General features: G+C 35.0%; 1 protein-coding gene and 1 pseudogene across 10 annotated transcripts; both read left to right on the plus strand.

Annotated features, from left to right (window-relative positions):
- Window positions 1-123927: 123927 nt before the first annotated feature.
- PCDH15 (protocadherin related 15) lies at window positions 123928-924622 on the plus strand. Of its 10 annotated transcripts, XM_058543433.1 has the most exons (35): window positions 123928-124042; window positions 265349-265414; window positions 402574-402734; window positions 418795-418950; window positions 449490-449609; window positions 461638-461748; window positions 474600-474770; window positions 535215-535323; window positions 550987-551099; window positions 568406-568612; window positions 577372-577506; window positions 579022-579171; window positions 602901-603094; window positions 615777-615909; window positions 651599-651678; window positions 663062-663155; window positions 679394-679522; window positions 727447-727752; window positions 730468-730692; window positions 742340-742456; window positions 763548-763688; window positions 765439-765551; window positions 793741-793850; window positions 796430-796570; window positions 827714-827841; window positions 859720-859935; window positions 868678-868766; window positions 889912-890088; window positions 898290-898508; window positions 902155-902307; window positions 911669-911687; window positions 913342-913380; window positions 919035-919105; window positions 919974-920082; window positions 923777-924622. In XM_058543433.1, the coding sequence occupies exons 1-35, from the start codon at window positions 123952-123954 to the stop codon at window positions 924326-924328; spliced, it is 5145 nt and encodes a 1714-aa protein (XP_058399416.1). In that variant the 5' UTR covers window positions 123928-123951; the 3' UTR covers window positions 924329-924622. The 10 variants fall into 10 exon arrangements, with proteins under 10 accessions (XP_058399416.1, XP_058399409.1, XP_058399408.1 ...); XM_058543426.1 differs by lacking the exons at window positions 911669-911687; window positions 913342-913380; window positions 919035-919105; window positions 919974-920082; window positions 923777-924622 and adding exons at window positions 264816-264830; window positions 900726-900734; window positions 904485-904490; window positions 906208-907819; XM_058543425.1 differs by lacking the exons at window positions 911669-911687; window positions 913342-913380; window positions 919035-919105; window positions 919974-920082; window positions 923777-924622 and adding exons at window positions 900726-900734; window positions 904485-904490; window positions 906208-907819.
- Window positions 916775-916900, plus strand: LOC131407740 (U4 spliceosomal RNA; annotated as a pseudogene).
- Window positions 924623-1153433: the final 228811 nt, after the last annotated feature.

Here is a 1153433-nt window from a genome sequence, read left to right on the forward strand (position 1 = left end):
TTCTGCTCTCTGATTAATTTTATTTCTGAATATCTCAGTGTGAGTCCCTTCATCTAAGAGGTGTTGATAGTCTGTGAAACAACCTTACTTTCTATCTGATGCTATGAGCATGGCATAGAATGCTCTGTTTTGGAACATTAGCTGTTGTTACATTGGGGAGCTAATATTTTACAGAAAATGACAGAAAAAATGTTAGGCATCTTTATAAGGTTTATTGAGAAATTTTCACTCAGGGTATACTGAGTTCTCAATAGCATACATTATATTAATTCTTGTTTTGTATTCACAAATCAGGGTTAAGAATAGAATAAAATTCAACAGAGCTTCAGATAATAAGGCTTCACTTTATCATAGTTGCAAATAATTTTTTCAAATGATAGTAGCTTCAATGGAAGATATTGTGTGAGTGAGAAAATGCTAAAGCAGAGAGTATTTCTAGTATTTATGGGGGATAATAGGTATTTAGTAAACAGTGGCCATTTGGATGTAGATTACTTTTTCACCTCACTTTTTCATACACACATACATACATACATACATACATATATGTGTATATATATTTATATACACATACATAAATCAAAGCAATTTCTTAGAGCTCATGTTTATTTTAATCAAAGTAGTAGGTGTGAATGGTTAAAAAATCAAATCATGCATGTAATTAAATATATACTAGTTCCTGCTTCTCTAGTTAAGTGTCCATGCACAGCTCTGTTTGACTCCTTTTTGGGGTATTTCTTTATTTATATCTATATTTCTGAATAATATGCTTTCTCTTGATTTGTTGACTCATAGTATTATTTATTTCCTATTACAGTATTTAAACATTTGGCTGCTTTATGCCATCACCACCTTTTTTTATCCTATCCCAAGTTCCAAATACAGTAATATATCATACATTCTGGTTACTTTAATATGCTAATGCTATGCCAACAATAGGCTGTGATTTTATTTTCCAATTTTTGTTTTTCCATCATTATATAATGTATGGCTTTTTGTGCTTAGTTTTCTGAATATCTATCTTTAATTTTTTTGCAAGACATTCTACAGATCATGCCAGTCAATTAATTTTCCCAAGTCTTCAGAAACATTGGTTTCTCAGTTCCATTATTTTCCCAGAATGGCAGCCCTCTTTTCAGTAATATTGAAACACAGAGTTATACTGCCTCACGGCCTCTGAGTGGGATGTAAGATCAGCTTCCCACTGGGACTCCACAGCCATGGGGGTAGAGGGGGGAGTAGAGGGCTGAGTCACACTGCTTTGTTACTGTAGGGTTGGGGTGGAAACTCAGCTCCACTGAGCCCCACTGACAATGGGTCAGTGTCGAGAGTGAAGTCTACAGGTAACAAGCTCAGGCTTGCACTGCCCCGAATTAAGTCTGCCTGGCTCTGGGTTGGAGAGGTGAGTGGAGGCTCACCTGGCTCACTGGGTGAAGGAGCCCTCTTACAGCATGCTGGGGGTGGGAGTGAGGGAATCAAGGCACCTCCTGCTTCAGTCTGGTTGAATGGAAGATGAGCTCCCCACTCCACTAGGACTCAGCCCAGCTAACAATACTGTATTAATCAAGGTTCTCCAGAGAAGTAGAATGAATAGAAGATACATGTATCTCCTATTGAGAGAGAGAGACAGAGAGATTTATATACATATAAAGAGATTTATTATAAAGAATTAGCTCATGTGATTATGGAGACTGAGAAGTTCCAAGATCTGTAGTCGACAAAGTAGAGACCTAGGAGACCCGGTAGTATATGTTCCAGTCTGAGTCCGAAGGCAGGAAAAAACCAATGCCCCAGCTTGAAGGTAGTCAGGCAGAGAGAGCAAATTCCCCCTTATTCATCCTTTTTGTTCTATTCAGGCCTTCAATGAATTGAATGAGGCTGACCCATATTTGGGAGGGCAATCTACTTTACTCAGTCTACAAATTCAAATGTTAATCTCTTCCAGAATCACCTTCACAGACATCCTCACAATAATGTTTGACCAAATATCTGGGTACCCCATGGCCCGGTTAACACATAAAATTAACCATCACAACTACCTTGGTAGGGAAATTGAATTGTGGCTACCTGCTTCTCTGGGGAGGTTCAGGGCTGTCAGTAGTGGAAACTCAACTTCCTACGTGACCCCATTGAAATCCCTGGTGGGAAGGAAGGGGTACAATTTTTTCCCTTGGTGTTAGGTTGAAGTAGGGCAAGTATCGCCAAAAAATTTGCCTGTTTTATCAGGCCACCATTTTCCCAGTCCTTTAGCTGGGAGGAAGAGTCTTTTCTTGGAGCTTTTTGGGTCTTTGTGGAAGGTTCTTTGTTGGAGCCTTGTCCCAGACAAATGGGACCAAATAATGAAACCCAGAGGGCTCACTATCATGTTGAAGTGATTTAATATATCTGCCTGAGGATGCTCTGTGCACAGCCTACAGGGAAGTGAAAGCAGAAGCAAGGAATTAAGGGGCCAAAGTAATAATCCAGGCAAGAGAAAATGGTGGCTCAGACTAAGATATTAACAATGCAGGTGGTAAGTGATTTTATTCAGGGTATATTGTAAAGATAGAACCAACGTAATGTATTGATGGTTTGAATGTGGGATATGAAAGAAAGAGAGGAGTCTTTTTGGACGGCTCCAAGATTTTTGGAGTTACTGAGATGAGGAAGCCTGACGTATGTTTAGAAAAGCAAATCATGATTTTTGAACATGTTATGTTTGAGATGAATATAGTGTATACAAATTAGATGACTCTGTAAGTTTAGAGCTAAGAGGAGAGATTGGGGCTGGATATAAATGTGTAAGAAAAGAGGTCGGAGGATTGAGCTCCAGGGCTCCACAAAGCTTAGAAGGATCCATGTATTAAAGGCCATTGGTGGTTCCAGGAAGACAAGAACTGAGAAATAAACATTGGTTTTAACAATTGGAGGTCATTAGTGACCATGACAAGCAGTTCAGATGCTATGTTATTGATTGAAAGATAATTGGCCTGGAAGTATTTTGAAAATTTTTATTGTTTTTATTTTTGTGTGTTTGTTTTAATAGTTTACACTTTCAACAGCTCCTTCTTGTTCTCAGTTACTTCATTTGCTTTTTTATGAACATATTCTCTCATCATTGTGAGGATATTAATTCTAGTTAGGTTTATTTGTCAATGGAGTTTTATTTGGCTCCCTCTGTAATATTTCCTCTTTCATCTACACCTTTCATTGTGTGTGTTGCTTTGTTCTCCCTTTCTCAGGTTCCAGTTTTTCCTCAAAGAGACTGATTGATTATTCGTGCCTCTCTACTCACATTCAAGAATGTATTAGTTAGGGTATGTAAGCCGTGGAAACAAACGTACCCTTACATGTAATTGCTCAACATTTATATTCTGTTCATGTAACTATCTGCAGGTGGTTTATACATCAACAGGATGTTGGAGGTCTTCAACACACAACTTCCAAATTTTCTCTGAGATTTTGTCATCCAGACAACCTTCTGTGGAAAACAAGAAGAAGCATGTAAGGGAGGGGTTTTCGGTCAAGACTGGAGTGAATGCTGCACATGTGACTTCCTCTCACATTCCTTTCCCTAGAACTCAGTTACATGGCCACTTTTAACTCCAGGAATGTCGAGACATACTCTTGATGTGCATCGAGACAGAAGAGGGAAATGAATTGTTATGAATAGATGGGTGTCTGTGTCACTAATGGCAAGGCACTGAAACACTCTTTGGCAGTCCCCCGTGTACGTGCAGGGCTTTTCAACAGGTGGACTTTACTGTGGTGTATTGAAGCAAAGAGGTGGCCTTGTGTTTAATGACTCAAAATCTGGGGCTCTATGACAATGTCTTAAGAAAACACTAATTTCTAAGCTGTGAGGCAGGAGAAGGTTTAGGGAAAGATTGCTCAGCACTTGGGGAGGGATCCTGGTAACTTAACCAATAGCCTTGTTTAAGGTATCTCAGCTGACACCACTACCATCCCCTGTCTCTGTTGGTACTTTCATATTTACTAAGTTTCTCATATGTTTTGCAGAGTCAGTTGGCCATTTCTTTTTATCACTATCTCCCCACTTTTGCCTTTTGCAATGTAATTTTCTGTACTCAGCTAAATAAGTTACTGGTATTCCAACCACTTTCAAAGTTCAACAAATTTGTTAAAATCACACACTTGTTTTTGCCCCTTCTTTGTCCTTGTGGTTTAACATTTCTTTTAATTCCTATACTGAGTAGAGTTCATGGAGGATAACAGATAAGTACTTTTGGTCAATTTACATCTTAATGTCTCAAATTTGCACTTTAAAATTAAGTTAAGAAAAGGTGTTTTGTGGAATGATTGGCTTGTAAAGAGTTCCATTTAAACATGGAATCTAAAAATTAAAATGGTCATTGAATGTTTTCTTGATGACAAGGTATCAGAAATGTATCAATTGCTCTCTGTAAAATGGTGATTATAACCATTGCTTCTTCGGAAAGATTTGATTTTGAACCTATTAAGTATATAAGTCCTCATCAGTGAATTATACTTGCAGCTATTAAGTCACTTAAAGCCTCTAACTTTTGCTTAAAGCACACACACACACTCACACAAGGCCAGGCTTACTATCACACTTATTTCTGCTGCCGTGCAATTTAATGTTGAACAAAGATGTTGAAGACATAGCAGGAGGAAGGAATGAGCTGTGTAACAGCTCATCAGGAAATGCTCTCTCCTGCAGTTTTTCAGCAAGTCACAGGGTAGGAATTTAACAAGGAACAAAATAAAAACAAGATTTTTGGATAAAGCACAGCATTCACACAGAATATGTCTCAGGTGGTTTTGTTTTGTGTTTTTTTGGTCATATCAGAGAGATTCTTGTAAACGTTATAAAATATCTTGGTTGTCAAATCAATTTGAAGTTATGAATGTTTTTGAAACCACCCACTATGTTAGAGGTGCTTATTTTGTCATGTAGGAAAAATCACCAACGATTTCTGAGACATTTAATGTGGCCTCCTATCTTGTGTAGTTATGATTCTTCTTATCGGAAAAGTGATATTCTTTCTTGGGAGTCTCGTATAGGAAATGACCAGGCGTCCAAGGATCCTTGAGTCTGTAAAGAAGTAGATTCATAAGTTTGAATTTAACTTCAAATTCAGTGACCCATTAAGTTAAGTATTAAAGTAGTTTCACTGTTTCCATTGCAGTCTGGCTCCCAACCCCACTACTTGGCTGAAATGCCTAATACCAATATTACTACTGGCCTCCTACTTGCTAAATTCAATGGAAGATTTCAGGCCTTATCTTATTTTCACCCATCTGTATTATTCAATATTGCTGACTACTTGATCTTGGAACTTCCCTCCTCTCTTGTTTTTCGTGGCACAAATTTCTTTTTTGTTTTATTATTATTGTTGTTTTTTCAATCTTATTTCTCAAGGTCCATTTCAGATTCCTTTTGGGGCAATTAATGTGCGTGTCTTACATCTTAATGTGCTCAGAGATACTTTCTTACTTTTCTTCTCTTCTCTTCCTTCGTATTACTTCTGATTTATTTCACCCACTATTAAATTCTTAACTAATTTCTGTATGCAGATGGCAGCTAAAATTATATCTCTGACATCTCCAAGTTTCATTCGGCTCAGACCTGCAAAACCAACTGCCTCCTGGAGCTTCCATTTAGATATCCTATGGGTATTTCAAATTCAGGCTCAGACCTGCAAAACCAACTGCCTCCTGGAGCTTCCATTTAGATATCCTATGGGTATTTCAAATTCATGAAATGCAAAACTCAGTTCATGATCTCTTCCCCAGCCCTGCTTCCCAATCTCTCCTTCCTCTTTCCTATATTCTTATTTCAGTGATTAATGACAACCAGCATCAAATTGCACATATTCAAAACCTGTATATCAGCCTTTGCTTTCTCCCTCTCCCTTTCTGCTCATATTTCATCAAATGCCACACTTTTCCTGTAAATTCTACCTCCTTAATAGGTTTAGAATCAAACCCACCTCCCTTCCTTTCCTTCAGACATTCATCATTTCTCACCTGACACCCAACTTACCTGATTTCCCTTTCTCCATTTCCTGCGCCACTCTTCTCCCTTCTCCCACATCCATTTTATCTCTACAATGCTGCCAATCTCATCATATCTCTGCTTGCTAAGATATTTCAATGTTTTCTTCTTCTATGTATCCAGGCTCTCCCTTGGATCCTGTCTCTGCCTACTCAAGTTTATTCAAAGTAAAAAAAGGAAATTTATTGTTCTATGTAATTGAAAACCCAGAAATGCAGATCTGACTTCCTACAAGGATTTAAGGCTCAAATATCACTTTGAGATGCATCTCTTCATTTGCCTTCGTTGCTGACTGAATCTGTTCTCAAAATCCATATGTTGGCCATTGGGAGCTTTGAGCTCACACCATTACAACACCTAGTACAAGAGAACATAAAAAAGTTCATGTTCTCATAATTCAACCAAAAATCTCTACATTGGGTCTGTTTGGCTCTTATTTACCTGAATTAGCTCATTGGCTGTATGAGAGGAGGATGAAAAATATAGATTGTCTTATTCTAAGTCATATGCTACACTCTTGGTTCCTGGAGAAGGATCAGTTCTAGATAGGATAGACATAGTGTGACTTGGCTTGCTAAAGAAAATACTTGAAAGTAGGGGCCAGCCCCGTGGCATAGCGGTTAAGTGCGCACACTCTCCTGCTGGCGGACCTGGTTCAGATCCCGGGCGCACACTGATGCATTGCGTGTCAGGCCATGCTGTGGCGCCGTGCCACATAAAGTAGAGGAAGATCGGCCAGATGTTAGCCCAGAGCCAGTCTACCTCAGCAAAAGAGGAGGATTGGCAGATGTTAGCTCAGGGCTGATCTTCCTCACACACACAAAAAATACTTGAAAGTAAGTGAACTGATAAACATTTTAATAGCCTCTTACATTGAACCAAATTGTTTAGTCTTTTGACACTGATGTTGCCTAACACATAATGATGTGTGACTCCTTGGACAGGTTCTCTAAACAGTCAAATGTAAAGATTCAAAATATGCACTTTTTAAACAAAGGACTGTACCATGAATTATATATCTTTATCTATAAAACAGTCACAAATACCATATATTAATAAGTATGTTATACATTGTCATGTGTGATCATTCAGATTCTTGTGGAATGGATGTTTTCTCTTTCCATTTTTATGTAGAATATTTTTGATACCTTTTAAACTTTGATGTATAATTTATAATCTGTTTTTAGCATGTATTTGTCATCAATTCTTTAGAGAGACTTTCATCATTTTTTAAAATACAGCTTAATTAAACAATTAATATGATGTGATTCACTTGTAAATGGGAGATCAAGTATTACTTTTTACCCCAAAATTGACAGTCTATCTGAAGGTAAGATCTTCAAAGGCAGATAGTTTAAGGGAACCAGGCTTTGACGTTATACTTCTGGGCTAGACAAGAAAAATCTAGACCAAACAACTCCAGTGATGTTGCAAAGCAATATAAGTATCTTTACACAGTTAAGCTTGGAAGGAGTTAGCAAAGATAATTGCAATGGGTACAAACTTGAAGAGCACAATTGTAGTGGTAAGATAATATCAGGGCCTGCTATTCCATGTTTGATTTTATTCTCATTGTTTAATAATAATAAGAATTGTTAATTGTAATGTATCTGTATTTGTATGATCGATAAATGCTGAGGGGAAAAAAATCCAAGTTTAGTAAAGAATAAACGATAAGAAACTATGGTTTGTTATTTCATTGTATTAACATAGATTTGGAAATTTATAACTCATCATATTCCAGACAGCATCCTACTCACTAGAAATTCTGCTACTATACTTATATTTTTCATATTTATATTCCCAACAGCAGTGACCTGTATGGTGCCAATAAATGTTTATTAAATGAATAAATCAGATTTGTTTTTCAATACAGCTATTTCTTGTGACTAATCTATACTTCATATCTTTGATTTCTATAAACAGAGCATTATTATAGACATCTGAAAGCTGCCTTGCCTGAATTCTTTGAAAATATTGTTGAGAATATTTTGTCTGTTTTTATCGGGTCTTTTGAGGGAGTCTTGTATTATAGAACATACTTTTCTAGAAGCTCTTACTTTAATTGGTGGCATGTAATGAAGCAATGTCATAATCAAGTGCCTATTCTTGGTGATGATACATGTCATATATGATTCATTCAAAAGCTACATGAGAGGTTTTAACCGTGGACTTCCCAAATGATGTGATCCTCTTAAATGTCTCCTAACTGATATACTGATGAGAGCATGGAAGTCAGGTTCTCATCCTGTTGCCAGTTTTGCTTCATACATTTTAAAATCTCAGAATGATGACTGATGGTGATAATGAGACTTTCACTTCCTGTAATCTCAGAAATCAGTCATTGTTTTTTATGTTAATGTACCTTGAGAAGTGAGAGAGCATATTATGTCGTAAGTGTGGCCACTCAATGCGTATGTTGAATGACTATATGAATAAATGTAGAATCTACAATAAGCACTTCATTCTACATCTCTAGGAACTCAAGAACAAAAAAAAGGAAGAAAATCTTTAACAACAATGTATTATCTTCTTACATAGATTTCAATATCACTTATTTTTGCACTTCAATTAAAGTTTGATGTAATACAGTTTTGGTATTTATAGCCAATATTTATTAATATTAGAAATGTATACTTTTTTGTTTTACTTAATCAAAATGTATATAAATAGATATTAAGAAGTTCTATATAAATCATTGGAAAAGTTTGGGATATTTACTGTTTTGATGTCTTTTGAGGTATTGAATAGATGTAAACATCTAAGGTAAGCTGCTCCATTGTGCAGTGGTACTTAAAAAAGGGTCCTCATTAAAAATACTCATAGGGATGTTTAAAAATATATATACTTTTTTTCTGAGCCTCCCAGGGGTTCGAATTGAATAAGTCTAATCATTTTTAACCCACTAAAATATGAACAATACATTTGAATGAGAAGAATATTATTTATTTCTCTCTATTCTACTCCTTTACCCACAGGAAATTCACCGAAGTCCAGATCAGACTTAGCTGGTGAGAAAAGGAAAAATTGGATTTTCTATGCATACTCTACTAATGATTCTTTTGTGGATATGAGAAAAATGAGTATGAATAATACACATCTCTGTGCAAATGGAGATATTGACATTTATTGCAGTCAATTATCATTTTACAATATCTATTAGCATTTTGATTAATATATTAGCATTATCATATGAATATGTTGAAGAAAAAGTAAACAAACCTTGCCATAAATATGCTCCTAATTTGATTCATTTACCCTGAATAGTGTGTAGAGTAACACCTACAAACTTTACAAGTAATGATCTCAGTTACAACTATTTTTGTCTTTATACTTTTTATCATTATGCTATTGTCTTCCTATTTATGCATATTTCTGTAATTAGATGGATAATTGCACCCAAACATTGGTTCTTTATATTTTCAACAAATTTTTGGAGACTCTGACTTAACATGGTAAACAGTTGTTATTTTAAGGAATGTGGACCCTGAATTGGGATGGGTGATCAGATATTAAAAATCGGTGTATGACTCATGTATCAGTTATCTATTGCTAAAGTAATACTGTGTAACAAATGACCTCAAAATCTCAATGGCTTGAAACAATAGCAATTATTGCTCACGCATCTGAGATAGTCAACATGACAGCTCTGTTGACTTGACTGAGCTCACACTCATCTGAGTGTTGGCTGTCTGTTGGCTGACCTAGACTGGCTTTAGCTGAGAATACTGGGGCTACTTGGCTGTGCTTCACATGTCTCTTATCATCTAGGCTATCATGGCATATTACCATGTTGATGAAAAAGGCACAAAAGATAGGGCAAGCTCAAACTCTCCAGTGCTTTTTAAGCTTTTCATCTGTTAAAGCAACTCACATGGCTGAACTCAGAGTCAGAGTGGGAGGATACTGCAAGGTTACATGGAAAAGAAAAGGACACAAGGAAAGGTGAAGAATACAGGCCATTTCGGCACCATATTTTTTAAAAATATAGCTCTAATTACCTCAAAATATTCCTATTAATAGAGTATTGGAAAATTGTTTCAGGGGCTTATATAGCATTTTCAGTAGTGGAACAAAGAAACAGGAAGTTCAAATGGTGATTCATACTTGGGAGTCCGGTGCAGAGCATGTCTGAGAAAGCTTTCTGTGAATGGGAGGACCCCAGTAACTGCCTAGGTATAGAGTTTAGGATCTTGTTCTGAAGGAGAGCTGTCACAACCTGTATGACCACTAGATAGATTAGGAATTAGGGGCAAAGCAGCATTCCAGTACTCCAGACTAGGCCACCAGCACATGGAAAACATGGAAAAAGTAGATGTGGATTGCTGGTGACCACTCAGACTGCTGGTACCGTGAGCTCCAATTTCAGCAAGGAAAATTGGGGAAAAATTAAGCACCTCATCAGTTGTGACTCTGCCTTCAGGTTCTAGAATGGAATTAGAAATTGATTTCTAAACCCTAGGAGATAAGGAAGCCAAAGCTATTGCTTTTCTTTGGTAGTGATTTAAGTGTAGAATAGTGATGAATCACATAGTACCCTTTTCCTAACTCAAAAAAGTAACTGAGATGGGGGTGTGGTAGATGTTAAGTTTACTGATAGGGCATGTGGGATTCCTTCAGGGTTTTATCACCATTCTGTTATCAGTTCAGCTGTTCCTGGGTCCCTACTCATAGGAAAATATCCGATGTCTCCACTTAAGATGGAAACAGAGAAAAGTAAATGAGGGTAGAGATTTGAGCATAGGATATCTTTTCTAAGAGTTCTGTTCCTGAAGAGACAGATAGAGAACAATGTACTTTTATATTTTCTTGCCTCAGCCTGAGTTTACAAAGGATTGGAACAGACGGGTTTGAAAGATGAGCAGCCATTTAGATTTATGTTGATGCTCAAGCTGATTACAGAAGAATTCTGAGACTCTGTCTTGAGGGTTAAAGAATGTTGGGGAACCAGCCCTCCCTTAGGAACATTTGTCCAGACCAACAGGGAACCCAGTTACACTTATCACAGGTGTGCAGGGAGTAACCCTGTCAGTTGTTTCTTAAAGAGTCTCTCAGGAAGGGTATAGGGTGCTTATTAGGCATTACTGTACCTGGGAGTTTATTAAGGGGCTGGAAAATGAAGATAGGAAAGGACAAAGGGTTTGGGGGAGAAAAATAAAACACTTTCTACACAAGTATAATTCTGAGGTATGGGGCCAGGTAGAACAACAAGGAGGGAGAGGTTGAGTCAGACTCTTGTGTATCGGAAAAGATTAAACAGTTATTTTTCTAAGCACTGTAGTTTCCGAATAAGCAGTTATTTTCCAAGGGGAATAAATAAGATAGACATTTTTTATACGATAGAACTAGCTTTATACTATATTTGCTTCTTTTTTTTTTTTTTTTTCTCCTTCTTCATGTCTTCCTCTGACCTGATTTTTGGGTCACATTTGTGTAGCTAAATGTTTGTTCTGTTCTGAAGTGAAGGCATACTTCTTTTTTTGGTCAGGGTTGTCTCAAGGCTTAGAGAAGGATTGAGGGCTGATGTGACAGTGGAAAGCCATTAATGAGTTCAGCATGGGGTGAGGGGAATCTGAGTGAAGTCAGCGGCAGAAAAATTAAAATAGTAGCTCATATAGAAAATTAATTCATTCACCTATATTCAGCTTCTAATTATTCAAGGCCAAAACCAGTACGGTATAAGGATATAAAGAAAGTGAAAAGCAATAATATATTCTAGTTTTTGTTTATAAGTGTTTATGCACATAAATATCTACTGCTTTTTTGTCCTGTATCCATTTTCTTCTTCTAGTAATAGCACACCAATTTTCCTCAGGAGATACCCCTCTCCCACCATTAATTCTAATTTATGTAGCTTGATTGGTGATATCCCACCCAACTGTTCTATGTGTGGGCACAGGAACAGGCATGATGAATCAGAACCACAGTGAGTGGTCAACACAGGAAGTATGCTCTAATCCAGGCTAAACAGATCCCAGGTGTATCACATCTAGGAATTTTGCTGTAACTCTCAGGAGAATGTCACTATTTCTGCTGGAAGATATGCATACATATACCTGCATATACCGTGTTCTAATACCATATATTCTACTGGAATATATGCACACATATACCTGCATATACTATTTACATAGTTATTTATTTAAAAATGTGCCAGAGCAGGGTTAAATTTGTTGGTTAGATCTGGTGCAACAAAGGTCAGTGTTGTAAATTCAGTATGTGTCCCTTATATGTGTACATTAATTTTACTTTTTTTTTTGCCTAATCCCAAGGAGAACATGAGTCTAAGTTCATAAAGTTGGAACTAGTTTTATTCAGTCCCTTGAAGAAGCACGTGTACTTGGGGACAGCTGAGTGTGAGTCTGAAAGAGAAGCACCAAGAATTATAATTGTGGAGTCCGACATGGGACAATCTTGGAGGAAATTAGAATTGAGAGAATGGGCTCTTTGTCCCTCAGAGAAAACTGGAGATCTTTCCAGGGAACTGGGCAACTGAAGCATCTTCCTAGAGCAGGCCAGGATCATCTTATCAAACCAGAGTGCTCTCTCTGCTTGGATGTGGGAGTTAGACTAATTCTCTTTTGGACTACCTGCACCTCCAGATTGTGAAAAGTTCAACAGGAAGGGGGAGACCAAGTGAGAGATACAAGACCTCTTTGCTACTAATGTTGGTGAATTGTTCTGCAACTGAGTGGATATAGAAGAGATTTGATGGTTTAGTACTTTTTCATTTTACTTTGATATGTATTAATTGTACAATGCTCTTTGCTAGATGATGGGAAAACAACTGGTGTCCATTTAGAGCTTATATTTCTGAGCATTTCATAAATTGCTTACATAGACATTATTAGCCTAATTTTAAAGCTATAAAAACTGAGGGTCGTAGAGTTTAACAAAGTGAAATACACTAATGGTAAATTGTGGAGTCAGGATTAGAACTCACGTATGTCTGGCTGCAAAGTCCATGCTTGTTCAAAGTATCGTACTGCTAGACCATGTAATCCTATGGCATCCTCCAGATTGACGCTTCCACTGATTGTATAATCACTACCATTGAGTGAATATCAATAGTTCTTTTCACAGCAGGTGACTAAATCATCTGTCCTATACATAATACTTCCAAAAGCGGGTCAATTCTGTTTTATAGATCTGTTACATAACGTAACTGATTAGAGATTGCATTTTGTTTTTTAAAAGCCCCTTATCTCTGAGACTTACAAGCTTATTTGAATTATTTGCCAGCGTGTTTTCCCTGCAGTGTGACAAATCTAAAGTACTTGAGGTTGCACATACTCGAAGTATATCTTTGTAAGGTTTCTTCTGTCTAAATGTAAACACACAACACCAGCTGTTGAGGTACTTGAAAGAAGGAAGCTTGTGTTTGAAACATTTCTTCATATGGGTAATATTCTTTCAAAGAACTATCTTACTTCCAGAAGAAAGGATGTTTAGAGGAAGCAGATGGTAAAGATATTTAGTTAGCTACCATATTTAAATCCAGTGGGAAACATAAAGATTTAGAGAGCTAATATCCAACAGTTCAAATATAGAAAAATAATAAAGTTTATTTGAAAAAAGCTGGTAAATTTTTAAAAAAAAATATTTTTTCTCATGGGCTCGATAATTCATAGTACATTTATTGGAAAAATTGTTAGTGTGATTGCTCCATAAAGATTACCTCATTTCAATGAATAACTTTTCATTAGTTGTAAAATACGGCATCATTTTAATAACAACATTACAGAGAAAAATAAACTTCCACTAAGTGTAAGTGTACTTTGATGATAATCAAAGTACACATCATTATCACATCATTGTGATGTGATATATTAGGCAAATGATATGGGATGTGATGTGATATATTAGGCAAAATGATAATGATAACAGGCCACATCATTATCACAAAGGCATTAAAATATGAAAAGGACGCATTATATTTAAAAAAAATACTGTGTTTCTTCCTACAGTTGACATCTATCTACATAGTTATGTTAATTTTTGTGAGTGAAGTACGTCACGTAAAATATGTTTGACATTTCCCATACGACCTGAATCTCAAATTTATTATGTTGCAAACTACTAATGGCATTTATTTAAGAAGAGGCTCAGTTAGAAGTGAGAGGAAGTAGGATCTGAGGTGACTTTTCTGTATCGTAGCTGTCATTATCCTTTACCATGTGTGACGCATGCCAAGTTCTCTCCTATATTTCTATATTTGGGACATTATGGCAATGCTATTTTTCTAAGGAACTTTCCATTTTGCTATAGCATTTTCAGCTTCTGCTCTGACCCTGACCTTTGTTGCCAATCAAGCGTCTATATCTTTAAGTGCTACTGTGATGAATGAGCTACCAAATATCTTCAAAAGAGATAATTTACATTCTAGAATTATCTTTTGCAGTTGCCTTATCAACTAATGAATACAAAAGAATCCACGTTTTTTTCGTCTTTATTGAGATGTAATTGACATATAACATTGTGTAAGTTTAAGGTGTACAATGTGTTGATTTGATACATTTATATATTGCAAAATGATTATCACCATAGCGTTGGCTAATACCTCTGTCCCATCTCATAATTACCATTTCTTTTTTGTGGTGAGAACATGTAAGATCTACTCTCTAAGCAGCTTTCTAGTACATAATACAGTATTATTAGCTATAATCACTGTGCAGTACATTAGATCCCCAGAACTTGTTAATCTTATAACTGGAAGTTTGTACCCTTTGACCAATATCTCCCCATTCCCCTCCCTCACAAGACCCTGGTAACCACCACTTTACTGTCTGTTTGTCTGAGTTTGGCTTTTTTAGATTACACATATAAGTGATATCATACAGTATTTGTCTTTCTCTGTCTGACTTGCTTTGCTTAGCATAATGCCCTCAAGATTCATCCAAGTTGTTGCAAACAGAAGGACTTCCTTTCTCATGGCTGAATAATATTCCATAGTGTCTGTGTGTGTGTAATATATATATATCTCACATCTTCTTTGTCTATTTGTTCATTGATGGACATGAAGAGATATCTGCACTCCTATGTTCATTGCAGCATTATTCACAATAGCCAAGATATGGAAAAGAGGCCACATTTTTATTTACATCTGGTAATCCTGGTGCCTTAAGACCCTCTCCTTGGCTAGAAGCTTGATAGTTTTTCAGAGGTTTTCTTTCTAAAAATGTTTCCAAGAATATCTGATATTATGAAAATAGCTCACCTTTGTCAGATTATATTGATTATGCAATAAAATCTCACATAGTTTATTAGCAAAGAGTATAAAGAATAATGCATAAAAAAAAATCCCCAACCTCAACGGAGACATTTCTGGTTTCATATCTCCTTTTGAGAGCAAACAATTCTCCTGGTTCTCAAGGTTTACAGATTTTGCAGTAGACGATTAATCCACAGTCAGCTAATGGTGAGATCTCACCATGTCTCAAAGATTTCTCTATTTACATTAGAGATCCGATTGATAACTTTCCACTACATTCAAGCTATAACAACTGACTTACTCACATTTCTATCTTAAATATGTTCTCTTTTTGGTAAGAGCTTTATTGCTAATCTTGCTCAAAAGTGATCAAGTATTTTCCTAGAACTAGTTTGTGGCACCCTAACCTAAGGACCTTCTTTCTTTTCTTACTAAGGACCTTCTTTCTTTTCTTACATGGATGACAGTAAGCATATTTGAGAACTACTTTGGGGAACATGTTGTACATTTATTATTGAAATCAAGCAAAACGCATTAAAGGGCTAAACAGTGTAGTGTTTTTCTGCTGCTGTATATAAGAATAAGTGCAAATCTTTCTCATATGCTTGTATGCTCTGTTAATTATGATTTTTTGGTTGCGCTAACATAAACCAGCACTAGCTACTTTAATCATAAAAGTAACTTATCTGGAGGATGTTAGCCCACAGATTTGATGAGAATGCTTAAGAATGAGGCTAGTATATGAAGATGCTACAGTAAAGTCTCAAGGGTCTAAGTAGCAAAAGAAATTGACAATGTTGGCAGAGCACCACCAGTTGAATGAATGAAGTCCATTCATGTTTCTCATTCTTGTGTCATTGCACCTACAATTCAGGTTACTGGCAATGAGAGTAGGATTCACTTATGCTCTGCTAATTCTCTGTCGTGTCTGCCTTTTGGCTAGTTGAGGGCAGGCCTCTTGATTTATGTTCCAGCAAGAGTGTCAGATAGCAAAGAGGAGTCAGGGCCCTGTTATCAAGAGAAAGTGGAAGAAATGCTGGAGTAGCAAAAAGAAAAAAAGAAATATAGTCAACTATAGCTAAATGTGCTCATGTTTATGACTGAATGCTGCTCCTGGTTGCTACCAACCCTGGCAGAGCTGAGATTGTAAAGTATGTGGCTTTATCCTATAGAGTTCTGCTCATCAGGCTAGGCTTCTTATTTCATCAGGTTTTAATATATTTTGGCTCTATAACGTAGTACTCCTTTTCTAAATCTGGTCTTAAGAAGCTGCAACAAGATCTATTTGGTTTTTATAATTCTGCTAGTCAAAAGAGTATTAGACTCTTCTGTCTCTCCTGAACTAGAAGTTGTAAATATGTAAGTAAGAGGAAAAATCTCTCCACACACCAGCAACGTCTTAAACCCATAGGCGTACTGGGGTCAAGGGAAGGACGAAACCCACATCTACCTCTGGGTAGCACCAACAGCACAGCCAATGGGCCCTTTCCATGTGGTTTTTCACTCTGGTGTCTCAATTTAACGCGAATCAAATGCTAAAGTCTTTGACCTCTTTTAAATAGTGCCAATTTTGACTATATATTTGGTCTGCAATTATCAAGGGCTTTTAAACTTATTTCATTCATTAATATAAGATTCAATCTGAGCAATCAAGAGTAGAGAAATATTAAGGGGAATTTCTTTTAGAATCATATTTAATGAAACCTGATTAATTAATACCCCTAGCTATATCCTAATTTTAAGGAGAATTATACATTATTCCAAAATTAGGGTAAAAACACCAATCAGAAGCAAAAGCATAAATGAAATGAAACTTGACCTTACAACCTTTAAAAAGTAAGCAAGAACACAAGCTGCTACCTACTTCGAGGTTTCTTTATTCCGCAATGCTTCCATATAGCAGAAAATATTTAATGCTACTTATCCAGAGAAGTAACAGCTGCTAAACCTCCGTGGAACTATAACGGGCATTGTGACTAACATTTAATGGAGCCAAAATATCCTCAAAATAATTGGCTAATGTAGTATAAATAGAGAATGTGCAGAAAACATCTGTCTCTCTACACTAGAAATTTATACTGGTAAAAGCAGGGGAATTCATCAACAAATCACCCTGAGAGCAAATCCCCATGTTGAATTTACCCATGCAAATACATGGCATTTGTGTTAACAACATTTTCATATGCTTTGCCTAGTGTCAGTAGATCACTGCAAAATCTGGTGAAGGGAACTTACCTCTTATAAGTGGCAATGGAGGTGTTGCTAATGACTCCTTCCTTTTTTCACAATATCTTGGCCGGTATTTTCTCATCCTGTGTGCACACAGTAGGCACATAATTACTAACTCTTTTCAGGGTTTTGGTTCTTTTGCTAGCTCAACTCTACTGACTGACTCCTTACTTCCAGCAGGATTGATTGCAGCAAAGAAAAGATCTAAAACCCCATGCCAGTGGCTGACATACTTTTGAAAACTCTTAAGGGACCCTTATTTCCAGCTTTGCTATAAATTACCTGTATTTTCTGTTAACAAAAATAAATGTTTTAATTTTCTCATTTTTTCCTTTTCAATTATTCTTCAAATAACTACAAAAAAGTTACTGAAATTATTTAAAATTAGAAACTCTGAGTGAAGGTTTATGTGAAAATGAGCAATAATAGAGGAGAAAGAGCACGTTAAAACTGTAAAAGGATAATCATACTTAAATTGAGTGGATGCTTAAACTGAAGCAACTCAAGATTGAGTGAGTCCACATTACCTCGCTTTATTGTGAGGAGAGGTCCCCATATGCTTGAAATTCTCCTCTAACCCCGATGAGATGACCCTCCTGCAGGCAGTCTGGGCTCTCTCTTCAACCTCTCCTTGAGGTTCTGCTTCACCTTTTGTGATGGATACCTCCAAGATTGCTCTTTTTTTTCAAATGAAATATATTTGACATATAACATTGTGTAAGTTTAAAGTGCACAACATGTTGATTTGATACATCTATATATTGCAATATGATTGCCATTGTAGCATTAGCTAGCATCTCTATCACCTCACATAATTATCATTTCTTTTTTGTGATGGGAATGATTAAGATCTAGTCTCTTAGCAAGTTTGATGTTTATAATACGGTATTATTATCTATAATTACTATACTGTGCATTAGATCTCCAGGACTTATTTATATACTGAGTTTGTACCCTTAAACAGCATCTCTCCTATTCCCTGATGCTTCAGCACTGGGTAATCTCCATTCTACTCTGTTTTTACAAGTTTGAGTTTTTTAGATTCCACATATAAATGATATCATTCAATATTTGTCTTTGTCTGACTTATCTCACTTGGCATAACGTCCTCAAGCTTCCTCCATGTTGTCACAAATGACAGGATTTCCTTTGTCCTCACGGACACTTAGGACGCTTAGGTTGTTTAATAGCCATATAGACTAATGGAACAGAATAGAGCCCAGAATTAAACCCCTGTATATATGGTCAACTAGCGTTTGACAAAGGAGCCAAGAACACCCAATGGGGAAAGGATAGTCTCTTCAATAGTTTGGAAAAACTGGATAACCTCATGCAGAAAAATGGAATTGGACCCCTATCTTACACCACTCAAAAAAATTAAGTCAAAATGGAGTAAAGACTTAAACATAAGACCTGATACCATAAAACTCCTAGAAAAAAACATAAGGAAGAACCTCCTCAACGTTGGTCTTGGCAATGATTTTTTGGATGTGATGAAAAGCTCAAACAACATAAGCAAAAGTCAACCTGTAGGACTAAATCAGACTTAAAATCTTCTGCAGAGCAAAAGGAACAATAACATTGCTCTTTTCATTTCCCTAAACCGTCAAAACTGTTGACAGCTCTGAACTCATTTCCAGTTAGAAACTGTCTTCAGCTGAGAGAGCCACTGTGACCAAGATCACACCCATACCCTGCCGACCAGCCAGCATCCAATGATTGGTCTGGTGGTGGTGTTGGGGTGAGATAGAAGGTGTTATATAAAGATCTGCAACAATTGCATAAAGGTGAGACAGGTCATAGGTGTTAATTCAGAAATGATTGCATGCAAACAGCTATCTGAAAGTCTGTTCCCAGGGCAACCGACCTAAGTCATCCTTCATGGTATCTCCCAAAACAAATCTAACACATCAACCAGAAATTGATATTTTAATAAAGTTTGAGCAAAAAGATTGAGAAGAAGATTTATATCATACTCTACACAGCATAAACTTAAAAAAAAGTTTTTTTCTCTTGAAATATGTTTCTTCTCCCCACTCACTTGTTTTTTCTCCCTACAGACCTCCTATTGACAATTGTACTTCTCACACTGCTTCCAATTTCCTTCTGTTGTTACATTTGGAATGTCTTCTGCTCCTCACCATGCCCAGTAGTAAGAGACCTGTAAGAGATATATGAAACAAACAGCAAAACCTAATAAGCCACGCCTAACACCTAACAAAATCAAGCCTTCTTTTAGAGGAAAATTCTGCTTGTAGGAATGTTTTGGATGCCCCCCTTGGTTTTTTTGTTGTTGTTGTTCTTGTTGTTGTTTTGCATTCCCTTCATCTGAACAGGAAACAGAAGCTTTTCATGAGGTATCTGCCCATGAATTGTCTTTACCAGAGGCTAGTCTTCTTCCCAAAGTGCACTCTACCATCAGTATTTACCTCCACGCAGATGTTTTATAAAATATTGGTCGAAACCCATTATCCTCATATTTAATTATAGGATAGGCTGAAGACAGAGGCCTGCAAGTATGAGCTGCTATCAAATCTTTTTTTTTCTGATAGCATGGTTTCAGTCTTGTCCAAGAGTAGGTAAATAAACTGGGATTCTAGATCCCACATAACTTAAGCTGGGACTGGTCAATTTTATCAGCCAGTTTGATGAATCATCCCCTTGAGTTAAAATGTCAGTTGACGAAATAATTTCATTGTGTTGAGATCCTATAGACTGAAATTGCAATAAATCTTTAGTATATAAAGTCCTTAATCTTGTTAGGATAAAAATATAATAACGATAGTAAATCAAATTATTTCTAGGATTACCCTTCTGTCCAAGACTTTCTGTAAGCTATTTATTATCAAGTTTTTGAGGCATTTCTCTCCCTTGGGTTCTTAGTAAGTTAGAAGATGTATTTTTTAGCAGACAGTAACAACATCTGTATATTTACCACATAATTAGATTATACTTTTGTCCTGCTAAATTGCATTCAGGTTTTAATACAACATTGATATGATTCAGTCCAATTGCCTTAGAGGGCATATTACAAAGGTGAAGCTTATATTTAAGTAAACCTCAAAGAAAAAATAACTTTTTTCTTCTTTATTAAATAGATTATCTTCAAAGCAGTAGGATATTTAATAAGAAATAAGACTAATATGAAAAAAAGGAGTAAATGTCAGATACTGAAAGTAGTAAGCCCCTAATAATGACTTATCTAAGATTTCGAGAGCTGTGGTTTCTAATATTTATCCACTCATTAAACACTGTGCTAAGTTTTGACATTTAGATTTTGCCTACTAGTGGAATTTAAATGAAAATAATGATCTCTGAGGCTTAGTGGGTAATACTGTCTGGAATAACTAACCATTGGTGAATTTAAGTATATCGGGTTTGCTAAACACAGAATTTAACATTAATTTATATGTGTGTGTATATAAATATGCCTGCATTGGGGGGAGGGGTTATTCTTGAGAAATGTGTGTTTAAAATTTGTGATGCTTCTTTCTTCTTTGCTTTTAGTTTCATGGTATAATAGATTCATATAAGCTCATTCATTCTAGATTTCAATCTGTCAGTTTATAGTAAACTCTGATTGTTTTTACTGCCCTTAGTGATTATGACAGTAATGTATTTGTAAGATTATGAAGAATTCCAGTTCATCTAGACTTGACTTTTATGAAGCATTAAGCAGCGTGTGTTAAGCAACAGATTGCCAGAGATAAGAATTGGCTGTTAGTTACAAAGCTGACTATCTAAGAAATCCACTTACTCTTATTGTATGATGCTGCTAGATTTTTTTTCCATAGATTATTTTGGCAGAATTACATGATATTTTCTTGGTATTTTTGAAAGTGATAAAAATAAAAACAGCTAGAAACAATCAATAAGGAACTTGAAAATAGTGTTTCTAGTCAGAGGTGAGAAGGGCAAGTTATGGACCTATTAGTAGCGATCTAACATATTTATAGAAGAACTGAGAAGTACTGAAAGCAACATGTCTCTATGTGACAATGTGATAGTTATCTGTGCCACCTCCAAAGCACTCATAGTTAAAAGATTTAACTAGATCTCTTCTTTCCTAATATGACACTGGAAAAGATTGGAGGTTGAGACTGCATCTGTAGATCTGGGTGATTAATGACAAAATCTACTGAGGTCCTAGCAGCCAAGTGTCAGGGACATGGATGCTAGCTGTACCTACTTTGTGAAGATGGAAAATTAAGATCTTTCATGTATATTTTTGGATGGCCCACATGTGCTGATAAGTACAGTTCTAATTTATTAGGAAAAAAACTACAGATTAGGAGAATTGAGCAGTTGTGTATAGTTATATTTCATTTGTAATCTATGGCTCATTTAGATCTAGTTTATCCCTCTAAGACAATATTTATAAACTATAATTGTATTATACATTCTGAATGTAGTTATTATAAAAGGGATATTTTAAACTATTTATTTCAGGAAATAAATCTTTAATTATTGAAAAATATGCTTGAACATGAACATTACAAAGAGTAAAATGTGCTTGAGAGTGTACATTTAATGTCTCTTCCTAAATAAACTCGCCTAAGCTTTGGAATGTAGCTGAAAGGTTGATAAATTAAATGTAATTATTTACATTTATATAATACTTAACTATAAAAACTTGGATATTCCATTGATTTCATGTTCTTAAACTTCTATTTCTTTCTAATATTTGTCAAATATCTCATAAAATAGGGGAGAGGAAAACATGCTATCTGAATAGACTAATGGGAAGCTTTTCCCGTTAGTTGTTTTACATTTAACAGCTGGCTTTTATGGCATGTTTTGTACTGTGACACTTAATTCTGCCAAATACTTAATATGCAGAATCCAAATCCTCTCTCTTTTGCAATTTGGTGCAATAAGGAAGATTTTTAGACGTGACTTTGCCTGATTTTACATATATAGATACTTTTCATTCATTAATTTATATTCAGATGATGACACAGACCAGTCTACACGTGTAAGTAAATAGAAGGTGCATTTTGTAAACGTTTTAGGGTGGATGTGTGAATTTAAATCAAACCTCAATCTGTCTTCTGTGTCCTGAGTTTAAATATCAATATAACAAATAATTCTAATTAGGCCTAACTTGTATTTATCAAAATAAATACCTATTTGCTTGGTGTTATTTCACAATGGCAACTTTGTTAAGCTCTAAGTCCTTTTGCATTTGTGGAATTATTGTTAGCATATCAAATTTTTCATAATGTTTGAAGCAGTGCAAGACTGTTGGTAAAATTTACTTACAAACTAAGTCCTATAATTTCATTACTCGATCCTGATTTGTTTAAACCATTAGGTTTTAGAGTGATTTAGTTGTCTTATGACCTGGAAAAGATAGTTTGGGAAAATATATTATTAAATGTCCGACTTAAAGATATTGGATCACCTGCTGACACAGAAAATAAGAGTTCAGTATATGTTTTCTCCAAATTGATCACTTTGAAACATGGTTTCTTTAAAGTCTCCAACAGATTTGACAAGGTTCAGTCTATCTAAAACAGTAGTTCCTTTTCCTCCCTTCTCTTTGCCAACATCTCTCATAGCACAAACAGCTAGACATTTAACTTCAGATAGAATTAACAATTGTGGGGGAGATTAAAGCAATATTCTGGCAGAAGTAGGCAGGACCATGGTGGTTAAATCATTCCTAGGCAGCTGAATTCAAAGTACCTTTCTGGGTCACGATGGGTGTACCACTAGTGCATGAAGCTACCATAGCAGAGGGCAAGAAGGCAGGAATGGCATTTCAGAATGTCAAGTAGACATCCTAAGTAGATTCCAATATGGGCACATCAGTATTTAGGGTTCCCTCTAGTTCTGGATACTTTCCCATAAACCAACCAGCTCTCTTAAAAGCAAAATATTTTTAAAAATCATTAGAAGCTTGCAGAAAGAGATGTATTCAAAAGAAAGGTTAAACAGGGGCTGACCCAGTGGTGTAATGGTTAAGTTCACTTGTTCTGCTTCAGCATCCCAGGGTTCACAGGTTCGGATCCTGGGCGCAAACCTACAGACCACTCATTAAGCCATGTTGTGGTGGCATCCCACATATAAAATAGAGGAAGATTGGCACCGATGTTAGCTCAGGGCCATTCTTCTTCACCAAAAAAAAAGAAAGGTTAAACAATCAAATTTTAGGAAGGACAAAGTGAGGACAGCTCTCTGGGGTCTAGAGAAGATGAATTAATGAGAATTTGTGCCAGGTAACTGCTGTTGTGATGAATTAATTTCAGTTAATTTTACTCCTTATGGTAAATTCCTGCAATATAATCTAATTAGTCAACTTGTTTCCAAAGTCAAGCACTAGGCCGGGGGGTCGGGGGGGTAGGTAGATCACCTTGATTGACAGAAGTACCAAGGTTGTATATAGGGAGATTTTAAAAAATACAGTACCCTTAGCAAAAGGAGGAGAATCATATGCTAGGCAGCTACAAACAGTAAATGCCCACCTCACTCACTGCATTTCAGGCATCAGTGAACAAAAATGAACATTCAAGCATAAGCCAAATGTATTTTCCTAAAAGAATGAGTCTGTTAGTGTCAGTCTTTCGATTTCACTAATAGAGTTTAATATCCTTCATGAGGCAGTAGCTGTGAGGAAGCCTTCAATGTTTGATAATGAGTGCTAATGAGATTTGATTTTTGTTGCTCTAAAATGAAGTGAGCCCTGTATCTAATTTGATCACTGTAACCTTACTAAATCAAATAATAAATTAAATCAAATAGAATAATGGAGTGAAGGATGAATATAATATTACGTGGTATCAAGGTCATGACTTAAAGCTGTTAACAGAATCAATCAACCCATTAAGAAAGGCTTCTCTCATCTGAATGCAGTCACATATGTCCAAGTCAAGTTGTCTATGCCTCAGATCAGGGCTGTCCAAAAGAACTTTCTTCAATGATGGAAATGTTCTACATTTGTATTGTCAAATACAATAGCTACTAGCCGCATGTGGTTATTATGCTCTTAAAATGTGTCTTGAGACTGAGAAATTAATTTTTAATTTGATTTAATTTTAACTAATTTAAGTAGCTACATATGTATGTTGATTACAATATTGGACAGCAGAGACTTTGAGTGTTTACTTTCATCCAACAAGCAAACCACAAGTAGAGACCCACACAGAAAAAGTTGTATTTGCTAAGGAATTCAAGAAATACAGTCATGTGTCACTTAACAACGGGGTTATGTCAAGAGAAATGTGTCATTAGGCAATTTTGTCATCGTCCGAACATCATGGAGTGTACTTACACAAACCTAGATGGTATAGCCTACTACACAGCTAGACTATATGGTACCGCCATTGTATATGTTGTCTGTCATTCGCCAAAACGTCATTATGCAGGGCATGACTGTATATTGCCAGAATAAGAGAAGGATTATATCTATCAGTTGTATGAGTTGTAAACAATAGATTTCACACTAAGAAGATTACATAAGAAAACATATTATTGAGGAATACAGACGCTATATAACTTGCCTGCTGACTCTTGGATACTGGATTCTAGAAACTTTGTCATAACTGCTTCCCAAATGAGGATGCTTCTGCTCTCACCTTCACCAGAATGGATTCAGTACAGGACCTGCTTTCTCATTCCGTTTTGTATTGATGTCTCCTGTAAATTATGTCACACTTGTGGATCCCAGGTTGTATGCTAGCATCCTAGTCATAAGGAAATCTAGGTAACTGAGTTTCTGTGTTCCATCTTGGGATGCACAGATTCATGAGGTGAGTTAACAAAGGATGTTGAGTTTTCTAAAATCACTAATGTTCACAAACATAAGAATGAGTAAAACTTTATTATAGCATCAGTCACCATATCCCGAGAAACATCCCTGCAGATGTTGCAAGTATCTTTTAACTTACAAAAATTCAATTATATATGCTTGGTAAAAAAGAAAAAGTAGTGGGAAATTTAAAAAAATACATTTATATTCTGTTGGCAAATGTGCCTGCCATTCTATTCAATAAGTGTATACCCTGGAGGGACTGGCAATATGAATCCACTGTTATCTTTATCTATGGCTGTTTCCTATAGCTGTCAACGTGAAGTATCTTGCAACTTTGATTATGACTAGTGTTTAAAATAGGTATTTTTTTGTTGCACTTGGCTTCTATACAGGAGCTAACTACTCACAGAAATCTGATTTCTTATACACAGATATTTCATTTGTCTTCAAATCATTTGGTTGATTGAGAGAAATGATGAATTTTTCATTTCTGCAGGCTCAGATGATCCAGATAATCTGGGGAATTAAAATTAATGAATGTTTCTATACCAAGTCTCAAAGTTTCATTTTTTCCCAACTGGAGTCGTGTCCTTGGTATAACAGACTATCTAAGTTTCAAATTTAATCTTTTCTGGAGTTCTGGAGTTTTAAGATTAAATCCTAGTCCTGCTCTTTAACTTTCTCTGCATTCTGGCCGCAGGCGATGAACTCTTCTTTATACACTACTAGGAGACTATCACACATAGTCTTTAGTCTTTCATGGATAATTAATCATCCTCAGCCTGTCACTGTGTTTCTCAAAGCACTGGCTGGCCACAGCAAGAACCATTCCATTTCATTGTTCTAATAATTACTGGTCTCACATAATTTCCAAACACTTGATGCATACCACCTCCTAGGGCATTTCCTTCCACTAGTACCCTATCTCAGCTCACTACCATGAGTGAAAATTTTACCATCATAGGCTACCTTGTTCTGTGGGTTCTCTGAAATCTACCCCACCCCAGTGATGGGGGTTCTCATTGCCTGCCAGGCAACAGGTAACCCAGCTCCAGAACCTCATCTTCATGTCAATTTTCTCAGGCCATTTGTGGCACCAAAAATTGTTACTTGGATTCGCCATAAAGCAGACTCTGAAATGAAGATTATCTTGGAAGATGTACATTAGGAAGTGCTCCAGGACCAATATTTGTTGGTTTATCTATGTCTGACAATCTCTGTTTGTTTTCATTATGTTGTTTTTTCTCCTCATGTGCCTAATTGTGTGTGTGTGTGTCTCTGTGTGTGTGTGTGTGTGATGTAATAATTATGAAACTGTTGTAGAGAGAATTTGAAGCTTGGGAAGATGATATTTGCCTCCGGAGAGTATTTACATTTGCTTCTGCCAAGAAAATGAGGACACTAGCAATCCAATTTCTGGAATTGGCAGAATTAACAGCTGAATTGCAAGCTGTGTGCAGGGCTTTATACTTCTAGTTCACTCTACTTTGTGGGTAGGAACTTTCAGGTTCCCAGATGAAAGTAAAGAGTTCATCAGTTCTGTTTGTCAGGCTATGGGCTGCAAATTTTTTCCCCTTAGAACCATAAGAATGCTAAACATCTCACTTCACCTTCTCAGCCTCTCAGGTCCCCTATGGAATCAGGAAATGTCCTCAAGAGTGAAACATTCCCAAATGCTCAGCTCACCTTCCTGGATTTCTATCCTACCTCCTGGTCCCCAAATCCTGGTCTGGCAATTCCTCACCAATTGGTTAACTCTATGATGTCTTCAAGTAGATTTTTAAAATGTTTCATCCAGCTTTTCTAATAATTTTCAGAATATAGGTTTATGCAAATTACTTAATAGCCATTAACAGAAGTCCAAGTTGGTATCTTTCAAAGTATATTTACATTGTAACCGATTTTGCAGGCACTAATCTTAAGAATTTTTAGCTGAAAATGTGTTGTATTTGTTACCATTAACATTGTAATGCCACAGTATGGATACAAAGAAATGCAAATTCCAAAGATAACATTCTACACTGTATATACTACAGTTTGTCCTGGAACATTGTATGCACATATGTTTAATAATCATCTAACCAGAAAAAAAATATTTTATGTGAAACACACATCTTACATGTATGTAAGGTAACTATGATATAGCTATAGTTTGTTTTAGAAAAATAAACTGTATTTTAGTAGTTGAAGGAAATTTCGAAGAAATCCAAAGCAAATAATTAAAAAAGATGGTGGGGAATATCATTGTGATGTAATACTTTTCTTTGTAAGAATGTAATATGGTTCTCTCCCTGTATTAGGCTGAGGAGTATTGTCCCTTTGAAGTCAATATAGAAAATATTACCAGTGGTATTTCTATCTTTCTTTGGTGCATAAAGAAAAAACATTTTGCTGACTTAAGGACAAGTTTTTGCTTTCAACTAATCTCTCTTACCTTACTCCTCAAATACCACCATTAAAAAGGAATTTAAGATATAAACCAAAGAAAGTTGCATTTCGCTTGTAGGTCATAGGAAAGAAAAGGTCAGTGAAAGTATAACCTTTGAGGGAGAACAAGGCAAGGAAGAAAACAGAAAAGGTATTCATTTAACTTCCGTGGTATTTGCTGATCCCTGTTTGGTGTGTTTCCAGAGATGCTGAATAGTGTGGATACTTGAAAGACACAAAGATTTTAAAAATATTATGAATGTATCACAGCATGATGGAGAGGAGGCATCTCCATGTTTATCTAGGGTATTTATCCATTATTCTACTGAAAAGGCATATCCTATTCATCGTGACTTTTTCTTTGTTCCTCCTAAACTCCCATTACTTTTTTTTTTATTTCAGTAAGATTTTGTATAATGAACTCCTTCAATTCAACTATAACGCATATTTATTGGGCCCATATATGTGTTCAACAGACAAGTAAAATAAAGTAAACTTAGGGTCAGACAACTTGGTTTTAATTCAAAACTCAAATGCAGTGCATGACACAAAACAGGCACCCAATCACAGAAGTCATTATCAATCTTTACTACCACCATTACCATCATCATATCGTTATCATTTGCTGGGTATTGATTTAGATGCAAAGATTAATATGACATGGCCCCTTTCATTGAATGGGTCAGGGAAGTTAGCCAGTATTTGCAATATTGAGGACAGTGATAGATGCATTGCCTGACCACTTTGAGAGGCTAAATGAGGGTATTCAGTGCTCTTGGTGGAAGGAAATTCTAGAGGAAGGGAAGAGATTTTCAAAATTACAAGAGCATCTAACAGTATAGTTTGTGAAGGAAACTTAAAGCAGCTCAGAATTTCTCTAGTGTAAATCAGTTCCTGAGTGGCATGACATGGGTTTGGATTGTTGACAAGGGCAAGGTCGGGGAAGGTTGGGTATGCCATGCACGGCACTTGGGTTTGGTGCTATAGATGATGGTGAGGCATTGAGGGATTTGAATGAATAGTTGATCTCTCTCAAAACCTGAAACTGAAGTAAAATCAGAAACTAATGTAAGAGTCAGATTCGAATTATTTGGGATATAGGGTGCCCTTCACTTCATCCATGTCCGTTAGGTTTCTGAAGTGGTCCTTAGTCTTAACCCACTCCTCAGTTCTTTCATAAACCTGGTCGTTTCTCTGGGGTCCTCAAAATGTAAACCCACAGAATATGAACTTAGCCTTTAGCTATTCCTAAATTTGTTTTGTTTTAACATTGGCAAGTATAATTTTCTCACATAGATTGTAATCTCTCTGTAAGTTACATCTTTTTATAGGTAGATTAGTACCACAGCAGAGCGAAGTGGGCCCTTAGAACTCTTATAGCTCTGTTTATTCATTTCACAGCAAACTGGGGAACAGAGGGGTTAAATAACTTATCTAAAAGTACACAAGCAGCTGTGGCAGAACAAGAAGAGAATGGCTTCACGTCAGTTCTCTAGACTGTGTACTTTGTACTCTTTCTATGTCCCCATATTGTTATGGACCTAATATTTGCTCATAACCGCATTCATATTTAGAGTCAAATAATATCAAGGCCACATACTATCAACATGATTTATGATGGTTGATATTGACCTTGAACACCTGGCTGAACTAGTGTGTTTGTCAGATTTCTCCACGGTAAAGTCATGCTTTCTTCCTCTTTTCCATACTATACTCTTTGGAAGGAAGTCATTACACACAATGCACACTTAAGAACTGAGGAGTTATGCTTTCCCTCCTTTAGCATGGAGTAGCTACATAATTATTTGGAATTCTTTATGGGAAATTATTTTTTCTTTTTTCCTCCATTTATTAGTTTATTTAATCATTTATTTATATCTGTATGGACTGATATAAATAAATATATAGATAATTGTTTTGTGCTTTGGATTATCATCCAATATTAAAAGGTTCTTTTCTGCTTCATTATAATTAAAGGAGTTTTCCCTAGTCCTTTTTAATATTTATAATAATTCTTCTGAGTTTACTAAATTTTCATTCAATATTTTAATATATTTTAGCATTTTAATGAATTTTGAGCCAGATTCATATTTTTCAAAAGCCTAAAACAATACCTGCAGGTTAGAGAACATGAAGACATTATAATGTGTCTTGTTTAAGTAACAATGCTATTAAATCTACCATGTTGAAATATAGCATTTATCATTGCAAAAGTTAGTAAGTACGATTACATGTTGAATAGGAAGTTTGTATTAAGAACAAAAAAATTGTGTAATGGATAGATTTTTAAAAATATGTTCATAGCCTTAAAATTAACTGATTTGTGTTAATTTAATAGATAATATTGATCCAGCAAATATTCATTAAATACTCAGTATGGTCCCTGCCCTTGAAGAGCTTATAAGTGTAGTGAGACCTAAAATAAATAACTTTTTTTATAGTCTGATAAATGGTATAATAAAAAGATATTCAAAATCCCTGCTAAAAATGTTTAAACTTTAAGCTGGGTATAAAGTATATATTAAGAGGATGCAATGTTATAGATGTTTGATAACGATTTTAATCAAAGCAAAAGAGATTTGTTGTTGCTATTATTTTCTGTTCTTCTAACTAGAATGTAGCTTGTTTTGGATACCTGACAATTGTTCAGTAAATGAATGAATAGATGGATGAGTCTTCATGAAATTACATGCCATATTTGAGCTACAGTTAAAAAATCACAGGTCAGATATAAAAAGGCAATTGGCTGAAGAGCACACTAAGTGCTTATGTAATAACTTTCTGAATTTTTTTTCACCTAGCTTACTTAGTTCAGTTGTTTTGCTATTTTAAAACATTTTCCCCAAGACCACTTAATTAAAGCACTCTTCATTAATCCTTCAAACTCACACATATGCAAGAGGATCTAATCTTTGTAGTTCTCATTAAAGTAAAAAATTACAAGGGGATATCATACTGTGTCATAATTTTTAACTTTAATTATAACCATGTATATAAATGATAACATACAGGACAAGTTGAGAGAACAAGGGGATGTAAAGGAATTTATAATTTTGCCTTTTATCACAGATCTGATAACAGCTGAGTGGGGCTCCTATCTCACAAAGTTGACTGTTTCGATAATAAAAATGATAATTTATTACAGATAATAAAGCATGATAATTTATTACATACATTTGGTTTTAAACCTTAAAAAAACACTTTTTATATTTTTAACCAAAATGATACAAAGAACAAATATTATATAAAGTTTGGTTTGCATACATATTTAACGAAAGTGCATACATAATATTTTAAACAATGTATAAAGTAATACATTTCACTATGCCCAATTCAAACAAGATTCCATCTTTTTAGAGAGAAAATGGAACCTCTCTTGTAAATTCATCCCTTCTGATGCACCACTGCAGATCACACACAGGCTTATATACTTTGTGAAATCTCCTTTAAAAATGGCAAGGTGATGTCATCCTAATTACTTTGAGACATGACATTATGGATTATTTCCCTGTGTGATTATGGGATTAACTTCAGTTTGAAATTTAAGTAAGATGTTTGAAATCCTATTAATATGTGTGGGTTCCTAATTTCTGTTCACTTTTTTTTTTAACCTATGATGTAGTGTTGAGATTATCCTCATGAAGGCGACAAGAATTTCCAATTTTCCTATTAAATGAAAAGTTTCCCTTCTTAATACAAATATCAATCCAATCTCCCTTTCTCACATGATTAGTGCCAAACTACAGTAGGCTCTGGGATACATGTTCTGAACTGAGGGTGGGAAGGCCGGGGATGAAACTCGACTGGAACAGCCAGACGTGCCAGATTCACAGTATAAGTTCCGATAATGGAGATACAATAATGTTGCTATTGTTTTATTAATAGTAATCATTGTGCTAACTTAATGACAGGAGTTAGTATGTACTGTAGGGGAGGGAGATAAATCCTCTACTCTCTCTAGGTCCTCTGGCAGGCCTAAGAATTAAATTGACATGAGATATAATAACAGGAGAAAATCAAACAAAGCTTTATAACATGTATGCATAGGAGAAACTCAGGAAAGCTGAGTAACTTGTCAACATGGCCGAGGCTGTTACCTTAAATACTATCTTCAGCTAAAGACAGAGGAGGATGTTGGGGTGGGGGAGTCAGTTATGAGAGCTTACTAGAAAAGCACAGTAAACAAGAGTAAGGTTATTATGCAGATTTAAGTCCCTGCCTTCCACATTGATAAGAGTTTCTAGAGATATGGTTATCGCCCCTTCTTCGTGGTGCAGAAAGGGAGACATCTTTACAGATGGAGATTTCCCATACAAATGTAAATGTCTCTTACAAAGGGTAACTTCTACTTTTCAGAGCTTCTCCTATGCCTGCAGTTTCTTAACAGTAACCAGCCCAAAATAATCCTCATACCAAAGAGACACATTTTGGGGTGGCCAGTTCTGATCCCCTACAGTACTAAGAATCTATTATGTACCAGGTACTTGTTTTTATTGAGAGTTTTTAAGGCAAGGCGATAGGTGCTTCATGCTCATTACCTCAACTCCAAACAACCCTGATAAATAGGATGTGTCACCCTCAAACAACGATGGATTTGAATATTTGAATTTTGTTTGGCCCTTCGTAACTGGCTTTGAATCCTCTCAACCTTCTGAACTCTAAAATGAGAAAGATTTATGGATAAAAATAAATTGACGCTTATTAACTCAGTACACACTAACAGCTATTATTATTGTTGAAGTTATCATTATTACTTTACAGATGAGAAAACTGGGGCTCAGAGAGGACAAGCAACCTGTCTAAGATTGTATAGCTATTAAGTGTCAAGGTTGAGATTTGAACATACATCTTGTCTAGATCCAAAGTCAAATCCAAAAGGCCCAAATACAAAGACCAAGTTTAAAATGAGAATGTCATAAACAGGAGTTGGAGTCAAGGGTAAGAATTGTTTCAGGAACTTAGTTGCGTGGGACCATATAAAAAAGAAACAAGGATTGTCCTCTATGTTTATTACATTTTGTTTTGAGGTTCTTGAAGCTTATCCATGTGGTGTTATCAGATTGATTTAAAGGTCAAGAATGAGAATAGGTGGAAAAATATAATTTCTTTATATTTGTTAACTTGCATACTGTTTGATAGCTAAGAACACTCTGTCTCTTCTCTGTAAAGGTTTTGAGATGATAAATAGTTCAGTAGTTTGACTCCAGTGGTGCAAAAACCAATCTTGGAACACAGGAATTGTAATAGTGTAGTGCTGGCTTTTCATAACCATTATTAAATTGATACATCTTTAGTCAAATTTTCAGACTTAGACTGCCATGTCTACTCTTAGTGACCTTATTTTCCAGTAATTCCCCAATACTAACATCTTTGCATCCTGGAGGAAAGAGTCATCCTATTTCCACTGTTAAGGAAGTATATTTTATGTGTCACATTAATAAATCCAATCCACTCGTATTTGATTCAAAAAACAGATTTGCCAGTGCTGGCCCCATGGCATAGTGGTTAATTGCACTCCACTGCTGGCAGCCCAGGTTCGGATCCTGGGTGTGCACCAACGCACCCCTTGTCAGGCCATGCTGTGGTGGCGTCTCACATAAAGTGGAGGAAGATGGGTATGGATGTTAGCTCAGGGCCAGTCTTCCTCAGCAAAAAGAGGAGGATTGGCATGGATGTTAGCTCAGGGCTGATCTTCCTCACAAAAAAAAAAACAAAAACAGATTTGTCAAATATTTAAACATATTATCAAAAATCTATAAACATACGCATATCCTTCTCATGAAACAAATGAATAAAATCCTCCTTTTATTTTTATCATGATGGGACTCAGGCTCTTGGATACAATAATTTCTGAGATTTAAGTTCCACTAGATAGCCCCCAAGGTTCTATTAAAGTAGAATTCTTTGAATTCAAAATTCCATACATCGATATTATGTAATATATGCAAGTTGGTGTTTTCCATTTTCTTTAAAATTGTGTAAATTTTTTCTTCTTGGACCTGAAATTTTATTTTTTGAGGTTAATGGGGTCTAGTAGTAGGTTGTATGTAATGTTCAATTTCTTAAATAAAAGTAGCAAAAGAAATGCTAGAATATTTCCGATTGGACCCACCACAAAATATTTACAAGTTCTACCAGAGGAAAGGTGATGTTTAAGGTTTGGAAACTCCCATATGCATGCATCGTTTTTTTCTTCTCATGAATTCTAATCTAACTTGAATAATAATATATTATCTCTGCATTCAACTTCAACAAAACAAAACAAAAGTACTAAAAAGTAAGTGTGGCGCTTATAAAGTTATTTTAACCAAATTAATGAGTCCTCATTTTATTAGGTAAGGTTTTATATATTTTTTCGAGGACATGAGCAAATAGAGCCCAAGTTTAATCCTGAAATAAAGCCTTAAAATAATCCTCAAATAAAAGCGAAACGTAGTCTCTGTGTTATTGATGTGTCATGGTTGGTCTGGAAAGATCTAAGTAGAGTTAAGACCTGAACCAATGCATTCTCAATAGGATTCTGTCCTAGTTTATACTTGATGCTTGGCAAGAAAATTTGAGAAGTTTAATATAAAGAAATAAAAATAATAAAATCTTACAAAGTAAAATCTTAAAATTAAGATTTTTAAAAGAAAATATTTTATTTTGTTTTCTATAGATAGGGTGATATTTCACATTGGAAGATGAATGAATTATTTTTTAGGCTGTTTTAGAAAGTACATGCTCTCCAAAAGGCTTGATAAGCTATCACTCCATGGGAATGTTTTTCCAATCATTGCTTGCTTACATAAATCACATCAAGTTGCAATGTGTGTTTAGTAAAAACTGAAAAGTAAAACTGCCATAGTAGACTAATATATAGACAGATTGTATGATCTTTATCTTCCAAGAAAATTAATTCAAGTGTCGTACTGCTAATATATATTTTAATTTAAGTTCATTAAATAATGATTTGCAGTAACTGAGATTATTTTTAATGTATCATATAATTTCCCCATATATTTAATTCATTTCACTTCTCTTAAACTTATATTTTCATGATTTACTTCACATGATCCTTTGGGTGCAAGGCAGAATTATGTTTAATTATGGAGAAACCAATAGTTTTTACTGGCAAAAATTTTCAAGTTGTTTCGTTCAATGTGATTTGTAGTCTATGTGTCGACAATACAAAAATGAATATGTTGAAAATGAATCTTTAGTGCTCTGATATACTCTTGATTTCATAGAATTATCAGCACAGATGTGTATGTCCCTAAAGTCAGCAGCCAGAAATCATTTGAAGAAACTTATTTGTAATATGTTTTGATTGATAAGCAAAGAACACAAAGGCGAAGATGAATAGGTTAATGATAGAAATGGTCAGTCAGTGTTTATTCTCAATTTTTTAAAAATATTTTTGAAGTTGTTATGAAACCAATTATTATTAGGAAGTGTTAGAAACTCCCAAGATTGGATGTAGCTCTGTGATGGGTAGTAGCAAGGCCCCCCAAAGATATCCACACCTTAAACTCCAGAACCTGTGAACGTTACCTTACGTGATGAAAGGAATTTTGCAGATGTAATTCAGGTTACAGATCTCAAGATAGGGAGATTATTTTGTGTTATCTGAGTTTACTCAATCTACTCACATGGGTCCTTAAAAGCAGAGAAATTTCTCCGACTGGAAACAAGAGAGCTGTGGCAGAAGGAGAAGTCTGAGAGAGTCTAAGTGGCAGAAGGATTCAACAGGCTTGCTCTGAGATGTAGGAGGACAAGTGCAAGGACCAGAAAGGAGCCTCTAGAAGGTAAGTGTAGCCCCCCAGGGACAGACAGCAAGAAGAAAGAGACCACAGTTCCACAACAAGAAGCTGAATTCTTCCAACAACCTGAATGACCTTGAAAGCAGATTCTTCCCAGGGCTTCCTGTTAAGAGCCTTGCTGGGACCAATACCTTAGTTCCAGCCTTGTGAACCATCTGACTTCCAGAACTATGGTATAATAAATAATATGTTGTTTTAAGCCTCTAAGTTTTTGATAATTTGTTACGGCAGTGATACAAATCTAATACAAGCAGTATCTACCTATTTCCATTAAATCAGTAATATCGTTACTCCTTTTAAATGTTTCATTCAAACAATTTCAAATAAATAAATTTCATTTTTCAAATACAAATTTCAAACATCAAGCCATGCCGTGGCGGTGTCCCACATACAAAATAGAGGAAGATTGGCGCAGATGTTAGCTCAGGGACAATCTTCCTCAAGCAAAAAGAGGAAGATTGGCAATGAATGTTAACTTAGGGCCAATCTTCCCCACCAAAAAAATAAATTATGTACTCAACAATCTTTTGTCAGCTCATTTGCTCTAATACTAAGAAATATTGGATTATAAGTATCACAGAAATTTGATGAGTTTTTAGTTATATTTAATCTTTTAAAAAAATTATCTAAATGGAAATTATTTAGAGAACTGGTGAATTGCTTTATTAATTAAGTTAGGTATTGCCTTCTTTACATCAATAGAAGCGCAATCCTTATACAAGCAGCATTCCATTTTAATGGAACTTTCAAAAACGACTCTTGATTTCTTAGCAGCTCTTCACTAATTTCTTGACTTTCCTGGAGAAAAATAGGAGTTAAGCCTCAGAGCTAAGAACTAAGGTTCTCTGTCCCACTTCCTCCCTGTTCATTTGATGGCCTTTCCATATAAAAGTTTATCATCAATAATGGTAATGAGTAGCTGATTTATTATTTAAATCAATTCCTACATTAAGCAACGTGTTGAGTGCTTTACATTTAAGAATCTTAGTAAGACTATGAAGAAAATACCATTAGTTTCTCTATGTTACCAATGAGAACTCAGAAGCCCAGTGAAGTTAGCCCATCTAAGTAGAAGAGCTGACGCTCTGAATCACAAGAATTTAAGACAAAGTTCATACTTTTTAGCACTATGCTATCCTGTTTTCCAATTAGCCAATGAGAGTTTGGGCTTTCGTGATTTTTCTATCTACTAAATAATAGAAAAGTGAATGTGAATATTTTACTTCAACACTAACTACAAAGCAATCCGTGCTAAATAGTTCTGATTTAGATTCATTATCCCATTTTTAAAAAATAGCGTAATACCAAATATTTTTGGTTTTGTATATATTCTGAGAAGTATTCATTTTTTTATACAAAAACGTCTTTATTCAGCATTTACTATGTAATAGATATTATTTTAAGTTGAGCAAATAACAGTGAAAAAATATGCAAAAAATAGCCCACACAAAGTTTATATTCAATACTGGGTCTGGTGTGGAGTGATAGACAAACAAATTAACAAGTGAAATATATAGTAGATCATATGGTAACAAGTAGTACAAATAAAAGCAGATCAGATAAATGAAATAAGAGTGTGGTGAATAGGGGTGCTATTTAAAATGCTGAAGTCAAGTAAGATTTTACTAGTGAGATGACATTTGAACAGAGACTTGAAGAAGGTAAGGGATTAAGCCAGGTGGGTGTCTGGAGTCAGAGCTTTCCAGGAAAAGAGAAGAGAAAATGAGACCTAAGTGTACATGGCATGTTTGGAAGAACACCAAAAAAAGTGTGGTTGGATCAGAGTGAGTGAGGAGAGGGAGAGAAGTATATTATTATGACATAGAGTTTGTGGGAACCAAATCATGTTCTAGTTTCCTGATCTGAGTGAGATGGAGTGATATGATCTGACTTGTTTTGACAAAATTATTATAGGTACTGTGTTATGAATAAACTCTATGGATGGCAAAAGTGGAAGGATGCTTATATAAAGGCTAATTCCAAGAGGAAGTCATATGTCTTGGACCAGGGTGGTGGTGGTAGAACTGATGACATGTGGTAGATTCACTGAAGTTAAAGGGAGAATCAAGAGTACATCATTTTGGATAAGACACAGCATAAGAGAATACGAGGTCAAGGATAACTCTAAGGATTTTAGCCTTAGCAACTTGAAGCATGGTGTTGCCTTTGAGTAAAGTGGAGAAGATGAGAGAAGGATCTGGTTTGAAGGAGATAATGAGGAATTTGGTTCTGAACATATTGTTTGAGATGTCTATTGGACATCCAAATGGAAGTGAGGAGTAGAGTATGAGTATGAATATGGAGTTCAGAGGAGAGGTTCACATTCGAAATATAACCGTGGTAATCTTTGATTATAAGTGGGATTTCAAGTCATAGGACTAGATGGTATTATAAAAAGGAGTAAATGTAGATAGAAGAAAGAATACATCTAAGCACTGAACCCCTTATAGCCCAATGTTTAGAGATCAGAGACAGGAGGAAGTACCAGCAAAGGAGACTGAGAAGTTAGGTAGAAAGAAATTCTGGAGAGTGTTGAGACCTGGAAGTACAATGAAGATATTTTTTTTTTAATAAAGAGAGAGTAACTAACTATGTCAAATGCTGCTAACAGTTCAAGTAAGATGATTATGGAGAACTGACCTTTGGATTTAGTAATCTGATAATTGATAATGCAATTTCAGAATTGTGATAGAGATAAGAGACTGATTAGAATGGGTTCAAGTGTGAATGAGAGTAGAGAAATATAAAAGAAAATATAGAGAGCTTTTGAAGTAAAATATTATACATAAATTGTAAAGGCTGCTGTAAATCAATCCTGTGAAGTTTTCATAGGAATAATGATACGAGACTGTATGCCACTGAGTATGATATAATAGAGAGGAGACATGTTATAATGCTGAGATAAAGAAACAATTGCTGGAGTAATATCCGTGAGTTGATGAAAGCAAAGTTAATTATAAAATTATCTAGAATAACTTCATATAAAAATGATAAAACTCCAGAAAGTCTCCTATCACTTCTTGCCAGTTTTTTCTCCACTGTAATCTTAAGAGAGCAAATGTTTTGATTCATCTCAGTCTTCTCAATTTGAGTAAATCCAGCTTTTTGTTTTTCTTAATAAAAGATTAATTTGGATTTTTTTCCAAAAAAAAAGCAAAGTACTTTCTTTAATTTCTGACTCAGTCTATTTATAATATATGAAAAGTTTTTATCACTGTGTAATTTATTTGTATAAAAGGATATTTTTTTTTGATTAGTAATGTCATAGTTTGCATTAATCACATTGACCTGGGTAATATAAATTTATACTTAACTTTTATGCTCGACAAGATGCTAACACTCTTGTATAAAATGAGGATAATACCACCTTTCCCAGAGATTTTCATAGTGATTCTGTACACACGTTAATTTGTATAAAATACTTGGCACAGAGAATGGGACATAGTCGAAGGTCATTAGGTAATTTATTCACTCTAATACAAGTTATTTTCAATCTTTTAAAATTTATTCAGTCAGTTGATGAATCTATTGAGTACTTACTTACTGTGTACAGACACAATTCTGAGTAGTGGGGACACAGCATTAAAAAAAATAGAAAAAATTCCTGCTGTCATGAAACTTATATTCCAGTTTTTTTCTTCACATCATTTTGAATTTGCCCTTCTGTTCTATTTATGATTATTATCTCCAATCCTTTTACTTTTTATCTCTTACATTCTTTTTTGCTAAACCGGTTTGACAGTGGTTCAGAGAAGTCATTATCCCTTGGGAGTGTATAATAAATTCTGAAAGGAAATAGATGAAAAAAGCTTGCCAGTAAATTTACCATACCACAGTCCTGTGTCTCCTTTTACTGCTCATTGTTGTCTTCTCTTTTGCATTAGCAATCTCAAAAGTTTTGTATCTGGCATGGCAAGCTCACTCAGTGAAACATTTTTTGATTTGTCTATGCCTGGAACAAAGCTAGATACCATGAGCAACAAAGTTCCTAAAATGCTTAGAGACCGTTGAAAGAACATATATTTATTTTCCTTTGTCTTATTTTCCACTTCAATTTACTTTAATCTTTATGTGTTGAGCTCAGAACAAGGAAATCTTGGTAAAAGTTCTCTCTCTCCTTTAGGTTGATTGAAAAATACCTTGTTTCACTTTTAAAAGTTGGGCCAAATAGATCACATTTGCGTGTTAGGCCACCATTCAGTGCCCTAACGAAATCTACAGGTTTCTCTTGAAACTTAGAAAAAGGTTAAATATTCTATATTAACAGTTTAACTTAAATGCTGCTAATTCCCATAATTACTCTCAAGAGGTCTTTTCTGCAGTTAGCAATGTAAGTGCAGGCACTTTGAGAAAGGGAAGATTTCATGGTAGTATTATATTCTGCCCTTATTGGACTTCAAAACTTCTTAACATCTGTGTTTTCAGTGTCTCATGGAATCTGAGCTACGAAATGTGAGTCATATTCTGGCTTAGTGCACATATATGACAGGGATCTCAGTGGTTGCCACCTGTCGTAGTGCACAGAGATATTGCAAAGGTTTGCTGGCAAAGCCCTGGGTTTTTTTCCTCCAGTATAATTCTTTGTGTTTATCTCTACCAACCACCTGGCACTCTCTGGCCTTCACAAAAAGCCAGAGTGGGCCCTTCCTCAAATGAGTCTCCCTATTCCCTGAGAGACAGATGAAATAATGTCCTCTCACAGATGGTCTTCGGTGTCTACCTCAGTTGAATATCTAATCATGACAAGTAGTCAAGGATTAAACCCAAGTTGCTAGAATCAACTTAAACTGTGACACAAACCTATGCTCTAAAAGCACAGAGCAAAAAGATTGTTTCAAGATGACATCATTGGCAACTATCCTCTGTTTAAAATGTGTGTTTGGCAATTGCATTTCATTCCATTGTAACATGTCTAAACAGCTCAAATGTGTGAATGCTATTGAAAATTATTCCTTTTCTATTCCAAAAACATTAGTTTGCAAGACTGTCCTTTTTGAAAATGTTAGTTACAATTCTTAAGACTTTCATAAATGCTTACTCTAAGACGAACGTTTTAACTGTTAGGATGGTTTAATAAAAAATGTATATTAGATATTTCAAAGGATTTTTTTTTAAACCAGACAAGCATAAACTTATAGCTAAGATCTCAACAATATGGTGATTTGAGAGATTCAAGAAAGTTTTTGTTTGTTCATTTTTTTTTTTACTGAATGATCTATCAACTATGCCATAATAATTAACAATATCAACTCTTGGGTTTGTGATATAGGGGAGGAAAAAGTTTTTCTCACCCCTCTTAGGGTCCCTGGCTGGGTCTAAAAACTAAACTGACAAAGACAGATTAACAGAAAAGTATACAAATGTATTTAATGTGAGTTTTACATGACATGGGAGTCTTCATAAAGAAATGAACCAGAAACAGACCTGAGTATTTTTATGCTAGGTTTGATGAAGAGTGGACAGTCATGGAGAAATATGATACAAGTCAAGGAGTATTGAGGTAAGGGTAGTAAACTGGGAGAAACTTAGCAAGGCGTGTTTGTTACGATTCTTCTCCATGGCCCTTTTTCTTCGTTGAGAAGGATGCTCCAGGTATGGAGAGGGCACCTCTCACAGCAGAGTTTTATGACCTGTTTCAGGAGAGAAGGGTGGGGGAAGAATAGAGTGACCTTCCTGCTTCTGCTGTCTTCTCAAACTCCTTCAGCTTAAAATATGCAACATACCAAGCTGCCATATTTTGGAGTAGTGTGTCCTGAACCCCATCAGTGAGAACATTTTAATGTCTTCCTTGTCATCAGATATTACTCAAGAGATTTTAACCTAACTTTTCTCTCAAATGAGTACCCTACTCGTAACAATATTCAACCAAGCCTAGACCAAGTTCTTGCATCATTGTTGTTTTTGGGGGGGAGGCGGGGAAGTACAACATATTTTGCTAGTATTTCCAGTGAAATTTTTTCTTGAAGTTAATTTACATGTAAATACTTTTTCAACATGAATTTTCACTCTAATTAGCATTTCAGCAAGCTAAAATCAATGAGCTATGAAATTTCACTCTGTAATATTCTTTCTATGTGAGTATAATTATATATGCCTCTGACATTTTGCTGTAACTCAGAAGTAGGTAAAACCTGATTCAATGTTAAATTAGTTGGATAGTTTACCTGAGTCCTCATTTTACTAGTAAGAAGATTGGTCTCCTAACCACAGCCAAAGCCTGATGTCAGTGGTGTGAACATTGTGTTTAGACTAATGTTAAGGGGCCGGCCCCGTGGCTTAGAGGTTGAGCGCACGTGCTCCGCTACTGGCGGCCAGGGTTTGGATCTGTGGCGTGAACCGTCGGACCACTTCTCCGGCCATGCTGAGGCCATGTCCCACATACAGCAACTAGAAAGATGTGCAACTATGACATACAACTATCTACTGGGGCTTTGGGGAAAAAAAAGGAGGAGGATTGGCAATAGATGTTAGCTCAAAGCAGGCCTTCCTCAGCAAAAAGAGAAGGATTAACATGGATGTTAGCTCAGGGCTGATCTTCCTCACAAACAAAAAAAATAAAAAAATAAAATAAAAATAAAAAATAGACTAAAGATAGGATATACATATTTCGTTATCACTGCTTGGCCTTCTATTTCCTTAACTTTTACTGCTATCTAATACCTGGAATGCTCCAATAGCTTATAAAGAGTGTTTCAGTTCTGTATTAAAGATTTTTCTGTAATGCTTGCATTTTGATTATAGAAATCAGTTGGTTTTGACTGACTAGAATCCTTCCTTCATTATTTTGGTAAAAGAATACTAGTTTTCCTTTGGAGAATTACCTCTCACTTATTCTTAGTCCATTGGTTTCAAAACCTTACTCCCTACTTCCAGAGTTGGGTATATTTCCTAGGTCATTCTGTTCCCTGATAACTGTGACTAGTTTATGTGTCAGAAACATGACCAAACCGAGGCAAAATTCGAGTCAATCATAAGATTTTTACTGGAAATATGTGGAAAGAAGTTCTCTTTTGGGAAGGCCACATGTGAGTTTGTGATGATCATCTTTGCCACCGTTATTGGGAAAGCCAACCCCAAAATTAAGCCATCATAGAGGAAGCCAGAGAAATAGAGAAAGTCCCTAATGACATTGTTTGAAGCTCTGAATCCAACTTCTCTTCCTTTGAACTACCAGTTACTAAAACTGCCAGTTATTTGAGACAATAGCTTCACTATATTTTATGAAATATTTTGGCATTGGATTTCTTCAGAAAAAAGGCATGCTTTTATTCTACTTTAGGATTCAAAAATTTGAATTCAGATAGTTCCCCACCTTCCCCCACCACTTCCATTTTGTCTTGGAAAGAGAACTTCTGTTAATAAAGAGTTAATAGATACACGAGAATTATGCTTATCAATTTTACCTAACTTTGCATTTTTTTTGCCATCTAAACTCAACATTTAATTCTAAACATCTTAAATTGCTTATGATGTTCACAGTCCTGATAAATAAACATAAAGGATGGATCATTGAATTCAGTAACTTCAAAGACAGAAAATGATCAAGAATGCCAACATAATCAAACACTGCTATTAAAACACAAGTTCAGGCAGCAGTTTTTGAATTGCATGGATACATCCACATTTACACTTGCATCTGAGTTAATTTGAATAAGATATTTAGTAGCCACTTCTGCTTTTCTCATTATCCAAAGTGTTAACACATTAGATAAGGCAGGGGGTGGTGTGTGTGGGAGGAGATATTTCTCATTTCACCAAGGTTATTATTGAAAAAAAAAAAAAAAAATATATATATATATAGTGTTATCCAGATGTTCATCTTACCTTTTTTTTTCAAAGAGGCAATGGCAAATAGAACTTCAAAGAACTAGCAAGGTAAACCCACAGGGAAATGTGGTCAGTTATGTACTATGGTAATTTGTAAAGGATATTCTTGGAAAAGAGAGGAAGGTATTGTTCCTTGGATAAATTGTATAATTTTAGCATTTACGACTTCACAAATTATGATCAAGGTTTTCAAAACTTGACAAGTATGTACTCATGAAACCTCCTGAAAGTAAATACCATCAAACTTCACAGAATTTTTTTGGAGCGTTTTTTAGTAAATGTTAAGTCATGCCCTAAAAGCCAAGTATCTATTAAGTATCTGTTGTCTTGCTAACTCCTGAGCTCAGTGTGAACTGACTATCCTTCCTTGCCCCACACTTGTGGAGGTCACAAAATTAAGACTATCTTCTAAAGCAGGAGCAGAGGAGAAGGCATTTATCCACTCCTGTAACCCAAGGCTGTCTTTGCTTAGGGACTAGTAGTGAAAGGACCATTCTGGGGTGCAGCTACACAGAGGCACCCATAACCTCAATAAATTCAACCCCAAAATGAGATAAGTGTAGGATGGATGAGAGAACCTAAGCATAAATCTATTCCTTGGAGAAAACTTTAGGATTTCTCAAAAAGTTGGGGAAGATTTTGTCTTGGTGATTTATATTATCACTTGAAGGTGAGTGCACATCTTAGATAGGATGTTGTCTATTTCTTCATTCATGGAAATTTAAAAAATACACTGCCAAGAGACAAATAATGTCCTGATTCTGCTCCCAGGCATGGCCTTGATATTTTCTAAGTTAAGACAGGGGGAGAATGGGAGCATATATGGGTAAGGAATTTAACTGCAAACACGCAAATTGTTTCTGTACTAAGAGAGAGAAAACAGAAACATTAAAAGAAAGTATGAAAATGGAAATTTCTTTAGGATTTATATATTTTATGAAAGGCGAGGATCTTTATTATTTAATATATCATTTTAATGAAAATAATTCATATTAATTCCTATTAAATAGTTCATTCACATTTTGAAAATTGTGTTCTGCTTTATTGCTAAATTGACAACAAATTTCGAAAACTCATATTTTGCAACTTGAACAAAGGAAAATTCAGGTATTTGCTTGGTAGTGGTTGAGTAGAATTGAACATTTGTAGAAATGATTTGCTTTGAATATCATATATCATGTTCTTCATTGCAAAGAAAATGATGGTAATATCTTTCAAATGCCTTCTTAAAATCTAATTTATTATATAAAGTGATTTTCTTTTTCTGTTTGTACATGAAGGTGCTGATAAGAAGTAAGATAGAGGGAGGGAGAGGGAAGGAAAGGTCAGTAAAAGGAAAATAATAGGTGGTGAATGAGATGCCTAAGGGCACATGCCAGAGAGGGAAGAGTAGAGTCAGTGGGAGATCAGAAAATCAGAGGGCAGAAACCAGGCCTAGAGGAGGCAAGGATCAAAAAGAATTCATGCAAGAGTCAGGAAACTTGGAAGGATAATGTCATGCAGAGAAATCATGTAACTAGGAAAGCTTCTTTTAAAGAGAAGACTTAAAGAATATAATTTAATATTTACCAGACTTAAAAACATTATATAAAAATGTTATTTTATTGAAAAGAGACAGTTGAAAACTCAAGCCAAAAGTTCAATGGTTAGGTTTTTATTTGGATTTCCTTTGTAATGATATCATCCAAGCTTCTCTATAATCTGAATCAATTGAGTATTCTCATTGATCTGGTTCTACTTCCTTTATATAAAGGAGAAAATCACCCACGATTTAAGTATAAAAGAAAAGTTTATATTAATATATGAGGATACTCAAGATTGAGTGATTCAATTTATTTACACACTAAGAAATTTTAATTTGAGTAACTATTAATTACATTTAATAGGCTATATAGTATATAATTTGTAGCTTAAAAATTTCAATTAAGTTCACTTGTATCAAAAGCATATTCATGTTTATGTTTTTTATATATGTCCTCATCAACATTCTACTCCACTAGTATTAATTTAGGGCTTCTTTGGTTATAAGAGAAAGAAAACCAGCTCAACTAAGCTTAAGCAATAAAGAATATTATAGGGAGTTCTCCAGGCATGGCTACATCCTGGGACTCAGACTCCTCTTTTGATGTTTTCTCCTTTGTGTCCCATGGTGTTGGGCTTTTATTCTCAGTCAAGTTTTGTCCACCCAGATATATGTTGAAGCTGCTGATAGCCAGGACTTAAACTCATGACTGCAATTTTAAACTCATGACTGCAATTACTAAGGAAAGGAGGACTTCTCTCTCCTGACATGCATAGATAAAACTTCAGGGAATAGTCCAATCGGTCCTATTTAGGTCCCTTAGTTGTCATTGGTGGTAGGTATAGCACTTTGACTACCACAAAGAGGGCAAAGAAAGTCGTTACCCCCCCAAAAATCAATTAAAGTAATAAAAGAAGGGATGCTAGACAGGGGAAAAACAACAGGTAATATACACATCTCACTTCTTGATAGCCTAACATACACATATTCATTTCTATTAGAGATAATTTCAAATTGCCCCCCACCTAATATAACACAACTCTCCCGATTACAACTGAAATTACCCCTGCCCAGAAGGAGAACATTCAAAACTGTGTTTTAGACTTCTCGTTTATCTCTCATGTTGTCTAAAAGACATTTGCCATCATGTTTATTGAGACTTATGGTTATTCTATTGAATGAGAGTTGCTTACTAAAGCCAGTACTAACCAAAGCATTCTCTATCATTAAATAAAGGAATTCTAAATACTAAACACATTAAAACACTCCTCCCTACTATTTATGAATTATTTTTTATTAACATAATTTCACAATGCAAATATGAAAGAATAACTCAGAGACGATGAGTTAGAATGCTGGATATTTACTGACATATACATTAGAAAACTGACTATGAAGTCTTTTTCCCTGCTCAAAAACAATGCAAGGACTTAATAAGGACAAAATCCAAAAAGTTTTACACAGAAAAAAATGATTGTTTTATTTAACAAATCATTGATTTGTCAAATGGGTTGCACTGGATGTCGGTATAAGACCTTTGCTGTTTCACCAAGTCCATTAAATTGTGTTTTTTCTAAGATCTGTGTGAATCCACCTGGCCCATTAGGGTTTTTTTCTTTCTTTCTTTTTTTTTTTACAGAAATCATGTCCATGTGTGGCTTGTTCTCAACTTAAGGTAGAAAAGTCAAACTGAAGCAGAGAGCCAAACAAACATGGAGTCTAGCACTGCTGTCAGGACCTTTCTCTGTATTTACATGTTCAAAAAATGACTGTTGCTGGTCTCCTATTATGTACCCGACACTATGTAAGGGATGGATGCTAATAAGTAATAAGGTAGCTTTTGTTCTTGCACTCGTGGAGTTTACATCATAGGGAGAGTTCAAGTAACATTTATTTAGCTTCCACTATGTTCTATGCACTGTACTAAGTAAACACTTTACATGCCTTTATTATTATGAATGTTATCTATAATAACCCAATGAGGAAAGCACTGAATTATGAGCCAACAAATATCTTTAGTTCATTCTTATTACTCTTCTGCAGTAGGTTATGTAGCTAACTTAACTGGTTTAAAATGAAAAATACACAGCTGGATCTTTATATATGGGGTTATGTTTAGATTAATTCATAATTCGTGCATGTGTTTAATATGGTGTCAATAAAACCTGTGGTATTTACCTTACTTATATCTTAAAAGTGTATATCTTCCTCTTCCCTGGTTTTTCTATTCGTATTTTTCTAAAACATGCCTGGGATTTTAAGTAATTTCATTCTCCAATTATTATACTTTGCACTAAGGTATAACTAACTAATAGATATGACTAGAGCTGAAGACAAGCATTTTAAGAATGGAGCATATTAACTCAAGTAAATATATGTAGTATTTTAATTTGTATAAACTTGATTTATTTCACTCTCTAAACAAATCCATATAATATTAAGCTGTATTTTTAAGAAAAAATTGTATTAATCAAATATCCCTATAGAATGCTCTTTTTGAATTGGAATCTAAATTAATCAAATCTGCTAAATATAGCTTTTTAGAATTTGATAAACTGATAATACTTAAATGATATACTATATATCAGTGTTAAGATTTCTCACTTAGAATTTCTTTCTGGTAAAAATCTATTTCTGTATTATAAAGCAAAAATTAAGATAAAGTTCTCCTTAATTGAAATGATTTTATGTGTATCATATAAATAGCGTATATTGTTTTTAGTCTACCCAGACTTAATAAGGATTTAATTTTGAGCATCCGTGGCTCAAATTATATTTATATAACTTGATGTGATATTGTACATTTTTAATATAAATTGCAAGCCATGGAAAGAAAGAGTACATCCATTATTTGCAAAACAATGTGTACCAAGAATAGCAATAATGCATCCTTGGCTCAATGTTTGTTGATTGCACTGTGTCAATCCACTAGAATATCACTCTTAAACTAGAGTTTTATAAAGAGATAGCAATTTCCTGGTGATTTTAATCTAAAGAATCTAATCTAAATATTCTATTTTAAAGAAGTTTGATGACCAGTCTTGTCCAAAACCACTAGTAAATTACTCAATTTTCCTCTTTGCTTGGCAGTAAAGATCCGGGTAATAAACTCCAAGTACAACGCAGATTTAGGGCAGTGAGCCAGCACTGTGTGGGGCCGAGGTCACCTTTCTCTGCTCAGGGACATGCTACCAAGGGAGACCGTTTTAGTCTCTTCTTGGTCTGAAGTGTATTAGTCTATTGCTTCTTGCTTTTCAGAGAGCTTTTACATATATTACAGCATTTCATCCTTAAAATAGCACAGTGAGAAAGAAAGATAAATGTTGTTCTTAAATTGTGGTTAAAAAAAATTTGAAGATACAGAGATTAAGTGACTTGGTAAGATCAATAAATAGTTGGATGAGAATGTAATTCAAGGAGTTTTTTAATCCACACCTCCTTTTTATTAATCCATACCAACCGACATCCTCTGGTGCTATACGTGTCTGTAAAATACGGATCCTATATATTTAACATACATCAGTGGACTATTTATATGTGGGTAACTCCTTACTTATTTGTATCTCTGCTATGTGATGAATATTAGGCAGTCAGTATGTGGCTGCTGAATTCAAAACTAATCTTTGGCAGAGAATTATATTGTCAGTATATTTTGTGATTAATTTTAAATGATTTTTTATTCTTTTTTATTTATTCATGTGTCTCCATTGCTAATTTATTTGAACCCACAGGGTGGGTTTACTTCTATACGAATCATTGACTTTCACCCTTTTCCACATGTTCAGACTATGCACCATCCTTCATGTATTTCAACCACGTGTGCCACTGATTACAAGGGAAGATAGGTGGGAGAGTTTGAATAATTGCAAATTCCTCATGACTGCTGATAAACCAGCAGGATACTTTCCTGTCAGTTGACTACATGACATTTTCATTGCTTAAAAATCCTCAAGATACATCGGCATCATTTTTTTTTAGAAATGTGGAAGAAATCAAAGAATGTAATAGAATCAGCCAGTTTAATGTATTCATTCAAGGATTTATATACCCCATAAAGACTGTAAAGCAAAAAAGATTTGTATGACACATAGGAAAGATCATTTTATTCTTCGAGATGTTTAAAATGGCATTAGCTTTACACAACTCTTGCAACAATTGTTAGTTCTTATGCATATTCCTGGTAATACAGATGCAGCTTGCAAAGCAGATTAAAAGTAGTAGAAATGTTCTTAATTTCCACTTCTCTGGTTAAATATTTCAAATAATAGTTTCATAATAAAACAAGCCTTTTCTAGGCATTTTATTACTTATAGATTTTGAAGGAGGACCATGAGGTTTATTGGTACTAGGTATTGTTTTCTTAATAGTATCAACTAGAAACATATCATGATATTCTTAAAATATTGGGAAAGACTTTTAGGCAAAAAGTTTTATAACTAAATGTTATCACTTTTTAAAAGTTTTTGCTAATATGATGGAATATGATAGAGATATTGAATAGTTCTGAATATTTTCTTCTCGTTTATTATGGAGAATTAGCATCTTTCACCTTTTAGATTGGGAAAAGAAACGTTGTAAATATTATAACTAAATCTGCGTTCTTGATATAATATGGAAAGCTCTAGAAAGGGATTCGTGAGACTGGTATTGAATCTGGACTTTGCAATTTTCTAGATAGCAAATTGGCTAAATCATTTAGCTCTCTTTGTCCAAGTTTTTTCTAACATAGAGTGTTGGACTAGACTGGATTTTCTTACTAAGTACAGTATATTATGTTGCAAATTTCCAAACTCTTTCTTTGTTTGTGCTGGATACTGCTGAGTACTTGAAAATATCAGGATATTATTGTTAGTTATATGTTTAGCAGATGCCATCTGTTTGCACCTATTTGATAAACCATTTTAAAAGCACACCTCTTTAAGCAACAACGAGATATACTGGAACAATCATGGACTTAGAATTACACAAACCTAATTACGAATCCTAGCCCTCCAACCAAGCAATTAAATACAACAGGCAAATTTCTAACCACCTGAGCCTCAGTTTTAATTTTTCAACATAGTAGGGATAATAATTCTTATCTGGCACAGTTGTAAAGAATAAATGAGCTCCTGTGTATAGTGCTTATCCATGGAATACTGCCTACTAATTCTGAATGCTACTTTCTAAAACATTTCTGAAAGAAATTGAAGAAGACACAAAGAAATGGAAAGATATTCCGTGCTCTTGGATTGGAAGAATTAAAATAGTTAAGATGTCCATACTTCCTAAAGCCATCTATAGATTCAATGTAATCCCTATCAAAGTTCCAACAACATTTTTCACAGAAATAGAACAAAGAATCCTAAAATTTATATGGAACAACAAAAGACCCCGAATAGCTAAAGGAATCCTGAGAAAAAAGAACAAAGCTGGAGGTATCACACTCCCTGATTTCAAAATATACTACAAAGCTATAGTAACCAAAACAGCATGGTACTGGCACAAAAACAGACACACAGATCAGTGGAATAGAATCGAAAGCCCAGAAATAAACCCACACATCTATGGACAGCTAATCTTTGACAAAGGAACCAAGAACATACAATGGGGAAAAGAAAGTCTCTTCAACAAATGGTGTTGGGAAAACTGGATAGCCACATGCAAAAAAATGAAAGTAGACCCTTACCTTACACCATGCACAAAAATTAACTCCAAATGGATTAAAGACTTGAATGTAAGACCTGAAACTATGAAACTTCTAGAAGAAAACATAGGCAGTACGCTCTTCCACATGGGTCTTAGCAACATCTTTTCAAACACCACATCTGACCGGGTAAGAGAAACAATAGAAAAAATAAACAAATGGGACTACATCAAACTAAAAAGCTTCTGCACAGCAAAGGAAACCATCAACAAAACGAAAAGACAACCTAACAATTGGGAGAAGATATTTGCAAACCATACATCTGATAAGGGCTTAATCTCCAAAATATATAAAGAACTCATGCATCTCAACAACAAAAAAACTACCAACCCAATTAAAAAATGGGCAAAAGACCTGAATAGACATTTCTCCAAAGAAGATATACAGATGGCCAACAGACACATGAAAAGATGTTCAAAATCACTAACTATCAGGGAAATGCAAATCAAAACTACAATGAGATATCACCTCACGCCCGTCAGAATGGCTATAATTAACAAGACAGGAAACAATATGTGTTGGAGAGGATGTGGAGAGAAGGGAACTCTCATACACTGCTGGTGGGAGTGCAAACTGGTGCAGCCACTATGGAAAACAGTATGGAGATTCCTCAAAAAATCAAGGATAGAACTACCATATGATCCAGCTATTCCACTGTTGGGTATTTATCCAAAGAACTTGAAAACACCAATTTGCAAAGGTACATGCACCCCTGTGTTCATTGTAGCGTTATTCACAATAGCCAAGACTTGGAAGCAACCTAAGTGCCCATCAAGGGACGAATGGATAAAGAAGATGTGGTATATATACACAATGGAATACTACTCAGCCATCAGAAACGATGAAATCCAGGCATTTGTGACAACATGGATGGACATTGAGGGTATAATGCAAAGTGAAATAAGTCAGAGGGAGAAGGTCAAATACCATATGATTTCCTTCATTAAGTAGTAGATAATAACAACAATAAACAAACACATAGGGACAGAGATTGGATTGGTGGTTACCAGAGGGGAAGAGGGAAGGGAGGAGGGTGAAAGGGATAATTCGGTACATGTGTGGTGATGGGTTGTAATTAGTATTTTGGTGGTGAACATGATGTAGTCCATGCAGAAATTGAAGTACAATGATGTACACCTGAAATTTTTACAATGTTATAAACCAATGTTACTGCAATAAACAAAAAATTTATTTAAAAAAAAAAAAAGAATAAATGAGCTCCTGTGTATAGTGCTTATCCATGGAATACTGCCTACTAATTCTGAATGCTACTTTGAAAACCATCTATCTAATGTAAATACATTTCAATATTATTAATATTCATGGTTTTCAAAAGAACTTAGTGCAGTATTTAATAGAAATGTATGCCCAATAAATGTTATTAACTCCCTTGCTATGCCTTTTCTATGTGCTTTTAACTCATATTTGCTTAATATAAAGACACATTTTTTACCACTGTTGCCATTGCATGTAGAGTTGATATTTCTAGGTAAATATAAACTAGATATAACCACCATCAATAAAATTGAGAAATTACTAAACTTTTATTGCAATGATGATGTTTGAGTTAAGAAGAACATTTTGAATTTTAGGTATGGTTGAATTTGCTGCTGGCAATTTTCAAACAATCTTCTGTTATGTAAACTGACAAAAATTAGGATATTAGTGGCTGTGAAATAAATATAAGCCTTTAATATTATTTTTACTAAACAATTTTCCTTATGTATTTGCACTTTATTCTGAATACAATAGTATGCAATTTGCATTAAGTACAGAAAAATGTTTGTGGATTTAAAATAACATTAGCAAGACGGTAATTCATAACAAAGAATGTTTAAATTGTCTCCAAAATTATTGTTTTCAAAGAAAATGAAGTTAAAATCAATAAAAAAAAATTTTGAGGATGAATTGTATGTAAATTCTTTATGATTTGATTCATCACAGTGGAAATTGATTCTTTACACACTCACTACCAAAGCTTTGCCCTAATTTACTTGTATTCATGGAGGACACTGTTTCCTTTAATTGGTTGACTAGGATGTTTAAAGAGGAAAAGCTATAGCTATGGTGATTAGTTATTTACCCTATTTTTAACTTTTTTTGATCCTGTGGATAAGCTAAGAATTTCACAATATGGGCTATCTCAAATTTACCAATAGAATAAAAGAGTTTTAAAGAAGTGAAAATGAGTAATTATAAAAAGAGATATAATAAAATTAGACTTGGGAGAACAATGAAATTAATTTGTCCAACTGTATTTTAAATTATCCTTAAATAAAGGAAGACTGAAAAAATGGGAAGGAGGAAAGAAAGAAAAAGAGGGAGGACATTGCATCTATCTGGGTAGTAGGAACCTTGATAATGAGGTAATAATATTAATATTTATTACTAACGAAAGCACTCACATCCCCCCACCCAACACACACACACACACACAAAACTCTCTTTAATCTGTGAGGAAACAGACCAGAGAAGTTTTAAAAGATGTTCAAAGTCACTAAGCTAGGCAGTGGCAAAATCAGAATTCAAACCCAGAGCTGTGTTACTCTAGAGCTCATGCTCTTAGCTGTACAGTGCAGGCTGGGGAGTAATCATTTATTCAAGAAAAACAAAACCAAAACAAACATCTAGGTTTTTAAACTTCAAACTCTACTATCACACATTTGTCAGTTGCATTGACCTTTGTGACATTTGCTTAAAGATACAATAACATCAAATAATAAGCGAAAGTACTTGGAAGGAAATAACTGGCTGATTTCTGTTTATATCTAAGAAAAATGTGTGGAGCCAATTTGAAGAGCTTCCAAAAAAATGTAGCCATTAAAATAAGTAAGTGGAGCTCTGGATTTTACAAAAGGAACTGGAGATGCTATAATATTATAATGTTTCAAATATAAATTGTCTTCTTGTAATTAGGCCAAGGAATAGTTAGAGTTTTGTATTCTTCTAATACGCTCCTTAGTGTTAATGGGGTGAACTTTTGTCATCATTTAGGATCCAGGAAACAGTTTATTTAAAACCAACTACTCCATAATGTATTTCTTCTTAGTTCTGAAAGTAACGGTTTCTGCAGATTGCCATCATTATTAAATATATGTTTATATTGCTGCAAACGTATTACATTTAGTTTAAACATCTTAAATAGAAAGTTATCTGAGTAGTCACTGGAGCACCTTTGCATATAGTGGAAAAACTTTGGTGTGAGAATTAGAAGGTTGGTTTTAATTGACACATGTAACCAGTCCTTACTTCCTGGAGCACTATCAGTTTTCTTACGTTAACTTTGTGATCTCAGTCAAGGTACCCCTCCAGACATCAGCATTTGCTGAGCCCTTTTCACCTTTTGGAAAATAATGGGTCCCAATTAGTTCCCTTAAGGTATAATTTTTCACAAAGAAACCAAGATAGTTAGCTCAACAGAGAGAGAGAGTTAGAAGGAATAAGACACAAACAAACTCATGGCCACGAGCATGGGGCCAATGCATTTCATCTGTCTAACCAGGAATAATGGTACATTAAAAAGAATGAGAACAGTATTTAAAAGCAAATTACTCCATCTAATGAATGCTTTCCAACACTGTTCTCAAAAATTGCAAACACAGAAGATGATAATATTTGTTGTGCACACTGTGGAAAATGTTTGTGCCTGTGTACATTAGAGGTGTCTGGGACAGTGTTTCGGCAACCTAAGGCTTTACCAAGCCCTGTTCAGAATCTTCTGAAAGATATCAATATTGACGTGAAACCCATTCTTAGCACACCTTAGAATCAAGGAAACAAATCCTACAAGGCATTCTGTTTTGTCTTTATTACACCTTGTTTTTAAAAAAAAATAATTCTGTTTGCCTTTAAACCAAGGACCTAAAAGACCCTGGGAACACATGGGCTCTGATCCTTATAAACTTTTATTTTAAAACTTTCTTTCAACAAATATTTGTAAAATAGTATTTGCCACATACTGTGCAAGGTGCTGGGGAGACCAAGGTGAGAAAAAAAGAGCAGGGTCCCGAGTCTTATTAACGATTGCATTCACGGTGGAGGAGGAGTGATGACCAGACAATAATCCAATAATAAAACCTAAACTAACCCTGAGGACAAGAGTCATAAAGGAGGGTCATGTGGTGGTGCGGATGTTTTGCCATTCATCATCACGAAAAGAGCAGTGCATTTGATTTTTTTAAAAATCAGATGAAGTTAGTTTTTTCAAACCATCTTACTAATCCAGAGCAGTTTGTCTGGACTGAAGGACAGTACACAACTCAGTTATTTTAAAAAAAGAATGTAACCATCGAGTGATTTTTATCTTTAAAAATGACATAGACTTCTTGGCAGAAAAGAACTGTTCATGTAGTCTTAGATTCAGTGTAAATTCCTCATTCTCTTAGTGGTTGGGTTTGGAAATTATATGACCAGAACATCACCATATGCCTCTTTCTTTTCACTGAAAATGGACTCCTCTGTGGCATATTGAATTGTCTGAAGATTTTCTAGAAATGCATCTCAAATCTGGCACAATTAAATTAACCAAAATCTATTTATTCTAAAATCTGTGATTATACTTCATTGCCTGGAAGAGTTTAAAGAGGAGGATTTAGTGAATTTAGAGGTTTTTATCTCACTGTTCAGAGGATGTTCTGACTACTATTCCAATCAGGTTATATTCCTTTTACCTAATAATTCCTTGCTAGACTACCACAACTCCAAGAAAATATTTCATAGAAATATCTTCTTTTCTATAATTCCTGGCTCACTCAACGATACCGTTAACTAGTGATTAAGCTTCCCAGACATTTAGAAACTGCTAAAGAAATGTACTGGCCAATATTTGAAACCACTCGGGCCTTCACTTGATTTTAATTCTATTTTTATATATTAGCCAGTTTCTAAATCAGTGAGTTCTGCTCACTGCCCGTCCGCTTTTTTTTTAACGCAGTCCTGTATTGATTAATAAAAAAATAAATTTCTAAACCTGCCTGGAGCGCGGAAATCCCATGAAATAATAGCACTATGTGGAATCCAGCCAGAAACTCCCTGCTAATCTTCTAACTGATTGCAAGTTCAATGCCAGATTTGGTGTGTTGTGAGTGCAATGCGTTCATCCAGCATACATCAATAGACTCATGCCTACTTACAGAGAGACCTCATTTACCCTTATGAGAGAGATTATACACTTGTTGATTCTTCTTGTCTATTTTGTGCAATTCTTCTGATTAGATCACTTTCTTTCCCTTTTATGTTTTTTCACTCCATATATAAAAGGATTTTGTTTTCATCTCACCCTTCTTTCAAGAGTGTTTCCTGTGGTTAAAGACAATCAGCAATCTAAGATTCAACTGAGCTCTAATCAAATGCAATTTATAAAATCTTAGAACACGGGTAGGTACTAAGTAGTAATCAACTTAGCTTTGGAAGGACAATTTAATTTTTTTTTTATTTGCCACAGTTATAAGCCTAGTGAGTTGATTTAAATCATTGAGGTATGATCACTTTTGAAAGACTTTTGGTTTTTCACCTTTTCATGAAGTACGTATTAACAAAACGAAAAAAAAGTCTACAATCAAAAATTAACATAATTTTATGTCATGAAGGAAATTTTACTTATAAATTTCAGTTAGTGATCAAATTAAAAAAAAAAACAAATATTGTTAAGAATAGGGGCCTTTGCAATTTGTTGGAAACATTCATAGAAGAAACATTTGTAAGCAAAGAAAAAATGTTTTTACTGAAGAATGGGGTTGTGATTTCTGTTCCCTCATTGACAGACAGGTGTCTGCTCACCTGGATTGTGGCTTAGACTTGCCACAAATTTGTTATTCAGAACTTGACTTATTGTCATATAGTATTAGAGTAATAATTACTGCCGGGGAAGGAGACACATTTTTTTTGAAATCTTCTACATTTTCTTTAAAATATAAATTCTGACTTTGAATCTTTTAATAATTTTTTATCACTACTTCCTATAACCTCTCTGTTTTCTTTGTCTTTCTTAACTTCACAGTCTACAGATTTCTGCAACATTCTAGTTTTCTATTTGAGTGTTTAACAAATTATAAGGAACAGATACTTTATAATTTCCATATGCTGTAATCAAATAATATGTTGAACTTTGATAGTTTATGGCAACCACATCTAGTTTTGTTCCTCAAAAATTGTGTTGTCTCTTGTGTGTTTATATATTTTTGTGCATTAGTTACGTATTTCTGTTTAACAAATTATCCCAAATCTCAGTTACTAAAGCGACAAACATTTATTATCTCACAGTTTTCTGTAGGTCAGAAATACAGGCAATGCTTAGCTGTGTCTTGTGGGTCTGAGTATCTCACAAAGCTGCAATCAAGGTCTCAGTGGGGCGATAGTCATCCCAAGGCTCAACCAGGGAGTGAGTGGATCCTCTTCCATCATCACTCGATTTGGCAGGATTCAGTTCTTCCCAGGCTATTGGACTGAGGGCCTCAGTTCCTTACTGGCTGTTGGCCAGAGGCTTCCCTCACTATCTTATCACGTGGGTCTTCTCCATAAAGCAGCTCACTACCTGGAAGTTGGCTTCAACAGAGTGAGCAAGGAAGAGGGCAAGAAAGAGCAGCAAGAAAAAAGTCTCAGTCTTTTGTTATCTAATCTTGGAAGTGATTAATCTCAAATCCACTATTAAGGGGAGGGGACTGAACATGCATATCGGGAGGAGGGGGTCACTGAGAGCCATTTCAGAAACTGCCTACCACAGTGAGTGTGTGTGTTTTATAAAAATAAAATTCCTTCTTTTAAAGAAATTGGATTTTACTTTCTTTCATTTTCTTTGTATGCCAAATATTTTAGAGCCTAACACATGAGGATAAAGACAAATTTTAGCATGTACCATGTCACCCTTAATCTTTAGGAGCACAGCATAACATAGGTTATGTTAAGGATGCTACTTTTGCCCATATATTATGTTGGAAAGGGTATATTCACCTCTTGCTCTCTTTTTTCTCCTAAATAGTGATGATTTATAATGACTAGATTAAAGTACACTTAGAAACCAAATTAAGAACTGTACTTTAGTGTATTAGTATAAGCTTATTAAAGTATGACTAAGTGGCCCTGTGTGCATTTTCATAATCTCCAAACCTTTTTTTCCTATTGTGTCATCTTTTTGTATTTGTTTGAATGTGGCTTTTGAAATAGGAACTTATGGATAAAATGCAAGTCAATAGTAACATGCTGCTATGAAGGAGTTATATAGCAACATGTAAGGGAAAGGGCTGGCTTGCAAGATAAGCCCTAAATAAACTTTTAAGTTTTTCCAAAGTATTACACCTTCTCCTCGTGTATCTAGCATGTATGTCTCAGATTTCACTAGTCTGAAATCACATTTTCCTCAAATGCCTGAAATAAAAAGCCTGACCCCAATCTTACTTGATTATATGTAAGAATTTAGTTATTTATCAGGTGTCCAGAGATTTCCAAGGACATGTATCTGTTCCAAAATCTTTCCTGGTCTTCACTTGCCACCTCCATTTACCATCTGGTTCCAGGTCAGAACCTCTAACCTGGCTTTCTTCATGCTCATGTCACTCTCTTCTAAACACTTCAATTGAGTTGTGGGCATCTATCCATCCATTCTTTCAGTTAGAGTAAAGGCAAGTTTGTAACTTTTAACAAAATTTTGCTGGAGATTGTAAAATACTGATGAAAATTGCCACACAAAGACATTTAAAATTCAGTATGCAATATAGCTGTTCTCAAAGAACATAAATCCATAAATCTCTATAGTTGTCCACTACTGAGTAATGCATTACCTGTGAAAGAAATAGACTTCTTACCTAACCCCAGACTGCCACCCTAACACAGAACTTAGTATACCACCCCAATATGGAAGTGCCCTAGAGCATGTCTCTCCTATCTAGAAAGGAGGTCTTGAATATAAGTCTTTGAGGAAAGAATATGTCTAGACTTCATCCTGGGTGTAAGGCCTGCCTCCATAGCCCTAATATTCTTACCCAGGATATGTCCCTCTAAATATAGAAATCTACAATGGAAATCTATAATCTCTTCAGGAGAAAACCAGTATTCTAGGACCATGGGTGGATAGCCTTTCTCTATGTCTTTCAATACAACAAGGTCTGCAACATTCAATAATCAGTATATTAGAATATTTTCCAAGTCTAGCTTCTTCAGTCTTGAGTAACATCATCATTCCTTTTAAGTAGTGTCTTTTACCAGTTTATCATCCAATGAGTGGTAACAGTGAGGCTTGCACACATCCTAACTGTCTTTATGTCTCTATTCCCAATTTTTCCAGTCACCTTCTGAAAAATAACCCACACACACACACTCCAAGGATAAGCAATATTAAACATGTATTGGATATTCTAAGTTCATAATGGGAAGTCTCCTACATAGTCAACTTCTCTCATGATCACATAGAAAAATGCAGTAATAAGGGCAGAGTGGTAAAAATGTTAGTTGTTTTCTATAAAGAAAAAATAATTACATGGAATAGTCTTGAAATAAGTGCTAACAGATATCCTACACATATATTCAGATTGATTCTGAAAAAAGTTATGGTTAAAGAGGAGGATTTATCTAGCAGTCATCACCTTAAGCCTATTTCACCATTTGTAGTAGGAAGAATAATGGGCCCCCAAAGATGTTAATGTCCTAATCCCCAGACCCTGTGAATATGTTATGGTACCCGGCAAGTGGGAATTAAGTTTGCTAATCTGATGACATTGCGATGGAGAAATTATCCTGGATCAGCGAGGTGGATTCATTATAATCACGTGAGTCCTTTAAAGTGTAGGAAAGAGGCAGAAGAGGTCAGTGTCAGAGTGGCATAGATTGAAAAAGACTCAAACGGCCATCGCTGGTTTTCAAGATAGAAGGGGTCCACGAGCCAAGAAAGCTGGCCAGCCTCTAGAAGTTAGAAAAGCAAGGCAGTAGATTCTCCCTTCGTGCCTGCAGCAGGAACACAGCCCCGCCAACATTTTGATTTTAGCCCAGCAAGATATATTTTTCGCTTCTTACCTCCAGAACTATAAGATAATAAATGTGTGCTGTTTTAAGCCGCTAGTATTGTAGTAATTTTTTTACAGCAGCAATAGGAAACTGATATACCGTTCTTCATATTTCTCTTCCACCAATACCTCCTGTAATATGTAAGTCTCTCCTTTCACTTTCTATGTGAACTTGACCACGTGACCTTTTCTGTTAATGATCTCACGACATTGCGAAGAACCCATGACGTAATACTTGGAAAGAATAACTTTTTAATAACTAATACAAAAAATGTATAGTCCTATTTATCTTTTTTTTTCTTTTTATCACACTACTTAGAGCCATATGTCACCTGTTTTTGATAGTGGCATTTTAATTCTGGATCCCTGGAGAAAGTGATGCGGGCATCCAGTCTACTTTAGGATAAGTAGAACTATTTAGCCACAATGGTAACAATATAAAAAACCTAAATTAAAACATGTGGAATCATGGCCATCATTTTAGCCAGGTTATTAATTTTACAGACATTATTGTCAGATGTATCTTTTAGAAACTATTTTCTTGTATATCCTGTTTACCTCCTTGCTCCATTATGATTTATACTAACGCAGCTTCCAAAGTCATCCCTTTAAAAGCCTATGTCAAATCACATCATTTCTATGCTCAAAATCCTCAATGACTCTCTATCTGATTCTGAATAAAAGCCAAATTCCTTAAATGTGTCATGGGTGCTACATGGTTGGACCTCCTCTTAGCTCTCTGGCATCATCCCATAATAGTCTCCACTTCTGCCACTCAGCTCAAGTCACAAAGTTCTTTTTCATTTTCTTGGAACATATGACGTTCGCTCCCTTCTCAGAACACTTGTACTGTTATCTCTGCCTAGAATGCTCCTTCCTCGTTATCCATTTTGCTGGATCCCTCACCTCAGCTTTTCAGTGAGGCCAACCCTGGACGCCCTATTTAATATTGTACCCTACCCCTCTGGCCTTCTTATACACCTTTCCTTCCTTTTCCCTGTGACTGATCACCCTCTAACACACTACACACTTGTTTATTTTGCTTTGTGACTTTCCATACTAGGATTTAAACTCCAATAGGGCAGGATATAAGTCTCTTTTGTTCATTACTGTGTCTTGTTAGCAACAAGAAAGGTACCTAACACATGATTTGTGCTCAATAATAGTTATTAAATTAATGTTTAATTACTTCTTTGCCATAGATCATGATCTTAAACATATCAGTTTCAAAGGTTGAAAAAAATTTTAGATGTCATCAAATTTATTTCTCTGGCTTCACGGATGGAATAAATGAGGCCCAGAGAGATCACACAGCTGTTTTCACCAGAAGCAGAATTAGAAAGCTGTCCCGACTTTCTTAACTGTTGAACAAAGCTGAGTACAAGTCACTGACATAACTTCATACTGATAGGAGTAGCAGCCTAAAACTCCTTCCAATCGTAAACATTTAGAACTGACTAACCTATTACGTTCATTGTATTTTATTTTACTGATGGAATTATTCACTTCTAATGTGACTTTCGCTTATCTTTCCATTACACTTTCTTAACACTGTTATTTATTCAATAAGTATTTTAATAACTGTGATGATGGGGCCGGCCCCGTGTCTTAGCGGTTGAGTGCGCATGCTCCGCTATTCCTGGCCCGGGTTCGGATCCCAGGTGAGCACCGACGCACCACTTGTCCAGCCATGCTGAGGTGGCGTCCCACATACAGCAACTAGAGGGATGTGCAACTATGACGTACAGCTATCTACTGGGGCTTTGGGGAGAAAAAGGGAAAAAAAAGGAGGAGGATTGGCAATAGATGTTAGCTCAGGGCCGGTCTTCCTCAGCAAAAAGAAGAGGATTGGCATGGATGTTAGCTCAGGGCTGATCTTCCTCACACACACACACACACATACACACACACACACACACAAACTGTGATGTATAAAATACTCTTGTAGTACAGTGAGTATTTCAAATATGGATTTTAGCTTTATGGTTATAGCTTTATGATACATATATACTAAATCAGAGAACTCTTATGACCACCTCAGATCCTCTCAGTCTCAACTGTTTCTTGAGCAGATGACCACTGGATAACAACTCTGAGCAGTCTTCAACCAATTTCATGGGGGCTGCACCTGGCAGGGGCTCGCCTCAGACCCTTGCTGTGCTCTCATCTCCCCCTGTAGGGCTTCAATGTTGCCACTGAGGCATGTGATGCTTGGGACCCTCTTAGCACCAATATGTGTGCAGCTCAGTTGCACAGGGAGTTAGTGCTCCATTGGATAAACATTTGACCAGCGGGAAACAGGAGCTGGCCTAGGATTTGTCCCCCTGGAAAGAGCTTATTTGACCTCTTTGAAATAGTCCTCCAAAACTGAGTGATCTATCACCCTTGACACTAGCAGTGTCCAGCTCGGTAACGCACTGTATATTTGTCACACTGTAACCAATTTTACACTGTAAAATGGTTGCCTCCTTCCCTGCCTCACTCCTATTTTCCCTAACTCCTGCTTCTCCGGGTTTGTACTCCTAACAAAATGTGGGACACAAACTTTTGCCTCAGGCTCTGCTTTCTGGGAAAGACTGAGACACTGACTTTAAGGATTTTGAAACCTAGTAAGAGAAGGAATATTCAGACGCACATACTGCTACAACGTACCACGTAAACACGTGTAAAGGACTACACAAGTTCAGAGGAAAGAGAGCTCTTTTTTTGATTGAGGTGTAGAAGGGTTTTTCTTAAAGAAGGTGAACTTCATTAGATATTAAATGATGAGCTGGTTTTTGCTAGAAAGAGAGAGAGGAGGACAACAAAGTATACAGCGCTGGTGATGGTCATAGCACGTGAAGGACTTGAGCATGGGGTATAGGTAGTTAGGACTGATTACATTTCTAAATATAGAGAGGGGTGTGTGTGTGTTGGAGAAATATGTTGAAATCATCTTTCAAAAGCTATTTTCTAAAGAATAATGAATATTGATCATTTGAAACTTTAGGTTGATAAGACAAAGTTAAAACTTGACTCTGAAATGTGAAAAGTATCCTTTACTAAATTAGGGGTTATAGCATTTATCAAGAACACAAGTGGCCATACTTCAGAGAAATAATGCAGTCATACTATTGCACATGTTTATTTGCTAAGGAGCAAGATGCAATCCCCAGTGTACCAATGTCCAGGATTGTTGTGACTTCTATAGGCTCAAGGGAGATAATCATAAAATGGAGTTTGACTTGAGGAAATTCAAGATCCCGACATTCGGAAAGCATGGTTCTGAATTTCCTGTTCATTTTTGTTACAATGCTCAATTGTATATTTAGTGCCTTAAACAGATTTAAAAAAAAAAAGGAAAGCAAAAATAAACAAACTTAACAGCTACTAAGTCAGATAGGCCCTGTCATGAACTCCAATCAAATCGGACTGATTGTCATTCTCATATCTTTTAGTGGCTGACAAACCCAAATAGGGAATTGATTTTATTTTATTTTTTTATTTTATTTATTTTTTATTTTTTATGAATTTGTTATTTTTTTTTAATTTTTTGTTTATTGCAGTAACATTGGTTTATAACATTGTAAAAATTTCAGGTGCACATCATTGTACTTCTATTTCTACATAGATTACATCATGTTCACCACCAAAATACTAATTACAACCCATCACCACACATGTACCGAATTATCCCTTTCACCCTCCTCCCTTCCCCCTTCCCCTCTGGTAACCACCAATCCAATCTCTGTCCCTATGTGTTTGTTTATTGTTGTTATTATCTACTACTTAATGAAGGAAATCATATGGTATTTGACCTTCTCCCTCTGACTTATTTCACTTTGCATTATACCCTCAATGTCCATCCATGTTGTCACAAATGCCTGGATTTCATCGTTTCTTATGGCTGAGTAGTATTCCATTGTGTATATATACCACATCTTCTTTATCCATTCGTCCCTTGATGGGCACTTAGGTTGCTTCCAAGTCTTGGCTATTGTGAATAGCGCTGCAATGAACACAGGGGTGCATGTACCTTTACAAATTGGTGTTTTCAAGTTCTTTGGATAAATACCCAACAGTGGAAGAGCTGGATCATATGGTAGTTCTATCCTTGATTTTTTGAGGAATCTCCATACTGTTTTCCATAGTGGCTGCACCAGTTTGCACTCCCACCAGCAGTGTATGAGAGTTCCCTTCTCTCCACATCCTCTCCAACACATGTTGTTTCCTGTCTTGTTAATTATAGCCATTCTGACGGGCGTGAGGTGATATCTCATTGTAGTTTTGATTTGCATTTCCCTGATAGTTAATGATGTTGAACATCTTTTCATGTGTCTGTAGGCCATCTGTACATTTTCTATGGAGAAATGTCTGTTCAGGTCTTTTGCCCATTTTTTAATTGGGTTGGTAGCTTTTTTTGTTGGTGAGATGTCTGAGTTCTTTATATATTTTGGAGATTAAGCCCTTATCAGATGTATGGTTTGCAAATATCTTCTCCCAATTGTTAGGTTGTCTTTTCGTTTTGTTGATGGTTTCCTTTGCTGTGCAGAAGCTTTTTAGTTTGATGTAGTCCCATTTGTTTATTTTTTCTATTGTTTCTCTTGCCTGGTCAGACGTGGTGTTTGAAAAGATGTTGCTAAGACCGATGTCGAAGAGCCTATGTTTTCTTCTAGAAGTTTCACAGTTTCAGGTCTTACATTCAAGTCTTTAATCCATTTGGAGTTAATTTTTTTGTATGGTGTAAGGTAAGGGTCTACTTTCATTTTTTTGCATGTGGCTATCCAGTTTTCCCAACACCATTTGTTGAAGAGACTTTCTTTTCCCCATTGTATGTTCTTGGCTCCTTTGTCAAAGATTAGCTGTCCATAGATGTGTGGGTTTATTTCTGGGCTTTCAATTCCACTGATCTGTGTGTCTGTTTTTGTGCCAGTACCATGCTGTTTTGGTTACTATAGCTTTGTAGTATATTTTGAAATCAGGGAGTGTGATACCTCCAGCTTTGTTCTTTTTTCTCAGGATTCCTTTAGCTATTCGGGGTCTTTTGTTGTTCCATATAAATTTTAGGATTCTTTGTTCTATTTCTGTGAAAAATGTTGTTGGAACTTTGATAGGGATTGCATTGAATTTATAGATGGCTTTAGGAAGTATCGACATTTTAACTATGTTAATTCTTCCAATCCAAGAGCACGGAATATCTTTCCATTTCTTTGTGTCTTCTTCAATTTCTTTCAGAAATGTTTTATAGTTTTCAGTGTACAGATCTTTCACCTCTTTGGTTAAAGTTTATTCCTAGGTATTTTATTCTTTTTGTTGCAATTGTAAATGCGATAGTATTCTTAATTTCTCTTTCTGCTACTTCGTTGTTAGTGTACAGAAATGCAACTGATTTTTGTATGTTGATTTTGTATCCTGCAACTTTACCATATTCATTTATTACTTCTAAAAGTTTTCTGGTGGATTCTTTAGGGTTTTCTATATATGAAATCATGTCATCTGCAAATAGTGACAGTTTCACTTCTTCCTTTCCAATTTGGATCCCTTTTATTTCTTTCTCTTGCCTGATTGCTCTGGCTAGGACTTCCAGTACTATGTTAAATAGGAGTGGTGACAGTGGGCATCCTTGTCTGGTTCCTGTTCTTAGAGGGATAGCTTTCAGTTTTTCACCATTGAGGATGATATTAGCTGTGGGTTTCTCATATATGGTCTTTATTATGTTGAGGTACTTTCCTTCTATATCCATTTTATTCAGAGTTTTTATCATAAATGGATGCTGTATCTTGTCAAATGCTTTCTCTGCATCTATTGAAATGATCATGTGATTTTTATTCTTCATTTTATTAATGTGGTGTGTCACGTTGATTGATTTGCGAATGTTAAACCATCCCTGCATACCTGGAATAAATCCCACTTGATCATGGTGTATAATCTTTTTACCGTATTGTTGTATGCGATTTGCTAGTATTTTGTTGAGGATTTTTGCATCGATGTTCATCAGTGATATTGGCCTGTAATTTTCTTTTTTTCTGTTGTCCTTGTCTGGTTTTGGTATCGGGGTAATGTATGCTTCGTAGAATGAGTTAGGGAGCTTCTCCCCCTCCTCAATTTTTTGGAAGAATTTGAGAAGGATAGGTGTTAAGTCTTCTTTGAATGTTTGGTAGAATTCACCAGGGAAGCCGTCTGGTCCTGGACTTTTATTTTTGGGGAGGTTTGTGATTACTGTTTCGATCTCCTTACTGGTGATTGGTCTATTCAAATTCTCTACTTCTTCTTGATCCAGTTTTGGAAGGTTGTATGATTCTAAGAATTTATCCATTTCTTCCAGATTGTCGAATTGGTTGGCATATAGCTTTTTATAGTATTCTCTTATAATCTTTTGTATTTCTGAGGTGTCTGTTGTAATTTCTCCTCTTTCATTTCTGATTTTACTTATTTGTGCCTTCTCTCTTTTTTTCTTGGTGAGTCTAGCTAAAGGTTTGTCAATTTTGTTGATCTTTTCAAAGAATCAGCTCTTGGTTTTATTAATTTTTTCTATTGTTTTTTTCGTCTCTATTTCATTTATTTCTGCTCTGATTTTTATTATTTCCCTTCTTCTACTGATTTTGGGCTTTGTTTGTTCTTCTTTTTCCAGTTCCTTTAGGTGCATTGTTCGATTGTTTATTTGAGATTTTTCTGGTTTGTTGCGATAGGCCTGTATCGCTATAAACTCCCTCTTAGAACTGCTTTTGCTGTAGCCCATAAATTGTGGCATGTCGTATTTTCGTTTTCGTTTGTCTCCAGGTATTTTTTGATTTCTTCTTTGATTTCTTCGTTAACCCAGTCGTTGTTCAGTAGCATTTTGTTTAATCTCCACGTATTTGTGGCTTTTCTGATTTTCTTCCTATAGTTGATTTCTAGTTTCATACTGTTGTGGTCAGAAAAGATGGTTGGTATTATTTCAATCTTCTTAAATTTATGGAGACTTGTTTTGTGGCCTAATATGTGATCAATCCTGGAGAATGTTCCATGTGCATTTGAAAAGAATGTGTATTCTTCGATTTTTGAATGGAATGCTCTGTATATATCTACTAGGTCCATCTGTTCTAGTGTGTCGTTTAAGGCCAATGTTTCCTTATTGATCTTCTGTTTGGATGACCTATCCGTTGGTGTAAGTGGAGTGTTCAAGTCCCCTACTATTATTGTGTTACTGTCTATTTTTGTTTTTATGTCTGTTAATAATTGCTTTATATATTTGGGTGCACCTACATTGGGTGCGTAGATATTTACAAGTGTTATATCTTCTTGTTGGATTGTTCCCTTGATCATTATGTAATGCCCCTCTTTGTCTTTTTTTACAGTTTTTGTTTTAAAGTCTATTTTGTCTGATATGAGTACTGCTACCCCAGATTTCTTTTCATTGTCATTTGCATGGAGTATCTTTTTCCATCCCTTCACTTTCAGTTTGTGAGTGTCTTTAGGTCTGAAGTGTGTCTCTTGTATGCAGCATATACATGGGTCTTGTTTTTTATCCAATCAGCCACCCTATGCCTTTTAATTGGAGCATTTAGTCCATTGACGTTTAAAGTAGCTATTGATAAGTGTGTACTTACTGCCATTTTTTAACTTTTTTTTTTTCAGTGTTTTAGTAGTCCTTCTCTGTTCCTTTCTTCTTCTATACAGAATTGATGATCACTTTAGTTTGACCTCTGTCTGAAAGCTGTGCTCTTTAACTCCCCTCCTCCCTCCTTTTATGTTTTTGATATCATATCTAACCTCTTTTTTGTGCATTTGTATCCATTACGTTCTAATCATGGAAATAGATAATTTTTCCTATTTGTGGTCTTCTCTTTTCCCCTTAAATCAGTCCCTTTAACGTTTCTTGTAACACTGGTTTCTTGGTGACAAACTCCTTTAATTTTTGCCTATCTGGGAAAATTTTGATCTCTCCTTCCATTTTGAATGATAACCTTGCTGAGTAGAGTATTCTTGGCTGTAAGTTTTTTCCTTTTAGCACTTTAAATATATCGTGCCATTCTCTTCTAGCCTGTAAGGTTTCTGCTGAGAAGTCAGCTGATAGCCTTATGGGGTTTCCTTTGTATGTAACTTGACATTCTCTTGCGGCTTTTAGGATTCTCTCTTTATCTTTAATTCTGGACATTTTGATTATGATGTGTCTTGATGTGGGCCTCTTTGGGTTTATCTTGTTTGGGGCACTCTGTGCTTCCTGTACCTGGATGCCTATTTCCTTCCTTAGGTTAGGGAAGTTTTCATCTATTATTTCTTGAAATAGATTCTCTGACCCCTTGTCTCGCTCTTCTCCTTCCGGGACACCTATAACACGGATGTTAGTGCTCTTGATGTTGTCCCAGAGGTCCCTTAGACTGTCCTCACTCTTTTTAATTCGTTTTTCTTTTACCTGTTCAGCTTGGGTAATTTCTTCTAGTCTTTTGTCCAGCTCACAGATCCGTTCTTTTGTATCCTCTACTCTGCTTTTGAGTCCCTCTAATGAATTTTTCATTTCCAGTATTGTATTCTTCATTTCTGATTGGTTCTTTTTTATATCTTCCATTTCTTTGTTGACATTCTCACTTAGTTCATCTATTCTTCTCCCTAGATCAGTGAGCATCCTTAACACTTTTAGTTTGAACTCTCTGTTGGGTAGGTTGCTCATTTCTGTTTCACTTAGTTCCTTTTCTGGGGTTTTGTTCTGTTCCCTTACTTGGAATGTATTCTTTTGCCTCCTCATTTTGCTTCTTTCCCTGTGCTTGTGTCTCCGTATTAGGTAGGTCAGCTACGTCTCCTGCTCTTGGATAGGTGACCTTATGTAAGTGATGCCTTAGGAGGCTTCCAGTGTGCTTCCCTCAGTTCTCAATGTTCCAGGGGTGACCCCTATGTGGGCTACGTGTGTTCTTCTGTTGTGGCCTGTTTGCTCTCTCTGTAGGCGCCCAGGAAGGCTGAGTTATGCTCCTGGCCAGCTGTTGTAATGCTCAGCTGCTTGTAGTTTTTGTGGGCCCTTCAGTCTCTTTATTAGGTATGGGGAACCCCAGCACAGTTGGCTGCAAGTTCTAATACCACATTTGTGTTGCAGTATTTCTTTTAAGTGAGTAGGCCCCCAGCGTGGCAGGTTGTTAGGCTCAGGGCCTTACAATTGCTGTAAGCCTCTAGCCTATTAGGTCTGTTGTCAGCTCTCTGAGGATTGCAGCTGGGTGGGGCTGGCCTCAGGCACAGGAGCACCCAATTGTTTCAGGCTTTGGAAGGTGGGGCAAACCTCCTATGTGGGTCTTTGAGAAGCAGAAGTCTTCTGCAGCTGACAAGCCCTGCCACCCACAGGTCCACACACACAGTCAGGACAGTCCTGCCCCGTGTGCATGCCTTGACCTCCTGAAGTGGACCCAGTCTCTCCACCGCAGGTGCCCCACACACTCCACCACCGCCCCACACTCTTCACCCCCTCCTTGTGCAAGCCCTGCCCCACTGAAGTGGGCTCAGTCGCCAGGCTGCAGAGAATCCAGTCACCAATCTATACAGGCCCACAAGTTGCCTGAGTGCTTGTTGTTGGGTGGGGCCGGTCTCTAGGGTGGGCTTCCTGCCCTGGCTGAGCTGGATTAAATCGGTGCTCTAGCGGGTGGGGCAGACCTGGGCTAGCAAGCCTCAGGGAGAACTCCAATGGCGTCTGTGTCAGCACGCCCACACCAGACCACAACAATGGCCACCGCCAATGTCCCAGTCCCTGGAGAGGTCTCACCCCTCACCGAGATGCACTCAGGGCCTATTAGGTGAGTCTCTTGTCACCAAAGCACTGCGCACCTTTCTTTCTGGTGATTTTAGGATGCTTTCTGAAACAGGTGAGTTTGCGCACGCGGGCCGTTTAAGAGCCAGTTTTAGTTTCTTTGTGAACCGGGTTTTCTGGGGGTACTCCCCAATGCTTTAGTAGCAGGCAAAGTCAGATATTATGCCGCTGGTCTCGATTGTTCTGGGTCCACAAAATGCCCACAGCAGGGGCATTTTGCCACAGCAGGCAAAATGCCCGGCTCAGGGCCCTGCGCCTCCAAGGAGGCTGCGTACCTGTGGGCTGCTCCCGGCGGCCGTGAAGCTGGCGGCTGGTGAAGGCGGCGTTTTTCCTCTCCAGAGGGGAGTCTCTGCCTCTTCCACCTCAGTTAGGATTGTCCGTTGTTGCAGGAGTTCCTCTCATCCAGTTTTCAGTTCTGTCTCAGAGGTAATTTTTCCACGAGTAGTTGTAAATTGGCTGTGTCCACGGGAGGAGGTGAGTTCCGAGTCTGCTTACGCCGCCATCTTGACTCTGCCTCTGGGAATTGATTTTAATAGATCTGAGGTTTGATGAATGAATCACTCTACTTGGAGGTGTGAGTAGATTTTCTTAATTAAATATGTTTGGAAAGACTATAGGTATTTTCTTAAGAGAGATAAATTGCTATCTTGATCTTCATTTATGGTTTACATGGCTTTTGTGGATCAATGCAACTTCAGATTATTTTTTAATTTTATGTTTTGTCTCATTAATCTATTTTTACATTATTTAACATTAAAGTGAATATATTACATTCTAATTTAAATGAAGATTACCTCACAGACTTTCTAAAATTTTGTCTGAAGTTTTAAAGTTTGAATCCAGGTTGGAAGAACGAATAATTTGTGAGTCGAAATCTCAGGAGAACTTTCAATCCATGTCATTTAAACTGAACCATTTGAATATTTAATGAAAAGAGATAAGAATCAGAATGGTTTCCCAAAATAATGTTTAAAAATGCTACAAATAGGTTCATACATCTGTTAACTATGTTTAATAGTCTCTTAAAGTTCATGTATTCTCTCAAAATCAGGTCAGAGATTTTTGAATTACATTTCCTACAATGCACGTCTCTTATCCCTTTCCTTGTCGAAGTGTCTCTCCATTAATTGAAAGTGTTGTGATGAAGAAAACCAGCGGTGCATGAGAAAGTGATAATTTTACAGGCTGCTTGTTACGTTGTCACAGGAGAGTTACATTTCATGTTATAGCTTTGGGAACAAGATAAGAATTGTAGTACATTGTTAGTTTATTTTACTTATCCAAAATCTTTACCATCTCTCTATTGCTCTCACCCCAGCCAACATATACACTTCATTCTCCTGGGATTTAAATCAATCAAAAAATCTAAATAATTTCTTTCTCAGCCTATCAGTGATTGCATCTATAGTGGCTATGGATGGGAAAGTATAGATGACAGGTTTTATTAAACAGATACTTCTACTTCTGTTAAATAAAACCAGATAAATAATTTCATAGCATGAATATTAGAAGACACTATGTGAAAAAAAATGTTTTATTTTGTTTTTTTCCCCCAAATCAATGGATAGTAACATGCACACCTAATAAGGGTGCAATCTATGGGTGGCTTTCCTGAGTCTGGGTCAACGTTAGCGCCATCCCAGTTATCCCATATACTCTCCACCTCAGTTCTATACAGTACGTGATATTATCACTATTTTTCAGATTATATTATTAAATGTCAGAAAGGTAAGTTCACTGACTTGCTCAAGGCTAACTTAAGGCTAAATAGTTAATAAGTGACAGAACTAGTTTAAGACCTAAGTCTATCTGAAGACCATATCTGCTCTCTTCATAATGCTGTGAAAATCAGAGTATGGGAAGAAAATATAACTTTGCTCATATACTTGTTTTAAAAGTAATATTTGTCAATACACATGTGGCTGTAAATAGTTTTATTTTTCTTACCTTTTAATGTTTTTTTAAATGTGATTTAGTTTTCTTAGACATTCTCTTGGAGTTTCCCCTCAAAACAATATAGGGGACCTGAAGGCTACAAAGAATCATTTATCCATATGACGTAGATAATGCACAAAATATTTTTCAAAGTAGTCAAATAATAAAATATTAGGATGAACATAATTGGTCAAAAATAAAAACTTCATACATAATAATGGTTTTGAAGCTATTTTTTCTTGTACATTTTCCTATGCACAAAACTTATATAGATTTTAGCACAAAGATCCACATAAAGGGACAGTATAATAAAGTAGCTAACAGTATACTACTTTCTAAAAGTCTGTGGTATTGAGGTATAATTTATATGTAATAAAAATTATTCTTTTTTAGATGTACAGTTTGATGAGTTCTTTTAAATTGTATTTTTAATTTCATACACTAAAATTCACCTTTTGGATGTGGAATGTTATGAAATTTGATGAACACGTAGAGTTTTATACCCACCACCACAATAAAGATACAGAAATAGTTCTGTTACTCCAAAGAAACACTTCTATGCAGCTGCTTTGTAGCAAAACTCTCTTTCTTTATAGTTTTGCCTTTTCCTTAATATCATATAAATGGAATCATACAGTATACAGCCATTTCAGTCTGATTCCTTTTACTTAGGAGAGTGCATTTGATATTCATCCATGTGGGTAGTGTCTATCAATAGTTCATTCCTTTTTATTGCCCTATAATACTCCATTGTATGGATTACCATAGTTCATCTGTCTGCTCACAGGTTGAAGGACATTTTGATCTTTTCTAGTTTTTCACTGTTATGAATAAGGGCATTATATACATTTGCATACAGAATTCTGAGTGAATGCAAGTTTTCATTTATTTTGGGATAAATACCTATAAGTAGGGATGTGAGGTCATTTGGTAATTAAATAATTACCTTATAAGAAACTGCTAAACTCTTTTCCAAAGATTCTGTATCATTTTGTGTTTCCACCAGAAATGCATAATTGTCAGTTGCTCTATATCCTCACTGGCGCTTAGTGGTATCAGGTTTTTGTTTTTATTTATTTATTTTAATTTTAGCCTTTTTAATGTGTAATGCCATCACATTGTTGTTTTAATTTGTATTTCCTTAATGGCTATTGTTGTTGAGCACCTTCTCATTTGCTTAACTGTCATCTATCTTTATTTTGGGGAAAATGTCTGTTTAAGGCTTTGTCCACATTTTTTTTTTCTTATTATTGAGTTGTAGTTCTTATATAGTTCTTTTCTATTCTGGATGCACGTACTTTGCCAGATCAGTGATTGGCAAATATTTTCTCCCAGTCTATGACTTCTCTTTTCACTTTTAAAACAACTTCTTTTGCAGAGCAACTTAAAAAATTTTTCGTAAAGTCCATTTTATCATTTTTTTTCTGTTGGTGTCATATCTATGAAAGCATTGCCCATTCCTAAGTCATGGGTTTTCTCTGATGTTTTCTTCTAAATGTTTTATAATTTTACAATTTACATTTAGATCTAGGATTCATTTAAAATTAAATTTTGTATAAATGAGAAGTACAGGTCAATGTTCATTTTTCTGCATTTGGACGTCCAGTTTTTCTGGCACCATTTATTGAAAATAATTCTTTCCCCTATTAATTGCCTTTAAAGTATCTTCCTCAAAACATAAATTTGTTTGTGTGAGTCTATTTCTGTGCTACCTTTGCTGTTCCTTTCAATCGTGTGTCAGTCCTTTTGCCAACAAAACACTGTCCTGATTACTATAAGTTTATAATTTCTTAAAATCGGATATTGCAAGGCTTTGAAATATATTCTTTTTCAAAATATTTTGACTATTCTAATTATTTTTCCTTTCTAGTGCTTCAACTGGGAATGTGTAGAATGTATAGATCAATTTGGGAAGAATTGATGTCTTAATAACTAGGAGTCTTCCAGTCCATGAACACAGTGTATACAGTCGTCCCTTGATATCATTGGGGGAATTGGTTGCAGGACCCCCGAGGATACCAAAATCTGGGGATATTTAAGTCCCTCATATAAAATAGCGTAGTATTTGCATATAACCTACACACATCCTCGCATATACTTTAAGTCATTTCTAGATCACTTATAATACCTAATACAATGCAAGAGCTATGTAAATGGTTGTTATACTGTCTTATTTAGGGAATAATAACAAGAAAAACAGTCCACACATGTTCAGTACAGACGCAATCATCTTAGGCCTTTTGATCTGTGGTTGGTTGAATCCTCGGATGTGGAACCCTCAGATTCAGAGGGCCGATGATATACCATTATTTAGGCCTTCTTTTGTTTCTTTTCTTTGTGTTTTGTATCTTTTAAGCATACAGATCATGCACGTATTTTGTTAGGTTTAAATCTAAATAATTCATTTTTGTTGACTGTGCACAATATGGTTTTAAATTTTTTCATTTATAGACTTCGTTGCTAGTATATAGAGATAAAATTGAGTTTTATATATTGTCCTTGTATCCTGTGGCTTATAAAACTCCCTTATTATTCTAGGAGATTTTTAAAAATTATCATTTTTGTAGATTCTTTGTGATTTTCTACATAGAAAATTATGTCCTCTTTGAATATAGAGTTTCTTTCTTTCTTTCGAATCTGGCAGTCTTTTATTGATTTGTCTTGGCTTATTTTACTGTTTAGGACTTCTAATACAGTGTTACATAGTAGTGATGAGAAAAGACATCCTTGCTTTTTCTTTTTTTTTTTTTTAATTTTTTTTTTTAATTTATTTTTTTCCCCCAAAGGCCCAGTAGATAGTTGTATGTCACTGCTACACATCCTTCTAGTTGCTGTATGTGGGACGCGGCCTCAGCATGGCCGGAGAAGCGGTGCGTCGGTGCGCGCCCGGGATCTGAACCCCGGCCGCCAGCAGCGGAGCGTGTGCACCCAACCGCTAAGCCACGGGGCCGGCCCTGCTTTTTCAATCTTTCACCATTCAATTGTTAGCTATAGTTTTTTATAGATGACCTTTATCAGGTTAGGGACGTAGTTTGCTGAAAGTTTTCATTGTAAATAAATGTTGAAATTTGTCAAATGCTTTTGTCTAGATCTATTGATTTTTCTTGATATTCTGATAATATCAAGAATTATGTAGACTTAATTTCTCATGTTAAAACAAGTGCACATTACTGGAATGAACTCCACCTGTCTGTGATGTATTACGCTTTCTATATATTGCTGGACCCAATGCTTAATATTTTGTTAAGAAATTTTGCATCTATTCATGAGGGATATTAATTTGATGTTTTCTTTTCTCATAAAGTCTTTGTCTGACTTTGGTATTGGGACAACAGTGGCCTTTATAAAATTAGGTGGGAGGTGTTCCTTCCCCTTCTATTTTCTGGAACAGGTTGTATAGAAGTGTTATTATTTCTTCTTTGTTTAGTAGAATTCCCCCAGTGAATCCATCCAGACTAAAATTTTATTTGTTGGAAAGTATTTTAACCCTAAATTTAATTTCTTGACTAAATGTAGGACATATCTTAAGTTATCTATATTTTTCTTGAGTGAGTTTGGCAGTTTTGTGTCTTTCAAGGAATTGGCCTAATTTATATTTTTGTTAAATTTATGAATGTAGAACTGTTTTAGTATTTCTTTGTTACACTTTAAATATTTGTTTGTTCTATAGTGATATCTGCTTTTTCATCATGATGTTGATAGTTTAGGTCTTTCTCTTTCTCTCTCTCTATTGTCAGTCTGGCTGTGGGTTAATCACTTTTATTGATTTCATATCCTCCAGATCATTTAGCTTGATATCAGCTGATACGATTTTGAACTTGAGTTGGTCTGCTTCTCAGTCAATGCTCTCTATAGTATACTGTGCTGCTTCAATTACTTTAAATATAAATTTTTCTACCTATGCTCTCTCATCACTATCTTTCCAGCGTTCTCTCTTGTCTACTTTTCCATCACTTTCGCTCTATAGCTATTCACTCTCTATTCAAACACACACACACACACACACACACAAACACACACACCCCTACATGGGTAATTATATTATAACAATAATGAGATTTATTTTGAGGCATGGCCTGTAGAATTAAGTTCATTATTTTATAAACATATCATATGCTTATCTCTTTTTTCATAAATGCTTACCTATAATAATATTTATTTTCTTGAGAGATTAAACTAAGTTGTTCTGTGGAATTTGCTTACTTATTAACTATTTCTGAGCTCGTAATCCATATTTTCTTATAAAAGGATGTAGAAGGCTTTTAATATTGTCATTCACCCTCAGCTTTACAAAAGAAAAAGACAAAAAGAGTTAAAATGTAGATAAACTAGAAAACGCTTACTCTGTAGCCTGATCTTGGGCAAGTCTTTGTTAAAAAGGAAGAGTTATGCCCTGAGGTTTGCGTGGTTACACTTGTTACTGTCGGCCATGTGAATTCAGGCCGATTTCTGTTTCAATCTCCCTTAGTTCACACGCTGACCTGTGGCAACCAAGTCAATGTGCATCAGGAGTATTTGTCACCAGAAGTGAAATCTGACATGCAACTCCCCAGAATTCTAGGCCCAACCTTTTGTGCTTGTCTTTACTGCCAACTATTATTAAGCTCAGCCACTCACATGGAAGCTATTGTTCTTCCTTTCTCAGTTTTAGCTTGAGAGTGCTCTTTGCGCTAAAAAAAAGAAAAAGAGAGAGAGAGAGAGAGAGAGAGAAAAGAAAGAAAGAAAGAAAGAAAGAGCTATAAAAAATAGAATTTTCAAGTTCCTAAATAAATTCTCAACAGACTTAGTGAAATACAAGCTGTAGACTATTTTTTGATGAACACTGCAGTTGCAGTGTCTTCTTAATTATGTTTCTCCTTACATCAGAGAAATGAGCTACTAAATTGTAATTTTGACTCAATCAAATTTAAATCCATTGCTTTCTCATAGTCCATCTAGCTCATCACTTTATCATTTAAATCTTTATTCATTGTCTAAGAACATGGACATTCTTTTCAATGTTTTTCAGCTTGGTAATGTCTTCTTGCACTCCTGTAATTTAAACACACATTTGCAAATAAGTAATCTTCATTCACAGGGGTTTTTATTAGAAGGGGTCAAAGTAATAATATCCATTATTTTCATCTATTTTTCAAAATGACTCATAAACCCCAAGAGTGGGAATGTTCCATGACTCAATGTGATGTGTCTAATTTTGATATTCAAAGTACATAAAATTGTTTTTTCTATTTGCATCTACTAGGAAGATAGCTAGCTAGCTAGCTAGCTAGCTAGCTAGCTAGATGATAGATAGATAGTTTTGGGTTTTTTTTTTTTTCCACACCCTCTTTTCTCTCCTGTTGAGTAATTTATTTCAGAAACCATTTTTGGAAGGAAAAATATATATATATATAAAGTTACTATTTTTATACTTGTTTGCTTATTCATTTATTTATTTACTTATTTACTTATTTATTTATTTATTTATTTATTTATTTATTTTTGTGAGGAAGATCAGCCCTCAGCTAACATCTGATGTCAGTTCTCCTCTTTTTGCTGAGGAAGATTGGCCCCGGGCTAACATCCGTGCCCATATTCCTCTACTTTATATGGGATGCTGCCACAGCACGGCTTGACAAGAGGTGCGTCCTTGCGTGCTCGGGGTCCAAACCTGTGTACCCCGGGCTGCCGAAATGGAGCGTGCGCACTTAACCACTATGCCACCAAGCCAGCCCCTATATTTTTTTATATATTCTGTTGAACCATACAAATTTTACCCATAATCTTTCAGTGAGGGTATACTAATCTCTACAACTAATAGTAATCTATTAATGGATAGGAAAGTCAAATCTATTCAGATAGTTTATATAGTTAACTTTTGAAAAAATAATTATTTTAATTCAAATTCAAATCAAACATTGTACCAAGGATAAAGCAGTGAACTAAACAGGTATATTTCCTTCCCTTGTGAGATTCACTATAGTTTCCTGATATATTTTTAGTTCAGGAACAGACCTAGAAAAAAAACAATAGGATTACCAATCTCAATATTTTTCTTAACAAACATGTGCTTAGTAATTTCTATTAGTTTAATCATGAAAACATTGGGGTTTTCACTTTTTAAGAAAATGTCTTCTCCCCAAAAACTGAATATAAAAGAATGTAGTACACAAGATCAAGTTAACAATTTTTGGACTTGAATGTATTTGTTTACATCACAAGCATGGAAGTTACAAAAATGTAACATTAAGTGAACAGAAAATATGAAGACATAAAAAGTTATGTGTGTGACCTAGAAAGGTTATGGTTTGGGAATGATAGAAGAACCCTATGAAATTTGAAGTGTCAAATGGTGATCTTGAAAATTAACCCTCTTAGACACGGACTTGAAGAATTTTAACTTCCCAAATCCCATGGCCAGTTAATGGAGCCAAGTCATTATGAAATGAAGTGCTGTCTTTAAAGAATTTCTTAAGTTATTTAAGAAGCCTACAAGATTGTTTTGTTATGTTTGGAAAAAGTTACTCAGTCAAATGCATCTTTTCAAAAGTTATGATTCCTGTATGGGAATTATGTCATAATGCTGTTAATGTAAATTCAGTGAGTAAGGCTTAGAAACAACTATATTGAGTCTTACTGAGGATGAACATTGAGTATTTTATAGGACATATGTGTATGGTGTGTATACATCTGAACATGTGCATAGCACATTGGACACAACCACAGTCTGTGTGTGTGCTACAAGTTCTATTATTTCATGTACCTACCTGTTTCTCTGCTCGCCTCTACACCGCTGAAAAAGGCTGCCCTTTGGTTGTGACTGGAGAAGCTATTTACAGAAACTTGTGATGTTTGCGATAGACAGTTCACCTCACAGGATACCTGACACCTTTCTCAGAAAGAGATCTTCTCTGATTACAGTGCTGTCCCACTTTAGTCTAGGTGACATTGTTCTTTCTATGTAGTGTATAGCTGTGAAGTTGTGAAAGAAAACAGAAACAGGGGCCGGCCCGGTGGCGTATCAGTTAAGTGCATGCGCTCCGCTGCTGGCGGCCCGGGTTCGGACCCCAGGCGCGCACAGACGCACCACTTGTCAGGCCGTGCTGTGGCGGCGTCCCATATAAAGTGGAGGAGGGTGGGCTCAGATGTTAGCCCAGGGCCAGTCTTCCTCAGCAAAAAGAGGAAGATTGGCATAGATGTTAGCTCAGGGCTGATCTTCCTCACCAAAAAAAAAAGAAAATACAAATGAAGAGTAAAAAGGCTGATGAGAAGTGTTTCAATGTTTCTGATGTGAAAATTGAAGCTCAGAGAGGTTAAGTCACTTCACTTGGAGACATTGTCAACTACACAGCCTCTGTTCTGTTCACAATATTGTATTGCTTCATTCACAAATGTCAGATGTGGAATTAAGAAGAGCTGCTTGGTTCTTCTGGGAAACCAAAATACAAAATATTATTCCAAAGTTCATCAAGTCAAAAGTCAGATCAGAGTTGCCAGGAAAAGGGTTTAATCTTTTCAATAAACTTAATATGTTTTGTTTCTTTGATCTAGGAAAAAAAATTTGCTAGTTAGTTTTGCAATCTAAATGACTAAGACACCTATAGAATACAACCTAATGGATATATAGCCAAATAAATTCAAATATTCTTAGAGCTTTATCAAGGAATATTTAGTATTTCATAATAAAGTTTTTAGGCATATCAATACTTTGCACAGACACTGATTATATTCATGGGCTAATATATACACTGGGTTCTAAAATCTTCCATGATCTGTAGAATTCTGAATAATCAATCCAGATTGTATTTAAACTATCATTTCTTCAATTTTAAGATGGCCACAACAAAGCAGGTAGAGAGAATTAGCATACATTAGCAATTTGAGCAATACTTACTATGCTGGTGTATGAAATGGAATATAGTTTCCATTCTGCACCAGTCTTATTTACCAAAATATGCTAGTCTTCTGCTTCTGTCCAGTGTTAAGCTGCAGAATGACGTGTGACTAGTTTTGAAATTTGATTGTGTTGAAATTTTCTTTTGATGTCACCTATTAAATGCAAACACCTTTAAATTATTCCCTTCATTATTTTGAAACTTTATTCAGTTACAAACGACTATGTCTAAGCACTCATGTCAAATTGAATGAATTCTATAAAACAAAATTTAAACAGACAACTGTTCTAAATTTACTCCAGTGCATTGAGGGAATGTTCAGATGTATCTGCTTTGCTGCTAGTGATTTATGTTACCCTCTACCTAAGGGCGTGAAGAGATAATCTCTTTAAATTTTGAACTAGGCACTGAAATCTATCTTTATAAGTCTCATCCATGCCACCTTCTTCTATCATACATCTATTATATGTCTACTTTAAGCATAGAACGCTAAAATCTGTTTTACTACATAATGAAGTTCAAAGTTCATCTAAACTATCCATCTATTTTATGATTATCATGATAGGTAAAATTAAGAATGTGAATCTTGATACAATATAACTTATAAGATGATTAATTCTGAATAGTTTTTCAGTTTAGACCTATGTTAATCCCCAACCCGATTGGTTAACTCTTTATCTCTATTCTGACCATCTTACTGGGTTTCAATGTTATTGGGTTCAAACGTTATTGTCCACAGCTATATGAATGCTAAATTGCTGCTCCCTTGGTTTTGTAACCCCAGAGCCCCAATGAAATCTCGCCCAGCCATAGAACAGGCTCCACCCATCAACCTTGTTCTCCCTTATTTGTACTGACATACAGAGTTCTTTCTCTCTTCTACTATAAGTTTGAGATATTTTCTGAGATATTGTCTATAGTACTTGAACTTTTCCAACACATCCCTTCTTATCACAAGCCTTCTTCAAGTACATGCTTTACCCATTATTGTCTCTTCCATCAGTGTCTCTCCATATGTATCTTCTACTGCTTGAACTTGGAGTATAGATCTTTCCTCTTAGCCTAAATGCCTAACAAAGATTTTAGCTCTTTTTTCCATTTTCCTACTAGCAGTTTCTGGCTTATGCAGACACAATGTATTTTCTTTATTTTCTCTAAGACCTATGTATCAAATTAAAGACTGGTGGAAAACATATCAGATGATTTCCATAATACTTTGTAAAGAAAAGATAATTGTTTCTATGCTCTCAATATTCAAATTTAGGAGTGCCTTGGAAGACACAATTACCCTGATAGTACATAAAAAGGAAATATCCGTAGGTATTTCAAAATTCAACAGTGTTTAATATATACTTTAATAATCAAGGGCAGAAAAGCCAGAACCAATTAAACATCATACAAATCATTAATGATGAAAGATCTGAAAATTAAACTATGAGAAATGATTATAGAAACAGAAGGTATTATACAGTATTGCAAATTCAGTTGTTCCCAATTCTTGAAGGTTAAAATTTTAAAAATTGAGTAAACTCTTAGTGCATAACTATAGACATTAGAACTAAGGTTGAAGAGATAATAATAATATATATTTGGGTTCCAAATTAAGCTTAAACTACATAATTAATAAACATATTTTAACTAGGCTTTCTCTTGAGACCTGATGTGACATTTCTCCACATTTATATGCAGAGAAAAGCTTACTAGAAATCCTGGATATTGTAGATGTGATTTTTTTTTTTTTAGTGTAATCTTGGACTATATAATAGACTCTAAGGTCTATACCTACTCAAAATTGTTTGGTTCTTTAGTTTTCATCCATGTGATAGCTGAGAGACTTTGTGTTTTCCTTATTGTATTGTCCTGGGAATGGATGTCTATGGCTTGTGGAAATCCATAAGAGTTCAAGAAACTCATGGTGACAATTTATTCCATTTCAATAATGAAGTTCACTTGTTTCCAAGTGTTAAAAGTGCAAGTTTGTCAGATTAACTGTCTGAAAGGGGATGTCACGAGACCTGGTCACACTATCATTATTGAAACAAAGTGGTATCAGGGCCTCCCTGATGCAGCTTCAATAATATGTTGCAGTGACTTGAAGTATCAGAAGAAAGGCATTTTCTTTCTTTAGAGTGATAAATAGATTAATCAATAGAAGTCAACTCTTCTGACTATTTGTTCAGGTCCAGTGTGTGAATAGCCTGAGTTGTGACAACAGGCAGCCTCTTATCTGTTCAGCAGATCCAATAATCAAATGAGTCAAGAAAGTGAACTGTAAAGGAATCCTAAGGCACTTCTAAATGTAGTATTTGCACACTATCAAACCCTGGAATATAGTTCCTCAGCGACAGGTGATCCAATATCCTGGTTTACCCAAAGCAGTCTCAGTTTATGCCTGCTCTGCAATTATTAACAGCACCCCCTTTCACTCTCAAAAGGATTCTAGTTTGGAACATAAATTAAACAGTCATCTTACTGCTAATCATAAAATTTGAAATGAAAATAATTAGGTGGTATATTAAGAAAACGCCTGAAAATCCAGGTAATTAATTAAAAAAGTAAGAGAGATACGATTTAAACTTTTTGCTTTGTGTTTTTCATTGTTTATTTTTTTCCTGCTCACATAAATGAAAGTGTCATTTTGTTCCAGACTAAGTATTTCTTGCAATGCCAATTAGAGAAACACTTCTGTTCAGCCTCTTCAACTTTGTGGTTAACAAGTTGTGGCAGGGTGGGAGCAGGAGCTAGAAGGGAAGTATAATTCAGAATCCTTTTGACATAGGCAGGCTGATCTCTAGTCTGTGGCCATTAGAGAGGCTGTTATTTTCTACAGCAGCCAGTAGATAAAGAACAGGCTAATACGACATAATATATTACTATTCCAAAGCTCTGAGTGGTGGGTAATATAGTCTTGAGAGAGGAATATTTCACTCAGAAATTTAACCAACTGTAAGAATCAAATCATCATTGTTATTAAATAGCATTAAACTAAACATGATTAATTTTGAAACCAGCAGTATCCATCACAATACTTTTTCAGTGCTATTTATTGATTTCTCAGTGTTTGTAACCCTTAGAGGCAAGCTCTTGTCTCTAGATAACTGATGTTTCGCTCACCGGTTTTATAAAGAATCATCTCCTGATCCTTCTCTGGAGTGGGGACTGACAGCATCGATTAGAATTAGTGCAACAGAGGAAGAAGGATTACTCAGACGTTTGCTTGGTGGGATCATGTCAATATCTTTGTAAATTGCTATTTTATGCGAGATATAATATACAATTAGGAATTGTTAGTAATTGCTAAGACTTCTTGAGTGTTTCCTTGTGCCAGGCGTATCACTCAGGGCTCTTTCTCATTTAATCATCACAACAACAATAAAGGTAGATACTATTGTTTTTATCATAATAATTATTAATATTACTGTCTTCGGATCTATTTTACAGAAAATAAAACTGAGGCTTGAAGAGATCAAGCAACGTATCTTTTGAAGGAAATGTATATTTATTTACTAAAATATAATAATGTATGGAGTAGGTTTATTTCCCACTCTCCTCAATACATCCAAGAATAAGTGTAGAATATTGGAACCGGCATAACATTCTTAATTTACTAAAAGTAGATAGATAAATAAATAAACTGTTTCTATAGCATGTTATTAAATTTCAGACATTAGGAGGGATATATTTGCAAAGATCTTGTCTCAATGGTTAAGCAACTAATTTCTAATTGGAGAGAAGGGTAACTTCCATACAATGCATTGTTTGCCTTTCTTTTTCTTTGCAATGAAAGAAGATAATCACTGATTGTCAAAATTTAAAGCAAAAATCCCCAGCCATGCCTCCACAGTCAATCTAGAATTATTCTTCCCCCAAACCAGGGCACTTCACAGCACGATGCTTAGCTCAAGAGGTGAAAATTTAAAACTCCTCTGAGGAAATGGTAAAAACAAGTGTTTGCTTCAGAGATTTTGTTCCTAATTTTTTTTTTAGTGATAATTAGAATTATTGCATCTCATTATCTGAGATAACAGTTATGAAATTCCATTCAAGCATTCCAAGAATGAAGGTGACTTCGCGTGCATGCACACACACACACACACACACATATACACTTTATTCTGTTCTCTCTGGGGGTGATGCTGACTATCTTACTGGTGTGCAATTAGGAGGAAAATATTTGAAGCAGTTTTGTCTAGAGTCTATAAGGAAGCCAATACTGTGAGAATAAGTAAAATAAGAGCTGAGAGACAATCTGGATACTCAGGTAAAATCCTGATTACGGAAAAAGAAAATGAAGAGGAAAATTAAAATGAATAGCAGCAAAATTCACAGGGCTAGCAGAATATCAGAAAGCAGAGGCAATAAGAATGAGTAGCAAATGAATTAATAGCGGGAAGGAAAATTAGTCCTACATCTGAAACCTCCTCCAAAATATTTAAGATCTGTATTTTTAAAATATGGATGCCCCTGACTCTAGTTAAATATAAAAAATGAAAACGATATACTGTCACCATTATTTTATTATACTAATACAATTAATTAGAGAGTCATTTCTCAGAAATATTACCAAACTACTTTATTCCAAAGCTACTGACATTTCCACATTCATATCATAATTATTACCTTGATTTTGCATGTTTTAATTTATTTGCAGAAAAAGTTAATTTTTACAGTTTTGATTAATTCTCTCTGAAGTTCTTAGGTTTTGGCACACAGTAAACAGGGCTTTTTTTTTTTTTGCTGCATATAAGACTTCTTTCCCAAGAAGCTTCCTTGTCCAAGGAAATTCTACTCTAAGAACGAAGTTGACACATCATAGACACAACACACACTCATATACTTTATTCTAGTCAATTACGTAAGTGGGCGAAAAAAACCAACGAGAAATTTGGCTGGAACACAACCATGAGGTCAGCAATCGTTTTTTCTGTAGTATTTATGAGTTCATTATAAGGTCTTTTTTACCCTCAAAACTGAAACTCTTCTGTACTTTGTGTATATTTACATAGATGCTATTTATGCCATTTAGTAAATTATATATTACATCATATCAATGAAAACTACTCAACTCTGTAAGGTTCAGCATACTGTATTTGCCATGTTCTAACTTGGGCTTGTCTGCTTTACTGGATGCAAATTGAATAGCAAATATAAGCCGTATTTTGTTGCTTTATATGTTGTACCCATGAAAACCACTCTCTGCGTTGTTGCCATAGTGATTTATCTACAATATGAAACCGGCGTTATCACTCTTCTATTTAGCATGTCTGTGGCTCCATTGTGATCATCTATCTGACATACATGTCCTTTGTGTGGTGATCCTCCTACTTCCCTCCGCTTATTCTCTGGCACTCTCCAACTCCATGTTTATACAAAATCTATACAATGTTATAGAACTGTTTGTAGTTCCTCAAACACATCTATCTATGTCTTTTATGATTGCCTACATTTGCTCATGCTTTTCCCTTTGCCTAAAACATGACATCCCCTAACATTTACTTATCAAAGTCATTACCTACATTTAAGGTTTATGTTAGATATTGTGTCCTCGAAAAAACCTTCTTGATCTAGTGAACGGGGTTAAGTACCTCTGATCTGAGTTTATGTAGTGTCACCTCTTTCCTTTCTAAAAATTGTCTATGTGTTTCTTTATTCCTTTAGATTGCAAATTCTTTGATGGTAGAGCAAACGTGTTTTTCGTCTCTGTATGCTTATCACTGGGCATTGTGTCTGCCAGACATAGATGGAACGCACATTGTTGAAATGAAATAGCTAAAGCTTTTCATGAAATCAGAATCAGAATTTGAAATCAGAAAATGAAATCAGAAATCAGAACCAGTCTGATCATTAACCAAATAACCTTGCATTGTTTTGAAATAAAGGCATGCATAAAAGAATAAGATAAGCTAGATTTTTCCAGTGATCATAAATCCACACCATGCTCTTCTTTTACTGCTTTCAGACAGTTCCTTTATTTATTCATTCATTTATTTGGTCCTCATCTGTTATTTGTGTAACTTCTGAGGATGGGGTCCTGGTCTCTGTAGTTGTTTCAGACTGTAACCGGTTTCTATACCAGCAGCTCACTCCCAATAGGAATTATACCAGAATATGATATATTTAGACCTCTTTTTTCCTTAAGCCCTTATGGGCTTGAGTGAGAACAGTGAGAGCTATAGGAGTAAGGTATTGCTGGCTGATGCACTATTTATTTCTCCTAGGGCAGGCTACTCTCACTGGAGTTGACTTACAACAAATTTCATCAACTGTCTTGCTTAACAAGTTCTATGGTCCTGATTTTTTTTTTTTTTGTAAGGAAGATTAGCCCTGAGCTAACATCTGTTGCCAATCCTCATCTTTTTGCTGAGGAAGATTGGCCCTGGGCTAACGTCCATGTCCATCCTTCTCTACTTTATATGTGGGACGCCTGCTGCAGCACGGCTTGATAAGTGGTGTGTAGGTCCACGCCCGAGATTCGAAACTGTGAACCCCAGGCCGTCAAAGCAGAGCACACAAGTTTAACCACTATGCCACTGAGTTGGCCCTTCTGGTCTTGCTTTGGGGCTGACAGGGCTTGCCTGCCACTTCATGTAGCTCTTAGGTCAATAGCGTAGGTAGATGGCTCAAGGTCCAATTCCATTCATCCGCTCTAGAGAGCTGCAATTAGGAGTGCGCCACAGTGCTCCATATCTCTTATTATAAACACGTTGAAACCTTTTTAGAATTGCAGTAGAGAAGTAGATCTGTATACCATCATGTAGTTCGGTTCTATGTACTTATCAGGTTTGTCTGCTTCCTTTGTTCTAAGGTCTAATATATAGTCTCTGACTTTCCATTTCCTGAGAGTCAGGCCTCAAATACCTGCATGCTCCCCAGGGGTGGTGGGTGAAAACTTAAGAATTAGAAAACATGGCCATAATTCCAAAATTTTATATTATCCTCCCTTACCCATCTAAGGCATTTGCTCTATCAAGATCAGCTCTGCATATCCTATATTTCTTCAAGATATCAATGCAATCTAAATTCTAATAATGACTCTGGGTAATGTTTAATCAGTAAACTAATATTTAACATTTTTATCTAGAGACCTTACCTTTTTCAATTAGACCTCTAGATTCTCGAGGGCAGGGTTGATGTTGTTATATGTCCTACAAAGCAACTAATGGAGATTTTGACTAAATACATATTTGCTAACTTGGTTCTTTTAAAAAGATAAACTCACATTGATCAGTATGGCTGAAATCTCAGAGACTTGTTCATTGGATTCCTCTATGTGTTTCTAATACATAGTATTATATCCCAATATTCTCCAGTTTATTTGGAGACTAATTTTAGGAAGTGATGTGACTAGAAATAGTTTTGCATCTTTGAATACTTTGAACACATTTTTATCCTTACTCTCCTTTTACATTGTCAGCAAGTGGGGATGACCTCAACATTTTCATAGCTGCCTATGCACAAGGCACATTAAAATTCAGTAGCACTATATTTTAAAGTCATTTTTTTATACTTAATCTCAGTTTGTGTAGAAAAATTAGTTATTATTTGTTTAAAGCTCCAAAGCCAAAAAATAATTGGTGAATAAAATATATTTTGTTTCTTAAAATTTTTTTTTATTTTTAAAATTTCTCTAGAGGTGAAATTCTTTAATAGGCTCCCACCCCAAATTTGTGTAGTCATCTACATATCACTTTAATAACAGATTAAGAAATAACTTGTTCATATTAGATGACATTTTAAAAAATTAAAATTTTAAATCCTCAAGTATCAAACCTTGGTGTCTAGTCAATTCACTATTACAGTTATTGATAAAGCATTGATATTTAGATTGAATTTGTTTAAAAAATTTATGTAATTTTATTTAAATGTGGTTTTTGGCATTTTAAACCAGAATTCAGTGTAAATCTCTCATACTCATTACTTTTTCACTTATTACTATCTCTGAGAGCAATCAAGCTTCAATTATCCTCAAAAGTAGCACCACTAAGTAGTATAATTTATTATAATATTACAGATTTATTATTATTATAAGTCTTAATCTAGTCATCATTTTCTCTTCAGTTTAATCTCTCTACACTCCTGCTCCAAATTATGTTTCAGCCATAACTCATTTTTTCAGTTTCTCTAATAAACTGTTTTTTTCCTATCCCCCTGGGCTTTAACATCAGCTATTTCATATATGTGTGGAAACTCACTTATGCTAAAGAGTATTTCTTGGGGCCTGACCCGTGGCATAGCGGTTAAGTGCACATGCTCCGCTGCTGGCGGCCCGGGGTTCAGATCCCGGTTGCGCACTGACGCACCGCTTGTCAAGCCATGCTGTGGCAGCATCCCATATAAAGTGGAGGAAGATGGGCACAGATGTTAGCTCAGGGCCAGTCTTCCTCAGCAAAAAGAGGAGGATTGGCATAGGATGTTAGCTCAGGGCTGATTTTCCTCACACACACACAAAAAAGAGTATTTCTTGCCTTAAGCAGCTCCCTTCCTCTCACTTTACACAAAAATTAAGTCCAAGTGGTTTGTACACTTAATAAAGATTCTGGAAGCTACCACAGGACAGTATCCTCATAAACTTGGGTAAAGTATTATTTCTTATATGGCAAACAAAAGCACTAACCACGATGAAAAGATAGATAAATTGTTCTATATTAAAATGAAAAATGCTCATCAAAATACATAATTAGGATAGAAGGCAATTTATGGAGTGGAAGGATATATTTGTAACATATGCAACCAAAAATAGAGCTAATATAAAGAATATGTAGGAAACTCCAACAAACCAATAAGAAAATTATACATAACCCCTGGAGAAAAATGGGGAAGAGACTTCAACTAGAATCTCTCAAGAAGGCTTTCCCAATAGGCAGTAAACTTATGAAAAGGAGTCCAACTTTATGAGGAAAATGCAAACTAAAACTGTGACTAGGCATCACTACACACCCATGAGAAGGGCTAAAATTGAAAGACAATAACAAATTAGGGTGTGAAGCATTCAGGATTTTCAAAAACTGCTTCTAGTATAAATGTGTGAAATCACTTTAAAAAATGGTTTGACATTACCTTCTAAATTTAAATTAATGCCTATACTATGATCTCAAAATTTTCTTCCTAGGAAGATAGTCATCATAATTGAACCAAAATATCAGCATGTTCTTAGCAGCATTGTTTAAAAAGCCCCAAACTGGAAACAACTCAAATGAACATCAACTATAGAATAAATGAATAAATGGTGGGAAGTGAATAATATATACTCACAGATTAAAATACAACTAAATTAATGTTCTACATCATCCTGAAAGAATATGGATTGATCTGACTAACAAATATTGAGCAATGTTATCCAGACACACACAAAAATACTGTTCTATTTCATTTTTATAACATTAAAAAACAGACAAAACTATTTTATGCTATTAGTAGCCAAAGGGGAGGAGGTATGGCAAGGGTTTCTGGGGGCAAAATAATATTATTTTTCTTTACCTGCGTGGTGTTTTCCTGGGTATGTTCATACTGTGTCAATTGACTCATCTGTACTATTAAATTTGTACATTTTTGTAAAGTATGCTGTATTAGTTATAATTCTCCAGAGAAGCAGAACCAATCGGATATGTGTGTGTGTATATATATATATAGAGAGAGAGAGAGAGAGAGAGAGAGAAAGAGAGAGATGTATAAGAGAAGATTTATTGTAGAAATTGGCTCACACGGTTATGGAGGCCAAGAAATCCTACGATCTCCTGTCTGCAAGCTGGAGAACCAGGAATGCCAATGTCTGAGGGCAGGAGAAGAGGATTGTCCCAGAGCAAGCAGAGAGAGTGAATTGGTACTTCCTCCGCCTTTGTCTTCTATTCAGGCCCTCAGAGGATTGGATGATGGCCCCTGCATTGGCCTCCACGGTCTTTACCCATCTACTGATTCAAATAATTTCTTCCAGAGACATCTTCACAGACACACCTAGAAAAAGTGTTTTACCAATTATCTGGGCATCCCTTAGGCCAGTCAAGTTGACATAAAATTAGCCAGCATATATGCTATACTTAAAATATGTAATATTTAAAAGATTTAAAATATTTTTAGGTTCAAGTGAAACCAATATTATCACATGCAGTTAGTATGAATTTAAGTTGGTAAGAATGTGTATGAAAGGAAACTATGTAGTGTGTATAATGTGTATAGAAATAGTATTAATAAATTCAATTTCTAAGAGTTTGTCTAAAGAAAATGACCATTGCCTCATTGATATTTATGACTAAGAGTGTACATCCCAGTATTACTTGATAGAAGTAATCATTCCTATCTTAAAACATGACGCCATTATCCTCCTGAGATTTCAGGCCCTAAATCTATTGTTCTTATATCCTCCTTTTTCCATTAATCCCACATCCAATTCAATCCCAGAGCTATTCATTTTTTACACCTATTACTGACTTGTTCACTACTCTAGTCTCTCATCGTCTCCAGTGCTCTCTGCTTCCACTCAATACTTCTTAATATCCATTTTTCAAAAGAATGGTTTTTAAAAAGATACATTAGGTTATATCACTTCCCCGAATACACTCCTTTGAGCAAAAGGAGGGGGCTACAATATAAAGTGACTCTCTAGACACTCTCAATCGTAATTTTCTTATTTCTCTTACAGGAATTATTACTATCTTGATTTTTATTTATTTTCTGGTTTGATTTCTATCTTTGTCATAGAATATAGACTCTATGCGAAGAGAGTAATCTCAGTACCATAAAAGAATGAAAAGATGCTAGTGAGTTTAGAACAAATCTGAATGTCCAACCATAGTGTATTTAAAGTATTAGATGAAGTATCATATAGCCATTAAAAACAACATAGAAGATGAAAATTTCTTCGTGTAGAAAATGATTCAATGCTTATTTTCTTCTCTAAACCAAGATGGAAACTTTTACTAACTATTTAGGCTTTTTCTGAGCATCATTTGAAAGAATATATTTAGAAGTAAACTATAAAAGTAAAAACATATACAAAATAATTATTAAGGCATAGCTGACTTTTATATATTCATGTTGTCCATTAGTTTTCAACTATATAAGGTCTAGTTTACTAGTAAGATACCTTTACCAAATGTTAAATGGACAAAGAAATTAAGCCCTAGTGGCTTAGTGGTTGAGTTCAGCGTGCTTCACTTTGGCGGCCCAGATTCAGTTCCTGGGTGCAGACCTATACCACTCGTCGGAGGCCATACTGTGGCAGCGACTAACGTACAAAATAGAGGAAGACTGGTGAAGGATGTTAGCTCAGGGTGATTCTTCCTTGGCAAAAAAGAGGAGAATTAGCAACAGATGCTAGCTCAGGGTGAATCTTCCCCAGCAAAAAAAAAGAAGAAATTAAGAAGTATTTATCTCCATTAAGATGCTAAATTGTTTAACACTCCAAGTATATTATTAGAATACATTAAGAATATACATATTAGAATTCTAATTCTAATTTTTCCCTAATAAAGGTGAGATGGGAATGCAAAGTCATCATTATCATCATAATACAGTAAAAGTCTTATACTAACCACATGGAAAACATACAGAAATCCTTTTCTTCAGAACTCTTGCTACTACTGGTTATAGTCACTTAAGATAGGGCCTTAATAATGTAATTGACATGGCATGGAGTTCATGGCACCTTGATGATTTTTATTCCAAAATACAGCAAACTTTTTCTTCTGTGATGTATGAGTTAATAATTTGATGAAGCTATATAGTACTAATTTTTCTTTTACACATAACATATTTCAGAATTGTCAAATTGTATTAAAAACCCTCACATTTTAAAGGTGGCAACATCATTGATAAAGATTTTGAAATATCATATGAATTTATTATATTATCTAAAACTTATTTTTTAATCCTTTGTCAAAATGCTATTACTACTTCAGACATTAGATCTTTGTCCTAAGAAGAAAAACAAATTTTGGCACGCTTAGGCTCTTTTTTTTTTTTTTTTCCTCTTCTGAGGAGGAGAATACTACTTTTATGAACTCACTTATATGATTAATATTGACTTTCCCTTTTAAATAGGAGAGAGGAAGAGGAATTTCTTGTTCAGTTCTTTAGTCAAAGCATCCTTTCTTGAGGGCAGGGGGAAATCACCATGATTATCAAATGTAGCTTCAATAAGAAACTTGTACACAAATGACACTAGCAACAGTTAATGAATGACTGCTCTCTATATGCAAAAGAAAAGGTGGCTCAATTGTCATGTTAGAAATAATAATAGAGGTACTCATAAATCTTGGCTGTTATGTGCCAGGCTCCATGTTAAAATATTTATCTGTGATCTCTAAATTCACTGTAGCTAATCAGAGTAGCTATTACTATCTTCATTTTACAAGTGAGAAAATTAAGAATAAAGAATTAGAGAGGTTGGGTAATTGATCAAAATTATACAGCTTTTAAATGCCTTAGAGGAGATTTAAACCAGGTTCTGCTGAGGATCCTTGCACTACTCCGTGGATGACAAATACCCCATCTTACTCCCTTTCCTCTGGCAGATATAACAAATAATTCATAGCTTTTGTTTCTGCTCAGCAACACACTCCCTTAAAATCCTTCTAAATGCAGAATCTATGTAACACTTTTCTATTGATTAGATTTGACACAAAAGATAAAACCTAAGGAAACATTACGTCAAAATGTGTCAGTCTTCTCTAGCTTTCCTTGGATGGCCCCATGTCACTGTATCTGTGACTGATCTTTTAACTGTTTTAAGGACCTTATTTACATATTACTTTATCCCAACCGTTCAAATATTCTCTTCCTCCCTAGTTTCCAGACTTGTTAAATTTTCTTCTAGCCCATGAAATCAATCTCCCTGGGTGTGATTTCTAGCCAAGTGAATGCCAATCCATGTTTCCTTACAATTCTCTATTTGGGTGACTTTCCCTTTCTCTAGGTAGCTGGGACTACGTTGAATGAAAGGATGATTGTTCTAGATAAACATGGACCTGTTTTTCCTCTTGTTTGCTTCATCACTTATAAGCATCACCCATCCCATGTTAAGGCTTTCTCCCAGATAAGTATTGAATTAGGAGTCTCTCTGCCAATGATAAAAAGGAGAGGTGCAAAATGCCCCTCAATAGAGAGCTTAACAAGTGGCCTAATTTGTATTTAAGTGTCTTACAGAACAAGAAATGGCCAGTACATGGAAGAGGATTTTTATGTAAGAAATTTTTCTTTTTTTCTCTTTCTTCCTTTTTTGAAATATTTTGAAAGGTTATGAATGCAATCAGCATAAATAAGCATAAACATTTCTACAGGAGTTGAAAATTGCCAGTGTACAAATACGTATACGCGTACATTTCCATATTCGTAGCATTGTACCTAGTGGAAAGTCTATTAGAAGCAACATAAATGTCTAATATAATGTAATCTTTTAAATAAATTGAACTGCATTCTCAAGAGAATAATGTACTTTCATTATTAATGAAGATTTAAATTTATATATGGATATGTCAGTAGATATATAAACTTACATTTTAAAGTCACATTATGTGAACAAAAAAGAGTTTCAAAGCAGAAATGCATATCTGGTATGATGCTATTTTGAGGGCAAAACTATATATTTTTAAAACTCTCAAGAATACATAAATAATAACAGAGATTATCTCTGAAATTTCAGCAATTTACCATTGTCATCCTGTTTGATAATCTGTGGTTATTAATTCTTATCTATCAAAAAGTCACTCCCTATGTAATAAATACAAATAAATAAAAAATAAAGTTATCTCTGCAAAGACTTAACAACATCAGAAAATTCCCTCTGCATCCTATAAGACCACAGCTGGATAGATAAGAACGATGTTGGGGGGAAAAAAAGGATACGTACATTGATAAAAACATCACCTAGAAGACTTATAACTACATTTTTTATTTAAGTAGGTAAAAGCTTTTGGAATAGTTATAGAAATAAAAATCAAAACAAAATTAAAACATAAGAAATGTCCAGGCTGGAGTAGAATTTAAAGCAGAAATTAAAATACTGAGATAATTATTTATCAGAAATAATCTGTTAGGCCAGAAGTGAGTAATGGGAAGGTTTTAGCTTTCAGTAGCCAATGCTATTTTTTCTTCTTGCTTTTTTTCTGACACTTATAGCAGATTTAAAATAATCTTTTAAAAAAATGCAATGTTTTGTTGCTAATGAATAAAGAGGATATGTTTCTATAACTTAATTTATCTTAAAAATAATATTAATTATCTTAATTTATCTTAAAAATAATATATTGCCAATAAGCAATTATACATGTTGTTCTTAATGATATTTGTTTTATTTGGCAATTATACATGTTGTTCTTAATGATACTTGTTTTATTATTTTGAACTATTCAATTCATTTTTTTAAGCTAGTTAGATTTGAAGACAATTCTCCTCAGCCCATTTCCCTCACTTTAGGAGAGAAACCATGTCTTCTTATAATGCTTAGCTCATACAACATAGTAGGTTTTCAATTTATTTTGAGGATTCATTTAAAGTATTGGCTCATTTATTGCACAGATTTTCTAAACATTAAGAAATTTCCTTAGAAATTGAGTAAAAAAGTTGAATAGTATTTTGTCCCATTCACTCTGACATTGGCAGTGTTGAATTTTACACTTTGCCGTTATTATTTGACATCCTTGTAGTGCATCTGGACATTTATTTGGCTGTATCCATAACTTCTTCTAAACAGAATAAACCCTTCTGAAATTGACCATACTGTTTTCATTTCTATGCAGATCATTTTTTAGTTGTAGTCTCAAAGCATAACATAACATTAAAACAAAAGTTAATTCTTATTGAGAATTTATCGTGCTAAAATCTTTGTGTATCATTTCCTTTTAATCCTTGAACTGTTACAATTTTCACCAATTTTATAGGTGAGACAGCTGGGAAAAGGAAAAGTTACATTATTCACAAGGAAAATCTTGGACTGAAGCTCAGGCCCGGCTGAATCTAAACTGATGCTCTTAAATATGTTTATTAGAGAAAAAGCACTCTACTGTTTTTTTTTCTTGCCTCTCTTGTCCAATCTCTGATAACCATACAATTTTCACTCCATAAATGATACAGGCTGACTGCCAATCATTGAAGGGTGAGAATTACCCCCAGTAATTATCTTAGTATTAACTCTTGTTTTGGTGGACACAGCCCCTTTCCCATCCAAGACTCCCTAATCTAGTCAATTCTAGATCTCAGATTTATACAGTCTTTCTCAATCCATCTGAAAATACTTCTTTGGGGGAAAGGTAAGTGATATAAAAATGTAGATTGCACTGAAAGTTAAGTTACTGGAAAAGCAATACACTTTTAGAGCCTATTTTTCCTTTGAAAACCAAGTTAGAGGATCAATAATCCAATATAGCTCTGAAATTTCCGCTACTCTTTTAATTCATTAGTGTCAGAAAAAGTGTTTGTTTCTGCTCAAAAGGTTAAAAAACTCAGATCTCAGAAAATACTGCCAATTTAGGATGTGATCCTTTGCTTTTTAAAATAGAATTAACTAACACACAGTGCTGTTAAATAGTGGTAATCTTTTAAAATTTGAATTGCACACTTCATATCAAGAGCTCATTTACCTGTATAAAATAAGGTATAACTAAGTATGGGGAAAGAAACATAAAAAGAAGCTCAATTGTCAAGATTATAATTCTTTCTGGTACAAAAAGAAAGAGATAAGGAGAAATGTCATGATAAGAATCACTCTCATTTACTTGAGTAATTACTTTGTGCCTGTGTTTGTGTTAAGCGTGTGACATCACCACATTTAATCTTTACTATACTACTTTATTTTGTTGGTGCTGCGCCTGAGATTGGAGTTACTACCTGGTTGATGAGCTTATTATTTTGAGTTCTTTATCAGAGATGTTTGGAATTATTACCTTTTAGGTCTAAGAGGAATTTAGAAATATGAGGGCCCGCCCAATGGCGCAGCGGTTAGGTGCTCGCGTTCCACTGAGGCGGCCCAGGGTTCACAGGTTCGGATCCCAGGGGCATACCGACACACTGCTTGTCACGCCATGCTGTGGCGGCATCCCATATAAAGTGGAGGAAGATGGGTATGGATGTTAACTCAGGGACAGTCTTCCTCAGCAAAAAGAGGAGGATTGGCATGGATGTTATCTCAGGGCTAGTCTTCCTCACACACACAAAAAAGTAATTTAGGCATATAACTTAGTTTAGAAATTATGGAACTTATATTTCTAGATCTTAAATCATAAGCTTTAACCATTTCTTACTTGAGGGCTATTTTCTATGCATGAGCTAGTTCAGGAAAGGCTAAGTCAGAGAACAAGAAGATTATTTAATCCAATTAGAGGGGCTGGCCTAGTGGCGTAGCGGTGAAGTGCCCGAGCTCCACTTCGGCGGCCAAGGGTTCACAGGTTTGGATTCCGGGCGTGCATCTACGCACCGCTTGGCAAGCCATGCTGTGGCGGCGTCCCATACAAAGTAGAGGAAGATGGGCACGGATGTTAGCCCAGGGCCAATCTTACTCAGCAATAAAAAGAGGGGGATTGGCGTCAGATGTTAGCTCAGGGCTGATCTTCCTCACAGACACACAAAATAATCCAATTAGATTTCATCTACAAAGCATCTGACTTGAGAGGAAATCAAAACTTAAATGCCTGAGAAATTATTTTGATTTTTAGAGTTTAAGCAGTAAGACACAATTTGAATCTCTGAATTTTAGTAGAATTAAAATCCTGCTGGAAACAAATGTATACTAGTTTAAGAGTTAAAAAGCAGTGATAGCTTCTATGGATAAATTGAATCTATCATTACTTTTTATCTCATATATATAAGACTATGTTAGGCACAGAGCAGATGACAGTGTAGATATGATTTTGCCTTCGAGATGTTCTTCACCTGTGTGTGTGTGTGTGTGTGTGTATTGTGAATATCTTTAGCTCTATAAGAGGGTGCACAAATAAGAATTATAAATATATCTCTTCACAAGTGGCATATTCTATGAGCTTGATCTAAATGAAGAAAGTAGCCTAGAATTTCAGTTCAATGTATGCAGATTAATGCAATAAATAAAGCTAAATGACACTATGAACCATGCTTCAGAATTATATATTGTTATTTCTCTCACAACAGCAAGTAATTTGGGAACAGATAAAAATTATTGGAGACATTTTAAATTATCAGCTCTAAAATATAGTTATAATTAAATATTACCTTGAATTTCCTATGAGTTTTTAAATGCATTCCTTTTTTCATGTAAAGTGGCTTAAGAATTACCTTTATACACTCAATATGTGAAAGAACACTCAATTTCTAGTTCTTAAATTTGGTGGTTTCTCCATTTCCCCCCCAAAAATGATTATAAAGTCAATAAAGCTAAATTTCTGAGTGACTTAAACTTCATAAGTAGAAAACCTATAGAAGGTAGAGGATATTCTCTCCAAAGCTGTCAAACTATTTCTCTAAGTCTCATGTAAGACTCGCAGGCAGAGTGTAAAGAAATTTTTTCTTCAGAAATCCAATTTCCTTGAAGAATGATGTTGATATCTACAATGTCTGTAAAATACCAAAATTTACATAATAGTATGGTTGAAAAGTTTAGTGTTGTCTTTACTTGCCATTTCAGTGCTCTCACTTCCATACCCAGAAGAGCACTTTCCCACCTCCTGCAGCAGAAAACTTTCACAATTAATAAATTCATGCAAAAGATTATTCTTAACTCAAAATTGGGCAATCATGAGGTTCATAATAGTTTAATCTGAAGCTGTGATATTGAAGCGGAATTATAGGAACCCAATGGGTTCCCAGCTAAGGGATTTTATGGTTGAAGAGTTAACATCAGGAGAATTTCAGAGTCTGAAAGCCCCTAGTGGCTGTGAACTATACCGATCCCATCTAAAAAATCACACAGCAAGGAAATATACAGTAGTTTACCACTCATTAACTATTTTTAGTGAACAGCATTATTTGTAGGCTGATCCTCGATACAAATAAAATAGCACATAAAAACAGGGAATGTAGTGTTTTCAGAGACGTATCTACAAATCTAGACATTGAAGTGACTGCTTTTCCAATGACGATGCCATTTATTTGTGGATTCTTATATCTGAAGTTTCTATTAAGAATATTTTGTTAATAAAAATTGGTTAGAAAAACGATTTCCCCTCTTCTGCTATGCGCTCTTATGGATGTGCTGTACACGGTCATGAATTATTTTGTTCTTTCTTTTCCAACATACCATACACCATCTCTTTTGGGACCATTTGCAAACCATAAGCATAGATCCCACTCCAGTTTAATAGAACTCCTCTCTCTCATGGGCAGAAACTTGAGGGAAAAATCTGGCATTTTTCTCACCGGCTTTCATCTCCCTTAACCTATTATCAGATTCTATGAGGGGTAATAACTTATGAACCTATTGCAATACTTGCTTTTCTAGGGAAACTGAGGAAATAAGCAAAGCTTCAAACATAACAGGAGATTTTAAAAGTCAGTGAACGACGTTAACAGACCTGAAGACCGTTAGTTATGTTATTATTATTATTATTATTAGTGGTTTAGAGACTTTTCATATCTTAAAATGCATGATTTGAATACTCTGGCTTAGTACCTGAGACCTTTGATATTAGACCCCACCACCATCTCCCCATGCTCTTCCCCTACAACTCCAGCTATGCACACACACACACATACACACATGCACATGACTTTCAGTACCATGAATGAACAAAGCTGTTTCATGACTGCTTTTTTTGTGCTGAGGAAGACTGGCCCTGAGCTAACATCTGTAGCCAATCTTCCTCTATTTTTTTTTTTTTTTTTTTTTGCTTAAGGAAGATTAGCCCTAAGCTAACGTCCGTGACAGTCTTCCTCTATTTTGTATGTCAGCATGGCTGACAAGTGGTGTAGGTCTGTGCCTGGGATCCAAACCCATGAACCCAGGCCGGCGAAGGGGAGCAAGCAGAACCTTAACCACTATGCCATGGGGCCGGCCTTTTCACACCTGCTTTTGACCATGCTTTTCACTTTAACTGTATTTTAATTATCTATTGCAAAGTACCTCAAACATAGCAGCCTAAAAAAACAAACACGTATTCTCTCTAATATCCCGTGGATAAGAATTCTAGGAGTGGCCTAACTGGCTGGGTCTGGCTTAAGGTTTCTAACAATGGTACAGTCAAGCTGTTACTTGTGTCACTGGGGTAAGATCTCCTTCTAAGTTCACTCAAGTGACTGTTGGTAGGTCCCAGAAAATCTGCCTCCAGCCTTCCTCACTAGTTTGTGACAGGCCTCAGTTCCTTGCCATGTGGGCCTTTCCACAAGGCTGCCTCATGACATGGTAGCTGGCTTGGAACATAGTTTAGAAAGTAAATTTAGTGTTTTGAGAAATTCCCCAATAACGGTACTCTCTGTTTCATATATTATGATCCAGCCTCAACCTGCTCACACCCAAACCTCCTAAAGTCCATTGAAACGTACACTACCTCCTGATCATACTGTGTTCTTTATACCCCTGTGTTTTTGCATGGCCTACAACCTGTGCCAGAAATATTCTTGTCTATCTGATGACTTGTCACTCACCCTTCAAGAATATGCTCCAATACAATCTATTCTGTGAAATCTCTACCTACTGCCCTACTTTCATCCAGAAGAATTGTTTACGTTTTCCCCAGTACCCATAAGACTTGGTACCTGTTTATCTTATAACACATACTCCATTATATTATTATTTACGTCTTCACTTATAGAGGTGAAGAACAGCTCGAAGGCAAGATTATATCTTCACTGCTGTCTGCTCTGTGCCTAGCATGGTCATGCAACTAGTATTTGATATTTGCTTTTTTGGGATAGACATCATTATTTAACGTCATTATTAAATAATTAAATGAATGATGATAAAAATGTCAAGATATCCAAATATGATTCATTTATCTCTGTAATACTTTCTTCACTCCCTAATTGCTAACTTATGTAAAGTGCTTTCCATGTCTGAAAAGTTAATAAAGAAAGGGATTAGAATAAAAATGTAAGTTTTGATCTTGAATTTTTCTCCTAGTGTATATGTACACTCATGAGTTGATGATGAACTATTGGTTTAGAGACCAACATTTTCTACGAACACTTTACATAATACTTAAGCCTTTGTTTCTGAGAATTTTGTAGTTACCATATCCAAAAAAGAGAGTTTTGTATTTGAATCTTTTAAATGAAAAATACAACATTTCTCATATGTATTTGTAGATTTGCTTATATTACCATCATTTAGCTCAAATACTTAAAAATTACCTATTTTATACCCATTTGAATTTATCTATCTATCATTTATATAGATAAAGAAATATAAATACTAATATTAGCAGGAACTCTTCTTTTAAGGTTTTGGCAACTTTGATTACACAATTGTCATTAAAAAAAACTAAATATCATTGGAAGAGAAGAAAGATATTTTGTAAACATTGAGAAAGCAGGAACTCAGTCTAGTAGATATAAGAATATTGAATTACTCTTTGAGCAGCGGAATTTTTAAGTAGCCTAAGATGCCTTTATCAAGTCATCTAATTTTAAAAACAATTCCTTAACTTTATTGTGACTTTACAAATGGTCTTAATATAAGTATTGACTGAACTGGTCCAGATTTTCTCATTCACAATGGCCAAGTATAATTGCAAGCCTTGGTTCTTTTTTCTGTAGAGAGACAACTTGCTACTGCTATGTCAAATTTTCCTCATGAATTTTTCTTAATGAAAAAGTAACTGCCTTTCGTAGTTGATTTAGAGATGCTGCTTTCGGAGTTTAACTTCTGTGCGGTTCTTGAGTTGTAATAAAAATTTTAATAGGGGTTAGCTTATCTATGCATCATCACTAACCAGCACTTTAATTTCACATGCCTAGATTTTCAAAACTAAGACAGAAGGAGAAAAACAATGTAAGCATGCTTATCTAAGTGCATTCCAACATATTCAATAATATCTCTATGTATTTTTAACAAGTGTATATACTCTTCAGACAATAAAGTATTTGTCTTTAACATCTGGATTATTAAACTTTGGATTCTGAAATGTAAGGGTTATGCTGTAATTCTACTTGTGTGAGAATGATGAAAATTTATTAAATAGTTTATTCAATATGTATTTAGCCAGAGTCAGATTGAACTGCTATTTGTCGGTGACTATGTGTTAGCATCATTGCAATCGTCTCGATTTAATATCATTATCCCAAGACCAAAGGAGTGAAATTGAGGCTTAGAGGAGTAAGTAATTTGCCCAAGCCTACCTAAATAGCAAATGCAGTTGCGAGGCTCAAACATAAGTTTTATAACTTCAAATTATATCATCTCCATTATTCTACTCTTCACACAATTATCCCCGTTTTTAAAATTATGTCTTCATCGAGCTGACACTTTTATTTTTTCAATTAAATTGAAACTTCCAAAATACTTTAAAATTAATTATTTTAAATACTATGAAGGCTTCTTTTTGCTAAAAAAAAAAAATTAGTTGAAAATAACTCAGTAAAACTTTCCTTATTAGTACTTCTTTAAAAAATAACAATCTAAAGCAAAACTGATTACATTAAAATCTTCAATAATACCCCCAGAAAACCTGCCAAAGTATTAAAGAGGCTTTGAACTTTTTCTTTCTAGGAAAAATTTCATAAATTTATAATAATAGTTCAAGTAACAGTAGACAATTTTATTTTTCTAAAATATAGAAAATATAGACCTGGGTCATCATTAAAACTGGATGCCCCATTTTCTTGGTTTTGGATTTCCGTACAAGAATTAGAAAAGGAGGGACATTAATTTTATATATATATAAAAAATTATATGTTATTTATATTATATTATATACTATATATAATATAGCTTATGTATATGAAACATATGTATGTATATATATTTATATATGTACAAATATTTTTATATGTACACATATACACACACATACACATACACAGATGGTGGCATATTTGGAAGGTGAGTGAAGTGGATGAAGCCAAGATGTACTTTGAAGGTAGAAACCACAGAACTTCATGAATAGATTGAATAGGGGAAAGATGGTAGAATGACAGGAGCAAAAGATGGATGCAGGGAGATGAGGCTAGAGGACCAAATAGTGAGACATGGGTGCATATCCCAGCACGATGAGCAATGCAGTCAAGTTGTGTATAACAGGAATTTTAACTAGCTTTTCCTATCTACTCTGTTGTTTCATGTTGAAGAATTTAATATTAACATATTTTTCAATTTAAAAAAGTTATATAAATTTAAGTATAAAAACATAAGGGAATTGCTGAATTATTTATTCTGCTACTTCTTACAGAGATGAGATGTATTTTTTCTATTTCTCTGTTTAAATATGTATTGACATACTATTCTCATATATACTTCAATTCATTTTCTGAGGGAGTGCACTGTGAAAATTATTTGATTTGGGGATAAGTCGTAAATTATTGTTTCTGTTAGATTTTCTATAAAGAAAATGCAAACTTTGAAGATTTAATTTAAATACCCAGCTGGTATTGTCCTAAATGATTTCCCTACCTCCTGAGTATTTCTTAAGTATAAAAATGAACCTTGGAGCATCTTTGATACAAATTCCTTTTAATTAGTTTGACACATTCAAAGGTGCTTTTTCTTATTATATATCCTAATGTGTATAAGTTGAAAGAAAAAATAAAATAAGCTTCTTTTATTATCACAGTGAGATATTAAATGCCTTCTGTTCAGAGACTATACACTTGCCATTGGAGTGTGAGAGAATTTTTGCTTTGATGATCAATGCCTAGCTTTTGTAATAATTTCAACTTGTGTCATTAAGAGAGAAATACAAAGAAATTATTTTTGTGATTTCAAGTAAAACATCTCATATATATGTTTATATAAAAAATCCATGAAAATACATACTTATGTATATTTTACCAAATGGGACACATAACTACTGTTAGACTTTCTTTCAAGAAAATGTAAAACTTTGAAGATTCAATATAAATAATCAGGTTCTGTTAAACTAAATGATTTCCTTACCTCATCTTATCTAGATAGATACATAGATATAGTGTGTGCGTATATATATATATATGTTTTATGTATATATAGTGTATAACGTGTGTTAATAATAATTATTATTAATAAATAATCCCCACATACAACAACATAAAAGAACAAAACTTTATTTCTAATATATGCAAAATCTTCTCTGTATGCTATATTTATGGTAGCCATACTGCATCTGTGAGTCAGGAAACCAGGCTGGATTTGACCCCAAGGCTTAATACAAGGCTTCTTCTACGATTACCATCCATGTGAAGGGAGAGACTAGATAGTTGAACTGAGACTTTTTACTTTGTATGTCCAGATATGACATATATCACTTCCTGTCATGGTTCCAAAATCTTACATGGTCCTGACAAATGTGGGAAGCAAAGTATCCCATTTTCCCAAGAAGAAAGGGAAAAATATATATTGGCGAACATTGATATTTTCTACCATCTTGAATTTCTTTCACTCAGAAAATGCAATCTAATTTATTTTTATAACAGGCCCATGGAATTCCTATTATAGAATTCCTTCGAGTCCTTATAACATGAATTTGTCAAATAACATATCCAAAGTCAAACTGAATTTTGTTGTTGTGGCATTTGTATAGTTGGCACTAAAATTACATGATGCAACTTCCAGGGGAATTTTCCATCTCCTAATTGCAGCTACCATAACAAAATTGAATATAAATCTTACAATGCCTTTAGATTTTTTAAAAAACAGAAATTCAGTCAATGTACATGTTTCTCTATTCAAATTTACATTTGGAGATGGTGTAGTGAATTTTGTGTTTCGTTTATACTTATTCTAATATGAGAAAATAATAACATAGTTGCTAGATTTTCTTCTGGAATACTTCTGAAAAAGATTAACTTTGTCAGTTGTGGATACCAAAATTCCTTACCCCGAGCTTGTATCCCTGATTACCACCATGGACATTGTTGACAAATGGCTCTACTTTCACTATCTTAAACTTATAAAATATATAATTATTTATTTAGTTTTTTTTACACCTATTTACTTAGTTTTTTACACATATTATACATTAACATGTTAAAAACTCAAACTATACCAAAAGTATAAAATAAAATAGCTATCTACCTACAAGGTTGGGTGCCACTAAATATATTAAATATTATAGTTTATTTATTTCATTTTAAAATACTAAAAATAGTTTATTCAAAATTCTGAAAAAGTATTTTCATTTTGTCATGAACACTTAAAATTTTTTTGTAGACCAGAGATCTATAAACTTTATGAGTAATGAGCACTTTTTGGGAATTTAGGAGACTCTCCTCCATAATTCACATAAGTCCATTTGCAAGAAATGTTAAAAACAAGATATTTTATTGTATTTTGAAATTGAGGATTTATTTTACCAAGCAGAATGTAAAGTTGTATTCCAACATATTAGGTTTCAAACTTGTTTTATTAAAAACACTCATATATGCTTACTGAAAATAAATAAATCCAAGCTCCACATATTTTTACAATTGTAAAGTTTGACTGAAAATAATTTGCAATAAGACTACTTTTTTTAAAATAAGAAATTGAAATACAGTAGTTTTTTGGCATGACAATGGTTCATGCTCTTGCATTTGTTATATCCAAATTTTTATAATTTCTCTTTTAAATGGCAACATGTGACCAATATCATGAATTAACAAAAGTTTGTACAGCACAAGAAATCCAAACTCTTGTAATTTTCTTTGCCAGAAGAGACTCATTTTTTGGTCAAAAAACATTAGAATTCTCCAGTTTCATTTTTATCATATTATTTTCTTTGTTTGAGAAAGACTACATAATACCGTGCTCCCCAACATTATTGTTATTTTCATCTTAAAATCTATTATCTGAAAAAAAGTGAAGTCAAGTAGATTATGTCAAGGATATCGATAAAATGTTGTCACTGAGCCCTAGGCTGTAGAAGCAGTTTCTCCAGCACTGGAACATGTAATAGCCTCTCTTAAGAGTAGCTGCTTGGTCATAGATGTTTGTTTTTTAATTTTTTAAACAGAATCCATATTAGAAACTGCCATATGTCAAGTCATTAATGAAATCCTTCCTAATCAAATCTTCCAAGAAAAGGCTTTTCTGTTACATCATCAAAACATCCTCCAGAAAATCAACTAACTCCTGGGTGATAGAGCGGAATATCGTCAGCTCTCTTTTCCTGTTTAAGCCTCTTGACAATGTGATGGTTCAGAATCCTGGTGCTACTCTTAATATCAGTAAGAAAAAGTTTAACATTCCTTCTAAAATAGTTGGTAAAGCCCATGAGGTCAGGAGAAAACAACATTTCAAAGTAACATGGAGTTTATTTCTTCGCCAAAGAAGCAAAACCAGATGAGCTGTCACACACAGTGCCTCTTCCACTATACACAGCCTTCTACCAAAAATACTCAACAAAATACTTTCTGTCTCCTATTTGAAAATGTTGACTAGTTTTGAGGATTCCAAAATGGGCTCCATGATAGAATGCCTTCTTTGATAACCTGATTGAAAAACATAATAATTTTCTTTTTATCAATGTTGAAGGGAAATAGCATTAACTATTTACCCTTCCAAGCCATGCTTCAAAATATCTGATAAGATATCAGCAGTCTTTTAGCAGACATCATCTTTTATTTGCCTCTTGAAAGCCGCTAACTAGCTGGGACATTTCCTGGTGTGTCATGTTATCAATGTCTTTCCACCTGTACAGATTCTTTATGATGCTTCAAAATTAAGTTTTAAAGATAGGACAAATCCTAGTTTTTGTGTGATTACAACTGTCAACTTAAAAAGCAAATTTGCCTGTTATTTTATCTCAAAATGAGTTTATTCGGAAATAGCCAAAAGAATTGCAACTCAGGATGTGCGTGCTACAGCAAACCACAGGCAAATCTAGCAAAGAGGAGCTGCTTTTATAGAGAAAAAGGAGGAGTAGGGAGGGACTGTTCTAAATGAAAGTCCGTTGGAGGAAAATGACAGTTCAGAGTGGCAACAGCTTCTCATTGGCTGAGGTGTGTGCATTTCTCGTTGGCTGGGCTGTTGCCTGTGGGAAGAGAAATATTACTTCAGTAGTAAAGCAGTTTTACTTCCCGTCTAAGGTGCAAGCTTAGCTCTCTTCCTGTTTGGTGTAATTGATGATGTATGATAAGATGTGAGAGCTCCCCCTACAGGCCTTCCTGACTCCAATTTAGTTAATGTTTCTTTTATTAAGTGCCACACAACTTTTTAAAAATAATATATTTTAATTTGAAAAAATCTGCACTGCCTAATTTATTTTCAGGATGAACATATGTAATGTGTTCATTCTCCTTCATTTGTCTCAGTCCTGCATTGCTAAGGAACTTGTCATGCATGAACTGGATATTTAAACCATTATATTTGACATATGAGAGCCAAAATTTTGTCATATTTTTTCATTTCACATTTTCTAACTTAAATGAGTTCTGTTTTAAATGAAGACAGATGTCCAAATTCCTAATAATAGGGTAGTTTTCTTTAATTCCCATCAAAAGGAAAATAATATATTCGTTATAACACAAAACAATAAAAGTACCTTCTCTTACGGCACAAAATAATATCCTAAATTCTATTAGATATGAATTCTTACCTTAACACCAAAATATATTTCTTTTTTATAAAAACAATTTTGAGAATATCAAATGAAATACATTGCTAATATATCCATTTCAAGCACTGTGTTAGTTTCCTAGGGCTGCCATAACAATCACCACAGTCTTAGAGGCTTAAAACAACAAATATTCTTTCACAGTTCTGGAGACCAGAAGTCTGAAAAGGTGTCAGCAGGGCTACACTCTGAAAGCTCCAGGCAAGAATCCCTCTTTGCCTCTTTTAGCTTCTGGTACTCCAGGCATTCTTTGGCTTATGACAGCATCACTCCAACCTCTGCCTCCATCCTCACATGACATTCTCCTGGGTCTCTGTCTGTGTGTCCTCTTCTTCCATCTCTTATAAGGACACATGTCTGTGGATTTAGGGACCATCCAGTTAATCCACGGTAATTTCAACTCAAGATCTTTACCTTAATTACATCTGCAAAGACTCTTTTTCTAAATAAGCTCACATTCACATGTTCTAAGGCTTAGAACAAGGGCATATCTTTTGGGGACCACTATTCAACTCAATACAAACATGCAAAAAAGAAACACCTCTGAATCCCATTTTAAGAACCCCTGGTATAGTGGAAAAAGTATTGCCCAAAATATGATAGTAATTAAAATTTAAAACATGATGTTGTGCTTATATTACTCACAATGTCAGCTTTTGAAAATATCTACCCTTATATTTTCACTCATCCAAATATTATCCTCCCTTTTAAGATGCATTTCCAATATTATTTTCCTAAGAAATCTGAATTCCCTTCCAGATATGAATGATCATCTTATTAACTTGAAAAATCCTATATTTTTCATTTTTCTTATAACACTGAAAACCTTTTGTCTTGTGCCATAGTATAATCAATACTTCTTCCTAGACTATTTTCTAGTTACCATTTTTACATTTTACAAAGGAGAAACTAAGGCTTTGAAGGGCTCAAACATTTGCCCAAGGTGATGCAGCATATAATGGGCAGAATCAGGATTACAATTCAAGTTAGTCAGACACTGATTCCAAGCCTTTAATCATTACATATGCCAGTACTTGAGACATCTTGGGCTTCAAGGTATTGTGAAAAGACAATGGGACATAGACTTGAAGAGCTCACTTCTAGTCTTGCCTCTAATGTGTGATCTAGGTGAGGCCTCCTAACTTCTCAGTCTCAGCTCCTGCCTTGTTCATAAAAAAATGAAAACACTTACTTTTTATAATTTTGCTATGTAAATTAAAAAACAGTATTTATTTAAAGTACCTAGTAGAGTATCTAAAAGTAAAATGGAGATGCTGAATAATGGTAGTACCATCTGAAACTTGATGATGGAATCCATTCTGAATCCCCTCCAATATCTTGTCTGTGGGATGTATGCAATAAATCTCTGTCATATAAATGAACAGTTTTTAACTTGTTAGTAGCATGTGATGATGGATGGGAGCCATAGTTATAAACAAATAGTTCATGTCAGTTTTCCAAGCACTAGTTCAGTTGTTTAGGCCCAAATGGCAGTTAATACAACAGAAGATAAAGAGCAGTTTCATTATGTGCTGCTATCCAAATGTTTTGAATGATTACCACCTTTCAAAATGTTTATTTAGGATTCAATATGAGATTTAAAATATTTCATTTAATAGGAAAATTTTAACGGAATTATTTTAAAGTAAATTAAATGTAAAATAAACAAGAGAAATTAGTAGCATTTTCCTTACTCTAATCCTGCATCCTTCTGTGGGAAGGCTTCTGTTCCCACTGCTCCACTGAAACCACTTCTGTTCAGGACACCAGTGACCTCTGTTTTGCCAAATACGCAATGGTCAATACTCAGTCCTAATCTGCCTCAACCTATCACCTTCACATCCTCTCCTTTTTGAAACCCTTTCTTCACTTGGCTTCAGGGACTCTCACTCCTCAGTCGCTTTAGCTAGATCCCCTTTATTTTTCTGACCTCCGAATATTTGCAAGTCCTATTTCTTCTTCCTTTATACTCACTCCATAGATAGTCTGTACCAGTCCCATGACTGCCACCTTTGTATCTCTCTTGACTTACAAATTCATTGATATCCATCTGTGGGGCATCTTTACTTGGTGGTCTAATAGATATTTCAAACTTTAATTTTCCAAACCAAACTCTGGATTTCTACTCCACATCTACTCCTCCTCCAGCAAAGCACATCCAGTAAATGGCACCTTTACTTTCCTAGTCTCCTTCAGTCAGCTACTTCTCTCATTTCATCTGCTACTAACTCTCTCTTATTAATTGTGCTATAGTTAAACTGGACTGTTCGCTGTTTCTCAACCATGCCTGGCATGTTCCCAACTCAGAGCCTTTGAAATTGGTGTTTCTGCTTCCCAATGATAGGATTCTTTAAAATGTTCCTTGCTTTATTTGGATCTCAGTTCTAATGTCATTTTATCAAAGAGGTCTCCCTGAATTTCCTAAATAACTAGCAACCCTCTCTCTACTCCAACCCTCTCTCTCCCCTTACATCTACCTTCATTCTAACATTACTTAAATTATATTTGCATATTTTGTCTTTTCTCACAAAAATACAAGCTCCATAAAGGCCTTGTTACCTAATACTTTTCAAACAAGGTTAAAAGAGGCTAAAAAAAGACAAATATGTCTGGCCGTTGTATTTTTAATACTTAATATAAGGAGAAAGGCATCTCAGCATGAGATGGCAAGTATACGCTTCAGGTTTGTTTTCATAAGTTGTAGAATTTCATTGTAGAAGGGAGGAAAAATAACCTCAAACACTGACCCTGAAGAGTACCGTGAAGAGTATCTCCACAGACACACTGCTGCATTGTTGATCTTTTGTTTCTGTTTGGTTAGGAGCTTCTCTTTATTTTCATTCATCTCCTACAACTACGTTTGCCACACGATACAGGAGAAATAGATAACTCATCACTATTATCCTGGGGCAGAAAACCTAACTTGCTTTCATAAACGAGCAAAATCTGTAAAGAAATGAATATGTTTAATCAAAGTTCAATAACATATGTTTTGATTAGATATACTTTATCTTGGCAGTTTAGCACACATATATTAATATATCATGTACACAAATAAACACATACAGAGAGATCTTAGAAAAATGTTCTCAACCCATCAAGTATGTGATACCCTCAAAAATTAAAATTATACCGAAATTCAGAAGTTTACAGGTTACTAGAAAATGATTGTCTAATTTGTTTTTAAGAAACTGAAATAACAATAATTGATCCATTTCAATTTGCAGTAGTATTTTACTTCTATACAAAACTTTAAATAAAACTTTCCTTATCAGACTAAGTATTTTCATTCTCTTATTAGTTTTTTGTTTATTCTATAAACAAACCATTATTGCCAGACTCTTACCTCCTCTGTAATTACTGTTGCTTAAGAAAGCTTCATTCAGAATGAGATTACAAGAAAATTATAGACATCAGCCACACTTAAAGTTGTTTAATATGACAGTTAGAATAGCTTTCTCTCTGCATGTATTACTTGACTGGTGGAAGATAGTGCATGATACAATTTTAGTTCTAACTCAAAGTATTAAAATTAGTCTATTTCTCATGTGTTTTCAAGAAAAGTGATTTTTTAGAGGCTAATGTCTGTACACAGTATTTCCCATTTTAATTAACAGTGCTTCATGAAACAGTATATTTTGCTAGTGCTTTTGTTTGTCTAAATCCTCTTTTGGTAAGCCTCATGAGATACAAATGATTTTTTTCTCTTGAATACAGTAATCTCCAAGAAAAATTCCTTAGATTATACTAACAAATTCCGCTATATCTTATATTTGTTATCTATTATATATTTTAAAATTCACATTTATAACAAAAGTGGTATGTAAATATTTCTAGAATTCCATCTATATCATCAGGACTTCATTGTTCTATTCCATCTTATATTGATACTATTTCCTTCATATTTAGACATTATCTTACTTTTAAAAAGTAGTATTTTCTCCAAATATAATACTACATAAGCCTTCTCCTTTCATCTTTATGATCACCTATAAGACAACCTTCAAGGTGGTTTTGATAACAGTCTGAAACTCATTTAGAAAGACTTCCTTTTAATCCAATTTATTGAAAAATAGAAAAAACCTGCAGAAAACAAGTCTTATGATTGCAATCATTTACTTATTTTTCATTCTTTTTTTTTTGTTTAGTGAGGGAAGGAGCGATATGCATAACCTTAGGATCAGATACAGGCTCTCGTTGGAAGTTGAAATGCCAATCTTAGTGATGCTCACTAAAAGATAAGCAGCAAACACCAAAAGCTGGTTTAAAAGATTGTCTAGAACCGTCCATGAACCTTAAAAAGAATAGAAAAAGCATAAGTAAATGTTATCAATATGAATTTAACCTGGAATTTTGTATGATTTTTAAAATTGCTCACATGATTACAAAATTATAGTGTAAATCAATACTTGAGACAAAAATAAAATCTGTGCTGATGATGACTGTGCCCTAAAGGCATACTTACTTTGGTAAGGTAGATGTGCATCCAAGAAAACTTTGTGAATATATATATGTATTATACATGTGTATTACTTTTTAAGGTAACTACATGGCATTTCTTAAAATTCCTTTTGAGAAGATTCTGACAATAGCAGTACTAAAGTTTCCACCTGGGAGACTCTGGGCAACCTGGCACAGCATCTTTATAGCTGTTGCATATATTACCGAGATAGATACTTCTCCAGGCAGGAAGACACTAAACTGTTATAATTCTCAAAGAATGTGACTATGAAAAGAGGTTTGGTGGGACATAATAATAGTACTGTGGTCCGAAATATACAGAGAGAGCTGTGATTGTGTAACTGGCAGTCCATGACAGACTCTAAAACCTGAGGTTTCAGACTAGACTGCACAAGCAGTTATAGCTTCTTTGGCCAACACCCTATGTTAAAAATAGCTTAAACAATTTATTATTGCATAATTCACATTAAAGTCTAGATGTTCTGCTTTATCTAAAAAATTGGAAGATAAGACAAAAACATGGATTTGTACTTCCACAAAGAAGCTAGTACCAGTTTAAATTCAGCAAAGTCTCTAGCTCCCCATTTTCTCTCTGCCAGCCTCACTTATTTGCAATATCTTCCTGAAACTTATCATTTTATTCATTTGTGATCCTTTCTTTAAACAACTATGGTTACTTTCACTTAATAATACATGCAACCTAATACACACATACACATACATACACACACATCTTCTCTCCCCAGTTTCTCTCTTCTACAACTTAATGCTCATTTTCATCCCACCACAATTATATCTAATTATTTTTTAATCTTCATATACCCACTATTTACAAGCTACCAGTAAAATATGCTTTTGAAATGCATGATAGATTGGTGGACATGGACAGAGGTATGGAATTTGTTTCTTCTTCTATGCTTCCTTTCACTCTACCGTTATCATTATTAAAATTGCAACTCCAAAATCATCCATAATATCTTATTTCATCTTTGCCCATGGGCATTGCATTAATAAGTTTCTAGTCTTAAGACTTCTACTTCCTTTCATCCACAAAAATTCTTGATTCTGATTTATTCACCCATCTCTGAAACTGGAAAGTGGGAGGAAAAAAAGTTTCTAGCTATTAATTTGCATGAAAGTTAGTACTCTTTAATGATATTTTTTCTAAGAGGAATAGCTTGCTGAATCATGTAAAATAGGAGACTTTTCATAGTTTTGAAAGTTATATTGCATGCTTTATAAGTAGTAATTAAAAACTTGAAACTTTGAACTTCTGCAATAATTCTGAGGGGAAAAGCACTACTTTATAAAGTGATTATTGATTAATTGGACAAGAATGATAAGTAGAAAAGAAAGCTATAATTTACATTTCCGTGCACACTTTGTTCAAGCCTTTGTTTTTGTTTTCTGAAAATTCTTCTTAAAGAAGGTTCTTTTCACTTTCCATCACCTTTGCCATTTCAATAAAAATATTAAAAGAGTATTATGTGACTTTTGTTCATTTTTTTTAGTGATTTTTCTATGAGGACTCATTAAAAATAGGCATTAATACAAGTTACACAAGGCTCTGCTAATATCAGTGTACTCAGACATGAGGAGGAGGAATTTATTTTATTCCTCAAAGCATAACCTATATGAGTAAAAGAAAATTTGCCCCTTAAACATAAAGAATCTAATATTTGTACTAAGTTACCATGGTTAGATAGGGCAGAATTTTACAAGTATAATCCTAACTATCTCTTATAAGGAATGCTCTAAGATCAACTAATGTTCTTTTTTGTTTATCTCTCCCGCAAATATTAAGCAACTCTGCTAAATGTATTTAAACAGAGCATAGAACTGAAATGATTACAACATTCCATAGCACTTTGCCTGTAATTCATCTTTTACCCCTCTAATCTATTCTACATATTTCTACAAAGTGAATCTACATATCATCCTCTTCATGTCTCTTCTTTTTTAAACATGTCAATAGGTCACTAGTACTAAAAAAACAAAACAAAACAAAAACAAAAACAAAAAAAAAACACCGCACTTGCCTAGATTTTCTGGTGCCATATGATTTGTTTAATAAGTGTTCTTTCAAACTTGTCACCTGCTAGTCCACTATGTAGGTAGACTCTATCTCTAGGTAATCTGTTTTTTTTTTTTGGTGAGGAGATAAGCCCTGTGCTAACATCTGCCAATCCTCCTCTTTTTTTTTTTTTTTTTTTGCTGAGGAAGACTGGCCCTAGGCTAACATCCGTGCCTGTCTTCCTCCACTTTATATAGGACCCCACCACAGCATGGCTTGCCAAGCAGTGTGTCGGTGCGTGCCTGGCATCTGAACGGGCGAACTCCAGGCCACTGCAGCGGAGTGTGAGCACCCAACCGCTTGCACCACCAGGCCTGCCCAGTAATCTGTTTTTAAAATCCTTTTTACTCTATTTTTTTAACCTTATTTCTCCTACTTGAGTGATTTTTCCCCCTTCCTTTTTCCCATGTATATCTTTTTCAGACTTCGATGTCCTGTGGAAGTTCCATGACATTCATGAAATAATTTTTGACTCTTCAGTTGTCAGTGACGCTCGCATCCACACTACTGTTGGAGAACCATCTTTACTCTTTTCCTGTACTACATACTATTGTTTATTATGTTTTGACTTGTATATATTTTATTCTCCAACCTAGTAATTCTTAGACAGTTGTCAATTTTTTAAAAATCTGCCACAGTGCCTTGATGACCGTTAAAGAATTTACAATGTATTGATTGATTGAAAATACAGTATTATTTCCTCTTTACAGTCTTTTCATAGCCATAATTTAATTTGTATCCATTTTATCATCAACACAATAATTAAATATTCAAAACTTTACATTCTTAATTCAATGCTGTTAATTGCAAACATTCAAATAGCTAAGATATTTTAAATCTTACGTCTTTTTTCAGCTCTTTCAGCCACACATAAATTAGATATATTTTGATATAAAATTGTACTATAATTATTTTTCTAGTTTCTAGAGAAATTGCTGCTTACCAGAACTTCTATATGACAAAATAAAACTCAGAATTACATTAAAATATAGTCTCTTTAGGAAAGATCATAATGACCTGATGGATTTGCAGTGTAAATGAAGGGCTTACATGGCTCTCACATAATCAGTTCTTTTCCTAAATCAAATTACTCGTTTTCACACTTCTGCCAGTTGAGAAGATTGAGCACTTCCTTAATCATATAGATTTATAAGATAAAAGGAAAAAGCTTAAAATAATTGCATCAAAACAAAGCTAAGAAATGTTTCTAAACTGCACTTCCTTATCTGTATGTTTTTCCCTATTAAACTATTATTTGAGTTACTATTTTTGAGATAATATTTCTGCAAATACCTCAGACTATAAATTTCACTTATAATTCCTTAGTATAAATAAGAAAAGCACAAAGTGAAATTAAACAGAACAATCTACTATTTTTTTATTAATATTAGTAAAATATGTCTAATGATTTTAATAATAGTAATATCTATTATACTCAAAATATTCATCTTTAATAGCATCAAACATACAAATTTAGTCCTTAACAGAATTTTTCAATTTTAAAATTATGATAAATGAAGGAATTCCAATTCAGTTTGCTGAGGACCGTATCTAAAAAATCATGCAAAAACAATACAAAGTCATCCGTGGAGCATGTAGTTTCTGTACCTACATTGACATAGTATGCAACTTTATGATCCCTGGTTAGCATTCATATGACGTGAACTATAAACAAAGCCTAGGAAAGGTGCAACCTCTAAGTCCACTATGATAAGAAGAGGGGCAATGGAAAATGAACTTAGTTTCATTATTCTACTTACACCTCACTTTGCAAATTATTTAAAATACACATTTTCTAATCCATTCACATTAAATAAAAATTATAAATAAATTTTATAAAGTATATATTGAAGCTACATAGTAAACAAATATTTTATTAATTAAAATCCTATTTTTCAGTGTTTACTCTAGCATCTGTTATATACATTTTAATATTCAAATAAATATTATAAGTGATGTTTCCTATTATCACCAACTATATGTAATAAAAATGGCATGCTTTATTAATTGACTTTCCATGGTTTTAATGCATACAGGTTTAGAAGAACAAATAAAAATTTAAAAACTATCATTTGACATGGCATTAAACACTTATAATTATTTCTTAAAATTAGAACTGTTATGAATCTTTCATCTTAAATCTGTCACTTAATTAAAAGACTGTTATTTAAAACCATATTTCCTACCAAGCCTTAGTAATGGCAAAAACAAGTAAAATAATAAGACTGAATTCTAGGACAAATTTTTTCAATTAAGGAAACAGAAAGGAAAAATAAAGAGATTTATCAGGAAAAATGAATTTTGTGTATAATTAATCATAAATAAAATAATTAAAATCTCATCATTTTAGTGTTTAAATTACATTTATTTTAAAACTACAATTTATAATATAGAATGCAATTTCTAAATATTAAGAATTATTTTAATTTTGTAATTTCCAATTTTATTTTAGTACATAGTTACTTAGTAAACAAATTTTCAATTTTACTTATCTAAATAAAATGTTAGTTCTTTGTGTTTTTTTTTTTGGTGAGGAAAATCAGCCCTGAGCTAGCATCCATGCCAATCCTTCTCTTTTTGCTGAGGAAGACTGGCTCTGGGCTAACATCTGTGCCCATCTTCCTCCACTTTATGTGGGATGCTGCCATGGCATGGCCTGACAAGCGGTGCATCGGTGCATGCCCGGGATCCGAACCCAGGCTGCCAGCAGCGAAGCACGTGCAGTTAACCACTACGCCCCGGGGCTGGCCCCTAGTTCTTTGTTTTTCAAAAGCAAATTGGATGCTCATTCAAGTTTCCATAGTCTAAAACATAACAGTAATTTGCATGTATTATTTGTCTAACTTTTTATTTATGGTGGATAGCAGTCCTTGTAACTCTAGCACTAGGGAACATCTTCGTGCTTCCTACTTTTATTTATACCTATAAATTGATTCATGCTATCATTACTATAATTGTTATTGTGCTAGTAATATAAATACAATTAAAATATATTTTACTCTAAAATATTGGCAGTTAAGGGAAAAATATTAAAAAATATGGTTATATCATTGTGGTTAGTTTGTTTTGTAAACAAACTTCTTAAAAGAACTGAATTCAAGACCCAAGAAAATAGAATAAGGAAGTTAGAATCAATTATTTTTGACCTTTTATTCTTTAGTATCTTTATCTTACAACTCCAGGAAAACATCATTTGTACATGAGACTTGCCTGAATACCTGACCAAAGGCAACACTTATAGAAATGCTTAGTTGTTGTACCACAGTGCCGAAGGTTGTGTTCCTCATACACTTTATTACATTAAAACTACAACCACTGGTCTGTGCAAGACCACTCTCTTCTTTGTTGAATGTATATTTCCCACTTTGTGTTCAATACTTACATTCCCATCCTCAATCCCATAAGTAACCATCATCTAAAGATTTAGAACAAATACTAAACTGATTGACATTTTACATACATACATTTTTCATCAGATCATGCCATGTATTAATTTTCTATTGCTAGATACGAATTAGCACAAACTTGGTGGCTTAAAACAACCCTCATTGATTATCTTACAGTTTCCATGGGTTGGGAGTCTGGCCACAACTTAGCTGGGTTTTCTGCTCAGTGACTTACGAGACTGCAAATTAGTGCCTGCCTATCTGCATTCTCATCTATAGGATCGATTAGAGAAGAATCCCCTATAAAGCTCATTTAGATAGTTGGCAAAATTCATTTCCTTTTGGTTGTATGACTGAAGGCTGTTGTGTGGAGGCCGCCCTCAGGTACAAGAGGTTACCTGTAGTTCACTGGCGTATGTCCCTCTCTATAGGCAGTTTACAACATAAATATTTGCATCTTCAAGCTCAGATGGAAAATCTCTCTCTCTCCAATGTGCTAAGACTGAGTCTTATATAACTTAACTGAAGCATGGGGATGGCATCTCATTACCTTTACCAGATTCTATTAGATAGAAGCAAGATCCCACCTGCACTCTATGGGAAGGGATTATACAAAGGCATGATTCATCCTGGGCCACTTTAGAGTGTGATTCTCACACCCCGTTAGACTGAAAACTCCACATGGACTATTATTAATTCATTCATTAATTCATTCATTATTCATCTCTTCATTTTTTTTCTCACACCACTGTAGTCTCTGCATCTTATAAAGTGCACTGCCCGCAATCAGCATGCAATAAACACGCAGTGTATTTTATAATTGAATATTCTTTAGTGCTCCTATTATTTTTTTATCATTCAAGTTTTCATCTGTCAACTACAGCAGAACAAAATGGATTTTATGATCCTCATTTTAAAGCTAGTCTCACAAGTTTTCACTGGTTTACCATTTATATGGCGAAGAAGCGGCAGAGCTGGGAATGCACCATAAGTCTGTCTCATCCCCAAGTCAGGACTTTTTATTATAATACGTCAAAAAAGTGACGGGCATTTTCACACTTTCAACTTCAGTCTCCCTTGTGTGACTTAACACTTTGATTTTTGTTAATAGATTTACTCTAAGGGAAAAATAATTTATTTACTTATTTGTTTGTGTTTCTTGGGATGTTTAACTTTCATCAAACAATATTAGTCATCAACTGTTTCCTATGCCAAAGAACGATATTGCACAAAACTCTCCTTCAAGATTGCTTTTAAAATCATGCATGCACTTGCCTGAGCTTTAAAATACAATTTTAAATTTACTTGGTTATGTTTTTAAGTTAAACACCCCACAGATAAAAGCTCCAGCTTTTTCCATGTCAGAGTGCTCGCTCCTTTCAAACCAAGCTTTTTCCTGTTACTTTTATAAGGAATTGTGGGCTATATCTTTATGTCTAAGACTAGCATTTAGATAATAGCTCAGAAAACATAGATTGAATGGAAATCTCTTAAAATTGGAAAATAAAATTCAATGCTTCCCTAATTTGGAATCATTTTACAAAGTACTTTAAAATGATATATTAAGCAAAAAATATGAAATATGGTGCTTGCTCAATAGCAAAGTCATTGTAAGGAAACTAAATTGATTTATTTCTGCAGTACAAGCAGAGTGTCTGACATGCACTAAATATTATACAATAAATTCTTATTGAGTACATGCATGTATAAACACTAAAAAGAGTATCCAATATGAAAGCAATAGTGGACATAGGTATCGAAATCCACTCTCTTTTTTAAATTTTGACTTATGCACATTTTATTAAACCAACTAATATGACTAGGTTACTATAACATATGGTTTATACTTGTTATTGATTAAACTGAATATTGACTTTTTATAGTAGGATATAATCTATAAATGTAAATTGAATAGGTTAATTATATTTGTCAGTAGTTTGTTTTCTTCGTGAGGAGTATTTCCCAAAAAGAAAACCAATGTCCTTTTATCCTTCATTGACAGTTTTGTGATTAAAACTACCACTTCAGAAAATGGTAGACCCCTACAGTCATGGTAAGTTACTGATTGAATTTTCCAAACGTCCACCAAAGTTTGTAGAAGAATGTCTAAACTTGGACTTTCCTTATGTGTATCATGTGATTTCAGGAAATGTATTATGAGTTAAACTAGTCTCATTTAATGTTTACAACTGTTGAGTATATATTTAAAATATTTAAAACTGAAGTGCAACACATTGTGTATAAATAATTGCAGTGATGGCAAGATTAGTTCTCATGGATTTCTTCTCTTCCTCATTTTGAAATTATTTTATCAACTTTCTTTGATTCTAACACATTGAGAATGTATGGGTATATATATAGAGAAAAATGTGTGTGTGTTTATATATATGTATATATACTTAGAGAGAGAGAGTGCACAAATAAATATACATTTTAAAGTAGACAGCCAATAAGTGGACATGTCAATAAGCTGTAAGCTCCAGGAAAGACTAGGTAAGCCTGATTCGTCTGGGCCAGGCTGGAGAGGTGCCTTAGATCTCACAGTGCCTGGTGAAAACATAGGTTACTTTACTGCCCTTACCGAGAATTAGCTACAGTCTGGCCATTTCTGTCCTTGAAGCAGAATTCAGCTCATGACTAAAAGAAAATATAAATGAGAGATAATATCTCTCATTTATAGTATATGTATTGTGTAAATTTAAATAAAATATAAATGTATTTCTTTACATAGATTTTATGTGTAAAAATGTAATATAAAGTTATATAAATATATTTTTTATATTACACATAAAATATAATATACTTTATATTATGTATAAGTATATTTCATTATATTTTCTATATTATATGAGTGTAATACATTTTATAAATACAATATATCTTATATTATATATAAATATGTAAGATAAAATTATCTATAAACATAAATATATTTTTATAGATAGATATTTAATATAAAATTATATATAAATTATAATAAGAGAAAAAATATAAAGTGATCTAGAAAGAGAGAATACATCTAAAAGAATCTCTGAAATTTATTTCCTTGAAATTCATATTACAAAGAAAAAAAGAAAGAAAAGACGATTCATCAAGTTATGCATACGAGTGAAAACTGTTCTGTGTAACGATGAAAACCTTCTTGATATCTCCCACCGTGGTGAGGTAGAGGAAAGTTTCCACCCAGTCAGTTAAGGACGTTCATATTTGGTGTAGGGAGATGTGGTGACTTTGGAAAGCCTCGTGTTTTCAACTTGATGGCTAAGGCTGCTTTGAAAGCAAGTCTGCTTTATTCTAGCAAGTGGATAGCATATATTTCTCGAAAAGAATACAGAGCAGTGACAAGTTTTATAGCTCTCTCTGGATGTTGTCAGAGATAGGAAGTACCAAAGTTTGACTGAACAGACTGTTGAAGGGCAGATGCACGTGTCCAGGGCCCGCTTCACGGAGAGATTGCAGCTTGCTTCCTGGAGCAGTATTGATGTGGGATTTCTCATCACAGCATTGGCAGTGGGCTCCAGACTTTGATGTACCAAGGAAATTCGTGGTTTTTCACATAGCAATCCAGGACAGAGGCTAAAAACGTAGTTGACATTGTCAAAAACATCCTAGCAGCAAAACTGCTGTGATGTCAACTGTGGCTGCTTTTGCCCTGTGCCACCACAACCAGCCCGGACGCAGGGATCAGGGATAAACAAGTAGAGGGCAGAGCTTTGTATATTGCCAGACTTTGAGTGTATAATACTTGAAAGTAAAAGGAAGTGAAAAGCCTTTATTCTCCTTCCAAGAGATGAGCAGCAACCTGGACACAGGGCAGTAGATACCATTGAGGGTACTTTCAGCCAGGGTTGTTGGAATGGTTAGGCTTTCCTTGTAAAGTTCTCCTTTAAGTACGTTCTCAGAAAGCACACTGTGGTTTCTTCATATAATCTTACTTCATTTTTTGAATGACAATTAAGTGTAAAGTGACAGTATAAAACTTTAAAAATGCAAACTTGTATTTTCACTTTACGTATTACCTTTTAACATGTTATGTAACTTGTTTATGTTTATTGTTTGAATGTAATGTAACATTCATGAGAGCAGAGATATGAGTGGGCTTTTTGCACTGATATTTTCCAACTGCCTAGAAGAGTGAGTGGTACTTCAAAGACTCTCCAGGAATACTTGTTGAATAAATGAATTTCTGAGAACATGGAATGCCAGAGAAGTGAATATGAGCTTTATCTGGTAGGGGATAGAAATGATGCAGTATATTGCATCTTGAGTAATTGGGGTAAAATAGTCTTAAGCCTACAGAAAATCATTGTAAATTTCATGAAACTCAAACCACTTACATGCAAGATTATAACATAATTGGGAAAGCTGTTTTCTTTCCCAATATTTTTGACAATAGAATACTATTTCCAAATCACTATTGTAAAACCATATCTTTTATCAGCTATACCAGAGTGTTGAATATGCCAATTATCTCCTGAAAAGCAAGTACAATGAACTTATTTGTGGGTCAGCTACATTCCTTTTTAGATCTGGGCATGCTCTAGATTGCTAGAGCATAACATTATCGGCCAAGGAGATCTGGGGAGAAAATTGGTACTCAAAGAACATGGCAGAGTTTATTATAAAGGTACAACATCATGTTGGAGATGTTGTTTGAAATGCCTTTCATTTACCTACAATCATTTAACAAGATTTTGGGTTTCATCTCCTAGAAGAACTTCGCCTACAATTCTAGAGATTGTAAAACTAGTAATGAAAATGGTTTCTTGTCTAACATGTTTGATCTGTTCCAACTTATTTGAGGACAGAAGTGCCACTGTAAAGTAGATTGGCAGCTGAGCGGACAATAAGTGTATTAAACATGCTGGTCCTTAGTCTTCTGACTGGAGAAGCATAGCCTCTTTCCAGGAAGTATCTTCTCATTATACCTTTATTTAGAAACCAGAATTTTCTTATTAAGTCAGTATGTGCTCTATGTTTGGGGGTACAGGTTGACATGGTGAGTCATAACTTTCTTTCAGGTTACTATAAATATTGAGCCCATTAAAATGCTTAAAATTGCTTTGGAAATAATGCAGACAAAAATTGAAGAGTAAAAAAAAAAGTAGAAAAGTTACTATCTTGCTCATTATTTCAAAACAAGCAAGTGTAACACATTCTCCCAAATATTTTTATTACTCCAGGTGGTAAGTACTGTACCTATTCTAAATGAATTTTTATGCAAGTTTTTGTTGTAATGTTTTCAAAAGTATAAATATGATCCTCTAGTAAGATTGTACAGGATCACAGATCAAGAGGTTCTATTTCTGGAGATATAATAACAGCAGTGGCTTTAATGATTTTAAAATTATGGCCCATCAGGTTGTTTTCGTCTTGAAAAATGTTAAATGAAACCAAATGGTTTGAATCGGAAGCAAAAAATATTAGCGTATTTGTGAGAGCATAGTACTAAAAATTAAGCTAGTAAGAGGGAAGTTGATAAATTAAGGACCCACAAACGAACACAACTTTGTCCTTTTGGCATTTGGTAAGATATTGCTTTTCCTCTAAGTTTTTTAAAATAAATATCCCTTAAGTGTTTTCTCTTTATTTTTTCATTTTAGTACTATTTTCTGTTTCTTAAGGTTATCACTTTTCAAAAAAAAGAAATTGGAGTCATTATTTGCCTAAATCTTAGTAGGACTCTACCTCAGATTTGGGAGGAGGGACGCACTATCGCTCCCTTAGGGTATAGGGAAGCAATACAATGACCGTCTAGGCCTCTATATCCCTTGAAACTTTCTGAGCCACGAGTGTTCTCTTGGAAATTTCCCAGTCTTTTTCTGTAATAGAATGAGCAGAGGTTTCAGACTTACAAACTGCACCACCTCTTCAGCCACTCACCGGTTTGTAACCTTTAGCCTGTGAGCCCGACCCTTCCTCCACAGAATAGGGATAATAAAACCTACCTTAGAGGCTATGCTAAAAACAGATTGAGAAAATATATGTTCAAGCACTTTGAAGACTGAACGGATTCTGAGTCAAAAATACTCATATTAAGCTTTATGGAGTGCTCACCCAGTTTGGGGTACTATTCTAAGCATGTATTTATGGACATTTACTTATTTAATCCTCAAAACAAACTTATGAGGTAGATACTGTTTTATCTCCATGTTAATGATGAGGAAAGTGAGACAGAGATGCTATTTAATTTGTTCAAGGTCATGTAACAGGTAAGTTGAAGAACTTGAATTTAAAAAGAAGCCACACTCTCATCTATTGCTCTGACAACTACTGGCATTGGCCGATTTTATTTTTCTTTTTCCTGAAAGTAAGCATGGATTGTTATGTTCTCTTGATATCTAATGATGGGGTCTTCTTTGGGCTATCTGTGCCTGGAAGTTACAAAAGAAGATGCTGAGTCCAGTTATGGAAAAAAAATGTGTGAGACCCAGGTAAAAAGAGGGCTTTTTTTTTAGATAAAGAAACGCAGGAAGAATAGATTCCATTTTAAAATATGTGTGATATAGTGCAGTGACCTTTGAGATTTAGAGACTATGTATTCTGTGGGAGATCAAGATTTTGCTATCCTGAAATCTATCTCTTTACCTTAATTGTTTTCTCTGAGGGACATTTGACCTCCCCCACTAACTGCCTAAAGAATTTGACGTGGTGGCTCCTTCCTGGAACAGATCTTCTATCATGATGGCTGTAATGATAAAGTAAAATAGATGTTACAATGGGAGGGTCACGAAGCCCCTTTTATCAAAAATCTCTATCTCTCTCTGACCACATTATCTATAGATGACCCTGAAAAGAATTGTCTTCTTGTCCTCTGAAGTCCCAGACCACTACCTACCCCCAACACCTTCTTCGCCTTTAGCTACAATACTTAAGCAAGCAGCTTAGACAGAGGGACGAGTTGCTCATTTCTGAGTTTCTCCCATGTATACATGTGATTAAACTTGGTATTATTTTCTCCTGCTAACCTGTCTTGTTAATTATTTGGCCAGCCATAAGAACCTTAAGGGAAGGGGCAGAGGAGGATTCTCCCTCTTCCCCCAACAATTCCTTGAGTAAAGAAAAATTGAGCTTGCATTTTTAACGTAATTTAAAAATAAATTACATATATTTGTATATGTTATTGTAAAATAAACTTTATAAAACACAGAAGAAATAAAGCAGAAAGATGGATGAAATAAAATGCATGTAAAAGCAGAATTAAAATATTTCCTTTGTATGTTCTGATGAACCTTATCCACAAATAGTCTAGGAGAGAGAATCCTGGGCAAGAGTCGTAAACTGAAGTACCTCAGAGAATAATATGGCCTGCCAGAAGCATTTAGTCTATAAAGAGAATTGGACAATCATCTAAACACTGGGCAATCTCACATGGAAATTTAGATTTCTGCTATCTTCTGGAAAATCAGAGGACTTGTCTACACTGGTTTGCATTCCCATATGACAACCATTGACAGAAGTTGAGCATCAGCTCATCTCTTCGGCTAAACCCTACACTACACGGTTTATCACAGCCTTTACCATCCCTATTGTCTCTTTAGGCTAATTCACTCTTTTGTCTTCTTGTCCCCTGTAGGCATTTGAGTTTGAAAACCTCTGAGTTAGAGAAACAGAGTTCCTGTCCCTGTTCTACCATGAGCTATAATCAGGGTCATTTTGAGCAATTCCGTGTGAATAATTTCTTCAATTTACAAAGAAACTGAGCACATCATTCTTCAATAAGACTTTCTGGTGTGCTCACTGGCCACTAATATCTCATTCGGTTTCTTCACTTACTGTGAGTTTGCAAAGAAAAACAAAGGAATTAAAATGAAATTAATTCAAATGCTTCAAAAGACAGATGTGGTAAAAATTGATGCTTTATCCTTACTCTTACTTAGCATAGTTAAGTCAATCTCTTTTCACTCTACCACAAAGGAATTAGCATTTCAATGATGGGTTCTTCTACTTAATTGTGTAAGACAATGTCCATTGAAATTTTCACATAGGATACTAACTACTGGTTTACCATCTTAATTGTTGTAGAACAACTAAACTGATTAACATTTGATTCACTAACTGGGTCTCAATTTTACAGAGAGTGTGGTTCTGATATTAGCGGCATGTTAACTTCTCAATTTACTTGCTGACAAAGTAAATAACAGAAAAAATGTCTTTCCTTAGAGATGACTTGCCTGTAAATTCATGTAGGGTATTGCAGTGCATTAAACCAGTGTGTTACTTTGTTAATGGATGGCATGGTACAGGTAATTAACTATGAAGTCATTAAGGCTTTTCTATGCTATGACAGTTGTGTTCACCTATAACAGATTAATGAACTTGTCAAATGTGTCTTTCTCCCTCCTGTTATTTCAGATCGACTTTGAGTGCAGTTTGACAGAAGATGTTACAGCATTTTTATCTCTGGAAATGGTTAGCTTCAGGGATTATCCTTGGCTCTCTCTTCGCAATCAGCTTGGGCCAGTATGATGATGGTAAGGCTGCTTTTAGTCTGACCTTTAGAGTTAACCAGGATTTCTGTTATTAAATGGAAAATGAAACACACCACAGAAAATGAATAATGCTAATTTGTAGTTCATTTCTAAAGGTGAATAGTTCCATGCAATAATTTACCTTAATTAAAATAATCTTACAAAAGTGGCATCCAATGTACTTTGTTTCTTAATAAGGATTGCAGTATGGTAGAAAATTCAACACAAGGTCTCTATTTGAACACTTACTCATTCTCACTAGGCAAATACTTAATTGCTATGAAAAAAGTAAACATTAAGTTCTAGTTACTAACCCTTGAACAAACACAAACAGTGGTCTCAAATAAAGCTTAGCAATGTGAAAGATACCAAAATTTGCTATGAGAAAAGATCTCTAAAGGAGTCCAAAGTAGAAATCGTAAGTGATTTTATGTTAGCACTTTAATTGGGTATGTATTATTTCGTCCCCCACTATTTTATTTGGAAAGAGTGAAAAAATGTAAAAGACTTGGCATTAGACTTTGTAAGTCATTTCCTATTAGTAAGTCAGTCACTTTAAAAAGATGTATTAGTCATCCAGCTCCTTAGAGACCATTTAACACATTACGTCTACAGTGGCCCAAACGTACCCATCTTAGATATTTTCATATTGGTGGGATCTGTCTTTGAATACCACATGATGAGAGTTAGGATATACATAATACTTTAAGGTTAAAGGAAGAAAAAAATGGACAAATATCCTCACCCTAGAACTCAAGAAAACTGAGTTTGGTATTTTTTTAATTTTTTAAAAATTTTGTTTCACTGTTTTTACTCGACATTTGTTCAACGTTCAGGGTACACAGGCGGTTTCCTGCCTTGGTTTATAGTTGCTGTTAGTGGCAGCAAAGAATGTGAATTTTTTTTGTGCTTTGCTTGGCTAAATTGAATGATCTGAAGATAGATGAATTAATTTGACTTTATCCCAAATAGTGTTCAAATTGTGCACATAGTAAGACATTCTCAGTCCTCCATAGTTAGAAAAATATGCTTCTTTTGGGATTTGCAGAATAATTCACAATATCAACTATTTTCATAAAGTCAACACCCTGAAAAGTTCTACTAATTAGCACAGTGTTTACTTCAAGTGCATCTGAATTTAATGTTCATGTCATTGCCATTTATGGAGATTGTGAATCTCCAGTCTAAAAACAAATTTAAAAAAAGTACTGTAACTGCTACTTTGAAGCAAAAATAAAAATCAAAGAAACTTAAAAGAGCATGGCTTTATATTAAAAGAATGCATTTTAAATTGTGCCCCAGGAATAGATGCCAAATCAGTGTGTTGATATTTTTTTATGTCACAAGACATTCTATTTTGATTCATATTTAGTGTTCACACTTAGCAAGGAAGGAGTTGCTGTCATTAGACATTCACAAACCCTGTACTTTTTAGCAATGTAATTTAGGATATCAGAGGAAATCACTCCTGGTTTAACCTGTAATGCTATAGATTGGTTTCCTTAATAAGCTCATTGTAACTCTTAGTCTTTCTAAATGTGCTCGAATAGCCTCCAAAATAAGATTATCAAGTCACTGTTGGCCATCACATCACACAGTCTGCTTTCTGGAGCAGAGTGCAGCTTCACACCCGCCATTGATAGTGTGCGGTAGGCTGCCCCCTAGAGTCCTGCACGGTGAATGACTCCCCTACAGCCATGATTAGAAAGCTCTCTCAGTTCTCTCCCCCTCAAGGTAAGTGACTCAGTTCTTAAGACTGAAGGGATAGGAACTGTGGCAGAGAAATGTAAACTTTGTATCGTGTTTACTAGATATTTCTTTATTTTATGTGCTTTTCAGTATTCCTTCCATACTTGCATCCTCCAACGTGCCCCCAGAGGTAATAACCCAGTCTATTCCCTTAGGTACCCCCCCAGGCCTTTACTTCTCTCAGGCTTCCCTCAGTTAGGGACTCTTGACATCACTTTTATTCAATTGTTCAGTTCTGTGTGACTGAAAATGGTTTGCATAGTTACTATTCTTTTTTGAATCCATATAAAATTGTGAGCCTCTACTATTCAGGAATGAAATCATAACTCAGTAAAGCATGGCTAACACACAAAATAACACTAAATTGGAATATGTGATAAGAATTTCTTGAAGGAATTTTTTTTTACCCAAGTGCTTGGGGCCACAGGTATGTGGTTAGATTGAAGGAAGACAACGGTGATGATCATAAGCATGATAGAAACATGAGAGAAGAAGTGAAAATGAAAAGTACAGTTTTGCCATAGATAATCCACTGGTTGGATTGGCCCATGATGATAGTTAACAACTAATTTACATACATAGTTAGGAGTTTCAGATAGAGAAAAATGAAGGAGAAAAATTTTAAACTACCCTAAGTCTATTAGTATAACAGTCTAGATTTTTCTTATATTAAAGAATAGGGTTCTTCTGGACTTTTAATTAAGAATAGTTTCCTGTGCTTTTCTATGCGTTTCCTTACTTAGGCAAAAGGGAGTTGGAAGGAAAAAAATAGATATTGTTCACTTAATAAATACTTTATCCTGAAATGGAATATTCTAGTATTACCCAAACATGTGAAGCTGCTTCTAAGAAAAATATATTGTATACTTATTATTTTTAATATTTTATAACAAATTTTTTTACTTGAGGACTTTGGCCAAATTTTCAGTCTTTTTATATTTCTCACTCAAATTGCTGGGATAATTTTTTAGATTCGGTAATAAAATTTGTAGATGGCCTATTCCATAATGGACATTTCATTTGTTTGATCACTACATATCTAAGCAAGCACTAGTAACATAAGTGAGATTGATAATATTATATTCAATTTAAAAAGCCAGAATTTAGCTAATTGATAGAAAATTAGAAAACTAGATTTGTAGTTTATGGTGTCTTTCTCCTCCTCCCCATAAGAAAGCATTAGGATTGGTATTTTAGCTTATAGTTGAATGCATTACCAATCCTATCAATTTTATTTGAATGGAAACATGTGCCCTGATCCCATATTGAGTGTGGGGAGCCTCCCATGAAGGAGGTCTCATGGGAAGCAGAGGAAGCAGGGCCATCTGCTAAATTGTATGTTGTGTGGGATAAAAGATGTATAAAATAGATACCTTGTGCTGGGGGCCAGCCTGGTGGCATAGTGGTTAAGTTCATGCACTCCACTTCAGTGGCTCAGGGTTCCTGGGCCGAGATCCCAGATGTGGATTTCAGGCACAGACCTACACACCTCTCATCAAGCCATGCTGTGGTGGCATCCCACATACAAAATAGAGGAGGATTGGCACAGATGTTAGCTCATGGCCAATCTTCCTCACCAAAAAAAAAAATATATATATATATGTATATGTATATATACATATATATATATAAAAATATACAGGGCCGGCCCCGTGGCTTAGCGGTTAAGTGCGCGTGCTCCGCTACTGGCGGTCCGGGTTCGGATCCTGGGCACGCACCAACGCACCGCTTCCCCGGCCATGCCGAGGCCGCGTCCCACATATAGCAACTAGAAGGATGTGCAACTATGACATACAACTATCTACTGGGGCTTTGGGGAAGAAAAAAATGAGGAGGATTGGCAATAGATGTTAGCTCAGAGCCGATCTTCCTCAGCAAAAATGAGGAGGATTAGCATGGATGTTAGCTCAGGGCTGATCTTCCTCACAAAAAAAAAAAAAAAAGACTAAAATCTCTATAAAAAAATATACATAACTTGTTCTAACATATTATTCATAGTGAGGTAAATTAACTTGGTTAATTTACACAGGGTTTGTGTTTTTCTTTATTTTGTTTTGATTTTGAGGTCATGAATGAATGATAAAAGGGAGGGAGAGAGAGGAAGAAAGGAAAATGATATATGGGTAATAGGTATGTTTTATTTTTTATTATTTCCTATGCATTTTCAAATTGTCCATATTGAATGTATATTACTGCCATAATCAGATAGGAAAAATATTTGTTAAAAAAAAACTATATACCATAACATTATGACTAATTTTGAAGCAAAATGTTAGTGTTAGAGGAATGTTAAAAAGATATGTGTGCCAGTGAGCATGTGTATCTGTGTGTTAGAGATAGAGAAAGAGAGAGAGAGAGAAAGAGAGATTCTCTAAGTGTGTGCAGACCATGAAACCCAACATGAATTTATTAAGGGAAGGGTTCTCCCTGACCACTCAAGCATTTAGCCTGGAAGCCAAAAATCTTTCATCTTGCCCTTGAGCTATTACATAAATTAACACATATCTATGATGTGAATGGAGCCCTTACATAGTGCACAACCAGAGCAACTACATGAAGGGACCTTGTTTATAACCTCAAAATGTCACAACACTTCCTGAGGCCCAGTTCCCTGATAAATAATAACTCTCTGAAACTGAATTTTATACAGTTTAGCACAACATCTGATATATGGTCAATGTTCACTAAAAAAAAAAATTATTTTTATTGCTATTATTACTTATTATTTACAAATCATTATACTTCTTTTACATAAATTTACATATTCATTTATGAATGAGTACTTTGTGTTCCTGTGCACTGTATGTATATTCTTTCTTTGTATCTTTCCAAATTTACCAAACACCTTGAAGCTTAACTTTGTTAAATTACATTTTATGCTTAAAAGTATTAATGACTGTACCCTTTCCTTGGAGAACTTACTGATTCACATGAAACTTTACGTGAAGTTTGAGGAACATTTACAGGTTCACTTTCATGCTTGTTGTAGATAATCCATGGAAAGTCAGTGATGAGATAGATATGTCAATCAATTAAAGGTGTAATCAAGTTCTAAGGTCTAATGCTAAAACCTGGAAACTTCATTTTTGTCAGTGCATCCAGAGGTCATGAAGTAGAGTGTCACTGGTTTATACTAATTCAACTTAGAAGAGAATGACATCCAAATTACAAGGCTGATAACAGAATTATAAGGGAAACATGACTACCCAATGAGCTGAATCACTTGTGTTTCTGAGCAAGATGTTTCTCCCCTTTGGATGTCATAAGTAGATATGGTGAAACAAACTTAATAGCTCTGCAAGAAGGATTCAATGATCTTAATGATTCAAGTTACCAGGCCGTCATAGACCGTCACATAGGGCACTGTTACACCTGTACTGCCTTGAGGACTGCATACTCTATTTGTGAGACACTCACTGTTTCCCCTAGATCATGCAGGAAATCTTTTAAAAAATTCCTTATTCTTTGAGTTTGTTATTTCTAAGCTTAATGCAGGTTATCTTCATCTTAACGTTAACTTTCTCTGAACATAGTACAATGCAATAGTTTCTTTTGCTTCTGTTTCAGTTATAATTAAACGGAATTAAAGATGATTATTGGAGACTATATCTAAGTAGTTTTCAATGAACTTGGTTGTCTCTAAAACTTCTTAATCCCTTGTTTAAATACGATTCTTAAAACAGCATACTTAGAGAGAAATAGAGCAAATATATTTGCGTACACACAGACACACACATATATATAGCACATAGATAATACACATTTTAGACAAAAATAAAACCATGTACAGCATATATTGTTATGCAAATTTTTTATCTTAATATATTGTAGACATCTTTCCTTGTCTACCCTTTTCACTTATTCCATCTTACAGAGTGTATTTTTACTCTGAGAGGTTTAATTCAAGTTTTGTCGTTTTCCTTTCAGGCTGATTTAAAATCCTAAAGGTTTGTCTTTTCTTTTTTAAGCTTTATAAGCTATTAGATTTATATACATTGTCTAGATTACATTATTATGTGACTTTAGAATGGGATGACAAGAAAGAGCATTGTTACTCTCAATGCTTACTCCAATAAAATTATCCTAAACAACTTAAATTTCATCTCCAGATGAAAGTTGGGCTGTGTCCTCTTTTTTAGGTTGTACCCACACTTGCATTTCTTGTCTCTTTTCTGAAGGTGGGTAATCTTGTGGATCCTGTACCCTCAAAGTGGGTTTAGTTTTAAAGCAAAGATTTGAAAGCATATATCTTTTCTTGTTTCAGCAACAATTTCCCGCTAAGCAAGTTCAGAAATATAAACTCTGTAACTTCTCTAAGCTCTGACCTTGTGCCTAGAATGATTACTTCAATAGCTTTTGTAAACTCTAATAATAGGCTCACTCAAAACTTATCTGCACATCCTGGAAGGCCAGAGAGCTAAGGAACCAGAAAAAAAATAAGCTCTGATAAACAGAAGACCAATTATTGTACTTAGAAGATTCTCTCTCCACTGCACAGGCGCGCGCACACACACACACACACACACACACACACACACACACACAAAGAGGTTATTTCCAAGGTAACTTAGAATAGCGAAGTATTGTTACTTCAGATACTCTCATTTGTCCTGTTGAGACATGGAAAAGAAGTAAAAGGTCTAAATCAGTGTCCAAGCAATGCAGATAAAATTAATGATAACTGGTAAGGTGGGTACTTCCCTTGGTGTTTGAACAACCTGAAAAATTTGAACCCAATGAAAGATAAAATGCTCACATCCTCATTGCATGAGAAGGCAGAACTCATTTTAAATGTCCTTAATAGAAATTGAAATTGATCAAAAATGTAATTCTAATCCTGCTTGGCTCTGAGTCATCAATGACTCATACGACTCATAATAGAGTGGCTTTCTTAGTTGAGTCTTTTCCTGTCAAATCTCTATACTTGTTACCACCACTTCTTCACCAATTCCCTTGAGCTCTGCAATTTGGTTTTTCTCACAACTCTATTAAAACTGCACTCTCTAAGGCCTCCAATGACTATTCTCTTGCACAAATCCTATAATTTTCTAGCATTTCAGCAAACAGCATTATTGATCTTCCTTTCTGCAACTTTCTTTTTCTCAGAGGTTCTTTGTACTGACTTTTTCTGATTGTCTACATATCAGACTTCTCCATCTTCCTGGTGAATATTCTACCTTTTCCTATTCTATGATTTCCAATTTGTCCCACTTTTGTTTATAATTCCATAAGGAGCCGTATTGTATAATAAGCAAATTTGGATATTTTCTGATATTTAAACAAGGTCCTCTCCTTTGTCTTTTTATATTCCCTCTAACTTCCCTCGCACAATACATTCATGTAACTGCATACCCACTGCATATATATTATTATTTTTTTCCTAGTGTGCATTTTCAATTCTCTATAGAACATTTATTTAGTTAATATTTTATTGAATATCAACTCTGGGAAAAATATTAGGGAAACAAAAATGAGGCAGTCCTTTCATTTAAGTATAATAAGGAGAAAGTTAATCAATACAGTGTGATCTACATAATAACAGAATTATGTACAGTGTATGTGTTTTTGGAGAATAACAAATGGAAAATCTGCCAAAGAATTTGGGGTAGAGATAGTGAGAAAATGTTTGCAGAACAAATTTTGAGTTTTCAAGTTAAGGGACTTAAGGAGCATGTGAAAATTTTAGGAAAACTGAAAAATATCAACTTGGTGTTCTGATTTAAGATGTATACAGATACTTCTGTACAGCATTGAGGATTGTACATGCTATTTTATGACCTCATTCAGGGAAGGTTAGCCATTAAAATATCCAAAGATAACCAAACAACATGTACTTGGTTGTGATCACTGTCTATCCAAGGCTCATTTATAAGCTTGTCTCCTTCATGGAACTCCAACTAACAGCAATCGCATCCCTCTGTATCTGTCTCTGTCTCTCCCTTTGTCTCCATCTCTCTGTCTGTCTGTCTGTCTCTGTTTCTGTCTGTGTCATACCCCTAGAAGCTGTTGCTTAATTGCTGGTAGTGCTCATTTTTTTGTAATTGATTGTATTTAATACTTTCCCATATACTATTAACAGGTGTTCCTACATATTTCATACACATCATTCCTACATATTCAACAAGTTGCTAGAAATCATGAATCATATCAATGTGTATTTTATGTGCAAATAGCATCTCTTTATAATAACCAGTAACATTTTTTTATCACTTATTAACTAAGCCCTCCATATAGATTATTTAATCTTCACAAGAACTCTCTGAGGTCCTTGTGATTATAATAATAGTCACATACAATTTCACTACCATTATGCCTCATTTATACATCAGGAAACTATAGATGCACAGAGAGGTTAAATTACTTTCTCCTTGTGATATTAATCCCACTATTAAGTGGCAAAGCTGAGACCAAACCCATTGTCTCAGCTCCACATGCAACAACCACATGCTTTGCTATTATAGTATGACATCAAGATCTTAACCTTTCCTTCCAGATTTTACTCAAATTCTACTTATTCCTTGACACTAATTTTTTCATTATTATTTGATATTGTTACTAATGACACTCAATCAAAATTAAATAAGGAGAGGTTGGTAAAAGGTACAGACTTCCAGTAATAAGACAAATAAATTCTGGGATCTAATGTACAGCCTGGTGACTACAGTTAGTAATACTGTATTATATACTTGAAATTTGTAAAGAGAGTAGATCTTGTGTTCTCATCACACTAAAAAAGAAAAAAAAATGGTAACTATGTGAGGTGATGGATGTGTTAATTAACTTTATTGTGATAATCATTTCACAATGTGTAAGTATCAAGCCATTCATTGTACACCTTAAATATATACAATTTCTATTTGTCAATTGTACCTCAATCAAGCTGGAAAAAATTAAAGTCCATCTTCCCCTTTATATTATAACGTGTCATATAATGTCTGTTTTTATGTTTGGATTATAAATTCCTGAAGACAGAGACTATCTCATTTGCTTTTGTTTCCCTCAGCACCTGGCAGAATGACCCAATTAGTGGTTATTGAAATAAGTAAGCATTGAATAAAAAAAATAGATTGAGAGATGAAATGTCTCCTTTAACAATATAGGGGCAAGTTGGTGAGCTTCTCATTTAGAAAAGCCTTTGTAGAAAACTCAGACTGAATCCGTCTTTTCTTCAGGTGTACTTCCTGTCTTTCTTTTTCTGATTATCAGCTGCTGTTCTGGGCATTTGTTCATAATGTCAGTGGATCGCACTGCCACGACTGTTGCTGAGATTAGCAGCCCAGTCCATGCTGCTAATCTTCCCTGCTTTTGTAGGATCCTCTATGCTCCTCAGGGCTGCTCAGCGAGACTGCTCAGTGATGACTGCTCAGCTACTTGGAGTTTATTAAGTATCTTTATTGAACAATTGGTATATTGACGAGAGCTGTTCTGGCTTACCCTTCGATAACATGTGAAAAGGACAATGCTACCTCAGTCATCAATATTTTATGTGGGTATATCCAGGATTTACCCACAGTCGGTCTATTGGATACATAGAATGCAATTCTGATGAAATCTCCATAGGGAAAAATATACAGCATTTTAAAGGTATATTAATAACGCTTTATACTCATTATTTTCATTCATTCATTCATTCATTAGGTATAGAAAGCATACGTAACATCTATTAGGTGCACATCAATTTTCTAAGTATAGCTAACATTTATTGAGTGATTTCTATGTGCTAAACACCTTACACATACTACACACTCTACTCACATTGCATATTTATATATAATACACATAATACATATATCATTACATTTCAGTTACACAAGCTTACGTAGTTTTATACAAATGTTTTTAAGTGGCTACTAGGTGTCAAGCCCTGTTCTAGGTGTTGCGGATGTAACAAACAACAAATAGACAAAAGTCCTCATCTATCTGGGGTTTCTTTTTATTGGAGGGAGACAGAAAATAATCCAAATCAATAAGAAAATTATGTAGTGTGTTAGTATGTGAAAGGGGTTATGTGAAAAAAATAAAGCAGATAAAAGGGAAAAGAAATACTGGGGGAAATACAATTTAAAACAGGATAGTGTAGGAAGGACTTACTGAGGAGGTACCCTTTGAGCAAAACTTTGAAGAGGATGAGGGGAAAAGCCATGTAGATTCCTAGGGGAAGTGCATTGAAGACAGAGGGAACAGTGAGTGAAAGGGCCTTGAGATGGGGGCATGCTAACGTGTTTAAAGAACACAGTCTTGCAAGCAACCTATGGTGGGTGAGATGTGAGCTGAGTGAGGGAGAGAGGGCAAAGAAATAGATCAGAGAGATGATAGGGGAAGCAGATGGTGCAAGGCCTTGAAGACAATTGTAAGGCCATTGTCTTTTTTTCTGAGTGAGAACGAAAGCTACCGGAGTGTCTCAAGCAGAGAAGTGAAAAGATTTCACTCTAGTTTTAACAAAATTGCTTTGGCCCTAGTGTTGAGATTCAGTAGTCAGGATCGGGTGACCACTGAGAAATTTGTTAACAATATTCAAGGCAGAAAATACAGATAGCTTAGACCAGGTCTTCATGGCAGAGGTGGTAAAAATGGTTGACTGTGGACGTATTTTGAAGGGATATCCAACAGAATTTGCCAGTGCGTTGGATATAGGGAAGACAAAAAATAGCATTTAAGGTTTATTATCAATGTATTTGGTCTAACCATCAGGAGAGACTGAATGATTAACATCATCAAAGGAATAAATGTAGTTAGAACTGAGCCATAAAAATACAGTCCAGGAAGAATCAAAAAGGATATTGATCTGGAGACGGTTAATGAGAGGAAAACCAGGAGAGAGTGGTTTACTAAAAGCCAAAAGAGTACAGCATCTCAAAGGGAAAGTGATCAGCTGTGTCAAGTCTGATCAAGTAAGGTGAAGTGTGAGACCTGAATACTGAATTAGCAATGTGGTGCTCATTCCTGACATAGACAGGAATAGTTGTGATGGAATCTTGAAGGTGGAAGTTTGTAGTGGTTTTAAGAGAGAGTGGAGGAAGAGGAAAAATAGGCAGTTTCAAGATATAATATGCAAAGTGTTTTTTTTTCCTTTCTTCTTTTTTCTCTTTGTTTTAATCAAGGTGACAGTATTAATAGAGAAGCAAGAGTAAGGTTCAAGAATATATACCCCACCTCATGTCCCAGTAACATAAGGATATGATAAAACAACCACCACCTATGAGAGGGCTGCAGAAAAAGAGCATCTTCTGGGAAGAGCCAGATTTCTTGTAGAGCAAGAAGAAGAAAGGAATGTTCAGCAAAGTATATATTCTCTTATTTAATCTTTACTAAAATACGAGATAAACTCTGTTAAGTTCACTAAAATCCCATGAGATAAATTATTCCTATTTTCCAGATGAGGAAACTGAAGCTTTAAAGATATCAAGCTGTCTTGCTTAAGGTCACACAGTGAGCCATGATCCTAGCTCAGGCAGCCTGGCTCAAGCTGACACACTCTTAACCACTATATCTTATAGCCTTAGTACAAAGTACTACAGGACTCATGAAAGTGCAATACCATGGACCCTGATCCATGGGACCTTAGGAAAATGATGGAAGCTATGATCAATTCCTGTTATATGATGTCCATTTATTCAATATGTATTTATTAACATTTCTTGTATGCCAATTTTTTGCTAAGTTCTGGGGATGCAAATATAAATAAGATACACTTTTTGACCTTATGAATGCTAGAGCCTAGTTCATATGAAACATTAGCAAAAGGGACAAATAGAGATTACAAATATATATCATTATACTATAGATTGTGAGGGGCTGAAGTTAAGAGGTTGTCATTTATGCTGCCTACCTAGAAGTGTGTTAAAGTTTGTGCCAGTTGTAGTTAGTCATAGAAAGATTTTTAGAATGAGATGGTTTTGAGTTGCTTGGAAAATGAATGAGGAGCTACATTAGATTCAAACTTGATACATTATAAATTAATATGTGTGGTCAAAGCAAAAGGCAACATGAGAGATTAATAGATGATAAAGTGTTGGTACTGTGTGGAGATGAAAGATTATCTATGGCATAGTAGTTGAAGCATGAACTTTGGAATTGGGTGGATCTTTTTCAAATCCTGGCAAAATCAATATATGATTTTTGATGAGTTATATAATTTCTCTAAGAATCAGATCTCCATCTGTTAAACAAGGAAAATAATAACTCTGATCTAGATTGCTATTAGGATTAACTGACATTATGCATGTAAATTGCTTAGCATGCTTTCTAGCATATAGGAAATGATAAATCTATATTTCTTGGTATATTATAATAATTGTTACTATTTGCAAATTAAAATAAGGTAGGCAATATTTTCTCATCATTAATCAATATTTCTTTAGGTTTTCTTTGTCTGAAAACTTTTACACAAATACAATCACACACTATATATTAAATTGACCACACCTTTCTTAGACTATACCATCTAGATACTTCTTTCCGTGTACTATAATTCTTTGTATGATTTTCTGCCCATCTAGCCTGTGAATTTCTCAGCTGCATTTATTAAGGTATCTGGCATAGAACAGAAACTTAGTAATCATTTGGTATCTGTACTTTTTCTATTTTTTTCTATCTCATTTTCTCTACCTCCTTCAACTTTTCGTCAATTTTCATTAGTTCCTTCTTGTATAATGGAACTTCCTTTTGTTTCTTCATATTACTCTTTCTTCACTCATTTGTGTGTGTTTCTCTCATCGCTTTATTCTTCTCACTTTTTTTCATATGTTTCACCCAACCTCTCTTCTATTCTCATTTTTCTCTTTCATGTTTCTTTGTCTTGTCTTTTCTCTCTCTCTCTCTCGGAGAACTTGCTCAACTCTTATTATCTTTCTGCATCCCTTTAGCTAATTTAAATTCTAGAAAGTCCAGTCACTTCATGTTTTTAACTGCTGAGTCTACTTTAAAAAGGCAATCTTAACCAGACTTTTAGCCTCCCTTGTTACAGAAAGGAATTAGGATAGCACTTTAGACAAAAGAAAAAAAAATCCCAGAGTACATTCTTATAATATAAAATTCCCAGAGTGCCAACAAACACGTATTTCAATACCTCTAAAGCTTCCTTCCATAATCAAATGAGAAGCACTTTAAGGGAGATGCTATCCAATTTCCTTCCCAATGATAGTGAAGTCTGAAAGATTTTCAATATATTCTTTAAATTTCTAAGATTTAAATTCAAACGAGGACCTTTGTCAAATAGCATTTATTAAATATCAGTTCCATGGGAGTTCATTTGAATACATAAGGTGAGATATATTCCCCGAAAAAGAAAACTAGAAGGAATATTGTCCAGTAAAGTACTGACACTGCCTGACCCGAGCCAGTGTGTACAGTGTGTATTTATCACTGAGAGCTCCGTGGATCCATTAAACCTGATAGAGCAGTCCCTCTCTCCAGCCAGTTTAAATGTGGTTTTTGAGAGCAGGTCGCCAAAAGTGTGACATTTGAAGACAATCATGATGTGTTTTTGTTTGTGGTACATTAACTGCTTCATTCCACAGCATAAACAAAAAATACACAAAGAGGCTAACTCATAAATTAAAAGCAGTAAGAAAATCAGCTTCTGTTTCCTGAAAATTCTTTAAGAGTTTTCTGAGTGCAATGACCATGCCAATGTTAAAATATGTGTTATGCAAATATTCTTGCAAAGAAACTCTGTAATTCTGGATTTTCTACGAGTCCTTCCCCATCACTATAGAAGATTAATGGAAGTAACAATTGGCCAGTGAAGGAATTGCTAATAAGAATAACTAGAGGGCCCGGCCCCGTGGCTTAGCGGTTAAGTGTGCGCACTCCGCTACTGGCAGCCCAGAGTTCGGATGTCTGGCGTGGACTAACGCACCGCTTCTCCGGCCATGCTGAGGCCGCGTCCCACATACAGCAACTAGAAGGATATGCAGCTCTGACACACAACTGTCTACTGGGGCTTTGGGGAAAAAAAGGATGAGGATTGGCAATAGATGGTAGCTCAGAGCCGGTCTTCCTCAGCAAAAAGAGGAGGATTGGCATGGATGTTAGCTCAGGGCTGATCTTCCTCACAAAAAAATAAATAAATAAAATAAACAGAGAAATCTTCTTTAAAAAAAAAAAATAAGAAGAACTAGAAACTGGAAGGGGTTCAAGGTGGTGGCATAGGAAGTGCCTGAACTTACCCCTCCTCACATGGACACAACAAATATATAGCTACATATGGATCAATTCCCCCTGAAAAGAAACAGAGCTAGCAGAACACCTGCTCCACAACAAAGGATATAAAGGACCGCATCAGGATGGGTAGAGAGCAGAGAAACACTCTGGCCAAATACCTCACCCCCCCTGTGGCAGAGACACATAATAGAGAGGGATCTCACTAGATGGGCACTTCTCCTGGAGAAGTGAGGAGTTGGTGCCCCACATGAGGCACCCCAGCCCCTGCAATCTACACCAGAAAGAATGAGCCCCTAAAATGCCTGGCTTAGAAACCAACGAGGCTGATGGCCAAGGGTCCCTAAGTGCTATGGGAAAGGGAAATTGCCCCCTTAAACGTCTCGCATGTGGTCCCTAGCCCTGAGACCCAGCAAAATAACAGCAGTTTGAAAAGTACGGAGACAACAGGTGAGTGAGAGTCATTTGTGAATCTGAAAATATCTGCTGGAGGGGCAGGGAATGGTGGAAACACCTCCTGGGGACAGAGGCACTGTTGGACACCGTTATCGTGCTCCCTATCTAACCTGCCAGCTCAGGCAGGAGAGCTCAGACATGGGGGCAGGCAAGCGGTTGTGGCACTATCCTGCTGCCTTGCCAAACCCAGAAAGGTATGGCAGTTGCAGCACTCTCTCACTTTCTGACCAGGACAGGCCAGTGAAAACAGTCGCAGCATTCTCCTGCTCCTTAGCTGAAGTCTGTGAGGGCAGGTGGCTGTGACACTCCTCCTCCCCCAGGCCAGCGCTGGAAAGTGCCAGCAGTAGAGGCATTAACCCACTCCCAGACTAAAGCCAACATGACACTCTCCTGCCCCTGCTGACAAGCATGAGCAAGCCTCACCCCTACACGGAGCAAGCCCCACCCCCTATACTCTCAAGCTCCCTGGCTAACTCCAGCAGGCCTGGGTAATCCACACAGAGGACAACTCTTGATTGCCTAGCCCTGGTGGCCAGAGAGGTTTGCATTTCTGAGCTCCATGGGACTGTAACAATCAGAAAGACAGTTCTTACAGGCCACTACTCCCAGGGCATTGCACGGACAACAGACTGAAACACAAGCCCAGTTTTCCTGTGAAAAAGGTCTATTTACTTAGCCTGGAGCTTCCATCCTAAGGGACAGGCTTCAGGTTTCCCACACATCTAGAGGCTAAGGAGGTCCTCCTAGGGAACACAAGCAGCAAGATACCATCCTTGCTCACCCCTTTGACCTTGCTACAGCTCAGGAGACTCCCCAGAAAGAAGCTTATTTACTCATCAGGAGCCCCCATATTTGCAACTGTTATCCAGGGGCACCTCTAGATCTCCTGGTCTGAAGGCCAGCAGGGATTACGGTTTTGGCCCCATAGAACTGTATATATTTGCATACTTGAAAAGCTTCTGCCTGAGGATCTGGCTTCCAATCAGCCTTAATCTAGGTGCTAAATGAGATTACTCCCCTTGTAACACTAAAAGGTCTTGGCACACCCTCAACAACAGGGACATATTAAGAATAAATCAAGTGGTTTAGCAACCACAAAAGTTCAAGGGACAACCAAGAGCTAGGGCAGGGTTGAATGGGAAGGATCATCACCTACACAAGGCCACATCTTCAAGACTGAGAGAGGTAGCAGTTTCCCCTAATACATAGAAACAAAGACAGAGAGCCAAGCAAAATTAAAAAAACAAAGAAATATGCTCCAAACAAAGGAAAAAGACAAAACCTCAGAAAAATAACGTAATTATATGGAGATAAGTAATCTACCCAATAAAGAATTCAAAGTAATGGTTATAAGGATGCTCACCAAACTCAGGAGAAGAATGGATAAACATAGTGATAAATTCAACAAAGAGTTAGAAGATGTAAGAAAGAACCAACCAGAGCTAAAGAATAAAATAACTGAGATGAAAACCACACTAGAGGAAATCAACAGCAGATTAGATGATACAGAAATATGGATCATGAGCTGGAAGACAGGGTAGTGGAAATCACACAAGGAGAACAGTAAAAAAGAAAAAAGAATTAAAAAAAATGAGGATAGTTTAAGGGACCTCTAGGACAACATCAAGCCTACTAACATTTGCATTATAGGTGTCCTAGAAGGAATAGAAGGAGTGAAAGGGGCAGAAAAAATATTTGACGAAATAATGACTGAAAACTTCCCTAATTTGAGGAAGGAGACAGACATCCAGGTATAAGAAGCACAGAGAGTCTCAAACAAGATGAACCCAAAGAAATCCAAACCAAGACACAGTATAATCAAAATGTCAAAAGTTAAAGTTAAGGAGAGAATCTAAAAAGCAGTAAGAGAAAAACAACTAGTCACATAGAAGGGAACCCCCCCCCCCATAAGACTGTCAGCTGATTTTTCAGCAGAAACTTTATGGGCCAGAAGGGAATGGCATGATGTATTCAAAGAATTGAAAGGAAAAAACTTAGAACCAAGAATGCTCTGCCTGGCAAGGTCATCATTCAGAATTTCCCAGACAAGCAAAAGCTAAAGTTGTCCACCACCACTAAACTGGCTTCACAAGAAACGTTAAAGGGACTTCTTTAAGTGGAAAACAAAAGGCCATAGCTAGAAATAAGAAAATATATAAAGAAAAAGCCTTACTGGTAAAGGCAATTATATAGTAAAGGTAGTGAATAAACCACTTATAATACTAGTATGAGGTTAAAAGACGAAAGTAGTAAAATCAACTATAACCACAAGAAGTAGATAAGGGATACACAAATAAAAAGTTGTAAAATATGATGTCAAAAACATAAACTGTGGGAGGGGGGAGTAAAAATGTAGAGCCTTTAAAATCTGTTTGCACTTAAGTGACTTTCAACTTAAAATAGACTGCTACATGTATATAGATTGTTATATATGAACCTCATGGTAACCACAAACCAAAAACTTATAATAGATACACAAAAAAGTAAAGAGAAAGGAACTCAAACATGACACTAAAGAAAGCTATCAAACCACAGGGGCGACAGCAAGAGAAGAAGAAAGGAACAGAGAAGAACTACAGAACCAACTAGAAAATAATGGCAATAAGTACATACCTATCAATAATTACTTTAAATGTAAATGGACTAAATTCTTCAATCAAAAGACATAGGATGACTGAATGCATAAATAAAAAAGACCCATCTATATGTTGCCTATAAAAAACTCACTTCAAATCCAATGACACACACAAACTAAAAGTGAAGGGGTAGAAAAAGATATTTCATGCAAATAGAAACAAAAAGAAAACTGGAATAGCAATACTAATATCAGAAACGATAGGATTTGAAATAAACACTGTAACAAAAGACAAAGAAGGGCATTACATAATGATAAAGGGGTCAATTCAACAAGAGGATATAACAGTTGTAAATGTTTATGCACCTAACATAGGAGCACCTAAATATACAAAGTAAATGTTAATAGACATAAAGGGAGAAAATGACAGTAATACAATAATATTAGGCGACTTTCATACCCCACTTACATCAAAGGATAGATCATCCAGACAGAAAATAAAAAAGGAAACATAGGCCTTAAATGGCACACTAGAACAGATGGACTTAATAGATATATATAGAGCATTCCATCCAAGAACTGCAGAGTACAGATTCTTTTCAAGTGTACATAGAACATTCTCAAGATTGGATCACATGTTAGGCCACAAAACTAGTCTCAATAAATTTAAGAAGATTGAATTATATCAAGTATTTTTTCCAACTACAAAAGTATGAAACTAGAAATCAATTACAAGAAGAAAACTGGAAAATCACAAATATGTGGAGACTAAACAACATGCTACTAAACAACCAATGGGTTGATGAAGAAATCAAAGAAGAAAACAAAAAATACCTTGAGACAAATGAAAATGGAAACACAAATTTCCAAAATCTGTGAGACACAGCAAAAGGAGTTTTAAGAGGGAAGTTCATAGCAATACAGGCCGATCTCAAGAAACAAGCAAAATCTAAAATAAAAAATCTAACTTTGTAACTAAAGGTACTAGAAAAACAAGAACAAACAAAGCCCAAAGTTAGTAGAAAGAAGGAAATACTGAAGATCAAAGTGGAAATAAATGAAATAGAGTCTAAAAAAAAAAAAACAATAGAAAAGATCAATGAAACTAAGAGCTGGTTCTTTGACAAGATAAATGAAATTGACAAACTTTTAGCTAGACTAACCAAGAAAAAAAGAGAAAGGGCTCAAAAAAACAAAATCAGAAATGAAAGAGGAGAAGTTACAACTGATATCACAGAAACACAGAAAAATCATAAGAGACTACTGTGAACAATTATATGCCAACAAATTGGGCATCCTAGAAGAAATGGATAAATTCCTAGAAACATACAGTCTTCCAAAACTGAATCAAGAAGAAACAGAAAATGTAAATAAACCAGTTGCTAGTATAGTTGGCTCTCTGTATCCATGGGTTCCACATCCATGGATTCAACCAACCATGGATCAAAAATATCCATATGGTCATGCACTGCATAATGATGTCTTGGTCAACAAAAGACTGTGTATATGGTGGTCCCATAAGATTAGTACCATTTAGCCTAGGTTTGTAGGAGGCTATGCCATCCAGGTTTGTGTAAGTACACTCTATGTTGTTGGCACAATGACAAAATCACCTAATGAGCATTTCTCAAAATGTAACCCCATCATTATAAGATGCATGATTGTATACTATATTTTTGATCCATGATAGGTTGAATCTGTGGATCCAAAACCTGAAAATAGAAAGGGCTGACCATAGGGACCTTAGCATCTGTGGATTTTGGTATCTGGGGGGGGTCCTGGGACCAATCCCCTGCAGATACTGAGGGATGACTAGAATGAAATTGAATCAGTAATTGAAGAACTTTCAACAAACAAAAGTCCATGATCAGATGGCTTCACAGGTGAATTCTACCAAACATTTAAAGAAGAGTTAATACCGATCCTTCTCAAATTATTCCAAAAATCAAAGAGAAAGGAATGCTTCCAAACTCATTTTATAAGACCAGCATGACCCTGATACCAAAAGAAGACAGAGACACCAGAAAAAAAGAAAATTCCAGGCCAATATCCATGATGAACATAGATGCAAAAATCCTCAACAAAATATTAGCAAACTGAATTCAACAATACATTAAGAGGATCATATGCCGTGATTGAGTGGGATTTATCCCAGGGATGCAAGGATGATTCAACATCCATAAATCAATCCACATGATAAACCACATTAACAAAATGAAGAATGAAAATCATATGATCATCTCCATAGATGCATAAAAAGCATTTGAATATTCAACATTCATTTACAATAAAAACTCTCAACAAAGTAGGTATAGATGGAACATACCTCAACATAATCAACGCCTTATATGACAAACCCACAGCTAACACCATACTCAAAGGTGAAAAGCTAAAAGCTTTTCCTCTAAGATCAGGAACAAGACAAGGATGCCCACTATTTCTACTTTTATTCAACATAGTATTGGAAGTCCTAGTCAAAGCAATTAGGCAAGAAAAAGAAATAAAAGGGATCCAAATTAGAAAGGAAGAAGTAAAACTGTTATTATCTGCAGATGACATGATACTATGTATAGAAAACCCTAAAGACCCCAGCAAAAAACTATTAGAACTAATAAATGAAATCAGTTAAGTTACAAGACATAAAATTAAAATATGGAAATTAGTTGCATTTCTATACACTAATAACAAATTATCAGAAAGAGAAATTAGGAAAACAATCCCATTTACAATTGCATGGAAAAGAATAACATACCTAGGAATAAATTTAACCAAGTAGTTGAAAGACTTGTACTCTGAAAACTATAAGACATTGACAAAATAATTGAAGATGACACAAATAAATGGAGATACATACGATGCTCATGGATTGGAAATATTATTATCGTTAAAATGACCATACTACCCAAAGCAATCTACAGATACAATGCAATCCCTGTCAAAATACCAATGGCATTTTTTCACAGAACCAGAATAAATAATCCTAAAATTTGATGGAACCACAAAAGACCCCAAATAATCAAAGCAATCTTGAGAAAGAACAAAGCTTGAGGTATCATGTTCTCTGATTTCAAACTATACTACAAAGCTATAGTAATCAAAACAGTATGGTACTTGCATAAAAACAGGCACACAGATGAATAGAATTGAATAGAGAGCCCAGAAATAAACCCACGCATATAATGTATTTAATCTATGACAAAGGAGGCAAGAATATACAATGGAGAAAAACAGTCTTTTAAATAAGTGGTATTGTGAGAACTGGGCAGCTACATGCAAAAGAATGAAACTAGACTACTATCTTACACCATATACAAAAATAAATTCAAAATGGATTAAAGACTTGAATATAAGACCTGGAACCATAAAATTCCTAGAAGAAAACATAGGCTCTTCACTCTTTGACATTGGTCTTAGTAATTTTTTTTGGACCTGACTCCTCAGGCAAGGACAACAAAAGAAAAAGTAAACAAATGGGACTACCTCAAACTAAAAAGCTTTTGCATGGTGAAGGCAATCATCAACAAAATGAAAAGGCAACCTACGGAATGGGAGAGGATATTTGCAAATCACATATCCAATAAGGAGTTAATATTCAAACATATAAAGAATTTTTACAACTTAATATCAAAAAATCAAACAACTTGATTAAATAATGGACAGAGATGGGGCCAGCCCAGTGGCATAGTGGTTAAGTTCGCTCACTCTGCTTCAGCGGCCCGAGGTTCACATGTTTGGATCCTGGGCGCAGACCTACGTACTGCTTATCAAGCCATGTTGTGGCAGGCATCCCACATATAAAGTAGGGGAAGATGGGGACAGATGTTAACCCAGGGCCAATCTTCCTCAGTAAAAAGAGGAGGACTGGCAACAGATATTTTATTATTTCACACACACAAAAAAAATGGGCAAAGGACTTGAATAGACATTTTTCCAGAGAAGACATAGAGACGGCCAACAGGTACATGAGAAGATGCTCAACATTATTAACCATCAGGGAAATACAAATCAAAACCACAGTAAGATATCACCACACACTGGTCAATATGGCTATTATCAAAAAGACAACAAATAGCAAGTATTGGCAAGGATGTGGAGAAAAGAGAACTCTTGTGCACTGTTGGTGGGAATGTAAATTAGTGCAGCCACTATGGAAAACAGTATGAAGATTCCTCAAAAAATTAAAAATAGAACTACCATACAATCCAGCAATTCTGCCTCTGGGTATTTATCCAAAGGAAATGAAAACAGTAATTTTAAAATACCCTTATGTTCATTGCAGCGTTATTTATGATAGCCAAGGTACGGAAGCAACCTAAGTGTTCATTTATAGATGAATAAATAAAAAGAGGTGGTATATATATACAATGGAATATTATTTGGCCATAAAAAAGAGTGAAATCTTGCCATGTGCAACAACATGAATGGACCTAGAAGGTATGATGCTAGGTGAAATAAGTCAGGCAGAGAAAGACAATTACCATATGACTTCACTTACATGTGGAATCTAAAAAACAAAACAAATGAGCAAACAAAACAAAGGAAAAATAGACTTATAGATACAGGAAACAAACTGGTGGCTACCAGAGGAAGGAGGTGTTGGAGAGCAGGTGGAATAGGTGAACGGGATTGACAGGTATAAACTTCTAGTTATAAAATAAATAAGTCATGGGGATATAATGTACAGCATAGGGGATATAGTCATTAATGTTGTAATAACTTTGTATGAGGACAGATGGTAACTAGACTTATCGTGGTGATCATGTCATAACCTATATAAATATTGAATCACTTTGATGCACACTTGAAACTAATATGATATTGTATATAGTTATACTTCAATTAACAAAAAAAAAGAATAATAGAAACTTATGAGAAAGCATTTTGAAAACAGTTCAAGAGGTTCAACCACGTGTCCTACCAGGGGAGTGTCAACTAGTGGTACTCCTTATTGACCTTGGACAAATGCATTGTGATATAAGATGCTGCAGTTTAAGATTGCTGACATATTTTGTTAGAGTACCCAAATAATGGATGGTTTTTTAAAAATATCAATGACAGAATATGAAAAACGTCTTAATTAAGCTTTGAAAATAACTGAATCTCATTCAGAATTATATGTTTATATGATTTCTACATTCACATTTCGAATGGAAGTTTTTTTGGATCTATACCAAATTACAAAGATATATTGCTCTAACAAAGAAAAAAGTCTGTAAATTTAAAAAATATGTGACATACTTTCTTTAATTAAAGATGTATAATAATAAATGAATTTCAAAAGTATGTACAAAGGTAAAATGATATTCTAACCTCAGAGAGTCTCAAAATAGAAGCTATAGACTCTCTTCTTATAATGCTATATGTATGCCAAGTTTGGCAGCACATGTATTTGAATATATTAGCAAATTATATTAATCAGTTGGATTCTATTGCAGAATTTCATTACAGTCATACACCACTTAATAATGGGGTTACATTCTGGAAAATGTGTCTTTGGACAATTTTGTTGCTGTGCAAACATCACAGAGTGTACTTACACAAACTTACACAAAACTTACACAAGCCTACTACACTCGTAGGCTATATGGTACTAATCTTATGGGACTACCGTCATACATGTAGTCCATCGTTGACTGAAACATCATTCTTGGTGCATGACTGTATATTCAACTAGAAAAAAAGGAAATATCTTTGCCGGCACTTCTGAACGTATTTCTTAAGTATTTGTGAACGTTCTTTCAGATTTAAAGTTTAGAAATTATTTTGAACAGGTTTAATATAAAAAGTTATTTGAAGACATGCTTCTAAAAAAATGAAAGAACATATGTCAGAATAGGTTTATCAAACTTTGTCACCAATCCTTCTCCTTCTTCACCTTGGAAGGTTACAACAGACATTTACAAGGAATAATCTTGGGCCAAAGTCACTTATTAATGATTTATACTTTTTATGTAAAATATATTTTGGGTATTTATTGCCAAAGATGTACTTTTGGCTGTTCATTTTCAATGGATTTTGCTTTAAAATGTAAGGAAATAAGAACAACCTACAATGACCTCTAAACTGACCCATTATTATTTTGGTTTATGACATAAACATAATTGCTTCAATCAGAGAAATGGATTTTTTTATAAATCACTGCACCTCTGCTAGTGAATAATTTTTCTATAATTCATTGCGTCTCTGCCAATGCATATGTAATAGATCAGCTGTACTAATTGCTTTAGTCACCATTCGTTTAATTATTTATTCACTCAAAATATTTTTATAGGGTCACTACTATATGCCAGGTACTATGAAAGGTGTTGGAGCAAGCAGTTTATTCCAGATGGAAGGAATAATATGTAAGGCTCCATGATCAGATGTAAGCATAGTGTGATCAAGAGTCTGAATGAACACCAGTGTTAATCAAATGTTAATGAAACTGAGGAGGTATGTAGGGACCAAGGTTTGTTGGCCAATGATGGTAATTTTAGTCTTCACTGTAAGTGAAGCCATTGGAGTTTGAAATGCAGGGGCAGGAGTGGGGGAAATGTGTGACAACATGATTCCATTTATTCTAAAACCAATCACTAGCTATAGTGAGAAGAATGGATTTGTTTAAGGGCTGATGGAAAAAAATAACAACATAGGCAAAATAAACACCTATGTCGTAGTCTAAGCAAGAGATGATGGTAGTTTAATCTATGAGGGGGTGGGGAGTGGAGGGGGGAAGAAACTGGATCTGGAGACTAATGGAGAGATTAAAAAATAAATAAATCACCCACACACGTACACACATATATGATGTGTGATTTATTGGAAACCAGGATGGAGTGTAGTAAAGGGAGGGAAAGGTGGGCATAAGTAGTTACAGAGTAGGGCCTTTCACTGAGATAGAAACCTTAAGAGGACCACATTTGGAGTGGAGATCATGAGTTTAGTTGTGGTCAGATTGAGTTTGGAATGGCAAGTAATTTAGAATGATGTTGATTTTTTGCAATGATAATAGTAAGTAATCCTCAATGTTTTACCCTGATTTTTTAAAAAAATCACAAATGAAGTGGAAAATTGTCAATTTTTACATTTATTGTGACTTCATTTTTTCTTGAAAGAAAAATTATGTTTAATTATGATTACTCTCTGGATCCTTTACTCAATGTTGTATACAATTCAACGAGTTGCATTTTTTTGTAGGAATGTCTAATATATAATTGGTAAAATAACAATTATATATTAGATATTTCTACAAAGAATAATAAACAATTTTTCCTTCAAGAAAAAAATGACATTAATATTTGTATTTAGTTGATTTGTTAAAAAAAATTATGTAAAGCCAAACTGATAGAGAAATAAAGGAATGTTAATCTAGCATTCTAGAATGCAGAATTTTTCTCTAAAAAATTTAGAGTGTCCAGACCTTTATTTTTTTCTTTTCAATATTATAAAATGAATAAATTTAGACTCTCAACAAATACCTATTAACTCTTAACCCTTTGACCAAATAAGGTTTTAAAGATCTAAGGCCAAAGAATATGTATTCTTCATCGCAGATTCTTTGAGGTCATGTTTGTCTGAATCTCTATGCATCATAGTACAAACTATGGAAATTGAAAATAATTTTAAATTTTGTAGTGGGTACATTATACAATACAATAAATTTGAATTTGTAATTTATTCATAAATATATATACATGAAAACTTTTGAAAAGAAATATGAGGAAAATTATCATGCATTGTTTCCCATACTCACTTGTAATTCAATATGAAAACATCAAACACAGCTATTAATAATAAGATTAATACTCACCTGAGAGTTTTTGTCCTCTCAAGGGACATGCGAGATAAAGGGGCAGTAGGATTTTTATTATAGGGTAAGGTACAAGTATGAACAATGGAAGCTAGGCACTATCTTAATCCCATTAGCTATCTCCTTTTTCCTTTTTCTTCATTGTTCCTGTCTGGGTAAATTTTTGCTTAAGGACTTTAGGATTTTAATTATTATTAAATATCTTATCTGACTGTAACAAAATATATTCTAAATACATCAACACTGTGGGGAAATTCTTGGGGGATATTTCTTCCTCCATACTCCATAATTGAATTTTGAAGGAATAATCATATTTATAAATTTGTCAATTATTTAGTAGACTATATCCTCCTTTCCTTAATGTGTTCATTAGGGTACAATCAACATGTAAGGATAAAATGTACAGTTTCTTCCTGAAATTGGTACCCCAGTCTAGTCTCAGAAATGTATCTCTAAAACATAAGGTCATAAAAAGCTGAAAAAAATTATTTTTTTTATGAGAGTTTAAGTAGCTCCTTTGTGTTGTACAAGATACAAAATGTGACACAGAGTGGAGGAATGGAATAGTCTCCATATTTCCATGAAGAACATAGAGTAACTTCAGCATTTTAAGCACTTTAGTGAATAAAGTATTGCTTTGATCCTTGAGGAGTTTACAAATTTGGGAGCACTGAGAGATAGAATCTTGACATGGACATCAGTGATCCACAGTGCTTCTTGACAACGTAGGACCGAGGTGGTACCTTCAAGTGACTTTGAGAGCAAATGATCAAAGCGAGACCAGTTATACAAGGCTGTTTTGTGAAAGGAATATCCCAGAAATGACAGGGCTAAAATTTGAGATGTAAACTTCAGCTATTCCACCAACAAGCCCGAGTGACCTTAAGAAAATTACTACCCCTATGTGGGACAGTTTACTCATCTATTACATGACGAGATTAATTTAAAGTAATTCTTTAGTAAGAGACTCTTGTAATAAACTAATCAGTCAAGAAGACCTGAGCATTGTTCACATACAAGGTCTTCATCTGCTTCAGACGTTCAAATATTTAATATGCCCTGCGCTGTCCATGGTGCTGAACAGAACCAGCTAAATATGTCCTGAAACTTGATTGTTTCCATACCATATTTATTGAGCTCATGACACACACCAGATAATTCATTATGCCCCTTGGGATAAACAGAATAATAGCTCCCCAAATATTCTCAAGGTGTAATTCCCAGAACCTATGAATATACTGCATTACACAGCAAAGGACAATTAAGGTTTCAGATAAAATTAAGTTAGCTAATCAGTAGACTTTAAAATAAAGAGATTATCCTGGTTATCCAGAGGGCCCAATATAATCACTATGGTCACTAAAAATGAAAACATAAAGAATAGTCATTCAGAATCAGAAGGACATATGACTATGGAAGAAGTGAGAGAGATGTGCTGTGAGAAAAACTCATCTGGCTGTTACTAACTTCAAAGACGGGAGAAAAACCATGAGCCAAGGAAAATGGGCAGCTTCTAGAAGCCAGAAAAGATGAGAAAACGGATTCTTCCTTAGACCTCAGGAAAAGAACATAGCCTTGTCAACACCTTGATTTTAGACCAGTGAGTCTCACAGAACTATAAGACAGTCAATTTGTGTTATTTTAAGCCACATAGTCTGTGGTGATTTGTTACAACAGCCATAGGAAACTAACACATCCCTTAAAGATCTTACAGCATAGTTAGGGACACAAACAAGAAAACTCATAAAGCTGTCAAAGTGGCATTCATGGAACATTATGGGAACACAAAATAGCTAACTAAGTCATTCTGGAGTTAGCCCCAATAATTTTTTTTAAAGAATGATTCTAAGTTGAGTCTTGAATAGGAGTAGGATAGGCAGAGGCAGAGGTATGTGATAGAGGGAAAAAATTGGCTCAAACAAAGGAAATAGCATACACTATGACATAAAGTTTTGAAAGACTTTTATATACTTGGAAGAATCACAGCTTACTGAAATCCTTTTTACTTAATATTTTGCCATCAGTATGTCTCAATATAGCCATAAATTTCATGATTTTGGGTGAAACAACCAAAAACTTGGCCATATTTTCTATTATTAGAAAACTATACTATAATTTTTTTAATTAATAAGTTATAAAATTAAAGGCTTTAAAAATTTTACATTGTATAGACTTGGGCCTCTCTGTATCTTTCTATCATTCCAGTTATTAATTCTAAAAAATTAAATAGTAATGCTAGGCTGTAACCTAGCACCCTTACCTAGGTTCTTCTATCAGTTTTGCTCTTTTCCTCCTTCTTTCTGTTTTGCACATTTCAGAGACTTAACCTAATATCTTAAAGCACACTGTATTTTTTACCACACATGGCTCCTTGAAAATATATTTGTTGAAGATAGTTTCATGGTTTATCATCATTCATGACATTTATAAATTTCAGGTCCAGAGGGAAAATGTGATATATCCAAATTAAATGCAATGTAGTTATACAGTGTTCAGAAAAGATACCTGAAACTGCTGTCCTTAGGAAGGTCTGCTTTCAAGGATGGCTCTTGTCTGGCATCGGGAGAGTGATTACCTCTGGGGGTGGTGAGGCAGGGGGATGGGAGACCAGAAAGGTGCAGATACATAGTATCAGTAATATTGTAGTTCTTGCATTAGGCAAGTTGGCAATGTTCATTACGTTATATAAATAATTACCTTTTAAGAAAAGCACCATTCATTTGGTAATGATGATAGGGTATAATAAACTGTTTATGATTAATCTAATAAAGTACCTTTAAGATCCTATTAAAAATGTTAACAATGGAAAAAAATGCTTTGGAAACAAATTAGTATTTGACTCTTGGAATTACTGGATTAATGACTTCTTGTCAATTAACCTGACTTTATCTCTTTGAGCTTCAGTTTTCTTATTTCACAAATGTTGATAAAGACTCTCTCATAATGTTTTTAGAGGGAAGCTAGCCATTAGATCTGTTATCAAAATTTTCTGGTACTCCATACAGGCATATTACAGGATTGCACTTTTGTGGGTTTTTTTGTTTCTGGTTTTGTCTTTTTAAGTGTTGCACAACCATGATGTTTGTAATTAAAAGTGAAATTTTGAAAGTCATCTCTGAATGAAAACTATAAGAGCCAGTGTATATTTCACTACATTTCCTTCCATCTGCTGAGTGTGTCATTATTCGCTTCTGTCAACCTGCTTTTCTGAGCAAGTATGATAGCAGAACCATATGGACATGAAGAATGAACAAGAATATATACTTTTTGTTGTCTTGAGCTACTTTTATTTTCTATTTGTTACCACAGCATATCTTTGCCTATCCTAACTAATAAATTTTTATTGAATGAGATAAAATAATGTGGAGCACCCAGCACAATGCTTAACATATATATGTGATTGACAAAGAATAGTAATTATATTCTTATGAATTCCCCTTACGTAACAGAGCTCTGACAGAATACCACATAGAATGGTAAATTATGGTGAGTGAAAGATGAGAAAAATCCTCAGTATATGGAGATGTATATGTATCCAAATGGTAAATCAAGAGGCATTAAATGCAAATTCTGTCACCATTTTTTGCCTGGATCTGCTTATTACTTGAATCATTAAAAAAGTATGTGTTTTACATGAATTTCTTAAAAACTGTTTTCATTCCAGCTTTGCCCTGACTATAAGTCAGGAAAGCAAATGTCAGAGTAATTTATTTTTAATATGAGATCATTTTTATACATTTCAAAAACAAGTAAAACTAAACAGTATATTGTTTAGGCATATTTATATATGTGATTTTTTTTTTTAAGCCAGGAAAAGATAACCATAAAATTCTGGTGAATGGTTACATCTGGCCATAAAAGTTCAATGGTGAGTTCATGGCTGGAAATCTCTATCTACCTAAAGAGGCCACATATACTTAGGAATCTACTTTTCAAAAAAAAAATTCTGTATTTTTGAGCTTGTTATCTAAAGCAGTGACACCAGATATTATGTGGTATTTTAGGAGTGTAGAGAAGAACGAACTGTAATTTTATAATTGCAAAGAAGCCCAATCATGTGTCTTTTCTATTTCACTGAGGTTCAAATGTTTGTTTTACCATATCCAGAGCAGAAGCAGTTGGAAGATAGCATATATGCATAGGCATCTTTCAAATTAACTCTCTTCATTACCAAAGTTAAAACCAAATGTATAAATTTTCTTCGCTTCTTTTCCTGCTGTTTATTTTGCTTTCCGTTTTCCTCATCCTCTTTTAAGAAAACTTACAGAGCCCTGACTCATCCACTAAGAGCACAGCCACCTCTTGATTAACAAGTAAATAATTCTCCATTTTCCAAATGAAAATGTATATTTTTGGATAAAATGCAATAAGTCCAAGGACTTATATAACCTTCAAGTATTAACATAAGTAAAATATTCTTCATTTTTCATAGCTGTAACAAAGTGAAATTACTGTTGACATCAATAAAGGAACATTTTGAGATTGTAATTGTTTTTCAATTTTTTTTATTTGTTGTATTGACAGATCATATAAATAGCATTCCTAAGTATAGAAAACAATGTGAAGATCTCATAATTTCATTTATAAAAGTTCCATTCTCTTGAAATGCAGTATTATTGTTGTCTTTGATGAGAGTAGAGGTTGTTCCTGATACAAGGATATGAGAGTGAGGAGTCCTGGTGAATTAAACTTAATTATTTGGCTGCAGACACAAGGAAACTGAGAGTATGGAAAAGATGCGTGAATTTGAGGAATGGCTCTCAGAGCAGGAAACAGAGGCATGGCTGGTGTGTGGGCATCTTAGAATATCAAGGAATGCACGGATTCATGGATAGTTCTGGGTGCCTTGTTTATAAATTTTTATAAAATCTCTCTATGTGCCTAAACTGTTTCTGTGATTTAGGTTGTTTTTAAGACCTACATGTTCTTTGTAGAAAGATCTCGCCACAGTGAATATATTCATCAGCATTAGGTTAGAGACATAAATGATTTATAAATACTTCTTATTTTCTGAAACCTTGGAGATCACAGAGACTCCCATTTCCCTCGATGGGTCGGTATTTGTGTGGAGAAGAATTTATACTGTTTCATTTCATTGTTTGGCCTTTTGCATCTGTCCTTTCATAAACGTCTTTTCTCCAAGGTCAAGGAGTTCTTGACTGTAAGTTGCTCTATGTTCTCTCCAGTCTCCTTGAATTCAGACATGCCCCACCCAATATGCTACTTCCCTTCTCTGTTTGAGCTAGAGAAATAATATGGTAAATAACCAACTTTTCTTTGCTCATTGACTTTACTATTTTTTGTAAAACAAATTCACCGAACTTCATGTCGATCTCTTTACTGAATGATTAGATCAACTTCTGAAAAGAATTAGAATTTTAGAGGAAAAAGATTTCAAGTTCTATCTAGAATGCAATATTCTTTGCTTCTCACAAAAGAATACGCCTACAAACAAAGGCATTCAGGAGAAAATAACCAATAGATACTCCTTTACTTCTAACTTGGCTCTCTGAACTTCAAGTTTATCCATGTTCCCTTCTTCAGGTTACTGTGCTTTTAAAAAATGGCCTAACTCCTCCTGCAGGAAGTTATCTCATTTACTGGGACCTTCTTCAGCCTCCATACTCCATCATGGTTTTAGACCAAAAACAATTTGAAGTCAAAACTCAGGCTTTAGTCTGGTAACCAGAGATTCTCACTGGGTTATAATTTCATCTGTGCAAGTGAGAATATACTTTCATTCCCTGCTTCCTTTTTAATATTCCCGTTAGTGAGAGTACAGGCTATGTAGTGCCTATCCTAGTTGACCTATAAAGTACACACACCTCTCCCAAAAAACTATACTAATGTTTTTTCTTGAAACGTACTGTCCAAATCCTATTAAGGCAGGATCTAAGTATGATTTTAGAGTCTATGATATGTTTTTTGATTTGGAAATTTCAGATAAGTGATTAATAAACCTGTGTCTACGATCCTTTTGATCCAATGTTGGGGAAAGCATAAATTCTGTGTCTTATAGTCTTCTCAAAATGGAAGAAGAATAAGGATGCCAATGCCCCTGATCCTCAACTTTTGTTTTGAAGATTAGACTTTTTTTCAGATTGAATACTAAATAGGATAGTTAAGATGAAAATCAGTCAGGAATTCATCATCCTAAGACCTTGAGAAGTGGTGTAAATTTTGGCTCCTATGTAAAAATTGTCTGTGTGTTCTTTTATGGGCTTCTCTTTTAAAGTAGCAGGAATATCAAGATGGAAAAAAGTGGGAATTTCTACTGTCAGGTGAATGAACCTCTTTGTGTTCTTTATCTAAGCATAATGTTCACTAATTAGTGCCACCTGTTGATTTATCCAATCTAGACCATTCCTAATGGAAACAAAGGGGAAATTAAAGAACTGAGATGGAAGTTTTGGTAAGAGAAGAAGTTATGCCACATTGTATTTAATGAATATATTCGTGAATGTCAGTCTAATATTCACACCGTCTCCAACCATCTCTTAGACAGCGATCTCCTAAAGATCAGGGACCACGTCACATTCTTTGCTCTGTCCTTTGCATCCAGTGTAGTACGTGGCACCTGAGAGCCACCATGGGCTTTTGGTTTCTCTGACATGAACTGATGAAATACTTAAAGTAATAAATCAGGTAATTGTCTATACCTATTCCAACTGACACTTAAATTTAGACCAATTACTAGTATAACTAACTTCTAAGATGTCCTATAACATCATTTCCCATGTACCATTGGATTTCAGATTTGTCTGCTTCCCTGTAACTTCTAAGTAAAGACCTATAAAAATAAATTCAATAAAAGGCTTTATGAAAATAGGATTTGTCTGACTTTAATGCCAATATTATAAAGGAAATGTTTCTATTTCACTGAAAGTCCAGAATAAAAAAAACTTACATGAAAGATCAAGTTGGTAAACCCCTGGGAACCTAAAAAAGAAAAAGAAACAGAGAAAAGGTTAATATATGGTTCATGTAAGAAGAATATAATGTCTGCATGGGAACTATGTCTCCCTGCTCCTCCTTACAGCCAATAACTCTTATGGATGATGTGTGTGCAGTCATTCTTTGCTTTTCCCACATATTCAGCTTCTCCTAGCTTCTACTCCTGCTCCTTTGATTCTTATGCATAGTGCTAATTTATGAAAATGCAGTTTAAAGAAAGGAGGAAAACATTAATTCATCAAAAAGTTACTTAGTATTTACTTAGCCTCTCTTAACCTGTTACCCCTTTTACAGTAAAGTCAGTATTCATAGTATATTCCTCAGAGAGGCAGCATGAGAATTAGATAAGACGATGACATAAACTACTAGCCAGACACATGACACATAGTTATTTGTCTATATTAGTTAGTGGTCTCTCTTGTTATTGGTTTCTTGTGACAAAGACTTTCTCCTTGATCAACCTTTAAGGTTCCTCTGAGCTTTCTTCTCAGCTAGGCCTCACAGCTCAGATGATTTCGTGCACCCCACACACTAAGAGGCTTGAACAAACACTGGTATAATTTGTAACAGCTCAAGACTACGTCCCTAGGTCGACTACCACAGCATCCTTAAATGCCTGTCTGAGAAAGGTCAACGCCACTAAAAGAATTTACCCTTTGTTCCAGCCAAAACCTGTCTAAAAGCCCCTGATCTACCTTTCTTAGAGCATTTGCTTTAGAAAACTTGCAATTGTAAATTCTTTCTCTGTCTCTTTGAGATACATCTTTTACAACCCAGGAATATCTTTCTCAAGGACCTGGGAGCCATCCCTTTGAAATTTAATCATGAAGATAGGGTCCCTGTCTCCCAGTCTCTGTGGGAGGGTGGGAGCCTCACTTTGATAAATACCAGTTAACACACACAGATGGCCTAATCACATTGACCACCCCCCCTTAACGTCCTTCAGTGCTTTTGCTTTAGCATACCTCAGCATTTAAAAAGCTTCCTGCCTTTTGTTTCGGCAGAGTTAAGCCCAGTTTACACTGAAATCTTTCTCCCATACTACAGTAGTGCGAATAAAATCTGTTTTGCCATTTTTAACATGTCCAAATTTGTTTCTCTTTGATGCTTGTAGTCTTTGTAATTTGTCATCAGATAACAAATTCAAGGTCATCAGCAGTTATATATTTTGTAATATTTTTAATATTTATCCTTTAAAATATCAAGTAAACTCTACACACAATGGTTCTAAATCTTTTCACCATACTTCTCTCTTTCTTTTTAAAGATTTTTTTTTTTTTTTTGTGAGGAAGATCAGCCTGAGCTAACATCCATGCCAATCCTCCTCCTTTTGCTGAGGAAGACCGGCCCTGAGCTAACATCTATTGCCAATCCTCCTCCTTTTTTGTTCCCCAAAGCCCCAGTAGATAGTTGTATGTCATAGTTGCACATCCTTCTAGATGCTGTATGTGGGATGCAGCCTCAGCATGGCCAGAGAAGCGGTGTGTCGGTGCGCGCCCAGGATCCGAACCCGGGCCACTAGTAGCGGAGTGCACGCACTTAACCGCTAAGCCATGGGGCCGGCCCCCGTACTTCTCTCTTTTCTTTCTCCACTATAAACCCCAAGTTTGAAAGATGGCATATGTCAAATTACATTTAGAGAATTATACTTATTTATCCTCTTTTAATTAGCCAAACACATACACAAGTATCTCTATAGAGAAACAGTATTATAGAATTAACACAAATCCAGCATGAACAAAAAAAGTCTTATTACCTAATGAATCTTTATAATTTAAACATTTTAATTTTAATTTTCTTTGAGGTTTTAAAAAGATTTTTAAGGAGCCAGCCTGGTGGCACAGTGGTTAAGTTCGCATGCTCCGCTTTGGCCCAGGGTTCGCAGGTTCGGATCCCGGGCATGGACCAATGCACCGCTTATCAAGCCGTGCTGTCGTGGCATCCCACATAAAGTAGAGGAAGATGGGCACTGATGTTAGCAAAAAGGGGGAGGATTGGTAACAGATGTTAGCTCAGGGCTAATCTTCCTCACACACAAAAAAAAGATTTTTAAGTAGCTCAAAGATGCATCTACCATTTTATCCTTGACATCACTATAAAAGATACTGGTGAATTAATTTCAAGTGATTTAATTTCAAAAGACACAACTTTGTACAGTCAATATATAAACCATCAATAATTTCCAAATTTTTCCGTTTGTGGCAGCAAATATCAGAGCAGATAGCTGGTGCTGGAGCCTGGAGCCTGATGTATAACTCTGAATCAACCAGCACCAAATGCTTTTACAGAGAATTGTTCATGAAAATTTTAATGGTTTAGGAACCAAAATATCTCAGCTCCATCCTGATTAAGAAGATAGATTTTTAATGTGGTTCACATTTAACTAACAAGGGTCAACTCATTCAGTTTAGTGTTCTAGAATAGAGGCTTGATTTTAAGAGCCCAACATACGGCATTGTTTATTTCTAACTAAAGAAATAGATGAGTCAAAATTTTCTCTCACTAATGTTAACTAAAATTAATGATAAAATTACACATGATTTTCTAATATTGTGCTACACATTCAATTAGATAGCATATAAGTGAGGAAAAAAATGAAATTAAGATTTTATTTTTAACCTGCTTCTTTAGGGTAGATGAAGAGAAATGAATAATGGAAGAAGTGAAGAAATGAATAATGGAACTCCCACTTACTATTTTTTCTTTATTACTTAAATACACAGACTTAAAGCCCTGTTTTGAAGTGTTCGTGTGGCTAGTGCTCGATTATTGAGATAAGAAATAGTCATTTCCAATTGCGCATAGCTCATACATAATGCCGTGATAGATGGGGAAAAACCAGTAAGAACTGCATGACAACCACTAGCAAACCACTAGCAAAAATGGATGTAATTTTATGCCCCTCATAGCTTGAATGTCCATGATAACATCATGAGTATACCTTTTATAATCATTTTAAAATGTTAAATTCAGCTGTACTGGATGTCGTTCAGATAACTATTGACCATATAATTTTTCTTTGATTGAATGCACATGTAAATAATTGATAAAATATGATGCATCATATTTTTAGTTATTTTCTTAGAACAACTAATATGATAGTATTTATCCACTCCAAGCGAGAGTTTCAATTCCTTCAAGTCAAAGTAAATTATGAAATATGACAGAAAATCAAAGAAATATAATGAAAATTGAAGGAAAATAATCAAAATTGATAGATAATCTACTGAAAGGCTTTGTGATTTGAGTGGATTAGTTTTTTTAAAATACAAAATTATTTCAGCCTGTTTTCGACCATTCGATTATTTGTTTTATAGGTATTCAATCCAATCTGTAAAATTAAATAACCATCATTCCTACCACACTCCCTATTCAATCACCTTCTACCTAATTGCTCAAGCCAAATTTTGAGAAGCAACCGGTATTTCCTTTCTCCATCACTTCTCATGCATTTATACTCATTCTATATATTAGTTCTATTAATTCTGCTTGTTAGTTATATATTGTATCAATCCCTTCCTATACGTCTTGCTATTTTATTGGTTAAGGCTGTCATGTTCTATTATTCTGATAACTACATTGGTCTCCTAAATGGTCTCATTTCCTCACTGAAATTACATTTTTTCTTATTCTTTCTGAAAAATAAACAAACACTAAAAAATAATTTAAAAAGGATCAAATGTTTTAGCTTGACCTGTAAGTGCTCCATCATTCACCCCGACTTCCTACTCAAACTCACTCGTTCAACTTTTACCTGATTAACAAACATGCTGAACAACTTAGAGTTATTCAAACAAAATATGGATTTTATGCCTCAGTATCTGTCATAGAGTTCATCCAATATCTCACCTGGAAAGCCTCTACTCATTCTTGAACAACCAGCTCAGGCATCTTTCCCTAGAAGCTTCCCTTCATCTTCATCCGTTGTAGAGTTGTTCATTCTCTGCTATATGTGCCTAGCATGCTTTGCACGCAGCATAACATTTATCACACTGAATTACTCTTTTGTTTCCCCAACTAGACTATCAAAACCTTGAAGAAAGAATTGGGTCATATTTATCTTCATATGTGGGTATATTTTACGAAGTTCACTCTCAAACCTGGTAATTTGCCTTTAAGGACTACTTATTTTGCCTGCGGGCTTGGCTGTTAGCCCTCTGTTAAAGATCCCTTCCATCTGTTTCAGCCAATATCTCCATGGTTAGAATCATAAAATTACTTGCTTTTTGTACCTGTCTTCTATAGTGGACCCTGTAACTTGGATTCCATTCTTGCTACTGGTGTGCTTTCTTGGACATGGCTATTTAGACTGTCCCTTTTTCTTGAGCCTTCCAATGTTCATCCTTGCCAATATGGCCACATACATCCATTTTAATTCCTAGGTAATGGAATTAAAACATGAGTCTCATCACGTTGGTAGGTAGATAAGTTGCGCATCCACAAATATACCAATAAATATGAGTTAAATAAGTCAATGGTTAGATGAAAATGTGTGTTTTTTTGTGTGTGTGTCTGAGGAAGACCAGCCCTGAGCTGACATCCATGCCAATCCTCCTCTTTTTTTTGCTGAGGAAGACTGGCCCTGGGCTAACATCTATGCCCACCTTCCTCCACTTTATATGGGACGCCGCCACAGCATGGCCTGACAAGCTGTGCATCAGCACGCGCCCGGGATCCAAACCCTGGGCCGCCAGTGGCGGAGTGTGCTCACTTAACCACTACGCCAGGGGGTCAGCCCAAAATGTGTATGTTTTAAAAAATATCTTAATGCCTGAACATTTTCCTTAATTCTGGCAACAGTGTTATTTTTCATTATTTTAAAATTTTTCTTATTTCAATACATGAACAAAAAGAAGTACAAATCATTTAAACTCTGAGTTTATATTTTTGCTCATTCCTTTGAGAGAAAACTGCACAGATATAAAATCCCTAGGTTTATTTTTTTAGACATGATTTATGACATTCCAAACATTGAGTACAGATAGCAAACAATAATAATTAATCAAAGTTGATTTTAGTTGCCTGAAGCACTATCTGGGAGGAAAATAGCATAGCAAATGTTCTCATAAAAATGTTGCTAATGTGCCACCAAAATACAATAATAAAACAAAATATTAAGAATTCCCCCTCACATGTCTTTTCTTTTACCCTTTTATATTGGTTGGTTTCTTTGCCAAGTTTTGACAGTTTCTTTTCCTCGCAAATGACAGTTGGTTTTTATAAAATTCTGGGACTTATTATATTTCCATCCAACTCTTCATTCCTTCTCCTTTTGTCTAGCCATTGTCAGCATTAGAAAAAAAGAATACTCAAAGACAGAGGTTGAATTTCACAAAAAATAAAAAACCCACAGTTTGCCGTAATCAATGAATTTCTGCAAAATACTAGACCCCTGAAGGAGAAATGATTGTGTTTAGTCAACAATATGCTGTGGAGGGGCCAAAAAAATGAGCCTTCTTGACCTTGCCAGTAGGAAGTTCTCTTCACTGTTCTAACATGCTGGGCATCAGATCCTGACAGCCTCTGAGGAAGAACAGCTGCCTCTATTTCTAATTGGAAAAGGGAAAAGAATACACCTAATTTCATGCAAAGAAATCCCATGCCGTTTATCTCTACAGGAAGCAAAGAACAAATTCCCACGTCCGTTGCTTTTAGAGTTTAAACTTGCCAACTGGTTTGTTTGTGGGTTTCTGAGCAAAAGTAGCATAGATAATGGCATATATTCAATGTGAAAAATTGCTAGAAAAAGACCAAGTAGGTTATAAAGGAGGACAGTTGTTTATCTAGAATCCACTCAATGTCATGTTCTCCATATATTAAAAGAATATGTTAATTTCTATGCAAAACTCTTTAATTTCTGCTTTTCCTATCATATCCTCCTCCAAAGGATATGCTGAAATTCCATTAATCTGTGAAAATATAAATCTCTCAATTATATTAAAGAAAGCCAAATAATTTAGTAATAGGATGCATAGAGATGGCAGTTAATAATTTTAATCTATAATTTAGAATTGATTTCTTTTTCTAAGAAAGAATTTAAAAGCTGCTGTGTTCCAAAATAGTTGGTTTCCCACATACTTTAGAACTTCCACTCAAATTCAGGTTATATGGTTATTAATATTTACAAGTAAAGTTTAATAAATATTAATAAATATTAAATCAGTCTAATTCCATGAAAGAAAGTACACACACACACGTATACATACGTATATATATACATACATATATACCTATATAATTTTCCAAGTGTAGTAAAGGCAACAGTAAATGAGAATAAGATTGTTGTTGTCTGCAAATAAATACTTTATAAGGTCCATTTTATTGTCTACAACAAGAACACTTCACAAGGTCAATTTTTGAAAGCATTACAAAAGCCCTTTAGGAACCAGACTCTTCTCAAACTTTGAATTTTACTAATACTTTAATAGCCAGATATATACTTTGTATCCTAGGAATTATTCATTAATTTATCAATTCATTTATTCAACAGACACTTACTTATCTTCTATATTCTGCCAGACACTAGGCAAAATACAATGGTAATAGGACTTATGAAGGATCAAAGATTACTACTATCCAGGTTTTTTACTAGAGTCTTCACATCTATTACCTTTTATCTTAATTAAAACCATATAAACACCTGAGGCTTATAGAGACTAAATTATCCAAGCTTGTTAGATGAGACAGCCAAGATACAAGTGTAGGCGCATCTTTTTCCAAAGCTCATGGTACTCTGCTGCCCACTACAGCAGGCACAGCTCTCCGGTTGCTGACAAATGTGTTTCGGTTGACCACCTTGCCTGCCTTCCTCCCTCCCTCCTTTTTTCTATCCCTCCCTTCTTTAATCTTTCAATCCTTCTTTCCTTCTTTGTTTCCTTCTTTTATAATTATTGGTAATAAACAAACAAAAACCAAAAAGTAGATTCATGGTCACGTAAGGGTCTCTATGGATATTACTTTTTTTAACCACATCTATTAAACGGTTCTAGGTAGTTTCACTGTAAACATCTTTCCCGCAAGCATTTTCGCCACATAACTAATTGGCTGTGAGGCAACTTTGCTATAAAAGATAAAAAAATAACCGATGACAGTTTTGTTTTGTTTTTTGTCAGTTTGGTTTCCTTTCTCCATTGATGAAGTTCTAGCAGTTACTCCCATTTTTATATGATATAAATCTTAGCTAGCCTTCATAATGGTCTATACAGTGAGGAGTAGAGCTGGTGGTGGTCTTAAAATAGCATTTCTTCAAGTTAGCAACGTTTTATTGATGGTTTATTCCAGCTGAAAGATGATGATGATTTGCCCCAAGACTTGGTTTCTCATTTTGAAACACACTGTATTGGAGGAGAAAAAGAGAGCCAAGCCAAGGGCCTTTTCTTTGAGGGAACAGAGTTGAATCGACATTTCCCATATAATGAAGACAAGTGCTTAGTTAGGTACAATCCACACAAAAAAATATATCAGTTATTGTATAGTATTGCCATGAATCTACAATAGACATTTCAAGTGTATTAAAATGCTTTGTATTTCACAATAAAGTCTTTTTAATTTTGTTATTTATCTATTCATGTTTTATTATGTTCGTTTTAATTAATGCCCCTCTTTTGTTTTTCGTGATTTTATCCTTTACGGCAAAATTGCTTTACAGACTATTAGTTATGTGGTGAAAATGTTTGCAGCGAAAACGCTTGCGACGAAACTACCGGACACTCTATTCAATACAGCAAATGCTAGATGATTTTAAAATTATATTTTAACTTTAAATTATCTCCTTCTATATCCATTCAATTATAATTTGGAATCCATTTGAGTTTTACAAGTAAAGTTCAGTATTGAATATTTAATGTTTTATTTAAATTTTTTTATTATGAATTTCTAAATATCACTTTTCTTCAGGTAAAATAAGATTCCTTTAGCTTGTAATAAACTCCCTATTTTTCAGGTTTCTCTTCGGCATTTATAAATATATTCTACATTATTTAATTAAAGGGGCATAATTTTCCCTGTGCTTATTTGGTGTTATTCTTATTCTTGCTAAAACATCAGTATAAGCTAAATGTATCTTTTTACCAAAACAGTGTAAAATACAGTTAAAAAAATTAAAAATGCAAATACTTTCATAAGTTATACATGCGATAACATGTATAACATGAGACACAGTGGAAGTGTGCAGAGCTTCTGCCACCAACACATCTGAAGGGTCAAAGGCCAACAGACAACCTGAGACTTGAGTTTTACTCCGGTAGTTGGTGTCACTTGTTTAGGTGGGTAGGGCTGGAAACAGCAATTTCAGGGAAGAAGTCAACACAAAGTGGAAACTAGTCTACCTAGAATAGACTAATGGAAAGTCAGGCAGGGAAAGTAAAATCAACTGAACCAAACTGTGAATAATTAGGCTGATAAGATTGGACTTTATTCTGAAGCAATGGGAATTCAGTCGAAGAGCTAACTTGAAAAGAAGTGTGATGTTTGAAGAAAATGTATCTGCGAATAGTAAGCAAGATGCCTCAGGTCTTGGGAGAAATAAAGAAACTACTTTGAAAGAAATCACAAGGGAAGAGGAGATTCTGAGAGACAGTGGTACAAATAGGAATGGAGAGGAACTTACAGACATGTGAACAATACAGAGGAAATAACCACTGGATTCATTCATGGATTTGCAGTGGGAAAAAGTAAAAAGGTGCACAGATTACACTGAAACTTGACAGTAGGATTTGGAATAATGAAAGGAAGCAGATAAAGCAGTTTTGCAGAACAGGTTAAAAGCATTAGGGTAAAGGACACCAAACCAGCCAGAATGTCTCATTACTCAAAACAAGATTCAAGTCTTTGCACTGATGATTGTATTTTTCAAAGGCAAAGGATCATTAAGTTCTTTCTAGCACTCAGTTTCCCTGCAGTTGCAATACCTCTCTTCAGAGATAGGAAAAGCTTAGTGACATCTGATACCTAATTGCTCCCCCCCACCACCCAGCTGTGACCTCACCACATACACACACACACACACACACACACACACACACACAAACTTTCTCCAGTAGAAACAGATAGCATTGGCCCTGACCTCCATACACCCCCTTATAAATGTAAAGAATAATGTATCTCTTTTTACAAACAGGGAGATTACTCCATAATATTCTCCTTTTTCATCTATGTTATGTTGCCTACATCTCATCCCTGCTTAGCCAAAATCAGCTGACTTATAAGAAGGACTGGTGATTCAATAAACAAATAAGTCACATAGAAAACTTAAATCCTCATCCCTCACTAATAACTTTAACTTTCAAAGTTAAAAAAATGACTCCCCTTTGCTAAGGGAAAAACAATACCTCTTTTCTCCTTCCCTTATAGCATTCGACACTGTCAACCAATCCCTTTCTCTAATTTCACTTCTCCTTGGCTGCACCCATGTCAAATATCCTGTATTCTTTCCTTTCCTGAGGAACATTCCTTCCCTTCTCTTTCTTTCCCCTCACATTTTAGCATTCATTAAGTTTTCTATGCGACTCTTCATTTATTCAATCACCAGTCTTTCTTATAAGGTAGGTGATTCTGGCTAAGTAAGAATGAGATTGGACAGAGAAGATTGGGATTTGAGGAGAAAAGATAAGGAGTTTGAAATTAAAACAATGCTGAAGGAGGGTACTATTAAAAAAATGTTCTTTTTAGATTAAAAATGAGAAAAATGGTTAGGAACTGAGTATTCACAGGCAGGGAAAATAGAAGGTATTGAGTATTTTCTGTTGTCTGAATAAAGTAGATGGGATTATCTGCTTAAAATGTCTAACTTGAGGTAGATGAGAGAATTCAGAAAAATGGGCCTGTATGACTTCAGATTTGGTGAAGTCCTAGTAAATTTACTGTTTGCATATATCATCTTGATTTTCTCACACAAAGTACTTACTTTACAGAATAATCCTGGAGAGATATGCAGATATCAGCATATTTAATAAATTGAACCACTTAATATGCAGTAAGGGATGTATTTTATTAATAATAGTAATTATTGCTGCTAACACAAGGTTTGGAAGGTCGCTATCCAATAGATGTGCATTTACGTGAAATAGAATCATAGCACTAATCCATTTTAAGATGAATGTTGCTTTGTTATGTAAATAATTATAACCAAATTTAGCTTGTATGAGTGAATCAGATTTATGTCCACAGGGTTTATTTAAAATGAACTATAACTGTTTCATTTAAAATAAATAATAATTTTCTCTACCTAGGCAGTAAACCTTAAGGGAACAGGCTATACATAAATCTGCTATTTTGGTGACCTTCAAAGAAGGGATATATTTTCTCTTCATCGAATATTTCGAGATTGGATATTTTTATCTGTACTAGTTCAATGAAGTTAGTACTAGATCTTTTATTTTATTATATTTTTTTCAGGAAAGCATGGTAGATTGTTTTATGAACAGGTTTTCGGTAGAGGGGAATAATAGAAACATCGTATGGATAGTATTTGCCTTAGAATAGCAATGGCATTTGTACAGACCACCTCTTTTTCTTTTGCAAACGGAATTCTATACCCAATACAAACAATCCTACAGGGTATGTAGGCGACGTATTGACAATATAATTTCATAATAAAAGGTATTCTGTTATGATTGTTGTAATGATGTACTAATAAGAACAATTTCTGCCTCAATTTCTCAGTAGCGTCTATCATAAAATGTAGTTTTCAGCTTTCCCAAGAAAGCAGAAGGTGATAACATTCAGATTTAAATGTGCTGATACAGGCTTCTTACTAAAAGTGCCCGGGCATATTCAGTATCCTTGACCTTCACAGGAGAGTAAAAAGAGTCAATTTTAGAACCCAACTCATATAACTTGTTTTACATGATAATTTTCCCCCCAAAGCTTTATTTAGGCTCAGTGTCATGTATAAGACTAGAAATATCAGAGTCTTTTTATCACTCTAATTCCCACCTAGTAGAATAAATCCATTGTATCAGATTTTTCCTATTGTAAAGTAATAAGATGTATATTTTATCAAACTTTGCCAGGACACCTTTCCCATTACTCTATATTTATAAGTTCACAGTATGATTTTCTCCACAGTATTTACAAATCTGTGTATAACAAAAATAATTTCCTAGAGCAAGAGTCAGCAAACATTTTCTGGAAAGACTAGAGAGTAAATAACTTAGGCTTTGTAGGCCAGATGGTCTTTGTTGCAACTACTCCACTCTGCCATTATAGCATGGAAAACCATCAACAATATGTAAAGGAATGGACAAGACTGTGAACATTGAAATTTGAATTTTATGTAATTTTCACATGTCAAGAAATAGTATTCTTTCTTTGATTTCTTTTACAACTATTTAAAAATGTAAAAATCATTCTACCCTGTTGGCCGTACAAAAATCAGGTAGTAGGCTAGATTTGTCCAGGGCGCCATAGTTTGCCCCCCGTCCTAGATGACACAGTCAACAAACCTACTCTTAGAAGTCCAATCACAGCTTTAGAAGGATACAAATTTAGAACCGTAGAAGAATACAAGTATGAAGTGGAAGAATGTTGTAAACTTGGTCCGCACAGCAATGGCTCCAGAATTCTCATAAAGGAGACCCTTCATTGTGGTAGTCAAGAAAATTAAAAATCCCAATCTACTTAGAAATGGAGTATAATGGTAATGACGACAGCTAGATACTTATTTTAAAGCCACTGTTGCAAAGTAAGCATATTATTTACTTAGATGCTATGTTCATTTAGGGTGCCTTTGGTGGGGGCCAATCCCTCTGCCCCATCATCCCTGCCCCCCTCCGTTCCCCACTCCCAGTACTTACTTAAACATGAGCAATCTGTTACAAGAGTACACTAGAAAGGAAGACTAAGGAGAAAACTATGTGTTTCTCATCAATTTCACTATGTGTAGCAACTGTTAAATTACTCAACCTAAGACTTCCCTCAGCGTCAGTAAGAAACTATCCTTTTCTCTTTCATTTCTTCTCTTACCCCAATAAATGAATTATCAACTCTCCTTCCTTTAAACTGTTTAATAGTTTTTGGTCCTTATTAACAGAGATAACTAGCAGTCTGCCATGCAAGAGAATTGAGGACTTCTTTTTTTAAATCTGTTTAAAGCTATAGATTCTGAGTAGGCAGAGCCCATCTTAGTATACTCACTAGTTTCTCCAGGAGGGGGCTTCATTTTTAGTTGTCATTACTTAAAACAAATTTTATTTTTTTAATTGAATTAAACCTGTAAGATAAAATGTGAAATTTTTCCAGGCTCTTAACTATTAATATTGAAGATCAGTGCTTGGCTTTCTTTTCTCTGTGCAAAAGGGAACATTTCATTAAAAGTAGTAGTAATAATTAACAATACGGACCAAAAATCAATTTTAAAAATTCCATATTAAATATTTTCTTTTAATGAAAATATCCATTTGATACTTTGATATCCTCCTAGAGTACCCATTTATCTACAGATATGTTTTTCCGCGTAGAATAACATGCTACTTATATCTCCATATAAAGCTACCCTTGTGTATCTTCACGAACAATTGCTTTATAGTGAGGTTATTTTGACACCAAAGATCTAAGTCTTTTTTATTTTGTTAAAGCACATATACTTTTATGATATTTCAGCATAAGTACTTATTCTAATTGTAGAAACAGATAATATGTAGGAACTCATGATTTCACCTAGCCCACATCTGTGTACATGCACACATGCTAAATGGATAATATATGTTATTAGAATATATATGTGTATTTACATACAGGGATAGCTAATGAAATAATACTAACTATCATTGTAATACATTAGTTGAATTCTTACTCTGCGCCAGACATTATGTTAAACATTCTACTTGCATTTTCTTATTTGGTGCTCACAACAATCTTGTTGATGAAACATAACTTCATTATCATTGCTTCATTGCTATTAAAAATTAGTTTATCTGAAACATTCCCCTGGTTCTGCCTCATGATATATGTCCTAGCATGAGGCTAGCTGTCCATGAATATATGCATATGGAAATGTACCAAATGAAGAAAGAGCTGAACTTGGTAGGGCTATTGTTACAGCCTAAATATCACTTTAGGAAGGATGTGTATGTTCATTGCTCCAGCCAAACAGATGCTTATGCTGTTATTTTGATAAATACATTTCAACCACAAATACTCATCTATTTTGTTAATATATACAATCTGCCTATAGCAAAACCAGAGATATCAAAATATATGTTATCTCTTCTCATATGCTAAAATGACAGAAGTTTAGATCATATTTATACCAGGAAATAGCTTATATAGATGAACTTCTTAATCTTTCAATACCTCCTGAAAACTAAAAGTTAGAGTTGGGCTGAAAACTCTCATTTCAGATGCTTATTTTGGTAATTTATAGGCCCATCTTCTAGGTCCTCATCCTCCCCTTTCTCCTCCTATTTTTATTCTTTTCTCTCTTTTTTCTTAGTTCTGCTTTATTATGGATGGTAATGGCAAGTTGCATTGTATACTGCATTGTTTATTAATGATATAGGTTTATAATTTCTCATTTTCTCACTTAGATGAAGTCCGGGTACCAGGTCACAATATTTTAGCTATATAGGCCTATGATGTAGTCATTTTCCCCATATAAAGTATAGGTTCTCTTTATATTATATTAATATGATTTATTTCTGAGTAAAATTATTTCTAAAACACAAATTTCCTATTATTCAAAGACAGGTTCACATATACATTAGGTAAGTAAAGAATTGCTAAGTACATCATCTTGAGGATCTAAAATTGTATCCATGAGTTTTTCAGCGGCTACCATGGCACTAAAAATAATCTTGGTAATACTCTTAGACCATTCATGACTTTTGTCAAATATTCATGTTTTTAAAGTTACAATGAAATTGAATTTACAATAACGATTCATTGCTTATTAACTAGCTTTTCTTTTTTATGCTGAATTTAAACAAACTACAGGTCTAGAAATGCCATGTTGCAAAGAAATGTTAAATTTTCAAATTACCGATTTTATTAATAAAAATGGGCATCCAAGAAACATCAAAAATAAGACTGAAGACTATAATGCAATAAAATGTAGACTCATGCATCGGAACATACATGAAGATCACCTAGTTAAACTTGTTATAAATATAGATCTCTTTGGTCCCAGTCCCTGGAGGTTCCAGCAAGTCTACACGGGGTTCAGAATCTCTAATTAAACAAATGTCCTCGGTGGCCACTCGATGGATCAGTGTTTGAGAAGCTGTTAGTCTGGTGGTATAATTCCAAACATTTACTTCATGTTAAAGTTAATTAAAGGTATTTATTTAAAAATCAAGATTTCTGTGCCCAACCAGAAATATTCATTCTGTAAGTCTGGAATGGTGTCCAGGAACATAAATTTTAACAAATGAACCAGATGATTCTAGTGTTGGGACTCCATAGACATACTCTGAAAACTAGGCTTATTCATCAGGACACAGTTGGACAGACTTTATTCAAATAATCCCAAACATATTAAAATTTAAGTCTTCCTCAAGAAGGAGCTTCTATGATTTCACCCATTTAAAAGTTTCTCATCTACCTAGAAATATTTTCTTTATTACTGACCTAATTGTGCACAGAAAATTTAAGGAGAGATGCTTTTTTTAAGTGTTCTTTCTGTACTTTCAAACTTTCTATGATTTCTACAGAGCTGTCCTTCACCCTTCTCTTTTGTGTTAGAATTCCTTTAACTCAGGATCAAATATTGGAAGCCTGAAAGTTGATTCTACCCATAGACGCAGTTTTGGAATGTATTTATTTTTAAATTTTTTGACTACTCAGTGTTTGTTTAAATTAACCAACCATTAAAACCTTCTCACACACACAAAAAATTCTAGATTTATTTCCTCTCAAAAAATATGAAATAATTTGATAATGCTGAGTCTACAGTTGTATATGGCAATAATTTCTGAGTAGAAGCCACCTGCTTTAAACAGAACGTGATATTTCTGGTGTAGCAATATTTCTACCACTTCTTGTCATTTCTCTGACACTGAGACCAAATATCCAGTCATTTTTCCCTGGGAATATTTTTTGTTATTGAGAAATTTCTCTCTGTACTCATGTTTCTATAAAAATTCATAGACCATAAAATTGGAGAGAAAAGCCTGCATATTTCAAGATAAATGAGGAGATAATTTTTTTATGAAAGTAACAATATTTTATGTGTTTATTGTATATACCTGAAATGCTTCACTCAACTTGTTATCTGTAGTCATTTGAGTTTGCAATTCCTGGTTTACGTATTTTCTCTCTTACTAGAATGAAAGTCTGTGATATTTTTATGCAGATTCATGTTATGTCTTATTTATCTCTGTGCCCCAAGCACCAAACCAGCTTAGAATAGATGCACGTGTGTGTTTCATTGATTAATATCATTGTTTTTTAAATTTTGTATTAAAAAGTCTAATTTTTAATACTATTGGATAAGTCCAATTATTTTTTTCTTGGCCATATTTTCCAATCTATTGCACATGTGTTAGATTTTCTTGAATGTTCTATTCTTTCTATTCCTTGCCCCATTCTATAATTTCCGCATATTTCTCTTTAGTTAAAGGAACACAAATTAAAAACTGTATCAAGCAGGGCTGGCCCGGTGGTGTAATGGTTAAGTTTGTGTGCTCTGCTTCAGCGGCTCAGGGTTCGCAGGTTCGGATCCTGGGTGTGGACTGATGCACCACTTGTCAGGCCATGCTGTGCCACTGTCCCATATAAGGTAGAGGGCGATGGGCATGGATGTTAGCCCAGGGCCAATCTTCCTTAGCAAAAAGAGGAGGACTGGCATCGGATGTTAGCTCGGGGCTAATCTTCCTCAAAAAATAAAAATAAAAAAACACTCTAGGGCCGGCCCCGTGGCTTAGCGGTTAAGTGCGCGCGTTCCTCTCCTGGCGGCCGGGGTTCAAATCCCGGGCTTGTACCGACTCACCGCTTCTCCGGCCATACTGAGGCTGTGTCCCACATACAGCAACTAGAAGGACGTGTAACTATGACATACACCTATCTACTGGGGCTTTGGGGGGAAAAAAAAGGAGTAGGATTGGCAATAGATGTTAGCTCAGAGCGGTCTCCTCAGCAAAAAAAAGAGGAGGATTAGCATGGATGTTAGCTCAGGGCTGATCTTCCTCACACACAAAAAAAAACAAAAAACAAAAAAAAACACTCTATCAAGCATATTTCCACATGGAACAATGTATCAAGTACAGAAGAATTATCTCATGTTTCACATACTGTAGCCTTATGGCTACCAACAGAAATCACCCACCTCCCATTTTCTACTTCATGTATTCAATTCATATTACCTTACCACTTACCTAGTGCTTGTTTATTCTCACTTAATTCATATTATCTAATCACTTACCTAATGTATGCTTATTTTTTTAAGTAATAGCCACCTTCCTGTGTGATTTTATCCATACCTTTAACAAGTATGGTAAACACTTAGAAAATGTGTGAATGGATAAATGCATGACCAGCACCCAATAAAAAAATAAAAATCCAAGGCCAAGTGAGCAATAGCAAATCAATCACCATTGCTGAGTACCTATTATATGTTGGCCATTAGACTAAGAAATTTCTACACAGTTATCTCATTTGATCCTCACGACAACTCTTTGACATGATTATTCTTCCTTCACTGAAGAGAAAACATAGGTTGAGGGAAGAGGTAGTAATTGTCAGAGCCAAGAATGGAATGGCAGACTCTTTTATCCCAAACCTTTGCTCTGCCCGTAGTGTTCTGCAGTGGGACTCGGCCTCCTGGTGACAATTTCTGTGGAAAGCATGGGGGAAGTCAGGAAAGCACAAGGAGAAGGTTGAGGAATGAGAAGAGCACCCTGATAAGATACTCATCTGTAGTGACAGACCACTTCATCAGTGCTTATTTTGTTTAAAGCTGTAACTTTTAGTTCAGATAGCGTAAGCAAAATTGTAATGTAAAATCATTGCGAAGTGGATATTTAGATCATGAAAATTATTCAAGTTTAAATTGCTTAAAAATTCCAAAAGGATCAAGTTCTGACATTCAAAAGCCTTAAAATTTAAGCCATTAAAATTCCTTTAAAGAGCAACATTGCGGGGCCGGCCCCCTGGCTTAGCGGTTAAGTGCGCGCGCTCCGCTACTGGCGGCCAGGGTTCGGATCCCGGGCGCGCATGGATGCACCGCTTCTCTGGCCATGCTGAGGCCGCATCCCACGTACAGCAACTAGAAGGATGTGCAGCTATGACATACAACTATCTACTGGGGCTTTGGGGGAATAAATAAATAAATAAAATTAAAAAAATAAATTAAAAAAATAAAAGAGCAATATTGCCTTCATAAAAATCCCTTAAATGTGAATAAAACTTTCAAAATTTCCAACAGCTTTTACATTTATTTTAAAAATTCTCGGAAGAAGCAAAATAGCATAGATTTGCTACTGGCAGGGAGTTTGGAAATGCTTGAATAATCCAACAGATGGTAAAACTCAAAATCACTTCTGACCTCACAGCCCCTCTAGGCTAGTGATGGCTCGGTATTTTTATTGTTACATTTGAGATATTTCAATAATTGTTTTCTATTATAGTAAAATATAGTTATAATAATATACATAATTTTATGTATGTATATATATATGTGTGTGTTTCTATATATTGCTTGCTAATTCCCTTGCTAATGGCTTTTTATCCTCTTTGTCTTTATATATCATTAAATTAGTTATTTTTACTAAGAAACAGTCATCTTTATTAAGAAAAATAAATAAGCTGATAACTTTTTGTGGAAAATTATATAATCTTAAATTTAGAAGTGGTCTTAGATTTTCTCATCTTCCCCCATTGCAAGGCTAATCTATGCAATACTCATGGAAAGTCACCCAAGGTTGAAGAGCTCACAAACTCACTTGTAAATCTGGATTGTTGATTTTTTTCTGCAGGACAGTTCTTAATAATCAATCAAGCCATTTTCCTCTTCTGTTTTCTTGGGGTGCATAATCAGGGTAAAACTCATGCTTATCTTCTCTCCTTTTAATCCTAGTTAAACTCTGTTAATCTATTGAAATATTAAAATTATCACAAATCTGCTTAATTAGGTGTCTTTTCAAATTATTCCAGAAGGCATCATGTAAACAGAGACCCTTGACCACAGTACTCCACATTTCTCCCAGCCTCAGTTACCTTGTCTGTGTTCTGTGTGTGTGTGTGTGTGTGTGTGTGTGTGTGTGTGTGAGAGAGAGAGAGAGAGACAGAGAGAGAGAGACAGAGAGAGACAGAGAGAGACCGAGAGAGAGAGAGATGCTGGAGCTTTGTGTTTCATCTTGAAGTTGTGCTGGCACATGCTTCCGTATTACTTATGCCACAAAGTGAATCACATTTGCTGTGAAATCATTAAATAGACTCCCAGGCAAAAATAGATTCCCAAAACAATAGTCTTTTTCCTTGTTTTTATTCTCCACATATTTTAAACCTTGCCTTTAAGAAATGGTCAAGTTTCTTTTCCTTTAACTGAATGTGCTTTAGGGACATAGCAATGCCATGTTTACCTAAAATAGGCAATACAAGATATAGTTATTGTTTCCAGGCCTAAATCAGTATTTTTGTCTAATCATTTATATTTCCTTAGTTTTCCCAAATATCACTGCTTTAAGTTGAAATGTAGAATTATACTGTGCTACTTACATGTTTAAAGTGTAATTAAATGAAAACATTCACTTTTTTTGTCTGAGTGGTATTTTTTTATGCAACTGAGATACATATAAGAAGCTAAAAAAGATTTAAATGGATTTTATTTGATTTTTTAAGTATCTGCTGCCATTTTAAAGGAAGCAACTAGGATTAAGTAAATAGATATTATCTTCAGGTGGCTTTATTAATAGCTAAGTGCAATTAAATCCTTAACATAGAAATCTGATCATTTTGCATAGCACAAATATTCTAGTTAAAGAATAAATAAATATATCTTCCTTACTGACTTATTTAATTCATTTGTATGGCCAGCATTATTCTGGGTATTAGGGAGAAAACAATGAATCAGATAAAATCTCCTGCTGTCTTTTGCCTTACAAAGAGCTGGAGTTTATTTATTACTGTACAAAGTGTTTGTCCATTCATGCTATTGACTTTGAGGGCCAGAAAATTAATGTTAAAAAGAAATATTAAAAACTTAAATATCAAGATGGACATTGCAAAGTAAATCTAATTAATAGCAATAAGAAGCTTGCTTGGAACTCATAACAGAATGTATTCAAATAGGCCTTTATGCTGTATAAATTAATACTTTATATCCCATCTCAGTACTACTTTTGCCCAATTGTTAGGTCACACAAGACATAATATTAAAGAGTATTTCCACAACCAGTTTTATTTACCTCATAGAAGTAAGTCAAAGGCAAAATTTTCATCTCATAGTTTAGAACATAAAAAAGAACCACAAACTATATATTTTGCTGTTTGTTTTTCAAATGTTTAAATTATGATTTTATCTAAAGATTGCTGTCTTTATTTTGTGGGGTGCGTCTATAAGAAAGTATCATTTATTCTCCCAACCCAACTTGATCTAAAGTTATGCTAGGAAAAGTCATTTTATTTGAAGGAATAACAATTATTAGAAGTTTAACAATGCAAAGAGAAGAGTAGTTTTTCTGTGGGTGATAGAGTTTTGTGTTAGTGAATAGCTGAGTTTAAGTACTTCATTTTTCCATGCCACTCTCTGCAATACCAATTTATTTGAATAAATGTATTTTTATAGAGCTTTAGAAATATGTTTCATTTCATTAAGCACAAAAGGCCCTCACAAGTTAGGTAATTTTTGTTAAACTGAGGATTTCTGATTTTATTTCATTTTTTGCCTCTACTACTTTGGGGATTGTGTAATTCTTCATCTCTGTTTAAAAAGTGATTTGTTATGTTCCTGCTCTTCTCAAACCAGTAGGGCCACTGTATAAAAACAGCCCAAGAGTTTTAAGACCTGTATACCTTAAGAAAAGAAATTTATAAAGGAAGATAGAATTCATTATTATTGATTTAATTTTTTGTGTTTGGTTTTGTGGTTGTTTACTTTATGCCCTTTGAAGGGTAGAATACTATAGAAGAGGGACAACCGAGAGAGATTATTAATCAATCATATAATTTCTTCTTTTGTCATTTTTCTTCCTACTCTCTTCTTCCTAATTGGAGAAAGTTTTAAGTACAAAAGGAGTAGGAATATGGTTAAACCAGGGAGACTGATAACAAATATGGGAAGCTAAGATGCTAATTTACTAGGCTATTCACAAATCTGCTTTGGGTATAAAGTCTGAACTGCCCCTAAAGTGCTTGGATTAAAGGCAGAGTAATTAAAGCTTGATTTGGTTGCTGTCCTACGTTTAGCTCATTGCCTCTTCAGATACCCAGCTGCCTCCTCTGTTCTAACACTGGGCAAAAGGGCAAGACCCTTCAAACTCTGTTCTCATTAATGGATTTGTTCCTTATTGGCTAATGTGCCATTATCTCAGCTTACAGAGTCAGCTCTTGATCTAATTATTTGGGCAAAATAATTCTCCTGAGATATGAATAAACTTAAATGTCTAATGATAATTTTTATTTTAAAGAGGACTTTTAAAGTGTGCGCTAATAGAATTCTAATGAAATCAGAGGAGATACTTTTGAAGATAAGTGCTTCTGTATCCTTTGCTCCTATTTCAGTCACTCTCATTCTATCCACTTAACTTATCTAGAAGTTAAAAAAAAAAACACATAAAAACATCAATATTTCTGATATATATCATCACTTCCTTGCTAAGCTTTGCAAAGGGACTCCATATTGTCTAAAGACACATGACTTGGGCAGAAAATGGGAGTGAGCACAGAGAATTACGAACATTTTAAGTGGGAATCACAAAAATTCAAATTCAAATTTTCACGTCTTAAATTGTAAGAAAAAATGCTATATCGTGTTTGTTTTCTGTTGAATTTTGTACACTGTCCTTCACTATGGTCACCTATGTCTTACATCTGTGGTTATTTAGCCCATTTAGATATTTTAATATCTAAATGTTAAATCTTAATGTTGCTATTTAAAGAAGCAAACAATGCATTTGTTGCAAGAAGCATTGCTTGCTTCTTTAAATAGCAACATTGCTCTAGGACAGAACAACACGGGTGCATGACTTCTGTAGATCTTTATGAATATCATTTATTAAAATATCTAAATGGGCTAAATAATCACAGATGTAAGACATAGTTGCTCATAGTAAAGGACAGTGTACAAAATTCAGAGGAAAACAAACACAATATAGAATTTTTCTTACAGTTTAAGAGGTGAAAATTTGATTTTGAATATTTATGATTCCCACTTTGAATGTTCATAATTCTCTGTGCTCACTCTCATTTTCTGCCCAAGTCATGTGTCTTTAGACACTATGGGGTCCCTTTGCATAAAGAAACATGCACACATGTTCATTGAATAGCATTATTCACAATAGCCAAGACTTGGAAGCAACCTAGGTCCCCATCAAGGGACAAATGGATAAAGAAGATGTGGTATATATACACAATGGAATACTACTCAGCCATAAGAAATGATGAAATCCAACCATTTGTGACAACATGGATGGACCTTGAGGGTATTATGCTAAGCAAAATGAGTCAGAGGGAGAAGGTCAAATACTGTGTGATCTCACTCATAAGTAGAAGATAAAAACAACAACAAACAATCACATAGAGACAGAGATTGGGTGGGCAGTTACCAGAGGGGAAGTGGGGAGGGAGGAGGGTGAAAGGGATGATTGGGCACATGTGTGAGGTGATGGATTGTAATTAGTATTTGGGTGGTGAACATGATGTAATCTATGCAGAAATAGAAGTATAATGATGTACACCTGAAATTTATACAATGTTATAAACCAATGTGACCACAATAAAATAAAAATTAAAAAAAAAGAAGCAAAGAGCAATGACAAAAAAAAAACAAAAACCAAACAAAATGAAACACAACAAAAAGAAAAACAAATAATATCATGTCTTTTACATGTATTTTTCAATTGCTACCAGCAGGATGCGTTGTCCTAGAGTATACATTTGTTCTTTCTTTTCCATTCACTGGCTGCTCCCTTAACCCATTCTCTTCAATCCAACTCATCTTCAGAAAGTCTTCTCCCAGGTCCCAAGCCTAATTGACTTTCATTCTTCTTATACCCCTCTTTTCTTACTATATTTATTATTAAAAACCCCAAAAGAACCAGTATAGCAAAACATAACTCTCCTTGGAGGGCAAAAGAATGGAAAATTAGGTAGGCTAAGCCAGAATATTTTACAGAGAAGGAGAGGAAAGCCTGGGAGTGCTCTTGCCTAAAGAGACCAACAAATAAAGGTAAGACAAGTATACAGTTAACGATATAAATTTTGGAATCAACACAGACCTGGGTTTGAATCATACTCTGCAACATACTATCTAGGTGACCTTGGAAAAGTTAGTTAACCTCTTGAATCCAAATTTATTTAATTGCAAAATGGCTAAAATGTACCTATCTTATGGGATTGGGATACAAATGGAAGGAGATAATGTGAGTAGAATGTTAGACAGTGCCTTGTACTAAACACTCAGTATAAGGAAATATTTTTTGAGAGGCCACATATTTTAAATGCAAGTTCAGGAGTTAAAACCATAGGACAAATATAAAGCCAGTAGTTTTTAAGGCATAAGAGCTAACACATAGCATTTCTGAAGAGATACTTTGAAAGCGTCAGGATCTGTCCTAGTGGACAGAGCCCCTTCAGCTTCTAAGGCTATGATCCGACCAGGCTATATTCACATTCCATAGAAGGTAGAGTAGGCTCAGTGATGATTATGGTGATAACAAAACTGATGGAATAAGATAAACATAAAGGTAATAACTAACAATTTTCTGTGGCGATTCTACCCATGACACACCCTCGGTATTACTGATGGAACCAGCCATAAATACAAATGAAAATAAAGCATTTAGAGAACTTATTTTAAGGACCTAAGTGTATGAAAATGATTGAGCTACATAAGAAGTGTTAAACTAATATTTAGCTATCTAATATATTATAAAGAGCTCTGCTTTTATACACATTTTTCTCTGGGGAGCAAATAAAGTTATGTACTTTCTATAGATATTCAGTGTTTTTCAAAGTGTCTTTCTTATAAGAATGTTAAATTAATTGCGAGGGTCGGGGGGAGGTAGTTAAGAAAACATACTGCTTTATACTAGCACATATAACTATGTGATTTATATAATAAATGCAACCACAGCAGCAGTATATTTTCTGGATGTTAATAGCCTGAAATTCCTTTCAGTAGCAGCATTAATCAGTCAGGGATGGGTTATTTTATGGTCTTTAATGGCCTTCCTTGATAGATGAAGATTTTGTTTACAGATTATTCTTCATTGAACCACCACACATCGCAAGCTATGATTCTTAAGAGATGTTCTCAAAATACAAATTGTGCTGCTGAAAAATCTGTTCACAGCTAAATTAAATTAGATAGCTGCATGCTGTATGAAGCATAGGTAATGGAGCGGTACGCTAAAATGCCTTTTCCTGAGACATTAGCGTAGAATGTCTTAAACATACAATTTTTCCGTAAGAAATATTTCTCTGCTTGTGTGCAGAGTTTATGAGCCTACTTGTTGTTGCTCCAGAGTAATTTATGTAGAATACATAACATTTGAAATTTACTTTATGATGTTTGACTATTATAATGAATAGCTGCCTTCAGGTCAGACATTACCAAAAATTTTCATTTTTTAAAAATGAACAAAAACAGAAGTGCCCATTTATATTTTCCAAATAGTTTAATAATGTTGAATATACTGAGTACAGTGGTGAGAGTTTTAATAATTGTAGCAGTTAATGTTTTGTTTCACAGAGAATACTTGTTTATTGTAGATTTGAGGGTAGCATTCTTCACACGCTTGTAATACATGATTATCATTCGTCTTGGTTCTAATAATATTTTATTCATATAAGTTTTGCACATTGAGTATAGAGTCTGAAACTGTGGGTATGATTATATTACTTCAGAATACGTTTTTACTTCCCAAACATTATTGACCTTTAAAATTTCTATCTAGGGATTTAACGTAGAGTAGTTTTTGTTGTTGTTTTGGAGTTTTTTTTATTGAAAGCAATAGCTATAGAAACAAATGGTTATCTTTGAACTACACAAAATAAATTATCTCTTAATTTAATTCAATGTGGAAGTTGGACTTTTGAGAGAATGTAGATGCCTGGTTTCCTAAAGGATACTATTTGACTAGATGACATCTTTTTATATGATAACTCTCTCCCTTTATTTTGAGTGAAGTTTTACATAGAGAGCCCCTCACAGGCCGGAGCTGTGCTCGTTCCTCTTTTTAGCTCTATTTGGCACTGTTACACTATTTGTCAAAGAAAAATATTTCAAGTTAAAAATTTTGTTTTGAATATTTTTGCAAATCTTCTCACAGAAACCAAAATGATATAGGCAAAACCTTTCCAAAGAGACATATTGAGTGCAGAAATAGCATGGTTAGCAGTGTCTTGCCTCACTTAATTGATAGGCCTTATGGCAATGCATTTTTTTCCTCACCGTCTTTCCTAAATATCTGTAAGAATTCTTTGCCCTAGACGGTAAAAAATTTTTAAGTTACTATTGATTTATTGAGATGATCTAGTATTAATTCTAATATATATTAAGATAACATAAATTTGAAAATCTCCATTACACTCTAGTCTGTTATGTTTCCTTACTGAATGAAGTGTTTTTATGCTAAGGCAATTCTAATGCTAAGGATCAGAGGCTATTTTTTATTATGAACGTGAAACTAGAATAAAACTGGCATGCAGACAAATTGGCAAAATATGCAAAAAGGAAACACATGCTAGGAATTGAGAGATCTCTGAGGCTAGGGACCTGCATTTCCTGTATGTTTTCCAACTGTCTTCTCCCCATACACTTATGCCATTCTCCCACACTTTTTCCATATTTAATAATTTCACACACTATCATATATTAGGTGGGGGAAGAGGGTACACGGAAGATCAGAAAATTTTCCCCAGGGTCCTCAATCACGACAATTATTAAATTGAAATAAATTGTATAGTTATATCCCATTATCAATGGTATATCAGGTTGTACACATAAATTCTATAATTCAATCCTGTAACTATCTTGTGACTAGATCAATTATATTGTGTCATATTTTATGATTTGCCATATGTAAAAAGAGTTAATTTGTTAAATGTAAACATTTAAAACTAATTTTCACAAATATATTTTTTTCACAACATCCTCTTTCAGAGATGTTCTTTTTTTTTTTAGTAATTAAACAAAATACTTTATTAAGGTATCATTGAAAATAATAAGCTGCACACATATAAAATCTACAACTTGATTAGATTTGACATATGTATGCATTGAAAAACAATTAAAATGATCATGACAATGAACATATCTGCAGGCCCAAAGTTTGTCAGTGTCTTCGTAATACTTCTATTCTACTCATTCTTGCTCCGCACTCCCCCAGGCAGCCTTTGGTTTACTTTTTTTCTTTTTTTTTTTTTGTCTTACGTGATAATTACTTTATTTTATTAATTTATTTTTTTAAATTTTTTGTTTATTGCAGTAACATTGGATTATAACATTGTATAAATTTCAAGTGTTCATTATACTTCTCTTTCTGCATAGATTACATCATGTTCACCACTCAAATACTAATTATAACCCATCACCACACACATGTGCCGAATTATCCCTTTCGCCCTCTTCCCTCCCCTCTTCCCCTCTGGTAACCACCAATCCAATCTCTGTCCCTATGTGTTTGTTTGTTGTTGTTATTATCTACTACTTAATGAGGGAGATCATACGGTATTTGACTTATTTACTTTGCATAATACCCTCAATGTCCATCCATGTTGTCACAAATGGCTGGATTTCATCGTTTCTTATGGCTGAGTAGTATTCCATTGTGTATATATACCACAGCTTCTTTATCTATTTGTCCCTTGATGGGCACTTAGGTTGCTTCCAAGTCTTGGTTATTGTGAATAACGCTGCAATGAACACAGGGGTGCGTGTATCTTTACACATTGGTGTTTTCAAGTTCTTTGGATAAATATCCAGCAGTGGAATAGCTGGATCATATGGTAGTTCTATCCTTAATTTTTGAGGAATCTCCATACTGTTTTCCATAGTGGCTGCACCAGTTTGCACTCCCATCAGCAGTGTATGAGAGTTCCCTTCTCTCCATATCCTCTCCAACACATGTTGTTTCCTGTCTTGTTAATTATAGCCATTCTGACGGGCGTGACGTGATATCTCATTGTAGTTTTGATTTGCATTTCCCTGATAGTTAATGATGTTGAACATCTTTTCATGTGCCTGTTGGCCATCTGTATATTTTCTATGGAGAAATGTCTGTTCAGGTCTTTTGTCCATTTTTTAATTGGGTTCTTAGTTTTTTGTTGTTGAGATGCATGAGTTCTTTATATATTTTGGAGATTAACCCCTTATCAGATGTATGGTTTGCAAATATCTTCTCCCAACTGTTAGGTTGACTTTTCATTTTGTTGATGGTTTCCTTTGCTGTGCAGAAGATTTTAGTTTTATGTAGTCCCATTTGTTTATTTTTTCTATTGTCTCTCTTGCCCAGTCAGACATGGTGCTTGAAAATATGTTGCTAAGACCGATGTCGAAGAGCGTACTGCCTATGTTTTCTTCTAGAAGTTTCATAGTTTCAGGTCTTACATTCAAGTCTTTAATCCATTTGGGGTTAATTTTTGTGTATGGCGTAAGGTAAGTGTCTACTTTCATTTTTTTGCATGTGGCTATACAGTTTTCCCAACACCATTTGTTGAAGAAACTTTCTTTTTTCCATTGTATGTTCTTGGCTCCTTTGTCAAAGATTAGCAGTCCATAGATGTGTGGGTTTATTTCTGGGCTTTTGATTCTATTCCATTGATCTGGGTGTCTGTTTTTGTGCCAGTACCATGCTGTTTTGGTTACTGTAGCTTTGTAGTATATTGTGAAATCAGGGAGTATGATACCTCCAGATTTCTTCTTTTTACTCAGGATTCCTTTAGTTATTGGGGGTCTTTTGTTGTTCCATATAAATTTTAGGATTCTTTGTTCTATTTCTGTGAAAAATGTTGTTGGAACTTTGATAGGGATTGCACTGAATCTATAGATTGCTTTAGGAAGTATGGACATCTTAACTACGTTAATTCTTACATTCCAAGAGCACGGAATATCTTTCCATTTCTTTGTGTCTTCTTCGATTTCTTTCAGCAATGTTTTATAGTGTACAGACCTTTCACCTCTTTGGTTAAGTTTTTTCCTAGGTATTTTATTCTTTTTGTTGCAATTCTAAATGGGATGGTATTATTAATTTCTCTTTCTGCTACTTCGTTGTTAGTGTATAGAAATGCAACTGGTTTTTGTATGTTGATTTTGTATCCTGCAACTTTACCATATTCGTTTATTACTTCTAAAATTTTTTGGTGGATTATTTTGGGTTTTCTATATATAAAATTATGTCATTTGCAAATAGTGAGAGTTTCGCTTCTTCCTTTCCAATTTGGATCCTTTTTATTTCTTTTTCTTGCCTGATTGCAGTGGTAGGACTTCCAGTACTATGTTAAATAGGAGTGGTGACAGTGGGCATCCTTGTCTGGTTCCTGTTCTTAGAGGGATAGCTTTCAGTTTTTCACCAATGAGGGTGATATTAGCTGTGGGTTTGTCATATATGGCCTTTATTATGTTGAGGCATTTTCCTTCTATACCCATTTTATTCAGAGTTTTTATCATATATGGGTGCTGTATCTTGTCAAATGCTTTCTCTGCATCTATTGAGATGATCATGTGATTTTTATTCTTCATTTTATTAATGTCTTGTATTACGTTGATTAATTTGCGAATGTTGAACCATCCCTGCATACCTGGAATAAATCCCACTTGATCATGGTGTATAATCTTTTTAATGTATTGTTGTATGTGATTTGCTAGTATTTTGTTGAGGATTTTTGCCTCGACGTTCATCAGTGATATTGGCCTGTAATTTTCTTTTTTTTTTGTATTGTCCTTGTCTGGTTTTTGTATCAGGGTAATGTCAGCTTCATAGAATGAGTTGGGGAGCTTCCCCTCCTCCTCAATTTTTTGGAAGAGTTTGAGAAGGATAGGTATTAAGTCTTTGAATCTTTGGTGGAATTCACCAGGGAAGTCATCTTGTCCTGGACTTTTATTTTTGGGGAGGTTTTTGATTACTGTTTCGATCTCCTTACTGGTGATTGGTCTATTCAAATTCTCTATTTCTTCTTGATCCAGTTTTGGAAGGTTGTATGATTCTAAGAATTTATCCATTTCTTCCAGATTGTCTAATTGGTTGGCATATAGCTTTTCATAGTATTCTCTTATAATCTTTTGTATTTCTGAGGTGTCTGTTGTAACCTCTCCTCTTTCATTTCTGATTTTACTTATTTGTGCCTTCTCTCTTTTTTTCTTGGTGAGTCTAGCTAAAGGTTTGTCAATTTTGTTGATCTTTTCAAAGAACCAGCTCTTGGTTTTATTCATTTTTTCTATTGTTTTTTGGGTCTCTATTACATTTATTTCTGCTCTGATTTTTATTATTTCCCTTCTTCTACTGATTTTCGGCTTCGTTTGTTCTTCTTTTTCCATTTCCTTTAGGTGCATTGTTAGATTGTTTATTTGAGATTTTTCTTGTTTGTTGAGATAGGCCTGTATTGCTATAAACTTCCCTCTTAGAACCGCTTCTGCTGTATCCCTTAAATTCTGGCATGTCGTATTTTCATTTTCATTTGTCTCCAGGTATTTTTTGATTTCTTCTTTGATTTCTTCGTTGACCCAATTGTTGTTCAGTAGCATTTTGTTTAATCTCCACATATTTGTGGCTTTTCTGATTTTCTTCCTATAGTTGATTTCTAGTTTCCTACCGTTGTGGTCAGAAAAGATGCTTGGTATTATTTCAATCTTCTTAAATTTATGGAGACTTGTTTTGTGACCTAATATGTGATCAATCCCGGAGAATGTTCCATGTGCATTTGAAAAGAACGTGTGTTCTTTGGTTTTTGGATGGAATGCTCTGTATATATCTACTAGGTCCATGTGTTCTAGTGTGTCGTTTAAGGCCAATGTTTCCTTATTGATCTTCTGTTTGGATGATCTACCCATTGGTGTAAGTGGAGTGTTAAAGTCCTCTACTATTATTGTGTTACTGTCTATTTCTCTTTTTATGTCTGTTAATAATTGCATTATATATTTAGGTGCACCCACATTGGGTGTGTAGATATTTATAAGTGTTATATCCTCTTGTTGGATTGTTCCCTTGATCATTATGTAATGCCCTTCTTTGTCTATTTTTACAGTTTTTGTTTTAAAGTCTATTTTGCCTGACATGAGTATTGCTACCCCAGCTTTCTTTTCATTGCCATTTGCGTGGAGTATCTTTTTCCATCCCTTCACTTTCAGTTTGTGAGTGTCTTTAGGTCTGAAGTGTGTCTCTTGTATGCAGCATATATATGGGTCTTGTTTTTTTATCCAATCAGCCACCCTATGCCTTTTAATTGGAGCATTTAATCCATTGACGTTTAAAGTAGCTATTGATAAGTATGTACTTACTGCCTTTTTTAAACTTTTTTTTTGTCAGTGTTTTAGTAGTCCTTCTCTGTTCCTTTCTCCTTCTATACAGAATTGATGGTCTCTTTAGTTTGACCTCTGTCTGAAAGCTCTACTCATTAACTCCCCTCCTCCCTCATTTTGTTTTTGATATCATATCTAACCTCTTTTTTGTGCATTTGTATCCATTACCCTCTTATCATGGAAATAGATAATTTTTCCTGTTTGTGGTCTTTTCTTTTCCCCTTAATTCAGTCCCTTTAACATTTCTTGTAGCACTGCTTTCTTGGTGACAAACTCCTTTAATTTTTGCTTGTCTGGGAAACTTTAGATCTCTCCTTCCATTCTGAAATATAACCTTGCCGGGTAGAGTTATTCTTGGCTGTAAGTTTTTTCCTTTTAGCACTTTAAATATATTGTGCCACTCTCTTCTAGTCTGTAAGGTTTCTGCTGAGAATTCAGCTGATCGTCTTATGGGGTTTCTTTTGTACGTAACTTGTCTTTCTCTTGTGGCTTTTAGGATTCTCTCTTTATCTTTAATTCTGGACATTTTGATTGTGATGTGTCTTGGTGTGGGCCTCTTTGGGTTTATCTTGTTTGGGGCTCTCTGTGCTTCCTGTACCTGGATGTCTGTTTCCTTCCTTAGGTTAGAGAAGTTTTCATATATTTTTTCTTCAAATAGATTCTCTGCCCCTTTGTCTCGCTCTTCTCCTTCCAGGACACCTATAACACGGTAGTTAGTGTGCTTGATGTTGTCCCAGAGGTCCCTTAGACTGTCCTCACTCTTTTTAATTCTTTTTTCTTTTATCTGTTCAGCTTTGGTAATTTCTTCTAGTCTTTCGTCCAGCTTGCAGATCCATTCTTCTGTATCCTCTACTCTGCTTTTGAGTCCCTTTAGTGAATTTTTCATTTCCAGTATTGTATTCTTCATTTCTGATTGGTTCTGTTTTATATCTTCCATTTCTTTGTTGACATTCTCGCTGAGTTCATCTATTCTCCCCAGATCAGTAAGCAACCTTAACACTCTTTGTTTGAACTCTCTATCCGGTAGGTTGCTCATTTCTGTTTCACTTAGTTCCTTTTCTGGGGTTTTGTCCTGTTCCCTTACTTGGAATGTATTCCTTTGTTGCCTCATTTTGCCTCTTTCCCTGTGCTTGTGTCTATGCATTAGGTAGGTCAGCTACATCTCCTGCTCTTGGATAGGTGACCTATGTAAGTGATGGCTTAGGAGGCCTGCAGTGTGCTTCCCTCAGTTCTCAATGTTCCAGGGGTGACCCCTATGTGGATTACGTGTGTCCTTCTGTTGTGGCCTGTTTGCTCTCCCTGTAGGTGCCCAGGGAGGCCGAGTTATGCTCCTGCTCAGCTGTTGTAATGCTCAGCTGCTTGTAGTTTTTGTAGGCCCTTCAGTCTCTTTATCAAGTGTGGGGAACCCCAGCACAGTTGGCTGCAAGTTCTAATACCACATTTGTGTTGCAATATTTCTTTTAAGTGAGTAGGCCCCCAGCATGGCAGGTTGTTAGGCTCAGGGGCTTACAATTGCTGTAAGCCTCTAGCCTATTAGGTCTCTTGTCAGCTCTCTGAGGATTGTAGCTGGGTGGAGCTGGCCTCAGGCATGGGAGCACCCAATTGTTTCAGGCTTTGGATGGTGGGGCAAACCCCCTGTGTGAGTCTTTGAGAAGCACAAGTCTTCTGCAGCTGACAAGCCCTGCCACCCACAGGTCCACACACACAGTCAGGACAGTCCTGCCCCGTGTGCATGCCTTGACCTCCTGAAGTGGACCCAGTCTCTCCACCGCAGGTGCCCCACACACTCCACCACCGCCCCACACTCTTCACCCCCTCCTTGTGCAAGCCCTGCCCCACTGAAGTGGGCTCAGTCGCCAGGCTGCAGAGAATCCAGTCACCAATCTATACAGGCCCACAAGTTGCCTGAGTGCTTGTTGTTGGGTGGGGCCGGTCTCTAGGGTGGGCTCCCTGCCCTGGCTGAGCTGGATTAAATCGGTGCTCTAGCGGGTGGGGCAGACCTGGGCTAGCAGGCCTCAGGGAGAACTCCAATGGCGTCTGTGTCAGCACGCCCACACCAGGCCACAACAATGGCCAATGCCAATGTCCCAGTCCCTGGAGAGGTCTCACCTCTCACTGCAGTGCACTCAGGGCCTATCAGGTGAGTCTCTTTCCACAAAGCATTGTGCACTTTTCTTTCTGGTGATTTTAGGTTGCTTTCTGAAACGGGCGAGTTTGCACATGGGCCCTTTAAGAGCCGGTTTTAATTTCTTTGTGAGCCAGCTTTTCTGGGGGTACTCCCCAATGCTTTAGTAGCAGGCAAACTCAGATATTATGCCACTTGTCTCGATTGTGTTGGGTCCACAAAATGCCCACAGTGGGGGCGCTCCCCGGCTCAGGTCTCCGCTCCTCCAGGGAGGGCTGCGGACCTGTGGCTGCTCCTGGGCGGCCGTGAAGCTGGCGGCTTGTGAAGGCAGCGTTTTTTCTCTCCAGAAGGGAGTTTCTGCCTCTTCCACCTCAATTAGGATTGTCATTTGTTGCAGGAGTTCCTCTTATCCAGTTTTCAGTTCTCTCTCAGGGGTTATTTTTCCACGAGTAGTTGTAAATTGGCTGTGTCTGTGGGAGGAGGTGAGTTCAGAGTCTGCTCATGCACCATCTTCTCAGAGATGTTCTTGAAGACAGAGATAATGGAGAGAGCTTTCACAAATATTTTTCAGCATTATTTTCATTTTTAAAAATTGCACTAAATCTTAAAAATATAAATAACTTCAACAGCTGAAAGACCCTGTTACTGATCTTAATGAATCTTTCCATCTAACTCACGTTGGTATAACATATGTCTTTTTTTGTTTAATTTACTGTCTTATTATAGGTATTTGCAAGCACCCACCATTTGACTTTAGGGTGACGACACCGGGAATTGTGAATAAAAAGCTTTAGATTAGTCAGACTCGAAGAGAAGACAGCTTTTTCAGGTTTTTCTCGCATGTTTCTGTTCCTCTCTCATCCTTCCCTTAGGAATTCTGCTGTACTCTTGATTTCTAATTAGCTTTGATTTGACTTTGCCTTGAGTTTTGACCATCCTTTCAACAATCTGTATTCCCTGCTGCATGTTTTCTGAGTAAGAAAGAAGTCTAACCTGATTTCCCTGATTGCCTGATTTCTGATCCCGTCTCCTCTACTTAGGCTTTTGGTTGCTGATTCTATTTAAGGGCATTCCTGATTTTCCTCTCTCAGGTCTAAACTCTGGCCTTTCCCCGTAATCTTGACCCTAACCCATTGCTTCCATGTTCCAGGCAGCCTACAGGTACAAAAATTTCTTTGCTTCAGTTTCTTTCTGTCTTCCTGATAGCAAGAGAGACATCAACTAGGGAAACACCTGTAGGCAGTATGTGAGTGCTGTCCAAGAGGGTTGAAATTATTCTCATGTATCTCAAAATTGAAGATGATTCTTGTCCTCGGTGAAGAGTTTCTGGTAGTTGTTTTCAGAGTTCTTAATTTGTCTTCCTCTCTCTTCCTGTCTATGGCAGGCAGTCGCTGGCAGCAGTCTCCACCTGTTAGGAATTATAATCATAACACCTATGGCCAGGTCCTGCAGACAAGCTAGGCTATATCAAGAATAAATCCCCAAAGAAACATGAACTGTAAAATGAAATGAATACTTTTCTTGCTATGATTTGTGTATTTAACTTTAACTACCATATTAATATCCTGAATATCACTTTTGACGTTGATTCATCATTCCTTCCTATCAACAGCAGAAGAATATATCTATGCATGGTTTTGTACACTATATAACCCCCACTGCGTTCACAAATGTAGAATGTTGCCATAAGGATTTGATTCTCCTTGGGATAGACTCAAGTTCAAGTCGTAGCTCTCTTGTTTGAACATTCATTGTTATTGTACATTCCGTGGAGCATCTGCTGTTAGATTCGAATTGGGTTCTGACGAGACTGGCTTGTTGAGCATAGTTGGGACTGACTGAGACATACTGATATTACTTTTTATAAGGATATAATGATAAGTTTAAAAAAGTTGCTTTCAGGTGAATTACAACACAGCTATACATTTTTTCATATTTTTGAGGGCAGATTATTAACCTACCCAGACTTTTAAAATAATTCAAATTTCTCAAAAACATAACAGAAAAACTCTAAGTTACATTTTATTTTTTCATCATATTTTTGGTTTTTATACGTCAGATTTTGGCCTGTTGGTTTTTTTTAAAATAGTCCCTGGCTGTATTAGTTACTTATTGCTGCTGTAGTAAACTACCATTAATCTAGTGGCTTAAAACAACACACATGTGTTATCTTAAAGTTCTGTCAGTCACCTGTTTGACACACGTTTCAGGGGGCTAACATCAAGATGGTAGGAATGCTATGTTCCTTTCTTGAGGCCCTAGGGGAGAATTTGTTCTCTTGGCTTTTCCAGCTTCTAGAGGCTATCCACATTCTTTAGCTCCAGGCTCCTGTCTTCCATTTTCAAATCCAGCAACGTTAGATTTTTCTGACTATTCTTTCGCAGTCACATCTCCCTCTCTGACCACAGCTGGGAAAGACTTACTACTTTTAAAGACTCATGTGATTAGATTGGGCCCACCCAAATAATCCAGGAAAATCTCCCTGTGTCAAGGTTCTTAACCTTAATCACACCTGCAAAGTCCTTTTTGCCATGTAAAGTAACATATTCACAGATCCCAGGGGTGAAGTCATGGATATTTGGGAGGACATTATTCTGCCTACCACACTAGGCATCTGGGTTCTAGGGGGTTGAGGCACTGCCTAGTGGCTGCATCCTAGGGTTGAAATAGAGAAGAATCCAGAATGTAGGTATGTATGTATAAATATATATATACATTCTCCTTTATCAATGAGATTAAAAATTATCCACTGGTTATGCTGTTGAATATTTGCCAACTATACATATCTATAAATACAATTCTTTCTGAGTTTTTAGCTATCTTTCCAAATGTAGTAACAGAAAGATATTTTGTGTTTGTTTTTGTTTTTAGTTTTATTTTTGTTTTCGTTTTTTAATACTGGGTAGTCACATGGAATGTATGGCTATACAGCGTGCAGAGCACTTTTATGCAAATTAACTCATCAGATCCTTACAACAATCCCTTGAGGTAGGTAAAGCAAGTTTTATTGTGCTTTCCTCTCTGCCTTTAACGGATCAGAATCTTTAACAGATCAGGAAATATGACTTAGAGTCACAGAGCATCTAATGTTGTGGGACTTTTCAATGCTATCATTAGAGCATATCTAATTGACTTTCCTGGGAAAGACAACTCTCTGAAGATACTATTCGGCTGCCAGAAATATTTAAGCCATTTTCATAATGTTAGCTCTGAATACTTATAAATCTCTATACTCTAAATAATCCTTTGCATATCAAAGTTAATAAATGATGGAACCCAGAAAATTATGAAAGTCATCCAAAACACCTAATTTAAGCAGGAAATAATTTTTGGACCAACACAGCAGATCTAACAGACATTGAGATATGATGGAATCAGCCCAAGTTTTGGTGTCAGGAAAATATATTTCAACTTACAGTTCTATCACTTCTTATTTATGTGACTTTGGGCAAGTCAGTTATGTTCTTTCGGCCTGAATTTTTCTATTTATAAGATGGGCATGATAATGCTTCGTTATTTTGTGGGTGCAAAATAACATAAGTAAAGGCATTTGATTAAAAAAAGATATGTGCCCCAAATGGCAAAAATTATTAAAATAATTCTGAATAATACTTCATGACATTTTTATTAGGAAATAAATAAATAATAACCAAACCAAATGGGAATAGTGAATAGCAGCCCTTGCCATTTGAGGACTCTTCTCATTGCCTAGGAGTACATAACTACTGGCAACTGAGATAATAAAAAACTGCTCATTGCCATGGTGTATGGATTATTTATAATACCCAAAATTTCACTTCAAAGGGATGTTCCTTTGTTCCTTCATTCATACTTATTGAATGTTTGCTATATTCATGTTTGCTTGATTTTTGCTTGAGCTATATTCAATGTTTGCTTCATTCTTACTTACTGAATGAACACTTTTCTGTAATCTTGGAACATCAGTGAATAACAGAAAAATATATCTTTCCTCTTAGAGTCTACATTCCATTGAGATACATAGATAATAAACAATATAGATAAAAATTAGATAATAAACAAAGAGCTTATGTAATATGCCAATAGGTGATAGGTGCTATGGATAAAACAAAAAGGAATGGCCAGTGGGGATTGGGAGAGAGGGTAGGACAAATTGGACAGCTAGGCCTCATTGAGAATGAGATGTTTAAGTACTGGTTTGAAGGAAGTGAAGAAATTACCAAATTTGATTTCTTGGAGAACAGTGTTCCAGGGAGAGGGAACAGCAATGTAAAGGTCTTAAAACATTAAACATGTTTGATGAAGAGCAAAGAAGCAAGCATGACTACAGTAGAGTGAATGAAACGTAGACTGCTAGGAGATAAGATCAGAGAGAAATGGGAGGTGGAATCTTTTGGAATAGTGGGGGAGTATCATATCCCAGTTTCCTTCAAACCATCTATTCAAATATGTATTGAGTATCTGAGTATGGGATATATCAGTCAATAAGGTTCAAGATGGAGATGTAGGAAGATCCTGAACTCACCTCCTCCCATTGAGTTTACAGCTACATATGAAAAAATTTTCTCTTTAAAAAAAATCTAAAGGCTGGCTGAGTGATGACTACACATTGGGCAAATGAGAAGAAAACCACATCAAAGCGGGTAGGAAAGTCTGGGACACAATCTCGCCATAAACCCCATGCCTGGCATGGTGACCCACACCTGGGAGGGAACTCAAACCTGGAGCTTCTCCCTGAGGAGTGAAGGATTCAAACCCCACATTAGTTACCCCAGCTTTTAAGGCATGCACTTGAGAGACGAGCCCTCAAAACATATAACTTTGAAAATCAATGGGGTTCACATCCCAAGACCCCACTAGACTGTAGAGATCCGAGAGGCGGCTCTTAAAGAGTTAGTGCATTCAGACTGACCCACCCCAGGGCCCAGCTCAGAGGCAGATGATTGCCCTTAAAGTGACTTAAGGTGAAGGAGGCTCATCTGCTTATATTAAAGCTTTGGCCTGAGGGACAGGCATCTAATTTAATACACACATCTAGAAGCCTGCTGGAACACTCTCTGGGAACAGAGACTGGTGGGTACCATCTTCACACTCTCCCCTTGCTGAGCTCCAGAGCACCAGTATCCCCCATAAGGGAGCTTTTACATGCATCTGGTGTCCTGATTTTTGCAGCTGCCAGCTGGGGGACACCTCTTGATCACCTGGCTCTGGAAGCCAGGGGAGCTTGCATTCCTGGTCCCATGGGACTGTAATAATGGGTGTCACTCAAAAAGGAGCTCATAACCCTGTAAGACATCCTAATTTTTTTGACAGCTGCCAGGAGACATCGCTATATCGCCTGGCTCTGGTGGCCAGTGAGGCTTACACTCACAGGTCCCACAGGACTGTAACCATTGGAAAAAGAGTTCTTAAACAACTACCACCCCCAGGGCACAGCAAGAGGCAACAGACCCAGTAGCTCTGTCTTTCTGTGAAGGAGGCCTATAAGCTAATCATTACGACAGCGGCCTGAAAGGCAGGCTACTGCTTAAACACACATTTAGGGGCTGACTGTAACCCTTTCCAGAGACCTTGGATGGTAGGTGCTATATTTGCACTCACCTTCTGCAGCACTCCAAAGTTCCAATATCTCCTGGAAGGGAGCTTTGCATGTGTCTTATGCCTTGATTTTTATGTCTGGTGCCCCAGTTTTTGGAGCTGCTACCCAGGGGATGCACCTTGATCACCTGGCTATGGTGGCTGTGGGGTGGGTGGATAGGGGGGCGAGGCTTGCCTTCCTGGGTGCCACAGGACTATGGCAATTAGAGAGACGGTTCTTGGCAGGATACCACTCTCAGGGCACTGCACAGACAGTGAACTGAGACACACCAACAGTCTTTCTGTGAAGGAGGCCTCTAATTATCTTGAAGCTTTGGCCTGAGGGGCAGGCTTCAGGTTTGGCACATCTAGTGGTCTATGGAGCTGCTCTTAAGGAAAGTAAGTTGTGGATGCCATCTTGGCCCTCTCCCTCTGCCTTGCTCCAGCTTGCCGGTATCACCCAGAAAGAGCTATATACTGGTCTAGAGGTCCGATTTTTGTGACTGCCACCCAAGGGACACCTCCAGCGTGCCTGGCTCCGGGGGCCAGCAGGGCTTATGTTTGTGGTTCCACAAGACTGTATATATTTGCATCTTTTAAAAGCAGCTTCCCAAAGCTCTGGCTTCCAGTCAGCCTGAATCTAGGTGCTGGGATACTCCTCTTTTGGATATTGAAGGGTCTTGGTACATCTTCAAATACTGGGAAAATTAAAAATATAATAGGCTGCTTGGACAAGCACAAAGTTTTAAGAGACAACCAAGAACAGAGGCAGAATTGAATGACAAGGTTTGTCTCTTATATGAGGCCACTCCTTCAAGACTGGGAGAGATGGTTATCTCATTTACAGTATAGAAACAAACACTGAGAGTTGAGCAAAATGAAGAAATAGAGGAATATGTTCCAAATTAAAGAACAAGATAAAACCTCAGGTAAAACCATAATGACATTGAGATAAGCAATTTATCTTATGAAGAGTTCAAAGTAATGGTCATAAAGATGCTTGCTGAACATGGGAGAATGCACAAATCCTTTGAGAATTTCAACAAAGGGATGCAAAATATAAAAAAATAACAAACAGGGGCCAGCCCGGTGGCGCAAGCGGTTGGGTGCGCGCGCTCCGCTGCGGCGGCCCGGGGTTCGCTGGTTCGGATCCCGGGCGCGCACCGACGCACTGCTTGGTAAGCCATGCTGTGGCGGCGTCCCATATAAAGTGGAGGAAGATAGGCACAGATGTTAGCCCAGGGCCATCTTCCTCAGCAAAAAAAAAAAAAAAAAAAAAAAGAGGAGAATTGGCGGATGTTAGCTCAGGGCTGATCTCCTCACAAAAAAAAATAAATAAATAAATAACAAACAGAAATCACACAGCTGAAGAATACAATAACTGAACTAAAAAAATACACTAGAGTGTTTAAACAGCAGACTAGATGAATCAGAAGAAAGAATCAGGGCCAGCCCCATGGCTTAGCGGTTAAGTGCACATGCTCCACTGCTGGCGGCCCAGGTTCGGATCCCAGGTGCAGACCGACGCACCGCTTCTCAGGCCATGCTGAGGCCGCGTCCCACATACAGCAACTAGAAGGATGTGCAGCTATGACATACAACTATCTACTGGGGCTTTGGGGGGAAAAATAAATAAATAAAAATTAAAAAAAAAAAGAAGAAGAAAATCAATGAACTTGAAGACAAGGCAGTGGAAATCACCCAATCAGAGAAGCAAAAAGACAAAAGAATGAAAAAAAGTGAAGATAGCATAAGAGACCTATGGGACAACATCAAATGGCTAACATTCACATTATAGGGCTTCCAAAAGGAGAAGAGAGAAAGAAAGGTGTAGAAATCTTACTTAAAAAAATAATGGCTGAAAATTTCCCTAACCTGGGGAGGGAAATACATCCAGATCCAGGAAGCCCAGAGAGTTCCAAATAAGAAGAACCCAAAGAGACCCACACCAAGACACATTATAATTAAAGTGTCAAAAGTTAAAGACAAGGAGAGAGTATAAAAAGCAGCAAGAGAAAATCAACATTATGTACAAGGGAACCTCCATAAGACTATCAATAGATTTTTCAGCAGAAACTTTGCAGGCAAGAAAGGAGTGGTATAGTAAATTTAAGGTGTTGAAAGAAAAAACTTCCAACCAAGAATACTTTACCTGGCAAAGTTATTATTTAGAATTGAAGGAGAGATAAAAAGTATTCCATACAAGCAAAAACTAAAGGAGTGTGTCACCACTAAACCAGCTTTACAAGAAGTGTTAAAGGAACTCCTTTAAGCTGAAAAGAAAGGACACTAATTAGTAACAAGAACACATATGAAAGAATAAATCTCACTGGAAAGATAAATATATAGCAAAGTTATTGGATTAATTGCCTATAAAGCTAGTATGAAGGTTAAAAGAAAAAAAGTAGTAAAAATAACTATGATTACAATAATTAGTTAAGGGATACACAAGATAAAAAGATGTAAAATGTGACATCAAAAACATAAAATATGGGGAGAGGGTGAGTAAAAATGTTGAGGTTTAGAATAGGATCAAACTTAAGTTGTTATCAACTTAAAATAGACTGTTATAGATATAAATTGTTATACATAAGGCTCATGATAATGACAAATCAAAAACCTATAGTAAATATACAAAAGATAAAGAGAAAAGAATATAAGCATACCACTAAAGAAAGTCATCAAACTGCAAAGGAAGAGAGCAAGAGAAGAAGAAAAGAACAAAGAAAAACTACAAAAATAGCCAGAAAACAATTAACAAAATGATGATAAGTACATACCTAGCAATAATTACTTTAAATGTAAATGGACTAATTTCTCCAACCAAAACACATAGAGTGGCTGAATAGATTAAAAAAAAAAAAAAAAAACCAAGACCCATCTATAAGCTACCTACAAGAGACTCACTTTGGATATAAGGACACACACAGACTGAAAATGAAAGGATGGAAAAAGGTATTCCATGCAAATGGAAACTAAAAGAAAGCTGGAATAGCTATACATATGTCAGTCAAAATAAACTTTAAAACAAAGACTGTAATAAGAGACAAAGAAGGGCTTTACGTAATGATAAAGAGATCAGTCCAATAAGAAGATATAACATTTGTAAATATTTATGCACCCACACAGGAATACTTAAATATATGCAATTATTAATAGACCTAAAGGGAGAAACAGACATCAATACAGTAATAGTAGAGGACTTTAATACCCCACTTACATCAGTGAATAGTTCATCCAGATAGACAATCAATAAGGAAACATCAGTCTTAAATGTTGTGTTAGCCCAGATGGACTTAACCAGTATTTACAGAACATTCCATCCAAAAGCAACAGAATGTGCATTCTTCTCAAGTGCACATGGAACATTTTCCAAGATAGATCATATGTTAGGCCAGAAAACAAGTCCTTAATTTAAGAGAATTGAAATCATATCAAGCATCTTTTCTGATCACAATGATGTGAAACTAGAAATTAATTAGACAAAGAAAACTATGCCTTGACAAATTGTCAAAATTATAAGTTTAGATCTTCTTCCTTAACTTTTCTTTTGTCCTTTCAATGTTATGAAGTATCTCTGTGAGTTACTTTAATGTAAAATTTTTGTTTTTTGTTTTTGGAGGGGTTTTTGCTGGCATCACTTATCTGTATATCTTCATCGTTTTCATCACAACCACTTTCTTCACTTATGCTGTTTGTTAAGTCCATCTTCACTAAGTTTCTCTGGCTGCATATCTAGGGTCTCTGGAATGGCAACAGCATCAACATTCCCACAGTCAGCTATTTCTCCTATAACTCCATTTTCATTCAATTCAAATGTTTATTTCATCATTTTTTGTCTTTACTGTACTTTCTTTTCTATCCAATTCTCTCAATTATTCATTTTTGAACAATGTCACTTGGGTTTATCACTGGAAGACAAGGAGACAACATAACTGCACACTCCTCTGCCTGTGCATGAACTGAATAATAGACGTGCAATGATCAATTGTAGACCGACTTTGAAAGAAATGACATGATTAGTCACTGATCATGAGGCATATCTCTTGTTTATATGGTGATTTTGGGCTAAAGAGAAAGGGTAAAGGTTGTACTTTATGTAAACACAGTTAATATACTATAGTAACTGAAATCTGAACTTTGTCCTTGGGGAACTAGCTTAATCAAACCAAACCATGGTATATTAGTCAGCTTGGGCTGCCGTAACAAAATATCATAGACTAGGTGGTTTAAACAACCGAATTTATTTTTTCACAGTTCTGGAAGCAGGAAGTCCAAGATCAAGGTGCCATCAGGGTCAATGTCTGTGAGATCTCTCTTATTGGGTTGCAGATGGCCCCTGTCTCACTGCATCCTCATGTGGCCTTTCCTCTGTGCTCTCACGAGGAGAGAGAGGGAGGGAAAGGAAGCAAGCTCTTCAGTGTTTCTTATAAGAGACACTAATCCCATCATTAGAGCGCCCCTCATTTTATCTAAACCTAATTACCTCCCAAGGGCCCCATCTCCAAATACCATCACATTGGGAGTCACAGCTTCAACACAAGAATGTTGAGGGAACATAGTTCAGTCCATAGCTCATGATACTGAAATTTGTGCTTATGGGAACTGTGTAAAGTAAGGACTACCCATAGTTAGGAGCTCATGCTATAGGGTCAGATCCTGTTCAAAATCTAAAATTTAGCATTTACTAGTTGTGTGACATCAGGAAGAAACTTTATCTTTCTAAGCCTTAGTTTCCACACCTATAACACAGGATAAAATATGGTTTATATTATAAGATTGTTATAAATATTAAGTCCAGGGATGGCCCCATGGCTTAGCCATTGAGTGTGCGCGCTTCTCTGCTGGCGGCCCAGATTTGGATCCCAGGCATGCACCGACACACCGCTTGTCCGGCCATGCTGAGGCAGCGTCCCACATACAGCAACTAGAAGGATGTGCAACTATGACATACAAATATCTACTGGGGCTTTGGGGAGAAAAAGGGAAAAAAGGGAGGAGGATTGGCAATAGATGCTAGGGCCGGTCTTCCTCAGCAAAAAGAGGAGGATTGACATGGATGTTAGCTCAGGGCTGATCTTCCTCACTCCCCAAAAAAAAAAAAAGATTAAGTCTGATGATGCATGTAGGGCAAGCATTTGATGGGCACAGAATAAATATCCAATACATACTAGTTATTTGGATTATTATTTCTACTCTACCAGACTGTAAGCCCCTTGAGGTCAGGGATGACTGTATCCTTATTATCTAGCACAAGACCTAGAACATAGTAGGCACTCAATCAAGCTATTTTAAATGAATGACTCTGTTTCTCCACTCTTAGAAAAATACCGTCAATAAATAGAACTGTGTGACACTTTCTTATCTTGTCAAAATTTATTTTCAGGATTTATCCCACTTCCTCCCCTCCCCCCCATCCAATATGTAATGGAACAGCAATAACTGCTCTTTTTTAAATGAAAATTATATGACATGTGTGAGCATAATAAATACTACAAAACTAGGTCTAATTTTCCTGAAAGTTAGCCTTAAAGGAAAAACTGGGAGTAATTTTGTTTCTCACTTGATTTAACAATTAGTTTTATTAATTTTATTCTCCCTTCTTGGGACAGTACTATCTTTGCACAAAGCTACTGGGCTTCTCCAGATACCATCAGATTGACTCACTCATGCCTTTGAGGCAGATATGAAGTGGCTACTTTGCAAATCTCAAGTGCTCTACCCACAGGAAAGCAATATTATTTTTTGTCTAATGAGCTTTAGCACATGAACAATTAAGACGACATAATTGAATGAAGCTAATCAGCAAAAAGCAAGAACTTGCCTCTGGGAACCTGCTGAAATTGAAGCTCTTATCTGTGGGTTATCTGTTAAATTGATAGTACTAATGGGTGGAAAAATACTGACTAGTAATTGTACAGCTTTGGTACCCCATGTTTTAAAATTGCTTTTTAAAAATACATGTTGCTAGGAGGACTGATGATGCTGATATTAAGAGAATGAAGCTATTGGTTGACCTACAACTGTGAGATTGCTGTTAAAGAAGGCAAGTAAAATTTTTTTCAATGCTTTTCATTATCTAGTTATTAACAACTGCTCTGATGGTTAGCTTTAATTACTGTAAGAGAACTTTCCTTATTCTAAGGAAGGGGTAAGCCATTTAATGAGGTATAGATTGATTAGAACTTTTATTCAAAACTTAATAAAGGCTAAGTTTTAAAATATTCAGCTCCCTAAAGAAACTGGGAATTACTGCCTCTCTTAGTTGGGAAATGGTAATTCATAGGAAATTGCTATATTGAGAGTCCCCAAATCAAGAACTGGAAAACCTCACAGGATTGATGTCCCAATTAAAGTAGTTTAGCTTTTAGTTGGGGTGTACTCTGGGTAGCTTATTTAAACTGAACTTTTAGGTCAGCCAACTTCTCTGGGTCGTATACTGCTTTTAAGAGACAGAGAACCCATATATCTAGAGTTCGTGAAAAGTGGCTTTCTTCAGTCAGGCCTTAGATTAAAGTATATGTGCATGTAGTTCTTGGGATAGTTTTAAGTGTGCGATTTGGTATATTTTACATGTTGATGCTATAAAATATATATTTGCTAATTAGATTTTTATACACTGGGAACAAACCTACCATCTGGTCAACACATTTTTATATTTGTAACTGCTCCCGATGTTTTCCTTTTTTTTTTTCTTTTCCTTTGGTTTGTTTTCTTATTTGAAAATGGCCGTATTTTTTTCTTTACATGACTAGACTATCATTCCTAATGGGCATTTAGCCAAATTCCTTTTACTTATAGCCATAATTTTAATGTATATTCACTCACTACTTGATTCCAGCTGTGCCACACAAAAGCATCTGCCAGCACTGCTGGGTTTCTCTCCAGGAGGAGATGGTGAATGAGAGATTAGAAGGGTGAATTGGGGTGAAGAAAACACAGAAGAAAAATGTAAGGAGGTTATCAGAGGAAAAGAGACATGAATTAAGGAAGAATAAGGAGAAAAGATACGAATCACTGAAGCAGGAGAAGACAGTTAATTGGTAAAAGAAAAAAAGATGCAAAAAGATGTTATTGTGGATAATATATTTCCCATGATGATAGATTTAGGGGACAAGTTTTATCACTATTGTAGAATTTTGAAGACTTTCTATTTATCTCAACTTACGATAATACTATTGAGCGTTTGCAACCTTTTTAACAGAACCAATTCTGTTTCTAAAATCATTTCTTATGCAATAATAATGAGGTCATTGATATATTCTACAATTAGAAGCCTTTTTTTCTATTCTAAAAGTTGTATATCTTTATGGTTATTTGTTTTTTTGTACATCTTTACATCCTAAATAAAAGCACATGTGGTATACTAATATCTTAAGATCAAATATCTTCCTATTGACCTTTTAGTTCAGTCTTAATTTAAAAAAATATACTAGGTACTTACATTTAGGCAATAGTCTTTGTCTACCACTTTAACTTCAAGTAAATAGTTGTAGCTAAGTAGATCTACCTTGAAAGGGTTATTATTCAGGTGTTGAATATACTTTGGGGAGTGTCTATTTTCACAGATGTCCACTGTGATAGCAGAAAACAAAATCAATTTATTTTCCTTCCAGACTTGTAAATGAGGCTTGTAATGAAAGCAACTGATGTGGTTGATTAGCATATGGACTTTTTTTTTAGGTAGTATTTGAGAGCTGATGATCTCGCCTACTATATGTTGGAATTTCTGTATGTTTGGATACCGTCACACCTACAACTCTGCATGTCCCTTTTTCATCTGTAGGTCAGATGATTAAAGCATTTGCCAATTGCAATATCCCTTATTAGCATATAACTCTCCCTGTGTTCATTTTAGTATTCTCTTCACGCCCATACCCACACTCTGGCTGTGAGTGATCTTTAATTTTTGATCTGACTGTGAAAAGGTAACATAAAACAGTATTCCAAGTAGTAAAGTAAAATGTAGGAAAAGAGCAATTATTCAAGTAGCACAGCAAAAATAAACAAAAGAAATTCTAGAAAGCATTTGAATACTTTAATTGTTAGGTATATTATTCTATATATTATGCCCATTGGGTCAAACTTGTTAATTGCATGGATCAAATATTCCATATCAGAATGTTTGGTCTGTTTGATCTATCAAAGGCATGATTTCATTTATATAAAGTCAAAAAAAGTGAAACTAACCCATGTATTGTTTAGGGATGGATACATTGTTGTATATCTATCAACTGAAGCAAGTAATAAATGACATGAAATTCAGGATAGTGTAGGAAAGGGTATGTGAGAGATTCTGAAGTACTGTTTCTTAAGTTGGGTGGCATCATACGTACATTTTTAATTTTATTTTCACTATTTAAATAGTAAATAGAAATACATACTGTTTTGTATGTGTAAATTTTTTTTTCATAAGAAAAAGCATGATTAAAAGAGTATAATCATGACAAGAAAAGTAATGTCTTGGTTTTGACCTAATGAAATATAGATCCCTCACCGGGTTCCGGGTTTACCGCTTAGTTATTTCACATCTGATGTCACTGAGGCTATGTCTTTTACCAATCACAGATTCAATGAAATAATCAGATGATCAAAGGGAATTTGACAATTTTTATGAAAGTGGAATAGAGTTGTTTTATACGATCATAAGTATATGCCTATATAATAAGAATTTTCTTTTTCTTTACCAAGATAAAAAACAGAAATTTTACATTTTTTTAAAAGAAAATGCTTTTTAAAAAATAACACTAACAAATGAAATAAATAGTGAAATATGTAGGGAAAAATAAAATGATTGGAAAATACTCTAAGTAATAAGGTTTGTTAATATTATTATGTATTTTAGTGGTGTGTAGTTCATCAAATACTCTGCATGTGTATATATTATTAATTTCCAGATCAATACAGTATATCTTGTATTATATAGATAAGTCTTTTAATCCCCCTTGCGCAGATGACAAAATTGAGGTGAAGTGAATACCCTGTATTACATAGCAAGTTAATGGCATAATTTGAATGTAAACAAGTATTTCAAATATGTTAGTAGTTAGAATACAATGATAAAAATACAATTATCAAGTAATCTTTGAACAGAATAAATGTTCACTAGACTCATTTATCTCATTATATCTAAAACGAAGATCCTATATTTTTAAAGAATATAGAAATAAAATTTTAAATTGCATAATGTTTTCATCTTCCCAACTAAATCCCATCTATTTAACTCCACCTATCCCAAAACAGACACTAGATTTCACAACGCCGGCCTGGAGTCTGGTTTTTAAAGGGGGATATATTTTTCCTCAAAAACCCCTTGTGACCCTTCATGGATGTAGATAGATTTTGCTGTGTCTTTTGGAGAGATTTCTGTTTTAGTTTCAGTGTGGTTGTTCTATGTGACGACGCTAGACAGAAAGCTTTTTGATATTGAACTATTGGTCTTGTAACACCACCTTTTCAAAGATTCATTTATTCCCTTCTAGGATGACTTATGTGTACAACCTAAGGACACTGTGGTCTTTTGGAGTTTACTTTAGTTACTTGTTTATTTTATTAACTCTCATTTTCAAAACAACAGAGAGAATGGGGAAAAACTAAAAAGACCAAATTATGGCAGTGGAGATGACTGCCAAACTGTTTAAGTCTCAAGATAAAACAAGAAGTAATGCTCCATAAAGGCAGAGATTCCACGCTCCCCCCCCACACACACACAACTCTATCCATAACAGATAGAATAGTAGGCTAATAGGATAGAATGAATGAATGTATAAAGCAGATTAAATTACTGCTGAAAATGCATTTAACTATAGGTTGTCAAGAATCCATAAAGCTTAATGACTTCATAAAGACATTTTATTTAAGAGTCATTCCCCAGGTGATTTTTTTTGTACTCACTGTCCTGAGTCAGACGTCAAAAAAGTGACTGAAGCTGTACAGAGAGGTGAGGCCAGTTGAGCACAAGAACTTGGGAACTGAAAGAGACCAGCACACTTCTCACATTTCACAATGTATCTTCAACTATTAGAACTACTTTTTGTCTTTTGAGGCCCAAACAAAAATGGGAAACATCTAATCAGTATTTTTTAAACACACATTTCAAAAACTACCCTTTAACAACTTTCTTTGTGAAGAGGTGGTAGCTAAAAATAAAATAAAATAATTTTACATCTGTTTTTCAAATATGTTGTTTTCTGTATCGTGATCAACATTCTACAAATGTCACTTTCCCCTATTTCTTTTTAATTTAGTTCTTCATCATTCACCTAGAGATAAAAATAGCAAAATGTATTTGTACATCGTGTATGAGTGAGATCTTGGGTGATTGCACTTTGGTGTTATTAAAAAAAAAATGAATGAGTAGAGAGCAGCTAATAAAACTCTAAGTGCATTTCACTCCATAACTATTGCTTAGTATTTTTATTCTACCAAAACAAGTTTGTAGAAAAGTGTGACTGTGATACAGGCCAGAAGTCCCTGGGCACCTATGTGGAAATGGGTTAGAGTAGGCACTTAGGGACTTTTTTGTTTCTGTCCTATATTTTTCAAGTAGATCAGCAATCTTATATTTTTCATGATTATACCATAAAAGCAGTCAACATTTTCTTACAACTGCAGAATAGCAGTCAGTCTACTTTATGAAATCCAAGGTATCAGCAGCAGGACTACTCACAGGAGTAGGCAAAGACAATATAATGAGACGTGGGAGGAGGTGTGCAGCCTCTGAGCTTCTGTTAGTTCTCTCTCTGGCGTGTTGTCTATTGCTCAACATTAACATGTCATTTCTTAAGGTCTCATTGTTTCCTCGGGGTTACCTGATAAAAAGCTAATTTCCCTAAACATTGTGAGCTTTTCAATTGAGATCACTTTGTCATTCGTCCATTCGTTCATGCATTCATCCATTCATATTTGAAAGGTGCTGGTCTGCTGGTGAGTGGTGAATTTGATTCATATAGCAAGTCACAGCTGCACCATATCTGTTGGGAAACCGTCACAGCTACCACTTTCCAATCTCAACGCTCCTTGAATAATCAATCACTCTTTGTACTATTCATAATAAGCTGCATTTATATTTAAATTTTCCTACTATTCACACTGTATTAAATTATTTGGTTTCTTTTCTTTCTCCTTCAACAGAATTCAAGCTCTTCAAAGACTGTGCTAGTGTCCATCTAGGTCCATGTATTATCCAACCAGTGTAGTGCCTAGCACCTAGTGGTAGTTGTTAAATGTTTGTTGACTGACAAATTAAACGTATGAGTAATTAATAAAAGACGAGCAATAGGGTATCTTCTTTAAAGGCACTGCTTTTGGAGACAGATATATGGCATAAATATACATAGCTATTAAATAGCAGGACATTTGTGCCACAAGGAAGAGCTCATTGGAAGGCATTCTTGACTACTTTCAACTCAAGAAATGGTTTGGAGTCAGATCTTCTCCCATTTTATAATCATGATGAGTAGAACTTTCCTAAGTACTACATCAAATGTAAATGTAGCTCTTTGAGATTAAAAATGCTAGAATTTGATTTTATATAGATTTATTTATTTCTTGGGATTGAGTTCGTTTGCTACTTATTGGGAAAGCTTGTCCTTACATAGTTCCAAAGCAGAATTAAAAACAGTTAAAATTTCAAAACACTGTAAAGGCTTGTTTCATCTTTGTTTATGATCTTTGGTCAATAGAAGGTCACATTATTCACTGATATTTTCCAAAATAGGAATGGAATTTACCACATAAATGGATTTATTATGATCATTCAACCTTTTTTTTTTTTTTTTTGCTGAGGAAGACGTACCCTGAGCTAACATCCGTGCCAGTCTTCCTCCATTTTGTATGTGGGTCGCCACAATAGCATGGCTGATGAGTGATGTAGGCCTGAGCCCGGGATCTGAACCTGTGAACCCAGGCTGCTGAAGTGGAGCATGATGATCTTAACCATGAGGCCAGGGGCCCAGCCCCAACGTCCTTCAACTTTTGATGACAATTGAAGTTCTCATTTAAGTATGTCCAAATCATTTATGCTTTTCTAATTTTGTAGAAAAGAGGGAAGGATAAATAGGATTTAAAAAACGGTTTAGATTAAGTTCTTACGGAAGAGTTTAACTGCTCCCCATTACACTTCAACAGCTAAAGGAGATTCACAATCCTATTATACACTTTTATCTTCCTGACCAGTAAACTGACAGCAATTGATTGATTTGGAGGAACAAAATAGTTTCTTGATTTGAACATGCTATGTTTACTATTATTATTTTTAACCCTGTAGGTTATTTGTTAAGCTTCAGGGGACTATTTATAAAAAAGATCTGTTAAAATCATTCCCTTTAGGGTTTCCTATAAGGTTAATAATTCCTTTAAATTAAAATACAGAATGTTACATACAATTTTCCAAATATCAGAATGTTATAAAGAGCAGTACCTTTATAATCAAGGGTTTCATACTCACATTTGTAGAAATGATTGATGGCACTATGTTAATCAGAAAAAAGGCTTATTTGTATGCCTCTGAGACTGAGTGGTTCTCAGTCTTTGGGGAGCATAAAAAGTGCCTGTAGAGATTTTTCAAGCAACGCATGTCTGAGTTTACTTAAGGGATTCAGAAAGCACTTCAGAAAGTACAAGGAGTATATGAATCAATATTTTTAAAAGGCTCCACAGATGATTCTAATATGCCCTAAGATTGAAAACCACTGTGATCGCGTATAAAACTTTTCAAAGTGTCCATATATCAGCCAAGGTAATGCATGAATTAATGTTATACAATTTTAGTTTATACTAATTTAATTTGGCTTAATTTAATTTAATTATAACGTGCTGTTAGGAAGGACTCATCAGGGCTGTGGGTAAGCTGCTAGAAAACTCTTGGAAGTGGAATTATTCTTGAGGCCAGAAGCCAAAGAATCCCTTCACCCAATGGAGCTCTTCTGAATGAGGACCATGCCTAGAAGAAAGGGCCTTATGCAAAGGCTGGATGCCTATGGGTTAAGTAATCTAATCTGTTTACTGGTTCCTGTAAGAGCTATAATCAGTAATGTGATTCTGATGAGAAACCATCATAGGAATGACTGGCTTTGAACTTCATCTCTATAATTTGAGAGTTCTTGGTTTTCATGGAGTAATAATATGCGATAGATTAATCTTGATATTATTTTATTTTCTGCATTCTCTCCAACATAGCATTTTATGATTAAAGAATATCTCAAGGCACTTTTTGAGCCCTGAATTTCTAAAAAAGAACTGTTGACATTGCATATTCATTTGCCTCCACATTAATCCTGAAAGCATTGAAATGCTTAGAACAGAGTGCGCCAAGGAACAAGAGTCAAGAAAATTAAAATTTTTCTTCAGATCTTCCAGGTCTCCTTTCTTTGCCCCCTTCTGTCGTGTCTGCATCTCAGTCTCCCAAGTTTTCAAGTATCAATCCAGACATTTTTCTTTATCTTTGTATCAAAATTTCCAGCAGGAAAATGTCTTAGCTAATTCTACCAGATTGCAAACTCTTCAAGGGTAAGACTACCAATATAAGTTTTGCCACATGCCTGACACAGAGTGGATATTCAATAATATTACTTGAAAGAATGGATGAACTCTTTGCACTAAAGTGTAAAATTCTTGATTGTGCTAAATATTTTACGGGCATGCCTTAGGTCAAAGGGATATAACTCAAGGTTTTGATTTGAAAGGATGAAGTTGGGAAGGAGAGAGGTCTAAGACATGGCAGTCACTTTCATAACTAGTGGAACCAAAACGTTTATGGAAAACATCCTGATGTGTTACCACATCATAATTTTTTTTTCTTTTTTTTTAAAATTTTTTGTTTATTGCAGTAACATTGGTTTACAACATTGTAAAAATTTCAGGTGTACATCACTACACCTCCACTTCTGCACAGATTACATCATGTTCACCACCAAAACACCAACTACAACCCATCACCACACACATGTACCGAACCATCCCCTTCACCCCCCTCCCTCTGCCCCTCCCCCCCGGCAACCACCAATCCAATCTCTGTCCCTATGTGTTTGTTTATTGTTGTTATTATCTACTACTTAATGAAGGAAATCATACGGTATTTGACCTTCTCCCTCTGACTTATTTCACTTTGCATTATACCCTCAGTGTCCATCCATGTTGTCAAAAATGGCTGGATTTCATCATTTCTTATGGCTGAGTAGTATTCCATTGTGTATATATACCACATCTTCTTTATCCATTCGTCCCTTGATGGGCACTTAGGTTGCTTCCAAGTCTTGGCTATTGTGAATAGCGCTGCAATGAACACAGGGGTGCATGTACCTTTACAAATTGGTGTTTTCAAGTTCTTTGGATAAATACCCAACAGTGGAAGAGCTGGATCATATGGTAGTTCTAACCTTGATTTTTTGAGGAATCTCCATACTGTTTTCCATAGTGGCTGCACCAGTTTTCACTCCCACCAGCAGTGTATGAGAGTTCCCTTCTCTCCACATCCTCTCCAACACATATTTTTTCCTGTCTTGTTAATTATAGCCATTCTCATGGGCATGAGGTGATATCTCATTGTAGTTTTGATTTGCATTTCCCTGATAGTTAGTGATTTTGAACATCTTTTCATGTGTCTGTTGGCCATCTGTATATCTTCTTTGGAGAAATGTCTGTTCAGGTCTTTTGCCCATTTTTTAATTGGGTTGGTAGTTTTTTTGTTGTTGAGATGCATGAGTTCTTTATATATTTTGGAGATTAAGCCCTTATCAGGTGTATGGTTTGCAAATATCTTCTCCCAATTGTTAGGTTTTCTTTTCGTTTTGTTGATGGTTTCCTTTGCTGTGCAGAAGCTTTTTGGTTTGATGTAGTCCCATTTGTTTATTTTTTCTATTGTTTCTCTTGCCCGGTCAGACATGGTGCTTGAAAATATGTTGCTAAGACCGATGTCGAAGAGCGTACTGCCTATGTTTTCTTCTAGAAGTTTCACAGTTTCAGGTCTTACATTCAAGTCTTTAATCCATTTGGAGTTAATTTTTGTGTATGGTGTAAGGTAAGGGTCTACTTTCATTTTTTTTGCATGTGGCTATCCAGTTTTCCCAACACCATTTGTTGAAGAGACTTTCTTTTCCCCATTGTATATTCTTGGCTCTTTTATCAAAGATTAGATGTGTGGGTTTATTTCTGGGCTTTCAATTCTATTCCATTGATCTGTGTGTCTGTTTTTGTGCCAGTACCATGCTGTTTTGGTTACTATAGCTTTGTAGTATATTTTGAAATCAAGGAGTGTGATACCTCCAGCTTTGTTCTTTTTTCTCAGGATTCCTTTAGCTATTGGGGGTTTTTTGTTGTTCCATATAAATTTTAGGATTCTTTGTTCTATTTCTGTGAAAAATGTTGTTGGAACTTTGATAGGGATTGCATTGAATCTATAGATGGCTTTAGGAAGTATGGACATCTTAACTATGTTAATTCTTCCAATCCAAGAGCACAGAATATTTTTCCATTTCTTTGTGTCTTCTTCAATTTCTTTCAGAAATGTTTTATAGTTTTCGGTGTACAGATCTTTCACCTCTTTGGTTAAGTTTATTCCTAGGTATTTTATTCTTTTTTTTGCAATTGTAAATGGGATGGTATTCTTAATTTCTCTTTCTTCTACTTCATTGTTAGTGTACAGAAATGCAACTGATTTTTGTATGTTGATTTTGTATCCTGCAACTTTACCATATTCGTTTATTACTTCTAAAAGTTTTCTGGTGGATTCTTTAGGGTTTTCTATATACAAAATCATGTCATCTGCAAATAGTGACAGTTTCACTTCTTCCTTTCCAATTTGGATCCCTTTTATTTCTTTCTCTTGCCTGATTGCTCTGGCTAGGACTTCCAGTACTATGTTAAATAGGAGTGGTGACAGTGGGCATCCTTGTCTGGTTCCTGTTCTTAGAGGGATAGCTTTCAGTTTTTCACCATTGAGGATGATATTAGCTGTGGGTTTCTCATATATGGTCTTTATTATGTTGAAGTACTTTCCTTCTATATCCATTTTATTCAGAGTTTTTATCATATATGGGTGCTGTATCTTGTCAAATGCTTTCTCTGCATCTATTGAGATGATCATGTGATTTTTATTCTTCATTTTATTAATGTGGTGTATTACATTGATTGATTTGCGAATGTTAAACCATCCCTGCATGCCTGGAATAAATCCCACTTGATTATGGTGTATAATCTTTTTAACATATTGTTGTATGCGATTTGCTAGTATTTTGTTGAGGATTTTTGCATCGATGTTCATCAGTGATATTGGCCTGCAATTTTCTTTTTTTGTGTTGTCCTTGTCTGGTTTTGGTATCAGGGTAATGTATGCTTCGTAGAATGAGTTAGGGAGCTTCCCCCCCTCCTCAATTTTTGTGAAGAGTTTGAGAAGTATAGGTATTAAGTCTTCTTTGAATGTTTGTTAGAATTCACCAGGGAATCCGTCTGGTCCCGGACTTTTATTTTTGGGGAGGTTTTTGATTACTGTTTTGATCTCCTTACTGGTGATTGGTCTATTCAAATTCTCTACTTCTTCTTGATCCAGTTTTGGAAGGTTGTATGATTCTAAGAATTTATCCATTTCTTCCAGATTGTCTAATTTGTTGGCATATAGCTTTTCATAATATTCTCTTATAATCTTTTTATTTCTGAGGTGTCTGTTGTAACCTCTCCTCTTTCATTTCTGATTTTACTTATTTGCTCCTTCTCTCTTTTTTTCTTGGTGAGTCTAACTAAAGGTTTGTCAATTTTGTTGATCTTTTCAAAGAATCAGCTCTTGGTTTTATTAATTTTTTATATATTTTTTTGGTCTCTATTTCATTTATTTCTGCTCTGATTTTTATTATTTCCCTTCTTCTACTGATTTTAGGCTTTGTTTTTTCTTCTTTTTCCAGTTCCTTGAGGTGCATTGTTAGATTGTTTATTTGAGATTTTTCTTGTTTGTTGAGATAGGCCTGTATCACTATAAACTTCCCTCTTAGAACTGCTTTTGCTGTATCCCATAAATTCTGGCATGTAGTATTTTCATTTTTATTTGTCTCCAGGTATTTTTTGATTTCTTCTTTGATTTCTTCATTAACCCAGTCGTTGTTCAGTTGCATTTTGTTTAATCTCCACATATTTGTGGTTTTTCTGATTTTCTTCCTATAGTTGATTTCTAGTTTCATACCGTTGTGGTCAGAAAAGATGGTTGGTATTATTTCAATCTTCTTAAATTTATGGAGACTTGTTTTGTGACCTAATATGTGATCAGTCCTGGAGAATGTTCCATGTGCATTTGAAAAGAACGTGTATTCTTCGGTTTTTGGATGGAATGCTCTGTATATATCTACTAGGTCCATCTGTTCTAGTGTGTCGTTTAAGGCCAATGTTTCCTTATTTATCTTGTGTTAGGATGATCTATCCATTGGTGTAAGTGGAGTGTTAAAGTCCCCTACTATTATTGTGTTACTGTCTATTTCTGTTTTTATGTCTGTTAATAATTGCTTTATATATTTAGGTGCACCTACATTGGGTGCGTAGATATTTACAAGTGTTATATCCTCTTGTTGGATTGTTCCCTTGATCATTATGTAATGCCCTTCTTTGTCTCTTTTTACAGTTTTTGTTTTAAAGTCTATTTTGTCTGATATGAGTACTGCTACCCCAGCTTTCTTTTCATTGCCATTTGCGTGGAATATCTTTTTCCATCCCTTCACTTTCAGGTTGTGAGTGTCTTTAGGTCTGAAGTGTGTCTCTTGTATGCAGCATATATATGGGTCTTGTTTTTTTATCCAGTCAGCCACCCTATGCCTTTTAATTGGAGCATTTAGTCCATTGACGTTTAAAGTAGCAATTGATAAGTATGTACTTACTGCCATTTTTTAACTTTTTTTTTTTCCTCAGTGTTTTAGTAATCCTTCTCGGTTCCTTTCTTCTTCTATATAGAATTGATGGTCACTTTAGTTTGACCTCTGTCTGAAAGCTGTACTCTTTAACTCCCCTCCTCCCTCCTTTTATGTTTTTGATATCATATCTAACCTCTTTTTTGTTCTTTTGTATCCATTACCCTCTTATCATGGAAATAGATAATTTCTCCTATTTGTGGTCTCCTCTTTTCCCCTTAAATCAGTCCCTTTAACATTTCTTGTAGCACTGGTTCCTTGGTGACAAACTCCTTTAATTTTTGCTTGTCTGGGAAATTTTTGATCTCTCCTTCCATTTTGAATGATAACCTTGCTGGGTAGAGTATTCTTGGCTGTAAGTTTTTTCCTTTTAGCACTTTAAATATATCGGGCCATTCTCTTCTAGCCTGTAAGGTTTCTGCAGAGAAGTCAGCTGATAGCCTTATGGGGTTTCCTTTGTATGTAACTTGACATTCTCTTGCGGCTTTTAGGATTCTCTCTTTATCTTTAATTCTGGACATTTTGATTATGATGTGTCTTGGTGTGGGCCTCTTTGGGTTTATCTTGTTTGGGGCTCTCTGTGCTTCCTGTACCTGGATGTCTGTTTCCTTCCTTAGGTTAGGGAAGTTTTCATCTATTATTTCTTGAAATAGATTCTCTGCCCCCTTGTCTCGCTCTACTCCTTCCGGGACACCTATAACACGGATGTTAGTGCGCTTGATGTTGTCCCAGAGGTCCCTTAGACTGTCCTCACTCTTTTTAATTCTTTCCTCTTTTACCTGTTCACCTTGGGTAATTTCTTCTAGTCTTTCGTCCAGCTCACAGATCCATTCTTCTGTATCCTCTACTCTGCTTTTGAGTGCCTCTAATGAATTTTTCATTTCCAGTATTGTATTCTTTACTTCTGATTGGTTCTGTTTTATATCTTCCATTTCTTTGTTGAGATTCTCACTGAGTTCATCTATTCTTCTCCCCAGATCAGTGAGCATCATTAACACTCTTAGTTTGAACTCTCTGTTGGGTAGGTTGCTCATTTCTGTTTCACTTAGTTCCTTTTCTGGGGTTTTGTCCTGTTCCCTTACTTGGAATGTATTCTTTTGCCTCCTCATTTTGCTTCTTTCCCTGTGCTTGTGTCTCCGTATTAGGTAGGTCAGCTACGTCTCCTGCTCTTGGATAGGTGACCTTATGTAAGTGATGCCTTAGGAGGCTTCCAGTGTGCTTCCCTCAGTTCTCAATGTTCCAGGGGTGACCCCTATGTGGGCTACGTGTGTCCTTCTGTTGTGGCCTGTTTGCTCTCCCTGTAGGCACCCAGGGAGGCTGAGTTATGCTCCTGGCCAGCTGTTGTAATGCTCAGCTGCTTGTAGTTGTTGTGGGCCCTCCATTCTCTTTATGAGGTGTGGGGAGACCCAGCACAGTTGGCTGCAAGTTCTAATACCACATTTGTGTTGCAGTATTTCTTTTAAGTGAGTAGGCCCCCAGCGTGGCAGGTTGTTAGGCTCAGGGGCTTACAATTGCTGTAAGCCTCTAGCCTATTAGGTCTCTTGTCAGCTCTCTGAGGATTGCAGCTGGGTGGGGCTGGCCTCAGGCACAGGAGCACCCAATTGTTTCAGGCTTTGGAAGGTGGGGCTAACCCCCTATGTGGGTCTTTGAGAAGCACAAGTCTTCTGCAGCTGACAAACCTTGCCGCCCACAGGTCCACACACACAGTCAACACAGTCCTGCCCCGTGTGCGCACCCCGACCTCCCCAACTGGACCCAGTCTCTCCACGGCGGGAGCCCCACACACTCCGCCACTGCCCCACACTCTCTACCCGCTCCTTGTGGACACCCTGCCCTGCTAAATTTGGCTCAGTTGCCAGGCTGTAGAGAATACAGTCCCCAATCTATGCAGGGCCACAAGTTGCCTGAGGGCTTGTTTTTGGGCGGGGCCAGTCTCTAGGGTGGGCTGCCTGCCCTGGCTGAGCTGGATTAAATCGGTGCTCTAGCAGGTGGGGCAGACCCTGGGCTAGCAGGCCTCAGGGAGAACTCCAATGGCGTCTGTGTCAGCACGCCCACACCAGGCCACAACAATGGCCACCACCAATGTCCCAGTCCCTGGAGAGGTCTCACCCCTCGCCGAGATGCACTCAGGGCCTATTTGGTGAGTCTCTTTTCACCACAGCACTGTACACCTTTCTTTCTGGTGATTTTAGGATGCTTTCTGAAATGGGTGAGTTTGCGCATGGGCCCTTTAAGAGCCGGTTTTAGTTTCTTTGTGAACCGTGTTTTCTGGGGGTACTCCCCAATGTTTTAGTAGCAAGCACAGTCAGATATTATGCCACTCGTCTCGATTGTGCTGGGTCCACAAAATGCCCACAGCAGGGGCGCTCCCAGCTCAGGGCCCCGCTCCTCCAGGGAGGCTGCATACCTGTGAGCTGCTCCCCGCGGCCATGAAGCTGGCAGCTTGTGAAGTCGGCGTTTTGCCTCTCCAGAAGGGAGTTTCTGCCTCTTCCACCTCAGTCAGGATTGTCTGTTGTTGCAGGAGTTCCTCTTATCTAGTTTTCAGTTCTGTCTCACGGGTAATTTTTCCACGAGTAGTTCTAAATTGGCTGTGTCCACGGGAGGAGGTGAGTTCCAAGTCTGCTTACGCCGCCATCTTGACTTCTCTCCCACATCATAATTTTTGAGAGTAATGTAAACCCTAATGTGCTCATCAGTTTCTAAAGTTTTCTCAGGATCTGAATGCAACCGCCCCAGACTTGACATCTTCTAAGACTGATTGAGTCTGATTGAATTCTCTGTACTTGAAAAACCACAGGAAAAGCACAGTTACAACCTACAAATCACTTTATAATTCTTCTCTTTGATAACTTCATGACATTAGCAGAGAGAATTTCCCTCAAACAAATGCAAGACAGATTATAGTCCAAGAAAGCCTTGCCCTGAAGAATGGCAATGAGTGGCTTTATTTATTTTTCTTTTCACTTCTAAAAAGTTGTCTTTAAATGATCAATTATCATTCTATAGCACATAGTCTCCCTTTTGAAAGAAGATGCCACTAGGCCAGTGTTTTCATCCTAGGTCAATATTTATTTCTTTAAGTAAGTTCTGGTCCTAAATCTAATCCCTAACCAAATGAGTAATCTAAATATCCAATGCTGATTTTTATAGGGAGTGGATCATTTTGTACCCAAACCATAAGTTTAGTTGTTCTAATTCATGAAGAGAGATGATAGCAAGAAAGACTTCTCTTTCAAAATATTATTAAGCATCAAATAACTACTAACATGTATCCTTTCACTATAGTGTACTTGTGGTCACAACACTGTTTATGTATTAACACGCCAAAGAGCTAACAGAACCTATTACATTATATAGCAACTTTTATACCTAGAAACTGCTCAAAAGGGGTAATTGAATTGTCATGCAACTTTCCTTGGATACAAATGGGAAAGTAATTCTACATCAGCAAAACAAGATAAGTAAAGCAAATAAGTAAATTTAACTAACTCACTTAGAATTTCAGGGCTTGTTTGTTTTTTAAATAGTGAAGTAAAAGATGAGACAGCAATACAATAATAGTAAAAGATTTCAATACCCTACTTTCAACAATGGATAGATCATCAAGACAGAAAATTAATAAGGAAACATTGGACTTAAACTACATGTTAGACCAGATGGACCTAACAGATATTACAGAACATTCCATCCAACAGCAGAAGAATATGCATTCTTCTCAAGCACACATGGAATATTCTCCACAATAGATCATATATTAAGCTATAAAAGAAGTCTTAATAAATTTAAGAAGATTAAAATCATATGAAGCACATTTTCCAACCACAATGGTATGAAACTACAAATCAATTACAAGAGGAAAACAAGAATTCACAAGTTAGTAGAGATTCTACAACATGTTTCTGAGCAACCAGTGAGTCAAAGAAGAAATCAAAAGAGAAATCAAAAAATATCTTGAGATAAATGAAAATGGAAACACAACACACCAAAACTTATGAGTTGCAGTGAAAGCAGTTCTCAGAGGGAAGTTTATAGTGATAAACACCTCCATTAAGAAAAAAGAAAGATCATAAATACACAACTTAACATTACACCTCAAAAAGAAGAACAAACTAAGCTCACAGTTAGCAGAACAAAGGAAATATCAAATATCAGAGCAGAAAGAAATGAAATAGAAACTAAAAAGACAGTAGAAAAGATCAATGAAAATAAAAGTTTCAAACCATTTTTGAAAAGATAAACAAAATTGACAAACTTTTGGCTAGACTAAGAAAAAAGGAGAGAAGTTCAAATAAATAAAATGAGAAATGAAAGAGGAGACGTTACAACTGATAACACAGAAATACTAAGAATCATAAGACACTACACAATTATATGCCAACAAGTTAGATAACTGAGAAGAAAAATGTACATTCCTAGAAACATACAACCTGACAAGACTGAATCATGAAGAAATAGAAAATCTGAACAAATAACAAGTAAGGAGATTGAATCAGTAATCAAAAACCTCCCAACAAAGAAAATTCTAGGGCCAGATGGCTTCACTGATGATTTCTACCAAAGATTTAAAGAAGAATTAATACCAATCCTTCTCAAAACTCTTCTAAGAAATAGAAGAGGAGGGAACACTGCCCAACTCATTTTAGAAGGCCAACATTACCCTGATACCAAAGTCAAACAAGGACACTATAGCAAAAGTAAGTTACCGGCCAATATCCCTACCGAACATAAATGCAAAAGTCCCCAACAAAATATTAGAAAACTGAATTCAGTAGTATGTTAAAAGGATTGTAGGCCATGATCAAGTGAAATTTATTCCTGGGATGCAAGAATAGTTCAATACATACAAATCAAAAAATGTAATACACCACATTCACAAAATGAAGGATAAAAATCATATTATCAACTCAATAGATGCAGAAAAAGCATTTGATGAAATTCAACATCCTTTCACGATAAAAACTCTCAACAAATTAGGTGTAGATAGAATGTACTTCGACATAATAAGGGCAATAATGACAAGCCGACAGCTAACATGTTACTCAGTAGGTTACAAGCTAAAAGCTTTTTCTCTAATCTCAAAAACAAGACAAGGATGCCCACTCTCACCACTTTTATTCAACATAGTACTAGAAGCCTTAGCCAGAGAAATTAGGCAAGAAAAAGAAATAACAGACACCCAAATCAGAAAAGAAGAAGTAAAATTGTTGCCATTTGCAAATGACATGATATTATATAGAGAAAACCATGAATAGTTGAAACTAATTAACAAATTGAGTAAAATTTCTGGATACAAAATCAATATACAAAAATCTGTTGCATTTTTATACACTAACAATGAGTCATCAGAAAGAGGTTAAGAAAGCAATCCCATCTACAATAGCATCAAAAGAAGACACAAATAAATAGAAAGATATTTTGTGCTTATGGATTGGAAGAATTAATATTGTTAAAATATCCTCATTACCCAAAGAAATCTACAAATTCAATGCAATCCCTATCAAAATTTCAATGGCATTTTTTACAGACATAAAAAACAATCCTAAACTTCATATTGAACCCCAAAAGACCTTGAATAGCAGCCAAAGCAGTCTTGAGAAAGAAGAACAAAGCTGGAGGGATAACACTCCTGATTTCAAACTATATTAGAAAGCTATAGTAATTAAAACAGTATGGTAGTGGCATAAACACAAACACATAGATCAATGGAACCGAATAGACAGCCCAGAAATAAATCCATGCATACGTGGTCAATTAATTTTTGACAAAGGAGCCAAGAATATACAATGGGGAAAGGATAGTCTCTTCAATAAATGGTGCTGTGAAAACTGGATATCCACACGCAAAAGAATGAAATTGCATGCTTATCTTACGCCACACACAAAACTCAACTCAAAATGGATTCAAGAATTGATGATAAGGCTTGAAATTAGAAAATTCCTAGAAGAAAAACATAGCTGGTAAGCTCTTCTCATTGGTCTTGTCAATGATTTTTTGGATTTGATACCAAAAGCAAAGGCAACAAAAGCAAAAATAAACAAGTGGGAGTACATCAAGCTAAAAAGCTTTTTAACAGCAAAGGAAATCATCCACAAAATGAAAGGCAACCTACGGAATGGGATAAAATATTTGCAAACGACATGTCCAATAAGGGGTTAGTTAATATCCAAAATATACAAGGAACTCATCCATCTTAATAGCAAAAAAACAAATAGCCCATTAAAAAATGGGCAAAGGACATGAATAGACATCTTTCCAAAGAAGACACGCAAATGATCAACAGGTACATGAAAAGGTGCTCAACATCACTAATCAGGGAAATGCAATTTAAAACCACAGTAAGATATCACCATATACCCGTTAGAATGGCTTTTATCAAAAAGGCAAGAGATAAATGCTGATGAGGATGTGGAGAAGGGAACCCTTGTAACCCTGTTAGTGGGAATGTAAACTTATACAGCCCCAATAGAAAATAGTCTGGAGATTCCCCAAGAAATTAAAAATGGAACTAACATATGATCCAGCAATCTCACTTCTGGGTATATACCCAAAAGAAACAAAATTACTGTCTTGAAGAGATCTGTACTCCCAAATTCGTTGCAGCGTTATTCACAATAGCCAAAGTATGGAAACAAAGTGTCCATCAATGAATGAATGGATCAAGAAAATAAGGGATATATATGTATATTTATATATGATGTAATATTATTCAGCCTTAAAAAAGAAGGAAATCCTGTCATTTGTGGCAGCATGGATGAAACGGGAGGGCATTGTACTAAGTGAGATAAGCCATACAGAGAAAGACAAATACTTCATGGTATCACTTATATGTGGAATCTTAAAAAAAAAAAAAGTCAAACTTATAAAAACAGAGAGACAAAGAATAGAATGGTGATTGCCAGGGGCTAGGAGGTGGGAGAAATGGAGAGATGTTAACAAAAGCATAAAACTTACAGTTATAGATGATTAAGGTCTGAGGGTCTAATGTAAAACATGGTGACTACAGTTGATAATACTATATTGTATACTTGAAATTTGCTAAGAAAGTAGAACTTAAGTGTTCTCACCAAAAAAATTTAAAAAGGTAAATATGTGAGGTAATGGATGTGTTAACTAACTCAGTGATGGGAATCCTTTTAAAATACATACATATATCAAATCATCACCTTGTACACTTTAAATGTATTATAATTTTCTTAGTCAATTATACCTCAATAAAGTTAAAAAAAAAGAAAATAGTGAGGTAAAAGATATTTATGTAATTTTGAAATTGGCCATTGGCCAGGACAATGAATTAACTCTCTTGCTCCTGCAGAAATGCTGTTGTGGCTTTGATGAGCAGGGACAAAACTGTGCAGTTACTCACTAGCAAGTCTCATTAAAATCAATGTTGTATAGGGGCCGCCCGGTGGTGTAGCAGTTAAGCGTGTGCGCTCTGCTGCTGCAGCCAGGGTTGGGATCCTGGGTGCGCACCAATGCACCGCTTGTCAAGCCATGCTGTGGCGGTTTCCCATATAAAATGGAGGAGGATGGGCACAGATGTTAGCCCAGAGCCAGTCTTCCTCAGCAGAAAGAGGATTGGTGACAGATGTTAGCTCAGGGCTGATATTCCTCACAAAAAAAAAAAAAAAAAACAACAATGTTGTATAGAATTAAATGTAGCACAAAAACGTGTGTCATTGTTCCAAGGCCAGCTTTCTGTTAAAATTAGCAAGTCTCATGTGGAAGTGTCTGAGAACTACTTTAGAATTCTTGTGAGTAAGCAGCTGACTTGTTTCTTATGACACATATGGTCTTCTGTTCAGTTATTCATTTCTTTTAATTTTTTTTCTTTGCTACTTAGGGATTATCAATAGACATAAAGACGCTTTGAGAGTTAGCACAATACAGCAAGGCATTTAAGGTGAACCTTTAAAAGACTAGGACAAATAAAAGCATCTAGTTGTTGATCAGAAACACATGGAAAAGATTTCATTTTCCAAGATATATTGTTAAATCCTGTTATCACAAGCATAAATACAATACAATTTCTTCATATCTAGTATTTTAAAATTATGGCCAAATATTGAAGGCAAATGTTTTTGACTATAACGTTTCTTTTCAATGAAGTAACTTGGGTAATATTCAGGAATTAGTTATAAAAAGATTTGATCTAAGATATTATATCAGACAAAGATCTGAGAAGAAAGAGATGAAATAATAAAACAGGGCTATTCAGGATATTTTAATAAAGGGATTATTTACCTATTTTTATAAGTAAGGACTTATTTATAGGTGAAGATAGAGTTTAGGGACCACTATAAAGGATGATGCCATCAGTATCTGAGGCCACTGCTAGCAGGACACTGTTTTCATCCTTGAAGCCAAGACTATAATCCAGAGAGAGTAGGATAAGGTGTGGTTACCAGAATCCGGAGTCAGAGAAAGCTATAGAGAAGGCCACCTAATAGGTACTGTGGCCTAGATATTGACTTATACATTAATGAAGTCTGTGTAATTGTTTACAGTGTTTTACAGGCCTTTTTAATTTAGAGAATTTCACTGAAATGCAGAGAATTAGAAACTATTTTTGAGCAGATGGCTCAAAAATCAGAATTTACCCTCAGGAAAATGAGTCAACAGAAATTGTCCAAGTTATGTGCTCTGTTAGATACAGAAAACCTTAATACTCAATATTGCATTTTTATGAGCACCATATTGGTGATACCTGACCTTATTTTTTTCCTTCTAAGTTTGTGTGTGTGTTTGATGGTAGAGAAGAGAGAGAAGAAAAACAGCGCATTGTAAACTCAGCCTCAGCACTCACATTAAACGTTTTTCACTAAAAATCATGAAAACAATCAATGAAAATAAAGGAGAGACACAGCATATTGTTTTTTACTAAACTAATGCTACAGTTTCTTAAATTTGGAGTATGTAGGGCAGTACTTCTTTTAGGAAGAGATTTGGCAAGAATATGGGTCAAGGTCCTCATTTATCCACTCTTCCTAAAATTGGGGGAAATTTATGTATATAAAATTATGCACATAAACATGCAACTATCTGTATATATTTATAATATATATTTATATATATAAAATATTCCAGCAGGTGTAAGCTATGGTATAATTTGAAGAGAACGTGAAGAAATAAAACATTGATAGGTAGTGTAGCCAACTAGAACATGAGGTTGTAATTATAATCTTTCATTTGCAGACGATGAATTGAAAAGGTCTGTGATTTCCTCAACGATACAAAATTAGCACCATGGTTGAGCTTTTACTTGCCTCTTCTAGCTTTTCTGGGTCTAATCTCATGTACACGAAATGTAGAAATTATAATAGAGAAGTGAATACTTCTTTCTCTCTTTTACTTCTCTGTTTAGCTGCTTGAATTAATTTTTTCTTCATTATGAATTTTCAGAATGTTTCCCACAGGCCAGCAAGTAGAATTCATTAATTTATTGAGTAGTAAAGGAACTAGAACTCACTGTAATTATACTTGAATCGGCAGCATAATGGATTTCATTTTGAAGTGCCTACTATGATCATTGTCATTATCATCAAAACACATTTAAATATGTTATCATACTCAGAGTGCTTGACCTCCTGGAGTCTGCCTCTACTCATATTTAAAGAGAACTTGACGTGATTAAGTATTTGCACAGGGAATGACCTCCCTTTTAAATTCTCTTTTTGCTTCCCTTTCAAATTGTTATTTTGTTTGTGGAAATTTCTAAAAGTAGCAAATGGAATCCATTCATCTATTCTATAGAGATTAGGATTAATGCTGCTCTTCTGTTTCTAGAAGGTGAACTAGGAGAGTCAGCTCTCTGTGATTCTCCTGGTCTTTGATGTTATAAATAGTATTAGTACGTAAAGCTAACACCTGCTAGAATGTAAGCGCCATAAAGAGCAAGGTTTTGGCTTGATTTTCTGACTGCTTTATCCTAACATATAACAGGTACTCAATAAATAATTGCCAGTAAATGAATAAATTTATTACACTTTCCTATATGACAGACATGGCATTTTCTCATTTAATTCTTATAATAAACTTGAGTAGTTTTATTATGCCACATTTATTGATGAACAAGCAGAGGTTTCAGGAGTGGAAGTAACTTGTCCAAATTCCCCAAATAATAAGTTGCAGAAACTATTTGAGACCAGGTGCATATTATTACAAAGCCTTTGTCCTTAATCACTGTTCTTCACTTCACACCCTCTGTTTTCCTATCTGCTGAGAAGTCCTATCGTCATTCACTCTGGAAATTTTCAGACCTTTGATTCTTAAAGTTAGTACATAAATCCAGAGCCTAAGAGTTTCTGTCTGAGCTAATACAACAGCAACTTTTAAGGCCTGACCTAATAAAATGTGAAAAATATGAAGCATGTATGTAGTAAAACTGTACCGTCTCATTTGGTACAAAGCTTACACCATCTTCTTGCAGCTGGCTGTTCATGAATCCCATTTTATTTCTTGACCTCTGAAAAGCTTATTTTTGGAGCCTCCACTATTTCCCATTTCAGTACTTTTTTAGCTCAATCTAGCTCACTAAACTGTACTGATGAGTTAAGTGAGTGCTGATGGGTTAGTATGTTGCTTTTCCAGGTGTTATAATTGTGTTTTAATGAGGGTACTGTGAAGGTAATATATTAATCCTCTGCCTTGCTTTTAATGATGAGATTTATCAGACACTGAATTATTTAACAGAAAACACATCTTGTGTACTATAATCATGCTCTCCCTCAGGAAACCATTTCTCTGCAGCTCTTTCAAGTTGCTGCTATTCTCTCATACCCCCTGCATCTCAGAGCCAGGAGGTCGAACTGGTATCCTTCTCCTCTACCCACTTGCTGAAATCCTCACTTTTATAAGCCCCAAGTTCCCCCATCTCTTGTTGATGCATCTACCAACTTCCCAGTAGTCCCTCCTCATTCAAAGTTTTAGCTCAAATGTCATCTTCTCTACCCTAAAGTTTCCCGTAATCCCAGTGCCTTTCCTATCTACATGGATAATCTGAGGCATTGGGCCCTCAGTCCCTTGATCTTATTCCTTTGATGGCCTTTATTCCAACTTGGGCACCCACAATCCAAGGTCAAAATTTAGACCTCATCACCAGGGATGGGATTAGGATGAGACAAGTGAGGCACTCACTTAGAAGGATGCAAAATTTAAGGGATGCCAATAAAACTCAATAATCAAGACAAATCATATTTTAATGCAGTATTTAAAAAATAAAAACGTGATATAAGAATTCCATAAGAAATAGTTTATTAAAGTCAGGATCAGTAGGTTGAAATTAATAGTTATTTATGATCTTGGTCAAGAGAAATTGTCAAACATATCAATTCTATCAGTTGAAAATGAGGTAAGCAAAGGAGATTTTAAAAGTGGTATTAATGAATTTGCTTTCATGAAAGACAGAAAAGTAAAATTATAATATATCCTGGTTTTGGTTTAAGTAAAATATTTAGACTTAAAAATAATATTGTATGTTTTAATATCCTACTTTTCAACTTTTCATTTTTTTTAACTATTTTAATGTTCTGGAAAAAATATTTAAAAACACATGAAAACATGTATATGGCAGCACACATTTTTCCTTTTGCATCAGGATCTGATATGGTTGCACATGGCGCTACTAATCACCATTTGTAATTCCTCCGTTATGTCTGTGGATTTCCACCAATCACACCATTGCGCACTCCTGGGACAGTGAGATACATACGCAAACACAAAGAAACCCTTGTAGTATTGACAAAGAGATTCTATTGCTTATGAAAGATTAACCTGACGGCCTTCGTCTCCATCAGGTAGTCTGAGTTACTACCCTTAAACTCTAGATCTTATCTAAAAACCCAGAATGTTAGAACCAGCAAAAGCTCTGACTCCTGGTGTGTATTGAGGTCATCAACTACAAGAAATCTTATAGCAAGACTTTTGTGTGTCTTAACGTCTTGGGCAAGAAACTTTGAAAGAATCTTGTTGTGTGTGACAAATTATTTCATGGCACAACTCTCTCATCTCCTTTTTTAACGTTTCTTATTTCAGTGTTGCCAGCATATTGGTGGTTCCCAGGGAGTAGAAATTATTCCAGACAGACCTATTGCCCAAGCCTTTGGCTTCTAACTTGGTCTGGAAATCCCCAAAACACAATTTGGGGCTAGAACAGTTACTATATTTCCTTTTGTAAAAATTGAATTAAGAATTTATTTTGGCGCAATTATCTACTCCAATTCCAAGTTCCCCGACATGACATCTGCTTACTGGAATGGAACACTTTAAAATAAATTAGCTAAAATAATGATCATCCTTATGTGGTGTTGATATTAATGTCTTAGAAAAATAAATATCTTTGTTCTTTTACAAATATGCAAGAAATGTTGACGTTAGAGAGTTTTGTGCCACAAAATTTCCTGTGAAAATTGATAGATGAAAATTTTGTGATTATCAAGCAAGATCAAGTGAAAATGAGATTAAAAACCACACATAATTGAATGGCATATTATGCATGAATATTGCTGTACGGGTTTTCTTCACAATATGATTTTTAATATATTTTCTGTTTTCATATTTTTTAATGTAAAAATTTTGACAAATTATTTGACTCTACCTCAGCATATACATTTGTTTTTTTTAAATTTCAGGATTAAAGCATGCTAAAATTCCATGTTTTCTGCAAACATCATGATTATTCCAAAATAAAAAGCAATTTAAAATTACCTTAGAGCAATCCGTTTTTACGGATTACTCTTTGAAACCCAGATTTCAAATCTGAGTCCCACATGAAGCTAAAAGAAATTATACATTACAAAATATAAAATTGCAATAGGCAAAGTTTTTAAAAAATGATTTATGAAGTTTACTAATAAATTACATCTTAATTTTCTCTGATGGTTGAGTCCTATAGTTTAGTATAATAAGTTTAAAAAATTCTCATATTTGCTTTTCTAAATCTCTCTAATTAAAATAGAAAATAGTACCGATAGAGGATATATGTGTAGCATAAACATAACACACTGAACAAACTATAAAATTCATGAAGTTCTACAACAGGCAAAAGAATTTATGATGAAATATATCAACTAACGGTATGCCTTTGTGGGTAGGGGGAGATATTGACTGGGGAGGAGTGTGAGCAGACCTTCTGGGATAACGAATGTGCTCTGTATCTTCCCAGTGGCATGAGTTCCACAGGTGTACACATTTGTTAAAACTGTTGAACTGCAATACTTAAGATCAATGTACTTGACTGTGTATTAATTATATCATAACAAAAAATAAGTAAACAGAACATACTCTTAATTGAAAACTATGTTTTGCTGATTTTTTAAGGTCTAAAGGGTCCAAATTTGAATAAATAAGTGAATATGTAATATGTCAGGTAATGATATGTAGTATTAAATTAAAAAACAAGGAAGGTAACACCTGAGAGAATGGGTAGTGGGCTTTTAGACAGGATGGCAAAATAGGCTTCTTTGAGAAAGTGACACGAGCAGAGACAGGAAGTAAACGAGGCCCTGAGACAGGCAGGCATCTGGAAGCAAAGCATTTCAGGCAAAGGGAAATACAAAGGCCAGACTAAGATGGGAAAATGTTTATCATTTTCAAATTACCAGCAGACAGGCTGAAGCCAAGGGAGTGAGAGGAAAAAAAATAAAAACTAAATTTTAAAAAGTAACACAATATCTTGTGAACCAACGTGTACAAATTAGTTATCTCCCTATTAGATATAATTTAGCTTTCTAAGTGGGCACAAGGCTCTATTTCTTATAAGTGAGCTTATGTGTTCAAATAACTGTATGTAACAGAGATAAGTTTAACAACATAGAATCACTCAAAGTAGTTTCAGCAACTGCTGGAAACCGTGCAGAATGAAGGCTTCCCTTTATGTTGAAGGAGCTAGCACAGCAGGATGCCTTCCGTGATAAACCTCTACACCTTCTTCACCTTCTGCTGGTTGCCTCTTGACACCTTAATAAAATTACTTACATATCTTGACCTATTTTGGCTTCCTTATCATTGCCTCTAGAAATATATTTATAAGTAAAGTATATCAATCTTTTTGGAATAATTAGAAGAATCTGCAGACAGTAAAATAGCAGTTTTGACATTATAATTCTTGATTATAGAGAACAGAGTCCTTGAACCATTATAATAGATACAAAAGTTTATGCTTCATTGTAGGATTTTTTTAGCCTTTCCATTTGAAAAGATAAATCATCATTTAAAATATGACCACTTCATAATGGTTTTGAAGAATTAAAAGCATTGACAGAAAATGTGAAATGAGAAATTATACAATATAGTTTAATCATATTTCTTTTTCAAAAGTAGTTTTTTTAAAAAACAATTATGCCACAAACTACAGTCTTTATCCAAATCTTCAGAAACCATTTTGTTTATGCATAAGAGATACTGTAGATATTTCTGCTGAATGAACCTGTTGATGTATAATTTACATAAAATAACATGCAAGAAATTATGTTTTTAAGTTCATGAGTTTTGACAATTGCATACACCTGTGTAAATACTATCCTAAAGAAGGAATAAAACATTTTCATCATTCCAGAAAGTAACATTGTGCCCCTTCGCAGCCAATTTTCTCTTCCATTGTTATTGTCGTCATCATCATTATCGTTCCGAAATCTCCTATACAGCCATATTGATACTCAGTTTCTATTTCAACACTCTTTTCAACCTATAGACATAGCGCTGCAGTTAGAGAAAGATTGGCTCTGGCTGCTCCCCAGAGAGTCTTGCTGGCTGGTCAGGCCAGATCTCAATGAATGGAAGCACCTAGGTGGGGAAATCAAGGACCAGAAGCTGATCCACAGATCTAGAAATGCAATTTTTATCTGCATACCTAGACGTGATTGGACTCAGGGGAAGGGATCACACTAGCCAAATCCATTTCAGACTGATCCATGCAGCAAAATGCCAATTCGTTGATTACAATAAGAAATATAACTGACAAAGGGGCTGGAATGTTTGAATCTATTAGCTCATACATTTTGTCCCTGTAGGGACATAGAAATGGGAAGCCAAATTTCAACTCAAAAACAGCAGTTAGAATGAGATTAAGTGAAATGCTGAGAATGGTTTGGGTTCATCAAATTTTGGTAGTCCAATGCATCCACTTCTGTCATAGAAATAGATATTTCAAGGTTTTTTTTGTTTGTTTAAAGCATCCTTTCGCTTGACAGTGCTGAAGAGGGAGTGACATATTCTTTCTCTTCAATTTTTGTAGTTTTCTTTGAGTATGTAGCATTTCTGTTAACACACAATATCCACATTTAAAAATATACATTTTAATAAGTGACATTTGCAGTAATATAGAAATAAACAATGATCTATAGAGTGTTTTCTTTGTACTTCGTTCTATGCTAAGGACTTTCCGTACATTATTTTAGCTTAATCTTCATGACAACTCAAAGACATACAAGTATATTTTCATTTTATCGATGAGGTAACTAATGCAACATTTGTCCATCTTTCCCTAAGATGTACTGAATACATTTTTCTAGGTTATATTGGCATCTAGCTATCTTGCTAAAATAAATAAATAAATAAATAAAATATTGGCCACCTAATTCTACACTGGGAGTCACAACCTCAATATGCAAATGAAACTGGAAATACAGGTAGTAAGTCGGATTATAGCTTTATAAAAAATTAATTATTATAAGCGAAAGTTTACTATCATTTTTGTCAGGACATTTTATTTAAAATAGGCTCTATTATACAAAAGGTAAATCTGAAAACAGCTTTCAAAAGATGTCTTCAGGGGGCCCGCCTGGTGGCATAGCGGTTAGTCCACATGCTCTGCTTTGGTGGTCCCAGGGTTTGCAGGTTCCGATTCCGGGCGCAGACCTACGCACCGCCTATCAAGCCATGCTATGGCAGGTGTCCCACATATAAAGTAGAGGAAGATGGGCACGGATGTTAGCCCAGGGCCAGTCTTCCTCAGCAAAAAGAGGAGGATTAGAAACAGATGTTAGCTCAGGGCTAATCTTCCTCACCAAAAAAAAAAAAAAAAGATGTTTTCTGCTATTTTTAACATGGTACAATTTTAATACAATTCTATTAATGTAAAGATTATGCCAACTTTACCCTAATTTCTATTTAGCTATACTTCTGAATCCTCTCAAGGTGATGCAAAACTCCACTTCTATCTTAGATTGGATATTCTAGTTCTTTCAGATATAAGCATATAACTCAATTTAGTATCTGTTAGGAATCTTTTCTGATATATAATCATTTGGAATGAATAGATTAAAAGAATTAGCAAGCTTTAAGATTTTGGTGATAATTTTGGTGGATTCAATAGCATACAGAAAATATAATGCATATATAAAAATTATAGTGAGTTAGTGTCTTATTTTGGGTGACTCAGCATTAATTAATTAATTTATAATTAGGCAACAGCACTGTTGTCCTCTCTACTATTTAGTCTGTGTTCTTGAGAACAAGCTGATTAGCCTCTCTTGGGGGTTTTTCATCTGTTTTGTTTTTTAAAAAAATTTATGTATTTTTTCTTGTAAAATAGCCAGGTGAATATTTGTTTTCTCTCAACATTGACCAGAGGAACAAGATCTGTTAAACATTTAATTTCTCAGGGTGATGGAAGATTTTGTTTTTTTAATTGATGTTTTAATAGTTTATAACATTGTGAAATTTTTGATTATACATTTTTGTTTGTCCATCATCATATACATGTCTCCTTTCACCCCTTGTGCCCACCCCCCTGTCCCCATTGCCTCTGGTAACCACAATACAGTTTTCTCTGTCCATGTGTTGGTTTATAGTCTACATATGAGTGAGATCACATGGTGTTTGTCTTTCTCTTTCTGGCTTATTTCACTTAACATAATACTCTCCAGGTCCACCCATGTTGTTGCCAATGGGACGATTTTGTCTTTTTTATGGCTGAGTAGTATTCCATGGTGTGTATATATATATATATATATATATATATATACACACCACATCTTGATCCAATCATCAGTTGAGGGACACTTGGGTTGCTTCTACTTCTTGTCTGTAGTGAATAATGCTGCAGTGAACATAGGGGTGCATAAGCCTCTTTGGATTCTTGATTTTGGGTTCATTGGGTAGATTCCCAGTAGCGGGATAGCTGCATCATAGAGTATTTCTATTTTTAATTTTTTGAGGCATCTCCATACCATTTTGTAGATGGATTTTTTTTTTAAGTATTTTGCTTTGATACTGTGTTGCTTTTATTGCTGCAATACACGCAACAGGAACAGGAGGTGGATTCTGTAGCCGCCATGTTATCAAATCTGGAGCTGGAGCCCAGTTTGACGGATACTCTCCCTTGCTGAATCAAGCTGATACTCTGTCTTTGTAAAGATATTGCTCATTGAGCTACAGTCCGCTGATGTCATGACACCTTCCTACAATTATTTTCAGAGAACTTCTGTCTGAGACTTTGTCTACACTACTCGATTAATCTATTACTCTTGCCAACTGAGCAGATAACTTCGACTCTCCCAAGCAGCAAGATATCTCATTGGCCTCAGTATTTTCTTTGGCTGAAAAAGTAACACTGTACTTTGAGTGCATTTGCATTTGGATCTGTTGTTGCTGATACCTGGCAAATCCAGATGCTAATGCAATTACACGTGTAAATCCATGGCTTTGTTCAGTTGCAAGTACAGTTCCACCAGAATGAATGTGCTGCAAAAGCACAAGTGACCCAGGCCAGGAGATTGCAGGTCTGTGGCTTTATGTTCACGGTAGACCCAGCCTTGAGCTGGTGGCATTAACAGTAATTGGGCTTACTTCCAAACCTGGGCAGTAATAATAATTTTTTAAAAGAAATGTACCAATGATAAAAGAGGGATCAGAATGGTAAAGAAAATGTAAATTGCTTTAATATCCATCTTGGTAGTACATTTTTTTTCATATCATTTGTTAATTTTGGTAAACGCCTTCAAGCTCACTTAATTCATTAATATTTTAAGTGAGTTTCTAAGCCCACTTAATTCATTAATCTTTTCTCTCTGATATAGGAGTAAATAATGTTTTTCAATATTGTTTCTTAAAAGCCAGGATCCAATAAACTCGAGGGTTCCAAGTATTGCTTTTCTACAATTCATATAGACAAGTTCATATAGACAAACTTATATATACCAGTGAGTATAATATTGACCTGTCAACTGAAAAAGGCTGTTGCATTTTTTGGACCTGAAATCATTCAGTTACTCTCTCTATTTATATCTATACCTATATATATAGAGAGATATCTAGATATACATTTTATATTTAGACAGTTATACAGAGAAATATTTAGAGAGAGATATATATGTATATATAACTGTATATGTTACATGTATGTATGTATATATATATATATATATATCTCTTCATACTCATTGTTTTAAAATAAACTTTCCTAGATATTTGATACATAAGAGAGAGGCTGCTCTGTATAGGACGACCTTGCAGACTGTGAGAGAATTTTTGTAAAGGTAATCATTGGTTTCATTAAGCATACTATTGTGTTTTCCTTTCTCATTTATTGATATACAATATTGAATTCCTGGATTCCATTCTAATGCATCTCATTGAATCCTTAAAAGTCTTACAAGATTCAATGAGATTATACAATCCTTAGATGATGCAATCAGAAATTACCATCAGATAGATTTTTAAAAAAATCAGTGAGTTTATGTTTTTTTACTGGGAGAAGGGATCCCTGACCCAAGGTTGACAAATATTTGATAACAAATACTAAATAATTTACTTATGTACTTCATTTACTGCATAAAATGAATAGTGACTTTTCAATTTAAATTAAGAAAATTTTATAGAGAAGATGAAACCTAAAAAGTGAAATAATATCAATTTCAAAGAGGCTCTTCTTTCACCCATTCCTTTTACCAAAGTTATCACCATAATTCCTTCTCATTGGTCGTATATCCAGGAATACAAAAAAACACAAAATAATATGATTAGATTCCCATGAATCTGATTCAATCTGACCAGTTTCTTTGTAAGCCAGATGTCCCCACTTAACTAAAATCCTCTTTCCCACCAGATGTTTTGGGTTTATTGATAAAGATTACATATCCTGCTTGTTTCAGCCTTCTTTGCTTTTGACCATTACTCATTATTAGATTATATTTCTACAGTTAACTTTTTATGGTATATGTTTTCAAGTCGTAAGCCCTCACTTGGAAAATCATGGCTTCCCCCCCTCCAAATTATGGCATTAAAATTGCATTAGATATTATGAAAATAAACTCGGTGACTTGATGTTTAAGAGTGTCCTCACTGATTCTTTTCTGGATAGTTTCTGTGTTGACACATGGTGAGCAGCTAAAACAGGCATGTTGGAATTTTAGTTAAGATTTTTAAGCATCTTTTAATTTTTTTTCATAAAACTTGGCTTGTCTGTTTATTTTCATAGGTTATTTACTTTTATCTTCTTACTTTTGACAATTTTTTTAGGTTCATTTACTGTGCTCACATTGTCGGGATTTCTAAATCAGTGAGGGAGAAAATGATTCCAACAGTAGCTTATTCAAAATCATTGTGCAGAAGGTAATGGATTTAGAGATTTTCCAATATGTGTACTAGTTGGCAGGAACACACAGGTAATCCATCCAATGCCTTTAATGGCAGCTCATGTGAATCAATTTTTAAAAATACAACATCCCTTGCTTATCGGTGCAATAAAAGAGAGAGAGGTGATTTTCATTAGTATCCTAACATGTAAACTTTTAAATTAAGTATGCAAGGCACATTCTTTCCAGCAATAAATTAGAGCAAGTTCTCTTTATAACATAAAAGAGTGAAAACTATAAAGCAAGTGATTTTTTTTATTTAAACTGTTATGAAAATACAAGTGACATCTTCTCATATGATTTATAAAAAATTAAATATGTACATTCTTTTGGGTGGGCAATTTGGAAGATTTTAACAAAATTTTATACCTATATATTATTTGATATAAAGAGTCTAATTCTAGGAATCTTTATTACAGAAATGCTTGCATATGATTACAAAGTATTATACACAAAAGACATTCTTTGCACCATTGTTTTAGTGAATAATTGGAAACAACCTAAATATCTAATAATAGGAAAATAGTTCACTTGTATGCAATGATTTTAAAGAATTATCCTTATATCTATATACTTTGCAAAGTATCATCCAAAATGCTCTCAAGAACACTCACTTTTAGAAATCCTCATCTAAGCCAAGAAATAGAAACAACATTAATCTTACTTAAGAATTTGGAGAGGAAATTATGATGATGATTTAAATGTTTTCTAATGTAGATTAATCCTCAGGTCATCATGTGCAAAAAATACTTTATGAGCAGACATTAGGACTATTCCCTGAGAAACTAGAGCAGAGGCTGAGAGAAGGTCACTTCTACAACAGGGCTATATGATGAGTCAGCCCAAATTCTAAAAGCTCAAAGCTGCCAATTTCTGGCTCAAATGCAGTAATGCAATTCTTTAAAGGCAACAAATTGGGTCACATAAGAGGATTTCTTTCAATAGACGTTATGACACAAATAATGATATACATGCAGCATTGGATAGAGTGACAGAAGTTTACTTATGGAATTAATTTAAATTGCCTTAACACCATGGGATGAGAGTAAACAACTATTTTTTGTTGTAAGACAATTAGGATGTTGAGTGAATTTGTTGCAGCAGGGACATAATTCTCATTTAAGCCAATCATCTCTAAAGTCAGAAACTAATTCTGTCTAAAGCATGCTTGTTTTGCTTTCAAGAAGAGGTCATCATTAAAATATACACATATAAATTGGTGTTTCTCATTGGTGGTCTCAGAGGACATTTGTTGTTGGACCAAATCCATGTTTGTTTAGTCAGTGAGAGCTTTTGGTGGAAAAAAATATTCAGTCTTACATTTCGTTCCCTGAAGGGGATTCAGAAAATGTGGCCTTGATAATTTATCTTCAGAGTAATAATCAGACCACATACACAAATACATACTCAATGCCCTGCACTTGGCATTTTGAGAGCTATGACTTATTCTTGCTGAAGATGTATCATTGAATTTTGTGAAATATTTTGAAAACCTGACCTCTGCAGGTGGTTTCATTTATACAGAGGTTGTTGATCCATGTGGGCTCCCAGGTGTATTAATGTCAATAACAAGATTAATAGCTACTATTAAGAGAGTACCTACTAGGAGCTTTAAATACATTTTCCTTTGGCCTCACAAGAGCATTACAAAGTAATGTGGACCATTATTGAGCTCTTAGGATGTGTTGGGTTCTATGCCAAGCTCTACCCTTGTTATGTATTTTAATTCTCACATGTAATCCATGTAGTAGTCTGTAAAAATTAAAATAAAAAAGAAATGGACTAAATAAGCAGGTGAAAACTGAAAAATTTTTGTAAAATAGCGTATGAAAAAATAATCAAAAAGAAAATAAAAGTGTGGGGTAAGTCTTTGGAAATATATATAGAAGGGACAAACACTGTAGTTTTAGTGAGTGAAATATATATGAATTAATTTTTTCACATTTTTCAACAGTAAATGATGAAGAAATACCATAATGCTAGAAACAGAAATAATAGAAATAATAATAACAACTATTTGTGTTTACTCTGAGGCAGATACTGTGCTAAGAAAATCAAAATTTATTGGAACTTACTGCATCAGGTGTAACCATAACCCTGGCAAAAGTTGACCTGTCTCAGAAAGGGGAAATCAGAAGTCAGATACTTATGAGCTTTGAGGATTGGGCTAAAGTGATATAAGGGTCACACGAGGCAGGGAACTAATTGGGATTGAACTAAATTCATGATATAATACTTTAAGATTGGTGGGCACAGTTGAGATGAGGGCCTTGATAAGTAACCTGTCATTTGATAATTAAGCTATTTGTTCAGATGAGCAGAATGTTGTGTCCAAAAAATTGATCTAGGGGAATTTCCTGAAGCAAATAGTAAAATAATTTATTGGATTATGGCCTTATCTTTCCATTGAATAGGTTTTTTTTTTTTTAATTCAAGTAACACTGCTTTATAACATTATATAAATTTCAGATGTACATCATTATATTTCGATTTCTGTGTAGACTACATCATGTACACCACCCAAACACTAATTGCTATCTATCGCCATGCACGTCACCTATCAATCCTTTCACCCTCCACCCTCCCTCCTTCCCCTCTGGTAGCCACCACTCTAATCTCTGTATCTATATATTTGTTTGTTGTTGTTGTTATCTTCTACTTATGAGTGAAATCATATAGTATTTGTCTTTCTCTATCTGACTTATTTCACTTAGCATAATACCCTCAAGGTCCATCCATGTCATCACAAATGGCAAGATTTCATCATTTCTTATGGCTGAGTAGTATTCCATTGTGTATATATACCATATCTTCTTTATCCATTCATCCATTGATGGACACTTAGGTTGCTTCCAAGTCTTGGCTATTGTAAATAATGCTGCAATGAACATAGGGGTGCATGTATCTTTATGCATTCGTGTTTTCGTGTTCTTTGGATAAATACTCAGCAATGGAATAGCTGGATCATATGGTAGCTCTATTCTTAATTTTTTGAGGAATCTCCATACTGTTTTCCATAGTGGCCGCACCAGTTTACATTCCCACCAGCAGTGTATGAGAGTTCCCTTTTCTCTACATCCTCTCCAATACTTGTTATTTCTTGTGTTGTTAATTATAGCCATCTGACAGGTGTGAGGTGATATCTCATTGTAGTTTTGATTTGCATTTCCCTGATAATTAATGATGTTGAACATCTTTTGATGTGCCTGTTGGCTATCTGTATATCTTCTTTGGAAAAATGTTCCAATCTCTTGCCCATTTTTTAATTGGGTTGTTAGTTTTTTTTTTGTTGAGTTGTATGAGTTCTTTACATATTTTGGATACTAACCCCTTATCAGATATATGATTTGCAAATATCTTTCCCCAATTGTTAAGTTGTCTTTTTGTTTTGTTGATGGTTTCCTTTACTATGCAGAAGGTTGTTAGTCTGATGGAATCCCATTTGTTTATTTTTTCTTTTGTTTCCCTTGCCTAGTAAGACATGGTATTAAAAAAGATACTGCTAAGACTGATGTTGAAGAGTGTACTGCCTATGTTTTCTTTCTTTAAGTTTTATGGTTTCAGGTCTTATATTCAAGTCTTTAATCCATTTTGAGTTAATTTTGATGAATCAAAACAAACAAACAAATGAAGTTATGTTAACATAGATGGTCTCTTATTTCTCAGGCTTCTCTTGTGGTCCAGCCTAAGCTGGAGGATAAACAATTATCATCTGGATAAATGATCAGTTGAGATCCACACTGCTGTTTGAGGGATCATGACTGCGTATCAGATTTTGGGTGGGGAACATTTTGACCAGCATGTACATCAGATTTTCCTGTTCTTTTGCTGGATGATCATTGTTGGATCATATATGGCACAGTGGCCACACAGAAACATTTAAGATATAGAGATCACACATGTGTATGCTGAATTACAGACAGACACCAACAAAAAGATTATGACCAGAGTATTTTATACTTCTAAGCCAGCAGTCAAGTCCAAATTAAAACAAGAGATGTGGGGATATTAGACAAACTATCTAATTTTACTATTATTATTTTTTATTCCCCCTATCTTCATAACATAAAAGACACCAGAAAGATAGGGATATGAATAGAACATTCTGTATTAAAATGTCTCATGTTCTATCCTGAGAGGCTGATACTATTTCTGGGACTGCTCTGTTTTAAAGTATCACCTGTCCAATATTATGAAATTCTCAGATGATGAGTTCTATGTCCTTACTGGTATTGTCTAGTGCTCCTGACAAAATCTGAACCATAGCATGATTTAAAGACAGAAGAAAACTGTTCAGAATTATATATGAACTTTTTAATGAGATTCTACTTTTATGATACCCACTTTCTTAAGAAGTTCATTAAGCTGTTGATTACTTTTAGTTGGGGTTTCTGCTGATGTCAAAAGCCCTGTTGTTCTCATAGCATTCCAAAATCATGGACTATTCCAAAGATACTCCTGTACACTCTCTTACCACTTGCTAATTGACAAGCTTAGATTAGTAGGATACGTTCTGCCACCTGGGATGAGTTTATCCCTCATTATTCCAAGCAAAGTCAGTTTTTGGACAGACTTAGACAATTGTGGAATTCCCCTTCTTAAAGGAGAACAAACAAGCAGGATTTTCAACATTACAGTGATGACTAGAAAGAGAAAAATTCATAAAAGTTCATAGGAGGTAAGCCTGCATAATGAGAAATGTACATTTTCAGCAAATAAAAAAAAGCAAGTATTGCACATCAGGAGGAATCAAGTCAATAAAAGTCTCTACTAGGATAGTTACTGATAACTGACGCCCTTAGACAAGGTGAGTAGGCTTTTGCCACTAAGTCTAGGGAAAGGTGGTAGTAAACAATTGGTCGTTAAAGATTCTGATAAGGTTAAGTCAGCACAGCAATGGCTTGTTCAGATTGTCCATGTACAAATTGGCCAAAAGATTCAAGATAATTAGGAAAGCCAAAAAGCTAATTTCGGATGGTGCATGTGTTTGCGTGCATACACATACACAGACACTGATTATGTTAGAAATCCAGGGAAGAGATTCAGTTACCAAGGACTAACTTAAAACTTATAGGTGTGGCAATTTCTGAAATGTTGGGAACGTATTGCATGCAGTAACCTATGAGATCCAAAAAACTTTAAAAAAAAGAAATCTTTTCTTAACAGTTCTAGGGAAGTTTTGAATGGTTTGCAGTATCTCAAGAGTGATGGATTTATTCCCCTGGGATAAATTATTTGATAGATAGTACATTTTCTTTTGACAAAATTTTAGCTTTTTTTTGAAAACTTTATATGCTTTCTGAGCTATAAGCAGTAGTTGGAGTCAGTCTCAAAGTTCATGTCATCATTAGAACATGGTGAACGGAAACTTTTTACAGGAGATTTCATACAGAACCAGACTCTCACAGACTAAACAAAATAAGACTCAGGAACATTCACATAAAGTTTTGAAAAATTACCCCAGGCAAAGTTTGTCCAAAGGATACTAGTCTGAGAAGGAATCTTCTGAACTTGTCTGCTCTGGGGCTGCCACTAGGAATCAAATTATCAGGATCGATGTCTGGACTTTTCCCTAGAAACTTCCTCTTATAGACTCATAAAAATGATGAGGACAGAAGGAGACAATGAGTAATGCTGGTAATAAAGCAGATTTTTATCAAGCATTACAATTTTTAAACCTGATTATATTACAAAAGATGTCCTAAAATATGTTCTATTTCCTAGTAGACAAAATAAAACTAGCATTTGGGAACTTGATGAAAACAAATTTCAGACTCAATATCAATGCTTACACTCCAGCATCACAATTGAAGAGACTTTCCCAAGGATTCTCCAGTGGTGCCTGGTATTCCAAGTCAAGGGTCTTGAGCCACAGTAGAGAAGAGATCTCAAGTGGATCACAGTTGTGCTTCCAGGTCATTGATCTCAAAATATCACCAGATAATCTGTTAGTAAAGCATACCTAAATTTATTAGAATATATAGTAATCAGAGAAAACATGGTCTTGAAGGATCTTAGCAATGTCTCAGAAGCGTAAGTCAGAGTGGGGTTTACAGGGCTTTGGAGTCTGAGACGAAATAATTTAATGTAGGTTTCTCAAGGCAAGGAACTAATTGAGATAGGGGAAAGTTGCTATAATAGTTTAGGATTGATGGACATGGTAAGGTCAATATCTTGAAACAATAAACTATTATCTGATAAGTGAACTGTATGCTCCAATGAGAAGACTTATTATCTTCAATAAGTTGATCTGTAGGAATTTCATAGAAAAATAAATAGACAAACAGCAGTGAAGTTATTTATTGGTTCACAATAAATTGATGGACAAAGGTTTCCTGACAACAACAAAATCGTTGTCATACACTCTTACACTCTGAGCAATGTTGACATAAGTGATCAACTGACCTCAGCTCTTACAATCCTGCATAATAGGTATGAACACTTAATATTTATATGTCACTTACTGTGTGCCAGATATTGTTCCACCTGCTTTACAACTGCATCATGTCATCCTTGTAACAATTCTATGAGATAGAATCTATCTATGAGATAGATACTTTTATTATCCTCTTTTTATGATAAGGAAGCTGAGACCCAGAAAGTGTAAGCAATTTTCCCAAAACAAAGCAGGAGTGAGCCTTCAGCTGGGATTCAAACCCAAGCAAACTAATATTAGAGACTGTGTTCTCAATTACTGCATTTTAACGCCTCTAATATATTAATAATGCCAGTTAAGTTTTAGAGACAATAGAGAACTGACAATGTCATTAAAGGGTTTCATGTAAGACAGAGCATGGACGTACACTTCAGATAGAGGCTTGACTTCTCACTCTGCCATTTGCCATTGGTGTAACAGTGCAAAATTTGCTTAGTGTATATGAGCTTCTTTCCTTTGAACTATAAACTGAGGATAATATCATTTACTTTTCTGGAATTTTTAAAGGTTTCACAATGGAGCTAGTACATGAAGAATAGACAATGTGTAGTCCTATAGAGGGTAGAGGAGAGAACATTCTAGAAGGGAAGAGTTCAATCAAGTATCCCAAATTGTATATAAGCCAAAATTTTCAAAGGAAATATTTCCAGCTTGAGTAAAATACTCATACTGGGGAACATGGGGAGTAGTAGCTGGTGTCAAAGTAGTCCAGTTACATGAGTCTTGAAATGACGTAGTGGAAGCTCTAATTGATGTGGCTAAAAGGGAAAGTCCAAATAATATTTTCATCATTTCTTCTTCTTTCATATTATATTAGCATACTTTATATTTATTTTTTATTTAATAATAAACTGTGTAGGATTTAACAAAAACTTACAGACATTAAAGTAAATGAGTTTCTAACTTTTATTTGTGGGCTGTAGTTCAGCTCAAATTCTTTTGGAGGTACAAAATACATTTGTACTATGTTTTTCTAGGAAAACATAGTATTTTTGAAGTAGGTGTAAATGAGGAAAATTGAAAGGAAGATATTTTTAACAATAGGGATGAAATATTTTAAACTCTGATTGAAGCAAACACAGTAATGAAAATGATAGCCTGATATGTTTTAAAGTCAATCAGTGTGTGCACATTTTTTAAAGCAAGAGAAAAGGACGTATGTTACTCAGGATGTTGCGGCATTGCAGTATATACTAAGGTAAAAATTAAATTTTGGTGGCAAGATTTTCTAATATGTAGGTGTTTATTTTTATTATATTTTGCTTGAAAGTTATTCTTTTAAATCATATTCCCATTGGGTTGTTTATTTAATTTTAATGTGCTCCTTTCTGGTTACGATCCATAAATATTTGCTTAATGCCCTCATGCCCAAAGTATCCATATATTAAAAGTAACTGATATACATTTGATTTCTAGATTAATGTCCCTTTCATTTGGTTTAGTACATCTTGTTTTTGTGCAAGGAATAAATTGCTTCATTCAATATGGATTCAAATTAATCCCCACTGCCTGTTTATATTTGTGTGTGCATATGTTGTGTTTTTTTCTTTTAGCATTTAGAGAATTTTGATGTTTACAACATTTGTGATATTGAAAACATTTCTGAGAACTAATGTTAAGTTGTTCTAAACATAGAGAAATTTTGAATTTTATCTTTTTTTTTATTTTTGTGAGGAAGATCAGCCCTGAGCTAACATCCGTGCTAATCCTCCTTTTTTTTTTTTTGGTGAGGAAGACCGACTCTGAGCTAACATCCATCACCAGTCCTCCTCATTTTTCTCCCCAAAGCCCCAGTAGATAGTTGTATGTCATAGTTGCACATCCTTCTAGTTGCCGTATGTGGGACGTGGCCTCAGCATGGCCGGGGAAGTGGTGCATCGGTGCGCGCCCAGGATCCGAACCAGGCCGCCAGTAGCGGAGCACGTGCACTTAACCGCTAAGCCACGGGCCGGTCCATCAATTTTATCTTAAAATGTGAATTTAATTGTACCATCCAACACAAATTAGATGCCTCATGTAGATTTGCATTGTATTAAAAGACCATAAATAGCAATATCATTTATTAAACATTCATATACTTGAAAAAATGGTAATTTTTTTTCTAAAAAAATTCTAGGATAATTCAGCTATCCTATATTTTAAGGTACTGTCATAGAAAGCTGATGAAGCAAGCAATCTGTCCTTGCATCGCATCATTAAGCAACTTTTACATAAGGTCAATTTCAAGTTTAGTCTCAGTTCACCAGAAAACAAACAAAAACACTGTGCATGCACACACACACGCACACACAACGACACACACACAAAAAACACAATGCGAAAAAAAGAGAGACCACGAGTTCGGGAGGAGAACGGCAAAGGAGAGTTTTCTAAATCTAAGTTATGTATAATCTAATTGCATGCAGTTGACTCAACAGAAATAAAGTTTGTATTTTGATACTCAAAAATACTCTTTTTCTAGCTAGAGAGAGGTGATGTACTGCAAATTGTAGGAAGTAACAAGGGCTTTCAGTTTCCAGGATTTGAATTGACTAAAATTTTGAAAAACTACTCCTTAAAAATGCTGATAACAAAAAGAACAAAACAAAACACTTTTTAAAATGTGATGACAACATGGAAAAAGAAATAAAATCACTCCGAGGCCAGATAAAATGAAAGTGCATGAGTTTATCGATGTAACCAAGTTTTGAAGTCCACATTTGCTTTGGAGCATCTATAAATTGTCTATTTTCTGGATTCTGTGTTTTAAGATTTTAAGAGTTTCGAGTGTTTATAGAGTTCAGAGGATAAAATCTGGTGCCTGACTAGGTCATGAAACATTAAGGCAAAAATATATTAGCTGTAAAGATGGCCACTATACAGTGATTTAAAAGATTCAATTTATAGTTTCAGTGTGGTAATCATTTCACAAAGTATAGTATATTAAATCATCGTGTTACACCCTAAATATATACAATATTAATTTGTCAATTCTACCTCAATAAAGCTGGGAAAAAAGGTTTAATTAACTAAGAAGGTGTAGCAATTCTAAACATGCATGTACTTAAATGACGGCTTAAAAATATATAAAGAAAATTCACAGAAATACAAAAAGAAATTAACAAACCCACCATCATAGTAAGAGATTTAAACATATTTCTATCAATAATTGGTAGGTCAATAGACACTCTAGCAATAAGATATAGAATATTGCAATGACTTATTTAAGCTGTCTAGTAGATATTTATAAAAGCCTGCACCCAAAAAGTTGTAGAACATACATTATTTTTAATAATCCATAATTTTTTTAAAATCATCCATATACTAGGCATTAAAGCAAGTCTCAATAAATTTTAAAAAAATCTATTAGTATATCCACATCTCTGAATCAACATAAATTAATAATCAACTAACAAAAACAATGTAAATTAAATATGTTTGTAAATTCTTTAAATTATCTTCTAAATAATCCATGGGTAAAGAAGAAATCCTAATGAGAGGATAATTATAAATGATAGAAATTAATTTTCAAAATTTTTGGAATGTAGTTCTAAAAGCATGTAGAGGGCAATTTATATCTTTAAATGCTTATATTTGAAATGAAGAAAATTTGAAAATCAATGAACTAAGCATTCATCTGAAATAATGTGTGTGTGTGTGTATAATTAAAGATAATATTACTAAAGATAAATACTAAAATAACATAGATTCAGCAAAGCCAAAGATTAGTTCTTTTATCAACTTATGACAAAAATGAGCAAGGAAAAATAGAGAGAAATAGTGGAGAAGCCAAATAAACACTATTAAGAAGCATACTGGAGAAACTGTACTTTTAGAGGATTAAAAGATTTTTAATTGAAAATATTGTGAAAACTGTATGCCAATAAGTTGAAAACATTGGGGGACTAGGCACATTTCTAGAAAAATATTAATTACTGATATCAACATATGACACAATAGAAAACCTGAATTCTAGAACCATCAGTTAAAGTTACCCTACACAGAAAACCCCAGTTTCAAATAGTTTTACAGATGAGATCCAAGAAATATTTAGAAAAAAGCAAATTACAGTGTGACTCCAGCTCTGAGAGACATAAGAAAATATTGTCACTAAATTCATAGAAGGGCGGTATGAAAAAGAAAAATTAAAGACCAATCTCACTTACAAAGAGAGAAAAGAAAATTTCCTAACAAATCATTAATAAACTGTATCCAGCAGCGTAAGAAAAGATATAGCATTCTGGACCAAATCTGGTTTATTTCAGGAAGACAGGTCATTTCATTATAAGATAATCTATTAATGTAATTTCTCACATTCATCAATTAAAGGAGAAAAAGCCTTAGTTATCTCAAAAGTTGTAATGAATGTACTTGAAATGATTTAACCACTATACAAAAATATACCAAAAACAAAAAACTCATAAATGAGATAGAAAAGAACTTCCTTAACTTGATAAGGGATCTCTATAAAGAGCTTAAAGTACCATCTTATTTAATAATAAATCAATATAAGAATTATCTTCAAAATCAAGAGAAAGAAGGGGATGACACCTTGCTACTTTCATTCAACATTTTATTGGAGCTTAAGCTAGTGCATTAAGGCAAGAAAATTAAATCATTGGTTCAGAAAGGAAGAGTCATTACTGACTTTTGCAGATATGACTCTCTACATTAAAAAAAACAGTAACTTACAAATTATTAGAATTAACAAAAGTGTTAAGCAAAGTTGCTGGGTAAAAAATCAATATGATAATTTCAATTGTGTGTGTGTTTTTTATAGCAGCAGCAAGTATAAAATGTAGTAATAAGGATTTCATTTAAAATAGGAACCAAAAGTATGAGTTTCCAAAGAATAATCTAAGAAAATATGAGCAAGATCATTATTTTGAAATTAATAATGTTTATTGAAAGACACTAAAGAAGACTTAAATGTATGTATGAAGAGGGATACATAACATTTACACTGTCTAGGAAAAACCAATAACTATCAGTGTAGAAAGTGATCTACAAATAAATTGCAATTCCAATTCAAATTCCAATGGTTATTTTCTCTGGAACTTGACAGCTTGATTCTTAAATTATTTGATAGAGGGGAAAATAATCAAGTCCATCAAGAAATTCCTAAGGAAAGAGAATAAAATGGGTGGATTTTCTCTACTAGTCATGGAGACTCTCATGGAGACTCATTTTTAAAGCTGTAGTAAATAATGTGATATTAGTGTAGGCAAAGAACCAAATAGACCAAAGAAACCAAGTGAAAGGTGCAAAAACCAATCCACACATACATCATGAATAGATAGAAGTATAGACACAGGTGGCATTTGCAGATAAAATGAGATGTAATTAACTCTTTCGTAAATTGTTCCAAGATAGTTGATTTCTCATATAGAAATTGAAAACTATTCTTCAACACTTATTAAACAATTACAAGTCAATTTCAAATATATCGATGACGTGTAAAAAGGAAAAATCTAAACCTGTTTGAAGAAACTTTAGAAAAATATTCTTATGATCTTATGACCAAGAAAGTTTTCTTAAATAAGCCACATAAAGGAAAAATGTGTAAGTATGGTACATCAAATAAGAATCTTCTATGTCAAAAGATCCAAAAGAGGATTTTAGTATATTCCATAAACCGGTAAAAGATATTTTCAACTCATGTAACTAATATTGAATTAGTTACCAGAATACATCAATTAAAAAAAAGATAATCAGTGCAATAGGAAATTGAATAAACATTTCACAGAAGAGGAGACAATCATATTCATTAAACATGAGAACTTTCCAAGTAGTTGGAAAAAATGTAAATGTAAGTACATGAAGTACTCCGTCACAATAGTCAAAATGGAAAAAATTGAGTATCAGGTGTTATAGAGGCTGAGGAGAAAGAGGAACTCTGAAATTGCTGGGAAATGTATAGCAATTTGGGAAACCAATTTGAAATTACTTAGTAAATGTAAATATGTACCATACTTGTGACCAAGAACTTCTGTTCCTAAGAAAATGCCCTAAAATACACTTCCAATTGCACACCAAGAGAAATATGCCATAATATGCATCGAGACTTTGTCCATAACACACAAAAAAATCTTATCACAATAATAATCCTACAAATAGAAGAATAGGTAAATGGAGTTTAGTCTAGTTATACAATGGGAATAGTATATAGCATCAAGTCCACAGAGGTAGGTGCACAAATGTGGATTAATCTCAGAAGATAATATCACAGAGGAAGAGGCAAGTTGCAGAATATATGCAATATAATTCTATTATACAAACCTCAAAAACTTGCAAAATTCTACCATAGGGCACACTGAAGATTTATGAGATGCTAGTAATATTTTATTTCTTATTGTGGGTGGTGGAGACATAAATATTCATTTCATTATAATATTATTGACTTTAAAGCTCTACAAATATAGTAGGTACTCTTTTTTGTGTATTTGACATTTTTAAAAAGGAAAAACAAAGTAATAGTAAACAAAGAAAATATTGACAGAAGATAGATGGCAAGATGGTTTACTGTGTATATAAAACATTTTGCTTGAGAAACATTTAGTAGTGTTAAATGTCATGTTAAACTACATGTGCAACTATTTTGTTTTTTCTTTCAAAAATATTATTAACTTTGTTCATAATGGAATATATCCCACTGTACGATAAATGGACGAAAAATAGAGTAGAAGTAGAGGAAGGAGAGTTGAAGTGTTTTGAACGCAGTGAGTGCCAACAAATAAGAATGGATGGTGGCTCTTCCCTGGTGTGTACTTGCCTTTGATCTGCACATGAATCTCCCGCCTATACCTTTCCCACAGCACAATGACAGCCTTCATGGAGTAAGGAACTCTAGCTCAGCTGCCCAAGTGAACACTGAGTCATTGACCCTTTGAGATCCTATCTGTCACGCTGCCATTGGTGCCATATGTCAGATTTCAAAATCTGAATTGATAGGGATCATGCTGAGTTGAAGGAGGCATTAAGGAATGACTACTGCTCCTCATGTGGCAGGTGAAACGGCAGCCTTGGGGAGTCTTCGGTGTGGCAAGGTGATAAGAAGTCATCTCTCAAGGCATTAATGAATTTTAAATCTAGATATGTCTGCGCCGGCCCCGTGGCTTAGCGGTTAAGCGCGCGCGCTCCACTTCTGGCGGCCCGGGTTCGGATCCCAGGCGCACACCGACGCACTGCTTGTCCAGCCATGCTGAGGCCGCATCCCACATACAGCAACTAGAAGGATGTGCAGCTATGACATACAACTATCTACTGGGGCTTTGGGGGAAAAAAATAAAATAAATTAAAAAAATTAAAATTAAAAAAAAAATAGTGCCTTTAAAATAAATAAATAAATAAATAAATAAATGTGTTCTAATATAACAGATTTCACCACATTACAGCATTCTATATTTTATATTGTTTATAAGCTTATTTATTCTGTTTATAAACTTTGTGCTATTCCTCATAAGTATTTTTCTAGATAAGTGAAGTTCCTTGTTTTACATTCCAAACTCTGTCACATGTTTTCTTATAAATGCAATGCATGAACCATTTAGGAATTTTAAGCAATAGGAGAGCACTAATAACAATAATAAATACAATGGTCATTTATTAGCTTTTAATATTGAAAGTTTTTATGTATACTGATCAGAATTTACACACAGCTCTAAAACCTGCTTTTTAATTTTTTTTAACTTTTTATGGTCATTGCTCATGACATCAGAATTTCTTAAACAAAGTGAATATATTTTTTCAAATTGTCAGATTGTATAGTGCAAAAGATAGAATCCAATAGGCTCTTTCATCTGGAATGGATTTATTAACATGTATAAAGTGACTTGGAAGGATCAGAAAACTAAGATAGGCTGCTACAGAGACAAGATCAAGAGAGTCAAAGAAACACCCAGCTACAACTTTGGACTTGACTTTCTAGTGGAAATCCCAATGGCGTACCACCCACCATGGTACCCAGGATGCTCTGAGCCTGAAACTAATTTATCTACCACAGCTGCTCCCAAAGAACCACACACTTCTTGTATTTTGCTTACCTGAGTTCTCTTTGGCTCACTTGGTCCTTTTTTTCTTCCTGTATCATGAGAGTGTGTTCTATTTGACAGGTTATAAGGCAAAGCCTACCTGCAAATGAGTCTGGGAAGTGTAATTTTAAGCTTCACAGCCTCTATACTACAAAAAATCATGCTAGAGAAAGGGTTGGAGTGGGTGGACCAATCTGCAGTATATCGGCCACATCTCTAGAGTGTGTTTGAATCATAATGATTTAGCAAAATTATATAGTGTTTTACCTTTATATGTACTTTTAGCAGCAATGTATACTTGTCTGATTATTTCTATGTTAGTATATTCCCCAAAGTATAATTTCTCTGTCAAAGGGCACTTTTTAAAAATTCTCGCCAAATTGCGTTTCAATTTTTTCCTTCTTATTTAAAAAAAAACCACAACTTATACCTCCACCAAAATCACCTAATATTTTTTATATCCTTACTCTCTATCTAATTCTTGCTATTATTCTTTTAATAAAATTTTTGACAACTTGACAAAACAAAAATATCACTTTATTTTAATTAACATTTGTTTTTATTATAAGCCCCATGGAGGTAAATCTTTGTAACATATATTGTCTACTTTTCTATTATATAAAGACTTCGCATAAATTAAATATTATGGTGATGAGCTAAGGTCATTAATATAATTATTAATTAATACATTGTGCCATAAAGCAGTACTGGAGCTATTTTAGTACAGAAGGACATTATTTGCTCTAAACAAATATGCTTTGTAAGTTCTTGTATCTACTTTTAATAATTTTTACTTTCTCTGTCCTTGCTGTCAAATTGAAATTGTGCCTTCCTCTTGGCATGTCTTTTTTCCCCATGCATTTCCTACTCATTAACGTTTTAAAACTATTTTGGATTAGGAAAGAAGAAAATAAATTTTACTATAATAATATTGAAAAGAAAAGTAGATTTGGTTCTGAGCAGAGGTCTAGGGCTTTCTCTAAGGTCATGTTTTAGCATATAGACATTTGGGATCTTGGGACTATGTTTATCTTATTTGCTGTTTCTTGATCCTGACTATGATAATTGAAATTTTTCAAAAAGAAAAAAATGACCTCCTGATGATAGCAATAGTATCAAAATCTATGGAGAAAAAAAATCTAACAACAGAATAAGTCCATCATCATGTTCAAGTAAGCTAATTTGAGAAGTATAATAAAATTCTCTTAATGTAACAGAAAGTCTGAACAGATTGATTTTGGCTTTTTGTAGTGTTGCCCTCTTTTTGAATATCATATATAAAACTGCTGTGTATATTCAATTAGACATACAATCCCGAGAATGGAAGGCTGATTGTAAAATATGAAACCATGTAGCTTGGAAAGCAACAAGGGAAGCAATCGTAACTATGAAGTGTTCTTTGGGCTCACTGTTGGCAAGATGTGTGATATGAGCAAACATAAAGAAATAAACTATGGAGTCCTACCCTTGAGAAAGCCTCTTAGATAGCAGCAGATCTTCAAAACTACAGGCATCTGTACAGAGGATTGTCTGAAAATGGACCTATGAGTGTTAAACTCTGCAGGACATAAAGCTGTCTTCATCATATGTTGTACATGTGGATAGCAAACTGTCAAAAACATCATCTCTAAATGCCAAGGATAGTAAAATACTTGTCTTTCAATACTTTATTATTTTCAGTTTTTAAGGACTCTAAAGAAAAAACTTCCAATCTCCCAAAAAATAAGTTCATCAATAATAGGTTTTTATTCTTATGGCCATGGTCAAAACTGTAGTTTATCTCACTTTTCTGGAAAGAATTAATTTGTTCACATTCATGTTTTCAACCTGGACCAGAATGCCTGCTACCAAACTTGCCAACAAAAGTTTTCTCTCTGCCCAACATATGTCAGATCATATTACTACCCTGACTTGGCTTTGATATCACTCTCTGCAAGCTTTATGATGCAGAAAGGGATGATTTGTTAAACAAACAAAAAAAAAACATTTTAAAAATAGTTGACACACACAGACATTACTCCTCTGACACTTCGTATTCATTGTGAAATAATGTAAAGAACATAAATTCATATGAAGCTTGTGGTTCTATGTTCAGCTTTTCTCTAGAATCATTCTGGTTGTATGATGCTAAGCAAATTACGTTACTAGGTGGAATTGTATCCAAAAAAGTGGTGTGAAAGCAAGATGAGACACATGGAGAAAGTAGGAAATGAGTATTCTATGCTTTTTGTTATTTTTTAGGTTCTTCTTCTTCCATAACTCTTAGCCTCAGCCCCCTACCCATTTCATTCTCAGACTTTCCCCTTGGATAATAGAACCTCAGACATAACTTTCTCCATGGCATTGAGAAATGAGAAAATAAGGTAATGGAAAAATGTTGCTGAATTTCCTGCTATCTGTATATACTCAAATATATAAACTTTCTCTGCCAGACAGTTAAACTGATTACTTTTTCCTGCTTCCTCTAACAATTGTCCTACTTTATACATAAATAACAATAGTTATATCCTAGATGATGAAACAGGAAGTTGAATATTAGCACACTCTTCTAGGGTTCCAGAAACATAAGCCTATATTATTTCATTTAACTAGGAGAGTTACCTTAACACATAGGATCTTGTAACTTTGGCAGATGAGCTTCACATGGAAGTATGTTATACCTGGAAAACAGAGGTCAGTTTCCTGGCCCACCTTGGAGCTGACTGGCTCCCATGGCACCAGGCTTCCGGTAGGATTCCAGCAGATTTCTGTGAACCCAGGCTCCTGGCTCACTCCAGCTTCAGTCAGCTTCACAGGCAGTTCCTGTGGCACCCAGCTCCCAATCAGCCCCCATGAACCCAGGCACTAGGTGGGCACACACAACCCCAGGCCCCTGGCCAGGCCCAGTGTGAGGCCAACTACCACAGACTCAGACTTTTAACCCACAACAGTGCCAGACCAGCCTCCACAGACCTGGAATCCAGACTAGCTCCTGCAGACCCAGGCTCCCAGCCCATCCCAGCACCACACAGGCCCCCACAGAACCAACCACCACAGCCCCAGCCTCCTGGCTCACCCTAGTGCCAGGTTGGCCCCCATTCTCCCATCCTCCATGCCAGCTTCCATGAAACCAAGTTCCTGGCCCATCCTAGTACTGGCCTGGATGCTGCAGACCCAAATTCTGTGGCCCCAGCACTGGTAAGTGGCACCTGATTGGCCCCTGTGGACCCAGAATCCAAGTCCACTCATACCGACCCAGATCTCAAGGTATCATTGCAGACTCAGGTGGCAAGCCTGCTCGGTAAACCCAGGCTCCAGCTTGCCCTCATAGGCCCAGGCACTAGGCTGGTCCTCATGTACCCAAGCACCAGGCCTGCCCACGTGCTGACCCAGGCAGCATACCTGCCCACTCAAGGACTCCAACAACAAGCCTGCTCACAGACACTACCAGACAGCCCAACACGACTCTCTGTATGAGCTGACTGGTGAAGGGCTTTTCCTGCCTAAACCACTATGTAAAGAATAGAAGAGGTGCCTACTTCCTCAGATGCACAGACACCAATGCAAGGCTGTAAGGATAATATATAATCAAGGAAACATGACACGACCAAAGGAAACCAATAAAACTCCAATGACCAACCCTAAAGAAATGGAGATCTATGAACTGTCTGACAAAGAATTCAGAATAATCCTCTTTAAGAAATTCAGTGAAACACACATAGACAACTAAAGTAACTTAAGAAAACAATCCATGAGGCTGGCCTAGTGGTGCAGTGGTTAAGTGGGTGCTCTCCACTTCAGCGGCCCAGGGTTCTCGGGTTCGGCATGCATCAATGCACCACTTGTCAAGTCATATTGTGGTGGCATCCCATATAAAGTAGAGGAAGATGGGCATGGATGTTAGCCCAGGGCCAATCTTCCTCAGCAGAAAAGAGGAGGATTGGAATTGGATGTTAGCTCAGGGCTGGTCTTCCACACACACACACACACACACACACACACACACACACAAAGAAAACGATCCATGAATAAAATGAGAAGTTCAACAAAAATATAGAAACCATTAGGAAAAAAAAAGAAAGAAAGAACCCCTCGAGTTGAAGAATACAATGATTGGAGTGAAGAATTCAATAGAGAGCTTCAACAGTAGACTTGACCAAGCAGAAGAAAGAATTAGTGGACTAGAAGACAGGTCATTTGAAATCGTCCAGTCAGAGGAGAGTAAAGTAATGAGAATTAAAGAGTGAATAAGGTCTAAGTGAATAATGAAATACCATTAGAAGAAACAATCTATGCATTGTTGGAGTCCCAGAAGGAGAAGATGGGGGAAAGTGGCATAAAGCTTAATTAAAACAATAAAGGCTAAAGGCTAAGAACTTCCAAAACCTGGGGAGAGATTTGTACATTCATGTTTAAGAAGTTAATAGATCACTCCCCAAATTTTAACCCAAAACAATCTTCTGAAAGACACATTATAATAAAACTATCTAAAATCAAAGAGAGAATTATAAAAACAGCAAGAAAAAAATTCCTCACATAGAACTCTCATAATACTACAGCTGGATTTCTCAGGAGAAAACTTGTAGGACAGGAGAGAGTGAGACAATAGATTCAAAGTGATGAAAGAAAAAAGTATCAACCAAGAATACTTTGCATGACAAAGTTGTCTTTTAGAAATGAAGCAGAGACCACTACACCTGCCTTAAAAGAAATGCTGAAAGGAGTTCTTTGAACTGAAATGAAAGGATGCTAATTAGTAACAATAAAACATATAAAAATACAAAACATGCTGGTACAGGTAAGTACATAGTCAAATTCAGATTATTCTAACACTGTAATGTGGTGGTGTGCTAATCTTTAACTCTAATATAAAGGTTAAAGAACAAAAGCATTAAAAATAATTATAGCTACAATAATTAGTTAATGGAGACACGCAATATAAAAAGAGGTAAATAGTGACACCAAAAATGTAAAATTATGGGGAGGAAGGAGTAAAAGCGTAGAGTTTTTGTATGTGATTGAAGATAAATTGTTATCAGTTTAAAATACACTGCTATATCTATGTTTTATGTAAGCCCCGTGGTAACCAAAAAGTAAAAACTCCAATAGATATACAAAAGATAAAGGAAGAGAATCAAAATATATCACTAGAGAAAATCCTCAATTCATAAGAAAGACAGCAAAAGAGGAAGAAAGGAACAATGGAACTACAAAACAGCCAGAAAACAATAAGAAGAAATTATAAGTTCTTACCTATCAATAATTACTTTAAATGTAAGTGGACTAAATTCTCCAATCAAAAGGCATAGAGTGGCTGAGTGATTTAAAAAACAAGACACAACTATACTTTGCCTACAAGAGACTCACTTCAGTTTAAGAACATATATAGGTTCAAAGTGAAGAGATGTAAAAAGATATTTAATGCAAATAGAAACCAAAAGAGAAGATGAATAGCTGTACTTACATCCAGCAAAATAGACTTTAAGTAAAAAACTGTAATAAGAGAAAATGAAGGTTATTATATAATGAAAAATAGTGTTAATTCAACAAAAAGATATGATAATTGTAAATGTGTATGCACCTAGTTTCAGAGCAACTAAATATATTAAGCAAATATAACAGATCTGACAGGAGAAATAGATAACAATACAGTAATAGCAGGGGACTTCAATACTCCACTGTTGACAATGGATAGATCATCCAGACATACTATCAGTAAGGAAACATTGGACTTGAATTATTCCTTAAACCAAATGAACCTAACAGACACATCCAGTACATTCCACACAGCAGCAACAGAATACACTTTCTTTTCAAGTGCACACAGATCATTCTCCAGGATAGATAATTTGTTAGGTCACAAAACAAACTTTAGCAAATGTAAGAAGACTGAAATCATACCAAGTATCTTTTCTGACCACAATGGTATAAAATAAGAAATCAATGACAGGAGGAAAACTGGAAAATTCACAAATGTTTGGAAATTAAACAACACACATCTGAACACCAATGGATAAAAGAAGAAATCAAAAGAGAAATAAACAAAAATGTGAACACAATATACCAAAACTTATGAGATGCAGCAAAAGCAGTGCTAGCAGGCAAATTTATAGCAAAAACTGCCTACATTAAGAAAAAAGAGAGACCACAAATAAACAACCATACTTTTCAAGAGACTAGAAAAAGAAAAAAGCTCAAAGTTAGCAGAAGGAAGAAAATAACAAAGATCAGAGCAGAAATAAATGATATAAAGAACAGAAAAACAATAGAAAAGATCAATGAAATTAAGAGCTGGTTTTTTGAAAATACAAACAAAATTGACAAACATTTTGCTAGACTGAAAAAAAAAGAGAGAAAATTCAAATAAATAAAATCATAAATGAAGGGGACACATTACAACCAACAACATGGAAATACAAAGGATCATAAGAGATTACTGTGAAAAATTATACAGAAAAAATTGGATAACTTAGAAGAAATGGACAAATTCCTAAAAACATGACCTGCTAAAACTGAATTATGAAGAAATAGAATAGTTGAGCATATCAATAATAAGTAAGCAGATCAAACCAGTAATCAAAATCTCCCAACAAAGAAAAACCCAGGATCAGAGGTTTCACTGAATTGTATCAAATATTTAAAGAATTAATGCCAATCCTTCTCAAACTCTTCCAAAAATTGAAGAGTGAGCACTTTCAAACTCATTTTATGAGATTATACTTACTGTGTTACTAAAGCCAGATAAGGACACTACAAGAAAAAAAAAAAAACTACAGGCCAATATCTGTGATGAAATAGATGCAAAAATTCTCAAGAAAACACTGGCAAACTGAAATCAAGAGCATATTAAAAAGATCATACACTGTGATTAAGCGAGATTTACTCTTGGGATGCAGGATGGTTCAATGTATGTAAATCAATAAGTGTGATATACCACATTAATAGAATGAAAGATAAAAATCATATGATCAGCTCAAAAGATGCAGAAAAAGCATTTGACAAAATTCAGCATCCATTCATGATAAAAACTCTCAAATTGAGTATAGAAGGAATATATCTCAATATAACAAATACCATATACCACCCCAGAGCAGACATCATACTCAATGTTGAAAAGCCAAAAGCTCTTTCTCTAAGATCAGAAAAAAGACAAGGTTGCCCACTCTCACCATTCCATCAGCATAGTACTGGAAGTCCTAGCCAGAGCAGTTAGACAAGAAAAAGAAATAAAAGACATTCAAATTAGAAAGGTAGAAGAAAACTTGTCTCTGTTTGCAGATGATCTGATCTTATATAAGAAAATCCCTAAAGTCTCCACCAACAAAATTTTAGAACTAATAAACAAATTAAGTACATTTGTAGGATATAAAATCAACATACAAAAATCAGTTATATTTCTCTACACTAACAATGAACTATCTGAAAAAAAAAAATAAAGCAATCCCATTTACAATACCATAAAAAATGATAAAATATTCAGCAATAAATTTAACCAAGGAGGTGAAAGACCTGTCCACTGAAAACTGTAAGACATCAATGAAAGAAATTGAAGAACACACAATAAATGGAAAGATATCTCATGTTCATGGATCAGAAGAATTAGTATTGTTAAACTCTCCATACTACACAAAGCCATCTATAGATTTAATGTAACCACTATAAAAATGCCAATGGCGTTTTTTCACCGAAATAGAAAAAACAATCCTAAAATTTGTATAGAACCACAAAAGACCCTAAATAGACAAAGCAATTCTGAGACAGAAGAACAAAGCTGGAGGCAACATATTTCCTGATTTCAGTGTTTATTACAAAGCTATAGTAATCAAAACAGTATGGTACTGGCATAAAAACAGACACCAAAAAAAGCTTCTTGACTGGTCTTGGCGATGATTTTTTTGGATATGACATGCAAAGTGTAAGCAATAAAAGCAAACATAGACTAGTGGGACTACATAAACAAAAAACTTCTGCACAGCAAAAGAAATAATCAGCAAAATAAAAAGTCAGCCTATGGAATGGGACAAAATATTTGCAAGCTGTCTGTCTGATAAGGGATTAATATCCAAAATATGTAGGGAACTCATACAATTCAATACCAAAAGAACAAACAATCAGATTAAAAAATGGGCAGAGGAGCTGAATAGACATTTTTCCAAAGAGGACATACAAATGGGCAAAAAGTACATGAAAAGATACTCAACATCACTAATCATCAGGGAAATGCAGATCAAAACCACAATGATATATCACCTCACACCTGTTAGAATGACTATTATCAAAAAGACAAAAGGTAACAAGTGTTGGTGAGGATGTGGAGAAAGGGAATCCTTGTGTACCATTGGTGGGGGTGTAAATTGGTGCAGGCACTATGGAAAACAGTATGGAGGTTCCTCAAAAAGTTAAAAATAGAACTGCTATATGATCCAGCCATCCCACTTCTGGGTATATATTCAAAGAAAATGATATCACTATTGAAGAGATATCAGCATCCCCATGTGCACTGCAGCATTATTCACAATAGTCAAGACATGGAAATAGCCAAAGTCTCCATCGATAGATGAATGGATGAAGAAAATGTGGTATATGTATACAATGTAATATAATTTAGCCATAAAAAAGAAGGAAATCCTGCCTTTTGCAACAGCATGATGGACCTTGAAGACATTATGCTAAGTGAAATAAGTCAGACAAAGTCAAATACCATATGTTCTCACTTACACGTGGAATCTATAAATGTTGAACTCAGAAACAGAGAATAGAATGGTAGTTGCCAGGGCTTGGGGGATGGGGGAAATGGAGAGATGTTGGTCAAAGAGTACAATATCTCAGCTCTAAGATGAATAACTTCTGAGGATTTAATGTACAGCATGGTGACTATAATTAACAATAATGTATTATATACTTGAAAGTTGTTAAGAGAGTAGATCATAAATGTCATCACCCCCCCAAAAAATGGTAATTATATGAGAGCATGAAGGTATTAACTAACCTTATTGTGTAATCATTTCACAATATATATGTGTATCAAATCACCTTGTACACCTTAAATTTACATATGTTAAATGTCAATATCTCAATAAAGCTGGAAAACAAATAAAAAAAGAGATGTGAAGTTTACATGGATATTATCTTTAGTAGTATAAGCAATTAAATGCTTAAAATCTTTTCTTTATAAATTAATCCACAGAGTTTGCTTTTTTACTGACAGTTTAGGTAATTTGCTCGTGGCAAAGAATTTGATTTAAATAGGCAAAGTAGGCTGTAAACAAAGACAATAAGAGTCCCTCTGTTTCAAGAATGCAATTTTAAAAGTGATGTTAATGCTGCAGCTTTCATCTTTTGACCTTGTTGAGTATCTTAGTAAGACTCATGATCGAGAATTTCCTCTGAGTTACCTCATTAAGAATAATTAGAAAATAACATAACAAATTAGCTTTCATAAATTAACAAATTAGCTTTCATAAATAACATGGATACAGACTCTTTAACTCCTTTTCATAGAGTTTCTTGAATAATTTTGTTTCCTCATTGACACGAACCCTTATCCCTTTATCATTTATATTTCAATTATAAAGTATAAAGACAAATTGGATACTGTGGTAAAACAAGCTAACCAACATAAAAAGCTTTTTAGGAAGATTTCAGAATAAGAGAAAGCAAGATCTTGCAAAGAGCTTTTAGAAAGAGTACACAATCTACTTTATATTAGATTATCAAAAGAGTTTTTAATTTTATGTTAGTTACAAGCATTCCTCTGATAATTTTAAAAAAAGGAGATCCTTTGCATGATTCAGTTATCCTTCGCAATCTGTGGCCGTATAATTAAGTGTATTGTTACTATTCTAGTAGGTTAAAGGCACATCAAAAATGCTAACATATCATAAGCCTATTTTGATCTGCTAATACAGTATGGCTTTCATTTGAATGTTGAAAAATGTAAGAAAATGCTACTTCACTAAAAATATGTAAAAGACATTGCTTTTAAAATGTAGAGAGATACAAATTTAGTATGTAATTAGCTCATTTAGTTAGAATAGAATTTACCTAACAATAACTTATAAAGCACTTCTATATGTCAGGCAGTATTCTATAAAAGAACTTCTGTTTTACAAATAATGCAACTGAGTTTCAGAGAGTTTAAGTAACTTTCAAAGGTCCTAAAAGCTAGCAAGTGGTAAAATGTGGCTAGTATTCAACCTAGACAGTGTGTCTCCCAAGGCCATGTCCATAGCCACAGTGCCATGGTGCTCCTTCTGGTGTCAGTGGTGACATTATACCTTGAACCAAGTATTATTCCATTTATCTCAAATTTCTCAAGTGTAGTCACGGTTGCTTGCTGGAGGTTTAGACAAGTAAGGAAAAACCGTCATCATCAATGGAAGGAAAACTCAAACAGCTTCTAACTCATGCAGTATGTATTATATATAAGAAAAGTACATTTGGATACAAACACTAACACATTTGACAATGCATTTACATAAATTTAGAAAATAATGAAGTATAGTAGTATTCCCAGCGAACAAAAATAACCTTAAAAATATTTATTTGATCTTCTGATCAGACTTCCACTGACAATTTATTTCCTGCCCTGCCTTCTTCCTGCACTTATCTTTCTGACTTATCTTTCTTTTGATACTCTCTGACTTCCTGACTTATCTTTCTTTTGATTACTTAGATACTTTAATTTCTTAAGAATAAGAGTGGGTTCCTCTCTCTCACAAAATGCCATCCATGTACAAGTCTACTGTTGCTGATAGACAATCAGAAAAAAATGAAGTAAACGGTAACTTTAAAAAAAAAGTAGAGACTGAGGGAGCCATGGCCCCTACAGTAAATTGTCTTAATGAAAGAAGTGATGTAGAGCAATAACCATTACTGACTTCAGTGGGTGTTACTAGACCACGTTGTTGAAACATTTTAATCAAATTATATAATCCGATTAACGATGACACTAGGTATCATAAAATATACCTTCCTCCCTCCATGGTAAAATTTGACATCTATAAATACTAATGCTGACAGAGTAATCATAAAGAGCATATCTTCTTCTTGAGTTGACTTATTGCTATGTCTGTTAGTTTATTCAGTTCATTTTGCTTTTCTTCAGTCATTTCTAACTCTACGTCTTTGTTGACTGTAGTTTTAGGCAATGTGACTTAAAGTGTGGCTCCGTTGATCTTATAAATTTCAAAGTCAAACTCCTTTTCTTTTGAATGAAACTTGAAATGTAAAACAAGGGGTTCCTGCCTTAAGATTTCACTCCTATGTGTATTTTCCTGGAAATGAATATTCCAAAGATCAACAGAAAAAATGAGAATAGTCCCTCTGCTGCTGCTTGTGACAAGCAAATTGCAAGTAAAATGTTTGTGCAGCATGAAATTTAAAGAGATCACAGTACTCCTTTGAATGAGAGGCCAAATTGCTTTGAACTAAGCAACTGACTCAGTGTGTGTATGTGTGTGTGTGTGTGTGTGTGTGCATGCAAATGCAAGCTTCTGAACAAGAGAGACCAGATGACTGAATATCCAAACTGATAATAGAAAAATGTTGAGAAGTGGAGAGGTGTCAGCAAATCTGTAACTCTTTCTTGATCTTTCTGCTTGATCATTTGGACATCAGTGCCTTTCAAGACTACAGCAGTGGGACCAACGGATGACTATGAGCATTTCATTATTTATTTATTTATTTATTTTTTTTTTTTTTTGTGAGGAGATCAGCCCTGAGCTAACATCCGCCAATCCTCCTCTTTTTTCGCTGAGGAAGACGGCCCTGGGCTAACATCGGTGCCCATCTTCCTCCACTTTATATGGGACGCCACCACAGCATGGCTTACCAAGCAGTGCGTCGGTGCGTGCCCGGGACCCGAACCAGCGAACCCCGGGCCGCCGCAGCGGAGCGCGCGCACCCAACCGCTTGCGCCACCGGGCCGGCCCCTCATTATTTTTTTAAACCTGGGCTTCAAGGATTCTCTTTGCCTCTAGTAAATTCACCAGGATAGTGTCTCTAGATTGCTATCTGGAATAGGGATTCCAACATATTTCTGCCCATCCAGACCATCAATAACATTTCATGTGATTGTTCTTATTCTTCATGAGAATACATTTCACGATCACGTACGTAAATAAGATCAGCCCTCACTGAATGTTTAGGGAAAGCCAAAGGATTTTCTACTGTCTTTTGATCAAAGGGAAAAAAATAGGAAATATACTCCAAATATATTTCTTCTGAAAATAATGATACTGTAAAAAATGAAAGGTGTATCTATTCTGCCTGTGCATTTTGCCAGGCACCATTCTAAAAAATTATCATAGATTATCTCATGTATCCTTGTTGTAATAAATCTAAGAGGTAGTTATACTTACTAGTATTGTATTTATGTAAACTGAGGTATAAGAAGTTAATAATCTGTTCAATATTACACAGCTATTAAAAGCCAACGTTAGGATTCAAAATTAGGTTTTCTGACTCCGAAGCATCTTCTTAACCTCTATATTATACTAGGAATCAATTCCTTTAACATCTTAAAATACACCCTCAAAAGATTTGAAATGACTAATACTAAGGATTTAATGGGTTAATTATTTTATTCATTTGCCCTGTAGGAGGATATTCTCTTGTTCAGCAAATACATTGAATGATTATAATATGTCAAATTCTCTGCTAAGTGCTAAAATAATTCACTGATAATCATAGGAAGCTGGTGAGGAAATAGCTGAGTAAAAATTCTAAGGTGGCACAAAAGTATTTGTGATCCTTGACATCACAAAAGCTTTGGTATCTGTGGTCTTTGAGTTTTATTTCTGTAAGGCCCCATTTTTTTTTTCTTTTTAGTTTTATAATGTTCATTCTTTTTTGTTCTTTTATTGTGGTCATATTGGTTTAGAACATTGTATAAATTTCAGGTGTACATCGTTATACTTCTACTTCTGCATATATTACATCATGTTCACCACCCAAGTACTAATTACAACCCATCACCACACACATGTGCCTAATCATCCCTTCTGCCCTCCTCCCTCCCCCCTTCCCCTCTGGTAACCACCAATCCAATCTCTGTCTCTATGTGTTTGTTTATTGTTGTTATTATCTACTACTTAATGAAGGAAATCATATGGTATTTGATCTTCTCCCTCTGACTTATTTTACTTTGCATAATACCCTCAATGTCCATCCATGTAGTCACAAATGGCTGGACTTCGTCATTTCTTATGGCTGAGTAGTATTCCATTGTGTATATATACCACATCTTCTTTATCCATTCGTCCCTTGATGGGCAATTAGGTTGCTTCCAAGTCTTGGCTATTGTAAATAATGCTGCAATGAATACAGGTGTATCTTTACGCATTGGTGTTTTCATGTTCTTTGGATAAATACCCAGCAGTGGAATAGCTGGATCATATGGTAGTTCTATCCTTAATTTTTTGAGGAATCTCCATACTGTTTTCCATAGTGGCTGCACTCCCACCAGCAGTTTATGAGAGTTCCTTTCTCTCCACATCCTGTGCAACACTTGTTTCCTGTCTTGGTAATTATAGCCATTCTGACCGGTTTGAGGTGATATCTCATTGTAGTTTTGATTTGCATTTCCCTGATAGTTAATGATGTTGAACATCTTTTGATGTGCCTGTTGGCCAGCTGTATATCTTCTTTGGAGAATTTGATAAAATCATGAAAGAGCATGGACTACATCCTTGCTATTAATAAGGTATTGGAGTAATCTTGCTCCATAATAGTTCTTCAATCCAGTCAATTGGATAATCAGAGTGTAGTATTCTAACAGAAACTATAGATAATTTGAAGCAAGTGAGAAATTTCTCCTTCCCTCTCTTTTCATTACTCTTTTTTATTTTTCTGAGCTCTTTATGATCTTTTATAATTAGTCCCAAAGAATCCGAAATTCCTACAAAATTGTCTATCTCTGTCTTTACTTTAATGGTAGCTTTTCACTTGTAGGGGAAGAAAAATAATTTTCCCTCTGTACTTTTGGGTTCTTGGCTGAGATTCCTCCTGTATAAAAAGACAGATTAACAGGAAAAAAGCAAATTTAATTGTGGACAAAGATATGAGATTCAAAGGCAGCCAGGCAATTGAGGCTTATATACAATCCTGAGCTAAGGAAAGGGATAGGGGTCTGAGGCTTCAAAGGGGAGGAAGGCAATTCATAGGAAGATTAGAAGGGGAAATGTTTGCTAAACAAATGTTTGCCCTGCCATGCAGATAAGCCTCCCAGATGAAAAAGTTGTATCTGGTAATAGCTCTCTTCCTGGTATGGGCCCCCTCTCTAAATTCATTTAGGCTGTTAAAAGGGAGGTGAAAAGCTTTTCCTGAGTGTTCTGGGTCTTGACTGCCTTCAGCTCCACATGCTAAAGTGGCATATTTTGGCATGACACGTTCTGCTACCCTTCATACGTCTGCTGAGGTGGCATCAATGATCCTATCTTTAGACAACTAATTTCTTACCCCTTCTTTCCCCATTACTTGTATCTGAGACTGACGTTTCAAAGATTAAAAAGAAAAAAGGAAGATTAAGTGATAAGGGTTTTCTTTTATTGTTGCAAATTTGGTTGAGGCTGTTCATTCTTGCATTCAATAAATAGTTGCTGACACATGTGTGGCGATGGGTTGTAATTAGTATTTGGGTGGTGAACATGATGTGATCTATGCAGAAATAGAAGTATAATGATGTACACCTGAAATTTATACAATGTTATAAACCAATGTTACTGCAATAAACAAAAAATTTAAAAAAAATAAAAATAAATGAGGGGACAAGGCTGGAAAAAAAATAAAAGTAGATTTTAACATTTAAAAAAATAAATAAGTAAATAAATAAATAGTTGCTGAGAATCAACTATGTGACAGGAACTTTTCCCTGATGACACAACTCTGAGGAATAGAAACAAGATCTGGGTTATTACTGAGTTTTCTGTCAGCAAGGAATCAGATATTCGTCAATTGGTACTCGGAGGCAGAATTATGAGAGTGTGTATCAGGGAAATGAGAGATGAGAAATGCCCTCTTTGAGAAAGTGAAGCACAAGCTAAATTCTAAAGGCTATGTAAGTGAATGATGGGTTAAGGGTAAAGATTAGAAACAAGAAATAATTCAATGTGGAAAGGTCTTCAGGTAGCTCAGGATGGCACATAGAGCGATTAAGGAAAAGCAAAAATCTGTCTAGAATGCCGAGAGCAAGTAAGAGCATGGAAATAGATGAGACGGGAGAGGAAGGAGAGGGCCATTTAATGCAGGACCTTGCAGGCCATTTATTTAGCTTTTCATTCTAAAATCATACTATGCACAAGGTTGTAGGCCATCAAAAATATTTTTTAACCTAAAAGCCATGGCAAATCATTAAAAAGTAAGCAAAGTTTTATTTTTAACAGACCACTGTGGTTAAAGAGAGAAAATTAAATTAAAGAGTGGGGCAAGATTGTCTGTAGGGAGAGTATCTAGGAAAACCTATTTGATTAGGTAAGAGATTGAATTAGTGTGGTGACACTGGAGATTGAAAGCAGTAGGTGGATATGAGGACTTTTTCTGTAGGAATTAAATTCAAGATTTATTGATGGATTCAACATAGGAAAGCAAGGGAGATGGGCAGACTCAAAGGTGACCCTCTGGTTTCTGGTTTTTGCAACTTGGTACGAAATTGTGCCATTCACTGAAATAATACAACTGGAAGAGACCTGCTGTGGGCTGGGAGTAGCAACTAGAATTTGATTTTAGAGTGTTACATCTAAGGTACCTTTGAAATTGCAAGTGCACGTGTTGTCTGGACAGTAGGACCCAGGCTCAGAGGAGGGGTCTGGGCAGGAATACAATATGCAAGTCATTGACATATTGATGGCAATTGCCACGTTAATGTATTATTTTAAAAAGGGGATAGATTTGAAATTTTACTGAAAACATGTTGTTTGTCCTTAAAAGGAAATTTTGAGAATAGGCTATGGTGGGAATAGGGTTTTCCTGGCTGTTCTTTCTTCTTGGTAAAGAATGAACATATTTGGACAATTCTGGGTTATTGCCTTTGAGTGACTTGTCTATGACATGCTCTTAAGCTTCAGGCTACCATAAGAACAATGTATCACAGGCTTGGTACCTTTGAAACCAGTCATAACATATCTTTCTAATACTTTTTTGGTTTTAAATCTGACCTGTTGCACAAGGTTATTTAAAAACATATGGCTTAGTTTTAGCTTGATGACAAATTTTCAGAAATAAATCCCACTGAGCACTCAGGTATTTGTATTCATATCCTGTACTTTATAACACATTGGATATGGGAATCAGGTAGGGGCCTGAGAAGTTAGAAATTTGAGGCATGAAAAACAATGAATTTGTGATTTAACCAGAACAGTCAAGGGTGAAATTAAATAGATTAAGGAAGTCCATTGCCAAGGTACAGGAGTCAACAGCTAACCTGTCTTTCCTGTGGCAGGCGGATTATCCACAGACCATAGAGAACGGGATCACCCAGCCCCCAAATTGCCTTCTAGTCTTCACTATGATCTCTATTTGGATATTTTGCATACACAATACATCCCTGGCTATTCCATCCAAAATTACTTTTTTTCAAGACAATTCTGAATATACTTGTTATTAAAAATATTTTTGTGCATTTCAAAACTAATTAATTATACTTTCATGAATGCATCATCCAAAACAAACACTTTGGCTGTTGGGAACAGTATTATTAATAGATTATTTTTATGTATCTGACTAATTTCTCTTCATTAGTGTTGTGAGCCTTTAAAAATTTTTTAAATTATTTTTTGTTTGGTCCAGAATAAATAAAGTGTTTGTTGGATGTGAAAATATCTTATTGGAGGGATTTGGAACCTGTTGGAAGACTAAAGCTTGGTGGAAGTCATCTAAAGGAGTCTGACTGGGAGGAAATGTAGCCGAGCCTTTATTCCTGGGCTGTTTCTGCTGGTGAGGACATAATGAGAACAGAGACTTCTGAGCAGCTGTCATGGAGGGATGTTCAAAGGGAGATTGTAGCTGGGCAAACTGTAGTTCAGAAAAATTCAACAAACCTTCTTTCAGGACCAGCTCTTGCCAGGTTGTAGTTTACTAAGATAAACGTGACACAGACTTGGTCTGAAGGAGCTGTTGTGAAAAGATTACATTCTTTTTCAATGGAATACAACGTGTACTGAACGAATATAGAGGAGAGGCATTTAACTTAGACTAAAAACAAGGAAGATTTTCTAGAAGAAGGGAAGCCTTGCCAGGTTCTTGAAAGAGAAATAGGGGAAGTTAACCAGGGGAAAAAGAGGAGGAAGGGCATTTCAGCAGATGGCACAACAAACATAAATTTGATTTGTTGTGGCTAGAGGGTGAACTATGAGAGTAGAAGCGGTAAGGAGTTAGGCAGGGCTGGGATACAGGAGAGTCATACTTGGCTTAGCTGTATGGAGAAAGTCTATCCATAAATTAAATAGTAACCAACCTGTGAATGTTTTAAATATTTATGCCCAACTTCCTCCTTCTTTCCTTTTCCTTCATTCTGCCTGGCCATAAATTTATTGATTAAACATCTATTCCTTTACCAATATTCACACAGAAATACACAACAGTTTTTGTCTACTCTCTGCCACTATGATGGTCTTAACTAAGGCAGTGGCCATATATATAGGGGGAGGGAATAGTCTTGAAAATAACTTCTCTCTGAAATACAAATGGAAGAGATATTTGGTAATCCAAGAATTGTTTTGTGTAAGATCGGGTCAGGTTTCCTTTATTCTCTCCTTCACAAATCTCCTCTTCCTTCTTGTTATTCCATTTCCACTCTCCATATATATTGTCTTTTTTCTTTTAATCATTTTTATTGTTAGTGAATTTATTATAGAATTGACTTCACATATATCACATCGTACTATACCTGTGTGTTTATGTGTCTGTGTTCTATTTGGTGTCTAACCTTCTCCACCTGAGATCCTTGAAGAAAGGAGCTGTTGATATTTTATTCCCATGTTCAGCACAGAGTAATTCATCTACAAATTTGACTAAATGAATGAATAATTTTTGAATGCATAAAGGAATAAGAAACTAGATGAACAAAATATTATGAGAACACAGGAGCGAAAGATAAATTCTTGACTGGGGATGTGGGCCAGTTTTCATGGAACAGGTGAAATCTAGTTTTACCAAGAGAAGCAGAGATTTGCCAGGAAGAAGTAGAGGCGGAAATGAACCTAGGTAACAAAACTTCCCTAAAAATACAAGGTACGTTCCAGCAAGAGTAAGGGGTCTGATGTGACTGAAGGGCATGGTGCTTAATTCTAAGTAAAGGATAATGAGACCATAGCATCCTTTGAAATGTTATCCTAAACCATTTAGGTTTGAAAAACTTAGGCATCCCAAGAATTTTTTTTTTCTTTTTTTTTACTCCAGAGGAAATGTATCAGATTTTTGTGCAGAGAAGTGCCATTATTTTACCTTTGATTTGGGTGCATGAATATAATTCTCATAGAATGAATAGATGAACGCAGGATGATAACAAAGCTTCTGGGAGATAAGTGAGGAAACTATTGCAAGAGTAGGGGTGACAAAGGGGCACATAGATATGGTGACAGATAAAAACTAAACTATTGGTGGTGGACATGATGCAGTCTAGACAGAAACTGATATATAGTAATGTACACTTGAAATTTACACAGTATTATAAGCCAATATGAACTCAATAAAATATTTTTTAAAAAAAAGAGTAGGGGTGGGGCCTGCCCCTTGGCATAGCGGTTAAGTGCACATGCTCCACTGCTGGCAGCCAGGTTCGGATCCCGGGAGTGCACTGATGCACTGCTTGTCAGGCCGTGCTGTGGTGGCGTCCCATATAGAGTGGAGGAAGATGGGCACAGATGTTAGCCCAGGGCCAATTTTTCTCAGCAAAAAAGAGGAGGATTGGCATGGATGTTAGCTCAGGGCTAATCTTCCACACAAAAAAACAAAAAGAAAGAGTAGGGGTGAAAAATAATGAGCAGCTGTGCTATGTCAGCGGATATAGGAAGGGGAGGAAGGAGTGTAATGAGTACAAGAGATTTTAGATCTAAAAATATTGTAACTTGAAATTCCCTGAATATTGACAATGATGAAGAGAGAAAAATTGTAGATCTCTGAGATTTTAAGCTTCACGTGAGAGATCACATACCTTACCACATAGAATAGTGCTTGTCAAAGGCCTTATTATTCATGCCCATGTGCATAACAAGTAGAATTTTAACAAACAAATAAATAATAAACCTTGAAATCATCTTTCAAATAACACACATACTTGGATGGCTTTAAGCAAATTTGATTTATGCTGCAGTAACAAGAGTGTGCCATGTCCATTTAACTGCATAACACAACCCTATGAGACTCACCAAGTACCTCCTAGGAGAGTGTTTTACATCTCAGAAGTGTACATTTGACATCTTAACGGGCAAAGCCTTCATATTTTAATTATTATGGATATTATAACTCTTTATACTATTTATATGTTCATTATCATGAGATTCTTGGCAGGGTATTAGCAGTGTTTGAAGTAATGAATTAGTCATCCTTACTGATTGACAGGCACTATTCTTAAGGTTTGTTCAGCACAGGGATAATAGACTATTCATAAGTAATTTGTATTTACCTTTTCATAGCAAACATATAAACGTACTTTCTGTTATTTTCAAGTCTATCTATAATAAATTTTTAAGATGCTAATGACATATCAAATTAATGTATCAATACTATATTAGAATTGCAAAATCTGATATAAAGATTTTATATATTTCTTTTCCACAAATCAGTGGGTGATGTATCTGTTATTGTATAATGCTATTTATGCCTTTAAATCGTTGCTAAATATATACATATATTCTTTCTTCCTTTCTTTCTTCCATTTTTCTGATCTGCTTCCATTGATGAATCTATACTTTTGACTCCAGACTGGCAATATGAGGGTAAGATGACAAAAATGAAAATTCCAAACAACCTCATGAGCATTGCTTGTCTGTCTTTGTTTTATTTTCTTTAGAACATTATTATAATTCTATTTGCTCTCTTTAATTAGACCCTTTATCACAGTTAAAGTCCAATTATGTTTGTTTCTGTTGTGAAGATTTAATTACAATTTATCCATGTTAATCATTCCTTTATGTTATTTCTTTGGGTTAAATTAACATCCCATTATCTCTGTCCTGAAGGACTTCTGCCCTCCAGTGGTCTCTACTGGTGTTTTCCAGTAAGATTTGAATAGTTTCTTGGTGTACAAAGTGACTATGTTATAATGTGGTAAGGAATCTATGTGGTTCTTATGAAAATTTTTTAAAAATAAAAAAATGTTAAAAGTAATTATACATATTAATTTGATTGTAGGATTTTTCTTTTTAAATATCGATATAAATCTCAATGAATTCGATCCCAGAGTAAGTGCCCCTGCAGTTGTGACTTCTTACCTGTGGTTGTTTTCTCTCTTTAGATTGCAAACTAGCTAGAGGAGGACCACCAGCTACCATAGTTGCTATTGATGAAGAGAGTCGGAATGGTGAGTGAGCTTTATGTTTTACAAATGACTTATCTTTACGGGGGATTTCTTCTAATTTCAACCCTAGGTCTCTTATGTGTGAAATTACTAAATCTTCAATCCAAATCCACAAACAGTTCATGTTTAATTTTTTTCCCTGTATACATTTAAATTATACCATTCCCTGGAAACGCTTTATGTGGATTATATTATGAGAAAATCTTTCAAGGACTAGAAATAATGTTTAGCTTTGATTGTGAAGGAATCATTTGATTCAGGATCAATCCAAGATGCACCCAGATGCCTGCTGGAATTTTTCTTTGTCAATAGGTAAAGTTGACTATCATGCATAGAGGCACCTAGTCATCTGAATGAGACACATTGTATTCCTCCAAAGGAAGTGGACCACAAGGTAGGACGCCAACACTGCTAACTTGAGTTGGCTGGAATCTGGTAAAGATTAGATCCATAGCCTACTAGATGTGGCAATTTAGGAACGGTTAATGGGAAAACTGAAAGTTCTTGGAGATAGAGAACCTGACAAAAGATCTCGAGTGGAGGAAGAAGTCTGAATTTTCATGAGGTTGCCGTAATTAACAACTAATACCTAATTCATATCAAGTTCTTCTTCAAAATGGTAATTTTCCTTATCAAAACCAAAAATAAATATAATTAGCACTTTCGTTCCACAACACTCTCCTAGCCTCTCTAAACTTTAAAGGTTTGTAAATATTTAAAGATTCTCCTTCTCTATTAGGTGGCAGTAAAATAGAAATCTGTTGAATCTTGGTTTCTATTTTAAACTATTCTAAGTGTGAGAATGTGCTCTGTGGCTCATTTTGTCTACTAACTCTGTAGTGGACCTTCTATTAGGTTTGTTTGATTTATAATTTCTGTCTATTCTAAACACTGTGTTTTCCAAATTTATATTATTTAAAAAAAGAATTATATCAATTGGCTTATTAGAGAATTACATTTTTCCTGGAATTCAACTGATGTATTTTTGAAAACTTCTATAATATATATAATACTTTCATTGGTTCACTTCATCATGTATTGTGCTGTATTAGAAACACTCTTTTTACTCCTTTGAAGAGTTGGCATAAACTTTTTATTTTCTGGCACATACTTTGGAATCAGGCAATAATGCCTACAGCATTGCTGGCCTCTGTTTAAACAAATTTAAGCATCTATACTAAATTTTAGCAACATTAAAAAACTCATAAAAATTTGAGTGTTTTGATGATTTTTAAAAAGTCAATCCCTTTTGAGCATGAAAGCATATGCAATTAATGAGTGATTATGATGCATTTAAATAAATTGGAAATAAATCTTGTATGTGTCTGCAGAAAAGAAAAAATATATAAATACAGTGTACCAGAAAAATTCTCTGTCTCACATGTGGAATTATGGTTTATTTATTGTTAACTATTTTTCTGTGAACAAATCTGTATTTTTGAAATGTTCTACAATGAAAACAGTTTGCCGTTTTAACCAGAGACAAAAAAAAAAAGATAAAAGGCCAATCTATATTTTATTTTCTTCTTGTTCACTAGTTCCCTTGAACGTATAAGCTGAGCTGAACTAAAACATTTAGTTCTACTAAATAATTTTGTTTTAACGTGTGATTCTATACAGAGCTTATTTTTCCAACCAGATAATTATAGCCACGATAATCATGATATTTTATCTCTTCTTGTGCTGATTAGATCCCACTTTTCTGAGGAGCTCAGGAACTCGGCAAAGATGTTGTCATAGCAGTGCTGTATGGTAGCGTGTGGTGAAAGTTCAATATTTGTGTTTTAGAAGAGCGTGACATAATATAGTGTAGTCATGTTGTACTCTTTAATTGGCATATTTTGTAGAAACTGCCAATTACTCAGAATGCTGCCAAAGTTATTTGAGTGTCATCACAAGGAGTATAAATACCGATCTAGAGACTAAATGATTTACATTTTTCTTTTACTTTAAATTTCTAAAAATATAATGATCAAATGAACCTCTGCCAGATATTATAATGTAGTGTGTAATTGTCTTTGTCTTAAAAGTCTAAAAGAAACAATCCATGAAAATGTTTTTCATATTTTTCTTCAGGCAATCTAAGAAACTTCCCAATTAGGCAGTTAATTCTGGTCAGGCTCTTAAACTCTCTTAATTTCTCTTTTTCTGCATCTTTTAATTGGTAGTAACAAAACACGTGGGTATCCTATTTTACTGGTTTAATAAGCACTCATTTTTAAAGATTCTGGAGCTTCTTAAAAGTAAGGCATAGCAAATCTTTTATTAAGCCAAACTAGTAAGTTTATTGTGTGTCAACTTGCCTTTGGCTTACTTCATTGATGTCTATAGCTAAACAATCTCTATTGCTAAATATAACCTCTACTAAAGTATAGCTTTTAAATCACTCTGTTTTCTCTAAAATCTATACTTAATTTTCTTATATAAGTCACTGAGGTACATTTATAGAATGTCCATTGTTTGTCACATGCATCCACATCATTCAAGATTTTTATGCTCTGTGGGATGGAAATATTTCCTCTTTGTGAATATGTATGCTAAATGCATTTGCACCAATGTATATGTTTGAAAGAATTAAAACTGGAACAGATGGAGATCCATAAACTTCTTTCTCACCCTAGGCGCTGTTAGATTCTTCCCATCCTTGATCATTGTCCTCAACACCATTTGATAACAGATTCATTATATCACCCTCGATCTGAACCAGGAGCTCTTTTTTATCACCACTATCAGAAAATCAAGCTTTTGTTGTAAGGCCACAAAGTCAACACATAAAGAGACACATGTTGGTTCCTGACAACCACCAGAAAGCTCTCAAGCTTGTATGTAGCACATGTTTAGTGTGTAATTTATCTTTAGAGGAGAGAATGTATACAAGAAACACACTTAGGCTATATTATCTTGTTTAATAAAATGAGAACATCTAAAAATTCTTTCTGGAAAACTTACATACACACAAAAACCTGCAGATGGATGTTTACAGCAGTTTTATTCATAATTGCCAAAACTTGGAAGTAACCAAGATGTCCTTCAGAACATGAACAGATAAATAAACTGTGGTATAGTCAGACAAATTCAGTGCTAAAAAGAAATGAACTATCAAGTCAAGAAAAGATATGGAGAAACTTTAAATGCTTATTACTGAGTGAAAGAAGCCAATCTGAAAAGTTTACATACTATATGAATTCAACTATATGACGTTCTGGAAAAGGCAAAACTATGGAGAAAATAAAGTTCAGTGGTTGCTAGGGATGGGTGGGGGAGAGATGAATAGGCAGAGGACAGGATTTTTAGGGCAGTGAAAATACTCTGCATTGTATTCTAATGATAGATATCTGTTATCATGCATTTGTGCAAACCCATAGAATGTATAATACCAAGAGTGAACTCTAAGGTAAACTACAGACTTCTGGCGATTATGATGTGTCAATGTAGGTTCATTCTTGGTTAAAAAAAAGTACCATTCTGGTAAGCGATGTTGATAGCGGGGGAAGCTATGCATGTGTCTGGGAAAGGGATATATGGGGAATCTCTGCATCTCCCTCTTATTTTTGTTGTAAACCTCAAACTGCTCTAAAAAATAAAGTTAAAAAAAAATCTTTTTGGAGATATATTTTTTAGTTTCCCTGGACTCTGAGTTGCTTATGGCATTGAGACCTTAGTGGAAGGAGAGAAGAGCAGCTTCATTGGGACTATGTAAAGCCTGCTTCTGAATGCCAGCCAAATCAAAGTCCTGGCTGCTTTAGAACAATTATCGAATGGCATTCAAACAGGCTTTGAAACAACTGGTTCAGGCTTATTCTCAGAAACTGGGTAAACATACAGGCAGTGCTGAGTCAAAGGGATAAGGAAATGATTCAAAGTCATGGTTAAAACATAACACTATTATTGTACAAAAATGGATTCAGAGGCAAAAGGATATCAATATCTATATGAGACCTTAGAAAGCCCACCCTAATCGTCCTCAGATTTAAAGTCAAAAAGATACTATGGGCTCGCAGCAAATTTGAGAAATGAAAGGTGATGCTGAGTGTCTCTATAGTTTGAAAGCAGCACCAACAAAGGATGCCACAGCTGAGTCAATGAAGAAGTTTCTTTTTCCTTGTCAGGGCACATTCCAGAGCCAGGATATGAACCAGGTTGAGGACTACAGACCCTTACATGCTTCCAGGGAGGTAGAGGAGGTCTTAGAAAGGAGCAATGAATTCAGTTGGTCACCCCTTTCCCGGAGTTTCTCTGGTCCAAGCATGCAGTTAGAGGAGGGTGGGAAGGGGTGTAGAGGTTGATCTTTCATTTGAAACATTTATGGTATTGAGGTTATTCCTCAGCATTCTTTTCCTTTCATTGTCAAAACCACTAGGCTTGGAGGAGTAGGAGATCAAATTTTATGTTGATGTTTTTCTTTCCTTATAGTTGCCAATTACGTACCCCTGAGTGTATAGGGAGGAGTTAGCCAAACTCTGCCCTGCACACCTCTGAAGGGTCCCAAGTGAAATTGCACACGCTCCTAGTAAAAGAGGCCTTGCACTCATGGACATAAAAACCTCAAGTAACCAATATGTTTTTATGAAAATTCTCAAAGTTTAAACAAAGTGTGATGTGATAAAATTTTTGACATCTAAGTGTTCAGAACCCTCCCCATTTACCTATGTTTCTTCATTCTTCTTCCTTCTCTAAAGAGAGAAGAGTCAAAACTGGCAGAAAGTTTTGGCAAGAAGAACAATCAGAGTGGAAGAAGAGTAGACTGTTTACAGAATAGCTCAGAGTAGATGACTAGAACCCCAGATGTGAGACTGCCCAATATTCAGAAGAGAGGGAACTGAGGAACCAAGATGGCAGCATCATGCAGTCTGGAGGACAGTGTTCTATTGGGGTAAAGTGAAAAACTCCCAAGAGGTCATGGATCCTAGGAGTATATAGTAGATGGAAAAATGTTTCAGTAATGGCTGCTATAGACAGAGTTCTTGGCTCATGTAAATATCTGAAGAAATGTTATTAAAGATTGAATTTTTTCTCTAGGCCTGTCCTTGGGCCATGCTTCTTTCAATGTGTCAAAACTAGGACACCAGTTTAAGATGTCCCTAGATGTAATTGTCAGTCTTTCTCTCTGTCTCTCTCTTTGACTCTCTCTCTCTCACTCCCCCTCAGTTCTATAATAAGTAACTAAATTATTTCAAATAAGGCACATAGCAGAGTGTTGCCTACATAATTTACATATTAAGTGAAATCTGAATTACAGGATACTTTCTAAGACATTAAGCCTTTGAAAAATTGTATAGACCTTTATTCATGAAAATAAAAGGGAGAGGGGGGTCTAGTATGTATGTCTTATGGGAGGGATAGTTCTCAGTGTTTGATTTTAAACAGTTACTTTCTGTAGGCACTTTTGTCCCACCTCTGTTCTGCGTTGTTGTCTTATTGCTAAGGTAAATGATATCTCTTTCTTTAATGTTTTCATCACCAAATCTCAGAACAATTCTATACCTGAAATATGGAAAAATTAAAAGGCAAATTTAAAACAAATAAAAGAAAATATGGTTTTATGCAGCAGACTATTGTTGGGGGAAGAGAGAGAATCCCCCTCTGCCCTTTCCCTTAAGGTTCTTATGACTGGCTAAATAATTAACAAGACAGGTTAGCAGGAGAAAATAATACCAAGTTTAATAACATGTATACATGGGAGAAAGCAGGGACACTGCGTTTCTCAACACAATAGCAGAAATTCTCGTCTTAAATACCATGTTCAGCCAATGACAAAGGAGGATGTTGGGGGGTGGTGGAGTCAGTTACAGGAGATTACCACTAAAGAACGGCAAACAAGAGTAAGGCTATTATACAGACCTAAGGCCTCACCTTCCACATTGATAAGTTTCTAGAAATGAGGTCATCTCCCCTCTTCCCAATACAGAGAGGGAGATACCTTTACAAATGGAGATTTCCCTTATAAATGTAAATGTTTGTCTGGCAACTCCTAGCAGGGCCATCCAGAGAATGTGGCCAGAGAGACAGAACTTCCGATAAGATGAGCCTGTTGGTGCCTTTCCTATTGTAACATCTATTTTATATTATATTACAGCCATCAGATAAAAGATCTGTTCCAGGAAGGAGTTACTATGTCAAATTCTTTAGGCAGTTAGTGGGGGAGGTCAAAGTCCGTCAGAGAAAACAATCAAGGTAAAGAGATATATTTCAGGATGGCCAAATCTTGATCTCCCACACTATACACTAATGAAACATAGCAATTCTAACAATAATAGAAATTCTTTAAAGATTAAGGTAAATTAACAGATGGCTGCACAAGCTTATAAAATACTAACAAAATACTAATATTTTGTATGAAGTTATATAGGATCATCAGTGTTGACATCAGGCAAATGATCTTTAGCCCAATAAGGCAGTTTTGTTTTTCTGGATAAATAGGAAAATATTGTTTTTGGTTCTGTAATTTTATAACATCCTAACTTGATTCTTAATTGCCCAAAAATTACATCTTTTTATGATATTAGTGGTCTTCTGGCTAGATTGCCTATGGATGTTGCATAGCACCGTAATCATGATTACAAACTTCTTTATTGTCCTTCTATTGTTTACTTTTCCCAGTCATCATCAAGTTATTTGTCATCATCAAGTAACAATTCTGAGTTGTCATCATCAAGTAATAGTTCTGAGTTATTTCCAGTGAAAGCTGTCCACATTGATGAGGAAATAGAATTTTTCCATCAATTATGAAGGAGGAAATGAAACTACCCAAAATACATTTGCCAAAGTTAGGCCTAAATTGATGTAAAAAATAATCATGCCCAATTCCTTATGTATTTTAATCCTCTTATTATTGTAACTGTAAGACAAACTGTCGTAATAGAAAACAATTTGTCTCTGCTCATTACTGCTGAAGCTACATACGCAATGATGCATTCCACTTCTTTTCATTTGCGACAAAGAATCATTTTCTAAAAGGTCGACAGCTGCAAAGCTTCTGAATATGTAACTATGAAATGATAAGTAGTTGGAAAAGTTTCTATGCATTAAGGAAATAGGTTGTTACTTATCACCTCAAGTTATCTAGAAATTTACTGACGTTAGTCATATATTGGATTTCATTTATGATCTTCTTTTTCTCATTTGTTGACTAAATAGCACACAATGTGCAGTGGGATTGCTGGAGATAATGGAATGATCATAAAACAAAGGATAGAAGAAGCACACAAAGCAGACAAAAGCTAGGCCAGCGCGCTAGGGCATTTTGTAGAAGGAAAACAACTCTGTAAAAGTTAGTGGCTCCTCATTTACTGTTTAAATTTCAAAATGCTGAGGTTATTGGCAATCATGAAAAGATTAAATTGTGCAAAGTAACCCCTGGTTTCTAACGAAATGAAAAATATTTTTAAGAAAAAATATTCTATTCTAATTGTATCTTTCCTTTTTGTTTAAATCCTTTATCTTCATCTCATGTCTAATACGAATAAATCTGAATTATATAAAATTAAATTATATCACACACACACGCACATACATATGCTCTTAATCCCAATGATGCTGTTATAATGAACCATTTTTCTATAGAAAGAGTACCAAAATCATAAGTCAGTAAGGCAAACAGCTGAAGCCAGTTTTGATTTCATTGGCATAGACTATTGGAACACGGGCCTTTGTGGGCAATAAGAATGGGCCTGGATGGTTTAAGGAGGGAAGGCCTATTAGGTTCTATCCACTTGTAATCATAGAGAAAAGAAGATCCTCCAATTTGCTTTAGAATAATAGGAAATTCTGTATGTTAAAGATGTCAGTCTAATTTAAATTTTGATTTCTTTTATGAGCCAAACAAAACACATCTGTGCGCCTCATATGGCCCACGGGCCACGAGTATTTTGACTTTTAATTTAGACAACAAAGATGAGACAAGTGAATTAGGATAATGTAAAAGACAGAGATTCTTCTACATGGAGGAAGGAGCACCCATAGGGTGACGCTTTTGTTGGAGGGAGTGAGGGGACTCGGCTTTGAGCTGTTTTTGCATATCCAGCACACTGTGTACACTTAGGTTGTATAATTTTTGCATTTAGTTGGGGAATGAGTCCCTGATGGAAATTATTTAGGAACTTAGGGATAGAGGAAGCACCAAAATTTCCTTACTTGTTTTAGAATAAAGCTCCTAGGGTTTTTCTCTGTCCAGAATCTTCCTTGAGGCCTTAGATTCCACCATTCTCCTTGCTTCCTAAAGACATTCTTTCCCAAATTCTCTTTTAGTATGAACAGTACTATCACTTCTTTTGTTCCTCATGGTCAAATATTGGCTGCTAGACTATTGATGTTTGTTGCTGAGGCAATGGGTCTATGAGTTTTCTTCTCTGTTAGGACGCTGGAAATCTGAAATGGGTCACTACTCTCACTTTTGAATAGAGTACAATAATCAACACTGTAAAGGTTCTTAACGATCACTAGAGGAACAGTAATCCCCAGATGATTTGAAACATTTCTTGGACTTAAAATACCTCCTACAGCAGTTTTCAAAACAAATGTTCAAATGCCACGTATTTCTAACTGGAACTGCTTACGTAATTCAATTAAATGTGCTTATAGTTATGCTATGTGTATTAATGAATATGAAGGTACTTAGTATCCCTTCATCTATAACTACTTCATAAAACTGTGAAGGATGCACTAAAGCTAGCATTTAGTTTATATTTATATCAGGTGGTGCAATTTAAGCAACTAGTACGCACTGATTCCTTAGAATAAATAAAAATGAATCTCTTAATTGTACTCAACAGTAAAAGGTGTGGAGAATTATTACAGCTATGTGCCATTAACGTACACTCAGCTTGGTTAAAATACAAATGTGTTTATTAAATAGAATGTGGAGACATGCTAATATATTAAAGTTGCTTTCTTTTTAATCTACCAAACTACTAGCCACTGGTGACCCGAGGCAAGGTTTTTTTTAGTATTACTCCTCATTTTTGTTTTGTAGATTCTGCATTTTGCCAGACAGTAATTCTTAGTTCTCAAGTCTCAAGTGCTGGCTGGTTAGCACTAAACTCTCCTTCTTAACTCACGACACCCTGGAAACAAGCCTCTTTCCATATTAAGAGCATTAAACAATTTGTTTATATTTGCTCTTGCTTTTGGTGGTATTTTTTTTCCTTGTTTGTTTGCTTTTGAAATTTATAAATCTACACAACAGTGATTTGAATTGTCAGACTTAGGGGTAGTTGAGAAGGTTGCTTCTTAAAATGGTTTTGAGTAGGGAAGAGCTACCAGTTAAGGTATACAAGGATAATTATCCTCCCAAGTTTCTCTGTCTTCTACTTTACAATAAAACAGCTGCCGTAGAACATAAGCGAAGGAGACCACCTGCTTGCAATTCTCCCACTATTACAAACAACCTCTCACACATGCCCACATAATTATTGCTGCTGCTGTCTTTTCAATCAATCACTCATTCAATCATTTATTTATTTAGTCGTTTCTTCAAGATATACTTACTGACTGTAAGTGTGTGTAAGGCCCTATTCTAAGCACCAAGGATGTATCAAGGAAGAAAACAGACAAAACCAATTCCACCTGGAGGCAGAGGCAAGACTGCTGGGGAGAAAAAATACAGTGGAGCAAGAGAGCAGGAAGTGATGGGCCAGTGGGGAGGCAGTGGTTCTATTTCAGGTAGAGGAAATTTTCTCTGAGGAGATCACATTTGAGCAGAACCCTGTACAAAATTGACACTGAAGATGTGAGCCATGCATTTAGCCAGGAAATTTATGATACAGGCAGAGAAAAAAACAAATTCAAAGACTCCAAGGATGAAGATGGCTGATAAGCTTAAGGTCTGGCAAATAGTTGGCTGGAGAAGATGAGCGATCACAAATCTTCTTCTTTCAATGGGTGAAAATGTAGAGAAGATAGATATTGATTGAATATATGCAGATTAGTCAGAAACTTTGTAATTGATTTGCCAATAAATCAGTTGATAACGATTTCATCTAGCTACCTATAGTTTATTAAGGATAATTCTCCATCCCATCCCTCACTCAGTGTCCTGGCTTGCATAATTCAAAATTTGAATATACAACTATCTGTGTACATATGTTTGTTTATCATCTCAGATAATTTTATCCTTTGAAAGCAATGCTTTCTGCTCCACTAAAAAAAAAAAATCAGAAAATACATTAACTCATGCAATTTGGCTTTGTGGTATCACTGCCTCAGTTAACATACAATAGAAGATTACTACAATCATTCCACAGGTCAACGTGAACATGATAGTTTTCAATCGTAAATTAATGCTGAGTGTTTCAAAGCTCGATAGTGTGGCGCCATCAAAATTATAATCAGTGATCTTTTTGTTATATTACATTGTCTTCAAAACATCATTAATAAAAATGGAAGATTTAATACTAGTGGATTCACATTTCAGAGAAGTCCTTGCAAAGATATTCACTTTACTTGATAAAATGATAATCTTTATAGAAGCATGTTTTGCTGAAAATGTTGATTAATGTACTTGGTTTTATCTTAATACTTAATACTTTATCTTTAATACTTGTGCTTAATACTTAATACTTTTAGACAGGCAGGGTGTGGGTGTTATTAGTGAGGAGGTAGCATCCCATTAATAATCTTTACAGGGTTCATTTACTATCCTTAAAAGTGTTTATTCACGGATGTGAGGACCCTTATTGACAATAGTCAGGCTAAAGGTTATAAGCGAATTAAAAACAAAGTGAATAATTTAAATGCTATCCTTGAGATTTTGTCCCAAATCTAAGAAATAGTCAGTTTAAGATTTCTTGGTGGTGAATAAGCTCTATGGAACACTGTTAACAAGCAAAGTTTTTCTTTCTATTTTGTATTGCTAAGGACCAGTTAATAACCTCTACTAGAATTCCATCCTGTGATAAGTGGCAAATATGAAAGTGAAAGTCTAATTTGTATTATTTGAGCAGTCTTTTGACCCCTTGAATCTTGATGTCTCTCAAGTGATGTTCCACAATGAAAAGGTTCTTGTCAGTTAATACCATTTGTTTTTTGAAATCTATTGATTCCCAGAAGTATTTCAGTTTGATTTTAGTCTGTTTCAAAATGCCAACTAAGTCTCACAAAATATCATTTTTCTCCATACTTTTTTCATTCTTCACCTTATGCTACTCTTTGTTTTGTTCTTCTTTTTTTCAGTTGAGGCAAAACGAGTATAATTGGTCTCCTTTGAGGAGACCAAATACCAGCAATTTGAAATTGAATAAGAGATAATTATTGTCTTCCCACATAATCCTAATTAACCTGCTAACCTTATGTACTTCTCTGATTGGGAATTTTGTATCTCTATCATTTTAGGTGAATGAAACATTGATAGGAAACTGCGTAAACATTCTTAGACTATATATCTGCTTTGTTTAGAAGGCTTCAGAGATCAACTTTGGGTTTCAGTTTTATAAAAGTGTGCTGTTTAACTTAATGTTTTTGTGTATGTGTGCGTGAGGAAGATCAGCCCTGAACTGACATCTGATGCCAATCTTCCTCTTTTTTCTGAGGGAGATTGGCCTGGGCTAACATCCGTGCCCGTCTTCCTCTACTTTATATGGGACACTGCCACAGCATGGCTTGACAAGCAGTGCATCGGTGCGCACCCAGGATCTGAACTGGCGAACCCCAGGCCCCCAAAGTGGAGCGCGTGCACTTAACCACTGCCCCACCGGGCCAGCCCCTAAATTAATGTTTTTGAGGTATTGTATTTTAAATATTAATGTGAATTTAGCATTCTCCTCCATGGTATGTCTATCTTTAACTTAAATTTTTAACTTAAATTTTTAATTTATTGATTATTAGTTAAAATTTAGGCTCATTCTGTGACACAGTCATTCAGAGATGGCACAAATTTCTGATATATGTGAGAGAAACTTCTGTCTTCTGTGAGTCTTATTATATGAGTAAGGCATATAATTGTATTTTTTTTAACAGCGGTTGAGAAACAAGGAGAAATATACAGAATTTAGTTTGTTTGTAAATAAAAATCCATGCTCTAGAGGAATGACAGGATGGAAGGCCAACATGCCTGTGGCTAATATTTTTCTGCTAACTGATGGTGCCTTTTATCTCAAAATGAAGAATATTAGGATCATTATATTAGATTGCAAAGTTTATGAGAGTAAAGGCTGTATCTGCTTTGATACTTCGCTGTAATCCCAGAATGTAGTGAAATGCCTGATGCATAGCAGGCATTCAAAAAACATTGTTTGAGTGAGTCATTAACATGATTATCATGTACCATCAGAGATTAACAGCTGCCTTCAGAGTTAGATGGCACTTACCTGTCTATTTAGGATAGTTTGGAGTGTTATTATCATTAAGGTTTTTTAACATAATCAACCTTTAATCAAAATTCACTGTGCACATATAAAAATAGTGTCCTTTTTAATTTCAACTGTTCTTTTTGCCTGCGTGACCATGTCTACAATAAGGAGATAAATTTATTTTTGTGTTCAATAGGATTTTGTCTGAAATAATAGGAAATAGCTATGATAATATTCAAAAATAGGGAATGCTAATATATATATAAACCATATTGAATATTACCTCAAATCCAATAAAAAATAAATCTAATTTAAGAATGTTTAAAAAGTCCACATTATGACATCTTAAAGTATGAAATATGCATATTTCATGTATTCATACTTTAAACCTTTTTGCACATTTAAATGTATTTCGTAAAATAAAAATCTGATTATTTAAATAATCAAGTAAATTTACAAAAATATATTTTATTTTAATTACTTTGGGATGTTGAATAATTTTGGATAACAGCCAAAATTTATTAATCTAGTGATTTGGTCTAATATCAAGGTGTCTATGTAAAACAACTACCTAGTTCTAGGAAAATGTTATGTTTCAGTTTTTAATATTTGATGGTAAAAAAGCTTCACTTAGGTCTACTAGCTGTTAAGAGCAGCTGGATAAATTAGATGTCTGTCATGGGTTGACGTTTTTAAAGAGCATAATTAGGCAAATATAATATTTTGAATTAAAGGCGTTAATGGAGGGTCATACAATACTTTTGCTGGTAGCTTGCTATGTACTCATCATGTGTCAGTAATTTAAAAAAAATAAATACTATGCATAAGTAAATATTATTTAAATCTTTGTCTAAGAAACTACAAAATATTTAAAATGAGTCAATTTGCCATGTGAGTTTACAGTTCATTAAATGGAAAAGAAAATCTCCATTTGCAATTTTACATTTCCAGTTGTTTAAAATTAAAATTAAAATTCCAGAAATAGTAACTGATTTTTGATAACCCATTTCTTCAGTAAAATAAAATAAAATTTAAATGTCATTTTTGTAAGATAGGCATGTATGATATGTACAGAAAAGGGATAGATACATATAGTCTACCAATATTGTCACTTGCACATGTACTAACACACACAATACAAGAAATGTCTGTGCCATATTAAAAAGAAATGAAACATAAAATATTCAGGCTATGATAGGCTTCCAGAATCCTTGCCTGCATATCTACTCGTGAAGAAAGAATACTCTGTATTCTAACAGATTTCTTACCTGAATTTTAGAAATCTGCATTAAATGCAAATTATGGAAACTGTATTTTATCGAGCATGCTGGTAAAGAGAAACATATTTAGAGAACAAAAAGCCTAGAAAGGCTGCTGGGAATTTTGCCTTTAAAAAAAAAAATTGTTTACTTTAAAAATTAAAAACAACATCAAAGGTCCAGCGGGGATTAGAAAAATGACATAGACCTTTAGGGTTTCACCTATTGAGCTTGATTAGCAGGTGTTAGTGCTTTTATACACTCAAGATAAGGTTTATTACGAGACAGCTTCTTAAATATGTGATTAGTATCTATTCTTGGCTTTGAAATTCATTTGAGAACACTCTTCCAAGGAAAAATAGATTTAAGCCCTCCCATACTTGGCTTTACCCATAATTTTATAACATTTTGGGGTCACAGTAAATATGTCTAGAGCCTTATGATAAATACTGCTATTAAAAAATATAGAGATAATTTGTGCCTGAAATATAATAGCACTGTAAATATATTTTGGTCATATCTTAGAAAGTGAGACTAACTATGCATTTGGTTTGTGGCTGAGAGTTAAATATCCAAGGAATTTAACATTCCTTTCAAATTTCACGTGATTACGTGCTATGGATGACACATAAGTGACCATAGTCAACCTTAAAAATAAAACAGCCAGTTATTTTACCAGCAAAATGAGTTTATTCAGGAATAGTCAAAGAATTGCAATTTGGGATGTGCATGCTGTGGCAGACCACAGGCAAAATCAACAAACAAGGGAGAGGAAATAGTTATTTTATAGAGAAAAAGGAGAAAACTGGGAGGGGTTGTTTTAAACGAAAGTCCATTGGAGGAAAGCAAGAGTTCAGCGTGGTGATGGTTTCTCATTGGGTGAGTTGCTGGGGTAGTCAATTTCTGTTTGGGATGCAATGTACATTTCTTCCTCTAATTGAGGATTCTCTCCTGTTGACTTCTTTCTGTTGGGGTCTATAATTGAATATCTTCTTGTTGATCACTTCTTTCTGTTGTGGTCTGTAATTAACTCTCTCTCCTATAATTGACCGTAAGTGGTACTGCATGGGAGCTCCCCCTTCCAGGCTCCCAATCCCATTTTAAATGAGGTTTCCTTTTATTAATTTTCCCACCATTTATATAGAAACTGAATGTATCAATTGGGGGTTGATATGGGAAGCCAAACTACAAAAATCATTTTGGAATAAGAAATTTCTTATAGGGAATAGACTTGAGAAAACTGTAGGATCTGGTGAAGAAATCTATGAAAGAATGTCACCTCTGCATCTGGTGTTAGGCATGAAAAAGCTGCAGGTAATCTAGGCTCACAGTTGGGATCTCCTACTATTCAGCAAAGAGTAACTGGGGAAATATGCTGACTGATATCCCCCAAGTGGGTCATCTTGTCCATCTGCTGAGGTTACTCTATGATTAGCAGCTACAAGTGACACAAATACCTTCAAACTGCATACCCAGTTTGAGAGAATTGACATACATCTTCTTTAGACCTCCTTGTCACAAATGCTCCAACTGTGTTCAAGTCCTAACTATCTAGCCAAACCATTAGCTACTCCCAATGAATGAGTGTGGATGTGTACTCTGGCTATCTCTCCTTTCAGGAAAAATGAAGAACTAGATATGCTGTTCATACTTCTGCTGAGTCCAAGGTTTTGCCTTCACTACTATCCTCAGGGCCACTCTTGAGTGAGTCCACAGTGTTGGACTTGTCCACTTGCAGATGGTACCAGCATATCATGCAGAATTATCTCTAAACCAGGCAGTTTTTAAATTTTTCAATCAACTGGTTACAAGCACTCCACATGAGGCCATAGATGCTGACTAAGACAGAACTGGAAATGTAGCAGGAGTAGGGGGCATGGTTATGAGCAATACAGGGGAGAAAGACAAATCCTCTACCCTCTATGTCCTTCTGGCTGGGCTATGAATTAAATTGAGACAGAATAACAGGAGAAAATAAAAAAAAGCTTTATAACATGTACATGGGAAAGACTCAGGGGGAACTAGGGTAACTCACCAAAATGGTGGAGGCTCTCATCTTAAATACCATCTTCAGCTAAAGACAAAGGAGGTTGTTGGGGGTAGTGGTTTGGGACTTCAAAGGGAAGGAAGGCAATTCACATGGAAACAGAAAAGCAAATGTTTGGTAAACAGAACTTTGATAAGAATGGGCTTAGCAAGGACCCTCCCAGTTTATCAATACCCAGAGTTATCTATAGTGATGGCCTGTCTGCAGGACAAGCCTGTTATCTTACATTTTTTTTAGGTAGTTAGGGGGAAGGTCAAAGTTTCTTTCAGAGTCTTTTGTTCTTAAAAATAATCAAGGCAAAGAGACATGTTTTGGGGTGGCCAATTCTGATCCCTCACAGCAACTTACTCAGGCAATTTGCGTCTGCCTTAAGAACCTTCTTGGACTCAATTTTATATATCACCATTTCCGTTTGGTGGTAGAGAGCTTCTGTGCTCACCCAACTTTGTGGCTGGTGGGTCACACAACACCTTGTTAGTGATGGCCAGCTTAGGTCCCATAGGTACTAGATAACCTATAGTCAAGTGTGTACCTTTACTAGTGTCCAATAGCAAGCCATAGGTTCTTTCTCAGAACAAAAATAGTTTTCTTCATAGAATGGCAGAACTTGGTTACATATTTCTAAGGTTTTGTCCTGTGATTTACTTATAAGGACCTGCCAAAGGGATATCTATCAGGGATAACACTATTGAATCTATGGTACAAATCCCCTACATGAGGACACTTTTGAGCAAAAGGGACTATTAAAAAAATTATGCCAGGAATATAGACATAAACTGAGATTATCCTAGGTAAACCAAAATGTTTGGCAACTCTAATTAAATATTACATTTGAGATGGAATTTTCAGGCACTTGTAACTAGATTTTGTAAAATTTATTGTGTCTTATGTAAGGAACACAATATTCATTTCTATGGTTTTAATGGCTTATGAGTAATCTGCAGAAAGGCAGTCAGGAAAAGTGATAAAAACAAAAACAAACTAAATTTAAAAACTAATAATTCATATACACAGTGTGTATAAGATACCTCTGTTTCTAGTTTCCATCTACAGATTAACTTACACAAATTTACAAATCAATACTTTCTGTATTATTCACATTTCTCAATCTGGATGGCTGACATAACCCTCCAAATTTCAGAGGCCATTTGGAAAACATCCTCTTATCTTCTTGTTACAACATGCCTTATCTATCAGGTTGTTTCCTTTTGCTCTGTCCCCAAAGAAAAGTTTCACTCAGTTAATTGCCAAGGGCAAATTTGGAAAAGATATTTCCCCCTGTTCTCTGATAAATATCATTAGCAATATAAATAAAAGGATATTTCTTAGGTTGCCCACTGTGAAAGAGGAGCAGATACCTAGACAATTACTCTGTTATCTTAATCTCTGAATTGCACAAGAAGGACCTGGGTTCCCTGGAAGAACAATATTCTTCAAAAACATACCTGAACACTTTTGGTTGAGTTCTCTGATAGTCTATGGATAGTTCTTGTCACAGACAGTTATTTTCTCTTGAAATGCAATATAGGCCCAGCAATATATTCCCATGAAGAAATAGCATAAATCATAGAATATTCCTAATACCTCCATCTTAGAATGCTTTCATTCATTTGTTCAATAAACACTTGTTTAGCCTCTGTTTTGACTTGGGCGCTGAGTTAGGTGCAGTGAACACAAAATCGTTTAAGAAATGGTCCTTTTCCTCAAATGGATAGAAGAATTAGAAAGTAAGGAAATAAATTATAATGTGGTTTTAAAAATAACTATTACAGAGATATGGACACTATGTTATAAAAAGAAAAAGAATGGAACAACTCATTCTATCTGAAAGAACTTAGAAAAACATCATCATACCAGACTTGCAGGAAAGATTCATTGAGGAGACTATTGCTATATGAAAGATGAAGGCAGGAGTAATTTCAGCAACATGGTGGCATAAGATGGTCTTCCTTATCCTCCTCTTTTTTAATCAATGAATTAGACATCCATACACAAACAAAAGCACTTTTGTAGGTATTTAGGGACCTAGCACTTTACCCCAAAAGACCAATGATGAATCTTGCCCACCAGTCCAGCCAATAAGATACAGACAAACCTCTGTATAGGCTGCAGAACCAGTAGAGCCAGTGAAACTTCCTGCGCCCCTCTCACTGCTCTTGGGCAAAAAATCCAAAAGACAATTCAATGAAATCAGGAATAAAATATATGAAAAAAATGAGTTCTTTACCACAGAGATTAAAATTGTAAAAAAGCACCAAACAGACATTCTAGAGCTGAAGAATTCAATGAATGAGATGAAGAATGCAACAGGGCAACAGTAGCAAGGCAGACCAGATAGAAGAAAGAATAAATGACGTGGATGATAGGAATTTTGAAATAACGTGGTTAGAAGAGAAAAGGGAAGTAAAAGAGCAAATAAAGCCTACAAGACCTATTGGGATCCATCAGAAAGACAAATATCAGAATAACTGAGATTCCAGAAGGAGAAGAGAGGGATAAAGGGACAGAGTTTATTTAAAGAAATAATAGTGGAGAACTTTCCAAACGTGGGGAAAGACTTGGACATATAAATCCATGAAGCTTATTGAATACCCTATTATCTCAATACAAAAAGACTTTCTTCAAGACACATTATAATGAAATGACCAAAAATCAATGGTAAAAAAAGATTTGTGGTAGCCAGTGTAAAAAAGGATGTAACCTACAAAAGAGCCCCCTTTTGGCTATTAGCAGATTTCTCAGCAGAAACTCCACAGGCCAGGAGAGAGTGGAATAACATATTCAAAGTGCTGAAGGGCAAAAATTGCCAGCCAAGAATACTTTAGTTTGCAAAGTTATCCTTCAGATATAGGATCAAATATCCTTCAGATATTTGAAGGACAAATAAAGCCTTTACCAGACAAACAAAAGCTGAGGGAGTTCATCACCTTTAGACCTGCCTTGCAGTAAATGCTGGAAGGAGTTCTTCAAGTTGAAATGAAAAGATGCTAATTAGCAACATGAAAACATATAAAAGTATACAACACACTGGTAAATGTGAAAACACATATAGTCAGACTCAGAAAAATGTAACTCAATTAGGATAGTGTGTTAACCACTCAACTATAGTAGAAAGATTAAAGGAAAAGATTATTAAAAATAACTATAGCTACTGTAAATTTTTAATAAATATACAACATAAAGAGAGGTAGATTGTGACATCAATAATATAAAAGGGAGGAGTAAAAGGCTGGAGCCTTTATAGATGATCAAATATAAGTTGCTATCAGTCTAAAATGGACTGTTTTATCTATAAGATGTCTTATGTAAAGCCCGTGGTAACCATAATACAAAAACCTAGAGTAAATCCACAAAAGACAAAGAAGGGGTAACAGAGCATACCACCATGGAAAATAACCAATCTACAAAGGTAGGCAGAAACAGAGGAAAAAAGAAACAATGGAAGTAAAAAACAATCAGAAAGCAATTCATAAGATGGCACTTGTAAGTCCTTATATATTAATACTCTAAATGTAAATGTATTGAATTCCAATCAAAAAGCACAGAGTGGCTGTATGGATAAAACAATAAGACCCAACTATATGCTGCCTAAAAGAGACCCACTTTAGATTTGAGGATGCACATAGACTCAAAGTGAAGGGATAGAAAAAGGTATTCCATGCAAGTGGAAACCAAAAGAAAGCAGGGGTAGCTATACTTATATCAGCAAAATAGATAACTTTAAGCCAAAAACAGTAACAAGAGACAGGGAAGGTCATTATATAATGATAAAGGGATCAATCCATCAAGAAGAGATAACAATAGTAAATACATATGCACCCAACATGAGAGCATCTAAATATATTAAGCAAATACTAACAGATATAAAGAGAGAAATAGACAACAGTACAGTAATAATAGGGGACTTCAATACCCCACTTTCAACAGTGGATAGATCATCCAGACAGAAAAACAATACGAAAACAATGGACTTGAACCATACATTAGACCTAACAGGCATGTTTGGAGCATTCCTTCCAACAGCAGCAGAATACACATTCTTCTCAAGTACACATGGAACATTCTCAAGGATGATCATATGATAGTACCCAGAAAATGTCTCAGCAAATTTAAGAAGGTTGAAATCATACCAAGTATTTTTTCCAACCACAGTGGTATGAAACTAGAAATCAACAACATGAGGAAAGCTGGAAAATCTACAAATATGTGTAAACTAAACAGCACACTCCCAAATGCCCAATGTGTCAAAGAAGAAATCAAAAGAGAAATCAATAATATTTAGAAACAAATGAAAATGAAAACACAACATACCAAAACTTATAAGATGCCGCAAAAGCAGTTCTGAGAGGGACATTTATAGTGATAAACACATATATTAAGAAATTAGAAAGATTGCAAATAAACAACCTAACTCTATACCTCAAGAAACTAGAAAAATAAAACAAATTCAACCCAAAATTAGCAGAAGGAAGGAAATAATAAAAATCAGAGTGGAAATAAGTGATATAGAGACCAGAAAAAATTAGAAAAGATCAATGAAAGTAAGAGCTAGTTTTTCAAAAAGATAAACATAATTGAGAAAGATTTAATGAGACAGATAAAAAGAGATGATTCATATAAATAAAATCAGAAATGAAAGAGGAGACATTATAACTGACACCACAGAAGTACAAAGGATCATAAGAGACTACTATGAACAATTATATGCCAACAAATTAGATAGCTTAGAGGAAATTTATAATTTTCTAGAATCATACAACCTACCAAGACTGAATCAGGAAGAAATAGAGTCTGAACAGACCAATAACAATTAAGGAAATTAAATCAGTAATTAAAAACCTCTAACACAGAAAACCCCAGGACCAAATGGCTTTGTTGGAGAATTCTACCAAACATTCAAGGATAAATTAAGGCCAATCCTTCTCAAACTCTTCCAAAAAACTGAAGAGGAGAGAACACTTCTAAACTCATTCTATGAGGCCAGCATTGCCCTAATACCAAAGACAGATAAGGACACTACAAGAAAAGAAAACTACAGACTAATATCCCTGATGAACATTCATGCAAATATTCTCAACAAAATATTAGCAAACCAAATTCAAGAACTCATTGAAAGGATTATACACCATGACCTACTGGGATTTATCCCTGGGATGCAAGGATGGTCCAACATAGGCAAAACAATAAATGTGATATACCACATTAATAGAATGAAAAATAAAAATCATACAATGATCTCAATAGATACAGAAAAAGAATTTGACAAAATGAAACATTCTTTCACGGTAAAAGTCCTCAATAGATTTGGTATAGAAGGAACATACCTCAATATAATAAAGGCCATATACAATAAGCCCACAGCTAACATTATACTCAACAGAGAAAAATTGGAAGCTTTTTTTCTAAGATTAGGAACAAGACAAGGGTGCCCACTCTCATTGCTCTTATTTAACATAGTTCTGGAAGTCCTAGCTAGAGCAATCAGTCAAGACAAAAAACTAAAAGGCATTCAAATAAGAAAGGAAGAGGTAAAATTGTCATTACTTGCAGATATATGATCTTATATATGGTCACGCACCACATAAAGATGTTTTGGTCAATGATGGACTGCATATGTGACAGTGGTCTTATAAGATTAGTACCATATAGCCTAGGTGTGTAGTAGGCTATGTCATCTACATTTGTGTAAGTACACTCTATGATGTTCCCACAGTGAGAAAACTGCCTAATGACCCATTTCTAAGAATATATCCCCATCATTAAGTGACACATGACTGTATTGAAAATCCCAAAGACTCAACTGAAAAACTGTTGGACCTAATCAATCAATTCACTAAAGTTTCCAGATATAAAATCAATACATAGAAATTAGTTGCACTTCTACGCAAACAGTAAAATAATCTGAAAAAGAAATAAAGAAAACTATCCCATTCACAATGGCATCAAAAATAATCAAATACCTAGGAATAAATTTAACCAAGGAAGTGAAAAATCTGTACAATGAAATCTATAAGACTTTGCTGAAAGAAATCAAAGAAGACACAAATGGAAGGACATCTCATGTTCACGGATTGGAAGAGTTAATATTGTTAAAATGTCCAAAGCTATCTATAGATTTAATGTAATTCCTATCAAAATTCTATGACATTTTTCACAGAAGTAGAAAAAACAATCCTAAAATTTGTATGGAACTACCAAAGACCCCAAATAGCCAAAGCAATTGTGAGAAAGAAGAACAAAACCAGAGGCATCACATTTGGTGATTTCAAATTATACTGTAAAGCTATAGTAGTTAAACAGTATGGTACTGGCAAAAAAATAGACACATAGATCAATGGAATAGAATAGAGAGCCCAGAATTAAACCACTGCATACACAGTCAAATAATATTTGATAAGGGAACCAAGAACATCCAATGAGGACGGGATGGTCTCTTCAACAAATGGTGTTGGGAGAGCTGGATAACCACCTGCAGAAAAATGAAATTGGACCCCTATCTTACACCGTTTGTAACTTTTAACTCGAAATGGTTGAAAACTTAAACATAAAACCTGAAACCATAAAACTTCTAGAAGAAAACATAGGGAAGAAGCTCCTCAACATTGGTCTTAGCAATGATTTTTTGGATATGACGCCAAAAGCACAAACAACAAAAGAAAAAATCAACAAGCGGGACTAAATCAAATTTAAAATCTTCTGTAGAACAAAAGAAACAATCAAGAAAATAAAAAGGCAATCTATGGAATAGGAGAAAATATTTTCAAACTATGTACTGGATAAGGGGTTAACATCCAAAATTTATAAAGAACTCGTACAACTCAATAGCAAAAAGCCCCAAAAAATCGAATTAAAAAATGGGCAGAGAAACTGAATAGACATTTTGCAAAGAAGGCATCCAAATGGCCAATAGTACATGAAAAGGTGCTCAACATCACTAATCATCAAGGGTATGCAAATAAAAACCACAATGAGATATCACCTCACACTTGTAAAAATGGCTATCATCAAAAAGACAAGAGACAACAAGTGTTGGCGAGGATGTAAGAAAAGGGAATTGTTGTACACTGTTGGTGGGATTGTAAACTGGTTCAGCCACTATGGAGAATAGTATGGAGGTTCCTCAAAAATTAAAAATAGAGCTACCATACTATCCAGCAATCCTACTTCTGAGTATATATCCAAAGGAAATGAAAAGGTTACTGAAGAGATATGGGCACTCCCATGTTTATTGCAGCATCATTCACAATAATCAAGATGTGGAAACAATCTAAGTGTCCATCAACAGATGAGTGAATAAAGAAGATGAGGTTTATATATGTACAACTGAACATTATTCAGCCATGAGAAAAAAGGAAAGCCTGCCATCTGCAACAACATGGATGGACCTTGAGGACATTATGCTAAGTGACAGAGTCAGACAGAGAAAGGCAAATATCGTATGATAGATCTTATATGTGGAATTAAAAAAAAAAACTCAACTCAAAAACACAGAGAGGAATGGTGGTTACCAGAGACTAGGGGATGGGGGAAAAGGAGAGATGTTTAAGGATACATACTTGCAGCTTGTAGAGAAATAAATCCTGGAGATCTAATACGCAATACAGTGATTTTAGACAGCAAAACTGTATTATAAACATTAAACTTGCTGAGAGACTAGATCTTAATTGTTCCCACCACTAGAAGAAAAAAGAAAAATCAGCAAATTTCTTTGAGTCAGATACAGTAGGATTTTAATCTCAGGCGTTCCATTTCCTAGTTGCATGATCTTGGGAACATTACTTAATCTTTCTGATACTTAATTTACCCAATTACATAATCAGAGATACAATATTTGTCTTGGAGAATTATTGTGAAGATTAAAGGAATTAATGTCCACAGTGCTTCTGGTACACAGTAGGTGCTCAGTAAATGGAAACCATTATTATTAGTGCCACTACTCCCACTACCAAGACCACTACTATTCGTCTAGACCGAGTGTTTGTATTGTATCATAAAAGTTGCAACACTCCTACCTGTTTTCCCATGAAGAATCTGAAACTCAGAGAGTGGAAGTGACTTTCACAGGTCAAAATGATAATTAGTTGCCAAACTGGCACTGTAGGGGGTTAACCCAGTGTTAACCCAGAAAGTGGGAAACTTTCTTTCTTTGTGCCTCAATATCCATATCTGTAAAATGGGAAAAATTATATACCTACCTTAAGGAGCAGGTATGAAGGATCATATGAATATAATGCCTGCAAGTTTATTATATATTTTACAAAACATACAAAATACCTAATAAATATTAGCTATCAGTATTGTCAGCTTCTCATTATTCTATTCCATGTGGTTTTGACAAAGCTGTGATCATAAAATAAAATTCTATTAAGAAAACATGTAAAAGTATTAAATTGAATGTATATAAGATATATGTGTGTGGTATATGTATAATATATTATACTTTATGTAGAAATAATGATATTTTATTGTTCTTACTTAAATGGAAGTCTAAAATGAAAAAGTAAGAGACTTACCTCAAAAGCACATTGAGATTCCCAAATAATGTGAGATTATTAAAGTACTTTGCAAGTGTACTTTAAAGTACTTTGCTTCCAATAATATTCTAAAATGTTCTCATAAGGAACAACTTGCTATTTTTCTTTATATATGCGTGAGAAAAAGCAAGTTTATTAGCCATCTGATTATCAAAGGGATCCAAAAGGTGTGCATTAGAATTATGTCCTTGTTAAGAAAAAGCCTACGGGTATTTGGAAATAACCATTGCTTTTCTTACTTTTTTTTTTAAGACCAGTTAATAAAAAATATGTTTTGGAGTTTAAAAATATGTCTACTGAATTTATGTCTACATATTTATTTGTTTCCAAATGTTGTGATGTCCTAGCACCTATACACAATCATTAGAATAAAAACAGAAACTTCCATGTACTGTATTTATTCATATTTTTAAATTTTCTCTTACCTTTGGAAAGTATTGCTGCAGAATACTGATTAGTTAATAATTGGCTATATTTTTTACATTCACTTCACTCACATGCAAAAATTATTTTTCTAGTCCAGATTTTGCAGTCAATTTAATATCAACTCACAGTTTAGTCAATTAAAAAATATTTTGAAAGTGTTTCTACTTTGTTATTCTACTAAAAAAGATATTAACCTTCAACCTGTAAACTTTAGGGCAGAGCAATGGCCATTTATTACAGAATTCCAGCTCTATGTTAAAAATGACTTACTGGGTATAAGGTCAAGCATTCTTTACATTTTGGTATATATTGTTCCAATTTTTTTAAAAACCCAAATATCAATACTTTCTCACATAAATTTTTATGTAACAAGGAAATGATTTGATTTCCATTTAATATCTCAAAGAATAACTCATCTAAAAATTTTGAACGTGAGATACCCAATGTAATCGTATTTTATTTCTAACTTAGTCTGTAATATTCATGTTATATAAGGTGCAGCCTCTTTGAACTACTCATCAAACCAGTAACTTTATAGAAATTATTTTTTAAGTCAGTCTGCATATTTCCAATATGCTTTATTTGGATTGAAGAAAAAGAAATCAGTGTCTTATAGCCTCACTATTCTCTCAAATCTCCAAGTGGCTCAAATAGGACATGCAAAAATCTTAGGTTTAATAAATATTGATTTGTTGAATATTTAAAAGGGCTGATTTGAGCCATGAGTTGTGCATTTGACACAGCAAATAATGTAATGGACAGCGTAAGATGGAAAATGTCTAACGATATAAGATACTTAGTGTCAGTAAAATTATTCCAAATGATAGTACAAAAATGCTTTTTAACTAACTGCTATTATCACTAAACAATGACATTGTTAAATAATTTCACTACTAGAGGGGAAAGAAGACCTCCCATATCACTGAGAGTTCTGTTTTTATTGCAGTTTAATTAGGTCAACTTTCACAATTTAAATTTGTACTTCCTTAAAAAACAATTTAAACCCGCAAAATGTCATTTCTCTTTTTAGTATCCATAAAAACTGTTTCAAATTATTTGAATTATATTTGTGTGACCCAACTAGATAGAACTGGGAGGGGAAAATGTAGTGACATAAGTTGAAAATCTGGGTAATATGTAAAGATTTTCATTTTATGCACAGGCAAATGGGTTTTATACTTAGGATCAAGGGAAATATCTCCTTCCTTCCCTTCACTTTATCCTAAATATGCTTTTAGCAGATAAAGAACAGAAGAGAGCTTTGGAATATATGTGTAGTTCCCTTGATAAGTGGCCTATGATCTTGACCTGGGATAAGAGAGAGAGATAAGAAGGATTTTCTTAAAGCAAGCCACTTTAGAATGTGGCTACAACTTCTCAATTTGAAGGTACTGAGTTATCATTTATAACTCCACAGTTTCGAGACAATAACTAAAAGGAGTGGTAGAGATTTTGGAAAAACAGCAAGGGTTAGAAGTCTATCTTTTTATTTTAAAGGCACCTTCGTTTTTGTGATCTCACAACTCATCAAGCAGCCTTCTCTCTGTTTTTTTTTTTTAATTCCCAAGTTAACTCCCTTTTTTGAACTGAAGTGTCCACAGTGTAAGTTAATAATTTATTTACATTATAAATCAGTTTATCATAAGTGATTTTTCTCCAGCTAGATGCATTTATTGGTGATGAGGATCTAGACTTATGTTTTTCTAGATTGAAAAATCACGGAGTACAGATAGATAACGGCAACTTTACCTTTCCAACCATCCAAGCCTTCTCCCTTCCCTACAAATTAAGACTTGGATTAGGAGAACCCTATGTAAAAACTGATATATGTGATGAGGATGAAAAAAAATATAGAAGCAAGACTTACACTCTACTCTTAAGGTCAGCATGAGAAATTCTGAGGTTCAATAATCATTTATTATTCATTTAACATGTGCCAAGCACTGTGCTAACCACTGGGAATACAAAACTTGATTAAGACATCATATCAATTTTTCTGGAGTTTACACTTTAGTTGTGAAGATAACAATAAGGAGACAATATGAAGGCATTAAGATAAGTATCTACAAGGCACAGAATTAATACAGAGGAGAAATTGATTAACCATCTGGTAGCGAGAAGGAGGAATAAAGGAAAGTTGGTGAGGAGAGCAATACCTTAGCAACACCTGAGCAGGATTCTGAAGAATTGATAGTATTTTTCCAAGACAAAAAGATTAGATGCGAAGGGAGGAAGCTCTAGGCAAATAGCCATGAAATAAGGAACCTGGTAGTTCTGCATGGCTATATGGCATTTTATCTCACTTCCTGGGGCATATGTTAAAAATTAATTTGCTAGGTCCCATCTCAGAACTACAGAATTTTAATCTTTGAATTTGAGACCCAAAGATTTGCATTTTTATAAGCTCCTGAGAGATCCGACGTATTTTAAAGTTAGAGGGCAACTGTGAATGTGTGAGTGGCCCAAGATACATGTATTGAGAGCTAAGAACCGCCTGATCTTCACCAGGAGCCTGTAGTGTGTTTTGATAGTAGAGTGCTGTGGTCAGTTTGCACTTAAGAGGATAATTCCAGAGACTATGTGTTGGCGTCTAGAGTCAGGGGGACCAGTTAGTGGGAAGCAGGAGATAAATGATAAGGATTTGGACTACACTCATTGCAGTAGGAATGGAGAGAAGGGAACAGATATGCCAGATCTTTAAATGTTAAAATATACGATCAAAGAATGTTTCACCTCTGTTGCCTCATATTCTACATACTTCCCCTTCTTTTCTCTCCAGTTATAAATATAAGAATGGATTAACTTTCAATCAAGTATTACACAAACCATAGTTTTGCCAGCCTGATGATTTAAAAGAGCGCAGCTATCTATAGTTAGTTAGCTCCATTCTTGTATATCTTGGGAGAAAAGTTTCAGAAATCTCTTGGTTTAGTTTCACCTCGTACAGCTATCTGAGTCTAGCTTTCCAGATTTTTTTTTTTATTCTCCTTACTCTGTTTCTAGCCTCATCTATTTCTGGCTGAAATATCCCAATTAAGTTCCCTTGGTCACCATAGGCCCAGCACAGCACCTCTTCTAATTTCCCTTACTTCTGAAGCAGCCGCTGTCTCCTGCTCCTCAATTGCTGTAGCATTAACTACATTCTCTTTGCATTGTCTTCTGCCTCTCATTTCCTTGCCTGAGACTCACTATTGATCTGCTCTGCAGGTTGAGGTTCAGAAACCATCAGTCTCCTAAGAATGCCATCACCATCCCTTGCACACCTGGTGCCAAATTAATTTTAACTACAAGCACCTACACTAACAAGTAAGATTTTATAATAAACTTAGAAAAAGTCATTTTATGTATGTCATACATAAAAGCATAAACCCATGAAGGAGAGAGAATCATTACTAACAACAAATGCTTATTGTGTACTTACTGTGAGCTAAGCATTGTTACATAAACTAGAGACAGTAAAATGCATGATTTAAAGAGATTTACAATCTCACTGAAGAGGCTGAATGAGTGGAAAAAGATAAATAACATTTAAGAAACAGTGGAAAGAATATAACATATAGAAAGGAAAATTGGATTCAAGCCCAATTCAGCAGCTTACTATAACTTTCAAAAAAGCGTTTAGTCTCACTTTCATTATTTATAAAATTGAGGAAATAATACCTATTTTTATGCGTTACTCTGAGGCTAAATATAAAACCAAATTATTCATTCATTCAACAAATACATGATAAAGGAGAGACTCTGCCTCATACATGACATTAGAGAATAGAGACAGTGTAGAACAAGATAACCCAGAATCCCACTCTCTTAGAGCTTATATTTTAGTGGGAAAGATGAGAGAAAAAAAAGATGCATAAATAAATAGATAATAAAATACCAAGAGTGAGAAACCAGTGCTAAGGCCCTAAGAAAAAACTTGGCCTATTTAAGGAGCAGAGAGAAGGCCAGTGTGGCTGGAACACTGTGATACAGGTGAAAAATGTACCAAAAGCTGGAAAGGTGAGCAGGGGACAGTTAATATCATCTCATGTTGCTTAAATTTTCTTTTTGCCAGACAATGTATTCAATCCCTTTTGCATATGAATACTCTTAATACAATAACCTTGTAATGTGGGGACTAGTTTTATCCTCATTTTACAAGAGAGGAAATGGTATCTTGCTCTAGGCTACATACCTGGTGGACCCAAGATTTGAATTTAAGCATTCTGATTCCAAACTTGATGTTGCTAACCCTAGGGAGGAGTAGTTCAATTAAATAAGATGCAAGTGAAGAAGACAGAGGAGGAGGAGACAGAGGGAGAGAGGGAGGAGGAAGAGGAAAGGAAAACAGCTAAAAGATTACATTAAGAAAAACAATCTAGTATGTTTTATATACTCTCGTGCAAAATTACATATGGACATGTATGCATGCTGAAATTGGAAAATATAAACATTTGCTGACCTTGGGATGATCATAACATTTTTAAAAAGTAAGTCACAGACTACGATGTATAGAATGATTTTGTTTAGTTAAAAAATGAAACAAACCATATATAGATTTGTACTTATATACTTGAATATATATAATCATGGAGAAATATACACATCAAATTTAATAACATTGGATATCTCCAGAGAAGAAGTTGGAAAATGCCATATTAAGAAAGATATTAAAAATAGAAAAGTAGTCGAGCAGAAAGGAGAATGTAAAATACAAGTGACCTTTCTTCTCCTCTGTCGTTGCATATGTTTATAACATCGAAAAACGGAAAGAAGCCTAAGGATTTTGGCATCAGACTGGATTATGAGACTCTTTTCAAGATTGTGGGTTAAACACAGCGCAAAGTAATTATCACTTTAGATGGAAAAATGTGGCATTTAGTTAATTAGTTGTGAATTGTTAACAAAACACTATTGATTTGCAGACTGCTGCAGACAAATTAGGGAGATATTTTTAATCTGTTCTGAACATCACTTCTTTTGTAATTTTCCACTTTTCTTGAGTCTTTATTATCCCTAAACCTTTGGATAGACAGTGTGCAAATCTTCCATTATAACCATCCTTGCTTTGATTTTTGCCTGTACCATATGGAAGCTTCTCTGGGGCGGCTGGGGTCATCTTATATAGACTTCTGTCCTCTCTTAAGTGACAGCAAATGACTCTTGGGTTAGCTGCTTTAAGTGTTCCTTGCTACGCTGATACATACATTACTCTATACATTCATTACTCTATGTAAAATAATACTTTATTGCAATTTGCACTTTCAAGATAAACCATTTCTGATTTTCTAAAAAATAAATCCAGTGGTGGGAGTGGGAGCAGAGTGGGTGAAGTTATGGATAAAATGTATGAACAGAATACCTCCAGAAACAATGACTTAATCAAATAAAGGTTTATTTTTTAACAGGTGAATGAAGACTAGAGGCGGGCAGCTGAGGCCCGGTACGGTGGCACCATTATATCACAAATGTCCTGACTCCTCTCTTTCTACTCTGCTATCCTTAATGTGTGGCCTTTGTCTCCATGGTCACAAGATAGTTCCTATATTTCAAAACACTTCAACCACATTTCAGGCATTCAGAGGAAGAAGGAAGCAACAAGATGGAAAGAGTAGTGCCTGCACAAGGAAAACAAAACTCTCTCTAGCAGACTTCCTCTTCAGGTTCATTGTCCAGAATTGTGTCATGTGGAAACTCTTAGCTGCAAGAGAAACTGGGAAATTTAAATTTTAAGCTGGAAACATTGCCACTCCCCAGTCAAATCAAAGTAATACTAGTGTGGAAGCAAAGGAGAATGTACATTGGGAAGGGAGGTAACAGCACCTGCCGGAGTCCACCTCTTTGACTATACGACATCAGTAGGCAAACTTTTTCCCAAACATAGAGCATAATCCTCCCCTCTCACCTACCTTGTGAGAGACAATGGTCTGAAATCTAATCCAGTTTTCATATCTCATCCAAAATCCAGAATTTTACTCTTATCTGAAACAGAATCCTGTTGTCAAGATTTCTACAATAATTTTGTTAAGATAGTAGGGGAATGCTTGCAGATTACTTATTAAGAGGAGAGTACTTTCAAAAGAGTGGGTAGAAGAAAAATCTGATTTGTAAAGGACCAAGTAGCAGGCTATTGAAAAACTCAAATGAGGGACAGTTAGATAATGTGAGACTGAACCAAAAGTGTGGAATATTAAAGAAAAATTTTGGATATAAACCTCACTAGATCTAATAAATAGTGAGATCAGGCAGAGGGGGTTAATGAGAGAAAAATGAAAGGTGATGCCAAGGTTTAAATGTATGATAAATAGAAAAAAGAAAGTTCTCCATTTGTCTTCTCTATAACTTCTATTATCTCTATGGAAGGAACAGAGATTAGGAAGTGCATCCATTTCAAGGAAATAATAATATACGCTCTTACTTCTGAATGCTATTCTTCAATTTACAAAGGAAGTTAATGATAATAGAAATATTATTTATTCAGTGCTTATTATGGGCCAAGTTCCATGCAAACCATTTCAACATTATCTCAGTTAATCATCACAAGAATGATATAAGAATGGAAACGTATTCTCTTCTTACAGATGCAGAAGTTATCTTAGAAAAGAACACGGAGCTGGGATTTAAACTCAAATTTGCATTGCTACAAAGGACATGTCCTTCTTTCTCTATGATACTGCTTCACATATCTTATCATTCATATCCATATATATTTGCATTTTTGTAGATGAGTTTTTGAACATAGAAGCATCTCTAAATTTTAATACGGATGTGGAAAGTACATTGGAAGAGAAATTCCTTTCTAGGGATCTATGACCACTATTAGCACTTTTCCCCTGACTCTCATATTTTCTGTGCTAGAACAAAAGGAATTTTGACCCATGATATTAGAATTCTGGAAAGTGTCAAATATAAAATATTGTCAGTACCACCAGAGAAAGCAGAGAGCTGCGAAGAGGAGAGGGTGACTGTTGGAGGTGAAAGCTATTGGACCATGAGTCTATGCTAACGTCTAAATTGTGGATTATACGATTAACGAACTTCAGGAGCTAGGGCTTCAGGAATTGAACCATGGATTCAGCACCACCAAGACAACCCCTCCTTTTACTTCTCATCATTCCTTGCTTCTGCTCTTCCTTGACTGTGGTCCTCATTCTCTCTGTCAAATAAAAAAGAAATCTGGACTTAGGAAGGAGAGACTTTATTCGAAAAGAGTTTTGCAAGGAGAGGAAAGGGACTGTTGCAATAGGGAGAATGTTCTGACCATAAGTTCGTCAAGCCTCACAAGGGTTAGGTAGGAGGGATTTTTCTTTTACAGAGAGGAGTGAACAATGTTGGAAGTGAGATGAAAGGGTGGCATGATTGGATAGTAGGTCAAAAGAGTCTTGCCCTGAGGCCTGCTACTCTCAATAGGGGTTGTATGCTGGAACAGGCTAAAGATGGGTCAAAGTTCAGGGGGGTGGGGGAAGGAGAGAAACTTAATCAAAGTTTGATTAACAGACATTTTGCTCCCATTGATCAGTGGGGTTAGAACAGTTCAGCTAATCATATGTGAGGCAGAGAATATGAATTTGGAGGATCTGTGTCTGACCTTGGCATAGGTAAATAAGGAGGGTGTCTGTGATTTTGTATCTACATCACAGAGAAGGGTGGTTCTTTGCAGTAAACCATTCCCTAGAACACAAAAGGGTGAGGAAGTTTCTTAACCTTCACTATTTTCCAAGATTACGGGGACTCTGGGTGAAGTTCAACATTGTCAACTATTCCAGAGAAGTTTTATCTTTGAGTAGTTCTCCCCAGACACACACTTTTAAAGTTAGCTTCAAGGAGCAAGAGAAATTTGTCTATTATCTTCTAATTTAGAAAATTCTAGGCAAGGATTCCAAGATGCCATATGCCAATATCTGTACACAGTGAAAATAAAGTACAATGATGTACATGATTGGGTAGGAGTGGGAGATGGCACAATTCATCCTTCTAGGATTTCTTTCCCCAGAGGAAAGAAAATACAGTTATTAGAACAAGTCAGATAATAAATTATGCTGGGCAGCCAAAGACAATAGCTACTGTAGTCCACCATGCCCTATTTCTTCATGATCATTTCATAAATTTTACTTTGAACCATGTACAGTTGGAAAACAACTTACTGAGACCTGAAAACTCACGGTATTTACCTCAAACAGCTAAGTATCTTTGACACTTGAATGCCTCAGCACTTCTGTCTACTGGGAGTGGTACAGGTCTTTATATCTCTCAATTCAGTGTGCATAGAGAGGAATGTCGCTTTCTATTGACACATCTTGCCTCTTCCATTATTCAAGGGGTTCTGTGTGATACTGACATTTAAGCTACTCCTTAAAATGGGGTTCAGCTTGAAGTCTTATATTGCACTTAAAATGTACAGCTTTGCTATTATTGCAGCTATCCTGCTCCTAATGGGAAACAGAAACAGTTGTTATTCAAGTACTGTAACACTAGATAGTAGAGAATGATAAATGAAATATCACTAAATTTTACAATTAGGGCATGTGTAATATAAGCTTCTATTATATTATGTGCTTTTATAGCTAACCTTTTCAAACATGTAAAATTAGATTCTCGGTTGATTATGGTGATTTCTCAATGAGATTTTCATTCTTCATTTTTACAGACATTAGTAATGAGCCAATAGAGGATCTTTTGAAATATATCCCTAGAAGTGATAGTAAAAACCAGAATTTTGGCTTTTCATAAAACATCATAAAAATTATGCCAGGGTCATTTTGATTTTGCAGATGAACTTAATAATATTCTATGGAACTGAATTTTGAGGTTTAATTATTTTCAAAAGAGCATTTGGAGACTTGGAGTCTTTGAGAAAGGACTTTTTTTTTTTTTAAGCAAAATGGGTTCTAAAGTAGTAAAAACCAATCACTACCAGAACATTGCTTGTAGAATATTCTCTGCATTGCTCTTGAGACTGAAAAATAGAAACAAAAATGTTATACCTGATTCCAACTATAAGAAATTATTGCCACCAGTTTCTATATTTTTTTCCCTAGCAGTATCAAAGGAATGTGATAACTTTCTTTTCTTAGCCTCTTAAGAATTCATTACTTTGTAAGCATCTACTCTATAAATATAACACATGGGAGGATTACTAGGGAGTAGTTTAGATTTCTTTAAAACTATGTGGATTGTTGAAGACAGAATTTTGAACTTGAAAAAAGCTAAATTTAATTTAAATTTAAATCCTGAATTTACCAGTTGCTAATTGTGTGAACTTGCACAAATTTCTTAGGGTTCTTTTTTTTTTTTTTTCTGGTGAGGAAGGTTAGCCGTGGGCTAACATCTGTGCCAATCTTCGTCTATTTTGTATGTGGCACGCCGCCACAGCACGGCCTCGTGAGCAGTGTGCAGGTCCACGCCTGGGACCAAACCTGCGAACTCTGGGCCACAGAAGCAGAGAACGTGAACCCCACCACTATGCCACTGGGCTGACCCCGTTAGGGTTCTTTTTTGAGCCAGCATGTGGGAATAATACTTGGCCAGTGGATTTTGTTAAGAATTTAAAAATATGCAAAGAGGGTGGCACTTAATACATGGTAATTATTAAAATTCAATCTTCAGTTTTCAACTAGTCCTACAAGGTGCCTTTTTTCTGATGACTTTGAAGTGATCTCTTAATTACCACCATTTTGGAATTGTATTGGCTAGCTGAATTTGCTATACTTGCCTCCAAAGAAGAGACTGATTGCTGAGAGTTGCCTTCCTTTTATATGTACATGTATTTCCTAAGGCTCACACTTTGATGAAGACCATACTGTTGTCACTAAGGAAATATGCCCTGGCCAAGGTAGGCTGAAAATAAAGCCACCACCCAATGCTGCTGAGGGCAAGCCATGTGGATTCTCATGCAATTCTTGGGTTCCAGGGCATCACTTCACTATCTGTCTTAGGGAAAAGTGCCGTCTTTGGCTCATCTAGGTAAAATATTCTCTCCTGATTTTATGTCTTCACAAACATATTTGTTCAGTAAAGCCAGAAAATGAGTAAATTGACAGAGTTCTTTGTATGAAATCTTCAGTAAACGTGGTCAGTCTTTCAACTTTTACTACTCATCAAATTCTTTGGTGGAGATTTGTAAAAATAATCTACTCCAGACATTCTGATTCACAGATCTGGTGTAGGATGGTCCATGTCTGCTTTTGAAACTCCACAACTGATTCTGGCATGCATCCGAGTTTAAAAACTCTTGTATTTACATCTTCGACATAAGGTTGAAGACATATCGTATGCTGACTTTTAAAGTTCTCACATGAAAAATTAGAAAGTAAAGACACACTACCACAAAGATACCAAAGTATTAATACTTTAATATTAACAATCAGGTTTGTTCTTCTGGCTTTTGACCACTCAAAGTTTCTCTGTAATGAAGTGTAAATAGTATTAGATGTGTCAGAGTAGCTGAGGTATAATCCTAATGCTTCCCCGTTATGAATTTTGTTTTTAGGATCAGATTTATAATTTATTTAATTCTTATCACATGCACATATCACAGTATTGAACTAACTATTTAACATAGGTTACCTAGGATGTTATTTTCCTCACATGATACCTAAGGAAAGTGAAACTGGTCGAGTTGAGGATTGTTGAGAGAATGGCCAAGTTCACATTCATTAACAAGGGCAGAAGAAAGATATCAGCCTGATTCCAGCTGATTCCAAACCTTGATCTCCCTCCTCTTCAGGAGTGAAATGAAAAATACAATCTAACAGTTAGCTCTGGGTTGTTTCTATTTAATTTCTAGCATTCTTCTTTCCTATTCTTTCTGCTGAGGTCCTCAAGCTATCCTTCTTTGTTGAAGGTCTGATTTCCAGCCTGTTTTTTATAACAGAGTTTTTAAAAGGCAAGCATTAAAAGAAAGCAAAACTTTTCAGTTAGGTACAGAACGGCATAGCTGTGGTATGTTTATTAGAGGACAAAACATATCAGAATGGAGTATAATAAAATCTTCTATTCCAATATGTTATATAACTATACATAAGAATTTGTAATAATGTTTCCCTGAGTTTAAGAGTACATAGTAAGGGTATTTATAAATCTCCAGAGTGTGCTGTCTCTGGAATATGCATATCTCTGTATATATATATATGTATCTCAAATGAGTGTGTATGTGTATGTATGTGTAATGTATGTATTTCAGAGATTGTATACTCTGGAGATTTATAAATATACATTTTAGCTGAACAAAATTATCTGAGGAAAGGCTTTTATTTGACAAGTCTTGTCCTAAAGCTCTCACAATGGTGTCGAACTGTGTAAGAAATGTGGAGTATATCAAACTAGTATAATTATTTTTAGCATTACTTTTTTTAATAGAGTAATCAGAAACAGGACAAACATTTGTGATTTTTCTGTGGTTATCTGAGACATCATAAAGATAGTATTAGGTATAAAAATCACCTTGAAAATTGTATTTTCTAAATTTTAAGACCTAATCTTGGAAAGACAACATCAAAAGAGTTATTGGAGGAGATTTATTCACTTGATTAAGATGGGAGCATCAATATCTAAGAACAATGAAAGTTTATAGCTTCACTACCTGCTGATCAAGAGACAGTGCAATATGTTACATAAACATAGAAAATAAAGACCCAATTTTAAGGTATCTTAACTCTTTCAGAAGTGAAAGAATAATCCAGGGAATGACAAATTCGTCACAAAGTATGGAAAGTTATTTTGATGAGCCACAGAATCCCTGCTATTTGAGTAGGTAAAGAATAACTTCTTGTTAAAATCAGACTGAATGCTCCAAGATTAATTTATTTTCTTAATAGAAAGAAACAACATCTGGTTTTGCATTGTTAATATTTGGCAGTAAAAGGTTCACAAGCTTCTTTAATATTTCCAATCCGAATGGACTAACTACCAAAACTGACCCAGTCTTGGCAAAATTTTAACAAATTCCTCTGCTTTTTTTTTTCCCCTCAGATTCATTATTTGCAGAGATTATAATCTAAAATAATTAAATTCTCTTTCCACAAATCTACAACTTTCTATATTCATTCAGATTTTATCATTCATGATTCTATTTCACATTCTGAAAACACCATTCGCTTTACTTTGGGATAAAACTACTCTCTTTTACCCTTAGTAAACAAGAACACATTCTCTTTCTTTGCGTACACAGTTTTCCTTATTGACAATACTGATCCTTACATATTTTCAAACACCTATATTAACATGACTTTTGGCAACTAACTTATGCTTTACGGAGTGAAGCAGGGTTTAGTTCTGTCTGACACACCAGCAAAGCTGAGTACTAGTAATATTATGCCTTACAGCCATGCACATGCCTTTCACAACTTCTTAAAAAGGCAAAAATGAAGACATTTGCAAACATGGCCCAAGACACAGCTGCTCTACAACATATAAAAATAAGAATCAATGGAATGCGTATTAAAACTGTGTTTGATAACCATAATTCAGTCTTCTACCTTAGTTAAAAACAATCCAAGTATTCAAAGATAATTCACTTGATTTAATATTCATTCAAATTCTATTAATATAAAAATGGTTGTTAGAAATCTAATCTAGTCGTATTGAACACATACTTTTGCATTTTTATAATTCTAAGTGGGGAGTCAAGTTAGCTTAATATATTAGTAAAACAGTATAAAATGTTTAGGAATTTCGTATTAACTAATCTTTTAAGGAGAAAAACAGGTTTTATTTAAAAAATGAAATAAAATGTATAATTCTATTATGCTGCACTCTTTTAAAATCAGGGAAAATAGGGGCCGGCCTGGTGGCTGTTAAATGCGTGCCCTCTGCTTCGGCAGCCCAGGGTTCGCAGGTTTGGATCCTGGGCGCACACCGATGCACCGCTTGTCAGGCCATGCTGTGGCGGCGTCCCATATAAAGTAGAGGAAGATGGGCATGGATGTTAGCCCAGGGCCAATCTTTCTCAGCAAAAAAAGAGAAGGATTGGCATCAGATGTTAGCTCAGGGCTGATCTTCTTCACAAAAAAAAAAAAAAAAAAATCAGAGAAAATAGCTGCTTTAAAACCCAAATTATCAAAATAATGTGATTAGTCCAAGAATTCACTGTGATTATGTGACCTTTGTTTATTTTAGAAAATGCTTATCAGCTAGTATTTTCAGTAAAAAAGGCTTTTATGTGTATAGATATTTTTGTTGTTGTTGTTGTTTTCCAAAAAAGACTAGCACATTAAAGTATTAGAAGTTCAGTTTATTTTCTAGATTCAATCTACAAAACCATATTATGTATTTATACATCTAGCACCTTCTAGCAACTTTTGACCATGACTTTAAGAGAGGATGTGGACTTTGATTAATATGTGAATCCTTTTACAAACTTGACTAGTCAATTACCTTTAGAAATAATTGATGTATGCATATAATTTCCTTTGAACTTATTTTGACTAAAAGATGTTTTTTCATCTGTACTTAACCCTTATGAAGCTAAGAAAGTAAAAGTTGTTATTGCAGTGATTTTTAAGACCTTTGAAATGCTTTGACTTATAAGCTAAGCACATGGCTTAGCTTCATGGAACAGAAAATCCCAAAATAATAATAACTTGGGTAAGAATGGCAGTCTGCTTCCTATAAAGGAAGCCCGGATATAGGAAGCAGGCAGCTCATACTGCGCTCTCTGAAGTCCTTACTAACTCCTCTCAGCTTCCCGTTCTTCCATCACTAAGGTCTGACCTTTATCTTCCCGGTCTGCAATGGCTGCTTGAGCCAGAGTCACTAGAGCCAAGGACTGGGAAAGAGAATAAAGAAATAAAGAAAAACAGCAAATTCCTGTGCCTCCAAAGACAGTTTCTGGAAGTTTTACACAACACTATGCTTACACTGAAGTAGTTAAAACTTACTCCCAAGATCACAAATAATTTGAGCAGAGTGGAGAGTTTTATGGTCTTTTAGACTTACAACTAAAAATCACGATTTTGGGGCCGGCCCGGTGGAGAAGTGGTTAAGTACGTGCGCTCCGCTGCGGCAGCCCGGGGTTCACAGGTTCGGATCCCGGGACCTCACTGATGCACTGCTTGTCAAGCCATGTTGTGGAGGCGTCCCATATAAAGTAGAGGAAGATGGGCATGAATGTTAGCCCAGCGCCAAGAGGAGGATTGGCATTGGATGTTAGCTCAAGGCTGATCTTCCTCACCAAAAATAAATAAATAAATAAAAATCATGATTTTTACTGCTAAAGGCAAAGGGAAAAATGGGCATTTGGTGGCAATTAGTAGCTTCTACCACATGAAATTATTGAAGTTAAATCTAAGTTTAACACCACAAATGTAATCACTTAATTATACATTTTAAATTTGAATCACAAAATAGAAATGTTACTCCAAAAGGACAAATTTTCTTAAATATTTTAAGAACATAAAATAGCAAATATTCATAGATTCCAAATTTTAATACTCTAGTATGGTTCTCTTCGATATCTATATGCATAGTTCTAAATCTTTCCAGGGTAAAAAGATGCACACTCATTATGGAAAGCGTTTTGTATCACACTAAGTGTTTTCGATGACCTCCCTAGGCAATGTTTGTAGTTGTTTTCTCAGCTTGATGAAGATCTTAATGACCAGCAAGTACTTGACCAGGCTGCTGACTGGATTGTTCTCTGTGACACTGATGGGACTTGCTGAGTCCTATTTATTGTTCCTATGTCAATGTGGCTTCATGTCCTGTATTAGCTAGATTCAATTTACTACCTAGCCAATTGGTCTGACCACTGGAGGAAGATGAAAGTCAGCAAACTCCCCCCATGATGCTGCATCATTGACTAGACTTTACAATTGTCTTCCCATATAACCATTAAAGAGCTATTCCTCCCATAGCTTTGTCTTTGTCCCAGTCTCTAATGTTATTCCACTACAAGAGAACTTTAAAGGATTACTTCAAACTCTTGGTTGCCAGGGCATATCTCAAGAATATATTTTTGCCAGATTTATGGACAGTCTTGTTTCAAAACTGAAGGTAAATTGCGCACACTCATATGGATGCTCCCTGCTGAGAACTGGACTTTTGAAAAATAAATGGCTAAAAAATTCATGGTTTATAACAAGGTAAAAAAGCAACTCCATCTGTTCTGTTTTTACTTTAGGCTGAAATTCTCCAGCTTGTTTCTTCCCATGAATATATCACACTTGAAGTCTAGCAACTGGCTAACATCTAGCTTCATGAAAAATAGAACTAAGTGGTGTATTGTTTTTACCTCAAGGGACAGAAACAAAGTTTTTCCTAGAAAGAGACAAATATAAAATGTAGCAAGCAGTATGCAATTTTACATTTTTTTCCCTAAACATTAGATATAATTGACTCCACTCATTTTTTCTTCCTCAATATCCAACTTTGATCTGCTTATAAAAGAAAAAGAGGTTTAATTGCTTGGTTGAGGAGCTAGACTCCCATGTAACATATTTTGGAAACCCTTTCTAGGAACCCATTCAACTAATGAGGTCCTTTGATTTCCTAGAGTGACAAAGAAAATGAAAGATTCTGGCATATAGAAACTTTTTTATTACTTAGATAAAATAGAAGAATTTTATTACTCAAAAATTCTGACCATTATGATCACTATTGGCAGAAATTACTTCTGTTTGATTCCAAAAGCTATTCTGAACAAAATTTATGAGAGAAATAAGAAGTCTTCTTTTACTGTAGAATCTCGCAATCCCTTCCCAGTTTCAGCCTCATCTTATCGATATTACAATTAAGGAGAGGTCTCTTCCTGGGGAGAAGTCTTACTTTCCCTGTGGCCTTGACTTTTATATCTAAGACGTTAGGCCTTAGAAATTACTAGCTATACATTCTTCTTTACTATATCAAATACTCTTTGAATGGCCACATACAACTGTGCAGTGTTTGGTAAGATGTTTGAAAAAGATTTATGGACATGATCATTGTGGATGACACTAACACTATCAGTTAAGACTTCTTGGAACTTAGAAACTGTTTAAGTACAGAGGTATACACTTCTTCTATTGGTTTTTAATTTTTTTCTAATTCCCTACATGGCCATGTAGTTTCTGATTATGAGTCTACTACATTTTTTATTGATTTTAAATTCATCCCAAGATTAAAAGAGACCCTCTCTTCCTCCTCTGAGGAACTAAAATTGATTTTATTTCATACTTCTTATCTCAGTTCTTTAATGTGACTTGTATCTGACTTGTGGCTACTGTTCCCTCTTCTGTTAGTGACTTCCTGACTGCTACTACTTGTGAATTTCCCATTTGAGATATTTCAGCTTCCTTTGACGATTCTTCCAATTCATGTGAACAGTATTAAAAAAAAAAAAAAATATATATATATATATATATATATATATATATATATTTGTAGAGGCTTCAGCTGGAGGCTCTACCCCGGCAAGTGAAAACACTAACTGGGGAATTCCATTACGAATGCATTAAAGGTTGAAAAGCACTATTAGGTGTTTGAGTGAGTCCCTTGAGAGCGTGAGAAGGAAAAGCAATTCTCGGCTTCATGCTCAAATAAGGACACTTCAGTACTTTTCTGCACAGGTACTGTCAAACAGTCAATTTGCAAAAATGTCACTTATTATGCTCTGTTCACATGCTAGAGGTGTTTGGTTTTCTCTCTCTCTCTCTAAAAAATCGTTACTGCCTTTCTGTACAATTCAAAGGGCTGGCGTCATTTGTTGGGTTCCATTGCAACAGCAAAATTGCAGTTTTGGGTTGTGTAAGCTATTTTTCCTTGTTAAAGGAGCAAGGAAACATTTTTGAAGTTTATGGAGAACATAAAAACAAACAAATTTTGAACAGTAAAGGAAATCATCTAAAACCTAACATGGTATGTCAGAGTTGTTTACAAATGAGGTAGACTCCACCTTGTATACCAACTCTGCTACTTACTAGCTACATCATTGAACAATTGAATGCCAATTTCCTTATCTGTCAAAATTGATTCATAATATTTATTTGATAGAGTGGATGTTAGGGGATTAAACTGGAAATGTTTTTAGAGTACCTGGCATAAAACAAAAAACTAAAATAATAGTTTATTCCCTTCCTCACATTTTTAGAATTAGAAGGGTACCTTTCAAAAGAGTGAGAAAAAGAATGGAAAAACTGGAGAGAACCAAAGTGTAGCATTCATTTCTTCTTGTTTTCTGTTTGTATCAGCTTCCCTACAATCCTATCATCTTCTTCTGGTAGACATTACAATTTGCTTGTGGAGCTGTTCCTCCTCCACTATAGTGTGACCCTAGGGGGACTCTCAACTGCAGTACCATCTTGGAATTTAGTTAAGAAACACAAAGTCGCAAAAGGATGGAAGATAGGAGCTGACACAACCTGATGGAAACTTCAAAAACAGAAAATTCATAATTCCTGCAAATGAGAAGACTCAACTAAAATTTAATATTCAGTCCTCTCCCTTCAGGAGAAATTTTGCTCAGAATCGCACATCAATGTAATTTGTTCTTTGTCCATAACATGAGCTCTAAGCATTTGACTTTTTCCATATTCTATTTCAAAGTTCACTTGACCCCAGACAGATCTTGTGAATAACACCATCTAATGCTACTCCTCCCCATACCTCTTTGTACCTGACGACTATTTTTCAGAGCCAAGAATCATGTTTTAGAATTCTTACGTTATTTTCTTTCCATTAAGACTTTCTCTCACATATAGGGATCTGGAGGATGGTGCTGGAAGAAATAGGGTCATTTCTTATTATTAGATTTTCTTTATGGTGTTTGATTGCTGTTGCCTTTTATTAATCTGCCTGCCTTTCCACCTTGATTCTCTGCCATGTGTGGTTCTGATAGCTGGTAACTATATAGCTGCTTATCATTGTTTTGATTCTGGTACCTGCCTAAAATTCATATTTGACTCCTATGTGCAGTCTCCTGCCAGCTAGTGTCCAAGCTTTATTCTCTGGTCCACTGCCTACATTTCTGATTCTGAGCCACAAATATTTAGAGAACAGGTCAGTCCGTGTGAACGTCTATCACAAACACACACTGTTCCACATAAACCTAGTCCTTCTGCTTCCAAATAATCATTGTATTCATATCCTTTAAATGCCCTGATGAACTCACTGTTTTGTTTCTGCTTTATCAAGAAATATGAGGCCACGCCCTAAAGCATGTGCATGAAAGGAATATCAGAAAATAATGTAATTCTGGAGAAGAAGCACAGTTTGGGACTCCTACATACTAGCTATGTAATCTCAGGCCAGTTATTTAACCTCCCTGAGCTTTCGTTTTCTCATCTGTGAATCATGAGTAACAATACAGCTTTCTTGTTATAAGCTCATAACTCATAATGGATGTTTAAGAAATTTCTGTCCCGAAGGTCTTCTGTAGGGGAGGAAAAATAATTATCCCTCTATCCTTCTGAGTTCTTGGCTGCAATCCCTATAATAAAAGACAAATTAATAAAGAAAATCATCCCTATAATAAAAGACAGATTAAAAAGAGAAGTTAATAAGAAAATGAGAGACAGGTTAATAACATATATACATGTTATATAACATATAACATATATTCATGTATACATGGAAGACACCTACAGAAAAATGAGTAACTCTCCAAGGTGGCTTAGAATTCAGGCTTAAATACCATCTTAACAGGGAAGGGGAGGAAGGATGTAGACCTTTTGGAAGAGAGATAATTGTGCCCTTAGAAGAATAGATAGGAAGTATGATAATTTTGTGATAAAGTTTGTCTGGGGGTGGTGTGGACTTCTAGTCTCCTCTCCTGTGATAAGAGTCAATCTTCCCTAATGATCCCTGGGAGGGATCTGTGACAAGTGAGTTCCTTTTAGAGGAACTTGAAAGGATCTGTCTTTAGGCGGATAAGGGGACTTCAGAGAAAGCCTCCGCCTGTATTGCTGTTTTTTTAAGTGCCTACAGCTCAAAATAATCAATATATCAAAGTGGTATTTTTGGAGGTGGCGTATTCTGAGCTTTTGCTACTTTCACCTCACTACCTCACCACTTTATTCCTCTTCCCTCTGCCATGTATACTTGTTTCTAATCTTTGTGTGATGGGGTGTATATGGACAGTAGGACGTCTAAAGTCACTTTACTGAGAGTTAGGGAAGATGATTGGTGTCTAAATCTTCTTACAAGTGTTTCAGTTAATCCTTTTTTTTTAAATCCCAACCTCACCCACATTGCCTGCTAAAGTATTTAGTGCTTTCTGTATTAAGGTACTGAGACCTGTCTGAGAAATTGAGGTGCAAATAGTGTTGTTTCTTGTTGACTCTATTCTGCTAGTTACCTTTGGTTTCAGTTCTTTAAGCTCTGCTAAATCATTTAAACACACTTGTTATTATATCCCAATCTTCCTTAATTTTGTTCATATCTCTCAATCTTGAATATCTCTTTCCAAGTCTCTTTTATTCCTTTAAATACAGCTTCTGGAAGGAGTCCTGATAAGTTCATGTGAATAGCTCATGTTATCTGGAACTCCAAGGAGATAGTCCTTTAAGCATTCTGCATCTGAAAATATTATAAATTACATTCTGTGATTTTAATATAAGTATACTTTGACATCTATGTTTTCATAACCTTTATCCACATTTAACTTCATTATTAGAAATTAATTACATAACATAGCACATATGCACTGAAAATGTGCTATTGCTTTGGGAATTCAGTAGAAAGTATTTTGCTTCAGTTTGGTTATTGAGATTGTTTTTATTATGTATTTGTACTTTATTTTCAAAAAATAATTATGTTATAAATTTGTTTAAATTTCTTTTTGTTACATGAGCAAAGAAAAATTTGAGGTGAAAGGTAGAATTAGAGTACACGGTGTACATTTTCACCAAACTGAAATGTGATTTGTGCTCCGGAATACAGGATGAGTCTCAACACTGGTATTAGAATTGTGTAATGTTAAATTCTTCTCCTAGTGGGTGGTTTGTATTCTTATTTTAATTTTGGAGTCATAGTGAATATTAAATGGAATGCATTTCCACAGGAATGCCATTGGGGTGCATTTGAATAAATACACTCTCTGTTTATCCACTCATAATAAGCTTGGGGAAGTATCTTTTTTTATTGGAAATAATGCTAATTTGCAGGGCAGTCTTATAACTTAATTGGGCTATCAATCTCTATCTCTTGAACCTGCATTCATATTTTCTTTAGAGTACAACATCTGTTCATATGATGTACTTGACATTGCACCTCTCCCCCTTTTTCAACATTATTTTGTTACTGAAGAGAGTATTCAACTTTGAATGAGACTCTTCTGAGAATGATTTCTTCCTCATAACTTAAAAAATGCATAGAGTTAGATTTTCAACCAAAAATTTTTAAATAACTTTTTTTCTTTAATAAGTGTTAGAAGTTCAACTGTATGCTAGATTTTTATCTTTTTTTAAGAACTCAAATGTGCAGGATTGTATTGCCAAAAATCAGTTTATTCCTAATGAGCCATACTATGGAAAATAGCTATTTTGCTTAGGAAGACTTTATTTCTGCAGTGCAGTGGTGTTCTTTCTAATATTATATGAACTTTGGAGTCTAGTCCTAAGTAGGGTGATTCACTTTTCCTCTGTATTAGCATTTTCCTCTGCATTAATGTTTAATTCCAATTGATGAAACTTTACATATATATATTCTATACACTAACTTGCTTTGGGAATTGAAATCTAAGTACTCTATAGAAGTGCTGTTACTCACTGATCTTGGGAAAAGACCACTTTTTCCTCTTTGTATATTTCAAAGAAAATCTGTTTGGATTTTGAGTGGTAAATAGCCCTTTTATTTAGGTTCAGGATCTTTGATTTAGGTAAGATGATGAGTTCTCTATTGCACTAACGTGCCACAATCTCACAAGCCCACTTTTGGTTTTGTTCAGGTCAACTATTGTAATAGAACCTCTTGGACACTAATAGGCTATTATACATCCATTGAGCTTTTGGGTGTGCACAAGCTTCTTGACTACTTAGTCTCTTCTAGTGATCCAATCATTTCTTCTTATTTGATTCACTGACATAGATTCCAAAAACAGCTCAAGGCCACCAATGAGGATTTAATTATGCAATTAATTTAAAATTTCCTCTTATTTATAATTATCAACATCAGTTATTACAGTTTCCCGATGGCTGGTCAAGATGGCATCCTGTGTTTCAGCCCAGCTGAGCTCCCAACAGAATGTAGTTAAATGAGTGACCTAGTCAACACCATATGAAGGAGAGGAATCACCCAGCAGAGCTCAGGCAATGCTCGTCATCCTAAGAAAAACTAAATTGTTGTTTTAAGCCAAAAAAAACCAGATGACATCCTGTTAACCCGATCACTGTTCTGTCAACTTGCTAGCAAAACTACTATGCTTTACAATGGTATGTGGACGTAATAGTTTTGCTCTTACAGTTAATTTTAACAGTGACTTTTATTCTGACCACTAGTGAACGTTTCACAGTTATATTTTAAGCCAAAGAATTTCACACCCACTCTCTGAGTGATTTCAGGCTGCTATAATATAAATGCCATAAACTAGCTGGCTTAAAAAACAAACATTTATTTTCATGGTTCTGGAGGTTGAGAAGTCTAACATCAAGGCACCAGCAGGTCTGATGTCTGGTAAGAATCCACTTCCAGGCTTGTAGACAGCCACCTTCTCATGGTATCCTTACATGGCCAAGAGAGAGACCATCTCTTCATGTCTCTTCTTATAAGGGCACTAATCCTGTGCTTTATAAGAAGCATATAATGAGGTCCTACCCTTATGACTTAATTATCTCACAAAGACCCCACCTCCAAATACCGTTATATTGGAGATTAGGGCTTCAACATATGAATTTGGGGGAATGCAAACACTCAGTCCGTAGTACCTAACTAAACCAAATCATTAAAACAGAGACTCAACAAAGATTTTATAGAGACTGGTACTGATTCTGCGAGTTGTAGTGGCTGAGGTAATAAATTGTGGCTAGGCAGTATATGACATCATTTATATCCACAGTTGTGAAAAAAAATGCTTACTATGTGTTTAAATAATTGGAAGTTTTTTTCAAATTCTTCTTTCTGTTGAGAGAGGTAAGGTCTTTTTTCTTTGTTCATGAAGAGAAGTGGAAAATTTTAGTGAAGAAATTGCAAAGTTGCATGTCAAAGGGCATGGGTAGTGGCAGGGTGAATAGATAGAGCCAGTAATTTTACCAAAAACTACGTGGTTTACCCATATTTCCTTCTTTCTTTCTTGTTATCTTCTGTGGAGGGAGAAGATTCTTTCACTTTTTCATGTGAAAATAAGAGTTATTACTGTAGAGAGAATTCCTTCTGGATTACAATCCAAAGCAAACTCAAGTACTTAGTGGATTATATAATGTATCACACACAAATTAGCTGATTAATAAAGTGTATCATTAGAAGCATTATATTGAATTATTTATTGAATAAATAATTCATACACCTTTAATTTTCAGCCACAAATATAATGCATTTAACTTAGATTGCTCCCAAAACCAGAGCTATAACACCACTAAAACACTAATAAAATAAGGAAGCATCTCTATGAATAGCATTAGGGTAGAATTGAATTAGGTCCATTCAGACTAGTAAATTCACTAAATTAAAATGGATTGTTAAAAATCTCACAATCCAAAAAACCTTTTACAGGCCATATTGATATAGAAGAAATTTTTCTTTGACTGAAATTTTAATAAGAATTCCAATTAGTATACAGTTTCTTTCCAAAATTTATTACCAAATCGAGATTAAAATTTGCTGTCTCTCCATCTATGTTGCTGGCACAATGTTGCTTTTTTCCTGCTCTCTCTCTATTTCTTTTTTCCCCTAGCCTTTCTTCAGGTAGAGCATATTGTGCTAATTTTGTGAGACTGGATTCCAGTATAACACACATGATAACTCTGAATTTATATTGCATCTGTTATTTCTATTTTGCCTCTAGACTTGACTGTGATCCCAAGCAACACAATATGTTACCATTTAATTTTATAATATGCCATTTGCACAGCTTTTTCTTTTTTTTGCAACTGTTATATTAACGGAACTGCTAGAATAAGTCTGTTGAAGACACAGGCAAAAAAGGAAAATGACACCACCAATGAGGATTTAATTCTTCAATTATTTTAAAATTGCTTGTTCTTAGATGAAATGATGGAAGAGACAAAGTAATGGAAAGAGAATGTGGGGCAAAATACCACTTATACTAATGAATTAATGTGCTCTCCTGAAATTAGGCAAATGCTTACTTTTATATTAAATGTGGGCTTTGTGTCATTTCCTTTAGCAGCTAAAATTTCTTTTCTTGTCAAGATATGACTTAAAGGAACGAGATAGATCTTTACATTTCAAACTTGGCAATATATACTTTTAACATTTTTCCTTTCTCAAAAAAATGAAATGTAAATAACACTGGATTTTGGTGCTATTAGCTATCATTACAACTTTGAGCATTTAATTTTGGGGTTTACAGCTTACTGGTTTTCAAGCTTTTCTCCTTAGAACATGTTTTAATTATTTTCTCTCTGCAGACTCTATACTTTAAAATTTTTATTTTATTCTTTCAAAAATTTTCAAATCTACATAAGCCTGCCAATCAGAATTTCTCGTCAAAATGAGACAACCACTGGCTTCGCTATAAGCAAAGAAACTGGATGTTTTTGTTAGTCTGTGTAGCTTTGGGTGAGCAGTGGGGAGTGGTTAGTAAACAAATGGTCAGTATCTTTAGGCTTTTGTAAAATAATGGAAATATTATTAGGGTGACTAGTTATTTTGGCCCTTTGAACTTGACCTCCTCTAAGATAACTTACAGCAATAAAAGTACAGAAATCTGTGAAAATAAAACTTCAATATCTAAAATTACTCTCAGGTTTTAAGGAAGATTTGATTGCTTAACAGTAGGTGATCTCTGCCTAGTGAATATTTCACTTTTTTTCTGTATTTTATTTGTTTACTCATTGAACTCAAGTACTTTATAAGCATCTAGTATGCAGCAGGCCCTATGTTGTACTCGGTGAGCAAAACACACAGTCACTGTTCTCAAAGATCTTATGTTTCATGCTGGACACAGATATATAGGGAGGCGATTATAACACATTTCTATGAGTGCAATTACAGGAACAGTAATAATAAGAATAAAAGGAACACATAATAAGGGCAACAAACCCAGACTTAAGGGATCCAGGAGGGCTTCCTGAGAGAAGTCATTTTTTAGCTGAGAACTGCAGGTCATGTGAGAGTTTGCCAAAGAGGAGGAGCATGTGTGAGGGAGGGGAAATGGGAGAAAGTTTTCAGAAAAATGGAACAAGAAATGCCTTGAGAAAAATGCAGATTGTTCAGCCTGTACTGTAATATTTAAGTCATACACTCTTGGAGATAAGACTAAGTGATAAGTTAGAATTGAACTATGAAGGGCCTCATCTTATTGTGAAAGTAACCATGTAAAGGGTTTAGCAGGGGTGTAGCAGGACCCTATATGTGGATTTGAATGCTCGCTCAGCACTAAGGAGAACAGATTAAATGAGATAGGCTAGAGTCAAGGAAACAAGTTAGAGCCTAGTACAGAAACCAGGCAAGAGAAATAGTGTCTGAAATAAATTGACAGGTTGGAGATGGAAAAAAGTACACAAATTTAATATATATTTAGGAATTAATGATAAATTGAAGATGGGAGAGAAGAATGATGATGGATCCAAGATTATAGGTTCAGCCCTTAAGGAACTGTAGGCTTGTTTATTCATAGATGGCTACAGACCAATAGACAAACACCGATGACCTCAAAAAGAACCCAGATTGTGGAAAAATATTGAGGTCTACACCAAGGAGGAAATTTTGACCTTTCAATCTCTTAGACCATCTGTTGGTTTCAGAATACAAAGATAAAAGAACATAGAGATATAGTCGAATATGGTGGTTTCTATTTACCAGTTTTCTTTCTATGGCAGCCACATGAGGCAGTATGAGGGACCGGGAAGTGTAGATACTGTGGAGTCTGACTGTCTACTTATGAAATCTGGTTCTGCTATGTATCTTAGGCCAGGTCCTTAAGTAATTAATTTGCTAAGTAGGGATAATAATCCCTAAGTTGGGATAATAGCTTCCTCATAGTGTTATGAAAAGGACATATAACACATTATGAGTGGAAGCGTTAAAGCATGTAGCACAGGCCATGGAATTGCCCTAGACATTTTATCACTGTAAGTATATATGTTATGTTAAGAGCTGGCCTTGAGGGAATTTGTTGACAATTTACATACAGATGGATCAGTGTAAGTTTCTTACCACTTTTGAAGTAATTCCCTGACAATAATAAAGAATCATCTTCTTTACTTGCAGCTATGTATACGAATCTCACAGACACCAGTTGTTTATTAGTAGTCTCTTCTCTGAAGCAATGCAGAAATGATAATAAATTACACTGGTTTTTGTTTTTCCTAATTGTCTTACATTTTGCTTGTCTGAGTAAGTATGTATAAATAAGACACATTTCAAAAAAAATATTGTATAATTGCTATGATGTTTAAATATCTCTATGGCTTCAGCAAAATGAAATGCAGGTGAATTAAGATTTATTGAGTATCTGCTATGTGCCTAACACCTTGCTAGTTACTTTACATGTGCTATCTGTAATATACGTGAGGATCTTGTGGGTGGGAGCTATTATCAGAATTTTACAGATAATGATATTGGGGTTTAAATGTGTTAAATTTTCCAAATATATAAGCTAAAACAATGACGGAGTTAGGAGGTAAACTTAGATAGCAGGTCATGCCTTTAGATGAAGTTTAGATTACAGGTAAAAGAAATGGGGAATATTATAACGATTTAATTTTTGCAACTTCCATACAGTACAATAATCATTGACATTAATTGTTGTTGAAATATTAAATAAATAGAATCAATGGTTCAGAGCTAACTTAATTGCTGCAATACAGGTTAAATCTGCATGATAAAACTTAATAACACTTATACCAAATATTTGAAAAATTAAGTGTGATAAAACATTATGTTCCTTGTTATAAATACCCCAGTCCAAAATGTAACATATATATATTCTTTTGTTGGTGATGTTGTTGAGGAAGACTGTTGCTGAGCTAACATCTGTGCCCATCTTCCTCTATTTTGTATGTGGGACACCACCACAGCAGGCTGGATGGGCAATGTGTAAGTCCGCACCCGGGAACCGAACCAGCAAACCCCGGGCTGCCAAAATGGAGCATGTGAACTTAACCACTATGACACCAGGCCAGCCCCCAAATGTAACTAATATATATTTTTTTAAACATCCCAGAAGAATAATTCCTAGGTTATTTAAAGTTGTGAAAGCACACCAGTATAAGTTTAATTCTGTACTGTCTTCCTTGTAAAAGAAGTTGGGCATAATCTGTAAAAAGAAATTAAACTTCATTTTTCCACTTTTGAAGAATTTATTTGCTGATGAGAAACTGGAGACACTCTATCAAAATCAGCGTTAACTGTTCTGCGATCTATTTAATAAAGTATGCCAGAGTTTCAGTCATCTGTCATTTGTAGCTTGAGAGATGTTTATGTCTTGTTTTTTTTAATTAATAAATCATATATTTCCAGAGTATAGAAGAAATACCTGTGGATAATACTTGGTTCATTAGATAATTCAGTCTCAGAATATTCTTCCTTCTTGCTAGCCTTTAGATCTTTGTCTATTCATCAGTAGCCTGTCCTGACAACTTATTATGTGCTCAGCACTGCCTTTGGGGAATATTATGTTACTTGGTTTGATTTAAAACGCTTGGTGATCCTGTGAACAATCGAGCTAAACACTTTTATATAGATGATTCAATGACCTAAGAGAAGCTTACTCTACTGGCGTTAGCATAGGATTTGACACAAGAAAGTCTTGTTCTTGTTTGGATCCTGAAATTCCTACACGGTGACTTTGGGCAAATCACGTAATCTTTTTGGATCCAATTTTTCCTCATTTGTGAAACAGAGTATGATTTGAGACTAATTTTTTTTTTTAACTTCTAAGAATCTAAATTTTGATCTCTCTCTAACCTTGAGTTTTTATCCCTAAGATTTCTTCTATTTGAAAAATCAGGATACCATTGTAAAGTGATGTGTTCAGTAGATGTCTATTGTGCCTAATATATTGTGTCCGTATATTTCATAAGCAATACAAATCGCATATTCATTCCTGCCAAATTCTTTGCAATGTAAACATAGAAATGAAAGTTTCATTTCTTTGTATTTCTGTTTACAGTAAATTTGCTTTGGCAAGAATCTCTCTTCAGGTTTTAATTGTTTGAAAGGCTTATATACTTAATTTAATATATTGTCTTGCTAACTTGCAAATTATTGTGACTACTTAATTATTTGATCAAGTCAGCTTTACAATTATGTTTATAGAAAGTATTTTATTGAGATATAATTTATATGTAATATTATATTAGTTTTAGGTGTACAATATAATGACGTGCTATACACATATATTGGGAAACAATCGACACAGTATGTCTAGTTAACATCCATCACCACACATAGTTACAAATTTTTTTCTTGTGATGAAAACTTTTAAGATCTACTTTCTTAGCAATTTTCAAATATATAATACAGTATTATTAACTATAGTCACCATACTGTACATTACATCCCCCATATAGAGACTTTTAAAATAACTAAATATTTAATGCTTTGGAAAATCGAATAGAATTTGAGATAATTATCTCCAATATACAGAAAAATGATTAATTAGAATTCTATGTTTACAAATTTCCTGTAAATTTGGAGACATTTTTCTATGCTCCAAGGTTTATATCTGCATTCCCTGTTTATTTAGAGATGAGAAAACAATACACTAATGACAAAATATTGAAAGGTACACTTTCAATGGATCGTTATATTATTTTCTGCAATATCTCAATAATCTAAAGTCTTCTAATAAACTGACGAACAGCATGCTATATGAATATTGAATGTGCAGTAAAATAATTAAAGCACTTATTTTACCAAGCACATTAGTGAGAATTGAAGTGTTAACAATAAAGTAGAAGTAAAACTTGCATCCCATAATATTACGCTCAGGAAAAAAAAATTGGTAATCCATTCTCATCTCAAATGGAATGATCATTACAGTTTTTCTCTCCAGCTCTTTTTTCATTGCTTAACCTAATGTTTCTAAGTCCTAAAACAAGTTTCTGAAACATCTCTCTTCTCAAGAACGTATCTTTGTGTATGTTTTAGTTGGCAGTTTTTCACTTGACATGATTTCAGAAAGCCCCTTAAAAAGAAATTTTCACTTCTATGTTTTTACTTTTTTAGAACCTCCCCCTTCAAAAAAAATCTTTGACATATATCTGGCCAAATCAGCAATCAGTATTTGCATACATTTTCCTTTCATTCATTTTAAACTAGTGCTTCTTAACATTTTTTAGCTCTTAATCATTCCTGTGGTGATCACTTAAAACTGATCTATAAAAATTCTGCGTAACAAAAAGAAAGGCACCTCACCCAGATTTACCTGTGCTCTGCATTCCGATAAGACACAGGACACAGTCACACAGTAGTCTGTATTTCCCCTATTTCTTTATCAGTAATTTTCTTCCCTCTATAAGTGGTAGGGGATTGTTACATGGGAATTTATTTTAAAAATTACTCCTGTAAACAGAACAGATAATTTATAGAGTCGTCTATATATATGACATATTTCACCATCTGGTCATTCTTCTCTTTCCACGTCTCTGTTTGTTTGCCTCTGTGTGAATGTCTGTCCACTCCTTTTCACCTTCCTCCTCATCTTCCAGCTGTGGTCACTCATTGCCGCATCTGGAAGCTTCTCTTGACCCTGTGTCCTTCCTGACTGTGTGATCTGCTGTGCCTACTGCTATCCCTGACCTGCACTTTTTTTTTTCTGGTTTTGTTTCTATCTTATCACCTCTCTAGGTTGTGAAGTTCTGTTGGGTTCTGATGGCTAGCACATTGGCTGGCACATAATGAGTGACAATGGTCATTTATTAAAGGAATTTCTTATGTTGCATACACAGGTCATTTTATTTATTTGTTTTTTAACACAGGGGCTTTTTGGCTAGGGCTTATGAAATAAAAGAACATGTGGCCTAAGACACCTTGGCAACTTTCTTTACATTCGCTAAAACTGTGGCTATTGAAGAAATTAGGTGAACACTCTTAATGCACCTAATACCAAGTAACTGATTTGACTGGTTTTCCCATCAAAATGATTTTTTGCATGATATTTGTGTAACAGCAACCAAATACCTTTTTTTTTGTTTGAAATTACACAGTTTAGGGAAAGCATTTTGATACATTCCAGAATTTAGCACATTAGAAAATGAGTAGAATGAGCCAGCCCTGATGGCCTAGTGGTTAAAGTTTGGTACTCTCACCACTTTGGAGGCCCAGGTTCGTTTCCTGGTCACAGAACCACACCACCCATCTGTCAGTAGCCATGCTGTGGTGGCGGCTCTCATAGAAGAACTAGAAGGACTTACAGCTAGGATATACAACCATGTACTGGGGCTTTGGGGAGGAAAAAAAGAAAAAGAGGAAGATTGGCAACAGATGTTAGCTCAGGGTGAATCTTTCCCTGCAAAAAAAAAAAAAAGAAAGAAAGAAAATAAGTAGAATATTTTGCAACAGGGTAATATGGAGAATCTCTTAAAATACATTTTGTATCTGTAAAACATAATTCATATTTTAATAATATCTAAATAACATTTTTGTTAGACCTTATTCATATCCTACTAAGTTGCCTAACCTTTTCCTCTCTGTCTTTATGTTTCGAAAGTGACCAGCATAACTTCATTGACTTAATGCTAAAAAACCATGTGTGCTGTCATAAATTAGATTGTCCTATAAAAATCATGTTTTGTTTTTTGTGCTGTGGCTGAGTATTATTCAGCAAGCAACAACATAATTACTTTTATGACAAAAAGGAAATGTTTAAAAATATATGACACTAATTTAAAAAGAAATAATTTGCAGTATTTATCAAAATATGTCTTTTTAATTTATGAAATTAAATCTTCTATATTTCTGATTTAAGGAAATATTGGGTTATACTTGATTCATTGTTTCAAGGTTAATTATAAACATAGCCCTCTACTTTTATCATACCTCATGTTTTTTATCATTAATATATAGAAAACCATACTATATAGAAAACAAATCTCTTTCTAAAAAGATAAATTTTAAAACACTAACTTCTGTTCTTGTTTCCATAGATCAACCTCTTGTTAAATGACTACTATGAGCCAAGAGTATAAAATCTTCTATCAAATAATTTCAGAAAATTAAATAAAAATAGATTTGAATAGCTGCTCACATAAAAAAGAAACTGTTCTAAGGCTTCATGTCAGTAGTTGCTAAATAACTGTATAGACAATAATTGCTATGTTAATTAAAAGAAAGAAACATTAATTCAAATTTGGAGAGCTTGGAAAGTGCTTTTAGATGGGATGGAATATAAGATAGATAAGTAAAAAGGTAAGGGGAGAATATTGCAGAGAAGAGTAACAGTGTGATTGGCTTCCAAGATCACAGAGGCAAGAAAAGGCAAAAGGGTAAAACTAGAACTCATCTCTAAGTCAGGGCCTATTAGTCTACAAAGCTTGTGCAGTAACCTCAATCCCCAAACCTAAATTCAGACCCTCCTCCCTCACTTAGCCTAATGAAGCTTCTTTTTTAACTGTTCACTCTCTCTGTCTTCTATGGTGAGCATTATCCTTTAAAAAAATGGAATGAGGTCACTCCTGTTTAAAATAGATACATATATACATACATACATACATACATACATACATATTCAACCTTGGCAGTGGAGTCAAGTGGGAAGAGGTGACATGGTCTTTTTATATCATACTGGGGTACTATTTAAGAGGCCTGTGCCAGGATTATTGAACTATATATGTACCTGAGTTTGACTTTACCATTTACTGTTTGATTAGAGTCCAGAACTGTAAAGGTATATGTTTGCTTATAGATTTCTGTTCAGTAGAGACAGTAACCCGGAAGTTTATGGTTTTTCTGTCTGTAGGCTATTGTAATTTTGTATTTAACACAAAAATGTTATTCAAACATGTTTTTTCTCAAAATGCATATAAATACCCAGTTCTTCTAAATGCTGTTGAAATTGGGTAACCAGACTTACTGGCTTATAATTTCCATTATTAATAAATTAATAGATTTTTGACACATTCACTTTATATTTATCGAAGCATGTTGTTTTGAACTCTTTGAAAACTTAATTTGATACTCTTTGATATTGAAATCTCCCCTTCTGTGGTAGTCATTCTCAACCTCCTCCCAACGGCACCTTTATTGCAATTTATTTGAATTTGCAATGCTTGTGTGTGGAGAGACTAAATTTCAACCACACTGAGACACAAATAAGATAGACTTAGGCACAAATAAGATAGACTGAAACTGCACCCATTCTCTCAACTGATCCTAGTGACAAGGGCTATACTACACGGCAGTGCAGGTGGAGCCCTGCTCCCAGCATAAAGGCTGTCCTTCCTAAACCACCACTACTCCCTGTCCAGAATCTTCTCCCACACTGTCTCTGACTTCCCCTTCATCTAAACACCTATTACCTAGATATATCAAGTGTTTTCCCAGTTTTCAGGCCTCTGATCACACATATTATTTTCTCTGTCTGAAATGTCCTTTGCTCCTGAATCTGTTCCTTGAATACCTGTATTTATTTTTCAAGACAGACAGAGTTCAAATGTCACTTCGTATATAAAGCCTTCTTTCTCTAGCTCTGCTAGTGCTTTGTCAGCACTTTGCCATAAAACAACATACATTTAATGAGGTCCTCTATGGGGTGGGCATTGTGGGAGGCTCTGGGAATATAAAGTCAAATAAAACATAATCCCTGCCCTTGAGGATCTTAAGGTATGGTGAAAAGGTTATTGCCTTGTGGGAGTGTTTATTCTTCTCTCACAATACTTAGACAGTTTTATTAAAAGCATATGTTTACTTGGTTTTCCGCTAGAAGATAGTGAGTTTTTCCTGGCAAGGATTTGGCATATTGTTAGAAACAGTTTCTAGACAGTTAGAGCAAAGATTCTGAAGTCAGACCAGCTGGCCTCAACTCCTGGCTCTCTGACCAGTTAACTGTGTGGCCTTGGTTAAGTTAATTATCCTCACTAGGTCTTGGTTATCTCAATGATAAACAGTAGATATTCTTTTTCTTCTTATTGTTATTGTCATTGGTAGAAAATAATTATTGTTAAGTGGTTGAAATTGTAAATGATGCTATGTTAGATTATATATTTTAAAATTTACCCTATAGACAAATTGAATTCATTACAATATATAAAATGAATATTAATAGGATCAAAGTGATATTTTAAGACATTCCTACATTAATATTTACTGATCTATTTGTATTCAACTTATAACTTTTCATCTATAAAAACTTGTTTTACTTGTAATATATATTATGTATTAGCTTCTCTAATGCGTGATCAGAGTTGGGTAGGAGCCCCTACTCCTTTCAGAGTTCTACTGTGGCCAGAATGATCTTTTAGCAAATTTCTTTTCCTTTAATATCCAATATGTGTGGAAACTACTGTTAAACTACTTAGAATATTGTCTTATGTTTAATATAAGTTTTACAAAGCTCTAAAAAGTTTTGGTGCTATATTAAAAAATCTACACAACAGAGGCTGAAGGATAAGAATGTGAAAAATATGTCAACCGAAACAGCTGAGATGTAAAACATCAAGGTTTACAAAGAGGAGCTGAAGAATCTGGGAGTCAGTAGTTTTGTAAAAGATTTGTATTCAGATGGAGGAGAACTGACATTACCAATGCAAAATAAACACGCACTATATACACAGACAACGTGCAGTTTTGGTTTGAATAAAATAGGACCTCATAAAATAGATATATTTTCTTCCAGAAATTGGGATATAAATGTTAAGTACAGTAGTTTAGCTCATTAAAATCCAACTTCACAGAAAGTCCAAAAGCTTGCCAATATTGCCAAGAATTATAACGTATTTGGAGAGATTTATCAGATTCCCAAAGTTAACTACTAGCTATATTTGCTTTGAAAGACTCTGAGAAGTAGAGAGCCTAATAACATAAAGGACACCCAGTTAAAGTTATTTTTTCTCTGCATTAACAAGTATCTCAACTCATGTAAAATGCTTATATATTAAGAAAATTACTGTATAATAGAAATAACTAACACTTACTGAGTTCTTGTCATATGCCAGTCCATATTCTAAGAACTTTGTATGTGCTAAGTTATTTAATTCTTACAATCGCTCTATGAGGCAAGTTCTGTGTTATTATTGGTTTAATTTTACAGATGAGGAAACAGATGCATAGACAGTTGAAAAAACTTGTTCAAGGTCTCAATCAGTATTTAAGATATGCACACAATCTAATTCCAGAAGTACCCCCATATGAAATATAAAGTGTTGCTCTTGTTAATATGTGTTCCTGTGTATACTTGTAAAAATCTCAGATAGCTTGAATATTCTAAGTGTAGAGTCATAAATTCAAGAGATAGTCTAATCCCAAGATGTTAGGAGCTGACGGTTAAGCCCCACATGGAGATACTCACATTAATATGATTAGCAACAGTGCTAAGAAAAATCTTTTTTTTTTGGCTAATCCATGTAAAAAGCCTCAAAAAGGTAAAGAAATCTGCTATACATGAAACATAAGCTATGGCATATAAATTCTTTTCTGAGTTTAATTATGTTGGACCTAGTGCTACAATAACACAAATGTGTATTCATTCTTTATAGAAGAATAATTGCTAGAAAATGCTGCCAGGCATTACATTTATTTACTTATTTATGAGAGAGTTTATGAACACAGTGAAAAAAATTCTTCAGTATTGCTTCTGAAATGCATAGCTGAGCATGAATGCCAGTGGCTATTATTTTGTCACTCTTATAACAGGTGACATAAAGTAGCAATTCTATATTATAATGTCATTTAACTAATGAATTAATAATTTACAAAGAGGAATCATTTGGGCGCCTAATATCTGTTTATCAGGCACTGCTATAACTGGTATTGATTTAACTTCACTCTTTTTCATAAAAAATATGTTTTTCAGTGAATGTTGCTAATTACATTTGATTAGAAGTGCGTATAAAACTACTTAGTAAACCCCTTGGATTTCTCAAGTGCACTTCAAACTCATTTGTTCAAAATCACATAATTCTTTAACATCCCCACCCCACACACACGAAAAAAGATTTTCCTCCACTTTCCCTATGTCGTTAATGTCACCACCATCTACCTAATTCCTGAGACCGGACAGATGAAAGTCATTTCTAATGCCTTCCATTCCCTCATCTCCCACAGTCAATGCACTAGAACATCTTGTCTATTACACCTACTTTGTGTCTCTCAGCGCTTTTTTTCTTTTTCTTCTGCCACAATTAGGATTTGAGTACCATGCTTTGACCAACAGCAGAGCTGGGCATGTAGCAAGTGTTTAGTAAAAGTTTATTAAACAAATGAATGGCTGGCTCTAGTCAGGAAATCACAATTCCCAAATAGTTCAGTATGGAATCATGAATGTCTTATTAGTGACCATTTTGTTCCTCTGTTTTAGTTCAATAGCTGTCTCCTTCACTACTGAGATTAGACTGTATTATTCCACTTTCATTACTCCCCAAACCATCTGTGGAACAGGAACAGACTTGAATGTTTTTATTTTGAAAGACTTCACTGCAGGCTTATAATATACATGTAAAATAAAGGTAAAGGAAGATAGCTAAACCAAGTGGCCAGTGAAAGATCATAAAATGCCCCAAAATATTAACAGCAAGATTTGCCACAAATAAAATATATTGCAGATTTTAGTCAAGGATAACACAAAAGTCTGAGTGAAGAGACCAGAGAAATAGGAACTTAGTCTAAACTTCTTGTGTAACATTATAGGTCTTCAATTTCTTCGTCTAGGGATTGGAGAAGATACCGTATGAAATTCCTCCATTAGTAGAATTCTATGATTACTTACGAAAGAATTATTCTTTCATAGGAATAATGTTTGTTATATTTCTTTCCCTTATTTCTATCCTGTACCTCACTACTTGTTCCCAGTAATAATCCTCATGAAACACTGACTACATGTCAGTCTCATTTCTAAGATCTTTATATAGTATTAAGTCATTTATTCCTCACAATAACCTAAAAAATTAGGTACTACTATGAGTATGTCATTGAGTAAACTAAGACTCTGAAAGGTTGGGTAACTTGTCCAAGGTCAGCACAGGTAGTACATGGCCCTGGGATTAAAAGGCAGGAATCTTGGCCCCATAATGTGTTGTCCTAACCACTAGGCAATACTCCCTGTTGAGTTCAGGAGCTGAGGTATATCTTGAAGGGAGTCAGAGGAGGGCATGTATGGTGGATGCCTGTCATCAAAGAGTAAGTCCTGAATGTACATAAATAATTTAAAACATGAGATAATCTATGATAAAAGATGTTTATGTAAAGTATTAGGTAACAGGGAGGGAAGATTTACTCTGCAAGCATCAGAGAGTATGTTTTCAAAGAGGTGACACTTGAGCCATCTGTTTAATGCCAAGTACAAGTTAGAGACAGCTTGACAGGTGGAGGAAAAGTCAGAAGGCAAGGAACCATGAATGGAAATGAAACATCAGGTTTTGAGGCTGAGTGAATAATATGGGAAGAAGAAGAGAACTTGTGTTAGGTTAGAGTGCGACAGGCTTTATATATCAGGCTAGATATTTAGTCTTAATGCCAAAGGCAATGTAGAATTATTACAGTTTTCTAAGCATTATACTCACACATTCGGAATTTTTAAAGACAATAACTTTCATAGTAGTGTGAAAGAAAGTAATTGTTCATGGACTAGGGGCTGCTGTTGAACCTGCCTTCATGTCCAACAATGATTGGTAAGAAACAGATGGAGAAAGTCTGTAGACTTAATAATAAAATTTGTCCAAAAGTAAAGGAGAACAGAATCTACAACTCTAATAAGAGACCAGCATGTAGAAAGACACATCCTTTAAATAAGAGGTACATAAAATGCACATAAGAAGCATGCATACTATTATCAAACTAAAGTCTCATTCAGCAGTAGCTATTGCAAGCGTGCCTTCATGAAAACAGAAAGCGAGTTTCAATTTTATTGAATGGCGATTGATATGTTAACAACATCCATATACAACCCAAACTACTTGCTTTGAGACAAGAATATTGCATTATGCTCGTGCATAAAACAGTGCTGAATGCATAGTAGAAACTCGATACATAGGTTTTAAAGACTTCATAGAGTGAGAACTTTTGCATTACATTTTTCCCTGTAGCACACACTTTAGCATTCATAATTATCATTTTGATACTGTTTCATTTTATGTGCTTACAACTATGATTTATCATTAAATTTTAAGTATATTTTTTAAAATGCTGTTTAGCAATTTTAGATGTGGTTGTATAATTTTTATGCCTAGAATTTTTCCATCATAACACATTGCAAATTAGCTTTTATTTACCAGAAGAAAAAAATAAACTTTTAGATAAACCACTTTTCTCTAAACATGAGCTGAGAGCAACAGCAGGTGGTCCACACACTGGGGAATAATCAGATAACATTCCAACTGTGAGACAGGAAATGCTGAAATGGTGCAATATAGGAATGGGGAGTGAAGGCTGAGGAGAGCTTAGTGGTTCAACACAAGTTCCTCTCCTTTTGATAAGAAGACACAAAAGTTAGCTGAAGAATAAAGTATCCAGAGGTAACAGAGAGGAGAGGATAAGTCCTTGACTGTCACTCATTACATTACATTATAGGTTTCAATCTTTCTAATATTACTGATTGTTTAGTTATAGCTTTCAATCTTGCTAATATTACTCATTGTTTAATTGTTACTGTTTGTCAGTAAAACAGTGCACACATTTGTGAGGAAGGTTGGCTTTGACAGCTCATTTTCTTGTCACTTTGACAGTTGGAGTCGAAATCAGTCATCTGCAATAGATCGTTTTGTACCACGCACAATATTGCGGACTGAATTAACTGCTGAATTCATGATTTAGATAAGTCTGTGCAAGGCTGATTTACATGTCATTATTCTTACCTGGACATTAATTGTATCCCTAAGAAATAAAAACTGAAAAAGATCTGAACAAAAATTGTCAAAATATACTAAAATATTTTAAAACTAATGAAATGTAGCCAAGATATCCTTGCAAGATATCCAAGCAAGGTTGCTTGAAAGGATGAGAAGACAAAAGAAAGTGAACGTATTGTGATAGCTCTCTTTGCACTTAGAATTTTTTTTGTTTGGTTTTCTTTTCAGAAAGCAAGAGTGTTTTGTTTGAACATAAATATGTACTCTTTTTACCTGGAAATGATAGACTAAGAATAAAGCACCGTATTGAAGCACATATGTACACATATGTCTGTGCATGTACATACTGTAAAAAAATAGCTCAAAGGAATAATTTATACAAATATTCCTTAAACCTTGGTTGAATTAAATTCTGACTATATTATATTAAACATTATGCCTTACATTTATTAAATATTTTAAAATGTTACCATGTGCTATTTTCTCTTCTGTAATTCATGCTTTAGAATTTGAGAATTCTAAGTTCTAAATATAAACTAATATTTTTCATGTAGAGACAAAAATACCTACTAAAAATAAAGATCGAGATTTCAATAATGTTGAGTATAGATGTAAACAGTAAGTATATTCAAGTATGACAATAAAATCCTACATTTTATATAAATTGTAAAAGGATGAATAAATTCAAACACGAAATGTTCCATAATTGTGTTTGAATGCTATATATTTAGTAGTATGCTCTTTTTGAAAAGGTCTTTATTTAATTGTCCATGGAGACTCTGTATAATGTATAAAAGAAAAGCAGTATCAATATTTTACATAATAAAAAATAGGTATTATCCTGTTTGGTCATTGTATTTGGCCTTAGTAATGGAGCTTCCATTTGAAAAATTTTAGTAATTAAAAAATTAAATTTATGTAATTTATAGTTACAAAATTTTTAAACATATTTACATTTACATATACAGTCACATTTTTATAAATACGTATGTGAGCTCCTTAAGACCAGTAGTTTGGAAAGAACAATACCATCTATATAAATTTTCTAAGGCTGCCATGACAAATTACCAGAAAACCAGTGGCTTAAAACAACAGAAATTTATTCTCTCAGTTTTGTAGGCTAGAAGTCTCAAATCAAAGTGTTGGCAGGGCCATGCTCCCTCTGAGGGCTCTAGGGGAGGAATCTTCCTTGCCTCTTCTGAGCTTCTGATGACTTCTGGAAATCCTTGGCATTGCTTGGCTTGTAGCCGCGTCACTCCAATCTCTGCCTCCATCTTCGCTTAGCCTGTTTCCCTGTGTGTTTCTGTGTCCCTGTGTCTGAATTTCCCTCTCCTTTCTCTTATAAAGACACCAGTCATTGGATTTAGAGCCCACCCTAGTCAAGTATAACCCCCCTCTTAACTAATTACATCTGCAAAAACCTATTTCCAAATAAGGTCACAGTCTGAGGCTCTGGATGGATATGAATTTGGGGGGAGGATACACTATTCAACCTGGTACACCATCTAATTTTTGTAAAAAGTCTAGTCCCAGTCTGCAGTCTAGTCTCTTTGCTTATTTCTACTTTGAGTTCCAAGAAAAGAATTGAACCGTTAAAAAATTCAGGCCCTTTGACATCTTCAGTGCTTCTATAAAGAAGAGCTTTTGGGGGGATTCCAGGAAAATCTGTTTGACTGTTTGAAGAGTTCCTGTGTGTCAACCCTAGAGTGGAAGCTAAAAAGTGAAGGGAAACATAAGAAGTATAGGAATTTTAGGCAACTGACTTTATTCCTAGGGTTTTCTTGATCATGTGATCTTAGGAGTATATATAAATTCCTTAAAACATAGCTGGTTAATTCATTTATTAGGATAAAATATGAGTCAAATTCTATCAATCATTACAAGAGAAACAGAGAAAGCCAGTATCTAGGTGATAGAACTTGCTGAATTCAAGACAAAGGCAAATGTAAAATTCTGCATATAAACTCAAAATTTTGATGATTAAAGTATAGGATGGAGGAGAATCATTTTATAGGCAGCATGTGAAAATTACTTTGATGTTTTCTTTGGCTGAAAGATAGACAAGAATCAACAACAATACATGTCCACATGCCCCGCCCCCCCAAATATGTTTCAGTTATTTTTTTTTTTTTTTTTTTTTTTTTTTTTTTTTTTTTTTGTTTTTGGTGAGGAGATCAGCCCTGAGCTAACATCCACCAATCCTCCTCTTTTTTTTTTGCTGAGGAAGACGGCCCTGGGCTAACATCCGTGCCCATCTTCCTCCACTTTATATGGGACGCCGCCACAGCATGGCTTACCAAGCAGTGCGTCGGTGCGCGCCCGGGATCCGAACCAGCGAACCCCGGGCCGCCGCAGCGGAGCGCGCGCACTTAACCGCTTGCGCCACCGGGCCGGCCCCTGTTTCAGTTATTTTAATGCAAGAAGAATGTTAAACCTGACTTTGTCTTTCTGCCAAGTCAGAAGATGCCTCAAAACCAAGTGCCAAAAATTGAACTGTGAGGTTTTGAGGAAATAAATAGTACATATGTATTCTAGATTATGACAGACATTAGTAAAATGAGTTCTACATAGTTTAGAGCACTTGAATTAAGCAATCTAACAATTACTTGAAGGATGAGGGTATAAAGCCTGGGCAGGAAAATTCTCAAAGGAGTATTTGATAGTTATTCTTTTTTTTTTTTTCTTGGTTGGTCTTTTTTGTTTTTTTAAGTTTTTGTTTATTGCAGTAACATTGGTTTATAACATTGTATAAATTTCAGGTGTTCATCATTATACTTCTCTTTCTGCATAGATTACATCATGTTCACCACCCAAATACTAATTACAACCCATCACCACACACATGTGCTTAATTATCCCTTTCACCCTCCTCCCTCCCCCCTTCCCCTCTGGAAACCACCAATCCAATCTCTGTCTCTATGTGTTTGTTTATTGTTGTTATTATCCACTACTTAATGAAGGAAATCATACGGTATTTGACCTTCTCCCTCTGACTTATTTCACTTTGCATAATACCCTCAATGTCCATCCATGTTGTCACAAATGGCTGGATTTCATCGTTTCTTATGGCTGAGTAGTATTCCATTGTGTATATATACCACATCTTCTTTATCCATTCGTCCCTTGATGGGCACTTAGGTTGCTTCCAAGTCTCGGCTATTGTGAATAACGCTGCAATGAACACAGGGGTGCATGTTTCTTTACGCATTGGTGTTTTCAAGTTCTTTGTGTAAATACCCAGCAGTGGAATAGCTGGATCATATGGTAGTTCTATCTTTGATTTTTTGAGGAATCTCCATACTGTTTTCCATAGTGGCTGCACCAGTTTGCACTCCCACCAGCAGTGTATGAGAGTTCCCTTCTCTCCACATCATCTCCAACACTTGTTGTTTCCTGTCTTGTTAATTATAGCCATTCTGATGGGTGTGAGGTGATATCTCATTGTAGTTTTGATTTGCATTTCCCTGATAGTTAATGATTTTGAACAACTTTTCATGTGTCTGTTGGCCATCTGTATATCTTCTTTGGAGAAATGTCTGTTCAGGTCTTTTGCCCATTTTTTAATTGGGTTGTTAGTTTTTTTGTTGTTGAGATGCATGAGTTCTTTATATATTTTGGAGATTAAGCCCTTATCAGATGTAGGGTTTGCAAATATCTTCTCCCAATTGTTAGGTTGTCTTTTCGTTTTGTTGATGGTTTCCTTTGCTGTGCAGAAGCTTTTTAGTTTGATGTAATCCCATTTGTTTATTTTTTCTATTGTTTCTCTTACCCAGTCAGACATGGTGCTTGAAAATATGTTGCTAAGACTGATGTCGAAGAACGTACTGCCTGTGTTTTCTTCTAGAAGTTTCATAGTTTCAGGTCTTACATTCAAGTCTTTAATCCATTTGGAGTTAACTTTTGTGTATGGTGTAAGCTAAGGGTCTACTTTCATTTTTTTGCATGTGGCTGTCCAGTTTTCCCAAAACCGTTTGTTGAAGAGACTTTCTTTTCTCCATTGTAAGTTCTTGGCTCCTTTGTCAAAGATTAGCTGTCCATAGACGTGTGGGTTTATTTCTGGGCTTTCGATTCTATTCCATTGATCTTTGTGTCTGTTTTTGTGCCAGTACCATGCGTTTTGGTTACTATAGCTTTGTAGTACATTTTGAAATCAGGGAGTGTGATACCTCCAGCTTTGTTCTTCTTTCTCAGGATTCCTTTACCTATTTGTGGTCTTTTGTTGTTCCATATAAATTTTAGGATTCTTTGTTCTATTTCTGTGAAAAATGTTGTTGGAACTTTGATAGGGATTGCACTGAATCTATAGATTGCTTTAGGAAGTATGGACATCTTAACTATGTTAATTCTTCCAATCCAAGAGCACGGAATATCTTTCCAATTCTTTGTGTCTTCTTCAATTTCTTTCAGCAATGTTTTATAGTTTTCCGTGTACAGCTCTGTCACCTCTTTGGTTAAGTTTATTCCTAGGTATTTTATTCTTTTTGTTGCAATTGTAAATGGGATGGTATTCTTAATTTCTCTTTCTGCTACTTCGTTGTTAGCGTATAGAAATGCAACTGATTTTTGAACGTTGATTTTGTATCCTGCAACTTTACCATATTCGTTTATTACTTCTAAAAGTCTTCTGGTGGATTCTTTAGGGTTTTCCATATATAAAATCATATCATCTGCAAATAGTGACAGTTTCACTTCTTCCTTTCCAATTTGGATCCCTTTTATTTCTTTCTCTTGCCTGGTTGCTCTGGTTAGGACTTCCAGTGCTATGTTAAATAGGAGTGGTGACAGTGGGCATCCTTGTCTGGTTCCTGTTCTTAGAGGGATAGCTTTCAGTTTTTCACCATTGAGGATGATATTAGCTGTGGGTTTCTCATATATGGTCTTTATTATGTTGAGGTACTTTCCTTCTATATCCATTTTATTCAGAGTTTTTATCATAAATGGATGCTGTATCTTGTCAAATGCTTTCTCTGCATCTATTGAGATGATCATGTGATTTTTATTCTTCATTTTATTAATGTGGTGTATCACATTGATTGATTTGCAAATGTTAAACCATCTCTGCATACCTGGAATAAATCCCACTTGATCATGGTGTATAATCTTTTCAACGTATTGTTGTATGCGATTTGCTAGTGTTTTGATGAGGATTTTTGCATCGATGTTCATCAGTGATATTGGCCTGTAATTTTCTTTTTTTGTGTTGTCCTTGTCTGGTTTTGGTATCAGGGTAATGTGGGCTTCGTAGAATGAGTTAGGGAGCTTCCCCCCCTCCTCAATTTTTGTGAAGAGTTTTAGAAGGATAGGGATTAATCTTCTTTGAATATTTGGTAGAATTCACCAGAGAGGCCGTCTGGTCCCGGACTTTTATTTTTGGGGAGGTTTTTGATTACTGTTTCGATCTCCTTGCTGGTGATTGGTCTATTTAAATTCTCTACTTCTTCTTGATCCAGTTTTGGAAGGTTGTATGATTCTAAGAATTTATGCTTTTCTTCCAGATTGTCGAATTTCTTGGCATATAGCTTTTCATAGTATTCTCTTATAACCTTTTGTATTTTTGAGGCATCTGTTGTAATTTCTCCTCTTTCATTTCTGATTTTAATTATTTGAGGCTTCTCTCTTTTTTCTTGGTGAGTCTAGCTAAAGGTTTGTCAATTTTGTTGATCTTTTCAAAGAACCAGCTCTTGGTTTTATTCATTTTTTTCTATTGTTTTTTTAGTCTCTATTTCATTTATTTTTGCTCTGATTTTTATTATTTCCCTTCTTCTACTGATTTGGGGCTTTGTTTGTTCTTCTTTTTCCAGTTCCTTTAGGTGCATTGTTCGATTGTTTATTTGAGATTTTTCTTGTTTGTTGAGATAGGCCTGTATTGCTATAAACTTCCCTCTTAGAACCGCTTTTGCTGTATCCCATAAATTCTGGCATGTCGTATTTTCATTTTCATTTGTCTCCAGGTATTTTTTGATTTCTTCTTTGATTTCTTCATTGACCCAATTGTTGTTCAGTAGCATTTTGTTTAATCTCCACATATTTGTGGCTTTTCTGATTTTTACGTATAGTTGATTTCTAGTTTCATACCATTGTGGTAAGAAAAGATGTTTTGTAGTATTTCAATCTGCTTAAATTTATGGAGACTTGTTTTGTGACCTAATATGTGATCAATCCTAGAGAATGTTCCACGTGCATTTGAAAAGAACGTGTATTCTTCGGTTTTTGGATGGAATGCTCTGTATATATCAACTAGGTCCATCTGTTCTAGTGTGTCATTTAAGGCCAATGGTTCCTTATTGATCTTCTGCTTGGATGATCTATCCGTTGGTGTAAGTGGAGTGTTAAAGTCCTCTACTATTATTATGTTACTGTCTATTTCTGTTGTTATGTCTGTTAATAATTGCATTATATATTTAGGTGCACCTACATTGGGTGTGTAGATATTTACAAGTGTTATCTCCTCTTGTTGGATTGTTCCCTTGATCATTATGTAATGACCTTCTTTGTCTCTTTTTACAGTTTTTGTTTTAAAGTCTATTTTGTCTGATATGAGTACTGCTACCCCAGCTTTCTTTTCATTGCCATTTGCATGGAGTATCTTTTTCCATCCCTTCACTTTCAGTTTGTGAGTGTCTTTAGGTCTGAACTGTGTCTCTTGTATGCAGCATATATATGGGTCTTGTTTTTTTATCCAATCAGCCACCCTATGCCTTTTAATTGGAGCATTTAGTCCATTGACGTTTAAAGTAGCTATTGATAAGTATGTACTTACTGCCATTTTTTAACTTGTTTTTTCTCAGTGTTTTAGTAGTCCCTCTCTTTTCCTTTCTTCTTCTATACAGAATTGATGGTCTCTTTAGTTTGACCTCTGTCTGAAAGCTCTACTCTTTAACTCCCCTCCTCCCTCATTTTATGTTTTTGATATCATATCTAACCTCTTTTTTGTGCATTTGTATCCATTACCCTCTTATCATGGAAATAGATATTTTTTCCTATTTGTGGTCTTCTCTTTTCCCCTTAAATCAGTCCCTTTAACATTTCTTGTAACACTGGTTTCTTGGTGACAAACTCCTTTAATTTTTGCTTGTCTGGGAAATTTTTGATCTCTCCTGCCATTTTGAATGATAACCTTGCTGGGTAGAGTATTCTTGGCTGTAAGTTTTTTCCTTTTAGCACTTTAAATATATCATGCTATTCTCTTCTAGCCTGTAAGGTTTCTGCTGAGAAGTCAGCTGATAGCCTTATGGGGTTTCTTTTATATGTAACTTGACTTTCTCTTGTGGCTTTTAGGATTCTCTCTTTATCTTTAATTCTGGACATTTTGATTATGATGTGTCTTGGTGTGGGCCTCTTTGGGTTTATCTTGTTTGGGGCTCTCTGTGATTCCTGTACCTGGATGTCTGTTTCCTTCCTTAGGTTAGGGAAGTTTTCATCTATTATTTCTTGAAATAGATTCTCTGCCCCTTTGTCTCACTCTTCTCCTTCTGGGACACCTATAACATGGATATTAGTGCGCTTGGTGTTGTCCCAGAGGTCCCTTAGACTGTCCTCACTCTTTTTAATTCTTGTCTCTTTTACCTGTTCAGCTTGGGTAATTTCTTCTAGTCTTTCATCCAGCTCACAGATCCGTTCTTCTGTATCCTCTACTCTGCTTTTGAGTCCTTCTAGTGAATTTTTCATTTCCGGTATTCTATTATTCATTTCTGATTGATTCTTTTTTATCTTTTCCATTTCTTTGTTGACATTCTCACTGAGTTCATCTATTCTTCTCCCCAGATCAGTGAGCATCCTTAACACTCTTTGTTTGAACTCTCTGCTGGGTAGGTGGCTCATTTCTGTTTCACTTAGTTCTTTTTCTGGGGTTTTGTTCTGTTCCCTTACTTGGAATGTATTCCTTTGCTTCCTCATTTTACCTCTTTTCTTGTGCGTAGACAGAAGTCTATGTATTAGGTAGGTCAGCTACATCTCCTGCTCTTGGATAGGTGACCTATGTAAGTGATGGCTTAGGAGGGCTGCAGTGTGCTTCCCTTAGTTCTCAATGTTCCAGGGTTGACCCCTATGTGGGTTACGTGTGTCCTTCTGTTGTGGCCTGTTTGCTCTCCCTGTAGGTGCCCAGGGAGGCCGAGTTATGCTCCTGCTCAGCTGTTGTAATGCTCAGCTGCTTGTAGTTGTTGTGGGCCCTTTAGGCTCTTTATCAGGTGTAGGCAGCCCCAGCACAGTTGGCTGCAAGTTCTAATAGCACATTTGTGTTGCAGTTTTTCTTTTAAGTGAGTAGGCCCCCAGCATGGCAGGTTGTTAGGCTCAGGGCCTTACAACTGCTATAAGCCTCCAGCCTTTAAGTCTCTTGTCAGCTGTCTGAGGATTGCACCTGGGTGGGGCTGGCCTCAGGCGCGGGAGCACCCAATTGTTTCAGGCTTTGGAAGGTGGGGCAAACCACCTATGTGGGTCTTTGAGAAGCACAAGTCCTCTGCAGTTGACAAGCCCTGCGGCCCACAGATCCACACACACAGTCAACACAGTCCTGCCCCGTGTGCACGCCCCGACCTCCCGAAGCGGACCCAGTCTCTCCACGGTGGGAGCCCTACACACTCCACCATTGCCTCATACTCTCCACCCGCTCCTTGTGCACGCCCTGCCCCACTGAAGTCGGCTCAGTTGCCAGGCTGCAGAGAATCCAGTCACCAATCTATGCAGGCCCACGAAAGTTGCCTGAGGGCTCGTTGTTGGCTGGGGCCTGTCTCTAGGGTGGGCTGCCTGCCCTGGCTGAGCTGGATTAAATTGGTGCTCTAGCGGGTAGGGCAGACCCTGGGCTAGCAGGCCCCAGGGGGAGCTCCAATGGCCTCTGTGTCAGCACGCCCACACCAGGCCACAACCATGGCCAATGCCAATGTCCCAGTCCTTGGAGAGGTCTCACCTCTCACCAAGATTCACTCAGGGCCTATCAGGTGAGTCTCTTTTCACCAAAGCACTGTGCACCTTTCTTTCTGGTGATTTTAGGTTGCTTTCTGAAATGGGTGAGTTTGCGTGTGGGCCCTTTAAGAGCCGGTTTTAATTTCTTTGTGAGCCAGCTTTTCTGAGGGTACTCCCCAATGTTTTAGTAGCAGGCAAAGTCAGATATTATGCCACTCGTCTTGATTAAAATGCCCCCAGCAGGGGCGCTCCCGGCTCAGGGCCCTGCGCCTCCAGGGAGAGCTGTGGACCTGTGGGCTGCTCCCGGCGGCCATGAAGCTGGCGGCTTGTGAAGGCGGTGTTTTTCCTCTCCAGAAAGGAGTTTCTGCCACTTCCACCTCAATTAGGATTGTCCGTTGTTGCAGGAGTTCCTCTTATCCAGTTTTCAGTTCTGTCTCGAGGCAATTTTTCCACAAGTAGTTGTAAATTGGCTCTGTCCGCGGGAGGAGGTGAGTTCAGAGTCTGCCCACGCCGCCATCTTGACTTTCTCCTTCTGATAGTTATTCTTAAATATCTGACTGACTGTCATGAATTACATTGATTGGACTTTCTCTGGATCTGAATAAGTTACAGAATCAGTTTTCAACTTGATACAATGTGATGGGGAACATTCCTATTGAAATCTCTTGCAAAGTCTACTAGAGATTTTCAAGCAAAATAAATGTAAAGACAACATCTAAGTGATATATTTGTATCATAGAGCTTTAGAGTAGAAATAACTTTATATTTTCCATTAATTCTTCTTAACTACTTGGCATTGGTGAGGATAGGTTAAAGATAGATATGTGAAAGAGCTATTCAAACTCATTTTGAGCATCTCTAGTATCCCATCAGTTCTATTTAAGGTCTATTTAGTAACCACCTAGTTCTCAACTTACTGGAAAAAGTGACAAAATAATTTCTAGTTTAACTTTTCAGAACGCAGATGTTAATCTTTCCAAATAATTTGACCAGAATCCATTAAACAGAAACATCTGTTGTTCAGACTCATCCAAGCTATACCTTATTCTGTATTCTGTATTTATGAACCACAAAAGATAATGCACATTAGTTGTTGAAGTCTATAGACTTTCATGCATTATTTATAAAGTCAGTAAAAATTTCAACTATTTACATAATAATTGATGTTAGCAGTAGGAGTATGAGGTTATAAATCGTTCCCAAGTGCCAATAAATGCCAATGGTGGAGTCAAATAGAAAAAGGTGATTTTATCACAGCTGATTTCATGTCGTTCTTCTTTTTTATTTCTACAAAGCCAGTGGGATCTTGGCAATGAAAAAGATGAATAGGAACAAATTTCAAATCGTTAGAAATAACATTTAAATTATATTTCTGTATGTGAGCATTGTGTAGAAAAATGAGATAAGAATTCCAGGTTTTTGAGGTATTAGGTGAATTTAAGTATCTTTTGAATAATTTAAGTTTATTAACAAGATTTTGTGTATTCACTGAAGGAAAACTTCACATTGAATTGCTCATCTTTCTTCGTTAATTGGTAAATCCAACTAAAAACTTGGAATGGACCTTTTGGTGGAGCTGTGTTGCTGTTGTTGGATTGTATTGAATAGGTTCAAGAGGCATTTCATTTACAGAGAAGTAGTGAAATAGAATATGTGATTAAATATGAGGATGATTTTATTTGATTTTCCTTTGAATTGAAGACCAAAGTAAATATCATAAACCCCAGAGAATTTATTTTTTTATTGAAGCAAGTAAAATCCCTTTGTTTATGAATATCTCTATAGATCTTAGCAAAGTTATTCTTTGTTCACCGTATTCATAACTTCATAAGTTGGTTATGATTACCTATATGTGTCTTTAGTAACTAGCTTTCTAAATGATTAACTTTTTTTGGAATATAACTCATATGGGTTAAAAGAAAACAAACAAAAAACAAGAAATCAAAAATAAATTTAAAAATAACACTCTTATTTTACAGTACTATTTCACTGGTTGGTTCGGTCTTCAATGCCTCCCGGCAACAACACGTTACCTGACTAGAAGCCAAGGAAATATTCTCAGTAGAGGAAGGAACAGGCATCTGTCACTTCAAACTTGCTTCTAAAAATGGCAATTTCATCCTTAGAGACAAACAAGTTCTCTTTTTTTGATTTGAGCTCTTTGCGTCTTGCTATCTCCAGCACCTATTCAAATCTTGGGAAGATCTAGGCTTTTCAAGACTCTCAACGCCAAGGATATAGCATGTACTCTTCCTTAAGTCGGCAATAATAGATCAAATAATTAATGCACTTTTGTAGATTCTACATATTTACCAAGAAAAAGCAAGAAATCTTTGTATGACAATAGGAGATATTCCTCTAAATGTCTCTGTGTGTGCGCACGCACATGAGTGTTCTATTTATTTTATTTGCTGGGTGCTGGGCACTCCCACCCCACTCCCTATACCTAAGAATTTATGGATGTCAAGATGAATGACTCAAAGGAAACAGTGGATATGAAATAAATTTATTAGTCACATTTATTATTACATAATAACAAAAGCATTCTTCAGTGGAAAGGGCTCATGTTCAATGAGAAGTGAAACATAATAAGTGTATGATTCTGGTATTTAATGTAGTTAAGGAGTGGGTCCCTCTGCCTCCCTCCCTCCTCTGCAGTGGGCTGATGTTTGCATGGTTTGAACTTCCCTATCATATCCAAGGGAGGGAGATCCTGGGTTTTCGCATTGCTTGCCTAGATGTGAGGCAAAAGGTAATGGAGGAGGGAAGGGCTTGAAAGTTGTTAGCAGTCAACATCAACAATGAAGTAAGACTTTTTATCACAGTGTGAGCAAAACTCACAGAGGAAAAATAAGAGATATGGTCTCTAGAAATTTAAGAATTTCACATTGTGCCAGAGAGAGTAAGCATCCATTCATTGATCAATTAAAGACGAATAGAAATTGGGTTTGGTTAACTGACAATACGAGTGCTACATATACAACATCTAGCCTTTCAGAGAAAAAAGTTGTAAAGTGCATAAAAAAATTGTTACTATCCCTGTTTGCCTTTGAAGATTAGAGAGGATTATAGTCAGCATGCAAAGATAATATTGTTGTAATGTACAGTTTTAACAATAAATTCTATTGCTGACATTTCCCATCTCTTGTTGGTTTTATTTAAAAGAGTTCCTAAAATTCTGGTCATTGTTTACCATAAGAATCTTAGAACCTTGTGTTTTCCATTAGATTCTTCTTAGTTACGGACACTAGGAAAGGCTGGATTTGATTCCATTAATCTACTCTAAAATTTATCCGCCCCCTCCAATTTAAAAATTGAATGTTTGATTAAGGGCAAGTAAATAATTCTACAATATTGGCAGCCCTGCCACTTGCTTGAGAAAGTAATAAAACGATTAACCATCCAAGGCATGATTAATAGACTTTCTGAAACCTAGCTTCTTCTCTTCCCTCCTCTGATTACCTTCCTATGAGCATGTCACAGCTCATAATCAAGCCCACAATAATGTTTCAGAACACTTTATTATGTGTTCCTATCCATAGTTTGAGGTTAGGTTGGGGAGGCAGATGCCACTCTTATAAGGGGAAATAATAAATGATATGTTTTGATTATGCGTGCTTTCCATGTGGCCCAATTATCATGAGTAATGGACAAGACAGTATTATTTGAAGGTAATTAAGAACAAGATCTTGGAAAAGTAAGAAGCATACAGACATTCAGCAATATTTAATGGTTTAATTTCACAGGAAAATATTAGATATTCATTAGAGAATGTATTTATAAGGAAAATAAGAGAATGGAGAGAAGCATTAGCTTTACTCAACTTGAATAATTATGGTCCATTGAATTGTGAATGAGACGTTTTGCTGGCAGAAGTTATGATGATATTTTTCTGAATGTAATCTAGCCTAAAGTGTATCGTCCACCACTCTCCCTTACATTCCCTTTAAGCTCCTGAGTATACATTTGCAAGCTCATAAGTAGAAGCCTATAGCTTACCCCCAAGACATTAGGCATTCAATTCATTCAAATTGATGCTATCATTAGCTCATGATTAGATGTCCTGTTTATATTCTAAACAAAATTTCACTCCTAACTCCTACAAAGAGAGATCTGCTTATATTCATTTCCTGCATAATTTGGCATATGAATAAAGGGTGAGGGCAAATATAAGAAAAAAGATGGACAAAATTTTCATTTGGACTCTTGTAGAATGTATGAAGTAAGAAAAACAAAACAAAACAAAACAAAAAACCACAAAACAGTTGACAAATGAAAGGCCAAGGTCTTTGACTCAGAGAAGATGAATGCTAGATTAAGAATCCTCATGAGATATGAAAAGATGGAAGCCAGGACACAGAGTAAACAATTGACAGTTGAGAAAAGGAGGTACATCTCCATGGAAACAGTGAAGAAAGATTCTTTCCTTGACCTCAGGAGAAAGAATACTATATACATACAAACTAAATATGGATTTCTGTGGCCACGTGAAGACATATAATGCAGTATGAGAAAGAATACTTCTCACATGTGGCTAAACATGGAAGACTTTGCTGATCAAAAATAGGCCAGGAGCTAAATTTGTGCTTAAGTTTAAGAAACAGAATGGTCCTATTAAATGCCAGCTACTACACTTAAACCAAGGCCTTCATGTCATCACTAGTATATAGTGAACTCACAGTCATCTCAAATAAATAAAAGATTAAAGGATGTTTAAGGAAAGAGTGGATACATGGCTTAGATAAATGGCTAAAAATTTAATGATATGACAAGCTTCTGTGCCTAGTTTTAGTCTCTTTTAGCGTAGAGAGACAGAGGGAGATCAGTCTGAATGGTGCTTACCAGAGTAGAAATTGTATGAAATTAAAATAACCATATTTCAGAAAAATGTGTATAGTATGATACTACTTATAGAATAAAATCCTTCTATCTGAAGGAATATAAAATGGAAATGCCTACACAGTGGGCTCTAAAGAAAGATATTAGATTAATTCTACTTTTTATTTGGTTACTGGTAAGGGAGCAGGAATCATCTCTGTGTGTATCTACAAAGAGGAAAAGGCAGACAGCATGCCAGGATGCACTAATCTTGTTTGTGCCATTCATATCGTCATCTATGTGAATGGTGCTCCCTGGAATTATGCAATGCACAGCCTGCCCTTTTGGAGGGGCAATGGGTAATAGTTAAGAGGTAAAGACAGCCTTTTTCATTGTGCTTTCTATACTTTATTTACTTATTTTTTTTACAACAAGAATTCATTCAGGTAAAACTTTTATGAGTGAAAATGATATTGAGAGAAAGAATTAGATAAATACATCTCTACTTCCTGCTTGTTGCAGAAAGTTAATGAATTTCTAGACAGGCTGAATTAGTTATGAGAAAATGTAAAGATCTTATTCTTAGAAACCTGTTATTTTGAGGAGGAAAACGTGAGGACTTTGTGTATAGGCTCAATGAGAAGGTTTTTAACATGTGCATGTATACTTGGCAGACATGAGCCACTTGTGTCTGGAGAGGTGAGTAGCACACGGGAGAGCTGTAACAGAGCTTAGAGCCCTGTAAAAGAAAATTCCAAGCTGGGGGGCAAGAGACAATGGTCAGCTGATGGAGATCAGAGCAGCCAGAATAATTAGGACTCTCAACAAACTCTTGAACAAAAATAAATGAAAAGGTAATTCAGGTGATTATTAAAATAGAAGTCAAGGAGTCATTACCCAGCCATAGCCCCATAACAAAATCAACAGATTTTGATATGAAAATTAGAAGCAGGAGAGAAATTAGCATCTTATGGAAGGAATAAGTGTTTTGTGGTCAAACAGTTGGAAGTTTAATTCTTGAGTCCTTCTATTTACGAGGGCTGGTTTATCTTTCTCTCTGAATCTCAGCTTCCTCTTCCATAAGAAAGGTTTAATAATAATTATTCCGTACAGTTTTTACTGTGTTGTTAATGCATCTGTGTGGGTTACATGAATAATGTGTGTAATTACCTAGCACATTTCCCGGCACATAGATGTTCATTAAAGGATAGTTATCTTTTTGCTCCACCATGAGAAAGATCCCATTCCCCAAGGGACTTCGGAAGATGAGTATAAAGTCACCTTTAGAGTGAGGAGTATGTAACAGGCAGGCAAGATTACGTCAGAAAAATATCCCACTCTATGTATTTCAAGTAAAAAGGTATTTAATATAGGGATTTGTAGACTTATCTAATGATTGAAAGGTCTGGGTAGGTGAAGAAAGGAAAAAAATGCTGCTATTTTTATGAAAGCTGAAAATGCAGGAATTGCAGGGAAGTTAATATCAATGATTTCAGGTGCCCGTCAAACCTAAACAGATTGCTAGAAAAATGCTCTAAACCTCGTCTCTATTCTTTGCCCATCTCACATTAGAGCTTGTTATTAGCATAATCTTACTTGGAACTGTATCGCCAAAAGATCTTAGGAAATGTAGTGGCCAGGTTTCTCCCTTACAATTCAAGGAATTCTTTAGAGCTTAGAAGACATGAGTTGATAATAGGCAAACTGATGCAGGATGAAACTTGGCTGATATTATTTCCTTACCACAAGTTTGGTGATAGAGAAAAACCCAACAAACTGGGCTGTCTTTCTCTTCTTAGTATTTACCACAGCAACAGATAATTAATTGTGTAATTCTTTGCTTAATGTCCAAATCTCTTACTAGACATTTAAACTCCATGAGGACAGAGACTAGGTCTGTTTTTTATTATTATTTAGGCCTCCAACACTTTACTTAGTCAAAGAAGAAAACAAGGTTTTTTTTCTAAAATGAAACAATCTGCAGAGATGCAACTCTGTTCTGAAGGAAGGCAACTAGTTACATAATTATGGAGAAATTTCTTATCCCAGAACTGAGTTTTTGCTATTCCTTTCTATAAACAAGTGATCTTTAAAGTATTTTTTTTTAATAAAAAATAAAAGAAAACTATCCATCCAAAAGTGAGTTGTAGCTTCTACCTGTTGTATAACCAAGACTTTTTGACATGTTGAATGCATTATTTTTTCCCAAGATTTCAGAGATTCCAAATCCAGTATAGTGAAAGCTCAAGATCAAAGAACCCAGACTTCCTTCTCACCCCACCCCTTGACTTCCACACCCCACCAAAGACCATACCTCAGAAGTTTCCGCTAGAATAATAATTTACCTAAGTACATGGCCATGAAGTGGGATATAGCTTTGAGACTGAGATGCAGGAAACTAGAATACCACATTCCCGGGCAACCCCTCTTTACTTGTTTTTATTTTAGAAATTTTTGCTGTATCCTGAGAAGTTATTTTAATAAATTTTCAATGATAGATTAATATCTCTTAGGGAATCATCATAGAATACATTATTAATTCCCTTGATGTTGAAAGCAAATGGAGAGGAATACGTGTTTCTTTCTTTCGAACCCTCTCTAAATGCTCTATTTTAAGCTTTAGTCATCTTCTGCCTCAAGCTTCTTTCTTTTTTTTTTTTTCCTTGTGAGGAAGATCAGACCTGAGCTAACATCCATGCCAATCCTCCTCTTTTTGCTGAGGAAGACTGGCCCTGGGCTAACATCTGTGCCCATCTTCCTCCACTTTATGTGGGACGCCGCCACAGCATGGCCTGACAAGCGGTACATCAGTGCACACCTGGGATCCGAACCCCGGGCCGCCGCAGTGGAGCGGGCGCACTTAACTGCTATGTCACCAGGCCGGCCCCTCAAGCTTATTTCTTTAATCAGTAAGTATTTTTCTGCTTGTGTGTCTCTAGGTCTCCTTGTCGCTCAATCCCTGTTGCTTATTATTTGTTATGACCATAATAGTGTCTGCAGTGGCTTTATCTCACAAAAACATATCCTGAAAATGCAATAAATATGTGTTGAGTAGAAAAGGATTCTCAGATTTGTAAAAACATGGAACTCTACGATTACAAGTTTTGGTTTAGCAAACATTTATTGATAACAGATGTTTTTTACTTAGTTTTATCTCACTGAATTCTGTGGCCAGAATTCTGTGTGTTAATACTTGTTGAAGGTGTTACTGCTAGTGAATCGTGAATCATAATGCCAGGACTTAAACCATGCTCCAATGGCTCACCCTCAGCTGTTTCTCACAGATCAAGCTGGAACTCAATAAGAAGGTTGGAATCAGTGACTCTAGAAGATTGGCCAGAGGGTCAGAAGAGATGACTCGTGAACATTCTCATTGTAGATAAAGGAGACACTGAGTTTAATAGTAGTTCTTATGTCTTTAGTTTCTTAAAAATAACAATGGTGGTATTTTCATGATTTAGTTGAATTTGTTGTTAATTGGCATATAGTGGAAGAAGTAATGCAATAAAAATAGCTTCAGTGAACTTTGCCCTGCTGAAGTGATTCATGAATGAGAAAATTTGAATTATTACACGTTAATATCTTTGCCAACCCCCACACCTATGTGAGTCTTGGGGAAAAAGGAAAGTGAAAGGGGATTGAGAGTGCAACATTGTCTCAGAATATGATCAGACAGTTGTGTATTGTTAAATGATTAATTGATATTTCAAATGTTTCAAATAAAATTCAAACACCTTTCATGAGTTACACGCTTAATTTTATAATCAAATCTATTAGAGCCAGAATGCTTCTTAGAAGTAAATGTTTTTTACAGGTAATGAAAGAGAAGTTAAAAGAAAGGAGTAAGATACCTAAGGCCACATGGAGAGTAGATGTCACAGTGGAAATTTGGCGACGGTCTTGTGATTCCGGTCCCTGTGGTGTTTTGTTTTGTTTTTTCCCAATATAAACCGCTTAATTCTTCTTTTCTGGCATAAAAAAATGTTATGACTAGACCTTAGTTTTTCAAAGTGCGATATTTTTATTGCTTATGGAATGAATTGATTAAAAAAGAAGTATGGGTTAAAATGATAAGCAGTGATCATAGATATTTATAAAAATGGGATTTTTAAAAATGGATAACCTATATAAAGGGAATTTAGGGGAAAGAAAGTTTTAGTTCCAGAAGAGTATTTTAAATTAAATGTTCAATGCCATTATAAGAATTTGATTCTCTAAATTAAAGAACAGAGATGAAATTTGATACCACATTAGAGAGATGCTAAAGAAATAAATCTAGAATCATCTAGAATTTCCTAAATTATTGAACAAGTCAAAAAGGGAAGAACTTTCATAGCAACTGAAGTATTAAAGGGTAAGTGATTTGGTATTCACTTTACTTGGGAAATAGCGTAATAAACTTTAAGGAGGTTTTCTTGAAGCTGTTAATTTGTAAGCATAGAAAACTTGACCCAGTTTTTTATTGATATTTTACCTCCTATCTAAAAGCCACCTGCAAATAGCTTATTTGCATGGGGATAAAACACAGGGGCCTTCATCTTCCTTTTACTTATTACTTGGATAACAAACCTCCGTTCATGAAGTACAGCATCGTTTTTGTTATAAATGAAGCATCAGCCAACTTTCTATCACATCTGGCTGCTGATCTATAAGCTTTGAATAAACAGTAGATATTCAATTGCCAGCATCCATTCTTTAAAAAATGGGAGATTCCCCCCTCAGTCAAATTGCCCTTTACTATAAGTGCATTTTATCTTTTAGAACAACCAAGACTTTAAAAAGAGATCAGGTTTTATGGTGCAGGGCGGAAAACATTTATTAGATCATCTAAGGTCAAATCTATTTGTAGTTCGTATACTAAATCTATTCCCAATGTCCAATTACCCATAAAGGTTAAAATGGTTACTACAAGCAGATTATTTTCACAGTATCAAAACTAGCATTTGCATTGAAAAGTAATTTCTACTCCTTTCTGAGAAACTTACAGTAAACTTATTAATTTTATGGAGAATGTAGAATCAGCCTGAATGAAATCTTAATGGCTTTCTGTTGGGCAAAGAGGGTGAGGGCCATTTGAACACAACAGCTAAAGAGTACGGCATTTTAAAAGTATATTTAATTGAAAAATAAAGAACAATTACAGCATCCATAAAATTCAAAGCCCAACATTAGCATCTTTTCCCAATTCTTCCAAAAGCATATTACCCTCCTTACCTTAAATCTTCAAAACTCTTGCCTATAAATAGAGCTATTAGTCACAGATGTATGGGAATATCTCAGTGTAACTACATAAAAGCTCACTAGAGCAGGGATCAGCAAACTCTTTTTGTAATGGAATAGATAGCAATGCCTCGTTAAAGTACTTCACCAGACTGGATGCAACCATAAAATACAACAAGACTGTTGTTCTCGTGATTTGTTTGCTTTTATTAATAGAGCCTCGTAATATGACAGCCTTTTTTTTTAAGGAGTCCCATCAAACTGTTGACCTCCATTGTACTTGTAACGATAAAATATATATACCTTTGTCCCGAGTCTTCTCCTTATTTGAGTTCTTCCCATATCATTCTTAAATTTCTTCAAGTTTTTTCAGGCCCCTGTTTCAAACTGAGATTATGTTGAATTTTTATACATATTTTATGTTATTGTCTACACTCCCAGCTTACTGCCATCTGAAAATTAACATTAACTCCTTTTATAATTAATCTATTGTTTCTATCTAGAATTTATAATTTTCATAAGAGGTATCTAAAATGTTTTCTCCTGTCTCAGAATTTTTATTTAATCCCAAATAAAAGATGTATACTCCTAGATTCTAAAGAAGAATGGATCAGTCTTTGCAGGATTTAATAAAAAGTAGCCAGATGAATTCTGTGACTCCTAAACTTGCACTGATCTCAATCAACTTGAGATTGAGATCCCTCTCTTACGTAAAGCAGAATAATGCAGAAAATGAGTTGTCTGCTTAAGAGACAGTGCATTCAATCATTTTTTCCTTTGGCTGGAGAACAAGGCTTCCGTTTTATGGACAGGTAGGAAGAGAGTATAAGGAAATTGGAGTGATTTCAAAAAGGAGAAAAAGAGATATCACTCTCCTGTTGAATTGCAGACACTTATAGGTTCCCCGTGGTTCAATGGAACCATATACGATGAGATGGTTTTAGGAAAGTTTGATATGTGTCCTCAAGAGTTTGAGGATAAAGCCTAACATGGCCAGATCAGTCCTGGCACCTGCTTCTTGCTTTCAAAATCCTGAAGGCTAAACGCCTATTGAGGCAGCTTGTAACGGCAGGGCAAGGAAAGAGAAAAGCTGTCAGCTTACACTCCCACATTTTGGATAAGTGAATATCCTGTAGGCTAAGGAGATGCCATAGAAGATGCAAGATGCTTATATCCTCAGCTTGCATCCACTGGCAGGCAGTTGCAGGAATTCAGCAGAACAAATTGTACAGGTTAGAAAATAGGTAGGGGCTGAGTTCTAAAGAACTCACAAATGCACTCTATGACAGAACCAGCATTTGCATGTCTACGTCTCAAGAGGGCACACGTTATATTATCGAAAAAACTTTCTGCTCTTTTCTTTTAATTCTTCCTGCTATAATCTGCCTACACTTCCTGCCACAATCCTGAGGGAGCCATAAGCAGCAAAAGAAGGAGAGCTGGATAAGCAAGGAACAGCGCCAGAATTGAGCACAGCTCTTCCTTTTGCATATCAGATCTGAGCTAGGGCTGAACAGTGAGGAGGCAGAATGTTTGATTTGGTGGCAAGATTGCAGTTTTGATTTTACATTAACTAGACCTTTTAAAACCTGAAAATAAGTCAAATTTACCCAAATTAAATTTATTTGTATAACTTAAAATTTTGTTGAAAACTCTTGAAAGTTACTAGATAACTGGAGATTAGCTGGAGTTTTTGTCACAGAGTGGGGAAAAGAGATCCCAATGGGCACCTTTGAAGGCAGTGATGGGAGAGGAGAAGAAAAGTATTTCTTGCTTTACACCAATAAGTTCAGACTGACCGATAAACCTGCCATATAAGAAATATGAAAATCTTAACCAGTACTCATTTGCTTCTTTAGTCATGTTTCTTTCTCAAACAGCTGCCTGTTGACAGCATTATTTGAAAGTTGTTTATCTATCTCTTCTTTCTTGTATAGTAAGGATGATCTCTCCCTCTCTCTCTGTATGTATGTGTCTGTATATTTATATATACTGACACGTACATATATATATATATATTTCTTTTGTTCCATATGTATAGTAAAAGTACACTGTGGTTTCCCTTCTTATAGATTTCAAAGGATTAGGATCTAAATTCATAAGATATCTACCTTCTGAGGAAAGTCCTAAGATAGTTAAAGGCCAATGAGAAAACAAACAGAATGGAGTATCCTCAACCGTGGTTTTGGATGACTTTTATTTAATTTATCACTCCAGGCTAAAATAAATCTCCATTTTTCTCAAGTATACTGTTTATTTTCAAGACTGAAATGCTATATTTGTCTGACATCTGTGTGCCTGTGTGTATGTGTGTGTGTGCATGTATTTGTGTTTTGTTGTTGTTATAGTATTTATGGTTTATAGAATGAAACTGTGCTTTGGGAGATAAGTCCCCCAAAAAGATAGGTGCGAAATCTATTTCTTCTATTCAGTTAAGGAAATATAGAACTTGTTAATAGGTTTTTCCAAATTGATTATAAAGAAGACACAATGATGTTAAAAACAAAATAAATTAAAATATTGCTTTAATTCTAAATGTAAACGTATGTGGTTTACAAAGAGGTCCAAATTATATGAATGAAGGAGATGCCCTAATTCTCTGTAGCTTCATTCATTTCTCTTCCCTCTGCTGCCTCTCTCGTCAACTATCCCATGAAGTGCCCTGAAAGGATTATGAAATAGACAAGTAGAAGTGCGAGGAAACCTTGGGTCCTTAGAGTAGAAGACTAAGAGTCTGAAAAATGACAATTGGCACTGGAGAGTGAGAGGTGACTTGTTTGGAGATGCAAGAGAAAAAACAAGTCAGAGTAGGACCTTTTTTTTTTTTTGGCAGTAAGATAAAATGAAAACAACCCTTAAAAATAAAGGTAATAAAGCGATACCTTTTTTAATGTTCATGGGCTGTTCCCTGAGTTTGCTAAAGAAAAAAAAAAAGACTAATCTATAAAATCGTGTTCCATCTTGTTAAACTGAGTGACCTAAGGGGTTTCATATTTTCTTTTTTTTTGTTTCTTTATCTATTAAATGGGAAGGTATTATTCCTTACCAAAGTTCTTAAAAACATTTAATGAACGTAATGTATGTAGGATTTTACAAATTAAAAATTGTTATACAAATGTAAAGCGTTTTCTCCTTCACTTTTTACTCACACCACAACCTCACTCTGTCAAGTCTCTTTTTTATAATTTTTATTTTAGACCCATTTTAGTATGTCTGTTGATGGCAAAACCATGTAGCAGGTATGCACGGAAACTTGAGCAAGCAGTAAATTATAATTAAAAGGCATACTGGAGCAGAACATAGGAGAAATCAAACTCAGAAGGAAAAAAATGAGAGAAATACCTTTACATGCGAATTTACACAACAATTACAACTATAACCAAAAAGGTAACAAAGCCTTATTTACTTTAGATTTTGGAACTTATGGCATATTTTCCAGTTCTAGACAGTCAAGTGTTCTTCATTTTTCCTTGAATGAGCTTTTATAAAATAAGCAGCCAATTTTGACTATCTCAAGGTCTGTTAACTACTTGTATGTAACTGGCCCACAAAGGCAAGAGTGACCCCTCACCACTGAAAGAAAGTTGGAGTCAGCTCTGGAATCAAAGCATATTGAAAATACATAATACATAAGTAATTAAACATTTTTGAATAGGGAAATATTTTTCACTTGCTAATCAATGTGTTCATTTGTGGGTCGCTTTTATAACGAAGTGGTAAATTTTCTGTTTGAGATTATACAATATTGTAGTAATTATTAAGGAGGTCATTATAATAAAAGGTGTCTTTTACACCTTTAGATCATTTTTAACTAAAAATAGATCATTTTTTTAGCAGACATATTAAAATATAGATTTAATGGATATGTCTAATCAGGTCGAAAGACATAAAATTATTAAAATTATATAGCAATTACATGTAATCTAGTTAAATATATTTCCCAATTTCTTCTTCAATTTTTCTAAGAACTTAAAGACATTCCAGCACCAAAGTCAAATTAGCATTATGTTGCTTTTTTTAGAGAGAGTGTGTAGAAAGACACGGCATAGAAAACAAAAGAACAATCTAAGATTAAGAAACAGATTTATGTTAATTGTGTATAAAAAAGTATCTTGATGATTTTGACTGTTGGTTTTTCCCATGCACTATCTTCTATTTTAGGCACTTCTTTTCTGTATTTGTATTGCCTCCTTGACACCACAAGACTCAAAATGTTCTCCTTGGCCAAGTTCAGGAAGAACCCCAAAGATTCAGTTTTTCAGATTAGGACATCAAAGATAAAGTCCACTTAAAAAAAAGAATAGATAATTAAAACAGCCTTGATAAATAGATTTTACTCTATTAGACTGCTTTTACTGATAGAGACTTATCTGAATCTCTATGTTGAAAAGGTTACTGATGCCATATCGAGAGACAGGCTGTCGGCGGCCGGCCCCGTGGCATAGTGGTTAAGTGCGTGCACTCTGCTGTTGGGAGCCCCAGGTTCAGATCCCGGGCATGCACCAATGCACTGCTTGTCAGGACATGCTGTGACTGTGTCACATATAAAGTGGAGGAAGCTGGGCCAGGGCCAGTCTTCCTCAGCAAAAAGAGGAAGATTGGCATGGATGTTAGCTCAGGGCTGATCTTCCTCACAAAAAATAAATAAATAAATAAAAAGACTCAGGCTGTCACAGGCAAGAGAAGGGAAAGAGATGGCACATAGCTATTCAATGCTAGGCATAGTTAAACCAGAACAGGTTAAATAAGTATTTCCTTGAAATAATCTTTGTTTACTTTCTTTGGTTCTATGTGTCTCAATTTACTCATCTGAAAATGGAGTGAATAATAGATCACTGTTCGAATACTGACTGAGTTAATATGTAGGGTTGATTAGAAGAGTGTCAGTATATAGTAAGTACCCAATAAATGTCATCCAGTGGTGGTAGTAGTAGTAGTAGTGTCCTACTGTCACTTCTGGACAATAAAGCCTACATCTATAGAAGGATAATATTATAAATAGGGATCAATCTTTACATTAGTTTTGACTATTCAATCTCTCTCAGTTCATGATGTCTTCTCACCAAAAGTGACTCTAATGCCAAGTTAGGCATGATTTTAATCTGGCATACAATTAAATCTAATAAACTCTAAGACATTTTATGGTTTGGGATAGGAGTCCATATACAAATGTCAAATGAGGTACTCAGAATCTGCTGCATATTTGGCAATAATGGACTTTAGTTAGTATCTAAAACATTAATTAGAGCAGTTTTTCCTCCTTTATCCACATGCAGAAGCCATTTGTTAGCCATTAATGATGTTGAATTAGCAAATAATAAGCAAAGTTGCCAGAGATATGGCCAAATTTTAGTTTATTGATGGTTTCTTTTTCAATGTCAGGCGTTTCAAAAATTGTCTTTTGTTCAAGGCAAAAGACAGAAAGCTTGTTTTGTGGACCAGTGAGGAATTTTCTAAAAGCAAACAACTAAATATTGGACATTAAAGCAATGGTTCATATCTATAGCATTTTCCCCCATATGGTCAGAGAGATAAAATGCACATCCACAACATAACCTACAGATTTTTGTTCATCATCTTGGCTGAATGTTCTTGGTTTGATGTTTAATGATTTGTGCCATTCTTCTCATTAAGCAATTCCTGTGTCCTTTGTTTTGATGCCTGTCAACTCTTCAAGACATGTGTAGCAATGTTCACTCACTATCCCAATGAAAGAGAAGGGATCTTGTTCCAAGTGAGATTTGGAACAATAACATTTTTGCGATCGCTGGTCAGGGGCATGAATTTTTACAGGAACAACAAAATTCCTTTTCAGGGCTTCCCTCCTCAGTTTGGAACCCATATTATCTAGCCAAGAGAGAGGAGAAAAGCCTTGTTCAAATTTCTTATGTCTGATATCAGGATTTTATGGGTTTTGACATAATTATTCTCTGGTCCACTTTTAATAACCATTCTCCGTGGACACGTGGCAACCCAAGTCTCCTGGTGCAAACCAGGGTTAAGGGTAGTTGCAGCAGAGACAAAGTTGTGCACTTTGTTTAATATCTTAAATTATTGGAGTTCTGTACTTTGCTTTTTCCACAAATAATAAGAAATTTTAAATCTTGGGTTTGTTATAGGTTTAGTCAGAAAGATGTGTTTGTAAGTACCACAAATGGTATCTGAACCTTAATAGTACTTAATAGATACATTTCTTTTATGTTTGGGAAACAAAATGTATATGAGCTTTCCCTTTTTCATTATAGCATATTTGGTGTTTAGGTTAAGGAAAGTCAGAACTAGCATAAAAGTTGAAAAACATACATGAAAATCAATTAAATGAACCACTTTGTGTGCTTGAAATTTTAATGAATCCTTTAAGAATTTGTGGAGCTGTAATGGTCCTTGGACTAAAAGTTCCCAAATCATTTCTTATTGGTATATATGCCTTAACTTATTAATATTTCAGAGAACCATACTGTTAAGCTCTAGGTTTTTCTATATGTTCCTTTTTTTTTTTTAGATTTCTTTTTGTTTATTAACAAAATGTTTTATCTGACTAGTAAACCAAAGCATATAGTATATAAAGGTCACTGCCTTGTCTTTGGTTATAATATCTAACCTCATTATACGTGAGGGTAACTTACTTTCTTCAATTAAATTTGCAAAAGAAAAAAAAAATCAACAACTACAAAAACCTTATTCAATGAGGATGTGTGTTCTTTTTGAGTTTGCACTCTAATTCCTTTCCTGACCGACTTTCTTTTCTATTGCTGTACCTAATTCTAATATCCCCTTTCTACTTTATGTCTATTTGTAGCTTCTAGTTTGCCTCTGGTTAGAAAATCAGAAAAATAAACTTGGAAGAATTGTGTTACCCAGGGTCAACGAGGCCCAGAGCAAAGGTCTAAAATAAGGAATCCTTTAGGCTTTCAGTAAGTGTTGATCAGACACATGCTTTGGTATTTGTGCTTTGTAGTTTACAATATAATGCAGACAGCATAATGGCAAATCAATGCCAAGAAGTCCTAGAGGTGCAGAGACCTAATCTAGGTCATGTGATGAAGCTTCCTTAAAGAAGGAACATTTTAGTTGAGATCAAAGAAATAAATAAAAATTAGTTAGACATAGAACAGTGGGGCGAGCAAATTCCAGGAAGATGGAATCATGGCTAAAGACTTTGTGATGTGTAAAAATCCTCTGAGAAGGCTGGTATGGCTGGGACATAGAGGGCCAAGAGATGTATGACATGAGATGGAGCTGAAGAAATAGAATAGAAGAGAAATTACATAAGTTATTCAAAAATTTGTAGTCCGTGGTAAAGATTTTATATTTAATCCTATAATCATTGAGAAATCTTAAAAAATTTTAAAAAGAGAAAAAAAGACATATAAGTTTTAAAAAGCAGAGGGACTGCAAATAAATACATGTACTGTTTCTCCCTGAACCCCTTTCCTAGATCCAATGCTTCTATTGCAGATATTTTTAATTGTTCACATTGATTTTTTCCTCGTAAAAACAGGTGTGTTCTCAAGAGGCCTATACACAGCACACCAAGTAATACCGATTGATTACAGTGGTTAATAAGAAGAAATATGTTTTCTATCCTTGACCTAAAAGACCAAAACATGCAAGGAAATTGTGGCATTATTTTTGTGGGAAGAGAGCCTTTTTACTTGCTGATAACTCCAGAACTTTGTTCTAGAGGGTGAATTTGTCAGAAGACTGATCTTGGATAGCAAGATGGTTTGATACACATGTGTTAGGGGTAGACGTGTGTGCACAACCAAACTCTGCTTTTGTGTTATAGTTTATGCTATTCATTAAGGTCTAATTAATACTATTAAAATGCAAACATAAGAAGAGATGTTAGTTCAATATAAATAAATATATAAACATCTCTTCATCTGACATATATTAGAAAATATTTCCACCTTACATCGAGTTCCTTTGAAATAGGCTCTGAGATGGATATGTGCAAAATGCTTACTGGAACGCCCGTGGCATATACAACTGTAAGAAAGTGAGGAAGGCAGAACTGGCAGAGGGAGATGCTTACCTACAATGTGGATGCAACCTCGGTAAGGTTACTAGATTTAGCAAATTAAAGTTCAGGATGCCCAGTTGAATTTAGATTTCAGATAAACAATGAATAATATTTAATATAAGTAATTCCCAAATATTTCACAGGGCATACTTATATTAAAAGATTATTTGTTTTTTATCTGAAATTTAAATTCAGCTTGGCACACTGTATTTTATCTGGCAACCCTAAACTGAGTCCTCAGCCAACCCTATTGGGCGCTCTTCAGAGTTGTCCCAAATCCAGGCAAACGGGGTGTGCCTTTGTATTCTTACATTAGCCAGTCAGGCCAATGGCTACCCTCTTGAAGGAGGCAAAGCCTTGGGAGTGTTAGTTCCTCTTAGATTGCCTTAGGGCAATACTTAGTGAAGGGTCCAGATGTGAACAGTCAACTGCTGATATTCCTTATGATGTGGGGTGGGTGTTTTCCCAAGAAGAGATCTGGATGGTAAATCACACTGTCTGGTACAGTAATTTCTCTTATGTCAGTTTCCATACTGATGGTTAGGTAATATTTTTATACCTTTTTTGTTTGTTTGTTTTTGTCGTTATGGCTTTGTTCTCTTAACCACTAATTTCCCATCTTTGTGTGTCTTATAGAAAACTGAGGAATTATAGATACAGATGATGATTGCAATTTAGAGAGAAGAAAGTTTACACTGACCTACTTGGAGGGCTTCCTCTCTTTGGTTTTTACCAAATCAGAATAAAAAAATCATAAAAAATGTATACATTTATGCAATTTTGTTCTATTGAATTTCTTAGTGAAAGTAAAAGGCATTATAATTATTGCCTGTTTTATTGTGAAAAATAAAACTCAATATTTCTGTTACAAAATTGATTTTTTAAATGAATATAGACTTTTTTTATATAAATGGCTTAATTTGGCATCCCCTTAGAAAAAAGAGAGAACAAGTCAGAAGAAATAAGGAGAAGGAGAGTAGCTTACTAAAAAAAAGAAACAAAAAACCACTTGATAGCCATGGAATTGTAATAGACACTCCATAAAATGAACACACAGGTTTGACAAGATACTATATAGCAACAAAGGTCTAAGTTCACAAGAATACTAATTCAATATAAAATCCAACCTTATCCTTATATGGTTATTAATTTTAAAAGATGGAACTTTTAAAGACCTTTTATTTAGTCAAAAATTTAGTTAAGCAAAGCACATTGCATAGTACTGGCACTTTTAAACACTCAACGAAGGTTGTTTTTGTATATTCTTGTATTATTATGACCATGTGGAAAAACTGTTATTTTAAATATTCTGCAATTGCTTACTATGTTTTATCAAGTTAAAGTATCTAAAAGATACGTTTTGATGTTGAAAATAAAATAATTGCCCTAAAACAGGAGAAGTGAATTCAAAGTCAATATCCTCCAGGACCAGGCAGATTACACAGAAGACAATAGGGGCTATGGTGAAGTGGAGACTGCATACTCAATGCAAAGATATTCAAATTCAGTTATAAATATAATAATCTACTTCCCAGGTAGCCAGACTTGTGTTGAGACAAGCAGTTTATAACTTTTGAAAGAGAGACCGTCAGAGACCCAGTGTCATTACCAGTTTGGAAATGTTATAGTATAAAACATAGTTAAACAGTCATAATTGAAGATGTCCTAGACATCATTTTCTTGCAAGAGGTAGAAATGTATTTAAATTTGCCTTAGTAAAGCAGGGTTTCAACTGAGAGGATAAAAGAATTTCTTAGACTCCCAGGGAATGGAAAATCATTAAATAGATGCTCGTTTTCCTCTATTTCTGCATCTTACGTGGTTTCTGGTCTCTATTCGTCTCTGCTACTATCCTCTACGAGACAGGACTCTTGTACGGGCTCTTAGTGCTTACTCCTCTTAAGTTGACTTATGGCTTTGAGTTGCCATGGTGCCACATCTGGTCCCATGCTAGTGGACTCCTAGTTTAAATGCCTGTAATTAACACAGTGGAATATACAGTCTCCTAAGTCAAATTCTTGAGAAAAAGTCTGGTCTATTATTTGCTTCTCCTTGAGTCAGACTTTCATTCCTGTTTTACTGAGCTGTAACCAGAAAGCGAGGTCATGTGGCACAAACAGGACTTGCTTTAAACTCTCTGCTTTGTCACAATACCAGATTAAGACACTTAAAGTCTCTTAAGTGCTGAAAAAAATCATGACGTCCACTCATTTTGCACTTGAAAACCAAAACATTTTGAAACTACAGAATACACACTTGCTGAAGCTAAATAGCTAATTCTAGTTTACAAAGTTCTGGATAAGACCATGAAAGTTGAACCTTTCTGTTTTTTGGTATGTATGTGTACATTTGGTACCCTAAATACTGAAGCACATTTTCAGCCTGCCTGAGAATAATCCAATATAAATTGATCACTTGTTCAGATCTAATCTCACTCTATCTTTCAACCTTCATTAACATTCCTAAACCTAGATGTCTCTCTGCTGACAAAGATTTGTAGATGTTTCCTTCCCCAAAGGTAGGATGGGAATAGCTTCCTTGGGCAGAGGAGATCAAAGTACACACTGATTGAGTACTGTACTCTGGTCTATTTGCTTCAGACTGAGGTTGCAACAAGCTCCGACTCCCTGTGATGTCCTCACTAGGGCCAAAGTCCTTGGGAATGATCCATCTTCTTCCCACGTCCCATTAAGTAGGCCTTCTTTCTATCTCTTCCCCCCAAATTTGTCTAACTCTTTCCATTCTGCCTTCTGTCTCCTCTAACTCTCTTACTTTAGCAAGTTATATTAATGTGAGATTCCTAATTCATTCAAAGGGAATAATGGTAAGGAATAAGGGTAAATACTGAACGGTGCCATCCTACTTTTCCCCTTTCCTTAGCTGAGAATCCTTGGATAATTTAGTACCCGAGGGAAATATTTGCAATGTCTCCCAGTGATCTGGTGGCAGGGTGGCATCTGGCCTGGGTGAGTCAGACCCTGAATTTGCAAATATCACCTGGTAAATAAGACACTATCAATAAATTTCGACCTGCTGCTGGTTGCTGAAGCTTTCTAGAAACTTGGAAGAATCAGAAGCCACCACCTTAGAAATCTTACACAGAAGAAATAGGCTTAGAGAAAAAAATGGGTCTAACTAGATATGAAACCAAGCACAGAAGACATATAGCAAAAAAGGATTGAAAAAGAGAAAATTAGGCAAATGAGATCTATGCTTATAGGTTTCTTATGGTTTATAAGTTTCTTACTCCATGCTGTTGTTTAACGGAAGTTTCCAATTTTTTAGAAATGGAATGCAAAAGATCAATGTTTTAATAATACTACTATCACGTGTGCAGGATCTGTAGAACTGGAAGTCTCTGCTTCCCTGATTGGCAGTGGCAAAATCAAGTCTAGAAGCTTCAGCTTATGCTTATTCAATAATGCTGTCAAATTCAATCAAAATGTTCTATGTTGTCTTTGAATGGTTACTTTCAATCCGTTGTTCTCTCAAAGGGGCAATTTGACTAGCCAGGGGATATTTGGCAATGTCTAGAGGCATTTGCAATTGTCACAAGTTAGTGAGGGACACACTACTGTCATCTAGTGGAGGGAGGCCAGAGGTGCTGCTAAACATCCTGCAATGCTTACAACAACCCCCCTGCAGCAAAGAATTATCCAGCCCAACATGTTAATAGTGCCGATGTTGAGAAGCAAGAGGTGCTCTAAATTGTTCTTACTTTATTAGTCAATCAATAATATGTGTTAAGTGACTGTCACATAACTGAGAGTAAACAATATTTTACTGAGCATTTAATATATGTCATTCTAAGAAATTTACATGTATCTACTTAATTTATCCTCACTACATTACAAATGAGTTACTCTATAATCCCCATTCTACAGACGAGGAAATTGAGATACAAAGAGGTAACTTGATGACGATCACATAGGTAGCGATAGACCTGGGATTCATAGCCAGGCAGTTTGGCATCAGAGGCCCACTCTGAGCCACTATGGGAAAGGGAATGAAATTCTGCGTATTATTTCCCTTCACTTCTCCCCATGAGTTTGCAGCTCTAAGAAGAGGACTTCTGCAAATCTCAAACTGTAGAAGAACTTGTAATTCTGGGAGCTTCTTAGAAAATAACACTTCTATGCTGTATGCAGTGTTCCACCATAGGTGTCCTAAACTTTGTCTGCAAAGCTAAGTTTTGTTTTTTTTTTTGTTTGCTGAGGAAGATTCACCATGTGCTGACATCTGTGCCAATCTTCCTCTATTTTGTATGTGGGTCGCCACCACAGCATGGCCACCAACGAGTGGTGTAGATTCGCATCCGGGAACCGAACTGGCCCATCGAAGCAGAGTGAGCTGAACTTAACCACTAGGCCCTGGGGCCGGCCCCTGTTTTGTTTCTTTAATTAAGGCATAATTGACTTATTCTCTCATTCCTAAGACTGGATTAATTCATATTTATGAATAATAAGATTAAAAGAGAAAATATACTCTCAAACTCAAATTATTAAAGTTTAAATTTCACTGGTCAAAATTAAGGTAGGTGTGTTTGTAGACATTTTACATTAATAATCTAACATTTTGCTCTTTTTGTATTTTTTTGCAATATTTGCTTCCTGTATTCATTTTTTTTTTTTTTTGTGAGGAAGATTGGCCCCGAGCTAACATCTGCCAATCCTCCTCTTTTTGCTGAGGAAGACTGGCCCTGGGCTAACATCCGTGCCCATCTTCCTCCACTTTATATGGGATGCCGCCACAGCATGGCTTGACAAGCGGTGCATCGGTGCACACCAGGGATCCGAACCGGCAAACTCTGGGCCACTGCAGTGGAGTGCACGCATTTAACTGCTTGCGCCACCGGGCCGGCCCCGCTTACTGTATTCATTTTATAATATTCATATATAAAAATTAAATAGTAAATTTAATGAAATTTATTTTATATAGTCTAGCATTTTAATATGCATTAATGCCTAAATGATATTCAGCTATTTCTTTTATTTTATAATTTTTAGATGCATACTCCAGCCAGAATCCAAATGTTGATTTCATGTTATAGTATTGAAAAACTGCAGAGATTATTTCTAAATATTTTGCTTATGGTTTCATCTAATTTAAATTTTTTCATCATATTTTAGATTTTTTTTTGCAATAATGATCCTATTTTTTAAGTGGGAAAAAAATAAAGAATTTTGTTTCCCTATACATAGGATAATTGGTGTTCAAATCATCAATAATAATTGCTACGATACAATATTTAATAGACAACGCTATTATTTAGTGAAGCAAAACATAAAATTAAATAACTGGAAACTGTGGAAAGCTACCGAGTACAGTAATAATCGAGCATGAAAAGCAATGTGCTCTACCGTTTTGTGCGGTGTTCCAAGTCAAAGTAGAGGCATTCAAACGCCTGTTAGATCCCATGTCTACCAATGATCACTTTTTTATGGTTCTATATTAGCAAGTTTCCTGAAGTATACTTATGTCCTTCTGGTGGTATATAAAGTGTTTATTTAAAAAGTATTTCTGTATGTGATATTTATTAAGAAAAAATACTTGTTTTGTACTTATGCTGAGAATTTTAGCAAATCCATTCAGCTGTTCTCAGGACTTCCTCCTTTCTCCATCTGCTGCTACCACTAGAGTCTAAGCCGACATCGTTTCTTGCTTATAAATGTGTAAGAGTCTCTGACTATCTCTTTGCTTCCGTTTCTGCTCCTCTATATTCTGTTCTCCATGGAGCAGTCAAAGAGATCTCTTAAGAACATAAGTCAAATCATACCACACCTCTGCTTAAAACCATCTCATGCTATTCATTCATTTAGAATATCACCCAAATTCCCTATGGTGACCTGCCCCTTGAACCCATTCAGATCTCATCACTTACAACTCTACACCTGATTCACTTTTCTCCAGCAAATGGTCTTTTTTTTGGTTGTTCCTCAAACGTCTTGAGCTTATTCTTGACTTAGGACGTTTACACTAGCTCTTTCCTCTGCCAGAAACATCCTTTTCCCAAATCTTCTGGCTAACTCTCCTTGAGGTTTCAGCTGAAATGAAATCTCCTTGGCATCATTAAGGAAGTAGAATAGAAGCTCCATGAGAGTAGGCTAGAGGGAAACCTATGAAGGACCTATTTTTTTTTTAGTTTGGTGTTTTCTGAAATAAAGTGTTATGGGCAACACATTAAGTAAATATAGTATGAAAGGAACACTAAACATGTCTTAATTCCACAAATTTCCTGCAATTATTTTCTATGTATCTACCACCTGTTGTTTGCTAGAAACTTCTCAGGATTTCCATGTAAACAACATGTATACTAAGTGAGTTTATTCTTCTGTGTCAAATTCTATTCAATATCTTTTATTTTATAATTCAGAGTGGTTGCTTTGCACCTCTTTTCCCTTGGGGTCCTAGAGCATCAGAGTCTCTGTGCCTCCTAAAGACATCTCTGCTCTCTCCCTCCTCCCTTAGCCACAGAAGGGCTTTTCTACATTTACTCTACCTCGAATTCTTTTTTCTCACCCAAGGCTTTACGGTAAAAATCTGCACTCCTGCTCTGCCATCTGCTTTTACTATTCTTTTCTTTATTCATCCCCCAATTGCCACTTTTACTGATCATCCCCAGCAGGATAAAGCTGTTTTTAGTAAAATTCTGCTTAAGGGGAATTGATGGCTGGGGAGAAATAACTGTACAGTGTTGGGTAGTATTTATCAGAAGGCAAATCTATTGTTTAGAGGAGAGAAACACATTACTAAAGAGAATATCTTGAGTCAGGAATCCAGCAAGTTTTTTGGAAACACTTTCATGATATAGAACGGGAATTCACATTTAAATTCTTAAACCCACAAGACTGAGTTGAGCAATGTAAGCAAAGTTTGACCAAATAAAGCAACGAGTCTAGATAAGATAGTTCAGGCATCAATCCTATTTGCTCCACATAAGGGTCCAAAAGCAAAAGCAAATGCAAATGGAGGAATTAGAGGTGGAGCTACAAGTACAATTGCTGGCTCTCTATTGGGGAAAAGTCAAGAAGAATTTGGGAGAAATTTGTATGATAAACAAATCATGACTTATGAAAAGATTGGAGTTGGTCTTGAGTTGTTTATATATGTATATATATGTACATTATATACATGAGCACATACATACATGCATACGTGTGGTATATGTATATGTATGTGTACGTATGTTCTGGAGGGCTGAAATTTAAGTTGTTCTGACAATTTAATGTTGTCCTTTAATGTTTATCCGTGCCAATAAAGGCATCTTTACACCAGATCTAATGTGTTCACTGTTTGCCCATGCCAGTAAGTACATTCTTGTATCATTTCTAGTGGCCATATAATGTGCTGGTATATAGCTTGTGACAATGAGTTTTAATATCTATTTGAATGTTCAGATTGTATACAACTTTCTTTTTGAACTTATTTCACTTCAGTGAATATCATTTAATCTAAACTTAACTATTTTCTAAATTCCTACAAAGGGAATTACTGCCAAATAGCTCCTCATAAAAGTTGTACTAAAAGTTGTGTTCTCACAGCTAAAATTAGAGAGTCTCCTCACCTTCTTGCCAACATGGAGTATTTCTTTTCTTCTTTCTACCTTTTCTTCTCTCTTTGTTATCTACCTTACTCTTTTTCTCTTTATTTCCTCTTTCTGCATTTGAACATGATTTTTTTCCAAATATTTACTGATCATTTGATTTTTTAAAATTTCTTCAATTTCTATTGAAATATCCTTGTTTTTTCTGTTGACTCCTAAGCTCTTGTTTAATAAGGTTATTAACCTCTGTCTGTAAGTAGGGTGACCAAATAATTTATTGTACAGATTAGGACACTTTTGGGGATAAATGGAGGCACTCTTAGTAATTAGTCTGTGACAAGAGGCATAAACCAAATACATTACCACATCTTATAATACATAAAGCAAAATGCTTTCTTTTCATGTTTTGGGGCTTTCTTTTTTTCTTAGATTTTTTTGGATTTGAAGAATTTTAACATTTCTATGTAGAGTAATTTTTCTATCTTTTCCTTTATGTATCTTTAATATCATACTTTTACCACTTCAAATAGTGTAAATATTTACCCACTTGTTTTTCTTAATATGGTTTTTGTTTTATGTTTTTCATTTAAATGAAATGAAATTCCATTTGGAGTCTATTTTGGGAATAAGAATTTAGGTAAGATTTACATTCTTTTCTTCAAATGGCTAGCCTAAATCCTATACCAGGACAAGTATGTTTTAAATAAAGCGATATGTAAGTATCCTTTTACTTGAAATTATAACTTTATCAAAAATTTAATTTCAAAGTACAATGTAACTTATGTCAGGATTTCCTATTTTGTTCCACATTTATATATCTATTTCTGTTTTATAGCTCACCATTATAGTAGATTTGTAATTCAATGTCAGGCATGTCTGTCTTAATTACCCTCCTTTTATGAACTTGTCCAGTCTCTTTTCATGTTTATTCTGTCATATGAACATAAGAACCACTTTTCCAGGTCCAAAAACTCAAAAATGTTTTAATTGGAAGCATGTTAAATCTAGAGATTAATGTTAAATTTGTAAATTAGATTAAACAGACACCCTCAACAATATTCAATGTTCCCATCTAGGATTATGGTATGTCTCTCACTGTATTCAAGTCTTCTTTTCTTTGACCTTCTATGACATTTTATTGTTTCTTCTTATATCTCCTATCCATAACTTGTGATGCATAAATTTAGTTATTGTTGCTATTATAAATGAGATCTTTTTAAAATTTTATTTTCTAAATAAAAAAATAATTTTTGCTGAGATATAAGAAAGTCATACATTTTTGAATGTTTATTTTGCAACTGGCTGCATAACTAAACTTACACTGATTCCAAAAAGACTTCTTCTTAAAGTTGATTCCTTCAGTTTCCTAAATAGAAAATCACTTCATGTGTAAATATGATCATATGAACATATTTATACAGCTAGTTTCATTTGCTTATAGAAGTACATAAACCAGCACAAAGATTTTGAAAGGTATGGTGTATAAAATCACTTGGATAGACTGTTAACTATGCAGATTCCTAGGTGCTATTGTCAGAGATAGAGGTCAGGAGCGGGGAGGGTGTGGGGGTCCCAGGAATCTGAAATGTTAAGTAGCAACCTAGATGTCCTTTGATCAAATAGTTCTTGGACTTCACTTTGAGAAACATTGGCTTTAAATAGGCAGACCTGTAGTCACAAAGAGTCTCAACAGCTAGCCATTCATGTATTATTTCTCATTTGAATGGGAAGATTCCTAGTTATTTTTCTATTAATAATACTGTTTACTACTGGCAGAGAGATACACTATATTGTATTAAGACCATTCATTCATTCGACAAATAATTGGAATAAATACCGTGTTCTAGGCAGTATGTTAAGCTTTAAGTTTCCTCGTGAACCTATACCCATGATCCCTGCTCTCATAGAACTCACAGTTCAGTAAACAAGTATGGAGGCCATGGCCAGTTCTGAGCTTCTTGTTCCCTCCTTGTCCTGGAACATATAGTGCATGTCAACAGTTTGTGCATCCCTATGGATATTCAATATGGTGGCACACAAGTGTAGCCTAGTCCTTATAATGTAGCTGTGGACAATGTAACAAGATAATGTTGGTAGCAGCGCATGTCTCTTGAGGAATTTGGGAGAACTGAGATATCTTGCTTATCCAAATCCCCAGCCTGAAATTGTCTATAATACTTTACTAAGTATCATTCTTTGGGCATTTTAGAGAAATCTATAATAGCACAGATCAGGTCTTCTGTGGGGCAACTCTGGTGAAGGCCATTTTAAAGACATGATAGTAAAGCAGACCCACAAAGGTAGAAGTTCCTTCAGTAATTCCTATTTTATTTAAGATTGTATATATATACATATATATATATTAATCAGAGATTTATTTTGAATTTTATCAAATGCCTTCGCTTACTTTTGTTCTTCAGTTCAGTTACTGACCTCTATCTATTCTGAGTTCCTCGGTCTCCTTTGCCTATCACACGCTCTCAATCCCCAATACGCACTCTCTTGCTAACCAGCTGAGAGTTTTCCTTCTTTAATCACTTCACTCATGTTCCCAGGTCATCAATAGAAATGAATAAATAAAAGATTTGGCCCCAAAGAGCTGAATAGTCAATGCAGTATACTCCTTGTATAGCCATTAACGGAAGTAAAAGTAGAAAATAAAAAACAGATTTAGCCCCAAGGGCTGAAAGGCTAATGTAGCATATTCCTTTGTTTCCCTTAGCTGAAGTAGAAGTAGAAGGGAGTAAAAGAGAATAAGATAAATGATCTAGTCAAAGTAATGACTAGATAAGCTGAGGATATGGCAATGGTGGACTCAATATTGTTCTCTCTGATGAGTCATATCAATTCAGCTAAGCTTTTTGTGTGTGACTGCTCTGTGGCCGGCATTTTCTTGGGTAATGGGCACCCAGAAGTGAATAAGACACAGTTCTTGTAATCAAAGAACTTACTGTCTAGTCTTACATAAAAAGCATTGGTAGTTATCCAAAAATATATTGATCATTATGATAGCAATAGCCAACGCTTATTAAGTGTTGCTCCAGACATAATGCCAGGAGATGTACCTGTGTGAATGAAATTATGATTTTTAGTTCATAAATCTCAACACCATGAGTAGAGTGATTAGGTCACCTTCTCAGGATCACATTGCTAGTGAATAATAGGGTTGTGATTCAAACACAGCAGTCTGATTCTAGATCTTTAGGACTTAAACAATATTTTCTAAATTATGCCCTACGGTTATACTGGTCTTTTTGTTTTATTTAAAAAAATCAATGAGATTATAGTTATCATTTATAATTCTTTCAATTTTGATTTTGTGGCTTAAAAAATTCTGCATATATATTGGACATTAGTCTTTAAATCTACCAAAAGATAAAGTCTAGTACATTAATTCAGAAGTGTAGTGGGTCCTACATATAATTGGAATACAAGTATGTCTATGGTTAAATATTCTATTATTAATGCTCCACTACCTGCACAAATAGCAAGAATCAACCTAGATCATGCACTTCATGATAAGGCCAGGAACTTTTCCTTTGAATAACTCAAAGTTTTCCACAGTGCATGCATGCACACACACACACACACACAGACTCTATATATCATTTCTTTGCAAGTTCTACAAATTATATTGTAGAGCAGTAGTACTCCAGCTATTCCTGTAATTGAAGCCTGCAGAGTCAACTGTTGAGCAGCCAATCAGAGACCCATTTCAACAATGCCAGCTCAGCCAGACTCATTATCTTCTCTCTTTTGCTCACAGTGGGTCTGTCATTTTTGAAAATGATTGTTGCCTTTGCATTTCTAGTAGAATCCTCACTAAAATTTGCATTTTAGCCTAATTTGCAGGAGCCTACCTTAAGGGTTTGAAAGTAAAAGGTAATAATATTATTGTATCTTCAGGAGGCCTCCTGTTTTCATTTTCCTCAGAAATGTTGTATATTATGAGTTTCATCAAAGTGAACGAGACTACTTGGAAATAGATGAAGACAGGACTCTGAGAAATTTATTTCAAAAGAAAGGTGTTTCTGTGCAATTATTTACATAAGTGCTAGCATTTCAAAAGCTTTTACAATATCTACAAGAATTATTAAACCCATTGGTTTCTGTTAGAATATTCCCAGGTAAGTATTTTCTTTGAACGCGTGATTGCCTTTGAACTCTAGCTCCCAGAGCTTCACAGTCAAGCAAAGTCTAAAATAAATAAATGAAAAGTCATGGCCAAATTCAAAGCCATGTTCATTCGGCATCCTGACTTGTTTTGTTAAGAGAGGCAAGTCAGAGAGCTGTGATGTGCTTTTAAGCAATCAAAAAGGAAAGAGGAGCCCAATTTTCCCCCTCAGGTTTGTGTGTATATAAGCAAAAACTAGATATGCAGGCAGAAAACTCTTCACACCCATTCATTCCCAGAGTCTCAGAGGCAGCCAAGTTTATGGCCCTATTACTAACCCTATTATTAACCCATTCTACTGATTACTTTAATAACTGGAATTTTGTCTAAATTCTATGTTAACAGATTCTTTATGCAGGAGGATTACAGTTGTGGGATTCCCATAAGGTGTAGACAAAACTGAGTATGAGATGGGGAGATGGGCCCACTAAGACTAAGAAAACATTGAACATATAAGTGGTTGTAGCAGTAAACACTATTACAATGTTTTGAGTATGAGGTTGGTAATGTATATAGCGGGGGCCAGCTACTCCTGGGAATCAAGTACTTCGCCAAGATTGCTGATCCTGTTTCATATCATATGTTCCTGGGGGAAGAATTTTTTACCTCTTGTTACTTCCCTTCAACAGAATGGTTTTATGCGAAGTCTGTAATATTGGTCAGGAACCTTGGTTAAGAAGAAACAGAATGCCCTCTACCTTCTTTAAACAGAAGGGCTATATTAAGTGGTATAAATAGCTCACATATTATAATTGAAAGAGCAGAAGAGGTAGCCTCTGTTTTGACCTTTTGGAAATAAGTTGCAAAACTACGACATAACTGGACTGTCACAGGAAGTTCTGCCTTTGCCATGCTCCAGAAGAGTGGAGTCAGAACGCTGCTGCCACAGTTGCTAACGCCAGAACCACACATTTCTGCTATGATCTATACCCGCAAAAATGGATGCCTCGCATCTGCTTTTCCCTGTATAATTCATTCTGAGCAACGTCTCATGCAAAAAGCATCTTGTCAGTGTAATCTAATGAGATGTAGAACCCTAGCTGCAATGGAATCTTTTAAGTATAGCTTTTTGCTTACTAGCTTATGCATTTCAGGAACATGTGCAAAGAAGGTGGTTAGAATAAATATTATATGAGCTTATCCACAGCATCAGTCACATTTGTCCCAGGCTGGCGTGTTGTCATCTGTCTCGTATCGGTGATTTAAACAGAGTCCAAGTAACATGTAACAATGTGTTACATGGAACCCATGGAAATAACAAATTTCCTTTTCAAAATCAGTCAAAACCTTTGGACTGTGAAATATTAGGCAAATTATTAAGATTGAATTTAAACAGCAAATGATACCAGTGTATATTTTACAGAAATGGGATAATCATTCTTATGATTTGTAATGAGATTATATATTTATCACTATGTATTTAGACATTATGTGATGCTCAGTTCTGTGATAGCACTTGTAAGAGAGGAAATTGTACTGTTGTAGAAAAACATCGTCATCTTGTAAACATCATTAAACCTCTACACCGTTTGTCTCCATACATAAAGAAAACAAGCATGGGTGAGTTATTTTTAAACATAGCTAGTTATGTTCCTAAATACAGTGAAGGGAACTACACAGAGTTATACTCTAGAAGGTAAGTTTTCTGTTTTCTTTGCTCATTGGCCCCTTCTATTCTTTAGCAAAAGAAATTGAAAGCAAATTTATGGTTCAGGAAAGAAAAAAATAATCCTGGATCACTCTTTTCCCTTAGTGACAGAAGTGGATAACTATAGTCCCATTTTTCTAGAAAAAAGATAAATCACCTTTATAAGTCTTTTTAATTAAGTGAGAAACTAGAAGGATCCAGTAGTCTAGCAAAATTATATGACAAATACTTTTCACTTGAGGAATCTTAAAATTTCTAATATATACAATGTAAATTGAATGCCATAATGAATTCTCATCTACCCATTATTTAGCTTCAACAATGATCAATATTCTGCTGTTTTTTCGACTATAACTCACCCATTCCCCACCTCTCATATGATTATTATTTTTATGGCTATTTGAGGTTAAATTTACTACATTGAAATGCATGAGCATTAACTATACAATTTTGACACATATATAGATATATATAACTACTATTCCAGTCAAGATACAGAATATTCAAATTACTCTAAAAGTTCCCAGGAACCCCTTTGCAGTCACACACCCTTTCCCAGGAACCAGTGATTTGCTTTCTTTCACTATAGATTCATCTTGCCTATTTAAGAATTTCATATCAATGGATATTGAGCACTTCATATGGTTATTAACCATTCAAACATCTTCCTTCATGAAATTTCTTTCAAATCTTTAGTCCATTTTAAAAGTTGTTTTCATATTATTGAGTTGTAGGAGTTTTTTAATGTATTGCAAACACAAGTTCTTTGTTAGATATTTGTTTTGCAAATATTTCCTCGCAGTATATGGTTTGTGTAGAGATGTCTTTTGAAGAACAAAAGTTTTAAATTTTGATGAAAGTCTAACTTACCAAAGTTTTCTTTTATGGTTGTTGCTACTGTGTCCTGCCTAAAAATTGGCTCATCTCAGGCTCTGAAGATAGTCTCCTCTGTCTTCCTCTAGATGCTCTGTAGTATTGGCTTTTATGCTTAGGCCTTGACTTTTCTTACATTAATTTTTGTGTTTGGTAGGAGGTAGAGGTTGAGATTAAATTTTGTTTTTCATATGGATACCCAGTTGTTCCAGCACCATTTACTGAAAAGATTTTCCTTTCTGTGCCGAATTCCTTTCAAGTGTTTGTTGAAAGGCAACTGTGGCTCTATTTCTTGACTCTATTCCAGGAATTGCCAAACTATGACTCATGGACTGTTGTTGTATGACCGACAAGCTAATAATAGTTGATCAATACTTGAAGTATTGTCAAATAAAAAGAGGAAACATCAACAGACATCCCATATGTGGCCCACAAAGCCTAAAATATTTAATATCTGGTCCTTTACAAAGTTGGCCTATGCTTGATCTAGTCTATTCCACTGATTTATGTGTCTAGTCCTTTGCCAATCTCTCTTTATTTCTATAGCTTTATGATACATATTAAAGTCAGATAATGTAAGGCTTCCAGCTTTAATCTTCCTTTTCAAAATTTTTTTGTCTATTCGCCGTCATTCCTGTATACAGTCATGCGTTGCTTAATGACCAGGCTATATTCTGAGAAATGTGCCATTTTTCATTGATTTCATCATTGTGCAAACATCGTAGAGTATACCGAAGGCAAACAAAATTTGCCACCCCACAATGTGTCTCTTTAACATGAGGATTGTTTTATGCTGATTACTTTTAAGAAGCAAAAGACTCAGAAAATTTTTCTTGTTACCTTCCCCTTAATTGCTTAAAAGAATTCAGATAAAGAAACCTGTCTCAGCAAGCGAGCTATCACCTGAGCATAACATGAACTAGGTGGTAGATGGGGAGGAACCTAGAAAAGCCTGTTTGTTGGGCTCCCCTCTGTGTTCTTCTCTTTCTGTGTGGCCAAACACTTGCTTTCCAAACATTTGCTCCTTTTCATCTACTTGTGGATTGCCTTTCTTCTCTTTGAAGTCCCTGACTCTCCCCACTCCCTACATCTTTTGTCTTTAGCTGAGGATGGTTTTAAGGTGAGAGCGTTAACTCATCAAAATGGTGAGTTACTCTGTTTTCCTGAGTTTATCCCATGTATACATGTTATTAAACTTTTTTTGTGTTTTTCTCCTGTTAATCTGTCTCATGTCAATTTTTTTTTTTTTTTTTGGTGAGGAAGATCAGCCCTGAGCTAACATCCATGCTAATCCTCCTCTTTTTGCTGAGGAAGATTGGCAACAGATGTTAGCTTAGAGCCAATCTTCCTCACACAAAAACAATAAATAAATAACAAGAGACTGTCATGAGCAACTTTCCATCAATATATCTGACTCAAACAACAAAATTTACCAAAAAAGACAAGGTAAAACAGGAAATCTGAATAGCTCTATATTTATCAAAGTAATTGATTTTTTTTAGCTAAAACCACTCCACAAGAAAACTCCCAGTCTGAATGACTTTATTGGTTAATTCTATCAAACAATCAGATAGAATTCTTCACTTGTTAAGAAGAAACAATCTTAAACAAACTCTTAAAAAAAATGAAGGGGGAGGAAACATATCCCATTTTACTTTATGATACCAAGTCTGACAAAGATACATCAAGGAAAGGTTAAGTGTAGACTAACATCTTCATTACCTCAGATGCAAAAATACTTAATAATAAAATTATTAGAAAAAATATTAGCAAATCAGATCCAACAATATATAAAATGGATAATACACCATGACCAAGTTAGTTTTATATCAGGAATGCAAGGTTAGTTTAACAATTAAAATAAATCAAATCCTACTAACAGAATGAAGGAGAAGAAAAATAATTCAAACATAGAAAATTCATTTATCAAAATTAGACACACATTCAATATGTTTTTAAAAATTCAGCAAACTAAGACTAGAGAGTAACTTTCTCAATCTGATAAGCATCTTAAAAACAACAACAACAACAACTACAGCTAACACCTACAAGGTAGCGAGGGTATTCAATCATTTTATTGCTTCTATTTGGCATGGTGGCTGGAAATCCTAGTCAGTGCAAAAAGGCAAAGAATAAAAGATATTAGGTTAAAAAGGAAGAAGTAAACTGTTCCTATCTATAGACAGCATGATTTTTTATGTATAAAATCTTAAAGAATCATCAAAATAACTACTAGAACTTTAAGTTTGTCATGGTCTCAAGACATAAAGTAAATATTTAAAAGTGTAAGATGAGGAAAAGATTATAACCAGAAAAAATTGAAAATTAAAGTATAAAAAATTTCATTTACAATGGCGCCAAAACCACATAATACTTATGAATACATTTAACAAAAGACTGCTAGGACCTCAACACTGAAAACTACAAATGTTGCTGAAATAAAGTAAAGAAGATCTATATAAATAGGGAGATATTCTACATTTGTGGTTTGGAAAATTCAATATTGTTAAAATGGCAACTTAATCCATGTATTTGCAGATTCAATGAAATCTCAATTCTAATCTCAGCAAGATATTTACAGAAATTAGTAAACCAACTTAAAAATTTACAGTCATATGCCACATAATGAGGTTTTGGTCAATGATAGACCACATATATGATGGTGGTCCCATAAGTTACAAGTCCCCTGAGCTAACATCTGTGCCAATCTGCCTCTATTTTGTATGTGGGAGCAGCCACAGTATGGCTTGATGAGAGACGCGTTAAGTCCACACCTGGGATTCGAACCTGTGAACCCTAGACCACAAACGCAGAGTGTGCGAACTTAAACACTGCGCCACCAGGCCAGCCTCTTATTATTTTTTAAATGTTTTTAGGAGCTCTAACAATATCCTCTCTCTCATTCCTGATATTAGTAATCTGTGTTTTCTTTATTTTTTTATCTGCCTTACTAGTGGTTTATCAATATTATTTTCTTTTTAAATACTCATATTTTGGTTTTGTTTTTGTCACAATTATTTGTTTTCTATTACATTGGTTTCTGTTCTTAGATAAAGATAATTTCTGAGCATTCATGATAGCAGCGTCTAGAACTTTCTGGCCTGGTACTCATAAGACACACTTGTGTACTGAGAAGTGACTTTGTATGTGAGTTTAGGAAAAAAAAAAAAAAAACAAGGGCCAGCCCAGTGGTGTAGTGGTTAAGTTTGCGTGCTCCACTTCAGCGCCTGGGGTTCGCAGGTTTGGATCCCAGGCGCAGACTTGCACATTGCTTATCAAGCCATGCTGTGGCAGGCGTCCCACATATAAAGTAGAGGAAGATGGGCATGGATGTTAGCCCAGGGCTAATCTTCCTCAGCAAAAAAAGGAAGATTGGCAAGAAATGTTAGCTCAGGGCTAATCTTCCTCACACACGCAAAAAAGAAAACTGATTGCAAAGAACTTGATCTGAAACCCATGAGGATATTGGAGCCCTGTTCTTAAGGTTGATCTTGAGTGTTTGTCTTTCTCTAAGAAACACTGCAAAGCAGCTCTTCTTGGGAGTGGAATTATATCAGAGGCATTGTCTCAATAACTAGATTCAAGACTAGAAACAGTGACTGCTTTGCTGATCTTGTCAGCTCTTCATTTCTCAATGACTCTCATTTTCCACCTGAGATTTTAAGTTCTCCCATGTTCTTGAGAACTTCCCCCCATTTTTTCCTAAATCAACTGTTTTTTGCCCTATAGGTATGATCTTGAATCCCAGAACATCCTAAGATGACAGAACAGGGTTATATGAGTTGATTCCCAAATAGATGTGATAAATTTGACATGAGATTCCTTCATTAAATAAAATATTAGGAAGTGATCAGTCTGGGCTCAATGTTAATTATTGTGGTAAAATTGTCCGGACTGGCACCCGTGAATACTACAGGAAGCATGAAATTTACTAAGGTTACATGCTTCAGACAGAACTCAGAAGTGTTCATTTTTGCTTAAAAGTCAGCCTACATTTACCACAGGCTAGACTGTTTGTATACTATCTATATACCTAATAAGCAGGAATTAGAGACGTTGGTGAACTCATCAAGTATTCTAGACCTCCAGCAGTTATTGGTAATTGGGGACTCAGGTTGAACTGAAGCATGTTACCTGCAAGATTTAGTCAGCAAGTATTTATTAACACCTATTCTGTGTAAGGTTTTCTGAGAGGATGTAGTTAGGAAATAAATTAATGGCTAGGTACATGGTTATTGGCAACAGTCTGTCACCTAAAAATTGACTGATGTATTGTGAAATAAATTTGTTGTATCCTATGCATTTTGGCTCTTTTTCCCTTGTTTCACTTTCAACATATATACAAATCCACTCTTAACTTTGTAACCGTTATAACCATGTAACTTGTTTTTTGATCCTATAATTGTGGTCTAAAGCACGTGACTTATTGTGTAGGGCAATGTTATTCTACATATCCCTATATCACCATTTATTGAACTAAATCACACATAATTTGTTGTAACTTGGCAACAGTAGATATGAGACATTATATTTTTCTTCTTTTTTAAAACTCATCTTAACTTTAAAAAATTAAATTAAATTGAAACTACGTTTTAGCTTACATATGAACAAATGCACAAAACTCAGTTTTCATAAAATGTATGTAACTTTGTAACCACCACCCATCCATATCAGGAAGTAGCTAAAAGCCCTGCTCATGTTCCTTCCAAAAAGTTCACTCCTTCTGCCTCTACAAAGGTAACCACTATCCTGATTTCTAATCACAGCTGTATTACATAAATGGAATTATACTGTATGTATTCTCTGTGTCAGGCTTCTTTTGCTTAAAATTATGTTTGTAAGATTTTTATATGTTAATGTGTGTAATTTTACATTCATTTCTTTGCCATATAAAATTCCACCATACGGTAATAAAAATGAATGTATCCAGTCTACTACTGATGGATATTTAAGTTGTTTCCAGTTTGGGACAAATATAAATAATGCTGCTATGAACATTTGTGTACATGACTTTTTATGTACATACCACTCATTTCAGTTGGGTATATACCTTGCAATAAAATGTATGTCATAAGATTTGCCTATGTTCAACTTTAGCACTGAATGCCAAACTGTTTCTCAGGATAGTTTTACAAATTTACACTCCCATTAGTATTGTATAAGCAGGCCATTCTTGTCAATACTTGCTATAGTCAGTCTTTTTTTTGTTTTTTTGGTGAGGGGATTGGCTCTGAGCTAATATCTGTTGCCAATCTTTCTCATTTTGCTTGAGAAAGATTTGCCCTGAGCTAACATCTGTACCAATCTTCCTCTATTTTGTATGTGGGTCACCACCACAGTAATGCTTGATGAGTGGTGTAGGTCTGCGCCCAGGATCCAAACCGGCAAACCCCAGGCTGCCAAAGTGGAGCACGTAAGCTTAACCACTACGCCACTTGGCTGGGCCCCTATAGTTAGTCTTTTTAATGTTAGCGTTTTTGATAGGTGTCTGTAGTATATTATTGTGAATTTAATTTGCATTTCTGTGATTAAAAAACAGGCAGAATGTCTTTCCATTTCTTTGTTGACCATGTAGGTATCTTCTTTTGTGACATGTCTGTTACTTTTTCAATTTTTTTAATTGCATGGTTTTTTCTTTCTTTAATTTTTCTTATTAAATTTTAATTCTTTATATGCTCTGATCATAAGACTTTTGTCAGTTACCTGTATCATCCCATACTTTGTGGTTTGATTTTTCATTTTCATAGTGCTATCTTTTAATAGCATTATCAGCTTTTGATAAGTTCTGAATTTTAATACAGCACAATTTATCTATCTTTCCCTTGGATTTAGTGCCATTTGTTTTCTGCTCAGGAAACTCGCACCTCTCCCAAGATCTTAAAAATATTCTCTTAAGTTATTGTCCAGAAGTGTTATTGTTTTATCTTTCACATTTATTTCTACAATATGACTGTTTTGTGCTTTTATGAGGTAGTAGTCAAATTTCACTTATTTTAAATATCCATATTCAACTGACTCAGGATCATGAATCATTTATGAGTGAGTCTCTTTCTAGACTCTATTTCATTCCAGTTGACTATTTCAATCATTGCACTAATACCATGTTGTCTTAATTACTGTAGCTTTAGAATACGTATCAATATTTAATATTGTAGTCCTCCAATGTAGTATGTTTTCTTCAAACTGATCTTAAATATACTTGGCACTTTGACATTTCATACAAATTTTAGAATGACTCTTCAACTTCTTCCAAATTACTGGAGTATTTATTGGTATTGCATTGAATGTATTGATTGATTGGAGGAGATTTAACATCTCTAAAATATTGTTTCCACATCCATTAATACGACATTCTCTCCATTTTTTAGATTTAATTTCTCTCATTCATGTTTTAGTTATTTATTATTTTTTTGTTTAGAAGTATTAAACATGTTCTTTGTCTTTATTACTAGATATTTGGTGTTTTTTGATGCTATTATGAACAGCATCCATTTTAGAATTTTATTTGTCTCTTTGTTATTAGAATAAGGAGTTATTTTTTATGAGGCTGCTTCTACCTGCATTTATGATTTTATAATTCTTGTTGAAACACTGAAAGCATAATTAACCTAAAATGTCTTTTTTTCCTGAATATATAATGACTTCCTTATTTTTCTTGCCACAAATCTCTCATTTTCCCCCCAAGTTCACATGCAATTTTTCCTTGTAAGGTGATGTTCAAGTCATCATTGTTTTGTAATTCTGTAACACTGACACAGAAAAACCTTCAAAGGAAGCGTCCATCTAGAGTTAAAGTTATTTTTATGCAAAGCAAGCCTTTAGCATAGAATGGAGGTGAAAGGACTCTATAAAAGCCTGGAAACATTTCTGAGAATTAAAGACACATTAATGTTTTTCCTTCTATTTCTCACAAATGTGACTAAATGTATTTAACTTCTTACTTATCAGTTGTTTCAGATATATATGTGCTGCACTGAAAATCATTGAATATTTCTAAGCACCAAATTCTCATTAGTGGAGGTTCCCTGTGTATAGCCATTACAGTCACTATAAACTGTATGAAAAATACATGATCTCTATAAAAATAAGTGAAGGAATTCAACTCACTTTTATTTGCATGGAATGTATTTTCTCTTTCTGTCTCTCATTTTTTATTTCTGGTGATTTTTTGCTGGCAGATACCTGGAAGAAATATGGACTTGGAATCAATTTTGTTTGTTTTCATCTAATCTTTGTCATGGGAATGATACTTTGTTGTTGGATAAGTAATTTTTAATTAATTTACACTCTGCAAGAATAACAAATTATATTTCTCCCACAGCAGCCTTATTGAGGGAACTGGAAGAGAACGTATTATTCAGAATATTAATTTCTGATGCATATTCATAGCCTAATTGTATATTGACCAAAAATTTGATTTAACCAAGGATTACTTGTATAACCATCTTTTATGATACATGTGACATGGTAGAAATATATGCTGCTTATAACTACCAAGTAATGGTGAATTTATAGTGAAATAGAGCTAGCACAATGAAAAACAAAAAAATGAAAAAGATAGAAGGGGCTTTACCTATTTGTTTGTTAGTGGAACAAGAATGTATTGTCCACCGTCATAATTTTCATCTTAAAGCTACTTGGCGAAAAAAACCCACATTTATTGTCAAATTAGTTTCCATGCCAGCTACTAGATTGGAGAATCACTGGCTTTTATTGATCGTTACACACATATTCCTTCCTTTAGATTTTCTTGCTAATACTTTTCTTTAACCAAATACTTTATCTCCTATTCTGAAATACATTAAACATATAAGACTTGTAATGCTTAATGGAAATCACCTTTATTATTTCCTCCATGAATATCACTTTTGAGGGCCTAATTCTTCCTTGTTTGCCTTGGATTCTGGGGTTTGACAACTTTCTCTCCCATTAACTTATCTTTCTCTGCCTGTTTCTCCAATTTGCTAAGTACTGTTTTTCCCCAGCTTTGACTTTGCCTCTTGGGAGAGGCAGGAGAAGTAAAGAGAAAGGAAGGGTATTACCGCCACACTATCCTAGGACTGTTTTGACTGCCTCTGAGAACCATTTTGTGAACCATTTTGGTAGATTCTTGGGAGACTTCCAACTTTGGATAGCTCTTAGGGGCAGTTCCTTGGTCAAGCTGGTGGACATTCCATCTGGTTGCTTGCTTTTACTATTGCTGTGGATATGGCTGTACAGCCCAGCAACCTCTTACTACTGAGGTCTTCTCACTGCTCTTGATGGCTCTGTTGGGCAAGACTTAAGATCATCTCTTTCTTACTCTCTTGTGTGGCCCACATCTGGTGTCAGGAAATACTCACTTTAGACTCCTGTCTACTTGGAATGCAGAGTTACCTCCCCACTGCAGCCCTTTAATTTCTTGCAAAAGCCTTTCACCTAGGCTCTCATTTTGACCCTTCAAAATCATCGAGCATGAGTCAGACATCAGGCAATTAAATTCTCTAAATTCCCATAAACTCAATTCTCCTCGGAGATCTCCTGGAACCTCTTCTCATCAAGCTTATGGAGAAGTGCAAACAGTCTGATGCCTCGCTCTTGGTAGGTTGGATCCACCACACATTAACATCTTTTCAAATCCTCAAGTTTCCAAGCTCTCAGAGCTTCCCATCTTGGATCTTTTTATCCCATTAAGTAAATGAGGCACTTAATGTTACACACTGATTTTCAGTCACTTCTTTTCCATGTCCTATAAAAGTTGTCTGGCAATATCTTCACTGCGCAAGTAGGTGGCATTTTCAGCAGAAAGTTTCTTTTTTATGTTCTGTCACATATGTGTTGGGAAGTTACATATAACTATGTAAATGTAATTTTATGTTGAAGAAAATGCTTTCCCTCTGAGAGAAAGTTGCTCAGAACATCTGAAAGGAAAAAATATATGCCAAATGCATATGACAAAATAATTAGCAGTCTAAAATATATCACTAGCATTTTTTTAGGAAACTGGATACATTTTACTGTGGCAGAAGAACATATTGTTTAGTATGAAATTCTACAGTTTAGGAAATGCTTTTGAAGTACGTAGTCTGTTTAAACTATTTGAATTTTAAGCTTTGTGTACATAAAACTAAAAGTTGTCCATTTATTTTGGCAGTATCCTAATTCTGTCCTATGCTTAATTCATAACGCAACCTAGGTCCCTGACTCTGCCTATCTAGGCTATCAGAAGACTTGTTGGTTTTCTGATTTTAAAATACAAGTAAAATAAATAAATAAAAATAAATAAAATAATGTGCATTCTAAACATCAGGTTTTTTCTGTTGATTTTTTCAGGTTGCATAGGAAGTATAAGTTTCTCTGAGAGAACGAAACATTTACTTGGGGCGAAATTCCATATGTAACTTTTCATTAGTTGAAAATTGAAGCTACAGTCATCTAAGTGTTCTTGACTTTTTAAAAAAATACCCTGGGCCTTCCTGTGGCGTAGCGGTTAAGTGCGCGTGCTCTGCTGCTGGCGGCCTGGGTTCAGATCCTGGGTGTGCACCATGGCACCGATTGTCAAGCCATGCTGTGGTGGCCTCCCACATAAAGTGGAGGAAGATGGGCACGGATGTTAGCTCAGGGCCAGTCTTCCTCAGCAAAAAGAGGAGGATTGGCATGGATGTTAGCTCAGGGCTGATCTTCCTCACAAAATAAATAAATAAATAAAAATACGCTGTTCAAATTAATTTTATCGTTGTCCATTTTATACCTAAACAGTAATGTATTGGTTATCATTGTTGGCAAAATTATATTGTGCATAAAGTCGATAGATATGAAAATTTATTCATCGTTCCTGAGCATCCTTAGTGATACTTTTTGATTCATGAAAGCTATATTGAGATTCAGAGGAGGGGAGCTATGTTTTCATAACGTAACTCAGCTTCAAGAGGATATATAAATCATTTAAATAATTATTTTTAATAGTATTTCTGTTTTGAGGTTGTACGTAATAAAAAATGAAACAAAACAAAATAAAAATCATAACCATTCTTTTTCTCTCTTTTAAGAATAAATTTAAAAGTGAAGTTTGATTAATTTCTCAGTGTGAAATCTAGTTAAATAGGAGTCAAAATAAAGCAAGTTATGTGGGAGTAAGTTCAATATTGAAATAGTTACTTTAAAATCTCACCATCTTATTTCTGGTAATTTGAGCTTAAACTTTAAAACTATTTCTAGTAAGCAATGAATAAGACAGTTTCAGTAATAACAAAAACTCATATTTATGACCAACTGAGATATTAGGTCAGATTGATTTAATAAAATCTGACTCAGCTGAGTATTTGAAATAGAAAGGCCATCAGATCATTGCACAGGTCATCATGAAACCTGCCCTTAACTTTTAAGAACCTAGGGGAATTTGAATAATGACTTTTAAACAGATTATCTTAATTTTGAAAGGTCTAAAACCCTTGCAATAATGACTAAAACTTCTGCTTTGCAGAAGTATCTTCAGGCTAATCTACAAGAAATTTTTAAGAACATCATCATATCCAATACATTTAGAAAAATGCTGCCAACACAAAAATTGTTATAATGAGTTTTTATACCTTTGATATTCAGTGCTTGGTTTGGTGCATATGATGTCTGTAGAAACATATATTTGAATTGTATTTTACTTTCGTGATTATTTTGATATTTTTGTAACATGAAAATAGGTTCCAAAATGGAACCCAATTCCAAAATAAAACTTGACAAATGTTCTATCAAAGAAAAATTGCACTGTACAGAGTTAAACAGGCAATGAAGACTTTATTCAAGACTATTGCAGTAGAGGAGAGAAATCTAACACAACTCTTTAAAACAATAAGCAAGAGGGTTTTTACATCCTGGGGTGAACTAGTGGAAAAATACTGGAGAAAGTTAGAGGGAAGTTGGTCCACGTAATTAGACTGTCTGTGTTTGCTAATTGTTGTTTTGGGGAGTTAGGTTCCTATCTTCCCACAGAGACTGAAAGATAGGGGCACTCTCTTTCTTGATGATTACATTTCAAAGGGATGGCTACTAGGTCCTCAAGAAAGACATTCTTGAGTCGTAAAACTGGAAAGAGGCTGGGAGAAAATTTATATCTCAAAGAGGCAGAGAAAGAATCTATAACTGGAAATTTCTAAGGTAAATGCTCTAAGAAAAGGGAGGTCAGGGGCATAGAGTCAGGAAGTAACTTGTCTAAAGTTGAGTCAACTGGAGGGGAACGGGAATATTAAGACCATCTTGGTCAGTGGACTTCTCATTGTGATTCAGAAGCAATTATTGAGGAATGCGAAGATACAAACAATATTGAAGAATAAAATACATAAGAAAAATAATGAGGCAAAAGAAAATAGTGCAACTTTTATTTGTACGGGTATTTTCCACTATGGGAATATTTGAAAAGAACATAAGAAGTTTGTCATATCTATACTTGTATTCAAATTCTCTTTAATTTAAAATCGTATTTTGAACTCTGAACATCATCTTTCCACCAGTCTAAGTATTCCTTAGTACTTATATTTTATGAGGATATGTCTGTGTTTGGCATGAAAAATATTTCAAGATATATCCCTATTTTTTCCTACTTTGTATTTGTACATTAATTTCCAGAATTTAAAAAGTGGCTTCTTTCTCCCATGTTTCCTGTCAACTTCTAACAGGGAAACTGATTTTAAGAATTATAATAAAAACGCATCAAAAGAACAGTGTTGAAAAGAGAATGAAATGTGAACTCTATGTTAATACCATTGCTCTCTCAGCAGGAAAATACTAAATAGACATATTGGTTCAGTAAGAACCTTTTTTTAAATGACTCCTCTCAACACACATGCACACACATTTTCATATCATGCACTCATGTGTTGAGCACTCATTTACTTAAAGGTATTACATATCTTTTTAGGACTTAATAAATCACATCCTAAGCATAATTAAATGCATTGAAAGTGGGATATTTGTATATTACAAGATAGAAAAACATATTATAAGGAAGTATATTTTATATACCCGTATTTTCAAATATATTCTGCAAAAAGTTAAAAGTAGTTTTTATTTTTTCCTTTTATTTATGTGTATCTTCTAAGAAGTCTACATATCATATAATATATTATATATCATAATATCATATATTGTAATAAGAATGTAAAGATTAATGTAATTCACATAATTTATGTCAGTAATTCTCTGTCTTAACACCAGATGTAGTTTCTACATAGGCTAAAATTAAGGCAAAATTATTATATATTTTTAATTTTCTTTATAATCTGTTCTTTTGTTAACATTATATGCTGCAACTATATTCTACTGCAGAGTTCTAGTATGTCTAGGTTCTAGACTTGCTTACCCACATTTTCATTTCCTTTCTTTTTCATCTTTGTCTCTTTTCTCCACCTACTTTCCCCTTCCTCCCTTCTTGCCTCTCTCCCTCCCTCCCTTCCTTCCTTCCATCTTCCTTCCTTCCTTTTCTCCATCCTAGAACACATATTAAGCCATACTATACAAGTGTAATACTAGGTGATAGGGGGCCGGCCCTTTGGCTTAGCGGTTAAGTGCATGCGCTCCGCTACCGGCGGCCTGATTTCAGATCCCGGGCGTGCACGGATGCACCACTTCTCCCGCCATACTGAGGCCGCGTCCCACATACAGCAACTAGAAGGATGTGCAACTATGATGTACAACTATCTACTGGGGCTTTGGGGAGAAAAAGGGAGGAGGATTGGCAATAGATGTTAGCTCAGAGCCGGTCTTCCTCAGCAAAAAGAGGAGGATTAGCATGGATGTTAGCTAAGGGCTGATCTTCCTCACGCACACACACAAAAATACTAGGTGATATGAAGAGTACAAAAACACATTTTAGAACAACTCTGACCATCATAATTGGGCAATCTGGAAATTGCAATGACATGTGCATTAATAGCTACAGGTTTGTACATAATAAGAGAATTAAGAGTCATGTTGATGTGTTGTTTATGTCTCCTCTCCAAAGAAGTGAGGGAACTCTTTTTATTGAAAATATGAGGCAAAGCTTGATGAAGAAAGGGACATTTATATGGATCACAAATGGTGGATAAAACATTGTTGCAAAGTCTTGAGGTAAGAAAATGCAGATTATACTTTAAAGGCAACATGAAGACCCTCCAGTTTTATTTTAAAAGTTTGTGAATGGAAACTTATGTGAAAGAAATAAAGCTTGAAAAATAAGTTGATTGTGGATGATCAGAGTGATAGATTTTCCTATATCTCTTTCTCCTAGAGTTCATCTCCAAATCTAATATTCTTGTTTTGTATTCCATTTTGTTGAGTCCTTATTATTTCACTACTTTTCATGGTGACCATTAAGTTTTCTGAGTCTCTTACCCTGTAAATAATTGGGTAAGTGCTAAAAACTTGATAGTGTCTCCTGGTGATATATCTATTTTACCAGAAATATTCCTGTGAAAGACAATTTCACCACCCAACACAGTAGTTGAAATGATAGGCATTTCAATTTCTATAATATAACAATGAGGGAGATTGTTATATTGCCCCATTCAATAACTTTATAAGTTGACTTTACAAGTTGACTACTTTTACATAGAAATTGTCCAGCCTTCATAGTTCTAGTTTGATTAGAGCAAAGAATTTGTTCACAAATTGCACGTAGCGAGGCTGATTCTTTATAGATTTTACATATACAGACTGAACCAGGCTTGTGGAGTGTCTGTATCTAAATTCAAGAGGAAATGAGCCAAACATCTTAAATTATTAATTAAAATACTCTCAGAACTTGAAAACTACATGAAGAATTTCAATCACATGTTGATGATAAAACGTTATGATGCATTTCCCTTAGCTGTACTCTGGCTGGAGCAGAAGCTTTCTCATTTTGCAACAATGCAAGTTTTTTGATAGGCATCTCATTACATTTTGTAAGGACACGGGAAAAAGAGAAATGCCTTAGTATTCTGTGTCATTATTTTTTTTGTATAAAAAAAGTCAATTTGGGCAACATGTGAGATTACAGAACTAGAGAAGTGTACTATTTTTATAAAGTGGTTCATAGAGAAAAAAGCTGTCTTCATTTTCACCCTGCTGATGTTTCCTCCTACACACGGTGGGATAACGTTTCTGCCTAGCCAACACTTTTAAGGTAACAGTGAGATTAGCAACATATCTATGAATATGCACTGTTATGTTGAGGAAGTGAGAACTCTATTCATGTCCTTTCATGTCCTTCTCAGTCACATTGCTATCCATGTTGACAGTCACATCTCATACTTCTTTGAAAAGAAGTTTGTTTAGGTTTCTTCATTTGTCAGCATTCATTCTCTCTCTCTCTCTCTCTCCCCACACGTGTGTGTGTGTGTTTGTCTCTGTGTGAGTGTGTGTTTATATATTTGTCAGCTGTGACACATGTATCCTCATAATGTGGTATACTTATAACATTTCATGTTCAAGTATAGGTTTGAGGCTTGGATAAAGGAATTTAGTACTGTTAACATTAGAGTTTTTCATTATTGGACTAGTTTCTTAGCCAGAAGGTAAAGGAGAAGAGGTTTAAAAAAATGGAAAGGGGAGTAATAAAAGCCACGGGGTCCAGCATTCCAGTGATAAACTCTGAGATTGCAGTGATAGCAATGATGTTCATTCATGCCTCAAATGTTAAGAGAAGACTGGAGATGAGAAAAATATGTAGAATTTAAGAGTAATAGAGGAGTGATTATCATTGAATATCCCCAAAGCAAATGAGAGAGAAACACTTAACCACGTACAATTAGTTCCCAGCATCTGTTACATGGTCTTCTAGTCCTTCGCTATATTGGAATCATTGTTCAAGCAAAATATGCTTAGCCTGAGGGTAAGGAACATAAATTAGGTATAATGTGAATAGTCTTGAGTAGCGCCTATACTTACTACTTCCTGAATCCCGTGTGTTCCTCCTGTAGATAAAGCTAATTAAAAAATGACAATGTGGCTTAGTATGCACTTCTTTCATTTATCTTAATGATTTTTTTCTCATCTAATTATTAGTGGACATATAGCATTATATAAAAGAACTTTCGAGTAAAATTAGCTGAATATACTTACAAATAGACAACCTCTAGCTTAATGCACATGACAAAAAGTAGTATTTCTTAAATTATTTTGTAAATATTAAAATATTTCCTTGGAAGTATATAATATGAATATGCCTAAGTGACAATGAGAGTCTGCTGGAAGGATACGGAACTATCACGCAGAATAACCCAGCCCCAGGAATGAACCATGCAATCTACAGTCTCAAACGTTGTTAGGACCTCCTCCCTTATCTCCACTACTTAATACTATTGTACCTGTACTATCACACACAGCTCTGCATATGAGCTTTTGCATCCTTTCCTCTAAAACAAGTTTCTTCCAAAGCAGGAAACCTGAGATTTATGTTTAAACTGCAGCCACATGAAAAGGAACTGTCTTTTCCTTCTGGGAGTCAAGTTTATAATTCTAGGACAGAGCTCTCTAGTTGCTAACCCTGTGCCAGATGCCCAGATGATTCCACGAATATTGGATCAAGCTGTATAAAATGGGTGCTCCTGGACAATCATTTTAGACACGCGAGAGAAGCATTATTCATTCTTAAATTTATCCTATTATTAAATTCAACTTTCCAAACAGAAAAAGCTGTTTGCATGTAAATATGTTTCTAATAGTACGTGTGCCGCCAGCCCTGGTGGTCTAGTAGTTAAGATTTGGCTCTCTCACCGCCGCAGCCCCATTTCGTTTTCCGGTCAGGGAACCACACCACCTGTCTGTCAATTGTCATACTGTGGCAGCTGCGTGTTGCTGTGATGCTGAAAGCTGTGCCACCGGTATTTCAAATACCAGCAGGTCACCCATGGTGGGCAAGTTTCAGTGGAGCTTCCAGACTAAGACAGACTAGGAAGAAGGACCTGGCACCCACTTCCAAAAAAATTGGCCATGAAAACCCTATGAATGGCAGCAGAGCATTGTCTGATATAGCACCAGAAGATGAGAGGATGGCACAAGAAGACCGGGCAGGGTTCCACTCTGCTGTATACAGGGTCACTATGAGTCAGAATCAACTCCACAGCACTAACAACAACAAATAATACATGTGAATGGGTATGTGCATATGTTCATTTTTCTAAAAATTCAAATATAGGTTTTTTTCCCATACTTGGCTCTTTGTTATACATACACTTGCACACGCACACACACACACATATGTGTGTGTGTATATATATATATATATACACACACACTTACATATGCCTTCTGATATACATGAGCAAGAATTTCTCTTCAGTCTGAACCTGAGTGAAATTGTTGGGTCACAGAGAGAGATAAGTTTTAGTAACTGTTTCTTGGTGCAAATGGTGCTCTTAGTGGGAGGACATTTCTAACAGAGATCTCTGGACAGAGACAAGATATTTCCTGCTATACTAAGTAATAATTCTTAGAGCAGTTGAAAAAATAAGGACTTCAACACACAACAGTATTAGAGAACCTCATTTAATTGTTTCTACTTAGTATAATTTTGCTTTCCTGAAAAGGCTAATTACATATCTGGTGCCACAACCATGAGAACAACAACAAAACAAGAAGAAACAATGCATATGGCTAATTATATTCATGTATTTATATCACACTTGTTCTGGATAGTTTCCAAATGTATAAAATATTATACAACAGCATAAATGAAAACTGAGGTGAAAGAAGAAAATAAATTTGGGAATAAAATGGAGTAATATTCGAGGCTAAAAAAATGCATGTTATGATAATATATTTACTCATCAATGAGGAGATATGCTTCTAAATCTAAGCTTTCTGATAGCCAGTAAAAAAAGAGAAATATTTCCAGCCACAAATATCCTAATGTCTATAAGTTTAAAATAAATCCATTACTTAAGAGAACTACAATTTGTCATGGATCAAACAGGTTTTAATTCAGGAGAAAAAAACCTTCTGGAAGAAGTGGGAAAATATAAGTAAGTATGTTGTACGTGGTATGTTATGTCATTATAAATAAAGAGGTTAGAGAAGGCTTGTTGAGAAAGTGACATTGGAGCACAAACCAGAAGGGGTAAAGGAACAAGTCTTATGTCTTTCTGAGGAAGGAAGTTCTGGGTAGGAGACACAAGGCAAAGGTGTTAAGTTTGGAGTGTGTTTGGTGTATTGCAGAAATAGCTTGTAGACTAGTGGCTAAAAGGACAAAATCAAGCCAGGCATTTTAGAACAATGTAAGGATTTATTTTCAGGGAGATTGGCAGCCACTAGAAAGTTTTAAGCTGACATTTTAGAAGGGTAACTCTGGCTGTTGCATTGAAAACGGACTGAGGCAGGGCAAGAGATAACACAGGAAGATCATTTAAGAATTTATCGCAGTACTCCAGGCAAGAGATATTGTTGGTACAGAGCAAGTTGGTAACAATAAAAGCAGTAAAGAAAAAAGATCAAATCTGGATATATTCTGTATATAATAGTATTTTCTCACAAACTGGATATGGGGCATGAGTGATGGTGAGTCAACAATGACTAATAAAATTTCTGCCTGAAAAAATTGGAAAGATGGAGCTTCCTTTAACTGTTGTGAGAAAGACAACACGAAGAATAGGCATACAAGTATGTGGAAAGATCCAGAGCTCATTTTGATCAGATCTCAGTTTGATTTGTTTATTAGACATGTGAGTGGAGATGTGAAGGAGGCAGGTAGGATATGTGTCATTGGTCCAGGAAAGAGGTCTAGCCTGGAGATTTAAATTTGGGAGGCATGAGTTATGAGTATAGCTGGGATTGAATGAGACGATCAAAAAAGAAGATATACCATGAATAAAGGCATGGAGACAAGGATGAATGAGCAGGAGAGACCAAGAGGGAGCAAATGATGATGTAGAAGTAAATGAGAAGAGTATGGTATTCTGAAAGATAAGTGAAAAGAGGTATACAGAGGAGAAAATGATTATGGTGTGAAATGTTGCTGATAAAGTAAGTTGCAGATTGAAAACTGACTACTGAATTTAACAACGTGGAGGCCATTGGTAACCTAGACAAGAGCTTTTGGTGAGACATTGGGACGAAAGCTTGACTAGAATATGTTTAAAACGGTGTAAGGTGAGGTTGTGGAAGTGGGAGTGTTATTTCTTTGTGAGGAGATTTTCTATGAAGCAAAAATTATTCAATTACTAACACAAACATGTCATATAATAGGTGTTCTGTTTTGAAAGTGCTTTTATTAGATTAATGTCACTTTTCATCAGCTTTGGGAGCAAGGGACCTTTACTGGGCCACACAATAAAGTTGTAGAGGAATTTGTTTAGGGCTGACAGAAAGGAATTCCTAAGGTGAAATGTATCCCACATGTGGCCTGCCAAACTAATTTGGTCCAACGTAGGTTATACTTAACTTATTCATTAGAAATGTGAGCTTACAGGCTTCTGAGTCCAGTGCCCTGTTGTCGAGTAGGTCTAACACTCAGCCAAATGAGGATCCTCAATGACATTCACTGGAGAACAGAGACTGTTTTAATGGTAGCCTATGAATTCTCTCTTAATTTTAAAAAATTGGATAGCAGCACTGTTAGATGGAAGATTCTATATTCTTTTAAAGGAACCTAATGAAGTATTTGATATTTATGCCATGTTGGAGCAAAATGTTGTAGATTATATAATGCTATAAGTACTGTCAATAGGATCTAAGCTCATAAGTATAACTTTTTTTGCTCACAACAGAATCTCGTTATTTATAGAAATTAATAAATTTGTTTTGCTTAAGCTAGGTTAAAAAGGTGTTTGCAGTTCTGATAGTGGAGATAGAGAGAGATGGAAACAAAGCATGTATAATATAATGCAAATGAAACAACTAAGAGCTGATTTTACATGGACACATAGAGAAAACTACAACTAAATAATGTCAATTCCCATAAATTTATCATACCTAATTCTATATGGTCCTTACTGTCCTAAGCCAATCACTCACATTTTATCTCACAAATTTCTCCTTATTTTCACATGAATTTATGTTCCACAATTCACTGCTCTTAGATTTTCTCAAGAAGATATATTCAGGAGAGACTGCCTTGACATGAGGTAGGTCAGTGTGCAGATACAGACCATTTGCCCTTCACATCCAATCCCCACCTACATGGTGCTATATGGATTACATCAGAAGGCTCTTGAGCCCTCTGGCTTTCTGTTGGCTTCCACCAGCGGGCAATGTAGGAGAAGATGGAGAGAGAAAGAAGAGTAAGTGGTAGGAATCTATTTCCCTGGCTCTTCCCTATAGGTTCTCCCCAAGCTGGCTGCCTTCCTCTCTAAATGTGGCTCTTATGTTCTCCTTTTGGATTCTGTTTTGTTTTTTTTTTCTGGTGATTTTGTTTTTCCTTCTGGATTCCTTGTTTTTTCAGTACATGATAATACTCCTTGTAGTTTCCTTATACTGTGTCCACACCCCTGTCATGCATTCCTTTACCAGATCCACATTAGATTGGCCTCATTTGTGAGTGACATCTTCTTTCTGCCAGTACACTAATACAGCAATTGGTGCTTGAATAGTCCCCAAGAAAAAGGAAACTCAAAGTGAGATTATTGGATTGGATTGTGCATATATTTAAGAAGTCAGGGATAATCTCCATTGCTGGGGGTTGGGAGATCCAATGGCATATGGCTAATCCATGCCAAGTATGGCGTGACAGTTATTCAAATTAGCACCTGTAGTAGCATGAGATGAAGTGCAGGTGTAGAGTTTTGGGCAATCAAGTGGCTGAAGCATTTAATCACCATGGCAACAGTGGTAATTATGATTACATTTGGTTTCTCTGGACAACTCTAGAAAATATACACAGGGAAAATGTCAAATTAACAGCTATGAAATAAAATAAGAATACATGTGGAGAACCAGAAGCTCTCCACGGCAGCTTTGAAGGACCCTTATATCTTTTTGTAACTGTTTCAAGGTGCAGGGCTACCTCAGTTTTCAACATTTTCTGTTCTCTTAAGCCAACAAAATGGCACTGAATGGGAATAAGAGAGACATTGAGACATGAGATGGGAAAATGATGAGGCCAAGAACATTGACCCTCTTAATTCCATGAACTCTTTGGTCCGTGAAGGTAAACCCTTCCTCTTTCTCCAGTCCCCAAGGAATCAGCCCTCCTTTGCTTAATAACCTTATGCTGACTGTACTTGGATAGTTTCCTCACAAGCTAGTGATGATTCTTCTCAGGATCCACACCTACCATCCCTCATTGCCTTTAGATCCATAAGAAATGTTAGTTCCGGACAGCTCAAACAGAAAAATAAGACCAGCTGCAAAACAAGATAGCCTATACACCAAAATAGGCATAGGATATTGTCAAACTCTATTGTCAGGGGGCTAGAGGGCATGTGTGTGAGTGAATTTGGAAGGTGTTAGATAATGGAAAATGAAATATAAAACTTGCTTAGGCTGACTTCTTTTTCATGAGTTCATTCACCTTGGATTCAGGGTGTAACATGTTGGCTAGCACACTGAAAAGTGGTGTTAGTGGTCTGCTTGATTGGCAAATTGAAGCCAGGTTTCAACGGTAGCTTACACTTAACGAGGTCGAAATATTTCAACTTTCCCAGAATATTATAAAACAGAAGTTCTCCAACATTAGCAAACATCGGGATTACATGGGTGGCTTGTTAAAACACAGATTCCTAAAGGCTACTTTGCAAGTTTGTAATTTGGTAGTCTGGAGTGGAGATACAAACGTGGAAAAAATTTCCCACGTGAAGCTGATAGTCTGCCTGGGTACCATACTTTAAGAGTCATTGTGATCAAGTGGGTTATGCAGGCAAGCAACCTCATCATCAACAAGAATACTTCTGCTATAAATACTAAGTATATCTACTAAATCAGAATTTGTAATTCTAACAAGATCCCCAGAAGATTCATATGCATATTGAAGTTGAGAAGCACTACCTTAGAGAAAAAGTATAAAGGCTCAGGGTGATGGAAAAGTGAAATGGATTCATTTTTATGAATAACCCAGTAAGCTACCCTTTATCCATACCCTTCAAAGGTTCCCAGAGGACATACACTGCAACAAGGTTAAACAAATGTATTAGTAAAGGGAGTATCCAGCTTCCTTGAAGAGCTCTACGTACTGTTCTCTGTAGATTAGGGATGGCAGTGAAGATGCTGTAATGGGATGAGGTTTTCTCGTCTCAGTAGGAATAAAGAAATGACTCTGTGTACAAAGTGACCATAGTAACAGGGATGGGATTAATACATAGGCTCAACAAGGTGTTCTCACTAAACCTGACCTGGCTGCCAGCAACAGAATCTAAATCTGAGTCTCTAGTATGGTGTCATTCCCCAGGAGAACCAGCTGGCTGTCCAGTGACACAGATCATCTTTTATCATGGAGAAAACAAGACATTGTTCAGTATGGATTTTGCATTACTTGCCTTCAGCACTTCTGCCTGAATCACCATCCGAATGGAAGAGAATGCCTTCTCCAATGCCTTTATAATTTTATGGTGGCAATACAACCTTATTTTCAGCCAGGGGATTTATTTTAAGGAAAAGGAGCATAACGAAGAGCTCACATCCACAGAATAATTCAATGGTGTTACCACCATGTTCTGTCACCCAGAAGCAGCTGGATTGACAGGATGATGGGGTATGCTGCTGAATTCTCAGATTAGGGGATTATATTCTATGCATTATTCTCCTACAGAACGTGCCATATGCCTTAAAATTCGAGCTCAGCATACTTTTACTACCTTCTCTGAAACCTCAGGCTGGGTGGAATTCGAGTTTCTATGACCAGAGGGTGAATGCTTCCATCAAGAAACTTAGTAACGGTTCAGATTAATTGGAAGTTCAGATTGTCCTGTGGTCATCTGTGATCTTATGCTGTTGAACCTCTCGCCAGAGCAAGCTTTTTCTGTACTGGCTGGGGGTAATTGATCTTGATACCTTCAGGCAAATGCAATAAGGACAAATGAGGTAAGAAGACCAGGTATAAACCCAGGAGATTTACCGAGATGCCCCTTAGTTCTCCCTTGTCCCAAAGTCCTGAGCAATGGAAAATTGGCAAGCCACTAAAGACAAGACAACCAAGGACACAGATCATCCGTGAATGGAGGTTCGTGTCATCCTACCAGGTAACAAACCTCATTCAACTGAGGTGCTTACAGAAGATAAGGAGAAGATGGAGTGAGTAGTGGGAGAAGACAGCTATGATTAACAACTTAGGCCTCCTGACGGGTTACTAAACGGGCACAGTAGAAGCTATGTTTTACCTTACTTAACACCTCCTTGTCCCTTGTTTTTTTATGCTACCTTATGCTACCAAAAGTTAGTAGTGACTAACTTTTAGAGAGTACAATGATATGGTAGCTGATGGGATTTCATATTTCCTCTTATGGAGAACCCAAATTTTCTCTTCCAGATTCACTCTCTGTTTGTCTCTATACTCCATTCTGTGCTCTGAGGTAGCAGTGGCAAATCTATTCAAAGTGTGTATGGAAGTCCTGTGCTGGTCCATGAACTGTTTTTCACTGATCTGTAAGGACATAAGTGCATAAATGGTGAATAAGCTATTAGAAGCTTTTGAAGCAACTTGCTGTGACAGTTAAGTGCATAATAGTGGGCTCATATTAGAGAACAGACCAGTTTGAGAGGTTGTGGGCTAGTCATGTGCAGTGTGGCCATGTTACAGTGTGTAAAAGTATGAGGTTAATTTTCAAACTTAATCCAGAATAATACAAAATTCAGAGAAAATGAAACCCTTATTTTTATAACTAATTTTATAATCATTTAAATTTTATATAAAGCCTTTCTTAACTAATACTTTAACATTATTAGCTTAATTTGGGAAATAAAATTTATTATTTATTTTTAACCTTAGTAAATTGATGATGAATATGGTTTATGGACTTTTTTTGTCACCAAAATACACTTTTCTGAATATGACTGTAATAGTCAACCAAATGATGGTGATGAAAATGATATTGAAGAAATGAAGACTGAAATAGTTCATATTGGTTTCACTGAGAAGCATGATCCCACATATATCCAATATATAAGTTTTATATACAACAGAGTAGAAATTAGAAAACTCATGTAGTCTACTGAGTTGATGTGTGACAGAAAGAGTTGTTTCAGGAATATAGAGTAACTCTTTGATAACTAAATAATAAAATTTGGGTAAACTTAGCATTATAAACCTTTTAATTTCAAAAAGTTCAGCTTAATAGCTTTAAAAGAACAATCCATCAATTGTTAACTTAATTCTTGTTTATTTTTAATGTTTCTTTAAAGCTATCATCTTCATGGAAAAATTGACATAAGTGTCAAAAAAGCTGCTTTGAAAGCTTTAGGTCTTAGTTTATGAGTGTCCCAGATCTGGGGTGAAACACAAAGAAACCTGCAAGAAAATTCAAGTCCCAGTCTAACCCCTTCAGCTTGACCCCTGTATCAATCAGTGTCCCCACAGGACACTCCGGTTGATGGAGAACTTCTCTGTCAAGTGACCCACCCGCCTGCCCTACACTCATTCAAACCTGTCGTCCCACTACACTTCCCTCTCCACCTTTTTGTCTGAGTGTGCTGCTCTTTTCACTCTTCCAGATTTATTCTGCTTCCAACCACATGTCTTTTGTTTATACTGGTATCTGTCCCTAGCATTATTTTACTTTATTCTTTGTTTATTATTATTATTATTCTTCGTTTATTTTACTTTATTCTTTAGAAAATTGACTAGCTTTCAAAATCTTTTGTTTTTGAAAAAGAAACTTCTTTTTTTTTTTTGGTGAGGAAGATTGGCCCTGAGCTAACATCTGTGCCCACCTTCCTCTACTTTGTATGTGGGATGCCACCACAGCATGGCTTGACGAGTGGTGCATTGGTCTGTGCCCGAGATTCTAACCTGCAAACCCCGGGCCACCAAAGCAGAGTGCGTGGACTTAACCACTATACCACCAGGCCAGCCCCTAAAGAAGCTTCTTTTATTTTATTTATTTATTTATTTATTTTTTTTTTTAAAGATTTTATTTATTTTTTATTTTTTCCCCCCAAAGCCCCAGTAGATAGTTGTATGTCATAGCTGCACATCCTTCTAGTTGCTGTATGCGGGACACGGCCTCAGCATGGCTGGAGAAGCGGTGCATCAGTGCATGCCCGGGATCCGAACCCGGGCCTCCAGCAGCGGAGCGCACGCACTTAACCGCTGAGCCACGGGGCCGGCCCAAGAAGCTTCTTTTAAATCTAAGATGTTTACAACTCTTATCATGATACAGTGCAAAGATCCTGATAAATACTGGTGAACTCACTGATTTGTGAAATAAAGCAATTTTAAATTATGAATTCATTCTTTATGAATTCACTCTTTGGTATTTATCAACCTGATTGTTTTTTGTTTTGTTTTTTTTAATTGAAGGGCAGCTTTGTGGGAAAGACTATTAGTAGTTTCTTGAGTATTAATTAATATTAGGTTATTAAGAGATACAAATGCAAAATTATAGGGTTTTTTTGTAATTTTAGTTCAGCTTATTCAACTTTTAATTTTATTTATAGTGCTAGTAAGCTAAATGTAGAAACTGGACAATCACTTTCAAGTGGATCTCTGGTTAATATTGGATCAATTCAAGTTGAAAAACCTTCCTCTCCCTTAAATGAGAAAGTGCAGGATAATGCACTATTTCAGGGCTTAAAAATAGCTTCTTCTGTACATAAAATGCTTTTCTTTGACTTTTGTCATAGAGACCAACCAGATAAAATAACTTTTTAAAAATATCTGAAAGAAGCTTATTTAATTTAGTTTGGTGTATTTATTTGATTTTTTTTAAAATGAAAATTATCTATACTATAGAAAAGGGATAAAACTTAGAAAGTTTATTACAATAGTAGTTATAAAGCATATTAAATTAAATTTATTTAGCTGGATCAGCTTCTCACATGATGGGCCTATCTTCCTATACCTGTTATAGTTTTTTGGTAATCTGTTATTTCATATAATGTCAAGGAAAATACTTTAAAGAGGTAATCGTTTTAGAAAACTTTTAACATTTGAGTGCCTTTGTGGCTCTTTAATAGTCAAATTGTAGCTTATTTTCTTTTCTGGTACAGAGACATTTTGATAAAAATGACAGAATTTACTGTCTTAACACATGTCTGCTTTTATATAAAGAAGCAAACTCTGCTTGCTCACATAATGTGCTAAATACGTCCTCCAACTAATCGATTGCTTCCAGGGGCAAAGTACCCATTGAAATAAAATATTTTTCTGTGATATCTTTCTAATTGCCACTTAGTATAATAGTCAGAAGATCCTCATGTTTTATTTTTTACTCCGGATTTCTCTTTAAAGAACCTTGCCTTATTGTTTATGGCATTTGTTTCTTTGAATAATTTTAGAGGTGAGAAAACAGATTTAACTTTAGTTATGACTACTCAGAATTCTCCCAGAGGTCACGGAAAACCACATTGCTATTGTAAAAGTCGGTCTACAGAGTAAAATGTGTTTAAAACTTATTGCAAATTAAATCTGAAGTTAGAAATCACAGAAGACTATGATATCCATCTTGCTACTTAGAATACAGTAAATCCCTTTTGAATCAACTAGAAACTCAGAAACTGTAAAAAAATAAGTGAAGTTGTTGGAAGATATGTACATTGTTTCATTACTATCATTAATTTTGCCCCATTTCTTTTTACCATCTCCTTTCTCTTATATAACTCCGTGGTCTTTCATTAACTGAGGTGTTTTTACTTATATATTTTTTAGCATGTTGGGTGTCTGTGCATGGAAAGTTGCTTGGGTTTTAACCAAAATTTATTTAAGTGGTACATTTAAAATCAAAATCATATTTGACTGTAAATTTAACATAAATAGTATTATTCCTGTAATAAATATAGGAAACTGGTAAAAAAAAAAAAGAGAAAACATCTTCATTTATTTTTTGATTAATCTTCTATTAATTCATAGGTTTAATAAACTTAATTCCTCTACACTCTTACCTCTATGTGCAGTCGTCAATAATTGGATTCTTATAAATATTTTAAATTACATTTACAAATTCGATATAAACTCTTCAAACATCTAAAGGAACAGACAAACATAGCCAACAGACTTCCTATATTTTTAAGTAACTCTTTTAATCTAATCAATCACATTTATAAATGTACTGAATTGAATTCTTTAGAACATTGAAATACTGTTTAAAAGCTCTGTCTAAGCTCCTTTAGTTTAAATCACATATCTAACAACAATGAAAACTTCCTACAGCTGCAATTTCACAAAAAAAAGCAAATTCGTATTCTCCAGTGAAGTTTTGGTAAAAAATTTGGGATCCTTATCTCAAACCAAATCCTTTGATTTATTGTTAGAGAGTCAAAGAACAGTCTGGGATTAAATGTTTCTAATTGATTCTAATGGGAACACACGTTAAGATGTTGAGCCTCTTCAAGAAGAACTTTTTAGCTTTCATCTTTTTGAATTACTTAATTCCTCGTATGCATTTTAAAACAGTATTTTCAATGATTTTTATTTCTCTAACCTTAATCAATGAGATTTTTTGTGAGCAGCAACCGCCTGGTTAGAGTCTATAATCTTTCCAATGGTGGGGGAAATGGGTTACCTGGCTCTTTTTTAAACTACATTTCTATAATCATTATATTTAAAAAAAATATGGTATGGTCTGTTTCTTTATTTCAACTGACTCAATTTGATGGTTTGAAAATAATAAAATCTTGCAGTATTCTGAGAGTATGAACCTTTATCATTTTCACATGCCTGTGAATTGGACACATTGCAATTCACTCAAAGTCTGTATTTTATCACTTAGCCCAGCTGACATAGAAAGCAAATGTTGATAAACAATTTGATCGCAATAATATGACCTCCCTTGCTTGTTGTCTTGTTCACTTTTTTTTTTTTTGAGGAAGATTTGCCCTGAGCTAACATCTGTTGCCAATCCTCCTCTTTTTTGCTGAGGAAGATTGGCCCTGGGGCTAACATCCGTGCCCATTTTCCTCTATTTTGTATGTGGGACGCCACCACAGCATGGCTTGATAAGCTGTATGTAGGTCTGGGCCCAGGATCCGAACCTGAGAAACCCAGGCTGCCGAAGCAGAGTGCGCAAACTTAACTGCTATGCCACCAGGCCGACCCCTCACTTTTATTTTTGCCAGGAAGAAATGGCTTTCTGCTTCATGACAAATTCTTGGCGATAACTGTGAATAAACTGTTGCTCCTCCCCCTTTGATTTTCTGTTTGGCATATGTGCATAATCTTTTTTTTTTTCTGTTGGTTTTTGTGTATGTTCTGTTAGCTCATTTTAGCTCAAATGTAAAAAAAAAAGTCATATTTTAAAATATTGTGGCTAAGGTTCCCAGTTTAGTGAAATAGAATGAATAACCCCTTGTATGTTTGAATCTATATAAACTTCCAGTGGCAGTGGGAGGAAAAGTATTATTCATTGAGTAACTAAATGCTTTTACTTATGTACATTACTTCATTTATTCCTCATAATAACACACATCACTGATTACAAAAATCTAGGGATCTTGCCTAAAATCACAGAGTTAATAAGTAGTAAGGCAAAGATTTTGAACATAGATCTTTTGGCTTTAGAGCTGTATTAGTTGTCTATTGCTGCATAACAATATTAAAACAAGCAGTGTTTTACAATAGCATACATTTATTATTTCACAATTTCTTTGGGCCAGGAGTTCAGGCACAGCATAGCCAGGTCCTGTACTTACGGTTTCACAAAGTTGTAATCAAGGAGTTGTCAGGGTTACAGTCTCAGCTGAGACTTGAGTAGGGCGGAATCTGCTTCCAAGCTCATTCAGGCCGTGGGCAAAATCCCTTTCCTTGTGGTTGTAGGACTGAAGGCTGCCATGTTTGGCTGGCTGTCAGCTGAGGCTACCCTCAGCTCTTAAAGGCCACCACAGTTCCTTGCCATGTGGGCCTCCTAACATGGCTGATTGCTTTGTCAAAGCCTTCAAGGGAAAGAGAGAGAAAGAGCCTCAACAAAATAGTCACTAGAATCTCATGTAATGTGATCACATAATGTCCATGTAAATATGACTTCTCATCACATTTGCCATATTCTTTTGGCTAGAAGCAAGTCACAGGTCCCAGCCACACTCAAGGGAAGGGACTCATACGAGGCATAAAACCAGGAGGCAGGCATCATGGGGGCACCTTAAGAGTCTACCCCCCATGGAGCTTTTACAACTTCTCTAACCTCAGGATCCAGCTTCTGTGTCCAGGATTCTTCCTTTGCCACAGGGGAAGAAGGTACCATGGTTGTTCCAAAGGACTCTAGGTTAGTGTTTTGCTTCTTAAATTGATACTCCCAGTCTGACTTGAAGTTTTATTGGGCTATCCTTAATGCCAACATGCTATTCTCTCTTATCACTGGTAAGCTATAAGGTCAGAGACTATATCTATACCTATAATCTGCAAAAATTAGTTCTAGGGTTAAGTTATTGATAATTACATTGTATGATTCTCCCTATATCTTACTTTTGAGTTGTTTCCACTTTAACCCTTTAAATTCTGTCAAGAAAATTATACGGTACAGCATTCCAAATAATGAATTTATACATCTACAGGATTTTTTGTGTGAGTTCCCATGAACTCGAAGCAAAACTAACAAGGTTTTCATAATTTCATATTTTAAAAAAATGTTTGTATATTTCCAAGGTGATAGCAAGGTATAGGGAAGGGACTTCTAAAAGTGTGAAGTAGTAAACATGGGATTTGGTTTTGGATATTCTTTTATTAGCTGCACCACCTTGGTCAGGTCATTTCAATGCTTGGGATAGGGAGATGTAGAGATACCAGAGATTTGGCTTCACTTTCCTCGTATATATATTATGAAGTGGTGGTAGGTTCTCTTCTAGTTCTAAAATTCTATGATTCTATTGTTAGTTGAATAAGTGACATATAAGCAAAATAAACATGGTTTCTATGCCAAAAAGCATAATATACGCATTTACTTAATACTTTATTCACAACAGACTACAAATACTAGCAATTGTCTAAATGTCAAGGTATTTATATGAATTTCAGAAAAAAAAAAAAGTTAAGAATAGAAGGAAAAAAATCTTTTCTTCCTGAAGTTTTGTACTTGGATGTCTATGCTATGCTTGATATATCACCTATCATATGTCATGAAGTAAAAATCATGAGATAATAAAAAGATACTGTTACTTAACTAACATGAGTGAAGTACACTTGAACAAATCTGCCCAATTTGTAGTGGTTTGTCCTTTTGAGGTAAATAAAATATAAATTGTATATACCAACATAGTGTTGCAAAGCAGCATACTTTTAATTTTTGTAAGTTTTTGTTTAACCACTGTTGACTTGATTGGTATCATTTTCTAACTTTAGAAAATATTGCATGTGGTTAATATATACCTAACATTCAATCACAACCCCATCAAAATTTCTATTTTCTTTAGGAAGTTGTTGGACACACATGTACTTCCTGCCCTATAAAGCCAACAACTAGTTATCTAGATACAATATGAACATATGCTTAGCTGAAATGTATAGTTTATATAATTGTAAACCAAGAAATGTGAAAAATCAAAGTAAAGAGACTATTTCCAGGAAAGCCCTGGAAAATTTCAATAGAGAAGAGGAAATGAGCATGGGAAGAGTTTTATTTAGCCTGTTAATCTTGAAATCTAGATTTTACTCAATGAAAACTATATAATGCTTACTATTTAACCTCTACATATTAGCTACATTTTCATTTTTTTTTCCTTTGGTTTTAATTGAATAATGTATATTTGGGAGCTTTGTTTATGTTTTTGTTTGCAGGGAGTAACATGCAAGAGAAAGCAATGAATGCTTCTTGCTATATGATATAGCTAAACATTCCTCCAGTTGGCTTAAACTGGGGAAAGATTGTTGCGAGAGATTTTTTGTAATTCATATTGGTTATACACCTTTGAATAATTAATTGTTTTATAGCAACAAGAAGTGGGTTCTGTGCACAGAATGATTTTCTTTATTTTAAAGTTTGGAACGAACCCAAACAGTCAATTACTCTCTCTCCCTGTAGAACTTACTCTTCCAGCTTCATTGAATTAGGTTCATTAGAAAGGCAATGGACCCCCTCTCCACTGCCACCTCCACAGCATTTTTAGAGAGTAATCCATTTGTGTTATAAGTGTCTATTTAAAGAAGCAAATAACTTTTGCGGGAAATCATTAAATATCCAATCATGATTTGTACCGTATATGTATATTTAGTTCCTGTAGTGCACATATATGTATGTATATGTATGTATGTGTGTGTTTAGTTCCAAATAGAACTAAACATGTGCTGGGGATGAATAAAAAGTATTCAATCTAAAGATCTCTGCTAGTATGAATTTGTTGAATAAGACCTTTTCCTTGACATCAAATTTAATTTGAGTTTGTATGAGAAAAATCAGAATTGTCTGAGATTAGGAAGTGGAAAGATTGAAGATCACTGGGCCTAGATGGATTGCCTATCGGTTGGAATGCATGTAGGGAAAGCTGGCCATTGGAGACGAGGGGTTCTCTTTACCACTTCTCTAGGGTGAGCATTCTCTCCCTACCCTCTAACTTCTTAGAATGATTATTTTGGATTCAAGTCTCTTGATTCCATATAAATTCTTCCAGACTGCTTGCCTCTCCTATGCGTTGACTAAACATGATAACCCTTGCTTTGTGACATGAACAGTAAGTAGACTTGGTTTGTAACGACTTCTGGCACATTAAACAAGTCATTTTGCTTCAGCTTCAAATGCTTTCCCTCTCAAATAATAACATCAACAACAATAACTATAATCCTCATTTTCAAGTCCTTATTCTGTACCAGACTGTAATCAGTATTACACATGTGTTATCTCATTTCGTCATCAGAGTAAGCCAACAGGCTCTTCTTTTATTAAATTACAGTATACACATTGGTAAGTGGGGGAATGAAGTTGATATAATGAGGGAATTGTATTGATTCACATATTCTTTTACCGTATATTTATGTTTTGAAATATTCTGGACGAGCTTTTCTCATAACTAAAAAGAAAGACTTAGCCATGTGAGAAGATTTTAAGAAAAAAGCTGAAAATCTGTAGCATCTTTATTTAGTGAAAGTACAGTCTGCCTTAGTGGCTATGATTGATAACATGTTAATCTGAAGGAGCTGTATGTACAAGTGAAGGAGCTACAATGTTATTTCTCTGAATTAAAACAGTAGCTTAATGAAAAAGGCTAAATACTGGATCAAGTTTTCAATTTTGATGAAAAAGGTCTCTATTCAGAAGCAAATGACCCTCAATACCTACTGCTTGAAGGAAGAAGCACAAACTCCAATATTTAAGGCTGTGAAAGATTGACTGTGATGCTTAGTGCAAATATCATTAAATATTTAACTGTGCTAGTATTTTTTTGTGGTTGTGATTATTTTAATTTAAGTTACTGCTCTGGATACAAGAACACAAGCTTTTTTTAGGTACATACATATTATGTTACAGTAGAAATATCTGTTCTATTGTGGTACCAGTTTTGTAGAAGAGGGAAATTGAAGGTGAGTGGGGCTAAGTAATCTATCCACTTTCAGCTGGTAAGTGGTGGATACAGGATTGGATTCTAAGTCTGTCAATTCTAGGACCAGCTTAACTTCTATGATATGAGTATCAAAATAAGTTTAATTCCTTTTTCCTGATGACAACCATTTTTTATTATGATGAAAGGAAATTTTCATGTAAGGGAAATCCCAACTTGGATACCACTTTCTTCAAGACAGGTCTCTTCAGGGTTAACACTTATTGATGAATCGATCTCTTTATTTTCATGCAACATATCTCTTCACCTCTGATAATATTCCTTGTTCTGTTATACTCTCTGATAATAATAGAGCCGTTCAGCTTTCTTATTAGTGTTGCGTAGTACATCCAGTCCTTTTATTTTTAATGTCTCTGTGTCTTTATATTTAAAACGCAGTCAGGGATGGGAATGGATTTAAACATGGCATGGAAGAGGTTAAACAAAAGGTTGTACTGGAGAAAAGGAAAGCTTGCAAAACAAGAGAGGAAGCAAAGGGATCACACTGTCCCAATATGCCCAGATATTCTGCTGGGCAGCTGCTTACCAGTATTGTCTCAGAACAGCAGCTGCCCAGATCTGGAAATTCTCGGACTTGTGGGAAGATACAGTTCCCACTGCTAGGGTAGAGATAGAGAGAAGAGCTCCTGGCTCAAAGTTAACCTCAGCTTGGATGTCACTTATTCTCCTGGGAGAAGGGTGGAGGACAAGCAAAGCAGAGTAAACACCTATGTTAAATTTTTTTTTTTTGTAAATGTTACTCCTTACATCATATCTGTTGCAGCTGTGCTCTCTTCTCTCTTTTCTCCAAACTTTTGGTCTAAAGTAACATGCCATAGGGAAATCTGGAGAGACTTTTGGCAATGTGAATGGAGTATTCTGGTGAAAGAAAAGCAAAATTCTCTCCTTTTCAGCATGCTAACGCTAGAAACCCTTACTGCTGAGTTTCAGTAATGGAAGAACAAAAGGGTGAGAAGAGAGCAAGAAAAAAATATTTAGATCTTCTCCATGAAAATGAAACAAATCATTATATAAAATATAAGTCCAGATTCAGTATTTTAGTTTCACTGCTTTAATAGTGGTTAAAATAACTCTTACAAATTTCTCTGATTATACTCCATTTGCATTATAAAGGAGAGCTCCTTGCCCATTCCCTTCATGTGCCTGTGTGGTGTGTTCGTATACGATAGAAAGACCTGCTGTTATGCACAATGAGTCAAGGCATAAATGCTAATGTTAGTTGACCTATCTATTGCACATTATTTTTTTCTTGATCAGAAAATAGAATCCCATTTAGTTTCTTAATTACATATTGAAATACAAGCCAAATAATTTTTCAAAGGTTAATTTTGTGAAGTATTTGTAAACATGTGTGTACTTGGGCCTTGAACATATTTGTAGGTCAGAAAATGCCATCGATGTCTGATCTGTACTTTAAGAGGTATTACCTGTAAGTTAACTATTTGCCATTTCAGTAAATAATAGAAGGATCAGTTTCACTCAATATTTACATATACATGTACTGATAAGTGAAAAAGTAGAAGAAAATAATCTACCATTTAGAAAAGTACATGTGTATGAGAGTGTGTGTGTTTAAATATTATTTATATTTATTGTTACAAAAGAAGGATTCTTTTCAACATTCTCTAGGTGGATAAAGCTCATTAGTAATAATAATGATAAAGAATTATTATTTCTTTATTATTATTATTTTGCTGAGAAAATCTTCCAAATAGACCCCCCTTTTATTTGTAATTATACAATGATATAACATTTAAGCTAATTCCATGCCTTAAGAAAATACAGTAGATACATTTTGCATTATTATTCTTCAGGCTAGATTCATATTTATGGATTATCTATATATTCTTGTATGCTATCTTAAGGCAATGAGTTCTCTAAATATATGCCATTTATTCTAATGTCTTCAGAAGGGTACATCTTGTTTGCATAGCCACATCTCTTCTGTGTGCCATAAGTTTAATAAAATGGATCAGCTGAAAATGATTGCCCTAAGCTATAGTGCATTATTGTTCGGCAAAGAGATCACTGCTGTGTGGGGAAAAAAATGGGATTTGAATTGTATCAGATATGTTTGTGTTAAACTTGTCAAATGCATGGAATCTTTAACAAAGTAGGAAAGATTAGGGATGTATTCTCTTTCAACTCTTATTCAACAAGTGTCTACAATTCAGCCCGCTGAAAAAATAATAAAAAAGCAAGCATTGAAATGTTACGTTGGAATATAGTGTTATTCTAGTTGAATACCCCAGACATGTCTTAAAGAAGGATGGCTTCTATTGTGTGTCTGCACACTAGTTTTTTCTTTCACATTAAGATTTATGTTTTATGGATTTGCTCTAAGATAAAAGAAAAAGAAGCTGTTCTCACCATGGGAGACTCTGCTACTTCATTTCTTTATTTTTCTCCCTTTCTCTTACTTTCGAGATATCTCCTTTCATATCAGAAGTCTTGCTGGGTGAATTGAAGTATCAGCCTCTATTATTACAAGCATTTCCTTTCGTTCGGGATAGAATTCAGTGATAAGACCTATGAGAAGTGATGGACAGGGAGAGGAAGAAATTCATGTTGATAAAGGGAAACAAGAAATAGATGATGAGACTCGCCAAGTGTTTGAATCTCTGCCTCCCACCTTCGTCTCCCAAAATTATCATTTATAAATAACATAATAAAGGTATTTTTGCCTTTTTCAAACAGGACATTTTCTACATCATGACAGATATAAAAAGTTGAATATTTTCTGCTTTAAAAACAGATTTGCAAGTGAGCTGGGATTTAAGCGTATGATCTTTATTAAAGGATGCACACAAGCAGAATATGTTTTCAAATAACTTTCTTTGGTTTGCAGGCACGATTCTGGTGGATAACATGCTGATCAAAGGGACTGCCGGAGGACCAGACCCCACCATAGAACTCTCTTTAAAGGACAACGTGGATTACTGGGTGTTGTTGGATCCCGTTAAACAGATGCTTTTCCTGAACAGCACAGGCAGAGTTCTGGATAGAGATGTTAGTGACATTTTTTTATTTACTCCTGTGTTACAACTTTATTATAATTTAAATATCTGTGTGTGTTTGTTGATATGACATCAAATTTTCTTTATATATAATTTGAGTTCATTTTCTATGTTCATTAACAAATACATTATTTAACTACTTGAAAGAAGAAAAGGAAAGGAAGGGACCATGTGTGTCTGAGAGAACCGTTGTATTTCTCTTCTAACATCCTGAAAGCTTGTCAGATTTCCAAACAAGGAGAGAATAGAGTGGTCAGAATGAAGGCATGGTAACCTTGGAAAAACAGGATAAGCATGGCGATAACCCATGATAAAGTTGGCGAGTGCAATTAGGTGCTGGCTGGAGGACAGACTTTGATGGGAATACCAACAGGCACTGCTCTTACGAGCAGTAAGCATTGGTTGAGTGATGAGTTTGTAGTGATGTGCTTATAGAGCTGTAAAAAAATTAAAAGAAAGTGAGCACAGTTTCCTGGCAATGTCCCAGACCCATCGTTCTCAAGCAGCATAACCTAAGTATTTTGTTATTAAGGACAGTTAAGTTACCAAAGTCATTGAGTGTCTCATTTCTGAAAAAGCTGCAAAACTTGAGTAGATTTAAGCAGCTCTCTAATACAGTTTTATTCTCACTTATTTCCATTCCAGTCTTGAGTGCACAGAAGAGCGTGTGGGGGGAGCAGGGTTGTAACCAGTAATTGTACAGGACCTGGGAACGCTAAGGAGTACATCTAAACATGCCTACTCCCAAATTTCCGCTTGATGAAATCCAGATGTCAGATATCCAGCTTAGTGAACCTGAATCATCTCACTACATCATTCAGAATTTATGATCCACTTTACAATGTGGTGTGGAGTAGATGATCCCTAATCTATTTCATATCTAAGATTCAGAATCTTTAAGAGCTTTGTGGTGAAGTGGGCAATACATAGGACTCTCCCACGAGGATGGGCGTCTTTGTACACTTGGGGAGACTCATAATTCGGCTGACTGAGCAGTACTGGCAGAGGTGAAACGTGGGTAGCAGTGGAGAATAAGAATGGGACTGTTGGGCTCAAAATAGGGAAAAAGAAAGTTATCCTTGATGCTGCCCCATCCCCACCACTGCCCCCCACTCACGATGTCCTTTCCTCACAGCAACATCTTTTATACCCCACAGTTTACCGTTTTGGCCAGGTGGCTAAGGTGTAAAATGGAATAAGAACAGTTGTTATCTTAGAATTTATCTTATCTTATGTCTTACTTTTATGAAAGCAATCTGGATAATGGCACAAACTGCCAAGTTGCAAGAATCCTCTACAGCTGTATTACTCATAGGCACCCTTTACTGGCCTTAATTAGGGACATTTATAACCAAGTCAGATGGATTTTATAATGTAAACATGTTAGGAGAATTATAGAAGATTTATCTATTTTAGACCACTGTCATTTTATATTGTTTCCTTTTTTTTTTAAGTACCTCATAAGCAGTTACAATAATTCACTGGAACCATTGTTTTTTTCCTTCATTTCATGTTAAAAGCACAATTATGAGTCTGAATTATGAGTAGAGAGAAAGGATATCCTTCAGTATAAATAAACTGTGTTCCATCTCTCTAGCCTATAACATTGTTTCAATTTTAATTGCTTACCAAAAATTAGCTTTACTTTTTAAGATAAGTATCTTTTTCCTTTAGTATTATTTTTTTATTTCAGAAAGGGCAGCATTTATTGGACATTGGCTAATCTGAAACAGTATTATGGGAATATACTTAAAATTGATTTGACCTGAAAGTAATAATTGCAAAAATGTGCACAGGTATCATTTAAAGAACTATCCAGGCTAGTTCTTTAACAAAATAATCAAAAATAATTTCCTTTCCATTTAAAATGTTCTTTTAGATTAGGAATGCTACACTCAAATCAAACTCGCAAAGATAGTTTGTAAATTAAAGTGTCAGTGAACACCTAACTGAAGTTAGCTAATGATGGTGGAGACTAGGACATCTAAAGGATATTAAATGTTACATGAATATTGCAGAGGAAAATCTGTAAGTAAAACAAAACAAAAACACATGCTCACATACTTGCAATGTATTTACCATTTAGCAAATAAACTTGTTGAAATAATGGCAAGACATTAAATAAAAGATACTCTAAACCTTAGTAGTATGTGAATTTAAGCCTGTATATTTAAAGAATGTCATGCCAAAGATCTAACATTGCCATCTTGTACAAGTAATCTCACCTGGTGCTGGAACTTAGAAAACCTGAATTAAACACAGGACTTGAACTTTCTATGAGTAGGGGTACTTTGTAGCTTTTTTTTTTTCTTTTATTTTCTTTTTCAAATAGAATTTGTAATCATAAAGGAAGGAGTCACAGATAAACAGTAAGATGTTATGCCTTTATCTTCTTTCCTGGCAGCGTTAGTTGAGAAAGACTGAGGGGGAAATGCTTTTAGTTCAGAGCAAAAAATAATGACGTTAAGAACGTCCTCAATCTAGAAAATTGAAGTTTGAAGTTAAATGAATGGTGTAGGTTTCTGGTACAAAATTAAGACAGTGGAGCCCTCATTGAGAGAGAGTTCAGGAAGTAGACAGGAAAAGCCAGATGGTAATAACAAATGTTAAGATTAAGGCAAGATTAACTAGATACAGTACACATTTTTAATATAGTATTATTTAACGTTTGCTGAGTACAGATGCTTTACAGAATTACTGAATTCAAGAGCTGAAAGGAATCTTAAAATTTGGCTAATTCAGTATTTTTTTTCCTAATCTACTGTGCAGTAGATTTAGACAGCCAGTCTTTAAAATTTAGCACTTGTCCGTGGTAAATTAGAAAAAATAAAGAAATGGAGTGATCTTTTTTTCTCCAAAGCTAAGTGTATTCATTTTATTCTGATATCATGCCCTTTTTCCATTGTTAGATATTAAAAATACTCCTAATTTATGTGGTCCTGTAGATCATAGGTGGCTTTTGTTTTTTAAAAGTCATTTCTTAGAGAAATAAAAGGTTATCTACTCCATGTTAGCCTTCTCGTGTTTTTTGTTTGTTTGTTTTTTGTTGTATTTTGTTGTTGTTGCTATTGTCATGTATTTTTAAGATCCACTGCTCTAATGTACTCTGTGTTTAGATGAAGAAAGTTTAATCTAGAAACTATAAATGAAGTCTACATAGCTAATTAACAAGGAAGCCAGATTGTCAAATATTTGGTTTTTAATATCAGGGAATTCTTGGATAAATGTGTGAATAGAATTTAAGCAGAATTAGAAGTGTAAGTGTAAAAATAGTAAGAAAAGTAGTGTAGAATAGAAGTACAGAAGGAGTGGAGAAGTAGTAGTAAGAAGTTTTAGAAGAATAAGAAGAGTAAGATAGTGTAAAGTGTAGACCTGTTAGCTGGTGGAGTCCATCAAATTAAAGAGCAGGGATAAAAGGAAAAAGAAGACAGCCTGATGTAAAGAAGCTACGAAATCTTTATAATATATCAGGAATGAATTGCACCATTAAGAAATATTTCTTTGGAGGCTCTCCCCATTGCTATTCACCAGTATTAAATTTCCTAGTAGATAGTTGTACGTCATAGTTGCACGTCCTTCTAGTTGCTGTATGTGGGACGCTGCCTCAGCATGGCCGGAGAAGTGGTGCGTCAGCGCCCGCCTGGGATCCGAACCCGGGCCGCCAGTAGCAGAGCATATGCACTTAACCACCAAGCCACGGGCCGGCCCAGATACCTGCCACATTTTCTACAATAGAAAGTGATTCTCATGTGACTTGGAAAAAATAAATCTCAATGTAACCTCTTATTTCAATGCCGTTCAATATGTCCTATATTGCCTTTGAAATTTTTGAATCCTTGGGAATTGCTCTTTCTGCTACCACATTGCTTTTAGGGCTTTATTCATCAGTGTAAAGGCTTTTATTCTGAAAATTCTTAACCCAGTGCCCATATGTTTTATGTGACTCATAGACCATTGCTGCTACAAAAGTAGTGTGGTAAATCAGTGTTTTCAGTCCAAATATAATCACAACTGGAAATTATGGTTTCATTTAGTTGTAAAATATATAAGGTTATGGTAAACATATCAGAAAATAAAAAGCACATATACAGTTGTAATTTTACCACCTAGGGAAAATATTTAATATTTATCCTACCATATATTATTTCAAGCATATATATGTGTTGGTGTTTTTATAATACTTATAAAATTAGATCATACTGTGCATAATGCTTTCAGCCTACTTTTTTTTTTTTGAATATATCTATTCATTTGAAGAAGCTATTGAAGAAGCTATTCATTTAGCTTGTTTCCACTTTTAGGCTATTATAAATTTTTTTTCCCCCCAAAGCTCCAGTAGATAGTTGTACGTCATAGTTGCACATCCTTCTAGTTGCTGTATGTGGGACCCGGCCTCAGCACAGCCGTAGAAGCCATGTGTCGGTGCCCGCCTGGGATCCGAACCCCGGGCCGCCAGTAGCGGAGCACGCGCACTCAATCGCTAAGCCACCGGGCCGGCCTCAGCCTACTTTTTAAATGTAATTTGTAATATACATCTTTCCAAGTGAATGAATGTATATTTATATAATCATTTTTAATGACTGCGTAGTGTTATATTGGATGAATAAGTAAGGAAATTTCTCAAACCAATCTCCTATTTTGGACATCAAGTTTGTTTGCAGCTCTTGATGATTACAAAAATGCTATAGTGAAAAATGTGTATATGCATCTTTGTATACTTGTCTAGTTATTTTATGATGATAAATTCATTTATCATCATTAAATTACTGGGATACTGAGTAACATGCATTTTACTAAATAGTCATCTAGACATATTGTAGCTATATGCTTCCACATCAATATCGCTAAATAATTGCAGTGTTTGAAATAAAATAATACATTTTAAACATTTGAAATGACTTTAGTCTCCTTGCAGGGTTGTTATCTTTTACTTTGTTGTTTTAACATTATTTATATTGATTTGGAATAAGTTATTTTTTTCTTGAGTATGCTTCTCTATGCTTCTAGGTAACAACATTTTCTACAAAAAAATAATTCATAAATCATTTGAAAAAGTGTAAGTGGCCATTTTTATATAGATTACATTTGTAAATAATGCATCCAGTATTAATTTATTAGTATTGCAAATATAAATATATGTATATATGCATATATTTATACTTTTAAATTTTATTTAATTTCAAACTTACGTTTCCACTCAAAAGCCAGATAGTGATAAAATATACATTACTGTTGAATAAGTATATTATTATGGATACCAAAACATTTGTAATTTTTTTTTTTTTTTTTTTTTTTGCTGAGGAAGATCAGCTCTGAGCTAATATCCATGCCAATCCTCCTCTTTTTGCTGAGGAAGACTGGCCCTGGGCTAACATCCGTGCCCATCTTCCTCCACTTTATATGGGATGCCGCCACAGAATGGCCTGGCAAGTGGTGCATCAGTGCGTGCCTGGGATCCGAACCCGGGCCACCAGCAGTGGAGCGCACACACTTAACCGCTACACCATGGGGCTGTCCCCTGTAATTTTTTTTAAATCTATAGCATTTGCCAGGAAGATTATTAGCTTCAGGTGTACAACATAATGATTCAATATTTGTAAATCATTATGCAAAATTGCAAAGTGATCACCACAGTAAGTGTAGTTAACATTTGTCGCTATACATAGTGACATATACAAATAAATTTTTTTCTTGTGATGAGAACTTTTAAGATTTATTTTCTTAGCAACTTTCAAATATTCGATACAATATTAACTATAGTCAGCATGCTCCACATTACATCCCCACGATTTATGTATTTTATAACTGGAAGTCTGTATCTTTTGATCTCTATTTTGTCCACTCCCAGCCCCTGCTTTGGCAACCACCAATCTGTTTTCTGTTTCTATGAATTTGCTTTTTGGGGGATTTTTTTGTTTTGTTTTGTTTTTAGTTTCCACATATAACTGAGATCATCCGGTATTTGTTCTTTGCTGTGTGACTTATTTCACTTAGCATAATGCCCTCAAAGTCCTTCCATATTGTCATAGATGGCACAGTATCATTCTTTTTATGACTGAATAATATTTCAAATAATATATATGTACCACATTCTCTTTAGCTGTTTATCCATGGATGGACACTTAGGTTATTTCCATATCTTGGCTATTGTAAATAATGCTGCAATGAACATAGGGGTACATATATCTTTTTGTATTAGTGTTTTTGTTTTCTTTGGCTAAGTGCCCAGAAGTGTCGTTGCTGGCTCTCTATTCTGTTGCATTGATCTATGTGTCTGTTTTTATGCCAGTACCATACTGTTTCGATTACTATAGATTTGTAATATAGTTTGAAATCAGGGAGTATGATACCTACAGCATTGTTCTTCATGTCAAGATTTCTTTGACTATTTGGGGTCTTTTGTGGTTCCATACAAATTTTAGGATTATCTGTAATATTTCTGTGAAAAATGTCATTGGAATTTTGATAGAGATTGCATTGAATTTGTAGATCGCTTTGGGTAGTATGGACTTTTTAACAATATTGATTATTCCAATCCATGGGCATGGACTATCCATTTATTTATTTTAAATTTAAGATTAAAATATATTAATAATAGTAAAATATATTTTTGAAACTTATTGAGGTCAAATTGGTTTATAACATATAAATTTCAGGTGTACATCATTATATTTCAACTTCTGTATTGACTGCATCAAGTTCACCACCACCATTAGTTATTAGGGAAATGGAAATCAAAACTACAATAAGACGTCATCTCATATGCATCAGGGTGGCCATTATTAGAAAGACAATAAATAATAAATGTTGGAGAGGATGTGGAGAAAAGGGAAATTTCATACACTGTTGGTGGGAATGTGAAATGGTGGAGCCACTATGGAAAACAGTATGGAGATTTCTCAAAAAATTAAAATACAAGTGCCATATGGTCCAGCTATTCTACTTCTGGATATTTATCTGAAGTATTATTTTAAATTTAATATTAAATTCCATTTATTTGTGTCTTCTTCAATTTCTTTCATAATATCTTATACCTTTCAGTGTACATATCTTTCACCTCCTTGCTTAAATTTATTCCTAGGTATTTTATTCTTTTTTATGCAATTGTAAATGGGATTGTTTTCTTATTTTCTCTTTCTGATAGTTATTTGTGTATAGAAATGCAACAGATTTTTTCTATATTGATTTTGTGTCTTTCAACTTCACTGAATTTGTTTATTAGTTCTAACAGTTTTTTGGTGGAGTCTTTAGAGTTTGATATATATAATATCATGCTGTCTGCAAATAGTGACAGTTTTACCTCTTTCTTTCCAATTTGGATGCTTTTTTTTCTTGCCTAATTGCTCTGGCTAGGACTTCTATAACTATGTTGAATAAAAATGGAGAGAGTGGCTTCCTTGTCTTGTTCCTGATCTTAGAGAAAAGATTTCAGCTTTTCACCATTGAGTATGATGTTAACTGTGGGCTTGACATATATGACCTTTATTATGTTGAGGTGCATTCCTTCTATAACCATTTTGTTGAGAGTTTTTATCATAACGGATGGTGAATTTTGTCAAATGCTTTTTCTGTATCTGTTGAGATGATCATATGATTTTTATCTTTCATTTTTTTAACGTAGTGTATCACATTGATTCATTTGTGGATGTTGAATCGTCCTTGCATCCCTTGAATAAATCCAACTTGATCATGGTGTATGATCCTTGTAATATATTGTTGAATTCAGTTTGCTAATATTTTCCTGAGGAGTTTTACATCTATGTTCCTCAGGGATATTGGCCTATAATTTTCTTTTCTTGTGGTATCCTTGTCTGGTTTTGATATTAAGGAAATGCTGGCCTTGTAAAATGAGTTTAGAAGTGTCCCCTCCTCTTCTATTTTTTAGAAGAGTTTGAGAAGGATTCGTAGTAACTCTTCTTTGAATGTTTGGTAGAATTCATCAATGTAATAGTCTGATCTTGGACTTTTGTTTTTTGGAATGTTTTTGATTACTGATTCAATCTCCTTACTAGTAATTGGTCTGTTCAGATTTTCTATGTCTTCATGATTCAATCTTGGTAGATTGTGTGTTTCTAGGAATTTATCCATTTCTTCTAGGTTGTCAAATTTGTTGATATATAATTGTTCCCAGTAGTCTCTTATGATCTTTTATATTTCTGTGGTATCAGTTGTAATGTTTTCTCTTTCATTTCTGATTTTATTTCTTTGAGTCTTCTCTATTTTTTTGGTGAGTCTAGCTAAAAGTTTGTCAATTTTGTTTATCTTTTCAAAGAAACAGCTCTTAATTTGATTGGTCTCTTCTATTGTCTTTTTAGTCTATATTTCATTTATTTCCACTCTGATCTTTATTTCCTTTCTTCTACTAACTTTTGGTTTCATTTCTTCTTTTTCTAGTGTAAAGTTAGGTCCTTTATGTGAGACTTTTCTTGTTTCTTGATGTAGGCATTTATCACTATGAACCCTTTTAAAACTGCTTTTGCTGCATCTCTTAAGTTTTGGCATGTTGTATATCCATTTTCATTTGTCTCAAGATATTTTTGATTTCTCTTTTCATTTTGTCTTTGACCAGTTGGTTGTAGCATGTTGTTTAAATCTTCACATGTTTGTGAATTTTCCAGTTTTCTTCTTGTAATTGATTTCTAGTTTCTACTATTCTACTATTCTACTATTGTGATGAGAAAAGGTGTTTGCTATGATTTTAGCCTTCTTAAATTTATTAAGACTTGTTTTGTGGCCTAAGATATGATCTATGCTGGAGAATGTTCAATCTACACTTGAGAAGAATGTATGTTCTGTTCCTTTGGGATGGAATGTTCTGTATATATCTGTTAAGTTCATCTGGTCTAACATGTATTTAAGGCTGATGTTTTCTTATTTATTTTCTGTCTGGATGATCAAGCCATTAATTAAGTGGAGTATTGAAGTCCCCCACTATTATTGTATTGCTATCTATTTTTTCCTTTAGGTCTGTTAGTGTTTGCTTTATATATTTAGGTGCTCCTGTATAGAGTGCATAAATATTTACAAATTTTATATCCTCTTTTTGGATTGACCTCTGTAACATTATTAATGCCCTTCTTTGTCTCTTATTAAAGCCGATGTTTTATTCTGTTTTTTCTGATGTAAGTATAGCTACCCCAGCTTTCTTTTGGTTTCTTGAAATGTAGTTGTTTAGGTTGTTGCCAAAATTCTTTGAGTTGTTCATTTCATAAATATAATAAAAAAAGTCAATGCTCTGAATAGCAAAACAGAGCCAACAATCACGGTTTGACCCCAGTAACAGCTGCCAAAGCTCCATATTATGGTCACTAGGCTAAAATTTATGTTAGTCCTTCTTAGAGAAAAATTGCTCTGGAAATTTTTTCTTAGTGGAAATTTTTCCATTAAGTCTTTGGAATATAGTGATGTTTTTCTTAGTGTCTTAGTCCATTTGGGCTGCTATAACAAAATACCACAGATTGGGTGGCTTATAAACCACAGAAATTTATTTCCCACGGTTCTGGAGGCTGCATGTTTCAGATCAGGGTGCCAGCGTGATCACATGAGGGCCATCTTTCAGGTTGCAGACTTCTCCTTGTATCCTCACATGGAAAGGGACAAGGGAGCTCTCTCAGGCGTCTTGTATCAGGGCATTAATCTCATTCATGTGTTAATCACCTAATTACCAGATTTATGTTGTTTAAGGGAAATAAGAAATAGATGATGAAACTCACCAAGTGTTTGAATCTCTGCCTCCCACCTTCATTTCTCAAAAATATCTTTTATAAATAACATAACAAATGTATTTTTGCCTTTTTGAAATGGAACATTTTCTATATCATGCCAGATAAAAAGTTGAATATTTTCTGCCTTGAAGCAGATTGGCAAGTCAGCCAAAGGCCCCACCTCCTAATACCATTACATTGGGCATTAGGATTTCAACATATGAATTTTGGAGGGGCATAAACATTTAGACTATTGCATAGGAATATTCTTATTTTAATCAAAGTTCTTTGGCTTATAAGGAAGACACAAAATGCCTTCTCCACAATGAGTGGAGAGTTTTATAAATATCAATATCATAGAAATGAAAAATAATTTGATTTTATGAAAACTGTAAATTTACTAGAGATAGAGGAAACTACTTGGTCTTGGTCTACATAGTCTCTTATCTCTACCTTCCTCTGTGAGCATGCTCTATTTCTATCCCTGCAGATCAAATTCCTTTGTGCTTTTATAATTTTACTCCTCTATTTCTTTGGTTTGCACTTGGCTTTGACTTTTATTGATATTCACTGCACTCCAGCTACCTATAACGTTTCAATGCAATGCCTACCATGGACTGAACATAGTCACTGTGTTTTTTCTAATTAGTAAGAGAGATTATTTAAATACTAACTAGCTTGAATCAATTATAGCTAGGGAAGTGAGGGTGATATCATGTGGTACATCCATGTTCAATTATACTTGCCCTTTCAACAGCAGTCAAGAGAAAGTGTATTTTCCAGAAAAGGCATTCCAAGGTATGTTTTCTATGCTTTGTTCAGCGAGGCCGTAAACTATCTCTTAATAGAAACATTTGAACAATTATGGCTACATAGAACTAAAAGAAAATTTAATATAAATAATAAATATTTTTAAGATTAAATGTCAAAAAATAAGCTAATAATGTAATAGTCTTCATGAAAATTTCTGAGGATAAAAATAAAACATAAAAATTCCCAAGCCCCAAATATTTGTATTTAATTAGAAAACTTTTATATGACATTGTATAAGTATGAGCTGCTGACGTTTTCAAGCTTGGTCCATAAGTCTTACCCTGATGTTCATCACTATTTTATTACCTATTTTATTTCTGTTCCCTAAAGTTACATAAATTTTTTTCACTAAAAAAAGAGAGAGAAAGTATAAAGTGAGGAGTCACAAATGATATAAAAAATATGTTGTCTGGCATGAAAATTAAGTCTCAGTAAAGAAGGAGCATCACATAAGATTTTTGAAATGGCAAATTATTGTCTCATTTTACCAATATTCTCTAATCATTCTTGAGTATGGGATAATAATGGTGATGATAACATCAATAATGAAAATAATAACAGAAAGAAAAATATGATTCTGACACAGTTCTGTTATACTTATCTTAAAACTCGGGGCAAACTTTTAACAGCTTTGAATGGAGAGAAATTGTATCAATGACAATCCCATACATCTTAACTTCTCTTCTTTTAGAGTCTTAGTTGGTAGCTTCACAAATAGCTTTGATTTCTCTGGCCAGGCCAATATCCATTTAACTACTAAATTTCATGTTTTTATCTCCACAGTGTGTCTTGTGTTTGCATCCATTAGCATAACTCCATTACAAGCCCTCTTAGTTCTCACTTGGACATAGGGACTATCTCCTGAAGTTCTCTTTACCGTGTTTCATGATTCTTGAATCTATTCTATATTCAGTGCCCCAAAACACAGCTTTGACCTTGTTAGTAGGTGACTTTTCATTGCAAACTGTTTTATCTGGCTCTTGGGGTTTCCTAGATTCAAGCTGCAGCCTGTCTATCTCATTTATTTTTTAGAAACATATAGACTCTAATCTAGGAAAACTGAGCTAATTGCTACTCCCTTTACACAATCTATTTTTTAAATCATGCCTTCCCTGATACTCTTTTCAACTTAGGCTTTGAAATCACCTTTATCCATTACCATCAGTTGAATGTTACCTACTATCAAGACATGTCTTAAATGCTACTCTCTATTAAAATATTTCCTAATGGTAACACTCATATGTAATTCCTTGCTGTAAACTCCAATCTTTAAAACTCTTTTTTGACTTACATTATAGTTATTTATGTTCATCTCCTATCAGTTTTACAGGATTTGCTTGGTGCACAAAGACTACATCATATTAATCCCAACCCAAATTGAACTTTGTATATAATAAATATGAACAAATAAGCTGAATGTCCTCAATAACCGATTGTGAAAAATCTACAAATTTATCTAAATATTGCAAATACATAATTATATTTTAAAATCGTACTTTCTTCTTTAGGCAACTTCTTTAAATATACCATTCATTGTCAAAGTTTAATTTGTAAAGGACACTCATAACCCTGGCCAGCCATTTCCTTTAAGTTTGTTTCATTATTTAAAAATCATTTCTACAACACACTGTGTCTTATTTCCTTTCACGGTCTTCCGGTTTATTTGCGAAATAATGAAGACTTCATTTTGTAAAGGCAGTAAGTACACAGGAAGAAAAATCATGAAAACTTTTCATTTTTGTGAGGATTGAATAAACTTTGCCTTTGCTTTATGAAAAATAAAATCAATTTTTATACAGGTTTGCTAAAAATTTATTTTCTCCCTAAATCATTAAGCTCTCCAAATAATGCAGTTTCTAGGGGAAAAAACTCAATTCCCCTTAGATTGAAGATGTGCACTATAATCGACACTATTCACATCAATAAATTCCTCATAAAAACCACTTTGCTGTTGAATCCTAAATGATTGAAAAACTCATAACAAAATTTTCTAGTTTTGTCTTCTTTCAAATTACAAAGTTGATACATATTTGTTGGAAAATTTTCTTCCCTTGTTTTCTACTCTTAACCCTGCTTTTCAAAGATAACCTCTATCAACTGTTGGTATGTATCATTCCTGAACTTTCATGTATGCATATCAAAACCTATATACACATATACACTAACATACAAATATGCAAATATACTTTCAGGGTATGATATTAAATGTTCGTTTTTAAATTGGGAGAATAGTTTGCATGTGTAGATATACATGAATGGTAGTTATTTTAAATAATTACCCCAAAACAATGTATACACAAGTTTTTTTCCGTTGTTTCATGAATGAAGCAATTTAAGAGAATTAGAGAAGATAAAATTGCCATTGCTTATTTATGCCACCGGTTATGAAAGATAAACCAAAATTTCCCTAACACGTTCCTAAGCATTTTGGAGTCCCTAAACTCTCACTAATCGACTTAGTAGAACTATACTTGATATTTATGACCTTCTGATACCGCAGAATAGAATCTATTCTAACGTGAAATTACAATGTGTGTTATATATTAGCCACAGGGAATTCTTGCCTTCAACGTGATCCATTATGCTTGGAATTTATTGTGAGCTAAGTTCTATCCATGCTACTAGAGTTGCATAGGGAGCTAAAGTTGAGAGTGACAAGAGTTCCAGGTGACCTGGTTATATCTAATTTATGGGCACTTAGCAGAACTAAGTGGGAGCTCAGTGCACAGTGAATTTGATCCTCTACTTGCAAAGATTGTGACCTTTCTGTCCCAGTGCTACCACTCAATATACAATTAGAAGTTGAGATGAAATGGTTTTATAGGTCTCTCTTGCAATATTTAGAAGATAAATAACTTTAGAAGAACATAATTCACCTGATTGTCTTCCAAGAGGTTTGCCAAGGGCTAATAGTACAAGTATTTATTCTATTTTTAACTTTACAATTGAAATATGTAGGACTTTCCTTAAAAAGTCTATTAAAGCAAGCACTTTAAAACTGGTAGTAAAGATGGAGGTCATCTAATTCAAATTCTTTCCAGAAAACTTCTAAGACCTAGTCTTTTTAAATGATCTTTTAGCCTCAAGCTTGCAGATTTTCAGTGATGGGGCTTGCTTTATAGGATAGTCCATTTTATTCTTTGTTGCTTTGGATTAATAGAAAACCTCTAGTTATATTCAAAACATATGCTTTGTAATACTTTTTATTCATCGTTCTTATTTCTACTCTCTTGGACTACAATGAATAAACTAATAGATCTTTTCATAACAACTATTCAGATATCTGGCAAATCCTGTATTTTTTAGCTTAGACATCTTCAAATTTTATCACACATTCTCAAGGTGTTCAGACTCCACATCCTATTCGCTCAAAAAATGGTGCTTATTATAATCCACCTATCTCTGCATCTGATGTTGTTAATGAATATGAAATTTGTATTATTGTTCCAGTGGCCCATTTACAGTGTTGGCATGTAAACTCATCTTTTACTCATCAAAATTTCACAATTATGTTTTCACATTAATATTTGTAGCCATTTATTATATTTCAGTAATTAAGTTTTTTTCTAATACAAATATGGTGATTTAAACTTATTATTGTGAAAGTATATCATTTTTGTAACCTATTATTCTGACTTATTAAAACGATTTTGAAACTTGATTTTTGTCATTAAATGTATTATATATCCTTTTGAGCTTTGTGATATTCACCGATTTTATACACATGGCTTTAATGCCTTTATTTATGTCAGTGATTAACAGTGAAATGGAGTAGATATTGGAACACAGAGCTATATGGAACTTCACTAGAGACTTTCCTCCATATGTTAATGATGCTTTAATTTATTCTTTTTAGGTACAATTATTTAGCCAGGTACAAATCAATTGAACTATCTTTTTGTTTATTGGCTGTAAAGATATCTTGTGATTAAACACTGTTTGCTTCGGTATAGATCTAGTTTCTACAGCATTCTTCTCATTTAGAAATGTGACATGTGACATTTTTAATGAACCTATCCTACCTTCCAGTAATCATTGCTATATCTTTAAATTGGTTTTAATCCAAATATTTAATAATTTATTTTATAATCTAAGATTATCAGTTCATATTTTTATAGATTCCACATTTATCACTTCTTTGGAAATTTAGCTTTTTATAAGTAAAAAAATAGTTTACATCCATTATGTGTTAATATGTGCCTACAATGGGGTAATTTCATGTAATACTTACAATGATATTATCATATCAGTATTTATTATTATCCCCATTTTTAGACGTGAGCAAACTAAGCACAGAGAGATTTCGCATCTAGATTATACAGTTGATAGTTACGGAACTGCGATTGGCAGCTAACCAGTTTGACTCAGGTAGTACATGATCATCTGTCCTAGGCTAGTGACTGGGTAAAGAGATGTCGTCATGACCAAAAGAGCATTCAAGGCTTTACGAAGCTTCCAGTCTAGTGAAGGGAGACAAACTAAAACAAATACATAAAATATGTAATATGCCAAGTGCTATTCTGCTAAAATGATATATGTAGAGGAACAATTTTATAAGCTTGAAAAGGATTTAAAATATCACAAAGGAATATTCTGTAGTGTTAAACACTATAACTCTAGAGTCAAAGAGATGTAGGTGTTCATCCCAGTTCTGCAAGCCCTTAGCAAAGGGACCTGAGTAAATAAGTGCCCCTTTGATGACACTTTTCCCCTTCAGCAAATTGATCATAAAAAATAATTAGGCAAATTAGCACACACTTATATATAGAATGTTTATTGAAGTATTTTTTATAATGACAAAAATTGACAACATAAAACATTATAAGTTTTTTACTTTAGACAAATTATGCTATAGACTCATAATGGAGTACTGTTAAATCACATAACGTAGCTTAGTAGTATACACCAAAATGCTATAGTAAATCTGTATTTACACATATGGGATGATATTCACTGTGTATGTGTGTATAATACGTATATATTTGGAGAGAGGAAAAGATCAGCAAAATAAGCATTTAAATGTATAGAATGAGTAAGTTGGGTTGGATTGTGAATGGATTCTCTTCTTTTGATTATATTTTAATTTTTATCAAATATGAACATATAATATTTTAGCAAAAATATAAATGAACACAAATGTTATCCAACCTCTCTTCCCCAAGGATTTTATCATTAACACATTGTTTTTATAAATGAGAAGTTCGTATCATTGCTTCTTTAACTTTTGTAGGGACAAAATTGTTTCATCCCATCAAATCTCAGCATTAATTTTGTGATTGGATTCATCCCAGTCCTCGGATTATGAACATACTGCTACCTGAGACTCCATATTTTGAGACACAAAATTGAATAATGAAGTAGTCATGATTGTCTTCTCTTGTCCTTAAAATAGTGCAAAATGGATCAATTTTAATAGATTATCACTTAAAAATGAACTAAAACAGAAAATTCTATTAAACAAAGAAGTGCTTTGACAGTAATGAGAAGCTTCAGTTTCAATTGTTTTTTTAAAAAGATGCAATTTCTGCATTGCAGCCACCAATGAACATCCACTCCATCGTGGTGCAAGTCCAGTGCATCAACAAAAAAGTGGGCACTGTTATCTACCATGAAGTTCGAATTGTGGTGAGAGACAGGAATGACAACTCACCCATGTTCAAGCATGAAAGCTACTATGCCACAGTGAATGAGGTCAGTTTCTGTTTACTCTCTGTGTCCTTTTTATTGATATATGTAACGAATTGTATGCTACAAATGTTTTAGAAACGATTCCTTTATAATAATAGGCTTAACTATTTGGAAATGTCAATAAAACATTTTAAGGAATAGTGCTTTAGAAGAAATAAGGTCTGGGTGACTTCCAACATGATTTTAGGAATTCATTTTGCTACAGGAAAAAATCGGTTCTCTGTATCTATGTGTTTGTTTGTTCATTTTCCACATATGAGTTGTCATACTGTAATTGTCTTTCTCCGTCTGACTTATTTCGCTTAGCGTAATACCCTCAAGCTCCATCCATGATGTCACAAATGACAAGGTTTCATCTTTTTTATGGCTGATTAGTATTCCATTGTATATATATACCACCTCTTCTTGATTCATTCGACTGTTGATGGGCACTTAGGTTGCTTCCAAGTCTTGGCTATCGTAAATAATGCTGCAATGAACACAGGGGTGCGTAGATCTTTACCCATTCATGTTTTCATGTTCTTTGGATAAATACCCAGAGGTGGAATAGTTGGATCATGTGAATCTTAATTTTTTGAGGAATGTCTGTACTGTTTTCCATAGTGGCTGCAACGATTAACGTTCCCACCAGCAGTGAAGTGATATCTTGTTGTAGTTTTGATTTGCATTCCCCTAATAATTAGTGATGTTGAACATCTTTTCATGTGCCGGTTGGCCATCTGTATATCTTCTTTGGAAAAATGTCTGTTCATATCCCCTGCTCTTTTTTTGATCAGATTGTTTTTTTGTTGTTGAGTTGTATAGGTTCTTTACGTATTTTAGATATTAACCCCTTATCAGATATATGATGTGCAAATATCTTCTCCCCATGGATGAGTTGTCTCTTCATCTTGTTGATGGTTTCTTTTGCTATGCAGAAACATTTTAGTTTAATGTAGTCCCGTTTGCTTATTTTTTCTTTTGTTTCCCCTGCCTTGAGGAGACACGATATTCAAAAAGATACTGCTAAGACTGATATCTAAAAGCATTCTGCCTATTTTCTTCTAGAAGTTTTATAGTTTCATGTCTTTCACTCAAATCTTTAATCCGTTTTGAGTTAATTTTTGTGTATGGTGTAAGATAATGGTCTATTTTTGTTCTTTTGCATATGGCTGTCCAATTTCCCAGCACCATTTATTGAAGAGACTTTTCTTTCTCCATTGTGTGTTCTTGGCTCCTTTGTCAAAAATTAGCTGTCCATAGATGTGTGGGTTTATTTCTGGGCTCTTAAATCTGTGTCTTTAATCTATGTGTCTGTTTTTTCTGCTAGTACCATGCTGTTCTGATTACTAGAGCTTTGTAGTATATTTTGAAATCAGAGAATGTGATACCTCCAGCTTTGTTCTCTTTTCTCAGAATTGCTTTGGCTATTTGGAGTCTTTTGTTGTTCCATATAAATTTTAGGATTCTTTGTTCTATTTACACGAAAAATGTCATTGAGATTCTGATGGGGATTGCATTGAACCTATAGATTGCTTTGGGTAATATAGACATCTTAACTATGTTAATCTTCCAGTCCATGAGCACAGAATATCTCTCTATTTCTTTATGCCTTCTTCCATTTCTTTCACCAATGTCTTATAATTTTCAGTGTACAGGTCTTTCACTTCCTTGGTTAAATTTACTCCTAAGTATTTTATTCTTTTTATTGAAATTGTAAATGGAATTGTATTATTGACTTCTCTTTCTGCTAGTTCATTTTTAGTGTATAAAATGCAACTGATTTTTGTATGTTGATTTTGTACCTTGCAACTTGATTGTATTCGTTAATTATTTCTAATAGTTTTTTTTGTGGATTTTTCAGGGTTTTCTATATATAGAATCATGTCATCCAAAAATAGTGACAGTTTTACTTCTTCCTTTCCAATTTGGATACTGTTTATTTCTTTATCTTGCCTAATTGCTCTAGCTAGGACTTCCAATACTATGTTTAATTAAGAGTGGTGAGAGTGGGCATACTTGTCTTGTTCCTGATCTTAGAGAAATAGCTTTCAGTTTTTCACCATTGAGTATGATGTTGGCTGTGGATTTGTCATATATGGGCTTAATTATGTTGGGGTACTTTCCTTCTATACCTATCTTATTGAGAGTTTTTTTATATAAATGGATGTTGAATCTTGTCAAATGCTTTCCCCGCATCTTGAGATGATCATGTGATTTTTATTCTTCATTTTGTTAATGTAGTGTATCACACTGATTGATTTGCAGATGATGAACCATCCTTGTGTCCATGGAATAAATCCCACTTGATAGTGGTGTATGATCCTTTTAATGTATTGTTGCACTTGATTTACTAATATTTGGTTGAACATTTTTGCATCTATGTTCATCAGTGATATTGACCTGTAATTTTCCTTTATTATGTTGTCCTTGTCTTGTTTTGGGATAAAGGTAGTATTGGCCTTATAAAATGAGCTAAGAAGTGTTCCCTCATCTTCAATTTTTTGGAAGAGTTTGAGAAGGAGATGTATTAAGTCTTTGAATGTTTGGTAGAATTCACCAGAAGAGACATCTGGTCTTGGACTTTTGTTTTGCAGAGATTTTTGATTATATTTCAATCTTTTTACTAGTAACTGGTCTATTCAGATTCTTTATTTCTTCTTGATTTAGTTTGGGGAAGTTGTATGATTCTAAGAATTTATCTGTTTCTTCTAGTTTATCCAATGTGTTGGTGTGTAGCTTCTTGTAGTATTCTCTTATAATCCTTTGTATTTCTATAGTATCCATTGTTGTTTCTCCTCTTTCATGCCTGATTTTGTTTATTTGAGTATTCTCTCTTTCTTTCTTAATGAGTCTAGCTACAGATTTGTCAATTTTGCTTGTCTTTTCAAAGAACTAGTTCTTAGTTTCATTGATTTTTTCTATTTCATTTTCAGTCTCTATCTCACTTATTTCTGCTCTGATTTTTACTATTTCCTTCCTTGTGCTGACTTTGAGCTTCATTTGTTCTTCTTTTTCCAGTTCTTTTAGGTGTAATGTTATATTGTTTATTTGAAAAATACCGGTATGTTTGATCATGTTGGACAATTTAATTCCTGAATCCACATACATGCCTACTGAGGCTCAACAGGAGCTATTTATTCTCCTTGTAAGATGTTGAACTAGTTTTTTTTTTTGTATCTCTGAGGTGGTAATAGTAATTAAATACTGGAAGAAAATATTTATTTGAGATTCTATTAATTAAAGTTATTTTCTCAATTTAAAAATCAAGTTCTGGCATATCCCAAATATTTAAATATAAATCACAACTAAATTCTGATGAGAAAATGCTGATCAAATTATAAAAAAAATTTTAAAAGTAATATTATTGCTTTCATTAGAGCATGCTTTTATGTTGTTTGTTGTTTTGCTTTGTTTTGTTTTTTCTTTGAGCGAAAATCTGTGAGCCAAAAACTCCTTTTATGTTATTTTTTTTTAGACATTGGTTACTTTATTAATTTTTTTATTCCATCAAGTTAGAAAATATTTCTAAAGCACCTCTATATAATCATATGTTATGTGTACTTTAGACACACAAAAATGAACCATATTTGTAATTGTCCATATTTTAGCAGATCTTTACCTCCAAATTGTTTATTTTAAGCTTAAAAATATGTACCTACTTTATAGGAGGAAACTGGTGTAATTTGGATATTAAATACAGCATTGGGACTTTAACCTCTACATGCTTTTTGAAATTATTTAAAATGTATCTTATTTATGTCAACATTCTTCTATTCATTAAAAATTTGAGGAAATTATATTTCTCATAATCTGAGACTTTCTAGATTGTATTTCCTAAAAAAGACGTAAACTCTTGTTTAACGGGATAAGTTACTGGTCAGTCAATGCTTAACCTTTTTGAGCTACATTTTTTAACAGGTTTCTGCTAAAACAGACTGATGTTAATTAATGTAATTAATCATGTCACATGATTAATTACTTTAGCATGTGAAGTATACTCTTTGATGAGACTTTGTTTGTTTGAGTGCTAACTTCATTTGCGTATAAAGTGATAGTCAGATGAATTATCTTAGACAATAGATCTAACTGTAAAATCTATTCTTATATCATATTTAACTGTTCCTGCATCAATATCTTTAGTTCATTTTTCATAAAGAAATTTGTAATGTTCAATTTGAATTTCAAAGTCTTCTATGTTATTTGACTACTTGCACTTCCTCCGCCAATCATTTCAGCACCTTGCTGAAAAATAACCTTTTCAAATACTCTTTTTATCTTGTCACTCTCTTATTCAAAAATTGTGTAATTTCTCATTATTGTCAGGAAAAAGGTCATCTATCTCTGTTGGCTGACTTTCCAGGACTTCCATAATTTGATCTTTTGTCAATGTATTCTTGGCTTCACATTCTCTCTGATAATGCCTCACTCTGTTCAGATTAATTTTATCGTCTCACAAATATTTCCATTTATTGGGTTTTGCTTACACTGTCCATTTTACCTAGAATGAGAACCTCTCTACCTTTCAAGTCTCCAAGTTTTTTTCATCTTTTACAGTTTAACTCAAGACCTACTTCCATCCCCTATTTCTATAGTCAGCCCCAACTATTTATATTCATTGAGCTTCAATTTCTCCAAACCCTAAACTCCTACAGCATCTAGATAAATGTTAAAGTGGTAAAATTTATAGAAAAGTTGACCATTTTGTCTTAAACATTATTTGGAGAGGCCCAGGTTTTTTTACAAAGCTGTCCATTTATGGTTTTCTCTCAATGCATTTCCCTATAGCCAACTGAGGCAATCCTATCCTGCTGATACTATGGAAGTATCTTCTATGGTTTGATTATATAGAGCGTGTGTAATTGATGATCATGTTTTCCCCTTTCAATTTTGTTCCTACTGTCTCATATCTATTTTCTTGAAAAGAATCAAAAGCTATTTAAACCTCAAAACATAATCACAAGTAAAAAATGAAATTTAGCTATTTTTCTCACCCTTCATTTATTTGAGTAGTTCTTCCATAGTAGTAGTTCTCAGTTTAATTGGCTTGAATGTTTAGATATATATCCATTGGGAAAATACATTGCAATTATATATACATATATGTATATATATAATGCTGCCTGTAAAAAATTTTAAATGAAATAGATTTACTCTGTGAAAGATTGCAAGATATTCTCCATGCTATTTCTCCTTATAGGGCAAGACATGCAGTTAATGCAGTTAAGATTAGAAGAATCTAAATGTTTTTCAAAAAAAAGTTATTCAGAGTTTAATAGATCATTGGTGTCAAAATATTTTACACCTCATTAAAATCCAAAAGACAGGTATAAAGTCATTAATGATCACAGATTTATAAAAGAAGTTTCCAAAATTAAAATCCTGATTAGTCACTCTGCTTATTCACTATGAGAAAACTAAGACTTGGAGCAGTAGCATGAGTTTGCTATGTTACACAGTAAACTGCACACAAAGTTGGGAATAAAACCCAAGTCCTTAATTCAATCATCCCTACACTACCTATTAATAGACATCATATTATGCTAAATTATAACCACTTTCATGTAACTGATTTTAAAAATAAATATCCAGGTTTATACTTATGATATTATATCATAATATTATAATCACAATCAGTACTTTTATACACTCATTAAATGTCAGTCTCTTACTCTCTTTGTAAACATGATCTATTAGTGTGTCAAGAATTCACAAAAAAATTAATGGCTGTATCTAAATGCTGAGCAAGGATTATAACAAGGTTTATATTTCCCTGTTTGTAAGACATTGTAAGTATTTTTCTTTCTCTTAGTAATTGGAGACTCTCAGTTAATTTTAGACAATTGTATCATTAAGTAATTAGTCTGATTTGCTTTGAAGAACAAATTGTACAGTCTAATTGTTACTGATCATCCTTAAGCAATTTTTGGAAGATAAATATTTTGTGGCAGCGATGTCTTTAATAACACATGCATCCCATCCCCAAAATTTCCTTTTGACATAATAAAAAGTAAACAAGGGCAAGTCAAGGCAGACATAATGTTTCCTTGGGCCTGTGAAGAATTATTCTCAACATAAAATAGAGGTTATATTTGTCCTGGTTTTTAATGATCTTTTCACAGATGGGGCAATTTTTTGTCAATATTAATTCTTTCTCTTTATCACCTTGAATATCACCTTAAATATGCTTTGCTGCTGTGACATGATGTGATTGATTGGAGATAATTAGTTGGCACTTTTTGGAAGAATGTTTCCTTGCATTTCTCTTGACAGGTAGATGGTTTATAGTCTCTTAGGAAGGAAGAATGGATGGAGGGAAGGAAGGGAGAAAGAAAGAAAGAGAGAGGGAGAAAGAGAGAGAAAAAAATCAAATTTTGAGTTATTTTAAGCCTATAATCTATAGTTTAGATAGCTTTAAATTTTCTTTTACTTTGCTTTGAAAACGTGCTTACTGCAATATGTTTTGTAATTCTTAATAGATTAAAAGTAGTAAACAATTTTATTGTATTATGTAGGGCATGTTTTATTGGAGTGATATTTTCTATCTTTTTACTTGAATTGAGACTAGTTGTAATCTATTTAATTATTTCTTTCTTTCAGTTTTAGAAGAGAAAGGACTTAGGTCGGGTGTTGCCCATGTTTTCTAGAAAAATTGCCTTTATTCGTATTTCACTAGTCTACATATTGTTTAGATTAATTATGCTTTATTATTTATAGTTTCATTTTATTTATTTAATTAGATTATTTTCTTAAGCTCTAATGCTAATAACAGAAGTATATGCAGTTTTAAAAAAATAATAATGAATAAAATACATTCTCATTTTATTTTTTCTTACTATATTTATTTTAATGACTTAATCAAATATTCATTCCTTAAAACATTTCTTTTGGTTATTTAGTCTCTTATAGTTTCTTTAAAAATTTGCTTAAACAATTACAATAAATATTTTGTTTAATATTTTTCTATTCCCATAAATGCTTTAGGGGCAGGGGCCTCACTTCTAATAAATTTAAAAATAAATAGCATCTTTGCTTCAGATATTACTTTTAAAAAATAGAAAGTTATATGTGTAATAAAATTGCCTTATGTTGTGACAAAAGTGGTCTAGTTAAGAGTTCTAAAACTATGGACAATTTTTAAAATTTTTATGATTTGTGAAATTTTCATAATGAGGTGATACTTTGCCTATAGGATATACAAATTCCTAAGGATGGTATTTTAATATAAAATATTTTATTAAAGTGGAGGTTTTAAATTAAGTTCAAAGATTTGTTTCATTTTTTTTTTTTTGGAGAAGAAACATTGCTTTATTTAGCATTAACAGTTAATGTTTTTTTAAGCATAGTTACTATATAATATTATATTATTTTCAGGTGTACAACATAGTGATTTGACACTTCTATACATTAAAAAATGATCATCATGACATCTAGTAACCATCTGTCACCATACAAAGTTATTATGGTATTATTGACTCTATTCCCTATGCTGTACATTATATCCCCATGACTTATTTGTTTTATAACTGGAATTTGGTACCTCTTAATCCCCTTCACCTAATTCACTCATTCTCCCCCTGACAACGATCACTTTGTTCTTTGTATCGCTCAGTTTGTTTTATTTTATTTGTTCATTTGTTTTGTTTTTTAGATTCCACATATAGGTGAAATCATATTGTATTTGTCTTTCTCTGTCTGATTTATTTAACATAGCATAATATTTTCTAGGTCCATCTATGCTGTCGCAAATGGCAAGATTTCATTCTTTTTTATGGCTGAGTAATATTTCATTGTGTATATATACTACATCTTCTTTATCCATTCATCTATTGGTGAACACTTAGGTTGCTTCCATATCTTGGCTATTGTAAATAATGCTGCAGTGAACATAGGGGTGCATATATTTTTTCAAATTAGTTTTTGTTTTCTTTGGATATGTACCCAGAGGTGGAATTGCTGGATTGTATAGTAGTTCTATTTTTAATTTTTTGAGGAAACTCCATACTTTTCTTCGTAGTGGCTGCACCAATTTATATTCCCACCAATAGTGTATGAGGGTTCCCTTTTCTCCACATCCTCACTGACACTTGTTATTTGTTGTCTTTTTGATAATTGCTCTTCTGATCATTGTGAGGTATCTCATTGTAGTTTTGATTTGCATTTCCCTGATGATGAGTGATGTTGAGCATCTTTTCATGTGTCTCTTGATCATCTGTATGTCGTTTTTGGTCAGGTCCTCTGCCCGTTTTTTTAACGAGATTGTTTGCTTTTTTGATATTGAGTTGAGTAAGTTCTTTGTATATTTTGGATATTAACTCCTTATTGGATATATCATTTGCAAATATCTTCTCTCCTTCATTAGATTGTCTTTTCATTTTATTGATGATTTCCTTCACTGTGCAAAAGCTTTTTAATTTAGTCCCATTTGCTTAATTTTGCTTTTGTTGCCTTTGCCTAGGAGAAAGATCCAAAAAAATATTGCTAAGACTAATGTCAAAGAGCTGACTGCTTATAAATAAATAAAGTCCTACTTATATGGTCAATTAATCTATGACAAAGGAGGCAAGAATATACAATGGGGAACAGCCAGTTTCTTCAATAAATGGTGTTGGGAAAACTGGACAGCTACATGAAAAAGGATGAAACTGGACCACTTTCTTACTCCATATACAAAAATAAACCCAAAATGGATTAAAGACATAAATGTAAGATCTGAAACCATAAAACTCCTAGAAGAAAACAGATCTCCTTTTTTGCTCCTAATCAGTATTAAATAGTGGTAGAAGAGCCTTTTAAGATTCATATTTTTAGGTACACTATGGCCCAGAAGTAAAATTTTGCCTGCCACTGCCTGTTTTTATATGGTTCATGAAATCTCAGTGCCCATAAATAAAATTTTATTGTAACACTACCATGCCCATTCATCATGTATTGTTGATGTGCTACAATAACGGAGTTGAGTAGTTGCAACAGAACCAGTATGGCCCACAAAGCTGGTAATATTTACAATACGGTGCTTTACTGAAAAAGTTTACTCACTCCTATTATCCTTTTACTTGAGATGTGTTAAAGAAGATATCAGATAGCTATAGAGAATATATATCAGACTTGATACATTTACTTCAGAGAATAGCTCTATCTACCTATAACTTCTGAACTGTATTTCTCCAAGTATTTCTTAATTTCTCCTGTATTTCTAGAAACTTGGAGAAATACAGTTCAGAAATAATTAAAAGGTTTAACTCAATCAAATTGCCAATGTTCAAACTACTTTTGACCTATAAAAATGGCGATTAAATAGCATTCCATAAATAAAAAGTGTGTTAAATAAAATTTGATGACACTGTATTACAGCAATACTTATATTGTGACCTTAGACTAATCAGAAATATGTACTTTATGTCTGTTATCAACACTGTTGTTTCCTGATGGTGTTTTGAATTTATTTGTTAAACAGTTTCCATTATCACTTAATTTTCTACTTTAACTTAGTAGACCTTATTTTCCTGAACTGCCACTAACTTAACTATAAGTTATGTAAAATAAGCTTAAAATAAGAGAGGACAGAATTGAAGGAGATGAAACTGAAGAACAAGGTAGGGGCCAGATCTTGAACAGCACCATCAGTTATAAAGAGGAGCTTTAGGCAATAAGGAACCAGTGAATGGCATAAAGCAATAGACTCACATTTAGATTTGCCTTTTTATGACCTCATTCCCACAGCTGGATGGAGAATTCTCGGAAGAGGTGTGCCAAAAAGAGATGCAACATAAAAATTCTTGAACTGAATGAAATGGACAAAGAGGGTATATAGGAAAGATATTTAAGTAGATAACTTCATGGGAAAGAATGACTGGTTGATTGTACAGGGTAAAGGAAAAAAGATGTAGACACTCTATACATTGTTTAAATTAACTCTGAGATTCTGGCTTAGAATATAGCAATAGATCCTGCTGAGAGAATATATTAGAGATGAGCACTTTGGGGAAGAAGATTTGTGGTCTAGGGGGAATTTGATAAATTCTGTTATCTAGGAGATATTCAATTGTAGCAACCCAGCATGGGATATCTTTAGATCTTGAAAGGTCCATGATAGAGATAAAGATTTGTGAATCATGAATAAGTAAACCTAAACTAAAATTGCCTATGTGTGGTGTTTTGTGCGTGTGTGTGTCTGTGAGTGTGTGTGTTTGTGTTTTATCTTGTAGGACATAGCATGGGTAGTAGGAGTCAAGAAAAACAAACAAATCATCTGTCAAATAGTAGCTATATTTGTGCTTATGCAATCTTTAGGAAGAGAAGTTGTTGCTTTCATCTGATTCTCACAGGGATCATTAACCCTCATTAGTTTATGGATCCCTGTGAGAATCAGATTAATGAGGGTTAATGATGACTGGCCCAAGGTAGTTTGGAAAGTAAGGAGACAAGCCAAAGAAAGAGAATTTAACAGAATAACAGACCAGAGGAGTAACAAGAGAATAAGGGAGCATTGTCAAAAAAGGAAAAGTGCACTGAATTTAAAAATTCAAGCCCTAGTTCAGTAAATTAGTAAAAGTATAAATCAGATTTTGTTAAATTAAGAAGTGTACTTCAAGTAAAGAAATAAAGATAGTAGCTATGAACCACTTTTCAAGATGCTTGACTGAAAAGGAAGCAGAGAGAGCAGTAGTTAGGAGATGATGAAGGGCTCAATTTAGAGTTTAAGGATAGAAGACCCTTGAGTATGTTTATATGATAACATCAGACAACAAATTTCATATTAAATTTAACGTTTGTTTGTAGCATTGAATAATCATTGAATAGAGTTTTATAAAATTTAACAGTAAATTACCGAACTGGAGGATTCTGAGAGTGTGGCAATTTTTTTCCCTTCCCTTCTTAATTCCATTCCCTAAAGGAAGTGGTTGCTGGAACTGGCAAGTGAAGTCTTACTTAGTCTCTGGGGAAATCTTCAGAGGGAGAATCTGAGTGGAGCTTTTTCTACAACCCAATAGACCCACCAAAATGCACAAATAGGATATCAGCTTTAGGGATCCTTGAGGGGAGGAACTGAATGCTAGAGATCCTGAAATAAATCTGTGGATCAAAGTTTGAGGTAACATCAGCTACTTGAGTTTGCCTGTTCTTTATACTCACTCTTCCCATCACCAAGAATTCAGGACAGGGTGAATAGGTGAACTGAAACTTCTTTACTCTTAAAGTTGAGAAAATTTAAGAAGGTCAGGCAGGAGAACTTCCTCTATGTGCGTTAATGGGTGACTGGCAGTTGGCCTGCTGATACACCAGCTCATGGGTAGAGAAAAAGTTTTACCTGTAATCATATTGTGCATTTTTCCATTTTTATTCAAAGATCATAGCTGGTGAGTGGAAACTGTAGACAATACTAATAATAGTGGATAGTTGATATCTATTGAGTGTCTACTTTATTCCAGACCTGCAAAGATGATACTGTTTGACCCTTACAATAATAGACCAACAGGCTCATATTACTATCTACACGTTACAGAAAAGAAATTCAGTTTAGAGAAGTAAAGTAACTTGTTCATAGTCAAATATCTTGGATTTGATGGACATGAGATTTAAAAGCAGATCTCTCTATCTAAAACACTGATGCTTTTAAAAATACCATGTTCTACTGGGAAACCCTATAAACCAATCTGGTGCCAGAAATAGCATTAAAAGACCGTATGTGACAATGAATACTTTCTACTACTTACACTAGAAACCACTGCCCACAAAGTATTATGATGCCAATTATAACCATTCAATTTTGTGATCAAAAAACATGACATGAATAGCTATTTTGTGAGAATTATAGACTATAAGTTAGCAAAAATAAAATTCCTCTTCCTCGCCTTAAGAAATATGTAAACGTATGTCGTTCTGTGCAATTAAAAGATAACTTAAGAATGCAAAGAAATTGCATTTCTCCTCTCTTTCCTCCTGATTAGCCTACTTCAACATGTTTCTATAATATTGCCTTGGGATTCTTGTCACCCTATGAGGCAGTACCATGTGGTTATTTGAGGAGGTTTAGATTCGCATAATCTCCATTATTTCCAGTCACACAAAGCATAAAAGTCTTTGCTTCTGATTGAGGTAGAGTAGGTAATCAGGACCAGTTATTCTCTTGAAGATAACTAGAAGAGTTAGGCAAATATAAATAAGTAAACAAGTAAATGAATAAATAAAATAAATAAGTAAATAAGTATATCTACTTGAAGGCATCAAAGAGCTAATAATAAAAAATACAGAAAAATTAAAATATGAGTATATATGACTAAATCTGAATGAATATTGACTGCATCAAACATTAATAAAACTTTTTTTGAGGAATGTATATCTCCACATATAGATAAAGATTTAAACTTGAAATATAAGAACACTATAGTTATAAACCAGGAATGACTGATAGATGTATTCTAAGGTCTTAATTGCTTAGAAAGTGAATGAAATAATGAATAATATGGATGTTAATCAATCAAAGTAAGGCAAAGGAACAAATAAAAAAGAACATAAAATGCCCAGGACAAACTGTAAACACTTAATAAGAGTAGATTTAAACCATCCTGTTCAAACATTACATTAAAATAAAGGGGAAAATGCTCAAATTGAAAGACAGAACTTCTCAGACTAAATTAAAAAATAAAGCCAAATCTAGGCAATTGACATGAAACAATTAAATATAAGAATTCAGAAATCTTAAATATAAAAAGATGGAAGTAGATATACCACACAGTCAATTACCATACAAAAGCTGTTCTAGCTGTGCTATTATCAGACAAAATGGACTTTATGGCAAAAAACATTGGTTGAGGAACTTTTCAAAATGCTAAAGATTCAATTTGCCACAAAGTTATGGCAATTATGAATTCAATTGCATTTAATAACATGGCCTCAGAAATAATAAAGTAGAAATTAATTGAAAGAATTAAAAGAAAAATAGAAAAATCCATTATCATTGAGGGATATGTTAAAACTTGTGGTAGGTAGAAAAATAGCCCCCCAAAGACGTCCATACACTAATCCTTGGCAAAAGATCTTTGCAGACACAATTAAGCTATGGAAGTTAATCAGGAGATTATCCTGCATTATCCTGGTGAGGCCAATCTCATCATGTGAGCCTTTAAAAGGAGAGAACTTTCTTTGGCTGGTGTCAGAGAGAGTCAATGGAAGAGGCAGCTGGAAATATGAAGCAGAAGGGGAGAGCAAAGAGAATCAGAGTGATATGGACTCAACCCACCTTTGCTGGCTTTGAAGATGAATGGAGCAATGAGCCGGGGAATGGAAGCACCTTCTAAGAGCTGAGAAGGAACCGCTGAGAGCTACTAGGTCCTTCAGCCCTGTAAGGGCAAAAATAACAAATTCAGCCAATAACCTGAATGAGCTTGGAAGTGAATTCATTCCCAGAGTCTCCAGAAAGGAACCCAGCCCTGCAGACACTTTGATTTTGGTGTTTGGAGCTTGATGAGACCTTCCTCCAACTTCTGACTGATCTGTGAAATAAAAGCTGAATAGTAATTTAAGCCACTACGTTTATGATTGTTTATTATGGTAGCAGTAGAAAATTAATGCAAAACAACTCTTAGTAATTGAAAAAATAGGTAGAGAAAAAATAACAGTAAGGAAATAGAAGATTTGAACAAAATTGACCTGGTAGGTTCTCATGGAAGAGACACTGTACCCAACAACTGCAGAACTCATTATTTCAAGCACGTGGAACATTTACAAGAATTTACCAAATGTTAGCCTATAAAGGAAGTGTCAACATATTCCAAATGACTGAAATTACACAGAGTACGTTTTCTAATCAGAGTGCAACTGAGCTTTAAATCAATAAAAACAACAGAAACAAACTAGAAATTTCCTATATATTTAGAAAATGACATATACAATTCTCATTATCATAAATGGCATTATTGTATATGTAACAAACCAACAGTATTTACATATAAATTATTCCCATTAAAAAATGAGCTTAGCACGTTTGCTTGAGACAAGGTCAATATTTTTTTAAAAAAGAAGTAATTTTTTACAAACCAGCAACAAACAGAACATGATTTTAATAAGTCATCTCCTGATCATAGCACCTATCAAAATGGAGTTTCAATTATATCTCTTTGTTTTAAATTAAATTAAGCTTTTAATTTAAAGGAAATAAGAACGCATGTCTTGGTAAAGATATGGAGTAACCATAATTTGCATACATTGTTGGTGGATGAGCAAATTGACACAATTGCTTGGGAGATCTGTTTGTAGTGTCTACAAAAGTTGAATAGGTAGATGCCCCATGACTCAACAATTCTGCTCTAGTGTATATATCCAAAAGAAATTAGTACATATGTCCACCAAAATACATGTACAAAAAGTTTGTGAAGATTTCTCCATAATAGTGAAAAACCGGAGACAACCCAAATATCCAACAATACTAGATCTGGTTTGCCACTTGCTAGTTGCATTTAGCTCTAAAAAAATTTTTTTAAATTTTCTCTCTGCTTCAGTTTCTTCACCTAAAAATGGGAATGAAAATATTAGAATATCTACTTTATAATGTTTAATAAATACATGTAATAAATTTTAAAACAGAAAAGAAAACACACCCCACAGATTTTCAGTGTATCACAGTTTGCCTATATATTTTGTAACTATTTTAAGAGACTATCTGAAATGGGTTATCTTTATACCACTTATCTACATCTGATATTATATATGTATTTATTTGTTAATTGTATATCAGCCCCATTAGAATTGAGTTCCTATTAGAGCTTGCACTTTGTTTTGTTCATTGATAGAACGGTGCCTGGCACATTGTGGTTGGAGTTTTATAAATAGAGCTATCAATGAATCATGAATGGTACAGTCATGAAACAAGGAAAGTGTTATTTAACATATGCGTTCTCTTTGATTTTTCCTGAGATAAGAGATTAAGTGTTTTGAATTAAATTTGAAAATCATACATGATCAAGTTTTATAAGAAACACGTAAAAGCTTTCTGGATTATTGCAATAAATTACATGAGTTAACAGTGATGACAACAAAAGAAACACTTTTTTTTAACTTGGTAAATATGAGCTATGTGAATTATAGTCCTTTTTACATAACTCTAGAGGGAAATTATGTATTTATGTGAATTATAGCCCTTTTACATAACTCTAGGGGGAAATTATGTATTTATTAGGATATGACTATTATACCTCCTGAGAATCTTTACCCTACTTTTCATGTCCCAGAAAACTAAAGTCATATTGATTAAGTAACATTAATATGATTCCCCTTTGACCAAATGTCCCTTTTTTTCTCTACAGGACTGTCCTACATGCACAGCTTTATGAGACTCAATGCAAATGGTCCCAAGAGCATCACAGTCAATTTAATAAATCCATGTTTGATCAAGTTCTCTAAGTTCTTAATAATAGGAAACTTTAAAGGATACTTCATAAATCTAAATTTAAAATACCATTTACGGGCCGGCCCCGTGGCTTAGCGGTTAAGTGCCTGGGTTTGGATCCTGAGCGCACACCGACACACTGCTTCTCCGGCCATGCTGAGGCCGCGTCCCACATACAGCAACTAGAAGGATGTGCAACTATGACATACAACTATCTACTGGGGCTTTGGGGAAAAAAAATAAATAAAATCTTTAAAAAAAAAAATACCATTTACAATTTAGGAAGGTGAAGATTAGCAGTTAAAATAACCTTGGGTTTTAGGAACAGTCAAGTTCTTTCATAATTATTGACATTACAAGTATATTGCAAATTATATCCTGGTTAAGAGTGTAAATGTCTGTAAACTTTAGATTTATAATAACTTTGTATTTATTTTTCTTACTCTTTTTATTATTAGGCATACTCTGATATAACTAACTTTATATATCAGATCAATTTTAAATTTATTTTTACCAAAATTTGTTCATAGAAAGATGTCTGCATAGATCTTGCCAATTTAGTGGCATCATATCTCCTGAAGTTGAATGGAATAAGGACAGATTACAATATTAATAGTAGATTAATTCTAACAATTAGCATTTACTGAGTACATTTTTAATGCTAAGTGTTTTTCATGAAATATCTCATTTAAAACTTCTACGCACAGACTCAAATTATGTGTATTATTTTCATTATACAGATGAGAAAGTGCAGAAATAGAGATGCATTCATTAATTTGCATTTATTAAAATGTCCAAGCATTTATTAATTTCACTGCTAATAAGTGGCAGATCTAAGCCAGACACTGAGGCAACCTCACTCCAAAAACTGAATGCTCGATGACCGTATTCTACACAGGCAAGAGAATGATAGAGCTCAGATATACGTAGAAAATTCCCTAGAATTTTGAAAATTCATAATTCTTCCCCATGTCTTAAAATAAGGTTTTCTGAAAAGTAAGGAAGAAAAAAAAAGACCACTAACATGAGTAGTATTAATACTAATTTGAAAAGAATTGCATGTGCTGTTGGGTCTAAATTATCATCTTGATTCACAGTTTAGTAAAATAATCGTGTGCTAGGTAGAGTGTTATGAGACAAGAACACAGCTTTTGGACTCATCATGACCTAGGTTCTGATTTCAGGATGACCACTTCCCTATCCGCATAATCACAGAAAATTGACTGATTTCTAATAGGCTTAGTTTCTTCAATGGAAAAAAAATACTGTATTTAGGCTAGTTATTGAAGATTAAAGGGTATAGAAAATGTAAAATGAAACCTATGGTTCTGGGTACATTCTAGGCACTCGTTGAATGGTAGGAACGGTGATGGCAGTGAACTTCCCAATTATATCCAGCAGTCTCCACCTCCATCCAATCCTGCTTCCCAAAGTTTAATTCTTGAAGTAAAATACACCTGAATATTTTCACCATGAAACACTTCATTTTGCTGAGATGTTTTATTAAACTTTATTTTAATTTTACCACCTTTTTAGGATAATAATTGTATACTTCACATCCATTCTAACTATATTACCAGTACTCATATTTTTTAAAACTAAGGAAAAATTGTTAGTATAGTAGAATAATCAAACAATATGAAAAAGACTAAATCTCGTGTAACACTGAGACCAGTAAATATAGTTTTAAACTTCATTCTATTCACAGATGGGCACTTTCCTTCAGATATATTTTTTCAACTTCAAATCAACAAAGGTTCTCTTGTTCATTCTCTTCAAACTGTGTGAGATTAATAACCTTGAAAACTCCCTTTAATGCATCATGAAGGGGGCACTATAAAATACTTAATTTGTGGCATAATAACTGTAGAATATAAAATAGATGACAGGATGGTGAAGATGTAGCATGAGCACTGGATTGTAATAAAGGAGATGGTATATATGTGTGTATATGTATATTTAATACTTTTTCTATAGCATGTCTATAAGTTCATGAAGAATTATAAAAGGTAATGGAACAATGAGCATATCAAGATGAACATCTTGCCCAACTACACATATCATAGTTAGCATACCATAGAGGGTATTTCATATTAGCTGATATCATATGCTGGTTTAATTAGGAATTTTATTTCACTTTACTTTAAATACTATTATGCTTGTTTCTCCTGACATGGCATAATCATGTCCTTCAACAATACCCGTTAGGTTAATGTGCTCCTTAATTTTAAAAAATTGGGTTCTAAAATGTTTTAGTTTTTTTTTTAAGGTTTAAATGAATGATTAAAAACATTTTAATGATCATATCAATCAGCAGGAACCAAAAGCTGAACTTCAGCCAAATTAAACCTTAGAAAAGTATGAGACTCTCTCCCTCGCTCTCTCTTTTGTTCTCTCTCTCAAGTCCACTTTATTTAATTTTTTGGCTAAGAGTTGGTTCAAATGTGTGTTGTATTTATAAAAATTACATGTAGTATAAATGAATAAAGCTTTATTATCTTTAAAAAAATTTTTCTTATAACAAGTGATGTGTTCAAGTCTTGGACTTTGATACAATGAAAATGACTATGGAAATGGTCTGTTTATGACCATATTTTCTATTATTTATTTAAACAGTTTCAAAACTCTTTAGACCTAAATAATATTTTAATAAAAGTAATGGAGTGCCCATATAGCCCACATCCAATTTCCCCTATTGTTAACATCTTTCATTAATGTGATACATTTTTTTAACAACCAATGAATCAACAGTGAAACATTATTAACTCAAATCCATATTTTATTCACATTTCCTTATATTTTACCTAGTGTCTTTTTTTGGTCCCAGGACCATGTCTACAATACCATATTACTTTTAGTCATCACATCTCTTTAGTCTTCTTTAGACTGTGACAGTTTTTTACTCTCTGTTTTTGATGACCTTGATGGTTTTGAGGAGTACTGCTCAGATAATCTTTCTTTTTAATATATATATTATATAGTATAAATTGCTTGTGTATATATACCATACACTCATATACATAATATATATTATATATCACATGTATAGATATATAACTATTTTTTTCTATACCAATGAAGAGTAAGTTGCACAAATTAAACCCTTAAACTCTTAATAATTTTTGTGTGTTTCCTAAAAGCAAGGGCACTCTTCTACATAATTCTATTATCAAAATCAGGAAATTACATTAATACAATAGTAGTATGTTATCCATAGACCCCATTTAAATTCTGCTGATTTTTCCTTTAAATCCTTTATAGGTCAAAAATTCAATCTAGAATTACACTTTGCATTTAGTGGTGATGTCTTTCTAGTCTCAATATTAGTACCTTAGTTTATTTCCTTGACTATAACGACCTTAATAATTTTCAAGAGTGGGACAGTTTATAGAATATTTTTCAATTTGGATTTACCTGATATTTCTTCATGATTATAGATTTTGTTTAAGAATACTACAAAAGTGATACCGTGTTCTTCATAGTACGTAACAAAAGAGACACACAATGCCAACATGTCCCATTACTGGTAATGATACCTATTATTAGTTTGGTAAGAGAGTGTCTGCTAGCTTTTCTACTATATTTACTAATTATTTTGTACTTATAATTAACAAGAAATTAAAGCTATTTTGTGGGAAATGACTTTAAAACTTTGTAAATACACTGATTCTCATCAAGCCTTCACCCAACATTTTATTTGGTGATTTGTGAAACGTTGGTTTGTTGAAAAACCGTTGATGAAAATGAAAATTACTGTGGTTGGGTATATTTTCTTCCTTCTTCTCTTTACCCCTTGAGTATTTATTGAGTGCTTTTTCAGGCATTATGCAATGTACCAGCAATAAAAATTTGATTACTAATGAAAAGGTTAGCATTCTAAAATCATGATGAATTTGGGAATTTATGAAACAATTTGCTTGTTGAGAACTAGCCTGTTTTCAATAGCAATAATTATTTAATATGAGTTATCTAAAATGCAGGCACTAACTAAGCTGAGTTTCTTTGTCTTTCTATAAAATATCTCAAAAGTATTTTTTCTTAGGGCCAAACATAATTTGTCTTTGATGGAATACATAATCCAAATTGCATCATTTCAAACTATCAGTTTACCTTGGGTGCTATTATGTGCCAAGTTATATTTACTTCTGCTTTCATTTCCCTTTTTCTCAAAAGTTTAGTAATAACAAATTATGAAGTTTCTGAAATAATACATTTCACAGTGCCTGAGAATTAACACTTTGAAGTCATACAATCTGTGCTGCAGTCTTTCTCTACCAAGTATTAGAATTACGCCATCAGACAGAAGCTGCCTCAGCCTATGATTCCTTAACTGTAAAATAAGTATAACAACAAAAAATAATGTTACAAAGTTGTATTAAGGATTAAAAGAGATAATGTTTTTAAAGTACTTAGTACAGGTTCTGGCCATCTTTTCTTGCAAGTCAACTCTGCCTTGGATATTTGCTTTAGAAATAGTAATATGTTTGAAAACTAAGGGGGTCTCTACAAACGAATTGCAAAAATAAATTTGTAAACAGGCAAATTAGGGGAACGACATTGAAAATTTCAGCTTTTTCTCACAATGATGAAATGACATTATCTCTGAATCTATCCAGTTTGATCTTTCACTTTCTTAATCGACCTCTCTTAGTTTTGTGACCTTCTTTCACATTTTATCAGGACTGTGTCATCTCCTTCCATTTAATATATGCATTTTTGAACATCTGTTCTTATCAGAGTCATTCTGGTATATCTAAGAGCACAGATGGTCTCCATGATGAAGCATAACAGTGAGATTCCATATATAGCTAAGTATTTTTTTACGCATTTTGTATGTTTTCTTTACAATTTCTAGATATAATTAGGTGATTTTTTAATACAAGCTAAATAAATATTTTTTTTAGAAATGTGATCCATAATATTGGAAACTTGATGAATATCTTCAACTATTCAAGGAATAAAAATCACTGGCCCTTCAGAGCCGTTCTCATTCCCAGAATTTCTTTGACTAGACAGTACTAGCATTTAATCTACAGCACACAAAATCTTCTGAAGAAAGAAATAAAACTAATCCCTAATTCCTGTTACTTGTCCTCATTTTCCTCCTCCAGAGGATTAGGCACATTCTTTCTGGGAAGTAGGAGACAAATAAGAGAGGACAAAAGAGAAGGAGATTAAGGGAAAGGAAAGAAGCATGTAAAAATATATTTTCTACTTTAAGCAGCTGCTTTAAAAGATTCAAGTATTCAACAACTTTCAAATTTAATAAGTTCTTTCATATATATATTCTCTCTATATATGTATATGTGTATGTATATATATATACGCACACGTATATATTCAATTTTAGCTTAATTGCTCTTTGGTTTTTACTAAAGATGAGTAGAGCTGCTTATCACTCTCTCTAATGATCCTGTCACTTAATTTCAAAATACTTATCTACATGAATTTTCCTTTAATAATTGCTTCAGAGGAAGTGATCTTCAACATTAATTATCTAGTTTTTATGGTAGAAAATGGAGTCAAGATTTTAAACACAGGTGCAAATCTACATTATGTTAAAGGGAACATGAAGAATAAATGTAATTCCTTTCTTATTTTTTCTCTTTTATTTTAATAAATCACTGCAAGATAACATCTACTGAATGTGAATTCAATAATGAGTACTATTTGCTATCAATTCTAGAAAGTTTTAAGATAAACTTCAAATAAACATTTGATTTGGATAAATGCTTGAATAAAACAAATGTTATATTAGCATGTTAAAATAAAACCAACATGGTGGTCATAGAAACAATGATTTGGCCCATGGTAAGCTCTAAATAAATAATCATAGATTTAGAGATAATGTAACTTCATCGTTGTAATTTTCTCATCATTGTGAGAAAAAAACTAAAGTTCTCAACAGTGTGTACATGTTTACAAACTCATCACTCAATTTCGTTTGTGGAGACTCCCTCTGGTTTTCAAATATATCACTATTTCTAAAGCATATTTCCAAGGCAGGAATAATTTGCAAAAGAGATTCATAAAATTATTTGATCTGAGGAGGAGGTTAAAGGCTGAGTTATAGCCAGAGGATGAATGGCTTCTAATTTGGAAAGATTATTATTATGGAAGCTGATCTTCAGACCATGCAGTGTAATTGAGAAGACCCTGAAAATAAGTGTAGCGGCGAGAAGAAGACAGTAACGAATCATTTTAAAATATGTCTGTTGTCCAAGACTACAGAAATTAGAGTTCAGGAATTTGTAACACCTTGCATAGATGACTATGGAAGCGCTGTGGGTAAACTTCAAAGGACTATGGAGTATGGTCAAAGTACCAAATAATTGTATGGTCCCTGTTACAGTTAAATCAGCAATTTTTTCACAGAGTGCTACACAGTAAGCATATAGACTTTGGTGAGTTAGAACACAGGAGTCTAATCTTTACCTCTGCAAAATTGAAGACTCAAATTTTTTTTTTCACTGATGAGAAACTAGATCAAGGATGTATTAGTCAATTCTCTAGAGAAACAGGGTGGATAGCTAGCTAGCTAGCAAGGGAGATTTATTATAAGGAATTGGTTCATGTGATAACGGAGGCAGAGAGATCTTAAGATCTATAGTCAGCAAGCTGGAGGCCCGGGCAGGGCATGCTGACAGTATAGTTCCAGTGCAAGACCAAAGTCTGAGAACTAGGAGAATTTACAGTGTAAGTTCGAGTCTGAGTCCAAGTCTGAAGGCAAGAGAAGACAGATGTCCTAGCTCAAAGACAGGCAGAGAGAGTGAATTCTTCCTTACCCAGCTTTTTTAATTCTATTCAGGCCTTCAAGGGACTGGATTAGGCCCACCTCATCCAGGTGGGAGTGCACTCTGCTTTACTCAGTCGAACGCTAATCTTATGCAGAAACACTCTTACAGACACACCCAAAATAATGTGCAGTCAAATATCTGGGTACCCCATGGCCCAGTCAAGCTGACACATAAAATTAAGCATCACAAGGGATATGGAATGCTGCACAAATATAGGAGAAAATCATAAAACTGAAGTCTCATTGTTAATTAAACATGGGGGGGGGGTCCTCCAGTTTCACTATTAGTGATAATTTGTACTGAATCTTACCTTCTGTTGGATGTTTTTTCTTAAGAGACTAATTGGCATGAAATGGCTGTTTAGTACACAGTAAATCAGATAACGATATTAGTAATTGGAAAATAAACATGTATTAGTCTAATATAGACTTATACATAATCTTGCTCCATTAAAAATAATGTTTCTTCTTTGATAAGGTCTATTGGTAGAAATAGAGCACCCACTACCATCAATAGCATTTTCCATTAAATCATTATTATATGAAAATCATCATTATATGAAAATCAACATGTAGTGAATTCTAGTTCAGCCTATCTAACGTCCTTGACCCTTCAGATGTTCTATCTTTCCTTAGGGTGAAGGGGAAAACAAAACACTCTGATTCCTGAAGTATGTAAGAAAGTAAAATCTCATCAATTGCCTTTTACATCATTCTTTAGGGTAGCTTTTTATTGGGAAGGTTCCCAAAACTAGATAATATCATTTTGTATCAATTATTTCCCAGTTAAAGTGGTATTATTTTAGTTGTACTTATTGTAAAAAATATTCTTTTCTTCTGGATTCTAGTACAGTTTCTCTTTAATCATTAAAGCCATTAAAGTCTATCAGAGGCATTGGTTGGAAATGTGTGCAAAACTATTTCAGATATTCAGACATTATACATTTTAGTGTTTTATTTCTACCAAAATGTCTGTTTTCATGTAGGTATAATACACGAGACTCCAGGAAATATTCAACATGTATAAATGCCAGGAGATTATTGTTACCCATCAATACAAGGGCATTGATTCCAGTGGCATTATCCAATCACTGAATATATACATTTAACACAATATTATGATTTGTGGAGTGCTTTCATCCTTCTCAATATTTTATTCAAAGTGAGAAACATAGCATTTCTTTGTTGAATATAAACTTGGTCTAGAGTGACGTCAACATCATGGTGGTGTAAGATGTCCCTCCTTCAAGTTCCCCCTTTTAACAAATAAAAATCAGCATCCATCCAAGAACAAAAGTGCCTTTGTGGTAGTTGTGGGATTCAGCACTATATGCTAAGGGAACTGGAAGTAGTCCCACTCACCTGTATATAGGGTAATGGATAGACAGATCTCGGTTTGGCCGTGGAATCAACAGAAGCCAGGGATCCAGCCCTAACTCCTCTTGACCATGGTCTAGGAAAACCTGGAGAATGCTAACTTGGGCAGATACCCAGGGACAAGAAAGACTTTGTAAAAGTCCAATCTTCTTGAAGGGAGATTCTAGCACTCTATTGGAACAAAAAATAGTACAAGTTTGAGGGTAACAGGAAGTTTGCCAGTGCTGCTCCTGCCTCCAACGTAACACAGTGCAGGGCTAAACTAGCCAGTGGGACCTCCCCGGCAGGGGAAAGGGAGGGCAGTGAATGAGTGTCCTGCTACCCTTGTTTAGTCAGACGCTGATGGAGAAACTCATTTCTCTCCAGCAGCACCCAGATGATTGAGGCAGGACCTCCATGACTCGGGAGGAAGGAGATTGGGAAGGAGACAGATAATAATGTCAAAGGAGGTTAAAAGAGTGAGATTCCTACTGAGTTTGTTCAGGACTCCAGCAGGACGCCAGTCCATAGGCTGCTTGGAGAGCCTTGTGCAAGGATCCCCCTACCTGGCCTGGGAGCACTGTCAGTACCCCAAGTGCAAAACCCACGCTACTCCCCACATTGTGGCTGACTGCTTGCACACACTCCCAAATGTGGTGGAGAGAGCGAGCTCCGCAACAGCAAATACGCTCAAAAAATCATGCCAGGGACTGTGGGCAAGGGAGAAACCACACAGTTGACTGTGATACCACCTTCTAAAGAACAGAAGAGAAGTATCCAGCAGCCAGCCTGGTGAGTTGTAGCGACCAGAGAAGACATACAAGCTTAAGAATTCAGCCACACGAGGTAGCAAGAAGTGTGGAGCAGGTATATTCATACAAGATTGGAGAAAATCCCAGATCTAAGCAGGTCCAACAAAAAATGTCTCCAAACTGATGACAATTAGGAAAGATTTGAGAGGGGTCTGCCACTTTATTTATTTATTTATTTTTTTGAGGAAGATTAGCCCTGAGCTAACATCTGTCATCAATCCTCCACTTTTTGTTGAGGAAGACTGGCCCTGGGCTAACATCCATGCCCATCTTCCTCCACTTTATATGGGATGCCACCACAGCACGGCTTGACAAGTGGTGCATCTGTGCGCACTCGGGATCTGAACCCTAGGCCGCCACAGCAGAGCACATGCACCTAAATGCTAGGGCACCAGGCCGGCCCCAAGTGTCTGCCGCTTTAAATGCAAAAGCAGCAATGCAAAATTCCAAAGAACATGAGGAATCAAAGAAACATGTCATCACCAAAAGATAATAATTCTACAGTAATCAAACTCAAAAACACAGAAATTGGTGACTACCTGCTAAAGAATTCAAAATAACTGTTTTGAGGAAAGTAAATGAGCTACAAGAAAACACAGAAGGACAAGTCAATGAAATTGGGAAAACAATACATGAACAAAATAAGAAATGTAACAAAGAGATAGAAATCATAAAAAAGAACCAAACAGAAATTCTGAAGCTAAATAATTTAATGAATAAAATGAAAAATATGGTAGAGAATATCTATAGTAGAATAGACCAAACATATTAAATAAAGTGTCTTTAAAGAGAAGCACATATAAAACAAGGTTATGCATTGATCAGTTGACGAAAATGTAACCAGAGGCTTGCAGGAATCTGTTCTCCCTAGCCATGTAATAACCCTGTATTCCCCCCAGGAACAATGATTCAGTATTTGTTAATTCAGTGTTCGTGCTGAATGTATAGAATATAACTACCGTGGATAATGAGAATCAACTATATTTATATGTATCTGTGACTATGATGCATCTGTGGGGAAATATTACAGGTAAGATTAGTGACAACAAATGTTCTCTTTTTGAAGCATTGTTCATAACTTTTAGATTGGCTTACGTAGCCATGGCTCATAAAATATCAGGACGGTTAACAGAGACCTGCTCACCTTCTACATTCTCATTCTAATTTCTCTTATACATCTTCTTGAAATATTGAATTTTCTTGCTTTGATTATCTTTAACTTTTGTATTTGCACTTATCTATGCATTTTCTGTTTTTCCCAGTAGCTGTATAGAATCATTTGTGGAAAAAGACATGAACTAAATCAGTAAGTGACACCCTTAGGCAGCTGCCCAAGCTGATGATCATCTCATGCATAGAATCCCCATCAGAAAACCAAATTTATAGTTTTGATACTTGTTGAACTGTTAAAGGACACAGAACATGGCCATCTGTATGGCAGATGTGCCCTGAAAACTGTGAATAATAATGTATAAGGCAACACATTATAATAACTTAACTGTCATGTGTAGATTTTCAATCCCCACATAATATTCAGAAATTCACAAAGCACCAGTGTGCCATGTCTCTTGTAACGAGAAAGTAATAGTGAAATGCGTGTATTTATATTTATGTAATGTGTGTGTGTGTTTGTGTATGTGTACATAGATATGTTCATATTTCTGTTGGGTATATATAAATAAATTAGAGAAATAGCCTGCTGAAATCTATTATTTTTTAAAACCACTTTGTGTGCTCCAACTCTCTTCTGCTTGTTTGCATCTGGTATAGGCCATCTCATTGGAGCCTTTTTAGTCTCGCCAGACTTTCCACATTAGCACAAAATGCCTTGCCTTCTTTTTTCTTAGCTATTTCTCTTATATTAGCTCCAAACATTTCAAACTCTAGCCTATATCTGAACAACTCCACCGTCTAAGTGGTAGATCATGGATAAATGTGTGCAGCCTAAATTCTGATCCATTTCATATTCCACGTTACATGTGTATGTCTGTGTGTGGATGTTTGCTTATTCTGGTAGTGGAAATGAATAGGAACAATCTGTGCTAAGATGTTTGCCTAAATGTACAACTCTGGAAGGGAATAAAACTCACCAGTCACACAAATAATGAGCTAGTAACTTGGCATCCTACCTGAGTCCTCTGCTATCAACAACTAGAAACCACATTTTCCAAGTTGGGGGAAAAAATCTTTAATCTAATTTTTACTGAAATTGTAAACAGAAACAGCACCATGAATGAAATAGGATGCTGCTATCTATTACTGTTATACTAATGCTGTCCATTTAACTTTCAAGGACCTAAAATCTCCTTTTAAAAAAAGCTTAAGGGCCAGCCCCAGTGGCCTAGTGGTCAAGTTCAGCACACTCCAGTTTATTGGCCCAGGTTCGGCTCCCAGGCACAGACCTACACCACTCTGTTAGCAGCCATGCAGTGCTGGTGGCCCACATGCTAAAATAGAGGAAGATTGGTGTGGATGTTAGCTCAGGGTGAAAAAAAAAGAGCTTAAAATTCTATTTAGAGATCATTTATAATCTTTATATGATATCATTATATAAATAATAAGTTTTATTCTCTATTTCCACAACTAGGCAATTTTTTCTCCTTTTTTCCCATTCAAAGGTAGAAACTAAAATAATTTATTGTAGAATCATATTTCTACTGTAATTTCAAAGAATAATAAAAATATATATAGGCATATAAATTCTTTTGGGTACAATTATGTGTAACACTCAAAAATAAGCTTAAATCCTAAAATAAGAGTGATCGGAATTGAATTTTTTTGAATTAATCTTAAATAGCAATGATAAACAAATGCATAGTAAGACCTTTCTCATGTAGTCTAATAACGATCTTTGTTGGACTTTGTCACCAAGTGTATTTTTTAAAGGCAAACAAAGAAATATAATGTAGGGTTTATTTTAAATGATGAGATATTAAAAATTATATCTATTTATAAATGTGATTTTTAAATGGTAAAAGAAACCTGTCAGTGATGAATAAAAAAATTAATTGATGATAATACATTAAAGCACCATAGCACTTTTATATTGCCTTTTCTGAGTTTCAAAAACGTTTGGACAGCTAGAGAAAAATATACATATTTTTCATAGTTAGGGTCTTTGAATTTGCAAATATGTCTTTGGATTTGCAAATATTACATTGTGAGAAATAAAATCCTTCAAACCATCTATTCCAAACAATTACTGTCATATAATATTTATTTCCAGAAACTTAATCTTGAATAAGACTGGAAAAATTAGAAAATGTTGAAATTTAGAGAATATTTATATTTTATTTTCTCCTTGACTAAAAATAATTCCTTTCTTGTAACAATTAACATTCTATTACTTCCACCAAATCATCAGGATGTTTTCATTTACATCTTGGATTCTGAGACTCTAATACCGGGTTAGTTATTTTTTTTATCTACATATATAAATAATACTTCAAACTTTACATCTAGTCAAATTGAATTTACATTATTAAAACAGCATGAAGAAAACTGTCAACCTGTCTTTACATAATCTAAAATTTCCAAAAATAATATAATGTCATTGTATAGTAAAAATGTATTTGAATGTTAGATAAACTATCATAGTATCAGATGAGAGGGTCATAAGGTTTGATTGTTTTACTTTAAATATCTTTGATATATAATCACAGATTTAAGTCCCAAAGTTTCATAATGAACAGATGATGTACTGCTTATTCCATTGAAAACTTACTTTCTTTCAATTAAAAAATTTGTTAAAAAGAAAAAAATTGGCTCCAGTAATAGTGAGTTGATATAAAAATCAATGTTATAGCAAATTGTTCTTTTAGAGACATATTAAATGGGCTTGCAGAATTGATTAAATAGGGAAAGTTGTTGTTTTCAGCACCCTTTCCACTCACTTTTTGTTGTAAAGCTCTTGTTTCCCTGGCTTCCAGCCACTCATTGATCTCAGTATCTTCAACATTTTGGTATATGATCTGAGCTCTCCCTGGATCTCCTGTTCCTTCCTCAAAATACCAGTTTTATAGCCCTTGGCCATAGTACTTCAGGATCCTGCTCTATGATGAATCTAGTCCAACAGTATATGCTGTCTCAGTGAGTAAACTGAAAGAGATGAACACACTGTTTTCAAAATTTCCATATACTTACTGTTCAAGGTTTTTCTTTGTTTGTTTTGTCTTTGTTTTGTTTTGTTCTGATTTTTTGATTCAACCGCACAGAGCAGTTATTTTCTTTGGCAACAAAGGTCTTTGATTAAATACTATAAGTTTACCATATTAGATATCTGGAGACAAATTACCATCATTCAATTTTAAATTTTTATAATTTAAAAATTAAAGCAAAGCTACATAAGAATGGGTGAATTTTTATAAGAGAGTTCAATGTCTTTTGGGACAGGGATTACATTAAAAAATATTAAGGGGGCTGGCCCCCTGGTGTAATGGTTAAGTGCGGCATGCTCCACTTTGGCAACCTGAGTTCACAGGTTCAGATCCCGGGTGCAGACCTACACCACTTGTCAGCCATGCTGGGTGGCATCCCACATACAAAATAGAGGAAGAGTGGCACAGACCGTAGCTCAGGGTGAATCTTCCTCAGCGAAAAAAAAAAAAAAAAAAAAAGATTAAAATGTTGGCTTGGAAACCTCTTAGTTAACTAACATTTCTACTAAAGCCCTCCCTCACTGGTCTCTCAATGTTCTTACATGTGCTATTTAAAGCATCTTCTCTCATTTCATTCTCATTTCTCTTTGAGCTGCAGAAAGTCCAAGTTTGCCTTTTAAAGCTACCTGCCAGGAGGGCTGACTTGATAAAGACTCACTACTTTGCATTTATGGTTTATTTCTTTAATCATAATTGAATTCTTCTTCTAAATCAGAAGTTGCAAACTATCGTGGTTGCTTTGCCAAGGAATATATTTTTTGGCCTATTAAATTCATAGTTTAATTCTCTAAAGTCTGTTGTCAACCTTAGAACCAAGAGATTTCATGTAAAATTAGAATATTAGAAGACCCGGTAACATTGGCTCCATATCCCATTATGGCAAGAATTTGCTGGGGCTGAGTAGTGGCTGCCACTTTAGAGAGGGCATGCGCTTCCCAGTCGCCACAATTCCCATCAGGCTTGCTTCACTCATTTACATTACCTGATAGATCCCGGTAGACTTTTGAGTTTGTAGCCCTGAAAATAGAGGCAAATGAGACAACTTCTCTTTTTTTGTCTGAAACTATTTCTCTGTGAAGGAATCCCATTTAAAAACTTACAAAACATATCTCAGAACAAATAAAAAAGTTTCTGCTGTGTAGAGGCACAGAGCTTATGTTTATTGACAAAATTTGTTTATTCATTGTGACAATTCAGTGATTAAGGAAGTAAATTGTAAAATGTAAGCACAACAAAAAAGTACACCGTATTCTGATGTGGGTGGAAAGTGCTAAATTAGGGACAGTTTAGGAGAAGGTGATACCTAATTAAATTGAAATGTAACTAATGAGTAGGATTCTGGCTAAAGTTTGAGGACTGGAGAGTCTGAATGTAGGAATACATTATGCAAAGACATAGAGATAAGAGAAAATAACAGTGATTCTCTGGTGGAGATCAATGAGAAATAAAGCTAGACACTTAGTCCAAATGCCAAATTATGGTCTTATATGCCACGTTAAATTTTTCTCTTGTTTTAATCCAAAATGAAAAGATCTCTCCAATTCCTGTCACATGATGGCTTTCTACTCAACCAGTATTACAAGCACTGAAGAAACTTCTGGCTTTCTCTCTCCTCTGATAGACAGGGCATCCATTGTCTCCAACTTTCTTCCTCAAACCTACCACTTGCATGTAATTACCAACGTGGATTTCATTGATCTCTCTGAAATGGTTTTTTATTTTAAATAGAGTAACTAACTTCCTCATACGATTTAAATTCCAGCTTGTAGATAACTGCGTGCATCAAGGTTTTTTAGGGAGGAATGACAGATGCATTTTCTCCACGGGAACTAAGATGCTAATGGTCATAAATTGGTCCAAATGTGCTTCCCATTGAATTAGGGCCTTCTATTTCTTTACCCAAAGCATGCTTTACCCAAAGCATGATGTTGGAAATTTCAGACTTTATAAGAACTCCTATATGTGTAATAAAAAGCTGAGTTTTGTGCTGGAACACTTCTGGTGTGCTGCTGATGAAATGAGAAGTGACAGTTTTTCCTCTGTTTTCTTCTCAGCTCACTCCAGTTGGCACCACGATATTTACGGGATTTGCTGGAGACAATGGAGCTACAGACATAGATGATGGCCCAAACGGACAGATAGAATATGTTATTCAATATAATCCAGATGATCCGGTATGTAAATACCTACTTGCAATGTGACTTCACTAAGAGGAATAAAGTTAATGTTTACTTCAGCTGATATTTCTTGTGTTATTCTATTATTCAGCATCTGGAATCATATTAGTAATCAGACTGTAATTAAAAATTATCTCAAAATTGCATTCTTTTTAATATTTGTGCTTACTTTTAAAAGCTAATTTTTGGTGGTATTTGTAGGTAAAAGTTTAAAATGTATTTATAGTTATAATATTCCATTTTTACTAAATTTCCATGATCTTTGTGGACTGCTAAGCAATCTAAATAAATCATTGGGGATGATATAACCAATAAGATGCGTATGCTTTATGGAACTTGCAAATTAATACCACCACTGCCCCTTCGCCACATAAACATACACCAAACACATTTCTGGTCATGACAAGCCCTGAAAATCCCAACCATCCCACCGATCAAACCTAGGGTGGAGAAGAGGGCCAAGCCTCCAGCTATAGGCCCCCTTTTTTTTTTGTATTAAACCATGAGATTTCTACATTGTTTTTTAGGCTGTGAAATTATTTCTTCTAATGATATATTATACATAGTATAGATAAAATCAGAATTATTTTTTTGAAACTAGACCTGGAACTCCTGTCTCCCGTCCTCTTTTCCCAAGGCAACTTCTCTCAGAACACCATGGGCTCCCCAGAGCATAGTTTTAAAATAACCTCTTAAGAGAATTTTCTAAATTAATGCTTCTCCTTTATGTTTAATATTAGAAATATAAAAAGTGGTAAAGTTAACACTATATCTTTAAGTTATATATATTTATTATATAAGCTTTAAACAAACAAATAAAACTATTGAGGTTGCAGAGACTAAGAACTCACAATAAGATCCACCTCACAAATTTATTGTGAGAATTAAGTGAATTGTAACTGCATTTTCTCATTTTATTGTCACAAATCAATTAGTAGTAGTATCTCTATTGCTTAGGAGAGAAAACAGGACCATGGGTGAAGTGATTTGCCTGATATTTGCCTGACTCTTACTAGCCGTAGAGTCAGGAGTCCGATTTCAGAGTAGCACGCGCTCTACTCTTCCTCTATTGTGCTCTGATAAAGCGGTTGTAGTAATTGTGTCAAATTTTTCAAAAAATTTGGAGAATAAAAACAAAACAAAAAAAGAGCCCATGGACATAGCAGAGTCAAAGAAAGATCTGGCAAGATTTGTTTTGTTTCGTTTTTGTTTTTCCCCTAAGAAGTATGTTTCTACATGTTTGTAAGCAGAGGCAATGAAACCAAGAGATGGGGGGATGAGGGGAATGTGACAGAGAAGGACAATAAGTATGAGGGCTTACACAAGAAATGGAGTGGAAAAGATCAAAGAAACAGCAGAGGAGAAAAGGGCAAGAGAAACACTTTTTCCTTAAGAGTAGACAGCTGACTACACAGTCTATTTTTAAACCATTTATTTTCTTTACTATTTAGGCTTTAAAATAATTAATTGTATGTGTGTGCCATGTTTCTAGCTTAAATTTTATGAAGATCATTTCCTAATCTTTACTCCTCAAGTTGTAAAAATGAAACCTCCCAGCCAGTATAGAATAGCCAGGCCGTGTATTTTAGGGAAATATTTATTACATTGCATAAAAAAACAAACCTATCCAAGGTTTAGACATAGTGTGAGACAAAAATGTATTACTTAGAAGCTATCTTTTAGAAGTTTTGTGAGGCTGAAATTCCTTGTGAGCTATCCAGTAATTCCTTCTGAATGCTTCCCCTTTTCAAGGATTTGTGGGCTTGGCATCAAATACAATATGTACCTTTTACTACCTACAGATTGGATGAGCCAATCAGTCACATGCAGTTTCCAAATTACAACAAAAGAAAAATGTTCTTTAGCAAGCCAGCGCTACTGTGGAATAAAGAAATTAATTCTCTGGCATGGTCCTAATTGAATGAGGCAAAAGAATAAGACATCAAGACAGTGTTTAATTTAGGATGTCTTGGAGGGGAAAGCATTAACCAAGTCACATCCTTACAGAAAATCCATCTTTAGCCATCGTAGAAACTTAATGTACACCTCAGTATCAGTTTCATCTCTTGTAAGATCTATGAGGGAGAAATGATTTTTATATCCAGCTACTGTTACATTTCTAGTAATTCTGCTTATATTAACAGCACCAGAATATTCTCCTGCTTATTTCCTAAAGTCAAAACAAAATTGTATGTATTACGAACAAATGTAATCTGAAAATGTGACCACCTCTGGCCTTTGCAACTGCAATCATATTTCTTTCAAATTAGTCGCACACTGTATGGTAAATGGTAAAAAGTATAGATGGGTCTGTTCTACTTAAAAATCTCAGGTTTGTTTTTATTTCCATCTGATGCTACATTATTCATTACCAGAAATCACAAACTGGTGACCTGGAATTTCGTTCAACTCACAGACAATTTGTTTGGCCACAAATCATGTTAAATAATTTTTTGAGCTAAATAATCTAAAAACCATGAAATTTCGCATTCAAATCTAGGTTTCTCTCTTAAGAAATATGACAACACCAATGCTGACTTTCAATAAAACAATCAGCTAGAGTTGAATTGCAGTTTTCTCATTAAGAACAAACTTTTACCACCGAGGCAATATTTGTACATCCACTTATACCTTTGTTGCTTTGCTCATTTACATTATCCACTTCATCCTGGTAGAAATTTACAAATGTAACTCTTGCCTTAGAGTAATACAAAGTATTTTTAATTGATTCTTCCCATCACGTTAAACACTGGCCTCAGGTGTTTCTGATAAGAGAAATCAATGGAAATTGAATCATGTTTCCCTGTACGTAATGTGTCATTTTTCTCTGGCTGCTATCAAGATTCTCTTTTAATCTTGAGTGTTTGGCAACTTGACTATTGCATGCCAAGGTGTAGTTTTCTTTGTATTTACCCTTTTTTGGGGGGCTTTGCTGAACTTCTTTAATGTCTGAATTTGTCTTTCCCCAGTTAAAATAAATTATCAGTCATTTACTCAGTGCTTTTATGCCTGTTTCCCTGACTTTTCTCCCTCTGAGACTCCAATTACAGATGTGTTAGACATTTACACTTTGCTCCACAAGTATAAACTCAGTTCAAATATTTTCAATATATTTTAATCACTTATCTGCAACTGGATATTTTCTATTGATCTGTGTTCAAGATCACTCTGTTCTCTGCCATCTCCATGCTATTGTTAAACCTATCCAATATATCCAATGATTCTTTTTTTTTTCATTTCAGATACTATAATCTTCAGGTCTAAATTTTCCATATTTTTATATTTTTTATTTCTTTGCTGAGACTTCTCATCTTTTCACTTATAATGAGCATATTATTTTTGCATCTCTGAGCACAGGCGTAGTTATAATAGCTGCTCTAAAATCTTTGCATGCTTGTTCTAACATTGGTCTTCTTTGATATTCTCTCCTTTTAAACAGGGATTATATTTCCTGGTTCATTATGTGTCAAGTTGTTTTGGACTCTATCCTGGACATTGTGAAGGTTATATTGTGGACAGACTCTACATTCCGTTATATTCCTCTGAGGAGATTTGTTTGTTTGTTTGTTTTTAATTTTATCAGAGAATTTGATTGGACTCAAACTAAAAACTGTTTCTCTTGGGTGCAGCTCGAATCTCAATTCAGTGTATTTGTAGTCTGACCCATGCAGGTGTGGGGTAGCAATCAACTAGAGATTTGGACACAGTATATAAGCAGAATTTTGTTTTCTCCCTTTCTGGTTTTCTCCTTTCCAGTATTCCCCCCTCACTTTCCATCAGCTTTGGTTGTCCCAAAATCTATCTCCTGATTCTTCAGGCCAGAAAGACATCAGGCTTTCTAACAGTTTTAATTGTCCCCTTGAGGTGTTAAATTCAGCCTTACCCCAGGCTAACTACTATAAGACAGGAAACTCACCCCTGTTGTCTCTTCTCGCAAGTCTCTAATCTTCTCCAGAATATGCCTGCTTTGGTTACCTCTCCAGGGACATCAGGTATTTTTTGTTTATTTTTTTTTCCAGAGTTTATAGGTGTTATTTGCGGAAAGATTGAGTCTAGTAGGAGTTAATCAACCATATAGAAGCAGAACAATTAATTCCCAATGAATTTCTATCTTCAATATATCTTTAGAAAACTAGTACTCTTATTCATTTGCTTCTGAACTGCCTTGGCTTTCCTAAATATTAGGCAATAGCAACAATGGTAGAAGCATTTCAAAGTTTTAACAGAAAAAGAACATACATTCATTTCATCCATGACTGTGGACCTGCAGTGATGGTCTGCTAGTCTGCTAGTTTGCCACAGGCACTAGTTTGTAACCAGAGACATTAACATTTCAAATCTACTTCAGGCTGTTTTCTCTATAAGAAAGGGAGAATTGGAGAAAGAATTGAAAAGAGAGGGAGACTTGAGATGTTTATTCAACTCTCTCTATAAAAAAAGAGAAGATAGTTCTTTCTAATAGAAGAACATATGTGAAGATACCCTCATGTCTATGTGTTCCTAGGTAGCAGAGGAGTAAAAGTATAATACTTAAAATTATGAAGTTGAAGACTTAGCAAATGTAGTGGTTATTAATTACCAGTGATATATGTCACCACCAATCCTTGAGACAAGTCTTAAGGAATAGCATAATGTATTAGTATCTATTGCTATATGATAAACTATCACAAACTTAGTGTGTGTTGGCTTAAAACAGCACACACTTATTTTTGTAGTTTCTGTGGCTTAATTAAGCATTTGGACACACTGAGCTAGGCCCTGCACTTAGGCTCTCACAAGGTTGCAATCTAGGTGTTGACTAGATTAGTTCTCATATGGAAACTTGACTAGGGAAGTGTAGGGGAGGAAGAAGTATTCCTCTACCTTCTAGGTCCTTCTGGCTGGTCTAAGAATTAAATTGACACGAGATAGAATAACAGGAGAAAATCAAACAGCCATGTATACATGGAAGAAGCCCAGGAAAACTGAGTAACTCTCCAAAATGGCTGAAGCCACCACCTTAAATACCATCTTCAGCTAAAGACAAAGGAGGATGTTGGGGGTAGTGGTTTGGAACTTCACATGGGAAGAAGACCATTTACATGGAGATGGAAAAGCAGATGTTTGATAAACAAGTAATTGTTGGGCCATTTATAGACAATGCCCCCCCCCAAAGAGATCTTTTGATAAAATGGCCCTTGCTAGATGCCTTCCAGTCTACCACACCTAGAATTATGTATGTTGACAGCTCCTTCCTAGGAGGAGGCCCTTCCAGGCCCTTTTATCTTAAAGTCTTTTAGGCAATTTAGAGGATGATTAAATGTTCTTCCTGAGTCTTTTGTTCTTAAAAATAATCAAGCCAGAGAGATACATTTTGGGTGGCAAATTCTGATTCCCCACGGAAGAATACCCTTCCATGTAAGCTCAGACTGCTGTCAGAATTCCTTTCTGTATGGTTGTAGGACAGAGGGCCTTGGCTTGCTATCTGTTGCCCGGAGGTCGCTCTGAATTCTTAGAGATCACCCTTAGTTCCTTGGCTGCTTACTTCATCAGACCTGAAAGGAGAGTACCTAGAGCTAGTCTGTTTGCAAGTCATGTCCTCTAGACAGTGAACTAGAGAAATCTGTACTATGCTCATCACAGTTATTGTGAAATACTATTTTTTACTTCTTCTTGATAATACAAAGTAAGGCCATTCATAATACATTGAACTTATTAGATTGTTAAAAAAAAAGAGAGAGAGAAGAAAAACTCTTTAAAATGTTTAAAATGGGTCGGAATTTGTCATCACATGCTCTGCAAAAATTTTCATTTTGAGGAGTTTATCTTATATGGAAAAATGCAATTATAATAGACATCATTCTGATGTTTTAAATCCCATTGTTAAGTCAGATTGATAAGAGTATTCATACAACAGATTATCATATGACTTTTCTTATCTTAATCATTTTTTTATGCCAGACTAAAGTGGTGTTTATTCAGCATTTTAAGTGTTTTGAGCTAAAGTGGTAAGGAGGCAACTGACGGCATATCCCTTACAGCAGTCTCCGGTGGACTAAGGAAGCAACATAGTACTTCTATTAACTAGCGCTGCTGTTCATAGAAGCACTGAGGCCAGTTAAGCCGTATGCAGGGTGGCTTCTTTCCTGGATTAGAGTGCTGTTTCAGTGGGTGGGGGGTAACATCTTTCATCAAGTCCTCCTAAGGAGATTGTCCTTTTGTAATATACTTGACTCCCTATCGCATTGAGAGAATTGAGAAAAAAAAGAGGTATAATTCTTTTGTAATATGTAAGCATGTAACACATTTGAATTTCCTGAGTCAGGAAGTTGAAATCACAGTTGAAGTGTAAAAGGTTTCTAACAAATTATTATCCTGAAGTAGTTTTGCCTGTAAGTCAAAGTCCAAATTTCAGATATTATTGAAATATTTTGGGCTAAGCAAATACAATGTTGCTTACTTTTAGGTAGGTTACTAAGAACACTATCTTATACTTTAGTAATGCTTTTATAGGGCGCATTATATCATGACAATCTCATGGCCTCATAAAGCCATATTATTCTTATTTCACAATGAACACTCATGTTTAATTAAGTCATTGTCTGAAGTCCTTCTGTGTGTGAAACTGTGAACCCAGGTCTTTTCACCGTAAATCTGTAACATTTTAACTTTACAACATACCTGCCTCTGAAGCCAACCAAAAACTTCTAAACACAATTTCTTAGGAAACTAGTTAGAACAAGGTGAAATGAACTACATTGTAATCTTTAATGTATCCTTAAATGTGCCTATATATGTGTGTGGGGGGAGGGGGCAGGGAGGGATAAGTTTGTATGAAACAGAGACACAATGATCAGAGTGTTGGTATTCTACTAGGAGCAAATTAACATTGCTCCTCAAATCCCAGGCCCTTTTGAGTGGACAAGGGCCACATGATCTTGCTTAATCCTCCACTTTTCACTTCAGGTAATTTACATTAGAGGAGTCACCCCACCAATGGCAACCAACCTATGCATGGATCAGCAGGTAATGGCGTGGTGGCCTGATTTAATCAGCAACAAGCTTAAGACTGAATAGAGACTGATTAGGACACAGAATTGGTGCTGTTTATTTAAACTAAGAGATAAAGTCACAGCCATCTTCCAGGTGAACAAATGGGGAAAGCCTGAAGAGAGAGAGAGAGAGAATGGGGGTGATGGAGAGAGAGACAGAGAGAGATTGAGAGATAGAGAGAGAGACTTCAAAAAGATGTAGAAAAAGAATGATAAGAGAATCTACAGCTTCTGACAGATTCTTCAGATCTGTCAGAGAAGTCTATCTTGTTACCTAAATTCCTACCACTTCCTGGTTACAGGCCCAGTGAGGCATTTGTATCTTGGCTCCACCCTTAGATCACCAGGAAACAGATATACACATATACGTTTATTTGTGTTATCTGTGTGTCTGTGTGTGTGTGCGTATCTTAAAAATAAATCTCTCTTCTTTTGAATTGAATTTCTAGTCCTTCCTTATAGTTAAATGGAGAATATCACAAACAATATTTATAAATATAGCATAGATATGAGAGATCAAACAGAATCTTCTCTGCTTCCTAGAAAATGATGAATGACCACAGCTCTCAGCTGAGAACAAATAGCACTAAGTACCCCATATTCCATTTCTAGAGCATCTGTAACTGTGGGGCCCAATGCCTCCTTATAGAACTAGCAGGTGCAATTTTGTCTGCATTGGTACTAACCTAGCTTCACACGTATTCATAAAGAGGGCTATGGGGGAATGGAGTCATCTGTGGAGAAACACAGAGTTGATAGAGTGTCAAAATTCCGTCTCCCTTCTTTGCTTAAGTCAGTATGAGAGTGCAGGGGTGAGTGGGCCTTACACATGCCTCTTATACTTTTTCCCATACTTCCAACAGGGATAAAATTGTTTACACTGTTGTATGCCTTCATTTACTAAATGGAGAATTGACTCGTCTGACAGTTGTTGAGTCACTAAACTGCCAGGGAGTTGTGAATGGACCTTTCTTGATGGAGACCAGATGTTCGGGGCCTGTGGGTATTAAAAGGCTTAGCCATCATTGAATTTCCCTCATTAATACTGAGCAGGTAGATGTCAGCATTTAAATTCTCATCATCCAAGGAAACCAGTGCCAGTTTGTGTTTTTACAGAGCAGTGTCTAAAGTAAGGTCATGGCCTTACTTCTAGAAATATAGGTTGCTTAAGGAGATGGACATGCTACGCTCCTCCACTCCTCTGCTTTGTTGATGAACCAAAGATCTAAGTATGAGACGAGAGGAAAATAAATGGTAAGAGGAGAGAGAGGGCAGACTCCATCTCCCTTCCCACCTCAAACAGCTCTTCGACAAGAGTATAAGACTGAGACGTTCACTGATACAAACACACACACACACAGACATGAGTTACGGGGTCCTTCTGACATTTATTATTAAGGGAGTAAGATAGGAGTAGACAAAGCACACCTTTTAGTAATTACTAAAAACGGAAAACATTTAATGCTCATCACGTTATTACCTTTGACAATCTTCACTCAAACTATATTTAAAAGTTCATCCCCATCTGACATCAAGTCAATTGATTAACCTAACATATCTAGCTCCAAAATAAAGAAAAAGTAAAATAATTATCCTTCTTAAGAATGTATTATAGAAGCTTATTGTTGAGTTGAGTTTATAAGCAAATGCCAAAATTCATACTTAGCATATATGCTTATCTTGGTCCTCTCCCTCTCTCGGTCCAGTATTTCTCAAAGTAAAACTTGTACCATCTACATGAGAATCACCTGAGAGTTTTGTTAGAGATGTAGATTTCTGAGAATGTCTGAAATTTGGGGGAATAGATGCTGGGAATCTGCAATCTAAATGATACATTTCTGTGATGCTCATATACTCTAAACTTTGAGAATAATTGTCCCTTTCCTTTATAACTTATCATATAACAATTTTTTAAGGAACTACTACGTTTTCTTACTAATTTTGCTCTTTTTTTCCTCCTTAGGTAAAGCTTTAGAAATATTATTAGAACGGGACATTTACTTCAAGTTGATCTAATCCAATATTCTTTTTGCTGGAGGAAAAATAAAGAGCACCCTAAAGATATATCATATTTACTTCTAATTTTTCTCATGATTATTATTCTGTAGTTTTCAAGACAGAATTGATACTCCATAAATATTTGTTTAATTATTAAATTAGTTAATTTGACTACAAAGGCTTTCCATATGCAATCATTCATAAGTAATATTGATCATAAAGCAGATATTCTCTTTATGTTTCTTGAAACATAAGTATTTATGAAATACCTGGCAAAATGAATATCTCAGATATCTATGAAAGATGGACTTAGCTAATAAGAATTAAGTTTAATTAAAAAGTGCTCTGAAGATCAATAAAATCCCTAACTAATTATATTGTTTGTAATAATTCTACAAATGTCCAATGAAAATTGTCAACTAAAAAAAGATCACAAACATCCATTAAGTTACATTGCTGGAGACATAAAAATAAATATCTCCATATCATAGACTGAGATCCTTGAGAAATCTGTAAAGGGAAACACAAAATACACAAATTACAAGTGGTGTTTGGAAGACTAATGTAACATCACATCAAAGACTTATCCTAAATGGGATGACAAGGAAGCTGTCACCGAGTAGGATTTGCAAGATTTACTATCCAGAGAAATGAGGGATGGGATGTTCAGGTAGGAGAAAACAAGAGCAAATGTCAGGTGTGAAGAGTAATGGTGTATATGGAAAGGAGAGGAGACTACAGAATGAGGACACATAGACAGGAGATAGTTATGTATCAAAGTGCTTTCAGCTGCAAATAACAGGAAACTAAATTAAAAGTGGCTTAGCCAGTCAGGTCATTTATTCTCTCTCGTAATAGTTTCTTCAGAGACAGGCCGGTATCTGGATTTGTTCAGCAATTCAGAGACAACACAGATCCAGTCTTTTTCCATCTTCTGTTCTGCCACCCTCAGCATATTATTTACTTTTAGATTAATTTTGTCAATAGTCCCAAAATGGCTGCTGAAGTTCCAGATTTTATATCCTTACAGCAGCTTCTATAAGCAGAAAAGAGAACATTTCTTTTCTTGTTGCTCTCTCTACAGTTAAGAAAAATTCTTCACGTTGCCTAGAATTAGATCTCATGTACTTTTCCAAAACAATCGCTGGTAAGAACAATGGAATTACCATGATTGAGTTAGATTAATCAAGACTCATCCCAATTAGGGACACAGCTTCCCTTGAAACACAAAGCTACCAGTTATCTGAACTCATTTGGAGTTCGGAGTCCAGGGATGAGGTGGCTTTTTGGTAAGCAACCCACAGTATCTTCCATATATATGCTGTCTTCCATATATATGCTAGAAATTGGCATATGTCTCGACAATTATTGAATCTCTAAAATTTAACAACCCTCTAACAACACATTGAATTGTGTTTTACCATGTAAATGGCAATTACTGAGTAAAATTTTCCCCATAATTAACTTAGATATTTAGATTAAACCATTTTTACACTCTCCTGACATAACTGAGAGCTCCACTCAGAGATATAAGCAATGCTTAAGTAGGCAAAAACTTAAGGACAATGTCAAATGCTTGTTTTTAATTGTAAATATCCTTCACCATACATTTTCTGTACTTATATTTAAAATTGTTACTTTTAAATAATTGTATCCAAAGAAAATATCCTCAAAGCCAATTATATGAGCACAGAGTAAATCATCTAAAACTATATATCAATTATGTACTGTATGTATGTGTATGGGTATGTGTGCGTGTACCAGAAAGGGCGGGTGGGGTGGGGGGGAAGGAAGAGGGAGAGATCACAACTCTAGATATTGAAGGTTAATCGGCCCACATTCCCCTGATTGAGCCTGAGATGGGAGATGGAGTCAGCTATTGTCTCATTGTCTCACTTCCGAAGTGACTCTTCTTGTGTCAGCTAAGAGTGTACACAGACACACACACTTCTTTCTTCCTTCCTTCCTTTCCCCGTCTTCTCCTTCCACTTTCCTCCTTCTTCCTTTCCTTTTTCTTCCTCCCTTCCTTCTTTCCTCCCTACCTTTTTCTCCCCTCTTCCTCGTCCTCCTTCTCCTTCTGAAATAATCTAATGTAGATCCAAGCTAAGTATTTCACCTGTGCCGACCACCACATGCACAATCACAACTACGTAAGACAACTAACCAAACGAAAGAAATTTCCAGGGCTGGAAGTAAAACTGATATGTTGTAGTTACTGAGAAACTATTTTCTCAGTCTTCAAATGGCACTAAAACACAGGAGTGATGTAAGGTCTTTTTATGGAGGAGAGATTGATCTTATAAATTGCATTCTCTTCAGATGTGAATACACTGTCTCACACGGAGGGCTGCTTATACCAGAGGAGTAGTGCTGGAAGGCACTTTAGACATTGCCCATATGACCTGCATGTTACCAGCAAGAAACTCAATTTCTGACAGGGTAGGAGACTTAACTAGTGAACAGCGGTTCTGCGGCCTGAAAAAAGTTAACCTATAACACAGATTCTTTTTCACAAAAACATAGTTTCAAGTTAGTAGTTGTATTTAATGCTTGCAAATGCTGAGAATATGGAATGGGCACCAATGTTGAAAAGGGATATTACGTAGAAATCAAAAATGGCAATGTTTGAACCCTTTGGTGATAAAACAAATAGTGAAAAGATGCTGTGGTAACAAGGAAGATTTCCAGATATCTGAACTTTGATTTAGAAGTATTGCAGGGCTGTTGACAGAGAACCCTAATAATATACAAAAAATGATCACAAGAAACAAGTTTCCTGGCTATTATTATCAAAGGACTGTGGTGAAACCCATTGATCAAAATGAATAGTTTTTAGAAATGTTAAGAATATTAAATCTGAAGCTTATGCTCGTATTCTATTTTCAGCTGATCAGAATGCCAACTGTAATTTTCAAGGAGACTAAATTACAATATTCAATTCTCTAATTCATCTTACATTCAAGTGATCTGGAATATGTATCTTTACCTATTTGCAGACATCCAATGACACCTTTGAAATTCCCCTCATGTTGACTGGAAATGTAGTGTTAAGGAAGAGGCTCAACTATGAAGATAAGACTCGCTACTTTGTCATCATCCAAGCTAATGTGAGTATTCAGTTTCTCTTACTTTACTCTTGTGAACTTATGAAGGAAAAAACTCATGCAAAATGTATAAGTGCTCTTAGAGTACTCAGTGTAATTCGCAGCCTCAACAGGGTCATCCTGCCATCGGTGTAATTTATATATTATATTCTTCTAGATGGAGAGTGGGATAGAATGGGGTGGAAGGATTGTTTCCACTCATTGTGTTCTTCACTCTCTGAATCACTCGTACCCACTCTTCGATAATTTGTTTTTAGCTCAAACTGAAGTCTTTTTCAAAACATGATCCACCAAACAACTGCAACTGCATCGCCTTGGGAGCATATTAAAAATGCAGGTTCCTGGACCCAACCTCAGACCCTCTGTAGAAAAGTTTTAGAGGGTAGAAGTGGAATACTTGCATTTTTTAATTAGCTCTCTAGGGGAGTCCAAAGTACCCTAAAGGTAGAGAACAACTGTCGAATTGGTAACCTTTTCCCTCATGGCTGTCATTTATTGAGTAGTTGCTCACCAGATATCAACTGCTATGACCATAACCATGATATGTGGACAGGAGTAACAGAAAATCTGAAAAACCGTTGTTTATATAACATGGTCATTTATTATTATTATTATTTTAATAAAATCCCTAGATTTTTGTGGTTCAAGGTTTGGTTTGACAGCTCAAGTCTATCACCAAGGACTCGAGTTCCTTCTATCCTCGTACTCTGCCCTTCCTTGAAATTTGGCTATCTTTCCAATGTCTTCTCAGCTAGGTCCTAGTGAATATCACAGCCATAAGCATCACAACTGTATTTCAAATCGAAACGTAAACAGGTGGAAAGAGTGGAAAAACTAGGACTCTTTTTATGTTTGTTGGTTCTGTCTTCTTTTATCTGAGAGGAAACTGTTTTCCAGAGTCCTCTCCCACCCAACTTCCCCCTACAGAACTGGATCACATGAGTCAGTATAGCAGAAAGGAAGGTTGAGGAAGTCTGTTTGTGGTGAAGGAGAATGAGAAATCATCTCTAGATGACACCAAGTATGGTTCATCTCCTGGGCCTGGGCACATTGATGACCTGGGGAAAAAAATTCATTAGCGAGGAGAAGAATGAGGCTAGCATTTTTGCAAAAAAACAAGGCTGGCCGCAGATAGCATCTAACGTTGAAAAAGTCCCATAACAAGTGACAGGCCCATGTTCTGAAAGGTAGGTAGACTCTGAAGACAGCCTGTGCCATTAATGACTCCTAAATGTTATAATCTTACTCATATAGCAGAACAGAAAGACAGCAAGTAGTGGCAAAGGAAAGTATCCTCCATCGGCTGTTCTGAACAAGTTTATATGCAACAAAGTGTCACTAAATGGCCATATTTTGCCTTTATAGAGATATTTCACAAGAAAGGGTGTATGTGTGTCTGTGTGTGTATAGACGCATGTATCTATAAATGCGTATATAAAATGTATGTGGGTAAATATAGATAGAAATCTAATTTTTGAAGCCAAAATTCCAGGTTTTCATTCAAAATTCTTTTTTTTCCCAATTGAATGTGGATTGCCTTGGTTTCCAGTGGCAGAGACTAGAGTGAAAACTATCGTTATAGGAAAAAGTAAAATCTATGGGAGAGGGGCCTTTTAGAGCTCCTCAAAAACTGAAATCTTTTTCTACAAAAAATTTATACGTAAGTGAAAATGTGAAGAAAATATACAATTTCCCTCGTCTGACTCAGAATTTCTAATAAAATTTATGGAAAAGTCAGATTGTTGTAGAATGTATTTGAAAGCTAATTCTTATTGTGCTATTTATAATGAGCTAATTTTTTTAAAGAAATGGAGGCTAAAAGAAATCTTCTGAATTGTTGTCCAATTTAAAATATTTATAAAGACATCTAGAACTATTTGTATCCACTTTGTTAGACTACTCATAACTGAGGGAGAGAATGATACATTTTTAGCATTTCAGGGACAAAATTATGAAATAGAAGGATATAGATGAATCATTGAAAGGATGGAATGGAATTGGCAAGAAGTTTGATGGAAGATTTGAATTTATCTATAATAATCATTTTTATAAGAAATTTAAATTATACAGTACAAAATGTGAATATTAAATATAGATTATTAGTTTTTTGTTGTTTTTAAATGTTTTTGGACTTATAGTCTTTTAATAGTTGTAGAATATACACAATTAAGATGTATCACAATTTATTCAACTATATGTCAGGTTCTTTTGTTCATTTGTTTGTTTTTGTTTTTTGACACGGAATTGATAGCTACCCTCATGACTTTCGTGAGAGGCAGTGAGAATAGCATGGTGGTTAACAGCATGAACTCTGGAACCACATTGATTGGATTCATATCCCAGTTCTGCCATTTACTAGCTATGTGACTTTGGGCATACTTGTATGTCAGTTTCCTAAATAATAAAATGGGAATATTAATGAAACATACCAGATAGGGTTCTTGTGAGTATTAGCAAGTTAGCAAACAAAAATGTACTTAGACTAATGCTTGGCCTATATTCTGATATCATTACAATATTACATAAACCACTAAGTGATACTGACCAAGGGCTTGGTCTGCTCGCCACAAGATAAAAGGCCAAGCCGGCGGTGGTAGAGAAAGAGCTTTAATAAGCAATAAGCTAGCAAATTGGAAGATGGTGGACTATCGTCCTAAAAATGACCAGTCTTAAAGGGAACTGACTTGGAAATGACTTATATAAGGCAAACGGGATTGGGGTGGGGGCTCAGAAATGTCAGGTGATGGGTGACCGCAGAACTTTGGGTACCTTTGGTAGTGGATCTGCTGAATGCAGCATTCCTGAGAAATCTAAGGAAACCTCAGGTACTTCCTTATCTGGGACAGAAGGAGCAGTTTGGGCAGAGGACATAAATTTTCTGCTAACAAGTTGTTCTTTCTACCAGTTACAGATTAGCTTGCCAACAAGCAGTTCTAAGTGTTTTTCCAAAGCACATTGTGACAATAAGATGGGGAGTGGGTGGATGTGGCCTTGGGGGCTGAAGTTCTAAGAGTCCTCTGCACAGGGGCGACTGTCTTTCATATTTCTTCATGGGCCGAATGTGCAAATTCGGGGGGATTCTATGTGTTGCATGCAGTGGATCTTTAGTCTATGTGTGAAGCTTACAGTCGGTCATTTTAGCTTCTCAAGGCTCCTGCGTGATGCTTAGTCAGGCGGAGGGCTGTTGGCAAGTTACTCTCCTATCAGCGGTCCTCCTGCTGTTCTGCAATGCAAGCTCAGAAACTTTGGTTACTTTGTTTCCCACATTAACTTTGTGGGTACAGGCACAGCTTGATCCCAATCCAGAGAAACTTGAATTCCTTCCTCCTCCGTTTCCTAAGTACTGGTACTTTATTGTTTAAAAAATGGATAATTAAAAAATGCAGTTACTATGAGAAAAATTATATATATATGTATGTATGTATATATATGCAGATATTTTTAATCTTAGTAGACAATGTCATATTATTTTCCAAGTGATACAATACATCACATTCCCACAAATTATAAAGAAGATTTTAGATATATAATTTACTTAAAACAGTGGGTTATTGGAGCTGGAAAACTGGTTCATACTTGCTTGAGGGCTGATTGTGGGTATCTCTTCCCAACTTCAAGTTCAGTGACCTCACGTTGGTGGCCATGGTGGGAGTATTTACAGTATGAAAAGTGACACATGCTGCGAATCAGGGCTTCTTGTCTCAGAGAGCTGGTTTACTGCTTTGTATATACCAATATCTGCATAATTTATATCTCTATGTTTATATAAGATAATGATATCCATATATATAAAATATCTTTCTTATTATTCTTTTATAGTCTTCTTTATTTTATTTTTGTTATGTTATTTTTATATTATTTTATTTTTATGTATGTAAACCAATGTACAATATAAATTATGTACATTAAAAACCTACATATTATCTTGGAGTGATAAGGAGAATTGAAATATGAGCATAAATTTTGGCTTTAAAGTAGATGGAATCTAAGAAGTCTGAAGACAAATTACTGAACATTGCTCAGCTCTGGCCTGGTTTTGCTTTTATGGTACAGAGGTTTGATTTGCAAAGGGAGCCATCAAATTTCATGGGCTGGGAAGTTTCTTTTTATCCACGTGATCATGTTATGATTCTTAAATAAATTGGATGAGTTTTGATTGATCAACATTAGAAAACTTATCACTTGTTTTCTTGAGAATATTTGCAACATCATTGCCCATTCTGTTTATTTGAAATATGAATATCCAATGAGGGAATAATTAATTCTAGAAAAAAATCCAGAAAAGGAAGTTCAGAGAAGTACAAAGGTCAATGAATTTTCCTTTTGTTGAAATTTTCAGTACATTCAGTTACCAAGAACTCCAATTTTGATATGTTACTCTAAGTCACAAAGGAATCAAACTCATCCCTATAGAGATTTTCTTCAAAGCCAACTCTCCTTACTATTACTGTTATCCTGAGGGAAATACTAAGCACTCTTAAGTACTCAAGAGCCCTTAAATAATTGTCAGAAAGAAAAAGTTTACATTTAATTTAGAATCATTGCAAGAATAATTTCTGAATTATCTTAACAGTAGCTGGACTATTCTATATTTTCTCATATTCTATAAATGTATTCTATATTTTCTCAAATATCAAAAATCTAGAGAAGATTAGCTGTCTTTCATAACAAGGTATTATAATTCCTTAAAATATGATATTATTATTTCTTAGCTCTGTCTTTTCTTTTAATGGCTATGCATATTCAAAAAAAGTGTGTAGGGCCGGCCCGGTGGCGCAAGCGGTTAAGTGCGCGCGCTCCGCTGCGGCAGCCCAGGGTTCACAGGTTCGGATCCCAGTGCGCACTGATGCACTACTTGGCAAGCCATGCTGTGGCAGTGTCCCGTATAAAATGGAGGAAGATGGGCATGGATGTTAGCCCAGGGCCAGTCTTCCTCAGCAAAAAAAAAAAAAAAAAAAAAGAGGAAGACTGGCAGATGTTAGCATAGGGCTGATCTCCTCACACACACACAAAAAAAGTGTGTAAACATTGCAATCATATGGATTCGGATATAAAAATCACTTTCTGTACTTTTAGATTTCAACCTGTGTAAACAACTTTTCAGAAATACCCCTACCCTGACCTTCCCTTATGTCTCCTTCCTATCGATATGTGGAATAAGTGCTAATTTTATACCCATTATTTTTTGTTCTGCCAGTTTCTTGGGCATATTCTAGGGAGTGGGACTGAAATGGGAGGATAGTGGTCAATGGTTTTACAAATATTTAGAAAATATTCAAGTAAAGAAGATATGTAGCATGTGGCAATGTAAAATATGATACTATTCTGTCTACCACTATGCATAAAAATTAAGGAAAATTAGGTGAATGTCTCAAATGAAAAGACACGTTCAAGAGAAAAACATAGAACTCACTTCTCCAGTGATCTAGACCAATGCAATCTTGCTGCCGTTTTCTTTTCTGAAGAAAGAAATCTAACAGAATCCAGTTACTAGGATAAGTTTTAAAATTTCAGTCAGTGATATTCCATCTATCATTAGTGAACAGTGGCAAAACAAACACCTCAATGGTCTTAAAGTAACTGAGTTAGGGTCAAAAGACTCAGGGCAGCTCTATAACTATGTTGTAATTTTTTTATCTTTCTGTACTGCAAATACTTGATACGGTAATGAAAGAATCTTTAATATATGTATCTACGAACAAGTCTGGTAGGTGCTTCTAGCCATTTTGTTAAACTACAAACTGCTTGAATACTGTGTATGTAAATGTTGGAAGTCTATGTATTCCAAGATTCCTATGACATTGCCTCAAAAATAAATCGGAACATCAGCATGTCTGCCTCAAATTTATTTTAAATCTGAGTTTCATATAATTTCATAATATTTGTTAGACTCTACTTCTTTTCTGGTCCTACTTCACACAACCAATATTTAACTTAATCCACTTCTAAATATAGAGCTGGAACTTTATGAATTAGAAATTAGCATTTGTCTCTAGTTTGATCAAAGAATAGTGGGCAATTAAACTATTTTATAGCAAGAAAGCCTTTCAATTGGGATGCTGGAGTTGAAGTCTTACTCTTCATTTGACAGTTAGAGGTGTTTTATTGCCTTAACATTATCATAGTTGAAATATTTGCAAGTTTATAAAAATGTGCTTTGTAAAAAGAGTGGATTGTGCCAATGAGGTAGTTATCTCTGAGTTATTTATAAAAGTAACTTTCCTTAAAGTTCTACTAGGCACATATCTCCTTTTTCAAAAAAAAAAAAAAATTAGTTCTTTCTTGCAATGTATTGATGATTTATTTCTACTTATTTAGTAAATAAGTCATTCAAAAACAGTGGGTGTCTTTGATATGCCAGACATCATGTTACAATATGACTCTGAAGAGTTGTACATTGTGTTGCCATCATATGGGGCCGGAGGATTGGAAGCTTTGAGTAAAGATGCTAAGGATTTAGGGACCAAGTCAATACCACTTCCTTGTGAGGCATTGACAGAATGCTCCAGCTAGGTCGAATCCCACACTCTGATGAATATTCCTATGGCTTTCTTGATTCTGTGTTGAAGATATGTGTATGCTTTTAAATTCTTGCATATAAGCACTTCTTTCCCCCAACAAATAAGATTTTTTGTTTGTCTCCATTAAAAGTCTGAATTTTAAACAGATTCTTGGACTAGTGGCTCATATTTACCAGCTCTTCCAACTTTAGCACCTGTCTCGTCCCCAGTAGCTTTTCCAGAACTACTACCTTCACCATGAAGCTCCATGAGTTTTCCCAATTCAAACTTGTGCTTCTTCAGCATTTTTACTTTTCAAACAAAGACATCATGGAGTTGATAAATAGATTGGCAAGCCTTTTCTATGGCCATTCCAGTACTGTCTGGAATCAATTTATTGACCTCTTCATTCAAGTCATTTGTCTGCACCTCTCGGGTCATGATTTCCATCATCTTTTTCCAGATTTAGCAGACCTATTGGAGCTGAGTGTAGGTGGTCTTCTGAATCTGATTTTTACGAAAGGTGGCAAAAAGGGAGCCAGGAAGAAAGTGGTTGATCCATTTTCTAAGAAAGATTGGTACGATGTGAAAGCATCAGCTATGTTTACTGTAAGAAATATTGGAAAAACATTAGTCATGAGAAATCAAGGAACCAAAATCACACCTGATGGCCTCAAGGGTCATGTTTTTGAAATAAGCCCTGCTGATCTGCAGAATGATAAAGTTGCATTTGGAAAATTCAAGCTAATTACTGAGGATGTTCAGGGCAAAAACTGCCTAACTAACTTTCATGGCATGGATCTTACTCGTCACAAAATGAGCTCCATGGTTAAAAAATGGCTGACCATGATTGAAGCTCATGTTGATGTCAAGACCACCAATGGTTTATTTGCTTTGTCTCTTCTGTGCTGGTTTTACTAGAAAATGCATATAAGCTTTTATGCTGGATTATTCTTTGTATCATCTGCAATTCCTTGCATAGCTGTACTCACAATTGTTAAATTGTGATTTATTTTTATAGAAGTTGATTAAAGTTTTCATGTAATTAAATGTTTAATGTTAGCAAATGTATAAAGATATGTGAAATAATAATGCACATTGAGAAAATAGAAATTAAACAGTCAAACTTAGATAAGTTTTAAAAGAGATATATTCTTGCTTGCCAGTTACAGTCACAGTTCCCTAAATTAATGAAATACTACCTTATTTTTAAATATTTAAAATTTAAAATATTATCTTATTTCTTAAAAAAGAGAAGAAGAAGAGAAATGAGGGAGGAAAATGAGAGAGGAGGAAGGAAATTTTTTTTTGGTAGTTTTTAATATGTATTGGATTCTTACAAAGCAATGACAAAAACGTAAACTTAATGAACTCACATAAAATATTTATGCAAATAATTATGCTTTATTTATACCACTCCCAATTTAGAATGCTATTTCTTTTATCCAGAGCAGGCTTGAGCAGTAGCATTTTACTAGAAAGACAAGTTTTTTTCATTTTGTTTTTTATCTCAATTACCAGGGGCTTTGCTTTAGACAAACTTTTAAGATCAAATTTGGTTCCAAACTGGGAGAAGAGCATCATGGATTAGCAACATCTTCCGTGAGCTCACAAGTTAGGAGTGTGTATGAGACCTATTTTCACATCTCTCTTTATGATATATATATTGGTGTCAAATCATGGGGAATCTCCACATGTGTAGAAACCATGTTGATATTTTTCATATTTTTCATTGCTACATCTCTGCTCATAGTAGTTTTGGGAGCAGAACCCAAAATATGCCTCTTTGTCATTAGTATTATTTTAGGCTGATTATTTTTAAAAAACAGCAGACACCAGAGGAGTTCGGAAAATCATCTACAAGTTACCCTTTTGTAAGAGCAGTTGACATTTATAAGGGAAATCTGAATTTGTAAGGATGTCACCCCCTCTGTACCCAGAAGAGGAGGATGACTAAATCTGTAGAAACTCTTATCAATGGAGAAAGCATGGACTAAAATCTGCATAATAGCATACCCTTGTTTACTGTGCTTTGTCTGGAAATTTGGCTCTTCCCTACCCAACATCTTCCTTTGTTCCCAGCTAGAGATGGTATTTAAGGTTAGGGCTTGGGCCATTTAAGGGAGTTACTCAATTTCCCTGGGTATCTACCATTTATACAGGATGTACACATATTATTAAACTTCTGTTTGTTTTTCTCCTATTAATCTGCCTTTTATTACTGGGTGAGGGGGGGTCTCAGCCAAGAATCTAGAAAGGGAGAGAGTAAATTATTTTTCCTACCCCATAGTAGGTTCTCTAGTTTTTTTTTTCCACTTAAAAATTTATATCTTATAGATCAACACTTTCTAAGCGATATCTTTTCCTATTATGAGATAAAAGCCTATATTATGTATTTTGGTAAATAAACACCCTCTCTTATGCACTTGTATCCATTTTACAGTGAAGTGACAATGGCTCAAAGAAGCAGGAAATAGTGAGGGATTTGTTGCTGACAGACTAAAAGAAAGACAGGATAGAAATCCTCTACTTTGTGTACTACAGTGACTTAGTGGTGATACATAAGGTGTAAGGCTGAGTGACATGCAAACTGTAGAAATACTGCTTGTGAGATATTAAAATATTTTTTCCACATCCAATATCACATAAATGCTATTTATTTAATATTTTTCTTAAATCTAGATTGATTCAATCTTTTTTAAAACTTCATCCTAAGCAATCAAAATTTTAAAATGATAGGTTTGGGACCTGTGCGGTGGCGTAGTGGTTAAGTTCGAGCACTCTGCTTAGGCCTGGGTTCACCAGTTTGGATCGTGGGCGCAGACCTACCCACCACTCATCAAGCCATGCTGAGGCGGTGTCCCACATAGAGCAACTAGAAGGATGTGCAACTATGACATACAACTATCTATTGGGGCTTTGGGGAGAAAAAGGGGGAAAAGGAGGAAGATGGGCAATAGATGTTAGCTCAGGGCCAATCTTCCCCCCCAAAAAAAAACTCATTAAAAAAATAAAATAAAATGATAGGTTTGATGAACCAGTTATGTTTTCTAAAATATAAAATAAACCCATAAATTAATGTTAAATTAAGATTTTTGTATATATACTCAAAACTCATACATTTAAAGTATAATTTTAAAAGTTCATTTGTGAACCATCAAAATTATCTCATATGTTATTTGCTGCTCCTACTATATTTTCAACTGTACTAGATATAATAAACATTATCTGCTGTTTGTTCTCCCTAGAAACCCATTTGTTCTTCCCACAGCAGCCTTTTCTTCCCTATCTCCCATTAAGATGGGTATATAAACCTAACTTTATAGTTTGTGATAATGTATGTTTATGCAGATGCTAGTTGAGTTTTTTTGTTGTTGTTTTTTTTCTTCATGGTCATAAAACTCCCCCAGAGAGGAGATTCATGGCAGCTTCACTTCCAGAAGTTTCTGTCTTTAGTAAGATAAGGGAATCTCTGAGAAGGCTTCTTTCTGTATATGTTCAATCTCAAATGTCTTTAGTTTAAAATAATTTTTATATCAACTCTCAGGGTCCGAGTGAGTCCTCACACTTTGGAAATTTAAACTTTTTCCTAATCAATGATTTGGCCATAATCTATCTTATAATGGATCTAAACATCAAAGAATACTAGAGTCACAAAGTTATTACATTCCAGAAAGGTTGCACTTGCAAAATTCCACAAATGGAGATTTCTGTTTTTTGAGCTCTTACCTTAGAACACTTCTTTACAACCTTTCTTGAGCAACCAGATTGAGAATGAACACAACTGGAATGCAGTCTTATGCACAAAGCTTAAGAAAGAGAGATATTTTTAAATTGGTCAGCAAGTATTGATGTCTGGTAAATGTCAAATGGGAAAACGTTTTATAAGCACCATAAAATAAAATACCAGTCTATTAGTATATTACTTTTTAAAAAAATTTTAATGAGGTACATTCACATAATATAAAATTAACCATTTTAAAGTTACCAATTCAGTGACTTTGGCATATTCACATTGTTGTTCACCCACCACCCTTGTTTATTTCCCAAACAGTTTCATCCTTCCAAAAAGAAACCCTGTACCCCTTAATCAGTTGCTTGCCATTCCTATCTCTGCTCTCTCAGCCCCTTGCAGGACCAATTTCTGTACTGTCTCTACAGATTTATCTAATCTGATATTTCATATAAATGGAATCATATAATATGCAGCCTTTTTTATCTGGCTTTTTTCACTTGGCATGACATTTTCAACATTCATCCATGTTGTAGTATATATCAGCACTTCATTCCTTTTTGTGGCTGTGCCATTGCATATATGCATTTGTCTATCCATTCATTCATTGATGGATATTTCAACTGTTTCCCACTTTTAGCTATTGTGAATAGCGCTGCTACGAATATTCATGTAAGTATAATTACTTTTTGGAGTTGTACAGAATAGAATTTTAAAGAGACAGAAAAATATAATGATTCTTCAAGATAATTAAATACTATGAAAGTAAAGACATTTCCAGGTTCTATCATAATGAATGACAACCTGCCACCACCACTTTCATAGTGGATGTTCTAGATGGAGATGACTTGAGTCCAATGTTTCTCCCTTGTATCCTTGTGATAAACACTCTTTAGATAAATAAATTAATGTAAATTTCTAATGAAATCATTCCTGCTCCTTAAAGTGGGTTGCACATAGTAATGTCTTTACAAAGAAATGGAAAGGGAAAAAAGAAAGTAATTTTACAGTGGGGAGATCTGATGAACACAACCTCAGCCAGGTGATCAAGGTTAATATAAGAGATAAGTCATGTTAATAATATGTACTCTTGGTATAATGTGATGAAATGACACTTTACCTTTGTGGTCTTCCTCCCCAAATCGCATAACCCCAGTCTAATCTTGAGAAAACAACAGACAAAGCCCCCATCGAGGGACTTTCTACAAAATATCTGACTAGTACTCAAAATTGCCAAGGTAATCAAAAACAAGGGACGTCTGAGAAATTGTCAGAGCCAAAAGGAGCCTAACAAGACATGATGACTGGTATCCTAGATGGGATCCTGGAAGAAAAAACAGGTACTAGGTAAAAACTAGGGAAATCTCAATAAAGTATGGATTTTAGTTAATAACAACATATTATCAAAGCAAAAATTTCACTGGACAAAGTTAAATGGGTAAGGAAGACTTTATTCAAGGCTATTGCAATAGGGAGACCAGAACGCAGTCTGAACTCAACTCTAGTGAAAAGAGAGACTGGAGGGTTGTTCAGGGCTGAGGTGGGAGTTCTCAACACAAGGAAAAAAACCTTTTTTTTTTTGTATCTATATGAGATGATAATATTAACTAAACTTGTAATCGTTTCACAATATATGTAAGTCAAATAACGTTATGCTGTACACCTTAAACTTATACAGTGCTGTATGTCAATTATACCTTAATAAAACTGGAAAAAAAACAAAAACAAAAAAACTAAAAGCCAAAAAACAAAAAATTTGTTGTTTGGCTATACATTCTGTAGTGGAAAAAAGTTCAAACATAATTCTCATTACTGGTACAAGATCACTCTTCTCAAAAATTGTAACTTTTTAGAGTGTCAGAGAATAAAAACAAAATAAAACAATTCTTATTTAGAAAACTTGGAAAATTAGGTTATTTTAGTGACATCAGGAGACTACATGGAGACAAGGAATGCTCTCAAAATACTTTATAATAGAAAAGCTTATGAGAGACATAAAAAAACATTTCTCTGATAAGAGTACAGCAGACCTGGTGGGTTTTCTTTTTTTTTCTTTTCTTCCCTTAATTTCCCCCTTCATTTTTCTTTACTGAAGTATTTTTTTAAGTAACCAAAATTTATCTAATAAACCTAAATTGCTTGAAGTATCATCCAAAAAAATAAAAAGATCTAGAGTGGGGGTGGAGGAATCAAGGGCCATCTGTGTTTGCTAATTGGCCTTTTCGAAGGAAAAGTAAACTTTCTTGTATCTTCGTGATGGGAGATGGTTTCACAATTTGGAGAAAGCCTCCTATGAAAGTTAAGCTCTTACCATCCCACGGTGACTGGTTACTCGGAGGAGCTCCGTCTTCCCTGATCGTTGCATTTCAAAGGGATGATTCCCTGGTCCTTGAGAAAGAGTCCTAGGTTGTAAAACTGGCAAAACTTTGAGTTGGGAGATTTACATTTCAAAGTGGCAGAGAAAGTATTTAGAATCGTAAGTTTTCTAAAGTAAATGCTTTAAGAAAAGGGAGGTCAGATGCCTATAGTCAGGAAGAAACCTGTCTCTGTCTACGGTTTAGTCAAGATGAAGGGAACTTTAAGTCCATCATTTTTTTTTTTTCTTTTTTCTGCTTTCACAGGACCGTGCACAAAATCTCAATGAACGGCGAACCACCACCACCACCCTCACGGTGGATGTTCTGGATGGAGATGACTTGGGTCCCATGTTTCTTCCTTGTGTCCTCGTGCCAAATACTCGTGATTGTTGCCCACTCACCTATCAAGCTGCCATACCTGAGTTGAGAACTCCGGTAAATATACTCTCATCTTTTCCCCTTCACTTTCAGCTCTTTAACCCCAATGAGATCCTGTTCAAGTATTTTGGAGACATATTAGGTGAGAATTGCAAATTTCACTATATGGAAAAATATTTATGTCCGGACCCATTTTCAGAGAGTATGGGCAAATTTTTGGTCATGATGCATAATTATATAGTTTACAAAGTAGGAAGGAAACAACAACCCATTTGACACTGATTATTTTATTTTATTTTTTCTACCTATAAATCATAACAGAGTTCAGTTCCCAACATATTCTGAGAAACTCAGAGAAATAACTCCAGTATTTCCTAAATTCACTTGTAAACATGCAGTCCTAAGGGAGAGGACAGGATACTCTTTAGCCTTTTAGAGTCTTGAAATGTTATTGGAGATTATGCTTGGCTGTTTGGAGATGGGAGCTAACGAATCCTGAATACTAATATCTATCCCTTAAAGATGTATTTAAAAAAGCAGAAAGGTAAGGCATGAAGACATATTTTCTACACTTGATTCTGCATCTGTTTTTTTAAAATTCTAATGGAGTTATAAATTGCTATCAGCTTGGAATTCACACCTTGGGCCTGCCTGGATGATAAATATTTGTACCTAAGAATAAAAATTATAAGGCAAATGGATATCCTGCTTACGCTGAAATATCAATTTATCCCTTGAAAGTAAAAAAATATTAATTTTTTTAGAGAAGTCAGATTCCTAGGAGTCAACTATTTGACTAATGTTTTTGTTGTCCCTCTGGAAAGCATTCAGCTTTCTGGGTTAGTAACATGCTTCATGATGTCAGAATTTGTTGGAAGGTATTTGAATTTTTTTTTCCAAACATGTAAGAACTGTGGTTTTGGAGATCCTCTCTGTATTTGAGATTTTTTAAAGAATAAAACTGAAATTCCTTCTCCTTAATGTAAGTTACATTGCATTCTATTCACTTCAAAGAGTTCTCATCCAGTGTTGTACCTACCAGCTTTACTCACGGTAGATCTTAAATGATTGAGAAGCACTTTTGTGTCTACTGACATAAATAATTCCTGATCTAGTTGGCTTGCATAAACAAAAAAAGCTGGAGAGAAAAAGAATAAATGTTATGACGTGCACTGAATGAAGAAAATAATGTAAATTTTCAGCTCAACCAAGTAATTTTGCAGACTGAAAGGCTAATATAGAACTTGCCTTAACAAATAGTCATAGATTACCTAAAGTTATATGTCATGATATTATTTTGTTGAAAACCAGTAAGAAGACTATTAACCATGGTGAACATTAAACTCTTCTTTGAAAGATTTAATGGAAATCATGAGGAAAAATAATATTTTTACTATTAATTAATTTTTCTGAATTAATTTATGTAGCTGGTATACCAGTGAGATCCCAAGAGAAGAGACACACTGATATAATAAAGACTAAAATCAGTGAATCAGTCTGATCAGACTGTTTAACAGTACTTGATGTATTGAGAGAAGTAAAGGAAGACAGAGTTTGCTGCTTGAAAAGCAGAGTATATTGACTTTATAAAGGATCTTTGAGCATCTGCTCCTCTCTCTTCCAGATTACAGACTAAGCATGTCTCATTTCTGTGCAGTTTCATGCTAGAGACAAAGCCATACTCCAGATTTGGGATAATAACATAAATGTTAATAATGGTTAATCGTTATGTAGATCGTTCAGTTTGTCATGAACTGTGCTAAACTCTATAAAAACATTAACTGAAATCCTCTTGGTTAGTTACCACTATCATAGTCATTTTACAGATGAGATCTCTGAGGTACAGAGTTTAAGTAACTTTCCATGGCCTTACAGCTGATAAGTAAGAAGTGTTTTCTTTTAAAACATGTAACTTGAATTAAATGTTATGCTATAAATTCCAGAATGATCAAACTTTATGCTTCATTCATTTTTAACAGATTGACCCCTTCTTTAACATTCTGTGAAACAAAGAAGATTTTAGTTTTACATACCTAAATAATTATGGCAGATATTTATTCATTAAAGTGTACATTTTCATTGTCTTGTAGAAAAATAAATGTTTACTTGCAAAATTAGGCACTTGTTTTGATTATCAATCGCTTTGTAACAAACCACCAAAACTTAGTGGCTTCAAACTACATCTTTAAATTTGCCCATAAAGCTGCAATTTTGGCAGGTTTGAGGGAACATCTCGTCTCTGCCCCATACATCATTGGCTGAAGCACCTTGACTGAGGGCCGGCTAGCACTTTCAGAAGGGTGAACTTAGCAAGTTGATTCTGGCTGTTGGCTGGAGCTCAGCCAGGACTCTGAGCTGGAAGCTTCATTTCTATTCTATGTGGGCCTCTGCTAGGCTGTTTGGGCTTCCTTACAGTAAGGCACTGCGTTCTAAGAACAAGCTCCCCGAGAGAATTAGGCAGAATTTTTTCATGAACTAGCTTTGTAATTTGCAATGTCACTTCTGCTATAGTCAAACCTCTGCCAGATTCAAGGAGTAGACGGAAATACTATTTTCTGATGGGAGAAATGTAGAAGTCACATTGTAAGGAGAACATATGGGGAAGGAAGTTTTATTGTGGCAATCACTGGAAAATAAAATCAGCCATAGTACTGACATCAGATTTCCATGTGTTCTTCTACATGTCATTTTGGATCCCCTCTGGATCACTAGCGTTAAGAACTAGAGCTAGTTTTTGAGTTTCACATTCAAATTGTTGTGTTTGTGTCTGTCTTTTCATTTTTAAAAATTTTCTTTCTTTCTATTTTCCCTTACATATTTTGCTAAAATTTCTGGAAATTTCAGTAAGTGAGATCTTGCTATTCAGAGCGAGAGAACTAACCATTTATGTCTGGTAGACAGGACATGATGACTCTAATTACATACTTGCTGATCCTTTCCTGAACTAATTTTTCAAATTTTGAAAGCTTTGACACCTGCTCACCTTCTGTGTTGATGTGAAATTTTCCACCAATTACCTCAGTAGTATTCTTTACTTGAGAAACCGTTCTTAGTTCCACCACAACGTGTGCAGAATTTATCAGCTCAGAAAAACTTTAAAAGGTAGTCTAGTACAGCATTCAACTCACAAATCAGGATATAATGAAAATAAAAACTACTGTTTATTGAAATGCAAATAATCATGTTTCGAGATAAACTTATTTAGTAAATGTTTTCTATGTTTTTCTACTCAGAAAACTGTCTTCAGCAAAAATTAATGTCTTCACAAACACTAAGATTAATATTATATTGAATATGTAAATATATAAATCTGGTGTCTCAGGAGTCCTAAAGCAATTTGTAGTCCTAATTATTATTTTTTTATTAATTTGATAAATATTGACTGGACCCTAATGTATGCTGAACTCTATGGTAATTGAGGAGACTTGAAAACTGGGAAAAGATAAAATCCTTCCAATACATTGTGTAAATTTATTCTCACTTTCTAACTCTCTTAAAGTTGTTATTATGCCTATCTAGTGGACGTTTTTTAGTATTATGGAAAAATTCTATAGATTTAGGAGAGTATGGAATCCATGGCTATCTTTTCTCGATTTTCTATTGAAGCACAAAAACACAGTAAATCCTTACACTTTTTTTTTCAGAACTGAAGAGTTGCATACTGTTTGGTTGGTTGGTTGGTTGGTTTTCTGCTGAGTAATTTGTCCCTGCACAGAAACACCGTAACTGATTTGATAATATTGACATATTATCTATGTGTATGTATATATGTGTATATATATATATATATACCTTTCTTTATTTGTCGTGCCATGCAGTTTTCAGTATTTCAGTATTAGTTGCTTACCAGATATAGTCATCTAGTAGCTAGAATCCATACTCTAATGAGTTCTTCCCCATCTGTGTTTACAGCATTGGGTTGGGTTCTAGGACTGGCTAGCCACTAATAGCTCCACTGTAATCTTTGTCATAAAGAACTTAGTTTCCATGTAACTGTCAAAGATAGCTCCTCTGCTTTATTTATGGTTCCCTCTCCTTCCGGGGAAGCTTTCTCAGTTATTACAAGGGTGGTGGTGATTTGCAGAGATGTATAACATTTATTATTTCCTCTCACCGCATACTCATTAAATGTATTACAATCTGGGAACTCTCACCCCCTTGATAGCCCTGGGCGTCTCCTCCAAAATCTTTGATGGTCTTTTTTTTGGTAACTGAATCTCTCTGCTTGGATTCTTCTATTTATTTGTTTATTTATTTATGCTTATTCTTAAATCTTAGGGATTTTCCAGACTTCTATTCTTTGCAGCTTTTTTTCTTCACTGTAGTTGTCACTAAGATTCACCAAACCATTTCTATTCTTTTTCCAAATAAGGATGATCTGTGTGTTGTAGAAGTGTTTTCTGACTTGAAGTCTCTCCTGACTTCCAAGCTTACATTTCTAACTTTTTCTAGATATTTTGACCTGTATTTCCCACAGATGTCTCATTTTCCTTTCTCATGCATTCTAATGCATCCATGCCTACTCTCCTGTTACCTCCTGTTACCTTTGGGGTCATTGTTGATTTGGATCTAGACTTCAATAATCCCGTATCCCAAACTCAGTCAATCTCCAAAGACACTTTCTGCACTATATGAAGTGTTACTCAGGTATGTTTGATGGTAGATTTCCTCTGCCAAAATACCCATTTAAAAACACTCTCAACTCTGGACCCCCAGCCTCTAGTCTCTCCTTCCTTCAACCATCATCTCACTGAAGGCAGTTATTTTTTTGAAATACAATTCTGATCTGATCTTTTGCTATTTAAAATAAAAAGCTTCAATATTTTCCATCATCTACCAAATAAGTTCTAAAGCTTTTAGCATATCATTTAATGTAATTTTATATCTGACCACTTTCCAGTCTCATCTCTTCTAACTTGCCTGAAGCAACTTGTCAGGAAACACAGAGCTTTGCATCTGTACCTGAACTTCTCTGAGAATTACCCTCCCTTCCTGCCACTTTGTTTCATGTATAAAGCTTATATTTGTTATTCAAGGTTCATCTAAGTTAGTCTGAAATGATAGGTCCTCAAAATTAAGTTTTTTTCTGTCTCCATGTCTTCCTACCATGAGCACTGAACTCCTCATTGTGTCACAGTCCCTTTTCCTGTTTCTCTTTCACTAGACTATGAGTTCTTTAATTTCCTATTTGTCATTATATCCTAATGCATAACCCATTTGCTTCACGTAGTAAATGTTCAGTAAATGTTGAGCTGAATTCATTCATTAATTAAAATTTCAAGAAATACTTATTGTGCGCTGAGATACTGGATATAAATACAAAGAAGCATGGCTCCTGCCTTCTCACTTACAATGAGAGTATATTTACCACAAATGTGCGTATGTAAAGAGTGTCTATATATACCAGGATTTAATAATATTAGTTATTGGTATTATTATTATCGTTGTCACTGGAATTTCTTCATCTGACTGGGTGCTTACTCAGAGACTCAAGGGAGGAAGCAGCTAATTCAAATTAGTTACTAAATATCCAGCTATCTTTAATTGAAATTTCAGCTTTAAAAACTGAGTTGTGTATGTCAGTATAGCCTAATTTATTCTGATTGTGCTATTCCTAATTAATTCCGTCTCACTTTGATCCTTTAGAAGAATGCAATATCTTTATTGAGAAGAACAGTGGAGTCATTTTTTAAATAAACAGATTTGGCACAGTCACCGCTTGTGCTGAATTAATTATGTGATATATTATTGCTTTGGGAAGAGGCAGCAGCTGATGCAAAATGCCACAAGGTAGTACTGTGAGCCAAAAATATATCAATGAATCAAATTTTAAATGTCCTCATGGGAAGCAAATGTCCTGCTCCCTTTCTTTCTTTTTTTATGACTACAAAAACAATGGCTTTCAGTGAAGTTTTTCAAATTGCCCCACAAAACCTCCAGTTCTTCAGAGGCACCTCCGGGGCTTCTACTGTAGTTAAAGATAGGATTTCTACTCCACATAACATTTAAAACTCTGCTTTTGTCCCACTGGCTAATTTAGAAAGTTTTTAATTATATACTTTAATTTAAAAAAGATTGACTGCTAGTTGTAAATTATACAGAAAAATTTTTAAAAATTATACACATCCAACCTCGGAAACCCTCAATCCTCAAAGCCCAATCTCCGGGACAATCATGGTTAATTTGATGCATGTCTTTCCAAATATCTGGATCCTGCTTGAGGCAATTATAGTTTTTTGATTTCAAACAAACTAAATGAATCTGGCCTATTTTGTAAAAGTGAAGTATTAGATGGATACGGGCCTCACTGTGTCTGTTGGTGACTTGTTTAAAGGGATTAGTAAGTAGAGATTGGAAAGCACAAGTCACAACTATGTGTTGTGGGTGGAGGGGCAGGATCATGTCGTCTGGACGTGACTATGGGGATGAGTACTTCTTTGACGCTCCACTTAAATGCATATTCAAGGGACACTGCATCTGATTGACCTAGCCTGAATCACATGTTCATTCTTTGACTAGAGGGGATAGAGCGTGTGATGGTTAATTTTACATGTCAACTTGGCTAAGCCAAGGTACCCAGATATTTGGTTAAACATGTCTGGATATTGCTGTGAAGGTGTTTTTTAGATGAGATTAACATTTAAATCAGTAGACTTTGTGTAAAGCAGATTACCCTCCTAATGTGGGTGGGTCTCATCCAATCAGTTGAAGGCCTTAAGAAACAAAAAAAGACTGACCTCCCCCCAAGAAGAGGGAATTCTGCCAGCAGACTGCCTTTGGACTTGAACTGTAACATCGTCAGTTCTTCCCTCAGTCTCCAGTCTGCTGAGTTACCCTGTAGAATTTGGACTTGCCAAACTCCACAATTGCAGCATGAGCCAATTCCTTAAAATAAATCTCTTTCTCTCTCTAGATGCATAGGTAGATAGAGATAAGTTTATAATCTCTCTTGCTCTCTCTCTCTTTCTCTCTCTCTCTCTCTCAAGTAATATACACATATATCCTGTTTGTTTTGTTTCTCTGGACAACCCTAATACAGAGTCCCTGATGAAACTATGTCCAATAAACATGGGTAATTTCTTTAAGAAAACAGAGATACTGTTAAATGGGAAATGAATCCTAGACAGCAGAAAACCCAAATATGTAAGGCAAATATATAATCAAGCCATTGCACGTTTTTGCCTAAAATCCTGCTGTAGCTGGCTATCAAGTTTGCCTGAAATCTCATCAAAATGGTGTGGAAAAAAGGACATCAGATCATGTCACTTCCCTGCTTCAACACTATGAAAGCTTCTCGTTAAATGATTGTATCTATGTGTCTTCCTATGACACCCTATACAGTCCTACACAGTCCTTTATAACCGACTGCTATAGACTGAATGCTTGTGTCCCCCAAGAATTCATATGAAGAAACCTAATCCCCAATGTGATGGTATTTGGAAGTGGGGCCTTTTGGAGGTGATTAGATCATGAGGGTAGAGCCCTCATGAGTGGGATTAGTGCCCTTATAAAAGAGACCCAGAGAGACCCCTCCTCTCTTCCACAAGTGAGGACACAGTGCCAAGATGGACATCTGTGAACCAGGAAGTGGGCCCTCATCAGACACTGACTCTCCCGCTGTCTGCTCTTGGACTTCCCAGCCTCTAGAACTGTGGGAAATAAATTTCTGTTATTTATAAGCCAGTCAGTCTAAAGATATTCTGTTATAACAGCTTGAACTGACTGACACTGACCTCATCCCCTACCTGCTCCTTTGCCTTCTTTCTGTCCTTTAATGTGCTGTGCTCTTTCAACTGAGGGCATATGCTCTTATCTGCCTCTTTCTGGAATGTTCTTTTCTGACATTTTCCTGTGTCTGGCTCCTTTAGTTATCTGGTTTCAACTCAAATGTTACTTCCTCAGAGAAGCCTTCCCTGACCACGCAGTCTATGGCAGCCTGCTTCCCCCAAGAATTTGGTAGTAGATGACCTTGTTTTATTTTATGCAGATCAGTTTGGTATGTGGAAATTTCTTGTACATTTATTTGTTTAATTGGTTGGCGTCTGTCTACTTCCTGAGAAATATAAACACACTATGAACAAGAACCTTGCCTATCTTCTTTGCTATCTTATCCCAAACTCCTAGATCAGTGTCTCAAATGTAGGATGATCAGTAAATATTTACTTAATTAAATAAATTGCAATTTTCCTTTTCATGAATGTATATCTTACTTTATAAATAGCTGCATAGAAATAATAGCTGCATAGTGTGTCTTTGTATGAATGTAACTGAATTTATTTATCTGCTTTATATTTGGAATTCTCTGTAAATTATTACTAGAAAAAAAGTGTTCCTATGTTAAAAAAAGACCTACATAAAATTATTCTTCTATAAGAAATATATTTTCATCTGCCATGTTTACTTATTAGCAAAATCAATTTTATGTCACATATTCCTTTGTTTAGTTCCTCTTGATTAAAATAAATAGTGAAGGACATGATAATGTATTTTAATAGTTTAAACTATGTTGAGGCTAATGTGTGGCCAAGAGATGATAATAAAATGGATAGTTCAACCTGGGAAGGTCATCACAAAAATAATTGAGTAGCTAATACTAGGAAAAGTGATAAATACAACCTGTAAGCTTGTTCACATACAACTTTATTTTTTAGAAATCATAAGTATGTGGAGTTGGCTTTTTGGTAAAGCTTTTTCTGAAAGCATATTGTTTCTCTACTATGACAGCTCTAAACCAATTTGATTTGTAGGCAGCCTAATAGTAATCCTTCTGATTTGCACTTTAGCAACATCATCTGCAAAGATCCTCAAGGAAGGGGAATAAATAGACCATGGGCAAAGCAACTGATTTATTTACTTTCCAAATGATATTATTTCATGATGCCTTCAAGACCTTTAGAGGAAATCGTGTATAAGCCACTGTCACCTCCTGTCTCTGCTTCCACTGTTGCTTCCTACAACCGATTCTTCACAGAGCATTCAGACTAATCTTTTAAAAGCATAAGTCAGTTCAAGTTACTTTCCTGCTTAAAATACTCCAGCGGCTTCTGATTATGGTGAGAATAAATTCCCAGTAGCAGAATATAGCTTACAAGGCCTCATGTGTTTTACTTCTTCTTATTTGCTGCTCTACGGCCAGGGCTTTTATTCTGTTCCTTGGAACTTCTGAGTTTCTTCTCAGGTCCAAGCATTTGCTGTTTACTCTGTTGTAAAACACTTCTCCAGATCTTCCAATGGTTGGCACATTGTCATCAATCAAATCCAGGTTTCAGCAACAACATCACGTCCTCAAAGAGACCTTTCCTGACAACTCTCCCTAATGTAGATTGTCTTTAAAAAGCAACAACAACAAATTCATACAGATTAATAGAAGGGTTTTGTTTGTTTTCAGTTCCTATAGAAAGGTGAATACAATTTATAATAGCTCTGTTATATTTTCAGTGAGATTTCCTTGAAGCTCGCGGCTGTTTTATGGCAATGTTGATGATTTAAGATGAGAATGATATAGGTTAGTAAATAATATACAAGATAGCTTTTTTCATCTTAATGAAACTGAGAAAAAGCCTCTATGTCAAGATAATCAAAGAATAATTATTATGGGTACTATAAATATTTATACTGATAATGTCAAAGAGTTGTACTAAACATCCAAAAACTCTAACCCTCAATCAGTAAAATCTTGGCAGACAATTTATCCAAAGACATACAGAATGAAAAAAAGCACTCATTCCTAAAAAATTATTCTTAAGGTGACATTTTCACATGAGAGAAAAAGGAGGAAATGTAGAATGATTTAAGTGTCTCTCTGCCAAGTAGCGTCTCTTTAATATGATTTGAGGGTCATATAAAAGAGTTTGTATTTATCAGTATGGCATGCGTGCATTGTGTTCAAGAGTTATTGTAGGGGCCGGCCCTGTGGCTTAGTGATTAAGTGCGCACGCTCCGCTGCTGGCGGCCCGGGTTCGGATCCTGGGCGCGCACTGACGCACCGCTTCTCCAGCGATGCTGAGGCCGTGTCCCACATGCAGCAACTAGAAGGCTGTGCAACTATGACATACAACTATTTACTGGGGCTTTGGGGGAAAAAAATAAATAAATAACAGAACAAGATATATTAAAAAAAAAAAAGAGATATTGTAAACGTTACTTTCTACTCAGAAGGCTTATTCCTCAGTCTGTTTGCTTTGATATGAAGTGTCAGAAATAAGGAACTTCTTGGATTGTACACTTAAGTTTTGAATATTTTCTGTGTTCAGAAGTAATTTTATACCACATAGTGTTTAAAGACAGTATATACCAGACTGATAACTCACATTAGGTCCTTATAAATTATATTTTGTTGCGCACATTGTAAAATATCTTACTTATAAAGCATGTGTGATGTAACTTTCAGTTGTGTTACTCTAGATTTTGAGTTCTAATTATTTTCACTATAAAATAGCAATACATTTCTACATGGCGAAATCTACATAGGAGTTTAGGCACACATCCATACTAGGGACAAAAGAGTAAAGATGATTATCTACTTTCAAAATAATTGTGCTCCAAACACTGGTTTGTAAATTAGTTGTTTGTAACATGGAATAGTTTCCCTTAGAAATAATGTTATTAATAATAATTAGGGAAACCTTCTAAAACACAAAAACTTATTTGTTTTACAATTTTCTTTTTCATCTGTAGAAATATAGAGGCATTTTTCATTGGGGAAAGAAAAATACCATATAGAGATTCAGATTAGAACAACAGCAGTAAATCAACCTTCTCAGCAATTCTGAGTGGTGATTGCCCTCATACTATACTGCTCCAGCTGCTGGATTGTGGGAGCAGCTCTGGCCAAGGATTGTAGCATTTCTAAAAGCAGCTTCCCTCTGGAGCCTTGATCCTAGCAGTAGGAACTATATATAGAAACTAACCCTAATTCATTATTCAATAATTGTTTCCTTCTTTTTCTTATCACCTATATGGAATTGAACTAAATTTAAACAGGGGGAAATAAAGCTTAGTTTGCTTTTTTTTTTAATTTTAAAAGTCAAATGAAAGCATTTTGAAACAAAGTTGTAAAATTCTCCCAAAGGGTGGCCTGGGGTCATAGGAGGAGCCAACTAGTAGAATGCCACTATGTGTTAGGTATGTTATATAAAATATCTGATCATGACACGGGAATCATTAAATCTCAGAATCTAGAGAAACATAACTGAAGTGTGTATCACACATGCTTTATAAATGCTACATTTTCTTAATAGCTAAGGATCCAACACAAGTTATCGACCTGACATTTCACTGTTTCGAAGTAACATGACCAATATCACATTTCTAGGAAGTAGGTGAGCAGGGATTAGGGTTCATGTATCTAAACCAGTAAATATCATCTTGAAATAAACCACAGAGAGAATTCTGTGTAAATTCAGCCTGCTAATTGTCATTATCTGAGCAGTTACAGGTATTTCTGTTGCTAAGACGAGCAACATGTTACATTGATTTTGAAGGAAATTCAAAACATTGGTTTTATATTTTATTCCAGAGTAATAGTATTTAACATAGGCACTACAAATATAGCCAAAAACTACAATGTGGTCAATGTAATGGCCATTGTAGCATTTTTGTGTTGATTTGAAAGAGTGTGTATATAAGGAAAGATAAGGAAAGATCAAAAAAAATTCCACTAAAAATATGTCAGCCCTTTTGGTATAGTGGATGCTCTGATGCATCACCTAAGTGCCCCTCTTCAGGATTGAGGCACTTAATTCTCCCTTTCCTACCACCTCCTTCTCCAGGTGCTAGGAGTGTTGGTGGCTAATGGAAATCACTGAGTCCCTCTAGAGGAATTGTCCTTTATTCAAAGAGAGCTGCTACCCAACTTCATGCCCCTTCCTTGGGAGCATCTACATCCAATGGCTTGTCAAGGGGACTGGGGCAAATGTACAAAAACTCAGTCATCTGCCCAAATGCCTGAACACTCTAGAAGTTACGCCTTGAGATCGCCTCTGGTTTGTTGTGTTTTCCTGGACTGTATTGCCTTTCAACTCCTCCCTCTGCCCAATGTATTCCTTTACAGGTTTATTTCCATATAAATTCCCTACATGCAAATCTGTCTGAGAGTCTGTTTCCCAAAAAACCATTCTAAGACAGTGGACTATATTCATGTTGTCCCCCTCAAAATACTTGAGAGAGTTAGTTTATTTTTTATGAAAGAATGATGGAAAACTTATATTCTGGACACAACCGACTAGCACTTTAACTGAATCATAAGATTCATGTAATGAGCTTGTTAATATATATCCTCAACTCCCAAGATTCTGATTCCATGTATTTGGTATGAGACCTGGGAATCTGAGGCTTTAACCCTAGGAAATTTTGATTCAATATGCCCAGGATGGGGCCTAAGATTTTGTATTTAATACTTTTTTTAATACAGGAATTTAAAATATATACAAAAATAGAGAGAATAATGTCATGAACTCCATGAACTCATTACTCAATTATCAATACCTGAGCATTCTCGGTTCAACTGTATCTCCTCTTATCCTTCTCTCCCCCATTATTTGAAACACATCTCAGATACCACATCATTTATCTGACTATGTTTCAGTGTGTATCTCGAAATAGTCATACCACGATATCATTATCAGAAATAAAAGAAATTAAAATTAGGAATTTGCATTTTTAATGTGTCAAAATAATTCCAGTAATCCAGAAATACTGAGACAATGACCTAATTAAAGATTTGTGTGTAATTCTTAGATGACTTGCATAATATGTGTGTGTGTGTGTGTGTGTGTGTGTGTGTGTGTGTGTGTGTTATTACTCTTGCTTTCAGGTGGGCATCTTTGAATTATGCCAAGTGTGTACTTAGTCATGTTCTAAAACCATCAGCTATACTGGTTGATTTTTGCTAATTATACTTGTGATTTAGTGAATTTGTGTCTTTTACCATCTTGATGAGTTCTGCTTTAATAAACTGAATATGTATAAAGTCCCTTTGAGGCAGAATAACAATCTTCAAAGTTTACCAGAGAAGTTTAGGACAGGTTAGTTGGTCAATTCCAACCCTTTGATTTGTTATTAGAATTTCTGTCAATAACTCTTACATTCTAGCATAATAACAATATCCATAACATATATTCTCTGAGAAAAAGACTTTCCCCCTTTCTCTCTCTTTCTCATCATCATCATCATCATCATCATGAACTATTCAAAAATGCTTATCATGAATGATAGTTCAGTTCCCAGTTTTCTCATTATGTGGAAAAGCATCTAGGAAGATGAACTCTAAGAACAATTTTTTTTTTTGCTGTGGAAGATTTTCCCTGAGCTAATATCTGTTGCCAGTCTTCCTCTATTTTTGTATGTGCGTCACCACCATAGCATGGCCACAGACGAGTGGTGTAGGTCCACACCCAGGAACCGAACCTGGGCTACCTAAGCGGAGCTCGCCAAACTCAACCACTGCTCCACGGGGCCAACCCCTAAGAACAATTTTTAATCTTAGGCGTTTTATCCAGTGCCCAGTGTCCATCTCTAGCTGGAATAGATGGTGTCTATGTCACTCCAACTATGAATGTGGAGTGAACTTCAATTATCTTAAATAGAATTGAATCCCAAGTTTCTATTCAATAGAAGTAATATCTGTTAATGAAACTAATGGCATGGAAATTAGTGGTATTAATCTTGTCAGAATTGCATGAATACAAAAACAACAGGAAGTACCTATAAACATCCTTTCTCATCCTTAATCCTTAAAACATCATGTCATGACTAGCTAGCCTTAGGACAAGAAAAATAGGCAAAAATGACTTTTGTTTACAAAGAGGTAAATAGATACTCATAGATTAAATTGCGTTCCTGAGATTATAAAAGATCCCCCGATGAGGAGAGAATCAGTATTCACCTTGGGAAAGATTCCAGACCCACCAAATTAACAAACAAAGGAATTAAATATTGGAATTCAGCTTTGCATAAAAAAGACTTTTCAAACCCATTTTAAGAGAAATGTGCTACGCCATGCAGAACTTTAATATTTCTAACATATCCTCATGTACTACAAAGCAAGCAAATAAAAAAATAGTAGAATTGCTATTTGTCAAAAATTTCTGATGAAAAGCTAGAGGGAAGCCTAATTGTTTTCAGATGCCAAGTTCATGCTTTGGTGACAATTTTCAAAAATATTTTTCCTTGGTGTATAGCTCATTAAAGCTTGAAAAAAAGTTTTGAGAAGTCAGTAAACTTAACCAAAAATGTAATAAAATTTTGAAAATGTTCTATTCCTAACAACAACAACAAAAGATTCAAAAGTATTAGAGATCTTGAGCACAAATCAAATAAAATGTTTAATGTATAACATATTGATCTGTGTCAGGCCTTATACTATAGATTTGTTTTCATCTTATCTATGTTCTAAAAGAAGATACAAGGAAAACTAACTGCCTACTAAGCATATCGAAAGAGAATGAGAAAATATAGTGATAGAGGCTCACATCTAAAATGACTTTTCTTTTCTCAAGTACCAAGAAGAGTCGTATTTTTCAAAGGACTGATAGCACAAATTTCTGTAGTAAAATAGGTAAACTTGGACAGTTTTTATTGTGTTTATCCTGTCACTGCTTGATGAATCTACAGATGCTATTGAAATATAGTATTTTGAAAGGGTACAATAAATTATTTTTGTTAGTATTTAAAACCTGACCTTTGGCAAAATGGAGGAAAAAAGCATGAGTCTAAGAGCCAAAGGATACTTTTTTTATAGATGATTTACTTCCTGTATGAATTCCAAACAAGTAGAACAGGGTCAGGCAAGTAGTAGGTTCTCAATAAGTATTTATTGTAAAATTTATTGAAAAATATTTGTTGTTTAAATTTTATTGAATAAAATTTTTTATTTATTTGTTTTTTGCTTTTTGGTGATGAAGATCAGCCCTGAGCTAACATCCACGCCAATCCTCTTTTCGCCGAGGAAGACTGGCCCTGAGCTAACATCCGTGCCCATCTTCCTCCACTTTATGTGGGACGTCCCCACAGCACGGCCTGACAAGCGGAGCCTTGGTGCTCACCCAGGATCCGCACCCGGGCCTCCAGCCACAGACTGTGCTCACTTAACTGCTGTGCCACGGAGCCGGCCCCTTGAATAAAATTTTTTGAGAGCTCTTCTTTTCATACAAAATTTTTGTAAGCAACATAAAACTGTGTTTTATTTTGATAGATACTATGTATCAATCACTTTATTCAGTCTTTGAGCCTTTTGGGTAGACTAAACTGTTGAGATGGTGAAGAGACTCTTGTTACCCTATGAATCAGGGAACTGGATCTTTTGGAGACTCTACTCTTGATTAATTGTTTACTTTCCTTTTCAAGGCAAAAAGGTTTTAGATAATGTTTTGTATTATGAATGTTCAAGTTGGAATGAGGAAGGCCTGCTGAGGCTGCTAATTGTGGTGGAACTGTTCAACTTCTAATTGTGACCAACTTGACCACAATGGAAAGCTTTGTGAGAACAGAAAAGCCAGCCAACCCAGAGGAGTCTGAACCACATCTGAAGTATCACAGTATTACTTTTCCTGTGAAGAATTCAACCTTCAATTTACTTCAGACCTTTATGAAAGTTGAATGACTCGGGTATCAAAGAGCGATCTGTGGGATAGGACAGTGAATTCCTCAGGTCATTTTTTTCAGTCCTGCTTAGATCGTTGGAATATCACTCTCTTAATATGTTTATGACGCACTGGAGAAGAATCCTAAAATGTGCCATGAAATACCTAGTCATAAGGATAATGACTTGAGCATGAATACTGGCTTCTGAAAAACTTAGAGAACTAGACTATGCTATTTATAAATATAAATAAAATAAGAAGGTAGCTGCTTTTTTTTTTCTTGTGAAAAAGATTATCCCTGAGGTAGCATCTGTTGCCAATCCTCCTCTTTTTGCTGACGAAGATTGGCCCTGGGCTAACATTCATGCCCATCTTCCTCTACTTTATATGGGACGCCTGCCACAGCATGGCTTGATAAGCAGTGCGTCTGTCCGCACCTGGGATCCGAACCTGCGAACCCTGGGCTGCCAAAGCGGAGTGCGCCAACTTAACCACTATACCACCAAGGCAGCCCCGAGGGTAACTTCTTTTAAATAATGTTTTCAAATTTTTTCTCTGATTGAAAAAGAAAAAGAGATTTGACAAGCATCCCCACACAGACACACAGACCTACATGTTCTCCTCAAAGCTTTGAATTACTGTTCTTATTCTCTGAGTCATTCTAATCCATTTTATTAAAATGATTTTAAGTCCTTTATTATGGTTTTAATTTTGGCATTTCTTTACTTAATCCATGCACTGTCCCAGTTCTCCCGGGATCTTAAGCATCAAATGAAATGCATCACTTAGTCTATTTCATCTCATTGAAAATGCTAAGTTCCTAGTTTTGATTTTGACATAATATTACCCTATGTAGGAGTTTTTTGTTAGTATTTTATCTTTCTTGTTTTTTTAGTCAAAATTTTTGATTATTATAATGAACATACAAAGAAATAATTATTCATATTGTTATTACTGAGAAGTACCAGCCATTTCTCAGAGAATAATCATAAGATCTCAGTGCTCTAGTGAGACTTGATCTCTAAGCCAACTCTTGCCTACACTGAGCTCATAAAACTGCCAATACCTGTAGTTCCTACACAGCCTGACTGATTTAAATAGTGAGTATGGTTAAATTACTCACAGGAAGGACTGGAAGTCAGGTTAGTTATTTCCTGAGCATTATAAAGGGAGGGTAGATGAGGACAAAATGAGAAGTTGAAGGTGAAATAGGAGTAAGAAATAGTCCTTCTGCTGTTCCTCTCCAAACAAACTGAGGATACTACAGAGTCCAGCTTTCTTCAAATATCATCACATAGTGATGGAATAAAGTTGCAGCCTTCCAAAACACTGCATAAATATTGCCCTAGTTTTTCTAGTTCATCAACCTCTGTTGGTTACCTATGGCAAATAACTTAGGAGCTCTTCACACCAACTCAACTGGTAAAGACTGTACTTTCTGTCTTTTGCTATGTTTTTGTTTTAGTGAGGTCTGCATCTTCTAACTTTATCTAATGCATCCATTCTCTCATTCATCTTTCAACTTATTTGTCATAAATATTTCTTCACAATCTCATACAGAAATCTTTCTCACATTCTTCCCTACAAAAAGCACTGACCATTGCTTTCCCACAAAAATCATGAACTTAAGCAGAATACAACTTGATAAAATTTCTAAATTCTGTCAATATTTTGATCTCGAAAATTGGCATTTGGGTCTATTTTTGGTAAACAGTCATTCAGACTTCCAACCTCATTTTTAGTAGGGTCCAAAAATCCAGAATTTACTATAAGTATAACGAAATATTTATTTCTACCAGAAGACTCCTCACCCTAATTTTCCAGTAGTTTCCAAACTTTAGCATGCATCGGGATCACTTGGAGAGCTTAATAAAACAGTGATTGTTGGGCCTTGCTCCTAGAGTTTCTGATTCAGTAGGGCTGAGGTGAAGCCTGAGAATTTGTAGGTTTCTGGGTGATGCTAAGACCAAACTGAGAGCCACTGGTCTAGTCATAAATGACTAGTTAGATAATTTACACCATTGATAAAAGATGCAGATACAAGAATTTTATTGAAGTCTGAACTTAACAAAGGCGTTCAGCAGTAAATGTCAAAGAGCCCTGAGCCTGCCCAGGAAGTCAAATGTTATGGTTGCCTCCAGAAATTAAGCTGTTGTTTAAGACTCTGGTTTTAACACCTTTAAAAAACTGAATTATACCCTATTTTGACAGATATGGGCAGATGTTATTGCTATTATTACTTTGACTAGAGAATATTTTTGATGTGTTACTACATATTTTATTTCTTTAATAGCTGCAATATTACTTTAAATTAAGGGCCTGATAGTTATCTGCAATTATATAATAGCTATGTTGTGTTGACATGGGCAAGAGTTACAGTTTAATTACAGAGTAAGTTCCTTCCAGATTTGTTAATCTTTTTTATAGATGGTAGTACTAAAATTATCTTTCCTGGTGTACAGTTATCTTGGCACCTGTTGTAGCTAAACATGATTTAAAAATACTACACTGAGGAATATTATAAAATAAATTGTAAAACAAAAGGTCAGCTTCTCCTAAAGGCAGAGTCTGCTCCCATTGTGCATTGTGAATATATTCAGTTATGACTTATGTTGCTATTGACCACATGAAGTTCATTCTTAGAGAATATTCCAAAGATAATTACATTAAAATAGTATTTTACATGTTCAAGAGAGGATATTAATAAAATCAATGCTTATGTTTTCATTTAATTAAGTTTTGCCCAAAATGAAGAACATAAATTAAGTTTTGGAATCAAATAGAATTTTCTTATTCATAAACCTTTTCTATTTTACTTTCATACATTTTTAGTCACAATTCCAGGTGGCATTCTTTAATTGCGGGTTTCTCTGGAATTTTTGTTTTCTGATTTTTCACACTGTGGAAAATATGAAAACAGGTATCATAACCAATTTCTTTAAAAAGTTTACAAACTCGTTGCTAATATAAGAAATTTAGGCCCTACCCCCCAAATTGGGAGCAATCCATTCATGTAGGCTGAGGACGTCTCTACCTTATTGAAGACAAGGCTGTGTTCCTTCATATAATTAACTTCAAGTCAAGTTTTGGGAGACTTGACATATTGACAAGGTAAAAATTTGCATGAGGCATCCAATAATTTATAAGTATATATTTTTTAAAGTTAGAAAACTAAACACACTTATTTTAAGCAAAAGCATTTCTTTTTATTATTTCACTTAACTTTTGGGGTTGTGTTAAAATTCAGTTAGGCGAACATTGTGTTTTTACAAACAAAGAATTTACTATACCTGCCACGATTATTTTTGTTTTTGTTATATCTATAGGCCAGCAAAAATTGAGAAACCAGACAGTTCCTTAATTTAAGATGCCTATATGCAAGACCCCCTTCCACAGGAGAATCTACAAAAACAGACAATGGGAATCCCTTGAAAGGGATACGGGAAGGCTTAATAGAGCTGAGTACTTTATAAAATACAAATATATAGGAAACTGAAAAGGAATGTAAGAAAACAAGAAAGAACCCATCTATATGATGATAACATATGGCCACTGAGAGTAAAATTTCAAAGCAAAGACAGCAGGCTAGGAGCTAAGGAACAAGAAGTGGAATGGATAAAGGTTTTATCGTAGACCACTCATTCCAACATTGAGCAGTAAAAGAAAGAAGATTGAAAATCAAAGGTCAAGCATTGAGATCATAGGTCAGAAATCAGGGCTCGGTGAAGACAGTAGGGCTGGCCTAGAGAAGGAAACATGGAGCAGAGACTTGATAACTATCTTTTAAGATACAGATGCCCGGTTGTGGTTAGAGGCATCTCTTAGAAAATTCTTTCATTCCACTGAGCTGCTCTAGAAGTAAATAAAAGCTAGGAATCTTGCTAATTAGTTTCTAACACAAGTATAGTAACCTATAGGATACGTGATTAGGCAATCTTAATTCATTCCTAAAATGCAAAGGAAATTAGAAGGAAATCAAGTAGAGGGTTATACTACATCCTGTGAGCTTGTAGGTGACCTTGATTTTATTATTTTGAATTAGCTGGCTATAATCTGCAAAGTTCCTTATCATAATTAAAAGGTAAGGGAACGGGAACTTTGAACACATTTTCACCATAAATGTGTAATAGGTGATGTGATGGCTTAATGACAACAGTGATCTTGCATTAATAACATTTTAATGAGATGTGTCTTTCAGCCATGTCAAAACAAGTTTTGATGACCTAATCATTTTTAGGAAAGTCTCAAAGCACTATAGGAAGCATAATGTTCTACATTCCTTTTTTCTTGCCCCATTTTGGATAAATCAGATGTCTACCATATGGAGTCATCTGATAACTGTTTTAAATAAATGTCACTGTAAACAAGTGAAGCATAAAAGGTTAAAATTATAAAGATGGGAGTTCCAGGTAATTAATTTTTATATATCTGAGACTGCTCTAAGAAGGGCAGGGATAATTAAAAGAAACTACTCCTAATTGTAATGGTAAAGTGGGTGAGACTTGAGAAGGCAATCAGTATCTCATCCTCTTTAAGAAATGTGTTATATCCAGAAATACTTACTAGGAATGAGAGCTATCTTCTATCATATTGGGACAGGAAATAACTAGGATTTTTTATTTAAAATAGTAAAATAATATTCTTATTATCTAAAACAGATATCATTCAATACCCTTCTCCACTGTTGAGCACTCCCACAACTAGAACCATTTTTTTGAAGTATTGAGTTTCCAAAGTTATTTAATTATTAATATAGCACAAAACTATATATTTAATGCTTTATTGAGAGAGATGAAAGATAATTTAAAATATATCTTTTTTAAAACATTTAGAAGTTGGAGTCATCTTAATATTAATATACTTAATTTTGTCATATAAACAAGAAATGATTTTACCAACTGAATATGCTGTTATGTTATGGAATTTGAAGTTGAAATCACAAGATTTTGCCCACAAAAGTTTCCCAACTTAGCATTCTCAGCTATTTTTAACATTCATTTATTTTTATTATTTATATTTATGTTTATTATTGAGTTAATATCTAATATCAATATTTTTTACTAATATTAATTTGTTATTTTTGTTCATTTTGCCATTCACTAACACTCGTTAGCAGAGAGATGGTAGAAATATATTTAAACAGGAGGACTTAGAAGCAAGATCAAAATTGTGTCTTATGGTGTATATAATACATAAATGTATAATTCTAGAGATATAACAGTGAGTACATAAAACTATGGGCGAGGTAGATTGAAATGGGTCTCAACCTAAGAAGATTTTAGTGCAGATTTTTTGAAGTAGGAAAGAGATCGTGGAGCATACTGAGCAAGTAGAATAACATGAGAAAATGTACATAGATGGAAATTAACTCATTTTAAAATGTATATAGTCAGCGTGTTGCCAGCCTCCTCAGGCTATACATATATATGGAATTATTTTGACATTCATGCCCAAAATATAGTGCTGTAGTTGACAAAATGATCTCAACTCCCTTTCATCCCAGTATCTCTTCAGAGGATGATGATGTCTCAATTGTGCTTCTTAGTTAAGTCAAATTACTCCATTTTACTTCTTTTCCTGCACTGTAAGGACCATGATCTCTTGGGCTGCTAATTTAGCATCATGTTGGTAGTGATATATAAGTGGAGAAGAGCTAATTTATCCCTTTCTAGACACTAAACTGGGAGGAGGATCTTTAAATAGTCACAATACAAGCCCATCAAGACCAAATGTTTTACAAGATGCTGTTAAAGGTTCACGGATAATGAAAGAGCATTACAACATATGAAAGAAATTTACAATACTGGGAACTATGGGAGGGTTCACTGACTAGGCAATTGCTAAAAATTATCTTAGAGATCAGACCAATTACTACAGATTCAGGATAAATATAGCTTGAGTTTTACTTTCTAATATGATATTTTAAATAACATAATAATAATAGAACCAATATTATAGGATTGTTGTAGGGATTAAACAAGTTAGTATATCAAATATTCAAATCAAAGATTCACATATAACAAGTTATATATAAGTATTAGCTTTTATTATTTTATCTTTATCATCTTAGTATCCTATCATCTATATGCTGACAATGTCTACATTTATATCTTCCATTTGAACTTCTCCCCTAAACCCCAGACCTATATATCCAACCTTATTTGATATCTCCAGTTAGATGTCTAATGAGCATTCAAATTAAATGTGGCTACAGTTTTCTCCATCTCAGATAACAGATATTCCTTCTTTCCAATTCTTCAAGCCATAAACTTTGGTTTCAGCAAATTCCTCTCATTCCACAATCCTTTGTGAAATCTGGTCAGCTCTACCTCCAAAATTTACCAACCTAAACCACTCTTACCTAAGTCTAAGTCACTATTCTCACCTGTAATATTTCAATAGCCTTGTAGCTGGGCGGTCTTTGTCAGGCCCTGTTTATTTTCAAGCAGCTACTAATGTGATCCATTTAGAACACAATTCAACTGTGTCACACCTCAGTTCAAAATTTTTCAATGGTTTCCCATCTCATTAGAGAAAATCCCATGTTTTTAAAGTGACTAGTGTTTTGCCCCCTTCCTCTCTGACTTCGTGGTCCTTTATAGAGGCTTGTCGAATAACTTTACTAGTAACAAAGAGATACTGATATGTTTCTATTTTACAGCATCTTCCCCCGATAGAGTTGCCAGGTAACATATGGGACTCTCAGTTAAATTTGAATTTCAGATAAATAATAAATTTTCTTTAGTGTAAGTATGTAAAATTTAGTATTTAATTGAGTATAAGTATGTATAATTTTAGTATAATATTGCGTGGGACATACTCTAAACAACATTATTTGTTGTTTATCTGAAATTCAAATTTAACTGGGTGCCCTACATCTTTATTTGTTAAATCTGGAAATCCTACCCCTGGCAATCCTACAAGTTTATTAGGGACATTATTTGCCTTCCATATTCTTGCAGGTGAAAGTCTTATCAAATATTTTGCCACCACAGAACATAGATCATCATGCTTCCAGCCTCAATAATAGTTGCTTTCCACTCACCAAATGACCATTAAGGCAATGTGATATATTTTAGGATTCGTGGTAAGAATTTTAGTATCAGTCAGAATATGCTAGATTGTACTGTGATAATGAAACCTCCTAAATCTCAGTGGCTCAAAATAATTCAAGGTTATTTTAGTCATGCCCTATTCCACTGCCAGGTGAGATAGAGAACATTTCTCTATGTTGTGCTCACTCAAGGACCCAGGAGGAGAGAGACAACACTTCTGTGCTTCCGTGCTTGCTGAAGCAGGATAAAAAAATCGTGCTGAATTTCAACCAGCTCTTAAGCTTTTGAATCAGATCATTTTAATTTTTAAGAGATTAATTACAGAGATATGTGTAGACATCACCCTCTTTGCCTAATCTCGTTTTCTACTTTTAGATATGAGAGAGAACTATCTTACAATTGGTATGCGTTTTTCTTATGCGTGTTTATACTTTGACTGTTCATTTACATATCCATAAAAGTATATTTATTTTGTTAATTTATATAAATGATATACCTAACATGTTTACTGCAACTTGCTGTCTTTACTCAACATTATGTTTTTGTGATTTTTCAGTTTTTGATCTCCACTGTATGAATGTATTTACAATCTGTTTGTCCATTTCTTTGTTTTGGAGCATTTAAAATTTTTCTAATCTTTCACTGAGTTAAAAAATGCTGTAGGGCCAGCCCCATGGCGTAGTGATTAAATTTCACCACACTCCACTTCAGCAGCCCGGCTTCAGGGGTTTGGATCCCAGGTGCGGATTTACACCCCCTCATCAGCCATGCTGTGGCAGAGACCCACATACAAACTAGAGGAAGATTAGCACAGATGTTAGCTCAGGGCTAGTCTTCCTCAAGCAATAAAAGAGGAAGATTGGGAACAGATGTTAGCTCAGGGCAAATGTTCCTCAGCCAAAAAAAAAAAAAAAAAAAGTTGCAATATACGTTCTTATATAGATTCTATTGTGTACACGTGCAAGAGTTTTTCTAGGATAGACACTTAGTTGTTGAACATAGAGTATGTATATCCTTAAATGTCTTACACGCTGTTGGTTTGTCCAAATTGCTATATAACAGGCATACCTCCTTTTATTGTGCTTCACAGATAACGTGGTTTTTACAAGACCCTCCACCAGCAAAAAGATTAGGACTCGCTGAAGGCTCAGATGGTAGTTAGCATTTTTTAGCAATAAGGCATTTTTTAAGTAAGGTATGTGTATTATTATTTTAGACGTAACGCTATTGTACACTTAATAGACTACAGTATAGTGTAAACATAACTTTTATATGCACTGGGAAACTAAAAAATTTGTGACTCACTTTGTTGTCATATTCACTTGATTGCGCTAGTCTGGAACTGAACCTGCACTATCTCCAAGGTGTGCCATAGTCGTTTACTCACATTCTCACTCCCATCTAGTATTCAGAATTTTTAATGTGCCAATATGATTGGAATAAAATTTTTTATTAGCATCTGTTTGTATTGCTCTTATAATTTGATAGCTGAACACCTTTATGTATTTCCTTTATGTATTCTGGATGCAAAATCTTTGCTAGTTAAATATGATAGTATTTTCTACCACCTCTCTGCAGCTTCCTTTTCACTTTACTTTTGACGTTATTTCATATAGCAATGTTCTAAAGTTGAATATCATCAAAGGCATCAGTTTTTGCTTTTAGTACTTTTTCTTTTTTGTGCAAGAAGCACTCTTTATTCAGATATCATAAAAATATTTCCCTAGATTTTCTTAGAAATATTTTAGAGTTTTACTTTTTGTATTATGGTTTTAAGTCCACTTGGAATTGATTTTTGTGTACTGTATTAGGTAATGATTCAATTTTATTTTTTCCCCACGTTAATAATCAATTATCCCAGCTATTTTATATTTCCTCATTTACCTTTTGTTTTTTTATGCCACTTCTGTCATAAAACAAATATCCTTTTGTGAGTCTGTCTGTTTCTGAGCTTGTTTTAACGCACACTGGCCTATTTCTCAGTGCTAGATCCAATCCAGCATTTCAATAAGAATATCTTAGTTATAATAAGTCTTGGTGTTCAGAAGAGATACCCTGCCTTTTATTCTTCTCAAAATAGTATTAGAGTTTTTTCCACATTAATTTTAGAAGCTGCTTGCAAAGTTCTTGAAAATTTTGGTTGTAATGACACCACATTTTAACAGTAATTTGGGGAAAAATTACTCTTTATGAACTTGACATTTCCCATTATGTACTAATTTAAATATTTTTTCTCTTAAGTTTTTATACAACATTTATACATTTATTCACAGTATCTAGAGACGTAGCATATTGTCATATATGGGAGCACACACTCTGGATCTAGAGTCTTATGTTTGAATTCCCCTTGTGCCACTTGCTAACTTTTTGCCTTATACAAGTCAATTACTCTCTGTGCTTCAGTTTCCTTCTTTATTAAAAGGAAATAATGTGTCATTTCCTCGTAGGATCACTGGGAAGATTATATGAGTTAACATTTAATCTTAAATGAGTAAAACATTTCAACTAGAGTCTGGCACAATAAGCACTGTATATGTGCATTTTACTTTTTATCTTTAAATTTGTTTCATTGGGGTATAATTGACAAATAAAATTGTATATATTTAAAGTGTACAATGTGACGATTTTATATACATATGCATTGTGAAATGATTACCACAATCAAGTTAATTAACACATCCATCACTTCACACAGTTATCTTTATTTTGGGGGTTGGGGAAGAACACTTAAGACCTACACTCTCAGCAAATTTCAAGTATACAATATAGTATTATTAACTATAATCACCATGCTGTATGTTAGATCCTCTGAACATATTCGTCTTATAACTGAAAGTTTTTACTCTAGGGCCAACATCTCCCCATGTCTCCCACCCCCAAGGTCCTGACAACCCCATTCTACTCTCTGTTTCTAGGAAAGGTTTTTTTGTCTTGTTTTGTTTTTATACTCCCCATTAAAGTGATACCATACAGTATTTGTCTTTCTCTCTGGCTTATTTTACTCTACATAATGCCCTCAAGTTTCATCCGTTATCACAAATAGGAGCATTTACTTTTTTAAGGCTGAAAAAGCTTCCAGTCTTATGTTTATTATTTCCCTCCTTCTGCTACCTTTGGCTTAATTTGTTCTTCTTTTTTAGTTCTTTGGGGTGTAAGGTTAGGTGGTTTTATTCAGATCTTGCTTTTTTCTTAAATTAGGCATTTATTGCTATAAACTTCCGTCTTATAACTGCTTTTACTGCATCCCATAAGTCTTGGTCAGTTGTGTTTCCATTTTCATTTGTCTTAATATTTTTTTATTTCCCTTTTTATTTCCTCTTTGATTCATTGATAATTCAGGAGAGTGTTGTTTAATTTCCACATATTTGTGAATTTTTCCAATTTTCCTCCTGTTATTGATTTTGAGTTTCATACCATTGTGATCAGAAACGATACTTGATATGATTTTAATCTTCTTACATTTGTTGAGACTTATTTTGTGAACTAACATATGATTTATCCTAGAGAATATTCCATGAGTACTTGAGGAAAATTTGTATTCTGTTTCTGTGGAATGGAATGTTTTGTATGTGTCTGTTAGGCCTATTTGGCCTAAAGTGTAGTTCCAGTCAATTATTTCCTCATTGAATTTGTGTCTGAATGATCTATCCATTGTTGAAAATGGAGTGTTGAAGTCTCCAACTATTAACGTATTGTTGTCTGTCTCTACCTTCAGATCTATTAATATTTTCTTAATATATTTAGATGCTCCAATGATGAGTACATATATATTTATGATTGTTATATCTTCTTGATGAATTGATCCCTTTATCATTATATAATAACCTACTTTGTCTCTTGTTACATTTTTTAACTTAAAGCCTATTTGGCCTTATATAAGTATAGCTACTCCTGCTTTCTTTGGTTTCCATTTGCATTGTATATCTTTTTCGATCTTTTCACTTTTAGCCTGTGTATGTCCTTAAAGCTGAATTGAGTCTCCTGTAGGCATATATAGGCATATATAGTTTGTTTTTTTATCCATTCAGACACTCTATGTCTTTCAATTGGAGAATTTAGTCCATTTATATTCAAAATAATGATTGATGAGTAAGGACTTATTATTGCCATCTTGTTGATTTTGGTGTTTTGTAGTTCTTTTGTTCCTTTCCTCCTCTATTACTGTCTTTTTTGTGATTTGATGACTTTCCATAGTGATATACTTTGATTTCTTTCTCTTTATCTTTTGTGTATCTACTATAGGTTTTTGTTTTGTGATTACCATGGGGCTTACATAAAATATCTTATAGTTATAGATCTATTTTAAGCTGATAGCAACCTAACTACAATCACATACAAAAACTCTACTGTTTTACTCCCCTATCACATTTTGTGTTTTTGATATTACACTTTACATCCTTTTATATTGAATATCCATTAACAAATTATTGTAGCTATACTTGTTTTTAACACTTTTATCTTTTAATCTTTATACTACAGTTAAGTGATTTATACACCACGATTATAGCATGAGAACATTCTGCATTCAACTGTAAATTAACTTTTATCAGTGAGATTTGTACTTTCATATGTTTTCATGTTACTAATTAGCTTCCTTACATGAAGAACTCCCATTAGTGTTTCTTGTAACGCAAGCCTAGTGGTGGTGAACTCTCTCAGCTTTTGTCTGTCTGGGACAGTCTTTATCTCTCCTTCATTTCTGAAAGAACTTTGCCAGGTAAAGTATTCTTGGTTGACAATTTTTTCTTTCAACACTTTGAATACATCATCCCACTCCCTCTTGACTTGCAAGGTTTCTGCTGAGACGTCCGTTGATAGCCTTATGGGAGTTGTGTGAAATGACTTGTATGAAATGAATTTTCTTTTTCTATTGCTGCTTTCAAAATTATCTCTTTGTCTTTGATTTTTGACAGTTTTATTATAACATGTCTCAGCAAAGTCTTCTTTGGGTTCAATCTGTATGGAGATCTATGAGCTTCAAGTACTTGTATTTCTCTGTCTAGCCCCAAGTTTGGGGATTTTTCAGACATTGTTTCTTCAAATAAGCTTGCTAGCCCTTCCCTCTCTCTTCCTCTTCTGGGGCTTCCATGATGCAAATATTGTTCTGATTGACGGTATCCAATTATTCATGTAGGCTTTCTCCACGTTTTTTCATTCTTTTTCTTTCTTCTTCTCTGACTGGATAACTTGAAATGACTTGTCTTCGAGTTCATGTATTCTCTTCTGATTGATCAAGTCTGTTGTGCTCTCTATGGCATTTTTCCTCTCATTAATTTTATTCTTCATCTCCAGAATTTCTATTTGGGTCTTTTTTATAATTTCTATCTATCAAAGTTCTCATTTTATTGTTGTACAGTTTTTCTTATTTCTTTGGGTTATCTGTGTTTTCTTGTAGCTCACTCAGCTCTTTAGAATAATTATTTTGAATTCTTTGTCTGGCAATTTGTAGATCTCCACTTCTTTTTTTTTTTTTTTTTGTGAAGAAAATCAGCCCTGAGCAAACATCTGCCACTCCTCCTCTTTTTGCTGAGGAAGACTGGCCCTGGGCTAATATCTGTGCCCATCTTCCTCCACTTTATATGGGATGCTGCCACAGCGTGGCTTGCCAAGCAGTGCCTTGGTACACGCCCTGGATCCGAACCTGCAAAGCCCGGGCCGCCACAGCAGAGTACGCGCACTTAACCACTTGCACCACCAGGCCGGCCCCCAAACTTATTCTTTATTTTAAAGGGAATGTTTCTAATATTTAATTATTAAGTATGTTATTTACTATAGATTTTTCATGACTACTTTAAAGGTAATTATCAAAGTTCCATTTTTTTATAATTTTCTAACAATTTTTATCATGAAGAATATTAAATAAAAGCTTTTTCTGTGTGTATTGGAATGTTTAGAGGTTAGATCTCTTTATCTCTGAATATGATGAAATACATTAATACATTGTATAGTATTAACACACCATGAATTCCAGGGATAAAAAGTATGTGCTTATGGTGACTTTTTACACACACACGTGGAAACACGCCTGTACACACAAGCACACATTATTGAGATTTGCTAATATTTTATTGAAATTTTGGACTTATGAACTGTAGTGAAATTGACCTATAATTTTATTTCTTTTACTATCTATTTCAGGGTTAGAATCAAAGGTGTGTGTGCTCACCAAAAAATATTCAACACATGTTGGCTGTTATTATGTCTCAGACTCTGTTCTAGGCTCTGGAGACATCAGTGAAGACGACAAAAAATAGTCCTTGCTTTCAAGGAACTCATATTCTAATGGAGTGGATGGGAAATATACATGAAAAAATGCATAAATTATATGTTATAGTATAAGACGGAAAGTGCCGTAGAAAATTTTAGGCAGTCTAAGTGGTTTGAGAATACTGAGGAAAATGATAGAATACTATATGGTGGTGATGTTAGGCTTCACTGAGAATGTGACATTCAAGTAAAGATTAGAGAAGGAAGGAAAGAATGTTCCAGAGGGAATAGCCAGTGTAAAGCTCTGAGTCAAGAGTGTAGCTGGTTTGTTCTAAAATAGACAATCAATTAAAATTGAGAGTTCTTGCTTAAAGTGTGGTTTATGTTCAGCTGTCAAACTATCTGGGCCTATACTTTTTAAAGGGTAGATATTGACCATTCATCCATTCATTGTGTTGATGATATGTGTATGTTGTTTTTTTTTTTCTTTTCAAACTCTTCCTGAGTCATTTTTGTTTAATTGTTTTTGTAAAAATGTCTTTTATCTATATTTTCAAAAGTACATGGATAATAAAGTATTCTCATGTTGTTTTTTTTCTTTTTAAATCTCTACTATATCTATAGTTATGGCTCTCTTTTCATTTATCAGTTTATATCCCACTGACTGCCTCTCTCTCTTTTTTTTCTTTTCTTGATAATCAATTTGGCTGGAAGCTTGTCTATTCAATTTGTGTTTTTAGAGAATCACCTTGTTTTTTACTGTACTATTTCATTTTTTTCTCTTTCACTTATTTCTGCTCCTACATTATTATTTCCCCTTACATCATGTATTTATATTTCCTATATAATTTCAACTTTTGCTGTATTCAATAGGTTTTTCCTTTTTTTAATGTGGCATTTTTCACTGTCATTCAGTTCTAACTATTGAATGATTTCCATTGTAATTTTTCTTTGAACTGCAATTACATGCAAGTGTCTATTTAAGTTTACAAACATAACATTATCTGACTCTCTCTTCTTATTGGTTTTTAACTGTCTTACATTTGGATCAGATAGGTTTAGGATTGCCTGATAGTAAGAAATACCATAATTATGTATATGCCCCACTTTAGAAAAGCTATCTAATTTTATTTTAGCTGGATTTACTTACTGTATTATCAAATTATTTTAATTTTAGATTCTATCTTCTATAGGAGTCTACATTGTGTTTATTTGATAACATCCTTTGAATGATCATTAAGTTTTTAAAAACCTGTCCACTCTTCCTCAAAATATTCCTTCTCTTTCACGTTCATCCATTTTCAATAAAAATAACTTGGCATCATAACAGGTTCAAAGTGCATACTCAAAAATGTTTTCGGGATAATTTGCAAGAAAGATAGTGTGTGTCGTTAGTTGCTCTTTGCAATCTTTTGTAGGAGTTGGTAATCTAATTGCTTGGAAATGGGGATTTGTCTTAAAATATTTAACCAAATCCTTGTCCCTACTTTCATTCATAAATGATATTTTAAGACTTAAAGAATTACATTTAAAAATATTTTTACAATAACAACTTATCCATTGATTTTACTTTAGGAATATATCATTGTAAACAAATTACTGTATCTGATAGAAATAATTTTAATTTCAGTATCAATTGCCAGAATATTAATCTAAAACACAAATAGCTGCATATATACAGTTATTAAAGAATATTTTTCCACTGTTGTTGAAACAGTGAGAGCCCTGAATGATTTGATAGCTATATAATTAATCAAATAATAGGCCACCTAATTGAATCAGAGTGAGCTATAAATAGAAAATATATCAGTGGATAGCTGTAAACAAAATTAAAATTATATCCTCAATGTTCCTGGGGGCCTTAAATGCTATGAAGACCAGCAGGCATGATTTTAAATGATGATTCACATTTTTTCGCTACTGGGTAGGAGGTCTGGTAGCAGGTTTCCTTTCTTACACGGGAATAAGAATTATACAACCTGGAACTAAGGTTGATAATCAGGTGGTGAGCAATGTGGTGAGCAATTACCAGAGCAAAGGATTTTATTTCTATTGGCTTGTGCCCCCAGAATATTCTAAGACGAAGATGTGTTATATACATATATACACATCATTTTTAAAAAGTTTTTTTTCAGTTTCCCCCTGTAGCTAAGTTCTAGAAATATAAAAACTACGTATAGTTGAACTATTGTGTGATGTAAGAGTAAATAGTGAGTAGGAGAGTCATTGCATTTTATTCATTTGTATCTTATTTACTTCCTTTATTGGTTAAGTAAATAAAGATAATGAACTGCTAAATCACACTTGCAAGGTCCAGTACTTAACTAAAAATATAATCTTGTACCCATGGAAAAGCATGCAATGGCTGTGGTGGGGAGAAGAGAATATGATTGATATCTGATATTTATAAGTAAGAACACCACATGTTAATGTGAATGAAATATAAATAATTTTATATTTTATTTTAAATACAAAGGCAGATCATAGCCACAATTGTAAGAAAGGGTCAAATTAAAATCAGTGGTCTGATTATTCTCTTCTCAGCACCTGACCTTTTGGAAAAAATGAGCTGTTTGCATAGAATTCACTGATCATAAATATTTTCAACTCTTACTTCTCCTTTTAATATGGTAGACATTTTGATCATATATAACAATTTAGAATCAGATACAGAAGCCTCCCAATTCATGTATTCATTGACAGTGAGTATGGGAACCAAAAAATATATAATAGCATTATCAAGAAAATATCAATGTAAAGGAGAGGAAATTATATTATATCAAATTGTGGGTTTACTCCTTTTTTACTAACTAACATCTACACAATGTTCCTTTTAGGATCATCTGTTAACTTTTAGGGATCACTGGAAAAGAATTTATATTCGACTTGACTATTCAGCTGCATTGAAAAGATTGCAGACAATGAAATAAAATACTAGGCAAGGAAATTTACTTATCCAAAGGAAATGTTAGAAAAAGAAGAAATGTAAGCAGAAGTTGTAAATAATCATTATAAATAGCATGCACTCAGCTTAAGTATTAATTGAAGCAGTAAATGTGCTATGGTCCTCTCAAAAATTCATCCATTGAAGCCCCAACTCCCAATGTGATAATGTTTGGAGATAGGGCCTTTGGGAGATAATTAGGTTTAGATGAATTAATGAGGGTGGACCCCCCCCATGAGGTGATAAGTGTCTTTATAAAAAGAGAAAGACCAGAGCTTTTTCTCTCTGCTGTATAAGGACACAGTGATAAGATACAACCCAATCTGTGTTGTTTTGTTATAGCAGCAGGAGCTGACAAAACTTAAGTCTTTGAAGTGGGGGGTTTGCACCCATGACTCTGTCTAGGTATGTCACACGAGAGAACACTTAGCCATTGCAGGGCGCACTTTGATACTCTGCAAAATCCTGAAGGATATAGTAGGCCAGATGTTTTAAAACGTTGCTTAATTAGATCTTGTGAGGAATCCCTGGATGTAAAGCTGAATCAAACGGAGGTACTCTGGATGAAGCAGAAGTGACCTAGATCATTGAGAGTGCCCCTCTTTCCCACCCATCATGGCCACTGACAAAGAATCTTAGGATTTCTCAGAGAATAGTTAAAAAACCACTGTTGTAGGCCATTAATCTTAAGTAATTGAGAGCTAATTAGAAATTCAGTATATAGCTTCTGATCAAATCTCTAGACTAAAACTCTGAGTCCTCACACATTCAGGCCTGGGGTGAGTATATGTATAAAATCCTATCATGGTACTTCAGATACAAGATGTCATCAGTAAATGATATGAACTACTCCCTCCGGCCCACCCCGCCTTCCTCCATCTTTCTCTCCCTTTCTCTTTCTCTCTCTCCTCCCAACCCCAGGCATTTTCAATCAGATGGACCTAATTTCTGTCCTTGTTCTGCCACTAGGCAAGGTCTTTTAACCGCTCTAATTCTCTTGTTTTTTATCAACAGTGTGAAAATTATACTACCATTGAGCTATCTCATAGGTTTTATATGATAATTAAATGAGATGATGCATGGAAACACCAGTACGTAGTGATTGGACTATGGGAATGGTTGATGTTGTGGTTTTTGTCAAAACATTAGCTAACTAATACTTGATGGTATGTTTGCAAGTTTTAAGTATTAGCCCATGTTCATGAAAACAAGAGTCATTGGAGAGTCCACCAATTGGAGACTATAATCATAGACCATTGTTAGAGAGAATGCAGTTCAACTTGACTAGGAAATCTCAGCATCTTCAACACAAGAAGGTTTGCCATTAGTTCTTTTTTTTTTTTTTTGTGAGGAAGACTGGCCCTGAGCTAACATCTATTGCCAATCCTCCTCCTTTTTTTTCCCCTTTTTCTCCCCAAAGCCGGAGTAGATAGTTGTATGTCATAGTTGCACATCCTTCTAGTTGCTGTGTGTGGGACGTGACCTCAGCATGGCCGGACAAGCAGTGCGTGGGTGCACACCAAGGATCCGAACCCAGGCTGCCGGTAGCGGAGCGTGCGCACTCAACTGCTAAGCCACGGAGCCGGCCCTGCCATTAGTTCTTAAACTCAGGCCTTCCATGAGCTTGCCCTGAATACCACTCTGACCTCATCTGCTGTGATTCTCCTGTCGTTGCTCTTTCCACTCAAGCCACACACCTTACTGTTTCCCAAGCATAGCCTGTGTGTTTCCCCTCAGGCCCTTTGATTGATGTTCCCTATATTTGGTATTTTCTTTCTCAGGGTATCCCCGTGGCTGGCTGTCTCACTTTCTTCAGAACTTTCTCAAATGTTAACTTTATAAAAAAGTTTTTTATGACCAAACTAGATAAAATAACAATCCTTCGTTTTCCAGGATGCCCTTCACCTCTTATACTCCTTTATTTTATTTTATTTTTTACAGCAATCATTAACATCTGACATACACTATGTTTTTGTTTGTTTGTTGTTTATGTTCCGACTTCACCCATAAAATTTATTATAACAAACTTTTCACTGATGCAGGCCCTATTTTGTTTACTATTATTGCCCAAGTATCTAAAACAGTTCCTGACACTAAGTAGTCACCAGGCAATTCTTTATTGAGTCAATGATTATTAGGCGGAAAGGAGAGAGTAAAGTCAAATTTTTCACAATGTCTGTTTTTCTTACAAAGTGATAGAGTGTAATATATTATTATTATGCACCAGATAAGTTAGAATCATTGTGGAAAACCAAATTGATACAAGTTGTATTATACTATAGCTAGAACTCCTTTAAAAACAAAAACAATGAAGACACTTTGAGTGAAGTTTTAGGAGGAGAAATAGTACTTCTATAGGTTCACCCTCCCCCCACTGATCCTCACCCTCTTCCAAAGAATTCCTAAGGCTACTCAAGACATAGTTGACACTATTAGAGAAGTGTTTAAGACTTCAAGAATGATGATTGTCAACATTTCTAGTGTGTTCATTTATTCAATAGACAATAACCAAACACCTACTATGTTCTGGGCATGTGCTGATTGCTGTGCTGGATACGATGATAGAGATAAAGCCCCCCCCCCCACAATGGAATAACAATCTAGGAAGGAATATAAGGCCAAAGTTAAATGACAATTCAATAAGCCAGTTTATTTAATTACCGGACAGTACAAGGTGTTAAAAGAATTCAAAGAGAGAATGAACATATCTGAGACAAAATGTGCAATAAGTTACTTCAGGTGACATATTTTAAAATTATAGGCATAATCATAACAATGTTTATTGACAAATTTATTATATGTATCGTTTAAAAATTTCTGGGGGCCGGCCCTGTGGCTTAGCGGTTAAGTGCGCGCACTCCACTACTGGTGGCCCTGGTTTGGATCCCGGGCGCACGCCAATGCATCGCTTGTCCGGCCATGCTGAGGTGGTGTCCCACATACAGCAACTAGAAGGGTGTGCAACTATGACATACAACAATCTACTGGGGCTTTGGGGAGAAAAAGGGGGAAAAAAGGAGTAGGATTGACAATAGATATTAGCTTAGGGCCGGTCTTCCTCAGCAGCAAGAGGAGGATTGACATGGATGATGGCTCAGGGCTGATCTTCCTCACACACACACAAAAAAATTCTATAGAACATTTTGAATTTTTAATATATTTATGGGCCATTGTCGATAAGATCAAGTAGTTCTCCAGAAATAGTTGACTGTAGCTTTCTTATCCCTAAAAAAAAGAGAAATCCAACATTTATAGGTAATACCATAGTTAAGAGGAAAGAAAACTAAAGAAATTGCAGTAGATTGCTTTTGTAAAGGAAAAATGAAATGTCAAAGAGGAAATTTTTATGGTTCTTTAATCACAATCATCAAATTGCAACAAATAGAACTTTCAATTGAATTCCTCACTTTTATCTGAATTGCACATGAGATTATACCTGCATACCAAGTGAGGAGTCATATTTTATAATGCATTTCATTTGGCTTCCAACATAGCTATTCTGTTGGAGACATTTCTGTAAAGCTTGTCAGATTTAGGAAAACAATTTAATAAACACCATGATCAGATACCTATGCAATTCTTTTCATCTCTTTTTAATATTTCAATGCCTAGAAGATCATTGCTGGCATAAAGTATGTTATTCCCTCTTCACTCTCATTCATTTAACTATATTCATTGTTCTTTACAAGATTGTTTTGGTACACCTCACTAACTACCAATTTGAGGAAAAGGTCAGTTGCTTCTGTTCTGTAGAAAACACATGCTCTTTAATAATATTGTTTCTGAACAACACATATAGGCTTGTTTTCCTTTAGTTTTTCATTTATCTTCATTTGTTCACCCTCACTGAGAACTAAATATATGCTGCCCAACAACAACTTGAACTAATTGAATATGTTTCTTACATATACTCCAAATTAAATTTCCAGTCTCTTACTCTTCCCTGATTATGATATTGAGAGAATGCAGCTATATTTGCTCGTATAAGAAAAATTACGGAGAGATACTCAGCTTTAGCATAGGATATATTCTAAAGATCTTTGAAAGTAGAGGAAGTGTCAGGTAGTAGCCGGTATCCAAGGCAGATGGCAGATGCAAATGTCAGATATCCACGGCAGGTAAGGAAATACTCTTAAAAAAATAAGTTGTAGACATTCTTCCCCTGATAGTTTTTGGAAAATCCTATTAATCAAGGAATAGTTTAGTCCATGAAGATTTTCTTGACCACAAGACAAAACCAGTCGTGTTCTTAACTCTTTCACTCAATAGAACATGAGTGACGAGCAGCTGGGGCATGTGATAAAAGATTTTTCTTGTATCCTAACATCCAGCCAGTGATTAGTACGCTAGACTCCAAGAAATGTTTATTCAGTGAGTAAGTAAGTCAGAAACTTAGTTACTAGGGACAAAATTCTCTCTCTTGTGTACAACCTCCCATGAAATCTTTCACTTTCTCCCCAGAGCAATCTGGAAAGCCAGGAATAGAAAATGGGAGAGCCTCCAGCCTGAGTCACTAAGTGAGACCTTGAACTTTCTCTGAGTTAGAAATAAGCATCTATTTCTGGGCCACAGAAATTTGGATATTCATCTTTTATAGAAGTAAACATTAACTTTAATACAGGGTATTTATTAGATTTATAGATAATAAAGAAGAAAAGATAGGATCGACACTAATTTCCCATACCACATCCAGCTCCTTTGATTTTCTCTGGATTGGCAGCATTGAAGGACATAAATCAGTGGTCTTTCTGGCTCATGCCTCAGTTGAATGGAGATTGTTCTCAACATCTGACATCCTGACAGGATGAACATAGAAACTGTTCTCAGGCCGGTATCTAACATTCTAACAGGTTGAATGCAATGCTAAAAACAACAATAAACAATGTAAAAAGGTCTCAGTCTGTTTCTAAGGCCCAAACTACGCAAAGTACCCATCTTGTCACCAATTTCTGTTCTACCCAAAGATGTTAAATGAAGACCAGGGTAATGAGAAGGGGGAAGAGATGCTTTATGGTCATTGGCATATGGATTCTTAAGACCCATGAAGAGGGAAGTGGGTAAATGACTTTGATTTGTTTGATAAAGGACTTTAACTTAAACAAGAAAATCTTAAATACTTGGATCCTTCTTCTGGGTGGAAACTATCTCAACACCATGTTATTCCTTGTTTGTTGTTTTAATTATACATGTTATAATTATAAGGAAGGAAAGAAAAGATATGAGGAAAGGAATAAAAATTTCTTGATATTCTACTACACAGCAATAGCTCTTTTTTCATTGATATATTTATGCATATAAAATCAGGTAATTTCCCATATACTTACACTTTCTGTTTTATTCCTGGAAATCTTTTTCGTGCATATTTTCTCTTTTTGCTTTCTCTCCTCCTCCTTTATTATTTTCCCCAACACTGACTAGTATTTACTCTAACATTCAATTCTTAATAGTCATATAATAAAATGTATAATATGTGTGTGTATGTGTTTCTTAAGAATATAATCATTCTATACACATTTTTAAGTATCTTGCTTTTCTTTTTAAAAAATACCTGTTGGAAATCCCTACAGGTTCTCAGATACAGATCTAATACATTTTTTCAGTAGTTGCATCCATTACATCCAAAACTCTAATGAATCTGAGCTTTTTTTGGTGTGTGTGTGTTTGAGGAAGATCAGCCCTGAGCTAACATCCGTTGCCAATCCTCCTCTTTTTGCTGAGGAAGACTGGCCTTGGGCTAACATCCATGCCCATCTTTCTCTACATTATATGGGACTCCGCCACAGCATGGCCTGACAAGCGGTGCATCGGTGAGTGTCCAGGATCCAAACCCGGGCCGCCACCAGCGGAGCGCATGCACTTAACTGCTATGCCACGGGGCTAGCCCCAATCTGAGCATTTTTTCAAATGTTTATAGACCATATGATTTACTCATCTGTGATTTGTCTATTCATAACTTTGTCCATTTTTCCAACTGGTCATTTGCTTTTTCTTACCTATATGATGGAGTATTGTTATTTTTATTAAATTTATATTAGTATTATTATAGGTATTAGAGTTTATTCTGATAGATGATAATATTTCCTGTAATTGGTAATGTATTCACTAACTGTATTAATAATATCTTTTTCATATAAATGTTTCAATTTTTATGTGGTTAAAAATCTCCATATCTTTTTAATGGCTATTGTTTATCTATCTTATCCATTGGTTATAGATTATAACTCACAGATTTTATATTTCATATGTAGTGATTTACATTTCCTTCTAAAATTTTATTTCTTTATGATTTTTCTCTAAATAGTGTCCAAATATTTTGTAAATTTTTTGTCTCTAAAAGTCTAAGATGACGAAAATGGTCAACATTTAGATAAAAATAACACTCATCAATAAAGTAACTGCTTAAATATTATGAAGGTTAACCATCAAAACCAACAGTAGACATCATTGTTAATGATGAAACCAAAAGCTATTTGAAAACATAAGAACATAAGAATCAACAAAGAGATGCCCGCTAAAACCATTCTTCAGAATGTTTTGGAAGTTCATATGAACTTATTAAGATAAAAAAATGAAAATCATTCTTTTAAACATTGAGAAAAAAGAGGCAAATTTTGGCAATGATATAATGGCATATCTGAATATCCAAAAGATTCCATTAAATTAAAAAAAACTACTAAAATTAATAAGAATGCAGTGACTTTAATGTGGTAATTCTTGGCTGCATACAAATTAAACATTAAGGAAAAGTTAATAGGCTTCCTACTGTCTTAAGAATGGACATGTATACAAATCATAATAGTGACAAAACTCTAATAAATTTTAACACATACGTAAAGTTAATCTGATATATGGTAATCTGACATTCATTGTGTTTTAAAATATTATTTTATTCTTCAGTATTTGTTTAAAAGCTTATCGTGATTTTATTTTACTTATAAATATTGTTACTGTCATTATGTAAGTAATGGTTCTTCAAAATGAATCTAAGTTCGTGGTTTCCGTCTTTCCCATGATCCTCCTTGCTTCTAGTGGTATGAACTTAGCAGTCATGCTCCTCATACTGTCACAGAAAGTCTATCTTAATCCTTACAATTCTTAGGAAAAATTTTTATTTTAGTTTAGATTAAGGACATATTTACATTTCATATACGAATAATTATTTCCATCTTCTTGATCTCCTCTGGAAAGGTCTAAGGGTTATTTTTCATTAGGTTTGTTGCCCTATGCCCAGAGATTTCTGAAAGTGGTAGAGTTTACAAGAATGGAACATAGAGAATGAGTTTCTAGGACTAAATTGAGTCTGTATCCTACAGATTCCCCTAGGTTTCAGGAAACACTCAGAGAAGAATCAATCTATAGCAATGCCCTTGTCCATTCCACCTTGGTTGATTTAAATGGCTTATCACGTTAATGGAAAGAGTCATATAAATTATAATAAAAAATTGCTGACTCTCACTCAGCCATTACTCTGTGTTACTCTCCCTCTACTTTCTTCTTACCTCTTCTCTTATCATCTCTCTGTCTCCATCTCATTTGGCTTTGTTTGATTACTGCTTTTCTGATCTAGCACATTCATTTTACCCTTACTTTGGTTTACTCCCCTGTACTGTTCATGGTAATTTTTCTCATCTCTCTATGCTGCCATCACAAGCAAGACACATCCTGATTCTGAACCCATTCAGGGTCCTCAGGAGACAGCTCCAGCTAAACCTTAGGCAACCTCTGACATGGGCAAGTAGAAGGATTCAATACATTGGCAAGAGGACCAGTGTTGAAAGTAATTTTCTTTCCAAGGCTGTGGCCTATTTAGTCAAGGCCTATTAAGTGCTGTGCAATTTGTTATTTTCTAAAAGTGAAACTTTTAGCCCTCCTGCAGAATTCCATTACGGTGAAGATTACTTTTAAAGTAATTCTAGGTCACTGTCTCCTCAAATGCAGAAGTTCTATAATTTTTCAAGAAGGTTTTCTATAATGCATACATTTTATAAGATTGAAAGTGCACAATAAAGTTTTAAAGGATACACGGCAAGAGGAAAAATGTCATTTTAATTTGCTCCTATTAGAAAGCACACATTTCTTATTTTAAGATGAAATAAGAAACACAAATGCTAAATGAAAAATAAAGAGGCTTTTTATGTTTTATATCAAGATTTTTTATTGTAAGCCAAAACATTCAAGTTGGTATTCCATAATATTATTTGCTAGATAAGATTTTTGGAGAAACATGGCTATTATAGTTATTGAAAAATATTTTCCCTTTTAATTTTGGGATTTTAGTCATATTGATTATTTTATTGTGTTTATTTCTATCAAATTATTTTATTTTTATTAGAAAAATATTAAGTGCAGAAAAAAGAGTTTCAAAATAAATTTAAGGAGATATCTGTGTTGTTAACTTTATACACAAAGGTTGTTTTTATGCAGAGAGTTGAGGACCTAGCTGCATTATCTTCTGGTTCTGCCCCTAAACCAGTGTTATGATGTGATTCCGCTTGCCCTTTAGCGGTCACTTATATTTAAGGTTAGTCTGGGATTTTTCCTTGTTAGAAACTGTCACTTGATCCATTTTGGTAGAATAGTTAAGTGTTTAGGTTCATAGTCTCTCTATTCCAAGTAGATTATTACTATAATAATATTCACTGTGCTCTTCTTTCTATTATTTCTTAGTGAATTTCATTCTATAGCAACAGCAATGTCTTCCCTTCCTTGACTGTCCATATTTTTCTACTGCATCAGCAAAACAAATAAATTCTGTTTTCAAACAAGAGCAAGACATCAATCTAATTCACTCTTTGACCTTCAGTGTCCCCTTGGCTATACAGGATTTGCTGTATCTAAGCAACCTCATCTCTAGTCTTTCATCACTGGCAGAAATGGCTCTGGAATATTGCGGAAAAAATCAGAGCACAGAAGGATGTCCCAAAAAAGGAAAAGAATCACCGAGAGACTGTGAATTTACCAATTTACCAGTTATCTTTTACATGTGAAACATCTGAGATTGTTTTCATCTCTAGACTCTTTTAATACTGAACGGATGCCATCTAATAAGTCAGTTCTGGACCAGGCCTCATGCATAGAACTATGCATATAAAATCTGTTCCTCAACACTTTTTTATTGATTATCTGTACATATGAACGGGCAAATATGGGTTACTTCCATATGATGTCAGTTTGGCAAGTATGTTGTTTGAAAACAAATGCTTCCATCATGTGATTTATTTTAAATCAGTGGCTAAATATATTTGTATAACATCTGACTCTAGCTCTATTGATATACTAGAATATACGGAAAGCATATGCATACACTCCTCCATCCCTGCACATATAAACCCACAAATTTTCTTATTTTCGGAAATAGATCTATGATGCTTTCAGCAAACTAAATACCAACAAATATCATGCATGTTGTAACAGTGGCATATTTTTTATCTTTAATTCCTCATTTGGCCTACTTTTCCCAATTAAGAATAGTTCTATATTCCTGAAAAATACACAGAAGAGGGTAGTATTTTCTACAAGTCCTATTTTCCTTGGGGAGCCTTATCTTACCACTGGATTTGTGCTTTTGATGTCATTTGACCTCTCTGTAAAAAATATTGGATAATTCTCTGTACATCACACTGCTCCAGTGAAGCTCAAATGACATAAAATATACGATAGGCTGTAAACCTCTGCAAAATTGTGAAGTAATATTCACATTACCCAGGTTCACAGTTATCAACCAACCCTTACCCCTTGGAATAATTCAGTAGAAAGTTCTACACAGTTTATGCACTACTTTTTTTTTTTTTTTTTTTTTTTGAGGAGATCAGCTCTGTGCTAACATCTGCCAATCCTCCTCTTTTTTTGCTGAGGAAGGTTGGCCCTGGGCTAACATCCACGCCCATCTTCCTCCACTCTATATGGGACGCCGCCACAGCATGGCTTGCCAAGCAGTGTGTCAGTGCGTGCCTGAGATCCGAACCGGCGAACCCCGGGCCGCTGCAGCTGAGCACGTGCACTTAACTGCTTGAGCCACCAATCCAGCCCCTATGCACTACTTTTAATTATCAGCTGTACTACATAGTAATTGATCTTCTCTTACAATTATATTTTAAGCTCCTTGGCAAGGGAAATCTTATCTTTTTTATCACCCAAAAAAGAACCAATCCATCAGTTAGAGATAGATTCTATCTATCTATCTGTCTGTCTATCTATCTATCTATCTATCATTATCTATTATCTATCTATCTATCTATCATCTATCTATCTGTCTATCTGTCTATCTATCTATCTTCAGAATGAGCGAGAGATAGAAGGAGAGTGAATGAGAGAGACACTTTTCTTGCAAGAGAGTGTTTTGGGTGCTAGGAATGTAGACAGTGTGATCATACACCTTCAGGGAACGTACATTTTAGTGTAGAGAGACAGAAAGTTAAAACTTCAATAAATAAGATCATTTCATGCACTGATACATACTATGTTGAACATAACATATAATGAGTAATGTGAACGTGAATGAACGAACAGATTTTGTTAGCTAGAGTTGTCAGGGAAGGCTTTTCCAAAGAAGGAGCATTTGAGTTGAGACGAGTTATGAGGTGGAAGACTAAAGAAGTATCAAACGCAAAACCCTAGAAACGGAAGTATTTGGCACATAAAAAATAAAAACTGCATGGAAAACTCCTATCTAATTTACTGCTTCAGGAACTTTTTAGTCTTAGTTCTCACCTTCCTTGTACTTCAATGGATGATTGAGTGGCATTAATTCTCATGGTTTATACACATTACATAGATTAATTATATCTGTCAGGATCCAGTCAGAGAAACAGAGCCCATGCCATGTAGTTAGACAGAAGGAATTTAATGCAGGATTAAAATGGATTGGAAGTGAAACAGGGGATGGGGAAGCAACTCAGAATTAAGCAACAGCAGGAAGCCTCTAATATGAATCATTCTCCCTCAGTGTCCAATCTTGAATTCTACAATTTGTTGAATATCTGTTCATGCTATATGCTGAGAGAGACACAAAAATGAAGTAGACATAGTACTTGTGCTCAAGACCTCAGAGTCTAGTATAGGAAGTAAAACAACTACAAGTGATCAAAAATAGACAACATCATTCCTATGAGTATTCAAAGGAACAAAGGTTCAGTTCCATCTGGAGGTTCAGGAAGAACCTCAAAAAGGAGGTGACATTTGAGCAGAACCTTGAACTATTTTGAAATTGAGACACCATGGAGGGAATAGCATGAATAAAGGAGTGGGCTTTGGGAAATATAAGTGGTTTGCAGTGAATGGTAAGTATTTTAGTTTGACTAGAGCACTATGTGACAGAAATAATGAGAAATTTGGATGGAAGTGTAGTAAGTTGTAGCCAAGTCTTGGAAACCCTTTGAATACCAAGCTTCAGAATATAGACTCCAGGATTTGGGCCATGAGTTGGCAAACTACGGCCCACAACTCTGGACTGATGCCTATTTTGGTTAGACCCATGAGAAAAGAATGGTTTTTTCAGATGAACATTTGCAATCTTTTTGATGATAGGGAACACTACCTTTGAACCCCAATGGAGCAAAATCTTACCTTTCTCCTCAAAAGAATTCCATTCTCCTCATTTGTAGACCTGTATTACAACAAAAGTACTCTTATTATTATATATTGAATTTCGTCAAAAATTTTTGGAAAAGAATAAGAAAAAGAAAGCCAGACATACTAGAGGGCAGGGAATGAGAAAAATAGTAGTGGGAGGTACAGTCAGACAGGTAAGTAAAGACTAGAAACAGGGGCCTTACCCACATAATGGTGGAAGGTCAAAGGACTCCAAAACACACAGGCTTTCAAGTCAGATTCTGACTCAAACTATACCACTTGCTTCTTGAGTCTTTTGGCAGGTTTCACAACAATGATGTTGTGAAAATTAACCATACAGAACCAGGCACAAGTAGAATATCCATGTTATTCTACTTCCCATCTTTTCACTTTCTTTCAATGAGTAGCTGTGGGTTAATTGATCAGGACAACCTATCTCAAATATTTTCTAGGTAAATAAAGCTGACTATCTGATTCCCCTTCACTTAAAAAACTTATTAATTAATTTCCTTGTTCTTTATTAGATCATTGTGGAACAATGGTGCAAATTCTTTTCCATTTTGAACTCCGTGTTTTCCCCATATTTGATTATCAGCCTACTTGTTGCTGGGCTTCTTCACCAGTTACTGAATTCAGTTGAAAAATAATGTATACATTCAGTTAAGTTGTGGGTCTGTGGATGTCTTATGAGACCTTTCTGCTAGTTTCAATACTTTCAACTGGTATTTTGGGGTATACATTTAGCATAGGATTTTGAAAGTGCGCTGCCCGATTATTCAAGTTTTGATATTCAGTAACATTTCATCACTAGACTACAATCATGGTTTTCAACAAGAAGAGTCAAAAGAACACGTAAGGATGTCCTAAGTGATGAGAACTGGCCAGTACAACGTAAGTTCAAATGCAGTATAAAGAGCCGTCTCAGCAAAATTGCAAAGGAAGTAGCATGCACATCTACCTCCTTTGAGATTTTGCCTATCATCTTTCCTTTTTAAAGAGTATGGAGAAAGAAAGAAAGGTCAGGAAGTGGGAAAGATTGTCAGAAAGGGTTAGAAGAACATAAAGTGGTTTGCATAAATCTGTATTCTACACAAAAATTTCCCGAGGTGTTTTTCCAAAATGCAGATTACCTAGAGCTATCTTCATGTGTTATGATTATATTTGTTTTCTGAGTTGAGGCCCAACAGCTGTGACTTTTTTACCTAATGTTTCTAGTGCAAGTGTAATGCTACCTACACTTAGAAAAATTTTAATATGGTGGAAAATAAATACATCCTATGTGGAAGACATATTTGCTACCAAAGCGGGAACGGAAGAGAAAAAACTATTACGTTGAACTTCTGAAGAAAAATTGAAAGTTTAGCCGATGCTTCCAGAGACCCTGTGGACAAATAATCAAGAATGTCATTTGAAAAAGATTTATGAAGCATCTGTCAGTGCCCCGCAGGCATCAGCATCCAGAGTTATCAACAGCTCCCCTGTTGTGGTTTACAGTAGTAGCCTCTATTGCAAGGACAAAATAGAAGTCTGAAAACAAGCCTGGGTCATACTTCTCTCAAACATTAAAACCAAGTGTTTCAGTTTGTGCTTCCACAGAAAAGCCAAATCTTCCATGCTCCTTCAGTATGCTGGGAATTTCAATACTGCCAATGGTTTAGTTTGGAGGAAGTGCCTCTTCTGTTGGTGATTCAGAAGCTAGCTGTGGGAGTTTGGGAAAAGTGCATGGGAAACCCTGCTATTGTTAGTGCCCTCAAGTCAATTCTGACTCCTAGTGATCCTGTGTACAACAGAGGGGAACCCTGTTCAGTCTTTTTTTGCACCATCCTCTCATCTTCTGGCACTATATCAGACAATGCTCTGCTGCTATTCACAGGGTTTTCATGGCCAATTTTTTTGGAAGTGGGTGGCCAGGTCTTTCCTCCTAGTGTATCTTAGTCTGGAAGCTCCACTGAAACCTATGCACCTCGGGTGACCCTGCTGGTACTTTGAAATACTGGTGACGTAGCTTTCAGCATCTCAGCAACACACATCTGCCATGGTATGATGACTGACAGACGGCCGGGTGTGGTTCCCTGACTGGGAAACAAACCTGGGGCGCAGCGGTGAGAGCGCTGAATCTTAACACCTAGACCATGGGGCTGTCTCACTCATGCTATACGTTGTTATTTTGGTGCTGTGCAAGTGTTTTATACTATTCATTGAGGCAGATGCAAGCCCACCAAGCCAATCTATTAAAAAATGAAACTTTATTTTTGCTCACCTTCTATTTTCAGAAATTCGGGTGATATGAGTTCTATAAAGCATTAGAACGTTATTTTACCTGTGTACCCTGGTGTGCGTTTCCATTTTGGTGTCGCTTTACAAATTTTCTATCTGTCAAGAGGAGACTTGCCTAATCTTTATGAGTCCTTCTCCTTGCTGTTTAAGTCACACAGAAGAACTTCGGGGTGAGACGGTAGATCCTTTTGGTGACAAGATGCTTCTTTTTCATCACTCAACTGTCAATAACAAGAAACAGATTAAAAGTTTAAGGTGTTTTGTGTTCCAAATCAACATCCAGTAGGATAGGTTTAGTCTTTTCAATACCTGGGATATAATATATATAATGATACTGGTCATCCAAAATTACTTATTTATATTGCATTTTATTAATTTCAGGAATGTTTCTACAAAGCAAAATGGGAGTGTGGATATAATTACTGCTAGCATACAGAATACTGCTAAATATATAGTATATCGTATACTGCTAAAGCTGATGAACAAATGAATTCTATGTTTAAAATTTCAAAATATCAGATTAAATATAACAGGAAACACTATTAACATATTTTCCTCTAGCTAGTATTAAATGTCTATATGGTCTATTAAATTAAAAATACAGTATTTTATATCTAAAATCCAGGCTAAAGGGGCCTGCCTGGTGGCGTAGCTGTTAAGTGCACGCTCTCTGCTTCAGCAGGCCGGGGTTCGCGGGTTTGGATCCCGGGCATGCACCAGTGCACCGCGTGTCACGCCATGCTGTGGCGGCGTCCCATATAAAGTAGAGGAAGATGGGCATGGATGTTAGCTCAGGGCTGATACAGGACAAATACAGGAATTAAATGCAATATAACATAGTTCATATTTGTGGCTAAGTTCAGAAATGATTCCATAAATGACACTATAAAAATGTCATTACCTTTTTTACATACATACAATTTTATAGCAAGGAAGTCTATTTGTGGAGCAATTATTATATGGTCTGTACTATGCATTATATAGGCCCATAAGTCAATAAAAGATATGATCATCTGCTATCATTTTCACAATTTCCATGAAGCATCTACAATGTGCCAGGCAATGTGCTTAGTGAAAGATATTATTGTTATCATTACTACCAGCAGTAATATTTGAATAGGCTGACAGTAAAGGCTACTTTGTGTTAGTTTGGTATTAGAAGACACATCCAAAAAGATGTAAGAAAATGCAATAACTAATATTCCTAAGGTCTAATCAGTACCTGAAAATTAATATAAAAATACTGAATTAATTCCACTCAATTTTTTTCTTTTTCTTATTCTTTCTAATTTTTTCCAGCTCAGAATTATGAATTTAAAATTTATGTTTCTTCAGTAAACCCAACCCACAATAAAATTGATCACCATTTTTTTCCTAAGGTTTGTCTCTTCCTTTGGATTTTCCTAACTACTAGCTCTATCATACTGTAATTATTTACTCCTAGAATTCATTCCATAGCCAAAATCTTGGTTTTCTCATTGAGTAAATGGTATTTGAGTATCTGCAATATGTAATACACCAAGTAAAGCATGAAAAATGAAAGAAATAGTAATGGTCCTTCTCTTCAATGTATTTATATTCTAGATCAGAAAGAAATTTATACATAAATAGAATGATAAGACGTTTAAAAACTAATATTTATTGAATGTTAACCTGGGACAGCCCCTACAAGGAACTGCCAAAAGTTACATTTTTTTAAGCTGAGAAAAGCTTGGTGATTAAATTGATATGATATTAATGGATATAATTTGATGTAAATTAATGTTACTATTATACATTTGGAATGCTGAGTTTCAGAAAGTATTCATATAATGAATAAGTTTTGGAGCACAGTTTCAGCACTTGGGCTTTCTAGCTCTTTCTAGGCAGCATGCTTTCCTCTGGACTGCGCTGCTCTATAATCTACTGCGATGAACTAAGAATGTGAGGGTTCCAACCAACAGTCTAATGCAGGTTGAAGCATATAGCCATGCAAGGCAAGAGCAATTATTCTTCTATCTGGAAAGGTTCGAGGAGAAGTCTTTCCCTTAAAGTGTCACACTTATTCACGGATGAAAACACAGTTTTATTTAAAATCTCCTTTACCTTGTCATTTTCCTGCACATAAACCTAGAGTAGAAAAGTCTGGATTGAAATGGCAGGTAGCTTTGGGTACCTGCTTTAACTTTATCTGTGGCCTTACTGAAATACTTGTGAAGACACAAAAAGAGATGAAAAGTTGCATCAACACTGGAAACAAGGAATCTAAGTGAGATTTTTGCCAGGACTAGGATAAGATTGCTGCAGTCTTGAAAGAGAGAGTGAAAAAAAGTACAGACAGGGATAAAATAGATTTTCAGGTCCCCACCACAGAAATACGGGAACTTTACAGTCACAAAGGCATCAATCATCTACCTAATACACTGGTTCAAACACCCATGACTCCCATGCAAGTTTCCACAACATTAGAGGAGAAGAACACTTTATATTCAAGATAAAAAGGAAAAAAGTGTCTTTAAGGAGATTTATTAGAAAAAACACAAGTTATTTATAAAAAATTTTGAGTTTCAAATAAAACTCCAAGAATGGAATATATAAAAAAATGAGACTGAAGCTGAAATAAAGATACCGATAGAAAAGCAAATAGAACTGAAATAATAAAACTAAAGAAATTAAAGACAGAAAATATGTAACTGAACATGCAGAAAAGAAAGAATGCAATATTATTTATAACTAATACTTATTTAGAACTTCTCAGGAGGATTGTGATAGGTATTTTACAAGCCTTTTAGTAAAAAAGGTAATATTACTCTATTTTATAGATCAGCAAAGAGTGAAACTCACAGAAGCTAGTTAACTTCAGAGGCAAGACTCAGTCTGTATCATCCTGGTTAACAAAGGAATGCTCTTACCATCTTACGGTACTCCCTTATCTTATTTGAGAAATCTTCTAGGCTACAGAGGAATTGACAAAGGAATAAAACAATAAAGATCAGATGGCCAAATAAAAATATAATCAATTTGTGTTGATAAAGAAAACAGGTAAAGTGAACAAGTGCGATAACAAGACACTGTAGAAAGAAAAAGAAAACTTCAGGATTTTATGAAGCACCTATATTTGCAGATTGAAAGTGTTCAAAGCATGAAACACATTTAAGGTAAAGAGAGCGATGCTTACAAAATTTCTGGTAAGCTACGGTTATTTCAAGATAAAAGCAAATTTCTACCAGACAGTTAAAGAAAAAACAAAGAAACCAAATATTATGTAGAATTCAGATTTCTGCTCCTTAGAAATCAAAGCTGGAAGACAATGGAGGAGAGTTTGCAAATAGAGGAAAAGTTTGTGAATAGAGAACTTAAAGTTCAGTCAAATTTTCATTCAGGTGTGAAGCAATTAACATTCTCTTATATACAAGGATTCACATGTTCTTACTGAAAAAAGATACTCAAGAACATTTAATAAAAATAGAAAATTTAAAAATAAATCATGATATAAATATTTAGATGTGAGTGTTAAAACCCATAAAACAAAATAAAATCTGAGCAAAAACCTAAATAAAACTTTAATCTAAATATATATTTGTAACTGAATGCAGAAATCTAAAAATTATTCTTAAAGGAAATGTAAAATATAAAAACAATAGTATTGTAGTTCTCAATTATCAATTTTATTAATGAAGGCGGCAGTTTTGTGGGGGGTGTGTGTGTATGTTTAGGTCTGGGAGGGTAAGTTCAGTGTGACAAATTAGAGACATTAACAAATGCAGTTAGTATTTTCTTGTATGGCATTCCATCATCTTGATCTCCACTAACTTCGTGGCTAGTTTTCTACAAATCCAGATTATTTGGAGCCTAATTCCTTATTTTAAGTCATTGTATGTCTTTTCCCTATCTAGTTTTCACACACAAAATTCTAAACTTCATAGGTCTTATATAATAGAGGTAATCTGAATTTCTATTTTAAATCATTGTACACATGGATAAATTAATATTTTTAAAACAGAATAATAGAATATGATAGAAACAGGATCATCAGGTTTTCAAAGGAGATTGAATTCTATAGAGATGTCCACTTAAGACAGAGAAGAGAGAAAGCATTGCAGGACGTTTGGTCCTGTCCAAAACATCCATAAGATCTTTGGTCCATGCCAAAATGTTCTTGATGTCTGCTAATTGGGGGAAAGCAAAGAGAGTTTTTAAAACTAGTTTTACTTCTGTTTAAAAAAAAAGGTTAAAATTCCAGCCACAGTTTGATGAATATTAAGTCTTTGCTATTCAACCTTCTTGATAGATTGAAGCATTAAATTTTAAATGTTGAAACCATAATACTTGAAAGTAAATGTAATAAAAATAAAGATATAACTTATATAACTTTCACATGGTGAAAGACTATCCAAGCACAAATCAAAAAAGAGAAAAAGGGATATATTTGAGTACATAAAAGTGCCAAGCTTCTAGACGCCAAAAACAAAAAACATTAAAAGATACACAACAAACTGAAAATATTTTCAAGACTGATGGCAAAGTCTTGATTTCTGTGCTGTGCACATATACCATGGAAATAAAATTTTAAAATGCCAAAATTAAAAAAGAAAATAAGCAAAGTAAATGAACAGAAGAAACACAGATAAACATATCAAATAAATTACGCTAGCAACCAAAGAAATGCAAAATTAAACTCCCCACTTATTTAGCAATACTCTAGACGTATATCACCCTCAGTATTCACAAAAACATGCTGTTATAAACACTCACACACTACTGAGGAAGAAATAAATCATTGCAACATTCTGAAAGCCATCTGGCAATTTATACAAAAGAATTCAACATGTTCTCATTCCCTAATCCAGAAATTCCACATCCAGGAATCTAGCCTATGAATATAATTAAAGATACAGCACAATAATGAATACATTATATATGTTGCCAAAACAGTATAAGCAACTTAAACATACAACTATAGAGTCTAATTTATAACATTAGTCGAGGGTGCACATTATTGCAAATTGTGTTTTTGATGAATATTTATTAGCTTAGAACAATGGTTATGATGTAATGTGAGGTGAAAATAATCAACAAAATTTATATTTGCAAAGTGTGTAAATACAGACATATAGACGATAAAAGCTGGTAAAAAATACCTCAAAATATCAGCAATGGTTATCACTGGATTGTAGGGTTTTAAATATTTTTTCTTTGTATTTCTCTGTACTTATGAGGTAATCTCAGATAATTTTTTATCAGAAAAACAAAAACTAACATTTTTGTTATTTACCTATAGAAGTTTTCCATTGCCAACTATATGAAAATTACAACACTCTATTTTTAAGGTACTTTAATGACTCTCCTCAAAATATCCCTAGATTCTATCTACCTACCTACCTACCTCTTTATCTATCATCAATTGTGTTTTTTTTAACTCCCTTATCCAACCTCTATCAGATACAAACATATCCTTTATCTCTACCAATCTCACCTTTGATATCTAGATCAAAATTTGCTTTATTCAAGCTGCATATGCTTGAATGTCTCTGATTTTTGTTCTTCTGAATGATTCACTCATAATTCTTGAACATGTGAGTTTTCTATCAGAGCTCCCTGTTAATATTTATTTACAGATGTCATTATAAATAAATTTTCTAAATTAGCTTGTGTACATGTACTTTGAGTTCCCATCCCTATGACTGTGAGTTCCTTCATAGTTCCAGAACTCTTATCTAATTTATTTTGCACTGCTTGAACAATTAGCAGAGTTCTTTTCACACATCAAGTGCTTAATACATTTATATAACTCATCTGAATATTAATAAATTAAGGAGTTATCAAAAAATTTCTGTAATCAAAAGAGTAGGGAATGAGTTTATAGATTGGATATAAAACTGTAATGTGTCTGAGTCTGTAGAAAACAATTTTACTGAAGCTTCCTTTTAATAAAGTAAAATAAAATGTTCATTTTAAGTGAATATTCAACTCCCTGATATACTATCTTAAAATTATGTTTATGTATAATCATTAAATAATTTGCTTTGTAGGTTTTACATCTGAATCTTGGTTTAAAATTAAACATATGATCAATTATCCAATTCTAAATACCTTCAAAATTCATGTCAGTGTCATGTTTTCAAGAAAATGTGCAAGATATGGTCTCAAATAAGCTTGCAGCTTGAAATGAAAAATTTTCAATCTCTCTCTCTGTTTATAAATTGGAGTGAATTTTAATGCCGTTACACAATTAAAAAACAATAAAATTCATTTTAATTACTGACTATAATAATTTCCACATATTAAGCATGTTACTCACTATTTTATTTATTTATATACATTCCTTAATGAATCCTCCCACTAATTATGAAATGTAGATATTACTAATATGACTTTAAAAATTAGGATTCAAGCTCTAAGAGATTAAATAGTTTATTGAAAAGTTGCATTGCTACTTATTAGCAAGTTTGGCAGGTTTTTTTGGTAGGATGCAGTTCATCACTCAATCTACTGGAATGTTTACGAGAATGTTTATGTATTACCCAAAAAGCCATCTCAGTGAGGCACTTTGAGCCCCTCTCTATGTATTTTGATCCACTCTCATGGCCACATTATTTTTCCATCTAAGTGGGTGCAGTAACTTTATGAGCACAAAGATCTCAAAGTTATAACATAAAATATCAAAATGTGTGTTTGGATGTCTTACAAGAAGCCAGAGAGCAAGGCTAGGGTCTATGAGGCTCAGGAATACTCAATAGCCTAGAACTGAGAAGCCCTTTATTCAACAGTTCTTGAGTGCCTGTCTGCCACATATATTTCTGGCACTACAGGTGCGAAAGTAAAAGGAACTTATCCTTGCTCTCAAGAAAGTTACAGACAAGGAAACTCAGACATAGAGTTAACAAGAGTGTCTGACAAATTTTGAATGGATGAGCACAATATTCTCTGTACAGAAATAGATAAGGGAAATTATCAACTATACCTCAGGTGGTCAGAGTATGTGTACAGGTAGAGAAAATAGCCAAGTATAAATGAAAAGAAAAAGGAATAAAGAGGACTATATTAAAATTAGAAACTGCTCTTCAAGATAATGTCAATAGGGTCTAATTGTAAGACAAAGAGTAAGATATAATGTTTACAAAATATGAAGCTCACAAAAGACATATTGTAATATAAGGAACTCTTATTAATCAGTAAGAAAAAGATAGAAAACTTAATAGAAAAATAAGCAAAAGACATGAACCAACACTTCACAAATGTCCAATATTATAAAACAGTTGTTTAATCTCAATTGTCATTGAGAAATTACAAATTAAAACCACTATGAGACAACAAAATACTAAACTAAACTTTTATTGAAAAACTGAAATTATGAACTATTGGCACAGGTGTGAATCAACTAAAATTCTCCTACATTAAGGATAAAATATAAACTGATACTATCACTTTAGAAAACTGGTAGTAATCTAGCCAATAGGACATATTCATACTCAGCAATTTTATTCTTATATTAAACACAAATGCATTCATATGTATAAGAAGACATGTCCAGGAGTCTTTATAGTAACATTCTTCCTCACAGCATATACTGGAAACAATTCAAAGTCCATCACCAGTTGTGAAAAAGGAATGAATAAACTTGGGAATATTCATCTAATGGAATACTATACATCCATTCAAACGAGTGTACTCATACTACAATAGTGATGTACCTAACTCTCACAAGCACATCATGTAAGACATAATAATGAATGAAAAAGTCAGTAGTAAAAGGATATTACTGTATAATTCAATTTTTATAAAATTTAAAACAAGTAAAACTAATCTATGATATTAGAAATCAGGTCATCTCTAGGATGGAAGGAAGGGTAGTGATTGGTGGAGAATATAAGAAGGGAGCTTCTGAGATATTGGCAGTATTTTATTTCTTTATCTCAATGATGTTTACATGAATGTAACATAACTTGGTGATAATTTATCAGGCTATGAACTTATGATTTATGATGGTATCCCATATATTGTACCTCAATACACACTTTGTTTTAAAAAAGCAAGTTTTATGTTGTTGCAACAAATATTCTTGTAAACACATCTCTGAACATATATCTCATTATTTATGTAAAATAAATAGCTCAAACTGCAATCCTTAAGTCTAAGCAAATAAATTTAAAAGGCAAAGAGATTCAAAGAACTGTTTCAAAAACGAGGAAAGTATTAGCAAGAGGTCAAATATGCAATTGAAAGGATATTCAAATGCACATTTTGAATAAAACAGTCAGTCACAGTATATAAGGTAAAAAAATATAGGTGAAAAATTCAGATATATATTGAGATAAATAAGAGTATGACATTGAAGGAGTCATGAAGTTTGCTCATGGAAATGATAATATTGGAATATTTTTCATTATCTTCATGAAGTGTTTTTGTTTGTTTGTTTGCTTTAATATGTGACATAAAGTTTCAGTGATCAGGCAGAAGCTGATGTGATTTTCATGGAACATGGCTATATGAGTATTTCACATGTGTGCTCTTTGCTCCCCTGTTCTACGGATGGTAGTTATCAACACTGATTGGAAGACTTCGGAAAAAAGCAGACATCATGTATCTTGTAGTATATAAGTTTCAAAGATGTGTGTGAATGTTTCACTTGTGTTTCTTCTATGACAACATAAAAAGTCTGAAGAAATCGGCTTGGCCCATGTCACCCACCCCAGTACTACATTTTTTGAAATGTTCACAGGAAGAGAACATTTCAAAATATCGGACACTTTTTCAAACAATCTGATATTTCTGCCACTTGAAAAAGCAAAACTAATCAAAGAAAAAACAGAAACGGTGGTCTGGCCTCTTAAAGGAATGTGTAACTATATGTGTCTATACAAGAGTGTGTGTGAACATATTTGATTTGTCCTTCCTTTCTATGTCAGTTAATATACAGAAAAAAACAAAAGTCTGGCTAAACATTTTCAAAAGTTTCTGGGAAAATAGTACATTTACAATATAATACGAGAAGAGAATAAAAATGGCCACCAAATTTTCTTTAATGTAGCCTAAATCTTATTCTTATGTTAAAGAAAGTGTATAATAGATTTAAAATACAAATTGGATATTAAGGGGTTTTTTTAAGGATATTGAAAAAGAGTAGTGTCTAAATGTAAAGAACACAAAGTTAATGAAAGTAATTTAATAATAAATAAATAATAAATTCAATAATTTAGGTATTAAATTATACAGTTTGCTAAAATTTCAAATTACTTAGTTATCATTACTGGAATATATTTATAGTTGATAGTGAAGTTTTTACTGTGTTAACAGAACTATCCTCTTTATAAATACTATAAGATTATTATTTGATTAAAATATAGACCACAAATCTAAGCAATGATGTGTCTAGTATTATATAAGTAGAAGGGTGGATATTTGACATAGTCAAAATTAAGAATTACAACAATTGAAGGTAATACACAGGTTTGGCTTCTATGCCAGAGACACGTGTAGTTCTATGAGCTCAGTTTACCTTTCCAGGGTTGTCTCCAAATATATTCTTTCTCGGGTTTTCTACTATAACAAGGCAAGACTTTCTCTAGACCATTCTTGGAGATTGTTATAATGTCCTCATTTAATTTAAAATAGTTTAGCACGTTCAGTGTAATATTATATGTATGTTACTCATATGAAGACATCACTCAAATGCTGAGTTGAAGGATATTTAGAATTTAAACAGTGCCTCCGTTATCCGTTTCTCAAGAAGGTTGGAGGCTTTACTAATCAATCTACTAAATGTCAAATATGGGTTTTTATTTTTAAAATTTACTGCCCCATTGACTTGTATGATAAACGATAGATATTAGTTCCCATTGGTGAAATGAAAACTGTTTAAGATATAAGGATTGTCTAAAATTATTTTAGAGACAGTCTACCCATGCATGAAACAGATTTAAGAACCAAATGAATTATGTACCATTTTAACTTTAGGGGTGATATGATAGGCTGAATCCTATAATTCTATGGGCCATGACTGTTGTTTCATCTGATGCTAGCTAAAATGGTGAAAAGTATCCACCTCTGAAATCTCAGTGTTTCCCTTGAATGTACCTTTTATGCAAGGCAATAGTTTGGACACCTAAAAGAACAAAGAGATAGGACTTCCTTAAACCTACAGAACAGTTTTCTTCATCTTCTTTTATTGCTTGCTAATACATTTTTCTTCATTATGTATATATCACAGAATTTGGACTGAAACTTGCTTTCAATCTGGTAGAGAGATTGGAGAAGGAGTAACTAACCATCACTCACCTCAAAACTCTAATTACCTACTGTTGTCTTCTTAGAAGAATTCAACACTCGAGCATGGAAACATTGTCTTAGACAACTCAAAAGAGACGCCACCTCTCCAGAAAACCTAATGAATATGTCCCTAGTGGAGTAATCTTTGGTTTTTTCATCATAGAATCACACAGTATTTCTACTGAAGACAATCTTTTTGTTATTCGTTAATAGTTTGTATGATTATCTTCACAATATGAATCTCTTTACATGGACCTAATTCATTTTAGGGATGAATCACCATTACTAAATATGTCAGGAAATTTAACTCTGACAGTTCAAACAGCAGTGAAATGCAAGTCTGCTATCTTATGTGCGTTCAATGTATACCCATTAGCTTGTACACTCATGTCTTGAACAGAGACATGACTTCTTAAAGACAAATGTGACTGCAAAGAAAGCAGATTTGCTTTAAAGGCAAGATACCAAAGAGCTTTCCAGTGTTTGTGTGGCTTTTTTTATGTGACTCCTGGAATTCAACTTGATTAAGAAAATATGTTAAAAACTCGCAGGCACTAGGCTGCAGGTTACAAACACAAATAAGACATTTTCTGCCCACAAGCCAATAAAGCCTTAAGTAAAGAGATAATTATGGCAATTATACCATTATAGAGGAACATTTTCATCTTTTCCTTAAGGATATCCAAGCCTATTTGAGCCATGGGGGAATTTCTAATTTCTTCAACCTATTCTTCCTCTATAATACAAACCGTAAAATTAGAAGCCAAGAGAAATGAGGGAGATAAGAGAGGAATAAGGAGCAGTAATTACTAACTACTTGAAGAGAATCTGTTCTTTGAAAGAAATACATCTCTGAATTGCTTGCCTTTTCACAAGAACTGTGGAGGTTGTTCTGGCTGTAGCCACTGCTGGACTATTTTCTTAGTAGAGGGTACTACAAAGTCTACTTGAGAGTAATGATCTGTTACCAGATTGGATAACTCAATAGAATACAAATTGACAAAAATGTATTAAATATATACTATTTGCCAAACCTTGTAAATAATTACACGTTCTTTCTATAAAATTCTTGCTTATTCTAAGGAATTGTTTCCCTTTGGGTTTTTCTTGCTTATATTTATACCCTTCCCATGCCTGGTTGCATCTACTATAGAGATTTTGGTGGAAGAGAAAAGTTTAAAAAATGATGCATGTTATTAATATTATTTCTCCTAATAAATACATATATAATTTTCTAACTCTGACTTAAATGCTACTTATCTTTATGAAAATTATATTAAGTATTTAACAGTATTATCCTAAATAAAACACAGTATCCTTTAATGTTATGTATTACTAGTGTTAAAAATTCTCAATATTCAAAGATCACAGTCTATTTGGGAGGTAATCTTAGAAATCATATTTTAGAATTTATTCCTTTCACCTTTAAGCCTGGATTTTCTGAAAAACTCATTAATGGTAGCATAAGAAAAAAATTTTCTTAAGATAAGTTGCTAGTCTTTATAGGCAAGACAGAAGTTCAGTCCTAATAAGTTATTTAAGACAACTACACTTCTCCCAATTTTCCAGAAACTTATTGAAGGCTTTACCAAGAGGGTTTATTTTATTCTTCTTAGTGCAATTTATTTATTGCTTTATAATATTAAAAATAGTACAGGGTATGGTAACTACATAGTCAAACAGAGCTGAACAGCTTTAAATAAATATCTTTCATCCAATCTATCCTCACTTCCAGACCCACTCTCTTGAGATATTTACATTTTTCTATTTTTATTTTTAATTCTGGTGATTACCAACATAATTCTAAATAGTACACTCACTTCTTTTTATTTCTTCAGTTCTCACTATATGATATTTATTAACAACCATCTATGAAAGACGAGGAATTTAATTAGCACTTCTCCTTCCCTCTTGGTTTTGTTTGCTGTGTTATTTTTAGTTTTCTATTGTTTATATGACTTTAAATAGTATGATTGGAACTCCATTGCTTGTTCTAACAACTTTAGATGGTATAGGAATAGGCTTTTAACCTACATGACTAGTTACCAGAACTAAAACCAGTTATGTGTTAGTTACTTAGCAGCTGCACAGAAATAAGCAGGGTGAAGGTGATCAGCACGAATACCCTACATATCAGGATCTCTTCACAATTAGCACTCTAACCGAAGAGGCCAGATTCGATTGTTTTAAATTCTAGGCATGTAATTAAGTTATTTCAAAAAGCTAGAGACTGTTTAGGATCCCTTGGTATATTTCCCTGACCACAGGAAATAGGATTGGATTGCAGAAAATACTGAGATTTGAAATGCCTTCTAATGGTCTGAGTGGAGCCACACTTTTGGAAAAGCTACCCTAGATTTATTTAGTTAAATCAGGACTAGAGTAGCTTAGCTGTAAGCTGACTTTGGCTGATAATATCAGATTTCTTTGAGAAATCACTAAAAAGAACTGATCAACCTACATTCAGATATATGCACTTTGTAAAGAACCTCAAATTCTTTCAGTGTGGGGAGAAATACAGGTATTACATAGGAAGGAAACTGGTTATTGGGAAGGTGAGTGTGTGTGTGTGTGTGTGTGAGAGAGAGAGAGAGAGTAGGGGGACAAGTTACAGAGAGGGAGTTCAGGGAGGTAGAGAGAAAGCAAAATGGAGAGAAAGACAGAAAGAAGGAATGGAGGGAAGAGTTTAGGAAGAGTGTTGTATTGTTGTATTATGTGAGAAGAACAGGATTCATCTAGATTAATGGAGTAACTTTGATATTGATTTGACATTTTCATGGTTCCGAATCCACATTTAAAGAAGTGAGTATAATATTAGTAAGTTATCCCTACCAAGAGCTCTTTATTTTTTGGAAAATATTGATAACATTTAGACCACTGAGAGCCCATTAGAGATTGTGAACGCAACAGAGCCCCTAGGATGTATATGAGTTCCAATAATTATTACAACTTCACTAACGTAATATACTTAATATAACTTAATAGTAATATAACTTAATCAAAATGAAGTATTTAAATACATAATGGTCTAATATCGTTGTTGCTTTTTTATTAGCATGCCGTCACTATACATTTCTGCTGAGATTAGAAACTACTGCTTTTGTATGAGAATACTTGACATGTTTCAAAGTTCTGTTATTTGAGAAGAAATAATATAAAAGAACATTGCAGTAATTCCTTTAGAATATGAAGTTGTTAGATATTGAGATAGACTTTACTTCCCTTTAGAATTACCACTTGTATATTTGGAATGAGGGTTGCAAAGACTTAAAGCAGTGTTTCTCAAACTGTGTTCTAAGAGTATTAGTTCAAGGAGATGTTAATGGGTGGTTCTAGAAAATGTACAAATAATACCCTCTTCTTAGACAGTCATTATGCAAATTAGTATATTTAATTAAGTCTCTGAAAAGACGATACAATACAATAGATTAACTTTTTGAAACTTTATTGAATACCAAGTGTGTCCTGAGCTTATCCGTGCAGAGTGCACATTTGTTTTTTCAGCATATCTGTTATAATCCAGCACAGGGGTCAACAAGTTACTTCCTACTTACCATTTGTTTTTGTACATAAAGTTTATTGCAATATAGTCATACCCACTTGTTGCTTTTGTGTTACAATGGCAGAGTTGAGTAGCTACAATATAGGTTGCATGGCCAGCAAAGCCTAAGCATATTTGTTATCTGGTCCTTCACAGAAAAATGTTTGCCAGTCCTGATAGCAGAACAGAATACCACTGGACATCAAATTGGGAACCATTAACTTACAGAAATGTATTATAATATTAAATGAAATCTCTTCGTAGATAATTATAAGTTAAATGTACATACCTGCATGATATATAATTAATTTTAACTATATGATATTTGCAGTGATGGGGCCGTGACTTCTATTGAATTAAAGCATCAATTTTTAAAACATATTTTAATATAATTAATTTGTGTGAAACTTTAAAATATGATTTAGGAAGAAAGGAATATAAATATTCTTACAAATTTTGTCTAAATCCAAAGATAAAAACCATACTTTGGGCTGGCCTGGTGGTGGCGTGGTTAAGCTCGTGTGCTCCGCTTCGGCAGGCTGGGGTTCGCAGCTTCAGATCCCGGGTACAGACCTACACACTGCTCATCAAGCCGTGCTATGGCAGCGTCCGATGTACAAGGTAGAGGAAGATTGGCACAGATGTTAGCTCCGGGACAGTCTTCCTCAAGCAAAAAAAAAAAAAGAGGAGGATTTGCCACAGATGTTAGCTCAGGGCTAATCTTCCTCACACACACAATAAAACCATACTTGACGGTCTCATATTTCTTTTGATTAAATTATCTAGGGAAGATTCAAAATTTCTTCTTTGCTTTCCTTTTGGGAGAAATTCTGATATAAAGTTCTATGTATATAATTACAACGTCTTTTCAGTTTGACTTTTAGGACACCTTCCTCCCTCTTCAGATTCAAAATTAACTAATCTAAGGTGTTAAAATACAAATTATAAATCTTGAAACTTGAGTTTAACTCCTGGCTCAGATGTTATCCAGCTGCTTGAACTATAAATATCTGAATGTTGATTCTCCATGAGGTATTAGTAATAAAACTGAGCTAAACTCTCTGAATTCTTTTCCAGGAAGAACTGAACCCCATCATTGTTACCCCACCGATCCAAGCCATTGATCAGGACCAGAATATTCAGCCACCAGCAGACAGGCCAGGCATTCTCTATTCCATCCTTGTTGGTTTGTATCTGCTAAAATTTTACACTCTCAGTTGTTGCTCTAGAATCAAGTAGAAAAAACTTGTATCAAATCAGAGGAAATATGTTTAATAGTGAACATTTTCTTCTCGGAAGTTATTGTTATTTTTATGAATGAATAAATTAAAAAATAACAAATTTTCTTCCTCAGAATTAGATTCAGTGAAACGTGTAGAAGAACAAATAGGAAAACTTTTGTTGAAGAAGCAAAACAACTCAAAAAACAGGATATTGGTTTATGTATTAGTAGTTTTATTTGTACCACCTCAGAAAAAATTCTCTAAGAAAATATTCAAAAATCAATTGATAAACTTACACTGTTTACTCTACTAGTGTTTTGTCATTGGTTGGGTAAAATTACATAATTCTGAACATACATTGCTGAATTAAATAACGGCTTTTGGAGCCATATGGGAAAATAAGACGGATCATGATTAGCCCAAGGGCACACAATACATTATACCCTTGGCTAATTTTTCCTTGAAAAATTCACAGAAGCTGTCTAATCCATCCTTGTGCATATACTTCTAATTGTACCAAAAGCAAACATGATGAGAATTTGATTATGCTACTCTTCTCAAATTGCTTTTGCTAAAATATGGGCGTTGCTACTTTGCATGGTTTATAGTCTCTAGAGAGATAGATGTGTGTGAGACAGACCATACATCTCTTAATGAAGAAGGTGTTGCTTTTGAAATGTGCTTGAAAATAACTATTCAATGGTATGCAACATTACCCTCAATGCCATCCTATCCCCATGGCTTCAGCCTGTGCATATGCACACATTCATAATAATACAAAAACCTCTAGACATTAGAAGGATTTCAAAATATGATACTATATCCTACTTAGAAATGCTGTCTGTAAAGGAAATTCAAGTGATTCTGTTTCAAGCCTTTGGTCTCTAGAACTACACGTGTATCATAAGCCAATTGCAGAGATTAGACTGTTACATAGGCATAAGCCTCTTTTAAGTCTATAGCGACTTTGGCATAGATAAAAGGAAATAGGCATTGTTCCTTTCATTAACGGAAGGCTTAACAATATGTCAATCACTATGCTAGATGCTGTAGATACAAAGAAGAGAAATAAATGTTTGAGGTTAGAGAGAGGTAGAGTCTATGGTTAGAAACATGTCAAAAGATAAATTAAAGCACATAGTTTTAAGCACTATAAATAAAGTATGAGCCACATATGATGTGAGCTCATGGGAGGAGAGTGTTAAGAATTTCTAAGAAAATTGCTTAAGAAAAGTTATTTTAGGAGAAATACTAGGGTTTCTAGGTAGAGAATGGGAGAAAAATTATCTAGATAGTTGATGCAGCATGTGCAAAATCTAAGGATGAAATTTAAAGACGGTCTTGGGAAAGTGTGCTACTCGGAGTGGGCTGATATCCATTGGTATTCATAAGTTTCCTTCATTTTTAAAAATTACATTTATTCTTTCTTTCAATAAATGAGCACCTACTCTGTAGAGCAAGCCAGATTTCTCACTTTGTAGAGCTGGTTTTCTGGCAGCAGAGACAGGCAGTAAACAATTAATATAATAAATAGATACATGTACTCATTATAAATAGAGGGTGGTCAGCGCTATAGGAAAAATAGAGCTGGATGAGTGGGATTGCAAGTACAGAAGGGGTGTTGTAGTATAAGTTGTAGTGTTAAATAGGATGATTGGGATATGCCTCATTGAAAAGGTGAGATTTGAGCAAAGTCTTACAGACCTTGAAGGAGTTAGCCATGTTGATATCTGGGGGAAGAGTTTCTAGGCAGAGATAAAAGCTGGAGCTTACCTGGTGGGTTTCAGAAATGTCAAGGAGGCCAGTAGCACTGGAGAGGAGTGATTGAGGGGGATGTAGAAAGAGGGTGTGAGAAATAAGAGGGGCCCAGAAAACGTAGACTCTTGTCTGCTATTGATCTACTATGTCTTTTACTCTGAGTGAAACGAGGAGACAATACAGAAATTAGAGCAGAAAAGTGACATAAATATGTTAACACTAACACTCTTACACTAACTTTGCTTTCACAGCTAAATTAAATAATATCCTTTCAGAGTACTTATATTTCTAGAAGGCAGAGCACTGTAGAGGCTGAGAATATAGCCTCTGAAACTTTACTATCCATGTTCAAATCCCGACTGTAACACTTACTGATCATGTAATCTTAGGCAAGTTATTAACCTCTCTGCCTCAGATTTCACTTCTTTAAAATAAGGTTGATCAAAGTAGACCTTTCTCTAAAAGTGTTTTGAGGATTTAATCTAATACATGTAAATACATAATAGCGTCTGGAAAAAAGTTAATGCTTAATAAACGTTAGTTGATGTTATCATCATTAGGAAGGAAAATAAAGCCTGTTTCATAAGCCACACAAGACTGGTAAGAATAGAAGCACACCCCCCCAACCACCCCAAAATAGGATTTCCATGGCTCTGATTTTATTTACTTTGCCAGAACTCTTCCTTTTCCTTAAGTGCATCCAAATAATTCTGAATGTATGTGCTCCTCAGAGCCAGTTTTCTCAGTTACCATGCGGAGAGCTCTTTTCCTGTTATCAGACCTTGTTGATAGTCTGTTTACTAGATGTGAGGATGTGGATGCTGATGGGTATAAAAAAGTCATCCAAGGACTGTTACAAACCCATTCACTGGCCCTACCATCGCTATCGTCAATGGTGGAATTGTTGCCACTGCTATTGATCACCACCAACAACCTGAGCCAACCCTATGTCACCTTGATCCATTATTTTCTATTGTGTGTCCATTGGCTTTCTTTACTGAAAAATGCTGCCATCATATCTGTGGGGGCTGGGATTGGCAGGGATAATCTGAATGAAAGAAACACAGAGTATAAGCAAAATCAAAAGCCCAAAATAGGCTCCTACCTTAAAATGGAAATTGCTTTATTCCCAAATGGGGTGACTTTTTTGGGGAGATAAGTAAAACTGATTATCTACCCAACCAATGTTTCTTCCATGTCTAACTATTAGGAGAATGAAATTTAGGTTTAAATTGAAGTATGTCTTAAAAGGAAAAGAAAAATCACAATAAAATCTCAGCTGATAAATATAAAATAGGATTTTCTGGTGAACTAAAATTATCTTTAAAACAGATATAAACTTAGATGAACTGAATTATTTTTGTTTGGGTACTCATGATTTCATAAACATTGAGTTATATCTTTAAGGACGTCCCTCACGATTATTATTCTCAGTACAATGAAATCACAGTGGATGTAAGATTAGATAAAAGTTTTTGTAATTTAAGGACACATCTCAGGTGAAGTCATTGAAAATAGTCAGGTAAGGTCCTCTGAAATTTTGCCCTTCCATAAAGGCAATGAAAAAATGGTAAAAAAAAAAAAGAAAAAGAAAAAGAAAAATCAGAATTCTGAATCACTAATTCCAGAATTAACCAAGGCTTACAGCAACCCAGGGAGCATTCATTCCAGAAAAACAGCTGAATCTTGGTAGTAACTTTTTTTTTTTTTTTTTCAGCTTTGTGGCATTTTTCACTTGCCTGAGTCTCATTGCCTGCTCTTTAATGTAGCAGTAGCAATAAAAAATATCAGCCTGCATTCTCAAGGCAGCTTGGCAGCTATTGGAAGGGGCATAACAAAACTGGAGCTCTTTCAAAGCTTCATTTCCAAAGAAGTATCATGTGACTTGGCTGGTGGTTCCCTGGAAGAACCCACATAAAACGATGAGGCAGATCTCAACCAGCACAAATAGCATTCTCCTTGGGGGGCATTTGTCAAAAACAATTGCAGGCAAGTGTTTTAACTCTGTCACTGCCTGAAATGATGGATAACAGTTAGAACAAACAATAGGCTAACCAAAAAGTTTTAAAAGAAAGCTAGGGACAAGCAATAGGCTAACCAAAAAGCTTAAAAAGAAAACTAAGAAATAGGGTTTCTAAAAAGCTTTGACATATTTCTAGGAATCTAGCAGGACAGTAGCAGGAATAGTACTGTGTATATTCTCAGAAAACAGGCCTTCAACTTTCACCTTTGGCTGATCTTGAGTTTCTGAAAGCCTTTCTGAAGGCTAAGGTGGAGTTGTAAATTAGAAAACAAGTGAGCACAACTAAAACAAGTGGCAACTTCAACAAACCCTGAGGAAGAAAGAAATCTGATTTTCAGTGTGGTCACATAATGCTGGTTGAAATGCCTGGTTTTTAACATGAATTGTGAGACTGGAAAGAAAGAGGAAAGAATGGCTGCTACAAAGGGAAAATAAGTCAGCAGAAGGAATTCCTGCGAAGCCCAGACATTTGGACTTAGTGGATAAGGACTGGCAATCTGCTATTAAAATGTGTTCCAAGAGCTAAAGGAAACCATGTGTAAAGAATTCAATTAAAATTTGGGAATGATATCTCACCAAATAGAGAATATCAACAAAGAGATATTATAAAAAGAAAGCAAACAAATTTTGGAATTGGAAAGTACAACCACTGAAATTAAAAGTTCACTAGGAGGGCTCACTTTAGAAGATTCAAGCAGGAAGAAGACAGAATCAGCAAACTCAAAAGCAGATGAATTGAGACTATCAAATCTGAGAAGCAAGAGGAAAAAAAGAATGAAAAAAGTGAAGAGAGCCTCAGAGACCTGTAGAATATCATTCTGTATACCAACATATGCATAACAGGAGTCCCAGAAGGAGAGAAGAGAAAGAGGCAGAAAGTTACGAAAGAAAACTCTAGGTAATTTGAGAGTTTTGCGTTGGCTTTTCCTTAACCATTTTAAAGGCAAATTCACTCAACCTAGAGTATCTTCACACTTGTTCTTAAATTGAGGGGAAAACCTTTATATTAAAATTTTCTTTATCCAGATATATTTTGAAATTTTGTCCCATATTACTATAATATAAAATATTAAATAATGAAAAGGTAATATTTAGCATTTAATTACAACACTTCGTTTCTCAACTTTCATTTATGTAGTATCTTTATACCGTGAAGGGATGGTGAGTGACTTCTCTAAAGCATACTCCAATCTTTGTACCCTGAATAGCATAGACATATTATGAATTAAAGGTTAATGTCGATTTTGAGAAGGACAAAGAGACAATTAAAAACTGTGAAAACAAAAATCAATAACCATTTATCTTTTCCTCTAGAATCCAGTGAAAAACTGTCACTATCTAGATTTTTATAAAGATAATGAGCTCTTGTAGGTGGAATCCTTTATCAAGTCTGTGCTGCGTTGGATGCTGGATAGGAAACATCAGTGTGTGGTAGACAAGTGACAGAGAAGTTAATCCAGAAGACGATAAGAGAGGCTCCAGAATGTCCATGCATGCAAGAGCCAAAAACACGAAGACAGGAATAACCTGTTGACTCCTTAATAGTATGTGCCTATGAGTTTCCTGCTTCTAATTATGTGATTGTCTGGCCATTTTTTCATGTAAAACTATATTAACAGCTCTGAAGCTCTGTTCCAGCACTATCATTAACAAAGATATGATAGAATACGTACTTACTTCTAATAATGTAAAAAGGTCTACTGACTTTTAGATCATAATGGTAGGTTGTCATATTAGTATCTTGTAATGCTAGGTACTCTTACCTGAGCACTTACTGGGTGACAAGTAATGTATATTAAATATAACATATAGATAAGATATATGTTACATACTAAAATATAAATATTAAAATATAATTAATAGCTACTTTCCCCTACTGTTCAAAGTAAGTATGATGATTATGATAATATTATGAATATTCTAGAAACTAAGAGTTGATGTCACATTGGTTAAGAATGGAGGCACTAGAGTCAGAAACTTTGGGTTTAAATTTTTCTTTTTACAAACATGCATTAATTTTGATAAGTATTATTAAATATTAGTATTTTCATGGCCAAGTATATAGTATCCTCATGTTGGAAAAGTCATGAGGAAGATACAGATTTTAATGTAGATTTCAAATTCCTTCTTTTCTATATTTTAGATTTCACCTGTATTAGGAGAGTTTAGATTTTTTGTTTGTTTGCTTTTTCTTGTTTCGTTTTGTTTTCGCAGTGCTGCACAGCTTATAAATGCCTCCTTTTCCACATTCTGGCCTTTCAAATATTAAGTAACCTCATATATAGTCTATTAGGTGCATTCCATTCATGCCTTTCTATTTTCCAGAATGTTTATTCTAATTTTGAATAACCTCCACCAATTTGGAAACTTTTCTCTTCTATTCCTTTTTGGATTTTGGGGGGTTATTTTTCTCTTTTACCAGGAACTTATTACTGGCAAATTAACTGGAGCACTGGGGAGTATTTTATTATTATTATTGTTTCCTTTAGGCATGAGAGAAGTTTGATTTCATCACCTACATTATTGGGAGATGTTTATCCCGCTGTTCAAGTCATATTTACTGAGTATCAATATCATTCATGTTTTTATGACTTCCTCTGAAAATTGTTCCGAACTACTCATTTCCAGTCATACGGAACTTCCTGTCCTTTCCCCCATAAGGATCGCGTGGTGTAGAATAATAAGCCACAAATACTTGAACTCACAAAATAAATTTCCCTAAAATTGAGAGGATAGACTGAATTCAAAGATGAACACGTTGTCTACAATAACGGGTTGGGTAGGGTAGAGGGATTAGTAAAGGAGCAAGCTGAAATGCTTTTACAAAGAGCTGAAACACAGTGGCTTGAATCGAATAGAAGTCTATTTCTTTCTCAAGTAACGGCCCAAAAGTTTAAGGTCACAAGTTTGTGGAGCAGTTTTACCATCCTCAATACTTGCTTTCCTATGCTGCTCCAGTCATTAACATATTACAGCCAGTGGGGAAGACACTAAAGTCCAGGGCAAGTAACTTTGTGGAAATGCACCGAAATTCATTGAAACATGAAAACAATATAAGTTGGGGAAACATAAGAGAAGATGTAGAGATAGTGAGTAGTATTTTAGATATCTGTTGCTGTACAGTAAACTACACAAAAGATTAGTGACCTAAATGTCAATGATTTATTATCTCTCATGTTTCTGTGGGTTGATTGGAATCAACTGGGGCGTTCTTCTGCTTTACATGGTATAGTTGAGGTTACTCAAATGTCTGCATTCAGCTGGGAGCTAGCTAGGGATGGACATCCAAGGTGGTTACTCATCCCTTCTCTCCATCTGGCCTTGCCTCATTCAGTAGTCTCTTTTACAGCATTGGTTGTTGGCTTCTAAGAGGGTGAAAGCTGCCAGACTTCTTAAAGCTTGGCCCCAGAACTGGAACAGCATCATTTCCATTATCAGCTATTGGTCAAAGCAAGCACAAATCTAGCCCAGATTCAAGGAGGAGGAAAGTGGACGTTGCTTCTTAACGGAAAACCAAAAAATCTGTAGCTGTATCTGATTTACTTCAAGTAATTCGTGTGTATGTTAGCTTAAGATAGTTACATTTTAGATGGAAGACATAACTTTTTGATCCTTCATCCCATGAGTTAAGTTTGAGTGAGACCTCTAATATTTAAAAATCATTCAATAAAAATTATTATCATTGGTTAAAATTTCAACGCTTAATAATTGCACAGAGCACTGATTATTATTAATTATATAGGGTATAAGTTCACATTTCAAATAATTTTATTAATTGTTTAAAAATTGTCAGTCTGACTACATTTCAGGTCTGCTTGGATCTTCACGGTTTGACCTAATAACATGACTGATTAAGCCCATGTACTAAGAGCGTGGGAAGTGAGTGTCCTGCCCGTTTCTTGGTGTTCACTTTTGCAGGTATCATGAGTGTTGTCTTTAATTTCAGGTTCATTCTCAGCTGTTTACTCATTTTTGTGAGTATTATTTTGGCGAAAAATGAACACTACAAAACACAAGTCACTTTAACTGGCCAAATGTAAACCAAGACCCATGGCGATGTCGAGAAAGCAAACAGACACGGGAGAGTGCTTCTGTCAACCCTTCCACACTATACTATAGTTGCCATGTTTCCTTCTAGACTCCCCGCCTGTATCCCTACAAACATACCATAATATTATATATTTGTTAAGCTTGTTTTTGTATTGTTTTGAATAAAATAAATATAAAATTAAAGTTTTAATAGGGGTGGTGATTACATGGGTCTATACAATTGTCCAAAAACTTTGAAGCTTACTGTGCATTTTATTGTATGTAAATTGCACCACTAAATAAAAAATAGAAATTTGTTATTTTTATCCTCAATCCCACTTTGGGGATCATGGCAGTAAACAATAGGTATAATTTTGTCTGGATATTGGGAGATTAAAGTGGCATTTTAGGAAGTTTACTTCAGTGATTATGAGTGAACGGATTGTCAGAAAAATTAGGAGGCTATCACAGGGTTACAAGTATGAAAGGATGAGGCTCTGAATAAGGAAAGAGAGTAGGATGATACAAAAACGAAACATAGGAGAGAATGACAAAGGCAAGGAAAAAATCACTTGGACAATGTATGGAGAATTGTGTGAGAAGAATTTGGGGATTTGAACCTGCAGAGTCAGAAAAAGGTGATACCATTAGCAAGAATTCACTTGCTGGGTTTTGTGCTTTGCTTTTATGTTTAGAAAACAGACACGAACATTTCATATACCCTACAGTGGTGGTTCTCAAACTTTAGAGAGTGGTAGAATCACCTGAGATTACCCAAAGTGCACATTCCTGACCTTCCTTTTCAGAGATTCTGATTGAGAAGATCTGGGGTAGGACCTTGGTCTTTCTGATGCAGGTAGAACAGAAACTAGACTCTTAGAAGCACTGCTATAAAAATGCATAAGAAAAACAACCTAGGCAAATCTTTGTAGAATTTTTCTAAGTTGAGAAATTGGTTACTAATATAGTAATTTGGTTTTCTGGAGAGACAAGTAAAAGAAAATTTGAATTTTTTTTTTTTTGAGAGGGGATTACAGAGTTATTGGCAATATTTTGGATAGGAAAATGGAGTTTATTATTCTTCAGAAATAGCTTAAAAAGAAGTTTGCAAAAGGAATGGATTTAGAACTGAGGTGATTTGGAATATGTGGAATTGGAACAAAAAGAGTTTACTGTTTTCAATTAGAATGATCACAGATGCACAAAGAAAATGGAATACCTAAAGGGACAAAATGATAATTTAAAACTAATGGGAGAGAATAACAAGAAATTACAGTTAATATCTATCACATAGGTTTGAACCTAGGGATAATTTGATACAAAAAAATGTGCTTTTAAGGTATAAAGGAAAACATGGTTAAAATTTTTGACAAAAATTTAATTTTATAACAGGGGTAGCAGGTGAAGTGAATATCAGGGAAGTGGAATTATAATACAATTAACCCTGAGATTAAAATGAAGACAAGAACTAGACGGAGAAAACCCTGAGCTTTGGAAGTGTTTTATGTTTTGGAAGAAGCAACATTTTTAGATAAGTATAGCTTTGCTAAATGGGATAAATATTACACTTTCTAAATGATAAAATTAAGTGAATCTGTAGGTCCTTAAACTTAGACATACACTTCTGTTCTTGGACAACATTTTTGTAATTCAATAATAACCTGGCTTTTGCAAGGTACTGAGCATTCAGCAGTCTTTCGAAGGTTTTCATTGAAAATAATGTGGAGATAGGTTATATATTATAATTGCTTTTGTTATACCAAAAGGAAATTATAGGTGTATTCATCAGTAACATTTGACTGAGACTGATCAAATATTTCTACATGTTCACAATGTCAAAACTTGAGGAACAGCCATAAATCTCCCTAAGTTTCTATGGCAATCCAGTATTCTGTGACAAGAATCCAGTTTTCAACATTGAGAATTAGGATACCACATCATCACTCATTTCATTTATTGCAAAATTCTTCCATAATCATCTCAGAATAACTGCACCAACATTAACACCAACACTATGATTATTATAGACAGTTTTAATTTTTTTGTAAATTTTATTGTTCTAAGGCTATATTACAGTAAAGATGTGACATCAAGTTACTCAATTAACATTGTCTGAGATAGTTCTTTTCTGTTTGTGTTTATGTAATCAACTAAATAAACATTTGCATTGATTTATTTTATTTTTTCATTTTTCAAGATGTCTTTAAATTTAATGTCTAATAATAATATATCACATTCATATGGTGCCAAAATAAAAAACAGTAGTATAATTAATTAAATCTAGCTTCAATGCCTATTCCCTCAACTTATTCCCTCTCTCTCTCATTCTTATATATAACAATTTTTAATGTTATGGTTTTTTTTTTAATATTCATATATATATATTCTTTTTTATTTATGTGTGTGTGTATCCTCTTTCTTACAAGTTAGCAAACCATATGCACTTTTCTCCAAATTGTCTTTTCACTTAATATATCTAACGATAACTCTATAGTAATGGGTAAAGATAGTCATCATTCATTTTTACCTTTGAGTTATCACCATATATTCAACTAGACCACTACTGATATATATTTAGGCGATTACTTATTTTTTATTATTATAACGTGAAAATTTCCTGCACGTGGGATTTCTGGATCAAAAAGTAAATACTAATATAATTTTTCCCAATGTTTCTATTGTAGTAAAATATATATAACATAAAATTTACCATCTTAACCATTTTTAAGCATACAGTTCAGCGGTATTAAATACATTCATAATGCTGTGTCCAGAATTCTTTTCATTTTATAAAACTAAAACTCTTCGTTTTTTTTCCTGTGTGTGTGAGGAAGATCAGACCTGAGCTAACATCCACACCAATCCTCTTTTTGCTGAGGAAGACTGGCCCTGAGCTAACATCTATTGCCAATCCTCCTCCTTTTATTTCCCCCCTTTTCTCCCCCAAAGTCCCAGTAGATAGTTGTATGTCACAGTTGTACATCCTTCTAGTTGCTGTATGTAGGACGCCACCTTGGCATGACCAGACAAGCACTGTGTTGGTGCGCGCCCGGGATCCAAACCCAGGCCACCAGTAGCGGAGCGTGCGCACTTAACCGCTAAGCCACGGGGCCAGCCCCTAAAACTCTTTAACCATTAAACAATAATTACCTACCTCTGCCCCTCCCCGGCCCCAATCTCTGGCAACCACCATTCTACTTTCTGTCTCTATGATTTTGACTACCCTAAGTACTGCATATAAGTGAAATCATGTAGTATTTGTCTTTTTATGACTGACATTTCACTTAGCAATATTTCCTAAAGTTTCATCCATATTGCAGTGTATGTCAGCCTTTCACTTTCAATCTATTTGTGTCCTTAGATCTAAAGTGAGTCTGTTGTAGGCAGCAAATAGTTGGATCATGGTTTTTTTAATACATTCTGCCAATCTCTGTCTTTGATTGGAGAGTTTAATCCACTGACATTTAAGGTAATTACTGATAAGGAGGGGCTTACTTCTGTCATGTTGCTATTTGTTTTCCATATGTCTTACAGCTTTTTATCCCTCATTTCCCGCATTACTATCTTATTTTGTGTTTAGTTAATTTTTTGTAGTGAAATATTTGAATTCTTTTCTTATTTCCTTTTGTGTGTATTCTATAACTACTTTCTTTGTCTTTATCATAAGGGTTACATTTAACATCCTAAAGGAATAGCACTCCAACTTGAATTTACACCAGCTTAACTTCAATAATATAGAAAAACTCTGCTCCTTTACAACTCAATCCCCACCCTTTTCATTGTTGATGTCACAAAATTACATTTATACGTTATGTGCCTGAAGACATAAACTAATAATTCTTTTATTTTTATTTATTTATTTATTTATTTATTTATTTTAAAGATTTTATTTATTTATTTTTTCCCCCCAAAGCCCCAGTAGATAGTTGTATGTCATAGCTGCACATCCTTCCAGTTGCTGCATGTGGGACTCTGCCCCAGGATGGACGGAGAAGCGGTGCCTCGGTGTGCGCCCGGGATCCGAACCCAGGCCACCAGCATCGGAGCGCGTGCACTTAACCACCAAGCCACGGGGCTGGCCCTAATAATTCTTTTAAATGCATTAGTGTCTTAAATTATGTAGAAAACACAAAGTGGATTTATAAACTGTTGTTACTATAATACTAGCTTTTATAATTGGCCATGTATTTATCTTTACTGAGATCTTTATTTCTTCCTACTGCTTTGAGTTACTGTCTAGTGTCCTTTCATTTCAACCTGCAGTACTCCCTTGGACATTTCTTGAAGGGCAGATATAGTGGTAACAAACTCCCTCAGCTTTTGTTTATCTGGGAATGTCTTAATTTCTCTGCCACTTTTGAAGGACAGTTTTGCTGGATATAGGATTCTTTTTTGACAGTTTTTTTTTTTTTTTTTAGTACCTTCAATATGTTGCCTCATTGCCTTCTGGCCTCCAAAGTTTCTCATAAGAAATATACTGACAATATTATTGAGTATCCCTGGTATATGATGAGTCACTTTTCTCTAGCTGCTTTCAAGATTCTCTGTGTTTGTCTTTTAAGTTTGATTATAATGTGCCTTGGTCTGAGTCTCTTTGAATTCATCTTACATGGATTTCATTGAGCTCCTTGGGTGTTTATATTTATGTCTTTCATCAAACTTGGGAAGATTTCAGCCACTATTTCTTCAAATATTCTCTCTGCCCCTTTCTTTCTCTCTTCTCCTTCTGGGACTCTCACAGTGTGTATGTTGGTCAGCTTGATAGTGTTCCCCAGGTCCATAGGTACTGTTCGCTTTTCTTCAATCTTTTTTCTATTCCTTAGACTCAATAATTTCTATTGCCCTATCTTCATGTTCATTGATTCTTTCTTCTGCCTGCTCAAATCTGCCTTTGAACCTCTTTAGTGAATTTTTCATTTCAGTTACTATACTTTTCAGCTCCAGAATTTCTTGATGATTTCCTATCTCTTTATTGATATTTCCATTTTGTTCATACATCATTTTCTTGACTTTCTCTACATCTTCCTTTAGTTCTCTGAGCATCTTTGAGACAGTTGTTTTAAAGTCTCTGTCTAATAGGTCATCCATCAGGTGTTTTTCAGAGGCAGTTCTGTTGATTTTTTTTCCTTGGAAGGGGCCATTCTTTCCTGTTTATTTGTACAACTTGTGTTTTTTGTTGAAAATTGGACATCTGAATCTAATATTGAGGTAACTCTGGAGATCAGATTCTCCCCAGATTTTGCTGGGGTTTTTTGTTTGTTTTTATTCTTCTTTATTGTTGTAGTGTGTCTCTGTGCTGAGAATTAGTCTGGGGTGTAAACATAAGGTCTTCTCAAGCATTTTCTGAGTCTATGCCTTTCCCTGGGCATACACAGTGACTTTCTAATTTCCCTGCTCTAGATATATGTATAGCTGCTTTTGAATGTCCTAGTCTTTAATGTCTGGCTTCCAAAAAGGGAAAAAAAAGAAAAATGAAGGTGGGGAAAGGATGTTGGCCCTTTAAATTTCCTGGAAGTAACTTTGGCCTAAGGAAAGGGGCTTGCAACATTGAGGGGTGATGCAAGAACAATGGCTGGCTTCACCTCTGTGATCAGAAGCAGTAATCATCCATCAGAGCACAGATCTCTGATATTTGGAGGACAGAGTCCTTTTTTCCCACCCAGTCTCCCACAAGCAGTATGCAAGCTGCTCTAGGAACATGTGCACAGCTGCTTTCCAAGGGGCTGAGGGATAGATCATGGGTAACTGCTACTGTGTTAAGAGCTATAATTGACCAAAATTAATCACAATTTACTGTCTAACCCTTCCCTGAAAGTTGTAAGACATCAATAGACTCCAGAGTTCCAAAATAGTTACATCAGACAGATTCTGCCAATGTAATTGTTGTCTAGGCAAAGAGATAGATTCCTGGTTCTTCCTACTCTGCCATCTCCCCATAATCCCCCAATACTCATATGATTTTGATATATTATGCCACATTCCCCATCATAGGTTTGGTAACACTCCTTTAATAACACCAGAAATGTCTGAAAGTGCATGTTTTCTCACAGGCTGACCAATAGAGTGTAGTGTCCACCTTAGACCAGTGCTAATCTAACAAGTGAGAAATAGAATCTCAGTCTTGTTTTAATTTGAATTTTTCTTATTATGTATAAAGGTGAACATCTTTAGAAATGGTCACAAATCACTTGCCTTTCTTTTTCTGTGAACTATCTGTTCATTCTTTAGCCCAAACCTTTTTTAATGTATTGCTGACGGTTTTCTTTTCTAATTTATAAATCTACATATGTTTGGGATATGAACCTTTTGTCTCTGATGTAAACTGCAAATATTTTCCCTAGTTTGTCCCATGTGGTTTTATTTTGTTTATTGTGTCTTGTCATGTCATTTTGTAATGTTATCAAATTTATCTTTCTTTTCCTCTATTGCTTCTTGATTTTGAGCCATATTTAGGAAAAATAGGCTGGCTCTCACATTAGAGTAGAATTCATTCATGTTTTCATCTATTACCAGCACTTGTATTGTTTTATTGTTTATTATACATGAATATCTTCTCCATTTGGGGTTTACTCTAATATATTGTATGAAGAATGGATGCAATTTTATCATTTTCTGTGGGACTCTCCTATTAAGTAAATGCTCATATTCAAACATCCAGTTTCCCCTACTGTTATGAGATGACTCCTTTCTCATATGCTAAATTTTCATGTACAATTTTGACTATTTCTGGATTATCAAATCTATTTTCCTGGTGTAAAATTTTGTTCTGTTTTTTTGTTTTTTGCCCCCCTCACTTAATGCCCAGGAGAATTTCTCTTCTCATCTCAGAATTGAAGCAAAGGAGTAGTAGCAATTAACTCATCTTTGGATATGTTTGGCTTCTGGCAACCTGGATTTGAATGCAAGCTCTGTCTTACATTGTCTCTTTGACCTTTGACAAGTTATTTGATATCTCAAAACTACCAAGTCCTCCTCTGTAAAATGGGAATGATTTACAGTTATTGATGATTACGTATATACAGCATTTAGCACAGAGTAGGATTCAATAATTGGAAGCCATGTTATTTTATTCTTATCGTTATTGTTTTGCCAAATGCATATACTTTTGTTATATGATTTGACTTCTACTTTTTTTCACTTGGGGAGAAAGAATGTTACAATATACCAAGGAAGATGATACAACTGGAGGAAATTTTTTCAAGAAGAAATGTATTTCAACTCATTAAAATGCTTGCATTTAAGAAATATCCTCCCTAGACATTGAGTATCATCAAAATATTTTTATTTAATATTTTTAAATATTTTTATTTTACATGATTGATGTAATTAGCTGGATACTTAGCACGACAAAAATATTTGCCCAGCTGGAACAGAATATGCTCACTTTAATTTCCCAGCATCTTAATATTTGGTACAAATTACTAATTGTTGTTTATTATAAAATATGTTGAAAGAACATGCAGGCTATAATTAAGATTTATGCACCGTTAAAATACAATTTTATAATTCAAAATTTGCTCTCTTTACACTTAATATCTCTTTTCACGTGATGAAGCTCCAAATTAATTAAGAGCTCTCTTAAGAAATGATATTTGGAAAATCATCCAAACAAGAAATATTCTCCATCCTCTTATTCATAAGCTAATTAATTTTATACCACATTTGTGTCTGCTTTCCCTAGACTGCATAATTTTGAAACTTAATTTACTAATGAAATTGTGATTTTGTTCCTCAGTTAATGAAGGGAAATAGATATAGCAGATACACATATTACATATTGTTCTCAATTATGTGCTGAAATCTCAATGTCTTTCAGGGGCTCCTGAGGATTACCCACGATTTTTCCATATGCATCCTAGGACTGCAGAACTTAGTCTCCTGGAGCCAGTAAACAGAGACTTTCACCAGAAATTTGATTTGGTTATTAAGGTAAATTAAACTAATTTCTCATTTCCTTGTGTTTGTAAACTACTAATCAAAGAAATTTGTAGAGACTACTGTAGGCACTTTTATGTTCTAAAAATTAAAATTAATTTGGATGGCAATTAGTCAATTTTTTGTTAAAAAAGTGAAGTGTAGCAGTTATAATACATTGTGTTGCTTTTCTTTAAAATAACTTTTGATATTACAGTGCAATTCAAATACTGAATATTTTTATATGTAATAAATGCCCTGGTCAAATGTATATGATTCTACATACTATACTTTATTACATTTTCTAACATTTAATTTTTTTAATAAAAGGAATTAATTTTTGGCTGCAAAAGCTTAACCAGTGAATATATTTAAAATGTGCGTGGATTTACATTTTTTATTTTAATGATCTGTTATTTTTCAAATGTTGTTGCTCTTTTTAACATAAAAAGAAATCACTTGTCCAGAAATTCTTTCAATATATGTCTCATTATTTTCTTTATTTTGAAAGACGTTGTTAGCCTGGAAAAATTTTCAAAGCTGGGGAATCCTTTTGGCATTACAATTTGGTTTAATACTATCTAATATATTGCAATAAAATCATTTAAAAAGTACTGTGGATACTCAGATGATCTATCGATTAGTTCTAATAGACTTTATTGAGAAAGTAAGATTTGAGCTGGGCAGTGAAGGAAGAGTAGGAATTTACCAAGTAGAAATGGGGGTTGGGAGAAGAGAATTTTAGTGAAAAAGCAGACATAAGCAAGAATACAGAGTAAATCTAGTATGTATTGTATGACTTTTTCATATCCACGCATACAAAAAAAAAATGGCTATAGAAATGCAACCCAATGGCATCTTTTTTAAATTTAAAAGTGTTAAAGGAAAGGGAAGTAAGGTAAAGAAGCTTACTGAGCAAGTACATTGTACAAAGTGTTTTATGCACATTTATCATTGAATTATAGCCACAACCTTAGTAGTGTGCTTATTGGTGCAAATGTGGAAACTAAAACTCAGATAGGGTAAGTGATTGGCTTGGAATTACATCACTAACAAGCAGCAGAACTGAAATTCAACTTTAGGTTTATCTGAGCTAAAGCCATGTCTTTTCATTTCACCAAGATGCAGTTGCTTAGAAATAGTTGTCTAGTTTAACTATCTGTCAGTGCAACTGTAGACAATAATATGTAGACATTTAATTTTAGCTCAAATTAGGACATATTTTGTTAGCACCGATTATATTGTACATGCCAGATTCTGTGTTTATTTAGTGGTCTCTTGTCCTTAAAGAACTTGTAGTCTAGAAGGAGAAAGAGTCATATAAGCTGATAAATCAAATATAACACATCAACTGCTAACAGGAAGACACGTAAAAAGTGCTAACAAGGCACAAAATAGGGGCATTTAAATTAGTCTGGGGACTCAGGAAAGATTTTCTGGAGATTACCTCAAACTAAATGTTGCTGTTTTGGAAGGGTTTGGCCAATGACTAAAAGTGGGAAATGTGTTTGAACACAAGGAAGAGCAAAAATAAAGACTTGGAGGCATGAGGTAGCAGGCTACAAGCAGTTAACCGGAAAATGAGGTATTGAGCCAGACCACGGAGAGAGACTTATGGGGCAATCGAAATTTCCTTGAGGGGCTGGCCCCGTGGTGTAGCGGTTAAGTGCACGCGCTCAGCTGCTGGTGGCCTGGGTTTGGATCCCGGGTATGCACCAAGGCACCACTTGTCAGGCCGTGCTGTGGTGGCGTCGCACATAAAGTGGAGGAAGATGGGCAATAGATGTTAGGTCAGGGCCAGTCTTCCTCAGCAAAAAGAGGAGGATTGGCATGGATGTTAGCTCAGGGCTGATCTTCCTCACACACACAAAATAAAAAGAAATTTCCTTGGATTTCATTCACTAGGGGTTTGGGAGTCCTTCAACAAAGAAAGACTCCTTTACCAATTGTATAAAATGGTCATGCACAAGATTTGTCTTCTTGCATTGACTATTTTATTTTAATTATCATGGGACTATAAGAAACTTAAAAGTGTTTAGCCATTGTCTACTGTTGATCTACCTGGAGCCCTGTGGTGCTGCTCTCTGTGGGAGTTAAGAAACTTGACAAAGCATTGTTTCCAGACTGCCTCATTTGAAACCTGAAATCAATTATTTTTCCTTATTATCATAGTCAGTTGTCCTGGTGTACCTGGGTACAGTGAAACTCAGTCCATCAATTATAGAAACAAAAATCAATTAGAACATTCTGCAGATAAATTTTTTATGTTTTAGCAACACTTTATATTAATAATGGAAGTTTTTACAGACATTATTAGATTCAAATTACTGTGTTTTGTGTTTAGTCAAGGGGACAATAAGCAAAAGCATCAATCTGTAAGAATAATAATGTGCCACCTGCTTGAATAATAGCTGAGTATTATGGCTTTGTATAGGGATCCATTGAAATGCTACAATCTACAGTTCTCCTCTGTACTAAGTCTTTCAACCTCTCTTTTTCTTATTTTAATAATGCTTCAGTTTTCATTGACCATAAAAGTTTTTATTGGACTTGATCCCAATTTCTGTTATGGAAACTAAGGAAAAATAAAATAAAATGAAGTCTCTTATACTAGACTTTGAAGAAGACTTCTACTTTGAAAAGCTATATGCACATTTATCAACTGGTGAGTGTCACGAATTAGAAATGTATCATCTTCATTTTAATTATTTCTACCAGTGATTTATTCAGTATACTGACAAATAAAAATGTAAAGATGAAACTAGGAAGACGAAATGGAGTAGTCTACCAACTTGAGAATATTAAAGGATTAAAACATGTTCAATTAAAAGAGAAAAGAATGTTCCATTTCAAAGCACTATTCCAAATTTTAAATAATTGTAATCATTTAAGAATACTTTAAAATGAAATACACATTTTGAATAAAAATCATACATTTGGCTTGCCCAGGGCAGTTGATATGTATGCCTGTTGTCCTTGTATAATTATTCACAATACCTCTTTTGCTCACAAAAATGTCCCAGTTTGGATGAGAAATTATGTGATCACCACAGTTATAAAGCAAAAAACAGCTATGAGATAGAAATATGAAAGCATATTTTAGATTCTAGATAATAATGAGTTAGTTTATATATGGAGTGTCTATAACAAAGCCTAGAAGATTCACCTTCATTTTTATAAGTACGATATTTTTAAAAAATATTATTAGTTGGTGTATTTATACTCTGGGCATCTAATACAAAGATTAAGTGGATAAATTATCAATAATTCATTGTCTCTCAGTTGCTCAAACATAATAGTATTTTTTTCCTAAATCCCTTTGATATACAACTAATAGCAAGGGTCACAATGATGTCACAGACATCATTGAACCATGGTCTCTCAATGTTACTCATTGACCTACTTTTACTGTCTTGCAGCCTGCTATCCTGAATCACTCGCAGCGCCCTAAACTCACCATGCTCTTTCTAGCCTCCAGGCATTTGCAGATGCTGTCCCTTATTTTGAATCACCTCCTTTTCTAGTCAACAGTCTAATTCACATAGACGCTTCAGTAATTCACATTGATGCCTCATATGCTAAGAAGACACTCCTCTGGAGAGGCATGGCCACTGGTTGGAAGCCTCTGCTTGCATTCTGCTTGCCCTTATGTTGGCTCTGATGACTCTATATTGAACTAGTCTGTTAATTTTCTCCTGACCTTTACAGGAGGGCAGATTGGAATGTATTTCTTTACATTGTGGCCTCCTATCCCTGTCCATGTACCGTGTATAGAAAACACTCTAAATATTTGTTCTAATAGTCTTCACCCGGGCACAGTAAAGCTTTTAAGGCTGCTGTATTTGGGTACCTACATCTTCTCTGTCTTTAAATACATACATTTGAAAGTATATGTATTTGATGTAATTTTATCTTGTGTCTCTGTCCAGAATAAAGATGCAATGCACTTCTCGAATAAATTCAATCCCTGAAAGAAAGACTAGACCTATATTAAGGCACAGTTTAAAGCTATTTATGACTATATTAAAAAAAAAAAAAACCCTCTAAAGAAAAGATGTATTTTTAACATAGAAAATGAGCCACAGAATTGAGACTGGTAGGCTTAAATATTAGTACTGATGTGTCAGTTCTCCTGGCAAGTTGCTTTGCTTTCGTAATTTGAGAGTCATGGGACAACAGCATTCAAGAATGATTGAGGCCTAAGAGAACAGTTACTACAATCCTTGACCATACATGTGACTCTCTAATGCCCAACCCTAGAAAATGTTTGGCCTCTATTTGAATAATGGTATCAATTATACTTTACTTCACAGAGATTCAATAGAAAACTCAGAGTCACTGTTTTTAAGGCATACGGCATTTGTAGTTTTCAGTTTGCCATATTCTTTCCGATTGCTTACTAGGTGCCTGACATTTTGCTTTGTGTTAAGGAGACAGAAATGTATGAAGGCTCTGCCTCAAGGAAATCACAAGTATGGACATTATGCTTTTAGATTTATTTTCCTTCTGATTTCTACTTCCATACTTCCAATTACTGGCTGGATAACTACTCCTAGTATGATGCAATTGTGTCAGATTAAGAGTGTAGTAAACTATATACCTCCTTTTAAAACATCAAGACTTCTTTTTTTCAATTAGTAATATTATAATCAGCCAGTCACCCAAGCTGGGAGTTCCCAGTTTCTCTTAGGTACCTGCTCCCATGTGTCCCCATTCAGTCACTGTTCAAGTCCTATCCAGATTCTGCTGGAATTTCTCTTGTATATCTCCCCAACTCTCCATGCCCTGCAATTCTCTAGTTCTCATCCTCATGACCTATCATCTCACACAAGTGATCTCTCAAACCTTAGCCTCGTCTCCTTGCATTCTGCCAATCTCCCCACATTGCCAATAGAGTACTGCTAAAACAAAAAAATAGATCGTGCTACCCCATATTGCCTTCAAGCCGCTTGACAATTTGCCCCCTACGTGAATTTCCAACAGAGAACTTTGTCAATTTGAAAGATCACAGGTGTCAGGGGCAGAGAGATGGGGTAGCATGTCACAGATCATCAGTCGTCATTTCTCAAAATAAAAAGGATGGCATCACCCATGAAAGAAAAAGAGCTATCAAAATCCATTAAATCTGTTAAGGAGATTGCCAAGTATAAGTCACTATTCTTTCTGCTGTGGTGTGAGTATTGTCAGTTTATCAAAAAAAAGAAATAAAGAGGAAAGAACAAAGGCATGGATACGCTTTTTGGGAAAGATTGAATAGAAGCCTTCAGTGAGCCAGGGTTAGGAGAAGAAAAAAATCAGAGCTGATGTTGTCCAGCCACAGGAAGCAAGACAAATGATATAGATGACATGCTTGCATAATTCTGGAAATATCCTAGCTGTGTACTCCTCTCCCTATTCTTTTTTTGTGTGTGAGGAAGATCGGCCCTGAGCTAACATGTGCCAATCCTCCTCTTTTTGCTGAGGAAGACTGGCCCTGGGCTAACATCCATGCCCATCTTCCTTCACTCTATATGGGACGCCACCACAGCATGGCTTGCAGAGCAGTGCGTCAGTGCGCGCCCAGGATCCAAACCGGCGAACCCCGTACCGCCGCAGCGGAGCGCGCGCACTTAACCACTTGCGCCACCAGGCCGGCCCCTCCTCTCCCTATTCTTATGGATTCCTGTTGAAAGAATAAAACACACGCATACCCCACATCTCAGTTCAGCAGATCAGTAAAGAATAGACTTACTTCTTATGACCCAATAGCAAGATCTCTAAGGTGAGGAAGTTTAAGCCCATTAAGAGTGAAAACCGTTTATACATTTTAGAGAAAATTATCCCCCAGAAATTTCAGGCATTAGTTCTTATTAGCAATGAAATAAGAATCCCTCCATGGATTTCTTAATGAATAATACCGTTTCAGAAATCCATTGACATATTTGACACATTTGCTAAATGTTCATCTTTTATTTATTTTGTGTTCCATTTTTTTTAAATTGAGTAGATTGCCACATAAAACATTATTTTTGTTTCCTCAAAAAGAACACGATATCCTTTTATTTCCTCTCAGTAGTCCACATTTCTAAAAATTCTAAGTACGAGGCTGAATTAATTGACGATTATGCCAATTATGGAAATTAATAACAGGAAAGAATATATAGCGTTCTCTTATCTCATGTTGTTATTCATCCAGCTGGGTTATTCAGAACAGAAATAGAATATAGCAGTTGAAATAGTGACTGTCCAAATGTGCAAGATGACAAAAGACACACAGAAGTGATATTTTACTTGGCCTCTTTCCTTTCTCGCAAGATGACCTGCAACTGCTTGGAAGAAGAAAAGCAATTTATCCATTCTTGTCACAGGACCTTGATTTTGGCAAGGCCCTCTTGTCTGCAAAGGTCATTGTGAGAGTGCACAGCAAGTCCAAATGTTGTAAAATGTTCAAACGAAAGCCACTTTCTTAGTAGTCCTGGCTGTATCTTCCCACTACACACCCTTCACACACATAAACTGCCTTAGTCTTCCTACATCATTGTTTCCAAGTCATGGTTCTTCGTAAGCTTCCTGATTATTGCATAGAAAACTAAAACTAAAAGGGTGTATCTAAAAACTTGTAAGCTAAAGCGGTCTACTCACTATTCTTTTCCCAAGAACAGCTTGGCACACAGGAGAAACCTTAAACTCTCATTCTCACTACCTTCCAGGCTCTGAAAAATAACCTACTTAGAGATCGATTTTTTTGGATATCAGTGATTTTCTGAAATTCAAATATTCCAGTACGGACTATTCCAGTTGACAAATTCACATAAGGCACTTTCGTGGGGTTTTCTACTGGTTGAGAGAAAACTCTGTGAGAAGGAGATCAGAACCCAGCATAGGCCAAGATAGCTTTGCTGGTTGGGGAGCTGACAAACAGGGCAAAATAAGGGAAATAAAAACACGAGTTTGAGGCATTCCAGAAAAAAGTTACCACTTCATCACTATTATAATTTTGTCTCTGGTTGGCTTTGCTATTTAGAGCCAAGATAATTCCCATGTTTAAAGCAGCATCCAAATAGTCTAACATATCTGTGATTAGAGGGAGTTTTCTGAATCTGGTCTTCCCCAGAGCTACTGGGTTTTTCTTCCTTAAATCATTCAAAATTGCTTTAGTCATTCTAGTGTCCATTCATATTTCAAACTCTGAGCAAAGAGAATGATTTTCGTTATTGAAAGGTACACAGGAGCTTCAAGAATTCATGTTTTCATTGCAATAAATTATAAACAGAATGGGCATATTCTTACTTCAAGTGAAGAAAAATATACTGCATTTTATTAAAAATATTCCCTAGGTGGGAAGTGTGTCAATATTATTTTGTTCTTTTAATATAAACCCTTTTTGGGAATGTGTTGTCTATATTTCGTCTAGTGTAGATATCTTTTCTTTTTGTCAAACAGAAAAGGTATTCGTTTCCCAATAAGAATGTACTCATTTGCTGTATTTATGACATTACAAACAAATCAGTTGTATAATATACAAAGCAATTCTTTGTATTTTATCAGATAAATTATTGTATAGTTTTTAAGTTCACAAATATTTTTAGTAACTGTCAGAAACAGGCTTGCTGTCAAACTCTTTATGCATTCTTTAATTGTTAGAGTATTAAAATTTTAAAAAAAAGAAGTTCCTGTAGGTTTTAAGGCAATATAATTTTATAAGTAGGGTCAAGAAGCAATGGAATACACTTATTCTTAGTTATTAATTAGTTGGCAATATTAATATGATCTTTGGCTCAGGGAAAACAAACTTGCCACAGCCATCTCTCCTTACGACATTCCAAAAGAAAATTGTATGTACATAGAAAACAAGGAAATGTAACCTTTTGCCAGTTACTGGAGCTTTAGCCCTTGTAGAATTTAAATGAGCTGAGCAGGATCCTATGAGAACTCCCTTACATACGTGAGTTTCCTCCACTCTTTCATTTCCAAACCTCAGGTCCAAATTGAAATTTGAAACTCTGCTTAAAGGTGAAAAACAGTAACAATCACTTGCATGGTAGACTAGAGCAAAGTTGGCCTAAGCTGCTCAGTCTAGGCTTTTTGTGTATGTAATAGCTGCCTACAAGCCTGTGTGAGAGAAGCCAAACCGCGAGACCCAATTGATTCCCAAAGGACTACTGATTGGACACAGCAGGATCATGTGACGTGCTTGTTTTTGAAAGATAGATTTCAGGGCTCCACCCACTGAATCAAGATGCCCATGTGATTTTTCAGGGCACTAAAGTTTGAAAGCTAGCCATATATTAAAATCACTTGGGAACCTGGTAAGGCAGGGTAGAATTAAAATAATAATTAAGGAAACAGACAAACAAATAAATACATAGAGATCCTGATTGAGCCCCCAAGAATCCACCTTAACCATTCCTTCAAGTGATCCTAAGGCATCAGACAAGAAGCAGAGCTTTAGAAACCACAGTGTTTGAGAAACACTGGTAGAAAAAGTACAAAGGACTGAGTCTACTTTTGGGGTCTGCCTTTAAGGAACAGATGTATTTGAAGAGGCAAGCATCTGTAACACTTAAGTATCTTAATAACGTTGATTTTTCAAGTCACTTCCTAGATCGGCCTTTATTAAACTGTAGCATTTGGACATAAGTGGCCATAAACTAGTTTACAGTGGTGGGAGAGGGAGGGGTGCCTATGTGCACGTTTTGGGGGAGCAAGTTCATAAAATTGTTTTTAGTAACATTTTTATAGAAATGCTACTTATGTACAGAAAAATGTACACCTTGATGCATTTTCACAAAGTGAAACACCCGGATATATATAAAAAAACATATTACAAACATCCCAGATGCCCCCTCACCCTCTCCTAGTCACTGCCCTCGCAGGCATCCAAGAACTCCCACTATATGTTTGCTTTTGTCGTTTTAAAAAAAAATTTTATAATTGGATTAAATTTTCATATTTTTAATCAAAATCTTAAGAGTTTTATGCACTTTTTAAAAAACTGTGGCTAACTTGGGAGGTATATGTTCCACAACCATACACTTGTGAAAGAACTCAATAACAATGTATTATCTTTGTACAAGAGAATTTTTTGACTTTTATAAACATTTGCTTTCAGACAAAAGTCCAAGTAATTCATGTTTAAATCCCAAGGCAAACATGTCTAAATGCCTGACTTTTTAAAGCTATAAACTAATAATATTGTTAATGCTAATAAATAAATAAATAATTGGTTGAAAGGTTAACAATATATTTTAACAATCTCATTGATTAGGAAAAGTGTTAAATGAATGTAATTTCTAACCAAAAAGAGGGAATGGACGTATAGATTTAGCTCCCCAGCAAAATTCACCAAAGCAAACACTCTTCATTGGCTATTTGAGAGATGAATTTAGAATTAGAAGTAAAGGGATAAAAGGATCTGTGTGAACCCTGGGTAGCTGGATACACCTGCCAATTTTTCAGACTCCTATGAAGGTAAATAAGCAACCTGTACTTTGCTAGGAGAGGTAAGTTTGAGACATTTCATCCTTCGTGTATTGAAGGCTTTACTGAAAAGGAGAATAGCAAGGGGTGTGGTATCCAAGAAAGGGACAGAGGAAGAAGAGGAATTTGAATTACACAGTAGCCTTGTATCCTATGTTTACAGTCACTGGTAACATTAATATTGTACTACCACTCAGAACATTTTCATTATCTATTTCCAGTGTATATTACTTATGCATTATATATGCACTGACTAGGTACTAAAAATCTTGTCTATATCAAATTCTCTTCCCTTTGCCCTGTTATCAATCTGCTGTTCCTTTTTCTTTATTTTACAATAATAAAAATAGTGAAGTAAAAAAACAGATGCTTCCGCCCAAGACTATATTGCCACTACTAAACAATCTGCTTCAGGATACAGTGAATTGTGCCTCCTTTTCATTTTTTTTTGGAATCAAGGTTTTTGGACTGCAGTTGAAGAAGTTTTCCTATAAAGGTTAAATGAAGGTCTCCCCTGTAGTGCTTTTCCATTACACACCAAAACATTCAGTCTTGTTTTCACTGGAGTATGATGAAATGTGAGATAAAATTTATAGGCCCACATGGACAGATGAATACCCCTAGATCTGAGAACCCTAAGTCAACTAACCTAGTCAAACGCCTTAGCAGTATTTCCAGGTAGAGAACTGGATGGAAGGTTCTGTCAATATTCCCACTTCTTAGGTTTTCTTAGAAAATTTGGAAGAATCTTTCATTTGAGAGTAACATAATCAAAAAAATATATATGTGTGTATATGTACATATATATATATACACGTGCATAACACATTAGACTAACGTATAATTAAATTCTAATTAATTAATTAAGAACAATGGACTATCAAGAAGATTTGACCAAAACATATGAACAGTAACTGAGACTGAATTTATTATTTATAGAATATTCACATTTATATGCAGGCAATCCTTTGTTATGCTATAGTCAGAAGACAAGTTTAGTGGTGCTCAACATGCACATTTGATAATTGTATTATTATATGTAGCATCAATTACCAGAATCTACCTAAGTCTGCTGGCATGATGACAGTGTCTTTTGGATATACAGTGTTATCCTAGAGCCTTGCAGATCATCTTTGCTAACCAATAGAGCTAAAGAGAAAGATTTTCTAGAAATTCAAGTTTGGGCATAGCCAAAGCATAGAGAAAGTAGCCAGACCCAGACGGGTGTATCTCAAAGTACTCACATTATAACCACCTGAGAGAGTTTGATAAAAGTGGAAATTCCTTGCCTGTATTCCAGATATATGAACCAGAATCTTTGTAGGTAGGATATGAGAATTTGCTTTATAATAGGCTTTCCAGCTAATCTCTGTGCACACTCAGGTTTGAAAACCATTGCCCTATGTGTTTGCCATGATTTTTGAGAGTTACGTGTCATTAACTTCTGATAGATAGACAAATGGCTTTGCCATTTGTTTTCCTTTCCCCCTCCTTCCACCCGTACTTTGTTCCTTCTCTCCTTCCCTTCCTTTCTCTCTCTTTCCCTTTCTTCCTAAAGCATCTGATGTTTGTGAAAATTGGTCGCCCAGGTCCTAGGAACTACAGATCAAAGCCTGCAGTTTAGTAAGAGAGACAGACAAGAAAATTGGCAAATAAAATAAAGTGTGTTAACGCACTATAAAAGTACATTCAGTCAGAACCTTGCTAAAGTCCTCAGTTTGCCTGTCTGACAAGAAAATGTGTCTAAATCATGTGTTAAGTGAAAAACAAAGCAAATCAGAACAAACATCTCTCTGTTTAAGGCACTGCCCATTTAAAAAACACTCCCCAAAATCTAAAAATACGTATTGGCTTATTTACATAAATATTGTATGTAAATGTATAGAAAAATTCTAGAAGATTGTAGATCTACTTATTCACAGCCCTCGTCCCTATAGAGAGGGAAGCACAATTGGTGAGTCAGGAGGATAGAGTGAAGCCATTTATATGGCTTTGTATAACTGGCGGCAACGTGCACCAGTACCAATTATCTGTAGGTAAACTTGGTCACATATGTAAAACTTTTGAAAAGCACAAATAGAGACACTCTATAACTTAAGATGTTCATATTATACATCCACATAAATTCATTTATGCTTCATTTTAATGTCCAAAAAAACCCTCCAAAAATATATATCAAATGGGGATGAAAATCATGGCACATTCATTTTGTTTGTATAAAATATTTAATGTAAAGCAAAGATGTACATAGTCTTTTAAAATTGAAAATACTCAAAGTTCACACCATATACCAGGGACTGACTAAATATTTAGCAATGAAAGAGACAGGCAAATTTGTAGTGTTTACTCTCATGGAATTTAAGTCTAGTGGAGAATGATGCTCAGACACTATTTACAGTAAAAGGTTAAGTTTATAGCATAGAGTGAGGGAATTTGCTTTGCATACAATATGATTCCATTTTTACTTTTAAATATTATAGATATAGGAAAAGTGTAAAATTATCAGAATTCTCAAGATTGAAATGTGATTTTACCTAACTTTTTAGGTGCAATATTTAATTTTAATTTTTAAATAAGACTACAATTCATCATATTAATATGACTTTTTTTTCATCTCAAGTTCTCTGACATGGAATATTTCTTGGCATATAAAAATATGCGAAGAAATTTAATATTTTAATGTAAATTTAATTTTATTATAAAATAAATATAATTTTAATATAATATAAATTTAATATTTTAATATAAAAATATTAAAAATATATCAAATAAGATGGAAAGTAAAATTATTAATTTTATAAAAACTGTTTTTTCACTTTTTTCCCCATCTATCACTTGAAGCAAGAGATTTTCTCTAAACTATTTTTACTAACAGTTGTACAACTAACAGCTATTGAGCGAGGCATTTTTGCATGGCATTTTTGTAAATATTTTGAATATATTGTGTCATATAGTTGTCACGCGATTAATAAGATGGCTTACAAATTGTCATTTACTGTGACTCGGAGGGTAAAGGACGTGTCAGGCATTGTGAAATTGGTTGGATGTAGACTGGGAGACAAACATTGCTCTAAGCCACCTCTCATGTCATTGTTCGCTTTTGCAGTAATGTGTGACTTCCTTACGAAAGTGCATCCAGTTGTTCAATATTTATTAATGGCTTACTCTATGTTAGCTACTATAATAAGCTCTGGAAATCAATATTAAAAAAACAGTCACATAGCCTTGATTTCTTGAAAGTTATATTCCAGTGGAATAATTCTGACAATAAATGACAAATATAATAAACAAATTTTAAAACATTTTAGATATTAAGCGCTATAAAAATAGTAGAGTGCATTGGAAATGTCAGTATCATAATTTAAATGAGATAGTCAATATAGGTCATGTGAAGAAAGACATTTGATCCATGTGGACATCTGTGGAAATAGCATTTGAAGTAGAGGGAACAGCCAACACAAAGGTTCTGTGGCAAGAATATGCCTGATTTTTAGTGGAGCAACATAAAGATAGTATGGCCAGAGCATATTTAGTGAGAAGGAGAGAAATGTGATAAAAGCAATAAGAGATCAGATCCTGTAGGGCCTGAAACAAATTGGAAATCATTGAGGGGTTTTAATGAGAGAAGTGACATCACCTGGCTATTATTTAACAAAATCACTGGGCTTCAATTGTGATAATGGGCTATTGGCAAGGGTAAAGCTGACAAAGAAGTTAAAATAATCCCGGTGACAGATGAAGATAGGTTGGATCAGGGTGGTAACAGTGGAGGAAGTGAGAAGTAGTTAGATCCTCCAAATATTTTGAAGTTTTAGTCAATAAAATTTCCTATAGATTAGATGCGAGGTGTGAAAAAAATCAAGGGGTACACGTGACTCCAAGATTCTTGGCCTGAGCAACAGGAAGAATGGAGCTGCTATTAATGTGGAAAAGACTGTGGAGCAGGTTTATGAGGAGAGAGATGAGAATTTCATTTTTGCAGAGGTTACATTGCAATGTTTACTAGATATTGGGTATCTACTAAACATGTTATTTAATAGTTATTAAATAATAATTATTATAGTTAAATAACTAAAAATAAATAATGACTATTATTAAAGTTATTATTTAAGCAGGGTTATTATGTACACGGTTGGATATAGATTCTGGAACTCAGAGATCCAGGCTGGAGATATAGATTGGGAGTCATCATGTTACTGACATTTTTAAAGCCATAAGATTAGACAAGATCAACAACAAAGTGAGTATGGAGCAGAGAAGATGATTAAGACCTGATTCCTGGGCCTCTCCAATTTTAAGTTGAGGCAAGAAGAAGAAACCAGCAAGTGATAATAAGAAATGGATAGTGATAACGGAAGAAAACCAAAAGAGAGTGTTGTCTTGAAAGGGGAGTGAACAACGTTTTAAACGCTAATGACAGGTCAAGTAAGATAAGAACTGAAAATAAATATTGCTTTTAACAATGTAGGAGTCACTGGTGCTTTTGACAAGAATAGCTGTTTTTGAGTGCTGGGGGCAAAACCCTGGCTGAAGTGGGTTTAGGATAAATTGGGAGGAGTAAGTTTAGACAAGAGTGAACACATTATCTGTAAAAAGTGGGCACTATAGATGCACAATAAATAATTCCTGACTTTCTAGGAAAAAATAATTTCCTTCTTCTTTCCTAGAATTTATTTACATGTCTTGATACTCTTTCCCATTTCTTTTTTCCCTTTAAATTATCATACCTACTTGAAAGGGTTTGTATTAGAGATCGGGGAATTTGTTAAATGGCTTGCCACCAGCCAGCAGCACAAAAGTTATCCTGTATTCTCAGTCCTTTGGTGCAAGGAGCTAAGAGATTATCAATATTTGCTTATTTTTATATTGAAAACGGAGTGGTTTGTCTCTTTCAATGTTTTGCCCTCCAAAGTAACCAAACAGTGTGTTTTTTATCTTCTGTTGTTTTGGCTTTGGTTTTACTTTGGTCTCGTTACTGAAAATGGGACTCGTGCCCAGAAATTCTCCAAACAAAACCTGGCTTTTAAATGTAATGTTTAATTTGTATCTACAGATTTTATAGATATAAATAAGGTTATCTTTTAGAATTAAATGATTTTTTAAAATATGGCCTTATTTCACTTGACCTGGTTTTTATGCTTCTCACCTCATTCACTAGTGATTACAGGGGAACAGAATAGGTCAGATTTTTGAGAATTCCTAATTATGCTATATAGATGAAGAGAGGATTGGATGAAAAGTTTGATGCATTGACTCACTAAAGAGAAAAGTATAATAGCATTAATTTGTTTTAACTGCCATATTTTAACCCTAATTCAATCTGGAGTATCTACATTTTTAATATTCTTTCCTGCCACTAATTTCTCCCATCAGTCTTCCACTTGGATATTCATTTGCATTCTCTAAATTAGAGAAACATGTGGTCCATTTCCCTGTGTATCTCCTCATAAATCAGGAAACTCGAGTCTGGGCCCTAGTCTGTCTGTTACTTAGACGTGTCGTGGCCTTGAACATAAAAATAACCTTTTTGTTTCTCCATCAATACAAAAGTATATGTTTTCACATTTGGAGAGGCAAATAGCATAGGGTGTGAACTTGGGAGGCAGAATGCTGGTTAGCACATCTGAAACACCTCAATTAGGACAAAATATGTAGTAGCAATCCAAAAATATTAGTCATATTAACAGTAAACTAATGTTAGGGTGATAGACTTTACAGGTTATTTTTAAAGATATGGGGAAATAGCTTGTTTCCAGAGATTTAATTTGAATTTTATTTCTATTTTTGTTAGATCACTTTGTTTCTGTCATGCAAATAATACGTGTTTTCCTGGCTTCACAGCTGGCAGTAAAAATTAGCAACATATGAGCTGAATGTAATATATAAGCTTCTTTTATTGTTATACAATTTACTTTTTGTTTTCCCCTCACCATCCATAAATTGTGTGTCTGTGTGTTTACTGGGGAAAGGAGACAAATAATAAAATCTGTGACTTTTCATAGCATTACTAGTATGTCCAGGATACGACATAACGGTGTTTAGAATAGTTAGATACAAAATAAAGGGAGAGAGAAAATGTCCTGTTCAGAATGTCTTACGTGTATGAACTGCTTCTGCTTTAATCAGATCAAAGTCATTGGGTTGGAACCCCATATGGACCAACCGTCTGTATGTCACAGAGGGAACTCCTAGAACAACATCCATGGCTCAGCACAAATTAATCACAACCACTGGATACAGAAAGAGCTTACCCACACTGATGGTGTCAGAAGCACATATGGTTATGCGTGAAGAAGGATACATAATTCTAGAAAAGGCTACATGTTATTCCACTACTATTCGTAGTGCAGAGCAGGGGTTTATACATATTTCCTGCCATGGACCACTTTGGCAATCTGCTCCCAAATGAAAATTTAAATGCACAAAGAAAAACTACATAACATTACAAAGGAAATCTAATATGTTGAAATAGAGTTATCGAAATATTAAAAAACAAAAAGTAGTTTTTTATCAATGCTTTATATAGTATTATTTCACAATGGGTTTATTAATAACCATCATTTCAAATTAGTAATTAATATGAGTGATATTTCAAAATATCTTCAATGTTATAATATGAAGTGATTTTTCTTGGTGCAAAGTCACCAGTACTGCCAAACATCACTGTGATTTGTCACCTACCTTCTCAGTTAATGAAAACGCTAAATTACAGTTAGAAGAATGTGAAAAATTATCTTCTTGGGGTCCAAGTTCTTGTCTCTAGATTGAACAATTGGAGATTTCTATCTGAACTACTAATAAACTTTCGTGGCCAAAATGTCACTATTATTTCATCTAGGAAAGCATTCCAGGATTTAATATAAAATATTTAACTTTTACTTTGAGTTGATTTCAAAATATAACTATTCCAACAGTGGGGAAAACATATCAATAAAATTTCAGGACAGAGAATTTGAATCTATTTCAATAAATGTATGTACTATTGAATTATATCAGTGGTTTCTCCTAAAGTTTGGAGGAGATTTTCTAGAAGTCAATTGTGATGAAATCTTCCCTTAAATTAATTTTTTTGGATTGCTATATTGTAAGATACATTATTTAAAAAACAGAAAGTTAAGGGTTGGTGTTTCCCTGTTCACAACATGACCATGTGGAGATTTCCTAAGAAAATGTACTACAAATCTAAATTGTCATCATATTTTTAAACTGAAGAGGAGAGAAAAAAACAAAACAAACATATTTCAAATATATAAATATTAATTTTAGTTGAATAACATATTTCTAGTTAAATAATATTTAAAATTCCATAGCTACTAAAAATATTTCATTGAAATTGTCCTTCATATGATGCTTTTGAGGACCTTCCCTAGGCAAAAAGTATAGCCTTAATCTATTAATTTCATATAGAATTATGAATTATTTGGGGATTTAATCATTAGTATGGAATGAGAAGACATGGAAGAGATACAAATCAGTATAATACTTTATTGGAATTATGAATCTTTTTCTTTCACTTAAATATATTTTCAGCAATTTACTCAAATGTCTTCACTTGTCAATTTCCTGTCTGTCTTTAAGCATAGTTACCTCTAACAATGTGCAATGATAAATAAAATAATTCATTGCAGTGAGTACTATTACTATTGTTTTTTAAATATACACTGGGTTTGAGAACAAGAGACCAAGCAATTCATCAAGCCTCTCTGGGCTTCCGTGTCTTCTTTTATGTTTTCTAAGGGCCCTTTAAATTTAAAGCATCTCTTTCTGTAATGACACCAATTCAAAAGAGAATCCCTATATATAGCACACTCCAAAAGAATCTCATAACATATAATTTTTAAACTTTTTCTTTTCTTTTCCAGGCTGAACAAGACAATGGTCATCCTCTTCCTGCTTTTGCCAGTCTACATATTGAAATACTAGATGAAAACAACCAGAACCCATATTTCACAATGCCCAGTTATGAAGGCTACATCCTGGAATCCGCCCCAGTGGGAGCAACCATTTCTGACAGTCTAAATTTGACCAGCCCTTTAAGAATTGTAGCTCTGGACAAGGATATAGAAGATGTAAGTTAAATATAAATTTTGGTCTTGTTTTGTTAATACATCTTGTTATAATGATGTCAATAGGAAATTTTACTAAGACCTGGTTACATGAGCTATAGAATAGAGAACAAAGTCAGTATAAATGAGAGTTTTGGTGTCAATTTAAATTTGGTGTCATATTATTTTAAAAAGTATGTTTGAATTCAGCAACTTCCTTTACAGTTTACAGATATTCAGTATAAGAAAGAAAATGAATGTTTCATTTGTAATTTGCTAAACTATGAGGGCAATCTTTTTTTGTTAATATGGGTTGAAAAATATTTATATAATTGCTGATAGGAAAAAATAATGATATTATACAATGAGTGTAAAAAATCATGAAGGCAGCCCTGGAGTGTGATTTGGAGGACTTTTCTGATGGTATGTTATTAAAGAAAACACATTTTGGGCGAGCTGACCTGCTCACACTTCTGCCAATGGCTGTGCTAACACTCCTCCACTCCACACCTCAGTGTCCTCTGTTTTCCTGGAAATGAGACCAGCTACATGAGTGGGAAACGGTCCCGGCTGAACAGATCAGAGTATTTTATCTCCTCAGCCAGAGTGATTGGTATGAAGAGAGGACAGAAAATCTATACCAGGGCAGTCAGAGCCCTCCCAAGAATTGGAAGGAAATAAAAAGGGAGCTGGAAGACTTTAGCATCATGCATTAAAGAAGTGGAAATAAATTTGAAGCCATTGTAGCCAAGTTTGCTGAAATCATAGAGAAAGCCCATTATGAGTGGGAGAGAATGAAGCCTGATAGAGACATGCAGAGAAGAGTCCTGTTGAGTTCCTGTTTTTTAGGTTAAGTCCCCAGAGCAATACTAATTCCTAAAGATTTTCCTCTGATTCTGTGACCTACCATAGTATTTCCCAAAATATCTTTTTTTTAACATACTTTGAGTTTGATTTCTGTCACTTGCAACTTAAAAAGTCCTGACTAAGCAATTTATTTCTCGTCAATAGTGTTGTCTGATAAAACTTTCTGTGATGATGGAAAGGTTCTGTAGCTACACAGTCCAATATAGTAGCCACTAGCCATATGTGGCCATGGAGCACTTGAAATGTAACTAGACTGAAAACATAATTTTAACAGTTTGTTTAATTTTAATTAATTTAAATTTAAATAGTCACAGGTGGTTTATTGGATAGCACAGCTCGAGAGAGTTCCCAAAATCTCATTACATGGAGATTTGTCATCAGTTTACTAAATAAAGAGGTCACTTTCAGATTTTTTTTTCTCTTTCTGGAAAAATTTTAAAACCCTTAGCAGAGGCTATGACAACTCTTGTGTGCGATCCACTTCTCACCAGATGTTTTATTTGACTTTATATCTCCCTCTGCTTTCTTTTGTTCTATCATCCTACCTTTCTGTCCTTCTTAGTCTCTTCCATTTTCTTTCATCACGTTTTAACAATTGTTAACAGTCATTGAGTTCTTAGTACCTGCCAGACAATATAGTAAATGCCTTCATATCTTGCATTAATTCCCTTAAATCTCACAGCAAACATAATTGATGCAGTTTCCCATATTGCAGAAGGGGAAATAGAAGCTATTTTAAATGCTTTACTATGATCACAGAGTCAGTAAATGGCGGAGCTGGACCTTGAGCCAAGGTCTGTAGGAAGCAAAGTCCTTGATTTTAAGCACTAGACTAGACAACCCTTATTTTGTATAGTCTGCTTGTAGTTTGACTATAGCAGCTGATAAATGCTATAGACTTTCTTCCTAGAAAAGTGCATATACATATGCAATTTCACATCCCAGTTCACGGGGTTTAGGGATCCCCTAAAGTTTAATGGGTTTATGAGTCACAGGTAAAGAGTCTTCATTTAGTGAATCCTCACTAGAAAATTAACAGAGCCACTTTAATAACTTTTATCCAGGCTAAGCAAATATATTTTGTAGGCCTGCTGATGTCCCACAAATATTGGTGTGGATTTTATTTCATTTTCTAATTTGAACGCATAATGATACTTTAAGCAGTGACTAGTTAATTTGGAAATTTATGATAGTATAAGTCACACCTTTATGAACATAGTGGTTAGCAAAAGCTAAATCCTGAAGGAAAAAAATGCAGTTGTAATTTTTTCATGATAGCAAAATTTATGTATTTGTGCTTGCTTATCTTATTTAATGGTTGCATTCTAAGCCCTATGCTTGCTTGTGTACATCCTTGCTTGTCTGAATTGTCATTCGCTTTCAAATTACAAATGTTAAAACTGTGTTCTAAGGGACTTTGTAAAAGACAGTGGGACTTACAAGGCACTGCTGAGGTAGAGTGGGAAGAGCCCCTGGGTCTAAAACTTTTGGAAAACACTACTCAGAATTCTGCTCTTAGAGACTTAGAGTTCCAGTTAGCCCATTAAATGCTCTGGATGTTTCCAAGGGGTGGGACAGCATGTGTGGTTCTTAGAGGTTTATGCTTTGGTGTCAGGCAGCCCTGGGTTGGACTCTTGGTTCTACCCTGTGATAGCTGTGTGACGCTGAGAGCCTCACATTCAACAATTGCCCCCGTTTATTCAATCACCTGTGACCTTAAAAGGTATATGGTAGCAAAATCATTGCTGCCTTGGCCTTCTCCTTCACTTGGGGCTGGTGGAGATGGGCAGGGAGAGAAAATTTCCCTTAGATGATGCCATGTACATGGAGAGTAGCATGATTAATATGTTTTGTCAAAATGCCAAGTAATTAAACAATGTGTATCTGGCCTTTTGTTTAATATTTAGGCCCATCCTATTTCTAAAATTATCTGCAGTGAATGATTATCATTAAGTGTCTAGAAAGTGAGCAAGTATATCTAATCCTCTAGTGACAAAGCTTTCCAAAATACCATGTATAACTTCTATATATCTGTAATAGAAATAAGTCCATAGAATAATAGCATAGTTTAATCCAACTTTCTGTACTATGTGAAATGTTCTCTTAAAACCCATTCCTCAGAAATTGATATCACACTTCATTGAGCCACTCAAGCTTGGAACCTAGGAGTCGTCCTTGATTTTTGTTTTCTCACAACAACTGATAAATCTTCAAATTCTTCCTATTTTGTCTTCTGAATATTTCTTGACTCTTTTCTCTTCTCCATTTTTATAACCACCGCCCTATTTGTCATTTATTAGAATTGCCTCCTGATCTCCTTGTCTCCATTTTTTTAAACTCAAATCCATTTTTCACTCAGCCACTGGAGCAATTTATTCAAAAACTCAAATCTGACTATATCATACTTCTGCTTAATATGCTTTCGTGACTTCAATTTCCTTACAGAAGAAAATTCAGGCTCATGTGCGTGGCTTTCTGTTACTTGATACCTGAACATTTATGCAGCCTCACTTTCTGAAATTTCCTGCTTTACCTATTACATTTTGCAACTACTTGTAGTTTCCTGCATATGCCAAGCTGCTTCTTATCTAATTACCTTTGTTACATTTTCTACATTTTGAAATATTTCATCTTCCATTACCCAAGCTGGCATAGATAACTTATGTTCAGTGTTTAGAATTCAACTCAGGCATCCCCTCATTCAAGAATCTTTTCCAGACTATTCATTCTCTCAGTTGAGTTGCATGTCTCTCCTTGGTGCATTTCTCTAACATTACTCTAACATTATACTTCCATCATTGTACTATGTGACTTTCTCCATCATTAAATTTAAATCCCTTGAGGATAGGTCCTAGACCTGAATAGCTTTTATATCCTGAAGATCTGACACAGTTCCCAGAACTTAGCAAGTTCTAGTAATTGTTTCGTAAATTGATAAATTTACACATGAGTAAAGGAATGAAGATATTTAACATGTGCATCAAAATTACTAATGATATTGAATTAACTGTTGCACAATATGGCCCATTCCATGGTTGAACAACTAATTCCTAGAAAGCTCTTCATCATATTGAGTTAAAACCAGGCTTCTTATAACTCAACCATTATTCCTTTTATCTTCCTTTTGCCAGCACACAGAATAAATCTATGAAATAGTCATCAATATATTTGAAGATAGATTTATGTACTTCTGAATCATCTCTTTTTCCAGGCCAAGTACTCTTTATTTTTAAAAAGTAAAATATGTTCATTGCTAGGTTATTTAAAGATTTGTATTAACTAAAGAAAACTTTAAAGCCCTTTTAGCTCATAGGCAAGAATTTTACTACTTGGTAAATTCTTGCTATTTTTGAGTGTCAAGGTTAGTGAAATGAATCAGCATAGAGATAAAAGATTTAAGAATAAAGACAGAGAAAGTCACCTCATGCAAGTGTTACCATGAGAAATGGAGATTAAGCATCAGGAATGAAAAGAGAAGCTGTCGCTGCTAGAGTTGGTTCTCCTAAATTGCTTCAAGAACTGTTATGCCAGAGAGTAAATACCAAGAAGAGGACAGACATGGATCTATTGGTCCTAAAATTAAGTTGTGTTGTTCCTTCAATTCAGTGGAAAATAAGACAAAGTTTTAAGAAGTATTAGCAGGGACTGGTTAGTTGTGGTATTACTAATGGTGTACATTTCAGGTGGGAAGGAATCTTAAGGGTCACAGTGAAACTGAAAAAAAAAGTAAACAAAAATATTTGTACTAATATTCCTTTTCTATAGATATATAGATATCAACATATACAAACATATATTATATATACATATATATATGAGTCACATTTATGTTTTTTCAAGTACTCTTACCTCATAGTTTCTAAATAGCCCAGAATATAGGTAGAGCAGGTAAGGCACAAGGTTTTTAAGAGGCATGTCTGAAACTACCAGGTTTTCAGGCAGAACCACTAAAAGTTGATTATTGAATTCTGGTTATAAAAAAATGACAGGGGATAATAATCAACAGAAGTTATGCAATGTGTGTTATGATGTGTCAGAATACTAAGAAAAAAATATACCTTGGAAAAAGCTGTTAGTTTAAATGTACTGGAAAATGTTTTATTGTTTGTTTTTTACTAGTGTACATTATATGCCATATGTGTGTTTGTGGTTTTTTATCTTTACTTTTTTTAATTGTTTAATTTGTATATAGGTTCCACCTGGTGGAGTTCCCGTAGGTACTAGGTGTTAATTTTGTGTTTGCTGTTTTTTAATTGCTGTGGTTCATTACCTTGTTCTTTTTCTTTTCTACTAAAACAAGTAGGCAATTACTTCATTATCACTTATAAAGACATCGACAACTACTTTAAATATATACGTATATAAAGATATAATTTAAATTTGTATCCAAATTGCATATGAACTTAAACAAATATTATTTAACTATTACATATTTTGTGTCTGTGGCAAATTCATCACCACATTCTTTCTGAAAGATTCTAAGCTTGAGATCTAACCTTTTTGAATAAGGAACTTCAGACAACTACTGTCAACTAATTCAAATTGGCAGATGAGATTAAACTTTCTGTCATTTTCCTGTTATGCCTTGCAATTTATATGTACGTGCATAAGTATGCATACATATATATGTGCGAATATATATACATTTCAGTGTTGTATGAGTATATATATAAGGATGCATATAATATGTGTGTGTGATATCAATTTTGATTCCCATTGGAAACCCAAAATTGGTTTCAAATCCAATAAACTGTCATCTTTGAATGTATTTCTTCTACGTGATGTGATTTTTTAATTTTACATTCATATGTTTGTTTACTTTTGCATTTGTATGTATGTTTACTTTTGCATTCATTTTTTCTGTGCTGTGAGTGAATTTCAGAGTTTATTTTACCCTTCCAGAAAATAATACACAAATCAAGGAAGTAATGTATTATACTTTTGTTATACACTGAATGTGTGCTTTAGAATAAAATAATACTTTATGTCAGGGGGAAAAAGAAGGTTTATTAATCAACCCTCTCTTTACATATTGATTTATAAAACTAATATTTATTTGAAATAAATTTATAGATGCAAAGACTACATAAATTCTACTGTCCCTATCAGGATAATAAGCCAGAGTATTATCTCTCTATTTACATTCGTAATATGCCACACCTGAAACTAGTATTATACTTACAAATAAATCTAAGGTATTAAACATTGAGTGATAATTGGCTGAACATTTCCAAATTTCCCTTCTTAAATTCTTGTACTTAAAGAAATACCTAGATATTCACCAATAACATCTATGTATGCTATATATAAATATAAAAGGTTACTACTTTAAATATTCATAAACTTCAAAAGTTATATTTTAATCAGACACTGACTGTGCAGGACAGATTAGAATAAGCTATAATATGCCTGTGCAATGCTAGTTTTATGTATTATGTTATCTTTTTTACATAAAATAAATAATCTGCAGTTCTGGGAAATGTTTTTAATCTCTAGCTAATTATTATAATAGAACTTAAAGGAGAGACAATTAAGTTATCAAAAGGTCTTTAATGTTTCTGGTTATCAAATATGAGAGTCTGTTCATGAAGTCCTGGTGTGTGTATTATCTTCAAATGGAAGCATTTGACAATGAAAATCTTGTAGCTTTCATAAATTGGTAAAATGAACAGTGGTGTTTGTGACACAAGCGTATTATACGACAGTCACATATACCTAACTGCTTCACAACGCAGCACTCACTGCAGTATCACACCATCACAATACCTGAAGTTAAAAATGCTTGCAGCTTGTGGTGAGTATGTGAATGAATATACCTAACAAATTTACTAACAGATGCTATAATTGAGAGGAAGAAGAGAAATTGAGAGAGGATTAGGTATAAAGGAAGTAGAGAATGACTAAAGCATTTGAACAAAGGGAAAGAAGTAAATATTTGGTAAGAAAGTCACATAGCAAAACTTGCCCACCTTGGATTACTAATAGTGTAAAGGTGTGAGTCAAGGAGCTGTGTATGTTGGCACCATTGTTAGTACAATGTTAGTACATTTAGAGAACATACAAAAAATATGAATTTAAAAACCTACCAATTTTACCAGGATAGGTAAAATCAAGGATAAATACTAAAAAATGGCAGACACATACTTATTTAGTTTTTTTATTAATAGAAACTGCATGCTAATTAACATTTTTGATAATTTAAAAATAACAATTGAATTTTATTACAATTTATTCTAAAGTATACAAAGTAAAGATCTTCAAACTGTGGTTCAAAATATGTTTGGTTAGACGTGTTTTATAATTTACCTTTTTAAAATAAGTAAGTCAACTTTTTACTAACTAACTTATTTGATCAATCAACATACTCCACTTCCTAGCCATGCTGAGCAATTGGGGTCATGACCATGAAATGAAAACGCCTGAAGTGCTTGTTTGAAAATATCAGTGTAAAGCCTCTTGATTTCTTACAACTCTTAACAATTTTGATTATTTTATAATAAATAGACCAAGGGAAATTATTATCTTTGGTATTAATTTTTTATTGTTCCACGATAAATGTGGCACGCTGACCTTATATCAAAATCATGGACATGGAAGCTATCCTGATATGAGATATTATGAATACAGAACTGTGACAGGTTCCAATGGAACCATTCATTTCAAAGTTATTTGAAATATACACGTATTGAATTTTAAAAAGATGTATAGATTAAAGTATCTTGTGGATCAAACCATCCCCACCTTTTAATATAACTGTGCATTTCAACTTTCTCACATTTACATAGAAATTTTTGAAATGTGAGTTCTAATTTTTTTTTCAAATTAACATGTTTAACAATTCCAGACTCTCTACTTTGCCCTCAGTCCTTGATACCAGACTTAGAAAAGTAAATCTATCATATTGTCACATTTCATACCATATGATGTATAATATTTTAAAAGTTGCCATAATCTATGAAAACACCTTGCCTCCTTGTATCGTCCCTGTTGTTATTTTTTCATAGCCTTCTTGGTAAGCCACTCTCTCTCAATTTTCCCCTTTTATTTGTTCCATCTTCCTTCTTATTCCACTATGCAGACACCAATCCAAGCCTCCTCATATTATGTCTTTGTTCTTTCTCTGAATTGCAGAGATTAATGGCTTATCTTTTGGGGACGGCAATAAAATAGTGAAGGGTTTCCAATGCTTAGTTAATTACCTTTGTCTTGAACTTTTACAATCACTTCCTTTTTATGTATATATCATTTTTTTCTAAACTCTTTTATCAGACACATGTAGTCAATTCATATATTTTCAGTCTAATCTTCCGAAATATTTTAATTAAAATAAATACTATGTTTCCCTCTAGAGAATCTTTACAGCATTAAAATAAGAAAGAGCATGCATGATATTTACAGGTAACGAATGATACATAACCAATTTTATTTCTATTTTACATTAAACGTGAGAACAGGATAGTAATATGCATATGTGCAGTTTATTTCTATAAATGAAGTAATTGTAAAATCCTACAGCTAAAATGTAAAATTCTGGGCCTCAATTTCCTTTTCTTGAATTTATTTTTTATTTCTTGAGCCTGATGAAGTTCTGGAAAATATGGATATTAAATAATCAATAGGAATATAGTCAATTGAATTGTCTTGTATTCTATCCTTCTTCCTATTCTTTTTCCTTTTATTCACATTAATTATACTAGTACTTATTTCAGTATTTTGTTTCCCACAGAATGAGTCATTGTCTTTGAATAGTTTAGCTCAATTATGAGTAAATATCTAGTTACATCTCTTTTTTAGATATGCTTAATACAATTATGTATATTTTTGTAATAAATTTGAAAAATTAATTTCCAGGTAATGGACTAATAATGGCTGCATTATTTATTCAACATTTTAAATAATGGCATTCTTTTTCAAAGATGAAAGACCCAGAGCTTCACCTTTTTCTGAATGATTACACCTCAGTCTTCACCGTCACACAGACTGGTATCACTCGCTACCTCACCTTACTTCAGCCCGTGGACAGGGAAGAACAGCAAACTTACACCTTTTCGGTAAAGAGATTTCATATATATATGTATATGTGTGTATGTAACAAAGAGATGTCTGTTTAAAATTGAAGAGATCAATGATTTGAGAGAAAAAAATGCAATATTTTCAGATAATATCATGGACAATATCAATAATAAAAATTTCTCACACATATTTCTCCTTTTTCTGTTCGTAACTTTGTGTAGCTGTGTTATCATTCTTTCTAACAGAAGAAAAATAACTTTTGAGATGAAAACAACAAAATGAGAATTTCATTTTTCACCCTGCACTCATGATTGATTTCAATTAAGATATTATAAACTAGAATCCATGAAGTCAAGAATTATTTCTTAACCTTTATTTTGTTTCATTTTTTGTTATTGCATGTTTAGTTTTGTCACAGGGTTGGGCCAGTGGTTCTTAAATGGAGATGATCCCTGCCCGCTCCTACTCCCCGCACACACACCCCTTCTGCCCTTCCCCTGGGAACATTTGACAGTGTCTGGAGACATATTTGGCTGTCACTACTATGAGGGGATGTTATTGGAATTGGTGGGTAGACACCAAGGATGTTGCTAACCATCTTATAATACGCAGGACAGCACCTCACAAGAAAGAATTAGTGAGCTCAAAATTTAATAGTATTGAGATGGAGAAACCCCAAGTTAGTTAAATCAAGAAAAAAGTGGAAAGAGTATTAAAGCTGTGATTGTAGATAGTTATTACGAGACATACGCATATGACCAAGAGGGTTGAGAGTGAATACAGATAAAAAGGAAGTTCTATCTATTATACAAATTTGTTAACTAGATTTTATTCAGGTATAAGAATATGAGCTGATGGAAAAGTACAGGTAATGGGACTTATATAGGAGTTCTTTCTAGAGAAACTTACACAGCAGAACTAGAGCTTCCAGAAAACCTAAAGTGACAGTTAAAACTTAGATATGGAATGGATTTCAGAAGTCATTCAAAACAGGAGTAGTAGTGTTGTAGCACTGATTTTGTTTGTCAGACCTTAAACATTTAATAATGTAATTAAAATATCACTATTAACTAATGCCGAGTCCTTTAAAAATTGCCATTTTGTGAATTACTGGAAAAAAATATTACATATCCAGGGCACCTGCTTTCTTGACTGATATAAGTATGTCGGCTATAAAAGCAACTGTTGTATACAAAATATGTAATTGGAAAATATTTTTCATTAATTTTTTAAAGATTAAATAGTAGTTAACGCCTAAGAATCACCAATGTTATTGGCCCACTTCAAGCCTCTAAGGTATTTTGTGTATCTGCTTATTAGAATTGAATACATTAACAATAAAACAGAATCCTCCATAATTACCTCTTAGCACATTAAAGCACTTTGATTATATGTACTGATCTAGTTTTATCACTTCCTTTTATCAACAAAACATTTTAGCACTCTTTTAAACTGTAAATTACATATAAGAAACTTCTTAAATTGTAAGAGTGAATTCTGTACTGCTTATGTTTGCATGAATCTTTATTAAATGTATTTTTCTACCCCCAAAGATAACAGCATTTGATGGTGTGCAAGAAAGCGAGCCAGTTATTGTCAATATTCAGGTGATGGATGCAAATGATAACACTCCAACCTTTCCTGAAATATCTTATGATGTCTATGTTTATACAGACATGAGCCCCGGGGACAGTGTCATACAGGTAATTACCCACATAATATGAGGATAGACTCAAAGCAATTATTTCCATGGGCATTATGCACTGTGTTGGTTAAGAATTTGCTTAGAAAATGAAAATGAATTTCAGACTTATTGAATGGTATAATTTAGCTTAAAAAGCTTTAAATTTATGTTTACTTTTCAAATAAAAGTATATCTATATACACTTTAAAGTAGAATTAACTAGTTATTAGATGTAAACACAGCTCTTTGACCTCTTTATACTTGATTTTTTAAAAATTTAATATACTGAACATATTTAATTAATTAATATAATGAAGATATTTAATATACTGAAATTTCAAGTATTAGACATGTAGTTTAAAACTTCAAATTATTTTGAACTGTTGTAGAAATGGGTTAAATTTCTTTTGGTGATAAATCAAAAGACTGCATTAATAAATTGGCAGATAATACTATTAGACATTGGTTACCTAGACATAAAATGGAATCATTACAACAGAGATAATTAAGATTACATAGTAGAAGGTATCATTGAAAACACAGAAATCTGGCAAAATCTTTATCTACCTTTGATTTGTCTTATTTTTACCATTAATTGTACTTATCGCATTTGAATAAATTATGTTATCTCAAAATCTTTTTTTGTACTCTAAGTACTCTGAGTATAAATCATAAACAAGTAACATTCTTTCTTGAGGATTTTCATCTGGAGTATAGTTGACTTTACTATTTTCCAAACTGGCTGTATATCAAAATTATCTACGGAGCTGTTTAGAAATACAGATGACCAAGATTCACTTCAGCCTTCCTGGATCTGAAGCTCTATGAGCAATACTTAGGTAATCAGTATTAAAAGAACAAACCCCGATGGTTTCAGTTGCCCAGCCACGTAAAGACTACTGGTCTAGATTTTCCTCTAAATCTGAAAGTTAGACTTAATAAATTTAAGTTACTTTCAGGCCAGGAAGGCCATGATTCTATATACTTTTTAGAGTGTTTGAATGCCTCCAAAGTATTACTAGATTTTATATAATATATATTGTATAACAATATATAATATATAATAATATGTTAATATATAATAATATATTATATACAATATATACAATATATAATAATATATTATATACAATATATACAATATATAATAATACATTATATACAATATATAATATATACAACATATAATAATATATAATACATACTAATAAATAAATTTACATATCTATATATTTTAGTATTTGATAAATAGTTCGGAGAATTAGAAAAGCAGTCCTAATGCCTCAACAATGTACTTTTACGTCTTATACGTCGTTGTGTTATGTTTCTTGTTTTTCTCTCCCGCTCCATCTTTGGCCTTCTCTTCCTATTCATATGCTTCAGTCCTACTGCACTACCTCCAGTTACCTGAATGCGCCTTGCTCTGTCTCATTTTCTCCAATTATCTCCTCTAATTTGATCTCTTCGATTTATGGCTTGATTACTTTCTCTTATCCTTTAGATTCTTTTACTTCTAAGGAAGCACTCTTCAGCAGTTTTCAGGAGGTAGTTCCTAGTAATTCTTCCTTAATAGATTCTGTACTTACAACCCGCCAGGAACACAGTAGTTTGTAGCCAAGATACTGTGATACAGTGGTGTGTCCTTATCAGTGTGAGATGTTTGGGAAGAAACGGTTAACAATACGCCTCATGGCTTTTGTACACTATTTTCTGTTAATCAAGAACACTCTTACCCCAGATTTTACAGGGTTAACTCACTTTCATCATATAAGACCCAACTCAAAATGTCACTTCCTCAGAGAAAACTTCCCTAACAGCTTTGACACTAGGCAATAGCCTCCCAACACACACCCCCACTCACACTTTCTTTCTCTGTCGCTTACCCTCTCTTCATCACTGTCATAGCCACTATGACCATCTGAAATTATCTGATTTTCTTCTTTCCCCTACCCCAACCTGAGAACTCTAAGGGATCAGTGACTGCCTGTCTTGTTTGCCACTGTAGTGCCAGCACATGCCAGACATATTAACCATGCAGTAAATATTTATTCATAGAACGAATTATTACCAACTTTGCATGATATAATTGTTAATATAAATTAGAAATAATTCAGTGCTATCTCTGTTTTATTTATTGGATTAAGATATGCTTTCTTTGCCTTTTTTGCTGAGGAAGATTTGCCCTGAGCTGATATCTGTGCCAATCTTCCTCTGTTTTGTCTGTGGGTTGCCACCACAGCATGGCTTGACGAGTGGTGTAAGTCTGCGTCCAGGATCCAACCCTGGGCTGCCGAAGCGGAGCACGCCAAACTTAACCACTAGGCCATGGGGCCAGCCTCAGGGTATGCTTTCTTGAGTGATATAGAAAGGGGTGACGTTATAGCCTGGGCACTGGACGTGCATCTGAAAGTCCATCTTTCTTGTGTGTGACTATCCTCTGCTCTGTACGTAGTAGTGGGGGAGAAGGTTTCAAACAGCCACAATATATTGTACTCATGTCTTGATTGTGGCACTTGTCATATTGATGAAATTCACCTTTTTACCCTTTTGTCTTGAGGGCAGAACTGTAATTAGTTTATTTCTGTATCCATAGCATCTGTAATCATAGTGCCTGGCGCATGGTAGATGCTTAATATAGTAGTGCTTAGTAAATGTTTACTTGAGGATGAAAGAAAGAAATGCAGAGAAGTAGATATGAATGAATAGGAAGGTATAAATGTATTGGCCTTTTTTTCTAGTCAATTGATGGACCTAGAGAGCTGCATTTTTCTTTACCAAGGCACTCTTTCATAGGGAGTAAAATTATAATTTATACAGATAAAGGAATGACAATTATTCTCATGTTCTTATTTAATTAAACCTGATTCTCATCTCTATAAGAACATAATTGGAAACAAAAGTAAGTTTATACAGAAAAATAGCCAGCAGGGAACTGAAAAGTGTAACTAAGAAAACGATAGCAGTTATGTGATGGAACTTGTATCTCAAAAATGTTTGCCATAGGGCATCAAAAGCTTATTTCTGGCATTTGCAGGCTACAAAAGTTAATTTCCCTTATGTATTTCTTTATAAAACAGATCTTGCCTTACCTTTAAAGATTCATGTTTTATATATTTTCCTGAACTATGTGGGTTATGAAGATAAATTGTTGTTTGTGTTTATATGCCTCTAATTTTTTAAATTATTTAAATGCCAAGAAATGAAGCTTTATAGTTAGTATTTTTAATGTTATTCCTGGTATGTGACAAAAGAGTAGTGTGGCTATAAAACATCCTCCAAGGGCCTAGAAATAAAAGGAAATAAATTTCTCATTGAGAGAAAAATTTTAAAACAAAGCAAAATGATTCAGAACTGTGATCTTTCAACTGCATTTTAAGGATCACAAAATAGGTCTTTATGCTGCACCCACCCCTCACCCCTCATCAACCCTGCCTTTCTCCATTAATCCAACAGAAGATCAATCAGTTTATTTTTTGGTTAGTAATCTGACATCAAAAAAGAGTGAAAGTATTAGAAACAAAGGTGACAATGAGCAATCTCTAGCAAGGAGAACCTTGGATAACTGATTTTAAGTATTACAATCAGATCATTTTTAATCTATCATTTCCACTGTAGCCATGAGAGTATCTTGGCCTGATGTAAGTACATATGTAATTATTTGAGTCCACTATCTTCTTAGTATGAGGTAGTTATCCTTGCCTACAAGAAGTGGATAGGTTGGTTATAAAGATGTGAGTCATCAGGTCCTTGTTAAAAGTTCTCGGTAGTAAATTGGTCTTCTGACTTCATCTGTATCTCTTATGCTTGATTACTGTAAAAAGGAACAGAGTGATTCTGATGTATATGGTTCATGAATTACACTTAAAGGAGCACTGCCATAAAACACCATCTACATCTTTCATAACTAGAAATGAAATGTAATCAGGTTATTAGCACATCTTGGGTTTAGGGGGAAATTACTGGCATGAGTGAGAATGATTTTTTTCAGTACATGCAGCATGTTTTATGCTGTGTGAAAGACCATTTTGTAGGCCACCAATGAAATCTTACAGATTGACACTAATGGATATCATGCTCTATTGTCTTAATGTCACATTTCACACAGTGCTAGTTTTCTTGAAAAACCAGTTGTTCTATATTAAAGATACAGGTTTTGGTATACAATTTTAATATTTTGAAGATATAGATTTTAATATCAGTAGTTAACTATCCAATCTCTACTCCACAGATGCTGTTCCTAAACTTTTACAGTTCTCTTAAATCAGTGGTTCTTTAATCCTAATTGAATATTAGAGTTCTACCTGAGAAACTTTTTAAAATATTGATATATGGACTCTATCCTGAGATATTTTTATTTAAATGATCTGGCCGTTCATAGTAGAGTCACTTGGAGAGATTTTATTTAATAAAACAAAGCAGCTGTAACATGCAGCCAATTTTGAGAAAAACTACCTTAAACTTGAACAATATTTCTGTACTTCTGAAGATTGGAATTTTGAATTCATTAAGATGGAGTCCCATATAGAGCTGAGTCCTTTAACTCTCACCTCACCTCTTTCCATTTTTCCGATTCCTCAGTCCTTATTTCTTCTGTCATGCTTCTCCTTCCTCTTCATGCTTTAAAGTCCATTCCTTCCCCTCACTTTCACCTGTGCTCTACTAATTATTCCATTTCTTTCCATTTTCTTTCACTACAATAATCTCTTCCTCTCTACCGATTCTTTCTCTTTGGACTATAAACATTCTTAAATCTCCCCCGTGCCCTGGTCTAAACACTCCTCCCAGACAGAACTTCATGCTGCTATCCTACTCTGATATATTCAGGCACTTGCATTGATTGATAAATTTAGAGAATTTATTAATTTATTGTTATTTATAATTATTATTTTATTAATTTTATTAATACCATGTGGCTTTTAGTCACATTATATCATTAAAGTCATATAAAAATCGTAAATCTGAGTCTATCTCTAATTGTCAAATACAAAAGTATTTCTCAGTCTTTAATTTATGTGAAACTCTCAATTTTGCTGTTTTATGGAAAACTTCCCTGGTTCTCATCCCACCTTGCTGGTGACTGAGGGACTTTGTTGCTGGCTCCTTGTTTAATTCTCACTCTTCGTTTTTGTCTTTTTTTTTGCCGAGGAAGATTCACTCCGAGCTAACATCTGTTGCCAGTCTTCCTCCTTTTGTATGTGAGCCACTGCCACAGCATGGCCACTGACAGACAAGTGGTGTAGGTTCACGTCCGGGAACCAAACCAGGGCCCCAAAGCAGAACACACCAAACTTAACCACTGGGCCACCAGGACTGGCCCAATTCTCGCTCTCTAGATATTAACATTCCCCAAAAATCAATATGTGGGTCTCTTCTATTTCATCTATTACCAAGTTTTCAATCATTGTGTCTGTATACTCGTGTCTCCGAAAGTTAAATGCCTTCTGATGACCTTAGCATCAAGCTGACATCTGTTGGATGTGGCAATGTGAATTTTTGACAGGCACTTCAAACTGGACATATTCCAAGATAAATGAACTAATCCGTTATCTTTCTTCTGATACAGAAACACACACACACACACACACACACACACACACACACACAGATACAAACAAGTATAACCTGACCCCTTTGGAAGCTACTGTATTGTGAAGGGCCCAATTAATCTTAGATTACACAGGCTCAGGCTAGCAACCTCAGCATCCTGTTTCTTTTCTCCCTCCTTAACGTGCATGCATCCAGATAATTGTCCAGTTTCGGAAATTGCTATTTCAAAATGAATCGTCTATCATCGTTTCCTTTTCCATGCCTATGCATGGCCATAAATCAGGCTACTACAGTAGACTCTGATTGACAACACTGTTTCTGCAGATTCCCCACCACCCTGCTACAAATGATAATTCTGAAACACAAGTCAGAACGGGTCTGCATTCTTCTAGAAAGCCTATGCAAGAAAGAGTCCAGTCTCCACACATGCAGTCAAGAACATTTATGTAATACTGCAGATATCTTTGTCTCATCTTCAGCTACATTCTTCCATGTAATCAACTTTGGGATCATACACAGGATTTTGTTTTGTTTAATTTTAGCGTGGAATATCCTTCCCATTCCATGCCCGTTGACTTCTTTCTCAAGTTTTAAGGTTTGATCCAAATTACACCTTTTTTCATTCTGTAACACACAGTTCAAATGTTACTTTTCTAATAAAGCCTTTTTTTTGCTAGCAAGTCAGAATTAACTGTTCTTTCCAGAATGCTCCCACATATCCAGCCAGCAACTCTGTGGAGGACACACAAAAATTATATGTAAAATTACATATTAAAAGTTTTTTAAATAATTTCCATTATAAATAAAATTAAGATAAGACTTTAATATTTTAGTATTTTAATATCTTTTGACAATTTATATTATGTCAAATAATATTTTTCTATGTGGTAAATGTGTGTGCAGTGTTTGTGTGTTTGTGATATCATGATTAAAGTTTGAGGATTATATTTATTTAAAGTCTTGGTAAAATTTAGTATTGGACCAGCCAAAGATGTGGTGAGCAAACCATACAAAAAAGTAAACGTTTTTACATTTGTACGTAATTTTATTTTTGATATTTGAACCAATTTAATTTTGCTAAAGACCACACTATGATTTCTTACCTAAAATTCATTTGCTTGAAAATCAAAACATATAACCAAAATCATGATTCTTAATTTGTATAGGTTACTCATTCATGTTGCAGACATTAGTTGAATTTGAAGCTTTGTTACGACATCTCTATTTTGTTCAAATGGATGATATTCTTCACCTAAGAAAATACAATGCCCTCCATTTAATTGTTCAAGCTGGAAACCAGAGAGTTATTCTTGCCACATTCTCGTTTACTCCCACCTCCCAATTACCAAGTCCTACCAATTTTTCCTCATATACTTTTTGAATACATCTACTTGATTCTCTTCCCACTTCCACTATCCTAGCAAAAGTCGCCATCAGCTTTTACATAGACCACTGCAATACTCTTCTTTGGACTTTATTAACATCTCTCTCCCTCTTCTCAATTCAGCAGCAAGAGGGCCATTTGAAATTTGAAATCAAATTAATAATTCCCATGCTGGATCCCTTCAATGATTTTCCACTGCTGTAAGAATAAAGCCCCTAGTTGGAAACCTGCATGACCACTCTCTTGATTATTCTCCAATTTCACTACTTACTATTCACCTTTCTCTTGCTCATTATAATGCTTCCACTCTGACTAGATAACTCCTACTTATGTTTTTCATCATTTAGATCTCAATTTAAATGTCACTTCCTCAAAGAAGCCTTCCATGACTCTCTTGCTATATTATGTTCCCTTTATTATCCCAGAGCATCCTTATTTTTCCTTCATAGCACATTTCAAGTTTCTAAATATAATTCTATCTGTTTCTCCTATTAGATTATAAGCTCAAGTGGAGTAAAGACTTAGTCATTTTCTCTGTTTATTTTCTTTCTTTTTTCACTACCATTATGTACTCAACCTGTTGCACAGCACCTGGTACATAGACTTTTTTTTTTTTTTTTGGTGAGGAAGATCAGCCCTGAGCTAACATCCATGCCAATCCTCCTATTTTTGCTAAGGAAGACCGGCCCTGAGCTAACATCTATTGCCAATCCTCATCCTTTTTTTCCCCAAAGCCCTAGTAGATAGTTGTATGTCATAGTTGCACATCCTTCTAGTTGCTGTATGTGGACGCTGCCTCAGCATGGCCAGACAAGCGGTGCGTCAGTGCACATCCGGGATCTGAACCAGGGCCACCAGTAGCAGAGCACGTGCACTCAACCGCCAAGCCACGGGGCCAGCCCCCTGGCACGTAGCTCTTTAATAAATTTTTGTTTAATGAATGAATGGATAAAGGAAATAATGGATGTAGGTAAAATAAGTGTTATGTAATTTCTGTATGAGTGTTGTGAAATTACCTATATTTCAGGCTACTGCATTTTAAAAAATTAATCAACTAAACTGCAGATATATTAGTATTCCCAGACCATAGTACTTCCTAACTTAATTATCCAGAAGAATCTTTCTAATGAAAGCTGTTGAGAGACTAAACAATTTGACTGAAACATATAATGAGAAATTAATTATATATGCTTTTAGAAAGGCCAAGTTGAATAATTAACACATTTATTTGAAAATTATTTATTGTGTCAAATGTCTAAATTGCTCTATACTGTGCCAAATCATAGGGATTAAAGGAATTACTAAAAATTAATTTCTGACCTTAAGTAATTGCTAGTGCATTAGGAAAAAAGGTCATATTATATTTTAGTTTTATCATACATGAAAAATACGACTCATATCATCAAATTAAACATTATGAAATTTGTAACATCTGAATATCTCTTAAGACCTTAAGAGTGATGTTGTGTAGACTAAGCTTTCCCATTTGATAAACTTAGGGCAAATATTAATGATATCAATATAGTGATCACAAACATCTGCATTTTACTTACACAAATCAGTAAAAAAAGAATTCTCACATTTGGCTTTTATATGATTTTTCAATCATCATTCCTCTTCCTTGATATATTTATCAGCTTTTCAAAGAAAATGTATTTGTAATTGCAATTAAATTAATTTACTTTTAAATTTATCTAGCATGTTTTTGGGTTGTCATAGTGAAAACTGTCCATGGTCCAATTTCAGTAATTAATGCCTTGATGCTTGCATTTTTTATGAGGCTTTTGTTTAGTTGTATGTGATTGTTTTTAAAATCATGTGTTGAGCATTTTTAATTTTGACAATATCGTTTCTTATTACAGTTCTAGATAGTGCTGGTTTACTAGATAATTGACTTGAAATTTGAAAACACCCTAGAAGAAGCAAAAATGTACATTATATTTTATGCTTTTTTTCTTTACTGTGTATCACCAGAATGTTTTTAGCTTTTTTCAGCTGTTTTTTCAAAAAAAGATCTCCTTCCTTGTCAACTCTCTCATTGTAAATTATGTTACAATGTCAAAGCATACTCAGATAACAGAAAACCACTTGGATATTGAGATGTTTCAAAGAGAGGTTATCTTAGGAAAAAAACAGTATTCCAAATAGAGTAGGAGTGATTTCTTGGAATTCTAGTAAACTTGCGTATTGAATTTGGCAAAAAAACCCAACAATCAAAAACACTGCTAGCCAAGTTCTAATATATATGTGTATTAATACACATGTTATATAACGTGTTCATATATAACATGTGTTCATAATACATATGTTATATATTTTCTTGGACAAATTATAATTTAATGTATGTAGATTTTTATGTGCTTGTTACTAAACTAGATGCTCTGAAAAATACATAGGATAAATAAGACACAGTCATAACCCATAAAGAGTTTAATTTATTTTGTAAGAGATAATGCTTATTCACAGTGAAATAATCAGAAAATATCCTATACCATTATTAAACTGTTAAATTAGATGGAACATGCTAAAATATTATGAGAGTTCATCAGAAAGTGAGTGGGGAGGAATATCTGTTAGGGCTTGAATAGTTGGGACAGCTTCACTGCTGATTAGAACTTCATGAACCTATCTGGATGTTTAGTACTCAGATAGGCAGATGAAGGGGAAATTAATGTTATTGGAGATGGAATGGTATGACCAAAGGCATGGTAATTTCATGAGGCATTATGGTATTAATTTGACTGCCATTGGAGAGAGGAGGAACTAAATGGTAAAAGATTTGCTTTTCTTGTACTAAGTCAAATATGCATTGGCTTATTTTTCCAGGCTCCTTGTCATTATAGGCTTTTCTGTACTTTTGTAATGTCTTTTAATCCTTTTCTAAAACACTTCTATTAAAGACACTTTTCTTTCCTATCTCTTTTTCTAGACCACAAAGTGTTTGACAGAAATTATTCTGTCTGTAACTTCTGCATTCTATTTTTCAGAGGCCAGTGTTCGGTACAAATTTAGGTCTGAATAAATGTATCAATTTATGAATCAGTTAATTAAAGAAGGAATATCTTGCATAGCAACGTAATTTAGATTTGGTGTTGTAGACAACATAAGATTTCTTGAAGAAGTATTTAAGACTCAATCCTTAAATTGATGGGTTAAGACCTGTGATACGGGAATTGATGGAAGCCAACTTTGAAGAAGTGTTTCTTTGAGGTAATTAAGGTAGAAGTTGAGCATGAAAGAATGCAATAGCATTAAAGTATTTGAGATTCCAGTTTCTGGTCTCAGAGTTTGAGTAATGAGATTCAATGAACGTCTACAAAAGGATCATTAAGTTGCCCCAGAAAAGAAACAACCCCTCCAAATTCTCAAGCAATATAAAGAAACACTTTAAAAATTCTTGTTATTGATGTTTTATTCTCTGGCTTTTTATCAGAAAGAGGAACGCCTAGATGAGAGATCCATCTCCACTAACAACCCTTTTAATGGTTCATAAAAAAATTAATGATGATAGTATTGTTAATGGTGTTGATACCTCCTCCTGAATTATACACCTGAAAGATTCACCAACCATCTACTCTACTGAGGGGCTTGTCATCTTAGATTATTGTAGGATATGTTGAACAGAAGAGGGGTAACCAGACGCCTAGTATCCTTTTTAGCTTAAAGCATCACTGGTTCACATTAAGGCTCCAGAGAGCATAAATCTGGAGAGGACTAAATTATGCATTGCCCAATTTGCTTGACCAGCAGGAATGGTCTTGGGTTCAGACTGACTGCCAACCTTGAGAGACTCAATAGGCCTCTCCTAGCACCAAATTTATTTAGCTTTAAGTAAGGGTACAGGATTGGCAACAACATAACTTTTATGACAATAGCATAATGGAAGTCTTGTGACCTCTAGATGTAACTTCTAACGTCTTCTAAATCATCTGCACTCAGGATATATTACCACCTTGCTAGATATTTCTGAAGCATTTTCTTAAACATTTTGTTACAGCAACTTCTATAATATTTAGTTCATAAAAGTAGACTTACTAAAACACTAGTAATGACCAGAATATCTTTTATCCAGTAAGGAGCTGGAATTCTCTCTGCAAAATGCATTAGCAGCGATACATTTTCCTAAATTGTCTGATATTCCTTTAACATTTGAAAGATTATTTCTCTTCATCATCCTCTATTACTTACACCTTTTTATAAGTGTTGATAGAGACATTCAACTGTGTATGTAAGTTTTCCAAATGTAACTTAAATTCTTCCCCTGGCAAATCTGTCTCCATGGTTATACCTAGCTTGTGGGTTTTAGGTTGTCTTCCCAGATAATCTTTCTGTCCAAGAGATCAATATCTACTCAAGTTTCATTTTTATCCAACTGCATAATGAATCAAAACACCTTTATTATATCATAGACCTGAAGCAGAGAGATTAAATGTTTAGCACAACACACTTCAATTAATATCAGAAATGCTTTATGCATATTTCCTATTTTGTCACACAGAATATCAAAAAGACATATACTGAAGAATTGAGATTTAATAAAATTTGTAATGCTGTTGCTTCATCAAAAAAGAAAGAAACAAACTTAACTTCTCCATGGTACCTTTGATGAGGTTTGGACAGATTAAGGGTCAACACTGTGTTGCCTCGTGAGAAACAGGTGGCTGGTGCACTGCAATGAGACCCAGAAGCTTGATGATACTCTAAGGAAAGAGTACTTGTGCAATTAAGTTGCGAGCTGAACTAGCTGCTTTCACGGAACACTGATTTTACTTGAATGACTGATAAACTATCGTTTCTCAGACTTTAGTATTTGGTAGATATTTTCTTGAAAATAAAGTGAGACTGTCCCTTCAAGGAAAATAATTGATAGCATTTGTTGTCAATAATAAAATTCCAGCTGTTAGGTGAAAATTAGGATTTAGGAAAACTTGTATCCACCACCATGAGCTTGACAGCTTCCCGATACTTAATAACTTTTCTGGTGAGACCTGTGGTGATATTAATGAATGTGATGATTCTGATGTCATACAATTAAATGTGTCAACATTTAGAAGATCTACATAACTCAATCTACCAATATTTTTCAAGAGACAAATGTATGATATTACAAAATCTTGTATAGGTAAAAAAATCCATTCAAAATGCAATATCTGCGAACGGATTTTGATTTAACAGTTTTAAAAGTTTATCAATGAGGTTTCAGTTTCCTCCTTGCAAAAAAACCCTTAAGAAACTACCACTTGTCAAGTTTTGGTGTAGTATCAAAGAAGAATATACACGATTTCTAACTACATATCTGTGCGAGGCCCAATTTTCTTCATAAACACCAACCAAAAGAGCATATCACAACAAATTGAGTGCAGAAAGAGAATCCAGCTGTCTTCCACTAAGTCGGGCATTAAAGAAATATATGAAAATGTAAAAGTTTCTTTTTAATTCATGAAACTATGGCTGTGAAAGAACATTGGTAATGACTATACCTACAAATGACATCTTGCTATAGTTTAGACTGGCCATAGTTCCCACTAATATACCCCTCTGACTTGATCCTCCAGCAGAGCCAACTACAACTCTTTAAATACATCAGATTCCATTACAATCATTGTGTCAGTAAGTCATTCCTAAATAAAATTTATACAGCTTTTCCCAAAGTAATTATAAAGTATGATTCTCAGTAGTTTGGTGTATGATAGTCTGTTCATATATCACTCCATCATCTGAAGCATAACTATACATGTATAAGCTACATCTGGCAGTCACAGAACATCAGCTTAGGTCAGAGTTAAGAGTTCTTTCAGGCCTTCAAATGTAATAATGTAATAAACATGACCAAAAAACAAGATTCGATTGATCCATTCCAACCTAATATTCTGGCATGTATCAAGGGACACATTGCCCTAATGACCCCAAATGACCCCAGGTAGATCTTGTACCTTGGCTTCATGTAAGAGCCAAATTTGGGGGCCTCCTCCAGTATTGGCTATGACTTAAGAACACATCCCAGAGGAACACATAAGAGGGTTATACTCTTGTTCTGAAACGTTCTTTCAAAGAAAAGTAGGAAGGCATCTTTTCTTGAAATCTTTATTTACGTACTCCCGGTTCCATGTTCCACAATTTCACCTTGTTTTCTCTTATTACTTTTCTTAACACAGACTCAGCCTCCCAGGGTGGGATTTGCTGATTATAGTCTATGTTTAATACATAAGGCTGATGCTTCCTTGCTTGCCAGAACTTTCCCTTTTGTCTCTTCACCAGGAAGAAGAAGTAGGTTTTAAAAGGGTGGAATGGAGTGGCATAGAGTTGATAGCCAATTACCTGAGAGTGGAGGAGGATCTAAAGGTTTCAAAGAGAAAGACAGAAACGAGTAGCCAAATAACCTAAACTTTGGAAAGTGCGTAGAAACGGAGGAAGAAGGGAGAAAAATGAATCAAATAATGAAACAATGGATGAACAATTAGAAAAATTCTGGTCAGCCTGAATGGTAGCCTATTAATGAAGTAGAAAGGCAAAATGGATAAAGATTGTTAAAGATCATTTATGTGGCTAAAATTTTCTTCGTAATTTTTGAGGGCATTATTGAGCTATAATTTACATGTCCTAAAACATACCCTTCATAGGTGTACATTTCAGTGATTTTTAGTAAATTTAGACAGTTGTGCAACAATTACGGCAATTCAGTTCTAAACGTTTCCATCACCCCAAAATGGTTCCTCATGCCTGCTTGCAGTTAATACTTACTCCCATCTCCAGCTCCAGGCAACCACTGTTCTGCTTGTTGTCTCTAAAAATTTGCCTTGTCTATGAACTTCAAAAATATGGCATTATACAACTATGTAGTCTGTTTTTACCTGGCTTCTTTCACATTGCATAATGTTTGTGAGGTTCATCTATGCTGTAGCATGAATCAGTATCATATTTTTGTTTCTTTGAATTACTGAATAGTATTCCAAGATATAAAAACATCACATTTTGTTTATCGATTTGCCAACTGATGCACATTTGAACTGTTTCCAGTTTTGGAGAATATGAATAATGTGGCTATGAAAATTCTATACAAGTCTTTCCATGGACATATATTTTTATTTCTATTGGGTGTGTGTAGATGCATACACCCAATATGCAGAATTACTAGGAGCAGAATTACTAGGTCATATGATAAGTGTCTACTTAACTTTTCAAGAGACTGCCAAACTGCTTTCCAAAGTGGCTGCACTCTTTTATATGTCTACCACATCCTCATCAACACTTGGTATTTTTTAGTTTTTTTATGCAAGTCATTATAGCAAGCGCCTAGCTGTATCTCATTATGGTTTTAATTTGCATTTCCCTAATGACTAATGATTTTGAAATCTTTTCACGTGCTTACTAGCCATTTTTCCATCTTTGGTGAAACATATATTCAAATTTTGTGCCCATTTTTTATTTGTATTGTTTGTCTTCTTAATATTGACTTGCAATTGTTCTTTATAAATTATAAATATAAGTCTCTTTACAGATATCTATTTGAAAATATTTTTTCACAGTCTGTGTTTTGTCTCTAATATTCTTAGTAGCGTTTTTGGAAGAGCAACAGCTTTTAATTTTGAGAAAGTTCAATTTATCATTTTTTTCTTTTTGTATATCATACTTTTGGTGTTGTATCTAAGAAACTTTTGCCAACCTAAGTTCACAAAAATTTTCTCCTATATTACCTTCTACAAATTTCATAGTTTTAGCTTTTACATTTTACATTTAGGTGATTCATTTTGAATTAATTTTGCATATGCTGTGAGATAAAGGTCACAATCCATTTTTATTTATTTTTTATCTTTTACATATGGCTATCTCAGCAGCTTTTATCATCAAAACTATCTCTTCCCCATAATTACCTTGACATCTTTGTTGTAAATCAGTTAGCCATAAATGTAAGAGGTTATTTCTGGACTTCTGTTCTATTAATCTATACATCTAACTTACGCCAAAACTACATTGTCTCGATTACTGTAGGTTGATAGTATGTTTTGAAACTGGTAGTGTAATTCCTTCTTCATTACTTTTCTTTTCTAAAATTGTTATGGCTGTTCTAGATTCCTTATATTCCATATAAATTTTAGGATTCACTTGACAATTTCTACAAAAAAGCCCGATAGAATTTTGATAGGGGTTACATTGTATCTATAAATCAAATAAATTGTGGAGAATTTTCATCTTAAAATATTGAGTCTTTCTATCCATCAACATAGACTCTCTTTCTATATACTTTTGATTTTCTCTGAGCAATGTTGTAGATTTTGGTGTATGGGTTTTGTACTTATTTTGTTAAGTTTATTCCTAGTTATTTTATCATTTTTGATGCTACTGTGAATTGAATTGATTTTATTTTTGGATTGTTCACTGCTAACATATAAAAATACAATCGATTTTGCTTAATCTTGTTAATCACTTGTTAGTTCTCATAGTTTCTCATAGATTCCTTAGTATTTTCTACATAGATGATATATCTTCTGCAAGTAAAGATAGTTTTACTTCTTCTTTTCCATATGATGTCTCTTTTTTGTTGTTCCTTTGTTGTACTGACTAGAACATCAAGTCAAATGTTGAATAGAAGTGGTGAGAGCATCCTTTTCTTGTTCCTGATCTTAGGGGAGATCATTCAGCATCTCATCATTGTATATAGTGCTAGCTGTAGGTTTTTTTGTAGATGCTTTCTATCAGGTTGAAGTTCCCTTCTATTCCTAGTTCGTTGGGAATTTTTTTCATAAATGGATATTTGGTTTTATCAATTGCTTTTCTGTATGTATTGAGATTATCATGTGATTCTGTCTTTTATTTTGGTAATATTATTACATAAAGAGATTGAATGTCTTTATTTTACCTTTAATATTAAGGATAAATTTGCTGGATATATTATACTTGGTTGATAGATGGTTGTTGATTTTAACCCCAGTACTTTGAACATGTCAGGCCTGTGCCTCTTGGCCTCCATTGCTTATGATAAGAAGTCAGCCATGCACCATACATTGTTTTCTTTTATGAAATGAGTCTTTTTTCTTGATGCTTTCAAGGTATTCTCTTTGTCTTTCACCAATTTGACTGTGATGTGTTTAGGTGTGGAACTCTTTGTGTTTTTCCTATTTGAGTCCATTGAGCTTCTTGGATCTTAACAAAAACTCTCTTCTTGACCACACCTTAGTTAGGCTCCTGTGAGCCATCTTTTCAACTAGGCGTCATTCTTGGGCCTTGTCTTTGGCCTTCCTGCTCCAGTTTTAGCAAGAATCCTGCTCAGTCAGTTTATAGAGAATCCCCCACCCTCAATATCTGATCAAAATCCTCATTAACCATCCTTGATATCTAATCATGCTGGCCTGCCTTCTGCAAGAATATTGTTAAGTTGGTTTAGCAAGAGTCCCCCTACCATTGATGTCACCTCCTAGTAATTTTCCATCCACTGACCCCCTCATTCTGCTCTTGACTATAAATCCCCAGCTATCCTTACTGTATTTGGAGTTGAGTGAGTTGAGCCCAATCTCTCTCTCCTGTTGTAATGTCTTGACACCTATCACAAGGTCCTGAATAAAGTCTTCCTTACCACTTTTATAAGGATCAAAATAATTTTCTTCTTTAACAGTCTTTAGATTTATTGATTTATATATTATGCTATTTGTTTGTTTTAACTGGGTTTTGAATATTGACCTTGAGGGTTTTTTTTTAAATAACGTGTCTGAATTTCATCTGCTGAATCTGCTTCATTTAAGTGTGCAGCTCCTAATGTCTCTGCACACGTTTTGCTTTCATTCTTATTTTTAATTTTTAGCTGACTTCTTATGAGTTGTTCTTGTTTCTGCAGAGCTTAATGTCAGCCAATAATTTGGACCAAGGTTTGCACAAACACCTCAAGCCCATAAGGCTTCTACCCTTTGCCAGTTGATCTGAATTTGGGTTGGGGAGAGCATTGACAGTTCATACAGTTCTCAGGACTTCCTTTTGGCATTTACATTCTCATTACATTCTCATGGCCTTCTCATTTCTCCGCTGTGAATGTGTATAGTGTCAGAAATGTGTGGAAATCTTATTCAGACCTTCTATTGGGCTCTCATTTTCTGGTTCTTTCTGCTAAATTTCTAGCTTGTTTACAGCTTACCCCAACTAGGACCACAACTTGTATTGGCAGAGCTGAGGTTGTTCCTTATTCAATTCCCACTGTGCTTGATTCTTCTATTAATGCTGAATTGAGTCTATCATCTCTTGAAGCAAATCTGCTGTTTTTTATGGCCAGTCCTACCCTTATGAACCTTACGTGACAATTGTATTTGGGTGGTGAGTGGTGGGGGACATAGGGTGACACCCAAACAAGAAGGCTGCTGACTCCTGCTTTTCTTACCTAAAGTTGCAGCAATTCTTCATGAATAATTCCTCTAAATTTGTTCATGTTAGGGAATCTTTAGAGCCCTAAATGGTATTTTTGACAATTTTGCTTAGATTTATACTTACTTTTTGGAAAAAGAATTATCTGACCTTCTCACACCACCAGAGCCAGAAGTCCTGCCTCCTAGCTACTCCTCTATGCCATTTTAAAAAAGCAATTTCAGTCAGGTAGTAGTGATAGAACTAGATGTATAGTATAAAGGAGGGACAGCATTTTGAAAACAGGGATTCCGATGATGAAGTGGAGGGAAACAAATAAATTAAATTAAATAAAGACACTGTATTAACAGGAGAAAAATGCCTTTTCTTTTTGCTAAAATAAGTTAAATATTTTCATGCATCAATTATAAGTCATGGATTATAGTTTGTTTTTATACCACTACTGTGCAAATGTATTCATTTTATAGGACCCTAAATTTCATATTAGGCATCAATCTCTATGTCTAATAAAAATTATAAGACAATAGATCTGTTGGTGTATTGAATTCTTGCTATGTTGAATTAAAATAATCAAAGGAATACTGTCTGAAGAAAATTGGAATATCACAAATTGTTTAACGTACAAGTAATTCTGCAACCTATTACACAAGTCTTCAAGAACTGTGCTTCTTACATTTCCACAAATAGACCAAATAAGAAACAGACCAAATCTACCTTATTAAGTGTAAAATACAAAATGAAAGGAATCAGCATGACATACTAGGAAACAGAAGTGAATGTCTAGAAACACAGTGCAATCTTTTTTCTACTATAGCTAGAAATCAAAATAAACCAAACCTCAAACACTATCTGAGATTCTGAAAAGGGCAGTGAGTGTCTCCTCAATGAATATTTCTTAAGGAAATCCTCACCACAGCACCATCTCTCACCATTTACACTCCCTACGTGAAACTCATTGAAAGTTACAATACAAGGAATTCCCTTACTAATAGAATATCTACTGTACTAATAAAAAGCACTAGATTGAAAAAAATACTTAAATTGTGAGGTTTCCAGAACACTTTTTGTTATTAAGAATGCCAAATTTGTGTCTGCATAAATCAGGAAATCCCTTTTCACAATAGCAGAAAACAATGGTATAAATGTAGCCTGGGCATACCGTAGAAAGCAACGTGGTTTCATTCTTCACTGTTTGATTGGTATTTATGCTGTTGATCAAAACATTTTTTCTTCAAATTTATTTTGTTATCTAAATCAGGTGTGAAATGTTTTGGTCCATGTTTTGGAGACCAGCACAGTTGTATTGTATTTTTGTTATAAACAAGAACCATTAAAAGAATTCACTGCCATTCTCTTATAAACTTATCCAAAATCATGTCACTCTCCCCAGCTTTTCCTGCCCTCAAAACAAAAAACAAAAAAAAAAGGAGAAAAAAAGAGTGCAGAGACTACTATACATATTAAATATCAAATATAAGTAAATCTTTTCATTATTTAGTCGTCTCACACCGTGATTCTCAAAATGTTTTATAACAGCCCATAAAAACCTTCATCGTCTTGCTTCTACTAGTCTCTGCAACTTCATCACATGTTAGTCTTTCCCTGGTTCATCACATTCAACCTCCTTGAAAGCCTTATTCATTCTCTTAACCTCAGGATCCTCACACATGCCCTTCCGTTTTCAACGAACTGCTCTTAATTCATATTCTTCAAAGGACCTTCATATCTACCCTGAAACCTATTCATTGTTCTCTATGTTCATTTTTTAATAGTACTTGTCACAACATGTCAATATGAATGTCTTCATTTATTATTAATAATCTTCCTCATCTAACAGTAAATTCCAAAAAAAAAAAAAGCAGGGCCCAATTTTTATTCACCAAGTTTAACTTATATCCAGCTCCTAACATGGTGCCTGAGACCATTGCAGATTCTCATTAATTATTTTGAAATGAATGTTTTTTTTCCAGATTATTATTTTTCCTAAATCAAGATTAGAAATTAATTTGTTATTATGATTACTGCCAAGTGATCTCAGCTAGCTTACTTCTATAACTCTTTTCTAGCCAAAAGGATACAATATTTTCCAGACTTTTCTAAACTCAGATTTACATGTTTTAGCACGCCATCAATCTGGAGTTTACTTTGCAAATCAAACTTTATTTAAGAAAAACACGGAACCTGAATATTCATGACCTTATCTTGTACCAAATATCACAAAATTTTACTCAAGTAGTTCTATTTTTTTATGTTTGCCTAGTTTGAATGGTTAACCTGAATAATAAAGAGATTAAAAAAGACTTTCCAAGAAATGTATATTTTTAAAAGTGCTTAATTTTACAATTTAGATAATTGCTTTGTTTAAAAGTCCAACTATTATTACAGGAAAAATATTTACTTGTTATTTATCTGTGTGTGTATATATATATATATAATTACTTGTTTTACATACTTCATCATGATTTCTATATAAGAGCAACTCGACCACTTTCATAGTATGATCTTCTGTCCATTGTAATGAATAACCATACGTTGAATCAAAGATGGTTTGATGTATTAATGATCACATGGCACCACCTACCAAAATTTTAAAGTACAATAATCCTAGAGGAGTAAATATTCATAAAGAAAGCCAAGAAAAATAATTAATCATAAAACTCTTTTCCTATAATATTTAGGATTCTTATGGCTGAAGTGACATAATTTCAAATTAAACTAGGTTTTTTTTTTTAAAAAGTGTATTTTTGGCTCATAGATCAGATCAGGTGCATTCAGGGTGGTATGGCCGTAGACTGGCTCATACATCAGGAAAGTTCAGTGGTAAATTTGCTCAGGCATACCTGGAAACAGTGTTATCACTGATATTCTCTCCCTATTTCTTGACATTGCATTCTTGTGCACCACTGTCTTAGGCAGACCCAATGAAGACAAGAAAATCAGCAAAAACATCAGATGTAAATTCACCAGTCTAGCCCCAGAAGAAATAAGAGCTACTCTTTTCCACTGTTTCTAGAAGTCACCCTGACTAAAGTAACTTAGATAACCTGCCAATTCTTGAACCAGTGTCCAGGCCTGAATCTCACTCCCACAGCTGGAGCTAAGTGTCAGCTCCACCCAAACAGGGAATGTGAAGCAGATGAATAGCTTCCCAAAGGAACATGAAGGACTCTTAGTAGAAACAAGGGCCCAGGAATGCCCAGGAGGCAAAAACGCCAAATGGTCAGCACACTTATTCATTATCAATTTAGCCAAAAATCATTTCTAGTGAAAACATATTTATATATGTTTTCATATATATATATATGAAATATGAATGTATATATATTTTTATATATACATATTTATATATACATATATACATATTTATATATACACTATGTACACACTTTTATATTATAGTTTAGGTCTGGTGATTATTTCTATATCAATTATGACTTTTATTCTATACCCGCTTCATTTTTGAGACTCCAATTTGAATTTTTGTGTTCAGTTTATGATCCAATGTTCTTTACATTTGTATTTTTATGTAAAGCCATATTTATCAATTTCTCAGACACAGGAAAGAGAAATAAACTGCAGCCAGAACAGGAAAGGAAATAGGGGACAATCAGAATTTTTTTTTTTTTTTTTGGTGGGGTGAGAGGCAGCTGAGGATAAAGATATCTGGAATATTGTACTGAGAGGAAGGAATTGTGGGAGGGGAAGATTAAACTTTCTGAAAAGGATTGTAACACATTACAGAAAAGAAATGTAAACAACAGTGTTTCTTGCCATTTAGATATCATAACATTCAAGTGAAAGAATTAAAATCATAGATTTTATTTTACTTTCATCTAATAACTTGTAAGCAACACTTTGGCTTTACATAGAGAGTAAACCAACTTCCCCTCCATTCCCTTTTCATTTAGGAGGCAGATTTTCCCTCTAAATTAGGATCAGTGTTCATACACCTCTATCTCATAGACCACTGATCACAGAGTCATTGAGTTGCAGTTGAATTAAATCCCCACCATAGTTTAGTTTTAAGGTGTTTCATGGAAGAATTATCATTTTTGGGGTCTGCAGAGTCAGTGTCTCAGCTCTCTTTTCTAATCTTGGACCACCAATAATTTCTTCAAAATATTTTTGTTTGCATGTGTGGGGACTCAATTATGTTGATTCGTAACCCATTATTTTATCATTTAGTGCCAAAAGACTTAAAAATAGTATAAAACTATTTAAGTAACCTAAACATAGAATTAATTTTTGGCTTATTTGTTAAACTTCCTACTTGCTAATGGTTTCTGTGGAGCTAGTAGTGTTACTTGAATATATTAGCTTTTCTGTGATTGGCTGGCTCTGCAGTTTTGGGGGGTTTTCTATCACCTTTCCTTTGCAGTAATGTTTGGTATTTACAGCACCTCCCAGACGGGTGTCTTCTTCAATTTAATTATTATCCAGCTTATCCTCCCTTCCAACATCATTTATGAAAATGTTAAATAAGACCAGCCATAATACCTGCATCCCTGAAGCATGCTCCTCAACATTTCTTCTTAACTTGATGCATTGCCATTTATCATTAAATTCCTTTAGCCAATTTAAGTCCCAGGAAGAAGGTTAATATTGAATCCAATTTGAGCCAAGTTTTAATTAAGATTTCCTGAGACATTGTGTTAAGTGATTTACTATAATCAAAATTGATATCTTCTCTGCTATCCCCATCCTCTGATTTTCTAATTTTATCCATACACACAAGAGAATGAGTTTGTCTGGCTTGGATAGTTCTCCGTAAATATACATCATTCATTTTGACTGTTTCTGCACATAGTTTCCTTCTCCTTTGCCTTTAGGACTATGTCTGTCATTCTCGTATAAGTCCCAGAATCATTTTGTGAAATGGTTTTCCTTCAGGCAACCACATCTGTCCCCCCCCAAATACCCAATCTCAGACTTTGCTGAATTAATGCCAGTCTCTCAAATTTCCTTTTTCCTCTCAATTATTTTTGTTGATGCTATTTCTATGCACATTATCACTCTAAATGCGGTGGGTAATAAAAATAGAATTAGAATATGAACAGTATATCCCCTTAAGCATGATGGGATGTGTAAAGCACTTTGTTTACATCTCATCAAGATAGTAAACACGAAGCTTTGAATGGGCCATTAATTAACACGGCATTCCTGAAATTGAATTCAAATTTCAAAGTAAATGTGCATGGTCTCATTTTATCTAAGAAGGTGCACTAGGGTGTCCAATAGCCCCCCAAAGGAGTCTGTGAACAATAAAGATGTGCTACTTTATAGAAGTGAAACTCAGGGATTAGAATACATGAGAAAATGTCAATAAATAAGAAATTTTTTTCTACAGGTTTATTTATTTATTATGATCATGTGGTTTTCTTTATTCAACAGGAAACTTTTGATTGTTTTCCCCTCATGTGTAAACTGAGGCCACCTTTCTTTTCTCCATCTGTCATTTTTGGTATGATGGAAACAAAATTCTGTGAACGTTTATAAAATGCATTTTATAAAATTTCCCAAAGGAACCTATTTTTTTGTCTGTTTTCCCCCCTTAAGTGAATTTATATTTATCATGAAGTGAAGGAGCCTTATTTAACATATTAAATCATTATTACTTTAATTTTGCTTTATGAAATTAATAATCATCATTCTCTTCACACATAATGCAAATGTAATCTTTAACTATTGGATACCAGTTGCTCCAAAATGATTATAAATATGTGCAAATTACCTTTATAGATGCTTATGTGGTATTATTTCAGGGACTCTGAGTGGATTCCCTTTCCTCAAAAAAAGTATCTTGCACTTGATACTCTAATTTTCTAATTAGATGTTCTACAACTGGAGATGCCTTTGACCTTGAAAAGGTAGTACTATAGGTCTTATCAGTCCTTTATAAGTCAGTGTGAACAAGGTTCTAAGAACCTTTCCTAAAGCCAAGTTTAAATAAAGAGGACTCCAGGACAAGACAGTCTCTGGGAATTAGGAAGGAAAATATTACGAATGAAAAAAATGAGAGCAAACGGAAGGATGGAAGTAATAACAGGAAGCTTCACCTATTTCATTTTATCAGGCCTCAGCCTGTAGTAATATGTGTTTGTGTGTCAAGGACAGCAGGTAAGATAGAGAAAAAAATTAAATTTCCTATAGGGATATTAGATTTGCTATTAGGACTTTCCTCTTTTTTTCATTATTAAATTAAATAAAGATAGTCTTCAAGACCTCCAAAAGTTTTTTTTACCACTCTCACAAGAAATGGGAAAAAAACCCAATGCTTCCTGCTGTGATTGCTTCAGTTTCCTATGGGAACACAGTAGCCTCAATTCAAGAAAACAAGAGTGTAAACGCCAAAAGAACTTTCTTTACTTATTTTTTGTCTTTGAAAACAAGCTCCTTTCGTTGGGGGAAAAATGACGCAACGGTGAAGAGTTGAGTCCCAAGAAGATTTATGCTGTGATTTTCAATTCCAGCTCACTGCAGTCGACGCAGACGAAGGGTCAAACGGGGAGATCACATATGAAATCCTGGTCGGGGCGCAGGGAGACTTCATCATCAATAAAACAACAGGGCTGATCACCATCTCTCCGGGGGTGGAACTGATAGTCGGGCGGACGTACGCGCTCACGGTGCAAGCAGCGGATAATGCTCCTCCTGCAGAGAGAAGGTAATTTATATTAGAACCCACACGTCTTTTCACCGCTCCACTTTAACCCCATAGTTATCTGAGGAGTGCAGCAAGCATTCTTTTATCCTATAAACATCTAAATTAGATCAGAAAATTAGAGAGACCGGATTCGCAGGAACTGCATATTCTTATTTGTTTAAATTGTGGGAAAAGGACAATAAAGATAAGATTAAACCACAATATAATTAACTGTGATTTCACAGATGTGAAGGATGCGAGTCTCTGTTTTAGGGGCGGAACTGGGAAATATCAGAGGCGTGTATCCGATTTGAAAAGCAAGGTTGCCGATAGTGAGAGGTCACAGATGTGGCAGTAATATGGAATGTCTCAGGGTTTTGAAGCCACCACTCAGTGTCTGGGTAATTATTCAAATATATGTATATATTCTATCTATCTATATAAATATGTATACACACATAAACATATAGGTCCACATACATCCAAATATATATATTATATCTATAGAATTTATTATAGAATTTATCATTTGTCTATAGAATATATCTATGTGTTCTATATATACATATTCAAATATATAGAAAGTAGAGAGAGAGAGTGTGAGAGAGTAAAAAGCAAGACTTTCCACTCTTACAACTGCATTTATCTGGTTCCCTACCTGATCTTTTATTAATTTCTTGCTTAATTTCAGTATGCATTTCAAGAAAATATGAATATTAATACATTCCTGCATCTTGCTTGGATTTTTTTCCCCCTCACAATATATCCTAGGGATATCTTTTCATATGAATACCACATAATTCCCTGAAAACTTTTTTCACAGATATATAATATTCCCTGGTATGTATGTAATACTGTTTAAGAAATCCACTATTGATGGGTTTTTAAATTTCAGTTTCTCTTTTACTGATAATGAAGAAATAAATAACATTGAAAGTGCATCATTTTGAATGTGTGCAAGTATATCAATAGAGTAGATTCCCAGAAGTAAGACCAAAGAGTATATGCCATTTTAAGTTCTAGAGATAACTACCAAATTATATTCTATAGGGTTTATAATAATTTAAAATTCCAACTGTCAAGTCTGAGAATGGCTAATTCTACACAATCTCCTAGCTGTGTGTCATATCAGGCATTTGGATTTTTGCCAATCTGATAGATAAAAGATAGCATCTATTTTTTATCTGTTTGATAATGAGTGAGTTTCAGTATATTTCTTGTGTTTAAGAGCCAATTCTATTACTTTTTCTGTAAATTCTGTGTTCACAATCTTTGCCCGTGTCTCTATTGATATGTTAAACCCAGATTAAAATTATTCCATGTTTTCTATTAATGATTTTACAGATTCATATTGTATATTTAAATCTTTGTTGCATTTGGGATGTGTCCTAATGTATAGTAGGAGGTTATCAATGCAGCAATATTTTTTTCAAGTGACTATGCTGTTTTCCCCACACAATATATTGGATAGTTCATCTTTTTCTCACTAATTTGAGATGTTACATTTATTACATCACACATTTTCTTAGGTATTTGAATTTGATTCTAGACGTTCTCTTCTATTCCATTAGTTCACCTATCTTTTCATGAGCTATTGCCACATAATTTTAGTTCTTAAGGTTTTAAACTATGTTTTATAATCTAGTAATGCGAACTTACCTCAATGATGTTTTTCCCTAAAAAATTTCCTAGTTACTCTTTCTATTAATTTTTTTCCTTTGACGTTATATAAGCCGGTTCAGTTTTTTAAATTATATTTTTATTAGGAACACATTAAATTTATAAATTAATTACTTAAGATTAAATTGTATATATTTTTTGTGAGTGTGAGGAACACCAGCCCTGAGCTAACATCCGATGCCAATCCTCCTCTTTTTTGCTGAGGAAGACTGGCCCTGGGCTAACATCCATGCCTATCTTCCTCTCCTTTATATGGGACGCCACCACACATGACTTAACAAGCGGTGTGTGGGTGCACGCCCGGGATCCAAACCGGCGAACTCTGGGCCACCGCAGCAGAGTGTGCACACTTAACCGCTTGTGCCACCGGGCCAGCCCCTAAATTGTATATTTTTGATGTTGAATCTTTCTACCAAAGAACTTTCTGTCTCTTCATTTGTCCATGCTTTCTTTTGTATCCTTTAGTAGTTTTTATTACTTAAGTATCTTCTTTATACAAGTCCTATACATTTCTTTGTCGGACTATTTCTATATCTTTTATCGTTATTGTAAATAGAATCCTTTTTCCTTATTCTTCTATCTAGTTGATGTTTACATATGTGAAAGCTATTAATCTCTTTATATTAATTTTTAACCCACTTTCTTATTTAATTCTCTTATGTTTTTGTAGTTTTCTAGTTGATTCTTCTATCTTATCCAGGAATCTATTTTATAAATAGTGATAATTTTATATCCTTATTCCCTTTTTCTTTCTTTCCTTTAATTTCATTTGCTAGTCCTTCCAATAAAAATGGTTGTCTTCTTTTTAACTCAAGTGGAAATGCCTCCCATGTTTTCCCATTGTATTGGTCTATGGTTTTAAAAACATGTCTTTTATTTTATTAGGAAAGTATCTATCTATTCTTATTTTATGGACTTTCAAAAATAAGACTGATGCTTTATTCAGGTCAGATAAATGTCCATCATCTATGAAGATAGTAATGACTTTAATCTTGAGCTAATGATATGATGATTGATCTTAAAGTAGTTCCTAACTAAATCTATTTTTCATTCCTGGTATAAATCCCACTAGGCCATGATGTTTTAATCTTGAAATAAACTGCTGGATTGTTTGTTATTTTAGTTAGTGAAAGCAGTTTGTCCTTTTCTTTTTGAGAAATTTTTGCAAAGATATTATATAGTTATTATGATATCTCATAAAAGATACAAACAAAAAATACAAAGAAACACAGGAAAAAATTAACAAGTATAACAGCAAGTATAATTGAGTTGTAAACATCTCTAAAACCAATGAGTAAATCCAAATTGGGTTCTCTGAAAAAAAAAGGAAAACATAATTAAATGGATAAACCACCAACTAACCTAATCAAAAAAAGGAGATAAGAAACTTTACATAATAAATTCTAACAGGGAAATAATACAGAAACAGAAGAAATTCAAATAGTCGTAAGAAACAACCTTGCTTTAATATATGCAAAATTTGAAAACATGAATGAAATAGATAATTTTTCAAAAAGATATAATTTACCAAAGTTGATCTCAAAGGTTAAGAAATCTTAACAGATCAATTTTATAGGGGAAATAGAGAAAATTCTCAAAGAGCTACTACCCAAAACTACACCAGGGCCAGGCAATTTGACAGGAGAACTATAACAAAACCAGTTTTTAAAACCTTCTTTTAGCCTTCTCCCAGAGCAGAGAACAGGGCAGTGTTTGCCCTACAGCACATCCACGTGGGGAATTTTTTCTCCACAACTTTCTTATCATTAATCGTGGAGTTGTCATAGGTAGACCCCTATTTCCTCATTGATATTTCTAGACTATTCTTCCTCCTTCTCCGTAGTCTTTTCTCTTTGAGTCTCATATTATAAGAATGTACTATCCACTACTCCTGTTCTTCTCTGTAACTTCATCTCTCACTGTCATTTACAGACCTGCAGGTCGCTCTGGAAGAACTTAGTTCAGGCCTGTCTGACATTCGCTTCAACAGTACTTTTGTCAAAATTCTTGGTGGCTTTCGATATCCAATACGTGATTTAAGGCATCTCCAATCTTGCAGTCGCTCTGGCAAAACACCCTTGGAGCCATGCTCAATGCCTCCCTTTCTCTCAAACTCCAAATATAATCTTGAGCAACTCCTCTAAGCTCTACCCCCAAAACATATTCAGAAACCAATGATTCCAATCACTCTCGTTATTAACATTTGTTCTCTCTAGTTTGGAGTGTTGAAAACCTCTTCTAATTAGACTTCTGCCCATGCCCCCCTTCAGTTTCTTCTCACTACAGTAGTCTGAGTAATTCTAGTAATATAGAAAACATTTCTTTCTTTTTGTTCAATATCTCCTGTGGTTTCACATCTGACTTGAAGTAAAAGGCAAAATTGTTAAAAAGGCCAGTGGAGCCCAGCACAGTTTCCAGTTGCCACCAGCTACAGGACACTCCCTGAGTCACCTCTTCATACTAACATCATCTCTTGCTCAACTCTGCTTCTCTTAGTCCACTCCAGTCATCACACCAGTCAGTCTCCTATCTGTCCCCAAGGCTCCCAGTTACCTTCAGACCTGTAAACTTGACTTTCATCTCTCAGCCTGGATGGCTCCTTCCTCAGATTTCTCCATGGCCTCATTTCCTTCTAGTCATTACCCAATCATCACTTTCTTTGGAAGTCTTTTCTGACAAACTGTTTACAATTGCAACAGCCTCTCAATATTTTAATACCCCTTTCCTGGCATTATTTTTTCCCGCTGTACTTATCACCATGGAATATACTATCATGTATTTTCATTTAGAATATGAAGTTTATTGTCTGCCTTGCCTCGTCCCCACTAGAGTTTTCGCTCACAAGGGCAAGACTCATTGTGGTTTGGTTGTTTCATGCCTCCAGAAGCCAAAACAATTCCTCGAATGCCCTAAGTTCTTAACAAACATCTTTTTTTGTTTGTTTTTCTAGGTTCTTAACAAATATCTTTTCGGTTTTTTAAATAAATGAATTGGAATACAAGATGGTGTAATAGAAACCTCAAATATCTCTAAGGATACCCCAAAATGAGGAGGCAGCTTTGAAATTGTTATGCCTTCCCTCTTAGTATACACCAATTCTGTCTAACTTTGTCACCAAAAAGTCAAAAAAATTGGTGTCTGTGAGAGTAAAATTTTCTATTCAGTCCAACAAACCATTTGTCATGTAACTGCCATTTACTATGTTCTGGAAATACAAAGATAAACATAGTACTGTCAATTGTAGGCCAAAGAAAAACATTACAGTTAAGTGTGGAAAGTAGGACTATAAATAATTAAAGTCAAATTAGCATGGTGAATTTAGGATTGAGGTAAATTCTTGGCCTCTTGGGACATTGATTAGGGCACTTGTCATAATGAGGCAGTACTTAGAAGGCCTCCCAAACAGATGAGTTTAGGAGAATGAGTAGAGGTTGACCAGGTAAAAGAAAAGTATGTCACATTATTTACATAGACTGAGAGGTCTGAAATCGCTTGGAGTTTATGAATAATTACAAGCCAGTCAGGGTTACTAGTTCATAAACTGATTCAAGGAGGGGCAAGAGAGTTAAGGGCCATATCATGGAAATTTTAATTTTGTTTTGTTAAGAAGCTTGGACTTATCCAGTCAATGGATGAAATTCTTGGAAGAACTTTAAAGTCTTTTAAAAGACTTTAAAGAAAGTCATCTGAGATGATTTTAGTTTCTTGAAAATCACTCGTGTTCCTATGGAAGACAGATGTGAGAGGGAGAAAACTGTAGGACTAAACTGTAGAGAAATTAGGTAGCACATCACCACTCGGAAGAGCCCAGGGAGAATGTTGCTGATGGCTTACACTGGGCATGTTAGGAAGAATAGAGAAATGGAGTTGTCAAGAAAAAAAAAAAATTCCAGGTCTTTGTCTAAGTTAACTAGGTAATGGCGATGTCAAGATGGTGCACATGGTTTGGGTAAAGGGGATGAGTTCAATTTTGTGCATCTTTAGTTGGGTGTGGCTATAGTTCATATATCCGAAAGGAAAATAGATGTATATGCCTGAATGTGAGAAAGCAGTTAATGGCTGTTTCTTGTGAAGTAACATATAGAATGCTTTTATATATTGAGTAGTTACAGAATCCAAAATATTTGAGTCAAAGTTTGAATGGATTTTCAATAATAGCTTCATTCATTCTGGGTTATTCTGCAGGGGAGTTAAAGATGATTGAGCATGCACTAGGGCCAGATACCATGCAAGCTACTTTGTATACATAATTTCTAATCTTAACAACAACATTGTGATTTTTGCATAACTGTGTTTATTTTTGCAGACCAGAAATCTGAGGCCAAAAGAGGATAATTGACTTGGCTAAATGCCCCCTTGCCCACACTCCCACCCAGCCAGTAAAAAAGTGATAGAACTGTAACTTGAACACAGCGCTGTTGGATTCTAAAACTTTTTCCTCTGCTCTGTTCCATAACTGTAACCTTTTGTAATTATTGTTCTGGGTAAAAAAATACTACAATTGATTAATAGCAATACTAATAATGCTAATTATAAGAATAAAGGCACTTTTTGTTTTTATCATTTAAACTTTTATTAAGACTCTTTAATAGTCAACAATTTATTTTATGCCTTTTGTTTGTTTGTTTATTGCGGTAACATTGGTTTATAACATTGTATAAATTTCAAGTGTACATCATTATATGACTTTTTTAAATTTAGGATAGTGCTGTGCTAAATAGATCTGGTTTAATCTATATTTGCTTATATATTATGATTGACATGTTTTTAACCTCTTTATAGTTTAATGAATGAAATTTTATAATCCACTTCTTACTCGGTCCCTATTTGCAAGTCAGATCACTAATTTGCCTAGGTAATCTGTTGACTACAATAATTGGTACAATAATAGATTTTTACCTGAGTAAAGTTGTATTCCATTCCAGGAAACAAAGTGCCATTTTCAGAATCCAAATATACAGGTCTTTTCAGTGATACTAGGCATTTAGTTGACCTAGCCTCATTGCTTTTTTTATGGACAACGATTTGGGAACTTGGTCAAAAATCGAGTGGGACCTGCAGAGAATAAAATCTGTATACCTCCATTCTACTTGCTAGGATAATGTCATGTTCCCTGTAGGATAATGATATTTGCTATTTTCTGGACAAAAATTAATCCTTCAAATTGACTTGATGAATGAGCTAAAGAGTTGTGAGGCTTTGCTTTCAGTATTTCCTTTGTTATTTGAAAATTATGAATATAAAGGTATAGATTGTGATATATTTCACAAATTGACCCAACCAGCAACAGTGACATATAAGCCTAATTAAATAAAGACGTCAAAAATGGCAATTTTCTATCTTATTCTTTTTAGATTGGCAACCTCAATCCATAAATTTAAATAACACTGACTCTCAAAATAAGGATGATATGAATTAACTATTTATACATTTATTATTCTAATTGAGTAAGCTAGCTAAAGATTGAGAGAGTAAGAGGAGTGATAGTCTATAGTGCTTTTTTTTGTTAAGTCTTTGATAAGCATACAAGTACAGATAAAAACCAAAAGATTAAAAAAATAATAAGATATTTTGAAATAGTATTTACTCATTGGTGTATGTAGGTCTCCTCACACTTATTTAGTTGAATTAAATTAAGTAAATATTTAATCTTAAAATGATTAAGGTACTACTATTAGGTATTTATGAAGATACAGAGAATAAAAGACAGTTCCAAATATCTTTTAATAAAATTATAATAAAATGATTGATGCATGGCATGACATACTTTTTGGATTCCCAATTTTTTTCATGAAATTTAAGGATATGTCTAATTAACACAAAATTAAATCATCCATTCTCAAATAAAATTACTTTTCCATTGTGAATAGATATTCTTTAAAATACCTTCACATGATATACTTAACATTAATAAAAAATGATGGGGTTATTCATTGTAACAAAAATTTACTGAGTTACCACAATTCCTAGCCTCTTGGGGAAGCACTGGAAATATAAAATAAGATGAGATCGCTGCCCTCATAACATTCATATGGAGGCACAGGTAAATCTTGACATGCAATAATAGATAATTACAAGTGCAGGTTAACTTGGACACGAATGTAATGAGATATCCAAGCAAAGACACAGAGACTTGACAAAGCATGGTGTGTTGTGGGAACCATGTGTTACTTGGCACACCTGAGCCTATCATTACCCTGCTTAATGATATCCTGCTTAACCAATCCCCATTGTCAAGATGAAGTTTAAATCAATAAGATTAGCACATGAGCCCCTGAATGATCTGGACTTTGCTCACCTCTCTAGTCTTAACTCCTATCATTGCTCCATTTATACCCTTCTCTTTAGTTGTACAGAAGTTATAGTTTTCTTGTTTATTGCTCTGTGAATTCACACATGTGTTTCCCCCTGTCTGTAGTGCCCTATGGTTTTTATACCTAAGTACATCTTGCGTCTTAAAACTCTCCCTGTAACATCCCCTGAGAAGTGTCTCTGACTTCCTAAGTTGGTTTTAAATCTAAAATCTTAGCTCCTATAGATTCCTGTATGTACTTCCAAAATAGTAAAATAGAACCTGTGAACGTTGAGCTGTAAATATAGCTTTTCTAGCACAATGTTGGTGGGCTACAAAAGAAAAAAGAAAGTAATTTCTCTGTTTACAAGTCTACTAGTGAAAGCAATATAAATACCTATAACCTTCAGCTTAGAAACAACTCTATAAGAAATGTAGAGTTACAAATAGACACCTTCTAGCATATGTTGGCACATTTAATAGAAAATTACAATACAGATTGTACAGTTCTCTAAATGTCAGCAACATCAGGTCATTACTACTGAGTACTACTGAGCCAAAAAATTTGACTTTTTATCTTTTTTTAATTATATCTTTTCCAAAGTTTAAGCCTCTTAAGTCTATCTTCGCACAACTTCTTCTTTATTCATATTTTATTTTGTTCTTACAGAAAAGAGTGCTATGGATGAAGTTTCATTCATGGTATAAATAATTAAAATTAATTGTGATGTCATATACTGAGTCCAAGACTGGAAATAATTTATGATTTCCTGAAAGATAACATCCTGCATTATAAACCGAGGATGTTTTGTACTCGTACATAGAAACACATACCTCAGATAAATAATTTACTTCCCAAATTTGTTCTTGTAGGATGTGGGGAGGAAGGGCAGGCTGATTTTGAATTCAGAAGCCTTGCCTTTTAGTTTGTCTGCTGTTGCTAATTAACTTTGTAACATTGTTGATTCAGTCACTTAATCTTTCTGATTTTCGAATCTTCTTTTGTAAGACAAGAGAGTCCAATTTTAGATGGTTTCTAGGGTCTTTCAAAATCGTAAGATTACCTGAGAGAATCAGCCATTGGGTTCTACTTTGACCTTCATTACTAAATGAGAAAGAGAAAAGCTTTATGATTTTCATTTTTAGAAACAGAGATTTATCTATATCATACTGCCTATATTACAAAAATAAAATTTGTATTAAATATATGCTCAGTTTTATGCATTTAAGACTAGCTGTAAAATGAACATACAAAATATTCAAATAAAATATTATTTATCTAGTGACTATCCGGTTTTATTTTGTGCTTAACTGATGCTGTTGAATTCCTGCTATTTATTACAGCATTAATAATATCATTTTATTGTTAACCCTATTGGTATTCAGTTTTAGGAAAGCTAACTCTGACACTATGCTGACATCAGGATAAAAAGGAGATAGCATTTTAAAAGTCAATAGCCCTCAATAAGGTCAGTGCCTATTAAAACACGTTGTAGGGAGGTGTCAGGATGTTGAAGATGAAAAATGCTAGACCTTGAAATATGTTCTTCCTCAAATAACTCTAAGATCCAAGTCCAAGGGGCGGAAAAAACATAATTAGCAATGGTAGCATTTGAAATGCTATGGAAAGGAGCAGAGGAATCAAAAGAGTAAGGACAGATGAAGGACACGGTCGTGTTGGACTGCACTTGTTCCCTGTCTTCTGCTTTGGGCAATAAGGTCCTTTTTTCTTTTCTTTTCTTTTTCATTTTAAACTTTTCTCCTCTGTGGCAGATACACAAGCTTCATCCAAGTTAGTTCTCATTGTATTGCAGATGTAAACAATTTAGCCCTGTAATGGGGAAATAGTCGAAGGGAGAAGAATAAGGAATACACAAAGTATAAGTTTAGTGTAAACTCTACTTTTTTTTTGCTGATGAAGATTCGTCCTGAGCTAACATCTGTGCCAGTCTTCCTCTACTTTGTATGTGGGTCACCACCACAGCATGGCTGCTGACGAGTAGTGTAGATCCACGCCTGGGAACCAAACCCGGGCCGCCAAAGAGGAGCATGCCAAACTTAACCATTAGGCCACAGGGCCGACCCTGTAAACTATACTTTCATGAGCAGAAAGAACCTCATCTTCTGGTAACGATTTTATGAAGTATTCCAGACCAGTGAGCTGAAGCTCTAAAGAATATCAAAAGCAGGAAGGGCCTTACTTTTCGACAGGAAGCTTTGAATTTGGAGTACAGTGTGTTCTAGGAAAAAAAAAATGTTAATCAATGAGAGAATCTCTTGCCTCCAGGGTTGTTGAGGACAGCTGTAGGTCAGTTTGTAGAGGAATCTTCAGGCTACTAACTTAAAAAGCAGGTGAGTCAACATGTTATATTCACCACGAGCTTCTGGGGCATAGTCTTCAAAATCTAGTGTGTGTAAGTAAAACCTTGTGTATCAATGGAAAAAAATAGATTCTTGTGCCCTACACCAAAAGATTCTGACCCAACGTGTCCAAACCCTAACACTACCACACCCCACTCTAGGGAGGGAGGATGGGCATGCCTATATGTATTTAGCCTAGAAAAGTGAAAAGATGCAATTAGAATGTCTAAAATATTATCAGGGATATGAATAAGGCAAGTGCAAGCTTGTTTACCCCGTTCCATAGAATAGAATAAGAAGCCTTATTTTGAACAATTTTCGATAGTAAGGGGCAAATATATGTTTTTATAGGTGTGTGTATACATATATACACACGTACATATGCATATATGTTTAATCTTATTTAATCCTTGTGCTAACCTTACATGTTATTATTCTGATTTATCAGATGGAAATAGTGAAGCTGAAAGAAGTAGTTTGCCCAAGATCACACAGTGGCAGCATCAGATTTCTAACCCAGGAATGTGTGGTTACAAATCCTGTGCTCAACATCACTCAGCTAGAGTTATTACTAACATAGCAGAGGGTAAATGTGATAGGACTTCTGCATAGAGAATGTGCTGGCAGGAGAAAGGAACAGATTTACAAAATGTTTAAATGACTTGATGAATAACAGACACTAATATTAATATTTAATATTAGGGAGAGTGTGCGTCTTGGGGCTGCTATTGGAGCCAGATCACCACCTGGGAGGATGATAGGTCTACCTCAAAATGACAACCCCTTTGTTCCTGCCATATGAGAAGTGGGATTCTGCAATGCACATTAAATTTTGTAACTTAATTTTTCTTTCCACTATTTTTTCTTTTGCATCTAGCCATGACAAGATTAATATCTATAAGTTTATAAGCAACATTTCATCATCCATATTAAGCTACTTTAAACATCTTACCCTTAAAGGCTCAGTTGTAAAAATATATATATATATTTTGAAAAGAAGAACAATTAGAATTAATTTTACTAGCAAATTTTAATAATAAAGTAATAAAATCAGATGCAAGAATGAATACAGATATTCTAACTGATTATAAAAGTCTGAGAGATTTTAATTTAAAATGAGATGACTTTGGAACAATATTGTGATAAATGTAAATATAAAATTCTTTAAAATCACTGGAGCTTTTTAGAGATGTTCAATACTCCTTAGGTATCTAGTCTACTGAGGATATGTTCAGAAACCATTTGGATTCTGGCATATAATAAGGTGATAAGCTAAAAAAACTATTTTCAGTGCCCATGACCTGTATTTCTCCTCAAAGTTTCTCAAAAAAGAGAATATTTTAGTATAATGATCTCAGAAAAATGTTTTTGGTGACCATGTCTTTTAATTGAAGCACATAATAAAAAGAACTTTGGGCTCCTTTAGGAAAATTCTAGTCCCCAAATAGAAATGATAACAAATGTGCTTTGAATAAAAAAATCATGATTTTGTTAAAATCAGTTTAAAGCATATAACTCAGGCAGTGTGTTTTCATAGAAGACTAATTTTGTAAATTACTAGGTCTCATTAATATATTTTAGTCAGTGTTTCTTCTGTACAAACCTTGAACATCTTGCTTTTTCAGCTTTTGATGTGTAAAGAAAATCCAGAGTATAGAGATAATAAAAAAGTTATATCAATGCTAATCTTTTTGTCCTTATAGTAATAGAGTTTTATCCTTCAGAAAAATTCCCTATCAATGTAAGGCTTTAGTTAAATTTCATTTCTAGCTTTTCATATTATACTCTTCAAAGAAAATTTAAAAACATTTTAGTTTTGTTTGCAACTATTTTACACAACGATTGCTTTATGATCCCGACTCTGACATACATTTACATTAAGCCATTGATGTCAGCAACAGAACTAATAAAACGCAGCCCATATTTTGTTTTGTGTGTTATCTTAATCAATACTTCCTCTGCTGGTTTAATAGGAAGAGAGCCCCAAGGACAGCTCATGTTACCAGATATTTATAGAATGTTTTTTGCTATTAGAGAAGCATTAAAAAATAAAGTCAGAAGTCAAGCCAAGTTAATTTATTAGCTTTATTTATACAGTTATTCTTTTTTAATTCACACCATTAATCTAAGTAGGAAAAATCAGTACCTGGGGCATTTCCTTTTCTTTTACTAAGATAATTTCATTAAAAAACATAATATTTTGGTGGTAGCTTTTGCTTTTCTATCCTTTCATTCTGAATTATTTTATTATTTTCTATAAAAATTCAAAATTTCCTCTCCTATAAACCCAACAGCTGATTATTGAATGCAGTCTGTCGTTAGATGTGATGTAGATTTTTACCCATCTTGTTCGCTTCTCTTTGTCTGCAGGCACTCCATCTGCACTGTGTACATTGAAGTGCTTCCTCCAAATAATCAAAGCCCTCCCCGCTTCCCACAGCTGATGTACAGCCTTGAAATCAGTGAAGCCATGAGGATTGGTGCTGTTTTATTAAATCTACAGGTATGCTCCTTAGTATATATATAAAGTTCTATAACGACAACCTTGAAGGCTAATGGGTTTATATTTGTGCATGAGAGTAAAAAAACTCACTTGTTTACTTACACTCCAGTGAATGACAATTCCAGCCGGAAAGGAAAGCATGGATAATATGGATGGAGGGTTTCCATAGCTAATCTATTCTATTGATTGCTACAATTGAAGGACTAACGTTTGCTGGCAGAGATTAGCTGCAATCATTACAAGCGAGAATGAAGGGATTGGAAACATGCACTTGAATATTTTGTGCTTTGTGTCCAAAGAGTCTGCAGCTGACTATTATTTTCTGTCTTGCATTTCTTTGCCCCAGCAGGATTTATTTTTGCCACAGTGTTGTATAGAGAAAACATCTTTAGATTCGCTGGCTGATGGTAGGCATTCTAATTCTGAGGCAGACATTCTGTGGCCATGGGCAACTCTTGTAATTGCTCTACCTCAATTTATTCGTTTAGATGAAGCGAGTAGGTTTAGCTGCTATTTGCATTTGCAGCTCCAGATTCATGGACAATTGAGTTACTTGCAGGATGATAGCTTGGTTTTCACTATTTATATATTCCTGACAAAAGCACGTTTGGCCAGAAAAGGCTATATCTTCAACTAACCTATAGCTTCAAGTTGGCCTACATGTGGTATGGATAACTGTGACTTTCCATAAAAATCATAAGGACCATTACATGACGTATTATTTTACCTATGGATATTCAGAGGACGGAGAATTTATCTTCTCTTGGTGTTATATGGGAATGGCAGGAGTTGCTGATATGAGAATTCAGGAAGCTGACTTGAAGGTTAGGAGAGATTTTAATGTGACGATTTAGCAAAATCCCAGCATCAATCTTTACCGTCAAATGAAGTAACACAGGCATAACCATGTCTTGCTCAAATCCCATTTGAATACTGACACCCTCTCACTCAAATCCTGATGATGTAAAAGTGAAGATTCCATAGAATGTTTGTATTGAAAAGGATGTAAAAATAATGAGACAGATCAATTTCATTATCCAAATGTGGAAAGTGAACCCCACAGAAAGTAAATGAGGCCTGAGATCACTTGACTGAATTCTCATCATTTCCAAGATAAGACTCATTTCGTTATGTTCCACTTACTGTCTGAGGCTACCAAAAATTTCATTGGTGTTACCAGATACTCCTCTGTCCCTCTGCTCTAGTATCTATATTGTTGCTTTTCTCTAGGTAACTAGAGAGTTTGCTTTTGTTGTGCATTTACTATTAAAATATGGGAAACAAAATTATATGAATGTATAAATGTTAGTAATAGGGAAATTTGGGAGATTTTAATGGACAAAAGAAAAGAAAGGAAAAAATCCTACGGTTTCTTTAGGAGGGAGAAAACAACTAGTTAAATCATTAAAATGATAAAATATGAAAAACCAAATATTAGGACAAGTGCATTTAATGAGATAATGAAAATTTTTTCTTTACATATATTGGGATTTATTTATTTAAATAAGAAGAAAAGAAAAATAAATCTTAGGTTTGTAAGAATTAGGCCAAGAGATTTTACATGTTTTACATTTAAATATTCCTGAAGAATGTGCCTTTATATAATTTAACCTTCTGTGAGGTAAGACATAATTTTACTTGTAAGATGGCTCAGGTTTCATTTCAATAAATCTCAGAAAAATCTAGGAACCATATTATAGGAGAATAATTCTACCTGTGAGTTAAAGATGAAAAGGAGTTGGCCCTTTTCATATCTCAAATTTCTCTAGTACAAAAGCTGAGAAAATACTTGAAATGACATTTCTATGTACCCTTGTGCTTCTCGTAGAAGCAAAAGAAAGGGTGCCAATTGCAGTGGCAGTCTCTATTAGACAGAAGTAGGGTGACACATCAAGGCATTTTTCATAGGCCACCAACCATCCACTTTTGTTTATGATCAACTGAGATTGAATTTAAACTAGTGACCTAAAAGTTGAAAAGCTTCCATCAAATTGCTCTTCCTAAGACTTCTAATAACAGAATGCATTAAAGGTACTTCTGGCTGCATCCTCATCTTTTTCATACATGGCACTACCCACTGCTGACTCACTGCTCAATTTAGAAAGATAGGATTTGTGGGGAAATATATTTTCGAAGGTAACAGCAGACTGGCTTCAAAATAATCTGTTTTGCCTAAGATCAAAGTGGTTTCTTTTCAGACAAAAATCTTTGTTTCTCCCATTCCCCTTCATCTTTTAAGCATGTTACTTTCCTTCTACCACAAAGTTGTTTGAGAGGCTATGATTTTCCTCAGTGTATTAGGGCTGTTTGCCTCGCTGCTGTATTGATGGCATTCAGTAGAGAAAAATGTTACCCAGAGCTCTGCTTTTTCAAACTTCTTATGCTGATCAGGGTAGGTATTAGATGAAATTTTCTTTTCTTTCAGACTTGGTCAGATCTTTCTGTAAAACATGATTCTGTATAATTCTGTCATGCCAGTGAAACCTGTTTGAGTGGTGGGCTGGAGCCAGATCGTGCACTGGGATCATGAGAGCCAGTTGTGTGCATCCCTCCCCAACTTCGTGTTCACATGTCACATCGTTACCTTGAAATCAGCCATGGTCGGTGGATTTTTTCCATAGACATTGACAGATGCAACAAATCAGTACTCCCTCAACCACCACTGCCAGATGTTAAACTTTTATCAGCATGCCACTGGATATGGAGCCAATTTCCTCAAGGATTTAAATCACTAAAATACATTGATTCCACCAGCTTCTTCCATCTTTGTCCCTCTGAAATTTTGATCTACTTTCATCACTCTAAAGATGAGTCAATGCTACCAAATGGGACTATGTGCTATACTCAAATACAATGAGTCTCAGCTTTCTCTTATCCTCACAAGAGCATGATTTCCTTCCAAATTACCCCTACATATGGCTCACATTCCCGTTGACTATTTGACCCACTCCTGTCACCATTAGCATAATCCTTTCTTACGCATGAAATCTACTTGTATCATCACCGTCATCCTCATCCTCATATAGTATTAACAGCTAACACTTAATGGGACACTTAATGAGTCAGCACTGTTTAACTTCTTTACTTCTTATATCAATAAGTATAGCTAGGTTATCTTATACACACACGCTCAAACTCAAAATTTCAATGATTTTGTGAGTTTATTTCTTACTCACACTGTATATCCGTTGTGAATCAGTTCCAGCTCTGTTCTTCATCATTTTCACTCCACTTCAGAATGATGGAGCAGCCTCTATCTGGGGCAGTATTGTTGTTCTGACAGAGCGAAAACCATAAACTGGCTCTTCATGCTTCTCCCAGAAGTGACACACGACCCTCTCTGTGTGTCACCAAACCAAGTTACAAGGCTGCTCCTGGGTTAATCACCATAGAGATAGATAATCCTCCCACGGGAGGCACACGCTAATCATATGGCTGTGTCTGATGTCAAGAGCTGTGAGATCCTTTGTTACACCGTTTACCTTCCAAGTTATTGCAGGCAACAGTTTTGCTAAATGATTCATCACTGGCTAACATGGTTTCCCATCCTTACAGGATTCAGTGTTTCCTCACCACCCTCCACTCTTTTGAAGCCAATGCTATTTATTTTTTGAGAGTTTATTACGGCACACTTCACTTTTAAGTACCAAATTGTGTGTCAGTTAGGATAACTAGGTTTTTGTTGACAAATTTCACATTCAATGCCCATCACAAGTTGGCAGTCACTGTGTTAGCTTCAATCTTCACTCTACGACCCAGGCTGATGAAACAGCCTCTTCCTAGAACTTTACTGATTTTGACTGAGGGCAATGTTTACTGTGGAAAACAAAACAAATCAAAACAAAACCTGGTTCTTTGTTATTACTCAGAAGTGATGCATGGAATGTCTACTCGTATTTTTTTTCATTGGCCAAAGCAATCCACATGGCTACTCCTGAGTTTATAGGTCAAGAATGTATAGTCCTCATATAGGCAAATGTTTCCACAAGTCACATGGAAAGATCTGATATCAGTGAGGGCAGGGATGTTTTATTTTAGCTAGAAAGGGACTGTCAATGTTTTCAAAATATTTACTTAGATCATTAAAAAATATACATTAAATTTTATATAAATATATACTTTAGCACACATAGAAGTTTCCACATTTAGTAGTTATAAAAACCCAATGCAATTGGAGCTACTATCATTGTAATTTTACAAATGGGAAACTGAGCCACAAAAAAAATAGATGGCTCATTTTCTAATCTCACTGCGCTAATAAATTGTAGACGAAGCACAAAAACCTAAGCAGTCTGGTTCAATGTTTATATGCTTACCCACTATGCCTATTGTACTCCTATGTCCTTGAAGTACTTTTGCAAGTCCGCCATCGTCTGTTCTTTACCCTACTGAAGTTGCTACCTCACTGTGGCCAATTGATAGTTTGGCTGATAACCGTTGTTCAACACTCAAAAGTCTCCACCTGTTAATTACCCTCCCCTTGGCTCTAACTGCAGAACACTGCCTATTTCACTTTCTAGACAAAGAGAAAATATATATTGCCCTTAGAAGTAGCTGATTAGTGTACATTTCACATAGTCCTTTCTTAAAGATGGGAGATTAAGAGTTAATTGTTTTGACAATTAACAATTTTGACAATAACGATTGTCAAAACAATTAACTTTTAATTTTAGCAATTAACCTTTAATTTAAGTATTAGCAATTACTTATCACCAATAAATTAATTAAGTTAAATTAAATTTTAATTTAATCCTGTATTACATCTGTTGTTTCTAACCCAAGGGTATTTTTTTTTTTTTTGTGGGGAAGATCAGCCCTGAGCTAACATCTATTGCCAATCCTCCTCCTTTTTTTCCCTTTTTTTCCCCAAAGCCCCAGTAGGTAGTTGTATGTCATAGTTGCACATCCTTCTAGTTGCTGTATGTGGGACGCCGCCTCAGCATGGCCGGAGAAGCAGTGCGTCCGTGTGCGCCCGGGATCCGAACCCGGGCCACCAGTAGCGGAGCACACGCACTTAACTGCTAAGCCACGGGGCTGGCCCCTCTGTTGTTTCTAATAAAAAACAAAAACATAAATTAAAAAATTGGGGGTTGGTTCAGTAGAATTTGATAACTCAGAGTGTTCAACAAGTTATCTTAATTCAAATTATTAGTTGTCTCTACTATAATATTTCTCAATCATTTATTTGATTTTATTTCTAATTTTTCCCTTATAAATTGTGATACATTATTGAAAGTCAGCTAACTTAACCTGCTAAAAAAGTTATATCTCTTCAACTTATGTGGAATGCATCATTTCATTTGATCATCATCCTGACCCTAATAAATAAACAGATATCATTATCTTTACTGTCCAGCAAATATGGAAACTGAAACTCAGGAACATAATCAAGATTTGTGAGCCAGAGTAGGTTTTTTCCCTTTGACTTCTAAATCAGGACTCTATCTACTACATCCCATTATTTTAGTTTAGGCTGGAGAAAAACTATTAAATTTTATATTTTCTGTGTTTTGGGGAGGAGGTATGTTATATGTTACATTAGTTGTGTGTTTTCCAAATGTTAATTTTATGCTGTTATATGAAGGTAAAAGATACCAAAGATTGATGGAAGATATGATTTATTTCAATGGTCCTGGGAAGAAGCACTTAAGGAAATATTAATTGACTTTTTTCCTCTCTCACATAGAAGTTATAGAATGGAGTACTATAGACTACAACCTAGATAAAGTATAGTTGAGTAAAAAAATTATTAAATTCCCAGATCCCACCTCAAAGAATTCCTGGTTCTCAGTACAATACTCCCTAAGAATCCAGGTAGGAGAGATCCCAAACAGTCTTGAATAATTTTATCATAGAAATAGATGAGGATGAATTTTTTTGATAGTCCAGTGTTTCATAGTCCAGTGTTTCTCTTAGCCCAAAACTAAGAGAAGAAACTCCAAGAAAAATTCTCACAAAGAAGGGGAGATTGACATCCTATTCTCTAACTGAATGGTTGCTTAGACTTGAGTCAGTGCAACTACAACAGAGGAAGAGTGTGGGAAAGAGATGTCGTGGTGCAGTGGGCAGTCGGCAAGAGGTATCATTTGCTCCCTTGAAGACCTTGTTCAGTGTTATAGGTTAGATGGATCCTGTCTGAGTCCATAGATCTCAGAGTTGGAGCTTCTAAGTGTAAATAAAAATTAAGGGGACTGCAGCATGTGGAGAAGAGAGGCACATACATCAAGATATACAAGAGACCACCAACTGGGCATTAGGTACAAGATACATCAGAATTTCACAAGGTACCACCAATTCCTAGGATGGCTTTTTGGGATTGAGCCCCTTAACAGTGGAGTCTGTTGGTGTTAGTCCTCTTCCACACTAAGCCTGGTGGAACCCCAGTACAGGCAGTTCTTTTAAGAAATATATTTTTTCCTCTCCATTCTCTCTATTCCAGCATCAGAGGGGAAATGAAAGGAAGAAAGAAGAATATGAGTGAAAAGATCACACTCACCTCAAGTTCCTAGAATCAAAATTGGTTTTAAAATTCCTTTTAAATGCATTCCTCTGAATGCATCTTATTTACCAGTTTTAGTAAATAAGAGTTATAGATTTAAGTATATAGATATATATTCTATCTGTATATTCTGTATAACTACAATGAAAGCACAGAGGAAGGAAATATTTAGGAGATTTCTTGGAGGTGCAGATCTGTAGTGTTTGGCATTTAATACAATCAACTCTGGCCCTGCCACTTCATTCCTAGATTCCTAATTGTGATACTTTCCTGCATTATGATCAAGTGCATTATTCTAACATTTATTCGAGATGGAATACTTAGTTTCTTTCACACTTCTACGAATAGTCAAAATATCTAGTTATCTCCAGTAAGCTTATGCCTAACTGTAAAGAACAAATCTTAGTTATGAACAAGTTTTGATCAAATAATCCATTCAACTATTGCTGATGAGATCATACCAAAGGAAAATTCAACCACACTTTGCAAAATGGATGACAAACACATAAATGGGAACAGAGTAAAAGTATGACCCTCCTTGCACACAGTATGTTCCTTTAGGGGTGAAAGATTCGGATTGGGGGAAAATAAGTGCTGACAATTGTCCCTTGATTTAAAATGTCTTTCTCCATGCTATTTTTGCTACCACTCCTCTATGTTATTGACATATGGACTTATTTCTGAGAATGAGTGGTAGTGGAAACAGTAATTTACTTGAAGTAATGCCAGTGTTGATTTTTAAAAAAAATAAAGAGTGGGTATAGTAGAGCATAGGTTGACAAACTACAGCCCAAGGGAAAAGTAGCCTGTTCACATAGCTGGTAAACTGAGAATGATTTTTACATTTTTAAAGGTTAATAAAATACAAAGGAATAAAAATGAAATGATGACAAAAAAATAAGAATAATATGCAGATACCATGTGAAGCTCACAAAGTCTAAATTTTTTGCTGACATTTAACAGACAAAAAAAAATTTGCTGACCTCTGCGGTATACTGTGAGTGTCACTGAAAAACAACGGCCCCCAAAAATCCATGAAAATACTCATCCATTATGTTTAAATAAAGTGTGTAAAGCCACCCTAAAAGAGAAAAGAAGTAAAACATATCTTTACACCCTTAAGACCTAGCATTACTTAGTATATTAAATTGAATTAAGGGATCATTTATATAAAATGTGTCAAAATACTCTGTTATCTGAGATGGATCTCACATTAACTAACTAAACGCAGAAGCAACATTGGTTATCAAGGTATCCTGTGTGTATATAAATATTTGGGCCAATATTTATTTGTCAATAAATATTTGTTAAATGAAATAATGGGGCTAACATCCGTTGGTATATTTCAGAAAGCAGAATTTTTAGAGCCTGGGAAGCAGGAGGGAGATTGTTGTCTTTGGGGTAGAGAAGAGGAGATTAAAGGAGATAGCATAGAAATTGCATAGCTCAGGACCTGAAATGAAAAAGAAAATGCTTAACTAATAGTTGTTATTTTATTCCTTTTCTCCAAGAGGAATGTTACCCCATTCTTGTTTTCCTGTTAACTCATGCTAACATTTGGGATTTTAAGAGTGAGCAAGAATGTTCTGGGCATTTGGAATAATGAGTAAGAAAGTAGAATGCCAAAGAATATATTCACCCACTTTATGATTTTACTAGCTCTTCCCTTGAGAAGGAATGATCACTTACAATTTAGAGAACAGTGACACTTTGGAAGCCCAAGAGGTAGATGACTAAGAGATCAATATTAATAATAATAGCATCAACATCTAATTTTAATTGATTGCTACTATAAGCCAGAAACTACACTAAGTACTTGAAAGCTTCTTCATCTTTTATATTCCAACAAAGCAGTGAAGTAACTTTTCCAATGTCAGGTAGAGCCCTGTTGCAGTGTGGGGATTCCAAATCAAGCTCTCTGACCCTTGAGTCTATGTGTGAACTATTATTCTATTCTGCCTTTCCTAGAGAGTGAGATTTGCTTAGTCCCTTTAGTTTTGCTCAGACTTGCAAACAATCCCTTCGATAGCAGAGTGGATCTACCCACAACGCTAATCATTCTTTTCTTTCTAAGATCTGTTTGATCAGCTTTGATTTCATTTTCTTGTGGTTGCTGCTGGATCCTTTACACAAGTGAAGAAAAATATTATACAGAAATGTCCACTGACAGTGGGAAAACTTAATTTAGCCACTGCTTTAAACTTGATTCAGCGTATCCGTGAGCCGACTGGTTCTGGCAGTTTTGGCCTCTTTCCTTCTCCTGGCTTCTCCTTGCTGAAAACTGCGGTAGCAAGTAAAACAGCTCAGACACAAATAGCAAGAGAAAATAGAAAATGATGAGAAGCAGACCAAGAAGTTGAATGTTGCCACCTCTGGTTACCTGAGAAAAAACCATGCATTTTACAAATGAAACTGCTTGGGTGTTAAGTATAAGACGGTGCTTTGTTCAACTTGCAACATGCGTTTCGTTTCATCTTTATCCATTCTTCTCATTTTTTAAATAGTTTCAAAAAGCTATAGAATTTAAACTATATGCCTCAAGGAGTTATTACTTTTAGTCTTGAAGAAAAATCTCTGCTGCCTTGATCTTACCACAGAATTGATCCATTTCCAGAACAGTTTTAATGAAATGCAAGCTGTCGCATAACCTGCCCTTCTGCATTAGCAGGTCCTGTCAGAGGTGCTAATTTGTTTTTCTGACATCTTTCAACTGTTCTAAAAGTTTTTGGAGTTCTTTCTTCTCCTTCTTTTTTGTTCTTTTGATGAATATTTCTTGTGAAATGGGATATATTTTTTCCCCTAAGATGATAACAAGAGTTTATGATTCATGAAGGTTTCACAGCTGGGGCAGGTACAATGTGCATGAATCATAGGTCCCGTGTCGCAGGATTTGCAATGTCATTTATATCATGGGATTACTTTAGATGTGTCACTTGGGTATTTGCTCTTCTGTCATCAAAGAAGCTTTTCTTGGAGCATTCTGATTTTTAATGTGTTTCTGCATAGATTAACATTACAGATTATACTAAAAAATGACTAAAAAATTTCCCCTTTAATTTCGTAGTATATAACTTACTCTATGTAGTAGCTTACCCTGATTTTGGTAAGTGTAAGAAATGAAAGTCTCATTCATTTTCCTTTTTATTTTCAGTTCATGTAGTGGAAAATACATTTTCTCATCTTTCCTTGCACTAGATTTCGGATGGTTCTTTCATCGTTAACATTATCTCAAAAGAATAACACCATTGTGACTGTAAATAAGGAAACTGACATACATTGAACACCAATATTGGTTACTTGGTTCCAAAGTATAATTTATATTTTGTATGAAGGATAGGTAGGTAGGTAGGTAGATAGATGATAGATAGATAGATAGATAGATAGATAGATAGATAGATAGATAAATTTGGGACAGAGAGATGTCTTACAATGCCAAGCATCTGCTTCTTGCAAAAAATTGTAATTCGTAGTGTGAAGTTTTCTCCTTTAAACCAGATGTTCTGATGTGTCAGTTTCCAAAAAAAGTTTGATGCTCTTGACGCTATGCGATGTGTATTATCTAGGGATGATTTTTTATCTCTAGTCACATAACGCTGTCAAAAGTGAGGAAAATACGTTTTTTTATGTATTCATATATGTATCTTCATCTTCCCAAAGAATAACTTCACTCCATTTAAATCTTCCACAGATAACAATATGCTCATAGGCATAAAGCCAGAGAAGCGTCGGGAAGGTCAGGGAAAGGAGAAGCCTACGTCTGATACATTTAAAACATTTCTCTCCTGAATCATGTTTTCTTTGACCCTTCCTTCCTTAAGAAGGAAAGAAACATGATAAAAAATATGTAAGATTTTGCCTCAAAGGAGATGTAGGCTATGACTTCAATGCGTATTTTTAATGGAGTTAGACTTTACTTCTGCTCTGACTTATACTTTCACAAGAAGTAGGGCACATAGGAACTGGGTGACAGTGATCTTATTTTCCCATTAGAGAGGACTAGTAGCTTAGAAAACTTGATACAGTGCAAGAAATAAAGCCATATTCTCAAGTTCTTTCGAAAATAATTAAGGACCTAAAAACAAATTAATAAGATGAAATTGTCTCTTGTGGTGTCACTGAGCATAAAGCAGAGGTGCTGTGACTGGTGGGACAGGTGAACACAGATGATGATTTGTGATTTGTATTCAGCCTGGAGGCAGGGATTCAAGCTTTGTCTTGGCACCTGTCCTGCTCCATATTTTTATCAAACACTTAAATGAAGATTTTTACCTGCCATCACCATATCTACCAATCTCTCTGCACCTGTATTCATACATTTTGTTTTTAATTCTGTGATTAAAAATTAACACTCCTTCTTCCTATCTAAACCATTCCCTTCACTTGCATACTAGATCAATGCTTCTCAAGCCTTTGTATAAGGATGCATTTAAATGAATTACTAGAAAAATGAAATACAAAAGACAAAAAATATATGAGCTTTTTTTTACTGTTAGATTCAACATATATAAAATCACTGGGTCAAATCACTGTAAATTTTCTAAACTGCTCTAAATTTTACTCTAGAGAAATTTACTCAAAATTTTTTATATCATGATCCACAACATGCAGAATGCAGATCCATAATGCAGAATAACACTGCTCTGTGAACCACACTGAATAGCACTCGGGACTGGCTACACAGTTTGCAAGGCCCAGTGCAAAATGATAACAAGACACTTTTTAAGTGGGAGTCCTTTGCACTGAGCCTGGTAGCACTCTTCTAGATCCTGTTAACTCTGGCCGACTCAAGCCTTTGCTCCAGGATTGCTCTTTTACTTTGCCTCATAAGCATTTCTTGCTCTACCTGATCATTTCCATCAGCATGAAAATCTGCTATGGTATCTCCCAATTAAAGACAAAACACCACCACCAACAAAATGCCCTTGATCCCATAAGCCACTCCAGCTACTTACCGGTTTCTGTGCTTTCCCTCACTGTAGAGCCTACTCAAATGTTATCCATACTTGCCTGGAGAAAGTCTTGGTCATTTTCCCTCCTGTTCTCTCTTGACTCTGCTATATCTGGATTTCAATCACATCAGTCCATAGATATGGCTCATTTTGTGGTCCCTATGCCCATTCCATTTCCAAATTAATTCCTCATCTTACTCTATCCATCAGCAAGATGTGATAGAATTGATAATTCCTTCGTTATTTAAAAATTTATTTGACTTTCAGTACACAACAGTCTCCTGAGATTTTTCCCCATCCTCCCTGGCTTCTCTGTCTCAGAATATTTTGATGGTTCCTCCTCGTTTCCCTGACTCTTAAAAGTTGAAATGCCCCAAGGCTCAAGTTTCTTTTGCTGTTTATATTCACTCCTAAGATTATTTCGTGTGGTCTAATGAGTTTCAATTGTTATATGCTCATAAAGTCTAATTTATATCTCCAGCTTAGCTTACTGCCCCAAAACTCCAGACCCATGTCCAACTGTAGGACCAGTATTTACTCTTGGATATTATATGAGCATCTGTCTTAGGTTGAATTTCCAGAGAAGCAGACTTGGAGATAAAGATGCGGTTACAGAATGCTTATTAGGGAATGTTTTTGGAATCAACTTCTGTAGAAAGGAAAGGAAGGAAGCAGGATTAGGTTTAGGGAGAAGTTGAGCTTCAACGCAGTCCCAATAAAGGCTTCAGCAGACCCCCTGGAAAGCTCTAGAGCTGAGACAATGTCTCTTTAGAGTTGGAAGGTTGGTACAAGGAAGTAGGCCCTTTATATACCCGCATCAATGTCTCAGATGCATTGCCTCAGAAAGCAGCTTGACCTTGGAAAGGTAGCTCTCTTCAGATGAGGCGTTCTCTGAATAGGACCGAGAGCTGAAGCCTCTCAGCAGGCAACATTCCCAGCGTACAGGCAATAATTTCTTCAGTCCTTGGGAGGCATAGCATTGTGTTATCACAGCATTTCAAAATTAATGTATCTCATACTCAACACCTGGTAATTACTTCCCCCACACCCAAAGAAAACAACTGGTCCTGTGTTTTCCCCTGCTCACTACATTGCCACCTCATTTGTCCAAATTCTCAGGCTAAAACCCCTCAAGTTGTCTCTAACCTTTCTCTTTCTCCATACCCTCACCCTCATTTCCAATCAATCAACAAATCTGGTTGGTCCCCAAATTTCACCATTTCTCACCACTCCCACTGCTTTCATCATGATCATAGCCACCATCACCTTCTGCCTAGATTATTGCAATAGATTTCTATTGGACTTGACTCCCATCCCTTTATGGTCTGTTACACAACAGAGTAACTCTTAAAAATTACCTAGGATAACTTCACTTCTTTGTGAAAATCCTCCAATAGCTTCCCAAATCACCTAGGATAAAAGCAAATGTGCCTCTGATACCTACGTGACTTCATCTCCTAGTTCTCATCCTCTCCTTTCCCCTTAGCAAAATGATCTTACCTGACCACCTTTGTAAAAAATAACAATACCTCATCTCACTGTGATCCATATCCACTTTACCCTGTTTGCTTTCACCCTATGTGCACTTTTATTTGTTATATCACTATGTCAAATATTATATTAGGTCCACAATGACAGAGACTTTGTTTTATTCACTATTGTATCCTCATTAACTAGAACAATGCTTGGAATATACTCTGTAATCAGTAAAGAGCTGTTGAATGTCAGGTGGATCTGATTTCAGGAAAGGCTAGAACTAAGGTTTCAAGCAGTGTCATCAGTCTCTGGCACTTTTCACCCTTGTTCTATTGCTTAGCTCTGTGTAGACTTTACTTTGAGACAGCTTCAGTAAGTAGGACATAGATTTGATAAAAACCGTCTTGTTATTTATTAAATCTGAAATGAAGACGGGGTCTATGCAGCCTCAAGATGAGGTGAAGAGGAATGGATGGAAAGAGAGCTTTCTGAAAGAAAAGATATTCAAGTGATGAAATGTAATACATAGCCCCTGAAATTCTAAAATAATTAAAATAAAACTAAACTAAGATGTGGGTGTGAGGGAGGGGTAGAGGAATGCAGGATTACCCAGCCCAAGTAGTGCCGAAACTGAGACACTCTGGCTTAGAGGAATAAGGTCACCAGAGCAATAAGGTAGAATATGAGATCTTTATCTTTAAAGGAATTTTACGAATAACCCCTGGGGAATTGTATGTAGTAATGAAGCCAGATTTTGGAGATCTGTGCAAGAGACAATTCAAATTGACCTTTATTCCCTAATTACTGGTGTGTTTCTAATCTTTACTGTTTTTCTATCATGTCTCTTACAGTCACGGAGGGCTCTTTTTAGTTTTTTAGATGATAGTCAACAGATACTCCTTTGTCTCTTTTAATCGAATTTTGTGGAAATGGTGGAGACCTACTTTTATCAACTCCTTCTTATAAAAAAGTTTATAACTATAGTAGAAAGTCATGATTTTTATTTATTTCACACCAGAAGACTATTGTATGATCCAAAGAAAAGCTTACAATTTCTAAACCTACTTGATCAAAAGAGTTTTTGTTGTTTCTTTTTTTTTTTTTTCTTTTTAACTGACTGGAATTAAATCATTCTACTCTTCTTAAAAGTTAAATAAAAGAAAGACTAATTTGAAATCTGGGTTTGAATGTGGAATACTTGCTTGGGCAACTCTTTGATAGCTACTGCTATTTTAATAGCAGTGATCAGTATTACCTTTAGTAACTTGGCAATAAATGATTCTCTGTGCTGTTTTGTAAATAAACCTCAGAGTTTATTGAGTTCCTTGAAGCTCTTTATTGCTTCACATACTGGCAGCTATTGTTGATTAAAGCTTAAGTATGCAAATGCTGTTATTTCCCTGAGATTTTGATAAATAGAAAGGAAAAAAACAGTGTTACTGAAGTATACTCAGTAAACAGCAAATAAGTGTCAGTCCCCTAGGGAAAACAACAGGTGATCCAAGTGATGTTGAGAAGTGCCTATGGTGATTCTACACTTTACCAGGAATTAGTTGATTTGGAGTTAAGAAAACAATTTATTTTAGATAAAAATAATGGAGAATATGTGCATTGGAATAGTTACTTAAGAAAACTGAAGAATTCAATTACATGGCTCTTGTTCTCATTTTGAATACTTTTTATTTTACATGGATTCACAAAATAGTTTTAAAAGAAAATAAAGAGAAAAAGTCTTCGTTTCTGTGATCTCCGCTCACACATATGCCTCACTCACGCACAAGAAAAAAAGATTTTTTTAAAAAAGCTCTAGATTAAAAAAACCTACATTTCAGAGATAGAAGCAGAATTATCTAGCAACAAAAAGTTAGCACAGCTTTGCAGCAGAGCCCTACCACCCATCCCAAAATAAAAGTAGTTCATTTTGATTTTGATAAGCAAACGGCTAGAAAGGGCAGCAAAACTTGCTTGTCACTACAGTTTTTCTAATTTATCCAGCATGTGCTGGGTGATTTTGAATCAAAATTCGCCTTTGTGAGTCAAGAAGAAGAATTCAAAGATTAATGCCGAGAGTAGCAAGCTCAAAAGACTCAGATGTTTGTACTTTCTCTTCCCTTGTTTAATTTTATTTTTCTAATTAATATGTATGTATTCATAAATGCAATCATATCATGTACATTATATTATTTCTTTTTTATGCAGCTTTCTTTTTTATTTTCTATTTTTGCTTCACCTCCCATTCCCTGTCCCCTTCCTCCCAATTAACTCCCCAGCCCTTCTTCATCAGACAACCCATGTTAACCAACTTGTATGAGTCTTTCCCTATTTTGTCATCATAGTCATATATAATTATGTAAGGCACACATGTCTGTATATATATGTTTACAAATTCACACATAAACTACATACATACATGATACACATATAGGTGTTGTTGCCATTGTCATAAATATGCATACATCTATTTTATGTTAATTTTTCTTTTGAAATAATATAACACATACAGAAAAAATGTGAGAATAGTACAAAAACATTTGAGAATAAGCTACTAGCATAATGGCCCATCACCACCAAATACTTCAATTTCTAATTCCTATAAAAAGCATAGTCTCCTCTATAATTCTAACATGACGATTAAAATCAGGAAGTAATTTCGATACATTATTACAATCTAACCCTCTAACTCCATTCAACTTTTGCCAGTTGCCCTAATAATTTCCTTTATAGCAAAACAATCCAATCCAGATCGCATGTGACCTTTAGTTCTCGTGCTTTTAGTCTCTTCAATCTGAAACAATCCTTCCTTGATGCTTTTGAAGGTTGCAGGTCACTTATTTTGTACAATTTGGCTCAATTCGGGTTCATTGATGTTTCTGCATGACTAGGTTTAAGTTATGAATTTTTTGGCAAGAATATCACTGTCCTGTAGTCATCTCATTGCATTCTATTAGATCACTGATAGTTTACATGTGACCCATTACAGGAAATGTTACTGTTGATAATTTGGTTAAAGTTGCATCTGCCTTAAAGTACATTGATGACTTACCTTGAGATTATGTAAATGTTCTTTCCTCACTCATTTTTATTTTTTTATTTTCTGTGGGGATATCAGCCCTGTGTTAACATCTGCCAATTCTCCTCTTTTTTTGCTGAGGAAGACTGGCCCTGGGCTAACATCTGTGCCCATCCTCCTCCACTTTATATGGGACACCACCACGGCATGGCTTGCCAAGCAGTGAGTTGGTGCTCACCAGGGATCCAAACCGGCGAACCCCAGGCCGCCGCGGTGGAGCGCGCGCACCTAACCGCTTGCACCGCCAGGCCGGCCCCTCCTCATTCATTTTTACCCATCATTTTTAACATATATTAATGTTCTTTGGCTGAATTATTATTTTGCTTGTTGCTGAATGATGATTTTCTAATACCATTTCTTCTACATTTATTGGTTGGCATTCTACTAAAAGAAAAGCTTTTTTTTCTCCCCCCATGTCTTTATTCATTTCTTTATCGATATGAATATGAACTCATAGATTTCTATTTTATTCAGAGGATTATAATCCATTATAATCATTGTTTATTTTGATGCTCAGATTGTCCCAGAATTAGTCTTGATGAACCCATTCAAACAGGCTTTTTGTCATTTTAACATGTCCCCATCATTCTTTGAGCACTTAACTGTTTTTCAGCACAGCGAAATGTTCCAAAACCTTTTTATACTTTTCTTATCCCAGTCCTAGATTTAACCATTTCTCTAAAACAGTCTGGTCTTCTCAGTGGGGAATGGCATTTAGAAACCAAGATCTGGGTGCACAGAATGTTCGTTGCTATTGGATATCTCTGCTTCCAGGACCTCTCAATGTACAGAGCTAGGCAGTATATGTGTGCATGTATGCATGTACTAAAAAAAAAATATATATAAATATACACACACACATATGTATATATATACACACACACACCCCACATACATAAGTATGTGTAATACATACACACATACTCATTTGCATATATATTAATTTTATATCTCTTTATATATGTATATACATACATATGAATAGATAATATTTTATATTTATAATTATATATTAATATATTAATATTTATAATTATATGTAATACATATAGTTAAATATAATATTATATGTAATATTATGTATATAATTTTTATATATAAAATGTATTATAAAAATTTATATATATAAAACATTTAGTTCACATTAATAACTCTCTGACAATGGGAAACCTGGCTCTTATCATCAGTGCATTTACTTACTGAATATGACCAGTCTCCTGTTTCTGATGCCACATGCCTGCCTGCCACTCCTCTTCTCCCACCACAGATGTGCTTCTACATGGATTCTCACATGCTGTGTAGGGCCCTGAGAACACCCTCTTTACCAAGTTCAAGCGTTGACAATCACACTACCTGCCGTTACCACCGTACACTGAACTGTTGCCTTCATCATTCCACTTGTGCTCTGACATTCCACTGTAGATTGATGTCCCACCAGCACCCTTCTCATGCAGACAGCATCATTAACCCACAACACAGCACCCCACAGCAGGCCATGCAAATGCCCTAATAACTGTCTTTGAGCTTTGCAACCACACCAGCCCACCACTCCTACAATGACAGTCCCACGAAGCCCAACTTATTTTCCTTGGGTTCTGACATCCCATTCCAGGTGTTTTGAATGGCCTTTGCCCTACTGAGGTTTGGATGCCCCATGCCAAGCTGCTGTGACAATGCTTTTCTAAGAGATGCTCCCTTTACTCCATTCAGCTGCTAATATCCCACTCAGGCTCTGACTCTCCATATTTGTCACTGCCAACAATGTTTTGTACTTTTCAGATTACAATTTTTCTACTTATCATTAAATTTATTCCTAGTATTTTATTTTTTTAATTTTATTAAGTGGAATTGTTTCCTTTATTTCATTTTTATTGTTCATCACTATTATATAGAAATACTGTGGATTTTTAAATATTGATCTTGTATCCTGCATCCTTACTGAACTCATTTATTAGTCTAATAGTGTTTTAGTGGATTCTTTAGGATTTTCTATTTAAAGGATAATGTTATCTGCAAATGGAGATAGTTTTACTTCTACCTTTGCAAGGATGACTTTTATTTCTTTTTCTTGCTTAATTACTCTGGCTAGAACTTTTAGTACAATGTCGTATAGAAGTTTAAATAGAAATTTTCATCTTATTCGTGAACTTAGGGGAAAAGCTTTTAGTCTTTCAACATTACTATGATGCTAGCTGAGAGGTTTTTTTTTTTTTTATTGATGTTTTAATAGTTTTTAACATTGTGAAATTTTGGGTTGTGCATTTTTGTTTGTCCATCACCATATATATGACTCCCTTCACACCTTGTGCCCACCCCCGACCCCCACTGCCCCTGGTAACCACTACAGTTTTCTCTGTCCATGTGTTGGTTTATATTCCACATATGAGTGAGATCATACAGTGTTAGTCTTTCTCTTTCTGGCTTATTTCACTTAACATAATACGTTCCAGGCCCATCCATGTTGTTGCAAATGGGACGATTTTGTCTTTTTTTATGGCTGAGTAGTATTCCATTGTGTATATATACCACATTTTCTTCATCCAATCGTCAGTCAAGGGACACTTAGGTTGCTTCCACTTCTTGGCTATGGTGAATAATGCTGCAATGAACATAGGGGTGCATAACCCTCTTTGGATTGTTGATTTCAGGTTCGTTGGATAGATTCCCAGTAGTGGGATGGCTGGGTTGTAGGGCATCTCTATTTTTAGGTCTTTGAGGAATCTCCATACCATTTTCCATAGAGGCTGCACCAGTTTGCATTCCCACCAGCTGTGTATGAGGGTTCCAGTTTCTCCACATCCTCTCCAACACTTGTTGTTTTTTGTCTTGGTGATTATAGCCATTCTAATGGGCGTTAGGTGGTATCTTAGTGTTGTTTTGATTTGCATTTCCCTGATGATTAGTGATGTTGAACATCTTTTCATGTGCCTATTGGCCATCTGTATATCTTCTTTGGAGAAGTGTCTGTTCATTTCCTCTGCCCATTTTTTGATCAGGTTGTTTGTGTTTTTGTTGTTCAGTTGTGTGAGTTCTTTATATATTATGGAGATCAACCCCTTGTCAGATGTATGTTTTGCAAATATTCTCTCCCAGCTGGTGGGTTGTCTGTTCATCTTGATTCTGGTTTCATTTGTCTTACAGAAGCTCTTTAATCTGATAAAGTCCCACTTGTTTATTTTTTCTTTAGTTTCCCTACTCTGGGTAGGCATGTCATCCGAAAAGATTCCTTTATGACCAATGTCACATAGTGTGTTGCCTATGTTTTCTTCTATGAGTTTTATAGTTTCAAGTCTCACCTTCAGGTCTTTGATGCATTTTGAGTTAATTTTTGTGAATGGCGATAGCAGATGGTCCACTTTCATTCTTTTGCATGTGGCTGTCCAGTTTTCCCAACACCATTTATTGAAGAGATTTTCCTTTCTCCATTATATGTTCTTAGCACCTTTGTCGAAAATTAGCTGTCCATATATGTCTGGTTTTATTTCTGGGCTTTCAATTCTGTTCCATTGATCTGTGTGTCTGTTTTTCTACCACTACCACGCTGTTTTGATTACTATTGCTTTGTAGTATGTTTTGAAGTCAGGGATTGTGATGCCTCCTGCTTTGCTCTTTTTTCTCAGGATTTCTTTAGCTATTCGGGGTCTTTTGTTGCCCCATATAAATTTTAGTATTCTTTTTTCTATTTCTGTGAAGAATGTCATTGGGATTCTGATTGGGATTGCATTGAATCTGTAGATTGCTTTAGGTAATATAGACATTTTAACTATGTTTATTCTTCCAATCCACATGCATGGGATATCTTTCCATTTCTTTATGTCATCATGGATTTCCCTCAATAATGTCTTGTAGTTCTCATTGTATAGGTCCTTCACCTCCTTGGTAAGATTTATTCCTAGGTATTTTATTCTTTTTGATGCAATTGTAAATGGTATTATCTTTTGCACCTCTCTTTCTGTTAGCTCATTATTAGCATACAGAAATGCAACTGATTTTTGTAGATTGATTTTGTACCCTGCAACTTTGCTGTAGTTGTTGATTGTTTCTAATAGTTTTCCAACAGATTCTTTATGGTTTTCTATATATACAATCATGTCATCTGCAAATAGTGAGAGTTTCACTTCTTCGTTACCTATTTGGATTCCTTTTATTCCTTTTTCTTGCCTAATTGCTCTGGCCAAAACCTCCAGTAATATGTTGAACAGGAGTGGTGAGAGTGGGCAGCCCTGCCTCGTTCCTGTTCTCAGAGGAATGGCTTTCAGTCTGTCCCCGTTGAGCATGATGTTGGCTGTGTGTTTGTCATAAATAGCCTTTATTATGTTGAGGTACTTTCCTTCTATTCCCATTTTGTTGAGAGTTTTTATCATAAATGAATGTTGTATCTTGTCAAATGCCTTCTCTGCGTCTATTGAGATAATCATGTGGTTTGTCTTCTTTGTTTTCTTGATGTGATGTATCACGTTGATTGATTTGCGGGTGTTGAACCATCCCTGCGTCCCTGGTATAAATCCCACTTGATCATGGTGTATGATCTTTTTAATGTATTGTTGTATTCGGTTTGCCAATATTTCGTTGAAGATTTTTGCATCAATGTTCATCAGCGATATTGGCCTGTAATTTTCTTTCTTTGTATTGTCTTTGTCTGGCTTTGGTATCAGGGTGATGTTGGCCTCGTAGAATGATTTAGGAAGTGTTCCACCTTCCTCTATTTTTTGGAATAGTTTGAGAAGGATGGGTATTCAATCTTCTTTGAATGTTTGGTAAAATTCACCAGAGAAGCCATCTATCTGGTCCTGGACTTTTATTTTTTGGGAGGATTTGATTACTATTTCAATCTCTTTACTTGTGATTGGTCTATTCAGATTCTCCATTTCTTCTTGGTTCAGTTTTGGGAGGTTGTATGAGTCTAAGAATTTATCCATTTCTTCTAGATTGTCCAATTTGTTGGCATATAATTTCTCATAGTATTCTCTTATAATCCTCTGTATTTCCATGGTATCCATTGTAATTTCTCCTCTTTCATTTCTAATTTTATTTACTTGAGCCTTTTCTCTTTTTTTCTTAGTAAGCCTGGCTAAGGGTTTGTCTATTTTGTTTATCTTCTTGAAGAACCAACTCTTTGTTTCATTAATCCTTTCTACTGTTTTTTTGGTCTCAATTTCATTTATTTCTGCTCTGGTTTTTATTATTTCTCTCCTTCTGCTGACTTTTGGCTTTGTTTATTCTTCTTTTTCTAGTTTTGTTAGGTGTAATTTAAGGTTGCCTATTTGGGCTTTTTCTTGTTTGTTAAGGTGGGCTTGTATCGCTATGAGTTTCCCTCTCAGGACAGCTTTTGCTGCATCCCATATGGTTTGATATGGCATATTATCATTTTCATTTGTTTCCAGATAGTTTTTGAGTTCTCCTTTAATTTCTTCAATGATCCATTGGTTGTTCAGTAGCATGTTGTTTAATCTCCACATTTTTGTCACTTTCCCAGTTTTTTTTTTTTGCATGGTTCATTTCCAGTTTCATAGCCTTTTGGTCTGAAAAGATGCTTGTTATGATTTCAATCTTCTTAAATTTATTGAGGCTTGCTTTGTTTCCCAACACATGGTCTATCCTAGAGAATGTTCCATGTGTGCTTGAGAAGAACGTGTAGTCAGCTGTTTTTGGATGGAGTGCTCTGTATATGTCTACTAGGTCCATCTCATCCAGTTTTTCATTTAAGTCTACTATTTCTTTATTGACTTTTTGTCTGGATGATCTATCCATTGATGTAAGTGGGGTGTTAAGATCCCCTACTATTATTGTGTTGTTGTTAATGCCTCCTTTCAGGTTTGTTAATAGTTGCTTTATGTACATTGGTGCTCCTATGTTGGGTGCACATATATTTATAAGTGATATGTCTTCTTGGTGGAGTTTCCCTTTTATCATTATATATTTCCCTTCTTTGTCCTTCTTAACCTGTTTTATCTTGAAGTCTACTTTGTCTGATATGAGTATGGCAACACCTGCTTTCTTTTGTTTGCCATTAGCTTGGAGTATTGTCTTCCATCCTTTCACTCTGAGCCTGTGCTTGTCTTTAGTGCTAAGATGTGTTCCCTGAAGGCAGCATATTGTTGGGTCTTGCTTTTTAATCCATCCTGCCACTCTGTATCTTTTGATTGGAGAGTTCAATCCATTTATGTTTCGGGTAATTATTGATATATGAGGGTTTAATGTTGCTGTTTTGTCACCTATTTTCTGGTTCTTTTGCGTTTCCTTTGTCTCTTGCTCCATTTGTTTCGGACTCCAATTCAGTTTGGTTGTTCTGTCTTATGACTCTTCTAGTTTTCTCTTTGTTCATCATATGTGGTTTTGTTTTGATTATTTGTTTAGTGGTTACCTTGAGGTTTGTGTAAAAAATCTTGTGTATGATATAGTCAATTATCTGATGGCCTCCTATTTCCTTATACTAAGTCAATTCAATCACTTTCCTCTTCCCCTTCTAAGTCGTTCTTGTTATACCTTATTCTATCTTGTGTTGTGGCTGTGTGTTTACAGTGATGAGGTTAAATTTCTTTTTGGTGAGTTCCTTCCTTTGATCTTTGATTTTAGTATTTAAGTGGTTGCTAACCTATTCCGGTAAAGATCTACTATTTTTCTGAGTTTATCTACCTATTTTTCTCCTTGCTGCAAGCTTTGTATTCACTTTCTCTTCTTTTTTTCAGGCCTGAGGGCCTTCTTGAGTATTTCTTGTAGTGGGGGTCTCGTGGCCATGAACTCCCTTAGCTTTTGTTTATCTATTTCTCCATCATATTTGAAGGATATTTTTGCTGGATAGAGTATTCTTGGCTGAAAGTTTTTGTCTTTCAGTATTTTGAATATATCATTCCAGTCTCTCCTAGCCTGTAAAGTTTCTGTTGAGAAATCCGCTGAGAGCCTGATGGGAGTTCCTTTGTATGTTATTTTTTGTTTTTGTCTAGCTGCCCTTAATATTTTTTCTTTGTCATTGACTCTGGCTAACCTTACCACTACGTGTCGTGGAGAGGGCCTTTGTCTGTTAATATATTTAGGTGACCTGTTGCCTTCGCTTACTGGTATTTCCTGCTCCTTCCCCAGATTTGGGAAATTCTCAGCTATTATTTCCTTGGATAGACTCTCTGTTCCTCTTTCCCTCTCTTCTCCCTCAGGAATACCTATAATTCTTATGTTACATTTCCTAATAGAGTCAGATATTTCTCAGAGTCTTTCTTCATTTCTTTTTAGTCTCAGTTCTCTCTCCTCTTCCATCTGGAGCATATCTGTATTCCTATCCTCTAAAATGCTAATTCTTTCCTCCATATTGTCAGCTCTGTTCTTTAAAGATTCCAGATTCTCCTTTATCTCCTCCATTGTGTTCTTCATCTCCATCAGCACTAATTGGTTTTTCTTTATGATTTCAATCTCTTTTGTGAAGAAACTCCTAATCTCATAGAATTGTTTGTGTTGTCTCGTATTTCGTTGAGTGTTTTTATGATAGCTATTTTGAAATCTCTGTCGTTTAGATTATGGATTTCTGTGTCTTCAGGGTTGAATTCTGGGTGCTTGTCATTTTGCTTCTGGTCTGGTGATTTCATATATCATTGCAGTGTGGTTCCTGTGTTGGCTTTGTTTTTCCTCATCCTGGAAATCTCTGGTTGCAATTTCCACCTGCCGCCACTGTGTGGTGGTAAAGGGCTGTGTAGTCTAAGCCCCCGAGCTCTGCTGTGGTTTTTCTGCTGCGATCTGCAGTTTTTTTTTCTTTTTTTTCTCCCCGCTGTTATCCGCGGGTGGAGTTGCTTGATCTGGTCTGCCACAGATCGCTTGGTCTGGTCTGCCGTGGATCTCTTGGTCTGGTCTGCCACAGATCGATTGGTCTGGTCTGCCTTGGCCTGGTCTGCCCTGGATCTCTTGGTCTGGTCTGCCACGGATTGCTTGGTCTGGTCTGGTTGGTTGAGCTACAGGGTCCGGTTTGCGCGAAGGGGGGCTCTCTTGCCCTCTGGGTCCCTGGTGTGGGGGGCTTCTCATTAGCCCCTCATTATCCACTCTCTGGGGTGCTCAGAAGTTGATGGTAGCCCCGTGGCTCTTCTGAGTCCTCTGTGTGGGAGTTTCCCACTGGCTGAGAGAGTCCGAAGAGCTATGGTTTCCCCACCAAGGGCCACCCCTCCCCTCTCTCTGGGAGCCGTGCAGACCGGGATCGCTGATCTGATGGGGAGGGAGACGAGTTCTCCTTACCTCTCCCCACTTCCTCCGGGGGCCCTAGCTGGCAGTTTTTGTAGTTGTCCTTTATCAGGTTGAGGAAGTTCCCTTATATTCCTAATTTAAGTGTTTTTATCACAAAAGTATATTGGATTTTATCAAATGCTTTTTCTGATTCTTCTGGGATGATCACTTTTTGTTTATTTTATCTATGTACTACATTAACTGATGTTCTTATGTTGAAACAATTTTGCACACCTGTGATAAATCCCATTTGGTCACTGTGTATAATCATTTTATATTAATTGCTGAATTTGAATTGCTAGTATTTTGTTAAGGACTTTTAGTTCTATATTCGTAAGACATATTGATCTGTAGCATTCTTTTCTTGGGGAACCTCTAACTGGTTTTGGTATCAGGGTAATACAAGCCTCATATAATTAGGAAGTGTTTCCTCCTCTTTTATATTTTAGAAAAAATTGTGAAGATTGCATCAATTCTTTAAATGTTTGGTAGAATTTGCTAGTGAACCCATTTGGGCCTGGTCTCTTCTTTATGTGAAGTTTTTTTTTTTTTTTTAATTTTTTTAGATTACTCATTCAATCTTTTTACTTGTTTTAGGTCTATTCAGATTTTCCTTATTATCTTGAATCAGTTTTGGTAGTTTGTGTACTTCTAGGAATTTTATTGCTGTAAGGTCAGTAGTGATGCCCTCTCTTTTGTTTCTGACTTTAGTAATTTGAATCTTCTCTCTTTTTTCTTAATCAATCTGACTAGAGGTTTGTCAATTTTGTTGATCTTTTCAAAATATCAGCTTTTGGTTTCATTGATTTTTCACTATTGTTTTTCTATTTTTATTTCTTTAATTTCCATTTTAATTTTTATTATTTATGTCTTTATGCTTAAGTTTATTTTACTCATCTTTTTCCATTGTCTTAAGGTGAAAACATTGATTTGAGAACTTTCTCCTTTTTAGATATAGATGTTTACAGCTATAAATTTTTCTCCAAGAAGTGCCCTATAGTATTGCATAAGTCTTAGTGTGGATGTGCTTTTTTTAAAATTTTCATTTATTTTGAAGGGTTTTCTAATTTTCTTTGTATTGTCTTCTTTGCCCATTGGATATTTTGGAATGCCTTGTTTAATTTCTATATATTTGTGAATTTTGAAATTGTCTTTGTTATTGATTTCTAATTTCATTCTATTGTGGACAGAGAAAGGATTAGCAGACTTCAAAATGCTTTTCAAATGGAGTGGGATGGGGGTCATAAGAAATGCTGTTGACCTGTCCCTCCAGGACAGATGCCATAGTCTTAGGTGGAGCTATGGGAGAGAAGTCCTATGATCCTACCTGCACCTTCAATGAGTAGATCTTCCATCATGCTCTGCTGGCTCGGAGTTGGAGGAGAAACAGCTTGTTGCTCAAATGACACAGACTCTTGCTGTTCTTACTGAAATTTAGTAGATTTTTTTGAATAAATGTTTCCCCAGTTACTGTATGCTCATAGAATAATTTCCAGAGACTTTAATTTTTTAAGATATTTTTTAGCAGTTATGGTTGTTTTAGTGGGAGGGAGTCCACAGAGCTCCTCACTCTGCCATTCCAGAAGTGTCTCCACAGTGTGCTCTATTCTTCTCCTTTTTGAATGTAAATATCAACTGCAAGCAATGTATGAAGAGAATAATCTTGACATGTTGGGCCTGTTTATTAGCTTAGAATAATGCATATTGGATATTATTTGTTATGAAATATGGATTTCACTGAATTTTTCCTTTTTAGCTCCAAGGGTTGATAACTGTATTTATCATCATTTCTTTATGTCCCACCCCTACCCCAGCCCAACCCTGCTCCTCCAGGATCAATTTATTAATTAACCAAGACCAAACTTTCCAATACACTTCTCAGACCTCTACTGGAGATTTTTATCTTCATTTATCAAGATGTAAAGTGGATATCAAGGAAAAGCAGTGCTAAAATATCCACACAATCTTATAGAGGAAAATTTTTATACGTAAGACTAAGAAAAAAATGAATCTTCAAGTGTTTAGGGGGGAGTTTTATGTTTAACCTCTTGCTGATATAGTACTATATCCCGTATCATACATTGCAAGTCTTCCATAAGAATGAGTTCTATTGATGACTGAAGGATAATCTCTTTAAAAAACAACACTTTACAGATTTTTCTAAATTATATTACTCATTTCTCTTCTTTCTTAATATTAACATCAACAGTAAGTATTTATTAAGTACATGCTATGCACTAAGCTGCATCCTAGATATGGACTATTTCATCACTGTTTAATCATCACAACAACCCTGAATTAGATGCCATTCTATTCTGGTATCTTATATGGAGTCACTGAGACATAAACAGGTTTAGTGACTTGCCCAAAATTACATAGCTAATAACTGACAGTCAGATTTCATCTTTAATTTTTTTTTTACTCCAAAGCCCAAGATCTTAGCTACCAACTTAAATTAATTCCTTAAACAATACTTTTTTGTGTGTGTGTGAGGAAGATAAGCCCTGTGCTAACATCTGCCAATCCTCCTCTTTTTTTGTTGAGGAAGACAGGCCCTGGGCTAACATCCGTGCCCATCTTCCTCCACTTTATATGGGACGCCGCCACAGCATGGCTTGCCAAGCAGTGTGTTGCTGCACGCCCGGGATCCAAACCAGCGAACCCCGGGTGGCCACAGTGGAGCGCGCGCACTTAACCATTTGCGCCACTGGGCTGGCCCACTTAAACAATACTTTTTATTTGAATAGAATTCTATTTCTTTGAATAGAATTTCTAAACATTTATTGCTTCATCTGATTCTACATCAACTATATAGAGTATACATTTCAAGCATTATTTACCCCATTTTATGGTTGAGAATATAGGTGCAGTGACACACCCCAGTTCAGGTAGTTTAAAGTGAGATAATTAGGACTCGGCCCTCAATCTTACGATTACTAGCTCTGGGTTATTTTTATAAGTGTATGCTTAACTGAAGTATACAGAACATCATTTTACCCTTTCTTTTTATGTCACAAGTGATCATAATTTTCTCAAAGTTAGAGACTATACTGCATAACTTATTCCTGTTTATATTCCTGAACTATATTCAGGAATATAAACAAAATATAAACATTTTGTTTATAATAGTTGCCCAATACCTTTTTTTGCTTATTGAACTCAAGTGACTATGACTAGTAGTAAATTAAATTCCACATTTATATCAACAGACGGTACTGTGACGTTTGAGGCTTAATGGACAATTGGCCTCTCATCCCTATGTTAATTGTATCCTCTGTTTTTTAAGGCATATTTTTCTGTCTTTTCCCCTCAATACTGTGAGACCATTATCTATATACTTCATTCAGTTGGCCTGGTTCTATTAATTCTATTATCTTGAAAATCTGGTTTTAACGTGCTGAAGTCTGGGAAAACCAACTAGTTAGAATAGCACAAAGGCTCTGAGGTAGGGCTTGAGAAACCCATGAACTAAAGTGCAAGAGTTTCAGTGTAGGCTTTGTAGGTCTCTGGATCTTCAGAGGCCTGAAAAAAGACTACTTAAATTTATTTAAAAGTGAACAAGAATCATCTTGTAGAGAGATCTATTTTAGCTTTAAAAATGTTCTTTCTGAATTTTATCTATTCAGTATTACCAACTATTGCATGTTGTGAACTGGCCAGAGCCAAATGTCTTTCTACAGTTAGATTATCTTTGGTAATTATTAGTAGCAACCAATAGGCAGTGGTAAGAGAGGTCTAGTGTTCTCTGTCACAACCTTGCTACTGCTTGAAAAAGTATGTCTCAGGCCAAAAACTACTACACACAAACATATATATTAGCAAGTAAGATTTTCCTTTCATGTGCCTGCCAACATCTTACATTTAAGCTCACTTTAAGCAAACTGAACAGTGTTTTAGAGATGGAACTCAGTTAATGTTCTAGTTAGTATCAGACACTAAGAAACTGTGAATCATGTTGCACTCATACTCTTGTAGAATAAACTTTTGGGCACCATTCCAAATGACAAAAGGCTCCTTGGGTTCTTATGCTTTGTTCACATAATCCACATTATCTTGAACCACTCATTTCACCAATTGTTAATCATGTGCAACATTTGTTAATGTAATAAGCAAATCTCCTTGTAGTTATAGATAAAGATATTAGTTGGCCCTAATGAAATGGTTGCTAGTACCCCTTAGGAATGTTTTGACACAGAACATTTTTTCTTAAGACGTAGAATAAAACTAACAAACACACACACACACACACACACATTCACACACACACAGACATCCTTCTCTCTTTTCTGTCCCAAGTTTGGAAGAAATTGAGAGAGACATAGAGTATGTAATACAGAGATCAAAGCAAGATTTTTTTTTTACTGTAAATATAGTTGATTGAAGTACAAAACTGGATCACTATACTTCCTTCATTGCACTAAATTTGCCCTCTCAGTCACAGGAAGTGCAATGGCAGGCCCAAACTGTAAGTTCTAAGGCATATCAGTAGCAAAGCAGACAACAGATCTGCCTTCATGGAGCTTATTTTCTAGTAGGAGGAGAGGAAAATTAAAAAAATATATAAATGAGTTATATAGAATTTTACAAGATGATAAGTGCTATGTGAAAAAAATACAGGAGGGGGCCTGCCCCGTGGCTTAGCGGTTAAGTGCTCGCGCTCTGCTGCTGGCGGCCCGGGTTCAGATTCTGGGTGTGCACCGACGCACCGCTTCTCCAGCCATGCTGAGGCCATGTCCCACATGCAGCAACTAGAAGGACGTGCAACTATGACATACAACTATCTACTGGGGCTTTGGGGGGGAAAAAAATAAATAAAATAAAATCTTTAAAAAAAAAATGCAGGAGGGAAACTGGAGAGAGAGTGCGTGGGGGATTGCTGTTTGATCAGTGATGATGTCACTGAGGTGACATTAGCAAAGAATTGAAGAAAGGAGAGGGTGAGCCATGTGGGTACCTAGGGAAGAGTGTTTCAGGTGCAAGTGCAAAGGCCCTGAAGGTCAGGCCTGCTTGGTGTGATTGAGGAGGAGCAGATACCAGTGGGACTGGAGTAAAGTAAGAGAGGAGGAAAATGGCAGAAATGAAGTTATCCAGTAGTGGGGAGGTGTGGAGATAACTATTCAGAGTGAAATTAGGAAGTAACGGAAGAATGTGAGTAGTAGAATAGTGACATGAATGAACTTAAAATCTAAAAACGTCATTATGGATTCTCTATTGAGAATGGTCTGTGGTGGAGGCATGTGAGAAACTATGGAAATTAGTTCAGGTGCTGTTTCGGTAGTCCAGACTAGGCCTGGAGTGATATTTCTGGAAATGATGAGAAGTGGTTTCAATCTTCCTATATTTTGTAAGTAGAAACAACACGATTTGTTGATGATTAGATGTGGGAGGAAAGATAGAAATTAAGAATGGCTACTAAGATACAGCCTGAGCAAGTGGAAGGATTGAAATTTCATTAACAGAATAAAAAGAATGTCAGAGTAATTCAATTTTGAGCATATTAAATTTGGAATGTCTTTTAACATCTAATTAAAGGTATTGATGAGTAAGCAGTTTGGTATAAGTTTGGGGAAGAAGTATGGACTAGAAATATACATTTGAAGTCTTGAGCACTTAAGTACTATGTTTTTGCTTTGTTGTGGTGGTCTGGAACAAAACCTGCAACGTCTCCAAGGTATGCCTGTATCTAAAACTTTGAGATTGGATGAAATTCTTAAGGGAGTGAATGTGGAAGACATCCAAAGACCAGGAATGGAGACCCAGAAGAACATATGTCCTGAAAACTAGGGGAAGGTAGTGTATCAAGGAGAAGGGAAAGATCAATTATGTCTAATGCTACTGATAGTCAAATTAAAAACAAGCAAACAAAACAAAGAAACAAACACACCAAAACAAAGATTGTGAACTGATCAGTGATTTTACTAATATGGGATTTACCAGTGATGTTAAAAAGAGCATTTTCAGTGTAGCAGTTGTGGGAAGGTTGGAACCGTAATTGAAGTGGTTTTAAGAGACAATAAGAATAAGACAATTAGAAAAAGTAGAATGCAAAACTCTTTCCCAAAAGTTTTCCCTAAATAGGAGTTCAGACAGTACATTATCAGTAATAGGAGGAAAGATAGAGTGTATGGTTACAGGAAGGTATATATATGAAATCTGGGAAAATTGCTTCAATTTTCTCAGTGAAACAGTAATCAGGGTCACCAGCTGAGAATAAAAATGGGGTAGGACAAGTTGGAGACCTGAGGAGAAAGTGTTAAATAATCGTATGGGAAAGAGGGAGCGTGAATGAAGTAGCGAAACATAGTATAATAGATGGGTAAGGTATGCTCATGTATTACAGTGTCAATCTAGATTAGCTGCATTTCCAAGTTTCAGATATGTTATATATACTTATTTTATTTATCATATTATTTACTTTATATTTTTTATAAAATTGAATAAACTTTTTTACATAAATGAACTTATTGCCAAAAGAAAATATTATATCAGAATCATAAATGACAAAACAACACTACTTGACATAAAAAAGTATGCGTTAATTCACATTGAAATATATTCATGAATACTAGCATTTTGTTAAAGGGCCAACAATTTAACACCAGGAGTGCACACAGACATTTTTGGAAACACTACTGTACTGAATTGAAAGCTTCAGTTCTTGCTCTCAAGTAGTTTAATAACATAAATCAGACTTGTTTGGCTAAGTGAGAAAAGAAAAGATCGTCTAAACCAGTTGATTTCTATCTATTTTAGAATCCCTAAGGGAAGATACTTTGCCTTAATGTCCTGTGATATGTGTAGAATTATTCTGTGTGCATAAAGTGCACTCCACCAGATGGTATTTGATGGCTGTATTCATCTTTAACATGAACAGAATATTAGTTTGGAGAAGATTTGTTTTCTTTTTTTTCTTGTGAGGAAGATCAGCCCTGTGCGAACATCTGCCAATCCTCCTCTTTTTTTGCTGAGGAAGACTGGCCCTGGGCTAACATCCGTGCCCATCTTCCTCCACTGTATATGGGACGCTGCCACAGCATGGCTTGCAAAGCGGTGCGTCAGTGTGCGCCCAGGATCCGAACCGGCGAACCCCGGACTGCTGAAACGGAGCACGCGCACTTAACCGCTTGCGCCGCCGGGCCGGCCCCAAGATTTGTTTTCTTTTTTCAAAATTCCTATTTTCCAGTGTCTAAGCACATTGCTTATTTAGATAAATGTTTTTGTGTCCCTATTGGTGCTTCTGAAAAATGGGTGACCTGAATTTAGATGCAGCGAGTAATCTGGTTGAGCAGACTAGAAAGAGTAACTGCTTTCTACATTTTACAAGTTGTTTGCATTTTCCTGATAACCTATGTAAGTATAAACCCTCCTCCTGCCCTCCCCCTATGTCCTTTCTGAATTATTGTATATTTTAGTAGCATTTATATGGATCTGAAAACTATATATTTTAATTAATTATTTTTTTCTCTGTCTCTTCCTACTCCAATGTAAGCTACACAAAGAAAGAATTTTTGTCTTTGTTGTTCATTGTTGAAGTCCCAGTGCTTAACACAGTGTAGATGTTCAATACATACTTGTTAAATTAATGAGTGAATACTGTAGGTGTTATTATTATAATCTTCATTTTGTAGTTAGGTATCTTGCCTGATAGGAGATGGTACAGCCAGGGCTGGACCCGGGTGGATGGCTCCAGAGCCCACCGGTAAACTCTGTGATAAGCCCAGGGAAGATGTCTGCTACCATACTACTCTCAGACCTTGAATAAAGGGCTCCGATTGGACTTGATCAAAAATAAAGGAATAGGAAATATTTTTGTACTAAGGATAAGTAATTCCTATCTCTTATATTATAGAAAATATTAAATAACACTACGCTCTCCTTTTTAAAGATGAAACAGTTAAGATAAAAAAGATGTATCTTCCAATTAAGCAAATTATGGAGAACTCTAATGGGAATGGTGGCAGTAAGTAATGTAATCGAAGTGTTTTGCATTTCCCATTTACCTGTAAGTTTACTATGCGGCTTAAATGTGACAAGGAATGCAAATACAATTCCTGACATGTGGTAAGTGGTCAATAAATTTTAACTTAAGGATTCATTATTTGATATCATATATAAATTTCTGCCCACCATTTAAAGAAGACTGACTAGACTCTTATATATAAAAAAACCATTTAAAAAATGTTTTTAGAGATATATTTTAGGGCACATATATGTGCATGATCAAATCTTAATACTCTAAGAATCATTGCTTCTGTTGACTTTTTCAATTATTCCTTTTATGCATTATTTCTCCCTTTAGATATTGGCAAATAGAGGCATATAGTATTTATACAAGTGCTAACACATGCAATGGATAGATTTCAGAACTCTGATCCAGATAGCACAATTCCCCCTTGCTTAGCTGACTGAGAAATTGTGAATCCTCCCTAATTACTACACCATTTGCCACAGGTCCTGAGACAACAACAAAGGATTGACTAAGAGGATAAAAGAAAGAAAATAATCAAATAAGGATTTCCTTCTAAATCTTGGGTCCGTAAACTTTCCATTATACGCACAACCTCACATAAGCATGAAGTTGGCAAATTTTTGGCTCTCACGACCCTTAAAAGCCTCAGGTATTTGAATGGTCAAACAAAACTGAAGAAATATTTTGAGGTACCTCAGGGATTGAAAGTAATTAATTTGGCTGGAAAAATTGAGAATCTTCTAGGAATTCCTCTTTATTATTTTAGCAACATAAAAAATAATGACATATAAATAAAATGACACAAAATTCACAGTACTCTCATCCCACAGAAATATTAAATATTAGTGTAGATCTGATACATTAGAAGAAAGGTTCAACATTAATCTGGACTTAAAATTATTTACACAAAGCTCTCTTGCTTCAGAATCTGTTTCTTCTGGCTTTTATGAAAACACACAATAAATTCTCTCTCAAGAAACAACCACCACTACGTACCAATGAACAAGCAAAAAGAAATTGATAATATCTATAACAATAGGACAGGTAAAAATGACTGACTAAAAGAGAAAAGAAAAACAGAAAATGTTTAGTGTGAGCTTTTTAGAGATAGAATACAGTTTCCAGCTATGGGATAATTCTGTGTTTATTCAAAAGGTTAACTGAGTATCATTATTTGGAGTTCCCTTTTATCTTTTTTGGTAATACTTATCTGGCAAAGAACAGAAAACAAGGGGAAAATATCAAGCATCTATTATCAGTCCCGTTGAGTGTCTTTCTTTTTTTCTTTTGTTTCTTACTCTCTACTCTTAGACTTCCATAATAATTCATTTAATAAAATTTAAAATTTTAGATTTAGATAGTAATGTGATGTTTCAGTGGAAGATATTACCCCAGGTAGTTTATTATTTCACTGTATGCTACTATTTTACTTATTTCCTTTTTATCTCAGTGTGTGTGTGTGTGAGTGTGTGTATATAATAACGCAATAGCATTACCTAAAAGCAGTAAAATTTTGGCCTCAAAAAAATGATCACTTTGTCTGCCTAATTAGAAACTGAGTGCAGTGAGGGTGCAGGGAGGAAAGCAGGGCCACCATTAAAATGGCTGTTACCACAATCCCTGAGGAAGATGGTGGTAGGGAAGGAGTACAGGTGCAACCAGATACTGCAAGTATTTTAAAAATGGATCCGATGGGATTTGCTGATGGGTTGCACTGGGGAGTAAGAATGAGCACTTAAGGTCAAGACATGAGGCTTGAACAAGTAGGGGATGTAGTTGCCACCATTTACTGAGATAATGAAGCCTGAAAGCAGTAGGTTGTTGTTTTCTTGAGGAGGAGAGGAGTAGGGGAGAGATCAAGATTTGAGACTTTTAACATTTTAAATTGGGGATGCTTATGATTTGTCTGGTTGGAGAATCAAGTAAGCAATTGGATATACCTGAAATTCAGAGGAAAGAGCTGGCTTCAAAATAGTATGCAAGTCTTCAGCATGCAGATAGTTTTAAAGCTGTACAATTGGATGAAGTGACTGAGTGAAGTCAAAAGATAAACCTTTGGAGCGCTCCAATGTAAATATGTCTTATAGATGAGGAGAAATCAGCAGAGGAAAATGAGAAGTAGCCAATAAGGTAAAATTAAAAGCAGGAGAATATGATGCTATGGAAGTCATGTAAAGGACATGTTTCATGAAAGAAACCTTTCCGTGAGGCACAGATTAAATAATCCTTCAAAGCTTCTCCCACAGAACCTGGCACTTAGTAAATATTATCTGTTACTATTCAGTTGTCCCTGGACTCTCGAGTTTATGTGGCCCAAGAGAGGCTTCTGGCTATCCATCCATTGTGGTCACTGAGAGGCTGCTCTATGACCCAGGCTATGTATTGTGTGCCAAAGCCACCTGATGTACCTAGTAGAAACAGTGCCCCTCCTTGCTGATCTGGACATGGGATTTCACAGTTGGACTCTTCTGGCTGGAAGAGTTATTGTCCAGTCATTGAAAGGACCCCACACAACTACTGCTTTCTTAGGTTCTGCCAACTCCAGGGCAGTGCCTGTCAGTCAGAGAGGTTGGTATCTCAATGAAATTCCTCTAGCCTGTTCTCAGATATTTCCCCTCTTCCTAATGTCAGGCTTACGCAGATTCGTCTCACATTCCTTTTTTATATCATCCAGATTTCTTTCTTCATCTATGTTTCCATAAGGCAACTTAATAGCTCATTGGAAAAGGAAACTATTGGACGTTTTAGAAGGTCAAATTCTAGACTCCGCTGCCACAAAATAGAGTGTGTGCCTTTATTTTGGGTCAGAGAAACTCAAAACTCAAAGTCAGAAGCTACAGGTTCTATCTTCTCTGACTTGAGTGAAGGAGGGAAAAAAAAGGTTAATATTGGAAACTTACAAGGTGACAGTTGTTAGTCTGTGTGTCTGAACATAGATGATTTCAATTAAACCTCCCAACATTGATTAACTTTTGTAGTGTTATAGTTCTCGTTTTACAAATGAAGAAACTGAAAAATAATGACACAATTAGGAAGTGGAGCCTGATTTTGAATTAAGGCTCTCTGGCTGCAGATTGAGGATTCTTGATCAAATAGCTTTACTGACTCGATATATTCTGAGCAGAAAAAGAAAAAAAAGCACATTAAATAATTTCTTGACACTAAACATTTATGTAGTTTAACACATTTGTTTAAATTGTAGAGATCGACTCATGTAAAATTAAATACATAAACCTTAGGAAAATCATTACTGTGTTTCCCTACAAGGTAAGAGTATGTATACAGTCAAAAGATATTGTTCTTATTCACTGTTACTACTTTCAGATGAGCTAAAATGACAGAAATGCTGAGATCAGATATAAAATTCTTAATTTTACATCTTGCCATGAGCCCATTTTTTAATCTTTGTTTTTTAAGAGTATCACGGATATTCTGTGCTATTAGTTTCAAGCTTCTATATTACACTGTACTGAATAGGAGCCATATCAATTACTTGATAATTGAATTATGTTTTCTCTCTGAAGGCAACTGATCGAGAGGGAGACCCAATAACGTATGCCATTGAGAATGGAGATCCTCAGCGAGTTTTTAATCTTTCAGAAACGTAAGTTAAAAATGATTTCTAAATTGATTTTTTTCCTTTTTTAAATATTAAACAATGTACTGGTAACAAGAAGCCTTCTAATCAGAGGCTTTCGGCTGTTTATAATTTTATTTTACTTTTTTTCCCTATGAATGTTAATGAGAGCTGGAGGGGGATAATTCTGAATCCAGAAATCTTACCCACGAGACTATTTATTTATTTTAAACATTTTTACTAGGTAAAATCCACTGAGGTGGAAACATTTCATTTGCAGGCATAACCTGGGATTAATTAGATCTCTTTAAAGTTGTCAGCTACTCATAATAACAAGGGCATGTCTATAAAGAGTCACTTGGCACTAAACTGTTCATTTGAAGGGAATTTTGTAAGACAAAGTGTAATTTCAACACATTTAAGGTACCACCAAAGGCCATCCTTCAATTTTTGAGTAATGTAGGTATATTCTAAAAAAGCTAACATAAAAATGTTATATGCTCATGCTAAGCCTCTTTGAGTCTATCTACTCACCTCTCTGAACATGTCAGAGATAATGTTAATCATAACTATTGAGAAATCTTGGAGCAGGTGTTAAAGAAGGCATTGAGGTTTGCAGTGAGTTCATGTGCTTCCCCCATGCAATAGGAAAGTAGCTGTTCTGCTGTCAAATGTGGCTGGTTGCTAAAGAGCCATGATTGCTGCCTTTCTGATGTTTTCGGTGTGGTCATAGGTGATTTTACTCCCTGAGAGAGTAGAAACCCAAACTTAGCCCATGATTGTAAAGTGAAAAATTTGACAAATGAGTTAGGCACTGCTTCAGTCTCAGGAACAGGTGGTACATAATGTCAAATCAAGGGAACCGTGTGTGGTTACTTGGTCTTGTAAGGAACTCCTGCAATTTCACATTGAGCAGGATATTACAACCATGAGTTAGTATGCCTGCAAACGGTACTTCCCAGACTTCTAGATTTCAGAGACGAATAAACTTCCATTTAAAAAATGACAAGACAACTGTTTTGAATTTTCCGTCCTAGGTACATAGAAATCATAAATTAGCTATAATTTATAATCATCTTTAAAGAGAGAAAACTTTTTTAAAGAGATACTTTAACAGCAATCAAAACTGTGTGGTACTGGTATAGAAATAAGTGTATAGATCACTGAGACCAACTAAAGAGTCCAGATATAACCCCTAACATTTAAGGTCAATAGATTTCCAAAAAAAAGGACCAAGATTATCCAGTTGGGAAAGAATAATCTTTTCAACAAATGAAGCTGGGACAGCATGCAAAAGAATGAAGTTGGATCTTTACCTCATACCATTCACAAAAATTAACTCAAAGAGGGGGCCGGCCTGGTGGTGCAAGCGGTTAAGTGCACGCGCTCTGCCGCTGCGGCGGCCCCCGGTTCGCCGGTTCGGATCCCAGTGCGCACCGACGCACTGCTTGGCAAGCCATGCTGTGGTGGTGTCCCATATAAAGTGCAGGAAGATGGGCATGGATGTTAGCCCACGGCCAGTCTTCCTCAGCAAAAAAGAGGAGGATTGGCAGATGTTAGCTCAGGGCCGATCTTCCTCACACACACACAAAAAATTAACTCAAAGAGGATCATAGACCTAAATAAAAGAGATAAAACTATATAAGTCTAAGAAATACAGAAGCAAATCTTCATATTTGGATTAGGCAATACTTTCTTAGGTAGGACACAAAAAGTACAAGTGACCAATGAGACAACTGATAAGTTGGATTGCATCACAATTTGAAAAAAATGTGCTTCAAAGAACGCCATCAAGAAAGTGAAATACAACCAATAGACTGAGAGAAAATACTTTTAAATAGTGTATATGATAAGGAACATATGTCAAGAACATGTAAAGAACTATTATAACTCAAAAATAAACAGAGAAATAATCCAAATAAAAATGGACAAGAATTCAAATAGATATTTCTCTGAAGAAGATATATGAATGGCCAATAAGCACATGGAAATATGCTCATGATCACTAGTTATGAGGGAAATGCAAATTAAAATCACAAAAAAGATACCACTCATACCCACTTAGAATGGCTATAATAAAAAAGAAAGGAAATAACAGCTATGTGTGAGGAGGAGGACATATTAGATTCCTCATATGTTTCTGGTGGGAATGTAGAATATGCACTCTGGAAAATAATTTGTTATTTCCTCTAAATGTTAAACATAGAGTTACCATATAATCCAGTATTTTTACTTGTATGTACTCAAGAGAAATGAAAACATACATCTACATAAAAAGTTGCACAAAAATGTTCCTAACAGAATTATTTACAATAGCAAAATGCAGAAACAGCTCAAATGTCCATCTACAGACAAATGGATTAACAAAATGTATATCCATACAATGGAATATTATTTGTCAATAAAAGAGAAGTAATGACATATGCTACACCTTGGATGAACCTTGAAAACGTTACGCTAAGCGAGAGAAGTCATCCACAAAAGACCACATATGGTATGATTCTGTTTGTATGAAGAGTCTGCAATAGGCAAATCTATAGATACAAAAAGTAGACTAGTGGTTGTCTGAGGCTGAGGTTGGGGGAGAATGGGGAGTGACTGCTAATGGATACAGTGATGAAAATATTCTAAAACTGATTGTGGTAATGATTGAACAACTCTGTAAATATTCTAAAATTCATTTAATTGTATACTTTAAATGGGTGAATTTGATGATGTGTAAATTATATATTAATAAAACTGTTAAAAGACAACACTGAAGCTTTCACCTGCCCAGGTGAGCAGGAAGCCCAGGTCTTACTCTCTCTGTTAAGGATTTCCATTCCTGTGTTTATCAGTTTTTCTCTTGATGCTGAAAGATTTTACAACTGCTGGTTGTGAAATCTGACGAGCCACCAATTTTACCAAAGAAATTTTCCACTTGTGCTTCTACCTAGAAAGTGTTTCTCTACTATTTCTCTCATCTCTGCTTTTGAAACCAAAGAGACAACCAGCTAGGTCACAGAGGTTCTTTAAGGTGTGAAAGATGTCAATGCAGCATCCTCTTGGTCTAAATTGACCACAATTCTTAATACTACAGCTCTTAGGTCAATTCAGAAGGCCATCTCCTTCAATGCCAACTGCTTCCAGGACAGCTAGAATAGGTCAGGTCGTGATGCTTGCATGGTCTTTCTGTCTCTCTCTGTTTTTTTTTGCTGAGGAAGATTCGCTCTGCATTTGTTGCCAATCTTCCTCTTTTTTTTTTTTTTTGCTTGAGGAAGATTGTCCCTGAGCTAACATCTGTGTCAGTCTTCCTCTATTTTCTATATGGGTTGCCACCATAGCATGGCTGACAATTGGTGTAAGTCCATGCCTAGCATCTGAACCAGTGAACCTGGGCCACCGAAGCAGAGTGCACCAAACTTAACCACTGGGCCACAGGGCTGGCCCCTGCATGGTCTCTTTTGATGATCATTCTTGATTTAGGGTCCAATACACTGGGCCATTGCCTTCTATCCTATGGTCATTTTATTTCAGCGACCTCATTGCTGTTGTTCTCATTGACATTTACAGGCTAGCCTCAACCATTAGCAACATATTTCAACACATTTGAAATGGGGGAAAACTTGAAAATATCAATCCCTTCCCTCTTTGAAACTTGTGTGAATTTGCACCACCACTTCTCTGTAAGTTTTAAGGATTTGAATAATTTAGGTGCTCTTTCGGAAATAGTGGAAAAGAAATAATGTTCTGCCTTATCGATGTTTCAGTTCATGCAAAGTGTTTTTGGTTATGTTTTCTTCTTAAAACAAAGTTCATTGTTTACTTTAAACGTTATATATATATATGTGTGTGTATATATATATATATATATATATTTTGTGTGTGTGTGAGGAAGATTGGCCTTGAGCTAACATCTGTTGCCAATCTTCCTCTTTTTGCTTGAGGAAGATTCTCCCTGAGCCAACATTTGTGCCAATCTTCCTCTATTTTGTATGTGGGATGCTGCCACAGCCTGGCTTGATGAGCGGTGTGTATGTCCATGCCCAGGATGAGAACCTGTGAACCCCGGGCCACCAAAGTGGAGCGCATGAACTTAACCACTATGCCACCAGGCTGGCCCCTAAATATTATATTATTTTATGCTATGATGCAAATCTTACCAATAATCATCATTTCAATACCATTACTTTACCTTTTTCCATTAAAATAAAAATGTGCCAAAAACTTTTTGTAATTCTTTAAAAAATATTAATAGTAATGAATAACCAATTCAATGCTAGTATGAATTTACAAAGTATTGAATTGTTATATACATTTTTATGAATTGGATTTGTCATATAGCCAAAACAGAAATTCACTCTTTAAAGAAAAGGCCTTGGGCCGGCCCCGTGGCTTAGCGGTTAAGTGCGCGCGCTCTGCTACTGGCGGCCCGGGTTCGGATCCCGGGTGCGCACCGACGCACTGCTTGTCCGGCCATGCTGAGGCCACGTCCCACATACAGCAACTAGAAGGATGTGTAGCTATGACATACAACTATCTACTGGGGCTATGAGGGGAAAAAAATAAATAAAAAAGTTATTAAAGAAAAGGCCTTGTTCCTTAAAAAAGATCACAGCCATTTATGAAAATCATTCAATATTTAATTATTACTAAATGTATTAAATAGCCAAATCCATATGGTTCTGTAGCATAATGCATTATTTTAATAATTTTTCAGTGTCTGTGTGGTTAGTCACTTGTGATTCAGCAAATATTTATTCAACAAATATTCACATATAAGTAAACATTTAAGTAAAATGTAAAGAAACTTCCTCTATAAGTATGATGGCCAAATATTTAAGTTATTTATTGCAGGAAGTTGAGGAGTTCTTATGGATTGTCATCATTGTAGCATAGGATAGGTGATATAACACTTAAAGGCTAAGTGCTAAACAAGAGAACCTCAAAGAGTTATTTCTGCCCCTTGTTAAAATTTTATCTGAAAATTTTTTATCTTCACTGGCATTTTCATTTCTTTCTATGTAACTAAATTTATTTTCGATTTAAAGCTTGAATTTAAAGCTTGATTATGTTTTTCACATCAGTTTGAACTTGATGATAGCGTTGAAGATTAAATAGCATATAAGAAAGATCATGTGCATTTTCTTTTCGTTCAGCTCCTTTCAAAATATACACTCAAATCAAACTACTTCTTACACGATTCATTCTACCACCTTAGTTCAGTGCGCCACCATCTTTTCCCTGAACTGCTACCATTACCTAACTCATTCTATTAGCCTGTGTTTATTAATCACTAATTACTATGTAATGTGGGATAGCATGTCAAACTTAAAGTAATCATATATTCTGAAGTACACTCTAACCTCACTAAATATCATTATAAGGTCTGAAACATGATGCCCAAAAGCAACATGATAAATCTGTTAAAGGCTCAGACACTTGTAAGTGTAAATAATGTTAAATCACAACTGGTAGAATGCACTGAAAAAGTTTAAAAGAAATATAGAATACAAAGCATGAAACCTGTGAGAAAGTCTCTCTCAGTCTATAATGATGCTCCTGTAATATTTCCTAATAAACAATGCAATTTGAGAAAATGGTTACTAATAGAAGCAGGTTTTAAATGCTAGCAGATTGGTTTGTTTGGAAGTAAATACCCTTTACTATTTTCTATTTACATTGTTTAAACAACCTTTGGACACCACTTTTTTGCTTATGCAAACCAACTCATTGTCTAAAAGTGCTTGATTTTATCAAGCGTAATACATTTCAGAAATGTAGCCTTCAAGTCTGGTGAGGGAATTCTGTGCAATATAATAAACATAATTGAGGTGAAATTCACATAGTATAAAATAACCATTTTAAAGTAAATAATACAGTGCCATTTAGTAGACTCACAGTGTTATACAACTACCAACTCTATCTAGTTCCAAAATATCTTCATCACTCCAAAAGGAAACCCAAACCCACTAAGCAGTTGCTCACCTGCCCTTCCCCTCAGCCCCTGGTAACCAACAATTCATGTTCTGTCTCTAAGGATTTATCTATTCTAGATATTTCATATAAATGGAATCATACAACATGTGACCTTTTGTGTCTGGCTTTTTTCACTTAGCCTAATGTTGCCCATGTTGCAGCAGGTATCAGTACTTAGTTTCTTTTTTCAGCTGCATAATATTCCTTTGTACGTATACACAACAATTTGTTTATCCACTCATAAACTGATGGACATTTGGGCTGTTTTTCTATGCTTGGCTATTGTGAATGCTGCTACTATGAACACAGACATACATGTAAGTACCCATTTTCAATTCTTTTGAGTATATACCTAGAATTGGAATTGCTAGCTCGTATTGTAATCCTATATTTACTTTTTTAGGAACTGCCAAACTGTTTTCCACAATACTTGAACCATTTTACATTCTCACCAGCAATGTACAAGGGTTCCAATTCCTCCACATCTTCACCATCACTTGTCATTTTCCCATTTGTTTTGTTTTGTCTTGTTTAATTATAGCCATCCTAATGGGTGGGAAGGGGTATTTCATTGTAAGTTTGATTTGTATTTCCCTGATAACTCATGATGTTAAGCATCTTTTCATGTGCTTGTTGGCCATTCGTATATCTTCTTTGGAGAAATATCTACAGCCATGTGCCACATAACAACGTTTCGGTCAACGATAGACCACATATATGACAGTGGTCCCATAAGATTAGTACCGTATAGCCTAGGTGTGTAGTAGGCTATACCATCTAGGTTTCTGAAGTACTGTAGGGGAGGAAGAAATTTTTCTCTACTCTTCTAGGTCCTTCTGGCTGGTCTAAGAATTAAATTGACATGAGACAGATTAACAGGAGAAAAACAAACAAAAGTTTAATAACATGTATACATGAGAGAAATCTAGGAAAAGAGAGTAATTTGCCAAAATGGCTGAAGCTCTCACCCTAAATTCCATCCTCAACTAAAGACAAAAGAAGATGTTGGAGATGGGGAAAATCAGGGACTTCAAAGAGAAGGAAGGCAATTCACAGGTAGGTGAAAAGGAGCAAAAGTTTGGAAAGCAAGTGTTTGGCCACAGCAAAACAGAGAAATACAGAGGGGAGCCCAACAAACAGGCTTTTCTATGTTCCTCCTTCTCTACACCTGGTTCATGTTATGCTAAGGTGAGAGCTCACTTCTTGAAACAGGTTTTTTAAATCTAGATTCTTTGAGGCAGTCAGGGGGAGTAACAAGAAAAACTTTCTGAGTCTTTTGTTTCTTAAAAATAATCAGCTGAGGCCAGCCCCGCGGCCGAGTGGTTGAAGTTCTACGTGCTCTGTTTTGGTGGCCTGGGTTCGCAGGTTCAAATCCTGGGTGCAGACTTACTCCACTCATCAGCCATGCTGTGGAGGCATCCCACATACACAATGGAGGAAGATTGGCACAAATGTTAGCTCGGGGCTAATCTTCCTCAAGCAAAAAAAAATAAAAAAAGAGGAAGATTGCCAGTGGATGTTAGCTCAGGGAGAATCTTCCTCACCAAAAACAAAATAATAATAATAATCAGCCTAAAATAATCCTCATTTTAAAGAGACACATTTTGGCGTGGCAAATTTTGTTCCCCTTCAGTACACTCTATGGTGTTGATGCAACAACGAAATTGCCTAACGATGTATTTCTCAGAATGAATCCCCATCATTAAGTGACCATGACTGTATTCAAGTTCTTTGCCTATTTTTTAATTGTTTGTCTTTTTGTGAATCCCTTATATATATTGGAAACCAGACTCTTATCAGATATATGGTTTGCAGATATTTTCTCTCATTCTGTAGGTTTGTTTTTTCACTTTATTGATAATGTCCTTTGATGCATGAAAGTTTTTGACTTTGATGAAGTCTAGATATTTGTTTTTCCTTTGCTTCTCATGCTTTTGGTGTCATATCTAAAAATCCATTGTTAAATCTAAGGTCGTGAAGATTTACCCTACGTTTTTTGTCTAAGAATTTTATGGTTTCGGTTCTTATATTTAGATTGTTGATCCAGTTTGGTGTGAGAGTCCAATTTCATTCCTTTGCATGTAGGTCTCCAACTGCCCCAGCACCATTTGTTGAAGAGACTATTCTTTCCCTATTGAATGTTCTCGGCATTCTTATTGAAAAGCAGTTGGCAACAGATGTATGGGTTTATTTATGGACTCTCAATTCTGTTCCATTAGTCTGTATTCCCCAGTATCAATGGGCGCTTTTGAATGCTCTGATTTCCCAAGAATCTCTCTACCAGCTTTTCTTCCCTGGCTTTTGGTGCCCCATTGTATGCCTCAATTGTAATCTTTTTGCCTCAGATGGCTGCCGCTTATTCCCTGTCTTACAGTGTTTTCCAGGTATACCCACTGCTTTTCTGCCTTGAGTGAGTTTTGAGTTAGGCAAAACAGACAAGCACCGTGTATTATTCCTTCAGGCAGCCTCCAGACCACTTAGAATAGACAAACACAATTTTTTTGTGAATAAGGATAGCTCTGCTCCCTCCCAAAATGGGGACCAGGGTGTCATACTGGGAATGTTGACTGCCGTTTTCAAGACTACTCCAAGCCAGGGAGCAGTGGCACAAAGACAAGTAAAAATGCCACAAAGCTTCACTACCATTTTTAAGTTGCATTTTTCTTGATTCTGCCTTCACTTAGTTGCTGTCATCCTTTGACTGTTTTCTGGAGTTCTATTAAAGTTGGTTTTGATTCTTCCTGCTTCATTTTTTGATGTTTTTGTGAAGAAGAAATCATCTCTTGGAGCTGCCTACTTCACCATTTTCACTGACATCACTCCTGTGAAATACATTTTTAATCATGCAAAATTTACATAGCCCTTGATGATTAGGTAGCACTTATCAGAAATGATTCTTATGTATTTTTAATATATGCTATAAGATTTACTGCATTCCTAAATGCAGCCCGGTATATCTCGGTCTGATAGCTTCCATCCAGCTGGTGGTAAGACTTCTCCTTGCTGGTTATTTCTGGAACTTCATGGAATGATGCTTGTGTTCCCATAAACTGGTCTTTCAACTATCAATACCAAAAAACACTACCTATTCTTTCTCTCCTTCTCCATCGCCCAAATATCCTGTGCAACTGCCTGCTACATTGTGACACGAAGCACACGTTATCTTAAGCAAAAAACTATCTCCATTATAATCACCAGGCTGTGAAAAATTAGCTGTTGGTGTATAATGTGACTGTAAGTGGGAATACTATATAAATTTCTAGTGATTGTCTAATTTAACGTACAAGAAAGAATAGAGAGTCTTGAACGTTAAACTGAGGAGAAAAAATAGAGGACAATAACTCAGTTTTCTTCTTTCTTCATTGTACTATGGCTAGGTTTTCAGATTTTCTATTTCTTAAGTTACTTGTGCATAAGTCTCAGAACAAATAGATATCTTACTTTCCCTTTGAATGTTATCTTAGAATGAGATTATCTGAGCCATCTGTAGCATGGGAAGTTGATTCAAACCTGATTGTCACGAACTACTCTGGGAATTGGTTTTCAGTTATCTTGACAAAACAGTTTAAGGGATACAAGAAGCAAAGTCAGTTTTTCATAGTCATACCATATGTTTAGAAGTTTTTTTTAAGTCCATGTCAACAACAACAAAATAAATCAGATAGAGTAACTGTGACTCTGATTTTGATTCATTGGTATTGTCCTCTGTACTCAACTACTATATGTGGTGGGAATTGCTTAAATTCCACTATAACAATAAAAGCACTTGCATTAGGGGCCGGTCCGGTGGCGCAAGCGGTTAAGTGCGCGCGCTCCGCTGCGGCGGCCCGGGGTTCGCTGGTTCGGATCCCGGGCGCGCACCGACGCACTGCTTGGCAAGCCATGCTGTGGCGGCGTCCCATATAAAGTGGAGGAAGATGGGCACAGATGTTAGCCCAGGGCCGTCTTCCTCAGCAAAAAAAGAGGAGGATTGGCGGATGTTAGCACAGGGCTGATCTCCTCACAAAAAAAAAAAAAAAAAAAAAAAAAAAAAAAAAAAAAAGCACTTGCATTAAAAATAAAAGCCCTTTGTGAATCAGAAACAAATTATGTTTTTATACTTGATAAATATTTTAATGTTTTATTATATTAATATAACCTCCCTTCCGTAGTAAGGGCTTGTTAGACCTTAATGAAAATGTCATGTACAATGTCAGATGGTAATATCTAAGATATAAATGTAGAACTTGTTTTAGAGAGTGTTATAAGTGACCAAACTGTTATAAAACTAATTATATTGGTGAATAAAGTCTTAAATATCTGGAAGAATTTATTCTGAACAGTAAAAAGGTAAGGAGTAGTATTAAAAATATTCTAAATATGAGAATTTGCCCAAAGGCTATTTATCTCCCGTTATGCATAATAAATTAAGAAACACTTAAATTTCAAAAGAACAGTAAAATGGCAAAATTGTTAGAGTACTGACAAAAGAATTTATTTTTATAAATTATAAAATGAGAGAGTGAATGCTCACAAAATTATATTTTCTTAAACAGAATGTAAAATGTGCAGCTTGATTCTTCTTTTTAAAACAATTATAGGGGCTGGCCCGGTGGCGCAAGCGGTTAAGTGCGCGCGCTCCGCTGCGGCGGCCCGGGGTTCGCTGGTTCGGATCCCGGGCGCGCACCGACGCACTGCTTGGTAAGCCATGCTGTGGCAGCGTCCCATATAAAGTGGAGGAAGATAGGCACAGATGTTAGCCCAGGGCCGTCTTCCTCAGCAAAAAAAGAGGAGGATTGGCGGATGTTAGCTCAGGGCTGATCTCCTCACAAAAAAAAAAAAAAAAATTATAGTGTATTAAATATGGTTATAATAGAAAATAAAAGAATACAAAATAACCATAATATCTATAAAAATGTTATTTTTCCACCGTTTATTTTCTAATTTTCTGCAATAAACCTCCATTATTTTGAAATTAAGAAAGAAGAAAAAATAAATTTTAATCGCTAGTGTTTGTCAAAGATGGAATTTAGATGTTTACATTTTCATAATGAAGATATATGATATGATGAATGATAATGATAATGTAGTTTAGTTATAAGAAACTATTCTTTGACTCAGAGGATTATGAGATTTTGAGAATACAGAATAATGGAGCCTTTTACCTTTGAAATAATCACAAAGAAGATTAATGAATGAATTAAGCATAGTTTTGTTTTAGTCTTGGAGGCTAGAGAATCAACTAATTTGTCTCATTCGCTTTGGCAATTTTTCATTATTACTAAGAAGTTCGACAGTTTTAAAAGCCTTTTTCAATCTTCAACATGAATACTAGAATTATACATCTTCAGTACTCAAGCTATGTTTGCTGAAGGGGAAACACCTATCAAAAGTAGTTCACAATAGTAGAAGGACTCCTGGTAAAGTAATATCTTTTTGTGTTCTATTTGTTTTTTGTTTTCTCTGTCACTAGTACTGGGATTCTGACCTTAGGGAAAGCATTGGACAGGGAAAGCACCGATCGCTACATTCTGATCGTCACGGCTTCAGATGGCAAGCCAGATGGGGTGAGTACTCTCCCTGGGAAAGGGTTTTAAAAATAGTATTAAAGAAACCGAGAGAGCCTTGTAGTCTTACACGCTAAAGCAATTTATTACAATCATGAAATCTTGAATTAATCTCTTTTTCACCTGGAGCAACTTCTTAAATGACTCAGAGAAGTGCTCTTTTCTCCAATGGGCTCTTTTAATAGATGAACCTGAACTCTGAATCTGTTATGGTGTTGCAACTTTGCCTTGACAGAATAGCTATTTGTGATTGGCATTCTTACTTAACTTATGGGGAAGACGAAATCTAACTTAGTGTGAGAAGTATACCATTGTGTTCATCGGCACAGCACTCTGAAATGCATTCTGGCGGTTTTACTATGTTGGAACCTGTTGCCTTTAATGTCACTTTTGTGGAGGCAGAAGGGAATTTCTGGATAAATATCTGGAAGTACTTAGGAAACCAAGTTGATTGATTTCACAAGGTATTTGTAAGTAGCACTCAGAATCCTGACTAATCTTTGATGATTGAAGTGGTTTAAATAGGTGCATAATTCTAAAGAAGACAGACTTTAATTCCTTTGCACCTAAAAATCAGTTTTAAGAATAAATAAATTGTTTAGTCATTCTAGTGTGTTTTAAAATCATTTGATTGCATTCTTCAAACTACCTCACCCACAACCAACACCATTCTAATTTTTAAGCATTCTAACATTTCAATTATTTGTAACATGTCATTAGACAGTTTTTTTCACCATTTCTATACCACAGGGTAGTGTTTTCTTTAGTCAAGTGCTTATGGCCTAACTCAGTACTGTTCTGTGGAAATAATTTCAAATTCAGCATAGCATATAAGCAAGGCTTACCCAATTCAAATAGCAATGTATCTCCATGAACCAGTGCTGATGGTCTAGTGGTTAACATTCTGCGCTCTCACCACCAAGATCTGGGTTCGTTTCCCGGTCCTAGAATCACACCACCCATCTGTCAGTTGTCATACTGTGGTGGTCACTCACATAGAGAACTAAACTATCAACTAGGATACACAACCATGCACTACAGCTTTAATTTAAAAAAAAAAGAAAAAAATAGCAACATATCTCCAGTTTACTTCACATGACTTCTTTGATTTATATGGTAGATTGGGGGGGGAGGGTGCACATAATGCTTTCCTCACACGTATTTGAGGAGAACTGTTGAGATAATTTTACTATGATTAAAAACATATAAAACTGATACCCAGCAGTTTTGTCAGCTTAATTAAAAATTAGAACAATAGGTAGGAATAATTAATTAAATTTGATAATTATAATCTGCCCATAATAAGCTATTTGCCATTTTCCAAACATTAGATAAGCAGCTATATGTAGAAAATAAAATATACAGAACAGTTTTAGTAAATAGTGGCTCCAATAAAAGGCACTTAGATATTAGACAAGTGAAGAAAAATAAAATCTAAGATTAATTCTTATATTTGCAAAGCCCTTGATTAATATAGTGTGCCTGTGTCAGAAATGTGAAGAAAATAGCGAGAGTCTCAAGAAGAAAATAATTCAAAAATTTGACTTACGAAGGAAGTTTAATGGGTAACTTGGCTAAGAAATAACTAAATGGGAAAATTCTAAGGAGGAGGAGGAATTATTCAGCACAGAGTAAGGGACATAATTAGAGTGAAGTAAAATTAATAAGGAACATCAGGTTAACCATTAGGTTGGAAAAACAGAAAATATATAAAGGATAGGATTAGGATAAAAAAATAAAACATAATATATAGCTTTGAGATTTGTCACATTATAAATCAGAAGTTAATGGCAATAGTATTAGCTAGGACCTTTTAAGTCTGGCCTTAAAAATAAAATTTCTTATACAAGAGAACAGATGGAAAAGTAACAGTGTATTAAGTTATCTGGCATAGTCTCAATCTACTAATAATGGTTTTGCCCACATCAAAAGCTGAAACTAAATTCTGGGTTAAAATTAGTGGTTTAGTTACTTCTGGAGCATTTTTTTCAGTTATTTACTTGTGTATTTCAATTTCTTTTGGCTGGGTCACTTAGCATTCTAGTTTCTCTATTTTTTCATTCTTATGATCAATAAGGTCTCATTGAGCTTTGACATTCTGATCCTTTTAAGTAAATTTGCTTTACTTTTCAAAAGTTTGTATTGAGAATATCAGTGAAGAATGAAACATTTAGATTTCAAACAAAAGCTTCTTCAGTTAATTTTATTATTTATATAATTTTAGGGATGGACTTATATGTGGGCACGTATAGTGGGTTCCTGAAGAAGAGAATGATTACAAAATAATGATGTTCTCACATTTTGATAGCACTTTTTCTTATCTAAGCATTTAAACTTATGTTCTTTGTAGAGTTATAGTAGAGTTAACCTTTTAACTTTAATAATCGTGAGTTTCAAGAAAGATATTTAGTGATCACAGACTGCAGATGGATAAACTTGTCTTTAGTCAAAATGATTACTAGCAATTTGCATAAAACAAATTATGAAGATATGATTTGAAAATTTCATCATGAAAAACCACCTCCCTCACCACCCCAAAATGGGGTTGGGGGAGAAGAGAGCTAATATTCTATTGGTCATTGCTAATTTTTTATAGACAGTATTGAAGGAATCTTTCTTGATGTTCTTACATTTTTTCCCTTTTCTAAATTCACTTTGTCAATAATAGTTGTAAAAATCTATACATGTAAGTTAAATATCTCATGTAATGCACTATTATAAATATTTAGATTTCTTCATCTATTATGAATACAGATAAAACAATATTTTCTAGATTTTAATAATTATTTACATTTATTTGAATTATTTGCAAATTTATGAAGTTGTAAATTCCTTAAGAAAGTTGCTACCATTCTTTATTCCAATATTTTCACATTTTAGCTGAAATAGACTTTGATTAAAAATTTTATACATCATAAGTTAGTTTTTTAAGCAGTTGCATTTTACTTATTTACGATAGTAGAGTATAGGATAGCTCTCAAGTACATTTTTTTTTCTTTTGAAGGGATATACACTTGACTTCCTCTGTTTAGAAGCTTTCTTATAACATTATTTACCTCTAAGCTAAACTAAGTCCAACCAATCTGAGCTAAAACGGCATTTTATTGGAAAATCTGGGAAAACTATTATGTTTATGGATATAATATGATCAACAATGTCAGGGAGGAAAAAGTTTTCCCCAACCCTCTTAAGGGTCTGAAAATTAAACTGACAAATACAGATTAACAGGAGAAAGCATACAAATTTTTTTATCACAAGTTTTACATTATGTGGTAGCCTCCTTAAGAAAATGAAGACCCCCCCAAAAATGGTGAAACCTACTTGCTTTTATATTAGTTTGAACAAAGAGAGGCAATTGTGGAAAAGTGACTGCGTGGGAAGGCTAAAGGATGATACAAATTATTTTAACAAGGTCTGTTTTATAGAATTCTCAGTCTTAACTTCTTATCCTTAATGGTAAGAATGTTACTTTCCTTCTGGTATAGGAAGAACATCTTTCATATAGGAATTTCATCTCTTGCTTTTAAGAAAAAGAAGGAAGGTCAGAGTGTTTTTCCTGTATTTGGTTTTTTTCAAGTAACTAACTCAAAATAGTCAATATACCAAAGCAGCATATTTTAGGGTGACATGCGCTGAACTCCAATAGTCAATGGCAGCATTAGCCTTTAGGAATATGGCTATAAGTAACAAGAAGCCAAGCAACAGGAGGTTAAACAAAGCAGGGTTTATTTATCTCAAATAAAAAGAATTCTAGGGGCCAGCCTGTGGCGTAGTGGTTAAGTGCATGCGCTCCGCAGCTGGCGGCCCAGGTTCAGATCCTTGTCAGGCCATGCTATGGCGGCATCCCATATAAGGTGGAGGAAGATGGGCACAGATGTTAGCCCAGGACCAGTGTTCCTCGGCAAAAAGAAGGAGGATTGGCATGGATGTCAGCTCAGGGCTGATCTTCCTCACAAAAAAAAAAAAAAGAAAAAAGAAATCTAGAGGTAGACAGGAAAGGGAGTGTGCAGGGGTTCAGGGATGCCTGCTCTCTGTCTTCTGCTCTGCCATTTATAGGGTGTTTGCTTTCATCTTCATTCTTGTTACCTAATGGTCTCAAGATGGCTACTGCAACTCTAGGCATCTGCTCTCCATTCCAGAAGAGCAAAGCGTGAAGATCGGTGCCAGAAAAGTCTGCCCTCTTTTCCACAGGGAACCAAAGCTTTTTCAGAAACCACACCTAGCGGATTTCTTCTTATGTTTATTATCCATGAGTAGCCACACTAGTGGCTAGATAACTAATAAGTAGGGCTTGTGGATTGTGGTTGTGTTGATCAACCAATAGCACAGCAAAAGATGTATGTATGCAGATCACAGTGAAAGACATAAATATGCAAATAGCGATCAGGATTTTTGTTTGTTTTTTTAAGACAAATTTCTCAGTTGTCATTTCCCAACTGGCAAGCATTCCTATTCAATATCAAAAGTTGTTCTGTAGTATGGATATTTCTGACAAACTTCTATGTGTTAAGCAATATTGTTTTACTCCTTAAAAGATATGATAGATAACTTGATTCTATCACAGTTTTTGCTATCTGTTCGTGAATTATAAGCTTGAATTACTCAGTTATGGCTTTTACAGTGAATACTTGTGATGTTTTACAATTTCAGAATGGCAGTAAGCTTAGCATCTTTGCTTTGGCCTTAAACTAATATTATTCCCTAAATTTCTTTTAGACATGATAATATAAATAAACAATTAGAATCTAGAAGTCGAACTTTAACTGCTTAACTTAGGAAACATTAGCAAAAGGAAAAATATATGATGCAAGAAGAATATAGTTGGTTTAACAAAATTTAAGAACATAATACAGATGGTTATAGAATAGTAAAATTATATTTATTTGTCTATTTATTTCCCGGTATTTTGGGGGGAAAAATTGATAGATTTATTTCGGTGTATAATTTTTTAAAAAGAAATGACCACGTAATTTTAAAAGAGATTGAGCCACTTGTTCATTCTCTTTGAAAAACAGATTTATATTTCTTGGTTGTTGGGAATAAGATGCTGATATTTTAGTGTTTTCTGAATTAAAGCTTCCAGAAGTTTGATTTTTTTTAAATTGTGAGATAATCTATAATGATCTACTCATTTCTATTATGTTTATATTATATAACCTATTATATTTATATTATATATAATATTAATGTTATAATATATAATCTCCACACACTACATTCAGATGTGCACATAATAGAAAGCTTTTTTTTTTATACCTGATCTAATCATCTTCATGAGTCCCACTAGACAGTAATGTGTGTCTGGGCTGGGGACAGGGAGAGGCTGGTTTGGGTCCTACTTACTTAAAACAGTACCTCAACCTCTTCTGTTTTAAAAAGTCTTTTCAAGGTAAATACTCACTCACTAATTAAGCTGCCAATAGAGCTTTTCCTTTCTTCCCTTATCCTAAAATTGTGTAGATGTAGGATGTGTTTACCAGTCCTTGATGCTGGGAGGAGGGCAACCAGCTCATCTCTCTCCACCTCTGCTGGTCTCTGTTTTGTGTAGTGTGTCTGGTTTGGTCTCTAGACTGCTGGCTTCTGAATCCTGTCTGGTTCCTTACTGAACTTGGAATATTTGATGGTGTTCATTATCGCTGAGTGCTGATGTGCAATTGACTTTGGCTATCAAGGTCCTTTACCCTCACCCAAGATCTTCTCACATAGCAATCTTCCAGTACCTCAGAGTCTTTGAGAAATTTAGGATCCCTGAGCTACCACACAAAAACCAAGCCTCTCTCTTTGGCCACCTCTCTCTGCCATTCACTGCCATATCCTATTAGATGTGATCTCCCATGGAACCTCTCTGGAGACTTACATGCTCCACATGGCTCTGCCTCTATTTTACCCAGAATTCTCTTACTTTCTTGATAGCTATCAGTACTTTCCTCAGAATGGTTCTGCAATGCCTCCTCTCTTAAGACATGACCCAAAATAATGGGGAGGGGGGGTGAGGGAAATGAAGAGGAAAACCTTTGCATCCCTCCTCCTTGTCCTCTCTGTGTCTTTCCGTCTCCTCCCCATAATCCAGAATAGAAAGAACGTCCCCTTTCTCTGCCTTTCTGGAAGACACTCTACATTTAATACTTTTTTTTCTCAGAAGAGAAGAAAGCATCCTAGGTCAGCCTTACTGGTAGGAATGATATCCTCTCTATGTCATGAAAGAAACTGTATGATCTGAATCAGGCTGGCCTGGCTCTTGATGTTGTAGCTACAGGATGATTTGTAGCTAAGAATAAAAGTGTTTTAGATTAATATTGCTTAAAGAGTATGCCATTACAGAATATATGTATTTCCCTTTGCTATTGGCCTAAAAGAAAAATGATCAAATCCTGAAAAATACACCCTCATTGTCCCAAACTCCAAACTCCATTTTTATTGAAAGGAATTTTAGATGTACTAATAAACATTAGTTTGAACATTACCTGTTTATAGAAATTTTTAAAAAGAATATGTATATATATGTCTTTGCATATATATATTTATTATATATATATCATAAAATGATCTGAGTTGATTTCCTAGTATTCAAACTTAACCAACTGAAAATCTGTCCTTGATAAGAGACATAAACATTCTGTAAGGCTCAGATGCATATTGAAGCATATTGTTGCCATCTTTCTGAACCAGTCCAAAACAATTTACATGATTATGCTTTACAACTAACTAATCTCTAACTATTTCAATAGGTTTAAAAGAATAGATTCAACAGGTCTAATGTGTAGCCCAGAAATCTGCATTTTTAGGGATTAACCATATGATTCTGATGCAAGTGGTCTTCAGACCATTTTTTATGAAATATATAAACTTGAAATTATTCTATGTGTGTTTATTACTTTACATTTCTGTTAGAGATATGGATATTCTTCATTTTATATAAAATTCACTAAGCTATGGAGATATACATCTACATGGTCCATAAATTTCAGCCCCTAATAGCACAAAAATGGTGGACTTGATATTTGACTTCTTAGTTTACTTAGTGATCCATTCTGTTCTATATTACCCAGTTACAGTCCACAGTCTTTGATTGAGGACCCAAAATAGTCTGAAAACAGCCCTTTCCATAGTGTCAAAAATGGGAATTTTAAAGAATAGGATGAAAACCAGTACAATGGATTGACAGGGAAATACAGATAGGCTGACGAAAAGAGGATCAGGCAGTTTGAAGGAAAGTCAGCAAACTCTAGTTGACTACTCTTAGATTTTGGCTCCAGGCTGTCAATTTTAATGTCTTGTTCACCCTCAGGCAAATTGGGAACTATTGCCACTGTAAAAACACATCTTTTTACTGGTTCTAACTCTAACACAACTTTTAAAGAAATAAGATTTGTTAAACTGCTCTTTGTTAAAAAAGCAATGTAGGCTTCTTAGAGAAAATTTGGAAAATACATAAAAGTTGAAAGGAGAAAATAAAATTATCTGTGTTTCATCTAATCAGATAGCATTTGAATTTATACACATCCACATACATCTACAGACAAGTGTATGTTTGTGTGCATGCATCTTTTAAATTAAAGGTCTCGTGGAGATATGTACACAGAAGAGGGCACAAACCATAATTGTGCAGCTTAATGAATTTTCACATGGTGAACACACCTATGTAATCACTGCTCAGAGCAAGAAGCAGAAATTAATTAGCACCCCAGAAGCCTAGCCTTATGATCATGCCAGTCCCTATTCAACCTTCTTCACGAGAGTGACCACTATCCTGATTTTTTTCACAATGGAGGGATTATGCCAATCTTGGAAATTTCCATCCTTGGAATCATGTAGTATGTAGTGTTTTGTGTCTCATTTCTTACACTCTACCTTATGTTCATGAAACTCATCCATGTGATTACTTCGTAACAGAAGTTTGTTTGTTCTTGGTACTGTATATTATCCATTGTATGTATAAAATAAAATCTATATAACCAACTACTATTGGTAAGCATTTAGATTGTTTCCAGGTTTTCACTATACAACACTGTTCTGGTTGTCATTGACGTGTCTTTAAATAAAATCTTTGGTGAGGGCGGAGTCAAGATGGCAGCGTAAGCAGACTCGGAACTCACCTCCTCCTGTGGACACAGCCAATTTACAACTACTCGTGGAAAAATTACCCCTGAGACAGAACTGAAAACTGGATGAGAGGAACTCCTGCAACAACGGACAATCCTAACTGAAGTGGAAGAGGCAGAGACACCCTTCTGGAGAGGAAAAACGCCGCCTTCGCAAGCCGCCAGCTTCACGGCCGCCGGGAGCAGCCCACAGGTACGCAGCCTCCCTGGAAGCGCCCCCGCTGTGGGCATTTTGTGGACCCAGCACAATCGACACCAGCAGCATAATATCTGACTGTGCCTGCTACTAAAACACTGGGGAGCGCCCCCAGAAAACCTGGTTCACAAAGAAACTAAAACTGGCTCTTAAAGGGCCCGCACGCAAACTCACCCGTTTCAGGAAGCATCCTAAAATCACCAGAAAGAAAGGTGCACAGTGCTTTGGTGACAAGAGACTCACCTAATAGGCCCTGAGTGCGTCTCGGTGAGGCGTGAGACCTCTCCAGGGACTGGGACATTGGCGGCAGCCATTGTTGTGGCCTGGTGTGGGCGTGCTGACACAGACGCCATTGGAGTTCTCCCTGAGGCCTGCTAGCCCAGGGTCTGCCCCACCCGCTAGAGCACCAATTTAATCCAGCTCAGCCAGGGCAGGCAGCCCACCCTAGAGACTGGCCCCACCCAACAACAAGCCCTCAGGCAACTTGTGGGCCTGCATAGTTTGGTGACTGGATTCTCTGCAGCCTGGCAACTGAGCCGACTTGAGCGGCGCAGGGTGTGCACAAGGAGCGGGTGGAGAGTGTGGGGCTGTGGCAGAGGGTGTGGGGCTCCTGCCGTGGAGAGACTGGGTCCACTTGGGGAGGTCGGGGCGCTCACACGGGGCAGGACTGTGTTGACTGTGTGTGTGGACCTGTGGGCGGCAGGGCTTCTCAGCCGCAGAAGACTTGTGCTTCTCAAAGACCCACATAGGAGGTTTGCTCCACCTTCCAAAACCTGAAACAATTGGGTGCTCCTGTGCCTGAGGCCAGCCCCACCCAGCTGCAATCCTCAGAGAGCTGACAAGAGACCTAATAGGCTAGAGGCTTACAGCAATTGTAAGGCCCTGAGCCTAACAACCTGCCACGGTGGGGGCCTACTCACTTAAAAGAAATACTGCAACACAAATGTGGTATTAGAACTTGCAGCCAACTGTGCTGGGGCTCCCCACACCTGATAAAGAGACTGAAGGGCCCACAACAACTACAAGCAGCTGAGCATTACAACAGCTGGCCAGGAGCATAACTCAGCCTCCCTGGGCACATACAGGGAAAGCAAACAGGCCACAGCAGAAGGATACACGTAGCCCACATAGGGGTCACCCCTGGAACATTGAGAACTGAGGGAAGCACACTGGAAGCCTCCTAAGCCATCACTTACATAAGGTCACCTATCCAAGAGCAGGAGACATAGCTGACCTACCTAATACGTAGACACAAGCACAGGGAAAGAGGCAAAATGAAGAGGCAAAAGAATACATTCCAAGTAAGGGAACAGGACAAAACCCCAGAAAAGGAACTAAGTGAAACAGAAATGAGCAACCTACCCGACAGAGAGTTCAAACTAAGAGTGTTAAGGATGCTCACTGATGTGGGGAGAAGAATAGATGAACTCAGTGAGAATGTCAACAAAGAAATGGAAGATATAAAAAAGAACCAATCAGAAATGAAGAATACAATACTGGAAATGAAAAATTCATTAGAGGGACTCAAAAGCAGAGTAGAGGATACAGAAGAACGGATCTGTGAGCTGGACGAAAGACTAGAAGAAATTACCCGAGGTGAACAGGTAAAAGAGAAAAGAATTAAAAAGACTGAGGACAGTCTAAGGGACCTCTGGGACAACATCAAGCACACTAACATCCGTGTTATAGGTGTCCCGGAAGGAGAAGAGCGAGACAAGGGGTCAGAGAATCTATTTCAAGAAATAATAGATGAAAACTTCCCTAACCTAAGGAAGGAAACAGACATCCAGGTACAGGAAGCACAGAGAGCCCCAAACAAGATAAACCCAAAGAGGCCCACACCAAGACACATCATAATCAAAATGTCCAGAATTAAAGACAAAGAGAGAATCCTAAAAGCTGCAAGAGAATGTCAAGTTACGTACAAAGGAAACCCCATAAGGCTATCAGCTGACTTCTCAGCAGAAACCTTACAGGCTAGAAGAGAATGGCCCGATATATTTAAAGTGCTAAAAGGAAAAAACTTACAGCCAAGAATACGCTACCCAGCAAGGTTATCATTCAAAATGGAAGGAGAGATCAAAATTTTCCCAGATAGGCAAAAATTAAAGGAGTTTGTCACCAAGAAACCAGTGCTACAAGAAATTTTAAAGGGACTGATTTAAGGGGAAAAGAAAAGACCACAAATAGGAAAAATTATCTATTTCCATGATTAGAACGTAATGGATACAAATGCACAGCAAAGAGGTTAGATATGATATCAAAAACATGAGGGAGGAGGGGAGTTAAAGAGTACAGCTTTCAGACAGAGGTCAAACTAAAGTGACCATCAATTCTGTATAGAAGAAGAAAGGAACAGAGGACTACTAAAACACTGAGAAAAAAAAAAAAGTTAAAAAATGGCAGTAAGTACATACTTATCAATAGCTACTTTAAACGTCAATGGACTAAATGCTCCAATTAAAAGGCATAGGGTGGCTGACTGGATAAAAAAACAAGACCCATATATATGCTGCATACAAGAGACACACTTCAGACCTAAAGACACTCACAAACTGAAAGTGAAGGGATGGAAAAAGATACTCCATGCAAATGGCAATGAAAAGAAAGCTGGGGTAGCAGTACTCATATCAGACAAAATAGACTTTAAAACAAAAACTGTAAAAAGAGACAAGAGCATTACATAATGATCAAGGGAACAATCCAACAAGAGGATATAACACTTGTAAATATCTACGCACCAATGTAGGTGCACCTAAATATATAAAGCAATTATTAACAGACATAAAAACAGAAATAGACAGTAACACAATAATAGTAGGGGACTTTAACACTCCACTTACACCAACGGATAGATCATCCAAACAGAAGATCAATAAGGAAACATTGGCCTTAAACGACACACTACAACAGACGGACCTAGTAGATATATACAGAGCATTCCATCCAAAAACCGAAGAATACACGTTCTTTTCAAAGGCACATGGAACATTCTCCAGGATTGATCACATATTAGGCCACAAAACAAGTCTCCATAAATTTAAGAAGATTGAAATAATACCAAGCATCTTTTCTGACCACAACGGTATGAAACTAGAAATCAACTATAGGAAGAAAATCAGAAAAGCCACAAATACGTGGAGATTAAACAAAATGCTACTGAACAACGACTGGGTTAACGAAGAAATCAAAAAATACCTGGAGACAAATGAAAATGAAAATACGACATGCCAGAATTTATGGGATACAGCAAAAGCGGTTCTAAGAGGGAAGTTTATAGCGATACAGGCCTATCTCAACAAACAAGAAAAATCTCAAATAAACGATCTAACAATGCACCTGAAGGAACTGGAAAAACAAGAACAAACAAAGCCCAAAATCAGTAGAAGAAGGGAAATAATAAAAATCAGAGCAGAAATAAATGAAATAGAGACCAAAAAAACAATAGAAAAAATTAAGAAAACCAAGAGCTGGTTCTTTGAAAAGATCAACAAAATTGACAAACCTTTAGCTAGACTCACCAAGAAAAAAAGAGAGAAGGCACAAATAAGTAAAATCAGAAATGAAAGAGGAGAGGTTACAACAGACACCTCAGAAATACAAAAGATTATAAGAGAATACTATGAAAAACTATATGCCAACCAATTCGACAATCTGGAAGAAATGGATAAATTCTTAGAATCATACAACCTTCCAAAACTGGATCAAGAAGAAGTAGAGAATTTGAATAGGCCAATCACCAGTAAGGAGATCGAAACAGTAATCAAAAACCTCCCCAAAAATAAAAGTCCAGGACCAGACGGCTTCCCTGGTGAATTCTACCAAACATTCAAAGAAGACTTAATACCTATCCTTCTCAAACTCTTCCAAAAAATTGAGGAGGGGGGGAAGCTCCCTAACTCATTCTACGAAGCTGACATTACCCTGATACCAAAACCAGACAAGGACAACACAAAAAAAAAAGAAAATTACAGGCCAATATCACTGATGAACATCGATGCAAAAATCCTCAATAAAATACTAGCAAATCGCATACAACAATACATTAAAAAGATTATACACCATGATCAAGTGGGATTTATTCCAGGGATGCAGGGATGGTTTAACATTCGCAAATCAATCAACGTAATACACCACATTAATAAAATGAAGAATAAAAATCACATGATCATCTCAATAGATGCAGAGAAAGCATTTGACAAGATGCAGCATCCATTTATGATAAAAACTGTAAATAAAATGGGTATAGAAGGAAAGTTCCTCAACATAATAAAGAACATATATGAGAAACCCACAGCTAATATCATCCTCAATGGTGAAAAACTGAAAGCCATCCCTCTAAGAACAGGAACCAGACAAGGATGCCCACTGTCACCACTCCTATTTAACATAGTACTGGAAGTCCTAGCCAGAGCAATCAGGCAAGAGAAAGAAATAAAAGGGATCCAAATTGGAAAGGAAGAAGTGAAACTGTCACTATTTGCAGATGACATGATTTTATATATAGAAAACCCTAAAGAATCCACCAGAAAACTTTTAGAAGTAATAAACGAATACGGTAAAGTTGCAGGATACAAAATCAACATACAAAAATCAGTTGCATTTCTGTACACTAACAACGAGGTAGCAGAAAGAGAAATTAAGAATACCATCCCATTTACAATTGCAACAAAAAGAATAAAATACCTAGGAATAAACTTAACCAAAGAGGTGAAAGATCTGTACACCGAAAACTATAAAACATTTCTGAAAGAAATTGAAGAAGACACAAAGAAATGGAAAGATATTCCGTGCTCTTGGATTGAAAGAATTAACATAGTTAAGATGTCCATACTTCCTGAAGCCATCTATAGATTCAATGCAATCCCTATCAAAGTTCCAACAACATTTTTCACAGAAATAGAACAAAGAATCCTAAAATTTATATGAAACAACAAAAGACCCCGAATAGCTAAAGGAATCCTGAGAAAAAAGAACAAAGCTGGAGGTATCACACTCCCTGATTTCAAAATATACTACAAAGCTGTAGTAACCAAAACAGCATGGTACTGGCACAAAAACAGACACACAGGTCAATGGAATAGAATCGAAAGCCCAGAAATAAACCCACACATCTATGGACAGCTAATCTTTGACAAAGGAGCCAAGAACATACAATGGGGAAAAGAAAGTCTCTTCAACAAATGGTGTTGGGAAAACTGGATAGCCACATGCAAAAAAATGAAAGTAGACCCTTACCTTACACCATACACAAAAATTAACTTCAAATGGATTAAAGACTTGAATGTAAGACCTGAAACTGTGAAACTTCTAGAAGAAAACATAGGCAGTACGCTCTTCGACATCAGTCTTAGCAACATCTTCTCAAACACCACGTCTGACCGGGCAAGAGAAACAATAGAAAAAATAAACAAATGGGACTACATCAAACTAAAAAGCTTCTGCACAGCAAAGGAAACCATCAACAAAACGAAAAGACAACCTAACAATTGGGAGAAGATATTTGCAAACCATACTTCTGATAAGGGCTTAATCTCCGAAATATATAAAGAACTCATGCATCTTACCAACAAAAAAACTACCAACCCAATTAAAAAATGGGCAAAAGACCTGAACAGACATTTCTCCAAAGAAGATATACAGATGGCCAACAGACACATGAAAAGATGTTCAAAATCATTAACTATCAGGGAAATGCAAATCAAAACTACAATGAGATATCACCTGACGCCCGTCAGAATGGCTATAATTAACAAGACAGGAAACAACATGTGTTGGAGAGGATGTGGAGAGAAGGGAACTCTCATACACTGCTGGTGGGAGTGCAAACTGGTGCAGCCACTATGGAAAACAGTATGGAGATTCCTCAAAAAATCAAGGATAGAACTACCATATGATCCAGCTATCCCACTGCTGGATATTTATCCAAAGAACTTGAAAACACCAATTTGTAAAGGTACATGACCCATGTGTTCATTGCAGCGCTATTCACAATAGCCAAGACTTGGAAGCAACCTAAGTGCCCATCAAGGGACGAATGGATAAAGAAGCTGTGGTATATATACACAATGGAATACTACTCAGCCAAAAGAAACGATGAAATCCAGCCATTTGTGACATCATGGATGGACATTGAGGGTATAATGCAAAGTGAAATAAGTCAGAGGGAGAAGGTCAAATACCGTATGATTTCCTTCATTAAGTAGTAGATAATAACAACAATAAACAAACACATAGACACCGAGATTGGATTGGTGGTTACCAGAGGGGAAGGGGGGAGGGAGGAGGGTGAAAGGGATAATTCGGCACACATGTGTGGTGATGGGTTGTAATTAGTATTTTGGTGGTGAACATGATGTAATCTATGCAGAAATAGAAGTACAATGATGTACACCTGAAATTTTTACAATGTTATAAACCAATGTTACTGCAATAAACAAAAAATTAAAAAAAAAAAATCTTTGTTGAACTTTTAAATATAGAAATATGTACAAATCATACTGAATAGCTGTATGAATTTTCACAGAATGAGCCCACTGATAGCCAAGGCGCAAATAAAGAAATAAGCCATTGTCAATACCCAAGAATTCCCTGCTATGCATGGTAATTTTTTAGTGACTGCTGGACATTGAATATGTAAAAATTATAAAGACTTGAGATTAAGTTATATTGCCCCAAAGAGGATTTACTTTTGCCTCTGTTAAAATAGAGGCGGATCACCTTAATCCAATCCGAGTATGAATGTTGGGTTTTAATCTGAGTAAGGTCTGGTCTAGACTTCATGCACCATTGCTCATGGAGTATAGAACTTCAGTGATCCCTACAGAAAGGATGAGGCATTCACCAGGACTTCTCCTCCTTGGTAGCTAGGAAATCTAGTTTTTGACCTCTCAGTCCCACAGCTGCTGCAAAATATCTTCAGATTCATTCTCTTAGTCACTTATTTATGCTCAGCTTTTTAGCCTCTCGCCCCACATCACTTACAGATTAGGAAAATTGTGTCTGTACTTTTTAAAAGTTGGGTAATTCTCTCATGCAGTTTCATCCTGCTTTTTCCTCCTTTTTATTTATGTATTATTAAATAATATCATAGCATAATGGATTTTTCATTTTTCAGCCTAGCGTCCTTTTATCCTCTAATTTTGGTCTCAGCCTTCTGTGATCTGCCCCACACTGAGACAAAGCGAGGTGGAGCACATGGACTGTACTCAGGCTTTGATTAGAGAAAGCAGTTTCCAGCTTGAGTCACACATGAAGATGTTCCTTGATTGTGCACAAGTCATTGACCCGCATAATATTCTCTGGTTACAGCAGGCCAGGGATTTCCCTTTTAACTAGGAAGCATATACTACCCATAACTTGACCTGCTTACCATTTCCTTAGGCTGTGTAACCACAAGGCAATCATTTAATTAGGGCTGTATGGTCCTCAAACTCTTGGTTTAGAAGTGAAACTAGAAAATTACTACTGTAGTATTTTCTGACAGCATTTGCCTACCTGAAAATACCCATTTGACGTACTTTGCTATTTTATAATGTACTAGTTTTATTTTTAAATGGTGAAAAATGTAAACAGTAAAAACTACAGAAATGTTACCTTTCAGAGAAAAAGGGGTACATGTGTGTATAAACAAAAGCTTGCCACCTATAAAATGTGAACAAGATAAAGATAAAATCAGTTTCTAAAGTAAGCCTTCAGGACATAACTTGACGTTTTCAAGATGTTTGCCCTTTAATATCATCATTTGCTTTTTCTGTCTGTTTTTGGAGGTGTTTGAAAATGGTAAGCTTCCTCTTTTTTTTTTTTTTCTTTTTTAGAAGGCTAAGGAGTACGAATAGGAATGAGACAATTTTCAGATAGACAAATGCCAGGATGACCAAATAACTGACATCAAAATAAAATAACTGCTCTCATATTTAATCCCTTATTTTTTCTTTAAGACCTCAACTGCCACAGTAAACGTGGTGGTGACAGATGTCAATGACAATGCTCCAGTGTTTGATCCCTATCTGCCTAGAAATCTATCTGTGGTGGAAGAAGAAGCCAATGCCTTTGTGGGTCAAGTAAGGGTAAGTGGAATATATATATCTTAAGCATATTTTTTTAAAGTGAATAAATGTTTTATATTTTACTTTTGAAAAGATATTCAGCTGACGCAATGTGTTAAATGATAGAGCATCAGAATTATTTGAAAGCAATCAGTGAGATCACTTGAGTGTAAGACAAGCTGGTAATAAAGTGCGTTCATTCTCAATCACTGTGCTGGATACTCTTCAAGTTTTTTTTTACAAATCAGATAGAGTCCATTTGGATTTAACTTATTAAGCTTGTTGATTTACATTTTATGACCATTGTGTAATTTAAACATTGATTCGGTTGAGACTATTCTTTTCTTGTTAATATACATTGTTTATTTTTTGGAACTATAATAAAATATTTTTAGAGAAATATTTAGTTAGCTATACCATTAAATATGAATTTGGAAATGCATACCTGAAAATATAAATGTTTAGATGTAAATTCATTTGGTTGTGTAAATACATCTTTAGTATCTACTATGTACCTACTATGTACCATACATCCCTTGTCCAGCATACTCAACACTCATTTCTAGGCATGTTCTCCTGATTCATAACTGGACATATTAGCCAGTTTCTGTAGTTCTTTTGATGAATAATCCCATTTTTCTTAAAGCAGAGACAGTACTTCTTCAGTTGGGCCATGCTTGGTCTTGAACATAGTTAACAGTCTAGAAGCCATAAGATGAGGGCAGATTTCGGGGGAGGTAGACATATTTTAAAGTATCTACCTCAGATGAGGCATCTATGTGGTCTCCAGGAAAGAAAAGAACTCTCCTATAGTAAGGAGTGAGTCATCCAGGTGTCCCAAATCCTGGTTTCAGGATCCTGCCCCTTCCCTGTTAAGGCTTGGAGCTTTAAATAGGAGATTTGCTGGTGCTTTGAAGTAAGCCTTCTCTACAATTCAGCTACTCTTACAATCAGATAAAAGTTCTGGTTTTCAGTCCAATTTTCTCTCTGGCTGCAAAAGAGGAAGTTTTCTTTAAATGGTGTCATAGAGACCTTCTGACATTTACACCACGCCCTGAGATTTTGATTGGCTAGTTTGAGCCCGTCAGTTTTTTCCCTCAGAGCGCTGACAATACTTACAACAACTACCAACTCCATAGTCTTTATTGTTATCACTGTCACTACTTCTCTCAAATCCTAGATAGATTGCCTAAGGCATACATCCCCTTAAGCCTTTATGCCATCCCAATTCGCCACAGGGAGAGTTTTGGTAATTGTGCTGGTACAACATGCCAGGTGGCCTTGATGCCATGTGGCCAGCAAGCCAGTCAACTCCAGGACCTTACACAATACCTCTGGTGTGAAAGGTTTTACTGTGGATTCTACAAGAAAAAATCCTGTAGACAAAAGATTCAGGTATAAATAGTTTTTTGAGACGTTTAAGTAATGCTAATAGGGAAGGGAGGAAGTGATGCAGAGAAGAGAAGGCAGCCGCTAAAGGGATTGCTACTAAACCAGCTATCACTAGGAGAACTGGAGCTTAATCCCAAGGGCAAATTCTAGGAAATAGCACAAAACTCATGCCCCAGAATTATCGATCTTGAGAAGTGAAGGAACTGGCAAATTCATACACAAAATCCTGAAAGTTCTTGGTCATTGATGCTATGGATGGGGGCACATTTTTCGCACTTCCTGCCTCCAGCACAAGCAAGCAGCCAGCTCTCTGTAGTTCTGATATAAGGGCACTCAGTCAGCCTGCAGATACTAGCAGACAGAAGTTGGCGAGAGAGGATACATGCTCTGAGGGACATATATGGGACACTGACAGTTTCTATTACACTAAGCAAACAAGGTGATAAAATCTAGAAAATGGGCATGTGCAGAGAACACAGAAAAAAGGGTGATGCTGAAGTTGACTCATGAAGGATGAATACTAGTGAGAAGGAAATGAGGGTGTTGGAAACTATCTAGAGAAAGGTAATTGCATGAATAAAATCCTAGACAAATGAGAGCCTGTGACATGTCATAATGACAGTAAATAAGATGTGCTACATCATAAACATTTCTCTATGCCATGTTGTAGAAGGTACTGGGGGGACCCCTAGGGTTGGAGATGTGGCATCATAGATTTTTTATTTTATAAAGATTACTCCTCTGTAGATTGTAATGAGAGATTCTGTATCCAGAAAGCTGAATTAGAAGGCTATTATAATAGCCCAGATATATGAGGCTTGAAGTAATATAATAGTATAATATTATAATTATAAATATATATAGTATAATAATATAATAATATAATCATAATGATAATTAAATTACATTACAGTTGTCACTCTAGGATGCCACATTGATGAAAACTGAAAAATTTGTTTAGTCATATCTATCAACTATTCAGATAAAATGAGCAGGTATTGATCATTTAGGAAAATTATTTTTCCCATTTTTCTGAATTTACTTAGCATTGGAGAGATAAAGCCCATATGGAATATACAGCTAATAATACATAATTAGACATTAATATGATGATTAATTTTTAGTTAATTTTATTTTTCCTTTCTCTTAACTTACTTTTGCCACTTTTCCCAGTGATCCTTTGTCTTTGAAAAAGTTGCAGCATTAAGTCCTTTTTTATTGTCTCCTAGTTCTTACATTTGATGAGAAATGGTCTCTATAATTTATTTCAGCATTAAGAATTGAAATACAGACCTTAGAACAAATAATTTGTCAGTAATTTTCCTGGTCTTTAGGCAATAACATATTTTCATAAAAACTAAAATGAGTTTGAAAATACAAAGGAGGAGAAAAATCTCCAAAGCAGGTGCATGCGACTGATTCTGTACAGTTCCAGAAAAGTTATAATGTTCATAGAATGGAATTTTGATGCATCATAACGGTCTCCTGTTGCTACCTAATGATGATTATATAATACATTAATTTCACTAAATGACTCATGCTCTGCTTATAAAATTTAATTTTAATTGTCACCAAAAACTATTAAGACACACTTAAAACCAAGATATGCATGGTTAGTTATTGTACTGAATTTGAGTTACTGACTTTGAGTTTTGTTCTAATGATGTTTTAGTATAAATAATCTAATATTTGGATTTAAATGCTGAAGGAACTTTTATCTTCTTTTTATTTATTAACATAGGGTTGTAGTATCAAACTTTGTTAAATAGGGCATACTTCTGAAGCAATTTTTATGGATTATACAGAGCAAAATATTTTATTGACATATTAAAAAATAAACTACAACCAGTAATTTTTTAATGTAGGACTTACTATGAACAGGTATAGTATACCATACTTAAATTGAGAATCTTCTCCATATTCTCAAAGCACTTACAGTAGCAGTGTAGTGGGGAGAAAAGATGTATGCAGAATAAAACCTAGCAAACACAGTAAGAATAGGCTCTGTGTTTCTGTGTCGTGTCAAATGTGTCATACCGATTTTTTACTAAAAAGAATGAGAAGTACCACACAGGACTAAGGTAGCTATGTCAGGGTTCATGGGAAAATGTATCAATCTGCAGTATCTTGACAAATTAGTGAGATTCTAGGTTGAAATCAAAAGGAAATAAAGATACCAGACAGATGTGATACAAGACAGAATTGAGCTGAAGAGGCAATTTGAGAACAAGTCAATGGTCTGACGGTAATGGAAGATTTATTTAGTGGAGTTCTGGAAAATTGGTTAAAAACATGTTGAGTTCAGATGGGGAAGGCCAGGAAGGCCTAATGAAATAGCTATTGATACAAAGACTTGACTTGTCAGTGTAATGTTTTGTTTAGTACCCTTTACAGTATTTCACAGGAGGTAGAATCTAGAGGGTCTATATGCATATCTTGACTCTGGACCACAAGCATACCAACAGTTCATCTTCAGAGTGGGTCTCAGATATAAGAGGCCTCACATCAGCTACTGACAAACTCTGAGTTGATCCCAAATCCCTGGGTCTGCAGATACCCAGCAGACCACAAGAGAGAGAGATTATGCAGTAGAGAAGATATATATTTGTATATCATATTTATATCACATATATAAATAATTTATGTATGTATGTATTTACTTATAGTTGATAAATAAGGTAAATAATTGAGGGTCAAGCTGGGTCTATTGTTGGGATTATGTTATCTTAAACAGGTTGGGTAAACTGCTTGGATGTGTTTCCCAAATCCTATTTATTCCTGGAATTGAAGGACCTGCTGAGAATAATTCATCCTCATGTGTAAGAGTCAGGCAGATGAGTTTGGTCCCATTATGAACCCTGGGTCTTCAGAAGCAAGGAAGTGTGATACTTAGTTCAATATGGTGTCTCTCATTTCCATTTGTCTTCCCAACTAAGGTCTGATGGATTCAATCTTGAGTCTGGGTTGGGGAGTGAGAAGATAAAAGGAGATCTATTTCAGTAAACACTATCTTCCATTCAGAGTCACAAAGAGAACTTCCTTTATACTTGTCTAATAGAATTTAGCATGAAGGAGAATGAGATGGTGTTTTTACTTTGGCATACTTGACAAACAGTAGGGGCTTCAGCATGTCACTGCGTGCACTAATTTGGGGTGAGTGGAGGTTGGGGGGAGGACAGTGGAGCGAGGACACCTTGGAGCTCATATCAAAGGTGTCTAGTGTCCCGTGAGGAGTTTCTTAAGGGCTGGAATTCTCCTTAAATTCTTTATCTCTGTTTTTCAGAGTAGCCCTAGGCATGAATGCGTGCACAAAATGCATCAGAGAAGGCATACTTGGAAACAACTTTGCCCGTTGAGTTTAAACAAGGTTCTCAGCATTGTATGCAATAGAGAGTGAGCCTCTCCCCAGCCAACTTCCAATTAATGCCTTGTAGAAATTCTTGTGCTGAACTGACTTCTAGCTCTAAGTAACAAAAATAGAGCCCTGAGTCAACAAAATATTCTTCCAGTTCTAAAACAAAAGAGGCTGAATTTATTTAACCCGAAACATAAATGTATTCCCAATAGGAGACCTGCATGCTAAGTCTTAGCTGCGATGAAGTGGTAGTGATTCAGTTTTAAACCCTTAGAGCAGTTTTAAAATCATTAGTAAACTGCAGTGTTTAGAAGGGTAGTAATGGTGTCATTTTAAAAAGAAATCGATATTTCCTTCAACTATGCAATTTAATATTGAGCAAAATAAATCCGCACCTCAGTGGTCTGTCTCTGATTAATGTAGTTGTCGGTTCCCTGTGTGGGGTTCTAAAAATGAAATGGAGGTGGGAGTTTTATGGTGTTTTATTTATTTTTTGTAGCTCAGCGTGACATTCAACAGTGCCTAAAACTATAATGCTTCTTTTTTAAGTGGGGAATTTCATGTGTTCTCTTGTCAAGTTGAACTATATAATGCAAACAGTGGACTCAGTCGAGTAAAGAAAAAAGCCCACACAATTTGAAAAATCGGTAACGTCCATTTTAATGCTGCTACCTAAGACTATAATGGAGATTTATCCGTTGCTTGTGAATGTTTTTGAAACTTGGTGATCTTTCAGATATTCAATAAGCAGTTTATAAATGGATTAGGAAATTTCATGCATGTATTTTTACAATATTTACTTGGGGCTTACCCTTTCAGCAGTTTTTAGTCTTACTATCAGCTACTTTAATAAATACATGCACATGCGCATGTATTTGTGTGTGTGTGTGTGTGTATAAATATTCATAGTTGTATAATCACAGATGTACGATGAATGATATGCAGCCCCAACCCCAGGGTCACCAATGACCTCTTTGTTGCTAAGTTACTCTTTATCTGAATAATTTCACTGCTGCATTTGAAATGGATCTCTCGCTCCTTCTTGAGACCCTACTCCCTACTTGCTCCTGGTTTCTATGTTTGAGCGTGTCTGATTCATTCTGCCTTCCCTTTATCTGTTTGCTGCTTAAAGCATTTTTTAAATAATGTATTATTCCTTTTTTCCTGGCTTTATTAATGTATAATTGATATATAAGAAGACTACAGGTAATTAATGTATACAGTTTGGTGAGTTTGAGTTTAGACATACGTGACGCTCGCGATATCATCACCACAGTCAAGGTAATAAATCTATCCGTAATCTCCAAAATGAACTTTTGATTTTGGAAGTATCTTCTCTGTTGTTCTTCTGATTCTATGTGTTCCTTTTGGGAAATTCCATTTACATTAAAGCCCCCAGTTTTTATTACATTTGAATGCTGATGTCTCCCATGGCTATATCTTTAGCCCCTTCTGCTCCTTTAACCTATAGCCTCAAATAGATATTTATCTATAAAACAAGCCCACTTGAATGTGCTATAGGCACCTCAAATTCAACATGTTTAAGATTCAACCTTTATTTTCATCTTCTGCAGAAAAGGCTCCTTCTTCTGAATTTTGAATCTCAGCTAATCATCCCCCAACCCAAATGTTGGAGAGCCATGCAGCCTCCTCTTTCTCCCTCACTGTCCATATCCAGTCAATCACCAATCTTGATAATTTTATATGTTTCAGATTGTTCTCAAATTTTCTCCTTCTCTCTCCAAACAACCATAGTCAGGCTCTCATTATTTCTCACCTGAACTTTTGTTACAGCCTCTTAATTGGTCATCCTGATACTAGTCTTGACACCTAATGTAAAGTGCTGGAATGATGTGTCTAACAAACATAGTCTGACCAAAAGAGGTATTCCTCAATGCAACAAACATGGCACACCTCCCACTACTGCTTTACAACCTTACCTCCAGTAATAATAACCTGCTTGTCATCACTAATATATGTTCCCAGAACTCTCTTATGTCTCTTTGCCTCAGCTCATGCGTCCCGCCTTGCTTTCTTTTTTCTCCATTCTTGTTTTTTTTTCTTTTTTTTTTTTTGTGAGGAAGATCAGCCCTGAGCTAACATCCATGCCAATCCTCCTCTTATTTTGCTGAGGAAGACTGGCCCTGAGCTAACATCTATTGCTAATCCTCCTCCTTTTTTTCCCTTTTCCTCCCCGAAGCCCCAGTAGATAGTTGTATATCATAGTTGCATATCCTTCTAGTTTCTGTATGTGGGACGCGGCCTCAGCATGGCCGGACAAGTGGTGCGTCAGTGCGTGCCCAGGATCCAAACCCAGGCCGCCAGTAGCAGAGCGCGAGCACTTAACCACTAAGCCACAGGGCTGGTCTCTCTCCATTCTTTATCTAGATACTTCATCCTGGAAAATTCTAGTCATAAATAATCTCTTCCAGAAAACCTTTTCTGAACTTTTCTAAGTATCCCCTACTCATGGTCCCATATTATACTGTGCACAACTTTTTGATAGTACTTACTAACGTAAATTGAAGTTACCTGTTTATTCAAATATCTTGAAAGCAGATATTTGAATGTGTGTCATATTGATCTTGGAAACCTCATTACCCAGCCCAATATTTGGCTCTTTAAGATGTTAAATTGAGCTAGACCTAGTGAATTAAAATTATCGAAAAGTAAATTTTTACACTGAAGATTAATAAATGTAGTAAAAAGAGAAGAGGTATAATAAATGTCCACATTTAAACATACATATTGAACTTACCTTACTCATATACCCACAAGTAAATAAGTTCTCTTGATAAAGAGAGAAAAAGTTTTGATATTGATATCTATCTACTTTTAGAATTTCGGCACCTAAAATAGTACACTAGAGTTGGTTTAAAAAGCAGTGTTAATGCAAAGAACAATTGAAATTTATGTTGGTAAAGGGCAAAATATTTACCACCCATGAGACAGGGAAACAATAATGAGGGATATTCCCAGGTCTAAGAAGATTGCATGGAGGAAAACTGTAGCAGACATGCTGCCAGCCTACTGGGTCACGTATTTGGAGTTGTGTTTCCCATTCACCCATTTAAAATATGTACACTATTTAAATTATAGTATTTGTCTAAGAAGAAATAGCAACTATTTTTGCCTCCCAAACCCCGTTCCATTCATCTAGCTGTGCTTTTTAGTGCTACCTTACTTATTTATGAGATCCAACTTTATACAAATTGCATTTCTGTTTTATAGACAGCTGAGAATTCGTGGTCTATTCACTTTAGTTGGATTCAGGTATCCTTCTCTACAAATGTTATAGCTCGCTACAGTTACTTACCCTGACTTTACTGCCTAATTGGGGCAGAAGCTTGGCAATCAACTTTAGGTTTTACGGGAAGGATTCCAACTGTTTCTGAAGGTTTTATTATGACCAAATTTTTAAAGTCCTCTAAACTTGAAGAAACATGTGTAATATATGGGATGTGATTTAAACATAAATGCACAATTTAATAAATTATTATAAAGTAAACATAAATGTAAGTACAGCTCAGATATATAGTGCATCACCAGGAAAGCCTTCTGCATTCTTCTTCCGAGTCGCAATCACTTTCCTCCACCTCCAGTTAACCACTATGATAGTTTCTTGCTTTCTATTGTAGATTTACCAACTCAGTAAGTATTCATAAATAATATAGTTTAATTTTGACTTTTTTTTAATGTATATAAACAGAATTGTAAAGTATGTTTGCTTTCATATCTGCCTGCTTTCATTCATCTTTACCTTTCTATGATTCAACCACATTTCTGTTTATTCATGTGCTTTATTTGCTGTGTGTGGCCATGGCACAATTTATTTTCTTATTCTTCTAATACTAAGTATTTGAGTGGTTTCCATTTTGAGGCTATTGTAACCAGTGCTGTTGTGGATACTGTTATATAATTTCTCCTGGCACATGTGTCTGAGTTTCTCTATGTTATGTGTATGTTTAACATCACTGAAATGCCAAATTTGTTTTCCATCTATGCTAAGAATTCTCTGAGTTAGTGGCAGTCTCCATCTGCATTCTTGGTGTGTCACTCTTTATAATTTTGACCAATCTGGAATAGTTTTATTGGTATCACACTGTGGTCTTGATAAGCATTTCCCTAATTAGATTGAACATCTTTTCATATGTTTACTTGCTATTTTGCTTTATTTTCCAAAGTGCCCTTTTAAGGCTCTTATGTTTTTATTTACTGAGTTGCCATTGATTTTTCTTCTTGAATGCTCTTTTTCATCTGTGGGATTTCTTGATGTATTCAAGATATGAATCCCTCCTTGTTACATGTATTTCAAACATCTTCTCCAGCTCTGGGGCTTGCCTTACACTTCCTTAAAGGTGTCTTTTCATGCACAAAGTTTTTAATTTTAAGATTGTCAACTTTATCCATCATTTTTCAACTGTTACTTGCTATCCTCAGATCATGAAAATATTCTCCTATAATATTTTAAAGTACTTTATTGTTTTGTTATTTGTATTAGGTCTATCATCTGAAATTAGTTTTTGCGTATGATGTAACATACAAGTCCACTTTCATTTTCTTCTGTATAAATACCTATTTATTTAGTAGGCAAGATTTTCCACTATATTTTCTTCTAGGAGTGTTACAGTTGCAGATCTTATAAGTCTTTAATCCACTTTGAGTTGATCTTTGTGTATGGTGTAACATAAGGGTCCAATTTCATTCTTTGCGTGTGGCTATCCAGTTTTTCCAACATCATTTGTTGAAGACACCATCCTTTCCCCATTGTGTATTCTTGACTCACTTGTTGAAGATCACTTAACTGTATAAGCATGTGTTCATTTATGGGCTCTCTCTTCTGTTCCATTGGTCTATTTGTCTGTTTTTATGCCAGTATCACATCTTTAATTATTGTAGGTTTGTAATATATTTTGAAATCAAGAAGTGTGATGCCTCCAGTTTTGTTCTTCTTTCTCAAGGTTATTTTAGCTATTCAGAGTCTTTTGTAGTTCCACATAGATTTTAGGATTGTTTTTCTATTTCTGTAAAAAATTACATTGGGATTATGATAGGGATTTCCTTGAATCTGTCAAATGAACATTTTAACAATTTTAATCTTTCCAATTCATGAACATGGGATGTCTTTCCATTTATTGATGTCTTCTTTAATTTCTTTCATCAATTTTCATCTATTTCATCAATGTTTGTCTTTTTCATCAATGTTTCATCTATTACAAGAGACAAAGAAGGTCATTATATAATGATAAAAGGGTCAATTCATTAGGAATATATAACAATTATAAATTTATATGCATGCAGTATCAGAGCACCTAAATATATAAGCAAACATTGACAGACCTGAAGTGAGAATTAGACAACAACAGAGTACAAGCGTGTGCCATATAACAATGTTTTGGTCAATGACGAGCAAAATATATGATGGTGGTCCCATAAGATTATAATGGAGATGAAAAATTCCTATTGCCTGGTGATGTTGTAGCTGTTGTAATGTCATAGAGCAATGCGTTGCTCACACATGTGTGGTGAAGCTGGTGTAAAAGAACCTACTGTGCTGCCAGTTATATAAAAGTGTAGCACATACAATTATGTACAGTACATAACCCTTGGTAATGACAATAAATGATTATGTTACTTGTTTATGTATTTACTATTCTATACTTTTTTTCATTATTTTAGAGTACACTTTCTACTCATATTAAAAAAGATTATTGTAAAACAGTGCACCACATTATGCTGGCAGCAGCCTCATACGTATCATGTTCACGGCATCTCTTAAATGCCTCATTTTCTCTTGCACTTAGTTTAATCTCATGTTGTTTTGTTCAGCATGGCCCCTAAGCATACAGAATCCACTACTAACATTGTCGTAAGAGACCACATCGAGTGATTGGCCTAGAAATGAAATTAAAAGTGATTAAGGACTATGAAGGCAGAAAATCACTGATGGTTATTGTTCACCAGTCAAGCATGTCCCACTCCACCATTGCTACAATCCTGAGGAACAAGAACAAAGTGACAAAAGCTATTAAAGGATCTGCTTCTGAAGGCAACGAGACTAACAAAAATTTGAGAAGGCCCTATATCAGACATGGAGAAACTTCTAATGACCTAGATTGAAGGCCAGACACAGAAATGTATCCCTCTCAGCACCATGACAGTCATGGCCAAAGCAAAAAGTTTGTTTCTGATGTTGAAAGAAAAGGCTGGACCCTACTATGATGTTGAATTTACTGCTAGCCTTGGGTGATTTAAATGATTCAAGAATCATTATTCATTAAATAACGTGAAAGTGAGTGGTGAGTCTGCAAGTGCTGATCTGAAGGCAGCTGAAGAATTTTTGGAAGCTCTAGATAAGCTGATTGCGGAGGAGAATTACTTACCAGAGCAAACATTCAATATGGATGAAACCTCCCTATTCTGGAAACGAATGCCTGAAAGAGCTTTCATCCATAAGGAGGCCAAGTCAATGCCAGGTTTCAAGGCTTTTAAGGACAGGATAACAGTCTTGCTTGCTGGCAGTGTTGCAGACTACAAATTGAAACTCTGTGATCTGGCATAGTGAGAACTCCAAGGCCTTCAAGTATATGAATAAGCACACACTGCCAGTGTACTACAGGGGCAACAAGAAGTCATGGAAAACCCAGCTCCTCTTCCAAGATGCCCTCCTGAATTACTACGCCAGCAAAATGGAAAAGTACTGTTTGGAGAATAACATACCTTTCAAGATTTTGTTTATTGTTGATAATGCTCCTGACATCTTCCTTTCATTGGTGATCTTCATCCCAATATCAAAGCTGTGTTTCTTCCTGCAAACACCACCTCTTTGACCCAACCAATGGGTCAATGAGTTATGACAGCTTCTAAGGCCTACTACCTGAGGAGGACCTTTGCCCAGGCTATTGCTGCAACTGAGGAAGACACTGAGAAGACACTGATGCAATTCTGGAAGCATTACAACATGTATGACTGCATCAAGAACCTTGCTTTGGCTTGGGGTGATGTCATCAAGTAGTGTATGAATGGCATCTGGAAGAAGACACTCAGGAGGTTCATCCATGACTTCAAAGCCTTTGCTAAGGATGAGGAGCTTGCAAAAATCAACAAGCCTGTGGTTGAGATGGCAAACAACTTTAGCCTGGGTATGGATGAGGATGACATTGAGGAGCTCCTAGAGGTGGTTCCTGAGGAATTGACTAATGAGGAGTTGTTGGAACTAGAAGAGGAATGCATAGCTGAAGAAGACGCAGGAGAAAAGGAAACTGCAGGAGAAAAAAGAAGAAAAAGAAGCCCCAAGAAAATTCATGGTGAAAGGTTTAGCAGAAGCTTTTGCAGACCTCAACAAGCTCCTTAAAAAGTTTGAAAACACGGACCCCAACACTGAAAGGTTTTCATTAATAGAGAGGAATGTTCATGATGCATTATCTACTTACAAGCAAATTTATGATGAACAAAAGAAATAAAGCAAGGAAACCACCATGGACATTTTTTCTAAAAAGAGTGACACTTCCTCAAGAGCCTCAGGCAGATCCTTCAGGAGGTGTTCCAGAAGAAAACATTGTTACCATATGAGATGTCAGCTCCGTGTGTGTTATTGCCCCTAAAGACCTTCCAATGGGACAAGATAAGGAGGTAGGAGACAGTGATATTGATGATCCTGATCCTGTGTAGGCCTAGGCTAATGTGTGTGTTTGCGTCTTAGTTTTTAACAAAAAAGTTTAAAAAGTACCAAAAAAAATTTTTTTTAAATAGGAAAAAGCTTATAGAATAAGTATATAAAGAAAGAAAATATTTTTATACAGGTGTACAATGTGTTTGTGTTTTAAGCTAAATGTTATTACATAAAGAGTCAAAAGTTTAAAAAAAATTAAAAGTTTATAAAGTAACAAAATTTCAATAAGCTAAGGTTAATTTATTATTGAAGGAAAAAATATTTTTTTATAAATTTAGTGTAACCTAAGTGTACAGTGTTTATAAAGTCTACAGTAGTGTACAGTGATGTCCTAGGCCTTCACATTCATTCACCACTCACTCTCTGACTTACCCAAAGCAAATTCCAGTCTTGCAAGCTCCATTTGTGGTAGGTGCCCTATACAGGTGTATCATTTTTATATCTTTTATACTGTGTTTTTTACTGTACCTTTTCTGTTTAGTTATGTTTAGGTACACGAATACTTACCATTGTGTTAAAATTGCCTACAGTATTCAGTACAGTGACATGCTGTAAGGTTTGTAGCCTGGGAGCAATAGGCTATATACCTTTAGCCTAGGTGTGTAGTAGGCTATAAGACCTAGGTTTGTGTAAGTATACACTGTGATGTTAACACAATGACAAGATCACTTAACAAGACATTTCTCAGAACATAACCCCATTGTTAAGTGACATATGACTGTAATAGTAGGAGACTTTAATGCCCCACTTTCAATAACGGGTAGAACATCTTGATAGAAAATCAATAAGGAAACAGCAGACTTGAACAACACTATAGATGAACTGGTCTTAACAGATATATACATAGACTATTTCACCCAAGAGCAGCAAGTCACACATACTTCTTGAGGGCACATGAAATATTCTCCAGGATAGATCACATATTAGGTCACAATGGAAGTCAACAAATTTAAGCATATTGTAGCCCTGCCTGGAACACTCTTTCTCTAACTCTTCATGTGATTCACTCCTTCATTCAAATTTCAGAGATCTTCACCAGAGAATTTATCAGTCCATATGTATTACATATTGGACTACCTATATTCTTTTTGAAGGAAGAGATTCATAATACCTCTTTTTCTTTTCTACTACTAAACCTTTACTCTCTGCATTAAAAAAAAAAAAAAAACACAATTCATTGACTTGTTGCTAGGTGAATTTCTGGTTCACTCTATGTCAATGTATCTTTTTTAAAAATTTTCAGTGCTTAAACAAATCTTGGCTTGCCTTAAGAAAAGATAATGCAAGATTTTGTGTCCTTGTTTCACTGACTTCACACTTTCCACAGAAGAGCATTATCAATCGGGGACTCTGTTTTATAGTGGATAGTTTTCAGATAAACTTCAAAGCCACACCAGTATAGGAATTTCTGAACATAAATGATGTATTTTCCACATATAACATGTATATGTAAATATATTTTTTATATGTTATTTGGGGCCACTAGGCCTTTTGATATACAAGCAAGATTGAATGAAACCTAAGATCTCTGGTTGGAGTTGGCCTATTGGAGGAAGTTATAGTCTCATGGGCCAATTCTATCTCTAAGTTCCTGCTTCAGTGACTGCTTTCTTTGTTTCATACACTGAAATTGTATATGTAAAATTTAATCCCTGCAGCGATCAGTTTTACTGCAATAATGCTGTGTAATAAGCAACATCAAAATCTTCATGGCACATAACAGTGAATATTCATTTTGCTCACTCGTAGGTCTGTGGGTAGATGGGGTTCTGCTGGGTTTGGCTGATCTCAGTTGGCCTCAGATGGGTGTGGCTGCAGGCTATAGCTCAGGTTGAGGCCTGCTTCACAAGTCTCTCATTCTCTTTGCACTAGCACCTACCTTGATCATGTGTTCATTATGAAGGGCAAGAATGCAAGAGGCCATGCCTAATCACACATGTTCATATAAAGTCTACTCTAATGGGAGTTACTGCAATGTCACTTGGCAAAGGGAATGGGATGAAAAATTAAATAAGAGGGAGAAAGTGGAAAATTGGACAAAAGGATTCAATTTACCATGATCCCTTTTTGATTTCCACTAGGATCTATTTACACAAATTATTCATCTGAGAGTCCATTATGCTAGGAAGATTAGAGAAGGTGGGACCATTCAGGAAATACAAATAGATTCTTATTGGTCAACAATGTTCTTCAAATTCAGCTGAGTATCCCAGTATTGATAATTTTTTGTTCTCTTCTCAACCTGTATCACACACAGCCCTCCCTAAGCCCATCTTTCTGACTTTTCTCCATCTCTTTTCTTACTTCTTCTTCTTCCCTGAAAGGAGAAAATATATATATATTTTTTTAACTATACAACACTTTAATAATTATTTTTTGTCTAGACTCTTGCAAACATTTATACCTTCTGTTTCTCATTTTTAACCGAAAGAATAGCAAACCAACGTATTTTCCGATGGGAAAAAATTTATTTCCTTCCTGAGAGTCATTCTTGTGGAAGTTGAAGGAGATAATTTTATAAAATTGTTCATATACTATTTTTGAATTTTTGAATATAATTTTAAACCCTTCTTTAATTATGCGGGAGTAAAAGTCTACATATGTATTTTAAAGTGCATTGTTGCAAAATAATCACAAAAATGCCGTTACTTTAAAATAAGTTTCGTTTGTTATTTTTACTAAGGTCACCCTCTATTTGCATTGTGTACCACAATTGACAGAACTTTAAAATAAATGTGGATGAATAAATGAATTCATCAGTACATTTTTTTCTTAAAGTACAGCAAGGGAAGTCATACCAGTAATATTACCCCATTTTACAAATAAGGTAACAGGGGGTCAGAAAAGTTATGTGACATGGCCATTTTCAGACATTTATTTATTGATTCAACTACTATTTGAGCCTGGGTGTTCCTACTCCCAAATTATATTTTTCTGCCACACTGCACTGCCTGTATTGAAAACCTTCACATCTCATCCTATCTTGTTAAGAAGTAAAGAAAAATTTTTGTGGGTAAGGATGTGAAAAAAATCCTTAAAAAAAAAAAAAAATTCCTTTAAGCCAAATAAATATGTATAAGGTTGCTTTACATTTGATTTACTTTTGTACTTACTTTCAATTGTACATATATATTGATCATATTTCACTCTCAGCCTTTCAGAGAAAAAGTCCAATCATGAAAACTTACTTTTATGATGTGTCCTAGCAACTGATGAAGAATTTAAGGCAGCTTTTAATAAGTCCATTCATAATAGCATATTTTACTTAAATATATATATATTTATATTTGTATGTGATATTTTGGATAAACAACTGTTGCTCATGCAGCAAAAAATCATGTCTTTTACCTATCCAGACTTGCTATTGTTCCCTGAAAAAATTGTCAGAGCTATATCATCATTAGTTTGGTGTAATATAAATATAGTTACTCAAATAAATTTAAAAAGCATAAATCTTAAAGGGGGAAAGCACCATTCAAATAACTTCTCTAAAACAATGATTTAATTTTAAGAATTAAGACAGTGAGAACCAAAGACCACATAGCACATTAGAATGAGGGCTCAAACTAAGATCTTTCACTTCCAAGTTTAGTGTCCTTTCAACTACATCACATAGAGAAATCTATCCACTTTTCCAGTGCCCAGTAAGAATCTTCTGATAGATCTTTGCAGTCTATCTCTAACACAGATAGAGGTCTGTGTCTTAGAGATCTAAATTATGTCTGATTCTGTTAATCCAGTTATATGACATTTTATTGCAGTAATACCACTTATTTGTTATACGTGAGTCGTAATATGTCATTGTAATGATAATACTCATATATACAAAGAGAAATCTGATTTTGCTTATATATTTTATCTCTACCAATATTTACTAAGTTAATTTTTAAAAGAAAAAAATATAATTCCAATATTTTGCAGGGAATCTCTAACCTGACATTGGCATTGTGAGTAATACAAAGAGATTTTCATAAACAAAATTTCAAAGTACAAATTACCATAAAATATCTAAGAAAGTTTATTTTTAAAATACTGAACGTATGTACAATGAACAAATTGACCAAAGCATCTAAAAGAATAGTTTAGGTGTTGGTACCATAAAGCAGGCTGGAGGGGTCTATGTGTAACTCACTTTTTTTCAGCTTTATTGAGGTATAAATAACAAATAAAATGGTAAGATATTTAAAGTACACAACATGATATTTGATATACATATACATTGTAAAAGGACTCCCCCAATCAATATGTAACTTACTTTTGAAACTCAATATAAGATGCATGAAGGGAAAAATCTTTAATTATTGCTGATAAAATAAATAGTTTAAAATGGCATGAGATAATGTTATTGAGCTTTTTAGGTTCATTCTACAATAATTTAAATTTTATAGGAAATTCAAAATAGCTCACTAGTCAACCCCAGGATATTAAACGAAAAAATGCCATATTGTGCAGCCCAATAAGCTTCAAATTTATATCCCTTTGGAGCTGAATTTAGTCTTTGTCTCTGGAAGCCCAGAATTTGCTGTGATTGTTTACCACCTGGCCATTATTTTTATAGCTAAAACTATGCATTAGGGTATCATCTATTTCTCTTTCTTTGAATTTTCTTATTATTTAGTTATACAATCAACATTCCATGGGAAATAAAAGATACATAATAAACAGAAAAAAATAGTGAAATTAAGGGAAACCAGCAGAATCATGAGATTACTAAGAACACATTTGGAGAAATTTATCAACACCAGAGACTTCTTACCATTTCGTTGTAGATAAAAATTAAGCATAGAACAGTAAAATGAAGTTACCACAAGATTGGTTATTTACGAATTGCTTCAGGTTCATTTAATTGAGCTGTTCATCAATTGCACGGTACTGAACAATTTCTGCTTCGCAGAACTTTTCTCTTGAGCAGTGGAAAGTTTAATTCTGATAGGAGGAATGGAGTAAGCACAAAGGTGAAGATTTGTGAGGGTAAGAGTAGAGAAAGAAAAGCAAAATAGAAATAATAGAAAGGTGAGAAGATCCCAATAAGCAGTTTCTTCTCTGTCCTTTCAAATGAGGAATTCTTTTTAAAAAATTCCAAAAACGACAAGATACCTACCTTTCCTTCTGAAATCCTGGGTGATGTGACCATACTGTCCTCTAATTAAGGGGACATGTGTTTCAGGTAGAAACATTCATACCTAAAAAGTTTACCTTCAATTTATGGTCTCACTAAACATTGCAGGTAGTCTTGGTCCTGAAGAGATTAAAAATCAATATTAGTGGATTGAAAAATCATCATTCACAGGAAGAACTTAATGACTTAACACAGCTCAACAAAGTTTCATTGGTTACATAAATTTAGTTGACTTTTCTAAGTAAGTTTGCTTTTATAATTTGTCTCTTTGATTGCCACTCATTTAGAAATCACAAATCCTATGAGCTCAAGAGTAATTCACAAGTCCATAAAATCTTCCACAAACTTAATATAGATCACTTGGTACTTTGAATTTTTATTTTAAAGAGATACTATAGATAAAAATATTTAGAGAAAATATTTTAGAATAATATCATCATATCTTTTGCAATTTTATTTCTCATGTGTTTGGCTTACTGTCAGCTTTTGAAATAAGAGTGCTTGAGAATTTCTGGGAAATTAACAAATGACAATAAATGAGTGCTAAATTAATTTTTGAGAGATTATCTAGATTCCACACAGATTTGTGGGCATTCAGCAGTGGTTATGAATGTAGGAAGACATTTATTATAAAAAACTTTTAAACAATATAAACATTATTAACGAACATATATTGATTGTTTGCTACATGCCAGATACTGTTCCAAGTGCTGTGTATTAGTTCATTCAGCACTCACAAAATCTGATATGGGAGCTACCAATATTATCTCTACACCTGCAGACTCTAAGAGGTGAATTATTTACAAAGACAGTGTAACTGCCAAGTGGCAGAATCAGTTGCATCAAGCTGTGAAATCCTAAAGAACTTGTATTTACCATAATTGGAGGTGCCTAATATTCTGCATAAAAGCACTGACCTTGACATTAGACAGTCTGAGGTTCAAATTCTAGCTATATTACTTAGCAACTTTATGACTTGGGGAAAATTATCTGATCTACCTGAAACTCAGTTTCCTTATCTACAAAACGGTGAGTAGGTCTAGTTTATAGAGTCCTCTAAGGCTTAAAGGAGAGAATTCACAGGGCCTGCCTGGTGGCACAGTGGTTAAGTGCACGCACTCCACTTCCACGGCCCGGGGTTGGCAGGTTCAGATCCCCGGGCGCACTGACGCACCGCTTGTCAAGCCATGTTGTGGCAGTGTCCCATGTAAAGTAGAGGAAGAGGGGCACGGATGTTGGCACAGGGCCAATCTTCCTCAGCAAAACAGAGGAGGATTGGCATTGAATGTTAGCTCAGGGCTGATCTTCCTCACAAAAAAAAAGGAAGGGAATTCACAATCCCCCAAGCATAATAAGACCTCTAATAGCTAATATGATAGTAATAGTAGTGGCAACAGCAGTAACATTTTTTACACTTGAATTTTGAGATCTACCTTGAGATGTATTTTAATCTTCATTCAGCCACCTATAGTATGAACCATTTTGCTAAGCTTTGTATCATCTGTATGTTGCAAAATCATGTCCTTTATCCCTTCATAAAATAGCAACATTGCACCAATCACTAATTATTTATAGATGCTTGCTGCCTGCCATCAGAGTCTTGTCCAGTTTGACATTTAACTTGGGAATGATTCTTCAGTCAGCTCTAAATCTCAATCGTTATGCAATCATCTAGGAAACATTTTTTCTGTCTTAACTGCTAAAATGTAATGAAAAATTGTCTCAAGAATTTTACTGAACTTAAGATGTACTATATCTACTGCCATTTTTTCCTAAAGCATAAAAATACAATTATTTTGTCATGACTTGTACTTAGTACAAGTAATGTGAAAGTCACCATGGGGATTCCAAACTTCCTGAAGTTCTTAGAGCTACAGTTTAGGAGAGATGATGTGAGCTGAATGTTATTTCCTTTTTTGGCCCCTCAAGATTGGATTAAGTGCCTCTATTCATATGCTATCATACTTCACTATACTTTTTTTCATAATACTCATTAAAATTCAAAATTGTTGGGGTCAGCCTGGTGGCATACTGGTTAAATTCACACATTCCTCTTTGGCGGCTGGGGGTTTGCCAGTTTGGATCCTGGGCATGGACCTATTCACAGCTCATCAAGCTGTGCTGAGATGATGGCCCACAGAGAAGAGCTACAACTCTACAACTATGATACGCAACTATGTACTGGGGCTTTGGGGAGAAAAAAGAAAAAGAGGAAGATTGACAACAGATGTTAGTGCAGGGCCAGTCTTCCTCAAAAATAAAAGAAAAAGTGGCTGAGGTGAGAAGCCAGGTGAGGAGTTTAAAAAAAAAAATTCAAAATTGTTTATTTGGGTGACTTTTTTTTTACCTTTATCTTCCCCATTAGAGTGTAATTTCCAGGAGGGCAGGTTAGAAGCTCTATTATATGCTATAATTGTGTCATACATTTTTGCTTTATTACTGGAGTTTATAATTCCAGTACTTTTTTAAAAGGCAATTATTGGGGCCGGCCCCGTGGCTTAGTGGTTAAGTGCATGTGCTCCGCTACTGGCGGCCCAGGTTCAGATCCCGGGCGCGCACCGACACACCGCTTCTCTGGCCATGCTGAGGCCGTGTCCCACATACAGCAACTAGAAGGATGTGCAGGTATGACATACAACTATCTACTGGGGCTTTGGGGAACAAAAAGGAGGAGGATTGGCAATAGATGTTAGCTCAGGGCTGGTCTTCCTCACAAAAAAAATAAAATAAAATAAAACAAAAGGCAATTATTATTTCATATCTACTTTTCCTACTATAGTTCAAGTGACATTAGATGAAAGAGCACTTTGCTCTTGCCCTTCTTTACAGCCCCAGCCTCTAAAATGCTGTCCAGCACAAATTCAACAATAAATATGTGTGAATAAATGAATGAATGAAAGCATCTATAACAGAGTGAAATCAAATTTGAACATAATTCTTTTGTATTCTTATGCATTGATATGTTCTTTCTCATATAAGAGTGGGAAAAATGACACTATTCAAAAAAATTCAGTTAATATTTCCTGAGATGGAGACTCAGTTCAACACTGAAGTATTCATGTGAACAAGGCACATTCTCTGCTCTTCTAGAATTTACATTTGATAGCAGAGGTATAAATGCAAATAATTATATACAACGCCATGTGAAAAGTGCTGAGACCAGCATGTGCAAAGTTCTATGGGATCAAAGAAAAGTGGAAACTAATTTAATTTAACTCTCAGCATTTAAATGGTTATATGAATATGTTTTTTATTTACTTTTGTTCATTTGGTTTTATTTGATAAAAATAACATTGTTTCTGTGTCTAGACAACATATTTTAGATAAGTGCTCCATTGAGAAAATGCTCTTTATTTATAACATGCTTTCCTGAAAACCAAAAAGGATTTCCTGTGTCTTTATCCCTTCAGTGTTTATTCCTCCTTTATATATTCTCAAGCATAGTCTTTCTAATTTCAAACGATGTTTAGTATTAAGTGTGTTATTATTAACCTCTACTTTAAGGCTTCTTTAAATAGATTACTTGCCTGTTTCGATTTGTGTGAAATCCCAAAAGGCCTAGTTAAAAGTTAGCGGCAACAGCAGAACATTTTTTAAATTTTAGAGCAGGTAATTGCATCCAAATCTTTATATATTGACACACTCAGCTTTTATGAAGCCTGCCATTGTATAACTAGATATACCTGCATGCCGTGTGTGAATCATTGACAGTTTTACACAGAATTTAAAATCCAGATTTGAAATGTGACTTTTAGTCTAACGGCCGTGTTTTTCCATCATGTCTCTGAATCTTCTATTATACCCTGACAGGCCATGCTTTTATAAAGTATCTACTTAAGTAAAATCAATTATGACAAGGAAGATAAGATTATCTTGGTTTATTGTAGATGTGATAGCATTCTTTTTGAGACAGATTATCTTTACTTTATATCTGAAACTAATGTTTATTATCTTATTAGTTGAGTGAAGTTTATAATTATTGTTTCACATTCAAATCAGTTTTCTATGAAATTAATTTTAGGTAATCTGAGCAGATTGGCATGAAGGGTAAGATTTAAGGCATATATGGTATAGTATTGTACATTTCTTAATAAATTAATTATCATATAGATTGGCATATATCGCTATAATAAACAGAGCAAGAGAGAAAGTGGGGGCGGTGAAATAGTAGAAAAAGCAAAAGTTTTATAGTGTAAAAATCTGGGTTTGGAATTTTAGTTTTGGTACTTATTAGCTGTACAGATTGGTAAATTTATTTAAGTTCTTATAACATCACTTTTCTCATCAGAAAAATGAAGGTGATAATAATAACTTCCTTACAGTTTTGATATGATTAAAAGAGATAATGTACATAAAAACAGCTTCTAAACTAGAAAGTACTAAACAAATATCAGTTACTATGTATATATTCACACATATACACAATTATGTCTAATTGGCATGTAGCAGTTCATTAGCATCTACACTCAACATCCAACTTTATTCACAGAACACATTTAGTAACTGAATATACCAAAGACTTGACATAATTTTTCTTTTATTTTTTAAGTAAGTTATTGTGGCATTTTTAAGAGCAATTAAGTGGCTGTTTTAGGGAATATGTCTTAAGGCTTCTGTCTATCTAGCATCAAGCATAGCACCTGGCAAATATCACAGGTTTTAATACATGCTGGTAAAATGAATGATTAAAGCAACAGTTCTGATATTAAGAACAAAAGCAGTGTAACAACTTTTAGTCCCCATCAAGTAGGTTAAGGGTTGCCTTTTCAAAATTTGCAGATTAATTAGAAACAATGATTTGCAGCAGGTTAAGTGTTTATAAAGCACTTTAAGACCTAAAATATTTTCCCGCTTTACTGGCATGGCATCTCAGATAGAAGTAAATGAGTGGTAACTGGAACACAGCTAATGAGTAAAAGAAGTGGGAGTAAAAAAGTGGATTTTTCAAGCCAAAAGTTTAGTATTCTTTTAACTGCACTATGCTTAGGTAAAAATCTAGAAGCTGCAAGAACATCATGATCAGAATATTGTTCCTCAAAGCCAATGTTTACAAGTGTTTCTGATTATAGTCTAAATAATATCTTCCTCTGCCTCCCCTTTAAGTGTTAGATTCTTTCTAAATTATAAAGGAGAAAATGGTAGCATTTGTCAATACGTTTTTCTACTTAATGTAAATTGCATCAATATGTTAGATGATTATGATCCTTTTTGTCTTTCATTTATCCATTCTCTGAATGAATATTTATAAAGTATCTATTATGTATGGAGCAGTGGACTCAGAATGCTGGAATAAACAGAAGGGTCTCTGTTCTCATGGACCTCACAGACCAGTGAAGTGTCAGACATTAAATAAATAAATGCACCATTAGATACAAAAGTAAAAATTGTCATGAGCACTGTGAGGGAAGCTAGAGAGTACTCTGGGTGTGTATAACAGGGGTCCTCCTATATATTGAGAGCGCAGGAAAATCCACCGTGAGAGCGAGCTATTTAAGTGGAGAACTGAAGAATAAGTAGATCACTGTGAAGAATAATTTGAGTACATGGAAATGCAAAGGCTAACAGAAAAAAAAAGTTTGGAATGACTGAAAAAATAACTAAATCACTCATTAAGGAATGAGTGCAGCAATGGAAATGATGTATGTTGACCTTTTTTTTTTCTCCTAGAAGATTGGCATGTGAAGGGATTGTAGCAAGACAACAGATGTAGTAGGAAGTGATTATTTTTTATTTCTTCATTCTTTTGTGTGTGCTTGTGTGTGTGTGTGTGTAATGATAATTTCTCCAGCAGGTTTAAATGCTGATGGAAACAGATTCAGTAGAGAGAGATGTGGAAGATGCTGGAAAGAGAGGCAGCATAGTCCCAAAAGCATAGCCCCTGGGAATGTAAGAGAGAATTGAATCCATTGATGGAAGTTCTCCTCAATTTCAGTAGCAGGAGAATGGAGAAGACAGGAATAGATGTTAGATGGTTTATAGATTTGTTTTGAAATGATTACCTCCATATTTCAAAATAATCAATGAAATTCATAGCTCTGGATACATTGTGCACTGTATTTCCCAAGATTACATAATATGCTTCCATTGACTTTACTGAAGTTTTCTTTTTTTCCTCTGATGTCACTTCAGACTAGCTTGCAGCAGAGCAAGGAATAATATGAGGAGAACCACTGACAATTTTCTGTAACCTAGGTTTTTATTTTTCCAATTGAACACGTGTACATTTGGAGCTCCTGTGTAATAATAATCTTCAAGGTGTGGATTTCTGTGATATGGCTCTTAATTTCCATAATTAAAATAAGAAAATAAATACACTATTTCAGAGTGAATTCTAAATTATTTCCAGATCATCTTACTGCTTATCTCTAGGCTCCAGTGTATCACGGAGGTAGAATAATTTGTAATGCTACACAAATTATAACATCGCCCCGCCTTAGCAATGATCACAAACAGGTGACATATTAATGTCCTAAATTCAAATCCAAGTTCTCTTGTTAGCTAGTTGTGGGAACCTGAACAAGTTTCTCAGCTTTTGTGCAATATTCTTTTCTATAAAACGTGGACAATAATAACTGTCTTGCTTTTCTAAACGATAGAAAAGATGTAAAGCTCACCATATCTAGGATTTCTGCTCTTAAATGAGAATTGTCTGGGCAGAGAAAATCCCCTTTCTTCCCTTGTGTTCTTGTGGCTGGACTAATAGTAAAATTGACACAAGACCAGATTAACAGGAGGAAAACCCAGTTTAATATGTATGTATTGGAGACCATAAAGAAATGATGCTTGGAGAGTAAACAAAACAGGCAGTACATATATCTTTTACACAAAGATACATAAATTTGTGAAAAATTGACAGGACAAAGAAACTTAGGATTGGGGTATGTAATTAGTGAGGAATTTAAAGAGAGTTTAGGCCTGAGGTAGTAAATTAGCAGGATATATTTGTTCAGATTTCTCAGCCATGAATTCCTAGCTCTGGTGCTAAGGATGCAGGGAGAGCACCTTTCACGTGAGAGATTTATTTCCTGCTCTCAGGGGAACAGAGACAGGAGGGTCAGAATGCCCTTTTTGCTTCTCAAGTAACTTTAATTCTAGATAATTAATATGCTATTGTGGGATATTGTGGGGTGGCCTTCCCTGGGCCCCAACAGAATTAAATTCAAAAAGAAAATATAAGCCATGTCTCTAGGTGCAGGGGTAGAAACACCCCATTTTTAGTTTTGGTCAGAACAATCAAACCATAGATTTTGTTACTTTGAGGCCACACTCTAGGTCTGTTGCTGATTATTTCATTTGAAAACAATGAATGATTGATATTGTAATGATTCTAAGTATGCACATATGCGTGTGTGTGTGTGTGTATGTGTGTGTATGATTCATTATATTCTGTTAACAAGGAGTTTATGAATGATGAATGTTTTAGTTTAGGAATTTCATTAGTTTAGGAATCTAATGAAAAGGCAGTAAAGATATAGGCTTGTGGTGGAGACTGAGATGCACCACCCAGACGCCCCTTCAAGAAAGGGTGTTATGTTCTAGCTTCTGGGAGTGATGCAGGCAGACATCTTTCAGCTGGCAGCCACTTCAGGGATGAGCTCAGCTGCAGGGAGCTGCCTCGCCCAAGGTCACACTCTTCAAAATGTAGCCCATATTCTGACTGACACTCGGGTGTGAAGGACTGGCCATTTTGGCCCAATTCAGAATAACTCGAACATGCAACTCTAATTCCAGTGTTCCTTTTGGAGTTGGCCAAGGCAGTTGGCCCTGCAGAGTTAGATTTCTCTCTTAATCCAATTATGCTTTTTTCTTCTGCTTTCTACATACATTGATCCCAAAGGTGCACCCCAATAAACCACTTGTGACTAATTTCTCGCTCATTGTCTGCTTCATAGGGAACCCAATGTGCAAAAAAAAGACATTTATATTACCCAGTGTTTTTCCTCAAGTCATACAAGAATCAAAGATGGGAAGCTTTTTTTTTTTTTTAAATCTGTGTTTGGTCTACAAAATAAATAAATAAAAGCTGGCAATATTTCTTTGGCTTGTTTTCTCACTATTTAGTTTATGATACCTCAGAAGGATTAGTTCATTGGGCTTCTGGAACTCAGGACTGAAAATATTCCCTATGGGTATCATAATTCACGATGTGGATATATAGCGAATACGGTCTCTTTTTCACTGTCTTATTCCTTCTATCTGAACATTTTTATGAGGTGCTTCTCTGAGCCTGCAGTCTTCTCTAATGGTTTTATGACTCCTCAGTATCATACTCATCCAAGTCTGCACAGACAGATTTCTGTCAAAAGCAATCAGTCTTTATGAAAGTAGCAAGAGTAATTCTTCCTCTGGGCCAACCAAATCAAAGTGGTTCAAACTCGTCATGTTCGACAGTAGCTTCAGTCTCTGTTTAGATTCTTCAGACTTTAAGTATGAAATAAGTCAGTAACATTTTCTTTATTATTTGCAAAGATTCTTGGTAGACAGATTATAGAGTTCCATGTTCTCACAGTACTACACTTTAACATCTGATTTTAGTCTATTTGTTTTATGCCAGACTCCAATTCTTTTATATCACTTAATTATTTTGACTAGATTGTTCCTAATGATCAATATAGTTCTATAGAATAAATCCTATTATTCTCAGGGAAAATTTCTGCTTGACCAATTGACATTAAAATGTTCTTCTTATTGAGAATACGTTAACAATAAAAGACTATGTCCAAAAGTTTTCCTCCACATTTTAAATCTCCAGTTGGACTATGTTTTCTCTTTTTTAACTAGAAATATTTAAGAATGTTGATGAAATATCTGAGTCTTTTATAAATCTGTAACTTTTAAAAATCTACATATATTTCTAATATTAAGGTGAGCAGCAGTACCATTTTACACCAAAATTTAAAGGAAACAGACAGCACCTTGCATAGTACCTGCTGTGTGGTAATCATTCTAAATTAGTTACCAACTGTTTATACAATCAATGGCACGTGGGGATGTGCTCTGAAAGTATAATGGAAGGAAGGCAGCTGGAAAGGATGAGTGCCGCAGAATTTGAATCCAAAATTTCGGATTCAAAATGAAGTTCTACATTTTGTACTTAACTCTTTTCCTCTTAACTCTTTTCTTCTGCACATGAATGCAATGCTAGGGAGTAAATAAGGAAAGATAAGCTGTTCCTTCCAATTAATTCTGTTCTCCTAATTTTAATGAGTATGTTAGATAAGACAGTAGAAAATGTAATCTTCAGTTACTTCGGTACATTATTGGCAGAGGAATGAATATAAAACATACATTTTTAAATTAACCAATTTAGTGACATCCCAGACTGAACATAGGGAAATGAAACATCACTAAAAATTGTTAGATATTAGGACTAGCTCAAGGAATGACAGATGATAAAATAAAACCAAGGGATCAGAATCTATATCCTGCTTTACCCTAGTGACTTCATCAGAGTAGATGAATATAATAAGATTGTGACAATGTATATAAAATGGAGAAAGCCCTTTTCATTTTATGGTTGTTATTTGGAAAACAATATGTGCTTGTATCCAGTAAAAGGTATTATGCATAGTATTTGGGAATTAGGAGATATTTTTCTCTCATTAAAAAATATCATGGGGCCGGCCCGGTGGCACAAGCAGTTAAGTGCGCGCGCTCCGCTGCGGCGGCCCGGGGTTCGCTGGTTCGGATCCCGGGCGCGCACCGACGCACTGCTTGGTAAGCCATGCTGTGGCGGCGTCCCATATAAAGTGGAGGAAGATGGGCACCGATGTTAGCCCAGGGCCGTCTTCCTCAGCAAAAAAAAAACAGGAGGATTGGCGGATGTTAGCTCAGGGCTGATCTCCTCACAAAAAAAAAAAAAAAAAATCATATTGGCCAAAGGCATTTTTATTTCTTTTGTCTTAGATATGCATCTGATAATCTAATATTTGAATATTCTCCAGAAAAGGCAATTGTGGAGAATTTCACAGAAAATCCACCCTGGCTGTCATATTTTTTTCCAGTTTCTAGTTATGATTTTCTTCCAGCACTGAAAGAAGCAAATCGTTTGTGAGAGAACATGATATAACAACAAAAGCTCTGTGATGGATAGAAGGACAATACTTAGGGCACAGATTATTCTTGGCTCTCTGGGGAAATCCATGGGCATTTTTATATTTAATACAAAAGAGTATTGGATAAAAATAAAATTAAAATGAGATTAGTGGACAGGATCATAAAGACATCTGATAAGAAAAATATTATCTTCAATAAGCATAGAGGAAACTATTTAAAGTACTTAAAAAAAAAGAAAACAATATTTTTGTCAGAACTTGACAGACAAGGTGAGCACAAACAAAAAAGAAATGCCTGAGCCAAGCAGATTATTACATAAAAAGCGATCCATGGGGATGGTATTTTTCTCTTACTTCATTACTTAAAAAGTGATGACTATTGACTGCAACTCCAGAGGTGCTCTAAAAGAGTTACCCTATATAATAACTTGGGCAAATGTTTTAGAAAGTGATGCCGTTGTAATGAGTGTTGAAGGAACAATGCTTACATTAAAATGTTCATTGATGTTATGTTAGGAAATTGCAGAGGCCTTCCTTTTGACTAGAACATTCATTTTCAACAGGGGCGTATCACTTCCAAAATGAAAAAATCAGTTCTTCAGAGGCAAGAAACAACTTACTCTTTTTATATATAAAACACCAATAAACATATGTACATAAACAGATATACAATATATCTGTGGTAATAAAATTTCGTAGAGGTGCAATTAGGAAGAAAAAATATCTTAAAAGCCTTTAGGGGGGATATAATGAAAAAAAGTTTGAGCAGCGCTGACATGGAGTGTCAAAAAATAAAACTACTGTATTTAATGCCATAAAAAATAGAAGATGTATGCACAACATTTATTTTCAAACTGAACTAGAAATAGATTTCCTTAAAGGACCCTAGCTGACTTGAAATAAAAGAAGGCAATAGAACAATAACATAAGGACCAAAATTCAGGAATAAACAATTCTTGATGCGCTTGCTCACTTAATTTTCATCTAAAAGGAAACTGTTATATCTTGTCTAATAAAAGGAAAAATACCAACTTTTAAGAAAAGATTACAAGTAATCAATGACAGTTTTAGTTTCTTCATGTGATTGGGTGGTTGGGGTGGGAATGATATGTAACTGCAAAAAGGAAATAGCTTCAGTTGAAATTTTTCCAAAAAATATTTATTAAGTGTCTACTACTGTCAATGTGAAGAAGAGGCATGGTGCAGATATGAACCAGCCAGCCTGCCCTTAAAAAGCTCTTAATTTCACGAAGGCTATAAAAAAATGTAATAAGGCCTTTGGTAAAGGAACGTACAATGAGCTTCAGGAGCATAGGAATGAGGCTTTTAACTTGCTCCAATGCTCCTGAGAGAGGTGACAGGTAGGCTGAAGAATAATCAGGTTGGGAAGTAGGGGGAAGATTGCATGATAGAATAAAGCAGGCATGAGCCCACATGGTTGGTTAATTTGGCAAAATGCACTTAGATTCAGGGCTAGAACATGTTTGTCCGTAGAAAAAAGATGACGCTGAAGATGTTGGAGAAATAAAAGTAAGAAGAGGTGAGAAAACAAAACATAATTCCAATATATGACTTTCTGCCATCACACAAAATGGTATCTTACACACCGCACCCACAGTGCAGAATTATAAAATGCAAAGCAATAGGAGAAAATATACGAAAATCTTAGAATGAGTCCTACTAGGTTTTCCTATCCACTTCTAGTACTATAAGGAATATTTGAGAAAGGGAAGAGGAAATCTTGCTATAGATCTGTATAAAGACGTTAATGAACATGAAACATTATTTTGTTTTTTTGTTATGTGAATATGAACCTGACAGCAAGTCTTTTCCTGGAGCATCAAAGTCCTAATCTCTGAGTGTCTACTGTTATATGACAAATGAATATGTAAAAATTTTTAGTGTAGGGCTACATGGCTTCTTCCTAATGTTTACTTTTTAATCACCTGGAGTTAATTTACATTCTGTCATTGAAGGAACTGTAGGCTATATTGTAGCTGCTTAAACTGGCTTGCTTAATTTGATACTCTGTTCGTTTGCATTAAATATCACTCAACTCTAAGAAGATATTTTATTTGCATTTGTTTCTGTCTCTTCTTTTTACTTCTCTGCTTTACTTCCATGCCTGCGCCAACTTCCCACCTCTCATATGTTGTACCTTCTCTTGCCAAACAATTCACAGATTCTTTTCTCTAATGGTGCCTCCTGTTATATAATAGATAGACGAGCTATGACTTTTAGGACTAATATTTAATTGCATTATATACATAAATAACAATAGAAAGTGGTTTGTGCTAAGTGCAAGAGGGATCAGAAAGTTGGATGGAAAGAAGAGACTTCCCAGAAAACAGCTGAGAGAAACTGAAGATAGCTTTTGAAGAATTAGGTAGGATTTAAAAACAGAAGACTATCAGAGAAGGTGAGAGAGAGCATGGTGCGTTTCAAGGACAATGAGGGTGGTAAATTATATTATTTCCAATTTTCCAATTTTTTGCTGTCTCACACTGTGAGAGGATGGTCCTTCCCCACCATGACATCAGCCTTGGTCCTGTAAGATTTGTCTTGACTAGTGAAAGGGGAGTGTAGGTGCTATATTCCACTTCCAAGCAGAAGCATTAAGAGCTGTGGCTTGGTGATCTCATCTCTTTTTGACCCTTATTCATATAAGCAGCGTGTTCCAGTAGAGACAGCTCCATGAGCCTCCTTCCTGGAGTAAAAACAATACAGAGTACAGCTGTGGGGAATTCACGATGGATGCTGTGTGGGCGAGAAATAAACTTCAGTGATGGCAAACCAGTGAGATTTTGGAGTTGTTCGAAAACTGACTGATACGATAAATAAACTATTTTGACTAAAACGTAGAGTTGGCGTCAGAGAGTTAGTTGTGGTAGATAAATGCACAAAGATAGGTTAGAACAAGATCACGTAGAGCCTTGAATGTTAGGATGAAATTTATTGTGTAATTAGGAATAATTTCTTTGGCTGCTGTAGATTCAACCAAATATTCAAGTAAGGCACCTATTTCTTGATAAAAGGAACTCTTTAATTCAACGTTTATTCAGCAAATATTCATTGAAGGCTTACAAAGAATAGCCATTAGAAAGTCAGCTATAAACAATGCATTTTTTTTTTGGTCCTCAAGTTGTGCCAAGTATAGTATAGGAGACAAGCAGGTAAGCAAGCGGTTATGTTATAGAGCTAAATAAAAACAGAATGACAGGAAATCTCAGGGAAAGGACAGCTGTGTTTACTTGGGGGAGCCGGGGAAGGCGTCCCAGAGAGATATCCAGGCCCTTAAATACAGTTTAATTGAGGTTTGCTCCGTGGCAGAGAAGGAAGAATTTAAAGACACTAAAAAAGACATAGCTTTGGAGAAAAATATGGGCAGCTGTCAGACCTTTTTTCTTGGGAAATACTATTTACCGATTTCTCTGGGTAGAATTTATCTTTTCAGATTTGGAAGGAAGACTTGCAGTAGTTATGACAAGTAAGGAAGTATTTAGTGTGAAATAACTCTTAGACCCCTTTCAGCTCTCACTATAACAATTTTAGAGCCTCACAATTTATTACCAGGTATGATCACTCACCCACTGACTTATGCATTTGTTTCCCAATCCATGGTGAAATTACTTTAAAATGAAACTGGAAGTTCTCATCCCTTCTCTTCTACTTTCAAAAGGAATAAATTTTTATTTCTCAAAAATATAACTGATGTTTTTCAGGCCAGACATGGCAAACATTCCCAATGTGGCAATATCCATAAAATCATCAGATGTACTTTTTCATAGAAATTCCTCTATCATGTGTCTAATATTACCTGAATTTACACATTAAAGGCCTTAAATCTTCATTGTTTGTTTCTTGTAATAACTAAAGAACTCTTTCCTTTCTGTTATTTATCAACTCATCGTGTAAGTTTTCCTTATATTTTTATTATTGCACTAAAAACACTGTGTGGTCAGGTTTGATGATCTTTCACATATGAATTCTTTAATTATTATAGACACCAAAATTCTCAGAAATTCTTGACAACACAAAGTTAATAGAACCTAATAGATTCACTATACCAGGTTAAATGTGATCCTAAGGAAAATGAGATGTATAAATAAGTCAAATAAAAATAGGCTGATTTGTTCTACCAAAAAATATTCTTTAAGAACTTTAGGAAAGCATAGAGTTTTGTTAATAGTTTCTAAGTAGATATCAAAAACCTCAATAACAATAAACATATCTATTTTTTATTGATTAATTAATATGACCCCAGCATGCTGCTAAGTGTGTTCAATCCTCATAGGGGGAAGTGAGGCAAATACTCGTTATTATCATCATTTTACAGATGAAGGGTGGAAACTTAGAGTGATTGACTCACGCAAGGCCATAGAGTTAATGTGGGAAAGAACTGGGCTTCTAACCTACATCTTAAGCCCTTAAGAAATCCTTAGTGAATATATGGGTTTTCTAAATTCCTAGGGAATAATATTTGAAAGCACCAATATTTTATGAAAAACTATTCAGTCTGGTTATGTTTTTAGTGATTTGAGCTGAAGTACACTTGTTACCTCCTAGCCAGTAGGTCTATTTGCCGTTGTTCGATAATGAATATGAGGCATTTGTGTGGAGAGAGGAAACATTTACCCGCATCTTGAGTCAGTAAATTGCTTCTCTCCTTTTACACTGGTAATCACGGCCCTTGAAATAGCTCGGCTTCTTTAAAGAAATAAAGGCAACAACTATTTTATGTCCCTTTGAAGTTGGTAGATAACAGAAAAATGTATTTCCATTAGTAATGTCGTTAAGCATACAGTGTCCAACTTCTCCTTCTGACCTCCCTGCTCAACAACTTTTATGGTTCCCACCTTAAGGTAAGAAAGAATGCACGGCCTCACAAATTGCCGTGAAAGACAAGCACAGAGTAGAGCTAAGCTCCCTCTCAGCCTCACACTGGGCTAATTAGGTGCTACATGGTAGTTCACACATTTCTAATAGCTGTATTTTGTTTTTGTCCTCTAAGTTCTTTTACAACTGATTTTTATGAGAATAAATAGAAATGATTTCATATCTAAATAATTAATCTGAATGAATATGAGTATAAAACATATTTTAAATTAGAATTGATCATTGAGAAAATGCACAAGTAATCTACCCAGAAGACTTCTCACTGGAAGCAATGCAGATATCTCTCTCCTTTGATGTTTCATCCCAATCTATTCCACCCATACAGACATGCTTTTAGGTCGCTAGAGAATTTGTAGCCCCCAGGGTAGGTAGCCCAGTTACGGGCTTCCACTTTTATTGATGGGAAAGAAAGTATCCTAGACCACTCCAAAAAGATACTGAGGGAAAAAAAGGTATGAATATAATGAGTAAGAAATATATTTTCCTGCTTCCTTTTCAAGTGATATGCTATAAAATGGTGCTGAACAAATATTCCATAAAACTTTGTTCAATAAATGCCGTTGCGCATGGTCTGATTTCTTTCTTAAGTAATTATTTGGTTGTCTTTAATATACTCTAACTTTGATTTTAATGATCAAGGTTTTCCAGAAGTCTTTTTAGCAAATAGTCAAAGTTTCTTCCAGTGAGGTCTTTATTTGACTGCAGACTATCAGCAGGAAATTTCCCAGCAATATGCATTCACAAATAAGTAGCCACAAATCAGCCCCCATAGTAAGGTGTATAATACAAAATGTGTTAATCGTGGACAGATAATTATTAAGTTGCAGCTATTACTGTTTATCGCTTTGATGTAGTACAAGGGAAGAAGAGATGTGTGATTTTTCTTATTAACAATTTTAATTAACTTTTAATTGATTTCTTGGCAGATAAATGGTTTTATTATAACACCACACACTGAGCTCCTTGGCTAGATATTAAACATCAATGCAAACTTCTTGACAATACTGTTGATAATAAGGGATTTTATGTTTGGTTATCTTGTCTAACATCTACATACTCATCTATAATAGTAAATAAATGAAACTACCTTGGATAGTCAACCCCTGTCACTTAACTTACATGACCTTACTTATACTCCTCAGTTAATTAGGAAATAGAAAAGGAAGGAAATACTCCTGCATTTTACGAACATCCTAATTTTTTCTTTGTCTCTATAAGATGTGTGTCTGAGTTACCTTAAAAATTTTAAGTATTTTCCTACAAAATATTACAGTCTTTTATTCCATGAGCATCAAATACACTTCTTTTCATGGAAGCTAGGCTTTTAATGAATTAAACTGTGGTAAATCGGGTCAAAATGTGTGTGTGTATATGTGTGCTTAACTTTGAACATATTATTTACATTTTATACTTAAGCTGACTTAAACAAAATTATAAAACCTTACTGATGAGGATGCCCCATCTAATGTTTATTTTCATTCTAATGTTTATATTTCTAATGTTTTGTTGGTTTTTTTTTTGGGAGGAAGATCAGCCCTGAGCTAACATCCGTCGCCAGTCCTCCTCCTTTTGCTGAGGAAGATTGACCCTGGGCTAATGTCTGTGTCCATCTTCCTCTACTTTATATGGGACGCCGCCACAGCTTGGCTTGACAAGCTGTGCATCAGTGTGCAGCCAGGATCTGAATCTGCAAACCCCGGGCCTCTGAAGTGGAGCACGCGCACTTAACTGCTACACCACCGGGCAGGCCTCTCAGTCCACCTTTTGAATATATGTTTGGATATTTTTGTTTTTGGGTGAGGAAGATTTGCCCTGAGCTAACATCTGTTGCCAATCCTCTTCTTTTTGCTGAGGAAAATTAGCTCTGGGCTAACATCCATGCCCATCTTCCTCTACTTTATATGTGGGACGCCTGCCACAGCGTAACTTGATAAGCAGTGCGTAGGTCCACACCTGGGAATCCGAACCTGAGAACCCTGGGCTGCTGAAGCAGAGTGCGTGAACTTAACCACTATGCCACTGGGCCAGCTCCTGTGTTTGGATATTTTCTCTCAACAAATCATCCCAATGTAAAATAAAGATTGCTGTATATTTGAAAATTCCAATACATGACGAGTTGTGAGACATAGTCCTGTTCCAAAAGGACTTACGGTTGTGGAAAAAGAATGTAAACTAAAAGCAATACAAGGAAGCATTTGTCAAGTGTAAAATTCTGATTCATAAAGTAATATTTAAATGCTAGAAATTTTCCTAGAAGAGGTGGAATTGGAGTTAGGATTTGAATAATGGGTGGATGACTGGAATTTCAGAGGTGAATAAGAAATCATCGTGGCAGAGTTTGGAAGAAAATGTCAAAAAGTTTATGCAAAGTCATAGGGAAACGTAGAAAACTGATTAGATTTGAGCAGACAGTTTATACAGGAGAGTGAATAGTAAGAGAATGCTGAAAACATGGGCTGGAATTAAATCATGCATAGGAGTTTGAACTTCTTTCTATAGTTTGATCAACATGAAAGGAGACTCTCTATTACTTGGGATTTCTAAATCTGATGCATATGATATCACCCTTGAGAACTTCGCCTTGCTCATTAAAATATTAGTGACACTTGAGAAGTTCTGAAGTAATGAAACATTTTAAATTTTCTTTAATCCCAATTTCCCAACTTTATTTATTTGAACACAGACCTCCTCTTCTCTCTCCACCTCCCCTCACTTTTTTCCCTTAGAAACTATACTAGCATCATAAGGGACATTAACTAATAGTCTATGGAATGTAGCACCTGTACAGTGGTTGGTTTATCAGAGCTGTGACTAAAACCCAATATTTAATTCTCTCTCCGTGGCCTTTTCTATCAATTTAAGACATTTTAAAAAACAATCCCTCACTAGCCCTGTTGAAAGCATATACTTTTCTGATTATCTTTTCTCTACCATTTATTGTAGACCCTTTAAGGACCCCGATATGGATGAGAGTAGGCGCCATTGGTTCTATGAACCTAAGATAATCATTTTCAAGTGATGTGTCGTGGAAAACAAAAAGGACAAAGTGGAAATACTGTGTGAAAAATATCATGGACAGACTATTAAAAGGAGGCCTTGATCCTGGCATTGCTCAGCAAATTATAGCAGTATTTAATATACTATACTATAGGTCCCTCAAGATATTAGTATTCTGCTAAACAAACAGCAATGAAAAATCTACGATTAAATTCATTTGGAAACTGTGGTATAAAATACCACTGGGGTTTGAGGTTATCAATAACTGACATCCTATACCTTGCCCAGGTTCAAAACCAATTCAGAGATAGACACAGGATTCTGGCAGATGGGTGAAACTGATATTGGAAGGAAAGAGGCTTAGTGTGAGAGCCAGATGGGTTGTATAATGCTGCACTCCACAATAAAACTCACCCACTCACACAGCTGTTCCTCTAGGGGTGAGACTGGAATTGTTGCTCCCACCCTTAGGGGAAGAGCTTTTATAGCTAAACAAGCAAACCGTGGGACATCCTTATAAAAGAGGCAGGTGTTTACCCAATTCCTTCTACCAAATTCACCACTCATGAGTGAGTGAGAGAGCAGAGACAGGACAGTTGTCTTGCTAAAATGTCCTTCCTCTTCAAGAGGAGGCATGGGGGAGGAAGTTCCCATTCAATAACCCTAAACAAAGAGGATTTTTTGGGGGCCCGGCCCCGTGGCCAAGTAGTTCAAGTTTCATGCACTCCACTTCCGCGGCCCAGGTTCATGAGTTTGGATCCTGGGCATGGACCTACTCCACTCAACAGCCATGCTATGGTGGTGTCCCACATACAAAATAGAGGAAGATTGGCACAGATGTTAGCTCAGGGCCAATCTTCCTCAGCAATAAATAAATAAATAGGATTTTTTTAACGCAGCACTTCTCTGTGCTAATGTGTACATTGGGAAGTTCCCAAGGGAAAATATGGTTAATGTAGCAGTTTGAGAAATACCAATATGGTGCAAGCATTATAGGTGGTTCGTTCTGAAATAGAGGTTTGTTTTCATATCTCAGTCTCTTGTTAGAGCAAGCATCCTAACAATCCTCTAGCCCAGCAGTTTGCAAACCTGAGTTGTTATAATCAAATGTAAACTCTTCCCCAAGTCATTTGTTACCACTATAGGTACTACATTTGCATTTTTTTGATATGAGTTGTTAGGTTATATCTATAATAATGCCCATTCACTTACATTTGTATATATTCTAATCAGTGGAACAGAAAATGAAATTGCAACTAGATCACGAAGAATTATGCAATAGCTATAGTCTATCTTATTCATCTTATAATTGATGATCTGTGTCGTGTTTGTGAATTTCGTCTCCGACGTGTATAATGGTAGGAAAGGAGATTCAAAACTGCTATTCTACTTGACATATTTTATTTTATATTTGAGATATCTGAGATCTCGAGAGAAGAAGTGACATACCAAAGTTAATGCCATCAAAAATATAGATACTAGAAACACTGAGACTAATCAGCACTTCTATAATGTAGCAATCTCTTTTTATATATTAAGGTCATTTGCTGCCTTAACCTACATAGTCCCTTTTCGTCATTCTGCAGAATATCAAAAGTACACAAATATTTACTTGTTATCATACTCTTGTTTAGATCATGACAAAATACCACTATGTACTTTTAAAAAATGTCATTTTTCAGCATAGACCTGGAAGCAGTAGTTTCACCAAGATGATCAGAGTCCCAGATGCCCTTCTAATAATTTCACAGTGTTTATTTTGAGATTCTTAACCAAGATCACAGAGGATGACAAAGCAAGAGATATAAACCAGAATAAAAGTAAATAATAGATATATAATGAATAAAATAACTTTAAGAATTCTATAGATAGTACATAGCAGTAATAATATATTCACTTACATATGTTAATATATGTAATTCATTTATGTATTTAAATATTTAATGTGGGGGCCTGCCCGGTGGCGTAGTGGTTAAGTGCGTGTGCTCCGCTGTGGTGGCCCGGGGTTCGCAGGTTCAGATCCCGAGCGCGCACTGATTGCACCGCTTGTTAAGCCATGCTGTGGCGGCGTCCCATATAAAGTAGAGGAAGATGGGCACAGATGTTAGCCCAGGGCCAGTCTTCCTCAGCAAAAAAGAGGAGAATTGGCATTGGATGTTAGCTCAGGGCTAGTTCTCTTCACACACACACAAAAAATATTTAATGCATGCCTACTATGTGCCAGACACTGTACTGGACACTAAGCATTCAGTCAAAAAAAAAAAAAAGACCATACTCTCATGGCTTACATTGTAAAAAGGGAGTCAAGTGTTAAACAAATAATCACACTGATAAATATATAATTAAAATGTATTAAAAGTGGTAGAAATGACAGGTATATGGAGCTGTGGGCATGTATAACAGGAGGATCTAATTTACATTTCAGGAGTCAGAGAAGACTGCTTTGACGAAGTGATGTTTAAATTGACACTTGAGGGAGAAGGTCAAATACCGTATGATTTCCTTCATTAAGTAGTAGATAATAACAACAATAAACAAACACATAGGGACAGAGATTGGATTGGTGGTTACCAGAGGGGAAGGGGGGAGGGAGGAGGGATAATTCGGCACATGTGTGTGGTGATGGGTTGTAATTAGTATTTTGGTGGTGAACATGATGTAATCTATGCAGAAATAGAAGTACAATGATGTACACCTGAAATTTTTACAATGTTATAAACCAATGTTACTGCAATAAACAAACAAACAAACAAACAAACAAAACAAGATAAATTGACACTTGAAAGATGAGTGGGTATTAGCCTGGTGAATAATAGCAGAAGCCCTCCAGGCAGAGGCTTTTGGGGAAGTTTGGAGGTTGGAGAGGTTTGCAATATTCTGGAACACGGTGAAAGCAGAATTTAATGTGGAACCTCTTGGCTGTGTTAAAGGTTTGAATATTGCCCAAGGCAATGGAAATCATCGAAGAATGTTAAGCAGAGGACTGATGTCATTACTTTCTCTTTTATAAAAGATCTCTCTGAAGAGAAATGACTGAAAGAAAATAATCAAGAAGTAATTTAGTAACCTAAGCCACAGTTGATGGTGGCTCAGATCAAGGTGGTTGGGACTGAGATATTGTATACAGGTGAAACCACCACATTGTGTATAGATAGAAATTTTTCTGCAGATGCCATTATATCTTGAACCTTGTTACTTAAACATCACATATCTCACAGCCCCGAACTGAGCCTCATACATAGTATTAAATAAGCTTTCCTCAAATTATTGAATGAATGAATAACTGAGAGGACAATAGAAAGAGATCTTGGAAATACCTTTTTTATTTCTTATCTGATCTATTAGGTTGATAGAAGGGCCATCTGCTGAAAGAAGGAAGGCTGGAGGTGAAAATGATTTGGACGCAGAAGTAATCAAGAGTTCAGTCAGGGGCATGTTAAGCTTCTGATGCTGTGGTAGACAGAATAATAGCTCCTCAAATATATCCCACCTGTGAATATGTCACCTTACATGGCAAAAGGACCTTTGTAGATGTGATTAAGGTTAAGGACTTTGAGAAGGGAAGATTAGCCTGGATTGTATAGGTGGGCCCAATGTAATCATATAAGTCCTTGAAAGTAGGAGAGGATGGCAGAAGAGTGGGTCAGAGAAATGAAATGGAAGAAGAAAGAGGACAGACTCAACAAGTGTGAGAGGGACTTGACCCACTATCACTGGCTTTGAAGATGGAGGAAATATGCCATGAGCCAAGGAATGTGGGTGTCCTCTAGAAGCTGGGAATGGTCCTCACATGACAACCAAAAAGGAGGTGGAGATCTTAATCCTACAACCTCAAGGAACTGAATTCTGTCAACAACTCAAATGAACAAGAAAATGAATCTTCTCCTATAGTCTCCAGAAAGGAACACCGCCCTGCCTAAAACCTTGGTTTTATTCTGGTGAGACCTGTTTTGAACTCTGACCTACAGAGCTATAAATTAATAGACCTGTGTTCTGTAAACTGCTAAATTGGTTGCTATGGCAGCAGTAGAAAACTAATATGGATATGTATGAAGCATCCTAGTAGAAATATCAGTTAAGCAGCTGGAAATGTATAGAACAATACATACACAACATCTACACACACATGCACAAGCACACGCATACACACACACACAGCCATATTAGTCAAATTGAATCATTCTATCAAAATAAATCTTCCATTATATGGATGAATAAAAACATAACTTGAAGAAAAGTCATTTAAATTACTGATTACATAAATGATTGATTTTGTAATCTTAAGAATTCCCACAGACAGAAAAGTAACTGAAATTGATAAGACTGTTGGTGTTATGAAATAAGACCTATTTGTATCATATTATTCAATTATATTTTTCTATTTACTTAATCAGTGATTTCAGACCAAAAAAATAGGTTTTCTTTCTTTTTCAGGGGAGAGGGCAGTGTTGATGTTTGTTTTTTCCTACTAAGATGACTATCTTGACTAATTTGTCAGTAAATTTATAAGGCAAATTCTAGGCAAAATGAAAAAGAAGAAGAAAATATGTCTAGGAAACTCTTCAACTCTTTTTAGAGTATGTTTTTCTCTTTCAGGTATTCCTGCAACCTTTTCTATCTTTTCTCAGGTTTAAGCCTGGAGAGGTAATAACCTCCCAGGGGCATTTGTGTTTTGATGAGTCAAAGGGACAAATGCTGCTGGAATATCTGGCATTATGACATAGAGAAGGATCACAGTTACAAACTTGACTTTCACATCTTGGACTTTATCATTTCAAGCAAGACACAAGCGTTCAACAGCCCCACTCCACATGCTTCACCAGTGTTTGTAAAGGTGGATATACGCCTGTGGATGTGCTGCTAAAATACATCATATTGCATTCCAGGCTTTGTGGATATTAAGTGATTATCATATCCCTTGCTTATAATGCAGCCAGGTATCTTGTTTTCCTTAGTGACAGTTTAGGGTATAATCATATAGCATGTTATGGCTTCTAAGATTTATTCCAGTTTCTTTGAAGAACAACAACGTAGAACTATTAACACAAAATGCACAGTGTTTGATAGTGAGAGGTCATAATTTATATTACAATTAACTGAGTTCTAGATAAGATTAATTCTCATAACACACCATTAGAAGAATATTCAATCAAAATTTACATTTTATTTGATGCAAAGTGATTTTATACGACTTAAAATTTTCAGGTATTATGTTATTATTATAACATCAACAATTCCCGATTATCTTGTGGAGACTGTATTCTAATATTAAAGAAGAGCCCTTTGCAGGTGCTTTACAGTGACTGTGCTTTTACTCTCATTTGGGTTTTGGAGCAGATTTAGTTTTAAATCTCAGTTCCAGGCATTAATTTATTCTAACACTTGTTAATTCCACAAACAGTTATTAAGGAGTTTTACATGTGAAACATTGTACTAAGAACTGGAGCACTGAGATGTTTATTTCTTGTTTAACTCTAAGCAAGAAAATTAAATTCCATAAACCAGAGGATTGCTGGGAAGATGGCAGCATAGGAGAACTCTGAACTCACCTCCTCCCATGGACACAACAAATTTACGACTATCCTTGGAACAATTACCCCTGAGAGAGAACTGGAAACTGGGTAAAAAGAGCCCACACAACAAGGGACAGCACTGACTGAACTGGAAGAAGCAGAAATACCCTTCTGGAGAGGAAAAAACCACATTCTAGTTGCAGTGCTTCATGGCCAAGAGCAATCTTAAGCCACATAGGGGATCTGCCCCACCTTCCAACACCTGAAACAATTGTGTGCTGCCATGCCTGGGGCCAGCCCCACCCAGCTGCACACCTGAGAGAGATGACAACAGCTCACAGGCTGGAAGTCTACAGCAACTGCGAGCTCCTGAGCCTAGAAACAAACAATGCTGGGGGCCTACTCACCTAACAGCAAAAGGGCAGGAGGTATATGCTACTAGACCTAGCAGCCAACTGTGCTGGGGCTCCCGCCACCCTATAAAATGACTAAAAGGACTGTAGCACCCACACACAGCTGAGCCTGACAACCAGCTGGCCAGGGGGACAGCCTAGCCTCCCCGTGCAACCCAGCCACAACAGAAGGACACATGTAGCCCACACAGGGGACACTCCTAGAACATTTGGGACTCGTGATTAGAGAGAAGCACATTGTTGGGCCACATAAGGCATCTTTTACATAAGGCCACTTCTCCAAGATCAGGAGATATAGCTGATCTACCTAATACATAGAGAAATAGGCGGAATGAGGAGACAAAGGACTATGTTCCAAATAAGAGAACAGGACAAATCCTCAGAAAAAGAACCAAATGAAAGAGAGATAAACAATCTACCTGATAAAGAGTACAAACTAGTAATCATAAGGATGCTCACTGATCTTGGGAGAAGAATAGATGAACACAGTGAAAACTTCAACAAAGAATTGGAAAATGTAAAACAGAACCAATCAGAAATAAAGAATAATAATGGAAATGAAATATTCACTAGAAGGAATCAATAGCAGAGTAGATGATACAGAAGAACGAATCAGTGAGCTGGATGAAAGATAAGAGGAAATCACCCAAGCTGAACAGATGAAAAAAAAAAGAATTAAAAAGAACTAGGACAGTCTAAGGGATCTCTGGGACAACATCAAGCACACTAACACCCATATTATAGGTGTCCAGAAGGAGAAGAGAGAGACAAAGGGGCAGAGAATCTATTTGGAGAAATAATAGCTTTCCTAAGGAAAGGACCTAGGAAGGAAACAGAATTCCAGATACAGGAAGCACAAAGAACACCAAACAAGATGAACCCAAAGAGGCCCACACCAAGACACATTATAATTAAAATGTCAAGAATTAAAGGTAAAGAGAGAATCCTAAAAGCTGTAAGAGAAAGGCAACAAGTTACATACAAAGGAAACCCCATAAGGCTATTAGCTGACTTCTCAGCAGAAACCTTACAGACTAGAAGGGACTGGCACAATATGTTTAAAGTGCTGAAAGGAAAAAACCTACAGCCAAGAATACTCTACCCTCAAGGTTCTCATTCAAAATGAAAAGAGAGATAAAGAGTTTTCCAGACAAGCAAAAACTAAAGGAGTTTATCACCAATAACCCAGACTTACAAGAAATGTTAAAGGGACTTACTTAAGTGGAAAAGACTACAAATACTAATTATAAAATTATCAAAAAAAAAAAAAACAAATACTGGTAAAGGCAATATACAGTAAATGTAACAGATCAACCACCTATGAAGATTATGTGAAGGTCAAAAGACAAAAGTACTAAAATTGTCTATTTCCGTGATAAGAGGTTAATGGATACACACACATGCAAAAGAGGTTAAATATGATATCAAAAACTTAAAATGTGGTGGGAGGGGAGTAAAAGAGTAGAGCTTTTAGGAGTAGGTCAAACTTAAGAGATGAACAATTTAATATAGATTGCTATTACATAGCTTATTATATATATAATCCACATGATAATCACAACCAGAAACCTATAATAAATACACAAAAAAGTTAAGAGAAAGGAACCCAAACATAATACTAAAGAAAACCATCAAATCACAAGGGAAGAGAGCAAGAGAAGACGAAAGGTACAGAGAAGAACTACTAAAATACCCAGAAAAGAAGTAACAAAATGGAATTAAGCACATATTTATCAATAGCTACTTTAAATGTCAATGGACTAAATGATCCAATCAAAAGACATAAAGTAGCTGATTGGATAAAAAAGCAAGACCCATATATATACTGCATATAAGAGACACATTTCAGACCTAAAGACATTCACAAACCTGAAAGTGCAGGGATGGAGAAAGATACTCCATGCAAATGGCAATGAAAAGAAAGCTGGAGTAGCAATACTTATATCAGACAAAATAGACTTTAAAACAAAAACTGTAACAAGAGACAATGAAGGGGAACATGTAATGATAAAGGGAGAAATCCAACAAGAGGGTATAACACTTGTAAATATCTATGCACTCAACAGAGGAACAACTAAATATATAAAGCAATTATTAATAGAGTTAACAAGAGAAATAGACAGGAACACAACAATAGTAGGGGACTTTAACACTGCACTTACATTGATGGATAGATCATCCAAACAGAAGATCAGTAAGAAAACATTGGCCTTAAATGACACACGAGACTAGATAGACTTAGTAGGTATACACAGAATATTCCGTCCAAAAACCACAGAATATACATTCTTTTCGAAGGCACATGGAACATTGTTCAGGATAGATCACATATTAGGCCACAAAACAAGTCTCAATAAATTTAAGAAGATTGAAATAACCCAAGCATCTTTTTTGACCCAATGGTATGAAACTAGAAATCAATTACAAGAAGAAAATGGGAAAAGCCACAAATATGTGGAGATTAAACAAAATGCTACTGAAAAACTATTGGGTCAACAAAGAAATCAAAGGAGAAATAAAAAAAACCTGGAGACAAGTGACAATGAAAATATGACATGCCAAAATTTATGGGATACAGCAAAACTGGCTGTAACAGGGAAGTTCATAGCAATACAGGCCTACTTCAACAAACAAGAAAAATCTCAAATAAACAATCTAACAGTCTACCTACAGGAATTAGAAAAAGAAGAACAAACGAAGCCCCAAATCAGTAGAAGGAAGGAAATAATAAAAATCAAAGCACAAATAAGACTAACAAAACAAAAGAAAAATCAATTAAACTAAGAGCTGGTTCTTTGAGAACACAAACAAAATTGACAAACCTTTAGCTAGACTCACCAAGAAAAAAAGAGAAGGCTCAAATAAAATCAGAAATGAAAGAGGAGAAATTACAACGGACATCTCAGAAATACAAAGGATTATAAGAGAATACTACAAAAAGCTATACGCCAAAAATTGTATAGTCTAGAACAAATGGATGAATTCTTAGAATCATGCACCCTTTCAAAACTGAATCAAGAAGAAATAGAGAGTTTGAATAGACCAACCAGTAAGGAGATCAAAACAGTAATGAAAAACCTCCCTCAAAATAAAAGTCCAGGACCAGAGGGCTTCCCTGGTGAATTCTACCAACATTCGAAGAAGACTTAACACGTATCCTTCTCAAACTCTTCCAAAAAGTTGAAGAGGAGGGGAAGCTTCCTAACTCATTCTACAAAGCCAACATTACCCTAATACCAAAACCAGACAAGGATAACACCAAAAAAGAAAATGACAGCCTAATATCACTGAACATCAATGCAAAAATCCTCAACAAAATACTAGCAAATTGCATACAACACGTTAAAGAGATCACACATCATGATCAAGTGGAATTTATTCCAGGGAGGCAGGGATGGTTCAACATCCACAAATCAATCAATGTGATACACCACATTAAGAAAATGAAGAATAAAAATCACATGATCATCTCAATAGATGCAGAGAAAGCATTTGACAAGATACAGCATCCATTTATGATAAAAACTCTGAATAAAATGGGTATAGAAAGAAAGTACCTCAACATAATAAAGGCCATATGTGACAAACCCACAGCTAATATCATCCCCAATGGAGAAAAACTGAAAGCTATCCCTCTAAGAACAGGAACCAGACAAGGATGCCCACTCTCACCACTCCTATTTAACATAGTACTGGAAGTCCTAGCCGGAGCAATCAGGCAAGGAAAAGAAATAAAATGCATCCAAATTGGAAAGGAAGGCGTGAAACTGTCACTATTTGCAGATAACATGATTTTATATATAGAAAACCCTAAAGAATCCACCAAAAAACTTTTAGAAGTAATAAACGAGTATGGTAAAGTCGCAGGATACAAAATCAACATACAAAAATCATTTGCATTTCTATACACTAACAATGAAGTAGCAGAAAGAGAAATTAAGAATACCATTCCATTTACAATTGCAACAAAAAGAATAAAATACCCAGAAATAAACTTAACCAAAGAGGTGAAAGATCAGTACACTGAAAACTATAAAACATTGCTGAAAGAAATTGAAGAAGACACAAAGAAATGGAAAGATATTCCGTGCTCTTGGATTAGAAGAATTAACATAGTTAAGATGTACATACTTCCTAAAGCAATCTATAGATTCAATGCAATCCTTATCAAAGTTCCAGCAACACTTTTAACAGAAATAGAATAAAGAATCCTAAAATTTATATAGGACAACAAAAGACCCCAAATAGCCAAAGGAATCATGAGAGAAAAGAATAAAGCTGGAGATATCACACTCCTTGATGTCAAAATATACTACAAAGCCATAGTAACCAAAACAGCATGGTACTGGCACAAAAACAGACACACAGATCAAGGGAATAGAATTGAGAGCCCGGAAATAAACCCACACATCTATGGACAACTAATTTTTGAGACAGGAGCCAAGAACATACAATGGAGAAAGGAAAGTCTCTTCAACAAATGGTGTTGGGAACACTGGACAGCTACATGCAAAAAAATGAAAGTAGACCATTATCTTGCACCATACACAAAAATTAACTCAAAATGGATTAAAGACTTGAATGTAAGACCTGAAACCATGAAACTTCTAGAAGAAAACATAGTTGTTCTTCGACATCTGTCTTAGCAACATATTTTCAAATACCATGTCTGACAAGGCAAGGGAAATAAAAGGAAAAATAAACAAACGAGACTACATCTAACTCAAAACCTTCTGCACAACAAAGGAAACTATCAACAATATGAAAAGACAACCTAACAATTGGGAGAGGATATTTGCAAACCATATATCTGATAAGGGGTTAATATCCAACATATATAAAGAACTCATACATCTCAATAACAAAAAAACAAACAACCCAATTAAAAAATGGGCAAAAGATCTGAACAGACTTTTTTCTGAAGAAGATATACAAATGGCCAACAGGAACATGAAAAGAAGTTCAACATCATTAATTATAAGGGAAATGCAAGTTAAAACTACAGTGAGGTGTCACCTCATGCCCATCAGAATGGCTATAATTAACAAGATAAGAAATAACAAGTGTTGGAGAGGATGTAGAGAAAAGGGAACTCGCATACACTGCTGGTGGAAATGTAAACTGGTGCAACCACTATGGAAACGGTATGGAGATTCCTCAAAAAGTTAACAATAGGGGCCAGCCCAGTGGCGTAATGGTTAAGTTCGTGTGCTCTGCTTTGACGGCCCAGGGTTCACAGGTTCGGATCCCGGGCACAGACCTGCACACTGCCCATCAAACCGTACTGTGGCAGCATTGCACATAGAAAATAGAAGAAGATTGGCACAGATGTTAGCTCAGAGACAATCCTCCTCAAGCAAAAAGAGGAAGACTGACAACAGATGTTAGCTCAGGTACAATCTTCCTCACAAAAAAAAAATATATCAAGACTAGAACTACCGTATGATTCAGCTATTCCACTGCTGGGTATTTATCCAAAGAACGTGAAAACACGAATGTGTAAAGGTACATGCACCCCTGTGTTCACTGCAGCATTATTCACAATAGCCAAGACATGGAAGCGACCTAGGTAAAGAAGATATGGTATATATACACAATGGAATACTACTCAGCTATAAAAAAAGATGAAATCTTTCCATTTATGACAACATGGATGGCCCTTGAGGGTATTAGGCTAAGTGAAATAAGTCAGACAGAGAAAGTCAAATACTGTATAATCTCACTCATAAATAGAAGATAAAACAACAGCAACAACAAACACACACATAGATACAGAGATTGGATTGGTGGTTACCAGAGGGGAAGAGGGAAGGGAGGAGGGCGAAAGGGGTGACTGGGCACATGTGAGTGGTGATCGATGGTAATTAGTCTTTCGGTGGTGAACATGATGTACACAGAAATCAAAATATAGTGATGTACACCTGAAATTTATATAATGTTATAAACCAATGTTACCTCGATAAAAATAATTAATTAATTAATTAATTTTTTAAAAATTCCGTAAGCCACAATTTTCTCATTTGTAAAATGGGACCAATTATATTTATTCATAAGAACATTGTGAGGATTAAATTAGGTAATATATATAAAGTGCTTGAATTAAAAAAACTGTAGAATCTTAAGTTGTCACTTAGTAGGCTATGTTAAATTAATTAAAAACTAAATGTGTTTTTTAATTTTAGAATTCAAAAATCTGTTAAAGAAATGATAATACAGGAATAATTCAATATTTTTTAATATAAGTTTTCTGCCATAATGTGATATTGTTATTGCTAATGATATTGTCAATTTATAAGTTATGCTCATTTTGAATGAAAAGTATTAAACTATAGTATTTTTTTCACGTTTTAGAGTTTTGCAATACATTGTCATTATCTTTTTAATTTTCTCCCTAGAGAACAAAGAATATTCGGTCAGAAATACGCCATAATTCATTAACTATTCCCTTCCGGCAGGGCAACATAACAAACTGTAACAAGAGAAAAGCGTGACAAATGTACTTTATGAATTCCTTTGTTTTAAATTTCGTTTAGGCAACAGACCCTGATGCTGGAATAAACGGCCAAGTACACTACAGTTTGGGTAACTTCCATAATCTTTTTCGCATCACATCCAATGGGAGCATTTACACCGCAGTGAAGCTGAACAGAGAAGTCAGGGACTACTATGAGCTTGTTGTTGTGGCAACAGATGGAGCGGTACACCCTCGCCATTCAACTCTCACACTGGCCATCAAGATTTTGGATGTTGATGATAACAGCCCTGTGTTCACCAATTCAACATACACTGTCATCGTTGAAGAGAATCTGCCAGCTGGGACCACCGTCCTTCACATAGAGGTGTGTGGAAGAAGCATAAATTTCAGGAATTCTATGTTATAAGATAAGACTTAGAATAGGGTTGCCAGACTTAGCAAACAAAAACACAACACACCCAGTTCCATTTCAATTTCAGATAAACAATGAGTGAATTTTTAATATAAGTATCTCTCAAATACTGTGTTTTATATTTTATCTGACAACCCGACTTTAGGGATATACCAAAAATAAAGAGGAGAAAAGGTGCACTTGTAGGAAATTAAATAACACTACTTAGATTTTTTTTTAATTTTCAAAAGTAATGCTATATTTTCATTGTAACAATTGACAATACAGTAGCTATAAACAGAAAGGCAATAATCTCTCACCTCATACCTCCAAAGTAAATTTTTATGTGTATTCTGTCACATTTATCTTTTTGCTCACACAAAGATCAAATAAATATTTACATATATTTAAATATGTATGTATGTGGGTGTGTGCATATATACATACATATGTGATATATATGCATATACACTTACATGTGTATAGATTTTCCCTATATTTTACAAAAATAGGATATTGCTGTACCCATTATTTTGTAATATTTTTTTCACTTTCAGTACACAACTGGCATTCTTCTGTAGGTCTAACTCTCCTTTTTAATAGTGTTTCTATATCCAAGCCTCTTTTTTCAGTTCTCAACTGCAATATTACCAGAAACTCTGGACATTCTGATTCATTAAGTTAGGTTGGCTCAGAAATCTACATTGTAAGCAATCATTCCTTTAATTCTGACACAAGTGGTCTATGAGTATATTTTGGAAAAAGAAAATTCAGTTCTCCCTCAACCCGCAATCCACAACTTGAATTTTTTTAGCATGGATTTCAACAACTTGTATTTCTTCCATAATTCAACTCAATAAATATTTATTTATTAATAAATCTAAAAAAGGTAGATGCTGATCAGACCATTATTTGGAGAGGGCCATTATTTCTTCATTTATTCTTCTATTTATCTGTTCATTCATTCATTCAACAAGCATATTTTCAGTGTTTATTGTATGCTATGTCCTCTGCTAGACTTTGGGGATCCAAACTTGAACAAGATTCCTGCCTTTATGCAGTTTTCCATCTGGAGTAGCAAACAGGCAAGTAAACTGGTAATTAAAACAGAGATCCTCAATGCAAGTGGCCTAGGAGATCACAGGTGGAGCTCTTAACCTAATCTGGAGAACAAAGAAAATGTTTCCCGGAGAAAGTTGCTTTCTTTCTTTCTTTCTTTTTTTTTTTGTGAAGAAGATCAGCCCTGAGCTAACACCCATGCCAATCCTCCTCTTTTTGCTGAGGAAGACCAGCCCTGAGCTAACATCTATTGCCAGTCCTCCTCCTTTTTTTCCCTTTTTCTCCCCAAAGCTCCAGTAGGTAGTTGTATGTCATAGTTGCACATCATTCTAGTTGCTGTATGTGGGACGCGGCCTCAGCATGGCCGGACAAGCAGTGCATCGGTGTGCACCCGGGATCCGAACCCGGGCCGCCAGTAGCGGAGCGCGTGCACTTAACCACTAAGCCACAGGGCCGGCCCCAAAAGTTGCTTTCTAAATTGTGAACGGAGGGCAAGTAAGGGTTAGTCAAGCAAAGAGGAAGAAAGATTATTCAAGGCAGTGGAAAGAACCTGCTCAAAATCCTGGAGGAGAGGGAGAGTGGGGACTCAAGGGCTGGAAAATAGATTGTCCTTTCTCGCCATATTAAGGAGATTGGAGCTGATACAAAATGGAATGGAATACAGGATTCTAGCCAGGAAAGTGACATAATAAGATCTATACTTTGACAATATCTTTCTAGTTGTGATGTGGATAATTGATTGGAGGAAGCCAAGACCAAAATTCACATAGGAGGTGTTTGCATTTCTGCATGCACATTAACAAACCCTGATCTTTCCCATTCCATTCTTGCGCCATTCTGTGTCCGCTGCCAGAGTTGCCTTTGCCAATCTGTACTGCTCAATGAAATAGTCATCCTACAAGACTTGTATAAAACCTGTCCTTCAGCTAGATGATATCATTCCCAATTCTGAACACTTTTCAGCTGACGTACCACTTTTTTCCCTTCTATTTTGGTATTTGTGTCATATTTCTTCTTTGAGTCAGTAACCCGGAGGACAAAAATTGTGTCTAGATTCATCTTGTGCATCTCTACAGTGCCTGGTGCATGATATCTACTCAATAAATATTAGTTAAACGAAGGGAGTTACCATAGAGTGATCTCTAGAAATCTATTATAACGTTCTTGTGAGAAGAAATTATTACTTATATGTCCTTAGTTTTCTTATAGTCCTGTAATAATCTATTGTGTTTATGGAAAGCACTCAATAAAATTTATTTTATTTTAAAATATTTTTCAAGGTTATACAATAGGCGGGAAATAATAAGCAATCATTTATGACGATATTTATTTTCTTTACTGTGGTATGATTCTTTTTACTAGTGATTTTTCAGGTAAAATAAATATAGTAATAAGATCAACAACAACAAAACTTCATGGGTCTCTGCCTCTGTGCTGTTTCTCTTTCTCTCTCTCCTCCTCCCTCTCTCAGGTAAAGTACTTAATAAAAGTGCTTTTCTCTGAAACATGTCTTTTGGTCATCATTAAATTCAGGCTGTCCTAGGCACTGACACATGACTTCTATCAATCCTGCGTTCCTCCAGTTTGGTAACACCTGATATAACCCTTCTTTTGCTTAACTTGTTACAGGCCAAAGATGTTGACCTCGGAGCAAATGTGTCTTATCAGATAAGAAGCCCAGAAGTGAAGCACTTTTTTGCACTACATCCATTTACAGGAGAGCTCTCCCTTTTAAGGAGTTTGGACTATGAGTCATTTCCAGACCAGGAAGCAAGTATCACTTTTCTAGTGGAGGCCTTTGATATTTATGGAACAATGCCACCTGGTATTGCTACTGTCACAGTGATAGTAAAGGTAAGGAATATAGATGACTTCTGGTGGCCTACTTTGCTCTCTACTTGTAGCTTATGTTTTTTATGCTATACCTATAATATTTGGGGGCAGCAATTCATAATAACACAGTGGTACCAAACCCAAAACATAGATTTTTGAATGTGAAGTATTTAGAAGACTTGCTTGAGAAATAACTATGTCGTTTAACTATAAAAGGTAAATTTGGAAGAAGCACTAAATAAGAGTTTGAACCCTGTGGCTGCCTGTCTGCCATTAGCTCTGTGATTTCAATCAAATCATAATTGCTTCAGACTACAGTGTGTTCCAGATTCCACAGGACCATGGATAATAACTTCATCCAAACCTTTCAATTTAAAAAAGAAAAAAACGACTCTGAAAGATTAAGAGTTCTAAGGCCCCAGAACTAATAGTTGAGTTTAGTTTGGAACCCAAGATTCTGGAATGAAATAAGCTTTGGAGTCAGATGGAATTGAGGATAAGTTCTGGCTCAGGTATTTTCAAGTTCTGTGATCTTGGAGACTTTATTATTTCAAGTTCTGGGACCCTGGGGACTTTATTAACCTCTCTAGATTTGCTGTCCCATTCATTATAATACCTTGTGCCAAATGATTGCCTGAAAGCGCATGGCATCTTCAACCTTTTGGGTTTCTAGTGATTTTTAAAGTACATCTTTAAAAGAAGACACTGGGAAAGATTCATCGGTTCTCAAATACTAGTGTATATAAAGGTCACCTGAGCCACATACTAAACTTGCAGATTCAAGGAGCACCTTTCCCACGGGAAAGCATCATAAATGCATTTCTGCCTAGAATTAGAGAAAGTTAGGCTCTGGGGATGACTCCACTTCTTGAAAGCTGCTTTCAGTAGAGGGCTATATATACACAAGGTTATAAGATACACGAGGTGTTAGGCAACTTTTCTACAATGCTCATTTTTATAGGGCACTGCAAAGTATAAATGATGGAATAAGAAATCATCACTTTTCTTGAGTTTTTGTTTGATTATTTAACTGATAAATAACTAATATATGCTATTAGTTTTCTCAGACAATAAAATATTGATATAAAACATAGGAGATTGTTAAAGATTTCACCAATATGTAATTAACATAATTGTATTTATTGTGTAGGTAAATGCTCTAATGCTATTGACTGTAAGATCTTTGGGTCTGTTTGTTTGTTTGTTTTTAGATAATCCTGCAATCAGAGTGGGACACAGGGATTATTCCACTGCCTTTTCTCTACAGTTGACCTAGGCTTATCTGCCAGTGTACATACGATGCCATTTTTTCCCTGGGGTCCTGCTGTCTTCTCTAAACTACCTTGAAAAGGGGAACACAAGTCCCTTCCATTCTCAGATGCCCTAAAGCTGTCTGGGGAGTTTTATTAGGGTCTGAATTCCTTCTTTCCCAGGGGTCCACAATAACTCTCTACCTACTTCTTCCATTTTGTGTCTCTCTATCCTAAGAAACTGATCAATTTCAGGGAGTGAGAAACGTATATTTCAGAGAGTTAAAATTTTACTCAGCATTAAGTTCTCTTTGAGAGTAGGAATTTGAACTGTCAAAATCTTTTCTTGGGTCACCTGCTTTTCTGTTTGTATCTCTCTTTTCTGAGACAATGATTTTCTAATAGCCTGAGGAAGAATCAACGGAGAACACAAAAACACCAAGGGCCTGAGGGGCTTCATCTCACATTTTGACATACTATAGTGTTACGACATTTAGAAATTTAGAAAACTGTTTACAAAAATATTTTAGGAACATGATAATATTGGTGGTTATGAAGATGTCATGATAGGGAAAAAGATGAAAAAGACTAAGGTGAGACTGATCTAAATGAACTATAGCAAAATGGCTCTGGACAAGGTGAAACATTGAGGACATCTTGCTCTGGTGGATCCTTGCCTGCCCATATGGTTTGGTGGAATTGAACACTGAAAACATTTAAAATAAAAAAAAAAATGGTCCATTTATTGAGTGTTTTGGACAATATGGGAAGAAAAGACTTGCTACTAATGAGCTTACCCCTAGTCTTCCCAGAGCCAGAGAAGGATACTCAAATGGTACAACCTTCTCTCTCAGGACGGATGTAGTTAGTAATGGAGAGTTATAAACCCTCCTAGACTCTAACTTGGCTGCTGTGGATTCAGTTTAGATTTATTTTCTTGGATTTTTTTTTTTTTTTGATAGAAGAAATCATTGGAGTAAAATTGGGTCCAAAAATATCGTCTAAACAAGCAAGATGTGCACTAAATAAGCCTCATTCTCTGTCTGGGACTTGAGTCTCTTAAAATGGATTCCCTGTTCCCTGACCACCCCTTTATTTTCATATAGAGGTATCACTCACCAGCATGTGGGAAGGAGTTGCTCACCAATGGGCTCATTCTTTCTTCAGAAATAGGAGAGTGTTGATCGAGTTTTTGTTGTCTCATTGCTTTGTCTTATTTAGAGAAGTCAAACTAATTCATTGCTCAAGTCTTCCTGACCTATACAAAATTATTTCTGATTTATTGTACTTTTTTTGTTTCTGCTTTTGGTGAGGAAGATTAGCCCTGAACTAACAGCTGTTGCCAATCTTCCTCTTTTTGCTTGAGGAGGATTGTCACTGAACTAATATCCATGCCAATCTTCCTCTATTTTGTATGTGGGTCACCACCAGAGCATGGCTTAATAAGTGGTGTGTAGGTCCACGCCCAGTATCTGAACCTGCAAACCCTGGGCCACCAAAGCAGAGCACACAAGCTTAACCACTACGCTAATGGGCTGGCCCCCTGATTTATTGTACATTTAAAACAAAACTTAATCAATATTTAATTCTAGACATTTTCAATGCCATTTTTTTTTTCTTTTTCAAGATGAGATAAGCATAATAAGATTTGCAGAACATTTCCCCAAATGCCAGTTGACGCTTGAATTCCCTTCTCCTGATCACTCAGGGTGAGATTATCGCAAAGAGAACTTTAAAACTCCATTGTCTACTACTGGGCCTGTAAAAATATCATACTTGTTTATTTTGAAGAAAAGAATGAAGTGCAATTCTCATTTCTCCACAAATGTAGATCTTTCCCAAGCTTGTAAATTTTCTGCTATTGGTCTGTTTACTTGAAGCAGTGACAAGCTGTCTTGCTGATAACATAATTGCATGGTATTTGCTAAGAGATATTTCTACCTACAACAGTCACCACAGGGAAAGCATCTTGAAGATCTCTCTTTGAAAATGAACAGAAACAATTTCTTTTGTAAAGAAGAAAAAAGAGAAATATCAAGTGCTTAATGTCTAGCCCATCTAACTTATTTAAAATTGGAGTGAGAATGGGAAAATTCAAGTAATATTTGGAAGGAAAAATATTTTCACAGTAGAAAAAAAATAGAATTTTATCACAGATACCTGCAAAGAGCTTTCTTAGTGTCAAATTTCAGGGATCTGAAACAAAACTAATGATGATCATACAAATAACATGTATTTTTGTTGCAAAGTTTTTATAGAACATTGATAAACAAGGTCTTTTTCATTGTACATTTATTGAATATCTAGAAGAGTTGAATCTGTGATAATAGTAAATGAGATGATATGGGTAAATCTCTGGAAAATAAAAATAAAATTCTAAAGTTTAACACATAAAATCCAAAGAAAAATCTGCCCTTACAAACTGAGTTGTAATATATAACATAGAAAATACACAGAAAGGAAAGGTCTGTTTTCTATAGGAAGTCAAAAGCTGAATACTGTCAAAATAGTTGAAATATGTAAATGCATGTACAATACTGCACAGCATTGAAAGGACTTTGTAAAGGGCTTGTCTAAGATAAGCAAGTGACTTAAGTCATTTTGCTGATGGTAATTTTGAATAGAATGGCTGCATAGGAGTAGGAAAGAGTGAGGGAGATGCTTCTGTGAAGGAAGGAGACAGGATTCAGCTGTAGTGGAGAAAGACATATCCTCTACCCACTCTGGGTCCTTTCTGGCTAGGCTACGAATTAAATTGACATGAGATAGAATAACAGGAGAAAATCCAACAAAGCTTTAAAACATCTATACGTGGGAGAGATGCAGGAAACTGGGTAACTCAGCTTGGATGGCCAAGGTGCCAGGTTAAATAGCATCTTCAGCTAAAGGCAAAGGAGGATGTTGGGGGTGGGGAGAGTCAGTTATGAGAGATTACCAGAAAAGCACAGTAAACAAGAGTAAGTTTATTGTGCAGATTTAAGTCCTCACCTTCTGCATTGATAGGAGTTTCTAAAGATAAGGTGATCACCCCTTCTTCTGGTACAGAGAGTGGAGATGCCCCTTACAAATGTAAATGTCTCTTACAGAGGGTAAATTCTACTTTTCAGAACTTCTCCCAAGTCTGCAATTTTTTTGTTTTGTTTTGCTTTGTGAGGAAGATTAGCCTTGAGCTAATGTCTGTTGCCAATCCTCCTCTTTTTGCTGAGGAAGACTGGCTCTGGGCTAACATCTGTACCCATCTCCCTATACTTTATATGTGGGATGCCTGCCATAGCATTAGCTTGATAAGAGGTGCGTAGGTTCGTGCCTGGGATCCAAACCTGTAACCCCTGGGCCACCAAAGTGGAGCACGCAAGCTTAACCACTGTGTCATCAGGCCAGCCCCCCAAGTCTGCAATTTTTAACAGTAACCAACTCAAAATATTCCTCATACCAAAGAGACACATTTTGAGGTGGCCAATTTTGATCCCTCACACAGCCCTGGTTGTGTTTGCTTATCTTAGAGGGTGCAGGTGTGAGAGTAGACAGGGATAGGTGGAAGGATCCAAAGTGACAGAAACCACAAGGGCTGAGGTTGTTGGGAAATAGAGTGTGTTCTGGAAGATGGAGTTAGCATTTTCACCTTTCAGAGGGGTTTCCTTCTCCAGGAAGAAAATAAATGCTCCCCCCATAGAATATAGGAAAGAGGATGACTTTTCTAGATAGCAACTCAACGCCCAGTACCAAGGCAGCCATACCATGGACATTTGGCAAGCAGTTATGTGCCACTGATGCTCTGTGGTGACAGTGTTGGTAGAGACTTGGTTTTGTTTTGGTCAGAGACCAAACAGCCTTAGTCAGAGACCAAACAAAGCCTTGATTTTGTTTCTGATTTAAGAGACCAAGAAGTAGTCCAGGTCTCAAACAAATCAGAAACTCTGGACATTTCAAGATTTACAGCATCCTTCCTTCACTTGCTCTGGAAGGAGGAAATAGAATAAGAGATTTTTTCAATGAACCAACTTGGGGGAGTATGGTCTAATAGACTGATCATTATTTTTTACAATTTGCTGATTTTTCCCTTAGGGCTGGTGGCCCTGGAGAAAATACTTATTTTGGACTATGACCTTCAAATATTTCCCTGGATCCTATTCTGCATTGTCATAGTGTCACTAGTGTGTTCTTTCTAATATATTCACTGCCAGGTTTAAAGAATGTGAATACATCAGGGAGAGCTTGTCATGGGGCTGAGTCAGATAGTTTCTTAAAGTATCTGCATACTCTGCTATTCTAGAGTGTTATGACTAAGATATAACATGTTTCCTCTAAAGAACCAAACTAGAAGAAACACATAAAAAGGTCCATGCCAGAGTTAAAAATAGTATCTCTTAAGTAGTAATAATTCATATTTCTCTGGGTCTCTCTCATGGCTCCCCAGATATCACCACTGATTTGGGGGAGTCCCAGGAAAGTGCCTTACCTGTATACACAATTAAGTCCTTTACCCTTCAGTCATTATCACATTCTCCCCTGCTTGCCAAGGCAAACAAGACCAGGCTTGCTACTGCCACAAGTCTCCAGATTGAACTGCCTCCCAGTGGGGGCAATAGATGCTGATAAGTCCTGTTGATACCAGTTTCTGCTAAGGACTACCACCATTCCCATCTCATCATCTCTGTAGCTGCTGTCTCCACCCTGATGAATTGGCTGCCACAGACTGGGAGGCACTCTTGATGCATTGGAATTCTCAATATGTTCTCTAAAAAGTTTAATTCACCAAAGTCATACAATGTTCCAAACAGTAATAGTTTGTGCCTTCAATATCTCAATATCTTCAGGGTCTCTCGGGATATATTTCTTAGAACACTAGCTTCTCAAGATGGTGATGACTGTCTCATATACAAAGAATTTCATAAACAGATTTGGAAAACAGTGAGATACACAAAAATAAACAGATTCCTACACTGCAGGCCTTCATGTAGGAGCCTTTAATATGCTAGTGTATGTTGTGACTCTCAAGAAAATAAAATGTGACTTCTCACATTTCTTAAAATTAGTTATGGGATTCTTTTTTTTTTGTAAAACTTCTGATAGGACTAATTTTCCAAAGAATAAAATTGAGGAAAAACTTTTTTAGGTTTTAGTGAATATAGCTATTGATAAGGTTAATTATTGAATAAGTTATTGCTTTAAATGTACAAATACAACTGCTACAAGTCTCTCTCTTTTTACCAAAATAGAGCTTTATAAATAATTATAAAAATTATCTTCAGCGAAATAAATTAGCATTATGCAATGTTTAGAAACTCACTAGATTACCAAGATAAAAGTATAGTAACTAATTGAAAGAATTTTAAAAATGTAAAATATTTTTGGACAGAGATCTTTAAAAAGTTATGTGTGGATTTTTAAATGAAAATTCTACTCAAGTCATCTGATATATAATCTTCTGATGATTTTACCAGTTCCCTTTCTCCTCACCTGCAAATATCAGAATGATTCCTTTAGGATCTGACATACCAGAATTAAGTCATAGCTTTGTCCTTTATTAGCTGGATATCCATGAGCAACTTAATCTATCTAAGCTTCAGTTTCCTTATATTTAAAATAATAATAATAGCTATCATATTTTAGGCAAATTAATTGAGATGATCAATTTAGCACACCTAGCAAAATGCCTGACATACAGTAAAAATAAACCATACACACACACACACATATACACACACATATAATAATTATTATGCACATGCGAGAAAGTTTGAAATAGGGTGATACTGTGAGACAGAATCTGCTCAAAGATTCTAGCTCAGAATATGCACATATTCTCCCAATTGACTATAGTGTTAAGGCTCAGAAAAAATTCCAAAAACTTATCGGCTCCTTTCTACCCACATTACCATTCCCAAACAGGGAAACAAGATGGGAATGGAATTATGTATTAAATCAGTGGGTTCGTCAACATTGCACGGTGTTATCCTCCTATAACGTAGCCATTAATCTTGAAGGACTGTTTTACCTGCCAGAGGTCATGAGTCATGGTGCAGTTTCTCAGATAACAGAGATGTGTCCTATGTTAAATTTAATTAAACTCCTTGCCATATGCTCTCATTGTATCCTTGTACTTCCTCTTTCGTAACATTCATCACACTCAATATTATTTAATTTTTGCTTTCCACACTAAACTATAAGCTCAGTACCAGCAGGCACTATGCCTTTCCTGGTGACAAGCGAACCCCCAACATCTAAAGTACTGCCTAATGCGCAGTAGGAGCTCCATCAATATTTCTAACTCTGGAACCATACTGTACATTTTGCTACTTGTGGCAAAGCATAAGTTTGATTACCTCTACATCAGGGATATTCTTCCTCCCAAGAATCAAAACTCAGAAATGAAACCCAAACAAAATAAAAACAAATTTAGGGAGCTCAGAAGAAAGCCTCTGGTATAGATTTTGATCCCCCCCAAAAATTGAGGTGAGTTTATAATTTGTGTTTAAGAGAGCCTTGTACAAAATAGAAAAAGAAAGATTTGTTTGCCTGGAGATGGGGCCTTTTTTGACCCTATGTGCAAAAGCACAAGAGAAGGGCAAGAATTCAGAAAAGATGAAAAGACAAGTAGAGGACCAAACAGCAGAAGGCAAATATGAGAAATAGCAATTGAGTGTCTGGTAGTGGAAAACAGAATTGGTAACAGGCGGAGGAGAAATCAATGGGGTACTCTGCCAAGGAAGACAAGGTATCAGCTCCATAAACCTCAAGGGATTCGGAGCACAGCCAAACAGTTCTACGTGGAGAGTGCCAACGCTAGACAGTTCTACAGTAGTGATGGAAGTCATTCACTCACTGGGGGACCCGTCTGTGTCTCCCCATAGAGCATGAGTGAGAGTTTAAGATGAGGGCCACATGCTCTACATTTTCATCCTCAGAGTATAACCAGTTAATACTCTTCTATCAGGAAAAAGTCTCTTACGCAGAACAGTTTTTACCCGTGATTCCAGAAAATGAAAATTTTTATTATCTCTGTCCCTTTACTTTTTTTTTTAAATAATTTTATTTATTTATTTTTCCCCCAAAGCCCCAGTAGATAGTTGCATGTCATAGCTGCACATCCTTCTAGTTGCTGTATGTGGGACACGGCCTCAGCATGACCGGAGAAGCTGTGCGTCGATGCGCGCCCGGGATCCAAACCCGGGCCGCCAGCAGCGGAGCGCGCACACTTAACCGCTAAGCCTCTGTCCCTTTACTTTTTATGGAGAACTTGCTGTTAATTTGTAATCTCACCAGCAAGTTCCTGTTTTCTTGGTATGCTCATTAAAAAAAAGTTTTTAAATCTACTCTGTGGTCTGCAAAGTAGAAATGGTTTCTGTGATTATTTTAGACTTTAATTTAGAAAATAAATAAATGGAACTCATTTTCTTGCTTCTAGCTAACTGTACTTTCAGGCACAGTTTTATTTGCTTGATACATGGAAAAACAACTTATAAGTTTACTAGTACACCAGTTTTTTTTTCCCTAAGAAGAGCATGGTGGTGTTCTAGTTGAAAATGGTGGTAACATTCGGAATACCCTATAGAGACAAGAAAAGTAACTTTTGTTTAGAGCAACAAAAATTATAACCACAGAAAGGAAACTATTATGGGTCTTAATGACAAAATTGTTAACAAGAGGACAGAAAAGGAAATGTTTCTTTTTGCCAACAGTGCCCTCTAGTGGAATAATGGACAACAGAAAGGGGCTTGCTTTCTGTGTGGAGTGTGGAGCTTATCCTTAATTTGCTGCATAATAGAGCATTTGTACAGAAGCGGATTTATGTACATTTTTCTTCAGACATCCCTGGAGCATAAATATAATGAACTATTGATTATGCTCGTTGGCATTGCATTTCAATAAATTTTCTCATTTGAAATAATGCATTGTGCAAGAAGTATGTGCAACTGGCTGCATATTTTAGCCACAATAAAAGATTGTAATCCCGGGGCCGGCCCGGTGGCGCAAGCGGTTAAGTGCGCGCGCTCCGCTGCGGCGGCCCGGGGTTTGCTGGTTCGGATCCCGGGCGCGCACCGACGCACTGCTTGGCAAGCCATGCTGTGGCGGCGTCCCATATAAAGTGGAGGAAGATGGGCACAGATGTTAGCCCAGGGCCGTCTTCCTCAGCAAAAAAAAAGAGGAGGATTGGCGGATGTTAGCACAGGGCTGATCTCCTCACACACACACAAAAAAAAAAAAAAAAAAAGATTATAATCCCAAAATGTATACATTGTATCATAAAAAGAAATACTGCTACAACAACTGTATTGACTTATTCTTCATCCCGTCAATGGCAACCAAACTAAAGGGGATGACACCAATCTTTTAATAGTCTTCAGTTATTTACAGCCATAAATTTGTGTCTAATCAGTTTGTGAGGCCAGATTATAAAAACGTCCATTATGCATTCAATTAGAAGGTGAATCTAGTGAATACTTTCCAGCAAAAAAAGGCCACTGTACTCAGCACTGTTAGCAACTGTATTGACATCCCTGGAAAATCACATATTTTTTTCCTGAAGAATCAAATTATCCAAAATGTACCTTGTAACATCAAGCTTTTAAATGTCCCTTTGGGGGAAAAAAGAAGAAAATTTATAGGAATATACTGAGTTTATGTAACTTTGGAAACTCATGTACAGGAAAATGTTGGGCTCCTTTTCTAACCTTCAGAAGTTAAATTTAGGGGTGCAAGAGGATTTCTACCTGTTTGGTTACAAGATTCACTCATTAAATTAATTGGCACTCTTGAAAAGAGCAGGAGGAAGTGTGCATGAAAGGGTTTTATATATTTACCCCCTGTCTGGAACCTCGAGATCAATACCCTACACTGCCCTCGTTATAGAGAACCAGTGCTTCCTAGGTTCGTTTACTTGTTCAGATTCTAAAACTCATAATTTATTAATGAAGTCTTCCTTTTCGTACAAGAGGTTGTGAATACTGTATATCAAAACAGAAGAAATATTTTTTATTTTTCAGTCTTGCTTACAGTTCAACACCTCCTAATTCGTGTCAGAGTCTGCAGGTTTTTTCATGTTCACAACTCGGAAGTCAACTGTATTGTGAACACAAAGTGAGCTCTGTTTGATTGTAATAGATAATTATCCTGACCTCTTGGCAAAAAGTGCTTTTATAATCAGTTAATTAGTGTGTTTCCAATTTACATGGTACAGGAAAATTGTTGTATCAGAGCAAATATCAAAGACTATGAAGATTAATTTTCTGCTTTTGTTTTTAATAGTAAGTGAGAAAAAAATGACCTGGAGGGTAAGATGATTAACAAATTTAGCTTTGGGCTCAAATATGTTTGACCCACAAACCCAGAAGAATTCAGGGTGTAATGATTATTTTAGAATAAATAAATTTAAGAAATATACATCAGCCATGTTAATGAGCATTACTTTTGAGGAAAAAAATGATACACTCATCTCCATAAAATATAAAATGGTTGAGAAAAAAAATGGTCTTACTCTCAGGGGACCAAATTTATTAGTTTGGCTCTGCCAAATAAGTAGGTTAATTTAGGCAAAGTCACTAACCCAACTGTGGAATCAGTCTCTTTACCTGTCAAATGGCAGTTAAGTGACATGAAGTCAGGGACATCTTTTTCTTGAGTCATCACAGTATCCTCAGTGCCTAGCATTGGGTCATAAAAATGGGAGGAGCTTGATAAATATTTAATGAGTGATGCTACATAGATAAAAATGCACTTGTATCACTGCGTTGTGCAAATAAAAAAGATGTGTAGAAGTTATTTTGAAAAAATCCTTAAGTAAATTAACATTGTTTTCTGTCTATAAGAACATCCAGTCCTAGCACACTATAATAGTGTGCTATAGAGAAAACATCCTTTAATCATTTTACATTTGTAAAATGTAAGATGGGAGCAAAGGATATTTCACAGTTTGCATTTGAAATGTTCTAATCATACCACTTGCTAAGTATATAAAGAATTTGCAGTTGCAACAGAAACACTAAAGAGCTTTTTAAAAAAACAGCAACAACAACAAATGTTTTCTACACCTGTCTCGTAGAATGGCACTTTTTATAAGATTTGTTCTTACTTGTTTTCAAAGTTCAGAACTACATGATATCATTAGAAGTATTTTCAGAGAAAATTTCAAGCATCACTCCAGTATCTAAAAGGTGTATCTGGTGAGGGGTAGGGGATGACAGACTGTTCCCTCAAGTGGAATGGCCTTCAATTGATATCACACACATTAATATTTTATGGGAACTCTGGCAATTTCCTCTTGGGTGCCATTCTGAAGTGAGAGTAATGGAATTGAGAGGATGGAAGTCTGACAATGGCAAATGGGTTGTGTGATATGAAGAGATGGAGCCAGTCTAGTAACTGTGTACCTAACCCGGTTTCAAGTGAAGCACTAAACTCTTAATTGTGTTTTACAGGATATGAATGATTATCCTCCAGTGTTTAGTAAACGAATCTACAAAGGGATGGTGGCACCAGATGCTGTCAAGGGTACACCTGTCACAACCGTTTATGCTGAAGACGCAGACCCTCCCGTAAGTAGAAGACATTGATTAATACTCTGAACTACAGTGAGGAAAACCTTTAACACTCATAAATGACCCAGTTCCCAAGACAGCACAGTTTGTGTGAGTTTCACTCGATCCATTCTCATGCATTTTATGTACTCTTGCCTGTTGCTTCCACAGGTACAGACCATATTTCAAATGATTATTATGAACTTAGACAATTAGGGATATGCTTTTTGTTCTACTAGAATTCAGAATTTACCATTTATTAATTTATCTAGCACGAATGATAAATATATGTAGAAAGTATTGTCTACATTTGGAATCAGTATCAGTTGGGTTCTTTATACAACAATGTAAGCTTAGTTTAGTTGAAATAGATTTTATCCTTATGTATTTTCCATCTTATTCATATATAGCTATTTTGTTAAATTCTAAATCAACATATGGCATAATACTTATATTGAGTGTGTTAATTTCGGTAAACTAAAATCTTAATATTGCTTTTAGAACATATTTGATAGATTCTCTTATTATTCAGAATTTTACCTCTTTTGAAATACCACAAATTGCCTTTCAAGATAGAGGATTTTCAATTGAAACATTATTATAGCAGAAGTGAGGTAAATTTTTCTTAATGTTATTATCTTAATGTATTAAAAATAGCATATAGAAGTAATAGTATTATATAAAAATGCTTTCCATAAATTACATGAGTGCTTTATAAATACTAATTATTTATTCTCATAATAGCCAAATGATGAAGATTTAAACTTTTTACTTTGAGCGAGCTCACCCTATAAGTCAGTAGCTGATATAGGCTAGAAAAATTTTAAAAGTATTAAATAAACAATTTTAGAAAAGAAAATAGAAAAAGATCTGAATTTTATAAGTGATTTAGAAGTTCTGTTGTGTATTGCTAATATAATTGTATTTTATGTAATGCTATGTATTTAACAAAAGGTGAATGGCAGCCATAACATTTTTCAGCTTCAATTGTGACAAGCTGTAGAAAGTCTATTGTGACTATAAGGTCTTGAAAAATAATAATGTTAACATGAAAGCAATGACCTTTCCCTCAGAAGCTTCTTTTCTTGAGTGTGTTAAAACGTCTTTGAAACTGACTTATTGCATCTTGGGAAATGTGATAGGCAAAATTTCATAGCCTTGAACTCACCAGTAGAGATGGTGATCGTGAAATTGGTGGTTTGTTTGCTTTTTAAACAAACTATCAGAGGTACAAACTACTTTGAAATTAGGAATACCCATTCCATTCTATTCATGACATATGTTTTGAGCACCAGCTCCATACTGGTCATTGTGCTCACCAGGTTTTGCTCTCCAGAAACGGACAATCTTAAAGGAAAAATAGAGCTGCATGTAGAAACGATAACACACTGTACTAAGTGAGTGTAAGCAAACACAGCATCATAAAATACTTATATTTCTAAGAAATTTTCATTAGCACAGAATTTAAGGTAGTGTTAAGTGCAATGGCATTAATGGTAAGAGATTAAAAATAGGCCTGCTGTTCAACTATGTGGGACAGAAATCAAAGTCTTTGGTATGGATGGCAAAATCCTCACTTCCCCTGTGGCACCTGTGACCTCGGTACTTGGTTTGACATTCAGAGCACTCCACCAATGTGAGAGAAATTGTCTTTATCTGTTCTATAAGGAAGTTAAATTACTTAATCTAGAGTATTTGTGTAGAGAGAAGGCTCTGATTTTACACGCTGAGCTCTTTTATGGAAATTTACCAGGCTCAAATTCCATATTTCTGTGGAAGAAGTACTTAAGTTTGCATTCCCAGTAGTAGTTCTTAACGTTGAATATCTAATGCTGGCTTTTCAGTACATGAAAGGTGGATGCCAGTCATTCAATTGGAATACTGAGGGTGCTTATTTCAGTTACTGAATATATATTTTATCAGACTCAGTTCTGATCCTTGAAACACTAGCAATCTTTTGGTGTAACTAATATTCAGCATTGAGATTTCCAATCATTACTGCAAATTGGGTCCCTTAAATTTGCATCATTGCATTTTGGCTGCACCTACACCAATCTGAAATAAAGCTCAATTCCATGAAAATTTTCAGAAGATAAATATTATATTACCCAATTTTCAAAAGTATTCTGATTGATTTTTGCTTTTATTATTTTATATTGGTGCCATTAATACAAAACAAGTATTTTTTGGATGGGCTTACCTCCTGTTTTCTACTCTGTTACTATAGTAAACATTTATTAATTAGAAGAAGACAGTTTCAATTTCGTATCCTTTAAGGCTCCTGTGTCAGTTCCACTACTTGGGGCTGTAAGTATCTATGGTAACACCATGTTTATTTAGTGGTTTCTCTTCCAAACTAGAAGGTAAAGTCCTTAAGGACAGGAATCAAAAATTATTCCAGTTTATATTCCCACATCTAATTCTATGCTTGGTACTTAGTAGTCTGTTAGGAAACATTTGTTGAATAATTGAATAAGTGAATAAATTAACGATTATTTCTGTGCTCTTCAGGATTGAAAAAATGTGCCAGATCTTCAGAAATTTAGTTATTTGTAACCCTGGGAAAATTTCTTAATATTTCCAGGTCTCAATTTGGCCATTTGAGGGCTGTGAGAATTAAGTGAGGTGTCTCATATATAATGCCTAGCACAGCTCTGTACCCTCATACAGCAGATATTGTTACTATTCAGCAATAATAATTTTCATCTCTGGAGGTTGCCCACATCTTCTTCAAGGCGTCATGTTTCTTTTGAATGAAGTGAGAACCGTCCATTTTAAACCAGAAAATAGCAACAACAAAATCCTTTAAAGTATCAGATGGAGAAACTGGGTAAAGTCTTTAAGCCAGAGAAAGCATCATTGCTGAATATAAATTAAGAATTATAAAACTCATGTTGTGCAAAACTAAAGTGCTCTAGTGGAAGACAAAAAAAATTCTTTCAGGCATTTTTTTTCCCACTGAATTAAATGTGCTAGGACTTTTATTTTCTGCTTGCCTTTGTGACATCGTTGACATTATGTATTTCACCAGAGATGTGAATAGTGAATGACTGATCATCTTGGATATTAAAAATTGCTAACCTTTTCTTTCTGCTCACCAGAGACTTCTCACTCCAGACTTTCTCAAAACAAAACTGCAAGTGTCATTTCCATTTGCATATTTTTATTCTTTCTGAAACTGAAGGTGAAACCCCATGATACAGGAGTTCTCTTTGTGGGTAGGGTAAATGTCTGACAGAATGGTGTCCTTTGTGAGCACATGGACATGGAACAATTGAGAGAAATAAATGGAGTTCACACTTTGCTCATTTCCAAGAATGTGAAAGATGAGGGACCCATGAAGTCTTACCTTCTGATTGTTGTATCATTCTTTGCATTTAATGCATTTTAGAAATTTATAAGATTCTTGTTTAAAGTAAATCAGTAATTGAAACATATTTAGTATTAGCAATTTTGAAAACTTTCTTATTTGCATATAATAGTGAGAATTATTTAGACATTGAAGACTTCTTTTTTGAGGTTTTGATATTGATTTATGAAACATTCTCCATAAAAAAGATCTTGTAGGTGCTCAATAGTAATTGTATTTAAAAATCAGTGAGTATCCTCACTATGCTTTTTTTAGAATTTATTTTTAAAAAGGAACAATAATTGCAAGTGTGAGATATTTTTTTCCCCTCTGTTGGGATACTGAGAGCTATACTAGTCTTTTAGAGTTCAGACAAGCTACCTGAGGAATTATTTTTAAAGTGTTTTCACAGGCGACTTTAAAACCCTTCTCAATCAGTCAAGGGCAGTTTTGTTGATTTCTAGAAAGGAAAAAAGATGGTGAATTTTTCTTTTCTGTGATGCATACCTTGTGTTATTAAAATGTCATGATGTCACCAAATAAGGCCAGGTAGTTACGGTGATCTTCTCAAAATGCTTAACCCTCCAAATAGTCATTCAGTTGCAATCTATTAGCAGAGGGTCTGACAATAGAATGAAAACCATTGCCTTTATCCATGGTTTGCTGCTTGCTTGCTTTGTGTCCAAGAGTTAAAACTGTTCTGGGCCAGGAGTGTTATAAGATTATATTTTTATCTCCAGATAATATGGCTGTTCTGTATTATTTTCCATTGATATCTCTACGGATCTATTTTTCATCACTCACCGCATACTGGCTTGTGTTGTTATGCTATATTGATTTAGGTTATTGCTAGCAATGTAGCGGAAACTCTAGTTTTAAAGATGAGTGCCTACTAATCACATTTGCTGACCCTGGCGCATGTGGGGGCAATGTACACAGCTCAGTGGGTTTTTTTTTCCTTCACATCAAAGCTATTAGGGAAATAATCAAGAAGTAGTTTCATGATGCATGTCAGCTTGTGAAAACTGGGAATGATGTAGCTGCAGCCGGAGTCCCTTTGGTCTCAAATACTTAATTAGAAAGAAAGCACACCATGAAATGGTTGGGATTTGATCTTTAAAATGACAATGGGTTATAATTAGATTTGAAAGTGTAAATGAATACAAAAGGGAAGGTTTTATGAGGAAGTTTATACATGATTAGTGTCTAGAAAAAGCTTATCTTAGTGTTTTAAGAATCTGTGTTACTTTCCTTTTTGTGGCTCATAGATTCTTTTCAAGAACATTATATTGTTACCATTACTTGAGATCAATATTAGATTTAACTGTTTCAGATGTAAATGTTGCTCTTCTAATTAAGAAACTACCGTACTTACCAGAGCTATAGGGGGCATTTTTTTTTAACTGTAAATGGAAATATCGATAAAGTTTAGGGGTTTTTTTAGCCTTTACAGAAGTGTTCGCCCAGTGATGCCTCAAGGATTTACACCACTTTTTTTTGAGGAGAATAAACCTCATAGGATTAGGATCCCAAAACACTTCAACAAGAGAGGTTTCCAAGGGAATTGAGTGAAATATTAATATTTAATTGAGTGAAATATAACAGACTCTGGGACTCACCCATAGGCTTCCCTTATGGCTTAAATGATGTGCTTTATTTTGAATTTCTTGTCAGAGGAAATGAGAAGAGACTCTCTGAATAAGTATCTTGGCTTCTCATGATCTGGATTCTTGGCCTTAACACCTTCAAAGCCAGGCCACAGTAACTCTTAGTCTTGTTGTTATCTACTTCATGGTTCTTCCATATTCTTGAATGGTGGTAATACTTAGGCAGTAGACCTACAATCAAACATGTGCCTGGCATGACATAGATACTTCATAATACTTACTGGATGAATAAATCAATAAGAAAACGTTTATTATAGACTTAACAAATAAGAATATGACAAAATAGAGACAGAGATAAAGCCACCATAGTGAATATAAAAGATGCCAATAAATGCTGTAGTTATTCAGAGAATGGAGAAATGAATGTGTTCTTGTGTGGTCTGAGCCTGTTGTGGTCAGGAATTCAACTTTAAAAAACGTAGAGGATTAATTTAAGTGAGGGTAGAAAAAATTGGTGGAGGAAGTGTATCCAAAAATTGCAGGATCAAAAACATTCATCGTATCTTCATGAATTTGTGTAACATGATTTAAACTATGTCTGATTCAATAAATGTTAGCTATTTAAAAGAATACATTAAGGCTGTCTTTATAAACTCCTTTGTAGACAGGAAATGTGGTAAATATGGTTTTAGGAAACCCGTTTTATTATATAATGGAAGAAATAATTTAATTTTTTTGTGTGTGTGTGAGGAAGATCAGCCCTGAGCTAACATCCATGCTAATCCTCCTCTTTTTGCTGAGGAAGACCAGCTCTGAGCTAACATCTATTGCCAATCCTCCTCCTTTTTTTTTTTTTCCCCGAAGCCCCAGTAGATAGCTGTATGTCATAGTTGCATGTCCTTCTAGTTGCTGTATGTGGGACGCAGCCTCAGCATGGCTGGAGAAGCAGTGCGTCGGTGCGCGCCTGGGATCCGAACCCGGGCCGCCAGTAGCGGAGCACGCGCACTTAACCGCCAAGCCTCGGGGCCGGCCCCGAAATAATTTAATTTTTCTTAATTAATTAAAATTAATCTTAATTTTCCATTAATGGAAGGGAAGCTTACTAAAGACTTATGAGCAGGGCAGTGACACAATCAAAGCAACATATTAGAACAATTAATTTGTGTGATATACAGTCTTCATTGGATGAGATAATAAATGAAAGCTGGGAGAGGAATTAGCAGCTATCACTTTCATTTAAGTGTGAAAAAAACAAAAAGGACAACGGAAATGGAGAAAATAGAAATACTTAAAAGCCATTGAAATGGAAGAATTAATAGTGAATGGGCGGGAGCTTGAAGATCGCAGACAGAATAAAAGCACAATCAAAAGTGAGTCAAGAGTTTCTAGCTGAAGTGATAAGGATATTCATGCTATTAGTTGATAGAAATAAGGTACATAGAAAAGAAAGCTATTTTAAGGAGAAAATAATGAGGTCAAATTAAATTGTGAATGATTTTAAAACTCCAGATGCAACCATTTACAGAATGATAGAAGTTGTCTGATTCCCTCCCCCAGACATAGAGGCTGAGAGAACTGTCAGGACATAGCTAGTGAAGGAGTAATCCTCACCAGATCTATCCAAGAACCACAGTGCCAGGGCTGGCAGGAAGCTAATCTCTTGCCCACAGTTAGAGGTTCATCAAACTAAGGAGTCCATAACACGTAGGGCTGAGAAGAGGCTGAAGGTAGATGGCAGGATGGGGCCAAGATTCCTTTGCGAGGTCACCAATGCCATGAGGAAGATCTGAGGCAGATACTGGGTTGCCAAATCAGCTTTGATCTGATGCCAGCATGATTTGGCTGCATTGAGAAGGCCAGGGATGGATCAGGCAGAAAATATGGGAGTAAGAGCTCAGGAAAAAATGTGTAATGAGAGCCACCTGAATACAAGTCGAAGCCATGAGAGTAGATGCGTTCTCCAAGAGAGAAAGCGTAACCAGATGAAAGAAAAACTTGGAAATAAATCCTCAGGTTATGCCCTTTTGAGGATGAACCAGGAGCTGAAGAATGGAAAAAACCATGATACCACCTAAGGCGGGGGTCTTCTGCCCACAGCAAGACATGCCAATAGTCAAGAAGCAAAATGGTAGGAGAGAAAGGACTTTTTATTACAGCTTGCTAGCAAGAGGGAAGATGGCTGAGTCGTGTCCAAAAGAATCATCTTACAGAACAAAGATTACAGGCCAGTTGTATAAGGGGGCTGAGCTCCAGGTAGGGGAGGCATCTGGTCTCAGGGTGGGGGCATCCATCTGATCTCCAGGTGGAGACAGACATCTACTCTCAGGGTGCGGTATCCATTTGATCTCCACGTGGAGGCAGACATCTATTCTTAGTTCCTGATAGTCTTTTGTTTTACTGGATATGCATCAAAGACTGGAGCAACGCCCTATACCCAGATCTTTCAGTTGTCATTGATGATGGCTATCAGCATAGACTTTCTGCCTGGGGGTCATCACATTCCTAAGGAACTCAAAAGAACTAAGTTATCAACTTATAGCAGCTGGGAGGGGCCATAAAATCCACAGAGCATGTCTGAGTTAGTTAATCAGAGGTCATTCAAAGTTACAATAGCGTTTCTTTTCTACAATATGGCTTCCCTCATGTCAACCTTGTGTTGAACCAGTATCAGCCAGAGAAAGGAAAGATGGACAGGGTAGAAGAGACATCTCCTAGTGATGTAGTTCAGATGAAAAGAAGAAATTTTCAGTGAAGAGAAGGAAATTAAATGGTAAAGGATTTTTTTTACAGACAGGGTAAGGAGAATGAAACCAAGCTAAGCAAAGGACCCTAGTTCTGTTGATTAGAAACTCACGGGTATCCTTCATGGTAAATTGGCATCTTCTCTCCTGCACCTTGCTTACCCTTTTATTTTTCATGTGTCCGAGTTATTTTAGGATGTGACTTTTATATATAGGTCATTTTTTTGTTTTCAACCCTATTCATTTATTTTTATTACATTTTCTTTGAAGAATTACTTTTATTCATTCCCTATAAAAATTATTTATAGCATTTTAATTATATTTCCTGGACATATTTACAACTACTCATACTTATTTCTGTATTTAAGGATATATATGATTTATGTCATTACTTTCATATTCTGACCCATCAATTTTTAAGTTCTTCATTTTGTTCCATCTCTTGGTTTACTCATATGTCTTCAATTTTTTTTAAAGGATATATACCTTGTGAGTTCTTATACATATGAAATTTTCTTTTGCTTATACATGTAACATACAACTTAACAGACAGAGTCTTGGGTTCAAACTTTGCCCTGTAAAACTATGCATTTGCTTTTCCACTATTTTCTGGTATTTAACATTGTAGAAGTATGAGGCTATATTAATTTTCTTAATTTTTAGGTATTTTTTTGTTTCTGCTTATAAGATTCTTTCCTCTTAAAATTAGATGTTTTCACTAGTGTATATTTAGATATTTTCTCAATATTAATTGTGTCTGGTATATGATGGCCCCTTCCAATCTGAAAACTTAGGTAGTTCATCAACCCAAGAAAGTTTTAATTGGTTTCGAGAGTAAGGGCTCTAGAGTAAGACTGGCTGGTTTCTACTCCTAAAGCTCCTATTGACTAGCCCTGTGGCCTTGGGCAATTTACCTAGTCACTCTGTCCTTAGTTCTTGCATTTGTAAAATGAGAACAAAAAATAACATAACTGAAACTTTATACCCCTTGAACAGCAACTCTCCATTTCCCCTTCCCCAAGCAACCACAATTTTATTTTTGCTTCTATGACTTTGACTATTTTAGACACCTCATATAAGTGGAATTGTGCAGTATTTGTCCTTCTGTGACTGACTTATTTCACTTAGCATAATATCCTCAAGGTTCATCTATGTTGTCGCAAATTGCAATATTTTATTCTTTTTTAAGGCTGGGTAATATTCCATTGTATGTATATACCATGTTTTCTTTATCCACTGATGGACATTTAGATTATTTCCTCATCTTGGCTGTTGTGAATAATGCTTCAATGAACGTGGAAGTGCAAATATCTCTTCAAGATTCTGATTTCAGTTATTTTGAAAATATACCTAAAAGTGGGAAGGAAGTGGGAAGAATCTTGTGAACTTCTAGCACAGCAGGATTTTATGAACACATAACAACAAGAATGAAATGTAAGAACCTAATGCTCAATGAAAACAGTAATAAAAAAAATAATACCATTACATAAAGTTTAAAAAAAACCAAAACAGCAAAAGTGCACGCAATCGCATGAATTAGGTTTTCCTACTAAAATGCTACATAGTAAACAATACCAAAATATCACCAGTTTGCTATAACAAAGATTTATATTTTAATTCATGGGTCTTTGAGGCAGCTAAAGGTTGGCTGACCTTGGTTTCAGGCTAAAGGTTGGGCTGATGTTTATTCCACATGCCTCCTCCTTCATCGATCCATGACTAAGCAGGCCTGTTCTTCACAGGCCTTTGACGGAAAAAGGAGGTAGGAGCAAGATGTGATGATAAAAGGTAATAAAGAAATGAGAAGTAAACATCCCTAGCAGATCCATTGGTGACAATGTTCCATAAACTATGGGTTAATTTAACTTAAATCTCTCTCCCTGTGGTCCAAACAAAATAAAAATCCTTCAATATTTATTACATGTGTGCATCCAATATTATTTAATAAGGGTACTGTTAAGCATTAAGAATTAAAATTGTCATGTTTCCTAGCCTTGGGATTTCAAACTTAAAGAGAGAGAAATTGATCAAAATTCAATCAAGTAAATAGAAATGGCAAACTGTGAAAAGCTCTTAAAAATAAATCTTTAGGGTGCTGTTGAAGCAGACATGAGGGATCCTGATTTTGTCTGGAGAGTCAAGAAAGGTTCTGGAGGAAGTGACTCAAAAAAAGCTAAGGTCTGAAAGATAAGGAGGTGTTAGCAAGGCAAAATGGCGTGGCAGAAGAATTAGGCTCTCAAGTAGGAGGAAGAAAAATAAGTTTAAAAGCCAAAAGGAAGCAATTTTGTCAGGAGGGCGGAGAGGTAAACCTGAGTCAGATCCTTTGGAATCTGGTAGGCCATGAAGACAGTGTCAAGATTTCTTGTTTCATCCTAAGAAAAATGAGAGGATTTAAGGCAGAGGGGACAGAATCACTAATTGGTAGCTCCCGTTCAGGTTCATCCCTATTTTTAAATTCCTTTGGTTTTGTGAGTTGGTTTCTGTGAGGGAAGTTGAATGTATGCCCACTGTTATCTTTACAAATCAAAAAAATGTAACTAAATGAAGAAATTTTTACAAGGAATGTGTTATTTGTTATTTGATATCTTTAGGGGATTGAGTTATGTTTACCTATGAAAAAATATTTCCTAAAAGACTTAGTGGTAAATCATCTTGAAGCAAATATTTCTTAGAATCTTTAATAGCTATGTTAATACCTTATCTATAGAAACTGAACTGTATGCAGGCATTGTATTAAGTCAGTGACATCTGGTATAAGGACCTTGCCTATAGAGTGTCGAGGGGACCGGCCCCATGGCTTAGCGGTTAAGTGCACGTGCTCCACTACTGGCGGCCCGGGTTCGGATCCTGGGCACACACCGACGCACCGCTTGTCCTGGCCATGCTGAGGCGGTGTCCCACATACAGCAACTAGAAGGATGTGCAGCTATGACATACAACTATCTACTGGGGCTTTGGGGAGAAAAAAAAGGAGGAGGATTGGCAATAGATGTTAGCTCAGGGCCGGTCTTCCTCAGCAAAAAGAGGAAGATTGGCATGGATGTTAGCTCAGGGCTGATCTTCCTCACAAAAACAAAAAAAAAAGTGTTGACTCACTATGTTGTCAAAACATAGTAGTCACTCCAGGTGTTAAAAAACAGGGAGGGGGAGAGGAAGAAAGAAAGGCACATGATCTGCTCAGTGGTTGCATAGAGATTTTTGACCTGAAGTTTTTCCTCTTCTCTTTTGAGGGTACCTTAGAATCCAGTTAGATCCACTGAAAAAAGTGACTAAGTCATTATGAATGCAAAAAACAATGCAAACAACTTTATGATAATCCCTAATGCTAAATCATATTTGGAAGATTTTGTGAATTAGACTGTTATAAAATAAAACAAATAAGTTGCTTTCAAAGACATTGAGAGAAAGAATTTTGGAAACCACATCAGGGAGAAAAATCTTTGTGTACTTGAAAACAAATTACTTAATGTCTGTGTGTAATGATAATAATAGGTTTAGTTTTCCCTGATATAATGTGATTACCATTATTATCAAGAAAATTATGGGGGTCTGAGTTAAGTAATTTCTTCATAATTATGTATTTAAGAAAAATGACTAAATCCAGATATCCCCTGATATGAAAGATTTAATTATTTTGGTCCATTATAGTCTCATTAAAATTCCCTATGTTTGCAAGTTTAAAACATCCTTCATACAAATCTGCAATTACCTTCTGTAGCAATTAATTACATTCTCACCGTCATTAAGTCAAAACATATTGTGTTTAACACTCACTGTAAAAATGGAATCAAAAGTATAAAAATGTACTGAGTAATAAAGAAAATAATTGAAATCTTAAGGTTCTATTTTCTTGATATAGATTTACATTTATTCTACTATATTAATTATACCCACCTTGTTATTGTACAGAAATATGATACTTTTTGATTTGAAAAATCTAATGTAAGCACCATCATGATAGGATTTTTTTGTTTGTCATGTTCCCATCATCTAGATAAATTGCTGGGTTCAGAGTATTACTATATGATCAGATTACTTTTTATGTACCAAATAAATGACTATTCCAGTAGTTTGTTTCGTACTAGTATTTATTATTACACATTTCAAATTTAGTAGATAAAAGGGCATCACAAACTTAAAATAATGCCTTTCACATTTTGGAAACCACACAATATTTAAATAAGTCACATACTACCTCAAATCATATTTGGAAGGAAGCCTAATACAAACAAATTAATTAATTCATTTATTAATAGATGTCATAAATCATGTCCTTCCTGAGGGCCATTAGGGTTGACAAACATCCCCAGAGTCCCTCAAAGCTATTGACTAATGTCACTAGTGTTGGTGTTTGTGTTTAACCAAGAGAAATGATATTGGACAGCAGTTACTTAACTTCTTTAAACCACGTTTCCATATAAGAATGATAAGACCGTTTTGCTGGATTGGTACTTGGGTTTAATGGAGAACGAAAGCACTCAGCCAATGTCAGGGACATAAATGTTAGTTAGTATTTCCTCCTCATCATCCTTGCTCTCAGGGTGATGGCAAACATGCCTAATTTTGCATCTGGTTTGGTACAGTGCTTACATCCTCATCAAGTATAAACTTTAGGATACCAATGCCTGGACTCATGACGTAGTTCCGGTGTCATCTATGACACTGTAAGATTTGGGAATAAAATTTTCATGGAAACGCTGTGCTAATAGGGTCTTTACAATCCCCCCCCCCAAGTAAATATGTACATATTTTAATAAAGTTCTTACCAAAAATTAGCAAGGTATTTTGTTTAAATGGACATCTTTAATTTATGTCACTTCATAATGATACATATCTACTTTTATCCCCTTGAGTTTAACATAAAATGTCCAAAATCTTGACACATAAATTAAATTTTAGCTTGTCATTTTAATACTCAAATGATATACCAGTACGAACTCCCCATCTAAAACAATTGCTACAATCTCAATAAATCAAAATAAACTTTAAGGCACATCACATTTTTATGTGTAAGTGCCTACAGAGTGAGGTATAAGGCCAATTTGACTATAAATCTGAAGATCTATGCTCTAGTCCTAGCACCTTCATTTAGTAGCACACATGCTTCTCCTTTATAGCTTTTATGGGAAATGTTAGTAGATAATTGTGCTTAGCTGTGTACCTTTTGTCTCCTCCATCTAACCAATTATGAGGCCCCATAAGTACAGAAGCATATCTGTCTTTCCCATCACTGCCTGTCTTCTTGGAGGTTGAATATGAGTAGCTATGAGTAGATATTGGTGGGTTTTTTTGTTTTTTTGTGTGTGTGTGAGGAGATCAGCCCTGTGCTAACATCCGCCAATCCTCCTCTTTTTTTGCTGAGGAAGACGGCCCTGGGCTAACATCTGTGCCTATCTTCCTCCACTTTATATGGGACGCCGCCACAGCATGGCTTGCAAGCAGTGCGTCGGTGCGCGCCCGGGATCCGAACCAGCGAACCCCGGGCCGCTGCAGCAGAGCGCGCGCAGTCAACCGCTTGCGCCGCCGGGCCGGCCCCCGATATTGGTCGGTTTTAAAATGAAAACTTGCCAATAATTTTGCCACATTTTGAAGTAAGTAAACTCTTAGAAGTCCTCTAAACCATATAGAAAATTACATAGGTAGCTATGATTCTTGAAATTACCAAAAATGTTACTCAGAAATCTCGATCTTGTTCAACAATAGGTTAACCCATTGTATAACTCAGATTTAGCACATTGTGCAGTGTAATTGGTGTAAGAAAACATCATCTATATCCTCTTAATATAGATCATATGAGGATTCATGTATTAGAAAAATCCAGAGGATTATGTCATCATTTTGAAGAATTGGCTTAACAACAGAATGTATTAAATATAATTAAGGAAGTGACATAGAATATAAGGACAGAGGCTGAGAAGTAAAGGAGAGATAGTGCTTCACATTCAGCCAGCCTAGAAAAAAAAGGAACAATTTTCCTGATAAGAGATGATTTCTTTTCTCCAATACTGTACTCAAGAATCTTTTTGAAAAAATATTTCTTCTTCTATCTTCTACTTTTTGGCAGCCATGTTTTCATAGGTTCTATTATTATCTCTTTTGTGAAGCTTCTTCTCCCCACCAAAAAAAAATCACTGATGTAAATTTTACTTCCTTTCTGCTCTCAAAAAATGTACAAGTGGTTACAGCAGACAGGAACACGAGTTATATCTGTTATCAACTATAGGGGTTATTACACACATAGCCATTCCCATCATATCTATATAAGAATGCCTGCTAGAGTTGTGCATCCTGGCAGCTCAGGATATACATATACATAAGGTTTGATCATATTATAAGTATTAACTTAAGAAATTATTATTGACCTCTTAAATAATGGCAAGCCAAAAAAATATCTGCTCTAATGAAGCTCACATAAGGGACAAAGATAGGCTGCAAACCCATAAACAGGTAAATATGTAATGTAAATTCAGATAGGGGTGCATACTATAAAGAAAATAAAAAGAGGATTGATTTAGTGTGGTTTATGGGTGGGTATGGGCAGAGGAGGTGTCATTTGAGACCTGGATGTTGGAAGGACCTAGCCATGCAGGAGTGTTGCAGGCAGAGCAAACAACAAATGGAAAAGTACTGAGGCAGGAGTGAGTTTGGTGTTTTAAAAGGCCAATCTGGCTAAATTATTGTTGATGAACATCAAGAAGGAGGGGATATGAGATGAACTCTGTCTCTGCAACTCGGCTGTGACTTTGTTCATTTTTGTACTCTCAAGACTCAGCAGTGTCCAGTAAGTAAATGTGTAAAATGAATGAACAAATAAATCAATGAATGGATCCCACAAATAATGAATTAATCCTTGTACTATGAAACATATGGGCAAGATGATAAGTGTTAGGGAATAAATAATTTGATAAGTGTTAGGAATCAGGTGCTAATATTTTATATAATTTTTAAATTCCTCTCAAAAATCTGCTATATATGAAATAAACGTATTTTGATTTAGTTCTATGATACTGTTTTTTTAACCAAATTAAATATATTTTATCCAATGGCAAACAAAAAGTCCTTTGGGATTTGTTCTAAATTGTGGTTAATTTCAATTGTCTATCTGATGCCAAGTCAAGGTTTTCAGCACCCCTTGCATGATTAAACTTCCAGTAATATCATGGCTCTATTGTGGACATTTTGTTTAGGGAAATATATCATTTTTAAGGAGAGTGTGTCACTTCTTTGAAAATTCAGGAAAAGTATCAAGGAAGGTTTTAGTGAATGGAAGTTGATGTTAAGAAGGATCGCTGTACCAGCAAGTCATTAGTCTTTTAAATTAAATCATGGTTATCTGAAGTAATGCTTGCTCCAACAGATGAGGGAGGCTGAATTTATAGAAATAGCTGTCATGGTAAATGAGGAGGGTTCAAAAAAGCTGTCATGCTATGCTTCTCACAGGTCCTCAGTGTCCATAAAAATTTAAAGAAGGAACTCATTGTATTTACCCTTCAAAAGACTCCGGGAGGCATACTGATGGGAAATTCCAACTTTGCCCCCACTGCCTGCTGAGAAGAGAATCTTTGCAGACAATTTCATCACTTTCCTATCAAATTAATGTTTATGTTTTGGTTAATTCTTATTGCAATTTTTTTCCTTTGATAATGCTTCTTCATGGTGGCTTGGTAAATAGAGAAAAATTGCAAAATTGTTTAAATAGTCTTTTTTGTGTGATATTACATATGTATTATGAGATTACCTACTAACTTTCCATAAAAAATGTTTGATCAAAGTCTATTTTATAGTTTCCTTTTGAAATTTTATATTGCCTGAAATGGTAAAATACATTTTACCTCATTAGATTAAAATATCTGTGCTAAGGAAGAGACATTGTAATTTAGCCAGTTGAAGTAAAGAATAAAATTAAATAGATTCCTCTAGGTGGATATCTAAAGTATTTGTTTTCTTTGAGGGTGACCTAAAACAATCGGATAATTGTTTTATTCTTTTGAATCCATAATTTGAATACATTTCCTAAACATCTATGATAAATTAAAAGGGTGTGGAAAAAAGATATAGAGGCAAGAAAAGAATGCCTAGGATGATCTGAAAACAATTAGAAATATCTATCCTAATAAAGCAAGGCTCAGGGGTAAAACATTGGTCTTCAAAACCATGAAGAGTTATATTTCCCTGAAGAAAAGGAGACATTATGTTCCATCACTGCTGAGGATAAAATGAGATTTGGTTTCAACAAGTGTTTTGATGAGGAAGATATTTTCTAATTGCCAAAGTCTTTAAATGCTACAGTGGGTTTCTTACAATGGTTGTGAATTTTCTTTTGCTAATATCTTTTAAAAATTTATCTGAATGCGATAGTTGTAGTGGTAGTGTCTGAAGACAGGTGACTAATGACCTCCCAAGATTTCTCTGATCCTAAATAAAGACCAATAAATTTGAGTGATCAGAGTGCAGCACCAAGAAGTCATTTGCTGATCATTTGTAAATCAAACCCCAGCCTAGTTTCAATTTGGTATGAACTTTAAGAAAACAATTTTTGTAAACTTCTTTTCTGTTAGTGTTAGAGTGATTTTATTATAATTTAGAAATGCTATAGAAATGGAATCTATTGCCATAGTAATAATATTTTAAAGATTGATTTATTTGTAAAAAGATAGCTCTTGCTTCAATACTGATGGTCCAAAAAAATCTCTTAATAAACATATAAACACATATATGGAGAGATACAGTATAATTGAAGTAGAAAGTAGTAATAAAATATTTTCCTCTAAATTTTAAGTATATTTTTGTAGCTTGGTTTACTTTAAAAAAATAAAATGATTAATTAATGTATTCAACTGGGAGAAATATCAACTCATTGGGAATGTGTAAGATTAAGAGGAATCTATTTCTAGTACAATTTAAAATAAGCAAATATTTACTAAATTAATATTTATCTAAATGATAATTTGAATATTTGTATGTCATCATAATCATTAAAATGTATAATTCATAAACTCAATGGACTATTTTATTTTAGTTTTTAAAATATAATTGAGTGAATTTTGTACATAAGAATACTTTGATCATATCCATTAAATTTTTAATGGAATCAAGTATTAAAGGATATTTAATAAATAATAATTTTAAATTATGACGTTTATAATGATCCTTTTATTTAGTGTACTTGAACTTCTGGATTTCACAACGACATTGTTTTCCAGATTAAAGCCATAGTAATTTTAATTTTTATGACTTCTTAAAAACCATACATTTGGCCTGATTCTTGTTTTAAATGTCCCAGGGACAATGTTGGGCATGTTAATTGAAGCTTTTCCCAAAACCAATTATCTTCGCCTATTATATAGCTTAATTTTTTAACTATAAAAGCAAGACTATTTTAAAAAGATTTTGGAAAGAAATGAAGAAATGAAGGAAGGAAAGGATAGAGGGAGGGAAGAAAAGAAGGATGGGAGAAGAGAGGGAGGGAGAGAAAGAAAGAGAAAAAACCTTTTGAATTTACTGAAAGGAAAATCTGAAACATTTTAGGTGTTTAGTTATTGTAACATGTAATATCAAATAAAATGTGATGCCTTGATAAGAAGGGTGATAGAGGAAAGAATTAAAATGTCTCTTGTGGGCCCGGCCCAGTGGCATAGTGGTTAAGTTCATGATCTCTGCTTCGACAGCCCAGGGTTTACAGGATCAGATCCTGGGTATGGACCTACACACCGCTTATCAAGCCATACTGTGGTAGGTGTTCCACATATAAAGTAGAGGAAGATGGGCACGGATGTTAGCCCAAGGCCAATATTCCTCAGCAAAAAGAGGAGGATTGGCAACAGATGTTAGCTCAGGGCTAATCTTCCTCACCAAAAAAAACCCACAAAAAACAAAAGTCTCTTGTGGGCTAACAATGTCATATCAGAGCCACACTTTCTTTATGTGGTAGTGATCTGTAGAATAACAAATCATAGAATAAAAAGTTTATTGATACAGCTGGCATATAACATATATGTTCACATACATACAATCTTATCTGTAACAATCCTCTGGGAAGGTTCTAAGATGTTCTAGATACCAAAATATTTTAGGCATTTAAGAAATAACACTCCATAATACCCAAACTTAATCTCTTTTTATTTTATTAATTAAATGTACCATGAATACCTTGGCTTTAAAAGACAGCATGCTAGGTATAATTAACATTTTAAGTTTCTTGATATCTAATTTGTGATAGTCATAAGGATTTTAGTACTATATTACTGAATAGATAGACTGAATAGGGACTGATGCTCATATAAAATCTGAAAATTTGTTCTTGAAACAGTTTATGCCGTAATTTTGCTGTTTCATCATGAACCTCTTCATCTAAAGGTGGCATGGTGGACTGCATACCTTCCTGGGCGGTGCTCTAAGGGAAGATTTACCAGGGCATTCGATTCTAAATTCTTTCCCAAGTAATGTTGCTCAATTGTATTCCCATTTATGGTCATGTTAAAGGGCTATTACCTTTAAGATAGCACAGATAAACATTAAGTTGGTTTAATATTTAAAGACCTGTGTTTTAGTATGAGGCAAGTTTGGTCAAGTAATAACTCTGCCATTTACTAGCCGAGGAAATTTCGGGAAATGAGTTAATTCTTAAAGCCTTGACTTTCTCATTTGTAAAGTACGGACACTGTTCATACCAACTCCTGGATTTCTTGTAAGTATAAATATGAGAACACAGGTAATGTACACTGATATATAGTAAAACACTGAAATTGATAGCTAATGATGCCTGTCATTATCATTATTAAAATGCAAGCAAAGTTGTCATTGTATGTGATTATAATAGGTCTGATTCTGTCCAAACAGAAAAAGAGTATTCTAATGAATATGCCTCTTTTCTACACTCAGCGGCTGAAATGGCCACCCACCACTAGGTGAAATCAGTTGTTCATATGTAAATATCATCCCGGAGCTGACAATTCCCTAACGTTCTCTCAAGATTTCTCCAGTGTTTGATATTTCCAAAGTCTTGAAATATGTGAATATTTAAATATCAATCGGGGTGTCTGGGCCTCCTTGACAGGTGGTTATTCATTCAATTCAGGCAGGTACCATCAAGGGATTCACATAGAGCCTTTACCCTCGTGAAGCTTTTATTCTTATGTGGGAGACAAACAATAGAGAAGTAGACACGTAGAATATATGTTATGATTTCATGTAGGGTTGCTGAAGAAAAATAGATTAGAATGATGAGTTACAGTGCCTGGTGAAGAGGAGGTTAAATTTAGTAGCCGAAAATCTGAGAGAAGAGTGTAGCGGGCAAAAGGCAAAGGCAATGAGGCAGGAACAAGGATGATATATGGTGAAAGAGGAGTGAGCAAGGGGATGAAATTGGATAGGCAAGCAGAAACCAGAGGTTATGAGAATCTGGTAGCCCCTGTTAAGGAGTTTGGATTTAATTTTTGTGTGTGATGGAAAATAATTGGGAATTTAAGCAGTGTTTATGAGATGATTTTATATTTTTAAAAGATAACTTTAATAGGATAGGAGCAGAGAGTCAATTAAGAGTCCACTGCAGGAAATATGTGGATGGAGGAGATGAGAAGTGATCTACATTAGGGCGTGATTTCATTGAGGTATTATGGCAGGACTTGATGATAATTTGGTTGTGGAGTAGGAGAGAAAGAGAAGGGGTCAATGATCATTCCTAGGCTTTCAGAGAGACCAACTTGGTAAAAGGTTGGACCATTGACCTAGAGTGGAGGACGTACAAGTTTGGGAGAGGAAATTGGGATTCTGGTTTTGGGGATTTTGAGTTGAAGATATAATATCTAAGTTGACAATCGTATATACTATTTTGGGGTTTAAGGGATGAGAAGGTAGCCAGAAATTTAAATTTGGGAGTTATGAACAAATAGAAGGTATTTAAAGGCATGGGACTGGAAGAGATTTTAGAGGCCTAGAGTAGGGGTAGAGAAAATAGAAGTGGCTATGACAGAGAGTTGGAACAGTCCAGAGAGAGTGGGAACAAGGAAAGAGTCTGAGACAGAGCAGCCAGATAGGGAGATGGAAAGGCAGAAAAGTGCAAAAAGTTAAATAAAGAATGCATTCAAGGAGGTAGTAATCAACTGTGATGTGTAATGTATGAAAGTACTGGACTTACAGACAGTTATAGATAGGCTAACATATTTGTCCTAAAGCCTAAATGTGATTCAGGAAGCAACATGAGCAACAAATTCCATTCAAGGACAGTCATGAAGAAGATCAACGATGCAAAGGACAATGTTCTCAAAACCATCCTTACACCAACGTATCCTTAGAATCCAACGAAATCCACAGCCTGTGGAGATAATGTCCTGCTCCCACATCAGAATAATGCCAAATAGAGGTGTTTTTCTCTAAAGAGTTTAGTGGTATAATACAGTGTCTGTTTGGGTTTGAAGTCAAACTCTACTACATACCAGCTCTGTGCCTGACTTGTTTGTTTGATTTCTAGAACTGGCTTAAGAGAATTACCAGCCTTACACTCTGAAAAGATTATAGTGCCCACCCCAGTGTCACCCTATATAATTCAAAGTAAAACCAATTTAAACCCTAGTATAAGTGAGGACATCCAACGAATTTTAACTACTGTCATTATAGTCTCTTTTTTTAAAATTATCAAATATTAATTTCTTTCTTTAAAAATTAATCTTTTGTTTGATATTCCAACTTATCTTGGTCTATCCCTGGGACAATTCAACATTATCTAATTCCCTGTAAGCCTCAAGTTCAGTAACTGAAAAATGAGTGGAGAGCAGACATGTATCATCTTTAGTATGGTTCTTGCACATAATAAGCATTCAACAAATGTTAGCTATCATGATTTTACTATTATTACTATCATCATTGTTAGTAATGTTATCCTAAAAAACTGTTGTGAGGATTAATTTAAATTATTTATGAAAAAAACTAGCCTGGTAAACAGCACAGAGCAGATGGTAAATAATTTTTTTTTCCTTCACTTCAGTATCCATTCCTTATTTTACCACAATCCTCCACGCTTTGTCATTCTCTGAGTATCACAGAGTTCAAATATGTATAATAAAAGAAAATGTATAACCATCTCAGAAGATAAAATATTAAGCAGACATGGTCTTTAGGGAGGAAGATGAGATTCATATAAGTAAAGGAAAGTGAAAGAGAAGATATCCAAGGCAACCATTAATTTGTTCTTTCACATAAATAATTTAAAATAACATGTAGTAAAGATTTCATTGATTTAGATTAATTTATCCTAAAGAAATAAAGATTCTGCTACATTTCAAACCTGAAAGTATGAAATATTGAAAGATGATTTTTCACTTCTAAAAGGCCATTTTACAAATCAGTATAACATTATCACTACTCTTTGTTTTCATTTTGTGAGAGTAAATTAATAATGTATAATTTCATTTTAGGGATTACCTGCAAGTCGTGTGAGGTATAGAGTAGATGATGTCCAGTTTCCTTATCCTGCCAGTATTTTCGATGTAGAAGAAGATTCTGGTAGAGTAGTAACTCGAGTCAATCTTAATGAAGAACCTACGACAATTTTTAAGGTCAGTGCAGTGTTTTCCTTCTGTTGTCTATTTGATGTTTAACTTTTGATTGAGAGTTTGGTTTAACAGATGACCACACTTCTTTCTATTTTTCTTTTTAATTTTTTTAAATTTCAAAACAATACATTTTTACAGCATAGACCCTTAGAAAATATAGTCAAGTAAAAAGAAAAAAAATCACTTGATGTTTCACATCTTGGAGGTGACTGGAATTTACCATTTTAATCTCTATTCTTATGAGGATATTCCATGCAAATACAAGTATACAAATATATGTTTTAAAATAATGTGGTCATACCGTTCATACTGCTTTTTTTAACTGAATAATGTATTGCCATGCCAATAAATACTATTAATGCTATTATTTTAATGGTTTTATGCTGTTCTATTGAATGAATATACTATTATGGGTTTTTTTTTTTGTCTAATACCTCATTGTTGAGTAATTAGTCTGTTTCCAATTTTTTGGTTATAATAATCTTTGCAGTCATGAGACTCCTTGCGCAAATATCATTTTCCACTTGATGATTTTTTTCCTTAAGATAAGTACCCAGAGGCAGAATTACTGGATGGGAAGTTTACATACTCATGATATGTTATACTTCCAGAAAATTTGAAATAAAACTACCCTTCACTATTATCATAAATAATCCATTTTATTAAACGTTGTGTGTTTCCATTTTCTGTAGTTACTTAGAAAAATATTTGCCACTGTGAATGAAGCCCTTGACCCAACACTGGGGAAATACCATCATCAGTTAACTTTGTGAATACCAATGAGTACTATGTCTCACATAATTTTATTACTGTTTGGAATATCTGTTTTGTTTGTAAAGTATTACTGCAAAGGTAAATCGTGGCTGTCAGGATGATCCTTGGTTATGGTTCCATGATCTAGGTTGCATTAGTTTGGGTTAGTAACCTGCAGCTTCCAAAATTATATACATTTCAGAGAAACATATAGTTTTGAAAATACTTAACATTTATTAAAATAAACAGAATTTTTCTTGACATATAGGTTATCAAAGAAAATGAACAATTATAACAGCTATTTTAGTAATAAATAATACACAGATATCACATCATAAGACTAAAACTTTTCTTTAGTTTACATCATTTGAACAATTTCTGCTATACGGTGCGAACTTGACTTTATATATTTTAATTGTTTTTAGGAGAGTGTATATCAAAGTGTCTTAAAGTACAAAGATTTCCAATTTTATCCTCCAGAGTGAAGTATTTCTACCCTATAATCTTGCAGACAATTAATTCACTGGAAAAATTAATTTCTTCTTATAAGTAAGCTAATTAGCTTTTTGCTATCGATGTGACTGAATTTAACACTTTTTAAATGAGTGTTAGTGCTTATAAAGACACGTGTTTTTACTGTAGGCACCAGTGGAATCGTGGAAGAGAAAAGATTCTATAATTGGAGAGATGTAGTATCATGTACTTGTTTTACTGGTAGTTCTTTTATCATAGAATTAGTAACTCAACTTCTTTTGAGTTTTTTCATCTGGCACATGAAAATAATAACATCTACCTGGCAGGAATGTTGTGAAGATTAAATGAGGCTGCGTGTAGCGTATCCTAGCACAGTGTCTGCTGTCTGGTAGGCAGTGAAGAAATGATCATTGCTCCCCCTCATGGAAGAAGGCAGTCCAGTGATTAAAAATATACATAGAAAAATGATGCTTTTATTTTTCTTCTTGTTAATAATGTTTAACAAGAATTTTTATTACTTTTTAAGTTGGTGGTGGTTGCTTTTGATGACGGCGAGCCTGTGATGTTCAGCAGTGCCACAGTGAAAATTCTTGTCCTGCATCCTGGAGAAATCCCACGCTTCACACAGGAGGAATATAGGTATTGACTCCATCAGGTTTAGTAATATATAACCGGTTTTGGTTTGTTTTGGCCTCTCAAAATTGATGTGATATGAATTTATCAATGAAGTGGGCTTCTGATTCTAGTTTAAGCTTTTCCAAATTAACATAACATTATATTTATTTTAAAAGTTAACATAGTTAAAATGACAATTTAGTGTAAAAATATCAATTTTAGTAATGTGTTGATGAATAATGTATCCTATAAACATAATTAAAGCAAGCTTTGAAAAATACATGGTATTTTTGGATTTAAATTGCAACTGATTAGTTATCTGAATGATGAGATCATTTAGTTTCACATTTAGTTTCTTATTATTGCCAAATACAATGTATCATCTAATTTTGCCATGTATCTGAAAAATATTTTCCATATAATCAGTGAGAGAGAGTGTGTGTTTATGTATATAATACATGTTTTATGTTATAGCTATAGAGTTAGTATATATACACTATCTTAGTCAGGTCAGGTGGCCATAACAAAATACCACAGACTGGAAGGCTTAAACAACAGACATTTGTCTTCTCACAGTTTGGAAGCCGGAAGTGCAAGATCAGGGTGCCAGCATGGTTGGGTTCTGGTGAGGGGTCTCTTCCTGGCTTGTAGACTACTGCCTTCCTTCTGTGTCCTCATATAGAGGAAAGGGAGAGAAAGTTCTCTGGTGTCTCTTATCTTGGTGTTAATCCCAAGATAAGGGCCTCATCCTCATGACCTCATCTAAACCTAATTACCTCCCAAAGGCCCATCTCCAAATCCCATCTCATTGAGGGTTAGTGCTTCAACATATAAATTTTAGGGAGACATAATTCAGTCCATCGCATGTGTGTGTGCATGTGTGTGAGAGATGTATATCTCCATCCTTAGAAAGTGAAGAATTTATTGAAAAAATAATTAAATTAAAATTGCTGTGTTTCGTGATTGCTTCATGATTGGCTATAAGTGATAGGAAGATTTATAATGATCTCCTGCAAATATAGTAGATTTTCTTTCATAATTTTTTTCTCCATTAAATTAAAGCATTATTGTACTTTTTTTTTTTTTTGTGAGGAGATCAGCCCTATGCTAACATCCGCCAATCCTCCTCTTTTTTTTTTTTTTTGCTGAGGAAGACAGCCCTGGGCTAACATCTGTGCCCATCTTCCTCCACTTTATATGGGACGCCGCCACAGCATGGCTTGCCAAGCAGTGCGTCGGTGCGCGCCCGGGATCCGAACCAGCGAACCCCGGGCCGCCGCAGCGGAGCGCGCGCACTTAACCGCTTGCGCCACCGGGCCGGCCCAGCATTATTGTACTTTTAATAGCATGTTAAGACTCACAGGAGATAGTTTTCTCACAAACACTTGAAGGAGGCTCGCTATATACTGTATATTTACTATTTACTTATCTTGGACACAGAATTAAAAGGCAGCCAGTCATTGCGTTCCAGAGGCTCACAACCATGGAGTGGAAAAAAAGAACTATATGAAAAACACAATACGCTGTGAAAACACCATAATAGAAGCTCATGGTACTGAGGAAGCATGTTGGAGACACACTTGACTGTGTCTGAACATGATCAACATGGTTTTAAGCTGTATCTTGAAAGAAAGATAGAGGTTAACCACTCCACAAAGATGTGAAAGGATGTTCCATGCCAAAGAATCAGCACATACAGAAGTATAAATACAAGATATGAGAGAATGTATTGAATTCCTGAATGATTTAGTAGGTTAGTCTATCTAGAGACAAATTGGAAGCTAAACCATGATACTAATTGAGGCTCAAGAAAAATGAAGATTTCATGTAATAGAACAATTTATCATATTCTAGAATTTGCATTTTATTGCTCTCATAATTTCTAAGAACTACTTGAGAACTTTAAGCTAGAGCAGGGGCTAAGATACTAAGGGAAGAGGTAGGTGACACATCAGGAAACATTTATCACACTGAACCAAGTAGTTTTCTCCTTCATGAAAAGCTGTCTTTATAATATTCAAGCACTGAATTAAATTATGTAATATAATTACCAGAAAAGCCTATATAACACATACGTAAACCATTGAGATGTAAATTATATGTAAAACAATAAGAATTATTTTCCTCATGTCCATTATTACCAATTCTTTGCCTTTTTTGTTGGCATGGTAACCTGTGGACTCCAATTCTTTGCTATGGGACATACTGTTTTCTACTTTTTGAGATTTCTCTGAATGTGTTAATTTTGGGCTTCTCAAGAAAGAAGATGGACATCAACTCACTTATTGTGTTTCTCACTAACTTATCTAGATCAGAGGCTCACAAAAAATGTACTTACTATTTGAGGTAGGTCTAAAATTCCCTCATGGTTTCAGCCCAATAGAATTCCCACCTTTGTTCTCCCAAACTTACCCCAAGTCTAGCCATTCCTTGGAAGCCCCAAGAGAAGAAAAAAGTGTTGGTGTAGTACATAACACTTTCCTTTTAAAATAAACTCAATAAATGGTGTCCTATTTCTCTGGGCTTTAATTTGGAGCTCATTTCCTTATTAATAGAAGTATGTCTGCAAAATTCTCTATCACACTGCTCGTTAACTCTTTTAGCTAAAATATTCGGCATTAAGGCCAAGGTGATAGATCTTATCAGGGTATTTTACTCATTTAGCTTTCCTCTTTTCAGTATCTTTGTTTAAGGCCACTTTTTAAAAGTAAAAATGTTTTGTTCAAGGAATAATTTACCATTTCTTACCTTCTTTGCGTAGAACTACTAACTACAAATAGATTCTATTAATAAAGTTGTTAACTTAGAAAAGAAAAAACTGTCCAATTATTCAGTGCTAAAATTAAGAGGAGTCAAATGAGCACCTGCAGAAGAATTTTTGACCTTCCAGAAGAAGATTTCTAACAATTGTAAATAGTGTCCTTGACTATCATAAAGGCAATTTGGTAATCTTGTTGCATCCTGCGGTATGAAGAGAATCCCATGTAAGAATCAATATAATTGCCATAATACATTCAGTACTACGTGGGTACTGAGCAGGATTGTTTTGTTTTCTGTCTGACACCCAGAAAACTTGGATAATAAAAAAGTCATATCAAATATTGGCAGAAGACACTACTTTTTGAATAAATGCAAATAATTGAATTTAAATATTTGCGTAGGCTTATATTTGACCTAAAACATGGAATTAACTATTAAGGAAACCTACAGCTGATGATTCTTCTTCATTAATTATCTCTCCATGCTCTTGAAAATTTGGGGGGAAGTACATAGCAGTTTCTGGATGCCCCCTAAATCCTTTCCTCTTCCTCCTGGGCATATAGCTAGACTACATTTCCTGGCCTCACTTGTTAGATGGAGCCATGTGACTGAGTTCTGGCCAATAAAATGTGGAACAATATTTTCTGCATCATTTCCTGGCCTGACTTAACATTTTCCCTTTGTGGATGAGTGGTACAGAAGAAAATACCCAGGGAACCTTGGGAGCCATATATTTTGGAATTACAAGATAAAAGGAGCCTAGGCCTCTGAATCACAGCTTGGAGGAGAGTTACTTAACTAGGAATGCTGTCAGTGAACTGTGACATGAGCAAGAAATTGAGGGCTTGTCTATCATATTAGCTAGTATTGTTTCAACTAATATAGTTGGTCAACATTTTATTGGAATGAAACAACTAAACACTAAACAACTAATGATTAATATATTAATCATTTTAAAAACTTTTCTCATTTATATTATAATATTTCTCAGTTTGTCATTTTTAAAACAGTATTCATGGTGGAATACTTTTATGCTTGTATGGTATTTTCTTTTTATATGTTCAACTACTAGCTTTGGCAAAATGCCTACACCATTTCAGATTGCTGCAAAGGCCAACAGTTTCCTTCCTTAACAGAAAAAATATATAGAGAGAGAATGGTGCTTCAAACCTCATATGTCTCCTTCCCTCTCTTATTTTTTCTCAAATTCATTTACTGCCTCAGCTAGATACACATACTTCCAGAGATGTTAAACAATGTTATTAATCCTTGATTATCAGGATGATCCTTTGTGTTGTAATTGAAGGATGGCAGAATATGCCACTCCAAAATATGACACTTTGGCGTAAAGATTGTTTTGAGCTAAAAGCACTTAAAAAACAGCAGATGCAAGAAGGGCATTCTAGTCTCCCCTTTTTCTTCCTGAAAACAGGGGATAAAAAACTCCCATGTGAAAGATGCCCTCCCTGCACCAGGAGAAAAAAAGCATTCTGTAATGGAGAGTCAAAGCCAAGAGAATTCTATGTAAACAGACCTTGTTAAAATAATTCATATCTCTCTTTAGCCTCCTCACATAGTGTAGTTACTTTTCCATAATTGTCTCTCTTTGTTCAACCTACTATAAAGTATGTAGGTTTCACCATTTCTTTGGGTCTTCACTTCCTTATGAGGGCTCCCATGTCACATAAAACATGTGAATATGTATGCTTTCTTCTGTTAATCTGTTTTATGTCAGTTTAATACTTCGGCCCAGCCAAAACACTCTAAGAGACTAGAGGTACAATTTTACTTCCTCTACAAAATTGCTCCTGGTGGAAAAACTTCTACTTCATGTGATTAAATTTTAGGGGGACACAGAATGATAACGCAAGATTTCTCTTCTTTGTAGGCTGTGGGGAGGAGGATGCTGGTGGGTTACAAATGGAAAGCAGTAATCCAAGATAAACAGCATTTCAGGCTGAGGTACATATGGTTTTTATATGTCAGGAATGTCTTCCTCCCAATATTGGCTTTTGAATTCCTTAGGAAAATTAGTTTTCAACAAATGACTAGGTGTTAAAGAGAGGTTCTAAAGATAAAATGTTTATTTATTTTAGAATTTTGAACTGAATTCTTAACTTGACCCCCTCCCTCGACCCAATTATCTTACCTTATTTTTGGAATGTCCAGTCTTTAAATCTCAGAAAAAGATAAGGTTGGTTAGGGTAGGTTAGGCTGCTGTAAAAAGAAATCTCTAAATTTCAGCGGTATAAAGAACCAAAAACCACATATTTTTGGCTCGAATTACAGTCTAACGTGAGTGTTTCAGGTTGGCGGTAGTGTTCTTCATGCAGTTCTCCCATGTCGTCATTCAGGGACCCAGGCCACTTTAGAGTCTTCCATCTTTTTTAACATCCTGTTTCAAAACAACTCCAGTGATTGTCATTTTAGCTTATGGAAAGGGAAAAAGGGCAGAAGTCCACATCCAGAGATTTCCTGAACCCAGTGAGGTGGGAATTGCAAATTTCACATGAGCTGACCTTTCATCTTGAAAATCCATGAAAATGTCCCCACTGAGCTACAAAAGGGCAGAGGAATGCTGTTTCTTGCTAGGCAGCTACGTCCCAGTTCTACCTCTATTACTGAGGAAATAAGGAAAGTGGTTGGTGGAGAACTAGCACTTTGAACGTGTAGTTTTAGACAAGTTATATATGTCAATTGCTGTATTCATTTTAAAATAACTTGGTTTCTATTAAGAAGGTACAATATTGGGTACCTGAACTAATGATGTAAGAGTATATAAACATTTTTATTTTTAAATCTGTATTACTGAAATAGATTACATTCTTCTTAAAATAATAAGAGAATGAATATTTTTTTATTTGAATTCAAAGCAAATCTCAGATGAACATTTTTGGATGTTTTACATTATTTATAGTGATTTCAGCTTGTCAAGTATTAATATCACACAGTTCAAACCAAACCTTTCTGGACTTCAAGCTAAAGTTGGGCTATTTGATTACAATTAATTACTTTTTTCATTTTCCTGAGAACTCTGATGTCTTGATCACGAAAGTAAAAGAAAATGAAAAAGAAAACATTATGGCAGAGTATAAATGAGAGTTGTGAAGTGTAAACTAGCTCTGTGGAGACCATCAAAAAGATTTGAGAGGTGGTATTTACTATTTGGTGAAACGTTTTCCAATGTTTTTCCAACGTTTCCAATTCTACCTAGATGGAGAAACAAAATCATTATTCTTTTAATAGAATTAAAAACATTTAAATGTTGAGCTACTGGTAATTGCTCAGCTGCTGGAATATAACAGTAGATCTATCATTATCTTTTCTAAAATTATAAAAGTACTAATAGCAACCAGTGAATAATAAACATCATAGTAAATACTTTAATATTTACTGAAGGAAAAGCCTACTGGATTGCCAGCTAAGTTTTTGATGGCAGATAATTAGTAGGTTAGCTGACCAATGTAAAAACAGTAATATAACAAAAAGCCAAACCCTCCTTTCACATACTTAATTATATTATGCCTCCGTTTCCTTCTCATATTTAAAAATTTCCTTACCTTCTGCTAATGGTTCTTTGAAAAAGAAATAATTGAGTTTGTAAAATTATTCAAGGGTTTTTACAAAAACCACCCTATATTAAGTGAAATAATTTAGCTTGTCAAGAATAGAAGAGAAATTTCTCACATTATTTTCTTGTTTACAATTTACATCGTTGGGATATTTTATGTGTGTTGGAAAAAGATTTGATTTTGTCTTTCTTCAAATCCTGTGAACCGAAGTTGTTTCCTGATGGTCTGGCTTCGTGTAATTTTTAAGGGGAGGAAGAATCTCATAATGGGAAAGCAGTTTGCCCCATACAGATATATGTTTACTTTTATAATGGCCAGATTTACAGTAATTCTTGAGATAAGTATGCACTTGATTCTCTTTGGTCCCTGCGGGGTGATTGTAATACTTAAAACAGACTCATTTTGTTAATTTCATGACCTCTTCAAACCAATCTTTCACTGAGTCATTTAATTAGGTTAAACGAAGGATCAAGACATCGTCTGCTTCATCTATTTGTCATTAGATGAACATCTACATTTTCCAGAAAACACTGAGTTCTTAAAACTTTTGAAAACTATATAACCCTTCAGACAGTATAATTGTAAATAAACATTCATATTATTTAGAAGGTTACACACAACCAAAATTTTCAAAATTGTTACAAATTTCTATTTTCATACATCATTCCTGTTTTATTTGGTCCTTTCAGTTTCTCTTTTTGACAAACAAGGAAATATCAGTAATTTCAGTGTCTTAGAATTTACATGCCCCAAATCATCATTTTTTATTCTCTCTCTTCCCTTTCCTTGAAACAAGTTTCTCAAAGAGCTAATGGCATTTATCCTTTATTGTTGAAACACCTCTCTCTTCTCCAAATCATCTCCAGCTGGCTTCATTTTTTAAAACTTTTTTGCAATGAATTAAGTCCAAGTATTAGTCCTACCTCACATAAATAATCATAAATTTTGAGTTATTACCATTCAGGCAATTAAGAAGTTTCTCTTCTTAATGGTATTTAAGTTACTTAATGGAAGTTTCTCTTCTTATGCATATCCATATGCAATCTCATATCTTAATTTAAAACATTTTCCACAAGTTGATTTTCATTGGAAGTAGAGAAAAACAGGTTAATCCTGCTCATAAACATTCTTTTCTCTAAGTCATATCATCTGATGGATGAAATAGACCATAGAGATCATTTAGTCAGCCTAATAATTTAATACTTAATTTCTCTAATATCATTGCCACAAAGTTGACTAGGTTCTTTTCTAAAACTTACAGTGAGGAACTTGCCCCTTCAATCTTTGGATAGCTATGAATATTGGGACGTCAGTCCTTATGCTGAGATTATTATTACGTACTATATTTATTCTTTTAAATTATTTTCATTGCATTTTTCTCCGAGCTGTCATCAATTTTAACATTTGTTCCCTCTTTCAAGTAGTGTGACTGTGGGGGCTGGCCCCGTGGCTTAGGGGGTAAGCGCGCACTCTGCTACTGGCGGCCCAGGGTTCAGATCCCGGGCGCGCACCGACGCACTGCTTGTCCAGCCATGGTGAGGCCGCGTCCCACATGCAGCAACTAGAAGGGTGTGCAACTATGACATACAACTATCTACTGGGGCTTTGGGGGGTAAAAAAAAGGAGGAGGATTGGCAATAGATGTTAGCTCAGAGCTGGTCTTCCTCAGCAAAAAGAGGAGGATGAGCACAGATGTTAGCTCAGGGCTGATCTTCCTCACAAAAAAAAAAAAAAAGTAGTGTGACTGTGTAGGGGAAGAAAAATAATTTTCCCTGTATCTTTCTGAGTGCTTAGCTAAACCCCCTATAATAGAAGAGACAGGTTAACAAGAGAAAAACAAACAGAAGTTTGTTAACGTGTATACCTCATGTACACATGGGAGATACCCAGGGAAAATGAGTAATTCACAGAGGTGGCTTTAGAATTCAGGATTAAATACCATCTTAATAGAAAAAGGGGAGAGGGGAGGTAGGCCTCTTAGGGGAGAGTAAATGATTTTTAGGAAAGATGAATGGGCCCTTAGAAGAATAGACGGGAGGTATAATAGTTTGTTTTTTAAGTGCCTACAGCTCAAAATATTGGATAAATCAAAGTGGTACATTTTGAGGTGGCTTGTCCTGAACTCCCACAGTCACATTTTGGGGCGGCATATTCTGCTACCCTTCAGTTGAAACTAAACTAAACTCCTTACTTAAGACAAGTGTGACCAATAATTCTTTCCTGGCATTTATTAGCAGGTTTCTTGACAAGGATTATACTTATTGGGAAAGAGAACTCTGCATAGCTGGTAGAGTCTGCCATTAATGTGGGAAAAAAGAGTGATAGTAACCATGTGGTTGCTAACCTGAAAGAAATGTTAATTCCAGTTTCTCATGCTAGTTTAATACACCCTACAACATATGGCAAACTCTTCTACATTGTTATGATATTTAAATAATAGTTAACTATAACCCTCAAGTTTTTTTTTTGTCTCCACATAAATATATATTAAATCTATTCAATTTATTCATCTTTATTTTAATATATCATATATAAATACCTATTTTAATATATATTAAAGTTTTATATTAATATCTTAAATTTCTTCATCTTTATTTACCCTAGAACTGTTTTTCTAAACCTTCCTGAATATTTTGCATTTAATTTATATCTTTCAAAATACTAATATTCCGGGGCCGACCCTGTGGCATAGTGGTTAAGTTCGCGTGCTCCACTTTGGCGGCCTGGAGTTCAAAGGTTCACATCTCGGGCTCAGGCATATGCACCTCTTATCAAGCCATGCTGTGGCAGCTTGCCATATAACATAAAGAAAGATGGGCATGGATGTTTGCCCAGGGCCAGTCTTCCTCAGCAAAAAAGAGGAGGATTGGCAATGAATGTTAGCTTAGGGGTAATCTTCCTCACACACACACAATAATACTAATATTCCTCTTTAACTTTAATCCCCTCAAAGTTCTATGTTGGTTCAAGTCCATCCTCTTACAATTAAACATCAAGATGAGATTGAACAAGCAAGAATTTTAAGGTAAATACTTCTTAGAGAAATGAGGAGGAAGCAGGGTCAGACTAGGAGAACGTTCAGATCACATGCATTCTGACCCCGAGTGAAGAAGACGAAGAGAAGCTTGCATAGAAACATCCTAGCCTACTGTGTCATTTAAGTGACTGCTGTGTCATTTAAGTGTGTTCTGCATGATGATCGGGGAGTCCTCAAACCTCAGTCAGATGGAGACTGTGTCTCCCAGAAAGGGACATGCCTTAGCATCCCTGCTTTTCCCAATCATTATCAGCAAGCAGCCCCTAGCAAGCATGATCTTCATATAAACACAGCAGTAGACTTCAGAGCACAGCAGCTGGGACCTCAGTCGTGTGCTTCCTATAGTGGGAGATCTGTGAGGCACACTCTCAGTGATGCCACGTGTATATATCCGATAAGAGGTTTTCAGTCAATTATCTACTTGACTCCTCTGGAAAATAGGTATGCTGTCATAGTCAGAAAATATATTTTATGTATCTTTCATTTAATCCAGACAGAAATACCAAAATCTTAATAGTAGTTCAAACACACAAAATTACTTGAGAATAGATTGACTCCTGTAGGTCAAGTGAGTTAGCATTCGGAAGAGCAACATTTGACCTTCATCTCAGGATGATGGACTGAGACTTAAACACACTGGGATTCACTTGTCATCAGTTTTAGAGGTAAATATCATGGAAAGGTCAACATGTCTGGAATAGATCATAGAGTCTAAATGTGAATATTGATTTTGAGTGGGAAATGCAGTATCTTATACAACTTATCAAAAATTTTACCAAAGACAATTATTTACAAATTTTCTAAACAAATATGCTACCAATATAGACATACCTTTGGCATTTATTTAAAATGGAGTGTATCAACATTGATTATTAAACTTTGCATGATTTAATGCCATATTTATATTCATTTTTAAGGATTCATGTATTTTAAAATGTAATTTCCATAAAAACAGAAATTCAAAATTTATATTTGTATATGTAGAAAAGAGAAGGGGTAAATGTTTCTAAGGCATTTTTATTAACCTCTTGAACAAGTTGATATTTGCTAACTCTTAGAAAAATGTTGAGTCGTTTTCAATTTCCAGTATTATTCAAATTTAATATGTTAAATCCAAAATAAGAATATTATACATATAAATATCTTGACATTTTTTAAAAATTCAAATACCCTTGAATGGAGAAAATAATCTTGTCAGTTTTCCTATTACAGTAAAAAATTGATACTTTGCTGGTTAATGTGAATTAATCTTGTAACAAATGACAATGTAAAAATTTTATGCAATTTATATTTAAAATGTTTCTCAAGAGACATTATATTGAAGTAGAAAAATAGAGTAGATTTTATAAACTATAAAAGATTAACAGTTCACCTCCTGATCTGCAAAAACAGAGAAAAAGTGTAATTTAAAATTCAGAAATCCATTTTTGGGTACTATGAAAAGTGAAAACAATGTTATCACAATGGCCAAGGAAATGGTGAGTGAGCAGTTCTAGTTAACACCTCATTATTCAAGAGAATTAAAATTACATTACACTGAGGAACATTGCCGTCTTTCTTATGTAAATCACACAAGTTTGGACTTGGGGATTTTTGAGAAAAGATTTTTAAGCAATAAGTACAATGGTTTAGGGATAACTATTGGTTTTGATTTCAAAGAATGAAAAAGAAAAGAAAAGGTTATCTGTAAACTACTAATATAATATAAAATAAACCCACATGCAGAGAACATCTCTTGTTTGCTAAGGTTGTTTTCTATTTTAATTTAAATTTATTGTCCAATATCAGAACTCAGTTTATCTGAAGATAACCTTTCCTGTCTTTTTACAGCACTACTAAAATTTTGTCTCCAAGATAATATATTTTGCCTCTTTAACTATTAAAAGAGTGACTCTGAGAATACTTCATTACAGCTTTCATAGGCTTCCTCCATATCTACATGGAATTTAATTTCTCCTTCACAACTTCAAGGTTATGTGTAGTTTGACATTTGCTCATACAGCAGAGTGAAGCAAGTCTTCCAGCAACAAAGGACTCAGGTTCAAACAGTTCATTTTAAATCCACTGTTTAGAATTAAAACACGGTTTTCCATACAAAGAGTGTTATTATAGATTCTACTCTTCTTCTATTGCATTATATCTCTGGAAAATTTTAGTTCAAATGCAACATATACCAGAGCACATTACTTTTATCTTATTAATAGTTAATGCATACTTTTTTGAGGCAAAATAACGTAATGGAGTCCTAAGATTTGAATCCAGCTATACCACTTATCAGCTGTTGGTTGAACTTGGTTGGGCAAGTTACTTAAGCTCGCTGAGGCCAGCTTCCCTAGGGATACAATACTTAACTTTATATATGAGAGAAAGAGTTTGGTGAAGTACCTAGTACAAAGAACATGCTTGAGAAAGTAGTTGTAATATTATTATTTAATAGGCTTATGCCAGGTGTTGGCCATGCAAATATTTAAAAATGTAGTCCTTGTTCTTAAGGAGCTTATACACAGAAAGAAAAGAAGCAATCCTAGTTGTCTAAGTCTTGTGGCTGCCCCTAGGTGATGAGATAAAAAGCCTTCTGCTTCTGTGATTGGAAGAAAGACATAAGTTGACCATGTTATCAAAACAAGAGAAGTGGGAAAAAGTAATTGCCAAAAAGTAAATTCAGATATGAGGAAGAAAAAAATGGATGCTAAGCAAACAAAAATGTCATAGGTCCATTTCTCTATCCTCATTGGTTAATGAGTCATCACCAGTTTCTTGATTTAAAAAGAAATCCTAGGGAAATATCACACTAGTTGCAATTGGAAAATGGATTTCTACTGAATTTGAACGTTAGTTTAAATAATAATGCCTTGAATATATATGTGATGGTTAAAGATATATGGTTCTCATTACCAAATATGATTTTTTTATTCTTGATGTCATCTAATCATCTTCATAAAGTGCCATATAGAGATATATTTCCACACATTAGAGTCAAGTTCCTGCTGGACAGCATGAACCTAGCCAAGAAAAGAGCCCCTTACACAATTGTTTGTGAAGCCTATTTCTATCTCACTGATGCTATATTTTACTTGTCTTCTTACAAAAGTTTCTGGAATGTTCTGTGAGCTGTGATTTTAGTTGATGGCAGGATGAGATAGAAGAAGCAGGAAAATTAAAAGTATTTCTCCCTGAATTTTACTAATTCATCCAGCATCTTTGTCCACTAATTTATTCAACATACGTTATTTATCTTGGTGCAATGTTATGTATAGGGTATAGAGTAGAACAGTTAATAGGGCAGAGATGGTCTCTCTAAAGTTTACAATCTATTGGCGAAGACAAATATTGAAAATATTTACAAATAAGGTAAAATGACTGCTATATTCAAATGGCATTTGTTCCTTTCCTCATCCTGTCAATAAATATTTATTGAGCACATAGAGGGCACTGGAAATAATAATACTGAACAAAATATACAGTCCTACCCTCAGAGATCTTATGATCTGTGTAGTAGGCAGAAATTAATCAAATGATCATAGGAATCAGATTATAATTACGAACTAAGTGATACCAAAGAAAGGAACATGGTTTTATGAGCACTTATAACAAAGTACACAACAGTAGCAGTGGGGGATATCAGAGAAAATTTGTCAGGAAATGGCAGGAGTTGACATATGAGTAAGTAGTAATTAGCCTTGTAGGTGAAAGAATAGGGCTCAGGAACTGAGAAGAAATTGAGCGCAAAAAATTCCTAAATTAGAAAGGAGGCAGACACATTCCAAGAATTTAAAGAAGGTCAGTATGGTTGAAGAAAAGAGAATGAGGGTAAAGTACTATAAGATGAGGCAGAAATTTGGGGCATAGTAAGATTTGAGTTTTATCCTATGAATGCTGTGAAACCACTGAAACATGGTGAGCGTGTAGTGGGCTGAGGAAGCTTAGACTATAAAGATGTAAGTAGACGTGAACTTTATATGGATGACTGACCACTCTGGAAGTCAGATGGGAAAGGAGTCAAAGTGGATGAGTATGGACTGGTCAGAAGAAGACTGTAGTATTTTAAGCAAAGAACAATGACAGTTTGGCCTAGAATAGGGATAGTAGTGAAGAAGAGAAATAGATGAGACCCATAAGAAAATCTCCCAGACAAAGCAATATTAAAGTGGAAACCTAAGGAATTAATCAGGGGAAGATTGTGTGTTAGAGAGAGTAGCATACGTAAAGTCTCAGAGGGAGGAAAATTGTAGAATGTAGTACCGAGCATGGAGATCTCTGGGAGAGAGCGGTTGGTGTTGAGCCTAGAGGACAGGTAGCCTTGGACTGTGAAGGTACTTATGAGCCATATTAAAGACGTTGTTCATTATCACAGAGAAATTTGAGGACACTGAGTGGTGTTAGACAGACGATATAAGTAGAGGCTCTTTATGGAAGAGCCCTCTGTGCTTCCACATTCCACACAGAAAATAGATTTTTACACAATTTAAACGCTGATTCACAATCATGGCATTTTTATGACCAATTTATAGTGGTGAAGTTATTCCTCTCCACATTCGTCTGGTGCTTAATAGCTGCGTCATTTACTTCATCCTTTTTTAATACTGCATTTTATTTCTGATAAACTTTTCACACATGGTTCTATGCCATTAAACCATATATTTAAGCCAAAATCACACACACGGAAATAGAGTGATAGGAAAAGATACCTCAGACAATTGCAAACAAAGGAAAGCAGGAATTAGTATATTAATGCTAAACAATGTGTAATTCATAACAAAAGGAACCAAACTTTTGATTGTGTATATATTTTGTCTCACTAAATAAAACAAATTTCTTAAGTGAGAGGGCTAAATTTTCTGCTTTACTATATCCACATGGTGTTTACTGTAGTTAAGATTATGTATTATTGTCCAAAGCAGGGCACTTTTGGGGGTAAACAAGGGTACTCTTTAATAATTAAGCCAAGGTGATGGGCATAAAGAAGGACTGTCACAGGTAAACTGAATCATATGGTCATCGGTACCTCTACATGCAGTACTTTGCTCATGATAGGTATCCTATAAAAGCTTGGTGACTACTGGACCGATATTTATGACCAGAGTTTTATTTAATGTGGGATTTTTCCTGTGTGTATCAGTTATCTTTTGCTGCAAAACTCTCCTTCCAAATTTAACAGCTTAAAACAACAATAATTTACTATTTCTTATGATTCTGGGGGTTGGCAGGACAGTACTTCTGCTGCCACTTGTGGTATTGTCAAAGCAAAAAATGCACCAGACAAATTTTAACAGGAAAGAAAAAATTCATTCAAGGCGATTTCAATAGGGGAGTGAGGCCAGAACCACTGTCTGAGTCAACTATGCTGAAACGAAGGGCTGGAGAGTTGTTAAGAGCTGGGGTGGGGTCTAGCCACTATGGAAAACAGTATGGAGATTTCTCAAAAAATTAAAAACAGAAATACCATACGATCCAGCTATCCCACTACTGGGTATTTATCCAAAGAACATGAAATCAACAATGCAAAGAGATTTATGCATCCCTATCTTCACTGTAGCATTATTCACAATAGCCAACAGATGGAAGCAACCCAGGTGCCCTTCAACAGATGAATGGATAAAGAAAATGTGGTAAATATATATATGTATATATATACACACACACACTCACACATATATAGTGGAATACTACTCAGCTGTAAAAAAGACAAAATTGTCCCATTTGCAACAACATGGGTGGACCTTGAGGGTATTATGTTAAGTGAGACAAGCCAGACAGAGAAAGACAAACACCATATGATTTCATTTATATGTGGAAGATAAACACATGGATAAAGAGAACAGATCAGTGGTTACCAGAAGGGAAGGGGGGGTGGTGAAATGGGTAAAGGGGCACGTATGTATCGAGAAGGATGAAAACTAGACTATTGGTGGTGAGCACAATGCAGTCTATACAGAAACTGATCTATAATAATGTACACCTGAAATTACACAATGTTATAAACCAATATGACCTCAATAAAATAATTTAAAAAAAAAGAGCTGGGGTGGGGGATCATAGGCCATCTGTGTTTGCTAATTGGCTTTACCCAAGGGGAAAGTAAACTTTCTCCTCTCTTCATGGATGGAGGTCATTTTACAGCGGGAGCAAGATACCCACCAAAGTTAGGCTCCTGCTCTCCCACAGAAACCAGGAAATAGGGCTCTATTTTCCTTCACGTGCCAAAGTCATGGCTCTCAGATCCTTAAGAAACACATTCCTGGGTTATAAAATTGGCAAGAGGCTTTTTGAAAGATGTATATCTCCAAGGTGCAGAGAAAGAATTTAAATTGTGAGTTTTTGAAAGTAAATACTCTAAGAAAAGGCGGGTCTGGGACCTAGAGTCAGGAAGGAGCCTGTCCACAAGGTAGTCAAGCTGAGGAGAATTTTAAGGCTCGGTGAATACACGTTTAGCTGGTGGGTGACATGGTGGTTGAGATTTGTGGAAATGGCCAGGCCTCTCTCCTAATGTGGCCTTTCATCCTCAAGGAGGCTAGACCAGGTGACTTCACATGCAGCCTCAGGATAGAGTAGAGGCCTCAGGGCTCCTTGAGTTTGAGGCTCAAAGTCACACAGTGTTACCCCCCATCCCCAACGCACACACCCCACACACATTTTACTGATCAAAGCATTCACAGGAACAGCCCAAATTCAAAGAGGGGGAAAATAGACCCCATTTCCTGATAGAAGGAACAAAAAAAATGTGTGTCCTGAGCCAGCTGTGATGGCCTAGCAGATAAAGTTCTGCGTGCTCCACTTCAGTGGTCTGGGATTGGTTCCTGGGCACGGAATCACACCACTCGTCTGTCAGTAGCCATGTTGTAGTCGTGGGTCACATAGAAGAACCAGAAGAATTTGCAACTATACACAACTATGTACTGGGGCTTTGGGGGGTGGAAAGGAAGAAAAAAGGAGGAAGATTAGCAACAGATGTTAGCTTAGGGCAAATCTTCCCATCTTCCCCTACAACCAAAAGTGTGTCCACTTGTGTCCACAATTATTTATATTCCTCCCACATACAAAAACAAAGGAACAAACAAACAAAATCAGTTAGGCTCTTAGAATCTCCAAAAGTTTTATCCCATTATGGCATCACATTTAAACTTCAAGATCACATCATTTAAATCAAATCCAGATGTGGATGATATTCCTTGGGTGCAACTCTTCTTGATTAAAATACCTGTGAACTAAAAATAAGATACCTGCCTAAAATACAATGATGGAACAAGAGAGCCATAGTAGATGATCTTAATCATCTCTCCTTTTTTTTTTTTTTTTTTGGTGAGGAAAATTAGCCCTGAGCTAACATCTGTGCCAGTCTTCCTCTATTTTGTATGTGGTTCACCGCCACAGCATGGCCACTGATGAGTGGTCTAAGTCCTCACCCCAGAACCAAACCTGCAAAACCAGGCCGCTGAAGTGGAGCACGCCGAAGCTAACAACTAAGCCATGGGGCCGACCCCTCTCCTTTTTTTTTTTTATACCTCATTATGTGCAGCTAGAAGAAACCAGTAGACCCTTTAGGCATTCTCTCTGGAAATCTGCTTAACCAGATCCACAAGTTCATTAGTTCACAAGTTCATCTCTTTGAAGTTACTATAGAGGACAATTTTGCTAATTGTTTTGCAACTGTGAAACAAAGGTTGCCATCTTTCTAGCCTTGAATAACTATTTTCTCATCACCTTTACAGCCTCCACTAACAGTTTGTCCAGCTTCCATTAACAGCCTTCTCACTGATTTTCCGGCCATTGCCTGCCCAAACAAATGCTGTGTGTTTTAGGTTTTTGCTATGGCAGTACCCCATTTCTATGACTCAATTTTTCTATCTATTATTTATCCCAAAACCTAGTGACTAAAGACAAAAACAATTTATATTTTCTGAAGATACTGTGAGTTGGGTGAACTAATCTCACCTGGGCATTATCATGCAGCTGGAGTGACTGGGATGGCCTGGCCTTTCTCTCCATGTGGTTTTCCCCGTGGTTTTTCATACTTAAATTGGCTACACTGGAATTCTTCCCATGCAGTCTCAGAGCAACTTTCTTTCCATGTATGTGAAAACTGAAGCTACAAGGCTTCATTTGGATTGAAGCTACAATGTCACTTTCATCTCATTCTATCAGTCAAAGCAACAGCAGAAATAACCTAGATACAAGGGGAGGGAAAATAAACTCCACCTCTGGATGGGAGGAAGTGCAAAGAAATTTTGTCTAATTTTAATCCATCACACCATGCCAATCGTCTCTTATCTTCTTCAGCAAAAAGTGGAAGAAAAGATAGACTAGAAAAGTAAAAATCTTATGCAAATATTTCATTGGGAAAAATGTCACATTATGAATGATGACATAAAAACTAGCAATTTTTTTTTAAATCTATTCAAAATGTTGGCATAATTTATTTCTACTTTCATACCATTTACACCTCAGATTTTAAAAAATTAATTCCAGGATTAAGAGGTTTTACATGATTATCTTATTTCTTTATTTTCATTTCTCAACGTATCAAGTAGGTATTATACAGAAAAAAGAGAAAAAATTAAATTGCCAATCAGGCATAGTAAGCACAGTGAATCTGTTTTTGGTAAATGAACACTCAAAATCTTTAGCTAATGGATTCTAAATAATAAATTGCCATATTTATGGACAAATTTCAATACTAACTCGTCTTTTTCGAAACAACCTCTCAGGCTTTTTAAACTTTTCTCAAAGCTTAACAACTAGGGATTGAGTATGGATAAAGGCACTGAGTAGGGGATATCTAGATGTAATTTTTTTCCAGTTTTGTTGAGATATAATTGACATATAACATTGTATTCATTTAAAGTATACAACATAATGATTTGATATATATGTGTATTATGAAATGATCACTATAATAAGTTTAGTTAACATCCATCACCTCATATAGTTACAATTTTTGTCTTGTGATGAAAACTTTTAAGATCTACTCTCTTAGCAACTAGAAGGATGTACAACTATGACATACAACTATCTACTGGGGCTTTGGAGAGAAAGAGGAAAAAAAAAAGGAGGAGGATTGGCAATAGATGTTAGCTCAGAGCCGGTCTTCCTCAGCAAAAAGAGGAGGATTGGCATGGATGTTAGCTCAGGGCTGATCTTCCTCACACACACACACAAAAAAAGATCTACTCTCTTAGCAACTTTCAAATATACAATATAGTATTGTTAACTATAGTTATCATCCTGTACATTACATCCCCACAACTTATCTCATAACTCGAAGTTTAAACCTTTTAACCACCTTCACCCAGTTCCCCCACCCCCCATCCTCCATCTCTGGCAACCACCAATCTGTTTTCTGTTTCTGTGAGTTTTGTTTTTTTTTTTAGATTCAACATATAAGTAATATCATACAATATTTTTCTTTCTCTGCCTGACTTATTTCACTTAGCATAATGCCCTCCAGGTCCATCCATGTTGTCACAAATTGCAGGACTTTCTTCTTTTTTATGGTTGAATAATATATATATTCCATTATATAATATATCTATATCTGTATCTATATAGATAGATAGATATACCACATTTTCTTTGTCCATTCATCCATCTGTGGACACTTAGGTTGTTTCCAGGTCTTGGCTACTGTAAATAGTGCTGTAATGAACACGGGGGTGCAGATGTCTCTTTGAGTTAGTGATTTCATTTCCTTCAGACATATATCCAGAAGTGGAATTACTGGACCATATGGTAGCTCTGTTTTTCATTTTTTGAGGAAGTTCCATACTCTTTTTTTTTTTTATTTTTTCCATAGTGGCTGCACCCATTTACATTTCCACCAATAATGTACAAAGGTTCCCTTTTCTACACATCCTTGTTAACACTTGTTATCTTTTCTCTTTTTGATGATGGCCATTCTAACATGAGTTAGGTGATATCTCGTTATGGCTTTGATTTGCATTTTTCTGGTGACTAGTGAGGTTGACCACCTTATCACATACCCCTTGGCCATCTGTATGTCTTCTTTGGAAAGATGTCACTTCAGTTCCTCTGCCCATTTTTCAATCAAATTGCTTGGTTTTTTGCTATTGAGTTGTATGCATTCTTTATACATTTTGGATATTAACCTCTCATCAGATATATGGTTTGTAAAAATTTTTTCCCATTCCATAGGTTGCCTTTTCATTTTGTTGATGGTTTCCATAATTTTTTTAAAGTAAATACAAAATATATTTAAAAATTAGTTAAATCTAGAGAGAGATATATATCTTATAGTAACTTCTTATTTTAATTATGCTTGCAGTATTTCATATTTAAAATATTTAAAGAAAAAAACTATTTTTTTCCTTTTTATTGCTTCATCGTCTTTGGCTTAATAATCAAGTGATTGTGCAGGGGGAAGAATTTTGTTTATAGTTATCATAATAAAAACTAAATCTAGAAATAATGTATTAGTTGCATCTTCTTTAGCAAAAATTTAAATGGAAATGAAATAGTCCCTAAAATACTGATGAATTTATCTCTCTGAAAGTATTGAATACGAACTATATATCCTCCTCCATAGATAGCATGATTGCAAGTGTTTACTATCTTTCCAGGGTATGAATAACACTTAATGGAAAAATCATTTATCTCTTTTTTTTCCTAAAAATTCTGGCAGACCTTGAATGTCTATTTTTATTATGCTCTTTTTGAGGTAGTACATTCATACAACTGTTAAAGTAGAATTGAACTGAAATATCAAATGCTCTACCTAAGTATCTTTTTTCTCTGTTTTGATGATATTTGTATGACTACACAAATATATTTTCAGATTCTATGGTGATTTCTCATCTTTATATGATTATTTCAGAACTGGAGGCATAGAATCTAGTCTAGTCTAATCAATAGAAAATAACCAATAAAAGCATTGGATATCCTGCTTAAAAAGTTTACTGTCATGCCCTTCAAAAAACCCAAATTTTCAAATTCATCTATAAAGGAAAGAAGAACCACTCTTATAGGTAAATGAGCCAAAATACAGAACTGTTTTCTCAGAAATCATTACTAAGTATATAAATAGCTACATCAGAGCCTATTTTTAGTAAGTAAATTAATCAGCCAGAAATGAATATGCCTGGTCTAGCCATTCCATCAAACCATGAAGCCCCCTGATTCCACTCACAGTTAGTTGGTGGGTATTTGGGAAACATAAAATATAAATGGTGCTTACCATGTCTACTATTGAACTTTTAACCAGGCATCTGGTATTAATGCATTTACCACATTTTACTATAATTGTTTACACAACTGTCTGGTTTGCCTATGAGGCTATAAGCTCCAAGAGTGCACAATCTTGTCTTTGTATCTTTATTGCTTAGTGGATGCCAGGCACATGGTATGTGTTCAATAAATACTTATTAAATGAATGAGTAAAACTCCATGATTAAATAATTGGATTTTAAGTGATTTTGTTGTTGTTTTTAAGTCTCAGAGCCAACCTTTACCTATAACAATCTTACCCCATGGTAGTTGTTTTTGAATGAAGCCAAAAAAAGTCTATGGATTTAAAGCTGTAAAAATAGCAAAGAGAAAAATATTATCCCCATTTCAGATGTAAAATTGATGTATGATTGAGAACTAGAAAGGGTAAATCAGAGTGCATAAAACATAATCTACAACATTAGCCAAGATAGATATTACTTATTAAAAGCATTCAAGTTTTGGGGCCGGCCCAGTGGTGCAAGTGGTTAAGTGCGTGCCTTCTGCTGTGGCGGCCCGGGGTTTGCTGGTTCAGATCCCGGGCGCATACCGACATAACACTTGGCAAGCCATGCTGTGGCGGTGTCCCATATAAAGTGGAGGAAGAGGGGTGCGAATGTTAGCCCAGGGCCAGTCTTCCTCAGGAAAAAAGAGGAGGATTGGCAGATGTTACCTCAGGGCTGATCTTCCTCACCAAAAAAAAAAAAAAAAAGTATTCAAGTTTTATTTCTTATTGTTCCTACTGTCTATGAGACAAACTTACATATCATTACATTTAAGCTAAACTTCCAGAAGTAGAGCTTATAAAATAATGTGTTAGTAATAGCTATAATTTAGGAAGTACCTACTACATGTTAGGCATAAGGAAAGCTTTTTGTACACTTTATGTCCTTTGATACACTCAGTAATCTTCTAAAATAAATAATGTCCCCATTTTACAGGTAAAGAAATAACATCAGGGACACTAAGAATTTTTTCAAGGTCACGTAGTTAGTAAGTAGGAGAGCCAGAATTCAAACTCACGTCTGTTAGAATCAGAAGAGAGTGTTCTTAGCTTAATTCTAGTCTGGTGAAAGGACATCCATTGCTGTAAGTTTAAGGACTAAAGCTAGGTGAGTAGAGTAAGGGAGAAAAGAGAAGGAGGAGGGCAGCAGGAAGCGAGAAGTCTATTGTGATTTTCAAACTCCTACTATCTGAATCACCTGGGAACCTTTTACAAATATAATTCCTGGGTCTGACCCCATAGACCTACTAAATCAGAATCTTTAAACATGATCCAGCAAGTCTGAAAATTTTAATAAGTTCTTCAGCTAAATCTTAAGATTTTAAAGTTTGAGAGCCAATGACTAAGAGAGATTAGATAAACTCTATTAATAAGAACAATAGATGAAACAAACAAACACTCAAACCCTAGGTTGCAGATTTAGCTTCCAAATAGTTTTCTGAACCTGAGAAATTGTTTACTAATCAAGGCTTCGGTTTTCTTGTCTTCAACATGAGGTGACTTCATGAACCTGTGTAGAAGCAAAGCTCCTAACAATAGTAAGCACACTTTGGAAAAGATGTAAAAAACAGTGTCTACCCATTTGGTCCTTTATTAATTTTCTTATTTACAATCTATCCTAAGAATTCTGGGAAAGCTGGCTTCTCTCTCCTGATTCATGTCTATTTTAAACTGTTTTTCTTGGTTAAATATGTAAAATTAGATCACCCTGATGCAATTACTCCAAGGTTACAAATAATAGGAGTTCCAGTGGGTGTTTTTTTCCTTCCCATTTTCATTAAATTCCCTCATAGCAGATATAAAAACAGTTCCTTAATTGGTACTGATTTGCAAATATATTGAATTCAAACATGTCAAAATAAATTAGATTTGTTTCTCAGTAGAAAGAAAGCAGTAGAGCCAGATTGAATCCCAGTGAAATTTTATAGCATCTATTTACAAACACTTTTATATCCTAGACTGCACAGCGTTTAAAATAATTAGGAGCTTTACGCAACACATATAACATTTACTTTTATTGTTCCTTCTTGAACCCAACAGTAAAAGTAGATTTTAAATTGTAGAATAATTGTTTCTTCTATATTTATACTGTAAAAACTGGGTCTAACATTTGGAAACTGCAAATTCTGTTATTTTAGTATACTCATTATTCAGATGACTCAGATGTGTTAAAAAGTATTTAATTGAGAGGGATTTATTGTAATCTATATTTTTAAAAAATCAATTTGAAATGTTAAACAGATATCTATGAATTAGTTTATATATCCATAAGAAAATTATGTTGTATGTATTTTGCATTTAAATTCTGCAGCAGTTAACTTTTCTGGGTCACACTTACTCTCTCTGCAAAGATAAAATTTTAAACAACAGATTTGGAGTTCTTTTGATAAATTTTCTTCCTACTAAAATGCAACTGTTTGCAGTACATCCATACAAGGTAATATGATTCAGCAATAAAAAGTATCAAGCCACAAACGAGACATGGGGGAAGTTTAAGCACATATTGCTAAAGAAAGAAGTCAGTCTACACACCATAAGATTCCAACTATATGACATTCTGGAAAAGGTAAACGTATACAGACAGTAAAAAAATCAGTGGTTGCCAGGAGTTCAGGGGAAAGGAGAGATGAATAGGGGAAGAACAGGAGATTTTTGGGTCACGGAAACTATGCTATATGATACTGTAATGGTAGATAAATGATATTATACATCTGTTCAAACCCTTAGAACTATACAACATGAAGAATGAAGCCTCATGTAAACTATGGACTTTAGTTAATTACGTATCAATATTGGTTCACCAATTGTGATAAATGGACCACACTAATGCAAGATGTTAATAATAGGGGAAACTGGGGGTGAGGGGCACCTATAGCAACTCTATACCTTCTGTTCAATTTTTCTATAAACCTAAAACTGCTCTAAAACAAAGTCTATTAATTTAAAAAAATTTGCAGCTGTTTTACATGTAAAATTTAGGGGAGGTGAGGACAATGCAAACAGTAAGACAATGAACTAATAAAACTTAAATTTGATATCTATCATAACAGATTTTTTAATTGAAATATTATGTAGGCTCTATTTAAGTGTTAGTTTAGGTGATTTTGGAATTTTAGTCAAAATGTGTGGGTTTTGTTTAAAATGTCCGATAAAGCCCAAAGGGTTCCCCTTGGGGGATAAATAGGAGCCAGTGGTGCCATCAGGGATACATCAGGACACGTGGGCATCAAACTCAGATCAAGACTTGTGAAAGAAGTTCTGGTGAAGGCCCTTCCTGAAGCATTTTAAAAACATGAAACCATCCATTGCTCCAGTGTGCGACGTTGCTATCTGTTAAAAATAAAACCATTTCCTTTAGCAATTCACTTCTAGGAAACGGGAATCCAGTTGATCTCTTGACTCTTATGCTTCATCAGTAAAGCTGTGTAGTTCCACTATTGAGCCCTGTCTCTTTCAAGTGTCTCTTTTATTGTGAGAGTGCTTCTTTTCAATTATCTTGGCAGTAAAGCTAGCTTTAAAAAGTAGAATTCTTGAATTTCAGACACCCAACAACTATTTGTTTTGAATTAGATGTTAAAAAGGTAAATTGGAAGAAGGATAATGAGGCATTCTTATTATAAAATAGATGAATTGTAACTATATGAATTACTAGCAAAAGAAAGATTTGTTAAAAAAAAAAAAGCCTTCTGAGGATGCTTTATTTGGCCATAATTCTTTGCTTCTGAAATTAATCAATAGGTTTTGATTGTGCTCAACAGAGAGGAATGAAGGAATGATAAATCACATTATATCAGACTCACAATGATAGAACTGGAAAATACCTTATGGATAGTTTACTCTAAAAAATCATAAGCTGTCAGCCCATAAATCAAACTGAGTCAGATGATGCTTTAAAAAATAAATTCCCATTGGTTGCCAAAGTGTAAAAGTTCATAGAATTCGCATAAAAATTTGAATTTCCTTTTTCCATTTTAAAATCACTCTGGACTTGCATTATTGCATAGTAGTTACCCTTCTTATATAGAGCATGCAGTATCCAATTACTTACTTCCACTCTTTTGCTATTAATTTATGCCCAGTCCATTTTATTCAATTTTGTTATCTTTCTGTCCTCTCTGTCATCTGATTTTATGAATCCTGATGTACACCAACTCCTTCATTTTGTATTTAAGTTATATGTGACTCCAAAGGGAATATGTAATTTGCCCCAATCATGTAACTGATATTTTCCAGGGCATAAAACAAAAATAAAATGAGTCCTGCCTGGCAATAAATAGGAAAGAATTGAAATTTTGTAATCTAATGCTCATTATCATAGAGGTTCATTTAATTCCAGCCAGGAGAAAATTGCATTTTTATAGTATGTTTTGATTGTGGTAGAAAGAAGTGTGTGGGAACAATTAAGACAAAGGTTAATGAGGAGATATTTTGTCGAGAAGTAAATCTGTTTTAAACATTTACTAACAAATAGAATTTTAAATGCTTTTAGTGATATGCATAGGACTTAAATTCCTTCTTAAATTGTGTCAGTTACTTTTTCCAGTATTAATCATTTCCATCCTGATTGTACAGAAATACCCATTAAATATTATTTTTAAAATTAAAATACAAGATGGCATTTTCCTAATGTTAAAGCTGAAGGTACATTAACTGCAGACTTCTTATTTCTGTACTTTATAAAGATTAAGAAAAAATTCATTATGAAAAGTATAAAATTTAGCTCTTATGTAGCGAAAAGATAGACAAGTAAACAATTTAAGCAATATTTACTTCCACAAAAAAGAAATTCAGTTTATGAAAATTATTCGAGAATATGACTAACATATGTTTTCTTATATCAAACTTAAGTTGTATCCAATTTGATCTGTCTTTAGTTAACAATTCATTACTCTTAACATTCAAGTCATACATATTAGTTATCTATTGCAACACAATATTAACACAAACTTGATGAGTTAAAACAACATATATATCATCTTGAAGTTTCTGTAGGTCAGGATTGGTTACCTGTGTTTTCTATTTCATAGTCTCACACAGGTTTGAATCAAGGTGTTAGCCAGGGCTAGAGTCTCAACTGAAGCTTGACTAGAGAAGGGTCCAGTTCTAAGCTTATGTGGTTGTTGGTAGGATTCAGTTACTTGCGGGATGTTGGTAATTGACAGCCTCAGTTCCTTGCTGTTGGTCAGACATCACCTTCAGTATCTTGCCACCTGGACAACTCTATATGTCCACTTACTTCATTAAATCCAGCAAGGGGGATAGTTAGAGTCTGCTACTAGGAATGAAGTTACAAGTTATAATCTTATGTAACATAATCACTAAGGTGACATTCTATCTACTTTGCCGAATCATATTGGTTAGAAACAAGTTACCGTTTGGCCCTCTTGCAAGAGAAGAGGAACACACAAAGGTGGGAATACCAGAAGGGGGAGATCATTGAGAGCCATTTAGAGACTATTGTGTTTCCATAGCTTTCTGATTTTAACTGTTTCCAGGTTTTTGATTTCACAATCACCATGAGCAACCACTAAGCAATGTGACAAACAGCAAATTGTCATAATGTCATTTTATAATCTAAAATATGTACAAAAATTTATCTATTCATAATCAAAAATAGTCCATCAAAACCAAGCTTAGTGTCACTTTTGTAAGTGCTTTCCTTTTTGTGGTAGACTACTATTTTCAGTTCAAGGTTATCAAAGGCATCTTTATTTCACTGAACTGATGCTGTGACAATGACTAAATAAATTGCTTATAGAATATAATTGTGTTATCTCAGATATCTTACTTAAGAAATATCTACATAGCAATTGTATCTTTTTCTAGTCTCAACATGTTTTTTTTTAAATTAGTTGAGACTCTTTTGATTGGAAGTGATAGAAATCCTAGATAAAGGAGAAATAGAAGAGAATTTGTTTTTTCAGTACCTGAAATGATGAGCTTACCAGCTTAAAGAATAGCAACATTTAGAATATTAGTCAAAGTGTACAAGGTCTATTTTCAACCTTTAGTTATTTCATTTGTGTTGGCATCATTAACAATAAGAACCTTTCATAAGGTACAAACATTTAAATTCTAGCCAAAAATCCCATCTTTTTTTCTAATAGTTACAGTAAAATTCCTGGGCAAGATTTTCATTGGCTTTATGTGAAACATTTACCACATGAACACTGAGCAAAGAGGATAAAGTGCCCTCATGGACCAGAGATGGGTAATATGTCTATCCATATACCCTGGGGACCAGGTCAGCCCTGCTCAAACCACTTGCACTGAGAATGGAGGATGTGTGGTTATTTAAAGCAATATCTGGATGCGTTAACCAAAGAAAGCAGAAAAGATACAGGGGAGTAAAATACATACATATATATGTATATATATATTTTATAATTTTCATTAAAAAATTAGACAGATTAGTTCTTATTCTTTATCAAGAAATAGTTATTGAATATGCAATGAATATATGGACCACCATTAGGTGCTGTCTGTAAGACAGGCCACTTTACATTTAGGTAACTTAATCAAATATATGGACTACAGTGGCAAAGAAAATAACAATTTGGACAAGAAGTTTATGAAAGGTTGTATGTAATTAATTTTTCAGACTATATTTTTAGCTTAGGATTTGTTATAAAAGGCTTCAATGAAGGCACAATATAATTCCACAATGTAATCTAGATTAGAAGAACTGAGAAGATGAAGATAAAAATGAGGGATAATATTAAAAAGGTACATATTGAAAGAAAAAGACCATGTGAAAGAAATGGCAATAGGATTTTCTTATCAGTTTAAGAAAAGAGGCAAAAGCTTATAGAAAGCAGATGGGTTAGATAGATTGGCTAGACTACAAAAAGACTCAGAGATGTTTTTTAAAGCTTACATTTAATAATTTTATAAATCTTTAGGAGCTGGATACTGTAAACATCTGTGAATTATAAAAGTGAGATTACTTGCATTAATTTATGAAGATAAAGGTAAGATAGCCTAGTTACAGTGATCAATATTGTATAACAAAATTGAGATTTTGAGAATGGGATAATGTGTTGTTGACAATATACTTTTGAAATTAAGTGAATATCATATCGCTGGAGACATAATGCGGCTACCGTCAAGCAAAATAAGTGAATTCAAAAGAAATGTGAATTTTGTGATGCCATTCAGTCAAATATTTTTAGTACATTTAGAGCTTTACAATAGAGCAAGAAAAAGACATTTGGAAGCAATTTGCTTAAATATGTTAACATCAACAACACAAGATCAACATTTTACTTGAGCAAGTTGAGGTAGCAAATTGTATCCATTTATTGCTTTCAGTCCATAAGATGCTTTAGAGACAAGTGAAAAGAATTTTGTATGACATTTGGAAAATAAGAAAATAGTAGTATTCCATCTTAAATTAAAAACAATGTAGGTGACAGGACATTCTTAAAAAGAGCATTTGCATGATTTTGAACATAATTTGTTAGAGCTGGAGTCTTAAAGTGGTACTTCCTTAAAAAGTTCAGAAAATAGTTTTATTCAAATAAACACATGAACACATAAACTAACACATTCTATTATTAAATTCAAAACTCCATCATGGCAAACTGGACAATAAAAAATTAATCATCTTCTCTAAACCTGTAGACCTCCTCCAGTAAGTGAACTTGCAACCAGAGGGACTATGGTTGGTGTGATTTCTGCTGCGGCCATCAATCAGAGTATTGTGTACTCCATTGTTTCAGGAAATGAAGAGGGTGAGTAGAGATTTAGTCTGTGTTTTCACCGTAAACCAATAAACTTGGATTTGGAATTAATTTCATTTTTTTTTTTTTTTTTGTGAGAGCGATCAGCCCTGAGCTAACATCTGTGCTAATCCTCCTCTTTTTTTGCTGAGGAAGACCAGCTCTGAGCTAATATCCATTGCCAATCCTCCTCCTTTTTTTCCCTTTTTCTCCCCAAAGCCCCCGTAGATAGTTGTATGTCATAGTTGCACATCCTTCTAGCTGCTGTATGTGGGACACGGCCTCAGCATGGCTGGAGAAGCGGTGCGTCGGTGCGTGCCCGGGATCTGAACCCGGGCCGCCAGTAGTAGAGCGTGCGCACTTAACTGCTAAGCCACCGGGCCGGCCCCTGGAATTAATTTCAGATTGAATTATTGTTTACTCTATTTTTCTAATAAAGACATATCCAACTGAAATGTAATTGGTAACTATGTGCTGAATCTGATTAAAAACCCAATTATATTAACAAAAGTGATTTTTTTCCCCTAGGAAAATACTAAATATCCAATTCTGGAAGCCTTCTCCTCCCCTTCATTTAAGGATAGCTTTATGACATTTCTTCAAAATTAATGCATCATACTTTCAGCTTTTGGTGGTAATTATTGCCTATGGTAGTTCTTTCCTAATGACCTGTACCATCCATGACCCTTATTCTATGTTATACCTTAGCTAATCCCAAAGAAATTGTAGGATCATAAATAATTGTGAATGCCCATTCAAGTAAATTAAACATGCACTTAACAATTGTAAGTAAATAATTAATTTTAGTTTTTAAATCAGTTTTTTTTTTTTTTTTGTGAGGAAGATCAGCCCTGAGCTAACATCCATGCCAATCCTCCTCTTTTTGCTGAGGAAGACCGGCCCTGAGCTAACATCTATTGCCAATCCTTCTCCTTTTTCTTTTTTCCCCTTTTCACCTCAAAGCCCCAGTGGATAGTTGTATGTTGTAGTTGCACATCCTTCTAGTTGCTGTATGTGGGACGCCACCTCAGCATGGCCAGACAAGCAGTGTGTCGGTGCGTGCCCAGGATCCAAACCCAGGCCGCCAGTAGCTGAGTACGCATACTTAACCACTAAGCCAGGGGGCCAGCCCCCTAATTTTAGTTTTGTCTACCGATCATTTGTCACTGAGAATGGAATAGTTTGCCAGCCTCTAGGAATAAGTCCATAGCTCATTCTTTCTCACTCATTCTTTGTTTCACCTATTATCCACAGGTTAGTTGTCCTCTGTCTTTCCTTTTAGATAAGCTGGATGGCCTGGCATATTGTAGGCAGTCCAAAAATAGTTAATATATATTTGATAAATAAATGAATATTAAATATTTAATAAATGAATGAATATTAATGCTGTTAAGCAGTTTGCAAGGAAATTATAAAGGCCTTTTTCCAGTATTTCAACAATCAACTATTACTAGAAATTGCTGCCCCTGAAGCAAGTTCTCAACATTGTACTTTTCTTACCACTTTCTTCTTTGTTTCTTCTGTGTTCCTGTGCCTCCTCCCTAAATATTACTAAACTTCTTTTCTCCTTGGACTTCCAACACCTAACTGAAGCTGTGATTTCTCAATCTGTTCTGATACTTCCTTTCTGTGATTATATCTGTTATTTTTCTTGGCGATAGCAAATTGGCTCTATTTATTACCATCTGTCCCCTACAATGACTATTTTTACATTCATTTATTTATTAAATATTTCAACAAATATTTATTAAGTCATTCAACAGATATTTATCGAGCATCTATTTTGTACTAAGTACCTGTCCAGCTACTAGGGACAGAACAGAGAACAACATAGATCCTTTCCCTCATAGAACTTAATCCTCCAATGTGAGGAGATAGACAATAAAAATTATTAAACTGGTAAATATGTAGTATTTAGATAGCAATACATGCTACGAAGAAAACTAAGGTGAGGAAAAGTTATAGAGTGTGCAAGAGGTGGGATATCATGAAGTTTACCAATGTGCCCTGCTCTTCACTCAAATATATATGGGCAAATTTATTTAAAACATAAACATCAGGGCAAAATATTTTAGGATATTTAGATCAGTAAATTATATTTTCTAAATAACCAACATATTCAAGTATCTGTTTTTCCCTAAAGTGTTCTTAGAAGAACACTAAATCTACAGAATAGTAAGATGCATTAAATCATAAAAAGTATAATAATCTGTTAAGATCATAAAATACTTGATTAATCAAAATTAAGTGGGTTTGTTCAAAACAGAATTTCTGAAAGCATTTGGCATGGAAGAGGACCGTCTGAATCTATAGTGAGGGATATAGTGTGTATTGCTTCCCATATGTAATTAACCACAGAAACCTTGATTTCCAGGAGAATCTCAAAAAACCTAGAATTTTAAGGCATGCATTTAAGGAAACACTGATATTGATAATTTCTGAAACATAGTTTCCAAAAGCCAACATTTTGTCACTTTTATGCATTACTCTTATGACAAATAGGTGTTTTTAAAATCACAGAGCCTTTTAAAGAGAATTATTTTTCCCTATAGTGTGAAGAAAATGACCACGAAATTGTATTTTAATTCTAGATACCTTTGGAATTAATAACATCACGGGAGTTATCTATGTGAATGCTCCTCTGGATTATGAAACAAGGACAAGCTATGTGCTTCGACTCCAAGCTGATTCCCTGGAAGTGGTCCTCGCCAATCTCCGAGTTCCTTCGAAAAGTAAGTTATATTTTTTAAGTGTTTTAAAAGATTTTTATGGTATTTCTGCTCATTTTCTAATGAAATACATATGGCTAATATAAAGTTCTCAGTGGAGAATGCAGAAAGATCATTAATGCTTGGAGATGTTTGCCCGTTCATTTTAATGTCTGATATATGACAATCAGGGAGTGAATTCATATTCCTGAAATGTCGAGATAATGACACACTATTTCCAAACTTTGTATACAATATTGTAGAATACTGTCATTATCTGGTGTATGTCAGATAATAAACCTTATTCTTAATCCCACTGTGTGGCTCTGGCTAACCCTCTAGAATGTATATTGTTAAAGCGTACATGACCACTAGACATTCCCTGATTTGTGTGGCTTCTGGTGCTTACGTATTTTCTTAAAGCAGAGGAAAACATCTCAAAATTAGTGACTAACATTTATCGTAATGTATATGTTGCATTATATGTAATTCACTTGCATTTCCAGGAGATGAGAATTATTAACCTCATTTTACAAAGACATAATAAGAAAAGGTTAAGTGATTTTTTAAAAATGACACTGTCAGTAAATGAAAAGTTGGAGATTTAAGCTCACATCTTTTGGCTCTAAAATCTTTCTTCAACATTTCAGTGTGATGTAGTTTACCCACTCAGGGAAGCACATAAAAGCCAATTTGCATAGGGCGCCAATGCAGATTCTGAGGGATGTTAGCAATAATGAGATAAATGCTATTCTTTCCATCCATTCTAGTAATACTCCTTTGCACTTTAAGCAATACATCTTTTTTTTATAATCACATCAACTTTTTTAGAATCTAGAAGACTCGAAAGAATTAGATTTAATTTAACCATTAGTAGAATAGAGGCACAGATAGAGTGTGAAGTGGGAAGCAGGATCTGAAACATTCGCCCGTCACTCTGGGGCCATTCCTGGACGTTCCATCACAGCACTCCATCAATCTGCGTTGTTAGAAGGGGGAATAGGAAAACAGGAGAAAGCATGAGAGCCAGCGCAAGAGTACGTATATGAATACCAGAACGAGAGACCCCAGGCAGTGTGAGAGATAGGAGAATGAGATGGAGTAAAAGGTGGAAGATGCGTTATAGAATGTTCTGTATCAGTTCAGCAACTGATGATCGTAAAAATACACCACTCCTTTTCATTTACTTCAAAGCTCATTTACTAATCTAGTGTCGAGGGCTGCACGGTTGCTTGTAAAGTACGACCAAATCATTTGAAAAAATCAGATTATACACAGTGTGTCTTTGGAATTAAAGGAATTAAGTTGTCTTCAGCGATTATGCATCACTTGCATAATTAAATTGTTTAAAAGTAGCAGACCAGTTCTTTGAGTTTTTAAAATCTTTAAGTTGCGGGGAATCATATTTTTGTAAAATATAGAGGATGCTTCAAATTGTAAATCTAATTGACTAAACCAGGAGTCAGAAAGTTAGAGAAGATCCAAATTACATAATGTAAACTACTTTATTGCAAATAAAAATAAATGTGCTAGTTAATTGAAAATTATATTTGTCTTCTTTCTTTGAAACAAATGAGCAGTTAAATTTAGAAAGAAAATTTTGCTAAGTACTTAGGTAGAACTTGGCATTTTTCAAGAAATAGCTCTGATTTCTAGCAATAGAGATGTATTGAGTCCTCATGTATGAATATAGCGTAACTAGCTCTCATTTTCTGTAACTTAAATGTAAATCTAAGGCTAATAAAAATTTAGCTAATGCACATGTGTATACTTATATCTGCCCCATTATGCATGTAGAGATGACCAAATAACAAATCATGAATTATCTTCTCAGAAATGAGTGAAGTCTAAAAGCTGAATGTTAGTTTAATACCTGATTCTTTGAAAATTGTTATTATCATTTCATAACTAACTTTTGCCTTTTGTGTTTGAAATACAAACCCATGTATTTCTAATACAGTTCATTTATTAAGGATTGTTAATGGCGTATAATAAATCCCTGGTTCATTATCTATGCAAATAATAAAATAATTATGTAAATTGAGGTTAATTAACTGTCTAGAGGTTCATCCTTTCTTCAGAATTAGTTGCCCTATGGTCTTTAGCTCTACCACATATCAGATGAATAAAGGAATAAACAGAATAAATTTAATTCATTAAAGTATTTTATTGTGGTTTCTTTACCAAGAATTTATTAATGAAGTCATTTTCAAAGTAAGTTTTACAACTATACTGTAACTGGATTTAATATTTAAATGCAAATTAATAATGAAAATAAAAACATTTAAAAACTCATTTCCAAAATTTGACACCAGCAGTATTTAACACATTTTAATATTTTAGTATGGAACATTTCAAACATAAATAAAATTACAGAGACTATTTTAATGAACCTCCATGTATCAACTACCCAACTTCAACATTATCAAGTCCTGGGGAATCTTTCATCTATACTCGCAATTACTTCCTCGTTCCATTATTTTGAAACAGGACAGAGACATAGTACTTCATTTGTAAGTATTTCAGTATGTATGTCTTAAAGATAAGGACTCTTAAAACTTAATCACAATACCATTATTACTCTCCCCCAAAATAACAAAAATTCCTCAGTATCAACAAATATCCAGTCAATATTTGTATTAAAAATTTATGCATGTCAGAATCCAAATAAAATCCATACATTGAAATTGTCTTTTGATTGCATAGGTCTTTTAAGCCTCTTTTAGTCTATAGGCTTCACCCCTGTTACTCCTTTTTATTCACCTTGACATTATTTGTTCAAGAACCAGGTTTCTGAAGACTAGATTCTGATGACTGTTTCTTCAATGGGTCATTTTATATTTTTCTCTGTCTCCCTTATTTCCTATAAGTTGGTAATTAGATCTGGAGTCTTGATTTGATCCAGGTTTTAAAAATAAATAAATAAATAAATCACAGTTGATATTCACTACCTCTATAAGGAGGCACATCAAGTCCCTTTGACTCTCTCCATTTGTGATAGCTGCAGCCACTGATAGCATTTCCTATACATTGATTCCTTCCTTTCATTTCTCCTGTATTTATTGGCCAAAACACTTCCATAAAGAGAAACTTCTACGTATCAAATATATGGTTACTCTGAGGGCCTGCTCCTATAGGAAAGGCAGGAAAAAAAATGTTTCATTTTTTTATTCACTGGTTTTCAAAATAATACGTTGATTCACTATCATACCCAAAATATGACTACTGAGATAAATATTTTTGGTTTTCTGGGCCATTGAGTCTCTGTTGAAACTACTCAACTCTGCTGTTGTAGTTGAAAAGGAGGAGAGATGATATGTAAACAGAAGTATGGGCTGTAGTCCAACAGGCAAACAACTGGATGTGGCTGTGCTCCAATAAAATTTTACTTACTGAAACAGGCTATGGGCTGGACTTGACCGAGGGGCTGTAGTTTGCTGATCCCTGTGGTAATGCTTACTGTTACTTTACATAATACACTTAGCATCCTTTTTTTTTTGGCTACTGTGTGTATATTTCCTACTGTGAGCAATGCTCCTGCTTCATCTACTTCCTTTTCCCACACATCTAATTGGAAGTAATATTGTTTTATCCCTGTTAATACCAATAAGATAATTAGTTATTTAATTATGTGTAGCTTGTCCTCTAGTAGACTCCTCAGAGCAGACTCATATGAACATCATTTCCTATGTTCTTATGCATTAATTAAAATTTACCTGAGGCCCTTATAATTAAACATAAATTTGGCTAGATGTAAAAGTTTTGACTCATATTTTCTTTCTTAAATATTTTACTCCATTTTCTTCTTCCATGAAGTATTACGGTCAAAAAATGTAATGACAAATTGGGTTTCTTTTCTGGTGGGTGTTGATCTTATTTTGAATTTCCAAATAATTTACTCTTTTTCTTTCAAGTCCAATAGTTTTATAATATATGTATATATATATTTTATAATATATATTATATATATCTCCAAGTTGGCTATTCTGGGTTATTTTCTGCATATATATGCTATATCCATTCAAATCTTATTTCAAGAAAGTTTTCTTGAATTCTAGATTTTATTATTTTTTCCGTTTTATTAATTTGTTCTTTGTCATAGAAGACTCCTATCATTCAAGTGATGAATCTTCTCCTATTTTTCATATCACGTGCTTTCTAATCTCTTTTAATAGCTTTCTTCATTTCATTTAGATTATTAGCAGACATTGGTCCTATCCAAAACATCCATAAGAGGTTTGGTCCACACCAAAAGGTCCTTGATACCTGGTCATATTTGGTTGCATCCAAAACTTCCATGGAGACAACGGGTCCGTGCCAAAAGGTCCTTGATATCTGCAGGACCATTTGTTCCTATCCAAAACAGCCATTAGACATTTGATCCATGCCAAAAGGCGCTTGATATTTGATCCTGTCCAAAACCATTTGGCATGGATCAAATATGCTCATGGACATTTTGTTTTATTTTATTTATTTATTTATTTTCTTTTTTTGTGTGTGAGGAAGATCAGCCCTGAGCTAACATCTGTGCTAATCCTCCTCTTTTTGCTGAGGAAGACCGGCTCTGAGCTAACATCTATTGCCAATCCTCCTCCTTTTTTTATTCCCCAAAGCCCCAGTAGATAGTCGTATGTCATAGCTGCACATCCTTCTAGTTGCTGTATGTGGGACGCGGCCTCAGCACGGCCGGAGAAGCGGTGTGTCTGTGCGCACCCGGGATCTGAACCTGGGCTGCCAGTAGCGGAGCACGCGCACTTAACCTCTAAGCCACCGGGCCAGCCTGCTCATGGACATTTTGGACAGGACCAAATGCCAAGGACATTTTGGTGTGCACCAAATGTCTGATGGACCAAAAGTCTTGTGGACCAAATGTCTTATGGATGTTTTGGACAAGACCAAATGTCTTGCAAGGGTTCGGATTTTTTAAATTTTTCATTTATGAATTTTTATAATTCTGGTGTGTATTTTTCTTTCATAGCTTCTCTTTGTTTTCATAAATTATTTTAGCTTGTTTCAAAATACTGTTATAGTTGTCACCTTTTTTAAAAAAATGTCTTCCTTTTTTTAGAGCCATTATTTTGCTTGCTATTCTCTTTACCTTGTGGTTTTGACCATGATCCTTTTCTGTCTTTCATATTTAAGTGAAATTAGTTTTTCCATACTCTTAAAAAAGGAAGGTGAGCTAGGATAGCTTTTCCAATTCACAGCTCTGGAGTATCTGTTTCAGTTATTTTCATTAAGTGTTAAAAAATTTATCCTTTGGCTTTTAGAAATCTGCTTGCTTTTTTCTGCACTCCCACTTTAATTGGAGAAATTTTCTTTTCTTTGCCCCTATTGTGCCTGTCCTGCTCAATTTATGTTCTGCTCTCAGTTTTTTCTCCTTAGCTTGGCGTTTTGTCCTGCTGCTGCTTTCAATTAGCTTTGTAACTTTTCCATTTAGTGCATCTTGACAACTTTGAGGTTCAGTGTCTCTCAGGACCAAGAGAAACCTTTAGCCTTCCCTGAACTTCCTCAAAAGCAGTTGTTATCACAATTGCTGATAACACAGAGATCTTGTTTCTGTCAGTTGTTTTCCACAACTGCTCATATTCTGTGATTTGGAGGTTAGCATGTTGTCTTATTTAGTTGTAGCTATTATCTGTGGGTTTGATGATTTGAAATTATCCTACTTAAATAAATTCGATAGTGAAGAAGAGACCTAGAAGCAGGAGAAGTCCTACAGAAATAACTATACAGGTTAATAATTTAGCCCCACTAAAGTTCCATGGATGTTGAGAAAAGACAAAAGATTCCTGGGTGAGAGGATGGACCTTATTACTCACAACAAAAGTATTAGCAGAAGATCAGCATAGCAATCAGCATAGCGATGCAGCTCCCTAAGCTCCAAACATCACAGGCAAAGTGTAGGGCCAGGTAAAACCTGCACATGAGTGGAGCGCACTACAGGAGAGGAACTCTGAGCCTAGAGATTCTGCCACTTTTATAGCAAGCAATAGCAAGTCTTTGTCAAAAGGGGGATCAGGTAAATTGCTGGACTCCATGATGCATTCTTGCAAGACATTATCTCACTTTTCAGAATTGCCACCTGCATAAACAATCCTGTGTCCCAAGTCAGGGAACTGCAACTTTGGCACACTCAGCAAGATGTATAAGAGTGCAAGAGGCCCATGGTGTACTGTCTCCCAATATTTGGCTGCCCAAATCTCTGTCTGTTTGTAATGAGGCGGGATTCTGGAAGGTTCAAACATTCCATTGTCACCTTAATCATCTTCCTCAAATCCGTAAATATATATTTTGATCCAAGGATATTTGAAATGTTTGTTGAATCAGTGGATTTGTTTCATAGTCTATGAATTTGAGAGAACGGGAGCTATGTAGCCCTGTCAGGTTTTCACACTGTGTTAGCTGTGACCAAGTTTAGGATTAAGTGTTTACTAAAGTGCTTTAGATTTTTCATTCAAGGCCTCTAGATACCTTTTTTTCTGTTTCTTAACTACTAGCTTTTTTCTTTTAAATTTCATTAATCATACTTGGAAGTAGTAGGTAATATAATAAATATTTAATCAAGTGAATGAATGAATAATCAACAAAATAATCCAAATTAACAGAAAGCATTTTTAAAGAGAAAATTTTCCCAAGAATTGAAAAAGAAATATAAAGAGAAAGCTTAAGTAATTTTGGTCTACTGGTTCATTAGCCTATGTTAAAATAAAAGTAGTAAAGATAAAATGTATCCCAATAAGTTACAAATATGATATATCCCCCCTTTTTTTTTTATTCAACAAACTCTAGACTTAGCACATCACTGACTATTGGTCCAGGACTACAGAGATGGCTGGTGGTAGTACACAGTTCAATGTAGCACAGAAAAGTGAACAACCAACATATCAGTGATTAGAGGAGACTTTTCAAATGGATTGACCTTTGAGCTGTATCTTGAAGAATGAGTAGAAAAGATTTGAAAGGGCAATTCCAAACAGAGTGAGCGTATATTAGAAATGATGAAAAAATCAGTTTTAAATTGGAAGTTTTGACAAAATTACCAAGATACAATAGACCTAAGGTTACACAGAGGTGTGCAAGAAATAGATACAGATTATCAAAGACATAAAAAAAAAACCCAAAAAACAGCACAACAGTTAACTGCTCTAAGAACTCTTACTCCCAAGGAGAATAAAAACGGTCAAGTGAGTGGAGATTTAGAATGATTTTGTGTGAAGTATTCTTTTGGAAAAAAAAACAGTTGTCAAGTTGTGCTTGCATTCTCTTCCACAACACACTCATACCCAGAAAAGGGGGATTGTGGGAAGATATACCCATCCATCTCAAGTTTAATGTTGGTGACTGGAGTGAGACCACTGTGTCCCCATGTTTCAGGGGGCATGGTAAATTCATATATGAGATCTGTTATGTAAATCTAGGGGGAAAACTATAGAGCTGACAATCTATTATGATGGTTGGCGGAGAGGGGAATTGCAGCTACATTAAGATAAGCCTATACTCATAGAATTATTCAGGCAAAGAGCCTGTGAATGTTACCTAAGGTCCAGATTTGTGACATATGTAAATGATAGTTTTTGTAAATCCTCTTCAGTAGGGTCACCTGTAGGAGTGATGAAAATGCAAAAAACAAAAGGTGGACATGGACTGCTGAATTCCTACTACGTGACCAAAGGGAATTAATTGAAATGCACTTCCAAAATCAATTTACTGCAGAGCACACCAGTGCTGAAAGTCCCCCATTGATGATGCCTGCTTTAAACACAGATCTGACCCAGAGAGTGTTTAACCATTCCATGATAGTAATATTTAGATTGGAACTTTTCTGTCTACCTTAGCAATCTTCCCTCCTCTATCTCCAACACCAGATGATGGCAGCCTGAGTGTTAAAAATCAGCTGCTAGTAAACAGGTGAGGAGATTAATAAAGAAAAAAGAAATCTCTTACAACCTCTTCTTCAAAGGCAGGAGACTGTCCAGGAACACATCTTAGCTGGGAAGGGAGAAAGAGTTTTACCTTTACATGAAATGTGAAGTATTGATTAATATATTGAGCTAGAGAATCTTTTATTTTTCAACCTTATTATGATCATTGTACTTTCTATGAACTAGAACCATTTTTTTTTTAAATCATGGGATTTCTTGAGCTTTCATTCAACAGCAGAAAAAAGACTACCTCAAATCAGCAGGATTAAAGGGATAGTAGAAAAGAAAAAAATAGACTTTTAGAATTATATTCCATCTGACCATATTAAGCATACCATTTTCAGCATGGCTGGAGAGCAGAATGTAGTCCAGACATTTGTAATGAATTTAAGCTACATGAAGGCAGAGGTTTTTGTTTGTTATGTTTATTGATACATCCCAATAGCCTAAAATGCATAGCACATAAATATACTCAATAAAGATTTGTCCAATGAATGAGCAAGTCGAGAAAGTTAAGGCCAGATTATGAAGGGATTTGAATATCAGGCTAACAGTATACAAATATGCAGCATGTACACCATCAATACTCCCTATACCATAGCAGACTTGCAGCCTTTTCATTGCCATAATTTAGGTAGTCAGTACCACAGATAGAGCCGGTAAACTGTTTTTAATCATGGGAATGAGCTTAGGAGCTCCCTCACGGTATTTGATGTTGTTGGGACTCTGAAAAGCTTTGGAAGATTTTTCTCCGTCCAATACAGCTAGAAAGTAATGTTGATGTCTGAGTTTTCCTTCACCACAAACTCTCCAGTTCTCCAGATTTCCTGTTTTTATTTCTCTTCTACTTGTCCCATTCTGTCAGGTATCCATATTTTCTTCCTTGACTCCCATATTGATCATTATTTTTGATCAAATAATTATCTTCATTTTATGAATGAAAAACAAATGTGAATGTATTAATGTCTCTAACATGCTATTTCAAAATTATGAGTCTTCTTTTGTTGCTATGATCTCTATCTCCCCATACCAACTGAGTCTCTCCTGGGTTCAGGGTAAAATGTTATTGGTCCCAAAGAGGTTTCAAGGAGCCTGTGTTCAGGAGAACTTCCACAGAAACTTATATTAATATTCCTACCACAAAATCATCTACTTATATTTTTCTGTAGATGTATCTTTACAGCTCAGTTTGATTTATGGAATTTCACAATTCAAATGCAATTTTTCTTTTATGGTAAAATGATAATTATCTTTAAATGTGAAAGAAAAAACCATAGCTTTCTATAAATATATCATTGTGTTTTGATTCGATAACTAGCCTTTCAATCAGGAATAAATGACAAGACAATTAAGATGAACCTTAGACTGGTGATAAAACAACTCAAACACTATTGATTTCATCTTATGGTTTTGCTTTAGGGTGCAAACTTATAATGCATTTCATTTTCTTGGCTTTTGTGGTTCCAAACAGAAGGTATGTGACAAATAATGTTAATGACTCTTTACTCATGATTAACTGGCTTACAAAGCATTCCTCCTGTAACTTGTGTACCAACATTGCAGCATGTTGCATGTTACATTTTCAGTCCTAAAATCCCAAGTATGTTCAAGGCCTTATATTTGTACTATAAATACACGGCCACAGTTTTAGAGACTTTATTCATACTTTATTACTTTAAAACTTGGAGGCTACGAAAACTAATATCATAATGTTCTTCATGGTATATTTGTCTCAAACATTCTAGGCATCTTATATAAATACACAGTTGAAACAATTATATTTTTAATGAAATAACAATTTATCTGTCCCAGAAAACAATTTAATTGTGAAAAATAGCTTTGCTTGGAAATGTAATTTTTAAATGGTTATGGAATTTTATTACTACATTTCTGAAATCAAATGCAATTGAGGCAATGTGCTTTCATTGACCCCAAAATTGAGGTGTTGAACTGATAACAATGATTTGTGATCGACGTTTCTTAATTAGAGTATGGATTATAATACATATTTCTTCATATGTAATATTAAGGAAAAATCATGTTTCATGAGAGAAACGTTTTATATTGCTTCCATGTGCAATCAAAATTAAAATATTTAAGAATCTAGGAATACATAAAATGGTTCTCCTTAACTTACAACTAAGACTAAGCCCCAGGGCCTAAAGCCAGGAGGTATAATTTTCTTCATTCTTGGGAATTTCTGTTTAATTAATATAGTTAATAATTTATTTTTTCATAGTATTTTTAGCTGCATTTAAATTGAGATTCAAGATAGAGATCATGTACTGATTCACAAATATTTTTGCAACCTTATATTTTGTTTCTGAGAGCAGCAATCGTTTGATTAATAATAAAGCACAAGATCTATGCAATGGAAACTCTATGCCCTTTGCTTCAGAAAACTACCATTTCAATAGAGGCAAACTAAGCACATGAAACTATGCACAGAAGAAGTGAAATCTGTTAAATCATATACATTATAATTTTATTTATTTATTTTTTCCCCCAAAGCCCCAGTAGATAGTTGTATGTCATAGTTGCACATCCTTCTAGTTGCTGCATGTGGGACACGGCCTCAGCATGTCTGGAGAAGCGGTGCATTGGCAAGCGCCAGGGATCCGAACCCCGGCCACCAGTAGCGGAGCGCACGCACTTAACCGCTAAGCCACGGGGCATAGATATCAACATTTCCAGAAATGGAAAATAAAGCCACTATCTGGATAAAATTCATTTTAGTCATTAAAAATTTGAGGGAAAATTATCAGAATTTGCTGCTAACTACATTAATTTTTAGTATTGTTTGTGAGTGCAATCATTGACCCTCTACAGTCTGTTGTCATATAATCAAGGTCAGGGCTTCACTATAAAATTAGGCAGCACTAGTCTTTTTAATATTTTGCTGAAGACTTAGTATAGCTGTTAGATTGATTTTATTTCTTTTTACCTCTTATAACAAATGAAAAGTGAACATTCTTTTCTCTTAGTCACGTGTTCTATTTTGGCCAGCCTGAACCAGTAGCTGAACTTCTTGGTTGATTATGGTAAGAAAAAAAAAATGCTTCCTATTAACTAAACAAAAATAAATTTCAGTGTTATGTTTAAATAATAGAGAGAAATGTGGGAAAAATTACCACATAGAAGGAATGTAAATAGGATGAACCTTCAGAAGTTTTCTTTGTCTCAACTTCACTGGGGTTCTCAATCCTGCTTGGCGTTTTCTAGGTCACTGCGTTTCTCAATTTCCATATTGATTGAGTTATTTTCCCTTAATCTCAAGGAATAATTACATCTTGCTCTTTTTGCTTGCACTATTCCTTCTGTCTAAAAATGTCCTTCTTCATTGTTTTCCAGATAAACTCTTAATAGAAGGCTCAGTTTAAAAGTCATCTCATTTTTTTTTAAACTTTCCTTAATCATCTGTTCTCCATCTCATATGGGGAACAAATGCATCCTGCCTATGAGTTCTCAAAAGCAAAGATGTGATATCCAATTTTGTATTGATCCAGTTTCCACCACGGGAACCAATGTACTGTGTGGGTGATGTCAGAGAAGATAAAATTTGAGATGGATCTTGAAGGAAAGAATATTATAGACAATGGTCTGGAATTGGAAAAGTCTATTTCAGGGGAAAATAGTGATTACTTTTTTTTGCCATACAATAGAGAATTTACCTAGTAAATTATGTTTGATGCCATGCTCTATTGTTTTCTATCAAAGAAATGCTGCCATGTTATCTATTGCTCTACTCAACTTTACCTTTTTGACATTTATTATTTATATTAAAAACTCATGTTATACTTACTCTTTGATTTTGTTATGATTGACTTTGGCCAAAATTTATGTAATTCTGACCTGGGCTAATTGATAAAATCATAATTTTATAATTCTCAGTGACTCTGAATTGCATCACATTTACAGACATTTTATGAGTTAACAAATGAAGTGATAATAAAATTCTAGATACATGGTCAAATAACAGAATCTAGTGCATTCCAAGATAAAAGTGGTAAATATATGTACAGCATGGGATACTGAGATTGTGCTATTTTGATCGTGAGATCAGATATCACTTATTATCTTTGATTACATTACATGGATTGATAAGGGCTTTGTGGGTCCTCTTGTAATTGTTTTTACTCTTGGACTAATGCTAGTGTTCTTACAATTATGTAGAGTCAAGATAATTTATGTAAGAGACAGGAAGACTTGGATTGTATTTCATATTTAATTATGCAGGAAAGATGTGTATCTTATTTTTAAGAATAATATCCTAAATTACATTAATGGACACGTTGAGAGATATATGAGAACAAAGTAAACCAAGCAATTATTATATATGTGGTTGTGTGTGTGTATATATGTGTGTATATACACACACATATACATAGGTTATATGAACTTTCAAACAGACTAATACTTTTTCAGTCATTATTTTCCTTGCAACAACTACGTTCCTTTTATTTTATTTTATTTTTAATTTTTTGTTTATTGCAGTAACATTGGTTTATAACATTGTATAAATTTCAGGTGTACATCATTATACTTCTATTTCTGCATAGATTACATCATGTTCACCACCCAAATACTAATTACAACCATCCTTTTATTTTTGAAACACATATAATATGATTCTGTTTCCTGTCACATGGCTCCTAAAACATTATTTTCATGCTACAAGGATCATGAGAAAACTATACATTAAACAAATATATTGAGTACTTGATAGGCATAAGCATTTTTCTAAGTGCTATAAGGGGATAAGTATCTACAGGATGAGATCATTATCTTCAAGGAGTTTATATGCTAGTGGAGAAGCTATGACTCTTAAGTATAAAAATAAGTAGTAACACCAAAGAAGTATGTGGTTAATTGATATAAGAGAAATATAGACACGTACGATTTGAGTTTAAAGAGAATGAATCACTGCAGTGGACCAAATAATTTCTTAATTGAGGTGGGAATTGAAAACTTTAGTTGAAGCAATAGCTGGTTTTGTTTAAGTTAATCCATTCTGGTTGGGATGGTGGAAAAGGAAGGAGAAAGGATTGAGCGAGAAAATTAGAAGGAAAAGTGTGGGGGAAAGAATTTACAAGGTGAATCCAGAAGACAGTGAGTAGCATAGTGGTAACAAAGAATTAATGAAGAAAAGAAACATCACAAAGTAGTGTTTCTCAAAATATGGTCTATGAACTACCTGATGATAATCACTTGAGAGGCGTGTTTGAAAATATTTTTTGTACTCTTTTTTCCCAAACCTACTGAATTAAGATATCTGAATATAGAAAATGGAAATCTGAATGTTTAGGATGCTCCCTGTGGGTTTTTATTTTGTATTTTTTCACAGCTATTTGAAATACTGATACAGAGATTAAGTGCTTGTGGATTTTTTTAGGCAGAGAAATAACATGACAAAAGTTAGCTCAGCATGTAGGGTAACTTGGAGGGAGAAAGAATGAGTGTTAAAAGAATAATGTAGTAGGCCTGAACTAGTATTGGGCCAGTGTGTTAGCGTTCTCTGGAGAAACAGAACTGATAGAATAGAGAGAGAGATATATAGAAAAAGATTTATTATGAAGACTGAGAAGTCCCATGATCAGCTGTCTGCAGGATGGAGGCCCAGGAAAGTTGGTGGTATATTTCCAGTCCAAAGCCAAATGCCTGAGAACCAGGAGGGCCAATGATCATGGTGTGAGCCCCGGTCTGAGTCTGAAGGCCCAAGAACCAGGAGCATCAATGCTTGAGGGTAGAAGAAAATGGATGACACAGCTCAAGCAGACAGCAGGTTCTCCCTTCCTACATCTTTTGGTACTATTCAGGCCCTCAACAAATTGGATGATGCCCACCCACAATGGTGAGGGTGATCTTCTTTACTCAGTCTACTGATTCAAATACCAAAACACCCTCACAGACACGCTCAGAAATAATGTTTTATCAGCTATCTAGGCTTCCCTTAGTTCAGTCAAGTTGACACATAAAATTAACTATCACAGCCAGCAAGATGGGGAAAATGTAGGACATAAGCAAAAGAAAAGTTGATAGGACTTGATGACTGGCCATGAAGAGAAAAGAATAAATCAAGGATAATTTTGTACTTCTGATCCTGGGTAATATGAATTAATCGAGAAAGTAGTTGGAAATAAGGAACTGAACATTTGAAGGATGTTCAAGACTAGGCATATAGATTTTGGAAGAGGTATATAGAATGATTATTTAAGCCAAGGGATTGTTATGCAAAGGGTCACTAACATCACATGGTAAAAATGTAAAATGAGATGTAATTAGAAAAATCAGACAGAAAAGGATCAAAGAAAAAAAGCATCTCTCTAGCTTCTAAAACTTACAGACAGAAAAAATTAATTTGCACATACCTGAACACACCGTAAAAGGAGCTAAAAGTGAGGGACTCAAAAGGGTACTACTCTACATACTTAAAGGGAATTTGGAAATGAGAATAAGGAAAAATTCAATGACCATGTAACAATGGAACTCTATGGTTTAGGAAACACGTCCTAAAGCAGGAAAGCTGATGAAGCTAAGCAGCTTGTATCAGAGAGAGGAATCCCTTGAGCTAACCCAGATCCAGTGTCCTGGTTGCTTGTTAATCTACCAAATGAGGAGAATTAATGAGCCTCCAGAGCCATCTGGCCTTGTCTTTCTGAGAGACTGGCAGGAGAGAAAAGCCAAAGTTTGAGTTTGAGGGAAGCCTTTCATTTAGTAAATGAGAGAAAGGAACAGCCATTGAAGAGGCCATGGAAAGGAGGAGTAAAATTTGTGTAATGATGGCCTGTTGACCAAAGGAGAAGAGGGGTTTCAAGAAAGATAGAGGATGGCAAAAAAGATAGTTTGATTGCAAAAATATCAAATGTTACAGACATTCAAGAAAATAAGTTGAGTGGCACTTAGTTGGGCTGCACATTAACTCCAATTTATGTCAAATAAGTAGAAAAGACTTGTATACAGAAAAAACAGGGAAATTGTAGTAGGTAGAGGATTTCTTGGTTTTATCTACACAATAGACACAATTTAAAATTTATTGTATTCTTAAACATTCCCTAATTTTATTCATTTTTATATTTTTATGAGGCATACATTTCAGTTTAATTTACATATTATATTAATTCAGAAGCAGAAACTGAGCATTTTATGTTTCAGATCAAGAAACATAAATTTAGCTTGTCATTCTTTTTAATCATTATTCAAAACTCAAGTCTAGTAGTCAATTTTTCTTCTGAAGCTAATTCATTTTTTATCCCCAGGAACTTTTGTAAGTTCAATTAATCAATCTTGGTCCTGTTTTTCTCCTTCCTGATATCTTGTACCTAATTAGTCCCTTCTGTAATATCTTAAAAATAATCACAGACAAATAATTTAAAGGAAACCATTATTTTATATGCTGTCACTTTCAATTTTGAAAGTCTGTTGCCAATTATTTATTTATAGCCTATGCTTGCCATCAAGATTCCTTGATAGAGATTGCTATGTTGATGTTTTACTGAAATGCACAAGACAGTTAGATACTTTGAACAGTCCAGCAGCTCAATTTCATTTACAAAAGATTCCTGTTAGATGATATTCCATAAATGGTAAAATGTACATGAGATTAAAGGACAAGAGGTAAACGGAAATTTTGTAAAAAGTATTTATTAAGAAAAATGTTATAACTCAGATGATTTACTAGTGACAGAGCTCAAATTCAACATTACCGTAACAGAATAGCAGAGACAAGGCAGATACCTAAAAATTTAACATAATACATTGTTTAAGATCCTTGATTTTGGTATCAGACTGGCCTGGGTTCCATATACATCTTTGATCTTTACTAACCTCTCTGAGCTCTAGAATCTTCACCATGATATCAGGGTAAGTATTACCACACATCTTAGGATGTTTGAGAATTTTAATCAAAATGTCTGTAAAGTGCTTAGAACATTGGAAACATCCAACAAATAAAACTATAATTATTATTGCTATTATTTTTATTATTTTACTAGCTGTGATATGTTTTAGTGACACTTAAAAATATAGCAATCACATACTAAAAGTGCTTAATCTACTCCTTCAAATTATTGTATAGAGGATTCTACATGTTTGTCTCTAAGTTCTTTGTATAACCAATGGTTGTGGGTTGTGACGTGTTAGAAAATCAGTCACGCCATCTTTTGGAATCTTTAGATTTGAGTACTCCTGTCTTGATTGACAACCGGATAATATATGTATAAAAACACAGACACTTGGGGCCGGCCCGGTGGCGCAAGCGGTTAAGTGCGCGCGCTCCGCTGTGGCGGCCCGGGGTTCGCTGGTTCGGATCCCGGGCGCGCACCGACGCACTGCTTGGCAAGCCATGCTGTGGCGGCGTCCCATATAAAGTGGAGGAAGATGGGCACAGATGTTAGCCCAGGGCCGTCTTCCTCAGCAAAAAAAGAGGAGGATTGGCAGATGTTAGCACAGGGCTGATCTCCTCACCAAAAAAAAAAAAAAAAAAAAAAAACACAGACACTTTTCCTAAAAGGAATGGTCAAAATAATGTAGTCATCCGTGATGACCGAGGGGAAAATATGCTAACATATAATACTTGATTAAGTTTTGCAACACTAAATGAAAAATTGACATTTTATAATATCTTTTGGTACCTTGGGAGGGCAAATCCAAACTCTTTTGTTAGGGAGGAAGATATGGTCCCCATTCTCTGATGTGGCCTATATTGGTCTTTCCCAAGTGTACTTGAAATGTTTATTTGCTTGGAAGCAATAGGAAGTACCTCTGACTGACTTATATGAAAAAGAACTTATCAGCAGAATTCTTGGTAGCTTGCACAATCAACGAAAAAGCTGAATAGGATCTAAGGAAGGACAAAAAAACAGATAAGCTTCAGCAATCTTAGTCAGAAACTCAAAACACTGCTTTTTGGGGGGCAGTGCCATCAAGACAGCTGGGATCATGCACCTTCAAGCAACTGGCAATCAGCTCCAGGGTCAAGTGTCTGAGAGAGACCATCTGATTAGCCTGGGGTGAGACATGTACCCTTGGCCAAGGGTGGAGTGCAGAGCACTGTGATTGACAGTTCCAGTAAGAGCACACGGAATACGGAGGTAGAGTAACCCAAGCAGAAAAAGATGGAGTTCTACGTCCAAAATAAGGGAGGAAAGGATATTGGGGCAGACAAATAAAAAAAATTCGACATTACCTTTGCAAAAATCAATTTAGGACCCAAATGTGGTTGACTGCAATGCTTAGGTAGGCAGTGCAGGGACAGGTGTGGAAGGGTGGCATATATTACTTGAAAGTTATAGTGCTAGACTTCACTTTCTATCATAATAAAAATTTAATTTCCATTTTTACTGTGACAGATGCTTGAAAATTTAAGTAGCTGATTACTCAAACTTCTGAAAGTTTATAAATTTATGTTGCTTCAAAAAATTATTTTTTCCTCTCAGATGTTTTGGAGAAGATTAAAGATAATGCTTGAATTTGATGACATGTTGCAAGAACTGTGAACCCATATTTGACAAGTATTCATTAAATACTTTCTAAGGACTAAATTTAGCATGTTCCTTACACTAAATAGTTGTACTTAAATTGCTTCACCTTGTATTGCTTCTAAAATTTCTGTAGAAATCTAATCATTAAATATGATGTGTACTAGATGACTAATGAATGAAGCAAAGATATACAGATAAAGAATAATTAGATTTTGCTATGCAAGGTCACTTCTCTCTTTAGTCATTCCTTTTTGGTTAAGTCTTCACAAGTAATTCACATATGCCTGGGGAAATATCTTCCTACTGTCAACAAGAGGGAAATAAGTAAGCAAATTCATTTTATTTTAGGGGGAAAATATGTGCTTAACTCGTATCAGCCAGGGCTTGTTGATGCAGAAAACGTGAAGATTCACGTGGTGTCTCCCCAGGCTTAAAAGATGCAAGAGATGACATTTTGGAAAAGGCATGGAACAGAACCAATAAAGTTTATTTCAAGAGTTTTTATTCTTGTGTATGTTATGCTTTATAACTTCTGTTTTTTCTTTTCCTCTAGTCTTTCAACATATTTGACATTAACCTTTTCTTAATTATAATAGTAATATTATCATTACATAAAATTAGGGAATATGTATAAAGAGGAAAATAATCTATAATTTTACTCATTTGCATGTTTTAAAATTTGCATATTTTCTTTCAGTTTTTTCCTATGGCTGTACACACATACACACACACAAACACACAAATTTTGGTCATGCATTCTCTGTTTAAAATCCTGGGCATTTTCTTTCCACTTACTGTTACATCAAAAATATTTTTATGTCATTAGATATGCTTAAAAAACATCATTTTAAAGACTGTTTAATAGTCTACCGTGTAGACATATTACTGAAAATCTAGTTTGTTTTACAAGTGGCATATGAAAGCAGCAGTTGCTTTTAATCTGAGATCCTTGGGGCCTATGACTGCTCTAAAATGGAAAATCTTTAGTCATATTCTTACTAGTTTTTTAATGGAGATATGGTCCATAATTTTCATAAAAATCTTCAAAGCGTACTTATATCAATAGAGGATAAATTCAGCTACTAAGTTATATCCTGTAGATTTAATGTCTTTTTTTTTCTCTTTCCAAAGGATTTATTATAATGATCAAATGTTTGCCAGTATCCTAATATATACTATATAGGGAAAAACAGACTCCTCCTGTGTGTTTCTCACTACTGCTTCCACTCTCACAACACTTTTGACACCAGATGTATGGGTTTGCCACTCATCAAGCAATTTTCTGCAACACCAGCTGAGTGTCCTACAATTCAATTTAATTCTGATGCTAACCAGAGTTAGCTCAGATCCCACAAGTTAAGGCTCTGTCCCACAAGACTGCCTCCCACTTCAAATGCCAGTCAAAAATAGTGGGTCCCCAGGTTACTCACAACTTCTGTCTAACTTGGCTACAAATTAGAGGTTCCCATGACCCCCGTCTTTGGATCAATCATTTGCTAGAACAGCTCACAGAACTCAAAATACTTATTTTTGGTTACCAGTTTGTCATATAATAAAGGATATGATAAAGGATACAGATTAACAGCCAGATGAAGAGATACATAGGGTGAGGTCTGGAAGGGTCCTGGTGCAAGAGCTTCTGTCCCCATGGAGTTGGGGTGCTCCACCCTCCCAGTAGGGGGATGTGTTCACCAACCCGGAAGCTATCCAAACCTCATATTACAGGGATTTTTATGGAGGCTTCATGACATAGGTATGACTAATTATTAATTCCATTTCCAGCCCCTTTTCCCTCTCTGGAGAATGAGGTAATAGGGCTGAAGGTTCCAAGCTTCTAATCATGGCTTGGTCTTTCTGGTGACCAGCCCTCATCCAGAAGCCCACCAAGAATCATCTCACTAGAACAAAAAACATTCCTATCACCCAGGAAATTCCAAGGGATTTAGGAGCTCAGTGTCAGACCCTCCTATCACTCAGGAAATTACAAAGGTCTTAGGAACTGTGTATCAGGAACCCAGATCAAAGACTAAATGTTAGAATAGAAGATTCTCCTAGCACCCCTATTGACAAGGGGTTTTAGGAGCTCTGTGTCAGGAAGCAGGAGTAGACACACACACACATAAGAATATATATGATCTTATGATTTCAGATATGTTTATCCTAATATATACATATATAGTATATGTAAGTACTCTTATACTCTTTACATAGTTTGCCCACTATATGTATGTTTTGAAAATAGCATGTACACCAAAACACTTTACAATTTTTATGGACAACTCTAATGCTTTATGTTTTTATGGTGATAAGCACATACCTATTCATATAACATTTAATCACCAAAATAATCCTATTGTTTTTCAACAGATTCTACATGAGAAAGCAGGACTTTGCTCTTGTCCAAAATCAGTCAAAAAGTACTCACGTATCTGGGAAAGGGATGTTTCATTTTGAATCCATGCTATTTCTGTTTGCTTCGAGCTCTCATGAAGAAGGGATAAAGGATATTTTCAGTGAGGAATATATAGAAACACTTCCATTGAGCAGTTTTAATTTTAAACCAGGTTGTCTACATGGTCTTTCAACCATTTTCCTGATGCAGCTGAGAAGTGGGATTGTTTTCCCTAGCCCCTGTCTTTCACTCTATATTCTCAACCTCCAGAGCATTTATAAAAATTTAGAAAGCCTTAGAAATTCCCCAGTGAAATATTAGTTCTTCTTCTGGTTTTAGGCATAGAAGTATACCGAAAGACCTAATACCTAAATATAAAAAAAAATTTTATGTGAATTGACACAAACCATCCTGGCACACCATAAATCACAAACTTTAGAGAGGTTTAAGGATTATCTTGAATTTTAAAAATTACTCAAACTGAAGGAAGGCCATAAAGTGAAGTGTTTAAGAACATATGTTGTCAGAGGTTTGGGTCTGAATGATCTGCCTCTTCCTAATTGTGTAATCTTAGGCACATTGTTTAATTTCTCCTAGTCCCATTATCTTCATCGATAAAGTGTGGATAATCAATAACCCAGTGTTATTATGGGGATAAATTGAAATAATGCACAGAAAGCATTTAACTCAGAATCTTCTCAATTATTAAGTAATTAGTTTTATCATTTTATTAATCTGCTTGAGCTGCCATAAAATACTATACACTGCATGGTTTAAACAACAGAAATTTATTTTCTCACCCTTCTGGAGGCTAGAAGTCCAAGATCAAGGTGACGTCAGAGTTGGTTTCTGGTGATACATCTTCCTGGCTGGTAAATGGCTGCCTTCTTGCTGTAACTTCACGTGTAGGGTGGGGAGACACAGAGAGAGAGAGAGAGGGAGGGAGGGAGATAGAGAGTGCTAGCTCTTTTGAGTCTCTTAAGTACATTAATCTTTTCAGATCAAGGGCCCACCCTTATGAACTTGTTTAAACTTAATTACTACTGTAATGGCCCTGTCTCCAAATACAGTCACATTAGAGGTTAGGGCCTCAAGATATGAATATGCGGGAGACACAATTCAGTCCACAGCAAGCATTAATCACCATTGTCAATAATGTTTGTACATGAAAAAGAGCTACAGAAACTCCCATATTTGTATTATCACAAAATTTTGCTTTTCCTAAGTTTGTCATGTGTGAGCACCCTAAAATTTTTCTATTTCATAAATATAGTGTCTTCTCTGAATTTTACATTTTTTAACAAAAGCACTAATACAGCTTTTGTAGGCAGAAGAATGCTCCCTCCCCCAAGAGATGTCCATGTCCTAATCCCTGGAGTTTATGAATGTTACTTTACATGGAAAAAGGGACTTTCCAGATGTGATTAAATTAAGGATTTCAGATGGATCAATTACCCTGGATTATCTGTGAGAGCTCACTGTAAGTATGAGGGTTCTTATAAGTAAAAGAAGGCAGGACAGTCAGTGTCAGAGTGATGCAACATGAGGAAGACTTGATCGTTGATTGATGGCTTTGAAGATGGAAGGGGACCAGGAGCCAAGGAATATGGGGAGGTAGCTTCTAGAAGCTGGAAAAGACAAGAAAACAGATATAACTCTAGATCCTCCAGAAGAGAATGCAGGCTTGCCTACATCTTCAGTGAGACTTATCCCAGTGAGACCCACTCTGACTTACAGAACCATAAGATAATACATTTGTATTGTTTTAAGCCACTAATTTAGAGAAGCAATTGGAAACTTAATATGTTGCCTGTATTTTCTTTGCATTAAAGAGCAGAGGCTTCTATCTGCACTGCTATTAAAAACTTTAGCATATTATTTAAAACGCTAATTTTTCCCCTCCTTTAGCAACGCCATAAGCATTTATAAATCCTTCAAATCATTAGTCATCAGTATTATAACCAAATATAGAAGGGGTGACTGTAATAGTCTGTCTTTTGAAATAGACTTATATTTTCATTCAGAAATCTTTTATTTGGTTTCTACTATTTGCTTTCTTGTATTCTAGAAACTGGGAGAAAATGATCTCTAGTCTCTAGTGGATAGTTACCATGTTTTTATTACAAATCTTATTTTTGTCATGGAGAGAGACCTGGGTATGAATTTTAGTCATGCCTGAATATAAAGTCTGGCTCTTCCTTATACTAGTTGACTTAATCTCTTCAAGTTTTAGTTTCTTTATCTGAAAATCAGAAATGACAATATCTATTTCATGGATTATTTGAAAGGTTTTAAAGAGATATTGTAATGGTGAACCGTAGTTGGCTTATTAATTTCTTCTTGGTGAATTCTTCTCTACCTTTTTAGACAGAGCCCCTTTACAATCTCAAGAAAAAAGAAAGTTTCTTTCTGAGTGCATGTGTATGTGTGTGTCTGCGTGTGTGTGTGTGTCTATGTGTGTGTGTGTATTTAGGGGCACGTATGTCTTATGTAAACAAATTATGGCTATTTAATAAGGCACTTCTGCTGTGTTTTCCAACAGTATTTCATTACTATTTAATTTCTTCCATTTGCAGTAATAAAATATGTATCTTCCACTACAGCATTTGATATTTCCTATATAACATCCCATATGAAACAATTTTTTTTATAATTCAGAGCTAGGAATTTTTTTTTTTAATTTCATGGCATTGCTATTCTTCCTCCTTCTGATAATGATAATAATAATAATGTTACTAATACTTTCTCCTTCCTTGAGAGTCAAGAAGCTCTGAGACACATTTGAAATAGTGAAGCCACCATTTAGTATTTAATACTTAACATGTATTTGCTCATTTAATCTAGTTAGTTATGTGTGATTACTACCAGGTTATTGATGAGAAACCTTAGCTCAGAAAGGGTAAGTAACCTATGTAAGGTAACCCAGCGTACACGGGATATTGGGTGTTAGTGGTATTTGACCCAGGCTCTGGCTCCACAGCTTGTGCTTAAATTTTTTTTATTGCCCAGTTTACAACTACAGCAGTTTTGTTGGTCCTAATGGATCCTGTATTAAGTTGGTTTGTTTAGAGAGTTGGCATTTAATAGATACAAATGAATTAAAATAGTGTCTGTTTATTCTGAATGGAAACAGACTGAGCTAAAAGTAATAATCATTGTGTTGCAAAGGCCTCTAAATGCATCTGTTTGGTCTCACAAGAATAGCATAAAATGCTAGGGATACCAATGAAAAGAAACTATATTGCATTCTTAGCTTCGATTTTGATGGTTACCGTCTACAGAGAAACTTAGTTCAGTAGTTCATTAAATTTTCCTAATGAAAAAATATGTTAATATGGATACAAAGCCAAACTTTAATTAATATCTAGAATATTACTCTTCTGAATATGTCATCACTATAGTAGTAAAATTGTCAAAGTCGTCATTTTCTTCACTAGAAGACAGCTAAAAATCAACTATATGTTATACTAATCCTAGTGTCAGTTTTAAAGCCAGTAGTTGCATGCAGTTATATGCTTAATTTAGTTATTAACTTTCAGCAAACATATACACAAAATGTATGTTTTAGATACGAGCAATTAAAATCATGCAAAAGCTAATTAAATCAATGTCAAAGCTGAATTAGAAAACTATTAAAATGAACCTCAAAAGATTCAATCTGTCTTGCTGCCTAGCTACTGAAAATAAACAGTATGTATAAATATAACTAAGTGTAATTTCTGGAGAGTAAAAAACTGAGAAATAAGCAGCAATGACTTTTCTCATTCTAACATAGTTAATAATTTATTTTTTTAAAAATCCTGTAAATATATTATATTCTTGCTAATTTTATCTAATGAGCACACTATAACATATTTCTGGCATACTCTTTCTTTTCATTCAAACCTTACTTTTTTTTTTAGTGAAGAACTATCTATAAACCCCTTAGTAAGGTGGGATTAAGTGCTTATCTCAGAGGATCCTTTTATTCTTAAGCATTACTTTATCTGTAGAACCAGTCACTTATCAGACATATAAACTAGGGCAGAGGAACACAATATAAATTAACACTAGTATAAATACCAAGAATCTTCAGAGTAATTCCAAATAGCCCATAGCATTATGAAATGGCTTCAGATTCAATATTTTCTTGATATTAAACTCTTAAAAAACTGTTATCTTTAAGATAGATACTCAATCTTAATTAACAACATGCAGTTGTTTGGTTCTATGATTTTTTTTTATATATAATTTTATTTATTTATTTTTTTCCCCCAAAGCCCCAGTAGATAGTTGTATGTCATAGTTGCACATCCTTCTAGTTGCTGTATGTGGGACACGGTCTCAGCATGGCCGGAGAAGCGGTGCGTTGGTGCGCGCCCGGGATCCGAACCCGGGCCGCCAGCAGCGGAGCGCGCGCACTTAACTGCTAAGCCATGGGGCCGGCCCAGGTTCTATGATTTTTAAGGGCTTAAAATATATTATCTCATTTAATTTATGGGGATAAAATAGAGTGACTCATTTTATTTAAGTGGATACTAGGTAGGGGAGTGGTAGCAATTTCAGGCTAATTCAACATTTATTAAACACCTACTGTGTGGAAGTCACAGTGCTTCTAAAGAATTAATTTGCCAGTAAAACATATACAAAAATAGTATTAAAAGAAAAACAGCATAAAAAGATATTTGTGTGTGTGTTTGTGTGTTTTAATGAAGAACTAACTTTAATCTCTTGGCCTTAGCAAAGTAACAAATATAAGTCTGGTATTGCAAGCATTTTGAAAGTTCTGTGCAGTAGAATCATTGGAGAATGTAGAAACCATTTACCATCAGTATGATACAGTTCAAAAAATCTATTTAATGTGTTAAACCATAAAAAATATATAGCGATAAGGAAAACGCAGTCCTAGTCCTTGCCTTTAAAATTTTACAATCTAGTCTAGTGTATGTTGTGGGTTTTTTTGCATCACCACAGCGTGACCACTAACAGATGAGTGGTGTAGATCTACACCCGGGAACCAAACCCGGGCTGCTGAAGCGGAGCACACCAAACTTATCCACTAGGCCACTGTGGCTGGCCCTAGTCTAATGTATGTTTTCTCATAAAACTAAGTAAGCTCCTGTATTCCTAAGTATGACAATAAATATTTCTTTGATGTATATATATTACTAATAATTAGAGATATAGTTGGAGTTCAGAGCATTCAGACGGAGGGAGTATCAGGAGCAGAGGCCAACAGGTAGTGACAGGAGTGGAGGTGAACAGCACTGAACCCCTGACTTTAAAGAACTCAGTCATGGGGCTGGCACCGTGGTGTAGCAGTTAAGTACACAAACTCCACTGCTTACAGCCTGGGTTCGGATCCCGGATGTGCACCGACGCACTGCTTGTCTGGCCATGCTGTGGCGGCATCCCACATAAAGTGGAGGAAGATGGGCATGGATGTTAGCTTAGGGCCAGTCCTTCTCAGGAAAAAAAAAAAGGAGGAGGATTGGCATGGATATTAGCTCAGGGCTGATCTTCCTCAAAAAAAAAAAAAAACATTAAAAAAAAAAAGAACTCAGTCACAATGGGGATGATGAACATATGATCAAGTAATTGCAACCCATTTTGATTGAATGCCACATTAAAGGTATGTGCATGTGGATGGACTGAGGAGAGTGCATTATTATATATTTACACAATCTTTCCACTTTATCTGAACTCCTCTAATCTCTATCTTTTATTTTAATTTGGGGTTTTTCAACCTCAACACTATTGAAACTATTTTGGGCTGGATAATTTTTTATTGTGGGGGCCTGTCCTGATCATCGTGAGCTGTTTCTCAGCATCTCTGGCCTCTACCTACTAAATTTCAGTAACATTTCCCCCCGCCCCCCACAGTTGTTATTACCAAAAATGTCTCCAGATGGACAAAATCAATCATGGTTGAGAACCACTGCTTTAACTTCTTGGATCATTTTTCAGAAAGTTTTTATGAGAACCCAATGCAATGTAGGCAATAGGTTTGTCATGTGGCTAAAAGAAACACGTTCATCTTGAGAATAATAGGGTCTCCCTAAGAAGAGAAAACTAACAGCACAGAATTAATTACTAAAAGCAAAAGAAAGAAAAAAATATCCAAACTAAATTTGGTCTGGAAAACATGGAGTCAAGTTAAAGTTAATGGTATTTTGAACATCCCTTCCTCTTCTGAACTCCTTTCGCCTTGTTTAGGATGTCTACAGTAGACAGAAGGGCTATTCCAGGAGGTTTCTGTTCTGACTCGTACTTCCTTCTCTGAACTTGACTACTTAGCAGTTCTATTTTCTCTTTCTTTAAACTAATAAATCCTCAGAAGGTATCTCACATTTCCTCACCTCAAGGGTCACTTCTGGAACTTCTTGGCTTACTGAAGCCAAAGGTGCTGCCCAACGAAAAGTTTTTCTCATACAAAATTGGAGAAAAGAAATGTCCATGAAGGAAGGGAAATGAGGCATTGGCTCCCAAAGTGCATATAGAAAGATTACAATGTCTTTTAACCGAAACGCTGGTCAAATAAATCTTTCATCTAGCTTGTAAATTCCTTCATCTCCTGTGGTTCTCCTTCCAATGCTTATATTGTCTCACCTGACCAGAAGGGAGACTGTAGGAGGCTATCAGAACATCAGGCACTTGGGTCGTTTCTCCCACCATACTCTCTTATCCATTTTACCAACACTGCTTTCCCCCGTTTTCCCCCTGTATCTTTCTTCTTTACGTACTTCATAACTACATTAAATGAAGAATATAATATTGACCAAAAAAAAAATGGTTCTACAAATCCTTAAGAAGATAAAAAGTAGATTCCCTTAAAGGAATTTAAATCAGAGTTGCTTCCAGGTTTCTGCCTTTGAAATAGTGAAAACCCAAATTTGGTGAAAGATTGTGATACAGTCCTTAGCCCTTACACATGCTTAGTGAAAGTGAGCCGAGGAAATCTACAGTGTCATGTACGTTGTATGTTAATGAATCAGGAAATCTAAGTGAATGCTATTCTAGTGATTAAGCTATATGGGTACATGTAATTTTTTTTTTTAACCAGCCAACATTTATTTTACATTCTTTGATTAGACATATTGCAATATTTTCCCCAGCTTTATTCAGGTATAATTGACAAATAAAATTGTGTCTATTTAAGGTATACAATATGGTGATTTGATATACGTATATATTGTGAAATGATTATCACAATCAAGTTAGTTATCACACCCATCAACTCACATAGTTACCGTTTGTGTGTGTGCATGGATGTGTGTGTGTGTGTTGTGAGAACATTTAATATCTGCTCTCTTAGCAGATTTCAAGTATACAACACAGTATTTTTAACTATAGTCACCATGGTGTACATTAGATCCTCAGGGCTTAATCCATCTTATAAGTGAAAGTTTGTATCTCTGACCAGCATCTCCCCATTTTCCACACTCCCAATCCCTGACAACCACCATTCCACTCTCTGTTTCTACAAGTTCTACTTTTTTATATTCCACATATAAGTGAGATCGTACAGTATTCATCTTTCTTTCTTTGAATTATTTCACTTAGCATAATGCCCTTCAGGTTCATCCATGTTGTTGCCCTGCCCTTCATTTTCTACCTTAGGTACTATATCCTTAAGATATTCTTTTATTTTCTGACCAAATCTGACAACTGACAACTAGAGGACATTTCTTAATGTAGATATAAGTAAAATTGAGGGCTAATAAAAGGACATTCTGTTTCACGCAGTGAACTGTAAACTCATAGAATTTATTATCTTAAGAGGGATAACTAGGCTGAAATCATCAACAGCAAAAGCAAAATATTAAGATTTATTAACCAGTTAATGTATTTTTTTGTTTACTTATTCAATAAAAACATGATATAGAACAGGCTATCAAGTACTTCATATTCTAATTTCAGAGTCAGATAATAAACGTTCAACTAAAGTAATTTCAGACAGTGGTAAAGACTGTGTAGAAAATAAAAAAACAGTAGCGGGATTGAAATGAGTGGCGAAGTCGTCAGTGAAGAGGTCTCTGAGATGGTGATGACTGCAAGGTTTATAGACTCCTTATGAAAAATTAAAGAAAATCAAGATGTTTATGATTGTAATCTTTAAACTGATGCTTGCAAAAAAATCTAAAGCTTCTTTTCATTCATGTTATGGTACACAAATTTACATTTTTCCTAAGGGCATAGAGGCAACAATAAGCATATGAGAGTGCTTGGGTTCTGTAGTCAAATAATGTGTTCAAATCTCAGTCATACCATGTACTACAGGCAACATGGGCAAGTAATTTAACCTCTCTATTTCCCATTTTACTCTTCTGTAAAAATGAGAATAATAATAGTTTTAATGATAGTTTCATCTCACGGCATTAAATTCTTCTGTACAACTTGAAACAATATCTGCCACATACTGTTCAATAACTGTTAGCTACCAATATTGAATTTTAGCTAGACACAGAAAGAATGTGTGAAGAAGTTGACTTGTATTTAAATTCTTCAACTTTTAAACAGAAATAAGGAACTACAAAAATAAGAAAATATTTATGTTGATGGTTTTGAATTTGGACAAAGTCATGTTTAAAATGAAAAATATTTTTAATTAGTTCATATAGATGTAAAAAAAAGACTATGTGTAATGTTAACCACACTTCGGTGCTGCTTGTTTTTTCTATTTTCAATAAAATTATGATTCAGAAAACTCAAACTTACAAAATGCAATAAGGCAGTAGTGAATATTATAAAGTTATCTGGTATAAAAATAGACCAGGATGAGACTTACATGGAACTCAATAGCATTATATACTGAGTATACATTAAATATTTATTATATTTTCTTTCATTTCTTTTTCTGGCAGATTAGTTAGAAATTACGCAGTTCAGCAGCACAAATTTGTGATCCAGTTCTAATACTATTTAATTATACTATGGAGTCATTAGGCAAATATTGAAAAAGTCAGGAGGAGAAACTAAAGTAAAATCATATTGAAAAGAAGTTAGAGGCAAGAGGAGCATCCAATAAAAAAACAGAGATAATTAGATAAGTTAAATATATGTATATTTATTATTATTAATGTTATTATATAAATTTAAAGATGCCCAAACTTGGCAGATGAAAATTAAAATAAAAAATTTAAATTGATATTTAAGTACTATGATTATCCTTCCATAATTGTACTGTCCTAATATAATTTATAGCATGGAAACACTATCACAATTTATTTCATGGTTTCTTTAAAGAACTGAATTGAATATGGTTAAATTTTGTAACAGTCTCATAACAAATATGGACTTAAGCACAACTGATATGGAAACCTGATATTTTAAATTATAATAATGATGTATGTGAGATGAGAATATTATAAAAGAAAACCTTGAAAAACTTTAGTTCAGTTGTTAAAGTTGGATAAATTATTTTGCAGGAGCTTTACGTGCATTGAATATCAGTAGTGTAAATAGATATTTATCTAGATGTTTCTATGAATGTTAATTTTAGAGATTTTTAATAACTGTTAAATTAATATTTTAAAGAATTATTTTACTGCCGTCTCTCTGGAGTTTATAAAATGTATACATATACATTATTATATAGCATATAAGTGTTGCTTCAAATTACAACACTGATTCTCACCTTATTTTTCCCAATACCTAAAGAAATATTAGCTTTTTAAAAGATTTGCTAAAGCACAAATTGTTCCTCATGGCATAATACACTTATACCAGGGCCTAACCTTCTGTCATCATTTTCTAAAGTAATAGGAGAAAAGTAGATAAGTTTCAGAGCATAAATCTATTCCTTTACAGTGAATTGAAAATCAACCTTTACTTTTTGAAGTATTGCAAGTAGGGACCATAACTAATACGGTCATTAATTAAGAACCTAAAAAAGTTATTGGAAAGGTGATATTATAGTATAGGATTCCTTTCTTTAAAAAATTTTAAATTTAGAGCGATAGCATTTTGATTCCAGAGATAAAAATGATCTGTTACTAAGATAAAAATGGGTTTCATTTTGGATGACCTCTGATTGTTGATGGCTGACCAGGGTGCAATTGAGAGCCCTGGCACCATTGGATAGAGAAGCGTAATCTGCCATTAGCTGTGCTTCCCTGCTGGTACCCTTCTCTGTTGACCTGGCACATTTTCCTCTTCATTCTAGCTCTTCCAGTTCAGGAATGGTGGGAAAGAGACAGATAAGAAGGAAACTAAATGAGTAGAAGTGGGATAGGGTAAAATCTTGGAGCTAATGCTCTGGTCTCTCTGACCTTTTCCAGAGCAAGCAAAAAAGCAGCCTGTTTCTAAATTCTTACTAAGACAGCGCAGGTTATTCATTCGTGTATTCAACCAACACAGATATATTGTACACCCGTGATGTATCCACTGTGCTGGTAGGTTGGTGTTAATTAGTTATAGTTGGGGATACAATAAAGCAACAAAATTAAGATGTCCCTAATAAATAGTTTGTAGGTCAGTTGCCATATATTTGATCCTAATTGAAATGTATGAGAAAAGTTCACTTAGGTAATATGTCAGAATACTTACGTAATTTGAATCTACTTTTTGCAAAATGATTAATTGCTTCTTCCTCATTTTATCTGGTTTGTAAGTTACTTTTATAAGTTTGTAAAGGGTCATTCTTGGACTAGTGACAAATGCTGCATTTCTCATTAAAAATGTGATGATTGAGAGGGTGAAATTCCAACATTTGATCACGAAATGTATTCTTTATGGTATATTTAGTTTGGCTCAAATTACAAAACCCAGCGTTTATGAGTCATACAGCAATCATCCCTTCAGCTATATCTTTTTCAGTAAATGATAGATAGCCTTTAATGCATGACAAAACTTGTTTTCCCTTTGGGGAAGTAAGCACTCACCCAACCATTGCTTGCTTTAAATCTTAAAATAAAAATGTTATAGTACATTTTAAGCTAAGAGAATATCATTGCTAGTTTTATACTTAAGAATAAAAAAATATATATTTTTCAAATTATGGCAGTTTCTATGATCTCATAAGGTGTTTATATATTTGTGTCGCTTTGGTGTAATTGGTAATGTTTGTGAAGTGTTTGTGAACATGAACAGTTGAGTTGTCTCATTAAAATTAGCAGAACACAATATTTTAGTGCCTATTAAATCAAGTAAAATGAATCACCAGGACATGTAATTAAAAGAAATAACAGCAGCTTAACATTATTATGCCAGACGCATCATTATCAGAGTCTTCTCTGGATTTTGGGGTATTAGGCATGGCATTTAGGGATGATTCTCTGATGTAAGCTCTTTCCATTGTTTCAATAAAAATAGCACAATAAGTGTTTACTTCAGTGCATTTTTCCCTAATGAATGACCACCAATAAAAAATATATTATTTTTTATTCTCCAGGCAATACAGCTAAAGTGTATATTGAGATTCAGGATGAAAATGATCATCCTCCAGTATTTCAGAAAAAATTCTACATTGGAGGTGTATCTGAAGATGCAAGGATGTTTGCTTCTGTGCTCAGAGTTAAGGTATGAGAAAATTTATTAAGATATAGAACTAAAATAAAAGCAAAGAGCTCAGATTTTTCAGATAAACTATAACCATGTAGTTTATATTAACTGAGTGTTTATTCATGTTGTTTAAAGAACAGTCTGAAACTTGGAGATGTATGAGTTTAATTAGCCAAACTGAATACAGATTAATTATGAGGTGAATATTGAGCAAGTTTTTGGGCTTTATTTTTAGTACAAAAATAGGAACACAATATTTATGATGTTTTACAATGAATAAGAGATTAAAATGTATGTCTTCCTAGTATATTTTTATGCATCTAATAGGTTTAATTCAGGATAACTCCAGAGATTCTCAAAATGGAGTTTCTAATGGCAAATACAGAATTACCATTTTCTAACAGAAGAAATAATATAACAAATTCCGTATTTTTTCTGCAGTAATTTTTAAAATTCCAAAAGCTAGTTAAACAAATGTTAAAAATGACACTACTAATTTCAGTATTTTACTAAAGTTAAAAACATGGACATGTCAAAAAAATTGCTAACCTACTTAGAATTGAAAAAACAATAGCTAAGACGAAAGTTCGTAATTTCCCATGTTCTTCTAGTAGGTTATTATCAAATATGTTTAAAGTTTTTTAAATGGTTGACAGTACATAAAGTCGCAAGTTTTATTACTAAGAAATAAATTTATGAATATTGCATTGCGTTAGGAAAAAGTTTAGAGGCTAGAGCATTTTCAATTCTCAATTACAGAGTTATTTTTCTGAAAGTATTTTAATAGTCGATTTTTTTTAAATAGCTATTAACATACATAAAACCTAAATTTCCTGAGCAAATCCAGCTGTTGATAGCCTCTAGTTTTGCACATGAACAGTTGCCTTTCTTTCCCTATTACCGGGAGAACTGTGATTAGAGCTCTTCTTACATATAGTTTTGTCATCTTAAATACCCTAAATAAGAAAGAGAAAAATCAACCAAGCAAATAAAGAAAGCATGTGAGTTGTGCTTGCAAAATAGCTCCTCCACAGTACCAAATACTGACTCCTGATCTGAATCACCAGTTATAACTAAAAGTGGTCCACAAATTTAAGTCGATCACATTATGTCCAACTCGTGTTATGATTTGCAAGTAACTGTCCTTTGGAGTTGATTTTTATCCTATTTTATATTTTAGTCCTGTTAACTATTGATTGATTCAGTTCATTCATTTAGTCAGTAAATATTTTTTGAATACTGATAGTGTGCACTGTTCTAGAAGTTGGACATAGAGCAATTCGAAAAACAATCAAACAAACCAAAAAAACCCAGTTACCACCCTAGTGATACAAACTAGTGAAAGAAACAAATGTTAGTTCAAGAAAATCAGTAGCTATTTGAGATAAATCCACGTGGTGAAGAGCAAGACTTGCAGGTTCCTAGGTAAGGTGCATTCTGGGCGTTCCAGTATGAAGTCCCTAAAACTAGCCGGAGGTTGGAGGCCAGTGTAACTGAAAAAGACTGATTGGAGATGAGATTGGAACTGCAGCCCAGGACTGGAATGTGGGATTTATTCTAGATGTATTAGAAAGAAAGTCTTTGAATGGTTTTGTCTAGAGGTGTGACATAACCCAATATAAAAGGATTATTCTGGATGTTATGCAGGGTTGGGAGTGAGGATGGATAACACTATTTTCAGACAAGGGTAGAAACAGAGCCTAATGCATTACTTTCCAGGCAAGATTTGATAGTGGCTGAAAGCATGGTGGTAGGCTGGGGAGATGGTGAGAAGGGAGTCAAAAGACAGCCAAAGGATTTGCTGATGGAGTCTGTGTGGGACATTAGAGAAAATCAAGGATGACTCTGAGGGTTTTGTTCTGAACAAGTCCCCATCTCTCCCCAGGTATTGTGCAGCAGGAATAAAGAGTTCAATTTTAGAGGTTTTATGTGTGTGAAGCTTTTTTAACATACAAGCATAGGTCTTGGCAAGGCAGTTGCAGATGCTGATCTAGATTCAAGAAAGAAATCACAGGCAAGGATGAAATCACCTAGAAAATGGCTCTAGATGGAAAAGTCCAAAGACTAAGCCCTGGGAACTCAACACATAGAGATCAGGAAGAGGAGCCATCACAGGATACTGAGAAGTCACTGCCAGGAGGTAGCAGGAATACTAGGAGAATCCAGAGTCGGTGCATCATGTAAAGAAAAAGATTGATAAGAGAGGGAGTGATCAATTCTCAAATGCTCCTTGGAATAGAATGTCCCTGTAGATTTTTAACATGACCACTTGTGATAATAAGAGTATATTGTAATAGTGTAATACAATAGTGTAATTGTAACCAGTAATCCAGATGCTAAAATAGTCCATTAATAAAGGGGATTATTCAAGAGGTCTGTAGATAACTGTAGCAGGAGAATTTAGAGGGTGATATGATCTGATGATGGCATTTATTTCAGAGGAATTGGGAGAAGGTGTCAAAGAAGATGGAATAATATTCTAGAAGCACCAATCCAGAGACAGAAAGATACCTGCCATCTATCTACCCCTAGGCCCTGTGCTATGTAAAATATGGAAGCCACTATTTGAGACAGCTGCAGAAAACAGTGTCTTGTGTGGGGGAGAGGTGCAGGGGGCAGGGAGTCAGAAAGTAAAGGTAATATTTGGAGGGAAGTTTTAATATTTAAGAGATTGCTGATGATGGTGTGAATTTCAAGGGATCCTTGGGAAAGTTTGGTGGTAGGGTAAAGATGAGGTGGGAAACTGAGTCATATTAGGATGTGAAAAAAGAGCTACATGGGAAGAAGTATCTGGGTGGTGAGAGATATCTTGGAGTGAACACTTGGATTTCTTGTGATGAGGTAAATAGAGTGGGATTGATTGTTTGTCCAGGACTACTGAGAACTCTGTAAGACACTCCTCCCTTCAATCTATCAGTGGGTTATTCAGGCTAGGGGAAGGGATTCTTTCCAGGAAACCAATTTCATGCAGTGTAATATTCCGTGTAAGCTAGAGAAGAGAGAGAGAGAGAGAGAAAATTTAGCAATATATTGATGCAAGTATATGCTATAATAATCAATTCAATTAGGAAAGCACAAATTGCCATGTGGATTCAAAGGAAGGAGACACTTCAGTTGGTAAAAGAGCATAAAATATTTCCAGGAGGGTGGAGAATTTGAGTGCCGCTGAAGGTGGTTAGATTTTCTCAAAGTGAAGCTTAAATGAGAAGGACGGTCTACGCAGAGGAAACACAGTGAGCCCAGATCCAGAAGAAACAAAATACAGAGTGTGTTTGTGGAACAGTGATAGGAGGCGGGGACCTTAGGAGGTGATGGGAGTAATAAATCTTAACTGGTGAACATTTTCAAGTGCTGTCGTCAGCCTTGAAGCCTGGAATCTTCTCCTTTCCAAATTTAATCAGAGTGTAAGTGCGTTAAGCATTTCTTCTCAGTTCATACTTAGAGCAGCTAAGATCTTATTGGAAATAGCACTGAATCAAGGCCAGCCAAGCTCTGGTGCTTGATGGAAAGACAATTTAAAAAATAAGGAAGCAGCCCACAATTGTGAAAGAGGCTTTTTTATCACTTACTACATAATATTGAGGTAATGTAATGTTTCATCTACCATACACACAGGTTAAATTTTTTCATTCATCATGAAATCTATAATGATATATTTTAAATTAAGAAAATTGTATTGTATGTAGGAAGATGAAGAGAAAACATGTTATAGAATTGACTGAGGAAGACGAGACTTTGAAATATCAATGAATAAGACTATGCTTACTAGCTTAAAGTATGGATAGCGGATTAAGGGCATTATGAAAAAATATGTTTGGAGAAAGGCAATACAATGACAGCATTATTGCAATAAATTATCCAATATAAGTGATAGTAAAAGGAAGTTCATATATATGCTCTGAAGTGGCATATCTAATGCTTAGAGACTTGTTCAAAGTTCATTTTTTAAGAAAATTGTGTTCCTAGTGTGGGCTGAAAATACAGAGGCAAATGAAACAGATTGTTCCTGTGCCCCTACAGAGTTAAATTCTAGTAAACTAGACCAAAAAAAAAAACGTAAATCAATAAGGCTTTTATTTATACAGACATGTAGAGATTTTGTTTCTGGCTCAAAAATTTGAATATTCATGTCATATTAAGTAATTCTTGGATTGCGTCAAAAGGGCACAGAACAAAAAAATTAATTTGGGAGTATCTACTACATTTACTACGGTTTAATGCTGATATCACTGTCACAACTGATTCCACCAAATTGATTTCCACTGGTCACAAGCAATCAGTCATTTTAATTACAGGGAGAGGGAGAAGAAAATCAAATGGTAATTTTTCTCTTCGGTCTTTAATACAATAATTAACATCAGTTAAAAGCATCACCCTTAGATTATACCCAAAATAATTGAAAGCAGGGACTCAAACAGATATTTGTACATAAATGTTCACAGTATTATTCACAATGGCTAAAAGGTGGAAACAACCCATTTGTCCATTAACAGATGAACGGATGAAGAAAATGTGGTGTATACATACAATAGAATGTTATTCAGTCTTTAAAAAATGAGGAAATTTTGACACATGGTACATTCATGGATAAACCTTGAAGACATTATGCTAAGTAAAATAAGCCAAACACAGAAGGACAAATATTATGTGATTCCACTTGTATGAGGTTCCTAGAGTAGTCAAATTCATAGAGACAGAAAATAGAATGGTGACTGCTGGGGCTAAGGGGAGGAGAGATTGAGGAATTATTGTTTAATGGTTACGGAATTTCAATTTGGGAAGATGAAATGGTTCTAGACGTGAATGGTGATGATAGTTGCAGAACAATGTGAATGTACTTAATGTAACTAAATTATACCCTTAAAAATGGTTAAAATGGTCAATTTTATGTGATGTACATTCTGGCACAGTAAAAAAAAAAAAAAATCCCAAAGTGAGAGAGGCATCCCCAATATTGATAGACTATGAAAACTGTTCTTTTCAAAGCTATTATTCTCCAGTGGTGTCCATTCTTCTTAAGTTGATTTGAATGTGAATCTTACATTCAGATTCAGAAGTAAAGATCCGTGTTAGTCTATTTATTTTTCTTGATTATGTAACTGTGGTTTTTAAAATTTTGTTCCCCAACACATCATCAGTGACATCAGTGCCGGTTTCCATGGTTTGGCAGTGATGCTCACTGTGGGGTTATACCGCCCCTTCTCAGCCTGCAAGCAAGACAAGTGAGAATCTACAGTACCTTGAACGTTGAAAAAGCCCCCAGAAAATTCTGATCCACCCTTCTTTGGGGGCAGGCCGTTAGTTGAATATCACTAACTGAAATGTCCTGAGCATGAAAAAGGACTGATACATTTGGTTCACATCAGAAAAAGGGACTACTGGGACAAAAGATGCTGTAAATGATCAAAAGACAGGCAAGCAGCTGAAAGCAAATATTTGCAACATATATTAAAAAAAAATGCAAAAACAATGTCCAGAATATAAAAAGAACTTTAAAAAAGCGACTATTTAGCCAATAAAAACAAGGTCGAAAGTCATAGATATTTGTCCTATTACTCACAATTTTCTGTGTGAGGTAAGGACGATTAAGCTAGACCTTTGAACATTAATATTTTTGTTCCTCTTGGACCTGTGGGAATATTAATCAATGAATATTCCTCATTACTAACAATATCTGCCATTTATTTGTCTTTATTATTTTTCTGAGAACTGTGAAAAACCCTTCATTTATTTTAGCCTGCAGAATTTATTTAAATGAATAAACAAGCAAACAAATAAAACAGAAAAATAAATAAATAAATAACTACAAGTTAGGTGCAGTTATTCCTTATTGTATTGTTGGAAAAAAGGAACATTAGTAAGGTTGAGGACCTTTCCGAGTATCACTCAGCCAATCCAGTGAAGTCAGAATTCAAAGTCAGACTTACATTAGTTCAGGGCCTTTTCTTGGAATCTCTACATCCCGTGGCTTCCCATGGGAAGTTTGGAGTAGAATGTGGGCAAAAGTAGAATGTTGGCAGAAAATAACAGAACATATTAAGTTTCTATGAAAAATTAGGAAGTAATTAACAAAGCAACTAATTGCTTTTCAAATTGAGTTGGCCTCTGTGAGTTATGATCCACTCTATGAAGGCAACAAGTCAGATCTGGTTTTAGAAACACCTTTCAATTTATTAGTAATGTTTTCAGTTTATTTCATGTCTTTTTAACTGCAAGTAAAAGCCTAATTTAATGCAAATATAGGGAGAGGTTAAATATGATCAAGATTAATTTAAAAATCTCTGAATTATGAAGATATTTTCCAGAAGTTAATTCAATAAGGATTAATCCCTCCCTCTACAAGTTACAGATATGAAAAACTCAATGTCAGAAAAACTGAATTAAAACGTTGACTTGATGTCTACTGAAAGTCAAGAAGACTCTGAACATTGCATCTTTGAGTTATTAAAAAGCCAGATTTAAGAAATGTATGGACTAAAAGAAAATAATATTTTGAAAAAGCATCAAGAAATAGAGGATTCTCACTCTCAATCTCTAATTCTTGACTACATTTTCTAAATAAGCATGAAATGGTGGCAAAGAGTTTTAGCAAAATGATGCTGTTGAGAGAAATAAGCCACAGCCACGGTTAGAGGATGCAAATTTCCTTAGTGGCAAAAAGTGTAGAAATATGCAAGGTTGACCATGCAGAGAGCAATATAACTTGCTTGTAGACAGAGGTTAGGGCTTCTGAGGGCTCCTGGTCCCCAGTCCTATGCCTGCTCGTGTGGATCTGATGAAAAACAATTCCAGCACATTCATGAGGGTTTAGTGTGTGTTTCCCCAGTGTACTCTCTTTTACTAGGCTAGGCTCAGGCCTGGCTCATGTATAAAATGGTACTAATAGCAAATCCTTACCTCCTGTTTGCACTATGCTAGGTACTCTCCACACTTCTCTGGAATTAACTCGTTTGTTCCCCTCAGAAACCCCATGAGGTAGCTACTATTATTTTCTCAATTTATAGATGAGAAAAGTGAGTCACAGAAACAGTATGTAACCTTCCCAAAATGTACAGCTAGTCAGGAGTGAAGCCAAGATTCATAGCCAGGCGCTCTGGCTGTGTTAACTGCCTCGCAGGTGGCAGAGCACTGGGCTAGGAGTCAAATCACTTGGATTCAGTCCCGGATCTGCTCTTAACTCTCTATGGGATGTTACAGTTCATCACTCTGGGCCACAGTTGTCTTCTCTTACACAAATATTGCTTTAGAACTAGGTGCCCTTTAACGTCTTTAACCATTTCCGATGGTTGGTATGTTATTTACCTTAGAAAAATAATAGCATGGGTAAAAGAAATACCAAGTGCCCTAAGAGAACTATTATATTTGAGAGCTTCATTTTAAAGGTCAAATAGTCTAAGTTACTTAATTCTGAAATCCAAAGCACCATTTATGTCTCACAGTTTTTGTGGTTTATGTCACTTGAAGCTAATGGATTATTTTATGACAATTTTTTCCGTAGTTGCTCTACACAACAGACACGTAAACAAGTACCATTCCAATTAAGGTCTCATAAAGTATTAATGGTGATTGCTCTTTGCCATCTGTGGAAAATCCAGCTTTATACAAACACTTCTTATTGTTTTAAGAAAGTGGTGTTTCTTAGGAGATCTTACTAACCATTGGTTTCCCTCATGATTGGCATGCCATCTGACCTCATGTGGTTTGTACCTTGAACAAAATGAATGCAGGTAGATACCTGAGGGTTCATTGCCTTCTTATCTATGACCCTATGACTGAATTACTTTGCGTCTAATTTAGCACTTAAACACATTATACTGTTATCATGTATCTATGTGCCTGTTTTCTCTACAAGAATTCAAATTCCATCTAAGCAGGTGTCACGCTTCTCTACAAACTTAATGATATTATAGCTATATTGTGCTTAACAACTCAAGTTGGTGTTTGTTTAAAATTTTATTTATTTTTACATATTGCCTTGCCTTTTAACCTGTTTAATCAAGATTTCCATGTAATACTTGAATGAATCATTGATTTTCAGATAACTAAAATACTCTTTCAATTAAACTCTCTTGGGCCTGATTACAACACTGAGAGTAACATAATATATTACTTCCCTTTACATTAAAATTAGGAGCCTAGATTTGATGATATCTTTATGAATGCTATGCATCTGTCATATAGTTTTCCACTGATTTAACCCCAATGGAGAAATCAAATGTCAAGAAAATTGTTTTTTCCCAACAACTGGTATATTTTTGTTATATGGTCACAGACTATGTTGTAGTTAATAATGTTTTCCTTTTGGTTTGTCTGCTGGAGCCTTAAAGTCAGATATTTGATTCATCTTTAGCAATTTTAGAAGATGAATGCAATACACATGTGGCATGCTCATTTTCTCTCTGGTTTCCTTGAGATATTCCGCTTCTATTCTCTGTAATCTTCCCTTTAACTATTTTTATATTATTACATCTTATGTATTTTTAGAAAAGACTTCATATCTATTTTGAAATTCTGAGGGGTATGTGCAAACAGATGATTACTAAATACTCTGTTTCTAAGAGTCTATGCATTCTAAGCCTGCATTTTTCCCCCATACAAGTTTAGAGATGTGAAGTACCATCGCCAGTTTCTGATACATAACATTTGTCGTTAGTGGTCTGGACAAGTACAAAATTATAGTTTTGCTGGTATTTGTATAAATGGACAAGACCAAGTCTATTTCTGTAGCCACAAATGGAATGTCCAGATAAAATAATTCTGCACATATAAGTTTTACTCTCTTTCTCTTCCCATTCTGTACACAAATCAGTCTTTGTTGTCACTGAAGGGAGATCTAAAATAATCTCACTCATATAGTAGTAACTCAATTTACATTATTAGTTTGATTGTAACTTAATTAGGAATTGCCCTAATTTTTATTACTTAAAATAGAAACAGGACTATTCTTTCCAGGCTAAAATTGTCTGAAGAATGAGGAAAGTTTGGGTCCTTAAAAGTAGTTGAAAATTGGCTCTCATAACTGGAAATTTACTTTAAAGTAGAAATTTTGAGGAATTTTTATGGGTTTTAAGCCATTGGACACGATACATGAAGAGAAAGTAGTTTATTCAGTGAATGGCCAAATCATTTTGCCTTTCCTAAATTCATTGGTGGCTCATATATTTCAAAGTGTGATCACACTCTAGTGGGATTAAAAATTTACTTAATGCCTGCCTGTCTTTCAGATGATTAAATGTGTAACAATCCAGGGTACGGATGTGGAATATTATCTTTTGAGTCAAGCTTGCATTTTCTTGTAGGAGATTTTATATGTCATAGAGCAGGGGGTGATTTTGCGTACACTCCTATATTGTGTTTCCAGACCTGTATCTTCCATCATCTTGTAGGAATATTGACACTCAGTTTAAAAATCTCAGAATTCTCCTGAAAGTGAGGACTGCATTGCAAAACACAATTCCAAAGATAATTTAGGCAAATAAGAATTACTTTTGCCTGAAAATGTTCTGTAATTTCTTAAATTTGTGTTGTACTGACCTGACGGAGGAGACCTATAACACCACTTTAAGCAAAAATGATAAAAATGAGCTTTTAAAAATGTTTGTATTTGTATTTCTCTAAATACATTATAACTTTGAGTTGCCTATTAATATTACCAATAAAAAGAGTAAACTACTGGATTTTAAAAAAATATATTATGAAGAAAATTTAGTCCCAAGTAAGTTATAAAGAATGGATGGCTTTCTTTAGTAGTTCCAAGTAATTTACATTAATGAAAACCAGCAGGCCTGGAGCAACATTATGCACATAAAGAAAATATAATTTATATTGGTTAGCTCATAAGTCACTGTACATCTGAAAGTTGCAAAGAGACGTTTTTCTAATTATTCAAAAACAGGAGCAGAAATATCTGGATTCACAAAAATACGTTCTAATAAATAGTATCACTAAAACTCTAAACTAGAGATTCCCACAAGCAGATCCTGAAACTTTATGTAGTAGCTATACTAGTTTTTGTAAACTTAAATCTCTTTTTTATAGTGCTTCATTTTATTTGTTCCTAGGATTTTTTTCCTAGACAGTCATGACCCTTACAATCCCAATAATCTATAAAAAGACAAAGTCAATGAGGTTCATAGTAATTTGAAAGACTTTATTACCACCTAAAGCCAATAGACCCCAAGATATGCTTCAAGCTAATATTGAAGATCTCCGATCCAGAGTATATAAAGTAAACTCTAACAAACTGATGAGTGAAAATAAAACAAAACAAAGCCAGAGATAATAGGATTGGAATAGACACTGCATGAAAAGGATATAAAAATTGGCAAAAAGTATATAAAGAGCCATTCAACTTTATTGACTACTAAGGAATTATAAAATAAACCACAAGAAACTACCACACGTTCATCAGAGTGGCTAAAATACAAAAGACAGACAAAGCAAAATTTTGAAACAACTGGAATTCTCAGGTATTGTTAGTGGGATATAAATTAGTACATTTTGGAAGACAATTTGACATCACCTATTAAGTGTGAACATATGCACATCCTGTCTCAGAAAGTCTACTCCTACGTATTTACCCAACAGCAACGCATACATGTGCTCATAAAAGATACATACAAAAAATAGATATGTTCACTATTCGTAATATCAAAAAGTTGGAAACAACCTAAATGTCCAGCATGGTATATATATTAACTGTAGTATATTTGTACAATGGAATTCTATAGAGCAATGGAAATGAATAAATTATTCCTATGTGCAACGACATGGATGGATCTCAGAAATATAATATGAGCAAAAGAATTCAGACAAATTTCCTAAGTCTGTTTATAAAAAGTTCAAAAACAAGAAAAACTAGTCCAATCAGAATAGTTGTTATTCCTGGGGGGAGACTGATAGTGCTCTATTTCTTGATCTAGATGCTGGTTAAATCTAGAGATATAATTTGAAAAATAAAGTTTAAAAAGATGTTTAAAAAACTCGAAATTCATAAAAACTAAAAGGAAGAAGGTTATTCAACTTTCTGGTAATTTTAAGCTATTCTTCTTGGAAGATAAAGTAATTCTGACAAAAGCAGAGGGGTTCATATTTTTCTTGTTAGTCCTTGGTTTAGTTAATATTAAGGAATTATTTTTATTTTATTTTTTTTGTGAGGAAGATCAGCCCTGAGCTAACATGCATGCCAATCCTCCTCTTTTTGCCGAGGAGGACCGGCCCTGAGCTAACATCCATTGCCAATCCTCCTCCTTTTTTTTTTTTTTTTTCTCTTTTTCTCCCCCAAGCCCCAGTAGATAGTTGTATGTCTAGTTGCTGTATGTGGGACGCCGCCTCAGCATGGCCGGACAAGTGGTGCATTGGTGTGAGCCAAGGATCCGAACCCTGGCCGCCAGTAGCGGAGTGCGTGCACTTAACTGCTAAACCACAGGGCGGCCCCAAGGAATTATCTATTTTTAATGCTTGGTGAAATGGTGCCACTTAGATTTTTTAATGACTTCTTGCAAAAAAGCATGTTTGGGGAAGATGGAACACTGTATTATTGGTGGCAGTGACCCAGATATGCTGGTAATCAAATACAGTAGATTGGCTGGAAGATGGGATTGGGAGAGAGAATGCAAGTTAGTATGAACGAGAACTTGAGCTTATCTGGTTCTTGGTTTCAGAACCCAGAATTGTAAGCCAGAGAGATGAGATTTGGACCTGAAAATTGTGTAATCATGTCCACAGGTCAGAAACAGATTGATAAGTCCTTGCAAGACATATGAGCACAGGCAAAGGCCTTGCTGCTGGTTTATAATATAGGGCATTGAGGGGGAATTCAAGCTGGATAGGATGAATAAGTGAAAGGGAACAGATTGAAATCTTAGAAGAGCCAAGTGGGAGAACGATTCAGACACTCAGCAGAGACCAGGCATTCCAGGAAAAGAAGTGTGTCTTCCAGACCTAGAAAGCCCTGGCAGTGAGCTCAGAACACACTCACTGGAGGATTAAGTAACATCTGAATGTGGCAAGGCCACGTGATACTGAGACTAAGGGAGGGGCTCTTTGTGGATTAGAGCTAAAATCAGAGTGTGGGACGAGGCTGAGACCACAGGGCAGTGGCGGGGGGGAGGCACATCTGTAGGCAGTAAATGAATAGTAGCTGCTGCTCCTTCTGTCAACAGGAATTACTAAGGGAACTGAGGAAGTTTTAAGTTAATATTGATTAAAGTTTAATCAAATGCTATGAATATGTTAAATCCCAAGATCATGAAAATTAAGGTTAATGAATGAATACAAAACATAAAGGCCAAAAATATAAAGTTTTAATATTTAAATCTATATCTCTTTTCCTAAAGCATAATGACAAAGACAAACCTGGATCTTTATCCTTTAAACACTACTGGGCTGTGTAACCTTGGACAATTTTCTTAATTTCTGTAAGCATCAGGTCTGCAAAGTGATGGCAGTACTATCATACAAATTTCTTATGAATATAAATGAGAAAAAATGCATATAAAGCACTGAGCATAGTGCCTGGCTCCTTGAAATCTCTAAATAAAAGTTCACAGTCGTCGTCAGTTATTTCAGCTGAGTAATTCTTTTTACCTATAAGATAATAGAAATCTCACACTCAAAATGTTCTAAATTCAGCATGCACGTTGCATGTAAGTTATTAAAAACACAATTCTATTAAATGTTCAGGTATTTTATCATTGTCCTTGAAACCAAATAGTGAGCCTGTCTTTCTAGAACTCACCTTTAGCATCAGTATAGATTACTCATTTTTCTTCAGTATAGAATACTGAAGTTTCCTTCATAAGTAGTGACTAGATAAGTTCTATCTTTGAAATGCACTTTAGTGTATTATTTTCACTAAAATATTCCATTGAGAAATAATCAATATATCTTTTTCAACTTGTATATTTTAAATGAAATAGCCAGTTCTCATATATCAGCAATGATTAGATTGATATTTATGAGACATATCTGTATGTTCTAAATGAGTATTATCTGAGCACTGTGTTATGAAATATTTGTGTATATATTTTCTTTAATAGTTATGAATGACTTGGTATTTTCAATAATTTCAATAATTATCAATGACTTGGTGTTTTCCTTTCAGGAAGCCATAGCAAATTTAAGAAAAATATAATCTCTGTCGGGCATGAGGTTCTGAGAAACAAACCCTAATAGCACAGCTAGGAAAAATGTCAACCTTAAGGTAGTATCAGCATCAACTTATCCAGAGAACAATTTTCAAAAGAATATTTTTTAGAAAGGTCATCTGGGGTTTTTTGGTCTTTATCACATCATACCATAGAAAAACCATAATATTGGGGGAGGTTATCTTCTAGCAATTAATATATGTCTGAGAATTGGAAAAACATCTTGAAGTTCTCGTAAATAAAGTATGAAAATAATCAAGAAGTTAGTAACATTTCTTAAATAGGCTTTTCCAGAAAGAAGGTGCCAAAGCCACATAAAAAAATCATCCCAGACTGGAAAAAGCAAGCAATTTAAGAATGTTAAGGAGATCCCTTAAACTCCCCCCTTGTAGATAGATGTGGTCAAAATGCCATTTTTCAAAGAAAAAGTATTAACAGAAAGCTCTGAACAGCAGAAAATTTATCTTTCAAGATTATAAAATGAATTATCTGTTAAAAAATTGAAAAATGAAGCAGTCGTTTCTCCGGCTTTAATGAATCACAGCATGACACATAATCTTTTCTGGCACATCCTGAGCATATTAACTTTGGGTTATGTTAATAATCATTGTGAAAATTAGGGATAACTGATGAGAAAAGGAAAAGAACACAATGCAAATGTGTATCTCACCTACATTATAAAGGTCCAATTAGCACTAAATGCAATTAAAACATTGAATTCTCTTTCAACATGTCATTTAATGGAGCAGCACCACTACGATGAGGTTATAAACAACTCTATTTCCTGCCAGTGTTTGTGTTCTCCTTTGTCCTAAAAGAGAGATGTAGAGACGAAGCTACTAGTCTCAATTTAATTCCTACTGGACTCTGATAGTATCTACACAGAAAGAGAAAAAATAAGAAATATTAAATTGCAATTTTTAACGAAATCTATCAGTTCAGTACAGTTGTCATTTCTCTCTGAAGCAAGGAGCCTGGCAACAGTCTTCAGCCTACCACTTACTTCTCTCAGTACAGTGAGTTTACTGGCAAACCTGCATGAGCCTTGGAGTCAAAGATTGCAGATTCTGCTCGCCAACTGTGTGATTTGGGGTCGTTCACCGAGTCTTCTGCGGTTCAGGAACGGCATTTACAGAATGGCCTTTATTTGATCTACCTACCAGAGTTACAAAAATTAAATAATTCTCTATTCATAAAGTGCTTAGCCCAATGCAGGACACTGGATACACACTCGGATTATCTCTTATGTTTTCCCAGATCTTTCTTGAATATAATCTTCTAATCGTTACTCTTTTTCAGTACCGACACTCAACCGGCATTTAATCATCATGATCTATGTCAGTGCCAGGTCTTCATTGGTTGAAGAACTATTTAGATTAGAGCAGATTGGCCAAAGGCAATTAGGGTAAAGACAGGTTGGCCAATGCTATTTTTTGGCGAAAACAAAACAAACAAAAACTAGCAACTTTATTAAATATAAATGTTATCTAGTAACTATCTTCCAAGCTTTTGTACTTTTGGTGTTCTGTGGGGTGGTTTTATAGCAACTTACAGATTTTATGCATCCTTTTAAGAATATTTCTATTTTTAAAAATAATTTTGCTTGATTACTTTTTTCTTGTGGAGGAAGCTCAGCCCTGAGCTAACATCCGATGCCAATCCTCTCTTTTTTTGCTGAGAAAGATTGGCCCTGGGCTAACATCTGTGCCCATCTTCTACTTTGTATGGGACACCACCACAGCATGGTTTGACAAGCAGTGTATCAGTGTGCACCCGGGATCTGAACCCGCGGACCCAGGGCCACCGAAGTGCAGTGCGTGCCCGTAACCACTGCACCACCAGGCTAGCCCCTTGATTACATTTTAATTCTACTTTTTCTATTGTATATTGATTGAAATAGAAATATACTTTCTTTTGTTTGACATAAACAAAATTCCTAATGGTGGGTAAATGACTGAAAATAGTAGATTATAAAGCCATAAGGATGGTAGGATCTTGGTTATAGAAAATCTATATATATACTTTGCATATACATTGTAACTATAAAAGGACATGTATAAAGATATCAATAATGACAACAAATGAATATAATGATAGAGTTTTTAATATTCCTTTGTTAATTTTAATTTTCTTATATTTCTCTAATAAGCAAGAAGTAATAAAATACTTTAAATATTAGGCACATTGTAAAAGACTATTGGCTATTCAACTTATAACTTTTCATGTTTACAAATAACAGAGCAAGAATAATTAGATGGAAATTATTTGTGAATTTTTAAAAAGGAAAACAGAGGGAAATCAAAAACATTTTAATAATTTTGAAAAAATAGATTCATAAATTATTACAATTCCATCCATGGTTTTCAAAAAATAAAAAAATTTCTAAAAACCAGCAATTGGGAATACTAATATTTTACCAAATCTTCTCAAGATAGAATTGTAATGTTGGCCACTCTGCTTTGTAGCATATTGTTTTGGGCCCAGTTCTTTTTAGAATTTCATCCAACAAAAGACTATTTCACAGTAATTTTAGTTTAGTGTTAGAACTGTTTCTTTTTAGCAAACTTGCTAGATGGTGCTATAGATGTAAAATACATTATGTTATAAAATAGAAAAAAATAAATATATATATGCATATGTATGTATACATGTGTGTTTGTGTGTTTACATATATATGTGTGTGTATATATAGGTGTGTGTGTGTATAGATGTATATATAGAGAGAGAGTTCTAAAATACCACCAATTTAAATGAAGGACATTGTAGAGGCAACTTTTTTTGTTGAATGTATTTATTCAAGAAGACAGATTTTATTGTCCCATGTGCAAATAGCACCATTCCAATCTGTAAATATAGCCTTCTTTACTATTAGTGTCACTTTAACTAAAGGCTTTTCTTGTGGTAATCGTTAGTTTAGTGTAACACTTTATATTAAATATATTTTTGAAAGTTCTCAATTTATTTTCCAAAGTAAAAGGTTTATAAATTGAATTGGATTTTTCCTTGACATCCTCTTTTTCTGCAAAAGCAATGATTAAGGTTTTTCTTTTTGTAGTAAAGCTTTTTGTTTGTGCTTGTTAATTTCTTATTAGATAGGCAATAAAATGTTATCAGAGAGAATGTATGGAGAATTCAACATTCAGATTTAATTTTCAAATGCCCTGCTATCTGCTTCCCCTGATTTTCTATTAAACTTAGTAATTGAAGGATAAGTGGGCTTCTTGTACATTATTCATGTTCTAAACCTTTTTGCAATAATGGAAAATGCCATTATTCATCTTTTAACATTAACTTTGCTTTAAAGTTTTAAAAATATATATGAGGATGTTTAAATGAAAATATACTCAAATCTTTTTACGGAACATGGTGGCACAAATTCATCCACAAATGATGGACACATTGTGTTAAATAATCTAATGATGGGAACAAAAGTAAGCTTAAAAAAAGTTTATGTCCAAAGGAGATTTTTTAAAAACATAGTATATATTCCACTTTAAATTTTAATTTTTGAAATAGATTTTACTAGTCAATCTGGATAGCAAGTGATGAAAAATATAAAAGATGAGAAAATTAAAAATAATTAAAATTAAAAACAAATATGAGATTAACCTTACTTCATAAACCTTATATTCTTAAAATATTAGTTTATCCCAAGGTCAAATAACTTGTAAAATTAAATATATTAAAATAAAATTGTCTTCTTTATTGTAAGTTTTGGGCCCATGAGTTAAGTCGGTGGCCATATAACTCTAAAATACATGCTGACTGTACGCTATGCAGTCTTTGCTATATGTAATATACATGATAGCTACTTGATTTGCATTCTTAAATATTCCAGCTGTTTCTTGATAAAACTTTTCAAAAATGACAAGTTTTTAATCTCTGGTAAGCATCTTAATGTAGTAATATAATAACAAAAATTCCCTATTTAGATACTTTTGCTTTGCTGTCAGTAAAAAATATGGCATTCATTAAAAAGACATCAATAAATATATTTTTTAAGTGGCAGATTGATTCTGTCATCAAATATTTCCTAACTACAATCTGCATGCAGGCCCTGGCTGATGAGGCTTATGAGATACAAAGATGAATTAGGAAATAGTCCTGCTTCCATGAATTTACAGCCAAGTACAAAATGTAGAAAGTAATAAGTATCTTTAAATGTACAATAAGTGACAAGAAACAGAAGAGATTAGCTGTACAGCTACAAAGTATTCATAGAGAAGATGGCAACAGCATGGTAACAACAATAATTAATCTTGATTGTTGACTTTGTGCCAGGCACTGTATTTTACACCTCAGTGAATACTCACAGCCACCCTATTGATCATGTCCTATTTTCCTCATTGGTAAAGTTGAGGAACTAAGCCCTAGAGAATTATTTTCCTCAACTCATATAGCTAATAAGTGGTAGAACCGAGCTCACATCCATCAATTCTAAACATTGATTTCTAAACCACAATGATATTCTTCTACCAACATTTAAGCCAAACATTATTTGACTACTTACTAGACATGATAACTACAGTAAAAAATGTGAACAGAAACAACTTTTATGTGTAATGAAGACACATGAATGTTATAATATGCCAAGGTAAATACTATAGTAACAAATATATAAAATATACTACTGGAAACATGCAGCTGGAAGCAGCACTCCCTAGGGGAGTCAGGACAGCCTTCAGAAAAGTAGAGTCATTTAAGCTGAGGTTTGCTTGCTTTATTCAACATGGTATATATTCAGTGTGTGTGTGTGTGTGTGCATGCGCCTGTGTGTGCCATAGTATAGTCCAAGAGTGAACATCATTTGGTCTAGCAGACAATGGATGTTTTAAAGTAGAAGAAACCATGCATGCAAAGAATTAGAATCATGAAAGAACATAGATTGTTCAGAAAAAACTAGGTAATGCGGTTTGGGGGAAATATAAATAGAGTAAATGTCAGGCAAGGAGTTGGTATGGTAAACTGGGATCAGGTTGAGACTATTTCACGGACTTGTCTTAATGTTCATCTTCTGGCAGGTGAGAGCTATCAGTTTTTTTTAAACTATTGCTGGCGTAAAAAATGAGACATGAGAGCCTGAAATTGGGCAGTGTCAGCTTGATACATAGTCACAGAACTGAGAAATATTGCAGAGGTAGAATGCAGAAGGCTTGCTGATGGACTGAAAGTAGGGAGGCAGGGGGTAAGATAAAACAGTTGGAGAGGATACTGATATTTTTAGCTCAGGTCAATCCATAGGTAGTGATGGCCTTACCATGCAAAGAGAATACTGAAAGAGAACCAAGTACAGTAGCCAGAAGAGGGACGAGAGGGTGGGCATTAAGAAGAAACTAATTGGGTCTAGATTAGTGAATATATTGTAACTAAGGAAGAACTAGAGAGTTTGAAATAATGAGTATGTCATTAAGTTGCTTTGAATGCTGAAGGATTTAGACTGTAAAACTACAGAATTATTGCAAAAGTATAAATTTCTTAAACATTTTAATAAGTAAACTTTCAGTAAATATCCATATTTTGTGATTCAAGATCGACTTTCAAAACCAGTTTCCTAGGGGCTGGCCTAGTGGCGTAGTGGTTAAGTTCACACACTCTGCTTTGGTGGCCCAGGGTTTGCAGGTTCAGATCCCAGAGCAGACCTCTGCGCTGCTCATCAAGCCATGCTGTGGCAGTGACCCACATACGAAATAGAGGAAGATGGGCACAGATGTTAGCTCACGGTGAATCTTCTTCAGCAAAAAGAGGAAGATTGGCAACGGATGATAGCTCAGGGCCAATCTTCCTCACACACACAAAAAAAATCAGTTTCCTCTCTCAACTAGAGAGCTCAAATTGTGTATGTGTTTTCTTTTGTTACTATGTCTATTGACTAGAATACAATTTATTTCTTTTCCACATCAGTGAAAAGTTAGAAAAATGATTTCAGAGTTCATTTCAAAGCATCATTGAGGAATGTATGATCAGTTATTATATTAGCAATATTGAGGAAAAGAACAAAACAATTATTTTTTGAGGTAATAATATTTATTTTCCAAAATACTCTACAAAGAAAAGAAAAGAAAAGTAAAAAAATTGAAACTTTTAAAAAAAAGCTTCAATTATTACATAAATGCAAGTTTTGCTTATTTTGAACTCGCATGACTTCTGTAATACAGAATATTTTAGTGTATAAATTTAAAAAATAATAAAAGGAATATTTTGCTGTTCTTCAGTTCAGTTTCCTCTTTAATTTTTCAAATAGATGTTATTCCATGATATTTGGCACCACTCTTTAATTAAGAGTAAATCTTGGCAAATTCTAACTACGTATAATAAAATAATAATAAATATCCTGTAAAGGTCTTGATAATTTAAAATGTGTTGCATGTCTCTACATACCACTATTAAATTGTTGTTTCTATACCAAGTTGTATTTATTCATTAGAATGTCTCTGAATGGTATTAGACTTTTAATTAACTATACAAATAGTAAATAGACATATTCAAATTAGGAATTATTGATATTGACATTCATTTTTTTAACATTCATATGAAAAAATCAAACACTAAGCTTTCTTTTAAAACATTTCTTTCCTCTCTTTTTTGTTTTTGCACAGGTCTTGAATAGTCTTAAAATAGATCAATCTACGTGACATTTTCCTTGTTTGTATTTTATCATATGTTGGATATATTGTCTTTAAGGGCTTTAAGATGAAGGGGGTTTTTTGTAGTTCCTAAAATACAAGAACAAGTTAAAGGAGTTTAAGAAGCCAAAGTTCTGTTCTTTTTGCCTCCTGCAAACACTGCTTGACGTGCCGACATTGGTAGATGAAAAAGTGAGATTTGAGTATTTTTACCTTGACATTCTAAAATATTTTCACTCTATTTCAAGGAAAATGAGTCTTCAGTGCTGTTACATGTTAAAATTGGGGTCTAATTGAGAAGCTAAAGTTAAAGTTAGCATTATTGGACTTTAATGGGCTTTGGATGTTCTTAGGACATCACTAATTATTCCACTAATATTTCTGCATCTATAGTATTCATTTAGGCAACAGAGGGGAACAGTTATTTAGGTTGTTAGAAAATTAATGGGCTCACCTATTCCCCTGTATGATAGAGTCAATTATTTGGTGATTTTCTCTTAACGTTGGGCACCTGTGTGCATTAAAATTTCCAGATGAGTCCTTAGCAATGCATAAGTGGTTGCCTGTGTCTTGACTTTCATTTAAAGGTATAATTATAGCAACTGTATTTAGAATATTCACTTCTGACTTTCATTTCTTTAAGACAACTCTAGACATAACTTTCCTGATTTTGCTCAGTAAGAGAAACTCACAAAAGTCAGTGAATCAAATCTTCCAGGGTCACCTCTTTCAGATAATAATGACTGTGCCAGGAGCCCAGTGTAAATTTTTGATTATAAAGAACCTGATGGAATAAATAAAATCACATTGATTCTTTAGTAAATTTGATTTATTTACAGTTTCCATGATGAGTCTTTTCCATGAGAAGTTTTAACTTTTAGGCATTAATTTAACCAAGCTTGTTAGATGTCTGCTTACTACTATCTAAAAAATGAAGGAATAGATTAATAATTTTTTTTTATTTTTTCCTTTTCATACAATATCTATATGTATTTTCCCCAAATTTTAAGAAAACAATGCAGCTTATATTCATAATAGTTTGTTTATGTAAAAAGTACCACATGGCTGTTTTGCGTTATGCATGCCTAAGTTCACTAATGACATTTTAGGCAAATAATTTCCTTTCAAACTAATTCTTCTCAGCAACACAGTATGCATCAGGACTCACTTATAATATTGTTAGAGGTTTAAAATATCAGGTCTTCCTTTACTTCCCTCCAAAAAGCCAGAAAGTTAAAATTCTACCTGAAAATGAGTTCTAAGTTAAAATAGTAATGAATTTTGACTTATGTTTCCAATCACTTTCCTTCTTTTAGGGATGACATTTTATACAGTAAAGTAGAGTGTATTCTATCCAGTGTGAATAACCTTTGTTAAGGGGAAGATAGATTTACATTTGTTGTAATTACAGATATAATAGATTTTACCCCCATAATTTTTTTTTTCTGGTTTTCCTTGGCCGTGTTTTGTTTATTTTTTCCTATTTTTCTTTTTCTCTCCTTTTAAAATATTCTTTCAGATGGTTATTTTTTTCTTACCCTGGGTGTCTCTAGTATATTTGAGAAGTTATACACAAATAAAGATTACCTTAGAAATTTTAACATACACATACCTAAAAATATCAATGTCCCCTCCATCCTGAACATTATTTAGAGTCTTAGAACACCTATCTCCAGTCACTGTCATTCCAGTTTACATATTATTTTGGTTGGATATTTTACTCTATCTTTTTTTCAACTGCATACAACAATATAATTATTGTTATAGAATCCACACTTAATACTTTCTTTGCTTTTCCGTTTCTTCCTAAATCTTGGATCTTCCATCTGGAGTCACATTCCTTTTACTTGTAATTAATTTAGAATTTTTATGGGTATCTTTTCAGTGATTGTCTGAAAAAGTGTTCATTTCACTCTTGTCTTTGAAAGACATTTTCGTTAGGATTGGAAATCTAAATGCATAGTTATTTTTCTCTCTGGAATTGGAAGATATAACTCCTCTAGCATCTGCCTTTCAATGTTGCTGTTAAGAGGTCAACTATCAGTCTACTACTTCTAAGACCTTCTAAGACTACTTTTGGGCTGGGGTGGGATGTGGAATGTTCTGCAGTTTCTACATGATGTGTGAGTTCTAGGTGTGAGTTACTTGTTATTTGCCTTGTTTGTAGTTTATTGGGCTTCATCTGTGGATAGCTATCTTTAATCAGCTCTGAAAAAATTCTGTTCCATTCTATCTTCTATTTTTTGAAACTTTGAAAGTTTGCTTAACTTTCTCACTCTAAATTCTATATCTCAAACTTGCTTTTAGATTTTTCATCTTTGTTGCTCTGTGAAGTATTCTGGATCATTTCTTTTGCCCTATCATCAGTTCAGTAATTCTCTCATCAGCTATGCCTAATCTGCTAACAACTTCACCTCTGAGTTTTTTTTTTTTTTTTTTGAGGAAGATCAGCCCTCTGCTAACATCTGCTAATCCTCCTTTTTTTGCTGAGTAAGACTGGCCCTGGACTAACATCCGTGCCTCATCTTCCTCCACTTTATATGGGATGCCACCACAGCATGGCTTGCCAAGCGGTGCATCGGTGTGCACCCGGGATCCAAACCAGCGAACCCCCGGCCACCGCAGCAGAACGTGTGCACTTAAACTCTTGTGCCACTGGGCTGGCCCCCATTCACCTTTGAGTTTTTAATTTCAATTATTATGCCTTTCATTTGAAGATGATACTTTTTTTTAAACATTTTTTATTGATGTTTTAATAGTTTTTAACATTGTAAAATTTTGGGTTGTACATTTTTGTTTGTCCATCACCATATATATGTCTCCCTTCACCCCTTGTGCCCAATCCCCCCCCCAACCCCCTTAGCTCCTGGTAACCACAATACAGTTTTCTCTGTCTATGTGTTGGTTTATATTCCACATATGAGTGAGATCATACAGTGTTTGTCTTTCTCCTCCTGGCTAACTTCACTTAAAATAATACCCTCCAGACCCATCCGTGTTGTTGCAAATGGGACGATTTTGTCTTTTTTATGGCTGAGTAGTATTCCATTGTATATATATATCACATCTTCTTGATCCAATCGTCAGTCGAGGGACACTTAGGTTGCTTCCACTTTTTGGCTATAGTGAATAATGCTGCAATGAACATAGGGGTACATAAGCCTCTTTGGATTGTTGATTTCAGGTTCGTTGGATAGATTCCCAGTAGTGGGACAGCTGGATCATAGGACATCTCTATTTTTAATTCTTTGAGGAATCTCCATACCGTTTTCCATAGAGGCTGCACCAGTTTGCATTCCCACCAGCTGTGTATGAGGGTCCCTGTTTCTCCATATCCTCTCCAACATTTGTGGTTTTTTGTCTTGGTGATTATAGCCATTCTAACGGGCATGAGGTGATATCTTAGTGTTGTTTTCTTTGCATTTCCCTGATGATTAATGATGTTGAACATCGTTTCATGTGCCTATTGGCCATCTGTATATCTTCTTTGGAGAAGTGTCTGTTCATTTCCTCTGCCCATTTTTTGATCCGGTTGTTTGTTTTTTTGTTGTTCATTTGTGTGAGTTCTTTATATATTACAGAGATCAACCCCTTGTCAGATGTATGTTTTGCAAATATTCTCTCCCAGCTGGTGGGTTGTCTGTTCATCTTGATTCTTGTTTCGTTTGTCTTGTAGAAGCTCTTTAATCTGGTAAAGTCCCACTTGTTTATTTTTTCTTTAGTTTCCCTAGTCTGGGTAGGCATGTCATCCAAAAAGATTCCTTTATAACCAATGTCAAATAGTGTGTTGCCTATATTTTCTTCTATGAGTTTTATAGTTTCAGGTCTCACCTTCAGGTCTTTGATCCATTTTCAGTTAATTTTTGTGAACGGCGATAGCAGATGGTCCACTTTCATTCTTTTGCATATGGCTGTCCAGTTTTCCCAGCACCATTTATTGAAGAGACTTTCCTTTCTCCATTGTATGTTCTTAGCTCCTTTGTCAAAAATTAGCTGTCCATATACGTCTGGTTTTATTTCTGGGCTTTCAATTCTGTTCCATTGATCTGTGTGTCTGTTTTTGTACCAGTACCATGCTGTTTTGATTACTATTGCTTTGTAGTATGTTTTGAATTCAGGGATTGTGATGCCTCCTGCTTTGCTCTTTTTTCTTAGGATTGCTTTAGCTATTCGGGGTCTTTTGTTGCCCCATATAAATTTTAGTATTCTTTTTTCTATTTCCGTGAAGAATGTCATTGGGATTCTGATTGGGATTGCATTGAATCTGTAGATTGCTTTAGGTAACATAGACATTTTAACTATGTTTATTCTTCCAATCCACATGCATGGGATATCTTTCCATTTCTTTATGTCATCATCGATTTCTTTCAATAATGTCTTGTAGTTCTCATTGTGTAGGTCATTTACCTCCTTGGTAAGATTTATTCCTAGGTATTTTATTCTTTTTGATGCAATTGTAAATGGTATTATCTTTTTGAGTTCTCTTTCTGTTGGTTCATTATTAGCATACAGAAATGCAACTGATTTTTGTAGATTGATTTTGTACCCTGGTACTTTGCTGTAGTTGTTGATTATTTCTAATAGTTTTCCAATGGATTCTTTAGGGTTTTCTATATATAAAATCATGTCATCTGCAAATAGTGAGAATTTCACTTCTTCGTTACCTATTTGAATTCCTTTTATTCCTTTTTCTTGCCTAATTGCTCTGGCCAAAACCTCCAGTACTATGTTGAACAGGAGAGGTGAGAGTGGGCAGCCCTGCCTCGTTCCTGTTCTCAGAGGAATGGCTTTCAATCTTTCCCTGTTGAGTATGATGTTGGCTGTGGGTTTGTCATAAATAGCCTTTATTATGTTGAGGTACTTTCCTTCTATTCCCATTTTGTTGAAAGTTTTTATTATAAATGGATGTTGTATCTTGTCAAATGCCTTCTCTGAGTCTATTGAGATGACCATGTGGTTTTTATTCTTTGTTTTGTTGATGTGATGTATCACGTTGATTGATTTGTGGATGTTGCACCATCCCTGCATTGCTGGTATAAATCCCACTTGATCCTGGTGTATGATCTTTTTAATGTATTGCTGTATTTGGTTTGCCAAAATTTTGTCGAGGATTTTTGCATCTATGTTCATCAGCGATATTGGCCTGTAATTTTCTATCTTTGTATTGTCTTTGTCTGCCTTTGGTATCAGGGTGATTTTCGCCTTGTAGAATGATTTAGGAAGTGTTCCATCTTCCTCTATTTTTTGGAATAGTTTGAGAAGGATGGATATTAAATCTTCCTTGAATGTTTGATAAAATTCACCAGAGAAGCTGTCTGGTCCTGGACTTTTATTTTTGGGAGGTTTTTGATTACTATTTCAATCTCTTTACTTGTGATTGGTCTATTCAGATTCTCCATTTCTGTTCGACTATTCTCATTCTTCGTATTTTTAAGGTCTCTATTATTTACTGAAACATATTTGCTTCATACTGTGTCTATTAATTCAAATATCTAAAGCCTTTGTGAGTATGATTTTGGTCTTTTTTTTTTTGCTGAGGAAGATTGGCCCTGGGCTAACATCTGTGCCCATCTTCCTCTACTTTATGTGTGGGACACCTGCCACAGCATGGCTTGATGAGCAATGCATAGCTCCACCCCTGGGATCTGAACCTGTGTACCCTCGACTGCCAAAGCAGAGCACTTCAATTTAACCACTACGCTACTGGCCGAGCCCCCTGACTTTGCTTTTTTATCTCAACAGACTTTTTCATGATATTTTGTTTTGTGTTTATTTTGAGAATTATTTTACTCTCACTTTTCATCATTCTTGGAACTTTATTTGTTAGAATTATTTGAGGCGTAATTTGAAGGTGGCTTTTTTGAAAAAAATACTTGCTCTGTCAGAAGGCTAGGCCATTATCAATTAAAGGTCACTTTTCTCAAATTCTCAGATTCTGGCTTTTCTATTCATTCAGGTAGAGTTAAGGACCACTGGATTTATGAATTCAGAATATTGTCGTTTCTCCTTGAGTTGGGCAAATTAGTGATATGTGACTAAAGGCTGCAAACACCAATGAGAGCTTGTGTTTGGTTATGGATTCTCAAGGAAGTTTTTTCCCCACTGCATTCAACGTCAAGTTTTAAGCCAGGCAGTTTTCTTTGCAGTTTTGGGGTGGTGGTCGCTGGTAAGGAGAGATGAATTTCTCGTTCACCCTTAAAGTGAGAATTTAGATTTCTGGGGAGGGAAGTCTTATTAGACTCATTTCCCTGAGTGGGCCTGGGGTCTTGCCTCCTATTTTCTGAGCCACTCAAGATCTTGCAAATTAAATTTTAAGTTCACCTAGATCATCACAAAACCCTTAAGTAAAAGCCACCATCGGCACTAAGATTTTTGTATTCTTGCCCTCACTTAGTTTTCGACCTGCGTATTTGTTATTTTCTTTTTATCTCCCTGATCTATCTAGGAAGAATTCTTAAGACTGTTTATCTAGATTTACTGTTATTTTAACTGGATTTTTTACCTGGTACTTTTATTCCTGGTCTGACATATTGAATGTAGTGGTTATGGTATAGGTTTTAGAATGAGACCTACACTGTGCTATCAAGTATTTTTGTGATTATGAGCAAGTTACTAATCTCTCCGTGCTTCCATTTCTTCACCTATAAAATAATAACAATAAAATTTACTCAATGGAAAGGATGTCATGAGATAATGTATATAAAGTATTTACATAGCACTTGGAAATTGTAAGTGTTCAATAAATGTTAGCTTGCAGCAGTAGCAATAACATTATACAAATAATGGAAATGGACTTTGTGGTTTAAAGAGCACTGGACTGATAGTTGATGAGACTCAGCCAGACTCAGTCACTGACTTTAATGGCTTCAGTGGCAATGATAGGGGCAGAATTCTAGCTGCAGTTAAGGGATGGTTGTGAGGTAAGAAATTGGAGACAGTGATTGTAGAAAAATTTTCTGAGGAGCTTAACTGTGAAAAATAGGTATAGAAGTTGTGAGAATAGTGTCAGAAGTGGGTATATAGTAAAAGAAAAGTCTCATTTTGTTTTAATGAGAGAGACATAGATGTTTTATAGTCTGTAGAGGTAAAGGTTAAAAGGACAGACATAAATAGAGCTGATAAAACATTTAATGCAGAAGATATGGGAGGAATTCGCATCAAAGCATAAGCACTTTCAATGAGAGAGAAGAGTCAGCTGCTCCTCTGAGATATGAAGAAAGACAGTAAGAGCAAGTGCAGATATAAGTACTTTTTAATGTATAGGATGAGAAGTTGAGAGACTTCACACTTCGTAATATCAATTTTTATGTGAATTACAGCTTCCTCATCTCTGGAGGAGACTATGAAAAAACTATATGATTTGAAGAAAAGGGTGAATTTTAGAGTGAGATAGAGAGCTCACACGCATAGCAGATTTTCCAGATAAATCAAAGGAACAGTTGAACTCAGAAACCATGGACTTATAGTAACAATCGTCTGCCTGATTATTTAATTTCTTTCATCACTCTTCAGTTATCCAGGAGTAGGTCGATGGTTAAATTGATTCAAGAGGAGAAAGTTCCTGGTGTTGTGGAAGGACAAAAAAAAAATGCGAACAATGTGACTGGCTGTAAAATCTACAATGGAGAGAGAATGGAAATAAGCCCTGAAGTAATGAGAGCAGAGGGAGTGTTTGTGGAACTGAAAGTTCACTGATATCAAAAAGTGATGGGAGGTTGTGGTCAGAAATTGATACATTAAAATTTATGCTCCAGAGATGTAGTGTTTCCTTAGGAGAAATATCTCCATAAGCCAAAAGACTAGAGTGTGGTTATGAAATTGAATTCATGCAGTGAGGCAGTCCAAAGACTGACGCAAGTTATTTATGGCTAAGAACTTGAAGACGGTTTGTTGGATGCGTCATCTACATGGACACTGAAATTCATAGAGGAGGAAGAAGTTGAAGTGGAAGAGGTAGACTGAGAGCTAGATGCCTACATCCTCATTATATCCAGCAACAAGGAAAGGTAGACAATTGAGGAAGAAGTTTTGCAAGGTTAATACAAAAGTGATCAGGAAACAATAAGAAAAGCTGGAAAAGAAAAAAAATAAGATCGTGAGAGCAAAGTGCATGCAGTTTGAGCTGTATAAGAAAAAAAGTTCATTAATGCATTATTTTAAGGGAGTTACAGTCTTACAATAATGTGTCTGAAGTAATGAGTTTAAATTGACTTTGTGCTTAAATTTGCATATTCATCAATAAATGTCATGATACAGAAAAAACATTAAAATTTTTGAATATTACTATAAAAATTTAGGTTATTATATTAGTGTCACACTGTACTTGGCTATATAATATATATATCTTAAAATAATATTTTTTAACTAATACTCTTCTCATTTTATGAATAAGGAAACCTGAAACTCTGAGTGATTAATTTTTTTCAAAATGACATCTGACTTTTAAGTCTACTTCTCACCAAAACACAATACAAAAAACAAACAAAAAATTAAAAGTAGGAAGCAGTAATTATCTGTCTCCATCTGACTTATTTTGCTTAGCATAATACCCTCAAGGTCCATCCAAGTCTTTGCAAATGGCACAATTTCATCTTTTTTATGGCTGAGTAGTATTCCATTGTATATATATACTGCATCTTTGTCTATTCATCTGTTGATGGGCACTTAGGTTGCTTCCAAATCTTGGCTACTCTGAATATTGCTGAAATGAACATAGGGGTGCATATACCTTTTCAAATTAGTGTTTTAATGTTCTTTGGATAAATACCCAGAAGTGGAATAGCTTATCATATGGTATTTCTATTTTTAATTTTTGGGAAATCTCCATACTGTTTTCTATAGTGGCTGCTCCAGTTTGCATTCTCACTAGCAGTGTATGAGAGTTCCTTTTTCTCTACATCCTCTCCAACACTTGTTATTTCTTATCTTTTTAAAAATATTATATTTTTAATAATTCTGATGGGTATGAGGTGATATCTCATTGTAGTTTTGATTTGCGTTTCCCTAATAATTAGTGATAAACTAGACTTTTGGTGAACATTATGCAGTCTATACAGAAGTCAAAATATAATTATGTACACTTGAAATTTATGTAATGTTATAAACCAATGTGACCTCAATAAAATAAAAAAAAGTAGAAAGTAAATAGATACAATGCACTCTGCTGAAACTCTTGCTTACTTTCCACATCTTGAACCAGATTTTAAATTGCTCTGTTAATTTAATCAGTATCTTTAGTGTGACTTGCTTTGTATTTAGATATATTATATCTTGTGATTAACTTCATAAAAAGAACATTCAGTTGTTAATTGTGTATGATTATAATGTGCATACCCTACATTGACCAGAGTCACATTTTATAAATAGGTTTTGGTCTTAAATCATATGTTTGTTGAAAATTGAATAGACTCAAAATTGAACTTGAAAATCCTTTAAATTGTTCATAAGTATAGTACCTACTGGAATTTTTATCATTCACTGTTTAACTTACTAGTATTCAACTATGCATACTTAGGAAAGAGGGGAGAGAATTGAAAGAATGCTAATGATTCTGGCAACTATCTTCAATGAGTGTTTTCTGAAATGAGATCTTTGAGATTCCAAAGTGGATCAAGCCCATTAAAAGAAATAGAAATTTAAAGTGGAGTCATTACTGACAATATATATATGACAGTAGAGCTTTATATTTCTGAAAAAAAGGTCCAGTAAACATGATTTTTTAAAACCCTGTATCTCATTTTTGACAATTTGCTCCAAAGGTACTATGAAAAATCATCAAAGAAAATAGATATTTCTGAGTTATAATTACTAATTCCATATCCCAACTTTTGTATTAAATGATTATTTGTTTCAGAAAAGGGATGTTTAAAAAGCAACTTAACCTGTTCAGATAAAATATGGCTACTTTGTGATTATCATAATTTAATAAATTAGGAATACTGCAAAGTGAAATTACTTGTTTCTTGAAATTGGAAGTTAATCAGTGAGAACTGTGCAAAGAAGCTTAATGTACCAAGCAATCACGATAATTTTATTGTAACCGCCTTTTGTTTTCTAAATGTGATTGTATTGTGTTAAAGGGTTTATTTTAAAATATAAGGGTTTAGAGTGTTACAACACAAAATTGAGTAAAGGAAGTCAGATAGAAAACAGAACACATATTATGATCCCATCAATATAAAGTTTAAAAATAGGCATAACTAACCAATGGTGACAGAAATCAGGATAGTGGTTTCCCTGAGGAGCTGGGTATGACAGGAAGGGCATGAAGGACATTCTGGGATGTTGGTAATGTTTTATTTCTTGATGCAGATGCTGGTCACAAATGTGTATATTTTGCAAAATTTTCTTGAGCTATACACTTATGATTTGTACATTTTTTTGTGCATGTTTGTTACACCTCAATAAAGTTTGTATTAACAGTAAAAAGTTTATTTCAGGGGAAATTCCATCTTAATCATAAGTTAAAGGAGACTATTTAACCAAATCTTTGACTGATTTGGTGTTAATTCCAAATTTGCTCACAGTATGTAAAAGAAATCTAACAGGTGGATAGAGTTATTCTAAAACATTTTAAATGGTTAAGCGCATATAGAATTTGAAGCTAGAGTCAAGCTCGTGCTGAAACTTAATACACATTTGCTATTATTTACTACTTTGTCATTATTTATATACCAACTTTACCACTTCCTATGTAGCCTTTGGCTATTAAATTTAACTAAAATTAAAATTTCAGTTCCTTAGTCACGTTAGCCTCATTTCAAGTGTTCAATAGTCGTATGTGGCTAGTTGCTACTGTATTGGACAGAGCAAATTTAGAGTATTTTTATCATTGCAGAAAGTTGTATTGGACAGCAATAAATTATATAATTAGAATAGTACATTCCTCAGAGAGTTTTAATTTTATTAAATAAGATCATTTTTTGTAGAATTCTTAGCATTGTAATGGCAAATCATAAATACTTGATACATGATATTTAATAATAATAACTTTGGTAAAAATAAGAATAACCAGATAATGATAATAATAATAATAATAATACTGTAAAACTTATATTATCTAGTATCATGAATAAGGTGTATAAATAGCCTTGTATAAATTCACTTAAATTCTCCTATCCACCAATTCTCTTCCAAATATTTCACTATGAAATAATTCTTAAATTGAAATTCTGAAAAATGTCCCTGAAGTAGAAGCCATAGAGCCAGACTAATATGTTATGCTCACAGCTTTATTAAAATTAAAAAAAAGTATTCTAAACAACTATTTAAATTGTAAATGTTAAGAAATCTTAACATGTAGATCATAAGTACCTTCGACCAGGAAAAATCTGGTTAATCTAGATATAGAATGATGAAAAAGGAAGCTGGATTAGAATTCTAACTCCCTCTAATTATTAAATGGTGTTAACTAATTAGAATCTTTTTGTACATCTCTCAATTTATTGGTTAAAAGCTTTGAACTTTATCTTGTCATTTGAGATATTTTAGTGCATTGTTTTATTTTTTCCCTTTTAGGAAATAGATTAGATTAAAACACAACCACATCCTATGCCTAGTACACAAGAGAATGGTTAGGTAAAGAGGCAGTCTCATCCTTAAACCAATTTGGATCACAGCCCAGAGTGGAACCCATCAGACATGCCAATCAAAACACTTAATTCATCGAGTGGACTACACTATTAACAGTAGTGTCTATGTCCTTTGTATTCACAGTTCAGGAGTCATTGTCATTCTGATAACAACCATTCAACCTTGTGGACACAAAGTCTATAAATCTACATAATGATATCCAGAAAAATGGACTTTTAGGAGGGTTTTATTGTTATTATTACAAAATAAACATCAGTCTTACAAACAGCAATAAGCCCTTTAATGAAGGTTATTTTGGGGACTGGCCCCGTGGGGTAACGATTAAGTACGCGCGCTCCGCTGCTGGCGGCCCGGGGTTCGGATCCCGGCGCACCGACGCACCGCTCGTCAGGCCAGCTGTGACGGCGTCCCACATAAAGTGGAGGAAGATCAGCTTGGATGTTAGCTCAGGGCTCATCTTCCTCACAAAGAAAATAATAAAGGTTATTTCTTTTTTCCTGCTTATATATAACCCATGTTTTTTTCTCTCCTAGGCTACTGATAAAGATACTGGCAATTATAGTGCCATGGCATACAGACTCATAATACCACCGATAAAAGAGGGAAAAGAAGGATTTGTGGTGGAAACACATACAGGGCTTCTCAAAACTGCTATGCTTTTCCACAATATGAGGAGGTCCTACTTCAAGGTTCAAGTCATTGCAACTGACGACTATGGGAAGGGCCTCAGTGGCAAAGCAGATGTACTTGTGAGTAGATAACACTTCAGATAAGGGGGTACATGCACTATGACCCAGGGCCAGTGTTTTCAACTCAGAGAGCTTTTAAATTTATTTGAAATGGGTTTTCTAAAACATAAATGTGATTAATTTTATCTAAATTGTTAATAGCTACAATTTAGGACATAAAAATATAGCTTTATGGTTGTTTTTTTTTTGATATTTGGGAAATACATCATAATATGTTTTCATACGTGATTGTGACAGCAATGTCATAAGCATCGAATTTCTATTTGGTCTGCAGATCTCGTTTTTAGTGTAGAATTGGCTGGAGCTACTTAAAATTTTAAAATCCTTCATAGAGTGGTGCTGTAGAAATTAAAATGGAAGAAATATTTGTTACTGTTTAAATTACTTTTAGGAATTTTGTAATTAAGAAAACAAAAGGAAGTGTTTTGGAGCAAATTTATGTTCCAATAGATGTGATTCCCTTGTTTTACCAAAATCCCCATTGATGACATTGATGATCCTTCACTAAGTTATATCTGTCTTAACCAATAATATCACTTTTCTGTTCTCACCTTTTCTTAGGCTGTACACAAGCTCAGTGGTAGATTATTCCTAAGGACAATTTGATGTTAACGTTTATTCAAAATATTCAACACCAATGCCTCTATGCAATGGAATCGCTAGCAACTTGGAAGTGAGGATTATTTGAACTTTTCTCTAATGAATCTAGTGAAAAATACAGGTGTAATTATTATTGGAAATATTTGTCACATAAAGACAAAATCAAGTATAATTTTTCTTTTGCTTTTTACATCTTATTAAATCTCCATTTTTCACGGTTCTCCTCATTTAGGTCTCTGGACAAGTTTAACCTTTATATATATGCAGACATCAATGATCAAATATTTTTCTTCTTAAATAATGATGGTGAAGACCAATCACGATGATTTTGGTGGATGTGAAGGCCAGAACATTCTCATTTATAAGAGTTAAGCTGCAATAGAATTTAAAAAGGCCAATCTAAGCCAAGAAGCTTTTGACATAGAATATATTAAGGTTGACATAGAATTTTGATCAAATTAAAATCTGTAAGCCTTATATAAAATAATGTCTTTTCTCTTTGTGTTACTTAAGATATGCACATTGTCGTGCTTTAAGGCTAGACAATAAGGCCACTACACTAAGTATAATTAAAATATTATAATAACACAAAGAAACTATAACTATAAATATTATATATGGAATATGTACCTAAGCAATGTGAGGTTTATGGGTTTCTTATTTGGACTCCATGAACCATTGTGTGGCAATTAAAAAGCATACCTTTAAAATTATCCAAAATATATTCGAAAAGAAAGATTCAATTCTAAGTATTCATAATATGATATATTTATAAATCATAATATATATACAAGGAAACCTTTCTAGCAAAATGATACTTATGATAAGATTTCAGTCAAGAGAAGGGAGACACAGAGAGAAATATGCAGGGGGAACAACATGTGCCAGGACCAAGAAGAAGAAATGATGTCAGGTCTGAATAACTGATAGATATTAAATCCGCCCTAAAGAGTGAGAGACGAAAAGTGAATGAGAGCTGGGGACAGAGATGGAAGTAGGTGGTCCATATAAAAGCCATAGGCCATATGAAAAGTATTGGAACTTTTTCCTAAAAGTAGTGGGAAATTATTGAAAAATTTTTAGTAAGAGTGAGTGAAGATAAGATTTTTAATTTAGATAAACCTTCTCGCTTAATGTAAATCTGGAACTCCCCTGAGAATACTTCTACTGCTGCCTTCTCAAGCAGTGGCTTTTGTTTGTTTGTTTTCTGTTTTCGTTCTCCAGTCTTCAAACTACCCACTGGCAGAGGAGGATCCTCGGTGTACAGCATTGCTACTTCTAGACCTCCCCTCCTCCCTAAGAGTCCTGCCTTGATTCTCATCATCTGACGGTTACTCACTACCTCACATTATTGCTGTGGTCTCCCGGACCTTGGGGCAATCCCCAACGTATCTCAATTAGTTTAGCTTCTGAGTTACTGTTACCATCTCTCCAACAATTCCTCCATCCTAATTTTCAGCAATTTCAGTATATGCAGAGATGATTCTTCTGATATCCTGAACTCACAATTCCTTGACTGCCTTTCCTCCAACGGTTTTATCCTCCACCCTATGGCAACCACTTAAAACCAGAGTTATTTTTGCTGTTATCAATTACTGAAACCCCTCTATAACCTCCATTTCAAACCTCCTACTCTTTGAACAAAATACTGAATGTGTCCAGCTAACTCCAGCACTCTTTTGTGTATCCAGCTCTCCGGCACCAGGACCTTCAATCCGTTTAGCCTACTACATTTTCACCCTCCCTCTACCCCTCAGGTTTTCTCTTTCCTGCTTACAAGCTTTGTACTGCATTATCAACTATTATAAGCACCCAACCACATAAAAATTCAACTTCCTTGCCCTCTCTCCTCTATTATACTCACTTGGCAAAACCATAACTCTAGTTAATTCCGGCTTTCTCTTTTCTCCAGACCTATACCCATGCTGAATATATCTGCAAAAACATACGCAATTGTATAATTAGTCTTATTTTAAATTAATGATGAAAACCCTCAAGTGAGCTCTTACATTGTCCAGTAACCACACTGCATTTCCTGGTCCATTCACACACTCATTCTTCTCAATTTCACTTGATGACCAAATCATCTTTGAGTCCATTAGGCTAAAAATTTCTTGATTCCTTTCTCTTCTAAACCACAGATCCAATCCCTCAGTAAATACTGTTATGTGTGTGTCTGTGTATATATATTTGTATATATATATACACATGCACACAAATATATGCTATATATATATGTTATCTGCACAGTTTTCAACACTTCTATTGTTACAACTTGGTTGAAACCACCATCATATTTCACCTGTATTATTGTACAAACTCATTAACTTGTCCCCTTGCCTCCACTCTTTCCCTGCTAAAGTCTGGTTTTAATCTAGCAGCCAAAGTGATCCCTTAAAGTGTAATTCAGGTCCTGTTATTTCTCTACTCTAAACCTCCTAAATCACCCCAATTCTTTCAGAGAAATTCTTAAGTCATTACAGAAGACTATGAGGCCCTTGATAAGCTGGCTTCCAATGGCCTCATTGTCTATTCCTTTCCCTCTAACTCATTCAAACCTGATAATATTGGCCAATTTGCTGCTCTTCAAATAGCCAGACATACTCTCATTTGAGAGATTTTGCCATGGCTCTGCCTAGAATGCTCTTTCTCCAGATGTGTTCAGGACTAGCTCCCTCATGTCTTCCAAATATTTGCAAAGATGTGTTTCACAGTGAAGCCTACTCTGACCATCCTATTTAATATTGTAACTACTGTGTCACTTCACACTTCTTTATTGTTTTCTTTTCTTCAAGGAGCTTATCATATTCATGTTCATTTTTTCCCCACAGAAAATCCATGAGAACAGTTTTTTGTTTTTAGTTAACTTGTTTATTTTATTCCCTGATGTATCTTAAGCACCTAGAAGAATTCCTGACGTGTAGTGGGTACTCAAGGCCTATTTGTTCAATGGATGAATAGCCCCTCTCTTACAATGTAAGTTAGCATTTCTCAAAGTGTGGCCCACGGAACCCTGGGGGTCCCCCAAATCATGCCAGGGGTCCATGAGGTCAAAACTCTTTTCATGAGAATGCTAGGACTTTGTTGGTCTTTTTATTATGTTGCATTTGCACTGCTGTTGCACTGTATTTTTCATAGCCATACATAAACAGCCAAAAAAAACCCGTTTTAACTAAAAATACCCTTACATATGCAGTAAACTTATTAATTTTAAAAAATCTCCACTCTTGACTAAACATCTTTTTAAGATTTTGTGTAATGAAATGGAAGTATGCAGAAAGCATTCTTGCTGTATGCAGAAGTAGATGGTTGTCTCAAGGAAAAGCACTATGCAAACTGAATTAGCTGCTTATTTCAAGGAATAGCTTTTTTTATTTGAAAAAAGAACTTAGAGATAAAAATATGTTTATTCAGTCTTGAATATTTGATAGGCATATACACAAAATGAATGAACTGAGACTGTCAATTCAAGGAAAACAACTGACAGTATCTGTTGCTAGTGGTAACATTCAAGCCTTCAAGCACAAATTAGAATATTGGAGAGCTTGTATTCACGACTGTGAGTATGACAGCTTCCCATTACTTACAGACTTTTCTGATGAGATCAGGTTCATATTAAAGAATGTGATTTTTTTTCTTGATATTGTGTTATGAAATGTGTCAACTTTTAAAAAATTTGCATTATTCAGTGAACCAATATTTTCCAAAATGACCAGTGCAAGATGTTAAAAAAATCATTCGTGGGTAAAAGATTCGTTCAAAGTGCAAGACAGATAAATGAGTTTTAGTGTAACTGGACGTGGTTTTAGATTTCACATAGAAACTAGCCTTGAAGAAACTACCACTTGAGTTTTGGTGTAGTACCAAAGAAGAATATACACAATTATCTAAAAAAGACTATTAAGATACCTCTTCCTTTTCAAGAAAAGTGAGATTACAACAGAGACCAGTTAAGAGAAACAGTGACCAGTCCAAGCGAGAAATTGTGAGAACTTCACTGTCCAATATGTTAGTTATTTGACGTATGTGGCTACTGAGCACTTGAAATGTGACTAGGTTGCATTGACCTGTAAAATACACACTGGATTTCAAAGACTTAGTATGAAAAAAATGTAAAACATCTCCTTAATAAGTTGTTTTATATTGATTACATGTTGAAATGATAATATATTGAATATATTGGGCTAAACGTATTATTGAATTAATTTCACTATTTTTGATCTTTCTATTGTGATTATTAGAAAATTTAAAATTACACATCTGGCATATATTTGTGCGTCATACTATATTTCTGTTGGATGGCACCATCTAAACTATATGAGAAAGAATGGGAAAAAAGGAATGATAAGAGGTTTATGAGGAAGAATTAAAAGGACTTAGAAATAATAAAATATGTAATCTGGCAACTTCTGTTTTTGGAATTTTGTGGTTCACAAATGTTAATACTCTTTCTTTTTGACCATACATAATAATTTTAATCCATTACAAAGATCAATCCCAACAATGATAGAAATATTTTTTTAGAAAAGCTTTCATTAGTAATCAATGCCTAAAAAATTAAATTAAGCAACTTTTAAGTAGAATTTTTTAATATTTGGTATAATAGACACATATTTCTGAAAATACTTGCAAAAGGCTATACTAGAAAAGTATCATAAATAAAATCTAGTAATCTTAAACATATAAATATTTTTGCAATAGATGATAGAAGAAACCAACAATTTGGGGGTGTAGGGATTTCTTTGAAGGGTCAAAATATAAACTGTAATAGCTTATTCTCTTCATTTGCACAGTCAAGGTTTGTATGTTCTACATAAATCATATGTCAGTACGTTAAGGAGATTTAAAATTTTAGAAGTAACTATTTATAGGTAAGTCTGAGACAACACTTTTGGAGTTAAATGCAGTCTGACTTTTGTTATTTTATCAGAATTAGAAATATCTGTTTTTTTATCTTAAGAATACAAAACATACAAACGTATGTTTTCAAAAATTATTAAGATCATAAAATCTTTTGGTAAATTATAAGCTTAATATATGTATTCGTTTTGTTTATTGAGTCAGAATTTAGCTTCCAAGCTCATTAACAAAAAAAAAATTCCCTTTAAGTAAGTAAAATATCCTTCTGAATAAAGAGAAAGTGCTGACTGTCCTTAAAAGGCAAATGACAGCGGCTGGCCGCATGGCGTAGTGGTTGAGTCTGACGTGTTCCACTTCTGCAGCCTGGGTTTTGGGCTTGGATCCCAGGCACAGACCTACACCACTGGTCAAGTCATGCTATGGCAGTGACCCACATGCAAGATAGAGGAAACTTGGCACAGATGTTAGTTCAGGGCTAATCTTCCTCAAGCAAAAAAGAGGAAGATTGGCAACAGATGTTAGCTCAGAGCAACTCTTCCTCACCAAAAAAAAAAAAAAAAAAAAAGGCAAATGATAGAATTCCTTATATCTCCAAGGCCAATTTTGCTTCCCAATAGAGTCCCTAGCACACGAATTGACTGCATTCCAAAAATGTACTTGTAAATTAGCTTTCAAAACTCAGAACGTATTCATACAAAGGAAAATTGTACCATTTCCCTGCACCACATATAACTAACATTCTAGTTTTTCAGTGCCCTACAATTAATAAGAATCTAACAGCCACGTGTAATATATTCCTGGGTGTTTGTCATGGTAGGCTGACTATGTAACAAAAAACTTTAAAATTTCAGTGGTTTAAACTAATAAATTTTATTTTTCTCTCATATGACACAACAATGAGAGTGTACATGGTTGGATGGTGATCTTTTTTTTTTTTTAAACATTTTTTTTAAGATTTTATTTATTTATTTTTCCCCCCAAAACCCCAGTAGATAGTTGTATGTCATAGCTGCACATCCCTCTAGTTGCTGTATGTGGGACGTGGCCTCAGCATAGCCAGAGAAGCAGTGCGTCGGTGCGCACCTGGGATCCGAACCCAGGCCGCCAGCAGCAGAGCGTGCACACTTAACCGCTAAGCCACGGGGCCGGCCCTGGGTGGTGATCTTGACAGCTCTCCTGCAAATGGAGATTCAGGGACTCAATTTCCTTCCATCGTCTGTCTTTGCCCTTTTTCTATGGCTTCTTTATTCAGGTAGAGATTGGGAAAGAAAAGGGAGGTTCCCATATGGGACAGACTTAAGAATATTCATTTCTTCCTTTCCACTAACTTGACTTGGTTAGAACTCCATCATATGGTTCCACTGAGCTACAAAGGAGATTGAGAAATCTATTCTTGCTGAGATAACACTCCATGATTACTATTTGTTCCAAGCCATTTGCTTTTTTTTTAATCTTCCCTAGTCCAATGATGAAAGAAAGGAAAAAAAGATAAGGAAGGGAAAAGAACACAAAGAAGAAAGAGAGGGAGGGAAGGAGGGAAAAAAGGACGGAAGGAAAGACGGAAGGAGGGGAGAAAACACAATTTTACAAGTCTCCTGTATATATTTCTAGAGATTTTTACCATGTTTTTTTACTACTAAAAACTAAAAAAAAAAATTAAATCAAAAAATATTTCTATGTAACTTCTGTCTCTTTTTACTCAGGACCAGTAAGAACAGACAAAGTTACACAAAAACTGTGATAATCTTTTTTTCTAACGAAGTTAGACTTTTTTTATGAAGACACACTCAAGATTCCTCCACATGTTCACGGGAAATTTAAACATCTGATCCCAGATGCCTATAATGAATTAGGGGTACCAGTTGGAACTGCCAATGTTAACTGTGTGCTCATAGGTGGTAATAAGACAGATCCTTGGCTTCATATAGTCTGTGGACATGAATTATTAGGTTCACACAATGGTTTGAAAGATCTCTAACTAGTTGTAAATATTTCGCTTAATATTTTGGATTTCTTTTTCTCCTGAAAAGTGGAAAGATCCAGCAAATCTGGACCTGTTTTCCCACACGGCAATATTCACTAGAGATGAGTAGTAGCAGACCTCTTCAGATGAGTCGTATGCTCTCTGGTTTGTCACACTTCCACTTCTCCCTATCATTTCATACTTTTGGCTACTTCACTCATTTAGGTTACCAGCCTGCCCTGAAGACATTGGAGTTTGTGACACCTGTGGGCAACTTCATGTAGAAAATGTGGAACTTATATCAAAAATACATGTCAATGTGAAATTATTCCCTAGTATAAATTATATTCAGATATATGGTGCTAAATATACTTAGTCCAGAATATTCCATTCATGGTCCTGGTGCATACGCATTTTCACAATTTTAATACTGTGTAATGTATGTGCAGGACAATATATGATTTGACTTTACATTTTTTATAACAGTATTGGGTAATAGGAAAGAGCACATGTTCTGGAGTCAGACAGCCTGCACTTAATCGGGTCCAAGTTATTCAATGTCTGTTTTACTAGTTTTCTTATTTAAAACTTGGAATGATATCCATAACCACCTGATATGGTGGTGGTTAGAATTAAATCAGTTAAAGCCTGTAGAATATTGAGGAAAAAAGTAAATGATACATTGTAAGCAGATAAATGCTATTATTTTTCTTCCATTTTTCTAAATAAGAACATGAAAGGAACTCTGTAAATGTTAAATTAATAGGACAGAGTCATAAATTAAATTAGCTCATCTTAGCCCCACATGTAAGTTTGCATGTATATATCTCTTTATCTACACAAACATAAAATTGGTTAAAGCAGACATGAAAACTATATACGATGATCTCACGGAATGAATTATTCCAACTAGTCATATCCCAGATTCTTAGACACAATGAATAAATGATCTCCTGAGATTTATAAAATCTAAAAGCTAGGTTTTCTATTTTCCTGAGTGTTCTTAACCCAATCAAAAAACAAACAAAAATATCTTCTTCCACGCCTTAGTAAATAACCAGGAAAACAAACAAACACAAAACCAACAACAGTCGAAGTCACTTAGAATTTTGTAACTTCTAAGTGAATAATAAATAGTCTACCATTCTCAGCCTGCCCCAACATCTAGTGGAGATTGTGTAACTAAAAATATCATTTATTCCTAAATTTAGAGATAGAAAACCAGTGTCTATACATAGTAGGGAAGAAATAAAAATGTTATTTTTTGATTGTATGCTAATAAGTAAAAGCCAAATGAATTCTGTTTTTTCTTCTTTCAGGTCTCTGTGGTCAATCAGCTGGATATGCAAGTCATTGTTTCTAATGTGCCCCCTACTCTAGTGGAAAAAAAGATAGAAGATCTTACAGAGTAATGGATTTTTGTCTACTTATATGTTTATTTTCATATGGCTATAATTTTTATTGGGTTAGGTCATTTTAATCATTGCAATGTTAAGATTAAATATATATTTTAAAACACTGTCTTAAAAATAATTTAGTTTACTCTTTTCCTAAACTAGGTAGCTTCATCTGAAATAAGTGAGGATTCTAAGAGTACCTTCAAATAAGAATGAAGATTAGATATGAGATCTTATTATTCAGAATGCTTTGATTGATGCATCAACATAACATCTAAATGCAGCATATAAGAAATAAATCATAATGATCATTATTTGGGTATATATCTTGATTTTGTGGCCCCAAATTATTCAAAAATTCGTTATCTCAGCAATCCAGCTAGTCCAGGGAATGCTATTTCTCAAAGTGATGTGTCTAGATGGCTAAAGCTTATTTTTTTAAAAACTGAGATGACTCATTTTAAACAATATATATTTTAATTATTCTAAAATATGTTCCATGCCACTCTACCTTTTGAACAGTGTACACTGAACATGGCTGCACGTTATTGTTGACTCAGACAAAGTTGTGATTATTTATCAAACTGCAGTTCTCTAATACTCTAAATGCTATCAAGGATTATCAGAATGTCTTTACTATTTCACTCTTAACTACTCTAACTTAGCTTGCCATCATTTCATAATTTTTATATTGGTATTTATTTGTTACTCTGTGTCTTCTATTGAGTTCAGGTTGACAGATATCAATTATCACTGTCAATTTGCCTCTAGCAAAATATCTTCCACTTATAAGTTGCCAGAAGAAGCTTCAGATAATCAGATAGCTAACCTTTTAGTAATTATGTGTCAAATAAAATACAATAGGCACTGATTAAAGGCAAGAGCGATGCTCCTGTAATAAAAGTGTATTACTTTGTAACAATTATTTCTTGATATTTCACAAATTTAACCTTTGGGTGTAACGTAAAATGCCCTATGGAGGAAGTGATTATCAACATTTATGCATAGAATATCAGTCATAGAGAGTCTTGTTTACTTCTGCAAAAATAGATTATATACACTTAACCTTAATCAAAATAGTAGCTGATTACACCTGAAAAACATTAGAATTATGCCTGTCTCTTAGCTGCTTTAATGTCATCTGTGGAGGCAGACTTTCTCTGATTGCAGTATCCGAAAGATATGATGCTCTCTTCAACCTCTAAACCTTTATTCTGCTTTATTTTTCTTCAAAGCATTATCTAATATTTGTATTATATGTCAATTTCCAACTAGAATATAACCTCCATGAAGCTAGGAAATCTATTTTTCACTGCTATAATTCCATTTATATAGTAGGCACTCAATGCATTTTATTGAATGAAAATTTTGTACAAGCAAATCATGATGCCCTTTACTGCACAATATGACAAAATTTATGAAAACTGAAAAAAATGGCAACATTAAAGTATAATTTCACAGTAATTTATATGATTTGTTCCTCTCAAGTGGGTATGAAGACATGAATGAGAAAAATCAGGCACCTTTCAAGTCTTGAGAGAAATATGTGGCTGTGAAAGGAGTTTGACTTCATATAACATTGGTTTTGAAACATCAGCTTGGGCAAATAATTTAAACTTTCCCAGTTTCACCATTTGTTGACAAGAGCTAATAAAACTTATGTCATAGGATTGTTATGAGAACTAAATAATATAAGCCGTGTCAGACAATGGAAATTATGAGCATTCAATGAATAATAGATATTCTATATAAATGAGGTTAGTGACCCAAAGTCAGTAGGGTAAAGCAGAGAGAAGCCAGGGTTTTTGCACATTCTATTCAAAGAGCACAGTTTAGTAATGGAGCTCAGGTTATGGGTTCAGACAGACAAGTTTGAATCCTATTATAGTTGTATGACCTCTGGGCAAGATATTTAACATTTAAGGCCATACTTCCTCATCTTGAGAATTAAAATAAGGATGTCAATCTTGTGTTGCTTTTCATAGAATTAAATATAAATTTGCCAGGGCAGTAAGCATAGCAGACACATGCTTGATTCATTTTTGTAGGTTTTCAAAAATCGATGTTTTAATTTACAGATTCTTAAGCACAAAAATTTCAAATCCCTTTTTAAAAAATGGACTTATCCTTTAGAGCAGTTTTATGTTCACAGAAAAATTGAGCAAAAGATATGGAGAATTCCCTTATACCCCTTTCTTCCCAACACACATAACTTCTCTCACTATCAACTCGTTGCACCAGAGTGGCACATTTGTTATAATCGATGAACCTACATTGACACATCACAATCACCTAAAAGTCCATAATTTACATTAGGGTTTCACTCTTGGTGTTGTACCATATGTATGGTAATGACATATATCCATCATTATAGTATTATTCAGAGTAGTTTCACGGCTCTAAAATTCATTTGTGCTCGACCTATTCATCCCTTCCTTCCCCACCAACCCTTGATCTTTTTACTGTCTCCGTAGTTTTACCTTTTCCTGAATGTCATAAAATTGGAATCATACAGTATGTAGCCTTTCTGATCCCTTTTTAAAAGCTACTGTAGTAGATGGAAGTGGTAGTGATAAGGACTGTTAGACCTGATTCAGCACCATGAAGCCCCAAACCCTCACTCTTAGTGTCCAGGGTTGAATAATAAAAATACACACGTAATTGAGGTAGGCAGCAGAGTGCCAATTTGTTAATTAAAAATAAGAATTTATTGTGCCAGTGACCAGACTAACCAGCACATTCATTTCCTATAGACATTCTTAGGTGACAAGTCACATCAACATCAAAGCCATTTTCTATATTTCCCATGAGACATCCTTATCCTATGAAGTGGACAACTTGAATTCCATATGATCATCACTTTTATTTTTTCCTTTAGGCAGACCCATATATGAGGCCTGATAATAATCTAAAGTTTCCTTGGTAAGCATGAAATCAGTACAAACTGGGAGAGTTGATGAAAGAAAAATTTAAGGATCTAATATATCTATTTTACAATGGGGAAGGTTTTGCAAGGGGAGTTAGTATTCTTTGATGGCTAAGAGCCAGTGCCCAAAAAATAGAATGCTCATAGTAAATGTTAGTTGCCAAAGTGATGATAATGATTATTACTCCCCACTCCTTTGGAATTGGCTTAAACAGCTCTAGTGAATTTTTTTTATTACTTTTGTTATTTTGTACTTAGAGAATTAACTAATGCCAAAAATAAACAAACAAAATACTTCCTATAATTCCATTGAGGACATTTTAATTTTGCTTTTACTTAAAAAATAATGTTTGAAATATTTGAACTATTGCTGTTATTTTCAAGAAGAGATAAGAGAATCTTCCTTAACTGAAAATATATTTTAATGGAAGACCAATGGAAAACACTATTTTTTGAGTTTTCAAGCAGGTAGAGACATTCTTACATTGCCTGTGTTTACCCTGTGAGAATAGTACAAGCATTAAAACATAAAGTAGTATTGGAGCAAGTATTCTATTTAAGAAAATAGCAACTTGGAGAATAGATTGAGATAGATTGTGGAAAAGAAAAATCAATTTATTTCATAAGAGACAATTATAACGAAGGTACCCATATATTGGCTCTAATATTCTTATTTTAACTTATGATTTGTGCTACATATTTTAGAAGAATTTGAATAAATATTTATTAGCATTTGATGGAGGAAAAGGTTAATTTATACAGGTATATTCTATCCTGTGATTTGAAAGGGAAGTGGTTATTCATGTTCCAAATGTGAAATCCGTTAATAAAAAGAGTGAAAAAGGCATTTTCTAGCCTCCTATTACACTTATCTTTTCGTTGAAAAAATCTTTGGAAACACAGTTGGAGAAATTGGAGAGAGAAGCACAAAAAGATAGAGTGTTATAATCTCTGTTTTACTTTTCCCCAATATCACATCATTAAGTTCACTTTATATTTTAGAGCTTTTGCTTGCACCAAATAGAAAATTACACGAAAGCAGTTGCAGGGTAAAAATAAGATCTTGATATATGGTTGCATTAAAACATTTGAATCATCGTTGCTTTATAAAGATTTCCAAAATACATAGTGGGCATTTATTTCACTCAAACTTCTTCTTTCTATCATATTCTTTTATGTTTTTATGGTCCAGAATTTTTGCCAAATAGAACATCTTATTATATTTTGTAATTCGTCCCAATCCATGGTACAAGGTGAATATATCATTTCCTTGTGCAGCCACTCAATTCAGATATCTGATCACCAAGAAGCAATTCCTCTATTCTCTTGATCATATTTATGGTTCTTCTCTTAACTTTCTCCAATTTATACACAATTTACCTCTGTCTGGGCTGCTGTTTTAACATGAGAAATAAATTCAACCACATGTTTATATAAGAAATTTCCATTTGTATCAGCAGCAACAGAAATGGTATTTTAGATACTTTCATTTATGTCTAAGCTGTATTAGAGGCTAAATTTAATTCTTTTTTGATGTTCCACTTTATTCAAAGAGAATTTAAGCCAGGATACAATGATTCATACAATGAAACAATGTAAAATACGTTTAACATGAGTCAGAAAAATAAAGCAAACAGAAGAGGAAGAAATTACAGAAAGAGTCAGAGTGAGACTAGCAATTGAGATACTATGAAGCCCTGCAGAGTCACTGGAGAGTAAACACAAACTTGGTTTTCATCATTTCATCAGGGCCAAAGTGAAACAAGCAAACAAATGAACAAAAGAAAAAGAACAGAATCAGTTACAAAATTCAAAAAAACAAAACCACTTCTGGTGGAAAGGCGGCATTATTTCTGAGTCAAATGCCAGATTAGCTGAAAATGTTTTTATCCTCTGGGACATCATAGAAAGGATAACTCCTCATGTCGTGAACAATATGTTCTGTGATACCTGGAACATTACTGAGGTGTGGTCTGGGTCGAGTCTCTACAGGTCTATATTAACGGAGGAAATCAGTTCAGGATATCAGGAAAGCCTGTATTGCATATCCGTCCGGCCATCTGCAATGCCTATTGATTCTTTTTTCTTTTTTATTTTTTTGCACTTCCATCGCAGTAGTTTATTTTCCAATTAAATTTGTTTTTTTTTTTAAATTTTTTGTTTATTGCAGTAACATTGGTTTATAACATTGTATAAATTTCAGGTGTACATCATTATACTTCTATTTCTGCATAGATTACATCATGTTCACCACCAAAATACTAATTACAACCCATCACCACACACATGTGCCGAATTATCTCCTTCGCCCTCCTCCCTCCCCCCTTCCCCTCTGGTAACCACCAATCCAATCTCTGTCTCTATGTGTTTGTTTATTGTTGTTATTATCTACTACTTAATGAAGGAAATCATATGGTATTTGACCTTCTCCCTCTGACTTATTTCACTTTGCATAATACCCTCAATGTCCATCCATGTTGTCACAAATGGCTGGATTTCATTGTTTCTTATGGCTTGAGTAGTATTCCATTGTGTATATATACCACATCTTCTTTATCCATTCGTCCCTTGATGGGCACTTAGGTTGCTTCCAAGTCTTGGCTATTGTGAATAACGCAGCAATGAACACAGGGGTGCATGTATCTTTACGCCTTGGTGTTTTCAAGTTCTCTGGATAAATACCCCGCAGTGGAAGAGCTGGATCATATGGTAGTTCTATCCTTCATTTTTTGAGGAATCTCCATACTGTTTTCCATAGTGGCTGCACCAGTTTGCACTCCCACCAGCAGTGTATGAGAGTTCCCTTCTCTCCACATCCTCTCCAACATATGTTGTTTCCTGTCTTGTTAACTATAGCCATTCTGACAGGTGTGAGGTGATATCTCATTGCAGTTTTGATTTGCATTTCCCTGATAGTTAATGATTTTGAACATCTTTTCATGTGTCTGTTGGCCATCTGTATATCTTCTTTGGAGAAATGTCTGTTCAGGTCTTTTGCCCATTTTTTAATTGGGTTGTTAGTTTTTTTGTTGTTGAGATGCATGAGTTCTTTATATATTTTGGAGATTAAGCCCTTATCAGATGTATGGTTTGCAAATATCTTCTCCCAATTGTTAGGTTGTCTTTTCGTTTTGTTGATGGTTTCCTTTGCTGTGCAGAAGCTTTTTAGTTTGATGTAGTCCCATTTGTTTATTTTTTCTATTGTTTCTCTTGCCTGGACAGACATGGTGCTTGAAAATACGTTTCTATGACCGATGTCGAAGAGCGTACTGCCTATGTTTTCTTCTAGAAGTTTCATAGTTTCAGGTCTTACATTCAAGTCTTTAATCTATTTGGAGTTAATTTTTGTGTATCGTGTAAGTTAAGGGTCTACTTTCATTTTTTTGCACGTGGCTGTCCAGTTTTCCCAACACCATTTGTTGAAGAGACTTTCTTTTCTCCATTGTATGTTCTTAGCTCCTTTGTCAAAGATTAGCTGTCCATAGATGTGTGGGTTTATTTCTCGGCTTTTGATTCTATTCCTTATCAATTCTCTATCTATTGATCTGTGTGTCTGTTTTTGTGCCAGTACCATGCTGTTTTGGTTACTATAGCTTTGTAGTATATTTTAAAATCAGGGAGTGTGATACTTCCAGCTTTCTTCTTTTTTCTCAGGATTCCTTTAGCTATTCCAGGTCTTTTGTTGTTCCATATAAATTTTAGGATTCTTTGTTCTATTTCTGTGAAAAATGTTGTTGGAACTTTGATAGGGATTGCATTGAATCTATAGATTACTTTAGGAAGTATGGACATCTTAACTATGTTAATTCTTCCAATCCAAGAGCACCGCATATCTTTCCATCTCTTTATGTCTTCTTCAATTTCTTTCAGCAATGTTTTATAATTTTCAGTGTACAGCTCTTTCACCTCTTTGGTTACATTTATTCCTAGGTATTTTATTCTTTTTGTTGCAATTGTAAAAGGGATAGTATTCTTAATTTCTCTTTCTGCTACTTTGTTGTAAGTGTATAGAAATGCAACTGATTTTTACATGTTGATTTTGTATCCTTCAACTTTACCGTATTTGTTTATTACTTCTAAAAGTGTTCTGGTGGGTTCTTTATGGTTTTCTATATATAAAATCATGTCATCTGCAGATAGTGAGAGTTTCACTTCTTCATTTCCAATTTGGATCCCTTTTATTTCTTTCTCTTGCCTGATTGCTCTGGCTAGGACTTCCAGTACTATGTTAAATAGGAGTGGTGACAGTGGGCATCCTTGTCTGGTTCCTGTTCTTAGAGGGATAGCTTTCAGTTTTTCACCATTGAGGATGATATTAGCTGTGGGTTTGTCATATATGGCCTTTATTATGTTGAGGTACTTTCCTTCTATACCCATTTTATTCAGAGTTTTTATCATAAATGGATGCTGTATCTTGTCAAATGCTTTCTCTGCATCTATTGAGATGATCATGTGATTTTTATTCTTCATTTTATTAATGTGGTGTATTACGTTGATTGATTTGCGAATGTTAAACCATCGCTGCATCCCTGGAATAAATCCCACTTGATCATGGTGTATAATCTTTTTAACGTATTGTTGTATGCAATGTGCTAGTATTTTGTTGAGGATTTTTGCATTGATGTTCATCAGTGATATTGGCCTGTAATTTTCTTTTTTTGTGTTGTCCTTGTCTGGTTTTGGTATCAGGGTAATGTCAGCTTCATAGAATGAGTTAGGGAGCTTCCCCTCCCCCCCTTAATTTTTTGGAAGAGTTTGAGAAGGGCAGGTATTAAGTCTTCTTTGAATGTTTGGTAGAATTCACCAGGGAAGCCGTCTGGTCCTGGACTTTTATATTTGGGGAGATTTTTGATTACTGTTTCGATCTCCTTACTGGTGATTGGTCTATTAAAATTCTCTACTTCTTCTTGATCCAGTTTGGAAGGTTGTATGATTCTAAGAATTTATCCATTTCTTTCAGATTGTCCAATTGGTTGGCATATAGCTTTTCATAGTATTCTCTTATAATGTTTTGTAATTCTGAGGTGTCTGTTGTAATTTCTCCTCTTTCATTTCTGATTTTACTTATTTGTGCCATCTCTCTTTTTTTCTTGGTGAGTCTAGCTAAAGATTTGTCAATTTTGCTTATCTTTTCAAAGAACCAGCTCTTGGTTTTCTTAATTTTTTCTATTGTTTTTTTGTTTCTATTTCATTTATTTCTGCTCTGATTTTTATTATTTCCCTTCTTCTACTGATTTGGGGCTTGGTTTGTTCTTTTTTTTCCAGTTCCTTTAGGTGCATTGTTAGATTGTTTATTTGAGATTTTTCTTGTTTGTTGAGATAGGCCTGTATTGCTATAAACTTCCCTCTTAGAACCACTTTTGCTGTATCCCATAAATTCTGGCATGTGGTATTTTCATTTTCATTTGTCTCCAGGTATTTTTTGATTTCTTCTTTGATTTCTTCATTGACCCAGTCAACGACCCAGTCGTTGTTCAGTAGCATTTTGTTTAATCTCCACGTATTTGTGGCTTTTGTGATTTTCTTCCTATAGTTGATTTCTAGTTTCATACCGTTGTGGTCAGAAAAGATGCTTGGTATTATTTCAACCTTCTTAAATTTATTGAGACTTGTTTTGTGGCCTAATATGTGATAAATCCCAGAGAATGTACCACGTGCATTTGAAAAGAACATGTATTCTTCAGTTTTTGCATGGAATGCTCTGAATATATCTACTAGGTCCATCTGTTCTAGTGTGTCATTTAAGGCCAGTGTTTCCTTATTGATCTTCTGTTTGGATGATCTATCCATTGGTGTAAGTGGAGTGTTAAAGTCCCCTACTATTATTGTGTTACTGTCTATTTCTGTTTTTTTGCCTGTTAGTAATTGCTTTATATATTTAGGTGCACCTACATTGGGTGCATAGATATTTACAAGTGTTATATCCTCTTGTAGGATTGTTCCATTGATCATTATGTAATGCCCTTCTTTGTCTCTTTTTACAGTTTTTGTTCTAAAGTCTATTTTGTCTGATATGAGTACTGCTACCCCAGCTTTCTTTTCATTGCCATTTGCATGGAGTATCTTTTTCCATCCCTTCACTTTCAGTTTGTGAGTGTCTTTAGGTCTGATGTGTGTCTCTTGTATGCAGCATATATATGGGTCTTGTTTTTTTATCCAGTCAGCCACCCTATGCCTTTTAATTGGAGCATTTAGTCCTTTGACATTTAAAGTAGCTATTCATAAGTATGTACTTACTGCCATTTTTTAACTTTTTTTTTCTCAGTGTTTTAGTAGTCCTTCTTGTTCCTTTCTTCTTCTATACAGAATTGATGGTCTCTTTAGTTTGACCTCTGTCTGAAAGGTCTACTCTTTAACTCCCCTCCTCCATCATTTTATGTTTTTGATATCATATCTAACCTCGTTTTGTGCCTTTGTATCCATTGCCCTCTTATCATGGAAATAGATAATTTTTCCTATTTGTGGTCTTCTCTTTTCCCCTTAAATCAGTCCCTTTAACATTTCTTGTAGCACTGGTTTCTTGGTGACAAACTCCTTTAATTTTTGCTTGTCTGGGAAATTTTTGACCTCTCCTTCCATTTTGAATGATAACCTTGCTGAGTAGAGTATTCTTGGCTGTAAGTTTTTTCATTTTAGCACTTTAAATATATCGTGCCACTCTCTTCTAGCCTGTAAGGTTTCTGCTGAGAAGTCAGCTGATAGCCTTATGGGATTTCCTTTGTATGTAACTTGACTTTCTCTTGTGGCTTTTAGGATTGTCTCTTTATCTTGTATTCTGGACATTTTGATTATGATGTGTCTTGGTGTGGGCCTCTTTGGGTTTATCTTGTTTAGGACTCTCTGTGCTTCCTCTACCTGGATGTCTGTTTCCTTCCTTAGGTTAGGGAAGTTTTCATCTATTATTTCTTGAAATAGATTCTCTGCCCCTTTGTCTCGCTCTTCTCTTTCCGGGACACCTGTAACACGGATGTTAGTGCGCTTGATGTTGTCCCAGAGGTCCATTAGACTGTCCTCACTTTTTTTAATTCTTTTCTTTTTTACCTGTTCCGCTTGGGTAATTACTTCTAGTCTTTCATCCAGCTCACAGATCCCTTCTTCTGTATCCTCTACTCTGCTTTTGAGTCCCTCTAGTGAATTTTTCATTTCCAGTACTGTATTCTTCATTTCTGATTGGTTCTTTTTTATCTCTTCCATTTCTTTGTTGACATTCTCACTGAGTTCATCTATTCTTCTCCCCAGATCAGTGAGCATCCTTAACACTCTTTGTTTGAACTCTCTGTCGGGAAGCTTGCTCATTTCTGTTTCACTTAGTTCCTTTTTGGGGTTTTGTCCTGTTCCCTTACTTGGAATGTATTCCTTTGCCTCCTCATTTTGCCTCTTTCCCTGTGCTTGTGTCTATGTATTAGGTAGGTCAGCTACGTCTCCTGCTCTTGGATAGGTGACTTTGTGTAAGTGATGCCTTAGGAGGCTTCCAGTGTGCTTCCCTCAGTTCTCAATGTTCCAGGGGTGACCCCTATGTGGGCTACGTGTGTCCTTCTGTTGTGGCCTGTTTGCTCTCCCTTTAGGCGCCCAGGGAGGCCGAGTTACGCTCCTGGCCAGCTGTTGTTATGCTCAGCTGCTTGTAGTTGTTGTAGGCCCTTCAGTCTCTTTATCAGGTGTGGGCAGCCCCAGCACAGTTGGCTGCAAGTTCTAATATCACATTTGTGTTGCAGAATTTCTTTTAAGAGAGTAGGCCCCCAGCGTGGTAGGTTGTTAGGCTCAGGGCCTTACAATTGTTATAAGCCTCCAGCCTTTAGGTCTCTTGTCAGCTCTCTGAGGATTGCAGCTGGGTGGGGCTGGCCTCAGGCACAGGTGCACCCAATTGTTTCAGGCTTTGGACTGTGGGTCAAACCCCGTATGTGGGTCTTTGAGAAGCACAAGTCTTCTGCAGCTGACAAGCCCTGCCACCCACAGGTCCACACACGCAGTCAACACAGTCCTGCCCCGTGTTTGCGCCCTGACCTCCTGAAGCGGACCCAGTCTCTTCTTGGTGGGAGCCCCACACACTCCACCACCGCCCCACACTCCCCACCCGATCCTTGTGCATGCTCTGCCCCACTGATGTCGGCTCAGCTGCCAGGCTGCAGAGAATCCAGTCACCAATCTATGCAGGCCTACAAGTTGCCTGAGGGCTTGTTGTTGGCTGGGGCCAGTCTCTAGGGTGGGCTGCTTGCCCTGGCTGAGCTGGATTAAATCGGTGCTCTAGTGGGTGGGGCATACCCTGGGCTAGCAGGCCCCAGGGAGAACTCCAATGGCATTTGTGTCAGCGTGCCCCCACCAGGCCACAACAATGGCCGCCGCCAATGTCCCAGTCCCTGGAGACGTGTCTCACCTCTCACCGAGATGCACTCAGGGCCTATTAGGTGAGTCTCTTGTCACCAAAGCACTGTGCACCTTTCTTTTTGGTGATTTTAGGTTGCTTTCTGAATTGGGTGAGTTTGCGTGTGGGCCCTTTAAGAGCTGGTTTTAATTTCTTTTTGGACCAGCTTTTCTGGGGGTACTCCCCAATGTTTTAGTAACAGGCAAAGTCAGATGTTATGCCACTCATCTCGATTGTGCTGGGTCCACAAAATGCCCCCAGTGGGGGCGCTCCCCGGCTCAGGGCCCCGCTCCTCCAGGGACGTCTGCGTACCTGTGGGCTGCTCCCGGGCGGCCGTGAGGTGCTGCGGCTTGTGAACGTGGCGTTTTCCTCTCCAGAAGGGAGTTTCTGCCTCTCCCACCTCAATTAGTATTGTCCGTTGTTGTAGGAGTTCCTTATCCAGTTTTCAGTTCTGTCTCAGGGGTAATTTTTCCAAGAGCAGTTGTAAATTGGCTGTGTCCACAGGAGGAGGTGAGTTCAGAGTCTGCCTACGCCGCCATCTTGACTTCCCCTATTGATTCTTTAGTCAGGCTTTTGAAAAAATATTGACAAGTACCTGGGGTGGAACTCCCTATGTTGCTAGTTAAATATAAACCTTTTACTTCAACAAAAGGTTAAGCAGGGTTTACAATCTTGAAACATAAGGAGTTTCTATAACCACCACCGCAAATAGCTAACATTTGTGGTGCTCCTTTTATTTGTTGAGCTTTGTGCACTTAATGGGTGCTATCTAATTAACTTCTCACAGAGACCCTTTGAGGTAGGTCTGATTACTTTCCCCCTTGTACAGAAGAGTTCCCTAAATCTTTGAGGTTGAGTAATGTCCACAAAGACTCAAATAGCAAGTGGTGGAGGTTTAATTTGAATCTAAATCTATGGGCCAGCAGCAGGCTGGGTTCTTAACCACTCCCTCTTTACAATGCTTCTTGGGGGCACATCTAATTAAAAATCCAACTCATCTCTTCTTGTGAGTGAGCTGCTCTAGAATACAAGGCCAGAAACTCTCATTAATGGTAATTGTAGCTTGGCTCCTTCACACAAAGAGGTAACTGAGAAGATGGCTGCTCTAATAATTTTAGTGTGAAAAAATAAAAGTTAAATCAGCCAGAAGTAAATACCTGCCTCAGCTATAAAACTATCTCAGTAAAGCCTCTACACTGAATTTTTTATAATATAATTTCTCATTGAAAGTAATTGAAGATGTCCATATAGGTCACTGGAAAAGTGATGCTATAAATTAAAATTTAGAGACATCTACCAAAAATAACTTGGTTTTGATGTGGGGTCACTGAGTTGCGAGTCGAAAAAGAATTTTCAGACGCGAGCCTCTCATTTGTTCGTGCGCCTTTATTTTGTGTTCAGCGTGGGGACAGGACCCATGAGCAGTAAACAGCTACAGTGCAAGTGTCTGTGCAGGGCTGTTATATAAGATTTTAAACTATTTTTACTACTATAAAGAAATGTCAAAGGAAAAAGTAATAGATGATCTGGCCAAGCAAGTTGATGGGTTCTGGTTAGTCTCAAAGATTAGGGCATGGGGGTGGATCAATGAGATGTGTCCTTGCATTCCAATGTACAGTATGCCTCAAGGAACACGTAGGCAAGAGATTAAAGTCATTGATCACCTCCTGAGGTAAATTCCTTCTCCCTCAGCCAGAGGCGATTGAGTAAGTAGGGGCTTGTGAGACTGAGTGGAGTCTCATGGAAATTGTAAAACGAGTCGTAAACAAGGTTTCCTTCAACCACATCAGTTTGAGAATAAATTAGTTAACTGAACCAGTTCTTTATTGGCATCCTTAGTTAGTGGTTTATAAAAAAAAGCTATTTGCACACACACAAAAATGTTTCAGTTAAATATGCCTTTCAACATTTATTGTAAGAAAGCTATTTAGGTAAACTATTTCTAGTTTAAATTAGAAACTAATTTAAATTTAAGTTATCATGGGGTAGCACACTAAAACGTTTTATATACATATATTTACATATAAACTTATATGTATATATAAACATATAACATATATAACATAAACACACATATATAGCACCTATAAACATATGTATATATAAAATGTATACTTTAATTATATTAACATATTTCCTTGGAATTTTAGAGTTTTTGAAACTTTGTCTAGAGATGACATAGTAACACATTACTAACTATTATGAGTATGTTATAGATCTTTTAAACTAAAGTAGAAAAATACACCCTAAATGAAAATTTAATTTTTGTTTAATGATTATAATTATTACACTAATTCATTTGCTCTATATTCACTTTTTAGAAGATCAAAGACAGTTCTTTGTTTTGAGAAAGTTTGCCATAATCTTAATACTATTCTGCTATATTAAATAGTATATTTGATTATACTGTTTGTATTTTATATTGATATATTGCTCCCAAGAGTTTTGCTTCAGGAAAATTTAAATGACTGGATGTTTTCATAATACAAATTCTTATCAAACTCTACCATGAGCAACCTTGCAACTTTAAGAAGAATGCAAAATATGTGATCCATGGAATTACAAAAGGTCTAGTAGGACCAAGGAGAGTAGAACTAGGAAAATCAGACAGATGTTGCTACCATGAGAGAATTAGAATGATAACTTGTGCTTTGGTACAGCTAGAGCTTGACATGACACACGCATAATACTAGTTCTAATGTGCTAGAAATCAACGAGGCTATCTTCAGCAAAGGGAAATTTGTTGGAAGGCTACTGGCAGCTGACAATATCAGTGAGAGGATGGAAAAACATGCTGGGATATAGTCAAGAACAAGGGGAGCTGCAGAGGCCTGGGAAGCAAGAACGGCAGGAATAGGTGGGGATGCAAATCCAGTCTGATGAGGATGTAGCACCTCAAGTGGATGAGTTCCAACCATTTTAAACTCTTGTGTCTTTGACTCAATAACCAAATTCCAGGGAGCAAATGGCCTGGTCTGAGCAACATGCAGTCTTTTTTGGCATGGGATGAGGGCAGGACTGGACTACTGATTAAAGTCCTACCAGATGTGACTGTTGGAGATGAGGCTAATTCCTCAAATCGGAATTGGTGTTTTTAGAGAGAGAACATAAATGCTTTGCAGCCAAAAAGCAACGAAGTCCACTGGTGAAATGGAGTTATTAATGCCTTTTTTATCAATGCCTTCTTTTCTTGGACCTTTTAAGGATTAAATACAATTCTTGTAGTATAGATAGCACAGTCCAAGACATAATTTTATCCATGATGGAAATAATTGCTCAAAGGAGCATCGTGGTTTCCATTTGCCAATGAGTAGGGAGTACACAGGATGACATTTCATTACCAAGATGGAGAGTCGGGGGACTTGATTAAGCCCTTCCTGTTGTTATTTGTCATTTTTAGTGGCAGAAAAAAGCTTCTAGAGATTATTTACTATTTTATAGTTTGTTTGAACAGTTTTTAGTTATAATTAAGCAATGCTGACCAGAATTCACACATATTAACTGAGAGAAAAGCAGCTAATGCAATTGGAAATTTTGAAGCCTCATGGCTCTTTCCCAGTGGGAATAGGAAATCAAGGAAAGGGATTCATAAATAATTTTTTGTTTCATGTATAGTTTGCTAAAAATTCTTTCCACATCACCTGCTTTGGCTGGTTACTACACAGATTCATTTAATAAGACTACATAGGAACATGAGAAACAATTTCCTTTCACTATCTACCTGGAGCATGTGTCAAATAAAGACAAATCTGGATTTAGAAGGAAAAAAACTTTATTTAAATGGATTATTCTAAGAGGGAGGAAAGGAACTAAGACACTAGGGGGAGAGGGACTGTTGTAATAGGAGGAACTCTGACTAAGAGATCTGCCAGCGCTCAAAGGTTAGGCAGAAAAAGGCCTTTCTTTTATACAGAGGAGTAAACAAAGCTAGAAAGAACCAGCTGTGGGAAGTGGGATGATCAGACAGTGGATCAAAGAATGTTTTGCCCTGACATTAGTCTCTTCTGGGAGGGGCATTTTAGGTGGGATTGTATGCTGTCTCCGGCTAAGGATGGATCAAAGTTCAGGGGCTTGGAGGAAGGAGAAACAGTTAACCAATGTTTGGTTAACAAGAATGTTGTCCTGATTGATCAGTGGGGACAAAACAGTTTAGCTAATCACTTATCAGGCAAAGAATGGGAATTTGCAGGATCTGTGTCTGGCTTTGTCCTAGGTAGACAAAGGGGCATCCATGAGTCTTTATGAGTCTTATCTAAACCCTAGGGGGAAGGATGGTTCTTTGCAGTAAGCAGTTTCCTGGAACACAACAGGGTGGAAGGACTTCTTAACTGTTGCTATTTCCCAGAAGCACAGGGCTTAGGTAAAATTCAACATTGTCAAGTGTAAAAAGGGGTATCGTCTGACCCAAAGCTTATATTTCTAGGAATGTAATTAGTCAATATGCTTTAATATGTATTTTATATGTAATATGTATTTCCTTTTTTTGTTTTATAATACATATGTATTAATATGTATTTTCTTGTTTTGTGTCCATTAGAGATCCCAAAATATTACGCATTTTATCTCAGGTATTAAACCACTCAGCAATTACAATATTATAAAATATAGGCCACATCTCCATCCTTATCCAAAACAGAACCCCAGAATTTCTTTTTTTAAATTTTTATATTGGGTACATCTTCAAAAAAATTTTTCTGTAAAGCCAATGTGAGGGTGAGGGAAGGTGACTAGAAGATTGTGAGGAAGAAAATCAGTCAGGGCACTATTAGTGTAGGCTTTTATTTGAAAATGTTAAGCATAGAAAGTCTCCCAAAGACCTTGGGGAAGGAGGGCGAAATGTTTCATGGGGCTTTAGCAGGAGAGGATTGGCTGAAGTTCAGTTAGTTTTGAGGACAAAAGGACTGTTCTTATGGATTAAAAGCCACTATTTGGGTAGGATGGGAAATCAAGAAGGGTGCAGGGGAGCAGATAGGGACCAAAGTCCTGTGCAAGAGGTAGCAGGAGAGGAACGGCTGTGGGGACTAGGACATGTGTGGGCTACAGTGGAAAATGTTTGGTCCTTCAGGATCTTTCACAGAGTATTGTAGACCATAAATACTTCTCTTTTATTATTATTGTTGTTGCATTAGAATGCATTTTGCTCCATATTATAGACCAAAAATACCACCAAACAGTACTTATAGTACGGAGTGGTCATGCATAACCTCCGCTTTTCTTGAAATGTTAGCCAGGTTTCACACCATATTGTATAATACTGCAGTTATACCACTGCCACCAAGAAGACTTTTCCTTGTGTCCAAAACACTGGACTTCACAAAGAAACAATTCAGATAGTTCAAGGTAACTAAGATGAAGCAGAGAAGGCATCTGTGCTCCTTATTCCATACAAAAGACAACAGAAAAAAGCAGCCTGAACTCTGGAAAGATGTTACCCTCTTTTAAAAACCATCTGTGCCTAGACACACGCCTCAAGGAAGATAATAAAGCATCATAAATTGATCTCTAAGCTTTAGTCACTCCCTTATGTTTTCTTTAAACAAAGAATGATCTATAAAAATTGACCTATTTCAAAATGAAGGACCACAAAAGGCCAGCCCTTATTTAGATCAACTTTTAGTTAATATACGTATTTGTCCAGGTAAACATTGCATTTCTTGGTTTATTTTATAAGATTTGTGCTTCTGGCAAATGGATACATATTTAATCAGGCATAATAATAAGGCATATAATAGAACTCAATTATATGATTCATATACGGCTAATAATCAAGGATTATGTTATGTCTTTTCCTCCTCCACATTATTGAGTTGACGGAGCATTTAATAAATCCCTCGTCTCCTTAAAGTCTTTACTAACTAGTTTTCCTGGTTCCACTTCAGCCTATTCTCAACATAGTGGCCAGTGTGCTTCTTCTAAATGTAAAGTAAATCACATTACTTCAGTGTTTAAAATCCAGCAATGGATCCTTATTTTACTCAGAACAAAAGGTAACGCCCTTACAATTCTTAAAACTCACCATGTGAGCTGCCTCAACCTTTGCTGCGACAGCCACACTCTTCTGCTTCAGGGCTTTTGCACAAGCAGTTAGCAGTTTCCCCTTTCTGGAACACTCTTCCCTGGAATATCAACATCACTCATTGGCTCCTCAAAGTCTGCTCAAATATCAACTTCTAAATGACACTTTTCCTAAAAACTCTTACCAATTTTATCATTTTATTACTTTGACTGTCTTTCTCAATTAGAATGCAAGTTCTACGATATCAGAGATCTTAGTCCTGTTTACTGATATCTTACAAATATCTACAACAGTGCCTGATCCGTGGGTTACATTCAGTAAATATCTGTTGAATGAATAAATGAATGGGTGAGTGAAAGTGTTCCCACATAACACTTAACTGAGTTTTGCTGTATCTTTATTACACAACTATGAGTCCAAATTAATTTTCTACACTCTCAAACTCTGAAAATAGAGATTTATATAAAGATTTTTTTCAAGAAGTTGGGGAAAAGGAAATAGGAAATTAAAGAATTTAAAAAAATATGACTAAATTGTTTTCTTATGCCCATTATAAGAAATTCAAGCAACATAATATATAAAGAAAAAAATATTTGTCAACTTTTTATGGTAAATTTAAAATCATACCACTTGGACCTAAGCATCATTGACATTATATAAACATCATTGCAGACATCTCCCTTGATGGTCTGTATGATAACAGATATTATAGATTAAACATCATTGTAGATTTCTCTCTCTGATATATATAGTATAATATTATAATAGTATTAAAATACAAATACAAAATATATAAAATAAAATATACAAAAATATATAAATAAAATATATAATATATAAATATAAATATATAACAAACAAAATATATAATATTATGTATAATATATAATTATAAATATATAATTACAGAACAATTTTTTTAATCAATTTAAAGCTTTAAACAAAAAAACATAGTAACATAAATTGACAATGTCCTGGTCACATACAAATACTTTAGGCTGGAGAGGCATGTTTTGTTCTTGGCAAATTTATCTGTAATAAATTCTCATGACATTTGATTTCCAAATGTATGTATGAATTGGCTTGACATGATTAATAATATAAAGTAAAATATGAATGTAAGGGCAATTTAAACATTAGTATTAACTTATATGAGTCAATTCAAGGTCAGTGACTAGAGGGTTATATTTAAAAAAATCTGAGGTCTCAAAAAATTTTTAGGAAGCAACCATGTACCTATGTACATTTGAAGATCAAGAGCTAAAAATCTATTCTCAATGAACATCATATGTGTGTAATAGAGACAGATAAACATTGTACAAATGCTTAGATATACAGAGATAAATGATGAATGGAAAGACAATTTTTACAAAACATGTCCTCATTTAAAAGTAGTAAATTTAGTTTTACATAAAATTTAATCAGAATTATCTTTTTATCGGAAAAAGATACAGAAGGAATTCAAATTTGGACACATTTCTCTTTATCATAAGAGATATTTCATACCAAAAGATCTCAAACATTTAAGAAAAAAATGTTCAGGGAGAAGACATTGTTACATTTTTAAATGACATAATTCATTTTTAGATTTCATTGATTTATGATTTCCTGCTATGATAAAGGAATTAGTACAGTTATATTTCATTCCACATCAAATTTTTTATGATTCTGCAATATTGCACAGAAATATAGAAAAAGACACAAACTCAATAGACAAGTGTCTGCACTGTAGGAAAACATAGTGTATCTACGCATATGTGAAAGATTTCTCTGGAACATATTTAATCAATATGTAAATGCACCATAGCAGCTATAAGTTGTTCAATTGCAGTATTGGGACAGAGAGGCACCTTCTGCAATATATTTAACAATGTCCTCACTTTTGGTTGTTTTTTGATTTGGGAACTAATTGTACTAATGAGAAATATGCTTTCTTAATAATTCCACAAATTCATTAAATGTCTTGAATGAATTGGAGGCAGAGAAGAAGCTTATTAATGCAAACATTTAAGCCAAATTAATAATAAGCATAATCATATTTTATGGAACAGTTACTATGTGCTAAAAACTGTGTGAAGATTTGGGTAAAAGCTTTAGTTCTTCTAATGCACACAGCAGTCCCATGCTGTAGATGACTTCCTCATTTTGCAGTTAAGGACACTGAGACTTTGAGAGCTCAAAATTACTGGTCTAAGGTTATGCAGTGGACACGTTAAGGAATTGAAAACTGAAGCCAAACCTCCATGCGCTTCACCACTATGTTAGTACTGTTTGTACCTCCTACAAAATGTCAAGACTACAATGCGGTTTGACTCTGAGGCCTCTCTTGTTTTTGTTACGTGAGCATAAGTCTCTCAGGAAAAAAATCCTAAGACACAGGCTGAATGATATCAGACAGCCAGGTCTCCTAGTACGGCCATTCTCTTCAGGTTTGCAGGCAGGCTGCATTCAACTACTAACTGGTATTTGCTGAGTGGATTTACTCCTTCTGTTTTCCACATCTTCTTTTCTTTATTCTTCAGCGGGGATCTCATCAAAAAGGATACTGTAAGACAGAGTGATAGAAAAGGAAAACAGTGAATAATACTTCAATAAGAGAGCCTTCAACCATGCTGGCTACACAAATTTAAAAGCAAACAAACAAACACTTCATTATCATTGGCCATGTCCCCTGGAGTGCACACCATAGATGTATGCTCAATAGTATAGCCATGTCCTCCAAAGTTTAGTATCCTGTTTGTCGTTTTAACAAGAGCAAACCAAGCACATACCAGACTCTTAAGGCATCTTTGTTTTAATAAAGCAGAATTTTGGCATCTGAAGTAAAAGTTATTTCCTGATGTATCAAAGGACTTTGGAATATATTACCCTTTCTTCCCCCAAAGTGCCTCACAGCGTGGACTCTAAAAGGAGCATTGACTCTATAGATACGTTTTAAAATATTTGCCATGTTTAGGTATTAAAATCAATTCATTTACATTTAAATGCCAATACATATTTAATAATATGCATTTTGATGTTAATCTTCATGGATTAATAATATAAAGTTTTTAATAAGAAAAAGATATCTAAGGAAATTTCTATTTGTGACAATACAGACAACAACTAGTTATATGGCAATAATTTGTATTTTCAAGTAAAGTCATTATGCAATTAGAAAAAAAACTGTATTTTCCACAAAATGATGCATAGGTTAACATTATGTCTTTTCTATAGAATATTACTGATTAAAGATATATTACCAAATAATATATCTTTTAGTTGTTTGTATTCACCTAACTAGTGTCTGAGATTGGTGTGCAACATTTTTATCTTACCTGGTAAACCTGCCATAGCAAAATATCTGTACATTCTCCCATTGCTATAATGCTCTAAGGGTCTTTATACCTGTAGGAAAACAGGTATTCTAGACCTGCACCTTGGCATATAGCTATGTGCCATGTATCACAGAATCCGGTGGAGCTGTAATTTATAACATCAACCATATGAACTCAAGAGTTCTAAGACCCCATGGCTCCTATAAAGCATAGACAGCTTTATTTGTGCAGCATACTTGACATTTCCCATGAGCCATGTAAAAGCTCAAATGATATCATAAATTCAAAAAGTCTAGACTTAAATAGGACATAGTTGATGACCTTCTTCTACCTTATTCAGCTTCCAGCATCATTGGGAGTTAAATGCTAAAAAACAATATAGAGACTTTTTTTCAAGGGTTTCTATTCAGTAAACATTAGCAAAAACCAGGTTGCCATCATTTGTCATTTACTAAATGTCATTTCAAGTTGAGGGTGATTTTTTTTTCCCCAAGCAAGCCCGTCAGAATGTCATGCTTGTTGTTTGTTTGATTTATAGGATTTTGGATCGCTATGTTCAGGAGCAAATTCCTGGTGCCAAGGTTGTGGTGGAGTCCATTGGTGCTCGCCGGCATGGAGATGCCTTTTCTCTGGAAGATTACTCTAAATGTGACTTGACTGTCTATGCAATCGACCCTCAAACCAACAGAGCCATTGACCGAAATGAACTTTTTAAGTAAGTGCTTTTATTGTCTGTAACAGCTCTCTGGTTACAGTGCCAGCCATAGATAATTCTGATTTGGGGCTATTAATAGAAATACTTACAGTTAAAATCCACCAAGTTGTTGTTGAAAGTGAAGTGTAAGCAAAAAAATCTAAGAGACGATACCTAGGGTCCTCATGCCTAGAAGTTTTGGGATCCAAGCATGGGATAGAGTGACTTCAGAGCGTCTGTTCTTATGGCATCAGAGGGTCCATTATACTTATGAGCAAGCAGCAGTTCATTGAGATCACTTCATATGGGCTCCCAGTCTTGCTCCAAGGCCACAGCTGTTTGAGAGGAAAGCACAGATTCCTTCTTAAAGTGGCAGTTTGCCTGCAATGATGTCCGTAGGCTTGAATTTTAAGAACAAATCTAGCTTTCTTCCAGGTCTACTGAATCAGCAGAAATTAGTATTTGATTTTTCTCTTGACTCGTGCTTGGAGGCAGACAGGATAACCACTTCCATCTAAGTCCATACCCCATGTGATATTTCATTTTGGTCTGTATTTGAGTTATAAAGCCTAAAAATAAAGAAAATACAGAATCTTAAACAGAATGCCGCTACATATTCTCCCTTGGCGTAGCTTAATACTTCATTTTTTTTAATGTTAATATTTTCTGCTTTACTCTAGTGACACCTAGTGTTTAACAGGTTCTTGGAATGCAATTCTTATCTAAATTGAAACACATTTTTAGTTAAAAATATATATTGATATATAATTATGTGTATGTATTCTAAATAGCTTATATATTCAAATAGCTTACACACACACATATACTCAAATCCATAGTTTCGGGATTTAATTTTTCTTTATCTAAATATACTAAACTGCATATAAATATATGCATATACAAATTTACATACACAGTATATCTATGTATGTGTGTATGCATTTATTTATTTAGTAAATATCTATTTACTCATTTATTTATTAAAATACATAAATTCTGAATTTAGTTTTACTTTAAATCTGTTTGTCAACAAAATTTCACTGCTCCTATTTTAGCAACAATGGAATAGTGATTTAATATCAACTTAATTGTTAAAAGAGACGTAATTATTAAGTATGTTATTCATCAATTTATAGTTAATAGATATTTGGACCATATACAAGATGCTATTTTAATCACCGTAGGGAAATAGAGATGACTGAAGCAATAGTTTCCTCTCAGGCTTTATAATCACCATCCAAATGAAGTAGCATTTAGATCTACCAAGCCAATATTTGCATATTTTATTAATTGGAAAAATTTTATTTAGAAATATACTTTTGAAAATAATTCAAATATTCTTTCTGTTAATTGTCATTATAAACATTTTTCTTCTTTATATAAATCTATCTGCATTCTGTTTTTACATACATTGGTTTTATTTTTAAATTTGATGATAGATTATTTGAATTTAGGGTGTTTTTCCTAAATGTAAAGACGTCTATTTTCTTTAGGCTATTAGCCTGGCTTTAAAGAGTAAAATGATGATGATTATAATTTGGATTACACTGGTAAACATTTTAGAATAAAAGATTTGGAAACTGAAGCCAATTGGATTTCAACTTACTGGATGAAGTACGAGATAAACTTCCTTATTCTAAACAAATTTTTCATAACCTAGATGATATTGTGAAGACTAAAGATCTAAATTCAGTTGAATAACCATTGTAGCCAGGAAGGAAGGAAAAAAATAAAGAGTAACTATAAATCAAATTTTTATGTTGAGGAGAGGATGGAATAACCATGAAGTATTAAAATTTTGCCTTAGCAGTCTTCACCTTGAAATAGTAGCTGAGAAACCCTGGTGTAATTTAAACCCCAGAATTGTTCTTTGAAATATTTTATAATGAAGTTATATACATTTATTTCATGATCCAAGGCTGAAAGTACACAGATTTATTATCTATTCTGTAGCTATGAAAGCTATTTAAAGGTAGTTTTTAACACAGAACAATATACTAGAACATTAAGATTCTTGCCTGATGCCCAGATCCAGGAAATAGGATTATTTCCTCAATTTCCCCTTATCCTAAAATCTAAGCTTCTGAGGATGATTGCATTCTCAGGCCAAAGTATTAGAAAGAAAAAAATGTTTCCTCCAGGGAGTTCTCTTTGATTAAAAAAAAAAACTTGAGGGGCCCGCCTGGTGGAATAGTGGTTAAGTTTGTGCGCTCTGCTTTGGGGGCCTGGGGTTCACAGGTTCGGATCCCGGGTGTGGACCTATGCACCGCTCATCAAGCCATGCTCTGGCGGCATCCCACATACAAAATAGAGCAAGATGGGAACAGATGTTAGCTCAGAGCCAACATTCCTCACCAAAAAAAAAAAAAGTTGAGTTAAATATATCAAAAAATTTTTAAAAGCTTATAAATGCACAGAGAAGACCGGAATGACTTTAATGACATGTTAATTATTTATTTTGTTTCACAAGGATATAGGTGTTTTGATTTTTCTTATTTTTGGTTATCTGAATTGCTTAGCTTTTCTGCAATAAATATATATTACTTTTAACCTGCTTTTATTCTCCTTGTGGTTCTTTGAACTTCTTGGATCTGCATTTTTTGTTTGTTTTTGTTGTTGTTATTGTTTTTATTTCTAGAATATTCTCAAACATTATCTCTTCAAATATTTCTTACACTTCATTTTCTCTTTATTCCCTTTCTGTGATGCCAATTAAAATTCATTTTTTCTCACAGCTTTTGGATGCTCTGTTCCTGTTCCCCCTACCCCCACCCTACACTCTTTTCTCTTTGTGCTCTGTATAATTTCTATTGTTCTGTTTTCAAGTTTACTTATTTATCTCCCATAGCCTACTGGTAAGCTCATTGAAGGACTTCTTCATCTTTATATATATATTTTTAAATACTAGCAGTTCTATTTTATTTTTTCTTATAGTTTCTACCACTCTACTGAATTTCCCCATCCGTTTAAGCATGCGTTCCACTTTCCACTTGATTCTGTAAGGTATTATTCAGAGTTGTATCAACGTCCCTGTCTGATGATTCCAATACCTGGGTTATCTCTGTGTGTGATTCTGTTGCGTTCTTTATCTTTTCAGTAGTCCCTGCATGTCTATGCCACAGAAGAGGGTTTTCTCCTTTCTCTTCTCTTCCCCCAGTTGTAGACTGCTCTCATTTGTTGCTTGGTTCTACTGTTATGGCGGGGATGCAACAAGGGGTTCAGGGATTCTCTGTTCTCCCTGTCCAGCCTGTATGCCTAGGACTTGGGGTGGGGCTTTCTCAGCTGTTCTTCCCCTCCTTGCCATTGCAGCCAAACTCTACTTCATATTTGTGGTGGGTCTTGGCTATAAGAGAGTTCCTTGTCCCTCCCCAACCAGTAGTAGACCTCTACTTTGTAGTGGTGCAGGGTCTTAGTGCCAAGAGGGCTCTTGCTCCTCCCCCCAAAATCCAAGTGTAGGAGATTTTTGCTTATACCTCTCCTCCAGAAGCAGAGGACCTTCACCTCAGCCCTAAGGGTAGGAGTACTTTGTCTTGCTCTCTCTATGGCTTAAGGCTCTTGCTTTGTGTGAGATACAGATCCAGGGAATTGCAGAGTGCCCCAGCCTTAGCTGATTACTTCCTATATCCCTGCACTATGAAGGGATAGTTCTCAAACAAGAGTTCTCTCTTGTTTCCTGCCTTGTTCCTGATCTCTTATGGAGGTCCCCTGAGAATAGTTTGAGAGCGAGTGCAACCTCTGTCCCTTCCCTTTATGTTTGTGGATCTCTTGTTTTAACCTTATCTGCTGGTACACGCTTAGTTTTTAAAAACTTATTAAAATTTTAGCTGATTTGTTTTATTTGCTTTTATGGCAGCCACCTTTACTTTGCTCTGAGAAAGGTAAAACAATGCACGGTCTCATCTCACTGTGGAGGAAATTGTCACTCTTTGGAATTTGGTTTTTTGCTTGCAAAAAATTTATGGTTTAACATTATCTAAACTTTTTGTCATTACATGTAGCTTTCTATATCATAAGCAGAAACATATTACTTTAAAATAAAACTTAATTAAATTTTTAAAAAAGCAAATACACTTTTGGCTTCTGCACATTTCTTATATGTCCAGCCTTAGTCTGTCCTGATGGTAAATGAGAGATGAAGAAGAAAGTAGAGAAAGCTTGTATACTTTACAAACTACTTTTAAAAATACAGTGTTTATGGGCTGGCCCCCTGGCCTACTGGCTAAGTTTGGCACACTCTGCTTCAGTGGCCCGGGTTTGGTTCCTGGGCGCGGACCTACACCACTCATTGGTGGCCATGCTGTGGCGGTGACCCACATATAAAATAGAGGAAGATTGGCACGGATATTAGCTCAGGGTGAATCTTCCTCAGGAAAAAAAAAATACAGTGTTTAAAAACACACTTATACTTTAAAATGGAATCTGACTACCAAGCTATGATAAAGCTTCTTTCAACTTTCTAAGTTTAGAAAAAATTCAGAATACTGAAAATTCAAATACGTGGAAAACTAATTATTAGAATCTAGTTAAAGTAATTGTGGAACTGTATAGAGGAAATAGGCATCTACCCCTGATTTGCTTTATTAAGCAAAACAACCTTATCCAAGTGGAATAGATGTGGGCAGATGTGTTATCCATTGCCCACTCAGGAAACCTGTTGCAGAGACGCAGATTGTGTACCTACCAGGGAAATAGGCAGCTCCCCCTCTACCGTGTAGGTGTGGAGCTTTGTGAAGTACAGAGTACATTCTCCTGCTCTCCCTTCTTTATTTCTACATCCATATCCATATTGCAACACCAAAATCATCAAGGTAACAGGCAGGGTAGACTGGTGGTTATCCATTGTACTTTGAGAGTTGTGTTCCACACAAGAAAATGGAGGCAGGAATACGTGTTTGCATGTGCGCCATTGATTGAGTAAATCAGAAGACACAGAAGTGATTTAGTAGTCTATTTCATTTCAGGAAAACAGAGCAGTAGTCAATTAATGTTGGCTAGATAACGGGAAGGGATCTGTGCACCTCACCCTTAGACTTAAGAAGGGTTTTCAATCAACAGCTCAGTAGACTGTGGATGAGAATAAGGAGAAAATCACATTTCTTCATCGATGTTGAATCTGACGGATCTATCTCCTTTCTAGGATAAGTAAGCAGGGGAAAAATGGGATCAGTGATAAATACTGAAAAACAAAGTAAAGGAAATAACATCCTGATGACTCAGAGGCACAATATATTTCTGGAAATATTTTCCTACAGAAACCATTGGAAAACAATTCAATATTTTTAGTAGAAAGCAAGATGGTATGGGACAACAAAATGCTGTCTGAGTTTTACATGCCCTGAATCCTTCCCTTGTTTCTGGTAAAAGAACTCCGTGAGAGAATAGTAAGAATTGACCCTCTCCAATATGGTGGTGGGCTTTGATGAAGTGCCCCCCCCCCCAGGCCAACTGGAGTATGCCATCCTCTGCTCATGGACTGGATGTGGGTTAGCACACATTCCAGGGAGGACCAATCTGATTCTTTCTTCAAGGACTGCCGTGGATGTTAGGAGACAGTAGAGTTCTGAGTTCTGAAATTAGAAAAAGTATAAAGCAAAAGCCTGAAGGTTCTTTAGGCCAGTTTTGCATCTCAGGGAGAAAATCTCTTAAAATCCATTGACTGTCTGGATTCAACCTTGCCTGAAATGAGAAAACATCTGAAACATAAATTGGCAACATGAAATATATACACAAGAAGCTCATAGCATATTAAGGAAATGAACAAAAAAGAGATAAAATCATAAAAGAGGTCAAAATATATTTAGAGGGCAATTAAGATACAATCTGATAATAGCAGGCATCTCTGAAGTAAAAATTGTAGCAGTTAACCAGGAACAAAAATTGAAAATATAATAAAAGATTTCATTACATTACAGGCAAAATCAATGAGAAGGTTGTCATGTGTCCTTAAAAAGTATCTCAATATGTTTTGAAACCACTGAAACAGAAATAAAAATGACAATTAGAACAAAAATTAGGATAAGCCTTACACATCTCCTCTGCATGATAAAATGCCAAAAGGCAATGGAATCAAATCCATAATATTTTAAGGAAAAATGTTATGACATGGTTTTTTACCTAGGCAAGTTGTTTTGCATGTATAAAGCAAAAAGAAAGATATTCTAGACCAGGTATAAGTTCAAAAGAGATCAACTCTTCTAGTAAACAATTACTTATGACATTTACCTAAATTGAGAAATAAATCAAAATGCATATCTAAATAATGGAGCTGATGTCATGTAAAAAGACTAACAAATTTTCCTTTGGGTAGTTTGGATATCAAATGCAGGAATCCAATACAATTGCGATCTGTCAAGTGGATTTTGCATGATGGGGGTAAATTTTTCCCTGCAATTAATGACCTTTCTCTACTTCTAATCCTTCCCAGTTTCTAATAATATATTTCTTGTGACATGACACTTAATTTGTCACTTGGAATTTCTTACTTTATCTGATAAACAACTCAAACAAAAAGTTTTATTATTCTATTCTATTCTAGTACTTTGAACAATGGTTAAACCTTTATTATATTTATTAACATGTCTAAAAATGACGTAATAAAATTGCTATAAAAAGTATATTTTTCATCAACAAAGGCATATTTGTAAAGGAAAAAAGCATTCTAATTGCCTTATGTTATGGTAACTCAAGTAAAAAGGTATGTAGCTTTAAAACTAAAATTGAATTATCTGAGCCATTAGGTTTCTTAAATTGGAAGACTAATAAACGACCCAGTGGAATTCATATCTAATATCAGATATTTCTTTATTTTTTCTATTTGGAAGCTATAAACAGTGTGTTAACTAGATTTAAAGTCATCATGCACTTGGAAAATTAGAATAAAAAATGTCAAAAGGCATAAAATAGACTCTAAAATGCACAAGCGCAGCATCTTTGGTTATCATTTGATGATGAAATTTTGGGCCATTTTAATTTTTCCTTCACATTTCTTTGTGTTCTTCATATTTTCAACATAAGTATGGTCTTTTTATATTAAGAAATATATTTCTAAAATAATATTTTTTACTTTATATATGCTGTATAATCACAAGTATATAAAAACATTCATTAATAGCAAAAAAAAAAAAGATTAGACTTGGTATACCAAAATGTTAGCAGTGGTTGTCTTTCCATTGCAGGCCTATGAGTAATTTTGCTTTTGAATTATTTTGTGTTTTTCAATTTTCTATAGTAAGACATTTGACCTTTATAGATAAAAATCTTTAAAAATTCAAAAAGAAAAATACCTAAGACAGTGGTTTTGTGGTATTAAGAACACAATTGTTGCATCAATATTGTAGGATTTGTAAAGGATTATTCAAATTTTCCCAAGGAATTTTGAAAAAAAAATTACTTTTTAATCACAGCATAAAATATGTAATAAAATTGTTCATTCTAATAAAATTAAGTAACAATTATTTCTTGATTCTCTTTCCTAATGCAATGCTCATTATTGGAATTGCATTATTTAGAGGAAGGATTTGCAAGAACTACTGGGTTAAATAGACCACCAATTCTTGTCATTCTGACTACCTACACTCATTTGCTGCCTGCAACATTTATTCAGTCTTTCTTTATAAGCAGAAAACACCTTTTAATTTGTTCACCCGTTGCCCATAAAACATCATTTTGGTTTGAGATTTGAGAGAGTTGACATTTAAGATGCTCTGGTTGAGCACAAATATAGACTTTGAGTCTGAAGGTTTGAGTTGATGTCTCAGATTTGTTTCCATAACTGTGTAGCTTTGTGGTCTGCAGTAACTCAGTGTTATAATATTCTGTTTTACAGGATTATTCTGAGGACCCAAGGAGATAAAATGTACAGATATAATTTTAAATCATGCTACATAATTTAGAATATTGTTATATTTTATTCCACCTGAAGAACTTAATAATGTAAATTATCTCAACATAGTGATATTAAGTTCATGATATTGATAATTACTTTCCTCAAATTTGAAAGCACATTGTTATTAATACCTTTGATATGTGTATATAGACGTGTAATTAGTCTTTTTTATTGCTCTTGCTTTTTATATATGCTTTTCTTATTCATGATAAGACTTCTATCTCAGCTTGTGTTTAAACTGAAGAAAATATTAAAAGATATTATAAAAAAGATTTTATTTTGAAAAAGGCCTTTCTCGATTAACATCATTGATTTTACTATTTATCTAACAATCAAGATTTTTGGATGGCAAACTGCTCGATATCAATAAAGACTTTCAGCCGTATTATGGGGAAGGAGGACGCATCCTGGAGATCCGGACTCCAGAGGCAGTGACCAGCATTAAAAAGCGAGGAGAAAGTCTAGGCTACACAGAAGGGGCCTTGCTGGCTCTGGCCTTCATCATCATCCTCTGCTGTATTCCTGCCATCTTGGTGGTTTTGGTCAGCTACAGACAGTACGTATTCATGGATGCTACATGTGGATAGCTCCTCAAGAAGGAACCATGTCTGGTATCATGGCTTTGTAGTTGTAAAATATTGATGGTGCAACCATCCTGGCATGGCTGTATCCTTCTTGTACCAAAGGACCTTCCTTTAAGGGAAAACAATACAAACTTCCAATACATTTTTCACAAATGCCTCAGTGTTCCTGTGCTCTTAATACAATCTCATCCAACAGGAATATTAGGTTAGCTCCTGTGGCTTTGTTTATGCTCTTCATCAGGTTTAAGAGCCTTGGGAGAGAAGGTAATGGGTATCTTAGGGAAAAAGCAGTAGAATGTCATATATAGATACCCATTTCAGCCAGTTCCAAAGGAAGGTCTGTAACCTAAGCACATTGTCATGATAGGTTTTTGTCCATATGGTTAAATTTACTTCTGTACGGATGATCAGCGTTGGCAAAATCATTTAAAAATTATAGCGCACCATATGTAATTTTCCATGTGGTTTCTTCCTTCCTGGGTAGCTTTGCTAGAATCTATATTGTAATGTCTGACAGCATATTTTGGCTGCACAGGCCTTAAGTTTTTCTGGTTCCTATAGGCAAATACGTCCATTTAAAATATCTATATTTTTCTTATTTAGGCCCTTCAAAGTAGTCAAATAATTATAAGTATTTTAAACATCTATATTTGAGGTAGGCTAGTAAGCTATTCTTTTTTGACTCGAGGTTTGGGGAACCTGTGTGATAGAGGGCTACACATTTTAAGTGTAACCATTTTGACAATGATTGGTGAAAAATTGGGGAATAGGTTAAGAAGAGCGGTAGCCCTGAGGGTGCCACAAAATGAAAATAAATAACAGGAATCATAAATTACATAAACTACTGACATAACAAGCAATAAGAAATAATGGTAGAACTGCTGTTCATCATGTAAAATATCTACAGGGAAAGGACTAAAATAGTCCTTATATATTCTTAAACTGTTACCTTTGTTCTCTAACACTGAGAACTTTCTTTTGAATTAAATAGGGTAAGGTGATTCCAACCTGAAAGATGAAAAGTGTGCTCTGCATGAAAACGCTATAGGAATATTTTCCATCACAAAAGCAATGTGAAGTTGCAAATATAATGTGTAGGTTGATATATTAGAGTTCAGTGTATCCTTAACAAATCCCTTGATATATCAAATCTAAAGCCCATGAACAAACTTAATATGGACAAATTGTTTTAAATTATTAAATCATCAACCCCATATTAGTTTTCATGTTCAATCTAATCTGTATTACAGTTATTCTTTTTCACCCAACTATTTCCCAAAAGAGCTTTATTATATCCTGCTAGCAATAATATCAGTGAGAAAACATCTTATATTTGACATACAATGCAATGATCAAAACCGAAGCGTCCTGGATATTATACTCAGTGGTCTGAAATTTACATGAAAAATGAGGATGCTTAATATTTGAACATTTTGTAGATGATTTAATTATTTTTTAGTTCAGTAATCAGCTCAATACTCGAGGAGTTAAGTTTAGTTACTGCTTTTTATAGATTAACAGAATTAAAACGAGGTTTGCACTGCTCATGTGTCAAAGAAGTTCTAATATTTAAAAATCTAACTTTTGTACCTTCATATTCTATTTGTAAATAAGATTGAAATGGATAGTTATTCTTTTATATTAAGACGTATCTTTGAAATTTACTATGCATGGAAAAGGAAGAAGCAAATATGAAAAAATAGCGTCATGAATTCATCACCCAGGAGTGGCACCTTCCAATCTTAGTTTCAGCTTCAAAGTGAGGCCAAGGGTATAATCAGGGCTTGCTGCCTGATTCCACTCCTTTCACGTTCTTCAAGCGCAGTAAGCCAAGAAGCCAATTATAAAGATCGAATTGTCTTTAATATTCCATTTCTCTATCAGAGTTGAAATTCCCATATCCATGTTTTAATCCAGTTTTTCTTATTCCGTTTAGTTCATTTCTTTGTTTTCCTGTAATGAATGTTTTAACAGCTTGTAGGACTGTGACAGTAATAATAAAATGCTCACCATTGTCACTTCTCAATTGAAATACTTAGTTTTCTCACTGTGTCATTAAGTCTATGTCATTATGAGTTTAACCGGTAAATTATTCATAATTTAGAATAAATCAGATGTGAAAATATTATGAAAGCGGTATTTCTAATGTAGCTTTCTCTTTTTTTCTTACTCATTGCTTTCCCAAACAGGTTTAAAGTGTAAGTATAATTACTAATATTTTGCGCATGATTTTATGTAATGTGAAAAGAGAAACCCCAGATATAACAGATAAAGTAGTCAGCCTGCCCAGAAACATGCGTTATTTGTCTGTTTTTTGTTTGTAGTAGGCATATATTTTTTAGTTCAAATTCCCTTGTGGTTTCGAATGTATAGAATTGAGCTGGTTTTACACAATTTGATATGAGTGGAGGAAATGTGAAAAAGACAGTTTGCTTTGATAGCTTCTACTCTTTGAGATCTTGGTTTTGAGGAAGGAATTAACAATTAAGGTCCAGGACAGTCAAAAAGAAGAGCCTAGCTCTGATGCAAGAATCATAGTCATTTCTGGGAATCCAAAGGAAATAAAAGCTAACCAAATCTCTCTCCTAAATATGCACACCTACAGAGCCTCTGTAAACTAATGTAAAAATGTTTCTGGGGCGAGCCCCATGGCCTAGTGGTTAAGTTCAGCAATTTTTGTTTTGGCAGCCTGGGTTTGGTTTCTGGCGAAGACCTACACCACTAGTCTGCGGCCGTGCTGTGTCAGCGAACCTCGTATAAAATAGAGGAAGATTGGCACAGATGTTAGCTCAGGGTGAATCTTCCTCAGCAAAAAAAAAAAAAAAAAAGTTTCAAATCATAAAAAACTTTTCTTTAAATAGAAGATGAATAATAAAGGAAAATTATCTTCTGTATGCCTCACATTATGAAAGAGATCCATTAAACTACCAATTATAAATCACATTTTTATCAATATTTTGCCTTCTCCCTTTTATACTATTATTATTTATACTATTTTTTATAGATATTATGATATCTATAAATGATAAAATGATAAAACTATTTTTTATCATTTAACTTTGCAAATATTTCTAGTGAATTCTACCCACTATTCAAGGAGTAAGTATTTTAAGAACTGTGGGAAACGGAGTATTGGTAAATGATCCCCTGTGGGGATGCTTTTGTAGTTATATCAGTTTATAAATTCAAATACTTGTGTAAAAGATTTTTTTTTTTTGTGAGGAAGATCAGCCCTGAGCTAACATCTGTGCTAATCCTCCTCTTTTTGCTGAGGAAGACTGGCTCTGAGCTAACATCTATTGCCAATCCTCCTCCTTTTTTTTCCCCCCAAAGCCCCAGTAGTTAGCTGTATGTCATAGTTGCACATCCTTCTAGTTGCTGTATGTGGGACGCCGCCTCAGCATGGCGGGACAAGCGGTGCTTCGGTGCGCACCCGGGGTTCCGAACCTGGCGACCAGTATCAGAGCATGCACACTTAACCGCTAAGCCATGGGCTGGCCCTGTAAAAGATATTTTTAAGGTTAGTTCCTTAACTGTACATTATTATTAAAAGGTAGCCTATTGATAAGCATATCATTTCTAAAATGAGTTTTACCAAACATCCTTACTTTACCAAAGACGCCAAGCTGAGTGCACCAAGACAGCACGAATCCAATCCGCGTTACCCGCAGCTAAACCAGCAGCACCCGCCCCGGCACCAGTGGCCGCACCTCCACCACCCCCGCCGCCTCCAGGTGCGCATCTCTATGAAGAACTTGGGGACAGCACAATGTAAGTAGACCTTTCAGGTACTTTTAGAAGTAAATGTGTGGTGAGTACTGAATTTCAACCTGATGTGAAAATGCAGTTTATAGCCTACTTTGATTATTACATTTTTTAAACAGAAAATTAAGAAGAGAATCTAAGAAAAGTTAAACTGAAGAGTAATAACCAAAACCAAACAAAAAAACATTAAAAAAAAACTAAGAGAAGGGAAGTATTCAATTTGAGGAGACATTTGCAGATGAATAGCTTGGATATTATATTTAATTTCTAAACCTTCAGAATCATGCAGACTTTTTCCCCCCAAAATTAAAAATAGGTTCTGAATGTTTTTTTTCCTTTCTCATAGGAAATGAGGAGAATAAAGGACAATTGTAACATAGTAATTCTTGATTTGGTATCAAAAGCCAACTCCTACTTGGTAATCAAAAACCACTTCTATGATCTAAAATACAGACTTTTCTAAGACACTATTTTAGGACGTCATAAAATAGAGTAATTAAAATCTGAATGAAAATAAAGAATTAAATATTAAATACTCAACCACTTAGATGATATTCTTTTCACTATATTACTCTCAAAAAAGACTGCTGTGATAGCTTAATATTTCTCCTATACTATTTAGAATCTCTAAGCAATATTAAATTATCACTTTTGAAAGAGACTTTTAAATTATTGTTAAAGGATTTCACAGCTGTTTCTATAATGATGCTTCACTCAAAATCTGATTCCTTTTGGAGATATTTAACTTGTCTGTATTTTAAAAATTCAAGAATAACTATTTCTGGACGTGAAATGCAATACAACCAAGGCTATTATAAAATTTTGAATATGACTAAATTAAATTCAGAAAATCTTTTATTAACTGGAATTTGGTGGGGTGGAGGGGCTAAAACACGTTGTTCTACTGTGTTACACTTCTAGCATTTACTAGTAGGAATAAAGCAAGCCTCAAAAATTATGAAATTTAGTTTTTAATAAGAAAACTGGTTCTAAACATATATATCAATAGTATTTGCCATTATTAATACTATTATACAAGTTATGTTAAGAATAATTTTAAAAACGTTAAAAGTGATTTTAATGTTGTACATTTTAATGCTAAAATTGAATTTAAAAAAATGCTCGGCATTCTTTTTCTAAAATCATAATATAATACAGGAGTCATGCTTTAAATATAGTTTTCTTTTCATTTTTTTCATAAGTTGAAAACAACGGTCCCTTTTTGAATTATTGGTGAATGTAGGAATTGAGCCAATATGAGTTGATTCTCTTTGATTGCGTTCACCACCTCTCTCCAGAAAAAATGTTTAGAAACTAAAAAATATGTGTAAAGTTAAGTGTGTTTTATATGGAATTAGTGAGGGATATATATTCATTTTCATTTAAAAAGCAAGTATACTGTAACATTATTTGGAATCTCTGTAGTTTGATGGTGATAATTTTCAAATAGCAACACTTAAGGACTATTTTTATTTGAAAAGTTGTGGTAGACTTAGTAGAGGTTTTGGAATTCTAACATGTATTTTAAGTTCTACACATTTAATTATCTTTAACAAATGTTTAACTTATCTATTCAAAAACTTTTTACAGGGATTCTAGTCATAAGTTACTAGAAAATGAACTAGCCCCAAATGAATTATTGTCAAATATTTTTTAAAAGAAAAAAAGTCAAAGGTCACTTTGAAAAAAAAAGCTTCACGAAGTAATTAATAACTTCATATGGATTCAACAATACTCTGTAATTGTCATCATAGTGCTTGTAGATTTACTTTCTTCCAAGCAATACTTATATCTTTTTTATAAATCAGTGTGAACTAAGTTTTCTGTTAAGACATAGAAGCGGTTCTTAGAATCTCATTTCAAAATTTCATTCTAGGATTGAAATCATCCATGTTTAGTAGAGGTCAATTTTACCTATGTATAGAAATTAGATAGCTAGATATAATTTTATGTGATAAGACAACCAAATAAATGCCATATGATTTTATCTAAAACATTATTATATATTATTCTTATGAATAAATACAAAGAAAATATAAAAATGCATGTTCTTTTTTGGATATACATATTAAGTGTTTAAAGCAAGTTCCTGTTAGTATTTTCATAATCATCTTAAATTAACTATAGTTCAAACTTTTCTTTTTCTATCACATGTTTTCTCTTTCTCACCTGTGGATACATAGGCATAAGTAAGTAAATAATATCATTCTAATACGAGGGCGTTAGAAACAAAAGATGCAATAGAATAGATTAAGTGCTGTTTTACTATATATACAGTAATCTTCATCTTCTACTGTGGAGTCATCTACTTTTAAAAAGAAAGTTGTATCGTCCGCACTTCATTCCCTTTTGATATCTTGAAATCACATGAGTTTAAACAAGTGTTCCCACTGAAAGTACCTGTGCCTATCTAGAGAGTTTCAAAATTCTTCTTTTTAATTTGTTAAAAATATTTATAGATATCTTTCAATCAAAAGTGACATGGTATCGTTGTATAGATAGTTCTCTCCAAGAAAAATTAAACCAAGAACAGATCTACACAAAAAAACTGCCTTTATAATGTCAAGCCTGTGTTTCAAAAATGACTTTTCAAGATCAGGAAAAGCAAGTGTTTGCTGTCTGTTTAATTCATACTGTCTGCTCTTTCTGAATGATTCACGTGGTCCTGACACCCGGAGTCCACCTGTGAGAATTCTCTTTTGCAGTTTGTATCTTTGCCAAAGGACACAATAACAACTTTGGCTTTACGTATCATTTTTTTGCCACACCTGTCATCCTAATTTTTCAATGTGGCTATTTAATTTTTATTCAAAATATTTCCCTTTTCTTTCATTTATGGTATATGGGTAAATATTAAACAATAAAAAAATAGATCTCTTATTCAGTTTGAGCTTGAGAGCAAAGTATAATGAGAGACTATTCAAAGCTACAAGTCCCCCAGCCTTTCTGGGGGAAGGGTTCCAATGCTTTCAGTAGAGGCACTTATTTGTGCTCTGTGCCTTAATCAATTTTATTTATGACTCACAGCTACTAAGGCTCAATGTCCACATATGAGCAAATCTTTCAGTGATGTCAAAACTGTTATATTAATAGATCTTTCATTAAAGTGAGTCTTGACTAAAAATTGGATCCAGATCATGTTCAAAAGAAATACCAACAGCCCCTCTTCTTCTTTGTAATATTTACAATTTATTTACAATATTATTTATGTAATATAATATTTTTATACAGAATAAGCATAAAATTGAAACAGAAGAAAATAATCTCTGTCAAGATTCTAGCATAAATTCAATTTCTTAATTGTGATTTTGAACTCTGTGAGAGAAATCTCCCATCTGTCCTTGGGGACTTTAATTCTCTTAATCTGGAGAATAGAGAATCTCTTTCTGTATTCTCTTGCAAGCTTTATCTCAGATAGGAGAGTACTTTTAGCTCCAGGACAGAATTACTGAGATGAGAGATAATGGACAGGTACTGAATTAGATACAGCTAAGGATCCTTTCCCCAAAACAGTCAGCTCTGAGCATCCTCAACCGAGGCAAAGAATATGAAATCGTTAGCCAAAATGCTGATCTGCAATTTGGAGAACTGTGATTTATACATAAGAGAACTGTTATGTATGGTCATGGATACTTTGCTGTATCAAGCTAAATGAAAAAAAAATCAGTGTACAGATTGACACATTTTTTAAAAATGAAAATTTCTCATGCTACTCACAGCTTTCAAGCTTTTCCTGTCCTGCCTTGTTGAGAACAGGGACATGAAAGTAATGTCTTGTTTCAGTAGATTAGTGTTATTTGGCCTTTTATATTTTGAAGTAGTGATGAGAACCATAAAAACATCTTTCTCATGACAGCTATGTCACAACCTGTTTCCTTACATTTCATTATCTTCTTTTCTTTCAAGTCTTTTCCTTCTCTACCATTTCCAACAAAGCAGGGGAAATAAGTCAGTCTCAGAAGACAGGAAACATCAGCACGTTGTGATGCCCTTTTCTTCCAATACTGTTGAGGCTCACAAGCGGGATCACATAGATGGATCACTTAAGAGCAACCAGCCCAAGTCTTCAAGAAAATTCACACTGATATCTGATGAGGACACCTTAAGTACTCATGATACCCTCTATAAGGAAAATATAGATCAAAGATCAATGCATTCGGACTTTTCACTAAGAACAGATTTTGTAGACTCATTTTTACCCAAAACACAAGCCAAGAGTGAGTCTCTGAGGGGCCCGAGAGAAAAGATTCAGAGGATGTGGAATCAGCCAATCTGCTTACCTAGGAGCCCAATGTGGGAACTTCCCAATAGACCAGAAACCATAGATCTGGAACAACAGCGAAGCACGAGACAGACAGCTGAAAATGAAGGCACTGGAACCTATCCAAACAAAAGAGGTGGCAGTAATCCCTTGCTTACAGCTGAAGATGCAAATTTAACAGAGAGAGAGGAAATAAGGCAAAGTGAATCACTGATTATACCAGGGACAGAACAGCTGAAATCTCTATCTTCAGACTCTTCATTCTCCTCTCCTTGGTCTCACTCCTCATTTTCTACTTTGCCAACTGTTTCAAGAAGTGTGGAACTCAAATCAGAACCTAATGTCCTCATTTCTCCTGCTGACTGTTCCTTGGAACTTTCTCCTTCAATGCCTTGCATTTTAAATTCTCCATTCTTTAGGAGAGAGACACCTACTTGTATGTCAGCTGTTGAAACCAAAAGAAACATTTTTGAAAATCTTCACCATCCAGCAAACATCTCTCCTCCTCCTCCTCCTCCTTCCCCTCCTCCTGCTCCTCCTCTCGTCTTTAGTCCTTTTGCTCTTTCCTGTCCTCCTTCTCCTCCTTCAATTCCTCCTCCTCCTCCTCCACTTCTTCTACTTTCTGTTCCTCCGTCTCCTCCTCCTACTTCTCCTCCTCTGCCTCTTCTACCTTCACTTCCCTCTCCTCCTCCACCACCTCCTGCTTTTCCTTCTCCACTACCTCCTTCAATGTCACTTCCATCCACTAAGTGTGTTTGTATGCCAGCTGTTAAATCCACTGTCAATGTGACACCAGCCAAGGAAATGAAGTCCTCTGTGATACGGCTATCAACATCAACAACAGTATGTAATGCAGTTCCTCAGAGAGAACCAAAAGGCATCCTCAGGCGCATTAAAAATTTAGCAGAACTTGAAAAGTCAGTAGCTAACATGTACAGTCAAATAGAAAAAAACTATCCCCCAACACACATCTTAAAACTACAAACTAGTTGCCCTTCAGAGATAACAAACATGGAAATGACACCTGGGCAAAATCAGGAGAATTTGCACCATGTTGTCGAAGGAATTGAAAAACAATCTCACAGTCAATCTACTTCACTGTAATGTTGCTTTCCCTCTTTTAACTGAACAACTCTTTTGTTGACCGTAATCTTCGAGTGGAGGCAAATTCGAACATTAAAGAAGATTCCATTCTTTTACCCTAAACTCAATGCAATACTGTTTTTCTCCTCATTTTTAATTTAAAAGATTATTAACTTCATCATTACTAACTCATATTATAGATTTACCTTAATTTTCTTAACTACGAAGTAGCATTATTTGCCTACATTTATTTAAAAAGTAAGTAATTTCGATCTATTTTTCTGGGAATACTTGGGCATGAAAGTTAGACATCCAGTTTAAACCAATGGCTTGTTTATCATGTTAATGCAGTAACTTTTACGTTTACTTTTTGATCATGGTTTTGTATAAGTGTCCCAGGAATAAAAGCAGACTATCACAAATAAGCTAAAAATGATATCATAGGTTCTGTTATTTCCTTGAAGCCTATGTATTTGGTCAGAAGAAGTACTACCAAAGTAAAATGTTATGTATCTAGAAATACAGGAGATGGCAGACATGATGACAGTCCACAATAAATCCCAGGTGCTATAAGATGTAGTTATCTGTTTTCTTATAGAACATCCTTTACTCTGGCTTGCTTTTATCTTACTAGTATGCTTATACATTTGGTAAATCTTTGACTTTTTTCAATTGCTGTCTTAATCTGTTTATTTCCTATTGTGCTTTCCCTTCCCTTCTTTATAATGAAAATAAATCTTGAGTTGTTGACTTTTGTAAGATATTTCATTGTTCCCACAGATATCTAAAGTGCTATTTAGTTTTGCCTATCCACATTATTATATCATCTCCTTAATTATAATTTTATCATTAGATTATCCTACAAAGAAAATATTTATCTCCAATTTAATAAAAGATATCTAATCAGTTTCATCAAAAGAAGGTTAAATAAATGTCTATAAAGGTTTATCTAGTAGGAATCTAGTTACTACTATTTCATTGATGAAAATTATAAATATTTTCCTTTAAGTTTTTCAATAATATAAAACATGCTTGTTCATTAAAATTTTATAAAAGTGCATTATTGACTTCACTCCTAGTTATTTTTAATTACTATGAATAAATCATCCAAATTTAACCCGTAGTATATAAATGAAATATAAAACATTTAAGTAGAAGTCAAGAGGGAATATATTTGGTGAATTCTCACCAGTTTTATATAGGCCTTTACTCTTTGTTTTAGGCAAAGAAGATAAAAATTTATATTCTGGAAGAAAATTGCTGTAGTTGTAATTGTTGCATATCTTAGAGCTCAACTTGTTAAATTCTTAAAGGTATCAGCTAATCTAAGTCCTATCTTCCTATCTTCTCAATGAAAGCTACACTTGATCATCAAGTAATCACTTTGTTTTTCTCATCTAACACATGGAATAATTTTTATTTACTGGAAATCTCCACTTGGAATATAAGTTTAATTATTTGTTTTATTCTGCAGTTTTAATATTTTAGAAGATATAAGTCTGCACAGAAAAAAGCACAATTCCAAAATATAGGCAAAAGTCTTGCTTGATAATTACTATTGTAAATGTACTAATATAGGCTCAGGCCCCATCAATGAATCATTTCAAAGGTTTTGTTCAGCTCTTAAATTATGTAACATTTTTTCAAGAATTTGGTCTGGCATCCCTAATTAACAATATCATAAAAAAACAATCTGTAAATCTAATTATTTTCATTAGCTCCTCCACTTCAGATTCTTTTCATCCAAATCAAGAGTAATTTCTTTCTTGGGGTTCTTGAACGTGATGTTTTTCTCTTTCACTGAAAAACTTCAGTTGGAGTTTTTGTTGGCAGCTGGTCATATGCGTGAGAACTTGTGCTATTTGGCGGACTCTGACAAGGTATTAGTCACAACTGTGTAAGCCTTTAATATGAGTGTATGTTTTTTTAACTACTTTCTATCAACTTCTTGGAAATGTGAAAGAAATTCCTTGATAATTCCTTAGAATTTCTTGATAATGAAATCTCTAAATAATTACCAAAGAAATGTAAGCAATCCAAGTAACAATTTTGTCTAAGTACCTATAGCCTTACTAAATTGTTACATTGCCCTTTTCCCTAACACTTTTATAATATTTATGTAATCTAAAAATTTTATGAGTATTTTATACTTTTCAAACGAAACCTCCATACCCATGTTTTATATTTAATCTAGTCTTTTACTGACACATTATATTTAGCGATTCCCAGCTTCATCATAAAAGTCAATTTGAATATCTTCTATAAGAGACTTCTATTCTTGAGTACACAAGCCAAAATATTATTCTTCTCCTCAACCCCAAGCCCCCACAACCTGACAACAAGCCTCTAGAAAAGGGACACTTTTTTTCTTCTGCATTTATTATATTCCAATTAATGCATAAGAAATTATTAGATACTTTCTTAAAAGACATGAACAGGTTACCATACATTTGCCCTATTTTTAAAAGTAAACTGTAATACATACAAATGGTGTAAAATGAATAATTAATACATATTGGATATAAACTATGCAAAATATACATCATTATATGACTGGTTTTATAAGGATTAATAGTAAGTCATGTTAATTGAAAGCACGCAGATAATTATACATATTGATTCTGTTGTGTACCTTTTCTAAGTCAATTTTTACTTTTGAGCTAAGACAAAAAATGCAAATAACCAAATAAAAAGGTTAATGGAAACACCATAGTTCATCTGTTGGTATTTTATTACCCACATTTATGGGAAATATTGCTAATTAAAAGAGGCCGTTTAAATATCCTAGAAATTAAAATCTAGCTTTGGTTGGACATTTTATATTATGTATGTGGCTCAATTGTTGCTATTAAAACCTAAATATGAGCTCTCTCTACTTTATTTACCTCTGAAAGATACAAATTGAGTAAAAGTTGAAAATGTCTAAATTTCCAAATGCTTTAGAAGAATTATCATTCCCATAACTATTGGCAGAACCATATAAGCACTCTGAAAAACTCATCACAGAACCATTTCAAATAATAAATTGCTGATAGGATTAAGTAAGCATTATATTATCGTTATTACCAACCATTTCAATCAACAATGCCTTAACCACTTAAGATGCGTTCAGATAAGTAGATTTATCTTGTGAAGGTCTCATAATTTTTGAAAGAAATTTTCTACAGTTAGTTTTGTTGGAGTTTAGAAAATTATATAAGTAGCTCTTCATAATAAATCTTCATTGTAGTTTATCAATTTCATATAGCATGATCAACAGCACAATTTTAGTACTTTAGGTCAACTGTTTAATGAACAATAAATTAAAAATTTTCATAATTAGTGACATTCAACCCTGAAAACATACTATACTTTTTTTCCCTCTCAAGTAGAGTCAAATGTTTCACCAACTTGTGGTCCATGTACTTTATAAGCCTTTATGTAATATTGAATGTTTACCTATTATATATCTAAAAACATTTTCACTTCGTGTCTAATATTATTGACCCTTAAAGGCTAGTCAATATTTTGCATTCATTATTTTTAGAATAAATTGATACAAACAGAAAAAAGATCTTACAAACATTTGGAAGAATATATTCCAGTCATGAAGATAATTCCTTTTCTTGTACCAGTATGTTTTTCATGTATGAAACATATCTTTTCTCCAAATGAATATCTTATATGTATCAAGACTTGTCTAGGACAGAGATGATGTAGGATGTTTTTTATCCCAGTTGATCATAACATAGTCAAAGCATGTTATTATACACCACTGAGGCAAAATAGATTGGGTATGGTTTGGGGTTCATATGGAATGAGAGTTGGGGTGATAATTGTTTTCAGTAATGCAGGCATGAAACATTGATTCAAGATAGGAGTATCTTGATACTACCACAAAATATACTTCTCACTGAGACAATTTTTTGGTAAAAATTACCTTCTCAGTTTTTCTCAGGCTTTTTAAAACACCTTTACCTATAATTTTATTGAACTTGAAAATCCCGGATGTCTAATACTGATTTCTTCATTTCTGCCTTGCAGGAGAGGTTATACATCAGAGGTAAGGGCTTTATGGTGTTATGTTATATCAAGGTTACTAGGAAAATACTTGCGTTATAGGCAGGACTGATGTACATTCTTTCAAAACTAAGGTATTTCAAAAAATTTTGTAAGTATGCTCTGCTATTTATTTTCCTTTCTATTTGCTGCTTTTTTGTTTGGGGCTATTAAATCTATTATTCAACAGGTGAACAACTGCTTACCTTTTCAAGGATAAACTTATTTTTTCCTGAATTACTATTACTCAATATTGTGACATTCCCCTAAACTTATTTTTCTAAGGCTATAAACCTAATTTAGAAACTGTAGGATTACTTAACTTTTTACCAGTCCAAGGATCTATCCTATCATGTTAGAGCTTGAGATCTGAAAGAATTTAAAGAAAAGTCAGACTATTAGAAAGCTCTGACTTTTCTATTGTGTTAATTTGACTCTCGGCCAACATACTGGGCATTTTGGCCAAGGGTATTGGGCTAGCCACACTGTAAGTGGTGCCATCAATTAAGTCACTGAGAAGCTAGTATGGTTTAAGTTTAGGGTACAGCTTCTCAGTCAGGAGAATGAAACAAGAATATGACCTAATTGGCTAATAATTTAGAATGCAGAAGTCCTAAATTATTTGGAAATCAAGATGAATGCCTTTAAAAATAACTGGTTTTCAGGGATAATTGCAGTAGCTAACAGACTGAATCAGAATATCTCTAAGTTAAACTTCCCACCCATTTAAATGAATACCTTAGACTAACTCATTAATAGCTGTACCATGGAATAGCTATCCCTTCAGTCAAATAGTTGTTCTATTGGCCATTTCAAACAGTTGGTTCATTGGTGGAAATATCTTCCAGAACTTCTCTGTCAACCTTCCCAATGCTTACTTTAATATTCATGTTATATAACTACTTCCACCCAAAGAGTTGACAATCCAAAATTTGAATTGTGTATCTTGTTCCTATCTGGTTAAAGTATACCTTCTCATGAAACAGACCAATAGAGACTATGTTTCCTTTAGATAAATGTGGGGGAAATAGGGAGGCAGTGGGAACTGATCCCTGCAAAATTGGAGCAAGAACAATTTCCTTCATCACAAAAATTTTCTGAAAATGTGCTTAATTCTTTAGTGCAAGCAATCCATAATTTGATAAAAAGAAAAATGGGGAGTATGTCTTAAATATCATGTTGAATATATTACAACTATATCATTATTTTGTGTGCTCTACTCTTCTTCCTAATGAACCTGATTACATTTAATGTGATTGGGGAGAAAAAAGGAGGGGCAATTTAAAACAAGATTAAACTTGTTAAAACGAATTGTGTAACACTTAAAGTGCTTTTAGAACCATGAATGACTCTTTGTGCTATGAATCTTAATCCAAAAAATTATTTATAGATTTTTATTTACTAAGGTTATTAACTTTGATGTTAATTAAAACAATGATGCAATTAAAACAAATTAATTCTTTATTGTTTTATGTTTCAGCATAAATAATCAAAGTATTATTTAAAACTGTTGGTAACTATCACATGAATAATAAATCACAATCCCAAAGTAACCGGTTTTAAACTGTCACCTTTTTTTTCTCTCTTTTCAATCATAATCTATCTTTTCCACCTGAATTATTTTCTAAATCTTTTTCTATTTTAATTTCCTTTGGCAGCAACAACAACTACTGAGGCCTTCTCTTCTTAAACCAGAGGTATCAATTTTCTTTCTCTTTTCAACCTGAGTCTTCACAGTAATTTGTGTGACTTTAAAGTCCATCTTACCTGTAGGCAGAGTGGGTGGCTGCCAATGTGGCATAATTTTACAAGAGAGACAAAAGGTGGTTTTAAATTTAAATAAATAAATAAATAAACAGTCATGCAAATCTCCTCCCTACTGTTTGCTGGTGGCTAAAATTCCAAAGTTTTAGCTTTATTCTCTGGGAATGAGACAAATAAGAACTTTGCTGCTATTATAAACAAGCTATCCTTGAGTGAATCAATTCATGAACCTGATCAGTCACTGTTCTTAGTGAATCTAGATTCATCAGAACTGTTCCTGAGATCAGATTTAGATTAGGAAAAGTTTGAAGAAAGAATCCTGACATCTATACTGAAATAACAAAAGGTAGAAATTGGGTTATGATAAACAGTCTTTAATCATTTCATGTGCTTCAAAATACTGCCTTTGGGCATGTGTCTACTTCAAATGCCTGCAACATTTTCTTCTGCAATGAGAAAAAGATATTCAAAGTTATATAATAAATGCATATAATTTATATTTTTTTATTATACTAATGTACTGCTTAAATTTAAAAATAATTAAAAAGTAATGTTAATTTTAAATATCTCTTTCCTTTGGCAAATTAATTATTTTATAAGCTCCATTTAAAAAAAAAATTCCTTTTTCTTAACAACAGAATCTTAACTTTGCTAAAGGGAGGCATTTCGTGGTTAGAATTTACTTCCTAAAATCGGGAGGTTGAGTGGCAGGAATATTCAACTTTTATAAATTTTTAGCAAAAATTTCTATGGAGACCTCTCCCTAGACTATTGAGTCAGATAACTCAGAGTTGAAATCCAATGCCAGTTACTACATGCAAGACCTTAGTCAGGACATGCACCCTCCTGAGCATCAATTTCATCTTCTATAAAATGTTGGCGGTAATATTTAACATAGCAGCTCCTAGCTCAGCAACTGGAACATAGTAGGAAGAAATCAGTAAATGGTAGTTATTGTTGTTTTTATTTGCATCAGGGTAAATATTTATACTTTGGTTAATAAGATACTAAGTTAATTCTATGTCTTCTCTGTGTGGTCAGCAAAAATGAATTTTGAAAATAACATTAAGGGTTTGATCTGCCCATAAAATCACTTTTTAGTAAGCCACTTAGCATGATTTTCTAAATCTAGGAATCACCTGCTCAGGGCAACAGGGACTGTGTGTAGCAGCAACAAGGGCCAGAATTCCAATACTACCTCTTGACGCTCACTCAAGAATCTTAATGGTTATCACATCCTTCCCCCCATTTTTTTTTTTTTTTTCTGAAGTGGTGATGCTCTGCCGTTCAGTAATGGGCGGTGGAATAATCCAAGAGGAATCCTTCAGATCGTTCCCTTCTACTAGCTCCTGTCTCTCCTTACCCAACTCAGACTACAGAGTGAATGTTTGAATCAAGGATTAAGTTTCCTAGGTTCCTTCCCAGTTGCTTCTATCCTTCTATCATATTTTTTAAATCTGATATAAGTCTGATGCCAGATATATATGTTGTAGCTAGCAAGAGCTGAGCTTTATTCTCCATTTATGAAAAAATACATGTGTCCGTTAGAAAATTATTTGATTCTAACTTTTAAAATCTGAAATCCACTAAGTTGCACTGTATTTCCGTAAATATTTGTTTTTTATTATTGCTGAAATTTGTTAAAATTCCACTTCAAAATCATTTTTGTTTTTAATTGTTGTGAGAACACATAACTTGAAATCTTCCCTCTTAACAAATTTTTAAATGTATAGTACAGTATTGTTAACTGTAAGCACAATGTTTTACGGCAGACCTCTAGAACTTTTTCATCTTGCTTCCCCCTCTCTCCACCCCCTGGCAACTATCACTCTACTTTCTGCTTCTATGAGATTGACTATTTTAGATACTTCATATAAGTGGAATCATGCAGCATGATTTGTCCTTCTGTGATTGGCTTATTTCACTTAGCGTAATCTTGTCAAGGTTCATCCATGTTGTTGTAAATGGCGGGACTTCCTTCTTCTTTTTTAAGGCTGAATAATATCCCATTGTATGTATAGACCACATTTTCTTTATCCATTCTTCCATTGACGGACATTTAGTTTTCAACTTCAAAATTGGTTGGCAGTCTTTTCTCAGTCTCCACATGTATTAGATTAAATATGCATTGGCCAAGCAGTTTAGAAGTATTAGTTCTGAGACCTCTTGGCTTCATTTAAGCCAGTATAATTACTTTGGGGTTTAGATGCCTCAAAAGTTTAAGCCTACCAATATGAAACATATATATTTTAAAGTGTTTAGTTTGAATAACTTAAATTGAGACTTCAACTTTGTCCCAATGTCTTATTGGTCTGTCTTGACCTCATTTCCCACTCCCTTTCCTATAATGAACATTTTTTGTTGAAATAAAACTACAAATATTAAAGTGTACAAATCACACTGTGCAGCTAGATGAACTTTTACAGGGTGCACACTATCTCTCCAGACGCCTTTCCATGTCAACACTTGGATATTATTTCTCCTGTTCCTAACCGCTCATCTGGCTTCTTTTTTTCCCCAAGATAAATATATATATACATATTTTTTTTGTGATGAAGATCAACCCTGAGCTAACATCCATGCCAATCCTCCTCTTTTTGCTGAGGAAGACTGGCCCTGAGCTAACATCCGTGCCGATCTTCCTCCACTTTATGTGGGATGACGCCACAGCGTGGCCTGACAAATGGTGCGCCGGTGCGTGCCCAGAATATGAACCCCAGGCTGCCAGCAGCGGAGCATGTGCACTTAACTGCTACGCTATAGGGCCAGCCCCCAAGGTAAATATTTTAATGCAACATATATATATATATTTAAATTTCAGCTTTATTGAGGTATAATTAACAAATAAAATTGTAAGATATTTAAAGTATGCAGTGGGATGATTTGATATATGTATATATTGTGAAAGGATTCCTCCCATCTAGTTAATTAACACATCCATCACCTCACATATTTATCTTTTTTCTTTTGGTGAGAACATTTTAAGTTCTACTCTCTTAGCAAATTTCAATTATAGAGTACAGTGTTATTAACTGTAGTCACACGTTATACATTAGATCCTCAGGCCTTATTCATCTTATAGCTAAAGTTTGTACCCTTTTACCAACCTCTCCCTATTTCCCCCAGGCCTCAGCCCCTGGCAACCACTTTCTACTCTCTGTTTCTGTGAGTCTGACTTTTTATTTTTATATTTTTTAGATTCCACATGTAAGTGATACCATGCAGTATTTGTCTTTCTCTGTCTGACTTTTTTCACTTAGCATAATGCCTTCAAGTTCCCTCCATGTTGTTGCATATGGCAGGATTTTCTTCTTTCTAAATGTAGGCATCTTTTGCATAGTGGCAATACCATAACCAAGGAGATTTATGCAAGGCATGATTATTGCTAATTGAAAACTTTTCACCTGGCTTCTAACACATATGTTCATCTGTTTTTGAAGTTTATATAAATAAAATAATATAGAATGATATGTTTCGTTTGTACCTGACTTCTTTTGCTCATCATTCTGTTTGAGAGAGTCATCTCTGTTGTGCGATGTAGTAGTGTGGACTACTGCATTACTCATGGACTTTTGCATTGGTTCCAATTTTGGAACCAATCATTTTGTTAATGATGCATTTTGGTGCACAATTGTACGTTTATGTTGGGCATATAAACCTAACTATACTGAATTTCTGTGAAAAGATATGCATGTATTTGACTTTGGTATTATTGCCAAACATTTTCCAAAGGATTTTGCTATTTTATAATCTCTCCTGAAGTGTGTGAGTTCCAGCTGCTCCATGTCCCTGCCAAAACATGGTATTGCTGATTTTTTTTTTTTTTTAATTTTAGCTATTATAGTGGGTAAACTGAAGCAGTTTTAACATCGAAATCGGATTCCTCTGCAGTTGGTTTGCAAAGTATTTGTAAGCTGTAAGGTCATTAGATAGTACATTAGTAGAGTATAGGGTTTGCAAACTTAAATAAACATCAAGAAAAGTAATGTAAGGAATGGAGTTTATTAGATGTGAAAAAAGAGCAGGTGACGGGGCCAGCCTGGTGGCACCAGTGGTTGGGTGCTCGCGGTCCGCTTCAGGGGCCCAGGGATCGTGGGTTCAGATCCTGGGTGCATACTGACGCAGCACTTGTCAAGCCACGCTGTGGTGGCATCCCATATAAAGTAGAGGAAGATGGCCACAGATGTTAGCCCAGGGCCAAACTTCTTCAGCAAAAAAAAGAGGAGGATTGGCATCGGATGTTAGCTCAGGGCTGATCTTCCTCACAAAAAATAAATAAGTAAATAAATAAATAAATAATAAAGAGCAGATGGGAGATTCTATTGTGACTATGGGTATAGATGTAAAACAATATATTTGAGGACACAGTAGTAACCCAGAGAGAACATGATTGCTGTAAGGAGTAGTACCACCAACTAAATTCATAACATGTAAAAATATAAGCCCAGTGTTGCCATCTTTTTATTTTTCAAGAGAAATCAAAATCCAGATCATTGATAGCATTCTGTGATTAAAATTTTGGCAACCATAGTAATTCAATTTTTTGAAAATGATTTTTGCCAAAGTACAAGTGAGGGTCATTGTCCATATCCATCATGCAGGCTGTGAATTTACACACTTTTTAAATGATATATTTGTGCTCTCAAAAAAATTTTTTTTTCCTGACTCATTACTATACCTGGATCAGCATAATTAATTTTTATAAATAATAGATGATATTACAAATAAATACCCACCCATTTTCCTGTGGATTCCTATACCTCTCCCTCCTTCCCTTTTCTTACATCATTGCAAAATTAATTTGGTTAACCTTTGCAGTTCGACCTACTTAAATGTTAAAATAGAATTAAAAAAGAGAAATGTAAGGAAATTAAATTTAATAGTTATTTAAAACCAGTTTCATATATATGTCTCAGGAAAAATACCTTTCTATAAGAGTAGAGTGACAAAAATCAATATTGTCTAGAATTTAGAACTGGAAACCTTGAAAGGCCTCTATTCTGACAAATTTCTTTTTTTAAAAAAGGAATTAAAATCCAGAATTAGCAGTATGTTTTAAAACATAAACATCCTTGGGAGATATCACACAATAACATAATTTTTCATTAATGATAAATGTTTATTATCAGATCCTTTCATGAGAATAGTTTTTGATGAATAGAAGAACTCTGGGTATTAGAAAACTCTTATCAGGAAGATGAAACAATGCTGAAAATAAGCTTATAATTTTCCCTAGGGCTAAAGTCTGTTAATAGTATAAGTTAAAATAGAGTGAAATATTAACTGCCTACTGGTAGTTTTAAAAGTTATCGAAGAACAAGCGATATGCTCATCTGTAATCTTTAACAGATTTACCATTAGAAAAAATTTACTTTTTTTACCCACTCAGTTCTAATAACATAACTTTATTTCATGTAAAATAATTACAGCCAAAAAAAAATATTTGAATATGTTTAACATTTGTAATTAAAGTTATTTTAGCAGGAGTGTCTTGAGAGTCATCGAATTCTAGGTCTGGAAATCTGACGTTGAGCTGAAATGTGATCAGAATATCTTTTCAAATGCAATTTCTCTTTTTGAACAATAGGAGTTATCCATGGAGTCTGGAATTGATCCTGGCCAGGAATATGGACAAGATTATTACAGTTATGAACATGGGTACATCTTTAGATTTTTTATTCAGTATCTTAATATTTTTATGAAATAAGGAGTTAGTAAATTATTATTACTAGCATTTGTTTTATAAATGTCATTTCATCAGTTTCATCTTTGAAAATGAGTTATGTATCTAGTTTTAGTTTTATTCAAGTCTTAACCATTTTTCTATATTGAGTTCTGTTTTGATGTTCTATATTGATATTGACTACAACTCTAAAAATGCACAAAAATTATTCAAAATTATTTAAATGAGAAATACAAGTCACACATATTTGCTCAATTCCTGAATTCACCATTTCTTTCATATGAGATGTTTAACATTTTATCTAACCAATCAGCTTTAAGATTTGCCCAAGAGAAATTAAGAAGAAAACATACTTTAGAATCCATTAATAAGCATTTCAAAGGTCACTTCTACACACGTAAGTTAACCGCTTTCTAAAAACACAGTAAAAGAATGTAAAGACCATTACAGATCATGTCTGAAGCCGATCTTTACTAAAAAGATGGAGACTTTATGTTCTGAACAAGCCATTATACTTTTAGAAAGAATCTATTTTGTGCCCTAAATTCTTCAATTCATTAAGCAACAACATGCCTTTCTTTCCCTCTACCCTCTCCCAAAACTTAAATCTGAACTAACTCGACTCTTGTTATTGTTATTCTAGGGTACCATTATGACAAAAATCATTGGTCATCAGGTTGTAGTTCTTACCTTATGGTTTTTGTAACTAGTTTACAGGGAGCCCAATAGGTGCTGTATAAATATCTGTTGACTGAATGATGAAGAAAGAGAAGAAAACAGAGATCAGTCATGGTTACACAGACCATGTGAAAAAATGTTTAAAGTTGTAAGTTTCTGTTACAGGTATGAAATGCCTCAATATGGAAGTCGCCGTCGTTTGTTACCACCGGTTGGACCAGAAGAATACGGTGAGGTGGTGGGTGAAGCTGAGGAGGAATATGAAGAGGAAGAGGTAATTACTGTAATTTTCTTGTGTAGGTTAATATTCCAAGGACAATATTTTTTAACTGTATTTGAATAGCAGGCTACAAAATATTTCAAAAATCAGAAATCCTCTTCATTTAGTACATTTTCCATAGACATTTAACAATGCTGACCATTTCATTGCCTTGTCTACAAGAGAAAATTAATTTTTGTTTTATATGTTTAATTTATTTTCCTCTATAACATGTTAAACACCCGGAATAAAGCCACAATACAATTTATATTTTTTAAAATCCTAAATGTTACTCCATGAAGGTAACATTATAATAAAAAACATTAAAAAGTATTTCACAAAACAATGGTTACTTTTATTTCAGACCTAAAAATCATGAAAAAGTATAGTCTCCATCTTTCAATTATCAAGAGAAAAATAAAATATTACCACCAATATTTTTAATGGAATAATGTCATTTATGTTTAAATTAGCGTAAGTGATTTATATCAATTTCTTATACTTTGCTGCAATATTTGCTAGGAACATTTATCCAAAAAAAAAAAAAAAAAAGAAACCAAAAACAAATAAATGTCACTGTGCTTTGCCCTATTCAAAATTAAGAAAATAGTGAAATTTCACATAAGCTATTCAGATAAACTATCATAATTTCCTGATTGTTTAAAATTTTGTTAAAAAATACATAGAACTGGGCCGGCCCCATGGCTTAGCGGTTAAGTGTGTGCACTCTGCTACTGGTGGCCCGGTTTCGGATCCTGGGCGTGCACCGACATGCCCCTTCTCCAGCCATGCTGAGGCCACGTCCCACCTACAGCAACTAGAAGGATGTGCAGCTATGACATACAACTATCTACTGGCGCTTTGGGGAAAAAGAAAAGGAGGAGGATTGGCAATAGATGTTAGCTCAGAGCCGGTCTTCCTCAGCAAAAAGAGGAAGATTAGCATGGATGTTATCTCAGGGCTGATCTTCCTCACAAATAAATAAATAAAACTGTTTAAAAAAAATACATAGAACTATTAATCAAAGTCCAGAAATGGGACTTCCAGAGAGAAGAGGTAATGATTATTTCTTTCTTCTTTGATCTAAGATGCAAAACAAATTTTGAATAAGAAAAAAAAATGAGAAAGCATTGGATTTTGATATTATAAAATACAAGCCAAAATAAAATAATTTACTTTTTCTTGATCACCTTCTGTGTATATGCAGTGGGAATAAATAGTAGAGAATTGTGTGATTGTTCTCTGAAACCAGGTATATAACTTGCATGAAGCTATATCTCTGCAGATTCATTCATGCTTAACTTATGTGGGACAAGGTCACATTATAACCATCTTCCAGCTGACACTGCAATTGCATTTTCGTGATTTTCAGGAAAAGGCAAAGAAAATTAAAAAACCAAAAGTTGAAATTAGAGAGCCTAGCCAGGAAGAAGAAGTAGTTGTCACCATTGAAAAGCCACCAGTAGCTGAGCCTACGTACACAACATGGAAGAGAGCCAGAATATTCCCAATGATTTTTAAGAAAGTTAGAGGACTAGCTGATAGAAGAGGCATCATTGACCTTGAGGGGGAAGAGTGGCAGAGACGCCCTGAGGAGGAAGATAAAGATTACTTGAAACTAACTCTGGACCAAGAAGAAGCTACAGAAAGTACTGTAGAATCAGAGGAGGAATCCTCAAGCGACTACACTGAATACAGTGAAGAAGAATCCGAGTTCAGTGAGTCTGAGACGACAGAAGAGGAGTCTGAGTCAGAGACACCCTCTGAGGAGGAGGAAAGTTCTACTCCTGAATCAGAAGAATCAGAGTCCACAGAGTCAGAAGGAGAAAAGGCAAGGAAAAACATTTTTCTTGCAAGAAGAAGGCCTGTTGCTGAAGAGGTCGAGGAAGTCAAAGGTAGAAAAACGGAGCCACTTGAAGAACCAGAAGAAGAACCCAAGGTGAACGAAGAAGAAGAACACCCAGCAGAAGAAGATGAAAGTGAGCTGGCCCCTATGGAAGAACTCGCAGACCTTGAATCTCAAGACGTCACTGAGGAGGGCAGTGCAGAATCAGCTTCAGTGGAAGGAGGTGTGGAAAGTGAGGAAGAATCAGAATCAGGCAGTAGTAGCAGTAGTAGCGAAAGTCAGTCTGGAGGTCCATGGGGCTTTCAGGTGCCAGAGTATGACGCAAGCAAGAATGCAAACCAAAGGAAGTCTCCAGGAGCAAACTCGGAAAGTTACAATACAGCACTATAAAAGAGATCACAGTAGGTGGGAGTTTTGCGTGATGAGTGCTCTCGTGTGCAGTGTCTTCTGTGTGTTCTCTGAAATGACACTTGAAGGGGATGGAATTGATCATGATTTTGAACTAAGATTAGAAAGCATGCCAGAAAAGTGAATATATATGCTATCCAAATGAATTTGTGTATTAGAATGTATTAGGATAAAGCTGACTAATCTTTCTTATATTAGTAATTTAGAAGACATGCAGTTAATCAATATTTAATATTTTCTAGTGGGATTTTTTAATGCAGTGTCGCATTGTGTGTTACCAATGATGCCTTGCCTATTAGAATGGATTATATGAATTTATATTGTGGTTTTTATATCATCTTCACAAAATAGATCCTTAGGACAAGCTGCAGCAAATGAGATCTCTAAAAGTCTACTTTTGCATATATGTACATTTCAGCTAGCAGAGGTATTAGCACAAATATCCTGAATATGTTCAAGTAGTTTGTAGCTGGCACTCTCAAATCTTAAGGGTTAAATGAAATAAATTTTTAAAAATTAAAAATTATACCATTTCTTTTCTGTTGTGAATATGAGTTCCAGTGGATTTAGAAAAAAATTGAACCTGTAACAGTTATAAATTTTTTTTCTGGGTAAGTAAACATAATAATTTTGAAAGATATATCTGGAAATCAAAAAGCATGGCCTACTTAGTGCAACGCATTGGTAGTTCACATATCTCTAAAATGCAATACTATCTTAAAAATAACTTAGAATTGTTTAACCTCTGCTCTTTGCCATTTCTGATGTGGATGGTGAAAGAAAAAAATTTGTGAAAATGTCCGTTGTGTTCCAGTTGCTTACTAAAGGAAAGTTTACAATAATTTAGTTTTTAATTTTGTGTATTACTAAATAAATTATGCGGGATGAGAAGAGTCTTTTAAAGTTAACATATTTAAGTGGGGTGACCCAGAAAACCAGGATATTCCAAGTGAATAAATGCATTAAATTATACAAAAAGTTTGGTTAACAATGGAGGATTAATTAGAAACTAGAGTAATGTGGGTTTAAAAATATTTTTAAAATATTGGGAATGTAAGTATTACTATGAACAGAATACACTAATGCTGGGCGTTCCTTTCAGTTTAACTTTCCTGAAGAGTATACAACTGTCAAACAATGGATCAGATCTTTAGTTCAATATAAATAATATCCTTTTTTTTTCATATGTAGCAGTAACTTGATCTAAAAGAATACAAGTACTTCCTGAAATGTCTACTTCCTGAGTCAGCAGCACTCTCTTCAGAAGTTATTAAAGTCTAAAACCAATGAAGAATTGGTGGAGAAAAAACTGATGTAGTTGTTTCCTTCTTCCTCTCTTGAGTTATTTACCTTTGATAGCTTTCTATCAAAGGTTTTGAATTTCATAGGCATTGTAATTTTTGCCCTTTTAATTCTTTTGATAATGACTCCCATATTGTTTTTTTATTTTGACAGTGGGCAAGAAAAAGAATGATCAAGTTGGTTGTTGATCGAGAGTATGAAACCAGCTCAACTGGAGAGGACAGTGCTCCTGAATGTCAGAGAAACCGTCTTCACAACCCTCATATCCATAGTAATATCAATGGCAATGTATATATTGCACAGAATGGTTCTGTGGTGAGAACCCGCCGTGCCTGCCTCACCGATAACTTAAAAGTTGCTTCCCCTGTCCGACTGGGGAGGCACTTTAAGAAACTAGACAAGTTGGCAGTGACACATGAAGAGAATGTTCCCCTGAACACATTATCGAAGGGGCCATTTTCTACTGAGAAAATGAACGCAAGACCAACTCTGGTGACATTTGCCCCTTGCCCTGTGGGGACTGACAGTACAGCAGTGAAGCCATTGGGTAACAGGCTGAAAAGTACAGTGGAACAGGAGTCCATGGCTGACAGTAAGAACATCAAGGAGGCTTTGGAATTCCATAGTGACCACACGCAGTCCGATGAGGAGGAGCTTTGGATGGGTCCCTGGAACAACCTCCATATACCAATGACAAAACTGTGACTGATTTTTTAAAAAGTTATTTTAATTTTTACTTCAGTTTTTAATAAACTGCACTTTTTATTGTCACTGAAAAAACAATGTATGGAATTTATATCATGCACACAAGCTAAAACTTTGAACAACGTGCTTTAAAGTTTAAAAAGAAACAGATTTGCACTCACATTTGTATCAATTAATTGTTCTTCCCAGAAAATCTTTTGGGACGGACTCTCAATTCACTAAATAACATATTTACACGTTTAGCTGTTTCGTTGGGTCTTGAATTTTTTTTCATTTTAATAAACAAGAAGTAATTTACTAAGTAATGATTTATATTTTGTTGATTAACACAGTTTACTCTTCATCTCTAGCTTCACAGAACTTTTTTTGGTACATGTAATTTTACTTTCATAAAAAAATGGGAAAAATTTATATTAGAGAATTTTACAGGTAACGGGTTTATATAGTTGCTGTCCCTACCATCATGATTTTTTAAATGAAAGAATAACCAAGTGATAGTAAATGTGGGAATCTTCTGTAAATTATTTAGAATCATGAGCCTATTTTCTTCATTGTCCAATATAGAGTTTCCCAAATTTTTACATATGTATATGTTGACCTTTTAAGGAGCACTTGAAGTCATATCTCTTTTATAAACATCACTTACAATTTCCCTTGTGTCCCCCCTACACACTCTATCCATACAAAACATAGTAGATAATTTAGTTTAGCCATTTGAAGTTAAATAATTATTTGGAGCATCACAGAAATCTCACCTTCAGCGAAAGCTTATTGAAGTGGGAAAGGTTCAAATAGGCAATAATGCATCTAGAACCACAATTTCAGTATGGAAGACGTAGTCAGATCAGAGAAGTCTCACATTAATCTCACTGGACATGAATATTTTATGAACTCAGTATAAAGGAATTTGGCAGGGTCAAGAATTTATATAATACGTGAAATGCCTATATAGGCTATAAATCCATAGCTTCAAATGTATTATAGTATTTCACTTCTCCCAGCTCCAGTTTATTCATAGAATATTTTAATGCACATAATATTTATGTGCATAAAGTGCAGCACTAGAAAATGATCACCTGGGCATTTTTTTTAATCAAAGAACACAGTCTTCAGTTTTCACCATTGAACAAAGCACAGTGTTTCTTCATGAACAGAAACAAAAACAAAATATCCTTTCAAAAAAAAATCCCCAAAACTTGCCTTGTGTGTTGCATACTCTTCAGATGTAAAAAGGATGAAACAATATAATTTAAGAGAATTCAGAATTTTATTGAATATGATTTAGTATGATGTAGATAAAGCTCACCTCGAATTTTTCACAGTATTGACCAAGCTAGGATTTCAATAAAATTTTCTCATGCATGCTTATTTATGGTTGAAAGATTGAATAATGCACTGCTATCATTTATTACCCTTTCACATTTCATATTTTTAAAATAGTTTGTTATAATGCTATTTCCTTCTTTCTGAAGTGAATGAATTGTATGTAACATAGACTTGCCAACTTTTATGAGTAGTATGTTTTAATTTCAGATCTCAAAAAGTATTTGAGATCAAATACAGCAACATCTCATTTATCTGACATTATTGGAAATTTATACGTTCTATACCCTTCCTAGGAAAACTATCAACATTAGCTGGGAGCTTGTTAGAAAGACAGAATCTTGCCCATATCCCCAGGTCTACTAAACAAGAATCCACATTGTCACAAGATCCCAAGGTGGTTTGTATGCATATTAAATTTTGGGAAGTAATTATCTATACCATTGAACTCCAGGACTTACTCCTGGAAGCACCAAAGCAATTGTATTTAGTATAAAATATTTTGGATAGAAGCTAGATTAAGCATGTTATATTTTCCTACTTGCTCAATCAGAGATCACTAAATGTCGTTTAACATTTTCCTGATGTCCCAGGGTCATCTCAACTAGCATCCCATGCTATTATCTCTGCATACAACTTTATGTATTCTTTTCTTTCTCCAATTTCTGACTGTGATGTTTAACTAATTTTGTCACTGTGCCTCTCTTTAAAATTTATCTTCCAGTTTACTTCTAATCTCCTGATGAGAAAGTTTGTGTCTTTGTTTGTTTGTTTTGCTTGTTGTTATTGAAAAATCATTAAACCTGAGATAGGAATCAGAAACGTGGATTCCAGCAAAATCTTTGTGATTCTCAGATTTTATTGATCACTATTGGGATCTGAGCACTGTTCTAGAAACCTGAAGTTGGCAGAAGACTAATGCTCTGATGGATGAGATGTCACTGCATTTTAAAGTTCAATTTTTACAAGGAAATATGCAAAATATTATAAGGTACTTAGATGTATTTTAGCAATTTCGAGTTGATCATTTCAGTAAAAACAATCCTGAAGTTAATCTGTCCCTAAGTTAATGGAGATAGTACAAAGATAAGCACTATTTGCACAGAGGAACCAAATCAAATATTTAGTTAGTATATTTTGAGGTAAAGTATACACGGCGGCAAAAATATCACTAACTAACCACATAAATCCGGACCGATTGACTAGTTACCTAGATAGGACTTTCATTATTCTATACAACTCTGACTCAGGATTAAAATTGTGGAACCCGGGGGAGATATCCAAGAATGTTTAATTAAGAATACTTCATATAAATGATGTTTCTTTGTAAACGTTTATAAAGAAATTGGTCGTTATTTTTACTAGGTAGGCATAGCAAGTTTTTTGTTGTTGTTCATAATCAGCACCAGCTTTCAATCAAGTAGAAGAAATGTCGATCTTGGCTGATTAAGATGAGAACCGACCGATATGACTATAATATTGCTAAACATGTTGATTTCAGGAAAAGGTCTCTTGGGCATGCTTCATGGGCAAGGGGAAAGAGAATGAAAAAATATAGTTAAGGTGACACAGGACATTTGTGACTCAATGACCATCATATCACAAATGCTGATCTCTCTCTCCAGACTTCTCTTTTTCATTAATTACAGACTCTGAGAGTTGTAGAATTTATAACTGTAGGTTGGCCAAAAATATCTTTTTAAATCCAGAAAAAAACATTTGCCTTGAATTTTATATGTGATATGTCTTTCATGTTATTAGTCTACATTGTTAACAGGGATGTTAAAACATGTTATTTATCCTAAGTGGTTCTTCCAAATGGGACTTGATAGCTTCTGTTAAAATATTGTTAATTGCATTTACGTATCATAGAGCCAGAAAAAATTTGAATATTGATTCTTAAGGGAAAACAGTTTCTTTTATTTTTTGAGACTTTTTCTCTTGTTCTGCTTCACTTTCTTCACTTTATACCATAAATGGGGCTTATATACACATTTCAATTAATTAGTAATATAGGCAGAAAGTGCTAATAATCTATTCTCAGGGCAGTTGCCCACTAGTGCCTGCAAATAACACAGCGATAAGGCTGAGGGGTAGGTTCAAAATTATATTGAGGACTTCTATTTTTTATTGATAATTTCTCCAGCATCTCAAATGGTAACACGAACTCCTTTGTTTGACCTTTTTTTCTCTTGTTTTTGCATCTGTTGACCTCGATCTTTATAACAACAATCTTTACTTTTTAGATTGGTATGTTTTTCATTGAAATCTACTTTAAATTTCTGGTAAGTTAAGCACATATATGGAAGACTTGAACGTTGTCTATAGTTGGGAAAATTATCAACACATTCACTGCTTTTCCAATTTCTTTATCGAAACACCTGTTTTTCCTTAACAAATACTATGTTACTATATGAAGAATATGAATTAGAAAGTTTAAGTTAAAATGCTTTGTTACTCACAACACAATGTTTCAAAAATAAATTTCCATTCGAAAAAAATGATTTCTCATTATTCTGTCAGGTGGGGATAAAAATCAGTAACCATTTTCCCATTTACATGTTTGGTATTTCAGTTTGATAATACAAAGAAAAGCCTGCTCTGCAACCTCTTATCTTAGAACAACGTGAAGGAAAGAAGTGTATTTTAAAACTCGCATCCTCCTTTACACATTTCAGCCACGTACACATGCACCAAGTTCTAAGGAAAGTGGACAATGTGTTTTCTAACATACCACCTATCCATTTATTAAAAAAATTGTAATCACATAAACACTAAGATATTCATATATAATCACTATGTTCATAGAAATGCTATGAATGACAGCATAAAAGTATCAAGAAGCGTAGTCAACATGAAGTTACATTATGTCTTCTATGACTCAACTTGATATTTCAGAGATTCATAGTTTGTATATTTATATCTATTTATCTATTCATCCATCCATCCATCTAGCTGGCTATATGAAATATGCTCATATTTCTCTGGTCACAATGCAACTTACTTTAACTTTATAATGCAGCTGATGATATAATAATTTCAATTGTCTTTTATCTCAAGCAATCAGGATCTGGAAGAATAAATTTTCTAAAAGCTATCTTGAATACAGAGAGAATTCTTGGCCTTTTGCCCTTCTGCTCTTCATATCATAGAACAGAATTTTATTTGTCCCTGTATTTCCAGTGCCCACACACTTCCTTGCATAAACAACAGCTGTTGAGAAAAATATTGCATTAAATAGAATAAGTTTATTCTAGCCCTGTCACTGTGTAACCTTGGGCATGTCACTTTAAAATTTACCCCATTGGAAAATGGCAATAATAACATCCACTTCAATTAAGAGATAAAATTAGATATTTAATCTGAATATCTTTTGCCATCTCTATAATGCTATACATAGAGAATAAAAGATTAGAAAGCTTCCTTTGTTTCTTTTTCACAAATGTGGCCAGATTCTAGTAGTTTACTGCCTAAATGCCAGTGTAAATTTTATTGACCTATTCCACATAGTAGATATTCTAAGTTATTAGCAAATATATTTTTCCCCCATGGTACTGAAAAGATATATATTTTTAAAGAGAAATAAAAGAAATCCATAGAATTTTTTTCTCCTCTGGCTTGGGCTTCTGTATAATTAAAAAAAAAAAAAGCACAATTAAAGAGCATCATACAATGACTGGGCTACAAGAAGACCATTCAGTGGTTTCACAGGTATTTATGCAAGGGAATACTGAGAAGCCTCATCTAAAATATGTTCCATTTTAATCTAAATACTTATCCTAAATACACGTTTCATGTAGGATAATCACTAAATTAACATTGGCTCTTGAATTCGTTGTGGAAGAGACGAAGTTTTTATCAAAATCAGCCTAAATTTAGCTTAGAAAGCTTAAGCTTTCTCCTTAATCTCAACAGCATGATTTACACAAACAAGTGTGCTGACAAAGGATGGTTTGGAAATGTAATATCCAAACCATGTGACTCTACATCCTTCCTCTCTTTACTATCTATTCCCCAGCAGATTTCTTTATCTTTGCCATCTCCTATAAAGGATACAGAATTCTCTAACTCTATATTAAATCAGTCATAATACAACGAGGAGAGAAAGCAAAATTTTAGCCAGATTGAATATACATATTTATAAATGGTATGAGCCAATGTCCACTCATATTTAAATTGTTACTTTAGTTACATAGACATATTTAAATTCATGTAAATGGAACAATATATTAGTATCAAAATATTGCTTTTATAGACACTCACATGTTGTATAATTTTATTTATACTATCGAATTTATCATCAATATCAGTTACTACTTGTTTTTTCCAGAGGTACAGGCACTCATTTATATAATATTAAGACAGATTTTTTGGGGAAAGGGGAGACTAGAGATCTATATTCCTGATGCAACAAATGTATGCCTTTAAAAGTAGGACATGTATACTGTATGCCTTTAAAATTAACCTCTAAAGGCTTATTTATGTATCATGTATAATTGAGATATCATAACTGTATCTTGCTTGGTGAGCAATGAGTATAGACTAGAAATAAGTATCTAAATAGCATTATTAGGTTTATATCAGGTTCTTGCTACTGAGAGACAAATTTACTCAAAGAACCATCGGTCTTGATCTTAGGGCTGAAATAATTTGGGTCCTAAGCTATCAACACGTCATTATCTAGTCATTTCCTAATATTCGTATCTAGAGGGGAGCTTGAAGCATAAATTTTGGTTGTAGTTATTCCTTTGTTGCTCTGTTACGTTGGTCAAATCCCAAACTCTCTGGTTCAGTTTCCGTAACCACACAATGAGTTTGGATGTAAGAGTCCTAGGGCCATTTGGAGTAGAAGCTGAAATAATGGGCACAATATTACCTTGAAACAAGCAAGCCTTTCAAGTAAGTGCAACTGTGCTTTACGGAACCAACTGCTGTGCCCATCCCCTGCCTGTATTATTTATTGTATATATCCCATTCCAGAACAAACAGGTCTCATAGTAATTTACAAAAAGGAATAGACTACAAGAGGTGAAATAAGGTTGAAAGAATGTGAAAGAGGGAAACCAGATAAGAGAAGAGTAAATATAGTGCTTAGATTAGCAGCCAGACTTATGTGCCCCATGATTCTGTACATTAGTTATTTAGGCCACCAATTTAGCCCTAATCTTCTCCAGCTGTTGGATCAAAAAGGAAAGTAGAATTAGTTACAAGATTCATAGTGTGCATAGAGTTAAAAAACAATTATTGAAGAGAAGTCAGCTTTGCTTGTTACCAAGACGTGAGAGAAATCTTTCCTAAGGCTCTTTATAAAAAGTACACTCTATGATCTATTGGCTTGGTTGCAGTCATTCCATTTTATTTCTTCGCTTCTCAGTTTTCTGTTGCATAGCTCGCAAACATCAGCTTTTCTTCCAGGAGATCTTAAGTGCTTAAGCCACTGACTCTGTCACCCCGCTATCAATGTTTCCTGCAATGACTGCTATAAGGGTAGATTGCCAGAATATTTTCTACTTTCACTAGCATTCTTTCTTGCCAACAGATTTATATTAATTCCACTTTAATTAAGTCATTAATCAAAGGCTGGGTTGTAAAGGTCTGCAATTTTCACAGCTCTATAGCTGTGCTGTTCGCTGATGATGGCATATGTAAATGCAGACCTATTTCTTTATTTTTTCAGAATATAGATTTTTTTTTTCTCCTTTGATGTTCGAGCCTGAATTTAGGGAACATTTTTTTAGACCAATGAAACTGGCTTTTATAAGGTAGGTAAAAATATGAAGAATATGCTCTCATCTTAATTGCTTGACTAATTTAACCTAATTGTATCCAGTATATTAGAGTTTCAAACTCGTATATTTGGACAAGGATGGGCATAATTAGCGTTATTTTCAGCGATGTCCTGGTAAACTAGCTCTCTAGAAGAAACAAACAAATAAAAACACAAGAAATCAAATCATTTTGATTTGTTGTGTTTTCAAACTTCTGTGATATAAATACTCCTACCACAGTCATCTACTGATGGCTTAATAACCAGCTCACCAAATTCCTGAAAATTTAACAATTGGCTCTCACAAGCCAGTATGGACCTGGTTTACATGTTTTGTGCTAAAGCAATTATTAAGAGCACCTACTTTCACTCTCGAAAAAGGCAACAGAAACTGTATCTGGAAGTCAAGAAAGGCTTGAAAGAAGGACATACCTGAAGGACTATAGAAAGTGATCAAATAGACATCAAGTCTTTGCATACGATGGAGGAGGAGGAGAGACCAAGAGAATATAGGAGGATGACAATCAAGCAGAAAGACCATTTGTGCAAAGGCCAGAAATGTAAGCGAATTAAATTATATACTCAAAAAACTACCAATAATTCAATTTCATATTTTAATAAAATGCAATGAAGTGGGGTGGGATCAGGAAATGGACAGATAAGGCTAGATATCAGGCAAGAACTTGATCATTAAAGAACCTATTTTCAGCTTACCCTATAGACAATGGGCAACCACTTAAAAAAATCTGAACAGGAGAGATTACTTAAAAAGTTTTGTATATAAGAATGAAAGGCTGGATTCATAAGGAAAATGTTATGATAATAGAGCAGAATTTTTTGTTGTTGTTGAGGAAGATTAGCCCTGAGCTAACATCCGTTGCCAACCCTCCTCCTTTTGCTGAGGAAGATTGGCCCTGGGATAACATCCATGCCCATCTTCCTCTACTTTATATGTGGGATGCCTGCCACAGCATGGCTTGATAAGAAGTGCGTAGGTCCCTGCTTGGGACCTGAACCTTCGAACCCCAGGCAGCAAGAAGCAGAGTGCGCAAACTTCACCACCATGCCACCAGGCCGGCCCCTAGAGCAGAAAATTTTAACACAGAAGCCTGGATTCAAACCTCAATTTACCAATGAATACACTAATGGGTCTTTCTATGGTTAAGCCCAAAGACCATTAGCAATGTTGTTGTTCCCCACTCTTCCTTTTCCTATTTAAATTAGCATCACCTGATCTTATAATGTGGCTTTTTCCTCCATCTAATCTCTCACCATCTTTAGGACTTATATAGTCTTCCTAGATCCTCTCATCCATTTTCATACTCAAAACAAAAGTGGCATGAGTAAGGTTTTGAAAATATTAAATTAATGGACATTTCCTTCATCTGTAATTCATGTTTCTCAGTCAACACACCCAACCACCTAATGGAAAAGAAGCATAGTTTAGATTTGAACTAGACTGCATTAGACTGAATCCTAGCTATGCCACTAAGAAGCTAAACCCTTTATCTGTAAAGTAGAGGCAATAATAGTACTTATCTTATGAGTTAAGAGAATTAAATGGACCAATTTTCAGAAACCTTTTAGAACAAGACTGGCATATATTAGCTACTATGTCGGTGAAACAAAAGGAATTGTGGAGGGGGAAATAATCACTTCAAGAAGGAAAGGGTTAGACATAAGGATGAGTACCATATGGACAGGGAGAGAAAATAGAAAACATATTTATTCCATCCTTGGATAGATTGTGAGAAGGTGGTGAAATGTACATGTTGCGATTTCCCCGCTCCTTTCCCACCCTTGACCCCAAGTCACTGAATGGTGAAGCGAGTTAGAAGACAGAAGTTTTTGGTCTGGGTTCCTGTTTGAGACTTTGGGAACTTTTTCATGGTTGGAGGGGGTGGTCCATGCCAACATGGGCAAGCTCATCGGAGTAAAATCAGTAGCTGTGGAGGAAGACAGAGGCCTGAGTTTAACTCCTGGGAGTCCACTCTTAATCCCACACTGTATGGAATATGTGCAGATGTTCCCACAGTTCTGTGCAAGGATGAGAAAGGGATAAGAAGGTATGGGGCCTAACTTTAGTGGGCCTTGAGGTAGGTGAGCATGGCAGGGCTCCAGTGTTATAAGGAAGAATGGGGAAGAAGAAATGTTGTAGGGACTTCCAGGGTATATGTAGTGCCTGAATCCAACTGATGAGTGGATGAGAACCTCTAGGTTAATTGAACATATTATTGTGTAGAAACACATAATTGGTATTAATGTGTCTTACGTGCTTGTACTGCAAATATTCATAAAGGGTCAGAGGAGATCCTTCTGTTTAGAGACTGCCACATTTAGAGAAGTGATCCTTGCCCTCTCCCATGTGGTCAAACAATAACTATAGAGAATCCCAGAAGAGAAATGAAAACAACAGCTTTAATTGAAGACTTGGTGGCTGCTTGAGTATTTAGAGGGGCTATTTCCCAGTATAGCAGTGTCACCTGCCTGACTCGTGTCTCAAGTATATTATTATTATTTTTTTTTTGGTAACTGATGCCTGACACATGAATGCCCTGTGACTTCCTAGCCTGATGTTTCCACTCAGACTTGATGACAACAGGAAAGGGTCCAACAGTCCTTGCTAGTCAAATGAAAATGATATATTCCGCTGATGTGGCCACACATCGTCTTAGTTTTATACAGTGATGGTAACTACCTCCTTAGGAGAAACTGTATTCCCTACTCCACCATCTAAAACAAAGCCCTGAGCTCAATGAGGATCCAAGCACACAGAGATTCCCCTAAATGTGTGGGTCTGGTTCACCACAGTTTGGCTAAACTGAGACCCAGTTGTGTCCACTGCATTGCTGCAGCTGTTCAAAATCAGTACCAGCTACACAGAACTGAAAACAAACATGGTCACTCAGTTCAGGGGGCAAAACTCAAGGTCATGCTCACAGCTCCGGCCAATACTCCCCTTAAAAAGACTTGTTAATTTGCACTGACTCTTGGGTAGGGAGATTATAGGTTGGCAGATGAAACACACCTCTGTTTGGGGCCGAAAATTATGGAAACAAGTTGTACCTGTTGATGGGATTGTCTGGTTCACTCATGTAGATTTCCATGTTATCGTCCCATTTTCTGATGTGTTATAATGCTGATATAGAAGCCATCACTACAGGTCAAACTTGACTCCTGCCATAAGTTGCTGCATTTGTCTTGCCATAAAGGATGCCAGCGCCTGGAGCATTGACCTTGCCCATTCCTGATAGATTGATCATGTCAGATATTTAACCTCCCTCTTAGGGCTATAAATAGGATGTCTCCACTATTATTTTTCAGGTTACAGTACACTACTCTAGCCCGATCACTCCATTCCAGACACAACACTGTGGGCCTTGAAACTCATCTGTGTCATATTTCTGATTTTCTGAACTACTCATAATCTGACAATGTTGCACCTTTTCTCACAAAGGCTATCCAATATCAAGGGATTCGATGGAAATTTTGTGTTCCCCACCACTCAAAGACATCTAGAATTGTTGAGCATATCGGGATGGCAACCTCAAAAATCAACTTAAAAATAACTCTAATTCTACTTCCCTTGTCTCCTCCTAGTCCACATACCTTGATGAGATAGCTTGGTCACTAAATGTTTCTGTCTTCCCAAAAAGGGTCATCTCTTCTCTGTTGCTTTCTGAGTAATGAACAGAACAAAAGAGTTGTGGGGCTACATAAACCTGTTTTAAATTTTGAGCTTTTGCCTTGACAATTCTTGGACTTAACATTTTTTTCTACCCCTAAAAGTAACCCGAGACCAGCCTGGTACCCTGTGAGTGGCAGCATGACCAAAAGGAGCCAGAAAGATACAAATTTAATTCCTTTTGAGCCATCGGATTAAAAATTTCCTTGTTCCTCTTGCACTTGATGCTTATGGTTGAAAGCTTAGGTGCAAATAGGAGGTGATTACAGAAAAGGTGATATTATAGGTAATAGAATGGAACACACCAATTACGCAGTAGTGGAGGAAGAGAGACATCCTCAGTACCTGGGAGATGTCTAGGAGTTACAAGCAGCCTGGGATGGAAACTATTGCCTAAATCAAACTGCAGCTGCATCTGGAATTCTTACTGCTGCTGGATTTGTCAACCCTTCCTATGTGCCATAAAATAGAAAAACACATGTGGGTATGGCTGGTCCTAAATTATTCTACTCTTTGTGAAACCATACATGACAATCAAGTCTGCAACTTCTTGATGATACTGCGCATATTTCTTCACCAAACCAATGTGATGGTGGTCCAAATAAAGTTTTATAACAAATCCCAAGTTAATCTTTCCCTTTTAGGTTACGCATTTCTCTGTGGGCAAAGGTGGGCCATAGACTCTCTCTTTTATGACTGAGGTTCATTTTGGCCCATCTATTGCCCCCTTAATTATTGTCAGTGAAGCTAAAGATCAGCAGGTCAATCTAAATTCCTTTGCACAGGTCACAAAAGATAATGGCCTAGCCTCAGACTACATCTTGCCTATCTAAAATGAGAGCTACTGCTGCGCTGTAGGACTTATTCATAGTTGTCTGTGTCCAGTAACCTGGACAGAAATGTAGGCAAAACTGCAGATTGGCTCCATAATGCTGCTTGGAATCCTGTTAATTGCCTTAATTAAGTGCTATATGATGTATTTGTTCCCGGCCTCTGTCAATCAGATTAATTAGAATGGCCAGTGGAGTGGTATACTTCTGTGATTTTCAAATTCAGTCAAGAACATATCAGGCATAGGGGTAGATCGTTGATAAAGGAAATCCATTAATATTCATGAGCACCCCTCGAAGTTGCTCACTGCAAACACAACCTTGAGAAATGGCCCTGAGTAAAGAGCAATCAGGGCCTCGTGTTCCAGGTATCCCTCTTAGGGCCTTTCTGTATCAGTGTGAAGTACTTCCAGTGAGACATCTCCCTGTGAATAGCTTTCCTCAGCACCCTAGAGCGCAGACTGACAGCAAGTTACAGATTTCTAGCACATTTCACCAATGTGACATCACAATGTCTTCTCTGCCATTAGGGAGCCGAGGTCATGCCTTCTCCGACATGATCTGCATCTCAGGTCTGGAGGAAGGGGGTCTTCCATTATATATATATAATTTTGAGGGGAAAAGCCTAATAGTATATTTATATTCTTATAGTTATATTTCTTTATGTTAAATGTGGTGAACAGAATTCTTGAGACTTTTTATTACAGTTGTTGGTGTGAATAAAAAAAATAAAAGAGAGCTTGTTTTCTATAATTTTATTCATTATAATTCAACTTTCACAGACTAAAGGTGCTAATGGGTGCCCAGGGAACACTGTTTTGGAAATAAACTTATTTAATATTCTAATTAATGATCTGGAAGAGAGAAAAACTTGGCCTTTAATGAAATATCTAGCATGAGTAATTTGGAGGGTGCTAAGCACACTATCAGGGGCAAATAAATCATAAAAAGTAACTTAGAAATTGAAACAAATTTATATTTTGCACAAGAAACTCCAGGCAGTCTAAATAAAATGGAAATAATGTTCCTATACTGGCAAAAGGAACAATAAGATTGGGAAAGAAATTGTCATGCATAACAGAAGGGGCTATGATTCAATGCTAATATTTTTAATGTTTTTGAGTTATGTGGATTTATATGTTTGCAACAGTAAGCAACGTGTTGTTTTTTTTTTTAGTTGAAGTCTTCATTGTCTCATTCCTATAACAAAATAGAAATAATACTGTATCTATCCTTGTATCGACTTATTTATTTGGTGAGCCTGTCACCCCTCTCCTCCACATCAGCAGTGTCTGAGAATTCCAATTCTTCATATCCTCTAAAATTTGATATTATCAAACTTTTAAAGTATTGCCAATGTGATAGGAGATAAAAAAATTTCATGGTTTTCGATTACATTTCCCTGTTTATTAACGAGAGTGAGCATTTTTTAATGTGCTCATTGGCAATTTACATTAATTTCATCTATGGCATTCCTCTGCATGTACTTTGCCCATTTTTATGTTAGGTTTCTTTCTTGTACTCTTAAAAATAAATTTTGCATGTTAAGAATGTTAAGCCTTTGCCACGTGTGTTGTAAATACTTATTCCAATGTACAGTGGATTTGATTTTGCTTATGAGCTTTCATCATACAACTTAAAAGATGTAATTGTTAAATATATTTATTTCCTCTTTATTTTTTTGTTTTTGCTATGGAGGGTTTCCCCATGATTAAGTCAAACAAATATTGTCCTAAATTTTATTCTAATCTTAAAAATTAGTTTCATAATACATCTGAAATTTATTATTTTTTGTACAGATGTGCCTTTAGTTATCTGCAAGAGTGAGAGACACAAAAATCATTCAGTGTGGCCTAGTGGGAAGAATATCAACTGTTGTCCAGAGAATAGGGTCTAGTTCTAGGCTCTGTTTTTGCTGTGTGACCTTGGGTGATATATTTAGTTTCTTGGGGCCTTAGTTTACTAAAATATATATTTTTTTAAGAGATTAGGTCTTTGTTATGTCAAACAGAGCTATCCCTAGGGTGTGAGTAGCATGCTCCAGGAACTATGTGCTAAGGGAGCCCTCATCTGTTAAACAATTCGACTCACTCACATCAGCCTGTTAGTCACTGTGTACCCAACCTCATGAGATCCTTCAAAAGGAATGAAATATGACCCAGGGGAAAAACCTGCCATTGGTGAATGAATCCCTGAGAAAGAATCCCAGAGCTCTTTGGATCATCTGGTCAACTCCATTGATGGAAAGGATAGAGGATCAGAGTGTTCCCTGAAAGGGAAAAATGGGGTGCTGGCCTGTCTGGGTTCCGGTTCAGGCTCAATGTCGGAAAGGCATTGCTAGTCCTAGGTGCCAGAGGGAGACTTGAGAAATTCTGAGGGAAGCACTTCAAAGCAAACCTCCCACCTTGTATATGTCTAAGGGTATTTCTGATCTAAAAATTTTCACTCATGCAATTCCAGAATTGAGGGCATTCAAACTAGGAAATGAATGCACATGTTTGTATCCCTCCATTTAAAGGCTTCATTGATCAAAATAAAGAAAGAGACACCTCCTCCCACACACACACACATTTTCCATTGGAAATCTTCAGAAACTCCATAGATTTTGAGCATCTAGTGAGCTACACTGTCTCCTTTTGAGGTGATCCAGTGGAAAAGCTTTTTCAGAGAGCCCATAAAATGTAAATGTCATTATTATTGCCAGATTTACATTTAACAAAAACACACTAGTTGTCCCTTTAAAGCAGAATCTAATCTCATTAATTACTTATTTACTTTAATGACAAATTTGTAGAACAGTTTCTAATCCCTTTTAATGAATAAGACTAGAGGGTTATATTGATGGAAGTAGAGGGATCTTTGCTTTAAAGATGCTCTGGTTAGTGACTCAAGGTAAGTTATAATTAGTGAGACAGAAGATATTCAAAATGCATTGCATTGCAAATTTGAAATAATTTGTTCATGTATATTTAATAATTAGCATTATGGTACTTTATATTTACCATTTTACCAGTGTTGTACATAAAGTATATCACAGAGTGAATTGTACTTCAATGTTCTTTTAAATAAGAATAATAGCAACTACCATTAATTAATTACTTAAATATGTTCCAGGCACTGTTTCAGTTCCCTGCATGCAATAATTATTGTCTTAAATTCATGGGAAGAACATGGCTTTTGTCATGGGTCTGATTCAAGGGTCTGTCATTATTAGGTAAATTTGGTCAAATTACCTAACACTGTGAAATGGAGATAATAATCTTTATTTTACAGATTTTAAGTATTAAATGTGGTACTGTCTTAAAGACTAAGTACAGTGCCTAGCACACAAGGAGCACATGTTTTTTTAACCTAGAAAGATAGAGAATGAATTCTGTACAGAGATACTGGAAATGGCCTGTCAGTGGATATACAATGTATTGAAACAGAGTATTATGCATAGTCCATGGTTAGGGCTCAGTTTATAATTTCTGGTGTGGGTGGAAGGCAAGTTTACGGGTTTTGCTCTTCAGAATAAAGCTTAGTTCAGTAGGCTGCATTGGCTGGGAGCTGCAGGACAGCTGGAGGGCGTGTAAATCTGGAAATGCTGCCAGTTATAAAGCAATCAGGCACATGTGACTTCATGATAGGGACTCAGAATGGAACTACAAAGGACTGAATGGAGGAATCTGCACTAGAAAATGCTGGTGATGCTTATGATTTCATGAAATAAGTTTGCTTTATACACGTTGGAGGATTTCTGAAAGCAAATCACTAAAGTAAGGTGAAGGGAAAGATGCAGTTAAGAGACTTTTCTAACTTGACTTTGATATTCAAACGGAGACTTATGATGAACTTTGAGGGGCCTTCCAATATGATCACCTGCCTGAGGTTTCCTGTTTGTTTGTTTTTGCAAACCTATTCTGTTTCCAAATAAATTATTTGATTTTGCACAATTAGTAATCCCTCATTGCACTTGCTTCCCCTAATCAAAATTCTTATGTAAATGTTCCTAATAAACACAGTAATTGCCTCCCCATTAAAAAAAGTGATTTGTACAATTTGTACTTCAAAAAATATAACATTTTTAATACTGATTTGGTGTGACTAAGAGCCTTTTCTGTAAAAAATTCAGAAGCACATTCTGCTCTTTTTTTTTCTAGCCACCTATTGTTTCATTTTCAGAAGCTGAATTTCGATTTATGTCTTCTTTCATATTTTTTTATCAGAGTACTTTTCACCTTCAACAATCACACTCTGAAATCCACTCAACTTGAATAACGTGCTTATTTATCAACTGGGATCCATCACTTAGGTGATGTAGATGGATAGATTTATAGGTAAAGTGCCAAAAATATGCTGGGTGTTTGATGAAGTGCCAGCCTTTCATGGCTAAGAACAATTCAATTGAACATATATTTTATTAAAAATAAGCAATTGACTTTTGAATGATCTGTCTCTCACACAGAGAATGACACCAACCTCTGAGCCATACACTTTATTGTCATGGCAAGAAGAAATTCATAGCTGCTGATGAGCTCACTTGTAATAGGAAATACTATAGCTTTAAAGCCTTCAGATTTCCTTGAAAATATTCACTGCAGTGTTTGGTGGAGAAAAGATGGTCCTCTGAAAGTGGCATCTATAACTGCCTCACTTATGGTGCCAGCGTTGCTGTTCAGGTGACTTCCTGGATAGAAAAGACCTTTGAAGAGAATGCAGAGCAAAGATTCCAGGAAATTTCGGAAGTATAGTAGCTTATTTACCAGCACATTATGGCATTACTTTCAATAAATCATGTATCTAACAACAACTTTATCTGTTCCATGATTCCCCTCTTCTGCTGGCTCCTCCCACTTATATTCCCTCTCCATTCTTTGCTCCCATAACTGTAAGTGTATTCACAGAATGTCCTAGCTTTGGGCGCTAGAATAGTATGTCCTCTTATTGGATCTTTTTTTTTTAATTTATTTTTTATTTTTTTATTTTTTGTGAGGAAGATCAGCTCTGAGCTAACATCCGATGCCAATCCTCCTTTTTTTTTTGCTGAGGAAGATTGGCCCCGGGCTAACATCCATGCCCATCTTCCTCTACTTTATATGGGACACCGCCACAGCACGGCTTGACAAGCGGTGCGTCAGTGCACACCTGGGATCCGAACCTGGAAGCACTGGGCTGCCAGGGTGGAGCGCGCGCACTTAACCGCTGCGCCATGGGGCTGGCCCCCTCATTGGTTCTTTTTGTTACTCTTCAGTGTCTTCCAGGTCCTGCTCCCTCTTCCTTTCTGACTCCCAGGTTCTCTACTCTTTCAAGATTAGTTGTAGTTGGTGGTGTTCAGTAAAGAAAGATAGATCACTACTGACAACAATAGTTATCACTTGTTGGACATATAATGAACTGCCAGTTACTGCGTATTGTATTACACAATCTTTACAACAACACTATGAAAATATTATCTTTATTATTTCTATTTTACAAATGTGAGTTAAAATAGGCACATAGAGGTTATATTTTTTGCTCAATGTTTATATCTACTAAGTGGTGAATCAAGGATGTGGAAGCAGGTGGTTTGACTCCAGAATCTAAATTCAACCACTTTGCTAATAGAGAAAGTGGCCTGGGGCCAATATGAGGAAGGGAGATCTTTGAATGAGAACTTACAGGTATGGGATGTTAGTTCATAGGAGAAGCTGCATTTCAGGCCCCCTGTACCATCAGTGCAACTCTAGCTCTGCGATGGGCTTTCAGTTAGGGATCCATAATCACATAGACCCAGTCCTATACATCTTGGTCATCAGTAAATGACAGATTTTTTTGCTGATTAGATATACCATGCAAAATCAATTTTAGATTTATTAATAATATGCATAAATACAGTCTACATAAAAGAAAAGTTTTTTGCACCCACTTCAAAAAATTTCTGAGTCTATTAATTGATGAGTCTATTAATTGATTCTTTCATCATTTAAGACTAACATTTTAAATTGCCATTATCATTTTAAAAATAATAATATTAGTCAATGTATTGAACTTTTAGATGAGTAATGGTTTGGACCAGTTTGCTGTCTTTCTTATATTATCTTTAACATTTTTTTTCACTCTCATGTTTTTCGCCTTAATCTTATAGGAATTAAAATCTCATGAAAACCCTACTTTTCCAAATAACAGTGTGGTAACACTAATGCCTTTTAGCTAATATGTATGTCAGCCATGAGTACCTCTGGCTTACTAATGGCCATCCTGGTCCAGGGATTTCCCTGTCTAACTTCACTTAGACTGGCTGGGAAAAGGACAGACTACTTTATAGAGGCTGGGTATGCCCAAGCTGACCCTGTGAAATGTAAATAAGTAATTGTCTGCTTTTGTCTTCTATCCTTTTTGCCTTTGGACACTTAGACACCATTAGATTTGTTAGGTATAACTTTTCACACACTGTCAAGTACGATTATAGCAATCGACATACAAATCTTTGATGAAGCAGTTTTGCAAATTGTTTTGCGACAACCGAGATTCATGGTGTTGGATTATGCACTCACACATAAGGTGGCGGGAACAAACCCAGAGAAGGAAGAACAGTAACTATTAGATGCTCTGACAAGCTTAGAGTTTATATGTCTCCTGTGGACTGAATGGCAAGCTAAGCTGGATCTTTTTGGATTCAAGTAGAACAGCGAGGCTAAAATCATCAGCAAATTGGAAGACTCACAGTAAATACTTGTTGGTCTATTATGCACAAGACTATCCATTACACAATGAGAATTTTTTAAAAATACAATCATTATAGGTCCCCCCTTTGTGTATCCTTCAGGAATATCTTCAGCTACCCCCTGGTATAGAGAGAACGTAGCAAACACAACCTCATCATCCCTGCAGCTAGGGGAATCTAAGTTGAGTATTTTTTGCCATTTACAATTCTCTATGTAGATACTTCTCACTTCCCTGGGGGCCACCCTGAGACATTTTCTCACTCTATATCATGGAGGAGTTGGACAAAATTTCTGGGAGACTGCTATTTTCCCTAGTTTCCATTGTTGATGTAAGTCTCATTTCTCCAAATCTCCCCTGACCTGCATTTTTACATTGGGCTGTTCATCTCAAAAGGACATTAAAATGTATGGGAGGTTTGATGAGTGCTTGCTTATGTTTCTACCTTACAGGAAAGTGTCCTTTTTCCCTACCTCCTACCAATTCTTCAAAGTATCACCTTTACTGGGAAGCTTTCTCTGACTGAGAGAAACAGAGAATTAGACTCCCTTATAAGACTATCAGAGTATGTATCATCTTATTTCATAATTATTCATTTACATATTGTTTTTTGCCTCCAGACTGAGAGATCTTCCAGAGGATGAATTGTGTCATATTCATCTTGCATATATAGTGGGCTCTGAAAATATTTTGTTGAATGAATGACCGAACTAACGAGAAATTCACTGCGAAATTTGACAGGGACTTTCGTATGCTTCATATAACATTTCCAGTCACTTGAGGTCAGTGTTTACATATGAACCGTATAATTTTGTGGGTGAAAAAAATACTATAAATTACTTTATTTCAGGTTGTGATTTAGCGGTTAACGATTATTCCATCTATTTATTTTAATATATATTTCACTTAGAAGAAAGCATTTTTATAAACCCTCTGGACAAGAAACCCACCACACTAATACACATTTTACATTTTTAATGAAAACTTCTCTGTAAGCAGATTTATTAAATGTACAATGGGAGTGAAAGTCTGTCCTTCTCCAACATTAAATGCCAGTGAAATGTCATAAGATAAAGTATGAAGCACTCAGCAGATGATGGGAAGTTGAGAGATGAAACCCAGCTTTTTCTGTATGCTTCCTTGCGGCACACTTCTACAGTAATTCATATTTCCTCTCATAATCCATTTGAAAGGACTGAAAGGATTCAGAATCGAAAGAAGAGCCAGAAGCTTTTGTCTTCCCCTTCAAGAAAATTAGCAGGAGGTAAAATTAGGATAGGCAACAAGCCTTACAGTTAGTTGAGATTAAACCAATTTAAAGGATCTGAGGAAAGAAATGTCTTTATATTTTTCAAAGGTTTTTCTATACCTGAAAATCTTCATGTCTTTGGCCGTGTAGTTGCAAATCCCGTTTGGGTTATCTGTAATCCCTGTTAGAATTGCACCTTGGTAGATTAAGGCAGGCTTCTAGTAACACAGTACTCATTTTTTAACCAAACTTATTTCCTTCTAGTGCTCAATAGTATGCAGGCATTTGGATAGAGGTAATAGAACATGAAGTGCAAAGTGTGAAAACATGCCAGCTGGGGCACCTAGGTGAGAATTAACTGGGTAAAAGAGAGAGAAAATGCACCAGGAAATGGCAAAGCAGCTGAAGAAAGGAGCTGGCAGAATGGCAAAAACCAATTTTGGTTAATCTGACGACGGGCCTTAGGTATGGTGATAAATAAGCTGAACATTAAATGCGACATTCGGAGATTCTCACATAATGGTCAGCGGGTTATCTATACCTGAAAACTTGATTCCTGTTGAAAATCCATATTCCTGGGTTCCCCCTATAGTTTCTCAAAGTGAAATGTCATATAGACATAAATCCGACATTCTTATCGTACAGGTTACTCACATCATTAACTTATATTGGCATCTAATTAAAGACGAAAAGAATCATTAAACATGAAAACTAAAAGGAAACTTAGGTAAAACCACCTTTTTAGTTTACAAATAAGGAAACCATACAGGAGCATTCAAGTGTCTTGTCAAGTATCATTTATGTAAAAATTATTGAAAACGTATGGCTTTAGGATTCATAGGAGGTGCTACAAATGGAAAGAAATGTTTCTAACCCAAGTCATTTCATTCATTCACTCTTGAGTATTAATCAATAAACCACATGCTAGGCACTGTTTGAGGTTCTGAAAATAAAGCATTGAATAAAACAAAGGGCCTGTCCTGATGGATTTACAGTGAGCTGCTTATCGTTAACAGAAAAATGGACTCAGACACGTTCTAAATAACAAGGAAAATCGTAAAAAGAGATGTGATGTTTATTGACCTTTTGCTAGCTACCCCTTATTCTCTGCCTTATTCCAAACCCATGATGATGAATTGGAAATTTGGGCTGGATATGTTTAAGGCTGTTCATTAGACCTGAGTGTCAGTGGTGTAAGTCTACTTTCTCTTGAGATTCTCTCTTCTTTCCACGAGGTAGGATAAAAATACAGGCCAGGTACAGGTTTTCTTGGAGCTGCATTGTCTAGAAAAAAATATTTCAAATTGAGGAATATTCCGTAAAAAGCAATGGAAAAGTTTGAAGTCTAATATACTATTTAGAAAAAGCTGACCATTCAAAATTCTTAAATTAACTAGCTTTAACTAATAAATATAAAGAAAAGAAAAAAGGACCTTGAGAGCTTATATGGAGGTTCTACCAGGGGAGTGCAGCTACTCGTATACCCTTGAGAGAAGAATGGTCCTCCTCTAATGGGGAAGGTCGTCCTCTTCGATCCAGCAGGCAGCTTCAGGAGGGATGGATATGGAGCAGCAAGGGAGGAAGGGGACACCCGCCTAGCCAGCCAGATCAGCCAAATTACCCCTAGTGTTCAATGGCATGACAGACTTCACAGCCAGATCGCCCTCACATCCAGATCAATGGAACAGAATTGAGAGCCCAGAAATAAAACCACGCATCTATGGACAGCTAATCTTTGCAAAGGAGCCAAGAACATACAATGGAGAAAGGAAAGTGTCTTCAGTGAATGGTGTTGGGAAAATTGGACAGCCATATGCAAAAGAATGAAAGTAGACCATTATCTTACACCATACACAAAAATTAACTCAAAGTGGATCAAAGGCTTGAATGTAAGACCTGAAACCATAAAACTCCCAGAAGAAAATATAGGCAGTACACTCTTTGACATCAGTCTTAGCAGTATTTTTTGGAATATCAAGTCTACTCGAGTAAGGGAAACAAACAAACAAAAATAACACATGGGATGACATCAGACTAAAAAGCTTCCGCAAGGCAGAGGAAACCATGAACAAAGTGAAAAGACAACCCACCAACTGGGAGAAAATATTTGCAAATCATATATCCAACAAACAATTTCCAAAATTTGTAAAGCACTCATACAACTCAACAACAAAAAAACAAACAGCCTGATCAAAAAATAGGCATAGGATATGAACAGACATTTTTCCAAAGAAGCTATACTGATGGCCAACAGGCACATGAAAAGATGTTCAACATCACTAATTATTAGGGAAATGCAAATCAAAACTACAATGAGATATCATCTTACATCTGTCAGAATGGCTATAATTAACAAGACAAAAAATAACAAATGTTGGAAAGGATTTGGAGAAAAGGTAACCCTCATACACTGCTGGTGGGAATGCAAACCGGTGCAGCCACTATGGAAAACAGAATGGAGATTTCTGAAAAAATTAAAAATAGAAATACTGTATGATACATCTATCCCACTGCTGGGTATTTATCCAAGGAATGTGAAATCAACAATACAAAGAGGCTTATGGACCCCTATGTTCATTGCAGCATTATTCACAACAGCCAAGATGTGGAAGCAACCGAAGTGCCCTGCTATGGACGAATGGATAAAGAAGATGTGGTGTGTGTGTATATATATTGTGCATATATATACTATTCAGCTATAAAATACTATTAGTATTTTATACTAATAATTTATACTAATTTTACTAATTTATACTAATTTTATACTAATAGTATTAAAATACTATTCAGCTATAAAAAGAGACAAATTGTCCCATTTGCAACAACACGGATGGACCTTGAGGGTATTATGTTAAGTGAAATAAACCAGACAGAGAAAGCCAAACACCACATGATTTCACTCATATGTGGAAGACAAACAAACACATGGATAGGGAGAACAGATTAGTGGTTGCCAGAGGGGAGGGGGGTGGGCAGGAGGGTGAAAGGGGTAAAGGGTCACATATGTCTGGTGATGGGTAAAACTAGACTATTGGGGGTGAGCAAGATGCAGTCTATACAGAAACTGGTATATAATAATGTACACCTGAAATTATGCAATGTTATAAACCAATATTATCTCAATAAAATAATTTAAGAAAAGAAAAGAAAAAAGCACAACTAAATAGATATACAGACATACATATATACATACATACATAATTGACAATTTCTGTGGATAGCAATCCATTCATTGTCATGTAAAGACGAGGTTTTATTAGAATTAGATAAAAGGAAGTAGTTACCTAAAATTTAAAATGCTAAATCTCAGTCTCAGTATAGACGTTTTGTGAAACTGGTTTCAACTAGACAGACGTGGGTTGGAATCATCTGGAGGCTCCTTCAGTAACACATGTGGTGTCTCTGCTGGGGTGATTCAAAAGCTAGAGTCAACTGAGACTGTTGCTCAAAAGATCAACACATTACCTCTCCTTTGCCTTGGGCTTGCTCACAGCATGATGACCTCCAGGTAGGCCTACATCTGATATGGTGTTCCAGGGAACAAGAGGAAAGCTGCATTGTTTTTTTATGCTTAACCTCAGAAGTTACATGGCATCATTTCTACTATACGGTAAAAATAGAGTCACTCAGATTCAGGGTGAGGGAACTTGAGTCCTTCTTTCGATAGGAGGAGTGTCAAAGAATTTTGTGGCCATTTTTTTAAACCTCTACAGTCCACGAGCTGTTCACAAATTATTTATATTCCTTCCACATGCCAACTACACTCGCTCATCCGAAGACTCTTAAAAAATCTCATCCTATTGGGGCTGGCGCGGCGGTGTAGTGGTTAAGTTCACGTGCTCCACTTTGACAGCCCGGGGTTTGTGGGTTCAGATCCCTGGTGCGGACCTATGCACTGCTCATCAAGCCATGCTGCAACGGCATCCCATTTATAAAGTAGAGGAAGATTGGCACGGATGTTAGCTCAGCAACGATCTTCCTCAAGGAAAAAGAGGAGGATTGACAACATATGTTAGCTCAGGACCAATCGTTCTTGCCAAAAAAAAAAAAAAAATTAATTAATTAAATTAAATAAAAAATAAAACTAACTAAATAAAAAATCTCATCCCATTGTGACTCTAAGTTCAAGCTTGAGGTCCAAGATCCCTTCATCTAAATCAAGTCCAGGTTTAGTTGAGCTTCCTCAGGCATGGTTCTTCTGCACAGTTCCTTTCTATCAGAAGATCTGTCAAATAAAGAGTTAAATTATATGTTCACCAAATCATACGTGAAGCAGGAATACAATACTTGCCATAGAAGTCCCATTCAAAATGAAGATAGAGCAGGAGGCACATAGTAATCACTGGTCCATAGATATTCTGAAATCCAGCCATTTCCTTCATTGAAGAGCAGTCCTAGTCTCTAAGATTTTGTTCTCTGTTGTTTTTGATTCTGTTCTGTGATACCACCCCGTCAGGTAGCATATCTTTTCCATAAGTAATAGCTTGTTTTTGCAACAAAGTAGCTGTCTCAGCCTACTTCCTGCTCACAAAAAGTTTGAAGTCCAAAGGATCTCATTCCATTTTTCACTCTCTGACCCTTTGATTCAAAAATGGTGGTACTTCCATCAATCAAATTATTTAAAAACTTTTATGGATTTATTATAAATTTTATTAGAGAATCTCTCCATAAGACAAATCCTCTTGAGATAGGGTACTTCTCCATGTTGGGATCCCAGTGTGGCTACTGAAGGATTATGCCATTAAGAGTCTTAGAAGTCCTTGCAACTTTAGAGTCACATCCTTAAAATCTCTATAAGGCCTTTTATTTGCCTTAAGGGGCCTATTGGATACCACTTTGGATCTCTCTTAGGTCTTAGCAAAGGTCTCATCTTTATCCTGAGACCATAGTTACTAAAAATGCCCTCAATTTTATGTTTCCCTAAGACATTTGCCATCTGGAGAAACAGGGGATGGAAAATAGTTTTGTTAAAAATAGAAAATCCTGACTCCTTTGTATTTCCTCTATATTTTACTCAAAAAATTATATATTATTTGGCTCATTCCTATTGATACCTTATGGTACATGCCTAAAAGAAATGAGTTGCCATATTCTCCCAGGGAATCTTCTTAGCCAGATCCATCAGTTCATTTAGGTTCTGTTTTCCATGCAACTGCATACCGTAGTTGTAGTAAACTTTCCACACCTACAGTGCTAGAGGATCCTTTCTTTGACCCTCCAATAATTTTCCTTTAAGTTCTTATGAGGATTTTTGTTGAGGCCCATTGGGCTTCCTCTGGCAGTCTCCTCAAGGCCATTCCATCTTCTGACTGTCATCACTGGTACCAAAGACAATGACACATATTCTAGGCATTTGTATGGCAGCACCCCACTACCAGGTACTAAGTTGATTTCTGATTGCTCTTGCTATATGACAAATTATTTCATTTTATCTAATTTGCAAATGTGTTGTCAAAAGTCTGTCATCATTTTCTTTTATTATCCTTTTGATGTTTGCAGAATCTGCAGCGTTCTTTACTCTTCCTGAAATTGGTTGTTTCTGCAAATTTTTTTTCTTTTTTCTCACCAGGGATTTACTGATTTTACCAGTCTTTCCAAAGAATTGATTTATGACACCAATTTTTACATTTGTTTCTGTTATATTAATTTCTGATCTTATCTTTGTTGTTTCTTCATTTTAATTATTTTATTTTAATGTACTGTTGTTTAGAAATTTTTGAGATGGCTCAGGATACAGTCAGTTTTTAAAATGTACTATGTGCCCCAGAAATAAGACATTCTCTGAAGTCGTTAGGTGAGGTGTTCTATATATGTCAGTTAGAGGATGTTTGTTAATTTTTAATTCAAAACTTCTCTATGCTTATAGATTATTTGCCTGCTTGCTGTATAAGTTACTAAAAGAAATATATCATTTTTCATCATGATTTTTTTATTTCTTCTAACCCTGTAAATTTTTTGCTTTATGTATCAAAACTCTATTATGTATGCACTCAAGTAAAAAATGGCATATTTTACTGGTGGATTAATATTTCTATCCATACTAAGTGTCTCTGTGTTAAGTAATTTTTTCTGCCATATATTATGCCTTGATATTAGTATGGCTATATCAGTTTTCTTTAGATTAATGTTTTCTTAGTATTATATCCACATAATTTTTGCTGTCAACCTCTCTATATCATTATATTTTTGGTCTTTCTCTTGTAATCAAAATATAATTGACTTTTTAAATAGCCAGGCTGATAATTTCTGACTTTTATTTGGAGAATGCAGTCTATTTAAGTTTAATAAAATTATTGATGAATTTATGTTTAAATATTCCTTTTTACTATTTACTTTCTATTTGCTTTTCTGTCCCATGCTTTTTTCTCTCCTTTCTTGAAGATTATTGTTTCCTTTATTCCATTTGCCTCTTCTATTGGCTAATGCATTCCACTGCTGTTATTTTAGTGGTTACACTAGAGGCTTCAATGTGTTTTCCTAATACCTTTACCATTCCCCAGGAAATTCAATGATTGTAGAATATCTTGACTTCTTTCCCATACTGCCAAATTATATATTATACATATCATGTATCTGTTTATGTATAATCCTGCTATGTATATTGATGTGCTTAAATACATATTCTACTCTTGTTGTTGTTGCATATAGCCAATCTGTGTATGCCCAATATCATTGTTCTATAGAGTGAATTTATTCATTTAAATCTATTGACATATTCACAATTTCAATTAATTTTTATTCTTTTCTGCAGCATCAATCATCTGAGATCATTTTATTTCTTCCATAAGAACACTCTTTAGTATTTCTTTAATGTTGTTTTCTTAGTAATTATGAGTTTTTGTTAAATTTTATTTATTTTTTTGAGGAAGATTGGCCCTGAGCTAACATCTGTTGCCAATCTTCCTCCTTTTTTTTTTTTTGCTTTTTTCTCCCCAAAGCCCCAGTAGATAGTTGTATGTCATAGTTGTACATCCTTCTAGTTGCTCTACGTGGGATGCCGCCTCAGCTCGGCTTGATGAGTGGTGCATAGGTCTGTGCCCAGGACCCAAACCGGCAAACCCTGGGCTGTCGAAGCAGAGCACTCGAACTTAACCACTACGCCACTGGGCTGGCCCAAGTAGTTATGAGTTTTTGTCTTTCAACTTCCTTATTTGGTCTTTATTTTGACAGATAATGTCAGTAAGTATAGAATTCTTGGTTGTTGTGTCCCCCAAGACCACCCTCACATTTGCAGATTCACTAGAGGGAGTCATGAGATTCAGCATGTGGTGTACTCCTGGCTAAGGTTTATCACAGTGACCTAGTAAGAACATGCACCTATATCATAAGGGAGAAAGATAAAGACAGAGTGCACAGATTTCCTTATGCTCTTTCCATCCTGAGGGTTCACACAGGGCACATTCTTTCCTTGACAACAAAAATGCAGCAACGTGTGTGATATTTTAGCCCAGGGAAACCTATAACAGACTCAGATTTTTATTAGGGCTAGTTACATTGGCACCTGTTGCCTAGAACATACCAAAATGCCAGGTTCCCAAAAGGAAAGCAGGTGTTCAACATAAACCATATCGTTTTCATAAAAAATCTAGGCACAGTGAAGCATTCTTTCCAGTTACTGTTTACTAGGAACATCCTAAAAGTCACATTCCAAGATTCCACCTAAAAGCAAATGTTAGAAGGAAGCCTTTCTAAGCATAGCAGTGTCAAGCCTGATATGTTAATTGTTTTCTCCAGTTGGGGATTATTTTTTAAAAATTTGCAAATATGATTCCATTGTCTTCTCCTTTCTATTGTTACTATGTACAAGTCAGTTGTTCATATCATTGATGCTCCTTTGAAAATAACACATCTTCTATTTCTACTTAAGATTTGTCTCTGAGATTCATCACAATGTGCCTAGATTTGGTTTCCTCTACATTTATCCAGATTTTGTGCTTTTTAAATACAACGCTTTAAACCTGTTGCTGGATATCTTCCACCAGTTTTGGAAAAATTTCAGGCATATCTATTCCTATACATTTGCCTCTTTTAATGTCTCCCTTACCACTGAGATTCCAATTATTTGTATGTTTAATCTTTATGCCAAATTTCACATATGTAGCAAGCATCCGGATAAAGATATACCATTACCAATAACTCAGAAGCCCTTTGATAACTAAGTCACTACCAGTCTCTCAAAGGTAACCAATCTCCTGCCTTTTACATGGGTTTAATTAAATAGCTTGTTTTTGATTATCCTTTTAAAGTACCCAGATTGTATTAACAGTATATCAAAATCAGTATATCAAAATAGTAATATTAACAGTAAAAATAATACTAACATAATCCTTAATTTTAGATGGGAAAATGAGGATCAACCTCTCTTCCCATATCCCACCAGTTTACCTCTAGGTTCATCTCCTTCTGGGATTTAATCTATACTTATGAGTTAAATAAAACAGATAATATTTATCAGAAAATTTGATTGACTAATGTTAAGCAGTGCCACAAATTACTTGAAATTTGATAGTCCGTACACAGCTGATTCTGTCAGTTCCCTGCTTAAAATCTTTTAACAGCTCCTCACTGGGTTGAGGCTAAAATCCATACTTCTTAGACTTGTACTCACAAGACTAATCTATGCTTCTCCCCCAAATAATCCAGCCTCTGCTTCCATACTGAGTATGAATTCTCTCTATTCCCATATCCTGCAGCCACGACTCAGGTTTATTAAATAATTCAGAGTCTTGCACTTCATATCTAGATATCTGAATAATTTGAACGTTCTTTTTCATTTTTGTTCATTTGCCAAAATATGTTATTAAAGTTGAATTGCAATTTTTACCCTTTGAAAAGTACCATTAATTTCTACCCTACAGGGGAATGAAATATTTCTGAGCACTATTCATTCTCTTATATCTGTATTGTTATCTACAGTATGATAAGAATAATGTCTGTATGATATTAAATTCTCGATAAAGAAAAACTTTTATTGTTTGAAATAACTATTTCATTATTAGTTAGCAAGACATTTGTATAATCATAGAGAAAATTCTGTTTAATCAATGGGTTCTTATAACACCTCATCAAATAAACGTATAGACAAGAATAGTCTTTAAAAGATTTAAAAACTTTAAATAAATTAATTGCTTTTAAATTTAGTCTAATAACATTTTAATATAACCTTTTCTATCATTGTCTCTGATCTAGTAAGATTGAAATAACATACTGGGGAAGTCCATTGACTCCTTTTTCAATTTATCTGGGCCACGATGCTCTGATTCTTACATTAGCCCTTTTCCCCCTGGGTCTTATAAAGAAAATTATGTTACAGATGAATAGAAGCCATCTTTTAATAATATTCCAGAAAAAGAAAATAAGGGGCAAGAGTGGGAGGAGTCATTAATGTCTATACTATACCCCACTACTTCTTCCGTTCTTTAACTGGAAGGGCTAACCAACATTTACAATAATATATTCATGTCTTTTTATGGAAATAGGAGGAGGAATCTATAAAAGCTGAGAAGATAAACTGATGCAATTTGGTTTTTGAAATATGCCTGTTTTCCTTTCTTTTATTTCTTTTGTACCAAATTATAATAATCACAAAGAATAAATTAAACACATTCTAATGAAACTGCAGATTCTGTCGATTAAATAGGCTAATCACGCAGAGATTTAAGGTCATGTTGAGAATAATAAATATGTTTAAATCACATTAGCATCACTAGTGTAGTTTAATTCAAATTTTTACCAAAAAAGTAAATACTTGATAGTTCCAAATGCCATTATCAACTTCATTAGTTGAAATTCTATTCTGTAGAAGAAATATCTTTAAATTTGCTTCCCAGGAAGAATAACTCTGTGTTCATTCAAGAGATGAATCCCTTTCACAAGAGGTAAATAGCAGGCTTCATGCTGGTGAATGATTATCTTTAATTTGTTATGATGCCTCACTATTAAATTAAGAAAATGATGAGATTATAGCTCACATTTGAAGTGTATGAGGAAAAGCATCACAGTTATTGCTAAAATACACAATCTATTGTAGTCAGAAAGTACAATGAGGCCATATTTTTGTTGATAAAACAAGATGGCAGCTCATTATGTGTGAGTGCACAATTATCACTGAAGGAAACTCTAGAACCTACTGGTGTGGGAAAGCTGAAGGAAAATAGAACTATAATGAGCAACTCCAAATTAAATCAAAATGATGTTCTTAAAACATAGCTTTATTTGGAATAAATATGTCTGTTAATATAGATACATGTGTGTATATACATATATTATATATATGTATGTATGCGTATAAGACCTGTAACATGCTTTACTCTTCTTCTTTTCGTGCTTCCCTGTCCTTGTGGAATTTAAGAAGTCTTCTTGTCCTTTGTCTCATTAATTACCTGTCAATTTCTTGATTATGTTCTTAGGTTCTAGCATAAACCTCATCTCCCCTGTCCAAAGTTTTGCCACTAATTCTATCAGAAATGCCTCTACCTCTTTACATCCATAGCACTTTTTAGTAATTATTCATTCTTTCATCTATTATCAAATATATTATTAAATATCTACTATGTGCTAGGCACTGGTCAGTGGGGATATACCGATGAATAAGACCTAGTATATTTTCTAACAAAGTTTATATTCTATTGCAAATATGGTAATGAAAAAATTATAGATAGTTACAATAATATCATATACGTTTGTGTATTCATCTATCTTCTTTAGACTGTGAGCTTTTTAAAAAGTAGTTTTTCTGTTTTGTTGACAGTTGTGTTATCCTTTTCCTATCAGCATCTAGCAAAGTGTCATATAAATAGTTATTGCTCACTAATCACTTGTTAAATTTTATTGACAAAGGCAGTCTATACATTTATAGATTGACATCTGTTCATATGACAGAATTATAAATGCTAGTTAGTAAAAGTACATTTCCATGTAAGTCTGGCATTACTTACACTCGAGTAGCTAACTGCCTACAGGCAATGGTGCTGAACCTGGGAAGGACCCTCATTCACCCAGAACCCACCCACCGAACTTATGACAGTTGTAATTAGTTTACAAAAAAAGATCAAATACTTTCACAAAAAGTATAATGAAAAATACAGACTGTAAACAGAGTGTGAATTTGACATAACCTTTAAATGTGACCTCAGATTTTTCCTTGAGTACCATTTAGTAGAGAGAAGACTAAACCACAAAATCAAACAAGCAAAGAAAATGACTTCACAATTTCCTTGGAGTCAGTCTTTTATTTCAATTAAATGAATATTAAGTACTATATTCCAATATCTCAGTAAGCACGGGGGTGGTTACATGTAGGACAAAAGCTCTGAATTCATGTTTTTTTAGTGTAGTGTGTTGGGATTGTTTGTGGGTCTGCATAAGATGAGTACCCAAAGACCTATAATTCATATCCTTAGAACTATGCCCTTGGTGGAGAAAAGAAAGAGATACACAGCATTATTAAACAATTTTTTATTAGTTGCATGCATACATAATTCAGAATAATGTATAAAAATGTCTTTCACTTGTACATCATATTTTCCAACTCACAGATAGTACATAGTGTCTAGGGTATATGAGACTAGCTCTCTTAGGCTATTCTGTTTACTTCTAGACTCTTTAGTCTTAGCTATTTTTTAAGACAGATTTTACTAAGGTATTTGATCAATTTTATTCACTATGTCTCTTGCAACATCTCCTGTATTTGTCTCTTCTGTTATTTAAGTACCTCTCCAAAATTGTTCTTAATGGAAGTTTGCATGGCAAACATTCTGAAGCTTTATATGTCAGAGTGTATTATTATCATTATGTCCTCATTTGAATAACAATTTCCCTGGATATAAAATCTAAATTCTAAGCGTCTTTTATTTGATATGTTGAAAATTCTACTTCGTCCTTATCTACCTGTGAACTTTTCAACTGCATCTGATACTTAAACTTCAATAACCATTTGACATCATGAGGGGAAACTGTCCAAGAGGACAAGTCGCTGTTCTGGGGATCACAAAAATGAAAACTGGGTTTTTGATGATGCTAATCTGACACTGAATTAACCATCCCTGGAACTGTCTTACTTCTAGACTGTGTGAGTGTGTGTGTATAAAATAATGAACCCCTATTGGGAGACAGAGAGATAGAGAGAACACAATTTTATTCCATTGTCATTTGCATCCAGTGCTGCCATTGAAAAATATTATTCTTATTTCTTTGTATGTGATCTGTTTTTTCCCTCTGTAAATAATTAGAATATACTCTTTTTCGTAATCTGAGATTTTAGTCTTTTTAATTCTCATAAATTTCTCTTTATTGTAAGCAACTGTTTCCTACTATTCTGTCTTTCTGAGATCCTATTATTCTAGGCTTTAGCATTTTTACTTTTAACTTCTCTATTTCTTAGCTTTTCTTTTATATTTCCTATACCTTTGTTGTTTCTTCCATCTGGAAAATATCCTTAGTCTGGTATTCTAATTTACTACACAATTTTTCATCAGCTATATCCATTCTTTTGTTTTCTTCACCTATTCTGTCTTTTAAAAAAATATTATCTATTATATTTTTTATACCTAACATTTCTCCTTGGCTATTTTCTTTGTTTGTTTCATACTAATAATCTTATTTCTTTTACTATATTTATTAAACTAATTTTAAATTCTTTTTTTGTTTGTTTCAAATATTTCAACTTTTGTTATAGAATGTAAATATGAGTATTTATTTTGAAATGGCTGTATGTCTCATTACTCTGGTATGTAAGCTCATTGGGGGTGTTACTACTCTGTCTGGCAGTGCATATCAGGAGAAGGTCCAATTCTAACCTGTGTCAGCCAAAGGGAGCTCAAGGGTAGCAAGTGGAGGGCCTTAGATGCCAGAGAACCCTAATCAATAATCACTCTTCATTCCAAAAAATTAAAAAAAGAGGCTGGCCCTGTGGCCTAGTGGTTAAGTTTGGCACGCTGCGCTTCGGTGGCCCAGGTTCAGTTCCTGGGCGCAGACCTACACCAGTCATCAGCAGCCATGCTGTGATGGTGACCCACATGCAAAATAGAAGAAGATTGGCACAGATGTTAACTCAGGGTGAATCTTTCTCAGCCAAAAAAAACAGTGCTGACTCTTCAAAAACATTAAGAAACATAAATTTTCCTCTCGTAGGCTTCTCTTTCTGCAACTTTATTCCTATGTGTGTTAGTTTGCTAGGGCTACCATAAGCTGGGTGCTTAAATGAAACAACAGGAATTTCGTTTCTCATATTCTGAAGGCTAGGAGTCCAAGGTCAAGGTATTGGCACCTTTGGTTTCTATGAGGCCTCTCTCCTAGGCTTGTAGGCCACCAAGATGGCCTTCTCTCTGTTCACATGGTCTTTCCTCTGTGCTCACACATCCGTGGTGTCTTTCTGTGTGTCTTAATCTTTTCTTATAAGGACACCAGTCAGATTGGATTAACACTCACCCTAAAGCCTCATTTTAACATAATTACTTCTTTAAAGGCCTTGTCTCCAAATATAGTCACAATCTGAGGTACTGGGGGTTAGGATTTCAATATATCCTATTTAGGGGGATACCATGGTTTCTAAATTTTTAAATTCTTCTATCACCTTTGCTTCCTTAATTTTAAGCTCACATTTTAAAAATTCAATTCCATCTAGTTCTGCATGAATAACGTCCCTAGGTTGGAGGTGGGGAAGTAGAGGACTGGGGAAATGCCTGCAGGTGCTGTGGATGAAGCATTTGTCAGACATCATGAACCTTCACCTTGCTGATAGAACCACCTCCTTGTTTTGTAAACTTAGCCTTTCTGTATTCCTGGCCCCAAAATGGAGACGACTATGAGCTAGACATTAAGAAGAAAGATGGAGCAGAAAAATAAAAAAGCCAGCTTACCAAAGATATATGATCTCTTTGAGCTCACGAATGTGAAACTTTTTCCCTATATTTCTATTGTTCAGAGCAAAGCATCTAGTAGATGCTGAGTAAATATATAGATACTAAATGTCATATGAGCTCTCTTAGAAAGAAGACTCAACCGTGATGAATCCAGACAGATGCTCTTCTGAAAATGACATTAAAATATTAGTTTATATCTAAGTATTTAAAGTTAACTTGTACTTGGGACATTTTTACAACAGAGTTTAAAACTCTTGGATTTCAACTTATTATAACTGTCAGCAGTTCAAAAAGTAACCACCATTTTCATAGCCATCTTTATTAGCAACCCTACTTTGGTAATTTCTAAATATGGTGAAGAATCATGTTGTCTCACAAGCTAGAAGCCTCAGCCAAAAAATAGCATCTATTCCATTGCTAGGTTTAATGAACAGTCTTTTTTTATGGATTTTTTAAATAATAGAACATTCTCCAAGGAGAATATAAATTTAGTACATTGTGCTAAGTCTGCATGTAAAATTGATTTTTTCAACAAAGACACCAAACCACCAACTTTAAGGAATTTCCTATTTGTTTTTCTAGAACTTTATCAACTAATCAAACTTTTGAAAATATGAATCTGTGACATTGTATAAACATTTTATAAAACATCATAGAGATTACAGCCTCTTTAATTTAGGTAATTTTTCATTCAAGTAAAATGTAATTAAGCATGCTTTCTAATGTTTTAGGCATAAAATGAATGATCTATATTTGGAGTTACTATTTCCTTGACTCATCCTCTCCTCAGTCTGTTAAAATATGCTTCTTTCCTAGCACTTTAATTCATTTTTCTTTAGGTGGTAAAAAATAGTATCTTATTTGGTGAAACCCTGACCTATTTTTAGCCCTCATATGATTTCACTCTATTGTTTCATTGGATATTTTTGTAAATGATGTTCTTCCTTTTTAAGATGTCCTGTCTCTTTAAGATGTCATCAGAAACTTTCCATTTACAATTTAGAATATTTCAAAGGATATAATTTATAGCATAATATAAATATTAATAAATATTTTTTAAATGTTACATTCTTCAAATATGTATTCATTCTCCATTAGAACCTAAATAACGTAGTGATTTGATACCCATCATCATCAATTTAAAAATACTTGAGCAAGTTTTACTTTTATATTTAGTAATTTACAGTTCTTTTTCCCTTGAACTCATTTATTTATTTATTTTTATAATTTTATTTATTTATTTATTTTGTGTGTGTGAGGAGATCAGTCCTGTGCTAACATCTGTCAATCCTCCTCTTTTTTTTTTTTGCCAAGGAAGACTGGCCCTGGGCTAACATCTGTGCCCATCTTCCTCCACTTTATACGGGATGCCCCCACAGCATGGCTTGCCAAGCAGTGCGTCGGTGCGCACCCGGGATCCGAACCGGAGAATCCCGGGCCGCCACAGCGGAGCGCAGGCACTTAACCGCTTGCGCCACCCGGCCAGCCCCCCTTGAACTCATTTATTGATTACCTCATCATAATTTACTGTCACCAAATTATGAATATGTTTTAGATAGAATTTTTTTCTATAACTCTAAAGTTCTCCTCTTAAAAATCCTTGCTGTCCCATTCCATCTGAGTAATCATTTCAATTATAATTAATGCACAACTGATCAAAACACCAAAACATGTTACTAATTTTTATAAAAATCAGAAACATGTCTCTTAAGGACACATTAAGACATGGAGAAATGGTATATTTTTTTGAAAGACATTATTTGTGGAATTAATGAGTTAATAAAAATGAACTCAATAAATTAATGAAAAGAGACTTTTCAGAGGTTTCTTTCTGCAATGAACACTATCTCTTTCAGTTATCAGTTCCACCAGTGACATACAGAAAGTCCTCCAGCATTGAATCCCCTTTGAATATCAACAAATATAATTTGCCTAATGGAGGGATCATTTAGATGAAATAGACAGCAGAGCAGAACCTCTCTGTTAGAGCCAAGTGCTTTAGGAGAATATATGGAATTTCATGTTAGCTAAAAAGAATGACTATCATTTTCTGAATGTTTAATACCTCAGTTACTATATTTAACACTTTACATGTACTATTTTATTAACTCTCATTACAACCTCTGAGAAAATAATTATACCGTTATTTTGCATGAGAGAACAGAGAAAAAAGATATATGCTTCCCAGGATCCTACAGGTGGTAGAACCAGGAGGCAAATAAAGATCTGTCAGAGCCAATGGCTCCTCCCCACTGGACTCATCTGCCTCCAAGGAAGACCAACCGCAACTTGGGCAGCTTTGTCTCATTTTACTGACTCGGCTAATCACAAGTATGAGGGGGTCACTTCACTTTGGATTTATGCTAAGTAGATACCATAATTAGGTACATTTAATGTTTATAATTTATTCTCTCTTATTAAGTAGATTGTTTCTCCTAATTGTCCATATTACCAAAGGAAATATGACCATCGTTTGTAGGCTTTTTCTTTTCCCCAATACCAAATATCCCATTAAATCACTTTTAAAAAAATGTCTATATGTAATTTGAAACTCCAGTAATAAAATTTGCTTCCATTTATATCTTAATTTTTTGTAGTTTTAGTTGAAATATAGTTATACAGTTTATTATATTTCTGTTAATGATTAAATTCATGTGGCATCTTTATACATGGAGGAAACTACTCATGTGGTTTAAGCCCTATTATGTTACCATCAAAGACTAAAAACATACAGAATTTGATAAAATGTGCTGAGCAGCTGAGTTTTCTAATGTCTTAAAGGTGCTTAAGTACTTTTGGGGCTGTTCATATCATTTTTAATGATAGCATCACATTTTTCTTAAATGCATTATTATACATTATTGTGGAAGGTACAGTGCTAATAACGTTGAAATTTAAAAAGAAAACAATCATAATTACACAATCACAATTATAGCTTTTAATATATGTTTAGTTCAGATATATGATATGTATTTGAACAAATAACAATACATGAGAATATACATTATGTGCCACCAAGTATTGAAGATGATGTTTATGCCATAGGAGCTCAGAGGAGGGGCAGCCCCATAGGCGACATCTGTAAGGGAAGAAAAACAACTAGACTTAAAGAAGTGAGTTGAAGAAGTGAGTTGAAGAAGGACAGCATCCAAGAGAGGAGGGAAATCTTGAACAAAAGTGTTTAAGGGTCGGCCCAGTGGATAGAGGTTAAGTTCGTGCACTCTGCTTTGGTGGCCCAGGGTTTGCAGGTTCACAAGCCATGCTGTGGCAGCATCCCACATACAAAATAGAGGAAAACTGGCACAGATGTTAGCTCAGGGACAATTTCCTCAAGTAAAAAGAGGAAGACTGGCAATAGATGTTAGTTCAGGGCCAATCTTCCTCACCAAAAAAAAAAAAAGTTTCTGAGTGTAAGAAAGGAATGACAATAGCAGAATTTAATACTGACTTGACAAGTAGAGTATAGAATATATCAGAGGAGGAAATATTGAAGGCAGGGTATTATAATAACCTAGCCTTAGAGTGAAGTAGTGAGAGTCTGAGAACATATTTGATTTTCAAAAGAATGATTTACCCATAAATTTACTAATGCTTCTGAGACCTAAGCTTTCTGACCTCCAAATGAAGGCTATGTGTCTAGAAATCCAATTGTTCTCTGGTATGTAGTGACAAGGGAGTTTATAGTTAATTAGTAAAATATAAGAGAAGTAGGCTATATCATGGAAGCCCCAGGAATATGGGGGAGTTTTAAAATGCTGCTCTTAAATGTTATCTAACAGCAATTAAGATGTAGAACATGTGAATTGTCACCACATTTACTTGAAGCCTGTGACATCCTCTTGGTGAAAGATTATGAGTGTTCATATCCATACAACTTAGAGCGAGGCATGTAGTAGGGACCAAAGAATGGATTGCTGTTGAATTGAGTTAAAACAGGATGTTACCCACAACATGGTACCTTCTAGTGGGGAGGTAGACACAGTTATGTACCACAGATTGTATAAATAAGAGCATGCAAGTGCCAAGGGAACAAAATAGAGGGAGCAAATAACTGTGAGAGGGGATTTTAGAATTTCATGAAAAGGATGGATTTTCATCTGGATCTGGAAAAATGAATAAGGTAGAAAATGGGGAGCGTGTGGGAAGACTATCCTAGAGTTAGGCTGTGGGGAAGATAGATTCTGGTGATATAACCTATTAATGTGAATGCAGAAGACAAAAATAAATATTACATTTTAAAAAATAAATAGATATATCTCCTTTCATGTTTTGTAATACTTATTCGTAATTTGGCAAGCATAATCATGGAAAGTTAGAACGCATCCTGATGTGATGTTTTGCACTGATGGCATAAAATACATGGTAATAAATACATGTTACATAAAATAAATGGTTGCTTTTCTGGTAGTGAGACACAAAAGGGAAATTGTCACTGAAGTCCAAATTAATACAATTTCAAAAGAAAGTAAGGAAAGTGTTTTAACAGTGGTAAGATATGGCTGAGGCACCTCATGTAGTCAACTATAATCATTCAACAAATATTTTTTGAGCACCTACTGTATGTCAAGCACCATGTTAAGTGGTAGATATTCATCCGTGAATACAGATGAATACAAAAACATGTTACAGCCAAGAACACTACCCCCATGGGCTTAAATTCACTGTAATGGGTTTAAGTTCTGCTCTTCTTTTTGTTATTACAGTACCTCTTTCATTTTCCCTAGGCACATCTTTTTTTTTTTTTAATTATGGAAAACTACCTCTCTCATATTCAAGTAGTCCAAGTGATCATTGGCTCAAATTTGGGCAATTTACCTGGGGGACTTGGACCTTAACCAAGACGTATAAGGGAGAAAGACATTTGGAGTTGAATTATTGGATTGCAGCCTTGAGCTACAGTCTGTGAACCTCTGCTAGTGAGATTTTGCGAGTAAGTAGGAATTCTCCTTACTTTGTGAGGAAAGTCTGCCTTTAGTGGGAAAAAATGAATTTAGAAAAGTAGAGCTTAGAGATGAAGAGGTGATTTATGCTTTCGTAAGAGAGAGAGAACATTATTTAAGCTCCTGAATCTATTTGAAACAGTGCCACTCTGGACTTCCCAGTCAATGAAATCTCTCTGTTCTTAAGATATTTGAGCTGAGTTTCCATTTTTTAAAAACAAAGAACATAACTGATATATTACATGTAATTATTTCATTATTATTATGACACATGCTATAAAGGAAAGTACAGCTTGTATGAGAGCATTTTTTTTTTTTTTTTTGAGGAGGGTTCGCTTTGAACTAACATCTGTTAGCAATCTTCCTCTATTATGTATGTGGGTTGCTGCTACAGCATGGCTTGATGAGTGGTGTAGGTCCACTCCTGGGATCTGAACCCGCAGACATAGGCCACTGAAACAGACCACTCTGGACCTAACCACTATGCCAGGGGCTGGGCGCTAGAGAGCATTTTAATTAAAGGAAACACACAGGAAGGAGAGGAGTTTAGGGGGAACAATGGCGTTTAAGCTTGACTCAAATGATGTTAAACTGCGTTCATCTTTGTGAAAGTTATGAAAATATTTTTTCTATATTTAGAAAATATATAAAAATGATATATTATATATTTATATATTATAGGAAATGTATACCATATAATATATAAATTATACATAAAATATATAGTCTCATAATCACAAAAAAATGAATGGATGATGAAGCCCATTTCAGCCAGCAATTATATACCAAGGAATTTAACTTGCTAATACCATTCTGAGCAGGTTAAAATGAACAAATGATCAGAGATATTGTGTAACTGATATTAATTTTAATTTCTCCTAAGTAGAAATAATGAAGGCAATCACTAGGTAGATGTGAAATGAATAATTGATAGTAATTATTCAATATTAAAGAGAGAAGTTATAATACTGAAGGAACATTTTAGGCCCTGAAGTGCAACCAACTTTCTGAAAAAATTCAACTTTTCATGTATTTTGCTTGTGTAGGCATGAGGACAGATTTTATAGTTGAGCCAGGAATAAGAGTAGAAGTTAGATTAAAATGGAAATGATAAAGTTAACTTAAGTTAAAACAGGAAGGAAGGAGCTGAACAATGAAATACAAAGAAAGGCATCATTGATACTATTGATGATTTTTTTTTTCTTCTTCTCAGCACTCTCTCCTTCCCTTTGCCTTTTTTCTGTCTTTTCCTTTTTCCCTTTCACTTTGCCAATGGCAATTTTGTAAGAGACTTGGTGAGAATTCTGAATTCAGTCTGAATATTTTCTTAAAATTATTCAAGCCTGTAGTTAGCAAGTCAGATGGGCAGATAAATTATTCATGTTTAATTTGTCAAGTAGCACACTTTTACTTTGCTTTTCTTTATATTTCTATTTTTCACCTACTGCATTTGTGCTCCCAAAATGAAATAGTTTGAAATTTGGCTTATAACCAAACACTTTATGTTTCTGATTGTTAGCTGGGAAATACTAGTAAAGTCTTGTATAAATAAGCCTGAGAATGTTTCCTAAAGCTTATAACCACTAAATACTTACGCACACTTGATTTTGTGGTACAGTTACTATAAAGTAGGTGGTTGTATGCAATTAGACAATTATAGCCATCAAGACCTCACTGTCGACATCTCCATTGCCAGATAGTTGAGAGATCTTTTAGGAACATCATTAGTAACCAATCACCCAACAAACCAAAAAATAAAGTTATTATTCCTATAAAAACTTTGACTAACGTATTAGAGTGTTCTGGGGGAGCCCAAACTAACATATCTAAGGTATTTGTGATAAATGGAAAGTTGTGTTATAATTTGGACTGAAAGAGGAGGGAAGATTTTTATTGTTTCCATGTATATCTGAAAATCCAATTGCTAAGGGGTGGCCTAAATTCCCTTCACTAGGCTCCTTGAATTGGTGCTGAGCTAGAGAAAAAGGTTGGGACAGAAATTGATAGAATTGATTTATTGAAAGATTTCGTAAAATCAGAATACAAGAAACACTAATTCAGGGACTAGATGAAAAAGCAGGACACTAGTTTGGAGACAGAGCCATTGCACCATAGCTCTGGCCTCTTCATGGAAAACTGAGGGCATTGGGAGTATCAAGAGGCAACAACACTGGTATGGACGTTGGTGTTCAAACCTGAAGTGCCATCAACAACATTGGTTATAGTGAGACTCTCTTAAGTAGTGCTGCCTCTAGGGGTTTTACAAGAAGGAAGTGAAGCCAGAAGAGAAAAATAAAATCCCAAACAAGGAAGATGCTGTATGATAAAGAAAAACAGCATATATGAGGTGAGCCTGGGGAACTGCACACAATAATCAGAGTCCAGCTGGAGGGCTGGAGATTCCTGAAACCTCATTTGAATCTATAGGCCTATGAGGCTGAATACATTCTGGATAAATCTTTGGTAGCTATTTATGGCACAAAGGCTGTTGGAAATGTGAGAGTAGAAGCTGTTATAACAACATTTAACAAACACAGAGTGCAAATTCTCTTACATTTAGCAAAGACAAGACTGCAAATTCCCTTGCCGATGCTGGAGCTGTCAAATCCTATCTGGTTGCAATAGTAAAGCGTGGTTGCTTTTATCACATGGTGGCCATAAGGTGTAAATTGGAAAATCCTGATGGAAAATCCAGCATTGTACAGTAATAATTATTCTTACTAACATACATTCTTTTTGCATCTTAAAAAATTAGAAATTGGACCAGATTTTTAAAAAAATGTACTATATATTTCTCTTCTTAAGAAAAAAATGTGTATGTAGTCATCCCAATCAGTGAAAAGGTGGAAGGACACTACAGTTTTTTCTTTATACATTTTGTTTTGTTTCACTAATTGGTATAGATACAGCAAGTCCATTTCTGAGGACATATGTTCTAGAAAATTTTCTAGTATCTGTGCCAGGATATTTATTGCAGCACTAATTTTACTGCTTCTCCCTTCCAAAAAAAAAAAAGAAAGAAAAAGAAAAAGAAAGAAAACAACTTCAATATCCACAAGTAAGGAAAGAAAAATTGAATTCATCTTGGTACAACCATACTGTAAATTACTACAGCGCTGGCAAAAAGGATGTGAAATATATAACTCTTGACTTTGAGGGTGTCTGTAATTGAATTCCAAAGTAAAAAAGAAAGTCACAGAGACATATTAATTGTATGATAGCACTTCATAAATAACAAGAAAGAAAAGCCATACGTTTTTTATATATATATTTTGAGCTTGGAGAAAGATTGGAATATATAGTTCAGACTAACATTGGTTACACTGGGAAGTGACAGGCAGAAACGAACTTGCTTCATCAAGTTTAAAATTTAATAGCTATTTCCAAAATTTTATTTTCTTAATGAACTGTTTGTCTCTTTCTTGCCAATTTGTAGGATTCATTGTTAGTTATGGGTATTTTTTCAATCAGGATTCTTAATTTTAAGCAATGCAAGCCGACTCAGGCTGAGTTAAGCAGAAAAGGAGTTTATAAAAATATTGGATAGTTCACTGGATTACTGTGAGAGCTGAAGATTCATATTTGAAAAAGAAAGATTTCTCCATTTCATGGTGTAGAATTGTTAATGGTAAGTGAAGTGTAGCTGCTAGTAGAATAGGAGAACTAGCTATTTTGTTTAATTTCCAAGTGTTTGGTCACAAATTTTAATTACTGATATTTTTTAATAGATACTGCTTGTAAGAGTGGATCCAATTTTGCTTTCTTCTCACAATGCCCTTGTTCTCTGTAAGAAAGTATTCTTTAAATAAATTTTTGAATTAATTTCCCCCCAAAACCTGCTAAAATGTAATTGAAATTCCGTTGCGGAACAATAATAAATCTTTGTATTCTTAAGTTCCCCGCTTCCTTAATTTGGCATATCTCTCCATTTATTGAGATTATTTTTCACGTATTTATAGCATTTAAAAACTGTCTCCATAATTATACTTGTATATTGGGTTAAATTGATTCTTGGGTATTTTAATGTTTTTGTTGCTGTTGTGAATTGTAAATCTCTTCCATTACATTTTCTGAATGAGTTTTGTTGGTGTAGAGGATTTCTCTGACATTGATTTTGCATTTTGCAGTGCTGAAATTTCCTAATTGTATTAACGGCATTGCTGTGCAAAGGGCACGATCTGTTCGAGCAAGACAAAAGCCAATCCATTAAAAGGCAAGACGGCGGTAGAAAAAGGACTTTTATTAAGCGAAAAACAAGCTAATCAGAAGGCAGTGGACTAGCATCCTAAAGAACTGTCTTAAAGAGAATGCAGAATCTTGAAGCAGTTATATAGGGCTAGTGGGCTATAGAGTAGGGGGTCCAGAATGTTGAGCATCTGCTGCTGTAGACTGGGCGTTGCCACACCAGAACTTTCAGCTGTCATTGATGATGTATGCCAATATAGAATCTCTCTCTGTGGGTTGTTGGAGGAGAGGGTCACGAATGTTGTCCCTCTGGCACCATAGACTGGGGGTTGCTACATTTATAAAGAACTCTAAAGAACAAAGTTATCATGTTATCTCAGCTGGGAGGTATAAAGCTAAGCAGGGGTCATAAGTAATAATGCATGCAGGTTTCTTTGTGTTTCAGTTATTTATTATCTAGCCTATGTGCAAGCCAGAGTATGTCCAGCTGGGTTAATTACTTAGAGGTTATCCATAGTTACAATATGGCTCCCTTTCTACAAAATGGTTTCCCTTAAGGCAAGCTTGTCTTGAGCTGGTATCAACAGGTTTTTGGTCTTTTAGGCTATTCTATGTACATTTTAGAAATAACTACACAATTATATCCCCCTTTCCAAATGGCAAGCCCCTTTTTTCTTCATTTTTCTTATTGTTTAACCATTTCTTATGTAATATATTGAACAATAGCGTAGATAATTGGGGTCCTTGTCTTGTCCTTTCTCTTAAAGAAACTGTTTCTAAAGATGCTCCCCACTGAAAATGACATTTACTGTAGTTTTTTATTAGCTAGTCTTTACAAATTATGGAAATTCTCTTAAATTCTTATTTTTCTAAAAGTTTATAAAAAGTAAATATGAAACTTTAGGCAATATCTTTCTTAATTTATTACACTGACTCCAAAATAAGTATGAAGTGTCAGGCAGTGCTTTTATTAACTTATTTCACTTACCATACTGTCTTACTTTTTGAGTCAAATAATTTAGTACATTATAATAATAAATTTTCTGATGTTGAACCACTATTAAATTCTTAGGATAAACAAGCCTTGGTCATTACACATATATATATATATATATACATATACATATTTATAATATGTATATAAATAAATATATTTAAAATATACACTTGAAGTTGGCTAACCATGGTTTTGTTTAGGAGTTTTGTCTCTATATTTATAAACAATATTAACCTTCAAATGTGTTTATCCTTCTATCTTTATCTAATTGTTATCAAAGTTATACTAATCTCAAGAAATATATGATTAGAATTTCAATAGTCTCAGATTTCTGCAGAATTTTCGCTCTCCGTGATTTTCAGGTTATGACTTTATATGTGCCCGGATGCTTTGCAAGTCAGGCTGAGAATGTAACACTCAACAGGAACCTTGGTTCCTTATTTAATAGACAACATGTACTTTTAACTTAGGACAGGAAATGAGAATCTCTTTAATAAATGCAACATAGATTATGGCAAAGAGAATCACCTATGCTCCAAAATGTGATAGAAATGTTAGGCTACACATTTCAATGTTGTATATTTGAAATTTACAAACCAGACCAATTGAAATAAATTCATTTCAGTGTAGGAGAAGCCTTAAAATGCACTTCATGGTGTTTAGCAGTGTCTGTTCCACTCTAGGCAAAAATTTGACTTCACTATCATCTTGCGAGTTTCACTCATTGCAGTGTCAAATACGGATAAATGTAAGTGTCAACAAGAGTTTCTGTAATAGAGCCTTCTTTTTAGCCAATTGCAATGACATAAAGATGTAAGTGAAAAGAGGGAACCTGCAAGTTAATGCCCGTGCTTCAAGTAAGAGGAGAGCTGGATTGCTCATCTGCTGATAGCAAAAGAACTGGGTCACTGAAAAGAAGCCATTGGAGCTGCATTGCAAGAAATAGCAGTTAAAAATATAGTGTTCTTGCTTCTAGTTGTAGCAACTCTCCTCCTTCCCATATTGACATCTCAGAACCATTTTCTTCTAATTCTTTTGTCCACTAATAACTAAGGAGGATTAAGATAATCATGACAGCATAAGTACTGCTGGGGCCTGGAAAGGCAAAAGTTATCAAACGACAAACCTCAGTTTAAACTGAGGTTTTTTGAGCCAGCCCCGATGGCCCAGTGGTTAAAGTTCGGCACACTGCAGTTTGGCAGCCTGGGGTTCAGTTCCCGGTTGCAGAACCACCCCACTTGGCTGTCAGTTGCCATGCTGTGGCAGCAGCTCACACAGAAGAACTAGAAAGGACTTACAACTAAAATACGTATCTATGTACTGGGGCTTTGGGGAGAAAAGAAATTGTTTAAATTGAGGCTTTTAACCATTTATGTGCCATTTGAGTACAATGGGTCTTTCTCTTTTTTTTTAAATGAAATATCTAATTTAATTTTCAGAGAGTTCTTTGGATCCAGATTACAGTGCTAAGATCAATGTTAGAAAATGTTAAAGAAACAGATAAAAAATGGACAGCTGAAGTTTTTCAGCATCAGTAATTTTATGGAACAAAAAAGAGAATCTCAAAGGTAATGATTCTCAAACTTTTGTAATGGATCCAAACTATGTCTGATAATTTTCTGGCAAACTAGGATAATCTCAAAGGACTCCATGGGTTTAGAAAATGTCAAAGTAATGAGAATTAAATTAGATGACCCAGTTATTTGCAATTAAATTATACAACAGTTATAATTTTAAAACTGTAAGCTCCAGAATGCTATCAAGTAGTTTTATGAATTATAGAAGATGAAAGAGGATAAAATACTACATAGGAACTGAAACTGATTATTTCTTATCTTATTCACTTTGTTTGACACAGATTGCATATGCTCGTTATGATATTTAATGAGTAATGCTGAACTGTCATAATCCCAGCTTCTATCTTTTCACAAAGCTGTTTATCTCATTATAAATCTAAACTCCAGTTGTTCTACTGTGGGACTCAGGGTGAGGGAATCAGTCTTGTGTGTATTAACTGAAGCTTATGGGAGGAGATTCAACCTGTAGATTAAGTATGTTACAAGGAAACTGTCTATAAGGAAAAGACACTTTACTTCTATAGCATTTATTAGTACATTTTGGATGCTAACGTGATTTAGGAGGCAGTGATATTTTAGAATTTGTTTTCTTTAACTTACGTAACTGAAGATTAAAGGATTTCCTTTTCCTTACATAGAAAATGTAAAAAATAAGCATGGCATAGGAGAAAGAATATGGACTTTATATTCAAAAAGCCCCTTGGGGCCGCCCGGTGGCACAGCAGTTAAGTGCCTGCGCTCCGCTGCCGTGGCCCGGGGTTCGCAGGTTCGGATCCTGGGCGCGCACTGACGCACCACTTGTTAACCCATGCTGTGGTGGCGTCCCATATAAAATAGAGGAAGATGGGCATGAATGTTAGCCCAGGGCCAGTCTTCCTCAAGAAAAAAGGGGAGGATTGGCATCGGATGTTAGCTCAGGGCTAGTCCTCCTCACACACAAACACAAAAAAAGCCCTAGTTTCCTTTTTCACCTCTCTCTTTTGTATTCGTTCTTTTTACCTAGAATTTAACAAATATTTGCTGAACATGCTCTGTGTGCCAGGTTCTACGTGACTGCTCTGAGTCTCAGTCTCTTCTCTCTCTCTCTCTTGTTTTTTTTGTGAGGAAGACTAGCCCTGAGCTAACATCCATTGCCAATCCTCCTCTTTTTGCTGAGGAAGATTGGCCCTGGGCTAACATCTATGCCCATCTTCCTCTACTTTATATGGGATGCCACCACAACATGGCTTGACAAAGGATGCGTTGGTCCTGGCCCGGGATCTGAACCTGCGCACCCCAGGCCGTTAAGCAGTGTGCGAACTTAACCACTGCACCACTGAGCCAGTCCCTCTTCTTTTTTTTTTTTTAAATTGCAATCATGTTTAAGTCCATTTGGGCTGCTATAACAAAATACCACAGACTAGGTGACTTATAAACAACAGAAATTTATGTCTCACAGTTCTGGAGGCAGGGAAGTCCAAGATCAAAGTGCTGGTATATCCGTTGTATGGTGAGGGCCAAATTCATGGTTCATAGACTGCTGTCTTTTCCCTGTGTCCTCACATGGCAGAAAGGATGAGGGATGTCTCTGGGGTCTCTTTTACAAGAGCACTAATCCTATTCATCAGGACTCTACCCTTATGGCTTAACTACTTTCCAAAGGCCCCACCTCCAACTTCTCTCCCATTGGGTATTAGGATTTTCAACATATGAATTTGGGGGGGGTGGGACACAAACATTCAGCCGTCAACAGATAATATCATCAGCTTCATCAAATTCTGGAAAGAATAAATGAGATGATGGGAGTGAATTTGATATAACATGGTAGCTGCTGAATAAATAATAGCCATTATTCTTTTACTTTAACAATTTTAACTTTAAAACATTTCATCGTATTGCCTCCACAGTGCTTCCTTCCCATAACTTTATTATTTTACACCACTCTTCACAGGCAAGCTTCTTGAAACTAGTTTGGGCTCCTAATGTCCAATTCTTCACTTGCCATTCATTTTTGAAACCATGAACTATCATTTCACTCAACTCCTTCTCTATTTTTTCTTACAGTGCCCTTTTTGTAAAATCTAGTTATTGCTTGCTAGCTCTCTTAATAGTTTAATTCCTTAATAACTCTCCGTGGCTTTTGGTGTCCATCCATTCACTCAGTCCTTAAACAAATATTCATTGCTCGCTGCCAATTTTAAGCCATGTCCCAGGAATACAACAGTGATTACTTTGGATGCTGTTGTGGATGGACTTCTGAGTCTGGAGCTACTGATCTCACCCTGCTTCCTAGAACTCTTCTTTCTTTAGATCTTATGAAAACTTTTACTCCCTCTCGATTGAATTTCCAACTTTTTTTTTTTGGAATTTTTTTAAATGATCTTTTTTTTTTTTTAAAAAAATAACATATAATCAGAGAAGTTAGAAAGATCATTAGCATATAGCTAGATAAAGTTTAAAAGGGGACACACCAATGTAGCCACAACCTAGAAAAAAGAGTATTACAATTATCTCAGAATTCGTCCTTATTCAGCCTCCCATTACTACCCTTCTTGCCCAAAGCTAACCACTATCATGACTTCTAAAAGTTTAGATTAATTTGCCTGTTTCTAAGTTTATATCAATGAGACCATGGAGTATCTAATCTTTTGTGAATTCCAGGCAAAAGGAAACAATAATAATACAAATGTTTTCTCAGTTACCTAAAATGATATTTTCAACCAATTTTTTCTATCTTCTTGCCTTAAACCACCCCTCCACCCCCATTATGAGTTGGCTATATTGGATAATCAAATTATCTTTTACTGAAATTCCATGGGAGACTTATTCTTTTAATTTTATTTGACCTTTTGTATATAATGTTTTCCTCTTTGTCATGTAAAAGAGGAATAAAACCTTGGGGTCATGAAATAGCTTTTTTCTCATTTTTAAAGAGAAAGGGTTGAGGATGGGTTCAAGAATAACATTTCCTCCACTTTTTTTAATGAGACAGCTGGTCTCAATAAATAACCATTTTTTCTTACTACTCTCATGTTAGTCTCATTTAGATAAACTTAAGTATGTGCATTTTAATGACAAATGCAGATATATTTTATTGACAATCTATAATGAGTAATGTATTTGTCTATCTGGGTTAACTGCAGAGGCAGGTATATTGACTTCAGTATTCTTGAGTAATTAAGGACTTGATTTATAACTTTGAAGTTGGAGATTTCCAATTAATAAGATATACAATTTTTCAAATTTGCTTTAACCTATCAAAAGGATTGATAAATTGCTCAGGAGAGATTGAAGCTATATTTCAACTTTAAGCAGTAAAATTTCAACTTTTTCTTTCAAGAGAGTCTTTTTATAATTTAAAATAGGTAAAAGTGGAGGAGTTCTCTAACTTAAGAGTTGAGTATTCCAGAGCTCAGCTGGTTTACATCACTTATCATTTTATTTTGGCCACTGAGTTTCATCCATGATCCCCACAAAGCAGTTTGTAAACAACTATTTTGGATTACTAACATTACAATGGCAATTTGGAAAGGCATCTGCACATTTTTTGAACTTTCTCTGAAATATGTTTGCATTGTGTGATCCAGACCCATTCACCCACAGCTGAATGGACTGTCAATGGATGCCTTCCTCGACTGCAATCACTCCATTTGCTGGTCAGCAGACAGTGGACTTCCCTTACTTGAAGATTCTAAGATGAAGCCTATGTTGATAATGGGCACCAGACCAGTCAAGTCATTTAGTGGTAGTGCTGGTAACATTATTGGGCCATGTCCAAGCAGAGGGTGCTAAGACAGAGAAGATTTAAAGGAGAGATGAAAGAAACAATGCTGCTCTAGAATGAGACAAAAGAAGAAAGCAATCTTGTGTAGGATAAAATTATTTTATACTTGGCCTGTAACAGCTCTATATTTGTCTCTGGGTAAGCCTGAAATACAAGGTATTCACTCTTGGCCAAAACGAGAGCAAGAAGGGCTATGTAGTGATTTTTATTGTACAATTTAAAGTTCAAAAATCCCCTAGATATACTCAGAACTAGCTATCTCTATTATTTAGCAATGTGTAGATTGATGGTTTATGTATCGTTCAACTGGTTACAACACCTGACTTGGAAATGTGACTAGTGGGGTATAAAAGGTCCTGCTGGAAAAATGTTGCCTGATCTCTCCTGAAACCAAGATTCCTTGCACATAACTTACTGTTTCATAATTCAGAGACAGTGCATGTTGTGTGACTAAAACCCTAGGAAGTCTCTCCTAGAAGGCTCTCAGACCCCTGATGCTTGCCTGTCCTTTCTTTGTCCTGTTCTACCATATCCTTTACCTTTACTATAGTCTTTCATGAATATGTTCTGTGGACTCTGTGAGTCTTTTTAATTACCTGACCCTATGGAATCGTTAGATGCTGTCTTGGATCACAATAGCTTCCCAGTTCTCAGGACTAGTTTTGTTGTCTGTCCGTGTCATCCACTTCCAAACAACAAATTCACCCTTTACAGAATTTGAGTAGCTTTCTACTATTGCAGTGGAAAGCTTTACCAGAGCAAAAACAATAAAAATATGCTGTTGAGCAAGGCCACAATATGTGTTGCTCAGAAGAGTTACAAAGGTTGGACAAATGAAAAATTTGAGATTTACTCTCTGAATGATTTTAAGATCTACAGGAGGCACCTGTAGGGGAAATGGAGCTGTGAACATGGCATTGGAAACCAACTCACTGTCAGCACCATCCAGGTGAAGGAGTATTCAGTTAGAGTTAAGGGGTGGACTGCGGAGTCTTTGACTATAAAGCTGGAGGCAGAAATATTGTTCAAGTTCTCTGTAGCACGGATTCTTTCCTTTCCTTTAGATGAGACTATGGCCTTGCTGATACTGAGCATGATATTCAAAAATCGGGAGATCCTGTTATGTGTAAAGTATCCCATTAAATGAAAGAGAACTATTGTTGGTGTAAGATCTTCTTGAATGCTAAGACAAGCTTTAAGTAAGAAAAGAGTGAGGAAGCAAGAGTTATTTCCAGTTGGTGACAGGCTTCCCTATGTTGACAGTGACAGCAACAGAAGTGTGACCCCTGCTGGGGCCCAGGGCAGGCCACCCCAAAATATCCCACAATAGCATATTGATTATTTTGAATTACACTTACTTGAGAAGTGCAAAGGGCATTCTGACCCTCCTGTCTCTGTTCCCCTTAGAGCAGGAAATAATCTCCCCTGTGAAAAGTGCTCTCCCTGCATCCTTAGCACCAGAGCTAGGAATTCAGGGCAGAGAAGCCTGCATAACCAACCTTGCTAATTTACTACCTCAAGCCTAAACTCTGTTTAAATTTCTCACTAACTAGGTACCTCAAACCTAAGTTTCTCTGTCCTGTCATCCCTCACAAGTTTATGTTTCTTTGTGTAAAAGATATATATACTGCTTGCTTTGTTCACTCTGAAAATCATTTATGATCTCTAACATGTATGTATTAAACTGGGGTTTTCTCCTGTTAATCTAGTCTCGTGTCAATTTTATTATTAGTCCAGCCATAAGAATACAGGAAGGGAAGAAAAGAGATTTTCCCTCACCCCAACACTCTCTTTATGGTCTCTGACTGTCTAGGAGAGTTATGCTGCGATAAAGTGGCTATGCGTCTGCCCTCTGTGGACACATCTTTTCTGAAAATATTTTGTATTTTTGACTAATTAAATAACATGCAGACAGCTTAGTGGAATGTTTATGTGTGACCAGAAACTTATTTAGAATTCACAGAATTGTTGTTGCAATGGGACAAATGCTTCAGGAAGCATTATTTAAGAACCTTCTGTCTCATCAAACACCCTACCTCTTCTCTTCTCTTCCTAGCCCTTCCCCGTGCCAGCCCATATTATTTCCAGCACGGATGTTACTTAGACAGTAGGGGAGGAAAAGGAAAAGCGAAAGCAACGAAAAACTTGCTGTAATAAAGGACACAGTTGCGGACTTGTGTGCATTAGGTTGTTATTTTGAAATACCCTAATTTATTTTTCACTTTCCTTGCCTAAAAGAGTTAATAAATCTTTAAGAGGATACTTATTTTGTTTTGTTTTAAAGTTAACTGTTCACAGGTTGAATTGTGATGTCTAAAGGACAGTTTTGGCAGTCATCAAGTGACATTTTAGAGTAGATAACAATGGCCCTCACCTTGTTCTCCACTGCCATCGCTGTAATTCCCTTAGGTATCTTGGCATCCAGCCCCCTTGCCTATCTCTATCAGCCTACCACGCTCCCTTTCCAGAGCTTTCCGGAACAATATAAACCTCATCTACTGAATTTGTCCTTTTGTGAATGCCATCCAAATACAGCCAGGGGCTCTGTGACTTTCCTGACAACAATTAGCTGATTTTATAAACTAATTAATCTTAATCAACTCCTGGAAAAAAATCTCAACTACCATGAGTGTTAGGCATCCTCCCAGGTAATGTGTGTATTTTCATATTGGCAATGTTAGATGATGTTCCCAGGGTTTAGGTTCAATTCAGTTTATATGATGAACTATTCAGGGCAGTAAGAAAGAGAAAATGATGCTAGGAATAGAAGGGATTACATTTATGTAACTCCTTTATGAGCTCCTAGATTACTACTGTTTCATAAACTTTAACATTAAGAGAGATCTAGATTTTCTGCTCCCAAAATATTAGAATTAAAAAAAAAAAGAATTGCATGAGTAATTTATCCCAATGAATGAAGGCGATAGGAACTGAAAAAGTGTGTTCAACAATAGGCCTCCACTGTTTCTGATGAAAATCAGCTATCATTCTTATTGTTGCTACTTCTCTCTATGAATGCTTTTAAAATACTGTCTTTTTAGTTTCAGCAATTTCACTCTAAAATGCCTATGGGCTTTTTTTTTAGATCATTTTATTTGGATTTTACTGTGGTACTTGAATTTGTAGGTTGATATTTTTAATCAAATTTGGAAAATTGATGACAATTGTGTCTTCAAAATTTCTTAATTTGTTCTTTTCCTCATCTGAACACCAAGTTCATGTATGATAGACCACATGATACTTTTCCTTTTTTCAAAGCTTTGTTCTATGTGGACTTCAGTTTGAATTTTTAAAATTTTATTGAGGTCATATTGATTTATAACATTTTTCCAAAGAAGATATACAGATGGCCAGCAGGCACATGAAAAGATGCTCAACATCACTAATTATTAGGGAAATGCAAATCAAAACCACAATAATTTCAAGTGTACTTTATTATATATCAGTTTCTGTATAGACTGCATCATGCTCACCACCAATATTCTAGTTTCTATTCATCACCATATATATGTGCCACATTACCCCTTTTGCCCACCCCACCCTCCTTCCCCTCTAGTAACCACTAATCTGTTCTCTTTATCCATGTGTTTGTTTATCTTTGACGTATGAGTGGAATCATGCAGTGTTTGTCTTCCTCTGTCTGGCTTATTTCTCGACATAATACCCTCAAGGTCCATCCATGTTGTTGCAAATGGTGCAATTTTGTCTTTTCTATATTTACCACATCTTCTTTATCTATCCATCTATTGAAGGGCACTTGGATTGCTTCCACATATTGGCTATTGTGAATAATGCTGTGATGAATGTAGGATTGCATAAATCTCTTTATGTTATTAATCTCATGTTGTTTGGATAAATACCCAGTAGTGGGATAGACGGATTGTATGGTATTTCTATTTTTAATTTTTTGAGAAATCTCTGTACTGTTTTCCAGTGACGGCACCAGTTTGCCTTCCCACCAATAGTGTATGAGGGTTCCCTTTTCTCCACATCTTCTCCAACATTTGTTATTTTTTGTCTTGTTAATTATAGCCATTCTGACAGGTGTAAGGTGATATTTCATTGTAGTTTTGATTTGCATTTCCCTAATAATTAGTGATGTTGAGCATCTTTTCATGTGCCTGTTGGTCATCTGTATGTCTTCTTTGGAAAAATGTGTGTTCGTATTATCTGCCCATTTTTTGATCAGGTTGTTTGTTTTTTTGTTGTTGAGTTGTATGAGTTTTTTATATATTTTGGAAATTAACCCCTTGTCAGATATATGATTTGCAAATATTTTCTCCCAGTTGGTGGGTTGTCTTTTCATTTTGTTTATGGTTTCCTTTGCCTTACAGAAGCTTTTTAGTCTGAGGTAGTCCCATTTGTTTATTTTTTCTTTTGTTTCCCTTGCCTGAGTAGACACAGTATTCAAAAAGATGCTGCTATGACCAATGTCAAAGAGTGTACTGCCTATATTTTCTTCTAGGAGTTTTATGGTTTCACATCTTACCTTCAAGTCTTTAATCCATTTTGAGTTACTTTTTGTGTATGGTGTAAGATAATGGTCTACATTCATTCTTTTGCATGTGGCTGTCCAGATTTCCCAACACCATTTATTGAAGAGACTTTCCTTTCTTCATTGTATGTTCTTGGCTACCTTGTGAAAGATTAGCTGTCCATAGATGTAGTTTTATTTCTGGGGTCTTAGTTCTGTTTCATTGATCTGTGTGTCTGTTTTTGTGCCAGTACTACGCTGTTTTGATTACCATAGCTTTGTAGTATATTTTGGAGTCAGGGAATTTGATGCCTCCATCTTTGTTCTTTTTTCTCAGGATTCCTTTTGCTATTTGGGGTCTTTTTTTATTCCACATAAATTTTAAGACTCTTTGTTCTATTCTCAAGAAGAATGTCATTGGGATTCTGATTGGGATTGCATTGAATCTTTAGATGGCTTTTGGTAATATGGACATTTTAACTATGTTCATTCTTCCAATCCATGAGCATGGAATATCTTTCCATTTCTTTATGTCTTCTTCAATTTCTTTCACTAATGTCTTATAGTTCTCAGTGTATAGGTCTTTTACCTCCTTGGTTAAGTTTATTCCTAGATGTTTTATTCTTTTTGTTGCAGTTGTAAATGGGATTATATTCTTACCTTCGCTTTCTGCTAGTTTTTTATTAGCGTATAGAAATGCAACTGATTTTTGTAAGTTAATTTTGTTTTCTGCAACTTTGCTGTAGTTGTTGATTATTTTAATAGTTTTCTGGTAGATTCTTTAGGGTTTTCTATATATAGAATCACATCATCCACAAACAAAGAGTTTTACTTCTTCCTTTCCAATTTGGATACATTTTGTTTCTTTTACTTGCCTAATTGCTCTGGCCAAAACCTCCAGTACTATGTTGAATAGGAGTGGTGAAAGTGGGCACACTTGTCTTGTTCCTATTCTCAGAGGGATTGCTTTCAGTTTTTCCCTATTGAGTATGATGTTGTCTGTGGGTTTTTCATATATGGCCTTTGTTATGTTGAGGTACTTTCCTTCTCTATGCATTTTATTGAGAGTTTTTATCATAAATGATGTTAGATCTTGTCAAATGCATTCTCTGCATCTATTGAGATGATCATGTGGTTTTTGTCCCTCATTTTGTTAATGTGGTGAATCACATAGATTTATTTGTGGATGTTGAGCCATCACTGCATCCCTGGAATAAATCCCACTTGATCATGTTGCATGATCCTTTTAATGTATTCCTGTATTCTGTTTGCCAATATTTTGTTGAGGATTTTTGCATCTATGTTCATCAGTGACATTGGCTTGTAATTTTCCTTATTTGTGTTGTCCTTGTCTGGTTTGGGGATCAGGTTAATATTGGCCTCATAAAATGAGTTAGGAAGTGTTCCATCTTATTCAATTTTTTGGAATAGTTTGAGAAGGATAGGTATTAAATCTTTGAATGTTTGGTAGAATTCTCCAGAGAAAGCATTTGGTCCTGGACTTTTGTTTTTTGGGAGGTTTTTGATTACTGTTTCAATCTCTTTACCTGTGATTGGTCTGTTCAGACTCTCTATTTCTTCTTGATTCAGTTTTTGGAGGTTGTATGAGTCTAAGAATTTATCCATTTCTTCTAGATTGTCCAATTCGTTGGCAAACAGTTTTTCATAGTATTCTTTTATAATCCTTCGTATTTCTGTGGTACTCATTGTCATTTATCTCCTTTCATTCTTAATTTTATTTATTTGAGCCTTCTCTCTTTTTTCTTAGTGAGCCTGGCTAAAGGTTTGTCAGTTTTGTTTATTTTCTCAAACAACCAGCTCTTAGTTTCACTGATCTTTTCTACTGTATTTTTAAGTCTCTATTTCATTTATTTCTGCTCTAATTTTTATTATTTTTCCTCCTTCTGCTGATTTTGGACTTTGTTCTTTTTCTAGCTCTGTTAGGTGTAGTTTAAGATTACTTGAGATTTTTCTTGTTTGTTGAGGTAGGCCTATATTGCTATAAATTTCCCTCTTAGCACCACTTTTGCTGCATCCTATAAGTGTTGATATGTGTTTTCATTTTCTTTTGTATTTTCATTTCATTTTCCTTTGTATCTTATATTTTCATTTTTTTTTGTCTCCAGGTTTTTTTCTGATTTCTTCAATGATCTGATGGTTGTTCAATAGCATGTTGTTTAGTCTCCACATATTTGTGATTTTCCCAGCTTTTTTCTTGTAGTTGATTTCTAGTTTCATAGCACTGTGGTCAGAAAAGATGCATGGTATGATTTCAATCTTCTTCAATTTATTGAAGCTTGCCTTGTTTCCCAACATGTGGTCTATCTTTGAGAATGTTCCATGTGCACTTGAGAATAACATATATTCTGCTGTTCTTGGATGGAATGTTCTATATATATTCATTAAGTCCATCTGGTCTAGTGTTTCATTTAATGCCACTGTTTCCTTGTTGACTTTCTGTCTGGATGATCTACCATTAATGTAAGAGATTGGATTGGTGGTTACCAGAGGGGAAGAGGGGAGGAAGGAGGGCGAAAGGGATAATTCGGCACATGTGTGTGGTGATGGGTTGTAATTAGTATTTGGGTGGTGAACATGATGTAATCTATGCAGAAATAGAAGTATAATGATGTACACCTGAAATTTATACAATGTTATAAACCAATGTTACTGCAATAAACAAAAAATTAAAAAATAAATAAATAAATAAATAATGTAAGTGAGGTGTTGAGGTCCCCTACTGTTATTATGTTGCTGTCAATTTCTCCCTTTAGGTCTGTTAATAATTGCTTTATGTACATTGGTGCTTCTTTGTTAGGTGTATATATAATCAGAAGCGCTATGTCCTCTTGGAGGAATGTCCCTTTTATCATTAAATACTACCCCTCTTTGTGTCTCATCGTCTTTTTTATCTTGAAGTCTGCTTTGTCTGATATAAGTATGGCAACACGGGCTTTCTTTTTCTTGCCATTTGCATGGCATATTGTCTTCCATCCCTTCACTCTGAGCCTATGTTTATCTTTAGAGCTGAGATGTGTTTCCTGGAGTAAGAGTATTGTTGGATCTTATTTTCTAATCCATCCAGCCACTCTATGTCTTTTGATTGATGAATTCAATCCATTTACATTTAGAGTGATTATTGACATATGAAGACTTAATACTGCCATTTTATCTCTTGTTTTCCAGTTGTTCTATATTTCCGTTGTTTCTTTTCCCTTGTATTTCTGACTGCCATTCAGTTTGGTGGTTTTCTGTGGTGGTTTTCTCATTTCTCTTTATTTATGATTTGTGACTCTGCTCTGATTTTTTGTATAGTGGTTACCATGAGGTTTGTATACAAGATCTCATAGATGAGCTACTCCATTTTCTGATAGCCTCTTATCTCCATTAGCCTAAGCAGGTTCCATTCCTTTCTGCTTCCCTTTCTGAGTTATTGTTATCACAAATTATTCTGTTTTGTGTTGTGAGTTTATGACTAACTTGAAATGTTTATAGTTATTTTGATGCTTCTTTCCCTTTATTATTTATGTCATAATTAAGTATTTAATAACCTATTCTGACGTAGAGCTTCAATTTTCTGATTCTATCTATTTATCTCCTTACTCAAGGCTTTGTAAGCCTTTGCTTTTTTGTTTCAGATGGGAGGGCTCCTTTCAACATTTCTTATAAGGCAGGCCTAGTGGTGATGAATTCCTTCAGTTTTCTTTTTTTTTAATCTGTCAAATTTATTTCTCCATCGTATCTGAAGGATAGTTTCACTGGATACAGTATTCTTGGCTGAAAATTTTGTCTGTCAGTATTTTAATATATCATTCCATTCTCTCCTAGCCTATAAAGTGTCTCCTGAGACATCTGCTGAAAGTCTGATAGGGGTTCCTTTGTAGCTTATTTTCTTCTGCCATGCTGTCCTTAATATTTTTTCTTTGTCATTGACTTTTGCCAGTTTTAATATTATATGCCTTGGAGAATGTCTTTTTGCATTGACGTAATTAGGAGTCCTACTGGCTTCATGTACTTCTAAGTCAAGTTCCTTATCCAGGTTTGGGAAGTTCTCAGCTATCATTTCTTTGAACAAGCTCTCTGCTTATTTGTCCCTCACTTCTCCCTCTATAATACCTATAATCTTTATGTTGCTTTTGCTAATTAGTTGGATATTTCTTGAAGAATTTCTTCATTTTTTAAAAATCTTAGTTCTCTCTCCTCCTCCACCTGAAGCATTTCTATATTTCTATCCTCTAAATCACTAATTATATCCTCCATAACATCAGCTCTATTTTTTATGGTTGCTAGATTATTTTTTTATCTCATTAATTGTGTACTTCATGTCCAGAATTTCTGTTTGTTTTTTTTATGGCTTCAATCTCTTTGGTGAAGGATTCCTTCTGCTTATTAACTTTATTTGTGAGCTCATTGAACTGTCATTCTGAGCTTTGTTATACTTCTTGAGTTTCTTTATGACAACTATTTTAATTCTGTCATTTAGATTGTAAATTTCTGTGACTCAGGATTGGCTTGTGGAGACTTGTCATTTTCCTTCTGCTCTGAAGTTTTACTGTAGTTCTTCATGGTATTTGATGAATTGATCCTTTGCTGGTGCATTTGTCATACTATCGGGTCACAGATTCCACCTGCCACCATGGCGGGGGGAGTCCAGGAGCTGTGTTTCTGATCCTGTCCCATCTGCTGGAAGTTGTGCCAGTAGGGCTGTTCTGTGTTTGTGCAGCCTGGCCATAGCAGCTAGGTGGGTCATGCATGCATGCACAGGCAGGGCTTCTGTGCTTTACTGGTGGGTTGCTGTCATGGGGACAGGACCACTGTGCTTGGCAAGGGACCAGTAGAGCCGCTGCACTAGGCAGGAGGGGAGAGGTGCTTTCTTTCATGTGTGGGCTGGCTCTGCACTCATGGGCAGCTTGGTTGAGCCACTGTGCTTGGTGAGTGGGGCTTCATCACAGGGGCTAGCCACTGCCACTCAGTGAAAAGTGTTCCATGGGCGGGGTCACTGTGGCATGGTGGACACTCCCGTGGGCCAGGCCATCACTCTGAAAGCATTTGCCCAGAGGCCAGGCTGCCCTACTTCCTCTTACAGTAGCCCTGGCTGCTGTGTGAGGACCTGTGACCTGGATCACTGCCAATGGGGAGGGGTAGGGATCTGCTCACCCAGTTCCACTGCTTCCTAAAGATCCAGTCCACCTACCTTCAGATGTATGGCTGCATGGATCTGTTAGGAGTTCTATTGTGCTGTGTGGGAAATCCTCTGTTGGTTAATGAATATCTGTTTAGTTGTAACTTAGAGGGGAGAGACAAACGGAACAACTCCCTACACCATGATGCTGATGTCACTCCTGAATACTTTCTATTACAGTATGTAAAAGTTGACTAATCTATCTGCATAGTAAAATTTGCTCTTTAGATCATCAGATGAGTTTTGATGTCAGATATGGAATTTTTCAGTCTAGTTTTTCTATTTTCTTTTTTCAGAGTTTTGATTTACTTCCTAATCCTCCTCATATTTTCTTCTATCTGAAATTAGATATTATATCTATCTCTTCCTATAGGTTCTTAAGCATATTTCCATTGTTATTTTATAGTTAATTTATGTTAATTCCAAAGAAGTTTTCTGGGTTTTTTTTTCCCCTTACTATGATTAACTTCTTATGTTTACTTAAATGTGTAGTTATTTTTATTGTATACTGGACATTATAGATGATATGTTGTAAGGACTCTGCAATCTGTTCTCTTTTCTGAAGCATGTTGAGTTTTTTTAATTAGTAGGCAATGAAATTGGTTGGATCACCACAAAGCTGCAGAGGCTTTGTTTATGGCTCCTTTTGGTGATGTTTACTCATACCATTAAATTCTTTGTTACTTCTCCCACTGACGGATTTGGTCCATGTCCTCTCCCTTTGAGTCTGGGTAGGATTTTGACTTGTTTATATTGAAAAGAATATGACAGAGTTGATTCTGGTTGACTTTTGAGGCTAGATCAGAAAAAGTGATTGAGTTTCTCACCTGTTTGCAGGGATATTTACCTTTGGAAACTTGAGCTTGGAAAATGAGTATCCACATTTTATGATTACGTGCCCTCTCCTTTGCTTTTCCATTCCAGTCACCATAGGTTCTGTTACTCAATTCATGGAGTACCGATGTTTAAGCCAAAATTATCATGAAAATATGGTATTATTGTAAGATAATGTAAACAATTTACTCTTTAAAGAATGCATATTTTGTAAAGAATAACTTTTAGATTAAGAGAAACAACCTGACGGCCATGGGGGCTCATTCCCTCTCTTTCCTGGAGCAACTGACATGAGGTGGTTTTGACAGACTAAGCCAGATCACAGAAGACAGAGAAGTTAGAGAGGATTACTCCACTGACATGACCAAAGTTGCTATGAAACCCTCCTTGTTGAGCAATTTAGGCTCTGCAGTGTTACTTCTTGGGCTAGGAACTCCCTCGGTTACTTAGAAAACCTGGTGTCCCTCACTCAGGTGGTAAAGATAAAGATGTGGGGGAGGGGGTGAGGTTCCCTCTGCTGAATTACTTTTACTAACATGTTTTGCTCTACCATCCCAAGCTTGCCATCAAAGGGGTAACTATGGGGCTCAAGCAATCCTGTGCTTTTAGATACACCCTTGCTTATAAGTTGTTTTAATAAAACTCACAATATGTCAAAAATCACCTTGCACCATGCACATTGTACATTATATCTTAATTATGATGATATTTTATAAAAGTTTGCTTTTAATGAACAATTTTCAGACATATTTATACTATAAGAGCAGTTTTTGTTTTCTTATAAATAAATACGAACTACCATAGGAAACGATCTTGTAACTAAATTAAATATTTTCTTTGCATTTCAGATTATATTTATTAAAAGACATAATTGGAAAATGCCCCCAAACTGATGCTAGTCTTTACATCAGTGGATCTCAAATAGATTGTTATGTGTACCACCTTGATTACTAAAATAAATTCATTTCCACTTACGACTTATGGAAATAAATTTAGTTATATTATTTTTACACATGGAACATCTCTATCCAGTTCAGGAAGGAAAGTGACTCAAGTGAATTGAACCTGAAATGAAAATAATACACCATGTTTTTCTTCTGGACTACTTTCCATGTCTGACATCTAATGAACAATATAAGCTAGCAGAGACATTCATCTATTTGGGAATCCCTGAAAGACTTGGCTATGAAATACACATCCTGGCTCCTATTTTTGATCTGCCACCTTCTATCTATATGAGTTTTGGCAAATCACATAGTAACTTTCAGAGCTTATAATTTTCTTTTCTTTACTCTGTTAAATGTGGATAGGTAAGATCTACCTCATGAGTGGTTGTAAGAAGTATATGATATTATATGTAATTTACTAGTGGCATGATACTTGGCATACTGTAAATACTCAATTAAAATTAATTTTAAAATTATTATGGTTAATTGCTAAGACAAAATTATGATTCTATTTGTGGACCCACAAACTGCCTGCGCAAAAGTTACAAACAGTTGAATTTGATGTAGAAAGAATATGTTGCTAGTCATAGATGGGTTTTAAGCTTTGCATTTTAACCAGCTTGGTTCTGGCTGCAAAGCAGCTACCACATTTTACTGCATAATTAGAAAAAAATCAGTTAAGACTGATAGACTGATGGAAAAACAAGAAGAAAGTAAAAATATTTCAAATAATTCGGCGACTACATAATGGCATTCTTCTGACTGAGTCTGTCAGGAGAGAAAGTATTAAAAATAATAGAAGCCATATTGGAATAAATACCTCCTGATACTTGTGAAATCTCTCCTTAAGAAAATATTCCTAAAATCTAAGAATCTCAAAACTTAAAACAAATGTTCTTTAAAAATGATTTTTCACTTTTTACAAACTTGTTCAGATTGTAAAGTTTTTTAATGATATTTTACCAGTGATTTATAAAAATAAACAAAAAGCAAAATATTGCTTTACTTTATAGATAGCAAGGTTGTATCAAATGGAGTTGTAGCTGTTGAATTATACACACTCAATGAGCTGTGTTGAAAGAACTATCCTTTATTATTTAAAAGGAAGGCATGTCTAGAAATTGATTATCTAGAAAAAATATTTGGGGACAGATAAAGTAATAACTAATGAGACTTGTTTAAAACACCTTTTCATAAATGCAGCAATAAGATTTATGTAATTTCACTGACAGCCTCTGCAAGATTATAAGTTAAGCAATCAGATGTTAGTGTGCCTAAGAATTTCTAACATCACATCCTGGTTAGAACTTGCCATAAAAATATGTTTTCTGCTGTAAAACTAAATATTTTCTGTTTGATCAATATTAGATTTAAAAGTTTATTTTAAGTTATCTCCTTGGGGTGAAAGGTTTGCTTGCATTTTTTAATACAGAAGATAGTTGGGCTTTCCTCTCTCTCTTCTTCCTTCTGTCTTCAATGTCCCGCAACCCATGATTAAAGAACTTCTGGCTTCCTTCCTGGTAATCTAAATATTTGTCTCACACGCTCAACTTTTTGAAACTGCAGAGGATCGTTCCACGGTAAGAGGTTGCACAGGTAGTTGGAATTGAGATTTCTTGTACTACTTTGTCATGTAGGAGTTGGTATTAAATTTGTTGGTGGTTGTATACAATACCTGGAAGTTAATTACAAATTATTTACAAGTATTCAAAAAATAGGCCGCCTAGATAAACAATAGATATCACAAAAAGCCCTCATTTGATGAATATAAAAACCTTTGTGGCAGCTTAAAATAAATATTTGTTGATGGACAAAACATGGATATACTTTAGTTTTTCAAAAGAAAATATACTTAAATTAGTGTTTAGAATAAGTAATCTTTTATTAGAAAGGAAGTATAAAGTAAATAGAAAAGAAAATGGTATAGCAATGATAAAAATGGGAAATAAAAATTTTAAAAAGCAATGAAAATTACTTTGCAAACTAATTTCTAAAACTTTTGGCAATATGCCTCAAGGAAAAAAAAGTCTTGACTTCCATAGGCTTTGTCATCTGACTAATAATATTAATAGTAATAATAAGAATAATAAGAATTCTATTGGTTTCAAATTTCAATAAAGTAACAGTACCACTATCAAGAAGGGAAATATCACAACTAAAAGTTAAATTCAGGAGAATGTGTACAAATCAAGAATTCTTGGAGACACAGCAACATCAGGAGGAAGGATCTAAAGAATGTTTCTGTTTTTGCAACTACAAAAGTGAAGGGCACCGAGACAATAGTTGGAAGTTGCACAAAAAAGAGCATAGCACACAACTGAGACTAAAGTGCTCATACAGCCTCACACGAGGTTTTGGCAATGAGACCTCCTTTTTACATTAAAGCATTCTAATGAGAGAAAAAAAGCCCCCAATTCTGATAAATAGTAACTAATTCTGAGACCGCCTATGGTCCAACTAGATCCACCCTGGAGGCAGGTAGGGAAAAGTGAACGAAATGTTTGTGCCATAGCAAAAACCGCGCAAGTACAAGGAAGAAGACGAGTTATATACAAGAGGGTCAAGTTGAGGCGGATGTTGAGAGAGCTTCCAGACTGTACTGAACCCTTGTTCCTTCCGTTGTCTCATGTCAAATCGTGTCAGTAATAAATCATAACATTGCATGTCCACATTGTGTTAGCTGTTCTGCTTTTGGGCATGGTCGGAAAAGCACCACAGCCTGGGAAGAGGTGGGAGCCCTATCACCTACCTTTTTAAGAAGGTTGGCCTAAATTCACATCCACCAAGATGGGCTGCTGCTACTTAGATTACCCTCCCTTTTGTTTCTGTTAAAAGAAGTAAGAGTGAAAACAACAAAAATAGTCAAAGGTACGTTGTTATTACAAGTTCACAATCTCTTATTTAAAATTATTGGACAAAATGTGATTGGGGATTCAGTAATCTTCAGATTTTAAAAAAGTATTGCATAGAATCATTACATATAATACTTACATGTAATATATTACGTATAATTCAGCATATAGTGAATTTAATGCCAAGTCTAAGGCAGACCTCCATAACTAAATATATAAATATTTCTATGGAATGTGTAAGGATATTTACAGAATAAATATATATACATATTCTTCTCAGAGACATCCTACTTGACCATTCTATCTAAATTATATATATATATTAGTGTCACATCATTTCATGTCTGATTTTGATGCCAAATATGTCTTTCTAATCCTTTAGTTTTCAAAAATTTCTGGATTTCACAAGTTGAAATAAGAGATTTTGATCTTACAATATTGTATCAGAATTATAATTATCATTAAATCTTCTAATAACTGAGTTAGTTATTATTATTTCCTTTTTATATATGTGGGGATAAAACTCTGAGAGTTTATGAAATTTGCCTGTGGTCTATAGCTAGTAAACTGTGAAGTAGAATTTAAACCTAACCTAGTTTGACTCAAAAAACACATTTTTTTTTAACGATTGTATTACTCTACACAATTACATTGATTCCTGAATATTTAACAATGGGTATATTACAAAGGGAAGTAAGGCTTGAATTTGGGTGTAAGAGTTGATAGAGAGAATGGCTGCAATGGCAACACAGATCTGGTACTAATTAGTATTAGGATCAGGAAGATTATCCTGGCCCCAAAGTGCTGGGGTGGAAGTTCAGGTATAGGCAACTTGAGAAATTATGACCTTCTAACTTTATTTGATTTTTTCAGTTAATTTCATATGTAGCATTTAGATTGTGTTCTGCCCATCTCTGAGGTACATCTCAGTATGGTATGTATCAGGGCAGTTCAAGGTAAGTGGTTTTAGACCCAGTTAGTCTGGACTCAAATCCTGGCTCCCAATTTACTACCTGTGTAACTTTCAGCAAATGATTTGTTTTTGTTTTGTCGTTATATCTTTGTCTTTAACATAATAACAATAGTTCCCACTTTATGAGGTTGTTGTAAGAAATAAGAAAGCATACAAAATATTTAGAATATTTCTTCAATTCATGGCACTTTTCTTAGTATTATTATGATTATTTTGTGATTTGCTATTCTGTGGGCCCGTTTGTTCCTCTTTAGAAACAAGAGTCAGAGAGAAAAATAAGAGTGTTTAGATCAAATGTGTATTTGAAAAGCAAAACTAAAAAATTAAGTCTCCCATGCTTATTCTCCTGCTCTGCTCACAAAATTAAAATAGCCACCCAATCAAAAATGTTACTGTCGAAAATGAGTGGCCACTTCAAACACAGCCACCTAGGATTCCTAGCATCGTTCTTGGTCAGTGGTGAAGGCTGGGCTACACTGAGCAGATCTGTTAGCACCTATAACTAGAACTCCCTTCACTTTTGGGGGAGTTTGGGAGAAAAACTGCAAATGAGCTGGAAAGCATACCACTGAGAGTCAAATCTAAACTTAGGCATGGAAGTAGTTATTAGCTGGACAAATCATTTTGCGTACTTTTACAGAGACATTTCTGAAATCATTTGTTGTCCTGATTGAATGGTTTTAGAGCCACTGAGTTTCCCCATGTATTGATTTCCAACACTTTCCTTTTGTATAAAGATTATATTAAATTTTTAAAAATACACTGCATATAAGCGTTACCCTTGAACAATTGCAAGATTCTTCTACTTTAAAAAAAATTCTCTTCACAGTATATGTGTTGCTTAAACTAGAGTAAATAAACATTTGAATAAAGTATATCAACATCTCCACTTTCTGTCTTCATTTCATACTCTTATTCCACATGGACAGTTAAACAAAACTAAACTTGTGAACTCTGTTTAATCCCACCCTCTCCAAACCCTGATGCTCATCCAGGGTTCTGTATTTCAGTAAAAGACACTACCATTCTTTACACTGCTCAATCCAGAAACTCAGACATCATTTTTTAAAAGGTCACCGTTGAGTGATTTTGGTTAAAAGAGAAGATAACATCACTCTCTTTCTCAAAATTCTCTGCATTTCAATCAGAGTAAACAGCAAATTTCTTACTGTAGTAATATAGTGGACTTCCATGTCCCAGAGCTTAATTAGTTCTCTAACCAATAGAATATGGTGAAGATGATGTTCTAAAACTTACAAGACTAGGTTCTATGAAGCCTTAAAGCTTCTGCCTGAGTCTCTTTTGATGCTCCCTTTTGGAACCAAGCTTCCACACTGTGAGAAGACAAGGCCACATAAATAGGTTATGGGAGGCCACAACTGACAGCCATGTGATTGAGCCATCATAGATGTCCAGCTCAGTCAATCCTTCAGATGACTTTAGCTCCAGCAAAATCTGACAGCAATTATACCTGAGACTCAAGCAAGATCTTCCAAGTTAAACTCAGTTAACCCACAGAATGAGGCAAAATAATAATAAAATTTTGTTTCATGCCATTAAGTTGTCGAGTTTTTTGTTATGTAGCAATACATAATGAGCAAAATGTCCTTCACCAAAGATTCAGATCACACAGTATTTTTCTTTCCTCACCCTAATTTAAATATTGTCATTAAATAATTATTTGTGTATTTTTCCTTACTTGTGTGCAGCCGTTTGTAAACTCCTTTAGTCATACTGCAAGGAGATGTACAGTGTACTAGTATGCAGACATATCCTTGTTTTGAAGTATCCAGGCTTGCCCCCAACCCAAGTTTTTGTGTGTGTGTGTGAGGAAGATTAGCCCAGTGCTAACACCCATTGCCAATCCTCCTCTTTTTGCTGAGGAAGATTGGCCCTGGGCTATCATCCGTGCCCATCTTCTTCTATTTTATATGGGACGCCGCCACAGCATGGCTTGACAAGTGGTGCATCGGTGCGCACCTGAGATCCGAACCTGCGAACCCTGGGCCTCCAAAGTGGAACCCACGCACTTAACTGCTCCGCCACCCGGCCTGCCCCCCAACCCAAGTTTTTTGAACCATGAACCACCTACGTAGAGAGATCCCATCAGTCCAAGTTAGAGATGACAGGACACTGTGTGGCTTGGATCTGAAGATCCCAAAAGGCTTCATGTTAAACATGAGATTTTTTTGACGTAAAAATCTGCTTGTTAAAAGCATTATATAACTTTATGTTAAAGCCAAGAGATGTGGTTCTGAAGACTGTACCTGGAAGTGGCTTCACATGTATAAATTTAGAAAAAGCTAAAATACAAATCTTCCAGAGACCTGAAACAAGAAATCATATGTGGGACATCAATAGGAATAGTGAATTAAGAACTTCCAAAATGTTGCTTCTCCATAAAAACAATGAGAATACTGGAAAAAACAGTCAAAATCAACTTTTCGAAACTCTGGAAATACTCAAAATCAGAGGGATGTTTATTCAAGAAAAATGTTGAATATTGGTAAGAACATTATAAATCTCGCTATTTCCATCTCCTCATCCCAGCTCTGCAGTAACCTTGAAAACCAGTGGCTCCTCAATCATGGTGGAAAAACAGCAGCTTAGCAGCTACTAGAGGTGGAAGAACAAGTTTGGAGCTCCCTAAAAGCATCATTTCCAGAAAATTATCATTATTTGACCTATCTGGCAGTTTCTTAGAAACCCTCCACATATGGCTTGTCTTTATTTGACCTAATTCAGAGATCAGTCAACGCAAACAGCCTTTTATCTGAGCGCATCCGTCAAAAACAACAAGTAGCAATTGTGTAATATTGCAGTTGCCTGTGGCAGTGACAACACTTGGGGCTGACAAAAAGCTGTCAAAAAATGTACAAGGAAAACTTTGGGATTGAGATGTCCACTGAGGGCTTTGAAAAGCTCCAATATATTCCAGAGAATCTGGAAGGCCACATACATGTGTAGGACTGTGCACATGCCCAAGGCTGTTTATATTCCCCGGAAAGAAGTGAAAACACCCTAAACTCTCACTTCTGGTTGACCTTGAGGCTCTGTGAAAGCAGGAAGTGAAGACTGAACCAGATTGTAAACTACCTGCCTGAGCATTGCAGGTGTCCCACAAAGAATGGGGGACTTATTGATTCTAGACATTTAAGGGAAAAGTTGATGAATTGGACTTTATCATAATTAAAAATTTCTGCTCTTAAGAGACTGAAAAATAAGCCACCGGCTGGGAGAAAATATTTGCAAATCACGTATACGTTAAAGGATTTCTATCTAGAATATATGAAGAACACTCAAAATTCAATAAGAAAAAAGCCAACTCAGTAATAAATAGACAAAAAATTTAAGCACTTTTACCAAAGAAGACACACAGATGTCAAGTAAGCAATTGAGGAATGAATAAACAAATTATGGTACATCCATATAGTGGCATACTCCTTAGCAACAAAAAGAAATAAACTATTATTGTTACATGCAACAACATGAGTAAATCTCAAATGTGTTATACTGTGATGAAGACAGAGTCAAAGTTTATATATTGTAGAATTACATGTATAGGACATTCTTGCAAAGGCAAAACTGCAGCGACAGAAAACAGATAAGTGGTTGCCATGGGCTGGGGGTAGAGAGAGGTTGACTACAAAGGGCCGTGAGGGAGTTTTGAAGGGTGGTGCAACCATTTTGTTTCTTGACAAGCATTTGTCAAAACTCACTGATCTGTAAAATAAAAATGTGAATTTTAGTGTATTTAAACTATACCACAATAAAAAATGGAAGGGAAAAAAAAACCCAGCAATACCAGCTGCGTTTAAATAAATGCCATACAGCATATTTTTTGTAGTGGGAGGAAGGTGGAATATCATTGAATTCAGTGTTTGTTCTGTAATATTGAAAGATATGATTTTAGTATAGTATATAAATTCAAAAATTCTAATTCGGGTTTTAGTGATCACTAAATGCATGCATCCACAGACATAGATAACTTTAATACGTGGTTTCATGCATTCCCTGAAGAAACATCTGTTTTTATGGAAGGCAGTACTTTCCAAAGTCAGCCAAATTAAATAGAATATTACACATATGAATCATTATTACAGCAGTGAATGAAAATACCTAACCATGTTTTCCACAGCAGGGACAATGATTGTTTGCTAGATAATTTTTAAATTTATTTCTTCTGTTTCTATTGGCACTCTTTATAATGATTTTTTAAAGTAGTTCCATATTTTCCTGAGTACTCAGAGATTAGTGGTATTTCAACCCACATAGATCATTCTTAAGTTCAAGAGCCACGTACATGGATATGCATAATTTTTACAACTAAACTATCCATTTCAATGTAAATATTGATTATATTCTTCTTATATTGTTATCATTGAAATGGAAGTCTTTTCATCTTTTCCTATGACATTAGCACTAAAGAAGGCCCTATCCTTTAAACAGAAAAATATACATGACTACTTCTTATCATTTACCTGGAAATAAGACAATATTATTTTATAGTGTCATTACTTCTGCTTCATTTATGTATTCCCTTTCTCCCCAGCTTAATTATTTAATTTATGGCTTAATAATAGCATTAGATTAGGAGTTCACTGGATTGTACCTGTGTGTGCCGCTGCTTGACCGTGAGATCCCAGGTCTCTTATTTCCTTTTGCCTATCTGAGGGGATACATAAAACAAAACAAAACAAAGCTTTTTAAAGCATATGTCAGCAGTTAAGCGCTTTATTTATAAGATTATTTTACTTAATCCTCACAAAATTTCATTGAAGAATGTACTATTATTGTCCACAATTTAACTACATGGAAAATGAGACAGAGAGATTGAGGATTTTGCCCAAGGTCACACAGCTGGTAAGTGGCTACAACAGTAAACTGTACACCTTACGTCTCTTAAGAGAAATGTAAACACAAAATTATATTACTTCCGCTTTGACCAAGGAAAATATAAAATCAGAAACATCAAGCAGATCTCATGTTAAGCCTTCTTACCACATATACTGCAGGCACACATGTAAAAAGGAGGGGCAGGAGGAAACTTTTGGAGATGATGGATATGTTTATTCCATTGATTATGGTGATGTTTACACAGGTGTATGCATATCTACAAATTCATAAAATTGTGTACATTTAATATGTCTAATATTTTTGTATATCAATTATACCTCAATAAATCTGTTTAAATAAAAAGAAATGTGGATATCACTTTAAACATGGAATCAGCTCTAGTAAATGAGAAAGTATAAAACAAATCAGGTGGGCCTATAAAAGCTGTGTTTTTCAGGCCCTATATTATAAAACACTTCTCTGCTGATAAGAGGAGCTAAGGATACAAAATGCTCAAGACCCAGATTGTTAAACAATGAATTCACCTGGTAAATAATCAGGACAGACAAGGAAGTAAAACTAAAACTTGTTTCTTCATGCTCAAATATGGCAAATTTCCTCAACTGCATTTTTCTGTCATTGAGTTAAAACAGATTAAATATTTATCATCAATATTTTACTGAGAGACGCATCGCTAATATTTAAGTTTAAGAAAATAATTTGACTCGTAGTCTTAGTTCGGGCCACCATAACAAAAATACCATAGACTGGGTGGCTTAAAGACAGAAATCTATTTCTCACAGTTCTGGAGTCTGGAAAGTCCAAGAGCAAGGTGCAGGCTAGTTTGATTCCTGGTGAGGTCTGTCTTCCCATTTTGCAGATAGATGCCTTCTTGCTTTAGCCTCACAAGATGGAGAGAATGATCAGCTCTCTCATTTCTCTCATAAGGGCACTAATCTCATTCATGAGGGCACTGCCTTCATGACCTAATTACCTCCCAAGGGCTCTGCCTCCAAATACCATCACAGTGGGGATTAGGGCTTCAATATGTGAATTTGAGGGGGAGAGGAACATCAGTCCATAGTAGTCATCAAAATGTTTTCATAAAAACATTGTTAGTTTGTATTATTTTTTTAACCTAATGTTTAAATGATTATTCCACTCTTTTTATTTTCTTTAAAAATATAGAAAGAATTTTTTATTTTTCTCAGAAAACTGCTCTTGCTTATTATGTGCCTCTTGCAAAAGTTTAAAAAGATAGATTATATTTAAATTGTAAAAAATTTAAAGTTCTATGACAGTTTCTAAACCTAAATAAATGCAAAACTTTGTCTTTATGTCAACTGTCAATAGGTAGGAATTTGAATAGAAATCTTTCTGACTCAGGGCACACGATCTTAAACAATAAGCGCTACCTGTGTGTAATTTGCGGATGTAAGAACATCTCCAAATGCTTTGCTCCATTGTTTCTGCAGCAGGTATACTAACATTGTGCACTAACAGATTCACACTCTCTGTGTCCCCTGTGGTCCATGCCTGGCATTTATGAAAGAATTGGACAAGGTTGGGGACTTCAACTTTTCTAAGAGAAGTAAACTATTTTTATCAGATATTCTTGATCTTCATGAAAATACAGTAAAACCACCGAGTTTTCAACATAGTTGAAAATGTCCGTAATTAGAGAGTATCGTTTAGTGATACGTAAGCACAAAGTGCAACTTAGATTATCAAACTAAAGCCAACATTTTTATACACCAGAATTCTCCTTTGCAAGACTCTAGCTACAAATCATGTGAAATTATCTTTACATGAGGTAGAGAAATTCTTTGTATTTCTCCAGAATTAACTGTATTTGCTGAAAATGTCACTGTTTTATAGGTGAATTTGATTAAAGGTAAATTATCTCCTTGTCAGAGTTTAAGTTTCAACACCAATAGAGAAATCATAAAGGTACCAATTTTGAATATACCATTTAGCATAAAATCCTTTATTATCATCTATCTTAATCTGCTTTTACATGACTCACATCTTCACCTTCCCCTCTGTAGCTATTCAGCTGTAAATGCCTACTGGATTTAACTGTACATCCTACAGGATACTTCAGCACTGTGAGCCTTTGATTATAAGTTAAGAAGACATAATTTAAGGGGAAAATATCACTTTTTTCTTTTTTTGGTGCTTACTTTAAATGAAAATGTTGCTTAACACAGAATAAATGGATAAAAGAATGATTTTTTTAAAGATTGTGTCAATTCTTTTCATCAAGTAAGTGAAAAATATGAGAAGATAAAACAGACATTTTGTATGTACACAGATCCTGCATTACTAAAAAGCAAACAAAAAAATATCTTGTGGCAGATAATTGAACTCATTTTTCCCAAAAAAATTAGGATTTTTATTATGGGGATGCATACATCTTCAGTTATTACTGTTTGTTAGTTAAATAAGTTAATATTTTTCGTAAAGATATAGCACTTTTCACTTATTGAAGCATTTAATCATTTCAAATGCTCTTTTTATCTTTGCTAATTCTTTAATAACTACTGAAGTAAATATTTATTGCATGAGTTAGAAATTGGAAAATTGATTGTAACATAGTGTTCAGATAGGTCCTTATAATATTTTATGGAATGCATAATACATTTGACAACAGATTTAATGCACTTTAACTAAATTCTCATTAGCTTTTTACTAATAGTTTAATGCCAAGCACTAACACAATAGAAACTCTCAAGACAAATATACTAATAAAATTTTCATTTTCAAGAGACTGCTCTGGTCATGTAGTGGTTAAGTTCTGGTGGGCTGGTGTTCGCAGGTTCGGATCCTGGGCGCAGACCTATGCATTGCTCATCAAGCTACGCTGTGGCGGGCATCCCACATAAATAGACGAAGATGGGCACGGGTGTTAGCCCAGGGCCAATCTTCCTCGGCAAAAAACAGGAAGATTGGCAATAGGGCTTAGCTCAGGGCTAATCTTCCTCACACACAAAAAAAATTCTCATTTTCAATAGTGGATAATTTCTTATTCTATTCAGTTTTTTTTTTTTTTTTGCCAGGTTTTATTTTTTACTTCTCAAGGAAAAAATACAAGCATAGTTCTTGATATGGTAAAGTTCATAATCTATTTGGTACCTATACTCCCAAGTTTAATTACCTTTATCTCAAATCATGTTACTCATGCACTTAAGTTATGAGAGGGAAGTTGCTGATCCTCATAGCTCAACCCTCTGAATCTTCTTGCCACATAAATGTCTTAATAAAGTGAGCTTGTGGTAAGTTCTTTTATAGGAAAGAATGAAAATATCCCTAAATACTCTGAACTCAAACAAGTCAATTCACTGAGATAATTATGTTGTGGCTCTAATATTTGGTTAAATAAAAATCACTTTTTCACATTTCAAAAATGATGTATATCTGTAATTATTACAATAAGCATATGGTTTATTTTCAGATATGTTTATGTTTAAAGATTCTTCATATTACAATTCATCTGTTGTTATTTACCTCAAACAAGTCTGGTTTGGATGTTGTCACTGTTGACTGCGTTCCCCACTCTGGTCATCAGCCCCACAAGGACTTTTTGAATTCTAAGTTGCTTGAACACAGATAGGAAATCAGTTCAAACGAAGAAATGATATCTAGTTCCAGAAAATCCTGTTAAGCAAATGAATCTGCTGCTAGAATCTTTTTGATTTTCACATCTAAAGCAACTATGTGTTTTAAACAAGATTTTCAAAATAAGCACATTATCTCTGCAGAGCTAATTAATAACCCATATATATTAATTATGTTTGGTAGTTAATTTTCATTTAGAACTAAATTGCAGGAAAGGTTTAAACATGGTGAATATTCTGTCATTTGTAGAGTCACTTATGGAACAAAGAGATAACTCTAAGAATCTTAGGGATATAGCCTTTCCAAGGGCTGGGAGTCTATCTTGAGAATGGAATTCGACACATTCAAGAAAATTTTTTGCACTAGATTTGGTTCCGTCCTGCTTAACTTATCTTGTCTTTAAAAAGAGTAATTTTTACTCCGTAAATACTATTATATTTTTTAAAAATTTTAATATTTAAACTGTATAACATGTTATACATATATGTATAAATTTTGATACATATATGCAATAATCAACATACCTATTTCACAATAATTAATATAACTATCACCTCCAAATTGTGCTCCTTGGTAATCCCTGCCTTCCGCACCACCATGCCTCATCCCATCCCCAAGTAACCATAGAGTATTTTGTATTTTCTAGAATTTATGTACTCTTTTTTCTTACTTCCTTTACTCAGCACAATTATTTAGAGAATCATACATGTTATACTGTGTATCATATTTCATTCTTTTTTATTGCTGAGTAGTGTTCCATTGTATGGATACAACAGTTTGTTCATCTATTCATTTGATAACAGACATTCAGGTTGTTCCTCAGTTTGGCTATTACAGATGCAGCTGCTATGAACATTGGTATAAAGTCTTTTTTTTTCTCCTGAGGAAGATTCACCCTGAGCTAACATCTGTTGCCAATCTTCCTCTATTTTGCAGGTGGGTTGCTACCACAGCATGGTCACTAACAAACGGCGTAGGTCTGCACCCAGGAGCTGAACCCCGGCTGCTGAAGTGGAGAGTGTGGAACTTAACTACTAGGCTGTCAGACCGGCCCCTATAAAGTCTTTTTATAGACACATACTTTCCAGTATCTGGGTAAACACTTAGGAGTGGAATGGCTGGAGCATATGATAGGTATATGTTTAATTTTTTTGAGAAAATATCAAACTTTTTCCAAAATATTTGTACCATTTTACATTCCCACCAGAAGTTGATGATAGTTTCAGTTGCTCCACATCCTCACCAATACTTGGTATAGTCAAACTTAGCCTTTCTAGTGTGTGTGTAGTAGTATCTCATTGTGGTTTTAATTCATATTTCCTTTATGACTAATGGTGTCAAGAATCTTTTCATGTGCTTATTTGTCATCATTATATCTTGGTTGCTGAAGTGTGGTACTTTTGTGAATAATATTTTTAAATGTTAATTTCTGATTACAGCTAGTATATAAAAATACAATTAATTTTTTGTATATTGCTTTTGTATCCTGAAACCTTGCTAAACTCATATATTAGTTCAAGCGGCTTCTTTTTGGTAGTTTTTTTTTTTTATATAGATTCTATCATATGTTTTTTATAAAAGTAAAGACAATGTCACGTTTTTGTTTCCAATACGGATATCTTTCATTTCTGTTTCTTGCCATATTGCACTGACTAGTACTTCTAGTATAATGTTGAATAAAAGTGGTGAGTGGAGACATCTTTCTATTGTTCCTGATTTTAGGAGTAAAGCATACAGCCTGTCACCATTCAGTATGATGTTAACTAGGTTTTGTTTTTTCTGTGTTTTTGGTAAATTCTGTGTATAGGTTGGGAAAGTTCCCTTGTATTCTTAGTTTGATGATAGTTTTTATCATGAATGGATGTTGAATTTTTCAAATGTCTTTTTGTTTCTATTGAGATAATCATATAATTTTTTTCTTTACTGTATTAATGTGAATTCTATTTAGTGATTTTTTGGTAATAAACTTTTTTTTAGAACAGTTTTAGATGTACAGAAAAATTGAGAAGATGATACAGAGTTCCCCTATACCTCTGCATTCAGTTTTCCTTATTAAAAAATTATATCTATATAGATATGGAATATTTGTTAAAATTAATGAACTAATATTGATAGATTGTTATTAGCTAAACTCCATAGTTTATTCTGATTTCCTTAGTTTTTACCTAATGTACTTTATCTCTTCCAGAATCCCATCGAGGGTATAATTCTACATTTAGTTGTCATTTCTCTCTAGGCTGTGACAGTTTCTCAGACTTTTGTTTTGATGACTTTGACAGTTTTGTTGAGTACTCCTTAGGTATATTATAGAATGCCCTTCTATAGGAATTTATCTGATGTTTTCTTCACAATTATACTGATCTTGCGGGTTATTAGGAGGAAGATCACAGAGGGAAAATGTCATTTTCCTTACATCATATCAAGGGTGGGTACTATCAACAGGATTTATTACTGATGACATGGTCCTTGTTAACCTAGCTGAACAAGTGTTTGTCAGGTTTCTCCACTATAAAATGATCTTTTTATTCCTCTTTCTATATTGTACTCTTTGAAAAGAAGTCATAGGCACAGCTTACACTGAAGAAGTGGGAGTTATGAACAAAATGGGAGAGTATGAGTTTTCTACCATCATCTCCCCAAAGTAGCATCAATTTTGACAACAAGCCACAGATAAGAACACCTTTGTAGGAGTCCAGGAGTACAGCAGAGAAGTTCCAGCACACCACTGAAGGAAAAAATTCCAGAAATACACACATTAAAGAGGATACGAAGAACAGTTTCACTTTATCCAAGTTACCCGCCACCCAAGGGGGTATAACTCAGTTCCAAGAGCGAACCTCTCGGTCCGTGATTTCTCCCACTGGGAAAAGTGAGAGCATAGTGAGACAGTGTCTAACTTCCTCAGGTGTGCAGGATGCTTCCCAAGAAGCTAATTTCTTTCTTGCCTCACCCAGACTACTGAGGTGATAGGCATGGCTGAGTGGTTAGGAGAGCTAGGAACAGGAAAGAGAGGTAGGGACTCATAGGAACCAAGGCTCAGAAATCAAGAGAGGGTCATGGGTCCTACTGACCCCTTTGTGGACTCCATCTGGAATGCTTTGCCTGCAGATCCCTCCCCCCAAATGTCCCACAGGTGCCCCTGATGCTCCATGTGCCTCACCCATCCTTCCCTTCCGTGGCTGGCTCCCCGCACATGCCACTGCAGGTAGTTCACAAGCATGCACAGACAGCTGGCTTGAATCTGCAAGATGGAGAGAAGGCACACAAACTTGAGCATTTCAAAGGACACCACCCTAGGATAAACAAAATGGAGGCTCTTAGCACCTGGCTCAGCTTTGCAGGATCAAGAGAGGGCATACAATCTTAAGAATCTGCCCGCCCATCCCCCCACACACACAAGAGGGAACAAGTGGTGTAGAGCAGGCACATCCACAGAAAAGGTCTGAGATAGCCTCAAAATCCCTAGCTGGGCTGACTTTTGGGGTATTTCTCACCCTAAGCCAGTTAGTAAAAATCAGAGGAGGTGACTAAAGCAACACATGACTTTAAGGAGCACAAAAAATCAAGGCAAATGGCACCAAAGGAACACAATAATTTTCCAGTCACCTACACCAAAGAAATGGAGATCTACAAATTGCTTGACAAAGAATTCGAAATAAGTTTGGGGGAGGAGATGTGTCTATAATGTTATGATTAAACCTCAGTCTTACAGCAGGCCTGAGTCATTGTGGTGTGACCTTTCTTCGTTGTTTTTTTCCCATTAGGTGAGACAGGAAGATGAAGGGGGATGGAATTAGGTAATTGTGCAGGTTTTTGTGTGGGTGTAAGTTTTCAATTCCTTTGGGTATAAATACCAAGGAGCATGACTACTAAATTGTATGGTAAAGTATATTTAGTTTCGAAGGAACCATCAAACTGTCTTCCAAAGTGGCTGTGCAATCTTGCATTCCCATCAGCAATGAATGAGAGCTCCTGTTGTTCCACATCCTCATTAGCATTGATGTTGTCAGCGCTCTGGATTTTGGCCATTCTAATAGACGTGTAGTGACATCTCATTGTTGTTTTAGTTTGCATTTCCCTAATAACATATCACGTGGAGCATCTTTGTATATACTTATTTGCTACCGATATATTTTGTTTGCTGAGGTTTTGGTTAAGGTGTTTGGCCCATTTTTTCAATGGATCATTTGTTCTCTTGTTTTTGAGTTTTATGAATTCTTTGTACATTTTGGATAATAGTTCTTTATCAGATGTTTCTTTTGCGAATACTTTCTCCCAGTCTGTGGCTTATCTTTTCATTTTCTTGATAGTCTTTTGCAGAGCAGAAGTTTTTAATTTTAATGAGGTCCAGCTTGTCAATTATTTCTTTCATGCATTGTGCCTTTGGTGTTTTATCTAAAAAGTCATCGGCATACCCAAGGCAATCTAGGTTTTCCACTACGTTACCTTCTAGGAGTTTTATAGTTTGCCTTATACATTTAGTTCTACGATCCATTTTGAGTTAATTTTGTGTATGATGTAATGTCTGTATCTAGATTCTTTCTTTTTTTTTTTTTTTTGCATCTGGATGTTCAGTTGTTTCAGCACCATTTGTTGAAAAAACTATCTTTGCTGTATTGTAAAACTTTGCTCATTTGTCAAAGATCAGTTAACTATATTTATGTGGGTCTATTTCTGGGCTCTCTATTTTGTTCCACTGATCTATTCATCTCTTCTTTCACTGACACCACACTGTCTTGACTACTATACCTTTATAGTACTTCTTGAAGTTGGAATAGTGTCTCTTGTTCAACTTTGCCCTTCTTCAATGTTGAGTTGGCTATTCTGAATCCTTTGCCTCTCCCTGTAAACTTTAGAATCAGATAGTCGACGTCCACACAATAACTTCCTGGGATTTTGTTTGGGATTGCATTGAATCTATAGATCAACTTGGGACTATCTGGCATCTTAACAATATTGAGTCTTCTTATCCACAAACATAGAATATCGCTCCATTTATTTAGCTATTTTTTTATTTCATTCATTAGGGTTTTGTAGTTTTCCTTATATGGATCTTATACATATTTTGTTAGATTTATACCTACATATTTTACTTTTCAGTGCTAATATAGATGGTATTGTGTTTTTAATTTCAAATTCCACTTTTCCATTGCTGGTATATAGGAAACAATTGATGTTTGTATATTGACCTTGTATCCTGCAACCTTGCTGTAATCACCTATTAGTTCCAGGAGTTTTTTGGTCAATTCTTTCAGATTTTCTACATAGATGATCATGTCATCTTTGAAAAAATACAGTTTTATTTCTTCCTTCTCAACCTGCATATCTTTTGTTCTGTTTTCTTGTTGCATTACCTAGAACTTCCAGCATCATATTGAAGAGGAGTGGTGAGATGGGACATTCTTGCCCTGTACCTGATCTTAGTGAGAAAGCTTTGAGTTTCTCAACATTAAGTATGAGGTTAGTTGCAGTGGAGGACTTTTTTGTAGATATTCTTTATCAAGTTGAGTAAGTTTCCTTTATTCCTAGTTTACTGAGAGCTTTTATCACGAATGATAGATTTTGTCAAGTGCTTTTTGTGCATCTATTGATATGATCACGTGATTGTTCTTTTTTAGCCTGTTGATGTGATGAGTTACATTAATCGATTTTCAAATGTTGAACCAGCCTTACACATGTGGTATAATTCCAACTTGGTCACAGTTTATAAATTTTTATACATTGTTGGATGTGATTTGCTATTTTGTTCAGAATCTTTGAATCTATGTTAAGGAGAAGATGTTAGTCTACAGCTCTCTTTTCTTGTAATGTGTTTGTCTGTTTTTGGTATTAGGGTAATGCTGCCTCATAGAATAAGTTAAGAAGCATTCCTTCTGCTTCTATTCTCTGGAAGGGATTGTAGAGCATTGGTATAGTTTCTTTCTTAAATGTTTAGTAGAATTCATCAGTGACTACATATGAGCCTGATGCTTTCTGTTTTGGAATGTTATTAATTATTAATTCTGTTTCATTAATAGATATAAGCCTATTCAGATTGTCTATTTCTTCTTTTGTGAGTTTTGGCAGATTTTATTTTTAAAGGAATTCGTCTATTTCATCTACATTATCAAATTTGTGGGCATAGAGTTTTTCATAGTATTCTTTTATTACCCTGATGATGTCCATGGATGGGTAGTGATGTTCCCTTTTTCATTTCTGATATCAGTACCTTGTGTCCTCTCTTCTTTTTTTCTTGTTAATCTGGCTAGAGGCTTATCAATTTTATTGATTTTTCCAAAGAATAAGCTTTTGGTTTTATTGATTTCCTGCTTTCAATTTCCTTGATTTCTCTTCTAATTCATTATTTCTTTTCTTCTGCTCACTTTGGATTCAATTTGCTCTACTTTTTCTAGTTTTTTAAGATGGAAACTTAGATTTTTGATTTTAGATCATTACATTTTTTGTGTTTGGGATTTGTTGAACTTATTGTAAACTGCAACTATAGTTTTCATAAAATTTTACAATATTAGGCCATTATTTTCAAATATTATTCTGCATCTTCTCTTTCTCTCCTTCAAGTACTCTGATTAAACATGTATTAGGTGACTCAAAGTTATCTCACAGCTGAATGAAGCTTTTTTTATTTAAAAAATTTCCCTACATGTTTCATTTTGGATAATTATTATTGCTATGTAGTCAAGTTCACTAATTTTCTGCTTCCTTGATTAATCTGTAATTAATTCTATCTACTGTATTATTCATCTTACATATTGAAGTTTGTATTAATAGAAATTGAATGTGTTTTTTTAATCTTCTATGTCTGTACTCAACTCTTTACTGTAAGAAATGGTTTTAATAACTGTTTTAATGTCATTGTGTTAATTCTACATTGTATTTGTTCTATTTCTGTTTTAGTTGATTGATTTATCATCATGGCTTGTACTTTATTTATGCATGCCTTGTATTTTTTTAATTAGATTCCAGATTGTGAATTTTATCTCATTAAATTCTAGATATTTTGATGTTCCTATACTTATTCTTGAAAATAACATGAAGTAATTTGATATTAGGGTGAATTTATTTAAAACTATTTCTTTTACTTATAATAGAAGCGTTTACTTCAAATTGAAGCTATTTTATTTAAAACTCTACTAGAATTAATCAGAACATCTCTTAAGATGGCTGTATACAAGATAAATATTAAAAAATAAATATTTCCTATTAGAATAGTAACCACCAAGAAAATAAATAAAGTAAATTTACATCATAGTCACAAGAGTAACTAAACTACCAAATCCTTATTGAAAAATTTAACAGTAAGGCATTAGTAGGATATAGAAAAAATTATGAAAAGTCATGGAACATTTGTAAAGATGTGCATGTTTTTAAATGGAAACTTAATATTGTATTCAACAGATGAGTCTGTGCAAGAACTTTGGAAGTTTTCGGCGCATAGATGGAATTTAGAGTCATGAAAAATGTTTGACATCATCTTGGACTACAGTCTAGAGAGAGAAGCAAAGATTCCTGAGTTTTTAAAGTGTAAGAGGAACCAGCAAAGAAAACTTAGAGGGATTGGCCAATGACATAGGAGAATCACAAGAGAATGCTGACCTGGGAGCTGAGGTAAGAAAATGTTCCAAAAATGAGGGATAAATCAATCGTGTCAAATGCTGCTCATAGATGAGTAAGACAAAGACTGAATGTTGACCATTGGTTTTGGGAATCTAGATGTCACTGGAAACCTTAATAAGAGCCATTTCAATGGAATGGTAGAGACAGAAGCTTCAATTAGAGTGAACTCAAGAAAAAAAATAAGGAAAGAATGTAGAGACAGTGAACACAGAGAATATTATTGAAGAATTAAACTCTGAAATGTTATGGAAAAATGGGGCATTTGCTGTCAGTGTAGGGGTCAATGGAGAATTTTTAAAATATTGAATGTGAGATATTAACACATATTTCTATGATGGTGGAAAGATAAAGGGAGAAATATTCATAATTTAGGAAAGGAGGGCAAACTTTTGGAAGAGCAGCATCCTAAATCAGTGAGAATGGATGGTTCTTTACACACAGGCTTTATAATCCAGGCGTGGACAGTTCATAATTATAATAGAAAGAGAGGTAACATATATGGACACAGATATAGTAAAAACTAAATGTGCTAACAGGAGCCTGTGGTAATTCTGTTATGATTTTCTTCTAATACATAGGTGTAATTAAGGCAAGGTCATACGCTCATATCACAAAAAAGCAATGAATGTCATTGTGGAAGACATACTTCTGCTTGCTTTACTGGATTTATTATGTTGGAGAAGGAAAAGTAAAGAAGTCTAGTATTATAAGGATGATTTAATTCGTCTCAGACTTAAATGGCAGACATAACATCCCTTACAACCCCAAGTAAAGATAATTACCTCAGGGCCTGCCCAGGGGCACAGCCGTTAAGTGCGCGTGCTCCGCTGCTGGAGGCCTGGGTTCGGATCCCAGGCACTCACTGACGCACCGCTTGTCAGTTCATGCTGTGGCGGCATCCCATATAAAGTGGAGGAAGATGGGCACAGATGTTAGCCCAGGGCCAGTCTTCCTCGGCAAAAAGAGGAGGATTGGCATGGATGTGAGCTCAGGGCTGATCTTCCTCACACAAAAAAATAAATAAATAAAAATAAAAATAATTTAAAGACAATTACCTCAACTGACTAGAAAAGGAAACTGCAGCTTCACATTGAAAGGCCTCTGCAACTCTGGTAACCTTGGTTGTATATGGTCTCTCTCATCAATAATCACTCTTTGCACTTCTGCCCCCTTCTCACATACACCTTCACCTTCATTTGAGGCTTGCAACTATTTTACAGAAATAGGGGAGTGCAAGGCTTATTCAAAGCTTTGTATTTCTAAATGCTACTTTTAGTAAAGGGCAAACTTGGCATTTTAACAAGTATTTATTGCACTGTTTTAACAAGCATTTGCTATTTTTAGTGCATGTTTTCCCTTTTACACATTGATTTATGACTGTGTTCTCCAAAAAGAGGCCAACCAACAAGTTGCTTAAAACGTCTATATCCCATCTATTTGCCACACAAGCTTTGCCCATTGAGGCTTTCGTTTTTGACTGTAGTGTTGGACAGACTGTATGACGGTGAGTATAGAACAGATTAAGGATGTGTTAACTTTTCCCTGAAATATATATGCAGACATGGATACTTATTATTAGGCCTGTAAAATTTCACAATCAAATTGTTCCAATTAGTAACCTCTGTGAAATGTTTTTTACCTATAGCTGATTCCAATAAAATTTTTTATTCCAGCTTTTACTCCTTTTGGAATCTTTTCTACCTTCTGACCAGAAATTAAAACCCAGTTGATTCTCCACAGCTGCTTCCTCTTCCATCCATCACCATGTCACTACCATCAGTAGACAGTAGGCTATCTTTTTTCTGGAACTACACTTCTTGTCTGTACTATTTTGATACTTAGTAATAGACCCTCTTGAAATGATATATGTCTCAAAGAGGCTTTCTTTCTTTTTCAATTAGATAAATTCCTTGAATACAAGAATATTTTTATATCCCTGAGAGAGCCTCTCGTACTTGAAGGAACATGGTGGAAACTCAATATACATTTAAATTTAGAGTCAATGAAACATATCAATGTGTGTGTGTGTGTGTGTAAGCATAATTAGCTAGCTCTGAAATTTAAATATAATTTCTTCAGAGAAATCTTTATGCTTAATTGGTTTAGAGCCTTCTTTACATGGTTTCACCAGACTCTAAGATATGTCTCTACTTCATTTACTACAATTGCAATTAAATAATTACTTGCACTTTATTTATCTTTACTTTTGCCTCTCTGTTAGTCTGCAAGCACCATGAGAATTATAAGAACTGTACTTTTTCTAGTTCCAGGTTCAAAATATGCATTAAATAATTATTGAATTAAAAATATAAGTGGATGATTGATAAATTGAAGGTACTATCAGAGGATGATCCAAATCTGTGGTGTAAACTTTTAATGTTTGTGTTGTATATGCTCAGTTTGAATAAAGAGCATTTCATTTTTTTATTGTCAATTTGAAGAATATCTTATTTCATCATTTGACTAGATGCCCAAACTGTCAAATTGAAAGGAACCACCATAAAAGACTTCAGTGATTTTGATGAAAGCAATAAAAAATGTTGATCAAGGAGACAAAGCATAGCAGAAGAATAATAAGAAACTTATAGCCAGCCAAGTTTTCTGAGGTATAGAAAACCAAAGCTCCTCAAATTTATAAAAATAGATAATTTAATTTATATAAAATAAGATGGGCAAGTGTTTCACTGCTGGTAAGTGATAGAGCAAGTGTGAAATATATATAGGTAGTCAAAGTAAAAATTGCACCAGACAAGTTAAACAGGCAAGAAAGATTTTGTTCAAGACTATTGCAATAGGAGACAGAGACTGAACTCAACTCCAGTGAAACAAAACATGGGAGGATTTTAAGCACTGAGTGAGCTAGTGGAAAAGTACTAAAGATATTGAGGGAGTGGGGGTTGATCATTGGGTTGTATTGCGTTATTCCTGAATTTGCAAATGTTTTTCTCTGTAATTAGGCCATCTGTGCTTGTTAATTGACATTTATGAAAGCTAGGCTCCTACTCTCCCATAGGAAAATAGGGGTATTATCTCCCTCAATGCTTACATTTCAAAGAAATAGTCCCCAGGTCCTTCAGAAAGACATTTCCTGGATTGCGAAACAGGCAGAGGCTGGGAGAAGATTTACATGTATTCCAAAGGGGCAGAGAAAGAACTTACAACTGCAAGTTTTTGAAAGTAAATGCTCTAAGAAAATGGATGTTGGGGTCCTATAATGAGAAACAAAAGTCTAGAATTTTGGCATGCTGAGGGAAATGTTAAGGCCGTCCAGGTCAAGATACGCCATGCACTGAAGCCCATTTTGTTAACCACGGTAGTGTATTTCCACTTTCAGTGGTCCTCCACTTTGTGGTAGGAAAACAAATCTCTGCTGTGTGTGCAAAGGGAGTGAGAGGAAGCAGTGTCCTCAGGACATGTGGGAAGTTGAACCAGGTAGCTTTGCTTCTCGAAAGTACAGAAAATCTTTGCTTGGATTGAGAGGAGATGACGTCTTAAACTTCTCTTTAATAGAGAGACTAGTTTACATTTATTTTTAAAGGTTATCCCACATATGTATAAAATGTTTGTGTGCTATTTTAAGAATATGGTGCAGGGCCGGCCCCATGGCTTAGCTAGCGGTTGAGTGTGCGCGCTCCGCTGCTGGCGGCCCGGGTTGGGATCCGGGTTGGGATCTGGGGCGCGCACCGACGCACCGCTTCTCCAGCCATGCTGAGGCCGGGTCCCACATACAGCAACTAGAAAGATGTGCAGCTATGACATACAACTATCTACTGGGGCTTTGGGGGGAAAAAATAAATAAATAAAATCTTCAACATCACAAACAAACTAAAAAAAAAAAAAAGCGTATGGTGCAAAAGTATCTTTTAAAAACCCCCTTTGAGACAGTGTTGAGAACTCCTGTTCTAAATAACTGTTAACTGAGGGAACCCTCATGCTCTCAAAGGACTAGTTTACAGATTTGGATGCACACTGGACTCATCAGGGAACTTTAAAAAGTACTGGTGCCTTGGTCCCATACTCAGAGAGTCTGATTTAATGGGTCTAGGGTGCAGTCTGGGCATTCAGCGTAAAATGTCTCCACATGATGCTAATGTGCAGCCAGAGTAGAGAACCGCTGTCAGAAAGGGATAACTTCCAGAATCCTAGAAAAATTTTACTTAGTAAGAGAAATAATGAGGAACATTTGCTCTTGCATGAAAATATTTGGCAAAGTCAATTTATCCCTGAAAAGTATAGTAATTTGTACTTTTTTTTCTATTTCTCTGTGCCCCCAAGCACTCGTCTAAGGAAGCAACTTGACCAGCCAGTAAGCAATATGTTTGACCTCACCTTGTATTAATTCAAGTGGGGCTCATACAACGTACTTTTAGCTATTACACAATTTCTTATAACTCACAGGTAGTAGGACTTTTTTCTACCACTTGATCTACAATGATTATTATTTATGAGATGAAGGAAATATTTATTTTCTCGATATACATAACTGATCCTTTAGAGACAGACATATAATATCAAGCAATAATCCAGAAAATTAGGTTGAAATTTTATATCTGCTTTTCACTAAAGAAAACTTTAGATGATGACATTTTCCCATCCTTAAATTTCTTAGAAATATCACAGCAGAATAAACATTCTCAAAGACTGCTCTATACTATATTACATCTCTAGAACAAACTAATTTTTAACTAGTTCTTGATTAATTAGTGGCGTTTAATTGGAAATTTCTGATGCATGCAAGAACAGAGGAGTAGATTTCTTAACATTAACTTAAGGCATTTTCCCCAAAGGGTCAATTAAATATCAGCCAATGGAAAAAAGTTAATGATATTTCATGTATTTCTTTTTGTGATCATATCTTATATACTTAATATTTCAAAATCAAGCAAACTTTCTTTTGAAGGAGCCTAGATTTGCATTTTAAATGAAAGTCAAGCCAGTTCCCCCAACCTGATTGTCCTCATACTTTCCAGATCAATTTTTTCAAGGCTCAGCAGAAATTCTATTTTGATGAGGAACTTCCTTAACTCCAGCTCAACATCAACCTGTACATGCTTTTGTTGTTCCACAGATGTATAACTCTCCTTTTCAAATGGGGTTATAAACCTCAGCTTCTGGATTATGTTTTGACAATTTTATTAACTGCACTCTGCATAGCATAGGGGTAGGCACAGAAGAAACATTCAAATTCATTTTTGATTAATTGTGTACGTCTCCTTTCACCAAATTAATGAATCTACTTCTTTTATCATACTTAATTAGACATTAAGGGCCTAAGTCTCCCTCATCCTCCACTCCAGAGTTCTGTCAAAGGAAGTATATATTCAAAACAGAAACTGCATAGGATACATAGCTGCTCAGTAAATCTCAATGCAGATTTTGCTTGGAAAAAAAGTGACTAGTAGAACATGGGTTAGGCCTGAGGCCAAACTTGGAAATTTTTAGTCTTTCTGATTTTAACAGAAGAATAACTTGTAGCAAAGACTGCTTTGATGTCTTGCTTTTAGGCAAAGAAGCCGGGAGGGAGTAAGGGATGGAAGGAGGGAGTGAGATAAGGAGAGAGAAACAGAGAGAAAATGCTGGACATCTAGCTGTTGACAGGAATTAGAGGAGAATCTGAGCATTGGTAGGTCAGATTGGAAGCTGAATTTTCTGCCACTGAAGCCCAATATCCTTGAGGACCAATAAAGAAAGGCTTAATAGGTGGCAGGATGTTACTAATCAAATTGGCTTTTCCTTTTCCCTTGTGAGTAAGAGGAAGACCAGAAGTGTTCAATTGTTTGCCCTCATCCAAGGAAGATGCATAGGCCCATTGAATAAAATACATTAGTCCCTTTAGAATTACGATATTACAAGACTACTTATGGAAGTCCTCAAGGGACCAATTTTCAAATTGCTTAGGAAAAAGACTGCATTAAAGTAATTATTTTAAATACAAATAACAAATATTTATACATTAAATTCATGAGGGAAAGATTATACTCAAATATGATGTGGATTAGTTAGATTTGCTACAGTAAAATGACTACATAATTAAAGTAATAAGGTTATTATGAATCAGGAAATAGAAAAATGGAGAAAAGACTATTTATAAGCAATCTGATGTAGGGAAACTAATGTTATTTTTTAAAACTTCAGATCACGTTCTGTGGTGAGTCTTTTATAAGCATAATCCTTCTTGAAATAAAATGTTAGAAGTTACCAAGGAAGTAAATAAGCCAGGGAAAAGAAATAAAGAATTAGTGAAACATCAACTCACCCAGAATTCAATATGCCTCTCTCTCCTGCTGGGCTCTGATTTACACATGAAATCTGACAGTGATCTTTCTTAAAACTCCTGAGAATTAATTCAATACAATTAAATGCCCAGGTTAATTGCCTTATCTCTGAGTATATTAAAAGTTAATAAGAAGACGATTATTTAGCTTATCATGTCAATGATTGTTTAAAAATATTAATTCCATCGGAACTTTTACCTCTCAGTTTAGAGACTAAGGTTTGCATGCAATAGTCCTTGAACCACCAAATCCTGTTTAATTTCTCTTCCCATGCTCCCAGAATCTTGTTTACTTGACTGATTGCTCTGCAATACTCAGTTTCTTCAGAGGAAACTTTTTAGTGTCATATTTGTCCTGGCATTCTCAATATCCAGCACAACACCTACTATAAAATATTTTTTTAATCACTATAATATAAATAGATTGCCCCATAAAATAAAATATAACAGTTGTTGTCATGCTGTATATTGCATTTCTTTTTCCTGTCATCTAAGAGTAAATAAACAACACTTAAAAACAAGTGTAAATAATCAAACAATATCAAATTGGATACAAAAGAGAGTAAATATTTAATTAAAGGTATAAACTTTTATTAACTTAACTTGAGTTTCCTAGAAGAACTTCTATCTGAACAGCACAAGATACAAAAGCCTTTTATTATTATTATTAATTATTATTACTTTACTCAGGAACAAAATTAAGCTAGAATAAAACTTCATTTAAGTCTGCATGAATTTCTGAATACATTATTTAAAAAATTTAGGTTTATTTTAACATATAACCAGATGATTTTAAAATAATGACAATTCATTTCATAAACCAGATGGAAAGATAGCGTTTTAACCCTCTTTTTTTCTGAAAGCAAAACCCAAGACAAAAGTTTATACCTGAGAAATTTATTTGGGAATTTGATGCCAGGAAGCAAGAATGAGATCAGGGAAGTGAAACAGCCAATATAAGAATGTGTTTTTAAGTTGGCCACAGCGATACTTTATCTGTTGCTTGATCTCGAAGGACCTTCCTAAATGGCTTATAAAATCTATCTCAGAAATATCTGCCCAAGGAAGAAAGGGGTGTTGGTTTATCAATTGATTCTCACTCCCAATTGGTCAAGTGTCCTTTCATGGGGATTGACTGTCTAACAATTCCAGCTTGTTCATGTGTGATTGCTGGGTGAGTTCCCAGAGGTACACACCAGCTGGAATGTCAAAGAAACCTCTGGGCAGGAAGGAGCTTGTACATCCTTCAAATTGTTCTAGCCTATGTGAGCTCGTAGCCAGATCAGTGGGTGGAAGAAGAGGTGAGGCCACGAGGATATAAAGTGACACAGAAGCAATAACCAATGCAAGTAGCTTCTAATACAAGGTTGTTTTTTATTTTTTTCCTTTTTTTCTTTCTCTATTGAATTTTCTGATTACTGGAAACCATTAATTATTTTCATTTAATTTCTTAATTATATTTCCTGCTTGCCTCTCATATCAAATTATCTTTCCTATCTTGCTTTTTTTGTGACTTTTTATGTTTTGTTTTATTATTGCCATGGCTATGGCTATACAGTTATTCCCTGTTCATACCCCTCTTCCCTTAAAAAAAAAAATTCTAGCTGATTCAAAGTCCCTTGAGTGATGCTTTTGCACAATTAAAAATATTATATTAGCAGATTTAAAGACATATATGCAAAACAACAAAACAAAATGGAATATAACACAACTATTTCTTGAAGAATATGTCTAAACAAATTTGACACCACTTGAAAGGTGCTTGTATTCCAATGTAAAAGTCATAAGTAATTCTAGCCCATTAATGAAGGTGACTGTTTATCCCCTAACATTCAAGGTAAGGGTTTTTTTGCTAATCTTTTTGAACTAATATTGAAACGAAATTACCTAAAACTGCTATATCGGTTATACTAATATTATCTTCTTTATTGTAGTGCATTTAATTGTGGCCCTCAAAAAGATATGCCCAAGTCCTAAACCCCCAGTACCTGTGAATGTGACCTTACTTGTAAAAAGGATTTTGCAGGTATAATTAAGTTAAGGATCTTAAGATGAGATCATTTTGGTTTAATCAGGTGGGCCCTAAATCCAATGACAAGCATCTTTATTAGAAAAGGAGAAGGCACAGACAGAAGAGGAGAAATACAGGGTAGAAGGCTATGCCTCTGCCAGGGTAGAGGCAGAGACTCGAGTTTTGCAGCCACAACCCACGAAATACAAGAGATTGCAGGCATTGACCAGAAGTTAGGAAAGAAGCGTGGAACAGATGCTCCTCAGAGCCTCCAGAAGGAGCTAACCCTGCTGACACATTGATTTCAGACTTCTGGTCTCCAGGACTGTGAGAGAATAAATATCTGCTGCTTTAAGCCACCCAATCTGTGGCAATTTGTCACATAAGTCCTAGGAATTCGATAGATTAAAGGAGAGAAAATGGGTCATGAGTGTTCCAAAAATAATTCCAATTTGATACCAAATGCATTAACAAATCTCCCCCTCAATATGTACTACAGTAGATGTATCTTCAAACTAAAATTTGATTGGACTAGTGTAGAAACTTACATGGATTTTGTAAATACAATTTGGCCAATGGTGAAATCGATGCCTGAGATGGTAAGAGAGACATTCATTTGGAATGAAATTATTTGGATTGCCCGGAAAGGTGACTATCAGCATATAATTAATAGACTTGATTGCCTTAGGCAGAACAGAACATCCATGTGTTTATATGAACGCATGAGTTATGTGAGAGTTGAACTCGAGAAGTAGTTGACCACTGTCTGGCATTTGGCCTGCCAAAATTTGAAAAAAGCAACACAATTCTTCATACTCGGAACATTCATTTCCAAAATATTAGTATTATTTTACTTACCTTCCTTATTGATTGCCATTGCTCAAGTCTCCTAGAAAATGAAGATGTAATATAGGGAACATAGTGACTTATACACGCTACTGGTCTAAAAGATGGGAAGCGGTGGGTATTAGTTGTTTCAGAGGCAGCCAGCAAACGTGAGCATTTAAGAGATGCCGTGCTCTTGGCAAAAGACAGTTCATTTAAGTTCCAATTAATATTTCTAGTTGTTATCTAAAGTCCCTAGGGCTCCTGTGCTCATTAAACCCATGAAGAGTGTACAAATCTCTTATCCTAGAATATATTTAATTCATGAGGTTGAGCATTCATATAGAGAAGCTACCCACGGTCTATGTGCTTGGAACAATCATATACTACAGGTTAGCTCTTTTTTTGCTACTAGCATAAGGAGAGAGAGCCAACATTCCTTCAAAACTTACCGCTTACATCAGCTTTACATAGTTAGCACCCATATTCAAGAGCTCCAAATTATTTCCATCTTCTCCAATTATTAGCAGCAATAATCTTCATATTTTGTAGTAGATTCAGACCAAGAGCTTATTTATCTACAGCAATTTGTATGTGTGCTTATATTGTCTTCTATATATGTTCTATTCCAAGAGATCCTGTACTGTGATTTGTTTTCCTAAAGGAGACCATAGGCAGAGCCTCCTTTACGTGCTCAGTTGGTTAGGCTCTGAGTGTGTAAGGCTGAGACAGGTCAGGGCTCTTGGTTCAGCACCCTGCCCCAGTATGCAAACGTACATGCAGTGCTCATTCCACCCGTGAGCCACCAAATGAGAACATAATTTCTGTTTGCTGGTGACTTGATACTGTCTCAGACGACAAATTTTATAGACCAGGATAGACTAACCTGGGGGCAAATTCCTGGAGTAATTGCACTTAGAAGTGCCAAATCTTTAACTTTGAAGCTGCTGCATCTTTTCAGTGTCTTAATAAGTTATTAAAGATTTCACAGAAGTTCAGAGGGAATGGAGACAATTTATACGTTATTTCACTTGTTGAATACCTCAAGTGTTTTATTGATTATCATAAATATATTTAACTATATTGTAATATTTACTTTTGTTGGTTGATATGTGTGAGATTATATGTGCTATTTATTAATATAAATGATTTTGGTGTAGTCTTCAAAGTTTGACTTTGGAATCAGAGAATTCAAGTTTCAAATCTTCCCTTTACCATGCATCACCCCTGTAAACTTGGAAGAAAATGCCTAAGTTCTCTATCACAGAGGGTAAATATACTCCCTATGTCATTAAGTTTCTGTAAGGATGAAATTAGATAATCAATGTAAAATGTTAGGCTAGACCCAAATACATGGTAAGGTGCTCAATAAATAGTGCTCATGACGGAAATGTTATTTTGCACTTTCTTTTTTGATACTTAGGAATCCAAAGGGGAAAAAATTGGGTATCTTTGTTTCAGTCAGAAAAAAATATTTTTTAAATGTAAAATTAGATCATGCATGCCATGTCTCTTTTCAGCCCTCCAAGGATTTCCCTTCGTGTTTGATACAATTCAAGTTCCCTATAGGGTTGTAAAAGACTACATGGTGTGGCCTTGGCTTCGGTTCTTTCACTCTCTTACTTGCTCAGAGTGTTCCAGCATATTAACCTGCTGTTGCCCCTCAAGTGCATCAAGCATGTTTCCTTCTCAGCTCCTTCGCCCTGGTCATTCCCTCTGCCTGGATGTTTGTATGGCTGACATCTTTATATCCTTCAGCTCTGTGCTGAATTATCACATCCTCAGAGAGGTCTTTCCTATTTAAAGTAGAACCTGTTTCCTCAGCCTGCATATGCTAGGCTGGGCCACAAGCCTAGCATATAGACGTAAAGAGATGTCTCTCTTACTTGCATGAAATATCCATGAGATCAGGGATATTGTTTTTTTTTTTTTGCTGCTTTATCCTCAGCACCTAGGCTAGTGTTGCACATAGAAGACACAATAATTGTTGAGTGAATGAATGCATTTCAAATCTATCATACGCTCTTTCCAAATTGCTCTTTGATATGTATTTTGTAGCCATAAAAGAAGCCAATATAATTAATTGAACTCCATAGGATGACGATGTGGTATAATGGAGAGACTCCTAGGCATAGAATTAGAAGTCCTGAGTCTGAGTTCCAACTGTTACTCTTACCAGCTATAAAACTGTGGACAAGTCTCAGTTTCCTCATTTATACAGGTCGTAAAGGCTAGAACATTCTGAAGGTTAAATGAAATGAAGTGTTTAAACATAACTAACATGGTGCCTAGTATGCTTAGAAGCTTAATAATGAAAAATGGACACACGAAATAAAAGATAAAGAACATCGTCTGGTGTGCTTATCATTGCAAGAGCATGTATTATTTTATCCTCACTTTACAGATGAGGAAACTGGGATTTACAGAAGTTTAGTAATCAAAGTATCATTAGACATTTTCATTTTAAGTTTATATTCCTATAAAGTAGGCAGTTGTACGTAGATACCTTAGAATTTATTTTTTAGTCATTCATTTGTTAATTTACTCATTTATTCAGGAATGTTTTATTGAAATTTTTTTTTGCACTAGACACTGGGCTACTCAATACATAAAAACAAAATGTAACACTTAGAGATTTAAGTGGAGGGGTTACTTCATATCTCAATGTGTTTAAAGGTTGGGCAGGGAACAATATGACATCTGATCATCCTTTCATGACTTCCTTGATATTGTCCTTTTTGTTCAGACTACTGTTGAAAAGTTGAGTTATTAGGGAAAAATTGTGACTGAATTGAAGTATTTGGATGAATGTTCCAGTTTTTAAGTTTTAAGGCAGAAGTTAAAGATGAATTAACCCGTTCTGAAAAAAATGGTTAATTGATAATTTACATTAACTGGATGAATGATTCAGATGGATTGCAAAGTAGCTAGAATTCTTCCTCATCCCAGAGATGTGATTTAGAATCTGAATTTCTATGTAGTACTAACTCATCAAATGAGCATTAGAGAAAGTTCTCATGAAAAAACCATTAGCTCATTAAGAAAGATTTTGGAAGTTTGGAGACAATCTTTTGACTAAATTGACTAGGCAATTTGTTGGATTTTAACATGGATCTAAGCTCAAAACTGACTACATTTCTTTACCTTTAAAATATCAAGAAGGGTGAGGAGATCCAGAAGGTTAGATAAATTCAGGGAATCACTTCCACAAAACCAGAAAAACCACATCGTTGAGTAAGTGGCATGTGGTTGCCTCAGATTTAAAAGCATAGATGGAAACTGAATGGGTCAGTCTCTGTAATCTGTAACAGCTAGGATACCATAACAGAAAGGAATCCTCCACCAACATAATAACGTCAAAATCATAGGACTCTTTAAAAAATGACCCGGTAATTATGGGTACCACTATGCTACAAGTTGCACAGGGGGACTGGTAATGTGTCCTTGGTGTGCTGACACGTTCTCGATATCCTCTAAATTCTCCAGTGTGCTCTTGTGTTGTTGGAACATTTAATTTGCTCAAAGAATACAAATGTCTTTACTAATTAACCCGCACTTGGCTTTCCACAATCAATAAATGTGTGTGTCTTTGACACTACAGTATTTCATATAAATGTTGTCTTTGGGATTCCTTCTTAAGCTTGAATTAAAAGTCACATTATAACATTTTAAGCAGGCCTAAAAATCCATTGTAATACCATAGTATTGGCAAGCATCAAGCATAATTCAATATTTTACTGTGAGAGGCCATTCTTCCAACCTTCTTTTTGGGGGAAAACTCTGATCTGAGAAGACAACTTACCAGTGTTTGGTAGTTTTGCTCATATTAGATGATCTGGTTTAGTTCCAACCCATAGACATGCAATACATCACAAACCAAACTCCAAACTCTTGGTTTTCATCCTACTTCACTTGCTGTTGATTTCTCCTTCTCTGGTTTACCTCTCAATGACAAGGGGCCCCAGACTTCATGCTTGACTTTTTCCTTCACTATTTGAAACTCTTCCAAAGTCAGTGGTTTTCAGACTTCTTTGACTGTGACCCAGAATAAGGAACACATTTTACATTGTGATCCATTATGCATGTGTCTATGAATTCATAACTGAAACAAAAAATTCACAAAACAAAATTACTCTTTATTTCATGGGATAAAATCTTGTATTTTCCATTCTATTCTATATAATTAATTAAAAATATCCCAGTCACATCCCACTAAATTGACTTCAAAATGGATGAATTATCCATAATATACATTAGTGTACCTCCACTTAAATGAATTATATCTATCTGAAATGTAACAGGTAAGAAATCAAACTGCCAATACTTGTCCACTTCATTTCCCCTTGCGCTCATTCCTGTTCTTCCCCAAGCTTTCCCATTCTGGTTAATGGAATCATCATTCTCCCAGAAACTCTGATGCCCAAAAGGAGATGTGACCCTTGATTCTACCCTTTCCTTCAGCTTTCTTTACTCCACATTAAATTTGTCATTTCTCAAATATATCCTCAGTTGGCCCACTTCTCAGTCTCCACAGTTTCTACTCTAATCCAAGTCAAATCATCAACTTTGGCTTGTATTAGCATAGTAGCCTCCTAACTAGTTTTCCTGCATTTATTCTCAGGCCCCTTCTTATCTATTTATTCTCTTTTACACAAAAATATTTATGTCAAGGGGACATGAGGTCTATTTTAGCTCTACAGCAAATGGATTACTCTAACAACTCAGAAATACACTGGGGATTTGAGGTGGTATCCAAAGAGTTCAATTCAATCGTACCTCTCACCCCTTTCCCAGTGTCTTCCCATTCCACTTAGGATGGCATCTACTTACCTCTCTGTCTTAATATCCTAATATTTTCTTCCTTGATTAACATTCAGCAGACGTACTAGCTTCTTTTTGGTTCTTCCTTGAATGGGCCAAACTCATTCCTGTCTCAGGGCCTTTGCCCTTGCTGTCATGCTTTGTGGGGAAAGCTCTAACCTGAGGCACTGCAAAGCTGACACCTTCTCTTATTCAGACTCATTTAAAAGTGCTGTCTTCAGAAAGATCTTCCTTGAATATCCAAATCCCATAAGTCTTTATTCCATTTTAAATTTTTGTTTTCATTGTATGTTTTATCAATATTTGAAATTGTATCAGTTGGTTATTTTACTTATTTTTATGTGCTTATATTATGTTTCTCAGCACTAAAATGCAAGTTCTGGAAGGACAGGAATTTGTCTATCTTGTGCACAGCTATGTTCTCATCTGCTAGAATCATAATAGGAAATCAATAAAAATGTGTTGAATGATTAAATGAATATTATCTTTAGGCATAAAATACCAAAAAAGTATATTTTCAAGTATCTAAATTATATCTAAATAAAGGGCAGAAGATTTATCACATTCTTCAGAACATGGCTGGGGAATGGTCTTTCACACGTTTATATAAGCAGTGGTCTCCAAAGTCTAAAAAGGCATGAACCACTTTTAATTTTGAATGTCCCAGTATATTTAAAAATTTAGCAATGGAAAATGTTAGCAATAAAAAGTGTGTTATGCATGTTACATTAAGGAACTGACACATGCAGAAAAGTTGCAGTGACATCATCATTTGGAAATAATGTCAAAAGTTTCAAGTTAGTTGTCAAAGTAAACTCAAGTTCAAATAGCCCTCCTGGATTTCCTTGTTATGATGATAGTAAAGCACAGCATGCAAGGTGTTATGGAAATGAATAATTTGGAGGAATTTGCCTTTGCTAAAGAGTGGAATGAAGACACATATTTTTCTCAATAATAGTAAAAACTTCGCAGAAATGTAAGATGTCCAAAGACAGATTTGTCTTAGGTGGAATGAATTTGTGGATTTCTGAGGCATTTAAGCCAGATCCAACAGATGTAATGGTAGGCTTACAAGCATAGGGTGGGTGCCTGACTGAGATGATTTTTAAATTTACTTTCTGAACTGAGTCTATGAATCTAAAATTGGCTTACATCTTGAACAAATGTCAAATTTACCACGTAATTTTTAACACTTCTATTTAATTTTAACACATTTGCTTAAGATCAAACTCTCTACATACCTGACCCCTTGATTCTATTAGTGGATTCATTTCAAATTTTATTTTCTATTTCTGAAAATAGCATACTTCTGAGACTGTATTATTTAATATTTAAAAAGTAGCATCTTTAAAGTTTATAGTTTATTTTCAAATCAACAACTCACACATAGCTAATCATTCTCTTTTGGTTTCTACTCTTAGCAAAAACCAGAACTTTTGGAATTTTTTTAGTAAGACTTTTTTCAGAGAAGTTTAAAGTTTACAGCAAAATTGAAGGGAAGGTACAGAGATTTCGTATACACCCCCTGCCGCCACATGTACAGAGCTTCGCTCTTTATCAACATCCGTCACCAAATTGGTACATTTGTTATAATTGATGAACCTATAAAGAAACATCATAATCACCCAAAATCCATAGTTGACATCATAGTTCATCTTTAGTGTTGTACATTCTATGGGTTTGGACATATATAACATTATCAGTGATAATATATAATGACATGAATCCATCATCATGGTATCATACAGAGTAATTTCACTGCCCTAAAAATCCTCTGTGCTCTGCCTATTCATCCTCTCCCCCCTCCACCAACCCCTGACAACCACTGACCATTTTATTGTTTCCATAGTTTTGCCTTTTCAAAAATGTCTTATACTTGGAATCATACAGTACCTAGTCTTTTCAAATTGGCTTCTTTCACTTAGTAATATGCATTTAAGTTTCCTCCATGTCTTTTCATTAGTTGATAGCTCATTTCTTTTTAGGGCTGAGTAAAATTCCATTGTCTGGATGTACCACAGTTTATTTATCCATTCACCTACTGAAGGACATCTTGGTTGCTTCCAAGTTTTGGCAAATATGAATAAAGCTGCTATAGATATGTGCGTGAAGGTTTTTGTGTGGTCGTAAGTTTTCAACTCCTTTGGGTAAATACCAAGGAGTGTGATTGCTGAATTGTATGGGAAGAGTATGTTTAGTTTTGTAAAAATCACCAAATTGTCTCCCAAAGTGGCTGTGCAATTCTGCATTTCCATCAGCAGTGAATGAGAGTCCCTGTTGTTCTACATCCTCACCAGCATTTGGTGTCATCAAGTTTTGGAATTTTGCTAATCTTATTTATCTAGTTATGTAAAACAAGAACTAGTTTGGATGTATTTTTGTAACTATATCCAATTGACTCTCAACAACTTTCATAGTATTAACTGTTCCTCTACGCCAGAGGTAGGCAAATTTTTTCTGTAAAGGTCCAGATACTAAATATTTTAGGCTCTGTGGGCCATTTGGTCTATGTTGTTACTCTGCCATTGTAGATTACAAGCAGCCATAGATGCTATGTAATGAAAGAGCATGCTTGTGTTCCAATAAAACTTGATTTACAAAAACTGGCAGCAGGCTGGATTTGGCCAGTGGACTGACCCATGCTCTGTGCTATTGTTGTAATAGCGCATAGTATTCCATTAATACTTTGGATAAACCCTAATTTATTCATCTTTGGTTGAACATTTAAATTGTTTTATGTTTTTTACTTTTTAAAGTAAAACAAAGTTATTTTATTAAAATAGTTTTGTTTGTGAAATATTATGCTTCTGAGATTTATTCAGATTGTCAGGTGTAATTATAGTTCATTAAGTCTTATTGCTGCGTAGTATTACATTGTATGACTACACCACAGCTAATTTATTCCTCCTCCTGTTTTGAATACATGTGCTGTTGCTAGCTATTGCAAACAGTGCCGCTGCTATGAATGTTCTTTACATCTCTTTCGGTAAATGTATGTAAGGGTATACAGCTAAAAGTTAGTTGTTGTATGTAGAATATGCCTACGTTCACTATTTTCTAATGTTACCAAACAGGTTTTCAAAGTGTTGTACCAATTTACATTCCCACCAAAAGTGAGAGAAAGTTCCAGTTGCTCCATGTCCTTAACAATACAGGAAAGGGTCAGTCTTTTTCATTTTAGCCATTCTGGTAATTATAAACTGGTCTTGGATTGTGATTTTAATTTATATTTCCCTCAGGACTACAGGTAGTAAATGTCTGTTTAATATGTTTATTAGTCATTTGGCTATTATATTTTATAAAATGCCCGTTCCAGTCTTTTGTCTATTTTTGTAATGGGTCGTCTGCCTTTTATCGATTTCTAGAAGTTCTTTACATACTGTAGATATAAATTTTTTGTCAGATATGTGTAAACCACAAACTTTCTATGGTTTGTGCTATTGTTCTTTTAATGGCATCTTTTGATAGTCAGACACTCTTATTTTTAAAGTAATTCAATTTGTTATTTTCTCCTTTCATATTAGGCTTTGTTATGTTGTCTTATTCAAAATATCTTTATCTAGCTCATGTTATTGAAAATATTCTTCTAAATTTTTATCTAAAAGATTTAAATACAATCTGTTGATTTTTTTGTTTTTACTTTTAAACCTATAATCCATATTTAAATGATTTGGGGGGAGCACATGGTGTTAGGTTGAAATAAAGATACTTTTTTCCCCATAATATACCTAGTGGACCCAGAACCATTATTTAAAAAAAAAAATTCCCACTGCATTTCTGTGTCAACTTTACCAAAAATAATGTTATCTTAAGTTTGTGGATCTGATACTATATATTTTGCAAAATATTTATCCTAGTTTATAATTTACCTTTAAATTTATTGTGCATGTATACATTTAAGATAGAACAGTTTTAAATTTTAATACAAATAGAACTCAGTTTTTTCATTTTGGTGTCTGTTATTGAAAAATCTTCCTATTGTCAAGAAAAAAAAAATCTGTATTTTTTTCAGCCATGCTTTTGTGAATCTCCTTTTCTATTCTTAAACATATCTTGAGGAAGTTACAAAAATATCAGGTCACTTTAGTTTAATGTCAGCTATTACACTTGAACTAGATTTTACTTTTTAAATTTCTTTTCTCTTGTCAACCCAGAGCATGTTTAAGCAAGAATGTTGACTACCTGGAACGGCCAGTGCTCACTGTATGTGTGTATAGCCAGCTTACATCTGTATAAGGGGGGTGGTCTCATTCTGGACTATCTCTTCTCCCAAGCCTCTTCAAGAATTTTCTGATATATTGAAGTGCAGTTGAAGGAAATGTTTCTTCATTTAACTTCCTGCTATATATCTTTTCTCTGCTATCACTGATTCTTTGGATAACACTAATTGAGTGACAGGAATTCAAATGCTGGACCTCTAATGAGGTACTTGTGTAAATTCTTTGGTACTTCTGCTTTGGACAATATGCTGTCATGAGGATCCATTTCCATTCATGTCCAGCGCTGGCTCTTCACTTCTTCCTTTCTCCATCCACTCTTGTACCAGCTGTATACCCCATAGGCTCTTACTGTTGGAGTCCCTTCTCCAGACAAACATTATTCTTGATGGGGATAGGGAGTGAGGAGATGTACTGTAAAGATAATTTAAGACCAGCAACCTTCCCCTTGAACTACCAGATACCAACACTCCTTACTGTGCTTGATGATGGGAATTCTGAAAAAAATCGAGTTTGAGAAAATTAAAATAAAGTAAGAGAAGCAGAGGAAGATAGAACCTTTATCAAGCATCACATCATAAAAAGGGACCAGAGCAAGTGGTGTAGATTATTTTGAAAGTCATTAAAATCAAAATGAAAAGCAAAATTCTAAAGACAAAAATGAAAATACACCATTTTAAGATTACATTGCTATTGGTCTTCAAAAGGAGAAATGCATGACTGAACATATCAGACAAATAATATGCTTATCCATTTGAAATAAAATGTTTTGCATGGCAGAAGAGGGAATTAAATAATCTCACTTTCACCCTGAAAATAAAGACGCCTAGTAGACCCCTAAATTATTTTTTAGTTCACACGTTAGGGCGTGAAAAACCTAAGGGATCTCCTTTCAGAAAACTTTTCTCCACTGAACTTCTGTTCTCCATCATGCCTGTGTTCAGCTCTCTCCTAGAGATTACCTTTTCCCTGCGATATTTCATTGCCACTTCTAGTTTCTGGTTACATATGTCTGTGTCTGGAGACAGTCAGTGCTACTATATTGAGAAAAATTTCTAGCTGGACTTGCACCCTGCATTTTTTTCTTCTGTTGACTTGAACCATATTTTATTTTCAATTTAGCAGCTCTTGAGTATGAATGAATATTTCTCCACCACAAGAAAACACAGCAGCAATTTAGCAGAAAAGAGGGTGGCATAATTGGAGTAAAGAAGGAGATTTTTTTCTCCCCCCAAAAGTTGTTTCCTTTGGGGGGAAAAATGGACTACTTTGTGCTTTAAGTTGATTTCATTGTAATGAGATTTGACCCATTCCTCTTAATATTATGCGGACTTCTAGAATAACTATCTTGAGCCACACTATGGCATAGCGACTGTTATGGGGTGTTGAGTCAGGCTGTTTGGATTAGAATCCCCACTGTATGATCTATTATCTCTACCTTTGGAGAAGTTATGAGATTGCTCTGTGTTGATATTATTTTTTTCTGTAAAATGGAACAAATGATAGCACTTGCCTTATACGTTTGCTGTGAGAAGTGAGTTAAGGCGTATATTTTTCAGTAAATAAACATTCAATAAATGTTAGCTGTTATTATTATCATCTTGAAGGTCTTTTGTGTTTCACTCACCTGCCCAAGAACATGATGCACCTTTCCTATGGGTAGCACGTGGCTCTGTGGAGGTCTCCTCAGCACCTAGAGTTTGTTAATCTCATTTCACTTTATTCTCTTGAGTGATCTTTGGGCTCTTGCCAGCCAGTGTCTCGCTGCCCTCCTATCCTTTGACTATTGTTGCCCTTCAAAATGCCTTTATTCTTTTTTTTTCTTTTTTTTTGCTGAGGAAGATTCACCCTGAGCTAACATCTGTGCCAATTTTCCTCTATTTTTATGTGGGTCACCACCACAGCATAACTGGTGAGTGGTGTAGGTCTGCGCCCAGGATCCGAACCCACAAACCCAGGCCACTGAAGCAGAGTGTGCTTAACTTAATCAGTATGCCATGGCACTGGCCCTAAAATGCCTTTATTCTTCCCCCAATGTGGGCTTCTGCCCTCGTGAGATCCTTAAAAATTATTTAGTTCTCAGGAAAGAATATTCTGATTCCATCCAACTTAGAGGTTCTTTAACTTTAGGTCCTCTCAGCCTTTGAGCTGTATTTATTTACACTGAATGGTATACATGTGTTAATTCTTTTACCATCTACCTATAGTCTCAAAATAAATTTTCATGTCATTGAGAGAAATTCTTTCTTTCATAATCTCCCATTCACTGAAGAGCCTTTTCCAGATGTTAAAAACAGATTGCTCAATACATGAGTAGCTAACTGATTTTTCTTATAAAATAACTCAGCATCACATGTAGAGAATAATATCCAGTTTTTGTTTCCTTTTTAGATATTACATTGCTTTTAGAAAATGAAGTCCTTTCCATTAACATCTCTAAATGTCTTCTTATAGTAACAATGCAAAGAAATCATTGAACTTCAAGAACTTCACAAGATTACTATACGTTTGATTTTGCTGGTAAGGTAAAAGGCCGCAAGAATACCTCTGTCTTAACCATATGGTGGTTTGTGTTCCAGAGTCTTATCACATAGCTATAAGAAGGACTTTGTTTTCCTCCATGCTGTCTACTTTTCTCTCTTATCCATTAACTCACACTCTACCAATAAAAGGACATTACGTCAGAAATTACTGTGAATAAAATATGGTCTCGATTAACTGTTTTTATTTTTTATTTTATTTATTTATTTTTTTTGTGAGGAAGATTAGCTCTGAACTAACATGTGTTGTCAATCCTCCTCTTTTTTGCTGAGGAAGATAGGCCCTGGGCTAACCTCTGCGCCCATCTTCCTCTACTTTACATGAGATGCCACCACAGCATGGCTTGACAAGCTGTGCGTTGGTCTGTGCCTGGGATCTGAACCTGTGAACCCTGGGCCTCCGAAGTGGAGCATGAAGTCAACTGCTATGCTACCAGGCCGGCACAGCTGTTTTTATTTTGACTGATACATTCTACAGGTTGCTGGTAAATATTAATTTTATTACAAGAAACTTCTGTTACATAAATTACCCCCTTAGTGCATCCTGGATGGCTTTCCAGTAGAAACTTAGTTCTCCTAATGTCTCATTCCAATTGTTAACACGGTTGTGTGCCTATCCTCAAATTTAGCCCTAAAATTGTGAATCTTGTCCCAAAAGTAATTTATAAGAGCACTGGAGGGTAAAGGGGCTATCCTCCCAAAGAGAAAATTTTTTCTATTTATCTATCAGTTCAGCCCTAGAGAATAGTGAAATTGTTACTTGTAAAAGCTGTTCCAACAAAAGGTTGTCAGCTCTACCCTACTAATTTAAAGTATGTAAAATTAGAGCTGTAAATGAGCATCTTACAATTTACTGACCTGCTCAACATAGTCAGACATTAAAAATTGTTGATATGATTGAGCATATTATAATCCTAAGGATTTAGTAGCTTTGAAATCTCTCAGTAATATGTGAAAGGGTAGTGTTTATATCTGTGTTTGAGTATATTCTATTCAAAAGTACATATTTGTTGACTACCTACCAGCTATTGGACCAGGTAATTGAGAAACAAAGTAGAAAATAATATGGCCTTAAAAGACCTAGTCTATGAGGGAGATAAATAGTTAAAGAGACAATTAATATTGGGAAAATAATGGTTAAAGTGTGAGGTTTTGAGAGCATGGAGGACAAACATTTAGGCCAGTTTTGAAAGTTCAGTTTCCAATTGCTGCAGAAAAACTTTGTTCTATTAACCAGAGAAAATGTCTTGTCACTTCTGCTGTTGATTTTGTACTTTAATTTATCCTTTCTCAATAGTGACAAGAACCAAGCCGAAGGATTGCTGAATGCTGTTGAATTACTTCATGACAGAGGACAGGGCCCAGCCCCACCTCACACACTTCTGTTGTTATGGATTCCAAATTAAATGTTTCCTTGATCGAAGCATATGCAACCTTGTTCTATTCATCATCGTTTTACCGTACAAGCTACAGCTCACATCTCTGATCCCTCTTTCTCATGACAGCAGATGTACTGAACATAAATGATTAGAAAACACCACCTGCTCAGAGTTTAATACAAAGAAAAAAATGTGGCTGTGCTGTTCGGAATGGAAATTCTTTAGCTTAAGCTCAGCATGTCACTTATATTACCAAACAAGAAAAGTGTAAGTTACTGGGTACATGGGATGAAATACTGGGTGACAGATACCTGATTTTATTTAGGAATTTCTCTCTGAAGACTGTCAGGGCAGAGTGTGAATGATGAGGCCACTGTAGGCCTTTCTCTAGATCACCACATTTACTGTTTGGAGCATGAAAATAACAGTAGTTGTTTTGAAAGTAACAATTTAACAATAAAACACATCAGAGGGCCAAGCATTCATTTGTAACCTACAGCTGGCCGTGATGTAAATAATGAGAGAAAAGATGGTTTTCAACTCAAAACCCAGAAACTTTTCATTTGTTTCTACAATTAGAAGTGAAAAACACAAATCATTTGGATTTGCCTTAATTTTTCAGCAAAAACAATTCAAGGGAGCCATTAAACTGCAAATTAAGAGGAAGCACTCAGAGTAATGACTAGCAAATCTAAGTTTTATCTGTCTCTTCCCTGCTTCTTCCTTCTTCCAGCTTGCCTCATTCCTGTCACTTAAAATTCCTCACTTTTAGGCAAATTAATCTCTTTTCCGTATTTCCACTTCGGTTCCTCAAGCGGTACTTAATGCCGTAAAGTTGTATTTGACTAGCAGTTCGTTGTTTCATTAGAACATATAATAGAAATTTGTTCTTACTCAAATTTTGAGAGTATGTATACATTTATTGCTTTTAGGAAAATAGGTCAGATGCTACCAAGACCTAAACCATAGAATTCAAAAATCAGTAATCTGCTTAGTTTTTTTATTTATTAGGACCTAAGATGCAGGAAGCAAGCTAGAAGGCTTCTCAGTTTGGAAAAATCAGTTGTATACCATTCTTCCACAGGTTATAGAGGAAGGATCAGAAATGATGATGAATAACTGATGATAAAATCATAATGGTAACAAGAGTTAAAATTTATTAACATCAATTATGAGTCAGACACAACATCAAATACTCTATATGTGTTATAGTTTAACCCTCATAGTAATTTTATGAATTGGATGTCTGCGGTAGGCAGAATTTTAAGATGGCCCACAAGATTCCCATCCCCTGATATCCATGCTCTGAATAATTTCCTCCCTTAAGTGTGAGCAGAACTTGTGGATATTATGTAAGATTGCTCCCAGGATTACACTACTTTATATAGCAGAAGGGATTTTGCAGGCATATTTAACATTCCCAATTAGTTGACTTTGAGTTAATCAAAAGGGAGATTATCCAGAGAGGACCCGGCTCATTTAGGTGAGCCACTAAAAGAGATGAGAAAAATGTGAAGCATGATAGAGTCTTCTGCTGGCCTTGAAGGAGCAAGGTGCCATGTTGTAGTGGAATGGTGGGTGGCATCTGGGAGCTAAAATAAGTGCCTGATTAACAGCAAGCAAGCCAGAAAGCAAGCATCTTCAGTCTTAACCACTGCAAAGAGCTAAATTCTGCTAACAACCAGTGATCTAGGAAGAGGACTCCCAGCCTCAGGTAAGACTGTAGCCTTGGTTGACTCCTTGGTTTTAGCCTGGTGAGCCCCTGTATAGAGGACCCAGCTAACCTTTGCCCACACTTCTGAAAACAAAAAGTGTGAGATGATAAGTTTGTGTGATTTTAAATTGCTTATGTAAAAATTTGCTACATAGCAATGGAAAACTAATGAAAGACCTTAGTATATTAAGTTTCTTTCAGTTTTCCAAATGAGGAAACTAAGACTTAGGGACATTAAATAACTTGTCCAAATTCGTGTGGGCTTACAAGTCAAGACTCTATGCCCCTAGAACCCATACTGTCAGCACTCCATTTTACTGAATAACAATGCCGCTAATCGATGCTAGTCTAACAGGAAGCACATAGCTAAAGGGCTGAGCAGAGAGATAGATGCCCATAATAGGCAACAAGACAGAAGCAGAGGTCCTGGAACCCAGGATGCAAAGTGGAGAGTAAGGAGGTAACTAAAGAGCGAAGCATCGGGAAAAATCTATGGCGTACCTGTGGACTTGCAGGAGTATAAAGAGAAAATGGAAAGCCAATCCAGCTGGGTCAGTCTATTGTTGAGCAAATTGACCCTTCATTATAATAGCTAGAGTTGCAGGCAAAAGAGAGAATTGCCACAGATTTTAAAGTATGTTTTAACTTATTCAAGAGAATAGAGAGGAATTGTGGCTCAGAATGAATCAAAATAATAATAAGAGAAGTGAGACAACCTTTAGAAAAACAGCTGATGGTTTAAGAATTTGAGAACAATGGTAAATACTGGAGCCAGGTGTTCTGGGGAATGAGAAACACCTATAAATAAGCAAACATATCACCTATAAATAAGCAAACATATCTTACATAGGTAAGGATTTAAAAAAATCATGTTTTGTGTGTATGCGTGTGTGTGTGTGTGTGTGGTGAGAATGCTTAAGATCCACTCTCAGCAAATTTCAAGTATACAACACAGTATTATTAAGTACAGTCACCATGCTGTACATTAGATCCTGAGAACTCATTCATCTTATGACTGAAATCTTGTACCTTTTGACCAACATCTCCCCATTACCTGCATGTATTTGAATAAAGCCAGTCAGCAAAAACATGTAACTTTCTCCTGAAATGTTAGGACAGAAGCAGGAGTACAAAAAAGGAACAAAAAGTTCATTCAGAACTCATTCAGAGCTGTGGTTTGGCAGGAAAAATGTGGTAGACAGGCAATGAATTATTTGGATGCTGAGTGACTAGAAAAATATGGAGGTCATGGGGAATTGGATTTCAGAACCAGTTCAAATGAAAATTTAGTAAAGAAGAAGTAAACAGCCTGGGAGTTGAGGATCCACTGAACTTTCGAGTTCTTCTGACTGACAAAGCACACTCCCACCACAAATCTGTTCTTCTCGGAGATTTCAGGGGAAAGTTTATCACTCCTTCTCATGCTTTTACAAACTCAGGCATCTAGAAAACTGGGGAGGAGACCTCGAATCCATGACTCTATCTCACTGCCTCCCCATCATAATAGGATTTATGTAAATCTATTAAAATTGACTCACATGAACAGTCAGCATACCGCATATTTCCCCCAGAAACATATGAGGCAAAACTTTTCTGTGTGAAGTTAGATAGTGCTAAATAGCTCTCAAAGTCGTGGCTAAAACTGCATGCCCCTGAATGACCTCATTAGGCCCTTAACAAGAGGTGTAGGGAAGTTGTGAATGATGTATGCTACAGGATCAAAATGCCACATTAAATGACTCGCTCATGGTAACATTACCTCACCACCTCACAATTAATGAGGATCCCTATGTCCTTGGCAGGGTGAAAGCCTCTTACACAACGACTTACTAGTAAACCAGAAAATGGAGCCTAAAACTGTTCTTAGAGATGCATAGACATTTTCCCTCAAAGAAAGAATATACAGAGCATAAGGAGGAAACATCAGATAATTAGAACAGGAGGAGAAGTCAAGATGGCGGCGTAGGCAGACTCGGAACTCACCTCCTCCCGTGGACACAGCCAATTTACAACTACTCGTGGAAAAATTACCCCTGAGACGGAACTGAAAACAGGATAAGAGGAACTCCTGCAACAAAGGACAATCCTAACTGAGGTAGAAGAGGCAGAGACTCCCTTCTGGAGAGGAAAAACGCCGCCTTCACAAGCCGCCAGCTTCACGGCCGCCGGGAGCAGCCCACAGGTACGCAGCCTCCCTGGAGACGCGGGGCCCTGAGCCGGGCAGCGCCTCCGCTGGGGGCATTTTGTGGACCCAGCACAATCGAGACGAGTGGCATAATATCTGACTTTGCTGCTACTAAAACATTGGGGAGTACCCCCAGAAAAGCTGGTTCACAAAGAAACTAAAACCGGCTCTTAAAGGGCCCACGCGCAAACCCACCCCATTCAGAAAGCAACCTAAAATCACCAGCAAGAAATGTGCACAGTGCATTGGTGAAAAGAGACTCACCTGATAGGCCCTGAGTGCATCTCGGTGAGAGGTGAGACCTCTCCAGGGACTGGGACATTGGCAGCGGCCATTGTTGTGGCCTGGTGTGGGTGTGCTGACACAGACGTCATTGGAGTTCTCCCTGGGGCCTGCTAACCCAGGTCTGCCCCAGCCACTAGAGCACAGATTGAATCCAGCTCAGCCAGGGTGGGCAGCCCACTCTAGAGCTGGCCCCACCCAACAACAAGCCCTCAGGCAACTTGTGGGCCTGCATAGATTGGTGACTGGATTCTCTGCAGCCTGGCAACTGAGCCGACTTCAGTGGGGCAGGGCATGCACAAGGAGTGGGTGGAGAGTGTGGAGCAGTGGTGGAGTGTGTGGGGCTCCTGCCGTGGAGAGACTGGGTCCACGTTGGGAGGTCAGGGCACACACACAGGGCAGGACTGTGTTGACTGTGTATGTGGACCTGTGGGCAGCAGGCTTGTCAGCTGCAGAAGACTTGTGCTTCTCAAAGACCCACATAGGGGGTTTGACCCACCTTCCAAAGTCTGAAACAATTGGGTGCTCCCATGCCTGAGGCCAGCCTCACCCAGCTGCAATCCTTAGAGAGCTGACAAGAGACCTAAAGGCTGGAGGCTTATAGCAATTGTAAGCCCCTGAGCCTAACAACCTGCCATGCTGAGGCCCTACTCACTTAAAAGAAGTACTGCAACACAAATGTGGTATTAGAACTTGCAGCCAACTGTGCTGGGGCTCCCCACACCTAATAAAGAGGCTGAAGGGCCCACACAACTACAAACAGCTGAGCATTACAACAGCTGGCCAAGAGCATAACTTGGCCTACCTGGGCACATATAGGGAGAGAAAACAGGTCACAACAGAAGGACACACGTAGCCTACATAGGGGTCACCCCTGGAACATTGAGAACTGAGGGAAGCACACTGCAGGACTCCTAAGGTATCAGCTGTATAAGGTCACCTATCCAAGAGCAGGAGACATAGCTGACCTACCTAATACGTAGTCACAAGCACTGGGAAAGAGGCAAAATGAGGAGGCAAAGGAATACATTCCAAGTAAGGGAACAGGACAAAACTCCAGAAAAGGAACTAAGGGAAACAGAAATGAGCAACCTACCCAACAGAGAGTTCAAACAAAGATTATTAAGGATGATCACTGATGTGGGGAGAAGAATAGATGAACTCAGTGAGAATGTCAACAAAGAAATGGAAGATATAAAAAAAGAACCAGTCAGAAATGAAGAATACAATACTGGAAATGAAAAATTCACTAAAGGGACTCAAAAGCAGAGTAGAGGATACAGAAGAACGGATCTGCAAGCTGGACTAAAGACTAGAAGAAATTACCCAAGCTGAACAGGTAAAAGAGAAAAGAATTAAAAAGAGTGAGGACAGTCTAAGGGACCTCTGGGACAACATCAAGCACACTAACATCCGTGTTATAGGTATCCCAGAAGGAGAAGAGCGAGACAAAGGGGCAGAGAATCTATTTCAAGAAATAATAGATGAAAACTTCCTTAACCTAAGGAAGGAAGCAGATATTCAGGTACAGGAAGCACAGAAAGCCCCAAACGAGATAACCCCAAAGAGGCCCACACCAAGGCACATCATAATCAAAATGTCTAGAATTAAAGATAAAGAGAGAATCCTAAAAGCTGCCAGAGAAAGTCAAGTTATATACAAAGGAAACCCTATAAGGCTATCAGCTGACTTCTCAGCAGAAATCTTACAGGCTAGAAGAGAGTGGCATGATATATTTAAAGTGCTAAAAGGAAAAAACTTACAGCCAAGAATACTCTACCCAGCAAGATTATCAATCAAAATGGAAGGAGAGATAAAAAATTTCCCAGACAAGAAAAATTAAAGGAATTTGTCACCAAGAAACCAGTGCTACAAGAAATGTTAAAGGGACTGACCTAAGGGGAAAAGAGAAGACCACAAATAGGAAAAATTATCTATTTCCATGATAAGAGGGCAATGGATGCAAATGCACAAAAAAGAGGTTAGATATGATATCAAAAACATAAAAGGAGTTAGGAGGGGAGTTAAAGAGTAGAGCTTTCAGACAGAGGTCAAACTAAAGAGACCATCAATTCTGTATAGAAGGATAAAGGAACAGAGAAGGACTACTAAAACACTGAGAAAAAAAGTTAAAAAATGGCAGGAAGTACATACATATCAATAGCTACTTTAAATGTCAATGGACTAAATGCCCCAATTAAAAGGCATAGGGTGGCAGATTGGATAAAACACCAAGACCCATATATATGCTGCATACAAGAGACACACTTCAGACCTAAAGACACTCACAAACTGAAAGTGAAGGGATGGAAAAAGATACTCCACGAAAATGGCAATGAAAGGAAGGTGGGGTAGCAGTACTCATATCAGACAAAATAGACTTTAAAACAAAAACTGTAAAAAGAGACAAAGAAGGGCATTACATAATCAAAGGAACAATCAAACAAGAGGATATAACACTTGTAAATATCTATGCACCCAATGTAAGTGCACTTAAATATATAAAGCAATTATTAACAGACATAAAAAGAGAAATAAACAGTAACACAATAATAGTAGGGGACTTTAACACTCCACTTACACCAATGGATAGATCATCCCAACAGAAGATCAATAAGGAATGATTGGCCTTAAATGACACACTAGAACAGATGGGCCTAGTAGATATATACAGAGCATTCCATCCAAAAATCGAAGAATACACGTTCTTTTCAAATGCACATGGAACATTCTCCAGGATTGATCACATATTAGGCCACACAACAAGTCTTCATAAATTTAAGAAGATTAAAATAATACCAAGCATCTTTTCTGACAACAACGGTATGAAACCAGAAATCAACTATAGGAAGAAAATCAGAAAAGCCACAAATACGTGGAGATTAAACAAAATGCTACTGAACAACGACTGGGTCAACGAAGAAATCAAAGAAGAAATCAAAAAATACCTGGAGACAAATGAAAATGAAAATACGGCATGCCAGAGTTTATGGGATACAGCAAAAGTGGTTCTAAGAGGAAAGTTTATAGCAATACAGGACTATCTCAACAAACAAGAAAAATCTCAAATAAACAATCTAACAATGCACGTAAAGGAACTGGAAAAGAAGAACAAACAAAGCGCAAAATCAGTAGAAGAAGGGAAATCATAAAAATCAGAGCAGAAATAATTGAAATAGAGAATAAAAACACAAGAGAAAAAATTAATAAAACCAAGAGCTGGTTCTTTGAAAAGATCAACAAAATTGACAAATCTTTAGCTAGACTCACCAAGAAAAAAAGAGAGAAGGCACAAATAAGTAAAATCAGAAATGAAAAAGGAGAAATTACAACAGACACCTCAGAAATACAAAAGATTATAGAGAATACTATGAAAAGCTATGTGCCAACCAATTTGACAATCCGGAAGACATGGATAAATTCTTAGAATCATACAACCTTCCAAAACTGGATCAAGAGGAAGTAGAGAATTTGAATAGATCGATCACCAGTAAGGATATCGAAACAGTAATCACAAACCTCCCCAAAAATAAAAGTCTAGGACCAGACGGCTTCCCTGGTGAATTCTAACAAACATTCAAAGAAGACTCAATACCTAGCCTTCTCAAACTCTTCCAAACAATTGAGGAGGGAGGGAAGCCGCCTAACTCATTCTGTGAAGCCAATATTACCCTGATACCAAAACCAGACAAGGACAACACAAGAAAAGAAAATTACAGGCCAACATCACTGATGAGCATTGATGCAAAAATCGTCAACAAAATACTGGCAAATCGCATACAACAATACGTTAAAAAGATTATACACCATGATCAAGTGGGATTTATTCCAGGTATGCAGGGATGGTTCAACATTCGCAAATCAATCAACGTAGTATACCACATTAATAAAATGAAGAACAAAAATCACATGATCATCTCAATAGATGCAGAGAAAGCATTTGACAAGATACAGCATCCATTTATGATAAAAACTCTGAATAAAATGGGGATAGAAGGAAAGTACCTCAACATAATAAAGACCACATATGAGAAACCCACAGCTAATATCATCCTCAATGGTGAAAAACTGAAAGCCATCCCTCTAAGAACAGGAACCAGACCATGATGCCCACTGTCAGCACTCTTATTTAACATAGTACTGGAAGTCCTAGCCAGAGCAATCAGGCAAGAGAAAGAAAGAAAAGGGATCCAAATTGGAAAGGAAGAGGTGAAACTCTCACTATTTGCAGATGACATGATTTTATATATAGAAAACCCTAAAGAATCCACCAGAACACTTTTTTAGAAGGAATAAACGAATATGGTAAAGTTGCAGGATACAAAATCAACATACAAAAATCAGCTGCATTTCTATACACTAACAACGAAGTAGCAGAAAGAGAAATTAAGAATACAATCCCATTTACAATTGCAACAAAAAGAATAAAATACCTAGGAATAAACTTAACCAAAGAGGTGAAAGAGCTGTACACGCAAAACTATAAAACATTGCTGAAAGAAATTGAAGAAGACACAAAGAAATGGAAAGATATTCCATGCTCTTGGATTGGAAGTATTAACATAGTTAAGATGTCCTTGCTTCTTAAAGCAATCTATAGATTCAATGCAATCCCTATCAAAGTTCCAACAACATTTTTCTCAGAAAATAGAACAAAGAATCCTAATATTTATATGGAATAACAAAAGACCCCAAATAGCTAGAGGAATCCTGAGAACAAAGAACAAAGCTGGAGGTATCACACTCCCTGATTTCAAAATATACTACAAAGCCGTAGTAACCAAAACAGCCTGGTACTGGCACAAAAACAGACACAAAGATCAATGGAATAGAATCGAAAGCCCAGAAATAAACCCACACATCTATGGACAGCTAGTCTTTGACAAAGGGGACAAGAACATACAATGGAGAAAAGAAAATCTCTTCAACAAATGGTGTTGGGAAAACTGGATAGCCACATGCAAAAAAATGAAAGTAGACCCTTACCTTACACCATACACAAAAATTAACTCCAAATGGATTAAAGAGACTTGAATGTAAGACCTGAAACTATGAAACTTCTAGAAGAAAACATAGGCAGTACTCTCTTCGACATCCGTGTTAGCAACACATTTTCAAGCACCATGTCTGACCGGGCAAGAGAAACAATACAAAAAATAAACAAATGGGACTACATCAAACGTAAAAGCTTCTGCACAGCAGAGGAAACCATCAACAAAACGAAAAGACAACCTAACAATTGGGAGAAGATATTTGCAAACCATACATCTGATAAGGGGTTAATCTCCAAAATATATAAAGAACTCACGCATCTCAACAACAAAAAAACTAACAACCCAATTAAAAAATGGGCCAAAGACCTGAACAGACATTTCTCCAAAGAAGATATACAGATGGCCAACAGGCACATGAAAAGATGTTCAAAATCATTAACTATCAGGGAAATGCAAATCAAAACTACAATGAGATATCACCTCACGCCCGTCAGGATGGCTTTAATTCACAAAACAGGAAACAACAAATGTTGGAGAGGATGTGGAGAGAAGGGAACTCTCATACACTGCTGGTGGGAGTGCAAACTGGTGCAGCCACTATGGAAAACAGCGTGGAGATTCCTCAAAAAATCAAGGATAGAACTACCATATGATCCAGCTATTCCACTGCTGGGTATTTATCCAAAGAACTTGAAAACACCAACGCGTAAAGATACATGCACCCCTGTGTTCATTGCAGCATTATTCACAATAGCCGAGACTTGGAAGCAACCTAAGTGCCCATCAAGGGGCGAATGGATAAAGAAGATGTGGTATATATATACAACGGAATACTACTCAGCCATAAGAAATGATGAAATCCAGCCATTTGTGACATGGATGGACATTGAGTGTATTATGCAAAGTGAAATAAGTCAGAGGGAGAAGGTCAAATACCATATGATATCCTTCATTAATTAGTAGGTAATAACAACAATAAACAAACACATAGAGACAGAGATTGGATTGGTGGTTACCAGAGGGGAAGGGGGGAGGGAGGAGGGGGAAAGGGGTAATTCGGCACATGTGTGTGGTCATGGGTTGTAATTAGTGTTTGGGTGGTGAACATGATGTAACCTATGCAGAAATAGAAGTATAATGATGTACACCTGAAATTTATACAATGTTATAAACCAATGTTACTGCAATAAACAAAAAATTAAAAAAAATAATTAGAACAAAATAAAAATCTTTTAAGAAGGCACTAATGTTGAGTCTAGACAATGATGTAATTGGCTGTTGTCAAGTTGATCACCAACCCTTTTCTCAAGCGTAAACTGGCATCAGTCTAGAACTGGAAGAGAACTTGACTTTGACAGGGTCTTCCATACTACCCCCAATTCCATACTTGGGGCCTCACAAACCCTATGCTACTTCTTAAGATAGATGAGAGCTGTGTCAAAATCCTAATCAGCTGAAAGAAAACTTTGCCAGTGTAGTCCTTCTAGTTGAAATAAATAGTTTTGATTTTTAGAGGAAGATTATAAAACAATTTTATAATAAATGTTTTTTATTTTTAAAATAATCTTGTGGGTTATTGTCCAAAATTATGACCAAAAAACACTAATGAAATGCATAAAACATTATAAAAATATAAACAATAACACAAACAACTTTCCAACTTTTGGGAAATATTGTGTTGTTTGAGCCTAAGTCTTGACAAATTTTACTGAATGTAGGAATCTGAGGATATCTCATCGTTAGGTCAAGTGACGTAAGTTATGAAGACAATTCAGGAAACAAAAAGACGGTAATGTTAATATGATAGGTGCAATAATTAATTTTAATAGCAAAGTCACTCCAGAAACAAAGAGATTATTATGTGCTACCATGGAATGGTAAAAAGATAGCCCTGCAGCACTGTGCTGATGGGTCACAGCTAGACTACAGTAGTTAGGTCTGTCCAGAACACTTCTAAGAATATGGAGAGAGTCTATCAATTCAGCAGTTGCAAGTAGAAAGTTGAAGAAACTCTAACTTCATGTGAAATAATTGAAATAAGAAAAGAACTTTGGTGTATTGAGCAGGGGGGATGTGATAATTTTTTTCAATAGATATAAGAATAAGCATATTAGATTTCTCATCATGCGTTTAAGAAAAGGAAACAAAAATATATATATGAGTTATTGAGACTATTTGTCATAGAATAAACAATACAATAACTTTCTATCAAAACTGCTCAAACATAGGAAGAGTTGACCACGATAGTAATGAGCATATCATCCATAAAACTGTATGAGCATGAACTTAACGATCACTTCTTCGGGATGCTGTGGAGGAACTCAAGCATCAAATGGGAAGCTATATTTGAGCTGGTGGCAATTTGATGATCCGTGGGCTAAATGCAGCCCCGTGATCTCTTTTGTTTTGCTGTAAAATATTATTTAAAAAGAAACAAATTTGTTGCCGACATGAAAAATTCACAATATTTCACATGAAAATCTTAATTTCTTGCATATCTTGGAATATCTCTTGGCATTTAAACATCAAAAAATCTGGCAAAATAGGAATGTGTTATTTGTGACAACAAGAAACAGAAAGTAAGGAGTTACTGTCCACTTTAGATAGATTTTCCTGTCTCCATTTAACCACAGATAAAAGTGTTCTCTCCTACATTCCCAACATTGACTATCGATTGCCATTTATCATCTTCCCTGAGCTATTGTTGCTATACTGTCTTCATACTAATTATCTACTTGGCTCTATAGGCATTCCAGTTTTCTATCTTTGGACTAGATAAGGTAAGATTCCTTCTGACTTGGAATTTTTTGAGTTCTTTATTCAGAGTTGATAATAGAACCTGCCAGGCCCCCATCAGCTCATTTGTTCTAGTGCACATATAGCAAACTGACCTCATATTACTAACGAAGAATTAATAGAATAAACAATTCACCCAAGATCACACAGCTAGTTAGTGACAGATCTAAAAACAGGACCCTTGACTCTTGACTCGTGGACTATTAGAAAATGTAGTGAGTTGTTTATACAAATATATGAAAGAGCACAAGAAATCAAAACCATATTGGAACATATATTATTTAAAAGGGAAAATATAAAGCCATGCACAATATCTACTGAATTCTTACTTCCTGATACAGCACTAAGGCTTTTTAGATTTAGTATCTATTTTAATCATCACAGACACACTATTACTTAGATGACTTTATTATCCCTGTTTTAGAAATTAGAAAACAGAGGTCTAGAAAGGTTAATGTCACAAGTTAGTCAGGGGCAGGCAGTCTAATGCCAAAGCCTACGGGCTAAAGCTGTCTACAATATTATCACTAGACAACTACTCTTCTCACTCAGTTGTCTTTAATATGATCTATTGCATGGAAGTGATGGTAGGTCCATAGTATCGGGCATATCATGTTTATGGTTTGTATGCATATGGAGGGGAGTAGAGGAATTGTAGGTTGGTGGATTCAAACCTACAAAGTGACAACACCAACCATTGATCCTAGTGTCTTTGAAGTAAGTTAGGACCTAGTTACACATTGACCCCATGTGGTGGCATTTGAGAATTATTTAGATATTATATGATCATGTGATATTCTGAAGTTAGAATTTACCTAGTGTAGTAATTTGAAACTCACATAAAATCTATCAGAAACATTTTTCCATCACCTGGTATACGTTCAGAAAGGATCTGGAGAGGACTTTGCTTCCAGCCATGATGGAGCATGGAGAGAGACACAATGTCATCCTTGCCCTAGAAGTTTATAGGTTAATGAGAGGAACCCATCCTACAATAATAAAAATAAGAAATGAAACTGTCAGTGTAAATTCAGAATAAGAAAAATATTTATAGATATTTAAACCAGCTAGTTCTGGACCTAATTGCCTAGTTTATTTTCACTAAAATAAAAGCGGTAAAAAAGAAAACTAATTACAGAAAAAGACACTGCCTGTAATGAATGAATGAATGTTCTCAAAAGCCATTAATTTCAACACATATAAAAGCTGTGAATAAGCTTATGTGAAAAATTAAAGGATTGAACAAGGAAAGCCTGTGTGTGTATGTGAGGAGGGTGTATCGGGGGTGTTACTTGGCTCAAACAAAACTTATTCAAATAAACAGCACAATGATTCTGTCACCAATAGGCAAAAGCATTTAATAAAGAAAAGAGAAAAGACGTTTAAAGAAGCCTTGACAGAAATGCTGAAAATAAATTCACGTAATCGTATTTAAAGTGACAATAACTTTGTGCCTTACAGTTCTAGAAGAGTAATTAGAGGGAAATTATTTTTAGAGCTAGAAAGGCTTTAAGGTGTCATCATTAAGGCTGACTTGGATATTGCTCAAGACATTCTTGAACACTGCTTCCATTTTAGACACTGCCAGACAGAAACACTTTCACCATTAATATCTTTTCCCAACTCTTCTGGGTGTTGATTCAATTCACAGCTCTACTCTGCCCAAATTAGAAACCTAAACCCAGGAAACAGATTAAGCCCTTATAGATTGAAGACGATGTTATCTACACGGCAGAACCTGGCTTAAAGAAAAGGAAGGAAGGAAGGAAGGAAGGAAGGAAGGAAGGCAGGAAGGAAGGAAGGAATGGAGGGAGAGAAGGAGGGAGAGAAAGAAGGAAGAAAAGAAGGAATGAAAGAAGGAAGGAAGAAAAAGCAAAGAAGAAGAAAGCATGAAGAGTTTATTATGCTACAATTTTATTCATCTGATGGCTTTCAGTTTATTTATTTGTTTAGCTCCTTCATTTGATTTGAATAAATACAAAATGAGAAGAAAGAACTCTGGATTTTCCTACATGTCTTTACAGAGTTTTGTGAGCATAAAACCTCTTGAAGTTAATGGCGGATCTAACATGAATCCAACTTTCTCCACCGAGATTTATGACCATATAAAAGTCTTATTGGCATAGAGTGGTGTTTTAAACACAGACTCTGGGGCCAGGGTTTGCATTAGGGTTCTGCCAGTAGTTGGCCTTTTGGATACTTCACCTTTAATCATGCAGTTTCCTCATCCAAATATGGGAAAAAATAAGAGATCTCCCTTTATTTTTTTAATTTTTTTCTTTTTTTGTGAGGAAGATCAGCCCTGAGCTAACATCCATGCTCATCTTCCTCCACTTCATATGGGACGCCGCCACAGCATGGCCTGACAAGCGGTGTGTCAGTGCGCGCCTGGATCGAAGCAGGGCCGCCAGCGGCGGAGCACACACACTTAACTGCTACACCACAGGGCAGGCTCCCAAGAGACCTCCCTTTATTATGAGTTAATGTGCATAAAGTCTTAGCCAAGGAGTCCAAAAAGAGAATGGTGTCATAGTAAACTAAATTCAGCAATATCAGCTTGAATGTTGGAGAAGAAGGTTGGCTGGCAGGTAATGTAGAAAGCTTTCTGACTTCTTCCCAGAAACTTCCTATCAGGTAGGCAGCAAGCAGAATGCCAGTCTGCTTAATATCTCCATTGACTACATGTGGCATTTTCAACAGTGAGATGTGAACTAGGGAAGGAGACACTTCACACATACATTGTTCCCCTGTCACCCAAACAGGATGCCTGCAAGTGTGCACTGAAGCTCAGCAATGTGACCACAGGGACGACCTCTGCTCACTCATGTCTTTCAATTACACATAGTTGCTTCTCAGAATCACCAGCTATGGCCTAATTTCCATTCCCCAGGCATAAAACACATCAGGTTTCAACATCGTCTTTTTACACACACATCTCAAAAATGTATCTTTTTTTAGGCAATGTAATATCTCAAAAACATTTCATTGCTTATTGTGCTATTTTCTTTCTTACATATGTATAAGGAAAAGAATTTGCCATTGCCTTTTTGCCAGTGAGTAATTTAGTCATTTCAATGCTGCGACTTTTATTTGCTAAAGAAATAAGAGGTTCTTTCTGTTACAGATGATTATGAAGCACTTCTGAGTTATAAAATTTCACCTTTCAGTGTTCTACAAATTAGCTCCGTTGTGAAACGGAGGGAAACCACTTGTATTTCATACTCACTTTCATTCAGAATATCCAACTCTTCTGGATTTGGTTTTTGAAGGAACAGACTTTAGAAAGTCCAACACGATGATTATTTTGATACTACACTTTTCTAAGTCTGGATGGTTTCATGAAGTAATCATGTGAGTTTACTCATTTAAAAAATTATATTCCAGGGGCCGGCCTGGTGGTGCAAGGAGTTAAGTGTGCACCCTCCTCTGCGGCGGCCCGGGGTTCGCCAGTTCGGATCCTGGGCACGCACCGACGCACCGCTTGTCAAGCCATGCTGGGGCAGCGTCCCATATAAAGTTGAGGAAGATGGGCATGGATTTTAGCCCAGGGCCAGTCTTTCTTGGCAAAAAATACGAGGAGGGTTGGCAGATGTTAACTCAGGGCCGATCTTCCTCACATACACAAAAAAATTATATTCCAGAGAGCACTACTTTTAATATTGACAAAATACCTTGTTCTACTAAAATCTGATCTGAGACTCTCTTTAATTAGGTAAAATAGGATTATCACTATGTTGAGAAACCTGAATCTCTTTGCCCCATTGTCTCTCTTTGGTTCTACATTCAGTCTTTAACATAAGGTATGGGATAGAAACCTGTTCTTGCTGTTCTGAGGGTGGGCAATGGGAGGTAATCATGAACCACTAGCTGGCATATGTCTAGTAAAATGATCCTTGTAATTTAGACTCAATATCAGTGAAATCATGTCAGCCCAGTTAATTTTAAACAACAACCCTTTTCACTTGGTTACTTAAAACTTGAATCCATTAACAGTTGCTTTCTGTTTGCCAAATGTATGTTTATCAGAATTGGAAGAGATGAGAAAATGTTCATCCTTTCATTAACAAATGATTGCAGAGCTCGTGCCAGATATTAAAAGTGAAGCTAATTGAATTAAAGAGTGCCTAAGACACATCTCTGCCTTAAGGAACTAAGCATCTAGTGGGTAACACAGACAGGTAAATAGGCCATTATAATCCAGTGTGTCATGTTTTCATGTTTTACTATAAGTTTGAGTCAAGTGTGTACAGAAAAGGGGCCACAGCAGTCAGGAACCTTTTGCAATTCAGGAGAGTCACTGCCATAACTGGAAAAAGAACATAAAATGCATATTGCATTGAAAGAGAGTCATGTTCTTATCTACCACTCTATAAGTTAGGTATTTGATCCTACATTAGTCATTGCCTGTCCAAGATTAGCAAACTGTCTACCAGCAGAGTGGAGAATTAATCCAGGACTCCTGAGCTACCTCTGCGAATGCCTTCTTTTTGAACTAGTGAAAATTAGTGGAAGTAGAAAAATTTAATAAAACTTCTTACTCATTTTCTTTTATTATATATTTATCTAGATAGGCAAATAGGTAGGTAGGTAGATAGATAGCTACTTTTCAACATTTCTATGAAAACTGTCCAATAAATAGTTAAAGACAGATGTGGGAAAATTAATCAAATGGATGCCTTGCAGTAGAAAAATTATTTCCCTAGAGTTGTTATAAAATTCCCTGATGATCCTGGAAGTTACAACCATTTTAATAGAAGCTCAATATGGAGCTTTTGTTGACAAATCATTCTATCTTTGGCAGGAGTAGAGAGAAATGTAGTTCCACAGCAAGGCAAAGTCTATGGTATTTTGTGGTGTTATAAGATTTATTATAACTTGAAATGATATATTGCATATCCCCTAAAAATCGTTTTCCTAGAGATTTAGTGGAAAAACACTTTCCCCCTAATCTGTGCTACTGTTGGAAAGTGACTCATTATTATGACAAGTAGATCTATCAGAGCTACCTGCAGGCCCAAGCTGCCCAGATTAGTAATGACCTGGGAAATCAATTGGCCCTTCCAGAACTTTCTACTCAGCTGGAACGGAGGTGGTGACCTCACAGGCTCACTCTAGACTCTAACTGACACTCAAAATAACAAGCTTGAATCCCAAGGTTTGTTGAGCCAAGTCTGCATAATGTCCTTACTTCCCAAACTAATTTGCAGGTCAGGTGCAAGCCTAGCTTAAAGGTGTCTGAAAAATACAAGCTCATTGTGCTTTACCATAGGAGCAGAATAATTTTGAGCAGAACATATAATTAAAAGGACTAGAGATTGGGCTCTGGAGTCAGCCAGACCTGTGCCTGAATCACAACATTGTCATTCACTAGATTTATGACCCTCAGAAATTTTCTGAGCCTTGATATTCTTAGCTCCCAAAAGGAAGTTACGATAACTTACATCTCATAGAGTAGTTGTGAGTTTCCAACCACTCATTCATTGAACAGCTTTTTATTAATATCTAACCTGTGTTAGGCATGCTTGTAGGGAATGGCCCTTCTCTCTTATAGCTTGCATTTTAGTTTATGGTGATAGCCAATAAAAAAATTAGCAAACTGTATATATATATATAGATTGTGATATGTACTATATGTATTAGATGTACTATGATTTGATAGAGTGTAAATGAAAGATATCTATTTTATATAAAATCATCATGGAAGGCCCTCTAAGAAGGTGACATTTGAGTGAACAAGAAAATGGCTTCTGTGTGAAAAGCTTGGGGAAAAAATGTTCCAAGTAAAAAGAACAGCAAAAAAAAAGTCTCTGTGCTAAGAAAAATCTTGGAATATTTAAGGAACTGAAAGATGGACATTATGGGTGGAGGAAAATGAGCAAGGGCAAAGAATTACGGGAAACAAGATTGGAAAATTAGGCAGGGGCTTTGGTAAAGACTGTGGGATTCAATTTAAGAGAAATAGAAGGACATTCAAGCAAGAAATGGATATGATCTGATGAATGTTTTCAAAAGACCAGTCTCACTACCTTGAGATGAAGGAGTCAAGATGGGAGGCAGAGAAACTGGTAGTGATGAAAAGCAGTAGATAAGGTAAGAGATCATTGGATCTGGATTAGGGTGATAGTAATAAAGATGGAGAGGAGTAATTGGATTTAAGATATATTTTGAAGATTTGAATTGACAAGACTTAACAATAGATTGGATGTAGGAGACAGGGGAAAGGACACTTCAAATCTGATCCCCAGGGGACTGGCCTGAGCAATTAGGCAATATTGGTGCCCAATTCTGAGACGGAGAAGAGTAGAGAAAAACAGGTTATCAGAAAGGAGGGATACGCCCAGTTAGAAGTGACTACTCAGCATCTAAGTGTTATTGTCAAGTAGGCAGCTAAATGAATACATCTAGAGAATGATTGGGGCTAAATGACACAAATCTCTTTAATGCCTAGCTCAATGTTGGTGTGTGCTATGAATTCAATAACTGTAAGCTATTATAAAATGGGGAATATTTTAAAAGTGAGATATACAGAAAAATTTGTGTCTGGAAATTTTAAAAATCTGGCCATTTAATATTGAACAGCATGCAGAGAATGTCACTTCTGCCTCTTACACGCAACTGTTATTTAATTTCCATAAGGGCAACAGGGAGAGCAATGCTTAAAAGCTGTTGCAACCCAATATTATGATGTCACATTTTGGCTTAGTAAAACAATCATTGTGAGTTCAACATCATTACCACATGACAAGGGACAGTGAGAGAAAAATCCAAGAAGATATCAAAAGTGGGACTATTGTCAGATTGAAACTCCAGTTCTGTTACAGTTTTGCTGTGTCATAATGACATAGCTACTGAACATCTCAGAGCCTCAATTTGCAATATCTGCAAAAATACAGATCGCAACAACTATGCCAGGGGTTTAAAGAGGATTAGTTAAGGGGCCGGCCAGGTGGTGCAAGCGGTTAAGTGCGTGCGCTCCTCTGCACCGGCCCGGGGTTTGCCGGTTCGGATCCCGCACGTGCACCGACGCACTGCTTGGCAAGCCATGCTGTGGCGGCATCCCATATAAAGTGGAGCAAGATGGGCACAGATGTTAGCCCAGGGCCAGTCTTCCCCGGCAAAAAAAAAGAGGAGGATTAGCAGATGTTAGCACAGGGCTGATCTCCTCACACACACACAAAAATAAAATAAAAAAGAATATAGAGGATTAATTAAATCCTGCAATTAAAGTAGATAGCGTATGATGAATACCTAATAAATGCTGATAAATGTAAAGGAAAGGGCAAGCAAATAGTGCTTGTGATATGCTATTATGAAAAATACTGTCAAGGGAAATCGTAGAATTAATAGAAGAGTATTTTAATAAATTTAAGTGTTTGAAAATAAAACACATGATTTCAAAGCACATACTTTGACCTTAAAAAGAAACAAACATCTTATTAAAAAGAAATAGTGCAAGATCTAAAAGATACTTCTTAACAATAAGTGGTTGCCAAAAAAAGCAGCAACTTCACTGTGGTGTTACTCACCATAATGGGGAGAGCATTTGAGCTTATGCATTATTCACATTTTTCTGAATCTGAACTATGCAATGAAAAGTGATGAAAGAGAGAAGCCTGTAATAGATTTTTTAAAGGTCGATACAGGCTTGTGTTGAATTGACACATCGCTGTCACACGAGAGCCCATGTAAGCAGTACAATGCCATCTATTTCTCTTGGTGAAGAGGAAAATAGACTTTCCTACTTTCAAGAATGGTTTTCCTACTGCTTTAACTATTTTCTTTAGGAAAAAAGGCACAAAATCCATGCAAATAGACTCAACAATTTTCATATTTTTTGTCAATTTAATTGGCAGAAATTTACATAAGCTGTTATTGTGTTCTTTGAAGCCCCTGTTCAATTTCCACAAAGGATTTAAATTCACTACCTGATTCGTGTAGGGTGTCTTGTATCTGAAAATCTCTGATGCTGCTGTTGCTCGTATGGGTGACTATAGGACTGAAAATGGAGATTTCTCCATCCCTCTTTCCCCTTTCTGCTCAGAGGTTGTTTACAGCCCCTCTTGCAACTGGTAGCTAGCTGAGCCCAGTCACCTCAAGTGCTTTCTTTCCTTTGGTATGTTTCTGTGAGGCCCATGTCCTGTTTCTCCTTCAGAGCTTCTCTTACAAACCAATTCTTCTGTCCAGGATTTTACGCAAGGTAGATTTATTTCTCAACAAACTTCCCATATCTGGCAGAATTTTATTCATTTAGTAAATATGTACTATGGTCTTACTACATGCCCAGTACTGCCCAGATTAAGAAGAGGGTTTGGTACCACATCTGCTGAACAGGAAAAGAAAGCTTTCTGCCTAGAAAGATAAAAGGAAGAGAAAGTGCAATACATGTTTGTCTTTTGACCCTGTAATCCCAGTCCTAGGAATTTATCCTAAAGCTACACCTCTGATACTATGAAAATGCGTATACAGAAGGCTATTCATTTGAGCCTCAATTGTAACTGCAAAATATTAGAAACAATCTAAGTGCTCATACCTAGGAAATGTTGATACATCCAAAATTAGAGTACTAAGCAGGTGTAAAAAAGATCTCTATGAACTTATGTGGAATGATTTCCATGTTATATTGTTAAATGTAGAAAGCAAAATATGGTAAATTATCCATATTGTTCTACCTTTATTGTGAAAAGGAAAAATAAGACATCAAATGAAATATACAAGTGTCTACTCATTTGTAAAAGAAATGAAGGAAGAGTAAATCAATGAATAATGAGATTGGTGAATTACAGGGTGTAGGTGAGATGCCTTGTAATTCAATTCAATTCAATTCAATGGCCAATAAAATCAATTCAATAGAATCAATAGAAGGAAATTCAAAATTGAATATTAATGGAAGCAAATGAATATAATCATACTGAAGTTGTAGTGTGAGGGAAGATCTAACCCAGGGAATTTTCAAGGCAGTTTTGAACTAATGTCCTCAGGCTAATGGCAGAAAGAATTTTAATCAAACATTAAACTTTAATTAGTAATTCTTTTTTTTTCTCAAATGTATATATTAGTAATCTTGAAATTACTTTTGTGTATTCCAGGATTGAGCAAATAAGTAAATATATCATGGATAATGAGAGCCAGGTTTCTCCTATCAGAGAGTTACAAATATGGAAAAGAGAAGGAAGGATAGAACAAATGCTGCCATATTGGATTGGAATTAAAGGTGTCAGTGTGAACTCATATAAATATATATAGATATATAGACATGTGAAGATATGTATCTATATATGTGTGTGTATGTGAGTGTATGTACATACGTACATACGTATGTATGTGTTATATTTCCTGGCTCTGCCCACTGGGAGGGACCAGAAGCAATGAAAACCTAGCAGCAATGGCAATATCTGCTCACATATCTTGATTTCTAAATACTGTTCTCTACCATATGATCCAGCTATTCCATTGCTGGGTATTTATACAAAGATCTTGAAAACACCAATGCGTAAAGATACATGCACCCCTGTGTTGATTGCAGCGTTATTCACAATAGCCAAGACTTGGAAGCAACCTAAGTGCCCATCAAGGGATGAATGGATAAAGAAGATGTGGTATATATACACAATGGAATACTACTCAGCCATAAGAAACGATGAAATCCAGCCAGTTGTGACAACATAGATGGACATTGAGGGTATTATGCAAAGTGAAATAAGTCAGAGGGAGAAGGTCAAATACCGTATGATTTCCTTCACTAAGTAGTAGATAATAACAACAATAAACAAACACATAGAGGCGGAGATTGGATTGGTGGTTACCAGAGGGGAAGTGGGTAGAGAGGAGGGCAAAAGGGATAATTTGGCATATGTGTGTGGTGATGGGTTGTAATTAGTATTTGGGTGGTGAACATGATGTAATCTATGCAGAAATAGAAGTATAATGATGTACACCTGAAATTTATACAACGTTATAAACCAATGTTACTGCAATAAACAAAAAATTTAAAAATAAATAAATAAATAAATACTGTTCTTCCCTAAAAGGAACAAAGGCTCCTTTAGAGAAATGATGGATTCTAGGTCTGCGGCTTGCAAGGATAAGATGATTTTCTTTTCCTATAAGTGACATTTTCCTACAAGCAACATTCTATAGACAATTAAGAACATCTGAATAAGGTCTGTATATTAGATCAGTGATCAAAAAATTATGACCCACGAGCCAAGCCATACTACTACCCGTTTTTGAAAATGAATTTATATTGAACACAGCCTTGTCCTTTCATTTACATATTTTCTCTGGCTGCTTTTGAACTACAACGTCAGATGAGTAGTGGCAACAAAGACCGTATGGTCTGCAAAGCCTAAAATAATTACTGTCTGATCCTTAACAGAATAAGTTTGCCACCCCCAGGATTACATAATGGTATTGAATCAATGTTAAGTTCCTGATTTGATAATTGTACTGTGATTATGTAAAATAATTTCTTATTTTTAGGAAATACACACGGAAGATTTTGAGGGTTAAGGAGTATCATATCTGCAAGTTCATCTTCGACGGTTTAGGAAAAAATGTGTTACCATATATAAATATGTAAAAAAATATATAAATATCTATATCAATGTATAGATAGATACCATGGGAGTGATAGAGAAAGAGGGATGAATAGGCATCTGTAACAAAAGCTGTAATTAAATATTAACATTTGGTCAATCTGGATCAAGGGTGTCTGGGAATTTTTTGTACTGTTTTTGCAAATTTTTCATAGTTCTGAAACTATGTCAAAAATATTAATAAGGGAAGTGAAGTGGGAAGTACTTAGCTGACCTCTTGCTCTCTTCTATGTTTTCTCCAAATGCTCCTCCTACTAGGCTGTATTTCTCAGTCTCTTTTGTAGATCTCTTTTCCCTAGACTGCTCCTTAAATCATTTTGTAATTCTAATGTCAGAAGAGGCCAACTTGCTCCTAGATATTTAAATTTTTAAGAATTCTCCTTTCTCAGGTTCTGTAGGAAATCTAAGATTGTCCATGAGATTTCTTTAAGTTCTAGCAGGTGGAGGGTGAGGTGGTTACTTTTATTATCCCTCATAACACCAAGTTTCCGATGTGGCTGAAATCTCATTTCACTTTTACCACTTACTTTTCCTGTAACTGTTTTTATTCCTCTATTCGTTACCAACCCACATATGGAATTCAGCCTCCTTTCCAGGATATCTTACACACACATGCACACACTCACACACACACACAGACACGCACACACACACACACACACACACAGAGTACCAAATGCGAAGATGTAAAATGAATATGAGACATCCCTCATCTACAAAGTTTTCCTGCTATCTCACTATGCACTATTAGGAATATCTCACTGCCTACATTTCTCCATATACTCCCAGTCCCTGCCATATTGTTTACCCCCCTCTTCCCTTGGATCTCTCCTCCCTCAACTTCAATTCCTCCTATCCTATTTTAAAGAGCCACTCAACTCTATGTTCTCAGGTCTAAACCAACATTTGGATTTCCAAAAACTCATTAATGTCTCTGCTAAGAAAGGTGTCTTAATTACGGATTCTCACCTTTCAGCTTAAAATTACAGGAATCCATTCTATTTATTCTAAGTAGATAAGAGGTATATGACATTTATTGAGTTTTAAACAAATGCTTATTACACAAACTTTTATTTAGAGAAAGTTCTGGAACTTATAATATTCAAAGTTCATCTTGAAATACTGGACATTGAAACTACCGGTAAAGCTACCTTCGCCTACTAGAAATGTATACAGTAGTAAGAGCCTGGAATCTTTAGTCAGACAGTCATAATTTGTATTTTCACTCCACCAGGCAAGTGAGTGATCCTAGGCAAGCTACTTGAATGTTTTGTGCCTTTGTTTCCTCCACTGTTCAATGAGAATTACAATGCTACCTGCCTCACAGTTGTTCACATATGTGCCCATTGAAGCAATTTTGTGATTAAAAAACCTGGAGACAGGGCCAGCCCGGTGGCATAGTGGTTAAGTACACATGCTCCACCTTGGCGGCCTGGGGTTCGTGAGTTCGGATCCCAGGCATGGACCTACACACTGCTCATCAAACCACGCTGTGGCAGCATCCCATATACAAAGTAGAGGAAGATTGGCACAGATGTTAGCTCAGGGACAATCTTCCTTAAGCAAAAAGAGGAGAATTGGCAACAGATGTTAGCTTGGGGCCAAAAAAAAAAAACCTGGAGACAAACAAAGTGCTCATTGACAAGCAATTATTTAATGAAATAATACTCCCTGAAAGTTATATAATACTATGCTGTCATTACATGAATGATATAGATTTTTATTTGCTGATTTGAAAAGAGAAGTGATTAAATAAAAGAACTTAAAATTTCACACACACACACACATATGTATATATATTTAAATCTGGGAAGAATCACCAAAAATTTGATTATCTAACATTAAGGAACTGGGAAGAGAAGCTCTCAGTTTTCATTTTATGCCTTGCATACTGTTCGAGTTTTCTAACAACATAATATGGTATTATTGTTTAAGTGAACAAAGGATATATAGGCAGTGAAATTATGGGTAATTTAAATTTTATTTGTAGTTTACTATATAATAAATAATCCGATATGTGTTCTAGACATACATTATGAAAGGGAATAAATTATTAATAGCACTGATGCCAGGGACTGGCTATAAATTGCAAAAAGTTCTTGTGAGTTTCTGACATTTATATGAATGAATGAAAATGAATATGATTATATTGACAAAAAACAAAAATAAGAAATCATGTGTGAGTACAAACAATTAATAAATTATTTCGTGTAGTGGTTGGCATAGAATAAATTTTCTATATACTTTAACTCTGTTATTTTTGTCGTTGTTATTGCTGTTGTTGATATTAAGCTACAGCGTGCATCATTTTTTTAATGTGGGTAGGTAGGACATGATATTGGACAAGCGTGGGAAAATAACCTCATTTAACATGGTAAGAATTTCAAGAAAGAAACGATCTTTAAAATATTTTTAAAGAAAATGCCAAGAGACTATTGCTCCAGATGAAAGGAATGGCATGTTTGATTTCTTCTCTTCTTATGTTGACTAAAATACTAAGTCTGTGCTTTGAGGTCTTTAAGAAAATTCTGTGACCTGAGACCAGGCATAACTGAATTTTGAATATTTTGAGAAGAGATTGATTTTTATTTCCTTTCCATCCAGGCCCATAAGGTCTTCAGAGACCAATATCATGATAAAATTATGGTCCTTTTGGTACCATCATCATTACTCTGAGAGAAATCATTAAGCAACATAGGCAAGACTAAGTGAGGATTTCAAAGTGGACATTCCTTAAGGAGTTGAACTGGGGATTCAGCTCTGTTCCAGAATTAAGTTTTTTGGCAAGAAATGGACTGTTGGTGCTGTAGCAGGTGTATATACTAATAGAATGATTTTGGTTTAAATTAGCGGCATTTCCTTGCAAAATAATTACATATGTTGTTTACTCAATTTTTCTAAGGGGCCATTAAAGCATTTTTGTAATCTTCTTTCTTCCCTGACTATACTTTAAAAGATTTTTAAAACTTTTGTTTTCATTATGAAGGGAATGCAAAATAGGAACTATGCTTATGGCAAATTTTTATTTCCTACAAAATATTCCAACCAGAGATTCAAATAAACATGCTCATGGCCTTACATGCAGCGTTTACTTTGAGTTTACAAAATTTGGGGGAGCTTTTTATTGTAAAGAATTGAGCCTTAAAATCTACAGCAGAAAATAATGTTTTGAGATATCCACAAATGGATATTTCCCAAAGGAAACTTCTAGAGCTTCCATTAGCTCTCATAGGTGCTGCATGGAAGAGTGAGGGGCAGGGTGTGCCTCAACATTCACACCCGAAAATCTTTTGCATTTCTGAGGTTTCTGTTGTAATTTCTCCTCTTTCATTTCTGATTTTACTTATTTGTGCCTTCTCTCTTTTTTTCTTGGTGAGTCTAGCTAATGGTTTGTCAATTTTGTTTATCTTTTCAAAGAACCAGCTCTTGGCTTTATTAATTTTTTCTATTTTTTTTAGTCTCTATTTCATTTATTGCTGCTCTGATTTTTATTATTTGCCTTCTTCTATTGATTTTGGGCTTTGTATATAAACATTGTTTTAAAGGATTTCTTCATTATAAAGAATGCTATAGTGTTCAATCTCGTAAAATAAATCTCTGAGTGCCTCATTGGTTAATTTCTTAAGATTATTTCCTAAGAGTAGTATTACCAGGTCAAAGAATGTGACTATTTTAAAGACTTGTGATGCGTATTGAAAAAATTACCATTTGAAGCCTTACTAATTTTTATTTCACCAGCAATCTAATGTATATATTATATTATGAATTTTATTTGTCAAATTTTTTGTTTTACATATTGTTTATTTTTCAAATTATCTGTTCTATCATGTGTCAGTATTCTATTATAAATTATTTTAATTTCATAGTTTTTATTTTACACCATATTTTATGTACCTTTAATCATTTTCCTCTTATTTGTTGAAAATATAACCAGTTCCTTTAAGATATTACTTCTGTGCCTCATATAACTAATATCATAATAAACACATTGCAAGTACAAAACAAATTGCATAAAGCTATATGGAAAGCATGTTATTTCAAATGGTATTACATGTGTTTAAGAGAGGAAGAGCATCAGAGTATAACACCACATGCCTCATTCATAATTCATTGTCTCATTTAATATCAGAAGTAGAAAGATATTGTAAATAGAGGAGCTTAGAGTAGGATAGATCATTCTATGAACTATCCTCTTTATTGAAAAAAATGATGCAATGTCTGTCCTATAGCTATATAGATAAGTGTGACTTCTGCCTCACAGTTTACATGGATGATTTCTTATCTTTTACAGTTTACATCTTATGTTCCTTATATCATCTGTCATCTTTTTTACAATTATATATTTTGTCATCCTTCTGAAATGTTGAGACATGTGTGGTTTGTATATGTGTAGAAGGGGGGAGGTTAGAGTTGATTATAAATTCATAAGAGAGCATTAGAGAAAACTTCTTCCTGTGCTACTAGAAAGAGCTTACACACTAACAGACATATTTTTGAATGTAACCAAATTAAGTAATTTTGGTAAAAACATCTTTGACCCTTTTTATAGGTACCATAATTGTTTTTGTATATACCCAGAGTAATGCAAAGGTAAGTCTGGGCTTCATTATTATATGATTAAAATGAAAACTAGAATTGAATTAAACCCTACCAAAATAGAACTTAGGTTTTTAACTTAAGCAAGTTATGTCCAGTCAATAACAACAACAACAAAAAAAAATGTTGCACAGATATTTATCTTAAATATTGTCAAGAGAAGACATTCACTAAGATATTCACTATTTCCTTTGGCTTATTTATATACATAATGTGTGTGTGTGTGTGTGTGTGTGTGTGTGTGTGTATACATGTAGCTTCATTCCACGGCATTGACATTTTGAGATTCTTTTCAGACTACCATTTTCTAGTGAGAAGGCATGATGTGAATCAATCAGCTGTCCTGAGAATCACTGCTCTGAGTGGATAGAGTAGCTGAGAGGATTGCAGTATGCTTGGAGTAGTTGGCTTGGATCTATAATATATTTCAACTGGCTGGTTCAAAACTCAGATCCATGGCGGAAAACCAATTCCCTAGGAACATCTTTTGGACAAAAATGCCACTGAATTTAATTGGAAAAACCTTGGTTTTAGAAACTAATGTTCCAGAAAATGGCAAATTAGATGGACAATTACTCTGGGTTGCTTTGGAGATTGCTTCACCATTCAGGCAAAAAGACCAAAGGAGCAACTTGTTCTTTAGAGAGAAAACATCTCATGTGTCTTTAATACTACATGCACGCCATTATAACCCCTGATGAAAATACAAAAAATCTGAATTGCATGGTAAATTTATGACGAGTAATCTGAGAAATATGAAGACAGAAGACTAACATGAGGAAACTCAACTCCTTACCTTCTACTATATTTACATATGTAAAGATAAGAGCCCTTCCCTTTTCGAATGGTCAGAAATGGTCAAGCAGCCAGAATTTCTCTGGATAACATCCTCATTTTTTATCCAAAATTTAGTCCCAGCTCCACAATTGTATCTAAACATAATTGGGAAACTGAGTTCTGTCAACCTGTCATGGCTCGCTCAGCTTTTAGTGTACCCTTCAGTGCACTAACCACGTAGCACCATATTAATGTATAGATCTGCTAATTTTTGTAAAGAGATAATTTCATGTCATGTTCAAAAGTAAGATGACCTGAATTGTTTGTGATCCTCTACTTACCATATACAAATCTTTAGATATTACTTTTTCTCTGAAGCTGTCCCTATTCCTAACAGACTAATCTACTCCTCCCCTTTCTGCTCTATTTTAATTACGTTAGTGGATAATATCATAATTAAAATTTTGTATGTGCTCCACCTTCACTAACTGACACATATATGAACGTAGAAACTTCTTTCTTCTTTATTTAAATTATTATGTGCAATGACATGGAAAAGTGTTGGTTAACCTTATCGTACTACAAGTACAATTCGCACAAATAGAACAAAATAAAATGAGGAATGGGAAAGATGAATGCCCACAAAATGAATAAAGAGAAACAACATATGAGGACAAATATGTTGGGGAAAGGGATTTATTAAATATACTTCAAAATGTAGGGAAGCAAAATTTGCCACCCAAAAATGTGTCTCTTTGGCTTATTTTGTACTAATTATTTTTAAGAACAAAAGACTCAGGAAGAAACTTTAACCTTCCCCCAAATGCCTAAAAGAATTTAGAATAGGAGACCTGTTCCAGAAAGGAGCTATCACCATAGATAACTGTGGTATAATATGAACTAGAAGTGATAGACGGGGAAGAACCTAGCAAAGCCCCTTTGATCAAAGTGCTCTCCCTGTCGCACTGTCTCTGCATCGCATAGCAAACATTTGTTTATTAAATGTTTGTTTTTCCATCTCCATGTGAATTGCCCTCCTCTCCTTTGAGGTTCCAAACCACTATCCCCAACATCCTCTTTTGTGCTTAGCTGAAGATGGTATTTAAAGTGGTGGCTTTGGCCATTTTGGGGAGTTACTCAGTTTTGCTAGGATTCTCCCATGTATTCATGTTATTAAACTTTGCTTGATTTTCTCCTGTTTTTCTGTCTCATGTCAATCTAATTCGTAGACCAGCCAGAAGAACCTGAAAGGGTAGAGGAAAATTTGTTCCTCCTCTATAAAGGCATAGGGAAAAAAAGGTTATTTAAATCATATACTACAGAATCTAAGCAAGAATCCTAGATCTCTAGCAAGAGAATACTTGAGCATCACATGTATCCATACACTTGGCTGCATCCACATCTATAGAATAATGGCTTTACCTTCTCTTATGCCTTCCAAACTCCGCAAAAGTATCTGTCATTGAGAAACTCAAGACCACAACTATGCAATAAAAAGATTTTGAAAACTACAGTTTTTGGCTTTTCCTTTTGGTGAAAAGAACTTAGAAGGAAGTAGCAGTGAGGCTGAGGTTGACAACTAACAATCAGGACAATTGTTTTGTCTCAAATAAGGTGTGTTTGAAAATTTTTGTAAATAAGTCAAGAGTAAAGAGATAAATTTTAGGAAATAAACTGACATAAACAGGGTTTATATCCCCCAAAATAGTGAAGGAGTAATTACCTAAATGTAGGAATGTAAGTCTTTACAAAAGTAATTAATGTTTAGAGGAGCAAACAAAAGCAATTGGAAAATAGAGTTCAAAGGAAGCACCAAAGAAATAACAGAAATCTCACAAAAATGGAAGGGAAAATATAATTCAGTCATATGTAGGACAAATATTGTAATAAATCCAAAATCAAGTTATGAAGCAATTAGGGCTTTGACAAGGATAAATTATATTGAATTCGAAGAGAGATGTTGTTTGTGTTCAATCAGATTGAGTTTGGAGAATTTCATTTAAGAAGGACCATGAAGTAAAGAAGTTTTTCTTTGATACAATGTAGAAAGATGTCCGTGATTACAGATACGTTAGAAAACATACACACACACACACACACACACACACACACACACACACACAAAGATAGAGCATTTCAAAGTATACATCCTCAAATTCAAAGTCAAGAGGAAGCAACATTTAAGGACACAAAAATTCCTACAGAAAACAAGATGAGACTGTGGAAAGGATTTCAATTTTCAGTTATAAAAAATGAGAATAGAAATACCCATAAATTAACCTTAACAAAATTGCAACTATACACAATGATTCTGTAAAGCTTACAGCAGATTTTTAACAAATATACATACACACAGATTTTTAAATGAGGCAAAATGAAGAATGTTCATGTACAATTAGGAATAGTCTGTGGAATGTAGCTTTTTATTAAGATATAAGCTACATGAGGGCAAGAATTTGTGGCTGTCTCGCTCATTGCCAAATTACCAATCCCTAATGAATGGGAATAAACATCAAGAAGAAAAGCCGTCCACAGAACCTTGGGATGTGCAAGAGGGGAGTGGGTGGTGGTAAGCAAGAGGTGAGCATTACAACTTTAGAGAGTAAGCAAAAGTCTGAGTGGAGAGAAGGAGTCCACTGTTGGGGTGCCAATCAAACATTTGTTGGTAGACCCCCTAAAAGAAGAAATGCAGAACATGGTAAAGCTTTCTCAGAGAAAAATGCTCTGGGCCTGATGGTCTTGCTGTTGAATTTTCTGAGACTCTGATACTTGAGCAGTTTGGTTGTTAACAGGGCTCATGGAAAAATGACAGACACACCAATACAGTTTATATTTTACAAAGGGAAAAGAGACAAAGGTAGTATGGATCGACAGGGACTTCCTGATATGCATAACTCACTGGAGCTGTTTGTTCTTCCCTCATAGGTCTGTTTTTAATTAAGTTCTTTATTTTGTAGTACACAATTGAATCATCAAATTTAGCCCACTTTGCCCTGCAATTAATATCATTTGTAACATGATTTTCTTTGTATCCAGACATTTATTTTGCAATTTCCCAATTCAAATTATTTAAATTGCTGTTCCTCAAACAACTACACATCTTTTTCCAATTTTTACTTGTTAATAGTATCTATGAAACAACAAATGAGCAACAAAAACAATAACTATTGAAAATTTAGTCTCAAGTTTATTATTAGATGTTATTATTAAACGTTATTTTCGCATTTAATATAAATGGTTTACACTTTAGTTTTTGGTATTTTTCTTGCAGCTCTCTCCTCTGACTCCCTTGTTAGTATTTATATAAGAACATTTGAATTGTTTGCCTTTAGAATCGACCCTATCTACTTCTCTCCTGTATGGAAAAAACGATATTCACATTTTTCTATTAATATAGGCTTATGTATCGGCCATTATTAGGTTTAATGAAGTTCCCATTTCTTTCCTGAGCTGTACCTAAATCATCTGAGTGTAGGCCCCAATTATACACTGTCTTCCCATCCTGACATGACTTAGACTCTCATGATTCAGCAGTTGATTTTGAACGGGAAATTGGTTAGACCATTCAGGAAAACTTTCAATGACATGAGATTTTCTCTGTGTACGCAGAGCAGGATGACCAGATCAAAACAGAGATAAGTTAGCAATCCTGTGTAGATATTTTAGTCCTTAACTCCGGGGCTGTGCTGTTCTCTATAAATTTCTCACTCTTTTGCACAGGCAGAGCAGTTTGCCATGGAACCCCTTTCGCCTGGATACTTTGTGCAGGTGATAGGCGCAGGCATGTGAGAGAACAGCAGGAGGAGATCCGCTTAGAGGCTCGTAGGAACGAGTAGTGTGTATAATTAATATAGCATGGGGTGAGGAAGAGATAAATTAACGGATCATTTTAATAACCTCATAAATCTAAACTTACACACACAGCAGGTTGAGGGGATTTATAAAAATTGTCAAAGATCATTCTATATCTTGTAGTTGGCGGTTTACTTTGGATACAGTTGAATTAAAATATTATGCATTGTGTTGGGGCCGGCCCGGTGGCGCAAGCGGTTAAGTGCGCGCGCTCCGCTGCGGCGGCCCGGGGTTCGCTGGTTCGGATCCCGGGCGCGCACCGACGCACTGCTTGGTAAGCCATGCTGTGGCGGCGTCCCATATAAAGTGGAGGAAGATGGGCACCGATGTTAGCCCAGGGCCGTCTTCCTCAGCAAAAAAAGAGGAGGATTGGCGGATGTTAGCTTAGGGCTGATCTCCTCACCAAAAAAAAAAAAAAAAAAATCTAAAAAAAAAAAAATATATTATGCATTGTGTTTATATGAGAAGAAAATAGTCAAATCGTAAAATTTAAGCTAGAAGTGAGGTTCCGAGAAACTTGTTTTAGGTAAAATCTCTAGAGGAATATTCTTGTTCTTGATCCATATTTTTAACCGTTAACGTTGTAGATCCAAATGCCACCTTCATGTAAATTTTTCTGTTTATGAGTAGCATTAAAAGCTGCAGGTCATTAAAACTGGCTGCATAATATCTCTATTTTTATTATCTCAAGAACATATAAAAATAGCCATGATTCATTCATTATTCATTACTGAATTATATTCATTTATTTATTATATTAATAAACTGTACTAGGCAATTGGCAATATATTTTAAACTTTTTTTAATTCATGAGAATGAACGATTTTTATGTATTTAAGTGATTTACATTTCTTTCTAAGAATTGTCTGTTTATGTGCATGGTGTGTTAGGATATTTTTATTAATCGTAAGAATTTTCACTTATGTAGCATATTAAAGCATTATCTGTGCTACTGGTCTGAAGAAACTTTTCAGTTTGATGTTTAGTTTAATAACTATTCTGATATTTGTTATCTTACTGGTCTAAAATACCCATTTCTGGAATAGTCCTTTTCATGTTTTAAAAATTTTCCCTATCCTAAATCAGTCATTCTCCCTTTTTTCTTCCAGTTTTTAAAATACTTCCTTTGTTTTTTATATATTTTAAATTTATTTCTATGTTATTAAGAGCAGAGTTGATTTTATATATTTTGCAAACTGCCAATTTTTCCAAGATCATTTATAGAAAAATTAACTCAATACCCTTATATTTTTAGTTTTTGTATTTTAATACAAGAGACAGAAAATTGTTCAATTTATTATTCTTTATGTTTTGAAAACAACACATCCTGGCATTCTGCGAAAATTTGCAGGTAATCTCTACATCCCTTTGTATATTATTCTTTTAGTTTTAATACTAGAAACGAAATAGTATTTTTAACTTATTTCTGTGTAAAATAAGACCATGCTTATAGCATACTTGTAGCTTGTTAATCTGGTCTTTAGGTGTAGACCAAGATTATTTGCAACTATGTGATGGAAATAAAAATATTAAAAAATAAATACTAAGAGCTCCCACTCCTGTCTGTGTCTGCATAGATAGGTTTCTGTGCTTCTATTTGTGATAATTTACAGGAGAATGGATTTATAAAAGAAAGTGTGGGAGCTAACAGCAGGAGAAAAGAATAGTGGTAAAGTGTGGGGGGAGGAAGATCAGAGGGAGGTACGGCAGATCTTTTGCAAATCAGAGAGAATTTAGGGAGCAGAAGTGTGAGTGAAATGGCAAAACATTTTGAAAAATTTTACCTTAGTATGGTCTCTTTTTATAACTTTAGTCATGTCATTCACATTAAAACAATATTTTATTTGCATATATGTGTATCTGTTGTTCATTTCCCTTGACTATTTTTTATTTCCAGTATGCAAGGTTCTATAAAATTAGTTTTAGAAAAACAGGCATATCTAACGTTACCCTAAAGAAAAACTGGCTTTGTATTTCCTGGTGTAAATTATGCTCAGGTGTGATTCCACTGGAACATCCATGTCCTTCTAGGGGAAGCATTAGGACCAGGAGCTACCATGAAGTTCCTTTTGTGGTTGGAGGAAAACCACACCCGGTAATAGCTGAGGCTTTTCTCAGCTCCACTGAACAGCTTACTTACCTAGAGGGAGAGAAAGAAATGGAGACTAAATTTACTGTGGATATTAGAAAAGGTAGGAGGAAGGGGAATTACAGCTTCTTAAGGAGTAAAACAGGAAAATGAGGATAGGTGATTCTAAGCACACGTAGAGGTGTTTTTGCTTTTGTTTTCATAGTGGTCAGTTTTTCCAGAGTGAGAGGTTTGTCTAGATGTGTGAAGAGTTTTGCTCTAACTTTGTTTCTCCCACAGCACATCAGAGGTCCAAATGAAGTCCTACTCCTCCAACTGGGAGGGAATCCCAAGGTTCTCACCCCAGAGCCTGGGTTCAGACTGTGCAAATTATACATTTGTCTTAAGGATTTTTGTTTGCTTGTTTGCTTGCTGTTGACACTGTCTATATCTATTTTAATATGCTTAGCAGCACATCAATTCTTATATGAGCAAGTTAATTCCTCTTTTCTGATGCCTTGTGATAACTTTTTCCCCCAGGGTGCACTCACAGGCACTGCACCATGGCTCAGGTAATAGAGTAGCTTTTTGAAGATTTAACATTATCAAAATTTCATATTGTAACTGACTCTATGAACTATCTTATAAGTAATTACAGTCTTTGTTTCTGTTTCCTTCATCTTTTTTTCTTCTAGATAAACCTCTGGCCAGTTTTCAGCATCATATTTCACCTCATTTTATTTTGTATGTTATTTGCACATTTATCAACATCTTTGGTGGATTTTGATAGAATTTTTCTGATACTTCCAAGACCACACAAGCAGCATCTAATGTTTTATGATTATCTTGATGGCTAAAATAGTCCCCATGCCTGGAAAACCTATCAACCAGGTCTTATTCTATAATAAGCTTTCTTATTTTTTCAATTCTTCAAACATAAATCTATAGACAGATGGATGTGTAGCAATTTCACATCACCCAAACTTTAATCAATCCATTCCAAGGGTAGTGATGGATGGATGGTGAAGTTTAATGGTACCCTCTATTCCCCCAATAAGTGGAAGATGAAATAGTGATAGGCCTCAGAGGTAGAAAGCATTGATTTTTTTTTTTCCCCCAATCTGGTGAACTTTCCTAACCCATGCACAGAACTCAAATTATTCTCTTCAGGGAGATTTTCCTACTGATTGATAAACTGGGTTACAAAGGAAAAATAAAATGATCCCATTAAAACACTGCACACATGTGCATGCATGCACACACATACACACACACATTTTTGAAAATTTATTTTGATATTCATGTTTCAAGTTACATGTGGGAACATTTCTTGAATAGATATACCAATCTGCCTAATTATTGCTATCCCACTGTGGAAAACGGTTTATTGTTACACAGATCTTTGCAGATCATTGATTCTTGGCTCTGTACCTCGAACCCATAGCAAAAGCCTGGAATTATAATCCTGCCTGTCAATCACTTGCTCAGTGACTTGGAGCAAGTAATTGAATGTCTTCATATTACATGGAAAAATATAAATTTCCAGTTTGACAAGTAATGACTCTACCACTTACTAGTCAGATACCTCAGAGGTATCAAATGTCTCTGAACCTCAGTGTCTTCCTATTCCTGTTAAAAGAGGATAAGGATACTGTTAAATTAATTAAACAGGAGGCCATTAGACTGAGATGGCCCTAACGCCATGGCAGCCTGTGTAAGTAAACCAAAAGCTAACCCTGTAAATGCTTCAGGGTTACCTTGAAATTGAAACCTAAAGACAACCAATCACCAGCAGCCAACTTGGCTTTAAGCTCTAACCAATCAATTTTTTTACTTTGCTTCTAAACTTTCTCTATAAAAGTCTGTCCCCAAGCTTCTGTTGGTGGGAGGCCTTTAACCACTTCCAGTTTGGTGCTGCCCAATTCAAATCAATTTTTGCTCAAATAAACTCTTAAAGTTTTTAATGTTTCCATTTACCTTTTAACTGTTCATATCCTGCACATTTGTCAGATAATATGACATGTGAGTATAGAAGCCTGACACAAAATAAGTATCTAGTAAACGGCAACTTATATAATGTAACACGCATATAACATATAACACATACACGTGCTTTAAAACACAAAAATATCCCACAAGAAAAGGTGAGTCAGTGCACAAGGGCAAAATGTAGTGGTGATGTTTTCGAATAATATCTTAAAATGTTTAAACCACAAATATGTCATCCTTAAGCCTGTAGCACTGACTCCTAACAAATTATAATTATTGTGAGTTGTAATTTAGTCCAGTTTCTCTGTTTCTAAAGTGAATCCTGCTATTTTCCAATTTTAACATTGGAAGGTCATCTGAAATGGTTTTATCTAAACTGTAATCAAGGAAGCTGACTCCTCTTGATCTCTTCTGATATTACTAGGAAGGACGTCATGGTGAGTGCTGATGGTAGATGGGGGCTGTCTCTCACCTGAGAGTAATATTCCTCACTTTATTTATTCCACTCAACCTGATTCTCAGGCTCTAGTCTGTTATTCTATTGGATGCAAATCAATGTTATCAGCACACTGACTCAGCACGAGTGTATCTGATTTTTTTTCTGTATTTATTGCAAACAACAAATTACAAACTATTTATACTTTGTAATCAACAGTCACTGCTGGACGTATTGAAGTATTTTTATCAACTGCACTGCTGCCTTTGTTTTCATAGTTAATGTTCTTTCTTGGGGAAACTATCATGCATTTAACATGTTTTTCACACATTTTATCCTTTAAAATTATTAACCAAAACTTTCTATAGAAGGGTAATATGCTTTAGCTGATACCAAAACCAAAACCAGAAAAAACTATAGAAATGCTCCTGGTCTTCAGAATAAAATGAATTTCTTAAGTAAATTTGAAAAATATTTTTAGGTTAATGCTTTAACGATGATTATAATAAATATTTATCGTGGTAAAGCTTAGGGAAGTTGTACTCATTCTAGGGCTTTTATTTTTTCCATCATTAATCACATTGTTATAAATCCAAAAGGCATGAAATGGTTCATATATTATTGCTTGAAATTTTTGTTGCATTGCTGAAATTCCGTATCATGTATCAGCCCATGCACATTCTTTTAAAATTTCTAAAACAAAAAGACTTAAGTGACAGTCTTTTTTTTTTAGTGCCTTGTCATTTTATGTGTTTACTAGTTCTTTTACATCAAGTAGACTTTGACAGAATCTCACTTTTGGTTATTAAAGAGAAAAGTAGATCAGATATAAAATGTTATGAGCATTTTCATAAAACCACTGTGCTTGGTACAGAGCTCCCCAATAAATTTCTGTTGTTTAGATGATAGCAGTACCTAGAATGTGAGCAACATTTTTAATTTAAATAGTACTACTGAAGACATTTGTATTCATTACATACAATCCTGTAAAAGAGTCAGAGCAGAAATTATCATCCACAGTTTAAGGAAGGCATTGAGTTACAGAAAAAAATGAGTGATGTTCTCACATTTGTTTTAATAATCCCTGTGTTATGAATGAGTCCTGGGAACAGAAGAGGGGAGAATGGTTAGCCAGTACTTGAGAAAATTTTAAAGTTCATTCTTCAATACTAATCAAGTTTTTTTTTTCCCCCCCTTTTTGGTGAAGAAGATTAGCCCTAGCTAACATCTGTTGCCAATCCTCCTCTTTTTGCTGAGGAAGATTGGCCCTGGGCTAACATCCATCTGCATCTTCCTCTACTTTAGATGTGGGATGCCTGCCACAGCATGGCTTGATAAGCAGTGTGTAGGTCCAAGCCCAGGATCCAAACATGCAAAACCTGGGCCACCGAAGCGGAGTGCGTGAACTTAACCACTATGCCACGGGGCCGGCCACCTCAAGTTGTTTTTGATCACCCTGGGAGCTCTCTGCTTTTAACGTAACTGTAGCACTTTATGTTGATTGCATTCATTTGCGTTTCTAGGGAAGATGTGACTTATTTTATTGAGATTTTATTTTATTTAAATTTCAAATATAATGATTTTGACAGAGACTCTCAATAAATATTTGTTGGTTTTTAGATTTCTTTGATATAGACTCATAAGTTCGCCAATATCTCAAATATTTTGTGCAAGTGGGGTATTCAAAATTATTTTGCCTTCAATCAAGTGGAAAAATATTATATTAACAGTTTTTAAAGTTGCAGAACCAGAATGAATATGAAATACCCTCATATTAACAATGTTGTGGGGTTGTAAGCATTAGAGTATACAGAATCCTTACACACAATCTGCTAGAGTTAAAGTACTTTCCCTGCAAAACTCACTAATAATTAAATTAATTCAGAATAGAACAAGAATTAAATGTCATTTTTTACCTCTCTACCCTGAATGTCAATGATTAAATAGGTTGATAACTCTCAAAGATGTTGAGAGTAAATGAGAGGTAGACACTTTCATTTACCATGGAACCCAACTACTTGACCTAATAATTATACTTGTAAGAATTTATCCTGAATAATAGAGAAACTCAAAAAGAGTTTATAAGGCTCTTTATGGCATAATTCTTTTTTAACAGTACAGCAAGACAAAAAATAAAAAACAAAGCCCTGCAATCAACAGAAATAAAAACACATACACATATACATGAAAATAGGGGATTAGATACATAACTAAGGTTGAAACATGATTAAATAATGAAATTACAGGCAAGCAGTTGAAATATGCACTGTTTGATTCTTTTTCTATTTTAAAAATTGCAATGTACACATTAGAAAAATAAACTCTAGAATCTCTACATAGAACACTTCTCATTGATTTTTTTCTGAAGTCAGGATTATGTGATGCTATTATTTTTGAAGTTACACAGTTCTTCAATATTGATTTTGTTTTAGTAGATGTATTAGTTTGCTGGGGCTGCCATAACAAAGTACCACAGATAGGCTGGTTTAAGCAACAGAAATGTATTTTCTTGAAATTATGGAGGTTAGAAGTCTGAGATCAAGGTGTCAGCAGGATTGATTTCTTTTTAGTCCTTTCTCCTAGGCTTCTAAATGACTGTCTTCTCCTTTTATTCCAACATGATTTTTCCTCTGTGTGTATCTCCTAATCTCCTCTTCTTATGAAGACACTAGTCATATTGGATTAGAGCCAACCCTAATGACCTCATTTTAACTTAATTAGCTATTTAAGGACTTTTCTCCAAATACAGTCACATTCTGAGGTACTGAGGATTAGGACTTCAAATGTAAACTTTGGGGTGACACAACTCAGCCTATAAGAGTACATAATACTCTAGGGATTAAAAAAAAGATCGAAGTAAACAAACATGTGTTATTGTGGTGTGGTCTGCACTGCTTCCTCTCATTAAAGAACTCCAAGTTTCTTAGAGATGTCCCCAGTATTCAGTGATAAAACTACATTTCCTAGATTACCTGGCACTTAGGTGTGGTTATGTGACACAATTCAAGACAATGAATTTTAATTCAAATTGTTGGGAAGGACTGCTGTGACAGCTAGTTAGTGTCTGAGTCCACTATTATGCCTCCTTTTGCATTTTTCCCTTCTCCTTTTCCCTCTGAATTGTGGATGTGATAGATGGATTTCTAGTAGCTATCCTAAAGAAAAAAGGGTGGCAAGATAGAAGTAAGAGCCCTTGTGGCATTGTGAAGCCAATATTTCTTTCACTGTTGGCTTGTGGACTTCTTTTATGAGGAGAAAAAAATATTATATGTAAGCCATTATTATTTGGATTTCGGTTAGATGAGCTGAATCGAATTCTTTTTAATATGGAGAATTTAAGGAAGAAGGTACCTGAGGCGGTAAGAATTCCTTAAGAAATTGTGAGTTGTTTCCTGAAATCTGAGGCGACTCTCTTTTATGACATTACAATCAAGATCAATAGTAGAAATTACATTATAATTAACATCCTCTGACCTTTGAGAATTTTCACATGACATATATCTCTGCATTTTTATAAGAATTTCATGGATTGATTTTCATAATGGATTCTTGGAAATAAAATTCTATCATACATTAACATTAATTCATGGAGAAAATGGTTTTCCAAAAGGGACGAGGCTGTCTCAATATTTTTGTGTCATAGGTGTGAATGGCACTGCTAAAATTTACAATTACTATTATCTGATTAATTCTACTCCAATGAACTCACAACATTCAGTCCATATGCTGTGCAAAAATAGGCAAACGATGTTGCTAAAGAATTATGCAGTGAAATCTCTAGTCAGTATTTTAGACAATAGCCAAATAAGATCTCTTTAATATGAAATTTTATCATGAGTTTTTTGTCTTTGTTTTGGAACTGTATGCAATGGTGCATATAGACCATAATTCTTCAGTTAGTTCTCCTATTTAAAACATGTCGAAAGAGTCATCATAATAGTAAAATGTAAAGTAAAAAAAAAGGTAAAGTTACTGAGTAGCTGTCATGTGCAAGACCTGTAATAAGTGCCTTGGAATTTTTTATTAAATTTTTCATAAATTTGTGCTGTACTACATTTTCATGATGTATGTGGCAGTATGTCCAGTCTTTCATGCATGAAGCTAAAATGCTGCCCCAATCTCTACCAGCTAAAAGTAGATGACCTATGTTTGCCTTTAAGGGAGAATTCAAGCTTCTTTTCTTCTCTTGCTCAATTCTCTCCATTTCTTCAAAAGAATGAGTCAGAATCCAGGGCAAAATGCTCCACTGCTAAAGAGGAGATATTGTAAAATTTGAAGACACTGATGGTACCTGGGTATCTAAAGGTGGAAATTCAAGAAGGTTTGAAAGATCAGCAAGTATTGCGTGTGTTTTCTTTATTCTCTTCACTTTCCCCTCACACTCATTTAGTCAATAGGTGGACCCCTTTCTACAGATAAAAGAAGACCCAATACTTAATATTTCCTCTCTCCCTTCGTTCTTCATTTACACACACACACACAAACCCACCTCAAAACTCTCCCTCCAAAAAAATAATAAAATTTTAATAACCATAACAGAAATAAAAAAACTAAAGCTACCCTATGCACAGAAGTAATGGTGTCCAGATTCCTTCCCTGATTTGAGAAGGCCTTGGGTCTACATACTAAGATAGCTAGCATTAAGATATTGAGGGTAATATTCTTTCTCTCCCTCTCTCTCTCCTTCCCTCTTTCCTTCTCCCTGTATGTTTGGAGATACAGCAGCACCACAGGCCTACCTAAGCAAAGGGGATAAAAGAATCCAATCCAGCCTAGCCCACTAGATTGCACTATTGGCTCTTGAGGCCAAAGTCCTGGTTAATAATAGAAGAGTGCTTTGTTTTCCCTGTCGTGGTTCTATACACATATTCCCCTCAGGAGCTATGTGGGAGGAAATGATTGGTCAGGGGCAGAATTTGGTTTTCTGGGGTTGCCTGACCAGAAAGCCATTACCAGTTTCATCTAATGTAACGTTCATATTAGCATCCTATTTCATTAGATTTCATTCATTAGAACTCATATCTATTAGATCCTAAGTCCATGTTTATTATCTATTTATTTATCTGTTTATTTATCTACTCTCCATCTTCAGAGTTATGAGCAACGTTCAGCTCCTCCTCTATCTTCTCATGATATTTGTGTCAAGTTCCCATGTTCTTCTCACTTTTACCTTAGTCAAACATGGTCTTAGATATGGGCTCTTAGCCTAATGTCCATGGACTCCATTGCAAATATCAAGTGGGATGTAGAGTGTCTAAATATTCATTAAAATTTTGTAAAATATTGTACATTTCTGTGCTAATTTGGAGAAGGGGAAAATAGAATCAAAAGGTTTTATCAAATTTTAAAAGTAGATCATATTGACAGACCCTGATTTCAAAACTGCTGTTCTACAAAACATATGGTATAGTACTAATGATAGTGGCAATATAATATAATAATAATCATTAGCATTTACTGAAGTTGTGTTCTGAGGGCGTTATATAACGAGTCTCATTTGATTCTTATAACAAACCAGAAAGTAGGATTAACGGTCCCCACTCTAATGATGAAGAAACTGAAGCTGAGACAGGTTAAGAAACATTTTGAAGTGTTACATTAAATAGAGGTGGTACCAAGATTATACCCAGAATGCCTGGCTGCAGTGCCCATGTTTAACATACTACACTACATTGATATCATGGGCAAAAGGACTTGCAAAGATAAGCGCACAGTGTTTCAGGAAAAGGAACGATAGTGAGCATAGCACATGCATCTATTATGCTAAGGAAAAACACCTCTAATTGAGCATATCAGTGTATGGGGAGATAGCCTCTTCTTAGGTCAGAGAACTATTTTTGTCACCTCCCTTTAATTCTGCAGCAAATAGGCTATATTGCCAAATGTCAGCGTGATTCTAGCTTAAATTAGTGTTTTATTCTTTTTATCACTAAAAAATATATTTTAAAACAAAACATTTTATTAAAAAGCAGTGAAAACGTATGTACTAAGTCTGAGGTCTTTGTCGTGTGTCCCAAAGTTCATGCCAGGTCAGCGTTGCTGACCACAGTTTCCACAGTGGCGTGTAGAGGGATCAGTGGACCAAGAGTCACAGGAGCGGAATGTATTTCAGGGCCTGCCACATGCTGTATGACTCTGCATATGTCAACACACTCTTTAGGCCTCATCAATCTCAAACATAAAGAATGATAGCATTGCTTTTGTCTCTCTCCTCTCCAATAAGAGGTAATTTGATTCAATTTTATGCTCCTTGTTGCCAAAGTCTGATGAAACGAAGGCCATGACTTCACTTTCATTCTATGCTGTGTGTACATCTGAATTATCATTTAATGCAGCAGCAGACTTGCAGGGAATTCAGTTTTTGCTGTTTCCTGTGTTGAACAGAAGCCTACATTAAATGTGTATCATTTTCCTCTTAAATGATCTTAATTTCCTCATCAGCTATAATAATATGCATGCAGAGACACTTCACATATTTAGCCTGATAAATGCCTTCCAGAGTTAATACTGGCTGCCCTTCACATTTTTTCTCTGTCAAATTATGTAAAACTTATTAAATAATTAAAAATTTCAATACGATTTCCTGGATGAATTGTGAAACCTAGTATATTAACAATCTGTTTACAGTCAAAAAAATATAAAACTAGCAAAGTTCTCCCTTAAATCTGTACTAAGGTTGCAAAATATCACATATAGGTTTGGTCACTTTCATGGAGAAACGATTCCATCAAAGGCAAAATAAAATACTACACTACTTTACTGCAGAGTGCATAAATTTGGGAATAGTTCATCAATTACGGATAACAACAATTTATAATAGTATTAGGAACTTATTTTCAAACAGCAGAAAGAATCTTAAGGATTCAAGAAACAATGCAATGTGTGCAGCAATTTTTTAGAGGCTGAACACTAATTTGATGGAAAACAGTAGGATCTGAAAATCTGGCCTCTTACTCTCATTCGTAAGCTATGTTCTGTGGTTGATAAGGTAGCATAATTTTTAAAACCTGTATATGCGTAAGTGTATGGTTTCTTGTATGTTTCTATCTGCTGTCCAATTCCATTGGGTTGTATGATATATACTGATTACTAATGTTTTCACAGTACTATGTTAGACTCTGGAGGACATGCCCTATGGTATATTCTGAGAAGGCTAATGATCACTGAATTGAACAAGAAACTAATGACTTTTAATATCATAAAGTAGAAGGGAAAAAAGAAGTTGAAAAAAATACTATTGACTGGTTGATAAATGACAAGTATGTGTTGACTGTTGCTGTGTGAAAATATATAGTTTTTCAACTTTTAAAGGCTAATCATTATCCATTGGTTTTAGGAAACAAACACAGGTAAACAACAGGAGCCAATTTCCTACTTAGGCAGCATTTATTAAGGACTTCTTGTTAAACCTTGTGCAGGCAGTCATTTGACTAAAGCATCAACAGCTTCAGCATCAATCATCTATCTGCAGCAGTGACAGATGAACCTGTATTTCTGATATGATTTTGCAAAGCCCACAAATGCTCTGTTCTACCTGCTTAAAATACTGAGCTGTAATTGAGGACATCCATTATTTGAAATATCTCACATCGGCCTTACAAAGAGCAAGAGTACCCAGCTATAGTCATAAATAGTGAGGGCAGGACATGAAATGACGTTGGGAAATGGAGTTTGTCACTTAAGGTGGGGGTCAAGACAAGATCTGGTTAAGGGCAACTGAATTATAAAAGAAAGTGTGATCATAAAGATAAATGAAGTGTCTTCTACTAGAGAGTCTAATTGACTAGAGACTTGGGGCTGTTAATGCATCATTTATATCAATCAGAAAGGGGAGAAAATTAGTAGAGAAAAAGAATATTGAAATATTCATGGCCAAATTTCCAGTGAATTTTTATCAAGTCACTCATTTTGAATGAGAGTTCATCTTATGTATAGGACATTATACAGTTTGCATTTAAATCCATTCAACTATGTTATAAAGACTTTCCTAAGATAATTTATCTCTCTGATATTTAAGTAAATTAATGAGTCCTTTAACTTATACCTTCCTTAAAATGTCTTTACCTAGAAGTATATATAAAATCTTGGTTTGGAAATTGAGGCAAAATTGAAATCTGAATTATTTGAAGAAAGAAAATAGATAATAAATAAATTAAAAATGAAGGAATAAATCTTTGATATGTTTGATAGAAAAATTCCACCAATGCATGCAAATAAAAATTATATTTTTATTAATTTAATATTATAAACATTTGTGTACTTTATATATTTTTTAAATAATCGTATATTACATATGAAATCAATAATTTTAAATAAAATTAATTGTTCCTTCAGGGCTAATACTTTCAAACAGAATTTATCTTATGAAGCTGTTACTTTTTTTAAAAATAGGATAATTTTAGTTATAGTTTGTTGAATGATTGCATAGATGTAAACATTTAGCTCAATGGTTCTTGACCAGGGGTGATTTTGCCTTCTAGGAGATGTTTGGTAATATCTGGAGATGTTTTTGATCATCACAACTCAGAGAGGAATGCTACTGGCATCCAGTGAGTAGAAGTCAAGAATTCTGCTAAATATCCTACAATGCACAGGATAGCCCTCTGCAACAAAGAATTATTCAGCCCCAAATGTCCGTAGTGCCAGAGTTGAGAAATCCTGATTTAGATGTATCCTTAAACTTCCCATTTGGTTTCCAAATCTCCTCCTCAAGTCCTAGACAATTTTTTCATTGAAATATCATTAAATAATTAAAATGTACTATCAAGTCATACGGTATGTGAGTTTCTAAGTATAATATTCTCTATCCCATGTGGCTGTCTTGGTCTAAATGAAAAATATTTTCGTATTATGATCTAGAAAAAATATTAAAATAAGTGGATGTAAGTGCTTGCTAATTGTCCAGGGTATTAAAGTTTTCAGTTTCAAGCTCCAGTTTCAAATAACCCCTTCCCAGGTCCACCAATCCTATGGAAGCCCTAACAGATCCTAACAGGGCCATGTAGATAATGATGTCCATGTCTCTCGACAGGGTTGAAGAAGCAAATAGTCTATGAGTTAAAGCTAAAGAAAGCGTTTGATAATTTTACTATCTGGAACAAACTGATGTAAATATGAAGCCACTTTTGAATTCTAATCCTTAATATTTGCTAAAAACAATGTTTAAAATTTTAAAACCACTACATTTTCCCTGATTTCAATCTGCAATGAAATCTGCTTAAAAAATGAAATCCAGTAAATTTCTATGTATGTATATACATATGTTAAGTGTCACACACTATGGTACTTACAATACTCCATGCAGAATAACAAGAGTAGGCAAAGGTGCAAGGTCTAGACTCAGACTGCCTGAACTCAAATCCTTGCCCAATCACTCAAAAGCTGTGTAATTTGGTCAACATTACATACACTTGAAAAGGGATAAATAGTTATATCCACCCTAAATACAAATGCAGTGTGTTCACTTAACACACTGTCTGGCACAGTATTAGCTCTCGGTGAATGTTAACTATCTTAGGAATAGAGAGAGTTCTAAGTTTCTGTCTTGGAAGGAAACCGCATGGTGTAAGGGAATAAACTCTGCTCCTGAAGCCCATGCTGTCACAAAAGAAGATGCTGTGGGGTCAGAGAAACAGCTCCAGTTATGAAATCACAGAGACCAGGTTTGAATGCCATTTCTACTGCTTACTAGATGGTGTCAACATGACATAATTCCACTTACAGTAATCAACTGAAACTGAAAACATTTAGAGTGTTTACATCAAAGAGAGTAAAAATTTAAAAAGTTCCTGATATTAACATCAACACTAGACTATAACTTTGAAAAATGACATATATTCCCACAGATAATCACACATAATTTAAAAGAAAATTATCTTTCAGAAATTCACACCAACAGAGCATTTGACTATAGGAGATTTAATCAATAGTGTCCTCAAAGTAAAATCATTTTTATGTTATAAATAGTATAATTAAACATATATTTAAAAGCTGATTACAACTTTGCCATTTTACAGTATGCTTTACTTTGGAACACAGATTTAAGGAATCAAGTCAGAGCTAAGACATCAATATATGGGCCCCAGGACTTTCATGCAGCCCTGAAAAAAGCAAGACTATAGGAAGAAAAAAAAAAAGATGCCTGAGAGAACAAAAAAGTTCATAGCAAAACAGGAATCTAGTGCAGCATAAACTCATCCAAAATGCTTAGGTATCAAAGGGCTTAGCTGTCCTGAGTCCAGGGCGAAATTGTTTTATGAACTCACTCTGTCTTGGACCCCAGTTTACATAACTATGCAGGAAAGGAGAGAGCTGAGGTAAAACTCACAATCTGCTGCTCAAGGAGAGCCTCCAATGGAGGGCCTCCCTGCATGGGCTGAACTCCAGCATGAGAAAAGGAAGGCAACATTATGTATCAACAATCCAAATACTGCATGGGAGGGTGTGGCAAAGCCACAGAGAGTAACTGTGGTTTTATGTGAGATACATGGCCCCGGCCCCCATGCCCACTCCTACTCTTAGCAAAAAATACACTCTAAAAAGCCTCAGAGGTGATGCTTGGTGGGCAGGGACTATTTTATCACTGGAGCTTAGGGACTACATGTTAAATGACTTTAGCTAGATATAGTTGGAGCTTAACCAGTATGATTATCTATCTGCCCGTCTATTGCAATATATATGGATACATGTGCATATACATGTGTATATATATATATATATATATGTAACGCATACAGACAGACAACAGATATATTGATAGATTGAATGCTAAATGCTTTATTAACGAAACTTATGGTAAGTAGATTTAGAAAAATGTAATGCAGTGTTCGTATTTTCCAAGAAGGTAAAGCATAGAGAATTTCGATTTCTTTAATAACACAAGTCAATCCTCAAATTCCTAGTAGTGTTATATTATCATTACTAGAGTGGCACGTACACAGTGGGTACTCAAGAAATATAAATGACAGTCAATTATTTCAATTGGACATTTTCCTCATTAGTAGAGGACTTTGAGAGTTTATGATGTAAAGAAATAAAGGAAGAATTGCCTTGAGGCAAGAGAAAGCATCATTCTTGATTTTGTATGGTTTAGTCCTAACGGCTGTTGCCTTCCGGAAAAGGTTTATACAGCTCTTTCCAAAGAAGACAGCATCTTCCCTCAACACGAAGGCAGCTTCACTTTTTATTTTCTAGCTGGCTGTTGCTTAAAGCAGCAGGAATAGTTTTCAATGGTATGTTGTAAAGATGTACTTCTTGAACTACTACAAAATAGAAATGGACTGAGTTGATGTGAGGCATATTTACTATTTAAGGATTATTATTTCAGTAAAAAGCATAGTAAATGATTTAAGTCAATTATTAAAATGCCAGAAGAATTTTGATAAAAGTTGATTATTTTTATTCTGTTTCAAGAAAGGCCACAGAAGTCCAGCAAGATTATTTACAGTAACACAATAATTAAGGAGGATCATTAGTAAATTTGTTTTTCCACATAATTGAATTATATAGGTAACAGAAATTCACAATTTAAGTGCCAATCCTTTATCTAAGCATTTGTATAAGAGTTGTTTTAAAACATTTTATTAAAATCCCTGGATCCTGTTTTAGCTTTTTGTTTTGATAATTCAGCACAGTTGTACTATGAGGTTATCATATAGGGCTGTGATTCATCAATAAATATATTCTACTGAAGTATTTAAGACTACTTACCCCCACTAATTGTATATTTTTTTCTCTGTTTTCTTATGTCTATTCTCTGAATTGGAGTTTTAGACCAGGAAATTTCCTGAGGTGGCTGCCAAGTATCCTCCTTTTGAGAGATAATCTTTAGGCATTGATTGAAACTGTTTCCATTACTGAAAGATGTAAAATTATTTTGGTACTGAAATACCCACCATATAATCCGTATTGTCATTGTAAATTCATGTGCACAATTTAAAATGCCCTCCTTAAAGATTGTGCCAGATTACATTCTCTTAATGATGTATGGCAACAGCCATTTCCACACATCCTTGCCAGCCCTAAGTGCTATCGTTTTTTAAATCTCTGATTATTGTCTTTAGATGAATTTGAGAAGCAGCTAACAAAATGAACTTCAATTTCTCAGATAAATTGTATGTATTTATGGGATTGACCTGTTTTGGAGTAAGGCAAGAAAAATATAAATTCTGACATTGAACTGAAAAAAAAATTTCTCTCTACAATCAAAAAGAAATACTTCATTTCACAAATACATATCAAGTACTTACTGTGTCTGTTAGATGTGAAATAAACGCTGGGCCTACCTGGTGAAGAAGGCAGGCAAAGTCCCACAGGTCTTAAATTTATCCTTGGAAGTATAGCTCTCCTCATAGATTTTAAATTCTGATTGTGGGGTGCATATAACAAACTAATAAATAGATTAATAATAACAAAAAATAACAGGTCATTAATTAAAGTTCAAGAAATATTTATTTCATCCCTTTTAGGTATAGAACATCATTGAACAAAACAGACAAAAATTTCTATATTGGCGAGCTTGCATTTTAGTGATAATAACATAACATAAAAGTAAACTTTATAAGCTTATAAAAGCTATGAAAATTGATTGATCAAAGTAAAGGGATTACATGTCAAATCGGAGTAGGATTATAAGGGCCATGAAGAGAATTGCTACAAAATGTATCACAAACAGTGAAATATGTCTGTGAAAGTGTCATAACAGCTCAGATGTGAATGACAGGAGGGAGACATCTATTTGAAGACCACAGGAAGCAACAAGAGAGGCAAGAAGAGCATTTGTGCAAAGTCTATAAAGCAGAAACTAACTCACATTTTTCGGGTAAGAAAACAAAAGGCTGCTGTGCCTGGGCCCAGAAAGCACTGAGTCACACCTGCTTACGTCTAAAAGGGAGGCATAGGCTAGATCACGCAAGGCTATGCCAACCTGGGTGATGAAGAAGGCATGTACAAAAGGAGTGCAATTAGATTTATATTGGTAATCATATGATATGTTCATCTCCAAAATCCATATCTATTAAATGCATTTCATATTTCTGAGTTTAACCGTATGCATTTATACATTTGTCTGTGTTTCTGGAAGCACTCACTGATAACATAAATGAAAGAATAGGTCCTGAGTTCACTTTGGCACTTGCTTTCACTGAGTTTTTCATATGGTTGTTTGATTTCTCGGGATCAGTGCTCCAAATGAAATGTTAGGACCATGCCCAACTGATTTGTTCCACAACAGAGTAGTCAGGGATCACAAAGTTAAAGGCAGAGAAAGTCATACGTGGAATAAGATAATCAAGTTGCCATGTATCTGAGAAGGGGGAGAACACAGATAGCAGAACATGGCAAGTTACAAAAATGTCTAGAACATCATGTCAGACAGTCGATTAGAATTCAATCTAGTGATTAGGTGTGTTTGGAAGATAACTGTTTTTATATATAATCTTTTCATTCAATTTATTTCTGTGATAATTATTTTACATTTTTATAACTCTTATTTCACCAGAGTAGAATAAATTTTGCGTTCTCATCCATTCCCTATGTTTGTAACTGAGATCCAAAGGGGGTTTACAGTATGCCACGCCATTAAGGAATAAGGGGAACTGAAGGGTCTTCAGAGACATCTGTCTGTGCTGTCACTTTCATGTACATTATCTAGTCTATCTTCATGTATTAGCGCATACAGACTAACATTGAGTTCCCATCTAAATTTCCTTTGAAATCTGTTGCTCTCTCCCTACTCTCTTGTCAATCCTGGGAGCACATGATTTATCTCTGATCTAATTAAGTCAATTGGACATCAAGCCACAGAGGGGTTCTTTCTAAGGCTCAGTCCTCCTCTTCTTTGGGCTCTTCTCCCCAGTGCCAACAGCACTAGTAAACAGGCATAGCTCCCCTTTTCTCTTAAATTTCTTTACTCTATCTGGATCTTTCTTTGAATGATTTTGCTCTTCTTCTGGAAATTTCTTTTGGAAAAAAATTTCCTCAGAAAATTTCTTCCTCTGAGAAAAAGGGACACATCATTCATGGTTTTCCATTTACACAGTACTTTCCCCACCTCCCTGTACCTTTTCTCTTTTCTAGCCTCAGGAATGAGAAAAACTGCTCATGTGTCAGCATGCCCCCATCTCCAAATCTATTTTCTTTTTCTGAATCCATACATTCCCCAGGAGGGCCCAGCTTTGGAAACTTAAAGACCTTTTTCGGGAGAAAGGGCCTTTTACATCCCTCTTTTGAGGTAAAGTACTTAAATTAGTAGAGTTGACACCTGGTTTGGTGTTGGTGAAGAGGTGTGGAATCAAGAACCAAGGTTCTAAAAGTCACATGCGATGCAAGAAAAAAATCAGTATATTCTTCAAAAATATTTTATTGTCACACCAATCTTTAACATGGCAAGATGAGATCCCAGACTAGGACATAATATGGAAAAGATTTGTCTTAATAGCAAGTCACATTTGTAAAGAATTAAAGTAGCCACTTTTATATGTCATTTAAATACACAGCAAACTTCACCCATAAAATACAGCAAACGTGGAAGTATTTTTCATATGTAAAAAATTTAATTAAAGGAAAAACCAATACTGAAATGCATCAAATTCTCAGGATAAAGAATAACCAAAGATAATTACTAAATTTTAAAAATTTAAATTGAAAATAAACATTTTACATATTTCAAGGTATTAAAAAAATCTGTTTTTCCCAGTTTGCCACTCATTTCACTGTAATATAGTACCTTGAAAGAAATTTTATTAAAGGTAATTTTAATTTGACTCACCTCCAGTGGCAGCAATATTTTGAGAAGAAAGCTAGAGATGGATTTATTGGAAGAGGAATTTACTTTCATATCTAAGATCCTGTAAATTTTATAGACTTCTTTCCAAAAACCATTTGACTATAAAGATTCCTAGTTAGATAAGAACATTCTCATTTGCTCTTTACTCTCTTTTAGCTTATATTCCACAAAAAACCAGTATTGAAAGTCTTTGCATATGATCTAGTTAGATGTCTTTAATTTTTATAAAAAATTTTTAAAATGAGTAAAGGAGCCAATTAAGGAAATATATATAGTGGAAGGATATGAAGTTCCCTGTTAAGGATAATTGATGTCACAAATATAGTTTGAAAAGTCAACAAGTATTTTAAAACTGTTGAATCAAGTACAGAGCAATTTATCTCATAATTTTATGTATTTGGCTTATAAATACATATAAAATCATTTGACACATTCCTTTTATCATTATATTAAAATTCATATTTCACTATGCAAAACTCCCTGTAGTATCTTCCAATTTTTCTACAAATCTAAAATTGTTCTAAACATTAAAGTCTATTAAATCATGTAAAAATCCTTCCTGACTAGATACTATGATTCTTTCATAAATTACTCTTTTGCTCAAAGGGAACAGAGGTTGTAAATCTATCAACAGATTGAATTCAAGACATCAGACCAATTCCTTATGAAAATGTCAGATCTTCCCAACTTGGTCTATAGATTCAACACAATTCCAATCAAAATCAAAGCATGTTATTTTGTGGATATCAACAAACTGATTCTAAAATTTACATGGAAAGACAAAAGACTCAGAATAGTCATCACAATATTGAAGAAGAACATAGTCATAAGACTGACACTACCCAACTTCTAGACTTACTATAAAGCTACAGTAATCAAGACAGCGTGGTATATTGGTGACAGAATGGACAAATAGATCAATGGAACACAGTGGAGAGCCAGAAATAGACTCATACAAATGTGGTCAACTAATCTTTATCAAAGGAGTAAAGGCAATTCAATGGAGAAAGTATAGTCCTTTCAACAAAACGTGTTGAAACAACTAGACATCCTTATACAAAAAAATGAACCCAGACACAGATCTTATACTTTTCACAAAAAATAAAACAAAATAGATCATAGGCCTAAATGTAAAATCCAAAAGTATAAAACTCCTACAAGAAAACATAGAAGAAAATCTAGGTGACCTTGGGATTAGCAATGACTTTTTAGATATAACACCAAAGGTATGATCCAGGAAAGAAAATATTAATGTTAGACTTCATTAAAATTAAAAATTTCTGCTCTGTGAAAAGGATGATAACACAAGCCAAAGAATGGGAAAACTCTTTGCTAAACATGTATCTGACAAACGACTTGTGTCCAAAATATACAAAGAACTCTTAAAACTTAACAAAAAGAAAACAATTTGATTAAAAAATGGGCAAAAGATCTGAATAGACACCTCATCAAAGAAGATATAAAGATGGCAAATAAGCATATGAAAAAATGTTTAACATCATGTACCATTAAGGAATTACAAATTAAAACAGAAATGAGATACCACTACACACCTATTAGAATGGCTAAAATCTGAAACACTGACAACACCAAATGCTGAGGAGGATGTGGAGCAACAGGGACTCTCATTCACTGCTAGTGGGAGTGCAGAATGGTACAGCCACTTTTTAAGACAGTTTGGCAGTTTCTTGCAAAGCTAAACATACTCTTAACATAAGATCCAACAATCACACCCCTCAGTATTTACTCAAGTGAGTTGAAAACTTATGTCCACACAAAAACCTGCACACAGTTTACAGCAGCATTATTCATAATTGCCAAAATCTAGAAACAACCAAGATGTCCTTCAATATATGAGTGAGTAAAACAAGCTGAACTACATCTATATGGTGGAATATTATTTAGCCATTAAAAAGCAATACGCTATCAAACCTTGAAAAGACATGGGAAAAACTTAAATGCATATTGCTAAGGTAAAGAAACCAATCTGAAAATGGTGTGTACTGTATTATTCCAATTACATAAAATTCTGTAAAAGGAAAAACTGTGGAAACAGTAAAAAGATCAGTGGTTGCCAGGGGCTCAGGAAGAGGGAGGGAGGAATGAACAAATAAAGCATAGGGGATTCTTAGGGCAGTGCAACTATTCTGTATGATAACATAATGGTGGATACATGACATTATACACTTGTCAAAACCCATAGAACTCTACAGCACAAAGAGTGAATCCTACTGTAAACTATTGGCTTTAGTTAATAACAATGTGTCAATATTGGTTCATCAGTTATAACAAATGTACCATACCAATGCAATATATTCATAATAGGGAAAACTGTGTGAGGAGACAGAGGAGGTATATGGGAACTCTGTGTGCTTTCTGGACAATTTTTCTGTAAACCTAAAACTGCTCTAAAAATAAAGTCTACTGATTTTAAAAAGTATATAAGCCTGTGTAGCATTAGCAGGCTAAGAAAGAAGTTTGGATGTTGCCTTTATTTAAAACTGGCTTTGGGACCGGCCCCGTGGCTTAGCCATTAAGTGCACACACTCTGCTACTGGCGGCCCGGGGTTCGGATCCCAGGCGCGCACCAATGCACCGCTTCTGCCGCCACGCTGAGGCGGCGTCCCACATACAGCAACTAGAAAAGATGTGCAACTATGACATACAACTATCTAGTGGGGCCTTGGGGAGAAAAAGGGAAAAAAAGGAGAAGGATTGGCAATAGATGTTAGCTCAGGGCCAGTCTTCCTCAGCAAAAAAGAAGAGGATTGGCACGGATGTTAGTTCAGGGCTGATCTTCCTCACAAATAAATTAATTAATTAATTAATTAATTAATTAAAACTGGCTTTGATTTTTAGTGGAGAAATATTGGACAGCAGCTATACAAGAGTAATGATGAACCAACTTCCTGTTTTCTTGAAATTAAAAAAAGACAAGAAAAGAAAAGAAGAAACAAAACAAAACAAAGGACTAAAGAAGTGAATGACTCATATCCTTAGAGATTTAATTAAAAAGGGACTCCAGGTCTAAATGCTAAGGACACAACTATTTTATTCTGCAGTAAAATCAAATGCCATTTAAATGTAATTATTTTTCATTCATCCACACATTTATTCATTCTAATGATATTTATTGAGCACCTACTAAGTGCAAAATAATGTATTAGATCCTGTGTGTTAGTCATTGACTATGTTACAGATAAATAGACAGACATGATCTCTGCCCTCAAAAGGATTACACTACAGAACTCAAACAAGTAATCACACAATTACAACAGACTCTGCTAAATATTATTGAAGGGAAATAACAAGGCTCTAAGAAAGTGCCAAGAGATGCGTAATGGAGGGGCATCAATCCAGAATTGAGATAGGAGAAAAGACATGGAGAAAAAAATAAGTAGGTGAAATTAGCAAAGAGCAAAAAAGAGACAGGAAGAAAAGATTCTAAGCATAAGGAACAGATGTATGCCCAGCTGTTCCTAGAGGCAAGAGAGATATAAAATATAATATCTTAAATATTAAAAAATGTAAAATAAAATATAAATAAATTCCTTATTTCAGGAAATTGAAAAAAAAAATGTAGCATGGTTGAAACATGGATTTAGGGGTGAGAGAGAGATGTCAAATGTTGATGAGTTGCGCAGGTTCGAGTTTGAACGTATAACTTTCCATTTCAGCAAGGAAACTAAATTAAATAAGGGGAAGGTCAATTAAGAGGCTACCGCAGTAATTTCTGCAGGAGATAAGGGCAGTCTCAAGTATGGGAGAGGTGATGGTGATGGAATGTAGTACATTGATTAACGTATGGTTAGGAGGAACGTGTTACAGAACTCAGTAATCAATTGGATATGGGCAGTTAGGAAAAGGAATATGTCAAGAGTGGCTCCAGGTTTCCCTCCTGGTACAACTGATTGGGTGGCAGTGCCCTTCACTCATACAGAATACACAAAGATTGTATCATGTGGGTAGAAGATAATGAGGTTAATGTCCCAGGAGTTGTTTTTTTAATGTAAGTCTGAGAGTAAATAAATATATGAATTGAAAATATAGATTTGGGAATTATTGAACAGCAAATAATGAAACTTTTTATCCATGAAAATAGGTAGAATTGCAATAAGATTCCCTTTTGAGATAAAATAAGTCCTCCAAGAAATGACAGGAAAGAACTTCAGGGATTTCAAAAGTTTGAAACAGGAATGACTTTTCTGGAATTTTGACTGGAAATCGTTTCAGGCTGCTTGGAAGCAGAAATGTAAAAACAGAGAAATCTGTAAGAGCAAAATCCTTCAGGCAATCCTGATTTAATCATAAAGATAATTCAAACTTACGTCTGCATAAATGGACTCATTCTCTCTCAAAACATTTGCAATTGCAAAGACCTAAAATGTGAGTTTGAGGGGCTGGACCGTAGACCTAGTGGTTAAATTTACAAGCTCCGCTTTGGCGGCCCAGGGTTCGCAGGTTTGGATCCTGGGCAAGGACTGACGCGCCTCTGACCAAGCCAGGCTGTGGCGGTGTCCCACATAAAGTAGAGGAAGATGGGCACAGATGTTAGCCCAGGGCTTTATCTTCCTCAGCGAAAAAAGGAAGATTGGTAATGGATGTTAGCTGAGGGCCAATCTTCGTCACCAAAAATAAAAGTGAGCTTGATTAGGGAAAAATTATTTTCAAATTGGTAATTATATTGTAAATTGGTATTTATATATAAATTGCTAATTATTACATTTGTAATATCATCTCATATAATTAGAAATTTTAAATTATCCAAATTTAAATGTATTACATCTCAGAGATTCTTTGAAAACCTCAATCAAATCCTTAAAAGAAATAAATACGGCAGGATAAAATTTTCTTGAGAAACCCCTCTATAATTTTCCATCACAAAGCTCTTTATCTGAAGGACACTGAAGCTTAGTCCTGGTTATAGAACTGTTTGTCACAAGATTACATTCTTAACCTTGTAACTAAAATAGATTAAATTGTACCAGGTTCTCTTCCGCTCCGGTCAGTGGCAGAGGGCTGGATTTACGATGCACTATTTTCTCTTCTTTTTACAAGCTTTGTCACAGGAATTAGGTTTTAGAATTTTATGGCCTCATATGTCCCCTGAAAGATAACACTAAACTGTGTAACTTTGACCTTTTCCATGTTCCGCAATTTCACTGAATCGTCATTCTGATTCTTTCCTTTACAAGGTAGCTCCGCAGCCAACAGTGAGAGAGAAAAAGGCACAAAAAATGCCATTTGTAATGGATAAGTGGCCAAAGGCAGGCGTCCAGGCCCGGATTTCTCAGCACTCTTGGTTTTCTCAGGTTGCTTTCTCATCCTTTAAGCAGTCAGTAAAATAAAAACAAAACAAAACTGAAGTAATTCATGAAGAAATCCATGCCATGAAGAGGTATGGCTATTTTTCTTGATTCACAGAAGAATTTGCCATCTAGATACTTAGTTAATTTAACCTATGAGTCACATAAAGAAATGAATAATTCTCTCATAGTTTCTGTACATTTCTGGCATCATCAGCTATTATTTAAATAAATAGGTAGGTCTTGCCACCATTAACAAAGATTTATTGTGTGCTTACTACATGCCAGGCCTTAAGGATATAAAGGGTTAAAAGATATAGTTCTTCTGTCCCAATGTATTGATATTATGCAGAGATGCTGTCTAAAGATTGAAATACAAACAAAATTGATTTCTTCAGTGACATTGTAAAATTCCAGATTCCCAAGAGTTGGGGGCACATGCACTTTGTGTGATGGCTCCATATTATGCGTGCAACAGCCAGCCACCTGCTTGAGTGGTTTGGGGCATTTAGCTGTTCAGTGTTAAGAAGCTCGCCCAGATGAGCGCGGAAGAGCCCTTTCAGGCTTAGGTTCTTTGATTCATTGCTGTCAAGATGCACTGCTGTCCCATAGCTACTTTCTTGTATCCATAGTTTATCATTCTAAAATAAAAATGTTTCAGATCATACATTTGCATTCCAGGTAAATATATGAGCAAAGGCCAACATACCCAACACTGTACTCTTTAAATTGTTAAAGAAAACACTGGCAATATAGCCTTTTTGACACTGAGAATAACATACATCATTAAAAGATTTAGGTTGCGAGGAAAAAGGATTTGAAAATCAATTACCCTGAGATCCCTCTGCTTTGAAAATTGGCTCAAGAAGGAGTTGAAAATGCACTAAAAATCTTAGGAAGTTTTGGTTTGTTTGGTTCCCTATAACAAAAAGGTTTATCCAGGTCATTTTCGTTTCAGTGATTTCTTCTAATGAATCCATAAGTTGCAAAGTAGAGGCAAAGTGGCTCTTGATTTTCTTTAGCGAGAACTGCATACTTGAAATAAATCAGAGCAATACGTTTGCTTTAAAAGATTCAGAGATGAACAGAAGTATTTAATATTTAGTTTTTGTTATTCTTTAATCAGAAAGAAGAAAAATAATCAGAGAAACCATATAAATAAAATAGTGAAGACTTTAAATGAAATTTAATACCCGGCTTTCCCATTCATCTTACATCAAAATGAACAATTTATCTCAATGCTCCATGAGTTACTTTATCTTATAAACTAAACGAATAAAATCTTCATATTTCAGCTGTTATTTTGGTATGTCTTTTAATAAGTTCTAATTAGGTCTCTTTATAAAATTAATAGACAAAGAAAAACAAGAGAATTTTACTCAAAAACAAAACAATACAAAAAATAACGACCCAAAGTCATTTGAGTGGTCTTTTATAAAACAGATCTTTTCTTCTCCTCCAGACTTGTCATTTTTCAAAGTTCCTAGCTCAAAATTTCACAGGAAAGAGAATTTCCTTGATTTACCCTGACGCAAACTTATGCTTAAGAGACCAATTTTTTCCACTTGGTTGTTTTCTATTGTATCTTCCATAATTGATGTTTACCGGCCTTACATTTTTTCCCTCAAGTTAGAATCAAGTCCATTGATTTATAAGTTAGTAACTACTTTAAGACTCAATTCTCTCTCTCTTTCTCTGTCTCTCAGTAGATTAGATAGATAGATAGATAGATAGATAGATAGATAGATAGATAGATAGATAGATTAATATATTGTTTTCTTCTAATTATTAAGCACCTCTCTTCTAATCCAACACTTGTAGATCTTATCTGGGAATTGCTCAAACACATTGCCCAACCATGACATTTTTCTTCTAATTATTATTAGAAAAATAATTAAACCTCTTATATTTTACTGAGTATAAAACAAAAATGGAATAAACATAGATTTGTCAAATAATAGATGTTATGAACACATTTCTGTTTGCTCTACCTGGAATATTCTTTTCTCCTTCTGGCCCTGCCCCTGGGTTCAACACTCTAGAGACATCAACTGGAATATCATTTCCCTCGTGTAGTCTTCCTCATTCCTAGACACAGTTAACTGATCCAGCAGAATAATAACACAATGTAATGTTTCCCTTGTGGCATTCATTACAGTTGATTGTCATTGCTTGTTTAATCATCATTTCTTTAGCAATAGGCTGAGCAAGGGAAGCGAGTCTGTCTACCTTGATTGACACATACTCAGGGCCCAACATCACGCTTTGTTCAATAAATATTTTCTTAAAAAAATAAATGAGCAAATGAATAAATATGAAGACTACTGTCAGTCTGGTAAAGCAATCAGAATCTCTGTCACACTAATGAAAAACAATATCTGGTTATTTAACCAACTGACACATTTAACAAGCATTTAAAAGACATGAGCAGAAAACCAGTAGGTTTTTAGCATTATGTGTATGTGACCTTAACAAGATGGGCCATCAGTGAAATGTTTAATCATTAATCAGTGGGGATCCGTTGCTGGTACAGAGAGGATCTCAAGTTTGCTTTATATTTCTAAGTTTTTGTCACTCTCAGGTCTTCCTCGAATGCAAAAAACACCCCAAATCTTGAAGTAGTTGCTTTTCTTTAAAGGGTTTATGAGAACTCTAACATTTTAAAAATTTTACGAACTCTGTCGAGGATTAATTCCTGGATTCCAAAAAAATGGGCATTCACATGGCATTTTGCTTAAAATTTCCGAGCATTAACAGACCTCCTTAATCTGTGTCATATAATGAGCACAGACTGGCCTCTAGAAAGGTGAGGACAATCTTCAATTGAGGACATTTTAAATGTTAATTATAGAACCAAGCTCCTTACCTCTCTACCTTGACTCTCTTAGAACAATTCCTGGTGAGGACTGGGAGGTAAGTTGTTTCCCCAGTTAATTAACTATCAAAGTTATAACAGAACGAATCCCTGTACTGAGTCTATAAGAACATTCTAATGAAAATTGTGAATTGTGTCTGCATGCTGAGAAAAAAGGTGCTAATGGTAATTTGGTTTACCAGCAAAACCCAATAAGCCGGCCCCAGACAAACCACACTGCATTTGACAGCTGGCTTACACCGAAATTCAGACCATTGACAAGAGAAAGGTATCTATAGTCAGGGCAAACTTTTCTAAACCCTCAAACAAGACTTCCTTTTTATATTCCCAGGATTCCTCCTCGACTGAGAGAAATATGCCCTTGGGAGAGAATGTTTATTGAAGGCAAATATTTCAAATTTAGGAATTATTAATAGATCCTGCATAATCCTCATACATTTGGATATTCATGAGTTAAACTTGTTAAGATACAGGTCTATGTTGACTTTGTAGCTACGCATGGGCAATGAAATCTTTAAGTTTTCTGTCATGGTACAGCGGCAATAAATTCCATAAACTTACTATTTTTCTCCTTATGCTGAATATTTCTAATTTCAAGTTTTGCTCCACAAGATTAGCATGCTGTGATTCTGTAAATTAGCAAAGTGAGCAAGCAATTATAAAGTCATCTAGCTGGAAGGGAACTTAGTTTTGCCAGCTCCTTTACTGAGGTCCTCTAAGGGCAAAGGAGAATAAATTAGTATCCTGAGTCCTTGAAGATGGAGCCTAAAAAAGCTCTGGGAGAAATCTCTTTTAATATGCATACTTTATCTAAAAAAATTATACCTATTTTGCATTTTATTGTATAAACCTATTGAGGCTTCAGACTGATCAATATAGATGAGAGATCTAGTAAACTAAAAATTTGTTACATTAAGCACATGAACAATTTTGCATTCCTTAAAACCAATATGTAATAATCACGTTCAGCACGTATTTAGAAGAGAAGCTGAGTTCTGCCTGTGGCAAAAGTAGGGAAGGAGGGACTCTGGTCATAGCACTCAGAGTGAGGGTTACTTTCTTGTCCCCAGAGCATTCAGCTCTATATCCAAACTTGAACTTCCCCACTAGGCAAAGCAAAGACTGTATATGATCAATAAATGGAGACTGACCATACTAGAAGACAATCTAGCTGTTACCTCTTTTTGTACAAGCATGCCCTTTGGTATTCTTTTAACACTTGGATAATGTTTTTCTTGAGTAATGTTATCTTATTCCATCATATTTCTTGTAAGACTTATAAATTGGCACACCAGGAACTTGACTGTCCTTTATTCATTCTGTGTTTTAACAAGGTGCCTCATATTTGTTCTATGGCTTTTTAGATACCCTGAAAGGTTATTTCTTACCCCCATGGACACGTAAGCCTCAATTTAAGGAGTACAGAATAAACTGGATCCCAGTTACTTAACAGAGAAATAGGGTGAGCCGTGGACATCGAACTCACTTATCCAGAGAGTACACCATCTAAATAGAAACAGAGTTCATGAGCTATTAAATGATTGTTTTTTCCTAGGAACAAATTAAAAGAGTGTCAGAATCTTTCATTTTAACAGTATGGATATTAGGATATAGTGTGTGATCACAAAGAACTAGAAACTATAAAAGCTGATTTATTACAAGTCAATTAAAATATGTGAAAACTTGGCTGAGGTATATCTCCTGCCATATCAGGACATGGCCAGTAGATGTCAGATATTGTCATTTGTTTTTCGATATTGTAGAACAATTTATAGCCGTTTTTGTCTACTTTGTGATTTTTATTACTTAGTAGTGCTTTCTTTCAGATTTTTAAGACATTTTATTCTTTAGCATCTGATTTATACTTGGTGGTAATCTCATCAATATTAAGAAGATGAGCTAACAACTATTACAGAAGTGTTTTTTTTCCTTCTGTCTTATATTTCACCTATTAAAAAAATTTCCCAGACACATTATTTATAAAATTTGGACTTCCTGAAATTTCTGGGTGGAATACTTTATGAAGAGCTTTATTCTTTACAGATTCTTTTTAATTTCCAGAGTATTTGATATTTTGTTTGTGTTTTTATTTGGTATATGTCTCAAATATCTCATGGGACATATGTATCCTAATAAAAATTACTTGTTTATCAGAAATTCACATTTAACTGGGCATCCTGTATTTTATCTCACAATCTTATGTTAACTTGCTTAGGTTATAAATATATTCATGATTAAATCTGCTCTTCAAGAATAATTTTTAAAGAGTAAAATTATAACTCTCATACAGATATAAAAATATAAACACAGTTTATAGTCTATTATTTTTTTGCTAACTTTGTATAGCAATAAAATGATTGTTTAAGAAGTCTGCAACAAAGGGCAATGATCATTTTTGATTTTCTCTCTTATCTCCTTCCAGTACTGATAATCTGTTAACCCACCACCTCACTCTTTAATGACAATTAAATCTCTTTAATAATTATGAGACTATTGAGAATATTTATTCCATATAGTTTTGTTGTTTGTGGTTTTCGAAGACCATCTATTTTGTGTAAATTGTTGCATTTACATGCATAGTTTTTCACAGTATTTACCCTTTTAATGGCCGAAGGATCCTTAGTGATAGCTGGGTTTCATGCTTGATATTAGTAATTCGTGTTTTCTCTCCTTTTATCTTTGTCAATCTTGCTAGAGGTCTATCAATTTTATTGATCTTTTTAAAGAACCATCTCTTTGTTTCATTGATTTTCTTCATTGTTTCCCTGTTTTCAATTGTATTCATTTTCACTCATCTTTATTTCCTTCCTTTAGCTTTTGGGGGTTTATTTTCCTCTTCTTTTTTCTAGTTTTTAAGGTGAAGCTCAGATATTTGATTGTGATTTTTCTTTCTAATATAAGCATTTTAATGTAATGATTTTCCTGTTAACCACTGCTTTAGCTGTATCCCACAAAATTTGATGTGCCGTATTTTCACTTTTGTACAGTTCAAAATTTTTTCTAATTTCCTTTGAAACTTTATCTTCAACAAATGTATTATATAGAAGTGTGTGGTTTAATTTTCAAGTGTTTGGAGATCTTCTATTATTTATTTCTAGCTTACTTCCATTATGGTCAGAGAACATACTTTATGTAATTTCAATTCTTTTACATTTTTCAACGTTTGTTTTATGGTCTAGGGTATTATCTACCTTGGTGACTATTCCAGGCACACTTGAGTAGAATATTCCGCTGTTGGTGCGTGTAGTGTTCTATAAATGTCAACTAGATCAGTTAGTTGATAGTGTTTTTAGTTCTTCTATATCCTGGCTGGCTTTCTGTCTATTGTTCTATTACTGACAGAGGAGTATTGAAGTCTCCAACAAAAATTGTGGATTATTCTATTGCTGTTTTTCTGTCAGTTTTTTAAAATGCATTTTGAAGCTCTGTTTATATGTGCATACTTATTTAGGATTGTTATGTGTTCATGGCACACTGACCCTTTTATCACTATGTAATACGTCTTTTTATAACTGAAAATTTTCTTTGTTCTGAAGTATAATCTGTCTGATATTAATAGAGCCTCTCCAGGTTTTCATTAGAGTTTGAATGGCATATTTTCCCCCATTCTTCTTATAACCTATTTATTACATTATGTATAAAGTGAGTTTCTTGTAGACTACCTATAATTGGTTATTACTTTATTCTGCAATCTGAGAGTGTCTGTTTTTTAACTAGTGTGTTTAGACAATTGCATTAAAGTGATTATTGATGTGCTTGGATTTAGGTCCACCATATTATTCTTTGTTTTCTGCTTGTTCCATTATTTTTTAAACTAGTTTATTTCCCCTTCTAGCCTTCTTTTGAGTTATTGAAACATTTTTTAGTATTCCATATTGATGTATCCGTTGTGTTTTGGTTATATCTCTTTGGGCACTCATAGCTGAGTTTAAGAAAGAAAGTCAAGTCTCAAGCTTCAAGTCAGCCTTTGCCACACCGCCTACTGTATTTCTGTCCTAGAATTTCTAATGTCTCAGCCATCTTCCTGTCCCAGTTTTTACATTGGCTATTTAACCACATGTTCACAGCCTGATCTGATTTTATATCAGGCCACTAAGAAAACTACCCCCTATGGAGCCAGAGTTGGAATCCACCATGGAAATGAGAAATGCAGCACTTTTGTGCCCCATGTAAAGCCCCATAGTTCAGTTAGAAGCAGACTTCACTGGAAGAAAGAGACTCACTGGCCAATTGTGGTCCCCAAGAAAGAACTTATTTTGTGACACTTATTGATCAACATAATAAGAAAAACAGCCCAAAATACACCATAGAAGCCCACTGTAGATGAAATGAGGTACACTACTCAGCAGAAGAAAAACAAGACTACCAGAGAATTGAGTAATAATCTTGGAATGGAAATATCTAAAAAGGATTTAGATAAGTTGGAAGAAGCTGACCATTTGAGACAACGTTGATCCAGGGAAATCAAAGCCTCAGAACATGTTTAAATGTAATTCTTTTTAATTAAAAATATAAGGTGAAATATGTAGTAAGTATAAAATATAATTCTAAGCACCAAAGGTCGGGCCTGGTTTTCCAAAATTTTCTGAGAGTCTATAATTATTACTATATTTTTTGTTGGAAATCCTGATAAATGTTGTTGTGTGCCATCAAGTCGACTTCAACTCTTGGTGACCCTACGAATGGGTGATGTCCACCAATGTCCCGTCCTCAACAGCCCTACTCAGCTTCTGTAGACTCATGCTTATGACTTCCTTTATGAAGTGAATCCATTTCATATCTGGTCTTCCTCTTTTCCTGCTGCCTTCTATTTTTCCCAGCATTATTGTCTATTCCAAAGAATTCTGTCTTCTCATGATGTACTCAAAGTAGGATAGCCTCAGTTTTATCATTTTTGCCTCCAGCAATAGTTCAGGCTTAATTTGCACTAGGACCCACATGTTCATCTTTCTGGCAGTCCAGGATATCCATATAGCTCTTCTCCAACCCCATATTTCAAATGAATCAATTTTTTTCCTGTCACCTTTCTTCATTGTTCAGCTTTTATACCTGTACATAGTAATTGGAAATATGAGGATGTGGATAATTTTGACCTTAGTCTCTAATGACACTTCCTTACATTTGATGATCTTTCCAAATTCTTTCATTGCTGCCCTCTCAAGGCTCAGTTTTCTCTTGATTTCCTGGCTGCAGTCTCTACTTAAATTGATGACTGAACCAAGGTAAACAAAATATTTAACAAGTTCAGTGTCTTCATTGTCTTCATTATAAAATTGTGTAGATCTCCTAAAAGTCATGATTTTTGTCTTCTTGATGTTCATATGCAGTCCTGCTTTGGCACTTTCTTCTTTCACTTTCATCAGAAGTGATTTCAAGTCATTGTTGCTTTCTGGCGGTAGGAAGATATCATCTGCATATCTTAGATTGTTGATATTTTTTTCACAAATTTTCACTCCTCCTTCATCTAAGTTTAGCTCAATTTTTCATATGATATATTCTGCATACAGATTCAACAGATAGGGAGATAAAATGATAATAAGAATAATTTATTATCTGCATGAACAGTAAATTGGGAAATGTTTCAAAATATCTCAAAAAAATTAAAGAACATCATGTTGTGATTTTAGATTATGAGTAGATGATCAAAGAGTAATGAAAGCTTTTGGAGAAACTGTGAGGAAGTATCTTGGCTCAAGCAAATACTAAAGGGGCTTAAAAAAATTCTAGTAGAAAATCTCCAAGTCAATTTGGGAACAAAGAAAAGAGTATAATAATAATTGATAGGTGGAATTCAATGGAAATATTATAAGTTTTATGGAGGATATTATTAAACTTTCAGAGGGAAAGAGTTCTGCATGAAACTAACCAAGGACAGAAAAGCTCAAGTATGTCATCCGTTCAACACTTCAACCCAAGTAGGAGGCTTAACCAACACCACCTTCATAAAACCATAGCTGTTCTACAGAAAGAGATTCCAGAAAAGAATTTGGAGAGAAAGAGCAAAAAATATCATAAGAAGTTAAAATACACTAGTACAGAATTCAAGAACTAGAGAAAAAAATTACAAAAAAACAGTTAAAGCCTCATAAAACTCTTGTATTTTAAAAAGATAGTCTATGGCTACTTACTTCTTGTGCTGCAGAAAGAAATCTTTCAGAAGACAGACACCAACTGCCAAGCTGGAGATACATAGTAAGACAAGTAAACCAAAATAAAGTTCTACTTTGAAGGCAAGCTCCTAGAAGATATATTTATCACCTATTTTCAGACAAAGGAGTTTCTAAACCAAGGGGACTGCCATTTTTCCCCACCATCAATGATGTCCCACCTTGCAATTTTTTCTTCCTTCTTAATGAAAAACGTGGGTCTGTGTTTTAAAAAATTGGCCTCCCTCTGGTCCAGTAGAATATCTACCTGGCATTTGGAAACTGGAGCAGCTAGATTATCTCTTCTGGTCTGAAACACCAATGTCCCAAACCTCAGACCTTTGCACGCATGCCTATTATTAATTTTCCATTGAATGCCACTTCCCACCTGATTAATTTGGACTACTTCCTCAACTATGGGGATCTTATGGATCTCCACACTTTCCTCTACCTCTGACTCCATATGGCATTATCTTTTTTCTTCTTTTGCAGGGAAAGATTCATCCTGAGCTAATATCTGCTACCAATCTTCCTCTTTTTTTTTTTCTCCCCAAAGTCCCAGTGCATGGTTGTATATCCTAGTTGTAAGTGCTTCTAGTTCTTCTATGTGAGCCGCTGCCACAGCATGGCAGTTGCGAGATGGGTGGTATGGTTCTGTGACCGGGAAATGGACCTGGGCCACTGAAGTGGTGAGAGTGCCAAACTTTAACCACTAGACCATCAGGGCTGGCTCGGCAAATGGCGTTATCTTTAAGAGACCTCACTTAGGTTCCACCTTGAGTAAAGGGCTTGCCTTTATACATATATATAAAAATACATAATTTAGAAATTAAACTCTGAATTTTGCTGGGTTTCAGTAAAAAAGAAATTATCCATTATACATGAAGACCACTTTAAGCCTTGGAATCCTATAGATTTAGTTACCTATTACAATTTATTTCATGTAACTCATATAAATAGAGAATTATTTAGAAATTATAATAAATATACTTTTAAATATATGTTTTCATGTTATATATTTAAATTTTCTATTGCCTTAAAACCCGATTGCAAACCATACATTAAATTCAGAAATTGAAGTTGTTTCTTTGAACCTTGAATAAAACTACATACATAGTTTCTAATATATCTGGTGAAAGTTCTTTTGCATTAAGGATGTAGATTTTGATCTGTTATGCATATCTCAGGTTAGTGACTGTAATCTGATAGTTCAGCCAACAAACAACCTCAACTATTGTATTTACTATAGATAAATTACCTTCTGCTCTTCCCTTAAAAATACATTACAATAAATAAGAGGTAGTTGTCTTCTGAACCATAATCATTTGCTGCTAAATGTCAGTGTACAAAGCCTCAAATGGTGAAATGGTAGGCATCAAGAGCAAATGATCCTTTAATCATTTCGTTGTAAATGTTTACAAGAAGAGCACTGCAGGCCTGATGTGTGAACTTCTTGTTCCCTTGACTGCAATCTCCAGCAAAATTATCTTTAAATGCTTTGCTAAACTGCCCCATTTACAACACATGTTCTTATATTACTGCCATTTCTTAGTTTGATGGAGCTATACATCCTCGGATATGTGCTGAAACAGAGCCTATCCATGTTACTACAGCTAGATGACCAAGTTGTCAAATAATTTCTATTATTACAACATCTAAGGGAATGTGCTTCTATGAGCTTTTCTGAGTCAGATCACAGAATAAGAAAATGGCAACTTTGAAAATAACCTTTGAGTTCCTTAAGGGTATAGACAATATAGTCCATTGTACACATTCATGTTAGAATAAATAAACAAAAGCAAGACCATCCAAAGAACACTGTAGGTATTATAGTTTAACTTACATCTCTATCAAATGCAATACCAAATTCGGCTCGAGGATACACGCATATGCTCCACTCTATGATTCTCCTCTATGATCTTTACTCAGATATAATTTACACTGATATCATCAGAGCATTTTGTTGGCAGAACAGATCAAAAAGACTTATGGATATAATATCTAAAGGTCAGTAAAATTCTGCACTGTAACTATTGAGAAGAATTGTTTTTATTTAACTTAAATGTAAATCTATTTGCTTCATTATCTTTAGAAATACTGTTCTTTCAAGGTTTCCAAATTTTCCATAACCTGTTCAAATAAAAGCAAATCTGCTTATATTGTTTCCTAAATATAAAGGTGTCAATTTGAGTATCATTATCTATTTTGACTTAGTGAAGTTTTCAGGTATTTTACCTATACAAAGCGTCATTTAAACATTTACTGTGAACATTTACCATGTTCTCCTTAGGTTAGAGATAACCTTGGTGTTGTGGATTCTCTAGAAAAAAGGAAAAATATGTATATTTGATTAAACCTGAACGTGGCCTAAACATGCCTAAACTCACTGCAGACAAAAGAGTTTATAAGAATTAGCGTCAGGTCTGGAAAACATAGATTTTCCAGGATTCATAAAGGAAGTAGTTTTGTACAAGGAATGAAGTGCTTACAAACTGTTGTAAGGAATGGAGGAGCAAAATTCAGGGAAGGTCCTCTCCAGCTCTCAGGTTTGCCTTCTAGGTCTTCCGGATGAGGGTGTACCAAGCTCAGAGGAGCCTGCCACCAAAAGAGGGGTAATTTCCTCCAAAATCAGAGGACACTGCAAAACTTTGTATCTGCCAACCTCTACCGCATATCCCCTGGGTTGTAAGAGGAGAAAGATAGCTTCTATTTCTCTTTCGCTTTCCAAATCTCTCACAAGTACTTTCTCTTTGAAGCAATTTGGTTCCCAGAAATTCAGCCACTTCAATACAGGGGAAATTTTAGAAGGGAATGGGGGTCAAGCAATTAGAAATACCTAAGGTAACATCTATCAAGTTTTTAACACAAAACTTGAAAAATAACAAGGGATGAAAATAGGAGTATAATGGTGTCTTTATGTCCTCAGATCTCTGATGTGTTAAAAAAAACAACTGATTTTTTGGTCTAATCAGCTAATTCTCATTATAAGAGTGGGAGTTATGGTCTCCTGAAACTTTGTATAATTATAATGATCTGCGTGGAATCAACAGTCTGCAAAATCAGTGTTAGTTCTAGCTCTATCACTTAGTTTGACAAATACTTTTACTGTGTTTACTGACCTTTTCTATTATCTGCTCTTTCATTCTTCCCCGCCATCATTAAGCACATATTTTCTGTGTAATATGTGCTCAATAAGTGCTTATAAAATTGAATTCTAAACTGACGTTGTGACCCTTCTACACAGGGATAAAGGAACCAAACCTAGAATGATGGAAACCTCAGGATGGCTTGTATTAGGCTGAGTCTAAACACACAGTTAAATGAGATATTTTTGCAATAATCCAAACAATTCGAATACATTTGCTATAATATCGCAGTTAAAAGTTACTTCTTTCTGTCTTTAAGAGGGAATTACTTCAGTTCTTCCTTTTTCTTTGTAGAAAATGCCTTCTACATTTCTATGTAGAAGAATGTATGTATGTAGAATGTCTATAGCCAGAAGGAAGTCAACTCACACCCATTTTTAATGTGATTTTTAGAAATAAATCCTTTACTCCCTACTTTAAACTTTATGAATTCAGTAGTGCTCATGTCTTTAAGAAGCTTTATTAAAGAAATAGTCCAAATTAGTAATAGGGAGTTTGATATAAAAATGGAAAGTGGTCTGGCCCATACCTCACTTCTACCACACTATAACTTGCTTTTATGTTATGTTATCTTTTTATGATAGTTTGAATTTTTTATACAGATCAATGAATTTGGGGCAGGTATATAGATTTTGTGTATGTGAAGGATAACAAATGGTCTTTTGCAACAGAGAGATTCATCTGCATCGTGCTTTCAAGATCGGTTACAATAATTATTGCTGCAAATAAAAGGGAATTTAGCCTAAAAAATAGAACATAACAACTTAGCAAACAGTCACATAAATTGAGATGAGAGTTTGAATTGGTAATGTAGCTAAAGCAGTCTTGACAGAAATATGTTTAGATTGTACTAATCGTTGGAATTCTCTGGAAAATAAATGACTACAATTTAATTGCCATGTCTAAACAATAACATTTGGGGTAATTACAAAGTTTACTCCTAAAAGTAGAACTTAAATTTTACTTATAGATGAAAATCAGCCAAGAGAGAAAAATTTCTAGCTGAACTAGAAATTATTTTGTTAATTATCACAGTCATTTAACATAAATCAATATGAGGGATCAATAAATGCACCGGAAAACAAAGAAATGTTTTGTATTTTACTATTTTAATCCATCCTGTGTAAAATAAACTGCAAATGCGTTAGATTTTTACTAGTTAAAAATCCACAGGAGGGCCGGCCCCGTGGCTTAGCGGTTAAGTGCGTGCGCTCCGCTGCTGGCGGCCCGGGTTCGGATCCTGGGCACGCACCACTTCTCCGGCCATGCTGAGGCCGCGTCCCACATACAGCAACTAGAAGGATGTGCAGCTATGACATACAACTATCTACTGGGGCTTTGGGGGAAAAAATAAATAAATAAAAAACCCCTGTCATTTCTTAAAAAAAAAAAAAAATTCCACAGGGATGTTTATCACTCAGAGGCAGGGCTTCCTTACCCTATTCAATTTGCAGGCAGCCCAAGATATTTCTCAAACTGTTATCAGACAACCACCTGTATCCAATATATCTGGATTGGTTGTTTATTGTGTTGATTTCTAGGCCCCTTCCCAGACTTCTTGAATTGGAATTTGGGGGATTTGAACTGAAATTCTGCAATTTTACCAGACTTCTCTGCTTTTTCTTTTCACACTGAGGTTTAAGAATTACTGTTTTATAGGATAGAGGATTGCATGTTCAATTCCTGTCTATCAACTTCAGGCATATTTATAAACCTGGAAGATTCATCATAAAATAGATAATAAAAGATAACTTTAAAGTGGAAGAAAAAAACCCTCCACAAATTATAGATACGTATATATCTTTAGATATAAAAGGATGTAATAGTAAAGGGAGAAGAACAAAGAGAGTACTTATTCACTCATTTATCCGAGAAATATTTATTAACCACCCATTGAGTGAAAATGTTCTAGAAACTGGTGTTCAGCATTAAAGAAAGGCAAAAATGTATGCCCTTATGAAGCATACAGGAAAAAATCAGACAATAAAATATAGTGAACTAGAAAGTATGTTAAAAGGCAACAAATATGGAAAAGAGAAAAAAGAGAACTGGGTAAGGGGGACCAAGATTACCAGAAAGAAGTGGTAGTAGAATTTAAAATAGGATGTCAACATTGACCACATTGAGAAAATAGCCTTCGAACAAAGATTTGAAGGCAGTGAGGGAATTAGTCATGATGAGCATTCAAGCAGAGGAAACAGCAAGTGCAAAGGCCTTATGGATTATACATTCTTTCCAGACAATCACATTTTCTTGAATATCACTCATTTTACCAAAGAAAAATAATTTCTGACATTCCTTCTGTTGATCAAAGGCCCCTATGATGCTTGCCGTAGTCATCTCTTTAGTGTGGATTTCTTCTTAGAGCATTTCAAATACTAACTAAATGTTAAATATCCTTCCCCAGGGATAGATTAAGGTTAATTTATATACTCTAGTTATAGTGATATATAAAGTACATTATAGACAATATAGTAGATGCCAACTTAGGAGTTCATTGATGAGAATGGCAGCCATAATTGTCTGCACAATGTAAATTCTTTATGATTATCTCTCTCTTTTTGTACTTTAATACTTCTTGAGTATTAAACAAGTATTAATAAATACTACAAAGTTAGATAAATTTTAGTAAATTAAATGTTTGTATGATGATATACCATTTTACCAATGGCCTGGGCAAAAATAAATGGTTCTCGTACTTATAGATGCTGTTGTGGTAATCACAGCCCATGTAAAGTGTATGTTCAAATTCAGTAACAGATTTTTATGTGGGACATAAAATCAGATGTATCAAAAATATGAGTAACCCAGTAGGATGAAAAAGAAAAAGGATGAAATATGTACCTTGAAAAAGAGCATTAGTTTTCACATGTTGTCAATCCTTAAAATTAGAAATTTTCTGTTTTTTTTTAACTGAATCTTCATTTTAATAATGAAACCAACATGTGTCCTCCATGATTGTTTTACTTAAAGTTTTACTTAAGGATTAAGAGTTAATAATATTCTAGAGATTGTAAGGGAACAAACTAATTTTAACCTATGACAAAACATTTATTCATAATTCAGTCTTGAATAACAGTACCATCATCAATTCAGAAAAAGAAAGGCAAATATTTTTATTCTCATTTTTCAGATAAGAAAATTAGACTCAAAAATTTAACGATTTGCTCATGATAGAAGTGTTGGTTTTCAAACTGAAGTCTTCTGATTCTAAAAGCTGCACATTTTGTTTTTCAAACTGATTTTGATTGTGACTTATAGTGAGGAAAATATTTTACCTTGTAATCATTTATGGTAGCCAGCCTCCAAGAAGGCACCCAATGATCACTCCTCCCAGCATTTTTACCATTCGGTAAAATGGTAAATCCTCACATTAAACGGGGATTACTTTGTAACCAAAGAAAATGGTGAAATTGATGGAGTGTGTCGTCCAAGGCTGACTCATAAAAGACATCAAGGCTTCCGTCTTGCTCTTTCTTTTGATCATGTGCTCTGGAAGAAGCCAGCTGCCATGTTGTAAGAAACTGAGTCCTCCTGTGAAAAGCCACTTGAGAGAGCCGTCTTGGAAGCAGATCATCCAATTCGAGTCAAGCCATCAGAAGACTCTAGCCCTGACCATCATCTTGACTGAAACGTCACGAGAGACTCTGAGGCAGAACCACCTGAGATAGGTAAAAAACTAGCTATGAGCTGGGAGCAAGGTCACTCCACCAGGCACAGTGTCCTAATTACGGACAGCGGCTCTTCGGACATGCAACACTTCCCCCAACCCCGATTGAGAGTAGCCCCAAGCCTCATTATACCCTCATTTGCATTGTGGTTTTGACTCCCCTTGCAGGGGATCACTGCCATGACAGTTCCGGAGATGCCTATGTAAGGAAAAAATCTCCCCCTCCCAAGGTGGGGGTGGAGACAATGCCCCGATTGGTCCACTTTCCAAAACCCTCACCACCCTCACTCACTGGAACTGACATTCCAAAGCCACCGACCACCCCAACTTTGGTGCAGTTGCTCCCCTCGAGCCTGCCCGTCCCTCCCCTTGGGGGTGTACTTTGGCTTTGCTAATAAATCCTCCTCTGTTAAAACTTCTGCTGTGTGTCCACTCTTATACTCTTTTGTGTCTGTGAACCGAGAACCTGCGACCTCACCACATGGATCTGACCAGTGCCTGTGACACACCCACCTAAGCCATTCCCAAATTTCTGACTGAATGAGGCACTGTGAATTAATACATTTTTATTGTTTTAAGCCACTCTTTTGGAGGATAATTTGTTATGAAGAAATAGTTAACTATTTTGCACTCAATACACACGTGTAAAAATATAAGTGAAGTAAATGCTTCCCAAGAACCCGTACTTGCCCTTAAAATGCATGATGTATTCATTCCTCAATCTTATTCTCTTTTATTAAAATTATTCTTTTTATGACTCCTAAAAATGCATTATTCTATGAGTTGATCAGCATAATCATTACTATTTCACAAAGAGAATCAGGTGAATGCAGCTTCAAATCTTGTTCCAACTCATTTGGTACTCTTGAGCCATTTCTATAGAGAAATTCTGGGTAGTCACTGCTTGCCATTTGTATCATTTGTTTATGAAATTGTGACATCACATTAAATTTCCAATGAAGTCTGAAACTAAAAGAGAAAAGTTTTTCCTTCCTGTAGGATAGAAAATGCTCCTGTCTTGAGTCAATTTATTTGATGCTGCTTTTAGAAGTAGCACCATGTCTCTTAGGCATCTGGGGTTTAATACAACAAAACTGTTGTCTAATATGTAATAAATGTCAACTTCAGATGGTTGTTAGGAATAATAACCATTAGGAATGGGTGTTAGTATTAACTATTTGTATAACATGTTTTTTGAAATATTGACTTTATTTTCCCTTCTTATGTTTCCACCTTTGCCCTTTCCAACATTCAAACATTGTCTCAAGGGAAGACTGTTATGAGAAAGAACACAGAGAACATCTGAATGTCTCCATATATTTGTTTTGCAAATGTCTAAGCTCTTGGGAAAACTGAGAAGTTTATTGTGTAAATATAATGTTGTGAGAAATGATAAACAAATATGATTTCTCTCCAAGACTAGAGAAGAAGATTCTCAGAAATAAGTGAGGAGAGGTGAAGAAACATTAATAAGAGACTAATGGCACCAGGAGAAAAGAGTCCAGCACCATGTTTCCCTGGCAGATGCTGTGGTAGTAGGAGGCCCCTAGTAAAGATCTAAGGACCTGAGAGAAAAGAATACTTTTAGAAAGAATGGCTGCATTATGGCTCTATTTACCCTGGGAGGCAGAATAAACTGATGGTATTGGGAAATGAGGTATTTGCAGTTGGTTGAGGGCCTTTCCAGTGGATGGAAGGAACCTTGGCAGGAATATACATTGTGTCTGATACATTGCATTATTTTTTTTTAAAGTATATTTCTTGAGCATCCATATTTATCGTGAACTAAAATCCATACTTTTAATAATAATGACAGTAAAGAGAATAATAATATTTATTGAATGCTTACTAAACACCAATCTGAAGTTGTGGGCATTACTATTATTCCCATTTTACAAATAAAGAAGTAACAGTTTAGAACAGTTAAGTTACTAGTTTAAAATTACAGTTAATAAATGCCAAAGCAGATATATGTTCACTAGCATAGTGCCTGGCACACAGTGAGAGAAGGGGGGTGGGATTTCTTTATTCTTATAGTTATCTTAGAATCTCAGTATTAGTCAATTTTAGAGGTAAGAGAAAATTAGACATATATTGTCCAGTTAGGAGCTGGTGATGATTTGAGCCTTAGTTGAGGGACTTTATGAAATTAATTTTTCTACATTGTATAGTATTTCTGAATTAAGATGATGATCTTCCCTCTACTTGAACATGTTGGGAACAAGAACTCCTTTCACTCCTTTCAGGAAACCATATTGCATTGCACTTGTTCAAAGATATTTATGTTGGATTGAAATCAGCTTCTATGTAACTTTTATCCACTGGTCTAATTCTGTTATGTAGAATCTATTCATTTTTCTATATGCCAGTTATTCGTATATTTAATTATGTGAATTGTATACTTGAACACTCTATTGTTTAAGGCTAATGATAAGATTTTCTGTTAAGCAAGAGATTAACATCAATCACAACTCCTGAGCAATGAGAAGAATTTTTTATCGGGGAACGAAATGGTGTAGTGGTTAAACACACGCACCCTGGAGCCAGACTTCTTGGATGAATCTCCCGTCCACCATTAACAAATAGGTCAATGTTAGAGAATTACTTAACCTTTATGAGTCTCATTTCCTCATTTATACAATGGAGATAATAATAGCAGCCTCATAGAGTTGGTTTGAGGATTAAATATGTTAATACATTTTTAAAAAGCAATTTGGCATCATCTTTCACTACAAAAGTTCATATGATTGGTGCTCCCCCAAGTGAATGTAAGCTCTCTAGAGAGAGAAATACCAAACGCAGACTCTTTCAAATGCAGACTACATCTGATATTTGCCCTTAAAATACACTAGCTATCATCATCTGTTGCTCTCAGTTTCCTCATTCAACTCACCTTATAGGAATAGCTAACAATTATTTAGTTTATATTAATGACTAGACATTCAGCTGAATGTTCTATATGTGTTACTTCCTTTAAAATTCACTTCAATCTTGTAAGAAAGGAATAATTATTCCCATTTTCTAGATAAGGACCCTGAAACTCTAATAATTTAAGTCACCTGGAAAAAGACACAGCTATTAAGTGGCAGCCCAACCAAGCTCAGCCTGATTTACAAATTGTCTAGTTTAGCCAGAAGATCAGCTACTCAGGATTTGAGCCTCAGTTTGGGAGCTGATGGAAAAGTTATTCCAGGACTACTGGGAAAGCCAGAGAATGCCTGTTTCAGTCCATGCTGTGGACCTTCCCAATCTTGGTCTGGAACCCCTTTGTTTTTCAGGTTATGAAAATGCCTTAATCTAGGCTGGTAAAACGATCTCCTCTCTATTGATTTTCAATGATCTCTCTTCAAAATGCCTGGGGCGGAGAAGCAGAATAAATTCTGAAAGAAATAATTTAAAAAATCTTGTTGGAAAATGCTGATCTTAATTACATATCTAGAAGAAACTTTGAGAATAAAATATTATTGAATTTTATATCTAAAAATGGACTACTATAGTTACTATTGTCAGAACACACAACTTGCTTTTTATTTATAGAACCCTTGGCTATCATCCCTTTTGGAATTCACCTGAAGTCATTTCCCCTTCCAGTGTCAGCCTGCATCCAACAACTGGTCCATGTGGCAATACAAATGCTTGACTCTCTTACCAGTCTGGGACAGCTTTGAAGGGTTATCCCATCTTAACGATTATCTGGAGGGTTGGCTGAGACTTCCACAGAAATGTTATCACTGCTTCACTTCATCCTCTACCCAATCCTTCCTTCCTTTCCTTTGCACAAATGTTAATCTTAAAAGCATTTCTAACAGACCTTCTGCTTGCTAATCTTCATCTCAGAGTCTGTTTCCCGGGAATCCCAACCAACCAGAGCAAGCTTATGAGAGTACATTTCCTCTTTAAGCAAACTGTCCACCAAACGAGCTCTATTATCAAACATGTTATGGGCCACCAGTTGAGTGGAGTAGATTTGGAGCAGCACCTCATTGAAATATATTTTTTGTTCCATTTCGATTTTCAGTGTTATTTTTTAATATGTCAAACTGGCTTAATTAGGCTGCCTAATACTCCTTTAACTTTTTGGTACACTGAAGGCTGTTTCTGCTTCTAATTTTTGCAAATGCCAGATGATGTGACTTTCTTCATAAATTATTTTCTTGATAATTTCTAACTTTGAATCTCAGTCATTCGTAAAAAAGAGAGTTTTGAAACAAATCTTTCATACAGTTGTATAGTTGAGAAATGGCAATAACCACATCCTTTTTCATCTATAGAGATATTTAGATATTGTAAATCCAATTTAGTTGACATTTCTTTTTACTTAGAATTGCCATTTTACATAAATCTGAGCATTTTGGCAAATGTTGAAATTTATTTCTTGCTTTTGAATTTATGTTTAGCTATAAGAAATCCCTTGTGGTCTAATTCTTAACAATTTATTCCCACTATTACATATATCAAGCCACCATAGGAAGAAGTATTTGCTCTTACCCATTTTTAAAGTTTCATGGGAAGAAGATACAGAATTGGGTTTTAATGGCTCAACATAAGCAGAAGGCAAAGGCGTAATCTTCTAATCTTCTGATATGAAGGCTAATTATGTGCAAGCTGATGGCCAGATGTCCTCCCTTCCCCTTAGGCACAGAACAAAGATAAGTAGGTTTAAGCTCAACATGGGGCATTCAGAAAATCACACTCAGAAAGTCATCAGGCAGTCAGGCTATTCTCAGAGATGACTACACTTAAACTTCACAAAAAGAGAGCAACCAACTCTTTGTTGCCAACCCTCATGTAAAGGAGATGCTACATTCAACGTGAGACAAAATAAAAAAAATTGATGTTTAGGAAAATGTGTGTGGGTTGTTCAGTAAAAGGGTTGCTGAGAATTTCTAAATATAGTTCACGATACATTATATTGGTTCTAATTTTAATGAATCAGGTATTTATTGAGTTACTATTTTATTTAATTCTATGCTAGGGAAAGGTGTAGGGACAATATAGCCCCTTAAGATTTCTTCTACAATGTAATGTTTAATTTTGGGCCTCATTTAAAGTGAAATCATGGAGCCCAAATTTTCTTCTGCGTATAAAACCATAGTAGCCATATGAGAAAATATTCTAAATCTGATTATATATTTATTTTAAACTGTGATGACGAAAATAAGTATATAACACCTAAAAGGCTAGAATCACTGATGTATAATGAGCTTATACAAATCAATACAATAGAAAATAGAAAGAAGGGAAATTCATACAAAGGGAAAGTAGAATGGTGGCTACTAGTGGCTGGAAGGATGAGGAAATGGGGAATTATTAATGGGTACAGAGTTTCAGTTTTACAAAATGAAAAAGTTCTGGAGATCTGTTGTACAACAATGTAAATATACTTAACACTACTAAACTGTACACTTAAAAGTGGTCAAGATGGTAAATTTTATGTTATGTATTTTTTACCATAATTAAAAATTTTGAAAAACACACATAGAAATTATTAAGATTACCTAACAGAGGTGAGGATTTTGGAAAATAGATATTTTCTTTCCTTTTAGATGCATAATGATATAATATTTAAAAATTTCAATTTGGTGATATTTACCCTTTAAAATTTATATTCCATTTTGAATAGAATTCTATTTTTAGAATTTATCATATATCCTTTCTTACAAAAGCAAAAAAGTATAAACCATTATTTGTAAAAAGAACTTTTATGAAAATAACCTCAATATACGTTTATTAGCAAAATAAGGTTAGCTGATGTAACAGATAAACTCCAAATTTCAGTTGTTTAATACAATAAAAGTTTATTTCTCAATCACATAAACCCAACTGGTTATTCCCAATCAGCATTAGAAAAACCTGCCTCATGAAAACTTTTCCATTTTCAGCTAACAGAAAAGTAAGGAGGACAGTGGAGATTGGGGACACAGGAGATTTAGATGGTCCATGCCTGGATGTGGTGTACCTCCTTGCTACATCAAAGCATGGTCCATGATGCTGCAGCTGCAGCAGCCCCCGAGGGGTTTTATAAATCCAGTTGTGCAAGCCTCATTCCAGATCTACTGAATCAGAATCTGCCTTTTAATATGACCCCTCGTGTGAATGATATTTATAGTAATATGTGAGAAGCAATGGTTTAGGTAAGAGATAGGCAAAGCTGCTGGCTAAACAGGTCCTGCTATACTATAAAAGGTTACTATCTTTAGGGATTAGGATAAGGGAAAGGACATGGAGAACTCCACAAACTATTTTCCCTACTTCTGTTTCAATGGACATGTCTGATTTTTCATAAACAAGTTTTTGTTTTAAAAGCGCAGGAAATTACTATCTTGCCATCTTAGTGTTCTTCTTGATCCCTGATGGTGGATTAATCCGTGGTATACCTGGATATATAATATTTTAGCTCACAAAGATAATTTCACTTAATCTCTCTGTGCTCACGTTTAGATAATACTATCCTGTAAAAACAATATTCCCACTTTAATGATACTGGACAAATTCTATATGGAATTATCCTAATCCATATTAAAAATTATTCTGATAAAATTGGAAAAAAATTATTCCAACTAGAAAGAGTAATTTGCTTTTGTGACCACTTTGAAAGATTATGAACACGTTGGAAATTCAGTTTCTTCGCCTTTAAATTGTAAATACACACAAACACTCACACATATCTTGTATTACTATAGTTCATGGAAGTTTTGAATAATCAGAATCATACTTCTCCTAAGAGGAATTTTGTGAAGATGGTTGACAAATTTCACTATAAGTTTTAATGTTATAATGGTACTTTGAACAAGCACACTCATTTTGGTGGTGCTATTGTATTCGGAGGCTTATCATATTTAAATATTAATTTTTCACAACCAAATGAAAAATGAGCGCCTTTTCTAACTCTATGGCGAACAAACATAAAACAGAACAGTATTAGAGCTCCCCCTGCTGTCCCATGGCAGCTGCAGCGAACCTTCATGTGCAAATAGTATTTCACATCACCAAGCGGGTGAACTTTGAGATTAATACCTTGAACAATTCAAAGACTTCTATATTTTAATTTTTTAAAAATCCTTCTTCTTTTTTAGTCTGTAGTACATAGTTTGTTAATTTTGTAAAACATTAAATAGAGAGACTTTTTTTTTGAAGCTGTTTACAAAAAAAAAAAAAGTTGGCTAGCTCTTTCTTTACGGTGCTTGAATTTTTTGAAGGTGGCATTTTTTTTTTTCTGAAGAGAATGCTTGAGAATATTTACCCTCAGGTAGAATCCTAGGATTTTAGATCTGAAAGAGAACTGGAGGCTTAACTCTTTTAAAATTCTATTCCTTCGTGAAAAATCAGAGAAGAAAGCATTTGCAAAAGTTCGTACAACCAGATTGTACCACAATCTGATTTAGGACCCATGTTGATGTTCAGCCCATTGGTTGTTCCACTGTTCCACACACCTTCTCCATTATTTATTAATTAGACTACGACGTTGAGTATGTTGGATGAAAATTTGTTTTCCAACACGTAAAGATAAAAAGGAGAGGAAAATTGGAATAAAGCCTATCTTAGAATTCTTGCCATAAACACAAGTCGTTTAGTAATTTCATATATTGTGGGTATTTCTACCTCAACAAAGAATAGGATAATTCTAATTTTGAATATAATGGTCATAGTCATCAGTTTGCATAATAAAAACCATTGCATTTGGTCTGGCTGAATATTTTAATTCACTACCCCGCTGTTTTTGTAAGCAGTGACCCTACCTAATAGGCCTTGTAGAAGAAGAACCAATGATCAACTAAATTTAGAAAATTCAAACTATAAGGACCATTCTATTTCAGTTTTTCACTTCCCCCACAATTTTCTAAGGAATTCAGTTTCAAATGGGAATTGCCAAGAATTCCTACAATAATTTTTAGTTGTCATGCTGATTTCTGAAAAATAATCTTACAGATAAATAAAAGTAATTTGCCATAGGGCATAAGGACCAACACAATTCTTTCCTGATACATTTTAAATATCTCACCAATTCTAGGCAGTAATAGCTAGTAAAACTTTACTATAGGAAGAGAGTAAATAGTATCATTTCACAGACTTTTCAAATCTTTTTTTTTTTTTCCTTTTGTATTTTGGTAATTATTTTAGGATCATTAGGAAAGACTCATTTTAGGATAAAGAGTATATGTGTGTATGTGAACAGTCAATAAATGTTTCATTGTAAATAACCTTTCCTTATCCTGGGTTCTACAGCAACATAAGACAGTAGACTTGTAAACGTAAATATTTAAGTCCATCGTGATATACAGGTCTGTGATAGGCTTTCTTTATAACGGTAGATCTATTTTTAGCTGATGTGTAGTATTGTAAGTCTGTAGGTTTACAAAGCATTTAACCAGCAATGTCAAGGAAATGCAATAGATTTCTTAATGAAACCTGCATATTAAGAGTGTGATTGTATTCAGAAGATGAAGCTGACGGTGTATAGGAAAGTAGTTATTCATGAACAATGGAATTATTTATATCACCTATCAGCAAAGAAGAGAAACTGAAGAATCTGAAATGAATTGATCCATAATGCTTGGTTTGCTTGGAAAACACTAGTTACTCGGGAAAATACAGTAATCATATCTTCAATTCAACACTAAATGGTGGAATGAAAACTTGTGAAAAGAGACTATAGCTTTTTATTCAAAAGAATCGGTTCTACTAAAGCAGTTTAGAAAGTCAAAGAGAATTGAGGAGGCCATTTCCTTTAAAAAAGAGCAGAAGCTGTTGAAAATATTCAGCAAGTGACCCTAACCAAATCTGTCAATGATTAGTACAGAAAAAATCAAAATAGGAGAATTATGGGTTCTTCCTATGGGAAAAAAAATCATTAAAAATAAAGCCAAGAAAATATATCTGGAACAATTTTTAAAGCTTACATTCAATTTGAGACATAAACCATGCACACTTCTCTTGGGTGACTTTCCCGGGGCTAAGACCCTAGTCTATCAATGAACTCGTGATGTGTAGGCAAAAGCATCTCAAGCAGCTGAGCATCTTGTCTTAAGCTTCAGCTGTAAATGAGGGTCTCTTGAGCCAGGACATGATTTGGTTAATTTCTTTGAACAGTGCCTTTGTTTGAACACACTGATTAGAAGGTTATCTAGTGAAATAAGACGTTTAGAAAAGGCTGTTTTGCTAATGTTCCCAGAGTAATAAAGAGATCAAAGTGCTACAAATCTCATTGGGAATTCTATTCACTTAAAGCTGCTATTCTAGTTTAATCACCTTGTCCTCAAGAGGAGAAGGGTCAAGTGAGTTCTGGAAGATTTGGTACTTAGCTAAAAGTGTAACCTTGAGCTGAAATCTATTTTTCCTTTAGAAAATTAAATCTCCACTTTTAATACCAGGAGGTCCTTATCTCTGATATGATCAAGGCCAGTAATTTTTCAGTTAATTAAAAAGCAAGTTAATCTAGAAAATCACAAATCTCAATGCATAAATACTTTAAAATGTCTTATGTGCAATCACACACACACACACACACCCCATTTGATGTACAGCCATAGCTATTCTAGGCTTGTAAGTCTCCAGTTAGAGGGCTACATGATTTTACATTAACTAGAGTCACTCACCAGTTATAAATTAGTTTTTTAAAGCAAAGTGAGAAGTTAAAGATCATTGCAAACCAATATGAGGACAGAATCATCTAAAACTATTTCTTCTCGCTCACGTCTCCCGATATTTTACAACAAAGTCATCTGTACCTGATTCAACAGAATTTATTTTTTTTGGCTATTCGTCTTTGTTGACTCAGCTCAAAACATTAAATTAAGTTTTCATAAAACAACTCTCTTTCCAGTGTTATATGTGCTTCATTTGTACAACACTTAAATTATGTAATTTCAAACAGCTTGTATAACTGGCTTAGTGACTATGATAGTTTGAATATTTATCAGTAAATATTGGCTTTCCTCCTACTGTGGGAAGAGAATGATTCCATGTCCCCTTGATGTTGGGCTTGGCTATATGGCTTGATTCGGTCAACGGGATGTTAGTGGATCTGATTTCAGCATAGGCTTGAAATATACTTGCTGTCTTGCCCTCTGTCATCACAATGAGCACAACATGCCCTGAGTAACTGCTCCTGCAAGAAGGATGAGAAACGTATTGAGTAGAGCCAACCCAGAGGCCCCACAGATGTGTAAACAATATAAGAAATGCTACTGCTATATGCCACTGAGTTTTGAGGTATTTGTCATGCACCAATATGTGAACACTACAGAAATAAACTCAAACGACTTTAGGGAAGCATCAATTCAGCTTATTAAAGCAGACATATGTGGACTAATAAAATCATACTTGCTGTAAGTGTAAGCATGTCATGGAATCAAAAAATAAAAACTGGAAGGAATCGTATTTCCATTTGCCCCAGGATTTTGTATCCTCTGCTTGTATTGTTCTTCTTTCTAATCAAAAATAATTTGGCAACAGTGTTTACCACCACAGTGTTTGGTCTAAAGATACTGCTGCATACACAATGTTATTTCCAAGTTAATGAAGAAAAAGCATACTTTGATTTTTTTTATTAAAGCCGTTATTCGCAAAGCCTGTCGCTAAAGTTGCCTTCTTAAAATCCTAGTGAGCTTGAGATCTTTGTAAAAAAAAAAAGCCGTATTTTGCAGCCTGATCTACTAACTGTCTCATGTCATGCCCATCTTATGTGTCCTCCCTGTTTCTCTTGAACCATGCGTCTTGTGTTAGAGTAACGTGTTTCTAGGTCCTTATACGGCCATAGCATAAGATAGAGTATTGATTCACTGCGAAGGACCACTCACCGTGATTGAGACACATTGACACAGGACAGGCCACATGGAGCACGTTCCTGGCTTCAAGCTGCCAGCTTTACTCCGTGCTCAGTGGATCCTGTTCAATCACCATCACTTTTCACAGTTAGCTGCCTCAGTGAAATAGGGGAAAAAGAAATTTACCTGTCACCTATCTCAACCACCAGGTGTCCCTTTTAGTCATAGCTGCACTATAACTTCTATGAGCTTCTATGAGATGATTGAGTTTACTGGGCCTACCACACCTTTTCTTGTTCATTCAAATATTATTTAGAGAGCAACTTCTACATAGCATGTATTACTCAAGAGCCTGGAATACAGCTACGAACACAACACGACAAAACCCACGGCTTCAAGAACATATATTCTAAGCCAAACATGAAATGTAGTCAAAATGATGGAAATTAAAATGCGGTAACAATCCACTCATCCAATTAGCAGAGATAATAGATTTCTCATAGCTAGTTACTAATAAAATAACTATTTTTTCTTTCAGTGAAGGAAAAAGAGTGAGGAAGAATGCACTTTCATACGCTGCAGCTGGACAGCAAGCTGGTAAGACTGTATACAAAGCCAAAAGAAGTTTTTAATGGAAGACTTGAGAAACATATATGAAATTTTATCTAACTCTACTTTTGAGTATCCTCAGGGAAATAATTATGAGTGGGCACAGTTATTTAAATAAAATATGCTTATTTGAATTAACTAAATGTAAATGGGGAGGAGACTCTCAACATCCAAAGATAATGATTTAGGTCAAATAAATTCTATAATATTCTTAAAAAGGAAAAATATGAAGTTACTGAAATTATAAATTTTACTGCTATAGAAACTTTTGTATATCGTTAACTTTTGAAATTATGCACACACATTATTTCTTTTTCTGGAAAATTTTCATGAAAGTCATATATGTGTGAAAGAACACAAGAATTCATATAGTGTGGAATACTGTTCTAGACTTGAGACAGCGGAGCATGTCAATAGTTTTTTCCTAGTTTGTATAACATCATATTAAAAAACTGTTGCATATTTTGCTTTTTCTATGAATAAATATTTGAAAGCTGTAAATATATGTTAATTATGATCAAACGTTAACATACATTCATATGCTTATGATTCATATTAAAACAATATATTCAGGTAGTTATAGCCTTTATTTTGTTGAAATTAAAATAAATTTTGAAAGAATAATATTTAGAGGAAGATTGGAAGTCTTCATGTTTTTCTATATCAAATTTAAATACTAGATATGTAAGAAAATATAAATGATGTTCAGAAGCTATACCAAGTAGCCTGTTAGAGTTCTCTAGCAATTAATCCATTTTTATCCACAATTTGATCATAGTTTTGCAACTTTGTAAAGAGTATTTCAACAATTGCATGAAGAACATAGACTACTTTTTCCTTAAATCAAGAGTATTTTGCTCAGGCAACTTATTTTTGTTTGTTTAAAGGTTCAACCATCCGAGTACATGAGATGGCAGGTAGCATCCTAACAATAATTGACAGTTATCTGTTTTCTAACAGAAGAACAAAAGCCCTATCTTTAGGCAGAATATTTTATTAATATTCAATGGAATTATGTATGAAGATGCAATGAGCCTTCTGTGAGAAAGCTCAGATTGCAGTTATGGCTAACACCCTATATTGTCTTGTCACAGAACTTTCGACTATGCTCTATCATTTCCCTGGATTCTAAGTAAACATATTAAACAAAACAAAGCAAAACAAAATACTCAAACAAAATCCCTGGAGTCTGTCAATGAAGAAAATAAAGAACACTTCAATTTCAGTTTTGAAGAAATGCTAATTAGTTAAGAAACTCACTGAAATCTGAGTTTTAATTCCTCTCTCCAAATCCCCAACACTTCATCTTCATTTGTCACTCTGTTCCATGGTAGAGGTTTTGTAGTTATTTTATTGATTTTTTAAACCAATTTAGCCTACCATCAATGGATATCAAGTGTCTCTTAAGTTTGATTAAAATTTAATTTGCAATCAATATCTATTCAAATAACCATCTCATCTGTAAATTTTAATGGTGCTGAGTTAAATGTCAAGAGAAGCTATTTTATTCCATTTACCTATTGATTGCTAACACAATCAGCAATGCTCTCCCCACCACTATCCATTATGTAAACACTGAGACTTAACCATTGTAAATGACCTTTTACTTTTTCTAAAACTGATAATCAGTTATTGTAAGTGTTCATTCATTTGCATAATTACAACAAATGACACTAGTGCAGAATTTATACAAAATTTAAATTATTTAACTGTCTGAAACATGATTGGTGACTCTGTAGTCCATGTCCAAAAACCCCACACACCCTTACATACCACCTCCCTGACTATCACTCTTGCAGAGTCCCTTACCTATACCCTTGCTGACAGGTACGGGTAAATGTGGCAAGTTGGGTCCGTGAAAGCATTTACTTTACTTACACTGAATAACACAATATCACTGGGGAGAATAACAGCATTTCTAATTCTCAAGACGGTATTCACCACATAGGTTCAGAAGAATTTCTTTTATTGACAATACAAATTCTTGACTCATGATCTCGTATTTTTGTGTATTGTCAAACTTTCCCCAGACTTCTTAACCTTTCTTCCAAGTTAAAACTACATTAGTTAGACAGTCTATTTCTCCACTTCTGATACCACTGGAATATAGCTTTCCTCATTTTAACACTAACATTTGGAAGAGGATGTATTATCGTGACTCTTATAAAATTCAATTTTGGTCAAAATGTCTTATGTGCCTGTGATGGCCAAGATCTTTTCTATAATTGACCAGGTTCCAATTTGTTCTTCCTGGCTTATTTTGCTTTTGTGATGTAACCACATCAACATTTGTGGTTTTTTCCTCCACTTCTTATTTCCTTCAAACTATGAAGATTCTTCCTTTTATCTTCTTTATCTTATGTACCAGAGCAACTCAGCATAGCCTTTAAAATATTCACTTAACTTTTTATGCGCTAGATTTCCCTCCTGTCTTTAACTTTTAAGCAAATATAATTGTTACTTACATTGCTATGTGAATATATGCTACTTTTATTTCTATTGTAATATAATGCGTGTAATAATACAATATGATATAATTCAGTTTTTATTTTATGTTTCATCCTTAATGACCTAGACAAACTTCTTTGTCCTAAGAATGCTTATTTCCTCAAATTGGTAGATACTTGCTAATAATAACTTTATTATTTATAAGAATCTTTAGGTTTATTAATTACATTAATATTTGGTTTTTCCCTCTAACTCTTGTTCTAAATTTCTAAGACTTTGACAAAAAAGGAAAGAAAATTGTATTCATAAAGTATCTGCCCCATATCCCAAAATACATCAATTGCTTTAAATCTGAAAAATGAAAACATAAATAATGTGTTTATGGAAGCTAGAGATAGTTTAGAAATATGGTACATCACAGTATAACAGTATTTGGTGTTATATTTAGCATCTAAAATCACACAAACTTGATTCAATATAGCTGTTTCCAAAAGAATCTTGAAACTGCATCTAAATCCAGGCAGTTTTCCAAATAAATGTGGAGTGACAAAAGCTCACCTTATCGTATAGGATAGTGATTTCATAGCCAAACTCAGTTACTCATTACTCTGAATTATCTGGAGTGCTTTGCAATAAATTCTTAAGAAAGTAAAATTACAGAAAATTAGATGGCATCTTTATAGCTCATAAGCTATGCTACATCCAGTTAGAGACAAGTTTTATTAACTTTTTTTTTCCTTATATTTTTGGCTTATAGAGTGCTTTAAAAAACAGGAAGTTTCACCTGAAGATTCAGATTTCTGGTCTTAAATGGAAAAATCAGAAAGTGAGACAGCACATTCCCTCATGTCAACAACCAGTTTGAGCTGAGCTGCTGCCCGTCAGGCAGGCCATATGCTTTCCAGGTTACAATTGTTCTCACTGCTTCCCACGCTGAGGTTCAACATCACTTACCATTTATAAATACTTATTCCTGGCCTACCTTTTGATTGTTACTTGTCTTGTGATGTCCTTGGCAATCCCTAACTAATAGTACTTGGAACTGTGAACGTTAACTGCAAACTGCTAGTTTCTCTCTTTTCCACCTCTAGTAGTTGGTGTAGAATCTTTCATAATTAAAAAAATACTGAAGATGGTGGCGTAGGCAGACTCTGAACTCACCTCCTCCTGCAGACACAGCCAATTTACAACTACTTGTGGAAAAATTACCCCTGAGACAGAACTGAAAACGGGATAAGAGGACCTTCTGCAACAAAGGACAATCCTAATTGAGGTGGAAGAGGCAGAAACTCCCTTCTGGAGAGGAAAAACGCCGCCTTCACAAGCCACCAGCGACACGGCCGCCAGGAGCAGATCACAGGTACGCAGCCTCCCTGGAGGAGTGGGGCCCTGAGCCGGGGAGCGCCCCCGCTGGGGGCATTTTGTGGACCCAGCACAATGGAGACAAGTGACATAATATCTGACTTTGCCTGCTACTAAAACATTGGGGAGTACCCCCAGAAAAGCTGCTGCACAAAGAGATTAAAACCGGCTCTTAAAGGGCCCACACACAAACTCTCCCGATTCAGAAAGCAACCTAAAATCACCAGAAAGAAAGGTGCACAGTGCTTTGGTGAAAAGAGGCTCACCTAATAGGCCCTGAGTGCATCTCGGTGAGAGGTGAGACCTCTCCAGGGACTGGGACATTGGCGGCAGCCATTGTTGTGGCCCGGTGTGGGCGTGCTGACACAGACGCCATTGGAGTTCTCCCTGAGACCTGCTAGCCCAGGGTCTGCCCCACCCGCTAGAGCACCGATTTAATCCAGCTCAGTCAGGGCAGCAGCCCACCCTAGAGACTGGCCCCACCAAACAACAAGCCCTCAGGCAACTTGTGGGCCTGCATAGATTGGTGACTGGATTCTCTGCAGCCTGGCAACTGAGCCGACTTCAGTGGGGCAGGGCGTGCACAAGGAGCAATGGAGAGTGTGGGGCAGCAGAGGAGTGTGTGGGGTTCCCGCCATGGAGAGACTAGGTCTACTTTGGGAGGTTGGGGCGTGCACACGGGGCAGGACTGTGTTGACTGTGTGTGTGGACCTGTGGGCGGCAGGGCTTGTCAGCTGCAGAAGACTTGTGCTTCTCAAAGACCCACATAGGGGGTTTAACCCACCTTCAAGAACCTGAGACCATTGGGTGCTCCTGTGCCTGAGGCCAGCAGCACCCAACTGCAATCCTCAGAGAGCTGACAAGAGACCTAGCCTGGAGGCTTATAGCAATTGTAAGGCCCTGAGCCTAACAACCTGCCACACTGGGGGCCTACTCACTTAAAATAAGTACTGCAACACAAATGTGGTATTAGAACTTGCAGCCAACTGTGCTGGGGCTCCCCACACCTGATAAAGAGACTGAAGGACCCACAACAACTACAAGGAGCTGAGCATTACAACAGCAGGCCAGGAGCATAACTCGGCCTCCCTGGGCACCCACAGGGAGAGCAAAAAGGCCACAACAGAAGGACACATGTAGCCCACATAGGGGTCACCCCTGGAAGATTGAGAACTGAGGGAAGCACACGGCAGGCCTCCTAAGCCATCACTTACATAAGGTCACCTATCCAAGAGCAGGAGACATAGCTGACCTACCTAATATGTAGTCACAGGCACAGGGAAAGAGGCAAAATGAGGAGGCAAAGGAATACATTCCAAGTAAGGGAACAGGACAAAACTCCAGAAAAGGAACTAAAGGAAACAGAAATGAGCAACCTACCCAACAGAGAGTTCAAACAAAGAGTGTTAAGGATGCTCACTGATCTGGGGAGAAGAATAGATGAACTCAATGAGAATGTCAACAAAGAAATGGAAGATATAAAAAAGAACCAATCAGAAATGAAGAATACAATACTGGAAATGAAAAATTCACTAGAGGGACTCAAAAGCAGAGTAGAGGATACAGAAGAATGGATCTGTGAGCTGGACAAAAGACTAGAAGAAATTACCCAAGCAGAACAGGTAAAAGAGAAAAGAATTAAAAAGAGTGAGGACAGTCTAAGGGACCTCTGGGACAACATCAAGCGCACTAACATCCGTGTTATAGATGTCCCAGAAGGAGAAGAGCGAGACAAAGGGGCAGAGAATCTATTTCAAGAAATAATAGATGAAAACTTCTCTAACCTAAGGAAGGAAACAGACATCCATGTACAGGAAGCACAGAGAGCCTCAAACAAGATAACCCCACAGAGGCCCACACCAAGACACATCATAATGAAAATGTCCAGAATTAAAGATAAAGAGAGAATCCTAAAAGCCGCAAAAGAAAGTCAAGTTACATACAAAGGAAACCCCATAAGGCTATAAGGTGACTTCTCAGCGGAAACCTTACAGGCTAGAAGAGAACGGCATGATATATTTAAAGTGCTAAAAGGAAAAAACTTACAACCAAGAATACTCCACCCAGCAAGGTTATCATTCAAAATGGAAGGAGAGATCAAAAACTTTGCAGACAAGCAAAAATTAAAGGAGTTTGTCACCAAGAAACCAGTGCTACAAGAAATGTTAAAGGGACTGATTTAAGGGGAAAAGAGAAGACCACAAATAGGAAAAATTATCTATTTCCATAAGAGGGTAATGGATACAAATGCACAAAAAAGAGGTTAGATATGATATCAAAAACATAATGGAGGGAGGAGGGGAGTTAAAGAGTAGAGCTTTCAGACAGAGGTCAAACTAAAGAGGCCATCAATTCTGTATAGAAGAAGGAAGGAACAGAGAAGGACTACTAAAACACTGAGAAAAAAAAGTTAAAAAATGGCAGTAAGTACATACTTATCAATAGCTACTTTAAACGTCAATGGACTAAATGCTCCAATTAAAAGGCATAGGGTGGAGACTGGATAAAAAAACAAGACCCATATATATGCTGCGTACAAGAGACACACTTCAGACCTAAAGACACTCACAAACTGAAAGTGAAGGGATGGAAAAAGATACATCATGCAAATGGCAATGAAAAGAAAGCTAGGGTAGCATTACTCATATCAGGCAAAATAGACTTTAAAACAAAAACTGTAAAAAGAGACAAAGAAGGGCATTACATAATGATCAAGAGAACAATCCAACAAGAGGATATCATACTTGTAAATATCTATGCACCCAATGTAGGTGCACCTAAATATATAAAGCAATTACTAACAGACATAAAAAGAGAAATAGACAGTAACACAATAATAGTAGGGGCCTTGAACACTCCACTTACACCAATGGATAGATCATCCAAACAGAAGATCAATGAGGAAACATTGGCCTTAAATGATACACTAGAACAGATGGACCTAGTAGATATATACAGAGCATTCCATCCGAAAACTGAAAAATACACATTCTTTTCAAATGCACGTGGAACATTCTCCAGGATTGATCACATATTAGGCCACAAAAACAAATATCCATAAATTTAAGAAGATTGAAATAATACCAAGCATCTTTTCTGACCACAACGGTGTGAAACTAGAAATCAACTATAGGAAGAAAATCAGAAAAGCCACAAATACGTGGAGATTAAACAAAATGCTACTTAACAACGACTGGGTCAACGAAGAAATCAAAGAAGAAATCAAAAAATACCTGGAGACAAATGAAAATGAAAATACAACATGCCAGAATTTATGGGATACAGCAAAAGCGATTCTAAGAGGGAAGTTTATAGCAATACAGGCATATCTCAACAAAAAAGAAAAATCTCAAATAAACAATCTAACAATGCACCTATAGGAACTGGAAAAAAAAGAACAAACCAAACCCAAAATAAGTAGAAGAAGGGAAATCATAAAAATCAGAGCAGAAATAAATGAAATAGAGACCAAAAAAACAATAGAAAAAATTAATAAAACCAAGAGCTGGTTCTTTGAAAAGATCAACAAAATTGACAAACCTTTAGCTAGACTCACCAAGAAAAAAAGAGAGAAGGCACAAATAAGTAAAATCAGAAATGAAAGAGGAGAAATTACAACAGACACCTCAGAGATACAAAAGATTATAAGAGAATACTATGAAAAGCTATATGCCATCAAATTCGACAATCTGGAAGAAATGGATAAATTCTTAGAATCATACAACCTTCCAAAACTGGATCAAGAAGAAGTAGAGAATTTGAATAAACCAATCACCAGTAAGGAGATCGAAACAGTAATCACAAACCTCCCCAAAAATAAAAGTCCAGGACCAGACGGCTTCCCTGGTGAATTCTAACAAACATTCAAAGAAGACTTAATACGTATCCTTCTCAAACTCTTCCAAAAAATTGAGGAGGGAGGGAAGCTCCCTAACTCATTCTATGAAGCCAACATTACCCTGATACCAAAACCAGACAAAGACAACACAAAAAAAGAAAACTACAGGCCAATATCACTGATGAACATTGATGCAAAAATCATCAACAAAATACTAGCAAATTGCATACAACAATACGTTGAATAGATTATACACCATGATCAAGAGGGATTTATTCCAGGTATGCAGGGATGGTTTAACATTCACAAATCAATCAACGTGATACACCACATTAATAAAATGAAGAACAAAAATCACATGATCATCTCAATAGATGCAGAGAAAGCATTTGACAAGATACAGCATCCATTTATGATAAAAACTCTGAATAAAATGGGGATAGAAGGAAAGTACCTCAACATAATAAAGACCATATATGAGAAACCCACAGCTCATGTCATCCTCAACGGTGAAAAACTGAAAGCTATCCCTCTAAGAAGAGGAACCAGACAAGGATGCCCACTGTCACCACTCTTGTTTAACATAGTACTGGAAGTCCTAGCCAGAGCAATCAGGCAAGAGAAAGAAAGAAAAGGGATCCAAATTGGAAAGGAAGAAGTGAAAGTGTTACTATTTGCAGATGACATGATTTTATATATAGAAAACCCTAAAGGATCCACCAGACAACTTTTAGAAGTAATAAACGAATATGGTAAAGTTGCAGGATACAAAATCAACATACAAAAATCAGTTGCATTTCTATAGACTAACAACGAAGTAGCAGAAAGAGAAATTAAGAATACAATCCCATTTACAATTGCAACAAAAAGAGTAAAATACCTAGGAATAAACTTAACCAAAAAGGTGAAAGAGCTGTACATGGAAAACTATAAAACATTACTGAAAGAAATTGAAGAAGACACAAAGGAATGGAAAGATATTCCGTGCTCTTGAATTGGAAGAATTAACATAGTTAAGATATCCATGCTTCCTAAAGCCGTCTATAGATTCAATGCAATCCCTATCAAAGTTCCAACAACATTTTTCACAGAAATAGAACAAAGAATCCTACAATTTATTTGGAACAACAAAAGACCCCGAATAAGTAAAGGAATACTGAGAAAAAAGAACAAAGCTGAAGGTATCACACTCCTTGATTTCAAAACATACTACAAAGCTGTAGTAACCAAAACAGCCTGGTACTGGCACAAAAACAGACACACAGATCAATGGAATAGAATCGAAAGCCCAGAAATAATCCCACACATCTATGGACAGCTAATCTTTGACAAAGGTGCCAAGAACATACAATGGAGAAAAGAAAGTCTCTTCAACAAATGGTGTTGAGAAAACTGGACAGCCACATGCAACAAAATGAAAGTAGACCCTTACCTTACACCATACACAAAAATTAACTCCAAATGGATTAAAGAGACTTGAATGTAAGACCTGAAACTATGCAACTTCTAGAAGAAAACATAGGCAGTACACTCTTGGAGATCAGTCTTAGCAACATATTTTCAAGCACCATGTCTGACCAAGAGAAACAATAGAAAAAATAAACAAATGGGACTACATCAAACTAAAAAGCTTCTGCACAACAAAGGAAACCATCAACAAAACGAAAAGACAACCTAACAATTGGGAGAAGATATTTGCAAACCATACATCTGATAAGGGCTTAATCTCCAAAACATACAAAGAACTGATGCATCTCAACAACAAAAAAACTAACAACCCAATTAAAAAATGGGCAAAAAACCTGAACAGACATTTCTCCAAAGAAGATATACAGATGGCCAACAGGCACATGAAAAGATGTTCAAAATCATTAACTATCAGGGAAATGCAAATCAAAACTACAATGAGATATCACCTCACGCCTGTCAGAATGGCTATTATTAACAAGCCAGGAAACAACATGTGTTGGAGAGGATGTGGAGTGAAGGGAACTCTCATACACTGCTGGTGGGAGTGCAAACTGGTGCAGCCACTATGGAAAACAGTATGGAGATTCCTCAAAAAATCAAGAATAGAACTACCATATGATCCAGCTATTCCACTGCTGGGTATTTATCCAAAGAACTTGAAAACACCAACGCGTAAAGATACATGCACCCCTGTGTTCATTGCAGCATTATTCACAATAGCCAAGACTTGGAAGCAACCTAAGTGCCCATCAAGGGATGAATGGATAAAGAAGAAGTGGTATATATATACAATGGAATACACTCAGCCATAAGAAACAATGAAATTCAGCCATTTGTGACAACACGGAGGGACATTGAGGGTATTATGCAAAGTGAAATAAGTCAGAGGGAGAAGGTCAAATAGCGTATGATTTCCTTCATTAAGTAGTAGATAACAACAACAACAAACAAACACATAGAGACAGAGATTGGATTGGTGGTTACCAGAGGGGAAGGGGGGAGGGAGGTGGGCGAAAGGGATAATTCGGCACATGTGTGTGGTGATGGGTTGTAATTAGTATTTGGGTGGTGAACATGATGTAATCTATGCAGAAATAGAAGTATAATGATGTACACCTGAAATTTATTCAATGTTATAAACCAATGTTACTGCAATAAACAAAAAATTAAAAAAAAATACTAAATTATCTTAATTGCAATTGACTAATGTCTTTTGAAATAGATTTACAACAATGTAGAAAAATTACTTAAATTTATTCAGAATTTCAATTAATGCATTTGTTGCAATCAAAATTAGAGTAAATCAATCTTTTTCTTAGAATGAATTGTGTGCTATAAATGCTCATCATTGTAGTAAATTTTGAAGTTTCATGTATAAAAATATTTTTTGTATTTGATCATCAAATCCAATAGAAATATTTGTGTTAATCAGTTAAATAGGAAAAAATACATTGAATCAATTAGAATACTCAGATACATCTTTAGCAATGAAGGTATCAGATTTTAAACATGTTTATCATATGCATTTATACATGACAAACCTCTAATGTAACCTCCTTGGGAACCCACACCCTCCAGGGCATGAATCACTTTGGATGACAAATGAGTGTTTAAGCATGTAAATATGTCAATATACTTTTTTTTTTTTTTTTTTTGTGAGGAGGACCAGCCCTGAGCTAACATCCAATGCCAATCCCCCTCTTTTTGGCTGAGGAAGACTGGCCCTGGGCTAACATCCGTGCCCATCTTCCTCTACTTTATATGGGACGCTGCCACAGCATGGCCTGACAAGCGGTGCGTTGGTGCGCGCCCGGGATCCGAACCGGCGAACCCCGGGCCGCCGCAGCGGAGCGCACGCACTTAACCGTTTGTGCCACCGGGCCGGCCCCTCAATATACTTTTACAAATACTTCAATGTATTTCTTTATTAAGAATTGTATTACTTTTCTATTACTCTATACAAGGCATGTAGACCATGAGGAGGGAAATCTTGGGGGTCTTAGATTTCTGCATACCATGGGAATATTCACAATTAAATTATATGATAACATAGTGAGTCCCATAAATCTTACTGAGTATATTTCTTTGTCTTTTCATCAAAAAGCTCCCAAATAAAATATAAATGAGTGTTCCTAAACGTAATTCATTCATTTCCTTCCAGTTTTGCAATAAACTCTCATTTTTCACCATTTTCAGTACCTGGAATAGTTTTCTTGCCTTTTTCCAAAATTCTGATTCTAATCTGCCTTAAAATGGGCAGAATCAGGTTGGGAAGAATGATAGAATCATACGTCAAGTAAGAGTGCAAGAGTATTTGGTAAAATAAAGATTCCTTTAATATGTACAATTAATTGATTTTGCATGTGTCTGATGACACCAGTTTTGTTTATTTGGAGCTGTTTTGGCTGTCAAAAGTTATTTGCTTTGCTCTATTACATAACACCGTAAGAGAATTTCTAGATATGTGATGTATTACTACTCTGCTATATGCTTTAAATTTTGTATTCTGGAATAGTTCTGAGGATGGAGTGTGAGCTGTGATTCTTTTTGCCTATTGACTTTAAGCTATCAAGTTTGAGAGTGTAGAGAACATAAAAACACTGAGTGCTTGGGAATTTTTAAAGAAATGAATAAATGACGGACATTCCCATAGAAAGGCAGAATGAGGAGTGGAAGAACCCAAATCTTGGGGTCAGCAGACCTGAGTTTAAGTCTTAGACCCACTACTTACTAACTGAGGCATTGGAAGATATTTTATGTCCTTGAATCTTGACTTCCTTCCTGTGAAGTGGCCATGGAAATAACTCACTGCCTTGTTATGATAATTACAGGACAGAATAAAATAATCAGTGTAAACAAGAACTGTGAATTCTGAAGACACTTTTTTGTTAAATTACTTATTAAACATTTTACAAAATAAATATTTCTCAAAATAGTCTACAACAGTGCACTCCTGTGTCTGAGAGGATACTTCTTTGTTTATCTCTTATATACTATCTGCTTTTCTTCTGGGAATTGTTGGGTTTCTCAAGGTTTGTTTTTTAATTGGAATCACAGATTGGTGGCTGACATTTACTGGGAGCACTGCATTCCACTGATTAGAATGAGCACTAGAGAATGAAGAGAAGAGAAAATCTATTTCTTATGCTGGCTTCAAGTTCTGGCAATTTGGGGCACAAGTGGATGATCTCTTAGTTCCTCTCAGAAAGTACCATTCATAATCCTTATCTGTTGACGTGTTACAAGGATTAGTATTTGTAAAACATTTTTAAAATCCCTGTTTAAAGCTATTTTATGAGTATCAAAAAATCATTGCAAAGGTTAATTTCCAATTTCACAGGAAAGGATATGCATGGGCTCTTTATTATTAAATAAATGTTCCGGATGATCCAGCTTAGTGTGATGTAACAGCCTACCGATTCATGTAAATTTCATTCTTATAATGTTTATTGATGGAGACTTTTATACTGCAAAGTGCACAAAGAGAACTGGGATAATAAAGCTGGGGTTTAAATCAAAGAGCTCAAGGCAGTGATCTGCAAAGTAACCTAAAAGACTTTCCGTGAGAAATTGCAGGCAGAAGTCCTTTTCTCTTGAACTTCACGTTTAAAAGTGAAATTACCCCATATCACAAGTCTATCTAGTATTAAGACTTGAATAAAATTTCAAAAGTATATACACCTCCAATGCTGCACTCACTACCATTCATATATACAATTAGTTCCCTGTTTCTGTATAATAAGTAAATATGAATCCTTTTAGGTAGAAAACAGAATTCAAAAGGAGTGTGTGGACTGAAAAGGAAGATGATATTGTAGATGTACTAAAAGAAGTGATTTTTATGTATGAAAATCAAGAGTGATTTAAAATAAATTATAAAGATTAAAACTGTAGAAACATTAGGCTAGAAGGGAATTTCATTATGAAGCATTGCAAGCTGTGTGAGGTGTTCTAAACTATCTCATACAGTTGGCGGTTAGGAATAAAAACTAAATTCTAGATGAGGATATTATGGAAATAAGAGATAGCAAACTTTAGTGGAAATATCTTCAATTTTATATTGCAAAGAAGAAATAAAAAAATAAGAATGTACTGGAAGGTATAAAATAGAACACTGTAACAGCAAACGTCTCACATCCTGTCCCATCATTCCTCAACTTCATCAACAATTTTACTTGATTTTGAGTACTTCATTGGTGATTAAAAATAATTGCTTGAAAGTTAATGAGTCCTTAAGCATTACTGGATCATGAATTAATTTCAAAGATGATCCTATCTAAAAGCATACATTCTCAAACAAGAAGTAAGGTGAAAAATAGGTGATATAATTACAACATCTCAAATGGTGAGGTAAATATAATGAATATTGAACTGAAAATCCATAGGTCTCTGCTTAGATTCATATCTACCTATATCTTAGTGATTTTAGACCATCCCTTTAATTTCTCTGTCTCAGAGTCTTCACAGGTAAAGTAGAAATGATAATTACTGTATTATCTAATTGGCAGGATTGTCGAGACAAGGTTATGAAATAGGTGAGAAATTACTTTGAAAAGTTAACAAACACATTAAGTATATGGGATCTAGACCAGGCTACATGGTATGTCATGCTGACAGCTCCTTGAAAAAGCCTTCAATTAAAAGGGAACCCCACGCAGTTAAGTGCGCGCGCTCCGCTGCGGCGGCTCGGGGTTCGCCGGTTCGTATCCCGGGGGCGCACCAACACACTGCTTGGCAAGCCATGCTGTGGCGGCGTCCCGTATAAAGTGGAGGAAGATGGGCATGGATGTTAGCCCGGAGCCAGTCTTCCTCGGCAAAAAAAAGAGGAGGATTGGCAGATGCTAGCACAGGGCTGATCTCCTCACACACAAAAAAATAAATAAATAAAGAGAGCCCCATATTTTCTTTCTTTTGTGGTAAAAGCACTTAACGAAAGATCTACCCTCTTAGCAAATTTTTCAGTATATAATACAGTACTGTTGCCATAGAAGAAAAATATTTGTTAAATAAATTTAAAAAATTAAAGAAAGCAGGAGGAAACTTTGGGAGGTGATGGATAAGTTTACGGCCTTGATGTTAGTTTTGTGTAAGGGATAAGGTCTCTGTCTAGAATAGTTTTTTTTACATGTGTATGTCCAGTTGTGCCAGCATCGTTTGTTGAAAATCCTTTCTCCATTGTACTGCCTTTGCTCCTTTGTCAAAGATTTGTTGACTATATTTGTGCAGTCTCTTTCTGAGCTCTCTATCCTATTCCGTTAATCTATTTGTCTCTTCTTCTGTCAACACTACACTGTCTTGGTTACTGTAGCTTTATAGTATGTCTTGAAATCAGATAGTGTCAGTCCTATCACTTTGTTCTCCTTCACTATTGAGTTACCTCTTCTAGGTCTTTTACTTCTCCATGTAAACTTTAGAAGTAGTTTGTTGATATCCAGAAAAATAACTTGCTAGGATTTTTATTTGGGTTGCACTGAATCTGTAGATCATCTTGGAAAAAACTGACATTATGACAATATTGAGTCTTCATATCCTTATCCTTCCAGTAGGAGGTATGTGATATGGAGTAGATAGGGTGAATAAGTCATACTTCTAACCATTTGCTTTAGTGATGAAATCAATGAAAACAACTTTCCCTGATTTTTAATTTTTTTTAAATCCTTTTGCAATATTTATAAATGCACCTGTAAAACACAAAAGCATACAGACAACTTATTTGTTTGGGTATCGCTACTAGTTTGGAAGGACTGCCATAACAAGTACAACACACTGAATGGTTTAAATAATGAAAATTTATTGTCCCACAATTCTGGAGGCTAGAAGTCTGAAATCAAGTTGTTGGCAGAGTTACTTCCTTCTGAAAGCTATGAGGAAGGAAAAATCTGTTTCAGGCTTTTCTCCTAGCTTATGGTGCTTTGCTGGCAATCTTTTGCATTCTTTAGCTTGTAGAATCATCACCTCATCTGTGCCTTCATCTTTACATGGTGTTCTACCTGTGTATGTGTCTGTCTCCAATTCTCTCCTTTTTATAAGGACACTGGTCATGTTGGATCAGGAGTCCAAATGACCTCATTGTAACTTAAGTAATTACATCTGCTATGACCCCATTTCCAAATAAGTTCATATTCAGAGGTACTGGGGTTTAGGACTTCAACATATGAATTCGTGGGAGACACAATTCAACCTGTAACAATACCTATAATACATTCCCCAATTAACTGATACTATAAAAAGGACTTTTGCTTTAACCTCATCCCTTGTATGCTACAGCCCATTCCCATCCCAGCAGATTGAATTCAGATTCCATTACCATCTTATCACAAAAAGAATAATCTAAAAACCATGATATTTTCTATTTATAAATTCCTCCATGATACTTCTCTAAATTTATTTTACTAATAGTTTGTTATATGGGGAATCATAATTCAGTAGTTCAAACTCCATCTCCTCTTCACGTGTTGGACCATTGGCAAATGATTCTAAAGAAAATTGCTTAATGTTAAAGCTAGAGAAGCTTTAAAAGTCAAGTAGTTTTGTCCGTTAATTTTACAGATGATATGAAAGAGATTCATTCTTATTAAAGACTTGTTAAGGTTACACAAGAAACCATTTCCAATCAGGACTAGAACTCAGACATGCGGCAGTAAGGTCAGTGTAGTCTACAGTGGTCATCTCCAAATTGTTGTAGTCCAATTTTGGTGTGCTGGAGCAGACTGTAGTGGATTACAAGTGCTGAATGCTGGTGTCTATTACCAACTCCATGTTCAGTGACATCACATTGATGGTTGCCATGGAAATCAGTGAACACTTCGAATCAGGGATCTACCCTCCCCAAAGATGATTGTTAAACATTTACCAGCATTCCAGTATCAGAAACTTTCCAAGGGGTTACAGCGCCATGAATTCTTTTAAAAGAATAAATTTACCAGATGCACAACTATGTGAAAGAGCAATAACATATTCTGGGAAACACAAGGCTTGGATTAACAATTCTGAAGCCACCATACATGTACACTGGCATTAAATAAGTGTGTAAATTGATGGCGGATAGTGGGAACCAGGTTATCACTGTTGGAGTGGCAAGCTGCAGATAAGCAAGGGGAGAAGGCTAGCATGATCCATGTGTTAAGGGATGAGAGTTGGAGACATCGGTATGAACTCATGTTTAGCTTAATGTAGATATAGATGGATAAACATAGAAATATATAGATACGTATATGTATATATAGGCTAGTATACATGCATATATTTCCTTGCTCTGCTAGCTGAGAAGCATCTTGTAGTACCAGAAAATAAGGAAGTGCCGAAAAAAAACCCTACAATGATGAGGGTACAAGAAAAGTACAGAAGAGCTATCTGAAAGAGCTCTGAAAGGTCAAAATTGGAAAAATTTGTGCAAATAAATAAATTCTATTGGGTTATAATATAAAGTATAAAATAAACATCCATGAGTCCATATAATATAAATAAACAAATATAAAAAATGAAGAGAGGAGACAAATATTCTGTACAATAGAATACCAAATAATTTTTGCAGACATTCCTCCCTCGAGGAGGTGGAGAATAACTTCCCTCTCCTTAAGTGTGGGCTGTGAAAAGTGACTACTTTCCAAAGAGTACAGCATGGTGAGTGTAGAGGGAATAACTTTATAGTTGACAAATATGACAAAACTATAGTGGGTGATCAATGTCAACATCACAGTGATAAGTCATGTTGCTATTATGCACCCTTGATGTGATGTGATGAGAATGACAATTTACCTCTGTGGTCTTCCTCCCAAAAACCAATAAACCCAGTCTCAACATGAGGAAAACATCAGACAAATCCAAATCGACGGACATTGTGCAAAATATCTGACCCAGACTCCTCAAAACTGTTAAGGTCATCGAAAACAAATAAGACTTAGAAATTGTCACAGCCAAAAGAAGCCTAGGGAAACATGACAAGTAAATGCCATGTGGTATTCTGGATAGGATACTAGAACATAAAAAGGACATTAGATAAAAACTAAGGAAACCTGAACATAGTATAGAATTTAGTTAAAAGTAATGTGTCAGCATTGTTTCACTGGTACTAATGTAAGAAGTTACTAATTTAAGATGTTAATAGTAGGGTAAACTCTGTGTGGGATACATGGAGACTCTGTACTGTCTTTGTAACTTTTCTATAAATTTAAAAATATTCTAAAATAAAAAAGTTTATTAAAACATTGATAGAGAATGGAATAGAATTATGATTCTAGGAAATGAGAGAATGATGGAATATTTCTAATTGCTAATAAAAATCTCATTCATTTATTTTTTAAATTGAATTGGAAGTATCAAACAACCTTGGCATTTATATTTCACTATACATATTTAAAAGAAAAATGTAACAATTTTGTTTAAAAATGCTGGTTACTGGAAACTACAATCTTAGAAATTATTTAAACTTCTGAGAAAAGTTTTAGATGCTAGCTTAAACTTAGGAAAGGATACACATGGTTTTTCAAAACATTTCAGGAGTTTCTGAAACAAATGTATTTTGAATAACCTGGTATAGATAGTAGAGACTCCATGATTTCAGAATCTGCTAAGACTTCAAGAGATTTTGCTACTTTGATAAAACTTTTCAAGATGGTAACTTTCTTATTCTTGGCACAAGAGAAGCCTCACATTCCTCGGAATTTCCCAGCAGTGATTCCTCTTTAACTATGTTTAAATGTGATCAGGTTAATTATATTCTGTAGTTCATATTTTGCACAGCAACAAATGGTGTGATTTACAATCTGCCTTTTTTGTTTTTAAGCAATACTCTGTATGTTTATTACAATATTAAGCATCAAAGAAGTCACATAGCACCAAACAGTTAAAAAGTAAATAGCATTCGTGGCATATGGAGAAATGTGAAAAAAAAAAAAAGGGTTTTAAGTGATTTTCATCAACTAAACTGTCCACAGAAAAGAGATATGTGCTTCTAAACTTTTGAAAAGATAAGCTTCTGAAATGTTTCCAGTGCCTTTGGTCTTTTGAACTGAGTGGGAGTTTGGGGATCATTCCTGCATTTTATAGGTGGGTAAATTGAGCCTCAGCAAGCTACTTACTTCCCAGTCTCACAACTAGTTAAGAGATGCAGGCAAGACAAAAATCCAGTTCTGTCATTGGAGCCTGCTTTCAGTATCTATAGGCCACAAGTTCCTTGACATACTGCCACTGATTTCATCAAGCCAGCAAAAAGACTCTTGAGGAGATGTGCTTATACAAAAGCATGAACACCAGGAGGTGGAGATCATGGGGCAGAGAGGGCATCGTAGAGTCTGTCTGCCAAAGTTCCCAATACATAGGGTTTGGAGTGTCTGTTTTTCATTCAATTTACTTTATTTAATTTTTACTATGCTCCCTTTTGTGGATGAGAAAACTATACTGGTTTAGTGGATTATCCAGGGGCATTTGACTAGTAATACTTAGAGCCAAGACACTGAACCCAGTCTTCAAATTTCAAATACCTTTGTGAAAATCTTACTTTACCAATTAGATTGTGATACTTGGAGAACGTGAACTACAGCATATGCCCCTTTGGCACCGTTATGAGAATTTAAAAATGTGCAATAGATGTCTGAATGTGTGATATGTTCATACAAATAATAGATAAGAAAGCCCTATGAAGTCAACAGAATACTAAAAGTTGAAGCTGGGTGCTTCTGGAGTCTGACCAAGATGCCTTAACATTCCCCTGATCTTGACTAAAAGTCAGGTGGGCTTCTTCCTGACTCTGGGACCCTGATCTCCCTTTCCTTAGAAAACTTGTAATTGTAAATCTTTCTCTGCTCTTTCAGATGTAATCTTTTTAAAAGCTTCTTGCCACTTTTACAACCCAGAACTGTCTTTCTCAAGGACTTAAGAGCCATTCCTTTGAAATGTAGTCATCAAGAAAAATAGAGTCCCTATCTCCCAGTTTCTGTGGGAGGGTCGGAGCCCAACTTCAGCAAGTTCCTAGCTCCAGTTGGTAAAACTAAATCCTCCCATGAAGAAAAAGTTTACTTTTACTTTGGGTAAAGTCAGTTAGCAAATACAGAAGGCCTGCAAGCTCCCCTTCACCCCACCGTTTAAAAGCCCTACTGCCTTTTGCTTCAGTGAAGTTGAGTTCAGACTCAGTTCTGGCCTCTAACTCTATTGCAATAGTCTTAAACAAAGGCTTCCTTGCCTGTTTAAATTTGTCCAGTGCAATTTTTGCTTTCACAAGTTAAATCTCATTTTCTAACCCTAGATTAATAAATGCTTTAGGAGGTAAATCCAAATAAGGTCTTTTAATCAGATGGGATTTCTGCTAATTTAGAAAGATTCTGTCAAAATTAATCAGCGTAGAATGACCTTTGAATGCTGGTCTTGCTTTGTTTCAGTCAAACTTAAATCTACATTCACTTCTTCCACTAGTCTTATAAGCAATTTCCCCTACATTTTAATCAAAGCAAGCAAGTTACTGTTTCCTAGGCTCCATCTACCACTATCATGGCGTTTCTTTGTTTTTGCCCAAGTAAAGCTTTAATTTAGTGTTTAAGCTTTGCCCTCAGTAGGAAGTCATTGTTTTCATTCTCCACTGGAACCTAGTGGAAGAAAAAACTCCTCTTTGTATTCCATTGCCATTGTGTACTCATTCTTTATCCAGCTAATGCAAAAGAACTGAAAATAATGCCAATAATTACCGGTTGGTGTTACGTCCTCCACCAGAGCAGAGTGTTTACTGGGTATTTGCTTCGTAATCCTGGTCAAGGTTTAACTTTGTACCAGCACAAAGCACGCAAAATAGGATTTAATCAACTGTCACAGAAAACTATGATATAAAACATTCACATTATTTTAACCTAATTCAAATTATTCATCAGCAACAATAAAGGAATTTTTTTTGATTCATACTTCTAAACACAACTGGAAAAGCAGTTTGAAGCCAGGTTTCAGGGTCCCACTATACCAAAAGTAACATTTTTTTTTTGTAATGGCATGTGCCTAAACAATGGGTCCTAACATGGTGAGCAAGTTTGTCCCCAGGACCCAAGAACTTTCCTATTTCGGGTAGGTCTGAGATTGCTTTTAATTAAGGTCAATATGGAAGCCCGTGGAATAGAACTTGGACAGGTTTCTGATCATCAGACCTCGTTTTCACACTCAGTTGATTTGGGCAGGAATTCTAGGTCAAAGTAAATATTTGGGGAAAGATGTTTGTCACACCCTGCACGCAGACAAAAATTGGACCACTGTTTCCAAGACGTGCTCTTGGAAACTTTTATGTCCACGTTTTCTCTTCCTTCTTGTTTAGCTACAGGAGTTTTTGTAATTTTATCCTATTGGTACGTACTAGTCTTTTCATTTGACTTTTTTATTAAGAACAAATGTAGGCAGAAACTGTTTCTCTATAGTTATTTGTAGATATGTTTCTATTTTCTTTCAACGTCTCCTTGGGCTGCTCTGAATTCTTCATTTTTCATCTTTTTACAGGGGAGACATTCGCATTCTTTGTGATTGGTCTTTCTCCCCCCTTTGTGTCTTTTCTTTATAAACTCATTTCAGCTAGAGCAAAGGCACCCCTTCCAAAGTATATGAGATTTTTTTCAGAACAAAAATTTAAAATTTGGCTCTCTCTAGGGCCAAGCAGTTTACAAATGAGTGAAACAGTTTAAGATAAGTGGCATCATTTTTTGCATATTAAATGTTTAAAATAATCTTCACTTGAAACAAAACAAAAAGAGAATGTGCTTACCAATCTTCCCTGAAATATGCAGCCTCTAAATCTAAATTTTACTTTTCTACTTGTGATAAGGATTTTTTTGCAGAGAAATATTTTATCCACTATAAAAATAATTGTTCAAGAAAAACAATAAATGACAACTGATATTTAGCATCATTCCTGGAGGTTAATAAGCAATGTTGAAGAACTGAAATGCATGTTGCACTTTTTCAAGAGGGCAGTCTTTACTCATATTAAGCATCTTTTTGCTTGCTGGGAATATAGGCCTAGTGATGCCAAACTATCTGCTATCTCATGAAAGATAAGAAATATGAATTTTTTTAAATGTAACTATTTCAGATGTTAAAAATACTTCCTCCTTACTTTAAAACACTTAAAGGCCAAGCAAAATATTTATTTGTGTTATATATACTATAGCCCTTGGGGCAACAATTTTCAGCCTTTGGTATTACAAATAAATTATATGAAACAAATCATCACACCATCACTCACCATGGGTGGTTCAACTGTGTTCAACCAGTATGTGTATAATGCAGCGGTGGATGGACACACTTGTTGAGCCCATGACTCATCAGTGTGCACAATTCACCAACCCACGACTCATCAGTACTCAGTTCTCTATCTATGATGAAATAATGTGAAATAACTACTTACAAGACTATTGTTCACAGCAAAGTTGTAAGTGAAAATAGTGAGTTCTTTGCAACCTGTTGTGCTGCCTCTTGTTAATCTGTACTGCCCGATCACAGGGTGTTTTCACAAAAGATACACATGAACACAAAAGATAATGTGCAAAATCACAGGGTTTCCAAATTAATTTAGAGTTAAAATTTATTCAGTCTTATGCTTGTGAGTTTCATCCATATGGTTGGTTGTAGCTGTAATTTGTTCGTTCTTATTGCTGCATAGTATTCCGTTGTGTAACCATGGAACTACTTATTTATTTTAACGTCTATAGGCGTTTCTTCAGTTCCAGTTTCATGCAATTACAAATAGTGTTGCTATGAACATAATTTACATGTCTTTTGGTGAACATAAGTATGCATTTGTTTTGAATATAAACCTAGGAGTAGAATTGCATTCATAGGGAATGCATTAGCTATTCAATTCTGGTAGATCTGCTACTCAGTTTTTAGTTATGTTTGTACCAATTTATACTCCTCACCAGAAATTTATGAGAATTCCAGTTGCTCCACATACTATCAATATCTAGTGTTTTCTTTTTCATGTGAGCCATTCTGCTGTGTTTCTGATGATATCAAATTATAGTTGTAATTAGCATTTTCCTGATCTCTAATGAATTAGGCACTTTTTCATAGGTTAATTGGCCATTTGAATATCTTTTGTAAAGTATCTGTTCAAGTCTTTCACTTTTTTTTTGCTATTGGGCACTTGTATTTTTGAATTGCATGCAATGATACCTATTTCTCTATAATTAAAGTTATATTATTTAATTTGATAATCTTAAGCACAATAATTGATTAGATTAGTACATAATAGTGACCTACTCTTTTTCTTGCATAAAAATGACTAGACACTCCTTGTGGTTTATCTTTAATTTAAAAATTAGAGTTACCAGAAAGTATCCATGGCTGGGCTTTCTAGAAGCAAAATTATCAAAAGTAAAAAACTAAAATTAGAATATAATGAAAGTTTATTTATAGCTTCAATTTTTATTCATAAAAATAACTGAGTGACAGTTTATAAGGCATTTTTCTAGGCATCAGGGACATAGTATTCTGCAAATTCTTGTCCATGCTATAAGCAAAACACTTAAACCAATTCAATTACCATAAGAATTAATATTTTCATATAGACATCAAAGAAAAATCATCACACACTCCTCAAAACTGGCCCCTAACAGTATTATAAAAACCGAATCATAAATTAAATTAACTAGTGTCTTCTCCAATGTGAAATTTCCTTTATTTTTATCATTTGAGTTTCCCATACTCCCAAGTAATTTGTTGCCTGGGAGAGATAGAGTAGAGATAAGGTTAGGACGGTATTGGCTGGAGGACTGCATTGATTTCCTATGAACAAATTGCTTGTGATGGTTTGTGATGATGAATTACACTCTGTTCAGAGAAGAAGGTCTCCTTTCCCTCTACTTTTTCTTGAACTGGTTGATAAGTCTCCATTGTTTCGTAGTCTCTGCACTGATTACTGGATGTTTTTAACCTGTCTCTGGCTCAAAACTCAAGCTGTATATGAGAAAAGACAATGCATTCACAGTGAAAAAAATAAGCAAAGAGTGAATTTAAGCTGTTCTTTATCATACTTAGGAGCAAGGTTAGTCACAGGTTTTCTGAGTCATTAAAAGTAATTAATCTTGCCATAGACACTAGTTACTTTAAGATCTGTATTTAAAGGAGAAAAAGAGCAGAAACACTGAAAATTTTTGAAAAGGGAATTATACTTATTCTAATGCAGATTCAATTAGTAAAAAAAATTACACTTATCTAGGACTTAGCAATCATTTCTTGTCTATGATCAGTGTTGTGTTTGTTCTCTGATGGTTTATTTATTTTTTTATAAAGATTTTATTTTTTAAGAGAATTATAGGTTTACAGCAAAATTGAAAGTACAGAGATTTCCCATGTACTCCCAACCCACACATACATAGCCTTTTCAATTTGTTGCAATTGATGAACCTACACTGACACATCACCATCATCCAAAGGCCATAGTTTACCTTAGGATTCAGTCTTGGGATTTTACATTCTACAGGTTTCAACAATGTTTAATAAAATATATCCATAATTATAATATCATACAGAGTATTTTCACTGCTCTAAAATCCTCTGTGTTCTGCCTATTTGTCCCCCTTGCCCACTCACAAACCCCTGCACTCCCTGATCCTTTTATTGTCCCCATAGTTTTGCTTTTTCCACAGTGTTATGTGGTTGGAATCACAAAGTATGTAGCCTTTTCATATTGGCTTCTTCCACTTAATAATATGCCTTTACATTTCCCCCATGTCTTTCATGGCTTGATAGCTCATTTCTTTTTAGAGCTGAATAATACTCCATTGTACGAGTGTCCCACAGTTTATTTATCCATTCACCTACTGAAGGACATCTTGATTGCTTCTAATTTTTGGCAGATATGAGTAAAGATGCTGTAATCATCTGTGTAAAGGTTTCTGTGCAGATGTATGTTTTCAACTCCTTTGAGTAAATACCAAAGAGTATAATCGCTAGGTTATATGGTAAGAGTATGTTTAGTTTCGTAAGAAACTGCCAAACTGATTTCCAAAGAGGTGGTACCATTCTGCATTCCCACCAGCAATGAATGAGACTTCTTGTTGCTCCAAATCCTAGCCAACATTTGGTGTTATAAGTTTTCCAAAACTTATTTTGACCCTTCTAATAAGTGTTTAGTGATATCGCATCATTGTTTTAATTTGTGTTTCCATGATAACAGATGATGTGGAAATATCTTTCCATATACTTATCTGTCATCTGTGTATGATATTCAGCAAGGTATGAGTTAAAGTCTTTGACCTATTTTTTTTAATTTTGTTGTTTGTTTTCTTATTGTTGAGCTTTGGGAGTTCTTTGTATATTTGTGATAACCGTGCTTTATGTATCTTTAGTAAATATTTTCTTCCAGTCTGTGGCTTGTCTTCTCATTCTCTTGACAGCATTCCTCAAAGAGCAGTTTTTAATTTTAATGAAGTCCAGCTTATCAATTATTTCTTTCATGAATCATGCTTTTGGTGGTGTATCTAAAAAGTCATCACCAAATCCAAGCTCACTTAGATTTTCTCCTGTTTTCTTCTAGGAGTTTAATACTTTTGTGCTTTCCATTTAGATCTATGGTCTATTTTGAGTTAAGTTTTGTGAAGCGTGTAAGGTCTATGTCTAGAATAATATCTTTGTATGTGGATGTCCAGTTGTTCCAGTACCATTTCTTGAAAACACTATCTTTTACTATTGTATTGCCTTTGCTCCTTTGTCAAAGATCACCTGACTATCTTTATGTGGGTTTATTTCTGGACTCTTTATTATCCTCCATTGATCTATGTGTCTGTTTTTTTCACCAATACCACAATGTCATGATCACTGTAGCTTTCTAATAAGTCCTGAAGTTGGGTAAAGTGAAACCTCCAACTTTGTTTTTCTCCTTCAACATTGTGTTGCCTTTGGGGGTCTTTTGTCTCTCTTATAACTTTAGAATCAATTTGTCAATATCCACAAAGCAACTTACATTTTTTCTTGAGATTGCATTGAACCTATAGATAAGTTGGAAAGAATTGACATCTTGACAATATTGAGTTTTCCTATCATGAAAATGGAGTAACTACATTTATTTAGTTCTTTGATTTTATTCATCAGAGTTTTGTAGTTTTTGTCACATAGATCTTTTACATATTTAGATATATATCTAAATATTTCATTTTTGGAGGTGCTAATGTAAATTGTATTGAGTTGTTAATTTCAAGTTCCACTTGTTAATTGCTGGTGTATTGGAAAGTGATTGACTTTTATATATTAACTTTGTATCCTGCAATCTTGCTCTAATCACTTATTATTTCTAGCAGTTTTTTTGTTCCTTCTTTCAGATTTTCTGCATAAATAATAATGTCACTTGTGAAAAAAGAGGCAGTTTTATTTCTTCCTTCTCAATTTCTATGCTTTTGTTTTCTTTTCTTATCTTATTGCACTAGCTAGAACTTCCAGTACAATGTTGAAAAAGAGTAGTGCGAGAGGACATCCTTGTCTTGTTTCTTATCTTAGTGAGAAAGCTTCTAGTTTCTCACCATTAAGTATGATGTCAGCTGTAGTTTACTGAGAGTTTTTATGTTGAACTGGTTTTTGATTTTGTCAAATGCTTTTTATGCATCTATTGATATGATCATGTAATTTTTCTTCTTTAGTTTGTTGATGTGATGAGTTGCATTGATTTTCAAATCCTGAACCAGCCTTGCATGTATGGGATAAATCCCAGTTGTCATGGTGTATATTGTTTTTTTTTTTGTGAGGAAGATCAGCCCTGAGCTAACATCCATGCCAGTCCTCCTCTTTTTGCTGAGGAAGACTGGCCCTGGACTAACATCTGTGCCTATCTTTCTCCACTTTATATGGGATGCCACCACAGCACAGCCTGACAAGTGGTGCCTCGGTGCGTGCCCAGGATCCGAACCCAGGCTGCCAGCAGTGGAATGCGCACTCAACCACTATGCCACAGGACCAGCCCCTGTATATTCTTTTTATACATGGTTGGAATTGATTTGCTGATAATTAATTTTCTCCTGCTTACTTTGGAGACCGAAAACAGAGAACTATATGAAGAGACAGGGAAACCTGATAGAACTATTGCCAGTCTTACAAGATGGAGAGACAAAAAATTAGAGACTTTAGGGAGTTAAAATTCCAGTACATTAGACGGATAGAGACCTGAGCTCAACTCTTCATTGGATTTTCCATAATAATAATTGCAAAACTCTGAGACTTATATGAAACAGTTGCAGAAACTGAAAACAATAGAAAATTATAGAGATAAAGTAAAATAGACCTAAGTATACAGAGGGATCTGCAAGACTTCATACTATAAAGATGTAAATTCTTCCCAAATTTATCTATAAATACATTGAATTCCAATCAAAGTACATTAGCTTTTATTCATGAATTAAAAAATACAGATAAATTGTATTATCTGTAATTGCAAAGTACAAAGACTGAGTTCAACAAACTTATAGAAGAACAATTCTGGAGAACATATATCAGATAGATATTGAGACATATTTTAAATGTACATTAATTGAGAAAGCATGCTGGGGCTGGCCCGGTGGCATAACAGTTAAGTGCGTGTGCTCTGTTGTGGTGGCCCGGGGTTCGTAGGTTCGAATCCCAGGTGCACATTGATGCATCACTTGTCAAACCATTCTGTGGTGACGTCCCATACAAAGTAGAAGAAGATGGGCATGGATGTTAGCCCAGAGCCAATCTTCCTCAGCAAAAAGAGGAGGATTGGCAATGGATGTTAGCTCAGGGCTGGTCTTCCTCACAAAAAAAAAAGAAAGTATGCTATTGGTACAAGTAGAGACAAATAGACCAGTGGAATAGAACAGAGTCCAGAAACAAATCCACACATTTACAGACAAAGATGGCACTCTATAAGAGTGAGAAATGATGGTCTTTTTAATAAATAGCGTTGGGTTAATTGGATGTCCATATGAGAGGAAATGTTTGTAAATTTCTGTCTTACACTATGTACAAAATTTAGTTCTCAATATGTTATAAACCTAAATGGATATGGAAAAATAAAAGTCAAATAACTTGAAGTTGTGAAGTCTGATACCTTTTTTATTAAACATTTTGTGGAGGAAAGTAATAAATTAGCATCTAAATATTATGACTATTTCATAGGAACATTACATTTCTCTACTGAGCTTTATTTACTGTTGTGAGGACATTCCCTATTTTTGCACCAGATAACATTGTGCTTTGGTTTGACCCTGAGCATACAGATTAGCTTTCTCCGTTAATCAAAATCCCCCATCTCTACAAAGACAAGGAATGCATGTAAAAGCATGGAAATACTACAGTCAGATGGTTTAGTTATGGCCTGTCCAGAGGCCAGAAATGAGATTAGTGTATTTATATCAGCAGAGTATATTTTGATAATTCAATCATTTATATTCTCAGAATGTAGTAATTGGCTAAAAAAATAAACTAAGTATCAAAATGTGTCATCAGTAGCAATATCTTTGTTCCATGTGTTCCATTTTCATAAAAATAAATCACTCAAAGTAATATGTTAATACAGCATCAACAGTCAAGTGCTGCTTGTTAACTCGAGGCTAGAGATCCATGATGACACATGTGCTAAGTTTATTTAACACAAACAAACACAACAAAACTTATTTGCAACAAATGATCTATCCTGCTTTATTTATTCAAAGCCCTGGAACTGCCTTCAATTCTAATTTGTATTGATGCTTTAAACTTCTAAGTGATTTTCCAAATACTATAACTAGCTTCTAGATAGAATGCCTCTAGAAACACTCTTGCCTTCTCCATTGGTTTATCTCTTTCATCTTCCTATGTTGCAATTATGAGCCAATTCTCATTCTGGACAGGAAGATTGTGTTTCCAATTTTTGACAATTTTTAAATGGATGTGTCAATAGAAAATAATATTTTTAGTTAAGATAATTGCTATAGAATGGTGAAAAACGTTTGGCAGAAAATAAGTATCTTTTGCAAAGGAATATAAGCATTATTATTCGCAATTCATTCTCTTTTCTCTCTTTAGTGGAGGTAGGGTAAACCCATTGTGGAAGAGGTCTGCAATTTCCATCAGAGAATGTTAATTTCACTTTCCTTTTAATATGGCAGAGCAACATGATGTCACTCTCAGCTACCTGTTAGGAACGCTTAACTACAAATTGTGTCCTGCTTAATACTAATTAAAATCTCAGATCGTAGATAAATGTAAGGATTACTCCTGTGATCTGAAATCCATCATTCTCTATAAGTAGTTTGCCTTCTATCCTTGCCTTGTGCCAGATCACGATGCCGGTGTTCATAATTATTTAGCTTTCTTGTTCACTGGATTTATGAAATTGTGCTTTGTTGTTAGATAAAAGACATGCATTGAAGAGTGTAATGGCAAATATCTTTTTAAGTTTGGTTTAAGTATTTATGGGAAGAATGTCATTGTCATGTTTCCTCATTACATAGCACCCTATAAGAAATAAGGAAACATCTTATTTTAGTTCTTAGTAAAAGTAAGTTTTGCTTCTCCTGAGCAAGTTTTGTTTTTGTGTATTTGTTTTAGTTTTTGGTTTTACACTGTGGATCTTGTAAATCAATGTGTTTTTCTTCTTTCTAGGGCATCTAGGAAATACAAAGCCCAATTCTGACCTATAGTTGACAAGTTACAGAATCTCCTGACATGTGCCTTGAGGGCTAAATTTTATTACTAGCTTCATCTGATATTCCCATCTATATTTTCTTTGTGTCTCTTATACTTCACCTACAAATAACTTTTTTATATCTTATTTTATTTTTTGAAACACAAAATAATTTTTGAAATAAAGGAGAAGTTAAATAATAAACATACAAACTTATTGCACTCTCCCACCTTTTTAAAAAATAAAGCAATCAATAAAATATGTAAATCAATTCATTTCAAATCCCATCTGGAAGCTTTTTAAAGGATTCATTTACTATCATTTGAACTTTGTTTATGTGGAAACTTGGAGAATTATAGCAATCACAGAAGTGATTTAAAAGACCATTGATGTAACCCAGGAAAAGCAGTTTTCCATTTTTTTTGAATTATGAACTCTTTGGAAGCATAGATTGAGTCACAGTATAAAGCAGTGAGCACCAAGTGAAAAGATTACTTTAGAATTAGATTGTTCATGTATTCTAGCCAAATGTACTCTAATGCACCACTATTTAGTTACTCTAATGCAGCACTGTCCAATAGAAATATAATGTGAACCACAGATATAATTTTAAATTTTCTAATAACCAATTAAAACAAGTAAATAGAAGCAGGCAAAATTATTTTTAATAATATAGTTTCTTTAATACCATACATCAAAAATATTATCATGTTAACAACAATGAATGTTAAAAATATTGAGGGAATTTACAGTCTTTCTCATTTCTATTTTTCCTTTCAGGTCTATCACTTTTGCTTTATATGTTTTTAGGATATATTATTTGACGCATAAGCATTTAAGATTGGTATATTTTCTTGGTGAATTCACCTCTTTATTAGTATTTTGACTCTCTTTATTCCTGATGCTACTCCTGATTCTAAATTCTACTTTGTGCTGTATTAATACAGCCAATCCACCTTTCTTTGGATTAGTGTTAGCATGGGATATCTTTTCCCAATCTTTTAATTTTAAATTATCTATGTCTTGATAGTTAAAGTGGGTGTCTTGTAGACAGTAAAAATCATTCTTAGCTTCTAGAGCCATAAGTCTGATTTTGCCAAGGGGCTATAGAGCTGAACATTGCTTTAGAAAGTCAATTTTTTTTTAAATAATTAAAAATAAGGAAAAAATCTTTTTTTACTTTCACCTTAATTTTTCACCTTTTTTGTCCCCTTCATTTCTTTGTGTAGATACAAATTTCCATACAGTATTATATTCCCTCTGTCTGGAAACCTTCCTTAACATCTCTTATATGACATCTCTTCTTTAGTACCTCATATCTTTTTCTTTAACATCTTCTTAACTACCCATTTTTATCTTCTTTGACATCTCATGTCTTATTCATTAAAATCTACTGTCAATATCTGCTATCACTGAATTTATGCAGTATTAGTCTTTTTCTGTCTGGTTTATTTCACTTAGCATAATGCCCTACAGACTCATCCATGTTGTCCCAAACATATATCACATTTTTTTGATCTATTCACCTGTTGATGGACACTTAGGTTGTGTCCATACCTTGGCTATTATGAATAATGCTGCAATCAATGTGGGAATACAGATATCTCTTGAAGATAATAGTTTTGTTTCCTTTGGATATATACCCAGAAATGAGATTTCTGGATCATACATTATTTCTATTTTTAATTTCTTGAGGAAACTCTATAATGTTCTCCATAGATGCTGTACCAGATTACATTTCTACTAAGAGTTTACAAAGGTTCCTCTTTTTCCATATCTTCACCAGCATTTATTGTCTCTTGAATTTTTGATAATAGCCATCCTATCAGGTGTGAAATAATATATAATTGTGATTTTGATTTGCATTTCCCTGACGATTAGTGATGTTGAGTACCTTTTCATGTACCTGTTGGTCATATGCATTCTTCTTTGGAAAAATGTCTATTGAGGTCCTTTGCCCATTTTTTAATCAGGTTATTTGGTTTTTGCTAATGAGTTGTATGGATTCCTTGTATATTTTGGATATAAACCACTTATCAGATATGTGCTTCCCAAATATTTTCTTCCATTCCATAGGTTGCCTTTCATTTTGTGGATGGTTTCCTTTGCTATGAAGAAGCGTTTTAGTTTGATGCAGTCCCACTTATTTATTTTGTCTTTTGTAGCCTTTGCTATTTGTGTCAAATCAAAAAACTCATTGCCATGGCGAACATGGAGGGGCTTACCACCTACATTTTCTTCTAGAAATTTTATGGTTTCACGTCTTACATTCAAGAGTTGGATCCATTCTGAGTTTAGTTCTGTATATGGTGTAAGATAGGAGTCTAGTTTCATTCTTTTGCATGTAGCTATCCAGTTCTCCCAGCACTACTTGTTGAAGAGACTATCCTTTCCCGATTGTATGTTCTTGGCCCTTTTGTTGTAAACTAATTGACCATATATACATGAGTTTATTTCTGGGCTCTCTATTCTGTTCCATTGATCTATGTGTCTGTTTTTATGCCGACACCATACTGTTTTGATTACTACAGCTTTATAACATATTTTGAAATCAGGAATTGTAATGCTTCCCATTTTCTTCCCCCTCAAGATTGCTTTAGCTGTTTGGGGTCTTTTGTGGTTCCATAGGATTTTTTTTTTCCTATTTCTCTGAAAAATGCCATTGGAATTTTGATAGAAATTGCATTGAATCTGTAGATTGCTTTGGGTAGTGCAGACATTTTAACAATATTAATTCTTCCATGAACATGAAATATCTTTCCATTTGTTTGTGTCTTCATCAGTTCCTCTCATCAATGTCTTATAGTTTTCAGTACATAGATCATTCACTTCCTTGGTTAAATTTATTCACTTCCTTGGTTAAATTTATTTCTAAATATTTTATTCTCTTTAATGCAAATGTAATAGAATTGTTTAATTAATTTCTCTTTCTGGTAAATTGTTTTTGATGTATAGAAATACAACTGTTATTTGCATATTGATTTTGTATCCTGCAACTTTACTGGAATCATTTATTAGTTCTAATAGTTTTTTGGTGGGCTCCTTAGAGTTTTCTATATACAAGGTGATGTCATCTACAAACAGGGGCACTTTTACTTCTTACTATCTCATTTATAGAACTTTTATTTATTTTCCTTTCCTAATTGCTCTAGGTAGGATGTCTAGTACTATGTTGAATAAAAGTGGGCACAGTGGGCATCCTGTTCTCGTTCCTGATCTGCAGTATTTCACCATTGAGTATAAAGCTAGCCCGGGCTTGTCATATATGGCCTTTATTGTATTAAGAGACATGCCTTCTATCCAGTTTGTTGAGAGTTTTTATCATGAAAGGATGTTGAATTTTGTCAAATGTTTTTTCTGCATCTAATGAGATGATCATAATTTTTCTTCATTTTGTTAATGTGGTGTGTCACATTGATTGATTTGATAATGTAGAACCATCCTTGCATCCCTGGAACAGATCCCAATTGATCATATTATATGATCTTTTTATTGTATTGTTGTATTTGGTTTGCTAATATTTGATTGAGAATTTTTGCTTCTATGTTTATCAGAGATATTGACCTGTAATTATCTTTTCTTTTTGTGTCCCTGTCTGGCTTTTATCTATTCAACCACTCTATGTCTTCTGATTGGAGAATTTAGTCCATTTATATTTAAAGTAATTATTGATAGGTATGGACTTACTATTGCCACCTTGTTCCTTGTTTTCTGGTTGTTTTGTAATTTGTTTTTTCCTCTGTTGCTCTCTTCTTTTGTGATTTGATGATTTTCAGTGGTGGTATGCTTTGATTCCTTTGCTTTGTCTTTTGTGTATCTACTGTAAGTTTTTGCTTTGTGGTTACATGAGGTAAAAGCATGGTTCTTGAAGTCAAACAACTTGTATTAAAATCTTGATTTCCTAAATTCTTGTTAACTCTGTCACTTCACCTAATATCCCAATGTCTTTCAGTTTATCATCCTTTAAAGGGAGGAAATAAATGTCTTTTCTTCCTTTCCTTCATTTCATAAATATATATTGAGTGCCTTCTATGTGCCAGGGACATTTTTAGGTAAGTCCCCACCTCTCACGGAGCATACATGTTAGTGAGTGAATAGACAATAAACAAATGAGTATAAAATTATGTAATAATATCTTATGATGATTCTCTATGAAGAAAAAGTAAGAGAAATTAAAGGGATGGAGAATATAATGTAAGGACATAAGGTATGAGATATCAGCTAACAGAATTTAAACCCAATATATCTTGTTTTTTTTCCATCAGTACTTCCTAACTCATATAGTAGTTTTAATTGATTTGAATTGTTAATGTTTAGATTTCTATATTGTGCATCAGCTTTATCTGTTCATCTTTAGCCTAAGTTTTTTGCTCTATGCTTTAGTCACGGTCTAAAGAAAAGATAAGAATGTCTTGAGAGGAGCTTAGCAAATTAACTTTTATTATGTCTACCATGTACTTGTCACTGTAATAAAGACTCTACTTATCTAAAGATATTCTTCAAAATACCCACTTTGTAGGTTCATTGTGAATATTAACTAAGGTGCTGTGTATGTATAGGTACAGACTATAATTTTCCGTTTTTTGCAGGTTCTAAGGAAGCATACAACTAAAAGTGAAAGAATGGGAATTTTCCCCAAAGTCTATCTAAAGCCAAAGAAGTCTTCTACACTATACCACATTCTGGTTCTTTATTCTTCTCAATCCTCCCTTCTAATGATCTAAAACTATGAGATAAATGAGGTGCATTGTACTCTTTATTTTCTTTTTTAAACATTCACAAATCTTGTTGCATAGTTTGTGTGCTAACAAGTATACACAAAATAATTAAAAAATTCAGTCAGGTATATTGTTTTGAAGCAACGTTTAAGGACTCTGTTCTTGAGTATGAGTGGGTTTAGATTGCTTCTATAATATGAACAGCTGGAATAGTGAAGAATTTTTTCTTTTACTTGCAGCACACCTGGAGGCTCTTAACCACTGTTATAACAAGCCATAATCAATAAACATTCTCCAAGTTGTTTATTTTCACTTATGAAACTCACTATGAAATTATCTAGACTGTTTTTTACTCTCAAAAGTGTGTTGTAATTTCATAACTATGAGAGAATTAAAATAAAAATACAAAACAACAAGTAAGAGGCAATAAACTTGGATTTTTTCAAAATGATCTTATTTTCTCTTGATTTGAAGAAAAATCCAATGTAACATTTTATTGTGTATTTGTTTTGTTTTGTTTTAGTTGGTTTAATAAAAGAACCTTGACAGAGGACTCTTTCAATTTTGTTTGTTTAAAATGTGTCCACAAAATAATTAATTTAAGTAAGCCTTCATTAAACATCTATAATCTTTATTTTTCATATCATAAGAGGAATTTGATAGCACTACTCAATGATACATTCAAAACACTACTTGGATGTGTGGGTGTAAATGAAATTTATATAAACAACATACTAAAACTTTTTCACAGTTATATGCCTGGAAGCAGGAATATATATCAGACTGGTCCCTCAGCATCCTTTCCAAATCCAATATATAAACTATTCCAATCAAATGCACTGGTTCATTATAACATCCTTGTTACTATTTGTGCCTAATAGGCAGGTTTTTAGTGATATCCACAAAAAATTTACTCACATTTTGTAAAACAACAATAATAACAAAAAGGCAGGTGTACCCCTCTGCCTGCACCACCAAATAGAAAACCAGGGTATGGTATGGTAAGGAACGTGGACTTTGAGTTAGATAGACCTAGGTATTGATGACAGCCCTAGGATTAATTAGCCTGTGGCATTACAAGTACATATGTTTTCCCTTTAGGTTTCTTTCATGAATTAGAGGAAATAATATCTATTTTGAAGAATGATCCCCAGCATAAATAATGTAATTTATATGAAATCATCAGTCTTGGTAATCCTGAAACTGTATAGGTGCTCATTAAATATTTCATTTCTATTCCTATTTCTTAATACTGAAACATAAACTTAATGTATTGTTGAAGGCTTAAGCTTAGACAATTGTAATATTTTTTATAGTCACCCTGCTTTAAATTTTATCTTTTACAAACTTCTGTTTTTTATTTGCATATGTTGCTTCTTGATCTTTCCTAAGTTCAGTCCAGCGTTCAAGATCCTCTCAATCTGGTCCCAGTAATATTCTGTTATTATTATGTATATGGAATTTAAACTCCAGATAACATTTGCTAATAATCATTAGGATCAAGCACGGAATTCTCATACCCATAGGACGCCTCCTGCTTCATTTCTGATATTAGTAAGACACGTCCTCTCTCTTATTTTCTTAGTTAGCCTGGCTAGAGACATATCAATTTTATTAATATTTACGATGATCCAGATTTTGGTTTCATTGATTTTCTCTCTTAATTTCCTGTTTTCAAAATCATTTATTTCTACTATAATTCTTTCGTTAATTATTTCTTTACTTCTGCTTCATTTGGATTTACTTTGCTCTTCTTTTTCTAGTTTCCTAAGGTAGAAACATGGTAGTGATTTTAGATCTTTCTTTTTTTCTAATATATGAATTCAATAATACAAATTCCCTCAGCACTGCTTTCACTGCATCTTACAAATTTTGATAAGCTGTGTTTTCATTTTTATTTCATTCAAAATACTGCTTAGTTTCTCTTCAGATTTTTTCTTTGACCCAGGTGTTATTTAGAAGTATGTTATTTAATCTTCATGGATTTGGGATTTTCCAGTTATCTTCCTGTGATAGATTACTAGTTTAATTCCACTGCGGTCTGAGAGCAGATATTCTATGATTTCTATTCTTTAAAAATTTGTTAAAGTGTGTTTTATACCCTAGAATGTGGTCCATCTCAATGAATGTTCCATGTAAGCTTGAGAAGTTTGTGCATATATATACATAAGGTATGAAAATAAGCACACATAATGGAAGACATTGTTGCTGTTATTATTTTAACAAAATGTGTTATCTGTTAGATATATTAAGAAGAAGAAAAATAAAAGTGTTTATTTTTCCTTAACTTATTCCTTCTTCAATACCTTTTCTTTCTTTGAGTAGATCTGGGTTTCTGACCTATATCATTTTTCTTTTCTCTAAAGAGCTTCTTTTGACATTTCTTGCAAGGCAGGTCTACTGACAACAAATTTCCTCTATTTTTGTTTGTGTAAGAAAGTCTTTATTTCTTCTTCACTTTTGAAGGATAATTTCTCAAGGTACAGAATTCTAGGTTGATGGCTTTTTTTCTCTCTCTCAATACTCTAAAATTTTACTCCACTCTCTTCTTGCTTTTATGGTTTCTGAAGAGAAGTAGGATGTAATTATTATTTTTGCTCCTCTATAGATAAGATATTTACTCCCTGGGGCTTCTTTCAGGAATTTTTCTTTGTCTTTGATTTTCTGTAGTTTGAAAAAGATATGCCTAGGTATAGTCTTTTTGTTGTTTTTTGGTTTTTTTGCATTTATCCTGCTTGGTGTTCTCTGAGCAGCTGTATCTGTGGGTTGATGTCTGACATTAATTTGGGGAAATTCAAAGTAACTATTGTTTCAAATATTTTTTCTGTTCCGTTCTCTCTTTCTTTACTTTCTGCTATTCCCATTATGAATATGTTACATATGTTTTGTAGTTGTCCCAAAGTCTTTGCACATTCTTTTTCATTTCTTTTTAGTCTTTGTTCTCTTTACTTTTTGGTTTTTGAGTATTCTGTTGATATATCTTCAAGCTCAGAGATTTTTTTCCTCAGCAGTGTCCAGTCTACTAACAAGACTTTCAAAGGCATTCTTCATTTCTGTTACAGTATTTTTTATCTCTAGCATTTCTTCTTAGTTCTTTCTTAAGATTTTCATCTCTCTGCTTTCACTGACCACTTATTCTTGTATACTATCTACTTTATCTATTAGAGCCCTTAGCATATTAATCCTGGTTTTAAATCCCCAGTCTGATAATTCCAACATCCCTGTCATGTCTGGTTCTGATGCTTGCTCTGTCTCTTCAAATTGTGTTTTTTGCCTTTTGGTATGCTTTGTAATTTCTTTTCTTTTCTTTTTTTGAACATTGGACATAATGTACCAAGTGAAAGGAAGTGTTGTAAACAGGCCTTTTGTAATATGGTGGTGAGATGGAGTGGGGGGGAATGATCTGTAGTCTATGATTAGGTCTCATTTTTTAGTGATCCTATGCTTCTGGACTATGAGCTTCACAACTGTTTCTCAGTTTTTCTCTCCTCTTTGGTGGGACAGGATGATTAGCGTGGGCTGGAGTTGGGTATTTCCCTTCCCTCAAGTCAGTTACGCTCTTTTTAACTAGTTTCCTTGAGGGCAAGTCTTGCTAAGAGTAACAACAAAGTGCTCTGCTGTATTTAAAATGGTCCCTGTCACCTCCTCTACTGGAAGCATGAAGGGATTTTTATCAGATATTTAATATGGGAAACTAGTCAAGCTCTTGGAGGTGAATCTCACAATATTGTGGGGATCCCCGTATGACTGGGTCCCCTTGGAGTTTTTAACTCTCAGAGTTGTTTATCCTGAGCCTCCAGCAGTTCATCAATAGCCATTCAGGTTTTCCAACCTTTCCTGTGGCTTTGTTTCCCACAGTGGTTTCAGGTCCCGAGTCTCTGCTCAGATAAGCTGTTACTCTCTATGTTCATAAATCTGTCTCTACAATCTTGAGGGCAGTTGTTTGCTCTGTGTCCTCTCCTCTCTTATGGAGCCAAGAAGAACTGTTGATTTTTGAGTTTGAGTCTGTTCACTTTTTTACTTGTTTTTAGTAAGGAGTGGCAACTTCCAAGCTCCTTACATGTGGAACCAGAAACCCTGATGATTTTTTAAAATAATCTGCCAGTGTCATTTCTTGGCTAAAAGACCTCAGTAATTTATTAGATTTTTAATGTAGCTTTCAGAAAACTGCTTGTTTCTACCCTACCCATATCACTAGTCAATTCATATTATTACTACGTCACTTTCTGTACTCATCATTGCTGAATATCAGCTCCTCAAATTTGCTATGATCCTTCCTGCCTCGTGACCTGAGTACATATTGATTAGCTGTGCAAATAATACACTGTAACTGGTAAAACCACACACATGCTTTTTATAGTGCGTTTACCATAATTTTTGTCAGCTAGCAGTATCTGACAATTTTTTAAAATTTTTTCTCATTATTTTAAGTATTTCAAATTTAGGCCTCAAACATCAATATCTTCCAAAAGTAACGCATTTAACAAAAAAATATTAATTTTGCACATACACTAATTACTACACTATGAGAAAGATAGGAAAAGCAATGGGTAAGCCAAAAAAATATTATAAAAAACTCCTTTTAAGTGGGAACATTGTCTCCTGGAAATACTCTCTCTCTCACCTTATTAGCTTTCATGACTGCCACTCACCCTTTGATTATCCATTCAACTATATCATATTAGTGAATCAATGTTTTAAACTGCACATGATAGTGACTCAAGTAATAATACTTTATACAATAGGACATCAAATAATCTCACAAACAAGAAATATAGAAGTAGGCAGTTTGGAACTGATGCAGGAGATAAACAATGTACTCAAATCAGGGTCTTTCTTTCCATTCTGCCATCCGGGTATGGTGTGCATGTATATTTGTGTGTGTGTTTAAATCATGGAGGCAAAATACCTGTTGTAGTCCCAGGAATCACATCTGTGTTCCAGATGATAGAAAGAAAGAATGGATTGTGTCATTTAACTTCTGCTTAATTCTAGAATTCTGCCACTTCTCAGTTCATTAACTAGAACTGTCAGCTGGACAGTAAAGTCTAGTTTCAAGGGAATCTAACTCCAAAAGAAGTTTTAATACTAGTAAAGGGAAAGAAAAGGAAAAGTGGGTAAGAAAATAGATTCAGCCAACTAGTAGCGTCTGACATCATTACTTTTTATGGAAACCTACTTGACATTCCAAACTACTTAAGACTCATGCTGTAATAGCAACAAATCAGGGTCCTTGTTAGCATGTAACACAATTGTGAATTCGCTTTATTTGCATGCTATTTTATTAAGATCTGTCCCCCATTAAACTGCAATCTAGGGAGGATAGGAATATGGAATTTTTTTTTTTTTTTTTTTTTTGTGAGGAAGACCAGCCCTGAGCTAACATCCGGCCGATCTTCCTCCACTTTATATGGGATGCCGCCACAGCATGGCCTGAGAAGCAGCGCCCGGGATCTGAACCCAGGCCGCCAGCAGTGGAGGGTGCGCACCTAAGCACTATGCCACGGGGCCAGTCCAAAAATGTGGAATTTTTTTCTCTTACTATTTTAAACTCAGCATTTCATATATATTAATACCTTTACTTATTTAATCAGATAATACACAGTATGTCCTTAAAACAACCTACTGAATGGAGAGATTACTTTAGTTAGCATGATTCTCTTCCTCATTTTCTTTAAAAGTTTTTGTAATTTTTTATCCTCACACAGTGTATCCTGTTTTATATTGTTTGTCTATTTTGTCACCTAAATTAGTCTTGTATATTCGATTTACTCTAAGACATTTACGAGTAAAGCTTTTCTACTATTTCCTTGGCTTTCCTATAGCACCTCCTATCTTGCTTAGAGCATAGTAAATAATATATATGAAAAAAGCAATATTTTATTTTAAAGCATCATTTTTGGAAGATAATAAATGTTTGATCCTTAAATTTCAAATGCTTAGAATAATAACAAAAACTATATTAAAATGCTACAAAAATTACAGTGAATGCACTATAGTAAGCAGGTGCAGGGCTCTACTACCTGTGGTAGATGTTGTTTGGATTATTTTTCCTACATGGAAGTTTTGATAAATGATCACCTAATTCAATCATGCAAGAATGGCTACAGTGATGGAAAATATAAATTACTAGACCGATTATGTCCAAGTATCAGCAACAATTGATGATTAAATATAGATTTTTAGTTTAGACTAGAATCTAAGTAACAGAGGAAAATCAAACTACTGCTGAGGTAATCATCCACCACATTTGGAGGTGAATGGGCTAGTTATAGGAAAGTAATAAAAAAATCTCTCTCCTCTCCAGTCTAAGTGGAAACCCTCCACATGCATACTTGACCCCGTTTATTACATGAAATTAAAGCACAAATTGCATAGAATAGAATCCAAACTCAACATTTGTGCATTGACCAGGCCAAGTGTAATAAGATCAAAGCAAGAGGAACAGTTGAACTTAAATTGATTGAGCAGGCCAGTAAGGGGAATAATTTATTAACTTAGTTATTCATTCAACAGTGGCTTATTAATTATCTACTACTCTCTTTGGTCTTAGCCATACAAAGGAAAGTAAAATATCTACCATTCCAGCGATAATAAAGCTCTCATTTTAGAAGAAGAGATTTAAAAAAATATTTCAAAAGCCGTCATGATTTATTTGGAGAAACGTATATTGAATTACCAACTCTCTTGTATTCCTTTCCCCTCTTCCTCTTTCTTCTGTTTTTTGTTGTTATTGTTCTTTGTTCATTGCTGACCATGGGTAGATGCTGACCAGGGAAGCCAAGACGCCTTGCGTATAAGGTTTATTCAATTAAAGCCTGTATTTTATTTATTTTATACATACATGTTTATAATTACATAGTTGAATATACATGTATAGCATATATAACTTCCTCTTTAATGTGTTATTTACATTTGTAATATATTGTTTTGTAATGTATGATTTTTCATCTTTCCCACTCTATATAAACTACATAAGACGAAGAAGAGATTGTCAATTCATTCAATTCTCCATGAAAGAAATAAAATAATTCTCTCTATGCAATATATATTCAGTAATTTTCAGGTAATTTGGTTGTGCATACATAAGTAGTCTCCTGGAAAGAATTAAATAATTTTAAAAGACCTATATTTCTCCATAATTTTTATGAAGAAGTGAAGAATCTTTGCTATTCTTTATGTGTAAATACACCACTGTTTTTTCCCCCTGAAATTCAAAACAAATGGTTTTAGTGATGATATTGGTTCTTATTTATTAAAACATATATCATTTGCAAACTTCAATAATTCAATATTGATGACAAACATTGTGACACATTAAACAAATGATCCGGGCACCCAAGGATCTTAAAATCTAATATGAAGTTTCTCTGAGCTGCAAAAGTTCCTGTCAATTTCTTCCTTACTACATTTTAGGTAAAATTCAGATGTCTAAATTACATAACTTTCCCCAGGAAATTAAAGAATATTCTTTTTAGTCCAAGTGCCACAGTACTTATTTTACTGATATCTCATTAACAAGACTCTCTTTTTGTGAGAGAATCTTCTAGTGACTAAGGTGAATGTGAGAGATGTGAAATCAAACTCAGGGAATAAAATGTGTTCTTCACAATACACATAATTACAAGAGGTCAATTAGACACATTGTCTATAAACATTTTTTAAAAACATCATTTTTTCATAAAAATTTAAATGTTTATTTTTAGATATTTCAGGATAATAATTACCAGGAATCCTCTGGTGGTAAAATCCTAGAAGATCTGTCTCTGCAATCTCCTCAGTGTCCCGTGGGCAGAGATTTTTTGGACGTGATTAATATCCTGCTTGGACAGGGAAGAGCTGCTAATCTCTTTGAGACAGGCAGAATTCACCAATGTACAATTATATCTCAAATGATCTCTTTCAATATGTGTAAATATTTTAAATTGATTCAGCTGAATATAATCGAAGTTAGCATTTTATTTCAAATGATGAGCTATTTCAGCTAACATTTCGTAGTTTTTGAAGTGCCTAATGTGTGCAAAGTAGCAAGCCAGGTCGGAGAACTGAGTTAAGAAAATAAATCCAATTTGGTCTCTAACATTAACAGTTTATAATTAAATGGAATATTTAGACTGAAATGTACCAAATTTATGTATACGGGACAAATGTTTGGTGCTGTAATAAAAGATGTAGGCACAGTGTTAAGGGAACAGAGAGGTTTTTTTGGCCTCGGGCAGTCAGGGCAACATATAGGGAGAAGATGACCTTTGATGTGGACTCACAAAGATTAGCAGGCTATTTCCTGGTAGAGAAAATTAAGTTGCAAAGGTTTTGGTGGTAAGATACTGTATGTGGAAGCTGCCAAGAAGTTAAATGAAATGGCGTACTTGAGAAATAATCATGGGACCATGCCACGTGTAAAGTATAAGGTGAAGGGTGAGGAAAAAAGAAGACTGGCACGTTGGGTATGGTCAGATTGTGAAGGACTGTGAATGCCAGCCTAAATCAGGTGCATTTTATTTCAGGAAGTTTTAAAGGAGCCTGAACAGGAGAATGGTATTGTCTGAACGGAGCTGTGTAACCCTCTCTGATTATTGTGGTGAGACTGCTTAAGTGAGAGTTGCTGAGAAGAAAACTAAGAAGGTAGATATGAGGAAGAATTTTGTTTGAAAATAAATACCCAGAGTGATCTTGACCTATAATAAAATGAATCAGCAGAACTGTTTTCTCATAAATCAGGGTAGCATTCAAGTTAAATGGCTGTTCTGCCCTCACACGATCTAGGTTGCCTAATAAGCACATTTTTTACTCTTCTCTCCCCAGTGTGTGCACACTGACAACAAAATTAGACCCCCAACAATGGTAGTAGAGAACTAAGTTGGCATTAGAGTTTGATCCTGATGCCTGATTTCCATCAGGTCTCTCAGCACCAAGGAACACAATGTATGCTATCTTTAACCTGGGGAGGTTGTTCTCAATGTGATTAGAGTGGGTGACTAATATTGACTCTGGACCACTTCACTAAGCAGCACTTTGGGATTATACTTGGTCAAGTCCAACTGAATGTACCTGATGCTGTCGCTTTAAGAATTGCCTCAATATAAGACGCTCACACCTAATTCAATTTTATTGATGTCTAAGTGCTTGCAACTTAAAAGAAACAAAAACATGAAGAGAATCTGAATTACTGGAAGCAATTTGCAGGAGGGCAGCTAATCTTGTAACTGTTAGAATAGTGGGTATTCCTATTGAATACCATAGGAAAATGCCATCATTGAAAATATTTTTAATAGTTTGACTGAATGGTTACTCCACTTGAGTATTTAAAAATAAGGAGGAAATAACAATAATTAACATTTATTTACAATTAAAGATGATTGGGACACTATGTTAAATGCTGTGCATGGATTTTATATTTCAACCCTCATAACTACTTCATGAACTAGATGTAATTAATATACCTGTTTTACAGTTTCAGAAATCAAAGCATATAGAATCTTTACTGTTTTAAAATCACAAAGCTGATAAATGGAGACTCAGCTAAAACAAAATCTCTCTGATGACAAACCCTGGATTATTAACCATTCTCTTACGGGGCATTTCCTGGGTATTAAAACATCTTACGAGAACCTAAACCACCAGATGCTTTTCGTTGCGTTATTTTCACAGGTCCCAGCCCTTGTCAATCTTTCTGATGCTAGATCTCAGCTCTACATTTTTGGGGACATACCACATTCAAAGAGATTCTGAAACATTGGCATTTCCTGGGATTATTTAAGCTGTGCAAAGTATCAGTGATGATGATGATGATGATGATGTGGTGATAATAAAGTTAATATTTACTGAACATTTAATGCAT

This window comes from Diceros bicornis, chromosome 6 (assembly GCF_020826845.1).
Source record: "Diceros bicornis minor isolate mBicDic1 chromosome 6, mDicBic1.mat.cur, whole genome shotgun sequence".
Taxonomy (NCBI): domain Eukaryota; kingdom Metazoa; phylum Chordata; class Mammalia; order Perissodactyla; family Rhinocerotidae; genus Diceros; species Diceros bicornis.

Excerpts from the sequence above, each read along its gene's own strand:
- PCDH15 (XM_058543426.1), top strand. The coding sequence starts at position 123,952 with ATGTTACAGCATTTTTATCTCTGGAAATGGTTAGCTTCAGGGATTATC. Across the intron at positions 577,507-579,021 it reads AGCAAACTTACACCTTTTCG|ATAACAGCATTTGATGGTGT; the intron begins GTAAAGAGATTT and ends CTACCCCCAAAG. Across the intron at positions 730,693-742,339 it reads CTGTCACAGTGATAGTAAAG|GATATGAATGATTATCCTCC; the intron begins GTAAGGAATATA and ends TGTGTTTTACAG.